Source organism: Capricornis sumatraensis, chromosome 4, assembly GCF_032405125.1.
Source record: "Capricornis sumatraensis isolate serow.1 chromosome 4, serow.2, whole genome shotgun sequence".
Classification (NCBI taxonomy): Eukaryota; Metazoa; Chordata; class Mammalia; order Artiodactyla; family Bovidae; genus Capricornis; species Capricornis sumatraensis.
In genome coordinates this window covers 129652079-130805511 of record NC_091072.1, presented here as the reverse complement: position 1 = coordinate 130805511, position 1153433 = coordinate 129652079, and the positions used below count along the sequence as shown (strand labels likewise).

Below are 1153433 nucleotides of genomic sequence, written 5' to 3'. Positions count from 1 at the left end.
ACAGAGGATGAGATGGCTGGATGGCATCACCAACTCGATGGACGTGAGTTTGTGTGAACTACGGGAGATGGTGATGTACAGGGAGGCCTGGCGTGCTGCAATTCATGGGGTTGCAAAGAGTCAGACACGACTGAGTGACTGAACTGAACTGAACTGAACTGAACTGACTGAATATTCCATTGTATATGTATTTCACATCTTTATCCATTCCTCTGTTGATGGACACTTAAGTTGCTTCCATGTCCTGGCTATTGTAAATAGTGCTGCAATAACGATTGGGGGCATGTATCTTTTGGAATTATGATGACCTAAATGGGAAGGAAATCCAAAAAAGAGAGGTTGTATGTATATATATGGCTGATTCACTTTGCTGTACAGCTAAAAATAGCACATTGTAAAGGAAGTATATACCAATAAATTTTTAAAAAACTCTCGCTATCAATTTATATCCTTTTCTGAAGGGAATGAAGTTTTAAGAGAAAAGAGGAAGAGAAAACACTGAGGAGGCCGATTGTGTCACTCAGGTGAAGAGAGGATGCCACTCTTGTAAAAATACCAGAGAACACAGAAGATGAAAGATGAGTATGGAAAAAGCTTTGATTGCAATGACCCCTTACCTGACTCTTGTTAGTCCACAAAGGATCTCTTGTCCAGTGATCATTACAAGCTTATTGATATATGAGGGTGGAGTGTTTGACCAGACAGTGTTCAGAAGATGGAATTTACTGATCATGTCCAGTTGTTGAGCATGATTTTTAGTTTTGAGATGTTCTGTTGGTCATGACTTTCAACATGGCTTTTATTTCTCTGAACATAAGTGTGCAAATAAAAAAAAAAATAAAAGGCTGTACAAAGATAGACAATGTATATTTTTCCCTTCTGTATTCCTGGAATTTAGGAGAGCATTTGGTATGTAATGTGCTTCCCTGGTGGCTCAGACAGTGAAGAATCCTCCTGCAATGTGGATACCTGTGTTCAATCCCTGAGTTGGGAAGATCCCCTGGGGCAGGGAGTGGCCACCCATTCCAGGATTCTGGCCTGGCTAATTCCATGGACAGAGGAGCCTGGCAGGCTACAGTGGATGGAGTCTCAAGGAGTTGGACATGACTGAGCGGCTTTCACTTTCACACTGATATGTAATAGTTGTTTGATAGTTATTTATTGAGCGAGTGAAAAAAATGAATGATAAATGAATGAAGTCAGCAATCCTCAAAGAGCAATGTCAACGTTGTTGAACTTCAGAAAAATCTAAACTTATGGTTACCAAAGGGGACAGATAAAGGGAGGAATAAATTGGAAATTTGAGATTAACATATACACACTATTGCATATACAATAAATAACAAGGACATACAGTATAGGACAGGGAACTGTTTTCAATATCTTGTTATAACCTATAATGGAAAAGAATCTGAATAAGTTTATGTTTTGAATATTCACTTTGCTGTACACCCAAGATGTTGTAAATCAGCTCTACTTCAAAAAGAAATAAAAACAAAACTCTCCCCCCACCAAAATGTTGTCTAATGTAATGAATAGACCCCTGGATGAAATATTGTGATTGGATTCTACTTCCTGTCATGGGGCTAAATTTCTGTGCAACTTTAGTTACGACTATCTTTCTCCTATCTAAGTTTTTGCATTTACAATCTGAGAGATGAGAGTGTCTCTAAAGAAGACTATCAGCATAAACTTCCCCATATACTCCAATAGCAAACCCCACATGTCAGTCATATCAACCAGAAAATATCTGCTTCTTTCTTCCAGTAGACTCTTTGTTAACCTCAGGGCTTAGACGCTGCCCAGCAGGGAGAACATTGGAGTGTCCCAGGCTGTTGCTGCTCTGGCTTTGTGCTACCATGAGGTATCACAGGTGACAGGTGACACCAGTCCACCTGGGGCTTCCCAGGTGGCTCAGTGGTAAAGAATCCGCCTGCCAATGCAGTAGATATGAGTTCGATCCCTTGGTCAGGAAGATCCCCTGGAGAAGGAAATGGCAACCTACTCCAGAATTCTTGCCTGGAAAATCCTGTGGACAGAAGAGCCTGGCTGGCTACAGTCAATGGAGTCACAAAAGAGCCAGACATGACTTAGCTACTAAACACAACAACAACCAGTCCACCCAGTGATGATGCTCTCAGCTCTCACAGCTCACACTTCTGCTGTAGTTCTACAGGGAGGGAGGGTAATTAACAATCACTTGAGTCAGCTTGGGTAGCTCTTAGATTGCAGCAATGAGTTCTCAACTCTTTGAATCCTAAACCCAACTGACTCCCAGGATGCCCAACCAGGATGAGGGCATAATTTATTACACTATTTGCCATCTTTCTGAACCAGAATCACCACTTTCTTTCACAGCCTTCACTACTAAGGAGAATGGGCTGCTTTTTTTTAAACTTTCAGATCAAATGAATTTTCTGATCATCCTATCTGTTGACTATAATACATTCCTATTGTAATGTATTTAAGTACTGCTCTCCACTCTCCTCCAGGTTGGGTCTATTTACATTCTCTTTCACCACCCCAGGGGACTGTCAGATAGTCAAGAAGGCCACCTACAATTTCCTTGGTGTCAAAATCTGACAATCTCTTTTATCAGGGAAGGTGGGAGAGTAATTGAGATCAATGCTGATTAGATATTTGGGAGTAGCTGGAAGCATATTGGTTCAGAGGGTATAATTATATTTTATACTCTGGCAAATATGGCAACAAAATCTTTCCTCAGGCAATGGGCACTTTGCCAGCCTTTTAAGAAAAAATATCTTATGATGCTTCCAGAGATTCCAAAACCTACCTTCTGGAAGGGACTCTGCTTCTTTCCAAAGGTAATTTACCATTTTAGTAATTAGAATAGTAATATACCCTTGTAATCCATCCCTAGGCAGTGTGAATGGAGAAAAACAAAGCATTATTCACAGCATTGGCAAGCTATGACATGTCTGAATTTAATTTTGAGTCTCATTGTCAGAGCCAATTTAAGGGAAAATTGTGAAACAGGTAGAGACTAGACATTAACACCTTGCCCTCTACCTCATCAGCTCTCTTTTCCATTCAATTTATCCTATACCCTACAATTTTAACAATCAAGCCCCCCAGGAAAGCCCTCACATAGGTATGTTTCTCTCTGTCTTTTAGTGAATTATCAACTAATTCCTGGATAAGATCATGGCATCCGATCCCTTCATGGCAAATAATGGGGAAACAATGGAAACCGTGACAGACTTTATTTTTTTGGACTCCAAAATCACTGTAGATTGTGACTGAAGCCATGAAATTACAAGACACTTGCTCCTTGGAAGAAAATCTGTGACCAATCTAGACAGTATATTAAAAAAGCAGAGACATTACTTTGTCGACAAACGTCCGTCTAGTCAAGGCTATGTTTTTTCCAGTTGTCATGTACAGATGTGAGAGTTGGACCATAAGGAAAGCTGAGTGCCAAAGAACTGATGCTTTTGAACTGTGGTGTTGGAGAAGACTCTTGAGAGTTCCTTGGGCTGTGAGTAGATCAGACCAGTCAATCCTAAAGGAAATCAGTCCTAAATTTTGGAAGGACTGATGCTGAAACTGAAGCTCCAACTCTTTGGCCACCTGATGCAAAGAACTGACTCATTGGGAAAGACCCTGATGCTGGGAAAGATTGAAGGCATGAGAAGAATGGAACGACAGAGGATGAGATGGTTGGATGGCAACACCAACTCGATGGACATGAGTTTGAGCAAGCTCTGGGAGCTGGTAATGGACAGGGAAGCCTGGCCTGCTGCAGTCCTTAGGGTTGCAAAGGGGCACAATTGAGTGACTGAACCGAACTGAAGGTAATGTTCGCTGGTAAATATTAAGGAAAAATTCTATTCAAAGAGAATTTGCATTGCTGTGTCTTTTGATAGATTATGCATTTAATATGTTTGGGAGCAGTCTTGCCTAAAATTTCACATTGATCTGGTCACAGAAGCTCTACTATAGGGAATTGGGAGAAATGTCAGAACTCTAGCTCAACCTTCCAGTCTTGTCATTAGGGACTCTGAATATCCAGTCATAGCCTTCCTAGTTCCATTGAAACCTTTTCTGATCCTCATTCTTCCCACAGGGAATGAAACATGATGCTAGAAGCTCATCCAAAAAATGTTCTTTGGGTGTGGAATGGGTGGAGTTGAAAAGTTTGACACTTTAGTGATCCCCTTCCCCTCCCGGAGAAGGAAATGGCAACCCACTCCAGTACTCTTGCCTGGTGAATCCCATGGACAGAGGAGCCTGGTGGGCTACAGTCCACGGGGTCACAAAGAGTCAGACACGACTGAGTGACTTCCCTTCCCTTCACTTCACTTCCCTTCCCCTCCCACTTTTTTTGACTGAAGTATCGTTGGCTATACTCCATTTATGGTTATCATAAAATATTGGGCCTATTCCCTGTGTTGTACAATATATCCTTATATCCATAGTCTATTTTGTTGACAATTATTAGTACCTCTTGGTCCCATACCTCTATATTGTCCCTCTCTCCCTTCCTCTCCCCACTGGTAACCACTCGTTTGTTCTGTATATCTGTGAGTCACTTCTTTTTTGTTATATTCACTAGTTTGTTGTATTTTTAGATTCCAGATATAAGTGATGTCATACACTATCTGTCTTCTGCTGTCTGACTTCACTTAGTATAATATTTTTCAAGTTCATTCATGTTGGTGAAAATGGCAAAATTTCAGTCTTCCATATGACTGAGTAGTAGTATTCCATTGTATAAATACACACACACACACACACACACACACACACACATATAGGTTGCTTCCATGTCTTGGCAATTATAAACAATGGAATTATGAATATTTGGTGCACGTATCTTTTCAAATTAGTGTTTCCATTTTTTTCATATATATATCCAGGAATAAGTGTTTCCCTGGTGGCTCAGATGGTAAAGAATCTGCCTGCAATGCAGGAGACCCAGGTTCAATCCCTGTGTCAGGAAGATCCCCTGGCAAAGGGAAAGGCCATTATTCTTGCCTGGGAAATCCCATGGAGAGAGGAGCCTGGTGGGCTACAGTCTGTGGGGTCACAAGGGGTCAGGCATGACTGAGCAACTAACACACACTCAGGAGTAGAATGCTGGGTCATATGGCAGTCCTATTTTTATTTTTTTGAGAAACCTCCAGTCTGTTTTCCACAGTGGCTGCACCAATTTACATTCCCAACAACAGTGTATGAGAGTTCCCTTTCCTCCATATCCTTGCCAACATTCATTATTTGTGTTCTTTTTGACAATAGATTCTGACAGGTGTGAGGTGCTATCTCATTGTGGTTTTGATTTGCATTTCCCTGATGATTAGCAATGTTGAACATCTTTTCATGGGCCTGTTGGCCATCTGCATTTCTTCTTTGGAAAAGTGGCTATTCAATTCTCCTGCTCAGTTTTTAATTGGATTTTTTTTTTTGATGTTAAATTGTATGAGCTATTTTTGTATTTTGGGTATTAACCCCTTATTGGCCATATTATTTGCAAAATTTTTCTCCTATTCACTAGGTTGTCTTTTGCTTTGTTGATGGTTTCCTTTGATGTGCAAAAGCCTTTATTTAGGTTTAATTAGGTCCCTTTTGTTTAATTTTGCTTTTATTTCCTTTGCTTTTGGAGACAGATCAAAAAAATATTGCTATGATTTATAGTTAGAGTGTTCTCCCTAAGTTTTTCTCAAGGAGTTTAACTGTCACTGTTTGCAAATGACATAATACTATATATAGAAACTTCTAAAGATACCATCAGAAAATTATTAGAGCTTATCAATAAATTTGATAAAGTTTTAGGATACAAAATTAATGTCTAGAAATCTGTTGCACTTCTCAGTTCAGTTCAGTTCAGTCACTCAGTCGTGTCCAACTCTTTGCAACCCCATGAATCGCAGCACGCCAGGCCTCCCTGTCTATCACCAGCTCCCGGAGTTCACTCACTCATGTCCATCAAGTCCGTGATGCCATCCAGCCATCTCATCCTGGGTCGTCCCCTTCTCCTCCTGCCCCCAATCTCTCCCAGCATCAGAGTCTTTTCCAATGAGTCAACTCTTTGCATGAGGTGGCCAAAGTACTGGAGCTTCAGCTTTAGCATCATTCCTTCCAAAGAAATCCCAGGGTTGATCTCCTTCAGAATGGACTGGTTGGATCTCCTTGCAGTCCAAGGAACCCTCAAGAGTCTTCTCCAAAACTACAGTTCAAACGCATCAATTCTTCAGCGCTCAGCCTTCTTCACAGTTCAACTGTCACATCCATAGACACTAACAAACTATCAAAAAGAAAAATTAAGGAAGCAATCTCATTTATTATCCCAACAAAAAGAGTAAAATACCTAGAAATAAACCCACTTCAGGAAGCAAAATACCTGTATTCAGAAAACTATGAGACAGTGATGAAAGAAATTAAAGATGACACAAACAGATGGAAAGATATACCATATTCTTGGATTGGAAGAATTAATATTATTAAGAAAACGACTGTACTACCAAAAAGAAATCTGCATATTCAGTGCTATCCCTATCAAAATACCAAAGGTGTTTTTAATGGAACAAATAATTTTTAAATTTGTATGGAAACACAAAAGACCCCCATACTACCAAAACAATCTTGAGAAAGAAAAACAGAGCTGGAAGAATCATGCTCACTGACTTCAGACTAGACTACAAAGTTTAAAGAATCTGCCTGCAATGCAGGTAGACCCTGGCTACAGTCCATGGGGTCGCAAGAGTCAGGCATGACTTAGTGACCAAACAACCCATCACCACAAAGTTTCAATAATCAAAACAGCACAGTACTGACACAAAAACAGAAACATAGATCAATGAAACAGACTAGAGTTCCCCCAAATAAACCCCCACCCTTCTGGTCAATTAATCTATGACAAAAGAAGCAAGAATATACAACGGAGAAACACAGAAAAGACAATCTCTTCCATAAGCGGTGCTGGGAAAACTGGACAGGATGTGCGTATGCTCAATCATATCCAACTCTTTGTGACGCATGGACCATAGCCCATCACGCCCCTAGCCCATCAGGCCCCTCTGTCCATGGAATTTTCCATGCAAGAATACTGGAATGGATTGCCATTTCCTACTCTAGGGGACCTTTCTGACCCAGGGATTGAACCCGAGCCTCTTGTTTCTCCTGCATTGGAGAGCAGTTTCTTTACCACTGTGCCACTGATGCAGGAGAACTGGACACTTACATGTAAAAGAATGAAATTAGAACATTCCCTAACACCATATAGAAAAATAAACTCAAAGTGGTTTAAAGACCTCAATGTAAGACTTCTCCCTCTCTTATAGAAGAATTACTGTCTCATCATATTCATCTCCACAACACCATAGGAGTAGCCAATAGAATGAAAAATTGGGAGCCTCTTCAGAAAGGTAATTTCACTAAAGTAAAATATTATTATCAAATTTTTTCTGTTTCTCTTTACTAATATACATGCTTTGTTTCACTGCCTTAAACAATATCTATTATAAAATTTAAATTATAAGCATATCCAGTTGAAACTTACATAGTCAATGCTGTGTCAATTTGCTAGAACATCAAGAGAAAGCCTCCAGGGGTGGTCTACGGTAGAAATTGCCAGGATAACCTAGAAATGCTATTAAATAAGAGCACTTTGATCAGCTCTTCAAATATAGTATGTATGTGTTTTGGGGGCAGGGGAGTACTTTTAAATATGCTATTGCCTTTTAAAAGACATTCCCACCATTAACTGAGATGACAAAATTTGCAGAGAATGAAAGCAATGGATCCAATTTTAATTATGATCATCCACATAATTCAAGTTCTAAATGTGTGAGTTGTCAGTTTTGAAGTCATTTACTTTAGATATAAGAGTTGGGGGTAAAAAGAGGAAATGACACCTAAACAGCAACCTGGTTGTACGATGTTCCATTCTTATTTCCACTTAAACTTGTAGGACATTTGTGGAGGCTATATTTGAAATCTGTATCTCTAGCACACACCAAAGCCCTGATTTATTTTTATTAATAATGTAGAACTGTTTTCTTTTTTTGGAGGGGTGAAATAATTGCATAGACTTTCTTCAATTATATTGTACCATATGTTGTAAGATAAGTTATATGAGCATATGTATTTCATTATGAATATGAGCACATCAAGAAGAGAACATAGGATATTTGGACACTTTCTCTGTATGCCATCGCTTCTCCAACCCCGTCAAAACCCCTGAAGTCTCAGGAAATTTGGATGCTAATCACCTGTGAATCTTCTCACATAAAATTTCCAGTAGTTCCTGAAGTTAATATGACCAAAAATGCCAATAGAACAGACTTTGCTATATTACAGAACATCTGGTTCTGATCCTGGCAAGAGAAAATGAAAAGTAATGGAAACCAATATTTTGCCAGAATCTGTTTTTTTCAAGGTTCTTTTTTAGAAATGGGCAGAGATTCAATGGGCATCAATTCCAGGAATTGCTGGTTCCCTCCCCATTTTCATTTCTATAGCTTTTTCAATTATGCACACACCCAGATTTATATGCAGCCATATCTTCTTTTATTTGTAGAGCAAATCTTCACTTCACTAGAAATTTCTGATCTATAAGGTGGTACACTTGCAGTAAAGTCAACATGATAAATCTTTCAAGTAACAGGATTATAGCTACTAATTAGAATGTGTTTTGCATTTACTATTTAAAAAACAAGTGGTGGGTGTTCACGATATGTCAGTGACATTGGCCTCTTTTATTATATTCATATTTCTCAAAGCTTATAAATCTTCAAGAGATCTCATGTTTCACAGAAACAATACTGTTCTAAAGACAAAATATGCTATTATGTTTGCCATTAAAAATGAATATTTAAAATGCTACATTTAAGCACAGAAAATTAATAGTCTAAATATATATATATATGTATCCACATGTAACAAATTTAATTTCGTACAGAAGAAAACATCACTCTCTTTTGAATCCTTTAATGAAAAGGAATAAATTTGTCCATGAATTTAATATTATAAGAATACTTATCCATAATCTACATTCCTAGAAAAGTATGAAGAGATGTAACAAGGCATAATAAGGTGTTTGTCTGGGGAGGCTTTACAATTCATTTTATTTGAATACAATGACAAAGAACAGTCAGATGTTTATGACTCTGCTGGAAAAAAAGGAGGTCATTTTCATTTTCCCATCTCTGTATATCCCCATTTGCCCTGTAATCAAAGTAAATTTCCTGTGAAAAGTTGAATTTTAGATACTTTGAACAGGGAAGGACAACTCAGTGGAAACAATGGGGTTTCAAGAAAGAAGTCAGGTAGGACATATGGGCAAAATAGGGATGGAGAGAAGGTTGGAATTCAGAAAATTAGCGCTAAGTACTTGAAAGCAATCCATGGCATTGCAAATGTTTTGTTGTTAAACTAAAAACTATATTTATATCGCATTTATATAATTTCGCTGTTTCATGATTCATGCTACTAAAGATTCTTACAGAGTCAATCTTAATTCCTAAATCATCTCTCTTTAGTATTTCTATTCAACTTCTAGTTTTAGAACAGATCTGGAAAATATTAGGAAAAAAAAATTGGGAGTCAAGTTTGCTTACAGTGTTGAAATAAATCTGTGAACTATGCCCTCCTCTGTTTCTTTCAGATTCCTGTTAGTAAAATGGATCTACAGTGCTGCCTTTCTCCCAAAGCTTGTATTTATTCAAGAAAAAACACAATTCTATTTTTCTCATATCAGCAAATTCCCTAGGATTGAAGAAAAATCTGCACTAAATCCTTCAAAACATTAAGTCCTATGTAACCAAAATTAAACCTACATAAAATATTTTTCAGTTTTCAGCACCCCCGTTATCCTTCCATATGTTTAGTGTTTGTTTTTCGTGCTGAACAAATAAAAATGAAACTTGTGTTAAGAGAAGTATGTTAGAGTTACTTTAGTGAAGTACTGTCTATCTATCAAAGCCGTTCCCAGTTTCAGTGCAAAACTGGATGCAAAACTTAATTAATCTAATTAACTTGTATATTTAAGGAAAAATTTGTGCACCTCAAAGGCTTAGGCAGGCCATGATCTCTCAGGTAAATACAGGTTTTGATCCATGTCCAAACCCCAAATAAAATTTTGAAACCATTTGGGAAGGTCTCAAGTAAATGTTCTTGATATTTAAAATATGCTCTGCCTTACCATATGTTTGTAGAATTATGAATATTGGCCAGTTTCTCTTTGTGAACAGTTGCAGTGCTAGGACTGACTTTTAGAAATTCCTCACTACAGTAGAGTGTCTCAAGGATCTTGTGAGTTTGTGCGTATGAACTGTATGAATTTTTAAGTTTGGAAGGATCTGTAGCAGGGCAATGGGGTTGGTTGAAATTCAAGGACTTGGAGGCAAAATAGATTGCCAAGAAGGATGTTATACCCTTTGAAAATGGTGGCAGAATAGGCTCTGGGCAGCAACACAGGAACTGTTTCCTTTGTGAGCAGCTTGGTGAGGTCTTGCGTCTCTGGACCACTTGCAAATAGCTGAAGGCAAAGTGAGGAGGTGAGTGCTGTGGATAGAGGCCTCAGTGGCAATGGAAGGCCATAAGGAAAGTTGAGAGGAGTATCCACTGAGAATAGGGTAAGAGCTTTCAGACCCAGTGGACTGGTTTTACATTCCAAGTCTGTCCTCTACTTGGTGGCTCTGGATGAGCTGCACGGCCCCTTGAGCTTTGGGTTCTCCGTCTGTAAAACAAGGGTCATGAAATCTGCTATACAGAGTTATAATAAGGATGAATGCTCTATAAGTAAATTTGTCTATACATACTGTTGTCGAGTCCCTAAGTCATGTCTGACTCTTTTGTGACCCCATGGACAGTAGCCCCGCAGGCTCCTCTGTCCATGAGATTTCCTCGGCAAGAATACTGGAGTAGATCGCCATTTCCTTCTCCAGGGGATCCTCCCAGATCAGGGATCTAACCCAAGTCTTCTGCATTGCCAGGCAGATTCTTTACCAGTGCAGATTCCTTACCACTAAATACATAGTCTTTCAATCAAAACTTCTCCCTCACCTTGTTCTCCCTCCATGATCTTATCTACACCCCAGGTTTAACTGAGATACTGGGTTAGCCAAAATTTCATTCAGATTTTTCCATAGGATGCTAGAGGAAAACCTGAACAAACTTTTTGGCCAATCCAATGTATGCTGATAATCCCCTAGCCTACGATACAACCCTATATTAAACATTTCTGTGCAGTGTTTCAGAAATGTGAAACCAGCCCCCACTCTCACCCCTTTCTCTCTCAATAGGGCTAACACAATAGTTCTCTACCATCTCCCTGCCTAATGCATCCTCCCCACATTTGGCTAAATGAGCCTAAAATGCATACCTAACAGGTCTTTTCCTTTTGAAAAGCTCTCAGTAATCCCCCATCACCTACCATTGCGGGGGGCAGGGGGCAGTCTGCAATCTATGGTCCAAGTGACACACACATACACAGACACACACACATACACAAAGAGTGTGCATTGAGCTGCATGTGGGCTCTCTGGACCTTGACAGAAAACATTTGCCTAACAGGACCCACTTCAAGTTCTGACTCCAGGTCTTCTCTTGCCTCTCTCTGTCTTCAGCCACACTGAACCACTTGTATTTTGTTTAGCCATGAAGAATCTGTAATTTCATGTCACTGTGTATGGTACAGCTTGTGGTCTGTGTCGCAAAAGTCTTTTACCTTCAGCTGGCTATTTACTCATTAATTTTCACATTGGCTCTCTCTTCCACGAAGCCTTCCTTAAATAACTGTCTCAGGCATACTGAGCAAGCAGAGTTCAATATCCTTTCCTCTGTACTCCATTATTGCTTATGTATACCCTCAATATTACAGCTCACATCATACTATTTTTCTCATATAGGTCATACTTTCCAGCTTCTTTGTATGCCTGATAATATTTGATTAGGTGCCAGACACTGTAAATGTAACCTTGCGAGGTATGGATATTTTTGTGTGGCTTTGTTCTGAGAGACATTTCAGTTACTTGAAAGGAGTTTGACCCTTTTGGCTCTTGGTTTTAAATTTTGTTAAACTAGAAAAAAGCAGCTTTTAGTCTGTGGCTACTTTGGGCCCACCTCTGACTAGTCTGAGTAGTCAGCTTCCTTGGTGGCTCAGATGGTAAAGAATCTGCCTGCAATACAGAAGACCCAGATTCGATCCCTGGGTTGGGAAGATGCCCTGGCGTAGGAAATGGCTACCTGCTATAGTATTCTTGCTTGGGAAATTCCATTGAGAGAGGAGCCTGGCAGGCTGCAGTCCATGGAGTCACAAAGAGTGGGACACAACTGGGTACAGCAACAAAGATTAATTTCTCATATCTTAGGAATTACTGTCCTTTGTTGTCTGGTGTTCCATGTCTTAAGAGTCATTGATTTTGTCCTTTTTTGAATTGTTTCAGCAGGAGGCTAAATTCCTGTTACTTCATCTTGCTCAAAAGCAGAAATACCATATTTTACCATTATTAACCTATGGTATTTCTGCTTGATCAGAAGCCAAAATACCATATATTACCATTATTAACCTATGGTTGTAGTTCCCCTTCCTGAACTGTGAGGTCTTTAATAGTAGGGCTTTCATTTCTAGCACCTAGTACCATGTTGTATTTTGCACAGTACTTTCTCAATGGGTTTTTAAAACATGACCAGGGCAAAAGAAAAGTGAGAAAGAAAATTAAATGAATACTACATCTTCTACAAGGTTCCCCAGAACAATTATTGCAAGGGCGGCTTTTATTTTAAATACAAGGCCAAACTCTCTTCCATACCAATCTTAAAGCAAAGATGCTTACAAAGCCACTTAAAAATGGTACTCAATACATAATACATGTATTATTTTTCACTATTAATCAGAGCCCATGAAAAACATGGTATTCTTATTATAATACAAAAATTAAACAGTATTGTTTGACTTAGTCTGATAATAATAATTACTAAAGCTCCCTGATTTACAGAGATTCTTTTATTGATAATAATTTGAACTTTTCTGGTTATACTGCCATTTTGTGGGAAGACAATTAAATGATGTTTAACTACATAAATGTTTCAGTAATTTCTTTCAATAAACATTTCATGTAGATTATTATATTAGACATTATTACCTGACAATCTGACAAACCTAAACTCTTTAGTGGGAGAAAATGATATTGGATTGACAATTAATAACATTAAATCCCTAGTTTTACACAAAGTTGTCACTAGTAAAGATAGCTGAGAATACTATAATGAATTAAATTATATCCCCTCCAAATGTGTATATTGGAGTTCTAGCTCCCTGTATCTCAGAATGCAACCTATTTGGAAATAGGGTCATTGTAGATATAAGTTAAGATGAAGTCATACTAGAGTAGGTGGACCCTGGTGGCTTAGACAGTAAAGAATCTGCCTACAATGCTGGAGACCAGGGTTCAATCCCTAGGTCAGGAAGATACCCTGGAAAAGTAAATGGCTACCCACTCCAGTATTCTTGCCTGGAGAATTCCATGGACAGAGGAGCCTGGTGGGTTACAGTTCATGGGGTTGCAAAGAGTCAGACATGACTTAGCAACCAACACTTTCACTAATCAGATATGGCTTATGTTCTTTTAAATAAAGGAAAATTGGATACACATAGGAAGAACTTCATGTGAAGAAGGCAGAGATCAGGATGATGCTTTTATAAGCCTGAGCAACCTTAATTCCCCTCACCCTGTAAGGTTAAAAATTTACAGAGTCCAGGGATTAGGAGAGCTTCCCTGGTGGTTCAACAGTAAAAGAATCTGCTGTAATGCAGGAGATCCGGGTTTGATCCCTGTGTCAGGAAGATCCCCTGGAGAAGGGTATGGCAACCCACTCCAGTATTCTTGCCTGGAGAGTCCCATGGACAGAGGAGCCTCATGGGCTACAGTCCATGGGGTCATAGAGAGTCAGACATCACCAAAGCAACTGAGCATGCATGCATGCAGAGATTAGGGTGTACTCATCTTTTTTAGGGGGGAGGAGGATTATTCTGCCTACCACAAGATCTAAGGCAGGTTATATGGGGCTTGTAATAAGCCCATGTACAATAATCACAGCAGAATTCTTCCGTGTTTGAGATGAAACCATTTCATCTTTGTGAGATATTTTTTCTCCTTTTGAAAAATAGCTACTGGTCTCTGATAGAGAGTGCTTCTTAACCATGGAGTATCAGGTGAAAAGGTTTTGGAAGACAGTTCTCTATGGCTCTCTCTGCACATCTCATTTTCAGGTAAATGTTCTGGACTCTCTTTTGGTGGATGTTTGCATAGGAAACAGCCTGAGAAAATAGAGATTAAGTGTTCCTTCAGTATGAAGATTGGACAGTTCTGCTAACAGCCTCTTTAAAACACTAGGGTTTCCTAAGTGCAGGGTTCCTCAGTTATGACACAAGCATAAATATTGTGTTTAGCATCCACTTGGGCTCTGTGGAATTTTAGGGACAAAGACCCAATGCACACATGAAGCTTTGTCTTTTTCACTCTGCCATGAGTAATAAAGTCCTTTGCCTCTAACCCAGGAACTGGGTATCTTCTGCTAGCAGTGAGGAAACTGTAGCAGGCTAACTTGTTAGCTTGTCAGAAGAGTAAGATCTCAGACCCTTCCAAGTTTATGAGTTTTGGTGACAAGGATGAGATGCTGACGGAGACATGCAATGTTTTCTGGAAGAGGAAAGAACAATGCCTCTTTGTGGACTGGGTTAGGGGGTCTGAGGAGCCTTCTTGGGATCCAGTAGCAAATGCTCTCTCTCGAGTAGTGGGTGAAATGGGAGAGTCAGGGACTCTTCCTATCTTACATTTCAGCAAGGCTGAGCGCCAGGAAGTAAGGTAGAAACAAGCTGCCTCAGTGGTGTATGTGTGTGGTTGTTCTCTTTCTTCCAGACAGGAAGAGAAGGAGTCAAGCAGGCTCTAAATCTAACAGAGAGCTTTGGATGTAAAAGCTTTAGAAGTTCTTTTGGCTGAATCATGATACAGTCACTCAAAACCGGAAGTGCCTTGTTGACTGGCACCAAAACAAATGTGCCTTTCTCGTGATCATGAAGGCTCTCTTTCTCCCTCTCCTACCCTGTTCCCTTGCTCACACTAGTCCCCAACCTCAGCTATTTCCTCAGTATGCTGGGGAATACTGGAAAGGGAAGGATTCTGTCTCCTATAGTTCTGTTAGGTATGAAGCCATAGTCTCCATCCTACACAAACCCAGAGGAGAAGGGGTGTCTGGATCTCTCTGATAGGTTTGGGGGCAGGGATCAGATGGAGGAGAAAGGCTAATGAGACCTCGTGTGTTGTTTTTGCTGCTTCTACAGGTTGGTGTCTTATACACGTCTACTTCCTTGTCATATGAGTACCAAAGGAGCCTATTGAAATCTAGGGAGAGTTGCAGGTAGAGAGAAGTGCTAGTACCACTTACCACCAGAGGGGCTTCCTGATTGAATAGGAGTGTTATTCTTCCCTCTGATATTAAAAGTTTTCATTAGGGAGGTAATGACTTTTTGTTTGTTAAGTCAAAAATTTCAGTCTCAATAGCCCAGATAAGCCCTGATGAGTTATCATATTTCTGCCACCAGGAGTAGCTAATCAGTCCTGAGAAAACTCATATTTGCCAAGTAAATCTTCTCAGGACTGAAAGGATGGATTCACAACGCTCAGTCCATCCAGCAGTCAAAGAACAACTGCTGTGTCTTTGGTTCCTCATCACCAAAAAGGAGGTCCAGCACCACATGGGCACATTGGGTACTGGGGATGGTATGAGTCTCTAAAACTGATGTTTTTGACAACCGGAGCTTCTAGCAGAGGGAGGCAGCCTCCACCTGGCAGGAGCCTTTTGGGTTTTAAACTTGTGTCCTCCTTGACATGCTGCCAGGCACACACCTGTAGGAAATCAGCTACTAGCTTGCTCCTGAGCTCTTTGTCAGAACTTAATGCCTGGTCCATGGAGGTGTTCTGCAACTCTGATTTGACATTTCATTCTAAGTGGTTTAATTGTGACTCAATGACTAGTAGTGGGAAAGGATCAAAAAGCATTATTTATCAATTGGGAATATTACATTCAAGGATGTACCCTGTCTGGCCCCAGTGGCATCTCAGTTTTACATACAAAAGTCGCAGCTACTCTTCTGGATGAAACTTTATCCCTTACTCCTTAACAGGAAGCTAAGCTCCTGGCTCAGTGGAGACCCTGATGCTCAGAGCTTCTCCAAAATGCCTGGGTCTGGTTCACCAATGTTGACATTTTTTGAGCTACTGGGCAGCTGAATTCATGGTAGCCCTTGAAACAAATATATGTTATGTTTTTGCCTTTTCAGACCATTTACGATCTGACAACGATGCACCTTTTATCACAAAAACTGCCTCTCCCAGCTCCCCTTTCCCTAGGTCATATGCCTTAGGAGCACAATTTGGTCACTGAATGCAACAGTCCTTCACCTGCTTCCAGGTGATTTTCAGAATGAAGATGATTGGGGAACAAACATATTTATTCTAAAAATTTGGACTTCCATTTTGAATATTATTGAGGATGACTCATCTTTCCTTTTCCTAACATTAACCCCAGGCTGCTGCTGCTGGTTGATATTTCTTCCAGAAGGGAACTCAGCCAGAAGGCTTATACAAATCAAGCTTAATTCTGGTTAAGTTTTATAAAAGTGACCTTGGCTATCCTCCACTATCTCCTGGAGTTTGCTCAAATTCATGCCCATTGAGTTGGTAATACTATTTCACCATCTTATTCTCTGCCACTGTCTTCTCCTTTTGTCTTCATCCTTTCCCAACATTAGTGTCTTTTCCAATGAGTCAGGTCTTCACATTAGGTGGCCAAAGTACTGGAGCTCCAGCTTCAGTATCAGTTGATCTCCAGTGAATATTCAGGATTGATTTCCTTTAGGACAGACTCGTTCAGTCTCCTTTCAGACTCTCAAGAGTCCTCTCTAGCACCACAATTTGAAAGCATCAATTCTTCTGTGCTCAGCCTTCTTTATGGTTCAACTACTATGTGTGATATAAATAAATACAAGGATATATTGTACAGAACAAGGAATAGAGCCAATGTTTTATAATAACTATAAATGGAATATAACCTTTAAAATTGTGAATTACAATGTTGTACACCTGAAACATATAATATTGTACAATCATATCATTACCTCAATAAAAAGCTAAATTATCTAATTAATTTTATCTCAGTACATTTAGTTGATTGAAGAACTATTTTTTGAGCTCTTATAATTTCTATAGCATTTCCTTATGATTAAGGGAATGGAAAGTTGCATAAGACAAAGTCCTCATCTTAGAGCATTAGCAGTTAAAGAAATTTTCATCATTCATTTAGTAAAGCCTTTTCCCATTTCTCTAAAAGATTTGAATCTGAAGCAACTGTTGAAAGGACCATGGTTGGAATAATATTCTTTCGGGTAGCAAAAAGACAATATTAGCCTAAAGATACTCTAGCACCAATAGACTGCCTCCTCTACTGAACCACCTACATGCAGTTAAATATAGATATTAAGCTATAAAGTCATATTTAGTTTAATTTGGGGTTCTTTATATTCCTTACTGACAGCCGTATGAACTGTTCAGTTTCTGCTCTGAAAAGTTTGAATGCTGGTGTCTCTAAGAGCTTGAAATTTTAAACTTTGTATTCTTATTTTGTTTAATAAGCACTTTTCATAAACCATCATTTCAACTCTTTGCTCAAGAAAAGTAAGTTCTGTTATAGTATTTCACCTAATTTTGGAAGACAGTTTTTAAAAACGAGTCTCCAACAGGCAAGGAAATTATCATCTACTGCAACATTAACTGCAATGAAGTTAAAAATAGTAAAACTTATTTCATAAATTGGCATTTTCTTTACAGTTCCTCCCAATGTTTTTCTTCCTTTGTTAACAATTTGTGTTATAATGTTTTAAAATCTCACAAAAGTGATATAACTGTTGCACAGTTAAGTTATAATAACTGCACAGCAAAGATTTCCAAGCATCGTGCCCTTTGTTCAAAATCTTTTTTTTTTTTTGCTTCCTGAGTTAAGGTTATTGTACAATAATTACACACCTTGTTAGACCTTATGCATTTAGTTCTGTACATTCTTCTCTGTTAACTTATTAGCAAAGAGAATGGGATATGACACCAGATTAACAGCAAGCATTGACAGGAATACACCTAATAATTCCTGACTCTAAACAAAAGCACTGATTATGACTAAAATAATTAGATTCAACTAATGAGAAGAGAATAGGTAATATATCCAAGTCTCTCTAGATTTCTTTCTTCTTCTTCAGGATATGAACACTTTTAATAAGAAACATTTGAGAAAAGTAGTATTAAGAGGAGAGAGAGAGATGAATCATGAGAAAGACTTTATTTTTAATCCACACCTAACTTCCTCACTATCCAAATTCTGGTTTTTAACCTAAGCAGATCATAAAAAATAATGTATGCTATCCATGTTGTCCTCTCTATCACCCAACTTTCAGCTCTTCTTTCCCATTTCAGTGCATTCAAGACTAATGATTAAGATATCTCTCAAACTCCCCTTCCATCCAGGCTGCCACATAGCACTGATCAGGGTCCATGTGCTATATATAGTAGGTCCTTGTTGGCTATCCATTTTAAATACAGCAGTGTGTAAAAGGCCATTCAAAACTCCTTTGGGAGAGAATGAATACATATATATGTACGGCTGAGTCCCTTCGCTGTTCTCTTGAAACTGTGACATTGTTTGTTAATCGGCTATGTCCTTGTTAAGTCACTAAGCATGTCTGACTCTTTGCGACCCCTTGGATTGCAGATCAGGCTTCCCTGTCCTTCACCATCTCCCGAAGTTTGCTGAAATTCATGTCCATTGAGTCCCCAGTACAAAATAAAATAAAAGATTCTTTTATTTTAAAAAGGATGTTATCTCATTTTCCTCTACAATATTTCAGGAATTATTCAGTATTATTTTATGAATTTCAGATGAGCCCTAGTCCTCAACTTCAGGTGATCAATAAACAGTTACTAGCCATACAAAAACTCATTTGTTCAAATATTTATTAAATGCTAATTATGGGATAAACTCTGGTCTGAGTAACACAATTATTGGTATAAAATGGTGATAATAAATAAATACATTCAATCATAAAGCTTTCAGTCTGGGAGGAGATAGATGCTGATTAAGAAATTAAGGTGATGGGATTTCCAAGAATTTGCTTTGCAATGCAGGGAACTAAGATTCCACATGCCAAGGAGCAACTAAGCCCACAACTGGAGAGTCTGTGCATCACAAAGGAAGGTCCCATAAGATGCAATGAAGATCCTGCATGCCACAACTACTAAGACCTAATAGTGGCTCAGAGGTTAAAGTGTCTGCCTCCAATGCGGGAGACCTGGTTTCGATCCCCGGGTCGGGAAGATCCCCTGGAGAAGGAAATGGCAACCCACTCCAGGATTCTTGCCTGGAGAATCCCATGGACGTAGGAGCCTGGTAGGCTACAGTTCATGGGGTCTCAAAGAGTCGGATACGACTGACGACCTCACCTTCACCTTCACCTAATGCAGCCAAAGAAATGAAATAAATAAATATTCTTTAAAAAAGAAATTAAAGGGAAAATGTCATAAAGAAGGCCAGGGTGGAAGCATGTAATGGAGACCTAAACTATTATGGGATGGAACAAATTGATTTGCAAAAAGTGGGGAAAGGCATTCTAGTAAATAACAATTTTAAATGAATCTTGAAGCCCTATAGAAGTTAGCAGAGGTGTTTTGGGCATGAGAAAGGAAAGTTGATGGAAATTAAGAACAACAATCCTAACAGAGAAAACATGCACAAAGACGTGGAGTGAGCAAGAACACACCACAGTCCATGAACTAAGAGGGTTAATATGACTGGAGCATAGTCATAGAACAAGTAGAGTGTTTCTTAAAGGGGTTCCTTCAATCTCTATTCTAAGCCTTCTTTTCGTCTCATTTTATACTATATCTGTGACTTCAAGGAACCATGGATTTTTTTATGTCCTGCAAGAAAACGCTTTACAATTTTAATTCTGTAGATAGCTCTTCTGGTTTCTACATAGTTATATACTACAGTCCACTCAAGGCCTCCAACTGATTCAAAGGCAACTCAAATTCCAGATGTACAAAATCAGACTAATAACGCCCCCTGAAAATTATCCTCTTCTAATGTTCCCTGTCTTTTCATTATCTCATCTGTTTTTTTTTTTTTTTCCATTAACGCCCTCTTTCTATTCCAATATTCAATCCAGGGTACTGTGTTGCATTTAGTTGTTTTTTTTTTTAAGTTATTTAATTTATTTATTTGACTGTGTGGGGTCTTAGTTGTGGCACATGGAATCTTCCTTTTAGCATGTGAAATCTTTCATTGCGGTGGTCAGGCTCTTCGTTGCGGTATGCAGGTTTCTCTCTAGTCATGGTGTGTGGGCTCAACAGTTGTGGTGAGCTAGCTTAGTTCCCCCGACCAAGGTTCAAACCCATGCCCCCTGCATTGGAAAGTGGATTCTTAACCACTGGACACTAGGGAAGTGACTCATTATCCTAAAGATCAGAAATGAGGCTTCATTTTGGACAATTGTCTTCATCTTCCTTCTCTGCATTATCCAATGTGCAACCAAACGTGTTGATTTTACTTCTTGTTCATCTCTTGAGTAAGTTAGTTTATCTCTACCTCCACCATCACTACCTTAGTCTGAGCAATCACCCACTTACCTTTGAATTACTAAAGACCTACTCCTTGGTTTTCTTGCATCTGTTGTCTGGTCATGCCATACTTATTCTCCACCCTGCAATGTTAAAATTATTTCACACATTGCAGATTACCCTTTTCTGCTTAGGATGGAGAAAAATGGAAAACAACTGTGCCCATTCTACAAAAATGAAATCACTGGACAATCTTCAAATTCAAATTGACATCCTTTCTTGAATTCACAGGACAAGCAACTAACCTGAAATCCAAAGACAACAAGTAATGCCACACTACCTTACTTGATGTGATGTAGCTAATGCTATTTATGTATTTGATGTAAGGTAGCTAATGCTACCTTATCTGAAGCAAAATCTGCAGAATTCCACAGTGGTAAAAATGATCCAGCTAGAAATTTTTAAGAAATTAGTAAAGGCTGACTATGGGCTAACATGAGGAAAGAACTCCTAGGGGTGCAGGTATATGGGAAGAAAAAGAGTCTAGAGGAAACATTACTGTAGGGCTGTGGGGAGATGGAAACAGCAGTTAATTTCTTCATTGGCTTCCCTGGTGGCTCAGTGATAAAGAATCCATCAGCCAAGCAGGAAATGGGTTCAGTCCCTGATTGGGAATGATCTCCTGGAGAAGGAAATGGCAACCTGCTCCAGTATTCTTGCCTGGGCAGTCCCATGAACAGAGGAACCTGGCAGGCTACAGTCCATGGGGTCACAAAAGAGTCGGACGTGACTTAGTGATTAAACACCACCACCTTCTTTATTGAATAAAGTTCTTAAACTGTTAAGGAAGACAACAAAGAATACTCTCCCTTAGGGTACTGTTAAAGACTCATTCAAACTATGAGTTGACTTTGTTGTTGAATTGACTAGGTTGTATTTTTATTCTTGGTGGAAATATGCGAGACCAGATATGCGATTATAATGGACTTCTAGTTAAAATGAACTATTTATGACTTGTAGAAATATGCTCTAAAAATACAAGCTGACTATTCATAAGCTTTACAAACAAGTCATTGCAGCTGGCGGAGGGCAATAGAAAAAAAAAAAATCCTCTCCTCCTGGGTTAGTGGCAGGAATATGTGCTATGCCAGTAAGTCAAAGTGGAAGCAGGGCAGGAATACAGAGAAGGCCACGTAACCTAAGTGTGTGGACACAGTGCTTCCTAAGACTGAGGCTTCATTGCAGAGAAAAGCTCCATACTTCTTCCTGCCATGCTGAGTCACTTCAGTTGTGTCCAACTCTTTGCAACCCTATGGACTCCAGCCTGCCAGTCTCCTCTGTCCATGGGATTTCCCAGGCAAGAATACTGGAGTGGATTGCTGTGCCCTCCTCCAGGGGACCTTCCCAGGGATTGAACCCATGTCTCCTGAGACTCCCGAATGATAGGCAGATTCTTTACCACTGAGCCAGCAGGGAAGCCCGTACTTCCTTCTACTACCAGACTAATAGGTTTAGAAGAACAAATAGAAATAGTATATGGTTTAAGAGAAGCAGGAGCACATAGAGAGAGCCACTCTGAGTGATAGAATTAAGGAGAGACTTCAACTAAGATTGGAAGAGATATTGAGAAAAACATTCTGTAAACCAGCTCCCATTTTAAATACAAAATAATTATAGAGGAATCTGAAGTTAGTGGTGCACTTATAACAACCATACAGCAGCAGCAGCAGTAACAAATACCAAATACTATTCAACTCCAGAAAAGCAGAGTCTAAATCTCACACTAACAGCCTAGAACAAGAAAGTTCTTAGTCACTCAGCAGTGTCTGACCACCAGGGCTCCTCTTTCCACGGGATTTCCTAGGCAAGAATTTTGGAGTGGGTAGCCATTTCCTATTCTAGGGGATCTCCCTGACCCAGGGATTGAACCTGCATCTCCTGTGTCTCCTACATTGCAGGAGGGTTCTTTACCCGCTGAGCCATCAGGGAAACCCAGAACAAGAAAAGGCATGCCTAATTCCAGCCATAAATCTCAGCCTCTGCTATTCTAAATATGACGTTAAAGTTTCAACAAAAAGACTGGAAGGCATACAAAAATCAAGGAAAAGCACCACAATGACAAAAGACAAAGAAATCTCTTTGATGTGAACCACATTCAAACATGAGGGCTTCACAGGTGGCTCAATGGTAAAGAATCCACCTGCCAATGCAGAAGCTGCAGGAGATGCCAGTTCAATCCCTGGACCAGTAAGATCCCCTGGAGAAGGAAATGGCAACCCACTCCAGTATTCTTGTCTGGAGAATCCCCATGGACAGAGGAGCCTGGCAGGCTACAGTCCATGCTGCTACTGCTGCTGCTAAGTCAATTCAGTCGTGTCCAACTCTGTGTGACCCCATAGACCGCAGCCCACCAGGCTCCCCCACCCCCCTGCCTCCTGCAGCTTAAGATGCCTTCTCTTGAGAACTATGAGTGATAAGCTATCTTTATAGTGACCACTAGCTCCTGTTCTGTGGGTGTTACCTCAAAATTTTTATTACTACATTATCTTTTTTGGCTGCACTGGGTCTTCACTGTGGCATGCAGGCTTTTCTAGCTGCAGCATGCAGGCTTAGTTGCCCCACAGCAGGGATGCAACCTATATCCTCTGCACTGAAAGGTGGACTCTTAACCCCTGGACCACCAAGAAGTCCTCTATTACAGTATATTTTAGAACAAAACATCAACTAAGAATTTGAATTGATACCATCTTATCCTCTGCCGTCCCCTTCTCCTCCTGCTTCAGTCTTTCCCAGCATCAAGAATACAACATGGATGAACCTTAAAAACGTTATCTTAAGTGAATGAAGCCAGTCATAAAGGACCATATATTGTATTATTCCATTTATATGAGATATACAGAATAGGAATATCTATATAGAGACAGGAGTTAGATTAATTGTTGCCTAGGGCTGGGGTTGGGTGGCACGTGACTGCTTTTGGGACTGGAGAAGAAAATAAAATTGAATCATGCCAATTGTTGCACAACTATGTGAACTTACAAACAAACAAACAATGAATTATACTCTGAAAGTGAATAAGTTATGTAATATGTGAATTACAGCTCAATCTGTCAAAAATATTGGCGTAGAGATCCCTTTAACATCCAAGTGAAGAGGCCAGGTTCTTACCTGCAGATATTACTCCGATAGGCACCTACACATAAAGAGACAGATACGAGCTATCAGAGAGTAACAGGAAGATAGTATAAGCAAGGGATCAGTAAATTTCATCACTTTGCTGACTCATCAAAGTGATTTTTTTTAAACCCTGAATGTCTTATTCAATAGTTTTTTATTGTATTTATCACAATTGCAGTTTTCAGTACATGTGAATTGTAAATAGCTCACCTTTCTGTGGACTTTGCTATTTCTGTTGGCTTTGAATGTATCTTAATGGTATTATAAAGCTGTGCAAAATGATTAGGCCATTTGCAGACAATGTGCCTATTTGGCAGGTAGAGGAAAGAAATGCAGAAGGGAGGAGAAGAGAGAGCAGTGGGAATAGTAATGGCTTAATAACTTCACTAACATTTTTTATTAGGGTTTTCTATGCTTTACCAATCACCAGTGTGTGAGATTTTGGGCAGCTGACAGTAGAGCATGGGGACAATGGAATCAACCAAATTCCTAGTAAATTCAATGACCAAATTTTAAACATAATCATTCCTCGTTTTCATTTATGATCATTTACAAATGTGTAGTCTTCCCAGGTGGCACTAACGGTAAAGAAACTGCCTACCAATGCAGGAGATGTAAGAAATGCAGGTTTGATCCCTGGGTTAAGAAGATCCACTGGAGAAGGAAATGGCAACATGATCCAGTATTCTCGCCTGGGAAATCCCATGGACAGAGGAGCCTGGTGGGCTACAGTCCATAGCGTCTCAAAGAGTCGGACACAACTGAAGCAACTTAGCACACACAATGTGTAACAGTATCTAAGGTGTTAACTAGACATTAAGTAATTTGATTTTTACAATAATGGGGAATCTCATACTTTGCATTCATTTGTGGTTTATTGTTTCCTCAAGGACAGTTTTCAAGGGCAATAGATGCATCTGAATATCAGCTGAGTAACATGGTAGAAGGTCATCATAGAGATGCTTCCTTCTAAGAAGAAATGCTGAAGACATTTCTCTTAGAATTTCAACTGTTCTTTAATTAATGTGCCTGAAAAAGATAAGTATAATTCAAATGAAATCTGGTAAAGTTGTTTAGATGTATGTCTGAATAATCAAAGAGGAGAAACCATTGAGGCTGAAGACAAGTGAATTTCTCTTAAGGCAGCTAAAAAATTAATTGCCAACTGCATTATTGTGGAGCGTTTCACAATTTCAGAGAAAACTTCATGTTTAGTTATTTGGGAATGCCTTTTAATATTCCAGTTTTAAATTTTTCTTTCTGCCTTCACCCAGCTCCCTGGAATAGTGGGCTGAGATTATGCAAAATCAGTCAAATATACATTCAGATTTGTGATTCAGAAAGTGTTTAGACTGTAGTGGCAAATTGGAATTTTTAGAACAGGTAGACTGATAAGGTATAATTTTATAAAACACGTGATATGTTAGAAGTGAAAGTGAAGTTGCTCAGTCGTGTCCAACTCTTTGCCATCCCATGGACTGTAGCCTACCAAGATCCTCTGTCCATGGGATTTTCCAGGCAAGAGCACTGGAGTGGGGTGCCATTTCCTGTCCTGTTCAACTGCTTACATCTGCCAAGAACAATACTTTAAATAGTTCAGATAGGCAAAACTCTCACCAATCAAAAAACTCTAGAGAAAACATTCCCATAACACAACTATGGCTAACAGCCTCTACTATCTATAAATGCTCTTTACCCTTAAGTGGAATCAGTTGATGTACTGCTTTTGAAACACATTTCTTTTTACTCTGTCAAATAGAAGATAGAAACTGGCCACCATCTTTCAAATAAGATCTGTGTTACATCTGATTTTACTAAATTTTTAATTAAAATATAAAATAATTATAATAATGTTTTAATAATGTTTTTTGTTAAAATATTAAAAATTTTATTAATTTTTTTTAGAATAGAAGTGCCAAAAATATCCTGTTAAAACCTCATTGGCTTTAGAAAAACACAGATAGGTTCAAATCTAGATTCTTAGTGGATGAGTTATTGTAACTCAGACTCTTGTTAGTAAATGGGGGGTAGTCATATCTATCACAGAGTTGTTGCAACGATTACATGAGACAAAGCAAATGAAGTGTCTATCATAAACACTCAGAAATGATAGCTCTTATCAATACCTAGATCAAAAGAGGTAAGGACTCCACACATACATTCTTTCTGACCCCTCTCTTCTCATAATGTGAAACTGACATCCACCATATTATTAGGTAATTTATCTACCATGATCCAGTTGAATGATGACAGTCAGTACTAGACTCTTAGCCTCCTGACTCCTCCCTTCACCATCCTCCACCTTCCCCATCTCACTCAGAAAAATTCCATATTCCCTATGAAGTCATAAGGATCCTCCATGAACCCACTGTCTACACTCATCTGCTAGTGTGCAGCCCACAGTCCACAATCCTTAGTGTTCAAAATAGCACAATGTCTCATGGGATTTTGCAGCCTCCCAGCCTCCCAGACCTCTGTCCTGGGTGATTCCCTCCCCTAGAAACTCCCTGACCTTTCTCCTTCCCCAGTGGGACTGCCCCCTCATTCATCCATGCTCTAATGTATTTTTCTTTCTGAAGGATGATTAAAATTTTATTTTAAACATAGGTATAAACAAATTTTAATTAAGTAAATTTTCTAAAGTAAAAGTTTGTTTTGAATGATGGTTTCTATTGTTAATACTTCTAAATGTAACACTATTTTCTTCTTTTATTTAATGGTCTACATTTTTTTCTAAGTTAAAGGAAAGTATTTTTTTAAATTGGGGGATAATTACTTTACAATGTTGTTTTGGTTGCTGCCATACAACAAAGCAAATCAGCCATAAGTATACGTATATCGCCTCCCTCCCCACCAGTCCCATTCCACCTCTAGGCCATCACAGAGCACCGAGCTGAGCTCCTTGTGTTATGTAACAGCATCCCATTAGCCATCTGTTTTACACATGGTAGTGTACGTCGGTCCATGCCACTGTTTCAGTTCGTCCCACCCTCTCCTCCCCCTTCTGGTTCCACAAGACTGTTCTCTGTGCCTCTGTTCCTGCCCAGTAAATCGGTTCACCATCCACCGCATTCTTTAGTTTTACTCTCACACCCTGTAACTGTACTCTTGGCTTGTTTATATGTCTACATCTCTCCAGTAGAAAGCAGGCTCCTGTGGAAAAGCAATACAGTTGGTAGCACTTCTGTTTCTGCTTCTGTCTCCATCCTTGGGATGATTCTGATGGAGAAAGGCAGGACCATTTGAAAGTGATCACTTGTAGCGTGAATATTCAACAACAGCTGGGAATCTTCCAGGCAGGTCCTCTGAACAAATATCTATTTCTAAACATCACGGGAGGTACGGGGCCTGTGTCAGGTATTCAAATAAACTTTTAAGTGGACTCAGATGATAAATATTTGCTCTCTTAGGAATAAAATGGTTCTATGTATACATTACGCTTAACTGGGAATTTCCTCTGCTATTTGTTTAGTTCTCATCAAATTCATACTTATTCTAATTGTTATTACTTCACTTTCATCTTTAATAAACACACTGTGTGTGTATTTTAAACCTTTCTTGTGTCTATAATTGAAAAAAGTATATTTATTACTTGGCAACTTGCATGGTAGCTTGTTCTAAATTTGAAACCTATTATATATATCTCAGACCTACTTGGTAGCCGATATACACAAGTTTTGTTTATCCTCGACTAAGTCTTCTCTTTGTTCTTCGAATCTCTACGCCTTCCCCCAGATCCCATGACCCACACACATCTTGGTTGGAATCTCTCTCCTCACTCTGTTACAGAGTTTCTGATCTGCTGTAAAGTGAGTGACAGAGGGGGAAAATGAAACAAAACAATTAACAAAGATCAGAAGAAAGTATGACATGGAGATAGAAAAATGGAAAAATAAAAAATTGAAGCAAACATGAGTGAGTGGCAGGATTGAATTTTGAGATGTTGGTCTAGATCCAAATAACTGCCCCCAAACAAAGACCAAGATAATATAAATGTTTGGCTGTGAATTAAAGGAGGAAAGAAAATCAAGGATATGTCAAATGTATATCAAGGGGCCTTTCTCCCCAAAAGACAGATGGACAAATGTCCATAACCTCTGTTCTAAATTTAAATATTTGAGTGTATTTCTGTATGTGTGGTGGTGGGGGATTCCCAGGCGGCACTAGTGGTAAAGAACCTGTCTGCCAATGCAAGAGATGTAAGAAATGCAGGTTCGATCCCTGGGTTGGGAAGATCCCCTAGAGGAGCACATGGCAACCCATCCTGTACTCTTGCCTGGAGAATCGCATGGAGAGAGGAGTCTGGTGGCCTACAGTCCATGGGGTTGCAAAGAGTTGGACATGACTGAAGTGACTTAGCACGCACGTGTATCTGTGCACACAGTTATGCTTAACTTTCTGTTAATTTCTGCTATCTGAACAGTGATAAATTTAGATAATCAGAACATTCTCAAAGAAGCAGATCATTTTTTCATAGGACAATTGTCAGGCCCTCACTCAGAACCTAAATTGAACAAGCAAATAATTTGGTGCCCTTTGAAAATAATCTTTAAGCAATTTTCATTCCAATTGACTTCGCAAAGCTGGAGAGACACCAATTTTCTGTTAATAAATATGATATTCATATATAAATGTGCTTACTAATTTGTTTCCAATGACTGAAGTAAAAAAGGCAAAATGTTTCTAATTTTTAAGGTTAGGTTAACATTCTACATTTTTCTTGGTTTTCCTGTTTTTTTTTTTTTTTTTTTTAGTCTGTTTTGAGCCAGGTGTGTCTGGGAAGCATCACAATAAAGTGATTAAAGTTTAGATATAAGGAAAATCACTTATTCCTGGTAAATAGCACTATGCAATCATTATTTTGTTTCAGAACTTTAGCTGTTGGTGACTGCCAAGTTCAGGTGACTGTCTACGAGCTAGCTTCAGAGCTGGCTGGCAAGGGGTGGTTTTTTTATAAATTTCCATTCAGGGCATTGCCGCTTCCGTGGGAGCAGGCCCAATATTCATTTTGCCAATAATATAAGGAATCGCTTGTGGAAACCTGAGTTTTTTGGCACTGTATATTTGATTTATTCCACTGAAGTTTTAGCGCTCCTTACAGATTAGCACCCCTGGTGAGAACCAGCTGGCCCTTAATCCACGTGTCCCTCACTCCAAGCGCATTCATATTCAACGTTGTACTGGACTTCTTAGCACATGTACAAGAAATAGGAGGTGTAAGGACTGAAAAGGGGAAAACAAAATTGACAGTATTCTGAGACACTATGATTAGTTAGAAGAAAAGAATCCAAATGAATCTGTAAGAACAAATTCAAGTTTAGCTAGGTTGTAGGATTAATGGTGTTTCTATATGTCATCAACAACCAAAAATAAAAACTAATAAGATGTTTCCACTCATAAAAAGCAGTAATTTACCTATTAATAAGTTTAACAAAATACATTTAAGGACTTTTTGAAGACATTTAGAAAACGTATTGAAAGAGATCAAAGATCCACTCAAATAAAGTGGATCAAGGATGAGGATGTGAATACTCAGTATTTGAACACTGATTGTACGTTGTTGTTCAGTCGCTCCGTCAGGTCCAACTTTTTGTGACTCCATGGACTGTGGCACACTATGCTTTCCTAACCTGCACCATCTCCGGAGAGTACGTTGCCTCCAAGTTAATCTGTAAATATCATACAAGTCCAAACAAGACCCCAACTTCTTTTCATGGAAATGCACTGATTCTAAAATTTTATGGGATGGTAAAGGGTCGAGAAGGGCCAGTGACTTCAAAGAAAAAGTATAAGAACTTAGTACTAACTTTGAGTCATAAAAATATATGATAAAATTCTGGTAATTAAAACTGTGGCATTGCAATGGAAATAGACAAAAAGATAATTAGATGAAATTAAGGAGCTGTGGAAGAGTCCCAAGTGTAAAGGGGAACAGAATTCTTGAGAGTTTTTGATTATGTATCAGTAAATGATGAAATAATAAATGGTGAAACTGTGTAGTTATTTGTTATTATATAGCATAAAAATTACACTTCTCTCTCTTACAGTTCTCAGAAATACATTTCAGAATGACAGAAACTTAAATGTGCAGAGTAAAACTTTAAAACACTTAGAAGAAAATGTACAGACTTGGCTTATGACCTCAGGTTAGAGAAGAACTTTTGAAAAGTGCACAAGAAGCGCAAATCATAAAGATTGTTGATAAATTTGATGACATTACAATAAAAGTTTGTTTTATGACCAAAAAATGCTAGACTGAAGAAAGATATCTGTAGCACCTACAACCAATGATGGTTAGTGTTCAGAATAAGTTAATAAATAAATGTCTATAAATCATAAGGAAAAGGCAACCAGCTGAAAAGGAAAATCAACAATGGGTGTGAACATTCAATTCACAGGAGAAAAATATTCATGGGCCCAACAGACATTTGGAAGGTCCTCAATTTCAGGATTCATCCAGCGTGGTGGGGAGCAGGGGTTCTATTATTCCTGTTCTGTTTGGAAAGTGGAGAAAGCTAAAAATATATTTCTAGACACTTTAGCTGTGAGGATTCCAGATGGAAATGAAGTCCTGTCTGTTAGGTGTACTCAGGAGTGGCTCACAAGGCAGAGAGAAGAGGGGGAAATTTTTCCTTGTACCTCTTGGCGGTTTTGGCAGGCACGCAGAGTGGAAAGAAATGTCTGCACCAGGCTACCAGTGTCCATTCTCTCGCTGTCTGGGTTGTGAGAAGAATTGTATTTACAATCCATGCAGCAGTAGCAGGGACATTCTGGGCACTGACAGGCAGCAAGGGAGTGTGTGATTTCAACTCATGATTTCCAGGAGTTGCCTCAAACAACCCTACAGACTATTTTCCCAACTTTTCCAATAACTTTGAAATTCCCCCACTCTCTATTACTCTTCCTTCTCAATATACAGTCTTTTCTTTTTCCTGCACCAAACGTTGATTGATCCAACAGATAAATGTTCATTAAAATTATGCCTGATTCACAGCCCTGCTACGGACAATCATTTTAAAGTCTGATTATAACCAAACAGGACTTCCCAGGTGGCGCTAGTGGTAAAGAACCCATCTGCCAATATCAGAGATGTAAGAGACGTGGGTTGGATCCCTGGGTCAGGAAGATCCTCTGGAGGAGGGCATGGCAACCCACTCCAGTATTCTTGCCTAGAGAATCCCATGGAAAGAGGTGTCTGGCGTGCTACAGTCCAGAGGGTTGCAAAGAGTCAGACACGATTGATTCTACTTAACACAGCACAGCAGCATAACCAAACATTGCTAAGGAGAGCTGGAAATAGACATGAATGAGGAAGCTATTGTTTGAACTTTTTGTTTTTAATCAAAAGGATAGAGAACAGGCAATACAGTTTAGTGAGTAAGGACACAGATTTCAGATCCAGGTAAATAATGGTTCAAATCTTGGCTCTTCTACTCATGTTGGCAAGTCTCTTTATTTAAATTTCAGTGTCCTCAGCTGTAATATGTAGAAAATAATATCTAACTACAATGTGAGAATTAAATGCAATAATAAATTATTATTTACAGTCTGAATCTGCATAGATTGTTTTTGTTGTTTAGTTGCTAAATTGTATCTGACTCTTTTGAGACCCCCACAGACTGTAGCCCACCAGACTCCCCATCCATGGAATTTTCCAGGCAAGAATATCGGAGTGGGTTGCTATTTCCTCCTCCAGGGAGTCTTCCCGACTCAGGGGTCAAACCTGCATCTCCTGCATCACAGGTGGGTTTCTTACTGCTGAGTTAACAGGGAAACCTACATAAATGGTAGCTATCATATTAGATTTCCACTAAGTGAAACTGGAAAAAATACAAATGGGAAAAAAGAAGACATCCTAGAAAATAAAAGACCTTAGAATATATTACAATTTATGAGGAAATGAGAAATTCATACCTCCTGGGCTTTTCAGACTATGGCTAAAGAATGAGAGTCTCTATCCTTTTAATACACAAATTGAGTATGATATAATTCCCCACTGATAAATTTGTTATAATCATCAACCCCAAACTGTAGCCCTTGGTTTACATCACTCGAGGCTTTTTGTCTCAATGTTACCATGTGGCCACTGTTTTTGGTCTTCATGGGAAGAGTGCTCTGCTGGGCGCCACTGTCCTCCACTGCTGATGGCCCCTCTCTGGCCTTGGAGGAGAAGCTTTCATCTTACAACTTGCCATAATCTCTACTCAGACAACAGGGAGAAAGTAAATAAGACCCGCTGAACGCTTGAGAAAAGAGACACACAAATAGCTTATACTGCTTTAAGCTATATATCGTCTTAGGACTTCCATAGTTAAAGTAAAATTCACTACCATTACCACTGGTGGATCTTTACATGGCAGAGTCAACATCCTCCTACCTACAGGATCTTTGCATCAGCAAAGTGCAAGCCCCAGAAAATTCTCTTTTGGCTCTAGATAATGGAAGTTCACCTTAGTTTTTGCTCCAGGATGATTGTGGGAAATTTTCAACTTCAGGTCAAATTTTATATCTCAATACAATTTCTTTTTTTAAGAAATTCTTCACTGTTTAAAACAATGAATCACAATGTTTTAGACTGCTAGGTTTTCTTGTGAACTACCTTTGCATCCCAGGGATGACCAAATTTGGTAGTGATGCATTGTTTTTAAGAAGGACTGCTGTATTAATTTAACATATGTAAATTTTTACCTACCTCCATAATGAAATTATCCACCAGTTAATCTTTTCTAGTTTTTTCCTGGTTTTGTATAAAAAATGACCAACTTCAAAAAGTTAGTTGTATAATTTGCCATCATAATTCATATTGCAAAACAAATTATTAGAGATAGGAAGGATCTGTTCCTTAATGGTTTAGTAGATCTCTCCTATAAAATTATCTTTGTCTGATGTCTTTTGTAGAAGGACATCTTTATCTCCATTTTAGTTTCTCTTACCATAACTGGTCCATTGAAAACTTTAATTTAAAACCCCCTAATATTTTAAAATTTTCATTTTAGCTAGTCTTCTAAATTTTTATTAAGAAAATTTATTTTCAATAGTCTCTTATGGATTTTTTTTTCTTTTTTAGTGTTTGTTTCAGTCTATTTAATTTCTTTTTTGGTTAGAATTATATTAAAAAATTAACATACAGTAAAATTGAGTTTTAGGCAGGTACAGTTTTATAAGTTTAAACACTTGTGCATTAATGTATGAACAACAATTTGGATACAAAATAGTTTCATTGCCCTGAAACAGTCTCTCATACTGCCCTTTTGTAGCTCCACCCTCCCTTAACCACCAAATTCTGGCAATCACTGATGTTCTCCATCACTTTAGCTTTGCTTTTTCTTGATTTCCTTTTTTTTTCCTTTTCTCCGCTTCTTTGTTTTTTTGATATAAATTTATTTATTTTAGTTGGAGGCTAATTACTTTACAATATTGTATTGGTTTTGCCACACATCAACATGAATCCACCACGGGTGTATACGTGTTCCCCATCCTGAACCCCCCTCCCACCTCCCTCCCAGTACCATCCCTCTGGGTCATCCCAGTGCACCAGCCCCACATCCTGTATCCTGCATCGAACCTAGACTGGCAATTCGTTTCATATATGATAATATACATGTTTCAATGCCATTCTCCCAAATCATCCCAGCCTCTCCCTCTCCCACAGAGTCCAATAGACTGTTCTATACATCTGTGTCTCTTTTGCTATCTCGCATACAGGGTTATCATTATCTTTACTTCTCTATAAGTTATTTCCTCTTTCTTATTCTTTTTTTTTTCTCTCTTGATTAATTTTCCAGGGTCTTGTCTACTCTATGGTCCTTTTAAAGAATGATCTTTTGGATTCACTGATTATTTCCATTGGTTGTAGTATTATATTTCATTGTTTCTGTTTTATATTTACCTCCTTCCATTTTATTTGGATTTATTTTACTTACTTTCCTTCTGACAGTTTCTTGAGCTGAACACTTATTTCTTTTTAATCTTCTAAGTTTGATTTATGTGATTACATGCTCATGTAGTTGTAAATGTTTATCATTTCTATTTAGGTTTTCTTTTTAATCCAGAAGTGGTTTATAAATGTGCTTTTTAGTCCCCAAATAGGAAGGTTTAGTGTTAAGTTAATGAGTTTTTTGTAAACAGTATGAAACTTTACATGTTTATTTTTACCCCATATATTTTTACCCCATGTATCTGTTACATGTTTATTTTTACCCCATGTATTTCCATTACATGGTTTATTATTGTAACTTGGATATATAATATTCCATAGCTGCTGTTGTTCCATGATTTATATAATCATCCTCCTAGCACTAGACTTTAGCTTGCCTTCAATTTTTGTTGGTAAACTTGATGCTTTAATACATTCAAACACATTTTTTTTTTCCTTTTGGAGAGAAAGGAGTTGGATATTGATAAGGGAAAGCCTAGGAATATAGGTCTTCAGTAGTGAAAAGATTTAGGACATGCAGAATTAAATGTGGGAAGGAATGCCATCAGTACCACTAAGGGAATAATTTTCTCTCTCAAATAAGAGGAAATTAAGGGACTTAAGGATGGATGAGCACCATTAAATTTAGTAAGTCCTAATGATGAGTTAAGCCATGAAGAGAAATCAAGATAATCTTTTAAATACAACCCAGCAAGTTATATAAATCCATGCCTAGGAAAATGGCTTCCTGGTAACTCTTGGATTTTGAACACAGATATGAGTGACCAGTTGTTACTGCTTTCAGAGTTTCAGCATTGAAGGCTATTTTTACCAAGCACTTCATGTCCCATCAAAGAGTCAGGGCAGCAGAGCAAGGCAAAGTAAAGTCTAGGGCTAGGAAGATGATTATATAAATCACCACCTAAAGAGACCCCTTCAACGCTTGCCATTCTCTGAGGCCGAGTATCCACGATTGCTCCTGATCAAGGCATTTCCACTTCTCCCAACTCCCCCTCCTTCTTTCTTAAAGTTAAATTAATTTGCAGTTATTTTGTGTAGTGTTTATTTGATTTTGTTTTCAACATTCAGACCTTTACAACAAAACCATGTTTGAATAGGTCCCTTCTTCTGGAAGGAACGATGCTCTCTTCTTCCTCGATAGTCCATAGCAGCCAAAAAAGCAAAATGCATATTAGCTTTGGTTGACCCTTCATAGCTCCTTCATAAACTCATCAAGCAGCCTCTCCAGCGTCACCTTTCTGAGCATCTTAGTGAAAACGAAAAGACAGCCTAAGCCCTTGTTGTAGTTAAACTAGGGATATTTTGTTAACGTTCCCTGCTTGAAAGAAATCTCTTACCTCCCTGCTTTGAGTGACTTCGCCCAGCTCTGACCTGGACCTCTGCCCGGTGTCTACAGTCATATATGGCAGAGCCTGCGGATTTTAAATAATGTTTCCCTTCATAAGGAAACTGAGAAAACACTGCGATTAGGGCAGTCCCAACGTGCTCTAAGTGCAGGTAATATTAGCATTATCCTGGGAGGAAATTTGAAACTTGGTGGTCTCCTGAGTCACTCAAGTTAAAGTTTTAGCAGATTCGACATTAAAAAGGGATTTGGGAAGTATTAAGGGAGCACAGAAGTGCTGCTGTTTTCAAGGCCTCCCTGTTTTTGGTGATTTTCTCTGTCGCCATGACTGTGCCTCCCTCCTGACTTCTAGAAAGAAGATTTAGAAACAATTTTCAAAGAGAAGAGAAGTAGCTCATGAAAAAGGAATAAACTCAGTTAAACAAATAATTAAATAAAGATGATGAAACAAAGTTGATCCCCCCCAAAATGAAATAAAGATAACTTATGGAAGAAAGTAAAAATAGTTAGGAAAGTAGCTAATGTTTTAAAAAGTAGAGGGAGAAAACAAATAAACAAAAAAATAGCCAAAGTGTAAAAGCATAAAATTCTCTTCCAGAGAAAAATCAGGCTATAAAATCTTTCTGTTTTTTAGAGGTATTTACCTATTTATTTTTGGCTGTGGTGGGTCTTCCTTGCTGCACCTGGGCTTTCTCTAGTTTCAAAGAATGGGGGCTACTCTTTGTTGCTGTGTGCAGGCTTCTCATTGTGGTGGCTTCTCTTGTTGTGGAGCACGGGCTCTAGGGCATATGGGCTCAGTAATTGTGATGCTCAGGCTTAGTTGGTCCATAGCATGTGGGATCTTCCTGGACTAGGGACTGAACCCATATCCCCTGCGTTGCAAGGAGGATTCTTAACCACTAGACCACCAGGGAAATCCCAAACTATAAAATCTTAAAACAAGAACTTAAAAGGATACACATTAACAATAAGTCAAAATAAATAGCAATAATAAAAGAAAATAAAAGTACCAACAAAAAGATGAGAAATAAGTAAATAAATTGAGTAAAATATTTTAAAAAGCAAAAGTTTGTTTTCAGCACTCAGAAGCCCTTTAGATACTTGTTTTCCACCCCCTGAGTCACAGTGTTCCCCTTTGGCTGGCAACATGTTGGTGGGGAAAAGACCACTGCGCTCTCCTCTTATCATTATGTGTGCCCTCCATTCTTTCCAGGGTTCTTGACAGACCCAGATGCTCAAGGGGTTTGTCTTGCTGCCTCTCCAGTTGGACAGACCTGTCTGGAAAAGCAAAATTCCTCTTCAAATCAGGTGCCCCAACATGGCTGCCACTATGTCATCTCCTTGCACTCCCCACCAACCTTTGATTCCATACAAAAATAAAGAGGATAGGAGCAGGAAAAACATCTCCTCCTAAGGTGCCCCTAGGGAGACAAACCAGAGGTCACTTCCAAGAGGAATCTGACACCATGGATGCCACTGCAATTTCTGTGCCTCCATCTTCTTTCCCATCTTGAGTTTATAAGAATAGAGCGAGGGTTTTTTTTTTTTTTTAAGATTTATTTTTATTTATTTATTTTTGGCTGCACTGGGTCTTTGTTGCTGTCCATGGGCTTTCTCTAGATGTGGAAAGTGAGGGCTCTTCTTCGTTGCCATGCACAGGCTTCTCACTGTTGAGCACAAGCTCTAGGGTGCGTGGGCTTTGGCGGCTGTTGTTCCTGGGCTCTAGAGCAGTTTCAGCAGCTGTGGTGCACAGGCTTAGTTGCTCCGTGGCATGTGAATCTCCCTGGACCACGGATCCAAACTGCGTCCCTTGAATTGACAGGAGGACCCTGTGGACCACCTGGGAAGCCTAACAGTGAGTTTTGAGGAGTGAATGTTTGCAAAGAGCCCTGAGCAATGACTTAGTGTTGGGAGCTAATCTCAAACCCTGAAAATGGTCCCCTGGAGTTGACTGCAGCTCTGAATTAATCCAGAGACACTCTGATAAAGGCTACTGAGTTAGCTCGTATCCATCAATGCCTTCTCCTCTAAAGGTATAAGCAACAAAACCCGATTATGAATAAGTAATACAAACAAAGCCTCGGAACAAATTTTGCCAAGCTCTCTCCTTTCCAATCATGGTGCCTGGACACCTCTTAAATAGAAATTCTGAGCCACCACGTGCTCCAGTAAAATAGTGTTGCTAACTGTGGTGACATTGGCATGGACACATCAGAGGACCCCAGAACATGCCTGCATAAAAATCTGAACAGAGTGGTAGCTTCTGTGTTTTGAAGTGGCCTCATTTCTCTTGATAACAGGGACAAGCTTCGGCAGGAATGAAAATGCACACTGTACTATTGGTGGTAGTTAGTGGCACAAATGAAGAACAGCCATGGGAAATGAGACTATGTGAGACACCTTCCTAGGACCCCCAAAATAAATGGTGAAGGTACAAAGTAATGCCTTAAAGATCTGTAGTATTTGGAGGCTGATAAGAAAGAGACAAGCAAATACTCCTGTCTCTCTCATTTTTACTTGAAGTTGGCTGAGGCTAGAGGGAAATGAACAAAGGCATAAAGGAAGTAACTTAAAATGACAGTTGCCTAAAGTCTAGGACCGAGATGCAGTCTAACATAAATTGTACAGCCTGTATTAATTTCTCAGCCCTCAATTCTCTAACTCTCCTGTAGATTTTATTCCTTGGGGAATCACTCTCTGCTATGATATAATATCATCATTTCCCGACCAGTTTGCAAAGAAAAAGGAATGTCATACTTATGGATTACTTGGAGAGAATCCAAAAGATCATAGCAAAAATGATCAGGGCTGTTAAAATGAGCAATTAGAAAATGTTAAAGGAATCAGAGTGATGTGTCCTTGAAAGAAGAAAAGTAAAGATAAAAACTTCATAAAAAGTTCAAGTATTTCCTTTTTAGTCCCAAATGAGAGTTTTTGATTAAGGTAAAAGGAGTAGCAAGAGGGCAAGTGGAGGAATGTTAATGCAGTTGGGGGTGTGCTTTGAAGGATGGTCCTTTCCAGCAAACAGTGAAAAAATAAGGCACCATCAGGAAAAAAAAAAGTATACGTGCTGCAATTCATCTTAAAAAAAAATTAGATGGAGGGGATATATGTATACATATGGCTGATTTGAGGGCTTCCCAGGTGGTGCTAGTGGTAAAGAACTCGCCTGTCAATGTTGGATTTGCAGGAGGCACGGGTTCAGTCTCTCTGTTGGGAAGATCCTCTGGTGAAGGAAATGGCAACCCAACTCCAGTACTCTTGCCTGGAGAATCCCATGGGCAGAGGAATATGGCAGGCTACAAACCATGGGGTCTGAAAGGGTTGGACATGACAAGCATGCGTGCCAGGAATGGCTGATTCACTTTGTTGTACAGCAGAAACTAACACAAAATTATAAAGCAACTATATCTCAATTAAAAAAATTTTAAAGTCAACATTAAATTCAAACTCAAAATTTAGAAAGCAGATTAGATAATATTTGGAATTTATGGAAAGGATTATATTCTTACTGAGGACATATTAATTAAGGACGTGAATTATTTCTGGTTTTTTGGACCTGGCAGAGGTGCTGTAGAGAAAGATCCAGAACAATTGTAAAATGGCAATCCCTGGGACAAAGCAGGAAATACCTGTATTATTAATACTGAGCTTATTTCAGAGAAAATCATTTGATATATGCAGAAAAATATATGAATACAATATCTGGAAAATAAAAAGAATTCCTAAACTGACATAAAATTCTGAAGCCTGGGGCTTAGCAAGCCTGTCTAACTTCTTTTTAATATAAAAGAGAAAGAGTCGGTCATGGAATGTTCTTCCTTAGGCAATTATATATTTCACATGACTGTTAGGCAGCTGTCAGTGTCAGTAATGACACTATGAAAATGGAAATCTTTAAAAAAAAGTACTGTTTATATTGATAAAAAAAAAACTCTACTAACCGAGTGAAAGAAGCACAATAATGAGAAAAGATATGAGTAGTGAATCAAATACACAGTTCTTTATTATCCTTGAATTTTCTCAAGACAATTCTGATGAAAAGAAAGCAAATCTGAATTTGTGGTGGGAAGATGAGAAAACAACTTCAGATTTGAGTCAAAAGGAGATGGCATTAACCTTCCTGGTTCCTTCTAACAAAGAATGTGAGCTTACTAATAAAGATTTACAGCAATACCTCATCTTTTCATATCATCTTACATATGCATTAGGCAGGAAGTAACATCAAATGATAGGTTTGGAGGACGGTCTGAATTAAGCCCGCAATGTCCGCAGACAGGTGAATTTCTGCATTGGCCAATTGTGTCCATCCCAGTCTTAAGGACCACCATTGTTACAACTCCAAAATCTCAATTCTGCATACCTTCTTTAAGAGTTCTTCCTTTTGTCTAACTGAAGTGTTTACACATACAAATTAACCAAGTTTTGTCAATTACGCAAGGTTGTTCTTTGCAGTTGCTTTTCAGTTTCTCTTTCCTGAGTGAAATAAGGCCAGTTCTGTCACCTTTCTTCGGAGTTCCTTTAACCTTTCTTTGATTGTTCTTGTCTAGACCATCTCAACCTCCATAGACTCTCGTGGTTTGAAATCTTAAACTTTTCCAAAAGAGTGACACTGGACTATGAAAAAGCTCAGGGCAATATTAATAATGCAAAAACTTCCACAATTATGCATTGGGGTTTTCTTTGTTCAAGAGTGATGCTTTGCTGGTCAAATCGAATTAGCTTCAAATGGGCTGGATAACATTCATGATTTTACCTGGAGAAGATCACATTCCTTGGGAAAAAGGATCTCCTTTAGAAAATAAAAATTTATATTAGTTCAAATAAGGTAATTCTGCAAAAAAAAAAAAAGAGAGAGAGAGAAATGAGTTCAAGAGATACATTCTACACTTAGACACAGAAACCACCACTAACTCTATAGCAATAAAAGTGGAAAAGAAAACAAATGTTTGAGTGTTCTTTCCTCTGTGGTTTCTGTATTATTTGTTCTCACTCAAGATATCTCTCTCCCCCAACTTTTCTCTTTTTCCTATGTCACCCTGAGGCAGAATGGCAAGTGGGCACCAGACAGCTAGCTACTTCAAGGTAGGAGACACCCACATGTGATAGGTGCATTGCTCTGTCCATGGAATTCTCCAGGCAAGATCACTGGAGGGGCTCAGATGGTAAAGAATCTTCCTCCAATGCAGGAGACCCAGGTTGGAGAAAATCCCCTAAAGAAGGGAATGGCTACCCACTGCAGTATTCTTGCCTGGGAAATCCCACGGACAGAGGAGCCTGGCAGGCTACTGGGGTCACAAAGAATCAAAAAGTGATTCAGCAACTAAAACTTTCACTTTTTCATAGGTGCATTCATTCATGTTATGATATAATGAAATTCTGAAACATACAAACAAGATTGAGCTTTAATTTTGTATCAAGTGGCATCTAGCTACAGTCTCTTCTCACCCTGGGCTTCAGTCCATGTCCTCCGCTTGGGCAGTGTCAGTCTGTTCCCTGCCTTTACACAGTGCTTGACCTTGTCAGCCTCGGATCCCCACAGCAGGTACACTATATTCCCCCCAGTTTGCCAAGTTCTTCATTTGATTTCTTAACATAAAGATTTCTTCACATAAAGATTTCTTCAAGCTCCAGCTCTGTGATAAGACTTTTTCTCCTTAACTAATAATGAAGATCCTTCCCAGTGATTGACATAACAGTAATTTTTTTTTTTTTTTAATATCCTAATCTGTTGTATGGGCTACCCTGATGGCTCAGTGGTAAAGAATCTGCCTGCCAATGCAGGAGACAGGAGACAGGAGACGCAGATTTGATCTCTGGGTCGGGAAGATCCTCCAGAGGAGAAAATGGCAACCCACGCCAGTATTCTTGCCCGGAAAATTCCATGCACGGAGGAACCTAGCAGGCTACAATCCATGGGGTCACAAAGTCGGACACAACTGAGCACACACACACACACACACACACACACACACACACACTACGTTGTACATTACAACTCAATTTTTCCTTTCTGTTTGCTCCATGCTTTAATTTCAGTACATGTTCTTACAGTGTTATCAGTTGTGTCAGCCCATTGTCATCTGTTCTCAACTGTAAACTTTAAAGAACAGCAGGGAGCCTGTCTGTGTACGGCTCTCTATGGTGTCCAACACAGCACTGTGCAGAGGTCAGTGTGAACTGGATGTTCATTAATGACAGTGTCCTGGAGGTTCTGATCTCCCAGTTCCCTCTTTTATTGAACTGTCCACTAGTGAAAAAGCGTTTTGCAAAATACCTTTGTTAGAGTCTAATCAGAATACCATAGGACTGTTTCACTCTCTGTGTCATGCCCTACAGTGGCCCTGGTATTCAAGTGAGGGACAAAGAGAGAGAGAACAGCAATGTTTCACATAGGCTATGACAGGGAATGTTTAGGACATAGCGTTTTATTGGTGTGGAGTTGTGATTTCTATTTGAATCTCATCAAACTCTCTCCTGAAAAGGATCTTTCATTCATTCTTTCTTCTCTTCTCTTTCTTTCTCTTTTCTTTCTTTCTCTTTCTAGACCCCTTCAGCTCTGAACAATTACAATGGAGAAGATTTTCTATCACCAAAGACTCAATTACATGGTGAATGTACGAAATAACAGTTTGGTTTCTATAGAAAATGTATTTCGTGTTGTTATTTCAAAACCTTTCCTTGTCTTACCTTGAAAGAAAAGCTCTTTCAAAGAAGCATTTGGCTTTTTCTCATCTATCTGTTTAGCCATCGCTCCTTAGTCCATGCATACGTGAGCGAACAGAAACAACCCTTTTTGTTTCTCTTGAAGATATCTAAGTAAAGTTTCAAGTAGCCAATTAGCTTTTTGACCTAAGCTTTGTTGGCTGCAGAAAGCCTGTATCCCAGGAACATTTGGTTCTCAAGGCATTTGGATCTCATAAGAAAGCCTCGGTGCCAGCACCAATCAGAATGGCTGCCAGCTGTTATTCTTCTTCACAACTGGCGGCCATTTCCAGCACTGTTACGGAGCTGTGATCAATCTCCGCACCTGTCTATCAGTGGATGTTCATAGAGAGAACTGTGTGGGCTGCATCTGCAGATACCACATGCAACCAAAAGGGAGAGGGGAGAGAGGAGAGTGCAACCCCTCCCCCCGCCATATATAAAGTGAGAAAAGCTACAGGGAAAGGAAAAACACAGGAAAATAAACGCAACGGCTAGGTATAAGTTAGAAGAAAAGAGCAAATGAATGTTCGATAATGGGATGTTTATGGTGGGAATGCATAATTTTCACCTCATCCGTGAGTTGAGGTCTCAGTTTAACACTTGCACGGGTTTTCTCATTCTTTCTTGGATAGTCCTTGTCTTTGCAGTAATAGTTCATTTCTTATCAAGACAGAGAATCTTGTTATATTTCTATATCCTTTATCCCATGTTGTTAGAATTCTTGGTGCCTAGAATTATTTTTTTTGTTACCCCTCCTTGCTGTATGCACCCATGAATTAACAGAAATAGCTTGGCGTGTTGATTGTTTTCTATGTGTCTGATTTGAGGAGGGCTTCTTACGTTTTGTAAATTTATCAACTTCTTTCCTACAAACCAGGAAACTGAATAATCATTTTGGTAATTAATAGAATATACCACAATATATCTTCATGCAGGAGTCCATAAAATGTGATTATATATATCTGTATTTTATGTTTGTGAGTGTTGTAATTCTTTCTTGAGATTTGAAACATGAAATACTAAATGATCTAGCAAGATAATTTAAAAGCTTTGCTTATTTGTTATCTCTGCAGATGTATATATTTATGTCTTTTATACACTAGCACAATCTGCAATGTATGAATCCTGAAGCCCTTTCATTCTGTGTTGAAAGCTGGGTTCACATTGCATGAAATTTCTGTTTAATTGCCCTGCAATGAACTTAGCCCCTCAGTGCTTCTCTCTGAGTGAGTTTAGAATGCTTTGCATAGTCAGTCAATAAAGTTAACAATTTAATGTCCCTGATCTTATTTCATAATGCTGTTTATAAGTATTCTTTTCAACTTCTGTGTTCAATAAAATTCCCTTGAATAAATGGATTCGTGGTAGTTTAAAAATGGAAGAGGAAAAAGCGCTTTCTAAAATTTTAAACCTAGCAAGACGTTTGATACCATTGAAAGATCAAACAGTGTGAAAGAAAGTGAAAATACAGAAATATTTCAAACCTAACAAAACATTAAAAAATACTCCACATCTGTCCAAGGAACTCAGCCTTCTCCCAATACCAGTTAAATCAGATCAAGCAATAGACATTTTGGAAATAAAAGGTAAATATAGGGGAAATTATATCTATGTCTATCAATCTATATTTCTTGAGATCATGACTGTATGGATTTCTACAGGAAAAATTATGAAAAAAATATTCTGGAACTCTAGCAAATAGGATATTCAGACTAATTATATGCAGATAAATTATTTTATTTAATTTCCAATATCTGTAGACTCTTCTCTACAAATCCAGGCTCAGATATAAATATTACTCTCAAGTCTGCCTACAGCTCACTTCTTTTGATAAAACTTGGTCCAAAAAGATAGTAAGTTTTATATCTTTCAAAGTTCAGTTATGATTTTCTTCTGGAATAACATTTGCTCTTATCAGTGCAAATGGAGACAGAATTTTCCTTAATAAAATCTCACCACTTACATAATATTTTGATTTTTTTTTAGTGACAAATAAACCAAGATTTCTGAGGATTCAAAATAGAGAAAATGAATAAAACATTATTGAGAATTTCAAGTATCTGGGGGTTTAAGTTGAAGACAGAATTGTCTTTTTTCTAGAATGTTCTCTAAATCATATGGAACAAAACAAGGGGAAAAGCAAAAGATATTCTTAATTGGCTATCATCCTAAGAGTTAGATATCCAGTATTACTGTTCTGGAATTCATCTTTTGTCTTGGGGAGGAATAAAGATATGAGTCATCTCTTAAAATTAAGAAACCCACAATTTATTTGCTGCTGATGAAATGCTTTAGATCATAGTCCCAAAATGATACAGCTCCACCAGGAGGAAGGAAAGAGGATAGAGGAAGCCTTGATCACTTTGCTGAAGAAGTGGAGGTGGCCTCTTGTACCTTCATCACTTCACGTGTACATACTTCCTTCTTAGTATTGTTAGAGTACTAGTACTATCTGAGTACTTTTCCTGGCTAGTCTCCTGATCCAGATTTTGCTCTTATCTTCCTCAAAGAGAGCTACCCTGTGAAAATTTCCCACTTCATGTCTAAATCCCTTAGAGTTCTATTAGAAAACTAAACTAAACTGATAAATTAACTGGATTTAAAATCTGAGTGGTTTGAAGTGGTTTTATCTGATGCTCTTCCCAGATGACCTGCCTATTATAGAAAGAGGATACGTATCATGGAGGTTTTGGGCATAATGGCGAAACAAATGAGGGCTTCTGGGGGGTAAAAGTTTCACTGGCATAGTGGTAAAGAATCCACCTGCCAATGCAGGAAATACAGGTTCGACTCCAGGTCCAGGAAGACCCCACATACCACAGAGCAACTAAACCCATGAGCCACAACTACTGAGCTGTGCCCTAGAGCCCAGGTACTACAACTAATGAGACTGTGCTCAGCAACCAGAGAGGCCATGGCAACAGGAAGCCCACATACCACATCTAAAAAGTCACCCTTGCTCACACACAGCCAAAAATTAAAAGTAAATAAACAAAATAATAAAATCAGAACAATAAAGAGGACCACTCTTCCAAGGAGTCACAGCTTTTGCACAGATGCTAGGCCTTGAGGACAAGCAAGAATGCCCATTCTCACCACTTCCCACCTATTGCTTTTGCTGTAATGCTAAGTCCTTTTACAACAGCAACAGCCCAGTTGACTCAACAACTATCTCTTCCTTCTTAGAGGTTAGGGGAGGAAGAGCCCCCAAAACTAACATAATGTAATCATGATGGTCAATAGTTTACTAATGAGTTCTGGGCCTCCCACCTGGCTTTAATTCCGATCCCATAGCAAGAGTATCTGCCTCCCTGCTTTACCCTCTGAACACTTCAACTTTGCTTTCCTCCCTGGAACTGCCTGGATGGCAGTTGTCCCCAGAGGTTTGCTAAAAAGTGAAGAATGAAAGAACAGATTTATTTTTAGGCTTTTGTATACCTTTAATAAGGAAAAGGGAGTTTTGTACAACACCACAGGTCCATATCCTGATAGTAAGGAAGCGTACCTCCATATGGCATCAGATCCCTGCTGCAAGCACGATCCTAAGAAAAGAAGATGAAAAGTGAAAGTGAAGTCACTCAGTCGTGTCCAACTCTTTGCAACCGCATGGACTGTAGCCTACCAGGTTCTTCCCTCCATGGGAATTTTTAGGCAAGAGTACTGGAGTGGGTTGCCATTTCCTTCTCCAGGAGATCTTCCCATCCCAGGGATCAAACCTGGGTCTCCCGCATTGGAGGCAAGATGCTTTACTGTCTGAGCCACCAGGGAAGCCACAGAAAGACAATCACCTTTACTGTAGTGTTACCCATCATTATTTCCTTGCTGGAGTTTAGAAGTGACCTGTGGGGATAAAGTCACAAAGTACAATTTCATGAAGGCAATAGAACTACTTTGAAACCAAGTTAACATACCTGCATCTCAGTGTCAATGAAATGGGATATTAGTAAGTTGCCTTTGACTAAACAAGTTTGTTTGGTAAGCAAGAAGTTGATTCTCAATCTGGAATGTGCAAAGGAGAGAGGCCCTGATTAAATTAGTCAATCATTTACTGAATTCAAATAGGACAGCTACTGTGAGCCATAAATACAGGTATACTTCCAAGATATCATGGGTTCTGTTTCAGATCCACAGCAATATAAAGCAAGTCACACATGTTTTTTCTCAGTTTTCCAGTACATATAAAAGTTAAATTTACACTATGTTGTAGTCTATCAATTGTGCAACACCATTATGTCTTTAAAAAGCCATGTACCTACACCTTAATTTAAAAATACTTTATGGCTAAGTAGTGCTGGTCATCATCTGAGCCTTCAGTGAGTCATAGCAGTAACATCAAAGATAATTGACCACAGATCATCATGACAAATATAATAAAAATGAAAAAGTTTGAAATATTGAGAAAATTACCACAATGTGACACAGAGACATAAAGTGAACAAATATTTTAAAAATAAAAAAAAGCAATGATAGATTTGCTCAATGCAGGGGTGCCACAAACCTTCAATTTGTCAAATAAACTGTATCTGCAAGGTGCAATAAAACGTTAACGCACAATAAAATGAAGTATGCCTGTATAATATGTGAGCATTCAGGGTGAGTTTTAGACACAATAACTCATTTAATTCCCAAAACAACCCTCTGGAAAATCAACATGGGATCAAGAGAAGTTAGGTGACTTGTTAGTGCTCTTTGCTATTGGGGGTATACAGATGTATAAGCCATGTTACTTGCCTTCCAGTATTTTCACTTCAGAAAAAATATAAATTAAAAATTATGATCCCTGACAACAACAACAAAAAAACAAGCAACCCAATCAGAAAAATGGGCAGAAGACTTTAATAGACATTTCTCTGAAGAAAATATACAGATGGCCAGTAGGAATATGAAAAGATGACCAATATCACTAATTATGAGAAATGCAAGGCAAAACTACAATGAGGTACCACCTCACACCTGTTAGAACAACTGTCATTAAAAAGTCTACCAATAACAAACACAGAAGAGGGTGTGGAGAAAAGAGAATCCTCCTATGCTATTTGTGGGAATGTAAACTGGTGCATCCGTTATGGAAAATAGTGTTGATGTTCCTCAGAAAACTAAAGGTAGAAATACCATATGATCCAGCAATCCTACTCCTGGGCATACAGTCAAGCAAAACTATAAATCAAAAAGATACATGCACCTGTGTGTTCATAGCAGCACTGTTCACAATAGCCAAGACTTGGAAACAACTTAATGTCCATTGGCAGATGAATGATAAAGGAAATGTGGCTCATATATACAGTGGAATGCTAGTCAGCCATGCAAAAGAATGAGATAATGTCAGCGCTGGAGCAGTGGCTGCGTGGCACTGGAGCAACTTTGAAGAGATACCCCACATCCAAGGACAAAGGAGAAGCCCCAGCAAGAAAGGGGCGACTTCATGGTTAGAGTCAAACCCCATTCCTGTCAGAGATGCTCAGAGGGCTCAAATGAACCTTGTGCACACCAGAACCCAGAGTCCCACAGAGACTGAGACAGAACTGTGTTTGAGTGTCTCCAGTGGAGGTACAGGTCAGCGGTGGACTGCCGCGGGGGCAGGGGCTCTGGGTGCAGCAGACTTGGGTGTGGCTGGGTGAGGCAGACTTGGGTATGGCATAAGCCCTCTCGGAGGAGGTCACCATTAACCCCACCATAGAGCTGCCAGAACTTACACAGGACTGGGCAAATAGGCCCTTGGAGGGCGCAAACCAAACCTAGTGCACACCAGGAACCAGAAGAAAGGAGCAGTGACCCCTCAAGAGACTGACACACACTTGCCCGGGAGTGTCCAGGAGTCTCACGCAGAGGTGTGAGTCGGCAGTGGGCTGCTGCAGGGTTGGGCACACTGAGTGTAGCAGTGCACGCATGGGACCTTTTGAAGGAGATCTCCATTATCTTCATTATCTCCACCATAGTTTGGCCCCAAGTAAATAACAGGGGAACTTCCCTGGTGGCTCAGATGGTAAAGCGTCTACCTATAATGCGGGAGACCTGGGTTCGATTCCTGGGTCAAGAAGATCCTCTGGAGAAGGAAATGGCAACCCACTCTAGTACCCTTGCCTGGAAAATCCCATGGATGGAGGAGTGTGGTAGACTACAGTCCATGGGGTCACAAAGAGTCAGACAGGACTGAGTGATTTTCACTTCACTTTCACTTCATTTCAAATAACAGGGAGGGAACACAACTCCACCCATCAACCGAAAATTGGATTAAAGATTTACTGAGTACAGCCCCACCCATCAGGACAAGTCTCCCTCAGTCAGTCTCTCCCGACAGGAAGCTTCCATAAGCCTCTTATCCATCTCCATCAGAGGGCAGACAGACTGAAAACCACAATCACAGGAAACTAACCGAACTGGCCACATGGACCCCAGTCTTGTCTAACTCAGTGAAACTATGAGTCATGCTGTGTGGGGCCACCCAAGACAGATGGGTCACGGTGGAGAGTTCTGACAAAACTTAGTCCACTTCAGAAGGGAGTGGCAAAACACTTCAGTATTCTTGCCTTGAGAACCCCATGAACAGTATGAAAAGACAAAAAGATAGGACACTGAAAGATGAACTCTCCAGGTCAGTAGGTGCCCAATGTGCTACTGGAGATCAGTGGAGAAATAACTCCAGAAAGAATGAAGAGACAGAGCCAAAACAAAAACAACACCCAGTTGTGGATGTGACTGGTGATGGAAGCAAAGTCTGGTGCTGTAAAGAGCAATGTTGCATAGGAACCTGGAATGTTAAGTCCATGAATCAAGGCAAATTGGAAGTGGTCAAACACGGGATGACAAGAGTGAATCAGCAAACTAAAGTGGACCGAAATGGGTGAGTTTAACTCAGATGACCATTATATCTACTACTGTGGGCAAGAATCCCTTAGAAGAAATGGAGTAGCCATCACAGTCAACAAAAGAGTCTGAAATGCAGTACTTGAATGCAATCTCAAAAACAACAGAATGAACTCTGTTCATTTCCAAGGCAAACCATTCTATAATACAGTATTCCAAGTCTATCCCCCAAACATTAATGCTGAAGAAGCTGAAGTTGAATGGTTCTGTGAAGACCTACAAGACCTTCTAGAACTAACACACAAGAAAGATGTCCTTTTCATTATACGGGACTGGAATGCAAAAGTAGAAAGTCAAGAAACACCTGGAGTAACAGGCAAATTTGGCCTTGGAGTAGAGAATGAAGCAGGGCAAAGGCTAATAGAGTTTTGCCAGGAGAACACACTGGTCATAGTAAACACCCTCTTCCAATAGCACAAGAGAAGATTCTAAACATGGACACCACCAAACAGTCAGTACTGAAATCATATTGATTATTTTCTTTGCAATCAAAGATGGAGAAGCTCTACACAGCCAGCAATAACAAGACCAGGAGCTGACTGTGGCTCAGATCATAAACTCCTTATTGCCAAATTCAGACTTACATTGAAGAAAGTAGGGAAAACCACTAAACCATTCAGGTATGACCTAAATCAAATCCTTACAATGACACAGTGGAAATGAGAAATAGATTCAAGAGATTAGATCTGATAGACAGAGAGCCTGAAGATCTATGGAGAGAGGTTTGTGACATTGTACAGGAGACAGGGATCAAGACCATCCGCATGGAAAAGAAATGCAGAAAAGCAAAATGGTTGTCTGAGGAGGCCTTGCAAATAGCTGTGAAAACAAGAGAAGCAAAAAGCAAAGGAGAAAAAGAAAGATACACCCATTTGAATGCAGAATTCCAAAGAATAGCAAGGAGAGATAAGAAAGCCTTCCACAGCGATCAATGCAAAGAAATAGAGGAAAACAATAGAATGGGGAAGACTAGAGATCTCTTCAAGAAAATTAGAGATACCAAGGGAACATTTCATGCAAGGATGGGCTCAGTAAAGGACAGAAATGATATGGACCTAACAGAAGCAGAAGATATTAAGAAGAGGTGGCAAGAATACACAGAAGAACTGTACAAAAAAGATCTTCATGACCCAGATAATCATGTTGGTGTGATCACTCACCTGGAGCCAGACATTCTGGAATGTGAAGTCAAGTGGGCCTTAGGAAGCATCACTACAAACAAAGCTAGTGGAGGTGATGAAATTCCAGTTGAGCTATTTCAAATCCTAAAACATGATGCTGTGAAAGTGCTGCACTCAATATGCCAGCAAATTTGGAAACTAGGCAGTGGCCGCAGGACTGGAAAAGGTCAGTTTTCATTCCAATTCCAAAGAAAGGCAATGCCGAAGAATGCTCAGACTACCGCACAATTGCACTCATCTCACACGATCACAAAGTAATGCTCAAAATTCTCCAAGACAGGCTTCAACAGTACTTGAACCGTGAACTTCCAGATGTTCAAGCTGGTTTTAAAAAAGGCAGAGGAATCAGAGATCAAATTGCCAACATCCACTGGATCATTGAAAAAGCAAAAGAGTTTCAAAAATACATTTACTTCTGCTTATTGACTATGCCAAAGCCTTTAACAGTATAGATCACCACAAACTGTGGAAAATTCTGAAAGAGATGGGAATACCAGACCACCTGACCTGCCTCTTGAGAAATCTGTTTGCAGGTCAGGAAGCAACAGTTAGAACTGGACATGGAACAACAGACTGGTTCCAAATAGGAAAAGGAGTACGTCAAGGCTGTATATTGTCACCCTGCTTATTTAATGTATATGCAGAGTACATCATGAGAAGCACTGGGCTGGATGAAGCACAAGCTGGAATCAAGATTGCCGGGAGAAATATCAATAACCTCAGATATGCAGATGACACCACTCTTACGGCAGAAAGTGAAGAGGAACTAAAGAGCCTCTTGATGAAAGTGAAAGAGGAGAGCGAAAAAGTTGGCTTAAAACTCAACATTCAGAAAACTGAGATAATGGCATCTGGTCCCATCACTTCATGGCAGATAGATGGGGAAACAGTGAAAACAGTGACAGACTTTTTTTTTTTTCATCGTATTATTATTTTTTATTTTATTTATTTTTATTTTTACTTTATTTTACTTTACAATACTGTATTTGTTTTGCCATACATTGACATGAATCCACCACGGGTGTACATGAGTTCCCAAACATGAACTCCCCTCCCACCTCCCACCCCATATCATCTCTCTGGATCATCCCTGTGCACCAGCCCCAAGCATCCTGTATCCTGCATCAAACATAGATAGACTGTATTTGGGGGGGCTCCAAAATCACTGCAGATGATGACAGCAGCCATGAAATTAAAAGATACTTGCTCCTTGGAAGGAAAGTTATGACCAACCTAGACAGCATATTAAAAAGCAGAGTCAGTATTTTGCCAACAAAGGCCTGTCTAGTCAAAGCTATGGTTTTTCCAGTAGTTATGTATGGATGTGAGAGTTGGACTATAAAGAAACCTGAGCGCCAAACCATTGATGGTTTTGAATTGTGGTGTTGGAGAAGACTCTAGAGAGTCCCTTGGACTGCAAGGAGATCCAACCCATCAACCTAAGGGAAATCAGTCCTGAATATTCATTGGCAGGACTGATGCTGAATACTTTGGCCACCTGATGAGAAGAATTGACTCATTTGAAAAGATGCTGATGCTGGGAAAGAAAGATTTAAGGCAGGAGGAGAAGGGGATGACAGAGGATGAGATGGTTGGATGGCATCACTGTTTCAACGGACTTGAGTTTGAGCAAACTCCAGGATTTGGTGATGGACAGCGAGGCCTGGTATGCTGCAGTCCATGGGGTCACAAAGAATCAGACAGAACTGAGCGACTGAACTGAACTGACTGTCATTTAACCAACACAGATGCAGCTAGAGATTATCATATACGTGAAGTAAGTCAGCAAGAGAAAGACAAATACATATAATATCACTTATATGTGCAATCTAAACTATGACACAGAAGAACTTATTTGAAAAACAGAAGCAAACTCATAGACATAGAGAAGAGAATTGTGGTTGCCAAGGGGAAAAAGGGAGGAAAAAGGGATAAACTAGGAGTCTGAGGTTGGTAGATGGAAACTATTTCCATTTAGAATGGAAAAACAAGGTCCTAATATATAGCACAAGGAGCTATATTCAATATCTTGTGATAAACCATAAAGGAAGAGAATATTTAAAAAAGAATGTATATATCTACATAACTGAGTCACTTTGCTATACAGCAGAGATAGGCACAACATTGTAAATCAGCTATATTTCAATAAAAAATTATGATCATTGTATATAGGTTATACACTTCCTATCCTCCTATCCTCACCTTCTGGCATGGTATTTGGAAGCTAATCTATATTAAGAAAAATTGGAGATAAGAATAAAGTAATTAATATAGTAATTTATATTGAGAAGCATTTGCAAGCATCTGAGAAGGGTGTTTGAATTGGTAAAGGGTCTCTGTGTGGGGCTGATTAAGATGACTAGGACTCTGACATTTAATATATCTGTTACCTTCACATTGTTTGTTAAGATGCATTTTTAAAAACCATCTAAAGTAAATGGGACTAATTTCAAATGTTTTTGGTGACATTGTTGTTAAAAGCACCATCAGCTTACTCTGACTTCAAGTTCCAGCTTTTACCTGAGATAAGTCAAAGAGCCAGAAATGTTCTATCATAGGATAATAAAAGATAATCTAAAGAAAAGATAAAAACTATCAAATGGCCAGAGGAAATTTAAGACTAGAAAGCAATAAGAGAGTAACTTAAACGTTATTAAGTAAGTGTGGGATCCTGATATTTTCTGGCTTTAAAAATTACTGGTGCCTCCTTTCTTTTATAGAATAAATCAAAGTCTTAGCTTTATATTCAAGTCTGCAATCTAGGAATCATTCAATGCAATCGTATTTGACTCTTTGTGACCCCATGGACTATAGGCCACCATGCTCCTCTGTCCATGGAATTCTCTAGGCAAGATTACTGGAGTGGGTAGCCTTTTCCTTCTCCAGAATATCTTCCTGACCCAGGGATCGAACTCAGGTCTCCTGCATCGCAGAAAGATTCTTTACCATCTGAGCCACCAGGGAAATCCCCCATCATTCAGCACCAAGCTCAAAAGCCACCTCCCTATAAAGCCTTCCTAGATTCTCCCAGAGAATTAATTTTCTCTGCCCTCTTTGGCATTAATTAATATAATATATAGTGTTTAATTAACATATCTTTTACAATAATACAATGCTTTGCATTAGAGTATTTTGTGTTGTCTCCACTTTTTAAATTTTTATGTACAACAAAATGACCAAGAATTATTTGTTGAATAACAATTCAGAAATGAGTTGCTAGAAAGCATTTTTGAAGGTATGCTTATAAAAAGAAAACTAGTAACTATCCGTGTTGATGGTATATAGAGTTTGTATTACTCCAAGGAAGAGAATATATCTTTCAAGCATTCTTTTTGGGAAGGCTCTATAGAAAGAGAAATTCACAAACCAAACCAATTTCAGTTAAATGCTTTTTTGTTTTCACTTTCTGATAAAGACACTAACAAGAAAAGGAATGGTCCTAGGGCATCCAAAAGCTTCAGGAAATAATAATAACAGTGGGCCAGAATAACCCACACACTGAGCCATGAGCCTCTGATTACTTAAAAATGTGGTCAGACAGTACTACAGAGATACATCTGAATGAGGTGAAAGGAGAAAATTGTAGAAAAGACTCTTGAATAGGATCACGGCAGAAAGGAAATGACAAGAAAGAAGCTCTACCATGTCATTTTTTCCCCCTTATATCTTGGGAGTTCATGTTTTGAACAAGAGTGGTTTCTATAACAATCAATGAAACAGGGGCCAACTATGGAGCCCCTGCTGTGTGGCAAGTCCTGTTCGGTTTTGAAATCATTGAAAGGTTTGACTACGAGGAAGATGTTATTTAGGTTCCATGAAAGATAACACAGGAATAGGATTTATTGAAACCAATCCTGTGATCAGAATCTCTTCTTTTATTAACAACTACTAAACGAAATACAGCTGTATTTGGCAAGCACCCGTAGGTAGTAAAGTTTCATTGATACCTCAGAGGACAAAGAGAGAAAGTGTGAGAATGAACTCTTGGATAATTTTTTAAAAAGACACCTAATACCAAAACATTCTCTCGTTTTAATTCTAAGCCTCTCTTCCAATCAAAACACTACAAAAGTTATTAAAATATTTAAATTGCCTGACTTTGGCCTTGGCTTTTCCCTGTCCCTTTGGCTGCTTTTCCACTTTATACCCCCATTTTAACTTACATAACATAGGATAATCTGCCAAACTGCATTATAGCCTTGTAGTGTTCTTGCCTGGAGAATCCCAGGGACTTCGGAACCTGGTGGGCTGCCGTCTATGGGGTCGCACAGAGTCGGACACGACTGAAGCGACTTAGCAACAGCAGCAGCAGCAGCAGCAGCAGTGAGTTAAACAAATATACATATGGGAACTGATAAATTTTTAAAACACAGGAGTAATTATTGTCAGTTATACTGTAATTTGGAGAAGGCAATGGCACCCCACTCCAGTACTCTTGCCTGGAGAATCCCAGGGACGGGGGAGCCTAGTGGGCTGTAGTCCATGGGGTCGCAAAGAGTCGGACACGACTGAGCGACTTCACTTTCACTTTTCACTTTCATGCATTGGAGAAGGAAATGGCAACCCACTCCAGTGTTCTTGCCTGGAGAACCCCAGGGACGGAGGAGCCTGGTGCGCTGCCATCTATGGGGTCACACAGAGTCGGACATGACTAAAGTGACTTAGCAGCAGTAGCAGCATATTGTAATTTATTATTTAATAATAGTAACAACCCTCAAAAATAGCAATAGAATGAAGCAAGAGTTGTAGGTTATAGATCATTCAGTTATTTCTTTCTTTGTCTAGAAATAGCATTATAAATAAAGTGAAGCATAACAATGTCCATAGTTCTTATGGATTACAAAAATGAGCTTCATCCGGGCTCTGAATAATGAATCAGGCTACTTAAATACTCACTCAATTATTTGAAGAGGGGAGAAAAAAAGCTTTTACCTTTTGGCTTTTGATTAGCTAAGGGAGAAAATATGGTAAGGGACCTATTATGTATGGGAATTGATCCCCTGGAGAAGGAAATGGCAACCCACTCTAGTACTCTTGTCTGGAGAATCCCACGGATGGAGGAGCCTGATGGGCTATAGTCACGGGGTTGCAAAGAGTCGGACACGACTGAGCGACTTCACTTAACATGAAGTTTAGATGGCTTCCAGAAACCATATGTATCTTTAAAGGATAGGACAGAGACCAAAAAAAAAATGTTGAAATTATCAGTTTGTCAGAGGAAACTAACCTTGGACTTAAGAAAATGTTGAGGGTTTGTTTCCCTGGTGGCTCAGTGGCAAGAATTCAATTTCTTGCCAATGCAAGAAACACAGGTTTGATCCCTGATCTGGGAAGATCCCACATGCTGCAGGGCAACTAAGCCCGTGCACTCAAGTATTGAGCCTGTGCTCGAGTCCAGGAGCTGCAACTGCTGAGCCCATGGGCCACAATTACTGAAGCCCGAAAGCCCCGGAGCCTGTGCTCCTACAAGAGAAGCCACCAAAGTAATCCCCCACACCGCAACTAGAGAGAAGTCCACGCAAAAACAAAGGCCCAGCACAGCCAAAAATAGACGCATTAATAATTCTTTTTTTAAAAAAAGGAAAGAGTTGATGTGTTTACACATCACCAAAACAGACTGCTGCTTTTTTTTTTTTTTTTTTTTTTAATCAGGTTAAACAGGTACTTAGCTCTGTTAAAGGAAAAAAGAGGTTTCTTTTAGCTGGGCTGATTAATTGCTTTATTTCTCTTTGTTCATTAATCCAGTCAATTAGCCCTAGTTGCATAAGTGGAGGGAAGTTGCTCTGGATGTATGGCTTAGGGGTACAGCTGAGGCTCTCCCCTCAGCACAATCTGTGATTTCTCCCTGCCGGCAACAAGAACCAGCTGGGTCTGGGAGATACTGAAAAGGCAAGTGTATTGCACCCTAACAAAAGGTGGAAATAAAGATGAGTAATTGCCCAAGAATCATTTTCAATAAATTAATGTAGAAAAAAAAAAGACACTATTTAAGAAAAAGAGGGAGTACCATAAAATTTAAGGGGAGGTTATGATCTTCCTCCTTGCAAAGCAATTGTTACTTTAATCATTATATTTAGTGCATAGAAAAAAGAATTGAATGATCTATCATGAACTAAGAAATTGTTGACATTATCTCTTTTTCCCCTGGGAAAGTTTTGTGTTTTGGTAGTTTTTAATGTTTGTTTTTTTTTTTTTCACTTTACAAGTTAATAGATGTGTGAGGATTAGATAATATCTATAAATGTCTTGAGATTCCCCAATTTAATATGAATATACATAGTTACAAGATATACACACCAAAGGAAAGGTATAGATTAGAGCAACTACATGTTCATTTTGGAGAGGGAGGGGTACTTAGACTTACAGTCTTGACTTTAGAATCAAAGTTGCCTTTTATCTAAATTCTTCCTTCTTTGGTCATAAGAAGGGTAATTCAGAAAAATGGAAATGTTTTGAAGACAACGTCCTCATTGATCTTGATGATTTAGGGAGATTGGCTGATCCTTCCTTTCATACAGTATTACTTCTAATGTTTTCCAGGGGAACCCGAGTGCATCCATGCAGTGGCCCCCTAAATCTTTTGCTTTACAAAACAACCAGCCAAAGTTCTTGGGATGGGCTAGGAAAGAGGCAAAGACATTAGGATTCTCCAATGCACTAATTGATTTAGCAGCAGTTTAAAACAATGTTGAGCATTGTCAGAGATGTTCCTTGGAGGTATTAAATCAAGTTTCCCAAGATGGATTGCATGCTAACCACATACTATCTAAAAATCTCAAGGGCTGTTTATTGTTCTGCAATTTATGATCGTCTTGTTAGAGGATTGCACATCAGCTTCCCTCGAGCCCAGGAAGAAACAGAGACAAATAGCATGCAAACCATATTGAACAATTCATTATATTATATTGTAGAAACCTAAGCACAGTGTGGAGATAACCCTTTTATGCGTGCTGCCTTATTGAACAGTAATCACTCTGTAATGCTTTAGATATTTAAATCATATTTATAATAACACATATTAATGTAACATCCCTCATAAAGTTCTCAAGGCATTTTATGGGGTATATAAACCATGGAAAAATACAAAATTTTAAAATTCAGATATACCTACCCTGGGGTCTTAGAGGCAACCTAATGAGGAATATATACAAAATCCCAGGCTGACAGTTTAACTATTTAAGTAGCATATGGAATAACTCAAAGACATTTTAAGATATTGCTGGTTACGAACTCATTCTTTATCTAAATATTTGGCCAGGTTGTATAAGTGCTTACTTTCAGCTTTACTGTTATGGCTAGGAAGAAACAGATTAAAATTATTTAGAACATTTTCAATCAAAGCTTTCAAATTCACATGCTAGAAAATCGATCACTGATTTGGGTTTATGTATTCCATAAAATCACCTTATTAGAAGACTGGGGTTAATTTTAAAACAAAGGTAGTTAAATTGGCATGGCCTGCCTAGATTTGGCATAGCGCTGCACCTCTATGTGTCTGATAGATAATTCGATAATTAGTTGTTGACTGATTAATCTTCAGAGAAATGGAATGGGGTGCTTTTAGGGTTCATAAGTGTATTCTATCCTTTTCATAATATAGGAGGTAAGCCATCAGGGGTCTAAACAAATCTAGTCATGTCACCTAAATTTTTATTTTTTTACCCTTTAGTTCAACACATAACTGTGGGAAGGTTTGCAAACAAACTGAGAACATACATGACTGTACTTAATGCTCAGAGTGGGAAGTTCAGCACTGTCTTATTCATGACATCCAAAGCAGGAATAATATGAATTAAAGAACATTCTCATATACAGTTATTCTGCTTCCAAATGAACGAGACATATAATGTGTCATTTTCTGAAATATAATTTGTTCAAGAAGTCTGATGGTGGAGAGACTATCACGGGAAAAGAACTTTTCTGGGACTTCCCTGGCCATCCAATGGTTAAGACTTCCAATGCAGGGGGTGTGGGTTTGGTCCCTGGTTGGGAACTATGATCCCACATGTCTTGTGGCAAAAAAAATAAAAAATAAAAAAACCCAAACGTAAAAAACAGAAACAATATTTAACAAGTTCAGAAAAGACTTTTAAAATGGTCCACATTAAAAAAAAAATCTTAAAAAAATTTTTTTCTGACTATAGGTCAGTCATACCATTAGCAGTTATGCCACAAACTGCAGCTTTTAAGTTCCCTTTATTGCACTTGGTTTGATTCTATTGTTGTACATACCTTATTCAGTGGCTAGGAACATATCAAGTGTTGCAGGAAAGAAAGAGAATAAATGCAGGATAACCAACTCCCAAGTTGTTCAGTAGTGTTTCTAGGGTCAGAACCCTTTCTTGACAACATCATCTGCAACACATTAATACAGCTTCGAACATTTCATGTGAAGGACATATTACAGTGTGAATGAATAGTTTCCTTTTTCTTGAACCCAGCAAGAATTAGTTATTAGCATTGATACTCACTTGTTTAAATATAATGAAAATTTTCTCAGTGGTATCCTGCAGGCTGTCTGGTTTGGTGTTCTTAATTTTTAAGAAAGATATTAAACCGAGAATTCTGCTCCCTAGTATTGCCATCTCCTGTTTAAGTTGCAGTGGATACAAACCTCTTTTCATGAAAGTAGGGCTTTCTGGAAACACAACTAAGCTCAGGTCTCACTGCAAAAGAAAGACTCTTTCTTTAGAATAGATGAGCTGCTTCACTGTTTTAACCAGAACTATCTGGACCATTTATCTCCAATTTTCTTAAATTCTGAATTCAAGCCTCTAGAGTCCAAGCATAAAGCAGCAGGAAAGATTTAAAATATTTCCAAAAGTTCTATAACTTAAATAATTTCAATTCACTCCTGAAGATCATGCTTATAAAATTCCTGAGAACAATTACCTATTGCATTTACTGTGCTTCACTCAAAGACTATTTATTTATTGAGGACCTGCTAGGTGCAAGTTTCTGTGCTGAATATCAAGAATTCAGCAACAAACCCAGAATCTCTGACTGCATGGATTTCCAGCTTAAGTGCTTTCAACTTCTAGATGATTAGATGATGTGAGGGGCGGGGGGTGGTGGGGTACGGAAACGGTCTATGTAAGCAATTTTATGCCTATTTATTTCAGTAAATCTGATAGAATCTTGATGTGGGCTTTCTTATTTTAAACAAATGAGCAACCTTCCTCATCTCTTGTAATTAAGGACACTCCAAATAGTGTTACTTCTTTAATCATAAAGTGTGACGCATGATTAAGTACCTATGCATGCTAAGGATGCTAGGAGTGCTAAGGATCTGTGGACATCTCTCTGATGGATTTCAAGAATTCTGGCTTTTTCTCACTGCGAGTGTTTTTCTTACCATTTTAAGAGCCCCCACCCAACAACAACTTCAGATGCACACTAAAAATGTATGTTCAGTGTCATTGAAAATAAATCAAAAGGACTTGTGATATAGGCTTTCATCTGTTGCTCTGTTTGTGAACTGCACTCTGGAGAAGCTATGCAGGATAGAATGTTCACAGAATGCTGGCTGATGGCTCATTGGAAAAGACACTGATGCAGGGAAAGATTGAGGGCAGAAGAAGAAGGGGGAAACAGAGGATGAGATGATTGGATGGCATCACCAACTCAATGGACATGGATCTGAGCAAACTGTGGGAGTTAGTGGAGGACAGGGGAGCCTGGTGTGCTGCAGTCCATGGGGTGACAGAGAATCAGACACTACTTTGAAACTGAACAATAACAACAAATTAACTCCAAATCTGTCTTCATATTGTAACTTTTATTGAAGTGCTTTTATTTAGGTCTTTAGATCAAACCAGAGTCAGCCTCTTTTCTTTATCACTTACAGCTTCTAAAATGTTTTAACTCAGTTGTAATGTTCCTACTAATCTTCTCTTTATGAAACTAAGACACTCTATTGAGTCATAAACAAACATGCACCATTTGATGTGGTTCATAAAGTTCCCAACATTCTGTCATTTATTTCTCTCTGACCCCATGCAGATACCTCCACAACCCTCTACTCTGGAAAGATGTTATTGACAAAGCTTCTGGGGTAGGGAATTCTCCTATAAGGTGGATTGCTTAAAATAAGATATTGCTTCCTCATTTTGCCTATTAATCTGCAATCTTACTATAAGTTCCCTAAAATAAATTGATAATCACAAAAGGTTATATGATAGTGGTTAAAATATGGCTCAGGAATTAAACTTTTTATCTTTGAATCTGGGCACTGCTGATTACTATCTTTGTCACCTTGAACCAATTGATTAACTACCTCTTATGGCTCTTTCTGAGCATATAAAATGGAGAAAGTAAGAAAAACATATAGTTCATTTGGTTGTGAGAATGACCATAAATGAGATAAAGTAATATACACCCACATAGGAATGAAAATACAGTCAGCACTGTCAAAACTGTTAGCTATTTTTACCAATTAGCTATTTTAATACCAAGAACACTTCCAGAAATGGCAGGTAATTTGATACTTAATTCAGGTAATCAAGTCCTACTTTTTTCTGATTATTTGAAACATTTTGTTTTATCAGACATTTAAAAAAATTTGGGGGCGTATAATTGCTTGACAATGTTGTGTCAGTTTCTGCTGCACAATAATGTGAATCAGCTGTATTTACACATATGTTCTCTCCTTCTCGATCCTCCCTCCCAAACCCATCCCACTCATCAGACATTGATATCTGAAATGATACAAGTCTAAGTCCTTTGGGAAATCAACTTGTTATTTACTTTGATGCTTGGATATTCCAATTTTGTTGTGCTTTGAACATGCTAGCTCATGCCAAAGATTATAGTATGATTGTTTTAAAATTCCATTGTCACAAATGTATCCAGGTTTGTGTCACATATTTTAAATATATCTAGTTCTTTCTACAAGACTGAAAAGTTTTAGAAACACAACTTCATTTTCTTAAAATATTCTTTGAGTTTAAAATGAAGAAGATGGCAGTTACTCATATTTATAGATGGGGAAACTAAAGGATTGAAGGCTTAAGTGAGTTGTGAAAGACCACTCTGACAGTTAAAAGTAGAATGAAAATTATTTTTTAAAATGTTTCCTGTTTCCTGTGGAGTTCGAGTACTATTGCTCCTAAAGACTATTCTGAATAAGAAATATATATCTCTCATAAATCCTGAAAGATTAGCTTAGAGAGGAAATGAGCAAAACATCGGGTAAAGAAATAAAGTAATTGGCATTGCTTAAAGCTTAAAGGAAATGGGACATAGGTTGCCAAAAATACAAAAAATAAATGACATAAAAAGTAGTTAAACAAGGGATATTAAAATATCAGCAGTAAGAGAGAACACAGAATGAAAACTGAGTGTGAAATTTGTGTGACTTTGAAGTGGCCAAGATATTCCATTCAATATTCAAAAATCTCTTTTTAATAAAAAGAAGAAATTGGGCTGCCAAGTCAATATATTGCAAAAATATGTTTCAACCAAAAGCTGTTTGCAAAGTGCATTTTCACTTGAACGTAGATCAGCATGTTCAGATGACAAGGATCCATGGGTATTAGTGTAAATGGCAAGTGAATTTTCTAAGCTTCTTATAATTGTGTTAGAAGTCTCATCTAGTCAGAGTATTCTAGGAACTGTCTTCTTGGCTGATATTCCTCTTCTCAATCTCTTATAATAAGTAGGTGGAAGTAGCTATTTGGGAATCACCTACCGATTGTCTGAATAGAAAAACTAGAAACTTTAAGTGGCTCGGAGAGTTTAATTTTCTAGATATTTTAAAAACCACACTAGTTTTGTTCATCCATAAAATGTCTTGTTATTAGATTTAATCTTTGTTCATTTAAATATCCAATACCACTATCCTTTATCGAATCTGTTTTTCAATTCAGTCAAAAGAACACATTATTTCACATGTGGTCACATCTAACACATAGGAGTTAAATCAGGTGTTAGTTTAATTCTGAGGTTCTTGGAGAACATACTATTTGAGCCTAAATTGAGGTTGCAAGTCTGGAACAGAAGAACCAGAAAAGTTGATGTTTAACTTTGATATGGCAATTTGAGTGAATGTTTAACTTTGTTATGGCAATTTGAGTGAATCACTTCCTTTCTCCCAGTCTTCCTCATCTGTCAAATGCTCTATCAGCCAGGCTAAGCTAGGCTAGGCTACAGTAACAAAGGATCACCAAAAAGCAGTGATTCTTTCTAGTAGTCATTGAAAGACTCAGGCTTCTGGAGGCCATATTTCTGTGCCTTCAGGATTTTTATAGGAAAAGAAAAATCACTCTGTCCATTGTGTTTTCTATAGTGGCTGCACCAAATTATATTCTCACCAAAAACCAGATTACTTGTAAACAGTACTATTGCTCTCTATAATAAATACAATTATTTATTTGAAAAGGCTTGGAATACAATATGCTTAATCAATGACTATAGGTTGCATTTATTTTTAAAATAAAAGAAGAAAAATAAACTAAATATTTTACGGACAGTACCATATGACATCAAATACTTTAGCATGTTTAATCAGATGATAACTTCAGATTTTATTATAATTTTACTGATTCTTATGCACAAACATTATGAAGATGCTTGAGGCAATCCAAAAGTACAAAACAACTGCATTTTTTTTAAATGAAGGTCAATTTTTTAAAATTTATAAAGTTCAAATTTTTTATTTAAAAATCAAGGATATTAGCATTAAATAAATTAGAAAAATTGGAAACTTTTCCTCGTATTTTCCTGGTACACCTGGGCCTATTTTTTTAAATCTCCTCATGAGCTATGTTTGAAGCTACAGAAAAACTAGAGAATGGAGATCATTTAAGCAAATGTTACTTTTCCTTCATTTTCCTGCAGACAGAGTTACCTGGATAAATGACAGCAAAAATAGTCAGAGGTGCAGTGTTTAAAAATAAAATTAGTTGCTTTCCTTAGTTTGGATGACATCAGAGTCCTCCTATTTCTGTGCCTTCAATTTCCAGTGCAAAGAAAGCTCCAAGCATGTAGAGAGAAAAACAACAGGGCATCTTACCCAAAGAGAACACCCCCTGCAGTAGGTGAGAGAGGCTGGAGGAGCCCTGGAGAAGTTCATCTCCACCCACGCATTCCTCTCCTGTCTCCATCCTAACTTGAGGACTTGTTAATGAAAAAGTGTTCTCAGCTTAGAATAGAGAAAGCACACTGATGCAAATTCTGTGCTTAGTAAGTCCTGCATAAGTTGTTAGCAACGTGACACTAGCGAAAAGCACAACTCTTATCACCTACAAAATGTGGGGTTTGAGCAAATCCCTAAAACTCTCAATCTCCATTTCCTCATTGTAAAATGGTTAAATATCAATTGCCTATACACCTTGCAGGGTTGAAGAGAGAAGCAAAGGATATGGTAGTTTGTAAAGTGAAGTGAAAGTTGCTCAGTCTTGTCCGACTCTTTGCAGGCGGATTCTTTAAGAGCTGAGCCACAAGGGAAGCCCAAAGCAATCTGCAAAAATAAAAATTAAATAAACGTCTGATTATCTTTTATCCACCAATCTGCTCTCGGCTTTTATTTTTCTTTTTATCAAATGGAATGATGTTGCTTTGTGTGACACAATCTCAGGCTCCTCTGTCCGTGGAATTTTCCCAGCAAGAAGAGTGGAGTGAGTTATCATTTTGTCCTCCAGGGGATCTTTCTGACCCAGGTCTCATTCATCTCCTGCATTGCCAGGTGGATTCTTTACCACTAGCACTATGTGGGAAGCCCTTCTATACAAATGAGATGGTATTGCTTTGTTTGGCACAGTCTCAGTGGGAGGGCCAACATTCAGGATCATAGATAGCTGCATTCCACTCCATTATTCTCAAGTGAAGAGGAGTGATATTGTCATAGAACAAACTGAATTTCCATAAATTCATTTTTAAAAAGTAAATACTTCTCAAAAATAGGGACTTTTAAAACATTAGTGGTATAACTCACAATAGATTACAATGCACCAAGGCATACGGATTCTGGTAGAAATCTACATTTGTATTCATGGCTAACCCAGTGGTTCAGCAGTGAAGAATCTGCCTGCAAAGCAGGAGACAGCAGAGACGTTGGTTGGATCCTGGGTGGAGAAGATCCCCTGGAGGAGGGCATGACAACCCACTCCAGTAGTCTTGCTTGGAGAATCCTACTGACAGAGGAACCTGGTGGGCTACGGTTCGTAGGGTCACAAAGAGTCGGACACATCTGATGGATACACGCACACAAGAGAAAGATAGCACACTTTCATATCAGAGAGCCACCCACCCACTCCATTGCGACCTAAAGTGAAGTGAAGTGAAGTCGCTCAGTCATGTCCTACTCTTTGCGACCCCATGGACTGTAGCCTACCAGGCTCCTCCATCCATGGGATTTTCCAGGCAAAAATACTGGAGTGGGTAGCCATTTCCTGCTCCAGGGGAACTTCCTGACCCAGGGATCGAACCCCGGTGTCCTGCATTGTAGGCAGACGCTTTACCGTCTGAGCCTAAAGCAGTAGTAATTGTAGCTTGCTTTATTGATTCACGGGGTAAACAGCAGCAGAGGCCACAGACAACAGGGAAGGCAGAATCCCCGCACACAGCTAACACTGACTCCTAAGGCAAGCAGTGTTTGCCCAAGCGTAAGAATCTGGCAGGTCTCATTACTGGTTGAATGAATGATAGTGTGTTAGAGAAAGCCAGGATGGATAACAGGCTCGCATGTGTCAGATTGTAGGTACCACTGGAGCTCTCACAAAGGGCAGCAGTCATAAGAGGACAAATGACAGAGACATTCACCCATGACTTTCCACATCATTTCCCCAACCCCTTTCCACCTCCCATCAATTCCAAAGAAAACGACTATTTTAAATCCCAACCTGAATGGAGGGCTCCCTCCTCGCATCTTGTTGTTGTACTTTTTTTTCCTGTCTAGTCGTAATAGGCACCAAAAACAACATGTGAGGACAACTTTACTTAGGATATACCCCGTGGCTTGAGCACACGGTTCATTATAGAGCTGCTAGCAGTCACAGGTTGGCAGTCTTACTTAACGGAATAACAGATAGAGAGCAAAAATAATGGCTCCCTTGTCTCTTAGTCTATTAATAGTGGGGCTATTAATATTGCAAAATGACTGGTAATAAGAATATTTTAATGGTGGGGGGAGCCTTGGCCGTAAATGAACTTTTATAACTAAAATGGCTGTGAGAACATAAGTCTAATTCTTGAAAAAACAGAACCTCAGTTTATTGGATACACATATTTATTACTTGTTATTATTGTTTGTTTACTATGTTATTCTTCCTTTCTAAAAAAAATGTTCAGTCATTTTCCTCTTAGCATCAATGTCCAAAAAATACATGGCAACTCATGACCTGGGAATATATTTATATAACATCACAAACGTTTTCCATGGCAACAAGCCTTGTCAAGCTGTCAGACTGACTTCTGAGCAGTTTCCAAACAAATATAATTCTAATATAGAAATGAATAGGATTCCTGTTGTTCAAGAGTAATATCTAATATTGAACCCACAAACTATTGGACTGCATGCTAAAAAATAAAATAAAAAGGAGAAAGTGATGTCCTTCCTTTTAAAGATGCATGCCAGATATGCACTTATTTGGAGAGCAGTTTTTTTTCGGAAGATTGTGACTGTTGAAGTTCTGATGATTTTCCTCAATCAACCACATTCCACAAAGAGTTAAAATTCAATAATAGTTTGAGACATTCAACAGTCAAAGTAAAAACTGTATCCACTGATATTCCTCTAATCAGAATTACAAACACTTAAAACTGAGGTGACAAGAAAGACCAAATTTTGGCTTTTTAATTCAACCTCTGCTGTATTCTGGTGGCTCAGAAAGTCACAGTTTAAAACAGATGTTTGATATAGAATTGTAGTCTAGTTCTTTGATATAGATTAATTCATAATAGATGGATAAGGGGTAGATGGATGAATGGACAAAAGGAATAATGGCAAGATAAATCTATCTCATGGTTAAATAACAGGTAACTTTCATTCATCTCAGGATATATAGTATGTTTTAATCAAGAAGTTAATTATTATATACATTTTGCACTTGAGCAAACTGGACAGTAGAGTTATTCACCCTGCATTCTTTATTAAGTTTTTTGGAAAGTTAAGAGGAAAATCTCATAGCAAGAATTTCTTGCCCTAGACGACCTTAGTTTTAGAACTCAGAAGACCTAGATTTTTGTCCTGGTTCTGCGGTTGTTCTGATTTTCTATTGATATGTAACACATCATCCTACAATTTAGAGGCTAAAAAAAATCCCTCTCTTATGATTCTGTGTCTTGGCTGGACTCAGCCAAATCCAGTCTTGAGTCTTGAGAGTGATCACCCAAAGCTGCATTCAGCTGGGGCCAGGGAAGAAGAAGAGGTCACCTGGCATAAGGACACTGGGTCAGCTGGACTTTCTCCTCCATGTCTTAGGTCATCTCCCTCTCCTTGTCACTGCTCCTACAGAAAAGCCAGACTTCTCAGTGGAACTTGCGGATTCCAACAGCACAAAAACAAAAGCACTCAAGTCATCTCAAGCTTTATACCTCAAAGTATTGCCCTGTATTAAAACAGAAAACCAACAAGGACCTACAGTATTGCATAGGGAATTCTGCTCAGTATTCTGTAATAACCTAAATGGGAAAAGAATTGGAAAAGAATAGATATATGTATATGTGTAGTTGAATCACTTTCTTGTACACCTGAAACTAACACAGTGTGGTAAATCAACTATTGTTGTTGCTGTTTAGTTGCTAAGTCATATCCAGCTTATCCTTGTCCTTCACTATCTCCCAGAGTTTTAGATTCATGTCTATTGAGTTGGTGGTGCTATCTAACCATCTCATCCTCTGCCTCCCTCTCCTCCATTTGCCTTCAGTTTTTCCCAGCAAGTGGGTCTTTTCCAGTGAGTTAACTCTCTGCATCAGGCGGCCGAAATATTGGAGCTTCAGATTCAGCACCAGCATTTCCAATGAATATTCAGGGTCTATTTCCTTTAGGGTTGACTGGTTTGAACTCCTTGCAGTCCAAGTAACTCTCAAGAGTCTTCTCCAGCACCACAATTTGAAAGCATCAGTTCTTCAGTGTTCAGCCTTTATGGTCCAACTCACGTCCATAGATGACTACTGGAAAAATCATAGCTTTGTCGATAGGGACCTTTATTGGCAAAGTGATGTCTCTGCTTTTTAATACACTGTCTAGGTTTATCATAGCTTTCTTTCCAAGGAGTAAGTGTCTTTTAATTTCATGGCTGTACTCACTGTCTGTAGTGATTTTGGAGCCCAAGAAAATAAAAATATTTGCCATGAAGTGATGGGACCAGATGCCATGATCTTTGTTTTATGTATGTTGAGTTTTAAGCCAACTTTTTCACTCTCCTATTTCACCCTCATGAAGAGGCTATTTAGTCATCTGCATATCTGAGATTGTTGATATTTCTCCCAGCAACCTTAATTCCAGCTTGAGATTCCACCAGGTCAGGATTTCACATGATGTACTCTGCGTACAAGTTAAGTAGATAAGGTGATAGTATACAGCCTTGTCATATCCCTTTGCCAATTTTAAACCAGTCAGTTGTTCCAAGTAAGATTCTAATTGTTGCTTCTTGGCTTGCATACAAGTTTCTCAGGAGACAGATAAAGTGGTCTGGTATTCCCATCTCTTTAAGAATTTTCCACAGTTTGTTGTGATCCACACAGTAAAAGGCTATAGCGTAATCAAAGAAACAGATTTTTTTCTGGAATTTCCTTGCCTTCTCTATGATCCAGTGAATGTTGGAAATTTGACCTCTGGTTCCTCTGTCTTTTCTAAACTCAGTTTATACATATGGAGGCTATCTATTCATGTACTGCTGAAGCCTAGCTTGAAAGATTTTGAGAATAACTTCATAAGCATGCAAAATGCACACAGCTATACAGTAGTTTGTTCATTCTTTGGCATTGCACTGCTCTGGGACTGGAAAGAACACTAACCTTTACCAGTCCTGTGACCACTGCTGAGTTTTCCAAATTTGTTGCCATATTGAATGCAGCACTTTAACAACATCATCTTTTCCGATTTTAAGTGGCTCAGCTGAAATTCTATCACCTTCACTAGCCTTGTTTGTAGTAATAATTCCTAAGTCTCACTTGACCTGACTCCAGGATGTCAGACTCTAGTGACTGACCACACCATTATGGTTGTCTGGATCATTAAAATCCTTTTTGTGTAGTTTGTCTGTCAAGTAAAAAAAAAAAAAAAAATTCAAAGCCCATACTTTAATAAGGCCCACCAAAAAAAAAAGAGAGAGAGAGAGAGAGAGAAAGTACTGAGTGCAGCACTTTAACAACATCATCTTTTAGGATTTTAAATAACTGGAATTCTATCACCTTTTGCCAAATTCTTTTCATTATGAGGAATCATAGATTCACAGGGCAGAGATTGCACAGGCATGTGGCTGTCAGGAGCTGTGGTTCATGAGGGACCACCAACATAACAAGCTACTTTATCATAAGTAGTGTGACCTAAAGAATTGTTTCCTCAACTGTCAAATGAAGAGGTTGTACTAGATTCAAGTGTACCTTTAATAGTACAAAGTTCCCCGAGCCACTTTTTCAACACAGTATATTTCAGGAAAATGGACTCCAAAACCCAAAACAATCTTAGCCTTATTTTCAAAGCCATACTGAACATTTCTCAGGTCAACAGAATTGGCAGGCAGCTCAAACTGAACCCACCTTAACTGTGACTTTCTTTTTATATTGTCCCCTCGCCCTGGAGATCATATTTCAAATGATGGAGCTCTATACTCCCAGTTATCCTTGTTAGAAATCTGGAAATGATTCTTGAAACTTCTTGTTAACAACATCTACCAGTCAGTGAGTCATAGCAATGCTATGATTAAAGTGCTATGATTGTTCCCATTTTTCGGAGGAGGCACGTAATACACAGTGAGGTTACAACCTGTTAGGACACATAGAACCAGCCAGTGGAGAAGCCTTAACTACGGTGCTATACTAGGACAAGTGACCTTTGGCTCCCTCCATATACGAAGATCTGAACTTAGTGATTACAAAGATGTGAAAGTTTTTTGAAAGTATAGTATGTACCCTTGAATTGTTTGTGTAACAATTTGTAAATTAGCAAATTTTTCAGTAGTAATTTACCTCTAGGAGGATGGCTTAGGGAAAGGGCAAGTTAGCCATCTTAAAAATAATTGGCAGTGCTATTATCACACATACACACATACTAACACGTACACACACACTAACACGTACACACACACTAACACATACACACACACACACACACATTGGAAAACAAAATAAAAATAATTTTTATCTTTAGTTAACTCTTTACAAAACAAACTATGTGGAAGCTATAATATAAATTCTGTTTTATGGATGAGGAAGACTAAGATCTTTATATTAAATGACTCAACCCAGGGGAGCTGGCACTTGAATTAAGTGTAGAAACTGCTAGCAATGAATAGCTAATAATTAATTAGCTACAGGGACTGGACATATGGCACAGGTTAAACTTGTCCAGGAGGCCATCATTCTGAGGTCAGAATCTCGGTAATGGGATTAATCTGTTATTTTGTATCTATTTTAGTTAAAAACCTCTGCAGAAAAATGAGAAATGTTAGGCTGAGGATCATGTGCTACAAACTTGAAGTAACTAAATAGTTTTGAAACTATTTTTAATATAATGTTTGTATTGGGGGTACAAGATAAGGTCCTTGAGACACTTGAAATATATATAAAGACTTTTCTGGAAATAAGGAAAACTATTCATGGAACTGTTTCTTCTTTTGAAAGTGAAATAAATCAACAAATTACTATTTAAAGCATGTGAATAATCCCCTTCCCTCAAGTTTTTCAAATGACTTGTTATGGCTTTGGATATTTTTCCACTAATTTTCACTGCAAAAAGAAAAATACCACATTGGCAAGGACATGGAAATTTTCTTTGAAGCCACTGAATAGTTATAGTTTGGCAGGTCACACTCTCCCCCTTCTTGTCTTCTGGCCACTGCTTGACAGTTTCCCAAAGGGATCATCCCTTGGGACTGGGAAGGAAATTCTTCTGTCTTCGGTGTTTTCTGATGACATACGTTGAAGATAATTAGGAAAGGAATTTACACAGACCTAGTAAACACTGGTCTAAACAATTTCTGCAAATTCATGTATGCTCATCTCACTCAAAGACTGGTTAATTCAATTAGTATTCCTTATATCTGTCCTTTCTGTGGTTCTGTTTCATCCAGGCTTAATACCAACTAGCCCTTGGTTTATATTACCCATTACTCCATCCTAGCCTTCTGGCAATTCATAGTTCTGCTACATCAGCAATTGTTTATTTATTGCTATTAAACTCCTAATAAATGATATGTCAAAAATATATACATTGGTGACCATGAAAAAAGGAGGAATATGGAAATATTGGCTTCCTGGGTGGCACTAGTGGTAAAGAATCCACGTGCCAATGCGGGTGACCTAAGAAACATGGGCTCAGTTCCTGGGTTTGGAAGATCCCCTGAAGGAGGGGATAGCAACCCTCTCCAGTATTCTTGCCTGGAGAATCCCATGAACAGAGGAGCCTAGTGGGCTACAACTATAGGGTCACAAAGAGTCAGACACAACTGAGCGACTTAGCATGCATGGAAATACTAGTATCAATTCCTCTCAAATTAAATGTGGCCCCAAATTAAGTGTGGGCCATTTTTTAATTGACAGTGTATTCATCTACAGCCATGTCATGAGGACAGAGCAGGAAAAGCTTATTAGGATGTTTTAGTCTGAGGTCTACAACTCATCCACTTTGCTGCTCTATTCAAGGTGACCCAATCAGAGCACTTTTCTCAGTCTGACTGCATCCCAGGAAAACCATACTTTTGTATAATGTGTAGTTAAGCTGTGTTTTTGGCTAAGAGATGTAAGTTTTTTGTGTTTAATTTTGGAAATACAGAAACATTTTAAGAATATATTTCACCCACATTCTGAGACCCAAATAGGAGTTAATACATTGGTCCTAGAATTTCAGGGCTGAAAATGAGGTCAGAGAATGTATAGTCCAAATTTAATGGTTCTTCTTCCTCCAGATCCCTCAGAATCCATCCTCCACTGTCTTTCTTCACAGCCACTGCATCTGTGTTTGTGGTTTTATCTTCCATGTGGGGTACCAATTCCTAGCCCATTTCCAGGCATCAAACACACACACACACACACACACACACATCTGCTGCCAAAGTAATCTTACTGATACACAAACCTGACCCAATTACTTCCTGGCTTAGAAATCTCCAATGATTTGTCATTCCCTGTTGGATGAAGTCTAAACAACACAGCACAGGCTTTCCCATCTCTTCCATCACTCCTCACCAATCATTCAATCATCCTCACCAAAAATGAGTGAGCAAGAGGACTGGAATGTGAAGAGCGGCTGAGGGGGCAGGCAAAGCCAAACCACCAAGAGTTTGGGTTTTATTGGAAGTGCACTGAAAAGCCATTGAAGGGTTAATAATGATGAAAGTAAGTTCCAGAGACAGAGGGCATGTTACCTTTGGAGTAACAAGAGGCTTTGCTCCTTGGGATCCAGGATGAGAGATGAATTGAGCTAATGCTGGAATGGAGAGTCCAGAGAAGGGAAAGGTGTGTCACTCATCCTTTAAGTGTAGAATTGTTGACAGTTCCCTTTGGGGCAAGCTGATTCTATTTGTCGCCAAGAACTACAGTTTCAACTGTTTGAAAAGTTATGAGATCACTCCCTCATAACTGAGAAAATCATAGAATATGTCCTCAAAGGAGTAATGCTCTAACAAGGATGAGGCAACAATGGCTGTATAACAGCCATTCTATATGTACTGTATAACTGGAAACACTCTCTACAGTTGCCCTTGGATTCTAAAGTGAAAGTGTTAGTCACTCAGTCATGTCTGACTCTTTGTGACCCACTGGACTGCATCCTGCCAAGCTCCTCTGTCCATGGGATTCTCCAGGATAGAATACTGGAGTGGGCTGCCATTTCCTTCTCCAGGAAATCTTCCTGAACCAGGGTTCAAAGCTGGGTCTCCTGCATTGTAGGAGGATTCTTTACCATATGAGCCATCAGGGAAGCCCCTTGGATTCTAAAACTCACCTCCAACTCAACCTGGCTAAAATGGAATCCTCTAAAATCCCATCAACATCTATGCTCCTCCCAGTGTTCCTTATCTCAGTGTCTGGTACTCCCATCAACCCCAGAAATCAGCATCTTCCTCTCCCCCACCACCCAGAACCAGTCCATCACCAAGCTTTTGCTGACTTTGCCTCCTAAACATCTATCAGATTTGTCAAATTTCCTCCATCTCCACTGCTATTACTTCAAGCTATTATCATCTCTTGCCTAGACCTCTGTTATCTGCTAATGGATATCCCCTGTCGTTTCTTCAGCCCTCAAGTTTATTCTCTATCCAACACTCAGAGAGAGCTTTAAAAATACAAACTGGCATAACCCCACCTCTGTCAGGATTTAAGGCAAACTTGGGAGAACAAAGCTCTGTACTGTGATTTCAGGTGCCTTAATTTACTGGTCTAGATTCCGCCTGCTCTTGTCTCTGTACACCTCACTAGCTGAGTCTTGTGTTATGTTTCCCCTACCCTTTGTGTGTGTGTGATGGGGCTTCCCAGGTGGCTCAGTGGTAAAGAATCCACCTGCCACGCAGAAGACATGGGTTACATTCTGGGTGAGGAATATCCCCCTGGAGAAGGAAATGGCAACCCACTGCAGTACTCTTGTCTGGGACATCCCATGGACAGAGGAGCCTGGCAGGCTACAGTCCATGGGATCACAAAAGAGTCGGACATAACTTAGCAACTAAACAACAGCAACCCTCTGTGAGCCTGGTACCCTGGCTGCCCTTCAGTTTCATGAGGACGTCATGGTCTATATTTCCACCAAACTTTATATGTTGTGTTCTATCGGTTTGAAAAATCTTACTCACTGTCTGCCCCACTAATATGTATGTGTTCTTTAGAAGTCAGCTCAGCTATCACTTTACTAAAGGAATCTTCTCTCACCACCTTAACTATGGCAAATTCCCCTGTAATACATTGCCTTGGAGCCAGGTACCCATCGCGTGTAGCTTTTACAGTAGAGAATATTCTACACTCGATTAAGGTTTCTATCTCCTCCTCTATGGTAAACTCCAAAGAGCAAGGGATCTTACCTGCCTCAATTCTTTATTATATCCCAGATGCCATAGATAGGTACTCAAATACCTTTTGAATGATGTTACAGAAATGGAGGGACACCTCTAGGAGAAAGCAGATATTCTAAATACACAGGGGACACTAACAATTGCCAAGGGAGCCTGTTAGGAGAACAGTAGCCCCAAAGGCATGAATATGTTCTTGAATGCTTTTGACATTGACCCTTGTGAGCCCCAGAAATAGAAAAGGGTAACTTTGTGTGATCATCAAAGTCCCAACAGGAAACAGATGGCATACTCAATAGGAGAGGGCAGGGAGGATTTATTTACAGAGGCAGTTTTTACAAAAGGCACGGGTATAGGAGAAGCAGAAGGCAGAGGTCAGAGAAACTGGATTTATTCCACCCAGGTCAGCCTCAAGGGCAGAGAGCAGAGCTGATAAGAATGGAGAATGGGTCTGCAGAGACAATGGGAAATTTGGTTATTTAATGCTAATACAATAGCACTTGTGCTCACAGGCTGATACTACCTGGGGGCATTTAGGCTAAACCTATTTATTGTTTATAACCTTCTCTGGGGGTGCTGTCGGGGTCGGGGGTGGGCTTGGGGGGCTTCCCACCTGGTGCTAGTGGTAAAGAACCCACCTGCCAGTGCAGGAGATGAAAGAGATTCTGGTTCAGTCCCTGCACTGGGAAGACCCCTTGGAGGCAGATGCGGCAATGGCCTGGTGGGCTATAGCTCACAGGGTTGCAAAGAGTCAGGCAAGACAAGTGATTTAGCATGCACTTAACACATGCACACTTGAAAACTCAGTGACAATGGAGATGATGCAGATAGTCAGTGGTCGTATACTTAACATTTTGCACATGACCTGACTGAGTAGATGCTTATGGAGTATTTGTTAAGTAGATGTATGAATGAATGAATGGATAAAAAATACATTTCTCTGATTTTGTCTTCTAAAGTTAGGGATGCCAAAGAATGATTGGAAAAAGGAGATGTTGTTCAAAAGAAGATGCGGACCCAGATATCAGTAGAAATCACAGAGATAGCCTAAGGGAGTGAAGGTTCTCCAGGACAACATGGCCACTGCAGAGAAAATCGGGTGGGGGTGGTCCTAGGCATGGTGACTTAAACTCTAGGCATTGTAAAAGGGAGCAGTTCCCTCAAGTACTTGAAGGTGATTGATACACACTCCTGCTGCTGCTGCTGCTGCGTCATATCAGTTGCGTCTGACTCTATGCAACCCCACAGACGGCAGCCCACCAGGCTGCACTGTCCCTGGGATTCTCCAGGCAAGAACCCTGGAGTGGGTTGTCACGCCCTCCTCCAGGGGATCTTCCTGACCCAGAGATCTAATTCACATTTTCTCACGTCTCAAGCATTGGCAAGGGGGTTCTTTACCACTAGTGCCACCTGGGAAGCCTGATGAACGCACACTTCTTTATTTTGTTCAATGAGTTTCCTTTTTTTTCTTGTTTCTATTATTAGAGACTATGTTTGATAGAGTTTGAAAACGTTTCTAAATAATAATACTGCTATTACACGTATTTATTTCAATTCCCCAATGTATTATCCTTGTCAACCAAGGTCAGGAACTTGAGAAGAGAGTGGACATCATGTGAATTGCAATCTATATTATTTCTCAGTTTTGTTCTTGGCCTCCAAGCGGTGTCTAGGATCTCTGAAAGCCAAAGCCAACCCCTTCTCTTCTCAAGGAGCATGCTGTGCTCCAGTGGGACTGCTCATAATCAACTTTGCTTACAGACTGCAAGGTGGGCAAAATGGCTATCTAAATTTACCCTATAACTTTCACATGTCTCAGAGAAAGTAAGTAACAAATGACATACACACTTTCCTTTTTCCTAAGACTACTGGTGGGTGGAATCCTCAAACTCAAAGAAAAGGAAAACCATATGGGCAGAAGATGGACTTTGTGTTAAAAGTGGATTTCTTTTCCTGTAATGAATTGTTCCATACTTTATGTAAATAAAATTTTTTAAAGTTTCTCTAGGGTACAACTCTTACAGCTTGCCCACTGAGTGGGTATGTTGTAAAAGAAAGTAGTGAGAACATGAGCAATTTTAAAGTTGCTTTTAGCCTATGTGAAATTAAATAAGCCACAACTGATGTGTCCACGTGCAAATTAAATTCTTAGGTCACTTACTTTACCTAAGAGCGGAATATCAGCTGATATTGAACTGCCTGATGTGAACACACCCTTCCAAGAAGTGGTGAACCCCTGATGTGGGCTAAAGTGAGCTGATGGTATCCTCCTTGGGTAAAAGCTCTAGGGCCAATTGAGTCTTTGATATAGAATGTATCTAAATGCTTTTCTGAATCTCTATTCTAATTGGGAGCAGGGTTCTTTACTGCTTTTTCTAAACTCTTGGGTGTAATGTGCATCTAACAAACACCCCCATCCTTGAAACTAACTGAGTAGCTCCAGTTCAGTGACAGAATGATCATGAGATATTTTAAGATATGTCAAATCTTGTTCAAATAGAGAAGGCTTAGTTCTTGCTTAATAAGAGGGTAAAAATTGATTAATCAATACATGAATTGTGACAAATACTATATTAATATTGATAATTGACATTTAATTCAGTTGTGTCTAACTCCGTGAGACCCAGTGGAATGTAAGCCCATCAGGCTCCTCTGTCCTTGGGATTCTCCAGGCCAGAATTCTGAAGTGGGTTGCATACCCTTCTCCAGGGGATCTTCCTGACCCCAGGATCAAACCCAGGACTCCTACATTGCAGGAAGATTCTTTACCATCTGAGCCACCAGGGAAGCCCATAAATAACATTATTGGTTCCTTATTCTTAAGGCATTAAATAATTTGCCCATACCTCATTTAATTCTCTGGGGTGGATATGATCACCCCCATTTTATGAGTAAGTAAACTGAGCAATGGAAAGATTAAACCATGAAAGTTCACAAAGCTAGCCAGAGGTAGAGACAAGGAAATGAGACAAGTGTCTGTCTGCCAGAAGCTTCTTCTCAAATATATAAGTAATAAAACACCAGTAAAACCACAAACATTTTTAAAAGTTTAGCTGCTGAACCAGGCTATCTTTCTACAGGCAAAGATAACAAACAATCTAGAAAAAAAATACTTTTGGTAATTGAGGGCACCCCTGAGGCCATAGCTATGCCTTTCTCATACAAAGTGGGAAAGGTTTAACAACAGGACTTCTACTTCATTCTTGGAGGGACTATGGGGGTATTTAAAAGCCAAACGTTTTACAAAGGCCATTTTGTGACTTTACTCACATTGACAAGAATGCCTTTCTCCACACTCTGTTCTTCAGGCTCAAATAAGTATTTGAATACATTTGGAATAATGTTGAAGTTTATGTAATACAAGGTGGTGGGTGTCTGCATTTTAAAATTGTTCATTATATCTGTCCCTATTTTATTTCCTTCTTAAACTGGTCAACCCTAAAGCCACTAGGTATGTCAGAACTAGGTAGATGATCTGGGTTAATAGAAATGTGTGATCGGTCATCGTAGCCCGAAATGGAATGTTGGAGCTCAGATAAGAGGGCTTCCATGCAGTGGAAAGTGGACTAACTCAACGTGAAGAAGACATCTAAGCCTGGGAGTGGCCCAGCACAAGATTTCAGAGACCAAGTAGGATGAGGACAGTATCCGGACACCCTGGCCTGGCCAGGGTGAGAAAGGCATGCATACTGGGGGACTACCAGCAGAGAGGGGACATTGGTTAGCTACAGGGACTTGACCAAAGAAATAAATTTGTAAATGACAAGGGAATTAGGTTTCTAATGGTTGAAAACAAGTGTTACAAATATTGAAAGTGAGATACTAAGATAAATCTTGTAGTTTGGGATTATAATTGGAAGTATCTGTGAATATTATAGGATGGGGAGATAGGTGGATAGAGATAATAAGTGGACAGATAGAAAGACGGATAGGTAGGTAAACGTATGTATACCCACAAACATACATACTTGCATGTGTTTTATAGCTTTGTGTCCTGAGAGGACTTGGGAGCAGCGCAAGTCAATCATGGAAAACACGCTTACATCCCTGATCTTGGTTTCTAAATTCCATTCTCCACTAAGAGGATCAAGGATCTTTGGAAAAATGGTTTATTCCAGGGCTGTAGTAAAAGAAACATAAGAAGTCTGAAATGTCTTGTGCCAGAAATCGGATGGAGATCAGTCCGAAGGACATGGAGCACAGTGAAGGGGCTGCTATTGATCAGATCTGGGACAATTTGTCATCAGAATAAATAATGCTTGCAACTAATCACAACTCATTTAATAAAATTGGAAATCATGAGTCTAACAGGTATAAATGAGTGAATAAATTGAAATTATATAAATGAATAAAGTTTGATGAAAAATGAACAATTTTCATACCTTCAAATTTCCTAGCTACAAAAGTACTTATTAAGTACTTAATAAGTAGAAAAGGAACAGGTAACTTTAAAATGAGGAAACCTGGGCAGACATCACCTTAAGCAAGTGATCCAAATGAACAGCATCAATAATGAACCCATCAAAATCATGTGCTATTTGATAAGATGCAATAAAAACATAGAATCAGTTTTTTGTGCTTTTTCCTGTCAAAAATACTTAACCCATTTCTAATCACGAGGGACATCAGATAAGCTCAGTTTAAGAGATATTCAAGCTAGCCTTTACCTTCAAAAGTATCAAGTGAATTAAAATTAAGACAAAGGAACTGTTTCAGAATGAAGGAACTAAGACACGTGACCAATAAATGCAACTCGAAATTTTGGATTGAATCCTTGGTCATAAATAATGTTATTGGAATGACTGGCAAATCTTGAGAGCTGTGGATTAAATAGCAGCAATGCATCAGTGTTAACTTCCTGATTTGATGGTTATATTGTGTTTATTTAGGAGAATGCCCTGATCTAGGGGAAATAACATACTAAAATATTTAAAAGGAATGAGACTTAGGTCAACAACTTACTCTCCAGTGGTTTTGGAAAGAAAACTGTTCTTTGCACTATGTGGTGGTGGTCTAGTCACTAAATCATGTCTGACTTTTTTGTGGCCCCATGGACTGTAGCCCACCAGGCTACTCTGTCTATAGGATTTCCCAGGCAATAACACTGGAGTAGGTTGCTATTTCCTTCTTCCTTCTTCAGGGGATCTTCCCTAATCAGGATTGAACCCATGTCTCATACATTGGCAAGTGAATTCTTTACTGCTGAGCCACCAGGGAAGCTGGATTTATGGTTACTGTATACTTATAAGCTGCTATGTGAATATAGTTATATAAATTTTCAAATTTATTTAATAGTGAAGTTTATTCTTTCCAATGTATTCCTTTTGTTGAATTTTTGAAGCCCTGTGTTTAGAAGATGTCAAATTGCAAGGATTCATTGTGAATCCCTGTGATAACTTGTGACCAACAGTACCATGTCTTCCCAGGATGATCTCTGAAAAGGGAAAATTATTGTCAGGAGTTCAAGTCATGGAGTCTGATGGAAGCCCAGTCTGCCTTATCTACAACGCCTATGTGGCAAACTCCAGGAGTTTCAGGGAAGTGCAATTCCATTCATTTGGGGAGAAGAGTCAGCTCACTCCCAATTCATTCTACTTTTATGCATTGGAAAACACACCCTGTACACACTTGTATATGCATATGATCTATATTTAGAAGAAAAATAGAGCTGAGAGAGTCTCAAGTTACTCATCTGTCAAATTTCAGTCAAAAAATGTAAATATAAATTTGTTAATTTCCAATTTACAAATATTTACAAATTTAAAGTAACAATTTAATATAACTTTAATTAATGCACAAAATTTAGATGCCTTAAAAATTTAATATTCTTTATTTCCTACTTCCAAACTTTCCTTTAAAAGTTGATTTGCCTTCATTTCTTTTTATTTTCAAATTCCATCTCAATAAAATGTTTTTTCTCTTGGTGTTTCTCTCTAAAAGAATAAATATCAATATGAGTTTTCAGAAATATGATAACTAAAAGTTTAGATATATGAAGTCACTGACATCCACACCCACAATTTAGTGTAGAGATTTTTTTATACCAAAAGAAAAAAAAAATGAGGTTGTGTGTTATTTAATCTTCAGTGTAGAGTACAATAAAATACCTATTTTTAAACTTTTATATTATTGATTAATAAGGTAAGTGAACATTTCCCTTTAAAACAAATTCCATTTTAAAGGAGAATAATAATTTTTTCCACATGGAACTCAAATACAGAAGACTAATTTCACCAAGGTGCTAGCTAGTTGTTTTTCCCCCATTTTTAACCTATAAGTGGCTTTCTTTGGCATTAATCACATAGTTCCATGTATCTATATTTATAATTTTAACAGATACTTCATAAATATGGAATCAGGCTATTATCTTGATAATGTGCCACTTTTCTATAAATACAGAGATAGGGTAATTACCACTAGAACTATTTGATAAAATTCAAAAATAGATAAATAATGAATAAGTCTTCCATTCAGTCATTAAAATTCAGAAAACAAAACAAAATATATTTAGCTATTATCCTTTTGATGAATTTGGCTCTCTGCCTTCAAACCACTACCAATTTCAGCTGGCATATAAGGAGCATTTTATGAATACTGCCCAGTGTGCAATGAGCTGAACTGGAGACACTAGTCAATAACAGCCCATTAGCATCATCCAAATGAAGAAGCAAATTAAGCATAAAGAAAAAAAATCTAAACAATATAAAAGTTGATGTGCAAAATAGGAAAATCTAAGAAATTTAAGTGAAGTTCAGCATGTCCTATAATTTGACTTATGCTCTGAAACTGGGAGACAAGTTTATTCATAAATATATGCCAGTTACTATAAATTCTGGGATGGGTAGTACAGGATGGTTATATGATTTTTTCCTGTTCGTGATGTTATCATTACAGTGTGACATGGTCACTAAGAAAAGCTAGTGTATTCAATAGATTGCATTAGTGTCCAGTTTATGTGAATGAATCTTCAAGCCTGTCTATAGCATACTGTGTTTGATCATTCATTCTAGAAATATTAGTTTTATTCTTGCTATGTTATGAACCTTCAATACATTTCTCAGCAAACATTTCTTGGGTACCTACTGTGGAATAGGATCTGTGATAATTGTTGCAATACAATAATGAAGAACATGTTGGGACTTCCTTAGTGTTCCAATGTTTAAGCCTTCATCTTCCATTTCAGGGATTGCGTGTTTGATCCCTGGTTGCGGAGCTAAGATCCCACATGACTTGGGGCCAAGAAGCAAAAAGACATAAAGTAGAAGTAATATTGTAACAAATTCAATAAAATCTTTTAAAATGGTCCCTGTTAAAAATAATTGTCAAGAATACATTGTATCTAGTTGCCCAAACAGACAACTTAAAAACCCCAATAAACTTATGTTGGTGCTAAGTATTGTGTGTTACAAGAACTTACAGAACCCACATAGCTTTTGAGGGACTGGGGAAGGACTTCTGTTAAAGCAATGACTTACTCTAAGAAGCTTTTCTAATGTGTGTGGTGCATGTCAGATTCTGGCAGGCACTCTATCTTTCCTTGAGACTGGATCTTGAATTTGAAGTTTCATGTCTATTTGGGAGATATTTTTTTCTGTTGTTTCTTCCATTAGATTTGAAGCACTAGGACCACACCAATTTTGCATGTCATTGTCTATCCATTTCTTGGAACCTAGCACAAGTTTAATAACTGGTAGAGTGAAGGGGATGTCTAAGTTTAAACTCAAAGGATGAGTAGGAGTGTGTTCAGCAAATAAGGACAGAGATCCATTTCCAAAAGTTAATCCAAAGGCACTAAGGTGAAAGAATCATTGCAGATTTAGGAACAAAGGTGAATTGAGTGTGGCTGAAAATGGCAAATAGAGGTGGATTGAGGGGAGGTGGAGGGACATAAAGGAGGGAAAGGTTACAAGAGTTGAGGCTGGAGAAGTAAGCAGGAGTTAGAAGCTGGATCCAGGAAAGCCCTGAGGAATAATTGAGATAATCTATACAAAGTGGTTAGCAAAATATCTTGCACATAGTAGGCACTGAATAAAAATAAGCTTTTGAATTAAAAACATATTCTTTCACTTTTAATCACTTTTATTGCAGATACAATTTTGATCAGGTAATTTTCAAGGTAAAAGAAATTGGCATTTAATAAGATACAATCATTCATGGAGTTTACACTCTGGTGGGTAAAGGTGGGAAGAGAGACAAGTAATAAATAATTAAACTAAAAATTACTCCTTGGAAGGAAAGTTATGACCAACCTAGATAGCATATTCAAAAGCAGAGATATTACTTTGCCAACAAAGGTCCATTTAGTCAAAGCTATGATATCTCCAGCGGTCATGTATGGATGTGAGAGTTGGACTGTGAAGAAAGCTGAGCACCCAAGAATTGATGCTTTTCAACTGTGGTGTTGGAGAAGACTCTTGAGAGTCCCTTGGACTGCAAGAAGATCCAACCAGTCCATTCTAAAGGAGATCAGCCCTGGGTGTTCATTGGAAAGACTGATGCTGAATCTGAAACTCCAATACTTTGGCCACCTCATGCGAAGAATTGACTCATTGGAAAAGACCCTGATGCTAGGAGGGATTGGGGGCAGGAGGAGAAGGGGCCAACAGAGGATGAGATGGCTGGATGGCATCACCGACTCAATGGGCATGAGTTTGAGTGAACTCCAGGAGTTGATGATGGACAGGGAGGCCTGACGTGCTGTGATTTATGGGGTCGCAGAGTCGGACACAACTGAGTGCCTGAACTGAGTGACTGAATAGTGATCACAAATAGAATTCTCCTGAATTAACTTTGTTTTTAGAATTAATATACTATTCAAAAGAAAGTTTAAGGTGATTTGAAAAAATTTTAGAGCTTAGTAATTATTTAAGAGGAATCAAGAAATTTTGTTTTTGTTCATTTGTCTGTTTTTAGCATCAGGTAAGAAAGAAAAGGAGAGAAGAAAGGAAAAAAAGAAAGCAATGTATCAAAATCATTTCCAGATAGAAAAGCCTGAATAATCTTATAAATGTAGAATCAAATCAATAAAAATCAAATATTTTCCCACAGAAGAGAAAAATAGCAGGCCTGGATTTTTTGTAAGGATGAGATCTACCAAACAGCCAAGGAGCAAATTATTCTAATCTACACTGTAAATTACACTGCATTATAGGAGAAAAGCATAATTAATCCCCATCTCATCTGAGAAACCTAACATAACCTTGATAACAAATACAGACTAAGACAATATGAAAAAATATGGCTCTGACTGTCATATAATTAAGAGGAAAAGTGTTAAAATATATTAGCAAATATAATAAACCAATGTATAAAAAGTATTATCTCATGACCAAACTGGTCATATCCTGGGAATACAAAAGTGGTTTAACATTAAAAATTCACTAGATCAAAGGAGAAAATCATGATCATCTCAAAAGATGCAAAGAAAAATTAAATATAATTCAACATCTATTGTGTTATTTTTTTAATCTTAGTAAACTAAAAATAGTAAATAATTCTTTAACCAGGAAAAAAAACTACAAAAACATGTAGCGATCATCACAATTTATTGCAAAAAGATGAAATTATTCTTTTGAATTTAGAAATTCTTACTTTTCTCAATTCTGTTAACACTGTGCTAGAGGTCTAGGCAGTGCAATAAGGCAAGAATAGTAAAAAAGAAAAAAGAAAACATGTTTAAAAAAAAACAGAAATAAAACTGTTGTTATATAGAGATCATATGAGTTTGTACATAAAAATCTAAAAATATCAAAAGATACATGAGGATAATTCATAGAGAGTTTACCAACATTGTCAGATAAAAAATTAATTCATATTTCTATCAATCAGCAACTAACCACTAGAAAATGTAATCCTGAAAAGAGACACCATTTGCAATAGCATTAAAAATAGAACATTCCTCATAATCAATCGCACAAAAGTTGTATAGTTTTAAAACACAGTCTAAGTATTCTTTCACAGTTCTCCCACAGTGCAGTGGGATTTATAAATGTCTCCATGAATCTGATTTTTGTAACTGTTTGACCAATAGAATCAAGTGGAAATGACACTGTGCCATTCTCCAAATATAGGTCTTAAAGAAATTGACACTTCCACTTTCCATCTCTTAGAATGCTGTTGGGTCTCAATCACCTTGCTGTGAGGTGTTCCACCAACTGGCCCTCATGCAGGGACCACATGCAGAGGCATTGAGACATCATGAAGAAAGGTACAGGGCTATTTCTATCTCCCATCTGCTCAAATCCTCCCTTCCCATCCCTCCTAAAACCCTGATCATTAACAATAAGAGCAAGATTTTTGTTGTTCTTAAGAACATAAGTTTTAGATTGATGTACTATGTTATATCAGAATAATCTTCATGGAAATATTTCTAAATTTTGCTGTAAAATATTTTAAAAGATTAAAGGAGATAAAGATTCATTGCAAGTCCATCAAAATCCCAACAATATTTTTGGTGGCACTCCTTAAGAGTCAGGCATACACTTTCCTTTTCATATACCAAAGCTTATATTGAAGTAATAAACAGTTAAGTCACTGTGGTATTGGAATGGAGATTAAATTCACCAAGAAACAACACAGAGCTGGAAAACAGAACCAGATAATTATAAACAATTTTAATATGACACTGTAGACTTGTTGAGGAAGAATGGTATTTTCAATATACATTTTTGGGTAGCTGTCTATTCACAATGGAAAAGAACCTGAAGGAGTCCATACCTCACATCATATACACCCACCAGTTCCAAGCTAAGCAGAATTAAATGTGAAAAACAAAGCTAAAAACTTTATAAGAACTTAGAGGAGACCTTCTTTACGGTAGACTACTAAAATTTTCCAAATTTAAGAAGAACACCTATAAAACTTTAAGAAAAATATAGATAACTCCATAGGGAATAGGGCAACTCAAAAGGGGAAAAGACAGTGATATTATAAATGAGAAAACCCAAATCACCATTAAAATCATAAGAAATCAGAAGAGAATGTATTTTACTATATTGTAAACTATACTTCAACAAACAAATCAAAATGAAAACATGAAAAGTACTTAACCTTATGACTAATCTTAGAAATACAATTTAAAACAACAATCAGAAAACATTTCCCACCTACCAAATAAACCAAAAAATAAAAATTCTGATAAAAGAAAGCTTTGGTAAAGATTTGAAGACTCTGAAACATCTATATCCTCTTGGTAGAAATACAAATTAGTGTAATTTTGGAAACAATTCAATATTTGTAAGTCAAATTGAGAATGTCACTGTTGATTTTATATATTAAAGATACTGTTACAGATGTACACCAGAAAGCATGTACAAGAATGCAGTACTGTGTGAAACAGTAAAAAAAATCTAGCAACAACTCGAATCCACCATGAGTAGACTGATTAAATACACTATGGAAATCAAATATTGGAAAATATAAACAGTAAAAAAAATCAAGTGACTAAAATGTACAATAGAGTGTATGCAGTGTGAGACCATTTATATAAACATTGAAATCATGCAAAACTACTTCATTCACTCTTTAGGAATAGCAGAGACAAAATAATAGGAGTGACATTCTAATAATGCAAAATTCAGAACTGTGGTTGTCTTGGAGGGATAGCATTGAACAACATTGCAGAGGGCTTTCAAGTACTACACCCCTAGGTCAGGTGTCAAGCCTAATGTTCACAAAGTAGTTCACTACATAATTTATTGTTTTTTTATGTTAGCTGAAATTATCCATAAATAGTTTGACATTTTTAGGTGAAATGTTGGTTGCCTGAAAAATATGCAATCCCCTGTATACATGGGGGTCATTATGCCAAGTTAGGGTATAGAATATGTATTTCAAAGTATCATTGTATTTTTATGAGGAAGTTGGATCATTATTTCAAAGAATGTATTTTAGAGAGAGTTCAGAGGTTGACATTCTAATCTTAACTGAAAGCAGACCTCTTAGCCTGTTTCTACTTCAAAAGCATCCTTTCCAGATAGTAGCAATGAAAAATATCTGAATCATGAATGGGGGGATTAATTTTCAATAATCTCTTATAGATAACTAAGATTAAGGCAATGCAAGAAGTTTAAAGGATCAGGATCTTTGCCTTCATTCTCAGTTCTGCAACTGTGATAGTAATTGAAAAATACAACTGAAAAATACCTCAAGGTCAAAATGATGTATCTGTTTGCTGTCTTGAGATTCAAGATTTATTTTGACCGAATCACTTTGAACTGTCTGTAGCTGGTTTATCTTCCCGAGATACAAGGATTCACGGTGTTATAGAATTGTCTTCATGAACTTTGTAGTCTTAGTTGTTTCGTTTGTTTTTGAGTTTTGGCTTATTTTTTAATTTGAGTAAAAGAATATAAAATGTTGATAGAAGAGATAGCTGTTGATTATTTCTATTACTGGGCAGAATGAGATTAAATGAGGGCCAATATGAGGAGCCTTTTCATACTGTTCATGGGGCTCTCAAGGCAAGAATGCTGAAGTGGTTTGCCATTCCCTTCTCCAGTGGATGGAAGGACCTTGATGCTGGGAAAGATTGAGGGCAGGAGGAAAAGTGGGTGACAGAGGATGAGATGGCTGGATGGCATCATTGACTCAATGGACATAAATTTTGACAGGGAAGCTTGACATGCTGCAGTCCATAGAGTCGCAGAGAGTCAGACACAACTTAGTGACTGAAAAACAGCAACAAATCTAAGGAGTAGAGTCATTAACTGGGAAGACATTAAAAATAAATTTGAGAGTTAATTCCTTTTGTTGATGCCCTGGATACCTTGGGGAGTTGACATGTGACTTCTTTAAGAACAGTGGGATGGAATTGTCCATATCATGGACATGAAGGGCCAGTTTATATGCCAAATATTGTTACCCTTTATTTTTTCACCTTAAGGGGCAGAGCTCACAGTTGGAGAGAGAAGTCAGTCACATTCATCAGGGAAAAGATTAAGTGCAGATCAGTCATGAAATCCCTGCCTTGTTAAACTCCCATATCATTAGTCAATTAATATTCTGCCAATAACTTTCTATGGCTTATATTAACAATTCTTGGTCTGACATAAATTCTCATGATTATATTATCTTTTTGTGTCCGTATAGCATTTTCCTTTTCTGGAATCATAGCATCAATGACAGGATTTTGTTGACACATTAGGCCTTTATTTTGCCTACTTCTTGATCATAATATCTCTCTGTGACATTGTTTGGCATTTGCTCATGTACTAATCTTCCATGCAATTTTTAATTATTTCATCCAGATCTCTAAATGTTTTGACAAGTTAAGCTGCTCTGATTCATTTGCAACAACCTCAGCTCTGAGAGAGAATGCCTTCAATTAAAATTATAAGTGAATAGTTCAAGGAAAATATTACAGAAAAAAACGAGAAACAAAGACATAATTCTATTGTCTATGGCTCATTGCTGAACACAAGCTTTTTCCCATAGAGATGTAACTTTTTGTTTCCACTTAGCTGTTCAAGACTCAAGGGGCTTGCAACTTCTCTGACAGCCCAGGAATTAAAGACTCTGCTTCCATTGCAGGGTATATGGGTCTGACCCCTGGTCAGGGAACTAAGATTCCATATGCTATGAACAGAGTGGCCAAAAATAAATAAATTTAAGAAAGAATATTTTTTTAAAAAAGATTCAAGGAGCCTTAGCAAGTACTGTGTTCTAACTGCCTTTTCAAAAAAAAAAAAAAAGATTGTCCATTTATGATTAAAGTTCCAGAAAGGAAAAAAAAAATATCTCATGTGTTTCTGAAAACCTGTAAATGAAAGATTTCAAGATGAGGAATGACCATGTTTTCATAAATTGCCTGATTGGGGGTTGACTGTCCCAGTCCACAGGCTGTAGAATCAAAAGCATTCCACTCACACAGGTTTGCATGTTCCCATAAAATGAAACACAGTTTGGGGCAATGTGATCAACTGCAGCAAAGTGAGAGCTTGTCATTTATACCCCTAGTGGTACGAGCACCCTGAGAGGGGTCAGTTATTAGCTATTAAAATATAGGTCTGTGGGAAGGCATGATCACTGAGCAGCAAGATCAGCAAATTTCAACTGAAATATATTTTAGGAACATGTCAATCCTCAGTCAATAATTATATCCAACCCCTCTCTTAGGTTTTTTCCTCTTCTAACAAAAAATACATACAAGGTCTTTAAAATAATTTTAAACAATGGTGAAACATGTAGATAAGTAAAAGTGTTATAAAACCTAAAGTTTCCTCCCCCAGTTATTCATGTTATCGAATCAGATCCCACTGGTCACTGCTTATAAAATCAATATGGACAGATGCTGGCAGAAAGAAAGGGTGATTTTAATCAGAATGCCAGCAATCTGGAAAGGTGGTGGACTCCACATCCTCTAGAAACTACCTCCAAAAACTCTGCTCAGTCATAAAATCTTGTAAAGAGAAACAGAGAAGTAACCTCAGGATGTGAGAGTTGGACTATAAACAAAGTAAAGTGCTGAAGAATGATGCTTTAGAACTGTGGTGCTGGAGAAGGCTCTTGAGAGTCCCTTGAACTGTAGGGAGATCAAATCTGTAAGTCCTAAAGGAAAACAATCCTGAACATACATTGGAAGGACTGATGCTGAAGCTGAAGCTCCAATACTTTGGCCACCTGATGCAAAGAGCTGACTCATTGCAAAAGACCCTGATGCTGGGAAAGACTGAGGGCAAGAGGAGAAGGGGGCAACAGAGAATGAGATGGTCTGATGGCATCACCGATTCAGTGGACGTGAACTTGGGCAAAATATGGGAGACAGTGGGGAACAGGGAAGCTTGGCATGTTGCAGTTTATGAGGTCGCAAAGAGTTGGACATGATTTGGCAAGTGAACAACAACAGTCTCGGCTCATCATTGGGGTGGGAGGTCAGAGCCATCACTGTCCTCCACTGTGTGTAGGTTTATCGACTCCTTATGATCTTTCTTTAGATGCTATCTTATCCACAGAGTTTGTTTGAGAGATTACTGAAGGGGAAGCTAGGGAAGAGATCTGGTCAGCTGTTCATCACTTATTCTTTATTTCTACTTCTTAAACCTACAGAAAGTATCAACAGGTTAGGCAAGATATTGTATGATCAAAAGATTTGAAAGGTGTGCTTTGGCTAGAGTTGAATAGTGCGTGCGAGGAGTCCCTAAGGTTAGTGAGAAGACAAAGGGGTGCCTCCTACAGACAACTCTTTCCTGAAGAAAACTTTCTCCTACCAAAAGTGAAAAATTGAGGGTGTTAGTCACTCAGTCATGTCCAACTCTTTGCGACCCCGTGTACTGAGCCCACCAGGGTCCTCTGTTCATGGGATTCTCCAGGCAAGAGTACTGGAGGAGGTAGACATGGCCCTTCTGCATGAAGGGAGATTCTTTGTTCGAGCCAGCAGGGAAGTCCTTGCACAGATAGAATTTAGGGGAAAAAGAGTTACAATTTACTTTCAATGGAATATTGAAGTTTTCAGGAACATAAGAAACACATTGGATCAAACCCATGCTCTCGCAAGCCCACTAGTCTATCATCACACCAAAAGCTACCCATTGATTGCTACCAAGGATGTCTTTTTTCTTTTTTAAGTCAGGACTTCCATTTCACATTATTAAATCAATGACCGGTGCTTCCCTTGTGGCTCAGTGGTAAAGAATACGCCTGCCAAGCAGGAGATGCGGGTTCGATCCCTGCGTTGGAAAAAAACCCTGGAGAAGGAATTGGCAACCCAACTCCAGCATTCTTAGCTGGAAAATTCCATTGACAGAGGAGCCTAATGGGCTATAGTCCATAGGGTGGCAAAAGAGTCATACACAACTTAGTGACTAAACAACAATATCAATGATTATTTTTATGCCTCTTCATGCCCTTTTAAACTGTGCAGGTGGTCTCTTACTTTTCGCTGCTTACTCTTATTTTAGGAAAAGTTGGGGCTGTGCTTATAAACTTCATGCATATTGTAGAAATATAATACAACTTTTTCTATTTGAATATAAAGGCATTTTCAGATTGAATTGCTCAATAGTCTTTTCCAATCTTTTGGATTACCTTTATTCTGTTTAGCTTAAACAATATAGACACAAAAGTTATGCCAGTCAAAGGGGTATTTGATCGCGTGATGTAACTTTCCGAAAGATGATAGGGATTGGTTTTCTTATACTCAAATTTAGTTTTTCCCAATGAAACAGTGAGAAGTTACTGTAAAATCACAATGTGGAAAAGAGGAAGATACACAGAGGGGATAGAAGAGAAACGAGTTTTCTATGCCAGAAAAAGCAAAGCAAAAGGGAGAAGAAAGTAGTTCAAAGGGGAAACGGGGTTAGTCAAAACTAGTTAAGGATGAATTGTGGCTAATGAATGGCTTCTCAGGTTGTTCAGTGGTAAAGAATCCATCTCCCAATGCAGGAGATGTGAGTTTGATCCCTGGGTTGGGAAGATCCTCTGGAGAAGGAAATTGCTAACCACTCCAGTAATTTGCCTGGGAAATCCCATAGACAGTGAAGCCTAGCTGCCTGCAGTCTCTGGGGTCACAAAGAGTCAGCTACAACTGAGCACACACACACTCAATATAGAAGTAATAACTATAAGCATTTTTCTGGGAAATGTATTGCTAAAGAGAGAGGTAAGGCAGCAGTTCCAAAGGATTAGCACAGCAAAAGGACAAGCTAAATGGATGTCAGAATGGAGGAGACACCCACTAGAGAATTTTGTGTATGGCTTGTGTATTTTCAGTAGGTGATTCCTTTCTACTCTATTGATTAATTAATGCTTCTGATAAAAATACTTCTGGTTGTGCTCAAAAAGTAGCCAGCCACTGGTTCAAATGTTTTTCTGTGATCTATAATCTATGGTTATTACTTAAGATAAGCATGATAGTTTAAGCAAAAAACCTTTGAAATATTCCATACTCTGGATACAGACATTACAAATCCATCACTCACAAAGTAAAAATTGTAATATTTCAGTTAGATTTACCAACTTGGATTCTGTTACCAATGCACGAGGCTCTTCCTTGCTTAATAGAAGCATATTGCCTATTAGACATCAGAAATGGTCATTTGGTGTCACTCTACTCTCATTCCCAAAATTATTAGCATAGGAAAACATAGATTGGCACTATTATTTTGAGTGAGTTTTTTTAAACCTATATAGCCTTCACCTTGGTGTGATAATGGCTTTGTTAAATGAAAGAGCTGGTATAGTTGTAGGGGGTGATAAAAATTCAAAAGAGGAATACTTAAAGTGAAAATATGAAATTCATCCTTTAACAAGTTTTCCTACAGCAAGGATGAGAGACTTTAGAAGCATAGCCCAGACTTTCCAATGAGGCATCGAACGGTCTTGTTTGGTCTGCACTGAGCTAATTACCTGGCTATCTGCCAAAAAGCCCCTTTACCTTGTGCTATGTAGACTCTAATGTTAGATAATATCTCATTTTTAATGTTAAGAAGTGGCATTTGATGTTGTTACTGGTATTTGGTGGAAAGCAAGGGACAGGAGGTCAGAAATAGTTTCCTGGGAAGTGCTCTTAAACTCTTTCCTCTGCAGCAGGCAAGGTGAACAAAGAGAAACCCTGTAGTCACCATCTCCTTATCCTTCATAAGAATAAAGAAACAGGAAAAGATTTAACATAACCTGCTCAGTGGGGAACTCAACTTTATAGTTTCAGAACAGCATAATTTGGATATTTTATATTAGTCTATCCTATCCAAGCATTTCAAAAATAAAACAGGAACAGCTTTTAATGCAATCTGTGTTTACTAATATGAGCTAATAAAATCTCATAATATTATTTTGTATTGCACTAATGGGTCCTGCATTATAGGATACTAGTTAAACCACCCATTATTTCAGTGTTTGATGGGTTATTCAGAGTGGAAGCATGCGTGACAGAATATGAGAGATCTGGTGGGAGGAAATAGGGTGCAGAAGTACAAATGGACTTTTTAAAATAGGTTTTTAAAGAGATTGATGAAGAAAGGAGAGAAAGGGAACAATGATGCAACAGAGGCCTCTGGTTATGGGAGACCTAAACCTTAAGGGGAAGAGAGGGAGAGTTTCTAGAATTTCTGTGAAGACTTGCAGTTTGCTCCACTAAGTAGGTATGTTCAGAAATAACGACGGTTTGATTGATGAGAGTGCTAAACCCTGAACTTGACCCTCGTTAAGCCGGCCATCTTCCCTTATCTCCTCAAATCTGAACACATGCTTACTTAAGGACTGAGATGGTGTCAGATGGGCAATAAGTGTGTAATGAAGACTTTCCTTCAGGTTGTCTGACCAAGAGCCTCTATCTTACACTGCCTCCTTAAAATAGTGGTTTTGAAAAAGACCATGACATATAACTCTTGTGCTAAATCAGGTATTATTATTTACTAGACTAGTCACTAGACATCAGGTACTATGGACAGAAGGAAGCAAAGATTAAATATTTGTGAAAAACACGCATATTCTTGTACACCAAGAACAAGTCTTAAGGCTAGAAAAAGTGGATGGTCTGAAGTGCGGAAGCCATCAATGACTTCATGCATCAGTATAATGAAAGATTATGGATTGGGAATTCCCTGGCAGTCCAATGGTTAAGATGCTTTGATTTAACTGCCAAGGGTCCAGGTTCCATACCCGGTCAGGGAACTAAGATCCCACAAGCTGTGCAGCATGGCTGAAAAAAATATATATTATGAGTGAGTGGGATGAATATATAGAATATTTGTGAAGAGTAGGGATCTTGAAATCAGAGACAGTCTCTCAATTCCAGTTAAGCCTTTTCTAGACATGTCACTGTGGGAAATCAATCAAAACTTCTGTCACTCAGTTTTTCTATCCAAAATAAAAGGACAGTGTATATTTCCTTATATATTCAACAAGATTAAATCATAAATTCTCATTAATTAGACAGAATAATTGCTTTGAGGAGCATAGTACTAATGGCTGAGGTGGCCAGATATGGTGATTCATTTTATATGTCAACTTGACTAAGCTAAAGGATGCCCTGGTGGCTTCCCTGGTTGCTCAGATGGTAAAGCGGCTGTCTACAATGCAGGAGATCCAGGTTCAATCCCTGGGTTGGGAAGATCACCTGGAGAAGGAAATGAACAGAGGAGCCTGGTAGGCTACAGTCCACAGGGTCGCAAAGAGTCGGACATGACTAAGCGACTTCACTTTCACGTTCAAATGATGCCCAGGTAACTCTTAAAACATGATCTCAGGGTGTGTCTGTGAGTATGCGGTCCAGAAGAGATTAGAATTTTGCATCTGTAGACCGAGGAAAGAAGATCACCCTCACTGATGTGAATGGACATCATCCAGTCTGTTGAGGCTCTGAATAGAACAAAAGACAGAGAAAGGGCAAATTCACTCTCTGTCTGAGTTGGGACATCCATCTTCCCTTCCCCCATACTACAGTGCTCCTGGTTCCCAGACCATCTGACTCAGATAGGAACTTACGCCACTGATGCCCTAATTCGTGAAACTTTGGACTAAGATTAAGACTTATCCCATTGGCTCCCTGGTTCTTGGCTCTTTGGACTTACTGAATCACACCACCAACTTTCCTGGTTTCCTAGCTTGTAGGCAGCAGAACATGGGCCTTCTTGGCCTCCTTAGTTTCAAGCTCCAATTCCTATAATGCACCTCCCTGTATACATACACATATATATATATATCCTATGGGGCACCCTGACCAGTGCACCTCACATTCTGGTCTACCTAGAAGAGCACTTATTCACACCTGCTATCCTGACCTAATTATTCATGTTGCTCTCTTTCACTCCCCAAAGTATTATAATTTGGACAATAAATTGTTTTATTATTGAATGATATGACTTGTTGAATACATACACTATGCCATTGCTATTTTTCTTAGATATTTTTCATTCATCTAATCCTTATAGCACTTGCAAGATCGGTACTATTATTATGCCCATTTTATAGATAAGAAAGCTAAAGCGTTCATACGTAAAGTAACTTGAAGATTTGAATGCAAATTTTCATTACAGTTTCTGAAAAGCTGAGTCCATTTAAAGTAAACTTTATCTGGGAGTTTCCTGGGGGTCCAGCAGTTAGGCCTTGGTGCTTTCACGGCTGTGGCCCCAGGTTCAATCTCTGGTCAGGAAACCTCAATCCTGCAAGTAGAGTGGTACAGCCAAAATAGTAATAATAACTAAAATTTATCCAAGACTGAATTAATCATCTGTCTTAAGACAGGTCTGAATTTCTACATATACCAGTAGTTCTTTCACAAGCATTGTTTCCTCTCTTTCTCTTTTATGACAGTGACTTCTTATAAAATGTCACACAATTTGGGTTTATCTGACTGTTCATGGTTAGATTTAGACTATGTATTTGGGGAAGAAATTCTACATGATCTACACTGTGCCTCTCAAGCTTCCCCACAGAAGTCACAACTGGTCACTTTGTCCCATTATTATTGATATTAAATCTGATCAATTGGCACCCATCAAATTTTTCTACTGTAAAGGTATATTTTTCACTTTTATAATTAATAAATTATAGCTGAAAAAACTTGAGACTGTTTAAAAATATCCTATTCCTCCAAAACCATCCTTCTGTTTTTTCAGCATTCACTGGTGATTTCTCAAGTCAGTTATTCTACGATTTTAAATAGTGATTTCTCAACTCTGTTATTCCAACAAGTATTGGTTGACTTTCTATTATAATTTTTTTTCCAATCATATTTCTCCCTCTTTCCTGCTTTTATTAGCTTGTTTTAGTTTTCTTGTTTGTTTGTTTTATAAATTCAGTGTGTGATAATCTACTACCAACTTTATTTATTTAGCTACTCAAATCAACCCAGATTTGGCCAGTGGGAATCTCATCAAGCTGGCTCCTTTGTCCTTTTAGTATGTTGTTGTTGTTTTTCAGTGTTTAAGTTGTATCCAACTCTTTGTGACCCCATGGACTGTAGCACCCTAGGCTCCCCTGTCCTTCCCTGTCTCCGAGGTTTGCTCAAATTCATGTCAATTGAGTCAGTGATGTTATCTAAACATCCCATCCTCTGCTGCCTCCTTCTCCATTTGCCTTCAATCTTTCCCAGCATCAGGGTCTTTTCCAGTGAGTCGACTCTTCCCATCAAGTGGCCAAAATATTGGAGTTTCAGCTTTAACATCAGTCCTTTCAATGAATATTTAGGGTTGATTTCCTGTGTGTGTGTGTGTGCGCGCACACACGCACGCGCACGCACATGTTAAATCACTTCAATCATATCCGACTCTGTGTGACCCTATGGACTGTAGCCTACCAGGCTCCTCTGTTCATGCCATTATCTTAGCATTATTTGTCCTTTCTTTTACTTAGCTCTGTAACTAACCATTTTTATAAGGTGCCCTTCTTTTCAGTGAAGAAGGGCATTTAGAAACCTAGAGTTAGGTGCTAAATAAGTTCACTGCTGCAGAGAATCATTGCTGCCAAAACTAAAAAATGTATATAGTGAGTTGCACACATACATACACATATACCATGAGTTACATATAGATCATGAGACATAAATATATGATATGTATCATGAACGTATGCTGTTCAGTTCAGTTCAGTCGCTCAGTCGTGTCTGACTCTTTGTGATCCCATGAATCACAGCACGCCAGGCCTCTGTGTCCATCACCAACTCCTGGAGTTTACTCAAACTCATGTCCATCGAGTCGGTGATGCCATCCAGCCATCTCATCCTCTGTTGGCCCCTTCTCCTCCTGCCCCCAATACCTCCCAGCATCAGAGTCTTTTCCAATGAGTCAACTCTTTGCATGAGGTGGCCAAAGTACTGGAGTTTCAGCTTCAACATCAGTCCTTCCAATGAACACCCAGAACTGATCTCCTTTAGGATGGACTGGTTGGAACTCCTTGCAGTCCAAGGGACTCTCAAGAGTCTTCTCCAACACCACAATTCAAAAGCATCAATTCTTCAGTGCTCAGCTTTCTTCACAGTCCAACTCTCATATCTGTACATGACCACTGGAAAAACCATAGCCTTGACTAGACAGACCTTTGTTGACAAAGTAATGCCTCTGCTTTTTAATATTTTATCCAGGTTGGTCATAACTTTCCTTCCAATGAGTAAGCGTCTTTTAATTTCATGGCTGCAATCACCATCTGCAGTGATTTTGGAGCCCCAAAATTGAAGTCTGACACTGCTTCCACTGTTTCCCTATCTACTTCCCATGAAGTGATAGGACCAGATGCCATGATCTTAGTTTTCTGAATGTTGAGCTTTAAGCCAACTTTTCACTCTCCTCTTTCACCTTCATCAAGAGGCTCTTTAGTTTTTCTTCTCTGTCTGCCATAAAGGTGGTGTCTGCATATCTGAAGTTACTGATATTTCTCCTGGCAATCTTGATTCCAGCTTGTGCTTCTTCCAGCCCAGCGTTTCTCATGATGTACTCTACATAGAAGTTAAATAAGCAAGGTGACAATATACAGCCTTGACGTACTCCTTTTCCTATTTGGAACCAGTCTGTTGTTCCATGTATGCTGTAGGTTCATGTTATTAACCATAATTCCAAAATCAGCACTAGAAAACAGAATTCTCCCTTGCATTCACCAGTTTCTTATTACTTTCTCTTTTCACCAGTAGTGAGAATCCTGGTTGCTAACAATATGAATATATTTACTCATTAGAGATGCAGGTTCAATCCCTGGTTTGGGAAGTTCCCCTGGAGAAGGAAGTGGCAACCCATTCCAGTATTCTTGCCTGGAAAGCTCCATGGACAGGGGCCCCTGGTGGGCTACAGTCCATGGGGTGACAAAGAGCTGGACACCACTGAGCACACACATGTATGCACTCATTTTCTGAACCCTGCAACTCACAAAAATTAATTTCAAAATTGTTACACCATAACCACTAATCACAACTATCCTGCTAAGTAAATGTCTTCCCTGGTGGCTTAGAGAGTAAAGAATCTTCCTGCAATTCAGGAGACCCAGGTTTGATCCCTGGGTTGGGAAGATCTCCTGAAGATGGAAATGGCAACTCACTCCACTATTCTCGCCTGGAGAATTCCATGGACAGAGGAGCCTGGTGGGCTAAACTCCATGGGCTTGCAAAGAATAGGACATGCCCTAGTGACTAACACTTTCAAACTTTGCTAAGTAATGTTCATGGGTTTGTTGGAGTAGCTCTTTGTGTCTCAGTGTGAAGATATCAAAATACTTTGTTCAAAAGTGGCTTGGGTAAATTCTTTGTTTATCTCCACCCTGATTACCTTTGTCCACTTTATATATAGTTAGGTTTATTTGCTCCTATTTGTATTCATTTTTAGAAGATTTGAAATCTCCTGGTTGATTTAAACTTTTAAATCTGTACAGAATTAATATAATTTCAAATGGGAAAATGATATAAAAGAGTAACCCAGAAAAGTAATGCTCCCTCCTCTGTCCCATCTAATCCTTGTGGATAATCAGTTTCCTTTGTTTTCATTTTGTCTTTACTGTCTTCTCATGTTTCTTTTTTGTAATAAGAAGCATTATGCACACACAATGCAAAAACACAATCTTATTTCCCCTTCTTTTTCACATCATAGGAAGCGTTATTGTTCTTCAGTATCTCAGTTCAGTTCAGTTCAGTTCAGTCGCTCAGTCATGTCCAACTCTTTGCGACCCCATGAGTTGCAGCAACCCAGGCCTCCCTGTCCATCACTGACTGCGAGAGTCTACCCAAACCTGTGTTCATTGAGTCAGTAATGCCATCCAACCATCTCATCCTCTGTCGTCCTCTTCTCCTGCCCTCAATCTTTCCCAGAATCAGGATCTTTCTAAAGGAGTCAGCTCTTTGCATCAGGTGGCCACAGTATTGAGGTTTCAGCTTCAGCATCAGTCCTTCCAATGAAGATTCAGGACTGATCTCCTTAGGATGGACTAGTTGGATCTCCTTGCAGTCCAAGGGACTCTCAAGAGTCTCCTCCGACACCACAGTTCAAAAGCATCAATTCTTCCATGCTCAGCCTTCTTCACAGTCCGACACTCACATCCATACATGACCACAGGAAAAACCATAGCCTTCACTAGATGGACCATTGTTAACAAAGTAATGTCTCTGCTTTTTAATATGCGGTCTAGGTTGGTCATAACTTTCCTTCCAAGGAGTACGCATCTTTTAATTTCATGGCTGCAGTCACCATCTGCAGAGATTTGGGAGCCCCAAAAAATAAAGTTTGACACTGTTTCCACTGTTTCCTCATCTATTTGCCGTGAAGTGATGGGACCAGATGCCATGATCTTAATTTTCTGAAGGTTGAGCTTTAAGTCAACTTTTTCACTTTCCTCTTTCACCTTCATCAAGAGGCTCTTTAGTTCTTCTTCACTTTCTGCCATAAGGGTGGTGCCATCTGCATATCTGAGGTTATTGATATTTCTCCCAGCAATCTTGATTCCAGCTCATGCTTCCTCCAGCCCAGCATTCCTCATGATGAACTCTGCATATAAGTTAAATAATCAGGGTAACAATATACACCCTTGACGAACTCCTTTGCCTATTTGGAAGCAGTCTGTTCCATGTCCATTTCTAACTGTTGCTTCCTGACTTCTCAAGAGGCAGGTCAGGTGGTCTGGTATTCCGATCTCTTTCACAATTTTCCATAGTTTATTGTGATCTACATAGTCAAAGGCTTTGGCATAATCAATAAAGCAGATATAGAAGATGTTTTTCTGAAACTCTCTTGCTTTTTTGATAATCCAACGGATGTTGGCAATTGGTTCTCTGGTTACTCTGCCTTTTCTAAAACCAGCTTGAAATCTGAAATTTCACAGTTCACGTATTGCTGAAGCCTGGCTTGGAGAATTTTGAGCATTACTTTACTAGCATGTAGGTTGAGTGCAATTGTGCAGTAGTGTGAGCATTCTTTGGCATTGCCTTTCTTTGGGATTGGAATGAAAACTGACCTTATCCCGTCCTGTGGCCACTGCTGAGTTTTCCAAATTTGCTGGCATATTGAGTGCAGCAGTTTCACAGCATCATGTTTTAGGATTTGAAATAGCTTAACTGGAATTCCATCACCTTCACTAGCTTTGTTTGTAGTGATGTTTCCTAAGGCCCACTTGACTTCACATTCCAGGATGTCTGGCTCCAGGTGAGTGTGAGTGATCACACCATCATGACTATCTGAGTCATGAAGATCTGTTTTGTACAGTTCTTCTGTGTATTCTTGCCACCTCTTCTTAATATCTTCTGCTTCTGTTAGGTCTATAACATTTCTGTCCTTTATCGAGCCCATCTTTGCATGAAATGTTCCCTTGGTATCTCTAATTTTCTTGAAGAGATCTCTAGTCTTCCCCATTCTATTGTTTTCCTCTATTTCTTTGCATTGATCACTGAGGAAGTCTTTCTTATCTCTCCTTGCTATTATTTGCAACTCTGCATTCAAATGGATATATCTTTCCTTTTCTTCTTGGCTTTTCACTTCTCTTCTTTTCACAGCTATTTCTAAGGCCTCCTCAGACAGCCATTTTGCTTTTTTGCATTTCTTTTTCTTTGGGATGGTCTTGATTCCTGTCTCCTGTACAATGTCACAAACCTCCATCCATAGTTCATCAGGCACTCTGTCTATCACATCTAGTACCTTAAATCTATTTCTCATTTCCACTGTATAGTCATAAGGGATTTGATTTAGGTCATACCTGAATGGTCTAGTGGTTTTCCCCATTTTCTTCAGTAGCTCAGCTATGCCCAACTCTTTGCAACCACATGGACTGCAGCACGCCAGGCTTCCCTGTCCTTCACCATCTCCCGGTGCTTGTTCAAACTCATGTCCACTGAGTCGGTGATGCCACCCAGCCATCTCACCCTCTTTTGTCCCCTTCTTCTTCTGCCTTCAATCTTCCCCAGCATCAGAGTCTTTTCCAATGAATTGGCTCTTCTCATCAGATGGCCAAAGTATTGGAGCTTCAGCTTCAGCATCAGTCCTTCCAATGGATATTCAGAGTTGATTTCCTTTAGGATTGACTGGTTTGATCTCCTTGCAGTTCAAGGGATTCTCAAAATATCTCCAGCACCGCAATTCCAAAGCATCAATTCTTCAGCACTCAGCTTTCTTTATGCTCCAGCTCTCACATACTGAAATATTATTTCACATATTGATTGTCTAACTTGAAATATAGATCCTGGGAATCAATACATATCAATTCTAGAGATTTTTCTCATTCTATATCATTAGGCAGATGTACCATAGTTTATGCAACCAATGTCCTGTATATGGGAATTTGGGTTTGTGATGTAATAGAAAATATATATTGGTCTCTATACCTGGTTCCTGGTGCAGAGCTACTAAAGCTCTTATATTCCCCTCAGTGATACGAGGACTAGAAACATATTTTGCTGTAATATCTGATCTTAAACGCTGGTTCCTGATATACAGTTCCTAAATCCCTTGGGATGCCCTGAATGGTAGCAGTGTCTTTTTGTCTAATTAGGTGAATCTTGTGGGTTCTTGGATAGGTGCTGGTCACCAGAAAGACCAAACCATGATAGAAGCTTGGATGTTTCAGCTCCATCTATCATTCTCCAGGGAGAGGGTAGAAGCTAGAAACAGAGTTAATGAGCAACATGGTGGCCTGAAGAAACCTCCATAAAAAGCCACCAAATGTGTGGTGGCTAGAGAGCTTCAAGTTGGTGAGTACATGGATTTCCTGGGAGAGAGATGCACCTCAGGGGGGCATGGGGCTTTCTTACCCTTTCCAATATAACTTTCTCTGTGTATCTCTTCCATCTGAATGTTTGTCTGTGTCCTTATCACATCCTTTTATAATAAACTGGTGGTTCAGGAAAATCCTCTGTAGAAAGGAATGGCTACCCACTCCAGTATTCCTGCCTGGAGAATATCATGGACAGAGGAGCCTTTTGGGGTGCTGTCCATGGAGTCACTGAGAGTTGGATGTGACTGAGCAACTGACACTAAACAGTAAGTAAGCTGTTTTCCTTTACTCTGGCAAAGTAATGGAACCTGCCAAATGGATCTTGGGATCCTCCAATTTATAGCTCATAATCAGAATCACGGGTAACAACCTGGACTAGTGATTGGCCTCTGAAGTAGGTAGGAGGGAATCTCAAGGGGCTGAGCCTTTAACCTATGGGAGCTGTCAAGACAAGTGTCAGAACTGAGTTAAATTTTAGGACACCCAGCAAATGTCTCAGATTTACTTGGTGTTGGGGAAGAAAACACCTCATGGGGTGTCAGAAGTGTGAGGATGGTTGTAGCAATGTGAAACGGAAAAAGAAACACGGGAGAAGTTAGTCATTCATGCACAGGACTGTTCTGAAAATTTGCAATTAAATATAAGGCAATGCTGTTACCAACTCAGTGGGCATGAACTTGTACACACTCCGGGAAATGGTGAGGGACAGGGAATCCTGGTGTGCTTCAAGACCTTGGGGTCTGAAGAACAGTCAGAGAAGACTTGTCTACTGAACAATGAACAACAGTGTTGCTATAGTAGTGCACTGAATATCTTGCATGTTTTTCATCTCCATTAATAGGAGATGCATTAGTATCTAGATGAATACCTAAGGTTTGGTGGACAAAAGTAAGTGCAAATGTAGTTTTATTAGATAATAGATATTATGGGATTTTGTTCTGTAGGCATTTCCACCAGTAATATACTGGAGTATTGTTTTCTTCACAAACTCAACAACAGAGTATGAGCTAAACTTTTGAATTTTTGCTAAAGTAACACATAAAACTTGCATCTTAATGGCTTTCATTTGAATTTCTCTTATTGTGAGTAAAATTGAAAATCATTCTTGTGTTTGAAAGTGTTAGTCACTCAGTCATGTCCGACTCTTTGTGACCCCATGGACTGTAGCCCACCAGGTTCCTCTGTCCATGGAATTCTCCAGGCAAGAATACTGGAGTGAGTTGCCATTCTCCAGGGGATCTCCCCAACCCAGGGATAGAACCTAGGTCTCCTGCATTGCAGGCAGTTTTTTATCATCTGAGCCACCAGGGAAGCCCAAATTTATATCATTTTTTTTTTAATTTTCCATTTTCTCAATTTGTAAAGAGCTCATTATATATTAGAAATATTAGCCTTCAATTTGTGACACACATTAGAAATGTTTTCTACCAATTTGTCTTTTGAATTTGCCTATGATGATATTTTCCATTCAAAAAATATTTTTATATATTTAAATTTACCAATATTTAATTACAGAGTAACTGGATTTTGAGTCATAGTTAGAGAGCTTTTTCTCTCTCATCAGGTTCTAAAGAAATTCACCTACTAGAAAATATAGCAGAAAAGCTTGTATGATTTTAATATTTTATATTTAGATCTCCTATGCATTCAGAGTTTATTTTTGTGTATAGTGTGAGGCATAAGTCCAATTTTATTTTTATACAAATGGTTGTCTGTTTGTCACAACACCATTTAATAAAACATCCTTCTTTTACTCAGATGATCTGATAATTTCTACTATAGTACTAGATATATAAATCACCTTTCATTATCAATAGCTCCTTGATGCCAGCTGCTATTGTCAAGTTAATATTCCAAAACACAGTTGTTATTATATAACATTTACTATATCCTAAATAACAACACCAAAAGTACCAATATGTGACAGTTTTTAAATTAAGTATGAAAGTTTAAGCTTCCTGCTGCTTCTTACAATATGGCAGACAAGGCATCCTGAAAAAACACTCGCTGGGTAAGAGTCAATAAACAACATTGATAATGCATTGCTAGATTTAAAGGAAAATAAGCTCAACTAAAATGAAGAGAAAATGAATCTGATCAGGTAACAAAATGGGAAACAGGAATGAGGTTATTTGTCAATATCAGGATATAAACTTTTGCTAGAACCTTTCGTCCATATATGGCAGGAAAACTAAACTTCAAACCAGAAAAAGGCAGCTCTCTCAATACTATTCTCTTAATGAAAAGATAAAAACTTAATGAATCTGTCTTATAGCTTACAGGAAAATCTTGGACCAGCCAATCCCATTCCTTATGAAATAATCTAGAGAAATTCTTATTGCATATATGTACCAACAGATATGTACAAACACAAAAAATAAGTCAAATATCTACGACTTTTAAAATTGTAATGAATTTATTTAGTAGAAAAATACAGTATTAAAATATATGAATAAACTCCACCACTAATATCAACACAGATGAAACATACAATATTGAGCAAAAGAGGAAGTAAGATACATGTTTTCAATTTAAAATGTGTGTAAAATAAAGGATGCATCTTATCTAGACATGTCTACATATGTAGTAGTACACTATGAAGATGTTCAAGGAAATGATCAATACAAAACTCTGCTTGTGTTCATGTCCTGGAAGTAGAGAGGAAAGTGAGTGTAAAGAGTACATGGAGGGCTTCAAAGTGTTAACAATGTTTTATGTCTCAAGCTTGGTGTTGTTTAATTAACATCTGTTTATATTGTATATTCAATTCACTTATTTAGTCTACAAGATATAAATATATTAATCACCTACTATGTGAAATTAGAGATACCAAGGGAAAATTTCATACAAAGATGGGCACAATAAAGGACAGAAATGGAATAGACCTAACAGAAGCAGAAGATATTAAGAAGAGGTGGCAAGAATACGTAGAAGAACTAAACAAGATCTTCATAACCCAGATAACCATGATGGTGTGATCACTCACTAGAGCCAGACATCCTGAAATGTGAAGTCAACTGGGCCTTAGGAAGCCCACAACAAACAAAGCAAGTGAAGGTGATGGAATTCCAGTTGAGCTGTTTCAAATCCGAAAAGATGATGTTGTGAAAGTGCTGCTCTTAATATGCCAGTAAATTTGGAAAACTCATCAGTGGCCACAGGACTGGAAAAGGTCAGTTTTCATTCCAATCCCAAAGAAAGGCAATGCCAAAGAATGTTCAAACTATACACAATTGCACTCATCTCACACCCTAGCAAAGTAATGCTCAAAATTCTCTAAGTCAGCTTTCAACCGTACCTGAACCATGAACTTCCAGATGTTCAAGCTGGATTTTAAAAAGGCAGAGGAACCAGAGATCAAATTTACAACATCTGTTGGATGATTGAAAAAGGAATAGAATTCCAGAAAAACATCTACCTCTGCTTTATTGGCTATGCCAAAGAATTTGATTGTGTGGATCACAACAAACTGTGGAAAATTCTTCAAGAGATGGAATATCAGACCACCTGATCTGCCTCCTGAGAAATCTATATGCAGGTCAAGAAGCAACAATTAGAACTGGATATGGAACAACAGACTGGCTCCAAATCAGGAAAGGAGTACATCAAAGCTATATACTATCACCCTGCTTATTTAACTTATATGCAGAGTACATCATGAGAGATACCAGGCTGGAAGAATCATAAGCTGAAATCAAGATTGCTGGGAGAAATATCAATAACTTCAGATATGCAGATGACATCACCCTTATGGCAGAAAGTGAAGAACTAAAGACCCTCTTGATGAAAGTGAAAGAGGAGAGTGAAAAAGTTGGTTTAAAACTCAACATTCAGAAAACTAAGATCATGGCATCTGGTCCCATCACTTCAAAGCAAATAGATAGGGAAACAATGGAAACAGTGAGAGACTTTATTTTTGGTGGGCTCCAAAATCCCTGAAGATGGTGACTGCAGCCATGAAATGAAAAGATTCTTGCTCCTTGGGAGAAAAGCTATGATCAACCTAGACAGCATATTTTGCTAGAGAGCATTACTTCACCAACAAAGGTCTATCTAGTCAAAGGTATGGTTTTTCCAATAGTCATGTATGGTTGTGAGAGTTGGATTATAAAGAAAGCTGAATCCTGAAGAATTGATGATTTTGAACTGTGGTGTTGGAGAAGACTCTTGAGTGTCCCTTGGATTGCATGGAGATCAAATCAGTTCATCCTAAAGAAAATCAGTCCTGAATATTCACTGGAAGGACTGATGCTGATGCTGAAACTCCAATACTTTGGCCACCTGATGCAAAGAACTGACTTGTCTCAAAAGACCCTGATGCTGGAAAGATTGAAGGCAGGAGAAGGGGATGACAGATGATGAGATGGTTGGATGGCATCACTGACACGATGGCCATGAGTTTGAGTAGGCTCCAGAAGTTGGTGATAGACAGGGATGCCTGGCATGCTGCAGTCCATGGGGACGCAAAGAGTTGGACACAACTGAGCAGCTGAACTGAACAGATGTGACAGGCATCTTTCAGGGCAATTGCTGAACAAAAGAGATGAAAAATTGTGGCTTTAGCGGAGCTTGTGTTCTAGAAAGTGAAAGTGTTATTCACTCAGTCGTGTCTGACTCTTTGCAATGCCATAGACAGTAGCCTGCCAGGCTCTACTGTCCATGGAATTCTCCAGGCAAGAATACCGGAGTGGGTTGCTAGTCTCTTCTCCATGGGATCTTCCTGACCCTGGGATCAAACCCTGGTTTCCTGCATTGCAGGCAGATTCTTTTCCGTCTGAGCCACCAGAGCTGTTCTAGAGGAGGAATACAAAAAGACAAGTTTTAAAATATTGTAAGTAAAAAATTACACAGTGCAATAGAGGAAAACAAACAGCAATATAAGGTGGACTGGTACTACAGATAATAGGAGAAATAATAGGAGGAATAATAATAGGAGAATAATAGGGTGAGGGAATAAGGTAAGGTAGGAGGTCTCACTGAGGTGGCATTTGAGCAAAGACTTAAAGAAAATGAGGGAGGATAAAATATTTTGAAAGAAGAGCATTTTAGATAGTACAACATGTAGTGCAAAGCCCTAAGGCTAGCACATGCCTAGAGTGTTCATGGATTAGCAAAAATGCCACCTGTGTTGGAACAGATTGAGTAAAAGGAAACACAGCAGAAAATGAGGTCAGAAGTGTAAAAGGTGGTGGTTAGCGATGTTCTAGGGCTTGATGGCAAGTGTAAAGGTTTTGACTGCTGCTCTGAGTAAAAATGGGGACCTAATGTCAATACAAGACTTTGAGCAGAGAATTGACATTTTTTTCTTCCAGTTGAGATATAATTGACATATAACACTGTGTATGTTTTTAAAATATGTAATAATTTGACTTATGTACATTTTGGAATGATTACTGTCATAAATTTAGTGAATACCCATCATCTCATATAAGTATAATAATAAAGAGATTAAAAAATTTTTTCCCTTGCATTGAGAACCTTTAGGGTTTTCTCTCTTAACAGCTTTCACATGTACCACACAGCAGTGTTAGTTATCTTTATAGAACTTGTTTGGGAGCGAAGGGCTACCCAGGTGGGTCAGTGGTAAAAGAATCTGCAGGAAGTGCAAAAGACACAGGTTCGGTCCCTCAGTCAGGAAGATCCCCGTGAGAAGGAGAAGGCAACCCACTCCAGTATTCTTGCCTGGGAAATCCCATGGAGAGAGAGAGGAGCCTGGCATTCTACAGTCCATGGAGTTGCAAAGAATTGGACACAACTGAGCATTCATGCACTCGGTAGTACTTATTTCTCTTATAAATGGAAGTTTGTGCCTTTTTACTACCTTCATCATAATTTCCCCTGCACCACTTCCAATTTGCTGTTTATTGGACTTACTTTTTCAAGTACCAGTCCCCTGAGGTGTGAAGAATAGACTTCAAGGGGATGAGGATATAAGTGAGATAACCAGTTAAAAGGCCATAACAGTAATCAAGTCAAGAGTGGATGATGGTCTGAACCAAGGAGGTCATAAAAGAACTACTGAGAAGTAGAGATTCTGCTCTGAATTTAGACACAATAGGATTTCTGGATGGACAGAACATAGAATATAAAAGGAAAAAAGTATCTAGGAAAACTCCAAAGTGTTTGGCATGGGCAAAAAGAACAGAATGAACTGACTTAGGAGACTGAATTTAAACAGCAGAAGATTATATTCTCACAGTTCTGGTGGCTGGCCATCTGAGATGTGGGTGTCCCAGTTTGGTTTCTTCTGAAGCATCTCTCCTTGGCTTGCAGATAGTTGCATTCTTTCTATGTGTTCACATGATCGTTCTTTGCACACATGTCTGGTGTCTCTCTGTGTGTCCTAATCTCTTCTTATAAGGACATCAGTTACATTGGATTAGGGTCCACCCAAACTTCATTTTACCTTAATTATCAACAGTGGCAGAATTTATTTTGGGGGGCTACAAAATCACTGCAGATGTTGACTGCAGCGATGAAATTAAAAGACACTAGCTCCTTGGGAGAAAAACTATGACAAACCTAGACAGCATATTAAGAAAGAGAGACATTACTTTCCCAGCAAAAGTCTGTCTAGTCAAAGCTATGGTTTTTCCAATAGTCATGTATGGATGTGAGAGTTGGACCATTAAGAAAGCTGAGCACCAAAGAATTAATGCTTTTGAATTGTGGTGTTGGAGAAGACTCTTGAGATTCCCTTGGACTGCAAGATGAAACCAGTAAATTGTAAAGGAAATCAGTCCTGAAGATTAATTGGAAGGATTGACACTGAAGCTGAAGCTCCAATACTTTGGCCACCTGATGCAAAGAGCCAATTCCTTATAAAAAACCGATACTGGGAAAGATTGAAGGCAGGAGAAGAGGGTGACAGAGGATGAGATGGTTGGATAGCATCATCAAGTCAATGGACTTGAGTTTGAGCAAGGTCTAGGAGAAGATGAAGTACAGGAAACCTGATGTGCTACAGTCCATGGGGTCGCAAAGAGTCAGACATGACTGAGCGACTAACAACAATGTCTTAAAAGTCCTATCTCCAAATACAGTCACATTCAGAAGTATCAGAGGTTAAGTCTTCTACATCTGAATCGGCGTTGAGGGTGTGGGGGCAGGGACACAATTGAGCCCATAACAGTAGGTAAGTAGGTTTGGGGATAGAAGATTAAATAGTTTAAGTAAGTACATGTTAATTTAATACATCTTGGGCATCTACATAGAGATGTTGAGTAGGCAGTGTGACAAATGGGTCTAGAATTCAGAGAATAGATAATAGCTAAAAATGTAAATTTTAATGCTGGCAGAGGAGTTTAAAGTCATGAGACTTGACGAGATCATCAAGGGAGTAAAGTTAGAGAAGAAAAAGAGGACCAAGGTTGGAGACACTGGGCTCCCCCAAATAAGTAACTGACAATAAGCAGGAGCTATCAAAGGAGACTGACAAAACATTCTAAGTTGAAAATTCAATATGCCTTGAAATACAAGGAAAAAGTAGTAAGAAAGAGAGGATGACATAGTAAATATTACCATGTGGTCAAATAAGATGAGGCCTAAGAATTGTTCAATGAATTTGTCAATATGAAGATCATTGGTGAAACCATTGGTGAAGGACAGAAATCTGAGTGGAGTGGGCTTAAGAGGGAATAAAATCTGAGAAACTGAAGTTAGAGGAAAGATAATTGTTTTAAGAAATTTTGTCTTTAAAGGGAACAGCATAAAAGGGCAGTAGCTGATGGGGAATACGTGGTCAAGAGAAAGTTTTGTTTATTTTATTTTATTTTTTTTAATTTTTTTATTTTTTTTTTAAATTTTAATATCTTTAATTCTTACATGTGTTCCCAAACATGAACCCCCCTCCCCTCCCTCCCAAAAGTTTTGTTTATAAGATTGAAGAATAATGCTGATGGGAAAGATCTCATAGTCAGGACAAAATTGATGCTGGAAGAGAAAGAAGAGACTTGCTAGAGCAGTTTCTTCAAGTGAATGAGCAATATTGTGATCTATTTCAGGGATTATCTTTAGATGGAAGGAGCAAAGACAATAAAAGGCTTGTAGACAGAGGGTAACAGCAGCCATGAAATTAAAAGACACTTGCTCCTTAGAAGGAAAGCTATGGCAAACCTAGACAATGCATTAAAAATCAAAGACATCACTTTGCTAACAAAGGTCCATATAGTCAAAGCTATAGTTTTTCCAGTAGTCATGTACAGATATGACAGTTGGACCATAAGAAAGGCTGAGTGCCAAAGAATTGATGCTTTTGAATTGTGGTCCTGGAGAAGACTCTTGAGAGTCCCTTAGGCAGCAAGGAAACCAAACCAGGAATCCTAAAGGAAATCAACCCTGAGTATACATTGGAAGGACTGATGTTGAAGCTGAAGCTCCAATACTTTGGCCACCTGATCAGAAGAGCTGACTCATTGGAAAAGACCCAGATGCTGGGAAAGATTAAAGGCAAAAGGAGAAGATGGCAGCAGAGGATGAGATAGTTAGATAACACCACCAACTCAATGGACATGAATTTGAACAAATTTAGGGAGATAGTGAAGGACAGGGAAGGCTGGTTTGCTTCAGTCCACGGGGTCATAAAGAGTTGGACACGACTTAGTGACTGAACAACAATGCATGGTATATAGGATATATATATCTTATATATCATGTATATAATATATACATGATATATACAAGTGCATTATATATAATGCATATATATTATACACTTTTATATCAACTGAAGTCTCACTTAGCTTTAAGAATTAATATTTTGTCTTCCCCTTCCCCTGTCCCATTCTTCTGGAAAATACTCATTTATACTCGGTGGGTGCTTCTGTAGAGAAATGTGGGCTGCCCATTGACCAGAGGGATGAATATATGATTCACAGTGGTTTGCAGTAAATGATCCAAGTATAGTTATGTGACCACTCATTGTCTTTCCCTAAACTGTTCACATATGAGCTAAATAAACCTCCCTTATATCAGTACTGCAAGGCTGTAAGCTTAAAACTTCCTTCTAAATGGACAAGTTGTTCTAGAGAAGAAAGCCTAAAAAGAGTCAAAGAGAGAATGCAGAGAATAATATTTTCCTGACATTGTTTGTGTCCATGGTTCTGGTTGTCTTTAAGGTCATCTCTACTGAGTTCTTCCCAGTAATCTGAGCTGTGAATATCTTTTTTGGCTGAAGCTCAAACAGGATTAGTCAAGGTATTCAGGGACCTACAAAGTTTATACAAATTTTACTTCTGGTCTTTTCTTTCTAGCACAATCTTTTCTTCCTGTGCTTCAACTGCACTCAACTGTAATTGCAATCAGTCTTAACTTTTCCTCAGTTCTTCCATCTCACATCTTAATAACCAGGCTTTTCTCAGCCTCCGTCAGTCTTTCCTGAGTCAGAACCTTACCTCCACCATTTTAATCCACACCACTTCCGTGTCTCACCTTGTTGAGTAAACAAATGATTCTTGGTTTCTAACTTTTTTCTTGATTTGATCATTCTATTTCATTTACCAGGGGTTCTCCATCTATTCAGCCAATACTGTCTCCTTTACTGTGTAGGGTCCTGATGACGCTAACCTAAAGCAATTTTTCCCTCCTTAAAGCTCTTTACCTCTCTTAAGCGATTTCTTTCATTCTTGCTTTGCCTGCAGTTATTTGGGACATCTTATAAGATGATAATCATACTGAGAGCAGTTTTAGTCAACATTGTTTATCTACAACTCCTTGTATATACTATGTTCTCAACAAGTATCTATTATTCTAAGTTATTAAAAATGAACCTACTTTTGTTATTTAGAAAACTGTATTTGACTGCTGCTGCTGCTGCTAAGTCGCTTCAGTCATGTCCAACTGTGCGACCCCATGGACGGCAGCCCACCAGGCTCTGCCATCCCTGGGATTTTCCAGGCAAGAACACTGGAGTGGGTTGCCATTTCTTTATCCAATGCATGAAAGTGAAAAGTGAAAGTGAAGTCACTCAGTTGTGTCCGACACTTCCACCTCATGGACTGCAGCTTATCAGGCTCCTCCATCCATGGGATTTTCTAGGCAAGAGTACTGGAGTGGGTTGCCATTGGCTTCTGTGGCATTTGACTGGGGGAAATATTAAGTAATATAGGCTATAATGTATTCTACTAGTGCTTACAAAGCAACTTTTGATAAAGTTTGAGATTAGTAACGAATGGTGAAAAGATGAGAATATATGCCTCCTGGTTTCCTTTGCTTACATTATTTTATGTTCCCTTTTCCATTCTAAACTTTAATACTGAGAAAATCGAGCAATAATGAAGGAAAAGAATGTGGAAATGTGGTATTTCAGAAAAGAACATTGATATGCCATTATTCTTGGACTGCAATTTTTTGTTCTATAGAAAAAATCACCCTGACCTCAGTTTGAGCTAGCCTCTGTGAACAGAAACACATTAGTCAATATCTCCATATAATTGTTGACCCGTCAACTGCTATCCCTGCTTTATAAATATTGTCTCATTTTTGAAATTTATTTGTTTAAATAAAGGCTGCTGCTATGAGGCTTATAGGTTAATTACGCCTATTCACACACACAAAAATGTTTTAAATTTGTTGCTAAAAATTTCTGGATCCAGTAGAAAATTATAAAAAAATTTTTTAAATGCCATTTACCATTTGTAGTTAAGAGCTGATCAAGACAGCCCACTGACCATCAATACTCTGACACCTTCAACAACTTACATCTCTTCTTTTAATATCACATTTTGTCAAACACATCAACATATAATGACAGAGATTAAACATCTTATGATGTGCAAGTTAAACCGTCATTTTAGCATTAACACTCATACCCAACATTAGAACATCCTAAACTGAAAGAAATTCTAAACCATGATTATACATTCTAAAAATCTGAGCTCGCAGATGATAAACCTAAATAATAAAATGTATTATCCTATTAACCTATACTAAAACAACTCTATTGCCTGCAAAAGCTAATAGCTTGTCACAGCTAAAAAAATGAAAATGAATCACCATTAGACTAATAATGCAATATGATTTGCCATGTAATGCAAATACCAAATGTTATATTCATGAAAAAAATGGGAATTTTTTTCTTTGGCTATGGAATGTTATGTTCCTTTTGGATTATCTTCTGTGGGCCCATTTTTACCCTGAGATAATGAACATTTTGCATGAGTAACCCAGGATAGACTATAGTCTTTTGAAACTAACTCTTTCTTACTGCCAAATAAATCTCTTTTAAATATGTTCTCTGTGAGGCAATCATGACATCCATTGGCCAACTGGATCTGAGGTTATGCCTGGATACTTTCCACATTGCACGTGGTTGTCAATTTGAATTGTGTATCAACTACCCATCATATCTGGCACATCTGTACTTAACATTGGCATTAATTTTACCCTATTGTTCTAATTGCAGTACTTTGATGTAATGACACCATTCAATTCACAGATGGTACTGGTGGGGGGTTTTCCCAAAAAAAATATAATGTAATTTTAATTTGGAATGTGAGAATGCCAAAAATAAGAGCTTCATTGATTAAGTTATCTGAGCCTGCTAAACAGTTGAACGTTCGAACTAAATTGGAAAAACTGGGAAAGAGAACAGCAGGTTTCAATACCAACCTACTGCAAATGTTTTGTTTTTTGATTATAGTCCCTGGAGCTCATAAGACTTATCTGTTCACAAACTAACTTTGACATACTTAGGGAAAGCAAAATAAAATCTGTAGTTTCAAAGAGATAAAGTCAATTTTTTTAAGGTGAAACCATTGGGATAATTGAGAAGTCTGTAATTTGAAAATTAATCATTTAAGTGGAAAATTTTTAAATTATTTGAATTACTTAAAGTATTATAACAGATTTGATAAACATAGATATATATTCCTATGACATCATGAAATAATGTCCATCACAATTTGTATTTTATAAAATCATAACAGGGGAAAATTGAGTAAATTTCCAAAGGTCACAGCACCCCTCATAAGTGGAGGAATGATGAGTATACAGATCTCTACCTCTCATTTAAAGTTATTTTATGACACACTACCCATTTTGTTGAGTTAAAAACTGCCACCACATTGTTTCAATAGGAAACAGACTTCAGGGTGACAAAGTGTGCAAGTGCGGGACTATTAAATTTGGCTTTGGATGGGGTGGGAGTGGGGGGAGATGGGGGGTGGGGGTGGGGTGGGGCAGGGAATGGGGGGGACCTAAAACATAAGAACAGTTCATTTTAGTAATTGACCTAGAAATAAAAACAGAAGTTGGAGGAAGTCATGGAGGGAATGAGAGAGTGGAAGACCAAAAGGGCCATTAATCATTGATTTATTACATTACAGTAAAATACATCAAATCAGGGGCTAAGAGGATTCTAGCATCGCTGTATATGTCCAATGAGTGATCAGTTCAGTTCAGTTCAGTTGCTCAGTCGTGTCCATCCGATGAGTGATAGGGCGTATTAATTGACTTTTTTATCAGTAGGCTTTCATGAGACCAGTGTGTCGGGGGAGTGTGTAACTTCCTTGGTTCTGTCTCGCCACAGCAAAAATTTGAAGTGACAGACTTCAGTGTTACAGCTTGTGTTAACAGTGTTATAGCCCTTGGACAGACCAGTGTTATACAACCCCATGTTACAGCTCAGTTTCATTTAGAAAGTAAAGGAAAATGCATCCTCGAGGCATGAGGGCAGGGTGACCCAAAAGATGCAAAGAGAAGCCCCTCGCTCAATTTTGGCTCCTCTTTTTATATGTGTTTTTCTCCTCCCTCTGAGCCTGCCCTATGTAAACTGGGCTAGCAAGGAGAGCTGTTTGTTTTACCTGAGGTCCTCACTCTGGTCCTCGGCCCTTCCTTTGTTCTATTTTCACGGGCTTTTCCCTTCTTTGTCTTTTAGCCACCGCCATTTTGGACTCCCTTTTCCTATTCTAACTACCTAACATTCCCCCCTCAAGAGATGGGAGGCCCAATTCTTTGGAAATAGGGGTATCGAGGTCTCTCTGGCTACTTTCTGCTGGGATGGCAAGAGGACTTGGGCCTCCCCGTCTTGCTAGTCTCAAGCCTCAGAGTCCTTATAAGGGTGTCCATCTAAGGGTGAGTGATATTTTCTGTGGTCGGCTGCAGTTTTATATATCCTTGTTCAACTGGCACTGCATGTTGTAGCATGTTGACCTGGGCAGAAAAAAAACAGGTTAGACAGTTGATAATACATGGAGCAATCATAAGCAGCATCAATATGGTGATGACAGGGACTACGAGGGGCATTAGCCAACTCCAAATTCCCCATCACCAGGAGGATCCCCCAAAGAGATTGTAGCCACCCTGAGAACTCTCCAGCTTTTTCTTTGAGATCCTGTAGGGTCTGAATGTTTTTCTTGAGGACTGTGAGACTTTAACTTAGCTGGAGGTATTTGTCCAGAAATAACATGTCTCATTCAAGATGGCTCAAGTCCCTCCTTATTCAAGGATCAGGAGATCTATCTCTTGTCTGTTTGGGAGTGCAACCCCTGCCAAGCTGTGTTGGCTCTTTAGAGCTATCCTGAGAAATCTTATCCCAGAAATTTAATTTTGGTGGTGTTTGTTAGAATGGCACTCATCTGTAGTTCTGAATTGGTATCTGAGATCTCCCAAGGGCTCACAAATGGATTGAGTGTCCTTTTCTGTTTTCTTCCATGGCTTGACTTGTAAGTAGTGAATCCAGGTGTCATGTCCTGGTACCTTGACAGCTGTGGGGGTAGAAAGTATTACAGGGTAAGGCCCTTCCACGTGGGCTGGAGTTGAGCCTTTGGGGACCCATCTTTAATTAGGACTTGAGTCCTGGAGCATATAGTGGTGGCTCTTTAGAATCTTTTGGGTCCTGGTTGACACCCCACAAGCGTTTATCCTGTTGGAATTGCCCAACAGCCATGGTATAAGACCGGAGGGTCTGAGCCTCTGGATCTAGGAAGAGGTCATTGACATAAACAAAAGGTCTCCCATATAGCATCTCATAAGGACTGAGACCACCCTGTTTCTTAGGGGCAATGCAGATGCGGAGGAGAGCTGTCGGTAAAGCCTCCTTCCACGCCAGGGAGGTCTCCCGGGTTATCTTTCTTATCACTCATTTTAAGAATTGGTTGGCTCTTTCTACTTTTCCTGAAGACTGAGGCCTCCAGGCACAATGGAGATAATAAGTAATGCCCAATGCTTTAGAGACCCTTGGGTGACATTAGAAGTAAATGATGTCCCATTGTCATTTTGTAATGACCTGGGCAGACCAAATTTCAGAATGATTTCATGGAGCAATTTTTTTTTACCACTTCCTCAGCCTTCTCAAGCTGGATGGGAGAGCCTTCAATCAATCCTATGAATTTATCTGTCATGACTAATAGGTATTTATACCCTGGAGGAACTGGCATCTGGGTGAAGTCCATCTGCCAGTCGTCTCCTGGGTAGGTCCCACGTCATTGGACAGGCTGGGCCAGCTGGGGTCTTTAAGCTCCTTGGAGGTTGTTTAATTGGCAAGTGGGACAAGAGAAGACCACTTGCCTTATAGGCATTTGGAGGCCTGTTCCTCTGAAGGACCTTTTTAGTAATCTTTGGAGGGCCTTTTCCCCTAAATGAATGGTGGCATGTTAGGAGTTAATCAACTTCCCTTGGAGGTTCCCAGGCAGAAAAAGGAGTCCCTCCTTGTGGAACCACCCCATATAAATGATCTTCTTGAAAGCCTTCACTCTTAGCTTTAAGAGTCTCACCTTCAGTATATGGAGCTTCTGGCAAATTTGTCTGTGGAACTAAGGTGGCAATCCCTATTAGGTCATTGTTCTGTAATGCTGCTTTCTTAGCTGCCTGATGGGCTGCTTGGTTCCCTCATGCCACTTCCGTGCTCCTATTTTGGTGCCTTTTACAGTGGGAGACTGAAATCTCAGCGAGCAGATGAACTGCCTCCAAAAGTCTAAGAATTCGATCACCGTATTTGATTGGGGACCCTTGGGTGGCCAAGTGGCCTCCTTCTTTCCAGATAGCAGGATGTGCATGTAGCACCACAAATGCATGCCTGGAGTCCGTGTAAATGGCTACTCTCTTTCCTTTTCCCAGCTCTAAAGCTTGAGTCAGGGCTATGAGTTCAGCTAATTGGGCTGAAGTACCTGGTAGCAAAGGTTTAGCCTCTATGATCTCAAAATTGGAGACTACTGCATATCCAGCTCTTCTTTCTCCATCTAAGACAAAGCTGCTTCCATCAGTGTACCAGATTTCCTCAGGATCAGAGGATCTTCTGACAATCCCTCTCATGGTTTTGTCCAGTGGTCCAAGGTTTCTAGACAAGAGTGAAGGGGGAGAGAGCCCTCAGGGATAGGAAGGAGGGTGGCAGTGTTAAGAACCTCACAAGGGGATATAGTCAGGCCTGGATTTTCCATCAGCACTACTTGATATCTGAGGATTCTTTGATCAAACATCCATAAATGGCCTCTCCCATTCAGGAGTTAGTTTGTCCCTAAGAGAGTTTTAAAGCATCTATCGGGACTGCAATAGCTGCAAGATTTCAAAGGCAGGGAAAGATCTCTTCCCAATAAGGGAGTAAAACACCCAGGGACCACCAGAAACTGGTGGGAAAATATTTGTCCATCCCAGCAACAAACAAGTGCTCAAGTGAATATTTTTGTAATTGTTTTTTCTGTAGCACCCAAAATAGTACAGGTTTGGGAGGAGAAAACTCTGGGGTAGGTGGTCAGGACAGAGTAGGTAGCCCTCATGTCAACCAGGAAATTCTTGGACCTACCTGCCACATCCAGTTGCACCCTTGGCTCCAGTCCCATGATGGTTATCTGTGACAGGCAGGCTGGCTGGAGTAGGCTGCTTCAATCCTGTCGAACCATCATGAGAGAAGGCTTGGCGCTTGACCTTGAGGCTCTTGGGTCCCTAGGGCAGAGTGCCGCCCAATGTCCCAATTGATGGCATTTGTAGCAAACCATTTTAAGAGACTTGTCATGGTTTAGACACTCTTTGGCCCAATGTCCCATCTGTCTACAGATTAGACATTTGCCTCGTGCCTTATCCTTTAAAGACTCGGGGTATGCCATAGAGTTTCCCTGGAGGACGTCCAACATCTGGACATGCCTTGTCTCTTTCCTTTTCTCCCTTTCCTGCACCTTGGCCTCCCTCTCCTGTTCTCTATTATAAAAGGTATTGGTGGCTCTCTGGACCAGCTCATGTAAACAGGCAGCAAGGTCCTGCTGCTGTAGCTGTTGTAACTTTATCCTGATGTCTGGTGCACATTGAGACAGGAATTTGTCGTTTAAAATCATCTGTCCCTCATAAGAGTTCAAGTCCAGATTGGTAAAATTTTGGAGGGCCTCTTTAGTCTTTCCAGAAAGGCAGTGGGGTTCTCGTTGGACTCCTGAGTTATTGCTGAGACCGGGCACAGTCCCACAACTAATAGACTTCCTTCTATTTCCATGGGTGGATTTCCTTAGGGGTGAGTCTTTTTAAAGACTTACCTACCCTGTACCGTTGCAAATTGAGAACCAGGCATCCCCGGATCAGGGTGCAGATCCCCAGGCAGGCTGAGGCATGACAGCCTCCTGGAGATCGAATCCCCAGGCAGGTTGGGGCAGGCTGGCCTCCTGAGAATTGGGTTCCTGGGCAGGTCAAGACATGTCGACCTCCTGGGACCCCTGAACTGGCGGATCCCCTGAGCAGGCTGAGGCATGACAACCTCCTGGGGACCAGATCCCTAGACAGGTCGAGGCAGGTTGATCTCCTGGGATCCCCAGGCTGGAGTTGGGTGTTCCAAAGGTCTCCAGCATGTCCAGTGCTGGGTAGGATTAAGGGGTTTTAATCTTAACTTGGGCTTCCCTCATAGCTCAGTCAGTAAAGAATCCGCCTGCAATGCAGGAGACCTGGATTCAATTCCTAGATTGGAAAGATCTCCTGGATAAGGAAATGGCAATCTACTCCAGTATTCTTGCCTGGAAAATCCCACGGACAGGGGAGCCTGGTGGGCTACAGTCCATGGGTTCGCAACAGTCAGACACGACTGACTAAACCACCACCACCAATCTTAACTCATCGCTGGTCTGTCCAATACAGATGGGAATAGATATCATGATGTAAGCAATCCAGTGCCTGAGACTGGGAACCTGGTGAAACAGCCATAAGCCGTATCCTCTTATTGCTCTGAGGGAATGTATGTCACTGGTTTCCTCCCCTAGTCCTCCATAAGAGCAGTTTAGGGTGTTTCCAATGGTAAACACTTCATTGTCACAGGCCCACTTTAGGTAATAGCAGAAGTAATGACAAAGGAGTGGGTTCTCTTGTCCTATTAGGGGCATTAGAGTATTTTAATAATAATCGAGGTAGAGTGATGTTGCCTGGTTGTAGGGGTTAGATAGTGGCTTAAGAATAAATTGATAAGAGGCAATAGATCAGATGTTTCATAAAAGTGGAGGGGAGATTTGATCCAGGGGTATGTTTGTAACTTTGGGAGAAGGGTGGTAAGGGTTTGGGCCCAAATGGCCTGCAGGACTAACTCCCAAAGTGGCAAACATTATCCCTGGAAGCCCAATTGCCCTTGAAGGGAAGCCACCAACAGATGAACTTCTAGCAGGTGTCTGTCACCTGCCCTAGCAGGTTCACTGAGAAAAGCTGTTGTTGCACAAGTTGTAGGAAACATGGAAGATGAAGGCCCGAGTGTCTAGAGAGATTGGATATTACACAGTATTTCCCTTCCAAAGGCCAGTTATTTTCTGGTTATCCCTCCAGAAGATTGTAGAGGAATTGTGCCCTGGACTGGGCTCAGGAGAAGAGCATGAAACAGGAGGGAAGGGGGCAGGGCACAACTTTGAAAGAATGACATAGCCCAAGGTCAAAACATAAACTGATTAAAATAAAATGAGTCCAAGATGACAAGTCAAATTCAACTAAACCTTGATCCTCAATCTGCAAGGTCAATGACACGCCCTAGGCACTGTCACTTTCCTCTTTCACTTTTATCAAGAGGCTCTTTAGTTCTTCACTTTCTGCCATAAGGGTGGTGTCATCTGCATATCTGAGGTTATTGATATTTCTCCCAGCAATCTTGATTCCAGCCTGTGCTTCTTTAAGCTCAGCATTTCTCATGATGTACTCTGCATGTAAGTTAAATAAGTAGGGTGACAATATACAGCCTTGACGCACTCCTTTTCCTATTTGGAACCAGTCTGTTCCATGTCCAGATCTAACAGTTGCTTCCTGACCTGCATACAGGTTTCTCAAGAAGCAGGTCAGGTGGTCTGGTATTCCCATCTCTTTCAGAATTTTGCACAGTTTATTGTGATCCACACAGTCAAAGGCTTTGGTACAGTCAATAAAGCAGAAATAGATATTTTTCTGGAATGCTCTGGCTTTTTTGATGATCCAGCAGATGTTGGCAATTGATCTCTGGTTCCTCTGCCTTTTCTAAAACCAGCTTGAGCATCTGGAAGTTCACAGTTCACATATTGCTGAAGCCTGGCTTGGAGAATTTTGAGCATTACTTTACTAGCATGTGAGATGAATGCAATTGTGCGGTAGTTTGAGCATTCTTTGGCATTGCCTTTCTTAGGGATTGAAATGAATACTGACCTTTTCCAGTCCTGCGGCCACTGCCGAGTTTTCCAAATGTGCTGGCATATTGAGTGCAGCCCTTTCACACCATCATCTTTCAGGATTTGAAATAGCTCAATTGGAATTCCATCACCTCCACTAGCTTTGTTCATAGTGATGCTTTCTAAGGCCCACTTGACTTCACATTCCAAGATGTCTGGCTCTAGGTGAGTGATCACACCATCGTGATTATCTTGGTCATGAAGATCTGTTTTGTACAGTTCTTCTGTGTATTCTTGCCACCTCTTCTTAATATCTTCAGAAAGTGAAGAACTAAAGAGCCTCTTGATGAAAGTGAAAGAGGAGCATGAAAAAGTTGGCTCGAAGCTTAACATTCAGAAAACGAAGATCATGGCATCCTGTCCTAACACTTCATGGCAAGTAGATGGAGAAACAGTGGAAATAGTGGCTGACTTTATTTTGGGGGGCTCCAAAATCACTGCAGATGGTGATTGCAGCCATGAAATTAAAAGACATTTACTCCTTGGAAGGAAAGTTATGACCAACCTAGATAGCATATTAAAAAGCAGAGACATTACTTTATCAACAAAGGTGTGTCTAGTCATACTTGACTGAAGTGACTTAGCATGAGCATGAGGACTGTCACTAGGCCCCCTGACAACAAGGCAGCTAGTTGGGGCCAAAGGAGATATTTTGATGGAGAATATTTGTTAATCTTGGGGTTACAAGTAGTACTTCTCTGGTGTGTAGGGAACAAACTTATTCCCACTTCTGGGTGGGAGACTGAGTGACTTCAATTAAGTGATAATGTAGGAAATGCTGTTATTTAGCACCGTAAATATTGATGGTACTAGAACTGCTATCCTTTGAAGTTTGAATTTTACTTTATTATAAAATTCATGGGCTGATATGTCTTGGGATACTTGTAAATATGCAACATTCTTAGAACAGTAGTATCTTTATACCCTGTACCCTGCCAGTGGTCACAGGAAGCCCCAGTCCATTAAAATTGCCACCTTTTGTTACCCAGCATAAAGGACGTGTGAACACTGTGTTAGGTTAGGATAGGAGACTAGCCCGAGAGGCTGTAGACTCAATACTTTCGGAATTTTCACCTGCATCTCTCATTACCTCTTTCTTCCAAGGCCCTCCCATTTTTGCCATAAACTGTAGTTATTTATTTAAATGCCATCTGCTGCTGCTGCTGCTGCTGCTAAGTCACTTCAGTCGTGTCCGACTCTGTGCGACCCCACAGACGGTAGCCTACCAGGCTCCCCTGTCCCTGGGATTCTCCAGGCAAGAACACTGGAGTGGGTTGCCATTTCCTTCTCCAGTGCATGACAGTGAAAGGGAAGTCGCTCAGTCGGGTCCGACTCTTCGCGACCCCATGGACTGCAGCCTACCAGGCTCCTCCACCCATGGGATTTTCCAGGCAAGAGTACTGGAGTGGGGTGCCATTGCCTTAAAAAAATGTACCCAGTTCTGTTTCCATCTCTCAGTGTTCACTGTGGAATTTCCGCATCAGTCATTCCCAAATTTGTATCCCCCTTATCTTCAGTGTGCTGCGTGCAGTGCTAAGTTGCTTCAGTCATGTCTGACTCTTTGTGACCCCACGGACTGTAGCCATGCCGTCCTCCAGGGGATCCTCCCCACCCAGAGATCCAGCCGGCATCTCTTCTGTTTCCTGTATCAGCAGGCAGGTTCTTTACCACTAGCGTCACCTGGGAAGGCTTCTGTGCAGTGACCAGTATTAAAAAGTTAGACTATCCTTGATTTTTCTGGCATGTCCTCAGTAACCAGTAGATTAGTTATCAGGAAGTCAATTAGAAGCCTCTTTTGGGAAAGCACAAATCCTACTTCATGGTGGCTTTTCAAGTCATTAAGCATTCTCATAGGCAATGAGAGGCTTCCCAGGTTGTGCAGTGACAAAAAGTCTGCCTGCCAGTACAGGAGACACAAGAGACATGGGTTCGATTCTTGGGTCAGGAAGATACCCTGGAGGAGGAAATGGCATCCCACTCCAGCACTGTCTGGAGAATCCCGTGGACAGAGGAGCCAGACATGCTACAGTACATGGGGTCGCAAAAAGTCAGATACTATGGAGCACACATGTACACATGCATGCAGAGGCAGTGGACTCCATGGAAAGCTAATTCTGGAAATTGTGTGTGCACCTGAATCTTGGAATCCAGCCTCCTCTGAAAGACTGTGACTCACTGCTAGTGCTTTGATACACTGCACAGAATCATGGGAAGGGTGTCACGAACAAAGTCCCTGATAGCATAAAATTCACTCTCTGTTGGCTAATAAAGAGGTATCTTCACTTTAGACAGGCATCCTTTCTGAGTGAGTAAACAAAGTTATGAAGCAGCTGTACACTTCTGTTTTTCACATTTTTTCTTTTAATTGTGATCTAGAAATGATTTCTCTTCCACAGATTCCTTACCATCCCTCTATTCCTTTTTGGTTTATCAACTTCCATATCTCTATTACCTTCATTTTCTAAAAAAGTTTTCTCTCCAGGTATATATTTTTATTATACATATATGCTGGTATGTGTGTATATACAAACTTCTTCAACTACTGTCAAAAGTGATTGGGTTCTAGTTAATTTTTGAGGTTCGTACAGCTGTTAACTGAAATGGCTATTAGAAGATGATTTAGCATATAGTTTTAGGGTCACATACTCCGAGTTTGAAAAGACCTACACCTGTGTTTACCTGTGTACTGGAACTGGTTCCAGGGAAATCCGGAAGAGAGACAGGTGCCCAACCCACTTTGTTGCAGTATTTACATTTTGAGATAAATATGTTTAAGTCTCACATTTCTTGTTATACATTCCTAATTATGATGAACAGCATTTCTATACCTCTCTCTGGGAAGTGCAATCCCTTCTCATTTGAGAAGTAGAAGTACAAAATTGACTTACAGTCATGCCAATTTTTCAAGCTTATTGAAATAGAAGATTCCAGAGCATGGTTCTTCAATGAATTTCATCTTAAGGCTGGTCTTTAGGTAACAAAAATAGTGACGCATCTTTTACATAAAATATGGGTCTAAGAGTAAAACAAAATATTAAGAGATTGGAGTGCAGAAGTTCAGTGTTGGATCAGATGAACTCAAAAACATTGTTACAGAGTGCATATGGCTTTTAAATTGACAATATGAAATAGTTGCACCAAGTAACATTAATTTTTTTTTTCCCCACAGCACTGAGGCTTTTAAATATATTGCCTTTCTTTTCACTTCATTCATTTGATATTCATTGTGATCAGAACTGAGGAATTCTAAATGTGATCTTCCAGCTGAAAAGTTCTGATTGTTAGGTTATTGGGTTTTACAAATTCAGGCATGTTTTAATTAATTTTCTGAAATAAGGTCTAGACCGTGATACTCAATATTGGGTTTTTAAATGACCTAGTAGTTTTCCAAGTAGCCTAAAATATGATTGCCATACTAATATAAGCTTGATTTCATTGTCTTAATCAGCCTGCTGATGCTTCCGTCACTAAAACAAAAAAAACATTTTTTTCAAATCTTCATCTGCCCAGTTGTTCATTTTGACCAAACCAGGGGCTCCTTTGATCACAATAAGTAACAAGAATTGAATGTATTTTGAATAGGTCTGTGAAGTTGTTGATTAGCCTCAACATTTTCTCATAAATGTGAATTGAAAATTCTTAAATGTTTTTCTGAGTTTTAGATGTTCGTAGTATTGATTTCTCAGCTTGTCTATATGGTAAGGATTTTTTCACACACAAGCATGCCTTTAAAACCACTTGATTCAGCATGCAATATTTGGAATGATCTGAAATCATCCACTGAGATGATAAGACCATATCATTTCTCTGACATCATTTTTGAGTGGTATTCATGTGCTAAGATTTAAGAAAATATTTCAACAATTTCATCGTCTCTACTGTGTGTAAGTGCTAATAATAAACAAACCTTGTCTATGACTTATAACTTCTTTGTAGGAAAGATATTTAATGACATTAATTATAGTTAGATGAATTAAGACTGATCAAATAATTTCCTTTAGCTTCCTTAATATACTAGAACAAAGGTGTTTCCCTAATAATAGTTAGTACAGCATGAATGCAAAATATCCATTCTTTATTTTCTTCCTTGTAAAATGAAACAAAACTTAATGGTTTCCTGAAATTACATCTTTTATGTTACTCTTTATTTAAAAGATGCTATGACATATAAATAGGCAAAAACCTTGATTAGATTCCTGTTTTGTCATAATGCCAACTCATCATCTTACACTTTGATATTTGGATTTCCATGAATCAGATATTCTGAGAAACAGTAGTTCTTTTATATTTGGAAAGAAATGTATAATATAAATCAATTAGAACAAGATAAATATTCTTTAAATGAGACTCAACTGGCTAAAATTTGTGTCCTGAAGAAATGGAGAAGGGAACTAGAATTTTTTGAGTGATTACTATGTTCTCGGGACTAAGTTAAACATCTTACACCTTTCTACTCATGTGATCCTCATAAAAGATCATAATGATTCCTATTTTATAATTAAAGAAAATATATTTTAGAGTGTTGGGGCAAGATTCCCATGCATTTTCAAGAACATCCTTATGCAATTTCTTGAATATATGTATGTCTTTCAATTTCGAAACATGCATAACTTTTGGGCAAAAGTTACCTGCAAAATGTATAACAAATTTCTCACATACCTGATTCTAAATTTCTCACACAAACATAAGTTACATCTGTATGTCAAGGAACATCAAGCTACATTAAAAATGAGTCAGTGTCCCTAGCACAGTCATTAACAGACTTCTTAATTAACCTGCCAATTCTTTCAAAAATAGACATCACATTTGCTTTATAAATGAGAGCAGATTAAGCAATTTTTCTTCCACTGATTTTTTTTTTTACTCACTGTAGTTATTACACTTTCATGTAGTCTGCATCATCTACACAAGTGAGGACTTGAAAAGTATTTCTTTGTTTAACTTCATCACTTCAATATGCATTTGGATGTGACCTGAATAACGTAAGCTTTTTTAAAAAATTGCATAGATCACCCATGTTAAGCTACTCTTCTGTGTTTTGTGTTGGATCTACTATCAACGATTCTGAGTATGAAAATAGACCACAGGAATCAATTGAAAATAGAAGGAAAGACCTAGATAAATTCTAATGTGCCTTGCCAATTTTAGTTTACAGGGATTATTTAATGTCACCTTGAGGATAATTCCCTATGTAGCCTCATAACTGGAACTATGTAACTAGAAACATCACTATATGATAGAAGAGGAAATTAAAAGCTACCAATTGTGTAACATCTACTGTAAGACAGGCAGTAGTATGCTATATGCCAGGGGTCGGCAAAATTTTTCTGAAAACGGCCAAATAGTAAATAGGCACTGCAAGTTACATGGTCTCTGTAGCAACTACTCAACACTGCCATTGTATCATAAAAGCAACATTAGAAAAAATAAAATAGAATAAAAGCAACATTAGAATGTAGATGAACATACAATTTTTCATACAGAGTGAAGTAAGTCAGGAAAGAGAAAAATAAATATTGTATATTAATGCACATACATGAAATCTAGAAAAATGGTGCTGATGAATCTATTTGCGGGACAGGGATGGAGTCACAGATGCAGAAAATGTACCTGGGGACACAGTAGGGGAAGGAGAGGGTGGGACAAATTGGAAGATTAGGATTGACATATATATATATACATATATATATAGGAAGATTAGGATTGATATATATTTATACATATACATATATATATTGGAAGATTAGGATTGACATATATATATACTGCTGCTGCTGCGCAGTCTTTCATTTGCTTCCAACTCTCTGCGACCTCATGGACTGTAGCTCACCAGGCTCCTCTGCCCATGGGATTCTCCAGGCAAGAATACTGTGGTGGGTTGCCATTTCCCTCTCCAGGGGATCTTCCCAACCCAGGGATTGAACCTGAGTCTCCTGCATCTCTTGCACTGCAGGCAGTTTCTTTACCATGTATAAACTAGATAGTTAGTGGGAAGCTACTATGTAACAGGAAGCTGAGCTTGGTGCTCTGTGACAACATAGGAGGGTAGGATGAAAAGGTGGTGGGAGCAGGGATCAGGAGGGAGGGGATGTAGTATACATTTACCTGATTCACGTTGTTGTACAGCAGAAACTAACACCACATTGTAAAGTTATTATCCTCCAATTTAATATTTTCTTTATAAAAACCTGCAGTGGCCTGCCTATGTCTGGAAATTTGCTAACTCCTGTTCTATACACTGTCTATAGTCATTAGAAAAGTATTGCTGAATTTATTTCCTAGAGGAAGAAATCGAGATTCTAACAGCTTTGGTATACATAAGATCTCTTTGGGAAAACAGAGCTGACCTTCACTAACTCAGTAAAATGAATTTGTTACAAAGAACTACTGAACCAAGTCAGAAATCCTAAGAAGCCAACCAGGGCATAGAGAGACATCTCCAAGACTGGCAAACAGAAGGAAGTTTCTACCTTAGACAGGAAGCCACGGCATTATCAAAACTCAGGAGCAGAGCATAAGCAATCTCACTGGAAAGGGCTGTCCAGAGAGACGTGGGAAGAGCTGTCACCACTTTAGTGAGCCTGTCGCAAGAAGAGGAAGAGATCCTCTGGCATCCTTTTTCCTGTCTGCCAACCTCCCACCAGACTGTAAGCTGGATTATGGGCTTTCCTAGTGGTTCATATGGTTAAGAATCTGCTTGCGATGCAGGAGACCCGGGTTCCATACCTGGGTCAGGAAGATCCCCTAGAGGAGGGCATGGCAACACACTCTGGTATTCTTGCCAGAGAAACCCCATAGACAGAGGATATTATCAGCCTTTTGAGGTACAGAGCAGAACAGGGAATTGATCTCAGATCACACAGAAAGGAACAAATAAAAGTAAACTTGCTGGGACTTCTCAGGTTGTCCAGTGGTTAAGAATCCACCTTGCAATGCCGGGGATGCTGGTTCGATCCCTGGTTAGGGGACTAAGATCCAAAACCACAGAGCCCAGAAGTCTGTGCAACCCAGCTACTGAGCCTGCTTGCCACAGGGAATATCCCACATGATGCAACTAAGACCTGACGCAGTCAAATAAATAAATAATTTAAAAACTTTTAAAATGTAACTTTGTTAACAATTAAAATCTAGATCTGTCTCCCCCAGCTTCTGCAAACTTCTATGGACTCCAGTATAATTAGATTTTGCCTTTAGTCTTTTGTCTTTCATTTTACATATGTAATGTTTCTTAAAGTAAAGTGATAAAGTGAAGTTGCTCAGTCGTGTCTGACTCTTTGCGACCCCATAGACTGTAGCCTAGCAGGTTCCACCATCCATGGGATTTTCCAGGCAAGAATACTGGAGTGGGTTGCCATTTCCTTCTCCAGGAGATCTTCCCGATCCAGGGGTTGAACCCTGGTCTCCCTCATGGTAGGCATTGTAGGCAGACTCTTTACCATCTGAACCACCAGGAAAGACTTTTTTAGTACCTCAAAATATAACTCTTGAGAAGTCTTTAGCTTTATTCTATAACACTCAAAAAAACCAAACCAAACCAAACAAACAAACAAAAAAAACTTGGGTCTTCCCCGGTGGTCCAGTGGCTAAGAGTCTGTGCTCCTGATGCAGCGGACCTGGGTTCCATCTCTGGTCAGGGAACTAGGTCCCACAGACTGCAACCAAGAGTGCACATGCCTGTACTAAAAACCCCACATGCCTCAACTAAGACCTGGCATAGCCAAATGAGTAAATAAATGAAAATACTTTTTAAAAAGAACCTTTAAAAAAATAAAAGAGATCTTATTTCTTTTTTAAGAACTTAAACGTGAGGTTCATACCCATAGTAGAGTGAGATATCGCTGTTAATTTGCCAATGCCTTATTTCACAATGTTAAAAAGAACTTGCTTACGAAAACATTTTGCTTATTGCCCTTAAATTACGTATTTAAAGGTTCATATAAGATGCCTACTAGAATCATACCATTTTCATTTAATTATTTATTTGGTATATTTTCATTCCTCTTAAATCTAGGCTTACAAGATGATCTTCAGGATCAATAGTAAAATAGGCTTTAATAGACAGACAATTTTATTAGTACCCACATACATTGTTGGAGGAAGAAATGGCAACCCACTTCAATATCTTTGCCTGGAGAATCCCATGGACAGAGGAGCCTAGCGGGCTACAGCCCATGGGGTCACAGTCAGACACTACTGAAGCGATTTAGCACACACGCATGCACATGCGTTGTACAAAGGATCACTGTCTCATTGTTTTTTAGAGTCACTTGGAACATAAGCAGTATGCATGACAGCAAGCAAAAGGTTGACTTTAAGTTCCTGAGGGTTGCAAGAAGCCAAGATGGGTAATACATGAAAGCCCAGAAATTATCACTTGCTCCAAGATTCTTTATCCTCTTTCAGATCTTCTTCACTTATATTTCAACATGCAAATGTCTTACTACCCAAAGATCCAGAGTTAGGATATGACTCCACTATGACTGCTGCAAGCAAATCAGAAAGAGTCTTTAGAGAATGCTGGATAAGAACATAGTGGTACCACCCAACGGAAAGACCCCAAACCAGTGTGGTGGTGGTGGGCGTGGTGGTGGGGGTGCGTGCATGGGAACAGGAGGGAAATAGAAATAGAACTTTTCCAGAGTATACTTAAAATATAAGTCCACTCCAGTATTCTTGCCTAGAGAATCCCATGGACAGAGGAGCCTGGCAGGCTATACTCCATGAGCTTGCAAAGAGTTGGACACTACTGAGCAACTAAGCACAGCAGAGCTTCAATTTAGTGTAATTAAAAACTTGAATGCAGAACTCTTTTGAATTGTGAGCAGTTACAGATGGAGACAGAGAAGGCAATGGCACCCCACTCCAGTACTCTTGCCTGGAAAATCCCATGGATGGAGGAGCCTGGTAGGCTGCAGTCCATGGGGTCGCTAGGATTCTGACACGACTGAGTGACTTCACTTTCACTTTTCACTTTCATGCATTGGAGAAGGAAATGGCAACCCACTCCAGTGTTCCTGCCTGGAGAATCCCAGGGACAGCAGAGCCTGGTGGGTGGAGGCTGCTGTCTATGGGGTCCCACAGAGTCAGACACGACTGAAGCGACTTAGCAGCGGCAGCAGCAACAGATGGAGAGAATGAGGTTCTCTGGGATAGAAAATTTGATTTTCATAAGAAAAATGAGGTCATCGCTGTACAAGCTGATTTGGGAAGCACAGAGGAGGCCCAGAGAGCAATGCCAAACATGTACCCGGAGGGACTGAGTGCTTTAGCTGCACTCATACTTCCTAGAATGGAGAAATTAATAGGAATGGATCATTTATTGGGCTCCCCAGTGGTAAATAATCTGTGTGGCAATGCTAGAGACTCAAGAGGTGCCTATTCAATCCCTGGATCAGGAAGATACCCTGGAAGAGGGCATGGTAACCCACTCCACTAATCTTGAGAATCCCATGGACAGGGGAGCCTGGTGGGCTACAGTCCATAGGGTCACAAAGAGTCAGACATGACTGAAGTGACTGAGCAAGCATGCGTGTACTGTTGATTTTTTACAATCACATGCATATTAATTTCTTTTTAAATGTCCAGGACAATAGCCAGAATTTAGTTCTCATTTCAGACTCAACTACCTCTATTCTCAGTGGAGCTCTGAAATTTTCCCTAAATCCTGAATCAAAAGAAGAAATGTAAATGCTATTGAAGATTCATGTTGATGTATGGCAAAACCAATGCAATTAACCTCCAATTAAAATAAATAAATTTATATTTTTTAAAAAGTGCTATTGAAGGATGCTGCTGCTGCTGCTGCTAAGTCGTTTCAGTCGTGTCTGACCCTGTGCAACCCCATAGACGGCAGCCTACCAGGCTCCCCAGTCCCTGAGATTCTCCAGGCAAGAACACTGGAGTGGGTTGCCATTTCCTTCTCCAATGCATGAAAGTGAAAAGGGAAAGTGAAGTCGCTCAGTCATATCAGACTCTTAGCGACCCCATGGACTGCAGCCCACTAGGCTGCAGTCCATGAGATTTTCCATGGGAAAATCCATCCATGAGATTTTCCAAGCAAGAATACTGGAATGGGGTGCCATTGCCTTCTCCATTTTCCAGGCAAGAGTATAATATTTGGGCAAATCCAACCGGCAATTGCTTTCCAATTTCTTGGGCCCATTGTGAGCTGATCAAGGAAATGGAAAAATGTACTTGTTAAGGACAAGAGCTCTGGCTCCATGGGTTTAAATCTCTCTACCATTAACTGCAGAAGCTTAGTTAACTTAATTTATTCATCTTCTCTATGCCTCAGTTCTCTTATATCTAAAATGGGGATAATAATGATATTTCCCCCTCTTCTTTGCAATGAGGATTGCCCAAGTAAAGCTTCTCAAACTGTAAATGAATGTGTGTGTGTGAATCACCTAAGAAACTTCTTAAAAATATTAATTCTGTTTCAGTAAGTCTAGGATGGGGACAAAAATTCTGCAGTTCTAACAAGCTCTGGAAACATTCAAGGTGTTAGTCTATGAACCATACTTAGAATAACAAGGATTCATAAAAGTGACTAGCCCTTGTTAGTGATCCATTTTAAATAGAGCCGTGTATACATGTCAGTCCCCAACTGCCTGCTCTCTCTTCCCGCATTCCCTCCCCCCAGTAACCATGTTTGTTCTATGTCTGTGAGTGTGTTTCTGTTTTTATCATTTCTTTTCAAATTCCACATATAAGCAATATCTCTTTGTCTGTGGAGTGTATTTCTCTCTAAATATTATAAATCTACTTCCTACCTATCACTTTGTCTACCACTGAACTCTCTGTGATTAGACATACAAAACCTGTGCTTAAGTACTGAGACCCAATATGTGATTTTAGTTAAAAGATCATAGGTTCAAGTCCCAGTCTGAGATAAGTGATTTCAGCTGGTGACGGGTATCTACTGTTTAGCACAGGAAACTGCAATATTATGTAACAACCTAAACGGGAAAAGAATTGGGGGAGAAAAAGATACATGTATGTATATAACTTAATCACTTTGCTGTACATCTGAAACTATTACAACGTTGTTAATCAAAAATACTCCAATCTAAAATAAAAAGTTTTTAAAAAGTGACTGGGACTTCCCTGGTGGTCCAGTGGATAAGGTTCTGGGCTCCCAGTGCAGGAGGTCTGGGTTCAATACTTGGTCAGGGAACTAGATCCCATATGCCACAACTTAAGCCTGCCTGGCTCAGGCAAATTAAAAATAGGGCTTCCCAGGTGGTGCTAGTGGTAAAGAACCCACCTGCCAATGCAGGAGACATAAGAGATGAGGGTTCGATCCTTGGGTTGGGAAGATCCCCTGGAGAAGGAAATGGCAACACACTGCAGTATTCTTGCCTGGAGAATCCCGTGCACAGAGGAGCCTGGCAGGTTACAGTCCATAGGGTCAAAGAGTCAGACACGACTGAAGTGACTTGGCATCCATGGCATGTAGTAAAGTTTAGACAGGTGTTACGTATGATTATTACACAGTGTCCAGTGAAGACTGATGGCTTAATGTATTGACATCTCATTCTTATCTGGCTCCCACACACTACATACATTATACTGCCAAAGGTGTCTTCAACAGCAATAACTTTACCCATTTCACTTGCCCCAAGTTGAGGTACCACCCCCCACCACCACCTCATATCTTCCTTTTCCTCATCAGTCCTACTTGAATGGCTCTTTCTCTATTTTCTCTAATTATTATAGAATACATTTTCTATAGCAGTTTTGAAAAATGACTATGTACCATCCCTTTCCTACTGGGCAGGTATCTTCCCTTTCAAATAGAACTCAGGTTCTGATGTCCTATCAGCCTTTAGTATTAACTTTTCCTAACCTGTTATTGTTGTTGTTCAGTTGCTAAGTCATGTCCAACTCTGCAATCCCATGGACTGCAGCATTCCAGGCTTCCCTGTCTTTTACTATTTCCTGGAATCTGTTCAAATTCATGTTCGTTGAGTTGGTTATGCTACTAACTATCTCATCCTCTGCCAATCTCTTTTTCTTTTGCCTTCAATCTGTCCCAAGATCAGGGTCTTTTCCAATGAGTCAGCTCTTTGCACCAGGTGGTCAAAGAATTTTCCTAACCTAATGCCCTGCATGTTAAATGCTCACTAAGTGGGTTTGATTATTTGAGTTGGAAAAGCCATTGCTTTTCCATGCTTTTTCTTTCCTGAGATGAGCTGACACAAAGTTGAGGCATGGGGTCCTTTCCCTTTGTACAATTCTTAACAAAATTCTAAACCAACTTAAAGATATACAACACGTTCATTTACCCTAGAAGGAAGTGCAAATAGATCCCTTCCAAATATGTATTTTTCAAATAAATACTTAAATGTTTAAGCTACCTGTAAAATATTTGAGATGAAAAAGTTTTTTTCTCAAATATTTTGGGTGTAACTCATGTTTCACCTTTTTGATCTGATAAACCTTTTTGATCTTTCCTCTGTTAAAAATATTAAGTTGCTTTACATATGGCTATGTGCTGGTAGTTGGATGATTTTACTAGAAATTCTTTTGATTTGAATTGAATCTCTTTACTAATTTTCAGTTTTAGAGGTCTAAGCAATTTTGGAATGGAATTTAAAGATTCAGACTTCAGAGTCGTGAAGACGTAGGATTGATCCCTTCTCCACCACTTCCCAACTGTGTAATTTAGCAAGATACCTAGATTTTCTCTTTCATAGGTTTCTGTGTGATTAAATGAGAGTAAGTAATCAATTTTTGTATGTTTGTAAGCGACTGGCACAGCAAAAGTGATCAATAAATCTGAGCCATTCTTGTTGAAGAGAGTTTTTTTGCATATTTAGGAAAGCCAAATTGAAATTCATGATCGTAACAATCTTTCATTAAAACTATCCAATAGGGTTATTCCCCTCTACTTCTTAATGTTTATTCCCATTATAAATCAATGCTTCATTCTAAACACACACTTTATTGATTAAAGGTGGCTCAGTGGTAAAGAGTCTGCCTGAAAGGCAGGAGAGAGACCTGGGTTCAATCCCTGAGTTGGAAAGATCCCCTGGAGAAGAGAATGGCTATCCACTCCAGTTTTCTTGCCTGGAGAATCCCATGGACAGAGGAGCCTGATGGGCTACAGTCTGTGGGGTAGCAAAGAACTGGACACGCCTGAATGACTAAGCATGAGCATGAGGGACTTCTTGGGCATTAAATAAATTGAGCACAACATAGGCATAATGAATTAAATTCAAAGAAGGACAAGAAGGATTCATGGCCTAATTTATTAAAGAATTCCATGAGATAGTTTTTAAATAGTTTTAGTCTAAAAAATTTTATTTTGCTTTCCTTCCAGAGGGATGGTATGGGGAGGGAGGTGGGAGTGGGGTTCAGGATTGGGAACACGTGTACACCCGTGGCGGATTCATGTTGATGTATGACAAAACCAACACAATATTATAAAGTAAAAAAAAAAAGAAGAAGAATGAAGGGAATTAAGACTCTTTGTCTTAGATTTTTTTATTTTGATCAATCAAAAGAATGAAGATGGAAAGAAGGGAAGGGAGAAAGAAAGGAAGGTGGAAAGAGAGTGAATGGTGGTAGCAAATGGTAGCGAATGGGGTATAAAAGAATGAAGGGAGGAAAGGAGGGACAGAAGGGAGAAAGAGAAATTTCAGAAAACAATTATACTAAAGAGAAACTGATAAAGAGTCAGTCAGGTGAAATCTCCCTGGAAGGACAAATGAGCAAACATTGACTTTTATGTAATCCTTAATCTATTTAGAGAAGGAAGAATCAGGAAGTACTCCTGAAGTACTCCTTAATATTTCAGCTCAAGAACTAAAATTATTTATTTGACTTTCAAGCTATGAGACTTATGCATATTTTGTAGAAACAACAATTTCACACTCCTAGCTTCTAGTACAATGTTGTACAACTTCCTTGTAAAATCAGACTAACCCACTCACCATCAACTGCACTGAATCTAAGACGTCTTAATCATATGAGATGATCACTCTTTCGTTGCTGCTGTTTAGTCACTAAGTCATGTCTGACTCTTTGCGACCCCGTGGACAGAGCCTGTCAGGCTCCTCTGTCCATGGGATTTTTCAGACAAGAATACTGGAGTGGGTTGCTGCGTCCTTTTCCAGAAGAGCTTCCCAACCCAGGAAGTGAATCCTAGTCTACTATGTCTCCTGCATTGCAGGCAGATTCTTTAACTGCTGAGCCAGCAGGGAGGCCCCCTATCTCCCTATCTCCTGAAATTTGTTCAAATTCACATCCATTGAATCTGTGATACTATCTAATCGTCTCATTCTCTGCCTCCCCCTTCTCCATTTGCCTTCTTTTCCAGCATCAGGGTCTTTTCCAATGAGTCAACTCTTTACATCAGGAGGCCAAAGTGTTAAAGCTTCAGCTTCAGCACCAGTCCTCCCAGTGAATATTCAAGCCTGATATTCTTTAGGATTGACTGGTTTGATCTTCTTGCTGTCCAAGGGACTCTCAAGAATCTTTTCCAGCACCACAATTCAAAAGCATCAATTCTTTGGTGCTCAGCCTTCTTTATGGTCCCACTCTCACATCCATACATGACTACTGGAAAAACATAGCTTTGACTATATGTGCCTTAATCAGCACAGTGATGTCTATGCCTTGTGATACACTGTCTAGGTTTGTTATAGCTTTCCTTCCAAGGAGAAAGCATCTTTTTAATTTTCCATGGCTGAAGTTACTGTCCACAGTGATTTTAGAGCCCGAGAAAATAAAATCTGTTACTGCTTCCACTTTTTTCCTTTCTAGTTACCATGAAATGATGGGACCAGATGCCATGATCTTAATTTTCTGAATGTTGAATTTCAAGCCAACTTTTTCACTTTTCTCTTTCACCTTCATCAAGAGGCTCTTTAGTTCCTCTACACTATGCCGTTAGAGTGGTATCATCTTCACATCTGATATTGTAGATATTTCTCCCAGCAATTTTGATTCCAGCTTGTGATTCATACAGCCTGGAAATTTTCATGATGCACTCTGCATAGAAGTTAAATAAGTAGGGTGACAATATATAGCCTCCTACCCATTGAATAAATCAATGAATAGGAAAAAATGAAATGGTAGCTTTTAAATGACAGGCCTGGTTACCTAAAGTAAAAGTTATCATTGCTTTATACTGATTGAATCAGTAAAAACACTTCAAACTCTATTGACACAATCCAATCATCATATTAATCTAATATATTAGAAAATGTCAATGATGTAAAAACTTCGGTCTAAAAAAGAAAAATATACTTTAAAAAAAGGACATACTTTTAATTTGAAACCTTGTGATACAAAATGGATATTGGTGTCATTCAATCTAAAGATAAAATTATTGTAAACAACTGCAGCTAAGATGTTCACTCTAAAGAACTGACCTCAAGAAAAAACTTAAATTTGCAAAACAGTATATGCCAGATAATGTTCTGCAATATTTGTATTGGTAAATGTATTTAAATCATTTTATGTGTAGTGAAAATAATCAAACCTTGAGTCCTATAAAATGATGAGTTCTATAAAATCTTTATGTGTTTACAGCTGTATTAGCTAGCTATTGCCACAGTAGGACTTCACAATAAATAAACACACTGTTATAAAAGCATTTATTTAAATAGAACACTTGTGGATGTATGGGGAGTTAGCTGCTCTTGGCTGGGCTCAGTTGGATTCCTCATCTTCAGCCTCTTCTATGGATGTGTGCTTACACCTACTTAATGTGTGTTTATGCTTGGACCCATAATGACAAGGCAGCAGCTAACTGAAGGAGGCTACACTCATGGCAATGGCAGACAGCACAAGGGACAAGTAGAAATATTCCTCTTAAAGCTCAGTCTCAGAGCAGGCAAACCCTCACTGCCACAGATAAACATGATAAGTCAGATGGCAAATAGCATGGGTATAGGAAGATCCTTGAATCAGGGCCTTGTATGCAACCCACCACAGCCATCTTCACACAAAACAATGTCAGTGGAAAGACTACAAAGGACAATTCCAGACCTACTAAAATTGCCAAGTAGACAACTGACTAGAAGTTATCTAATTGGAAGCACATGTAGTTAAAGAAATCTGCTGGGGTACTTTAGTAAAGTCTCACCTCAAATAACTGAAGAATGCTACAATTTACGTCTACTGCTGCTGCTGCTAAGTCGCTTCAGTCGTGTCCGACTCTGTGCGACCCCGTGAACGGCAGCTCATGAGGCTCCCCCATCCCTGGGATTCTCCAGGCAAGAACACTGGAGTGGGTTGCCATTTCCTTCTCCAATGCATGAAAGTGAAAAGTGAAAGTGAAGTCGCTCAGTCGTGTCCAACTCTTAGCAACCCCATGGACTACGGCCCACCAGGCTCTTCCGTCCATGGGATTTTCCAGGCAAGAGTGCTGGAGTGGGGTAACCTCAATATTTAAAAAGCAAGAGTAATAAAACCTGAATTTGGAATAGGGTGTATTCTATCAGTACATTTGTAAAATCCAGCTTTGCCCTGTTCTTTTTATTTTTCAAACAAGAAGGAAAAATGACACAAAGTTGAAACTATGCTTCGTGCTGTTATGTGTGGCTTCCCTGGTGGCTCAGATGGTACACAATCTGCTTGTGATGCAGGAGACCTTGGTTCAATACCTGAGTTGGGAAGAACTCCTGGAGAAGGGAATGGCTACCCACTCCAGTATTCTTGACTGGAGAATTCCATGAATAATCAAGCCTGGTGGCTTACAGTTCTTGTGATCCCAAAGAGTTGAAGATGACTAAGTGACTAACACTTTCACATGTTACATTTTTAAAATGAGTCCATAAAGGAATCAATTAAGGAAAACAACAAGGTTTTTATCTACTATTGTATTGATAGAATTATTATAGTTGGAAGGTGCTGAGTGTCCAGGTGAGGTTTCAATTGCATTGTGCTGTGCTTAGTCGCTCAGTCGTGTCCAACTCTTTGTGAGCCCATGGACTGTAGCCCAGCTGGCTGCTCTGTCCATGGGGATTCTCCAGGCAAGAATACTGGAGTGGATTGCCATGCCCTCCTCTAGGGTATGTTCCCAACCCAGGGATTAAACCCAGGTCTCCCACGATGCAGGCAGATTCTTTACCATCTGAGCCACCAAGGAAGCCCGATGGCATTACAGTGGGACAAAGCCAGTGAATGACGCATGTGTGAACTCTGCCCTGTCAATTAGCCCTCTGAGGTTTTGAACTGAGGAAGCCAGACTAAACTAACATTTAGCTACATGAAGCGGCTTTTGAATCAAAGTTTAAATCCACAGTTCACAAAATCTGGATGCACATTAGAATCACCTAGTGGAACTTGTAAAAAAATCCTGAAGCACTGGTCCCATCCCAGAGATTCTCATTTAGTTGGTCCAGATTAGGGTCTCAGAATCGGTTATATTTTTAAAATGCACCAGATGGCTTCAAGTGAAGACAGTTCAAACACCACTGGCCTGAACAGCCCTGCCATCTCACCCATTTCTCTCTCACATATTCCTCCCTGTATATGAATCCTGGAACCACATGGCTAAGTTTGTTTATGGAAGACATGATGAGAAAGAGAAGGGAAGGAGGAGAGAACAACTCCCTGGTGGCACCATGCACCTGCCTGCCTATGGTAGGAAACAAGGATGGAAGCTCTGCCTCCATGTTTTATGACTTAAAGACTCTTTTGATGGTGGGACATAGCAGACATGCAGACTGAGGTTCATATAGATGAAAGGAAGAACTCTGTTACTTATAGCTCCAAATTACCAGGCAGAGTCATGTGAGGGCTGCTTTCAGGGCCAGACTAGACATGGAGCTATAGGGGCAGCTGAGATATGGCAAGCGGGGCTGGGTTAGCTAAATTTCACAGGCTTCCTGTAGATCAGCTAACATGAATAACTTCACAGAGTCATGTATTTTGGGTTGCTGCCCCAGGTCATGTTCATTTAGCCAAAAGAGACCCATGCATAAGGGAATTCACAAATGTTATGGTAAGATTCCTGAGGGAGTCTGGGGCAGCAACCCAAAATACATGACTCTTTCTGCAGAGAAATGTATTAATATTTATTTTAAGTATGATAAATACAGATTATAAGTAGCCTCGTGTCACTTCAGATGAGTTTTGCAGCCAAATGAGTTCGACTTGGGTCAGATGTTACTGCCAAGTGAGTTATAAACACAACTTTCTGTTTCCATAGCTTTATAGATTTCAGAACTTCAGATAAGAGGTTGTAGATCTATATCTTAGATATTATATGAATCTACACTGTCACACTACAGATAATTAAATAAATGATTCTTATAAAGGTTAAGAAACCCCAAGATAACTCATTCCATAATTCTTTACTAAGCACCACGGTCAAGGACTGTCAGGGGGTACTGCAGATAGAAAGACAGTCATGATGGAATATCTGCTCTTGGGGGCCTTTTTGATAGAGAGGGTTAATTTGTAAAAAGAATGCACAATAAAGCATCTGCAGTGTTACGCTATAGGTATGATGTCTGGTCAAGGCAAAAAGACCACAGAAGCATTTAGAACAAGAGCCAAGACCTAGAGCCAAACTTCTTAATCTCAACATGAGAACGCCTTTTAAAAAAATAATTTTAAGAGTCATTTGTACAAAAGCAGTTCATGTTTAGTGGTGGAATGTTACAAAGTGTAAAGAACTACAGAAAAGAGAATGGAAATCACTTGGCATTTCATGGCCCTGTGATAACGAGTGTCAACTAGTGTCTGCACAGTTTAGGTATTTTAGACTTTTGCTACCTTAGTCTTCATATCCTCTCTCCAGTTCCCAGCTGTGTGACTTTGTTGTTGTTTTCAGTTGCTCAGTCGTATCTGACTCTTTGCAACCCCATGAACTGTAGCCCGCCAGGCTCCTCTGTCCATGGAATTCTCTAGGCAAGAATACTGGCGTGGGTAGCCATTCTATTCTCCAAGGGGTCTTTCCAACCAAGGGATTGAACCCATGTCTCTTGCATTGTCAGCAGATTCTTTACCATCTGAACCACCAGGAAAGCCCAGGGAACTTCCAAAGCCAACCCCTAAATTCTGTATTTTATTCCTGTAACATCTAAGGTGCCTCTTTTTTAAAATTCATAAATATAGAATTTTTTTATATCAGAAGTGATTTTCAGGAAGGAAAACTTTCTAGAGAGGAATCTAGAATTAGATTTGATTGTTTGATCAGATTTTAAGGCAGTAATGGCCCCACTGACAATAGAAATGAGACCCCAACACCCCATGACACATCATAACAATATAGCTACTTACGTCATCCGTACACTAAAGTCAGGAACCAGTTGAAGTCAAGAGTTTGGACGACAAAGTGTCTGCTGCAGTAACACATTATAGGTAAGTCAGGTGGTGTGTCATGACTGGGAATAGATGGGCTGATTCTAATTATGCTAGAAAACTGGAGGAAAAATAAATGATGACACTACTCAAGATCAAGATAAGAAGTTAAAAATCAACTATGAACTGATGAAAAGGTGGTCTTTTTTCTTAGAGCCACAAGGTCAAAATGTATTTTTTTTTAAATGCAGATATAAAATCTGATGTTGGAGTACCAGGATTACTATATAAATTTAATATACAATCTTGCCATTTCTTGTGATAAGTAAGAGAACTGACTAGAGGAAAAATATAGACCCTAAAAATTGGGATGGGGACATTTGGCAGTTTTCAATGAAACTGAAACTCACAGATTCCTCTGATTCTCTCTTCCTGGTGGAAGCAACACTTAATCCACCATGTGAATTTAATTTTCTCTTTCTTGAGAAATTTGTAGTGACTTCTCATAAGAATTTGTAGTATACAAGTGGCCTTGCAAGGAATCAGTTGATCCACCCAGTGACTCACAGCTACTTCTCATTGTTTCTAGTCTCAGATCTTAACAGGTACAAAGTGTGACCAGGAGGAAGTATTACACACACTAAAAGAATTTTAAGATTTTGCCAGTTATTCTAGGGAATGTGTGTGTGAAGGTATATATATGAGATTTCCTGGTGGCTCCGATGGTAAAGAATCCACTTGCAATGCAGGACATCAAGGTTCAATCTCTGCTTGAGGAAGATTCCCTGGAGAAGGGAATGGCTACCACTCCAGTATGCTTGCCTGGAAAATTCCTAAGACAGGAAAGCCTGATAGACTATAGTCCATGGGATTGCAAGAGTTGGACAGTTAACACTTTCACTTTTCACTTTCACATGGATATAATTATATATACAAACATATACAAATAGCTCATGCAGCTCATCTTTCAAAAAAACACAAGAAACCCAATCAAAAAATAGGCAGTAGACCTAAACAGACATTTCTCCAAAGAAGACATACAAATGGTTACCAAACACATGAAAAGACGATCAACATCACTAATTATTAGAGAAATGCACATCAAAATTACCATGAGGTATCACCTCACACTGTACAGCCACTACAGAGAACAGTGTAGAGGTTCCTTAAAAACTGATTATGCTCACTGATATAAAAACATCCACCAGAGATCTGTAATTCAAGGGATATGGTAATGACTCTATCAGTTTGCCTGAGGGATGGACCGAAACCTGGACCTAACATAGCCTGGCAGTAAACAGAGTCAAGATGCCAGAACATCTTGGACATACTGTAGAAAATGATCATCAAACAATGGCCCATGGGCCACATACAGTCTCAAAAATGTTTATGTAATTAAAGTTTGGAACACAACCATACTTATTACTTCATATATTGCCTACAGCTACTTTTGTACCAGAACAGAGCTGTGTGGTCTCGACGGGGACCATATTACCCACAAAACTGAAAATTTTACTTACTGTCTCTTTAATGAAAATGTTTGCTGACCCCAAGGGCTAGGGAGGGGCTGGGGTGAAATTTTAATGTGTGATATGCCTCTTATCTATTTCCTCTGGAGGATCCAGAGAACTCCTTCTTCACTAAGGTCTTGAGAAGTACACAAGTGAAGATGAAAGATGCTTGATTACCTGAAATTCAGGAGTGACAGTGGGAAATGCTACCATTAAAAAGAGTGCCCTGATTTCAACTACGATGATGGAATCCTGAAACTGTAGAGGTCAAGTGGAATACTAAGTTGTTAGTGACAAGGTGTGGATAATCACTGTAATGCGCAGCAGGCCCAGAGTAATCATCAGAACAGTTTGTTGTGCAGAGATCTTTGCCAGTGATCCATTGATCATGGTGGTGCTGGTACTGGACCCATCATCAATAGTGTAAATGGGCATTCTACTAAAGTCTTACCTAATCCCTAAATGAAAATAAAATCAGTCACAGTCCCTAAATCTATTCCAAGCTAGACTGTCTATACACTGGTTGGATGGAAGGCCATATCTCCTTGAGAACGGACCATGCTACATTGCCAAAAACATTTATGCAAACATTCCTCCCAACCAAAGAGACCTATGGTCATTTACCTGTGCAACTATGAACTGGGATAAAAGGAAGAAATGCCTAAACATTTCAAGAATTACTGCTACTGGACCAGAACTGATGGTGAATCCTTGAGATTCCAAATCCCACTGTAGTCCACCAGCTCAGCATAGTGGGGAATTATGGAGGTCCAATGACAAATGGAATTTTGGCTCAGATCCATCCCAGAGTAGACCCAGCAGACTCCTAAACCCATCCTCAACAAGGTAATGCCCACTGCAGCAGAGAACTATAAACCATTCAGAGAGCATCTTCTGGATGCTACTGGGTGCTGTAAACACTAAGAATATTACCCTCCCCATCACCCTGTGTGCGCTCAGTTTTATCTATGACTCCCTGGACTATAGCCTACCAGGTTTCTCTCTCCACAGGGTTTCCCAGGCAAAAACACTGGAATAGGTAGCCATTCCCCTCTCTAGGGGAACTTCTGGACCCAGGGATCAAACCTGAGTGTACAGTGTCTCCTGCATTGGCAGGCAGATTTTTACCATTCGCTCCATCTGGAAAGCCCTAAGAATATTACCATGAAACAGCAAATGACTAGGCAACCAGGGACACTCATCATGAGCTAGGCATTGCCAGACTCACAAAGTCATACTTTTGGATTTGGCATAGGAACAGGGTACATCAATATTAGACATGCAAATTGTTTTGATATTTACTTTTATTCATTCAACAAATTCAAATCTTCAGATTCAATATTTCCAGAACAGGACATCCATAAACTTTCAGGTCATACTGCTTTTTCTCTTTTAAAACAACTTGAGCCTTCTTTAATCTTTCTCTTAGAATATTCACTTTGTGTCACTTAACCAGGTACCTGATAGATTTTGTTCAAAACTATTTGAAGTTGTTATATGTAAGTTCTTTGTTATTGTTAAGGATTGAATTGTGCCTTCCCAAAACCCATATGTTAAAGCATTAACCCTCTATGTGACTACCGGAGATAGATGTTTTAAGATAATGAAGTTTATCTGTGATCATACTATAAGAGGGCTTCCCAGGTGACTCAGTGGTAAAGAATCCACCTGCCAATGCAAGAGATGCAGGAGACACAGTTTGATTCCTGGGTCGGGAAGATGCCCTGGAGGAGGGAATGGCAATCCACTCTAGTATTCTTGCCTGGAAAATCCCATGGACAGAGTAGCTTGGCAGGCTACAGTCCCTGGGGTCACAAAGAGTCTGACACGACTTAGTCACTAAGTACACAGGAGTTCATAAGGATAGGGTCATAATCCAATAGCATTGTTGTCCTTACAAGAAGAAATCTCTCTATGCATGCACAGAGAAAAGGCCATACGGAAAACACAGTGAGAGCTACCTGTAAGCTAGAAAGAAGGGTCTCACCCAGACCAAACCTGTTGGCACCTTGATCTTGTATTTACAATCTCCAGAACTGTGAGAAACAAATTTTTATTGTTTAAGCCACTGAGTCCACAGCCTTCTACTACAGTAGACCTAGCAGACTAGTCACAATGACACAAAGCATACATTTGGACAAATGGTGTGTTACTTGCTCAATAATGTCCAACTCTTTGCGACCCCATCAACTGTAGCCTGCCAGGCTTCTCTGTCCATGGAATTCTTCAGACAAGTATAGTGGAGTGAGGAGCCATTCCTTTATTCAGGAGATCTTGCCAATCTAGGGAACGAACCTATATCTTCCATGTGGCAGGGAGATTCTTTACCATTAGAGCCACCACGGAAGCCCCCTTGGAAACACCAGTTCAGTTCAGTCGCTCAGTCGTGTCTGACCCTTTGCGACCCCATGAATCACAGCACACCAGGCCTCCCTGTCCATCACCAACTCCCGGAGTTCACTCAAACTCACGTCCATCGAGTAGGTAATACCATCCAGGGATCTCATCCTCTGTCGTCCCCTTCTCCTGACCCCAATCCCTCACAGCATCAGGGTCTTTTTCAATGAGTCAACTCTTTGCCTGAGGTGGCCAAATTACTGGAGTTTCAGCTTCAGCATCATTCCTTCCAAAGAACACCCAGGGTTGACCTCCTTTAGAATGGACTGGTTGGATCTCCTTGCAGTCCAAGGGACTCTCAAGAGTCTTCTCCAACACCACAGTTCAAAACCATCAATTCTTCGGTGCTCGGCTTTCTTCACAGTCCAACTCTCACACCCATACATGACCACTGGAAAAACCATAGCCTTGACTAGACGGACCTTTGCTGGCAAAGTAATGTCTCTTCTTTTCAATATGCTATCTAGGTTGGTCATAACTTTTCTTCCAAGGAGTAAGCGTCTTTTACTTTTATGGCTACAATCACCATCTGCAGTGATTTTGCAGCCCAAACAGATAAAGTCTGACACTGTTTCCACTGTTTCCCCATCTATTTGCCATGAAGTGATGGGACCAGATGTCATGATCTTAGTTTTCTGAATGTTGAGCTTTAAGCCAACATTTTCACTCTTCTCTTTTACTTTCATCAAGAGGGTTTTTAGTTCCTCTTCACTTTCTGCCATAAGGGTGGTGTCATCTGCATATCTGAGGTTGTTGATATTTCTTCCAGCAATCTTGATTCCAGCTTGTGCTTCTTTCAGCCCAGCGTTTCTCATGATGGACTCTGCATGTAAGTTAAATAAGCAGGGTGACAATATACAGCCTTGATGTACTCCCTATTTGGAACCAGTCTGTTGTTCCATGTCCAGTTCTAACTGTTGTTTCCTGACCTGCATATAGGTTTCTCAAGAGGCAGGTCAGGTGGTCTGGTATTCCCATCTCTTTCAGAATTGTCCACAGTTTATTGTGATCCACACAGTCAAAGGCTTTGGCATAGTCAATAAAGCAGAAATTAGATGTTTTCTGGAACTCTCTTGCTTTTTCGATGATCCAGCGGATGTTGGCAATTTGATCTCTGGTTCCTCTGCCTTTTCTAAAACCAGCTTGAACATCTGGAAGTTCACAGTTCGTGTATTGCTTAAGCCTGGCTTGGAGAATTTTGAGCATTACTTTACTAGAGTGTGAGATGAGTGCAATTGTGTGGTAGTTTGAGCATTCTTTGACCTTTTCTTAGGGATTGGAATGAAAACTGACCTTTTCCAGTCCTGTGGCCACTGCTAAGTTTTCCCAATTTGCTGGCATATTGAGTGTAGCACTTTCACAGCATCATCTTTCAGGATTTGAACTAGCTCAACAGGAATTCCATCACCTCCACTAGATTTGTTCGTAGTGATGCTTCCTAAGGCCCACTTGACTTCACATTCCAGGATGTCTGACTCTGGGTGAGTGATCACATCATCATGATTATCTGGGTTGTGAAGCTCTTTTTTGTACAGTTCTGTGTATTCTTGCCACCTCTTCTTAATATCTTCTGCTTCTGTTAGTCCATACCATTTCTGTTCTTTATTGAGCCCATCTTTGCATGAAATGTTCCCTTGGTATCTCTGATTTTCTTGAAGAGATCTCCAGTCTTCCCCATTTTGTTGTTTTCCTCTATTTCTTTGCATTGATCAGTGAGGAAGGCTTTCTTATCGCTCCTTGCTATTCTTTGGAACTCTGTAGTCGGATGGTTATATCTTTCCTTTTCTCCTCTGCTTTTCGCTTATCTTCTTCTCACAGCTATTTGTAAGGCCTCCTCAGACAGTCATTTTGCTTTTCTTGCATTTCTTTTCCATGGGGATGGTCTTGATCCTTATCTCTTGTACAATGTCATGAACCTCCGTCCACAGGTACTCTGTCTATCAGATCTCATCCCTTAAATCTATTTCTCACTTCCACTGTATAATCATAAGGGATTTGATTTAGGTCATACCTGAATGGTCTAGTGGTTTTCCCTACTTTCTTCAATTTACGTCTGAATTTGTCAATAAGGAGTTCATGATCTGAGCCAGTCAGCTTCTGGTCGTTTTTGCTGAATGTATAGAGCTTCTCCATCTTTGGCTGCAAAGAATATAATCAATCTGATTTCGTTGTTCACCATCTGGTGATGTCCATGTGCAGAGTCTTCTCTTGTGTTGTTGGAAGAGGGTGTTTGCTATGACTAGTGTGTTCTCTTGGCAAAGCTCTATTAGCCTTTGGCCTGCTTCTTTCTGTACTCCAATGCCAAATTTGCCTGTTACTCCAGGTGTTTCTTGACTTCCTACTTTTGCATTCCAGTCCCCTATCAGGAAAAGGACATCTTTTTTGGGTGTTAGGTCTTAATCTTCACAGAACCATTCAAATTCAGCTTCTTCGGCATTACTGGTTGGGGCACAGGCTTGGATTACTGTGATATTGAATGGTTTGCCTTAGAAACAAACAGAGATCATTCTGTCATTTTTGAGATTGCATCCAAGTACTGCATTTTAGACTCTTTTTTGTTGACCATGATGGCTACTCCATTTCTTCTAAGGGATTCCTGCCCACAGTAGTAGATATAATGGTCATCTGAGTTAAATTCCCCCTTTCCAGTCCATTTTAGCTTGCTGATTCCTAGAATGTCAATGTTTACTCTTGCCATCTCCTGTTTGACCACCTCCATTGTGCCTTGATTCATGGACCTAACATTCCAGGTTCCTGTGCAATATTGCTCTTTACAGCACTGGACCTTGCTTCTATCACCAGTCACTTCCACAACTGGGTATTGTTTTTGATTTGGCTGTATCCCTTCCTTCTTTCAGGAGTTATTTCTCCACTGATCTCCAGTAGCATATTGGGCATCTCCTGACCCTGGGAGTTCCTCTTTCAGTATCCCATCATTTTGCCTTTTCATACTGTTCATGGAGTTCTCAAGGAAAGAATACTAAAGTGGTTTGCCTTTCCCTTCTCCAGTGGACCACATTCTGTCAAGCCTCTCCACCATGACCCGTCCTTCTTGGGTGGCCCCACACAGTATGGCTTAGTTTCACTGAGTTAGACAAGGCTGTGGTCTGTGTGATCAGATTGGCTATTTTTCTGTGATTATGGTTTGAGTGTGTCTGCCCTCTGATGCCCTCTCACAACACCTACCATCTTACTTGGGTTTCTCTTACCTTGGATGTGGAGTATCTCTTCACGGCTGCTCCAGCAAAGCACAGCCACTGCTCCTTACCTTAGATGAGTCTCTCCTCCTGACCTTGAAGATGGAGTAGCTCCTCTTGGCCCTCCTGCATCTGCATAGCCACCGCTCCTTGGACATTTGGTCACTCCTCTTGGCCACCGCCCCTGACCCATAGTAACTATTACATAAAGTTTTGTCAAACAGATCAGATTTGAAAGATAAAGATTAAAACATCTAAAACAATAATGAAAAAGAAGTGGTATGTGCAATGAAGAACACCTTTGGATATTCCAACTATGGATAAGCAGGAAGTTTTCACACCCAAATATTCTATATATTTGTATACCAAATATACCAAATAGTCTGTATATTCTGTATACCCAAACCAGCTAAATTTAACTAGCAAGTATTGCTTTATTCCTAAAAGGAAATATATTCAAGGTCACACATGACATATATATATATATATATATATATATATATATATATATATATATATATATATATAGGATGAAAGTGTAAGTCACTCTGTTGTGTTCAACACTTTGCAACCCCATGGACTATACAGTCTATGGAAATCTCAAGTCCAGAATACTGGAGTGGGTAGCCTATCCCTTCTCCAGGAAATCTTCCAGACCCAGGGAGCAAACCCAGGTGTCTTGCATTGCAGGCAGATTCTTTACTGTCTGAGCCACCAGGCAACCTCAACAACGGGAGAAGCCACCGAAATGAGAATCCCACCTACCGCAACAAAACAGTAGCCCCTGTTTGTGGCAACTGGGGAAAGCCTGTTCATACCAGAGCAGCCAAAAATAAATTAATTAATTAATTAAACAAAAAAATTTAGCTGGGTCAGATATTTTCAGAGCCCATTCTCTGCTCCCACCTTCTTGGACCATGATTATTTTATCATTGAAATTTCAGTATAAGTATTAATGATCCTCACAGAGGTTTTTCTCTCTCATGACAATATCCAAAGTTGCCTCAGGCCCTATCTCATTACCCTACTTTATTTTCTTCATAACATTTGTGTCAATCAGAATTTATCTTAAATGTTTGTTTTCTTTTTACATTTTTACCTTCCAATAGAATATATATCCCTTGTGATCTTGTTTTTGTGTGCACTGCAGTATTACCAGCACCTAAAAAGAACATGTGAAAGTCATTCAGTCGTGTCTGACTCTTTGTGACCCCCTGGACTATACAGTCCATGGAATTCTCCAGGCCAGAATACTGGAGTGGGTAGCGTTTCCCTTCTCCAGGGGATCCTCCCAACCCAGGGATCAAACCCAGGTCTCCCACAATGCAGGCATATTCTTTACCAGCTGAGCCAAAAAGGAAGCCCAAGAATACTGGAGTAGATAGCTTATCTCTTCTCCAGAGGATCTTCCCCACTCAGGAATCCAGCTGGAGTCTCCTGCATTGCAGGCAGATTCTTTACCAACTGAGCTATCAAGGAAGCCCCCAAAACATCATAGGGACTCAATAAATACTATATGAGAGAAATATTTTTGGAATTGACCATAAGAAAATTTTAAACCAAATTTATGGCCCATACTATGGCCTACATTGTGTGAGTGAGTGAAAGTTGCTCAGTCGTGTCCGACTCTTTGTGACCCCATGGACTATACAATCCATGGAATTCTCCAGGCTAGAATACTGGAGTGGGTAGCCTTTCCTTTCTCCAAGGGATCTTCCCAACCCAGGGATTGAACCCAGGTTTCCCACTTTGCAGGCAGATTCTTTCCTAGCTGGTAGTCCATGGGGTCACAAAGAGTCGGACACGGCTGAGCGGCTTTCATTTTACAAACGTTTTGTGAATTAATTTCAATTCTTGACACATTTATCCTTTCATTTTTCTTTTATCTGATTTCATCTTGCTATGTTACATATATATATATATATATACCTGTGTGAATCATCCAAACTGTTTTTGGAACAGGCACCATATAAATAAACAAACAAAAATCAAGATAGGTTTAGATTTCAAGTTATCCCCTCAAAATGTGTTTACTCTGAAATAAATGTGAAGTACACCAGAAAACAATAATTTAAATAAATATATATATATTATATATGACATTGTATATAGTTAAATACTTGTTTGGGGTATATTTCAGGTTCTTTACAGAATATATATATAATATAGTACATAAATAATACTATTATAACTAAACTATTCGACTCTTTGAGACCCCATGGACTGTCACCCACTCAGGCTCCTCTGTCCATGGAATTTTCCAAGCAAGAATACTAGAGTGGGTTACCATTTCTTATTCCAGGGGATCTTCCCAACCCAGGGATCGAACCCACGTCTCTTATGTCTCCTGCTTTGGTAGACGGATTTTTTACCACTGGGCCACTTTGGGCTTTCCAGGCAGCACTATTGGTAAAGAACCTGCTTGCCAGTGCAGGTAGACTTAAGAGACATGGATTCGATCCCTGGGTCAGGAAGATCCCCTAGAGGAGGTCACAGTAACCCACTCCAGTATTCTTGCTTGAAGAATCCCATGGACAGAGGAGCCTGGCAGACTGCAGTCCATAGGGTCGCACAGAGTTGAATGACTGAAGTGACTTAGCACACACTCACACACCTGGGAAGCCCCATATAATGGTATAACAATATAGTATATGATTATAATAATATTTTATTATTGATAAATATAATAAATATATAATATATAAATAAATATATACAATATGAATATGAATATAAATAATATAAAATAAATATATAAACAAAATATTTTATTTTTATAGTTTATGTTGCATAATATTCTCATATGTATGAAAGAAATACATATACATAGTATCCTTTCTAATGGCTTATATATACTAGTGTGATTTTTTCAACCACAGTAACATGCTCTTGTTATCTGCCACCCTCCTCCTTCCATGACCCATTCTCTGTATTTTTCTGCCCTGATCTCTCTCTGGCAGGGGTGACCTCTAGAGCAGCACTGCTCAGATACCCTTACTATCTGGCTACCAGTTGGATTCAGCCAATGGCAGGCAACCACTGGAGCCAGGCGGATGAGAAAGGATGAAGATTGGGTATTTATCACCCTGAGCCCAGACCCATGCTTCCTTCCTGCCTTGGCACTGGTCTGACAGCAGCTGTGGTCCCCTGTCACCTTGGATCCCATCAGACCACTTTCCCTCCTCAACCCCAGCTTCCATGATGCTTCAGGAACGTCTTTGCTGCTCCCCTCCCTCAGACTTCGGGGTGGCAGTGACTTCTCCACTGTCGCTTTCCCTTTCGCGCTTCCTTAGCCCCGCATCACTACTGTAATCAGGTCCTTCAGTCACCTCTCTCTAGTTAAAACCTTTGAATATGCCATTTCATTCCTCCCAGGAACCAGCTGAATTTGGTAATGGAAGGATTTTTGGCTGCATTTAGGAAGAATACGGGCTTCCTTGGTGGTTAGACAGTAAAGAATCTGCCTGCACTGTGGGAGACCTGGGTTCACTCCCTGGGTTGGGAAAATCCCTTGGAGGAGGGCATGGCAACCCACGCCCAGTATTCTTGCCTGGAGAATCCCATGGATGGAGGAGCCTGGCAGGCTACAGTCCATGGGGTTGCAAAGAGTTGGACATGACTGAGCAACTAAGCAGAGCACACAGGAAGAATATGGAAGTGGGAAAACTACTCCTAACCATAGAATCAGTCAAGAAATATAAAATTAAAATATAATATATCCAAGGAACCATGATCTTTTCTGTAATAACTACAACCTTGTATAATAAGACATGATCCCTCTCTTCAAGGGGACATTTAAATAGTACAGATGAACCTGTTTATAGGGCAGGAACATAGAAGCAAACATAGAGAACATAACAATGGGCACAGGGGGGAAGGGAAGCTGAGAGAAACTGGGTGAGCAGGATTGATGTATGTGCACTACTACGTAAGATAAACAGCTAGTGGGAAGCTTTTGTGTAGCGCAAGGAGCTTAGCTTGGTGTTCTGTGATAACCTACAGTGGGTGGGATGGGGGAAGATGTGAGAGGAAGGCTTTAGAGAGAAGGGATATATGTATTCACATAGCTGATTCACTTCGTTGTACAGCAGAAACTAATATAACATTGTAAAGCAATTATCCTCCAATAAAAAGTTAATAAAATCATTTTTTTAAAGGGAAAAATAGCGTAAGTTACTCTGTATATCCTGATGTTAAAAGGAAAAATTCCTGTAGTCTCCATTTTGGTTGAGGTCCCCAAATCTGAGAATAAAGAATATCCATATCCCTTCACAATAATAAATATGTGTTAGATCATCCTAAGAGATGACTCACAATATATCAGGCAAGTCTTAGTCATCACTCACCTTGAAAGCCCACAGGGATGGGGAAGGAGAGGATGTCAAGAGCACCTTATTGGGCCCCATTCCAGTGTCTTCTCAAACGTGAGAGATTCAGGAACCAGTATCTGACTCATGTCTGAAAAGTAGTCTAAATGTAAAGACTGGCTGAATCTTTGTTGGAATATCAAAAAGAGTGTACCATAGTCATACCAATGACACTGTAAAGGTTTCTCTCTTGAAGCCACATATGCGCACTGATGATGAAGGAACCTGACCTTGAATTCTCTTGAAACTCTATGCAAGTTTTAAGCACAGAAAAGAGGACTTGGGGAGCCCAGGGATTGTGTGGGAGGTATAGGGAAAGAAATCTGGAAACTAAAGCCAGAGTTCCCATTGGGGAATCTCTAAAGAGCTCTTCAGAGAAAAGATCAACATCTGGATAGCTGCTCCCATGTCAGATTGAACATTTACCAGTCAAGCTACACCCTTGTATCCTTTGCCTCTGTCTCCTCTTCGATTCCTCCCTTAAAAGGAGCCCTGAGACCACAGTGAACAGAGGAGGAAGAGTGGAAAAACAAGACGGGGAAAATAATAAGATTTTATGAACTGTAGGAGAAAAAGAAATGTTTCAATTGGATGAGAGATTTAATATTTAAATATTAGATTGAACTGTGCCAGGAAGATCCCCTGGAGAAGGGCATGAAAGCCCACTCCAGTATATTGCCTGGAAAATCTCATGGATGGGGGAGCCTGGCAGGCTACAGTCCACAGGGTTGCAAAGAGTCAAACACGACTGAAGTGACTTAGCATATAGTGTATCATAACTTTTACTAGAACTAGAAGATGAAATAACTAGTTCAAATTGAAAATGATGAGGAAGGATTTAGGATCAACACATAATATTTCAAGGGGTGAGAAAAGGAGATTTAACAGAGCACAGAGGAAATGGAGTGATATGAAAGAAAAAAAGTTGCTTTTTAGTTGGCTGGCCTCTACTTAATCCAGTTTACTCAGTAATAAAGGGGTCAACAGGAGAAATAAGTATGATCCAAGAAAACCTCAAATTTGCAATTTGGCTTGAGTAAGAAAGACTGTGTCTGCTCAAGCAAGAGATATAACCATGTTAATTAAATTGACCAATTCCTATTAACCTGTTGGTCAAAACCATATTCAAGATACAAATTTTATTTAGTTTGGCTAAGAAAATTTTGCACCAAATTACTCAAGGAATTTCAAGATCCTATTTAAACTTGTAGCAAAATTTGTAGCACAAATCATAGCTGCAAACTCTTTACTTTGGCATTATTTTGGATGCCAACATTCTCATAAGATTTTAATTCTTCTGCATCCAGGATGCAAGAAATTGCAGCATTAGACCTGCAGCTTAAATATAGTAGTAGTATTTGTAGTAATAGAAGTAGTAGTAGCAGCATAATAAAAATATTTTTGTGTCAAGTGCTTACGGTACACAAGACAAAGTACTAGGTGCTTTGATGTGACATCTTAAAATTTTATTAATCCTCAGTTCAGTTCAGTTCAGTTCAGTCACTCAGTCGTGTCCAACTCTTTGCAACCCCATGAATCGCAGCACGCCAGGCCTCCCTGTCCATCACCAACTCCTGGAGTTCACTCAGACTCACGTCCATCGAGTCAGTGATGCCATCCAGCCATCTCATCCTCTGTCGTCCCCTTCTCCTCCTGCCCCTAATCCCTCCCAGCATCAGAGTCTTTTCCAATAATCCTAGATGACATTAAATAATACTATTTGAATTTCTCATACGCCCTTAAAAAGCCATTAAATCTAAGTTAAGAAAAACATTCTGTGATTGTGGTTTTCAGTCATCTGCCCTCTGATGGAGAAGGATAAGAGGTTTATGAAAGCTTTCTGATGGGATAGACATACTGAGGGGGAAAGTGAAAGTGAAGTCGCTCAGTCGTGTCCGACTCTTTGCTGCCCCATGGACAGCAGCCCACTAGGCTCCCCTGTCCCTGGGATTCTCCAGGTAAGAACACTGGAGTGGGTTGCCATTTCCTTCTCCAATGCATGAAAGTGAAAAGTGAAAGTGAAGTCATTCAGTCGTGTCCCACCCTCAGCGACCCCATAGACTGCAGCCTTCCAGGCTCCTCCGTCCATGGGATTTTCCAGGCAAGAGTACTGGAGTAGGGTGCCATTGCCTTCTCCAAAAGAAAGCTGAACACCTAAAAATTGATGCTTTTGAACTGTGGTGTTGGAGAAGACTCTTGAGAGTCCCTTGGACTGCAAGGAGATCCAACCAGTCCATCTTAAAGGAAATTAGTCCTGAATGTTCATTGGAAGGACTGATGTTGAAGCTGAAACTCCAATACTTTGGCCACTTGATGCAAAGAGCTGACTCATTTGAAAAGACCCTGATGCTGGGAAAGATTGAAGGCAGGAGGAGAACAAGATAATAGAGGATGTGATTGTTTGATGGCACCACCGACTCAATGGACATGAGTTCGAGTAAACTCCTGGAGTTGGTGATGGACAGGGAGGCCTGGCATGCTGCAGTCCATGGGGCTGCTAAGAGTCGAATATGACTGAGTGACTGAACTGAACTGAAAGAAAAAAATAACAGGTTGAAATTGCAGAAGATTATCAGTTTATAACCAAAGCAGATTTCAGTGAAACTGGGTCTTATGAATTTCTTCTTTCCTAGCACCTAGCACAATACATGAAGTAATTGATATGGAGTGGACCATTCAGTTGGAGAAGGAAATGGAAACCCTCTCCAGTGTTCTTGCCTGGAGAATCCCAGGGACAGGGGAGTCTTGGTGGGCTGCCATCTATGCAGTCACACAGAGTCGGACACGACTGAAGTGACTTAGCAGCAGCAGCAGACCATTCAGTGAGTTTTTGCTAAATGAGTTAATGTTAAATAAATGTTGTACAAAACCAAGTTTTCTAATCTTTGTGTGTGTGTGCTAAATCACTTCAGTTGCGTCCAAGTCTGCAATCCCATGGACTATAGCCCACCAGGCTCCTCTACCATGTGATCCTCCAGGCAAGAACACTGGACTGTGTTACCATGCCCTGCTCCAGGGGATCTTCCCAGCCCAGAGACTGAACCTGCATCTCTTATGTCTCCTGCATTAGCAGGCATGTTCTTTAACACTAGCACCACCTGGGAAGCCCTTCATCTTTGTAATAAAGACAATGTAATTAAAAAAATCAAATTCTTAAAATTATGCAAATTAAAGTAAATATAAATTCATATCCAACTATTTCACCCTATTCACTTACACTATTTTTTTCACTGCTGAAAGTGATAAACATTCAGCTCAGCAATTAAGGATAGTACAATCTTGACAATGATGATGCCCTAATTGAGGTTAATTTGGGATCAATTAAAATCTGATTGAAATTTTAACCCTGCAAGAGAGATACTAACATTCTACAAGAATTATTTTCTTCTTAAAAAAATAGGTAACACACCCTAATAAGGACCTGATCTAAATGAATGATAACAGTAAAACAGAAACAGTGGGTTTTAGCAACTGCTATTAAGCAACCCCATAAACAGTACGAAAAGGCAAAATGATAGGATACTGAACAAGGAAGTCCCCAGGTCAGGAGGTGCCCAATATGCTACTGGAGATCAGTGGAGAAATAACTCCTGAAAGAATGAAGGGATGGAGCCAAAGCAAAAACAATACGCAGTTGTGGAAGTGACTGGTGATAGAAGCAAGGTCCAGTGCTGTAAAGAGAAATATTGCACAGGAACCTGGAATGTTAGGTCCATGAATCAAGGCACAATGGAGGTGGTTAAACAGGAGATGGCAAGAGTGAACGTTGACATTCTAGGAATCAGCGAACTAAAATGGATGGGAATGGGTGAATTTAACTCAGATGGCCATTATATCTACTACTGTGGGCAGGAATCCCTTAGAAGAAATGGAGTACCCATCATGGTCAACAAATGTGTCCAAAATGCAGTACTTGGATGCAAACTCAAAAACAACAGAATGATCTCTGTTTGTTTCCAAGGCAAATCATTCAATATCACAGTAATCCAAGTCTATGCCCCAACCAGTAACACTGAAGAAGCTGAAGTTGAATGGTTCTATGAAGACCTACAAGATCTTTTAGATCTAACACCCCCAAAAGATGTCCTTTTCATGATAGGGGACTGGAATGCAAAAGTAGGAAGTCAAGAAACACCTGGAGTAACAGGCAATCTCAGTAAATCTCTAGTAATCTCAGTAATCTCTAGTAAAGTAATGCTCAAAATTCTCCAAGCCAGATTTCAGCAATACATGAACCATGAACTTTCCAGATATTCAAGCTGGTTTTAGGAAAGCAGAGGAACCAAAGATCAAATTGCCAACATCCACTGAATCATTGAAAAAGCAAGAGAGTTCCAGAAAAACATCTATTTCTGCATTATTGACTATGCCAAAGCCTTTGACTGTGTGGATCACAATAAACTGTGGACAATTCTGAAAAGGATGGAAATACCAGACCACCTGACCTGCCTCTTGAGAAACCTGTATGCAAGTCAGGAAGCAACAGTTAGAACTGGACATGAAACAACAGACTGGTTCCAAATAGGGAAAGGAGTATGCCAAGGCTGTATATTTTCACCCTGCTTATTTAACTTATATGCAGAGTACTTCATGAGAAACGCTGGGCTGGAAGAAACACAAGCTGGAATCAAGATTGCCGGGAGAAATATCAATAATCTCAGATATGTAGATGACACCACTCTTATGGCAGAAAGTGAAGAGGAACTAAAAACCCTCTTGATGAAACTGAAAGAGGAGAGTGAAAAAGTTGGCTTAAAGCTCAACATTCAGAAAACGAAGATCATGGCATCTGGTCCCATCATTTCATGGAAAATAGATGGGGAAACAGTGTCAGACTTTATTTTTCTGGGCTCCAAAATCAGTGCAAATGGTGACTGCAGCCATGAAATTAAAAGAGGCTTACTCTTTGGAAGAAAAGTTTTGACCAACCTAGAGAGCATATCAAAAAGCAGAGACATTACTTTGCCAACAAAAGTCCGTTTAGTCAAGGCTATGGTTTTTCCAGTGGTCATGTATGGAAGCAAGAGTTGGACTGTGAAGAAAGCTGAGCACCGAAGAATTGATGGTTTTGAACTGTGGTGTTGGAGAAGACTCTTGAGAATCCTTTGGACTACATGGAGATCCAATCAGTCCATTCTAAAGATCAGTCCTGGGTGTTCTTTGGAAGGAATGATGCTAAAACTGAAACTTCAGTACTTTGGCCACCTCATGTGAAGATTTGATTCGTTGGAAAAGACTCTGATGCTGGGAGGGATTGGGGGCAGGAATAAAAGGGAACGACAGAGGATGAGATGGCTGGATGGCATCACTGATTCAATGGACGTGAGTCTGAGTGAACTCCAGGAGTTGGTGATGGACAGGGAGGCCTGGCGTGCTGAGATTCATGGGGTCGCAAAGAGTCAGACATGACTTAGGGACTGAACTGAACTGAACTGAACTGAACTGACTATGCAACCATAATCTGCTTAACTGGTGCTTCCCTGGTGATTCAGTGGTACAGAGCATGCCTATCCATGCTGGAGATATAGGTTTGATCCCTGGATCAGGAAGATTCCCTGGAGAAAGAAATGGCAACCCACTCCTGTATTCTGACTTAGGAAATCCCATGGACAGAAGAGTGAGTCTGAAAAGAGTCAGACTCGACTTAGAGATTAAACAACAACAAAAAACAATGTGGTTAATTAGAATTAAGCAAAGGAGATTCTCCTTTTGCATCACTCCAAAAGCACAGCCTGAGGTACTTGCTTGTCTGTCCATCCTATTGATAAAGCAAACACACACCTTCAAATGAAAAATTCAGTTCTAATGGTCACCTCCTCTATGGAGTTTTACGGACCTTCCCAGATCAAGACACAGGTTCCATCCTCTGGTTTTTACCTTCAAATAAGTAAAGAGCTGGGCTATGAAAATAAAAATAAATTGAAATGGAAGGAGGAGACAGGGCAAGAGCATACAGTCGATTTTAGCTGTCTATGGCATAGTGTCACAAGTTCATTCCCCAGTTTCATTTTTGAGCAGAATCATGTGAAAAACACAGATTTCCATGAGAAAGAAGAGAGAAATGGCCAGCTGTTGACTTAACATCCTTTCTAAGAAACTTGCAGCTTGCATCTTGTTCTTGGGAGCTGTAAAAATGAATCTAAATATTAAAGGACTCTGCTGGTGTTTGGGATATGTGTAACTGCTAATGAGTATTAGATGGAGTACTGTCAGGAAGATGGCATTAAAAAAAATTTTTTTTTGGAGTATAGTTGCTTTACAGTGTTGTGTTAGTTTCAACTGTACAGTAAAGTAAGTCACTTATATATATACATATATCCCCTCTTTTTTAGATTTCCTTCCCATTTAGGTCACTGCAGAGCACTGAGTAGAGTTCCCTAGATGGTGTATTTTTTTAAATCTATTTCTAATTGGAGGATAATTGTTTTACAGTACTGTGTTGGTTTCTGCCATACAACAACATGAATCAGCTGTAAATATACATATGTCCCTTCCCTCTTGAACCTCCCTCCTATCCCCCACCCCATCCCAGCCCTCTAGGTTGTCACAGAGCATCAGGCTGAGCTCCCTGTTATACAGCAACTTCCCACTAGCTGTCTATTTTACATACGATAATATATATGTTTCAATACTACTCTCTTGATTCCTTTCACCCTTTTCTTCCCCTGCTGTGTCCACAAGTCTGTTCCCTATGTCTGTGCCTCTATTCCTGCCCTGCAAATATGTTCATCAGTATCCTTTTTCTAGATTCCATATATGCGTGTCAATATATGATATTTGTTTCTCTCTTTCTGACTTACTTCACTCTGTATAACAGGCTCTAGGCATATTTCTGAGGAAAGGTCAGTTTGAGTTGCAATGTCTGTTGTTTGTATTTAGCAGAATACAGAAGTCAAATGGAGCCACAGACACTGGGGCCTTTTCTCCCTCATCTCAACAAATGCTCTCTCTCCTCTAACCCCATGCTCTCTACCTTCCTTCAGAATTTGAAGGGCATGAAAACAAGAGGAAAGTTTTATGTGAACACATATACATATTTATTTAATTATCCAAAAGAGCTAAAAGCGGGGAAAATTACTGATAAAACTAATACTGGGAAATAGAAGACAACCTATACGAAGAATGATCCTGAAATCTCAAAACTATACATTAGACTGGGTAGAAGAAGGGCTGAAAATAAGGACATAATCTCGTGCATTACACTAGACTTTTCTAATGGGGATAATAAAACCAAATGTCCAGTTGTACTTTAGAAATAGCAGTGATTTTGTGGGAAACCTTTTAAAATAATTTTACACTTATGGCACACAACAATTTTTATAATAAAGTGTCATCTCTGTTTTGCAAAGAGAGAAGCTAAGGGGGAAAAAACAGTATCATCAGCTGGCAGTGAACTCAAATGAGTTATTCCAGATTTTCCAAATTTTCCAATTATTCCATATGTCCATGGCTTATTCCATAACTCAGTCCTATGTAAAAATCTACAATCAGTAACAAAGACAACTGAGTTTGGACCCAAGATTTTGCACTGAAGCTATGTCTCTTTAGACGGGGTACTTTCTACTCTCTGTTAGTCATAGTTTTTCCTCCTGCATTTGGGGATGATACCTTACAGAAAGTGGGAGATAATTTACAGCAATATATGGAAATACTTGGCTACAGTGCCAGGTAGCTGGTATGACTTAACAAATTATGGGAATAGTTATCATGGCTATCTTGATTGGCACTGAAAAACAATCACATCTTTTAGTCACATCTGATTCAACAAAAGAGTCTGGAGAAATAGTGCCCAAGGGATGCACCATTAGGTAAGATCTGGATGCAATGGTTCTCTAGGCTCCAGTTTTGATGGAGACATGCCCTTAGTCTGCCTCCATGGAATAGTCATAGCTATTACACTGATCCTAATAAATAATAAAGTGTGGCTGATACAAAAGTAATTTATATTCATGGATTAGCTGGGTACATAGGTTTAATAATATTGACATTACAGTAACATGCTTAATAGCACATTGTCACAGCATCATCTGTTAAGTATTTCTTCCCAGTGCATTTCATACCCTGCCTAATAATAATTTGTTAAAGGCAAAGTAACTGCACATGTTAATTCTTTCATAAATGTGAACATCATATTTTTGAATGGCATATGACTTAATTCATGATAACTTGGGTTGTGATTATATGAATAGAGAAACTCGGCCTCATCTGAATGGCAAGATTGCACATTTTGTAGCCTTATTACAGCCGGGAAATTGAAATAAGGAAGGAATGACAACTGCTAATATCTGTAATAGAAAACATTTGACTAAATGCAGAGTAACTGTTCTATGTCATTCTTGCCACTCATCCCTTGCCATTTCATCCTTTTACCCTGGAATGTATAGCAAGAGAGCTGAGAATGAGTGAAGCTATGATCCTCTTCCTTAGTTAACCTAGCTTATATTTAGCTGTTCATTTTACCTTAGCTAGTTCAAATGAAATTTATGGCACTCAACCACTCACATATCTTACTTAAAAGAATGCCTTAAGTTTCATTCACTTATTCAAGAAGCATTTATTGATCACCTGCTTTCACGGAGTACTGGATTAGGCATTGAGGATTCAAGATGAAAGACAGATATGCTGTTTACAAACCTAAATCAAAGATGGAGATTGTACAACAAATTAGAAACTGAAAGGAAAAATCACAGGCAAGCTGCAGTAATAGCTGTCAAAACTTCTGGATACAAAATGCATCTACTTATGATTTTTAAAAACAAGTTGTTTGCCTTCTAATTATGTCACTGAATATAATGAAATAAAAGATTACGTAAGAGTGCTTTAAATAGCTGGTCTTAAACATGGTAGACAGGTCTGAGTCCATGTCTTTCTAATTACTCATACTAGGAACGTTGTTAAGGCCCACAAGAAATAGTTTTTATTCTGACATGTGATATTACCACTTTAAATTATTTTATCTCTTGTACTGCTTGTGATTTTGCATATCTTATATAAATTATATCCTATGATAAAACACAATAACCTCAGAAATGCAGATGACATAACCCTTATGGCAGAAAGCAAAGAGGAACTAAAGAGCCTCTTGATGAAAGTGAAAGAGGAGAGTGAAAAAGTTGGCTTAAAACTCAACATTCAAAAGACGAAGATCATAGCATCTGGTCCTATCACATCATGGAAAATAGGTGGGGAAACAATGGAAACAGTAACAGACTTTATATTCTTGGGCTCCAAAATCACTGCAGATGGTGACTACAGCCATGAAATTAAAAGATGCTTGCTACTTGGAAGAAAAGCTATGACCAAGCTAGACAGCATATTAAAAAGCAGAGACATTACTTTGCCAACAAAGGTCCATCTAGTCAAAGCTATGGTTTTTCCAGTAGTTACGTATGGATGTGAGAGTTGGACTATAAGGAAAGCTGAGCACCAAACAATTGATGCTTTTGAACTGTGATGCTGGAGAAGACTCTTGAGAGTCCCTCCGACTGCAAGGAGATCCAACGAGTCCATCCTAAAGGAAATCAGTCCTTAATATTCATTGAAAGGACTAATGCTGAAGCTGAAACTCCAATACATTGGCCACCAGATGCAAAGAACTGACTCGATGGAAAAGACCCTGATGCTGGGAATGATTGAAGGCAGAGGGAGAACGGAACAACAGAGGATGAGATTGTTGGATGGCATCACTGACTTGATGGACATATGTCTGAGAAAGCTCTGGGAGTTGGTGATGGGCAAGGAAGCCTAGTGTGCTGCAATCCATAGGGTCTCAAAGAGTCAGACAGAACTTAGTGACTTAACTGAATTGATGACAAAACTGATAACCTTGAGATTTAGACAAATTTATCAATTTATACTTCAATTGGAATATTATCATCTCAATGAAAAGCATCAACAGAAAGGTGACAATTCACTCTTCTTTCATTTGTGTATATCAACCATGTCTACAGATAGTGTGAATAACATGAATTCCAAATACAGATCCTCTTACTTGTCTCAATTTTTTCTTTTTTTCTTTCATACATGTGTGCTAAGTCATTTCAGCGCTCTTCAACACTTTGTGACCCTAGGGACCATAACCCATCAGGCTCTTCTGTCCATGGGATTGTCCAGCAAAGTACACTGGAGTGGGTTGCCATTTCCTCCTCCAGGGGCTCTTCCAGACCCAGGGATCCAACCTGTGTCTTTTACGTCTCCTGTATCGGGAGGTGGATTCTTTACCACTATCGCCTCCTGTCATGGTTTTCGATCTCAATTCTCTGCAAAAAATTACAAACTGATCTTAAATTTTATGCTGCTATTCAAAGGACCAAAATTAAAACAATCTTGAAATATAAAGAAAACAGGAGGACTCAAACTTTCCAATTTTAAAATTTAATACAAAGCTACAGGAATCAAGACAGTACGATATTTGCATAAGGATGAACACAGATCAATAGAGTAGAATTGATAGTCCAGATATAAATCTTTATATTTACTGTGAACTCGCTGGTGGCTCGGTGGTAAAGAATCTGCCTGCAAGGCAGGAGCCACAGGAGAGTTGGGTTCAATCCCAGGGTCAGGAAGATTCTCTGGAGGAGAGCATGGCAACCCATTTCAGTATTCCCACCTGGAGAACCCTATGGACAGAGGAGCCTGGTGGGCTCTTAGTTCATAGGGTCACATAGAATCAGAGAGGACTGAAGCAACTTATCACTCATGCAATGTTTATAAAGATATCAAGACAATTAAACTGAAAAGAATACTCTTATCAAGAAGAGGTGCTAGTAGCCATAAGAAAAGAAGAATGAAATAATGCCATTTTCAAAGACATGCATAGACTTAGAGATTGTCATACAGTGTGAAGTTAGTCAGAAAGAGAAAATTATTGTATAATATTGCTAGTATGTGGAATCTAGAAAAATGATACAGATAAACTTATTTACAAAACAGAGATACAGATGTAGAGAACAACCTTGGATGTCAAGGGGAGAAGAAAGGGGTGGGATGAATTAGGAGAATTGGAATTGACATATATACACTAATACAAATAAAATAGATAACTAATGCCTTAATGGCAGAAAGGAAGAGGAACTAAAGTGCCTCTTGATGAAGGTGAAAGAGGAGAGTGAAAAAGTTGGCCTAAAACTCAACATTCAAAAAAAAAAAAAAAAACGAAGGCATCTGGGCTCATTCACTTCATGGCAAATAGATGGGACAATATGGAAACGGTGGTAGATTGGTTTTCTTGAGCACCAAAATCAGTGTGGATGGTGACTGCAGCCATGAAATTAAAAGATGCTTGCTCCTTGGAAGGAAATCTATGACAAACCTAGACAGCATACTAAAAAGAAGAGACATCACTTTGCTGACAAATGTCCATATAGTCAAAGCTAAGATTTTTCCAGTAGTCATGTATGGATGTGAGTTGGACCATTAAGAAGTCTTAGAGTTGAAGTATTGATGCTTTCGAACTCTGGTGCTAGAGAAGACAGTTGAGAGGCCTTTGGACTGCAGTTCCTGCTAAAGGAAATCAACCCCCAAAACTCACTGGAGGGACTGATGCTGAAACTGTAGCTCCCATATTTTGGCCACCAGATGCAAAAAGCCAATTCATTGGAAAAGACCCTGATGCTGGGAAAGACTGAAGGCAAAAGAAGAAGGAGATGGCAGAGGATGAGATGATTAGACAACATCTCTGACTCAATGTACATGAATTTGAGCAAACTCTGGGAGATGGTGAACAGAGGAGCTTGGCATGCGGCAGTCCACAGGGTCTCAGAGAGTCAGACACAATTTAGCAACTGAATAACAACAACACAGCCTGAGCTTCCTTGGTTGACTCCTTGGATACGGAATCTGTAGGTAAGGGGGGCTTACAGTACTGACTTGTAAAGACATTCAATGTGCATTGGCTCGCTCAAGTTTACAGATGTACCTCACTATCCACACTTCATCCAATAACTGGGAAGCCTTAAGACAACATGAGTACATGAAACATCACTTGCCATTGAAAAGGAAATATTTGAAAGCTTAACCAGTTTATCTAATTTTGTACTGGTGCAAGGAGATAAATCAGAATACCTGATCATGTTGTGCTCTGAGATGCTGTACCCATTAGCATTATTTCCATTCCCTTTGACTATAGCCAAGAGCATTATTCCCCCACACAGAATACATAAGGTCTGAGTATCTGTTTGCCAATGGACCACTGGATGGGATGAAGACAGCTCATTCTTTATTCCACTTCTATCTCTCGCCTGTGTGATGGTACTGTCAACAAGGGGGTGACACAATGCCAAGAATCGTTGTGATTTTTATGACCCGGACATCTGTCTAGTATGTACTAGGCTAGAACCACAGGTTCTGTCACAGAGGCCATGGAAAAACTGCCAGATGGTAATGAATTTTAGCCACTGCTGACTTCAGCTGGATACAAACAAATGACCTAAGGGGACCAGATTCCATATCTTACTTCTAATCCTTTCAAGCTAACACTCCTACCAAGATATGGTTACAAATGCAGCATTAATGCAGAAACAGACTTGAAGCCATGGAGCAGCATTAAGGTAAATAATTTGGAAAACATGGCCAAGATTAAACACTTAGATACTGAACCAAATCATGTTTTTGCAAACTTTCTCCTTTTTTCCTTCATCTGAGAGAGGCAGAAACAAGAATAACAAAAATTTGTTGCATTTTTTTCCTGTTTTGTTAACTCCAAACTAGAAAATGCTATTATAATTATTGTTTCACTCACAACAGTCACATAATAGTATATAATAACAAGACACTAAAATTATAGCAAAGGATAGAGTGTTTTGTTGAGACGAAATAAATTTCCTGATAAGGTGTTTTTTTTTTTAATTTGTTTTGATTTTTGCTTTAGTTTCAAGTCTTTACTGGGCTTTCCTGGTGGCTCAGAAGGTAAAGAATCTTCCTGAAATGCAGGAGACCCAGGTTTGACCCCCTGGGTAAGGAGGATCCCTGGAGAATGGCATGGCAACCCACTCCAGTATTCTTGCTTGGAAAATTCCACATCAAAGGAGCCAGGTGGACTACAGTCCATGTGTTTGCAAAGAACTGGACACAACTGAGCAACTAACACTTTCACTTTCACTTCACTTTCAAGTCTTAATAATTTTTCCATATAGATTAGCAGCTATCTCAATAACATAATAAAAAATCAAAATAATGAATCTTTGTTTGGATGATAGAAAGAACTAGACCATCTTTATACATGAGCTTTTTTGTTCACTTTAACAGGTGATTGAATTTCTGTATTTTTTCTTTCTCCCAAAAATGGGAAGAGAAAAATATTAACTTACTTACAGTCATGATTATCCAACTAATCTTACTTACAGTAATTATTAACTTACTTACAGTCATTATCCAGCTAATCTGTTTCAGCTAATTAATTGGTGAATCAAGTGTTATTGTAATGATAACTTTATAATCTTTGAACTCACATCCTGTATATAAATCCATGTGGCAAATTGCATAGGATCTTGGTATGAATTGTGCAGAAAGAATCTGGTAGACAGAGTATCAAATTCCCCCTTATTAGGCACTTTCTTTTCAACATATAGTCCAAATATCAGGATTCCATGACATTTAATCTACACATCAAGTGGGACCATAACAGAAAATATCTTTCTTGACAAATTATAGAGGGCCTGGTGGTTCAAATGGTAAAGACTCTGCCTGTAGTACAGGAAACCTGGGTTCAATCCCTGGTTGGGGAAGAGATTCTGGAGAATAGAATGGCTACCCACTCCAGTATTCTTGCCTGGGAAATCCTGTGGACAGAGGAGCCTGGCGGGCTATGGTCCATGGGTCACAAAGAGCCAAATACAACTGCGTGACTGACTGACCCATCTGGCAGACAATCCTTTCTCAGTTAGGTGATGTTAGAAGTCTTGATGAAGTCTCGGTCAGAAATGCTGGCCTTGTTACCAGGTTGGCTAGAGTTATGTCAGTCTTGCAAGCAAGGAGGCAAGGATAAAGACCAGCAATCTTGCTCCATGTGATAAGAAGCAAAGAATGGCAGACTATCACTTGAGGTTTAAGCTCAAAGCAAGTGTTTTCAAGCTAGATACACGGGCATAGGGAGAGTGGACTAAGCTCTGGGGAGTAAAAGCAGTCCAGCGATACAGGGGAAGTGTGTTTATAAGGGCTTTGAGTCTAAGGATAGGGGTTGGGTTTAGATCGGGTTTCATTATTTGAGTGACGGATTATACAGTGCAGTATACAGCTTGATGTACACCTTTCCCGATTTGAAACCTGTCTGTTGTTCCATGTCCAGTTCTAACTGTTGCTTCTTGACTTGCATACAGATTTCTCAGGAGGCAGGTAAGATGGTCTGGTATTCCCATCTCTTGAAGAGTTTTCCACAGTTTGTTGTGATCCACACAGTCAAAGGCTTTGCTGTAGTCAATAAAGCAGAAGTAGATGATTTTTTGGAACTCCCTTGCTTTTTCCATGATCCAGTGGATGTTGGCAATTTGATCTTTGGTTCCTCTGCCTTTTCTAAATCCAGCTTGAACATCTGGGAGTTCAAGATTCACATACTGTTGAAGCCTGGCCTGTAGAATTTTGAGCATTACTTTGCTAGTGTGTGAAATGAATGCAATTGTGTGGTAGTTTGAACATTTTTTGGCATTGCCTTTCTTCAGGATTGGCCAAGAGGAGCAACCCCACGTCCAAGGAGTGGTAGCTGAGAGAAGCTACTCCACGTTCAAGGTCAGGAAGAGCAGCTGTGAGGAGCTCTCATTTGTCCAAAGTGGCTGCACTTTGCTGGAGCAGCCGTAAAGAGATTCCCCACGTCCAAGGTAAGAGAAACCCAAGTAAGATGGTAGGTGTTGCAAGAGGGTATCAGAGGGCAGAAATACTCAAACCATAATCACACAAAATTAGCCAGTCTATCTGATCACATGGACCACAGCCCATCTAACCCAATGAAACTAAGTCATGCCTTGTGGGGCCACCCGAGATGGACGGGTCATGGTGGAGAGGTCTGAAAGAATGTGGTCCACTGGAGAAGGGAATGGCAAACCACTTCAGTATTCTTCCCTTGAGAATTCCATAAACAGTATGAAAAGGCAAAATGATAGGATACTGTAAGAGGAGCTCCCCAGGTCGATATGTGCCCAGTATTCTACAGGAGATCAGTGGAGAAATAACTCCAGAAAGAAGGAAGGGGTGGAGCCAAAGCAAAAACAATACCCAGTTGTGGATGTGACTGGTGATAGAAGCAAGGTCCAATGCTGTAAAGAGCAATATTGCACAGGAACCTGGAATGTTAGGTCCATGAATCAAGGCAAATTGGAAGTGGTTGAACAGGAGATGGCAAGAGAGAAAGTCAACATTCTAGGGATCAGCGAACTAAAATGGACTGGAATGGGTGAATTTAACTCAGATAACCATTATGTCTACCACTGTGGGCAGGAATCCCTTAGAAGAAATGGAGTAGCCATCATGGTCAACGAAAGAGTCTGAAATGCAGTACTTGGGTGCAATCTCAAAATCGACAGAATGATTTCTGTTATTTCCAGGCAAACCATTCAATATCACGGTACTCCAAGGCTATGCTCCAACCAGTAATGCTAAAGAAGCTGAAGTTGAATGGTTCTATGAAGACCTACAAGACCTTTAAGGCCTAATACCTAAAAAAGATGTCCTTTTCATGATAGGGGACTGGAATGCAAAAGTAGGAAGTCAAGAAACACCTGGAGTAACAGGCAATTTTGGCCTTGGAATGCAGAATGAAGCAGGGCAAATGCTAATAGAGTTTTGGCAAGAGAACACACTGGTCATAGCAAACACTCTCTTCCATCAGTACAAGAGAAGACTCTACACATGGACATCACCAGATGGTCAACACCAAAGTCAGACTGATTATATTCTCTGCAGCCAAAGATGGAGAAGCTCTATACAGTCAACAAAAACAAGACCAGGAGCTGACTGTGGCTCAGATCATGAACTCTTTATTACCAAATTCAGACGTAAATTGAAGAAAGTAGGGAAAACCACTAGACCATTCAGGTATGACCTAAATCAAATCCCTTATGATTATACACTGAAAGTGAGGAATAAATTGAAGGGATCTGATAGACAGAGATCTGATAGACAGAGTGCCTGATGAACTATGGACAGAGGTTCATGACATTGTATAGGAGACAGGGATCAAGACCATCCCCATGGAAAAGAAATGCAAAAAAGCAAAATGACTATCTGAGGAGGCCTTACAAATAGCTATGAAAAGAAGAGAAGTGAAAAGCAGAGGAGAAAAGGAAAGATATAAACATCTGAATGCAGTGTTCCAAAGAATAGCAAGGAGAGATAAGAAAGCCTTCCTCAGTGATCAATGCAAAGAAATAGAGGAAAACAACAGAATGGGAAAGACTAAAGATCTCAAGAAAATTAGAGATACCAAGGTAATATTTCATGCAAAGATGGGCTTGATAAAGGGCAGAAATCGTATGGACCTAAGAGAAGCAGAAGAGACTAAGAAGAGGTGGCAAGAATACACAGAAGAACTGTACAAAAAACATCTTCACGAACCAGATAATCATGATGGTGTGATCACTCACCTAGAGCCAGACATCCTGGTAAGGGAAGTCAAGTTGGCCTTAGAAAGCCTCACTACAAACAAAGCTAGTAGAGGTGATGAAATTCCAGTTGAGCTGTTTCAAATCCTGAAAGATGATGCTGTGAAAGTGCTGCACTCAATATGTCAGCAGATTTGGAAAACTCAGAAGTGGCCACAGGCCTGGATAAGGTCAGTTTTCATTCTAATCCCAAAGAAAGGCAATGCCAAAGAATGCTTAAACTACCACACAATTGCACTCATCTCACATGCTAGTAAAGTAATGCTCAAAATTTTCCAAGCCAGGCTTCAGCAATACATGAACTGTGAACTTCCAGATGTTCAAGCTGGTTTTAGAAAAGGCAGAGGAACCAGAGATCAAATTGCCAACATCCTTTGGATCATGGAAAAAGCAACAGAGTTCCAGAAAAACGTCTATTTCTTCTTTATTGACTATGACAAAGCCTTTGACTCTGTCGATCACAATAAACTGTGGACAATTCTGAAAGAGATGGGAATGCCAGACCACCTGACCTGCCTCTTGAGAAACCTATATGCAGGTCAGGAAGCAACAGTTAGAACTGGACATGGAACAACAGACTGGTTCCAAATAGGGAAAGGAGTGCATCAAGGCTGTATATTGTCACCCTGCTTATTTAACTTATATGAGAAAATCTGGGCTGGAAGAAGCACAAGCTGGAATCAAGATTGCCGGGAGAAATATCAATAATCTCAGATATGCAGACGACACCACCCTTATGGCAGAAAGTGAAGAGGAACTCAAAAGCCTCTTGATGAAAGTGAAAAAGGAGAGTGAAAAAGTTGGCTTAAAGCTCAACATTCAGAAAACTAAGATCATGGCATCTGATCCCATCACTTCATGGGAAATAGATGGGGAAACAGTGTCAGACTTTTTTGGGGGGGGGCTCCAAAATCGCTTCAGATGGTGATTGCAGTCATGAAATTAAAAGATGCTTACTCCTTGGAAGGAAAGTTATGACCAACCTAGATAGCATATTCAAAAGCAGAGACATTACTTTGCCAACAAAGGTCCATCTAGTCAAGGCTATGGTTTATTCCAGTGGTCATGTATGGATGTGAGAGTTGGACTGTGAAGAAAGCTGAGCGCTGAAGAATTGATGCTTTTGAACTGTGGTGTTGGAGAAGACTCTTGAGAGTCCCCTGGACTGGAAGGTGGTCCAACCAGTCCATCCTAAGGGAGATCAGTCCTGGGTATTCCTTGGAAGAACTGATGCTAAAGCTGAAACTCCAATACTTTGGCCACCTCATGCGAAGAGTTGATTCACTGGGAAAGACCCTGATGCTGGGAGGGATTGGGAGCAGGAGGAGAAGGGGATGACAGAGGATGAGATGGCTGGATGGTATCACCGACTCAATCAACGTGAGTTTGGGTAGGCTCCGGGAGTTCGTGATGGACAGGGAGGCCTGGCGTGCTTCGACTCATGGAGTTTCTAAGAATCGGACACGACTGAGCAACTGAACTGAACTGAACTGACCTTTTCGGGATTGGAATGAAAACTGACCTTTTCCTGTCCTGAGGCCACTGCTAGAACATGGAACACCAGATTGGTTCCAAATCAGGAAAGGAGTATGTCAAGGCTGTATACTGTCACCCTGCTTATTTAACTTAAATTCAGAGTACATCATGAGAAACGCTGGGCTGCTTGAAGCACAAGCTGGAATCAAGATTGCTGGGAGAAATATCAATAACCTCAGATATGCAGATGACACCACCTTTATGGCAGAAAGCAAAGAAAAACTAAAGAGCCTCTTGATGAAAGTGAAAGAGAAGAGAGAAAAAGCTGGCTTAAAACTCAACGTTTTTTTTTTTTTCTCTGAATCTTGGCCTCTGGTACCATCATTTCATGGCAAATAGATGGGGAAACATGAAAACAGTAAGAGACTTATTTATTTTGGGCTCCAAAATCACTGCAGATGGTGACTGCAGCCATGAAATTAAAAGATGCTCCTTGGAAGAAAAGCTATGATAAACCTAGACAGTGTATTGAAAAGCAGAGACATTACTCTGCTGACAAAGTTCCATAGAGAGAAAGCTATGGTCAGTAGTCACGTACGGATGTGAGAGTTGGACTACAAAGAAAGCCGAGTGCTGAAGAACTGATGGTTTTGAATTGTGGTGTTGGAGAAGTCTCTTGAGAGTCCCTTGAACTGCAAGGAGATCCAACCAGTCCATCCTAAAGGAAATCAGTCCTGAATATTCACTGAAGGACTGATGCTGATGCTGAAACTCCAATACTTTGGCCACAACATGTGAAGAACTGATTCATTGGAAAAGACTCTGATGCTAGGCAAGATTGAAGCCAGGAGGAGAAGGGGACAACAGAGGATGAGACGGTTGGATGGCACCACTGACTCGATGGATATGAGTTTGAGCACAAGCTCTGGGAGTTGCTGATGGACAGGGAATCCTGGAGTGTTTCAGTCCATAGGGTCACAAAGAGCTGGACATGACTGAGCAACTGAACTAAACTGAACTCAACTTTTACTGTGCATGATTTTCCCCAAAGTTCCATGTTGTTTTCCAAAGTTCACTAAGCTAAGCCCATGGTGGCAGGGTGAAACCACATGTAAATTATATGACAATGGTGATGTAATGAAGTTGAGCATTAGCTCCGATTAGCACTTGGCTCAAACTGTGCCTGCATGCCTTAGGGAATTTCCCATTCCCTTTGCCTTCCTGCTTCTTAAGGATAAACTGACTGCAAGTTGTATGTCAGCCTTGTCTGGGAGGGGTAAGGTAGTTCACAGGGCCTGAGTCTCTACCTCCACCATCCCTCACCTCTCATCTCTAGCTAGCTGCCTAACAAGTGTATTATCCCTACACCATATTTGTAGGGATAATAGGGAAATTAAAATAAACAAAATATCAAGTTTTCAAAAAACAGAATTTCAGAGGGAAAGAGTTGCACAATTACCTGGGTACATGGTACATGGTCTTCTCAGGTGGCCCATGGTAAAAAACCCACCTGTCAATGCAGGAGACATGAGAGATGTGGGTTCAATCCCTGGGTCAGGAAGATCCTCTGGAGAAGGGCATGACAACCCACTCCAGTATTCTTGCCTGAAAATCACATGGACAGAGGAGCCTGGAAGGCTACAGTTCATGGGGTCACAGAGTTGGACTTAGAAGTGACTTAGTATGCACACACCCATGGTACATGGGTTGAACCAAAAATATACTGTGAGATATATATTATCTCACCATACTATATATGGTGAGATACCCTGTCTTCTCTTTCCTGCTGCTGCTGCTGCTAAGTCACTTCAGTCATGTCCGACTCTGTGCAACCCCATAGACGGCAGCCCACCAGGCTCCCCCGTCCCTGGGATTCTCCAGGCAAGAACACTGGAGTGGGTTGCCATTTCCTTCTCCAATGCATGAAAGTGAAGTTGCTCAGTCGTATCCGACTCTTCACGACCCCATGGACTGCAGCCTACCAGGCTCCTCCATCCATGGGATTTTCCAGGCAAGAGTACTGGAGTGGGTTGCCATTGCCTTCCCTACTTCTCTTTCCTACTGGATTATAAATGCCCAGAAAGAGAAAACTCTATCTCATCTACCTTGATTTTTTCCTTGGATCCTTCTGTACAGCATTTCTCAATAAATATTTGTTAAATAATTGAAGTCCTAAGACAAGAAGCTCTCTTCAAGTTATCTTCAAGTGAAGTTACAACCAAAAGTGCTTTTTAAAGAAAAAATATTTAACTAGAAAACATATTTAGGAAATCCACGAATCTATGAAAAACCATTAAGCATTATTTAGACATTTCTTAACTACCCTCATGTAGAAATACTCTCAAGGACACCAAAAATAAAAATAAAATATGAAGTCCAATATGAAGGCCTATTATTGAGGAAGGATAAATAAAGATAATATGAAAGAAACCAGAATAAATCACCACCACTATACAAAAGAACACAAAGTGGATAGGCATGGGACTCAAGTGCTATAAATAGTGGTTATCAAAATTATTATGGGCCCAAAAGGACTTTCTTTAAATGTAAACCAATTTGCTGCTATTTTCCATATTAGAACTAAAAGCAAGAATTTAAAAAATTCATTCTTTTAGATTCAAATGTACAGTAAAAATTAATCTCATGTTAACAGTAATATTTATTTTGAGGAAATAAAACCACATTTATCAAAACCAAAACTAAGTGAGAAGAGTTACACTGTTTGACATTTTTTTCAAATCTCTTTAATTTCTGGTTTTATAGAGGTCAGCTGGATTCTCACTGCTGATGCATTCATTCTGTTGAGATTCCACTTGTCAAGAAGCCTCTGGAAAATTCCACATTCTAATCCTGAAAAGACAGAGAGAAAGGCCAACAATTTGATTATGAAAATAGTTTTGACTTCATCACTGGTCCTCTGTAGGATGTGGGGACCCCAGGGTCACTGGTCCACACTTTAAGAATCTCTGACCTTGGAAATCTGAGAGAGAGCAATAAGATGGGAAGAGTAGGAGAAACTTTAATGAGACATGTTTTGAAGTGTCTATATTGGATGAATTTAGGTTTAAAGACTTGGATTTGAGACTTCACGAGTCATTTAAACCTTTCTACGTTTCGGTTTCATTGTCTGCTGTATGCAAATTTGCTATGAGAATGCAATGTGGTAACTTATATATATAGGCTTTGTGAAATATAAAGCTTTTTATACCCACTATTATTTTTCTTTAGCAGAACCTTGAATTGGGATCCAAAGGATGGATAATTAGCATGCAGATGTCTAGATCAGAGAGAGTGGGAATGTTCCATTTTAGTACTGTGTCTGATGATCACCTTAATCGTCATGGCACTTGCCTTTCTGAAATATTTGACACTATCCATCAGTTTCTCTCTGTTTAAACACACTCTTCATTGGATTATCCATCAAAATATTGCTTCTCATTTTTTTACCTGGCCAATTTTCTTCAGTCATCTCTGGTGGCTCCACCTGTTCTTTCTAAGCAATACCATTGACGTTCCCCAGGGCAGTGGCCTTATCCCCCCTCTCCATTCCATTTGCGCTACTCCCTAAACAATCTCATCCCATGTCTTGGCCTTAAATAGCATCCTTATGCTGGTGAATCCCAAATTTGCATATCTGGGCTTGAATAACCAGCTTCCTATTTTGCGTATCTACTTAGATGGCCAATGAGGGGCTCATACTTCACAGGTCCAAAAGCAAATCCTATCATCTCCACCTTACTGACCAATCTCCTATTTCTGATTCCCTTCCTTGTTCCCATAGTATACAGGATTCCTTGACCTTCCAACGCAACAACAGGCTGCTGCCTCAAGTCCTTTTTACATCTCTTCTCTACCTGCATGTTCTCCCTCCAAACACATTGGTGGCTCCCTTATTTAAGTTTGGTTCTGCAGTCACTTTCTCAGTCATATCTGTTTAAAAACTGCACGCATATTAAAATTTGCAAATCCGTGTTCACTTCTCTTTCCTGCCACATTCATCCTATATATTATCTATATAAGTTTACAAACATCTTTATAAGTTAGAAACTTGAAGGTTTGTATGTAGGGAACTTACTGCACTACTCTGTAGGTTAACCCTCTTCCAATCAGGCTCAGCTTACACTTACCATGTTTTCCTCCTCCTGTTTATCCCTGGTAAAGAATCTGCGTGCATTACAGGAGACCCCGGTTCGATCCCTGGGTCAGGAAGATCCCCTGGAGAAGGGAATGGCTACCCACTCCATTATTCTTGCCTGGGAAATCCCAAGGACAGAGGAGCCCAGCTGGCTACATTTCATAAGAACACAACTGACCGACTAATCACACACACTCATTATAGATAATATATAAGATAGAAAATGTCAGGAAAGAGTAGCGAACATAGATTTGCAAATTTTAATAAGCTTGCAGCTTTTAAAAGCATTCCTTATTGGATTATCCATCAGAAGACTGCTCCTCATTTTCTTACCTGACCACACTTCTTCAGTTATCTTTGAATGAAGAAGATGGCTTACACTTTCCATCAACCTCAGGCAGGAGTGAAAGTGCAGCGGGCCCTTCGCCTCCTACTGCCGATGGTCCTTCAGCTCTACCATCTCCCACCTCCTCACCCTCCACCAGTCAGTAACTCTTCTTGCCTGTTCACTCCATGCCAGCCCTTAAGTGTCAGTTGTGGGACTGTACTACTGTACTATTCAAAGTACTGTACTGGAAGATTAAAAATGTTTTCTTTATTCTTTGTGTTTGTTTTTATGTATTATTTGTGTGAAAAGTATTATTATGTATTAATATAAACCTATTACAGTTCAGTACTATATAGCCTATTGTGTTAGTTGGGTACCTAGGCTAACTTTGTTGAAAAGTGAAAAGTGTTAGTTGCTCAGTGGTGGCCAATTCTTTGCGACTCCATGGACGTAGCCCACCAGGCTCCTCTGTCCATGGAATTCTCCAGGCAAGAATGCTGAAGTGAGTAGCCATTCCCTTCTCCAGGGGATCTTACCAACCCAGGGATTGAACCTGGGTCTCCTGCACTGCAAGCAGATTCTTTACTGTCTGAGCCACCAGGTCAGCCAAAATTTAGGAACAGATTGGACCCACAAATGCACTCTCAGAACAGAACTCGTTCGTATGCAGCAGACATACTGTAGATGGAAATGTGTTCCTGACAACAATCAAAGGTAACCTCAGAAAAGGCTTTCCTGGGATGCTGGGAGGGTCTTTTTCCATGAAGACTGCTCAAAATTGAGAGGCATTCTTCAGCCATTGTTAAGTTAGTAGGTAAGCTATCTGGAGGCAGAGAGTATATGTACTGACTTCTCTGTTTTCCCAGTTCTATGTTTTGTGCTATATGAATATAAATTCCAGCTCAAAAACAAATCCCTCATCAGCGAATATGCACCCATCCTGTTACCTAGAGTATATAAATACATATCAAAATTGCATTTTATAGGCCTGTTTTTATGTGCTATAGGTAATAGACTGAGAGGGCCTGAATGGAATAGAGATTGAGGAGGATTTGAATTATCTTCTGTGGTTGTTAGTAAGTTATTTTTTAAGTTATATTTTGGCTTTAACAATTTGCTGAAAGTAATGTTAAAATTAGGTTTCAATTTTTTTTTAATGTCTTGATGGTTACCACACCATTACAAAGTATTTCCTGGTCCTCAATAAAGATAAAATTTTTCAACAAGAGAAAAGCTTGTAGAGCCAAGTTTGGAGGTTAAAAACTCAGTAATGAATGTTCTTGTTCTTGTGGGTTATCTCAGATCCTTAGCATTATTTTAATGTCATTTTTAATGTGAATTTCCATGCTATTTTAATTCATTAGTCATGGGCTATCATTTTTTGAAGTAATTACTGTAATATCATCAAATGACATAATTATAGTAAATACTTTGATGTAATTACCATAAATATGGAAAGAGACACCCGAAGGTGTAATAATGTCACAAACTAAGATATTTATGATGTGTAAAGACAATTTATGATGACATTTATGACATGTAATAACATCACAGAGTTCTACGTTTATGTTGTATAAAGAATAATGATATAAATAGAATGTAAAATTACATCATGTAGACTATTTTATAAATAGTATAGAAACTTGAGAGCTCCATAAGGCTTCAGGTTCAGATTAATAGATCATTGCCACTTTCTGGCATTCTTCCTCCTAAATGCTAATAAGTGACTCTGTTATTTTATAAAGGGTAAAAACATTCTCCTTAAAAGTAAAGACACAAAACAGAAACACAAAAGTAAGAAACCATTTAGGGCTTTAAAAATATTCATTTGAAGAGTCGAAAAGAAGCTGTGTAGAAAAAAATGTCAATAATTGGTCCATATCGTCAATTGAAACTATCAGGTCATATAAGTATTTTCTTTAAAAGGAGACAGTTTGACCATTTGGCACTTACCAGAGCACTCTGTGTGTGTGTGTGTGTGTGTGTGTGTGTGTGTGTGGTTAGTTGCTCAGTCGAGTCTGACTCTTTATGGCCCCATGGACTGTAGCTCACCAGGCTTCTCTGTCCATGAGATTTTTCAGGCAAGAATACTGGAGTGGGTTACCACTTCCTACTGCAGGAAACCTTCCCAACTCAGGGGTCAAACGCATGTCTCTTGTGTCTCTTACATTGCAGGTAGATTATTTACCACTGTGTCACCTGGGAAGCACCACCAAAGCAGAAACCTATTTAATTAAAAGCTTTCTTCTCTTGTTTTATTATTAAGTTTTATGTCAATGAAGAAATAACTTTGCATGTCTACCTTCCGCAAAGTAGACTTTAAGGAAAAAGGAAAGAAGAGAGCAATCTTGAAACAAAGTCTAATTTTGTAAACTTTTTTAGTTCTTGTTAGACTGAGGCAGACATGTATCTTAAAAATAATTCCTACTGCAAGGTTGTAGCTGAGAATGAGAAATATTATGAACATCAATGAGTTTATTTATGATATCATTAGTGGTCAGTATCTTTATGATATCAAGAGAAACAATGTTAGAAGATAATCTTTACCCAATGGATTAGTCAAAAGATTTATTTTGGAGCATTCTCTTGGTCTGATCACATCTTGAGCCTGGAGTTTAGTAGTCTGAGGTAGTCATTCTCCCTTCTGTTCTCTAGTGCAGTTTCAAGACTCTTCCAACTCTGAAGCCTTAGCATGCCTCCTGGCTTTGACAGTGTTGTAGGGTATGGTCCTTTTCCCTCCATGTACACGTCATTCCAGGCGACTACAGTAATAGTTTTTTCAATCGTTTTGCCACATTTCATGGTGGGCTGCCACAGCTCCATTCACTGTTAACAAGTGAATTATTCTTGTTTTTTGTTTGCAAAACCAATGCAACCTAACAGTAAATCCACAGATTCCTATTTCCTTGAAGGTTTATTGCTTACAATCACTTCTGATCCCAGTTTCTGCATTGGCGCACGTGTGTGTGCTCTGTCATGTTCGACCTTTTGCGACTCCATGGACTGCAAGGCTTCTCTGTCCCTGGGAGTCCCCAAGCAAGAATACTGGAGTGGGGTGTCATTTCCTCCTCCTGGGGTCTTCCTGACCCAGCGTTCAAATCCACATCTTCTGTGCCTCCTGCATTGGAAGGTGGATTCTTTACCACTGAGCCACCTGGGAAGCTCTTCTACATTGGTAAATGTTCTTAATTGCAAACAATGGAATCTATTCCAGCTAGTTTAAACACTAAGCAAATTTATCAAGTCATACTTTGGAGTTCACATAATCTGCCTAACGTCCAATCAATTAGACTCAGAAGCTCTACATCAGGAAGAAAATCCAAATATACCACTGGAACGCTTGCAGGCATAATACCACTTTCACTGACATAGGGTACCCCTTCCCTGAGAAGATGAGCATAGATACTTGGAAAGTTAATCTTGGCCCTCTGTCCCTGCTGCATCTGGTAGCTCAATGTCCTGTGCTTCTGGGCCATATTCTTCTACATGCATGCTAAGTCACTCAGTCATGTCTGACTCTTTGCGACCCTATGGACTGTAGCCAGCCAGGCTCCTCTGTCCATGGGATTCTCTGGGTAAGACGACTGGAATGGGTTGCCGGGGGATCTTCCCAACCCAGGGATGGAATCCGTGTCCTTAACGTCTCCTGCATTGGCAGGCGGGTTTTCTACCACTAGCACCACCTGGGACGTCCTTATATATTTCTACACAGGTCAGCAAAACGAATGCTGCACAGGCCTTATTCTTCAGGATTCCCTCTGCTATAGGGAAGTCATCATCTTGGTTTCATCTTATTGTTGGGACCTAGATTATATGGCTGTGTCTCACCTGCAAAGGGGACAGAAAGATGAAGTCCTAGGCTTGAACTTGGAGAAGACAGAATTATAATGCAAAAAGCTACCTTAAAATATAGAAATGGTTTTCAAAAGTTTCAGGGCTGACATAAACTTCATCTATGACCACTACATCTGGAAACTACTCCATGGGACCTTAGGTTTAGAAAACACATGGAGGTATTTTTAAAGTATTCCCAACCATCATATTCAAGGTTTACTCTTGGATTAAATCACAAAAGCACCTGTATGCTTTGGAGTTCATTCCAGTAAGTCTCAATGACTAGAATCTGGGTGTGGTGATGGAGATGAATATGCGAACAGACCAGTGTCTGAATGTATCCAAGATGTGGAAGTAAAACACTATCCTAAACTAAATGCTATTGTACTTTATGAAGTTTCTTCTGTCAATAAGCTCCTGATATTAGTTTAAAATGCTACCATATGACTTAGGAGTTCCACTCCAGGGTATATACCCAAAATAAAAACAAAACCACTGATTCAGAAAGATGCATGCAGCCCAGTATTTACAGAAGGATTATTTACAACTGCCAGGGTATGGAAGCAACCTAAATATCCATTGACAGAGAAGTGGATAGAGATTATATATGAAGATGCTGTGCTTAGTCGCTCAGTCATGTCTGACTCTTTGCAACGCCATGGACTATAGTCTGCCAGGCTCCTCTGGCCATGGGGCTTCTCCAGGCAAGGATAGTTAAGTGGGTTGCCATGCCCTCCTCTAGGGGATCTTCCTAACCCAGGGATAGAACCCAAGTTTCCCCCCATTGCAGGCAGATTCTTTACCATCTGAGCCACTAGGGAAGCCTATATATATATATATATACACACACACACACACACACACACTCACAAACAATGAATTACTACTCAGTCATAAGAAATAATGAAATTTTGCCATTGCAGCAACATGGATGGACTTAGAGGGCATTATGCTTAGTGAAATAAGTCAGACAGTGAAAGACAAATGCTGTATGATATCACTTATATGTGGAATCTAAAAAAATGCAACCAAAAAAAAAAACCCTGAAATAGAAAAAGAAGCAGACTCCACAACTACAGAGAACAAGCCACTGATTACCGGGGAGGGGGAGGAAGGAGCAATAGTGAAGTGGGGTAGGTAGGACAACCTCTTGGGTATCAGATAGACTCAAGGATGTGTCCTGTAACAGGGGGGATATGGTCAATATTTTGTAATAACTGTAAATGGAAAGTAAACTTTAAAATTGTATAACAAAATTGAAAAAATTAAAAATAAATAGGTAAATGTATTTGATTTCTACTAAATTATTAGGGGTCACCACAACATATCTGCCATACAATGACTGATTTTTCTGTAATGAATTCAGCCAGTTTCTCAAAACAGTTTGGACTAGCAGGAGAGTCAGCACATAGCCCGTCACTGGAGTAGTCCTAAACATTGGATTTACTCTCTCTGGTCAACGATTTTCATATTGGTCACAGTGATTCAATATCAGTTAAGATACGTACATGTCCACATTCAGCTGAAGACTCTGTTTCCGGGTAAAGCGGCTCTCTCCTTTAGCTCAAATTTTAAGTAGTTTTCCCCAAAGAAAAGCTCACATCACAATCCTGCATCCTGAGCATTCTGACAGTTTGAAACACAAAGCAGAAAGAAAAAATAAAACACAAAACTTATAGGATTTTCCCGAGGTTTGGGGTTGGGGTAAATCATTAAAATCTACCAGAAATGTAGTCTACGATTGTGAAAAACACAAGACCTACTTTGATAAAACTAGGCTAAGAAACTGAGGGGGAAAGTCAAAATAATCTCTTTCCAAAGTATTGAGAAGCTGCTGCTGCTGCTGCTGCTGCTGCTAAGTCACTTCAGTCGCGTCCGACTCTGTGCAACCCCATAGACAGCAGCCCATCAAGCTTCCCCATCCCTGGGATTCTCCAGGCAAGAACACTGGAGTGGGTTGCCATTTCCTTCTCCAATGCATGAAAGTGAAAAGTGAAAGTGAAGTCGATCAGTCTTGTCTGACCCTTCACGACTCCATGGACTGCAGCCTACCAGGCGCCTCCACCCACGGGATTTTCCAGGCAAGAGTACTGGAGTGTGGTGCTATTGCCTTCTCCATTGAGAAGCTAATAGCAGACTATTTCAGAATGTATATATTGAGCAAAGAGATAACATAAAGAATTTGCAAATAAAGTTAGAGAATACAAAAATGTTGGATTTTTAGTGATTTCTAGTTTTTTACAGCAAAATATGCTCAACAGTCTTTGGGACTCTGGGAGAAGGCAAGGGTGGGATGATCTGAGAGAATAGCATTGAAACATATATATTATCATATGTGAAACAGATTGCCAGTCCAGGTTCGTGAGGGTGCTCAGGGCTGGTGCACTGGGATGACCCAGAGAGATGGGATGCGGAGAGAGGTGGGAAGGGGGTTTAGGATGGGGAACACATGTAAACCCATGGCTGATTCATGTCAATGTATGGCAAAAAACACTACAATATTGTAAAGTAATTAACCTCCAATTAAAATAAATTAATAAAAAAATAAATAAAACTTATTCATCTTATCCCCCTCCCCCCCAAAAATATCTCCTACTAATGTTCCCAGGACAGATGCGAAAAGTGATCCAATCTCAATTTCAGCTTTGTTTTACTCTATGCTTTTTTTTAAACCACATTACATCAATAGTTTCTTAATCACTAGAATTACTTGCCATTTAAAATCTAAGTAGTGTAATTGTAACCAGCTCATTTATTTTCCACTTTATCCCATTTTAAATTAGTTTTATAGCACCCAACTATTTTGGAGTTTTGATTGAAAGCTCCACTTTCTTTAGACCATGTTTAATTAAAAGATATCTGAATGGGAAGACTTTATGAATAGGTTAGTTAGGACAATCTACATGTGTGTATCTGTGTGTGTACTCAGTCATGTTCAACTCTTTGTGACACCATGGACCATAGCCTACCAGCCTCCTCTGTCCATGGGATTTTCCAGGCAAGAATACTGAAGTAGGTTGCCATTTCCTTCTCCAGGAGATTTCCTCCACCCTGGGGTCAAAACTGTGTCTCCTGCATCTCCTGCATTGCAGGCAGATTTTTTATCTCTTAAGCCATTAGGACAATGGATGCTACCAAATGTGAGCATCAAGTATCAGGGGTGTTTCAAAAAGGCATTTAACAGCCCAGAATGGTCAGTGGTTTTAGAACCTGTGAGTTCTGAGCCTGACTTCATTCCTGCCTTCCTGTTTGCTGCCCTTGACAAATAATCTAACCCCTCTCACTTCTGTTTTTATCATCTATTGAATTAAGAGCTGTAGAACAGTATGCTTGTCAAGTCGCCACACTATGACAAGGGATATGTTTGAAACTCGTAGAAAGTGTTCTGTCCATCTCCTCAGCAAAATGAAACAAGCCCCTATTGTGTTTTAAGAGTGAACTCAATTGCCTGATTTATGCTGTCACATGTTTGCAAAGAGTGTAAATTGATTTTCACTCCAAACAGACTGAAAAGCCAAAGTGCTTGCCAAACTCAAAATCGCTAACCTGTCTGGAAAAGCTCACCCAAGCCCATGGAATCTGAGGGACTATAAATGTTTAAATCAGATGTTTGGAGAAAGTGATTCCAGCCAGAATTATTCCACAGAGGCAAGCGAATTGTAAGCTCTACAAACAAACAAACAATCTTCCAAGAAGACAAGGGTCAGATTTTCCCCAAATTGATTAACTTTCAGTACAACTAAACTGAAGAAGCTTCACACACATTTGTTCTGAGAAAGCTAATTTCTCAAGGCAGATCTGCATTTACAAAGTCTAATATTTTTTAAAAGGAGGGAGAGCCTAAAAAGCTTAGTTGATTTAGTGGTAGATCTGGAAGTTTCTGAGAGTTGGGAAAAAACTCAGTAACATTATGTACTGTTTCACTGCATTTAAACATTGTGGCCAAGAACTTAATCTTAGGTTTGGACGATCCTGGGACTGAAATCCAGTTCCATGTCTTAATAATCTGTGCTTACTTTCATCATAGGGCTGCTGTGAGGGTTAACAAGGCAAGGTCTGGAGGGAGATGCACATGGTAAACGATGTGTGTGTGCTCAGTTGCTAAGCTGCATCTGACTGTTTGCAACCCCATGGACTGTAGCCTGCCAGTATCCTCTACCCATGGGATTTCCCAGACAAGAATTCTACAGTGAGTTGCCATTTCCTACTCTAGGATGAGTATTGATCAAATCCACTGAATCACTTCATTCTTAAGGATATTTTTAATGAAAAAGGTGTAAATATGCTCCATAATTTTCTAGAGTGACCCACCATCCAGGTTTGTCCAAGACAGATTTTTCAAGGATATGGGACTTTTGAAACTAAGTGGAGGAAAGTCCTTGGCAAACAGGGATGGTTGTCCCCATAGCTGTCATAAGCAGTTACTAAGTCATCAATTCAGTTCAGCCTCTCAGTCGTGTTCGACTCTTTGCAACCCCATGGACTGCGGTACGACAGGCCTCCTGTCATCACCAACTCCCAGAGTTTACTCAAACTCATTTCCATTGAGTGGTGATGCCATCCAACCATCTCATCCTCTGTCGTCCCCTTCTCCTCCTGCCTTCAATCTTTCCCAGCATCAGGGTCTTTTCAAATGAGTCAGTGCTTCGAATCAGGTGACCAAAGTACTGGGGTTTCAGCTTCAGCATCAGTCCTTCCAATGAACATTCAGGACTGATTTCTTCAGGATGAACTGGGTGGATCTCCTTGCAGTCCAAGGGACTCTCAAGAGTCTTCTCCAACACCACAATTCAAAACCATCAGTTCCTCAGAACTCAGCTTTCTTTATAGTCCAACTCTCACATGCATACATGACCACTGGAAAAACCATAGGTTTGACTAGATGGACCTTTGTTGGTAAAGTAATGTCTCTGCTTTTTAATATGCTATCCAGGTTGGTCATAAATTTTCTTCCAATGAGCAAGTGTCTTTTAATTTCATGGCTGCACTCACCATCTGCAGTGATTTTGGAGCCCCCCAAAATAAAGGATGTCACTGTTTCCATTGTTTTCCCATCAATTTGCCATGAAATGATGGGACCGGATGCCATGATCTTAGTTTTCTGAATGGTGAGTTTTAAAGCCAACGTTTTCACTCTCCTCTTTCACTTTCATCAAGAGGCTCTGTAGTTCTTCACTTTCTGCCATAAGGGTGGTGTCATCTGTATATCTGAGGTTATTGATATTTCTCCTGGAAATCATGATTCCAGCTATGCTTCTTCCAGCCCAGTGTTTCTCATGATGTACTCTGCATATAAATTAAATAAGCAGGGTGACAATATACAGCCTTGATGTACTCCTTTTCCTATTTGAAACCAATATGTTGTTTCATTTCCAGTTCTAACTGTTGCATCCTGACCTGCATACAGGTTTCTCAAGAAGCAGGTCAGGTGGTCTGGTATTCCCATCTCTTTCAGATTTTTCCACAGTTTATTGCGGTCCATGCACTCAAAGGCTTTGGCATAGTCAATAAGGCAGAAGTGTATATTTTTCTGGAATTTCTTGCTTTTTCGATGATCCGGTGGATGTTGGCAATTTGATCTCTAGTTCCTCTGCCTTTTCTAAATCCAGCTTGAACATCTGGAAGTTTTCGGTTCAGGTACTGTTGAAGCCTGGCTTGGAGAATTTTGAGCATTACTTTACTAGAGTGTGAGATGAGTGCAATTGTGCAGCAGTTTGAACATTCTTTGGCATTGGCTTTCTTGGGGATTGTAATGAAAACTGACCTTTTCCAGTCCTGTGGCCACTGCTGAGTCTTCCAAATTTGATGGCATATTGAGTGCAGCACTTTCACAGCATCATCTTTTAGGAGTTGAAATAGCTCTACTGGAATTCCATCACCTCCACTAGCTTTGTTTGTAGTGATGCTTCCTAAGGCCCACTTGACTTTGCATTTCAGTATATTTGGCTCTAGGTTGGTGATCACACCATTGTGATGATCTGGGTCGTGAAGATCTTTTTTATTGAGACATAGTGAGTTAATATTGTGCCAAAAGTTAGAATCAAAGAAATCAAAACTCACTGTATGCTTTTCACTTGACCATTTAGCCCACAGTGTCATAAACATGATACAACCACAAGTGCAGTCCTCTCCTGCATTTAATTATTCAACAAATGAAATGAATAAAGAAGGAAACAGATATTTCCACAAACATTTTTATGTGCACAGTGTACCTGAAATGATAAATACATAAGTGCATACAGGAGATTCTGTGGTAAGAACTGCAAAGGAGACAGGTGTAAGGTACAGTTGAGAACAAATTTTGGTTTCTTTCACAGCGCATAGTGTTAATATTTGCTCATGTCTGCTTCCCTCAATAGATTGCAAACTTTTATATCAAGACATGTGTATGTCTTCTTCACAGATAAGTCTACAGTATCTACAAGAGTGCCATGTAAAAGCCACCCTGTAAACATTTATTAGGCTTTCCTGGTGGCTCAGGAAAAATATGATGAAAAATCTGCCTGTAATGCAGGACGCCTGAGTTCAATCCTTGGCCTGGGAAAATCCCTTGAAGAAGGGAATAGCAACCCACTCCAGTATGCTTTACTGGAGAATCCCATGGTCAGAGGAGCCTGGTGGGCTACAGTCCATGGGGTCACAAAGAGTCAGACACGGCTGAACAAATAACACTTTCACTTCTTCACAGACACTTATTAAATAAATTATAATATGACACTGAAAGTATGCTCCTACAACACATTGGCAAAGCATCATTAACTTATTACTTACCAAGAGATATGTTGAGATCTGAAGCATGTCCAGATCAAGGTATTTGTCTGGCAACAGGCACACACATGCATGAATATACAATGTGTATATTTGTGTGTGTGTGTGTGTAGGTCAAGGAAGAATATGAGCTAAAAATAATGATTTGAGTATTTTCAGTATATAGTAGGTTGGTGAACTTATTTTCAGACATCCTCAATAGCTAAATATAGATAAAATAATAGAGTGATTGAAATAAGTCTCTTTTAAAAATAAACTTTAAGGTTTAGAATGATTTTTTTATATTTACAGAAAAATAGTCTATTAACTTTATTCACATTCCCTTAGTCTTTTTTCCTAATGCCCCCCTTTTTCTTCTGTTTTAGGATCCCATCCAGGAAACCACATTTTAGGTGTCTGATCTTTTGATCTTCTTAGCTATGGCAGTTTCTCAGATTTTCTTTGTCTTAATGACCTTGATAGTTTTGAGAAATACTGTACAGGTATTTTATAGCATATCCCTTTATTGAAATTTGTCTGCTTTTCTCCTGATTAAACTGGGGCTATGGGTTTTGGGGAGAATGACCATATGCTTAAAGTGTTATTTTCATCACATCACATCACATCCCATCAAGATACATACTACCAACACAATTTATCACTATTGATATTGATCCTGATTACTCACAAAGAGTATAGATTTCTCCAGTATACATACATTTAAAAATTGAGACCGTACTACACATAAACATTTTCCTTAAAACTATTTCCTCAAGAAAATTAATTGAAATGAAAGTGAAAGTTTTGCTGAACAGAGATTTTTTTCCCATTGGGGTATAGTTGCTTTACATGTTTTGTTAGTTTCTGTCATACAGCAAAGTGAATTAAACACATGTATACATATGTCCCTTCTTCCTTGGATTTCCTCCCCCTTAGGTCACAGAGCTTTGAATGGAGATCCCTGTGCTATACAATCCTTTCTCATTAGTTATCTCTTTTATCCATAGTAGTAATATTTGTCAATCCCAATCTCCCAATCCATCCCACTCCCCCTTGCTTCCCCTTTGGTATCTACACATTTGTTCTCTACATCTGTGCCTCAAATTTCTGCCTGGTAAATAAGTTCACTATATCATTTTTTTAGATTCTATACATATGCATTACTAAATAATATTTTCTTTTCTCTTTGTGACTTGCTTCATTTGTATGAGAGTCTTTAGGTCCATATATGTCTCAACAGATGACTCATTTCACTCCTTTTTATGACTGAATAATATTCCATTGTATAAATGTAGCATGTTTTCTTTATCCATCCCTCTGTTGAATTGTTTTCCATGAAGCATTTGCTTACTGAAGACTTTTCTTGTTAGAGCTGTAAACTTTTACTCTTTAAGCGCTTCCTTTTGTTAGTGTTGTAAATTGCAGAACACTCTAGCCCCAGTGTATCCACTCTGAGTAGGAGAATTAATCAAGATGCCCTAACAAATCTTGGCAAAGAGATAAATGCTTATTTCGCAGATGCAAATCATTGTATTTTCCCAGATATTTAAATCATAAGTGGAGTAACACTGAGGTAAGAAATACTAAAAGCTGATTCAATGAGGGCAGAGCTCCCAAGAAATTGTTCATTAATCTAGCTATTTAGTCCCCCAAAGCTTTTCTAGTTACTAGCCTTCTGATCCCAGTTTTTATTTTCTCTTTGATTTTGTGACCTATGCTATTATCTTTCTATTAACCTTTTTTCCTTGAGCTTTGATAGCATTTGTTTCTGTTGCTTACTATGAAAAATCATTAACTGATAGAGTTTTTTTTTAATAATGATGAAAAACTTAAAAATTAGCTGCATTATTTTCAACTACAATTTCATCTTTAAACAAATTGTATCTCTGCCTTTCTCAGCTTGTGAAAATTGCCTCCTGCTTCATATCCTCCCTTCATTCTTGTTAGTTGAGCTATTGTTTTTATGTTTTATAAAACCATAAACCATAAACCATGGTTTATGATCACAGTGATCAGGAGGGCTTAGTTAAACTGGATAACAAGCAACCACAAATCTTAACAGTTCAACAGTCAGTTTTCCCCTTACTCATGGTGTCTGTTCATCATGGGTCAACTGGAAGCTCTGTGCCATCTCTTTATTCAAGGATAGGATGTCCAAATTCCCGACAGACATGAATCTTCAGGATTTGAGAGAAATAAATCAGAATTCCTGTGGATTCTTATGAATTCCCCCAAACCATAAGTTATTCTGTGTGTTTCCTCATACTCTACATATTTTAAAATCACAGTAAGTACTGTGTCAATAAAAAGTAAATCATTTTTTATGATGTGGTTATACTAAAACTTTCAGAGGTTTTCTTTAAAAAGAAAAAAAGATTCTGATAATGAGCATAAATTCCTTTTGGGTGGGATGATCATGTTCAAAAATTAGATAGTGATATTTTTTACACAATTCTGTAACTAAATGAAAAATCATTGACTTGTACACTTTAAAGAGGTGAATTTTATGGTTTATAAATTACATCTCTATAAAACTGTCATAAAAGAGAAAAAGCAGGTAATATTTAAAAGTTAGTTTATTGCTATTATGAATCAATATATTGTAAAAATATTTTATTTCTCTCCATATATAAATACATATAATGTGCTCATGCTCAGTTGCTTCAGTCATGTCTTACTCTATGTGACCCTATGGATTGTAGCCTGGCAGGCTCCTCTGTCCATGGGATTCTCCAAGGCAAGAATACTGGAGTGGGTTGCCATGCCCTCCTCCAGGGGATCTTCCCAACCGAGGAATCAAATCTGTGACATCTCCTAAGAAAATAGATATCATATAATTTTATATGGAATAGATATGATATATTATCATATATAATATAATACATATATTATATATTCTAATATATGATGTTAGAGCAAACTTTATTTATACTGCAGGTTTAGCATCAGACCACCACAATAAAGCAAATACCTCAATAAAATGATTCTCATGAATTTTTTTGGGTTCTCAGTGCACACAGAATTTTATACTATACTATTGTCTATTAAATAAAAAGTAGCATATATCTTTAAAAAGTATATATCTTAATTAAAGAATTTTTATAATAACAAAATGCTACCATCATCTGAACCTTCAGTGAGTCCTCATTTTTTTGCTGGTGAAGGGTTTGAAATATTATAAGATTTACCAAAATGTAACACAAAGACATGAAGTGTGCAAATGGTCCTAGAAAAATCGCACCTATAGTCTGGCTCAAGGCAGGGTTATCACAAGCCTTCTTTTGTAAAAAAATCATTACATGTGCAAAGTGCAATAAAATGAAGTACAATAGAATGAGGTTTGTCTATATATTTATACAGTCTGTATAATATATAACACACATATTAATATATATAATATTTTATACTATATTGGTTCATAATATTAACAAGCTATACTTTTTTTGGCCTTACCTTGTAGCTCAGTCGGTAAAAAATCTGCCTGCAATGCAGGAGACCTGGGTTCAGTCTCTGGGTTGGGAAGATCCCCTGGAGAAGGAAAGAGCAACCCACTCCAGTATCCTTGCCTGGAAAATCTCATGGACAGAGGAACCTGGTGAGCAGCAGTCCATGGGGTTGCAAAGAGTTGGGCATTGTTGAACAACAAAAATATACTTACTTACTTATTTATACTTTTATTACATATGATAATATATACTTGGAAACATATTTATTATGTTATATGTAGCATATAATAAATATATATACACATATACAGAAATGACTTGTGAAAACTATATTTACTTGATATTGACATTTGGTAATATTAAGTATTAAAAAGAGTGACCATTAATACAATAGAAGTACCAAAGAAAAATCATTTATATAATTGACCATAAGTGAAAAACTTGACTTAAAGTTCAACATTCGGAAAACTAAGATCATGGCATCTGGTCCCATCATTTCATGGCAAATAGATGGGGAAACAGTGGAAACAGTGGCAGACTTTATTTTTTTGGGCTCCAAAATCACTGCAGATGGTGATTGCAGCCATGAAATTAAATGATGCTTACTCCTTGAAAGGAAAGTTATGACCAACCTAGATGGTATATTCAAAAGCAGAGACATTACTTTGCCAACTAAGGTCTGTCTAGTCAAGGCTATGGTTTTTCCAGTGGTCATGTATGGATGTGAGAGTTGGACTGTGAAGAAAGCTGAGCACCGAAGAATTGATGGTTTTGAACTGTGGTGTTGGAGAAGACTCTTGAGAGTCCCTTGGACTGCAAGGAGATCCAACCAGTCCGTTCTAAAGATCAGCCCTGGTATTTCTTTGGAAGGAATGATGCTCAAGCTGAAATTCCAGTACTTTGGCCAACTCATGCAAAGAGTTGACTCATTGGAAAAGACTCTGATGCTGGGAAGGATTGGGGGCAGGAGGAGAAGGGGACAACAGAGGATGAGATGGCTGGATGGCATCACCGACTCAATGGACTTGAGTTTGAGTGAACTCTGGGAGTTGGTAATGGACAGGGAGGCCTGGCATGCTGCGATTCATGGGGTCACAAAGAGTCGGACATGACTGAGCTAAACTGGGCTAAACTGGGCTGAACTGAACTGAAGACAGATAAGACCCTTGCCACACATTACTTTTTGGTGTTGATTTGAGACCTGATACTTTTGGATGCATATGAGCCTTCTTATTTGCGAATCCTGGCACACATTAAGGAATTGATCATTTATGAGTGCTGACACACACCAGTACTTGTTACCGTTCAGGTGACTCCCTGCCACCCCATGGACTTTGATTCCCAATATCTCCCCTCCTCTTTGAGTCTTTCTAATTGCTCCAATTTCCCTCGGTACTCTGAAATTCCAAGACCATCTTTTTTTCTAATATCACTCAATATCAGATATTCTCTATCTTGCTTGATGCAAACATGCTTACATTTAATGTAATTCCCTACATACCTCATTAGGTTTTTGTCTACCATCTTACTACTTTTAAGCTACATTTATGGTTCATCTCTATATATTATTTCCTCTCCCTTTGGATTAATTAACAGAAAGCTTGTTTTCTATATTTCCATCTATTAATTTGCTAGTTATATGTTATAGTTAGTTATCTGTTTATTATTATTTGTATTTTCTTTTTCCTGGTTGACTTCCCTGGTGGCTCAGATGGTAAAGCGTCTGCCTACAGTATGGAAGACCTGGGTTCAATCTCTGGGTTGGCAAGATCCTCTGGAGAAGGAAATGGCAATCCACTCTAGTACTCCTGCCTGGAAAACCCCACAGAGAGAGGAGCGTGGTAGGCTACAGTCCATGGGGTTGCAAAGAGTCAGACATGACTGAGCGACTTCACTTTCACTTCACTTTTGCTGGTTACCTAGAGATTACAGCATGTAGCCATGTAATTGTAATACAGATTATTGCTTTTACTAATTTACTACCTGAAATGCATGACATTTTAGTCTGTTCTTCCTCTCCTATGTTCTGCATTATTATTCTCTTGCATTTTGCTGTGCATAAGTTTAAAATATCACAAAACATTAATATTGTTGTTTTGAACAGTCAATATTAATTTCAGTTACTCACGTATTTATTGCTTCTAGTGTTCATTCATCCCCTTTTGCAACACAATGTATCGAGGATCATTTTTATTCTTTCTGTGGATTCTCACTTTTTTTTTGGTTTAGTGTGTTTTAGTATAGGCATGCTATTGAAAATTTTGTTTTGTTTGTCTGAAAATGTCTTTAATTTTTTTTTGAATTGTTTATTTATTTATGTTGGCCTTGCCAGGTCTTCCGTGCTGGGTGGAGGCCTTCTCTAGTTGCGGAGGATGGGGAGTACTCTCTAGCTGTGGTGCATGGGCCTCTCATTGCTGTGGCTTCTCATTGTGGAGCATGAGCTCCAGGGCACGAGCTCAATAGTTGTGGTGAATGGGCTTGGTTGCTCGACAGTACGTGGGATCTTCCTGGATCAGGGATTGAACCCATGTCTCTTGCATTGCCAGGTGGATTCTTAACCACTGGACTTTCAGGGAAGTCCCTTTACTTTTATTTTTAAAAAGATACTCAAAAGCTTTTCTCTCTGCATTTAAAGTGCCACTCCAGTTAAAGTATCCTTGTTGGTTATTATTTCCATTTAAAAGTCAGTTATCAGTCTTGTTGCTACTTAGATTTTCTTCCCATCTTTGGTCTTCAGAAGTTTACTCCAATGGGACTAGGTAGGTTTTTTGGTCTGTTTATCTTGGACTGGGTTATCTTAGCTTTTTGAATCTGTCAGTTGTATCTTTTTTTATCCTTAAGGGTTATAATTCTGCTCCTTTCTTGTCACTTCTTTTTCTGAATCTCTAATTATATATATATATATTACACATGTTTTTAATAACAGTAAGTACAATCCATATATCATAAAATTCAACCTTGAAGACATTAAGTGACTAACCAGTCACAAAAGGACAAGTATTGTATGATTCTACTTATATGAGGACCTATAAAGTAGTCGAATTCATAAAGTAGAATTGTAGCTTACAAAGAGAGGGAAGAATGAGAGATAATTGTTTACTGAATATAGAGTTTCAGTTTTGCAAGGTGAAGAAAGTTTCAGTGACAGTTGAACAGTAATGTGAAAGTATTTACTATGAAGGTACAGTGTTCAGATGGTAAACATTTTATGCATATTTAGCACAATTTAAAAATCACTGTTTTAAAGTATATAATTTATCATTTGTTTCATTCAGTTCTAAGAGTTGTGAAACCATGACCATCACCTAAATTCAGAACATTTTCATGATCCCAAAACAAACCCTGTACCCATTAGCATTTATTCCCCGTTCCCCTTTCCAGCAGGTACTGGCAACCATTGATCTAATTTTTCTTTCTGTAAATGTGCCTGATCTAGACCTTTGCAGTAAATGACACGAAGTGTGATCACAATATGTGATCATTGGTGGCTGACTTCTTTCATTTAGTGTAATGTTTTAAGGTGCACCCACGTTGCAGCATGTATAAGTACTTTTCATGGTCGAATAATATTCCATTGTATGGCTATACCATATTTGTTTATGTAATCATCAGTTAATGAAAATTTGTGTTTTTCCACTTTTTTGGATAAGAAATCTGCTATCAATATTTGCATATAAGGTCTAGTGGGGACATACATTTTCTTGGAGTGTGTATCTAGGAGTAGAATTGTTGGCATGTTTGTTAATTCTGTGTTTAATTTTTGAAGAAATACCAAGCTATTTTCCAAAGAGGCTGTACAATTTTATCTTTCTACCAGCAATATATGTTTTCCATATCCTTAAAAGACTTATTACTGTCTGCTTTCTTATCTTATCCATCCTTTTGGTGACTTCAAAATCTAGCATATAATTTGATGAAGAAAAGGTGCTGGCTTGACATAGGTGCTTTCCCTGTGCCAAACTTTGTTTCATAAGCAGAGTGTGACTGCTTTACATCCTGTCAAAACCCAAAACACAGTGATCCAGTGCTCATCTCATAGCATTCTTTGAAAAGAACAGGTAACCTGTGTAGGTTAATTGCTCTCAATTAATCCCTGTGTTTTTTTATTTTTTATTTTTCTATTTAATTCTGAGTTAGCAAAACTAATTTTGAGAAATGATGAACTCTGTGTCCCAGAGTACATCATTCCAGAGTACAGTATATATCATTCATGGTGACACATAAAGGCTCATAGTTAAGAAATTGATTCTGTTTAGTCAGATATTTTCCCAGCTTTTGAAAATTTGGAGCTTTATTTTCAGGTGAGAGATATTAACAACTTGCCAAACATATTTTGAAAAATATAATTAGAGGATGGGTAATACCTAGACCTAAGTGTATCTGTCTATGACTAATGTGGTAATTGAGAAGGTAGGTATACAGGTTTGTTTACCCAGGAATAATTTTAAATGTTTTTCAAGGATATACATAATTCATATGATAGTGGAAATGAAAAGTGCAATGATTGAAGGGAAAAAAGAGGGATGGGAATGTTAAGCCAGAAATGAGTCATAAAGTACATGCTAAAATGAAGAGCACATTTTTTTTTACTGACAAGTGATAAATTTCACTCAAGATTCTGATAGCTAAAGTGGAAAAAAAATGAGATGATGCGTTACCAAAATGTTCCTTTTACCATCCTTAATTGTTGAGATGCAGAATTACTTGTATTTTCACATATCTTAAAAGATTCCTCACAATGATTTATTAAGAAAGAATTTATCAATATTGCTTTCAATATGAGAACATTAAGACTCAAGAAGAAACTTGACCTAGATTGCAGAGGTACAAATGGCATTCCACTAGTATTTATCAGTTCAGTTTAATCACTCAGTCTTGTCCAACTCCTTGAGAACCCATGGACTGCAACATATCAGGCTTCCCTGTCCATCACCAACTTCTGGAGTTTGCTCAAACTCATGTTCATGAAGTCAGTGATGCCGTCCAACCATCTCATCTCTGTCGTCCCCTTCTCCTCCTGTCTTCAATCTTTCGCAGCATCAGGGTCTTTTCCAATGAGTCAGCTCTTTGCATCAGGTGGCCAAAGTATTGGAGTTTCAGCTTTAACATCAGTACTTCCAATCAACACCCAGGACTGATCTCCTTTAGGATGGACTGGTTGGATCTCCTTGCAGTCTCAGGGACTCTCAAGAGTCTTCTACAACACCACAGTTCAAAAGCATCAATTCTTCTGTGCTCAGCTTTCTTTATACTCCAACTCTCACATCCATACAAGACTACTTGAAAAACCATAGCTTTGACTAGACAGACCTTTGTTAGCAAATTAATGTCTCTGCTTTTTATAATGTAGTCTAGGTTGGGTCATAGCTTTTCTTCCAAGGAGCAAGCATCTTTTAATTTCGTGGCTGCAGTCACCATCTGCAGTGATTTTGGAGCCCAAGAAAATAAAGTCTGTTACTGTTTCCATTGTTTCCCCTTCTATTTGCCATGAAGTGATGGGACCAGATGCCATGATCTTTGTTTTCTGAATGTTGAGCTTTAAGGCAAATTTTTCACTCTCCTCTTTCACTTTCATCAGGAGGATTTTTAGTTCTTCTTCACTTTCTGCCATAAGGGTGATGTCATCTGCATATCTGAGGTTATTGATAGTCCCAGCAATCTTGATTCCAGCTTGTGATCCCTCCAGCCCAGCGTTTCTCATGATGTAGTCTGCATAGAAGTTAAATGAGCAGGGTGACAATATACAGCCTTGACATACTTCTTTCCCAATTTGGAACCAGTAATCACCAATAATGGGCCAGGCACATTACTGTATAAATTACGAGCTTACAGCATCTCTGAAGGATATGTATTATGATCTATACATTTTTGAAAATAAATAGATCTCAAACATCCATCTGGTTTCACCATAGAAGACTGAATAATAATCACATCTTCAACCTCAAAAGGATCAGTAGTCAAATTAATTTCAATACTATATTTACTTGTGGTTAAAAAAAATAATAAAAAGGGTAGGAATTTTTCTGCAAAATCAAGTTCCCAAACAATATTAAAAGAGCCAAACCAAACATAGCCCTTGTTATGAACTGCATGTTTGTGTCCCCACTCTTCCTCCTGATTCGTATGTTGAAATTCTAACTTCCAATGGTATGATATTAGAAGGTGGGGCCTTTGTGAGGTAATTAGGTTTAATGAGATCGTGTGGGTGGAGCCCCCATCATAGGATTGAAAATCACTCAGTACTATCTGGCTTTCTGCAACCCCATGGACTGTAGCCCGCCAGTCTCCTCCATCCATTGGATTTTTCAGGCAAGAATACTGGAGTGGGTTGTCATTTCCTTCTCCAGGGGATATTCCTGACCCAGAGATCTAACCTGGGTTTCTCACATTCCAGGAAGACTCTTAACCATCTGAGCCAGAACATGTCATCATAAAAAGAGGAAGATTTTGAAGCTCACCCTCTTAAGTCATGTGGACATACAATGAGAAGATAGCCATCTGCAAATCTGGAAGCAGATCTTCACCGGACACTGAATCCGAAAATACCTTGATCTTAGACTTCCTAGCCTCCAGAACAGTGAGAACTAAATGTTTATTATTTAAGCCACCCAGTCTATGATACTTTTGATATAGTAGCCTGTATTGACCGAGACAACCCTATAAGTTTTGGAAGACAGAATCAAGGTGGAAAATAAAAAGGATTAGGACAGGCATGTGGCTTTATTTCTAGTTTTAATGGTTTACAAAATTTAATAGAAAAGAAAACATTAACTAGGCCACTGGTGACAAATGAGCCACCATCCTTAGTTTCTGTTCATACTTTGGTCTCATCTCAATATTATACTGCTTTTGGGCTTTTCCTTGTGAAGTCTGGGGTTAGCAAGGTCATCTTCCCTCTCATTTGTTAAAGGAAACTTGTTTAACTGTGCAGCAGTAGCTGGTTTAAAAACACAAAACAAAAACAAAAACCAAAGGACACCAGTGTCCCAAGTAATCCATTCAACCAAAGTTGCATCAGAAGTTCATTAAACCTTTGACCCACACTGTCTGGGCACATGCCCAAATGAAACAAGCCAAGCCAAGCCAATAAAAAAAAAAAGCATTCCCATTTAAGTCCTTAGCTCTTTCTCTTGGTGAATAATTTGTATACGGCAGAATTGTACCTGTTCTTAGCAAATGCTTACTTAGTCAGGTTTCTTTTGAGATGAAGAATGTCTTTCACAAACTGATGTCAAATATTCTCATTTAACTCCTTCAGCTGAGAACATGGGAAGTGTATAAAACTCTTTGTAATGTACTACTTGTGTATTGGTATTACTTTTTCTACTAGTTCTTCTCATTTATGTATGCATAAGGGTAATTTGGAAAACTCAGCAGTGGCCACAGGACTGGAAAAGCTCAGTTTTCATTCCAATACAGAACAAGGTTAAAGCCAAAGAATATTTAAAGTACCTCACAACTGCACCCATTTCAGATGCTAGCTGAAAGATGTTAGAAGATGCTAGAAGAAGATGTCCTTCGATAAATGATAGAAATGGTATGGACCTAACAGAAATAGTAGATATTAAGAAGAAGTGGCAAGAATACACAGAAGAACTGTACAAAAAAAAATCTTCATGACCCAGATAATCACTAAGGTATGAACACTCACCTAGAGCCAGACATCCTGGAATGTGAAGTCAAGTGGGCCTTAGAAAGCATCAATACAAACAAAGCGAGTGGAGGTGATGGAATTCCAGTTGAGTTATTTCAAATTCTGAAAGATGATGCTGTGAAAGTGGTGCACTCAATATGTCAGCAGATTTGGAAAACTCAGCAGTGGCCACAGGACTGAATAAGGTCAGTTTTCATTCCAATCCCTAAGAAAGGCAATGCCAAAGAATGCTCAAACTACCACACAATTGCACTCATCTCACACTCTAGTAAAGTAATACTCAAAATTCTCCAAGCCAAGCTTCAGCAATACGTGAACCTTGAACTTCCAGATGTTCAAGCTGGTTTCAGAAAAGGCAGAGGAACCAGAGATCAAATTGCCAACATCTGCTGGATCATGGAAAAAGCAAGAGAGTTCCAGAAAAACATTTATTTCTGCTTTATTGACTATGCCAAAGCCTTTGACTGTGTGGATCACAATAAACTGTGCACAATTCTGAAAGAGATGGGAATACCAGACCACCTGACCTGCCTCTTGAGAAGCCTGTATGCAGGTCAGGAAGCAACAGTTAGAACTAGACATGGAAAAATAGACTGGTTCAACATTAGGAAAGGAGTACATTGAGGCTGTATATTGTCACCGTGCTTATTTAACTTATATGCAGTGTACTTTATGGGAAATGCTGGGCTGAATAAATCACAATCTGGAATCAAGATTGCTGGGATAAATGTCAACAACCTCAGATATGCAGATGACAACACTCTTATGGCAGAAAGTGAAGAAGAACTAAAGAGCCTCTTGATGAAAATGAAAGAGGACAGTGAAAAACCTGGCTTAAAATTCAACATTCAAAAAACAAAGATCATGGCATCTGGTCCCATCAGTTCATGTCAAATAGTAGGGGAAAAAAATGGAAACTGACAGGCCTTATTTCCTTGGGCTCCAAAATCACTGCGGATGGTGACTGCAGCCATGAAAATAAAAGACACTTGCTCCTTGGAAGAAAAGTTATGATGAACCAAGACAGTGTATTGAAAAGCAGAGACATTACTCTGCTGATAGAGGTCCATAGAGACAAAGCTATGGTTTTTCCAGTAGTCATGTGCAGATGGAAGAGCTGGACTATAAAGAAGGCTGAGCACCGAATAACTGATGCTTTCAAACTGTGGTGTTGAAGAAGAATCCCTTGGACTGTGAGGAGATGAAATCGGTCAATCCTAAAGAAAATCAACCCTAAATATTCACTGGAAGGCTGATGCTGAAGCTGAAGCTTCAATACTTTAACCACCAGATGTGAAGGGCTAACTCATTAGAAAAAACTTTGATGGTGGGAAAAACAGAAGGTAAGAGGAAAAGGGGATGACAGAGGGTGGGATAGTTGGATGGTATCCCAGAATTGATGAACATGAGTTTGAGCAAACTTGGGGAGTTGGTGATGGACAGGGAAGCCTGGAATGCTGCAGTCCATGGGTTCTCAAGAAGTCAGACATTACTGAGTGACTGAACAACAACAAAGGGTAATTTGAATGAAGTAGTGATTAAAGAAATAATATTTTAATGTCAAGAAATAGTTTCATATCCAAATCTCTTTTAATAAAAATAAATAGAGATCTAATGAGGGATACACGAAGGGGATCTCAGGCAGCATAGAAATATTTTTTAAATATATATACAGTCCCAACTTTGAAATCAATTTATTTCACATATGAAATCCATCGATTCTAACTTTACATAAATGCATATATACTATGATATAATGTATACTCTGTATGTTTTTTAGTATATTCTCTTTATAATTTCTCTCTTATTTTAATATTGCCAGAACCTCCCAAAAACACTGACACAGGGAAACCATCTTACAGTTTAGTATATATCAGTTCAGTTCAGTTCAGTCACTCAGTTCTGTCCGACTCTTTGCGACCCCATGAATCGCAGCATGCCAGGCCTCCCTGTCCATTACCAACTCCCGAAGTTCACTCAGATTCATGTCCATCGAGTCTGTGATGCCATCCAGCCATCTCATCCTCTGTCGTCCCCTTCTCCTCCTGCCCCCAATCCCTCCCAGCATCAGAGTCTTTTCCAATGAGTCAGCTCTTCGCATGAGGTGGCCAAAGTACTGAAGTTTCAGCTTTAGCATCATTCCTTCCAAAGAAATCCCAGGGTTGATCTCCTTCAGAATGGACTGGTTGGATTTCCTTGCAGTCCAAGGGACTCTCAAGAGTCTTCTCCAACACCACATTTCAAAAGCATCAATTCTTCAGCACTCATCTGTCTTCACAGTCCAACTCTCACATCCGTACATGACCACTGGAAAAACCATAGCCTTGACTAGACGGACCTTAGTTGGCAAAGTAATGTCTCTGCTTTTGAATATACTATCTAGGTTGGTCATACCTTTTCTTCCAAGGAGTAAGCGTCTTTTAATTTCATGGCTGCAGTCACCATCTGCAGTGATTTTGGAGACCCCCAAAAATAAAGTCTGACACTGTTTCCACTGTTTCCCCATCTATTTCCCATGAAGTGATGGGACCGGATGCCATGATCTTCGTTTTCTGAATGTTGAGCTTTAAGCCAACTTTTTTCACTCTCCCCTTTCACTTTCATCAAGAGGGTTTTTAGTTCCTCTTCACTTTCTGCCATAAGGGTGGTGTCATCTGCACATCTGAGGTTATTGGTATTTCTCCCGGCAGTCTTGATTCCAGCTTGTGTTTCTTCCAGTCCAGCGCTTCTCATGATGTACTCTGCACAGAAGTTAAATAAGCAGGGTGACAATATACAGCCTTGACGTACTCCTTTTCCTATTTGAAACCAGTCTGTTGTTCCATGTCCAGTTCTATAATTCCATGCTTACACAATTAAGTGAATACATATATTTGTCTATACAAACATAAACATATATGTGTAATTTTTAGGCTTTGATTAGTTTTCCAAGGGCTTTCCAGGTGGCGCAGTGGTAAAGAATCCACCTGCCAATGCAAGGGATGCAAGAGATGGAGTTTCAATCCTTGGTTTAGAAAGATCTCCTGGAGTAGGAAATGGCAACCCACTCCAGTATTCTTGCTAGGAAAATTCCATAGACAGAGGAGCCTGGCATTCCACAAAGAGTTGGAATGACAAAGCACATGCACACACATACTGGTTTACCAAAATAGCATGAGAATAGTGTTATGCCCAGTGTCCGAGTCCCCAAAACTGAGAGAATAAGATGTCCACAGCAATGCAAAAGCATAAAAGGGTTTATTGCTAGCTCACACTAGAGCTCAAGTCTCATCCAGCGCAGTGGAGTCTTGACAAGAGCCCCGAGCTCTGAATCACAGCTGCTTATATACAGGCGGTCTTTTGTGTCAGCAGTAGTGTAGTTGGCATGTGGTGATTGACTCAACCTTGGGTCATCGTGGTGATTGACTTAACCTTGGAGTCATCGGGGACCTTGGTGTTATCAGGGATCTTGGTGTCATCGGGGATCTTGGTGGGGCTTCCCAGAATTATGACTCATGCTTACAAGAACCTGAGGCCTAGGCCTAGTGTGGCCTGTCGAGCCTGTCATGGCTCAGGTCAGGTCCCAACAAATAGGTACACTTTTCATATCTTACTCTTCTTCAACAAAAGTTCTTGGAAGTCCTTTCAGGTCAAGTAGTGTGCTGCTCCTCATTTTAAGGACCACTTGATATTCCAAAGTATGAATTTACCATATTTTTTCAATTATATACCTATCCACAGTCATTCTATTTGTTCCCAGTTTTTTTAAATTTTTTAAACTCTATTGCGAACAATTCTGCAATAATTATCCTTGTACATATTTCCATACACATTGGTGCTTTCAATTCTTTAGAATAGATTCCCAAGAGAGGAATTGCTAGGTCAATGGGCGTACCAGTTTCTGTAGAGTGGATGGTATGACTCAGGCTTGCCATCTTCTTGGCTCCCCAACTCATGATCCTGTTATGGATTGAATGCTTGTATCCCATCCCCAACATTCCTATGTCCAATTCCTAATTTATCAAGCAAGTGTATTTAGAAGTGTAGCCTCAAGTGACTCAGTTGTAAAGAATCTGGCTGTCAATGCAGGAGACGTCAGAGACTGAGGTTTGATCCCTGAGTCAGGAAGATTCCCCTGGAGGAGGGCATGACAACCCACTCCAGTATTCTTGCTTGGAGAATCCCATGGATAGAGGAGCCTGATGGGCTACAGTCCATGGGGTTGACAGGACTTAGTGACTGAGCATGCAAGCACACACAGATTCCTGGAGGTAATTAGGTTTAGATGCAGGGGCAGGGCTTCCTGGATGGGATTAGTGTTCATACAAAAAGAAGAGAGACCAGACAATCTACTAGTACTGCTCAGCCATTGGCCAGAGTTCAATCAAGTGAGATTGTGGAGGGGGGTGGTGAAGGATATAATCTAACTACATGCCTAGGGAAGAGAAAAATTGATATTGGAGAGTAGCAAGTATTATCCATCAATAAATGTGTGTCTCTTTGTGTGTTTCACTAAATAACAGTAGTTTGCTTTGCAAAATGTCTAACTTCACATTTCTTCCTGGCTGAGTATAGGTGTTATAGATCTTTTTAGCTTTGACACTATGATGATTATAAAGGGATCTATTTTAAACATTTAATTTGCATTTTTTTCCGACAACAAGTAAATTGGAACATCTTTTCAAATGTGTGCAGGCCACTTGGATTTACTTCTCTGTGAATTGCTACTTCATTTGCTTTGCCCAATTTTTAATTGAGCTTTCTCATCAATGTGTAAGAGCTTTGTTAGAGTTATTAACCTCTGTGTGCATGCTCAGTCGCTCAGTCCTGTCCAGCTCTTTGCGACCCATGGAATGCAACCCGCCAGGCTTCTCTGTCCATGCAGTTCTCCAGGCAAGACTACTGGAGTGGGTTGCCATTTCCTTCTCCAGGAGATCTTCCCAATTCAGGAATGGAACTACCATCTCCTGTGTTTCCTGTTTTAGCAGGCAGATTCTTTACCACTGAGGCACCCGGGAGGCCCTTATTAATCTCTAAATCACAAATATCTTTTTCAAATAATGTTGTCTTTATGGCATTTGTGATATTGTTTCCTATAAAAATTTTACGTTTTTAAATATTAAAATATTTATTTTTTCTCTGACTGTTTCTAGTATACCATCTTGGTTAAAAAATTCTCCCCCAAACACATTGTGCACATTGTCTCCCACAATTTTATGAGTAACTTTACTGTACTGCAAAAACTTAAATATTTTATCTATAGGGACGTTATTCATGTTGAGGGAGGTAATAAGTTGTGGGTATGGATAGAGAGGTAAATTCATGATAGTAATTTAAATAAATAAATTTATATTTTAAAAAAAACTGGATTATTTCAAACAAACATTTTAGCAGAACACTGACCTGGATGGATAGGGTTCAGTTTTAATTTCTTACAAATGTATAAATGAACGACCTTTAAGTTTTTGGTTTCTGAGTAATATTTCAACTAATAGCATAAATTTTTCTTATTTTTTTCCCATTGTTCATCTTTTGGAGTGTGTTAAAACAGGTCAATGAGATCACCATAAAAACCTCTTGAGATTTTTTGTAAGGAAATGAACATTCACTAACACATTACCAAAAAAAAAAAAAAAAACAAAGAGAGACAGAGAGAGACGCCTTATTCAGGATTATCCAAGAACTGATCAAATTCTGTGAAATTCATCCCTTGATCTAAAAGGGGAAAAAAACTAACTATAAAAAGTAAGTGCAGACTTAAAACCATGAAAAAAGTACTAATAAAAATCTATACCATTAAGGAACTGCGAGATGGATGTGAAATCCCACACACACTTTTTCCCCTTCATTCCTTTTGCCTTCATGTTCAGGAAGTAATTGTGACGCACTGATTCTTTCCTTTCATTGTCAAAGAAAAATGTCAAGGTTAGAAACCACTTCCAGTCACATGACTCCAGAGCTACACTTTCCTTTCACTTTATTCTTTGAAAAGCCCTTTGCTTGGGCTTAGTAAGGCAAGTTGAGTGGCTGAGATCTAAAATGTCATAAAAAAAAAATGCTCCTGTTAAAAAAATCACATTTCCATGAACAGAAATATTCAGAACACAAGGGAAGGATAGCACATTTTAAAATACCAGAGTAAATCATGGTATTCTTTCTCCAATCAGCTGTACACAGCTTCTGTTAGATTGTATGCTAACGGAGCCCTCACACACAGAATGTCACTGACATGAAGAAATTCTAAGAACAATTTTTAAATGAAGTTTGATTTTCCTGGCAGACATCACTAAAGCTATTCCAGTTTAGATGTTCTGTGCACAGCTCTGAATTTCAGCACTTCTCCAGTTTCAATCACATCCACAGGCATATCTTTATTTAATCTTTTCAGTTTGAAAGCATATTTGTTGTCCATTTTAAGCACATTTCTTTCATTATCACTTTGTCACCCCAAAATAGTATTTTCTTGAGGACTCATTTTTATTTAGCAAAAATGACCATAATGCCCTTTAAAAGTTGTGAAATCTTCTTTTGAATATTTTCAAATACCTAGAGCTGCAGACACGGAGATTTTCAGAGTGATTTAACTTGTATTCGTGTATCAGGCAAAAATATGTTAAAAGAAAGAAAATAGTGTGTATCCTGAGGTGGTGATTTCTTAACTGTAAAAACTGGAACCACTCAAACAAACTAGTTTGGTAGGAATCTTTCCTGGAACTCCTGTGTCCATTTTACTGAAAGCACTTTCTAGCGTAATCATTAATTACTATTTCTTGAAGAAAACCACCACTATCAGCTAGTTTCTCCCTCTTCTTTGTGTTGTGCTCTGTGTTTGGGAGTGGCTTGACTCCAATTTCTCTGATAACTATTAAATATCATTGCAAACAACCTAAAGATTATCATATTAAATCAGAGAAAGACAAATATTATATGAATTCACTTATATGTAGAATCTAGGAAATGATACAAATGAATTTACTTACAAAACAGAAATGGACTTCCAGACATAGAAAACAAATTTACAGTTACCAAAAAGGATAGAGGGCAGGGAGAGATAAGTTAGGATTAACAGATACTCAGTACCATATATAAAACAAATATAAAACAAGGACCTGTGTATATCTATGTATGGCCCAGGGAATGAAATTCAGCAACTTGTAATAACCTGTAATGGAATAGATTCTGAAAAAAATATATATATACATATAAATATATACACACACATATACATATACATATAATTTACATGTACACATTATATATACACATGAATCACTTTGGTATAAACCAGAAACTAACACAATATAGTAAGTCAACTATACTTCAATAAAAATTTAACTATCATTGCATTCAAATGTAATGAAAAATTAATCGTTCTCAATAATGTATAACAGTATCAATTATCTGCTTGGGTTTTGGAGTGGTCTGAGAAATGGAGGAAAGTCAGGCTGTTCTTCCATGATGAATGAATTAGTGAGTTGATAAGGGGCTTTTCCAGCCCATTAATGGATCTTACCCTATGGATCAATGTTGTCCTTGTTAAAAAATGGCAACCCACTCCAGTATTCTTGACTGGGAAATCCCATGGACAGAGGAGCCTGGAGGGTTACAGTCTATGGTGTCGCAAAGAGATGGACACAACTTAGCCTCTAAACAACAACAGATGGTTATCTAGTGCCTTGTAGCAATACTGCCTAAAACACAGCCTTTAAAAGTATACATATATGCATTCTAATTTTCTATTCATTTGTCAATAAACATCAACAATTGGTTCCATTACTTAGAAATTATGAACAATGCTGCAATGAACATAAAAGTACAAATATTTCTTCAAGATCTTGATTTCAATTCTTTTGTATATACACTCAGAAGTGGGGTGTGGGATCATATGATAGTTCCATTTTGAATGACTTGAGGAGCCCCCAAACTGTTTTGCATAGTGGCTGCATGAATTCACCTACCCACCACCAGTGTACAGGGCTCTCTTTTCTCCACATCTTTAACAACACTTGCTATCTCTTATCTTTTTTAATAATAGTCATTGTAACCTGTGTGAGGTTTTAATTAAAATAATAGTGATTATTTTTAATTTCTCACTATAACATGAAGTAGAAACTAAATAGTCTAATAATTCTTAAACATCTACAAGATTCCCTAAAACTGTGTTCTGTATTCAATACTTTGGCCACTTGTTGCAAACAGTTGACTCATTGGAAAAGATCCTGCTGCTGGGAAAGATTGAAGGCAGAAGGAGAAGAGGGCAACAGAGGATGAGATGGTTGGATGGCATCACTGATTCAATGGACTTGGGCAAACTCCAAGAGACAGTGATAGAACAGGGAAGCCTGGCGTGCTGCAATCCATAGGGTCACAAAGAGTCAGACACAACTTGGAGACTGAACACCACAACACATTCAAAACAACTAAGTAGATTTTATAAAAATGATGAGGTGCTTATTTAACTTATATGCAGAGTATATCATAAGAAATGCAGGGTTGGATGAATTACAAACTGGAATCAAAATTGCCTGGAGAAATATCAACAACCTCAGTTATGCAGATGATACCACTCAAATGGCAGAAATCTAAGAGGAACTAAAGAGCCTCCTGATGAGGGTGAAATAGAGTAAAAAAAACTGACATAAAACTCAACATTCAAAAAACTAAGATCATGGCATCCAGTCCCATCACTTCATGGCAAACAGCTGGAGAAAAAGTGAAAGACTTTATTTTCTTGGGCTCCAAAATCACTGCAGATGGTGACTGCAGCCATGAAATTAAAGGATGCTTTTCTGCTTTGAAAGAAAGCGATGATGAACCTAGACAGTGTATTAAAAAGCAGAGACATCACTTTGCTGACAAATGTTCATCTAGTCAAAGCTATGGTTTTTCCAGTAGTCATGTATGGATGTGAGAGTTGGACCATAAAGAAGGCTGAGCACCAAAGAATTGATGCTTTTAAAGTGTGGTGCTAGAGAAGACTTTTGAGAGTCCCTGGACAGAAAGGAGTTGAAACCAGTCAATCCTTGAGGAAATCAACCCTGAATATTCATTGGAAGGGCTGATGCTGAAGCTCCAATACTTTGACCAACTTATGGGAAGAGCCAGCTCATTGGAAAAGACCCTGATGCTCAGAAAAATTGAGGGCAGGAGAAGAAGGGGGCTACAGATAATGAGATGGTTGGATGGCATCATCTACTCAATGAATATGAGTTTGAGTGAACTCTGGGAGATAGTGAAGGACAGGGAAGCCTAGCATGCTTCAGTTCATGTGGTCGCAAAGAGTTGGACACAAGTTAGTAATTGAAAAACAGCTACGTATTATTTCAGAATTTTTTTTTTAAAAGAAGGGATTGGGCTTGTTGAGGTATTGTCAAGATGAAAAGATCTATTATTTGCAAGTCAGGTGACCTGGTCCATCATCATGGACATGATGATAATATTTATTAAATAGTTTAAAATTCACATAAATTATTAATTCAAAGTTGTCTTTCCCCAGTGTATGTGTTGATCAAGGTGTTGGACAGACAACAAGTTGCCACTGGAGAGGAAAAAAGGGAGAATTCCATTTTTTCAAAAAACCACTTTTTTTTAAGTTTTACTGAATTTGTTACAATGCTGTTTCCATTTTATGTTTTGTTTTCTTGGGCACAAGACATATGGGATCTAATCTCCCCAATCAGGGCCACTTTTCTTGCATCGGAAGGCAAAGTCTTAACCACTGGACTATCACTGAAGTCCCAGGAGAATTTGATACTGATTGAGGTGATCAAAGAGAGCTTCAAAAAGATGAGTTTTTTAAAAAATTCCTTTTCAGACTATTTTCCCATATATGTTATTACAAAATAATGAATATAGTTCCCTGTGTTATACAGTAGGTTCTTACTGTTTATCTGTTTCATATATAGTAGTATATATGTTACTCCTAAGGGCTTCCCAGGTGGCACTAGTGGTAAAGAACCCATCCACCAGTGCAGGAGCCATTAGTGACATGGGTTCAGCCCCTCAGTCAGGAAGGTCCCCTGGAGGAGGGCTTGGCAACCCACTCCAGTATTCTTGCCTGGAGAATCCCCGTGGACAGAGAAGTCTGGTGGACTAAGTCCCTGTGGTTGCAAAGAGTCAGACATGACTTAAGGGACTGAACACCTATGCATGCATACATTACTCCTAAAGAAGGTGATTCTTAAAAAAATTTTTTTTTGCAACTGGGAGAAAACTTTGAAAGATCATCTTGTCCAATGACATCTTTTTACAGGAGTAAAGACTAAACTGAACACCCTCAGATCACATACATACAGCTGGTAGTAAGGCTGGGCATCCAATCCTAGTATCTGAATACTCATCACTTCATCATTTTTATGCTATTTCTACCTTTAAGAATTTCCCGGGCAGAAGTGAGGGGATTTATTTGACTCGTGATGTTGAAATTGTGTGTGAAAAAGAGTCATTTATCATAAATGGAGGTCATTTATTCCTTCCATAAAGATTCTGGGTTCCTTACTTTCAAAACAGAAATCTTTTTTGAGTTAAACAGAGATATGGAACAGAGATACAATTGCCTCAAAGTGGGTATGATACATTTTCTGGAAAGAAATTCGGCCAGAAACATTTCAAACATTCTGACTTGCTTATATCTATAATGAAAAAAAAAAAAAACCTACCAACAAAGATTTACATATATAAATGCTGACAAGAATGTTATTTATAAAACAAAATTTCAAAATTACCTACATGTTTAATTAGCACATTGAGATTGTAAACAATAAAGGATATAAATGTCACAATCATTGTAGATTATCTCAACTGAGAATCTCGACTTCAATTTATGATTTTATGACTTTATGAAGATGTGAAATCAATGTGCATTCAGTAGAAACTGTTCTTTGAATTTTGAATTCTGACCTTTTCCAGGTCTTGTGATACATGGTACCATATTCTCTCTTCTTTCATGATGCTGGGCATCCATGTGATCACAAGGATAAACAAGGGATTCACTTGCATCTATTCTCCTTTCCACTTTCAGTACAATATTCAATAAATTACATGAGATATTCAACACTGTTTTAAATAAAATAGGCTTGTGTTAGATGGTTTTGCCTAACTGTTGACTGATGTAAGTGTTCCGAGTATGTTTAGGGTAGTCTAGGCTAAGCTATGACGTTTATTAGGTTCACATATTATGCATTTTGACAGGATATTTTCAACTTATTGTCAATTTATTCAGGACAAAGTGCCACCAAAAGTGGAGGAAAACTTGTAGTCTCAGTTTTGTTAGGTGTCATGTGTAGAGGTAGGTCTCCAGGTGTAAAAACTTCAAAGTGACTATTTCTTACATTTTTTCCTATTTTATACTTCCCACATTTTCAACATATTGCTTTTAAAACCAAAGAGAAATACTTTTTTTTTTCAAAAGATGCTCATCCATATTGTTCCTTTTGGATTACGAAATTATTAATGTAAGATCATGATACCTTAAACTGACATTCTTTTGTCTTGTGAATCTCTGTTTTGGGTTAAGTCCAATATATCTATCTGATATAATAGAACAAGAATGGTAACTTATCAGGTGGAACCATGGTAGTCAAAATCAAGACTAGCCCAATTGTACTGTCATTGTGGCAATTCGCAGAATTACCACAAATTATAAAAAAGAATTGCTAAGCTGCCCCAAAGATTACTGGCTCAAAGGAAGGTAGTTTCAGTTTGGTTAAACGCTTCAAGAGGATCTGTTGTTGTTGTTCAGTTGCTAAGTCGTGTATGACTCTTTGCAACCCCATGGACTCAACATGCCAGGTTTCCCTGTCCTTCACTATCTCCCGGATTTTGCTTGAACTCATGTCCATTGAGTTGATGATGCCATCCAACCATCTCATCCGCTGTTGCCTCTGTCATCCTCTGTCTTCAAGAAGATAGTCACTAACATTTTGAAAACTCCCATATTTGTTATTCTTGAAGTTAAAGTCCACAAACTGGAAACTCTATTAAAAAATTCCTATATGAACATAAAGTAAGACGTTTTTCTTTTTTTTCTCAGTTGTTTTTATGGCAGTGGATGCTTAGAGACAAAGCTAACATTAGAGGTTTTTAAAACATGGCTACAAAGAACAGCTCCACTGTCTTATTGATAAGCTGATATGTTATTATTAAAATCATTTGAATTCTGTCTTTGAAATGTAATAGTTCTTTCAGAAAAACTGGGAGACACTTCAAGAATAATGCATTTTGTCCATCATCTACCTTACTTGTCATTTCAATACTGATTCTTTTTTTCCCTATGGGGAAAAAAGAAAGTTTTACCACTGTTTTCAACATGCTGTCAAGGACGTCTTTACTGTCATTCCAGAAGTTGTCTATGCAATTTCCTCCTCCTTGATAGGAGAATACATTGACCCTCCTTATTCAGGCAGAATAAAGTAGGTTACGATGGCACTACCCACCTCCTACATAGATCTTTGCTTCCTATCAGGAAAGAGACAAAAGAACCTTTGAGAATCAAAATCGCTTCTACTTCATTTCCTCAGTGTTCCTTTCAGGTGGAATTTGGAAACTAACAGAGGCTGAACATTAATTAAGGTCTAAAGATTCACAAACTTCCTCTCAAAATCAACCCATTCACAAGTTGTCCTGCTGTCTGATGAAAGAGAAAGCCAGAAAAATACTTTCTGAAACTGAAAACTTAAGACACTGAAATGTATTCAACAGAGAAACTCAGGAAAAGTAGCAGTCCCAATCTGCTCCTTTTTTTTTGTTCTGCTTTAAGTAATAAAATATGTACATTACAGAATACTGTAAAAGACATGGTTTCTGAGAGCAGGTTGTGTGTGTGTGTGTGTTATTGCTAAAATGATTCTAATTATGTTTTACTTGTTCAGTTTGGTTTTTCAGGAAGTTAACAATTAGAGAATGCTTCCAAAATTAGGAGGAAAGAGTAAAGGATATATAATGAATTATTTACTTAGATTAGGTTGGTTGATGCATTTAATAAAAACAGCCTTGAGACACTAACAGGTTTGATGCCTGAAGGCTGAGTTACAGTTTGACCAACCTCAGGAGCAAGTTATTAAGTGTCAAGGGGTGTCATTCTTCAAAATTTAGTAACAATCCCAGTATGTCATTAAGATCATTTACTTATTTTAAGTTCAGTCTCTGAGTAATTTTAAATGTTTTGCTTTTGAAAATATGAATAGAAAATTCACTGGTAAGGAATTATGCCCAAGACCCATTAGCAAAGCCCCCATTGTCCAAGAACCATCCATCCAGTATTTTATTGCCTTTTTTATTTTGCAAAATTTATTGTCAAGTGTCATGTACCAACCATCGTAGGCAATGAGAATTCAGAATCAGAAAAGATACCCTCCCTTCCCTCAAGAAGTTCACAGTCTAATTAGCAAATGAGACTTGCAAAATAATAAATATAATACTGTACTTTAAATAATATTTTAAAATATATGAAGCTCACAGGGAGACACACAACAAAAGAGTCATAAATTCTACTATAAATAAGGAATATTAGAAAAGAAGACATTCACAGAAGACATTTAAGCAGAGAACCATGGCCAAACCTCACTAAAATGATATAAAATACTCTCACCTTACCAATTCTTTGGAATTCTTACCAAAAAAAGAAACAAAACAAAATTGATTTACCATTTTCTATTAGATTGAAGCTTAAGGAGATCAATTAAAATCCAAACCATTATCTCCTCCAAATTCATGCTCTTTCCACTACAAACTCTGCTCATACCCACACCTCCTTGTCTGTGAGCCCTCTGTAAACATGTCTCTCATTCCTGTGCCTACTTCTTTTCAAGACGATTTTTATTCAAGACATTTCTTTCCTTTTTGAACCTTCATTTTGTTTAGATTAAATGATTTATGGAATCTTGGAATTGAAAGGAATATTTGAAGCCATTAATTCCTTATTCTTTCACATCATGGAAAAAATAAGTGACTTGAGTAAGATCATAAAGCTGATGAGCTGTAGAGCAGGCCCAGAAGCACGTGGTGTGGGCATCTCCCCTTGTGCATAGATTGTCCCTTGTGCATAAACTGTTCTACTCTGTAGTCATAGTAGTGTCCATCTCCAGTTAAACATTTGTTTTAGGAAAGATCTGGTTTTCTTCTTCTGTCCTCAAAAAATTTGCAAGCACATGGGTGTGGGAATCCTAGAGGGTATGAATGAAATGTAAAAGCAAAATAAATAACTTGGTTCAGAATAAGAAATGCAATGGGATTAGGGTGTGGGAGAATGAGAGGAGAATCAAGAAAGCAAAGCATTCAAGCTGGAGCTCCAAATTGTCAGGATCCAAGAGCAGTAGAAACAGTGTCAGACTTTGTTTGGGGGGGCTCCAAAATCACTGCAGATGGTGACTGCAGCCATGAAATTAAAAGACACTTACTCCATGGAAGAAAAGTTATGCCCAACCTAGATAGCATATTTAAAAGCAGAGACATTACTTTTGCTGACTAAGGTCCGTCTAGTCAAGGCTATGGTTTTTCCAGTAATTATGTATGGATGTGAGTGTCGGACTGTGAAGAAGGCTGAGCACTGAAGAATTTATGCTTTTGAACTGTGGTGTTGGAAAAGACTCTTGAGAGTCCCTTGGACTGCAAGGAGATCCAATCAGTCCATTCTGAATGAGATCATCCTTGGGATTTCTTTGGAAGGAATACTTTGGCCACCTCATGCGAAGAGTTGACTCATTGGAAAAGACTCTGATGCTGGGAGGGATTGGGGGCAGGAGGAGAAGGGGACAACAGAGGATGAGATGGCTGGATGGCATCACTGACTCGATGGATATAAGTCTGAGCAAACTCCGGGATTTGGTAATGGACAGGGAGGCCAGGTGTGCTGCGATTCATGGGGTCGCAAAGAGTTGGACATGACTGAGCGACTGAATTGAACTGAACTGAAGAGCAGTGGAGAAGCATCACTGGCATTTTAATTCAGTTGTCTGGCTGCAAGGTGAATCCTCTTAGTCTTCTTCAATTTTCAGGAAAACCTACTGTAGGCATCAACACTTTGTAGTGCAAAATGAAGGAAAAGGAATTACATTCTATGTCAGGGTTTATGTTGTAAAAGAAAAAACAAATCCTGATTTAGTTAGGAGAGACTAATATCAGAAAGGGTCATTGTAAGCATATATGGGGTCCCTGGGGTAAGTGAACTAGGCATAGCTTTCTTAACATAATAGAAGCCATTTTTTGACCCAAGGCAGATCACAGTGCTTGTGCTTGACCAGGTCTTCGTAATCAGTGATTTTCTGGGGAGCAAGGGAATTCAGGATCAAAGGAAAAACAGTCAAGAAACAATAATTCAGGACTTCCCTTTTGGTCTAGCATCTAAGACTCCTTGCTCCCAATGCCAGGAGCCAGAGTTTGATCTTTGGTCAGAGAAATAGATAGCACATAACGCAACTAAAGATCCCCCGTTGCACAACTAAGACCCTGTGCAGCCAAATAAACAAATACTAAAAAATAAATAAAACAGTACTTCAGCAGTAAAACAGAGTCCTAGTTCTTCCTCAAGAATATATACACAACAAGACCATGATGCTGGGAAAGATTAATGGCACGAGGAGAAGAAGGCGACAGAGGATGAGATGGTTGGATGACATCACAGACTCAGTGGACTTGAGTCTGAGCAAACTGGGAGAGAGTGAAGGACAGGGAAGCCTGTTGTGCTGCAGTCCATGGGGTCACAGAGTCAGACATGACAGCGACTGAACAAAAACAGCAACCATTTGATACAGTCTTTGAGTTCTGCAGCAGCTAAGGCCCTCACCCATGTAGAGGGTAGAATGATGATGTTGACCATTCTGACTTCAATCAATTAAAGCTTGGACTCTGTTGACCTTTGCCCCAAATTCTATGTTGAATTCTCTGCTCAAGCCTCCTCATGAATGTGCATATACCCTCAGCTTAAATCTTCCCCAGTTTTGCTGTCTGGGGAGACATTGCCTTGGGAAAGGTAGTTAATGTTCTCGTTTGCTGCAGGTAATACATCCTCCCTTCTTTCTATCTTTGGCTTAGTTGGCATCTCTTGGTTCAAAACCCATTGAAAGGCATATATCGTTTTTGGTAACATGAGGAGCCTCTACCTCCGACTGAATCATTAACCAGGTCCCAGTTTCACAAGGAAGACCCACAACTGGAATAGAGCCTGGGCAGCTGGCCTTAAGGATATCAAATAAGTCAATCCTAGAGGAAATAACCCTGAATATTCACTGGAAGAACTAATGCTGAAGCTGAAACTCCAATACTTTGGCCACCTGATGCAAAGAGGTGACTCATTGGAAAAGACCCTGATGCTGGGAAAGATTGAGGGCAGGAGGAGAAGGGGGCAACAGAGGATGAGATGGTTGGATGGCATCACAGACTTAACAGAGTTTGAGCTTACTCTGGGAGATAGTGAAGGACAGGGAAGCCTGGCATGTTACAGTTCATGGGGTTGCAGAGTCAGACATGACTGAGTGACTGAACAACAACAAGCTAATCTTAAACACACATTTACACACTTGGTGGATATTTGTTGGGAAGAAATGAAAAAGAAAGCTTTGTGCATGACTACCCAGAAATGAAAGTGAGTGTGCCCCAGAATGGGACGGTTATCTGAACTGAGGTATTCTTGTCGTGTTCAATAGACCTAGTTACGTTTTTAGCAGATTATACTAGTGTGAACTCAGACCTCCTGGTGTCATGATCTAAGTCAAGAGACTGCTGGAAGCTCCCAATGTCCTGTCTCCCCTGCCCTATCCCTACTATTTGGGGGAAGAGAGATAGAAGAGAAGAAGCTCAAAGGAATAGTCCAACTGACGAGTAAAACACTCAAAGGAAATGTGGTGAAGCAGCAAAAGCTACATAAGATACAAGGAAAAAGGTAAAAACAAGTAAAGTAAGTGTTAACAGGAAAATATGAACAGAGAAACCAGGAGCAGACAAAACTAGGAGCAGAACAGGAATAGAAGGAAGAGGAGGACAGAAATGCCAATGGTCACTTGGGTAACCTGGGTAACATCCTTTTTTCTGAAGATTTGTAACCAGACAGGGTAGGAAGCCACTGGAAAAAGACAACAGGATAATTGCTTCACAATGTTGCATTGATTTCTGCCATATAACAGTGTAAATCAGCCATAAGTATACATGTATTCTCTCCCTCTTGAACCTCCCTCCCACTGCCCCCCCTCCATCTCACCCCTCTAAGTTTTCACAGACCACCAGTTGATCAGCAAAAGTAACTCTTTGAGAAAGTTTTCTTTTCTATGAATAACCACTTGCATTAAGTAAATGGAATAAGTTGCTTTTGGAACTTAAAATACTTCGTGAAATACAACTTGCAAAATAAATATATTATTTAAAAAAGAATGAACTGTAATTCATTGCTATGAATAATATTGTTCTATATTTCATGGATTCCAAGATGCACATTTTTCTCCATATTTTTAATGTCTCTAAAATCAGTATGCACCATGCAATCCATGTGTGTGTATGCTAAATTGCTTTAGTACTGTCCGACTCTGTGCAACCCCATGGACTGTAGCTGCTAGGCTCCTATGTCAATGAGATTTTCCAGGCAAGAATACTGGAATGAGTTGTGACACCCTCCTTCAGGGGATCTTCCCAACTCAGGGATCAAACCTGTGTATCTTGTCTTCTGCATTAGAAGGCAGGTTCTTTACCATTAGCACCACCGGGGAAGCTCCCGTGAAAAAAAGCATATCTTAGATTAATTGGCACTTTCACTTTCTTAGTGATTTATAAATTAATAATTTATTTTATAGTGGATAGAGTCTCAGAGTTGATGAAAGGCTATGTGATGGGTTTTCCTCTTAGTTGAGTCCTTACCTTATCAACTTCAAATCATAGATTTGAAGCTGTGAAAGGAAGCATTCACCTAACAACAAGACCTTTCTTTTTAAGTTGCTTATGTTTCATGAGCTTCCAGGCAAATCTGCTATAGTTCTACTCATTACTGCTCATCTGGACTATCTCTTCAACCTCTTTTTTTCCCCCGGCTGCGCTGTATGGTTTGTGGGATCTTAGTTTCCCAGCCAAGGATGCAATCTGGACTTGTGACAGTGAACGCGTGGAGTCCTAACCACTGGGCTACCAGGGAATTCCCTCTTCTCAGCCTCCTAACCAGTATCTCATCCTTAAGTGAAACCAATGGCATGACCATATGATTCTGTTGCTTAAAAATACTTATGCCTGGATGGCTGCAAGGGCTGAGAGACTGGGAGAATAGGAGAGTGGCTGGCAATGGGGACAGTTTCTTTTGGGGGTGATAAAAGTGCTCTAAAATTGACTGTGAAAATGGCTTTCCAACACTGTGGATACTGTAAAACAAACAAACAAACATTAAGTTGTACCCTTTAAATGGACGGACTGAGTGATATGTGAATTGCATATCAATAAAGCAGCTTGCGATTGTTAGAATAATAACGAAAATAATGAACTAAGATACTATGAATGATATGGTTTCTAAAAATGATTTTGCAACGACTTTGTTGGTCAGATTCTGATTTCTCTCCCCAGCCTGATCTGATAGTTTCTTCCACACTGTATGCATGAAGAGGTCACTTTGTTAAAAATGCCACAGGCTTTCAAAATCCCACCTATTTGTTTACATTGTTTCCTTTTAGGGAGACATCATGTTCTCCTTCTCTACTTACTAAAATTACTCTTTAGGGGTCAAGTTTCATTTCTGAGAAATATTCCCTTAACATTCTAGCTGTAATTAATAATCTTTCCCCTTTGTTCTCTCATATTTTATACACACATATAAAGTAGTGCTTAATCCATATTTGGTAACAAATGCTTTCAGGGGAGGGCAGTTTTGTTAACTGTGTGAAGCAGCCAGGTAAAATGATGGGCAATGATGTAGTTGCCCAGTGGAGAGTGCAGGCCCAACTTAAATGCATTCTAATTTGGTTTAAAACAAAACAATGTGCTGTCCAAAAAATCTACGGAAGAATTTCAGAGGACAGGCTGACAGTTCACATCCACTGTTCTATGTGTTTCCTTCTTCCTACCAAACCAGAAACTTTTACCCTTGATGCTTTCCCTGTTAACTGAAAGGCAGTCAGTTTTAAATAAGTGAATGAATGAATGATTAGAGCAATATGTTCTTCTTATCTATAGAAAGCAAAACATTTGTGAAGGGAAGGGAAGAGAAGGGAAAGAGAAGGAAGGGGAGGGAAAAAATACCAGTGGAATCTCTATAGGAAACAGTCCTGGGTTTAACCAGAGAAATCATTCAGGTTTTGATTCAAAGATTAGCTGAAATGATAGTTTGTTGTTTACAATCCTCTTGAGGCAACTGCTATGGAGTAAAATGTGTCCCCTCTTAATTCATATGTTGAAGCCTTAATTCCCCAGAACCTCAAAATGTGACCCTATTTGGTAGTAATGACGCCAAAAACTCAGTCTCACTGTACCCTGGTTCAGAAGTGAAACTCAGAGACACAGTTTCAGGTGAAGGAGAAAATAATAACTGTATTTGTATGCCACGCAAACGGGGATACAGTGGACAGTTCAGATTAGTACAGTTCAGTCACTCAGTCATGTCGGACTCTTCTTAACCTCATAGACTACAGCATGCCAGGTCTCCCTGTCCATCACCAACTCCCGGAGTTTGTTCAAACTCATCTCCATTGAGTTGGTGATGCCATCCAACCATCTCATCCTCTGTCATCCCCTTCTCCTCCTGCCTTCATATTTCCCAGCATTAAGGTCTCTTCAAATGAGTCAGCTCTTCACAGCAGGTGGCCAAAGTACTAGAGTTTCAGCTTCAGCATCAGTCCTTCCAGTGAACACTCAGGACTGATCTCCTTTAGGATGGACTCATTGGAACTCCTTGCCGTCCAAGGGACTCTCAAGAGGCTTCTCCAACACCACAGTTCAAAACCATCCATTCTTTATAGTCCAACTCTCACATCCATACGTGACTACTGGAAAAACCATAGTCTTGACTAGACGGACCTTTGTTGGCAAAGTCTCTGCTTTTTAATATGCTATCTAGGTTGGTCATAACTTTTCTTCCAAGGAGTAAGCATCTTTTAATTTCATGGCTGCAGTCACCATCTGCAGTGATTTTGGACCCCAAGAAAATAAAGTCAGTCACTGTTTCCACTGTTTCCCCATCTATTTCCCATGAAGTGATGGGACCAGGTGCCATGATCTTAGTTTTCTGAATGTTGAGATTTAAGCCAACTTTTTCACTCTCCTCTTTCACTTTCATCAAGAGGCTCTTTAGTTCCTCTTCACTTTCTGCCATAAAGGTGGTGTCATCTGCATATCTGAGGTTATTGATATTTCTCCTGGCAATCTTGCTTCCAGCTTTGCTTCATCCAGTGCAGTGCTTCTCATGACGTACTCTGCATATAAACTACATAAGCAGGGTGACAATATACAGCCTTGATGTACTCCTTTTCCTATCTGGAACTAGTAGTTGTTCCATGTCCTGTTCTAACTGTTGCTTCCTGACCTGCATACAGATTTCTCAACAGACAGATCAGGTGGTCTGGTATTCCCATCCCTTTCAGAATTTTCCACAGTTTATTGTGATCCACACAGTCAAAGGCTTTGGCATAGCCAATGAAGCAGAAATAGATGTTTTTCTGGAACTCTCTTGCTTTTTCCATGATCCAGCAGATGTTGGCAATTTGATCTCTGGTTCCTCTGCCTTTTCTAAAACTAGCATGAACATCTGGAAGTTCATGGTTCACATATTGCTGAAACCTGAGTTGGAGAATTTTGAGCATTACTTTAAGGGTGTGAGATGAGTGCAATTGTGCAGTAGTCTGAACATTGCTTGGCATTGCCTTTCTTAGGGATTGGATGAAAATTGACCCTTTCCAGGCCAATAACCAGTGCTGAGTTTTCCAAATTTGGAGCCATTAGAATTGGACATGGAAAAACAGACTGGTTTCAAGTTCCAAATAGGAAAAGGAGTACGTCAAGGCTGCATACTGTCACCCTGCTTTTTTAACTTATGTCCAGAGTACATCATGAGAAACGCTGAGCTGGAAGAAACTAAAGCTGGAAGCAAGATTGCTGGGAGAAATATCAATAACCTCAGATATGCAGATGACACCACCCTTATGGCAGAAAGTGAAGAGGAACTAAAGAGCCTCTTGATGAAAGTGAAAGAGGAGAGTGAAAAAGTTGGCTTAAATCTCAACATTCAGAAAACGAAGATCATGGCATCTGGTCCCATCACTTCATGGGAAATAGATGGGGAAACAGTGGAAACAGTGGCTGACTTTATTTTTTGGGGCTCCAAAATCACTGCAGATGGTGACTGCAGCCATGAAATTAAAAGACACCTACTCCTTGGAAGAAAAGTTATGACCAACCTAGATAGCATATTTAAAAGCAGAGACATTACTTTGCCGACTAAGGTCTGTCTAGTCAAGGCTATGGTTTTTCCTGTGGTCATGTATGGATTTGAGAGTTGGACTGTGAAGAAGGCTGAGCGCTGAAGAATGGATGCTTTTGAACTGTGGTGTTGGAGAAGACTCCTGAAAGTCCTTTGGACTGCAAGGAGATCCAAACAGTTCATTCTGAAGGAGATCAACCCTGGGATTTCTTTGGGATGAATGATGCTAAAGCTGAAACTCCAGTACTTTGGCCACCTCATGTGAAGAGTTGACTCATTGGAAAAGACTCTGATGCTGAGAGGCATTGGGGCAGGAGGAGAAGGGGATTACAGCGGATGAGATGGCTGGATGGCATCACGGACTCAATGGACATGAGTCTGAGTGAACTCCGGGAGTTGGTGATGGACAGGTAGGCCTGGCGTGCTGTGATTCAATGGGTCCCAAAGAGTCGGACACGACTGAATGACTGAACTGAACTGAACTGAGTACAGCACTTTCACAGAATCATCGTTTCAGATTTGAAATAGCTCAACTGGAATTCCGTCACCTCCACTAGCTTTGTTCATAGTGATGCTTCATAAGGCCCACTTGACTTCACATTCCAGGATATCTCGCTCTAGGTGAGTGATCACACCATCGTGATTATCTGGGTCCTGAGGATCTTTTTTGTACAGTTCTTCGCTTGCCTTCAAAAACTATGTCTCTCACCCTGAGGAGTTTGGTGGTGAGTTTTATGGCAATGGTTCAAGGGTGGGGTTGCTCGAAAGATTAGTGTGTGAGCAGGGCCTGCCCTCCTTTAATCTCAACTTTGGTAATTGATGAGCTTTTCTGTTTTCTTTAGTCTGGCCTCAGGTGGTCTTCTCTGGTATAGAGTATGCCTGTAGTTTCCTTTTACTGGGTTTTAGTTCTTAAAAAGTGTTTGTCCCTTGAGGTGGAACCAGGACCCTGCCCCAAGGATCTACCATTGTTTCTTGCCTGATCCTCCCTTATCTCTGCAACTCTTCCCTTCCCTGATTCAGTTCAGTTCAGTTCAGTAGCTCAGTCCTGTCCCACTCATTGCGACATCATGAATCGCAGCACGCCAGGCCTCCCTGTGGATCACCAACTCCAGGAGTTCCCTCAGACTCATGTCCATCGAGTCAGTGATGCCATCCTGCCATCTCATCTTCTGTCGTCCCCTTCTCCTCCTGCCCCCAATCCCTCCCAGCATCAGAGTCTTTTCCAATGAGTCAACTCTTCACATGAGGTGGCCAAAGTACTGGAGTTTCAGCTTTAGCATTATTCCTCCTAAAGAAATCCCAGGATTGATCTTCAGAATGGACTGGTTGGATCTCCTTGCAGTCCAAGGGACTCTCAAGAGTCTTCTCCAACACCACAGTTCAAAAGCATCCGTTCTTCGGCGCTCAGCCTTCTTCACAGTCCAACTCTCAAATCCATACATGACCACTGGAAAAACCATAGCCTTGACTAGACGGACCTTAGTCAGCAAAGTAATGTCTCTGCTTTTGAATATACTATCTAGGTTGGTCATAACTTTTCTTCCAAGGAGTAGGTGTCTTTTAATTTCATGGCTGCAGTCACCATCTGCAGTGATTTTGGAGCCCCCCAAAATAAAGTCTGACACTGTTTCCACTGTTTCCCCATCTATTTGCCATGAAGTGATGGGACTGGATGCCATGATCTTCATTTTCTGAATGTTGAGATTTAAGCCAACTTTTTCACTTTCCTCTTTCACTTTCATCAACAGGCTTTTCAGCTCCTCTTCACTTTCTGCCATAAGGGTGGTGTCATCTGCATATCTGAGGTTATTGATATTTCTCCTGGCAATCTTGATTCCAGCTTGTGTTTCTTCCAGTCCAGCGTTTCACATGATGTACTCTGCATATAAATTAAATAAGCAGGGTGACAATATACAGTCTTGACATACTTCTTTTCCTATTTGGAACCAGTCTGTGGTTCCATGTCCTGTTCTAACTGTTGCTTCCTGACCTGCATACAGATTTCTCAAGAGGCAGGTCAGGTGGTCTGGTATTCCCATCTGTTTCAGAATTGTCCACAGTTTATTGTGATCCACATAGTCAAAGGCTTTGGCATAGTGAATAAAGCAGTAGATGTTTTTCTGGTACTCTTGCTTTTTCCATGATCCAGCAGATGTTGGCAAATTGATCTCTGGTTCCTCTGCCTTTTCTAAAACCAGCTTGAACATCAGGTAGTTCACGGTTCACGTATTGCTGAAGCCTAGCTTGGAGAGTTTTGAGTATTACCTTATTAGCATGAGATGAGTGCAATTGTGTGGTACTTTGAGCATTCCTCGGCATTGCCTTTCTTTGGGATTGGAATGAAAACTGACCTTTTCCAGTCCTGTGGCCACTGCTGAGTTTTCCAAATTTGCTGGCATATTGAGTGGAGCCCTTTCACAGCATCATCTTTCAGGATTTGAAATAGCTCAACTGGAATTCCATCACCTCCACTAGCTTTGTTTGTAGTGATGCTTTCGAAGGCCCACTTGACTTCACATTCCAAGATGTCTAGCTGTATATTAGTGATCACATCATCATGATTATCTGGGTCATGAAGCTCTTTTTTGTACAGTTCTTCTGTGTATTCTTGCCTCCTCTTCTTAATATGTTCTGCTTCTGTTAGGTCCAGACCATTTCTGTCCTTTATCGAGCCCATCTTTGCATGAAATGTTCCCTTGGTATCTCTAATTTTCTTGAAGAGATCTCTAGTCTTTCCCATTCTGTTCTTTTCCTCTATTTCTTTGCATTGATTGCTAAAGAAAGCTTTCTTATCTCTTCTTGCTATTCTTTGTAACTCTGCATTCAGATGTTTATATCTTTCCTTTTCTCCTTTGCTTTTCACCTCTCTTGTTTTCACAGCTATTTGTAAGGCCTCCCCAGACAGCCATTTTGCTTTTTTGCATTTCTTTTCCATGGGAATGGTCTTGATCCCTGTCTCCTGTACAATGTCATGAACCTCATTCCATAGTTCATCAGGCACTCTATCTATTAGATCTAGGCCCTTAAATTTATTTCTCACTTTCACTGTATAATCATAAGGGATTTGATTTAGGTCATACCTGAATGGAGGGCCTAGAGGTGCTATCCCACACTGAAGGCCAGGAACGGCAGCAGTAGGGAGATACCCCTCGTCCAAGGTAAGGGGCAGCAGCTGTGCTTTGCTGGAGCAGCCGTGAAGAGATACCCCATGCCCAGGGTAAGAGAAACACAAGTAAGATGGTAGGTGTTGCAAGAGGGTATCAGAGGGCAGACACACTGAAACCATACTCACAGAAAACTAGTCAATCTAATCACACTAGGACCACAGCCTTGTCCAACTCAATGAAACCAAGCCATGCCTGCAGGGCAACCCAAGACAGGCGGGTCATGGTGGAGAGGTCTGACAGAACGTGGTCCACTGGAGAAGGGAATGGCAAGCCACTTCAGTATTCTTGCCTTGAGAACCCCATGAAAAGGCAAAATGATAGGATACCAAAAGAGGAACTCCCCAGGTAATTAGGTGCCCAATATGCTGCTGGAGATCAGTGGAGAAATAACTCCAGAAAGAATGAAGGGATGAAACCAAAGCAAAAACAATACCCAGTTGTGCATGTGACTGGTGATAGAAGCAAGGTTCAATGCTATAAAGAGCAATATTGCATAGGAACCTGGAATGTCAGGTCCATGAATGAAGGCAAATTGGAAGTGGTCAAACAAGAGATGGCAAGGGTGAACATCGACATTCTAGGAATCAGCGAACTAAAATGGACCGGAATGGGTGAATTTAACTCAGATGACCACTCCAGTACTTTGGCCACCTCATGAGAAGAGTTGACTCATTGGAAAAGACTCTGATGCTGGGAGGGATTGGGGACAGGAGGAGAAGGGGACGATCGAGGATGAGATGGCTGGATGGCATCACCAACTCGATGGACATGAGTTTGAGTGAACTCCGGGAGTTGGTGATGGACAGGGAAGCCTGGTGTGCTATGATTCATGGGGCCGTAATGAATCGGACACGACTTTTCCATTATTATTGACTGAACTGAATTGAACTGAACTGAGGTGGGTCCTGCTTGATTTCAGCAAGGCCTTTAAGGAAGTAATTAAAATGAGGTCTTTAAGGAGGGTTCTAACCCAATCTGAGAAGTGCCTTTTTAAGACGAGGAGATTAGAACAAAGAGACAAGAGGGATGTTTGTACATAAAAGAGCCCATGTGAGGATATAAGGAAATTGTGCCCTTCTGAAGCCAAGGAAGGACACTTTAGAAGAAACCCACCTGCTAACAACTTCATCTCAACTCAGTTCTCTAGCCTCCAGAACTGTGAGAAAATAAAATTTAAGCCTCTCAATCTGTGGGCTTTTTTATGGCAGCCCTAGTAAACTAATACAGCAACTATAGCACTAAGTAGTAAAACCAAAGTGTGAAATTGAAAATTGAAGTTTTCCCCCCAAAATGTTATAATAATGTCCCTACACAAACAATTCCTACATGACTTTTCAGTATTACATTGAAAAATATGATATTATTTTTATAAAAATGATCATCTACTTGAGTAATTCATTTATCCCATTCCTCTTTCCATTATAAGTGTTATGCACTTACTTCTATGTGTACTAAAAATTTGACAAAACATTTTCTACACACCAAACTCTTTATATATCTCACATATTTTATCATTTCCAGTACTATTTACACCTATAGTTCTATTTTTTTCTGTGTAGAATCATTTTCCTTCAGCTTGAAGACTAGCCTTTAATATTGCATGTAGTCAGAGCCATTGGTGATGGGTTCTCCAAGCTTTAGCCTGCTCTGAGTAACTTTATTGCAACTTCATTATAGTATGTAGAACTCTATTTTGACAAGTTCTGCTGGTAGCAGTATTAAAATGCAATTTCATTGTTTCTAGATTCCATCGTTTTTTTTCTGTTGAGAAGTCAGCTGCCCAGTTTTTTGGACAAAGATGTGTTCTTTCCTCTGGCTGTTTTAAAAAAATTGCTTTTAGTTTTCAATGGTTTCATTAGAAAATTTATACATGTGCTTTAAAAAAAAATTTTATCCTGCTTGGATTAACTGAGCTTCTTAAATCTGTGCAGTATCTTTTATGTGAATAGTTCTCAGTGATGATCTCTTTAATTACTTTTGATAACTTTATATATTTTATTAAACATTTTCATTAATTCTGTGCTCTTCTGTATCTGATTATTATTTGTAGATCTCATCTATTGTGTCTATTTTCATCTATTTTTTAAAATTTGTTAGTTGCAGTTATATTAAAGCCTTTGCTAACTTCAATATCAGTATCATCTGTAGACCTACATCTGTTTCTTTTTCCTTTATCAATCAATTTTTCCCTTTCTATGTGCTTAGTTTTTTCCTCTTATCTTTTAAATTAAAGAACCCGTATGATTTAATCTTCCACTAGAGTGGAATTTCATATTCTTGTCCTAGACAGGTGGGTGAAGGGCTGATCATTTTACCTTTACCAGAGATTTATCTGTGTCAAGGTTGCTTGGCAGTTTTAGTAGTACTCAGGGTACCTGTATTTTGTTTCAGAGTGTAATTTTCTAAGGCTTTTCTTGTGAGCATGGTGGATATTTGTCTCCCCAACCATGAAAATCTACAGAGGATTCAGGTCTGCTCTTACAAGGTTTCCGGCACAACTGTCCAGTATGTTACCCCTTGAAGAAAAAATATGGCAAGTGTCTTGAGATGGAGATTGGCTGTACGCTAGTGTCATGTCCCATATTTACAGCTGGTCTTTGTTTCCAAAGGACTAAATGACACAGATTTCAGTCTTTCTTTTGGAATCTTGCCATAAATCTCCAGCATCCCACACAGACCCAGAACTTAGCAAATATGCTATTAATTAAACCAGTCTTGTATTTGAGAGCCTGTATAATCCCATGGAATGAGTAGCCTGGTGGGCTACAGTCCAGCGTAGCAGTCAGACACAACCAGGTGACTAATTTCACTTTCTTTCACTTGCAAGTTTCCACTCAGGCACTTTAGAGCCACACAACTACTTTGCTAGGGTCTCTTTAACTTAAGGTGCCAAATCTTTTATAGCAAAACCTAGAATTTGATGCTTTCTCCAAATAGAAATGGCTAGCAATCATCAGCTTCATCTTAGATGAATTTTTGCTTTCCTGACATTATGGTTCATCTAGCCCTCATTTCTTCCATAGCTTTCCAATGCCCTAAAATATTTTTCCAGCTTTTTCTAGTTTTTCTAGGGGGATGTTGGCCATTCATCACTAACTACATTTATTTAGAAACTGAAGTCTCAGTAGATATTAAAATGATTATTGTTCTGATTTGAAATCCCATGTCACTTACAGTTTGGTTCATTAATCATATTCTTATCCTGTTTTATTGCTTAAAATGTATGCTAGTCTTATTTGCTTTATATCTTGCATAGAACTATCATAATACTGAACACAGCATAATTAAAAGCCAATTTAAAACATCTGATAGTTGAAAAAGCTAGTCTGTGGGACATGATAAATATTCATCACAATCACAATTATTCCAGGTTTATCCTTTGTAAATCCTTGCTTAATCCATATATCCAGTTATCTATTCATATGTATACTATCTTTCTCTCTGACCCCCTGCAAATTGTCTTTATGAAACTCTGCTTAAGGACTAACAGAGTAAGCGTATATGAAGCAAATCTACAGCTTTTGTAAATCTACTTACATAAAAGTGACTCTTTGTATTGTTCCTTATCCCTTAAGTGTGAAATCATCTGAGAATTTAGGGAATGAAGGTTTATTTCTCATGATAAACTTGCATGCTTCCTTCAATTAAGCAATGAGAATTCTCTAATCCATGTAGTTTCCTTGCTGTGGCTGCTACAAAAATAGCTGTTCTTTGTTTAGTGATTAGAGTTGTCATCCTCAGTGTACACACACACACATACACTCTTTTGTAAAGAGACAAAAGGTAAAGTGTAAGAAAAAGGGATATGTGTGTGTGTGTCTATGATGGGTGGGCATATGTGTGATTTCTTTTTATTTCTTACTCTTTACTTATTTTCTCTTTATTTTGCTATGCGCTAACTATGCTGGCATTTTTTTGTACTTGTGTATTTATTGTAAGCCACTCCAAATTTTGAAAGTGGGTGAAAGAGCCTGTGCATTTATATAAAGTCAACATGATGCACTGGGGAGCAGAGACTCATCAACTTTGATGAGAATTTGGCTTTTTATTGCCAGAAGAACCAGGTTAGCATCATCCATATTTGCCAAATACTTAATCATTAAGACAAGGATAGACAAACCATACCACCTCCTATGATTTTTATCATTTTACTTGACTTGTATTTTGTATTCATAAAAGTGTCTAAATATTTTTTCAAGTTGCAAACTCAAGCATTGTGTGTTTAAAGCACATGAAAAACGTAACATTTATAAAACTTTATCATAGTTTGCCAACATAAACTTTGGGGGAATCTTGAAGTATCTGAAAAATTAAGTTATCTTATAAAGTTTTTACTTTAATAATAGAAGACAAAGATTATACTACACTAGAGGATTTTATAAGCAAGAGTCTAAGATACGTGATGTAATGAGTTATAATATCAAAGCTTGTAGATGTATAAAATCAGTGGGCTTGAGGGAGATGGCTAACTCTTTAATGAGGAGAATCTAAAATTCTCTCCTCAATATCTATGGTTAACATTTGTGCCCACTGTTATACCATTGGCAATTTAATTTTTCTGATGTCAAGTAAGTCCTGCCCATAAGAAAGCAGATTAATTCCTCTTGTGCATGTTAACCTAGTAGCAGATGATGATGCTTGAAGATCATTTCCAAATAAGACAAGTTGCGCAATTATTTGAGGCCCACTAATGATGAGATGGCTGGATGGCATCACTGACTCAATGGATGTGAGTCTGAGTGAACTCCGGGAGTTGGTGATGGACAGGGAGGCCTGGCGTGCTGCAATTCATGGGGTTGCAAAGAGTTGGACACGACTGAGAGACTGAACTGAACTGAACTGAATAATGACTGTAGTCCTGAACAAACTTAAGTTCATGCAACCATAATTTACAAATTTCTACTCTAGTCAACTGTAGATTTGAAATATAAGGCAAAATGAATGCTTACTGAAGGCCAATATTAAAACAAGTTGAAAAAAGCCAATCTTTCATATAAGTAACTAAACATTTTCTATGGCTTCTCCAACTTCCTACCAGGACCACATGGATTTATTAAGAAAAGTTATTACAGCAGTGATTTTATAAACAAGACTTTATTTCAAATATATTTTACAGTTTGTGTGGAATTAGGATTGCTTTCCAGACTCTGAAATTTAGTACTAAATTGAACAGGCAATGTACAAAATGATGGTGCTTACTTAGGCCTATTGGATTCCTACAGTTGTTCTCATTAATTTTTTTTCTTTTAAAAATTGAATCAATAGAGACGTTAATGATAAAAAATTTTCATCCTCTTGGTTATATTGCGAATACCAACAAAGTATCATTCTATACCATATTCACTCTTATATTTAGAAAATGGTAATAATAGGGAGAGTAAAATCTCACGCATATGTACTGGACTCATTGCAAAATGATGAAATACTGTGATCAGAGCTGAACTGGTTCATTCCTGGTGGTAAAAATAGTTTGCTAAGCAAATTGGTAGAACAAAATAAATTGTAGGACAGATGTTAAGCCTGTTTAATAAAACATAACTATTTTTAAGAACTTTTAGCAATACTACTGCATATGCTTTACATACTAATTACAATGCTTACTTATAAAACAGGTCTTCTCAGCTAGTTTTTAGGTTCCTTTAGAAACTCAAGAAAAATAAATTAGAATTTTTTTCATAAATATTCTTTAACTTAGATATTGAACTAATTCATGCTTACCTTCACCTCCATTGTTATAATTGAGGTTTCAATGATGATGTCAAGTTATAAGTACGAATGACTTCTGAACTTTAAAATTTGGTAAGAACGACAGAATCTTGATTTTTTAAAAAACACACGTGTCAACTTCCTCAAACACCAACTTCTAAAATTGTCAAAATTGAGGAAATAAAAAAAGAATGGTTTTCTTTTCACTATTGCCAGAATTTTTTTGGTTGTTCAAGGCATTGGCAATAAGAAAACCATCTATTATTGCATGCTGCTAGTCCTAAATCTTCCATAAGAAATTAAAAAACATAAAGTTCAAGAAAAGAATGTTTCTAAAATAGTGTGACAGGACATAACAAAGTGAACTTTATTTGGTAGGAGAGAAGCCAAAGGTGGGACTTGGCATGTTGGGTGAGTCAAGGTTTCATAAGCAGACAAGATTTCCCCATCCATATGTACTTAACAAACCCTGATGATGCAATTTCCTGAAAAAATAGGATGAGACTGTGATGACTAATAGGTGACCTAACTAAAACACTAGATGGGATGATTGTTTCTCCATTACTACACTGGATATTTTTCTTTCAAAAGTACCTCAATGTTTTGGCAAATATTAAGTGGGTATTAATGGAAACGTGTGTTTCTGTTGTATTTTCAGTGTTCCACAGGCATGGAGTCTCTGAAGCCTACTGCTTTGCTATGATGAACAAAAGGAGACACAGAGAAACAAGGATAACATGTGGACATGTTCTGATAGGTCAAATGCCCCCAAAAACAGCCTATGAAGGGACAGACTCTGAGCTGTTTCCAATCTCCAACTCTTGCCTAATCACTGACCCTCAGCTTCACAGAGGTTTTTATAGAGGCCTAAGGTTAAACTGTGGTAGGGCATACCGTCTGCAGAATTTGACATGTACAATAGGTAGATAAAAGAGGAAAACAGACCCACCGCTTGGTTGTTTTACCAGGGCATGCCGAATAATTATTTGGAGCTGGTTAATAGCAACAGCTTTAGCCCTATTCCCAGATATTCTGATTCTTGACATCTGGAGGCCGACCTAAGAATCTACATTTGTAAACAGTTAATTCTAAAGCAGGTAGCCCACGGAGCAGACATCGTAAACTACTTCTGTGAAGGGACTCAATGGGCAAAATGTAGAACATATCTTCTTTATATATTTATTTCATATTCATTTGAACCAGATGTTATCTGACCCAGTGTCTTGATACTTATCTAAAAACCAACCAAGTAAACAACCAACCAACCAAAACCCTTATGGCAAATGATTACACATAGACAGAAAAACATTTTATGGTGGAAGAGACGAGCAAAATTGGCCACTGGAAGAAAATGAGCCTTCTTGTTGTAACATTTGCTTACAAAGTTGAATAGAATAGAATCCAGAAATTAAAGTCAGAATGTTAAACAATGTAGAAATATCCATTATTCTAAATTAGATACTGTAAAGTGAATTTATAGACCTTATTAATTTCATAATCTGAAATTAAGAATTTCTATATCAATAATAGAATGAAATTTAATTCTAAAGCATAGAAAGCCTGCCCCAGGGATGGTGTCAAACTTAGGAAAAACATATTTAGGGTGCTTTGGGCTGCAGGATTTTCAAGCCTATTAGACTCAGTTATATACAAAAGGATAACTTTTGACATAGTGAAGCTCTCTGATGAGAGATACTTATGATGAGGCTTCCCTGAATGTTCACCTCTAAGATTTAAACCCTTAATTCTCAGTTCAAAGTCAGTTTCAAAAGAGGGGTTATTTATAGTGAAAGCAAAATTATGTGTCATACTTTTGTTTTTTTCATAAGAAAACTAATAATTAAACCACCATAACAAGAATTGTGAAAAGAAACACAGTATAATAGGTAAAGAACACATTTGCTGTTTTTATTGGTGCCTTGCATGGCAGTAATACTGAAAAAAGAGAATGCAAAAACAAAAAATAAAAACAAAAAACAAACCGAAAAAAAAAAAAAAACAGGTTGGTGGCAACCCACATCTTTTTTTTTAAGAGTACATAAACTCCTGTTTTATTTTTATTGTGGCATGAATGATAACATAAAACCAAAAACATGAAAATATACAACTTATATTACACTATGTGTTATGAACAAAATATAAATCTATAACTCTATGTTATATTTACATAATTATTTATTTTATTAAATTTCAAGTGAGATGGTAGGTTGCACATACTTTGTTTTAAGCTCCAGGCATTTGATTGTCTCTTTTCTACTTTTTCCCATTTTTACTCATAAAATCCAAAATGTTAGAAGGACTAAGAGCTTTAGAGCCAGTGGAGCTGTATAAATACTGTTCTAGTGAACCAGTGACAGAAACACTGGGGAGGACAGGAATCAATCAGTAGAAAACCTAACATCTTCAACCTGGGAAACCGATAGTTATAGGAAACATTAAAATTAAATACTGTAAAAGCCTGTCTAAACAAAAACCTATGCCCTAGAAGATGAACAAGATCTCTGAACCACTTTAAGTGGGCTTCATATTTTTCCTTGCAGACCCTATAATTTTTATTTTACTATTAACTTGATAGACAAATATTTTATAAACCTGTTTGTAAATATACAGTTGTTTATTACAATTCAAATAATTTACCCATCAGAACAAATGAAAATGTAATGATTTTTGATGTTTTCAATGTGATATAAGACATTTCTTCTGGGAACAATAACATCTTCTGGATTAAGAAAATATCTGAAGTTGGACCATAAAATATTTAAAGATAATTTTCTTTAAATGAATGAAGGTAAAATGTCTATGTCAAAATCAAATCTATGAAATGGTTTCATCAAAGAAATTCTTTTATATTTGTTTCTTATGAAGAGGATTTGGTTGCAATAATGATTACGCTCTTTGGGAGGGATTTTATATATGGTTAACTCTTAACTGCAGATGCCAAATAAATGTTAAGAATCGACTTAACTAATTTAGGTATAAGTGGACTGAAGAACAGTCTTGTATTTTATTCAATTGTAGTTACTGGCCAAATTCTTAGTATCTTATATATGAATAACTGTAACCTATTTTCTCCAGTGATGCTCTCCTAGATTCATATTAAAATATGAGCATTTTTAGAAAAATTGATTACAACAGCCATAAACAAAAACAAAAACAGAATTTTGGCAAGATTATCCCTCAGTACTGGGGTGAGCATGTGTGTGTGTGTGTCTGTGTGTGTGTGTGTGTGTGTGAGAGAGAGAGAGAGAGAGAGAAAGAGAGAGACTGGGGTGGGGGGTGGTATGTGAAAAGTGAACGGGTAGGTAGGGAATGAAAGAGAAGGGAGACTTTATGTTCATCTGAGTTTGCTCTTACTCGCATTCCCTCTCTCTGGTCTTTTTTGGTCATTACGGGGCACAGAAAAAGAATACAGCTTTTAGGATCTTTTACAAAACTTATAAACCAATCAAATGCCCCAAAGGCAATGTGCTAACCCAATACTTTGCCATTCATAGCACCTTTTATCAAATGACTTCAAAGCATTTTAAACATGAACATGATTTTGTTGTTTTCTTTTGGGGAAAGTTAAGGCAAAACAATTGTGACCCTCAGTGAACTGGACATCAAAACAAGAGAACAGAATGCAAAGCTATGAACTTGCTCTTCGTTTCAACCCATGCACATTTTCATCTCTCTGACATAAACCTAACTATGTAACATTAAAATCAACTCTTGAATTTCAGCTGTTAAAGGTCACCATTAACAATTTCATTTTCCTCTTCAAATAAAACAAGATAAAAAACAAACAAACAAACAAAAAAAGACTAAACAAAAGTGTTTTGTCAATTCACTGGTAAGTGTGTTAGAACTGGTGTCGGTCATGAATGCCCTCTGAGGCATCTACCTGGAGTTAAAACAAAGTATTCTTGTAGCCCAAAGTCATGAAATGAAAACAAAGCATTTAACATGGTGGGAAATAAGTATCCAGCAAAAGTGAGAGGTGAACGCACACGAGTCAGAAAGAATTTGTTAACAAAGACAACAAATTTTTAAAAATCTGTTTTCACATTGTACATAGTAACGATATAAAAACAAGTGTCTATGTTTTTTATCCAGAGTGCTTAAAAACAAAACAAAACAAACAAAAACAAAATTGGCTCTAGATGACTGTGGCAATTAAATAAAATGAGTGAAGAGAGCATAAGTTAATTAAGATTGAACACGACCCTCTTAGTAATTCACTTGTATGTATTAAAACACCAGAACTTGACGTTTGTTGGGGCCAAATTTTTAAAAAGGAGAAAACTTATGGAAGGAGAAACGAAACAGTGTGAGTGAATATGTGTGTGTGTGTGTGTGTATATACATACACACATATACACACATGTGTATGTATATATATATATGCACACACATGTTGGAGATGGAAATTTGTTTTAAATATCTAACAACTTATTGACTGCACTTCCAAATCAGAGGAGAATAAAATAGAAAGGGAGAAATAAATTATACATAACTTACTAATCTGGGAACAGCTGACCATTATTATTATTATTACTATTATTATTATTATTATTTTATCATCATCATCATTACAACACTAGCAAAAAGAGGCAGTTCAAATGAAAATACAGTCATCAAAAACAAACAGAAAAACAAACAAAACAAGGTCTCTGACATGCAGGGTATGATTAGCTCCTCCAAGCAAAACCCCAGAGCAAGTCTTTCGAGAGAGAGAAAAATAAAAAGGGATTTTTTTCTGATTTATATGTAAAACTCAAACTTAAGGGTCAGGTTTGGGGAGGGTGGGATAGGAAAATGATGACTGGAGTGAAAACCATAGCACATCCAATCTACTGGCTGGAGTATTTACTGTCTAATGCTTCAGCATGAGCAGCGCTGATTCACTTTAGATGATTTCCCATTTATTTGAACAAGCCCTACAACTGCCTTGGCACTTGGCTAGCAAAGTCTAACTAAGCAGTCCTTTCACCATCAGTTGTTGCTCTGTGCACACACTCTGCTGGAATCAGAAACTGGACTTCAGAGGATACATCTTACAGCAAGAGTAGAGCAGTGGCAAGCATTGCAATGACTTCTGAACAAGTCCTGCTTTTTATGGCATGAAATGTACCTGGCCCACAATTCTGAAATGCAAATGGCCTCCATCTCATTTCATGGAGGGATTAAGAATACCTTATAAAATCATCAGTTCCATTTCTTGATCAGGAAAGGATGGAATGTTGAAGAAATAAGCTAATCCTATATTTCTAGAAAATGGGCAAATATATTCAAAGGAAACGACGGTTTTGCTCGAAGTTACCAAAAGAAAAAACAAAACAGAAATCGTTAAGTAGCAAATGTTAGTGGAACATCTGGGAGAATTCGGCTTCCACGTTACACACGCACCCCTCTACTATACAGGGCCACCTGATCTATCCAATAATAATCATATTAGAAATTTAAAAATATAATTTCTGAGCCCTATATTGGTTAAGTTGTCATTTGAAGTGCAAAGTCAAGGTCAAGGATGCTTCCAGACCAGTCATTTAGAAGGATGTGGGATTTCATCCCCAGATGTGGGTTTAACTCACAATGATCCAACATTATTCCTATTAGTACCATAATCACACACATACATACACACAAAAATCCAAGATTAGAAAATATTTTTTTTCTCTAAATTTCTTATGTCTCTCTCTCTCTTTTCACCTGAGAACAGCACCTACAGTTTCCATTAAAGAAAAAAAAGTCAAATCTCACCAGCTGCTGGTATTTCAGGTTTTTCAAGGGATTGTCTAAGATATAACACTGTCCTAATTTAAGAAGGAACAGGAAAAAGGAAAGGGAAAAAATTCAACTGGGTCAACACTTCAGTACAAATTTGGCACTTACTCAAAGATGTAGTGTGGTGTGCAACAGATAAGGAAAGTCCTCTAAAGAAAATGATTGCTTATTTTGTGGTGGATACCAAGGAAGTTAAAAACAGGCTCTTTTTCCCTCTTCCCCCGCCCCCCCATGCACAGACTTCCATCTTTAAAGTATAGAGATGGAGAAGGTGGAGAGAATGAAAGAGAAAGTCATCTTTCTTTTTTTTTCTGTCAGGTGCATTACCGAAACAAAACAAAAACAAACAAACAAAAAATAAACCAAAGGAAAGAAAAGAAAAGGAAAAAACCCAGAAACCCCGAAAAACAAAACAAAACTTATTTCTTTTAAAAATTGTAGCACAAAACAACAAAACACATTCACAAGCCACTTGTTGGCACTGTGTACCTGAGTGAGAATTTCTAGAACATTGTAGAACAAACAGCCATAAAGTTTATTAAAAAAAAAAGTTGACGGGTAAGACTTCAGTGCTTGGATGTAGCAGCTGAATTACTGGCATTATTTTACCCATAGCTTATTTCAATCTCTTGTTGTTGATATTGTTGTCTGCTTGTTGTATTTTTATTTCCTTTCCAAGCCTTTTGAGGCTGAGGTCTATTAGTCAGCTGATGTCCCAACTAGTTAAGACTAACAGTTAAAGTAACAGTCAGTGTATGAGAAAGTTAATGTGCTTGGCCACTGGTAAGGATGAACCAGCTAGGGCTTCTTTAAGTCCTAAGGTCACAACAATCTTTTGACCCTTATCAGTTGGCTTGTCCGGCAATATGGTTTTCACTGTCACTCCCATAATCTACATCCGGATCATCCTCTTCCTCGTCGTACTCATCATAAATTTCTCCGTTGATGTCCTCAGCCTGGATCTCCTCTTTGATGTGTGGCTCCTCTCCTTTCACACCATACGTGCTCTGGATAACAGGCATGCCGGGCTCCGGGCTGCTGGACACGCTGGAGTGCTCCGAGGGCAGGTGAGGGGAGGGCATCCCAGCCATGGCGATGGCTCCTGGGTACACGACGCCAGCCGTCGCGATGGGGATCTGTGCTTGTTGCCTGTTAGAGAGGAATTCCCAAAAATTCCTGAATGAGTGAGTGGAGGGTTGGATGCAGGCCTTATTCTATAATGAATTTGCTTGGCTGGACCAAGTCGAAGGTCTTGATTTTCACCCTACTGCCTGACATTTGAAAATGGTATCCTACTGGGGTCCAAGCACCTTACTTTAATATAATGCTTTATAGATTACAAGGCACTTTCACGTGTTGCCCATTTGATTCTCAAAATGACTGTTACTTTTTTAATTTCTGAAAAGAAACTGAGGTACAGAAAGATTAATAAACAGAACTCAAGTCCTTGACACAAAGTAAATTTTTCTTTCACTATAACATGTTGAAACAATTTTAAAAAGATTAAACCTAAAGATAATGCAATTTTAATGGAAAAATCCTGAAGTACTTGAGCTCTCAACATAAAAATTTATTGCCCAGAACCCACTAGAAGTGAACACTAGCACATGGTCCACGTCATCCCTGAAATGGGGAGATCATCAGTGGGGGTAGAAGGCTGGGCTGGCCTTGTGGGTGCACCACCTCTGCAGCTGTACAGTATCCAGGGCTTACAAAAATCCCACATTTGGTTTAGAGTTCTGTCGTCACTATCTTGAAATTCCTTAAAAACTTTTTAACAAGGACTTAGGGAACTTCCCTGGTGGCTCAGACAGTAAAGCCTCTGCCTACAGAGTGGGAGACTCAGGTTCAATCCCTGGGTTGGGAAGATCTCCTGGAGAAGGAAATGGTAACCCACTCCAGTATTCTTGCCTGGAAAATCCCATGGACCGAGAAGCCTGGTAGGCTACAGGCCACGGGGTCACAAAGAGTCGGACACGACTGAGCGACTTCACTTTCACTTTGCACTTTCATATTACATTGGGATCCACAGATCCTGTAATTGGTCTCAATAAGAAGGATTTAACAGATGACGTTCATTTATGTCTTCTTTCATTCATTCATGTTTACTCTTTCCCCAAGGAGGGCTGGGCTTTGAGCTCCACATGAAGAGCCTACTAGGCTCTTCTGTCCATGGGATTTTCCAGGCAATAGTACTGGAGTGTATTGCCATTTCCGTCTCCAGACGATCTTCCTGACCCGGGGATTGAACCTGGGTCTCCTGCATTGTAGACAGACGCTTCACCGTCTGAGCCACCAGGGAAGTCCCCATACTGAGTGAGGCCTCCTTAATTCAGAAGGAAACTTGTCCACTCAAAACCTTGTTATGCCCTAAACAGAATACTTACTTTATGTGATCTTTTTTCTAAGGCCAGGTATGTGCCTTGAGAGCCCAGAGACCCCTCTATATTCAGAAACAAGTCTTTCTTTCGATTCATTTTTATATCATATTATCTCAATTAAGTCGTTAGTTGCTAAGGAATCTACACTGTGAGGCCTTGGAAGTAATGAAAAGTAGAAAGAAAAAGAAAAAAGAAAACCAGTAAGACTTCTACGTTTTTAATAGGAAGCTTCAAAATGCTTTACTCTCATTTTATTTTCAAACCAGCCTTTAAACAAAGCTCTGGTCAGAGCCATTGTTCTAGGAGCCTGGAGTGAACTCACTTGAAATGTTCTTCCTCAATATTATAAGGGGAACAGCTTAGTCACACAAAATACACTGTGCCAGGTTCTTTCTCAAAATGCTGCTTTGCAGCTAAACAAATACACTTCCCAACCCCTTAAGAGTAACCGGAAGGGTTCCCTTTGGGAAAAGAACCGGACCGGAAGCTCCTTACCCAACATTGAAGTACTGCCGCATTTCCTGCCGCCGGTTTCGCATGATTGCCTTGTATTCCCCAATGCGCAGCTTTTTGCCATCCACCAGGCAGGTGCGCTTCGGCCTGGGCTTGTACTTGTAGTCAGGGTACTTCTCCAGGTGCTGCTTGCTGAGACGGGCTTGCTCCTCGTAGTATGGCTGTTTCTCTAGGTTTGTCATAGCTTTCCAGCGAGATCCTATGGGAAAAAAGGTTAAAGTTCCCATTTGCACAGTGGCTGAGGATCCTAACAAAGCATAATTGAGAATATGAAAATCTAAAGTAAAAATGTTGGCCATATCCCAGAAATATATAAAAAGGTTAGGATTAGTGAGCTTTGACTGAGCTGTTGGTGTCTGTGCCAAGAAAACTGTGTACTCAAAGGTACAGACATTAAGCAATATATATATTTTTTTGCCTTAAATTAACAACTTAGTCAAACTTGTACCTTATATACTTAAAAGCTCACAGTAGATTTAATGGTGATATCTCTCATTTCTACATTAGACCATGATGTAATTCAACTATGAACTGAAAAGTTAGGCAAAGACTCATTATGTATTTTCAATATGAAGGTAACTGTCTAGCTATTGAATATTTCTATGTGGGAGTTTATCACTTACTACAAAGGTTTCTAACACGTTGTTGTTTAGCTGCAAAGTCCTGTCCGACTCCTTTGTGACCTCATAGACTGTAGCCAGGCTACAAAGACCAGGCTCCTCTGTCCATGGGATTTCCTAGGCAAGAAGACTGGAGTGGGCTGCCATTTCCTTCTCCAGGGACTCTTCCTGACCCAGTGATTGAACTGGAGTCTCCTGCAGTGGCAGGTGGATTCCTTACCACTAAGCTACCTGGGAAGTCCTTCTAACATATATGACACGTACTGCTTATTCTCCCCCAAATGTTTAAGTATGCTAACTTGATTACAGTTAAAAAATTCATTTTATTAAAATTTTAATTATAAAAAATAATTAGTGAACATGCCATGGGTTAACAACTGCGTATTACATACCTTGCTAAAAACTTTACATAAGTTTTTTCATGTTTACATTTTACCACAATCTCACTAGCAGACAGCCTTTATACCCATTTCCAAAGATGAAAAAGTTGAAGTTCAAATGGATGAAGTAACTTACCAAAGCTCACACAACTATTAAATTGAAGATTACTGATTCAGGTTTGACAGAAATCAAAAGTGTGGTTCAACATGTGTCTTTACATACTTATATCCACCTACTACATAGGATCTATCAAATATTTTTAAGCCAGAAAGCAAAACTTACAGTAATATTTTTCTCTTAAAATATTTTCAAGAATATATAAAACTGTCACTTCCTGTGATAAAGTATGTATTAGTAATGTTAGTCCAAATTGGTTTTTCCTTTCACTTTTAATTTTGGTTTGGATTCAATGAGGATTGCGAAAAACAACTGATTTTTGAAGTCTGAAGCTTAATTAAAAATGGTTTATGCTTATTCACAATACAGATGTGACTTAAAGTTCTGCTTCTATCAATATGGCTATGTGTAGTAGTAACAGAAATAGCAGTAGTAATGTTTATTTGTGGATGTTTATCTGCAGGTAATCAGTTCGTGCGTGTGTGCTAAGTCCCTTCAGTTGTGTACGACTGTTTGTGACTCTATGAACTGTAGTCTGCCAGGCTTCTCTGTCCATGGGATTCTCCAGACAAGAATACCTGGGGCTGCCAAGCCCGCCTTCAGGGGATCTTCCTGATCTGGGATTTAACCCGTGTCTCTTGTGTCTCCTACACTGGTAGGCAGATTCTTTACCACTATCACCACCAGTGAAGCCCAAAACTCTACCCAAATGCACAAAGAAAAAAAATAACAGGAATTAGCCTAATATGTACTGGTACTGCTGCCTTTACCTGCCTTACAAAGCCATCTAAGCAAGTTCTTAAATTTTTCGAATGAATTCATCATTCAACCATAACACATCTCAAATACAAATAGCTCACTAATGTACTGTTCTTTCCTGCAAATGTTGAGAATTCCTCAATATGGGTTGTTCAGTTCAGTTCAGTCTCTCAGTCGTGTCCGACTCTTTGCGACCCCATGAATCACAGGACGCCAGGCCTCCCTGTCCATCACCAACTCCCAGAGTTCACTCACACGCATGTCCATCTAGTCGGTGATGCCTTCCAGCCATCTTATCCTCTGTCGTCCCCTTCTTCTCCTGCCCTCAATCCCTCCCAGCATCAGAGTCTTTTCCAATGAGTCAACTCTTCGCATGAGGTGGCCAAAGTATTGGAGTTTCAGCGTTAGCATCGGTCCTTCCAATGAACACCCAGGGCTGATCTCCTTTAGAATAGACTGGTTGGATCTCCTTGCAGTCCAAGGGACTCTGAAGAGTCTTCTCCAACACCACAGTTCAAAGCATCAGTTCTTCGGAGCTCAGCTTTCTTCACAGTCCAATGCTCACATCCATACATGACCACTGGAAAAACCATAGCCTTGACTAGATGGACCTTTGTTGGCAAAATAATGTCTCTGCTTTTGAATATGCTATCTAGGTTGGTCATAACTTTCCTTCCAATGAGTAAGTGTCTTTTAATATCATGGCTGCAGTCACCATCTGCAGTGATTTTGGAGCCCCCCAAAATAAAGTCTGACACTGTTTCCACTGTTTCCCCATCTATTTCCCATGAAGTGATGGAACCAGATGCCATGATCTTCGTTTTCTGAATGTTGAGCTTTAAGCCAACTTTTTCACTCTCCTCTTTCACTTTCATCAAAAGGCTCTTTAGTTCCTCTTCACTTTCTGTCATAAGGGTGGTGTCATCTGCATATCTGAGGTTATTGATATTTCTCCCAGCAATCTTGATTCCAGCTTGTGTTTCTTCCAGCCCAGTGTTTCTCATGATGTACTCTGCATATAACTTAAATAGGCAGGGTGACAATATATAGCCTTGATGTACTCCTTTTCCTATCCGGATCCAGTCTGTTTTCCCATGTCTAGTTCTAACTGTTGGGCTGTTACGTTTATTATAGAAATGAAGAGAAAGGGACTTCTCTTCCCTTGGAATTGTTTCCTGTTGGAACAGATTGTTGCCTGGGTGGGTATATCCATGTAAATATTACAAAGATTTGTAAACAAATTTTTTCCAACCTAGAGAGCCAATAGGAACTCAGGTTACAGTTCAAATATCAGAGTTTATTTTTCGATTCCTTTCTCAAGTTTGTGTTTAAATGCAGTGTCCAACATTTATTCACCTGCTCAGGTCATATCATTTGTAGGTACATGCTCACACTCTTTATTATCTAACATTATTTCCTAGAGGCACTTGGAAATCATGCTGCTCTTAGGGCAAATATAAACACAAATAAAGCTATAATACTATTGAACTGGATCAATTCTTCTTGTGGATTGTCTTGTAAGTATGTATACTAGAATTTTTAACTTCAGAACAGGGTGTGGAAAAGTGAACTTACCAGAATAACTTACTGAATAACAAGGTAAATCGAACAGTGGCTCAAGGCATAGTTGACTTAAAATATCACCAGTAGAACAAAAGAACTAGCATTCTCAGTTAGGATAGGAATTGCCAAAGATTCTTCCCTAAGTTTAAATGTTCTGTTAGATCAAACAAGAAATTTTCTCTAAGGAAAGGGAATGTTTATGCCTCATAGTAATATGCCTTGGAAGGTAAGAGCTATTTTAAGATTTCCTACTATATGCATGATGCTATATTAACTATATGCTGTGATGAGTCATTATGATACCTATTTTCTTCGAGCTTATATTCCAGCTAAGGAGAAATAGATTAAATATGTCATTGCCAAATGTATAATTTCAGTTACAATTGTGGAAAGTACAGGAAGCTAAGAGAACATATCATAAGGAGAGGGGATCAGGATTCTATAGGTCAGGAAGGCACTGCTGCAAAAATGACTCCTATAGGAATAGAAAGAGAAGAGTAGCCTAGGGAGGAAGAATGAAATGGTCAAGATCTTGCAGTGGGAATAGGGAGTAGAGGAACTTAACACTGTTCTGGCTAACATGCCCAGGAAAAAGGATAGTAAAAGATGCATAAATTCTCAAATAAGTTGGGTTCTAACTCTGTATGAACTGGAATCAAAATATTTGACATTGGATAATATAAATTCTCTGGAAGTATCATTGAATTCTAAACTATATTAAAAAAAAATAGGGCCATCTCACTATTACATGTCTTTTCAAAATTAAGAATTAAAGGACCATTTTGACCCAGTTAATGCTTAAGCTAACTACTCTATTTTATGACTCATCAGTACAGTGGTTCAGTTTGGTGGCAAATGCAGTTTCCATTTTTTAAGAATAGCTTCTGAATGAAGTTAATCAAATGATTAGTTTGGTTTTGGTTTCAGTGGCTTTGCAGGTACAACCACCATTGTTTGTAACAGTAATGCAACCCCCTAAACACAGCAGATGAAAATGGGAGGATAGCGTTTTGGATACCTTCAAAAGATGAAAACATCTCCTTGATTTGGGTGTGGCTGGTTCCTCACTCTGACCATGTACAAGAAGTAAGTCACCTGTTGTTTTCAAAAGACTAGCGTTTGACAATGAAAAAAGAATCAAGTACATTTAGGTATTCCTCCTGATGACATATAGGAAGATTCAATCAAAAATTTCTGACGTTCAAAATGAAAAAAAAAAATCCAATCTTAAAAGTGCTCTTTCCCTTTCTAAACCTGGCAATACAATAAAAATGAAGGGTTTGAGCTGAGCAACAGTGTCATCTCCACGGGGTCTGTAATGAATTTGCACATTTTCCTCCAACTACTGTATATCTAATCAGAAAAAGATGTCCCCCATTCCTGATCTAGTGCCAAACAGTAAAAGGTGATTCCTTATGTTAACAATTTCAGCAGAATGGCTTATTAAAACCAGATTTTAGGGTATTATAAAATGCTTAGAAGCCCTTTAAAATGTCAACTAGGATCCCCAGAGACTACGTAAAATGTCAACCCAGCTCAAGCGCCTGTTTTAAGCAGAATGAATTAGCGGCATGCTGTCGGAGGCTGTTATCCAAAACAATCAGTAAAAAGGAAAACATCAAGCTTTCTTTGTACTTTTATATGAAATGAGCCATTCAGAATGATCTTGTGGGTATTTGAAGATCATTTATTTGTTTGAAGCTATGACTAAATATTGAAGCCCAAGACCTTAATGGATTTTTTTCTGCTATATATTTAATTAGCACGATTTCGTTGAAAAATTTTAATTAAATTAGGCAGCATTCTCTTTCATGCAGCCTATTATGATAGTCATATCATATAGTCACTATCATATAGTCATATGATCATATAGTCATTCTAATATTTTCCCCTTCAAATCAGAAAGGAATTCTTTTAGCCAGACATCTCTTTCCCAAGAAGGCTTTTGCTCTATTTACTAAATTATTTCATGTCATCCAAAATGATATTCCTGTTATATCTGGAGTAAGGTTTTAATCAGTCATTATTATTTTTTTAGTATTCAGGCACATAAATTGAATGATATACACACAGGTTAAATAGTCTTAGTTTTTAGTTTTTTTTTTTAAATTTGGGAATTTCTAATGTGATTATAACTGATGTATTAAAATATGAGATACGCTTACATAAAGTATTTTATTGTTTTATAGAGTTTTTCCAAATGAAACAGATGTGGTATTTTTTTAATGAAAAAATTCATATGGAAGGTAGAATATATAGTCATAAAAAGAAAAACAGATGAGAGATAGTAGAGGTGCAGAAACATATTGATTTCCTTTTGTTCAGTTCCAGTTTTTTACTATAGATGGATACACTTATGCATAAATATATTCCTGTTTATGTACACATAAAGCTTGACATGTTCATATATTTTGAGATAAGCTTCATCTAAAGATCTCAAAATCATTTTGATAAAAATTGAGTCACAAGTTTAAGCAGTAAATGATTTTTGTTTCTTTTTGCTTCATTACAAATGTACACTGTGGACTGGGAAGCATCTATTACCATTGTTGGAAAATATGGGATCATAAAAACACATTGCATGTTTAGGAACTACTTTCAGATGATCGATTCCTTAATGTAAAGAATCAAAAGGCAGACTGCATGAGCTGCATGTTATTCCAAGTGCATATGGATTTTAACAATGCTTTAATAACTTTGACAAATTTTGCTACTTATTTGTCAAAGACAAAATGTGCTGATACAGTGTTCCTCTTCTAGTTTTTATTATTTAGCTCTTAGAATTCAAAGAATAATAAAAATTTGCTTAGGTTGTCCAGAACCTACACACTATGCTCTTGAAGATAAAGGTGGTGAAGATGATGATGATGATGATGTCAAGAGAACTACACCAAAGAAATGGAATCTTCCCATCCTTCTTTCTGAGACTTAAACTGGTATCTAATAGGTCTCATTATAATCAGTACTCTTTCCTCTCACCCAGTTTTGTTGTGTGCTTCAGTGTCTATGTATGTATTTTGTCATCTGTTAAGGTAAAAGTTGCAATAGCAGGAAAAGTCCCTTTTTAAATGATACTGAAAATACATGTAAGGTTACCAGAAGTAAAAACTAAATAATGCACACCCAACAAATAGTGTGCTGACAGCCTAAACTGATTCTCAATTATAGTATTAGAGCAGACATCATTTCCTTCTTCACTCCTGCCCCAATGACATGATGAATTCTATGGTGTTTACAAAGCAAAATAATATCAATACCAATACTGAGAGTCTTGTATGAAAAGAACCCTTTCCCTTAGTCTTAGTACAAGTATTTTTTAGATTTTTAGAGAAGAGAAAATATTGCAACAACTAGCATAGAAGGTGATGGCATCCCACTCCAGGACTCTTGCCTGGAAAATCCCATGGATGGAGGAGCCTGGTGGGCTGCAGTCCACGGGGTTGCGAAGAGTCGGACACGACTGAGTGACTTCACTTTCACTTTTCACTTTCATGCATTGGAGAAGGCAATGGCAACCCACTCCAGTGTTCTTGCCTGGAGAATCCCAGGGACGGAGGAGCCTGGTGGGCTGCTGTCTATGGGGTCGCACAGAGCTGAACATGACTGAAGCGACTTAACAGTATAGAAGCACACAGAATTTGGGCATTATTTCTTGATGAATGTGGAATGCTTCACAGTCAGAAAAAAAGGCTCAATAAGGGTACTTCTTTTTTAGATATGTAGAAAACATGAGCTGTTTAGCTTCCAAACCCAATCTCTTTCAGCAAATGCTGAGAACAAAATTGTACCTGTATTTCACACATCACTGAACCCTTAATACTCTTCTTACCCAGTATCTTGCTGATGTTGGAGTTGTGCATGTCAGGAAAGGCTTGAAGGATTTTCCTTCGTTCATCTTTAGCCCACACCATGAAGGCATTCATTGGACGTTTTATGTGGGGTTCATTGCTACCACGCCCCCTGGATTCTCTATAAATTCTTGATTCTGAGACTCCAGCACTTCCTAAAAACAGGGAACATTGCTTCACATTAGTGTTAAAACTTTTGGCAATCCCTTCCTTGCATTATTGTTTTACAGTCTATTAAAATATCTGAAAATTAAAAGCATATCTGATAACGGTACTTCCAGTTCTTGAGTCAGATGCTTGTTTATGAAGTTTTTTGTGATAAGCCTTGTGGTACCAAATATATTTGTATTTTTAAATTCATTTCTAATATATTTTTCCTTTCTTTTAAAGGACTGTACACTGTTCACTTTCAAGACCACACAAGAAACCATCACAAGAAAAATATTCAATGCAAACTGCAAAGAAGATAGTTGGGTTAGGTCAACAGGCATGCTGGTAGTGTAGAAATATTACATTAAAAAGCTCACAAAATTGTGAGACACCAATCTATTCAGCAAAATGGGTAACTATGGGTAAAGAAGTATCTCTGTTACCTGGAGACTGTCAGAACATAGCCTACTCATGTCCTTTTACTCCCTCTGAGGCTATATAAATAAAAACACTACTAAATAGATATTTGAGGTTAAAATACAATACAGATATCTCCTGTATTGTGTTTGGCTTTTCTTTGAAATTATGTTCTAATAAATGCATGAAATGTGCTAATGCAGCAATGTTGGTCTGCTTCTCAAAAGATGTACAAAAATAGTGGGAAAAGAACAAATGAATAGTTACATTACAATGGTTTCTTAGGAAGTCTACAGTTACATATACAAGGTGAAAAAGATAATATGTTCAATTTCCTGAATTTTCCCCCAACATCTAATTTATCCAAAGAGATCCATTGATAAGTACATTTCAATCAGGGAGACTCAGGATGAAACACAACCAGGAGTGACACTGGAACCTTTAGGAGCTTCAATCAGTCCTCTACGCTTTATTCAATTTTGTAGAATGGCTTCAGCAGATTAAACTGCTTCCTGAGATATTTGAATTTAGGCAAAGAAAATAAGAAGAAGCAAAATGTAGATCTCTGGCACTAAGTTTTCCAGGGTTATCATTATAAAATATGAAAGAGATATATTCTGGTAGCGGGTAAAAATTTCAATATTTTGGGGGTTTGAAAATTTGTATAATCAACAAAAGCACTGATTCTGCTTTTTTTCTTCCTTCATACTCCTTTTCCTGTCTTAATCTGAAGGAATAGGAATTAACCAAAATGACCCAGACTTGAAGACCTCGACAGCAGCAAACAGAAAACACAGCATATTTGGAGTTTCTCATTATTTCTCTTTCGTAATATACTCTTTGGTCTGATGAAGATTGGAAAATATTTTGCATACAAGCATGACTGAGTTTAACACATAACAGCAACAAACATTTTGATGTTTTAATGCTGAGTACCATGGGTATATTTTATCATGCTAATACAACTTAAAATTTATGAAATGTGTTATTACCAGTAAGTGTTGTTTTACTGACAAAAATGAGTGCCAATATATGGTGGCATCTCTCTAAAATGGGTTTGTAGCTAGCAAATGGTCATCTGCACATCTGCCTTTTCTTGTTCTTACACCTTACAGCAACATAAGCCTTAAAATGAACATTATGTGACTTCATCAAAGCTAAACAAGTTCTTTGCAAGTACTTAGATCAGGTTTATCTTCGCTAAGCAGAGTAGAAGATGGAAGGAAATGTTTGGATCCAACAGGCTAGAAAAACACAAGACTTTTTTTAGATATCCAATTCATTCAAATTTGGCCTCTACAGAATTATTGGTCAAATGCTCAGGCTTGGCTAGTCCCTTACCTTCTCACTGGTTGGAACTGGGGCAGTCTTTTCTATATAGAGGGATCTTCTGCTATAGTAACAAAATTGAGGACCATGCTCTTAAAATGCGTGTATGCCACCTGATCTGGGAGAGGGGTTCCCAGTCGGCGCTAAGTGTGAGAGGGAAAGCACTCTTTCCCCTCTTTGCTGTGCTATTAGAATTAGAGCATCAATTTATTTAGTTGTCCCTGTGGATGTTTAGAACATTCAGAGATGATATAGACAACAGAAGGCTCGAGTTACATGTGGGAAGCGTGAGGCTGCACAGTTTGAATTCTAGATGTGTTACAGAGTGTAGGCAGGACATTTGACTGTATGGTAGATAGCATTAAGAGGGAAAGGATCCCAAATGCAAGAAACTATCCTGAAAATGCCTTCTGAGCTCTGTATTCTGGTCAGGGTTTGACAAATGAAACCTTTAAAATGAGCTTAGGGATAACAGATTTCTGAAAAGTTTGTTTCAGGTGTAAGAAATATGGAATTGAGAGGGGAAATGATGATTGACAGCATGCGCTTTATAATCACACCATCTTGAATCTTAGACCTGCCCTTTGGCACTTACAGCTCTGTGGTCTTGGAAAAAATGACTACAGATTCCTAAGGGCCAATCTCTTTTATCTGTAATAGATGTTATCTCACAGAGTGTGCTGGGGAGAACATGTGAACTCTTACTGTAATGATCAGGTATGAGGTGGCTGTCTGGTATAATTTTTAGTAGTTTTAATTGGCATTAAACAGATACTTGTGCACAATACTGGAATAGATATGAAAACTTTCACAAACCATCAGAATCTCCACTCATATTGAAATCCATCATGGCATGGCTAAATTTTCCTTCTTCATTCTGTTTGACCGCCAGTTGCTGAGTCAGACTCTCCAGTGTTGTTTTTTCCTTAAAAAAAATTTTATAATGAGATCTCAGTCTGGAAATTATAATTATTCAAAGACTTTTTTCCCCTCTTTGGGCCATATATGGGCCATGTTTGTAACAACTCGAAAACTTATTTTTTCCCCCCTTTGAGTACATTTGCTTCAGGAAGTGATGAGATGTTGATTTATTCACCTTTACACATTCAGCACGTTATACTGGGGTAACTGAAGTCAACAATCAGTAGGAATTTTGAAGGAACTCTGATTCACAGAATCCCCTTATACAGTCTTGGCATTTGGGTTTGCTAAGCCGCAAGGATGTTTGCTGGGATCCTTGGAGACCACCTTCCAAAATCACAAAATGTGCATAGAAATTTCATGGAAGCAACCTGTTTTTACAGCATTTGGAATGCCTACTTTATTTTTAGCCAGACAGTAGAAGTATAGAAGTGGCATGGGGCCCAGAGAAAGTCTTCCAATAGTCAGGTGACCAAATGATAGAAACGTAATTCACAGTAGTGTCCTCTGGTTGCCATCTCCCTAAATGCCATCTGCATCTCTCATGTAAGGGTAATGAAGACGTTTAAATATTCATTGCTAATTGCTTGTCAAGTCTCTGTACATTTGATGTGAGTGCCTGCTACTTGGACCACAATTTGATTTGGATTGCTAAGCCAAAATATTGAATTGGCGAATTATTTGAGATAACAAATATACCAAAATTAGATCTGCAAAGACATCAAGTCATTTGAAAGCATGCAGTGCTTGATTTGAATTCACGAGAACATGGCATCACAAAGTAAATTATTTTCAAGAAAAATATAATGCTTAATCTAAACCACATGAGATTTTTAAACTATTTCCAAGTTAAGTAATTGGGTGATTTTTAAGCACAGAAAAGCATACAATAAAAGGTTTACAACTTTCTCTAGCACTCTCCATCATTGATCTGAGGGTGATATGGTTCCAGAACAGCTTTCAGAAAAGCACCTATTGGATTTCATAAAACTTGCCCAGGTTTCTTTTTAATTATGCACTTCATTTTCTCAGGAACACAGTCATGAATTACACAAATGAATCACATTTACTGCAGAACAGCTATAAAATGACACAATAAAATCTTCACAGAAAATAATCAACTATTTAAGATAATTATTACAGGGAAGGGACTCAACGAATGTTTCTATCAAGAACCAGTAGGATATTGAAATTCTTCACACAGTACGTACTTTATATCTACAAAATCTCTGACAGTAGTACAACTATACTAGATGAAAAATTCTCTTAATTTAGTGGCTTTGGAATCCATGTCTCTGTTCATCAAAGCTGGATACATGATTTAATAGAAAAAATATCTTAAATTGTCAATTGATATAAAATACAATAGGGGAACTGGAAACAAAAGAGTTTATATCAACTTTAGTTCTATAAGATTATATACTACTGACATTGAAATAAATTATATATTTAAAAACATACAGCCTTGCCCAATTTGTTTTGGAGATGAAAATGGTAATTTCAGCTGCTTTGTATGTTCTGAATTTTTTTTTGCTGAGAGTCTGCTATATATATTCAGCCAAGCCCAGGAGCACCAAGGACACCAGCTTAACAGGCTATCGTTATAGTAAATGTAGCTGCTAAAATAGAAGACAGTTACATTAAAAAAGAAAAAAAGAACAAACCACATTCCATCAGCATATTAGAGTCTCTGGGTCAATGAAGACTTTACTATCTTTGAGGAATGTACTGGGCATGGATTGCCTCTCAGGTTTTGATTTTAAAGTGTATAGGGCAATAATGCTACATACGTAGCACAGTGCCTTCATTCTGAAGTAAAGTCTTCTAAGAAGAAACAGCAAAATGAGGCAGTCAGAGTAAAAAAAAGAATGAAATGTTAAGTGACTCTGAAGATTCGGCATTCAGCTGTACGGATCTTGCACCATCTTACCAAGGAGCAAATTAATAAAGGCCAAGCTAAAGGACTAATTTACTAAAATTAGTAAAGGATGAGCTAAAAAGTCACAAGTAGATTTTACAATAAGTAACCACCCCACTCCAGTACTCTCGCCTGGAAAATCCCATGGACGAGGAGCTTGGTGGGCTGCAGTTCACGGGGTTGCAAAGAGTCGGACATGATTGAGCGACTTCACTTTCACTTTTCACTTTCATGCATTGGAGAAGGAAACGGCAACCCACTCCAGTGTTCTTGCCTGGAGAATCCCAGGGACAGGGGAGCCTGGTGGGCTGCCGTCTATGGGGTCGCATAGAGTCGGACACGACTGAAGCGACTTAGCAGCAGCAGTAGCAGCATATTAAAAAGCAGAGACATTACTTTGCCAACAAAGGTCTGTCTAGTCAAGGCTATGGTTTTTCCAGTAGTCATGTATGGATGTGAGAGTTGGGCTGTGAAGACATATGAGTGCCGAAGAATTGATGCTTTTGAACTGTGGTGTTGGAGAAGACTCTTGAGAGTCCCTTGGACTGCAAGGAGATCCAACCAGTCCATTCTAAAGGAGATCAGTCCTGGGTGTTCTTTGGAAGGACTGATGCTGAAGCTGAAACTCCAGTACTTTGGCCACCTCATGCGAAGAGTTGACTCATTGGAAAAGACTCTGATGCTGGGAGGGATTGGGGGCAGGAGGAAAAGGGGACGACAGAGGATGAGATGGCTGGATGGCATCACCGACTCGATGGACATGAGTTTGAGTGAACTCTGGGAGTTGGTGATAGACAGGGAGGCTGGCGTGCTGCAATTCATGAGGTCGCAAAGAGTCGGACACGACTGAGTGACTGAACTGAACTGAACTGAACTGAACTGAACTGAATCATCTACCTCTAAAGCACAGCGTATAATAAAATGATTCAATTAGTTACTCCAAAGTGGAATTTGATACTTAAGAGGATGTCAGTAGGAGACAGTGGAAGTAAACACAGTAAGCTGTACTTCTTTTGTGACCTTTTGCATAGTCATTTAAGCTAATTATCAGACACATTAATAGGGAAAAGGAGAGGTGACTGGAGGAATTGAAGAAGATGTGGTGTAACTTTAACTAAAACACCTTATCAGCTCAGTTCAGTTCAGTGACTCAGTCGTGTCCGACTCTTTGTGACCCCATGAACTGCAACACGCCAGGCCTCCCTGTCCATCAACAGCTCCCGGAGTTCACTTAAACTCATGTCCATTGAGTCCGTGATGCCATCCAGCCATCTCATCCTGGATTGTCCCTTTCTCCTCCTGCCCCTAATCTCTCCCAGCATCAGGGTCTTTTCCAATGAGTTAACTCTTCGCAAGAGGTGGACAAAGTATTGGAGTTTCAGCTTCAGCATCAGTCCTCCCAATGAACATCCAGGACTGATCTCCTTTAGAATGGACTGGTTAGACCTTCTTGCAGTTTAAGGGACTCTCAAGAGTCTTCTCCAACACCACAGTTAAAAGCACCAATTCTTCGGTGCGCAGCTGTCTTCACAGTCCAACTCTCACATTCATACATGACTACTGGAAAAACCATAGCCTTGACTAAACGGACTTTTGTTGGCAAAGTAATGTCTCTGCTTTTGAATATGCTATCTACGTTGGTGATAACTTTCCTTCCAAGGATTAAGTGTCTTTTAATTTCATGGCTGCAGTCACCATCTGCAGTGATTTTGGAGCCCCCAAAATAAAGTCTGACACTGTTTCCACTGTTTCCTCATCTATTTGCCATGAAGTGATGGGACCAGATGCCATGATCTTTGTTTTCTGAATGTTGAGCTTTAAGCCAACTTTTTCACTCTCCTCTTTCACTTTCATTAAGAGGTTTTTAGTTCTTCTTCACTTTCTGCCATCAAGGTGGTGTCATCTGCATATCTGAGGTTATTGATATTTCTCCTGGCAATCTTGATTCCAGCTTGTGCTTCTTCCAGCCCAGTGTTTCTCATGATGTACTCTGTTTATAAGTTAAATAAGCAGGGTGACAATATACAGCCTTGACATACTCCTTTTCCTATCTGAAACCAGTCTGTTGTTCCATGTCCAGTTCTAACTGTTGCTTCCTGACCTGCATATAGGTTTCTCAAGAGGCAGGTCAGGTGGTCTGATATTCCCATCTTTTTTAGAATTTTCCACAGTGTATTGTGATCCACACAGTCAAAGGCTTTGGCATAGTCAATAAAGCAGAAATAGATGTTTTTCTGGAACTCTCTTGCTTTTTTTGATGATCCAGCAGATGTTGGCAATTTGATCTCTGGTTCCTCTGCCTTTTCTAAAACCAGCTTGAACATCTGGAAATTCATGGTTCACGTATTGTTGAAGCCTGGCTTGGAGAATTTTTGAGTATTACTTTACTAGCGTGTGAGATGAGTGCAACTGTGTGGTAGTTTCAGCATTCTTTGACATTGCCTTTCTTTAGGTTTGGAATGGAAACTGACCTTTAATAGCATGTAAATCAAAATGGTAACATTGACACAATTTAAAAACTCTCACTGACAATAAATTCAGAAGACAGAAGAATTAAGGTAAGGGGGTATATCATAAAACACATGAATGGTTACCTGATAAATATATGGTATGTGTATATATACATGTGTGTATATATATACATATATATATTATATATATAATACAGTGGTTATTGTAAATAATTAGCTATACAATTCCAGACAAAAATTGATCCTGCTGTAAAAGTTCATATTTAGTTCTTCTGTATACAGGTATCTTTGTATAAACAACATTCCTGGTAATACACTGAATTGCCAAAAGAATGACCTGGATATAAGAATAGTCTCCGAAACTTTAAATTCAATCTATTCAGGAATATAGTAGGAGAATCAGCCAAATGATATAAAGCACAGATGCTGGTACACTGGGAAGACTCTTTTCATTTCATTTTGTCTAATCCCATACATCCCTGGCCATCCCCTTCCCAAAGAGACCACCTGTGCACTGTCATGACTAAAACTCAACCATTTGATTCTGAAACTTAGGTTAAAGAGTTCCTTTCCAAATGTGTGAATATTACTGATAAAGGTGATTCCCAAAGTTATCATAATGAAATTAATCCATTCTAAATTTTTAAAGATATGAGAATACAAGACCACCTTCCTTGCCTCCTGAGAAGTCTGTATGCAGGTCAAGAAGCAACAGTTAGAACCGAACATGGAACAACAGACTGCTTCCAAATTGGAAAAGGAGTACATTAAGGCTGTATATTTTCACCCTGCTTATTTAACTTATATGCAGGGTTCAGTTCAGTTGCTCAGTCATGACTGACTCTTTACGTCCCCATGACTGCAGCACACCAGGCTTGCTGGTCCATCACCCACTCCTGGAGCTTGCTCAAACTCATGTCCTTCAAGTCAGTGATGCCATCCAACCATCTCATCCTCTGTCATCCCCTTTCCTCCTGCCTTCAGTCTTTCCAGGCATCAGGGTCTTTTCCATGAGTCAGTTCTTCGCATCAGGTGCCCAAAGTATCGGAGTTTTAGCTTTAACATCAGTCCTTCCAATGAAAATTCAAGGCTGATTTCCTTTAGGATTGACTGGATGAATCTCCTTGCAGTCCAAGGGACTCTTGGAAATCTTCTCCAATACCACAGTTCAAACGCATCAATTCTACAGCACTTGGAGAATCCCAGGGGCAGAGCCTAATAGGCTGCTGTGTATGGGGTCACACAGAGTCGGACATGACTGAAGCGACTTAGCAGCAGCAGCAGCAGCAGCAGCAGCTTTCTTTAAAGTACAACTCTCAAATCCATACGTAACTACTGGAAAAATCATAGCCTTGACTAGATTGACCTTTGTCAGCAAAGTAACATCTCTGTTTTTTAATATGCTGTCTAGGTTGGTCATAGCTTTTCTTCCAGGAAGCAAGCATGTTTTATTTCATGGCTAAAGTCACCATGTGCAGTGGTTTTGGAGCCCAAGAAAATCAAGTGCCACTGCTTTCATTGTTTCTCCATCTATTTGCCATAAAGTGATGGGACAGGATGAAATGATGTTCATTTTTTGAATGTTGAGTTTTAAGCCAGCTTTTTCACTCTCCTCTTTCACTTTTATCAAGAGGCTCTTTAGTTCTTCTTTACTTTCTGCCATAAAGGTAGTGTCATCTGTGTATCTGAGATTATTGATATTTTTCCCAGGCATCTTGATTCCAGCTTGTGCTTCATTCAGCCCAGCATTTATCATGATGTACTCTGCATATAAGTTAAATAAGCAGGGTGACAATATACAACCTTGACGTAATCGTTTCCCAATTTGGAACCAGTCTGTTGTTCCATGTCCGGCTCTAAGTGTTGCTTCCTGACCTGCACACAGTTTTCTCAGCAGGCAGGTCAGGTGGTCTGGCATTCCCATAGAATTTTCCACAGTTTTTTGTGATCCACATAGTCAAAGGCTATGGCATAGTCAATAAAGCAGAAATAGATGTTTTTCTGGAACTCTCTTGTTTTTTTGATGATCCAATGGATGTTGGAAATTTGATCTCTGGTTCCTCTGCCTTTTCTAGATCCAGCTTGAACATCTGGAAGTTCATGGTTCATGTGCTGTTGAAGCCTGGCTTGTAGAATTTTGAGCATTACTTTGTTAGCGTGTGAGATGAGTGCAATTGTGCAGTAGTTTGAGCATTCTTTGGCATTGCCTTTCTTTGGGATTGGAATGAAAACTGACCTTTTCCAGCTTTGCGGCCACTACTGCATTTTCCAAATTTGCTGGCATATCCAGTGCAGCACTTTCATGGCATCATCTTTTAGGATTTGAAATAGCTCAAGTGGAATTCCATCACCTCCACTAGCTTTTTTCTTAGTGAAGCTTCCTAAGGCCCACTTGACTTTGCAATTTAGGATGTCTGGCTTTAGGTGGGTGATCACACCATCGTGGTTATCTGGGTCATGAAGATCTTTTTTGTATAGCTCTTCTGTGAATTTTTGCCACCTCTTCTTAATATCTTCTGCTTCTGTTAGGTCCATACCATTTCTGTCCTTCATTGTGCCCATCTTTGCATTAAATATTCCCTTGGTATCTCTAATTTTTTTGAAGAGATCTCTAGTCTTTCTCATTCTATTGTTTTCCTCTATTTCTTTGCACTGATCACTGAGGGAGGCTTTCTTATCTCTCCTTTTTATTCTTTGGAACTCTGGATTCAAATGGGTGTATTTTTGCTTTTCTCCTTTGCCTTTCACTTCTCTTCTTTTCTCAGCTATCTGTAAGGCCTCCCGAGACAACTATTTTGCCCTTATGCATTTCTTTTTCTTGGGGGTGTTCTTGATCACTGCCTCCTGTAGTTCTTCAGGCACTCTGTCCATCAGATCTAATCCCTTGAATCTATTTGTCACTTCTACTGTATAATCATAAGGGATTTGCTTAGGTCATATCTCAATGGTCTAATGGTTTTCCCTAGTTCAGTTTAGGCCTGAATTTGGCAATAAGGAGTTCACTATCTGGGCCACAGTCAGCTCCCAGTCTTGTTTTGGCTGACCCTATAGACCTTCTCAATCATTGGCTGCAAAGAATACAATCAGTCTGATTTCGGTATTGACCATCTGGTGATGTCCATGTATAAAGTCTTCTCTTGTGTTGTTGGTAGAGGGTTTGCTATTCCAATGCATTCTCTTGGCAAAACTCTATTAGCCTTTGCCCTGCTTCATTTTGTACTCCAAGGCCAAACTTGCCTATTACTCCAGGTATCTCTTGACTTCCTATTTTTGCATTCCAATCCCCTATAAAGAAAAGGACATCTTTTTTTGGTGTTAGTTCTAGAAGTTCTTGTAGGTCTTTATAGAACCATTCAACTTCAGCTTCTTCAGCATTACCGGTCAGAGCATAGCCTTGGATTACTGTGATACGGAATGGTTTGCCTTGGAAACGAACAGAGGTCATTCTTTTGTTTTTGAGACTACACTCAAGAACTCCATTTTGGACTCTTTCGTTGACTATGAGGGCTACTCCATTTCTTCTAAGGGATTCTTGCCCACAGGAGTAGATATAATGGCCATCTGATTTAAATTGGCCCATTTCAGTCCATTTTAATTCACTGATTCCTAAAATGTTGATGTTCACTGTTGCCATCTCCTGTTTGACCACCTCCAATTTATCTTGATTCATACAATATTGTTCTTTACAGCATTGGACTTCATATTTCAGTGCCATATCTTTTTGCCTTTTCCTGCTGTTCATATGCAGAGTACATTTTGCGAAATGTTGCACTGGATAAAGCACAAGCTGGAAGCAAGATTGCCGGGAGAAATATCAATAATCTCAGATACACAGATGACACCACCCTTATGGCAGAAAGCAAAGAAGAACTAAAGAACCTCTTGAGGTAAGTGAAAAAGGAGAGTGAAAAAGCTGGCTTAAAACTCAACATTCAAAAAACGAACATCATGGCATCCTGTCCCATCACTTCAAGGCAAATAGAAGGGAAACAATGGAAACAGTGACAGACTTTATTTTCTTGGGCTCCAAAACCACTGCTGGTTTCATGGTGACTGCAGCCATGAAATAAAAAGATGCTTGCTTCCTGGAAGAAAAGCTATGACCAATCTAGAGAGCATATTAAAAAGCAGAGACATTACTTTGCCAACAAAGGTCTGCATAGTCAAAGGTATTGTTTTTCCAGTAGTCGTGTATGGCTGTGAGAGTTGTATTATAAAGAAACAGAGCGCTGAAGAATTGATACTTTTGAACTGTGGTGTTGGAGAAGACTCTTGAGAGTCCCTTGGACTGCAAGGAGATCCATCTAGTCCATCCTAAAGGAAATCAGCCCTGAATATTCATTGAAAGGACTGATGTTAAAGCTGAAACTCCAATACTCTGGCCACTTGATGCAGAGAGCTGCCTCATTGGAAAAGACCCAGGTGTTGGGAAAGATTAAAGGCAGGAGGAGAAGAGGATGGCAGAGGATGAGGTAATTGGATGGCATTACTGACTTGATGGACATGAGTTTGAGCAAGCTCCGGGGGTGGGTGATGGACGGGGAAACCTGGCATGCTGCATTTCATGGGTTGCAAAGAGTTGGACATGACTGACTGAAAACTGAACTGCACTGAAACAGAGGCAGCTGAATCAAAATGAGGGCAGTATATATCAGGTAGAGAGCTGGTAAATGGGAAGTTGCTGAAAATAAGAAATAGCGAAGAAAATGCTTTTGTGAAAATAGAAAAATACATTGATATGTAGAGGTGACAATTTTACCAATTATACTCTTAATTCCACTGGCTGATCAAGAGCACATTAGTCAAGAATTTGTACAGAAAAATACCCCTACATACCCCCACTCTTAAGAGCAGGGTTCTGGAACACAAATCAGTACAGCACTTAATTCTTTAAACTGCCCTCTCAATGCTATTCAAACACTGTCCTGAAACTTACAAGATTCATTCATCTTCTCTCTTTAACTTTTTTCCTATTAGAAATAAAGCGAACAACAACAACAAGAAAAAGCAAATTTAAAGCATTACTGGCCAAAATTCTGAACAGCCCTGAGGAACATCAGAATACAGGGTGTAAACAGATTAATGACTACAAAGAAGTCAACATGAAACAGTCCTAAGGATTTGCAAATAATGACCAAAGAAGATGACCCATATGCTTTCTCTCTTGGATAAAAACTTTCTATTGGATTACAACTAGAGTTCCTTTGGAAAGATGAGTCCTCTCTGGCTAATCAAATCTTATGCAACTTTGTGAGTTTACTAAGATCAAGGAGAAACTTTAGGTAAAGTCTGTTTTTACTAGAAAAAAACATTTCTGATCCCATGTTGACTTGGACAAACATTCAAGTGAATTGTATCTAATCTAGAGAAGAAAAGAATGTTTTAGACAATATAGTTTCTTGGGATCAGATGAATAACTCTAAAACTCAAATTCAAAGAACCATTATTAATGTGTTAATATTCTCTTAGGGACCTGGCAGCTGGTCTCAGGTTCTGTGGCTTATCCAATAACTTGAATAATGGAAAACAGCACATGCACTGTTTGTCCATGACACCAGGCTATGGTGGGAATCAACAAGGAGAGCCAAGAAATAGCTAAAGAGATGTGGGTAATTAGTTGATTAGAAGTGGTCATTAAAGATCAGTGCTTTTTAGGCCAACAATATTCCAAATGGCAAAAGGCTACAGATCAATGGTTAAAGGACATATTTAAAAATACAGGCAATAACCTATATAGAAAATAATGACTTTGGGATCAGGAACATGAGATAACTAAACTCTGTCATATACATTTGCCATATTACTTAAGACAATTAACCTCCCTGAGTTTCAGGGTCCTAATTTGTAAAATGGGGTTTTAATATATGATAGGTACTTATTAAGTTTAAAAAATGAAGAAGATATACTTTTAACATTACAGAAAAATTAAATGAGAGAAATGGAAAAGAAAAATATTCTTCCTAGAATATAAGAATTACAGGAATAGTTATTTCAATATGCATATTAAGTATCCTGCTATGATTATGATCCTTTATTGTCCATGACCATAGTGGACAAATATGCATTAAAATGGAGATACTTGTAACAACTCTAAAAGTTGTTGGGATTTTTCTTCTCCTCCTGTGTATCACCCCTGACAATATACTTAATCTTTTATATTTTCCATTTATTACTCAGGCGTGATATAAGACTAGTATTATTTAAATTGAAAAGTACTCCTATTCCATTTCTTCAGCTTACATAGAAAACAACTAAAAATTCACTGTGTTTGTAAAGGCTCAAATGCACATCCTTGTTGATATTTCATGGAGCAGTCAAAACAAAACAAAAGAAACCCACACAAATTGTGCTTTACAGGAAGTAGATATACTTCCTTACTATCCTAAGCCTAAACAGTACATGAGTAGATGCTTCCTCTATGACTCCTTGAAATTGGGATTTATAAGTGATGAGCTGTGCTTACCATCACACAAACAAACACAAAGAGATGGGCTGTGGATCAGCTATCATAATGAACATCCCTGAAATAAAGCCCACAGAGCTATAAAAGTCATAAAAAGCACATGCATGAAATGACAGAATAGAGTGTGACTGTCAAATGTTGACTCAGTAACAGTTAAACCCCTTCTGGCTGGCCTTTTTTATGATCTCCTTCTATACTAATGGCATGGGAAGAAGAAAGAAACAAAAAAGGTTTTTAACCCTCCAATTATGTGAACCTCAGAGACCACCAAAGAAGATAAAAGATTATTTATAATGTCATAACGATTTATCAGTTGGAGATTTTTTTTTCATTGGCTTAAGTAGGATATAAAGAAACAATCAACGTGCCTAAGACAACCCTCCATCTCTCGGTTTCACCCTTGTTTACTGAGATTGCCATTTTCTAAAAAAAAAACAAGCATCCACCCATGTAATATAACTGCACAAATGGAAGAGAAAGCTTTGTTGTAAAAGCTTTACAACAAATAACGTACAAACACACATGCACACATACACACTTTCGTCCAACACCAACAAAAATGCAATCTGAAGAAAATTTTCACTTATTTTATTCTGGTCAAGTGTGAATTTCGCAGACACTTTGGTATTCATTAGGAGTATTTTTCCATTCATTTTCTCAATCAGAGAATCATATGAATATATGAACTAAGGGATAGGAAAGGTCTATAAATATCTTTTCGTTTAGTCATCTAAAAAAAAAAAGCCTTATCTAATCCTGATTTTTTCCCTTCCAAATTCAGAGATTCCTATTGTGAAGAAAATAATAAATTAGAACCCAAATTTTGTTTCCACAATTTAATTTCATTTTGTGAACTTTGGAAGCCAGCTTCATGATATGTCCCTTAAAGTATAATCCTTGCTTAATTTCATAGAAACTTAGTTTCATCAGGAAATCTGATCAAAGTGAATTGTATTGGCAGATCAAGTTTCCTTACGAAGTATTATGGAGCTGAAGGTAGACGGAAATGTTTTGAAGGAAATACACAGCTTCTATGAATTCAAATCTTAATCTCAATGAATACATCTCCAAGACAGAAAAATGACTTGTGGGTAAAATCGATGAATCCCTATTTATAATTTTTAAAGAACTGATTGTAAAGTGAGATAAATATTAGAAAGTTGGATATAAAGAACAAATTCTGATTTTCATGAATAAAGAGAAAAATTGAGAAACAATGACCTGAGCACTTAATGTATGTTCTGGAAAAGACAGAGCTGATTGTTATAGATTTGTTCAGGGTCCTTTGTAGAGGAGGTGGTGACAAGAAGCTAATACAAATTTACTAAGAAAAACTATGTTGTGATGGTCTAATTTATTTTTCTACAAAAATTGGAAAACAGACTAGGGAAGCTCATGGCCATAGTGTTTTGGAATTCAGCTCAGCTTTGGGTTATATTCCTATCAATATAGTTGTTGTCTTCATGGAGAAAGTGCATAGGGCCTTACAAGAGAGTGTTGAAGAGGAGATCAACAATCTCTGTCTTTACATATCTTAAGAAACTCCAGGTTTATGAAGAACCAAGACCTATATTTGTGAAAAAGAAACAGGATTTGGCCATATATAATAAAGCAATAGAATACTGACCAATGGTTGTAAGTTACCACGTGAAAGCATATGAACCACTGAAGAAAGAGTTATATTAAAAAAAAGATTTCTATTCCTTGAGTGGGCTGTCTTAGCATGCAGAAATTTTCACCTCCCTGGAGGTTTTCAAGTATTGGCCATATGACTGCCTGCCTGGCAATTCAACATCAGATAATAGGTTGCATTAAAGGCACTTTTCACTTTCTTTCAATTCTATGTTCCACTTGACTGGAATTGCTCAAAAAAAACTAAAATATTTTGTAAATATATAAAGATATACATGTTTCTCAATCTATGATGATAATTTCCTCAGAAGCTGTTAATTAGTTTCAAAACGTAAAGGCACTCCATTTATAGTTGAGAATGCTATAGTCATTTTCTTAAATTCAAGGAAGATACTTCAAACTATGGTTAAGACTTACCTGGTGGCTCAGACAGTAAAGTGTCTGTCTACAATGTGGGAGACCCGGGTTTGAGCCCTGGGTTGGGAAGATCCCCTGGAGGAGGAAATGGCAATCCACTCCAGTACTATTGCCTGGAAAATCCCATGGACAGAGAAGCCTGGTAGGCTACAGTCCATGGGGTTGCCAAGAGTCAGACATGACTGAGCCACTAGTGCAGGTGCAGGAGGGCCTAGAGGAGCCATCCCACGTTGACGGTCAGGAAGGGCGGCAGTGAGGAGATACCCCTCATCCAAGGTAAGGAGCAGTGGCTGCGCTTTGCTGGAGCAGCCATAAAGAGATACTCCACGCCCAAGGTAAGAGAAACCCAAGTAAGATGGTAGGTGTTGCAAGAGGGCATCAGAGGGCAGACACACTGAAACCATACTCACAGAAAACTAGTCAATCTAATCACACTAGGACCACAGCCTTGTCTAACTCAATGAAACCAAGCCATCCCTGCAGGGCAACCAAAGACGGGTGGGTCATGGTGGAGAGGTCTGACAGAATGTGATTCACTGGAGAAGGGAATGGCAAACCACTTCACTATTCTTGCCTTGAAAACCCCATGAACAGTATGAAGCGGCAAAATGATAGGATACTGAAAGAGGAACTCCCCAGGTCAGTAGGTGCCCAATATGCTACTGGAGGTCAGTGGAGAAATAACTCCAAAAAGAATGAAGAGATGGAGCCAAAGCAAAAACAATACCCAGCTGTGGATGAGACTGGTGATAGAAGCAAGGTCCGATGCTATAAAGAGCAATATTGCATAGGAACCTGGAATGTCAGGTCCATGAATCAAGGCAAATTGCAAGTGGTCAAACAAGAGATGGCAAGAGTGAACGTCGACATTCTAGGAATCAGTGAACTAAAATGGACTGGAATGGGTGAATTTAACTCAGATGACCATTATATCTACTACTGTGGGCAGGAATCTCTCAGAAGAAATGGAGTAGCCATCATGGTCAACAAAAGAGTCCAAAATGCAGTACTTGGATGCAATCTCAAAAACAACAGAATGATCTCTGTTCATCTCCAAGGCAAACCATTCAATATCACGGTAATCCAAGTCTATGCCCCAACCAGTAATGCTGAAGAAGCTGAAGTTGAACGGTGCTATGAAGACCTACAAGACCTTTTAGAACTAACACTCAAAAAAGATGTCCTTTTCATTCTAGGGGACTGGAATGCAAAAGTAGGAAGTCAAGAAACACCTGGAGTAACAGGCAAATTTGGCCTTGGAATGCAGAATGAAGCAGGGCAAAGACTAATAGAGTTTTGCCAAGAAAATGCACTGGTCATAGCAAACACCCTCTTCCAACAACACAAGAGAAGACTCTACACATGGACATCACCAGATGGTCAACAGCGAAGTAAGATTGATTATATTCTTTACAGCCAAAGATGGAGAAGCTCTATACAGTGAACAAAAACAAGATGAAGAGCTGACTGTGGCTCAGATCATGAACTCCTTATTACCAAATTCAGACTTAAATTGAAGAAAGTAGGGAAAACCGCTAGACCATTCAGGTATGACCTAAATCAAATCCCTTATGATTATACAGTGGAAGTGAGAAATAGATTTAAGGGCCTAGATCTGTTAGAGTGCCTGATAAACCATGGCATGAGGTTTGTGACATTGTACAGGAGACAGGGATCAAGACCATCCGCATGGAAAAGAAATGCAAAAAAGCAAAATGGAGGCCTTACAAATAGCTGTGAAAACAAGAGAGATGAAAAGCAAAGGAGAAAAGAAAAGATATAATAAACATCTGAATGCAGAGTTCCAGAGAATAGCAAGAAGAGAAGAAAGCCTTCTTCAGTGATCAATGCAAAGAAATAGAGGAAAAGAACAGAATGGGAAAGACTAGAGATCTCTTCAAGAAAATTAGAGATACCAAGGGAACATTTCATGCAAAGATGAGCTCAAAAAAGGATAGAAGTGGTATGGAGCTAACAGAAGCAGAAGATATTAAGAAGAGGTGGCAAGAATACACGGAAGAACTGTACAAAAAAGATCTTCACGACCTGGATAATCACGATGGTGTGATCACTTATCTAGAGCCACACATCCTAGAATGTGAAGTGAAGTGGGCCTTAGAAAGCATCACTACGAACAAAGCTAGTGGAGGTGATGGAATTCCAGTAGAGCTATTTCAAATCCTAAAAGATGATGCTGTGAGAGTGCTGCACTCAATCTGCCAGCAAATTTGGAAAACTCAGCAGTGGCCACAGGACTGGAAAAAGTCAGTTTTCATTCCAATCCCTAACAAAGGCAATGCCAAAGAATGCTCAAACTACCGCACAGTTGTACTCATCTCACATGCTAGTAAAGTCATGCTCAAAATTCTCCAAGCCAGGCTTCAGCAATACGTGAACTGTGAACTCCCTGATGTTCAAGCTGGTTTTAGAAAAGGCAGGGGAACCAGACATCAAATTGCCAACATCTGCTGGATCATAGAAAAAGAAAGAGAGTTCCAGAAAAACATCTATTTCTGCTTTATTGCCTATGCCAAAGCCTTTGACTGTGTGGATCACAATAAACTGTGGAAAATTCTGAAAGGGATGGGAATACCAGACCACCTGATCTGCCTCTTGAGAAATCTGTATGCAGGTCAGGAAGCAACAGTTAGAACTAGACATTGAACAGACTGGTTCCAAATAGGGAAAGGAGTTCGTTAAGGCTGTATATTGTCACCCTGCTTATGTAACTTATATGCACAGTACATCATGAGAAACGCTGGACTGGAAGAAACACAAGCTGGAATCAGGATTGCCGGGAGAAATATCAATAACCTCAGATATGCAGATGACACCACCCTTATGGCAGAAAGTGAAGAGGAACTCAAAAGCCTCTAGATCAAAGTGAAAGAGGAGAGCGAAAAAGTTGGCTTAAAGCTCAACATTCAGAAAACGAAGATCATGGCACCTGGTCCCATCACTTCATGGGAAATAGATGGGGAAACAGTGGAAACAGTGTCAGACTTTATTTTCTTGGGGTCCAAAATCACTGCAGATGGTGACTGCAGCCATGAAATTAAAAGACGCTTACTCCTTGGAAGGAAAGTTATGACCAACCTAGATAGCATATTCAAAAGCAGAGATATTACTTTGCCAACTAAGGTCCATCTAGTTAAGGCTATGGTTTTTCCTGTGGTCATGTATGGATGTGAGAGTTGGACTGTGAAGAAGGCTGAGTGCTGAAGAATTGATGCTTTTGAACTGCGGTATTGGAGAAGACTCTTGAGAGTCCCTTGGACTGCAAGGAGATCCAACCAGTCCATTCTGAAGGAGATCAGACCTGGGATTTCTTTGGAAGGAATGATGCTAAAGCTGAGACTCCAGTATTTTGGGCACCTCATGCGAAGAGGTGACTCATTGGAAAAGACTCTGATGCTGGGAGGGATTGGGGGCAGGAGAAGAAGGGGACGATAGAGGATGAGATGGCTAGATGGCATCACGGACTAGATGGATGTGAACCTGAGTGAACTCCAGGAGTTGGTGTTGGACAGGGAGGCCAGGTGTGCTGCAATTCATGTGGTTGCAAAAGTCAAACACAACTGAGCGAATGATTGGAACTGAACCTAAAATTATAAAACAAAAGCTAAAAAAGATATGATTACTGAAATAAATTTTGTGAAGGGACTGTCTAATAATACTCTGATTTACATATTTAAGTATATCGTGAAGGACACTGTCTTCTGTCTGAATTCAACATTACTGCCATGTAGAGGAAGAACTCACTGAGTGTGGAGGTGTAACGCACAGGAAAGCAAATCAAAGGAATCCGTAAGAAGCATATAATTCACAAAGGGGTCATATGAATAATATCATGGTAAAATACAGGACTTTGCTTATATGTCCCAGGGGTGATTACGGTTTGTACATGTGGAAAGGAGAAGGCAGGAGAGGATAAAACTAAGACCTGGGTTTCAAGTGTCAGAAGTCAGCCAAAGTCTAAAAAACAGAGTTTATTTCAAACCATGGTAGATACAGATACTATGCACATCAAGTCAGACCTGAAGGGTTAATGTGAGAAAAATAGGAGGCCAACAAAGAAAAACAGAATTCACAACCTACACAGGATGTCCGGTAGGTGGGAGGGCTGCATAGATGTAAACACAAAGCTGGAATGAGGTCTGATGATAACTGTTCTATAAACAATGGGTAACTCAGTTACTGAGCTACAGAATCGTATAGAACTTTTTCATTTTTCCATTTCATAGAATAAAGTTGTAAAACTGTCTGCCTTCTTATGAACGTAGCCTCAGTAGCCAGTAGTTACTTCAGCTAAATAAATATAATTAGACTATTTTAAAGAGAAATGGTTTGGTTCCGAAATACCGGGTCTGACAAATAGAAACAGGCATAAAAGGGTTATAGTTCACTTTTCAATTATCCATGGTAGTTTTAGAGAAAAACTCAACAGTAGAATAGATATTTAAAATCTCATTTTAATGAACAGCCAAAACTTCACATGTTTTATGAGTGCTGCTATGAGAAGCAAAATAAATAAGATTGAACATATTCTTTCTGTTTTCTGGCTCATTCTCAAAAGAAGGGGGCTGTGTGTAGTGAAAAAAGGGAGACCTAGAAAGGGAACAGAAACAGGAAAAACAAAGAAATGAAGAAAAGATACAGACAGAAGCTATGGAGATGCTGGTTGCTAAAAGGATTTTTTGTGTGTGATAAGTCCTCAAAAATGTACTAAATGAAATACATGGCCAACGCTGGGGTACAAGCTAATCAAACAGGCACTGGCTTACTTTCTTGTATGTCTTCAGCATGGTCCATTAGAAAAGAGACTGAAATTTAAACCAGAGGACCTTTGTTTAAAAACTGATCTACCACTTGAACTCCTATAATAATCTCACATCTCAAGTTTGTTTTTTTTAAAAAAATTTTTAAAACAAAGATATGAATACTGTTCTGTTTATACTATGGTACTAAACTGAAATTTAATGTGAAAGCAATTGGAAAAAGGTAAGATGCAAACTAAATATATCAGTAGCCATTATTGCTCCTTTATTACTTGTATACTCATAAACAAGTCTTTCTCATCTGTAAAAGAAAAGGTGCAAGTGGAAAGACACAATGGGACCCTTTGAAATAAATGCTAAACTCAGAATATTTTCCTCATAATTTAAAATCCATATTGTTAATGTTATTTGAAATAAACAAGGAAACACAATATATCTATTAAGTATGAGAATAACTGAAAAACAAATGGTTCTTTGATTAGTTCAGTGCCTAATGTTGAACTGTCTTAAAGACAACTATTTAATCTTGAGGCTAAGAAAGGGAGAAAGGGAGAAGGGAAGGAAAGGCCATTCTTAGTAGACCAGGTCTTTAAAAATAACATTTCTCGTCCAACAACAAAAGTGACTCTTATTTTACTTAGAAAATTTGAAAAAAATCAGAAATGTGCATACATACATGTAAATTTACAACCCCGTCATCTTGGCATAATGATTGTTTATTCTTCTTCTGGTCTTTTATCTGTGCAACATGGAAATGTACTTTAAAAATATCTAGATTATCTCCACACAGTGTTTTCAAATGTGCTTTTTTCAGGAATCCTATCGTGAGCTATCCTCATATCCTTAAATGAATAGACAATTTCAATCATCAGAGAGGCCTGTGGGTGTCTATCTGAAAGCCCAATTTGGCATGCCCTGTGTGTCTCTTTTTATTGGACCATCCTGCACTAACCCCTCTACCAGAATGATGTAAAGAACACAAGACTCTCTGTTTGAAAACATGCACAGCTTTTCTAGGCTTGAAAATTAAACCATAAAAAGTTTACTGGAAAAAAAAAAACCTTTAAAAAGCTCCTTAAAAACTCACACCATAATTGCTCCCCACCAAGCGTGGGCACTTGCTAGCTGCAAGTAGTGGCACTGTGACAAATGTAGCAAAACTGAAAGCAGGCTATACTAAGAGAAAGAAAAAGTCTTCCACTGGCCATCTGTGAAAATAAGGCATGTGGCCATTAAATGCAGAGGCTGTAAATATACACAAACTCCATGAAGCAAATGGCAAAAAAGGACTAAACTTCAAGCTCAAACAAATCAAAATGTTTAATGCATAGTTACCACTGCTGGACGAAAACAGCTCTGATCTTTGCAGTCTGCAAACTCGGCATGTATTTCAATTAAATACCCCCAAAAAGAAAAGAAAGAAAAAGAAAGAAATGAAAAGACACAGAAGAAAACCATCTGGAACAAAAGGCTATAGACAGCCTATACTCAATTTCTAGAAACAAACAGCCCCTTTAACTTGCATCAGCCTGTCGAGAATGTCGATTGGAATTATTGAAAGGCTGACATATAGAGTGATGGATGGGTGATGACATAATACCTATTTGCCTTTTTGTCATGGTCTGTGAAAACTGGCTGCTCTGTGCTGATAATATTCACCAAGGGGTTTTCCTCTCCCCTCCTGTCCCATAAGAAGTGTTCCCTAGCTAAGACACTCAGAATTAAGAAGGTTTTATGAAAGAAAAACAAAAGAAAAGAAAACCTAAGGATCAAATGCCAACTTGCATATAAAAAGCTGGTCTAGATTTTCTAATAATGAGTTGCCTAGAAAGCAGTTCTCTATCCATTTTACATACATATTTAGAGAGAATCCAATAATAAAAAGGCAAATATTCAATTTCAGATTTCATGTATCTTTTAATTAAAGTTATCAAATAAATAATTACATGTAGAGATAAAAAAAAGATATACTCTTATTTTTATAAAGACAGAATCTTAATCATTTGTGTTATTTTAGTTTGTTCCCAAGTAAATTCTAATCAGAAGGTTTGAAAGTCAAGGGACATCTTGACAAACACCCATGTGCACCCCAAGAAAAACTATTTTGTCCCACTGTTGCAATGATCTATCTCATTCCCCCCTGAACGATTTCCCTAACATGGCTTCCTCCTTCATGGGAGTTTTTCCTCTTAGCACTGAAATGTCTAGCTCTAATTTGACTTCTCTAATTCATTTTAGCTAAAGGCAACATCTCCAAAAGCCATCCATAAATCATTAATTAATTGTAATGCCTGCCACTGAATACAAAGGCGCGAGTTCCTCCATGCTCTTTTTCAAAGCAAACCTGTAATTCGCAATTCCTCACATGCCTTCTCCTTATCTAAGAGCAGGAGCATGTGTTAGATAATGTTCAACTAGATACACTGTGTCAGTTTCTGAAGAGTTAACACTGTTGGCCCCATCCATCAGCTGGCTAGCGAAGCATCAGGAAAGAATGATGGATGTAAAATTATTACAGGGCTGCCATCTGATACACTTACTGCCATTTGTAACTAATGCTGGGACTGACACACTTTTTTTTTCATTATTAAACATCCACATTAAGTCAACATTGGTCACTGTCATTTCGTGTTCAGCACTCTGTTAAAGGGAAAGAATAGGGTTGACAATGGCAGAAACGAGGAGGTTGTAATGGAAGAGTTTCAAAGTGCCAGGGTAAAAATATTAACTTTTGTTTAGAAGTCCATCCATGTTGTAAGTGGTAAGGCTTCTTATGAATGTGACTGACACCAAATAGAGAAATTGATTTCATTATTGGGTAAATCATTATAAAATATACACCTATTCACTAAATTTTCATCTTATTCTGTAGAAATCTGCCAAGGATTTCACTGAATCTCAGAAGGAAAAGTAAGACACTTTTCCAGATATTCTTACTTGCAATTAATGATTAATGCATACCATGTGCAGGTGTTTAGATTTCACACACACTTCAGGCAATTAATGTTTGATGCATAAATTCTCTACCTTAAGACATATTTGTATGTGTATTTTTGTGAGTGACATCTATTTTATACATAAGAAGTCATACAGAAGTTGGCCATAATATGTAGAAACTATGTTAATGAATATACACTCACTGACTTGACCTGGCTCCAAGCAATGTTTTCTTGTATGCATGCCTGTATGAAATTTAATTCCTTCTGAAAACACAGACAAGGTATAAGGAGGCCCTGGGCATGTAACAGAGAGGAGCAAAGGTAGGGAGGAGCAAAGGTAGGTAGATAGATGACATCAAATGTAACCAAAACAAACCAGCTTTATGATGAAGATATTTGAGAACCTCGATTATCATTTCTATAATGTAGCTGTAGCTGACAATGACATTTTCCTAGCCAATAGCAGAGATGCCTGCTCCTTGGAAGGAAATCTATGACAAATCTAGACAGTGCATTAAATAGCAGAGACATCTCTTTGCTGACAAAGGTCCATATAGTCAAAGCAATGGTTTTTCCTGCAGTCATATATGGATGTGAGAGTTGTACCATAATGAAGGCTGAGTGCTGAAGAATTGATGCTTCTGAATTGTGGTGCTGGAGAAGACTCCTGAGTGTTCCCTGGACAGCAAGGAGTTCAAACCAGTCAATCCTAAGGCAATCAAGCCTGAATATTCATTGGAAGAACTGATACCGAAGCTGAAGCTCCAATATTTTGACCACCTGATGTGAAGAGCCAACTTACTGGCTGGGGAAGAATGAAGGCAAAAGGAAAAAGGGGCAGCAGAGTGTGAGATGGTTAGATAGCACCACTAATTCAATGAATATGAGTGTGAGCAAACTCAGGGAGATAGTGAAGGACAGGGAAGCCTAGCCTGACTGTAGTCCATGAGGTTGCAAAGAGTTGGACAAGGCTTAGCAACTGAACAACAACAACAAAGCCATTCTGGTCTTGCTTTCGGTCCCCACCAATATAATCTTTGATCTTAAGATATCCCTTAGATGTGACGGTGATCTAGCTGTGACCTCTGTCACCCCACTGGTCTTCAGGGTTGACTGGCTGATCTAGCTGGCTAAACAGGTATTCCCTTTTCTGCCTCATGGCTCCATGTGCATCCCTCCTGGAGCTGCAAGCTTGGTGGAAGAGGATGACCTTCCACAGTAGGGGAAGGCGCTTCCTCAGTCAGGGGTACACGAGAAGCTGTTCTTCCCTGCTAGAACCTCCAAACAAGCTCTTAAGGTCCCCTCGTAGAAGAGGGTAGGCTAATCAAGCTTCCATGACTCCAGACACACCCAAATGAGGTGCTATATGTGGCAGTCAGCCTTTCTTAAAAAAAAAAGCTATCCTTTGATTTCAGGAAGGATAAAATAAGGTCTCTAATTCAGTCCTGGAAAATAATCTATGATCTCTCTTCCTTGACCAGTAATGTGCAAATAACCCACCTCTCCCCAAATGAGACATTTACAGAAGTTAGCATGAAGGGTGAAGTGAAATATCCCTCTGTGAATGAAGAAGGAGCTTTAGTGAAGAGAAAATAACTTCTGAGTCTGCATGCCTTCAAGGGATAGTTGTAGGTGCATCAGAATTTTGTGATGCTAAGGGAACAACCTAGATAATCACGATTTCAACTCTGATATTACTGAGCTGACGAACTAAAGCTACCAGCCTCTTACTCCTGAACTTCATTATGTGCTCCAAACTAAGCGCTATTTGTTGAAGTTACAGTAGTTAGATATCCTGATACTTGTCACGAAAAGCTTTTCTAACAGATATTACAGCATAGGCCATCATCGTTCCAGGACAACTACAGTGGGAGTGAGGGAAGTGATAAAAGAAAGCTCTGGTGTGTTCCACACTTCAGTGCATGCCAGAGGGCTCCGGGGTAAAGAACCTACCTCCCAATGCAGGAGATGTAGGAGGTACATGTTCAATCTTTGGGTCAGGAAGATCCCCTGGAAGAGGAAATGGCAACCCACTCCAGTATTCTTGCCTGGAAAATGCCATGGACAGAGGAGCCTGGTGGGCAACAGTCCATAGGGTTGCCAAGAGTCAGAAGTGTCTAAGTGACTGAGTACACACAGACAAGGATACCTTCAAACACAAGGTCAGAACCTGAATACGAAGCTGGTCAAAGCTGTGCCATTTGGGTATTAAAAATGCAAGTAGGTGGTTTTTATAAAACAAATGTATATATGAGGGATTTCTGAGTCTTCCTACCTGAGAAGATGAGTTAGTCATCCATAACACTAATCTGTAACCGAGCTGAGTGCTAAAAGATAACATTATTTGAATATACAATCAGGGTATAATTAACCAGAGATGACAATTATAAATAACACTGTGTCCCAGAGTTTCCAAGAAACCTGACATACACAGTTCTTGGGTATGTTGAAACGCTTCCAAGAAAAGTAAAGAAATGAAAAATCTCTTAGAAGTCTTCAATTAAAATGTGTTTCAGTACAAACGACTTTCATTATGTGTTTTGGTATATATGACTGGAAAACATTTGTCCCACTCTTCACACCTCTAATTGTTTTCACTGCCCAATTACAGCTTTTCAGAATTAAGACATTCTAGTTAAGACAAGCATGTTGGTCATTTGAAATGTGAAGAAAAGTTAACATGTATAAGACTTGTGTACCCTAGGAAACAGATCTCTGCTATAGGTTTCCAATTATTTGGATCTTGGGTCATGCCAGCTCCTTCTATCTTTCTCTCTCCTTCTTCCTCATTTCTTACATTTATGTCAAATACTTTCAGGGTTTAGGAAGTTGGGAGGATTGTTAAAGAGAAAAAATGTCATCCTTTTAGGAGGGGAAGAGGAATTTATATATATATATGTTGCCTTTATTCCTTTTGTTAGGATCTGTGAGGCAAAATTTCAGGCCAACTACTGATCTAACTATATACTTTGGCCACGGATAAAGTTGGACGATTATAACAATCTATTAAAAAGGTAGGGATTAAAAAATGATGACACCGTATGTCTACTGATGCTGCTTCACGTGGAAAAACAAGCAGCCACTTTTGTTGAGTCAGTATATAACTGATTTGATACGCTCAGCAACACGGGGTCTTAATTCAGTTCCTGTAGGAATTTACCCACATAAATATGCCATGATTAACAATCAAAATCATAATTTGATCTAAACTGTAAGCTCTGTTATAGGCAGAGAACATATTTTCTTGTTCTCAATGCAAGTACATAGCAGCACTGTCCCTGATACATATGGGTCCTAATGTTGAATAATGACTAATTAAAAGATACAAATTTGACATTATTTCATTCCCATGAGTTGCAAGACATAGATTGATCATTAATTTGGTACAAATGTCAGCTAAGCCAGTTCAACAGGAAAAGGCAACCACAGTAATTCCTGCTTCTAAGAGAGCTTCAGTCTCAAGTGTCAAGGGATGAACTAATTTGAATTCTCCAGCTGAAAAGGTTTACTTACACATTACAAGTGTTTGCCAGACTACTGCAATAATGGATTTTTACTTTTCATATTTTACAGTTACATGATGCAATTTCATTTTTTTAGATTTTCACTTAAAAATCCATAAAAATATAAGATCATAGTTGAAGATGTAACTCAATTGCATTGAAAGGGCATGGTGAAGAGATTCAGGAGCATAAACTTCTTGAGGATGAAGATATCTTAATTGGCCAACAGATTCTGGCAGGTATTACTTCAAAAATAATGTTTTTTAAGTTACTATATTTCTGTAAAAGAGAAAGGAAAATTGAAAGGAGTAGTTTTCAACAGAGGCAACTCACTCATGCAGCTCAAATAGGAGATGCTGACCAGAGAAATAAAACAAAGTCTGACTGTGGAAGTAGAAGATGAAGTGGAAATAAGGTCCCAAACAATGAACACTATGGAATAAAATGAATGCAGATGGTTCCACTCCTGTTACTTAATCAAAAGGCTGAGCAGAGTCACTGGAGCCGGCATGAAGTCATGTGTTAGAACAACAGCTGATCTGTATTAGAGAAGATTAACTCGCAGTGCCATGGTGGAAGGCCCAGGATTATTTTATGTACTTCCATTGCCTTACAAGCCGTCAGCACAATTATTGCCCTCCGATGTGAATGACTGATCTGTAACCACAGCTAAACAGCATGCTGCTTAGGGGCCTAGGAGCTTCATGAAGATGAATTTCCATACCATCAAAGTGCTTTTAATGGGTTCCCTGATCCAACCACAAGGCCTGTTTTGCAAGTATATAGAACTCTGGATGAAGGCTTCCTGTCCAAAAGGATTTGGTCGGTTGTCACTTGACAATTCCCAGCCAGCACAGGGGAGGAGAGGGGGGAGATAGGTAGAGTTGTCTCTGCTTTGGAGGATTTAAAAAAAAAAAAAGAAAAAAGGGTACAGATGCTGGCTGAATGCAACCAACTGCTGTATCCACAGCTGAATTCAATGCGCTTAACAAATAACGGCAATTTAGCTATGCTTGCGAGGAATAGCTTGAGTCACTTTGCATTAGCATCTGGCTGAGTGTTAAACTCATTTCTACATGGGGTGCAGAGAAAAGGAATTTCTGCTCAAGCATCCTTTCAAGAATGTTTAAGTATTTGAATATAAATTCCTTTATGCTTGCTATCATTCCTTCTTTGAGTTGTCACTTAGTTTTCCCCCTTCCCTTCTGGTGCTTAGCTAGAAAATTTTTGTGTCCTTCGAGCTGCACCAGTGTTGCTCTTCTTAGGATGTGAGACTGCCAGAGAGGAACACTTGACCATGCTTGGCTCTCCCCTCTAGGAACAACAGAACTGAAATCATGTCTCCATCTTTCTGACCCATGGTCAGATCAGAAGTACAGAAGTACATAACTTCAAGCATTCTATAGTAATATAACATATTACTTCTTCTGAATAAAATACAATGTAGCTCAGACAAAATAGTTTGAAATTACTGTAGCCCAGATAAAGTACACTTGGGGCAGGATCACACCTTCACTATGCAAATTGCTAGCTTCTATATCCCTGGATTGGGAAGATACCCTGGAGAAGGGAATGACAACCCACTCCAGTATTCTTGCCTGGAGAATCCCATGGACAGAGGAGCCTGGAGGGCTACAGTCCATGGGGTGGCAAAGAGTTGGACAGGACTGAGTGACATTTTCACTTTCACTAAGAGATTATACGTAAAATTCCATAGAAAATCTGGGAAACTGGAAAGTTATCCAAATGAGCAACCCGTCCATTCTGGATGATGCAGTTTGACTCATAAGCTTCCTTGAGTTATTACTAAGTAGCTGATTATTTTTTCTCTTATATACTGTATTTAGCTACTGGCTTTTGAGAAAAAGGGGATTCAATGACACTTTAAAATTTGAATTAAAAATACCAATATGACCAAAGGAAGTATAATCACTTCAAACCTTCTATAGTAACATATTATTTTTTCTGAATGAAATACAATGTAGCTTAGGCAAAATAGTTTGAATTATAGCATAGATAAATTCAGAAGTTTCACTGGGCTTAAGTATAATAATAGGTATACCAATACTGTTCCCATTTTAAAGAAAAAAAGTTTGTTTTATAATCAAGTCAAAATTTCCAATTGTGCAGTCACCCACAGCGTGACAGTGCTTTGTGCTGGAAACATATTATGACAAGCTCAGGCTCTTAGACACTTAGACCTCGAGCATGGGTATCATCCAAGCTTATGCTGATTAAAGAAGATTCAGCATTTTCAAATCCAGCTCATCCCCAAATACAAGTTGAGCATCTCTGTAAAGCAAAACTTTCACAGATATTTCAAATGCCACTTTATTTTAATACAAAGTGATGGCAGAAGAGGGGATAGTAATTGTCAATAAGGTTCAGATGGATAGAAGAGAATTACAACCCTTCACATTTCCAGATGGTTTTGATTAGGATGGGCATGAAGAATTCTGTACCGATCAAGGGAAAGAGGAAGGGAGAACAGTCATTCTGAGGATGGTGAGAGAAGAAAATGATAAAGAAGACAGTCAAGCAATTTAAGTATTTTTGGAAAGCCAACCATTATTTTAGGAACTCACCTTTTCTGTCCGGCAGTTATTGAGACCTAGACTATTCACAACAGCCACCTTCCCGTCAAGCACCTGCTGTTCCCGCCGGAGCTGCTCCTTCATCTGCCGAGCCTCTTGGATTGCCTTGGTGACAGCATCATGGTCATTTAAATAACCTGAAGATGTAACAGAACGAAGGATATGTTTTGCACAAATGTATAGATGGGTTAACCTTCCACCATAAAAATCACTTCTTTTTTGGAGTGGCTAGTGTCTGGCATATACTGATTTTTTCAATGGAATCAGTCTGAGATGAATGAATGAATGAATAATTGATGATGACTGATTCACACAATTACATCAACATGGTGCCAAACATCTGTTACCAAAATGTAATATTTAAGTGAAATACAGCTGGTTCCACATGTTTGAAAAGATGTTTAAAACATAATCTTTAAATGAACTTTTTTAGTCACCTGAGTATCTTGTAGTGCAAAAATACAACCTATCTTTCTTTTTTTTTCCCTTTGAGGATTATTTGAATGTTACCAGAGGATACAAGTATTGATAATTATCACTGTTATTTACTGATACTCTCATAGTATTAGAAATGTCAATTTAGAGTTTGAGTATGACCACCTCATGCAAAGAGTTGACTCATTGGAGAAGACTCTGATGTTGGGAGGGATTGGGGGCAGGAGGAAAAGGGGACGACAGAGGATGAGATGGCTGGATGGCATCACCGACTTGATGGACGTGGGTTTGAGTAAACTCCGGGAGTTGGTGATGGACAGGGAGGCCTGGCGTGCTGCGATTCATGGGGTCGCAAGGAGTCGGACTCGACTGAGTGACTGAACTGAAATGAACTGATGACATTATTAGGTTTGTCATATACAGAAGGAACAAATCATTATTAACAGACTCTGGAAGAAGAGCATTCTCCCCCTTGCATCCATCCATGGTGAAATAAACCATAGGTGGCGGTGGCTTGTGACGGATACAAACTTGCGGTGGTGAAGAGGCTAAATTTCAAGCACAAATGTAACTGAGCCCCTGTAATTGTTGGATAAGAAATGGTGGCTACTGGGTAACTATAATCACACTTAATTCACACTCTTAATAGGATGGTCAAATGACCAAGTTGTGTCTGCAACTTCACAATCCATAGTTTTTAAAAAAATAAAAAAGGCCAAGCTATGTTTTTTAAAGAATAACACGTGTAAGGAGAAAGGCTAATTTTAATTTTAACACTGGTCATTTAATTTGATGCACACTCTGCTGATAATCTGCATGATTTTAGGGTAGAATTGTGAGGGAAAGGGATCATTTTGCAAATATTGAAAGGAGAGCTAATATATCATCTTTCACTGTCCCTATCTTTTAACTAGGGCATAAAATGGCATAAACTGAATCTATAATATGAAATTGCCCAGAAAAGGGACTTGTTTGTGACATGAGGCTAAATCTAACCAGATCCATTGGTGAATTGTGACAGATGGAGGGACTGTGAGACAGAAGGCAGGCACTAATCACACATAAAATGACCGGCTTGCCTCAACATGTTCCATGGATTCCAGCAAACTTTACACCCTAATCCATTTTTAGAACAAAAAACATCTGGGCCATAAATCCTCTAATCTGCCAAAACACGCTATTAAATCCCCTGATTTGTTGAAAAACACTAAGATTAAAGAAAGGAAATATAAAATGGCTAACTGCCGTGTTAGGAAAGTGTTATTAATACTCTTTCTTTGTCTCAATTATGAATGTTCTGGTACTAAAGAGCCTTGTCTAATCATGTCAGATTACACATCCTCGTTATATTACTAGACTCTTCTATCTGATCTGCTGATTGCCAAAAAAACCTAGAATACTTTCGTGCTGCTTAAACATTTCTATTGAAGAAGCTGATGTCAGATTAGCACAGTGCTTTGGTGCTGGAAGGCTTCTAAATGTGGCATGTCTTTTTCCCTTTATTATGCACAGACTGAGCATTGTCCTCTGATCTTGAGGCAGAAAGAGAAGTTCCAGGGTAGGCAACAGAAAGGGGAGCCTTGAGATACTATCTATTTTGCTTTTCTGAGCTCAATTCATTGGAACATATTAAAAAAACCCAACACATCCTTGCTCATTACAAATACAGTATGAATAAACAACAACTAGTTAGATCTAGGTCAGATTAGCCTTTAGGGTTAACATGTACTTTAACTTATGGTCATTTTTAACCTTCTAGCATGCTCAGTATCCTGACCTGATACTTAAATATTATCTCTAACTCATTGTGTTCACAAACACTACTCGAGAACGAAATGCTGCCCTTACGTGACAGGGATGTTTTTGGAATATGTTCATTTAGCAAAAGATCTTAAGAAGGTCAGCCTGATTTCCCTATCCTCTGAACCCTGGCTCAGGTGGTAAAGAATCTGCCTGCAATGCTGGAGACCTGAGATCGATCTCTGGGTTGGAAAGATCCCCATGGAAAGGGAATGGCAACTCACTCCAGAATTCTCACCTGGAGAATTCCACGGACAGAAGAGCCTAGTGGGCTACAGTTCATTGGGTTACACAGAGTCAGACACAACTGAGCGACTAACACTTTACTTTTACAAACCTTGCTTATGTATGGCCTGGTACCATGGTACCATGCATTTTTGTAATCTATTTAGCTTCTCCAGAGCACAAATATATTGGAAATGGTTCGGGACATGGCACTGAGTCAAAGTATGAATTCTTTATGCTTTTTAGGCACTGCCAAGATAACATTGTACAGGAGAAATTATTAATATATATGCAGAAAGGATGAAAATTATTTTGGGGGTGCATAACTGACAAACATACATATGTTCTGCAACGGCTATTTCCAGTGTGAGGTGTGTGTGGCTGTGCAGGTAGATACAGGTGTTCACTTTAAAAGAAATATTCTTGCTTTCAGAGACTTGAGCTTTAGTTAAAATGCTACATGAAATTCTAATGTGTATCTCCTGTGTTAAACCAAAAAGCTGTTTATATATTACAGAGCTGAATCATAATAGGATTGTTTGCTGATTCCTTATCTTTTGTTCTCATCACAGTCACCTACTTCCCAGTCTTGCTGGTTTCTTCTCTCAGTAAAAGACCTCATCTCTAACTCCGGAAGACCAATAAGGCTGAACTCTCACCTTCATGCCCCACCCAGACTCCTACCCCAGGCCAGCTTCAAATCTATCACCAATTGTACCCATTGCCTCCTTCTGTTTCAATGAAAAATCAAGGCAAATCCCCTAAACTCACACTCTAGATTTCTACACCTCTCTACTGGTTACTCTCTTTCACATTTCCATCATCCACTTGGACTTCTCTACTATTGCTACCACCTCCACGTGCAAGTACCTAAGCCCCTCCTTCTGAAACAAGCAAATAAATTCTCTCAACTTTGTGTTGCCCTCTCTTTCCAATCATGTTTCTTTTCCCTCCAAACCAAATTTCTCAAGATTCATAGCATAGTCTCTCATTCCTACCTCCCTTCACAATCTCACTATAGTCTTGTTTCCACTGCCCTTGCTCTTTCAGATGCCAGACCCAAGGGACACCTTCCATTCATGGCAGAAAGAGCACTGGCAATCCCCGTGTTACTGAAACTCTTTCCTGCCCTGTTTCTCATCCTAGCACTGGATCCTCATCTCAATTACTCCATCCTCATATCCTTGCCTGAGATCTTTCTTCATCTGCTCCTTACATTTGGTCCAGGATTTCAATCATCAGAAAATAATTTGTGCTTTGGAGTTGGATAAAACTGAACCTTATTACTTACTTGCTGCATACAAAGTGTACACATTGTTTTACCTTTCTAAAATCTCAATGGCCTCACTGGTTAAATGGAATAACCTCACTAGATAATATGGCTTTGTGAAGATTAAATGAGTTAATATGGTCTATTAGCATAAATAAATGGTCCATGAAAGTTATTCAGTAACTGTTAGTTTAGTTACAGAATGGCATAGTGAAACAGGTAAAACTTGGGCATTGGATTCACATGGATCCAGGCTTCTACTTCTTAGGAAGTGTGATATTTGCCAAATTATAACACTTAATTTCACTGAGTTTCCATTTCTCTCAACTGTAAAATGAACATAAGGCTAATGGAAGAATCAAATGAAATAACACGTGAAGGAGTAGATAACATTTAGTACACTTGAGGAGGCAGTAGAGAAACGTTCTTGTATTTTTTTCCTCTTTCATTGTTCACTATATGCTTATCCTTAGCAGTCCTGTTGCACAGCTTTGACCACTATGATAAAATCTGTGAGGGGATATCCTTTGTTGTTGGTACCAAGGTTCAGTGAAATGGGAGTCACCCATTAGAGTTCAAAAGACCCTGAGTGATCACTTGATACAGTTTATTCTGCCTTCATTATATACTTGAGCAATAGGTGCATCTCAAGACAGGATCAGAAGGAAGGGTAAGTGTTTAGGAGAGGTTTGGTAAGCTTCTTATGAGGAAAATGGGAGGGCAAAGACCAATATGGCTTCCTGTTAGCACCTCAAATGACATTTGGGAAATGCAGGTTAGGAATCATTAATGTAAGAAAGGTGTGAGAGTCTGTGACTGTGTTACACTTACAACAGTTTGATTTTTCATACCTTGGAGTTCCTTCTTAACCATAACCAACAAAATTCACAAAATTAAAAAGGTCCCTATTATATATTTTTTGGGCTTCCCTGGTGGCTCAGTGGTAAAGAATCCTCCTGCAATACAGGAGACCTGGGTTCAATCCCTGCATTAGGAAGATCCCCTGGAGAAGGAAATGGCTACCCACTCCAGTATTCTTGCCTGGAGAATTCCATGGACAGAGGATCCTGGTGGGCTACAGTCCACGGGGTCGCAAAGAGTTGGACATGACTGAATGTATACACATATATTATATATTTTAAGGGGCCAAAAGAAGGGACTAACTGGGAAGTCCAATCTAGAGGGGATAAAATCTAAACAGAAAGAGTGAATGAATGGCTGTTCCACAAGGGAAGAGCCTGTTAAAAGGCAGAAGGAAAAACAGCAAACTACTTGTAATGGGTTGAATTGTGTCTCAAAAAGACAGGCTGTGTTCTAACCCCTGGTATTGGTGAATGGCATCCTTATCTGGAAACTGAGTCTCGGCAGATGTGTTAATTAAGGATCTTGAAGTGAGGTCATGCTGGATTTATGATGGGCCTTAAATTCAATGATTTGTGTTCTTCTAAGAGAAAGGAGGGACAGATTTGACATATAGATTCAGGGAAGGAGGTTACAGGAGCATGGAGGCAGACACTGGAACTATGTATCTATTAGTCAAGGAACACCAAGGACTGCTGAAGCCTCTAGGAGCTGGATTGTTGTTCAGTTGCTCAGTGGTGTTTGACTCTTTGTGACCCCATGGACTGCAGCATGCCAGGCTTCCCTGTCCTTCACCATCTCCCAGAGTTTGCTCAAACTCATGTCCATTGAGTCAGGGATGCCATCTAACCATCTTGTCGTCTATTGACCCCTTCTCCCCGAGCCTTCAATCTTTCCCAGCATCAGGGTCTTTTCCAATGAATCAACTCCTCACATCAGGTGGCCAAAGAATTGGAGCTTCAGCGTCAGTCCTTCCAGTGAATATTCAGGACTGATTTCCTTTAGGATTGACTGGTTGGATCTCCTTGCAGTCCAAGGGACTCTCAAGAGTCTTCTCCAACAGAAGTTCAAAAGCATCAAATTCTTTGGTGCTCAGCATTCTTCATGGTCCAATTCTTACATCCGCACATGACTACTGGAACAATACATAACTTTGACTAGATGGACCTTGTTGGCAAATTAATGTCTCTGCTTTTAATATGTTGTCTATGTTTGTCTTAGTTTTTCTTCCAAGGAGCAAGCATCTTTTCATTCCATGGCTGCAGTCACCACCTGCAGTGGTTTTGAAGCCCTAGAGCTGGGAAAGGTGTGGAACAGACTCTCTCTCAGCGCCTGCAGAGGAACTAAGCCTGCTGATTCCCTGACTCTGGATTTCTTTCTAGCTTCCAAATAGTGAGACCCAGTTTATGGTAATTTTTTGTGACAGCCTTCCAAACCAATATATGGGAACTAGTCTTAAGGAAGCTCCTAAGACTCAAGGGATGAACCCAAAGACTGTGAAGTATCTACTGCCAGTCTCACACCCTTTCTGATTTCCAGCCACACAGGTCTGCCTACCAAGCTTCTCTACTGGACTGTCCCATGCAGCATGTCTAGCATGGAATTCATCATCTTCCCACCACCTCACTCTGTTCTTCCTACATTCCATGTCCCTTTCCAGTTGCGCATCCAGTCACTTGGGAGCCAACTAAGATAACTCCTTCAGTTCATATGTACAAAACAAGACAACCAGTGTCTGGGGTTATGCCTCCTCCTTAGCTCTCAAATGTGCTTTTTCTCCTGCTTTTGCTGAAGCCACCTCCTATCTCACTTGGGCTAATGTTTTCACCTCTTAACTGTTTTCCCTCTTTAAGCATACACCCCTTGAATCTCTCTCGTACTCTGCTTCCAGCTGAAGCAGTCCAATACCTTCCAAAAAAGGAAATTTGAATCACTTCACTTTACCCAATTAAAAACTCAACTCTTGCTTTCCTGGTAGCTCAGCTGTTAAAGAATCTGCCTGCAACGCAGGAGACCCCAGTTCAATTCCTGGGTCGGAAAGATCCGCTGGAGAAGGGACAGGCTACCCACTCTAGTATGCTTGGGCTTCCCTGGTGATTCAGATGGTAAAGAATCCTCCGGCAGTGTGGGAGACCTGGGTTCGATCCCTGGGTTGGGAAGATACGCTGGAGAAGGGAAAGGCTACCCACTCCAGTATCCTGGCCTGGGGAATCCCCATAGATAGAGGAGTCCAGTGGGCTACAGCCCATGGGGTTGCAAAGAATCAGACATGACTGAGCAACTTTCACTTTCACTTTCCCACCCCAGAGCTTAAAGGAGCACTTCTTAAGTCGACGATCTGAATATTCTGTGAAAAAATAATTCCATGTTCAAAAGAGTAAGGGAAATACTAAATTAAAGTTTAAAAGGTTTCTCTGTGACATGTATTCCCCAACTCTTGAATACATTAATGCGACTGTGAATCTTCCAGAGATAACAACAGTATCATATTCCAAATATCCTGGAACAAGAAACTCTTTAATGTTCCCCCAAAAGCACCATTCTGGGATAAATTCCAAACACTTTAAAATGGCCTAATAGTCTCATGATATCAACCCTGCTTATCCTTCCCACGTCATTTCCTGCTGGTTTCTCAAGAGCTCTGTGCTTAAGCTGCACGGAACGATTTCCTGTTCCAAGGACAAGCCTTCCTCTTCACCCCCTCCTCTGTCTCCCGAGCTTTCCTCTTAAACTGAAATAGGCGCATTCTGGTGTGTTTGGGAATTTACTCAAATGTCAAGCCTTCTTAAGAATTTTCCTGACATACCCCAGACAGGCTCCTTGGCACCCTTAGCACTTCTCATCTCCAGGCTCCTGCAAAAGCTTGGAGATGCTTTTACTGTCACGTTGTCTCTTGTTTTCCTAAGTTTGTCTTTCATGCGAATCTATGAGTTATTTGAGGGCAATTTTTTTTTTCCTTTCAGCCTTTTATTCCTTTGGCCCATGGTAGAGTTTGCTGAAGGAATAAATGCATATTTCTAAGTTGAAAGTATCTTCCTTTGTAATTCCAAGTTCATGGATGATCTGCTTCATCATATAAATGGGAGCCCGAACCACATGACACAGGTTTCTTAAAATTCATGGCTTTAAAGTGTACTATCAGGGTAATACAAATTCTTATTTACTGCATTTAATTATTTTATGTAGAACTTATTGGCTGTAGTAAAAGTAAGGGAACATGTGTTTCAAGTAATATTCAAAAACTATTAAGTTTTTTCTGTTTTCTGAGGTCACTTATCAACATCAAATTTTTGGTACCCTGATATGCAGCCATTTCTTCATCTATTAAAATTTGTGAGAATTTGATAATAAATGTGAAATTAAACTGTAAAGTGTTATGCAAATATTAATTGTTAGATGCTGAATAATATCCTTAACTTCCTGATAATCTAGTGGCTTTCTAAGAAATGATTACAGTGTTCTTGTTCAATAACCTACCTTCACAGAAGCTTTTTCTCATTAAAAATGTAAACTAATGAAATTTACAGGTAAGATGCTTATTCACATCACTGTATTTTAAATTAGCAAGTTGTAGAGATAAATATCACATTACTGGACTTGAAAATATTGCCCTTCATTTTACTGAATCAATGTGCGTCTCCTACATTTGGTCAGTAAAGTTTTACATTTCACGTGTTAATGCCTCTGAGGAATGAAGGGCAAGAATAGTATGCTCCAATATCCTCTGAAGACATGATGGAACAAAGACTAGATATCTAAATCCTTAGTTTGAGACTTTCATCTGCTTATCCTCCACACTTAGCAAAATGTATGGCATAGAGACAATATTCAATACCCATTTATGGGATGAATGAAGGAAAGGATAAATAGATGACTGAGAAGAACATCTGAGGCAGAGAGGCTGCCAACAGGTAACAACTAAAAAAGATGGCATGCAACCCAGAGACCATGACTGTAAGGCCTCAACCTCCACTCGCTGTGAGGTTTGAGTAAGTGACTAGGTGGTCACGTGCACTTGTTTCCTTACAATTCCAAGAGTGGTAAGAACTACAGAATCACAGGACTGTCCTCACTGTGACAGGGACTTACTCAGAACCCCTGGGTAAACGCTTCGCCTCTTTCAGCTGCGGTTCCTTACCTGGAAAGTACCAATTTCTGACTAGATGACAGGGATATCTGTTGCTGTTGTTTAGTCGCTCTGTTGTGTCTGACTCTTGAGACCCCATGGAATACAGCCCCCCAAGGCTCCTCTGTCTATGGGATTCTCCAGGCAAGGATACGAGAGAGGGTTGCCATTCTCTTCCCCCAGAGGATCTTCCTGACCCAGGGATAGAACTCACATCTCCTGCACGGGCACTGAGACACCAGGGAAGCCCTAGTTAAAGGTGTATAATTTTAAAATAAACAGTGAGAAAACAGACTAAAATTTCAACTTTGATAAAAGTTGAAAGTTATACATATACACAGGAAAGGTTGGAAAGGGCAGTAAAGGAAAGATAACATCTGGTCAAAAGATTCTAAAATTATCCATTATTCTTCTGAAATATTCATGCTTTTTAAGGAGCTTTCAATGGTGCTGCCTATCATTTGCATATCATACAAAAGTATTCTTATAGAATACAGTGTAATATTGCTCACCAACCTCAAAAACTCACACTCTTTATTTGTAGCTAATAGATATATAGCAAAGAGACCCATGTCATTAATGATAACTTAAGTTATCTTTCGATCCACAGTTTTCCCTGGCTTATTAAGGGCATAACACATTAATTTTTCTTTCAGGGGTGACCTTTACAACACCATTAATGCTCACAGCTTTTATCCCACTACATTATTACTCATTACAGTTTCAGCTTTCAACATCTGCATTTGTTGAAAAGAGAAAAGTAAATTGTAGTGGCATCAAATCCTCAGAAAATATGAGGGATGTGTATGTGGTGAAGGGCCTTCTCAGGGAAAGAAAATAGGAGAAGTTTCAGTAGTGGAAAAAGTCAGATGATAAATGTCATTAAATACATTCTTGCCTTTCTAAAATATTTTGTCATACTTAATCCTCAGAATGCTGAAATAAAAACTCCTCACATGACAAAAAATGCAAATATATCAGTTATTCCCTTAAAGATTCCAGTTCTGGGGCTATTACAAAAGTATCTCATACACCAACAGTGTCATATTTATGAGCTTTCATGTCTATTATGGAAGTGAATCCTTTTTGCCAAATAAAATATTTTTCCTTTTACATGCTTTGGACATGAAAGCAAATCTTATCTTGGTGTCTACTTTGGATGTTGAGCAGAGTAACTGAGAGATCATAACAGAATGGTGCATAATGATAAAAAGAACACATGTGCCCCAAACCATTTTCAAATTGTGAAAACCTCCATTTTCTTTGTTTCTCTTCTACGGCCGCCCCACTGGCCCTGACTGACTTGCTCTTGGCAAATAATCTGGAAGCGAACGTTGTGGAGATGGAAGCACTGGAAATATGCTCCTTCAGCTTTCTTTCTGTCCATCTCACAATTTCTTTGTAACTTTACCCTTTTTCTCCCCTCATTTCCTCAGTCTTCGAGAAAAAAGGGGCATTTCTTCTTCCCAAAGCTAATGCTGTCTCATTTCTTCTTGATCTGTCATCACCCATGGAGTCTTTCATATCTAAAAATGTCTCAAATTCATCTTCGTTTATATATATACACATATAATTTCCTATTCTAAAACCTGTCTCTACTTAGTCTTCTCAAACCTCTCAACACCAAGCTTACAAAAAGACTGATTCATGTAGCCATTGCACTTTCTGTCTTCATGTGCTTCGAATCTTTGTAATTGGAAGTCTCCTAAACCATTCTACAAAGCCTGTCTGTTACAGTCTACCTGTCCATGAGTTCCAGGTAGATCCGAAGGCTTTTCTTCTTCATGTTCTTTAATTCTTCTACAGAATGTGACACCATCATAACCCCTTCCTTTTTCAAATTTCAATTTGTCCTAGACAAGCAGGTCACTGCTTTCTCATCATCTTTATTCTAATATGCTCACTTGTTCTTTATCAGTTTCCCTCTTAAAAAAAAGTGTGGTGGTAGTTTAGTTGCTAAGTTATGTCCAACTCTTGCAACCCTGTGGACTGTAGCCTGCCAGGCTCCTCTGTCCATGGGATTCTCCCGGCAAGAATACTGGAGTGGGTTGCTGTTTCCTTTTCCAGAGGATCTTCCTGACCCAGGGATCAAAGCCAGGTCTCCTGCCTTATAGGCAGATTCTTTACTGACTGAGCTATGAAGGAAGCCGAAAACACAAAAAAAGTGTGGTACTTTCAAAATATGCCCAAAGATAGACTTTGATATTGATTAGAGTTGGGGCCTAATTCCCCTTTCTCTGAGTTGGGCTGAACTTAGTGATTCTGTTATAATGAAAAGAATAAAGGAGAACAGACTGAGTGACTCTGGAGACTAGATCATAAAAGGCACCGTGGCGTTCTCTTTGCTCTCCTTCCTGGATCACTCACTCTGGGGAAAGTTAGTTGTCATCCTATGAACAGCTCTATAGAAACATCCACATGGCAAAGTACTGAGGTCTCCAACCAACAGCCATGTGAGTAAGTCATCTTGGAAAAGGATCCTGTATCCCCAATAAAGTCCAGGTCCCTGGCTTCCATCTTGACTGGAACCATAAGAAAGACCCTAAGGTAGAACTAGCAGTTAAGCTGCTTCCCTATCCTGACCCTTAGAAGCTATGAGGTAATGAATGTTGGTTGTTTTTAAGCTGATGAAATTTAAGTTGGTTTGTTACACAGTAAGAGATAATTATGGGCTTCCCACGTGGCTCAGTGGCATAGAATCTGCCTGCCAAGCATGGGATGTGAGTTTGACCCCTGGGTAGGGAAGATCCCCTGAGAAGATAATGGTAACCCACTCTAATATGCTTGCCTGGAAAATCCCATGGACAGACAAGCCTGCATGGCTACAGTTCATGGGGTCACAAAAGAGTCACACACAACGTAGTGACTAAACAACAAGAAATAACTATACACAGCATATAATACCTCTGACTTTTTACCCCACATCCTTTCTTACTATACATACTCTTTGGTGAACTTATTTGCTCTGATGGCTTCCAGAACCTCATTAAGGAATAATTTCCATGTCTAAAATTCTAGCACCCCTTTCACATACCAGATTTAATGATTAACAACATCCTCCTGAACTTCTCTACCTAAAGTGATGCCTGAAGTTTCAAATTCAACACGTATTTTTGTCTTGCCCCAACCTACGTCTGCTCTGGTCCACTCTTTCACAGTTCAGGGGGTGGGGAAGCACTATCCTTTCTATATTGTAAATTCAAAACCCCTGACTTCCTTGTCTCTAACTTGAACCTCACCAGATCCATTTTACTGTGGATGCTGCCGCTGCTGCTGCTGCTAAGTCGCCTCAGTCGTGTCCGACTCTGTGCGACCCCATCGATGGCAGCCCACCAGGCTCCCCTGTCCCTGGGATTCTCCAGGCAAGAATGCTGGAGTGGGTTGCCATTTCCTTCTCCAATGCATGAAAGTGAAAAGTGAAAGTGAAGTCGCTCAGTCGTGTCCAACTCTCAGCGACCCCATGGACTGCAGCTGTGGGTAAGTTACATCAATTAGTCTTTAATGATATCTCTTCAACTTATTCTGTCCTTTGCTTTATCATTGCTTATTTCTAGCTTGCGTAACTTACTCTTGTCCTCCACTAAAATAGTGACTTCCCTGATTCTAATCTTTGCTGCCAATACTCTTCTTAAAATTCTGATCAAATTGCTGTCTGAAGAAAAAGTAAAAAACTTCTTAGGGTAGCATCCCATCAGACTCCATCTGCCCCTTTCGGTTTTAACTCTGATCGATTTCCACTACACACTCATTCTATATTCCAGTCAAATCAGTGTATTTGTCAAAAATATGATATTTTACTCTGGGTTCTATCTTACAGCATAAAATACCTAGGGATACATCTTTTTTAAGGCTCCATTTGAATTAGTCTATTCTTAATCCTTCCCAAATAGAATTTAATAGTTTCATCTTTTTGATTACAGGATTGTTATCTGGGTGCTAGAACAGCACTTGCAACAGTTGATTTAAACTATAAGACAGATAATTCCCCCCACCTTAACTGGACCCTGGCTCCTTGAGGGCTGATCTGTGATAGACTCCACATAGCTGCAGGCAAATAATAAATGTTAATAAATGTGGGTTGAAATAAGTATTTACAGTCTAATTTATGTGTTACTAAAATAAAGACTACTGGAATTTTAAAAAGCTTATAGAAGCATTTTCCAGTGTTTGTTTGCTGAAATGAAAATCGTGAAGAAATGAAGTGACCAACTTTTTATAATATTTTGGTGTAGTGAAGTAAATCTCAAGAAATATGGAACTGAAAAAAACAACAACAGAAAGAAAAACTGGACATCCTGATGGCTGACTATGATTCAGGCAGAATGTACTTCATCATCATGTATACTTCATACACATCACACAAATGGAAATAAATTTCAGTGACTCAAAAGGCAAGTCACCTAACAACAACAATCTGGAACCAGGGCTCTCTGTGATTAGCCAGTTAGGCCTCTTTTTCATAAACTTAAGAATATCAGTCATATCAACAAACATAACCAATTCAATTAGATTTTCAGGGGGGCATCAGCACTTGGAATTTAGTTATACACTTCAATTGCATGTTTAAAACAGACCTGTGAAGTTCATCATATTGAAATTCTCCTCTGGAACTAAAGTCATGTAGAGACTATGCGTGATCTGCCATTAAAAGATGTTTTCATTCAATTGTCATAAACAGAAAATCAACAAGAACAAAAGAAACAGAACTTACCTATTGTGCTAACTCTGGCTGAAGGACTAGCTAATGATGCTGGGACAGAGGCTTTGAGGGGGCCTGCCCCACTGTTTATTCTCAGAGCTGGCATATGGGGAGAGGTGGGTGATGTGGGTGATTTGCCATCAGAGGTCTTGGGTTTAGCTGATAGGTTCAGTGGCTGTGCCACTTCATCCTGCAATGATCATTAGAACATGAGCTGTGATACGGAAAGTCTGATTAAAAATGTCTAGAAAAACATAGGTATAATGCCTGTCATTTCCCATCAAATACTACCAGTCCGTGATCTTAACATTCGGTTTGAACATTACAGTGTTTGGTTAGGTGTCAACAATGGCACTTTCAACTACATATTATGAAAAACCTTTTATATAAGAGAAAGTTCACATGCACTCCACTATCCAGAGCATGTAACTGATGCCACCTGCAAAAAATATTAACAAAGATATTATTCGTACTATTCACTTTTATTGAGAGACAGTGCATAATTTGCATAAAACTATAATGCAGATTTTTTTTCAACCTGCAAAGAACAGGTGTTGAGTCCCAACCATATTTGGATCCTGGTGCTTAGACAGTATACCTAGAACCTCCATGATGGAGGAGTTAAATGGTGTGTACCTCTGATTAGAACTGTTCTCCAAATTACACACAAAAAAAGAAGAACACTTTCTTTCCTAAAAAAGAATCTTTTTTCTTAGGTTTCACAGAAACACTTTAGGGTTTGATCTAAAAATGAAAATACACACAATTAGCATTATGTTAACATATATTATTTATTTATATGCAATACTGTTCTAAACATTTAGCATTACATTTTTAAAAATCCAGATTTTCCTTACAGTGTATTACATGGTGGTATGAAGATCAGCATGTGGCCAGCTCAGCATGTATGGTGACTTCCAGTTGTTCTCTGCTTGAATAGGTCAAGTGTACATAGTTTACATTCTATTCTATAAAATATTCTATTTTATACCTTTCTACATCAGCTTTTTTGTAAGTTCAAATATAAAATTTATGGGTATAATTATCACTAAACTGTCTATCACAATATAAAGAATCAGATTACCTTAACATTATATTACTATTCTTTCATTGCAAACTAAGAAAGTTATTCCTTTTTTGTGCTCTAAAATTGCAATATGCTGTCATCTGTATTTTACTATTTATATAATCTCCAATTTTACCTATGTATTATTGTAAAACAAAAATTTGGTTGCCGCTTAGTTTCATCTCCATGAGTCAAGAACATAAAATATCTACTAGTAATAGGATAACTTGCTGAAAGTAGAACAATTTAGAATCAAATGGTGTGATCTGGTGACATGGAAACATATTAATTAATGTGTACAAAATTTGATATGTATATATTTACCCAAAACATTGAAATAAATCACTTTACAAAAATGGCATGATATGATATTTCAAGTTTATATTTTAAAAGTAATTTACTGTTATTCGATTCCATGGTTAGCTTCACTTAAGAAACTCATGAACAGGCTAGGGAAAATCATACTTGAACTTTTTTTTCAATTCTATTTTCTTTTTCAGAGAAAATAACAGTTATTTGAAAATCCATGAGATAATTCAAGTGGCAATCTAGGATCATGATAGATGCATAAAAAATTATTGACCATGATACCATATTTATATGAATTCATAGAATCTTGGAAGGAAGTATAATAATTCCATGACTGGTTCAATACATAATTTTGAGCAAAATATTTTAAAAACTACAGAGCAAAAATCATTCCCAGATCTTTCAACATTTAGTGAGTGAGTCAGTCATAAGCCTTATACATGATGGCAGATCCCCAGAATACTGTGCCCTTTTTCCCTATACTCCAGTGTGGATGAGAACTTCTCAAAATGTGATCTCTAAACTAGTACCATCAGCACCACCTGGGAACTTGCTAGAAAGGCAGATTCTCTATTCTAGAAACTCTGGAGATAGGTGCCAGCAACCTATGTTTTAACAAGCTTTCCCACGTGATTCTGATACACACAACCATTTGAGAGTGAAAAAGTCGGCTTAACACTCAACATTCATAAAACGAAGATCATGGCATCTGGTCCCATCACTTCATGGGAAATAGATGGGGAAACAGTGGAAACAGTGTCCGACTTTATTTTTTTGGGCTCCAAAATCACTGCAGATGGTGACTGCAGCCATGATATTAAAAGACGCTTGCTTCTTGGAAGGAAAGTTATGACCAACCTAGATAGTATATTGAAAAGCAGAGATATTACTTTGCCAACAAAGGTCTGTCTAGTCAAGGCTATGGTTTTTCCAGTGGTCATGTTTGGATGTAAGAGCTGGACTGTGAAGAAAGCTGAGCCGAAGAATTGATGCTTTTGAACTGAGGTGTTGGAAAAGACTCTTGAGAGTCCCTTGGACTGCAAGGAGACCCAACCAGTCCATCCTAAAGGAGATCGGTCCTGGGTGTTCATTGGAAGGACTGATGTTGAAGCTGAAACTCCCAATACTTTGGCCACCTCATGCGAAGAGTTGACTCATTGGAAAAAGCCTCTGATGCTGGGAGGGATTGGGGGCAGGAGGAGAAGTGGACGACAGAGGATGAGATGGCTGGATGGCATCACTGACTCGATGGACATGAGTTTGGGCAAACTCCGGGAGTTGGTGATGGACAGGGAGACCTGGCGTGCTGCAATTGATGGGGTCACAAAGAGTTGGACACGACTGAGTGACTGAACTGAACTGAACCTTACATAGTTAAAGGAAGATTATTTAAAAATTTTATTTATGAGGCTTCAAAAGTCTCCAAAAACCTTCCTCAATATAAGGGGGTAACATTAAAAATACATAATGGTATCTCAAATCTTTAAAATGTTATCAGAACATATTGTAAGCTAACAATATGAAATGAAAACATGCATATGCATAACAAACTAAATGATGCTGAGATTCCATGGGTCACTATGGATTAGAATTCAGATTTTCTCTCTGTTATTCAACCTAAAAATCCTGTCATACCAGAGTTTTATCAACTATTTACTGGGGCTTTCCAGGTGGCGCCCATTGTAAAGAACCCGCCTGTCAAGGCAGGAGACATATAGAGATGTGGCTTCAATTATGCAACTGTAAATACAGAAGGCACTTTTCCCGTTATAAAAGTTGTACCTGCTTGCTAGTGTCTGCATGAAACTACTGGGTTTTTTCATGGTAGCCTGAAAACTCTTTTGACGGCATCACCCCACAGCTCTTGCAAAAGTTTTGAGGGGATGAAAGTGAAAGTGAAAGTCACTCAGCTGTGTCCAACTCTTTGCGACCCCATGAATTATACAGTCCATAGAATTCTCCAGGCCAGAATACTGCAGTGGGTAGCGTTTCCCTTCTCCAAGGGATCTTCCCAACCCAGGGATCAAACCCAGGTCTTCTGCATTGCAGGCAGATTCTTTACCAGCTGAGCCACAAGGGAAGCCCTTGAGGGGATACTTGGAGAAATTAAAGGTGGCTGTTTCACTTGATTGTGCAGAAAGAAAGGAACACATCCTCAGAGGGGCAACAGAGATCTATGAGCACGGGGGAAATCAAGTCTGAGTGTGTGTACTGGGGCGAAGGGGTGTTCATGAAGATGATGAAGACATGGGTGCTGATGGGGTGAAATGTCATATGCTTAGCTTTAAGCACTATGTATTATAAGCTCATACTAAAAAACTACCAAAAGCACTGATGACATCAAGAAGCCTGCTGGAATCTTAATATTCTCCTGCATTCAAGGCAGCTCAGACGTCTGAAAGCCAAAAAGCACTAAGCCCCAAGGACATAATAGAGGTTGATGGCTCCAAAGCTGATAGATATATCATTCAAAATTGCCTCTCCTTCTCCTTCATTGTATGACCAGGCTAGTGGTATATAAGAATCCACAAGCCTGATCCTTATACTGGTAACTATATAAATAATTCTGACTCATTGTATGATATTATTTCCCAATTTGGTTTTTTAAATAATTTACTACTGAGCTATTATACCAAATGCCCATTATTCATGAAGAATACAAAAATTACAGTAGTTTTCCATTTCCTATTACTTTTATTTGACTAGATGAAAATTGTAAAACCACAACTATAAAATGGAGGTGGACTATTTATGATGTGCATTCAAATAATTACAAATATGTACCATAAACGCAAAAAGTAAGGTTTTTCTATGTTGTTTTTCATTTGTGATATCTTATCATTTAGGAGAAACATGAAAACATAGCATGATTAACCACTATTCTTAACAAATAAAACATGTTTATATTATAAATAATTAGTTTACATATGAAATAATGTTAGTTATTTTGAAGGTTAGGAAAGTACTAGAAAAGATGGCATTTATATGAAAGTAAACCATCAGGCACTGAGGAAAGCAAGTTCCTTTTAATTATTAATACTTGTCCAACTGTTGAATGTGGTTGCCAGTTGAAAGTTTTGGAGATAGCATATTTCATACTTTTATCATTTATACACAAAGTAATAGTTAAGAAGAACTATTAGCTATATTGCTGTTGAATAGCTCTAAACTTGTACATGAAATTATAAGGCAAGCATTTAAGCTTTTAAATGTGTAGCTAAGGTAAGCACGTTTTAACTAACTAAAGGTAATATTCTACATAGTTATGCAATTCACTATAAATATTTCAAATCATTTATTTAATCTTTAATACTGTGAAGTGATTAATAACTTCAGAAAGGAAACGAAGGCTCAGAAAGGTCTAATGAAACCCAGGTTTTTGGACTCAACATACAATACCCTTTTCATTTACATGACGAATTTAAACTTAAAGAGATGCTGATGAAATATAATTTCTGGAATTCAGCCCTACACCATATAATTCTATCACATAATAAACCACATAAAGTTCAGTATACATGCAATAAAATGAACTAACACACACATTTGGGACTTTATATATATAGTTTAAAAGTTGAAGCACAAGTTGTTAACTTGTTTTGGTGATTTTTTAAATGCTTCTCTGTTCACTACACCATATAGCACCAAAACTTTCCCTCAATAATACTAAAGACTTGTTACATTAGTCTATTCTTTGTGAAAAATACCAAGTGTTCACGTATAATATGGCAGAAAATATAACAATTCATACAATAACGTGCAAGAGAATACTGTTTTGTACATCCAAATACAAGTTTTAGGAACCTATTCATGACTATAAATTCCCTGAATAAGCAATTATTAAATCTTAGTTGTCTAGGATAGAATGCAAAACAAGGACAATCCAAAAAACATATAGTTCAGGAATGGCCCACTTACAGCTCTTATGAGTTGTCTGAAAGCAAACATTTCACTTAACATCAGCTTGTGGTTACAGTACTAGAGATATTGCAGAGATTCTAATGAATTTGTATCCCAGCCAATGAAAATCTCCCATACCTATAAATTATAAATTAGATAAAGAAAAGAGCTTAACACAAATATATTGCCTTAAACGCACCAAAGAAATATCAATTATGATCACTAATGCAGCAACCATTTCCTTAGAAACTTAACACATACTGTAAAATAACTATATAAAGGTAATATATATTCATTTGGTTTTCAAACCTTAAGTCTTCTCTTACGGCCTAGAGGTAAAAAACCCACCTGCCAATACAGGAGACAAGGGTTCAATCCCTGATCCAGGAAGATCCCATATGCCATGGAGCAACTAAGCCTGTGCACTAGAGATATTGTGCCTGTTCTCTGGAGCCCATGAGGTACAACTACTGAGCTGGCATGCTGCAACTACAGAAGCCCACATGCCCTGGAGCGCATGCTCTGCAACAAGAGAAGCCACCACAAAGAGAAGCCTGTGCACCGCAAGCAGAGAGTAGCCTCTGTTCGCTGCAACTACAGAAAAGCCCACAGCAATGAAGACTCAGCACAGGCAAAATAAATGAACAAATGAAATTGTAAAATGCTTTTAAAAAGTCTGTTCTAGAAAAAGACACGCTACTGTATTACAACTGCATAATACTCATAATTCTGTAATGTGCAAAGACCAAATTCGCTACAGAAATCAAACAATTTATCAAAGAACAATCATTCTCCAGAATCCTGGAGGGTTATTTCTCTCTCCACGCTCCTGAGCCTTCCTTCATATTTTTGCTGCTGCTGCTAAGTCGCTTCAGTTGTGTCCGACTCTGTGCGACCCCATAGACGGCAGCCCACCAGGCTCCCCCATCCCTGGGATTCTCCAGGCAAGAACACTGGAGTGGGTTGCCATTTCCTTCTCCAATGCATGAAAGTGAAAAGTGAAAGTTAAGTCGCTCAGTCGTGTTCGACTTCGCAACCCCATGGACTGCAGCCTACCAGGCTCCTCCATCCATGGGATTTTCCAGGCAAGAGTACTGCAGTGGGTTGCCATTGCCTTCTCCAAGTCATATTTTTGCTAAGGAATTTTAATAGAGAACTAGAGAACAGGGATACCAGTATCCTAAAGAGGTCTACTCCTTTCTTCCTATTTGCATTCTTGTCCTTCACAACATAGATCTCTACCAACATGTGGGAGCCTGGACCACAAGATGCACCATTAAGGGGATGTGCACATGATCTCCAGAATAAAAATTTCATCTTTATTTACTTTCTCTTCTCATTATATAGTTGACGATGTAATTCATGTCATATCACACTTGTCTCCAAATTTCACTTCCTTAAATATTTACCTAAAGTAGTTATTGAAAATCAAACATTTCTTTGGTAGTTAACAAATGTATAGCACTCTGACGACAAAGAACAAGACCATATACACTTACCTAATCATCCATCCATTCATTCATTATTTATTAAATGGAACTTCAACTATTTAACAATGGGTATTTTATGCTGGGCATTAAAAAATGCACATCACTTGACATCAAGACATGTGGCTTTAAGGCTTTTGCTTTGTGTGTCCAGTAATAAAGATGTAAACAGGTGTGCTTACTTTTTATTCAAGCCCTAGGTATAGAGGTATGTGAAACTATGTCTTATTTAAAATGAATTCTTTAAGGACAGTTTGTCAATGGATTTAATATGTTGTATAAATGGGGCGTCCCTTGTTTCTCAGACCCTAAAGAATCTGCTTGCAATGTAGGAGGTGTGGTTTGGTCCCTGGGTTGGGAAGATCCCCTGGAGAAGGGAATGGCTACCCACTCCAGGATCTTTGCCTGGAGAATTCCATGGACAGAGGAGCCTGGTGGGCTACAGTCCATGGAGTTGCAAAAAATCAGGCATGACTAAGTGACTAGCACTTTCATTTATAAATATACTTTGATTCTCTAACAGCCATGCAAAGATTTTACATATATATATACACACACACACACATATGTATATATATACTATCAGACTACTTGTGCACAATTTGAAAATCGTTCCCATATCTATCATCAACACTCACGTGAAGGAAGTAGCGGTACTAACATACGGGGAGGAACAGAAGCATCCATGAAACATATTGCAAAATTAATCATGATGCTGCTATTATCCTCTCTGATGAAGTAATCACATTAAAAAAAGCATGGAAGCTACATAACAGACTGAAATGCACAATGTGCGCTGTGGCCACACCTCTCTTCCTTAGCTTCTGTCTACTTCATCTTTTTCTTCTATTTTTATTATTCACTGTAAGAGCCCTCTTTCACCTTTTGTGCCCATGTAAGGCATTTTCTCCTTACAGTTTAGCAGAAAAAAACAGTAAACACTAGAGATGAAAACAAAACAAATATGATATCGCCACAAGACATGTTTCCCTCCTTTTTCCTTCATGGAGAATTTAGATGAGAAAAGGTTTACATTTATGTGCAAAAGAGAGTCAACTAAAGTTAATATATCAAACTAATTTTAACAATCTTAAAATTATTTTCTTAGCATGTGAAGAATTAGGAATCCTAATCAGGTGGCCACTCCAATGCCAAATTTAACTAGTAACTTCCTGGTACCTAAAAATCAAGGCTATCATCTTAGACAGCATCTTACTTTTTAAGCCCTTTTCATGAACACACCCTTGCTATGGCACTTCCAGACTACAAGATGCCTTGTTAGCAGGAGAGAGAGCGCTCCACGAATTCTCTGATAGGTATGCTTTTGCTGTGTTAATGCTATCATTAGACTTTATTGCCATTTAAATTCAAGTCTTAAGTTATTTAGCTGAGGGTAATATGTTCTGGCTTCTCATTTGGCTTCCTCATTTTGCCATTTTACACTTTTGCTTAATGTACACCTGCTTCTTTTAAAAGTGGATGCTAGCAGTGTAGTTGGGGGACATTTGCTTCAATGTGGTAATTACACATTGTGTTTACATTTACACTGTTGGCCCTTTATTAATTGAAAGGAATTCAAATCGTATTCATCATCTAATTTGTTGTTTAAAATGTCCTCTGTTCTTTCCCTGAAAATACTTTAATAGATTTATTTTCCTTGTTTTCTGACTTATTGATTTAAAGCCTCAAAAGTGTAAATTATACCCAAAAATACACCTATACATACATTTGAAAACAGAGAGGAAAGACTGTAGCTTCTGGAATATTAGTAATATTTCACATATTTTTTCTAATTAAAAAACTTCTTTGAAATTCCTAAACCAAAAAGATGCCATTTTTTTACACACCCAGTTTTTCTGTGATAGCTAGCCTCCAAGATGTGCAGTCACTAAGTTTGTGTCCAACTCTTTGTGACCCCATGGACGGTAGCACGGCCAGGGTCCTCTGTCCTCTACTATCTCCTGGAGTTTGCTCAAATTCATGTCCATTGAGTTGGTGATGATATCTAACCATTTCATCCTCTGCTGTTCCCTTCTCCTCTTGCTTTCTATCTTTCCCAGCATCAGTGTTTTTTTTTTTTTTTTCCAAAGAGTCTCTTCTTTGCATCAGGTGGCCAAAGTATTGGTGCTTCAGCTTCAGCATCAGTCCTTCCAATGAATATTCAGGCTTGATTTCCTTTATGGAGAAGGAAATGGCAATCCACTCCAGTACTCTTGCCTGGAAAATTCCATGGACAGAGGGGCCTTGTAGGCTACAGTCCATGGGGTCGCAAAGATTTCCTTTAGGAGTGACTGGTTTGATCTCCTAGCAGTCCAAGGGACTCTCAAGAGTCTTCTCCAGCACCACAATTCAGAAGCATCAATTATTTGGTACTCAACCTTCTTTATGGTCCAACTGTCATATCCGTACAAGACCACTGGAAAACCTATAGCTTTGACTATATGGATCTTCATCTGCAAAGTGATGTCTCTGCTTTTTAATACACTGTCTAGGTTTGTCATAGCTTTCCTTCTGAGGAGAAAGCATCCAAGATGGCCCCCAATAATTCTTGCCTCCTAGTATTTATGCTCTTATGTATCCCCCTCCCACAATGAAGAGGACTGATCTACATAACCAACAGGATATTGCAGAAATGACAGTTTGACTCTTGAGGCTAGGTCATAAAGGACATCACAGCTCCAACCTTCCTCTTTCTTGATTGCTTGCTTTGGGACAGGGTTTCTCAACTTCAGCACTATTGTTTTTTGACTAATTCTTTGTTGTGAATGACTGTATATTGCAGAATGTTTAGCAGTATGCTTGGCCTCTACCAGTAGATGTTTCTAGTGCCTCAACTACAGTTGCAGCGGGACCAAAAATATCTCCATACACCATCAAACGAGTCTTCAGGGACAAAATCACCCTTAGGTGGAAGCCAGGGTCATGTCTTGAGGACACTTAACCAATGGAGAGACCCACCTGGCAAGGAACTGAGGCCTCCCACCAATAACCAGTACTTCTATGTTAGGCATGTGAGTGAGCCACTTCGGAAGTGGACATAACCAGGAGAGGTCAAGTTTTCAAGTGACTGTAACCCCAGTGGATATACTAGTACCAGACGAGGTTTCAAACGACTAACCTCAGTTGACACCTTGGCTGCAATCACATGACACTCTTAGCTAGATCGAACCAAGTGAGCTACCCTCAAATTCATGACCAATAGAAATCATCTGAGGTAAGTGTTTATTGTCTAAAGTCACTAAATTGGGGGGTATTTTGTGAGGTAGTGATATCATATCCATCCTCTGTAAGAGAAAATTGTAGCTAATATACGTGAAGTTCTAATATGATTCCAAAGCACTTTTTACCTAGACCTCATTTTGACTCTTGAAAAAATACTTGTGTCTGATTCTTCAACAATAATACGCAATTACATCTCATACGCAATTACATCTCATGAATGTTCCTCAGTTTCATTTATGTATTTTAATAACTAGACATCATTCTTTTCTCCTTTTTCTTTCCTTCTCTTTTAATATTTACTGTTCCTTCTCCTTAACATTTATAACTTAGCTTTTGAGATTTTAATTTTCAGTTCAGTCAGTTCAGTTGATCAGTGGTGTCCAACTCTTTGTGACCCCATGGACTGCAGCACGTCAGGCCTCCCTGTCCATCACCAACTCCCGGAGTTTACTCAAACTCATGTCCATTGAGTCAGTGATGCCATCCAACCATCTCATCTGCTGTAGTCCCCTTCTCCTCCCGCCTTCAATCTTTTCCAGCATCAGGGTCTTTTCCAGTGAGTCAGTTCTTTGTATCAGGTGGCCAAAGTATCAGAGTTTCAGCTTCAGCATCAGTCCTTCCAATGAATATTCAGGATTGATTTCCTTTAGGATAGACTGGTTGGATCTCCTTGCAGTCCAAGGGACTCTCAAGAGTCTTCTCCAACACCAAGTTGAAAACCATCAATTCTCTGGCGCTAAGCTTTTTTTATAGTCCAACTCACATCTATACATGACTACTAGAAAATCCATAGGTTTGACTAGATGAAGCTTTGTTGGCAAATTAATGTCTCTGTTTTTTATATTCTGTCTAGGTTGGTCATAGGTTTCTTCCAAGGAGCAAGCGTCTTTTATTTCGTGGCTGCAGTCACCATCTGCAGTGATTTTGGAACCCCAAAATAAAGTCTGTCACTGTTCCCATTTTTCCCCATCTATTTCCCATGAAGTGATGGGACCAGATGCCAAGATCTTAGTTTTTTGAATTTTGAGTTTTAAGCCAACTTTTCCACTCTCCTCTTTCACTTTCATCAAGAGGCTCTTTAGTTCTTCCATGCTTTCTGACATGAGGGTGGTGTCATCTGCGTATCTGAGATTATTGATATTTCTCCTGGCAACTTTGACTCCAGCTTGTGCTTCATCCAGCCCAGCATTTCTCATGACGTATTCTGCATATAAGTTAAATGAGCAGTGACAATATGCAGCCTTGATGTACTCCTTTCCCGATTTGGAACCAGTCTGTTGTTCCATGTCCAGTTCTAACTACTGCTTCCTGACCTGAATACGGATTTCTCAAGAGGAAGGTCAGGTGGTCTGGTATTCCCATCTCTTTCAGAATTTTCCACAGTTTATTGTGATCCACACAGTCAAAGGCTTTGTTATAGTCAATAAAGCAGAAGTAGATGTTTTTCTGGAACTCTCTTGCTTTTTCCAATGATTCAATGATCATCATTTTAATTTTAGATTACCTAAATTTTATTTTAGATTAACTTTCTGACTGCTACTTTTTAGTTTCAAAACTTTCTAAAAATAAACTGTAGAAACAGTTTCTGTACATTACTTAGAAGAATGTCCTATGGGAAAATCTTTAGCTCACAATACCCAATGAAAGCATACTCACAGAGATACCATCGAGTAAATTTTTTGAACTATCTGAAAAGAAGAGCAACAGGAGGAATACAAGTGTGAACAACAATATTTGATGAGAAGAGTTATAATATGAAAGAGTATAAAATGTATGGTGTTTCAGATTTAACCTTGGTTAACCTCGTATCCCTACACAGCTTCAAGTTCCTAATAATAATTGTTAGTTCATCTCTTGGTGTTTATTACATCAGGTTGATTGCTATTATTTTTAAAAAATGATTAACAGTTCTTCTGTTAAGAGGCTAAAAGAAAGCACAGAGCAATGAGTTGATGTTAATAAGCATACCAGCTCCTCTCTGATTAACCTCTAAATATAAATCTCCAAAAGCTTTTAAAAATGCTCTTAGAGAAATTAAAGAGTTGACCATTCCATGAAAAGGAAGAATTAAGTGTTTTCCTGACACCACCTAACCAGCCCTTAAACTAGTAACTAGAGAGTATTTGTCACTGTTACATTTCTGTTAGTTCCACCTGGAGATGTGTGAAAAAAATGAAGAACTGCAAAGTTATCAAATGATGGCATGGATTCACACAGCAAAACTCTCAGAGCAATTCAGATTCATACATTAAAATTTAGGGAATGAAAGCCATAGCTGATCAAATTCTACCACCTCTATGTTGGGAATGGTACTTCAAACCTATACCTGAATTACAAAACCAACCTCTCCACCTGAATCTACAGAAGGAATTAATCTAAAAAGTAGAGCAGAACAATACAGACTCTCTGCCCCACTGAGGTCACATATGTATGTGTGTGTGTTTAGTTGTGTTTGACTCTTTGAAACCCTATGGACTCTAGCCCACCAGGCTCCTCTGTTCATGGGATTCTCTAGGCAAGAATACTGGAGTGAGTTGCCATTTTCTTCTCCAGGGGATTTTCCTGACTCAGGGATAGAACCCATGTCTCCTGTCTCTCCTGCACTGCAGGTGAAATCTTCACCACTGAGCCACTGGAGAAGGAGCGGTAAATAATCACATGGAGGCCTATTATTCAGAGGAGGAAACACTCATAAAAATGTGAAAAGAATGTGTTGATCTTGAATAAAACAAAATGAAATACTTAGAAGATCCTCACAGGGCTAAAACATTCCTTTAAAAATATCTAAGCATTCAACCTAGGGACTGAAATTTTTCTAGGTCCCGGGAGAAGTTTGGTCTGGTTATAAACAGATAGATCATCTTTAAACAGCCAACCCAGGAGAAAAAGGGAGAAGAAATAGAAGGCACAATCATACATAAGACATTTAATAGGAACTCTAGCTAATTAGATCAAAGATCTCATTTATAGTTTCCCCACATGCACACATAGGTTCTAATGGGCTCAAATCCCCAGCAGTCTGGAGACTCCACTATGACTGGCCACTTCATGTTTAATACAGTTAATCAGCATATTAGTGTATTCTGGGAAGACTTGAAAGAGGGTCAAATTGTCTAAGGCTCAGAATCTTGGAGATGGACATGCACAGGTGTAGGTTTCTGTGTGTATGAGTGAGTGTGTGTGTGTGTGTGATAGATTTGAAGATGAAGGAGACAAAGCAAAGGTTAGGGAAGGCTAATGTAACAACTTGTTATTAGTGACTAGAACAATCATACCACTGTGTTTCATTTTGTTGTGTTAGCTGTTTTCCTGAAGTGTTGATGGCAAAATAATCAGATTTTAAGAAGTTTAAGAAGACTTTAGACTTTAAAGGGATGTTTATGGATTAGTTGAGTACTCACACTCTTTACAGAACAACTTTCTTGGGTAGGCATGAGTATATTGTCTTCTTTTACCCACATAAAGTTTGAATAGAGAAATACTAAATATTAAGTAATAAATATTAATGAAAATGGACAGTTACGATTACTCAGTGACTCATTAAATTCTGTTTCTTTCTATTGTTATTTTTCATAAAGTGTTTTAACAATTCTTTACATCTACATGCGTTGTGAACATCATTTTGACTAGTGAATAAGAAAATAGGAGCATATGTACCACCATGAGGCATCCCTCAACATTTGAATCTTTTCAAATGAGTTCTTCACTGCAGAGTTCTTCCCAGTCTTCAAAACATTTCTGCCTTTTCTTCTTACTTTCCCCCTTAGGGTTGAAGCCTTGACATCTCTGGGAGCCGCTGGTTTCTACTCAGAGATGTCAGCTAATAGAATCATTGTTAGGAACTCCTTAGTGACAGGTTTCCTGTTGACTGGACTTGAAACTTTACTAGATCAGTACATCCAAACTACAACTCTTTTCACTTCATTCAGTGCATTCAGAGGCAGTCATTGAATACAAGGGGTACAAAGTCCAAAGATAAGTAAAAATAAAACATAAACGCAAAACTCATTTCTCTCACTTCCATTTGTTTTAACCCAGACTAATTTTCACCCATGAGAGTAATATTAGTGATCTTCCTTTCTGAATATAGATTTAGAAGAGTTGTCCTATTTGCCCTGGTCTCATTTTTTTTGTCATGTGATAGGTTTAGTCTATAATTTGTCCCACAAGCATCTTTTTTAGATATTATCCCCTATGGTGCTAGTCATGGGGCAGAAGGAATTTATATTCCATTTGGTGAAGCAATATATAGACAATGAATGACACAACAGTTCAAGGCTATGTGAGTTGCCTTCCCCTTCTCTGGAGGGAATGGATTGCCGTTCCCTTCTCCAGAGGATCTTCCTGACCCAGGGATCAAACCCAGGTCTCCTCGTTGTGGGAAGATTCTTTACCATTTGAGCTACAGGGAAACCCTTGTAAGTTGCTAGAAAAATTTAATACAGTTAGTTAACTGTACAACTCAAACAACTTAGAAGTCTGGGGCAGTGACCCCCTTGCACAATCGAAAATCTAAGTATGACCTTCGACTCTTCCAAAACTTAAGTGCTGATACCCTAAGGTTGACTGGAAGCCTTACAAGTAACATACAAAAATGATCAATACATATTTGCATGTTATACACATATTTTTATGCATTCATCACATACCTAGCTTTTTCTTATTTTTTCTCTATTTCTAGGCTATGCAGTTTGTGCAAATTTTTTCAGATTGTCACAAATCTCCAAAAAACTTTCCCAATATATTTGCAAAAAAAAAAAACAAAAAAAAAACCCTTCATGTGGGTGGACCCATGTAGTACAAACCCATGTTATTTAAAGGCCAACTATTTTTTACTGTGATTAATCCAAAAGAGTGTCATGAAAGTTCTGAAAAAAGTCTGCATTTTATTTAAACTTTGTCACAATGTGTTTGATTCACTAGTCTAGGACTAGGATGTGGATTTTGGATGTCAGATGTTTAATTTAAATGAAATTTTCAAAACTTTTCAAAAGGTTATAATTTCCTTATTCTCTTGATCCTGACACCTTTTTCTGAAGAGGCTGAAAATACAAAGAGGTGTCAAGGGTATGAGCCTTTAGAACATTAAGTACTATAAAATTTGCTATTGTGGATTAGATGATTTTTTACTAGAAATAATTATTTTCCCTTCTTTGAGATACTCATCCAAAGCAATTACTTTCCAACTGTTATTGACAAAGTATTTTTTCTTTTTCTCATAATTAATCTATTAGAGAGTAAATAGAACAAAAGGCATTGTACATGCCAATGGAATACCAAAATTATGTAAGCTTTACCTGAGAACTTCTCCTCACTGCAAAAGAAATGCTGACTTTATAATACAATTTTGTCATCAAGAGAGACAGTTTTCAAAAAAAAATTAAATACTAATAATTCTTTACACTATTATTATATATATATTTAGGGAGAATCAGTTAAATATTATAAAACATATAACAGTTTAGTAAGTTTAGTAATCTAAATACTAATAAATTTTAAAAATAAGATGAATACTTTTATTATATCTGTTCATTTTTAAAACTGCTTTTCTAATATTATTCAATTTATACCCTGACATCTAAACTTTATGTTACAAAAACATCCTCATATATTTTGTCTTATTTTATTTTAAGTCTCCCAGCAAGAGTGTGAGACATTATCAATCTTACTTCACAGACAAAGAAATTGAAGTTAGAGTTATTCAAAGATTTCCCAACAGCCATAACTTTATTAAGCTTGGGACTCAAATCCAAGTTACTGGCCTGTAAGTCTAGGCAAGTTTTCAGAATCGCATCTTTATCAGCCAAATGCCAATGGGGAAAAAGTTGTTAACAATAACTTCTTTGAGGAATCAGACTAATAACTGAAATCTTGCAATTTCTTCTTAATTCTGAAAAAATTCTCATACCACATTATGATAGGGGCCATTATGAGCTCAATTTAGGTAATATTAATCTGGGTTCTTGCAAAAAGTTTATAATATCAAATCATGAAATATTTTAACAAAATAGCTATAAGTAAGCATATAACTAAATTACATTCTTTTTACAAAAGAGTAAATATTTCAAATAAATGCGTAAACATCCTCAATACTGTTATTTAAGTGGACTTGTTTCAACATAAAACATATGTCAATTTATGTATATATCCAAATGCTCTCCATTCATTTAGTGAGGAAGCACAGGTTGGAAAAGACCTTTAGCTCACCTACTGGCTTGACCAAAGGCTATGGTCCCAGGTTTATTTCAAGTGAGTTATGTCAAGGGTTACCCACAGGTCATTTTATAGTGATTTATAGCTGATGTCTCCAAATCTTCTTTTATTTTAATGATAACCTTAATAGAATCATTAAGGCATTCTTTGTCTTCATGGCAGTGACCAGGAGGGAACTGATGTCTTTAAAAAATTTTAAGGGATGAGGATTATTTATACAGAATGGCAGTTAAGGCCAGTTTTTAACGTTGCACCCTAGAGATGAAACATTTTTTTCTCAACGTATTGAAGATGCTTGGCTTGATTACATATTCTGCCTATTCTTGTTATAATATTAAATTCAAGGTATCTTCCAAAGAAAATTCAAAAAAGATGAAGACTTAGAACTGAGCATGAGGTTTGAGTATGATTTTAATTATAATGATCTCAAATTTGTATTAAGCTCTCACATCATAGTGATTCTAAAGTGTCTATTGAGTTAAGCATGCCATAAAGCATGAGGAATTGCAAGACTGATTTATCAGATATTCATTTAAGAAATTGTCAATTAAAATAATTAATGTGTAGTGAAACTCAGCTGTAATGCCTTATGCTTAATTTTTCCCAACCCATAACATTAAAAGAATAATACATCCCACAGTCTGGATGGCTTGAAAAATTTTATACAGCAACTGGAATGATATCATTACATAAGAGTTTCAATGATATCTTTTCAACTAAACTAAGGAGAAAGGGCATTTACCTAGATTTAACTTTATTTTGAATGTTGCTTTGGGTCATTAGATTGCCAAATAAAGTGAACCTGCATTTATGGTTATTTCAGTAAAGAATGGAATATATATATATATATAAAATATATAATGTATATAACATCAATAATACTTATATATAAGCAAGTGTGTATATAGGTAAAATATTTCTCTGCCATACTTGAGTAGATTGGCCTAAAAGAGAAGCAGAGAAAGATAATGTTATAAAAATAAGAGAGAATAAAAAAAATTCCCTCCTAAAACTCTTATTGTCAGTTAAACAGTATAACAAAAGTGCCTGTATTAGTATAAACCTATGTCTTGCATTTCAGCACACACTTCATTCATCAACATACACAAGGGAGGCCACTCACTTGAAGATGCTCTCATAGTAAACAAATTAATGAAGCTAATGTATAAAGCAGAATACTAATTAATTCTTTAATTTAGACCTGACAGAATATTGCTGAGCTTTTTAAGATATTCTTTTTCTAGCTTCAGAATTCAAAAAAAAATCAAATTTTCACTGTCAGAATCAGGGCAACAAAAGTAGTGAGTATAATTATAATCTGTGTCCACGAGTTTCACATCCACAGACTCAATCAAATACAGCTGATACAGAAAGCCAACTGTACCATACCATTTTACATAGAGGACTCGAACATCCTATAATTTTGGTGTCCAAAGCAGTCCTGGAACCAAACCCCTATGAATACCAAGGGAAGACTATACTTCACTCAGACTACTGCAAGGACTGGTAAATTATATAAGTTTCATTACATATGATATCTCTCAAATGATCAGAGCCCTCATATTTCCTGAATCCAGTGTGAAAGTCTGACAGGATAAACAATGACAAACCTTAATTTTAGGTTCCATAACCTTTCTGTACATATGTTCTTTCTACATAGTACAATAGCGTTAGTTTACTATTCTTAGGTACAATAATATTCTGCTCAATGCTGCACTGAGATTATTCTCAAGCCATGGATCTTTGGCGCTGCCATCTAAGGAGTCCAAAATTCAGACATTTTTTAACACAATAGCTTACTTCCACAGATGATTTGCTTATTTGTTTGCTTGTTTACTCTTTTACTAAAACTAGAGCAATGATTATATGTCAAGTATTACACCAGGTGCTATGGATGAATATGATAAGCTCCCTGTCGTCAAGTGACTCAGAGTCACACAAGGGAATGCAAGTGCAATCAAGTGTTATAAGAATGCAGGCTCAGTCGCTCAGTTGTGTCTGACTCTTTTGCGACCCCATGGACCCTAGCTCCTCTGTCCTTATAAATTTTCAGGCAAGAATACTGGAGCAGGTTGCCATTTCCTACTTTAGGGGATCTTTCCGACTCAGGGATCAAACCCATGTCTCTTGTGCAGGATGCTGGGATACTATACCAAAAGTACATGTCTATGCAGTGTGGTCAATATGAGGGAATAGCCAATTCTATGTAGAGGTGATAGTTGAGATACAGCTTATGAGTTGGTGCAAGGCAACAGGGAAAAGTGGAATGAAGAGGGCAAATGGAATGAAGAGGACAGAAGCATTTCAGAGAGGTGGAATGGCACAAACACAGGCAAAAAGAGGTAAAATAACATGACACCTGAGGGAAATGATTCCATTTGGGACACAGACTGCTGAGATTAGGAGAAGAGTAGAATAATTTAGGCTAGTGAGGTGAATGGAGCTAGATTATAGAAAGCCATGGCAAGGTGGTCAGACTTATACTTTTAGGCATTTTATCTTTACATTTTTATTCTTCTTAAGTTCACCAAACTAGAGATATGTTAGTGTTAGTTATTTATTTCTTTAAAATTCAGATGAAATTCCATACTCTACTCTTTCATACCTATATGTCCTTGCAGAGGTTATCTCATTTCCCTTTAAAAATCTTCTAAATGACATACCCTCTGGAACCCTTTCATTTTTCGCCTCGACTGTACTGGGAACTTTCTTCCTTTCCTCCATATTATTCTTTGATCATTACTTCATGGTATTTTAATTGTTAATTTATTTGCTGTCTTTCCCATTACACTGTATAGTGTTTTTTATCATTCTTTTTTATTCTACGAGTGTCGTGTATAGTATGGGCTTCCCAGGTGGCACTAGTGGAAAAGAACCTGCCTGCCCATGCAGGATATACAGGAGACACAGGTTCAATTCCTGGGTCGAGAATATCCCCTGGAGGAGGGCATGGCAACCTACTCCAGTATTCTTGCCTGGGGAACCCCATGGGCAGAGGAGCCTGGTGGGCTGCAGTCCTTAGGATTGCAAAGAGCTGGACACGACTGAAGTGAATTAACACGCATGCACCAGTATATTAAAGGTGCTAAAAAGTTGTTTATTGAAGAAACCTCAATAAATGTTGTTTGACAGCTTCTAAAAGTGACTCTAGAAACCTCATGTATTAATAACATAGTCATTACACAAGTTTTTAAAAAATCATATAAACCAGTGAACAAATATATAGCATTGTTTCAAGAGAAACATCAAGTCTATTGCTTGGAGTATGTCTCTTTCCAAAGGAACATAGTCTCATTCCTATTTTCCCACTAGAAGATATTTCATCTAGGATAAACCATATTTTACTATCTGTGCATTCTAAGTGGATCTTGTTTTTAAACCCAGGATTTAAATATATTTTGAAAGAACATTTTTTAAAAAGTTAATATTTTTGTCTCATTAAATTCCTTAATGTTTTATATGTCTAGAATTCTAGAAAATAACATGGTTATAAAAAAAGCCCAAAAGTTTACCTGACAATAGCTACAGAATTTGTAACTAAATTAAAAAAAACAAACAACTAACACAGATATATTATCTTAGATAACATACTAATACTTTTAACTGCAAAAACTGACATATAGTGAATACTATATCACAAATAGTGATAACTGAGGTTTCAATTCATATTAAGATTGGGTTACATTATAAACATTTAATTTAGTAAACATTTATTGAGTGTACATTATGGATCAATCACTTAAAACTCAATGGATAAAGAGAGTGTTTCTAAAACAATTAATCTTTTGGAATTGATATTTCCTTCACTTAGTCTGTTGCAAGTTCGTGAATTATAGTCTCAGGTATAACAGATCAGAATTTGTGCTCGCTGCAATTCATATGTATACTAATAGAAAAAGACAAGCAAAATCAAATCAAACAAAAATTACCCAGAGGTTCTCTTAAAATTGAATGAGAACTATCATTTTTTAAGATAAATGACAGCACTATTTGCATGAAAACTGGCACTAAAAATTCCATCGTTTGACCCAAAATTTTTGTCCCTGCCCTGTATTTATATAGGGTTGACCTGACTGTTGAGCTCCTGCAGACTTAAAATGAAACTCTGATCCTCAAAAGAGTTGCATGGGGAAGTAGAGAAAATAAAAATCTGTACCTATTTAAAGACATTCCTACTGCTGTCATAATGCTTTTATACATACTTCACAAAACAAATTTTTTTCCTTATGTTAAGTATTACTGGAAATACCACAAGACAAAATTTTTTCTTGCAGTATTTCATCCTTTCTATTTTTAGTCTCCCTTTCTTTTTTTTCCTATTTACCAAATCTCTACATTGCCAAAAGTCATCAAAATTGTACAACAAACCATAACAGCTCAGATTATACACTAAGAAAGAAAAAAGACTTTTTGGCTATTGAGAGATTCAATTTAAATGAAAGTCTCATACGGAATCTCATTGATAATTGGTCTTGCAAACAACTCTAACAGAGCTTTAATAAAAACATTTTGTGGTTTTATGAAGATGTAAGGTTTTCAGTCTTTTCTATTATTCATAAACAATTTTGGAGAACATGTATTTTTTAACATTTAAGTATACATTTTTTCCTTTCATATTACTTGGTAAAATAAAACCTAAAATGAGAATTCTGATCTTCATTTTCTCGAAATTTAGAGATCTAATCCTTATTCTTTTGAAAACCCCAAATCATAAAGGATGAATGTCTAGGTTCTAAAAATGTCAACCCAATGTTTTCATCTAGTCTATGGTGGAAGTACAAGAGCTGAAAGTTGTGGGACATTGCAATTGTAAGTCCTGAAGCACACGTGGGCCGGGGTAGGGGGAGGTGGAGGTAGAATTCTAAGAAGCATCTAATTATCTACAAGGATACCCAGGACTAGGAAAGGGGTACATTCTTCCCATGAGAACCTGATGACGCACTAGGACACAATTCAGGTTAAGAAAAATTGCCAGCTTTTCATATTTCACTTGCATTTTTAGGCATGCTGCTTTCCAAGCAGCATTCTGTTAAACAAGTTCTTAGGAATGTTCAATATTCTGAGCCATTAATAATGTACTTATCAAATGTAATATTTATGATTAAAATTTTCATGAGCAAAATTCTTATTTCACTATATAAAAATTTCAAATATATTTTCAGGAAAAATAAGATAATTAAAAGATGATTCCCCATTTCAAAAAAAAAGAAAGTTGTCTTATATTTTGAATCTTATTCTGTATTCCCTCTTTCTCAAACAAAGATACGTGAGATAAAAGACTGTGTGTTTGCAAACTCTTTTGATTATATTAAGCAGACTCTAGACAATAATTCACAGTCTGTGTGAATTATACTACTCACTGTGCATCTGAAGAAGGTATTTTTTTCCAACACTTAATGCTGGTCAATTTACACATTTTTTTCTGGTTTTTATTCAAAAAACTATAATTAAGAATGATTGGTGTTCTTTAGCTGATTATTAGAAGAAATGAGAAACTATAAGAATGATGATGGAGAAATCCACTAATTTATACTTTTTTATATTTTGGATTAAAATAGACCCTATTTCTCCTTAAGTTAACTTTGTTCAATAATACCACTTACCATATTGTATGTGCCTGAGAAAATGTGAAAAGAAGTATAATTAAAAAGGAATCTTATTTTATGGAATATAATACAATAAAATGGATACATTAGAACTTTGTATGTAAACTCAGTTGAGTAAAACATAGGATTTTAAGTGCATCATGAACGCACATGCTTAAATAGGTCATTTAATGATTTTTAACAAGAAAATAATCACATTATTTATAGAAGTTTTACATAAACTTCATGAAAGTTGTTTTTAAGTGGGTGACACTGCATGTTTATATGACAAAAACTGTGACTTTTATAAAGCTTATAGCTGGAGAAAGGGAGAAGGGAGGAGGGAAGGAGGGAAGGAAGGAAGAAGGTATTTATATATATAGATAGAGAGAGAGAGAGAGAGAGAGAAAGAGGGATTTTGAAAGAATGCTGTCCTCTCAAAAATCAAACTCATCCTCAATCAGGAGACTGCAAGTTTATTTCAATGATGAAAACAATGCTATTCATAATTTTAAAACTACCCTGTTGTAATTGTTTTAAAACTGTAGCACATTTTTCTCTGACTTTTTAAAAAGAGAGTTAAAAGTCTGTTGCACTTGGCAGATCATTGAAACCACACTGGGTTATAAAGTTTGGGGTAAAAATCAAAATTTAAAAAGCAAATGTCAAAATTAAAAATCTGATTAGAAATTAGGGTCTGTTTTCTTATGTGACTTGTTAACCTATTCAGAAGACATTAAGTAAAATTACAATTCTAAAACTCTACTGAGCACTAGTATGAAAAAGAAAGTGAAAAGTGAAGGTGTTAGTTGCTTGGTCATATCTGACTCTTCACGATCGTATGGGCTGTAGTCCACCAGGCTCCTCTGTCCATGGGATTCTCCAGGCAAGAATACTGGAGTGGGTTGCCATTTCCTTCTCCAGGGGATCTTCCCGACCCAAGGACTGAACCCGCATCTCCTGAATCTCCTGTATTGGCAGGTGGATTCTTTACCACTAGTGCCCCCTGGGAACTACCCCAGCCTATTTTCTAAACCATGAATTTGTCAGCCTCACTCATATGTTAGGGTCCCTGCAATTGCTATTCCTCCTGTTTGGAATATCTTTTCCCCAAACCTTTGTAGGTACTTTCCTTCTCATGATTTAGGTCTCAGAGAAGACTTCCCCATAAGCTCTGTCTCAAGGAGATTACTTTGCTGTCCCTCAGCACTTTTTTACCATGTTTTATTTTCTTCATAGCACTTATGGGTATATGAAATTATCTGCTTAATTGTTCAGAGCTTATCACTTCCCAGTCAACTGAAAAATCTTAAGAAGACAAACTGTCCTGTTCATAGCTGTAGTAGCAGTAGCTCTGCCTTGAACTGAACTCGGCACATGACAGGCATAAACTAATATTTGTTGAATCAGTCAGTGATAGATGTAAGCATAGGCGCCAGAGAACACTAAAAGGGGACAGAGCTTTGAAGAATGAGAAAAGGACAGAGAGAATGACGACAGAGGATGAGGTGGCTGGATGGCATCACCGACTCGATGCACATGAGTTGGGTGAACTACAGGAGTTGGTGATGGACAGGGAGGCCCGGCGTGCTGCGATTCATGGGGTCGCAAAGAGTCGGACACGACTGAGCGACTGAACTGAACTGAATGGCTAGAAAACATTTCCAAGTGTTTGCGCTCCTAATTAAACCATACCTAAAGTCAGAATAACTTTTTTTTTTTGCTTAATCCAGCTTGGATTGGGTTTTTCCTTTTTGCTTAATCCAGCTTGGATTGGGTTTTTTATTACTTTATTAACAAATACAATTGTCATTTAGTGAAAACATAATTTGAAATCCTGGAAAGCTGATTAAAATTCTACTTCAATAAGAATATTTTGACATTAAGAGTTACCCTGAATAAAATAATGCTGCCTCCTGCAGCGGTGGGCTCCCTCTGTCACAGTAGCACACCAGGCAGAGGGAAAGTAACCTTGAGACTGAGTTATTGTATGCTGGACTGGATACTTTCTGAACTTCCTTCTTACTTAAGTTTCCTTAATTCTGTAAATAAAACACTGGATGCCCTTTGTTAAATAAAGACGACTCTGCATACTTTGGGTTTTGAACTTTTCTGCCTTCAGTTTAGAAGGTTCTATCTCTTTATTTTGTTGACTTCTACATTTACACCTGTTTAATTACTGTATTGTTTTCTATGATCTATTTTATAATATTCAAAAATGTTAATGGAATGTTTTATTCTCTCTAGAGAAAAATCTATTGATAAACTTTAACAAACAAATATATAGATATACTCTATTTTCCATTAATCTAAATAAGACTAAATATTTGTTATCACGTAGAAAACAAATCCCTACGTTGGGGCATCTGTGTTAAACAGACTACTAAAATTCTTCCTATTTTTACCAATAGGAAAGAATAAGTAGAAGGACTGCAAATGAATCAAATCTGAGGTTTACGGTAGTCCTCCACAGCTTCACTTCTCAATTCTTTATTCAAACATTTAGAGGACAGGTCAGGCTAAAGGGGTGAAAAGGGGTCAATAATCAAGAGCTCAAATGAAGTACTGATCAATAATTTAGGGTAGAAAAGAAAGGATTTTAACTGATTTGAAGAATGTTTTAGGAAGCCCAAATTATAAATGATTCCCTAAAAGGAAAGATAACTACAGAAGTAGCACTTTCACTTTCTCAGTCTGATTTGTTGATGTTTGTTGACGGTTATTGACGTACTAGATACCACCCATTACAGGGACATCCTTTCACATTGTTCTGTTTTTCTTCCCTGTATATTTAGGTTTTGACTGCCTGTTTCTAACATGAAAATGCTTTCAACCTTTAGCTTTCTGGATGATGAATCTGCACTGGGTTGGACCTATTTTAGAGGGCAACTTCCACTTAAAAACTGTGATTCTGTGGATCTTCCTATGTCCACACATGCTCAACATCCTCTTGCCTCTCCCATGGTTTGCCTTATTGAAAAACTTTGACGTGGCTCATCAGAGCTGGTTGCTGTGTTCCAGACAGGTTCCTGTCAAAACAGAATTGGTATACTGGGGAACACAGGCCAGACCAGTTGAATTCAAAAGACATTACCTAAATCCCTCTGTACATTTTGCCTTTAAAAAAATGTCAGCATTGTAACTAGTCTGTCTCTTTGTTTTATAATTTTTATGTTACACATGTGACTGCCCCCACCCCCCAGCTTCTGAGTCATACGAATATATCACCAAATGACCTCCTTGGACATTTAATACCACAGCGCTCAGAACAGCCTCTGTTTAAGTACCTAGCTGTTTGAGATTCCTGTCAACTGAATACAGATGAAAAGGAAAGGAGGAGGCTGATCACAGGGGTTCTGCTGATAACACCTCATTTAACATATTTCAGTTTAGCAACAAGGGGCCACAAGAAGAAAACTATTTTATTTAAAATGACAGGGTGACTATGTTAGACCTACTACAAATGGGTCCCACCCAGGAAGTGATGATAATAATGATAATGGGCCACATTTACAGTTTAACTCTATGGGGTGATTCCTCTCAAATGAACCCACCTCTTGAGTGCGACACATCCATAGCACATCTCAAAGGCTCACAAAACTGCTATTTCATAGATACTGAGATACGGGGGAAGGAGTAGGTGTTCAATAACTGTCCAACAAAGCACAAAGCAGCTGTATGGAGCAAGGTGTTAGAGAGATTCTAGCATTTAATTGATATGCCAGACAGTGTTTAAAGCATAAGAATAGAAAATGGCCAATTTAAATGTGGTTATAATTAGCTGAGGCTAACATTCCAGTTCTGTTCTGAAGTTTTAGGAGAAATGAAATCTACAAAAGTACCAGGTCTAACAGTTTCAGGAGGGATCAGTGGTTATATATTTGATCTTACATATATAGATAACTGGGCTTCCACAGTGGCTCAGCAGAAAAGAATCCACCTGCAATACAAGAGAGCCAGGTTCGATCCCTGGATTGGGAAGATCCCCAGGAGGAGGGCATGGCAACCCACTCCAGTATTCTTGCCTGGGGAATCCCATGAACAGAGGAGCCTGGCAGGCTACAGTCCATAGGGTTGCAAAAAGCCAGACATGACTGAAATGACTGAGCATGCCTATAGATAAATGGAAGCGCCTCTTTGATTAATGCTATTTAAGTACTGTGGGTTACTTAGAAATAACTGTATTTGGAAGCCAGTTCTAGCCCTGCATAGTGAGTAATGATTATTTGAGATCTTGACCTGAAAAGAGCAAGTCAAATGGCAGTATTCTATGATTATTCACATATTGGAAATTATATCTTTGGCAGCTACTACTACTAAAATGTCTTCATATCCAGATAAAATGTGAAAATATTAACTGAAGTTATGATTATACTGAGCATTGCTTTCTCGAGTTTTCACAATGGAAATACTACTGTGGAGGCCTCAGTACCTCCTGGTAGATTTCAAAGTTATGAAATCTCTTTGAAGTCTTTTGCTTTATCTTAAAAGGATGTTTTTGTCAAATATTAAAAATAGTGTTTTCATCATTAGTGTGGTGGTGGTTTGACTTAGATGTGGTTAGACTGTATGTGTACTTTTGCAGTCAACCTTTCCCCAACTGGCATTATAAAACACTGACTCAAAATTAGCAAGGTGAATTTCATTTCCAAATCCTTTAATAGAATTTTCAATTAAGATGAATCATTATTATCCTCTGATTTCTCATACTCCCAGCATATACTGCTAAATAATCTTGTGTGTATGTGTACCACAGTTTGCGACTCACAGTATTAAACTACTACAAAATTCTACCCTGTAGATCAGCGTGTACTGATAAAATGCTTAAAATTATGTGATTGGTACCATTACAGCAAAACTAAGTGCTCTAAGAGGAGTCATCGCCCTCTTGACATTACTAACATAAGCACCTGGCTACCAAATCAGAAAAGGTCTTCATTTTGGTGTCTGTGAAAGAAGATAAGATAAAAATGGAGTACTACTTCTTACTTCAGAATTTGAAGCAATCTGTATAAGGATATTGCCCATGAAAGGATCTGATTGTGTCTGGTCAGCTGGCTAGGGTTTTTTCTGGTTGTTGGGAAAATATTTCTTCTCCCTTACATGACTCCCAGGTGCTACTGCTGAGCAAATGGGAACATCACTGCCAGAAGTATTTGAAAAGAACAAAAAAAAATTGATTTGGACAATCTATGAGCTCTTGTCATTGACAGGGACACAACTGTGACCAGGGGTATGACTAGGGTCAGAGCAAGGTTAAAAGAAAAGCACCCAGGAATTCTCTCTTGTCATCAGCTTTTCAAACTAACTACTCTTGGTTAGCTGCAGGCAACATATAAGTTTTCATCAAGCACCAAGAGACATTTCATAATATTTACAAGTTGCACTTAAAATTTTCCCAAGAGGTGGCTACTTCTGCAATAGCAAAACACTTAAAATGTGAAGTTCAGATGGTTAGCACATCTATAACATATGAGGATTTCTTGCTAACGTGGAAATTACAAGCTTATTCATTACCATCAATTGTGTGAGTTGCATGTGAAACCAACTAAAAATACTTTTCCTCCTTTGATAACTATTTTAAGGCTGGTATTGATTCTGCTATTTTTAAAAGAAATAATTTATTTTTACCAAACAAATATTATCAAGAGATCGATTACTATCACAAAAGATAGGCTATTTAGGTTTCTTAAACAAACTGCAGCAAACAATGCAGAAAACCATTAAAACAAAGAAATATGTGGCACAAAATACATGACAAAAATGAAAGTCACTGAATAAATTTTACCTATTCTGTGGCAGAATGCTAAGCTATAAACAAATCAATTTAAATATTTGTTGAGAAATATAAGCAGATTTAGAGCAGCAATGCTGCCTATGAGATTCAAGGACCAATAGTGCTAAACAATACTAAGACTAAATAATTTTCCTGAATTTGAGAAACAGAATTATTTCTAAAATTTTCTTTAAACGGATCTCTCATATATACAAGCTCATACTTTCAAAGTTGTTTTTTTAAACCAATATTTAGCTATAAACTCAGCTGGAAGGATACACATGAGCTAAGAGGATATCTCTGAAGAACTAAATACAAAAAATTAGTCTTGGAATAGGATCCAGAAAGGAAAAAATTAAATGTGTGCTAAAGAGACAAATGTATTAAGAAAGATGTTATGTAACATCTGAGAAATTTTAAAAACCTGCCGAAGACCTTAACTCTTCAATATTTGGCAAAATACATTATGAAAAAAAGAATCTCATCTTTGTGAATAATAACATCAAGGCATAAAATAATAAGGAAATGTGAAGCAATGACAGTATGTCAGGCATGAATGAAAATAGTTCCAAATAGTAAGTTTAAAGATATATAACTCAACCAGCAATGCTATTCAAGTTTTCCAATGCAGTATTTGAAGAGAGCAGATTTTTTTCGTGCGTTCACATTTATGGGATACACTTCCTGCTCGCAGTTTCTAAAGGGTCACTGTGAGTCCTCTAAAGGTTTCTTTATCATTTAATATTATAAATAATTACGTTCCTAGGCGGCAGTTCAAAGCTTAGCACAGCGCTCGTACAACACCCCAGGAAGGTCAGGTGACCTCTCTCCAATTCTCTTCTCTCTGGTGCTGAGGACAGACAAAGTGATATGTCTGTCATACGCCATTACCATTAGAACAGAATCTTGTTCTTTTATTACAACTGAACTCCGCCAGATTTCTCAGCAGGAATGCTAAGTGAAATCAATGTCTTGGATTTCCAGGCTGAGCTTGGAGGTCACAGCCACTCTATCATTTCTCAGCATTATCCTTTCTCGCGCGCGCACACACTCCCCAAGCCTCCAACTGGCACACAGCAGATTGAAAACAGCATGCATCAGAGGACTCATGCTGCACAATTTTACAGTCTTTTGGAGCCCCTTCCTTTTGATTCCCCCCTTCCATTTTTTTTGCAAATTGCAAATAAGTTTTGTTTGTGTCCTTCTCTGGAGTTGTGAGTCAAAGGCACACCTAGGAAGAAGGGCAGGCAAGCAAACTCATAGCACATGGTTGATTTTTGACAGCTGCCAATAAGACCCTTTTCCTTACATCATCACCTGGATGTGGCTTATGATTCTGTTGTTCCAAACAATAAAAGCTTTACGTTTGCTTTATGCCAGGTAGGAAGGCAGATAACACAAAGCTATTTAGTAAAATAATTCAATCTTACAATAAGATACATGTGAAAATCCACCAATAAAACAGACAGAAAATGCCCTCCGGACACTCAGGATTGATTGTTTCAAAATATATTTATATATAGTAATAAATGATAACTGTTATATTAAAGTGAAATGGCTCTGTGAAGGCAAAATGTTTATTATGCTATGTATAAATGTCAATTCCAGTCTCTAAGAAACGGTATTCATGTATTGAAATGCATCCTCTTTATTTATTGTTGCTTGTATTTTTTTAGTCATGTTCTTCATTAAAATGACAATAGCAATATTTATTGCTCTGGCAATTTTTAACCCACTAAACTTTACACAAGCACATTTAAGACATATTTTCTGACAATAAGAATGGATGTAAACAGTATACTAGAGGAAATTGAGCAAAGAACAGACGTATTTTTATTATATTGTGGTTGTTATTTAAAAAGAGGTATTTTTTCCTGGGTTAAAATTCTTATGTACTTTAAAATAATTGCAAGTGGTAAGAAATACACTTTCAACTGCTTTCTTAAACTTTATATGATAGAAAATTCATGAAGGCTAATTTCCCAGAAGTGAAATTTAGTGATAAAGTATAAACATATTTTTTAAACAGTATATAATCATAGCTACAGAAACACAATCCACTTTTCCAGTAGCACTAAATAAAGGGAGGTACTTGAAACCATACAATATGGTGGCATTCTAACATTACTGGAAAAATCAATCTTCACATCCAATCTGTGGAGTTCTATGAATATCCAAAACCATATACCTCATAAAACAGTGTCTTTATCTTGGAAAGCTTTACATCACTTTTATATTTGCCATGGTTTACCTAAGGAAGTGTCACAGCAAGTGCTCAATAAATCTTTGAATGCATGAATAAATAATGAGTAAATAAATAGATGCATAAACGAATGAGGATGACTGACATCAAAGACTTCATGATTATTCTATTTAGGGATTTGAGGAGTAGATATTTGGTGGGCTACAGTCCATAGGGTAGCTAAGAGTTGGACACAAATGAGCAAACAACACTCAGTATCAATGGTAAAAAGTTTTCTAGTGGCCAAGAAAAACCCATCAGTTCTTTACAAGTGAACTATGTACTCTAAAGTCATAAAATGAAATGCCCTAATGTAAAGCATCATTATGAACCATGATGTGAAATCACATTACTAAATCATGGAGGGGAAATCTGGAGTAATACTTTCAGAGAGTTATTTGTGTGTGACAATGACTATGCCGCTACAGTTACATATTTTTCTAGTGTTAGCGTGTCCATGTGTAGTCTTCTCTTATGTTGTTGAAAGAGGGTGTTTACAATGACCAGTGCATTCTCTTGGCAAAACTCTATTAGCCTTTGCCCTGCTTCATTCTGTACTCCAAGGCCAAATGTGCCTGTTACTCCAGGTGTTTCTTGACTTCCTACTTTTGCATTCCAGTCCCCTATAATGAAAAGGACATCTTTTTTGTGTGTTAGTTCTAGAAGGTCTTGTAAGTTTTCATAGAACTGTTCAACTTCAGCTTTTTCAGCATTACTGGCTGGGGCATAGACTTGGATTACTGTGATATTAAATGGTTTGTCTCGGAAACAAACAGAGATCATTCTGTCATTTTTGAGACTGCATCCAAGTACAGCATTTTAGAGTCCTTTGTTGACTATGATAGCTATTCCATTTCTTCTAAGGGATTCTTGCCCACAGTAGTAGATATAATGGTCATCTGAGGTAAATTCACCCTTCCCAGTCCGTTTTAGTTCACTGATTCCCAAAATGTCGATGTTCAGTCTTTCCATCTCCTGTCTTGACCACTTCCAATTTGCCTTGATTCATGGACCTAACATTCCAGGTTCCTATACAATATTGCTCTTTACAGTATTGGACTTTACTTCCAACACTAGTCACATCCACAACTGGGTATTGTTTTTGCTTTGGCTCCATCTCTTCATTCTTTCTGGAGTTATTTCTCCACTGATTTCTAATAGCATATTGGGTACCTACTGACATGGGGAGTTCATCTTTCAGTGTCCGATCATTTTGCCTTTTCATACTGTTCATAGGGTTCTCAAGTCAAGAATACTGAAGTGGTTTGCCATTCCCTTCTCCAGTAGACCATGTTTTGTCAGAACTCTCCACCATGACCCATCTGTCTTGGGTAGTCCTATGTGGCATGACTCATAGTTTCACTGAGTTAGAGAAGGCTGTGGTCCATGTGATCAGATTGGTTACTTTTCTGTGTTTGTGGTTTTCATTCTGTTTGCCCTCTGATGGAGAAGGATAAGAGGCTTATGGAAACTTCCAGATGGGAGAGACTCACTGAGGTGAAAGATGGGTTTTGTTCTGACGGGCTGGGCCATGCTCAGTTCAATTCAGTTCAGTTTAGTTGCAGAGCCATGTCTGACTCTTTTGAGACCCCATGAACCACAGCACTCCAGGCCTCCCTGTCCATCACCAACCCTTCAAGCCTACCCAAACTCACGTCGATTTGAGTCAGTGATGTCATCCAACCAACTCCTCCTCTGTCATCCCCTTCTCCTCTTGCTGTCAATCTTTCCCAGCATCAGGGTCTTTTCAAATGAGTCAGCTTTTCGAAGCAAGTGGCCAAAGTATTGGAGTTTCAGCTTCAACGTCAGTCCTTCCAATGAACACCCAAGGACTGATCTCCTTTAGGATGGACTGGTTGGATCTCCTTGTGGTCCAAGGGACTCTCAAGAGTCTTCTCCAACACCATAGTTCAAAAGCATCAATTCTTTTAAAGTTGGAAGTTAAAGAAAGTTAAGTCGCTTTCCGACTCTTTGCAACCTCATGGATTGTAGCCCACCAGGCTCCTCTGTCCATGGGAATCTCCAGGCAAGAATACTGGACTGGTTTGCCATTTCCTTCTCCAGGGGATCTTCCCGACCCGGGGATCAAACCCAGGTCTCCCGCATTGCATCTGCTTTAACCTCTGAGCCACCTGGGAAGCCCAATCAATGCTTTGGTGCTCAGTAAATCTTTAATCCAATTTTCAGTTGATTATATTCTTTGAAGCCAAAGATGGAGAAGCTCTATACAGTCAGTAAAAACAAGACTAGGAGCTGACTGTGGCTCAGATCATGAACTCCTTATTGCCAAATTCAAACTTAAATTTAGAAAGCAGGGAAAACCACTAGACCATTCTGGTATGACCTAAATCAAATCCCTTACAGTGGAAGTGACAAATAGATTCAAAGTGTTAGATCTGATAGACAGAGTGCCTGAAGAACTATGGACAGAGGTTCGTTACATTGAACAGGAGGCAGGAATCAAGACCATACCCAAGAAAAAGAAATGTAAAAAGGTAAAACAGTTGTCTGAGGAGGGCTTTCAAATCGCTGTGAAAAGAATAGAGGCAAAAGGCAAAGGAGAAAAAGAAAGATATACCTATTTGAATGCAGAGTTCCAAAGAATAGCAAGGAGAGAGAAGAAAGCCTTCCTCAGTGATCAGTGCAAAGAAATAGAGGAAAAGAACAGAATGGGAAAGACTAGAGATCTCTTCAAGAAAATTAGAGATACCAAGGGAACATGTCATGCAAAGATGGGCTCGATAAAGGACAGAAATGGTATGGACCTAACAGAAGCAGAAGATATTAAGAAGAGGTGGCAAGAATACACGGAACTATACAAAAAAGATGTTCATGACCCAGATGATCACGATGGTGTGATCACTCACCTACAGCCAGACATCCTGGAATGCGAAGTCAGGTGGGCCTTAGAAAGCATCACTACAAACAAAGCTAGTGGAGGTGATGGAATTCCAGTTGAGCTATTTCAAATCCTACAAGATGACACTGTGAAAGTGCTGCACTCAATCTGCCAGCAAATTTGGAAAACTTAGCAGTCGCCACAGGAAAAGGTCATTTTCACTCTAATCCCAAAGAAAGGCAATGCCAAAGAATGTTCAAACTATCGCATAATTGCACTCATCTCACACTAGCAAAGCAATGTTCAAAATTCTCCAAGCAAAGCTTCAACAGTATGTGAACTGTAAACTTCCAAATGATCAAGCTGGATTTAGAAAAGGCAGGGGATCCAGAGATCAAGTTGCTAACATCCACTGGATCATTGAAAAAGTAAGAGAGTTCCAGAAAAACATTTGTGCTTTATTGGCTATAACAAAGCCTTTGACTGTGTGGATCACAACAAACTGTGGAAAATTCCTCAAGAGATGGGAATGCCAGACTACCTGACCTGCCTCCTAAGAAAACTGTATGCATGTCAAAAGCAACAGTTAGAACTAGACATGGAACAACAGACTGGTACCAAATCAGGAAAGGAGTACATCAAGGCTGTATACTGTCACCCTGCTTATTTAACCTATATGCAGAGTACAGCATGAGAAATACTGGGCTGGATGAAGCACAAGCTAGAATCAAGACTTCAAGGAGAAATATCAATAACCTCAGAAATGCAGATGTCACCACCCTCATGACAGAAAGTGAGGAAGAACTAAAGAGATTCTTGAGGAAAGTGAATGAGGAGAGTGAAAGAGTTGGCTTAAAGCTCAACATTCAGAAAACTAAGATCATGGCATCTGGTCCCATCACTTCATGGCAAATAAATGGGGAAGCAGTGGAAACAGTGACAGACATTATTTTTTAGGGCTCCAAAATCACTGCAGGTGGCTACTGCAGCCATGAAATTAAAAGACACTTGCTCCTTGGAAGAAAAATTATGACCAACTTAGACAGCATATTAAACAGCAGAGACATTACTTTGTCAACAAAGTTCTATCTAGTCAAACTATGGTTTTTCCAGTAGTCATGTATGGCTGTCAGAGTTGGACTATAAAGAAAGCCGAGTGCTCAAGAATTGATGTATTTGAACTGTGGTGTTGGAGAAGACTCTTGAGATTCCCTTGGACTGCAAGGAGATCCAACCAGTCCATCCTAAAGATCAGCCCTGGGTGTTCACCGGAAGGACTGATGTTGAAGCTGAAACTCCAATACTTTGGCCACATGATGCAAAGTATCAACTCATTTGAAAAGCCCCATGGCTGGGAAAGATTGAATGCAGGAGGAGAAAGGGAAGACAGAGGATGAGATGGTTGGATAGCATCACCGACTCAATGGCCATGAGTTTGAGTAAGCTCCAGGAGTTGGTGATGGACAAGGATACCTGGCGTGTTACAGTCCGTGGAGTCGCAAAGAGTTGGACACGACTGAGTGACTGAATTTACTAACTGAATTGAGCCTGTACATGGAATACTTTGAAACTACTGTTCTATGGAGACACCAAAATATCACTGCTTTAAAATTAAATTATATTTAATAAATGTCACCATTTTTACCAAGTTTTAAAAACATGTTCTGCTGTGATTATATAAAAAAGTGCACCATGCCTCAAGTACACCTCAAGCACTGAACATGGAAGGTCCATTACACAGCTGAAAGGGTTCTTAAAAGTGGCTTATCATATTTCCTAACATCACAGTAGCAAGTACATAATTTTCCTCTATATCTTTGTACATGTTGCTAGTGAATCATATCTAAGGTCCATGTCTAGGGTGAGTTATTATTCCAAATGTATTTATCTATTAGTATGAAAAAACAGACTTGGGGAGTTTGGGAAGATGGAGGCTGGAGGACACTTTCCCAATCCAACCGTTCTCTTTCCCAATTTCTATTCTGGATTAATACACTGACTATGAAAAGCATGTGCCAGGGCACTAGAGGAGGATTAAAAAACTCTAGGATTCTTTCTCTCTTTCAAAAATTTCTAGATTTTTTTCTCTGTGTATTTTTTCTATTGTTGTGACTACTCTAACCCTATGACTCTTCAGACGTTTGAAGATGAATTCTTTTTTTGTTTTTTTTAATTTTAATTTTAATTTTTAATTTTTTTTTAAATTTTAAAATCTTTAATTCTTACATGGAGCAGAAGCATATTTCTAGGTAATTCAGCAAAAGACAAACAGCAATATTTGGTGGGTAAATTCACTGAGTCAAGTTTTCTACTGAAGGTTTTCTAACTGTTAATGTGTGATTATTTCCCTGAGCAATGTCTGAGAAAATTACTTCATGGATACTCTTTTTACTTTTTTACATAGGAAGTTTAATATATTCATATACAATCATTTAGGTAAGAGCTTAAAAATTATGAAGAAATTAAAATTAATTTTTCTGCTTCTTTCTTTTGAGCCAAGAAACAAATTATTTGAACCCCCCCTGATCCTTTTTGAGGTTCTCTCGGGAAATGCTTTCTTTGCCCTAAAAACAAAACTATTTCGAAATACTCTAACTTTAACACTAGCATTATCTTTCTAATTGGCTGGATAATACGTCTGAAATTGTACCTATACTATATCACATAACCAGTTACTGATATTTAAATAAAACATTTTCTCTATGCTCCAGTCATACTCATATTTAAGGTCTATTTCAGTTCTCCTTTGGAACAATTTTTGCAGGTCCCTCATTGAAGGTATTAATAATATATTTGTCCTAATAACTTAACATTCTTTCCCTGTAACTCCTTCTAAGACCTTATATAATAGAGCATGGGTATCTATTTTATAAGACTATAACATTCTTGGCGACAGCACAACTACCTTTCAAATATTTGTATCACTCACATTTTCTACTACAGCTATAATGCATGTTCATTAAATAAATGAGTGACTAAATGTTACGTGAGTAAATTTATAGGGACACAATCCTTACTGATTCTACTAACCATCATTTCCTTGAAGATCTAGCATTTAGGCCAGTTACTGGTACATAATAGGTATTCAATACATATCACCAAACAAAAAGCAAACTCTAAATGCCAAAACATGTAGCTTCTTCAAAGGGGTACCTTGCTTTTGGGTGGTGGGCTGTTTGTGCTCTTGTCTGTGTGAATGCTGGTAGGAGATACAGCAGCACCAAGGTTGCCTTGGGATACGCCTGGGAGCTTTCCTCCTGGAGATACCTGCATTGCAGCTAGCTGGGCAGCATATAACTGCTACAGGAGAGAGAGAGAAAAAAAAAAAAATAAAAGGACTATCAGCAATGAAATAAATGCACCTCTCAGAAAGGACCTATAATCCGATAATAAGATGTGGTATTTTTCCTATGGGTATTTTTCTTTAGTGCCTTGGAATATTTAAAGATAGACATTGTCACTTCAACTTTCATGACTTACTTCTCAGGGGGGAAACAACATACACCACACACAAGGAATTTTAGTTTCAGTATAACCAGGGATTCAAAGCAAATAACAGCTATCCATATTTACTCTTTACCAACATCAGGGTTGGTACTGTATATCATGTTATTTGGTTAATAACTTTCTCCCCTCTCTTTTAAATTTTACGTGGTGTGTTACAAAAGAATGTAGGTTCATATACTAAGTAAAGTTTTTACTATCCATACTGGTTCAAACTCTGTATGTTTCCCCTCTTTGACTTGCTGAAATGGACAACTGTCACAACTTTTTTCTGATTATTAGTTGTGCAGAAATACAAAAAAGCCACTGGAAAGGAATGGAAGGAGACTATTTGAAGAACATTATTTGGTCAGTCTACCTGCACTGATTAAAATTAACTGGATGCTTGCCACAATGCCACTTTACTTCCTGATATATAAACATAGACAAACTTGAGATAATCTTGAGGATTAAGGTTTTAAGGAATATGATCTAAAATGCATACTCTTTGACCAAGCCATCACTAAATATTTCTTATTAAATAACCAGCAAAAATTCTTTGACAAATCCATTTAATAATAAGGGAAAGTTTTACTTGAGAACTATAGCCATATCATGTAGTATCTTAAAACAAGTAGGTTGCTTTCGATTCAGGAGTCACATCAAATGTTTAGATTAACACTCTTTCATCTCCACGTAGCAGTTTGTGAAAGTTAAAAAAATCTGATTGAAGAAGCAACTATCTATATATACACATATAAGTGTTAATAAATAAGTATGTGTGCTAGTCACTCGGTCATGTCTGACTCTTTGTGACCCCATGGACTGTAGCCCAGCAGGCTCCTCTGTCCATAGAATTCTCCAGGCAAGAATACTGCAGTGGGTTGCTATTTCTTCCTGCAGTGGATCCTCTTGACCCAGATCTCCTGCACTGGTCTCCTGTCTCCTGCACTGCAGGCAGATTCTTTACTGTCTGAGCCAACAGGGAAGCTTCCAATAAATAAGTATACACACACTTACACATATGTATGTCTATATATGTATAAAATACAACACAATTTCTCATTTCTTATTTGTCTTAAGAGTTCTTGGATAGCTTTTACTATGCAAGCGAACTTCTGTAATAAAAAGATTGATGCTAAAGATAAACCTCTCAAGGAAGAGTACTGTCAAATAGTTCTCTGGATTATCTTGGTTTTTCTCTGAAAGAAATATGAAAGACTGAAACTGTTCAGGATAAATCAGAGACTCTGATAAGAGGGGTCTCTCTATAAATGAAATAATGAAAACTGAGAACTAGCATTTATTTACATGAAAACATATTTTTACTTTTTTCACAGTTTTCAGCAACTTTGGTCTAAACAAAAACAGGACATTAAAATTATTGCAAAAATCATGACTTATTTTTAATGCAAACTAATGCAAAATACATTCCTGACAAAAGAAATTACAGAGAAGTATATTAATACTATCAATAATGAAGGGCTTCCCTGGTGGCTCAGAGGTTAAAGTGTCTGCCTCCAATGCGGGAGACCCGGGTTTGATCCCTGGGTTGGGAAGATCCCCTGGAGAAGGAAATGGCAACCCACTCCAGTATTCTTGCTTGGAGAATCCCATGGACTGAGGAGCCTGGTGGGCTGCAGTCCACGGGGTGACAAAGAGTTGGACATGACTGAGGGACTTTACTTACTTACTTACTTATCAATAATGACTGTTCCTCCCCCACATTATTTTGCATTAATTGGAATTATGTTATTTCTTATCCCAATCAGAAAAAAGAATAAGATTTAATTTATAAGGCTTTAATAGATTGGACTTCCCTGATAGCTCAGTTGGTAAAGAATCCGTCTGTAATGAAGGAGGCCCTGCTTCAATTCCTGTGTCAGGAAGATCCGCTGGAGGAGAGATAGGCTACCCATTCCAATATTCTTGGGCTTCCCTTGTGGCTCAGTTGGTAAAGAATCGGCCTGCAATGTGGGAGACCTGGGTTCGATCCCTGGGTTAGGAAGATCCCCTGGAAAAGGGAAAGGCTACCCACTCCAGTATTCTGGCCTAGAGAATTCCATGGACTCTATATAGTCCATGGGGCAGCAGAGTCAGACATGACTGTGCAACTTTCACTTTTTAATATATTACCTCAGAAGTAAAAGGATATGATGTCAAATATGATGACTGACTCATTTGAAAAGACCCTGATGCTGGGAAAGATTGAGGGCAGGAGGAGAAGGGGATGACAGAGGATGAGATGGCTGGATGGCATCACCGATTTGATGAACATGAGTTTGAGTAAACTCTGGGAGTTGGTGATGGACAGGGAGGCCTGGTGTGCTGTAGTCCATGGGGTCGCAAAGAGTTGGACACGACTGAGTGACTGACCTGAATTGATGATGACTGGGAGTTTACCGTTTTTAAAGTATCAGAAATGACTCATTTCCCACACTTCTGTTAAAAACCTATGTATAAAGTTCTGCAATTCAGAAAATAATTTCTTCTGTCATCATCCTGTACTGGTTTTGAAGCTATTAAGAAAATAACGAATATCCCAGGATATCATTTTGCAAATTAAAAATTTCCCAGTGTACTGAAATTTAAAATATCTGTATTTTAAAATACTGGTTGGCTAACCATAATACATATTGCAAATTTCACATTGTACTGTAAATGGTATCCTTATCTTTAAAATTACAGTGGCAATTACTTCTAGAAGCTAACAAAACATATTACTGGTTTAGTATACACAAAAATATAAGATTATTTAGTAATTACAAAAATGACATGGGATATTTTAACCTCTGTAGCTAAGAAGAAAATTGTGAACAAATTAGTTATTCAAAATTTAAATTTGATCATTATAAAATTATTGCAGAGTATTTAAAGAATAATGACTATTTGTATTATTTAATTAAATAGATGATTATCACTTATAAATGGTGATTAAATGTTTAAACATCAATCACTACAGAAAGATTCAAAACTTCCAGGAAGTATTAGAACTATTATTAAAAATACAAGTATAAGTATGACTTAAACACTTGATTGAATTGAGTTTGGAGATGGTATATGCTTGGAATTAAAAAAAAATCTTATATGTTCTTCCTTCATTCAAATAAATGCAATATTTTCATTTTACTTATTAATTAAGGTTTATCTGAATTAAACTGTCTTTAAAATTCCTGAGTAGAAAAGAAGATAAATTTTTAAAATACACAAGCCCAATTAAACACATATTTTTATCAGAATAGTATACTGGAAACACACCATTTTACAAAATATAGAGATAAAATAATTAATGATGAAAAAATCATATGCTTACTCCTCAGCAAGGTTAACATTCAGTATAGTTAACATTAAGGAGCAATGCTTAATTCTCTCCTTTCTAGTTGGTTTTCGCTACGCAAGGGGCAGATATACAGAACCACATTTACTCAATTGTGATTAACTTTTCACCACAAACATCTAATTTTCCTAGTTTGACAAGATTTGGAAATAGGAAATATTCATTTCCAACATATTTTAATTTGTGTCAAATATATGTGCTCCCTGAATTTATGATATATTATAGAAACATAAAGAGGCTTCATTCTTACAGGATCTGATATACATTGGGCTTGCACAAATAAATAAACCAGAAGTTTTAATACTGCTGGGACCTAATTTGACCATTCACACGTTAAAATAACTTTTCAGTAGATTTAAAGAGACTGACAGTGGTTTTCATACCTGGTTATATATCAAGGGTAGGCAACTTAAAAAATAAATGCTGCTGAGACTAATTTTAATTCAGCTTTTCAAAAACTTACATCCATTTGTTTATCCATTAAGATGGGTGTGTTGACCGATAATAAAACAAGAAAGTCAAGAGATGATTAGCATCTTATATCATTTATTCAAGCAGACTAGAGCGTAATGATAGGTATCTGTACCATTGTGGTGTGTGTCTGTGCTCAGTTGTGTCTGACTCTTTGTGACCGCATGGACTATGTCCCCATGGACTGCCTGGCTTCTGTGTCCATGGGATGTTCCAGGAAAAATACTGTAGTGGGTTGTTATTTCCTACTCTAGGGGATTGTCCCAACCTAGGGACTGAACTCATGTCTCTAAACTGGCAGGCAGATTCTTTGCCACTAGCACCACCTGAGGTGAAGGAGGTACATAATCTCAGAATCACTGGCTGACCTTGTTGAGAGGGGAGGTGCATGGAATCTACAGGGACTTGAAAGCCACTTGAAGTAGCAAGCATCCCCTTAACCACAGATCTTATTTACATACTATTAATATATGTAATAGATAAAACAGTAATTTTAGTAGTAATATATAAAATAGTAATTTTATATAGATTTAAGATTATATATATGGGCTTCCCCGGTGGTTCAGTGGTCAGTGAAGGAGCCGCAAGAGACGAGGGTTCAATCCCTGGGTGGGGAATATCCCCTGGAGAAGGAAATGGCAACTCACTCCAGTATTCTTGCCTGGAGAATTCCATGAACAGAGGAGCCTGGCAGGCTACAGTCCATGGAGTCGCTGAAGAATTGGACAAGACTGAAGCGACTGAGCACACATGCACATAATTATATATAAATAAAAATGTTTAAAAACAAAACTGGCTCATGTTTCTCTTTAAAGGATAGCAGACAAAACCTGGAGTTAAATATAAGGATTATTATAATAAGTGTACTTTTATGAAAAACAGTTAAGTTGTTCTTAACATCAGAAGGAAGTTGAGAGGTTCTAAGCATAAAAAGCTGAAGCTTAAAGAGAACACTCAGGTCATGAGGTTAACCAGAGTGACAGAAAAACACTTTTTTACCTTGAAGAATAACTTGACCCTTATCTGGAAACAAATATGTTAAGGATTTGGTTTGATCTCTAAAACTCCCTGATCCCACAGAGCATTCTATTTTTTATATGACTTAAAATTTTGCATTCTTATTCCCTTTCCCTTCCCCTATCCCTACACCTACTTCAGACAACGATTTTCTTTTTTAATGGAGACAATGATGTACAATTAGGTTGGAATCTATTCACTGGTTACTTAGGGTCTTGGTGTTCATGTGCTCATAAGTATGTTTATCTATATCTACCAATACATAAAAGGAACTCTCACTTTTGCCTCAAATTGTTCCTTAAAATTACATCTTTGTATCTTGAGCATTTTAAGCCGCTTCAAGGGCCATTTACTTTTGGAGGGAGAGTTAAAAGGAAGGCAAGTGTTAGTCGCTTAGTTGTGTCTGACTCTGCAACCTCATAGACTGCAGCCTGCCAGGCTCCTCTGTCCATGGGACTCTCCAGTCAAGAATACTGGAGTGGGTTGCCATTTCCTTCTCCAAGGGATCTTCCAGATTCAAGGATGGAATCCAGGTCTCCTGCATTGCAGGCAGATTCTTTAGCGTCTGAGCCACCACGGCAAACCACAATTCTAATCCCAACTCTAAACTAGTGATCTTGAGTGATCACTCTGAACAACAATTTCTTAATCTGCAAATTCAGGGATAAATAAAACTAACCTGACATGGTTACTGTGAGAAATACATCACAAAATGTGTACAGAACACTCAGAAAAACACATGGTAAAAAATGCTTGATCAATAAGTAACAAGTCATAATTATTCATGGATTAATTATACCAAATGGGCTTCCCAGTGGCTCAGTGGTATGGAATCCACCTGCCAATGCAGGAGATGCAGGTTTGATCTCTGGGTCAGTAAGATCCCCTGGACAAGGAAATGGCAGCTCTGCTCCAGTATTCTTGCCTGGAAAATTCCACGGACAGAGGAGTCTGGCGGGCTGCATTTCCTGGGGTTGCAAAGAATTGGACACAACTGAGCGACTAAGCATGCACGCAATTATACCAAGTAAGAAACTAGGCAACATTTACATGCTAACCTCCTACTACATACTCTGGACTGTGTTAGGTACAGTGGAGGATACAGAAAATGTATAAACATAGTTTCTTCCCTAGGTCAACACTGGTAAACATAAAATATTGGGACTATAAGCATATGGCAACTGTGTGCCACTGTTAAAAGGCATGCCAAAAAAAAGGAAATGACTCAGGGCATTCTGATATGTTTTCATTATAGAGGTGTAGCTAAGCTGAGCATAAAAAGAGAGGTGGGACTGTGTACCACTTAAAGCCAGGTCCAGAAGCAGGAATGAGCAGACTGTCACAATGGGAATAGACAGCATGATGTGGATGGCAAATGGGAGCACAGGGGTGGTAGACAGGACAATGACCTAATTGAGTTCAAACCTTGGGAAGAATAAAACAGTTCTGGGTTTAGGCTAAATTCAACTTACAGAAAATCCTGAAATATAAGCAAAATAGTTTAAACTTAATATGTAGGCAAGAGAAAGCCACTGAAAGCTTGTGAGCAATCAGTTTGATGGTTTAAAATAGAATAAAGAAAAGACAAGAGTTACAGAGGTTATCAAAATTTAGTAGTGGTAATCTGAATGACAGTTTAAGTAACAGCTGTGAAAATGAAAAGGGAAAAAAAAAACTGATTCCATGATTTGAGTGAAGAGTGTTAATACACTGCACAACCACTTAGTATTGTTTTTGCTAAATTAATTGTTTAATATTATTTTAGAAGTAGAATCTTTTTCTCCAACTGAAATTTCATATCAATGATACATAAAAGTGGCATACTATATCTATAAATGATTTTTATTTATTTTCAATATTTAATTAAATGAGACCAATGAGGTTGTTTTAATCTATCACAAGAATTTAAACAGGAACAAGGCTGAAAGTTGAAGTTGTTTATCATACTTGGTGACTGAGAAAGCTCTCACTCAGAAATTAGAAGTAGTAACTTCTAAACTTGCACATAAACAAACACATACAGTCCTAAATCTTCAAAAAGAACATCACAGAGCTAAAAACTGCCTTATTAAGAGAATTTTGAAGCTCAAACATGTAGAGAAATGGCACAATTATTTTTTTAAGTGCAGTGACTTAAATCTGGCAATAAAAGTTAATATGTCTATAATGTGTTAACTATTTTGATTAGAAATTTTAAAATGTGTGTATTGTGGTTTATTATGATTTTAAAAATTGATATTCCTAAAGCTTAAATCTAACCTGAGAGATTCACGTTTAGATATGATATGTCTGACAATCATGTTTGTTTTTTTAAGGGAAGGGACATAGAGTTAACATTTGTGAGGAAAATATTCAGAAAGCAATTTCAAGCCTCCATAAGTGTTATCTTTATGGCTTAATTTCAGCTTCTTAATGTAACTTAAATGTGGAGTTTAAAGAGAAACTAATGTACTGAAGAAAATCTTTCAAAACATATCAGCATGTTTCAATGTGAATAAATTTGCTTTGTACATTATTTTTCATAATGTTTCTTCACAGAAAATTATGAAAGCAACTTGAGTTTAAACATGGACTTCTTGCTTTAATACCATAGGCTCTTTTTTTTTTTATGTTTTTCAAGCACACTGCATGAAAACCATGATAGACCTAGATTCCAGGGCAAAAGTGCAAATAGAAAATCCATGCCACGTATATAAAAATTGACAATTTACAAATCAAGCTAATGAAGTATTTAATAAAATATGGTTCATTCTCTCATCTGGACAAACATACCTTCAAAATAGCTGGGTACAAATGAATACCAGAATGAGATACCGCTTCACAACCCATTAGGGCAGTCATCATTAAAAAAAAAAAAAAAGAAATAACAAGTACTGGTGAGGACGTGGAGGAATTGGAATCCTTGAGCCTTTATGTTGGGAATGTGAAATGGTGTAGCTGCTTTTGGAAAACACTATGGTAATTCTTCAGAACGAAACAATTACCATATGATCCAAAAACAAGTCTCTTCTAGATATATATTTCAACTGAAAGTGGGGCCTGAAACAGACATTTTTATACCCATGCTCACAGCAGCATTGGTCACAATTAGCCAACAGGTGGAAGAGATCCAAGTGCCCATCAAGGGAGGATTGGATAAGCAAAGTGTGTAATGTGCATAGAATGGAATGTCATTCAGCCTTCAAAAGTATGGGAATTCTGACAAATGCTATAACATGAACAAACTTTGAAGACACTATGCAAAGTGAAATAAGCCAATGATAAAAGGCCAAATATTGTATGATTCCTCTTATATGAGGTACCTAGAGTAGTAGATTTCATAGAGACATAAAGACTGGTGGTTCCCAGACGCCGAGGATGGACTGGAGAAGTGGGAAGGGATATAACTGCTTAATAGCTACAGAATTTCAATTTGGGAAGATGAGAAAATTCTGGAGATGGACGGTCAGTTTGGCTGCACAACAATGTGAATGTAATTCATGTCAATGAAACATACATTTAAAAATGGCTAAGATGGCAAATTCTATGTTATGCATATTTTCACCTCCATGAACTAGTATGATCTGGAGGGCAGATGTGAATTTAGATTCCTGCTCTCCTTGCTGTTTCAAGACTGAGCCCACAGCTTGCACTGCCACTGTTCTAGCTCCCAGCTCCATTCAAGAGAAGATAAATGGCTTTGTTCTAGATGGGACAGATTCCTTGGCTATGATTGTTGTTTAAAGCACTATAAGGTGGCACCCAGCTACGGTCCTACTGAATAGAAGTTTTTAAGGGAGTTGCAACAGAAAGTTAGAATGGAGAGATAGTCCAGGTAAGTGAACATAACATGTAGAGTTGTGGGGCAGAACTGGAGGAGACAGAAGAAAAAAGATCTGTCTTCTTCCACTTAGCATGTTTTTGAGGTTCCTTTGTGTTATAGCATGTGTAAGTATTCTGCTCCATTGTACTGCTGAATGGCACTCATTTGCATTGACATACCATATTTGTTTATCTGCTTATCCAGTTGATGGACATTTTGTTTGTTTACAATTTTAGGTTATCAAGAATAGTCCCTCTATGAATCTAAAGGGCTTCCCAGGTAGCCCTAGTGGTAAAGAATCTATCTTTGCAGGAGAGGCAAGAGATGAGGGCTCAATTCCTGGGTTGGGAAGATCCTCTGGAGTAGCAAATGGCAACCCACTCCAGTATTCTTACTTGGGAAAGCCCATGGACAGAGAAGCCTGGCAGGCTATGGTCCATGGTGTTGTGTTGCAAAGCATCGGACACAACTGAGCACAAGGATATAGAGATGGTAAGTTAATGTTTACTTTGACAAGAAACTGCCAAACTTTCTAAAGTGGCTGATCCTCTCTGTGTTCTAAGCAGCACTGTGTTATCATCAATTTTTTGGTACTATCTATCTTTTTTGATCACAAGTACTCTAGTAGAAGTGAAGTGGTACCTTATTGTGGTTTTAATTTGCATTTCCCTAGTGACTGATGATATTGAACATCTTTTTCATGTACTTATTAGCAATTTTTTAAAAATCTTCTTTCTTTAAAATTAACTTTTAGTTTTTTTTTTTTTTTGGCAGCTCCTCATGCCATGAGAGATCTTAGTTTCCCTACCATGGATTGAACCGGAATCCCCTGCATTGGAAGCTCAGAATCTTAGCTGCTGGACCACCTAGGAAGGCCCATTATTAGTCATTTCTATGGCTTCTTTGTAAAATGTTTATTCAGATCATTTGCTCTTTTAAAAAGTTGGGTTTTTTTAATCATTCAGTTGTAAGGGTTCTTGAAATTTGAATTTAACTTCAAAGAATAAAACCTATCAGACTGAGAATATCCAGTTTAATAGCAGTGTATAGCTATTATTGAAAGGTCCATAATGATAAACAATATGATGACAACAAAAATTAATACAATTAAACATATTTTCCTTTCATCTGATTTTTCTATTTATATACTTACACAATAATAATTTTTAAATTTTTAAATTTTCAAAAATTGTAGTAGAGAAGTGCAATAAAGATTTTAAAAGACCATGCACTCTTTGTATCCATCAAGCAATACTAGCATGCCAAAGTGAGTTCTGAAAGTTGATAACTTTTATTAACCACTAAGACTTCTCAGAAAACGAAAATCATGGTATCCGGTCCCATCACTTCATGAGAAATAGATGGGGAAACAGTGGAAACAGTGTCAGAATTTATTTTGGGGGGCTCCAAAATCACTGCAGATGGTGACTGCAGTCATGAAATTAAAAGACGCTTACTCTTTGGAAGAAAAGTTATGACCAGCCTAGATAGTATATTCAGAAGCAGAGACATTACTTTGCCAACTAAGGTCTGTCTAGTCAAGGCTATGGTTTTTCCTGTGGTCATGTATGGATGTGAGAGTTGGACTGTGAAGAAGGCTAAGCACCAAAGAATTGATGCTTTTGAACTGTGGTGTTGGAGAAGACTCTTGAGAGTCCCTTGGACTGCAAGGAGATCCAACCAGTCCATTCTGAAGGAGATCAGCCCTGGGATTTCTTTGGAAGGAATGATGCTAAAGCTGAAATTCCAGTACTTTGGTCACCTCATGCGAAGAGTTGACTCACTGGAAAAGACTCTGATGCTGGGAGGGATTGCGGGCAGGAGGAGAAGGGGACGACAGAGGATGAGATGGCTGGATGGCATCACTGACTCGATGGACGTGAATCTGAGTGAACTCGGGAGTTGGTGATGGACAGAGAGGCCTGGCATGCTGCGATTCATGGGGTCGCAAAGAGTCAGACATGACTGAGTAACTGAACTGAACTGAACTGAACTAAACTGAAGACTTCTCAGGTGGTGGTAGTGGTAAAGAAACTGCCTGCAATGCAAGAGACTTGGGTTCAATCCCTGGGTCTGGAAGATCCCCTGGAGATCTTCCTGGCAACCTACTCTGGTATTCTTGCCTGGAGAATCCCATGAACAGAGGAGCCTGGCCAGCTTCAGCCCATGGGGTTGCAAAGAGTCAGACTCAACTGAAGTGACTTGGCATGGACAAGGTGACTGCTGGGAGAAAATGATGACTATATAATTAGGGTTGACAGCCAGTTCTAAAGACTGAGACTCTCTGTCAAGTCTGTGTGAGGGTGAAAGGCTTGGGGTAGTGAGGAGATGTTTAGAGTTGCCTACTAACAACTTTCTTGGCGGTTAACCCATGTAAGTGCGGTGGGGGCTGGGAAGTGAGGCATTACTCCTGCCACTTCACCAGATCCACCACAGGCCCTGGGAGAAAGGGACTGAAAGGAAGGCACCTGGAGGGATTTGGGGGGAATTTTCACTTCACCTCCAGACTAGTGTTCCAGTTCAGGAGTTATTCTCAAGGGGGCAATGGGAGTGATGGTCTGTGTCCATCACAGTCACTTCTAGAAGCAAGTTTAAATAAGTTTACACAATATGGAAGATCCAGGATTTGGACACAGTTCCTGACAAAACTAGAAGAAAAAAAAGAAATGTATCAAACTGAAATAAAAAGTAAATTCAGACTTAGTACAGATTTGTAGAAATGAAGGACCAGTTCAGTTCAGTTCCGTCACTCAGTCATGTCTGACTCTTTGTGACTCCATGGACTGCAGCATGCCAGGCTTCCTTGTTCATCACCAACTCCCAAAGCTTACTCAAACTCATGTCCATTGAGTCGGTGATGCCATCCAACCAACTCATCCTCAACTAATAGCATATCAATGATTCATAATTAAAAAAAAATAAACGATTTGAAGCTGCTGAAATATCAGAGTTTCATTAGCATGTTAAGCAAGGAAATAACTTGAGTGGATATAGTCTTCAAAAGGCTGGGTGGTCAGGTGACATGCAAAGGTGAGTTCAGGATTACAGGAAGAAGACAAGCCACCAGGGGAAAATAATTGTTATCCACCTCAGGGAAGGAATGTTTTGCCTTCATAGAAAACAGGTGAGCCACTAGGAAAACATGCCTGAGGAAATATGGGGCTGGCTGGCAAGGGCTCCAAGACAGAAACTACTGCTATCATGACCCACATCTCCTGAAATATACTACTCCTGGGTGATATGTCTTTGAAAAATTAGAATATAAAAGTAAAATATTATGTCTGGCTGTAGTGTGATTTTTCTATTAAAAAAACTATAGTGAATACATGTACAAAAGCAATATTATCTATGTAATGCTGTTATCACCAAATATTAATAATACATAGATGAGCTTTCTTATTTTATCCCAGATTTGTTTTCACTCAGTGTGATACCTGGAAATCATATGGAGCTATCAAAGAGGGATATAGCATTGAGAAGGTGTGAGGATGGCATCCTGCTAAAAATTAAAGAACACATTTGAACTTCCTTAAATCTTAAGACCTTTTTCACAGGTAGGATGCTCTCATGCTGTTTCACTGCAGATACTGAAGCATATAAATAAGAAATACTTCAAATGAAACAGATTTTAAAAGGCTTTCTTCCTTTTATTACACACCAATAAGTCTTGAATAGCTTGAAAAACATTTTGACTTTTATAACTGAAGAAGTTCCTTAAAGAACCAAATATATATGCAAGAGTCAGGAAAGAAAATACCAACTGATAGTTTATCTCTTTCTCTCTCACTCCTTTCTTGTTTTTTTTCCTACTCCACAAGCCATCTTCATGTACTGCACAGTAATCCATTACAATATGTTCCAACATCTGCCTCCCCATATGATGTATAACCTATTCGCTTGACCCTTTTTATGCTGCTCCAAACTTGCCATTCATTACTGTGGGAAGATGAACACTCTGCATCTATTCCTGAGGTCACCAACCAGTAAATACATCTCCATTTGGCAAGGTAAGGATGACACTGGCTGGATAGCTCTTCAAATCTTTTCTATATCAGTGACTATACTCATATGCTTAATTAGTTTACTTTATGGGAATAAAACACTGTTTAAATTCCTTTCAAAGTAACAATAAAAAATGTTTCTCAGGGGAAAAAAATCTTTTGTTTCCAAGAATTCACCATTAAATACAGAAAAGCTGAGTATTATCAGAAAGATTTTTTTAAAGCAGACACTTATCTTTGACTAAGCTCATCACTGTGAAATTACTGTTTGTTGTTATCCCCATAGATTGAAGGGGGTGTATAATAGCAATGAAAACATTAAAAAGAGTATTTTGACTCAATACAAAAAGAAAATGAGTGCTAGTTCATATCAAATTAGACTATATATATATACACACATATATATGTATATATATATATAAAATCTTTTATATTAAACAGACTCACTTCCAGAATGTATACTTGCTGGATGCTTGAAAATAGTTTGCACGTTTGGGAGAGGAAGTGCAAGATCTATGATTTTCTCAGCGACTATGATGTAACATGCACTCTGCTAGAAGTCTTCATGCTATTTCAGAGATCACCATAACAATTCTGTATGTTCAACAGGGAAATGAAAGCTCCTCAATTGTCCAAGTTAAATAAGTAATGATGTCAGTATTCCTTAAAATTCTCTCTTCTACTGTGTATCATATAAACTTACCATATGTGTAGCAATGTTACTATGTGAAACTTCATGTGATAAACTTATATCCCTCCCTGTTAGCCACAGGTAACAAGGATTTTTCCTAAGCTCTGAGTCAAAGACAGTTTTCAAGACCAGGAGTTAAAGTCTTCAAGAGTAAGAAACTTCTTTAGTCTCTAGTGATAGAACTCTACTATCCCTGAAGAAAGCACACAACCACTAAAGATTTTTTTTGTCCTCCGTGTCTGTGCATGCAAAGTCACTTTAGTTGTGGTCTGACTTTGCAATCCCATGGACTGTAGCCGACCAGGCTCTTCTGTCCAAGGGATTCTCCAGATAAGAACACTGGCCTGGGTTGCCATGCCCTCCTTGAGGGGATCCTGCTGATGCAGGGATCAAATCCATTTCTTTTTATGTCGCAGGCAGATTCTTTACCACTAATGCTGCCTGGGAAGCTCACCACGTCTTACTGGAGTGCATGTATATGTGTAAATCACTGCTAGTACTAACAGACAACACATATCATGGGTTAAATTTTAAAAGGCTCTTCCTATAGATTTCCCCTTATATTTTCCCTCATACTTCATTATAAACCTTTAATATTAAGAAAATATTGCATATTGTTATTAGTGTTGGTTGAGTACCTACATTAAGATGAATTAGCTTAAATTTCAAAAGAAATCTACATACAGAATGATAATAGCAGCAGCAAAAATAATCATACTAGCTCGAGTTTATAGGAAATTTACAGTGTGCCAGCCCCAGGCCATGTCTCTCTGAACTTTCTCAACAGCCTTAGGAAATACATTACTGTTTTGTAGAGGAGGACACTAAAGTACACAGAAAGTAAAAGTCATTTGTCCAAAGTCACATAGGTAAGCTGAGGTTAAAATCCAAATTTTTTATTAGCGCCTATAATGCTTAACCTCTGTGCCTTATGAAGCTCTTTTCTGGTCATTTAAACACAGTAGTTGGCTCTGAGGCTTTGGAGTAAATTGATGAACAAGCCCAGGGAGGGAAACTCTAATAGTACTTCTGACAGAGACCGGGCTCTTCTGCTGGTAACTACATTGGTACAGAGGTAGGGTGGGAAGGGAGTGAGAAGTCCCAGGGAACATTTTCCCTAGCATTTTCATCCTCTTCCTTCCACTTGGCCGGTGAATCTTAACACTGCTTCAGTTGGTTTTCTACTCAGTTCATAGGGGAGAATGAATTTAAGAGACAGGGAAAGAGGAGAACATTTAAGAAACAGCTACAATATGATCAGACAGACCAAGAAAGTCTTCCCTCTACATATGATTCCTTGGAGATCAGAAGGGTGCTATGGTGTGACTAAATACATGGAGCAGAAAAAAGTACTGGCTGAAGAACCTTGTGGTAGGAGAGAAAAAGACAAGTACACAGAAGGTCAGAGGAACTCCAGTGTCAGGGGAGAGGTGTCTGGAAAGGCAGGTAGGAATCTGGAACAGTTTAGGAAGAGGAATGACGTAATTAGATTTGCATTTCCAGGAGGTTAGTCTGTGTACAATATGAAGAATTGACTGGAAGGTTTTGATTCACCCATACCCCACTTTTAACTAAAATGACATTTACCTAATTACTTTTTTACATGATTTAAAATTGATTCAAAATAAATTATAGAATAAATTTGGATATAAAAATTTCAACATTCTGAGTCTCATCCTTATTTAAATACTTGCTCTTTCCTGTATAATTTATGTTGTTATTGTTGCTTAATCACTAAGTAATGTCCAACTCTTAGGACCCCAAGAACTATAGTCTGCCAGGCTCCTCTGGCCATGGGATTTCCCAGGCAAGAATACTCTAGTGGGTTGCCATTTCCTTCTCCAGGGGATCTTCTCAACCTGGGATCAAACCCATGTCTCTTGAATTGACAGGTGGGTTCTTTACCACTGAGCCACCAGGGAAATCCTGTAGAATTTATACTAAAAATTTAATCTTATTTTTAAAGCTTTGTATTTTGCTTTGATTCTTAGTCACTAACCTTGATTTTCCTAGACCATTTAAAAATATAAAAACTATATATTTAAAATTAACTATTAATATTTACAGTACCCAAAACACATATTACTCTTAAATCAATTAAAATAACAAAAATAAACCTTGCATTTAGAGTGCGTTTTGACTTTCATTATCTTCTCTGATCACAAGTGGCCTCCTTTTCAATTGTGCAGGACGTTTCTCACATGTCATTGAAGTAGTTCAGAGGAATAATCAATTATAACTTCTACTTTCCTGCCTTACATTGATTGATTCTTTCAATATTTATTTATAGGGCACCTATTATGCACCAAACACTATTTCAGACCCTTAGAACATATCAATAAACAGAGATCCTAGTCTTTATGAAAAAAAAAATAATGTTTTTCCCTAAGAAGAAGTATAAGACTTCAATCTTCTGTTATATCTGTCCAGAAGTTTTCTATTATTTCTCCATATTACACTATATATTACTTATGATTATTACAATGGATAATTTATATATTCCTGATTTCTAATATTGAAAAATACTGTTTTTGAAAGAAATGAAGTCATTCTTGAAAGTAATAATTTAACAGATAGAAGTTACAACATTGATGAATCTTGAAAACAGTGTGCTAAGTGAAAACAATCAGACATTAAAAGATCCAAATTGTAAGATTCAGTTATATGAGGTACATAGAGTAGGCAAATACATAGAGACAGAAGGTGGAAAAGAAGTTACCAGGGGCAGATGGGTGGAGGGAAACGAGAAATCAGGAGTTATAGTTTCCATTTGGGATACTTAAAAATTTTTGGAAAGAAATAATGGTCATGATTACACAGATTGGGAAGGAATTTAATGTTACTGAAGAAGTGAAGTCGCTCAGTCGTGTCTGACTCTCTGCGACCCCGTGGACTGTAGTCCAGCAGGCTCCTCTGTCCATGAGATTCTCCAGGCAAGAGTACTGGAGTGGGTTGCCATTTCCTTCTCCAGGGGATCTTCCCGACCCAGGGATCGAACCGAGGTCTCCCGCATCATAGGCAGACGCTTTAACCTCTGAGCCACGAGGGAAGCCCATTGCATACTTAAAAAAAACTAAAATGATAAATTTTATTGTTCTACATATTTTACCACAATAAAAAAGGATATGATCAAGTGGACAATAGAGGAAAAAAAACCCGACACTGTATTTCAGTACTATATTAAGCTTCATTTTTAAAAAATAATTTTTCTCTTAATTTGTTCACATGCATTGGTTCATCCTGTAAATTAATTTAATTGAAGAGAACAGCTTTAAATCAGGGGTATTATTTTAAAGTAAAAGTAGGTTGGAAATATTACATTCATCTAAAAAATATTTACTAAAAATCACCCTAGGCTTTGGGAAACAAAGATAAATAAAAGCAAGAGAGATAAACACCTGATTCTAAATCAACCAAATCCAGTAATGCTCCTTTCAAACTAATGGCTGCTCTGAAACAGAAGTGATGAGATCAAGTCAACCCTTCGCTGACTTTGCAAAAAGCACAGTATTTGCCAGTCCCACTGTGAAAGATGGTTCTCTCTTTACTTTCCCCACCTACTCCAAAGTGAGCGTCTTTTTCATATTCAGATGACTGTTTATGAGCACAGTCCTGTTTCAACTGTCATTCTTTACATCAAGGAAAGATAGATGGGACACACCAACCCCAACCTCAGTGACCTTTGGATGTGACAAGAGTTTTAGGTCAGTCTTGCTAAATGGAGGCCTTGGTGTATTGAGACATGCCTTGGGGTGAAATTTACAGTGAATTTATTATCTCCCAATGCCCTTTGGACTGCTTCCCACCATCAAACACCATGGCAGCACTTGGAACAGGAAGAAATACATTAACTGGAATCTGATCGTTTTAAAAGGTTACAGCTGCCCAAATATAATTTAATTTCATACTTGCCCTTTGAGGGTTTGGTGTATATTTTCATTTTATGACTGCAAATGATAAAGCTCTTAAGATTCCAGGCAATAAAGAGAGGGGAAAAAAGTATTTTAAGGGTTAGAAGTCTATTCAGTTCATACTCAATGAGTGAAGTGACAAATTAGCTTTTTTAAAAAAATCTAACATTTCTCTTTTTTATCTCTACCATCTTTTATTCCTCTTCTGATCTTATACCTCGACATTTGGTTGAAATCAGTATGTGAACACCAACCTCAGATCTCAGTCAGTTTGAAAATTAAAAGGATGATTGAAAAAAAAATGAAGATAAAGTCAATCTGATTTAAAGTGAAAATACTTTAGTATAGGAAACACATTTTTCAGTAGTGTTTCCTCTTACATAATTGGGAGGATTTACCCATTAAAGTCTATCAACATCAAATTGACTTACCATTGACCCAGTACTTTTCTAGTATATCACACTTGCCACAAACTTTAATGAAAGAATCACAATACCCTCTATAAATGCTGCACTATAGCCTTATTAATTTAATTAGTAAATATTATTACTATTATTTTATTAATAGAGATAGGAGATACTGTGTTACTAATGCAATAGAGGTGGAAAAGTATGACACAAAATTTAAATAAAAATCACCCAGAGCTTATCATTTTAAGCCATAAAAACAAACAAAACCCAATTTTAACTCTTTCCCTTTAACTCAATACTTTACCAGAGATTTAATGACTTTTTAAAATAACAATCCAATAGAGTTTGAGGCAACACAATATTTTGGATTCACTGTTAGTAAGGAAAAAAGCCACACAGGTCAAATGCAGCTTAAAAATATGTGTGTGTGTATGTGTGTGTGCATATGCATTCATTCATCATTCTTTAATTTAGTCAACAAGCATCTCTTGGAAGATACTGATCTAGTTCCTATGAAATTTGTGCTTTAAAAAGATGTATATTCTTTTAAGAGGGTACTCCTAAGATGTAAACAGCAAAGAAACACTCAGCATTTAAGTATTATAGAACTTAAACAGATACTTATTAATTAACATTTTTATTAGCAAATTTTCATTTCATGTTGCTATATCACTGTTTCAGAAGTATTTTGCACAGTATTTCATCTACATAATGATCCAATGGGGCAGGTATTAGTAACCCCACTTACAGATTATGAAAATATAGCCTAGCAAAGTTAAGAAACCTGACTCAGGTAGCAAATCTAGTGGGTACTGAGATATAAATACTCTGGTTAGTAATGGTAAAAGTAATTATTCTTTTACTCATTCATTCATTCATTCATTCATGTGTCCCTCTTTCAGTCAACAAATATTAATTAAAGACCCACTTAAAGTGAGGAAAATGAAAAAGCAATGATTCAGGAATCAATTACCACGAGTACTATTAAAAGGATCTAAAGATACAGAAATGGCTAATAAGGTGCATGATATGATGCTCAACATTACTACCCATTAGGGAAGTGCAAACCAAAATCACAATGTGATACCACCTCACACCCATGAGGATGGCTATCTAGAAAAATAACAAATGTTGGTGAGGATATGGAAAAAATTGGAATCTTTCTGCATTGTCTCTATAAGCCATTATGTCAATTTCTTAAAAAATTAAGCACAGTATTACCATATTATCCAGCAATCCTACTTTTGAGGATATACCCAAAACGTTTGAAAGCAGGGATTAGAACAGATATTTGCACATTCATGTTCATATTATTCACAATAGCCAAAATGTAAAAACAGCCCAAATACCTACCAACAGATAAACTGATAAACAAAAAGGTGGTACACATAAACAGTATAATAGAATATTATTACAAGGTATATATAAACAATAGAATATTATTCAGTTTTGATAAGGAGGATAATTCTGACACATGCATACAACACGGATGAACCTTGAAGACACTGTGCTAAATGAATAATCCAGAAACAAAAGGCCGAATATTGTAGGACTCTACTTATATGAGTTATCCTGAAGAGATAATTCAGAGACAAAAAGTAGAACAGTGGTTACACCTGGGGCTTGAGGTATGGGAAAATCAGAAAGTTATTGTTAAATGGGTAAGGACTTTCAGATTGTGATGATGGAGTAGTTTCAGAGATGAGCAGAGGTGATGGTTGTTTAATGTGAGTGAACTTAATGCCACTGAACTGTACCCTTAAAAGTAGTTAAAATGGCAAATTTTATGCCATGTACATTTTACTATGATAAAAATATATATATGATGAATAAAGATTAGCAAAATTTTGAGTCACAAGCTGCAGCAAAATATGATGAGACATTAATATAAAGAAAAAAACTAAATGTATACTTTCTTGAGTATGAACAAAGAAATGTTGAATTCAAGGACAATAGAGAGACAGAGTAGAAAGCCATATTAGAAAGGACGGAATGTAAAAACAGTTGTTGAAGTCTAAGAAGGTTGGCTTTTCTCGGCTTCAGCTGTCCAACCAATGAAGGTTGAGATTTCCCAGGCAGGAGACGAGAGAATTCCCTTCCTAGGTGGTTACAGAAACCAAAGGAATTGTGTGTGGGGGAGGAAGAGGTAATAGAATTGTCTTGTGTCCTAACAGTGAAAGCGTTAGTTGCTCAGTCGTGTCCGACTCTTTGTGACCCCATTGACTATAGCCCACCAGGTTCCACTGTCCATGGAATTCTCCAGCAAGAATACTGGAAGGGGTAGCTATTCTCTTCTCCAGAGGATCTTCCCACCCAGGCATCGAACTCAGGTCTCCTCACTGCAGGCAGATTTTTTACTGTTTGTTCTAATAGTGGTAGTGGCTAAAACTCATGGAACTGTGTACCCCAAATATAGTCAAATGTACTGCATGTTTTTTATAAATTAAAAAATAAATAATACAATTACACATATGAAAAAAATGATCTTATTCAACAACTTTGACTTAGCATTCTTATAATTCTGACCTCCCTTCCCAAGAGAAAAATCAAGGTAAAGTGGGAATTTGCTAACAGGTGGCTCAGACAGTAAAGAATCTGTCTGCAATACAGGATACCTGAGCTTGATCTCTGGGTTGGGAAGATCTGCTGGAGAAGGAACTGCTATCTTCTTTGGAACTATATGTTCATTACCTAAACAATTTATTAGCTAAACAGTTATAATAATAATTTAAATAACTGGAATACTAATTGAAATAATAATAATAATCGGACAGAGGAGCCTAGTGGCCTACAGTCCATGGGGCTGTAAAGAGTTGGACATGACTGAGCAACTAACTCTTTCTTTCATAGATTATAAAGATTTTTAAAAACACTACAACCCTTAGACTTAATCTCTATCTTTCATATGTCCACATGCACATAAAGAATGAATAATAAATGGTGTGAGTGTGCAGGAGAGGAGGTAGCCAGGGGTCACCACCCACCATCTGAGATAACAGTATTATAAAGTACTGATAGTAGACTATTAAATAAACAAAGTAAAAAGCAATTCTTTCCGTTTCAGCTGATGCTAAGAAACCAATTGTTCAGTACTTTCTTACCATAAAAATAATGAGCTGTGTTTCCATCACTATACTTTTGTTTTCCAAGAGAATCCACATTTTTTCCTCATCTCGGAAGAGTTGGTGTTATGGTCTAAATGGAAGCCTCCATCATTGATGTGTTCATGGCATTACTTGGCTTTTTTAACAGAAAAGATGAATTATGGATGAAGATATCTCTAGGCTAGTATCTTCTACAATCATTTAGAATGTTATCAAATATGCCTCCATATGCTCAGTAGTGTCCGGCTCTTTGTAATCACTCGGACTATAGCCTGTTGGGCTCCTCTGCCCATGGAATTCTCCAGGCAAGAATACTGGAGTGGTTTGCCATTTCCTTCTCCAGGAGATCTTCCATTTAGGCGGAAAAGATCAGCCCAGATACATTTTGCTCTGATAGCCTCCATCCTTGCCATTTGGTATTCAAAATTAAAACTCTTGACTCATTGGATTATTATTATAGTTGTTTAGCTAACAAGCAAATAGTTCTAAAGGAGATGGCAGCTCCATTTTTCACAATTGTGGGAGAATAAAAGGATAACTAGTGTGTCAGATCTTGACAAACAAGAGAGAGGAGGAAAAAACTGAAGGACAGAGAAAAGGGGAAGACGGGTAGAGAAGGACTAACAGAGGGGTGGCAACTAAAAATATATGGCAGAAAAGATAAGAAACAGGGAAACAGGAAGATATAAAAGTAAAAGAGAGACAGATTTCCAAGAGGAAAAGAGGTAGATTTTTGAAAATAGCTTCCTATTTTAAAATCTTTAATATCCCTAAGGATTAAAATGTTTACAGTGCCAAACCACTTGGCTGTATCATTCAAAATAACACAGATTCTGATTAGTGCTATGAAGCTTTTTAATGTCAAACTGTTATTTATTTATTTATTTCTGACATAGAGCAGAACTGTATGGTCCTTGTCCCCCATGTCCTCAGCCTGCCTTTCGTCCGTGGAAAAATTTTAGCCAAAGAATAAGTTTAATCAGAAAAGTGAGAACATGTAGAAACAAACAGAAAAGCGTCAAAGGAGACCAAATAATAATAGATTAGTCATTAAACATAATTAAGGATCTTTTTAGTTCCCTTCTCAAGGACTATAGATAATACTCTGAGCCATATCCTGTGAGCTGTCTTACAGATACTGAAATCCCTATCAGGTGGAAGACGTTAACTATATGATGACTGGACTGTAACCATGACATAAGTTGCCACAATTCTGAGAACTGGCCTCAAGAAATGGAAACAAACCGAGCCTGGCACTGAAGATTAATTGTACTTAAAATAATCAAGATGACACTGATCAGTCAGACCGCTGATGACCAATTTCAAGATGACTGTCAGAGCTGACTGTGCTGTTTCTGCATGTAATCCACTCTGTCTGTCTATAAAGACTCTAGCCCATTGGTTGTCAGAGTAGGGGGGTTGAGGGGTGGAGTCAGCCTTTGGAGAGGAGTCTCTCCCCTCTTCTCCCACTGGCATCCAAAATAAAACAAACTTTCCTTTTCACCAACCTTGTTTCTTTATTGACTTTTTGAATGGGAGTAGCAGGAGAAGGCAATGGCACCCCACTCCAGTACTCTTGCTTGGCAAATCCCATGGACGGAGGAGCCTGGTGGGCTGCAGTCCATGGGGTCGCTAAGAGTTGGACACGACTGAGCGACTTCACTTTCACTTTTCACTTTCATGCATTGGAGAAGGAAATGGCAACCCACTCAAGAACACTGGAGAATCTCGGGGACAGGCGAGCCTGGTGGGCTGCCATCTATGGGGTCGCACAGAGTCGGACACGACTGAAGCGACTTAACAGCAACAGCAGCAGGTGGACCCCACTTTAGGCTACATTTCCACACAGCCCTATTTTCCTTGGTGTAAGGCCGGGATTAGGTTGTCTACTGGGTGGTCTAGCCATGGACTGACCTGCTCATCTTCCTTCTCCTTTCGTGATGGTGTAACAGAATAACAAAACCTTTGGTGCTAGCTTTCCTCCTTTTAGGCTTCTACAGCATTTCTTTTGAATGCATCCGCTCAATGGTTGCCTCTGCACCTTTCTCATGTTTTCTTTGACAGCACATGAACAAGTGTATCACGAATCAGAGAAGGCCACTTGTAAGGTGCAAAGTCTCCTTCTGGGGATTTCCAGCTGTAGTTTCTTTCATAGTGCTTTCTTTGTTTCACTTCCTCCTTTCTTCCATGATATACAGGTAGAACAGCTATACTCACAAGCATATTAAAAATAAGATAACTTTGAGATTTGGCCAGGTTAAATCACTTGAGACCAGACTCACATATCACTTTAGAAGCAGGTTGAGAGCAGAACCCTTATTTGTTAATCCCCTATTTGGGGAGCAGTTTGGGAGGTTAGAATAATCAAGACATACCAACTGCTTTGGATGCCATTATTATGCCCTCACCATCCAGCCGTGCTGGAAAACTCTCCCCATTATAACAAAACACTGTAACTTTCCATCAACATACATAGAGCTTCTCCTTCAAAAGGAAAAGTCTGTTCTATTCATAAATAATCATCAATGTCACAGAAGCAAAGACATTCTAGTAACTCTTATGGAATGGAAAGAAATAGAGAGATACATTATTTTTAGGAAGAACTGAAACAGTTTCTGTGTAGTTGTACATATAGAAGAAAGATTTTCATACTTAAGGATATTTTCATAAAGACTTTCAGCTTATTTTAAATATGACGGCATGGCTCCCAAAGAGTGTATTCAACACCAACTTAAATTGAGATGGATAACTCCATTTGCCCGTAAGTAAAGTCACTCAGTTGTGTCCGACTCTTTGTGACCCCGTGGACTGCAGCCCACCAGGCTCCTCAGTCCATGGGATTCTCCAGGCAAGAATACTGGAGTGGCTTGCCATTTCCTTCTCCAGGGGATCTTCCTGACCCAGGGATTGAACCCGGGTCTCCCGCATTGGAGGCAGACACTTTAACCTCTGAGCCACCAGGGAAGCCCTTCACCTCTGTAGTACAGAACATAATTGCTGTGTCTTAGAAAAATACTTGCTAACTTAAAATATGGAAGAATTTGTTGGACTCATTTCTGATAGTGGAGAAATCCCTGAATACAGGATATAATGACAAGGATAAGAGCCTCTAATGATGGCTAAATGCTTATGCTTATACTCTACTAAGCATCTTGAACACAGTATCTCTTCTAATCCTCACAACAGCTTTATCATGAAGGAACAAAATTATCACATTTCACAAGGAAAGAAACTGAGATGAAGAGGTATTCATTAGAGCTCAATCTCATAATCCATTTTACTGTAGTCAAAGTTGCTCAGCCATGTTCAATTCTTTGCCACCCATGGACATAGCCCTCCAGGCTCCTCTGTCTGTGGGATTCTCCAGAATGCCACTGGAGTGGGTTGCCATCTCCTCCTCCTGGGGATCTTCCCGACCCAGGCAGTAAACCCGGGTCTCCTACATTGCAGGCAGATTTTTTACCATCTATGTCTCCAGGGAAGCCCTCATCAAAGTATAAGTACCATTTAAATATTATTTATTTGTAGGATTTATTTTACACATTTTAAAAGTTACTTTAAATTTTATTTATTTATTTATTTATTTTTTACAAATTGAGGAACAAGCTTTAAAGAAAGAAAAAAAAAAAGAAAAAAACATAAGTCATCAGGTCATCTAACTGATCACTGTACTACTATACCTATAAATTACTGAATGGTTACAGAGCAAAGACTGAGCTCATGAAAACTATATATTTTCTGGTTTTATACTGCATTTAATGGTAGCTTGTGTCTAAGGTGACACTGAAACATGCTAACTTAAAATTCCTCTGGAAAGAAAGCAGATGTAAGATGAATCAAATTAAGATGAGAATAAAAATGGCTTAAACCTCAACGTTCAGAAAACTAAGATCATGACATCTGGTCCCATCACTTCATGGCAAATAGATGGGGAAACAGTGGAAACAGTGGCAGAGTTTATTTTTTCTGGGCTCCAAAATCACTGCAGATGGTGATTGCAGCCATGAAATTAAAAGACGCTTACTCCTTGGAAGGAAAGTTATGACCAACCTAGATAGCATATTCAAAAGCAGAGACATTACTTTGCTGACTAAGGTCCGTCTAGTCAAGGCTATGGTTTTTCCAGCGGTCATGTATGGACGTGAAGGTTGGACTGTGAAGAAGGATGAGAGCCGAAGACTGACGCTTTTGAACTGCGGTGTTGGAGAAGACTCTTGAGAGTCCCTTGGACTGCAAGGAGATCCAACCAGTCCATTCTAAAGGAGATCAGTCCTGGGTGTTATTTGGAAGGACTGATGCTAAAGCTGACACTCCAATACTTTGGCCACCTCATGCAAAGAACTGACCCGTTGGAAAAGACTCTGATGCTAGGAGGGATTGGGGGCAGGAGGAGAAGGGGATGACAGAGGATGAGATGGCTGGATAGCATCACTGACTCGATGGACAAGACTTTGGGTGAACTCCGGGAGTTGGTGATGGACAGAGGGGCCTGGCGTGCTGCAATTCATGGGGTCGCAAAGAGTTGGACACGACTGAGTGACTGAACTGAACTGAACTGAACAATGAAAAGTTAGGGCCTTTACTTCTTTTCTATCATTCAATGTTGTGACTTATCTTCTATCCATTAATCAAATGTTTTAACTATACTCTTTCTAACAATTTAATATTCCTTGAAAACCAGAGAACTAATTTCAGGGGAAAGCTAGTCATAGTTGTGAGTTGTATGCTGCTGCTGCTAAGTCGCTTCAGTTGTGTCTGACTCTGTGCGACCCCAGAGACGGCAGCCCACCAGGCTCCCCCGTCCTTGGGATTCTCCAGGCAAGAACACTGGAGTGGGTTGCCATTTTCTTCTCCAGTGCATGAAAGTGAAAAGTGAAAGTGAAGTCGCTCAGTCGTGTCTGACTCTTAGCGACCCCATGGACTGCAGCCTACCAGGCTCCTCCATCCATGGGATTTTCCAGGCAAGAGTATGGAATGGGGTGGTAATAGTGGAGTACAATAGAGTCAAAGTTCAGAGGGAAACTTGATATTGTAAAGCAACTATTATAGATGGAGAGACAATATTTTCAGTAGTTCTGCCTCATTTCAAAAAGGAAGTAACTGCAATTTTAACTACTACGATTACCTTTTTCATTCTACATTGAAGAAGTTCTAGAATAGCAACAGCAAGAGAGAACACTTGCAGTTTCTATGTTGGAGGTATTAATTATGCTGGCCCACCGCACTAAATCGTTGGGGAACATACTTTGTGTATGTTCCTCCATTTCTTCCTGTCCCCTTCCCTTTGTCCAAGAAGCCACTGGGGATAAAAAGGCGGTATGGCATCAAGCGAAAGGTCAGGATTAAGAAAGATGGAATAATTAAAGGTTCTTTCCCTCCTCCCGTTTCTTTTCAAACCATCGGTTTGGCAGAACAATTCTGAGGAACTTCCACAGGAAACAGTAACTTTGAAATATGCTGGGCTGGCTTACGCTTTTTATCTGAAGGAATCGAATAGGGATCTATTTTCAAGTCTTACAAAGATCCTTGCCAACCAAATGTAGCTCAATATTGTAACAGTTTTTCTCCTTGGTCTTTCTTTCAGAACACTTCATTCATCAGTGCAAAATCTTATCTGCATTATTATACAATCAACTTTTGAATACTGTCTTTCTTCTAAGAACCAAATAAACTATCAACAAGACCTGTGATGTAAACAATCTTACTTTGAACCTTTTATGAAAAAATAGATATGAAACAACACGCTTCTCTGTTGTTTTGTTTTCTGAATTCCTTGATCTTTCAATAGCTTTTCACAAAAGAATTAATTCACAGAGCACAATCAGTGAACTCAGCAAAATGAAAGCAATTCAGAAGGTTGCTATTGTTTCTAGTATGCAAATCCTACCCATTGTTTTATGCATCCTTAATTTAATGGTCTAAATGCAAAAATATCAATTTTTCTCCCCTCCTTTTATACAAAACAACTTAAAAATAATATACATGAATGTATGCATTTATTTTTAAGGATTCCATGGAACAACGGGAAGAAGCTAGATTTAGCTTTCAGCTGCCAGGATTCCAGGCACACTTCTGTTAATGTCTGATTTATCCAGGTCACTATTTAAAGTCTAAATTACCTCATCAATAATATTCAAGAGCTGCAATAGAAGGATGGTTTTTTAAATTCTGTTTTAGCAGGAGAATCTTTTATTCAAACAATCTCAGCCAGTAGAATTCAATCTATAAAACAAATAAAAGTGAATGGTACTGTTTGATGGTGGTGGGAGCCACTTAGACTCTTGTGAACAGTTTGAAACAATTGCTTTTACAGGTCTTTGAGGTCCATTTTATTTCAAATAGGAGTAGGACAGGAGGGTATACGACTTTCTTCAAATTCTATTCCATTTTTGCATGTCATTCATTCTCTTATATTTCAAGCTCCTCTATGATCCTTTAAGAATTTTTAGCTAATTTATCTTTGCATTCTGTATGATGCTAAGTCACTTACAAAGAATAAATATTTGCTGAGTAAATAAAATTTACAGGATACTGTGGGGTTTATGAAATAATTTGCTTCCACATTCAAGTTTGAAAACATAGGAACTATTTCCTTAAAGAAACTAATGAAAAGTTTGTGTGTGTATGTGTTTGTGTGTTGCTCAGTAATGTCTGACTCTTTGCGACCCCATGGCCTAGAGAGCTAGGCCCCTCTATCCATGGGACTTTCCAGGCAAAAACACTGGAGTGGATTGCCATTGCCTTCTCCAGGGTATCTTCCCAATCCAGGGATCGAACTCGTATCTCCTGCACTGACAGATGGATTCTTAACCACTGAGCTCCCTGGGAAACCCTGAGAAACAGTTTAGCCCTACAATGAGGGGACAGAATAAGAGATAGATGTTTTAGAAAATATTCTATTAATATATTTCAAGAAGTGTACGCTCTGAAGAGTTATACCAGAAAAATATTTATATCATTTATTTTAAAATAAATTATTACCTTAAAAGCATCTATGTAAATAACTTATTTTAAATTTTATAAGCCATTTATTTAGAATAGTTGCTGGCAGCTCACAGAGACAATTCATTTGCATTACATGCATGGAAAAATAGGATTGACAGGAGGCATTATTGTCATTTTATAGATACAAATATTGAGATAAAGAATGAGCAATAGCAAACCACAGATCTATACTCCAAGTAACTACTCGGCTTTTTTTTTGAATAATTAAACTCATTGCTTCCTATAGATTCTTGTGATGGGCCTTAAAATTATATCACACAGGGGACAGAAATCATTTCCTTGTAAATAAGACAATAGGTTTCAATTTTATTAACTTGCTTTAGATGCTGAACTGCACAATAAATCTACAATAAGAAAAGTATGCTGGACTTTCCTGGTGGTACAGGTTAAGAATTCACCTGCCAATGCAGGAAACATGGGTTTGATCCCTGGTCTGGGAGGATTCCACACATGGCAGAGTAACTCAGCCCAAGTGCCAAAACTAGTGAGCCCATGTGCCCTAGAGCCTGTGCTCGGCAACAAGAGAAGCCACTCAAAGAGAAACAGAGTGGTCCCTACTTGCTGCCACTAGAGAAAGACAGCATGCAGCAACGAAGACTCAGTGCATACAAAAATAAATTTTAAAACATTTTTAAAGTGTGCCCAGTCTTCCTTTGCAAGGCTGCCTTTTTTAAGCCATAAAAATTAGTTTAATACCAGCTAATAATATTAATCAACTAATAATGCGTGTGTGTACTCAGGATTCTTTACCACTGTGCCACCTGGGAAGCCCAATCAACTAACAATACCAAGCATTTATTATTACTTAGGACAAAGTATTTGATAAATTATAATTAATTCTATTATTGCCCTAAGCACTATCTGTATATTACCTCATTTAATCCTCACAATAACATATCATTTATATCCACAGTTTACAGACAACAAAAACTAAAACATGGAGAGGTTAGGTAACTTGCCCAGAATCACAGAGGCAGTAAACAGCAGAACCATGATTTAAGGCACAGATGGCTGTGGTTTTAAACCATTTTAACCACACTTTTAACCATTATATTACACTGCCTCTCATTAAGTATCAATGACTCAAAATACTGAAGACAATGCCTTAATATAATAATAAATTTTTTTGCTTTAGTCTGTTATTTTTCCTCTAATTATTGCCTGCTGAGAGACTAAGTTTTCTTTGCCTGCTAAGAGACTAAGCTTTCCTGTATAAAATTAATTAACTATGAAGACTTCTGCCTTATGTTTACCTGTTATATGCAATATAATTTACATATTCCAGCTGCATGCTTGAGATTTAATCATCCAAATATTATCCATATTTGTGGATAATGTTCAACAATTTTCTGGTACCAAAACCAAGGTTTGTTTCTCTTAAGGAGCATCTCTCTTCATTTGGGTTCCTTAGGCTCAAGATTCTTATCGTTTCTATTAAGCAATAACTTTTCAGTTCAGTTCACTGAGTCACGTCCAATTCTCTGTGACCCCATGGACTGCAGCTCACCAAGCTTCCCTGTCCATTACCAACTCATGGAGCTTGCTCAAACTCATGTTCGTCAAGTTGGTGATGCCATTCAACCGATAACTTTTACTTATACTTCTAAGGTTGAATTTGTCTTCATAAGACATTCCTGAGTAAATTAAAGTAACATAATCTAAACTGACAATTATGTTTAAGGACCTGATTTCTAATATAAATACAATCTGTGAATCTGAAGAATTTTAGTTTCTCTTCCTTCTTATATATAACCAAAACTAGAGAATAGGGTATTTCTGTTTTTCTTGATAAAACAAAAAACCTGTACACTTTCAAAATTACAACAAACGGGTGTTGTTTCTAGGATTGCATCTACTGTTGGCCTTGACCCTAGCAATCCTTTTATATATAGCTTAGAAACATTAAGGGAACACAGAATGCCATCGAGGAATGGGCATGAACTTGTGACCAGGAAACCTGGCATTGAGAAATCATTTATATTACTTAAGTATAGTCAATGGGAGAACTTCAAATACAGTTTTAAAGTTTACCATTTAATTGGTCATTACAATAAATGGAATAGTGTGGAAAAGCGCATGTGTACTGATGTTTCTGCTGGCACGTAATGAAACACCATGAAACTGCTGGAAACAAGGCAATACAGGAATAGTGTGGAAAAGACACTGCCAGTACTGTCTCCATTGTGCAAATGTCAAACAGCTCCCGGGAACCCTAGGGGTGGTAATAACTATGGATGCAGCTCCTACCAGGTTTTTCCTTAAAGGAGATTCTTGAACACTGCTGGGTTCTGACTCTAGCCCATATGGGCTTGGAGAAGTCAAGGGAAATGTTGGCTGCACTTCTTCAGGCCTATTTACATAAGTTCTTTAGTATGCAGAATGTCTCTGTATATAATTTAATTGTTGTTGGGTTTTTTTTTTTTGCCTCTATTAATACATATGCAAATGACTCACACTTGCAGCTGTGCTGTATTAATCATATGTGTGCTTCTGTCTGTCTGCCCTGCAGGCTCAGGGTCGAAGAGAGAGGAAAGGAGGGAATTCATTCTTTTAACCTGCAAGAAAACTCACTCATGCAGACAGAAGTCCAACAGCAAACAACACACCAGGCTTGCGACTGAAATGAAGAGCAGTTGATTATTTTCCACCCTGTGTGGAAAAGATGGTGACCTGAGAGATAAACTGAATAGTAGAGCATCTAGGCAGATAAAGATGAGTACTTTACAAGAATTAATCTTGTAAGCAATTCCCTCAGTAAGAAGGTAAAAAGCCTCATGTCTGGACCTCTCCATACGGTTATTACTTCCTTATTGATTTTCTGGGCGTTTCTTTGGTCAGACACATGAAGACATGCTCAGTCACTATAGCGCTCTGGGAAATATGAAGCATTTGTCTGTGTCCTGTCATAATTATTGACCTCCTTCAGAGACTGGCAGGAGGTTGATAAAAAGATGAACTTCATTTTTTCATCCACATCTATCTTGTTGCTACCTTTGGCCAGAGAGAAACTGAAGCCATTTCTGCCATGACTTCCATGTACCTTTGATAGCTAGGAAAAAAAAGATTGATTTTAGTTGATATTCTATATAATTCATTCTCTCCTCTGATCACATGTCATCTATCATTTTCTGTATCTTGGAGGATGCATGCTACTGATATTAGGGGTTGCTGGAACTGTAGCTCTATGGGATTTCATTTATGACAACTTGTAAGTTTGAGTGTTTATTCCAAAAATATTATTATGCACTTTAAAAATAATCCTACTAAAATCAGTAAAAGGTAAATTAATTTAATAAAATTTCTGGAATTGCTGTTCAGTTGAGTAAAATATGTACATCCATAAAGAATTTCAACCTTTTTTCCCCTGCTTAGGATTATTAATCACTGGTTGGAGTCGACATTTTTGGCTTCCTATAGGTAGAACAGGTGGCAACCATCTTGGCCAACACAAATATGGTATTTATAAAGTGAGAAATAAGTGGATAAATATTTCCTTCTAATTTCCAATCTTAAAAACCTAATTTAAAAAACAGAAATAGGATACTACACTACAATTCTTACTATTTATTTCAAAGTTCATGATGCCCATTAAGTAAAATGCAAATTAATGACAATAAATATGAGAACTAACTGTTACATGGACTATTGCCATCATCTGGTTTCATTAATTATAGACAATTTGCTTAACTGATTTTATCTAGTCACAAATGTCTAAAAGATTCAAAACGTAAGTTTATTTTGCTTAAATAATTATATTCACTTCTTAAAGTAAAATGAAGGTAGATTAGTTTTCTATGTAAGTTAATATCCCTCCTTTAAAAAAGATAATATTAGGAGAACAAATATCAAAAGGCATCCTCGGCTTTTGGAAGAAAAATAAGTAGTTTGAAGAAGGGGAAAGGAAAAAAGAGAAGGGGAAGAAAAAAGAGAATGGGGTAAAGAGTATATGAGATTGCTAATTGGCTAGTTAGCATGTTGAGAATACATCTCTCCACTATTTGGAAAGAATTCCCTTCAGTGTTGTATTGCCACAGTGAGTCCTACTGAGTCAAACGCACCTCTAGCAATTCATATTCCTATGTACGTCTGTACATATGTTAACAAACAACGTAGACATAAACTAATGTTGAAATCTTTGTTTTTTCTCACAAATTATGATGTAAATGAATTATATAAACTGTAATAAATGCTAAAACACATTCTTTATTCAGCAGCCCATGTTTATAAATAAGATAAAATGAGGAAGGAAAAGAAGAGAGAGAGCTATGGCTTTCTCATATACTAAGAATCTTTTAATAAGGGTTGAGAAAACATACTGTTCCATGGTATCTAAATTAATATCATTTATTCCAGAAATTAAACATATACTGCTTTGTTATCTTGTTAAAAATGATGATGACCATTAGCTTACGATAGTTTCTTCATTTGATTACTATGTACTGAATACCACCTACTTTTCCCAAGCACTTGAGATACATTATTGTTCAACAACAACAACATGACATTCCCCCCATTATTTGAAATAGGCAGATAATAAAAAAGGAACATACTATGCAAGTTATATAGTATGTTTGAAGATGACTAGTGCTTTAGAAAAAAAAAAGCAGAATAAGGGAAACAGAAGTGTGGTATCTCTGGGAGAGTTATTTTATGATTTGAAGAGGTTACTTAGACCAAGACTACTAGAGGGGACATTAGAGAAAATTCCTGAATGAAGTGAATTAGCCTTCCAAGGCAGGGGGACAGGTAATGTAAAACTCTAAAGTGAGAGCATACCCTGGCAAGTCAAGGGACAGCAAACGATCTAGTTAGCTGGAGCACAATGAATAAGCCGTAGAGCAGAACTATGATCAATGCAATTTTTAAACAGTGCAGTGCCAAACAAGGTACTAGGCACGTAGAGTTTCCACAAAGATGGATATTAATTTATATGGGAAATTAATCATTAATATTCAGCTCAAGTCCACTATTATAAAGAAGAGTAGCGAGTTAATGATACATAATTTAAGTGTAATGTTAAGACTAATTCTTTATCCTTTAGTTTCTTAAATACTTATTAAGTCCCTTAAATACTTCAAGTACGTGGTTAAGTGCAAATGATGGGTGAGTCAATCACTTCATAGATTATGCCATCTGGTAGTAGCCAAAAAGTAGGATTTAGAACATTTTCCACAAGTGCCATGAGAGGGAAAATACAGTGTACTCTAGGCATACATAAAAGCTACATTAATCCAGACCTGAAGACAATGATGACCTCCTTGAAAAAGTGAGGCTTTCATTTGCAATCTCAGGGATAAGTAGGAGTTGGCTTGGTAAAAAAAGGTGGGTGATAGGGTTCCCCAGAGAGAAAATACCACCTGTAAAGATTCAGAAGGGAGAGAGAACTTGAAAACACCATGTAATTCAAGGTATTTAAGTAGGAGAAGGCCATGATCAGAATCATAAAGATCATTCTGACAAAAGTATACAGGACAGAGTGTGTTGAAGAGGGCAAAATGAGGACTGAAAGGCCAGTTCAGGGGCTGCTGCTGCTGCTGCTGCTGCTAAGTTGCTTCAGTCCAGGGCTACTAGTGTTAATTATGCAAGCTAGGAGGGTAGCAAGATTCACAGAGTGACAGTTAATATGCAAAAAAGAAAAAAAAAAAACAAACAGATGACTGATGTATTTAAGTAGGTGGAATGAATAGAAAGATAATGAATGTACAGGTCCAGAGGAAAAAGGAAGAAAAGTTAAAGATGGTGCTCATGCTTTCCAGGGTTAAGAAACAGATGGAATGGAGCCATTTGCTAAGATCAAAGAATGAGCAGGTCAGGGGTCAAGGAAGATAAGTGGTCAGGTCCATTTTGTAGTCGGTTTATTGTGCGTGTAAACATCTATGTTTCCTCTTAGTTGCCAACAAATAGTTGGATATATGGATCTGAAACCCAGGAAAGGCTTAAAAGCTTATGAAAAGGCTCAGAGGAAATAAGGACAGATATTTTGTTATAATAGAAATAAATAAAATGGTGCCTGAGCACAACATGTTAATTTGTATGTTTTATACAGAACTCAGATTGTCATTTTTCTTACTCATATTTCTCTATAAAAATAAAAATAAATATTTGACAAGACTTAGACTATTCTAGGGGCTTCCCTGGTGGCTCAGTGATAAAGAATTTGCCTGCAATGCAGGAGACGCACAGGAGACGTGGGTTCGATTCCTGGGTTGGGAAGATATCCTGGAGAAGGAAATGGCAACCCACTCCAGTATTCTTGCCTGGAGAATCCCATGGACAGAGGAGTCTGGTGGACTACAGTCCATAGAGTCACAAAGAGTTGGACATAACCGAATGACCATGCATGCACAGAGACTATTTTAATTGCTCCTACAATGTATATATAGTAAGGTGATTTTTTAATGTAAAGTATTTCATGAAAGTGAAAGTGTTAGTTGGACACTAGCATCTGACTCTGTGACATCATGGACTATAGCCCACCAGGCTCCTCTATCCATGGGATTCTCCAGGCAAGAATATTTGGGTGGGTTGCTATTTCCTTCTCCAGGATATCTTCCCAAACCAGGGATCAAACCTGGATCTCTTGCATTGCAAGCAGATTGTTTACCATCTGAGCCACCACGGAATCCCAAAGTATTTCCTACTGTATGAAAAATATTTTCTTATTTTATCCAGGAACTTGAAGTGATATTTAAGTAATAAATAGTGGTCTAATTTAAAACATGTTATTTTGCTTGTCTTTTAAGACTATTGTACTTCACATTATTTCTTCTTTAATAAAGGTCTTGGCTATTGGTTTTACTTATTATTTTCCAAGTGTGAACAATTATGCACAAAAGATAATTTCAAAGGAAAATGAATGGTAGGTAAACAGTGTCAACTGTGAGTAGAAATATATTTATAGGGTCCTTTCTTAGATCTAGATGTTCAAAAAGAGAAGCCTGAATCAACACATATCTGTGTAAAGAGTTATGAAATAGAAAACTCAGAGTCTGACGTAAACAGCTGTCCTTATGAGTCCTATTTCCTTCAGTATTGCAATGCATATATAGGGTTTGTATGAGTACCAATTAATCAGCCTTACTGTCATAATTTTATTACTGAGTTATAAGCAAATGTCTAAAGAAGGGCAACATCTCTAATGTTTAAAATAAAATCTCCTGTTTTTGGAAAAACATATAAAATTGTTTTAAAACCATGGATATTGGACTCTGTGACCCAGTTTTCTTGTCAAATAGACTTATTAAGACATAATACACAGTGTTGCAATAAGAATTAAATGAGTTAATCTTTGTATGAAAGCCTTACCAGGGAACTAGCATAAGAACATGGGACTGAATTTCCATAAAAGAAAGATAATCTTAGTTACTGAAAGGGACTCGAAGTGATGAAGTCTACTCCAGGTACCATTAAGTGATGGAAAAATGGAGATTTATCAGTATAATTAAAAGCAAAGTTTGGAGAAAATTACAACTGGCTCATATATTATACTCCATTGAGATGAAGCTTCACAGAAGTAGGTTCACAAGACTGGAGTGAACGTTGGGTTAGGATTAAGAGAAGACTACTGCCTAGACATTGTAGGGAGCTTTTCCCTGCCCTGTCTGAGAAGGTCTGTGGAGAAAAAAAGAATTTGGATGCTGTTTTAATGCAAGGGAAGGAAGAGTATGCAGGTCTCCTTCGCAGCTCTGGGGAATGCTGAAGTTATGGATCTGTGAATATCGTGCTAGGAACAGGAGTAGAAAAGTAGGCTGGTGTAGGCACCTGAGCAAAGGTGAGAGTATCCACTTCAAAGAAAAGCCAGACTCTCTGCTATGACATGTGCTTGAAATACGTATTTGGATTTGAGTACTTTTTTTTAATCACAAGCAAAAAGATGCATGTGTGTGTGTGTGTGTGTGTGTGTGTGTGTATTGGTGTTTTGATAGAAGTTAACGGCTTATCATGAAAAGGTGAGATTACTAACTTTCTTATTGTTCCACATTGTTGGTTTGTATGTGCTCAATCACTCAATCATGTCCAACTCTTTGCTACCCCATGGTCTGTAGCCCGCCAGGCTCCTTTGCCCATGGAATTTTCCAGCCAAGAATACTGGAGTGGGTTGCCTTTTCCTCCTCTAGGTGGTCTTCCCAACACAGGGATCTAACTGTGTCTCTTCCATCTGCTGCATTGACAGGTGGATTCTTAGCCACTAGTGCCACCTGGTAAGCCCAAATTGAGTTCCTAACTAAAATTCATATATTTTAATGAGTACAAAGCCACCTTACATAAAGTATCTTTATCCCCTTTATAGATCAAATTATAGTTGCCCTGCCCTGTGCTGTGCTCAGTCATGTCTGACTCTTTGTGACCCCACAGACTGTAGACCACCAGGCTTCTCTGTCTGTGGAATTCTCCAGGTAAAACTACTAGAGTCGGTTACCATTTCCTCCTCCAGGGGATCTTCCTAACCTAGGGATCGAACCTGCATCTCTTGCATCTCCTGCATTGGAAGGCAGATTCTTTACCATAGCTGAAGCAAAAGCAAACATGTTTGGTGTCTTTTTCCTTGTTTTGTGATAAACACAGTTTTCATATACTTACATTTTAAGGGAATCTGATATCATATCATAAGGGCAGAAATAAAACTTAATTTGTGTAAAAATATTCTAATACTATTCTTTTTAGAAAAGTGTAAGTTCGGACTGTTACCTAGCAAAGCTGGTTTCTACTGGCATATAACAATGAAACATAGGCGATACCTCCAGCTTGCCTGTGTTCCCTCTCATCACTGATCCAATGGTGAAAGGAAATGAGAATATCTAATTTGTTTTGAAAACTGACAGCCTAGGTCTCTAAAACTCCTATTTTCCACATTCAAATCTATTGCTGGATATTCTTCCCTCTTCCTTTAATCCCACTACTCTTTTTAGTTTTACCTATTATAGCCACTTCTCTGTATTGTAGTTATTTTTCAGATTTCAAAGGATAACAAATGTTGTTACTTTTATTGTCCCCATGGTTCCAACACTTCCTAAAGTTATTTCCAGCTCAAAGAAACAGAAACTCACACTGCAGTGTTTTTTGGAGAAAAGGTAGAATAGGAATGACTGTTATTAACCTCTGTAGAACACAGTATGTCTCAGCTCCTCCTGTGTTCCCCTCCTGTGAGACTCAACCAGTTTCTCAGAAGCCCACCACGTCTTCTGACGATTCCCTGTGCTGACCAGATGCATCTGTCTTTTGATGCTACAATTTAAACTGTATTTTCCTTATAGGCTAAGGTCATCTATCATGACAATGCACTTTCATGAATACAACTTAATTTTATAAAGCATGAGTGCTTCATGCTTGACTTTACCAGCATACTGTGTCTTTCAGGCAAAGGAAAATATAACACTTCTCACAAGGGGAGATTAATCCTATTATTAGATGATTTGTTATTCCCATTAACTGTGTAACTATAAAGTCCCAAACAGAAATGAGGGTGAGAGGATGCTGACTGAAAGATTTAAACAGTTAATGGAAGATACCTTTAATAGAATTTAATTGATATTCTTTCCAACTCTAGAGGCAAAATTTCTAAAATCACTTGGGCATCTGACAGAGTTATCACTGACATTCAAGGATAGATGGGAATATAGCTTCTGCTGGGCCAAAAAAAGTGGATGTTGTGATAAAGTTGTATTCATTTAGGCATCTACTTATTTGGTCTACTTATTCTTGCTTATCCAACTGAGCTGGCATGAGCAGGAAAATAAAGATATCTACAGAGTGCTTCAAAAATACTGAGCATCTTAAACAATTTTAAATGTAATTTTTGTTAAGCTATCTTGATCTGTAAGTATCTGAGTATCTTTTGTAGCTTTTGACTTCTTTTTATCTTGATGAAGACCATTCTGTGATGAAATTATGACATACAGTAATCAAAGTAAAACTACAGCTCATTTTGGTAAATCATATCAGGCAATAAAAAAATTACAAGTTATCTTTAATACAGAAAACAGGACTAAAAATAAAAAAAAAACAACTTTGGGTTGAGAATCAGTACACATAAATTCAAAAACAAAAAAGTGTGAGGCAAATATCCGTAGTCAGTTATATTCTGCGTTAACAGGGTAATAGCTGTTTTCGATATTTACTTAACCTTTGTCTCCGGTGTATTGTCTCCTGACTTACCTGCAGTTGGAGTGGGCCTAAGCCCGGTGTTGCCGCGGCAGCAGCTGCCATGGTAGTTGGGATCAGCTGTACAGGGTAAGGGTCACCTACGTAAGAGAATAATAGAGGCGTCAGCACCTTTTATCTACTCTCCACCTGCAAATTAAACTCATGCATTCACTCTTTCCAAAAGCCTTCTTTTGTGTGCCTTGCCTAGGCCTAATGAAAAGCTCTATTGTGCAGCTTTTTACTAACACTCTTTTCACAATTCTGGCTGAGAGAGGAATGTGAATAAAAGGCACAAGCAATTAAGGCGGAAACCTCATCCTTTTTTCATGATGTATTTAGGAAAATGGGAGGAAAAAGTGCGTATTGATCAGAGGGCTGCACTTTATAACACACGCACACACACATACACGCACACACACACACATCACACCTGATAATCTTGATATGAGCACACCAAGTCCTCAGCAAATTTAAAATGCTATTATAAAAAGAATTTAACTAAACTTAATTTTACTTTAACAAACTAAACTCTCAATATTTAGGCCAAGCAGCTTATCTTTTGAATGCTATGTTACTGTCTTGATTCAAATAACCTCTTAAATAATGTTCCATGGACAAACTCATATAAAGAAAAAATCTGATGCATTTTTTAAAGTCATGTAAAGTACTAGTTATCTTTATTTCCAGAGACAAATGTTTAAAAAATATACTGTAAAAGAAGAATAATATAGGTGGTTTTCCCCAAAGGCTTTCTGTTTATGGGAATACCTAAAAAACTAAAAAATTTAAGCAATTAAAAATTAAAGTTTTAATACAGATGATCTATAAAAACACAGATATACACAAACATCTATACATATATACACACATTATAGGAGATTTTTTGATGCAAATAAAAATTTTTTTCCACTCAATAAAGAGGTACAATGGATATCTGCACAAAGCCCGGTGATATGCTAACAGACATGTACATTATTAGTCATTTGAAATGAAACTGTAGCAAAATGGAAAATAATAACGGTAAGAACAATTTTCTAATATATAAAGCTTTTTGTAGAACTATAATTTGTGAAAAACTTGTTGAATGTCAAATGTATAGAAATATAACTGCAAATAACTCGGTTAATAATTCATTCAAAAATATTTATTGAGTACCTGATTTATGTTAAACACTGCTGTTGACACTAGAAATGGAGCTTTCAAGAAGACTCATGTCAAGAGGTGTATTTACTGGAAATTTAATGAAGCTTAAGCTTTGGGTTCTAGAAAGGGCTCCTAGCAGTGTGTTCACAGGGTCATATGTTTTCATATCTGTCAGCTTCCTTAAGTTTTTACTTTGTTGTGATCCTTTTTATAAAGAAGTATTTTTTTCTTTACTTTGTGTATATATATATATGTATATAAGGTAGACCATGCGTATGTGTGCTCAGTCACTTGAGTCGTGTCTGACTCTTTGCAACCCCAGGCACTGCAGCCTTCCAGGCTTCTCTGTCCATGGGAGTCTCCAGGTAAGAATTCTAGAGAGGACTGCGGTGCCCTCCTCCAGGGGGTCTTCCCTACACAGGGACTGTGGGCTGATTCTTTCCCACTGAGCCACCAGGGAAGCCTATAATGTAGATCATATATATAAATATATATATATGTAATTTCTATATTTTTATTTTTAAATACAGTCCCCAAAATTACATGTTTCAGGCTTCAAAATACCTGAATTTATTTCCCCTGATGTGGTTTTACAGCTTAATGGGAGAAAAAGACAAAGAATAACTCAATTAGTATAAAACAAAGTAAAAGTTACACATACAATGCTATGGACTATACTGTGGGTACCTCAAACCCAGGCTAAAAGATCAGAGACACCCTCTAGGATGAAGTCATGTTTAAGCTGAAACATGAATGAAGTGAAAGCAAGCTAGGCAAAGAAGGGAAGCATTTCAGGAAGGAAAATAATTTTCAATAAGACTCAAGGTCAAATGGGAGTGTTATATCATAGCTAAGTTCCTGAACTGTAAGTATAGACTACAGGCAGGGAAGTAGAGATAAATGGGACTGGAGAGGGAATCAGAGGCCAGATTGTGTATGACTTTATGTACAATATAAACATACACACAGAAGAACTGTACAAAAAAGATCGTCACAACCAAGATGATCACGATGGTGTGATCACTCACCTAGAGCCAGACATCCTGGAATGTGAAGTCAAGTGGGCCTTATAAAGCATCACTACGAACAAAGCTAGTGGAGGTTATGGAATTCTAGTTGAGCTGTTGCAAATCCTGAAAGATGATGCTGTGTAAGTGCTGTACTCAATATGCCAGCAAATTTGGAAAACTCAGCAGTAGCCACAGGACTGGAAAAGGTCAGTTTTCATTCTAATCACAAAGAAAGGCAATGCCAAAGAATGCTCAAACTTCCACACAATTGCACTCATCTCACACGCTAGTAAAATAATGCTCAAAACTCTCCAAGCCAGGCTTCAGCAATACATGAACTGTGAACTTCCAGATGTTCAAGCTGGTTTTAGAAAAGGCAGAGGAACCAGAGATCAAATTGCCAACATCCATTGGATCATTGAAAAAGCAAGAGAGTTCCAGAAAAACATCTATTTCTGCTTTATTGACTATGCCAAAGCCTTTGACTGTGTGGATCACAATGAACTGTGGAAAATTCTAAAAGAGATGGGAATACCTGACCACCTGAACTGCCTCTTGAGAAATCTATATGCAGGTCAGGAAGCAACAGTTAGAACTGGACATGGAACAACAGACTGGTTCCAAATAGGAAAAGGAGTATGTCAAGGCTGTATATTGTCACTCTGCTTATTTAACTTATATGCAAAGTACATCATGAGAAACGCTGGACTGGATGAAGCACAAGATGGAATCAAGATTGCCGGGAGAAATATCAATAACCTCAGATGTGGAGATGATACCACCCTTATGGCAGAAAGTGAAGAACTAAAGAGCCTCTTGATGAAAGTGAAAGAGGAAAGTGAAAAAGTTGGCTTAAAGCTCAATATTCAGAAAATGAAGATCATGGCATCTGATCCCATCACTTCATGGCAAATAGATGGGGAAACAGTGGAAACAGTGTCAGACTTTATTTTTCGGGGTTCCAAAATCACTGTAGATGGTGATTACAGCCATGAAATTAAAAGACGCTTACTCCTTGGAAGGAAAGTTATGACCAACCTAGACAGCATATTCAAAAGCAGAGACATTACTTTGCAAACAAAGGTCCGTCTAGCCAAGGTTATGGTTTTTCCAGTAGTCATATATGGATGTGAGAGTTGGACTGTGAAAAAGGCTGAGAGTCAAAGAATTGATGCTTTTGAACTGTGGTGTTGGAGAAGACTCTTGAGAGTCCCTTGGACTGCAAGGAGATCCAACCAGTCCATTCTGAAGGAGATCAGCCCTGGGTGTTCTATGGAAGGAATGATGCTAAAGCTGAAACTCCAATACTTTGGCCACTTCATGCGAAGAGTTGACTCTTTGGAAAAGACTCTGATGCTGGAAGAGATTGAGGGCAGGAGGAAAAGGGGACGACAGAGGATGAGCTGGCTAGATGGCATCACGGACTCGATGGACGTGAGTTTGGGTGAACTCCGGGAGTTGCTGATGGGCAGGGAGGCCTGGCGTGCTGCATTTCATGGGGTCGCAAAGAGTCGGACACGACTGAGTGACAGAACTGAACTGAACAGAACAACATAAAGAATCTAAATTTTGTCCTACTGGGAAAAAGAAACCATGAACATGGAAAAAAAGATGGGTTGAGTAAACCCCCTTGGGCTAGAGGTTTGAAGCTGTCATCAATAATAAAAAATGCAGAACTCTATATAATATATGATGATGATTCAGATTAGGGTGGTGATGTTCGAATAAAGAATACTGGAGAAGGTCAAGCTGTATTTAAGAAGCAAAACTGGTAAGACCTAATGATTGTTTACATATGAGAGTTATAAAAGACTGAAAGATTCTTCCCAGGTTTTTCACTGGACAGTTGATTAGGAAGTGGAACTATTTGTTGGATTTGCAAACACAGATGTAAATAAAACTGCCAGGTTGGGACTATCTGTGAGGAAAATGAAGGGGAAAGAATAAAGAGTTCTCTTTTGGACATTTCAAGCCTGAAATAACTATCAGTCTCCATGTAGAGGTGTTCATTGAGAAACTTGATAAACATGTTAGGATTTTAGAGGAGTAATCCACATAGGAGACAGAAATTTGAAAGTGCTCAGCATATATCTTGAATTTAAGCTATAACCAGTCAAGTGTTAACTATAGATTAAAAAAAGAGATCCAAAGATTGGATTATGGGATATCTTAACATTTATAGTTAGGAAGATAGGTAACTAGCAGAAAAACAGAGGAGAGATGTAAAGTTGGTGTTCCAGAAGCCAAGTAAAGCAAGATTTTCAGGAAGAATAATCAATTTTTTCAAATGTTGGACTTGGTGATATAGAAGTCATTGGAGATCTCTACAAGGGCAATTTCAATGGAGCAAGGGTTAAGAAAGCCTAACGGGAGTGAGTGTGATCCGTAGAGAATGAACAGAAGATAGGAACTGGCATCACCGAGGAGTTTGTTAGCAGAATTTTAATGCGTGTGCATGCTGTGTTGCTCAGTTATCTCTGACTCTTTGCAACCTTATAGACTGTACAGCACCAGGCTCGTCTTCTATGGGATTCTCCAGGCAAGAATACTGGAGTACGTCTCCATGCCCTCTTCCAGGGGATCTTTCCAACCCAGGGATTGAACCTGAGTCTCCTGTGACTCCTGTACAGAGAGCGGATTCTTTACCACTGAGCCACCGGGGAAGCCCAGCAGAATTTCAGGTTGTACTCCAAACCTAAGGTGGTAGGCAGCCTCTAAGATGGAAGCCCCAGTGACTCTTACTTCCTGGTATCTATGTTCTTGTGCAATTCCTTCCCCTTATGGACTGGGCCTAGTAACTACCTTCTAATGAACAGAATACACAGAAGTGATGTGATATTACTTTTGATACTAGGTTACAAGAAAATTCTGGCTCAGTCTTGCTTGCTCCCCCACCACCCTTCTCTCAGCAAGCAGCTATATTGGGAGCTGTCCTGTAGAGAGGACCACATTGCAAAGGACTGATGTCTTCCAGCCAACAGCAAGCAAAGGAGGTGGCCTGACAAAAACCAAGGGAGGGAGCTTGAAAGTGGATTTCTCCCCAGGTCAAGCCTAGAGGTGACTGCAGCCCAGGCCAACACCTTGATTTGAAAGGATGTGAAAGACTCAGCTGGAACATGGCTGTGTTCAAACAATTGTTTATTTTAAGCCACGAAGCTTTGGGAGAATTTATTAAAGTAGCAAGCATAAACCTTCTGAATTAGAATTTAAATTTTAACAAGATTTCCAGACTATTTGTATGTACTGCAGAAGTGCTAAAACAAGACAATTTCAGTGACATACTTTGTAATAGATACTGGAGGACGTGTAATAAAGAAAATTTTACTAGACAGGTATCCATTTGTAAAAATGATACTACACTTATATACTAATAAGAAAAATTGTACATAGAAAAGAAAATGGTGATACAGGAGAAAGGACAACTGATATTATCTGACAAGTCTTTACTTATCATTTGGAATTTTAAATATTTAATCCAGAAGATACTATATCTGATTTTATAAAGGAAGTTTAGATATTTGCATCTGAATTTATTTAAACTGGGCTTCCCTGGTGGCTCAGAGGTTAAAGCATCTTCCTGGAATGCGGGAGACCCAGGTTCAATCCCTGGGTCAGAAAGATCCCCTGGAGAAGGAAATGGCAACCCACTCCAAATATTATGACTATTAGAACTATTTAAATACTTAAAATTGTACCATTCATTTATATTACTTATTTAATGATTATAATGTTAAAAGTAATGACAGCAAAAGTTTAGAGGCTATGGTGCTCTTCAGAGTGATAATTCATTTTATATAATTTACTTGTTGAAATCAATTAATAAGCACTTACATCATCTACCACATGACTAGAACTCTGCTAGTTTTTATGGGAGACAAAAACAACAAAAGAAACCGTATTTGTCTCTATCTATTTACTCTAAGTCTCTCTTAGAAAAGAATTTATTTGAGTTGACCATCAGTGCTACAGGACTTAAGGGAGAACTAATTCTAGGTTTCAATATTTAAAGAATAAAAGGTGAAAATAAGAGTGAGTGTGGCCTTGAAGATTTGCAGGTGTGGGGGGAGATGTTTTAGGAAGGGTGAAATGTATCATAGCATGGGTGTGATATGCTGGAGGAATGGAGAGAAAACCAGTTTAATTCACAGGTTACAGAATAAAAGGAAAAGAGACAGAAAGCAGGGATCTGGGAAACTTTTCATAATCCGGACTGGAAGATATTTGGCTACAAAAAGGCAATGGATATGAAATGAAGTTTTAACAAGTTTAATTAAAGGAGTTAAGTAACAGAAGATCTTAAAGATGACTCCAAATTCTAACCTAGGGATACAGATTTACTTATAAATTTGGGTTGATTGCAAATACCCACATAGGTGTTTAGAGCACTTTCCAACTATTAGCATATAATTCTTAATAACAAATTGAGTATTGCCTGCTATATAAACACATTAGTTAAAATCTACACTATTCCATAAGATTTAAAAATGAACATGCATATTAGAATCTTATTTTCATTTCCTATATCCATGAATATATAGTAATAAAATGAATATGGCTCTCTTTCTTTTGAATATGCATATATATGTACATAAATATAATGTTATTCATATGCCATATTATACATGTATTAATGTGTAAACATACATATACACATCCAAGCTAAATAATGTATGTGTGTGTTATGAGCTGAATTGTGTCCCCTCAAACTTTATATGTTAAAGTCCTAACCTCCAGTATATCAGAATGTAACTATATTTGGAGACATGTCCTTTAAGAGGTAATTAGGATAAAACAAGGTCATATGAGTAGGCTCTAATCCAATATGACTGGTGTCTTTAGAGAAAGAGATCAGGACATGAGCAACACAGAAGGAAGGACAAGTATGTGCAGATAGAGGAGAAGACAACCATCTACAAATGAAGAAAAGAGGCCTCAGAATGAAATCCATACTGTTGATAACTTGATCTTGCATTTTGAGCTTTCAGAACTGTCAGAAAATAAACTTCTGTTGTATAAACCAACCAATTTGCTTTATTTTACTATGGCAGCCTTAGGAAACTAAATAATATGTTTGCCATAAGCAACTTCATATCAGTGTAGTTGATGTTAAAGTGAATTGGAAAAATAAAAAAAAACTGGCAGCAAGAATTTAAAAGAGTACTGTTGCCCTTATATACCTGTAATCACACACAGTTTCAAGATAAACATAAGATCAAAAATAGGATGTCAACTAATTTCAAAAGGTTTGTGTCTAAGCTACCATATTAATGCAGCTATCTCCATTCAACATACTAACATACATAACTTGAAGCATATGGACTTTATTATCACTGCTTCAGACCGAAAACATTAAGAACTAGTTTGATTGAAATCTGCCCCAGTTACAAAGTAAATACAAACACCATAAATGTGAAAAAGGCCAATATAACAATTTAACTCAATTAAGGAGATTCAAAATAAATTATATGCACGTGTCAGTGTTCTGAAGTGGACACATAATCTATAAGACTTCAACACAAGGTCAAGAGTAGTTCTTAATGGGGAAAGAGAAATTCAGAAACTGCTGGGGAAAAAGTATCTTTTACAGAAATAAATAGTCATCTATTTATGCCATCTCTTTATAAATTGCACTAAAAATGTTACAACTGGTTTGTTTTGTAAATACCTCATGAGATACTTACTTAGTAAAACATTGGATAATGGAAAATTCTGACTTTTAAAGTTTAACCATGTGTAAGTTATTCAAATTGACTTTCACCTAAAGTAATTTCTTCTAGTCTTTGCTAGGTTTTTAACCATTTGAACAGTTTTTCCGTAAGCCTTTCCAAACTTGTGTCTTCTTTTAAGCCAAGTATGGAAAATTCTAGCTCAAAACTAAAATTTTTCAAAAAGTGGAAAAATACACTGAGGCATGTTAATCAATAGTTTCCAAAATACAATCTAGCTTAGAGTATCTATTGATATAAATGATATATCTAATAGTAAATAACCCAATAAACCCCTCAGAAATCACATTATATATGTTAGTATTAAAAAGTAATGAATATTTAGAAAATAGTTCTTTCCAGTGATACTATTGAAGAGATTCTTTTTTTTTCTATATAAAGAGTAAGAAAAACAACAAAGTTATTTAGGTTAGGAAGATTGTCAAAGGGTTTCCACGGTGGCTCAGTGGTTAAGAATCCACCTGCCAATGAAGGAGACTCAGGTTTGATTTCTGGATTACAAAGATCCCTTGCAGATGGAAATAGCAACCCACTTCAGTATCCTTGTCTGGGTAATCTCATGGACAGAGGAGCCTGGCAGGCTATAGTCTGTGCAGTCACAAAAAAGTTGACTACTACTTGGTGATTGAATAACAACAAGATTGTCAAAAGCAAGCATGTTTTTGCTCAGGGTCACTTTCACAAACACTTTCATCCACTGAACTAATTATAAATGATCTGGAAAGTCTGTGGCATTATAAAAATTAAAACGTATACACAAATGCAAATACACAGACACACACACACACATACACACACACACACACAATCTCTGCCCTAGAAGAGTTCCTAAAAAAGTTACAGAAATGAACATGTAAACCAATCCAGGGATACAATGAGCAAAGCAGAACAGTGCAAAAGGCACTCTGGAAACTTCCCGAAAAGAAGAAGGTAGGGTAGATTAACCTGGAAAGAGCATTGAGGAAGGTTATTTGGTAAACTATCTGAAAAAAATGGCACTTCACCACAAATTATCTCTCAAGATCCTTTTACCGCCTACTTTCCATGTCTTCTGAAAAGTCACACAATAAGCCTCCACCACTTACTGCAACCAGGATTGCTCTTATTAATCATCTTATCAGATTAATACTTAAAAGCCCCCACTCCTACCACTTTAACTTCCCAGTGGAGGGAGTTCTATAGGGGCATAAAATAAGATGAAGTTAAAAAGGACACTTGTTGTTCAGTCACTGAGTTGTATCTGACTCTTTGTGACCCTATGAACTGCAGGACACTAGGCTTCCTTCTCCTTCACTCTCTCCCTGACATTGCTCAAACTCACGTCCATTGCACCTGATGCAAAGAGCTGACTGATTAGAAAAGACCCTGATGCTGGGAAAGATTGAAGGCAAGAGGAGATGGGGACGACAGAAGATGAGATGGTTAGAAGGCATCACTGACTCAATGGACATGAGTTTGAGCAAACTCTGGGAGATGGTGAAGAACAGGGCAGCTTGGTGTGCTGCATGCGGTCCATGGGGTCGCAAAGAGTTGGACATGACTGAGCAACTGAACAACAAGAACGACCATTGAGTCAGTGATGCCATGAAGCCATCTCATCCCCTGTTCCCCCCTTCACCTCTTTCCCTCAATTCTAAAAGGACACTAGGGATGGAATTTTCGAAGGAAGTTGCTTTCTTTCATTTCCTGGGCCAACAGATGAACTTGTGGGTTCCTTCTGCTTGGAAGGAGCCCCATGCTATTCATAGCACAGTGTTAACAGTGGCCATTATCCGTGTAGCCCCTATACTTCCAGGGGTATTTCAACAGTCTCAGTGTGTCTGATGCAGAAAGGGAATGCTAAGCTCTGCAGCTAAAGAAGCAGGTAGAACACATCTTGCAGAGTCTTATGTTTTACTTTGAAGGCAACCTTAAGTTGCTGAAAGGTTTTAAGCAGGAAAGTGACACAGTCTGATTTGTGTTTTACATAGATCAATTTTGTGGCAAGGGATAGAATCGATTGGAAGAGGGAGAGGCTGGAGACAAATAGACATGTTAAAAACTCCCGCAGTAAATCAAGCTGGAAATGATAATGGCCTAAACTAATCATAAGAGAAAGAGAGGAAGGAACATATAGGATAGGGGAGACACATTTGATGGCCAGTTTGATGGGAGAAAAGAGATACGGGGAGGGGGGAGAAAAATATTGTACTTGGGTTTATACTTTATTGTCAGATGGGGTTTAAGGAAAAAAATCCTTTTTACTCAAAGTGTTTCAACATCAGTTGTTCCAACATCAATTATTAATTATTCACTATGCTTCCACTGACTTGAAATGTGGGCAACTAATATTTGTTGACTTTCGGCACTGTTAAAATATTTTACATATATATACATATAAATATACACATATAAATCCCTCCATATATGAATGAATATATTTACTGCTCTGTGTATAAAATCTCATTTAATGTTTGGAACAATTCAGTAAGGTAGATTATTGTTCTCATTCTATAAATTAAAAATAAATGTTCAGGCTCTCACAGATAGTAAGTACTATAGTACTTACATAATAGTACTTACTATTGCGGTAAGAAAAGTATCACATTTATAGAGGATAATACAAATATATATTTAAAATTTCAAAATAGATATATTCATTTAATGTTCATTCAGTTAGCATGTGTCAGATATTGTATATAGGTTACAAAGTAATAAAAGATACAGTTCTCCTTGCCTTCATGACCCTTTCAGTTACAAAATAAGCCATTAATATGGAAAGTGAAGTGAATCAAAGCCACCAGATTAAAATAATATGAATAAGAAAGGCAGCAACTACCAAAGAAAAGAGGGATTTATTTGAGCTGAAATCACTGAAGGAAGAATCAGAGGAGGGGCTGGTCTTGAGTTGGGTTTTGAATAAAAAATAACTAGGCAAGAGGAGAGAAGTCTAAAACTGCACTGCTTAGTGCTTAGATAGTCGATAAATATTTGCTGAATGAATAAATGGTTAAGCCTAAAAATAAGGGTCAGAAAAATGAATGAATAAAATGTCTTTAAGAACTAGCCTGCAGTTGAACCTTGGAGAAGGCAATGGCACCCCACTCCAGTACTCTTGCCTGGAAAATCCCATGGATGGAGGAGCCTGGAAGGCTGCGGTCCATGGGGTCGCTAAGAGTCGGATACGACTGAGCGACTTCACTTTCCCTTTTCACTTTCCTGCATTGGAGAAGGAAATGGCAACCCACTCTAGTGTTCTTGCCTGGAGAATCCCAGGGACGGGGGAGCCTGATGGGCTGCCGTCTATGGGGTCGCACAGAGTCGGACACGACTGAAGCGACTTAGCAGCAGCAGCAGCAGTTGAACCTATGACATACAGTATCAAGAAATATTCAGAAGGTTGGTTAGAGTCTGTGAAGGACCTCAAATGCCAAGGTAAGAATCTATTCATACCATGTCCCTAAGCATATGCACAATTACCTCCTATTCTAAAAAACAACCAATTATCTAGACTCCAAAATCCCTTAGTAAGGAGTCATTTATTTACTTTCTTTCTTCTCATCTAACTTGCCTATATGCTGGAAACTTGTCTTCAGTGATAATCTTAAATCGTTCTACTACAATTTAATTCTCCATCCATAAACTTTCCTGGAAATAATGACCTTTGATTTGCCAAATTTCAATGAACACTGCTGTGCAACAGCTGATACTGTTAATGACTCCCTCCTTCTCAAACTACACTACACTCTCTGACTTTTCTTATAATGTGCTTTTCTGGTTTTCCTCATACACTGTTCATGCCGACTTTATTATTTCTGCAATAGGCTGTTCTACCTCCCTTCACTCCTTCCTTAAATACTGATATTCCTTGGGGTCTAATCCTTGGTGCTTGGCTTTTCTCGTTTGATTTCCCTTATCTGAATGATCTTATCCAATCTCTTGGTCCAAGGACCTTATACAAACTATTTTAAGTCAATGACTCTAGCCTATATTTCTCATACTGTTTTGGACAACTCCTTTGACCCCCACCATCTGTCCCATAGGAAGCTCAATCTTCACAGTTAATTTGATTAATCACCCTTCTTGCAGGACTTACTTCTACTCCTGGTATTTTTATTAATTTTGGTGACACCCAGTTACCTATGCTGTACATATGAAGTATCCTATATCTTTCCCTTCCTTTAATCCTTCATGGCTGATCACTTACCAACTTTATTTTTTTAACTCCTAGGTTTTCATTTCTTACTGCTGGAAAACCTACCAATTAGGTTCCCAAGCTTCAGTATTCAGCTAAAGAAATGAATTCTCTATTCAGCTTCCAGAGGCACTAATTATGGGTACACAATAAGTATTCACTGGTTGTACTTAAATGGTAAAAAATACTTACTAGGTACATACTGTGTGTTAAGGACTAACAGTTCAAAAGTAAACAAGAAAAATATATCTTGACATGGATGAAATCAATAAATGAATGAATGGATTGATGGTTAAATGCCAGTATGACCTCAACCCTGATTTTTAGCCCTTAAATGGTTTTCCAGTTCCTGCAGCATAATGGACCCTTTGATGGCTCAACTCGTAGAGCGGAGGCCTATAGACTTCATGAATGTGGACATCCCTAGGTTGCTGGTTTGATTCTGGCTCGAAAGAAGTGCCTTAGTTGCTTGGGGCTTCCCTGGTGGCTCAGATGTTAAAGAATCTGCCTATAATGCAGGAGACTTGGGTTCGATCCTTGGGTCAGGAAGATCCCCTGGAGAAGGGAATAGCTACCCATTCCAGTATTCTTGCCTGGAGAATTCCATGGACAAAGGAGACTGGTGGGCTACAGTCCATGGGGTGGCAAAGAGTAGGACACGACTGAGTGACTAATACTTTCAGCCAACATAGAAGGTCTATAAATACTTCCTTGAATTGGTCTCCTCTTATGTCCTCAAACAATTCACTTGTCATTTCTTACCTTAAAGCTCACTCTCAACACTAAAATGCTTAAAGGTCCATGTATACTCTAATTCATCTTGTGTTTTCCAGCCTTTATCAAGGCTGAATTTTTTGTTTTTTCCTACCAGGAATGTTGATTCTGTATCCTTTCATTCCAACAACTTCATTTGCTTAGTTGCCCTTCAGGATTTGACTTTAGGCATGATCCTTTAGGGACCCCCACCCCAAGAAGCCTTCCCTGACACCTTCTACTAAGCTTAGATTTGAATTCACTCCCTTTCCACTCACTTTTGTTGAAATTCTATGCATAGCTCTATTATATCACATCTGTTTATATCTCACTCTCCCTAACCAGACTGTTAGCCTCCCAAGGCAGAATTATGTCTACTTAATCTTTAAATTCCCAGTTTCTAGCATAGTGCCTTGACCATTAAAGGCTATAAAATGTTTATGGACTAAATATATGAAGCTATATTTTATTTAATTAAGAAATTAACAAAGTTCAGACAGAGATGACAACTCTTCCTCAAAAGCTTAAGGCTTAACAGAAGAAATAGCTTGTAAGCAAATAATTATACAAATAAACAACAAATTAGTTTTTTATACAGGGTTTAACATAAGCAATATTGGTGTTTTAGATCTGCTGCCAGTGATACAAGGAAGGATAGAAAATGAAGGCAGAAAAAGGAGCCTAGAGTTTAGGATATGAAGAAATAAGGACTCGAAGGAGGTAGTCAAATAATCTTTTGTTACATATTTTCACACATCAAACCATTCTTTTCTAACATTCCATAATTTTATCTCTTTTGTATATTTTCATATCCCCTTGGATATTAAAAGTCAGTAATATAAATTTCTGATCATAAGAACCCACTATTATGATGCTTAACATTAAAGTACCTGAATATGGTCAAGGTATCTACTAGAAAAGATGTCTTGCTTTTTTTTAATTAATTTATTTTTTATTGCAGGATAATTGTTTTACACAATTTTGCTGTTTCCTGTCAAACCTCAACATGAATCAGCCATAGGTATACATTTATACCCTCCCTTTTGAACCTGCCTCCCATCTCCCTCCCCGTCCCACCCACCTAGGTTGATACAGAGCCCCTGTTTGAGTTTCTTCAGCCATACAACAAATTCCTGTTGGCTATCTATTTTACTTATGGTAATGTAAGTTTCCATGTTACTCTTCCCACACATCTCACTCTCTCCTCCCCTCTCCCCATGTCCATAAGTCTATTCTCTATGTCTCTTTCTCCACTGCTGACCTTTAAATAAATTCTTTAGTACCATTCTTCTAGATTCCATATATAAGCGTTAGAATACGATATTTATCTTTCTCTTTATGACTTAACTTCACTCTGTATAATAGGTTTTGGGTTCAACTACTTTATTAGAACTGACTCAAATGCATTCCTTTTTATGGCTGAGTAATAAAAAGAGTATGTCAAGGCTGTATATTGTCACCCTGCTTATTTAACTTATATGCAGACTACATCATGAGAAACGCTGGACTGGAAGAAACACAAGCTGGAATCAAGATTGCCAGGAGAAATATCAATAACCTCAGATATGCAGATGACACCACCCTTATGGCAGAAAGTGAAGAGGAACTCAAAAGCCTCTTGATGAAAGAGGAGAGTGAAAAAGTTGGCTTAAAGCTCAACATTCAGAAAATGAAGATCATGGCATCTGGTCTCATCACTTCATGGGAAATAGATGGGGAAACAGTGGAAAAGTGTCAGACTTTATTTTTGGGGGCTCCAAAATCACTGCAGATGGTCACTGCAGCCATGAAATTAAAAGACGCTTACTCCTTGAAAGAAAAGTTATGACCAACCTAGATAGCATATTCAAAAGCAGAGACATTACTTTGCTGACTAAGGTCCGTCTAGTCAAGGCTATGGTTTTTCCTGTGGTCATGTATGGATGTGAGAGTTGGACTGTGAAGAAGGCTGAGTGCCGAAGAATTGATGCTTTTGAATTGTGGTGTTGGAGAAGACTCTTGAGAGTCCCTTGGACTGCAAGGGGATCCAACCAGTCCATTCTGAAGGAGATCAGCCCTGGGTGTTCTATGGAAGGAATGATGCTAAGGCTGAAACTCCAGTACTTTGGCCACCTCATGCGAAGAGTTGACTCATTGGAAAAGACTCTGATGCTGGGAGGGATTGGGGGCAGGAGGAGAAGGGGACGATAGAGGATGAGATGGCTGGATGGCATCACTGACTTGATGAACGTGAATCTGAGTGAATTCCGGGAGTTGGTGATGGACAGGGAGGCCTGGCGTGCTGTGATTCATGGGGTCGCAAAGAGTCGGACACAACTGAGCGACTGAACTGAACTGAATATTCCATTGTGCATATGTAGCACAACTTTTTAAAAAGATGTTTTATATGAAAACAGATGATAAAAACAAAATCCTTCATCATAGTGACTGTTTCCAATCATTTCACTTCCCAGTGGCTCAGTGGTAAAGAATATGCTTGCCATCGCAGGAGCTAAAGGAGATGCGGATTTGATCCCTGTGTTGAGAAGACCCCCTCGGGGAGGAAATGGATACTCACTTTGGTATTCTTGCCTGGAAAATTCCATAGACAGAGGAGTCTGGTGGGCTACAGTTCATGGGGTTGCCAAGAGTAGGATATGACTGAGCACAATGGCACAATAAAGGTGAAAGGGCTTCTAAATGCAGAAAGTCTGTAAAGCCTTTCTAGATTTGCTGGAATAGTATAATATGACTTTAATATTTGAAATCTTTTATGAAAATGCTAATATTTTGTAGTAACTCATAAAATAAGTTACAAATATAAATATTTCATACGAATTTTATTTGAGAAAGTAGAATTAATAAATTATCTTGCTTGACTATTTAAAAAGAAGCTATCTGTAGGTGAGCATTAGTTCTTAACTGCTTTGTCATAAACTAAATTTTTTTTCAGTAAGAGACTTTTTAAAATAAATTTTTTTTGTCTTCTTAATGTAGCACTGTAAAGGAAAACTTTACCCTAATTAATTTAATAGTTAACCTAGTTGGCTAGTTTAGTAACAGATTAATTTATAAACTCTTCAAGAAACATGTTTTAAAATGGGAAGACATTTCTGCATATAAAAATTATTGCATCTTTTCCTCACCTTTTCCCCATAAATCTAATGAATTCTAGTACCAATGAAAATTCCTGGATTACTTATCTAAGAAATCTGAGTATCCCTGAAAAGGTGATAGTGAATCAAACAAGTATCCTTTTCCTTCTGTATTCCACCATTTCAACCAAGGCATCATTTAAATATTACATAGCAACTCATTTTAAGCTGTACAAAGAGAATCATTAATTAAGGAATTGCTTCTATATGTGCATCTATATGACAGTGCTGTCTACTTTTTGCCTCTGTGTATTTTGAAGGGCACAGAGAAAAGCATCCAAAATGATGAATGCATTAGAAAAGTAGGGATCTGGAAGAGAGGCATGCATACAAGCCACTTAAGACCAATTCAAGGGACTTCTCTGGTGGTCCAGGGGTTAAGAATTCGCCTACCAATGCAGGGGGCATGGGTTTGATCCCTGGTTCAGGAGGATCCCACATACCTCAGAGCAACTAAGACCGTGCGCCACAACTAATGAAGCCCTTGCGCCTAAAGCCTGTGCTCCGAAGCAAGAGAAGCCATTGCAATCAGAAACCTGCACACTGCAACCAAGAGTAGCTTCCACTCTCTGCAACTAGAGAAAGCCTGCATGCAGCAGGCAAGAGTAAAAATAAGTAAGTAAATATATATGCTATATATAGAGAGACCAATTCAAATGCTATTTCTCTTTTACTTTCTACTTTGAACATGATGGCTTAGCAAGTGTTTCATGTTTTAAAAGGCACTTCATTTTTTGACACCTTTGATGACAGACATCCTTCCTTGTGCAGTGTATCCAGAGTCTACAGGTTGAGAACAGGAAGCTCCTAAACCACTCTAATAATAAGACTATGGAATAGATACTTGTGATAACTCCTGGCCTACAGATTTCACCAAGAATGGTAAATTTTAAACCTCTGGAAATTTAGAAATGTTATGAAATTTTCCCTCCCCCTAAAGAATAAAAAACAGTGCAAGTAGAGTGACCTAAAGTAGGTAAATTCCTAAAATCCTTTTCATCATATCAAATTCTGAATTTTGAAAATGGGTTGGTACATTTAATAATTAATAATCATATTTACTGTTGTGCTCTTGTTCAGTCACTCAGTCATGTCCGACTTTGTGAACCCATGGAACTGCACAACACCAGGCTTCCCTGTCCATCACCAACTCCCAGAGCTTGCTCAGACTCATGTCCATTGAGTCGATGATGCCATTCAACTATCTCATCCTCTGTCATCCCCTTCTCCTCAATTTTTTCCAGCATCAGGGTCTTTTCCAGTGAGTCAGTTGTTCACATCAGGTGACCAAAGTATTGGCGCTTCACCTTCAGCATCAGTCCTTCCAATGAATATTCAGGCCTGACTTCCTTTAGGATGGACTTGTTGGATCTCCTTGCAGTCGAAAGCACTCTCGAGAGTCTCCTCCAACACCTCAGTTCAGCAGCATCAACTCTTCGATGCTCAGTCTTCTTTATGGTCCGACTCACAAATCCATGGAACAATAAACTGGTTCCAAATAGGAAAAGGAGTACGTCAGGCTGTATATTATCACCCTGCTTATTTAACTTATATGCAGAGCACATCATGAGAAACACTGGGCTGGAAGAAGCACAAGCTGGAATCAAGATTGCCGGGAGAAATATCTATAACCTCAGATATGCAGATGATACCACCCTTATGGCAGAAAGTGAAGAGGAACTAAGGAGCCTCTTGATGAAAGTGAAAGAGAAGAGTGAAAAAGTTGGCTTAAAGCTCAACATTCAGAAAACGAAGATCATGGCATCCGGTCCCATCACGTCATGGCAAATAGATGGGGAAACAGTGGAAACAGTGCCTGACTTTATATTTTTGGGCTCCCAAACCACTACAGATGGTGATTGCAGCCATGAAATTAAAAGATGTTTACTCCTTTGAAGAAAAGTTATGACCAAGCTAGACATCATATTTAAAGCAGAGACGTTACTTTGTCAACAAAGGTTCCATCTCGTCAATGCTATGGTTTTTCTAGTAGTCATGTATGGATGTGAGAGTTGGACTATAAAGAAAGCTGAGCGCAGAAGAATTGATGCTTTTGAACTTCGGTGTTGAAGAAGACTCTTGAAAGTCCCTTGGATTACAAGGAGATCCAACCAGTCCGTCCAAAAGGAGATCAGTCCTGGGTGTTCATCAGAAGGCCTGATGTTGAAGCTGAAACTCCAGTACTTTGGCCGCCTGATGCGAAGAGCTGACTCATTTGAAAAGACTGTGATGCTGGGAAAGATTGAGGGCAGGAGGAGAAGGGGGTGACAGAGGATGAGATGGTTGGATGGCATCACTGACCCAATGGATATGGGTTTGGATGGACTCCGGGAGTTGGTGATGGACAGGGAGGCCTGGCGTGCTGCTGTTCATGGGGTCACAAAGAGTCGGACATGGCTGAGTGACTGAACTGAACTGAACTGAACTAGGTTTGTCATAGCTTTTATTCCAAAGAAGAAAACAGTGATACATTATAGAATAATTTAACTTGTTTAGAAATGCATAGATTTGCCCTATCTAACGTTTACGATCTCTTTACGAAATGAGTAGGGCAGACATCACTGGAGCTACCTCAAAGATGACAAGCTAAGGTACAAAGAGGAAAACAACTTGCCCAAGGGCACAGAATAATATGAAAAGGGATTGCGACCACCAACATCTTTTGACACCTCGCATAATTTTTTTTCTGACAGAATTTATTTAATTGAGACAATTAACAGTTTCAGATTAGAAGTCTCACTCATGCTTATTCATAGCTTAATTCAGATTAGTCAATTTTTAAAGTTTTAAATCCTCCATTAACCAACTCAGAGAGCATTAGAATTTAGAGAGAATCTCTCAGGTGAAAAATGTTCAAAAGGAAAAATATATATATATATCGAAGAAAAACACCATGTTCTGAGGGAGGCGCATAAAGATGGCGGAGGAATAGGACGGGAAGACCACTTTCTCCCTCACAAATTCCTCAAAAGAACATTTCAATGCTGAGCAAACTCCACAAAACAACTTCTGTAGGCTGGCAGAGGACATCAGGCAACCAGAAAAGCAGACCATTGTCTTCAAAAACAGGTAGGAAAAAATATAAAAGACGAAAAAGGAGACAAAGGAGGTGGGGAGGGAGCTCCGTCCCGGGAAGGGAAGCCCGTCCTGGGAAGGGAAGTTTAAGAAGAGAGGTTTCCAAACACCAGGAAACACTCTCCCTGCTGAGTCTGTGGCGAGTCTTGCAAACACAGAGGGCAACATAACAGGAAGGAAAAATAAAGAAATAATTAAAACCAAGAGATTACAAGCCCAACAGTAACTCCCCCAGCAGAAAAGCAGCACAGATGCCTGCATCCGCCATTGGGAAGTGGGGGCAGGGCAGGGACGCACGGGAGGCGCGGGCTGCAGTGCTTTGTAAGAATCGGGCAGGAACGCCCCACGCGCAACCAGAACGATCTAACTTGGGCTAGCAAACCAGACTGTGGGATAGCTACCGTACGAAAAGCTCGAACATAAGACACCGCCAGGACCGAGCACAGAACAAAGGACGGAACGGAAAAAGCCGGCTGCAGACCATCCCCCGCCGGGGACAGGCAGCCAGAGCCGTAAGGACTGGAAAGGGGCAATTGCAGACCCAGAGAGACTTTACCTACCTAACTGCAAGCAGGCTTCTTTGCTAAGACTTCTGGGGGTGCTGGACAGTCACAATCTGCCTCACGGGGGACGCCAGTGGTCCACCGAGAAAGCTTAGCAGCAGCGGCAGAAAAGGTGACAAGCCGCGGCGATCACGCTCGCCAAACTCCTGAGCTACTCGGACTTGGGAAGGGCACAAAGCGAAGTCCCAGCCGAATCTGTGCCTCTGAGGGCTGCCTGAGCGCCGAACCTGAGCGGCTTGGACCGGGGAAGTGCACGCAGCCTAGGGCCGGCCCCAGACGGTTCCCGGCTGTGCATCGTAGAGCCGGAGCGGTTTGTGCGCCGCGAGAAGGGACAGGTCAAGCGGGGCTGAGACACTGTGTGCACACAACAGTGCTATTTGTTTGCAGCATCCCCCCTCCCCACAGCGCAACTGAACTAGTGAGCCTGAAAAACCAGCAAACGTAAGAAGTTAAACAGAGGGAACCACCTTGGAAGTAATCCCACACGGCCCAAAAGATCAGAGAAGGGCCAGATATATTTTTACTATTTTTAAAATCATTCTTTTTTTTTTTTTCTTTTTTTCTTTTTTTTTTCTAACTTTTTTTTTAATTGTTAAGTCTTCTATTTCTCCTCTAATTTTTATTACTATAACCTATTATTACTATTTTAAAAAAAAAGACTTTTTTTTTTTTTTTTAAGGCAAACACCATATATAGCCTTTGGATGGTTGTTGGTGGGTTTTTTTTGTTTGTTTGTTTTGTTTTTTTTTGTTTGTTTGTTTTGTTTTTTTTTGTTTGTTTTTTTAATAATTCTTGTTTTTTTTTTTTCTTTCTTTCTTTCCTCCTTTTTCCTTCTGCTTCTTTTCTTTAATATTGTATTTTTGAAAATCCAACCTCTACTCTAGATTTTTAACCTTTGCTCTTAGGTTTTCGTTGTCAATTTTGTACATTTAAAAACCCAAACTTCACTACCCAAGTTTACCTGAGAGCGAGATTACTGGCTTGACCACTCTCTTCTCCTTTGGACTCTCCTTTTTCTCCACCAGGTGGCCTCTGTCTCTTTTCTCCCCCATCTCTTCTCTATCCAACTCTGTGAATCTCTGTGTGTTCCAGATGGTGGAGAACACCTAAGGAACTGGTTACTGGCAGGATTTTTCTCTCTCCTTCTCATTCCTCTCTCTTATCCTCCTGGTCACCTCTGTCTACTTCCTCCCTCTCCTCTTCCCGGTATAACTCAGTAAATACCTCTGAGCGGTCCAGACTATAGAGCGCACATAAGGAAGTGACTACTGGCTAGCTTGCTCTCTCCTCTTTTGATCTCACAGCATCTCATTCCAGTTACCTCTAACTACCCCCTCCATCTTCTCTTCTCCTTGTAACTCAGTGAACCTCTCTGAGTGTCCCTCAATGTGGAGAAACTTTTCATCTTTAACCTAGATGTTTTATCATCGGTGCTGTATAGATGGAAAAGTCTAGAGGCTACTGTAAAAATAAAACTGAAGACCAGAAGCAGGAGGCTTAAATCCAAAGCCTGAAAACATTAGAGAACTCTTGAATTTAGGGAACATTAAGCAATAGGAGCTCATCAAATGCCTTCATACCTACACTGAAACCAAGCTCCACCCAAGGGCCAACAAGTTCCAAAACAAGACATACCACTCAAATTCTCCAGCAACACAGGAACACTCCCCTGAGCTTCAATATACAGGCAGCTCAAAATTATTCCAAAACCTTTGACGTCTCATAACACATTACTGGTCACTCCACTGCACTCCAGAGAGAAGAAACCCAGCTCCACCCACCAGAACTCCAACACAAGCCTCCCTAACCAGGAAACCTTGACAAGCCACTGATAGAAACCCACCCACAGTGAGGAACCTCCATAATAAAGAGAACTCCACAAATTACCAGAATATAAAAAAACCACCCCAAACGCAGCAATATAACCAAGATGAAGAGACAGAGGAATACTCAGCAGGTAAAGGAACAGGAGAGTTGCCCACCAAACCAAACAAAAGAGGAAGAAGTAGGGAATCTACCTGAGAAGGAATTCCAAATATTGATAGTGAAAATGATCCAAAATCTTGAAATCAAAATGGAATCACAGATAAATAGCCTAGAGACAAGGATTGAGAAGATGCAAGAAAGGTTTAACAAGGACCTAGAAGAAATAAAAAAGAGTCAAAATATAATGAATAATGCAATAAATGAGATCAGAAACACTCTGGAGGCAACAAATAGTAGAATAATGGAGGCAGAAGATGGGATTAGTGAAATAGAAGATAGAATGGTAGAAATAAATGAATCAAAGAGGAAACAAGAAAAACGAATTAAAAGAAACGAGGACAATCTCAGAGACCTCCAGGATGATATGAAATGCTCCAACATTCGAATTATAGGAGTCCCAGAAGAAGAAGACAGAAAGAAAGATCATGAGAAAATCCCTGAGGAGATAATAGTTGAAAACTTCCCTAAAATGGGGAAGGAAATAATCACCCAAGTCCAAGAAACACAGAGAGTTCCAAATAGGATAAACCCAAGGCGAAACACCCCAAGACACATATTAATTAAATTAACAAAGGTCAAACACAAAGAACAAATATTAAAAGCAGCAAGGGAAAAACAACAAATAACACACAAGGGGATTCCCATAAGGATAACAGCTGATCTTTCAATAGAAACTCTTCAGGCCAGGAGGGAATGGCAAGACATACTTAAAGTGATGAAAGACAATAACCTACAGCCCAGATTACTGTACCTAGCAAGGATCTCATTCAAATACGAAGGAGAAATCAAAAGCTTTACAGACAAGCAAAAGCTGAGAGAATTCAGCACCACCAAACCAGCTCTCCAACAAATTCTAAAGGATATTCTCTAGACAGGAAACACGAAAAGGGTGTATAAACCCGAACCCAAAACAATAAAGTAAATGGTAACTGGATCATACTTATCAATAATTACCTTAAACATAAATGGGTTGAATGCCCCAACCAAAAGGCAAAGACTGGCCGAATGGATACAAAAACAAGACCCCTCTATATGCTGCTTACAAGAGACCCACCTCAAAACAAGGGACACATACAGACTGAAAGTGAAGGGCTGGAAAAAGATATACCACGCAAATAGAGACCAAAAGAAAGCAGGAGTGGCCATACTCATATCTGATAAAATAGACTTTAAAACAAAGGCTGTGAAAAGAGACAAAGAAGGCCATTACATAATGATCAAAGGATCAATCCAAGAAGAAGATATAACAATTATAAATATATATGCACCCAACATAGGAGCACCGCAATATGTAAGACAAATGCTAACAAGTATGAAAGAGGAAATCAACAATAACACAATAATAGTGGGAGACTTTAATACCCCACTCACACACATGGACAGATCAACTAAACAGAAAATTAACAAAGAAACGCAAACTTTAAATGATACATTAGATCAATTAGACCTAATTGATATCTATAGGAACTTTCACCCCAAAACAATGAATTTCACCTTTTTTTCAAGTGCTCATGGAACCTTCTCCAGGATAGATCACATCCTGGGCCATAAATCTAAACTTGATAAATTCAAAAAAATCAAAATCATTCCAAGCATCTTTTCTGACCATAATGCATTAAGATTAGACCTCAATTACAGGAGAAAAACTACTAAAAATTCCAACATATGGAGGTTGAACAACACACTTCTGAATAACCAACAAATCACAGAAGAAATCAAAAAAGAAATCAAAATATGCATAGAAACTAATGAAAATGAAAACACAACAACCCAAAACCTGTGGGACACTATAAAAGCAGTGCTAAGAGGAAAGTTCATAGCAATACAGGCATACCTCAAGAAACAAGAAAAAAGTCAAAAAAATAACCTAACTCTACACCTAAAGCAACTAGAAAAGGAAGAACTGGAGAACCCCAGAGTTAGTAGAAGGAAAGAAATCTTAAAAATTAGGGCAGAAATAAATGCTAAAGAAACAAAAGAGACCATAGCAAGAATCAACAAGGCCAAAAGCTGGTTCTTTGAAAGGATAAATAAAATTGACAAACCACTAGCCAGACTCATCAAGAAGCAAAGAGAGAAAAATCAAATCAATAAAATTAGAAATGAAAATGGAGAGATCAAAACAGACAACACAGAAATACAAAGGATCATAAGAGACTACTATCAGCAGTTGTATGCCAATAAAATGGACAACGTGGAAGAAATGGACAAATTCTTAGAAAAGTACAATTTTCCAAAACTGAACCAGGAAGAAATAGAAAATCTTAACAGACCCATCACAAGCACGGAAATTGAAACTGTAATCAGAAATCTTCCAGCAAACAAAAGCCCAGGTCCAGACGGCTTCACAGCTGAATTCTACCAAAAATTTCGAGAAGAGCTAACACCTATCCTACTCAAACTCTTCCAGAAAATTGCAGAGGAAGGTAAACTTCCAAACTCATTCTATGAGGCCACCATCACCCTAATACCAAAACCTGACAAAGATGTCACAAAAAAAGAAAACTACAGGCCAATATCACTGATGAACATAGATGCAAAAATCCTCAACAAAATTCTAGCAATCAGAATCCAACAACACATTAAAAAGATCATACACCATGACCAAGTGGGCTTTATCCCAGGGAGGCAAGGATTCTTCAATATCCGCAAATCAATCAATGTAATTCACCACATTAACAAATTGAAAAATAAAAACCATATGATTATCTCAATAGATGCAGAGAAGGCCTTTGACAAAATTCAACATCCATTTATGATAAAAACTCTCCAGAAAGCAGGAATAGAAGGAACATACCTCAACATAATAAAAGCTATATATGACAAACCCACAGCAAACATTATCCTCAATGGTGAAAAATTGAAAGCATTTCCCCTAAAGTCAGGAACAAGACAAGGGTGTCCACTTTCACCGCTACTATTCAACATAGTTCTGGAAGTTTTGGCCACAGCAATCAGAGCAGAAAAAGAAATAAAAGGAATCCAAACTGGAAAAGAAGAAGTAAAACTCTCACTCTTTGCAGATGACATGATCCTCTACATGGAAAACCCTAAAGACTCCACCAGAAAATTACTAGAGCTCATCAATGAATATAGTAAAGTTGCAGGATATAAAATCAACACACAGAAATCCCTTGCATTCCTATACACTAATAATGAGAAAGTAGAAAAAGAAATTAAGAAAACAATTCCATTCACCATTGCAACGAAAAGAATAAAATACTTAGGAATATATCTACCTAAAGAAACTAAAGACCTATATATAGAAAACTATAAAACACTGATGAAAGAAATCAAAGAGGACACTAATAGATGGAGAAATATACCATGTTCATGGATCGGAAAAATCAATATAGTGAAAATGAGTATACTACCCAAAGCAATTTACAAATTCAATGCAATCCCTATCAAGCTACCAGCCATATTTTTCACAGAACTAGAACAAATAATTTCAAGATTTGTATGGAAATACAAAAAACCTCGAATTGCCAAAGCAATCTTGAGAAAGAAGAATGGAACTGGAGGAATCAACTTGCCTGACTTCAGGCTCTACTACAAAGCCACAGTCATCAAAACAGTATGGTACTGGCACAAAGACAGACATATAGGTCAAAGGAACAAAATAGAAAGCCCAGAGATAAATCCACACACATATGGACACCTTATCTTTGACAAAGGAGGCAAGAATATACAATGGAGTAAAGACAATCTCTTTAACAAGTGGTGCTGGGAAAACTGGTCAACCACTTGTAAAAGAATGAAACTAGATCACTTTCTAACACCGCACACAAAAATTAACTCAAAATGGATTAAAGATCTAAATGTAAGACCAGAAACTATAAAACTCCTAGAGGAGAACATAGGCAAAACACTCTCAGACATAAATCACAGCAGGATCCTCTATGATCCACCTCCCAGAATTCTGGAAATAAAAGCAAAAATAAACAAATGGGATCTAATTAAAATTAAAAGCTTCTGCACAACAAAGGAAAATATACGCAAGGTGAAAAGACAGCCTTCTGAATGGGAGAAAATAATAGCAAATGAAGCAACTGACAAACAACTAATCTCAAAAATATACAAGCAACTTATGCAGCTCAATTCCAGAAAAATAAACGACCCAATCAAAAAATGGGCCAAAGAACTAAATAGACATTTCTCCAAAGAAGACATACGGATGGCTAACAAACACATGAAAAGATGCTCAACATCACTCATTATCAGAGAAATGCAAATCAAAACCACAATGAGGTACCACTTCACACCAGTCAGAATGGCTGCGATCCAAAAATCTGCAAGCAATAAATGCTGGAGAGGGTGTGGAGAAAAGGGAACCCTCCTACACTGTTGGTGGGAATGCAAACTAGTACAGCCACTATGGAGAACAGTGTGGAGATTCCTTAAAAAATTGCAAATAGAACTGCCTTATGACCCAGCAATCCCACTGCTGGGCATACACACCGAGGAAACCAGAATTGAAAGAGACACATGTACCCCAATGTTCATCGCAGCACTGTTTATAATAGCCAGGACATGGAAACAACCTAGATGTCCATCAGCAGATGAATGGATAAGAAAGCTTTGGTACATGTACACAATGGAGTATTACTCAGCCATTAAAAAGAATTCATTTGAATCAGTTCTGATGAGATGGATGAAACTGGAGCCAATTATACAGAGTGAAGTAAGCCAGAAAGAAAAACACCAATACAGTATACTAACACATATATATGGAATTTAGAAAGATGGCAATGACGACCCTGTATGCAAGACAGGAAAAAAGACACAGCGGTGTATAACGGACTTTTGGACTCAGAGGGAGAGGGAGAGGGTGGGATGATTTGGGAGAATGGCATTCTATCATGTATACTATCATGTAAGAATTGAATCGCCAGTCTATGTCTGACGCAGGATACAGCATGCTTGGGGCTGGTGCATGGGGATGACCCAGAGAGATGTTATGGGGAGGGAGGTGGGAGGGGGGTTCATGTTCGGGAACACATGTAAGAATTAAAGATTTTAAAATTTAAAAAAAAATAAAAATAAAAAATAAACTAAAAAATAAAAAAAAAAACAACACCATGTTCTGGTCATGGAACTGATTCCAGGAGTAATACATTTGGGGCAAATATGTGCACACAAAAATGTTTATTGTAGCGTTGTCTAAAACTGTGAAGTACTGTAGACTGTGAATTGCTTAGGAACATAAAATATAGTTTCTTCAGTTTAATGAAACATGATGCAGAATAATTTAAGTCTGAAAGTATCGAAGAAAGATGGCCATGATTTTCTTTTATATTTATAAGTAGAATATAGCAGAAACATTTATCCTCCCATATATATTATATAGTACATATCACACATGAGGTGTATATATATATATATATATATGTTACATAGTATATATTATAATACACAGATATCCTCACTCCTGCATATAAATAAATACATATTTATGCATGAGTATATATGCATTAGTGTATATAGTATATGTGTATATAGTTCTGGAAAAATAGGTACCAAACTTAACAGTGATCACCTCTACAGATTGGGGTTATAGACAGGAAGGTATCAGTGTAGGCAGATAACTTTTAGTTACTGTATCGAAGAAAGATGGCCATGATTTTTTTTTGGTTATATTTGCACAGGCAAGTAACTTTTAGCTTCTGTTTAATATACTTCTGTATTATTTGATATTTGTACAGACAGCAAATGCTATCTTTAATAAATCTGAAAAAGTGTAAAGGGTTGTTATGAGGAGACTATATTAATAGGATCAAGAAAAGTTTAAATATGTTCTATGAACATAAAGCAAAAAAAAATTATTAGTGAAACAGTACTGTTTAAAATGTTGTGTAATTCTCCCAGCTTCCACCCTTTGCACTGGCTGGAGTTGGGTCACAGAAGCTGGAGAAGGTATCTAAGGCCATGAGATGGAAACCACAGATTGTGGAAAGCCATACGATAAAGAAGAGAACAAGAAAGGACCTGATACCATGGAGCTACCACATCAACAAGGCTTGAATTGTTACATGAGTAAAAAATATTGTTTTTCCACACTTAAGCTAGTATTGTTTCTGCTTGTTATAGTATGAAGTGAAGTGAAGTTGTGCAGTCGTGTCCAACTCTTTGTGACCCCGGGGACTGTAGCCCACCAGGCTCCTCCCCGTCCATGGAATTCTCCAGGCAAGAATATTGGAGTGGGTTGCCATTTCCTTCTCCAGGGGATCTTCCCAACCCAGGGATCGAACCCGGGTCTCCTGCATTGCAGGCAGACGCTTTAACCTCTGAGCTACCAGGGAAGCCCTGCTATAGTATAGTTAAACCTAATACAGGATCTGATTCTCATGATGTTCCAGGAGCATGACTTGTTCAGTTCTCATGGAAAACAGATCTCTATCATAGAGTTACAAACAAGATACTATCTTACCATGTTTTATTAAATACTTTTTTTGCTTCTATATTTTCCCGTCAACATTATGATTAAAGTTTGCCTTCTAGTGGAGCTTTCTATAGTGAAAGAGCACATTTACTGGGCAACAGAGTTGTCCAGTATTGTTAACAGTTACGTCTATTCAGATAATATATTGCTCCTCTGGGCTTACACTTATACTGGGCTTATACAGTTTGATGACCTTAGTGTGAGCTTACTACTAAGATGAGATTCCATGTTTGCTGTGGCAACTATAATACAAACTGGAATTCTGAGGGCTAGGATACAAATTCATAAGGTAATACATTTTGAGGCCTCTTGGCTGAAACACAGTGTCACTAGCCAATCTGAACTACTATGGTACCAGGAACGAGAATCATGTCAAAAAGAAAACACTGAGCTGAATCAGTTCATATTTTAACTGAAGGCATTCTTAATATTCTTAACTGTTAAAAAGAAAACAAGATGGATTAAAAGATTATAGTTTTAGTCTAATGAAATCTGAAGAATTTATCAAAGAAAGGGCTATTGTGTTTTTTTGTTTGTTTGTTTGCTGGTATGTGTGTGTTTTGGTGGTGGTAGTGTGTGTGGCTGGAGAAGGCGATGGCACCCCACTCCAGTACTCTTGCCTGGAAATCCCATGGACAGAGGAGCCTGGTAAGCTGCAGTCCATGGGGTCGCTAAGAGTTGGACATGACTGAGCGACTTCACTTTCATTTTTCACTTTCATGCATTGGAGAAGGAAATGGCAACCCACTCTACTGTTCTTGCCTGGAGAATCCCAGGGATGAGGGAGCCTGATGGGCTGCCGTCTATGGGGTCACACAGAGTCAGACACGACTGAAGCGAATTAGCAGTAGCAGCAGCTTGTGTGTGGTGGGGGGCGGTGGGGAGACTGGACCAAATACTGGTTATTAATATAGCACAGTTAGTACTTCACAGAGATATACTGCTTAGTATTAATATGTCTCTCTGTATGTAAACAATAAGGCATGAAATAAGCTATCATTTCTATACTAAGTTATGACACTGTCACAATAAATATATATATATATATATATATATATATATCTTTTCTCAGTGATGAATATTGTAAACTCCATTATTTGGCAAAAAGGAAAACAACTATTTTACTGACCTAGAAACATCTAATTCATGGGAACTGGAAGGTGGCTGTCACCACGTAATTTCTGTACTCAGTTCTTTTTACTTTTTAATCATTTCATATTTTAATGCCACCAATCTAACATGAGAACTTAACTGATTGACTCTTTAGTTGCAAAACTCTTCTTTACAAAAATAAATATTTACAAAGCTTTAAACTGAGTTATGTTTGCCCACTGTCATTGATTTCTAAGATTTGGGGAGGGGAGGCAAGGGAAGAAGAAGAGCTGGTCACAATAATTCTAACACACACAGAAGCCTGAAGATATGATTACATCTTCTCTCTGCTTATTTACAAAGAATCTACAGTATGTGATCCTGACAACACATGTTTCCTATTTTGTCAGTTCAGTAAAAGCATACCATGTCAATGGTTTTTAGCTTGTGATTTGGTGATTGTTTCAGCACTAATTGTCAATGACCTATATGTCAGCTGATACAGTTGACACAGTTAAATCAGAAATTAGCATGCAGTCTCCTAAAATGCCAGACACATGGACCCTCTGCACCAGAGAGATATAATGAAACCCACATGATACCCCCATTAAACAATGAAACATGTGACATTAACTAAAAACAGGAACACATCAGCAAATGTGCCTGAGGAAGTTTATGGTATTTAACTCCTAAACATTAATTTTATCGTGGAATATGAGGAACTAATTAACTGAGAGTTTCCTTTTTTATTGGAAGCGGAAATACTGTTCAGAAAACTGATGAAGAGTAAATACAGCATATTTTAAGTTTATTAAGCTTGACTCATTGACTTCCATTTATTTAAGCTAATCTCAGAAGGCAATTAAATATTTCAATCAGTAACTTTATACCGCTATTTTATTTAGCACATTTCTGAAAAATTAATCAATGTGTTAAAATGCAGAATGAATATGTGAATATATTTCATGTTTCAAACAACCAAAACAATGACTAAATACATTTTTTAAAAATCATATGATCTTTTCCAACCTGAGCTCTAATAGGTGAGTGGAAAATGATAAAAAGTTTAAAACTTGGTGATTATAATTAAAACAGTTAGGGTTAAGATTGTGTCCTATGAGATGAATGTTTCTATCAGCACTCTAATATTTTTTCTCTTAACAATAATACTTTCCTAGTCAGAGGAAACATCATTCAGGTGTGGCAGAATGAATTTGATCCTATATAGGTGGAACATGAAATGTCATTAACTGCTGGATGTGGGTCTATAATATTATTTTGGTGGGGGGAGACAGTTTTTGCTGGTATTATGCTCAGTATTTAGCATTTTTAAGTAACCTAATGAGATAGACACAATGGGAGGCACTCTTGCATATATAATCTTATTCAATCTCCATAACAATTCAGTAAAATAGGTGTTATTAATCCATTTTAATTAATTTGATTAATCCATTTTAGGTCAGGAAATTGAAGCTCAATAACTTGCACAAGGCCAATCAAAGTAGCATGATGCAGCGAATCAACTGTTTATTTGTATGATACTACACATATCCCTATAAGTGCAAAGTAAGTTTTGTTACAACATTCTATTCTGTGGTTGTCATGTCATAGGTCAACAAGAATAACTATCAAGTTAAAAAGTTATAATGTTTAAAATGAATATATAACAGGCCATAAGTTCCTAAATGTCTTAGATTCAGGCATCATCCATGGCTCAATAATTCTTTCATGGCACCCTTAGGACAAAAGAAATGTCCAACTGCTCCATTTTATTAAGTAACAAGTTCCAAACAACTCATGCCTTTTATGTAGTGTTTTAGAGATGCCTCTGTATTTTCCTTGAAATTTTAAAACATCCTCTGTGCCCTGTGAATTAGCTACAGCACCCTGGTACTTTAGCACCCAGTTTGGGCACTACAGCCCATCTATGGGGAAGATACAATATCTGCGGCTACAGTACATTCATTTTGACACTTTGGGCCAAAACTATCAAGCCAACCTTTTTACAACTGTTTATTTCCTAATAAACACACGCACACACACACACACACACACACACACACACGCACACATACGCACACACACGTGTTTGTGTGGCTATTCTTCTGAATTTTGCCTTCCTTATGTGGAAATTTCACATAAAATATCTTCCTGTCCAAAATTTCTAAAGCATCTAATAGAATTACATGGCTAGAAGTTTTACAGTGAAATAGAAAGGAGAGAGGCAGAGGACTATAGTCATTAGTAAAAAGAGAAGAACTTCTTCCTTTAATTTCTGCCTATCAGATATATGCTCTGAAGGAATAGTGCTTAACCTGAGTGTGAGACAGGGTATGAGGAAGCTGTGTGTTACAAAAAAGAGAACTCAAAGTTTGGGTCAGAGAAATTGGTATTGACCAAACTTACGGCCTTCAACCACCTTATCTCAAGTGTCTTTCTCAAGTCTAAAGTGTTGAGCTAAAACCAACATACATCTTAAAAATCATTTTAAATTTTCATAGATTTTTTTCTATGGTGAGCCAGGACAAAAGTTTTCCTGCCAACATAAAACAGTTCTATGGGTATAAAAGGTATGTACATTTTATTTCAAAAATATCTACTGGATACAAGCTTTGCAGTTCTCAGGTTCAAGTCTTTGATTGAGAGCTCAGAAGAGACTCAGAAGAGAGCTCAGCTTCAGAATGGACTGGTTGGATCTCCTTGCAGATATCTAGAGAGCTTTCCAGCAGAAGGAAATGGACTGTGTCCGTGGAGTCTTCAACCGTCCAAAGTGTACTTGAACCAACTCATTTGTAGATTACATTTATTTTAAAATTCAGAATTTGAACCTTTGTTATTTAGTCTTTCAAATTTATTTCCAAGGGCTTTAATGATTGCTTTCTACTTAAAATGAGCTAATATCCACAAATATAATTTAAAATTGGGATCTTAAATTATACAACATAAAATCTGGGGTGTGTTTACATACAACAACTGAATTGACAATTTTCATAAAACTTATTAGTTAAAAATAAAGATCATTTATTTTTTCCTGAATGAAATAGTCTCTGAATTGAGTTGACTGATTAAAGTAGTGTTTTTACACAACTGTGTTCCAGTTATTGCATATATTCAGTTCAGTTCAGTTCAGTCGCTCAGTCATGTCCAACTCTTTGCGACCCCAGAATGGCAGCACGCCAGGCCTCCCTGTCCATCACGAACTACCTGAGTTCACTCAGACACACATCCATCGAGTCAGTGATGCCACCCAGCCATCTCATCCTCTGTTGTCCCTTTCTCCTCCTGCCCCCAATCCCTCCCAGCATCAGAGTTTTTTCCAATGAGTCAACTCATCACATGAGGTGGCCAAAGTACTGGAGTTTCAGCTTCAGCATCATTCTTTCAAAGAAATCCCAGGGCTGATCTCCTTCAGAATGGACAGGTTGGATCTCCTTGTAGTCCAAGGGACTCTTAAGAGTCTTCTCCAACACCACAGTTCAAACGCATCAATTCTGTGGTGCTCAGCCTTCTTCACAGTCCAACTCTCACATCCATACATAACCACAGGCAAAACCATAGCCTTGACTAGACGGACCTTAGTCGGCAAAGTAATGTCTCTGCTTTTGAATATGATATCTAAGTTGGTCATAACTTCTCTCCCAAAGAGTAAGTGTCTTTTAATTTCATGGCTGCAATCACCATCTGCAGTGATTTGGAGCCTAGAAAAATAAAGTCTGATACTGTTTCCACTGTTTCCTCATCTATTTCCCATGAAGTGATGGGACCGGATGCCATGATCTTCGTTTTCTGAATGTTGAGCTTAAAGCCAACTTCTTCACTCTCCTCTTCCACTTTCATCAAGAGGCTTTTTAGCTCCTCTTCACTTTCTGCCATAAGGGTGGTGTCATCTGCATATCTGAGGTTATTGATATTTCTCCCAGCTTGTGTTTCTTCCAGCCCAGTGTTTCTCATGATGTACTCTGCATATAAGTTAAATAAGCAGGGTGACAATATACAGCCTTGACGCACTCCTTTTCCTATTTGGGACCAGTCATTTGTTCCATGTCCAGTTCTAACTGTTGCTTCCTGACCTGCATACAGATTTCTCAAGAGGCTAGGTTAGGTGGTCTGGTATTCCCATCTCTCTCAGAACTTTCCACAGTTTACTGTGATCCACACAGTCAAAGGCTTGGCATAGTCAATAAAGCAGAAACAGATGTTTTTCTGGAACTCTCTTGCTTTTTCCATGATCCAGTGGATGTTGGCAATTTGATCTCTGGTTCTTCTGCCTTTTCTAAAACCAGCTTGAACATCAGGGAGTTCACGGTTCACGTATTGCTGACGCTTGGCTTGGAGAATTTTGAGCATGACTTTATTAGCACGTGAGATGAGTGCAATTGTGCGGTGGTTTGAGCATTCTTTGGCATTGCCTTTCTTTGGAATTGGAATGAAAACTGACCTTTTCCAGTCCTGTGGCCACTGGTGAGTTTTCCAAATTTCCTGGCATACTGAGTACAGCACTTTCACAGCATCATCTTTCAGGATTTGCAACAGCTCAACTGGAATTCCATCACCTCCACTAGCTTTGTTCGTAATGATGCTTTCTAAGGCCCACTTGACTTCACATTCTAGATGAGTGATCACACCATCATGATCATCTGGGTAGTGAAGATCTTTTTTGTACAGTTCTTCTGTGTATTCTTGCCACCTCTTCTTAATATCTTCTGCTTCTGTTAGGTCCAGACCATTTCTGTCCTTTACCGAGCCCATCTTTGCATGAAATATTACCTTGGTATCTCTAATTTTCTTGAAGAGATCTCTAGTCTTTCCCATTCTGTTGTTTTCCTCTGTTTCTTTGCATTGATCACTGAAGAAGGCTTTCTTATCTCTTCTTGCTATTCTTTGGAACTCTGCATTCAGATGCTTATATCTTTCCTTTTCTCCTTTGCTTTTCACCTCTCTTCTTTTCACAGCTATTTGTAAGGCCTCCCCAGACAGCCATTTTGCTTTTTTGCATTTCTTTGCCATGGGGATAGTCTTGATCCCTGTCTCCAGTACAATGTCATGAACCTCATTCCATCATTCATCAGGCACTCTATCAGATCTAGGCCCTTAAATCTATTTCTCACTTCCACTGTATAATCATAAGGGGTTTGATTTAGGTCATATCTGAATGGTCTAGTGGTTTTCCCTACTTTCTTCAATTTAATCTGAATTTGGCAATAAGGAGTTCATGATCTGAGCCACAGTCAGCTCCTGACCTTGTTTTTCTTGACTGTATAGAGCTTCTCCATCTTTGGCTGCAAAGAATATAATCAATCTGATTTTGGTGTTGACCATCAGATGATGTCCATGTGTAGAGTCTTCTCTTGTGTTGTTGGATGAGGGTGTTTGCTATGATCAGTGCATTTTCTTGGAAAAACTGTATTAGTCTTTGCCCTGCTTCATTTCGCATTCCAAGGCCAGAACTGCCTGTTACTCCAGGTGTTTCTTGCATATATTAAATATACTCAAATTAATAATATACCATTATTTTATCTTAGAAGTCTGGAAGCATTTTTGCATTTTAAGAAATAAGTAAGGAAAACAATAACTAGATAGAGATACATGGAGAAGTGTGGGTTCATGATAGATTTTTACTAAGAGCAAATGCCAAAACAGAACTAAAATTCTGGTGATATATCAACATTTGCAAACTGATCTACATATTCATAGATAAGAGTAGACTACAAAATTCAATAAAACTTCTTTTCTATTTAGCCACTTTGCTCTGAAGTCTCTGGCTGTGTTATTTATTTGTATGCTGTTTCTGAATGCAGAGTTCCAAAGAATAGCAAGAAGAGATAAGAAAGCCTTCTTCAGTGATCAATGCAAAGAAACAGAGGAAAACAACAGAATGGGAAAGACTAGAGATCTCTTCAAGAAAATTAGAGATACCAGGGTAATATTTCATGCAAAGATGGGCTCGGTAAAGGACAGAAATGGTCTGGACCTAACAGAAGCAGAAGATATTAAGAAGAGGTGGCAAGAATACACAGAAGAACTGTACAAAAAAGATCTTCACTACCCAGATGATCATGATGGTGTGATCACTCATCTAGAATGTGAAGTCAAGTGGGCCTTAGAAAGCATCATTACGAACAAAGCTAGTGGAGGTGATGGAATTCCAGTTGAGCTGTTGCAAATCCTGAAAGATGATGCTGTGAAAGTGCTGTACTCAGTATGCCAGGAAATTTGGAAAACTCACCAGTGGCCACAGGACTGGAAAAGGTCAGTTTTCATTCCAATTCCAAAGAAAGGCAATGCCAAAGAATGCTCAAACCACCGCACAATTGCACTCATCTCACGTGCTAATAAAGTCATGCTCAAAATTCTCCAAGCCAAGCGTCAGCAATACGTGAACCGTGAACTCCCTGATGTTCAAGCTGGTTTTAGAAAAGGCAGAAGAACCAGAGATCAAATTGCCAACATCCACTGGATCATGGAAAAAGCAAGAGAGTTCCAGAAAAACATCTATTTCTGCTTTATTGACTAGGACTGTGTGGATCACAATAAACTGTGGAAAATTCTGAAACAGATGGGCATACCAGACCACCTAACCTGCCTCTTGAGAAATCTGTATGCAGGTCAGGAAGCAACAGTTAGAACTGGACATGGAACAAATGACTGGTTCCAAATAGGAAAAGGAGTGTGTCAAGGCTGTATATTGTCACCCTGCTTATTTAACTTATATGCAGAGTACATCATGAGAAACACTGGGCTGGAAGAAGCACAAGGTGGAATCAAGATTGCTGGGAGAAATATCAATAACCTCAGATACGCAGATGACATCACCCTTATGGCAGAAAATGAAGAGGAGCTAAAAAGCCTCTTGATGAAAGTGAAAGAGGAGAGTGAAAAAGTTGGCTTAAAGCTCAACATTCAGAAAACAAATATCATGGCATCTGGTCCCACTACTTCATGGGAAATAGATGAGGAAACAGTAGAAACAGTGTCAGACTTCATTTTTTTGGGCTCCAAAATCACTGCAGATGGTGACTGAAGCCATGAAATTAAAAGACGCTTACTCATTGGAAGAAAAGTTATGACCAGCCTAGATAGTATATTCAAAAGCAGAGACATTACTTTGCCGACTAAGGTCCGTCTAGTCAAGGCTATGGTTTTTCCTGTGATCATGTATGGATATGAGAGTTGGACTGTGAAGAAGGCTGAGCGCCGAAGAATTGATGCGTTTGAACTGTGGTGTTGGAGAAGACCCTTGAGAGTCCCTTGGACTGCAAGGAGATCCAACCTGTCCATTCTGAAGGAGATCAACCCTGGGATTTCTTTGGAAGGAATGATGCTAAAGCTGAAGTTCCAGTACTTTGGCCTCCTCATGTGAAGAGTTGACTCATTGGAAAAGACTCTGATTCTGGGAGAGATTGGGGACAGGAGGAGAAGGGGACGACAGAGGATGAGATGGCTGGATGGCATCACTGACCTGATGGACGTGAGTCTGAGTGAATTCCGGGAGATGGTGATGGACAGGGAGGCCTGGCGTGCTCCAAGGTTCATGGGGTCGCAAAGAGTCGGACATGACTGAGCAACTGAACTGAACTGAAGTGAACTAATGATATGTTTTCTAGTAGTTAATAGAAATCCCAGCAAGCATATTCTGTAGGTGTCCATTCCATATGATATTTCTACAATTATATTCATTATAGGCAAAATACCTTTATTTTCAATGAAAAACTTATTTTTTGGAAAATAGAAGACACTAACTCAATGTATGATTATTAGTTACCCAACTTGTGCTTTTTTTTTTCCCCCATTGATATTATTTTAACTTTCTTGGGTAGTTTCAGAGATTTTAATTTTATTTATCAAGACACATGACGTTTAAATAGAAAAATGTATCATCAGTACCTTCTTGAATGGATTGATGAAAAGCCTTTGAGTATATTAAAAATAGTTCATTTTTCTTATTTACTTGGGACTCAAATCAAGATGGATTAGTCAGTGTCACTTTCACTGAAAACTATGTACTATTACTCAAAACAAATGAGAGCCAGAGACGTCACAAATAACAGAGAATTTGAGTGTGGGGGATAAAACAGGAAGTCCCACTGAAGAGGGATGATGGAGAGATTTGCTTCTTCCCCTATCTCAATTCCTCTCCTGATACATGATTATGGAGGAAATAGTCTGGACTATTTATCGCTTCCACCTAGCTCCTCAACTCAAACTGACTCAGAGCATGAGAGTGTCAACAAGGATGGCACTTTATTTTGCTACTGGCTTCATCTTAGATTCAGTTTGGCATGACTGTAGTTTCAAGCTTGCCAGCAGCTGTAGAGATCTTATCCTACTTTATTCCCAAACATTCTAAAGATGTGGTATCATTTATAACTTTAAGCACTGAAGTTATAAATATCAAATGGTTGATGCCTGGAGAATCCCATGGACAGAGGAGCCTGGTGGGCTACAGTCCACAGGGTCGCAAAGAGTCGGACACGACTGAGCAACTTCACTTTCACCTTCAGTTTCACTTTCACTTTAGGAAGGGATGTATTTCTCCATGCCACATTACACTGAACAAGTTTGCTATGCCAACTCATCAAATGGGAGTGAGGGAGAGGTGTTCTTGACCTTTTCCAGGTCCATAGTTATACTACTGTTCACACTCAATGAGGTTTTCTCTTCAGAAAGTATCTGAAAATGGGACTTATTTTTACAGTTGCTTAAAACATTTCTTTTTGGAAAACAGAACTGGTCTGTATGTATGTACTGCAGGTGCAATCTGAGGCAATCTGATTTTTAAAAACATTTTTTCTTTCACTTTAGTAACCAAAGCTACAAAAAAACACACTGGCAACGTGCATTTAATGTGAATAGTAATTCCTTAGGTATACGGAAACAAAATGTATTTTATAGTTAAAAACTCAGAAATTAATGTAGTGATAGAATTTAAAATTTTCTTCTTAAAATTTAAGTTATTTTTAGAATTTAAATATTTAGAATATAAATGTAGTCCTTAGTTAAAAAAAGGAAGCTGCTATTTCTGGATGAATCAGTCTACAAAGACACAATTATGTGACAAACATATTAAATGAATAAATTAAAGATCCAGAGTGAGAACACCATCTTAAAACACAGAAACCAAAGAGAAAGATATGCAAAAGCCATGTTAAAAATTGTAAAGAACAAAGTGTCTTACAAGTCTGAATTTTGAAACTCCTCAGTTCAGTTCATTTTTACCTAGACTCCATAGTTGCATCTACTTATATTTACAGCTCTGTATATTTAAAAAATTACATCCCATTTCTTCAATATTGTATACAGGAAGGTATAAAAACTAGAAATGAATGTTAAATATGAAATTTCAAGACATCATTTAGCAAGAAGTATATCTGATTTCTAGTAATATTTAACAGAATTTCTCAAATGCAGTAAGTGTTGCAGCACAGCAGGATGTTAATGGGACAATTTATTAACATATAATGAAACAAAATCTACTGGAACTTACAAAATATTCTATATAAATATATAAAGTGATAATATTTTGCTAATTGTTTTCAATGGTATTCTACTTTGATCTATGAAAATACTTCAATATACTTGCTTTCTCTGTATGTTTTGAGCATGATAATGATGTTCTGGAAGATACTTAGCTTAGCAGCCTACTCCCTCTTTGGAATTTGTTACTATTTTTATCTACAGATTATAGTTTGCATTTTGAGTCTCTGAATTTTGGAAAATAAAGTATTAGACTGTTTCCAAAACAGTGTAGAATTTTGATTTTGGTTAAAAAAAAAAGGTCATAAAAACAGAGGCGACTAAAGTTAATAAGCAATATAAACAGTCATCTCAATATAGACTATCAATGTAAAAATCCCTTTTTTTGTTTGTAATGAATACTCATTAATTCATTCAACAAATAGTTGAATACTGTACTAAAACTTTAGATATAACAATAAATGAAACAAAAGGAGCACTGGCCCTCAGTTTACAATTGAAGTGGAAGAAAATATATAGTATCCAAAGGAACCTGGAGAAAGGGATCTAACTAGTTCAGGCCAGCCTTCCCTGGTCTGAGTTGGAAGAGGTTCACGACACCAAGGAGAGTGAACACAGACAATTCAAGTCACAAGTTAAGAAAGAGTATGGTTTGGTCTAAAAGCTAGACGAATACCAGTGGGAACCTAGGCTGTAAATATAGGGAGGAGATGGATAATAGAAGGCCGGCTAATTCACATTAGGAAACTTGGGTTTACCTCAAAGCACAATGGAAACCTGCTGCTGCTGCTGCTAACTCGCCTCAGTCGTGTCCGACTCTGTGCGACCACATAGACGAGGCCCACCAGGCTCCCCTGTCCCTGGGATTCTCCAGGCAAGAACACTGGAGTGGGTTGCCATTTCCTTCTCCATTGCATGAAAGTGAAAAGTGAAAGTGAAGTCGCTCAGTCATGTCCGACTCTTAGCGACCCCATGGACTGCAGCCTACCAGGTTCCCCATCCATGGGATTTTCCAGGCAAGAGTACTGGAGTGGGTTGCCATTGCCTTCTCCACAATGGAAATCTATTAAAATGCATGTTCCTGTCTTTTCTTTGTGACCCCATGGACTGAAGCCTGCCAGGCTCCTCTGCCCATGGAATTTTCCAGGCAAGAATACTGGAGTGGGTTGTCATTCCCTTTAACGGGGGATCTTCCCTACCCAGGGATCACATATGGGTCTTCCGCACTGCAGCTACTAGGGAAGCCAGGGATATTCCTATTTTACCTATGTAAAAATAAATTGAACCTGAAAATCATATTCATATTTTAGGAATACACTGGAAATAAAAATTATGAAACCAAATTATACAAAGGAAATATTGGCTTCAGAAACACAGAAATATTCTAGACACTTAAATATCAACATAAATCCTTTTCTTCATTTTCCATGTATTTCCCCTTTAAAATAAAAATGCTCTATGGGTGATCTCATTTCTTGGTGTGGCAGGAATATTAAATTGCCTAAAGCCATGCCCTCCACCCACTCCCAAATGAAAAATCAACGGTACTTACTACATCCAGCCTTATAGCTGAAGCCTGGAGGAAGGAGGAATCCTTGCTGGGCAGCTGCAGCCAGTGTCCGTTGATCAGGAGGGAATACGGGAATCATTAATGGCGGCAGTTGACCTTGAACCTGCTGAACGTATTAGAGCGAATCAAAGAGAAGAAGTCTTGATATTCCATACTTCCCAACCCTCCTAATTTTATGATAAAAGGAAAAAAATATTCAGTTCAATATACTGGCATACAAGTTTGCTAGAACACTGGACGTGAGACTGCCTTGGGACTGCTTTAGACAGCAGATTCAGAATACTAAATACTATAACTGGAAGGTGATATCAAGTTCACTTTCTAACCTGATGAATAATTTTCCTACATATATCCTTGACAGTGGTGAAGTATCTATTGATGCTTCACACTACAAGTCTTTTCCTATTGCATGAATGTAATGATTTTAAAAGTACCGGTTAGGTTGAACTAAAATCTCTTTTTATAAATCCCATTTGTTGGGACTAATTCTACCTTCTAAAACAAAATTAACTAAACTGTACCATTTTATAAGTTCTTCACTACTTGAAGATAATTCTCATGTTCATGTGTAATGCTGAGTTTTTAAATGTTTGAATAAAGATCTGGAAGAAAGCTTAGAGAGTATTAAGACGTTCTCTATTCTTTACAGAAGAGGTGTGTGTGTCTGTGTGTGTGTGTGCGCACACATGTTCACGCGCACATGTATGCTCCATTGAGTCTCACTCTTTGCAAGCCCATGGACTGTAGTCTACCAGGCTCTTCTCTACATGGAATACTGGAATGGGTTGCCATTCCCTTCTCCAAGGATCTTTCTGACCCAGGGATCAAATTTGTGTCTCTTGGACCTTTATCATTGGCAGAAGGATTCTTTGCCACTACACCTCTTGGGAAGCTTCTAATAGAAGAGGCAACTAGGGCCAAAAGAGAACTGATTTGCCATGGCCATTGAATGGGGTGGGGGAGTGTCAAAACTATGTCTAGGATCTGGTTCCTTGGATCCTTCTCTGTCCTAGACTTACTTTGTCATCTATCTCCTTTCAGGCAACTGAACCATTCTTCAAACCATATGGCTTCCCTGGTGGCTCAGCTGGTAAAGAATCCACCTGTAATGAGGGAGACCAGGGTTTGATTCCTGGATTGGGAAGATCCCCTGGAAAGGGGAATGGCTAACCACTCTAGTATTCTGGCCTGGAGTCGGGCTCAATCAAGAACAGCAATGCTATGGATCAAACAGAAGCAAAAGATATTAAGAGGAGGTAGCAAGAATACACAGAAGAACTGTACAAAAAAGATATTCATCACCCAGATAATCACGATGGTGTGATCACTCACCTAGAGTCAGACATCCTGGAATTTGAAGTCAAGAAGGCCTTAGAAAGCATCACTACAGACAAAGCTAATGGAGGTGATGGAATTCTAGTTGAGCTATTTCAAATCCTAAATGATGATGCTGTGAAAGTGCTGTACTCAATATGCCACCATAAATTTGGAAAACTTGGCAGTGACCACAGGACTGGAAAAAGTCAGTTTTCATTCCAATCCCTAAGAAAAGCAATGCCGAAGAATGCTCAAACTAACACACAATTGCACTCATCTCACATGCTAGTGAAGTCATGCTCAAAATTATCCAGGCCAAGCTTCAGCAATACGTGAACCATGAACTGCCAGATGTTCAAGCTGGTTTTAGAAAAGGCAGAGGAACCAGAGATCAAATTGCCAACATCTGCTGGATCATCGAAAAAGCAAGAGGGTTCCAGAAAACAACTATTTCTGCTTTAGTGACCATGCCAAAGCCTTTGACTATGTGGATCACAATAATCTGTGGAAAATTCTGAAAAAGATGGGAATACCATACCACCTGACCTCCCTCTTGAGAAATCTGTATGCAGGTCAGGAAGCAACAGTTAGAACTGGACATGGAACAACAGACAGGTCCCAAATAGGAAAAGGAGTACATCAATGCTGTATATTGTCACCCTGCTTATTTAACTTATATGCAGAGTACATCATGAGAAACATGAGGCTGGAAGAAGCACAAGCTGGAATCAAGATTGCCGGGAGAAATATCAATAACCTCAGATATGCAGATGGCACCACCCTTATGGCAGAAAGTGAAGAGGAACTAAGGAGCCTCTTGATGAAAGTAAAAGAGGAGAGTGAAAAAGTTGGCTTAAAGCTCAACATTCAGAAAACAAAGATCATGGCATCTGGTCCCATCACTTCATGTCAAATAGATGGGGAAACAGTGGAAACAGTAGCTGACTTTATTTTCTTGGGCCTCAAAATCACTGCAGACGGTGCCTGCAGCCATGAAATAAAAAGACACTTATTCCTTGGAAGAAAAGTTATGACCAACCTAGAGAGCATGCTAAAAAGCAGAGACATTACTTTGCCAACAAAGGTCTGTCTAGTCAAGGCTATGGTTTTTCCAGTAGTCATGTATGGATGTGAGAGTTGGACTGTAAAGAAAGCTGAGCACCGAAGAATTGATGCTTTTGAACTGTGGTGTTGGAGAAGACTCTTGAGAGTCCCTTGGACTGCAAGGAGATCCAACCAATCCTAAAGGAAAACAGTCCTGAATGTTCATTGGAAGGACTGATGTTGAAGCTGAAACTCTAATACTCTGGCCACCTGATGCGAAGAACTGACTCATTGGAAAGGACCTTGATGCTGGGAAAGATTGAGGGCAGGAGGAGAAGGGGACGACAGAGGATGAGATGACTGGATGGCATCACCGACTCAATGGAAATGAGTTTGAGTAAACTCTTGGAGTTGGTGATGGACACGGAGGCCTGGCGTGCTACAGTCCATAGGGAAGCAAAGAGTCAGACACGACTGAGCGACTGAACTGAATTAAACTGTGTAATCCATGGGGTTAAAAGATTCAGACACAACTGAGTGATTTTCTCTTTCACTTTCAAATCATATGACCTCTGTTTTGGCTGCCATCTTAGAACACACTTTAATTTTCATTTGTCACTCTCAGAATGTGGGATTCATATAATTCAATAATCTAATACAATGGAATCACTATTTTCTTTGAATTGAACAATAATTTTTAGAAATATAAACTAATGCAGTAATTTCTGCAGCTATGTCACATTATTACTGAATGCAGAAGTTGTCATTTACTGAAATATCTCAGATAGTTTTTCAAACATTTCAACAGGATTTCTCTCATGGACATGGTTATTGGTTAGTGTTTGTCTGTGAACGTATGAATGAGAATTTATAATCATGCTAAAAATCACACATCTGACATTTTGTTTTCCTTTACTATTTTTCCCTCACATTAATGCAGTTATTTGGAAAATAACTATTTTATGCACACATGCTATGCATAAGAAAATGAGCTAGGTAGTACAGACACTGTTCTGAACAAGACAACCAAGATCCTATGCCCATGGAGCTTATATTACAGTGCAGATAACAGTTAAATGTAAAACAAGTACATACACAAAACAAAACAAAAACACAAACCAAATTCATTCAGTTGCTAACCTTAATAACAACTCTGAAATATCTCCCAGACTTGATTTCCTTTTCTCTCACTGACATTCTTAGGACACATAATGCTTATTCTCATTTCTCATGTCAAAAGCCTACCCTCAGTTTCTCCTTCATTTCATCTTTCATACTAAACCTCAGAGATATTTCTGAGATTTTGGTTGGTGAGTGGGTGTTGTTGGCGGGGAGTGGGGAATGTTGAGAGAGAGAGGGAAAAGGAGAGAGAGAGAGAAGGCATGATGAGAATGGGGACTGGGGAGAGAGAGAAAGAGCCAGCCCACCAGCCAGCCAGGCAGAAAGAGAAAAGAGCACTGAAGAATGAGAGATCAGTTTTCAGAAACGACTCCAAACTGGAAAGCATTTCTTTTAGCAAAAAGTATTTTAAAACCTATCTATCACTGCCACCAGAGTGAAATAAAGTGAACAACACAACCAGAAAACAAAAAGACAGTGTTTTAAGGTTAGAGCTGAAGGTTGTAGATGTTATACCACTACAGCCAAAATTTTTTTGAACATACTGGGGGAAAGATAAACCTTATTAAGAAACCACTGGAAAACAATTGATTAAAATTAGAGACTGCATGCTGAGCAGGTATGCAGGAAAAAGTGGCCTGAAATAATGGGAGACATTTGAAGAAAACAGCGTGGGGACTGGGTCTGTGTAAGCAGTGGACACAGACCAGAATAACAATCAAACAAAGAAACAAACAACAAACCAGCCATACTGGTTAAGGGTTATCACCAGCTACTATGTATCCTTCATATTTCCTTGTTTGGAAATAAGTTATTATATTTTATATAGTACATCGCCTTTCTGAGACACCACTGGTTAAATGATGTATAAGATGGTTATAAATTTAATAAGAGCACTTTAGAGGTAAGAAGAAAGGAACTTCAAATGGAATATATACAAGGGTTAGAAGAGGCATCCAAATTTCAGAGACCTTAAAATTTGGGGAAAATAACTTGTACAATTGCAGAAACAATAGGTTCTTGTTTTAGTGAAGTAGTTCTTAAACTTGAATGTGCATTTTAAAATCACCTAGCAAGCTCTGAAAAACACTCAGTGCCCAGACTGTTTCCAGACCAATTAAATCTGAACCCACAGGATTGAGACCCAGCCATTAGCCTTATTTAATGTCCCCCTGATGATTCCAATGTGCATGCAGGTTTGAGAAGTACTGTCTTAAAGAATGCTGAAGTCACTGTCAAGAGGTTGTTTTTTTTTTTTTAATCTTCTTGTTTTGCCTTGATGGTAAAGAATCTGCCTGCTCTGCAGGAGACCCAGGTTCGATTCCTGAGCCGGGAAGATTCCCTGCAGAAGAGAATGGCTACCCACTCCAGCATTCTTGCCTGGAGAATTTCATGGACAGAGGAGCCTGGCAGGCTACAGTCCATGAGGTCGCAAAGAGTTGGACTGAGTGACTAAACTTTCACTTTTATAGGCAACTACGTCAACTTCAGGTACATAAGTATTTGAAAGGGAGACTGCCTCTTACAGGTCTGGTGCTGAGAGCATATTAAACTATATTCCTTATAGAATTGTTTCTTAACGAGCCTTGTATCTGTATTTCACATGCTCCTCTTATGAAAAGCTTTGGGATGGTTTGCTTTCACAAAGAGAATAACGACCAAATCCTTCTATATATTATTCAAGTTTATTCACAGTTTTTTCCTACTCCATCTTTTCAGCCATTTTTCTGCCCTCCTTCAGATATCCTGTACTCTTGCCTCAATGGATCATGAAGACTTCCTTGCATACATGGTGCTTTTCCATGCTTAAAGAGACTCAAAAGCATTTTTCTCCTCTGTTTTTAGTACTTTCTCTTTTCCTTTTCTTCTTGGCAAAAAATTCTACTTATTTTTCAAAGGCTTTTGAGACCTACATAATGCCTTTGCCTGTGAAGCATTTCTTTCTTATGATGCCAGGTTTTAGGCAGAAACAATTGTTACTTCTTTAATTTCACAAATACTTACAATACTTACAATAAATAATACAATACTTAATGCATTGAGTAACAGTTACTTGTACTTGAGTCTCCCTTAAGACCTATGAGCTCATTTAGGAAAGAGGTTGTAACATTTATAATTGCAACTTTAGGGTTTAGAGCAGCATCTTAATTATTATATGAATTAGTAATTCATAAATAAAGGAAAAGAATGTATTATATAATTCTATCTATGTAATTTCTTCTTCGTGCTCCAACTCCAAATGTCCACAAAAGGCCTGTGGACAACAAACTTCTTTAACAACCAGAAAGGAATTCAGTTTCACCGGAGAAAAATGGCAGCATGAAATACCAGCTGCTTTGTGATCCTGTTCTTAAGATATAGATAAAAGGTCACATGCATTAAGATAAATACATGATTCTTGGGAATATGCATGTATGAAGAAATATCAAAGTAATACAGAAATACTGGAAATATATTACATCTGTACTGAACAGATACACTTGCCTATCCATGTTCTAATAACATGTTTTAATTATTACAGCTTTGCAGATATTAGTATTCTATCATTATTATTTTCTTTCTCAAGTATTTCCTGGTTTTATTTACATTTAATTTTCCACATTAATTTTAGGATATGGAATTTCTTGTTGAATTAATTAACCTAATTGCTTGATGGCAGGTTATATCTTTCAATTTATTAGAATCTTCTTCAAACACTTATTGCATTTTCCTTGGTAATTTTATTTCTAAGGTTTTTAAAAATATTTATATTGCTACTGAAAAGTTAATTTTTTTGTTATACTGTTTAATTGGTTACTGCATGTACATAAATCTCTCTACTTGTGGGTGTGACAGTTTTTATCCAGGTAATTCATTTATACTCAAATAATTTTAAATAATCTTTCAGGTAAAATTTTTAGTATTTTAAAGAATACATGACAATAAATTTGAGGGCTTTTAAAATCTGTTATTTTACTATAATTTTTTAAAAAATATTTTGCTTTAGTATTATAATTTTTTTAGTGCCAGAATTTTCCAAGATCCACATATATAAAATAATACTTTCAAGACTGAGAAAGATCTTCAAAATTATCTGGCATAGTACAGTCATTGTGCTGATAAATAAATGAGACTTAGTTTGGCCAAATAAATTGTTCAAGATCCCAAAGTTAACATTGAAACTACATCTCCTAATAATCTAGTACACTTTTCCAACACTTGGGAAGAACTGGGGGTGGGGAACAGAAGGAACTATAAGGGAAAGGAAAAACTAAAATAAAAAATAAACCTAATTTCCTAGCCCCAATGGTGTGTTTATTTTAGAATATTATAGGACAGATTACAGAGCACTGTACTAAACTATTTTCAGAATAAAGTAAACAGTAAAACATATATAATCCAAGATCTGTGGTTAATTCATCTATGCAACTAAAACCACATTTCAAATAGAGTTCATCCTCATTATTTGCAGATTCTGTATTTGCCAATTTGCCTACTCACTAAAATTTACTTGTACCCTCCCCAAATTTACTTGTACTAATGCTTTTGTGAACACTTACAGACCTGTGCAAGGTAGCAAGAAATTTTGATGATTTTGCTGTTTAAAATGCACATAGAATCAATAATACATATTAATAAGTTGTCTTTAAACAGAAACACACATAAAACAAGTACATGTATTGATCAGTTGATGAAAATAGTGTGACCAAAGGCTCCTCGGACCTTAAGTCTGTGTTTCCTTTAGAAACAGTTGCTCAGCATTTGCTAATTCAGTGTTCATGTCACCTTTATAGAACATAAGTAGTACAAATAATGAGCATCAACTGTATTACTGTTGTATCTTATGTAACTTTTAGCTCCTTGTTGCTAAAAATTAGCCAACCTTTGGAAGAAAAGGACACATCATATCGCATCAAAACAGTATAATGTTTCCTGGGTAAATTCTAAAATAAATGCAATAAGGTTAGTAATTTATTCTTATATATTTGCCAATTTTGACTATTTCCAAGTACTATTCGCTGCTAACTTTATTTTCCTTTACTTAATGGATGAAATCCCTTCAAGCTCCTAATTTAGGTTTGCAAAATATGGGACATCTATAATTCAGTTTTAGGAAAATACTTTTGTCACAAAATTTTGGTCTTCTTAGTGGGGGCATGATATTCACAAATTAGAATAATACATAATGAATTTAAGAGGCTACTTCCTATATATGTTAAACTTTAGGGTGGAATATTATGTTTTAACACTTTTTATAGTTCTACCACATAGATTCTAAATGTAATCTTGACCCCTAAAATGTAATGAATCCACCATAATCACTTTATCACACTTGTAAATGAATGACTAAACACTTACCAATTATTAATAATTAAATATTTTATATTTTAGGTAAATCACGCTCAGTCACTAAGTTGGGTCTGACTCTCTGCCACCCCTTGGACTGTAGCCCACCAGGCTTCTCTGTCTCTGGGATTTCCCAGGCAAGAATACTGGAGTGGGTTGCCATTTCCTTCTCCAGGATTTTATGTAAATATTCTATTGCAAAATCTTACATTGGGTTCCATGAAACTAATATACCAAGTAGATATTTAAGGTTATTAATTTAGCTTCTAGTCCCATAGGTCTGTTTATTATTCATTCAATCAACATTTTTACTAACTGTAATAGAATGCACACTTTTTTGGTAACTAGGAATACAAAGATGAATGCACAGATAATATCTGCTCTACAGAAGTCCTGAGTTTGGTGAGGCAAAGGGATAGATAACTTGAAAACACTGGCATTAGTTCAACAACAGAGACTTGTATGTGATATACTATGAAAGTACAAACTAGGAACTCCTAACATAGCCAGAAGTTAAGGTAGGCTTCATGGAGACAGGTCCAGCAGATACAGACTCTGAACAAATACGTAGGAGTTTGCCAGGCAAAAAGGTGGGAGTGTGAGGAATCAACTTTAAGCAGAGGAGATGAGAAATGAGCAAATTATCAGGGATTTAAAAAAAAAAAATCATGTGAGAGGGAAGCTACCAAGCAGTGTTCAGTTCAGTTCAGGTCATTTGCTCAGTCGTGTCCAACTCTTTGCGACCCCATGGACTGTAGCATGTCAGGCCTCCCTGTCCATCACCAACTCCCAGAGTTTACTCAAACTCATGTCCATTGAGTCGGTGATGCCATCCAGCCATCTCATCCTGTTCCCTTCTCCTTCTGCCTTCAATCTTTCCCAGCATCAGAGTCTTTTCAAATGAGTAAGTTCTTCACATCAGGTGGCCAAATTATTGGAGTTTCAGCTTTAGCATCAGTCCTTCCAATGAATATTCAGGACTGATTTCCTTTAAGATGGACTGGTTGGATCTCCTTGCAGTCCAAGGGACTCCTAAGAGTCTTCTCCAACACCACAGTTCAAAAGCATCAATTCTTTGGTGCTCAGCTTTCTTTATAGTCCAACTCTCACATCCATACATGACCTGGAAAAACCATAGCTTGGAAAAACCAAGCAGTGTAGAAGAGCAAAAAGATAAAGGAAGAATCAGTATTAGAAAGTCAGCGTATATCAGTCTGTGTATCAGAAAAAGAAACCTGATACAGAGTTTCCCCTGTAAGCTCTGCTGGATGTAGTTTAGGTGGGATACCCTGGTGGGTATATGGAGGAGAGATTTGAAAGGCAAAGCAAAGTGGAGACTAGGTAGGTGTTGATGATGCAAAGGTTATACATGTATAAATATGTAAGAAATCTCTGTACCTAAAAGAAAAAAAGAAACTATATATATATATGAAAAGGAGAAGAGGCCAGAGTCAAAGATAATTCCCAGTGTTTAGCCTATATAACTATTTATATTGGTAAAAACAAACTAAGAAAGCATTAGGGGTAATGATTTCTTTCATAGAAAGATATGAACATGTTTCTGAACATATGTATTAGAGGTGTCAAAATAATGTTCCACTGGAGATATCATACCAGCAGATATCAGCAGATTGATACTCCCATCTGAAGCTAGTGAAAGAGATTTTTAGAGTCTATGGTTTGGGGAGTCACTTGTTGATGAGAGTTGACTAGATAATCTATAAAGAGGGTTTGAAGGATAAAGAGAAGACAGCTTATAATCATCTGGGTCACAACAATAATTCAACAAAGGGCAGAGGAAGAGGAGTCTAAGAACAGAGGTTAGATAAGAATGAAGAAAATCATGAGTACAGCACCACAAAAACCAATGAAATACTAAGATTGAGGTGAAATACTAAGATTGATGGTCTCAGTGAAAAGTGCTGTAGAAAGAGTATTTTAGAGACAAAATATTGTTGAAATTGTTAATTAGAAGAGAGTGGTGAACCTAACAATATCAAACTCATCAGAATGGAAGATAGCATATTCCTAAAGGCTGAGCACTGAGCGTGTGTATTGGTCGCTCAGTCGTGTCTGACTCTGAGACCCATGGACTGTAGCCTGCCAGACTCCTCTGTCCATGGGATTCTCCAGGCAAGAATACTGGGAGTGGGTTGCCAGTTCCTTCTCTAGGGGATCCTCCCGACCCGGGTATCAAACCTGGGTCTCCCACATTGCAGGCAGAGTCTTAACCATCTGAGCCACCAGAGAAGGCCAAACACTGAACAACAGGCAAGAAAAAGGAGAAGGCAAATGTAGATAATTCTTCAGAGAAGAGTGGATGAGATGTCAGGAGAGACATTTGATGATAGCTGCATAGGGATGCAGAGATTTTACTTCAGTAGCAGAGTTTTAGGCAGTAGCACATTTATTAGCTGACAGGTGCAAGTGGATACTGAGAATTTGAAATGTAGGAGAGAAGTTACTTGGTGGACCACAACTGCAGAGGAGGATGAAAGGCAAGGTGGAGGTGTGGAGATTCGTTTCAACTGGGAACAACATCTGCTTCTCCAGGCCCTGAGGATTGGAGCCATACAAGTGGATAAGCAGATAATGTTCTACAGGCAAGGATATGAGAAGTTAGGAAAACCAGGTCTGATGGAAGAAATTTTCTCAATGTTGAAGGCAAAGGTCATATCCTGAAAATGAGAGATGTTGGGATTGAGGAAGTGAGTTCAGAGAAGGTATGGAAGTTTGGGATGATTATGGTGAGAAAAGAAAAAGAAAGTAATCATAGATGATTAAAAAGGGCAATGGAAAAGGCTAGCACCTGAGGAGAGACAGTCAGAATTTTGATGCTGTCAGTCTTCCCTTTTGTGAGTTTCTGGTCACTGTGCTTGATAATCAGAGAAGATGAATTTCAGCATACAGGTGGGGGAAAGGCAGGGGGATGGGGGCGCTTCAGCAAGGATAGGTTATGAGGAAATCAAAGCTGCTTTTGAACAGCAATGGGCTTTAGACTTACCCCAGGAAGAGAGGCCTGGAAGATACTACTAAGTTGAGAAAATATAGGAATCAGAAAACTAGAGAGATTCTTCCATGAAACTAAGGAGCAGTTTGTGTGAGAGCTCAAAATACAGGAAGTTGTGATTGAAGACTTGTTTAAATGGCATACACAAATGTTAAAATGAAAGGCAGTTTTATGATTTAAGTCAGCGCAATTACAAACAAAATGTAAAATCAAAAACTTTTCAAATGTTCTACAAGAATTTAGTCCGGTGAGTATTATATTATTCAAGCACATGTGGTCTATAGGGATCAGTTCACCTCCAGCTGAAATTCAGCCACCTTTGGTGGGGAGCACAGCAGCTGTTTAGAAGCACACAACGATACTCTACAGCAGTTTTTGAGAAAATGGAAAATATAATATCCAAATGAGATGACAAGAGGGGTTTAGGTAGGCAGGATATAATTACCCAAACTGGAGTAACCAAGATGACAAAGCTGACTTTCCGCCATTAGCAAGAAGAGGCATAGGGTCCTCAATGACCACTAATAGCCTGTGTTTTCTCATTTCATATAGTAGAAAGTCAATTTGTAAGTTTATCCTACCCAATGAAGTGGCATTTAGAAAATGAAAAAACAAAAACAAAACCTACACTAAAATTTAGAAAAAAGGAGTCAATTTATCTTCCAATTGATCTACTAGGAAGACTAAAGACCCTCTCATTGAGTGAAACAGGAACATAAAAACACTGCTCAAATTGCAATCTCTTCCTCTCACTTCTCAACAGTCACACTGGAGCTGTATCACCTCTAATTTCATTTGATTCAAGACAAAGACGAGTAGCCATATTCCTTTAGAACAAAAATGAACAGCCATGTGGATTTTTTACATAGTAGTCTTCTTCGGCAAAAAGCCACATAACTTTTTAAAAAATCGTTTCCAAGGATGAAAATGACTTTGCCAAGCAAAGTGGCTTCAAAACAGGCCTCAAAAATACTAATAGAAAGACAGATGGTTCTACTAAGAGCTTGGCTGCCAAAAAAAAAAAGAGTGATGCTATTGAAGCTGACTGCAAAGTTATCTGATGACTACAAATACTTTTGTCCCAATGCAAGTGCTAACTCTGCCTCAAGGGCTGATACAGCCAAAATACTAACTTCCCCACATCCGATCCCCCTGTATCCCTACCCCTCCTAAATAAAACCTGTCAGTGCCAAGCCCCACAAAACAGCACAAGCGTGCACTTGATTCTGACTGACTGCTCTGCAGAAGCAAAATATTGCATTAAAGAACTCCTATTTAGAAACAGACCCACAAGGAAAATTGCTTCTCTTTTCAAAACTGCCTGTCACATTTTCTTTTTCTAATTCCCCTTTTCCTCCTCCTCCCTGTCACCAAAGGGCCCCTGGGCCCTATGAGTTTAGATGATACAAACTCAATTTGTATAAAGAAGGCAAGAAGCAGCACCACTGAGAGGTGGGGATAGTTTGCGAGATAATCCAGTCAAGACACAGTGCAATTTTCTTTCCAAACTACTACTACAATAATACCTCCACTTTATTTCCTTCAGGGCAACTGTCATTTCTTTTTAACCAGATTGCTACTAGATATGATAGAAACTAAAATATTATATGGTCACTGACTCTTCCTTTCAATGGCTCATTTCACTATTACATTTTTACTTTTGCATGATGTGTTTATTATTGGCATTGTTACTAGGATACGACCACTCTCAAATGATGCAGAATTAAGACCTCTGTCACTAAGAGGCGATTAAATTTCAACCTTAATATTATGCAGGTTTGACTTAAATGTTCTTCTTGTCTAATAGAAGCCTTTATTTTCAAAACTTAAGCATTACATTCTTATAAAGAACCATATCATGTATTTAACTCATGTCAACCAAAATGATGATACTCACTGTACAAATAACACATGCTTAAACAAAGTTTGTATGTTGACTTCAGGCAAGAATAAATCTGTTTTAAAAGTGTGTAATCAAAGAAACTTAAGGGTGGCAAATTCAGCATTCATTAAGAAAGCAATTGTGAGAGTATAGAAAAATAGGGCTATTTTATTTCCCAAGGGCAATTTTGAAATATTTTAAAAGGCAATGATTAAAATATCTTGAAGGATATATTATTTAGGATTAGGTTATCATCTGTTTCTTAAAGGTCATATTTTACAGGGCTTCCTTGGTGGCTCAGTGATAAAGAATCCAGCTGCAAATGCAGGAGATGTGGGTTTGATTCTTTGGTTGGGAAGATCCCCAGGAGAAGAGAGTGGTAACCTCCTCCATTATTCTTGCCTGGAAAATTCCATAGACAGAGAAGGCTAGGGGCTACAATCCATGAGTTCATAAGAGTTGCACACAATTTAGTGACTAAACATATTTTACATAGCTTGATAGTAGTTACAGGATAAAATGGAAGTCTTTATACTGCAATTCTGTTTCTTCACATGTGTGTGAGTATTCATATCATTTAATATGGTTTTTGATAATAAAACAGGCTGATTCCTATCAGTATGCATGGTTCTCTGTTCACATGGACAGAATTAGGCTTTGCAATACCAATACAATCTTATTTTACATCACACATTGCTATGCCAATTGTCATTTACACACAAATGAAAGGCAACACAAAATAGAATGGTCAACATGAAATATACTATTTTTTCAATTACATTTCTCAAGAGTCCATGATTAGAAAACTTAATAAAATTCACTATGTATTGATTTCTAATTTATGACATTTTGCTCAGTGACCTATAATACATTATTAGTGGGGTTTTTTCTCATGCCATATAAATCTCAGCTCAACATAAGTTCTTTAAAATATTATGCTTCAAAAATCACCACTTTATAGAGAAGCTTGAATTAGGAGTGACTGCTAACGGGTACATGGTTTCTTTTTAGAGTGAAGAAAATATTCTGGAATTAGACAGTAATGATGGTTACAAAACACTGTGAGTATACTAAAACCCACTGAATTGTACACACGCAAGAAGGGTGAATTGTATGGCATGTGAACTATATCTCAAATTAAAAATTAACCAAAGTAAAAAATAAATATTATCTTAAAATATATCACTTCACTACTGCCAGAAGGAAAACTGAATTTGCTTTGAGACACTCACGTCTTATATTAGAAAGATGTTTGTATTTGTATAAAGCACTTCTACATGCGTTAGTTCATTTCTACTTTATCCAGTCTCTTGGAGATCAGCATGTCAGATATTGTCATTTCCAATTTTAATTAATGAGCAAAACTGACAGGAAAACAAGTAATTTGGAAACTTACACATTATCATATAGCTAGCCAAAACAATAAGCCTAGCACATAAATTCTTCAATTCTTCTGAATAAATTATGTAACTTTCTAAAATGAAAATACTGATTTATATAATGAATACAGAAACACTGTGACAAAATCTGCACATATTTTATCAGCATAAATATGAGTCACATTCAAATTATTTCTAAAAAATAAAGTTCTATTATAATTTAAAATATTTTTATAGCAAGGGTGGCATTTGACCTTGATTTACACCTTTATGTTACATTTTACTTTGCTTTATGTTTTCTGTACAAAAGCTTTTCAAATTTTCAATGTGTATACGCATTACTTTAATTCTCTGAAATTTTGTTCAGTAAAACAGAGATGCAACAGGACATCATAATGACTGGCATACAAAAGAAGGTAATTAATACAGAAATTCACATCCTGTATTCACTGCTTGATAGACCCTATCTTAAATTATGAGTCTTTGTTGCCTATTTTGGCAGAAAAGTTCTTTGAAGTTTGACTAATGGAGGATTAAAAATAAATTGTAAATTCTGATTTTCATAAAAGTATATAAAATCGACATTCATTTCAGAGATTCCTCAAATCATTACCAACTGCTTTGAAATTTATTAGTTTACTTCTTACTGAAATGTCCTACACCACTAGGATTTATTCTATGCAATGAGCACTGGATTGTGAAGTCTTTTAATATTTTCTATGTCTTGCCTAAGTTAGTTTACACTTCCTCACTGGACTTATGCTTCTTTCCAGACGAAATCCTTTTATTCTTGAACCTGTTCTCAAATTGGAGACCATGACACACAGCTGAAAACTCCACCTGACTTAGACTTAAGAACTACTTTTCCTCAAAACCCAGCTTAAGTGTCACTGCTTCTATGAAGACTAACCAAACTCACCAAGCAAAATACGTTCATTCATTTATTGAGTGGCCACTTTGTGCTACACACTGTTAGAGGCTCTAGGATTACTGTAATAAATAAGACAGACAAGTATATACTATGAAAAAATTAGAGCAAAGGCAGAAGAAAAGGAATTCTGGGGAGGAGGCTACAAGTTTAAATGTGGAATCAATGATACAGTGACACAAACAGAGACCTGGAAGAAGTGAGACAATAAATGTCTCAGTTATCTGGGGGAAAAGTGATCCAGGCAAATGGAAGAGAAGATGCTAAAAACCTAAGGTAAGAGTTCTGAAGGAGATCAGCCCTGGGATTTCTTTGGAAGGAATGATGCTCAAGCTGAAACTCTGGTACTTTGGCTACCTCATGCGAAGAGTTGACTCATTGGAAAAGACTCTGATGCTGGGAGGGATTGGGGGCAGGAGGAGAAGGGGATGACAGAGGATGAGATGGCTGGATGGCATCACGGACTCGATGGACGTGAGTCTGAGTGAACTCTCGGAGTTGGTGATGGACAGGGAGGCCTGGCGTGCTGCGATTCACGGGGTCGCAAAGAGTTGGACACGACTGAGCGACTGAACTGAACTGAACTGAAGGTAAGAGTGCTGTTTTCACCAATGCTTCCTTCTGCTGTCTGTACTCTGTGAGACTATCCCATTAGGTTGAAATTATTCATATCTGGCTCCATGGCTAAGCCGCATTAAGGGAAAGGTATAGCTCACTCATATCGATATCTACAATACCAAGGTTAACGCCAAGCACATCGCAGCTGCTCAATATAAGTCAATGTAAGTGATTATATAAGAAACTATTAGAAGAGACTACTTGTGTTTCAGTTTAGTTTCTTCTTATAATAGTAACTAGTTTATTAAAGCATTCCTTTTATACAGTGAAGCCTAGGCTCTAATTTACTTTCATTTGCTATTCAAGATTTTTCTTCAAAGTAGTATCCCCAAACATGGCAGATCATTGATGCCACTGTTTACTACCCAATCTGTCACCTTTCTCAGATCCTAGTTTTAGTGTCAATAATGTCAACAATTACATTTTGAGTCCATCATTAACCCTTAAGAAATGAGAGAAATGATGAACTCTGATGTCACTGAAGTAAGCCAAGAACATCAGTTAGGTGTTGTTTAAGTTAAAATTACAAATGTATACATAAAAAATTACAAAATAATTTCAAATGCGAGACATTGTGTGCTATTAAATACACTTGAGCTCTTTGCTACGTCAGTTATCAATACTATTTAAAGCAATGCAACTTAAAGGCATGGAAACACAAAAAGAATCGTGAACTAAATTTATAGATATAATCTTGCATATGCTAAAAAAAAAAAAAAAGCAAAAAGAAAACCTCTAAACCCAAACCTCTTGAATAAAAATTCAAGTAAATGGTAAATAGCTGCATTCTTAAAATCCATACATTATTATTTTGTTCAAGAAAATAAATGTGATTATACTGCTTTTTTCTCTAGTGTGTAATTTCAATTTTTTAGCTAGCAGGTGCTAGATTGGTGTGAATGGCTAGCATATGGGGGTTTGTCTAATGAACAATGTTATATATTTGGGGGAAAGCCATTAAGGCAATGTTCCTGCAGATAAAACCAAAACTAACATTTCATACCTCTTCCCCACATGTGACCATAGTATAGGCAAGTTAAAGTATAGTTTCTTTCCTTAGGACTAAAAAATTACATGTTCTTAGAGTGATGATGTATATTGTCTCACAGTTGTTCTTAGAACATAGTACTCAAATGCTTGTCTAACTCTACTGTAGCTAGAACACTCAAGTAGAAAGCCATTCACCAGAACATTACTCACTGAAAATAAAACAAGTGAGAAATTACCAGAAAGGCATGGTAGATATTTCTTGAGCTGAAATGTGAATACTTTTACAAATGGATAATCCTCCGAACACAGTGCCATTTATATAATCAAAGTTTTAAAATCTAGTCAAGAAGGATTATTACATTATTTGTTGTTTAATTGCTAAGTCAGGCCTGACTGTTTGTGACCCCATGGACTGTAACCCACCAGGCTCCTCTGTACATGGGATTTCTCAGGCAAAAATACTGGACCAGGTTGCTACTTGTTTCTCCAGGGGATCTTCCCAAACTAGGGATTGAACCTATGTCTCCTGCATAGGCAGGAGGATTCTTTACCACTGAGCCACTGGTATATAGGGGAAGCCATTATAAATTTATACCATTTATACCATTATAAATACATTCAAAATATGTAGGCATGGCTAATTTTAATACCTGGCAAACTTAATAGACAATTTTCAGAAAAAAAAGCTCTGTAACTTGCCTACACAGTATGACATCATTTAAATAGAGATGAGTGGTACAATACCATAGGTATTTTGCTAAATGTATAGACTGCTTTCTAGAAAAGGCAGAGGAATCAGAGATCAAATTGCCAACATGTGCTGAATCATTGAAAAAGCAAGAGAGTTCCAGAAGAACATCTATTTCTGCTTTATTGACTACGCCAAAGCCTCTGACTGTGTGGATCACAATAAACTGTGGAAAGTTCTGAAAGAGATGAGAATACCAGACCACCTGACCTACCTCTTGAGAAATCTGTATGTAGGTCAGGAAGCAACAGTTAGAACTGGACATGGAACAACAGACTGGTTCCAAATAGGAAAAGGAGTACATCAAGGTTGTATATTGTCACCATGTTTATTTCACTTATATGCAGAGTACAGCATGAGAAACACTGGTCTGGATGAAGCACAAGCTGGAATCAAGATAGCCAGAAAAAATATCAATAACCTCAGATATGCATATGACACCACCCTTATGGCAAAAAGTGAAGAGGAACTAAAGAGCCTCTTGATGAAAGTGAAGAGGAGAGTGAAAAAGTTGGCTTAAAGCTCAACATTCAAAAAACAAAGATCATGGCATCTGGTCCCATCACTGCATGGGAAATAGATGGGGAAACAGTGGAAATAGTGGCAGATGTTATTTTCTTGGGCTCCAAAATCACTGCAGATGGTGACTGCAGCCATGAAATAAAAAAACACTTACTCCTTGGAAGAAAAGTTATGACCAACCTAGACAGCATGTTAAAAAGCAGAGACATTACTTTGCCAACAAAGGTCCGTCTAGTCAAGGCTATGGTTTTTCCAGTGGTCATGTGTGGATGTGAGTTGGGCTATAAAGAAAGCTGAGTGCTGAAGAATTGATGCTTTTGGACTGCGGTGTTGAAGACTCTTGAGAGTCCCTTGGACTGCAAGGAGATCCAACCAATCCATCCTAAAAGAAATCAGTCCTGAATATTCATTGGAAGGATTCACGCTGAAGCTGAAACCTTAATATATTGGCCACCTGATGCGAAGAGCTGACTCACTGGAGAAGATGATGATGGGAAAGATTGAAGGCAGGAGAAGAAGGGGATGACAGCAGATGAGATGGTTGGATGGTATCACCGACTCAATGGACATGAGTTTGAGTAAACTTCGTGAGTTGCTGATGGACAGGGAGACCTGGCGTGTTGCAGTCCATGTGGTCACAAAGAGTCAGACACAACTGAGTGACTGAACTGAACTGATAGACTGCTTTCTTGATTAGAAATAATTTTTATTTAAGCCAAAAAAGGTGAAAATTTCATGACTAAATTTTTCATCTAATAAAATGATCATAAACATGGGCTGACTCTGAATTCTTTCCAACTTCTAGTCTTTTACCAAAAGTATTTGATAGATTACTGATAATATTAATACATATTCTTGTTCCCTAAGCTTCTCTCATGATGCATTTTTTTATGCTGACTTTTGCACAATTCTATTTTTCACTCATCCAAATGTACAAAAACTCTATGAGATAGATCCTTCCATCATCACTATTTTACAGATAAAGAAACTAAGGCATGTCTCGTCAGTCATTTAGCAAATAAAAAGAACTCAAATTCAGGCAGCCAAATACAAACTAAGCTTTTAAACACTATGCTTTCCATTCACTTGAATAAATAATATTATACTTATAAATCTTACCAGATCAATACAAATTATAAGTTCTATGAAAAATTTTTGAATGACAAAAACTGTGAATGACACAGCCTTAAAATAATTAATTCAATACATACTTTAAAAAATAAGTACATATAATATAAATAAATATAATAAAACAGCATTGAATATTAGATACCCTAGAAATCTCTGCTACAAGTGGATCCTGGTTACACAACAACGAACATACTTTCTGATGCAGAGCCTCCAAGGAAGTTGGACATGGAAAAAAGGAAGGACTTGAAAGTATGTGGAGAGTGAGGATTAACTTGATGGCAAATGTAGGTAATGGGCTTCCTTGATGACTCGATGGTAAAGAATCCATATGCAGTGCAGGAGTCGCAGGAGATGTGGGTTTGTTCCTGGGTCAGGAAGATCCCCTGGAGGATGGTATGGCAAACCACTCTAGTATTCTTTACTAGAGAATCCCTTTGACAAGAGACCCTGGTGGGCTACAGTCCATGTGGTCACAAAAAGTCAGACAAGACTTAAGTGACTTAGCATGCAACTAGGTAACAGTATCTGGAACTCATGATGTAACCTTGTGTCTTTAAAAAGTTGAACTCTACTAACTACTACTAAAGTAGACTTCTCTACTAACCCAGGACAATCAATGAGGAGAAATGGCACTGGTAAAAGGTAAGTTTAAAATAAAATATTTCAACTAAGCAAGCATACTAGGATGTTTCTACAATAGTTTGGTGGAAAACCACTGATGATGATAATTATTTGATAACTATTTATCGAGTGTGTACAAAGTATGAGACATTTTCCCAAGTACTTGAAAAACTATGGTGACAGGAAAACATATTAACATCTCTGATTTCATGGAGTTTACATTCTACTACTACAAAATACTAATGATAATAATATACTACATTATTCAACCACAGATCTTACATCAGTTGGGTCAGGAATTCAAATCAAGCTTCCTATATGGCCAGTGAAAACCAAAGTTACAAAATAAGAAATAAGTGGTCTAGTTTTTATTGCCTCCTAGACCTGGCAGTATACTCTACTCCAGTAAACAAGCATCACCAATTTAGTTACTCTGATTTTCCACAGATTAAGTTCAGCCAAGTATAAACTCACAATAAAAAAATTCAACAAATACATGAAGATTAATCTAATATATGTAAAGGCAGAATCAAGAAGCAACATGTAAACACCCAAAGGCATCTGCATATTTGGATTTTTAGGTGAAGAATAAAAAAGTGCTTAAAATGTTCACTTATGTAAAAGATGGAATAACAGTCAGTTAGAAACAAAACAGTGATCAAAGATGTTCAGGAAGATTTTTAAAATGATTAAATAGAATTTTGAGAAACAAAATAAATGAAATTTAAAACTCACTGAATGGATAGAAAATTCAACAAATGTGGTTAAAATAAATCATTAATTGGAAAAGGGATCTAAAGGAACTAGCTATTATTTCAGTCCACAAGGAGACAAGGAGATGGAAAATAAAAAAGAGTTGACAAGTATTATGGAGGCTAGAATGAGATAGTCCAACAAATGCCAAGTCAAAATTTTAGGAGAGAACAGGAAAAAAAAGAAAAACAGATGCAGTCACTATTCTAAAAATTAGTGGTTGAGAAATTTTCTGAATTTGAAAAATATATATCATAGATGCAACAATTGAAATATACACAATCAGAATAAATGAAAATAAAATATCACTTAAAGCCCTGTAATAAAACTGCAGAAAAACAAAGGCACAGAGAAATCTTAAGATCAGCCAGATAGAAGCCATAAAATAACAATCAGCTTGACAACAAATTTCTAAATGGTGGTCAATTAGTGAATATGTAAGTGTTTTTAAAACTTTGTTCAATGAAAATAATGTCCAATATTTGGATTTTAAAAATAAGATGGAGCTAAATCCAGCAACAATAACATGTAAAACAAGACAGAAATACTCAGTTAGGAATTCTAAGATTATTTTATAATTCAAAATTTGTCAATTTTAAACTCTCTTACCATAAGTAAGCATGTTAAATAATCAAAGGCAACACATAAAAACAGAAATAGAATAAATAATATCCAAAACAATAAAGAGAAAATAATTTGAGGCAACTAAAAATTAGTACATAAAAAATTACAAAGTAAAAAATACACATGAAATGGGGTATAAATAGAAAGCATGGATAAGATGATGCACTCAAGCTTAATCACAACAAGTGTGTGATTAATAAGCTCATAAATTAAAAAGCAGAGACCAACAAATTAAAATTTTAAGAAAATCTAGCTATACCTGGTTTGCTAGAGATAACTTTAAATCACCATGACAAAAAAAGATAAAAAGATATACCAGGCAAATATTTACCAAAAAAAAAAAAAAAAAAGGTAAATAAAAAAAGTCTAAGGTACCCGTTTTGATATAAAATAGACTTTAACACATAAAGGATTATTGTGGATACAAAAGTTTTAGAAATAACAATAATAGATTCAATTCATCAGAAAGACAAAATAATTCTAAAGTTATAGACATCTAATTAAAAAAAAATCTCAATACTTAAGCAAAAATTGGGAGGGCTGCAAAGATAAATTAATAAAATCTCATTAATCTGGGCCATTTTAGCACAAGTTTCTTAATTATTAACAGCCAAAGTCAGCAAAAAATTAGTAAAGTTATAGGTCATTTAGACAACACAATGACCTATATAGAATTCTGCACCTGACATATACAGACAGGACAGACAGAACATTTATAAAAAGTGTCCACAGACTAAGCCAGGTTTTAGAGATTTAGTACTGTGCAAAATTATGATGAAAGTATTTGGTTTTAGACGGAGGGGAAAATGTTAGTTTTCAAATATGGACTCCACAAATAACAATTTCTCTTTTTGAATGAGTGGTTTTGTCTAGCTTCAGGTTTATGAGGTATATTTTAGAATAGACTGCAGTATTTACCTGGGAATTGACTCTGTTTGACTCTATGAAAAATATAATTTGATTATTGAAATATGATCCTTATTTTCTAAATGTACTTTACAATTGACAAGTGGGATCATTAAAATTGCTGAGTTTGTTCTAATTAATGTGTGGGTGGTTGGCAGGAATTAGAGGTTACTTAATATTATGTAGTGGTTAGCAATTTAAAACCTGTACAGTTTGAAGATTGCACTGTTGGGGAAAACAATCAAGATGAATAAATTTAAAGCCACTGTGTTTTCTAAAAATGTCAACATCGCACATAAAACTTCTAAACTGTGAACATATATTTTAATCTCTTTGTACAAAATTTTGTTTGTTGAAATAACAAAAAGGACTAAAATATTACAGATGTTTAAATATATATATATATGGTATGAATGAGCATGTTTATCGCAAATTTGAAGATAACCTTAAAAGGAAAATTTAAGATATTAGCAAAAAAGAAAGTGAATGCCGAATTGACCTTATAAAATAAAATACCATTTAAGAACTTGAGTATAGACTCTGATAAAGCACTAAATCTTTATTTTTAAAATTGACTTCTTGAGCTTAACACACTTCAGAAGAATAAAAACACGCACAATAAAGGCAAAACAAAAACTGCACGCTTCAACATATACCAGAACCATATTTGTATCAATATGAACTTGTTTACAAAGACATTTTAAATAATTATTGTGGTAGCTTTTACAAAAATTTTAATGTGACATGAAAATATATAAGAAAACTAAATTCTAACTTTGGCATAATCTCAATGTTAGTCATACTTCAAACTGGAGAAAAAGGAGACGCATAACAAAAAATTTTCAGCCTTGCAGTTATTCTGCTTTGTGTGTGATGGTCCTCATTGCCGGTGGAATTACTGTTCAATACATTTCATTGCATATCTTTAAAGACGAAATGAAATGTACCATAAGCCTGAAAACTTTTGTAAAATCATCTATTAACATCTTTGAATTAAGTTCATAACGATACAGAAAAATGTGTATCTATCATTCATTCTTATTGGGTCATTCATCTCTCACAATGAGATTGTTTTTCATTTATTAACTCAAGGTACATAGCTTACATCAACATTACACATGTGTTTAGCAAGATCTGATCTTCATCATGGGGACACCTTAGTCTGTTCATGAATGGTTCACCTGGAAGAATGCTATGACAGGAGGAAAAACTCCAATGTTTCAGGACATGCATTTATCAGCAATAGAAAGCATAATGGCTCAGAATGAAAAGAAATAAGAGCATTTCAATTTTATTAGCAACTGTTTTTTATTTGACATTTTACAAAATGTATTTGTTGACAGCTTTCTTATTAAATCTTTCCCTGCATTAGCCCTCACACCCCATTGGTTTATAAGTTCTTTTCACTGCATAATTTTAAGTAGGGAAAAAAATAAAAGAAAAACTTTTCAGACAGGCAAACAGAGTTAAAATATTGAAGTTAACAAATGTGGTTAAGAAAGATGCAACTGGGAGTACAAGAAAGGAGAGAGAGTGATGTGAGAGAAATAAAGGCATGGCTGAGAATAAAAGCAGTGTAGAGAAGTGTAAACCATATTGAAAATGTATTTTTCAACATCTTCCTAGTTTCAGTATTGCACAAAATATAATATCAAGATTTCCAGGTTCATCTCTTTAACTAGAAATGTGCTCTACTCTTCGTTCCATTTCTAAGCCACTATAGGTATTAAACGGCAATTTACATGTGATTTGCATTTTTTTTGTACTTGTGGTTTTGGTAAGTCTTCCAAACCTAATGACTGTTCCTTTGGCCAGCAACATAAATGCTATAATCACACAATTATTGTGCTGGGAACAGTTTAATTCAGCATTTTGTTCTCAACCACAGAACAATTACTCAACAATTTCGGTTAACCAGACTAGCTAGCTGCCTGGAGAGAAACAGGAATATTCACAAGATCTATTGTCTTACATAAAGGCAGCTACTAGATCAGCTGGAACTTTCTAGTATTGTTCTGATCAGTGCTTCTTTACAGGATCTTTCACATACATGTCCTAATGAAAATGACAAACTGCAGGTTTTCCTTTATGGACTTGCTATTTGTTCAGTTCTTTTAATTACATATTTGCATATTTTTAAAAGCACATTAGAATTTGTCTGTCTGGAAAAATAGGCTTATAGATAAAGGTACCTTAAAAGACATTTAATACAATGATAGTTGATACGAAGAGCTGAAAATTCAAAAGTGTAAGTTTAAAATGCTTCCTTACAGCTACCCCGTAGTGCTTAAAGTGATGTAAAGGCTTCTGAACTACGGGTGCTCTCATCTATCATTTAAATTACATGACTTCTTAACAGTGCAACTGGCTTAATGTCAACCCTTGTTCTATATCTTTAATTTTTAAAACAAAAATGGCAATTCACATAATCATGGCTGTTAAAAGTTCTCTTTATTTTTTCATATTAATTTTAATTTATCAGAACCAAAGAGTAGGGAGGCCTAAGCATAATACTGTAAAAATATTTAGAGATACATAATCAACAACTTATGCACCTGTGTAAATACATGTGTATGTGGAGACTGGCATCTCCCTTGACTATTTCTCATAAGCACAGACAACTCTTAGACCGGTACTGTAGAAAGCTACCGAGAAACAAAGCAGTTGATGGTGAACTGGGCCAGTGGGTAGTCAAGGGTAGTAGCTGATGAAAATAGCTGAAAGCAGTTTCTTTTTATCTTCTAGTGTTCTTTTCTCTAGTTTTTTTTTTTTTTAATTTTGTTTTCTTCTCTTTTAAAAAAATTCTCTCACTTTTACTTTAAAAGTGGATAAGAAGAGGGTGGAGAAAGTATAACTTCATGGTTAAAAGTTAGGGTAAAGAAACTACTCTGAAAATCAGAAAAGAGATCAAACAAAGAAAACTGTTTTTTCAAGAAGTGAAGACAAAAGGAGATTTGAGAAGTCCAGCAACTTTTAAAATTATAATTGTGGCTGTTTATATATTTGCATGAAAAAATAAGAATAAAGCAGTGAAATATGCTGACAAGGGATTCTGGAAGTCAAGATCACGCACTCCCTGAATTATGTTAGTCTTCAAGGAGAACTTTACATATATGGGTTTCAAATTTTTTTTTTTCAAGGCAGAAACGTCTTTTTTTTCCCCCATACAAACTCAATGTAGAACCTAATGGTGAAATTCTGACTTACTCACACCTGCCCAGCCCCATATCCCCCAATACTATGATCCAATCCCAGGTATCCACTGGAGGAACTCCATGGACCCAATGTGATCCTGTCTCCACAATTTGAAAACCACTGACTTCACACTCCCGATTTAACACTTTCCCTATCGTTAGTTTAATACCGAAGTCTAATGATATAGATGATATAGTATAGAATATTATGTCTAATTAATACAACTATGTACTCAATTATTATGGCATTTTATAGACGGTAACTTGTAATAATACACAGGCCTATTCCAATTTTGTGTCTTTATAGCTTGTCAGTAAAATTAAGCACAATATCTTCTATATAACTGTCACAGAATTAATTTTCCTTTAGGTGTGAAATTCATTTACAACATAGTATAAGTCTCTGGTATAATTTCTAATTCTTTAATCCAGGTATTGACGTGAGCTATAATTAGAGAGAAAACATTTGTAGAACAGAATATAGTCTATAAAAAGAGAATGCCAAAATAGTATCAGGTTCTTCTGAATGAAAACAACTCAACTTAGTGCAAAATTGACGCTGAAAAATGAGCCAGATATTAAATTCAGGATGAAAAAAAAAAAATTGGCCATATCTTTGCCACTTCCTGGTTAATTTGGCCAAGGGCCAATTTTTGGATATTATGACCATCCTGTAGCCCCAGTAAGTGTTTTATTTATTTATTTTTGTATTGCATAAAAATATCAGCTTAAGAAGGGAAAATGTGAAATGGATGACATATTTTAGAACAGCTTCTCTCAGAATACAAAAATATTCCCCAACTCAAAACTGAAACAAATAGTAGAACTACCAAGTGATGCCAATTGGCGACTCTCTAATGCCATTCAAACTTCGCAAATACTGAGCTCTCAAACTGATTTTAATTATTCAAAAGAAAACCAGGAAATGGTTCAAATATCAATTGCTTTCACAGAAATACAAATTCTCTTTTAAGAGAACCATATGACATATTTTTTCTTTATTCTGTAACATTGCAGTAATTACCTGCTCAGTTAGTTTTTTGACTAGGGCAGTGGCAAAAAGGGGAGTTTCCCTTCTGTAACCCTTCAGATTACAAGTTATTTTTTATTGTTACAGAGTAGAAAAAAATTTGAAGGAGATATATTTACTATTGAAATCTGGAGGAGACAATAACACTAAGTGGAACAGTTCACTGTATCTAGGTGTTTTTCCATGCAAACTAACTCCGGGGGTATTTCAAAAGTCCTTTCTATGGACAGGAAGCCTTTATGAAAAAGACGGTCTCTAGTATGAGTTTAGCATCAAGGTTACACATGAACCTTTGTAAACTCAATTTGTTACTGAAGATTTACTTTACTCTTTGGAATCCTGGGTACGTGCAAAGATGACTGTGCTGAGGTTCAGAGAGACAGCATTATGACATGTTAATGTTTTCATATATATTATAAATAGATACTAGTCATAGTAATGCCACTTAACCTCAAAAAAATGTCTAGCTAGGCCTACATGTGTGGTCTTAAGGAACAACAGTGTTTTCTTTCAAGGAAGAATTTTGTGAACCTAAGGCAAAATAATTTATGATCAAAATCATCAGGGTTTCTGAAATGCATACTAATATCCAACATCATTACATGTGTGTGTATACATATGTATATATGTGTATAACCAATTATATATATGCATGTATATATATATTAGCACAGAAATGCTACACTTACACTTAGTGTAAAAAAGATATGATAGCATTACTTTTAAATAGCTTTTTAGATGAACTGATTCTAAAAGAAAACAATGTGTTCAATGACTATATTACATTTTTGATAAGGAATTCATAGAATTTTAAATATATCTAAATTCAAATAATACATTTGAGAATGCATATTCAGAGTGTTTTTCAACATGACTCACTCATTTACAGAAGCCATGGATCCTGTGGCTGGCTTATGGCAACACTCTAAATTAGTAGTCACACAATAGAGAGCTTATACGATTGCAATGGTCCATATCCAGTGAAACTGCCTAAACACCGAGAGTAACGGCTCAGTCTCTAAAAATTCAGAAAGAACCACTTACAGCTGCACACCACATATGACCATCTTTACAATGGCTAAAATGAAGCACTGGGGACTATTTCCTCTGAATCAATGTTATTTGGGTAGCACTGGTTCACATTTTTTTCCATCTTAACAAAAAGTTTTGTTTTTTGTTACAATCAGGCGGCCACTGGGCACCTTTCTCACATTAGCCTCTGCCCTAGAATACTCCAGACAATAGTACTGGTTCCATCTGTGCTTTCCATTAAATCCTGATAATCCTTCAAGAACAGCTGGACCTTCAGGGCCCACGCACACAAACTCTTTCTGTAGATCCTTTGGGTTACAATTATGCTGATGATATACTTACATCTTGCTTGCAAATGCCTTTTGTATGGTCCTTTGGGGCTGTGAAGTAGAATGGCTTGACATCACTAATTCAACAAAGAAAGATATAGTTCTCATCTCAATTATAACATGATATTTAGTCACCTCTAATACTGGGCTGCACTTAGACAATTATTTTTTAGACATATGACAACATTAATGACAAGTTTCCAACTATACTGTGCCATTATATAATCAAGAAGTAACAGCTCCAGTTAATCAAGTGGTTTTGATATACTCTCAGTATTGGAAACACTGCAAATCTTAACATTTTACTTAAGCAGTTTTTATGGACAGCTTAGTAATTTGTCCTTCTACCGTAAAATAATTTCATCAGATTCATATGGCTACATAGTAATAATAAAAATTTTAATGGCATAATGGGAGTGGCTATAAAGTTACAGAAATGGTATAACCAGTTTGTGTAACCAGTGGATTCTCATGACTGACTTAAGTTCTATACTTCTGTCTCCCCTTATTCATTTTCTAGTAGGCAAGATTTTAAGAGATCCTCTGCTAAATACTACCTAAGTAATTGCCATCAATGGGTCTCAAATTTTCCATTTTTGTGTGAATAACTATCACTGAACAGAAAAGAACACCTCTATCCACAATCATGCAAATAATACTATATGTTAAATAGATTGCAAACTCTATGGGGCAGGGATTGCATTTTTCTTGCTTAGTTTTATCTGTACCATACAGGTAGAAGGACTATCTGAAATAGTAGGTGTGCAACTAATGTTTGTTGAATAGTTAAATGGATGAGTTAAATTTACCCTTGAACAATACACACTTGAGCTGCTTGGGTCCAATGGTACGCATACATTTTTCCAATAAATACTATAGTACAATATGATCCACAGTTAGTTGAATTCAAAGATATGAAAAAGTAGATACAGATAGTCGACTATGGAATCTGAGCCTCTGCAGCTTTTGGGTATTATGGTAGCTCCTGGACCCAATCCCTTGGGAATACTGAGGGATGACTGCATATTCTCTTTCTTTAAGAGATCAGAAAATCTTTTATAACTTCCGCCATCTACACCAATATTTCATAAGTATCTCTTTCAGAAAATTATCTGACAAAAATATCTAAGCTGTGGTAGAAGCTCATTTTCTTTCTGTTTTCATTCCCATATAACTGAAACTGCTCTTTCTTATATTAGATGTTTGTTATTATTAAGTCAATATCACTATTTTGTTTCCAGGCCATTTAGATCTAATTTATTTAACCTCTTCGAATCTGTAAGTATTCTGTTTTCTCTGCTGCAACCAGGCTGGCTACAGCATTCTCCTACAGGTTTTAAATTTGTACAAAGGAGTTTATGTTTCAGATACCCAACTTGTATATTCTTATTTATGTTGTACTGCTACACACTCTTTTAAAACCAAGTTTTGGAAAACTTGGCACACTCGGTTTTCTGCTGCCCAGTTTGTGCTGTTCTCATAGTCCAGTATTCAAACATTTCTTGCTCACTTTCCCTTGTACAAACACTGCCATACAACTTTCTTTTTTTTTTTAAACCATACTTCTCCAATTTACTTAAATCATTCTGCATTCTATTTCAGTCCATGGAGTTCTGACCACCTCATTTCATCCATTGTTATGCTTTTATTGTCAGATGAAAATGAATGCATTTCCCATCACGTCACTCAGGTTATAAGTACTCATCCTGAGGCCCTTTCAGTTCAGTTCAGTTCATTTGTTCAGTCATGTTGACTCTTTGCGACCCCAGGGACTATGGCCAGGCTTCCCTGCCCATCACCAACTCCTGGAGCTTGCCTCAAACTCATTCCATCGAGTTGGTGATGCCATCCAACCATCTCATTCTCTGTCACCCGCTTCTCCTCCTGTTTTCAATCTTTCCCAGCAACAGGATCTTTTCCAATGAGTCAGTTCTTCGCATCAGGTGGCCAAAGTATTGGAGTTTCAGCTTCAGTATCAGCTCTTCCAACAAATATTCAGGACTGATTTCCTTTACGATGGACTGGTTCGATCTCCTTGTAGTCCAAGGGACTCTCAAGAGTCTTCTCCAACACCACAGTTCAAAAGCATCAATTCTTTGATTCTCAGCTTTCTTCATGACCCAACTCTCACATCCATACATGACAACTGGAGAAACCATAGCTGTGACTAGACGGACCTTTGTTGGCAAAGTAAAACTTGCCTGTTACTCCAGGTATCTCTTGATTTCCTACTTTTGCATTGAAGCCCTTTAAGATACATCAAACATATCACCTCATATGCTGTTTGAGCTTTGTTACAAGAAGATCAGGAGAGTAAGGAAAGATAATACACATTGCTAAAGAGAGACATAGAGAAAAACATGAGATGAAAATGAGGAACAAAGGATAAAGTATATCCTAGAGACAGGAAAATAACCTCTTTTTACTGAAAGATATGTTCCATTAAAAAAGATACACTTAAGGTACAATGTTGGGCTTCCCAGGTAGCACAGTGGTAAAGAATCTACCTGCAAATGCAGGGGACGCAAGAAATGTGGGTTTGATCCCTTGTTGGGATGATTCCCTGAAGTAGGAAACGGCAACCCACTCTGTTATTCTTGCCTGAACATGGAGAGAGGAGCCTGGTGGGCTACAGTCAAAAAGGGGTTATAAAGAGTTGGACATGACTGAACACACACACACGGTACAATGTTAAAACTGAAGTTGCCTAAAGGAAATGCCTTTTGATATTCATATATATATATACAATTTTGCTTTGGACCCCAAACTCAACACAGGTAAAACTGAACTTAGTCACTTTCCTTACAGAATCTGCTTCTAACTCAAGTGATCACTATCTCAAATTGGGTCACTTTGTCAATTTCTTTCACTGATTGATTTCTACTTATCTTTGAATATTCAGCTCAGGCTTTACTTCTTCTAGGAAGTGAAACATAAACTCCTTTGTACACTTTCTTGGCCCCTGATCTTAGTTCATGCCCCCACACCTTTCTGGTCTGGGGGAGGGAGCATATCTGCACTATTTCATTCATCAGACTGAATTATAATTTTATACCACAGAATACAAAATAAGTTCATCTTTGGCTAACATATTTGCCAGAACAGGACTTTATGGACAGTCAAGTTCTATCCCTCAGTTTTCCAGGTGATACATTAAAATGAATAGTCTTTCGTTCACTCAGTTGTGCATTCAATGATTTTGTTGCCTCATATGCCAGACAATGATATTATATAAAAGATGGTCCAATAAATTGCCTAACTGGTACATATCTAATTGAGGAAATCCTCTACGATTCATTTATTTATTCTGTCATGCAGACTCAGTCCTCAGTGATGTCTGATACTTTGCAGTCTCATAAACTGTATTCCTCTGTCCCAAGTCTCTTGTGTCTCCTGCATTGGCAGGCAGATTCTTTACCACTGTGCCACCTGGGAAGGTTGTGGGCTTTTCTGGTGACTCAGAGGTAAAGAATCCACCTGCTAATGCTAGAGACGTGGGTTTGAACCCTGGGTCAGGAAGATCCTCTGGAGAAGGAAATGGCAAAGCACTCCAATAATTCTTGCCTGGAAAATTCCATGGACAGAAGAGCCTGGCGGGCTATTGTGCATGGAGCCACAAAAGAGTAGGACATGAATTAGCAACTAAACAACAACAATTTCCAATTATAATTTATTTAGTAGCTTGGGTAATCTCTTTTTCCACTAATCACAGGCCTTAAACCTGGTTTCCAGTCAGCCAACAGTTGAGCCTAAATTGCGATTCTCCTCATCTTAAAACTACTTCCTAGTTCTCTACCCTCAAGAACAAAGCTCTAAATCCTCAACCTGTAGAGTGGCCTTGGCCTATCTCCCTCCTACTTCATCTCCTGCCAGGGATGTGTACATGATCAGTCATGTCTGACTCTGCAACCCCATGGACTGTACCCCACCAGGCTCCTCTGTCCAGGGATTCTCCTGTCCAGGGATTCTGTCAGGGATTCTCCAGGCAAAAATACTGGAGTGAGTTGCCATGCCCTCCTCCAGGGGATCTTTCTGACTCAGGGATTGAACCAGTGTCTCTTACATCTCCTGCACTGGCAGGCAGGTTCTTTACCACTACTGCCACCTGTGAAGCCCAAGACTTAGTATATATATCCAGTTAAAAACGATACTGTATGTGTATGTTTGATAAGAATATTTATCCTCTAAATGTTAGACACAAGGTTCCAAAAATTCTTGTTAGAATATGGTTTTCATTTCTTTCCAACTACTCAATATCGTTAGTAGTTTTGTATCTACTCAACTTTCCAATTACTGAGATTGGCATGTTAACTAAAGTCCTTCACAATGATCATTCATTTCAGAATTTCTCCCTGTACTCCTTTGATTCCTATAATCTGAGAACATCTCAAAAGACTCACTCAAGTTTAGAATGGTACTGTAATATCTTCCTGGTGAAGTAAACCTTTTCTCATTATGTAGCAGATCTCTTTATTCTTAAGGATGCTTTTTGGCTTAAAGTATGTATTTTTTAAAGATATTAGTATACGTCTTTAGCTTTCTTTCAATTTTTATTTGCCTGTTACATCTTTACTTACATTTTGACCTTCATTCTATTGACACTGCTGTTTTGAATTCCAGCCATGAATTGAGGAGAGTTTGGTTGCTCCACAATCTTTCCTACCTGTAGTATTCTCAGTCATTTTAATTTTAGCCATCTGTGTGTGTGTACAGGTTTCTGACTGTGATTTTAATTTGCATCTCGCTCTTCCCGACCCAGGGATCAAACCCGCGTCTCCAGCATTGCAGGCAGATGCTTTAACCTCTGAGCCCCCAGGGAAGCCCAAAGATTAATAATGTACACATATTTATATGTTTAATTGCCATCCTTTTATCTTCTTTGGGTAAGAATCTAGTCAATTATTTGGTTGCCTTTATTGAATTGCTTCTCTTACTGTTTTATCTAGAGATAGCTTGTTATATTCTGAGTACATGTCCTCTCAGATGTGTTTTGCAAATCTATCAGTCTGAGGCTTGCTTTTTCATTACTTTTATAGTGTTAAAAAATTGACAGCAGGTTTTAGCATTGGTGAAGCCCAATTTGTTATCTTTTTGTTTTTTTATAGGGAGTTGCTATCTAATAATCTTCACCTAACCCAAGGTAACTAATTCTATGTTTTCTAGATAGTATATGGATTTATCACTTCTATAGATCCATTTTGAGTTAATTTTTGTACATGGCATGAAAAAATAGTTGATATCCATTTGCCTGCATACAGATATACAACTGTTCCTGTATCATTTGTTAAAAAGGTTATTTTTTTCCTATTGAATTGCCTGGGTACTTTTATCAAAAATTGATGAAGATATATTCGTATATCTTCTTAGATTCAAGTTGCTCAAGTTGTCAACTTTGATTCAAGTTGTGCCCAAGTCTTTGCAACCCCGTGGACTGTAGCCTGTCAAGTTCCCCTGTCCATGACATTTTTCAGGTAAGAATACTGGAGTGGGTTGCCATTTTCTTCTCCAAACTTCTTTGACTCATAGGTTATTTAGAAGTATGTTATTTACAACAGTTTTCAAATAACTTGGAATTTCATAGATATTATTTGCTTAATGATTTCTAATTTAATTCCATTGTGATCAGGGAACATATTTCAATTATTTCAATCTTTACATTTATTGAGACTTAATGTGATATGCTTGTTAAATTTTCTATCTGGACTTTAAAAAAAATTGCTCTTGTTAAGTGAACTGTTCTGTAAATATAAGTTAGGTCAGATTGGTAAATAGTGTTTTTGTTCAATTATTGACAGGGAGAGAGTTACTGAAATACTCAACAAAAATTTTTGATTTGCATTCTTTTTTCCTTTAAATATGGACATTTCATTTCACAGAATGTGAAGCTTTGTTTTTAAGTGCACAACACATTTAGGATTTTTATGTCTTTTCAATGAATTAACCAGTTTATCATTATGAAATGAATTTCAATATTCCTGATATCTTTGCTCTGAATATGCTTTATATATAGAAATTCTGTTCTTTTAAAATTAGTATTACTGCTGTATCTTTTCCATTATGTATTAACCAGTCTACTCTTTACATTTAAAGAAATTTCCTGTAGACAATATGTAAGTGGGTCTTACTTTTATTTTCAAGACAAACTTAAAACAGCAAACTCTGATCTTAGTTTGTTTAGATCATTTATAGTTACTGTGATTAATGATGTGATTGAGACTAAATCTACAATCTTACTCTTTTCTATTTATCTCATTTATTCTTTGTTCCCTTTTTATTTCTCCTTCCCGTCTTTTGGATTATTTTTTATGATTCTATTTTATCTCCATTATTGCCTTATTAAGTATTACTTTTTCTTTGGTTTTGTTTTAGCGGTTGCTCCATGATTTATAGTATACCTTTAAATTCCCTCATAGCTCAGTTGGTAAAGAATCTGCCTGCAATGCAGGAGACTCCGGTTCAATTCCTGGGTTGAGAAGATCTAAGGGATAGGCTACCCACTCCTGTGTTACTGGGCTTCCCTTGTAGCTCACCTGGTAAAGAATCTGCCTGCAATGGTTCAATCCCTGGGTGGGGAAGATCACCTGGAGAAGGGAAAGGCTAACCACTGAGCGACCTTCACTTTCACTTTTAAATTTATAAATAGTCTATTTCAAATAATGTTATACCACATCATATATAGCATAAGAAGAACCTGTCAACAATTTACTCTTCTGTATAGAATGTAATCTTTATGTCTGACTGCTCCTTTGAGGTTTCCTTTTCATCACTGCTTTTCAGCAATTTGATCCTGTTTATTTGTTTGGGGTTTACTGGTTCTTTGACATATGGGTTTATAACTTTCAAAACTGATTTTGAAACTTTTGGTACACTACTTTTTCAAGTATTTTATGTTTCCACTTATTTCTTGCCTCAGCTCTCTGGTACTGTATTTTTAATGTTTTTTTTCTTTGTTTTATTTCTGAATAGTTTCTATTGCCATGTCTTTAAGTGTCCTAATCTTATCTTCTGTGGTTTCTAATCCCATTCAGCCTATTTTTGCCTCAGATATTGTACTCTTCATCTCTGAAAGTACAATCTCAAACTCTTTTATATCTTTCATTCATTTTCTCATCATGCTCTTGAACATATGGAGTATATCTGTAAGAGCTGTTTCAACATCTTTGTCTACTAATTCTAACATCTGTGCCCCTTGAGTTTGATTTTTATTGATGGACTTTCCTCCAGATTTCATGTTATATCTTGTTGCTTCTTTACATGCATGCTAAATTTGAATTAGATGACAAATAATTTGAATTTTTCCTTTTTTGATGATCTCATTAAATATTTTGGGGGGTTTATTCTGGGATTTATTGTTGTTGTTGTTTAGTTGCTCAGTGGTGTCTGATTCTTTTGCAACCCATAGACTGTAGCCCTCCAGGCTCTTCTGTCCATGGGATTTCCCAGGAAAAATACTGGAGTGGGTTGCCAATTACTTCTCCTGGGGATCTTCCAGACTAAGGGATCAAACTTGTGTCTCCTGCACCGGTAGCTGGATTCTTTACTGCTGAGCCATCTAGGAAGCCGAATCCTGGGATGTACTTTACTAACTTTGAAACAATTTGATCCTTTGAGGTTTTACTTTAAATCTTTTTTAGGTCAAGGTTAGAAGAGCTGTCAGGCTAAGTTGGCCTAAAACTCAACATTCAGAAAACTAAGATCATGGCATCTGGTCCCATCACTTCATGGTAAATAGATGGGGAAACAGTGGAAACAGTGATAGACTTTATCTTTTGGGGCTCCAAAATCACTGCAGATGGTGACTGCAGCCATGAAATTAAAACATGCTTGCTCCTTGGAAGAAAAGTTATGACCGACTTAGATAGCTTATTAGAAAGCAGAGACATTATTTTGCCAACAAATGTCCATCTAGTCAAAGCTATTCTTTTTCCAGTAGTCATGTATGGATGTGAGAGTTGGACTATAAAGAAAGCTGAGTGCCAAAGAATTGATGCTTTTGAACTGTGGTGTTGGAGAAGACTCTTGAGAGTCCCTTGGACTGCCAGGAGATCCAGTCAGTCCATCCTAAAGGAAATCAGTCCTGAATATTCATTGGAAGGACTGATGTTGAAGCTGAAACTCCAATACTTTGGCCACATGATGCGAAGAACTGACTCATCTGAAAAGACCCTGATGCTGGGAAAGATTGAAGGCGGAAGTAGAAGAGGACAACAGCAGATGAGATGGTTGGATGGCATCACCGACTCAATGGAGATGAGTGTGAGTAAACTCCAGGAGTTGGTGATGGACAGGGAGGCCTGGCGTGCTGCAGTCCATGGGCTCACAAAGAGTTGGACACGATTGAACAACTAAACTGAACTAAGGTAATGTCCTTGAAAGCGACACATAATGCTGCATGTGTTAGGATTTTCTTCACTCTGGCATGTAAAAATACAAAATACATTAGCCACATGTGACAACTGAGGATCACCTTTTCTGCTATATCTTTTTCAAAGGTTCCTTCAGTAGTTTATGTACATTAGAACTCATCACTAATCAGTAAAGACTTGACAGAAAAACCCTCTGAAGATTTCAAGACAGTGAGAGTCAGTTTGCGCGTTTCATTTTCTCTCCTATGCAAAACTATCCTCCCTAGTGCTTGGTCGGGCACATGTATCTATTTACCTGCCTTGGTATTCTGAAAGCCTGCTTTCTAGCTCTTCAACTCAGGAAGATTGTCAGGCTCTGCCTGCGTGCCCTCTCTCTCCAGGCAGAAAGCTGAGACACTCATGGGGCTCTCCTCATTCACCACCTTTCTCTCAAGAAACACTGAGATGCCCCTGTGCAATGTCTGAATACTTTCATTTCATAGACTTTGTCTGGTTTTCTTGATGTTTGAGGGGAGATGATTAGTCTGGTCCCGGCAAGAAAAAGCCAGAAGCTGTCCACTTACTTAATTTTTAATTCTGATTTTCATAGCTTTCATTTCTATTATAATTTTTAAAATATATCTCTTGATATCTGACCATTTTTGATGCTTCTTCTTTTTATGATTTCAGTATTTATTTACCTAAGGATTCCATGATATTTATTTTATATTGTCTATATGATGTTTCCAATATCTGAAGTTTTTGGGGTGGGCGGGCTAAATACTTCAGTATTACCGTTGACTCTAATTCTTTCCGAATTGCTGCTTTGTGTGTTCTGCAATTTTTAATCTGAGTATATGTTTCTTTAGTTTGAACTAAATTAGATTTTAGAGATATCTCCCCCGGTAATTGTTTTTTGTTTGAGTGTTAGGTTTTCAAGGGCATAGCTGGACAAGGCCCTGTGGTAGAGTTTATTTTTAAAATAGCTGATGCCCTATTTTACAGGATTCCTGCAGGAGAATTTTACTTCTCATACCACTGATATCGGGATTGGGCATAGGACTTGCTTTGGCCTATTCAACACTAGGGGCTTCCCAGGTGGTGCTAATGGTAAAGAAAGTGCCTGCCAGTGCTGCTGCTGCTGCTAAGTCGCTTCAGTCGTGTCCGACTCTGTGCGACCCCATAGACGGCAGCCCACCAGGCTCCCCCGTCCCTGGGATTCTCCAGGCAAGAACACTGGAGTGGGTTGCCATTTCCTTCTCCAATGCACAAGAGTGAAAAGTGAAAGTGAAGTCGCTCAGTCGTGTCCGACCCTCAGGGACCCCATGGACTGCAGCCTACCAGGCTCCTCCATCCATGGGATTCTCCAGGCAAGAGTACTGGAGTGAGGTTCCATTGCGCAGGAGATGCAAAAGACACGGGTTCAATCTCTGGGTTGGGAAAACCTCCTGGAGGAGGGCATGGTAATTCACTCCAGTATTTTTGCCTAGAGAATCCCATGGACAGAGGAACCTGGCAGGCTATGGTCTGTAGGGTCGCAGAGAGTCAGACACAACTGAAGTGACTTAGGACACACACACACACATACCACATGAGAAGAAATGATGGGTGCAACTCAGCAAAACTTTAAGAGCTCTTGCATTTTTCTGCTTTAACCTTTCCTCTCTGTTACTAGACTATCATTGTTCCAAACCAGAGATGTTCCTTATGTCTTGATGCTGGATTGAAAGGAACATGGAGCAAAGCCAAGGCTGACACAAAATGGACAGAATCATGATTGACGTTTCTATCTCTAAAGTTTCATGCTTTTTTTGTTGTTGTTGTTATGATAGTGAAAGTTCACCTAAGCTTAATGAGGGAGTCTCATGTTAAGTTGCATCACCTCACGGGTGATCCAAAGCTTATTTTCTGACCCTAATGTTGGTATTGATATCTGGTTCCAGAAGAAGCCCAGTTTTGGTGACAGTTTTTGAGAGCAGTCTCCTATGTTCTGAAGTCACCATAAATATTTTTTTCTTATATTAATTTCCCGAGATTTTTCCTGTACTTCCTCTAAGTACAGAGATCCATTAAAAAGTATTTTTACCCAGAAATGGGTTCTTTTGCCTTTGAGCACTTGTTTCTTCAAAGAGCTACAGGTAAAAGTTCCACAATTTGGGATGAGTAGGTGGAGGGGAGCACACTTGAGCATATTCTCCTGGTTATAAAGGATTCAAAAACACTCTTCCTTTTGGTAGTGGCAACAGTAATTTTAAATGTCAAAACATGGAAGAGAGGGTACAAAATAACCAAACCATGCTCTTTTCTAAAGTAGAGAATGGGCTAATGATAAACATGTAGAGAAGAATCACGATGACAAAAAATAAAATATGTCAAGCTAATAAAAAAGCGTGAAACTACATTACCTAGAAGATAGCCCAAACGAGGCCTTCCTGAGTCACCTATGGCTACTTACGTATCATTAAGTGTTTTTATTAGTTGATAGCTAATAAAAATTTCAAAACCTCAAAAGCCTCAGGTAGAAACATAACATATATCCCAGTCTTAAAATTTATGGAGAATTTAATTGTTTAAAAATTAAAATACACTATTTTCAATGATCTAATTATTTTATCTTTAATTTTATTCTGTACAAATATATTTTTAAATTAAGTGAAAGTGGCCTATTTAGACCTTTCAGTTAAGTTCTAAACCCTGCAAATATATTTTTATTCATTTTGATCAAACTTTTTAACCACTCTGAAAAGAAACTGTAGTAATTCTCAGTGTGTACCCATACACGAATTACAGCAGCCACATGTTTTCTATCTCACACAGACCTAGTATAATTTTAAAAATCACAGAAAATTGCCTTTAGCTATGACAAAACAAATTGGAATTTTAGAGTCTCTTGAAAACTTTTTTTTTTAAATAAAAAGCATCCTTCTCCTAAGTTGCAGCTAAATGTCTTATTTTTATTAACATTATTTACACTCTTCTCCAAACTCTTTCTCTCTCTCCAAATGAACATAGGATTGCATAACTCACATATTAAACAAGTGACAACAAGTGAGTTGTCAGTCTTTATAAACATAATAGTAAATTTAAAAAGTCTTTATTTCCCAACTTGTTTGAATATTTAGAACTAGCAGTTGTTGATTACTTCAACCACGACTACTTGATTTTCTCATCAGCCAACCATATTGTCACATCATTATTTAAAATGTAAGCAAAACATTTAATAGATGTTCTACTCCAGTGAAAACATTTTCAGGTCTCTAGCAAGGGTGGATGTGTATGGACAAGCAATCCCTTTCCTAATATCCTAGTAATTGGTACTGACTGTCTCCAGTCATTACTACAGCTCATGTGGAGCACCTGGTAGGAAGAAAAATAATTTTTACCTTCTTTTCTATCCCTCCTCTAACTCTATGTGCTGTCTAATATCCTTTCTCCACCCTCAACACACATTAAATTACACTAGCCCTTAAAAATTCTGGAACTTGGTAGTTAGCATTTCATAGACTAAATGAACACTATCCATGGGTATCCTAGTAGCAAATCACTGAGGAACAATTTAAAAAAAATTAAGGAGAAAAAAAAAAAAAGAAGATAGATTTGCTTCGTGGAATACAAAGCTGAAAGTATAACCTAAGCCTCTTGCCTTTGCCTGTGGGTTGAAATAGACTTGTATCATCTAATTTTCTCTTTTACAACGTACTTAATAAAACCTGAAGCAGATTTTATTAAGTACCTGTATGTTCAGGACTCCTGTGTTTGGTGCCTATCTTACAATATAAATAATATAAAAGATTAAGGAGACTCATTGTAGCTAAAGTGAAGATCAGAAGGTTGAATATTTTAAAAGTTATCTTTTTAAAATAAAACTTAAGTTCAATGAGAGTTTATGCTTGAGTATATATTCATTTCTAGGTCTCAAAAGATTCCTCCCCAAATTTACCACCTCAAAAGGTCAAATCCATTTCAATTCATACACATCAAAGTTAGGTTATTTAATTGAGTGGTACTAGTTACTAATTATATTTGGATCTGAACCAAATGAAGCTATTTGTTCATTAAAACTAGAAGACCATATTTTACTTTGACTGAAACAACACTTAAATATTAACTCCTGCTGATATCAATGGGAATCCTGAATAGAGTTCAAGGACAGTCTTTGGCCCTGGCAGTAGTCCTAAGTCTCTCGAAATGATAAGAAAAAAACATGAGAAAGGATGTTACACAAGCAGGAGAATTCCAGATTCTATCATTTAGACATGCATAAATTGATAGCACCAGTAAATTAAACTTATTCTGAAGGAAAATGAACCAGAAAGAGGGTGAGTATGTGTTTGAGTACCTGTGAATGTATATCCATGTATGTATGCTTGTGTATAACCGAATTGATCTAGTGACCATATAGTTTAAATGTAAAACAATTTGCTCATCTTTTCTAATCTAACAGGAAGGGCCACAGTGAGTGCAAGCTTTGAGAATTTCTCACAGAACCGAAGACCTTCTTATTATAATTTGTAATTGTCCACGGGTAACTGCACATTCATTTGAATTCCTGAAAGACTGAATCTTGTAAAGAGAACAAGATGGGCCCATATTAAAACTTTTAATGACTTTAGTAAAAAAAGGTGGAACTTTGCAGCCAGCTGGCTCCATACCGAAAGCCAGGCTGCACAGCTTGAACTTAAAGCTATCTTAACATAATGAATAAGTGCCAATAATTAGCATATGTAGTGTGAACAGGTTTGCTGGCACAAGCAAGTGAAAAACTCCAAGGTAAAGTTATTATTAGGGAGTAATTAGCTCTGTGAAGTAAATGAGTGAAACAATAGCTGCCAGCACTGACAATATGGCTAACATCTGACTATGTGGAAGATAACATTGTAAAGTATTGCTCCCTGAGCTAGAATCTGTTAATAACCATATGTTAGTGTAATTAATGCAGAGTCTTTCTGACCTGTTGTCACATAAGAACAATACTTTTGGAAACATTCAAACAGGCAGTCCCACACTCTGGGTAAGAAATAATTGTGAAAGTTGCTTACAAACAACTCTTACATCTTTATTTTTTTAAGAAAAGAAATAAGCAGTGAGTTGAAAATGCTGAAGAACAGGATGAGCTGAGGTAAAACTGTTTCCTGTCTGACATCCCAGACACTAAGAATTCAACTACAGCAGACCTGGATCCTTCAAGGTGACTGAAATTCAGCATAGATTTTGACAGATTAAATCAGGGGATAGGCAAAGTTGTTTTTCGTATGAAATTTTTGAGCTATACACCAAACACTTCCCCTTAATTTTCACAGGAAACACACACACACACCATGGTATCATTTGAGAAATATTTCAAAAGAATTGTAAGTTTCAATACTATCAAGCATCTTTTGCTTCTAAATCTAAAATCCTCAGGAATTGAGGGCTGCATCGTATTCATCTTTTTATTACCTCTGAGTGTTAACATATTACCTTCAGTAAATACTGATTAGACGTAGAAGATACTTTTGGATTCTCAATGATCCTGGCAACACAACCAAAAATATACTGGGGAAATGGGAGAAGAAAGTTCACACAGTGTGCTTTCTGAGAGACAGTCTTAGATTGTTCTGTAACAGATAGTAATAGATACAGTACACAGAACTACGTGGCTCTTTCCATTAAATCATTATGACATATCCATCCCTCTCCACTTCATATTTTCCTCTTCTACTTCCTTCACCATGCATCTTCTCCTTTTTAATATTTTGTATCTCATATTATTTCATATAATAATTTCATATTATTTCATATATTATTTCATGATATATTTTGCAATAATTTTCTGTGCCTGCAAGTTCATTAATCTTTCTTGCAGTTTCCTAATCTATCAGTGGTGATAAGGTTGATAACCATATTTTAACTTGAATTTAACACTGAACAAGTTGAAAAATTGTCATTTGCCAGTGACAACTGCAATTTTTAGTGCTACATACGCAGAATCAATTGTTCTCCCTTATTTTTATCAACCATATATCAGTGTTTTCCTAAGAATTTATAAGGCTATTCTCATCAAGTCATGGCCTTAAGGTATTAAAAATACCAAGATCAGTTGAAGATTCTTTTCTACTAGTTTGTATTATTCTACAGTAACAATGTGAGGGAAATTTGTAGTGCCACCCAGGAAACTTGTTACTACCAGCAAGACATATACTGCAACTTACAGAAAGCTCAGGTCCACATTCCCTGTCATAGTAATGAAATAAAATAACTGATGCTGCTATTAACTTCTCTTTAGGGTACACATATAAAACTTCCTGTCAAAGGAAAATGAAAGCTTTCATAGCGTTTCCTAGTTACACCCAGTTGTAAAGTATTACTAATGATTACTAACGATATACAACTCACTATGGAAATTCAGTTAAGCATATATATGCCTGGTATATTTTCATTATGGATTTTTTCATCCAATATCATCTCAAAATTATATATGTATTAAGAGCACAAAAGACATTCTACTTACTTGTGATTTTTGGCCAAATATAATTTACTTTGAGTATCCTATTCCAACTAACCTATTCTAGCTGAACTTCTCAAATACAGCTTATGAGGTAGAACACTCATAAACTAATCAACAAGCATTTCATAAACTATAAGATAAGATGAAGTAGTATTCATCAGTTCCTGTAGAAAGTTTGATAACTTTCAAATCTAAGCTGTATCATATCTTGAGAAGAGAAAGGTTGAAATTTAATGAAAGCTTGTTAGTAACTTTTGCACCTTTTTAAAGGAGTAGGTTTCTTTAGCAATGTCTAATACTTCACAGACTAAAATGGCCAAGTAAAAGAGCGCTGTACGTTTGAGATCTCACACATTCATCTTCCCACTAAACATCTGTTTAAGGCCTGTGTGATCTACCTGTCAGCACCAGTGATCCATAAAGTGTTTGAACTGCCTGTCACAAACCTCTGAGCTGGTTTGATCAGAGGCTTTGTGCACACTAATCACACCCTTTATCTTTCTAATGTTAGAGGGGGAAACACACACATATACACACACACACAGAGCAAGGGTGTCTTCTCAACCTGACTGTAATTAATCTTTGTAAGGGGGAACCTGCCTGGTTTGAAAAGCAAAGATCTGATGGGCTGCTGCTCTTTTTGTATAAAGGCCTTATTTTCCTACCAGGCATCTTTATACTTGGGTGGTACCCTTTACAAACCACCTTAACTGTGGCTCAGTGACAGTGAAACAACCTTCAAGATCACCTTATGAATGAACCTGTTGGTAACTTTACCTAAGAAAAGAAACCAATAAAAGAGAGTTCTACAGGAGCTTGTTTAAATGATTCTCTCTTTTTAACTGGATGCAGGAAGAAAGGAGCCCAAATGTGAAGCGGTCCCCTTTTCATGTTCCTTGTAAGCTTCTCTCTCCACTAATAATCCCACTGCTACTTTCCTCCTGCTCAGTTGCACACAAATGTATCAAGAGCTGCAGGAGCTCCCAGAGAGGGAACATTTAACATCTTTTTTTTAACTGTTTAAAGTAATGCTTTATGCATCTTGCCTCTTACCACTATTTGCCTTTTATTGCTTTAAGTGAGATTAATGCCATGGTTGAAATAACTTGGAATGGCACTGATATTCAAAACGTAATGGACCATTCCCAAGGGACATAATCCCCGGTGTAACAGTTTAAAAACAATTTGGAATATAGTAAACAAAAGGCAGAGAGGGGAAAAAAGAACTATATGAGTCAGCCATAATATTAGATAAAAGAGTATAAATTAGGATCATGTGATGATCTTTCCCATTTACTGTCTCTGATATGAAATGTTAAGTTCAGTATTTATAGACAGAATTCAAACTAAAGACCACATGTTATTAGGATGCACATAAATCCAACAAAGAAGATATTTAGTCAATTGCTGGATAAGTTCTACCCAGTTACACAAATTCTTACAGGGGGATTGGGCAGCAAGGACCAAAAATGAAAGCATGTCTAACACCTGGCCCAATTAAGTTTACAACATAACTCCTATTACTAATTTAAAAAGTCACAAAGTCTACTACAGAGGAATGAAGTATATCGTAATTTATGTCAAGTAAAGAAACTTATACTGTATAATGACAAATTATTTTGCATGTTTTTAGCATTAAAGAAAAATATGTTTATTCAAAATAGGGCTAAACTTTTAAGTTAAATCACATGAGGTCAGTATACTAAGGTTCAGATAAATAGTATTTTAAAATTTCTTGTCAAAAATTCTATAATAAAAATATTAAACTGGGGGCTTTTGTATTTAATAAAGCATTATAATAACATTTTTATGTCAATATAAACTCTTTATGTATTATGATACTTTAGCCCTGATCAATACGACTATTAATATATTTGAAATTATTGCAGAATGGGATAGAGGATACACCTATGGCTGTATCTACATAATCCACAAATGATATGGTTGTATATCAGACTTCACACTATATGTCTATGCTTTAAGATCATCTATTTAAAGACATTTTAACTTAGGTCATGGATTCAAAAAATTCTCTATGCTGTCCAAGTGGTCAGTAATAGAAATTAGATTTCCTATGTGTGCTATTATACAATAATAATTAAGTATTAACCAGTGTAGGGTTATAGGAACAACCAGCTTTAAATCTTATTCTATTGAACTATTCCCTTTGCCATCAATTTGAATCTTGTCTTTAGTCCTCATGAAAAAGCCTATTCATTCTCTTGGCATCCACAGCTCATCAATACTTTTATTTTACTTCTATGCTCAAGCACCAAAAAATTGATGCTTTTGAACTGTTGTTTTGGAGAAGACTCTTGAGAGCCCTTGGACTGCAAGGAAATCCAACCAGTCAATCATAAAGGCAATCAGTCCTGAATTTTCATTGGAAGGAATGATTTGGAAGCTGAAACTCCAATACTTTGGCCACCTGATGTGAAGAGTCGACTCATTAGAAAAGACCCTGATGCTGGGAAAGATTGAGGGCTGGAGAAGAAGGGGACAACAGAGGATGAGATGGTTGGATGGCATCACTGACTCAATGGACATGAGTTTGAGTAAACTCCAGGAGTTGGTGATGGACAGGGAGGCCTGGCATGCTGCAGCTCGTGGGGTTGCAGAGTCGGACACAACTGAGCGACTGAACTGAACTGAACTGAACTGATGCTCATGCTTTAAGGTCACTCAAACTTTAGTGAGCACTAGATATCAAGAGTGGCTGAGGACTTCCTTGGTGGTGCAGTGCATAAGACTCTGCTAGCCAATGCAGGGCACATGGGTTGGATCCCTGGTCTGGAAAGATTCCACATGCAACTGAGCAACTAAGCTCATGCACCAGAACCACTGAGCCCGTGCCCAGGAATTCCAACTACTGAGCCAGCATGCTGCAGCCACTGAAGACTGCACAACGAAAGCCTGTGGCCTGAAACAAGAGGAGCCACTGCAATGGGAAGACTAGGCACTGTTACTAGAGAGTAACCCCCACTTGCTGCAACTAGAGAAAGACTGCGCACAGCAACGAAGACCATGTGCAACCCAAAATAAAAATGAATTAATTAATTAAAAGAAAAGTGGGGCCACGCATAGGACTAAACTTCTAATGACTTCTAAACACTAAAGCAAACTGCAGAAATCTTGTCTGTTCATCTCCTATTGCTGGCCACCCTGAGTAAACTGGTCTATGTTTTAGCAGCGTGAGTCAGAGTAAATGTGCAAAGCTTTAGACTGACTTCAAGGAGAACTCAGTGTCATGAAACTCTGTACCCTGAGGAGGTTAGGGCCTTTTACACGAGGGGTAAGTGTAGAATCACTGCAGATGGTGACTGCAGCCATGAAATTAAACGACACTTACTCCTTGAAAGAAAAGTTATGACCAACCAACATAGTATATTCAAAAGCAGAGACATTACTTTGCCAACAAAGGTCCGTCTAGTCAAGGCTATGGTTTTTCCTGTGGTCATGTATGGATGTGAGAGTTGGACTGTGAAGAAGGCTGAGCACCGAAGAATTGATGCTTTTGAACTGTGGTATTGGAGAAGACTCTTGAGAGTCCCTTGGACTGCAAGGAGGTTCAACCAGTCCATCCTAAAGGAGATCAGCCCTGGGTGTTCTTTGGAAGGACTGATGCTAAAGCTGAAACTCCAATACATTGGCCATCTCATGTGAAGGGCTGACTCATTGGAAAAGACTCTGATACTGGGAGGGATTGGGGGCAGGAGAAGAAGGGGACAAAAGAGTATGAAATGGCTGAATGGCATCACTGACTCGATGGACGTGAGTCTGAGTGAACTCCGGGAGTTGGTGATGGACAGGGAGGCCTGGCGTGCTGTGATTCATGGGGTTGCAAAGAGTCGGAGACGACCGAGTGACTGAACTGAACTGACTGAAGTGTAGAATATCCTAAGAGCAACGATTATGAGCAAATATTTTAACTTTTTAAGTGTCGCAATCTGTACAATCATTTAATATTTTTAGTCTGAATTTTAGCTTTGGACTTTTTCTAAGCCTCAATATAAAATAAATAAAGACCCTGATGCTGGGAAAGATTGAGGGCAGGAGGAGAAGGGGACAACAGAGGATGAGATGGTTGGATGGCATCAGTGACTCGATGGACATGGGTTTGGGTGGACTCCAGGAGTTGGTGATGGACAGGGAGGCCTGGCATGCTGCAATTCATGGGGTCGCAAAGAGCCGGACATGACTGAGCGACTGAACTGAACTGAAACATTTATTTATTCATTTTAAGGCTACATTTTTCTTTTAGGGACTTTGGAAAAACATAATTATGCTAATATTTAATAATAGGCACCTATTTCATTTTTCCTAAGAAATTTACTAAAAATTAATTTTCACATATGCAGATTTTAAAAACCAACTTGAGAATGTTGCTGATTGTAAAGACTCAACTTGATTACAGCACCACTGAGTTTTAGAGGTAGATTTTTTTATAATCTATGCCAGAATTTTATAGATGGGGAAGTTGAGGACTTTTAATTCTTTTTAATTGCTGTTTTTATCAAGCAATTAATATTCTCATAAGAGAATCAAATATATGTTATAAAAGTACAAGGAAAAATGCTATTGAGATTCTCTTTTCAATGAGAGAAAATTAAAAATCACTCAAATAAATGCAACACAAGGTACAAAGGAATAAGACAACAAAAGAGGAATAGAATGGTAAATGACATAGAAGTTCAGGAGACCTTTTTTCTAGGAAGTCTGGGGAACTCGTTATGTATAAGATGATGGACTTGGTGTTTATGATTGTTCTTGACATGGAGAGAAGGAATAGAGAATGCTATTCCAGGAAAATGAACACACATGAGTAAAAACATAGAAGCCAGAGAGTTTGAAGAAGAGTTAATTTAGCTGGATCATCAAGCTCATAAAAGGAAATAAGTGAAAGTAAATTAGCCAAGTAAGAGCACCATATAGTAGAGGGTCCTGAAGGACAGGCTAAAAACAAACCATTTAATCTCATAGACAGCTGGGAGCTGTCAAAGCCTTTGGAGCAGGGGATGGGAACCAGGAGAGTTTTTCTTCAGTAAAACTGACCTAACAGTAGTGCAGAAAGACAACTGGAGGGTAAAGTTACTAGAGTCAAACTGGGCAGGTAGGTAGTTACTGCAGAGACGAGAGGAATGAGAACTTGAATTTGAGGCAGAAAAGCACCAACAAGAAAAGATGCAAGGAGTATCATGAAGACAAATCAATATACTCATAATCTTATACAAAGCAGAGTGAGAAGAGGAAAGTATCAACAATAAATTCAAAGCTTTGACATTAAGTGATTAGAAGACTAGAATTCTTATAACTAGCTATTTGTACTGGATGTGGAACAACAGACTGGTTCCAAATTGGGAAAGGAGTACATCAAGGCTGTATATTGTCACCCTGCTTATTTAACTTATATGCAGAGTACATCATGAGAAACGCTGGGCTGGAAGAAGCACAAGCTGGAATCAAGATTGTCAGGAGAAGTATCAATAACCTCAGATATGCTGATAATACCACCCTCATGGCAGAAAGTGAAGAAGAACTAAAGAGCCTCTTGATGAAAGTGAAAGAGGAGAGTGAAAAAGTTGGCTTAAAGCTCAACATTCAGAAAATGAAGATCATGGCATCTGGTGCCATCACCTCATGGCAAATAGATGGGGAAACAGTAGAAACAGTGGCTGACTTTATTTTGGGGGGGTTCCAAAATCACTGCAGATGGTGATTACAGCCATGAAATTAAAAGATGCTTACTCTTTGGAAGGAAAGTTATGGCCAACCTAGACAGCATATTAGAAAGCAGAGGCATTACTTGTCAACAAAGGTCCATCTAGTCAAAGCTATGGTTTTTCCAGCAGTCATGAATGGATGTGAGATTTAGACTATAAAGAAAGCTGAGCGCAGAAGAATTGATGCTTTTGAACTGTGGTGTTGGAGAAGACTCTTGAGGACTCTTGGACTGCAAAGAGATCCAACCAGTCCATTCTAAAGGAGATCAGCCCTGGGTGTTCATTGGAAGGACTGATGTTAAAGCTGAAACTCCAATACTTTGGCCACCTGACGCGAAAAGCTGACTCATTTGAAAAGTCCCTGATGCTGGGAAAGATTGAGGGCAGGAGGAGAAGGGGACGGCAGAGGATGAGATGGTTGGATGGCATCAGACTCAATGGAAATGAATCTGAGTGAACTCCGGGAGTTGGTGATGGACAGGGAGGCCTGGCGTGCCACGGTTCATGGGGTCGCCAAGAGTCAGACACAACTGAGCAACTAAATTGAACTGAAACCATAGATTTATAGGACTAGAACTTCATATAATACATGACTGATGTTTCAGTGACAGAATGTTAATACATGGCTTGTCTATCATATACATCATCATCTGTTTCAACATATACCATCATCATAGAAATCATTTCATAGGAGTGGAAGTCTGTTTGCATTAAGTAAGAATTATTTCCTTGTCCAGAACTACTTCCTACAGAGTATGAGGTTAAGAATTTGAAAAAAATGGGTTCAGAATTCCTATTGGAAGCCTGGGCTTCCCTGGTAGCTCAGTTGGTAAAAAATCCATCCACCTGCAATGCTGGAGACCCTCATTCCATTTCCGGGTCAGGAAAATCCCCTGGAGAAGGTATAAGCTACCCACGCCAGTATTCTTGGGCTTCCCTGGTGGTTCAGTCAGCAAATGATCCACCTGCAATACGGGAGACCTGGGTTCGACCCCTGGGCTGGAAAGATCCCCTGGAGGAGGTCATAGCAACCCACCCCAGTATTCTTGGCTGAAGAATCTCCAAGGACAGAGAAGCCTGGCAGGCTACAATCTATGGGGTCACAAAAAGCTGGACAGGACTGAATGACTAAGCACAAGCACAAGCACATTGGAAGCTCAGTTACAGAAGAACCTTCTAGTACATCCAGACTCGAGGTTTTACAGAAAAGAAAATGAAAAATGTATTCAAATAGCAGCATTCTTATACTTCAGATGTACTAATAAGTACCCTAAGAAAGACCAAAATCTTAAGAAAGCAACTTTAATTCTACTCCAGTAATATAGACAGTATTGGAGTTAGGGAATAAGGACATCATTCCTACATCTCTAATTTAAACAAGATTCCTACATGTAATGATACTGGTTTAGAAGTTGTAGAAATGGATAAATAAGAAGTGGTACATACATACAATGGAATGCTACCCAGCCATCAAAAAGAATCAAATAATGCCATCTGCAGCAACATGGATAAACTAGGAGAAGGAAATGGCAACCCATTCCATTATTCTTGCCTGGAGAATCCCATGGATAGAGGAGACTGGTGGGCTGCAGTCCATGGGGTCACAAAGAGTTGGACATAACTAAAGTGACTTAGTGCACGCATATGCACACAGATAAACCTAGAGATTATTATATGGAATGAAATAAGTCAGGCAGAGAAGGATGACATTATTGTATGACATTCCTTATATGTGGAATGTTAAAAGAAATGATACAAATGAACTTACTTACAAAACAGAAAGAGACTCACACACTTAGACAATAGACTTATGGTTGCTGGGAGGAGGCTCAGGGGTAGGGATAGCTGGGAAGTTTGGGAGAGACATGGACACAAATGGATAGCTGACAAGTCCTACTGTATAGCCCAGTGTTCTGTGGTGGCAAGGATGGGAAGGGAGTTTAAGAGAGACACATGGATACATGTGTATGTATGGCTGAGTCCCTTCACTACTGGCCTGAAACTAACACAACACAACAAATCAGCTATACCCCAATACAAAATAAAAAGCTAGAAAAAAGAAGTTGTGGATAGTAAGTATGTTTCTGCACATGTTTGTGACCTATATAAAGGAAATAACTAAATCAGTATGGACAGTAATAAGTTTATATAGTATTAATATAATCACAATAATATTTTAGATGTAATATTAATATGGGAAATTAGATGAGTTTTGGAAATTTTATTATAGCAAAATACTATTTTGTTATTAGCATAGTATTAATGAATTTTAAATTATACTTTTGAGAATACTTTTGTATTGGAGAATACTTTCCAATATTTCAACAGTTTGAACCTAAAAAAGAATGGAATGTTTTAGCTCTTTTTTTAATAATTTTGACAGAAAGACCTACCTTTCTGAAAAGTATTAATTTCTACGGTATTTTGAAGGACAAAGTCTCTTACTCAAAAACTATGGTTACTCTTACTCAAAAAAATGGTTTTATTACAGAATAAGAAGTTAAACTCTTCTCACACACACACACATACACACACACACTCATACATGGAGGAAAAAAAGTTGTTTATTGGATTAGACAAACCATTTCTTATATGTAGTAAAAAAAAAAAGCATTTGGCCTAAAATATTTTCAGAGCATCATGATATTAAAAACATTATTTTCAATACAGATTTCATCAGTTCACGGAGTCCTTGAAGTTAGAAATGTACGAAGTGTATAGCTCTATCTTCTCTTAATTATAAATGTACTATTCTCAAAACAAAAACAAAAGAAGCACTTTAAATTCAAAGAAAGTCTATTTCATTTTGTTATGTTTACTTTTAAATTATGACATATCATCATGTGTCACTTAAAAAAATTCTGTTCCTTGATAGGGACTTATACCTGACAAATAAAAAATAAACTAATAAGATAATGCACCTCACACAATACAGGTGGAGAGTCTTCATAAAACTGTATACTGAGCGCCATCAATCAACATTTAAGCAGCACTTCTGTGTCTTGTTTTGGGTATTGTATTTGTCAAACTTTAAAATACAAGCAACAAAGTGCGTGTGTGTGATTACACAAAGAAAACAATTATGCATTTGAATATGTATTTATAACAAATCAACAGTATCGGCACACATCTGCTGTAGATCTTTGAAGCAAAAATCTTGAAGCATATATCTATGTCTTCAATGTTATATATATTTCTATATACACATTCATTTTATGAAAATATGTTGATCAATTTGATACAGCCTATAAAATTATAAAAAATATAAGATGTAATATTAGCTATGAAGAGAATGGAAATAAAAATTACTCAGTCGTGTCTGACTCTTTGTGACCCCATGGACTATACAGTTCATGGAATTCTTCAGGCCAGAATACTGGAGTGGGTAGCTGTTCCCTTCTCCAGGGGATCTTCCCAACCCAGGGATCGAACCCAGGTCAGGTCTCCTGCATTGCAGGCGGAGTCTTTACCAGCTGAGCCACCAGGGCAGCCCAATATTAGTTATAAGTCAATACAATGAAAGAGAAAAATATTAATAGGAACCCAAAGTAACTCCACTCAGAAAGCAGAACAGGAAGGCTTTAAAACATTATATTGATAAATAATTGTCCTAACACAATAAGGCACATCCTGGCTCTTACATCAGGATGAAATAAAACAAATCACTTCACTGGAAATCCCATGTCTTATCATCATCATCTTCACCACAGAGATCATAACATTTTCTTTTTAACTACCATTATTTTCTTTTAACTACCATTTCTTATAATATTTTATTTTCAGCTACCATTTATCAAGCAGCTGGGCATTAACTAAATTGGTGCTTTAATTAATTTATAATAATTATAACAAAATACTAGTGCTATATCACATGTATTTGAGACATGAGGAGAGTGAATAGCTCCAATCACACTACTAGTGACAAGCAGCCACTTAAACTCTGTTCTATCTGACTGATGAGTCCTTGCAATTCTCCCCATGCCACTCCTACTATATAACAATGTGAGAACAATGCCAATACCCCAGGCACCACTGTTAACTCAATAAAAACTTAGTCAATCTTGATCTTTTGGTTAAAAATCTGAGTGATTTTATCAAGTATGTTGGCATCATATGAGTCACAGCCCAAACGTAATAGATAATTCTCTTTCCAGATGGTCAGGAGTCTAGCCTATGATGATTTGAATAAAGAAAAATATGTAGAACTGGTATTTTAAAATTTCTTAATGATGAAGGCAATTTGTACAGATTTCATCGGCTGAACAAATATGGATTAGGTACAAATGACCCTTAGGCTACATCCACATGCTCAGCAATTGAGCTATAAGACATGTCTGTTGGTTGTAACCTCAGGACAAACCAGGCAGCCAGAGTCCACCTGGAGGAAACATATGATTACAATAACCATCATTAATTATGAACTTTCTCACATGCTACTATTACCTAGAGTTTACAAATGAATAAACTGGAACTTAAAAAAGATTAAACAGTTTTCTAAGTTTATGCAATCACTAAGTGACAGAGCCAAGATTTAAACAAACTCCACTGAAGCTAACTTCAGAGTGCTATCAACTATATCACTCATAATAATACTGTCTTTATGAATAACAGCCACTTAAAAAAAAAACTATCCCATGTGATCAAAAGATAAAATGCAAAGATATCTGGAATGATAAAGCAGTTTTATGTATTTAACTGTGCTCTTGGCAGTCATGTACTCATTCTTCTTAATACTCAACACTTTCTCATAGAAATAAGATGTCTAATAGTCAAAACAAGTATAGCACAATGCATAAACAATCCTAATAACTGTAGTACATTAAACTGTGCCCCTCAAAAAGATATGTCAGAGTACTAACCCTGGTACTTGTGAATGTGGCTTTATTCGGAACTAGGCTCTTTGTAGAAGTAATTAAGAACCTAGAGATGAGATCATCCTGATTCCATGTGCTTGCTAAGTTGCTTCAGTTGTGTCCGACTCTTTGTGACCCAATGGATTGTAGCCCCCCAGGTTCTTCTGTCCTGGATTCTTCAGGCAAAAATACTGGAGCGGGTTGCCATTTCCTCCTCCAGAGAATCTCCCCAACCCAGGGATCGAACCCACATTTCTTATGTCTCCTGCACTGACATATGGGTTCTTTACCACTAGTGCTACCAGGGAAGACCTAGACTTGGTTCAGATGATATAGAATCTGCATGCAATGTGGGAGACCCAGGTTCAATACCTGGGTCAGGAAGATACCCTGGAGAAGGGAACGGCAACCCACTCCAATATTCTTACCCTGAGAATTCCATGGACAGAGCTCTGCCTGGCAGGCTACAGTTTATGGACTCTCAAAGAGTCAAACACAAGTCAGTTAGTGAGCAACTAACACTTTCACTTTATCCTGGATTCAGGCTGAGCCTTAAACCCAAACATTGGTGTTCTTAGAAAGATATCTGAGATACACAAATATATAGAGGAGAAGAGGATGGGAAGCTGGCGGCACAGACTGAACTGATGTACCTACAAGCCAAGGAACCCCAAGGATACTGGGCAGCCAACAGAAGTTGGGGCAGAGGCATGCTCCAGATTCTCTCCCTCAGAGCCTGCCAAAGAAAGACACTCCGCAGATACCTTAACAGGAGATTCTGGCCTCCGGACGTGAGATAGCACACATTTCTATTGTAAACCACCCAGTTTGTGGGAATTTATTCCAGTGGGCCTCTGACACTAACACAACAGTAGTTCCAAAATTAGTGAATGAAAATTTTACTTCCCCAATATATCATACTGAAGTATGCAGAAATTTTTTGCAGTCGTAGATGATATAGAGAGTTTAATATCATTATTTCAGCCCAAGAGAGTCTCTGGGTTTCCCAGATGACTCAGTGGTGAAGAACCTGCGTGCAGCGCAGGAGACACAAGTGTGATCCCTGGGTCGGAATGATGCCCTGGAGAAGGAAATGGCGACCCACTCCAGTATTCTTGCCTGGGAAATCCCACGGACAGAGGAGCCTGGTGGGCTACAGTCCGTGGAGTCACAAAAGGGTCAGACACGACTTACTAACTAAAGAAAAACAGAGCATATCGAGGATATTGGCTCTATCAGTATTATCTGATCATGAAAACTGGGGCACTAGGTTTTCAAATTCCACTAACAGCATTAGGGACACATTCTCTCTCTCTCTGTTTAGTCTGTCTTTCTCTGATGTTAAATTATTTGGGATGGACAGGACATTTTTTTTTGTTGTTTATGACCAGTACTGTTCACCTAACAATATACACTGGTTGATATATTTGCTCACCTTATTTTATACTATAAGCTACCACTGAAGCTAGAAATACTTAAAATTAACTTTTTAACACTATGGCTTCATTTGTATATAATTTTCTATATAAATATGTCTAGCTTTGAGATAAGTTGATTTAATATATATATATAAATCAAAGGCAAAAAAAAGAAATGATCTATATTTTTTTAAAAAGTTTTTAAAGAGATAATCTAAGTATTCTTAAAATGCTTCACTGAAATTATAGTGTCAATTTTAATAAAAATGGGGTTTCCTCGGTGGCTCAGAGGTTAAAGTGTCTGCCTACAATGCAGGAGACCTGTGTTCGATCCCTGGGTCGGGAAGATCCCCTGGAGAAGGAAATGGTAACCCACTCCAGTATTCTTGCGTGGAGAATCCCATGGTGGGACGAGCCTGGTAGGCTACAGTCCACGGGGTCACAAAGAGTCAGACACAACTGAGCTATTTCACTTTCTTTCACTTAATAAAAATATTTATTTATAAAATTTTGAATAAGTATCTATGAGTATATCAGAAGGGAGAAATCCATATTAACTGTAAGTCAAAAATTAATATGGAATTTCATGGAATTGTTAGCAATGATAACTATCCATTACAAATTGTTAGCAATGGATAACTATCTCTTTGAGAAGTGTAGGGTTTTAATTTTTTTTTAAAGCAACCCATGATGGCACCGGTAAAGTTATTTTTTCCGTGATTTATAACTCAAAGTTGAGTCTTTTCCAATGTAGTAAACTATAACAAATTCAGGAGCTTAATATTTGAAATAAAATGGTTATAACTTACACTTACATTAATTTTATATTATATGATAGGTTAGTAACACTGAAAAGGTCAGACAGCAATCATATCCTTACTTCTGCTTTGTGGAGATTCCATTATTACTCTAAGCACCTAATTTTTACGATCAATAACAACATTAGTAGTGATCCACTAAAATACAGCTATGCCAAGGTACTGGACACAATTGGAGGCAAGTGCCAGGTGTGATGAAGCAATCAACTGCTTCCAAATAATCCTTCTAAAGAATGAATTCTATACAGAAATATCAGTGGTGAGGCATGCGCCTACTTAGCACACAGAGTCTGATAAGTGATGTTAAATGGAGACAAGTCATTTCTCCAAAGGAATGTTCAGTCTTCAAGAATAGTTAACAATTAAGGAGCTTTAATCACATTATCTCGCAAATGAGATCATCTTTAGTGATACCTCTATGAAACCTGAACTTAGCTTAAATATTTCCTGTTCTCCAGAGACTTGCTAAAACTTCCATACTTCCGTAACAAAAACTGATTTAAATTTTTCATATAGTTGATTTTAGAATTTTTACATTTACAAAATTTTGAATCCAAAGATATGGAAGAACCTTAAGTTCTGTAACATTCAGAGATATTGTGACCCACCATGAAACTAAAATTCAGTTTGGTTTAGTTAACTCACTCAGTCATGTCCAACGCTCTGTGACACCATGGACTTCAGCATGCCAGGCTTCCTGTCCATCACTAACTCCTGGAGCTTGCTCAAACTCATGTCCATTGAGTTGGTGATGTCATCTAACCATCTCATCCTCCGTCGTCCCCTTCTCCTCCTGCCTTCAATCTTTCCCAGCATCAGGGTCTTTTCCGTGAGTCAATTCTTCGGATCAGGTGGCCAAAGTATTGTAATTTCAGTTTCAGATCAGTCTTTCCAATGAATATTCAGGACTAACTTCCTTTAGGATTGACTGGTTTGATCTCCTTGCAGTCCAAGGGACTCTCAAGAGTCTTCTTCAAAATCATAGTTCAAAAGCATCAATTCTTCAGCGTTCAGCTTTCTTTATAGTTCAACTCTCACATCCATACATGACTACTGGAAAAACCACAGCTTTGACTAGATGGACTTTTGTTGGCACAGTAATGTCTCTGCTTTTTTAACATGCTGTTGAGATTGATCACAGCTTTTCTTCCAAGGAGCAAGTGTCTTCTAATTTCATGGCTATAGTCACCATCTGCAGTGATTTTGGAGCCCAATAAATTAAAGTCTATCACTGCTTCTATTGTTTCCCCATCTATTTGCCATGAAGTGATAGGACTGGATGACATGATCTCAGCTTTTTGAATCTTGAGTTTTAAGTCAGCTTTTTCACTCTCATCTTTCAATTTATCAAGAGGCTCTTTAGTTCCTCTTCAATTTCTGCCATAAAGATGCTGTCACCTGCATATCTGACGATATTGATATTTTTCCTGGCAATCTTGATTCCTGTTTGTGCTTCGTCCACCCAGGCATTTTGCATGATGCCCTCTGAATATAAGTTAAATAAGCAGGGTATACAGCCTTGACATTTTCCTTTCCCAATCTGGAACCAGTCCATCGTTCCATGTCCAGTTCTAACTGTTGCTTCTTGACCTGCATACAGATTTTTCAGGAGGCAGGTTAGGTGGTCTGGTATTCCCATCTCTTGAAGAATTTTCTGCAGTTTGTTGTGATCCTCAAAGTCAACGCTTTGGCGTACTCAATAAAGCAGAAGTAGATGCTTTTCTGGAAACTGCGTGCTTTTTCATGATCCAACGGATCTGGGCAATTTGATCTCTGGTTCCTCTGCTTTTTCCAAATCCAACTTGAACATCAGGAAGTTCTTGGTTCATGTACTGTTGAAGCCTAGCTTGAAGAATTTTCAGCATTACTTTGCTAGCGTATGAGATGAGTGCAATTGTGTGGTAGTTTGAACATTCCTTGGCATTGCCTTTCTTTGAGATTGGAATGAAAACTGACCTTTACCAGTCCTGTGACGATATTGAGTGTAGCACTTTCACAGCATCATCTTTTAGGATTTGAAATAGCTTAGCTGGAATTCCATCACCTCTACCAGCTTTGTTCGTAGTGATGCTTCCTAAGTAAGGCCCACTTCACTTCTCACTCCAGGATGTCTGGCTCTAGGTGAGTGATCACACCATCATGGTTATTTGGGTCACTAAGATTTTTTTGTATACTTCTTCTGTGTATTCTTGCCATCTCTTCTTAAAATCTTCTGTTAGGCCCATACTGTTTCTGTCCTTTAGTGCACCCATCTTTGCATGAAATGTTCTCTTGGTAACTCTAATTTTCTTGAAGAGATCTCTAGTCTTTCCCATTCTATCGGTTTCCTCTATTTCTTTGTATTGATCACTGAGGAAGGCTTTCTTATCTCTCCTTGCTATTCTTTGGAAATCTGCATTCAGATGGATATATCTTTCTTTTTCTCCTTTGCCTTTCACTTCTCTTCTTTTCTCAGCTATTTGTAAGGTCTCCTCAGACAACCATTTTGCCTTTTTGCATTTCTTTTTCTTGGGGATGGTTTTGACCACAGCCTCCGTACAAGGTCACAAACCTCCATCGAGAGTTCTTCAGGCACTCTGTCTATCAGATCTAATCCTTTGAATCTATTTGTCACTTCCACTGTATAATCACAAGGGATCTGATTTAGGTCATACCTGAATGGTCTAGTGGTGTTCCCTACTTTCTTAAATTTAAGCCTGAATTTTTCAATAAGGAGTTCATAATCTGAGTCACAGTCATCTCCCAGTCTTGTTTTTGCTGACTGTATAGAGCTTCTCCATCTTCGGCTGCAAAGAATATAATCAATCTGACATCAGTTTTGACCATCTGGTGATGTCCATGTGTAGAGCCTTCTCTTGTGTTGTTGGAAGAGGGTGTTTACTATGAACAGTGCGTTCTCTTGGCAAAATTCTATTAGTCTTTGCCCTGCATCATTCTGTACTCCAGGGCCAAACTTGCCTGTTACTCCAGGTATCTTTTGACTTCCTACTTTTGGTAAATCACATGATTTAGTGTGCTTATGTACAAATTAATTACTTTAAAGATGTAGGAAGTAGGCTGATACCTGAATTCAATTTGGCAAAAGATAAAGTTAATTCAGAGATATAAATTAACAAAAATACTTAAAGTTAACATTCACTGTAATTAAGAAAGGAAAAGATAAAAAGAACCTTGGAATAATTAATGCTCTTGTCAGACACCTCTCCTGTCCATTGTTCTGGACCATAGCAGACATGTTTATTATTTTTTATTTATGACAATAAACTGTGGTATAAGGTATAACACTGGGAGATGGAGGTGTAATCAAACAAACTGGTTTAGGTACCATATTGATATAGACATACTACTCTGTATTCTAATTAATTAAAGCTAACTATATCAATTGAAGGGTAAATTCATAATTCTGCTTTTTCTCTCATACCTTCATCCATCTGGGGGTGGGGAGGACCACACAAAAAACAAAAACACTTGAGATGCTGATTATTCAAATTTCAAGTTCAGAGCAATGACATGAAGCAGAGAAAGGGAAGATAAATTGCCACCAACAAAAGCATTTGCTCCAGTGCTCTACTAAGTTTACGGCATACTCACTTCATGATATTTGATTATTATATATCAACCATCATGCGACAGGTACTAAAATTTTGAAACTACAGAAGAAGCTAAAAATCAATGACATCAAATGAATTGTCCAAAGTCATACAACTAGGAAACAACCAAGTCTCCAGCTTCTAAATCCTGTAACATTTCATCATTCTTCCTCCAATCTGTTCTCTTCTTCCCTTTTCCAACACCCCTTCCTTAAATATATGGCCATCGTCCACACACTCAAAGAAATCCCTCTGCACTTCTATGCCCTGATTTTTAAGGCATAGATTTTCTATCAATTGATTTTCTAAAATTGATTTTCTATCAATTTTTGTTCACATTTCTTATCCCTAATTGACTTTTGCCTTCAAGATGAAATAGCCACAATTATGGTCTCAGTTTACTCTTGTAGTAATAAAATTATATTATCAACTTTTCCCCACAGGATTCTGAAAATCTTAGTGATGTGTGCACATTTTTTAAAAGAAGATAAAAATATCTTCATTACAGTTGAGCAGAATATCTGGCATATTTGATCCCTACCTAACTGGTAGTACTGTGAGGTCCCTTATACTTCCCATAAAGATATATAGATATATCTATATAGATATATATATAGATATATCTATATATATATATATATAAACCTCTAACTAGACTTTAAAAGGTCAAAAAATCCAATTGTGCTGGTTTCATATATTATAGTGAATTATAAAATATTTAAATTTAATTCATTATATGAATTATAAAATATTTTATATAAATTATATATTTATACTTATATAAAATATTCTATTTAAAATACAATCCATATTTCATAATTTTCAGTCCATATTCAAACTTTATTTTCTCCCTTTTGCCTTAGTAACTACCCATAAATGACATGCATTTGTTTCCTTACTTAATTACTCCTGTTTTCCTTTTAGCAAGCTATTAAATACTGAAAAGAAAAGAGGCCTGTAGCATTTCTCATCATCATGTTTATTAAGCTCAGGACTGCATAAGGAGAGAATTATATTTCCTATGAAAGCAGGTAGGTACGTAGGATTGTAAAAAGACAGCCTCAATAAGTGAGTCCCTATGAGCAAAAACAGATCATTATAACAGATGATGTGGGCAGATATCCCACTGACATACAGTACAGCTTAACACAGTCAGGATGGAACAAAACTTAATAGTGGTCAAAGTGGAGAAAGGGGGCAGGTAGTAATGAGATAAGTACAGCACATCCTGAGGTTATTTTCTGTTTCTCCTTTAAGTAGTATCATAAAGAGCAAAAGCTCATAACCACTTTCCAGGTATCTGAACAATCAATGGCACTGGGGGAAGATGTCCACCTAACTTTGCACATCTTTCCTTGATGAGCTTTTCCTTTGCAATTTCAATAGGTAAATTATAATGATAGCTCTACTGTCTGACCGGCTGTTAGTAAGGGAAAAGATGAAAACTGAATAAACTTTTCATTAATATTCTTAAAACATTTCAAAATGAAAGACACACTTCAAGTACAAGATGCTTAATTTTTTAATATTTATGCAAAGGAATCAATAAAAGGAACCAAGCTGTAAATGAGTGCTTATGGGATGCATTTGTATGGGATAGAGATTAAATGTGTGTTTATCAGACAGAGATTTCAAACAGAAAAAAACATGAACTAATCTAATATTAGAAGTTAGTAACTGGAGTTAAAAAAAAAAATGAACTGAAGTAAATATTCTGAGACAGATACATTCCGTAAATTTTCTAGGATACTCACAGTGAAAATACATTAAAAATCAAAAATTGTTCCTTCATGTAGGCATTTCAGTTTCATTCTGAGGCTATAAAACCCTTAAAGATAAAGACCAAACCTCCTACTGTAATCTTTATAATCAGAAGAAGAGATTGAACAAATAAGTTCAATGTCTTAAGGTTCATAATCTCAGGGACCTGTCAAAATTATATCACAGAAGGTTGATCTAAATGGAACTGAAGCAGTTGCAAAATATGTTTTCACAAACAAAATAAAATCATTTTATCTTTTACCGTGAAAACTCAGATAATTTTGAATTTTCGAAGTCTTGCCTCTCCATTTTCCAGGTATCATGTCCTTGTATCAAAAAACTCATAAAACATTAAAATAGGGTTAATTCAAAAATTTTTTCCATATTTCTTTTCTATTTTCCTAGATCAAGTCTCAAAATGATTAAAATCAATCAAATTATTAAAAAAAAGAAAAAAGTACAAGAAGGATGTACAAAATGCTATTAAATAAATAAAGATGGAGGAAATGGGCTAAAGGAGATTAATTCTATGTGGCTTGGAATATGGTACCTAAAGTTTACAGAACACCTCTTTCCCATTCTAGATAAAAACATAAAGTTCTGAGGATTTAATCAGATAAAGAATAAACAATGAAAATACTATCATATTTTAGCATCAGTAGCCATTAATAATTAATATTCTTCACAAAGTGGGTAAAGGAATAGCATGTATTTGAGAACTTCATTAGTATATTTTATACGTACTATGATCATAATTTCCTTTAATTTAGCAATAACCAAAGAATGTCCATTGAATAGCTTCATCATTTACTTTTTCCCTGCAAGAGACCCTTACTTTATTTCTATGATTATGACTGTATGCAAAAAAAAAAAATCATCCGATTCTTGAATTGTGGCATGACATGGATGAGCACAGATATACTAGATGGATGAAAACCTAATTGCTACATTACATAAAGTAGGATTTGTTTACATGCACTAACATTATACCTTGCAGTGATCACATAAGAAAAATAAAATATACTGTGATACTGTGAGAAGTGAGATTTATAAGATATCTAAACTCTTTCACAACTATAAGAATCAGCATTTTCATGTTACTGGGATACAAAGTTTTTAAAGTAAATATTTACAAAATATCATCTTATAGATACTTATTCTGCATTGCATTCTTTCTCTTAAATTCTGAGATATCTGTTGTCTAGGAAAGAGTTTGTGTCATAAGCATGAGAATAAATGAAAATAAAGAAATTGGGTAAGAGCACAAAAGAGAAAAAGATACAAGGCTGTAGAAGACAGGTTAAAAAGAAGACATTTAAAGTAATGATATGTTGATGGAAGTATCTGTACACCACAAGATTGTGCTTGCAACATGTTTAAGAGCAGTAGCCTTTTTTTAATCACAAAAGAGACACTTCACTCAACGTCTCAAGGGATAAAGATTTTAGAGAAAGATCTTTCCTGTTTCCTTACATGAATGAAGCACCTGTTACAGAACAAAAAGAAAGTGGATTTTTTAAAACAATAGGAAAGTGAAAGATAAAGCTTTCAATAAATGACTGAAGTATATCAAATACCCTGAATGGGGAGACTGGGGAATGGGCATCATTTTAGAGAGAAAGAAAAAGAAAAAGCAATTGCATAATGGGAAAATACTTTTCTTTGCCAAAATATTCATTTCCTAATTTAGGTTTTTAAATGTATCTGGAAATCAAAGAGGTGCTTTAAAATATTTCAGTTTTACTCTGAACGAGCCTCAGCTACTGTTTATGAAACAAACATTTTTCTTAGAGACATAATCAGATATTATTTCACACTAGAAGAATGTAATTTTTTCCTTTCTTTAGTTTATTCACTCTGAAGATACATGTTACAAATTTTGATTCAAATGGGTCAAGCAGAGATACTAGCTCACTGTAAAAATGATGATTTTTAAAAAATATGAAACCCTCAGGAGCCAATGAAATGTATGTTAGAAAAGTTTTGCATGCTTGCCTTCCAAAGTGATATAACTGATAACTTTAGTGAATCAGAATTTGAACAGCATTTTCTAATTGTTTTCTTCTAAATGATGTGTCATTTACAATTTTCATGGAACCATTCAAATACTGTTCCAAATTTCTTTAGTAAAAGATTTAATATCTGTTTCAAATTCCAGATAAAGTAATAAACATAATTTGATGGGCTCTGTAGGACTGCTGCTCATTTTGGGCTCAGCAATGCTTCAGACCTTGGTTATTTAATATGATTAACCAGGACTAAGAGATCAAGGTCTATACCTAATTGCTATGGGACTTGGGCACACCCCTTAAAATTTTTGGACCATATTTTATCCATCTACAGAAGAAGAAAAAGTTGGATTAAGTTATATCTGAAGACTATTTGTCTATATTAATATTTTATTGATCAAAGAATTCTAATTCAGTACTTCTCAAGGTGTTGGTCTGTGATGAGGTCAGGCATTTGCACTAGGATATAAACCACCGAAGTGCTTCCTTCAAGAAATTCTTACAGTGAAAAAGTGCCAGCTGAACTGAAATGGGTTTAGCAAGCTCCTTATCTCAGTAAGGACTTACAGCAAGCAGTTCACAGACTGGTCTGAAGGTCATAATGTCCCAACACATTCTTCTTCCTATTTACATAAATGATTATCTTCAAACATACCCCCCCCCCATTTTTACAATGATATAAATATTAGTAGTCTTCAGTCCTAGAGTAATTGAAAAGAGTGAAATAATCTGCAGGTTTTATAATTATACCCTTGAAGCATGCAGTTGGTTGTCCCTTAAATAATCAAGAAAATATCCATTAAATTAAGCCTTCCAAGACACAGGCTCAAGGTGAGGAAGTCTGAAAAATTAACCATTGCTATGGTTGTTTGCTCAGTCCCTCGGTCATGTCCAACTTTTTGCGACTCCATGGACTGTAGCCTGCCAGCCGCAGCGCCCCCTTCCATGGGATTTCCCAGACAAGAATACTGGAATGGGTTACCACTTCCTTCTCCAGGGGATTTTCCCGACCCAGGGATAGAACCTGCATCTCCTGCATTGGCAGGTGGATTCTTAACCACTGGACCACCTGGGAAGTCCTGGTTATGGTTATTGTGACTTTATCCCCAAACCTAAAATTTGAAGAGATTTGGTCTGACAAAAATGAGTATGTGTATGGGTTTAAAAACCAAAACAAGTGATTTAAATGGACAGAATGGTGTTAGCAAAAGGGTTAAAATCATTGAGGTATATTGCATCTCTCATCTGGAATCTAAAGAACATACAAAAATGAATAACTCATGTGAATAGACAGACAAAATATTTGAAATGTGAATGTCCTTGCAAATTTATAGCAGAATATATACACACTGTATATATAAGCCTAATAACTGAATATAAAAAATTGTCCTTTTCAGAAATTCCTATTTGTGGAAATTATAGTCTAGTGAATATGTATATTCTTTCATTAGCATAGTCTCAAGATTATGTTTAAAATTGGAACATGCTCTGATTCTATTTTATTATATAATCATGCTATTTATGTTAGATATAACAGAATACTTTAAATATGTATTTAAAAATTATTTACACAAGAAGAGAAAAGAGAGGATGAGAATTGGGATTCTTCCTCAGTTAAATAGACAGTTACTTAAATACTCAGATAAATAGACAATTGCTGTCTATTTAAGTGTATCCCTTTGGTCAAAACTAGTTGCTTCTGTTCCAGTGTTCTTGCCTGGAGAATCCTGCCATCTATGGGGTCGCACAGAGTCGGACACGACTGAAGTGACTTAGCAGCAGCAGCAGCAGCAGTTGCTTCTGTAGACAATGGTGGAGATCAATAGTGAAGTACTTTTTAATTTCAGTTTCTCAAACTAAAGGTAAATCTTATCAAATGTGTGTAAATAATTTAACCACTGATTCATTCACAAATATTGATCCCTAACTACAGTGCTTTCTCTTTCACCTCTTTGCAGCTGTTTGCTGTTGAATAATTTTTGTCTCCCTGCATATACACATACTCATATACCATATTTCTATATACATTACTTCACTTTAAATGTCTCTTAGTGCTTCTGAGTCTGACTGATGTAAGATGTTATTTTGAACATGCCAAAGCATCTAAACGGCTCTAGTCTTTTCTTCTCAGCCTGCATTCCTTGATAAGTGGCAAAGCTTCCCACTTATCAGTCACTCAAAGTGACTGTAGCTGTCAGTTGTGTACAAAGCGCAATCAGTTTGGAAGCGGAGACACCAGCATTTTTCTTCTCAGCTTGAAGCAAACACGTTTTGACTGCTAGTCATTCCATTTTAAAGCATTCTCAATTAGGGGCGGATGAAGATATAAAGAAAACACATCCTAAACACCTCCACCAGGCAACAGAAAAATTTTATTGTTATCTCTTGATTTACCTTATGGCAGCACCATTCCTCCTCCTTTTCTGGCTGCTTGACACAAGTGCTCAAGACAACAAACCCTCTATCAGGAAAAGACTGCAACAATATATTATACTAACATCCAGTGCAACCTCTATTTGAGCCTGTTTATACGTTTTCTTGTGTGCTCTCCTTCTTGAGTCACCCTGTTGTAATTCAAATAATTTACTTTAAAAATTAAAGCAAAGCAATCTTTTAGACTCACCTGGCTTATTTGTGAACAAATGTTTATTCAATAGAAACAGAAAACCTAATTCAGTAATGAGAAGAAACAGGAGAGAAGTTAGCCAGAAAAAGGATCTTTGCGAGAGAGAAAATAAAAAATAGTAAAGAAGATAACTAATAGCTATATCAGACACTCAAGCAGCAGGTATGGATACAGATATTGGCAAAGTTGTGAAAAAGAAGATAAAGAGAGCAAAACATGTATTCAGGACTAGATGGTGGTTATGGGAGAAGAAATATTTTATTACATATTTGGGCATTAAATAGAAGAAATGAAGGGAAAATAATGATTCAAAAAGGTGTATGTACAGACACTTATGTATATGTATAGATGTATATACTATAATAGTAATCTCTAATTATATGTCTACAATATCAAAATTAGCTCATTAGTTTACCTCTATTATAGTTAAACATATGTGTATGCAATGAAAGTTCACATTAGTTCACTGATCCTAATTTCCCTTTTAGGTATAACAAAATCATCAACATAAAATAGTTTCCAAGGTATTTATCTTTGATAAACATGTCACCCTATCTTTTTTTATCATTTGTAAGTGAGGATTTGGCTATATGCAATATTTGCTCATGTGAAACATATCTCCCCTCCATTCGTAAGTACTTATTTACTCCATTTATAAAGGAACCCTCTTACCTGGCTTACTGTAAAACCTGGCTTACTGTAGAAAGCAAAACTAAGTTATTTAAAAAAAATACTACCACATGTGCTAATTTAATAGGTTTAACTAAGTTTGATAAAAAATCAATTAATCTTATTTTGTAGGGAGTATCTGAATTAAATCACTCATTGCAACTCTATAAAGGAGAAAGAGGAAGAAGGCACCTTTTAGTCTACATAGTAACTCAACTGTCAGGATCTCAGAGACATACACACACACAAACACACACACACCCCTCAGTTTCACTCTAAAACTGAGATAATGCCATAACCTATCTGGGCTTCCCAGGTGGTGCTAGCGGTAAAGAATCCACCTGCCAATGCAGGAGATGCAAGAGGTGGGTTCAACCCCTGGGTTGGAAAGATCCCCTGGAGAAGGGAATGGCAACCCACTCCAGTATTCTTGCCTGGAACACCCATGGACAGAGGACCTGGCAGGCTACAGTCCATGGAATTGCAAAGAGTCAAACACAGCTGAGCAAGAACACACACATGAATAACATATCTGATTCTTGTGATAATCATATGAAATGACATCTACCAAGTGCCAACCACTTAAAAAGCAATGGTCTACTGCTTCCTGGGGATTTCCTAAAGCTCCTGGTGGCTCAGGGATAAAGAAACTGCTTGCTAATGCAGGTGGGTTAAATCCCTGGGAATGGAAGATCCCCCAGAGAAGGAAATGACAATGCACTCCAGTATTCTTGACTGGGAAGTCCCATGGACAGAGGATTCTGATGCACAACAGTCCATGGGGTCACAAGAGTCAGATGCAACTTAGTGACTAAACAGCAACTTCTTCATAGTACAAAGTAAAAAATGATTCTACAAATCACATGCAGTGCTAGAGAATGTTGGTTATCTCTTCCTGATGGCTCTCAAGGGCTTCCCTAGTAACTCAGCTGGTAAAGAATCCACCTGCAATGCAGGAGACCCCGGTTCAGTTCCTGGGTCAGGAAGATCCTCTAGAGAAGGAATACACTACCCACTCCAGTATTCTTGGGCTTCTCTGGTGGCTCAGTTGGTAAAAAATCCACCTAAAATGTGGGAGACCTGGGTTCGATCCCTCGGTTGGGAAGGTCCCCTGGAAAAGGGAATGGCAACCCACTCCACTATTCTGGCCTGGAGAATTTCATGGACTGTATAGTCCATGGGGTCACAAAGAGTCAGAAAGGACTGAGTGACTTTCACTTTCATAGCATCTACTTTAATCCCTTGAGAAAATTACTGTCTTATTTACTTTTATGTATACTATGGACTGGATAATGTGCCATCACTTTATTCATTCATATAGTCATACACTAAGAAATATTTTAAAGTTCTCATTATATGCCAATAACATTTACAGGTTCTTTGGATACAGTAGTGACCAAGGCAGATAAAATCTTTGACCACATATAACCTCATGCTAGGGTAGCAGCAATGGAACAGCAAAAACCAAGTAAACTGAAGGGGGTGATAGTGCTATAAAGACAAGCAAGCAGGACAAGAGATCAGAGACTGACTGGAGAAGGCAGGGACTACTTCATTTTCAGAGATGGCTTCCCTAAGGAGGATGGCACTGGGAGAGAGAGCTAAATGAGGTCAGCATCCGAGTTAAGTGATGAAGTGAAGAAAGCATTCTAGGTCACAAGAATAACAAATACAAATATTTCGATGTTAGAACATGGTTGCCACAGTCCTTGCAACCAGAAAGGACTAGTTTCTAGGGTGGGAGGAATGAGAGACAAAGTTTTAGGTTGGTACAATCAAGAATAGCCCAATACACTAAGGTAAGAAGAGTGAATTCATTTTCAGTGACCTGATTTTGAGTACGGTTACAGCTAATTGGGTTTCCCTAACGGCTCAGTAGGAAAGAATCTACATACAATACAGGAGACACAAGAGATGTGGGCTTGAACTCTGGGTCAGGAAGATCACCTGGAGAAGGCAATGTCAACCCACTTCAGTATTCTCAACTGGGAAATCCCATGGACAGAGGAGCCTGGCGGGTTACAGTCCATGTGGTCACAATGAGTCGGACACAACTGGGCAAGTACAAACAGTACAATTAAATTTAGAAGATTACTCTAGCAGCTACATGAAAACCTACTTAGCAGCTCAACAGAGTCAGTAGGAAGACCAGCTTGGTTAGGAGGCTAGTACAGTTTAGGTAAGAAATGATGATAACTTATACTAGACTGTCATGGGAGACGTTGCTCAATTTGAGGATAAAGGCCAATTCCAATGGATTAGCTGTGAGACATAAGAGAGTGAGAGGATACCAAGACATCTCCTAGGTCTTTGGCAACAACAACTAAGTAAATGGTATCATATCCACAGCAGTATATCAGGAAATAATGAGATGGGGGAGATGATCAAAGGTTCTGTTTGGGAAATTGAAATCTGAGGTGCACATCAGTTATCCCTTTAAATAGGCTGAGCAGACAGCTGGATATTAGACTCTGAGGTCCTGGTGAGAGACAGAGACTCTCCAGATAAATATGGAGTGTTGTCTATACGATGCTGTACAAAGACATTAGACAGGATCTTTAGGAAATAAATGGAGATACAGAAGTCAGATTATGGAGAATAACTGCAAGTTATCCTTTTAGGGATAGGAAAGAACCTACCAAAGTAAACTGAGAATGGGGAAGAAAAGCAGACTGTGGTCTTTTGGAGGCCAATGGAAGAGTAGTCCAAGAAAGTGCGAGTGATCAATTTAACAAATTCTGTGGTGAGGTCTAGCATACTGAAGACTAAGAATTAAGCACTTCTAGAATATTCAATGATAATGAAGCAACTTCAGCTTTCCTTTTGTTTCTCCTTCAAGGGAAAACAGGGAACCAATACGGTATCGTAAAGTCATACTGAGTTCTATTTATCTTTTCCTTCACAAATTATTTAACTTAATTAAGCATATTCAAAAGCAGAGACATTACTTTGCCAACAAAGGTCCATCTAGTCAAGGCTATGGTTTTTCCTGTGGTCATGTATGGATGTGAGAGTTGGACTGTGAAGAAAGCTGAGTGCCGAAGAATTGATGCTTTTGAACTGAGGTGTTGGAGAAGACTCTTAAGAGTCCTCTGGACTGCAAGGAGGTCCAACCAGTCCATTCTAAAGGAGATCAGTCCTGGGATGTCTTTGGAAGGAATGATGCTAAAGCTGAAACTCCAGTACTTTGGCCACCTCATGTGAAGAGCTGACTCACTGGAAAAGACTCTGATGCTGGGAGGGATTGGGGGCAGGAGGAGAAGGGGACAACAGAGGATGAGATAGCTGGATGGCATCACCAAATTGAGGGACATGAGTTTGGGTGAACTCCAGGACTTGGTGATGGACAGGGAGGCCTGGTGTGTTGCAATTCATGGGGTCGCAAAGAGTCGGACACGACTGAGTGACTGAACTGAACTGAACAATCATCTTCTAATTCAAGCAGAACTTCAAGCTGAAATAGTAACCTCAAGATAAGCAACTTGGTGAAAATGAGACAAAAGATAATTTAAGGAAATGAGAACTTAATTTTTTGGTAAAACCCTCTAATTTGTTTACCCTGAGATATTCAAGGAGAAATAATCCATTAAACAATAGAATAACCTGAAGAGGGAATTATCAGAAAACAAGTTTCTCATCAAAATTAAAAAGGTAACTTCTCAAAGATCCAATTAAAATTTTTAAGAGATGAAGTGTAGGTATCACCTAAAATGAAAAACAAAGAAACAGAGAACAAAATATGAACAATAAGAAACATAGTTACTAACACAAAAAATACAATGTCTGCCTAATAGGAGATTCATAAAAAAATGAAAAATAAAGAAGATAAAATAAGACCAAAATAATATAACTTTAGAATAAAAATTCATAGTTTTTACAAAATAAATAACAAAATATCAATATATCTGATATTTTTCATTTACAATGAAATGTCACAGTAAATAGAAGATACTAAAAGTTTTCAGGAAGGGAAAATATTGGTTTTCACCAACAGAAATATCAGATCAACAATGTATTTCTCTCAAATGCTACAAGATGATGAATCAGTTGATTTAAAATATAAGAAAAATTACTTTTAATTACAATTTTACTTGCGCCAAACTACTAATCAAGAAGAGGGGTAAAATGAAGCATTATTACACATGTGTACATTTAGAACTCTTTATGCCAAAAACTTTTATCTGGATGTGATTCTGATATGTGATTTATATCAGATGTGATTCTGGACCAAGAGAAGGAGGTAAACCAAGGAGGACAATATAGGAAAGAGTGATTTTTCCCGCCCTGGAGAACTATAAAGGGACATCCTGGAATGTCGGTAGGACTGACTAATTTAAATGAAAGTGAAAGAACCTGCCTTGAAGCAGGTATCAAGGAAAACTGGATTGTGGAGGTCTGGTTTATTCTTGAGAATTTATGGAGATGATAAGGCAAATATCTTGAGGAAGAAAGGCTAATGAAAAGGCAACTGGAAAGTTGAAAGCTACACAGAAATGAAATGAGGAGAATCCTATTAGACTATGAAGAAAAACAGGTAGTCTCATATTTTAACATAAAAATCATTCATTGATTTTCAATCTTTAGGATTAATCAACACATAAAGCACAATAGGGGTGTGTGTGTGTATGTGTGTGTGTGTGTCTGTTGTTGTTTAGTCACTAAATCATGTCAGACTCTTTTGCAACCCCATGAACTGTAGCCCACCAGGCTCCTCTGTCCATGGGATTTCCCAGGAAGAGTACTGGAATGTGTTGACAGTACCTTCTCCAAGGGATCTTCCTGACCTAGGGATTTAACTGCATCTCTTGTGTCTCCTGCATTCGCAGGCAAATTCATTACCACTGAGCTACCTGGGAAGCCCAGCTGTATATACATATATACACATATATATTATATATATATTTAGTGTAAACATTCAAATAACAGGAATCAGCACTTTTAGGTGTGAGAGAGGTGTCATCCTCATCCAACAAGGCAAATGCTGAGACATTATTTATAGTTGATTGAATGAGAAAAGAGGTGTACGTTAACTAAAGTTTAAAAATATCTATTAGAAGAACTTCAATGACATGTGCAACTATATTACAGGGTGAGGGAAGGGATCAGGAAAGGCTGCTGGGGTTGCAATACCAGAACTATGTCTTCCAGTTCCAAGTTAATGATATTTAAAGTTGATGAGTCAGACATAGCATTGTAATATCCAGGGAAGAGTACTGGAGTAGGCAGCCATTGCCTTCTCCAGGGTATCTTCCCGACCCAGGGATCAAACCCTGGTCTCCTGCATTGCAGGCAGATTCTTTACTCTCTGAGCCACTAGAGAAAGTCCATTTGATATACAGAAGTAAATAATAGAAAGCTACTAAAAATAAAAGCAGATTGTAAGGAGGCGCCTTCTGAGTAAAAATGTGGGCACAGTATAGAGGCCTGGGCTCTGGAGGGCTGTTTTTATTATTCTCCGGTACTCTTTTAGCCATGAGGCACACATAACATTAATAAAAAGTAAAACACATATGGGCTTCGCTGATAGCTCAGTTGATAAAGAATCTGCCTGCAATGCAGGAGACCCCAGTTTGATTCCTGGGTTGTGATATATGCACATCAATCTATCTGTATCTCTATGAACAAAGGCAGCTTTGTCCAGATCAAGAAATAATATGAATGATCAAAATTCTATCATTAGGCAATTGACATGAGATGCATTAAAAAAACAAAAAAGAATGCTGAAAGGGCCTTCCCAGGTGGCACTAGTGGTAAAGACCTCACCTGTCGATGGAGGAGTTGTAAAGATTCAGGTTCAACCCCTGGGCAAGGACGATCCTCTGGAGAAGGAAATGGCAACCCATTCCAGTATTCTTGCCTGGAGAATCCCATGGGCAGAGGAGCCTGGCGGGCTATAGTCCATGGGGTTGCACAGAGCCAGACACGACTGAAGCGACTTAGTACACATGCATATGCTGTAAGGATTCTAAAGTGGCTCCCTCTGAGTAAAAGGACAGACCTGCAGTTATCATCACTGCTCGCTTAGGACACTCATCTTCTCAATAGGAAATTCTCCTTCCAGAAAGTACAAGAAGAGAGGAAAATCATTTGTAAAGCTCTTACTTTGTATTCTCAGGTTCTCTCCTCTAAAAAATCTATCTGAATGCCAAGAACTATATCCTTTGAGGTGCAGTGCATTTTATTTCGTAGAGTAAAACATTACTCAGAGCTCGAGGAGTTAATACATTTCCTTCTCTGGTTGAAATGCTACCTTAATTATACGGCGTTTATTCTTGGCATTTCCAGTTTCCTAAAGAGACAAGGTTACTTTGCAATCTCTTTGTGCTCATGCATGTGTGTGGGGTAGTGCTGAGGGGGGGTAAAATGCTTCCAGCTTACCACACTCAGAGAAAGAAATCATAAATCAGCAGGTCAGGCAGGTACTATTATTTCACCTTTAACATTATTATGTTTTCAATACAATATTTGAATGGATTTCCTTCTGCATAATAATTTATCGAGAATTACCAAAACTCTTAATGAGCTCAGAGAATTCTGGCTCCAATAAAATGAAACCTTTATCACAAATTGGTTGAGCCTATGACTGCAACTTCATCATTCAATTGTATATAAGTCAAGGTGTATTTTTACTTTGTAGGAATAAGTTCCCTGGGAAAGAAAACTCATTTAAAAACTTTGGGCCATTAAACCTTAAATGGTAGAATATCAGTAAAATAAAAATGAACTGGACCAAGACTCGAGAAACTTGGAACCCAGCCATCATTCCGCAAGTAACAACTTATGTGACATTGGGAAAGTCTTCTAACCTTACTTGGTTTCAGTTTACAAATGTCAAAATGAGAGATGTGTCTAAATAAAGGCTTTCTAAAAATCTGTTGTAGTTCGAAAAATCATATAAATTTGGAACAGAGAACTTACAGTTTTCAGTGGCTGCTGCCATGTAGGTTATACTGTTTTTCCTAGAAATTATTCTTTTGCTAGAAATATTCATTAAATTGTCCATCATGAGAAAAACAGAAAGAAGCTTTTCTCTCTAACAACTTAGGCAAAAAACCTTTAGCATTGTGTGCTCACTGCATGCCAGGGATAATGCCATTTAATCCCTACACTAACTAGGTATGACTTAGGTTCTATAATCCCCATTTAATAGACTGGAACAACGAAACTCAGAAGGATTGAGCAGTTTTCCCAAGATCACCCAGCAGATGAGGTATAAAGATGGAGAATCTGAATCAGAGTTTGTCAAAATCCAAAGAACTTCCTCTTTATCTTTTTGTTTAACCATTTAATACACTTTAATTTCATACGGTTATATAATCTTATAACCCCCAAAGAATCAAGCTCTTTCAAACATACAATGGAATATACACATTGCACAGCTAAGAATAGAAATTTGCTTAGTCCTAGATAGAATAAGTCTCCCAAAGCTACTATTAGTCTTGCACATGCTTACTTTATGAATCAGAAATAATGACACGGGTTATTAAATACCAATTCTTTGCTCTCAAGAGAATACAATGAACAATAGCTGGAGAAGTTTATCAGAAGAGAGAATGCAACAAATATAAGTTTAAACACTGAGCTTCCATTTGGTAATCATGAAATTATGCATTTGAAAAGAAGTATAATATCTTTAAATTTACCTTTGAAAATATTTAAGTCAGTTTCATACTAGAGCATGTAGTTGAGCCGACCCCCTAAGATGCTAATAAGAATCTTAAATTCCATTAAGTATTACTGGAAAAGGGTAAGAAATTTAAAGCTAGGACCTGTCCCCCCCCCTTCCCCCCCCCCTACAGCTGTAGAAACTATGTCCTACACAAAGCTTCCAGACGAAAAGGAAACAAGTCTCTAGGAACATTCAGTTTGTTGCCATAATGGATATTGAGTAGAGGTCACTCATTCATTTACTTTAAAAGGTTTTGGTAACAGTGAATCAGGTCAAGATGAACCACTGGTCTAGGACCATAATTAGAAACATAAACCACCTAGAAATATTAGAAATAAGCTGATTTATTATAAAAAAAGAGATGAGTCAAAAATAAAATTGCTGAAGTTGGGCATTATAGTACAACCAATGCAGCAAAAGAAAAAGAAATTACCCTCAAAAACCTATAAGGATATTCTTTTCTGAAATATGTATAAAGTTAATGTTATATAATAATATGCATTAAAAGTTAGCAGCTGCTGCTGCTGCTGCTGCTAAGTCGCTTCAGTCGTGTCCGACTCTGTGCGACCCCATAGACGGCAGCCCGCCAGGCTCCCCCGTCCCTGGGATTCTCCAGGCAAGAATACTGAAGTGGGTTGCCATTTCCTTCTCCAACGCATGAAAGTGAAAAGCGAAAGTGAAGTTGCTCAGTCGTGTCCGACTCTTAGTGATCCCATGGACTGTAGCCCATCAGGCTCCTCCGTCCATGGGACTTTCCAGGCAAGAGTACTGGAGTGGGGTGCCATAGCCTTCTCCGAAAAGTTAGCTAGACACAGCAAATAAAAGTGCAAAATACTCCTTTTTAAGGACAATAAACAAAAATATTAAAGAAGAGCACTGTTGAACAATAGAAAGAGATTAAACTTTCTTAGTGTTCCTAAAACTAAGGATCTCATAAAGAGAGATGTTCTTAAAGGAAGATAGGATGTTTCTGATATTATGCATGATTTTATTTGTAGAATGAATTGATTTATGATCCTCCAAAGAATGACAGAAAGCTTTCTTAATTCTTCTTTTAATCCTCATGAGTCAGATATGTGAATAAATTTTGAAGACTAGGACTTTATAAAGTCTTTATAAAGAAGTAATGTTGATTGAGTTTTCAACCCAATTAAGATCATGCAATTTTAGAGCTGAGGTTGTTTTTTAAAGAGATAAAAACAGTTCATAAATAATTGGTCCTAAGTAATGAAATAAACTGGCTAATTTGCCAATCCTTATGGTATTCTCTTCAATAAATAACTATGGAGTAAAACTTACCACCGTTCTTGTATATCTTGAGTTGAAAAAATATATAATTAAAAGGTCAACAGAAATATTTTAAATAATCTGGTTCATTAGCATATGTGAATGTTTGTTCATACACACACATACAGACTTACTCTATGTTTTTTAAGTTGAGTGAAATATACTTCAAATGGCATAAAGATGACTAAGTTAACCTCTACTTTAAAGAGATATTATAAAAGAATGAGGAGAATTTTAGGAAACATCACCCTCCGGTTACTGTAGCTATCAAGTATGAAAATTCATTCTGCTCTCTTACCTATCAATCTAATCTATCTCACAGATCTGCTTAACCCATCTAATGTATTTACTGCATGTCTTTCCTAATATGTGCAGCAAGTTAATGTCTTATATATTTATAGTTGAAACAAAAATTGTAAAACCTGTCCTAGTTTTGGACTAATTACATTGTAGTCCACTATTATATCAATAAAGGAACTAAAAGGTATTTTTTTCCTAAGGTTGAAAGGAACAATTGCATAAAATATCTAAAAAATTCAAGCAGGATGAATAATGTAAGTGGTATGTTTATTTCTACAAGGTCTTAAAGCTTCATACTTAAGAAAAAAGTTGATCAAATTCAAAATATATTACATAAGTATTTTCAGTTATCAAATAAAATTTAATCTACAGCAAATTCTTACATGAGCATTGATTATGTATTCATCAACAAAAATTCATTTAATAATAATACTTGTTATAAATTTAATTTGCCTTCTACAATAACAGGTTTGATTTTTAACCTTCTACCTCCCTCTCCTATACTGCCAAAAGAAGGAGGAATTAAAGAAAAGGAAAATTTCTTAAAAGGAAATATGGTTAAGGATTTATATGGGGAACAAAAAGGATATCTTCTATGTTTTTAATCTTCTATTTCCACACATGCGACTACATCAGTGCTTCCCATAACTGTTTGAACAACTTCTCAATAGACTAATTTACATATATTGTGATTTTCATAACTATTGAGTGTTTGTAAGACAGCTCCAAATTAACAATTTATAAAATATACTTTAGAACTATTCTTTTAGTTAATGAGTATACTAGAAGCTGTGAAAATTGATTCCTTTCAGACTGTCACTCTTGTTCAGTACTTATTTCTTGCCTGAAACATTCCCAGACTTAAAAAAAAAAAATAGCTTGATGCTTTTGACTCTGTCAGTATCATTTATCTGTACTAACACTGGAAAGAGGACAAATACACAGATATAATACCCTATATCTCTTAATGTTTCCCCCAAATTGCCAGCAGTGTGACATTATTTCCTTTAGGAACTACCAGTTATTTATTTATTTATTTATTTATTTGTCTTTTCCCTATCCTGTTAACTAGTGGGGGCCAGAAGGGTAATATTTCGATCAAATAGAAATTCTAAGCTTCTAAAATTCTCATAGTCAGCAAAATTTCTACAAACAGTCAGAAAACTTTGCTTTGCTAACCCTAGTTCTATCTCTAAGTCATGTGATCTTGAGCAAGCCATTACAACTGGCTCCTGCTCACTAGAAGAGAGTCATGTGAGGTCATAATGAAGTCTTATCATTTCTAGAACAGTTTAAGGCATTTCATTTAAAAAAATGCTCTGACTTACAAATTAAAATGCTCCAAGCTCTGGAGCAAGAAATCTACCAATTTCCACATGTTGACATTATGACAGTGTTTTAAATCCACACTATTAACACAGTGGTCATAATTATAGAATAATTCCAAAAAAGTACTAAGGTGTCGAACAATTTAAATGGTCAGAAAATACAGCTGATTGACCCTTCCACACATTTACAATATGGGTTTGCATATAGTTTCGCAATTCCGTTTAACAAAAGATAATCTCAATCTCATAAAAATTATAAAAACAAAACTATTGGTATCCTCATCAAATTAAAGTGAAACCAAGTGACTTGTAAAGGCCCACATCACTCACTATGCAATTTTATCTTATTTATAACAAGAAATTGCCATAATAATTTTATTATCTTCAGTTTTCAATAGCCAAATCATTTTAAGTGTGGCTAACTTGGTACCATCAACTAGTTATATTCCAAGTCAGTAAGCTTAGATTAAACACAAAACCCAATAAATAGTTTTAAAGCACTGAATGAATAACCATACTCCAGATATGGACAGACAGACAATATTACATTAGAAATCTGTTGTTCATACTTAAAGAAGGCAAAGAGTCTTAGCTGTGATATTTCACTGATGATGTTTCTCTGTCTCATTAAAAGCTGTGACTAGCTTATTAAAATCTCAGATGGAACACGAATGATTGGCTATATAACCCACAGTATAGAAACTAAGGCTAACTGACCCAGTTAGAAAAAAATGGGATCAATTTTTTTTGTCAAAGAAGCCTAAATATGATAAACATGCAAATGAAATCATTTTGACATGTTTGCTTCTGTCATCTATGATATTTACACTTAAATATACTGGATTCTCAAGATACAGCTTCAAGAGAATGATGAAATTCTAACTGCAAATCTAACAGCTGCTTTAAGATGGATGATGTCAAGTAAGATATATCTTCTTCTTGCTAGTCACAGCAAATATATATTGACCACTTACTATATGCCTTGAAACTACACTGAAGTTCTCTATCCACAATTTTACTAAATCCTCATAAATACTCTATGAAATAAATGCTTTCAGAAAAGGAGTATTCAGAAAGGGAAACAGATTGTGTCAAAGTGTGTCTCACAAGCAAGTGGTGGCATGAGGCTACCCCAAGCAGCTTTGCTTCTCATCATTACAAGTTTTCACAGAAGAAAAATATGGAAGTTACAGAGCCCTCAGTCAGTCCTGGTTTCTCCAGGTAATAGAAGGGTGAAATTTGAGTTGAACACAAAATCATTACCTTCCCTGACTTCCACCTTGAATCCGTGTGACTCTTCAGCCTATTGCAAAAAGTTTTGAAAACCTGCGATACCTCTCTGCTTTGGTTCCTGGGAACCTTCCCCATTAAAAACATTTACATGCATGTTTTCAACATTAAAGAATAAAGAAAAGGAAACATTTCTCCAGAAAAGTTTCCTTTCGGAGTAAGATAAAAATTGCCACCAGCTTGCTATCCCTGAAACTCCTCAACACAGGCAAGATTCTGCCACTCCCGTGACAGGCAAGATTCTCCTGACACGGGGGGGCCACACACCACGACTGGGCTGAAAGTAGCTTTAATTCTGTAGCTCACTTCAGTGAGGTCATCTGAGAAACAAAATCTACTTCTTAATTGGAAGTCCGTATGAAATTATGATTTCTGACCTGGATCTGCTGCTGAAGCAAATTGATTTTGTGTTGTTGCTGCAGAAGTTGCTGCTGTTGTCTTGCGATCTGTGGAGAAATGGCACATGGGAAATTTAAGAGTGTATTGCAGTCCCAGGGGGAAATTCCCAGTGTTCTGTGTCACAAAGTTTGATACGACAATGATTAAACTCGTGAAAATAGACGTGTTCACGTCCCTACAGGACCAGCAATTCATCCTTAAGTAGGATCAAATAAGATATTTCGACTTTGGGAACAGATACGTTTCTTTTGGCCTAAAACAAATGAAGTCTAAGGCAAGACAACAGTGGTCCAATCCAATTTGAAATGCTAGAGTTTCAAAAATCCCTCTCTCTGGCAATCTAGTAAGGAGGTACTGTCTCTGACATCTTCAGCCCTTAGAAAAGGAAAATAATGTCACACATCCTCCTGTTTATGAAACAGAGTCCAGAGTAGCACCAAGTATTAAAAGATGCTATATTCTTTAGTGAGGTTTTGGTACATTTCTGTGTCTCGGTGAAGGCTGTCATTTCTGCCTCCCACAAACCCCTAACTCCCAAGTCCTCAGTACATTCAATTCCAGTCTCTGCCCCAACTCTCTACTAAATGGATTCTTAATAAAGTCACCAGTCACTTCCAATTTGTTAAATTCTGACGTGTTTCCTAGTCCCCACGACTTGACTTTTCATCAGAATTCAAGACTCAAGTGCTTTCCCTTGCCTGCATTTTCTCCCTTGGCTCCTCTATCATCACATTTTCCTGGTTTTGCTCCTGCCTGAGTCTGATCCTTCTCAGAGACCATCAGTGGCTCTCTTCAGTCGTTCAATATTGTAAGCTCAGTTTTAGACTCTATTCTTTTCCTTCTATATGTCCACACATATGTCAAGTGATTACAAATTTGTTTCTCTAGCCTGATCTTTGCTGTAAGTGTTAGACCCATTTATCTAACAAACATTCTCAAAAGCACTCCAAATTCAACAGATTCGAAACTAAACTCAAGAACTGGCCCTCAATGTGGTCATCTTAAGTGTTTTCTAAGCCATACTACCACAATCTCCCCGCCCCCTCACCGTTATTCCTTTTTATAACATCCTTTACCTACTTAACACATTCTATGAGGTTATATTTCACGTTTGTTTTAATCAACAGATTTCTGTCTCCTCAGAAGGAATCCATAAATATAGTGATGTTAGGGACCATGCTGATTTTCCTTTCACCATTTACACAAAGTCTGATGCAAAGGAATACAGAAGGAACACTTGATGCAACATGTATGAGTGAAGAGATGAGAAGAAAACTTTAAACACTTAATTATATGAGATAGGGCAGGAAACCTTCTCACAAAAATGTAACTTCTGACCTCATAAAACTTAGAGCTTTCTTACAAATAAGCTCTAATTCTTATTCCTAATGCTATGATCACTATCATTTTCATTATGAAAGTATATTCTTTAACCTCTGCTTCAGAAAGCTAAAAATTCAGGAAAAAATAGATACAGGGTCCATTAATTACTATGAATGAAGTTGGGTCCTCATAGCTTCACAACGCATTTTTTATTTCCCCTGTATACACTGGAGCAATTATAATTATTTTAGTACTTTCATTTTATCTTAAGAAAACAGCTTAAAGAAATTCCTTTTTATTTTCTTGAAGAAAAGTAGGAAAGGAAAAGGTAGAAAATAAAATATCACTCTCCTCTTTAATCTGGTTCTTTCCTCCCACATATCAATATTTCAGCTGATATTTAAATCTTTTTATAAGTGTCTTAAAATTTTCTCAGGAAACTGACTACCTCATAGACCTCCACATTCCCTCCTGTTCTAAGTCACTGCTGGCTTTGGCCTGTACTGGTGTGATAGCCTCCTATTTGCTCTCTCTGCTTCTGCCCTTGCTCCCTGAAGCCTATTATAACCTAGCAGAAAGACAGATCATTTTAAAACATGTTGTGTCATGTTATTCATCATTTCAAAACCCTATGTCTCAGTTTCCACATAATGCCTGCAAGGCCTTGTATCTTTCCAATCTCATCTCTTCTCTGTCTCTTCACTATTGCCACACTGCTCCACCATCTGTTGAACACACCAAGGATACGCTTATTTTCCAAGAATACTTCTGCCTCTGGGCCACTGCACGTACTCTCCCCTCCATCTAGAATAATCTTCCTGGATAACTACACTGCTCACTCTCTCACCACCTACGAGTTTCTACTCAACTGTTATATTGTCAATGGGACCTCCCTGAACACTCCTTCTAAAAAAGCCTGCCTCTCTACCTGGCACCCTCATCCCTATGTCTCTGCTTCATTTTCAACATATATTTAACTGATTTATTGTCGATCTTTTCCTAATTAGAATTCAATAAATATGGGATTTTTGTCTATTTTATTTCTTCTGTATTCCATTAACTAGGACAGAATCTGGCATCAAATTGGGGCTCAACAGTGGTAGCTCAGGTGGTTAAGAATCCACCTGCAATGCAGGAGACCCTGGTTTGATTCCCTGAAGAAGATTGGGAAGATCCTCTGGAGAAAGGATAGGCTACCCATTTCAGTATTCATGTGCTTCCCTGGTGGCTCAGATGGTAAAGAATCCACCTGCAATGTGGGAGACCTGCGTTCAGTCCCTGGGTTGGGAAGATTCCTGGGAGGAGGGCATGGCAACCCGCTCCAGGATTCCTGCCTGGAGAACTCTCATGGACAAACGAGTCCAGCAGGCTACAAGCCAGCAAGGTGTGCCAGAGGGGACCTGAGAGAGCAGAATGGGCTCCAGGAACCTGACCTGTAGCCTCCAGAAGGGATCTTCTCCCAGGCTGTGTAGGCATCGTTACCTGGCACCTCTCCAATACAAGGGAGACATTTCAGGAAGTACCTAATGATTTCTTAAGTTCCCTGGTGGCTCAGAGGGTAAAGCGTCTGCCTGCAATGCAGGAGACCTGGGTTCAATCCCTGGGTCAGGAAGACCCCCTGGAAAAAGAAATGGCAACCCACTCCAGTACTCTTGCCTGGAAAATCCCATGGACAGAGAAGCCTGGTAGACTACAGTCCCATGGGATCATAAAGAGTTGGACACGACTGAGCAACTTCACTTTCTAAGGAGAATGTCAGAGTAAGTAAAAAATTCTAGAATCTGTGGAAGATGTCTGAGAATAGTCCAGGATGTGAGAAGAAAAAGTAAGGTACATTGCTCTCCATTAATTATTGCCAAGATTTTTGAGGACAAGCATGCTCCCAAACCCATCAAAGTATGGATTCGCTACAAAGAAGTATCTTCATCTGAGCTCCAGTTTTAGAGGCTCCTAGGATTTTCTGAATTCAGACAGCTAAAAGTATTGAAGGCTGTTCAGTTGCAAAGTCATGTTTGACTCTTTATAACCCCATGGACTGCAGCATGCCAGGCTTCCCTGTCCTTTACCATCTCCCAGAGTTTGCTCAAATGCATGTCCATTGAGTCAGTCATGCTTCTAACCATCTCATTCATCTGCTGACCCATTCTCCTCTTGTCTTCAATCTTTCCCAGCAACAGGGTCTTTTGCAATGAGTCGGCTCTTCTTATGAATAAGAAAAGAATGGTGTTCTTCTAAACTGCTGTGGGCAATCACTATCTGAAGTTATTTTGTTAATTCTTCTATTCCTCTTGATTGTCTCTTTCCACTAGAATTTAGGGGCTTTGTCTTTCTGTTTAATTGAAATAACTTCAGTAGTTAGCACAATACCTGGCCCACAAGAAGCACTTGATTACTTTTTTTTTAAAAAATAAATTAAACTTACCTTCTCCAGGGGTTTAAACTATTCTCCTCTATGTAGATAATCACAGAAACTAAGCTCAGCCGTCTGTTTCAAACTATTTATTGATAAAGAAAGCTGAGCACCAAAGAACTGATGCTTTTGAACGGTGGTGTTGGAGAATCCTCTTGAGAGTCCCTTGGACCACAAGGAGATCCAACCTGTCCATCCTAAAGGAGATCAGTCCTGAGTGTTCATTGGAAGGACTGATATTGAAGCTGAAACTCCAATACTTTGGCCACCTGATGGAAAGAGCTGACTCATTTGAAAAGACCTTGATGCTGGGAAACATTGAGGGCAGGCAGAGAAGGGGAAGACAGAGAATGAGATGGTTGGATGGCATCACCGACTAAATGGACATGAGTGTGGGTAAATTCCGGGAGTTGGTGATGGACCGGGAGGCCTAGCATGCTGTGGTCCATGGGGTCACAAAGAGTCAGACACGACTGAGAGGCTGAACTGAACTAAACTGAATATTCTTTCTCATAGGTTCAGATGGGCAACCTGAAGACAGTTCTAATTCAATATAAAAAAGCCATCTGCTTTTCCAAATCTACCTGCCTTTGGACTTTCCCTGTCACCCAGGCTCAACCCTTTTCCTCTCTCTTTAGCCCACTTAAAAAAATTTGACTATACATGATTCTTCCACCCGTTCTCCATGGTCATTACACTGTTTAAGTCTCATGTCTTATTTAGATTATTATAATAGACTCCTAACCAAACTTCCTGCCCCATAATTGGAAATTTACTTCACTAGTTGAATCCTATACCTAGCCTTCAAAGCTCAGACCAAACAGGTCAAATGAAAGCTTTCATAACATCCCTGACTAGAAATGTTCTCTTGACTCTCTCCATGGTTCTTTTTGTATTTCTCTCTTATCCATCACCTTGATTACTATCACTTCCATGTTGCATACCACTGAAATAGTTGATAAGATTTTTCAGATCAGTTTTTTTGTTTACTTTGGTATTCTGCCTTTTTATTATGCAAGGTAGAGAGGAGAGAAGCTTTTATTGATTTGTTTGCCTCACAGAGTGACCTATAAGCTGCAGGCGAAACAATGCCTGTGCCTCCAGCTCTTTCTAGACTGTTTGTGTCTCTACTTCTGACTCACCTGTTCTTGCTGCTGCTTGGCCAGCTCCATTTGCTGGCGCTGTTTCTCAATCTGAGACGCAGCCAGTTTCTTCTGCTCATCATGGGCAGCCAGCAGCTGCTCTCGCAGACTGGTTAGCTGATTGATCATACCCATGAGCTGCCTCTCCTTCTCAGCTAGGCTTTCAGGAGTCCCTGAGAATAAGATGGCAATAAGATGTGTGAAAAATGAGAAGAGAGTGGTTCCTCAATGACAATGACTAGGGTATGTGGAGAAATATTACAAATAAAAGGTTTGGCACCCAAACAAACATGTACTTACCTTCTTTCAAACTGTAACTCAATAGTAAAAAGTGATGGCTATTTATCCATTACAGAATATCAGGATGAACAGATATTTTGATTATTTTGTATTTATGACAAGTAACAATCTATATAGCTTTTTTCCCTTTAATTTTACAAGTAAATGAAATACTTTTGGCTAAGCATATATTATTCTTAATGTTCTAATCTGGGGCCTGATAGAAATAAAAAGAGGTTTAAAGCACAGTTCTTGGCTTTAAGTAGTTTTTAAAATCAAATTAAAGAGTCAAGACAAAAACACGAAAACATAATAACTTATTAAGAGATCAAGTTATCATTATCAGAGATATCTCCTTTTCTTAAAATCAGAATTTTTAAAAATCAGAATTAAGGAATCCTACATTTAAAAAGAAAAAAAAAACAACTATTAACCCATCAAGTTTTAGACTGTTTTCTCAAATGACACTCAGAGGCTTTCTTCAAAGATAGAATAGAGCTAGCAGAAAAAATATTCAAGTTTGAGAATATAAATTTATGCTATCATGAAATAATGAAACATAGCTATAAAACTAATGTTATGGCCACTCAAGGTTACAGTTAAACCCAAAATTTGGAGGACAAATCACACAATAATTTAAAATAAGCAGTATATTTGAGATATTTAAACCACACCAGTGAATCTTCTAAGTCAGGTTAAAATACTGATTTGTTACACCAGAAATGTGAGCAGTTCACTGAAATAGAAACAGTATCACTTTTAATTGTTCTTTTAAGATTCATGAGAAAGACAAGACCCTATGGTAAAGAACTAGCAGTAGGAGAGAACACACTTTTTAATAAGGATTTTCACTTCAAACATAAGACACTAAGCACTACTTCAATAATGTATTTGCCACCTGTATATGTGAATTAGATAGAAAGATCCATTATAACTCAGTCACCATTCCCCATCTCACTACATTTCTCTTCATCAATTTATGCTAAAAAATCATGTGCTTTTAGGAAGTAGTAAGTAGATTATAATTTTCATGTGCCCATTTGAAATGGAAATAAAAGTTCAAATATAATTTACACAGGCTATAGAACAAATATCCAGAAAGGAAGTTCTGAGTGGAATAGAAGGCAAGAAACATATCATATACTCCTTATTATAAATTCTTATTCTTAATCAGGACAGGTGCTCAATAAATTGTTAAGGATTTATTATACTCCAGATATTTGTATTCCATTAAACAGAAGAAAATTTTTATAAGAATAATAACAATATGACTATTCTATTTAGAATCCTAACATTAAACAATCTAAATATATATTAGAAAGATATTTCAATGAAAATATTCAAATGATGGTAAAATGTATATCCTCATACACCATCAGCAGAGGAGTAAATTGCTATCACATTTCTCAGAATATACACTAGGAAATGTGATGCATATCATGTTTTATAATACTCATAAGGAGATTCAGGACAAATCCTAGATTTTTGGCAAGATGCAAGAACCATTTACTGAGAGCAAAGGTCTGAGAAAGAGTTTGGTTTATGGGTGAGAATCAAGGAGGCAGTTTCATTTCTAAACATCTAACCCAAGAGAACTACAGGATATGAAGTATTAATAAAGTTCTTATATGAAATATTAGAAACAATCTAAATACCAAATCATCAAATAATTACAGGACATCCAGGTGGTAGTATTTTGTACCCATGAAGAAAAAGTATTTTAAGAATATTTTATAATATAGGAACTTGTTCATGACATAAAGCTAGCTGAAAAAGTTGGACAGAAATGAAACGTTTGTATATAAACACTTCAAGGCATGCACATATCTACATTTATAGAAAAAAAGACTGGAAGAAAGTTTATCTATATATTAATAGTGCTTATTTCTAGGTGATGGGTCATTAAATGGGTCATTGTAATCTTTTCATATTTGTAACATCTATAAAATCTTCTACAATGAATATTATTACTATTATTATTATTACTTGGCAAATACAAGTATTTCCTGTAAATACATATAATTAAAAAGCTTATGGTACTATTATCTATTTTATAGCTAATATAATACCAATCTATAAAGAAATATATATATATTTGATAATGGGTACAAACAAATATCATTTTGGCATTTAGTATATGAAATATTAACAAAATCCTGTCTTCACTTAGTCACATAGACATCAATATTTTTACTTGAAATCTAATTTTATGGTCTCTGTTCAGTTCTAACTCTGTGAACCTTTATCCAACTTCCCTTCATCTTTCATGTTTCAGTTACTTGCACTCTTGCGTGTTTTAATTTATGCTAATCTTGCTTCGATTCCCTAAGAACGAAGGCTTAAGAGACAAAAATACCTTACATTTCAGTTCTTTCTACTGCCTAGTGACTATAGAATGGCTATCATGAAAGCAATTCTTTTAATTCTGTAAGTTCCAGAGCAGAAGTGCACACCAGAACATTCCATAACCCAATGTGAAGGAAGTCATAAAGGAAGGGAACTAGCTTCAGTCATTCCAACCTCAGGAAGAGATATCACCACGTAAACATTGCTTATATTCTTTCATCTTCCATATTTGATTCACTGGGAATCTTCTCATCATTAGACCATATTGTAAATCAGTCCACGTATTTTCATTTCCACTAATGCCCCTCATTTCAGGCTATTACCATCTAGCCTCTCTTGCCATGACTCCCCCAACAGTTTCTAAACATTCTGTCTCCTACTTCTCCTCCTAAAACCCATTCTTCAAACACACGTTCAGAGCAGTCATTTAGGAAGAAATGCCTGATCATGTCAGGCTTCCCAGGTGGCTTAACAGTAAAGAATCTGCCTGCAAGGCAGGAGACCCGGATTTGATCCCTGGGTCAGGAAGGTCCCCTAGAGAAGGGAATGGCAACCACTCCAGTATTCTTGCCTGGATAATTCCATGGACAGAGTACCCTGGCAAGGCTACAGTCCATGGGGCTGCAAAGCGTCAGACACGACTAAAGCGACTTAGCATGCACACGCATCAGCTCATATCACACAACAGAATAAAACCATTTCAAAGCTTTATACTGGACACAGAATAAATTCCAAACTCCCTGCCCTTACAGAGCCCTGAATGATCAGGCCCTTGCCTTTCTTTGGCATTATCTCCTCTCCCATTTTCTCTGCCAAAATATTGCAGTCCCATTGCCTTCTTTCAGTTTCCCGAATACCAACATGCAACTTGTTCCCATTTTAAGGCCTCTGTATTTCAAATATTTCCCTCTGGTAAACTTTTCCCCTAGGGTTCCTCAATCTCAATGCCATAGACATTTTCATTTGGATGCTTCACTTTCTGGGGAGTCATGCGGTATAGATGCTGGTAGCACACCCTGCCTAGTTGTAACACCTCAAAATGTCTCCAGACATTACCAAATTCCCCTGGCAAAGAACTACTAGCTTTTTGTTTTTTTCTTTCATTCATTCAACATATATGCACAGAATTCCTCCTGCATGCTTCACACTATTGTAGGAGTTGGGGGCACTACATTGTACAAGCCAGACAGAATGTCTGCTTCAGAGAGACTACATTTAAAGAGAGGAGATAATTAACCAACCAATCAACCAATCGACTCCAATCCATCCAAAGAGTAGCTTAAATGCCAACTCCTCTCCCAGAGTGCTTTTCCTGAACACCAAAATTTAAAAAGCCACCCCCTCCTCTTCTATCACGTGACTCCACCTTTATTCTGTACTTAGTAGTCAACACCATATGCTGTGATGTTACTGATATTTATTTATTGAATCTCCCAGTAGAGAATAAGCTCCATGATAGCAGAATACTAGCTTGTTTTGTTCAACACTATATCCCCCGAGTAGTGCCTCACACATGGTAGACACCCTGTGTGTGTGTGTGTGTGTGTGTGTTAGTCACTTGGTCATGTTCAACTCTCTATGACCCCAAGGACTGCAGTCCGCCAGAATCCTCTGTTCATAGAATTCTCCAGGCAAGAACACCAGAGTGGGTTGCCATTCTTTTCTCCAGGGGACTCTTCCTAACCTAGGGATAGAACCCAAGTCTCCTGCATTTCAGGCAGATTCTTTATTATCTGAGCCAACCGGGAAGCCAAGACACCCTATCACTTTTTATTATATGAATTAAGTAAATAAACTTAAGAACAAAGTCCTTAATTGACTGATAATGTAAAAATCTATGCAAAAAGATAAAAACCTTTATTGGAATGATTAAGGATGGTTTCAAATACATTTGATATAATGAGAAAAAAAAATCTTTGGAAGCTGATAGTTCCCAAATATTGTTCTACCAAAACAGAATAGATATTTGGCTCGAAGTTGAACAATCAAAATCACAGTAAATTTTTGGAAGTTTTGATCCAAATAAAGGAAAAATAAAAGGAAGGAAGAGTCACTCAGGAAAGGAAAAGGCCTAGAATTTCAACACTAAAAGTAAATTAGAGATCATGTTTCTTCCCTTGAAAACATTGCCACACATTTAGTTCTTTGTTTCAAAGCAACAGTCAATCTTTGCCAGGATGTTTTGTTCTTTTATTGCTGGTGTTCCTTACATTATCACTGTTATAATTTGGATAGGGCTCTACTCAATTTAATTGTTTTTATGGAAATGTTGCTGCTTTCAATCCGTATTCCACTTGAAGGATCTAAAAGTCATTCATTGTGTTGCCCTTAAAAATTCTGCCTAGTGAAAGAGTCTCTACTAGACTGTAAGCTCCAGAAGGGCAGAAATCTGTCTACTCCATTTGCTATCACTACATCTCCAGAACATAGCACATGGCAAGACAGACAGCAGTATTTGTTGAATGAACTAAAAATATAATGAATAGAAACTAACTTAAGGCATTCTAAATGTATTACTAAAGCTTTTTTCAGTGGCAGTCTTATCCAACAAGAGTAAAGTGTTAGACCCCAACATCACAAGGTATGAATGGCATTATTCTGATTCATCAAAGGAATATTTAAGTTATCCAACCTACAAACATCTGTGAATAGGTCTTTTTCACTGACAATGAATGCAATCAAACTTTGATAAAATTTAATTACATACCCTTTACTGCAATATAGATATTCTTAGAAATTGGAATCAACTAAAATTATTTCAGGGGTATTATCATTTTCTACATGACAGTTTACATTGATATTCTAGTGTACATTGCTAATATGATAAATATAGTTACTTTTGGGTTTCTGCAACTTACTTTGAAAAAATAGTTCCTTTTTGCTTCAATACCTTTATTTTTTGGCTGCACTGGGTGGCTTGCAGTTTTAACTAACATCAGGGATTGAACCCCAATCCTCAGCAGTGAAAGTACAAAGTCCTAACTACCAGGGAATTCCCTTTGTTTCAATATCTTAAATGGTGGACTTTGGCTTGGATTTTAAAATATATATATAATATAGAAAGCTATCAGTTTTAGGAGCGACTATAATTAGAGTGAAATGGAACACTTGAAAAGTAGCTATGGTCTTTACCATTGTTACCCCATGACTGGATATTTTGTTCCTGGGATTTTTTGAAGAAGATGTATGTACTATCATTGTGCAGTGAAAACAAGTACCACTGTTACTTTTTATTAAAAAAAAGTACAGTTCTATACAATCTCTTATTACACAGGTCTGCTTCCCTGGTGGCTCAGAGGTTAAAGCATCTGCCCGCAATGCGGGAGACCTGGGTAAGATCCCTGGGTTGGGAAGATCCCCTGGAGAACAAATGGCATCCCACTCCAGTATTCTTGCCTGGAGAATCCCATGGATGGAGGAGCCTGGTGGGCTACAGTCCATGGGGTCGCAAAGAGTTGGACACAACTGAGCGATTTCACTTTCACTTTCACTTTTTAATGGAGATTGTAATTCTGTAAACTCCTCCCAAAATTATTCCATCCACTTACTTGGATATTGTACTTAAAATGTAAAACAACAGTTTAAAAAATATGACATTACATTTGCTGCATGTAGAGACTGGAATACAGTCAATAATAACTATCTCAAAACATGGCATGGTTTGGTCATTCATTCATGAAATACGTACTGGGTTCCAAACTGCGGGCTACTAGTAAGGTAGGTAATGTACAAGGACAGTTCACCATGTGAGTAGGCTAAAGATGGGTGTATCTTAGAGGGACTCTTCATCTAGCTGTCGTGGGTCTGAATATGTTTTCAAGTTTTAGAGGATTTTAGAGATCACCCATTCCAACTTTACTGGAGACTGACTACCAAGCATCGTGTAAACAGCACAGACTTTGAAGACAGAATTAAAGTTAGCTCTTGATTCTCTCATAACTAAACATATGGTTTTGGATAATTAATCTCTTTCTTTGAGATTCAGTTTCTTCCTACCTAAAATGGGAATAAATGACTTTGTTACAATATTCTGTAAGGAAGATGTTAATAAAGTGCCTGTACATAAGTGGGCATGTAATCAATACAACTGTTTTTAAATGAGTGGATGAGGAAACAAACTAAAAGAGTAGCTGATTTCCGTAAGTCCTTGAAAGAATCTGGGCAACAAGACACCGCATCTTTTTGACTGCACCATGCTTCTCTAGGTAGAGAATACTGCTGCTGTTAAGTCGCTTCAGTCATGTCCAACTCTGTGCGACCCCACAGACAGCAGCCCACCAGGCTTCCCCGTCCCTGGGATTCTCTAGGCAAGAATACTGGAGTGGGTTGCCATTTCCTTCTCCAATGCATGAAAGTGAAAAGTCAAAGTGAAGTTGTTAGAGAATTGTTCACTTCAAAAAAAAAAAGGCTTTAGGTTAATTCTGTTATCCAGTGATCTGGACGGCATAAGCTTTGGAGTCCCCATGTACAAGAAAAATAAATAAATAATGTTTTTATAATTATTTTAATTTTAGAATCTTCACACCCTTCGCACAAATGAATACTTGTTAAATGAATGAATGTATTTTTAAATGAGAAAATGTGGAGGAGAGCATATTTTTATTTTCAATAATAAAACCCAGATTAACTATGTAACAGTATCTGCTTAAAACATGCTTTATTAAGTCCCTTCAGTAAAAGGTGTGTAAAACTTAGCTGGTGAACTGGATTATCAATTTACAGATCCAGGAGAGCCAGTGGCTGACTGTTCCCTTTCTATCATTTGCTGTGCTTATACACTGGCATAAGGACTCTGGCTTTCTAAGACAGAGTAAGTAATTGATTTGCAGAAAACATAAAGTCACTTTCTGCTTTTATATACACTGCCAGACTTATTTTAAAAATTTATATTCTGTACACCAGTAGTCTTTCTTCAGTTCTTATGAAATAGTTTTTACAAAAACTGAAAACATTACTCATAACCAACTACAAGGAACTATAAAACAAGCTTAGTAGATTAAAAACATTAAACATTTACTTTATTTAGAAGTAAATGACTATATGTTATGTACCTTCCTTATGGCTGTCTCTTATGTTAAACAAATTCTAGATCCAAAAGTTCCCTCAGAAAATAATCAGCATTTCCAACCCCTCTGAAAAAATGTGAAGACATATATAAATATATATATGTATATATTTTATGCACAAATGAAATAGTCACAAGGTAATTAGCAAAACGTGTGTTTCTTAAATAGTTACTGGATTTTTAAGAGTGAGTTTAAAACAACTTCAAAGTTGTACAAATCCTAACGTATCTAAATGCTCAGATTTTTAGTTTCCTTGTTTTAAATTTACAAAAACCCAGGGATACCTTTTACTAGATTACCTAAGACCTGATTCTGGTTCAAGCCTGCTTATTTTCAAATTCGCTAATGCTATTTAAAGAGAACTATCTCTTACAAGTCATATACTAAATCTACATATCTCTTAATTCTCAAAATTTTATGTCACCTAAGAGAGGGTCTACTTTAATCGACATGTTGAAACTATGAAAGCATGTCTGTAATTCATGAGTTCTGATAGACCATAGTATTGCTAAATAGATTATTTCATTGAACTCATTCTAGAGCTGTTTGGTGTGTTTACTTTTATGTCCCATCTTTTAGAAAGAAAGGAAAAAAAAAGTATAGCTTTTCAAAAGAGCCATTTTTTCATTATACCAACTGCAGCTGGCATTTTCCTGAGTATCATATACAACACTTGGTTGACCTAAATTAATGTATCCTGAGCAGGGTGAGAAGCATCTACAGGGACATCAATGGGAAAGAACGCAAGAGTAAAGAATTCTTCAAACAAGGCAGGTAAAGAGACTGATTTAGACTTTTCTGAGTGGTCTAGCCAGAACACCTCTCGAACAATGCCCTGCTTTCAGAAACTGACCAAAACAGAAATATTTAAGAGAATTTTTACATGCAGATATTTCTGTTATAATTCTACAAATAAACTGAACTCAGTAAAACACACATTTTGCAATGACTTTGTTGCAAAACAAATGATCTGTTTAGATTAGCCAAAGCTGCCATGGATCCCCAGATACTGTCCTCAGGTGAAGTGCCAAAGCAATGACCTTCAGTGTAATGGAATTTCATGCTAGCTGAAACAATGTGTGATGCTACTGGCTGCCAACTGGAGTGCAGGCACTGTTTTTTTCCCCTTTTCAGTAACTATGAGGCTATAAAAAATATTTCTCCACACAACCATTACTTCAGTGCTTCTACTATAGATAAGGTCAAAACCTCTGCAAACTGGCTCGTTATACTATATGACTGATTAGAGAAGAAAAAATAATTTCTTTAGGCAGGTAATATGTTTATAACATATATTGACTGTCTGCTACAAGTAGAGCTTTTTAGTCAAACTCTTTTGTCCTGGAAAATGGAATCCATTGTCCTTTTTGAATGTTTTTCAGAGGATTGTTTTCTAATGTAACTTTAAAGCCTAATTACTTTACATTTCCAAAGTACCAGACCATAAGATGGTCTAAATTCTAACAGGCAAGATAATCCAACATGAAAAATATTTTATGTTTTTAGAAGTCGGTGACCTTTCCTAACTCACATTGTTTCTTGAGAAATGAGATTGAATTTAAGTGGGTATGGTAACTCTTCATTGATAGCTAAGCTATCCAAACCAGATACTATTTATTTCTTCTATTTTAAAAGTTTATGATTTTTTCTTTTTTAAGTAAGTAATAGTAGGAAATGCTTCTTTGAACTTCACCATGCTGTAAGTTTTGAGAAGGAAACGGCAACCCACTCCAGTATTCTTGCCTGGAGAATCCCATGGACAGAGGAGCCTGGCAGGCACAGTCCACGGGATTGTAGGAGTCGGACATGACTTAGCGACTAAAACACACACACACAAGCTGTAAGTTTAGTCTTTGTCCAAATGCCCTGAAAGTAATTCACTCACAGCAACCTAAAGGCAGCACTTAGGAAGCGTGCTCTGCCCTCACTTGGCTACGGTCTTACATGCTCAAGCATGGACACACACACATATGTACAGGCACATTCATTTACTTACTCACATGCTTCCTGGAATTCATTTTAAACAGTTAAGTGAAAACTGACCAGTGTAAGTAGAGAAGAGTAGTTTCAATTCACAAGAAGACTCAGTAAATACCGTAAAGGCTGTAAATTTCGTAATATAAGCAAAGGTTCTAGTCAACTACCTTACTCTAAATTATCCCTAATAAATTATCTAATAATTGAGTAAGTTCATATTTTCAGATTATACAAAGGTCATGCCTATCGTTCCCTACCCTGACAGAAAACAGTCTACACATACATGAGACTTACACCTTTATTTGCCTCATAAAAAATAGCTGCCAAACAGCTAGGCCATTGTTCTCGACTAACTTCTTCTCAGGTGGCATGAAAACCACATTCCTGGGCAGCACGTAATCATAGTGTCTGACCCCCTAAAACCATTAAGTCAAATTCCCTTACCCCCAGAAGGCAACATACTATTGTACCCTCTCCACTTCTGCGCCAGCTATGAACAATGGACAGTAATTGCAACTGTCACGGGCAGTCAGTAGGAAAAGTAACATAGTGCTTTCCCCCCGAGTTTTCTGCCAAACCTGATCCAAGCAGCTAACAACCATGCCCCCCAGCAGAAGAAAGATCTACAGGTGCTTTTAAAATGCATCAGAAAACTGTCTTTTGAACAGAAACACAGGACAATAACCAAACTTGTGCTCTGAATGTTCAGGTTAAAAAACTCAAAATTAAAGACAGAAACTTCTTTTGTGACTGTACTGCAGCTTCCTGAACTAACCCCATAGGCAAGCCTGAAAGGACAGCTGAGCTTCTTTCCTCTAAGCTTATCATCACTGCTGCTGGCTGCTTTCAAGTTCGACTTGTGAGGAAAACGAGGTAGGGAAACATGCTTGTCCTCCAATGGAATGAGATCACAAGCCTGCGAACAGGCAGTCTTCTTGGCTCAGCTTAGTTATTACCCAGGTCATAGCAGAATAAAGAACCTTGGAGAATATGTCCTATGTCCACAGGTGCAAACGGGTTAAAATCCCACAAATAAAGGACCTGCCGCTTCAGAAAAAGAAGAAACTTCACTGTTCTCTTTAACCTCTGTCTTCAAGCTCTGTAAAGGATATTAATTACTATTTGCTTGAATCTCATTTCATTATAGATTATGGTTACTTAATTTGTGGATTAGCAGGAATTTATTCTCTTACCACCCATTCACAACTAACCATAGCCAAATTCCAAAGAGTTGGATAAAAAGTGAAATACTCAAACACTTTCTGGAAGTTTTCCAATCCGAGATGGCTGATATCACCTAAGTCAAACTTTTGAGCAGACTGATTTATGGTTTGTCTTTCTCTAGGATGCTCTGAAGTAGCAGAATGTTGAGAGACGATTGCCTCTCACTGGGAGAACACGTGCATGAACAGACATATGCAAAAAAGTTATTTATACACATATTTCTACATGTATATTAATACAAATCTGGTGATATTTTAAATATATATTCAGTTTCTATCAAAAATGTACAAAGTAATACGTAACAAAATCTATTGATATTGGTAAGTATATTCTTCTTTAAAATTAATCCTTTAGAACTTAGAATCAAAAGTGTCGTATTGGCAACACTAGAAAACCATGGGTAGCCTACTATGCTAGTAGAAAACACACTTTTAAATTAATTGAAATGACCATTTGACTTTATTTTCATACGAAGAATTAAATCTTCATCCTGCATCATTCCTGGTTTTAAATGTAGATTATGTACATTCATAATTTTAATATGTAGACTGTGTAAAAGTATTTTCTTGTAATATACAGTTTTAACCCTGCTGTAGATACTTTTGTACTTATAAGGTAATCATTTAAAATTTTTAAAAATGATGAAAACCGAAGACTGTTAAAAATATAAGTCATTCTGTTAAGACAATATACTATTATAAGGCACAGAGAGAAAGAAAGAACTCTCGTATATCCTCTTTCAAATGAGAGAGAATAAACAGCAAAAATAGAATGCATGGGGGCAAAAGTAGTTTGCCACCATTCATATTTCTAAATATCAGACTCATTTTGGTATACTCTGGATCAAAATAATTACAAGTATATTACCTTTTATTTCACCAAAGTTCCCTGATCCCATTGCAAGAAGCTTGTCTTTCCAGTCTTTTGAGAGTAGCTTTTCAATACTGGGGGTTTCTGAGTAAAGGAAAAAAAGAAAGGTAGGCAAATCAACATGACTATCTTTCTAATGTAGTTCATTAAAAGTCTATCTGCTAAAAATAAGGCCACCCCTACCCCGCCCCCAGTTCATAATGACTTCATCAACACACTGATAACAGGGGAGGAAAAAAAAGAATGTGTTTTGTCACCTGCTGTTTCAAAATCATTAGCTTTTTCCTCTTGTGGAACAAAGCCTAACTAATTCTTTATGACAATGGATACATATAAACCTGCAATTCATTGTTTTTCAATTTGGTGAGCAAATTCCTGCTATAATGGATGCTTGTCAATTTCAGGGTGTTAGTCTGCAGTCAAAAAATAATTATGTTGATAAAATGCAGAGTAAAAAAAAAAGGCAAAGAATTAGCTCTTAAATCTGCTACATGTAATTATATCCCTCTGTGTGTTTACAATTACAACCACTTTATAATATGTGTTTAACATCGTGGTGGTAAGCACACTGTGGAAAGATTTGCCAGTATCACGAACATATAAAAATAAGTTGGTATAAAAGAAGCTTTACAAACACTGCAAAATCTAGAGATGGGAGTAATGCCCGTAATGGGAACTTACTTGCTTATTTCAGATTTGTATCATATTCTTTAAAAATGCCCTGTGTTAAGACAGGACACAGGTTTTAGAGAGCAGAGTTATGCGGTAGTTTGATCCTTGATTCTTTATGTCACATGGTTTTGATCTCCTTTTTGTGTTGAATTTTAATGTATAAGTAAACATAAATGCTAATAAAACACCCAAACATTACACTCAGTTCCAAATAATGTAATTGTATATTCTTGTCAGCATTTAGATGGGTACACAATTACAATGGCTTTCAATCCCGCGATTAGCACTGCATTCAGTTAGAAAATGGTGTGTACTAAAAGATAAGTGTCCCAGTATGCTCCATCTAAATAACAATACCCACACTTATTATCTAGATCGAAGACACACACTGCCATTCTCCACATTGGTGTTTATGTGTATTTGTGTTTGTTCAGACATTTGTTTACCCCCTACTAAGAGCATAAAGGGAGTACATGTTAACTTATCAAAGGAACCGTCTGGCCTAGAGACCATAAGATTATTAGAAACGGGTTAATTTTCCCCACAATAAAATGCATTTGTAAAGCGTCTCCTTGGTTAATGCTTTCTACTATTCTCAGGCCCTCATCTTAAAGACAACAGCTATCAGAGTCAAGAAGCCTGTGTAGAGTTTTCAATGAGGTGAGGTGTAATTTTCCTTGGAAAAACTGTGACAACACGAATCCTTCTTCTTCACATGCCAAAAACTTGGGGAGAATAAAATGCTGAAATATCTGAATAATTACTCCTTCAAATAGCTTGTATATATAGTGTGTGCACACACACACACAACTACTGTATGCACATTTACATGGAATGTGTGAAATGTATTTTTTCCTTTGTAACAAAATATACCTCTTCATTTGTCACATTTAATGGAAAAAGATGCTAAAGATTTTACTTTTCCTTAAAATATTCCTATTTGTTTACCATGTTGTTTTGAAGATGAAAATGGCAATTCTGAGTAATAAAATGCATTATATCTCTTCTTACTGTAATCAATATTTTTGTTCACTAAGGCTTTAAAAGTAACTTTAAAACACTTCTACAGGAATTTTCAATGTTTCTACATTCCTAGTAAACACTTTGTGAGTGAAATCATTTTTTAAACCTTATCAGAGTAGGTCAAACACACACCACTGTTTTCTTTTTACCAGCACCCTACAAAAATTCTTGAGTAGCATGTAAACAGGGCACAGCCAATATGGTATTTGCAATAGAGTACTGTCAGTCACTAAAAGCTAACAAACCTTTGCAAAGCAGGAATGCAGCAATAGAAATTCATTGTGTACTAACAATAGGCCCCTGAACCTCCAGCACCAAAAGCAGACCATTTTACTTTTAAGGCTATTGTCTGCAAAGTCCATGACAAAGCTTTTCCCCTGCAGCTAGACAAAATATTCACTGTAGTGTGCTCATAAAGAAACAGAAGTCTTCTGTCTAAGTTGCAGAGTTAAAGAAACAGCCGCCAGATTTCTGAAACCTGCAGAACATTCCTGGCTTCTTTATTAACTTGCATGAAGATAGAAGGCTAGCATACAAAGCCATTTTTTTTTCCAAGTACCTGATTTTTAATGTACACTACAGAAAAATGAATAACTTCTTTAAGACCAAGTAATTTGAAAGATGTAAAATTAGAAATATATCTAACTCAGGGTTGTTGTGCCTTTGGATGAATAAAGACAATAATACTTGGAATTTGGATGAGGTATATTTTTTAAAACGCAGATTCAATAAACATGTATTGAACATCCTGTGTGCAGGAACTATGCTAGATGGTTTTACCAGCATTATCTTCATTTAATCAAAGCAAACACCTAAAGATTCAGATTATGTTATTATATCTATCTTCCAGGTTTTTGTTTGTTTGTTTTTTAAAAAAAGGACTTGTCTGAGGTTTCACAATGTTCAGTGGGCAGAGCCGAGTCTTAGCCTAAGGTTTTGTTTTGTTTTGTTTTCTCTACAGATTCCTAAATCTCTTGTTGTCAACGAAATGATAATGATAGTAACTATTTTGAGGTTAAGTGCTAAATAGTGCATCATGTCCTTTACAATAGGTATCTCAAGCTTCTCATAATAATCTCCTGGATTATATATTGGTACAGCTGTTTCACCATTAAGAAACAAATGCTTTGAGAAAGATCGTGACTTGATCAATATAGAGCTAATTTCAACTTATTGGACCCCAAAGCCTTTGCTCTTTCCAATACATACATATCACTGCATTTTACCTGCAAAACAGTCATAGATAGACAAACTCTTGTTATTAACTTCAGTGGATGGATGAAGTAAACATTTGAAAGGATAAATTGAATATCCCAGGGTAATATGTTCCTATGGGCAGCACGAAGAGATAAAATGCCAAGATTCCTTAGAGCTTTCATTATGTTCAGGATGTAATACCACTGTATGACTTTGAACTTTGGAATTCTGGATGACTTAAAGAGAACCTATAATGATGTAACTTTCACTTATGACCATAGAGCAGATATATGCATTGAAACGAAAATGTATTCACATAGTGGAAGGACTATTGGGCTATATGTGAAGCAATCTGGGTTCTCATCAGGACTCTGACACTGTCTAGCTCCAGGAGGAACTAAAGCATATCTCTTCACCCATTTCACCCCTCTATTTGAATTAATCTAAAACAAACAGCTTTAAGCAAATCCATGTTTGGTATTCTACAACTGCTACTGTTCCAATTTATTTCCACGAGTAGTTCATGAAGAAATGTTAAGAAATGATCTCACAATAATGATCACAATAAATGGACATGTACCAGTGACTGAATTTCTCTGAAAACAGTAAAGATCCCATAGAATATAAATGATTAGAACTGTGAAAGACCAAATGGCAAAATATCAATATTTATAATACATGTATTCATTAATATGTGAATATGATTAAAGTGAAATCTGACACAACTTTTTAACGGCTGCTTCAGTGCTTATGGAGTCAAAGAGAGAGTAGTTATCTATTAAATATTCAATTTTCTAAACATTTTCTAAAATGCGACTTAAAAAAATATACACTTAGGATTGTATTTTATACAATTGAGTATGACATGTTTCTGGACATACAGTTATTTCCAAATGTTTAAATTCTGTATTAGCCATTACTTTCATATTAAGATGTATCATAATTTTATTTTAAATGCTTTAAAGAGTCTCCTGAGTTGTACTTCTCCCAGGCATCGGAGTATCATGATTACCATCAAAATTAAAGCTAGGGTTCTCTTTATTACAATAAGCATGATGGATAATATTAGTTATTGTTATTTGCATGACATTTCAGCTTACAGAATGCTGTCAGATACAATAATCTGTCCATGGTGTATATTATTATTATGTCCATTTTACAGATGAGAAAACCAAGGCTCAGAAAGAAAACCAAGACCCGGCATCACCTAGCCAGAAAGTAGAACAGAGAGAATACAAAACCATGGCCTCTTAATTCAAGAATCTCCCTTTTTTAGGTGAAGCATAAAAATGTATATATATTTTAAAGAAAAAAATAAAATAAATATTAAGAAAGAAGCTAAAAGATGAATTAGAGAGAACTGAAAGCTCTCCTTATCAGTCAACCTATTGTTAGTAAGATGACTATAACTGGGTTACTTTTGTCTTTTTCTACCATCAGGACAGAATGTTATAATTTGGTAAGTTTGCTTGCCTTTCCCTTCTCACCCTTGCCTCTTTTGCTCACATATGCTTCTTCACATCAATGCCTATGGCAATCCCCAGCAGTGAATGGCCCCCCTAACCGTGCCAGCCATTGTTACAACAGCATCCTGCCTCTTTAGGCCTGTTCATTCCCTATAACTCTCACTCCTTTTTCCCTTCAGTGCCAACACTCTTAAGACTGACTCCCTCATCTGGAACAATGAGACCCAGAGACTCATGCCAACATATTGTAATTCTCCAACAAGCTCCCAGTGCCAAGAATTAAACCACATTCGCTCCAGTGCAGTAGCTTTACACACAAGCTCAGGTTTTTGCTTTGTGTTTATGTAGGTTTTTTTCCCTTAATCTCCCTTGAGCTGCAGTGGCAGAACTCATTGAAAAATCAAACAAGCAAAAAATATGTATGGATAATATGTGATTTTTCAAAAAGTCCCAGGAGTTAGGTCATACCAAATCTACCACTGTTTATACTTTCATTTTGTGGCTTAAACTAAGCTGTGTTATTTCTGACATGTGATAGGTGAACATTTAGGGATGAAAGCTATCTTTTGGAAGGAACAACAACAGGGCTGAAAGTCAAAAATATACTAATATCTCCTTCAAAGTCAAGAATTAAAAGCATATGTAGATTTTCATGTCATGGATTCAGCATTTTAAACCTGGAAGGATCTTTAGATAACATTTAGATAAACATTCCACAAACGTAATTTACTAAAATATATATTAGACATAAATGGAACATAAATTGCTTGGCTACAAGTGAAACTAAAACAAATAAGCATTCCACTGTCATGTAAACCTAATTAATATAAAGCAAATTTACATTTCTCTCTGTAAGATGTAGATCATTTTATGTGCTAATAGACTGTGGATCTTTAAGTGAGTTATGGGCTACATTTGCTGTTGTGTTTAGTCGCTACGTCATGTCCAACTCTTTGTGACCCCATGGACTATAGCCTGCCAGGCTCCTCTGTCCATGGGATGTCCCAGGTAAGAACACTGGAGTGGGTTGCCATTTCCTTTTCCAGGGGAACATCCTGACCAGGGATTGAACCCATGTCTCCTGCACTGGCAGGAGCCACCAGGGAAGCCCATGGATTATGTAATATTATTTACATATTTGACCAAGGAAACTAGTATTGGGAGATGACTGTTTTGCTCAAGTTGGGTAATAACTAGTCTAGGCCAAACACTTAATTTTACAGACTGAAAATATAAATAAAGGTTAAATGTTGCCTAAGATCATAAATCTAATTAATAATTAAGGCAGAGATTGAAGTCCAACTCATAGTTTGGTGTTCTTTTCCATATACCAAACATCACAACATGTTTTTAATGAGACTGAAAATTTTCACAACGAATTATTAGTCCAGTTTTATTCACCTCATCTAGTTTTAGACAATAATTATATGATAGGTGGCCTGGGTGGTGAACCTCTGTTAGTATTCAGTCAGTTCAGTCGCTCAGTCGTGTCTGACTCTTTGAGATCCCATAAATCGCAGCATGCCAGGCCTCCCTGTCCATCACCAACTCCCAGAGTCAACTCAACTCATGTCCATCAAGTTGGTGATGCCATCCAGCCATCTCATCCTCGGTCGTCCCCTTCTCCTCCTGCCCCCAATCCCTCCCAGCATGTGGGTCTTTTCCAATAAGTCAACTCTTCGCATGAGGTGTCCAAAGTATTGGGAGTTTCAGCTTTAGCATCACTCCTTCCAATGAACACCCAGGACTGATCTCCTTTAGGATGGACTGGCTGGACCTCCTCTCAGTCCAAGGGACTCTCAAGAGTCTTCTCCAACACCACAGTTCAAAAGCATCAATTCTCCGGCGCTCAGCCTTCTTCACAGTCCAACTCTCACAAGCATATATGACCACAGGAAAAACCATAGCCTTGACTAGACGGACCTTTGTTGGCAAAGTAATGTCTCTGCTTTTGAATATGCTATCTAGGTTGGTCATTACTTTTCTTCTAAGGAGTAAGCATCTTTCAATTTCATGGCTGCAGTCACAATCTGCAGTGATTTTGGAGCCCCCCAAAATAAAGTCTGACACTGTTTCTACTGTTTCCCCATCTATTTCCCATGGAGTGATGGGACCAGATGCCATGATCTTAGTTTTCTGAATGTTGAGCTTTAAGCCAACTTTTTCACTTTCCTCTTTCACTTTCATCAAGAGGCTTTTTAGTTCCTCTTCACTTTCTGCCATAAGGGTGGTATCATCTGCATATCTGAGGCTATTGATATTTCTCCCAGCAATCTTGATTCCAGCTTGTGCTTCTTCCAGCCCAGTATTTCTCATGATGTACTCTGCATATAAGTTAAATAAGCAGGGTGACAATATACAGCCTTGATGTACTCCTTTTCCTATTTGGAACCAGTTTGTTGTTCCATGTCCAGTTCTAACTGTTGCTTCCTGACCTGCATATAGGTTTCTCAGATACTGTTAATTCAGTACTCTCCCCTCAGAAGTTTTCACTTGATGTCCTCCATTAAACTAAAGAAAAGATCAATTAGTACATTTGGTTAACTATATTTTTCTTTAAAAAGTTATTTATAATTTACTATCTTGCTATTTAGCTATTCCATTACTGATAAGATTATTTTTGGGGGGAAGATTGCGCTGAATCTGGTTATCACATACCAGGACGAATTCAATTCATGCTGATAATAGCTGCACGTCTAGATAACATCTGGGGCTAAATATTAAACAATGTAATGGACTAATATAAAAACTTCTACATTATCTGGAAAGTACCTGTGCACTGAAGACCAGAAGGCCTTGTAACAGTCCCATTAGCCAAGTGCTACAGCTAGTCTGCTACTGGAAATGTCAAGTTCTTCTAGGAAATTTAAAAAAAAATGACACACCACAACACACAATAGAAACACATCTGAAATTCCAAAGCACTAGGATTTCAATAAGCCTCCTTTTATATATAATCATCCTGAAGTGAATTAAGCTCTAGAAATATTTAACTTGTAGTAGTGCCAAAATATTTCTTTGTTTCCACTTGAAATTTAGTAAGAGCTTGGTTAGGAGAAAAAAAAATCTTTGGCCTGCTGACTCAAGTTTTGATATTTTAATGTACAATCAGTTTTTCTGAATACTGAAATATCTAAAACATTACCCACCCGCTTAACTTTCCTCAATGTACAGGCTAAAACTATTAAAACGCTTGTTCAATTATGCCTAACTTTATACCACATTTTAGAAAAATATTTTTCATCACATGATTAAATATACCATAATCAATAGGACATAATTGCTATATATCAATAAACTTGGATTTCCTCTTCAAAAGATGACTCTATATTTCCTACACAATATATCCTTTAAGAGACAGTCTTATGAAACTCTCCTAGTTTTATCTACTCCGTCACTTGGCAAGTAAGTGCATTTCTTGCATAGACTAAAACATTCTGCTTTTTTCTTGTTTTAAATATTAGACCCCAGCAAAAAATAACATAAGTACTTTGTGGGCAGCATTTCAAAAAGGAACCGCAAAGAGTTTTTTCTCATGTACAAAATCTCCCTTATGTTTTGCTACAAAATGTAAAAAAAATTAAAAAAAAGTCATACGACATGACACCATCACTTACTATGACTAATTTTGTGATCTTTGGCAAGTAATTTAACCATTTTGTGCTTCAATTTACTCACCTATAAAAGGGGATAATAACTATACTTATACTATTGTCTACAGAATTAAATAATTTATGTAAAGCATGGAAGACAATGTTGGGTTCACAGTAACATTTAAAAAGGTTGACTAACATTACAACTACAACTTAGCATACAACATCTCAAGAGAAATACATCAATAACCAAATGAAATATATATACACATGCATCAATTTACCCATCATTAAAACTACCCAGAGATCAAATGCTACATCAAACAGTTACAGTTTTATTTATTTTTTCAATAGTTCTATGTATTTTATGAATTTGATCATTACTATTAGTTTCATCGATTTATCTGTCATTCCAATGAGTTTCTCAGTTGGTTCACGTCAAAAAAAAGATGACAAAGAAAGAGATATACTAGTAAGAGGGACAAAGTAGTATGAAGGACAAAAATAGTTGTCACTTCCATTAGGTTAATGTATGAATTGTCTCCAAAAAGCACAGACGTACAAAAATATTTTTGACCATTGTCTTTCTAACTTTCCAAAGGTTCCATTAGATCCTCAACAATGGCTCAAGCTTTTAAGCCAGTGCTGTTGACAAGTGAAAGGGAACAACAAATAGCTTTGTAGTTCTCTTCTCCCAGGGTCACTCAGCCAGCAGTAATAGTTATTATTTTTATTTATTAGCACTGTAGCCCTGTTCTCCATCATGGTCAACTCACCCCAACCCCCAAGACAGGAAAAGCATTTCTACTTTTAATAAAAATGGGAGTGTGCAGCACTCCTGTGTCAGGCTCTTTTGGTAGAGTGCACATCTAATGAATATTGTCCATCTGTATCCAAATAATTTATGATATCAGCATAGTGTGGGTGGTGAAATGTGAATTAAGTTCTAACCATTAGGTACAATTAGAAGGGATAAGAGTGGAAGGCAGGAGGAAGTAGCAGGGTTACTAAGGCAGGAGGGATAGAACAGGAGAGCAAAGGTAACTTGAGAGAAAATTGGGAGGAAGGTGGTCATGATGGCATCAATTAATAGTCAATTCATAACAGTTAAAATATTCCTCATAAAAGATTTTCAAGACTATTTCATCCAGCAATAACCAACTTTCTCAGAGACCAACTGTAATTTCTTTGTTTCCACTTGAAATTTAATAAGAGCTTGGTTAGGAGGAAAAAAAAAAAATCTTTGGCCTGCTGACTCAAGTTTTGATATTTTAATGTACAATCAGTTTTTCTGAATACTGAAATATCTAAAACATTACCCACCCGCTTAACTTTCCTCAATGTACAGGCTAAAACTATTAAAACACTTATTCAGTTATGCCTATTATGTACCTGTTTTTTCCATCTATTTGAAATAGTATCATTTCAATTGTATATACATATATATGATAGAAGAAGAAAAATAGAAGACAAGCCATAAGAACTCAATTATAGTAAAAGGTATATAAGAATGTGGCATACTTAAAAGTCTTAACTTCAGGAGACACATTTATAAACAAACAGGAAAAGTTTGATTGCTTAACTATATCACAGTTTAGTAAAGAAGCATAGTTCTAAGCAAATTCTAAATGCCTATTGATATATTTTAAGAATTACCTAAATATGTGTTTGAATTATAAATGAAGCAATTACCCAACTCTTAGAGTGTGTTCAGATAACCATCCATTCGATTAGGTATCTAGACCATGTTGAAGGCAAAAATTAATGATCATATTTGAAGAATTTTATCACTGTCATTTATAAATGGGAAGGTGAGTGGTAGAGATGATAAAGGAGATCCAAAAAGCACATAAATACAAATTCACTTAACATACATTAGAGTAAGAATTCCAATACTTTAAAAATATGACAGAATGTTTTACCACTGGAAGTGAGAACTAAAGCACATAGAGCCTGATGCTAAACCACTACACATCCTGAATCTTCTCTATCACAACATATGTGAAAACAAATCGCAGTCTCAGCTTGCCAGATGCCTGAAAAGATATGAACAATAAAAACTGACAGGATTCATATGATAAATCAGAGATTGTGATACGCAGGTAGTTGAACAGTTGAGCCGCAAAGCTACTTATAATTCAAATTATATTTTTATGTTCTAATACATAGATCAGATTTTTAAATTAAGGAGAAAAATCCTCTGATTTGCTTAAAATTATATATCTAAATTTGCACATAGCCTTCACAACCAAAGTCGTCCATCTGGCTCAACAACTTGTTATATTTGGTCTCTCATAACCTTTCATGGATTTTGGATCGTGTCATTTTTAGAGTAATTTTAGATGAGAAAATACAATAGTTTTGTTTGCAAAATGACATTTAATGTCCACAAGCCTAGATACAATCTAATCAGCAATGAAACTTAAAGTTGTGTGTTAGGTATGACTTGCTGTGAACCAACAAAATGCAGAATAGCAAAAAAAAAAAAAAAATCAATGTGTAAAAAGCATTTTCATTTAAGAAGGAACAAGTAAAAGAAGACAAAAAATAATTTTTAAAAAAGTCTGGAAAAATAGCAAAAAGCATAGTTTGGCTTTCATTTTTCTTAAATTACCAGAAATGTAACCATTCTCAATGTTAAAAGCAGTGGGTATAAAGTTAGTCAAGTACAGTCTGTTTGTATATTCTTTTAATTTCTGGAATTAATGAATGTACAAAACTATTGTCTTTGTTTTTAGTGGCATGATATACTGAGTTATTGGACTATTTTTAAAAATATATAGGTACTTTTACATTTTATTTGCACAATTTATACATACATGAAGGCGTGCACACACACACACACACACTCGAGCAGGAGGCCTCCTATTCTATTTATTCATTCTTTTATCTAACAGTTATCATTAAGCCACAATTGTTACACTGTGATACTAAGACATGGCCTCTGAACTTCAAGAAATTCACCATCTCTTATAATATACCACGCACTGTTTAGATGTATAGACTAACAGTGATCAGATGCTAAACCTTGGACTCAAAATGCTACAGAGTCACTGAGTTGCTCTCCTTTTGTTTAATTTACTGCAGTCAATGTAAACAGAAAAATGCCTTACTTGAATCATTATATTAATAAATAGTAAATAAATGTGCCGGTAGATTTTTTTCCCAAATGTTATTATTGTAGCATTGCTATAGATTTCTAGTCTTATGTTTATCAATTAATTGAACCTGCTATAAAATATTCTATGAGGCAATAATTTCCAGAAGTGGGATCAATTTGTCATCTTGTCTGTAATTAGGAATATGATATGAACTAAAGCATGCTAGGAATGCAACAGTAAACTAAAAGGTAAGAATAGAAGAATAGCAGAGTGGGTTGTTTCAACAAATAGTGGGTACCATGTATTTTTCCAGGTATGCTGGATACTAACAAGAGGAAAACAAATGTAGACCCTATCCACCTAGAGTCCTTAGTCATGGGGAAGCTTCTTTAAAATGTAAAACTCCAGGCCACTGACAGGTCTGGCTCTAATGTCTTAGCTGAGTCCCAGGAGTCCGCACTTTTCCCGGACCTGAGTTAATTTTATGACGAGTAAACACTCTTCAGGGTATAAAAATATTCCATTAAATCTTCAGAAACTTGAAAACCTTTTTTCAAGTGAAGAAGAAAAAGTAGAATCTATAGAACTCTTTTTTGAAAGGTAAAAAAACACATTTACTAACACCAAAATGTCATTTGAGTGACAATTTAAACATTATTAACTAAAACCATTCAAATATATTCCAACAGTTTTCTATGTTACAACTCAAAGAAATAATAGCATCTCAAAGGAAAAACAAACTTACAGTAAAATGCAATAATGAACTACCAGAAACTAATACACATTTTATTTATTAAAAAGGGGGGCAATGAAGAAGAATGATTAGTGTAGCATTGTGAAGAAAATTTTTGTTTAAAAATCTTTAATAAGGGACCATGAACCACATTACTACATGTTAGAAATACGTATCTATTCTTTCATATAATGTATTACACACATAATATAAGTGGTAAAGAAAGAGGGGAATGCCTGCGGTGTCAGTCAAATGACAAGCACAGCCCTCTGGAATGGTTGAGAACTAAGGGGGGTAGGTTTAAAGAAGAAGATGGGATGATGTTCAAGTAATTTGGTAAATGAGAGAAAAATGAATGGGATAATATTCATTATTAATTTAAAAAAATGGCAGGACAACAAGTCACAAATCCTGGAAACGGTGTCAATGGCAGAAAACATAATCTATACTTTGAATGTAATTAACACAGATTTCTACAGCACCACAGTATTTTGCCTGCTTATTCTCTCTACATTCTTAAAAACACCAATCAGTAACATCTATAGATCATGTCTTACATCTAATAACTGAGAGAAGAACATTCTCACATAAACTTTTGAAAGAATAATGACGTATGCAGGGAGAGAGAGAAGAGGAGAAATGAGAGAGAATGCCATTAAACAACCCTCCTTCTCCTGTGCTCATCTATCCGAAGTCATCACTGAACTTAACTCTCATATATGTAATAAATGGTAGACAGAAATGCATATCACCTGAATCTTTATCTTTCATATACATGTATTTAATCAAATTAATATAGAATATTTATATATAATTTCAACTCATTTATTTCATTAGAAATGTATTTGAGGAGAAAAATTGGGTGATGGAGGGGCGGGTAAAAGAGCACAAAGACTGTCTACCATACTATGACGTGTATCCCATACTTCCCTAATGGGTTACTGATCTAAAAGAATGAAAAAAAAAAAAATGATAGTGAAAAGCTGATTTAAAACAGCCTAGAGATTTTGGTGAAGTGCAATGAAACATCAGTAGTTTAAAAACTAAGATATAGGTCAAAATTCTATCACAAAAGGATGGATGAATCCAGTAAAATGACAGACCATCCAATTTTCTGACCTGAGGGTCAGAGAGCAAGCTTTTATAAACTTGGGAATGTTCTCTCAAAAGCCACAAAGGTCTGTGTTCCACATGTCAGAAATTTGAAAGTGTTTATACCTCTGAGAATTTTCCCTGAGGGAATTGAAACCCCCCAGGAACCTGCTATCTCAGTTCTCACAAAAAGGTGCAGAGTATGTTTAAGCCCCACAGGGTCTCTGTTGTTGGACATCAGATCTTCTATCCAAAGGGAACACTGGGACGAATACTGAAGAAGGTTTCAAAAAGCCTTTACTGCCCTCAACTATTTGGAAAAATCTAGTAACTATTCTAGGAAGATGAATCAGATAAAACATTGTTAAAATTACGCTAAATTAGAAATGCATATCTAATCCTCAAAAATTAAACTGTTCCAATGAAAGGAGTCAAGATCTTCACTTAAATTTCATGCATTTCAAAAAAGTCCTTCCAAGTGTGGTAGCTGCTTACAATTTTAGTTGCAGAAAGCAAATAATTTATTGCAATAAATTTGATAAACTAAACTTAAAAGTCACTGCAATAAATTTGTAAGCATCCAAATAAATCTTTATTACTAGACAGGGGCACATTATCTCCTTAAAATATATGGTTGTGGAATTAAAAAAAAAAAAAAGTTTTCTTTTTCTAAAGCAAGAAAACACATCTTTGTCCCCACAGCAGCTACCAAAGAACAAGAGAGAAATTACTTTGTTTAATTAGGGGATTACATTATTTATAAGAATATTTCCAAAATGTATGAAGTATATTAAAGTGGATATATAATCTAATAAGCTCTCTTATTACACACTAGGTGCCAAATCATTTTAGTCCGTAGTTCTATATGTAGAACTTGGCTTATTTACTTCCCTCCCTTTTCTTCTCAGCAGATTGTTCAGCTTATAGTGCAGCACCCTCAAAATGATAAAGCAGCCAAAAGCCAAATCTCAAAACACGTGGTTATGCGCCAAATGAAGCTGTATAAAGACTAAAAACCAACACCTTAAAAAAATACTTGATTTACATTTAATTGAAACTCGTGTTTTCATACATATTTCAGCCTTTCTGTTTTTGTTATGACACATAAAGTGCCTAAAAAATAATGATCAGTGAGGGTTTCACAGCATGGAGGGGAAAAAAAAAATCATAGGAAAAAAAAGTTTATTCCACACTATTTGAATTCATTTAGGTAGTTCTCTATGGGGCTGCTACCAAATCCTTTAAGCCCACCAGCCTCTTACCTACATTAAATTAATGAGGCATCTCAAGCATTCATACTTCGCCAGCAGCTCTAGGCTCTCCAGTTGGACACCTACAATTTACTAAATTACAAACAGTGACCTAGGGGAGACATCTGTTTGTTATATACAACATTGTATTATAAACTAGAAAAATATTGGGGAGATTAAGATGATAAGATATATGTTGAATTGTATTTTCTGAGGTTAATAGGGGCCGGTCTACAATTCTGTGATCTTCTCTTTACCAATACAGGGTTTCTATTTTCCCATCAGGAAGTAAGGGCCTCCACAGATTAACATTATGAAATACAATACTTATGAACAATCCAATACTTAGAGGTCTGTATTATGCCATGATACTCACTACCTCCATACAATACTTTTATTAAGCTGCAAATACATTAAGCTTGATTATAATCATTTTTTTTTTTTATAATACCACCTTCTTACTAATGCTCATAACACTTGGCTCCCAGGGATGTACTTATAATGAGATGGCCAGGTGTATTTTCCATTAAAGGCCACCACTGGAGTTTCTATAGTGCTTTTTCTCATATATTTCAAGTTAAACGTGCCCTCTATTTTTATGCTTGCTTCACAATAGCCAGTCCCTTTTCAATGATTAATTTTCTATTCAGAAACAATTTGCTTCTCTTTCCTTTGTCCTGTCACGGTTTCAGAACAACCTCTTTTCTCTTCCCTTGTCCCTAGCAGAAACTCACCTCCTCAGATCATCCACCCCCTCAGACCACTACCTGCTAGTCTCTAAATTCTTTTTAGTGACACATCGTCCAAAATATTTAGGAGCTCTCTCCCCAGCAGGGGGTTACTCAATTAACAAAAACAAAGCTCTGAATGATCAAGGCTATAACTGAGCCAAGAAGTACTGCAGCCATTTATATTATATGACCTCAGCAGTCTCTTGATTGAATTGCAACCCTGCATTAAATCAAACACTATGTGTTGTGTGTGTGATTTTCTAAATGCTTGGGTGTGTGAGGTGGAAACAGGAGGGTGAAGGGGGGTGGCAAAGAGATGATAAATACTCTGAGAAAAAAATTATCCAATCCCAGTGTACTTGGGTTTTCTTTTTAACATGCTCTCTGCTTTGTTTTCGAACTTAGATGCATTTTGTAAAAATCCTCTGAACTGGTATTCCAAAGCATGTTTAAACAACAGAAATAATGGAAGCATAATTGATTGCAGCTGGGAACTGTCACCCCTATCAGTAAACAGCACCTAACTGGCAAATACTACAAGCTTGTAACAGATTCTTTTATGAATTGGGCACTGTACGAAGGCTGGGCATTCCTTGTACCACATACTCAAATCAAAATCTTCACTGAATTTCTAAAATTTTACTAGACTAGAAACAGTAAGTGGCTAGTCTGTTGGCCTCTCACCAGAGTGTTTGGGAAGAAAAGGTGGAGTGCTTATTTCCTAAAGTTAAATACATTAACAGATTTATAAACATGCTGTGTCTTTCAGCCATGGAAGAGATAGTCAGTAAAAAAAAAAAAAAAAAAAAGTCTTCTCAGTACCTACATGTTCGTAGAAGAAAGGAGGAAAAGTAAAAATATCTTATTTAAAAACCAATTTTTGTGAATCAAATTACTATACATTTTTCTACACATATTCTAAACAGAGCCTATCAAGGTTCAATTCTTATCAAGAAGCAGGCTTTTATATCACTCTTTTTGTTTATTTACTTAACTCAAACTTTCCCCAAAAAGGATCAACGACAGAAAAGAACGAAAAAGAAAGAAAGGAAAACTAACTCCACATTAACTTGCTAAGAGAAAAGCTACAGTAAGTCTCTTTTCCTATTTTCTTATATTTGTGTAGCTGTTAGACATTTTGCAAAGGAGGGGAGTACCAGCCAGCCTTTCACAACAAAAGACCCACTGTCACTGAGCCAGTCCCAGACATGGTGGAAACCAGCCCACAGGAAAAGGCCTGGCTCCAATGTTAGGCCCCGGCCGAGTACAGTCACTATATTCACTCAAATTGGCAACAGGTCTCAGTGTTCCTGGCTTTGAGCTGTGAACAAGGGTCGGGATTGAATAACCAATTATACAACCGCTGACTGAGTTTATCCAAGGTTTGCAAACTGCTATAATAGCCCAGTATTCAACCAACTGTTTTATCCTTTTCCAGATATAGTGTCATATCTCCCCTTGTGCTCCATTTACATGTCACTTTATTACACACATCCATTAAAAAGGTTAATACTGTGTCACACTCAATGCCTAAATGTTGCCATACAGGAGTTCTGCGGCTCTCTGGGGCATTTCATATAGACACCTTTCTCTGTCTTTCACTTTCTCTCTGCAAGCTAAACCAAGTTTCTGTCAAGACTACAGAACAGTGGATGAAAGAACAGTAGCCAAATGTCAACAGTTTCAAAAATACTCCTTACACTAATAAGCTGTTTTAACCCACCTTGGTATATTAAAAATGTGAAAATTCTGAACTTTGGCAGTTCATACCAGCACCCAAATTTGAGGTGCATGTATAAATTTATCCAACCAGGTGCCTCCCCCTTCGCCAAAATGGACATTTTTCTCAAAGTTCAAGAAGACCTACAATTTTTTTTCCAGCATTTTTGCATGCCTGCCTTTATACACTGTGGCTGCGATAGAAATAAAAAATAGAAACAGAATTTTCAAGTACTTTTCCTAAATATCTACAGACCTGGAATTCCTGAATGAGTATCTTCAACTCAATAAACAGAATAAAAGAAACAGTAGGAATAACAAGTAGTTAGGAAGGAGTGAGCATTTTTTTTTTGATGCCTCCATCTTTGGCCTTCTATTTTTACTCTAAGCTGGTATAAACTGGTGTAATACACAGTGTAAGATTATTTCTCCATTGAGGTTTTTATCTTTAAAACCAACAATACAGATTCCTTTTATAAATATGTGATACACATTGGATTATATAAAAACATCAGGATTTAATAGCAAAACCAATTAAAAACAAGAATTAGTGATATTATGCAAAATCTTTACATCTTCAACTATTTAGAGATTTTTAAAAATCTGTAATTAAAGAAAGAAATTTATGTCTAAACTCACAATGAATACTTTTTATGTAATCATAGATTGTAATGATAATAGCTAACAACTATTAACTGAGAGCTTAAGTGGTGTTAATTTTTAAATGCTTTACATATATTATTTTAATTCAGGCAAAAATCTATGTGGAGCTGTGTATTAAGAGCTGAGATTTTGTAGCCAGGGTCCTCTTCCTTCATTTACGAGCTTAAACATCTTGTAAAGTTACTTAACCCCCTGCCCCTCAGTATCAGTAAAATAAATATAACTATAACATATCTACCATATGGGGCTATTGAAAGTATTAAATTACTTTTTCTAAGTGTCTCAATACAGTATTTTCAGGTGCTTGTCATCATTCCTCTCAGTATCCCCCATCCCAATCATCATTTCCATCTTTATAAGTGATTTACAGTTCAAATAACCAACTCTCAAGCAGCTCAGTGAGTGACAGAGTTCATAACAATCTTTTGTGTCTTAAAGCAAATCTATGCAAGAACTCTCACGTTTGGGTGGCTTATCAATAATAACATCAATCTTCATTTAAAGAGCATCTTCGGTGTTTAGCTGTTTTCCAAGCAAAAGTAGCAGAAAGGCAATTCTCATAATAGGGTTAATCTTATTTTTGCAACTCATGAGTGTGATATGAACATTCAGCATTCTAAACTCTACCACGGGCTTCCTTTTTAAATCATTATTAATTCTAGCTAAAAGTTTTAAGCATGACTATTTTGATTATTTTATATTTAAAAGCATAAATACTTATAATTTCTTCACCTTTACCTATGACCAGAAATAATTTGATCACCAAATCCATTGGCAGTGTGTATAGAAAGGATGGGTCTATTTAGAATATCAAAACTGTAAGCTGTCAATATAACTATTTTGTGTAACTCTTTCACTGTTACCAGGACATTCAGTAAGTCAGAACTTGGTGCTGATCATTGAAAAAGGGAAAAAAAAAAGTGAGTTTTTACATTTTGGCAGGTTTTAGAGATACAAAGATGTCAGCCAGGAAAGTCAATACAAAACCTTAATATCATTATAAAACATTAAGATGTTAATAACAATCAAGATGAATAAGGCTAACATTTGTAGGTAGGTGAAAAAATCGATTTCCTTACTAGTGCATGAGTGAAAAAGAATCCACTTGCCAATGCAGGTAACTCAGGTTCAATTCTTAGGTAGGGAAAGTCTCCTGGAGAAGGAAATACAACCCACTCCAGTATTCTTGCCTGGAAAATCCCACGGACAGAGTAGTCTGGCGGGCTACAGTGCATGGGGTCGCAAAAGAGTCGGACACAACTTAGGGACTAAACACCACCACCAGTGTAGTACGGGGAGAAGAAAACTGGAGTCAGAACTAGGTTTGCTGGTTCTGTTCTTCATTAACAAGTGGGTTCGAGCAAGGTATTTAATTAGTTTCAGTTTGCTCATTTTTAAAAGTGAAGTTGGTATGCCTGCTTGCCTTATAGGGACTAGCAAGAGAGAGAAAGACACTACTACAGTGTCTAAGATGTATTAAATGCTTAATAGAAGATGGCTGCGATCGGCATCTGCCTCATCCTCATCAACCCCATCATCATCTTGGTCCTCTTCTACTGCCATTGTGAAGAAACCTGCAACTGGAGACATTTTTTATTAAGCAGAATTCTAGAACTAATGACTCCAAGTAGGAACTTGGGTGTGTAAACGTATATTCTCTAAAGCAAACTGATATCCTATAGCTGGACAATGGTAAGAAAGAGGCCAAAAAATAAATTCCAGTCTTACAAATATTTTGTCTATAATCATAAATTAAATTAGCTTGAATATTTCTCTAATGAGTTTCAAAGTTTGGAGTAATGTGAAAGACTGGCACTGAAAAATAATATTTCTATTTCCTTTCTTTTCTCCAAAAATTAAAAATGGCATATCATTAACATTTTGGTTACTATTATAATTATACCATGATAGTATCAACATGGCAAAGAGAAGAAATAAAGGGAGATGAGAAAGTCTTCACATTATATTACCCTAAGGAAAACAATAACTGTGTGTTGAGAAGTCCTCTATTTTTAATGAGACTTATTCTTTAGGTTATTTTCTCTGAAGAAAAAAAAAATATTGCTGGAATATTATATCAGCCAACCACAGAAAACCTGAAGAAAGTAATACTATACAATTTACACAGCAAAATACTGAATTATTGAAATCATTTTCTGGAATACATCTATAATCTGAATACATGACATTACAGCAAGATTTTCCCCAGTGATGCTGTTTTAAAATATGCAAAACACAGCTACCTATCTCTTTTTGTGCATATGCTAACCAGAATTAATCTTATGAGACTTGGCTTTTGTAAAAGCTAGGATGAACTTACATAACATTGATAACAATTACAAGAACTAAGTGATAACTTTGAAGCCTTAAATCAAACAAATGCTCTTAGTATCATGAGCAGCTCCCATTTTAGAGCCACGTTAGGCATTGCTCCCTCTTCTCTATCTTGGTTATCATAACAATGAAATATTTAATATTCACTGACTTTTTAACATGTACCACACAGGTAGTTTATGCAATTATCTCATTTAATTCTTAAAATATCTTAAAAGGTAAGTACTATTATTATTGTCTGTTTTACAGAGGAAACTGAGCTTGGGAAGGTTAAGTCATTTCTTAAGGACACATACCTAGCGAGGAATTCAAACTCATACTTCGAGGTTTGCTCTCTTATCTACTAACCATGTTGACTCACCAACCCTACTAACAGTGACACTGCAAATAGAATTGAGTGTGAAGTCAAGTGGGCCTTAGGAAGCATCACTACAAAGCCAGTGGAGGTGATGAAATTACAGTTGAGTTATTTCAAATCCTAAAATATGATGCTGTTAAAGTATTGCACACAGTATGTCAGCAAATTTAGAAAACTCAGCAGTGTCTACAGAACTGGAAAAGGTCAGTTTTCATTGCTATTCCAAAGAAGTGAATACCAAAGAATATTCAAACTACTGTCCAACTGTGCTCATTTCACATGCCAGCAAGATTATGCTCAAAATCCTTCAAGCTAGGCTTCTGCGGTACATGAACCATGAACTTCCAGATGTACAAGCTGAGTGGAGAAAAGACAGAGGAACCTGAGATCAAATTGGCAACATCCATTGGATCACAGAGAAAGCAAGGGAATTCCAGAAATACATCTAATTCTGCTTTATTGACTACACTAAAGTCTTTGACTGTGTGGATAACAAGAAACTGTGGAAAATTTTTGAAGAGATAGGAATACCAGACCACCCTACCTTCCTCCTGAGAAATCTGTATGCAGGTCAAGAAGCAACCATTAGAACCAGACATGGAACAATGGACTTATTCCAAATTGGGAAAGGTGTACATCAAGGCTGTGTATTGTCACCCTGCTCATTTAACTTATATGCAGGGGACATCATGTGAAATACTGGGCTGGATGAAGCACAAGCTGGAATCAAGACTGTCAGGAGAAATATCAACAACCTCAGATATGCAGATGATACCATTCTAATGGCAGAAAATAAAGAGGAACTAAAGAGCCTCTTGATGAGGGTAAAAGAGGAGAGAGAAAAAATCTGGCTTAAAACTCAACATTCAAAAAACTAAGATCACGGCATCCAGTCCCATCAATTTATGGAAAATAGATGGGGAAAAGTGGAAACAGTAACACAGTTTATTTTCCTGGGCTCCAAAATCACTGCAGATGGTGACAGAAGCCATGAAATTAAAAGATGCTTGCTTCTTGAAAGCTCTGACAAATCTAAACATTCTCTTAAAAAGCAGAGACATCACTTTGCCGATGAAAGTTCATATAGTCAAAGCTAGGGTTTTTCTGGTAGTCATAAAGTTGGACCATAAAGAAGACTAAGTGCCTAAGAATTGATGCCTTCCAACTGTGGTTCTGGGGAAGACTCTTGAGAGTCCTTTGGACTGCAAGGAGATCTAACCAGTCCATCCTAAAGGAAATCAGTCCTGAATATTCATTGGAAGGACTGATGCTGAAGCTCCAATACTTTGGCCACCTGATCTAAAGAGCCTTTTCAATGGAAAGGTCTTTTCATTGGAAAAGATCTTCAAGCTGGGAAAGACTGAGGGCAGGAGATGAAGTGGGAAACAGAGGATGAGATGGTTAGATAGCATTACCAACTCAATGGACATTAGTTTGGGAAAATTCAGGGAGTTGCAGGAGGACAGCGAACCCTGGTGTGCTGCAGTCCATGAGATCACAAAGAGTTGGACATGATTTAGTGACTGAACAACAACAACAATGCAATACCACCTGGAGCACAGATGGTAATGACTTTTGAATTCTCAAGGATATCCCTGATTACTTGGAGGCTTAGAATAACATCCATATCTCTTACCAGGGGCTACAAGGTTCTATAGGCTTTTGTTGTTCAGTTGCTCAGGCATGTCCAACTCTTCACATCCCCATGGACTGCAGCACTCCAGGCTTCCCTGTCCATCACCATCTCCCAGAGTTTGCTCAAACTCATGTCCAGTGAGTCGGTGATACCATCAAACCATCTCGTCCTATGTTGTCCCTTTCTACTCCTGCCTTTAATCTTTCCCAGCATCAGGATCTTTTCCAATGAGTGAGCTCTTTGCATCAGGTGGCCAAAGCTGGAGCTTCAGCTTCAGCATCAGTCCTTCCAATGAATATTCAGGGCTGATTTCCTTTAGGATTGACTGGTTGGATCTCCTTGCAGTCCAAGGGACTCTCAAGAGTCTTCTCCTATACCACAGTTCAAAAGCATCAATTCTTTGGTGCTCAGCCTTTTTACTGTCCAGCTCTCACATCCATACATGACTCCTGGAAAAACCATAGCTCTGACTTATACAGACCTTTTTGTAGGGAAAGTAATGTCTTTCCTTTTTAATATGCTGTCTAGGTTTGTCATGACTTTTCTTCCAAGGAGCAAGCGTCTTTTAATTTCACGGCTGCAGTCACTGTCCACAGTGATTCATTTATTTCTCCGGAGGCATTTTCTACTACTCTTCCCACCATGTACTCGTCACTGTGGTCATCTTTATACTTCAACTAGCCAAGTTCAGTCTCACTCATTTGTGGCTCAACTGTCTGTTCACTATTTTTTTTTTTGGATAATCCTCTCCAAAAACTTCACATAACAGACATCTTCTCTTATTAACATCTTAACTCATATCTCACCTTTTCAGAAAGGCCCTTTTACATGCCATATAAATCTATATAACCCTATTATCTCTTAGTCAATTTTTGCCCAATGTTCTTTATTTTTTATAGCATTTATCTATAGTGGAAATCATTCAATCTCCCTTCCCACTAAAATATAAACTATAGGAGAACTGAGGACTAAGCTCTCTCACTCACTATGTACTTCTGTTTCCTACATGGAAGCCTGGCATATATTAGTCACATGTGAAATTAACTGTTGAATGAATAAATGAATAGAGGAATTTCTGCCAGATTCTTAGAGATCTCCTTTGCTTTAAGATGACTCAAGTTTACATATGATTTGGAAGTTATTGCCCTGTGAGAAGACCATTTTTCAAGTTACTGATAATTAAGGCATAAAATGATAAATATGCATTATCCTAGTTTCTTAATTATCTCCCATAGATGCTATACACCAAAAGAGTTTTACTGTAGATATAGGCAGGACTATATTTATTATCTCTAATTAAATACATTAAGTAAAGAAGTACAGAATAGCATAGGTTACAGAAAACTAATAGTCATTTAATTTCCGTGTCCTTTACATGATTTGGGGCTTACATTTTCCCTAATTTTGGATGAATTTAGGCTCTTTTTGAATGCATCCATTATCTCACAGAGATATAAACTGTAACGATAACATCTACTTCTGTATCCAAATTGCATTATATATGCACATATACTTATAAATACATAACTTCTTATTGCATGCATATTTAACATACCTACATGTGCATATTCTCTGAAGGATTTATAAAACTATGACAGTTGGATAAATTTAAAAATTCCCTTTCTTTCCCTTCTTATGGAGTCTCATTATATAAATATTTAATTCATCTATAAAAGAAAAGCAAGTTAAAAGTAACAATTTAGGTAGGGCAGATGACGCTGTTTGCCACTGCTGTCAATAAACTGCACTGAGTAAGGGGACACATGACAAATGATTGGAGACTGCTGATCCCTTAGCTGGTCTCAGCTCCTGTTTGCCTCTCCCAGTTTGAGCATCTCCTTCTGCCAAATGTTGGTTTCATGTTTAAAGGCAAAAACTTTTCATTCAATACAAAACTCAAGTCAACAACTTCATTTGAGGCTCAACCAAAGAAACAGCAACATGCTGCAGTGGTTTGGTGGACTGACCACATGATGATGGTGGGATGGTCTTCACTGTGGCAAGTTCCGAAGTTTTTCCAAGTGTAATTCCGTCCTTCCTACTGACTTAGAATCTGAACCCAGTTTAAATGTAACTCTCCTTATTGATTTCAAGTAAAAGACCAATTGCACATTATATACTATGCACATATAGGTGAGAATAAGTAATTTTTCTACTTGCTTTCATTTTTCTAAGAAAATTGGGGGCATAATATTGCAAATTTTTATAATCTCTTCAAAAATCGACATGAGTTAGGAATTGAGAGCAGGAATGCCTGCTGTTCACTAACTTAACTTACATAACAAATATTCATTTTATGCCCACTGTGCACTAGTACTCGCCTATGTACTGTGGATACAAAGACAAAAAGATATATTCCTCATCCTAAAAATGCTCATAAGTTAGAAACATAAATTATCACTGTACTAGAAGCAGTGACAGAAGAATGCTCACAAAATGAGGCTGTTCAGCTCAGGGAAGAAAGGATACTAAGGCAAGGAGGTCTACAAAGGAAAACTAGGTTACCTGAGCTAAATTTTGAGAATTAAGAGGAGTTTTTCATGTGACTGAAGAGGATACTATCACCCAAGCAGGGGAGGCAATCTGGTAAAATATAGGATAACAAGAGCTCAGCATGCTCAGTTAACCAAAAGAAGTGTGATATGTTTACGGCAAAAGATGGATATCAGAAAGTGGAGAGAGCTAAAACTAGAAAGGCAGACCATAAAGAATCATGAATACCTTCTGCATAGTCGTTCAGTCATGTCCAACTCTTGTGACTCCATGGACCATAGATTGTAGCCTGCCAGGCTTCTTTGTCCATGAGGATTCTCCAGGCAAGAACACTGGAGTGGGTTGCCATGCCCTATAACAAGGCTTTGAATTTAAGCAGGGAATTGACATAATCAGATTGATAAATTCCCCTCTTTTAGAAGGAAGAGCTGGGAAAGCTAAATTGCATGTAGGGTCCTGTAGTGCAGTGACCTTGTACTAGTGTTGTAGATTTAGAGGGAAAGAGGGTGGTTGGTGATGGAGAGAGAGAGGGACAGAGAGAGTATCAGGTCTTTTCCATAAGAGAGTGGTTAGGCTCAAGGCCAGAAAAATGTCTGAATGGTTTATCAAGGACCTGCCTCATGATCCAATGGCTAAGACTCCACACCCTCAAGGCTGGGGCCTCGAGTTCCATCCCCGGTCAGGGAACTAGAGCCCATGTGCCACAATTAGAGATCCTGCATCCACATGCTGCAATTAAAGATCCTGCATGCTGCAAGTAATATTATTTATGATATTTATGAAATTAATATATTATTTATTTATTAAATAATCATTTGTTTAATAAAAATAAATAAGTGGTTTATGAAAGCAGATAGAGCCTGAAGTTGGTGTCTGAAACTGGGGTACTGAGGGTAACTCCCCCTGCAAAAAAAAAGAAAAATGAGAACAAAATATCTCAGATAAAAATGGTCAGATGAGCGTACAGTCTACATTACTGTAAGAAATATAAGGTTTTGAGTCATTCTAAGAAAATAACTACTAGTGAAATCATTCCAAGTGATGACCACTGTGTATCTTTACTGCTTTCAGCAGTCTTACAGTAAAACTTTTCCAAAGTGAAGTCCAATGTTTACCTTATGTGCCCCAAATATAAAATGACAACTTTCAAAAATTATCATTTAATAATACTATCGCCTCACAGAAGCCTTAATAAATGCTATTTTGAAAAATTTTGATTTTTTTCCCTCTTCATGCTATAGCCACAAGAACAAGTTCAAGAGTAATCACTGCAATGAGGAGGGATACACTTATTACATAATCGTCTGAATTCAATGAAATCATTTGACTTTACTTATGCTGAAGGGTCTAACTTAGACCCTTCTAAAACTTGTGATACTTGCTACCTAGTGTTGGCCTACATTCAAATGACAAAAATAATTGAACAAGTAGAATTAATTTGAATAAATATTAGTATATAAATAAAAAAATAAACACATTCATTTTGAGTTTTTTAATTCTTGGACTAGTACAAAGATATCTGTGATTTTAAAATGCATACCTATGATACAGTCATACTGTCTGCTAAAACTACTTCTAGTCCTTATGATGAAATTATTTTTTTCTGAGATTGAAGCAAAGTACATTATGAGTAATAAATACTGGCCCATTTCAGTTTCCTGGCATTTTTTGATCTCAAATATAGAGCTCTTGGAAATTTCCCAGAAGTTTTCCTTGTGTCTTTAATATACAATCATACACATACACAAATATATATATATATATCTATGCACATATAGACATAAACATAAAAATAGATAAATTACATATGCACATGCATGTGCCATCATTCACTCAGTCATGTTGGATTTTTTGCAACCCCATGGACTGTAACCCAACAGGACATATGTATATATATAATGGTAAATAATTTAACATCTCAATATGTTATATTTTCATTAGGGAAAAATTCTGTGTATGTGTGTGTGCTTGGGTGTGTGTTCATGTTCCAGTTTAAAAGATAATGTTAGATACTATTAATAGATAGCATGATAATCCATGCACCCTTCCCCAAATCAATGTTGTTTTTTCTATAGGCTATTGACAAAACTTTTAAAGTTTTTACTGCCAGTAAAGATTGATGGTATTTATTACACTGGAAAAATTTGGATACTGTATATCTTATATATTAAATAGCCACACCTAAAATTACATTATTCAGTTAAAATCTGATTAATCCCTAACTGCTTTGTGTCAACAGAATCAATACTCATTTTTCTTAATCTTTAAAGTGAATTTTGAGTTTTCTTATTAAAAGACTAAAGATTATGCCATTTATAAAACTCCCAAAAAGTAAAAATGTAAGTTACATATTCAGTGCTTTGTTGGGTATTTTGTACGCTCAAAAAATGATTTTAAGTACCTGGTCCCTGCTTTTTTTTTTAATATGGATTTTATAGCCAGAGAGGAAAAATTAAAAATGCTGATATATATGAACCACAAGGAAAAAAAAATACTAACCAAGTGATCCTGGATTTGAATGCTATAAAAAAATTTAGAAAGAAATATACTAGAGCTGTGATTAGTCAAAACCTCTTAAATGAGGCAGAATTTATTTTAAATCAGAAGAGGAGATTAGAACAAGACAACAAAAGCAGGAGGTGGAGCAAACAAGCATACAGAATAAGTGCAGAAGTTCTACTTGGCATTATTGGTAGGTGTTTGAAACATAAAAAGCAATTGATTTGATCATATTTGGGAGGCCCTGGGAAGGTGGTAAGAATCTGTTTTGATGGAGTGAACAATATACAGACACAGAAGTGTTTTAATCAGGACTTTAAAATCAGAAAACTGGTGTTTTAAAACTTGAGTCCAGCATGATAAGATAGTGTGTTTCAGTAAGGACCAGGAGAATAGCAGGGAAGTAAAAGCCTCTATTCTCAACCTAAACACGCAGAGACTTAGGGTTGGGTGCCGGAGGGTGAAGAAGTAATTTCTGAAAGGGAAGGACGAATCAGGGGAGAATGGTGGCACTCCTCTTTTGTAACATAAGAGCTCATTTTGTGATTATTAACCATTTTTACTCTGTTAGCTGATTTTGCCAGTCACATTCCCCTGGTGACATCTTAGAGCTCAAATATCCTATGAAGATCGAGACAGTGGTACCCTTGTTTCAGATAGAGGGCAAGGCAACAACAGTAAGATTTCTTACCTAAGGAAGAGTAAGAAGCTCAACTATCTATTCTTTCTTTCCTTTCTGCTTTAGTGGAAATCTCTGCTGCTGCCTTGGAAAACTAAAAAACAACAACAAAAAATTTCTCAACTCTGCTCTGGCCAACTAACCATGAGGCTAAAGGCTGCCTCTTTCTAATCTATGTGCTATTATACGACTAACAGATAACTGCTACCAACAGATAACTCCAAAACCCATGGAAGCAAAGAAAACATGCAAACACACAAGGTCTGATTGTTCAAAACAGCTGTGACTGCCTTTTTCTAACAGAAAATAAAAGGGGATACAAAACAGTTTAATTGTATTACCCACTATTCCCATGACCCAGCAATCCCACTGCTGGGCATACACACCAAGGAAACCAGAACTGAAAGAGACACATGTACCCCAATGTTCATCCCAGCACTGTTTGTAATAGCCAGGACATGGAAACAACCTAGATGTCCATCAGCAGATGAATGGATAAGAAAGCTGTGGTACATATACATAATGGAGTATTACTCAGCTGTTAAAAACAATACATTTGAATCAGTTCTGATGAGATGGATGAAACTGGAGCCGATTATACAGAGTGAAGTAAGCCAGAAAGAAAAACACCAATACAGTATACTAACACATATATATGGAATTTAGAAAGATGGCAATGACGACCCTGTATGCAAGACAGGAAAAAAGACACAGATGTGTATAACGGACTTTTGGACTCAGAGGGAGAGGGAGAGGGTGGGATGATTTGGGAGAATGGCATTCTAACATGTATACTATCATGTAAGAATTGAATCGCCAGTCTATGTCTGACGCAGGATGCAGCATGCTTGGGGCTGGTGCATGGGGATGACCCAGAGAGATGTTATGGGGAGGGAGGTGGGAGGGGGGTTCATGTTTGGGAACACATGTAAGAATTAAAGATTTTAAAATTAAAAAAATAAAAAACTAAAAAAAAAATAAAGTAATTTAAAAATTACCTTTAACTGATTAAAAAGAAAAGAAGGGAGATGAATTCAGGTAGACTATCAAAATTGAAAAAAGGTATCAGCCAAAAAATACTGGACACAAAATAAACCTTAAAACAACTTGAATGTGTTTTATTTCCTCTCTCTTCTCTCTTGTGTGCCTTTCTCTCTCTCTCTCTCTCTCTCTCTGTGTTCTTCCCTGTCTGTTCTTTAGAAAACAATCAGTCTTTCTTTGGAGAGTATGTTTTTTCTTTCTTCCTAAATCAACACAGTTGAGAGAATTTGGAAAACTGAAGTTAAATTAAAGGCCAAATCCAGACACTACTTTTATTAAGGCTAACTTCAACTGAAACAATGAGTCATGATGATTGTTAAACGGATGGAAAATAATGTTTTAAGGTTAAAAGTAACTAAGGGGACTTTAGGTTAAAAAGACTGAGATTTGACATTGAAACTGAATACATATGGTTTTTCATGGACTAGACATTTGTATGGCATTACCTCTAGCAAATTTGAGGCGTGCAACAAGCATGAACTTTAATCTCCATTAGCATATCATAAGGTATCCTAGCATGTTTTCTGTTTTGAACCCTAAGGTGCCTCAGATGGTAAAGAATCTGCCTGCTATGCAGGAGACCTGGGTTCGATCCCTGGGTCAGGAAGATCCCCTGGGAAAGGGAATGGCTTATCCACATCAATATTCTTGCCTGGGAAATCCCATGGACAGAGGAGCCTGGCGGACTACAGTCCATGGGGTTGCAAACAGTCAGATATGACTGAGAGACTAAGACTTTCACAGGCTCAGAACTGACAGCAGAAGTGCGGAGCTAAAAGTATTTATAGCATTTATTATTTATATAACGTGAAATATGCACATTTTTCAGGAGGTTGAGAATTACACTTTTCTATATAAGCTCTGATCCTGAGTCATTTTCAACTAGGTAGACATAAACACTGAGTATATGCCAAGTTTTATGCTTTCCTCATATAAATGGTAGTACAAAATAGAATTCTCTAACAGGTTAAAAACAGAATCAAAACATAATGGACAAAATCAGAATATGTAAAAGAATAGCTCTTCAGGTCCTTAAGTATTTAATGTAACCATACAGGGTATTATGATTGAATGTATTAACATATTGAAAAACAGAATGTCAACAGGAGAGTAAGTTCTGGGCATCAAAAAACTGTGGGTGGGGTGGGGCTGGTAAGGTCCGAGTTGTACAGAGGGAAGGAGCATAAAATTAGATTCAATCAAAATGACCCAGAGTCTAGACACACTGGCAGGATGGACACTTAAAGATATAGCCAACATAAGTCAGTTTCACTGGCAAAAACATCCCTGCTGTTGTAGGTATATTAGCTATAAATACCAAATTCATATAACTCCCTTGTTCTAATAACATGTTTACCAATATCTTTAAGACAATTATTTGGCTTTCCACATGAATCTATATGTCTACAGGAAGAAAAGTTTTTCTATAAGGATTTTCAGTACTCTGAACGTTGTGGTAATTATTTACTTGTCTTAAAGGTGTATTTTTGCATTTTGGTTAAATAAGTTAACCTCCTGAGTTTAGATGAAGTGAGTCTACTGCAGAGAGGTGAATTTGCTCTTACTGTGCTGGTAAAATCAGATTCATAAGCCTGGAAGCTATCTGATCACCAAGTTAATGAGTACTCTTCGTATAAGACACCTTGAAAATCTTCCTTATGAAGAAACCACACTGTCATCCTCAATAGTTCTCAGTTCAAATGCCACTTTCTTTGCAGATCTTTTCTGATCATTATCTAAATTAGCTCATCACAGTCACTGTTTATTACACTGACTTATCTTTATTCATAGCACATATAATCTGAAATGATCCTTAAAAATATTTTCTTTTTCAGCTGTGCTGCACAGCTTGTGGGATCTTGGTTCCCTGACCAGGGATTGAACCCAGGGCCTTGGCAGTGAAAGTGCTGAGTCCTAATCACTGGACCACTAGGGAATTTCCTGAAATGATCTCATCTGTCTCGATCCCCTAGACTGTAAGTCCTATGAGAGTCTACCTTGCTACTCAATGAATAGATCTTGAAAAAAAACAACCTTAAAATGTTAGTTTAATGTCAAATTAATAAAAGATAGAGGAGGAATGTTTAGTTCCTGTATGTATAAGAAACAGTAACTTGATGAAGAAGATCTGTCTCTCAATCCAGATCATTGTATGATCCTGGAAGATGCACCAGTTTGGAGAGATTCAGATCAGTTCAGTTCAGTCGCTCAGTTGTGCCTGACTCTTTGCGACCCCATGAACTGCAGCACGCCAGGCCTTATATGCAGAGTACATCATGAGAAATGCTGGGCTGGAAGAAGCACAAGCTGGAATCAAGATTGCTGGGAGAAATATCAATAACCTCAGATATGCAGATGACACCACTCTTATGGCAGAAAGTGAAGAGGAGCTAAAAAGCCTCTTGATGAAAGTGAAAGAGGAGAGTGAAAAAGTTGGCTTAAAGCTCAACATTCAGAAAACGAAGATCATGGCATCCGGTCCCATCACTTCATGGGAAATAGATGGGGAAACAGTAGAAACAATGTCAGACTTTATTTTGGGGGGCTTCAAAATCACTGCAGATGGTGACTGCAGCCATGAAATTAAAAGACGCTTACTCCTTGGAAGAAAAGTAATGACCAACCTAGATAGCATATTTAAAAGCAGAGACATTACTTTGCCAACAAAGGTCCATCTAGTCAAGGCAATGGTTTTTCCAATGGTCATGTATGGATGTGAGAGTTGGACTGTGAAGAAGGCTGAGTGCCAAAGAACTGATGCTTTTGAACTGTGGTATTGGAGAAGACTCTTGAGAGTCCCTTGGACTCCAAGCAGATCCAACCAGTCCATTCTAAAGGAGATCAGTCCTGGGATGTCTTTGGAAGGAATGATGCTAAAGCTGAAACTCCAGTACTTTGGCCACCTCATGTGAAGAGTTGACTCATTGGAAAAGACTCTGATGCTGGGAGGGATTGGGGGCAGGAGGAGAAGGGAACGACAGAGGATGAGATGGCTGGATGGCATCACCAACTCGATGGACATGAATGTGGGTGAACCCCGGGATTTGGTGATTAAGGGATGATTAAATGATTTTGTTTTAGTACACAGTATTAGCAAAACTTAAAACAGTTTTAGCTTAGTACTATTTAGAAATTTAGCAACTAGGCCAAATGCTGAGTGAAAGAGAAGTTCACTTTAGCCAAACATGAATTTAATTTGAAAACTTTTATATCTAGAACATTTTGCTTTTGTCCTACCAAAACAGAAAATGATACTATTACTATATGCTAATACTAATAATACCACTGTAAGAAGTAGAAAGGAAGGCATCAATCCCCAGATTAAATAACTAGCATACAAAAACCATCTCATGCACATAAATGTTTTTTCATTTCACTTCAGAGTAAATCTGAACAAAACTGGCGAGATATTCAGTTAATGTTCAATTGCCATGGGAGCCTCCAAATAGGAAGTTCAAGTTCATGCCTTCAGCATTCAACATACAGAGATTCTACTATGAACCAAACATTGGACAAGCATCTGGAAATTCATCAGTGAACACATCAGGTACTCTCCCTTCTATGGAATTAATAGCCCAGAAGAATGGTGTAAGAAATAAACTAAATTTCTGTGATCTAATTAGCTTAGTCTTTTAAACAATGTAATTCAACCAGAAATTAACTGCTGAATAACTTACCCCTGAAATTTCCCCCAAATACCTTTTTAAAAACCTACCAAAACAAGAAAACAAGGAGTAAGAGAAAAAACACAGGCTTGAGGGTAGAAATACCTAGATTCTATCCTGGCTCTTCCATCAGTCACTAGATAGCTTTGAATAAAACATAATATCCTGGTAGGCCTCTCTTTGGCAAGATGAAGGGCTGGCTGACAGAACATCTTAAGTTCCATGGAAACCTATGGACACCTCTAATTTAGTTGATTAACACATCAATTAATATATAAACAAATAAAATGGGAACATGGAGCAAAAAATAATCTTGTGGAGTATACAGACTTCTCTGAAGGGCTACGTATTATTTCAGTTTTGTAGAAGTATTGCAATGCTTTCTTCACGGCATTAAAAAAGAAAAAAAAATCTGTCACCCATTAATCAAAGCTTTGCACTTCCTCTTTGGGAAAGATCATAAAAACTGGCAAGTGTTTTTGATACTCATTTTTAAAAAACATTTATAACATAAGTTATATACAGTAAATTTTATGAGGTGATTGTTTTCCAACCTGACAGCTTTTACTAAGAATTTAGACATTTGGACAGTCATAGATTTCATGTTTCACTGTTAGAAGTTGTAAATTAAAATCTACTTTCTTAAATACATGATTATTCCATTTCCATCCGTTTGTTGTTATAGGATTAGTATAAATGATGAATTGGTGTCATTTGTGTTTAAACTAAACATTAAATTATTTGTGGAAAAAAATTAACGTGGATGGAGGTGCAAAATTAAATAAAAGCGTTTCAATGAAAAGTCTTAAATCATTACAAATATTTAGCAAATTTTGATGTCTATTTCAAAAGGTTATTTTTTATCTAATTATTTTCCTAAGAAAGAATTACAAGAAAAAATACATAGCTGAGCAAACTTTTTAGTTTTGTTTTTTATCAAGTAAAAATTCACTCATTAGAAATCCATGAATAAATCACTTATTGGGAAAATAATGTGAATTAATGCTATGTATTTTTTTAAAGTATTCATAAAACATTGAAGTGATGGACAGTTGGGAAAAATACATATATATATATACATATATAAATAGAATGCACTGGAATCCTTTGATATAAAGAAAACATGATTCCTAAATTTAATAAGTCCATCTAAATCTACTTAGTTTCTCAAAAATTAAGGAACAATAGAAGAATTACAGATTTTTTTCTAACAGTGATGTTACATTAAAATTTTTTCTTCTAATTATGTTGGCATTTCCTTTTCTTGTTTGGGCAAGAATTATAAACAGACTATGAGGAAATTTAAAATAGTGGGAAAATAAGTTATTTTAGCTTCTTTAACATAAGTACCATCTTTCTAGATATCAATTCAGTGTTTTTTATTTCAAAATAATGTTTAGGACATTCTTCTGATACTCACCCAATTCTTTTCCCAAGGATGATATTTCCCTTAGTGCAATAGCGATAAAGATCCATTATCTTTACAATAGATAACAGGATAACGATCTCAAGAAATCATTGACTTATCCCACAACAGCTGATATTCCAGTCATACCAGGAAGATATCCTTCCACTTAGAATACCGAAAAGTAGATTCTATACTCTTGTTAACAGGTTATTTAATTATAAGAAGTCTTTAGTTTAAACATACATATTTTTCTTCTCAATGATAATAATAATTGCTTATATCTTGATTAGTAACTAAGAAATTTAAGAAAAGTCTACGAAAATGGTGACATGAATGGAATAAGATATTGTTTTGAAATAATTTATAATAAATAAATAAATATTTATTAAACACCTACTTCTCTGGTGGTAAAAACCTATGCTCCTACCATTATTGTTCAGGAATTATTTTCCTAGAATAAATTCTAATATTAGTGTAGGAAGGTAACTATGATTTTAAAAAGACAAATCCACAAACAAAGTACATTTCATGCTAGGCAAGTTTAACTGTTTTTGCATGTTTATTAATATTTATCTATACCATTTTTCATTGGTTTTATATCAGATAAGCAAAGAATAGCATCAAAAGTTTAAGAGAAAATTATAAAAGAAAAACTTCAAATCAAACAAATAATTTCTATTAACATGTTTTTAATCTTCTCTTTTATGATTTAGAAAGACTATTGACTTTAGTAGTGAAATGCAGGGTTCTCTGTGATCATGGTTTGAGAATCACTATTACTGTCCATTAGGTCTTGTAAGGCAGAACAAAAAAGGTCAGAGGAAACTATCTCTCCCATGGGCACTCTGCCAAATTACCTATAGCTTTTGGTAAACCACAAAACATTTTTTGTCCCAAGTACTGGCGTGGAGGGGTAGGAAATAAACTAGAAGCACATAATCTCTAGATCCCTTTAAGTTGTACTTTTGAAAAATTAGATACTCATTAAACATGAATGAGCTATAGGTTCGTCTCAGTAGAAACAACAGATAAAGTAAATATTCATGCTATTGAAAGGAAATGGCATAGTAAAATACATAAGATTTTGAATATATGGATCAGGAAGAGATCTGAAATTCTGAAGCATCAATATTGTCTGTGGTATAAATATAATATTTTAGGAAATACAGAAAAACTGTCAGGTTACCTTTTTCCATCATCAATTCTGTCATAATTATATTTTAAAAGAAACTCAAATCCAGTAAATACAAAATAGATTCAAATCTGGTAATTATTTAAGTTTGATAAAACAAGGCCAAATGTATGTAAGATGTGCTTTTAAGTCATTCTAGCCACTTAAAAAAGAAAAAGGTTTTGAGAACTGAAAGTATCCCATGACAAGCTCAGTTGCCTCATGAAGTACTTACTGCTTGAATAAAGACTTGTTCACACAAGGACCTGATGATGAACCAATTAATGGGGATGCTACATAGGTTCATTATTCTCTTTTCCTCTAACTAATGCTCACTCATTTTTTTAGAGGTCAGTTTAAGCACATCCTACTCCTGAAAGTTCTCTCTGAGGTCCCAGTTTGATTTGGATATCACTGGAGAAGGGAATGGCTACCTACTCCAGTACTCTTGCCTGTAGAATTCCATGGACAGAGGAGCCTGGTGGGCTACAGTCCACGAGGTCACAAAGAGTCAGACATGACTAAACGACTAAATATAACACAGCAATCTTACTAATGACAAGGAATGATTTTAATGTTGAACCTGCTGAATACCAGTTTTATCTTACCAAAACATCTGTAAGGATATGCTATAATTTATAGACTTTTTCTTTATTGCCTCTCAACTAAACAGTAAGATCCTTGAGAGAAGAGACTATGTCTTATTTTCCTATTTTCTTTGTATCCCCAAGAGTTAGGATAGTGTCTAAGACAAAGTAGGCAGTAAATATTGATTGAGTTAATATATGAGATTTCACATATCAAAATAGGGCAGAACTAAGTGGCTTTGACAGTTTAAGGTTATATAACTCTACAATACATTTAAATTCTTAAAAATATCATGGGTCTAATACAGTGGCCATTTAACTCTGAATTTTGCAATAAGGAATTCATGATCTGAGCCACAGTCAGCTCCCGGTCTTGTTTTTGCTGACTATATAGAGCTTCTCCATCTTTGGCTGCAAACAATATAATCAATCTGATTTCAGTGTTGACCATCTGGTGATGTCCATGTGTAGAGTCTTCTCTTATGTTGTTGGCAGAGGATGTTTACTATGACCAGTGCATTCTCTTGGCAAAACATTATTAGCCTTTTCCCTGCTTCATTCTGTATTCCAAGGCCAAATTTGCCTGTTACCCCAGGTGTTTCTTGATTTCCTACTTTTGAATTCCAGTACCCTATTATGAAAAGGACATCTTTCTTGGGTGTTAGTTCTAAAAGGTCTTGTAGGTCTTCATAGAACATCTCAACTTCAGCTTCTTCAGCGATACTGGTTGGTGTATAGGCTTGGATTACTATGACCATGAATGGTATGCCCTGGAAACGAACAGAGATCATCCTGTTGTTTTTGAGATTGCATCCAAGTACTGTATTTCGGTATGAATCTGGTTATTGCTAAGTTCAGACTTAAATTGAAGAAAGTAGGGAAAACCACTAGACTCTTCAGGTATGACCTAAATCAAATCCCTTATGATTATACACTGGAAGTGAGAAATACAAGGGACTAGATCTCATATAAAGAGTGCCTGATGAACTATGGATAGAGGTTTGTGACAGGAAACAGGATCAAGACCATCCCCATGGAAAAGAAATGCAAAACAGAAAAATGGCTCTCTGGGGAGCCCTTACAAATAGCTGTGAAATGAAAAGAAGTGAAAAGCAAAGGAGAAAAGAAAACATATAAGCATCTGAATGCAGAGTTCCAAAGAATAGCAAGGAAAGATAAGAAAGCCTTCCTCACTGATCAATGCAAAGAAATAGAGGAAAACAACAGAATCGGGAAGACTAGAGATTTCTTCAAGAAAATTAGAGATACCAAGGGAACATTTCATGCAAAGATGGGCTCAATAAAGAACAGAAATGGTATGGACCTAACAGAAGCAGAAGATATTAAGAAGAGCTGGCAAGAATACACAAAAGAACTGTCAAAAAAGAGCTTCATGACCCAGATAATCATGATGGTGTGATCACTCACCTAGAGTCAGACATCCTGGCAAGGGAAGTCAAGTGGGCTTTTAAAGCATCACTACTAACAAAGCTAGTGGAGGTGATGGAACTCCAGTTGAGCTATTTCAAATCCTGAAAGATGATGCTGTGAAAGTGCTACAATCAATATGACACCAAATTTGGAAAACTCAGCAGTGGCCACAAGACTGGAAAAGGTCAGTTTTCATTCCAATGCCAAACAAAGGCAATGCCACAGAATGCTCAAACTACTGCACAATTGCACTCATCTCACACGCTAGTAAAGTAACACTCAAAATTCTCCAAGCCAGGCTTCAGCAATACCTGAACTGTGAACTTCCAGATGTTCAAGCTGGTTTAGAAAAGTCAGACAAACCAGAAACCAAATTGCCAACATCTGCTGGATAATGGAAAAAGCAAGAGAATTTCCAGAAGACCATCAATTTCTGCTTTATTGACTATGCCAAAGCCTTTGACTGTATGGATCACAATAAATGGTGGAAAGTTCTGAAAGAGATGGGAATACAAGACCACCTGACATGCTTCTTGAGAAACCTATATGCAGGTCAGGAAGCAAAGGTTAGAACTGGACATGGAATAACAGACTGGTTCCAAATAGGGAAAGGAGTATGTCAAGGCTTTATATTGTCACCCTGCTTATTTAACTGATATGCAGAGTACATCATGAGAAATGCTGGGCTGCAAGAAGCACAAGCTGGAATCAAGATTGCCGGGAGAAATACCAATAACCTCAGATAAGCAGATGACACCCTTATGGCAGAAAGTGAAGGAGAATTAAAAAGCCTCCTGATGAAAGTAAAAGAGGAGAGCGAAAAAGTTGGCTTAAAGCTCAACATTCAGAAAACGAAGATCATGGCATCTGGTCCCATCACTTCATGGCAAATAGATGGGGAAACAGTGGAAACAGTGTCAGACTTTATTTTGGGGGGCTCCAAAATCACTACAGAAGGTGACTGCAGCCATGAAATTAAAAGACGCTTACTCCTTGGAAGAAAAGTAATGACCAACCTAGAAAGCATATTCAAAAGCAGACACATTACTTTGCCAACAAAGGTCTGTCTAGTCAAGGCTATGGTTTTTCCAGTGGTCATATATGGATGTGAGAGTTGGACTGTGAAGAAAGCTGAGCACCGAAGAATCGACGCTTTTGAACTGTGGTGTTGGAGAAGACTCTTCAAAGTCGAGTCCCTTGGACTGCAAGGAGATCCAACCAATCCATTCTAAAGGAGATCCATCCTGGGTTTTCTTTGGGAGGGCTGATGCTAAAGTTGAAACTCCAGTACTTTGGCCACTTCATGCAAAGAGCTGGCTCATTGGAAAGGACGCTGATGCTGGGAGGGACTGGAGGCAGGAGGAAAAGGGGACAACAGAGGATGAGATGGCTTGATGGCATCATCAACTGATGGACATCAGTTTGAGTGAACTCTGGGAGTTGGTGATGGACAGGAGGGCCTGGCGTGCTGCGTTCATGGGGTCGCAAAGAGTCGGACACGAGTAAGCGACTGAACTGAATATAGCGGCCATGTAATTTTACAAGGCAGTGGAATTAAAATGCTTTTGCATTCGTAAGAAAACAAAGCATTTTATATCAGTAAGTTCTAAACAGTTGGCAATGACACTGTAAAATCTCATTCATCCTAAAAAGTCATGGTTAGGTATTCACGGTCATTTTAAACATTACAGAAATGGGAAACTGAAGTGACAAAGCAGTTTGATATTTAGATTTTATGTCCCTCCTAGGTGGGATCCAGTCCATATAGTTTTGATATAAGGAGTATAAAAAAATTTTCTTTATACCAGAAGAGAAGAAAGGCAATGCAAAAGAATGCTCAAACTACCTTACAATTGCACTCATCTCACATGCTAGTAAAGTAATGCTCAAAATTCTCCAAGCCAGGCTTCAGCAATACTTGAACCGTGAACTCCCTGATGCTCAAGCTGGTTTTAGAAAAGGCAGAGGAACCAGAGATCAAATTGCCAACCCCCGCTGGATCACGGAAAAAGCAAAAGAGTTCCAGAAAAACATCTATTTCTGCTTTATTGACTATGCCAAAGCCTTTGACTGTGTGGATCACAATAAACTGTGGACAATTCTGAAAGAGATGGGGATATCAGACCACCTAACCTGCCTCTTGATAAATCTGTATGCAGGTCAGGAAGCAACAGTTAGAACTGGACATGGAACAACAGACTGGTTCCAAATAGGAAAAGGAGTACATCAAGGCTGTATATTGTCACCCTGCTTATTTAACTTCTATGCAGAGTACATCATGAGAAACACTGGACTGAAAGAAGCACAAGCTGGAATCAAGACTGCCAGGAGAAATATCAGTAACCTCAGATAAGCAGATGACACCATACTTATGGTAGAAAGTAAAGAGGAACTAAAAAGCCTCTTGATGAAAGTGAAAGTGGAGAGTGAAAAAGTTGGCTTAAAGCTCAACATTCAGAAAACAAAGATCATGGCATCTGGTCCCATCACTTCATGGCAAATAGATGGGAAACAGTGGAAACAGTGTCAGACTTTATTTTGGGGGGCTCCAAAATCACTGCAGATGGTGACTGCAGCCATGAAGTTAAAAGACACTTACTCCTTGGAAGGAAAGTTATGACCAACCTAGATAGTATATTCAAAAGCAGAGACATTACTTTGCCAACTAAGGTCTATCTAGTCAAGGCTATGGTTTTGCCAGTAGTCATGTATGGATGTGAGAGTTGGACTGTGAAGAAGGCTGAGCACCAAAGAATTGGATGCTTTTGAACTGTGGTGTTGGAGAAGACTCTTGAGAGTCCCTTGGACTGCAAGGAGATCCAACCAGTCCATTCTGAAGATCAACCCTGGGATTTCTTTGGAAGGAATGATGCTAAAGCTGAAACTCCAGTACTTTGGCCACCTCATGCGAATGTTGACTCACTGGAAAAGACTCTGATGCTGGGAGGGATTGGAGGCAGGAGAAGAAGGGGACGACAGAGGATGAGATGGCTGGATATGGCATCACGGACTCAATGGACGTGAGTCTGAGTGAACTCCGGGAGTTGGTGACGGGCAGGGAGGCCTGGCGTGCTGCGATTCATGGGGTTGCAAAGAGTCGGACACGACTGAGCAACTGAACTGAACTGACCTTATTATTAAAGAGAATTATACATTTGATCCAAAGTGTGTACATATGATAAACACTGCTCTGAAATATATCAATACCAACTTATTATAATTATATTCCTTACAAGAAACACTCATTGCTAACATGGGAATATTCAGTTGTTATTATCAGAACACTGTATTGTGCATAAAGTTGTACTAGCTGAGAAATAAACCATACAGCTAGCTTTCTAATTAATCAGAGATACTTCAGCTTAGTTCAGACAAACTATAACAAAATAAAAAATATAAACAAAATATAAAAATATTGATGATATTATTGTAAAGGAAATGGTATTTCAAAACTACAAGCTCATGATACTATGGTTCCAGGTTGAATGATCATGGCTCAGCAACATTAGCAGGGGAAAGAGTGGGAAAATGAGAAAGTACTCTTGTTTGGACCTGAGATGCAGCAGAGGGAGTAACAATGTGAAAAGAAGGAAAGTTGTCTTGACATATGGACACAATGAAAAGGATAACTACTTATATATTTATTTAATATTGGCATTTCCATAGATACTATCCTAGGTATAATAAAAGTAGGGTTGAAGGTACCTAAAATAGATGTGCAAACGTCTTGAAAAACTGAAATATTCATTATTTTTATGCTCTCTGCTTATTAAAAACTCAAAGTTATAGACAGAAATAAAATGAAACAATAAAAATATGTGAGAAATGTAGAAGAAAGATTTGAAATAAAATCAATCGAGGGGGTCAGATCACAGAGTAGCATATACAAACCTAAGGTCTGGTACAACTGCCAGTGCCTCCTACACACTCAGACCTACAAGAGAAGCCATTTACAGTTTCACAATATCCATCAGATAGAAACAAATCAGTGGATAGGTATAAAAAACCTTTTCCTGATGCACAAATCTGAGTGAAAAATCTTCCCATGGGTCCTCATTAATGGAATATCCGATTTGATTTAGTGAACTATATCCTTGAAATAGCATTTTTAATGAACATTCCTTTTTAAATTCTTCAATGGAGACTAATGATATAATGCCAAAGCACAGTTTAATTAAAACAAACAAACAAACAACTGTACAATGGCCTAAGAATGGAACATGAAATTCTGCTTCAACCAGGGATACAATGTTGAAAACTTTAGGTAAGGTTAGGCTAACACTAATCAGATATGAATATTTTATTTTGCAATTGAGCTTCTGATAATAATTGAACAACAGATTTTGGGCTTTATGCAGTTTGACAAGAGCGTAGAAAGCAGAAATTATTATTGCTTATTAGACTGACTCAGTAAATATGTATCAAGCACATAATATGTGCAAGGTACCATTCACTGGAAATAGAGAATAATAATGATTCTAAACAAAGAAATAAATTAAGTACCAATAAATTATACTGCTTCTGTATACTGTTTCTTTTGCTAAAGAAGCCCCATCGTGTGTGTGTGCTCCGTTTTGTCCAACTCTTTGCTATACCATGGACTATGTAGCTTGCCAGGCTCCTCCTCTGTCCATTGGGATTTGCATTGGGTTGTCATTTCTTTCTTCAGGGGATCTTTCTGACCCAAGGATCAAACTTGCATTTGCTGTGTCTCTTATTTGGCAGGTGGATTCTTTAGTACTGAGCCACATGGAAAGTCCAGAGAAGACCCATACAAGATAAAAACAAATACACTAAGGGCCAAAGAGAATATTTATAACCTACCCCAAGGTCTGTCAATGAATCTTTTCCTCCGATTGGAGAACTGCATTATTTAAGTATAAACATTCTCAAAATCTTAAGTATAAATCATAAGTCTCCATGGCTGTTATAAGAAAGAAAGATGTCCAAGAAATATAGTTTTATAAAAAAGGCATACTACTATGTATTTGTTTAAAAGGCATGAGATGGTATATAAATAAAAAGATAGCTTTTTCTGACTATTCTCCTTGCCTGTTCCTCAGATATCTTTCCTTGGATCCCAAACCATTTACAACACAAAGGACAGTGAATGGGACTTTTGGGGTTCCCTATCACCCAGCTAGGAATTATATCAGTAATTCTTAAATTCTGTCTACTTGACATGTGATGATATATGTCACAGATAATCTCTGATACAGAGGAAGGAAGAAAAAGAGGGTGGAGGAAGAGAGCAGAAGGGAGAAAGGGAGGGAGAAAGAAAAAAATAAAAAACAAAAGGAGAGAAAGGAAGAGAATTAAATAAATGACTGAATTATAATGTAATCAAAGGTTATCCATTTTTATAAGTTAACTCGGAGCATTTTTTCAAACAAAAACATTAAATTACATTAATATTCTCAAAACCTGTCTTACACTATCCCTAATATATTTTAATTCCAATAGTAATAATACCTATTTCCAACAATATTCAATGAAAATGTGTTTCTTCCTCTATTTTTACCAGTAGTGACAGGGTGAAAACTACCATTTCTAGTAAACGTGATCTGAAGGATAAGGTGAACTACTACTGTGATTTTTCCTGTGTGTGTGTTAGTCAGTCCTTCAGTTGTGTCCACCTCTTTGGGACCCCACGGACTGTAGCCCCACCAGGCTGCTCTGTCCATAGAATTCTCCAGGCAAGAATACTGGAGTGGGTTGCCATTTCCTTCTCATTCTGTCTTTGGCCTGTTCTTCAAAGAGAACACAATATTTCTTTTGAGATTACTCTCTAAGTTAAGGCATCAGTGTATAGGGGCAAGTCAGTTAGTTAGTCATAGGCGCAAAGTCAGGGTTAAATATGTGTTCATGACCTAAGTGTTAGCTTCAGTACAGATTTTGCCTGGCTAGCTGTTTCAAAGTTAAAACTGTTGCAGAAAAGATTAATATTTGTGGTATATATTTTAGCTTTCTTGCCTAACCTATTTCAAGAGCTGAGTTATGCACTGAGAGCCTCAATTTTTTAATTATCATGTTAGAACCAATTACCTGCATAGTAGTAGTAACACATAGAGAACTAACCTAGATCTCTGAAAGCTAATTTCCTAGTGTGCTAATATACTCAAAGTTACCATTTAATTCTCAGGATAATTTACTTGCCAAATAAATAAACTTTCCAAAGACCTAGGTAAGAAAATCATATTTACAAATGTGTCAACTTCAATTTCAAGGTCTGCAAGGAGATAAAAGAAAAAGGTAATACAACACAGAATAACTTTTACTATTGTTTGAATATAAATCAAATCAATTCTCCTTGATCTGAACATTACCAGATATATATGAGGAGGAAAATTAAAATATATATACATATATATTCATGTATATATATATATATATATACAAAGGACCACTGAGATGTTCCAAACTTTTCAAAATCAAATCTGTGCTTTTCAGTGAAGTATAACACTTCAGCTTTATCAAGATCAACCTTCATCATTCTTAAAATGAACTATATGGTAACTATCACATGATATATTCTATAAGCATTCTAAAAAGAACTAACCATGTAAAGTAAACCAGTGATACATCTTTAATTTGTATATAAGAACATCAAATATAGAAACAGGTTCATATAAAATGTGTCTACCAGTTGGGCTCAATAAGTTAACCACTCTAACTATAAAACTGGAAAACAAATATATGTAATTGAATAACATTTGCTTTAATTTTCCCAGTTTAAGTGTTGTACTTAATTGCAAGAAGACACTATTTTTCTTCATTTAAATCATCTTTTCCATGTTTATATGAGTTTTATATTATTTCATAATCACATCTTCAGCATCATGATTTGCAAATATACATAAGCATTTCCTAACTCTGGTATAAGTTTTTAAGAAAAGCACTGTTTTAAAAAAGTAAAAACTTTATCAAGAACTGGACATGATACATACAGTAAATAGCTCGATAGCAATCTTTATGATATTACATTCAGTTCTAATATTTATCACATAACTACACTCTCCCTTTCAGTCTTGCCAATTCAAATACATAAGCACGGCACATCCACGCACACAGGAAAGCTCTGTGAACAATATCCAAATATTGAGTACATACTAAGGGCCAGGCCCAGTAATAGGATTTTTATGTGTACGATCTCATTTAATCCTTATACCTGTTCTATGATAATTAATATTCATTTAAAATCAAGAAAAATTTGACTATATTCTTATAGGCAAAATTGTCATTTGGACTTGGTAAAACTCTACTTCCAATTCCCCTATCTCAATAAGCCTTGCTACCAGTCTACCAATCGCTGATGATCAAAATTTCAGAGCAAAATTCTCCTTCTCAAGCTATCCACCAGACATTAGTTACACAGAGGTATCTCTTCTTAAGATAAAGTGGCTATTAACATAGGTGTGCAATGCCAATAACTCATGCTACACAGAAAAAAAAATAGCGTTCTAGAGTCCACCTCACAAATATAGAATAATAGATCATTTTGTATGCCAGTTCTATTCTTGAGACACAGTTTGCCTAACTATGCAAGTATGCTTTAGCTTCCAGTTGTTTTCACTGGAGAAAGAAATTGTGTTTAATGTCTGCAGTGTTTAATGAGTTGGACATTGACAGCTATTTTGAGCACATAAAGATTGTTACGTTCTATGGAAACTTAAGGAGAAGGCAATGGCACCCCACTCCAGTACTCTTGCCTGGAAAATCCCATGGATGGAGGAGCCTGGTGGGCTGCAGTCCATGGGGTCGCTAAGAGTCGGACATGACTGAGCGACTTCACTTTCACTTTTCACTTTCATGCATTGGAGAAGGAAATGGCAACCCACTCCAGTGTTCTTGCCTGGAGAATCCCAGGGACGGCGGAGCCTGGTGGGCTGCTGTCTATGGGGTCGCATAGAGTCGGACATGACTGAAACGACTTAGCAGCAGCATGGAAACTTAATTGCAAGTTCCACATCCACAATCTGCGTTCTTGTGAAAGTACATCAAATCCTAAAGTTTGGATGAATTAGACCACAAATTCAGTCAATTAAAAAAAAATGCAAGATGATCTGAATCATAAATATGGCCATCCATTTATTAACAGAGTAGTCTGTATGTAGCAGATACTGGGACTCAGTAACTTGTAAAACGTAGCTTATCTGGCTCTTCGCAAAGAACACAGATCAACTGAAATATTGATGCTACCATAGTTAAACAGATAGCAAAATAAAAATGTTTACTTGTTTCAAATTTGTCTCCAGACAAGGGAGTCTACCAAAAATAAGTAGAGAATATAAGATAAAATCATCCCACAGCATCTGACAAAATTATTTCCAACCATAAAAATTGTTTATGTTATTTGTGACTTTAGAGTTTTATGCGTGAAAATTATCTGTAAAATGAACTGTTATAAAGAAAACCACTGAGATGTCAATTAAGTTTTTTTGAAAATTCAAACCCATTTAACAAGGCAAAAATTTCAAAGACAAAAGCAGGCAAAATTGGGAAAAATTTGAAACATTCCTCTTATAAGATTTTCACTAGGATTTTAGAACTTCCACTGAAATTACAGTAATCTTTCCCTAACTAAATTCTCCTCATGTGAAAATAAGTAGATACATATTTGTATACTTTTGCATTGCTGCAAGAATTCTTGATAAAATCCATGTGAGTCATGAGTGACTCCAAGTTTTAAAGTAAAAAAATTGGTAGGTACAGTATATGCCATTTATTCAACAGATAGTTATTAAATGTCTACTCTGTGCCATGTACTCTGTTAGGCTCTCGGGGTGAGGGACAAACTTCTAACTTCAGCACTTTAATCAAAAGTAGCTTATGGAGAAAATAACCCTTGAAAATCTTTTTTATTTGCCCAGAAGGTACAGTGTGCATTTTGTGACATCCAAACCTAAACAGTAACTTTTAAGCACACAAATGGTTTAAGAAACCAACACAACCTCGTAAAAATTTTTAAAAAAAGAATATTTAAGAACCAACTGAAGGAAAAACAAACAGAATGCCTATATAAACATTAATGCCATTCTATATTTAGGAAAGCCATCAAATTCTTGATCTAAGAATGCAGAAGAGTCTTCCTACAGAATCTAGTCAATTGCTTGATGTATGTTTAGGGTAAGCAAGTTAATGTTGCAGCTGTAGGGAACAACATTTTGAATTTAGTAAATTAATGTGTGTGTATTACACTACATGGTATAGCAAAAGGCAAGATAAACTTAGTCTCTGCCTTCAGAACTGGAAAAGGATGAGTCAAGAAAGGCACCCCCAGAAGTGCCAAAGCTGAGGGGACTTACTCTTAGGCTCCTGCACTTGTTGACTCTGCATTTGCAAGAGCCAGACTGAGTGTCTTCTTACATTCTGTGACTTCGGTACTAATGTTTTATATCAACTTTCCCAATAGAGAATACTCCCAAAGTTTCTTGCTTTCACAGGTTATGATGGCTATACCTGTTTAAATTGTTGAATAAGCTACTGAAAATAAACCTAGAAAGATGAGTATGCTTTCTGTATAATCCTTCTTTAAAATAATCAATGTCAAATGAATTAACAAGGCATTTCATTGAAACCACAGGGGAAGACTATTGAAAAGTTTTATCAAAAAAGGAATGACTCTCTATTTTAATACATTCAGATATAATATGCAGGACTTTGACTTTCTCTTTAATTGATATACTGTTCTTACTGGTTTATTTTAGTGACTATAAAATAGGCACTATATATATATATATAAAATACAAGTCCTATACATATAAATATACATTTAGGTGAATAATATAACCTGATTATTATTCACCTAAACATATACTTATAGCCATTGATTTATAAGTTCTAACTCACTGTAAGGTCTTAATTTCTATACGCAAACTCTCTATGACAGTTTTCAAGAATACAACCATATAGCTGATGCCTAAATACTTTTCACAAATCCTGTTGTCTAACAGTTCCATGTATCACTGTCTGACAGTAGATTATAAACTATTGGGTTAAATGGGATGCCATAAAGAAAACTGCCATGAACTACTAGTGTGATTCTTGATTTCCTCTGGGAGGCTTAGAGGTACTGAGTCTAATTCATTTTAGCATTTCCTGCCAGAAGTAAGAAAATGTCTTTCACATTTAATAAACATAAGTAAAATAAAAATTTAATTCTAACTGGAAATATTTTATGATCTTTGTAATAAGAACATTTAAAAACACTATTTCTGCAAAAGACAATTTTAAATTTAGCCTTTTTCATAAAAATGTGTCTTTTAGAGGGCTTCCCTGATGGCTTAGTCAGTAAGGATCTTGGGAAGATCCCCTGGAGAAGGAAATGGCAACCTACTTCAGTATTCGTGCCTCGGAAATCCCATGGACAGCGGAGCCTGGCAGGCTATAGTTCACGGGGTTGCAAGGAGTTGGACATAGCTGAGCAACTAAACCACCTCTACACAGCTTTTAGATACACATGTTCATATATTCAGCTGATAATAGAGCTAACTAAATTAGGATTGATCTATTTAGGTCTACATTTTAGCTTTTAAAACGTACTATTTAACTTAGAAAGGTGATTTCTAATAAAACAGTTGATATATTATAAAACAAAATAACATATTTTTAACTATTATACCATAAGAAACCTCAAGTATAAACCTTAATGCCATCAAGTGTCTATTGCTACTATACTTTATGTTTAAAGAATGAACTTCTATAGGATTTTTCAAAGAACATAGAATTCATGAAAAATGCTGGCAAGAGATGCTCCTGAGATTTATTCTATTTAGTACAGAAAAGTTGTATTATGATTTTAAATATAATTTCCCCCTTCCCCTCCCTCAACTATGTTCCTTAAATTTTACCTTTTGAGACTACTTTTGAATACCTTTTTAGCAGAGTTGACACAAGTCTGTTAAGTCTTGCCTTGCGGCTGAACTGAGGATCAGAGGTGCGCCAAATGTGAGGGTGGTTTTTGTGATGTGGGAGAAGCATGTATGTTTGAGTGTGTGCTCATTTGTATGTGCCTATTAACTGTTCAAATAATTCTAGAAAACAGAAAAAATGCTGAATGGGAGTTTTGTGGGTAGAACCAGCCACAGAACAGAGCCTTTCCTGTGCACTATTAGTGAATTTCCAAAGGTGGTTGTTATACAATGAAGCTACAGTGTACAGAAAGCCATTTTCAGGAATATGTGTGTGTGTGTGTGTGTATGTGTATGCACACAAAATATAAAAGTATTTGTAGCATCTCTATTGATAATCATTTTCCTTTCCTGGAAACAATCTTCAAAAAAATGGAGTATTCTGGTATTTAAATGACTGGGTAGTATTCAACTAATGAACTCAAAAAATACTCTGGAGTCTGGAAGACAAGGTCAAAAAGGAGGGTGTAATTTAAGAGTCTGAACCTGACTTATATGTAGCTCCCATTCAGCCACATAAAAGGGAGTCTGGAAAACCCCTAACTGTTACCTATCAATACCCAATCCTCTACCCAAATCCTTTTAACTACAACTCAGTTATGATGAACACTTTTAAACTACAATGCATCCGTGGTGTTTACAACTCAAATTATATACTATTTCATTCAAAGTCTCTTTGCCTAGAAGTCCCATCTGGCAGCTGAATTCTTCCTTTCTTGGTATGAAGTGTAATTCGACATTGAATAAAGCCCCTCAGAACCTAAGAAGATAGTGACAGTCAATGGAGAAAAGCAGGGAAAATAAACATATCATTATTCTAAAGATGTTTAAGCATCCCTGGATGATACATTCCAGGAAAAGGGTTAAAGAAAAGTATATCTGAATGAGTAGTAGAATTTCCTAAGTTACCACCAAAAGGGCACATATTTGTAGCTGAGCTGCATAACTAACACAAAAACTTAATCAAGTAGTTTAATGACAGTGAAAGCTGGAGAACTGGCAGGTAAAAATATGGTTATCATTGGTGGTGAAATTCTTATAGTCTACTTACTGGGAACTAGTTAGCAGGGATTAAGTCTGGATTAGGCTCTCAAACTGTGTTTAGCTCCTAAACTAATTTTCTTAATTGAAGACCAATTGCTCCTAACTGCAAAAGGCTGGTGGAGAAGGCAATGGCAACCTACACCAGTACTCTTGCCTGGAAAATCCCATGGACGGAGAAGCCTGGTGGGCTGCAGTCTATGGGGTTGCACAGAGTCGGACACGACTGAAGTGACTTAGCAGAAGCAACAAAGGGCTGGAGTTTTACAATTCCACTGCATGAAAGAGCTATCTGGAAACCACCTAAAGAGACTAGCAATATAGTAACTTTCATTCTAATTTAGTGTGCTTATCCATTATTATTCAGTATTATATGTGTGTGCACACTGAAACATTTTCCACATTGCCAAAGCTTTAAGGTAAAATATATTTACCAATATATGAGAAAAGGTGGAGCTAAGCTTGTATGTTTATTTCCATGCTTTTTATTTCATGAGATAATTTTATTTAAAGAGAAACTAGTAACTGTACTGAATTCACCTTAAAGAAGCAAACTATGAGTCTAACTTGAATGTGAAATTTCAAAAAATTAGTTTCAAAGTGGTCTTAATCAACATCAGACGCTTAATCAGTTTAAATCATATTACTAGAATGCAACTTGGAGTAGGCAATGTCAACCCACTCCAGTATTCTTGCTTGGAAAATCTCATGGACAAAGGAGCCTAGCAGGCTGCAGTGCATGGAGTTGCAAAGAGCCAGACATGACTAAGCATGCACGCGTACACACACACACATGCACGCACACACACACACACACAAGAATGGATTTCCGATGACCTTCTGTTCTTTTGGTACCTAACTGTTTTAACTCTTCTAAAATGAAGGCATCATTTTTGTTTTGTTTTGTTTTCAGACTAGGTACTGGCACAGGTTAGTAGATATTTATACCTAAAAACTTTTGTCTTCAATATTTTTGGGGAAGTGATTCAGAAATATTCTTTTAAAGTATTGAGGATACACACAGATGCATCTTGGCCATAGAATATGATTTTATTAAAAGCATCAGAATATGTGGGTCACCTGGCAAATTCCTAAATTATGAAGCAATGACGGGATCACTGAGTTACCCTCCACTTGACCTTTTGTCTGTAAATAATCCTGAGAAAAGACCAAAAACTGGAAATTCTGCTTATTTGGTCTAAAAAAAAAGAAAAAGAAACAAGAAATGTAAATCTTAGAACAGGTCCTATTGGAGAATTAAAAAAAAGGTCCAGATATGAAAGCAGATTCTACGTATCTATTTGATTTGAAGTGAAAACTTCTGGGATAACTCCTATAACCTCTAAAACCTTGGCACTGTTCCAGAGAAGTCTGAAAATACAAGTAAAATTTCATACTATAAAGACATTGCAAGCCACTGCTCTGCTGGGATCTCTTTGATAGTCTTCACTTCTCTCAGTAAAATCTCAAGTACCTGCTGCAGACTCCAACATCCCAGCATCGAAGTCCCCTTTACCCCTCTGAACTCACTTCCACCTGGTTTCCTTTTGCTCATCTCATTTCAGCCACACTGGCCTCCTTGCTGTTCTTGAAACCTACCAGGCCCTTTGTACTCTTCTCTCTAACTACAAGGATCTCCCCCTAGATTATCCACATAGCTTGCTCTCTTAACTCCTTCAAGTCTTTGCTCGAATGTCATCTTTTCAGGAAGAGTTTATAAATCGATCACTACCTACATTTCCCAATCTCTATCCACTTCCTTATTCTGCCCATATCACTTATCTTTAAGGGACAAACTATGTGTTTTACCTAATCACTACATTTATTATCTGACTTCTCCCACTGGAAATTCATAAATTTACAGTTTTCTGTCTTGTCACTGTGATAGTTCCTGTACCTAAAACACTGACTTGGATACAACATGCATTTAATAAGTGTATGTTGAACTAAGTCTAAGGATCTGATGATTTGTGCTGCCTGCAAAAAATGGAAGATTATGGTCTTTCTCATTCCCATGGCTGCCATTTTGAAACACTGCAAATTAAGGTCTATACCCTTACTAGAATCAGAAGCAGGGTTCAGATACTAGCTACTGAATTGTTTATTCAACAAGGTGAGTTCAGCCTAATTGCAACTAACACTTTTGTTGTCCTTAACTTACACACACACAAAAATAGTTTTCAATATTATTAATCTGAATAAAGTTTATCTGAAAGTTTATCTAAATTACAGACTATTCTAGAGATAAGATTAAGCAGATCATGTTACATAACTACAGCTGTTTCTGACTGAAAAACTATATAAAGTTGAACAATCTATTCATTGTACCTTTGGAGATTTAATGTTGGATACAATGCATTTCACAATAAATAATAACCTAGATTAATTTTCAATAATGTAATTTCAGTGCTAATCTCCTAAAGGCATTGAATAGAAATACACAGTTTTTAAAAATTTGCCACTGACACAAATAACAGTGCATTTGACAGACTTGAAATATTCTTAGAGTGAGGTCCAAAAATGTCAGTAGGTATAATGGAAGAAGTCATTAGGCTTTCTTAATTGTGATATAAAAATGCTGATAAGGCTTTCATGAAATTGTGGCAACCCAGTGCCCAAATATACTAAGAACTCCATAAATACATTAATATATGGATAAACATTTGTCAGATAGATGTATAAAAAGGTTAGGTTAAAATATACACGTTAATGATAAACAGGATACAGTAATACTTCAAAACTGGGACACAAATGATATAACATTTAGCTAACTTTTATATAACATATAACATAACTTTTCTTTATAAAACAAAATAAAACTTCTATATACATGCTCATATGGCTTCCCAGGTGTTATTATTGGTAAAGAACTCGCCTGCCAATGCAGGAGACATAAGCAACGTGGGTTCAACACCTGAATCGCAAAGATCCCTGGAGAAGGGCAACCTACTCCAGTATTCTTGCCTAGAGAATCCCTTGGACAGAGAAGCCTGCTGGGCTATGGTCCACAGGGTCACAAAGAATTGGACATGACTGAAGCAATTCAGCACACACACAAGCACACATGATCAAGGGGTTAAGTGTGTACACCACAAATCCACAAATGAAGATGGAGAGCCAAAATTTTTCTTTTTACCCTTTCCCCTAAACCCTCCTGTAAAGCAACTCATTTAAGAAAAATATCACTGCAGGTGCTCGCGTAGCAAACTATGTTTACAAAAGTAAAGGCCTGAAAGAAGAAAGTATATCACAAAATAAACAAGCATTCTCATTAGAAATTTCTTTAGGAGTATCATCTATAGCCTTTATAATCAATTCCTTAACTGTAAAATTGGAATAATCCTGCCTTATAGGATTATAAAATTAAATAATAATGCAAAGCATTTAGTTATTTGGAAAACTTGTTAAAATTAACACATATATTAAAAGGCACTCTGTTATTATGAAGCAGTTAGATGGGCACTGGGCCACACTTTGAAAAACACTCCTTTAGGAAAATACTATCATGGTGACATCCCATTCTTCTTTGGCTTATTTTTCTAAATAGCAAATGAGAAGCTTCATGAGGAACAGGTAGTCTTGTTATCTGTTTTCCCTTGGCTCCTGGGGCAGTTGTACAGCACCCATGCCTAGTGATAGCTCTCAGCAAATCCCAGTGGAGAGGACTTGCTGGCCCTGACACAAATGGGGACTTGTTTTAATTGTGTGTGTGTGTGCACGCACACACGCACTCAATCGCTCAGGCATGTCCACCTCTTTTGTGATTCCATGATCTGTAGCCCACCAGGCTCCTCTGTCCATGAAATTTTCCAGGCGAGAATACTGCAGTGGGTTGCCATTTCCCATTTCCCTACAGGAGATCTTCCCAACTCAGGGATCAAGCCCATGTCCTCTGTGTCTCCTGCTTTGGTGGGCAGATTTTTTAACACTGAGCCACCTGGGAAGCCCTGTTTTAATTATGAAACAGTGGTTAATAAGAAGAAAGAGGAACAGAAGTGGGAAAAACAAGAAAAGAGAAGAAGGAGGAAGAGAGAAGATAAAAAATAAGAAAATGGGGTGACAACCTTAATTGTGCTTCCTTTCAATCTTCCAAACACCTATGGCTACAGATATATTACAGGCAGTTGTCAACAGACAGTGGTAATTCAGCCACAGTAAACCTCTGACTTATCCAGTGTGTTACCTCTCATCCTAAATTTCGACAGAGTGGAGTCCACATTTCTATAGGAATGATTCCTTAAAAAACATTTTGTTCACATTTTGTTGGTGAAATGTAAAAAAATCAGCTTGATTTAGTCAAATATTAGGTCATAAGGTTGCCCATATTTTATATATAAATATTTTGGGCTTTACTGGTTGTTCAGATGGGAAAGAATCTGCCCGCAATACAGGTGCCCCAGGTTCTTTTAACTTTTCAGCAGTGCATGAATTCTCACACCTAAGAATTCTGCCCCACTTTTAAACATTTCTTTTTACACCAAAGTTTTATTTATACATATTTTCAGTTGATTACTAATTATTAAATTACAGAGGGTCTTTGATTTACATTTCATTCCTACTTCAGGCTTTGGATTTAAATGATTTTCATGATTTCAGCTATATGGACAATATTCTACATTTAGAGGAAACAAATAAAGTATTTTAGTTCAATTCACTCTCTGCAACTACAATGTCCTAGAAATCCTGGTAAAGAAGATGATGGTCTTCAGAATTCACACTCAGCTATTATAAAAAGAATGCGATCCTCAGGCAATATAAGCTACAAATATAAAATTCAAACTATTGGACAGGGAACACACTTTAGGGCAGGGGTCACCAACCTCTGGGATCTTGATGTAATAATTATAGAGATAAAGTGTACAATAAACACAGTGTGCTTGAATCATCCAAAAACCATCCCTCTCTCCCCTTCAGTCCATGGGAAAATTTGTCTTCCATGTAACCGGTTCCTGATGCCAAAAAGGTTGGGGATTGTTGCTTCAGGGGACATTTAATTCTCTTTTTACCTTTTTTAAGCGTGAAACATGATTCATGGTCTTATAAAGGGGCAAGTCAATGGATATTCACCATGTAGTTTCATTAAAAACACTAGCCATATAGTTGAGATTCCTCATATATTGATTAACTCTGGAGTCTTCTATCTCAAAATATAACACATTCATAAAACATGGTTCATTCATGGAAATAAATATGGTTTGGCTGTGTGATTATCATTAATACTGAAAAGGAGAATATTTAAAAAGAGTCTACCCTAACCTTGTCTTCTCAGATATTAAGGAAAGTTACATGACAACTGTATTTGTTTGTAAAATATACGTGTTTCTACAGTACATTTCAATACACTCCACATAAGCATCTTCTGTGGGTTTGAATGCTATTTTAGGTGAAAGTAGAAATGTCTGATAAAAAAATTATTTATCTTAACTCTGCTGCTCACATAATGGACCCTTTTACTTGCTTTCCTTTTTGTGTGTTTAATCTTCTGCCATCTGGCTTTGGACTCGATCTGTATCACTACTTGCTTATCAACCACACTACAGAATATTCTACTGTTACCAACTACTACTTTAGCAACTCTTCTCTGATACTCCAAAACTGCGTAATTGACTAGATGTGGAAATACTTTCACAATACATACATATATAAAATCTTTAAATATTTTATAGTTTCGTCAATTACAATTCACTAAACCTGAGGGAAAACATAGAAAACCTCATTCGGTAAGAATTTAGCTTTGCTGAAATTGTTCTTTTTTTTTTCTCACACTGTTTTCTGGTACTGCTTTTCCAAATTGGCCATAAGTAGGTGCCCCACATTCTCTCCTCTAAATTCTCTATTATAATCTCTTGCACTCAGACTTCACCTATCATTACTATGTGAATGGTTAACATACTAATGCTTATGTCCTTTCCTGACTGCTTTCAAATTTAGATTTCTTACTAACTACTTGCAAAAACCTTAGTATCCCCAATGGCACCTCAAAATTATTATGTCCAGGAAAGGACTCATCATCTGTCTCAATGAGAAATCACGTCCTACTTTTTACTCCTCTACTTCATTTAATGGCAACTTCATACTGTCAGTCACTTTGTCTCTTTATCTTGGTTCTGTTTTTATCTTCACATAACATCTGCCATCATGTCATTAATTTTTACCCTTCAATATTTCTGAAATGCTTACTTTTTTCTCTGTTCAGAAAGACAAAAACCTTATTTAGGTCTTAACTGCCTCCATCACAGAGCACTCTCATGTCCTCCTCACAAATCTCCCAACCTTTAACCCATCACTCTTTCATCAAATAGTTAATACCAATTTGCTACTGACCAAGTACTTTTTGCAGCAGTCATGTATGGATGTGAGAGTCAGATTATAAAGAAGGCCGAGCACCAAATAATCGATGATTTCAAATTGTGGTGCTGAAGAAGACTCTTGAGAGTCCCTTGGACAGCAAGGAGATCAAACCATTCAATCCTAAAGGAAATCAATCCTGAACATTCATTGGAAAGACTGATGCTGAAGCTGACGCTCCAATACTTTGGCCACCTGAAGCAAAGAGCCAACTCACTGAAAAAGACCCCGATGCTGGGAAAGATTGAGGGCAGGAGAAAAAGAGGGTGACAAAGGACAAGATGGTTGGATGTCATCACTGACTCAACTGACATGAACTTGAGCAAACTCTGGGATATGGCAAAGGACAGAGAAGCCTGGCATTCTGCAGTCCATGGGGTCGCAAAGAGTCTGGCACGAAATCATGACTAAAGGGCAATGAAGTACCGTATTAGTCTTGAAATACAAAAATGAAATAACTCGGTCCATGACCTCAAGACACTTATAGTCTAGTGGAGAAAGAGATTGTGAAAGAATGATTAAGTGCTATCCAGTATAAATAGTAAATCTTATGTAAGCGTAAAAAATGAGCATAGAGGCTGAATTTCTAACCAGCCTGACAAGAGGGAAGAAAATCCTTTTTAGAAGAGGTAATGTTTAGCTATATTTGAAAGGACATATAAATATTATCCTGGAAAGGGAAGGGCTAAAAGCTTTCAAAAAGATGGTACAACAAGAATATCATTCAGCAGTGTGAAAACTTATGATACGGTGACAAAAGCTCAGTGTATGAATATCTGTTCAGATAGAGCTGCAGATAGAGGAAGCCAGAGAGTTATGATTTGAGTTTTGTTTGTTTACATTTTTTCCACTTAGCAAATTACTAGTAAACAGCCAATGTTTCTTCAATCACCTCATTCAATAAACAATAAATAGCCAACTATCATGTATTGAAGTCTGTTTCAGTACATGCTATTTAGTAAATAAACAAGCTTCCTGGCCTCAGGATACTTAAAATCTCACGGCAGAAATAAATATTAGAGTAAAATTTAAGTTTTATTTTAAAAAAGTAACATAAAGCTACATAAAGTAAAAGTGACATAAAGATACCCTGAGCTAACTGATTACAGTGCCTACATACCAACACTAATAAAATCCTATTAAAATGAAAAAAAAAAAAAACCTCCACAGATATTGATCTTTATGAGGACATCCATGACTCAACTGCTTGTTATCATTGTTAGCCAAAAGTAACTCAAGCAAGTGTGTAGTAAGGTGCAATAATCAATGATAAAAATGGTTTCTGAGGATAGAACTCTGATCAGAACATTCCTTTGTTGGAAAGTCTTCAGCAGCTTTTCAGTGTATTTCAATTCCTTAGAGTAACATTTAGGACTTCTGAAATGACTCTAAAATATGCTTAGAACCTAATTTACTTTCCTTTTCTCAACTTATTTGTCCTATATTCCCAATAAACTTATTTATTTATTTATTTATTTCCCCTGATGATACCTGATGCAAATTAATCTCTGTGCTTTAAATTATTAAACATTCACCCCACCCCAACCCCCTTTGACAAAGTCCTAGAGTGTTTTCACCCCCTCCCCGCCTCAGTTGCTGCCTATTCAGATATTGGCCATCTTTAACGACATCACTCTATCACAAAATAATCTACTTTCTTCTCTAGCAAGATACCTCTGCCTTTTTAAAATAGAATTTATCATTACCTGATGTCTGACTTTTTCTCTAGCTGCCTATCATTGCTACTGATACATTGGAGAAAAAGTCTTCATCACAGGAATGCAATGTTCTATATGATAAGGCTGACCTGTTACTTGTTTTATATCACAGTATTTTGCAAGCCCAGCTGTTTAAAAAGAAGTCTGTGAAATGAATAAAGAAATGAATTAACTCATTCATTATTTCCAAAATGCATTCATATTAACTGTGCTCATCATATTTCTTGAAGCTGTAAGAAATATAGAGCTTAATGGATGATGCTTTGCATCAGACAGCTCTAAAGTTCAAATTATGCTTTTACTAACTTTTAGTCAAAGTATTTAGCCCCTAGAGACATCCGAACTCAACTACAGTGAGGAAGGTAGGTAAGTAAGTAGATAGATTACTTATAGGTAGGTAAGTAGGTAGATAGATTAAGATAGAGAAAACAAATGAAGAAATGAAGTACATCATGCCTAAGGAAAAAAAAATTGCTGTATGTTCAATAAATGTGTGTGTATGCTCAGTTGTGCCTGACTCATTGCAATGCCATGACTGCAGCCCCTCAGTCTCCTCTGTCCAAGGGATTTTCCTGCTAAGAATACTGGAGTGGGTTGTCATGCCCTCCTCCAGGGGATCTTCTCAATCCAGGGATAGAACCCATGTCTCCTGCATCTTCTGGACTGCAGGCAGATTCAATTCCACTTGAACCATTGAGGAAGCCCCAAGAAATGTTATCTGTTTTTTGTTTTTTTTTTTTAAGTAGCATTACTAAGGTTAGTACAATTTTTCAAATCAAAATTAACAAATTTTAAAATTTACAAATTAACAAATTTAACAAATTAGCAAAATCAAATTTTGCTAATCAAAATTAGTTTGTTTTGCTTTTTATGCTTTGATTATCTACCACTAAAAGAGAAACCTGTTTATGTATTTTATACAATCCCAACACAATATCTTAGGAATCTGATAGACAAGAACTGGACTGGTCTATATATATATATACACAACCAAATATAATTCAAAGCAAAGTCAAGATAATCATCTAAGCAAAAATTTTAGTAATCTACATGTTTTCTATATACAGCTATCATTTCCTATTAGTAATCTTGAAATTTAATATTTGACAGAATAATTTACTGTCTGTGCAGTTAAATTTTGAAATTTGTCTGATCAGTGTAAAGCCTTTGCTCACCACTAATTCTAAGTGGTGATACAGGTAGAACATATCACTGTAATATCTTCTTTGAATTTACGGAATTGGGAATATTTTAAGGTTTAGATACCCAATTTTATGAGTAATTGCATTTTTTTCTGGCAAAAGGCATATGAAAAAACAAAAGGCAAGTGTCAATCCTTTCCATTCTTTCTCTGTTTTGACTCACCATAATAGCCTTACAGAGCCAAGGAAAAGTGAGACTCTTCCATTTCCCCTCATGGGTTTTTCCCTCTTCCATTATAACCTCTCATACTTTGGTGGAAAATCATTGTTCTACACTTGGAGCTACCTTTTCTCAGCACTGCTCCTAAGAAAGCCATCAGAAGGCACAGGGCTGGACTATTTTAGAAGGCGCCCCTGCACCCAGAGGAAAGGTCAAGCCATGCCCCGACACCTTCTCCTCCCCAGTCTTGAGCATTTAGAGGAGAGGATCAGCTTTGACTGTAACACTAGGCTCCTAATAGGTGGTAGAGACATGTTTAACTCTGACATAAATACAAAGAGGTTCACTTGAGTCAGCTCTACTCAAACATTTCTTTTGATCTTTGGTGTATAGCTTTGGAATCAATGTAACATGTAAACCCAAGCTTGAGGCGCTATTACAATGCTTGTTCCATCAAAAAATTTCCTGCAGTAGGAGTAGTAAGAATAGCGACGTGGAAGGAAAAGACAGGGTTGCATTTAGCAAACTGCACCGATTTTTGGCTTTGTTTTTTAAACAATAGGGTGTTTAGCAAAAACAGAGTCACAATCGCAGTAACAATTATAAGTTACAATAAAACACCCACAAATTCTATGTATAGTTTTTCTAGTCACAAGGTACTTTAACCTTCCTAATGACCATACTTTCCCAGGTGGTGCAGTGGTAAAGAATGGGTTCAATCCCTGGGTCAGAAAGATCCCCTGGAGGAGGAAGCAGTAACCCACTCCAGTATTGTTGCCTGAAGAATCCCATGGACAGAGGAGCCTGTGGCTAGGTGGGCTACAGTCCATAGGATTGCAAAGGAGTCTGACATGACTTACTGACTAAAACAACAAAGAACAACAACAAAATTTTGAGCAAGGCATACCTGTTTCACAGTTCAGACTATTTCTTTGTGTATGCTTGTGTGAGCAAGCGTATTCTGCTTTTTCTTTTAAAATCAAATTTTTAAAGGGAGGTATTTCAGCAAATACAGCTTCAGAAATAAAAGAAGCAAAGCTCTCACTATATTTCAATCTATTACCCTTATTATGTCTTTCGTATGATTCTCTGTAGGCTTCCCAGGTGATGCTAGTGGTAAAGAACCTGCCTGCCAATGCAGGAGAGATAAGAGACACAGGTTCAATCCCTGGGTCAGGAAGATACCCTGGAGGAGGAAACAGCAAACCAATCTAATATTCTTGCCTGGAGAATTCCAGGAACAGAAGAGTCTGGCAGGCTACAGTCTCCATAAGGTTGCAAAGAGTTGGGCACAAATTAGCATGCATTCATGATCCACTGTATTGCCACCATTTCCACCCCATCACCTAATTTAGTGGTTACTCACATATATTTCCTTTATTTTTAATGTCTCTTTCTGCTTATGTAAAATAATATACATAGAAACTAAAAGCAAAATCCATCAGTAATTGATTCTTTTAGGCATTAATAAAGATTGCTCAGTTTTTAGAGATCTAATTCCTAGTAATTAGTCAAATGTTAATAGAATATAGCAAAACATGTATCAATAGCATATATTTAGATAAATATTTGATACTTAAAATAAATTTCATATAAACATGCACATACTTTTAAAAATGTGTGCATCCATACTCAGTTGTGTCCAACTCATTGCAACCCCATGGACTGCAGACCACCAGGATACTCTGTTCATGGGATTTCCCAGGCAAGAATATTGGAGTGGGTTGTCATTTTCTCCTCCAGGGGATCTTTCTGACCCAGGGATTCAACCTGAGTCTCCTGCACTGCAGGTGGATTTTTACCACTGAGTCACGGAGGAAGCCCCACTTTTAAAAACATTATAATCGGTTGGGACCATTTGAATCAGTTCTGATGAGATGGATGAAACTGGAGCCGATTATACAGAGTGAAGTAAGCCAGAAAGAAAAACACCAATACAGTATACTAACACATATATATGGAATTTAGAAAGATGGCAATGACGACTCTGTATGCAAGACAGCAAAAAAAGACACAGATGTGTATAACGGACTTTTGGACTCAGAGGGAGAGGGAGAGGGTGGGATGATTTGGGAGAATGGCATTCTAACATGTATACTATCATGTAAGAATCGAATCGCCAGTCTATGTCTGACGCAGGATACAGCATGCTTGGGGCTGGTGCATGGGGATGACCCAGAGAGATGTTATGGGGAGGGAGGTGCGAGGGGGGTTCATGTTTGGGAACGCATGTAAGAATTAAAGATTTTAAAATTAAAAAAAAAAACAAAAAAATAAAAAAATAAAAAATGAAAACATTATAATCCTATATTTACTATTACAAACTTTTTAAGTTCAACTTTTTGAACTTAAAAATCATGGATATCTTTCCATATTTCTATGGATAAATTTCCCTAATGTTTAACAATCTCACAGAAATCCATCTATAAATGCCCAATAATATAGCCAGCCTCCTGACATTTAGAAAGTAAACAACAATGTCACAAACAAAATACTTATAAATTCTAGCATCTCTGTGAGAATATTCAGCTACCAATCATGGAGTTACTAGATCAAAAGTGCATATACATCTTAGTTTTGTTAAGTATAGACAGAGTAGCATCTATTATTCTTTGTTCTATGTGAATTAAAATCCTCAGCTATAAAAAAATATTAAATTTCCATACCTATATATCACATGCATTATAATATTATCCTTCTTGCTCATGTATACATGACGTTATCACCTGCTTTCTCAGGTAATAAACATTATGTAATTAATATGTAAAATCAGAGGTAATGACATCCAAGTTAGGGTGTGTGTTTGTGTGTGCATTGTAGCCTTCTGATGTGCTCCTATTCACATGCACTCAGACTGCTCCATGCATATGCACAGAATATCTCTGGAGATATACTGGAGAAAACATGTTACATGAATCATTCTAGAGCTAAAATTGGGTGAATGAAGAACAGGAATAAAAAGGAGGGAATGCTTTCTATTATACACACGTTCTTACATTTTTTTTTGTTTTTACTGTTTACCTTGTGCATGCATACCCTCTCAAAAATTAGCTAAATTAAATTAATTAAAATAAATTAAAATATGGAATCAGAAATTCCTTATAAATTACTAAATGTAGAGCAAAGTTCTTCCACATCAGTATTACATAAAATCAAATAAAATATTTTAAGATAACCAGAAGTTTTAGGACTGGTTCCTTACATTGAAAACTGTTTTCATTATTGGCATGATTATATTCTTAAATACAAACAATTTAAAATTAATGTTATATATATTTATTTTTCTTTGGAAATATACTTTTTAAAAGTAAAAAGCTAACCCAAATTTATACTTTGTAATAGAAACATAAAACTGATAATTTTTTCCATTTTCAGTGTGTAAGATTAGGATAGGAGGAAAACTCATTGGTTCCAGGTGATTACATCAGTGGCAAATGGAAGTCTTTTTTGATAGTGTTGAGATTCCTGCACAGTTTTAGCAGGTTCCAATTGTTGATAATAAACTGAGTTTCCTGATGGCCTTTTCTCTCCCCTACAATATTAGATCTGAATACATACTAACTGAAATAGATTCTAAATATTGAAACGATGCAACAAATGCCTCTTATGAATTAAAATTTCAATAGGAGGAGATGTAGCCAGAAGCCTTATATTTGGCTTGAAAGTGAAGAGTCATTCAAACTGTTAAATAGTAACAAAATATTTTACGGATTATTTCAGTGAAAGAAAAATCGTAAGTCTACCTGAGGCAACTATTGTTTCTGGAAACACAGAAATCATCACAAGCCGGTGCAGTACTATCTCTATCTCTTAACTTCTTCATCAGACCTCTCTCTTTTATACTTCCAAGTTGACTTATTGGTCACCGGATTAAAAAAAAGTTATGTAACCTATCACAGAATATAGATAGGAGTGGCATTCAGCACATGGTTTATTTATAACCACAAAATATGGCACCAGAAAATCTTTGGAAATTATTGTTATTATGATCATTTCATGTGTGCAGCATTACAATACAAGCCCCTTTAAAAACCCACAATTGTTACTTTACTGCATTCAGAGAGACACACGATGCAGGCTCAGATCTTGGCAACCTGTGAAAGTGCCCAGTCGAAAATTACTAACAGCTGGAGATGACAGTTGTTTTAACAGCTGAGCTGACAGGATTAATTTAAATGCACTGAAATCAAAAGTAGATAACACCTGTTTAGTCTTCTAGGGCCATTCGACAAGGTAGGCCAAAGGAAACTGCAGAGCCAAAATTGTGTGTGTCTCTCTCTGCTCGAAGGACAGAGGGGCTTCAGAGGAGAATGCCACCTTTTTGATGGAGGTGGCGGTTGATAGCAGCAGCAGGGGGCTGGTAGCCTTTATCAGTTTTTAACATCTGGTTCCTATAATGTACCTCCTTTCCTTTTTTTCCTTCTCTGTCCAAGGTCTTTGACCCAAACCCAACAGTGGATAAAGATCACTAGATTTCAAAGCTACGGCTTCTCACTCCAGCTTCCTAGAAATTCTCTTGGGTTAATTAATGTATTCTCTTTGAGCTTCACGGCCACAGCCACAGAAGAGCTGCTTTTTTTCTCCCCTTCCCTTCTTATCTTTGGATCCAAAATATATCATGTCATACAGGAGTCTGCATTTCAAGTGGTTGCCAAAAAAACATCCAGAGTTGGTTTTTGTGTAGGTTATTTGTCAATAGTCGATTGTTTTCATCTAAAAATAAAAAAATATTAGATAAAAATGCTGACTTCAGGAATAATGGGAAAATGGTTTAGTCTGTATAGGTGGGGATGGTAGAATAGTGTGATTTCCTCAAAAAGTGCATGTAAGCCTAGATTTATATGTTCTTATGCACACTAGTACATAAGTGAAGCAAAATCAAACAGTCGGGAAGCAGAGTGTTTATTTTGCTGCCCTTCCAGGAATAAGGATCTAAATTTACTTGAAGAACATAAAGACGATTTTCTCTCACACAGAGGAATATTTTGGCCTAATATTAAGAATCCTAATATGTACAAGTCAAAAACTGTTCTATTAAAATATTTTACCAAAATTATACTCATATCGCTTACAGAGAACACGTAGTATGTGGAATGATTCTGAGCAGACACAAAGTTTGCCCTTTAAAATTTGACCAAATTCTGTATACTGCCCAATTTACAAGAAAATACACTTCTATCCCGTGAAGCAGGGAAAGGAAATATGCTCAGGATTAAGGCTGCTTCCTTCTTAGCCAGCTCTAGATTCTGAAAAGCACAGAGCATAAGGTTTTTATGTTTATTTGATTTATAGCCAAAATAAAGAGATAAGACATAATGATTCTTTTTTCTCATTTCAGAAAGTAAATGCACACAAGCCATTTTGTGCAAGATTTGTAGATATTTTTTGTGCAAGATTTGAGGAGGCAAGGTTTGTGTAAATTCAGAAACTTTGGAGCCTTCAAATTGTCAATAGTGATATACATTTAAAGGAGAAGCATGATTCAGAATCTTGGTTAATTATGCAACATGATACACTTTAAAGAGAGGCCAACTTCTAGGCATATAGTACTGCGAGTTTTCCTATTTCATAAAAATAAGTTCTGCATTAGAAATACTTAAAAATCCCACATTTTTAATTACTCAGAAACTTTGAAACACTCTCACTAAAAATGATTTAAAAAAAGAAAAAGCATGTCTCTGTTAACCCTGAAAAAATAGGAATAAGCGTGCTTAGTTGCTTCAGTAGTGACTGACTCTTAGCGACATTATGGACCATAGCCTGCTAGGCTCCTCTGTCAATGGGATTCTCCAGGCAAGAATAATGGAGTGCGTTGCCATGCCCTTCTCCAGGGGATCTTCCTGACCCAGGGATGGAACTCTCATCTCTTCTGTCTCTGGCACTGGCGGGGGGCGGGGTGGGATTGTCTGTACCACTAATGCCACTTGGGAAGCCCAATGAATGGCTTACCCAACAACTCAAAACAAAACCCAGGTTTTAAAGCATCTTAGTTTTAATAAAATGAGCTGTTTAGTTTCCATATATTGGGGAATTTTAAAGACAAATCTCTATTATAGTTTTCTAGTCTAATTTCATCATTGCCTGAGAACATGTTTTATATATTTCAATTCTTTAAAATTTTTCCTTCATTCTGTTAATGAGGTGTATTACATTCATTGATTCTCATATGTCAAACCATCTTGCATTTCAGGAATAAATCTCCCACTTAGTCATGGTAAAAACAGTGCCTTAATTCTGTTCATTCACTAAGAAAATGCAGTAAAACAAAGCCATGCTAAATAAAGGAAAACTGTTATTATTCCAAGTAATTTGCAATTGTACTGGTATATTTTTAAATCTTTGAGATCCACTAAGTAATTGTATCCATGAAATAAAGTGCAACAATAATTTTTAAAAAGCAAAGAAATAAATTACTGCTGGTAATTATAATTTCTACAAGTAACACCTGATCAATATCTGAAATTGTATGACAGAAAATAGCTACTTATGGTATATATTTTCAGTTTTATTAATAATCTAATAGCAGGTTAACACAAATATTAATTCTGCTGTGACTGAGGTTTTATTACCTTATGGGCTGCAATAAAGAAGCTCTTAGTAGGATAATACCCATCATATTTTCTTGTCAACATCAAAATTATGACTGTGTTACGGACAGTAAAAGTGCAATGACATACTTTAAATACTTTGGGTCAAAATATGTCTAGCAATAACTTGTTCTTCTTGGTAGTTTCTTAGAGCAATTTCCAAAGAAAAAACACAGATGGGAGTTTCTTTTCTTTTTTTTTTTTTTAAGAAAGAAACATTTAAGCTTTAAAGGACAATCTGTTATATGGTATTACTTATTAGATCTCTTTAGAGAAAGACACAAGAGGAATATTTCAAATCCAGAAATAACATGAACAAGGCCAAAATCAAACTGAAGGGGAATTTTAAGACACATAGTTTGCTTATTATTTGTTTCCTTCCTATACAATATCTTCATTTGGGGTGGGAGTAGGGAGGAAATGGTGACTCCATCACAAAGTTTAAAATCTGAATTATCAAAGTCCCACTTACTAGTGAATAGCTCTGCCTAAGAAGATGAATATTGACACTATATCTTTAAAAATGCTTCTCATAAAATGTTTATGAAAATGTTTCTATGTGAAAGCACCTAAAAACAGTATGTAACATATAAAGAAGAAAAAAGATAGAATAGAGACCTTTAAATGGAAGTTACTGGGAGAACTAAAAAAAATTATTTTCTAAAAGATGTGAAGAAAAATACCTCAAACTGTATTGCACTTTTCCCTTACACTCAGTTCTATCTTAAAGTAAAAATTATACATTTTCAGAACATCTAATTGTATTTCTCAAGTGTTAAGTTCCAAATTTTTTTGGTTTCTTTTTTGGTTTGTTTTTCTGTTTTACCGTCATTTCAAAGTTTTTGGTCTATTGGGCATACAAACAATAATTGCTGATCTATTCAGCCTAATGATAGATTGGTCCACTTTGTATAAAATAAAGAACAATTTCTTCTCTGCTTTTTATCTTTTTACACAACTCAGAGACTCAAAGAAGATAATTACAAACAATGCCTGAAGAACGGTTCAGTTAATGTTAATTTATACAACAAACTAATTACTACCAAATGGTAAAAATCACATGTGGAAGTCCCTCTCTCCCACGCACACAACTAAACCAGCAGCCATCTGTCTCAGCCTGGGTAGAGCTCAGGGACACCCCAAGAAAAAGAAAGGGTACAAAAGCATCGGCTCATTCACCTACGTAAAAATCACAGAATTTTTCTGAACACTGTTTTCAGGAAATCCAAAAGCAGATATATAGAAATAAGTTGTTTCAAATGTCTTTTAATAAAAACACATGCTGTCCTGTAACCGTCATTGCAGGTAGAAACCCACCTTCAGCAAGTAAATGCTTACTTTGTTTTAGACACAAACTACATATTTTTTAAAATCTCATTACTCATTCACATACCAGCTTGCTAAGAAGAAAGAACATGTATCCCTGAATTTTCTGAAGGAAGTTAAGAATTTCTAAGTTCTCAAAAGGGTATGTCTATATACTTAACAATTAGCAAAATAATCTCCTTGCATATTATGAATGTAACTTGAGAGATGACTGCTAAATTATTCTTATTGAAATAAGTTCATACATTTTAACAAATAGTGTTACTAATATTTTGACATTTATATGCCATAATTATATCACATGAAGCAAAATAAGGGAAATATTTTTTCCTTTAGAATCACAAGGTGAATCTTGACATTTAAGCAATAATAGATTTTCAGATGAAAAAAAAATCCAAATGAAAATGTGAGAGTATTGTGATCCTTTTTATTTTTTGAATTAAAAGAATACCTATTTATAGATGTGTTTCAACTATGTTTTAAGGACATTCAGAATTCCAAATAGAGAAATCGGTGCTTGGCAAATATTTGAGTGAAAAATGGAATGAGAAAACTTTAAGTAGTAGCAATAACACTAATTTCCCCTAATATATATCCCCTGTAGAATTAAAAATGCTTTACATATAGCTTGTTCTGATCTCATTGAAATCAGTTCTCTTGAACTGCCTTTTATATACTTCCTAGTAGCTGACCTGATTGAATGACAGACCATAAAGCAAAGACTGAAGCAAGTGGATTGATAGGAAATGTACCCTCTTCCACAACGAGATGTCCCATACTGAAGGGCTGCAGTGCTTCAGTATGAGATTCCTATAGAAGGCAATGGGAAAAGACTCTACAAAGCAGCAGGCCCATAATACTACAAGTGAGGAGACTATGTAAAAAATTATTTATTATCTCTTGAGGTTATGAGAGGTTATGTCACAGAAGTTGACACAGAACTTCTACAAAAGATTTTTTTCCTGAAGTTCTTCATGGATATGCCTGTTTTTCACTTCTTTAATAACTTTAAATTACTGGAAACATTAAAAGAACTTTTACCTATAGAATTTTTATAGGTTTTTGTGATGATCAATTTTACTCAGGAATATACTCATGGAAGCTGAAAGGTGAAAGTTAAGTTGCTCAGTCGTGTCTGACTCTTTGTGACCCCGTGGACTGTAGCCCACCAGGCTCCCCCATCCCTGGGATTCTCCTGGCAAGAATACTGGAGTGAGGTTGCCATTTCCTTCTCCAGAGGATCTTCCTGACCCAGGGATCGAACCCAGGTCTCCCGCATTGGAGGCAGATGCTTTAACCTCTGAGCCTCCAGGGAAGCCATACTCATGGAAGTAAGAATATTTAGAATTAAAGTTTAATTTTGTTTGCCTTTTTGATTGCCTTTTAAAATAGGTTAGAAAGAGGGCTTCCCTGTTGGCTCAGTTGTTAAAAAATCTGCCTGCCAGTGCAGAGGACATAGGTTCGATCCCTGACCTGGAAAGATCCCACATACCGTGGAGCATCTAAGCCCGTGCACCACAACTGTTGAGCCTGTGCTATAGAGCCCATGTGCTGAGGCTACTGAAGCCTGCACGCCCTAGAGCCTGTGCTTCACAAGAGACCCACCGTTAAGAGACGCCGACGCACCTCAGTTAGAGTGTAGCCCCTGTTCTCCACAACTAGAGAAAAGCCTGTGCAGCAATGAAGACTCAGCATGGCCATAAATTAAAAAATGAATAAAAATAAAATAATATGTTAGAAAGAGGTACAAATTACAAAAATAATTTTCATCCAAAGAATCCTTATATTATGTTGTGATATTTTCATTCAAGATACTTTTATGACTGCCCAAGATTACAGCAGGCACTCCTATTAGAATTTTTTTTTTTAAGTCACTTTAGAGATGTAAGAACTCTGTAAGTCTCTTAATATATTAAATGAAGTATATAGGTTGGTATCAACACTGCTCTTTCTGGCCCTTGAAATATCTTTGAGGAAGTAGGTTCATATAAGAGAGTGAGCATGATTTTGAAAAAGAGAAGTAAACAGGATAATTCAGGATTTTGGCAAAAACTAACATTCAATGTCTGCCTTTCATTATCCAGATAAAATTTTCACTCAAAGAAATTCAGGTAAGTTACAAGCCACAGATCTTAACAACAAACGATCTTATCTTCTATCCCTAGAGAGAAATGCCTAGTACAGACCAACAGCAAATTTCATTTTTATTTGGATGACTACAGAACACATAATCAGCACCAATGATAAACCTCATATATAACAGATCTGTGAGAGTTCACTGTTCTGTCCTTTTGCTCATATTTCTTAATAAAATATGGGCCGTCCAATTCTGTTTTTAAGCGTTTTTGCATACTGATTTTATAAAATATTAAAATGTTTCTAGAATTTTATATCTAGAAAGAACTATACAGCTCATTTAATGAAATAATTTTATTTTCAAATAAAGAGAAATAAAGCATTTGTCCAAGATTATCCAGATAATGATAGAGCAAAATCTAGCATCTGGGTATTCATAAATCAGTATTTCCTTTATTAAGCTTCCTAAGAAGAGAACTAGAAACCCAGAAGTAGATGCCTTGTTTTAGGTCAGAGAGAGGTTATTCCACCATTCAGTTAACTCATTGAATTAGAAGTCACTGTGCTAGGAACTCTGGATGATGGGGTGACCGAGACTGTGTTCCTGGCCTGTAGGACAGCGGTGGGCCAACTATAAAGAGCCATGTAGCAAATATTTCAGGTTTTGTAGGCTATAATCAATTCTATTCCATCACTAAGGTACATTATAGGACAATACCTCCATATGTGGTCAATGAATAAGCATGGCTATGTTCTATTATTTAAAGACACACATTTAAATTTCATATGTTCATGTGTCATAAAATCATCCTCTCTTGATTTTTATCTTCAAAGATTCAAAGATGGGAAAAAATTCTTAGCTCATGTGTGTGCATGTGTTGGTTGCTCAGTTGTGTCCGACTCTTTGTGATCCCATAGACTGTAGCCTGCCAGGCTTCTCTGTCCATGAAATTCTCCAGGCAAGAATTTTGGTATGTACTAAGTCACTTCAGTCGTATCTGACTCTATGTGACTCTATGGACTGTACCCCGCCAGGCTCTTCTGTCCTTGGGATACTGGAGTGGGTAACTATTCCCTTCTCCAAGGGATCTTCCTGACCCAGGGATCAAACCCAGGTCTCCTGATTTGTTACTGTCTGAGCTACCAGGGAAGCCCAATTCTTAGCTCATAGGTCATACAAAACTAAGCAGCAGTCGAGACTTGTCCTACAGGCCATAGTTTTACAACCACTGCTTTAGGAGGTCAAAGTCCAATGGAGACGAGAGACAAAACAATTTCTCAAGGGAGTGAGGGCAATTAGAGTTAGCAGAAAATTTCTGGCAAGGTGGGTGAAACAAACTAAGTATTAAGAATGAACGGCAATCATCCGGGAGCAAAGTAAGGTAAAAGACACTGTAAACAGACATCATCATAAGCAAAGAAAAGCATGCTAGCTGCAAAAAGGCATGGGCAATTCAGCATTACTAGAACAAGTCATAAAGAATGATGCTACGAATGCTAGGAAATGAGAAATGAGGCTGGAGAGTAAGACAGGAAGTGAACTCACTGCAGCTGCAGGCTAACCTACCCACCCAGTCTAATAAAGGTCTCCGGGAGACCCAATAAAATACATAAGATGGCACAAGTACCATATCACATGCCAACTGAGGCTCTTTTTCCACTCTTGAGAAGAAATTAAATGTCTACTTCCATATTCCAGAGGCTGTTCCACCATTTTTTCTTTGGGAAAATAATTTTTAAAATATGCACTGCATTTTATTAACTGCCAGCATGATACGTGAGTATGTCAGGGAAAATGTATTAATACTTTGTTCCATATGTACCTGTTATATACTTGTATGTATTAGAATTCAAGCAGTTTTGTTTAAAATTGAGGTTATATAAATGCTGGAGAGAGTGTAGGAAATAGGAAACCCTCCTACACTGTAAGTGGGACTATGAGTTGGTACAGCCACTGTGGAAAATAGTATAGAGGTTCCTCAGCAAAGTAAAAATATAATTACCATATGATCCAGCAATCCCACTCCTGGGCATATATTCAGACAAAAACTATAATTCAAAAAGATACATACATCCCAATGTTCATAGCAACACTATTCACACGAGCCAAGAAATGGAAGCAACCTGGATGTCCATCACCAGATGAATAGATAAAGAAGATGTGGTATATATATACAATGGAGTATTACTCAGTTGTAAAAAAGAATAAAATACTGCCATTTGCAGAAACATGGATGCAACCAGAAATTATCAAACTAAGTAAAGTCAAGTCAGAAAGTAAAAGACAAATACCACATGAAAAAAGTGAAAGGCAAATAGCACTTATATGTAGAATCTAAAATATGATACAAATGAACCCATCTATGAAACAGAAACAGAATCAGGAAGTAGAGAACAGACTTGTGGTTGCCAACGGTGGAGGAGCCTGGTAGGCTGCAGTCCATGGGGTTGCTAAGAGGTGGACACGACTGAGCGACTTCACTTTCACTTTTTACTTTCATGCACTGGAGAAGGAAATGGCAACCCACTCCAGTGTTCTTGCCTGGAGAATCTCAGGAATGGGGAGCCTGGTGGGCTGCTGTCTATGGGGTCGCACAGAGTCGGACACAACTGAAGTGACTTAGCAGCAGCAAACTGGTATTTACAGGCTGAATGAACAACAAGGTCCTACTGTATAGCATAGCACATTATACTCAATATCCTATAATAAGCCATAATGGAAAGGAATATGGAAATTAATATATGTATATGCACAACTGAGTCACTTTGCTGTACAGCAATAATTAACACAGTACTATAAATCAACTACACTCAAAATAAATAAAATGTAAAAGATAAAAGTGAGGTTATAATTACAGGGTAAATAATTTTTAAAAGAATTTTGGCTAAGCATTTAAATTTTGTGAATGAATGAGTACATGAATCAGGAACTTACAAAGCTAAGTGAATTTTAGCTCTGAGTAAGATTTAGGTTATGTACCTATTATTATTACCATGATTTTGGCTCACTTTTACTATTCTGCTAAAATAAGAGTTCAAAGACAGTATCCACTATTATATTAGTCAGTAAAGGCTGAAGATGGAGAAAGCGGAAATGATACATTATATTCTTAGCCTTATTAGTCTGAGAACCTGGGAGAATGCAATTAGAGTATTTCCTTAAGGTTGTAAATTTCCCCCAGAAAGCTGTGGATAAGCAGAAATCAATAACTTGAAAATACCCACTTGAAAAGATGAGATGATGAGAAAAACAATGTTAAAAGAAGTCAGGGTTTCCTTAATGGTCCAGTGATTACAAATGTGCCTTGCAACGCAGGGGACACCGATTCAATGCTTGGTCCAGGAAGATTCCACATGCCGTGAGGCACTACTGAGCCCGTGCTCTAGGGCCTGAGAACTGCAACTACTGGGCCCATGTGCCACAAGCACTGAAGCCCACATGCCCAGAGCCTGCACTCTGCAACACAAGGGGCCACAAGGAGAAACTTGTGCACTGCAATGAGAAGGTAGCCCCCGCCACTTGCCACAACTAGAGAAAGCCCCCACACAGCCATGAAGACCCAGTACAGCCAAAATAAATAGGAAGTTATATTACATATATAGAGAGATCTGGTGAATACCACAGCAGCTTTCTGCACATGCATGTAAACAAAATTGGCTAAGAAGTCATAACAGTCACATGACCTCTACAGGTGACATAAACAAAGATATGTCCATCAATACATAAATATTAATTTTGAAGATAAATAATTACAGGGATTCATTATATGCTCCCTTTTGGTGTAAGTCCCACCCCTGCCACCAGCTATAGAGCCTCCTGTATCTCCTCACTCTCAGTTCCTCTCCCCACCCAGTCACATGGTTTGTTTCTCCCAAAATACCATGAGCAAATTAATTGGAAATGTATCTTTGATCTCCATTTACATTTACCTATAAAATAGCTAGCATATACTAGGACCTCAATAAGTGTTTCCTGTCAGAATGAGGGAAGGAGTGAATAGGAGAGCAAATATAAAAAAAAAAAAGAGATTACACAGAAAGGAGGTATTGACTCTCTTCTGGGCATTAAGAGAGGCTTTACAAAGGATGTTAGCAGGAATCCAAAGGTAATGAAAAAATAAAACAGGTAATAGAATGGGAGCTTCTGTTCTGTACTGAGATCCTGATCTGTGTCTTTTCCTTTTTTCAAAATTGTTTGAAGTCAAAATTCTTAGAGATTAAGTGAGATAAATTATCCTAAAATCAAATTATAACTTATTTTATTTATTTTGGGTGTGCGTACTCCTTAATTCTAGGGAAATTTCAGGGGTCTAATGGAGTTGGCAAGATTTTGTCCTGTGTATGTGAGCAGAGATGTTGATAAAAATAACTGATAGTAGATATTAATATTTCTTTAATGCTAAGTCTTCAAAACAATTATTATACATTATTTCAGAAAGGGTTCACATTGTTTGGAATTTAAACAAACCATTTCAAAAAGCAATATTTCCCTATTTAATGGAATATACTTTGAAACTTGCAAATATTCTTAATCTGAATATTTTAAATTTAGAAAACAAAAGAAAAAATCCTGCAGAGACAACTCAAGGACTCTCAGGTTTACTATGCTTTTTGACTTAATGTTCTTTAAAAACCCCTAATTACATTATTCTTTGCGCTTCCCAGGTGGTGCCAGTGGTAAGGAACTCGCCTGCCAATGCAGGGGACATAAAAAACTCAGGTTTGATCGCTGGGTCGGGAAGATCCCCTGGAGGAGGACAGGACAACCCACTCCAGTGTTCTTGCCTGGAGAATCTCATGGACAGAGAAGCCTGGAAGGCTATAATTCATAGGGTCGCAGAGAGTCAGACATGACTGAAGTGACTTAGCACACGCATGGACAATATTCTTTAAGTGAAAAAGATGCACTTAAAAAAATACATACAACTTCAATTTACCGTCAGTTCTCTTGGTTCCTTCTGATGGAATGAGCTGGAAGGAGGAAAAACTAAGTACACCAGCAAGGTGGCTGTGCTCCGGCAGCATGGGACACGCAGAGCTACACTAAAGCGTCGGGGAGGTAAAACGCAAGCAGGGTCTACTTCTGATCCGTTTAACTTTGCTGTTGGACGTGACTTCTCTGGGAAGTCTGGAGTATGGTCCTGTAGGGGAAGGCTGAGAACCCACCCTCCTATTTTCAGTGAATTGCTCTCAAAACTGCTACCTCCCTGTCTAGGTGCTTTTCATCCCTTAACCATGGTATCTTGACAGAGATGAAAAATACTAAGAGTGCCAGAGCAAAGACTGATGCAAAAACATTATGGTTGGGAAAAGGAAAAAAAAAAAAAAAAGACAGAGAAAGGAAACAAGACTCTAAATTGCAAAGGGTGCGTTTTGTTCATTTCTACTGCTTTCTGCTCCCAAGTCTTCCACTTGACTAATGTCACATGATGGTGTATGAACTGTTCACACAATTTCTACAAAGCCTAACTCCTCAGAAAAAAAAAAAAAAAAAGGCCTATGAAACAGATTTAACATCTTGAAACAACAAAGCAATTCTAACCTATTACAAACAAAATATCACCTTAGGAGCACTGTCCTGTTATAATAAACAGACATGCTCCATTAAGACATGCTCTCCCAGCTACTGATCTCTTCAGTAATTATACAAGGCAATGAGCATGGCATTGATATTACATTAATATGGAGGGAGGAGAGAACTTAATCACAAATGAAATCAAGGCTCAATATTTCACTAAAAAGGTGATTTGTAGAATATAGCACTCTCTGTCTAATTAAAGTTTAAAAATGAAAACTGTCTTAGACTTCTAGTCTCTTTAACTGTCCATTTCAAACAAATTAGATAAAACTGTCTATCATGTTTCATAATCACCTATTCTTGTCATACTAATAGCAATAAAAGTCTTTTTTTTAATTTTTTATAGATAGGTTGCAAAGAAAAGAGAATGGCAGATAGAAAACTTTTCTACAGACAAAACAAAAGTTCAAGAAAAGGTTCCTCACCCTTTTGAAGAACTGTCAAACAACTTCTATGGACCAAGAATAGCACACAGTAAACACACCGAACAAAAGGAATGATGAAAGATGTATTTACTTGTTCAGGGCCTTTATTTTTCTTTCTATTTCATATACACCCACACTGAACAGTCCGCATTGTGTTAATAAATAACAAGTAGCAACTTAAGTGAGCAGAGGAAGGGTTTGTATGATGCTGTCATGTATCACACAGTTGCTTGGCACTGTCGATAGAGAGCTCCACACGTGAGTTGCAGGCCCACACAAAAAAGAGAGCATACAGGTTAATGGGTCGATCTTTCTACCTCTTAGACACAATGGGAGGAAAGGAAGAAAAGTTGTAAAACAATGGTTCATTTTTTTGGAACTGTCCAACCCTTTCAATTTGGGAAGGAACAAATCAATTTTATGGACCACGTCCTGCCAGAGTAATCTTTTACCAGATAACTTGCCATGGTTATTTGGAGATCTGCTAAATTGTAACTCCAAACTTTCTAACACTGAAGAGATTTTTCATTATTTTTTAAATTGTTTTCAATGTTGGATCTATGCTTTATTCCTTATATAAAGAGTATATATATATAAATTCAAATGTGAAACATTCTGAAGAAAATTTTGTTTCTATTTTCTAAAATACGAAAAAAAGTCCAAGTAATATGGATGGATTGGAACTAAAATCCATAAGCTTTCTGGTTGTTAAAAGCTTACCTCATTTATGACTTTAAATATGCAAACAAGAAAGCTACTGCTTTGGGAACCTGAGACATTTTCAGTGTTTTCAGCGTACTCTCTGTCAAAGTTTGTTTGAAAATGTCCTGCCCATGACAGTCTTCCCAAAAGCAAAGAGAAAAGTCTAACATAAATCAAAGAAAGCTAAAGCCAAAAAATAGAGTAAAAGTGAAATTTTATATATATACACATATGTATATACACATATATACATATATATACACACATATACAATATATGCTAATATATACTTATATTTATTACTTACTGTCTCATAAAATAGCTTCTATATATGTAGATGATCCGAAGAGATACATGAATAAAAGTTAACTTTCAAATTCAGGATATAAAGAAAAGGCGTTAGTTCTGAATTCTCCACAAGACCTTGCTCTCAGAGTCAAACTCCATCATCCAAGAGTGGGAGCACAGAGCACAATCTGGTGTCCAAAGTTTATCAGCATGTGAGACAGCCTATCTTAATCAACCCAAATGTCCAGGTCATATGCTCAGCCTGTTCTGTCCTAGCCTCGCTGCTCCCTCATGATCTTGGACATATTTCTCCGCCACACTAAGGGTGGCTAAGGAGGGCACGCTGGGAGTCCTTGAGGTCTCAGAACTCTGGGAGCAGGTGGCAAAGGAAACTCTGAGTGAGCTCTCCACCGACTCTAGTGCTGTCCGTGCCTTCCACATAAGCAACTCCTATTAAAGGAAAAAGACCCAGGATCCACTAGAACAAAACCAAGCAGGCCCATTTAATTAAGAGTATTTGCTTGATATCCACTTCTTCGTGTTAAACACACAGACACTCGGGCCGAGGAGGTCTGATTAATTTTAATATGCACGGTCGTGACAAGTGCCTCAAGGGTAACTGAAAAACATACACTTACGCAAACACACAGAATCTTCCAGCTAGCTGAGCCTGACAAATCAGCTTCAGAAAAATGCTGTATGTGTTCCCCAGATTAGAGCGTTACGATTCAGCAAAGGCCTGAACCTCTAATGCGAGGGGGAAGAGGCTGATGAAACAGGTGGCTGGCTCTTGACTCTTGAATAAGTGACATCTCCAAAAGCTACGGGGACTAGAGCAACGAGAAGGGCTGGCACTGTTCGCTAATGTCCATGTTCAACCTGGGTCAATGGGTCTTTTTCAAGTGCTCCATGCATTAAAACTCCAGCTCTGGAACTGAGAGGGTTATATGTGTGGACAAGGGAAACAGGGGTACTTCATTTATCTGAAAGGCTTTTGAAATATCAGAAACATTTGGGTAAAGACATGTTTGCAGTGACTGACGAAGTCATGTTGGTTGATAAACTCATGTATGAGCAGGAATCAAGTAGAACTCTTCTCATGAAACACACAAACAGAAGACTTGAGAAGAGAAGGCTGCCTTGATTGCTCACAGAAGATGAACATTAAGAACATAGAACATTTTATTAACAAAAGTACACATTCTAGTTAAAAAAAAAAATCGAAGCTTTCCTGGATGAGTGTGTTCCTTGTACAGACAACTGTGATCTCGGCTCAGGGATTTCTTGCCCTAAAGAAAACTCCCAAAGGCGATCCTTGAGCTTTTACAACCCAAGTCAGAATATCTTTGGAGAAAATATAAATTAATTTTCTATAACACTTAACGAAATCAACATCAAGATAAACCACTGTGATGGATACCACTTGAAAAGAAGATGAGCTTGAATAAGTTTCACTCCAGTGTGGAAAAATCACAAGGCTTCAAACTCAGTGTACTCTGTGCTGAAGTTAAAGCACTTACTCTGGAAGAAATAGGCTCTACAACATTTGAGGGTGTCTTCTTGTCCTGCCCTTTAAAAAACAAACTCTTTCTTTATCATCATTTTATGAGTGTCGATTTCCATACAGTGATGCCTTTCAAAAGGGAGCCTGGAGGTTAGACTCCAGCACGCTCAACGAGAAGAGACATTTTCCAGTGACAGACTGCAGATGAACACGGAGCCACAATGCATTAGGAGTAGCCTCCAACAGCAGCGGGAGCGTGAGGAACAAAACTTAAAAGGGCTCAATTGAAAAGTACCCTTGTTTGTCCTTCAGTGGAACAGCACTTACAAAGCCTCTTCAACTTGTACTTTGTCAAAGGACAGTAAGTAACTAAACAAAAGCAACTCAAACCTCTGCCAATTAAAGTATCTTTAGGCTTTTCCCCTGATTCGTTCACTTTTTATTTTTCCTACCTCATCAAATGTGGTTTTAAAACAAGACTGAATTTCAAAGTGGATTGCAATATGCTTAATTTAATGGAATGCTTTGGCATTTTGAATATAGAAAAGCCAATTGCCATGATTTCCCTATAAAAATAATAATTAAAAAGTTGGTAAAATTAGGGGGTAATTTTGAAGTTCAGTTCAACTTGTCTGTTAACATGATATGGTTCAATTTAAATTCTAAAGGGCTGCTCAACAACAGACATTTAAAATAAAAGAGCGGACATTGTGATTTGTAATGTAAACTCAAACATCAAACATTCAATGCCTATAGGGATGTTCACAAGGCCAAATATCACGCTCTAGGGGCCTGTCTTTTCCACAGAATAATTCCATCTGATGCTGCAGCACAACAGATGAAACACACTGCTTATAAATCCACTTTAGGACCCCTAAAATACGTCTTAAAACATGCAAAAAAAGCTTTCTATCCAAAAAAAAGCTTTATATCCATTTCAAGAATCTAAGGGGTCTATATGTCAACATATTTGTAATAGAAATTAAAAGTCCATTAACAAAATTATTGGGGTGGGGGTGGGAAGCACACGTAAAGTACCATATAAGGTACAAGCCACTAAATTGAATTATTTTCAATAGATGTGACAGAAACAAATATCAAAAGATATATAACAAAATAATATTCACACATATTTTTCAGTGTTAAAAGAGTGTAATTCATGACCAACAATTCATGCACTTTTTAAAGTTTGTAACTAGATGGTTATGAGTTACCATCTAGTTACAAACTTAAAAATGTGTCCAATCCAATCTTTGAAGTGGTACACAGGTAGTTAAGTGGAAGTTTTTTCACATTTGCTGCTAAGAATATGTAGTATATTGACTGCATGTTGTCAGAGTGATATCCACTGAAGTTTTTCTAATTAATAGAGCAAAATTCCCCGCTGTATCTGCTGGAGAGAAACAAAGAAAGAGGGAGACACACACACAGAGAAAATTAATGACAATAAAACTCCCAATATTTTCTTCACCCAGTGATGGGCTCTGGTCTGTAGATGACTCTGACGGTGAAGGCCTGAGATCTGTCACAACATATACTGTTTCAAACTCATTACATTATTTTACTGTGTGTATATTAGTTGCCCAGTCGCATCCAACTCCTTGCAATCCCATGGACTAGGGCCCGCCAGGCTCCCCTATCCATGGAATTCTCCAAGAAAGAATACTGGACTGGGTTGCGATTTCTTTTCCAGTATTATTTTATTAGTTCTTACAAAAAGAGAGCTAACTTTTTTGTGAAGTCTGTGCTAAAAGCAATGAACTGCTTCATGTAAAGTAACACTGACTGACTTTGTAAATAGGTTGTGACTTTAGGGTCTTGTAATATAAAAATGTGGCAAAGATTTTTCTGAAGAAGGGGTGTTCAAGTGGGAGGAGGCATTGGTAAACCTAAGGCTGATTCATGTTGATGTCTGGTAGAAACCAATGCAATACTGTAAAGCAATTTTCCTTCAATTAAAAATAAATAATTTTTTTTAGAAACGGTCCCAATTCTATAAAAAAGGATAAAGTCTAGTTCTAACAGAAACAAAACTTCACAAAAAAGCAGCATCTTACACACAAGGGGTACACTCATCATGGTGTAACAATTTTGGAGGTGTGGGCGTTATACTCTAAGAAGGAAGAACACTGACAGAGACAGATGCTAAATAAAACCAAGCATATGTAGGATCTGAAAGGAGGACTACACACATACCCACATGTACACACAAAAGAAATGAAAAGAAGAAATCAAAATAGGGGACAAAAGGAAGAACAAATAAGAGAAAGCTAAAATCTTAGAAAATTATGACATTTTGGGCAAAGGAGACCCTCAATTATATTTTTCTTCAGTATACATTCACATTTATTATACAAATAAGAATAAGACAGTATGGTACTGGCACAAAGACAGAAATATAGATCAATGGAACAAAATAGAAAGCCCAGAGATAAATCCACACACCTATGGACACCTTATCTTTGACAAAGGAAGCAAGAATATACAATGTAGAAAAGACAATCTCTTTAACAACTGGTGCTGGGAAAACTGGTCAACCACTTGCAAAAGAATGAAACTAGAACACTTTCTAACACCATACACAAAAATAAACTCAAAATGGATTAAAGATGTAAATATAAGACCAGAAACTATAGAACTCCTAGAGGAGAACATAGGCAAAACACTCTCTGACATAAATCACAGCAGGATCCTCTATGACCCACCTCCCAGAATATTGGAAATAAAAGCAAAAATAAACAAATGGGACCTAATTAAAATTAAAAGTTTTTGTACAACGAAGGAAACTATAAGCAAAGTGAAAAGACAGCCTTCAGAATGGGAGAAAATAATAACAAATGAAGCAACTGACAAAGAATTAATCTCAAAAATATACAAGCAACTCCTGAAGCTCAATTCCAGAAAAATAAATGACCCAATCAAAAAATGGGCCAAAGAACTAAACAGACAGTTCTCCAAAGAAGACATACAGATGGCTAACAAACACGTGAAAAGATGCTCAACATCACTCATTATTAGAGAAATGCAAATCAAAACCACAATGAGATACCATCTCACGCCAGTCAGAATGGCTGCTATCCAAAAGTCTACAAACTATAAACACTGGAGAGGGTGTGGAGAAAAGGGAACCTCTTACACTGTTGGTGGGAATGCAAACTAGTACAGCCACTATGGAGAACAGTGTGGAGATTCCTTAAAAAATTGCAAATAGAACTGCCATATGACCCAGCAATCCCACCGCTGGGCATATACACCGAGGAAACCAGAACTGAAACAGACATGTGTACCCCAATGTTCATCGCAGCATTGTTTATAATAGCCAGGACATGGAAGCAACCTAGATGTCCATCAGCAGATGAATGGATAAGAAAGCTGTGGTATATATACACAATGGAAAATTACTCAGCCATTAAAAAGAACACATTTGAATTGGTTCTAATGAGGTGAATGAAACTGCAGCCTATTATATAGAGTGAACTAAGCCAGAAAGAAAAACACCAATACAGTATACTAACGCATGTATATAGAATTTAGAAAGATGGTAATGATAACCCTGTATGTGAGACAGCAAAAGAGACACAGATATATAAAACAGTCTTTTGGACTCTGTGGGAGAGGGCAAGGGTGGGATGATTTGAGAGAATAGCACTGAAACATGTATAACATCATATATGAAACAGATAGCTAGTCCAGGTTCAATGCATTAGACAGGGTGCTCAGGGCTGGTGAACAGGGATGACCCAGAGGGATGGGATAGGGAGGGAGGTGGGAGGGGGGTTCAGGATGGGGAACACATGTAAACCCATAACTAATTCATATCAATGTATGGCAAAAACCACTACAATATTGTAAAGTAATTAGCCTCCAACTAAAATAAATAAATTTTAAAAAAAGAAACCCACAAATCCAATGTTAAATTGCTTTTCCTAGTCTCATGTTGGTCACACTTTGCAATTTCATCCATATAGAGAAATCTTTCTTTTTGAAAAGTAATTCTTCAGGTACAAACTTGGCTAAACACATTTGATTTAGGAAAATATATATAAATAAACTTCAAAGCAATTTGCTATCCCAGGATTTTCTGAATGTTGGGCTTGTTGTTTTCGTTGTGGATTACATATCCTAAATTTTCAGAATTTTGCAGGTCTGAGTCAGAACTTTTCAGTAGTCATAAATATCCTGGGAGAGCATCATTGGAGCTAGGTAATGTTTCTGGTACACCTAAATTAGCAATGTTTCTAACCAGTCAAGTTGTGATAATGACAATCACTGGTACAATTCCAAGTTGGTTATCATTTATAAAGTACTTTCAGGTGCATTACCTCATTTGTTTCCTTCAACACCCTATGATGGAAGTAGGGCAGTTAGCATTGCCAACAGATATCCATTACATTAACACAATTACTATAGCAACCTAAAAGCAAGTAAACAGAATGTCTTTTATAATATGAACTATAACATAGATGATCTGTTTCATGCAAAGAAATCCTTATTTAAAATTAAAACCTGCATTCCCCCAAATGTGGCCAAATCGATACAATGACATTCCGAAATACTGCTAAATACTTGTAGGTGATTGCTTCAAAACTGATCAGAGACTAAACTGTGTTAAGTTACATCTTACACATAGCAATCAGTGGCAGAACCAACACTGACTCACAGTGTAGTTCCTCTTTTTCATCATGAACTAATTTGAAAGTCAGATAAGAACTCTGAACTAGGCTTCAAAAATGAAGCAACACATATTTTCACCATTGGGGTACAATTTCTAGGATTTATAGCCCTCTGAAGGAACTTGTGAATCCTGAGTTTGGAAACTCTACCCTTGAGAGAATATTATATGTTAGAGTCCTTGAAAGACTGAAGGGAAAAGGGAAGATGTTGAATTAATTAACTTTTCTTTGACTACAGGCCTCCTGAGACGAACCACGTCAGGGCAGGATTGGGGTGTTGGAGTGACGATATTCAACTGTAAACTGCTCGCATTTTGAACCCAACATAAGAAGTGGTAACTTTCTCTGCAGTCCAGCTCTACCCTAGAAAGGAGTGCTGGTCTCTATTACGATGGAACATGATTAAAGAAACATTTAAGCATTTGCAGCTTTGAACTCTGGAAAATTATACATAGATCAATTCAACTCACTTTTGACTTTGCCTATAGCAGTGGGGGAAATTATAATCTGGGGCCACAGATTCATAGATAATGCCAATATATTAGCAATATTGAAAAGAAGTGAAAAGTGGAAGTGTATCCAACTCTTTGTGACATACTCAGTTGTGTCCAACTCTTTGCAACTCCGTGGACTCTAGCCTACCAGGCTCCTTTGTCCATGGATTTCTCTAGGCAAGAATACTGAAGTGGTTAACCATGTCCTTCTCCAGGGGATCAGCAATATTATAGTTATTTAAAAGATTATGGAGACTATAAAGCATATAAAGTTTTTGTTAGGTGTGTATTTTAGTTTGTATCCTGGATCTTATAATATCTAGTTTTGTTATCTGGGACAATAAGCTGTAAATCACAGAAAGAATTGAAAATAATGATCTCAAAGACTCAATAATGACAGGAAGAATGGAGAGGACAAATATATGTGATAAACATGGAGGTTAACTGAGTCGGACATGAAGAAAGACGACAGTAAATGAAATCCATTCAATTTTTAGGGGAAAGTTGGCTATAAAATATCAATTAGTGTGTTTATATCATTCACAGGTAACACAATCACCTATATGTACCAAGTTCATTATTAGGAAGTAGAGAGACACAGATAATCAAACCAAGAACTCTCCATCTCAACATTCATATACTTGTGGAAGATAGAAGGTAAATAAATAATGATGGTAGTGTGCTCAGAACTAACAGAGATGAATTAGTGTTAGCAGTGTAGACTAAGCCAAATTCTAACCAAGGTGTTTAGAGAAGATGGTAAGTCTTAAAAGGTGAATATATATTCATTAGGTGCCTAAGATGGAATATTTTAGGCAGGGGAAACATCATATGAAGAGGCGGAGTAGTATTAAAATAGGAGAGTGCTGAGAGAACTGCAGGCAATTTCTTTAATAAGACAATATGATAACATGTACCTTAGAGAGTAGTAAGAAGTAAGGTTAAGGAGATAAAAGGGTGGAGTCAGATTATATATGGTCTTATGTTCAATACCAAGTAGTTTTGCAAAGGAAAAGAGGCTCATTCTAATTCTAGTTCCTCCTTCTTACAAGAATATGATCAAGTGATTAGGTCTTGATTTTTTATTATTAAGGTAAGAAATAATACCAGCTTCAGAGTTTCTGAGGATTAAATGAGGTGTATATTTATTAAGGTCTTTCTTTACTTTTCCCAAGACAGCAATGGGGCAATGTTGAAGTAGTATAAATGTCCTTTCAACAAATATTTTAAATATTTAATGTGCACTATACTCACTCTTATGGAGTTTAATATCAGGGCAGAAATTTGACAAATAAATAGTCAAAATATAGTTGTGTTACTATAAAAATGGAGGGAAGCATGTAACAGTTCTTAAAAAAGATTTTAAAGTTACTGTAATGAATGTAAATAACTCTTTCTAGCAACTTGGACTTGGAGAAATGAGGAAAGGAATTACACAGAATTAGAGATAGAGGGAATAGGAATCAAGGAAAAAATTTTTGTTGTGTTTCAAACAGGAAGACATGTAAATAAGCTGAAAAAGCCATTCCCAAAAGACATAGGAGGTAACATAGACATTAGTATAGAAAAGTAAAAATATGAAGCCTGTTATAATATTATATCTAAAAGTATTATATTTTAAATGAGATATATAAAGTTCATGTCAAGGTAAAAATTATTTTGACCTGTACTGTTAATGAGTCTAAAGTCTGAATGAAAATTAAATTCTGGGTCTGACCCATAAATTTATGCTAATACATATTTATAGATCACTTATAGTTACCTGAACCTTGAGATGGGTATACAAATACCCATCTACCTTGGTTTTATTAGCTGAATTAAGATATCTGGTTGTCTTAGATTTGTTCAAATTTAATTATCAGTGATATGTTCTTTAAAACAAAGATGAAGTGATGACATTATTTCTAAAAAAATAAATAAAGACAAAGAGAGTTAAGAATACCAGAATGTATAATATAAGCGAACTGGAAAAAAGGCACTTGGACCTGTGGGATGTGTACTGGGTTCTTATTCTGGCTTTAACACTAACTTGCTGTATGATTTCAAGTACATCTCTACCTCAGATCTCTCTCTCGGAGAGGGCTAAAATATGTCTTCATTTCATTCTAATTCTGAAATTCTAATATGCCAAACTAATCTGCTCCCAGACATTTTTCTGAAACAGGTTTTTCTTAAGATTATCTTCCAAGGCATTTTTTTCTATAACATTTTAAATGCAAACAGTTTAAACTGAGCTATTTTCAATTGAAACTTTTAGGAAATTTGATCATCATCGAGGAATCAGAAATCACTTTAGCTGAAAATTACTGAATACTACTTTTCATTCAATTGTTCTAAGGACACAAATGCTAAAGTGTAACATTATTACTGGAAAAATTCCTAATTAGAAAAAAACAGTAACAGTAATGATTTAGGGAATTAATTTTAATTTAAGGTTGACTTCAGTTTGAATGATGACCCTGATAGTCACCCTGTGATGTATTTAATCACTAGTTTCCTCATCTGAAAATGGAAATAAGAAGAGTCAGAATATTTCAATTATATGTATGGCATTTCCAGAAATGGAAATAGATTCTCATAGTAGCCCTGGTTATGAGGTTTATGTAAAGATTGAATAAAGTATTTCATATAAGTGAAAAATCACTCAGTCATGTCTGATTTCTTTGTGACCCCATGGACTCTAGCCCACCAGGCTCTTCTGACCATGGATTTCTCCAGGCAAGAATACTGGAGTGGGTGGCCATTCCCATCTCCAGGGGATCTTCCCAACACAGGGACTGAACCTGGGTCTCTTGCAGAGCAGGCAGATTCTTTACCATGCAAATCACCAGGAAACCCATTTCATATAAAGATATGCACTTAATACAATCATTTTCCCCCAAATATATATCATTTACTCAATGCCTAGATATAAGAATGATGTATCACATAATATGATATTAACAATTCACTGTCACTCTTAACCCCTTAGTCTGATAGTTAAAAAACCAACTGAAAAAGCATAGCTGCTACCAAATACAAAATACCAATATATTATATTACATAATATATATTACATAGATCAGACATTTTGAACTGAAAATTTATGGTGAATTTTGGCAGGTCCACATCAGTTGAAGTCTCACTGTATAAATAAGACTCTAGCACCAGAACTTTTCAAGTAAAGACAAGCAAAAATTCTGATGAAAGAAAAAGATATAAACAAAAATATATCAGTATATCTCCATCTGTTTATATCATTTAAAATATTTTAACTAACTGCTTGAAAAGATAAGCTATCTGGGATAATAGAGCCATTTTTTATTGAACTCATAAGCAAATAGAAGTTTCTTTCTAACCATTTTACCTCGGTAGCCTCCTTTTGCATGATACACCATTCTCTTTTAACTTCTGAATTTCTGCTAGTTGGCTGTTGGCAGGGATAAGGTTGGAAATAAAACAGACTTTCTATTGAAATCTGCATTCTCCCCTCAATGAGAGGAAGCAAAGGCATGAATATGGCCCCCTCATAATGATTTAGCTGGGGCTTAATGAAATTTTCATCACAACCTGCTGTTCATTTTAATGGCCTTTGAAAAACAATGGGAAAAAAATAGCTTGAGGGAAGAAAAGATTTTTCTGTGGCAGATATTTGTAAAGTAGTTCCATTCACCTGCTCTCCACTCTCCTCATCCCCATATTACTGCACTAATCACAGAACTGTAACAATGTTTTATAGTTTGTCATTAAATGTTTTCCTGTATGTTATTCCTTTTCTTGCATCCCAGAACTACAGATCATTTGTAGTTACTACCACACGGTGTAGACACTGTATGCAGTGTCACTGTCCAGATCCTTGGATGATGTCAGGTTCTGGTGTCCATTCTCTCGTTTAAATATACCCTTTAATTAATGGAGTTTTTAACCAGTTTGAATAATGACCCCAACAGTCACCCTATGACACTCTCAATCATCAGTTCCCTATTTGAAAATAGAAACTGTAAGAATCAGAGTATTTAGAATATAACTTTCTACTTGCTGTAAAGTCTATTATACATCTCCGTAGAAATGTTTCTTTATTTTTCTTTCTTTGCAGTTAAAAAAAGATGAAAGACATTTCCTTTAACATTATATTCCTTTTCTATGATACAAATTTCTGCCCTGTCATTTTTTCTTGGTGATTAAGATGACCACTTTACATAATACATACATAAATTTCTCCTTGATGTATCTCCTAACAGTTAGAGTTTAACCACTAATGCAAGAGCAAATTTAGTTATCAATAAAAGTGAATCTGATTTCTCCAAAGATACAGATTCCCAATAGGCACATGAAAAGAAGCTCAAAATCACTAATTATTAGATAAATGCAAATCAAAACCACAATGAGGTACCACTTCACACCCATCAGAATGGCCATCAGTACAAAGTCTACAAATAACTAATTCTAGAGAGGGTGTGGAGAAAAAAGAATCCTCCTGTACTACTGGTGGGTATGTAAGTTGCTTTAGCCACTACAGAAAACAGTCTGGAAGTTCCTCAAAAAACTAAAAACAGAGTTGTCATATGATTCAGCAATCCCATTCCTAAGCAAATATCAGGGGGAAACTCTAATTAAAAAATAATACATGCACCCCAATATTTACAGCATCACTATTTAAGATAGCTGAGAGATGGAGGCAACCTAAATGTACACTAATAGACATTTAAAGAATGGATAAAGAAGATGGGGTGTGTGTGTGTGTGTGTATATATACACACACACATGCACAATGTAATATTACTCAGCTATAAGCAAGAATGAAATAATGCCATTTGCAGCAACATGTATGGACCTAGAGATTATCACACTAAGTAAAGTCAGTCAGAAAGCGAACAACAAACACTATATAATGTCACTTATATGTGAAATATAAAATAAGATACAAACTTATTTACAAAAGAGAAACAGACTCACAGATATAGAAAACAAATGTATCAATGAAGAAAGGACGGGGAGAGGTAATTAGATGTTTGGGATTAGCAGATACAAACTACTATACATAAAACAGGTAACAACAAAGTCTTACTGTGAGACCTATCCTGTGATAGGTCATAATGGAAAAAGAATATGGAAAGAATATATACAGCTGAATCAATTTGCTGTACACCAGAAACTACTGCATTGTCAATCAATTATATGCTCATTGTAAGTAAGTAAATAAATACAAGTAAGTCTATTTACATTTCCGCATACTCTAAGCATGTCTAGGGAGTGTGTGTACATAAACATAGAGCCATCTTAGTGGTTTTGTATTTATACAAACACTATCTTTTTGGAATCAGGCTTTAAGACACTTGGCATGTTCAAGTTATATTCCATTCTTCCATAAAGACTATCTCTGTATTTTCTCATGTCTTCATATTACTCAATAACAGGTCAGTCTTGAGCTAAGCTTTTAAAATATTTTAGGGAGAAAAGTAAAAAAAAAACAGAAAAGCTGGAGAAAATACAGTAATGAAAACACTCTCATGTCCACATGCAATAACAATATTTCCTTGTTTTAACTCTTTCTGCCTTGGATGCTCTATCTCTGTTCCTTTGACTGTGTTATCTATAATTTCCTCCTCATTCCCAATACCTCTGAATGTATCCTGCAAAGCAAACTGGGAAGCATGGTCTCTTGCCCTATTTCCTGTTAGGAATTATTCATTTGGCTTCAGTCTGCCATATACTTTGAAACTGAGAGTCTGCGTACCCACTTGGAAGGAAGCTCACATGAAACACTGAGGCCAAGGCCCTAGAAGAAATGACGCTTGAGTAGCAAAGAGCACACTTCATATCCAGATCCTGCTTTCTAACAACATTCTCCAGTAAAAGGAACCAGGGCTTCTTAGAGAAAAAAACCAGGGCTTCTTAGGGCTTTCAAGATAAATAGGAAATATGCAAGATGAATCTGCACAATCTTACAGTGCCAAAAAGTAAAAAATGCTCAAAAAAAAAAAAAGGCAAAATCACAGTGGTATGTCAAAGTGACATGAAAGAACCACCCCCCACCCCCGCAATGAACAAAACTGGAATAACCTAACAAAATTTTGCATTATAACTCAAAGCATAAAATAAACATCCATGAGTCGATACGGATATAAGATACTGAATAAAGTAATATATGGCAGAGAAGAGATAAATTGCCCATAAAGAATAATTCCAAATAAATTTCTAGATGATCCACTGTAAAGGATGGGGATCAAGGCTCCCCACTTTGTAAATACAGATTGTACACAGCATCTTCCTTCTAAAGAGTATGGTGCAGAAAGGGAGCAGGGAGATTTTACAGCGGAGAAACCTGACAAACCCTTCATCAGCCAGGTGATCAAGGTCAACATCAACATTTATAAGTCACATAGTAGGGATGTACTCTTGTGATGTGACGCAAACAGTACTTGGTTTCTGTGGTCTTTCAACCCAAACCCACAATCCCAGTTTCATTGAGAGAAAATCACCAGAGAAATTCTAACAGAGGGGCATTCTACAATCCATCTGAAGAGCATTCCTCAAAGTTTTCAAGGTCATCACAAACAAGAACAGGCTGAGAAACTGTTGCAGCTAAAAGGACCCCAAGGAGACTTAACAACTAAACAGCTAAATGTTTATTTGGTAACATCCTGGAACAGAAAAGCACACAGTGACAATTAAAGAAATTTGAATGAACTCTGGACTTCAGTTAATCACACTGTATCTTAACATAGAAGATGAGAAATAATTTTGAATGCAGAAAGTTAATCATGCAAAATGAACACCATATATAAAAATAAAGACAAAAACATCATAAAGATGTTATATCAGAAAGCAATTATTTGGGGTCATTTTAATTTTCTTCCTTTTAATTTTATTGTTTTGTAAAACAATTTTATAGTAAGAAAATATTATTTTCAATATCAGAAAAAACTTCAGCACATTAAAAGAAAAAAGGTTGTCTAGGTCTTCCTCAAAGCCCCATTTTTATCTCCATGCAGATTAGAGCCAAAAAGTCTTTGGCTGACTAGATTATCTCTAAAATTCCTTCCAACTGTAAGATCATGTGAATTACATAAATTTTAACTAAAATCCATGTACCAGCTATGCATCTGGTAGAAACCCAGAAATATTTAATTACCACATGACTCCCAATACTGGTTAACATACATTTTGTGCCAGATATAATTTACCAGTGTCCTAACAACAGACTAGAAATGAGCCCAACTCAGTGTTAAATAGTATAAATGCAGTATATTTTTGGTGTGAAGTATGGCTTTTTATATCACTGTTTTATGTTTGTTTGTTTTAATTTTCCATCTGACTCTGACATAGGAGGCATGTTCTTGTGTGCAACATGGCATCCATGCTTAGGATGGACACAGATTTAAACAGAAGTTAGTGAATATCTGCAGCATAAAAGATGGCTGTCAGTTAAGCATCAGTTGCTTTATCAGTTTGTTTGCTTTAATTTTAAGGTTACTCCATGAGCATATCACCTGCAGGATACTATCTGTAACTATTCAAGAGATTTAATGCATTAAATCTTAAAAGAAGGGCATCTTGGAAGTTAAAAAATGGAAACGTCAACACAATTAAGAGAGTTAGAGAATCATTACTTTTCAAATACACACTACATTCAAGCACATCAATTTTGGATTATACAAAAAAAATAGACCTGTCTATATAGCCTAAGAGGTGTTAATGTATAAAGGATATAAAATGTAACAAAGTTGTAAAATGCCCTTGGGCAGGGGTGGTGGAGTTGGGGTGGGGCAGTGGGCAGGGCAGGCTTGGGCAGGGGCCAGATTAGAAATGAACCAACTAGATTGCAGATATCTGGCAGGTAGGCGGTGACTATCCTGGGCTCTGCTGCCACATTCTATTCCTGAATCTTTAAGTTGTACTCAACCATAACTTACTCACGTGTGAAAAAAAGGAAGACATCACACAAGAATTAATGATTTATAAAATTGGGGTAAACGCACTTACACTTCTAAAAAAAGAATATTCATCTTCATAGCATTACATTTCTCGCTCTTTCAACCTAACACTGAGAGTGTGTCAGAGAAGGGAACTGGAAATTAAAATCAAACCATTAAGATTAGGAGATTGGCAACAAATCTGTTTTGGCTGCAGTCCTTTACCTTCTGGCTCATTTTTGATGAGCTCTTCCATTTTCCTCTGTTTCAAGGTGTCAACAACATCAGCTAAGCTGCCTTTGCGCCTTTCAGGAGTTCCCAGGGTTGTACTAGACAAGGACTCGCCACTCTGTCGCCCACCTTCTTCTGCCTTCTGAGGTGAGGTAGATGAGTTGTGTGGGGCAAATGAAGACATAACTTTATTGCCATCAACTTCCTGAAAGAGAAAGCAAAGGAAAAAAATATATATATATACACATGCATACATTTGCTTAAAATTCAGTAAGTTTTTGAATTTTAATTGGTTACACGGCTTATTCAGGACTTCACTGTTAGCTCAGTTGGTAAAAAATTCTCCTGAAATGCAGGAGACCCCAGTTCAATTCCTGGGTTGGGAAGATCCTCTGGAGAAGGGATAGGCTACCCACTTCAGTATTCTTGGGTTTCCTTGTGACTCAGCTGTTAAAGAATCCACCTGCAATGCGGGAGACCTGGGTTCAATCCCTGGGTTGTAAAGATCCCCTGGAAGAGAGAAAGGCTACCCACTCCAGTATTCTGGCCTGGAGAATTCCATGGACCACATAGTTGCAAAGAGTTGGCACATGACTGAGCAACTTTCACCATGGCTTATTCAGTTGCCACATTAAAAAGTGAAACGCCACTGTGCAGGAGCAAAAGGGATAAAGACATTTCAGAAAAGAATACATCAACATTACAGCCTCACACTAGAGTGAGACAAAGATCAATTCATAGGAGAGGGAAAAATAAGAAGATTCTCTCCCCAAGAATGAGTTAAAATAGCAATGAAGCCTTCTGCAAAGCCTATATTGATTTCATATATATATATATACACATATAGCTTTTGTTTGAAAGTCTTAGCTTTTCCTATGAACATCCAATGAGGTGGTCACCCGTAATAAACCTTCTCATGATATTATAATGTTTAAACAAATAACATTCCATATATCAGCTTTCTTTTTAATGGTACTCCTAAATACAGCAGGGTCCTCATTTGGTTCTCCACCTCCCTCTCATGCTTTTAAGAAGGCATCAGACACACAGGAGATTCTGACATCAGAGAGGAATACTGAAATTTCATTTCTGCTTCTGCAGAAGATCTTTCCAATTCCATGCCTTACCTAAACCACTGGTTCTGATGATACTCTTTGCTATTCTGCACATTAAGCCTCATCTGCCCTACAAAATAAAGTTTCTTGCAGACTTTGCCTCTTCATGATTGTGTTAGATGTGTGAAAAGAATCTATTCAAGAATTCTAAAAGGTAAACATAATTTGGTGTTCCTTTAGACATTCTTTCCCCCATAATATCTAGTAGAACTTTGGCAATCTATGTAACTCGGGGCGGGGAGGGGCGCATATTTCTTACGTTGTTGTTGTCTAGTCACTAAGTCGTGTCTGAGTCTTTTGTGACTCTGTGGACTTTAGTCAGCCAGGCTCCTCTGTCCATGTGATTTCCCAGGCAAAAACACTGGAGAGGCTTGCCATTTCCCTCTCCAGGGGATCTTTTGGACCCAGGGATCAAATCTGCATCTCCTGCATTGGGAGGCAGATTCTTTACCACCGAGCCCCCATGGAAGCCCTTATATTTTATATAAGCAGCATTATATTAATTTTTTCAAACATTTTCAAGAGAAATAATATTGAAATGACAAAGAAAAAGTTATTTTCTTAAAGGTTTTCTTTGTATAATCTCTTACTTTCATAATCTTTTGTGCTGTCGCTCAAGTTGAGTCCAACTCTTTGTGACCCCATGGACTGTAGACTGCCAGGTTCCTCTGTCCATGGGGACTCTCCAGGCAAGAACCCACTGAAGTGGGTTGCCATGCCCTCCTCCAAGGGATATTTCCAACCCAGGAATTGAACCCAGGTCTCCCACATTGTAGGTGGATTCTTTAACATCCAGCCACCAGGAAAGCCCAAGAACACTGGAATGGGTAGCCCATCCCTTCTGCAGGAGATCATCCTGACACAGGAAGAGAACCATCATCCAGTACTACAGGCAGATTCTTTACCAGCTGAGCTACCAGACAAGCCCATAATCTTTCGACTTCCCTTAAAAGAGAGCTTTTCTTAAAAATAAGTCACATCCTAATATCTTTGAGGAAACTGATCTCTCTCTAGATTTATTTTCTAATTCTACACCATTAAAATTTCCCATTAAAATATATGAGATTGTGACTATATTTAATTTTCAGGAAAATAGCTTATATCCATGTTTACATGCTCGTCCTTCATTTTAAAACATGTTACTAAGGATCTGTGGAAATCAGAAAAATGACAAATTACATGGATTTCATGTTTAATCTTTAAAAATGAATGATAATATTTTTTACTAGATTAAAACGTACTAAAAGTACTCAATAATACTCGCAGTTCAGTTCAGTTCAGTCCAGTCACTTAGTTGTGTCTGACTTTGCGACCCCATGAATCGCAGCACGCCAGGCCTCCCTGTCCATCACTAACTCCCGGAGTTCACTCAGACTCACGTCCATCGAGTCGGTGAGCCATCCAGCCATCTCATCCTCTGTCGTCCCCTTCTCATCCTGCCTCCAATCCCTCCCAGCACCAGGGTCTTTTCCAATGAGTCAACTCTTTGCATGAGGTGGCCAAAGTGTTGGAGTTTCAGTTTTAGCATCAGTCCTTCCAATGAACACCCAGGACAGATCACCTTTAGGATGGACTGGTTGGATCTCCTTGCAGTCCAAGGGACTCTCAAGAGTCTTCTCCAACACCATAGTTTAAAAGCATCAATTCTTCAGCGCTCAGCGTTCTTCACAGTCCAATTTTCACATCCATACATGACCACTGGAAAAACCACAGCCTTGACTAGACAGACTTTTGTTGGCAGAGTAATGTCTCTGCTTTCGAATATGCTATCTAGGTTGGTCATAACTATTCTTCCAAGGAGTAAGCGTCTTTTAATTTCATGGCTGTAATCTCTGTCTACAGTGATTTTGGAGCCCCCCAAAATAAAGTCTGACACTGTTTCCACTATTTCCCCATCTATTTTCCATGAAGTGATGGTCCAGATGCCATGATCTTCGTTTTCTGAATGTTGAGCTTGAAGCCAACTTTTTCACTCTCCACTTTCACTTTCATCAAGAGGCTCTAGTTCCTCTTCACTTTCTGCCATAAGAGTGGTGTCATCTGCATATTTCAGGTTATTGATATTTCTCCCAGCAATCTTGATTCCAGCTTGTGCTTCTTCCAGCCCAGCGTTTCTCATGATGTACTCTGCATAGAAGTTAAATAAGCAAGGTGACAATACACAGCCTTGACGTACTCCTTTTCCTATCTGAAAACAGTCTGTTGTTCCATGTCCAGTTCTAACTGTTGTTCCTGACCTGAATATGGGTTTCTCAAGGCAGGTCAGATGGTCTGGTATTCCCATCTCTTGAAGAATTTTCCACAGTTTATTGTGATCCACATAGTCAAAGGCTTTGGCATAGTCAATAAAGCAGAAATAGATGTTTTTCTGGAACTCTCTTGCTTTTTCCATGATCCAGTGGATGTTGGCAATTTAATCTCTGGTTCCTCTGCCTTTTCTAAAACCAGCTTGAACATCTGGAAGTTCACGGTTCATGTATTGCTGAAGCCTCGCTTGAACAATTTTGAGCATTACTTTACTAGCATGTGAAATGAGTGCAATTGTGTTAATTTGAGCATTCTTTGGCATTGCCTTTCTTTGCGATTGGAATGAACACTGACCTTTTCCAGTCCTGTGGCCACTGCTGAGTTTCCCAAATTTGCTGGCATATTGAGTGCAGCACTTTCACAGCATCATCCTTCAGGATCTGAAACAGCTCAACTGGAATTCCATCACTTCCACTAGCTTTGTTCATAGTGATGCTTTCGAAGGCCCACTTGACTTCACATTCCAGGATGTCTGGCTCTAGATGAGTGATCACACCATCATGATTATCTGGGTAGTGAAGCTCTTTTTTGTACAGTTCTTCTGTGTATTCTTGCCACCTCTTCTTAATATCTTCTGCTTCTGTTAGGTCCATACCATTTCTGTCCTTTATCGAGCCCATCTTTGCATGAAATGTTCCCTTGGTATCTCTAATTTTTTGAAGAGATCTCTAGTCTTCCCCATTCTGTTGTTTTCCTCTATTTCTTTGCATTGATCGCTGAGGAAGGCTTTATCTCTCCTTGCTATTTTTTGGAACTCTGCATTCAGATGCTTTTATCTTTTCTTTTCTCCTTTGCTTTTCACTTCTCTTCTTTTCACTGCTATTTGTAAGGCCTCCCCAGACAGCCATTTTGCTTTTTTGCATTTCTTTTCCATGGGGATGATCTTGATCCCTGCCTCCTGTACAATGTCACGAACCTCCATCCATAGTTCATCAGGCACTCTGTCTATCAGATCTAGGCCCTTAAATCTATTTCTCACTTCCTCTATATAATCATAAGCAATTTGATTTAGGTCATACCTGAATGATCTAGCGGTTTTCCCCACTTTCTTCAATTTAAGTCTGAATTTGGCAATAAGGAGTTCATGATCTGAGCCACAGTCAGCTCTCGGTCTTGTTTTTGCTGACTCTATAGAGCTTCTCCATCTTTGGCTGCAAACAATATAATCAATCTGATTTCAGTGTTGACCATCTGGTGATGTCCATGTGTAGAATCTTCTCTTGTGTTTTTGGAAGAGGGTGTTTGCTATGACCAGTGCCTTCTCTTGGCAAAACTCTATTAGCCTTTGCCCTGCTTCATTCCATATTCCAAGGCCAAATAATACTCTGGTTTTTTAAAAATATATTAAAAATAGAGATATCAGCACAAATATAATCATAATCTGTTTGTATAATTTTTGTCAAAGGATATTAGTGGGTATGGGCTTCTCACATGCCTCAGTGGTAAAGAACCCATCTGCCAATGCAAGAGATACAGGAGATGCAGGTTCAATCCCTGAGTTAGGAAAAACCCCTGGAGAAGAAAATGGCAACCCACTTCAATATTCTTGCCTGGAGAATCCCATGGACAGAGGAGCCTGGCTGGCTATAGTCCGTGGGGTCACAAAGACTTGAACACGACTTAGGAACTGAGCATGCATGCATTAGTGAGTACAAGGACATTAGCTATGGTACAAACATCAGTTTGTTGGGTGACATCGAGGCAATGTGGAAGAAGCATAAGCAAAAAATGTGTGTTAAAAGAATTTTCAAAATTATGATTCTAAACCCCAAATGCTTTCCATTTCCTACAAACAGAACATGCCCCTTACAATTACTATTCCTTAATTAAATATTCTATAAAATACATTGATTGATAGACGAATCTTAGCTTATAATATACTTGAATTTGGAAATCAATACACATAGTATAATAATTACAAGACCCTGCAGGCTAAGTGAAGGTACACTTTTGTAATTATTTACTTAAAAATGACACACAAATACAAATACTTAAACATACATATACAGATACCTTTGAAAAGGGCAACCACATATTCATTCAGTAAACTAAGGAATGGTTTTATGAATGACCCATAATAAACATCAGCTCAGTTTAACGTCCAAATTGGAATATAGCAAAACTGCTGTATTTATTTTCCATAATCTCTCTTTTCACTTATTTCCAGGGTCAAAAGCAGAAACACTCCAATTTTAGCTTCATTTCAAACATGAATATTTTATACTCTGCTTTTACATTATATGATGATAAACTTTACAAACAAGAATTTGGCATCTGAGCTTCACATTCCATAATTGAAAACTACACACATCGTTCTGCAGAATCATCAGTACAGAGAATGGCACCCAAACTGTATGCAATGAAGTCTATTAAAATATGAGAAAATTTTTCAAACTAAAGTAAAATAAAATCATATCCCATTTTGCATGTCTCTAATTCTCTACACTTTGCAAAGAGGAAGGATTTATTGTAGAGTTTAACGTATTTCATAAGGATTCTAACCTCAGTTACCACAGCCATATAAAAATAAGTTAATTATTTAGCATGATTGCTATTTCATGTAGGAATATTTATCTTATTGCTATTTCACCTGTCTGATTACATTTCAGCCTCTGGCACTGTTAATCCCTTTAACAGTTTCATGTAGTTAACAGATGTTTCAGTGCGGGGCTCCATTGTTCATTTGCATGGTGAATGGCCTGTGTATGGAGTACTGGCACAGTTTTCAGTCAAGGAAGTCCTATGGTTTCCAGTTTCTTCCCTGGGACTGGATTTACCATGCCTAAAGTAATGACTGCACATTTCCCTTCACTTTCCTGGGAAGTGAACATCCAAAGAGTCTGCTAACAAATGCATTGGTGGTCTAAGCCAGCAATATATATTTAATTAAATTTTGTGCACAAAGCTTCAGTATTTTGCAGGAGCTCTCAGAAATGTGATGTGTAGCTTCTAAATTCTAATGATAAAATAGTGTTCTAAACTTTTAGATTGAGGTTAAGAATCTTTGTTATTCTTGAACAAGCTTTACTTAATCTTGCTTTCTGTTACCTTTGCAACCAGGAGATAAAGTAAAGAGTAATGTATCCATGTGTATACTCTCATCAAAATATCTTTTCAAAAATCAATTCTTATTAATTCCTTAGATAGTCTTTTGCTATGAATACCCTTTTACAAAAAGTATATTTCAATCTTAATATTCAAATTTTACTTTATGTAGTTTGGTGATTTAAGAAGAATTAACCCATTTGAAAAAAAAAAAAAAAGATAATAGTCAACTCAACCAGATAAGTCGTTGTTGTTTAGTTGCTAAACTCTTTGCAAAACCATAGACTGTAGCCGACCAGGCTCCTCTGTTCATGGGATTTCCCAGGCAAGAAGACTGGAATGAGTTGCCATTTCCTTCTCCAGGGGATTTTCATAACACAGGCATTGAACTCCAGTCTTTTGCACTGGCAGGTGGATTCTCTACCGCTGAGCCACGAGGGAAGCCCAAACAGATGTGTATCTTCCTTTTATTAACAGAATGATATTTCATTCTTTTCTCTGGCCTCAAGAAACACATCATCATACTTATTTTTTAGCCCTATAAACTGAAATTAAATCTGTACAGGATAGTAAAAACATTACATTTAGTAGTCAGTCTATGATATGATAATCACTAAGAATGACAGCCAGTATTTACACAATATTTACTTTGTGTCCAGCACAGTTTAAAACGATGTATATGCATTAACTCAGTTAATTCTCATGGCAATTCTAACTATAGTTTGTACTCTAGAGCTGGAGAAATTGAGGCACATAGACTGAGGTCATAGGACTATTAAAATATAAAGTATAATCAGCTTGATCTTCTTGGCTTTCAGAGCCCTGACTTTCAACGACCATGCTAATACTACCTCACTCTAATAAACACACAAGCAAAAAAAGAAAAAGGCCACAAGCTTTTACCTATGTCTGTATCTATCAATGATATGGTTGCACGAGATACACTTCTTAATAATTATGAAGAGAAGCTTTCACCCCAATACATTCAACTCTTAAAGAAATGATGTACACATCTTGAAATGAATTAATCCAACTATTTACAGGGTTATAAAGCTCTACCCACCAAAATATAAGGTTTATGTCATACTCCAAAAAAACTAAACCTGAAGATTTAAAGTTATATAAAGCAAACACATAAATTTGAGCTTTAAATGGATAACAAAATAATGATGCTCAGTAGTTTATGCTTCTTTATCTATCTTTATGAAATGTGTGGCTACCTCTACCTTTCCTTCTAATTCAATGAAGTTTTGAACTTAGAATAAACAGTACAGAAGATTTGGACTAACTTTAATTAGATTCCCATTAACACAAGTTCATTAATTTTGGCATTGCATAGACATAACATAAAATGAACTACAGATCTATAGAGAAAACTCTTTGGTGCTAAACAAATTTTGACATAATCATGTTCTTCTTCTAGCAATGAACTATTCTTGTAGATATCACCAGGAAACAGCAAAACAACACTTTGAAAAATATCTGAAAAACTACATTTTTTGGTTGAAATGGATGAGAATGTCCAAAAGGCACATAATTCCAGTTATAAAATAAATACCGGGAAGTAATGTGCAGCATGGTTAATAATATTATATTCCATACAATAGCCAAGGACTTCCAGATGTATAAGCTGGATTTAGAAAAAGCAAAGGAACCAGAGATCAAATTGCCAGCATTTGTTGGATCACAGAAAAAGCAAGAGAACTCCAGAAAAATATTTACTTTTGCTTTATTGACTATACGAAAGCTTTGACTATGGATCGCAACAAACTGTGAAAAATTATTAGAGGTAGGAATATCAGACCACCTGACCTGCCTCCTGAGAAACCTGTATGCAGGTCAAGAACAAAGAGTTAGAACTGGACTTAGAACAATAGACTAGTCCAAAATTGGGAAAGGAGTATGTCAAGGCTGTATATTGACACATTACTTATTTAACATATATAGACTACATCATTCAAAATGCCAGCCTGGAAGACGCACAAGCTGGATTTAAGATTGCCTTGAGAAATATTAACAACCTCAGATACGCAGATGATAACACTTTAATTGCAGAAAGAACACTGTGTGAAATGCTGGGCTGGATGAAACACAAGCTGGAATCAAGAATGCTGGGAGAAATATCAATAACCTCAGATACACAGATGACACCATCCTGATAGCAGAAAGCAAACTAAAGAGTCTCTTGATAAAAGTGAAAGAAGTGAGTGAAAAAAGTGGCTTAAAACTCAACATTTAGAAAATGAAGATCATGGCATCCTGTCCCATCACTTCATGGCAAATAGATGGGGAAACAATGTAAACAGTGACAGACTTTATTTTCTTGGGCTCCAAAATCACTGCAGACGGTGACTGCAGCCATGAAATTAGAAGACACTTGCTCCTTGGAAGAAAAGCTATGATCAACCTAGAAAGCATATTAAAAAGCAGAGACATCACTTTGCTGACAAAGGTCTGTATAGTCAAAGCTATGGTTTATCCAGTAGTCATATATGGGTGTGAGAGTTGGACCATAAAGAAATCTAAACACCAATGAACTGATGCATTTGAACTGTGGTGCTGGAGAAGACTCTTGAGAGTCCCTTGGACTGCAAGGAGATCCAACCAGTCCATCTTAAAGGAAATCAGTCCTGAATATTCACTGGGAGGACTGATGGTGAAGCTCCAAAACTTTGGCCACCTGATGCTAAGTATTGACTCACTGGAAAAGACCCTGATGCAGGGAAAGAATATGGCAAAAAGAGAAGCGGGCAATAGAGGATGAGATGGTTGGATGGCATCACTGACTCAATGGTCATGAGTTTGAGCAAACTCTGGGAGATAGCGAAGGCCAGGAAAGCCTGCTGTACTGCAGCTCATGGGGTCACAAAGAGGGGGAGATGACTTAGTGACTGAACAACAATACTTGAAAATGGCTAAGAGAGTAGACCTTACTGTGGTGATCATTTTCTAATAAATACACATAGCAAATCATTATGTTGTATATCTGAAACTAATGTGCTTACCAGTCAATTATATCTCAATTTTTAAAATCTTTATTATTTAATTATTCCTTAAATTTAAAAATTATATTAAAAATGTTACTACAAATATTTATTTTGAAGCTAATTTTCTCTACCTGTAATTTACTCTGTCAAATTAGAAGATGCCAAATTTCACTTAGTGATAGAAAAAAATAAATCATTATTGTGTAAAAGTATTTGTAAAATTTTTGGTTAAGATAACATTTCATTATATTTCTGCATGAAACCTCTGCATGCTTACTTCTTTTGGATTATAGATCTCTTGATGGTACCTAGAAATATCCTCTGAAACATATACATGTGCATACAGGCAGACAAAGACTCCTGATACTGCACACATAATTTTACATACAGTTTTAGAGAGTTAATTTTCTACTCTCATAGTTCCGACTATGTACTTCCTCTGTGGAATCCCTTAGGTACTCTTACATACCATGGGATCCAGGTTAAGAAGTTCTGACCTAAATGTGCACCTGCCAATAAAGTATTATAAACTCATCAATATATACAATTAGATGACTTCAAACTGACCAGTTATTTTATGTAAAAAAAGCCTCAAACTAGATTTCATTGCAGTTTTATTTAGATAAAAAAAAAGGCATCTGTGTCAATAGCTTGAAGTTTTACTATTCTGAGATAAACCTTTAGAGAGAGATCAATATTTTAATATAAAGAGTAATAAACACATTGATGAGAGTACATTTATTTAGGGCACTGATTTCTTACTCAGAAATTACCCTGTGATAATGTACACATAAATTTGAAATGGAAGGCAGAACAATTGTTAACTTTTATAAATGAATGTCACCATTTTGAAAAGTCATACCAGTTAAATTTCAAATAGGGACTTTGCTGAAAACGGGATGGATACATATGAGGAAGGATACACTGAGGCAAAAACCAACACTTAAAAAATCTCACTAGAGAACATTAGGAATCTTTCTTTGGTTAGCATGATTAAACTCAATATTCTGGGAATAGGATATGGTCAGTACCCAACACTTGAAAAAGAAAAGTCAGTACTGATAGATCTCTGAAGAGTATCTTTTATCCTTCTGATTACTGTCAGTATCAATGCTGTCTGATTTAAAATCCTTTCTAAATTTTTTAACATATATTTAGATCTAGTGATTCAAATAAATGAAAAACTGACAGAGGTAGTTTTGCTTGAGTCACTTTCAGTCATCTAGAAAGATGGAACTTATAACTGTTCACCTTTCTATACTGGAAAAAGCCACTGATAACGTATTTGTAAAACTTACTGAGTTTCACGAGATCAACAATTCTCAGTGCTTAAAGAAGGTAAAGTAATTGAGATTCCAGATAGTAGATGAGTGGTTCATAAATCTGTCTAGGGATGGGATCAGCAAGCTATGTATATGTGTTTTTCTAAAGATTCATAGGGGATTGTATGCTAAGCATGCTGTACCAGCCTAGTCTAGATCGCCTGCAAGCTAGTCATAGGAATCCAAAGCCAGATTTTAAGGAGAGATTACATTTTACATATTTCAACCTCTTATAATCGAATGATTATAATCATTCAGTCATCACAATAAAAAAAAACTGGGTGGAAATTCCACAATACTCAAATATATACTGCATATTTTTTTCTCCATGATCTATGGAAAGTTTCATATTCCATATCCCTGCTCAAGATCTAATTTTTAAAGAATACTGTAGAAACCTCAGAAGTTCATTTGACTCTGTAATGGAGACACAACCTACTCTAAGAACAGATTTAACATTCTAAACAGTGACAGCCTTCATCAAATTTAGGTAAAAGATAATTATTTTATAAAAAGGGCTCCATTATATTTTAAAACATATAATACAATCCATATTTCAAGTATTTTTAATGTATTTTGGAAAATGTTGAAAGAAGTGAAAGCTATTAGATGTTTTTTCCAAGCCTAAAAATATAGAATCTTTTAAAAATTCCTTTCTTGTACAATAGATTGGCATTAAGTAAAAGTCTAAATCAGTTTGCATTTTTTTTTACCAAACATTAAGATGAAACATTACCTTTGACTCATACTTAACTACTGATTAGAAGATTAAATGAACATTTAAAAGTGAATTCTCTCTTAGGATGCATTCAAATGGTACTCAACAACAAAAGATGACAGGTGATGTGTACAAATGTAACTTTCACACTGTGGTTAGTGAGTAGTATCATTATTACCATGGCCTGGGAATACTTTGGGCTTCCCTGGTAGCTCAGACAGTACAGAATCTGCCTGCAATGCAGAAGACCTGGGTTCCATCCCCTGGATCAGGAAGATTCCCTGGAGAAGAGAATGGCTACCCACTCCAGTATTTGCTTGGAGAATTTCATGGAGAAGCCTGGCAGGCTACAGTCCATGGAGTTGCAAAGAGTCGGACACCACTGAATGATTAACACACACATGGGAATACTTAACACATTCTTCTCAGGCCTTATCCCAGGCTTTCTGAATCTGAAACTCCAAAGGTGAAGCCTCAAAATGTATTTTAACAAGACTTCCAGGGGAGACTGGTACACCTTAAAGTTAGAGAACTACTGATATAGGAAAATTTGTAAGCAATAAAAGAGAAAAGGAGGGAGAGAATGAAAAAGGGAGATGACTAAAAGCTGCAGTGGTGATGAAAGCAATCATAAAGTTACCGAACAATGGATTTGAGAGGTGAGCTCAGAGGTACTATATCCCAGAGAGGAGACGAGCCTGAGGGGCAGGGAAGATTTATTAGCAAACCCTCTCTGGTGGCTCAGACAGGTAAAGAATCTGCTTGCAGTGCAGGAGTGTTAGTGTTAGTCGCTCAGTCGTGCCCGCCTCTTTGCAACCCCATGGACTGCAGCTCACCAGGCTCCTCTGTCCATGGGATTTTTCCAGGCAATGATACTGGAGTGGGTTGCCATTTCCTTCCCCAGGGGATCTTCCCAACCCAGGGATCAAACCCAGGTCTCCTGCACTGCAGGCAGATTCTTTACCAGCCGAGCTACAAGGGAAGCCCCAAACGGTGTGTTGCCTCCCCGTCGGGGAATCGAACCTCGGTCTCCTCCATGACAGGCCGGGATACTCACCACCATATTAATGAGGACGTTAGTGCAGGAGACCCAGGTTCAATCTCTGGGTCAGGAAGATCCCCTGGGTTCAATCCCTGGGGTGCAAAGAGCCAGACGTGACTGAACAACTAACAAGAGAGGTAAAAATGACCAGTACATTTTGGAGAAAAACAATGCTGACATTTTTTTAATAGCCATGCTGAAATACTGAAACACACTGAAACTGAGGTGGATTTGCTGATTTCATACTAATTGTACAGGTTAAAGAATCAGATTTATGTCTATTTCATTGAGGAAATAGATTATTTTTAGAAATATACTAAAATTTTGGTTTGAATTTGTTAATAGTTTAATCTCATTTATAAAATAAAAATAAAACAATGAGAGTATATTTCTTTTGATTTTTTTAAAGCAGTATCATATTCGCCATCTAATTCAATACCAGTGAGTGAAACAGAAATTTAAAGGCAAATTTCCTGATTTAATAAGAGATTGTAGAAACAGGAAAAATGGTTTCAGAAAATTTCTTCATTTGCATCTGTATGCTACATGGGCAGAAGTGTCTAATGGCTGTTTTTCCAGAATCACATTTACTAAGAATCTCAGAAATGCTGTGTTCAAGTGTGAAATGTATGTTTTCATGTGCTCTCAAAACCACTTAATAACCAAAAGTGGCATTTAGAGAATTCTAATATATTAACTAATAGAACCTGTAAAAACAAAGAACATTTTGTATTGTGACAGGCTCATTATCTTCCTACTGATGACTTGTGTGCTGTGTCTTCCTTACCTTTAAACATCTTGCAAAAACACTTTTATGACATCTGATGATCTCTTCCCTGAGGGCTCAAAGGTCAACAGTAAGATGTTTCTAAACAAAAATTAGACTACACATCAAAACATTTTCATTTCACACTAGCATTGCGGATTATATAATAATATTTTTAGAAGTAAAGAAAAACTAGTCACTAATTATACATAATAATTCACCTATCATTTTTCTAAGAAGCCTTTAGAACAATCCTACTGTAGTTGTTAATAAACTTGACTAGATACCAATTCACTATGAGTCTGAAGAAAGAAATGATACTTGAGGAATTCTTCAACCTGTGATCTGTTTGGGAAATTAATTCTTTTCATTGCACAGAGGAATGAGCACAGTTTCGTACACAGAATAGATACTCGGTAAAGTTACTAATGGGCTTCCCTGGTGGCTCAGAGGTTAAAGCATCTGCCTGGAATGCAGGAGACCCAGGTTCGACCCCTGGATCGGGAAGATCCCCTGGAGAAGGAAATGGCAACCCACTCCAGTACTCTTGCCTGGAGAATCTTATTAAGCTAAGGGTTTGCTAGCATCATTTATATTAATAACTGGAAACTGACTATATGTTCAGTGATAAGTGAAATAAACTGTGACCCCCTCACCCAGTAAACTATGATGTCAGAAAGCAGCAACGGTGAAGCCTACTGGAACCAGGAGTCAGTACACCAGGTTCAAATCAGGAGACTGTTATTTATTAATCCTGAAGAAATTATTTAAACTTTTCAAACCTCAGTTTCCTCATCTAGAAAATGGGATAACAAATAAGAAATTCATATGTGTTATGATATAATACCAGGCCTCCAGAATTCAGTAGTAATAAAATAATTATTGAAAAATAAGAAATATTTCAATTACTCAATATTCTCTTTGATTTGTGTAATAAAAGTATTTCAAGGGCTTATTGTGAGTCAGCAAAACAATGTTCACAGTTAAGTGCAGAGAATGCGAACCCAAATAGATCTGACTCAAATCATGGTTCCACATTCACGAGCTGTGTGACCCTGGGCAAATTATTTAATCTATCTCTGTGTTTGTAAAATGGGGATAATACTATCATCTACCTCATTGGGTCATTAGTGGATTAGAAATTAAAAAATAATGAGTTATATTAGGTAAGGGATTATATGAGTTAATAGACATATAACAAGGTACAAAACTACTAAGATGGTAACTGAGAAATGGCAAGGGCTATATGAGTATTTCCTAAATCAAATATTATGCTTCAGGCCATCATATGAGGGTACATCAATGAATAAAACACAGAATATATAAAAACAAATGAAGAAACAGTCAGACCTTTTACCAGGAAAGTGGAAAAGAGGAGAAGAACCCCCTCTTCTACCCACCCCACCAAAAACAGAAACTGCATATATAAGTAGCTTTGTCGTTCTTTCTGCTGAAATCAAACTGCATCCATGGAATCTTATTTTTAAAAGAATAATTTAAATATTTTTGAGGTGGCCCATTTTTAAAGATAATACAAACTTTTTTAAGGAAAAAAAAAGACTAGTTCACAAAATGTCATGCGACATTAGTGTGCTTTTATCTCTGTCACATACTCAATTTTCAAATTTCACAGTTTAATGGTTCTCTACAAAGTGAGAACTCTGGAAAATGATCAAAGAAAGAATGTTCAATTACTCCTCATTACGAAATAAAACTTTTTAAAGTCAAAGTCTGAAAAAAAATTAGAGTAATGAATTATTTTTCATAAATACATGATACCAATTACTTATTATGCCATATTTCAACTTTTTTTTTCATATTTCTCTTTCTTCTTGTGAGATGGACATATCATTTTTATTCTTTCTTTATGAGAACATTAGTACCACTAGATTCTCTTGCAAACAAATTTTTAGGTTTCTTTACACTACAAATACAAAACAGCAGAGGTAATATAAGGAAAAACAGATGAAGTACTGTTTCTAGCTTCCCTCCTCTTTGTTTTATTTGCACCTTGAATAGAGCCCCTCAACATCAGTGCCCCAGAATATCAGGCTGATTTCATAGCCCAATGTCAGTCAAATGCTATATCATTACAATAATCCCATCTTTCTGCTTTTAAAAAGCTAGAGAGCTTTTTTTTTCTATATTAATTAAGACTTTCAATAGAGTACTCCACTTATAGTAAAAACAGCATTTCTTTAAAAGGGACCTTTAACATGAATTGATATTAAGCAGTGATTTGAGACAGACGAAACATAAGCTTCAGTTCTCATTTGTAAGTTATCAAGAAGTCCACACATATAAAATTTTCCCACTAGCCAAACTATTTATTCAAAGTATAAATCAAAATTTCTTGAGCCTACTTTAGCAGATTTATAAAGACCATCTTATAACATCCAAAATCATTAAGACGCTGGAATTCTTTTTGCAAAACATTAGGTTCTCTGCAACATTTTTTGCAATTAATATGAGTAATGTTATATATAAATTTTGTTATTTTAGTCTTATAGTTTGGAAGACTTAGTATTATTTCTAAATTACTAGGCATTTTTCTGACCACATGCACAAAATCCATTCAAATTCATTAGAGGGTTTCAATAAAAATATAGCTACCATTATTTGAGTTCTTAAAAGGTACTGTTCCAAAGTTTTATGGATATTACCTTATTTAATTTTCACAGAAGTTGTACAAAGACTGTTATATTCCTATTAAACAGATGAGGATTTACCCAAGGTAATAATAGGAGATGGTAAACTGGGTTATTAAACTCAAGATCATCTAACTTTAAAATCCATGTTGGTCATCATTAAATTATACTGCCTTCCTTAACTGATTCAGGTTCTACAAGAGATGCTAAAGGTATTAAAAAATCAAGCTGATTCACTCCCCTCAGAGTTGAAAATTAGAGAGCCATTTAAAATACACAAGAAACAATGAGTAATCATAACAATGATAAATACCAAATTATATAGAAGCAAATTATACATGCACATGAAATTCAAAGAGAAAATTCTGAAACTCAAAGGAAGATAGAAACTACTTTATCATACCAGTTAGCACAATGTTTTGGGATCATTTATTTAGTTTTCTTTCTATACCATGAAGTCAGGGAATGGGTCTGATTATCTAGACCTTATTATTAGTGTTTATTAAAAATATATTGTAAAATAATTTATTCCTTTATGTACAGAAGCTTTTGGTATAACTCTAGAAATAAACAGGTAAAGAGGAAAAATAGAGCATTTTTTCCCAGAAGCATCATCCAGAAAATTTTATAGTATGCACACGTGCACACACATACATACACACAAGAGAATATAGTGGCTTAACACAAAGAAATGGAGAATATTAAATGACTATACTATCATAGAGGGTTATTTTAATGAATGGTCATGAAAGTGAAATAAAATTATTTATATTTGATCTGGCAGACAAAGAAGTATTCTAGACTCTATGGGCTTCCTAGGTGGCTCAGTGGTAAAGAATCTGTCTACCAATGCAGGAGAAGCAGGTTCGATCACTGGGTTGGGAAGATCTCCTGGATGAAGAAATGACAATCCTCTCCAGTATTCTTGCCTGGAAAATCCCATGGACAGAGGAGCCTGGCAGGCTATTGTCCATGGTGTCACGAAGAGTCATACACAACTGAGCAGGCACACAGGAGTTGAAAGAATAAGAACCAAACCATCAAACTGAAATTGAGACAAACTCAAGTAGGTAATGCTAAAACTGCATAACTTGAAAATAAAGAGGAAGAAGTCAAAGTAAACACAGTTGTTGCTTGGGAGGTTGGAATAGTGAATACAGTATTGACAAAAACAGAATGGTGAGCAAACAGAGATGACTGTTAAAATAGAATCAGTATATGTAAAAAACTAATAAACACAATATAACTAAATTAGTTTATACCTTGAGCATTAGCCCTAACTTTTGACCCTAGCACTATAACTAAGAGATGCTATATAATCTCCCTCAGGACTCAAATGATGCATTTATTGTTTGAGATCTTTAAATCTGTATGTGGGACATTCAAATACAGATGCACCTTGAAATATAATATTCAGGTTACAAAGGTAGTAAAATGACTTATGAATCATTATTTTCTAGTGGATGGTTAAAATACATTTTAACTAAAATACATTTTAGTTCAGGAATTCTCAGAAAATGTCCGCTCAGGGAGAGGAGCAAATGGCCGGGTCCTCTTCACATATTTCTAAACATGGCGGTTCTAAGTGCGAATCACCTTCTCCTTCAGGGACTCCAGTTTACCATGTAAAATTTTTGATACTTTATTGTTATCTACAATTGGACATTGAAAGATGAACAACATTTTGGAAAGAAAAACAGGTACATGGAAACAACAATGAGCACCTGAAGAGTACACAAAAGAGAAATTAGGATAAAATGTCAGAAGAAGGATTTGTCCTCATTATTCTAGGAAGTAAGACTAAGGTATGAAAAAAAGATAGCACCATAAAAAATAAGAAGGACATTAGAAACTGACACATCTTTCCCTTATGTACAATGGACTTTGAGAATGTTGAATTCTTGGTTCTGGATGTTCCACCTCCACACTTCTTAGAGGTGATGTTAAAATGAGGAAAAAATAAAAATGAACAACAAAAAAGTTCTGCAGAAATCTACTGCTATGATTGCTTTATTGAGTTGTGGTCACAGGTCTAAATAAGAAGTGATGGTGGTTTTGCTCCACTAATAAATTCTGTCAAGGGAACTTATTGGGGTATATGTATTAAAAATGAAATTCTATTATACTAAATCCTAATTTATAATAAAATACTAAATCTTAATTTATTATAAAAAGAAGACAAACAATTTTAGAATTTGGACAGATTCATTCTCTTTTACAATTCTACTTGAATTATTAATTTCTTAACATTCCTGAATATTTCTGATATCCCATGTGATTCTGATTTGATGCTCTATAACCCACAAAAGTGGCAATCCAAAATAATGGCTTGTATTCTTCATTCTCCCCAGAGCAAAAGAATATAGTTTTATTTGTTATAAAGCTACTTAGTTTGACTAATAGAGCTCAATTTAAATAGTCTCTTTAAGTCTGAGATCTATAAGACTGAGTCTCAGGATGGTAACCTATCCAGGTATTGCTATGTTTACCAACTCTGAGATGATACAAACACAGTGGCTTCTTACAAAAGTCCTTTGCTATCCATTCATTATACTTAGCACATCAAACAGGGAAAAATAATTAAAAAGCTCCCATTGAGCACCTAGAGACCTTGAACATAGACAGGGGGTGAACACAAAGAGAGGATATTTGGTTACAAGAGTCACACTTCCTCTCTTTAATTAATTTTTTTATGGTACATTTTTGATATTTCCATTATTTTTCTTCTATTCCCTTGGTTCTAAGAGAAGTATACACACACATGTATATATTTCATTAAGAGGAAATAAAAGGTTTGTCTTTAGTTAAGATGTTTCTGTTCACAGAGACTATACATTTAAAAAATAAATTGTCTGAGTAAATTCAATTATCTAGAGAAGCAAAGGAAATCACATGCAAATAACATTAAATGCAGAGGCCATTCCGACAGCTTCATGTTTATTTTTATTGTTTCAGTCAGTGGAAGGGAGAAGCTGTCAGAAATGTAACATCTCTTCCTTTTTAAAGGCCCAATATCTCTGGTACTAAAAACTGCATGAGCAATAATATCCAGAGAAGAAATTTGCTTACTACTAAAAATAGGAGAAAGCTCAGACTACCTCTAACAACACCAGTACACAAGTGGGTCCCCCACACACTGGTTATATCTTGCCTACATAAAGCAAAGGATAACATTTAATTTGTAAGTAGTCCAGTATGAGTCAAGCTAATGAAGACTGACTTAAAAAAATATATATATCTGAAAAAAAGTTAATAAATCCACACATTAATTTAGCCTAAAACAAAATTGCTAGTCCTGTTCTCTGATAGCAGCTCTGTAAATAGTAGGTGCTCTACATGACTCTACTAGGCTTCCCAGGTGGCACAATGGTAAAGAATCTGCTTGCAATGCAGGAGACATGGGTTCGATCCCTGGGTTGGGAAGATCTCCTGGAGGAGAAAATGGCAACTCACTCCAGTCTTCTTGCCACGATATCACACAGACAGAAGCCCCTGGTGGGCTACAGTGGGTAGTGTCACAAAGAGTCAAACACTACTGAGCATGCACGCATACATGACGTATCAGAAGACAATCTTTTACCAGAAGAGGCATTCCAATGAGCAGGAATTAAATATGATATTTTTGCCTTGTTCTTTGAATATGACAAAAATACACAGAAAAGATTTAGGCTGCTTTTGTCATAGTTTCTTGTTGAAAATCTCTGGCTCTTTGCACAGAATTTATGTGCTACCTGAGTTCTCTTGAAGCATGAACGTACCAAGTAAATGTGGCATATGTTTGTATTTTCTTGCCAATTCCAAATTCATTCATTCAAATCGCTCATTGTTGGCCAAATTCTTATCCAATTCCACAGAGCCACCGATTTTCCTGGAAGTGAATAGCAGCTTTGTGCATGGAAACAGGAAAGTCAATAGCAGGTCTGTACCTGGAAGAACTATGCAACTGGTGGAAAGGATAAGAATTTGACCACAGGATTTCTTGAGTGTGGTAGAATCTGGTTCAAAATGACCCAAAATGATGAAGCTTTCACCGTTTCCTTGGATGTCAATTCCATAACTTGACAATTTGAATAACTGTGAGTTTTTATATGGCCATCTTACATACCACTGATTGCAACATGCGTCAGGATTTTTCCATTTAATATATCTGTATTACAGTGTTCTTTATTTACCATAATTAACCTCTGATTTCATTCAGAACCTAAATGTATATTCGTAGCAAAATTTAAAAAGCATGATTTTACTAAACTTATTAATGAGTCAGTAATGAGTTTTTAGTAGGCTATTACTTTGATCCCTCCTAATAGACCTATGAAGGAAGTGCTATTATGGCTGCTTTTACACAGACAGATGCTGAGTTTAAGTCAGGTACTTCAAGTTAATAAATAATTTGAACTCATATCTCTCTATTCCTTCAATTGTGTTTCTAACCATTATGCTATACAGCTTTTTACTAGGCTGAAAACAAGTAATTGCTCTAAATTTACTAACCATAATCTAATTTTTTAATCAAAGTTTGTTTTATCTCCACGTCATCTCCCAATCCCATACAACATTTCTAATACGCCCATTTGGTTTCATAATGTGCTTTACTGACATGTTTCATATTCTTTGATATTTTTAATTGGCTACATCTTATATTTCATCTTCTTTAACTTGTATTTCCAACTTTAAAATATTCTGGCAAACTTCTAAATACATTTTAAACACTGCCCTCCTCCGACCCACCATTCACACACATGAATGAGGAATGCACACAAAAGTTGTTAACCAAATGCTTACTTTCTGAAAAGCATTATTTGAGGTCCTAGAGGGAAAACAAATCATCTTCCAATTGCTGAAGCCAACATATTTCATGACTTCAAAATATTTGAGATGACTGACAACTCTTTACCTGAATTTCTGGTGGCCCATCCTCTGCTGTTCATTCTTACCCCCAACATTGCCTGTTAAGACCTTAAATCCTCTAAAATATATTCAACAGACAGAATAATTTCATACTTTTTCCCATAAACTCTCTGTCTTAGGGGTCTGTTCTTAACATTTATATGAAGATCTTTCAGTAGCTTTCACCCAGCTTTCAGAAAAAAAAAAAAAAATTACGAACTCCTTTAAATAATCCACAAACTTAGGAATCATCACTTTCCACTCCACTTAGCAATACAACCATCATTTAACTCCTTGCTTTCTCCAGGCCACACACTCTTCATTTTCTCACTTCTCTGCCTCTTTCAAATTAAATTCAAGCTTTAAAATTTGGCCTAGGTTTACTTCCTTGAGGAATTGTAAATGCTTAATAAATATTTGTGAAGTAAATTAATTTGAACTTTTGGATATATGCATGTAATTTTCACATGTCTATCTCTTGGCAGGAAAGTTTCAATCATGCATTTCTAATAGTCTGTTTTCCACCTAAATATCTCAGTACATCAAACCCAACACACATACATGTGAAATCAGAATCCTGTCACCCCAACCAGCTGTTGCTCTTGGCTCATTTTTGCTTTTCCTCTTTAAAGTTGCATCATCATTCTCCCAATCACACAGGAGTGGAGCAAAAGCCACTACTATAGCAAAAGCGGCCTATAAGTGGAAAATTAAAACAAACAAACAAACAAACAAAAAAACCCCAGCATATAACTATCTTACCTTCAAGCTTTAACTGTTCTAAAACTCTTACCATTCTGTATTTAAATTTTAAAAAATGGATAAAAATATTAAACAGGTAATGAGTTTTTATTATTTGCCTTCACTAAAATGGATTAAATGGCCTGTCTGTCTCTATGGAAAGGAATAGGTTTTTTCTAGGTACTATGCCACCACCAAATGGACAGTGCTCCCTCTTACTGTGAAAAGTAGATCTGTAAATTAAGCTGCAGCTAGATGTAAATAATATAGACATTAAAAATAAATTCTGCATACAAAAGTCAATATAATTGACTAATTTCTAATAATATATACTTACACACATACTATACATATGTATGTATCTCATAGATATATGTACATATAAACTAAAGATCAATTAGATAGTTTTATTCTCAATTCAAAATGACATTTTTAAGAAAATGGGGAGAAATGACAATAATCCCAGGTACATAACTTTAACTTCTTTCCCTTCCTTCCTTCTTTTTTTCTTTCTTTCCTTTTATCTGGATTTTTCAACAACTGTGCTAAAATCTCAACTACTTTTAATGTTAACTGGTATAATCCAGATTTCATATGATGCCTTTTTTACTTGAGGTAAACTGTTGTTTCACAGCTCAACTCAGCATTTCTAGGAACAAGAAGTCAAATCTTATTTCTTTTTGTTGATGTTTGCAAAATGCTCAACTATCTATTTGATTTTGCCACATTTTGACTGGTCTGGTGGAATAATGTTAAGGTAGGGAAGAAAATATACTGCAAGTACTTTGAAGCAAGTAAAAACTATTTTTTTCATATTTGAGCAAGAAAAGTAAATATAGATATTCCTGGTCCTTTCTCATACTCTTCACAGGCCTACTGCAACCTCTGTATAATCCAGTCCTCAGTAGCATTTTTTTTTTCCTGATACAGAACAGAGGAAAAAATGGTTGGTCTTATTTCACAGAACTTACTTGATACCTTATGTGTTTACTTAAACCACAAATCAGTCAATTACTGGCCAAAATATTTGAAGGATTTGTTCAAACAGGAGGCCCATCTCCCCTTATTCTCACTCCATCCCAGATTAAACCCTGGTTCAATTCTGCTTCCACAGATTTGGTCTGGAGACAAAGTAGGATTAGACTTTTTTGCTTTCTATCCTAAGATACATATTTAGAGTCAAAACTAAATCATAAATTAATGTTTAATTCATGAAACAGTATGTTTATAAAGCCATTTATGCATCTCTATCCTTTCATGGTTCCCCAACAATTACAGATTATAAACTCCAAATTTCTGATAATACTCAAGGCCCCTTACAATCTGCCATTAATCTAATTTTTCAACTTTATTCCACTAAAATATGGCCTTTTGAGTCAGTCCCATTCTTACTGGACTTGTGACTTTATTTTCTCTGCTTTGGTATCCATATCAAGAAAATGAAAATAATGATACTGTGTTTTCAGAGGTAAACATTACATGACCTGACAAATACAGAGGTTTAACAGAATTCCTAGCCCATATTTAGCTTTTGATAAATATTATTTCCTTTTCACTAGATTCTTTGAAAGTACACTCTAATCAAATAACCAATATTACCTATTGTTACTAACGCTGAAGCTCCTATACTCTGGCCACCTGATATGAAGAGCTGACTCAGTGGAAAAGACTCCAATGCTCAGAAAGATTGAAGGCAAAAGGAGAAGGAGTCGGTAGGGGATGAGATTGTTAGATAGTATTACCGACTCAATGGACATATATTTGAGCAAACTCTGGGAGATAGTGGAGGACAGAGGAGCCCGGCATGCTGCAGTCCATGGGGTCCCAAAGAGAGACATGACTTAGAGACTAACAACCACCACCACACACATATCTAGAAATTTCCTGAATACACATAAACAGGAATACACTGTGTACAAATTTTCACAGCCATACCTAGATGTGTTCCTTTTACTGAGCTCTTTCCTTTTGCTCTGCTTGGAATATCTCCTTCCACTCAATTTCTCTCCACATCTTGCATTTTCAAATCATAGCTATCCTTCAAGACTAAGCTTACCTGTTTTTGTTTTTAGAAAGCCCTTCTTCACTTCCACCCTCTCAGTAAGACCCTCCAAGAGCCGCCCTACTGCCCCACATTGGAAATGAATCAAACTCATTTTTAATTTATTGTGATTTGCACACATAAACTGGATGTGTTTGAGGAGGGGTCCTCAAAGCACCAATCCACAACAAGCTGCCCCCAAACGGAAATCAGTCCTATCAATAAGCACCCTTAAGTTTAGTTCAGCTGATGTTCTTTTCCTACCAAGACTTTCTTGATGAAGCACAGACCACATTTTCAGCAGCACTGCTCTGGAACCATTTGCTCCTTTTCTTCTTCAGCCAGAAAATGCTGTTCTTCCCCCATAAACTCCCATGTGTTGTGCTTAGTCACTCAGTTGTGTCCAACTCTTTGTCACCCAATGGACTGTGGCCCACCAGGCTCCTCTGTCCATGGGGATTCTCCAGGAAAGAATACTGGAGAGAGTAGCTATGTCCTCCTCCAGGGGATCTTCCTAACCCAGGGATTGAAGCCAGGTCTCCCACACTGCAGGTGGATTCTTTTTATATTTACTTTTTGCAGGTGGATTCTTTACCATCTGAACCACCAGGGAAGCCCAAGAATAATGGAGTGCGTAGCCTAACCCTTCTCCAGGGGATCTTCCCCATCCATTAATCAAACCGGGGTCTCCTGCACTACAGGCAGATTATTTACCAGTTGATCTACCAGGGAAGCCCATAAACTCCCACAGTATACCATAAACCCCTCCACTTGTAACATTCACGACAGTATTATCAAAGCCTTAATTAGGATTTTTATGCATATCCATTTTCTGAGATTGTGAATTCTCAAAGATAAAATGTGCCCTTTTCATGTTTTCATCTAGCATATTTCATACCTAAAATATTGCATAAATGTTAGCTTAATTGAGATGACTTCTCTCCCCTATCACTACCTTGAAGGATGCGGCATTTAAGATGTAGGTAAAACATGGCCTCCTTTGTGACAATTTTTTCCTGTCATTCTGATAGTCATAATACACCTGGGTGCAGACAGTACTGGAGAGTGTTGAAGTAAAGACTAAATGTAGAGGGTGCTTAGAATGAAAGAGAAGTAATTGAAAGTACCATGAAGAACATAGTAGCATACAAAACTTCATGTCAGAAGTAAAAGGACAGCTGAACTATTTCTCAAAGATTTAACACAGTTTGAGAAACCATCTGCCATTCAACTAGAATATTACAGAGATGGAGGAAGAGGCAGAAACAAAACCGTAGTGAGAATTATAGCCAATTTCCAAACTTTTTCCCATTATAAACTTAGAGGCCTATCAAATGCTAACATGTTTCACCAATACAGGCTCTATTTCTTGTCTTCTTCCAGACAAAAAAGCATATAACAATGAACATTATAATGAGTAATGAAAATAAAAGTTAATCTTGAATTTATATACATATATAACTTCACAAATAGCTTATATATATTTTTTTAAACACAACAATTCAAACTACTTAGGGTACACCAGAAAACCAATGCAGTTCCACTTGCATAGTCCAACACAGAAGTTGAGCCTGTTTGTAGCTAAGCTACAAGGTCTAAGGTTCTTATCACAATCCCACAATAACTATCCAATCTACTTTTCCCTTTTAGCTATATAGCCAGGTGTTTGGACATGAAAATAGGACTCTGTGTTAATTTTAATCCTAAATTGGATTTGTGCCATTCCTAGTTGTTTTGCTATATTCATATTTCTTTCGATGATTTCTGGTTGTCCTGATCTTGCAATTTTTTTTTTTTTTTTACTATTGCTACTCATGTAGTATTTACTACAATGTTGTTTTTATTTTTTTCAGTAGAGGTGCATAAATGAGGCACTTGACTCACTATGGAAATCTCTTTATAATTACAGGGATCATATAAAAATCCCCTTCTCCACCATGGAAATCTGGTAGCTATTTGCAAGTAACAAAAATACTTAACTATTCAAAATCAGATGAAGGGGCAATTGTATTCTTTTAAAATTACAAAGGAAAAATCTGAAGGCATATCATATATTTTCCTCAAAAAATAATAAACAGTATCTCTGTGAGAAATATCTAAAGATACAAAATGTACATATATGTATATATATATGGCTCATATATTAAACTTAAAAAGCATCTCAGTTACAAATAATCAAAAGTTTTCTTTTTGATGTCAGTTTTTGATTGTTTCACTATATCTGAATGAAATACTCAACAAGTGAAGAAATAAAATATGGAAAGAAAAACAGTACTATATGAACATGATTTTTCTTCTTTTCATATTTTTATTAAATTTATTTTGTCTTATAGTTAATTGTATTACACAGAGTTACTAAAAACTTCTACCTTTATGTAAACTGCTACACTTCATACAATACACAAATTATTGTATGAAGTAAATAGTAACCTGACCTTTGTTTTGGATGAGAAGGTAAATGAATATTGGCATCAGTTGTTCAATATCACGATTCAAGCTACTAGAGGATTATGTTTAAACAGTGACTTATAAATAAGAATGACATTCTGACCTCAGACACAGAATAATTAAACATGGAATGTAAGAGAGTAGGTAAGAGGATCGGAGAAGAGAAAGAAGGGAAGCAGTGCTGCTGCTGCTGCTGCTGCTGCTGCTAAGGCGCTTCAGTCGTGTCCGACTCTTGTGCGACCCCAGAGACGGCAGCCCACCAGGCTCCCCCGTCCCTGGGATTCTCCAGGCAAGAACACTGGAGTGGGTTGCCATTTCCTTCTCCAATGCATGAAAGTAAAAAGTGAAAGTGAAGTCGCTCAGCTGTGTCTGACGCTATGCGACCCCATAGACAGCAGCCTACCAGGCTCCTGTCCATGGTAAAGTCCATGGGATTTTCCAGGCAAGTGTACTGGAGTGGGTTGCCATTGCCTTCTCCAAGTAGGAGCTCTATATAAAAGGCAACTATGTGAAATTCTTTCAAAATTATTTACTGTTTTACCCACCACCAGGGCTACATAATCTTCTTCCTGGGCCCTAAGAAATCTTGTCTTCACAAACCCCCTTTCTCACCATTAAAAAATTTATGATAATAATAGTTTTTAAATACATAATATATTTAAAACTATATTTTGTGAGTCCAGTGGTAGAAATATAAAAATAATAGCATTATATACTAAAACATTTTCTTCAATATAAAAGTTCATGTTTTTCTTCATATTTTAAAAGAACTCAAAACCTTCTCATGGATTCCTGAAAGTACTACGCCTATAATGCTTGATGGATAAAAGGGCCGTGTCTATGTCAACAGGTTTTCTCTCCAAGCAATTTTTCTTTCTTCTTATTATTCTAAGACTAGTGGAAGTGTTACATCTTTGCAAAGACTGATTTAACACAAGCCTTATATTACATTTATTTTCACTGAATGTTGTGTGTATGTTACGCTTATCTAACTTGTCTACCTGCAACAGAGCTTCCTTAAGTGGCTCAGTGGTAAAGAATCGACCTGCCAATGCAGGACACACAGGTTTGATCCCTGGTCCGGGAAGAAGCCCTGAAGAGGAAAATGGCAACCCACTCCAGTATTCTTGCCTGGAGAACCGCACGGTCACAAAGAAGGTGGACAAGATTTGGCAACTAGAAGGCACCAGCAGCATAGCTCCAACACAGTGACCAATGATTTTGTAAGCTTTCATATTAAATCCTCAAAACTGTAAGTACACACACACATATAGCTGGACTAATTCTCATCTTCTAGAAGTTATATTATCTGTCGTTAAATGATCTGAAATTAGAGTCTCTTATGATTTGATACAAACAAAGCATCAAAACAACTGAAAACTATATAGACAATACTGCATAAACTTCAAAGTTGCTAAAAGACTTGATATTAAACGTCCCCACCATAAAACATAATAATAATAACATAACTATGTAATGTGATAGAAGTGTTTATTAGCTTCACATCCAGGGGCAGAGAAGCCCCAGCAAGGTGGCAGACGCTGGAGCAGTGGCTGCGTGGCACTGGAGCAACTTTGAGGAGATACCCCACATCCAAGGGCTAGGAGAAGCCCCAACAAGATGGGAGGAGGGGTGAAATTGCATTTAGAATCAAACCCCATACCTGCTAGAGATGCTCAGAGGGCTCAAACAAACCTTGCATGAACAAGGACCCAGAGACCCCACAGAGACTGAGACAGAACTGTGCTTGAGTGTCTCTGGAGGCACAGGTCAGCAGTGGACTGCCATAGGGGCAGGGGCTTTGGGTGCAGTACACCTGGGTATGGCATAAGCCCTCCTGGAGGAAGTCACCATTAACTCCACCATAGAGCTGCCAGAACTTACACAAGACTGGGGAAACAGACTCCTGGAGGGCACAAACAAACCTTGTGCTCATCAGGACCCAGGAGAAAGGAGCAGTGACCCCACAAGAGACTGACTCAGACTTGCCCAGGAGTGTCCAGGAGGCTCTGGCAGAAGCGTGGGTCACCAGTGGCCTGGTGGCCTGGGTTGAGATCACTGAGTGTAGCACTGCATGCATGGGACCTCTGAAGTATGTCTCCATTATCTTCATTACCTCCACCACAGTTTGGCCCCAGGTAAATAACAGGGAGGGAACACAGCCCCACACATCAACAGAAAACTGGATTAAAGATTTATTGAGTTATGTCCCCCTTCTCCCTGATCAGAACAAGACCCAGTTTCTGCCTCAGTCTGTCTCTCCCATCAGGAAGCTTCCATAAGCCTCTGAAAATGACAATCACAGAAAATTAATCTGATCACATGGACCACAGCCTTGTTTAACTCAATGAAACTAAGAGCCATGCCATGTAGGGCCATCCAAGACAGACAGGTCATGGTGGAGAGGTATGACAAAACGTGGTCCACTGGAGAAGAGAATGGCAAACCACTTCAGTATTCTTGCCTTGAGAACCCCATGAACAGTATGAAAAGGCAAAAAGATAGGACACTGAAAGATGAACTGACCAGGTCGGTAGGTGCCCAATATGCTACTGGAGATCAGTGGAGAAATAACTCCAGAAAAATGAAGAGATGGAGCCAAAGCAAAAACAACACACAGTTGTGGACGTGACTGGTGATATATATAAACTCTGATGCTGTAAAGAGCAATATTGCATAGGAAGCTGGAATGTTAAGTACATGAATTGTAAATTGGAAGCAGTCAGACAAGAGATGTCAAGAGTGAACATTGACATTTTAGGAATCAGTGAACTAAAGTGGACTGGAATGGGTGAATTTAACTCAGATGCCTATTACATCTACTAGTATGGGCAAGAATCCCTTAGAAGAAATGGAGTAGCCCTCATAGTCCACAAAAGAGTCTGAAATGCAGTACTTGGATCAACAGAATGATCCAAGGCAAACCATTTAATATCACAGAAATCCAAGTCTATGCCTTGACCAGTGGAGAAGGAAATGGCAACCCACTCCAGTAACTATTCCTGGAGATTTCCATGGACAGAGGAGCCTGGAAGGCTACAGTTCATGGAGTTGCAAGAGTCAGGCATGACTGAGCAACTATCACTCACTCACTCATGCCCAGACCAGTAATGCTGAAGAAGCTGAAGATGAATGGTTCTATGAAGACCTACAAGACCTTCTAGAACCAACATCCAAAAAAAGATGTCCTTTTCATTATAGGGGAGTGGAATGCAAAAGTAGGAAGTCAAGAAATACCTAGAGTAACAGGCAAATTTGGCCTTGGAATACGGAATGAAGCAGAGTAAAGGCTAATTGACTTTTGCCAAGAGAACACAATGTTCATAGTAAACACCCTCTTCCAACAACACAAGAGAAGACTCTACACATGGACATCACCAGATGATCAATATCAAAACCAGATCAATTATATGGTTCCCCAAAGATGCGGAAGCTCTATACAGTCAGCAAAAACAAGACTGGGAGCTGACTGTGGCTCAGATCATGAACTCCTTATTGCCAACTCAACTTTAACTGAAGAAAGTAGGGAACCAGTAGACCACTCAGATATGACCTAAATCAAATCCCTTACCATTTTACAGTACAAGTGAGAAATAGGTTTAAGGGATTAGATCTGATAGAGTGCCTGATGAACTATGGATGGAGGTTCATGACACTGAACAGAAGGCAGGGATCAAGAGCATCCCCAAGAAAAAGAAATGCAAAAAGGCAAAATGGTTGTCTGAGGAGGTGTTACAAATAGCTGTGAAAAGAAGAGAAGTGAAAAGCAAAGGAGAAAAGGAAAGATATACCCATTTGAATGGAGAGTTCCAAAGAATAGCAAGAAGAGATAAGAAAGCCTTCCTTAGGGGTCATTGCAAAGAAATAGAGCAAACAACAGAATGGGAAAGACTAGAGATCTCTTCAAGAAAATTAGACATACCAAGGGAACATTTCATGCAAAGATGGGCTCAATAAAGGACAGAAATGGTATGGACCTAACAGAAGCAGAAGATAGTAAGAAGAGGTAACAAGAATACACAGAACTATACCAAAAAGATCTTCATGACCTAGATAATCATGATGGTGTGATCACTCACCCAGAGGCAGACATCCTCGAATGTGAAGTCAAGTGGGCCTTAGGAAGCATCACTAAGAACAAAGCTAGTGGAGGTGAAGGAATTCCATTTGAGCTATTTCAAATCCTAAAAGATGATGCTGTGAAAGTGCTGCACTCAATATGCCAGCAAATGTGGAAACTTAACAGTGGCCACAGGAATGGAAAAGGTCAGATTTCATTCTAATCCCAAAGAAAGACAATGCCAAAGAATGCTCAAACTACCGCACAATTGCACTCATCTCACATGCTAGTAAAGTAATACTCAAAAATCTCCAAGCCACCCTTCTACAGTACATGAACTGTGAACTTCCATATGCTCAAGTTGGATTTAGAAAAGGCAGAGGAACCAGAGTTCAAATTGCCAATATCCATTGGATCATCAAAAAAGCAAACGTTCCAGAAAAACATTCCCTTCTGCTTTATTGACTATGCAAAAGCTTTTGACTGTGTGTATCACAACAAACTGTGGAAAATTCTTAAAGAGATGGGCATACCAGACACCTGATCTCCCTCCTGAGAAATCTGTATGCAGGTCAGGAAGCAACAGTTAGAACTGGACATGGAAGAAAACAATGGTTCCAAATTGGGAAAGAAGTATGTTAAGGCTGTATATTGTCACCCTGCTTATTTAAGTTATGCAGAGTACATCATGAGAAACACTGGGCTGGATGAAGCAGAAGATGGAATCAAGATTGCCAGGAGAAATATCAATAACCTCTGATATGCAGATGACACCTCACTTACGGCAAAAAGGAACTAAAGAGTCTTTTCTTGATGAAAGTGAGAAAAAAAGCTGGCTTAAAACTCAACATTCCAAAAACTAAATCATGGCATCTGGTCCCATTACTTCATGGCACAAAGATGGCGAAACAGTGGAAACAGTGGCAGACTTTATTTTGGGGGTCTCCAAAATCACTGCAGATGGTGACTACAGCCATGAAATTAAAAGACGTTTGCTCCTTGGAAGAAAAGTTATCACCAACATAGACAGCATATTAAAAAGCAGAGACATTACTTGGCCAACAAAGGTCTGTCTAGTCAAGGCTGTGGTTTTTCCAGTAGTCATGTATAGGTGTCAGAGTTGGACCATAAAGAAAGCTGAGCACCGAAGAATTGATGCTTTTGAACTGTGGTGTTGGAGAAGACTCTTGAGAGTCCCTTGGACTGCAAGGAGATCCAACCAGTCCATCCTGAAGGAGATCAGTCCTGGGTGTTCATTGGAAGGACTGATGCTAAAGCTGAAACTCTAATACATTGGCCACCTGATGTGAAGAGCTGACTCATTGGAAAAGACCCTGATGCTGGGAAAGATTGAGGGCAGGAGGAGAAGGGTAGGACAGAGGCTGAGATGGTTGGATGGCATCACCGACTCAATGGACATGACTTTGAGTAAACTCTGGGAGTTGGTGATTGACAGGGAAGCCTGGTGTGCTGCAGTCCACAGGGTTGCAAAGTCGGACATGACTGAGCAACTGAACTAAACTGAACTGATAAGGGTATTCATATTAAAATATATATGTAATCAAATCAACACATTGTATTCAGCTGCTGCTAAGCTGCTAAGTCACTTCAGTCGTGTCCGACTCTGTGCGACCCCATAGACGGCAGCCCAGAAGGTTCCCCCATCCCTGGGATTCTCCAGGCAAGAACACTGGAGTGGGTTGCCACTGCCTTCTCCAATGCATGAAAGTGAAAAGTGAAAGTGAAGTCGCTCAGTCGTGTTCGACCCTCAGCGACCCCATAGACTGCAGCCTTCCAGGCTCCTCTGTCCATAGGATTTTCCAGGCAAGAGTACTGGAGTGGGGTGCCATTGCCTTCTCTGATTGTATTCAGCAAGCTTACAGAATTATATCTCAATAAATATTTTAAAATAAATAAAATAAAACTGAAAACTGTATATGTATTCTGGGTATCGATTGGAAGCAGAATTATTAAAATACTGGATTATTAGTTTAAATTACTTCTTTCCTTTTTAGGGATATTGAAGTCACAGTTCTCAATATATACTTTTATGATCATATTATTAATAATATTTAGCTGGACTATATAGTACTAGTTTGCTATACAGCTTGAGATTTGTATTATATCATTATTAATATATCCTTGATTTTAGAACACTTGGGGAGAAAGTTACCATTAAAAAAATTCTGAAGGCTGCCTATGTAACTATGCAAGCAATGGAGACACAAATCTTGCTAGTCATATTAGCCAGTGTACTCTAGAAATCAGAGGTGATAGATATTTCTAGCATATAGATTGTTTTTATATTCAGTGACAAATTAATGCTAAACCAGTAGAATAAAATATATTCACCAAATGCACAGATAGACAAAACGACCTTTGGTCTCAAACTCTCTAATGCTGTAAAATATTAGCAAGGTCTAGTTTAATATCTTACTTTCCTCATATGAGACAGCTTTAGCAAATAAAAAATAATCATTTTTAAAAGTTACATTATTTTTAGCTAATAAGCAAAAATTCTCTTTCATTGTAAAAAAATTCATATTTTCATTTTTCATTAAATTAATATCTCTGAGCCCTTGATTCCAGGGCCAAGAATTAACTTTAATGTCACTTCTGACACTAAAAGTAAACCACTTGTTTATATGTTAATGAACCCTTAATATAAAGTATCAGTTTATATGCCTGTCAGCCAAGGTATTCATTCTCAAGCTCACCTCAACTGCAGATTCTTAGCATATATTTTAATTTCCATACTATATTTTTTATTTAAATAAAACAGTCTACGATTTTTGCTTTAGATTATATCATTTTGTTTCCTTTTTTCTTTTTTTTTTGCCACAAAGGATATATGGGAGTCTACTGGTAAAGGAATACTACCCACAATGGAAATAAAACACACAAGGATGAATTGTATTCATAAAGCAAGTTCAAAGAGCTACATGTGTTTAACTAGTCATTGTGCTACTATTATTTAACTTATTATTAAATAAAGAACTTCCCCATAACTTGATTACAAAAGACTTTTACTGGATGGACTTTACTACTGAGCTAAAGGCTCTGGTAAAAGTGTGGTTATCTGTGTAGGTACTTTGCATCAAATTTTCTGAATTAAAAAATGTTGAATATTAGGTGCCTGAAATATGGTGATTCACAAAATTACATTGTTTTCTGTAATAAATCAAGGAATTATGAATGAGCATAAGAAAATTTATTGAAAGCTGAAATAAAAGGGAAAAATTAGGAAAATTTTTCTTTGGCCTACAAAACAGAACAGAATTCATTTCCAGAAAAATTCAAAAAGATATTTTCTCATCTAAATTCTTAGGTGAACAAGCTCATGAAATGGTATTTTAACATTAGTTTATTTAAGTATAGTAAATTGACATCAGAGTTGTTCAAAGAGGAAGTCCATTCCAGTGCCACACTTTGTCCCTGGTAGTCACTGCTGGCTGTCAACTCCTAGCCACAGTGAGGCAATCAAGTTTAGCCAAGCACTATAATAGATAACTCTGTAATCCAGTTGGCTCTTAGACATCTCTAGACACTTGAGAGGGGCCTAGTGAAACTACTGTCTTTTAAAAGATTCCTCTAAAAGGAGAGGAAACAAGAACAGAATGTTTGGTAAAAACACACTATGTTTCATTCAGTAATTGAAAATCAAGTAGAAGAGAAATTTTAAATACTACAAGCAGCAACTTAGAATGTGATAACCAAAAAGTAAAGTTATAGGAAGGGAAACAGAATGAAAAAAAAAAAAAAAAAGATCCCAAGATGACCCAGAACCAAAGATGAACTTGAAGAGGCACAAGGTGATACCAGGGTTCTGCTAAGCATAGATAAATTCTACAGTGAGACTGAACTTCAAAACCAAAGCAAACTCTTAAGGGAAATGATTAGTTCTATAAATAATGAGAAAATGCTCTGGAAGACAGACTGTACTTAAAACAAACTCCCTGAAGTTCTGTACTTGTATTGCTTTCCATCTCAAAAGATGGAAAAGGCAATAGAATTTTGTTGCGTGATACTCCTTAATAGCCCAGAAACCATCAAGCTTTAACAGACATTTTCTAGCAAAAGTGAACAGCTTAAGAGTAAGCCATCAACCTCCTATTCTGTCTAACAGTCCTGGCTCAAGGCTACGACCATAGGACAGTGGATTTTCTTGGCATGTTTAAACCGAGAATGTGCAGCTTACCTAATGTTAGACCTGTAACAAATTATGAGGAAGTTTTTCTTTGTCCATGAACGTGAGTAATCTTAAAATGAAGCAGGAAGCTTCTATTCAATACTCATGAAACATAATCTTTTGGCTTAAAAACAATAACACATGATGAGACATTATTAAGAGAAAATGTAAATTAACTTTTCTAAAAAAAAATGAAAGAGCAGAGAGAAAAAAATGTGTTCTTTATCATTAAGAAGTTATCTGCTGAAAGGTTTTCATCAGGATACCTAAGAACTTCAGGGTTTTCCTGGTGGCTCAGCTGGTAAAGAATTCGCCTGCAATGTGGGAGACCTGGATTCGATCCCTGGGTTGGGAAGATCCTCTGGAGAAGGGAAAGGCTACCCACTCCAGTATTCTGGCCTGGAGAATTCCATGGACTGTATAGTCCATGAGGTCGCAAAGAGTCAGACATGAGTGACTTTCACTTCACTTCAAGGACTTCAGAAGATCATTTTAGGTTTGATAATTCTAGAAAAATTCCCATATCCTTTCCTTCTTAACTAAAATTTATCATAATTTTGGAAAAAAAATCCTACTGTTTTTTCTTGAATAAAAAATTCCACAATTTTTAAAATAGAAATAAAGGAAAGAAGGGTAAAAAAACAGGAGGGAAGAAATGGAGGAAAGAAGATAGGGAAAAGGGGATAAGGAGACAGGGATAAACCTGATAAAAACATTCAGTGGAAGCCACAATAATAAATGAGCCTGATTTGTTGCTGACTGTACAAGGAACTAGAGAATTTTATCATTAAATCTGAAGCATCTGTTAGTTTGAGATTATACCAGTACTACTCTATTGATTATTTATGAAGACTGTGTATAAAGCAGTGGGTGTTGAACTGTATCAAATACCTTTCTGAGGATTTTCAAACAAGATTTCTCCTTGAGCAGGTGAAGATATAGACCAGAGATTGACAAAGATTTTCAGTAATAGGCCAGACAGCAAATATTTTCAGGTTTAGGGCAATAGGTCCTTTGTAGCAACTACTCAACTCTGCCATTGTCGTGCAAGAGCAATCTTGAACCATAGTATATGGATGGGGGTGGCTGTGAGGAATAAAGACTCAGACATAGAGAATAGACTGTGGACACAGAGGGGCAAAGAGAGAGTGGGACGAATTGAGAAATTAGCACTGAAACATATGAATTAGCACATGTAAAACAGATAGTTAGTAGGAAGCTGCTGTATAACACAGAGAGCCCAGTCTAGCACTCTGTGATGACATAAAGGGTCAGGATGGGATAGGGAGTGCGAGGGAGGTTCAAGAGTGAGAGGACAGATGTATATTTATGGCTGATTAATATTGTTGTATGGTAGAAACCAACACAACATTTTAAAGGAATTGTCCTTCAAAAATCTTTTTTTTAAACAAGTACAGACCGTAGGGCAGATTTGGCCATTAAGCCAGATTTAGTCAGGAAACCCACAGGCAGTAGTTTGTGCTACTGCTAACATACATGTCCGACTCTTTGTGACCCCATGGACTGGAGCCCACCAGGCTCCTCTGTCCACGGGATTCTCCAGGCAAGAGTACTGGAGTGGCTTGTGATGCCCTCCTCCAGGGGATCTTCCCCACCCAGGGCTCAAACCTGCATCTCCTCTGTCTCCTGCATTGGCAGGCGGGTTCTTTACCATTAATGTCACCTGGGAAGCCCAACTGCTAACACAGATTATGCTAATCTGTATTTCTGTTTATCAGACTCTGCTTGCATTTCCCAAAATAACTCTTCTTAGTCATGGTCTAGTAAGTTTAGTAAAATGCAGTAACAAGTTTCTCTAATACTTTATTTAGAACTTCTACATATATACTCAAAATAAGATGGAACTTCTTCTAGGGGAGTGGTCAGGTAGTACAGTTATACTAATTGGAGAGTTTATTATTTTGCTCTGGAAAAAAATTTTATACAACATGATAATTCTGTTTCTTAGAACCTGAAGATACTGAACTGGTTAGGGGTAACAATTTTTCAGCTACTCTTTGACTTGGAAAAAAAGTCTTTTATGGATAGAGTCTGTTTAGGTTTCCCACTTTCTCTGTAGTCCTATAAAATCATCCATTTCAATGAGATTATAAAATTTGTTAATAAGTTTAAATAGTTGTATTTGCCAGTATGTGGTCAATGGGATATAACTTTCCAGGGATTGATTCAAGAGGAAATATATTAAAGAAATGCTTTATGACTGATTAACTGTGGAAAATATTATGCAAGATAAAGCTAACTAGGTCTCTGAAAAAAAGGACCAACTTCTCAAAACATTTAACATACCATGTGGAATGTCAGTATCAAAAGGTGAGATTATGAATTACATTATGAAATGTTTCCCTAATTAATGTGACTATAAAACCTTTGCTTTAGACACTGCATAGAACATGTGATCTTTAGAATACAATTTTGAAAATGTTAGATTATAAACAATTTATAAGATCTCCATGAATGTAATAAGGTTACCCCCAAGCAGTTCTTATTTTGTATATATGTGTTTGTTTGTTTGTTTTTCACTTATTAATCTAGGGAGAAGTTTCCCCAATTTTCTTCTAGTTCATTTAATTCATTTATTTAATTCCTCAGGGTCTGTTTTATAACTTTATTAGGGTGATTTTATTACAATGTGTTTTTGCTTTCAAAGTCTGAATGTTTTGTTCTTTCCCCATTCATTCTATTTAATATTGAAGGCACTAAAACTATACATTTGGCTAATATCAAAAATTTCAACATATCATAAAAGTTTTTATATCCATGCTATTGTTTTATAAGCATCTTGTAGCTTTTATTTTAATATAAAAATTATTTAGTAGTGTACACTTTAAAAAAATTTAAGTGACCTACATATAGAGAGCTGGTAAGTCAATTCCAGTAAGTATGTTCATCAAATACTTTATGTATTTATCTGTGTTCTGTTTCATCCATCTGTAAAAGAGAAAAGACTATTTAAAAATCTCTGATTACAGAGACTTCCCTGGTGGTCCAGTCGTTAAGATTCCACACTTCCACTGCATGGAGACTGGTCTGATCCCCGTTCAGGGAACTAAGATACCCCACGCCACACGGCCAAAAACAAACAGCAACAGCAAAATCTCAGTATACCTATGTTTCTATCAATATCTCATGTTTCTAATATTTTTCCTTTCTTTCGTTTAGTATAATTTTTTTCTTTTTAAAGTTCATTTCATGTATAGTGTTCATGACATTTTATTTCTATACAACATAAAAGTACTCTATTCCAGGTATTGGGTCTGATAATATGATACCTCTGACTTCTGTGAATGTCTTCTACATTTTGTTGTTGCTGTTTAGTCTTTTGAGACCCCATGGACTGTAGCCTGACAGACTCCTCTGTCCATTGGATTTCCCAGGAAAAAATACTGGAATGAGTTGCCATTTCCTTCTCCAAGGGATCTTTCCAACCCAGAGATCAAACTCATGCCTGCTGCACTGGCAAGTGGATTCTTAACCACTGAGCCACCTGGAGAGCCCTTACTATATTTTACCCCTGCACATATGTCCAAAATTCTTAAGGAGTATAAAACTAGATATATTTTTTAATCCAGAAAAAATAATTAAAAGAAAGTTTTCCCATTTACAGTTAAAGTGATAACTGAATCTTTTACTTCTTGTTTTATAGACTTTCTCTGTATTTTTATTTCACGCAGTTTTTCTGCCTATTCTAGAAAATACTGCATGACATTGACATTTTAAATATTGAAAATGAAATGACCCAGCAATCCCACTGCTGGGCATACACACCAAGGAAACCAGAATTGAAAGAGACACGTGTACCCCAATGTTCATCGAAGCACTGTTTATAATAGCCAGGACATGGAAGCAACCTAGATGTCCATCAGCAGATGAATGGATAAGAAAGCTGTGGTACATATACACAATGGAGTATTACTCAGCCATTAAAAAGAATACATCTGAATCAGTACTAATGAGGTGGATGAATTGGAGCCGATTATACAGAGTGAAGTAAGCTAGAAAGAAAAACACCAATACAGTATAGTAACGCATATATATGGAATTTAGAAAGATGGTAACGATAACCCTGTATGCGAGACAGCAAAAGAAACACAGATGTAGAGAACAGTCTTTTGGACCCTGTGGGAGAGGGCGATGGTGGGATGATTTGGGAGAATGGCATTGACACGTGTATATCATATGTGAAACGAATCGCCAGTTCAGGTTCGATGCATGATACAGAATGCTCGGAGCTGGTGCACAGGGATGACCCAGAGGGATGGTATGGGGAGGGAGGCGGGAGGGGGGTTCAGGATGGGGAACACGTGTACACCCGTGGCAAACTCATGTTGATGTATGGCAAAACCAATACAATATTGTAAAATAATTAGCCTCCAATTAAAATAAATAAATTTATATTAAAAAATACATTGAAAGTGAAAATGAAAGTCGCTCAGTCCTGTCCAACTCTTTGCAACCCCATGGACTATACAGTCCATGAAATTCTCCAGGCCAGAATACTGGAGTGGGTAGTCTTTCCCTTCTCCAGGGGATCTTCCCAACCCAGAGATCAAACCCAGGTCTCCTGCTTCACAGGCGAATTGTTTACCAGCTGAGCCACAAGGGAAACCCAAGAATACCAGAGTGGGTAGCCTATTTCTTCTCCAGCAGATCTTCCCAACCCAGGTTTAAATATTGAAGATCTCCTCAAAAATAACCTACAATAATCAAGTATGCTATTTATTATAGGCATCCCATCCTAGAATAAGGCTCTCTACCATCCCGTATTTATGATTGATTAATGCTTATGGTTTTGGTTGTTTGACACTCAGGCTACCCTCCCCCTCCAAATCACCCACATGGTTCTGTGTTAGAAGATGATAGTGAAGTTTACCAGGATGCAGTCCTGTTACTTTTTGACATACTGCTGTTTCATGACATAGAATGGTATCTGTCCTCCATCAGTTTCTATATCAAATTCACAATTTACCTCAGAGAAATTCTTCCAAGTTTTAGTATATGATTTTGCAGGTTTCTCATTAAATATATTTGTTAAATAAATAAGAGGGAAGGAGAAGTAAGAGATAGGGGAAGGCTTAATATTTTTGATAATACCATATTGGACTCTCCTGGTCTCACAGTGGGTAAGAATCCACTTCCCAAGACAAGGGACATGGGTTTGATCCCTGGTCCAGGAAGATTCCACATGCAACTAAGCCTGTGCACTGAAACTACTAAGCTCACACTCTAGAACCCATGCACTGCAACTACTGAAGCCATGCACCTAGAGGCTGCGCTCTGCAACAAGAGAAGTCACTTCAATGAGAAGGCTGCACACCACAACGAAGAGTAGCCTCCATTCTCAACTAGAGAAAGCCCATGGAAAGCAACAAAGACCCAGCAGAGCCAAACATTTTAAAAATAAAATTAATTAATGTAAAAAATTTTGGTGATACCATATCAATTTACCTCTAAGTCCTGAACTTAACAACAAAAAAATAATTCTCAATGTTAGAAATAGTTAAACATAAGAGCTGGGGGCTAACAAGTGATTTTCTCTCTTAAGTAGAAAGCTGCTAATGCATCTAATCTGACAAAAAATATATTAGGGAAGAAAAAATTATCAACAGGGAGGAGAAGGAAAAAAGGACTGTGTTCAGAAGTCACCTCTATAACAATATAGAGCATTACTACAGCAACTTAAGAATGGTTTGTCATTTTCTTTTCATTGAAAAGCACCATGTTTATGACAATGCAAACTTTCTTGACATTAAACACCCTATGTTAGTCAAACAGTATGGTATCAGGGCATCTTAGGAAGGATTTAACTAGTCAAATTTTCCCCTGAATTTGTGTGTTTTCTTTTTCATAGTTCTGTAGCAGGCAGAAGATAGCAATTTACCAAGAAAAAAGAAAACACACACATACACACACACTACCTCTGTTCCACATCACTTGTAAGCTAAATAACCGTGTGTTTCCTTGTCTGGACTTTGAATTCATGGCACTGGAGAACGGAAACACATCCTTATACTAGAATTAAAGCCAATCTATGGCTCAAAAAAATTGACCCAGAGAAAGGATGTTAGTGAAAGTGAAGTAAAGTGAAGTCGCTCAGTCTTTGTGACCCCATGGACTGTAGCCTGCCAGGCTCCTCTGTCCATGGGGTTTTCCAGGCAAGAATACTGGAGTGGGTTGCCATTTCCTTCTCCAGGGGATCTTCTGGACTCAGGGGTCAAATGTGAGTCTCCTGCACTGCAGGCAGACTCCACCATCTGCAAAAGCAAAACTAAAAAACAAAAAGATGTTAAGAGGAACAGTTTTAAGTGGTCAGGAGCAGCCTATGAACTACAGGACTACTTCCAGCATGGCAGCCCAGTGAAGTCTCCAAGGCAGACTTGGTGAAAGCACTTCCAATTACTGTGTCTATATGTCAGTATCTTGCTTGCCAGATATATAGCCCCAGTGTGAGGATGTACCCCAGTAACGCCCTAAGACAGGCTTACACTATAGGAAAGCAATTATCTATTTTGGTGGCTAAGGCCCACTGGGGGAAGCTGTGAACACTCTCTAGGAAAATGTGTAAGTATATCTATCACACAGTTTCAAGGGGTTCACCGATTCCATAAAGCTCACACTGCAGTCCTCAAAGTGATTTAACATCAGATTTAAAGCACTAGCTCTAGAGGTTAGTGAGGAAGCAATTCACAGGGCTATACTTTAGGGATGAAGAGTTTTCAGCTGGGGACACATAGGAATAAACACTTATGGCATTTTGAATTTTTACATTATCCCTTCCTTTGATTCAAATTCCAAGAGCATAAACCAAGCACAGAAAAATATGTACGTGATTTTGGTTCATTTATCAACATTTTAAGACAGGGAAGAAAGAGAGTATTATTTATATCTAGAACTTAGAAAACACATGAAGGGTGCAGTTGCAGTCTGTCAGGAGAATGAGGCACATTAATCTTTTGACTTTCTCTCTCTCTCACCTCTTTCAAAAGAGAAATTAAAAAGAACCTGAAGACTGAAGCAGTGCCAGGTAAGCTCTAGAAGAAGAAATAACCTGCGTACTTCCATTTAAGGCATGGTTCACTTACTGGTTCTCTGGAGCAATCCCTATAACGAGTGGAAGAACTAGCATCTGAGCCTTATTTCCCCTACCTCTTCATCACCAATCAATTCTTTTGGAAAGTATTATATAAAAAATAACTCTTACATAAATAGACTATTTGTAGAATAAAAAGAGATTAAAATCAAAAACACACTCTTAATGCCAGTGTATAAAGATGAAATGTCATTTTTTAATAAAATCTATTATTTTATGTAAAGTGGCCATTTGACATAATTGTATCTTATCTATTGTTAACTTTATACAAAATTTCTTTTCTATTAGAATTTTTAAATGGCTATAGTCTAACCCAAATTGCTCTAAGGGTATAAGGGAAGAGAGAGAGAGGGAGAGGGGGAGGGAGAGAGAGAGAGAGAGAGAGAGGGAGAGAGAGAGAGAGTCTTAAATACCATCTCTCTTCTAGGCAGCAATTTCCCCAGATGAAGAGGTCACCACTGTTTAACAGTGTGCTGCCATGTTAATTTAGTATGACAAGATAAAGCAGTAATCTCAGCTCGTGGAGGCTGTAAACCGCCTGCTATCCGGGGACATGCTCAAGTCGATTTGCACTGTATATCACTTTATACAATTGCCATGACAAAGCCCCCTGAGTTCTCACATGTAAATCTCTCTATCCCTCTCTTCCTGTAGCCCCCTCTTTTCTCTTTCACTCCCTCCGAATTTTTTTCTCCCTGCTTCATGTCCAGGTAGACCACATCTACTCAGCACTAATCTCTGAAAACTTAATGCTCTGAACATGACAAGGGACACACAACACATACTCCTCTCACAACCACTCTGTCAAGTCCCCAGTTTAAGAGAAGATGTTCAGGGACTTAGATAATCCATTGATCCCACTTGCATCGGCTTTTATATTTCAATCTGTCGTGTTAAGTTGTCAAGGGGAGAGATTAAACTGATGTTTCATGATTCGAGATTTACTTTCCTAGGAATGATAGTTTTCAAAGCTTGTCTTACTAAGGTCTGCTTAAAGATTATCCCTAAGAAAGCTGATGTATCTTTACTGGTATAAATCTAGTAATAACACTATAAAGTGTTTTAGGTAAGGACAGTTTGGAGATATTCAAGGTTATGGAACATAAGAATGTAAAACTGAGTAAAATATGGAGTTTTTAAAAATGTCGTCTGTGTAGTTCTCTCTGCATGAAGTCAAAACACCATATGTAAAAAATGGGGGAAAACACGTTTTTATCTATGTAAAACAAAAATAATTATAGACTCAGTGAAGGGGACATAAGAGAAGAGGAAGAATTTATATGATAGGAAATTTAAAGATCACACGAAACACACTGGGAAAATGGCAAGTCAGTTTTATCCAATAAAGAAAGGGCAGATATATATGTTCAACTGACAGAATTAAGACCTGGAGAAACACATACTACGGCTAGGTGCGTTGGCTTTACATGTGTTAAAAGCAAGACAACAGGCCCCAAATGGAGTCACTTATGCTAAGCCTCATGTCACCAAACTGAGTTAACTTCGTTACAGTTTGGGACTCTCCCAGAAATGGAATCTTGAACCAGTCAATCAGGAATCACTGTGAGGTAATTTGCCTGTTAGGGCACTGTCATCCCCTAAAGCAAAGTGACCTTGTCACAACCAATCTGCTTTTTCGCTAGTATCACTTCCTTGTCCCACTCCCTTTGGCCTATGAAAGCCTTTTATTTTGTCCAGGTCTTCAGAGCCCCTTCTATCTGCTAGATAGGAATGCTGTCCAATTCATTAACCACTGAATAAAGGCAATGAGATCTTTAAAATCTACTCAGTTGAATTTTGTTTTTTAACAGATGCCCAAATTCTGACAGGTTGAACTGTTACATTCCAAAATTCATTTGTATTGTGCCTCTTATTCATATCATACCCTTTTTATGTCATCTCAAGCTACTCTTATAGACAAACAGAAATGAGAGGAGGACTAAATGATCAATAAATATAATACTAATTAGTATTATATTTAAATGATCAATAAATATAATACAAATAAAAATCTAAATCCCCTAGGGATTTTAGTGCCTCTAAAATACCTGAAATCAAATAGAAATTTTTAAATGTCCTGAAACTTAAAAATCAAAAGTGAATATAATAATAAAACTATAGTAATAAATTTCATTAACTGTGTCCTAAAAGAAAATCATCATGTAGTCTTTAGTATGTCCATACAAGAAAACTGAAGCAACTTTTAAAATATTATGTTGCAAAATATTTCTGTTGTTTTGTCTTGATGTTGCTTCCCTTTGGTAAACTATTTGGAGAGAGGTGTATTATTATATGAAGCTACAGAAGAAATGCTTTGACTTCTATCACTCTTTAGAGAGTAAATGGGCTGAAAGAATTAGAAGGGGGTTAAAAAGGGAGCTCACATTAACTGAATATTCATGATATGACAAACACTGTGCCAGGTAATTATTTCATTTAATCATTATATCAACTCTCACTAAGTTTTGTTATTTCAACATGTAGATAAGGAAAGTTGCACTCAGGATGTCTTCTCTGAACAAAGATTTTGGAGACATTCATTCATTCATGTAACTATTTTGAGATACTTGCTGTGGGTCAGCCACTGTGTGACTCTAGGGTATATAGAACTGAATAAGACAGACCTTTTACCCATGGGAACCATTTCTCCTGTAAAGAAGAGTTTTCATTTTCAAGATAAACTACATCCAAAGATACTGACAGAGCTAAGTGGTAAGACTACCGAACCACTTAAATGGGGAGGGGAATGTTGGTAATATTCTTCCAGGTTACTAAAAGGAAAGCATGATTATTGGGAGACTAAAAGAAGACAATGTTTTGTCCTGGTAATTAACAGTAATTAGTCAATAGCATGAAAACTATTCAATAAATAAGCATCTATTAAGTTCTTCCTAAGCAACAGGCGTGGTTCAAGGCCAGTTATGAGAATTGTGCTATTCAATTCTTGTTTTAGTCACTCAGTCATGTCCGATTCCTTGTGACCCCATGGACTTCAGCCTGCCCAGCTCCTCTGTCCATGGAATTCTCTAGGCAAGAATAGGAGTGGGTTGCCATTCCCTTCTCCAGGGGATCTTCCTCATCCAGGGATCAAACCTGTGCCTCTTGCATTGCAGGCAGATCTTTACCAACTGAGCCACCAGGAAGCCCTATTTAATCCTTACACCCCTCTATATATTAGAAGGTTCTATTATCATCCCCAGCTTTAGATGAGAAAACAAAGATACATGAGATGCCACAAAACGAAGACAAGGTCACACACATCACAAAACACGGGATTATGATTAGAACCCATACTGTTTAAGGGAGAGTGTAGGCGCTTTACCACCTCATTCTTTATCTCATCATCGTATCAAAACAGTTCTGACTTGGCTTATGTAGCTTTCTACTGCAGTGGTGTTTGCAGTTGATGAATAGCCTTAAATAACATTAAGCAAAAATGTAAACTGCCAATGAACAATATCTGTGACAACTGAAATCTGTCGAAAGTATTTGACTGAGGGACAGTATCTCAGATGGAATGAATCGTCTCCTTTACAAATTACAAAAAAAATAAGTAAAAGAAACTTTTCAATCACAAAAGCTTGAGATTTTTATTGGATTTCTCATTTCTAAAGTAGTTTTCCTTAACTTAGGGTTTTCTTGTAAGTTTCTTAAATTTAGAGGAACTTAAAGCAACTGACATTTAATACAATGTGCCATTTTTCTCTGAGATCAAAGAACTTAAACATTCCTTAGTCACTTTAGCTAATAACTAAGATTTACTAAGCTCCTGCTACATTCCAAGTACCAGAGTGCTTTATGTGAACTGACTTCTTTAAATATTACCAATATCCTCAAAATAAGATGCTATTGTAATCATTCCCATTTTACAGATGATAAAACAAGGTACAGAGAATTTTGATAACTTGCCAAATGCCATACAGAGGTCAACCAGCAGAACCTGGCACTTCCTTGGTAGTTTTATCACTAGAGGCCTCGTCGAAACAATTATGCTACACCAACAGCCTTAGAGCCAGAGCAAAACTTAATAGTAATCTTTATATGAAAGGTTTAGCAAATAATCATCTGAAGTTTCACATATTGCCCAATAGCCAATGTAGAACTTCAAATTCACATTCTGAAATAGTTAAACCTGTTGCTCTATTTAAATCCAGCTTTAAAAACACTTAAAAATCAAGTTAACTCTGAGTTAAGGTATAATAATCAAGCAACAGCTGTTTCACCTGCATTTCATACAAGTATTTCTAAAAGCTTCTAAAATTATATATTCTGATAAACTATGAAAAAATATTTTAATGTTTGTATGAATGGAAAAGCAGTGAGCACAGATACTAAGTTCTGATGTCACAAATCCAAATTATACCCCTTATATATATTTGGCAAATCTCTTTCTCTAAGACAGCTATCTGCCTGTACAATGGGAAAAAAAAATCACAGTTGCTGAACTCACTGGTTTGACAAAATTGACTAAGATAAACACAGGGTGGTTGGTACAAAGAAAACAGTGAAACACTATACATTCCTATTATTATTAATTATTGAATGCCATATTCTAAAGAGTGTCGACTGTTTGAAATCTTCCTTATCTGGGTTGCAAAGATCAGACTAAAGATAGGCTGTAAAATATATTCACACAAGACTTTCACAGTTGCTTCTTATATTCCACTGATAACCCTAGGGAAATCAGAATCTCAGATACACAAGAAGTGTGCTCTCTGAGTCTGAGTCCTGTCTCTCAAGTGTGCAAAGCATGCCAGTCACCGCCACAAAGCCTGATGATGGATCCTTGTAACAGCACAGCTAGCTCGTTTCCAAGACGTACACGTACATAGAGGGAAGGGTCTAGAAGTGGCAAGAGAGCTGGTTACAGAGCTTAGTACTTTATTAAGTGGAACACCATTATTGTAACTTGTGTTCTGTTGTCTTTTTACATGGTACATATTTTATGTTTGTACACAATACATACTCTGTGTTTGTACATACTTTGTACAAAGGTACTTAATGGTAGCTTTGCGATTATATTCCTTTTTCATATCTTACCTCCATTTTTAAAAGTTTTATTAACCCTTAGAATGTTATTTTCTTGCTTAGGGACATGCACCAAAAGATTAACTGTTTTACCTGGAGTCAGGCTAGATCTTTAAGAGCTAAGAAGAGACACTGAAGTAAACACTGCTTCTCTATATAATGATAACATTGTTTGCTCTGCTGCCACAGACTCAGCCTTGACTAAATAAGACACAAAATCCAGTCACTGCGTTCATTTACTTTATCATGTGATGTCAGTGTCACAGAGCCAGCCAAGGCTGCTCTACTTACATACACACCTCATCTTACTCACATGGATCATTCCTAAAAACGGTGTATGGGGAGAAACTTTGAAACCATTTTGCCTTTGTACAAAGAATATATATAACCAAAGAGACTGATTACAATTGTCAACCTAAGTTAGCTTTATATTTATTTCTCATTTCAAATAAGAAAGAACATTCTCTCCTTATCTAGCAGAATAGAGAAAAACATAAAATTAACTTTCTAGAACAAGAAATGGGGGGAAATGGCACACAGTGGTCAAAAATGGTAGCTAAATGAACTGCTACCATGAATTCAGTTTTAATGCTAGTATAAATTATGGCATCTCAGAATTTACAGGAGAAATAGAGAATTTAAATACATTTAATGCTTTTAAATTTATCTAATGCAGCATTAGTGTTCTAAGCATTTTGAATTCAGATTGTCATTTCTCAAAGAATCATTTCTCTTGTAACTGTCCCATGTCTTCTCATTAGATTTTCTATACTATACGATTTCTTTTTATTTTTAAGTTAACACCCCCCAAATCAAGGTATTTGTTGAAACTTTTAAAAGAGAAGCTATGTGAGCCTAATTGTCAAACTATGTGAGAAAAGGGAATTGCCATGAAAGTTCAATACTACCTTATATTATTTTTATGACTTTACTTTCTTAAGATCCAAATTAAGTGCTAATGGTTGTGCTTTTTAAAGAGACTGCTATACAAAGATTACTTTACCTTCTTAGGTACAATAGATCATTGTACCTAACTAACATAGCCAAGAGGAAGCATGGTTTAAGTATTATCTGAAATATTTTGAGGTCTCATTAGCAAGTTAGTTATTGAGTCTTGTAGATTTCATTCTAATTCTTAAAAATTCAGGCACCAGCACTGCAGAATTCTAATTTATTTTGGATTATCTGAAATAACTGTCCTTTGCAAGTATTAATATAAAATAAGAAATAATGACAAACTCATCACTATTATGACTTACATTAAGTTAATATAGTGATGCAAACATCAAAATTGCTTTCTAATTATGAAAAATGGTCTCTGTTTCTATTTCTCATTTTTAGCAGCCTCTATAAAAATATCAAATTTTGGAAATAAATATGAAGACAAAAACAATTAACTGAGTTAAAGCAATAGTAAAGAACTGAACGAAAATAGTAACAGAAGTTGTCAAATAGTTTAAAATGAAACTTTGTCATAGGCACACAAAGCGCTTGGACATCCACTAAAGCACTATGTCCCAGACACTTGGATTCACTGATAAGTACAATTTCAAAAACTAATTTGCAAATCAATATAAGGCTTTTTTGTTTGCCATGTTAGGATATTAAAAATGAAATGATCACTACTATCAACAGTGCATCATGAAAAGTTAGAAGAACATAATCCCTGAATAAACTGAAGAAATATATAGTTTTGTTAAAATCTAACTACACAGTCTTTGTTAAAAAAAAAGAAAAAATCAGTGAAAACTTTATCATAGAACCAGCTGATCTCTATACAGTGACTAGCCTAACTGCGGGAAGGTTTGGCAATCCCCCAAGAGGCAGTATATGTAACTAAGAAGGAAGTCCGTATCAGAGCACAATGGTGCTGATTCTCCGTTCTTGATAATGGCTCCTTTGAGATCCACGAGTAGATCCATTAAGAATGTTTTCTGACAGAAGTAAATTGAAAGAGAGAGGAAAAAGAGGAGCAAATAAAAAGGATCAAAGGAAGAAAAATGAGATAAAATTTATAAGAAACATCTGAGAAAAAGAATAAAGGTTGGTTCCTAAACTTTTATTTTTAACTTCCAAATACAAATTATCCCATCATGCAGGTATGAAGATGAGAAATGGAGTATTTCCTGCCATATGAATAAACAAGGATGCCACAGCCACTAGTGATTCTTGCCTTCCGAACATAAATTTCTGAGCCTAGAGGGCACCCAGGAAGGAGAACAATACCTGCAATCTGGCAGCCATTAAGCTGCAGCCGCTCCCTATGATGAACACTTAAGAGCAGGGGTGGGGTGGGGGTTAAAAATACAGGACATCGGCCCCAGAGAGCCGAGATGTATATGAAAGGAATGATTTCAGTGGGCGCAGACTCTTAACATCTTCCCATACCTAGAAAAGTGCTAAATTCCTTAACAGGAGATATCTGCTCTTCTTTAATTAACAGTAATCTTCTGACATTCAGATTAACTTTCCCCTTGATGCAAAACTTCTGTAAGTCTGACTCTTCCCCCTGTGTCTCATTGGAGCACTTCTCCCAGGGTTACTTGAGATGCTGTCTCTCAGGTTTGAAGTCCTAAAAATTTCTACCAAATAACTCTCAATGTTTAGATAGCGACTATTTTTTCAAATAGACAAGAATAATGAATGGGATAAAGATGAACACCTATCCCGTCCACAAAAATCAGGAGCACCATTCAAGTTTGTCTCCAGCACTGCTTCCTAGTATCCATGCTGTTTCTAGCATCCTAGTCAAATATTCCACCATTCTTTCCACTTCATTTCCATTTTCATTCAAAGTGGTTATCCAGATTAAAGAAATATTCAGAACACTAATAACTAAAGTAGTTGTTTTTATTCCTATTAAAACGAGGCATATATTTTACTAACGTTATATTTTATATAAGACCTTTTACCAGGCACTTTGTCTTGCGTATATATTTCCTCTTTTTTTCTTACTTAGTTATCTCTTCTGGGAATAAGATATTTAAGCAAAAACAAAACAATGCAAAATTATAAAATAAAGACTTTGCATTAATAGTAATGATCCAATGTGCATATATTTTTAATATCCTGGCATCTAGTAATTTTCTCATGGGACAGTTTCATATTAATATGTTTCTGATCCCCATAAATGAGTTATACTTCAACTGTGAATCTGCTTAGCACCATTTAGCCTGTATCAGGGTTCTAATATTTTATATTACAATCTGGTGACTTTTGTGCTCATCTTACCCCCATACTATACAAAAAGCCACATGAGGAAAAAGACTAATTCTTATTCATTTCTGCATCTCTGCTGATAGGTATCCATTGTATATATCTGAGTTGAATCTTTTCACAACACCCCTATTAAATGAGAGCAATTAAATTCCATTAGACCAGATCTTCTTAAGCAAACACATTTTGCCCCATTACCACAGCATTAGCAGTTCTTACTTATTCCCCTGTCACTGCATAGCACTCTGTGAAGAAGGTCACGGTAGATCCTCATTAAGAGTCCTGAACTCCTGTGGCTGATTCATGTTGATGTATGGCAAAAAACACTACAATATTGTAAAGTAATAAGCCTCCAATTAAAATAAATTAATTAATTAAAAAAAAGAGTCCTGAACTATCTGGCAATACACATAGTGCTTTTTGGTATGTAAGAATACATCCATTTCTCAAAGCCTGGTTAACTTTAAACTCAACAGTAGTACTTCAAATACTATGGACATCACATGAATCAAGGTTTTCTCCATCTCATATTAGATGCTCTCACACCTGGATGGAAAGTTGTGTAGTAATAGGACACAACCAGATCTATTGACCAACTTAATAGATGAGTTTGACAGATCCCAACTAATTGGTTTCCATATGTCCTCATTCCTTCTAGGAAAGGGCCTCTCAGGTGGCACTACTGGTACAAAAAAAAAAAAATCACCTCCCAACACAGGAGATGCAAGAGACACAGGATTGATCCCTGTGTTGGAAAGATCCTCTGGTGATGGAAATGGCAACCCACTCCAGTATTCTTGCTTGGAAAATCCCATGGACAGTGGAGCCTTGCAGGCTAAGTCCATGGGATTGTGGAGTCAGACAGAACTGAGCGCATGTGCGCGCACACGCACGCACACGCGCACACACACACACACACACACACACACACACACACACACACACACTCCTTCTAGCCTGAGGGTAATTTTCAGAAACAATGGAAATATAAAGATTGAACCACTTACATTCAAATACAAGCCTAGCATTTTATCTAAATAAATTCCTTTGTGTGGTATTTTCTGACAACACTTACAGAATAATGTTCAAAACAATGTAATTTCATTGTATGATAAACATCAATTTAGCATAAAAAACAAATACAAACTTGTCATCATTTTCACCTTGTTTCAAATGAATTGGCCTTGTTTAGATAAGCAAGCCTATCTCTTACAGAAGCAACAGTTATAGATAAAAGTGTGTGAAATCGGGTGTGTGTGTGTATAGATTTATACTGCCTACTCTCATAATTTTTTACTGCTACACTGCACATATGGCTTCCAAGCTTACTTTATCTGAATCTTTCTGAATCTATTCTCCATGGTATTAAACTAAGCACATTCCACATCATTCAAAAGTAATTACACTTTTGTTTAGAATGTAGGAGAATGCTCTTTCTAAACAATGAAATTGTCATTATTAGAACTGGCAAAATAATTGTACTAGTGTTAACAGCAGTATGCATTATACCATCACAATAACTTTATGCTAGTTTGATGCACAAAGGTAACCAGAAATTTAAAAGCTTATAAAAACCACCATATAAAAATAGGAATCTTTACCATACCATAATTAAGGTCCTATTCTGTGACTTATTTTTAAATAACACATGTAGTTTTCTCTTTTCCTTCTCAAGTTTTCTGAACAGTACTTCACACATAAAATTATCCTAGTCAAACATCGAAAATGCATTACTAACAACTGTCAGATTGTAAGCAAAATTTATACAAAGGGTATTTCAAGACACAGCTATCATATAGCAATTAAAATTATATTGGGTAAATAAAAGATCCCAAGAGTTGACAGTGAGCCTGAGCAAGTAAAAGTCTCTCTCTGTCATGGGCACTGAATGAATCCTTTCAGTGTATAAGTGTTAAAGGTTGCATTTCATACACTGGAGCTTTGCTATAATTTCATGCTTGGTTCTCAGTTATATGTTCTACCGCTATAGAAGATCAGCTTAAAAAAACACCTTTTTATTCTGCTGCTGGACTTCAGGAAGAAACCAATGCACACTGAATGTTACTTTATGATAACTAGTGTCTCTGCATGCTTAAATACATTAAGATACATCCAATTACTAAACCTAATCAGCACATCATATACTCAAAGTTCTTTAACAATTCCAGGAAAATCTTATTAATATAAGCAATTCACGAGATAAGAGAGTATATTATAGCATCATGCTTACAAATCCACTGGGTCTTTATATGTTCAAACAATTATATGCAAATATAGTATATACTTCATATAAAATTCAGTTATTTATTGAGAGAACAATTCAAATTAGTTTTCTAAAAACTGTATTCTTAAGTAACTGTATACTTTAAAAATCAATCTTGGGAAGGAAGCAGCAGTGTATCCCCACTCTGCAGTCGTACAAAACTGTTCACTCAACTCAAGAGGAACTTAAGTCAAAAGAGAGTTTGTCTGAGGTAAGAGAAAACATTTTATAGGGGAAAAAAAGACAATCGGTTATTCAGTAAGCACAGGTGGTCAAGCTTTCCATTTCACATCCCTTTTGACACCATAACAATCATCTAAGCAGCAGAAGTAGCATGTAACCAGATAAAATGAATACCAACATGGCCACCACCGAGTACCCTGGCTGCCTCTCACGCTGCTACTTGATTTCCCTTCAGACTTACTCTGTTTCCCTCTTGTGCTCATAAATAATCATGTTGACTGACATAAGGACATGTTCTGGATAGTCCTTTGCATTATGAAATAAGTCTACCTATGTCAGAACTATCATTAAAAATGAGCCAGAAATTATAGTGTCTCTTGCTTGTCTCTGAAAATCTGAAGTCACAGCCTCCAAACTCATGTCAAAAAAAACAAAACAAAAAAAACCAGGCAGAGGCGACAAGAAAGTTCGTCCTTCATAAACATAAAGCCCAGAACTGCCTTTCCACTCATGTCATAAACAGACTTGCCAACCTTGTCTTTTACCTTTTTGAAGATTATATGGGGATTCCTGACAAGATTATGAGAGCTTCAGAGAAGGACCAACAGAATCAGTCTTTTTTATATTTATAATTATGTATCTCAATCTTATATTGACTAGAAACCTGACAGTATTTTATACCTATGTGATATTATTATAATTATATATAATATTATTATAGTATAATATTATTCTGAACAGTAAGTAAAACTCTCCAAGAACAGGACTTGTAGTATTTGTAACAGTTATAAATGTTCGGGGAGTTAGTCTTTAGTTAGCCATTTAGCTGATTTCTTCAAAATATCAAGGCAAAAAACCACAACTTCAGAAAGGAAGAATTCCATCTTTATCTGACCCATTTCAAACCTTAACACTTGCATACCTGGAATATGAACACAGGACCCTAATTCCCCAAATTCAATATATGGCAGCAGTCATGAGGCGTACAGAACTTCTATCTCAGGAAATACTTTCCAACCTACATTTTATACTGAAAGCATTTCTCTATAACCTCAAAGTGGCATTAAAGGGATTACTCAGAAGTTTTACTTTGTCTCTAAACTATGTAGGCAAAACAAAATGTAGACCTCTCAACATCTCTCTTTTTTATTAAAGAATGGAGTATAAATGTCACATATAAACCAGCAATGAAATCTGGTAACCTGTTTTTTGGTTTCCTTAAATTCAACTCTATGATATAAAGATAATGAAACATTCCCTCTGTTTTCAAAGATACTGAATAGGAAAAAAATAATGTATGTTACTATTGAAATAAAAGGACTTACATGAATATGACAGTGGCCTAGTATTCAGAAAAAAATAAAGAATTTTGTGTTGAATAACAATTCTATGAATGTATTTAATCATTTTGATAACTGGGTAAAATTATATCTTAATCAGCTTAACAGCTAAATATATCATGGCTATTATAGCATACTTTCTGTACTACATTAGTATATTCTACTTTAGCTCTAAAATTTTTAGAAAATCAGCATATTCACCATGAATAATGGCTTAACATCTTTGCTCAAAACATATTTCCTATTTAATCATCCATATAAAATTTGCTGTTTAATCAGTACTCATAAATTGAGTATCTATTATATGCTGGGTATCAGAAATACAACTATATATAACATGTGTGTATATATATATATATATATAACTGTGCCTTCAAGGGGGAGAAGGCAATGGCAACCCACTCCAGTACTCTTGCTTGGGAAATCCCATGAGCAGAGTAGCCTGGTAGGCTGCAGTCCATGGGGTTGCTAAGAGTCGGACATGACTGAGCGACTTCACTTTCCCTTTTCACTTTCGTGCATTGGAGAAGGAAATGGCAACCTACTCCAGTGTTCTTGCCTGGAGAATCCCAGGGACAGGGGAGCCTGGTGGGCTGCCATCTATGGGGTCACACAGAGTGGGACACGACTGAAGTGACTTAGCAGCAGCAGCAGTGCCTTCAAGGAGAAGTACAGTGCATACAAAGGCAGACATGTAGATACATAATTTATAACACAGACCATGAGAAAAGATATAAACATGTACCATGGATAAAGAACAGCAACCATTCTGCCTTGGGAAGTCAGGGAAAGCATCTAAAAAGAAGCAATTTTTAATTCAGTCTTGTGGGAGAAACACAATTTACCAGGAAAGTAAAATAAGAATTTTCCAGGTAGAAAGAATAAGTTTGTGTCATTAGAGGTCACCTGGTACGTTTATGAACATTCATGAAAACCTTCACAAGACTGAAGCACTGGGTCTTTGGCAGGATGTGGCCAAAGAGGAGACAAAAGGCATATTTTGGTGCCAGTCTATATAGAGCCTTTGTGCGAAGAGAGTTGTAGACTAAATCTCATAGGCAACAAGGACATACATTAGTTTCCAAAGTGGGATAAATAATCCAACTCTTTTCTCAGGGAATCAAGTCTAGTGGAAGTTGAAAGGAAGATGGGAAAAAGGAGAGGCTGGAAATTTGAGATCATATAATAGAAATCAAGAAATTTTTGAGGCAGGAACAAATTTAGAAACCAAGTAGACATATACAGTAAAAGAAAATATCAGTGTTGATGTTACTAAAATTAAGTTAAATCATTTGAATGCACACTGTATTAACATCAAGTACAGCAGAACTTAAACTTTGGGGGCTTCAGATCTACTTGAGAATCTGATTAAAACCATAACCCTACTCACATGTGTGCACACAGACCCTAGTTAAGAATTTCTCTCCTGGGTAAAGTTGCTTGAGGAAAGGAGTCATACCTTATGAAAATTATTTCCATAGTGCACAACAAAAACTTGGTACAAAGAAGGTAGTTCATAGGTTTTACTTAGTTAGACTGTATTCTCCATTACAAACTGGATTCCATTTTCATTAACATCCTGCACTGTAGCATCCACTTGCGCCAACTACAGTATGTGTTAACAATTTAACATACTTTTCTCGTATCCATCCTTGAGTGTACTTAAGATAGTTTCCCTTTTCTTCTAGCAATAATTATTTATAGTCACTCCTTTAAATTTGTGTGTTTATGTTTACAGAAGTATTACAGGAAAACCAAACCAAGAAGCACTCCCCACATGAAATTCCCTGAAAGAAGGCAATGGTCAACATATTGAGAGGGAGAAAAGCATGAGCACTGACGCAATGTCAAACGGGGAGTCTGATCTCTCTACCCTGTTGAGCTGCTTGCTGTCATTTTCCCCCTTTCTTTTTCTAGTTTTAACCTTTGTGAAGGAGGCCAAGAAGTTATATCATTGCACATTACTAACATGACCTCATAGTAGAGGGGAAAGAAGGAGGACTTCTGGATAGTATGATTTAACTTGACAAATAAGAGATAATCAGAATATTAAATGTGTGTGCATTATTGTGAAGAGCTTGTAAAATTTAAAAGCATCAAATCCAAAGCCAGACCATCTGGGTAAACTCTGGTTCTCCAACTTACTAGCTGTGTTCTGGAGCAAACTATTTAGACTCACTGTGCCTCAGTTTCCCCCTCACCTGTAAAATGGGATTAATGATAACACCTCATTGAATTATTGTGATGGCTAAATGAGTTAATATATATCATGTGCTTGAAACAACACACCTGTAAGAGTACTATATAAGGGTTAGCTAAAACATTCTTCTTGGTAAGAAAATTTTGGCACACAGTCAAAAATGCTCACAAAAATTCTGCCTTTGAGGCTTAAAATTTGAATGGAAGTATTTAAATCTAATGTGAATTATCAAAGGACAGTGTTTATTTCACAGATATTAGAAGATAATCTGATTCTTCTTGTTGGTTTAATTCTATTTCCAGTAATTCAATGACATAAACAAGTAGGTGTATTTCGGTACCAAACACATTTATGATGTGTAATCATTTCCTAGAGAAGTCCCACCATCCTGCAATAAATAAATAAATAAATATTTAACAGAATCAGAGCCTTTTTTTTAAAGATATGAGAATGTATGAAGAAATATTTTTGTTGGTGTGACCTGGTTCAAACTAACAGCACTGGCATCCTTGAAGGAGAAGAATAGGGGCCACAAAAAATGTGACACCCACCCAAGAAGTCATGTTGAAAAGGCAAGGGTGGCTTGACTGGCAGCTAAGTGCCAGGCTACCTTGCCAGCATGCTGTTTCTGTGCATTTAAGTTCCTAAGAAGAACCTAAAGGCCTTATTTATTTGTGTGTGGGTCTTCTGTTTAAGCTTCAGCCAAAGATACTATGCTGTCTTCTCCCTCTCATCTGTGAAATCATGGCTTCCTAATCTTCTGTGGTGATCCAGCCCCCAGGAGCAGGGGCCAGATAAATTATCCAGAGCTTCAAATTCTAGAATAGGATGTACAAGGGAATTACTGAATTATCAAAGCAACAGAGTGAATGGAACTGAGTTAGGAATTAGTGCAGTTACATCAGAAATGTATTGTCTCTATGAAACATGCACTTCTGTAATATTCCCAATACTGTAAGAAATATTGGAACCCAATCTGAGGGAAGCAAAAGTTGAAAAAAAAAAAAAACAAACCAACCCTGATTTATCATGGTGGAAATGCTCAAACAATGCTATAGCTCTTTCTGGAAAAATTATTAGAGTTTTATTACTCTTTATTAGAAATATATCTCTTTATTAGAAATATAAAGATATCTAACTTTCTTGAGAACTAACTTTAAATGTGTTAATATTATTCTTAGATTATGTTTTTCCACTAATTAAGTTGGGAGTGTCTCAAAAGCAGAATTCTTGAAAAACAAAAACAAAACAAAAACAGTTTAAGTATACTCCCTGCTGGAATCAATGTACTTATAAAGAATTCTAAGATGTTAGGAGTGAATCTTGTGTGTGACTATTAAGTAGATGATAATTACGAACCATAGGACTGAAGCCAGACTACTAGAGGAGCAGATTGGTCACAAAGTGAGTGTAGGCACAATAGACCATGAGAAACCTACCATTGTGTTGTGCTGAGAAGTGGGAGTCCTATGGCCACAAGTCTCTTGCGTCAGCAGAGAAACTGGCTGAAATTCCTCAGAGTGAGGCTTGTTGGGAAAACTCACATGCAAGGGAAGGTGAAAGGCTGGGAGCCCGTCACTCTCCTCTTCTTCCACTTTCTGTCTGCTTGTCACCATGGCTACCTCTCCATCTGCTTCCCCATACGGAGAGGCTGGTCGCTTGGAAGACATCCTGGAAGGAACAAAAGAGGAGAAAATAATGAAACCTCCACATAAATCCTTAATGCCGTCATTGTGTGGTTAGGGGCCATTGTAACAGAAATGCCTTTTTGTGCTGGCAGAGAGCAGGAAACCATCCAAATACCACTGCAAAGCACACACAATCAGAAACAATGGCCAAGCAGGTAGCAACAGAACAGTGCTTGTTTGTTGTGAGAATAATACACTAATATAGCACTCTCTTGTATTCTGGCTTCTTAAACAAGAGAATTCACCTAAGAACACTGCATAATGAAAGACCATTCCATTTTAAAGGAAAGAAAAATACCCATCTCATTTTACACGTTGATAGACCTTATTGAAGACAGAACATCCATGAATAGCAAATCCTGTTGGCAGTTAAAGGAAGGGAAATAACTAAAAATTTTTTCACCAAAAAATAAACAAAGTAAATGAATGACCGTCATTAAAAAAATTGCATTAAAAGTAAGATTATTGTAAAATGTAGGAATATTGGTTATTGGCAAACCTCAGGTCACAGAACAAAAAGTTTGATATTTGTTTAAAGCTTATTAAGAATTGAAGAAATTCTACAATCACTGTTAATCCTCAAATATTTAAGGACTTTTCTCTCTCATATCCCCAAATCACCCAATTTTGGCTTTTAGTTCTAATATAAAATTTGCAGGTAGTTAAAAAAATGATAAGAATAGAAAAATCTTTCAATTTTATTTCCACAGTTTCATGAAATATTTAGCTGTAGATTCTCAGACTTATTTCTTCCTTAGAATACCTAAGCAAAGAAAAAATAAATTAAATAAGCATGTTTTGTTTTGACAAGCTAATGCCTATATGACAATACACTTAAGATTTTTTTTTGTACTTGAGTCTGATTGAGAATGTTATCAGAGGTTAAAAATAAATGGCAAATATGTTTAGTGAAACATAAGACATATTTTCTTTTCATTAAATTTTTCATGGAAGCAGAATAGAGTTAAATTTTTTAATCAAAAAAATGTCTGGTATTTACAACTTGATTTGACCTTGAAAAACACTCTAATTTTTGTTCAACAAAGAGTGTTTACAAAATCATCCATTCTTATTCTATACCACTGATATAGGAGACAAGAAAGTGTGAACTACCTACCACATCACTTCATTCATATATATCACTGATTTTTAAAGTTAAAATGTACTACCAAATGAGAGGGCTCTAATCTCTGTTGAGTGATGCTATTCTTAGTGTTAGAAGTTTTGAAAGACAAATGTATTTAAATGCTGGATATATCCTGTGAAGATAAAATAGCAGAGTAGAAAAAAATAAAGGCTGTGGAATCAGACAAACACAAAATAAAACACTGATTCTGCTACTTACTAGCTGTGAGACTTACTTTAATCTCTATTTCAGTTTACTCATCTTTAAAGTGAGATGCAATATCTACCTGTAATACTTTGAGAATGAACTATGTTCCACATGAAAAATGACTTACAGAGCATTTTGCTCAGAGTAGACACTCAATAAAAAATACTGCTGTTTATTTCACTACCTTTAAAACTACAGTGTGACCCACCACCATTAAAAACACAAAAACAACAGCAGCAACAACAACTCAAAAATGACAATGCAGATTGCATTCTAAGAGTTAAACTGTAAAATCAACATTGGATACACAGTCTCCAATAGAGAAATGTTCCCTGGTTAGTCATACTTGACAATAAACTGATCAAATGAGTTATCAAGTGTTAAAGAAAAAATGTTATTAGCAGAAGTCTTGATCAGCAGAAGAACATAGAAAAGAAAGGGAATAGTAGTGGTTGCCAAGCACTGTTTAAAAACAGAAACAGACTGGGCCAGTGCATTTCAGGGATCTTTAACCATTTCTGATCTCATTACTAAGGTTTACCCCAAGTATACTCTAAGTATGCAGAAAGAGCAAGGGCCTGGGATTAACAGAAAAGACTGAGTCTCATGACCCAGAGGGATGTTGTGGGGAGGGAGGTGGGAGGGGGGTTCATGTTTGGGATCGCATGTACACCCGTGGTGGATTCATGTCAATGTATGGCAAAACCAATACAGTATTGTAAAGTAAAATAAAGTAAAAATAAAAATTAAAAAAAAAAAAAAAGAAGTGGTGAAGTGAAAGTCATTCAGTCGTATCTGACTCTGTGACCCCATGGACTATACAATCCATGGAATTCTCCAGGCCAGAATACTGGAGTGGGTAGCCTTTCCCTTCTCCAAGGATCTTCCCAACCAAGGGATCAAACCCAGGTCTCCCGCATTGCAGGCAGATTCTTTACCAGCTAAGCCACAAGGGAAGCACAAGAATACCGGAGTGGGTAGTCTATCCCTTCTCATCTAGGAATCAAACCCGTTTTTCCTGCATTGCAGGTGGATTCTTTACCACCTGAGCTATCAGGGAAGCTCTTAGTCTCATTGGCAACACTTTATCTATCCCCAAATTGACAGATTAAACTTTATATGATAACTCAACACTAGAGATATTTAACTCCCACTGTTTTGTTTCCATGCTCTTCTAGTAAACTGCTTTTTTTAAAAAAATTCATTTTTTAAATTGAAAGATAATTGCTTTATGATATTATATTGGTTTCTGCCATACATCAACATGAATCAGTCATAGGGATATGTAGCTCCTTCCCTCTCGAAACTCCCTCCCACCTCGCACCTCATCCCACCCCTCTAGATTGTCACAAAGCATGGAATTTGAGCTCCCTGTGTTCAAGCAAACTTCTGATTCTGATAAAGAGAATGAGATGACAGAACATACTTAAATACACAAAGTCTTTGAGAAGTGATTTATCACATTAAATCAATAAAGAGATGTTTAATTATTTCTTGGTTTCACATGAAATTTGACTACAATTTTATTCATTTATTACATAAACCATATTATTTATGGTCTGTGTAGGATTACTATTCTTGCTGGAATTAACAAACTGGTATTTTGGTGCCTACCTCAGTCTTAAATACAATCAGTCTCTTAGCTGTCTGAAAATTTCAGGCTATTAGTAAGAGTCAGTTTCTGGGTTATCAAAAAGAAAACTATATCAGATGGTTTATTTAATAGCCAGCTGGCTAGTTAATACAATTCTATGACTTTCAGAAGGCATTACTTTTCTGCTGACTTCTACTTTATTAATATCATTATTAATAATGACTATGAAAATTAAAAGTCAAAGTAGATAAAAGGTATATAAGGTAGATAGTTATTGCTATTTGCAAAACTTCCAGTTCTTTCAATATCTAAACTATTTTTACACCTAATTGGATAAAGAGTCTCTCCATACACATATCATGTTATGGAGAAAAAACTATAAGTTCTAAAATACCAAAGAGTCATGGTGCTAAAAATCAACTGATTCTAAAATATTATATATTTCAGGTTTATTTCAATTCCATTCTTAGAGACTTATAGAATGTTCTTAAACGTGTTGGACTTATAAGAGTATTGTTATGTAGCTCAGGTAAAAGATTTCTTCAAGATGTTTTAAATTACTAGAATAATAATGACTATGGTTATAGTTGAGTAATAGGCTAGAAAATGAGAAGCAAAACAAAATACATAAATTATGTTAAGAGTTAATAATCTGTTGGTTGCATTATCCGTGTTTGACTTTTGTACTTCTAAAACTATTGATAACAAAATAGCCAATACCATTAAATTCTTGAATTTTTTTTCATCTACCAAAGGTTTTATTTTGGATAGATGAAAGTCTCAATCTTGAAAAAAGCATTAAGGAGGCATTGAAAATTTCCATGTATTGTCTATCTGGGAAATGTAGGGTTCCAATTCCTGCAGCTCACACTACACATCTATGTTACAGAGCAAGAACACCTTAGAACAACTTGAGGATCTAAGCTGGGACATGCTGTACTATATCCATTCAGAGATGCTTTTTGTCATTCCTGTGGTGTGAGATGGACAAGGAACAAAACTCAGACTTCAAAGAAAGTGACATGAGACTAACAATTACAATCTAGTGTAATATTAACTTCTGGAGTTAGTTTATAACTATACAGTTCATTTATAACTATAACAATGACTATTATAGCTTATAAAGTAGTCTTTAATTCACTTTGTGCATGGATAAGAAAATCTTCTTCAAAGAAGTGATGTCTAATTCCAGGACAAAAAGGAATCTTTATATCATCAACAACCCTTTAATCACTGCTTATTATGCATAAGACTCTTATCTAATGAGAATTAAAAAATGCAATTCAGGGTTTCTGCTTTAAAAAATTTATGAACTGTTTGTTGTTCAGTTGCCAAGTTGTGTCCATTTCTTTGCGACCCCATGGACTGTGGCATGCCAGGCTTCCCTCTCCTTCACTATCTTCCAGAGTTTGCTCAAATTCACATTCTCAATTTTGAATAACATTGGAATTACATCAGTTCAGTTCAGTTGCTCAGTCATGTCCGACTATTTGTGACCCCATGAACCGCAGCATGCTAGGCCTCCCTGTCCATCACCAAATCCTCAAGTTTACCCAAACCCATGTCCATTGAGTCGGTGATGCCATCCAACCATCTCATCCTTTGTCGTCCCCTTCTCCTCCTGCCCTCAATCCCTCCCAGCATCAGAGTCTTTTCCAATGGGTCAATTCTTTGCATGAGGTGGCTAAAGTACTGGAGTTTCAGCTTCAACATCAGTCCTTCCAATGAAGATTCAGGACTGATTTCCTTTAGGATGGACTGGTTAGATCTCTTTGCAATCCATAGGACTCTCAAGAGTCTTCTCCAACACCACAGTTCAAAAGCATCAATTCTTTGGCACTCAGCTTTCTTTATAGTCCAACTCTCACATCCATACATGACCACTGGAAAAACCATAGCCTTGACTAGAAGGACCTTTGTTGACAAAGTAATATCTCTGCTTTTTAGTATGCTATCTAGGTTGGTCATAACTTTCCTTCCAAGGAGTAAGTGTCTTTTAATTTCATGGCTGTAATCACCGTCTGCAGTGATTTACATGGAGAGGTTTAAAAACTACTGCTGCCTGAGTCTCACTGCCAGATATTCTGATGTTATTGTTTTTGGAATGCACATAGCTTATCAGAAATTTCTAAGACTTTCAGGTGATTCTAATGTGCAGTTAACAGGTGGTATTTGTTATTTGTGCAAGTCAGAAAAATACCTCCCACCCAAGATGCCCAAACTCTCATCTCTGAAACCAGGGAATATGTTACCTTACAAGGCAAAAGGGAGTTTGTAGATATAATTAAGGACTTGGGATAAGGAGATTATTCTGGATATTTTGAGTGTAACCAAAGTAATCATAAAGGTCCTTATAAGGGAGGGAGGCAGGAGTATCAGAGTCAGAGAGAGTGATAGGAAGATACTATGCAGGACTTTGAAAACGGACTATGCAATCACAAGCCGGAGAACATATTCTAAAAAGCTCTAAAAGGCCATGAAACAGATTTTCCCCTAAAACCTCTAGAAAGAATGGGCTTTGCCATCACCTTGACTATAAGACTTCTGACCTATAGAAACGTTAAGTGAATACATTTGTATAGTTTAAATCACTAAACTTCTGATAATTTGTTACAAAGCCACAGAAAACTAATTCACCACTATTTGAAATATATTTTTTCACACTAGGGATTTTCTCAGTCTGAAGTCCTCCTAACCCATTTACACTCTTTCTTGTTCCTTCATCTCATTTAGTTTTCTGCTCCAACATCATTTCCCAGCATTTACCACCTGCGGTATTTTAATTATTTTCTTTATCTGTCTTCCCCACTGTAAGATTGAAGAAGGAAGACTTTAGTTTTGTCCACAGCTACTTTCCACAACTACTTACTCAGGACTTAAAATCCTTTCTGAATATAGTCATCTCTCAATCAATGTGTGTTTGATGAAATCTACTATTGAAAACCAGAAACTATCTTACTATTCTCTAACTGTAGACGGTTGTAAGATTCAGTCTTACAGGACGCGTAGGCTTAGAAAATGCTCTAATGTCAGAAAAAAAGAAATCCAGTTCAGTGATAACACTGAATTTCTTTTTAATAATTCTATGTAGAGGATTTGGTAAACCTTGTTTATTTAGGTTTTAAGTACTTGTGGAAAAAAACCCTATAGTTCTTTTTAAAATGCAATAAGTAAAATATTATAAAAGTGAAGTAACTTTATAAAAAATGCTACAGCATTAATTATTAATAGGTCTGTTACTGCAGAGTCTCATCTACTTACTGCTTTAAATTTAACTCGTCTGCTTAGCAAATGTTCTTTGCTGCAATTATTCTTGAAAACGATATGTACAAAGTCAAAGAAATTTGTATACGGACCAAGTACAAAATGGAAGACTCAGATTGGCAAGTGCTTTCTGTGTATAATAGTTACCCTTAAGTTTCTGTTTTTCTCTAAACATTTTAACCTTTGACTAGTTACTTCAGAGATGAAGTCCTAGGAAGCAGTGCCTTCTACTGGTTATTCTTTTAGAATGATAATATTATTTCTTTTAAGGTTTGCAGTTATGTATAAAAATATTTTTTAAAATCTAGAAAGAATAAATTAAAATCCCAGCTCTTATTAAAACCTGCCCCAACCACCATAGATGAAATGACTTTTCCCCACTTCAGACAGTATCATCAACTCTTGTTAGTAGACCACTTAAAAAAAATACAGGTCTACTGATGATCATTTCATGTGATTTTTCCAAGCTGAACAAAAATCTTTCCAAATTGTTCTGTACTTTTTCCCTAAATAATATAATCTGCTATATTAAATGAGTTACATTTAATTATATAACCACATAATTCCTAGCACACAGTTGTCACTCATTGTATTTTTATATGTGTAAATGAATGGTCAGAGTGTCTATTTCGTGCCAGGCACGTTACCTTTGTGTTACAGAGGAAACAGGTAACTTAGATACAAAGACGCTTCTAGTTTACTTTTAAAGCAGAACAGTGTAGATGAAAATAGAAGACATAGATTCAGTAGTTCATTCATTCATTCACAGAAACACATTTATGGAGAGACTATCATGTGCCTACAGATAGCAACATCACTAAGAAATCAAGAAAGAATAATTTAAGGTAAATGATTTTTATAAATATGAGTACTATGAAGGATCGGAGAAGGCAATGGCCACCCACTCCAGTACCTCTTGCCTGGAAAATCCTATGGACGGAGGAGCCTGGTGGGCTGCAGTCCATGGGGTCGCTAAGTCAGACACGACTGAGTGACTTCACTTTCACTTTTCACTTTCATGGATTGGGGACGGAAATGGCAACCCACTCCAGTCTTCTTGCCTGGAACCCAGGGACGGCGGAGCCTGGTGGGCTGCCTTCTATGGGGTTGCACAGAGTCGGACACGACTGAAGTGACTTAGCAGTAGTATGGACAATAGATACTAGAGAGATACTGTCCTGCTTAAGGGCTTCCTTGGTGGTTCAATGGTAAAGAATCCGCCTGCAATGCAGGAGATGTTTGGGTCTGATCACTGGGTTGGGAAGATTCCTTGGAGGAGGGCATGACAACCCACTCTAGTATTCTTGCCTGGAGAACCCCATAGACAGAGGAGTTTGGTGGGCTACAGTCCATGGGGTCACAAACAGTCAGAGACAACTGAAGTGACTTAGCAGGCATGCACACCCTGCTTACAATAATCAGGGAATGCTTCCTACAGATCAGAGGAACTCAACAATGCAATGAAGGATGGATCAGGTGTAATTAGACACAGAGAAGAGGAGATTGTAGATAGGAGAAATGACATCAGCAGATTAAAGAAATACACAGAATGATACGTGATAGTGAGTAGAACGGTTTGGTTCAAGCGGAATATTCTACGAGGAGTAAAAGCAGATAAAGGTGAAAGGCAGGGACCAGATGATTATGATTCAGGTTAGATTCTAACAACTGTGAACGGCTGCACCAAATGTGAGATTGATACTAGAGGTAGAAGGAAACTGGAGATGACTACTGAGCTACACAATAACATAATCAAAATTACATTCTAGGAAGGAAGTCCTTCAGAAACCAGCAACTGATAGAAGGGTGAGGGTGGAAACCAGAGAAGGGGAATGATGGGGTGAGATAATTCATAGATAAACAGATTCCTTGATGACGTTACAGAATGATACTGCTAATAAGAAAAATACGTATTTTAGAAAGAAGGCCAGCTTGGAGGAAAATATTAAATTCATTTTAGAAATAAATCTTTGTTGACTGGAGAATTTTAAAAAGAAACAGCAGATTATCAGAAAATGGAGGACTTCTGTGTAACTAAAGTTACTTCTGTGGAAGTAACTAAGTCACTGTAATCTTTTAAACACAGGTAGAGCATTGACCAATACTTGTAATTATTTGTCATTGATTTCTTCCACAATGTTCTGATTCGGTATTCTTACGAGTTTTGGTCTATAAAAAATAAAACTGAGTCATAAAAATGGTTAATTATCTTTTGTTACACTACTCTGTCTTCACACTATAATAAACAGCAGTGCAAGAGCAAAGCTGTCTCTCCAAGAGAAAAACAGAAAATAGAGCAGTGGGAGGGGGAGAAAATCTAAATTTTGCACTCCGTCCAACTTTGGGAGACCAGCGTATGAAAAGGATAGAGCACAGAAGACAAATGAAGAGAAATCAAGTTATATGGAAAGAAATGTAATTATTCTCTAAACGATTCTACAAAACTAAACATTCTGAGTATGAACTTTAAAAATTCTGGACCATGACATCTATGTAATTTAAAACTTCCATTGATTCGTCTCCTAAATACTCCCTTTTAATACCCATTTTCTCAAGTTAAAGTATGGCAGACAGAAAGCATTTCAAAAACAACTGAAATATTTGAGAGGATGAATCCTCTTTTAAGGGAATAACAAACATGGAATATTACAAATACAATAAAAATTGGTAATCGTTCGTATCCAAAGATTATATTAGTACTATTTTTCTAGAAGTTCTACCAAGTTTTCCTACTAATTAAACTACTTGTTCAGGATATTTACCTTTACTTGTCTGGTTGCTTTTGTAACTAAGCTTGTTGTGAGAAGGTTATTCAAGATAAGAAATTAACCTCCATTGTTTTTCAAAGATTTTTTCTTTTCTCAATAGAATGGTTAACTATTCCACCTGGGGAATCAACATAGACGTTGAATGGACAGGTTTTGACTCCTGTCCACTTACCAAAGAAAATACTAACACTCCTTATAAATATAGATTTAGACAAACTTAGCATGTCATTTCATTAAAGAAAAAAGATCAGTTTCATACTTTCTACCTATAAATCTCAACTACTGTTCTTCATATCTTATGGTATGTTCTTTTTGCCCCCTTCCATGTTTCGAACATCTTCGTTTTCCTACTAGGTTTAGAGTCAGCTTTGTGTACACTCTGTAAATTCTATATAAAGTCTGTAACCAAGTATGTCATATATATTAATAATATTTAAAAGTCTTTTAGATAGAAAAGGTATTTGTGATAAATATGTAGTCTTTCAAATGTTTACATTTTTCTTCTCTATAAATCCTCTTTGCCATCAGTTTCTCTTAGAGAACAGGCCAATCTATGTTCTCTACCCATCGCTGCCCATGCACAAAGAACATATTTATTACACTGTTATTTAGAAGCATGGACAAGTTCATCAGGTCCTAGCATACACTATAAACAGAAGGAGATATACAGATTTCACAAAAATATAAAAAACAGATGACACAGAGTAATAAAGAAGTCTAGATTCCCTTGTAATCTTTACTATACATGTCACCAGAAACTCATTTCTACCAGTATTTTCAAACAAAATTTACCACGGCACTGAAATCTAAAATCAAAAGCAATTTTGGGGTTACTGCTACTTAAGAATAAATTTATTCTGTTCTAAAATATAATTTGAATTTACAAAAAATTTAATAAATGTTACAAAAGTTTAAACTGTATTTAAAACTGTGTTAATGAAAAATGTCATAGTCACAAAGAACTTTCAAAGTGACCAAAGTGGATTCCCATGTTTACCTTGTCATATGTTTGGTCCTGAGATGCTCTCTGCATTGAGACAAAGAAGCTCCTTATGCTATCCCTTCTCGTTGATAAGAAGAGCACCACTCTGAACTATTTCACCACTTTTCTGCCTTCTCTTTACTAGCATCTCTCTCTTACCGAATAACTTTTCCCAGCCTGTCCAGTCAGAGAAAGAGGAAAGAATAAGAAGAGAAAAAAATGAAGAGGTAGAGAGATTTCTGAGGGAAGTGTGGAAAAGAAAGAGAAAAACAGTATGCATCAGAAGTTAGAAACAGAGGACTCAGAAATAGAACTTAATTCTTGTCAGAATCTGAAAGAAATGAGTTCTTTACTAGTTGGACAAGTATATTTCAGAACTGAATAAATGGACCTAAAGTTTGTAGCAAAATAAACTTTAAAATGTACATTTGTTTTTGTATTCTAAACTAGAGAGACAAATACCAAAGGTAAACATTTAATAACAGTTTATGATAGAGAAATTCCAGGCTACAATGATTCAGAACTCAAAGTTTGATTCCTTTCCTACTTTCTTTTATGGTCTTACTAATTGTAATTACTGAAAACTGACTCCAAAGTTAGACCATACGTTATTAGATGAAGACCTCAAGAAAATTTTCTAAACGGAAAACTGATTTATTATGAGTAATGTAATAGCTGGGCTCTGGGGCCAAAACACCATATTATGCTTTAATTGTGCTATTTTAAAATTAAGTGCTTAAAACAAAAGTATTCCTGATAAATAAAAAGGTATAAAGAGCATTAAATTTAAACTCTCTTCTAATCATTCTATAATGTTCTAATACTTAGAAAAAACAGAGTTCAGTATAAGTCTGTTTAAGATTGAAAGAAATTGGTAAGGTGAACTTTTATGGATCTGAGGTACAGTTACTTTCATAAAGACAAGAGAAAGTAAATGCTCTTACAGAATTCTAGATTCTTTAAAAAATTATCAAAAAATTTGTCATTTATAGCACAAGAATATGGTAATAAGAATTCTGTACTTTAAAAAGCCCTAAGTTAGACTTACTCAGTAATTGCTAAAATTCTGTTTCCTTATCTCAAAAATAGTAACACCTATATCTGAGCTATTAAACATTTGATCAGATTCTTTTTAATCATCAGATACACTAAATTTCAGCCAATCTGCTTAAAACAGGATAGAATATGACTAAGACCTTTAAATGTTGAAGAGAAATTTCTTTTACATTGTAGGTAAAATGACCAAATTAATGAGTATGAAAGAAAAGTACTAATTTGTTGTGATTTTTTAAATTTGTGTATTGTTATACATTTGTCATTAATCAGAAACAAACAGAAAAATAATGTTTAACTTTCAGCTACCTACAGTTTAAAAAATAAAGTCTTTTTGTTCTGATTATTTAAAAATTATTTGGAATAATCTAGCATTAAGATTTGTGGTTCTGAAACTTGTTATTAGAGTTAGAAAGGGTATACTTTTTAAGGAAATAAAAAGCTTTTTTCCATTTGAGCATGAGTTTTGCCTTTCTGACAGCTCTAAGTCCACAGGATGTGGAGGGATGATTTAAATTTTACATCAAAATTGTGACTGCACTAGACTTTTTTTCCTCTTTCTCAAGGGAGGCATTGTTCTTGCCTTTCCATAACCAGGCGTGACAGCGCCAGACTGGAGTCACACGGCTGGTCTCTGAGTCAGCGTGAAAGTGCTCACCTCCTGAGTTTCCCCAGATGCTCGGCTCCTTATGAGTCTGAAAGCTGAGCACTGAGTAGCCACACGATCCATTCCTGGGACAGATAGAGGAGTGAACGGGAAAATCTAGGGATTAACAAAAATTATCTCTTCCTACACACATTGTCAAACTCTCATTAATAAGAAGTAACAACAACAAAAAAAGTACCATTTTTTAAATCAAAAGTTGAGACAGATTGTTCAACAAGTAATTGTGTGCTTTGAGTTAAAGAAATAAGGAAAGGCTAAAAAATCAGAAGCCTGTTGAATTTTTCTGAGACACATGGTTGCCACATGTATTAATTTCAGGTTGTACTTAGCTGGACAGAATACTGGAAGAATAACATGGAGATGTATATCCATTCTCAATATCTCGAAGAAGGTAATCTTTAAAGCTGTCTGTAGAATACCTGAGAAGGGCAATCTCTTTTGCTCTCTATCAGAACAACTGCTGTGAAACAAGGATTAATTCAATTCCTATTGTTCCATCCTTGACCTTGTAGAGAAGTCTGTGTCTCGTGTATTTAAGCAACCCTGTGTATGTGTGAGAGAGAGACAGAGACAGAGAGAAAAAAAGAGAGAGAAGAAAGAGGAAGAGAGGAAAGATATTTACTGATATTAACTGACATTAATACTCTTTCTTTTGCTTTTCAAATGGAACCTCTTTAACGATGAGACAGGACCATGTTAATTTAATCATAACATATGCTAACAATTTTTACTTGCTATAGAATTCAAAACTATTTGGTTAAAAGTTGTATGTATTTTGAAGGAAAAAATAAAGAAATATAAACAAACTCCTTCCAATTTGTTAACTCATAAAAATAAAGAAAAAAGCCAAAAGGAAAGTATTTCTAAGTATTACTACTACAGGCAGTAGTACTAATCTCTAAACTATTGATCACTAAAATAATGCCAGTCGATTGTTTTCATGTTTACCTCATGAAGAGGTAAACATGTATATATACATGTTTATGTACATGTTTATGTACATGTGAATATATATACATATATTCACATGTACATATATATGTGTGTGTGTATACATACACATATACATGTTTGCAATAACCTATTCACTATATCTATGTTAGCCACAGTAAAAGAATACAGTTTTTCATTTATGAAGATAACTGGTTAGGTAAGGTGCACATATCAAAAATAAAAATCAATTTGATTTGAAGTAGGAAGGAACATCTATTTAGGCTTAATGATATTGACACCTCTGTAAAAAAAACATGTCACTTATTTTAATGACTTGGTCATTTTGACTCTCCCAGGAGAATCTCTCTATGGCAGAATCACAAGGATATATATATATATATTTTTTTTTTTTTTTTTTTTCCAAATTTGAGCTTCCCTCTCTGCCTCCTTATTTGAGCTTCCTCTTAACAGTGTCCACCCAACTCTTGCTCTCTCTTCTCACATTACTGGCTAAATCTAAATAAATAGCAAATTATTCTATAATCAAAAGTGACTTATTCTTAGCATGGTGTACATCTTGAAATAAAATCTGTGGCATGTTTAATTTATATAGGATCTAATAATAATGACAAAAATAATCAAGTAACCAGTCTAGTTTTAATTTCTTTTGTTTTCAAAGGTCATTGTGAAATCAAGCAAGTTAAGCCTTCAAAAGCAAACCTCTAGAGAATGATGTGAGATTTTTTTTTTCCCTAGCAGAGACGAGAAAGGAGGCTCATAGCTAAAAGTAATACTGAATATCAGCATCAGATTTGTTGAGAATGACTGTCTAAGAAGTCCAATGAAGAAAAATATTATGACCTCTACCCTCATTGGAATCCAAATAACAAGAAAAAGTTTATGTGATTCTGCTCAATTCTGGTCAATTAAGAGGACTCACTCTCTTTTCCATACCCCATACAGACTTGACTTAAGCCTGTTTCTATAACAGCTGTTGAAAAAAATGAATAAAGTGGAAAGTATTTATATTATATTCAAAAGAGACAGCAAAGAACCCATATATAGTGCACAAATCTTTCCTACAACAACAGCTTCTGATGTGAGAGACAGGCATACTAGGCAAGGACAAGTTTCCTGAACTTCCAGGCAAAATGAAGAATTTGGCGTAATAATCAAGAAAAGTCCAAAAGGAAGGGTGCAGTGCCAAAGATGATGAGCATCTATCAACCCAAACTCCAAAACAGCAGGATGCAGCTATGGCTGATGCGCTAAGAATGCTGAGCCTCTTCACTGGTCCCTTTCATGCCAAAGCTTCTTTGCTTGGATGAATATGAATTAAATCCATAAGCTTTCTTATTTTTCTAGCTTGACCTCTAAACTCATTTTACATCTTAACTGTTTATCTTCTCCCCCCATTAATCTTTCTGGTTTTAGCACATTCCCTGTTGTTTTTAGGGGGAAAAATGCTTTAAAAGTATGATTCATACTGCCACTGTGGATGACTTTGGAATGTTAGCTCTTTTCTATAAATGGGTACAAACTATTCAGTAGGAACGTAAAGGCTACCAGTTTACTGCCTCTGAAGTGAAAATTCAAAAGATATGGCATACACTATAAAGAAGAAATTCATCAAACTCTTATAAAAGTATGACTAGTATAAAGACACAAGAAGTTTCCAGTATAAGGTTTACAGTAGATTAAAAATTGGGCTAACAGTAATGTCACTAACAAATTCTGTCTTTAAAAAAACAAATTTAGAGTATGTTATATAGATAAACTTTTTGAAATCAATACCTTTTCCTATTTGCTTTCTCTTTTCAGTCAATTCTATGGCTAAGTGTATACCATGTTAAATGTTCTTTAAAATACTATGTCTCTATAATAGTTTGTCTAATTATAGACTAAAATTTTAGTCGGTAAGATAGGTGAGTGGCTTTCAGTTTTGTTTATTAAAATTATACCTGGTAAGAAATTTTACTGATTAACACAATCAATTTTACTATATCACCATAAAATCTTCATTACAAAAAACACAAGTTTTAAAGGTGTTCACTTTACAAATCCCTAAAAGAAAAACTAATCAAACAAAAGCAGACTTTCAAGGTGGAATCCTGCATAGGATCAGAGTGTTTACCATCTACCACTTTATAGGTGTTCTGCCATATATTATGCTGTTCTGTAGTATTTCCCTCAAAGCTGAACAAAGGGCCAGCTGTATAAACCAGTCCTGTCAAAGAACACAGTTAAGGGATGGATAAAACAGGGAGGGGTGTCTAACATGTTGACCACTGTCTGAGCTTATGAGGATAAAGGAGCCTTGATGGAGAAAAGTAATCATCCATTGCTGTTTTTTTTTTTTTAACCTCATTACCACATGCTAGAACATTTTTTTCCACTACCCAAACACCCCCATTCCAATCACCCACAACTGAAAGACCTTTGTGTTCCAAAGGGGACAGAATCCTCCCCAGCCTTCTTTCTCTCTCTTTTTTTTTTGGCTTTGCTTTTTTGTTGTTGTGTTTTTGCTGATGGCACGTTTATGGAGGCATGATCATTTAAAGACTTCTTAAAATACTAGTTTTCACTCCATGAAACCATCCACACACAGTTCTCTGAAAACATTTTTAATAGCTATATAAACTTACTTGTTTTGGATTCTTTTTTACCAAAATACTATCAACTGTTTTTAATTGCAAGATAGTTATTTCTTCTAAAGACTCTAGAAAATGACACACTCCTTTAAAAGATAGCATAGTGTATTTGAGATAAAATAAATGCTGAAGTCAAAGGTATGTATCTTACATTTTAAAGAATGGGTTTCCTTAGAATATGAAGGGGATCGGCTACGGGAACACTCAAGAGTGTGTAACAACTGTGAGAAATGCTTCTGAAGTTTGAAAGACATTTAGACTGAGCTAATTAATCCTTTCAAAACCTGGCTCTCACATGTCTAAGAACATCAAACCATGGGGCAGATTTTCCAGAGATTTAAATATGCATTTCCTATTTTCAGATTTGTCATTCCTACATACGATGCTGACATTATTTATAAAGGACTAAAGCCAAATCTCACTCAGAGCTACTGTTAACTGCACTAGTTCAAGAGTCAGAGAAACACATTAAAAGGCCAAGGAAATCCCTGGGCAAGAGCCACCAGAACCCAAAGAGAGAGAGCTGTATCATCTGTAAAGTTAGTTCTATCTCAGGATGTCCTCTGAGGTTGGGACAAATATTTGAATGTTACTAAATCCTCTATTTATCCAAAGACTGCTGCAGCTTTAGTGCAAGGCTTCTTCACACAGCTCTGTTAATGATCTAAAAGGATTATCCTTTTTTATATGAGGTAAACTGTGATTCCTTCACCAATCTGTATACTTTTATATTTAACATGAAATGTATATTCAGAATACAAAACATAATTTTTAGAGTTTTGAACTACAGTTGCTTCCAGAGCCCATCTCTTGCCACATCCATGGCTGGGGTAGGTACTAGAGAAATAGCCATGTGTATACCAACTTGCTTCATGTGGCAGTCTATTTCCAGAAACAACTAAATAATCTTTCTAATGAATATTGGGTTCTTAAGAAAACAAGCTGAGCATATTCAAGTGTATCAAAAACAACACCTTCACTGTCATAATGGCAGAATAGTCATTCAGAAGAAAGTGGGGTACAAATAAAAAATTATATACTCTATTGTAAGAGGGAGCAATGTTTTAAAAATTCACTTCTTTACCATCATGAACTTCTCAGCTTGCCTTTCTTTAATATACTTACTAAACTCTCCAGAAACATTTGCAGATCATCTATCAGCTATCCACAACACACACTAACATATTACTTTAAAAAGGAAAAATCAAACCACAAAAGATAGCACAACTCTGTGACATCTTCAGAAAATTAAAAGTAATTTAAATGATTATTACATATAAACTAAATTTCCTCAAATTCAATACGTTTTCCAAAGAGAATATTTTGATTCTACTGTAACATGTCTTCATGTTTACAAACTTTTACATAATGAGCAACAGAACCTTAATCTGCTCAAGCTTGCTCTTTTTCCTTCCATCTTTTTGCATTCTAATTACTATAACTTATTGATAAAAACTTATAATGATTCAAATCTCTATGGAAGTGTTATTTAAAATAATGTATAGTTGTTATATGGGCTTCCCTGGTGGCTCAGATGGTAAAGAATCTGCCTCCAATGTGGGAGATCTGGGCACTGCATATTAGTCGCTCAGTCATGTCTGACTCTTTGTGACCCCATGGACTGCAGCCCACCAGGCTCCTCTGTCCATGGGGATTGTCCAGGCAAGAGTACTGGAGTGGGTTGCCATGCCCTCTTCCGTGGGATCTTCCTAATCCAGGGATCGAACTCATGTCTCTTATGTCTCCTGCGCTGGCAGGTAGTTTCTTTACCACTAGTACCACCACATATCACTGCAAAAAGCAGTAAGAACAATAACACTATGAGCGGGAAATAAGATACTTTCTAGGACATATTTATCCACTTTCATTTCAGAGAGGTATTGGATGACTCACTAATAGTGCACTGATATGTACCAGTCACTGCTAGATGCTTTAAATATACATTTTCTGGTCATCATAACAGCTCTCTATTTAACTACAGACTTAAATATAAGAGTTAAAATCATAAACCTATTAGAAGAAAACATAGGAAAAAAACTTCATGGCCTCAAGTTAGGCAATGATTTCTTAGATCTGATACCAAAGCACAAGAGACGAGAAAAAAAATAGATTAATTGTACTTCCTCAAAATTAGGAACTTTTGTGCTGGACATGACAATAGGAAGAAAGTGAAAAGACAGCCCAAGGAATGGGAGAAAATACTGGCAAATTTTATATCTGATAAGGGAGCTGTATCTAGAATAAATGTATAAAGAATTCTAACAATTCATGTGTGTATAGGTAAATGCTGAAAGAACTATTAAGCAATTCTTGCAATACAAGGACATATAATACATTTTTTAAATGGACGAAAGATCTGAATAGGCATTTCATCTAAGATGATGTACAAATGATCAGTAAACACATAACATGATTAAAAGTATTAGCCATTAGGTGAACACACACCAAAACCACAATATAATACTTCTAATAATTCATTAAGATGCCTAAAATTAAGAAGACAGATATTAATAACTGTTGGAGAGAATGTGAATACATGGGAATTACCATAGGTTGTTCGCAAGAATACAAAGTTGTGTGATACCTTTGGAAAAGTTTGGCAATTTCTAAAAGGTTAAACATAGACTAAGAACATGACTCAGAAATTCACGTCCTAGGTATATACCCAAGAGAAATGAAAATACCTACACATAAAAACTCGCACACAAATGTGCACAGCAGTATTTATTCATAATGGCCCCCAAATAGAACTACTGCCGATATTGCCAATTAATGACTGGAAAATCAAAATCTGGCATATCCATACGATGAAACATTATTTGGCATATCTATATGATGAAACATTATTTGGTAATATAAAAGAATGAAGTAGTGATACATGCTACATCATGAATGAACCTTGAAAACATTATGCTAAGTGAAAGAAACCAGTTTAAAAAAAGACACATATACTCTACTCAATGCTCTGTAATGGCCCACATGGGGAAAAAATCTAAATAAAGAATGCATATATGTATATGTATAACTGATACACTTTTCTGTACACCTGAAACTAACATTGCAAATCAACTATATTCCAATAAAAAATTTTAAAAAGACACATATGGTATGTTTATATTTGCATGAAATATCAAGAGTAAGCAAATCTATTTATAAGGAAAGTAGATCAGTCATTTTCTAGGATAGGGGTACGGTAGAGACGGAGGAGAATGGAGAGTCACTGCTAATGGGTACAAGATGGATTTTAGAATGATGAAAATACTCTACAACTAAGTTGTGATAACTGAATAACTGTGAACATACCAGATATCACCAAACTGTACACTAAATGGGAGAGTGTAAATTATATCTCAAATAATTATATCTCAAATAATTTTTTAAAAGTCTACAAAACAGATATTATGGCCTCCATTTTACCTATAGAAACTGACTCAGATCTGTTACTCTAGTTGATAAAAGTCTTGCATTTAGAAAGTGGCTGAACTAGAATTTTGAGCTAGACCTCATCTAATTATTATCACATTTTCATTATGGAATATATTTTTTATGAATAAATATAAATGTGTATTTTAAAACTAAATTTTTTCTCCAAAGAATTAGAAATATATTTATAGTTTGTGTTGTTTTTATTGGAATGCAAGCTTTTATTGAACACTGTTCTTAGACCCATACCAAGTAAATCTTTTTTTTTTCTCCGTTTTTTCATTAGGTTATTTATTTATTTTTTAGCACCTTCTTTGCAATGCTATTTTCTCGGAACCATGATAAGCAATTATTTAATGATTGTTCTAAAAGTAAACACTGTACAGAATCACAGCTCATTCCTAATGTATACATAGGGCAGATGATATCCTGTTCTCCCAGGATATGGTCCCAGTGTTAGGTTATCAATTTCTTACTTTGAATCTTACTGATTTCTCCATTTAAATGCTTAGAAAAGATAATACGTGTTATCAGATTGCCAAGATAGTTCAGTCTGATCCAGAATTTCAGTCTTGTTCATACAAGTGAAACTTTGGGAAGGCAACTTAAGCTCCAGTTTATCTGAGGAAACTTCTAAAGGACTCGCAAGCTTTGTAAATAATTTGTGGAACAATCTCCAAAATAATTATCATTAATTGTTAAAATATATGTTTCTTCCATCCTCAGAGTTCAAAATAATTTCATTTCCTATGAAATCAACTATTGTTGGTGCTAACTATACGATACAGTCTTTTAAAAAATTACAGAGGGGGAGCAGAATGGATAAGCTGACTGCTAAAAACTTTTTATTAGTAGTTTGTTTCCACTAATGTAAAAGTAACAGATGATCCTCAATTATTAATATTCCATGATATATTCAATATGCTTAGTGGTTTGAATTAATTTAGGTCAATTCAACTTGCTGCTGCTGCAAAGTTGCTTCAGTCGTGTCCAACTCTGTGTGACCCCATAGACGGCAGCCCACCAGGCTCACCCGTCCCTGGGATTCTCCAGGCAAGAACACTGGAGTGGGTTGCCATTTCCTTCTCCAATGCAGGAAAGTGAAAAGTGAAAGTGAAGTTGCTCAGTCGTGTCTCTTAGCAACCCCATGGACTGCAGCCCACCAGGCTCCCCTGTCCATGGGATTTTCCAGGCAAGAGTACTGGAGTGGGGTGCCATTTCCTTCTTCACAATTCAACTTAGGTTTAGCTAAATAGATACTGATTTGACCAAACAAGCAACTTTAAACCAACTTAGAATTTCCTTGAAGTATATCTAGAAGCAGATATTTCAATTTTTATTTTTTAAAAATAATCTAGAATATAATGGTGTAGAAAATAAGCACAGGGAAGAAGCACAGACATTGAGGTTATAATGACAACTTCAAACTATGTAATAAAAATAGTAAATCACAGGAAATTATTAATTCTCAAGGATGAAGATATTTAATAATCAATTATGATTATCATTAATAGAGTTGTTTTAAAAATCTGTCCTTATACTTCACATCTATTCATTTTTATCTTTGTCCAAATTTAGAAAAACTTTTTATTACACTAAGTGATCCGCTTGAGAATTCTAGATTTAAATACCAAAATCTCACATTTCTGTCTTTATCTTCAATACTCAGTACAGTTCAATCGCTCAGTTGTGTCCAACTCTTTGCGACCCCATGGACTGCAGTACGCCAGGTTTCCCTGTCCATCCCAACTCCCAGAGTGTGCTCAAACTCATGCCCATTGAGTTGATGATGCCATTCAACCATCTCATCCTCTGTAGTCCCTTCTCCTCCTGCCTTCAATCTTGCCCAGCATCAGGGTCTTTTCCTGTGAGTCAGTTCTTCCCATCAGGTGGCCAAAGTAACGGAGCTTCAACTTCAGCATCAGTCCTTCCAATGAATATTTAGGGCTGATTTCCTTTAGGATGGACTGGTTTGAACTCCTTGCAGTCCAAGGAACTCTCAGGAATCTTCTTCAACACCACAGTTCAAAAGCATCAATTCTTCAGTGCTCAGATTTCTTTATGGTTCAACTCTTACACCCATACACAACTAGTGGAAAAACCACAGCTTTGACTAGACGGACCTTTGTCGGTAAAGTAATGTCTCTGCTTTTTAATATGCTGTCTAGGTTGGTCATAGCTTTTCTTCCAAGGAGCAAGTGTCTTTTAACTTCATGGCTACAGTTGCCATCTGCATGATTTTGGAGCCCCCCAAGATAAAGTCTCTCACTGTTTCCACTGTTTCCTCATCTATTTGCCATGAAGTGATGGGACCAGATGCCATATTCTGTTTTGTGAATGTTGAGTTTAAAGCCAGCTTTTTCATTCTCCTCTTTCACTTTCATCAAGAGCCTCTTTAGTTCTTCGTTTTCTGCCATAAGGTTGATGTCATCTGCATATCTGAGGTTACTGATATTTCTCCTGGCAGTCTTGATTCCAGCTTGTGCTTCATCCAGCTCAGCATTTCGCAGGATGTACTCTGCATATAAGTTAAATAAGCAGGGTGATAATATAAAGCCTTGATGTACTCCTTTTCCAATTTGGAACCAGTCTGTTGTTCCATGTCTGGTTCTAACTGTTGCTTCTTGATCTACATACAGATTTCTCAGGAGAAAGGTAAGGTGGTCTGGTATTTCCATCTCTTTAAGAATTTTCCACAGTTTGTTTTGATCCACACAGCCAAAGGCGTTAGCATAGTTAATGAAGCAGAAGCAGATGTTTTTCTGGAATTCTCTTCCTTTTTCTATGATCCAATGGATGTTGGAAATTTGATCTCTAGTTCCTCTGCCTTTTCTAAATCCAGCTTGAAAATCTAGAAGTTCTCGGTTTACTGTTAAAGCGTAGCTTGGAGAATTTTGAGCATTACTTTGCTGGCATGTGAAATGAGTGCAATTGTGCGATTGTTTGAACATTCGTTGGGCATTGCCTTTGGATTGGAATGAAAACTGACCTTTTCCAGTATCTCCAATACTGAGATCCATCTAATGGACTTTTCATTCAGAAGAAACTTTTTAACCAAAATGAACATAAGTTCACTCATTTTGGATTTTCATTTTCATGAGTTGTTTTGTGAATTACTAACTTTGAATTGTAAGCTCTTTGAATTACAAACACTATCACTCATTTTTTAATCGAATACAAGATCTAGCACAGTTTGTAATAAATCAGAATGGAGGTTTGAGGGCAATATTTCAGAACATGAGCTTTGATTAGATAAAATCTGGGCTGAGTCTTAGTTATGCTATGTCCTAGCTCTATGATCTTGACCATGTTACTTATCCTCTTTAGTCTTCATTTTTTCACTATAGGAAATTTTAGTTACGTATTTTGAGAGAAATAAATGAGTACATCTAAAAGGATGGAGCATCTATTTGCTAATCGTTTTATTTTTTTTTAATATTTTTGTTTTTTTGTTTTTTGTTTTTGTTTTTTTTTAATTTTAAAATCTTTAATTCTTACATGTGTTCCCAAACATGAACCCTCCTCCCACCTCCCTCCCCATAACATCTCAGTGGGTCATCCCCATGCACCAGCCCCAAGCATGCTGTATCCTGCGTCAGACATAGACTGGCGATTCAATTCTTACATGATAGTATACATGTTAGAATGCCATTCTCCCAAATCATCCCACCCTCTCCCTCTCCCTCTCCCTCTGAGTCCAAAAGTCCGTTATACACAGCTGTGTCTTTTTACCTGTCATGCATACAGGGTCGTCATTGCCATCTTTCTAAATTCCATATATATGTGTTAGTATACTGTATTGGTGTTTTTCTTTCTGGCTTACTTCACTCTGTATAATCGGCTCCAGTTTCCAAAACACATTAAAAAAAAAAAAGATACATGTAGGGAGAAAAGACATTCAGGTATATTAAATAATGAGTACAAATAGCAATTTCATGACTATCTCATATATGTAGTTTCATCTTTGTGTTTGTATTTTAAAAGTACAAAATGCGAACTCAGTGTTATAACAACTTTGTCAATTAACAAATTTTACAATCTGTAATTTCATCACAAACTTTCCAAGTACTATAAACACTAGTTATTTTTGAAAAATAAAAAATAAAAAAAAAATAAAAATTGACTATTTGATACTTAAAAAAAAATAAAATAAAAGGATGGAGCATTGTACAAAACATATTACATGTACATATTACATGTACATATTACATATTACATAAATAATGTTATTTATGATTACTGTTATTTAGAATTGAGCTGACTTGAACTGAATATAATTTAAATCACTTAGTTGTAAAGCATAGTTAAGGTTAGGGTAAGATACAATCTAATTAGCTATGAAAAACCATCTGTGTTTAATATATTTGGACCTATGTTAAAGAGCCAAAAGTTATTTTAATATACCTATACAGCCAACTTTTTTATTTTTGAATTAAAAAAATAGATTTAAAACTTACTGTGCAACACTAAGATTTCTGCATCTTGAGGGAAAAGTGAGTATTTGAGTTCTACTATCGGTACTGCAGCATTCTGCACTTTCAAATAATTTTACTTTCAAACTACGTTAAAAGAAGTCACTATTGGGTGACCCAAGAGCTAGGCTATCAGTCTTCCAATCACCAATGTACCAATTCCCCATTGCTAAGAATTCAGAATATGGTTTTTGCTGCACGAAATTTATTTCCAAACAGCTTACATCTAATAGTTCCTTCCACCCCTTCTTAAGGATAAACTGAATCCTCTTAGGATAAAGGAGAGTAGGACATGTTATTATAAGATTCAGTCATTCCAAAAGTTTCATTAAAAATTTCTGTTCACATAAACAATTTCCCCATTCTATAGTAGAACTTAGGAATTTCAGATCACAAACAAAACAAAACTGGACTTTTATTGCAAAGAACCAATGTGGGACAGAGCCATACTGTATCATTGGACTTGATATACTAGCACTGTAAGAAACTCAAGAGTTTAGCTTAGATTCATACCAAGAATTTTTTTATGACTATCTGAGGACCATAAAGCTATATCCTAAAGGATGATTTTTAACCTGAAAAATCTAGCTATGACAAGAGTTTAAAAAAAAAAAAAAACTAGTAAGAACTTGTCAATTTCTGTAACTAGCTGCCAAGAGAGTTAATACTGTTCTTTCCCTATAAATTATCATCAATAATTTCAGCCATATACATCCCAAAATGACCATGTGGTTCACCTAAAATGCTTTGCTAATAAATGTTTTAAAGTAAGTGAATGTAACCACAAAAACTAAAGGAGGAAACAACTGAATTAGAATGCTCCATCAATCATTTGGCAGAAGAAAACCAATAGAAAATGTGGAGTTCTAGGTAGATTTCTACTGGCTATCACCAAAAAGCAGACTGAAATCATAGCAACTTCAGAATGGAGTGATATCACTCCATTGATAGTGAAAGTGATATCACTTTCTGCCATGTGTTCAGTCATGTTCAACTCTTTCTGACTCCATGGACTGTAACCCGCTAGGCTCCTCTGTCCATGGGATTTTCCAGGCAAGGATACTGGACTGGGTTGCCATTTTCTGCTTCAGGGGATCTTCATAACTCAGGGATCAAACCTGCATCTCTTGCATTTTCTGCATTGGCAAGCAGATTCTTTACCACCAAGCCACCTGGGAAAGCCATCAAGATAGTTTAAACATCACCAATTACCTGCCATATGGACTATATCCCCTCAGCTCATGGAGTATTTAGAAACTACTCAGAATTAATAAGCACTGATGTCATAGTACTGTCAAGAAATGTAAACTCTCTTTCAAATTATGGGGTACTGAGAGCAAATATAAAAAACAGTAAAATTATATTCTAAGGGAAATTACATTTAAATTATATCGCTTGTTGAACTTTAATATTAGCAACGTTGTTTTAACGACAAACTCTGGGTACAGTTTGTTTTCTAAGAAATAATCCATGTAGACTTCCTGAATCTTGAATTCAGAGTATTATCAAGGAATGTATCATTATAATTCCCAGTTCTGTGTTAACATGGGCATCATTCCTGGAGTAATGACTAAAGTTTAGATTTTAAACATGTTTACCAACCTGGGTGGCAATTTCTGCTTACAGGGATTTCTATCATGGATTTTTGAGTATCTAAAGAAGTATTAACTTCTAAATTTTTATACATGGATTCTTTTTGTGTGCCATTTATGGGCACATACAGCTCTCTATACAGATCAAAGAAAATTATTGACAGGTAACCTTCTGCTGTGGCAGAAATAATTTTTGGATTTATATCATGTGGTTTTAGAGGACAGAGGCAGAACTATTCACTCATTCATTTAATATTTACCAAGTGTCTACTCCATGCCAGGGGCCCTATCTTGTGGAAGTTAGCATATAAACATATAATTATAATGCTATATAATATACAAAAGATTTACAGTGATATAATAAGAGTTAAAAGCAGAAATTAAGAGAAATTGCATTTAGGCTTAGTGTTTAAAGAACCTTCCAACTGTCAGAGTCAACCAAATACGCTTGGATACTGAACATCACAATACTTTAAGCACCCAAACAGAAGACAGAGATCACATATCAGAAATGCTAGTGAGAGGATTCATGCATAGCTCTAAAAGCCTGGACTAGTTGACTTTTATAGTTCCTTTGAAAGCTAAGATTTTATTATTTCAAAAAGAATGGGTACGGTTTGTTACTACTTATATTATGGTATATATTATGGTGAGCAGCAGAACTGAATCAGCCTAAGGTCAGAGTAGAAAATGTTGGAAAATGGAAATTATAATAGTCTAAATAAGAAGTTTCATGAGAACCAATCAATTGGACATCTACTAGGGATTATGGATCGTTCTTCATGACACAGTAACTGATAATGTGAATATTTTATAAAATACACAAATTATATAAATGTTTTATTAATATTTAAAATATGAAAATGCAAAATATTTGAAAATATTTAGAAATAGTTTTAAAGACAATAGTACAAAACTGGTAATAAGTAATGTAAGTTACATTGTAAGATTGATAGTAGACTTGAAACAATCTTTCTTCATTCTTCTTTCTAGTCATTAGCATGTATTTAAGTTTGATATAAATATAGACATGATGAGTACATTTTATATTTACTAAAAATATAACCATAGTAATTTCCTTAACTTTGTTTGCCCATTTGTAACAATTTTTAGGGTCTTTTATAGAATATTTTTTACTTAAAGTACTTTAAAGCATACGGTTCCAAGAGACATTTAACGAGGTAAAATGGGCATACAATTTTAACATCTTATTTCCCTTCAAGTGTCATTTAATCTACTACAAAGAACTAACAGTAAGTCTTAAGTTACAAGTTAAAAAACCTGAAGCTAGTAATGATTCTCTCAAGAAGGAAATGACAACCCAGTCCAGTATTCTAACCTGGGAAATCCCATGGACAGGAGAGCCTGGCAGGCTGTAATCCATGGGACCATAACAGAGTCAAACACAACTTAGCAACTAAACAACAACAACAACAAGTAATCAACAACATCTTAGGATCAATCAAAAACTCAGAATAAAAATCATAACTTATAACTCATTTCAGGTAATGAATCTGGTTCTTTTTGGCTAAGCATATTCCTAGGTGTAAGCATATGGTACATACTAAAGTTCAGCTGTATCTGATCACAGTTTTCAAATGTTTTATCTCCCTAAAGTGAAGTTGTTCAGTTGTGTCTGACTCTTTGTGACCCCATGGACTGTAGCCTGCCAGGCTCCTCCATCCATAGGATTTTCCTGGCAAGAATACTGGAGTGGGTTGCCATTTCCTTCTCCAGGGTATCTTCCCAACCCAGGGATCAAACCCGGGTCTCCTAGACTGAAGGCAGACTCTTTAAAGCTCCTTAAATCATCAATTAAATATTTTGCCTGAAATCAACATTATTTTAAAAATTCGATTAAAAATCAGGATGCACTGCAGGATATCACAAAGATTCAGAGAATTACAGGCCTGAGACAGGTAGTACCACTAAGCAAAGAATATGACTGTGCAAATGCCTGCACTGTGTGGGGTCCTGGCCACAGGAAGATGGTGGCCATTTGTAGAGCATATGCCCAGACTAGACTGGTGGCTGTGACCTTGCTCAGGCTCACAGTTTTCAGGGGAGACTTTTGGCTCAACATTGTCAAAACATCTAATAAAGAGGAAAACCCCCAAATCTGGAGTTTTAGAAGAAATCTCCAAATTTTAATGCTAGTAAAAATCTAGTAAAATCAACAGAAAAGCAACATACACTATAGCCAGTCCATCAGTTTGTGACGTTTGCTTTAACATGAATCTAACAGTGAACAGAATATCTGATATGAGAAGTATCCCAGAATATGTCAGTGTTGCTGTCATTTTAGCTATGGTTCTTTCACTTAAATGTGGCAGAAACAAAATGGACACTTATCTAACACATCACACAAAATGAAATGACTCTCTGTTATTCTATCTACCTAACTACCAATCTATTTCCCATGAAGTGATGGGACCAGATGCCATGATATTCATTTCTGAATGTTGAGTTTTAAGCCAACTTTTAAGCTTTTAAGCCAACTTTTAACTTTTTAAGCCATGAAATTCAAAGACGCTTGTTCCTTGGAAGAAAAGTTATGACCAACCTAGATAGCATATTGAAAAGCAGAGACATTACTTTGCCAATAAAGGTCCGTCTAGTCAAGGCTATGGTTTTTCAAGTGGTCATGTATGGATGTGAGAGTTGGACTGTGAAGAAGGCTGAGTGCCAAAGAATTGATGCTTTTGAACTGTGGTATTGGAGAAGACTCCTTAGAGTCCCTTGGACTGCAAGGAGAGCCAATCAATCCATTCTAAAGGAGATCAGCCCTGGGTGTTCTTTGGAAGGAATGATGCTAAAGCTGAAACTCCAGTACTTTGGCCACCTCATGCGAAGAGCTGACTCACTGGAAAAGACTGTGATGCTGGGAGGGATTGGGGGCAGGAGGAGAAGGGGACGACAGAGGATGAGATGGCTGGATGGCATCACTGACTTGATGGATGTGAGTCTGAGTGAACTCCGGGAGTTGGTGATGGGCAGAGAGGCCTGGTGTGCTGCGATTCATGGAGTCGCAAAGAGTCGGACACGACTGAGCGACTGAACAGAACTACCAATCTCCTGATGTACCTGACTATCTAATCTTTGTCACTGTACAAGCAGTCACTAATCCTATTCCTATTTATGGTTAAGGAAGCCAAGGGACAGAGCTGAAGTGACTTATCCAAAGTTGCACAATTAGTAGGCATCAGGGCAGAATTCAATTCTGAGGTTTTGGTCCCAGAGTCCGTGCTTTTAAACACTACATTATTTCTACTGCCGATTTCTAACATGGCTTAAATACACAAACTTTCACAAAAAACAAACCTACCCAAAAAATGACATATCTTCTGGCAAATATATTTGCACCACTTATGAATGAGTAAGACAGTCTGGAAAATTAGATTCCAAAACACTGAAACCATGGGATAATTTGAATGGTTTCTTATAATATTTGACATTAAAACTGTCCCAGAAAATCCCATACATGATTAATAGACTCTGTTATAAATCTAATCCATTGTCTGTAGCTCTGTTACCAAATATTGGTATTTATTTAATCAGCACCCTTTTTGCCCAAAGGTCTATTCACTTTAGGCATTTTCTCTTTTCTGAAAGTTTTTCTTATTTTTGCTGCAAAACAAAAAAAAGGGGGTGGAGGGTATAAAAGCGTTAATTGTAATACATTTCCAAACAGAAATATTCTAATATAATAAAATTATTCTACCACAGTGATAGAAAAGAAACCTTATTTCCAATAATTTGCCACTTAATTTTCATATACCTGAGGTACAATTCCCTGATTCCCATTAGTTACTTGTATTTCAGTTGAAAGTGATCTTCAGTGTACATTCCAAAACTTTAAGACTGTCTAGTCTGATCTTTAAAGGACTCAGGTAGCCTAGTCAGGTCATTCTTTAAATGAGTAATAAACTAGTTCTAAGAAACAAAATTCCCAGCATGGATCAATAACATTTTGCTTCTGGCATCCTATTTCCCATTTTTATTTAGATCTTAGTTGACTACAGGAATCAAAACATTCACAGAGATTACATATGAATCAGAAGGAGAAGCTTCTTGATGTTTTTTCCATGAAAGCATCTCACGAAGAGCCAAAAGAAAACATGAATGCCACTGGTTTGATCCTATCCTTTAAGAGATACCCCTGTGAAAAACTGTCTATAAATTGGAGACAATAAGTATCAGTTCAGTTCAGTTCAGTCGATCAGTCGTGTCCGACTCTTTGCCACCCCATGAATAGCAGCACGCCAGGCCTCCCTGTCTATCACCAACTCCCAGAGTTCACTCAGACTCATGTCCATCGAGTCTGTGATGCCATCCAGCCATCTCATCCTCTGTCGTCCCCTTCTCCTCCTGCCCCCAATCCCTCCCAGCATCACAGTCTTTTCCAATGAGTCAGCTCTTTGCACGTGGTGGCCAAAGTACTGGAGTCTCAGCTTTAGTATTATTCCTTCCAAAGAAATCCCAGGGCTGATCTCCTTCAGAATGGACTGGTTGGATCTCCTTGCAGTCCAAGGGACTGTCAAGAGTCTTCTCCAACACCACAGTTCAAAACCATCAATTCTTCGGCGCTCAGCTTTCTTCACAGTCCAACTCTCACACCCATACATGACCACAGGAAAAACCACAGCCTTGACTAGATGGACCTCTGTTGGCAAAGGAATGTCTCTTCTTTTCAATATGCTATCTAGGTTGGTCATAACTTTTCTTCTAAGGAGCAAGCGTCTTTTAATTTCATGGCTGCAGTCACCATCTGCAGTGATTTTGGAGCCCCCCAAAAATAAAGTCTGACACTGTTTCCACTGTTTCCCCATCTATTTCCCATGAAGTGAGTATATTAGTACACAAATCTGAAAAAAAAATTTTTTTCACCTAGACTTAAATGTCCATATTAACTTTGAGGGACTCAGAATAAACAATTTGTAAAGGGTATGTACTTCAGCATGATTGAAGTCAAAAGGATCTTGTTCATTAAGATGGGGTCTAAAATAAACAATGCTGATAAAGGCTAACAGCATGTTTTGTAAAGATAATATATTAAAAAGATTAAAGAGATAACTAGGTAGAACTACTATTTAGACTGGCAACTTTATGAAGACAGAGACCATGTATATTTTCTTCTTGCTGTGCACCTTGGGCTAATACAGTGTCTGACACATAAAATAATTTTTGACTGTTCAAATACATACATGACTCTTCCTTCTACAGTGTGTAAACAATTACTGGTACACCATCCACCTAATATACCCTTTCAAAGGGAACTAACTTAAAATCAGCTCTGTACTGCCAAAGAAGCCTAATAAAGAAGTCCAAAAATAATCAACAGGAGCAATGCATCAATCAGAGGAGGTCTGATCGTGATTAAATAAGAACATTTTAAAAAACCTCAAATTTCCGTTCATAAGTAGAATTTAAAGCAGCTGTTCACCACTGGCACACCACTAACACAATGTCTGCACTAAGAATTAAAAAAATAATAAAAAAAAAAAAGAAAACAATGTGAATCACAGCAGCAGTGAAACTATGGCTCCAAGACCTCAAAGTTGATATGACCTTTAAAAAAAAAAAAAAAAACCTAAAAATTCCACAGGGACAATTTTACATTTTCATATTGCACTACAGACAAAAAGACTTTGGTTTTCCAATGCTGGGGCCTCTGTTTTTAAACATGAAGCAGAGGTGTTTCCCTTAGAAGCAAAGGTCTTTGGGGACATGTCTGTCACAGCAGTTATTTTCTGTTTCACTTGTTGGCAAACTTACATTTCAAAACAACAACAAAAACGAGCCTCCCCAGCTCCCTGTAAACCAAGGAGGTAGAAACAAAAAATATTTCAAAGCAAGAAAGCAAACAGACTGTGAGGACTGAAACTCAGACCAAAGGCATCTGCTCTCCAACTCCCACTTCCCACAAGCACCCAGCCTTCTTACAATCTTACAGATTTTCCTAAGAGATGTTGCCATTTTAGCTTTGTTTTTCCCTAAGTTCTGGCAATACCCATCACTGCAGGCAAGGCAGCAAAGCCACTAGCAGAATCCAAACCGGAAAACAGAAAAGCTGTTCTGTCTTTTCTTCCTTGCCACTCCATTACTAATTTATTTTTTCCAAAGTAAAACTCCTTCATTCTATCCAAAACAGCAATCTCTGACTTCCAGCATATTAACAATTATTTCATTAAGGGCAAGGAGCACAGAAATGATTATAGTCTGCAGGGCAAAAAAAAAAAAAAAAAAGGACTAGTAGGCATACCGGACCCTTTCTCCTTGAGCCCACACTTTTCTCAGAGATGAAAAATCCTATAAACTAGCTACTGTGTTCCTCCTTAAAAAAGACCAAAGCTACCTTTGTTTTCACTCCTTTCTAGTATACCTCCTTCTGAATCCCACCCAATGTGGTGGTTGCCAACACAGTTATTCAGTCTTGATTAAAAAACAAACAAATAAATAAATAAAAGGGAAAAAAAAAGAAAGATAAAAAAACAAGACAAATTGTCTAATGCCATGCTGCCATGAATAATCAATACAGCATTTAGAATACAAGAATATTACCAAGATTCCTCAAAAGATGCTTATTTTGAAACTATCCACGCACTGCACTTATGTATTTTTCCTTTAAATTTAGAACAACCCACAAAATAAACCCAGGATTTTGTGTCCAAAGAGAAAAAAAAAAAACAAAAAACAATTTCTGTTTTGTATAAGTACAGAGAACCGGAAATCTGGCTACATTCATGGGTCACTTGTGCCTTATATATATTTCTCCAATTTACTATTTAGCTTCATATGTGTAGTAGAAGTTCAAACCAGTCTGTAGATGATGATATTGATATTTCAGAGAAAGTCAAATACTACTGACAAATGATGGTTTCTACAGTATTCAAATGTGACTGTGTCAGATAGACCCCACCATAAATAAATACATAAATATATATATATAATATATATATATATTCAATGGCCATAAAATCTATCCTGTTTGAAAATTCAATCCAATTCAACAAGCATTTCTTGAGTGTTGATACTATATTTGATGTAAGGAAATAAAGATGATTAAATCATAGCTGATGTACTCACAGTCTAGTGACATCACAACCTGGTAAGAAGACACAGCTGTGAGAAATGCTGTAAACAGATATAGAAAGAAGATCCCATGAAAGTCATGGAGGAAGTAAATAACTTTCTAAGTCAGTCAAAAGAGGCATCAGAAAGCAGATAACGTCTAAAGAGATAATTAAAGGATGAGGTGATAACAGTGACACACACACACACACACACACACACACACACACGAAAGAAAAGCACAGAAATAAGTGTAGAGTGACATAGAGTGCCCAGAGATAAGGGTAGAGATGGGAATCAATACCTAAGTAACTAGGTAAGTGGTGGAGCAGGCTTCCCTGTGGCTTAGACAGTAAAGAATCTGCCTGCAACACGGGAGACCCAGGTTTGATCCTTGGGTCAGGAAGATCCCCTGGAGAAGGGAATGGCAAGCCACTCCAGCATTCTACTCCAGAGAATCGCATGGACAGAAGAGCCTGGCGGGCTACAGTCCACGGGGTCACAAAGAGTCAGACACGGCTAAGTGACTGACACACTAAGTGACTCAACAACAACAAAATAGCCAGGAGGTCTGATTAACATGGAATTATTTAATGAACATCCCCTGAATACCAACAAAGTACCTGAGTTATTTAGCATGAGTATGCTGCAGAGTTATCGGAAGTTATTAAATTAAGGAGCAAATGCTCCCAAAATATGTTAACATAAAGCCCATCATGCAATTCCTGCTCCAAGCTGAAAAATTAACTTTTCCCTTGCCTACTAGCCAATCCTATTGTTTGGGACCCTCCACAGGTTTTCCCCAGCTTATGTATTTTATACCTTACGTTTTAGTTATAGAAGATTCTTGTAAGTCCAAAGCTGAGCATGATTATACAGTTTGGTTCATCCCAGAGCTCAATCTTGCAACCCTAGGCCAGGGGCTCCAAGAGCTTGTACAACCAACCTCCAGACCCAGTTCAGAAATCAGCACCTTTATGAAACTTTCTTCTGTTTTTCTGGTTTGAATTTATTTTTCCCTACTTTGAGCTCCAGGCAGTTATACGAGGATCTATTGTAGCTGCTTCATTATTTACTTTTGTGATGTTTACATGAACTTTTCTATCATCCAAATGAACGCTGTTGAGGGAGATTATTTCCCCCAGTGAGTGATAGTCACTCAATCATGTCCAACTCTTTGTGACCCCATGGACTGTAGCCTGCCAGGCTCCTCTGTCCATGGGATTCTCTAGGCAAGAATACTGGAATGGCCTGCCATTTCCTTCTCCATTATTTCTCTGAAATGCCAACTAAAAAGGCTCTGGTTATAGAATATACTGGATGAACATTTATTGAACTGTATCCAAATAAAATATCTAAGTGTGTCTGTATTTTTTAATGATCATAAAAATTTATAAAGGTAGCAGATATATCAAACTTCTGATATGAATTTAACATCAGAGATGAAACACATGGAGCACGTCATATCAGTGTAATTACACAGGTAATGAGACATACTACACAATCTTCACTGTCTTAGCCTCTGGAACTTAGGGTAAGCCTTCCTGGATGTTTTCTACCCAGAATCAGAATTTAACATAAAAAAATTATATGAAAGACAACATGTAGAATAAAATATTTGAAGCTAAAAATCTTATATAAGTTGACAAATTAAGGTGAACTTTTATTGAACACACCAAAAGTACTGAGGTAATGCTTTCTTCTCTATCAGAAGTTCCTCAGGTATGAGTAAAAACGATTCATGTTTATATCAGGTGCAATGGAGAAATATTACAATATTTATAAGGTCCAGTAGTAACAGGCTATCCATAACCTGACCTTTCAATTCATATAATCTTAAAGGATACGTGAATATTTGCTATAATGTTAAATATAAAGAGAAAAAGTTGAAAAAAAAAGTATCAAGGAATTCACAGAATGTTTATACCAGAAAGATTTGTTAAAGATATATAAATTATTACTATTGACTTTAGGCCATTTAATAATTGATACTTCAATATGGTCATCATTTTGAACCTAACAAAGCTTGGATAAACTCATATTTTTAAATTTATATAGTTTCAATTTTACATTTTTAAAATCCTTATCTCATGAAATAAATAGAAAACTCATGTATCATATCAATAAATTATCACAAATATGTTACCAAGGATTTGAATTTATACAATTATCATAGCTATATACTGTTTTCATAATATAGCCACAAACTACAATTATAACCTCACACATAAGCACTGGCTCTTTGCTACAGGTAAAATTCAATAGACTTTCACACACAAAGAATGCATAAAGTGCTTTAATAATTCTGTGTTTTATATCTGAATTAATTTAGTGAGTAAATTCAATGCTAGTGGAAAGCAAGTTCTACATTAGTGTGATTTTTATCATCTCCTTAATATTCAAATTATAGTAGAGTGGCTCATAGTTGGTCCCTGACATAATCTTCTCTAGCACTCCTCTCATATAATAAGAAATACTTCACATGCAATCTTATAATATAATTGGCAATTTACTGATAGGTTCCATAAACATTTTCCTTTGAAAACTCCATCCCAAGATCCAGTTAAATATGATGATGAATAGTAAATATAAATGGTGAACAGTAATCTATACCTAGGAAAGTAATTACAGTGCTGTTTTAAAATCTTGAGATGTTTAAATCACATTACATTGTTTAAAGATCAATACACAATGCCATACACCGTTTTACCAAAATAAATCTGTTTTCATCCAATAACATTTTTAAGAAACAATATAAAACCCATTTCCTTATCCCAATTTTCAAATGATATACTTTTGTATGCTGCTCTGACAATATTATATGTAATATTTTATTTCTCTTATAAAATATTATATGTAATATTTTATTTCTCTTGATCCTCACAATATGTGGTTAAAGATGATAATTAAAATATCTCACTAGGGAGTATAGCATGGCATGAACCAAGTAGCATGGATGCTGGTTAACAATAACCTATATAGCCATACTGGAAATAAGCCTTTGCATATCAGCCCTGTAAGGTACTAGATGAGGACACAGATTCAGTAAGGATAAGAGGATACCAAAGTAATCAATATACACAATCAATGTAATATTTCCATAACACTAGGATGACTTGTAATAGCTAATCCACATTAATTTACTATCATTTTTATTTTTTATTTTATTGGATTTGATTGAATCTGGACTTGTATTCTTCAGCCTCACATTTATAGATTCTCTTTACATAGGCATTTTCAATAATGTATTCAGTGACACATGTTCCAAAAAGTAAACAGGTGTTGTTAAAAAGAAAGTTTCTCTCATCAAATAAATTAGAAGAAATCTACAATAAAAGTTTATTTCTTTTTCTTTACTGTAGGACTTGAGCCTATTATATATGCAGTGGAAGGGGAGGAAAAAAATAAGCTGTTTTTCAGGCAAAGAGTCATCTATGTGGGAAAAGTAAATACTATAAAGATATAAAATATTCTCAATTAACAGGTTTAATCTATTTTTGATCAATATCCCCATGTGGACAACTTAATTTTTAGATTATGTTCAGTCTATTAAAATTCTATGCTTTTTTCTATAGTACTTCATTTCAAAGTGTTAGGTAGGAATTTAGGCATGAGCAAGGAGGGGTGGCCTAGAGGAAAAGAACACCAACTGATCTCTAAACCCCACCACAGACACACCCTGGAGAGCTCACAGATATGCTAGGAAAATAACCAGAGACTTTTTCAACTCCTGTTGCATGTGCCCTAGGCACACAATGGATACAAACTAACCACAAGTTTTTCTCCAACTCTAGCACATACTCCCTTAAGGCTCACTGTGTCCTCAAGTAACCTTAGGCAGCCAGGAGCCCTGTAAGAGTTCATAAATATTACCTACATATATCTGATTATAGCAGACTGAATTATGGGAAAGACATGCACAATAGAGCCTGGTAACTTGCAACTGTCAATTAAAAGTCTTGGTCTACACCCACCTAGATGAATACTAAAATAGTAAAATAGTAAAAGCCCTATTTTGCATGTGCCCAGAAATGCCCCCTTTCCTGACTGGCCTTGAGCATACACCAATTTGCATTCTCTTTCCTGATTGGTGGTGGGCACAAGCCCTATCCTGTACAGGGCAGAATCACAAGGAACCAGGAAGTGTAAAAAGGGGAAGCCAAGAGGGATCATGGCCTCTCCTTTGGGGCCGGCCTGCTCCCGTATCTCAGGAGTGTACTATCCACTGTCTATTTAATAACAGTTCTTAAAAAAAAAAATTTTTTTTAGTTTTTTAAATAAGTTCTGCTTGAGTTGCAACTGAGCTGCAAAACTACTCTGTTGTTTCAAATCCTTGCTAGGATAAGACAAGAGCCGAGAAATCCTGCCTGCTTGAGCTGTAATTAGCCCATTATTCCAGTTAGCTGATCCAACAGAAACATTACCACATCCATTTCTGTCCTATCAAAAGCATATTTTGGTGACATATTTGAGTGATTAAAAAAAAAGAAAGAAATGGTGTGAAAGAGAATAGTTAAGGCTGCCCACGAAATCTGCTTATCAGAAGCACAATTCTCAAAAACTTAGACTGGAAGGTTCACCAACTTCAGAGGAGAAGGAGAAGTCAAGAAGCCTGTTTCCAAGAGGACTTAACATGGATATGCATTCAGCAACAGGATAAAGAATTTCTTGTTACATGCCATGAAGGACCCCATGATTCTTCTCTATTATCTTTAGTACAAAAATGAAGACGAAACAAAGGATCTAGCTCTACAAATAAAAATAAAACTAGAATAGTCCTAATTAATTTGAGAACCTGATTTTTTAAAACTGGACATTCCTTGCTTTTCTTTTTTCCAAAAGAACAGCAGTCTGGATTACAGGTATCAACTATCTCAAAAATTTTTATTAGCAAAGTCCTTTTTCATTGTCCCTCACCATTATATCAAGTAATCAAATTCACCTAAAATAAGCTGTATAACCTCTTTGTTGTGGCTCTTGATTCTAAGATAACTTCTACATGTGAGAGAAAGCAGGGTTATTCTTTCCACTGGAAGTATATCACTTCAGTGAAGAATTCATGGTATTTTACAAAAGGCACTCCCTCTCATTTTTCATTGCTTTCTTGGTCTCCTAGTCCCCACCTCCCTCTCTCTCTCTGTCTTCTGCTAACTCTTGATCTGGCTCTCTTACTTTTTGGGCAGGCATACATGCATACCTATATACCAGTATAGCTATAAAACTTAAGATGTGAGATAGTGCGCTTTTCCTAAGTAGTGGAAAATACTTCACCTGTTTAATGATGATGACCACTAACAAAGAGTTATTTTAATTTTCCCATTTTAACTCATAGGCTATTTAGTACCTACAAATCAATCACTCTCTATCATTGTTTAGTAACAAGTTTTATCATCTGTATTTTGTTGCAAAGAAATAAAACTATAATGTAAAAATCTATCTTTGACAAATAGGCAAAACAGTGCTTATGTTCAGTTTCAGTTGATTTCACAAAGAAGCTCACCTTGAAATTTGTCTCGGAAAGGTTGTGACATTTTCCAGAACCTCAAAGATTCAGTGTCTATTAGATGGCTGTGGAATGCACTGCAAAATAACCAGAGCATCAAGAAGCAGCTGGAGAGGATGGAACCAGGAACAGTCATGGAGCTCCCCAGTGAAAATCCACTGAATTAAAGATGAAGGACACTGGGCTAGAGAATGATTCTTGGGAGAAATAGGAAAACCTGAAGAGAAGCCAGATCAGTCCAGGAAAATACTGAGTGAAAAGCCAAGAAGTCTTGAGTAGGGCCGAGCACCAGGGAAACACACGGCCAAGCTGCCGTGAGTCCTAGCAGCCAAGAAAACTGAGGTCTCAGAGATTCAATATCTATTAGCAGAGGCCTTTTTGAGCAGATATGTGGATATTCATGGAGCTCAGTACTTATGTGTGGCCAAGGAATTTTATGGGAACTGATCAGCCATCTTAACTGAAATAGAATTTTTTAATATTAAAGCTCTCCAACTGACACTGGGAAAATGCATAAAACGTATTAGACAACTGAATTTATAAACTTCTTAAAAATATGTTTCTGCATTTTTGTTTATCTCTAAGTCAACACAGGTAAAGTATGGAAAACATAAATGTATTTTTATAAAGCAATATAAACACTTTTCTTTGATTTTTCAATATTTATTCCATATGCAAAATAGTCATTGATAAATAAGGAAGTTAATGTTGGCTGCTCATGGATACAGTAAAACAGCCTTTTCCTTTGCCTGAATTTCAATGAAAAAAATGCGGCTATCCTTCTGACAATGATCTTTAAGCATCCCAGGTCTTGTACCTAATAAAAGTTGTAGGCAAGAACTAATAAGTAAAAATTTGGACACTTAAAAATCAGAAACTCCAAAGAAAACTGTCTATCATATAAATGTCTTAATTTCTATCACCCACTACTACATTAAATAACCTATTCATTATCACTTAGTTATTACTCATTTATGTAAATAAATGTAATTATGAAAATATTTAATCAAAATTAGAACTGATTGAGTTTTCTGATATTTTTTTGAATCTGCCTTCTAAAAAATAAATGTAGAAAATCTTAACATGAAAAATGTATTTCCAAGAGATGTATTGTAGAAATTCAAAATGAAACAACAGAGAATTTGATACAACCCTCCAGAGCGCAGCTCCTTAGATACTGTGGCACATTTTCCTCAAAATATGGATTATTCTCACCTGAAAATTTGTAAAATCAACAAACTAATATAAAATCTTACAAAAATCATATAAAATTATGTTACAAGGAAAGTTACACATGACATGATATAAATGAAATTAAAAAGGTCGGAAGCAAATATATAATTGAAAAATGTTAAAAGCAATAAATGCTGCTCCTACAACTCCTACCCTTAACACTCTTTCCTTAATTTAAAAAAAAGTTCAAATTTTTTATTGTGAGCTGAATTATGCTGAGTAGCCAATTAAATAATTAAGGGGTCTTCAAAGTATGAGTCAAAGTTCACAGGTCATGGGTGCAGCATTTTCCAATGAATAACCAATATAGAAATAGTGAAATTAAAGAACAGTGTGAAAGAAAAAAAATTTTTCCAAAAACAGGGAATACAACTGATCACACTAAGGTCACAACAGAGAATATAATTAAATAGCATATGTCATGATAACTATACTTGCACATTTTAAAAAATTTGTATGAACCTGTTTTCACCTGAGGATATATAATACCTTTGAAAACAATTTTTAGAAATACAATTGTTTTGAGCCCTAACATAACATGACAATTTATACTGAAGCAACTGAAAATGTTACATTTAGAAATTCTATAATTAAAAAAAAAAGCACTGAAGTTTATCAGACCCCATCAATTAGCAGAGAACAATAAGTTTCATAAGATTAAATCATTCTTTAGCATTTCCATTTAATAAAAAGCAACAATCAAAAGGCTGTTCACAACCAAAACTTCCCTACAATTTCTCCACTCATCCTCATTCTAACCACACAAAGTCTCTTTTCAATTCAAACCATCCATTCTGGAACTCTGTTTCTCACCCCTCACAAACCTTAGTGGAATGAAGGGCATTTAAAGTAAGTAAACAACCAATAAATGTAACTATGTTACTGAGTCATGTGGGGAAGAGGGTAACCTGCAGAGAAAACAGCTAAGTTGTTCACACTGGTAAAGCCTACTTTGTTCCATAAACTTTCCAAGAACACTAGTAGAATGCTTCATTTTTTAATTCATTCAAACCCCTTTAAAATTTACCTGACAGCAGTAATTTGACTAGGTTATTTTTTGCCCTCACAAAATGCCATTTTTATTAATACAACAAGGACAAATATAAATATGTTCGGCTTGATATTCTGACATGTTTTGAGGATCAGGCTACTATAAACCTACAAAATAAAGCTCTGTAACTATTTACAGGGGAAAGAGAATAAAAACTGAAAGAAATCAGCAACACGGGATCCTGGTGCAGTCCCTCACAAGGAGTAATTTCAAGCATTTCAGTTGATATACTACTAGTGTCATCAGGATTTTATATAAACTGAATCCTATGATAATTAATATAAGCCAACATTTATTGGGTACTTACAAGGTCAAAATGACAGTTCTGAGTTGTCCTTGAATCATCACTTTTAATCTTCAGAACAGCTCTATGAAGTAGGTACTGTTCCTAGGTTCACTCAACAAATAAAGAAACTGAGGCAGGCATAGGCAGGCTAAACAACTTACCCAAGGGTATATATTTTGCTTAAGATTGAACCAGGCTTGTAAACTAGGCTATCTTATTCCAGAGCCACACTAATGACCTATATAACTGCCTAGGTCTGGAATATTCTACCATTCTTCAACTTCACTTCTCACTCCTCAGAAAGGCTACCAGAATTAATGCCCCATAACATGTACTTTCTTCTCCACTCACAATGTTTACCTTTATTTATTGCAACTGCTTAAAGCCTGTCTCCCTATCAGACTGTAAGTTTGATGAGGACAAGAGTCATATATGCCTAGTCCATCATTAAATCTCCAAACCCAGAACTGTCTAGTATATACAAAGTGTTCAATAAGTATTTTATGAAGGAATGTATATTTTACTGTTGTTTAAAAAAATCTGTTCTCTCAAGTGCCATTCAGGAAGTACGTATCAACCATTTGCCATCAATAATACTAGCTAATATATATTCAGTGTTTGCTATTCTAGGTCCAATTAAAGCACTTTTTATTCAATTACTTAACAGTATTTTTTTTACATAATAGGAAAATGAGATTCAGAGAGGTTAAGTACTAGCTACATATCACACAGCCAGTGAAATTAACAGCCAGGATCTGAACACAGGCATCTGACTCTACAGCTTGTGCTGTTGTTACTCTAGCAACTGAGAGCTCTTGTTGTTCAGTTGCTAAGTTATGTCTAACTCTTTGCAACTCCATGGACTGCAGCACACCAGGCTTCTCTGTCCATCATTATCTCCCTGAGTTTGCTCAAACTTATGTCCACTGAGTCAGTGATGCCATCCAATCATCTCATCCTCTGTTGCCCGCTTCTCCCCTTGCCCTCAATTCTTCCCAGCATCAGGGTCTTTTCCAGTGAGTAGGCTCTTCATATCAAGTAGCCAAAGTATTGGAGTTTCAGCTTCAGCATCAGTCCTTCCAATGAATATTCAGGGTTGATTTCCTTTAGGATTGACTGGTTTAATACCCTTGCAGTCCAGGGGACTCTCAAGAGTCTTCTCCAACAGCAAAGTTCAAAATTTAGCATCAGTTCTTCTGTGCTCAGTGCTCTTCTTTATGGTCCAACTCTCACATTCAAACATGACCACTGGAAAAATGACAGCTTTGACTAGATGCAGCTCTCTTGGCAAAGTGATGTCTCTGTTTTTTAAAACACTGTCTAGATTTGATATGGCTATTCTTCCAAGGAGCAAGTGTCTAAATAGGATGCAACCTCTAAATAGTGATTTTCAAATTCTTAAACACTCTGTTTGAATAACTGCTTCATGTCATAAAGCAGCTAGGGTATTGCTAACAAAAAGATCTCTATTCCATAATCTTAAAATATTTATTAAGTAGTAGAGTTAAACAAGAGAAGTTCATACTTATCTCTTAATTTCTCCAAAATTTAAAATTCACATTGTGAGTGGAGAAGAAAGTACATGTTATGGGGCATTAATTCTAGTCTGTGTGTTAGAGCCTTTTTGAGGAGTGAGAAGTGAAGTTGAAGAATGGTAGAATATTCCAGACCTAGGCAGTTATATAGGTCATTAGTGTGGCTCTGGAATAAGATAGCCTAGTTTACAAACTTTACAAAATGTTAGAAACTTTAAAAAAGATTATTTCTGATTTTCAAGATGTGGGAATGGTGAATGAAGAATGAGGAAAAGACCTGAATTTGTTTTGACTTCTAGGATTATTTTCATAAAGAGGGACCACTGTGGTTATAAATTCCAGGCTAACAAAATATACTTTTATAGTGCTATTACACAGATTTGTAATCAATATTTTTAAATTATTACCTGAAAAAATCTGGGTATTTATGGGCATCTTCAGAGTAGACTTTATGGATAAGTTGTCATGGTTTCTTGGATTAAGGATGTCCTATTTTCTCAACTAGTACCAACAAACACCAAACTGTCTACAAGACAAATCACGGTGGCTTGGATAGCTTTCTGATGATAGAGGGTATCTCTTAAAATCTATAAGCCAAGGAAAAAAAAAAGTCTCCATGATTTGGTACAGAGAATTTGAACTTCCATCTAATTACAATCTTGTCTGATTTTTTAAAAGACAATGGTATAATACCTATCTTTAAAATCTGTATGTAATCTGAATCTAATCATGAGGACACAACCAACCAGATTCTGATTGTGAAATAACTATATGAGATTAAAATAATGTCAAGACAAAAGTTAGCAGGTTATTATTTACAATTAAAAGGCTAGACCTAGAGGGATATGGCAAGTAAAGGCAATAATTGATGCTTGACTTGATCCTGGATTTAAAGAGAAAAAAAAAGCTTTAAAACGGCATTATTGAGACAATTAGAAAATATTGACCATATCAAATAATATTACTATATTAATGATACTTCTTGGATGTTCTGTTATTGCCGTTATATAGGAAAATACCCTCGTTCTTACCACTGTTAGCCTGCAATTTACTTTATTTTCAAAAAAGAAAAAAAAAAAAAGCAAAGGGGCCAGAAGTTAATAATTAGGGTGAAAGAATACGAATGTTCACTGTGCAACACATTCAAATTTTTCCTAGATTTGGAATTTTCTGAAGTAAAGGACAATATTAAGAAGAATTCCGTATCTCTTAATAACTGTGATTTTTTTGATTATCAGGTTATTTTTGGTTGCAAGAAATTTTCAAAAAGATTTGTAAAATCAAAAATTTTCCAGCTTTCATGAGTTAGATTTGACATCATAAGCTATAAGTGCCTAGATGTTGTCATAAATAGCAGCTTTAAAACAGTTATATCTTCACAAAAACCATCAGTTTGGGAAATACTTTAGCTTTCAAAGGAAAAAAGAAAAATCAGTGCTTTTAAATGATACTCTTGTATCGATAAAATGATAAACTGTAGACTGCTTTTTATTCCTGCTCTTGCCACTCCTGCTCATTCATTTATTCACATTGGTGTGTACTTTCATGTTGCCAAATTATTCACATATTAAATATTCACCAAATATTTTAAAATGAATAAATCAAGACGGGAATGCTTCTGTGTCTACACCATTCTAAATGTAGATGTACTACTAAATCATATGAAAGCATATAAAATCAACTGTTAATTTATTTCACTTATAATTTGGGGTAATTTTTAAAGTGAAATCAACCCAGAGGGTCCAATGAGATGCAGATTGTTCAAAATGTGCAAACAAAACAGTTATCACAGTGGACAATAAATAACAGACAGCCTTAACATGCTTCAAATGAAGATAGCCACTAATAGTGTACTATACCAAACTCTATGATCTCAATATGATGCTCTGAAGGTACTTGAGCAGATCCAAAAGTGTTTCCTGAGGAAACTTCTTGCTTTGTCTCTATGTAGTCTTAAATCTAGAGTCAATTTAAGGACAGAGGTGGGAGTGCCCTCAATATAGGCAAGAATACAACTCAGTCAAGAAGTGATTGTTCCTCATCTCTTAGCAACAGCCTGGATGTAAAAACTGTTATTTAAAGGAGATAGTTTAAGGGACATGTTAGCCTTTTCTTAGATCTCTGCCAGTATCCTTTCACCAGGAAATCTACATACCTGGCAAACATTAGTTTAGCTACTTATAGAAATGCCTTCCTTCACTTAAGTTAGTTATCATTCAACATTCCCTCTCTTATCTAGTCTCTACTAAAAATGGCAATGTGAAGAATCCTTATGAATCTTCTGCAGTATTTCTATTGAAGACAATTTACAAATTCATAAATCACTCCCTTAGACATCAGGGTCCCCTAAAACAATTGAGATTACTGATTAAATGGTAAGCTTTTACTCTTATCAGAATATGGTAACCATAAACCTCATAACTGTTAGGAAACACAGAGCTATTCTTAGACAAGATTTTAGAAATAATTCTCTTTCCTTATTTTGTGTCTATACATCTATCTACACATACTTTATAAAAAATATATATACTGTGCATAATATATGTATCATATGTAACTGTAAAAAATGTGTATAATACATTCTATATAAACTATATTTATATGATATGTAAAATATATCTATTCTATGATGCGAATATTTTATTTTTTGATATTTTAATCCATTTAGGAAGTATCTGAAGTTCTAATGAATCCTATACAAACCACTGGCTTCAGAATTATTTACTAAGTACTTAATATTTATGTTTTAGTATGCTATCTGATATCATTTGCCATATTATTTGAAATATTCTTAGAATTCCTTCTATATGATTAAAATTTGTTTGAAGAAATAATAGTCATTACTTGAGCAAATGAAATTACATATGTTTTCTTTAATATTTAAGCAGCAAAATGACCTAAATGGTGGAATTATTATAATCTCCATTTCACAGATAAAGAAATTAAGGCATGGGGAGTTTACGTCATTTGCAAAAGTCACATAGCTAATAAGTGGTGAAGTTGTAGAATAAATTCTAGCAGTCTAATTCCAAGGTCTACCAGGAACTAGAGCTAATAAGTACTGAGAAATCAGAGAGTACCAGAAACCACAGCCATATCTACATATGAAAAAAACACTTAAAAGATCCAACACATAAAACAGAGATCCATGGAACAACTCATGTCTGTATTATCATATATAAATTTAATAGTGAAACTGGAAAATCTGTGTAGTAAAACCACAAGGTTCATCTCCATTCCCAAATGTCTTGTTATTCCCAAGAATTTGTAATTTTTTTACCTGTCACATACCTGGTTGAGTTTTCTACTCAAAATTACCAATACTTCTGCCTGCTACCCAATAAAATTAGTATAGGTCATAGCTACAAGTTAGATCAAAGGAGCAATATCATATTAACTATTTACCAATTCATCACAAATTTCCATATAAAACACCATATAAGATGTGAACATTGACATACTTAAAAACTACAGTAAAGAAGCTTGTTGCCCAATTAAGATAGCAAAAACTAATCAGACATACTTTCTGAATGAAGGCACTGCCTGTCCATAAAGACATATGCAGTATGTAGTTCACTGTAAAGGATTTGAGAAAGAGATATATGAGAAATTTTGTATGGTTACACTTCTCACAGTAAGGAATTTCCCTCCATAATGTGCACTGAAAATTGGTATCTCTCAAAAATAGTTTCAGGGAACCTTTACCAAGAAACCCTTTATTTAATTGTCCAGATGTCTGGATTTCACCACCTAGCACTTGTGCCATGAATGAATTCATCCCAAGAGGAAAAATTAGAAGTCTATATCACAATCATTATATGTTATTTATTTACAGAGTCTGCAATTTTGTGACTTACTCAGCAACTAAAATGATTCCTCGCAAAACAGGTACATGAAATACATTTGTTCAATGAATAAAGAGATTTCTAACAGTAAAATAAATGATAATTATAAAGTTATGGAAGCAGTTTATTATCAAGATCAGTACTATACTTTCATGGTTGAAAGTGAGGTCTTTGGAGCTGGACTGTTTCAGTTGGTACCCCAGTTCTGCCACTTATTACCTGTGATAAATTAGGCAACTCTCTCTGTTTCATCTTCTTCATTCATAAAATAGAGATAAGATTTTTGTGAGGCAATCTGGGCACACACTGAATGTTACTGGTATCTTTCTAGATAAAGAGCTTGGATAACATCTTGAGGGTCAAGTTTAGAAACTGTATGAAGTATTAGCTGGGATGCTAAAAGAGAAGGTATTCCTACTTACCACCAACTTCTTTATATCCAGTGAAGAAATTACAGACATACTGCGTTTCATAAAAGTAAATAAAATTGTACCTTTCAAACATATAATCTCCAAAATAATCCAAACAATTCCTAGGCAAACATCTTCTTTTCCATTGTAACTCCACAGAAGTTTGGAGAAACTGACAATATCCACTGGGTAAATGATATAAGCATCTATGAAAGTCAGTGTTACTATTAGGGCTTTTTTAAAGTGATAAAATTTCACCTTCTTGTAGAAGAAAGCTAAGAAGGAAGACTGTTAATAAAAACTTAAATCTTTCTGATGCACTGCCACACTTTTGAGCTGTTAACTACTGGAATCTAGACAAAGGTAGACGCTTTAATTTCCCTCCCTCCACAGAAAGGCATAAAATAGCATATTTCAATAGGAATATAATGTAAGCTACAAATATGAGCTGCATATGTAATTTGAAATTTTCAAGTTGCCACACTAAAAACGTAAAAAAGAAACAGGTGAAAAGACTTTAAGCATTTTATCTAAGCCAACATATCCAAGTGTTATCATTTCAATACATAATCATATTTAAGAAATCTTATTAGGGTATTTTACATCCTTTCATTCAAACCAAGTCTTCAAAACTCCAGTGTGTACTTACAGCAAATCTCAATTCAGATCACCCCCATATCAAGTGCTCAATGGTAGCATGTGGCTAGTGGCTACCATATTGGAAAGCACAGGTACAGACAGATTCTCAGAACATTTCTTTATACTTTTCACTAAATTACGTATTTCTTCCACAAAAGCTAAAAAAGGTCTCAATATATCTATGCTAATTCATACACTGTAGACAAATCAGTAAGCTAACACATTCTACGAACTCAATTTTCCATATGTTTACAATACAAAATATACTTCAGATAAGAAAAATACAGTAGGTCAAATGACTTGTCAAAAATTCATTTTTTGCTTACTATGTCCTAAGTACCAGACAATAACATCTCTTGCCTGCAACTCTAGAAATCTATAAACTTCTAGTATATAATATTCACCAATATCATTTTAGTGAGAATTTCTCCTATACCTTTAAAGTAAATGAAATGGGTCAAACAATTAGATTTTGCTTATAGTCTTCTGTCGGTAGTATGATTTTCCCTTACTGAACTAGTGACGAAATAGCACTGGCCTGATTTAATTCTATAAATTCAGAACAAATGGGAAAGCATTAAAATCAGAAGTGCTTCTGGACCATTAACTTCCATACTGATTTGACATGCACCACAGTATTCAAGCAACAGACTCAGGAATATAACCTATTCCTAAAGCAAACAGTATTTTATCTCATAACCATCTGGGGTTCTTCTCCTAAGGGCCACTTGCATAGGGCTGTCTGGTATATTTTAACCCTAAAGACCTACTTTAGCGAATCCCACTTTGCTAGGAAAAGACGACTGACATAGAAGAGATTATGGAGAGAACAAAATTTTGGCCGAGGACCTTGCTTTCATTCTTTAGCTGAGGAAAATCATTGGTTATATACGCTTGCAAAACCCTATGGTTTTTCTAAGGTACCAATAAAAGTGATAGCATTCATAACGTGGACAGTGGTCTCTTTCATATATCGCCTATAGTCACAAACTTAAGTGCCAAGCAGATGGTTGAAATCTGTTTTGTATAAAATGTGTGCTTTTTTTCCCCCAACTGTGTTCTTTGTATTCATATTCAGCCTAGGTTTGAGCCATCAAAACACTGGCACTATGTCGATCATTAGCAGCATTTTAGACAACTGGCAAATAAGGTATTCACTGTTCTCCACAAAATGTTCAGCTAATATTTCCCAGATGTATAATTAAGGCAAAAGATCATCTTCTTAAATTGGTATCAGCACTTTGGATGGCTTCTGGCTTTCAACAGATTATATCAGTGGAAAACAATTTTATATCAAAAATAAGGGTTCTGTTTCTGGGGTGGTTTTTTTTTTGCATATTATACAGCTGCCCATAAAGAGAAATCTATAAATTTTCCCAAGCTTTACCTCTGGTCTAAAGGAATAGGTAGCTAATACAAAATGAGTCATGCTATTTTTACTATGAAAATCTATGATTGCATAAGTAAGTTTCCTCAAGTTATTTAAAATTTTCTAATTTTCAAAATATGTGTATAAATAATAATTTAAAAATCAATAATATGTGACCTTTTTACCTTAACAGATAATCATTTTTTGTTGTCCAATAATTTATTCTATAGAATTATTTGCTTTTACAATTTTACACAAATAAATGAATTTTAATTTGCATAGGTTAAGGCACAGGAATATGTTTAATCAGAAAATTCATTCCTTAAATACATGTTCTACAGATTTCATAAAAAAAAAAACAAACTTTTGATGTATCAGATTTCCTACACATAAAATGGGAAGAGGTGCTTTTAGGTATTTCATAACTAGCAGTAAGCAGTCAGAGGAAACTATAGCTATATCGCTGCTATTTAGGTACAAGTTACCTGGGATCAATAATCATAAGTACATGTAAAACCATTATACTTGTCTTAATTATAAATTTTTAAAAATAAGTCAATAAATTTCTTACACATATTTTATATGCTAAAATAATTTTCAAATATAAAACAAAAATATACACTTTTCCTTGACATTCTGACCATTTTATATTGTCCAGAATTAAACCTAGTTTTCAAGTTTGAATTGAATGGCTTGCATTCGGAGATATCCAAATATTTTTATAAATTTTCATAAGTTTAAGACGCCTCATTAGCATCAGAGGATAAATAATTTTATACTCATTTTAAAGCCCATTTTATAGATGTATGGCTGAAACCCAAAAAATGTAAGTGACTTATACATCATAAAGTTTTAATTCTTGATTTAGAAACTCTAGGAACATATGCCAACTTTGTATATCACTAAATGCTGGATTATAAAATATATTAGCAGTAAGTTGCCCAACTGGGATAACTTCCAGATTTTCTTTCTTGTTTAACAGTAGGAAATTTGCACATTTCCCTCCCTCTAAATGTAATTCTGTTTCAATACGGTTCTTTTCTGCTTTTTTAAATTTTTTAAACATCCTTTATACCTGTTCCAGAAGCATAAGATAATAAAATCTATTCCTTATCCCTAAATTAAATTGGCAGGAATAGAATAAAAAAAATTCATCATCATAATTATTCAGCAAATAATTAATTTTGACATATACTTAATACCTAGCTTATCTCAAATATATAAATCCATATTTGAAATTTACAACTCATTTGTACAGAGACCTCCTGATACCACAGTCATATTTTCAAAATGTAGATAACGCAGGTCATTGGGTATGTAGTCAAAGATTATGTAACTGATCGTATTTTGTTGTTTAGTCGCTTCAGCTGTGTCCGACTCTTTTGCAACCACACGCACTGCAGCCCTCCAGGCTCCTCTGCCCATGAGATTCTCCAGGCAAGAATAACTAACTTTATCCCCAAAATATTGTGGTTTTAGAAAAGCACAAAATCTGCCAAACAGAAGATGTTAGCAATATATGATGCTTGCCCCTCTCAGATTATATAGGTTTTTAATGCATCTTTCATTGGCTGTTCCTCTACTTCTTGCTTCCTACTGTTTAACATTTTCCTGACATTGCCAACTACTAATGCATATTAGGTTGACTGGCCTGATGCTAATACTAATAGTTGTCTAATTTATTTTGAGAACCACTTAAAATTTTTCTTTGGACTACCTGTTTGCAATCTTAGTTGATCTTGCCACTTTCCAGGCCAATGTTTTATTTATTCATATAAAGACATACACTGTCCAGAGCTATCCGCCCTCCCCTACCGTTGTCCTAATGCTCTACTGTCCAGTCTTCATTTTCTTATTTTATCTAATTTTTGTAAATAGACTTTCAGCTCTTTGACTTAAAATGCCACTCTCCTGCTTTTCATATCCCCCCCTCAGTGCCTTGTTTAACAATCTATATTATATATATATATATATTCACAATACTTATAAAAGTTGAGGCTGGGAATCTGATGCACCTGAGAGTTTCAAACATCTAGACTGTGAATCTTTTTTGAAACATTTAGATTCAAAATAGTACACAGCATATTTGAGTACTTAATACTGAGTAAGAATTATACATACTACTTAGATTTAGAACTCCTAAAATATACTATGGTTGCATGTTCCTACACAACATCGCTCTATTAACAGGGAAACTGAGAAGTGATTCCACATGTTAAAGGTTGGTTGAATGAGATAGTCTGTCCCCAAGAAGATGCAGAAATGTAAGAATTCTGATCACTAGAGTAAGGCGCTAGGAATCTTTCAAATGTATTTATTTCAAAGCAATGAGATGTTAGAGAAGCTAAGAGATTTCAGAGATTGCCCAACCCATCTTCAAATGTTATAGATGCATACACTAAGACCCCAAATTTCTTTTCATTATGTACAGAAGAACTGGATCTTGAGAACTTATACCCAGCTAATAACAGTTTCTATTCTGTTAAACTTCTAAAAGCAAATCATTGAAGACATTGAAAAATGTCAATTTCTACCAAAAAAAGAGGAAATTATTCTATGCATTAGGAGAAATACTAAAAATCCACTATGAAACTGTCATTTTATATGTGTGTCAATATTTTAGCACTTAAATTTCTAATCTCAACCAGAAATCTCAAATATCCTCAAATATTACTCAAGCATATCTTGATTTAGCCAACCTCTTGAATGCAAATTTTCCATTAAATATGAACTACAATCTGACCTTCCAATTTTTAAAGCTAGAATATTATTATATGTCCTTATTGCTCATATCATAAGATTCTGTGCTGCAAATGAAAAAGCGGGAATGGGCTTTGTACTTTTACAAAATATATTCTTCCTTTCAAAATTTTCTCCCCAAAACTACAGCTTCATCAGGATTTAGTATGATTTGTTCAAAATCAATTTATTCAAAATTGCCTTATTCTATAAGCAAAAAAGTTTCTCCTGAATTCCAAACTTTTGTATGTGTATATGTGTCTATCATATTCTTCAAAATAAATTATTTGCATAACTGTTAGTGACTCCCAATTATCTTTTAATTTACTTTGGAAAGTCTATTTATTCTGCTTCTTCACTTCTATTCCTTAAATTGATATCAGGAGCATCTGGATATGCTATTCTTTCTTTAAAAGAATGCTTTTAAAGCATTAAATATTCTGAAACTATTTATAGGTCAAATCAGATCCATTTTATTCTTCCAGTAATGCTAAAATTTTAAGAAAAGATTACACTATCATATTTATCTCCCACAGTCCTTAGGGCTTTAAAAACAATACATTTTCCTCTGTTTCCCAAATTCTGTTTAGAACTAGAGAGAAACAGAGTACTTGTCTCAGAAGGAACATTTGTTTTTCTTTGTTTTTCCACTCCAAGGTGTTCTGCTTGGATAATGGTACTTTGCATATTAAAAGTTTTCTTTACATCCTGATGATACTGTGGGGGAGATGAAAATCTGAATCTGATATTGAATATTCAGTTATCACTCATTCAAGGTCAAAGTTGAATTAGTGAATGAATCAGAAAATTGAACTTTGATTACCAGTTCACTCCTTTCACTACACACTGTCCTAACAAATCTTCAACATAGACCTCTTGTAGTGCTGATAAAAAAAGAAAAAATATTAACATTAATTTTATGACACCTTCCTGCAAACTCTTCTCAAACATATTACGAAACTCAATCGCAAAATTTTTAAATGGGGGTTGAAACAAAAGGACATCAAGAAACGAGTTTAAAAAAAGTCTTTGGACTTTGTAAATTATTGCCCAACAAACTCTGGCTCAGGATAAATAACCCAAAGGAAGAAATGTAAGCAAACAAGTAATACCTTGACTCCAGAATTAGAATAAAAATGTTTTAGAACTTTGTCAATGTTTAGAACTTATCCTAACTGTCGCTGAAAAATTAATAGCATAAATAAAGCTTTACTTTTTCATCTTGTGTTCTCTTACATGAAGGCATACTGTTCGCTTTCAATCTTTGTGCTTTTTTTTTTCATTAGGATGCTCTTTTATTACATAAAAATTGTTTAAAATGACAAATTAACAGACCTTCTGTGAAAGTTCCACAATCAGTTCTCAAACAATCTACCCCCTTGGTGTCATCATCTTAATTCATATAAAAACAAAACCAAATTCAGTAATAAAGTAAATGATTCACTACATTTAAAATAAATTTTGATTAAAAATACACCAAGAAAACAGGATTTGGGCCTGTGTCCTGTTATACTACTAGATTAAAAAACTATCAACAAGCAAACCAAGTTAACTCTTTCCTTTCTTTTCTCAATAATGTTCCTGAAGCCCTAAAGGAGAGGACACATCTTATATGAAATTGTTGCTCAGTGTCCCAACTAACCTCTCTTAAACTGCCAATATAAAAATCTTATAAGGTTTTGAGTGTACCTTTTTTGGGGGGAGCCCTCTACAGTAATTCATATTACATCTACTCTCAATGCATCTGATTCTTAGGTTTCAGTGTCACAGAACTTATCGGGATGAAGAGGGGAGGCATGTGTGCAAAGAACACAGGAAAATTCTAGGCATCTCCACAATGAGAAATATTAAAAATGAAGCTAGTAATACATTTTAAAGAAAGATTGTATCTTCTGTTTTTTAACATTTTCTTTTCTAAAAAACACGTTCTTTCAAAGATGTGAAGAGCAGAAATAGAAACACTGTCACATATGAAAGTTTCAACGGATTTGCTGCCAGAAGCTTTTCTTTATAGTGTTCCTCTTACCTACAGTATGTGTTGGCACTGGCAGGTAGCCCTAATTCGTTAGTAGCCAAATTATTTTTGTCCTGAAGTACGAGAAATCTCCATAGCACATGAATGAGACATGGTTTACTAGTTTACACACATCTTTATAACTCCAAGAAACCAAAACTCATTCACAAATGCTTTCATTTCAGCAAAGAAAAGGGCTACAGAATACTAGAAATACCTACTTTGAATTCCTGATCCCCAATCTCCATGAGAAAACAAATAGAAAAAAAAAATTAATTCCCATAAAGAACTTTGGTCCTTAATGCAAGAAAAAAAAACAGCTTTCTGTTCTCTACACTTCACATTTCATCTAAATCAAAATATTCCAGTACAAGGCATTAAGAAAAAAACGTCTTTTAGTGATAAACCTAAATGTCTGCATATAAAAGTTCATCACAACAGAGTAGTAGGTTTAAATAATGTAGTTCACAATAGTTAGCATCCTCATTCTGCATGATCACCAGCCACATTTATATACTGCTGTACCACCTTCACTAAGTTATAGAGAAAATAGGAAGCAGACATAAGCAACACTTAGAAATAAACATAAAACACAAGTAATGATTCAGCCATAGCAAGAAATCTCTGAATTTCAAGGCAAAAGTAAATGTATTAATACTAAACAGCCAAGTGACTGAAATGTCACTTACATAAAAAGAGAGAGAGATTTGAAATACAATGAGCTGAGTTCAGGTTTGAACTGATTTAAGCTTCGACACCGATTTCAGATGTCTATGAACAACCACCACAAGCTTTTGTTTTTAGTTTTCCTTCTGTCAAGTTTTATGGGTAAAAAGTCCTTAAACTACCTTGTAATAGATTAATTACTTTCAAGCTGGGTGACAAAAGGGCATAATGACCGGAAAATGATACAAAAGAAACAGAAAAAGCATGTTAATAAGTTTATCAACAAACCTGGGTAATTCTCATGAAGTACAGATTAAGGTTCAGTGGTTCCAAACTGGCAGCATACAAGTTGGGTTCATATTTGGGTTTTTTGTTTTGTTTGTTTTTTAAAACCACCTGTCCTAAAACGACATTGTTTATGCTAATTATCTTTGTTTATGCCACAATTCTGTTTGTTTATGACATTCTTTTAAAATACCATATCCCTATAAACAGTTCTCACCAGAATTCTTCTAAATCTTGTTTCGGTCTGGTCCTTCTCGGCAGCCCACTGAGCAGAAATGCAGCTCTACAATGAAGGCGCAAGAGCTGGGAACAACTTTGAGTCTCTGACTCCTCAGGCTGGCAAAGGCAGGGAGTACCGCTGAGGTTTTACTCTCAGGCTCGGAGGGAAAAGGATACTGAGTGTGGAGAAATACAACATCCCCCTATTGGACAAGCAGAACCACACGCCACAGTATCTCCAGGGATGTATGGACTCTCAACTAGTAAGTGAAGAGAAGAATAGATAATGCTAAAGAGGAGGAAGAACAGCCTCCAAGCTAGAGGAGAAAACACAGAAGTCAGAAAGGATGAAAAGGTCACCTCCTGCACCATTATTAGTTCCTGATTGAAATGAAGAATTAGGAGGCATTCTCCTAAAGAAAGTCCAAATAAATGCTGTTTGTTGAAGCAAACTATTATCAGTCTTTAAATTTTTTTCTTCTCCAGGATTATCACTTGATTATGTTCATCTATGTAACATTCAAACCTTATATTCAGTATAAATGACAAAGCTCTCAATCAGCGAAAAGAAAAAAAAGGGGGGTGGGAGAGACAGAATGAATGAAGCAAGAAAGAATTTGCTATGTTTTGGTCCATTTCTTGTTCAACAAAAAATTTCCTTTAAAAGGAAGATATTTCATGTTTTGGTTAAATCTTTGAACATATTTCTATCTGAGTGCCATCACCTGAGTCAGAAACCTGACATATTAAACTACATTTAAGTCCCAACAAGAGAAATATCAAGACTGCTTTATTTTCCATGTTGTTAGTTAACCTCATTGGAATTATAAACGAGTAACAAATTATGGAAGAAAACCAAAATCTATCAGTTACATGTAACTAGTCTATAGAAAGGGAGGCATTCAACATACGTAACACACATCTGCATTATACACATACTCATTAGGTGACTGGAGAATTGATAGTGGAAAGAACAGACAGTAAAAATCAGACTTTATCCATGGATGTAATTTTGCTTTCTAAATGCATTATGAATGTAATCCATTTGAAAAAGCTTCCAGCTCTATGGAGGAGTAATGTGCTCAAGTATTAGAATAGGTCTTATTATTTGCCTCTCAGGTATGGTACATACACAGACTTTAGTTAAAAGCTCCCTAAGCACAGATAAATACATTACTGTACGCTTATTATACTTTAAAAACACATGATAAGAACATACCAATGTGTGAAGTAATCCTAACATCCACACATTTCTATATCTATCAGCCTGCTAAACACCGAACTACCTGACATCTAACCCTTAATTGCTCTTGGGAATCAGTCGGGTTTGCCTGCTAAGTCTTCAGGACAGTCCTCCAGGGTGAGTGTGATAGAAGTACAGTTTGTCTACTGCTTCACGCAGGCTGTATTCCAAGCTAATATCTTAGCTAAGTTAGCTTGCAAATTATTGGGATGGTAATCAAAATCTATAATCAGTTGTAGTTACCTTTTCCTCTACAAAGTAATAGTGAGTAAATAAAATGAACAAAGGCAAATATCGGAACATCCTGAAAATATACTATCAGACTTAAATAGGTTTACAGGTGCCATTAGCTGACAGAATGTGAGCGGAAAACTTTCCTTTGATTCACACCTAGGGGTTACCTGCTAACTTGAATGTATCCACTAATGAGTACAATGGTTTTTTAAAAAAAGAGGCTGCAATTAAGCTGTATGAATCTGTCCCTAGTAATAAGTATTTTATTACTCTGGCCAAACTTTAGGTAAAGTACTGCTAATGCAGAAATATTCTTGCAGCCCATTAATGGTAATTTTTCACAGTAATTATAAATTTTAATTTTTTATAATACCTGATGCATATTTCTTTCTTCAGAAAAACAAACTTTTTAATATGAAAAATTATTTCTTTAGTCAATATAACCATATGTAAATTAGATGTGAATATAAAGTAAATAATAATTTAAATTTTTATTGCAGAAGATTTGACTCTTGTAGTGTTCCCTTCAACATGTAGAAAGCTGGCAGTGTGTTGTCTGCACCCGTTTTGAGAGAAGCCATCAAATAGGTGCTATTACAAGCTTAATTTGCTTCATTCTACTACCTTCAAGCTCAACTTTTTTTTTTTTCTAGACATTAACAGACTGTCTTCTTAAGCAATCATGTTATACTAGCTTTTTAATGAAGTCTCTAACATTAAAGCGATCAGAAAGTGTAACAAGTAGCTTGGTCATAAAACTATTATAATCAAATAGGATAAATATATACATGAGGAAAAATAGAATTATTATTGACAGTAACAAAATACTTTTATCACTTATCAGAAACAAACTGAGATGTCTATTTAAGACAAGTGTTTTAAATATTTTCATTCTAAGAATATGAAAACAATAAATGATATTCTGAAAGGAGAAGCCCTTAGTCACAATTTTTATTATTTATTTTCAGGTAAAAATATAAATTCACTATCTTCATTTAAAAAATTTTAGGAGAGTTCAAGCTCTCCTTCTAGACACTATTACTAACATTTAGACTATGCTGCCAGTTATCTTTCTTCTAAATAGGATGATGTAAAAAACTGCTTACAAATAATTCCTTAGAATATGCTTTACATTTTCACCCACCTGAGAACTATGTTTTTCATTAATTATAATCAGTTATGTTAGAGATGTTTGAAAATAAAATTTAAGTATTTCAAATTCTTTACTTTTTGTAATCACTTTTTATTTTACCTCTTGAATATTTTTTAGCAGACAATGAAATTGTTACTGCTTCTGAATTATTTAACAACTGTTTAGGACAGTATTGATCATGTTCATTTCTACAGCTGATAATACAGACATAGAAATCTACATCCAAATTTTGATCCAGATACTTGTTTTGAATATTCCTTAAAGTTTCAAATAGTCTACAGGTTGGAAAGGATAATAGAAGATAGTCAAGACTTTTAATCGATGAAACTAGAAAAAAAAATTACACCTTCCAAAATACATAAATTCTAAGCAACTTATTAATGCCCTCCAGAGCAATCTTCTTTATTTCATATAGAAATTTAAAAGTCTTCTTTTTGAATTTATGACTAAGTTTGAGTGAACTACTCATCTATATCAGGTGAGCAAATAGAATAAAAATTAACACTTGATAGAAATGACCTACATATTCAATGAAAGTTGCAGAGAGTTGAAAAGGCAAAAAGAACACTGACTATATAAGAGAGTAGTATAATTACAGCATATATACCTCCTATGGAGAATATAAATATTCAATATTGAGTCTACATGATATATACTCTGTGTGGGTAACTATAGATACTCTCAGTCGTACATATTCAATGTAAACAAATAGTAATGATTTACTGAGATTTTGTATGTACTACCAATTATAACCACAGGGGAAATTATTAAGAAATTTTACACTGTAGGACATTTTTCAAAATTATTTTAACTACTAATATTTCCAAATATGCTATCTATACTGACAACTCTATTGATTATCACTTGCTTATCTAATTAGGCAGTTAGAAAAGCATGCCTCTGGGTGATAAAAAATGAAATTCTCACTAGGAGGAAAAAAAAAATGTTAAGAGATTTGAGTATCAGGATAGCAAATGGAAAAGTTTAGTTTAAAAAGATATAATTGAAAAGATACAAATAAAGTTCACAGCAGGAAAGCTTGCCTATATAAAGGAATAGGCTACAGCCTGTTAATATGTAACTACCTTTTTATAAGAACAGTCAGGTTAACAGACTTACAAATCAGACTCAGAGTTTTATTTTTGAAAAGTATAGAGTTAAAGTATACTATCATTTCGTGCTGCTCTGTACATACTAGAAAACTCACTGTAGTATTAAGCGATAGTATGTTCCAATATAAACAACTTCAGTATCTACATATGAAACAGGCTATGTTTACCAAAAAAAACTAACTATTCTAAAGAGTTAATATACAGAACTTTGGGGAAAAAAATCACTCAAAACTGTTAAGAAAGCTCAGGCATTCGCTGGAATTATGTAGTGAAGATGCATCTTAAGTTTTTAAAAAAAGAAGATGAAATGAAAGAAAGAAGACAGTATTAAAGTATATGTACTGGCTATTTTATTTTCTTCCCTGATCTGATGTTGGTTTCTCTAATATATGACCATATTCAAGCATTATTTTATTCTCAATACCCTTCTTCTCTTCCACTGCTTCACTTCTAGAATGTTTTAATCTTTGTCCTTTCTTTTTTCGTCTTTTCATATCAAATTCAGTCTTTTGAGCGATGAACAGCTTGACTTAGCATATTTTTAACCAGCTGGTCTAGCACCTAGCTTGCATTGCATAGTCAGATACAACAAATGTTTATACAGAAGGTAGCTTTCATGAAAAAGAAAAAAAAAAAAAGCCTGGGTATCATGCATCCTGGCTTTTTTTAGCTTTTTTTTCTAATTCACCATACAGAATACAAAGTTTGAATTCTTTTTAATGGCAAACAAAATTCTATTTATAGTTCCAAAAAATGAACTTATGCTGGGATAAGAACTCAAATTTTAAAATTGCAATGTGTACTTAGAGGAACACGAAGAGGGCTAAAATTCTTTCAAAGCTCTCTTTACTTGCAACAACATCAAATGGAAGGGTATTAGCACATATTTCTTTAATAAGAAATAATAATAACAAAAACCTTATTCCCACAGAGCAAAATAGAAAATAAAATAAATCAAAATTTAACTTAAGACAGTGCAAAAAGTGGCCACAAAACTTAGAAAGGGATCATCCCCATTTCTCTTTTTTTTTTTTGACATTTCAAGAGTAGTGTACTAATAGATTACTGTGATGTTACATTTTCTTTAAAAAAAAAAAATCTGCTCTCTTATATCAACAAAAGATCATGTGCTTTACTGAGCAGCTTCCAAAGTTTTACAGAAGGATCAAATAGGAACTTATAGCGTCCGTTTTAATCACCACCAAAGCCCTCTGTCACCCCAGAAATTACGACACAGAGATGTTGAAAATGGTAACATTCTGCACAAAAGCATTTTAAAAAGGTGTGGAAGGGGAGAAAAATATCAACGAAGGAAGAGAGTAAGAGAGTGAATGAGAAAGAGAAAAGCAGAGAGTGGGAGAAAGAGAGAGATGCTTAATGTTCATTTAATTTCCTGTTATAGGACACAACCTAGAAACATTAGCAGAGATCTCGGAGACTTTGCAAATCAGTTCCATTTGGTCTGGGCAATCACAACAAAAATCAGCTAACAAGACTGCAGAAGCACTCGCTAAAAGCTTCTCTAACAAACACGTTTTAGGCGAGCATCTTCCAGTGGATTCAGAGACTACTGTAAAATGGGAGAGTTGCACTTCAATATATCAGAGGGGGAAAACTGTACTCACCTTTCAAACTCCTGAGGTAAATCAGGGTCAGTAAGCATGCTGGAAAAGCACAATTTCCCTTTGTCACAGCAGCCACCTATGATCGTCTCCAACTGAACCTGTCAAGTGAGTCCAAACCTTCTAAACCAATTGATTTTCTCTCTCTCTCTCTCACTCTCTCTCTCAATCTCTCTCTCCCCCTTCTCCCCCTCTCCCCCCTCCCACTCCTAGGACTCCTTGACCAGTCTCTTAAAGGGGTAGCGCACTTCCAGCAGCGGGGTCTGGCCGCTCCCCCCTCCTCCAGCCGCACACTCGGGCTGCAAGGCACTAGACAACCTCAGGGTGCCTGTCCTTTCCTTTTAACTCTCCCTTCTAGACATCACCAAATGTGAGAAGTCAACTCATTTAGTGTGTCTCCCATACTCTCTCCTCTAAATAATAAAAGTCGCACACGCATGCACACATACATACACAAAATATGATTTTTGAAAATGCATTTGCTACTGATTAAACGAGAAATCTGTACACGAACCCAACCCCGATTCAACTGCATTGATTAACTCATTGAGCAAAAAGATTAAATGTTAGTAATAGCATTTTTACACAAAGAATTGTTATGCCTTCTCACCCTTTTCTAGGCTCTCTCCGTGCGCACACGGAAACACACACACACACACATACACACACACACACTTGCACACAACAATCAGGCATTGTTCTGAGGGAAGAAAAGCAACTTTGACAGATTGAAATATAGCAGAGGCCCCTTCAAGGAAACCTGTAAACAACTTGTCACTCACTCTGTCGGTCTCACTGTTAGCTCGCGCTTTCCACAAAGTGGTGCGAACGTCCTGGCAACCCAACCAAAGTTTCCTCAGCTCCAAACTCCATAAAACACGATGTGCGAGGTGGAGGGGACTAGGTATCCACGTGCCAAAATAACACACACTCCAGGGAACAGAACCCCAAACCAAACCAACAGATGAAAACAAAAAGATGGTCCTCACAAACTGTCCTGCTTGGGATGGCTGGGGAAGTCGGGCAGGAAGCGCTCCCCTGGCTGGGGATCTCTTTAATTTCCTCTGCCCAGGCAGCCACAGATAACAAGGTGGACAAACTAGGGCTCTGCAGCTCCTAAGCTGGCTGGCAAGGCACAGCCTCCATAGCAGTTCCAATTATCTAGATAAAAATCTGGCAGGCGAGGAAGGTAATCAGGTAATGTACCTTTGACATGAAATGACAGAGGCACAGAGGCACATACACAGAGAGAGAGAGAGACACTTACACAGACATGCATGCAGAGATGGTGGCTGCCCCGTGCACCGCAGCATCTGGTCAGGGAGTAAGCACACACTCACCAACACGAGATAGTGTGCATTCTTCATACACACACACACACGCACACACACACACACTCAGTCACTCACACACGCTCTCCACTCCTACTGGGAGGGTTCATTCGGCACAAAAGGCTACATTACAGAGCCCGCCCCAATAAGGGAAAGAGAGAAAAAAAAGCCTTCCATTGTTGAGAGGGCAGGTCAGTTGATTAGATTTTCTGTGGAGAATTCCACGAGGAAATTCCCTTCAAAGCCGAAGTGATTAACTGGGGGCTATTCTGGAAATGGAGCAGACAATGGCTCAATAGTCTGCACAGCCAATGTCCAGGCTGGCACTGAACTCACTTTAAAAAAAAAAAAAATAAAAGCCAGACTCCCTGTTCTTTTCCACACATTCCCCCCCAACCCCCTCCACTCCTTCTAGCTTCCCCTCCCAATCCCTTTTATTTTGCAGCTGGACAACATTAAGGGCCTTTAAAACCACAAGGGTTGACCCCACAGCAGTTTGATTAGGTCCCACTTTTTTTTCCTGGCGACAGTCAGACAGTAAGTTTACTTTTTTAGACATACACAGTGAGACAGCACACACAAATTCCAAAGAGCAAAATCAATTATTAACCTTATTATATTAATCAATTTATTTTTCGCTCAAAGGTTATAAAATTTTTGCCAAAGTTGATAATAACTTAATAATGAGGTCCATCATTCATGGACTATCCTAAAAATACACATATATACACTACAAAATCAATGTGGAATAAGATTTAAGCATGTCACTATGGAGTTAAGACACTAACAAAATACAGAATCATGACCCACCCTGAAAAAGCTGTTAACAAGGGATGTGGCAAAAATGACTGGATGCTGACATGATTTTCATTTTCAGCAGTTGGGGAAGGGGAAAGGATATTACTCATTATACTTTCTTGTTATTAGCCTCAAATTATTTTTTATTACAGCAACAACCTATTCCTACAGAGAAAAATGAGAAAGTTGTTGCATTTATTTTAAATATCTATTATTTCAGCACTTAAGGGCCCTACAACCTAATATAGTCTAATTGATAAAGTATACAAAATAATTTTTCTATTGTTAATGTTGGTTATGGGATTTAGGAAATGGTAGCATGCCTGGCTACATACACTTTAAAAAACAGTCTTTTTTTTTAAGACTTAATTAGGGAATCTTGTTTCATCCTGTATCAACAGAGAAAAATGAAGGAGGAAGGGTAAGTTACAAGGGGCAATGGAGAGCTGGGGTCAGGAAGAGGAGGAGGCAGTGAAGAGAGGATGCAGGGAGAACACAAGAAGGAGACATAGTGGCAGCATAAAGATAGAAACAAAGATAATGGCCATAAGGCAGGATGCTGAGATCCGTATGGTCCCAGCTGCTCTCTTGCTACAGCTACTACCTCTGGTTGTTTCTCTAAAACTCTGATTCAGAAGGTCACCAGAGCAGGTAAGAAAGACAGTATGAGTGTTTGAGGCCAACTGTAGTGTAAAGGAAAGATGCTCATATCAGAATAACCCTTATCTTTGGCTTTGTTTTTATAGACATTTAATATGTGCATGTGTAAGTACACACATCCCAAATAAACAAAAAAGGACATATAGGAAACTGTTAAATGGTTTATAAGTTAGTTTAAGATCTTAATATTTTATATAAACATTCCTGTAGCCCTTCAAAAATACAAAGTATTTCTTGGAAAATTATCCTTAAATGGCATGAAACAGACTAGGAACTAGATAGAAAATTTGTCAGATATAATAATGAATATCCTAATGATAATTTAAATGAATGGAACTCCAAGCTCATAAAGAATTCTGTTCACATAGATTAACTCACAGATCATATGCAGTATAGAAAAGTGTATGGGTATGTATATTCCTAATAAGTTTCCCAGTGTTTAAACTTGGGCAAAAGGAATTTAAAGTCTTACAACTGGTTAGTGGCCCATTTGTTTCCTGAAGCCAGGTCTTATTTCACGTTTGATACCATAATACACAATAAAATAACATTCCAGAATTTATAGTTCAGTGAAAATCCCAAGATGGTACATGGGATTTTTTAAGTGATTTAAAAGGCTTTTACATAATTGTTAATGATATAATCTTACTGTCACTAAATTAGTACCGCATTTGATAAATGAAATAGTTTTAAATGTACCTCTCTAGGTTGCAAAAGTTTTCTTTCATTTTAATTCTACCTTGCAAATTAATATCTTTTGCAAGATTTTAGAAGTCAGCAAAAGAGAAGGCAGTTTCAAAATATTCTCTCAAATCCTGTCATTGGTAATTTTATTAAATAACTGAACTGATCCAAGCAACCTGATGCTTAACCATAAATTGTTACTAAAAATCTTTTTATTTTACATTAAATGTTAAAATGTTGAAATATTAAATATGTGCTAGTAACTGGCACATATATGTTAAATAAATCTATATTATTTATCAATTACCTGAATAGTTCAAGATATTCAATTGGTTATATATCTGGTATTTTGTACATTAGAATTAATGTCTACCTCAATGTGATTTTCCCATACTATTATAGGTAGATCTCCAGGAAGTTTCATAATGTATGTAGACTGGGATACACTTTATCATTCACTGAACATTTATTAAGTGCTTAACAGCATGCTACAGCCTGTGGCCTTAAAAGTAGAATCAAGAAAAATTTCCAATAAATCTAATTTTTAAAATATATATGAGCAAAATTCAAAGTAATTGTTTCATATGCAGGCTCCCCAAGGTAAATATGGTAAGCAAAGTTAAAACCAAAAACAAGTGAAAGAAAAGCAATGACAAGAACTTACTGAACAATAATTAAATTGGTGGGAAATACAAAATGATCTACAAACAATGATATGAATATAAATACATCTTCAGAGGGAACCAAAGCACAAACTACAACAGAAAGCCCATAAAACATTTAATGAGTCTCTTTGACATAGTTGTAGCAGTATTATGGAAAATGGGATGAAGCTGAAAAAAGTGTGCTTTTGAGCTTATGTTGTTTCTATTGTAGATATAAAAATGATACTCACATAAGCTAGGAAAATATAAGATATGCTAGTGAATACTGCTGGAGAATTCTCAAAGAAACATCAGAATCTTTTACAATGACAAACAAGTTATTTCCAAATTTAACCTCTTTCAGGCACTGTTTCAGGCCAGTTTTTTCTAATATTTCTCATTTTAAAAGGAAGAAAGTCCATTCCCCTACTTAAAAATAGAATTGTTGAACATCTTCTATTTCAATAACTAAAATATGTAGTCACAGGTACAGATAGCATCTTAATATTTGATATATGTTCCTATTATCAGTTTATGGAATTTGTAAGGTTATTTTTGAGAAATGAAATTTTTAATATTATAACTACAATGAATTTAATACCAGTGTCAGACAATACCAATATCTTAACCTGCCTCAATGGGCATTAAGAAAATATTCACTTATTTCTTCCCCTGCAGTTATTTAACTTTATCACAAAATGTTAAAAAAAAACAAAAGAACTTCCAATCAATGTACATTTGTGAGCCATTCACCAAATACCTGGTGAACTCACCACTGATCTATCAGGGGCAGATTAAAACTGTGACTTAGAGTAGAATAAAGTCCTGTAATTGAATTTCTTTAGAAACACACCTAAGAAATTCAATAACATCTCTTTCTTTTCAAAGTCCTACATTTCAATTCCCCATAACACATTTATGCAAGAAAATTGACATACAATGGTCTGTAAGTTCAAGGTTTTTCCATCCTCACACTCTTCTGTATTATTACTTGGTTAGTTAGAATAAATATATCAATTTTCCTCAGATCACATTTTTGGCCAACTAGTGTTCTTCCACAACACTTCAAGAACGTGGTCACCTTAGAAACTCCAGTCTCATACTTCTCTCAAAGACATGATCTATTCCCAGTAATAGCTCCCACTGTTTGATGTTTTACCATTTATCTCGTCAGAATAATTTTTAGTAATTTAAAAGTGATAGCTCTCAATATCTGAGTACTTTCTACCAGTATCCGTGATATACATAAAATAATCACATTTAATATTCAAAACAACTATATAAGATATGTAATTGTATCATCCCAAATACAAATGAGGGAACCATGGCTTACAAAGTATTTGTCTGATATCCCAAAACTAATAAGTGAAGAAATGGGTAACACCAAAGTTATGGTAACTTTCCTCCAAAGTTCCCAAATTCTCAAATATACCCTGCTGCTGCTACTGCTACTAAGTCGCTTCAGTCATGTCAGACTCTGTGTGACCCCACAGACAGCAGCCCACCAGGCTCCCCTGTCCCTGGGATTCTCCAGGCAAGAACACTGGAGTGGGTTGCCATTTCCTTCTCTAATGCATGAAAGTGAAAAGTGAAAGTGGAGTCGCTCAGTCATGTCCAACTCTTCACGACCCCATGGACTGCAGCGTACCAGGCTCCTCTGTCCATGGGGTTTTCCAGGCAAGAGTACTGGATTGGGGTGCCATCCCCTTAACGCTATTAAATATCAAGTGTATAGAAAACAGCTTCTAAAGCTGTTTTAATGCTAAGTGAATGTTTAAACTTCAAAGTTAGGTTGAGTGATGATTGCACCATCCTCACAAATAACTTCACATTAAAGATTGTTCTTATACAACTAAAAACAGTTAAAGATGAGGCTTGCCTAGTGGGTCAGATGGTAAAGAATCTTCCTGCAGTGTAGGAGACCCAGGTTTGATCCTTGGGTCAGGAAGATCACCTGAAGAAGGGCATGGCAACCCACTCCAGTATTCTTGCCTGGAGAATCCCATGGACAGAGGAGCCTGGTGGGCAACAGGCCATTGGGTCACAAAGAGTCAGACACAACTGAGTGATTAACACAACAACAAAGAATAGTACCCTCATCCCAACTTGATGGTGATAATAAATATCAGAATTAGTATATTCATCATAAAATTTGGCTCTCTCTTTAAAATTAACTTCTAAATGTTATCTTTATTAATATGATTATGATTTGGGGGCTCCATAGGAAAATATAGTAGCCCTCACTTTTCTTATTATACTGTATTCACCTTTCTTCTTGTGGTAATGTGGGATGATAAAATGCCTATGTAATGAGATGATGTGAGGTGAGTGACATAGGCATTACGATAGCATTAAACTACTATTGACCTTCTGATAATATGTCAGGAAGAGGATCAATGTGCTTAAGTCATCCTGGGTTAGAGTCATAATATTGTCAATGGATGGGGATCACAGGCAGAGCAAAGACAGAAAGGCGTGAGATTTCATCATGTTACTAAGAGTAGGTACACAACTTAAAACTTATGAATCTTTTATTCCTGGAATCTTCTATATAATATTTTCAGGCCATGGTTGACCATGGGTAACTGAAACTAGGGAAAGTGAAACTGCAGATAAAGGGGGCCTATTTGTGCAATTCAGTTCAATTCAGTCACTCAGTCATGTCCGACTCTTTGTGACCCCATGGGCTACAGCACTCTAGGCTTCCCCGTCTACCACCAACTCCTGGAACTTACTCAAACTCATGTCCATCGAGTCAGTGATGCCATCCAACCATCTCATTTTCTGTCAGAATGTAGGTATCTATGCAGCTGATACCACTCTAATGGCAGAAGTGAGGTTGCTCAGTCGTGTCTGACTCTTTGCGACCCCATGGAGCCCTATCAGGCTCCTCTGTCCATGGGGTTTTCCAGACAAGAGTGCTGGAGTGGACTGCCATTTCCTTCTCCAGGGGATCTTCCCGACCCAGGGATCGAACCCGGGTCTCCCGCATTGCAGGTAGACACTTTACCGTCTGAGCCACCAGGGAAGCCCAGAAAGTGAAGAGAAAATAAAGAACCTCTTGGTGAGGGTAAAAGAGGAGAGTCAAAAAGCTGGTTTGAAACTAAACACTAAAAAAAATAAGATCATGGCATCTGGTCCCATCACTTCAAGGCAAATAGAAGGGGAAAATGTGGAAGCAGGAACAGATTTTATTTTCTTGGGTTCCAAAATTACTGTCAATGGTGACTGCACCCATGAAATTCAAAGTCGCTTGCTCCTTGGAAGGAAAGCTATGACAAACCTAGACAGCATATTAAAAAGGAGCAACATTACTTTACCGACAAAGGTTTGTACAGTCAAAGCTATGGTTTTTCCAGTAGTCACGTATGGATGTGAGAGCTGGACATAAAGAAGTCTGAGCACCAAACAATTGATACCTTCAAACTGTGGTGCGGGAGGAGACTCTTGAAAGTCCCTTGGACAGCAAGGGGATCAAACCAGTCAATCCTAAAGGAAATCAATCCTCCGTATTCATTGAAAGTGCTGATGCTGAAGGTGAAGCTCCAATAATTTGGCCACTCATTGTGAAGAGCCAACTCACTGGAAAAGATCCTGGTACTGGGAAAGATTGAAGGCATGAGGAAAATGGGCCAGCAGAGGATGAGATGATTAGACAGCATCACCTACTCAATGCACATGATTTGAGAGGGGACAGGGAAGCCTAGCATGTTGCAGTCCATGGGGTCACAAAGACTTGAACATGATTTACCAACTGAATATCATCTTCTGGTCACCATGTAACTATTTGGAAGTAAAATTTCTGTCTTACAGAAAGAATCATTTTAAGAAAAGGTTATCTATTAGGAAAATTAATCTAACTTACACTTTTACTCTTTTACTCATTACACAATCATCTCTCCTTGTGTTAAGTAGTGTTGTCTAACTGTTGCCAGTTCAAGAGGCTGAAAAAGACATGAACCAATCACTCTGATGGTAAAAGTCAAGATTCCTATTCAGTTAAAAAAAAAAAAAAAGAAGATATATATATATATATATAACCCATGAGAAGAGAATCTATCCAAATGGGATCATACTTTTAAAAAGTGCACTTTTTGATCACCAAACTTTCTGTTATGTACTTCTCAACTAAGAAAGAAATTTAGGGAACACACTATACTGATATTTTACCTAAAGGCAGCAGCAAAGTGAAAATAGTAATATTGCTACAATGTGGCTTGGATTCTTACTTATTAGATAATTTATAAAAAATATTTTAGTGTACACCTTTCAGGGAAGTTTTTCCACTTGAGGTAGCTGTTTCTTAACATTAATCAGAACAGAAATAAGGGAAAATAGAGTAATATATGAAAATATTTGAACAATTAGTTTCATTTTTGATCCCACTTTGTCTACTCTGTATATTCTTCTTTGCTTGCATACTAAGTAAATGACAAATATATCCTATTCACAGTAAATGAAAATGTTACCTATTAATAATGTTCAGTCTACTTACATCTAGAGCAGCTGAGAGGAAAGAAGCATGGCTAAGCTGTAAGTAAGAAGGCCTGAGCTCTAGGGGAGCCTCAATTGCTTCCTCACTGGTGATGCAATCTTGCCTATACCTTTAACATCTCAGGGAAGATGATTTTTAAAGTCCTTCTTGACTCTCATATTCCAATTCTGTAATCTCTTCTTTGATAAATCAATTTATAATCTGCAAAATAAAATTTCTTACCCTTCTCAGTTTTGTTTCAGTTTAAAAATGTCCCATTTTTTTTAAATGTTTTAAGAACAATTCTTGTACTTTATTTTAACCCCTTAAAGTATGTGATAACTCCACAACAAGATAGTGAAGGGCCTTCTCTGGTGCTCCAGTGGTTAAGAATCCACCTTCTAATGCAGGGGATGCAGGTTTAATCCTTCAGTCAGGGAAATAAGATCCCACGTGCTCTGGAGCAACTAAAACTCATGAGTTGCAACTGGAGAAGACCAAATGCTGCAGTGAAGACACAGCTCAGTCAAAATAAATAAATATAAAATTAATTAATTCATAAAAGATTGTGAAGAAAAGTATCTGATTAATTGAAGTGAACATCACTCAGTCCTGTCTGACTCTTTGTGACCACATGGACCATACAGTCCATGGAATTCTCCACGCCAGACTACTGGAGTGGGTAGCCTTTCCCTTCTCCAGGAGATCTTCCCAACCCAGAAATTGAACCCAGGTCTCCCGCACTGCAGGTAGATTCTTTGCCAGTTGAGCCACAAGAGAAGCCCCACAGTACTGGAGGTGGGTATCTTATCCCTTCTCCAGAGGATCTTTGATTAATTATTTGGCTAAGTTCAATCAAGTTAAAACAACTAGGAGAACTTAACTGGTCACACACACATATACACACAAAAACACATTTCTAAAGAACTAATTTTATCACTAAATTCACCTATTTGTGATTCTGAAAATTTTGTGCTTAAACTTTCAAGTCACAACTTTCATTTTTTTCTAAGTGCAATTACATTTATTGGTATTGTCTGATTTAATGAGAGAAGTAAAGGCAGTTTATTACTATATTGAATATGTTACATTGTGTGATGACAGTGACTGGCATTGCAGGGAGAAATAAACACAAGGGATTCTGTCTTTATCTGAAATTTCAAAATATCAAATGAGAAACTCAAAGACGAACTGAAAAGTTGAAATGTGAGAAATCCTGACAGGTAAATTGTGTTCAAGAAAACCTACTTTTCAAAATGAAGTTTGTGGACACTCTGTAGAACTCCTGCCAAATACACAGCTTCCTCTTTTTTTTTTTTTCACATTATTGTTAACTAAAATGACTTACTGCAACAGTTTAGAAAATAATTCAGTCAGACTATGCACAGGATTAAAGAAAATAGATATTATCAAAAGAATATATTCATACAATTATTCAGTAAGCATGGATAGAAAATTTACACTTGTATTATAAACCATCTTTATATATTAAAACGTCATTGTTTATAATGCACACTTCCATAAATGGGAAAAAAAGATATACTGATATTTGTAAATTTCCCTGAAGTTGAAGAACTATTTAGGTATCGAATGGTGTATTAGTATTTAAAAATACTTAATTGTGTGTGTGTGTGCTAATTGCTCAGTTGTGTCTGACTCTTTGTGACCTCATGGATTGTAGCCCGCCAGGCTTCTCTGTCCATGGAATTATCCAGGCAAGGATACTGCAGTGAGTTGACATTCCCTTCTGTAAGGGATCTTCCCAACTCAGGGATCAAACCTGGGTCTCATGCATTGGAGGCAGATCTGAGCCACCAAGGAAGCCCTTTAAACAAATCATGGGTCTGTAATCTGAAACATTTATTTGGCTTTCCTGGTAGCTCAGCTGGCAAAGAATCTGCCTACAATGTAGGAGACCCTGGTTTGATTCCTGGGCCAGGAAGATCCCTTGGAGAATGGATAGGCTACCCACTCCAGTATTCTGGCCTGGAGAATTCTGGACTCTATAGTCCATGGAGTCCCAAAGAGTCAGACATGACTGAACAACTTTCACTTTTCACTTAAAGTTAAAGCATATAGTAAAAGACTAGGAATTTGTAAGATATGCCAACACCACAAGCATACCTTAAAAAAATAAAAATGCATGCCCCTCCTGGTTTGGGGACCAAACTTCACATTTACTCAGCCTTTATAGGTGAACCATTATTCTTAATCTTAAAAGTATAAGTCATCTTAGTAAGCATTTTTCTATTATTGAGTGTGTTCAATGAATTTTACTAGACTTATTGAGGGGGAAAAAAACAAATAAATACACATAACAATTTTTATGTTTTTTATGAACCTCTTTTCTGGGCACAAAGATAATCTTTTTTTTTTTTTTTCAAGGAATTAGGAGCTACTGAAAAATATGGACTTTCTGTTCCAATAAAAAAATTATCAAGTTCTTATGAACTAGAAATCTACAATTTTCACACAGGTTAATTCATTTAATTTTCAAAACAAATCTGGAATGTATCAGTTATGAATATTAGTTCCATGTCACAGAAATGGTAAGCGAAGTACAGGAACAAAAATTATCTATCTTTGGATTACATAACTAGCAATAGGCAAAACCACTATTTGAACGCATGGACTTCCCTGGTGGCTCAAGTGGTAAAGCATTTGCCTACAATGCAAGAGACCAGGGTTCAATCCCTGGATCAAGAAGATCCCCTGGAGAAGGAAATGGTAACCCACTCCAGTATTCTTGCCTGGAAAATCCCATGGACAGAGGAGCCTGGTTGGCTATAATCCATGAGGTCGCAAAGAGTCAGACACGACTGAGTGACTTCACTTTCATTTTCACTTTCTTCCAATTACAAACCTCATGCCTGTTCTACTTGACAAGAGAGCTACTTTTGAAAGTTATCACACCATAAGATAAAATGATAAAAGTATTATTCAGTGAAACAAAATGCTATGGGTAGTTTAAGTAACAAGTGGTTTTAAAATAACTTATTTTCTGACCTTCAAGAATTTTAGTATTAGTTTGTTGGAGTTAAGAAAATATAGATTAGCAAATCAATTGAAAATCTCAGAAGCACTATAAGAATTCAGAATTATAACAGGAAACAAATGTAGTATACAGAAATCAATAACTTTGTATATATAACATCCAGTTATCAAAAGATAATGGGAAAGAAAGACCTCATCAGTATTAGTAACACAAACAATAAAATATCTAAGAATAAAATCATTCATAGAAAGACCTATCTGAAGAACGCTTTAACACCATATGGAAAGATATACTATGTTCCTGGATAGGTGGCATCAATATGGTTTCTCTCTAAATGAATGTATAGATTTAATAAGTTCAACTTAAAATACCAGCCTATGCTTAAAATACTAGACAAACTAATTAAAAAGTCTGTCTTGAAAAATAAGCAAATAAGAAAAATAATTTTTAAAATTCCAAATGGATAAAGATTTAGATGTAAAGAATAAAACCATAAATCTACCAGAAGAGAACGAGTAAACTGCTGTATCAACTTGGAGTAGTCTTACTAGTTTGGAAAAACAGTTTATGCAACCTATATCAAAGGAATTCAATAACTTCCATGATATATAAAGATTTTTGTTAATCAATGAGGAAAAGGTCAACAATCCAATAGTGGAAACAGACAAATGATATAACTTATTCAAAGAGAAGGAAATAGAATTGGTTCTTAAACAAAGAAAAAGATGCTCAATATCCTTTAACATAAATGCAGTTTATAACTACAGGGTGATTATTATATTTTTAACCTATTAGCTTGGCAAAAATGAAAAATTAAACATTTTGTTAGACTGTATTATGTACTCATAAATAATTTATTCTCTCCCTTGTTAAATTCCCTTGCAACAGATTTCATTTCCTACCCCACTGACATTATCTTAGACATGTTATGTGCTTTGGTCAATGGAATATGCAGCTTTCTCTGTGAATGTCTGATTTGGTTCGGCTACCTTATCTTGTTTCTGTCTTCCACCATGAAAACAGTATATCTCAGATAAGAGTTATTCAATCAGCCTAGGTCCTAGGAATGAGAAGAGACTTAGTTCAATAAGGTCAACACACAACTGACCCACAGAGACTTCATGTTACACATGCAAGAAAAGATTATTTTAAAGACAGTAACCCATAGAGTGGCCTTGTTTGTTAACACAGCAAAAACTTACTAACACCTACAGTCTGCTGGTGACTTATGGAAACATGTGCTCTTGTATATTACTAGTAGCAATGTATATTGATATAAACCTTCTGGACAGTAATTTGAAAATACCAAAATTACAAATGCAATTCCACTTCTGGGAATTTATTAGAGATATACTTTCAAATGTGCAGGATGTCATGTATTCAAATTTAGTTACTGTGGAACAGCACATAATAGCCTAGAACTGTTAACAATCCAATCAGGGAAACAACAAAGCCATATTAAACTACAAAGCTATTAACAAAAGAATAAAGAATGTAAGTACTCACTGATACAAAACATCTTCAATATAAAAATTTCTTTTGTGTATGTATGTGCACACATACATGCGTGCGTAAGGTCACTTCAGTTGTGTGTGACTCTTTGTGACTCTATGGACCCTAGCCCATCAGGCTCCTCTGTCCAGGGGATTCTCTAGGCAAGAATACTCAAGTGGGTTGCCATGCCCACCTTTAAAGCATCTTTCCAACCCAGGGATCAAATCTGTGTCTCTTTTGTCTCCTGCATTGGCAGGCAAGTTCCTTACCACTAGTGCCACCTAGGAAGCCCGTATACACGTGTATGTGTGCACACGCGCGCATAGAGAAGAAAAGCAAGGTACACGTCTGAGCACTGTGAGTAAAATGTGCTATAACATTTGTGAAAATAAGACATCAAATTCCTTTCTGCTGATATGTACATAAGAAAACTTTGAAAGAATATACAAGAAAATAAAATAAAAATGGTTATAATTGTAGGGAGGGGGGAAGTCAGAACTGGACAGAAGGAAGATAGCTATGATTAAATCCCTTCTGCTATATGCTTTTGGAAGAGTTTTATATTTTTCCTTTATTCTGAATGTGAATCCATTATGCTTTCATAAAATTTAAATATACATACATTAGTTAAGTACACATCTAATTAAAATATAACCTCTCCAATGGTTGTTCATCAACTATACACAATATTAATTCAATTCATAACAGCAGACCCCACATATCTTACTCTGAGAGGTCTGTAATTTATATATAATTTTTGTTATTAAAAAGTATTTTACCTACTAAAAAAGACCAGAATTCTCATTTTTTAATAATAATCCTTAATTTAATGATATTTTCACAGATTATAATTTTAGTTTCTGAAATAAATGTTTTTTTAACTTAAATTCAAAGACCTCACTGAATATATCCTATGGGGTATATAATTTTTTCTTTAAAAGAGGATTTGATATAGTTTGAAGAATATGAGAGCTGATAGCCTAATTATAAATAATAAGTCCTTAACCTGTCATATTAGACTCTTCATGCTCTGTCATGAAATCTCTCCCTGTATGCCATGAACTTTGTTGGCAAGCAGCCTGTTAATCCTTCCTTCAATGCTCTTGTGTGAAAAGCACATTCCTCCTAGAACATCTTCCACACTCCCTTACCCCTTTTTATCAGGCTAATTGCTACTCCCCCTTTAAGTCTACTGAAGCAGAAGACTCCACTGGAATCCCAGGTTGATCCCTCACCTGTTATCCTTCTTGGGATTGCCATAATACCAGGTAGAAAGTAAGTTCCAACTACTTAGCTCTAAGCTCTAAAAAAGATGCATGCTCTGTCTTATTAATGATTGTATCCTCCAGACCCTCCATAGAACATTTCAATGTTCTATAATACCCATGGCACGCTCTACCTGAAGAAAACATCAGGAGCCTTTGGGACCTTATATCTGTTTGTCCTGGTATCAGGCTGTTGCACAATATTTTTCCCAATGACAGGTTGTACTCCCCGTGATCGCTTTTTTTACACCATGATTAAATATTACCTCCTCAAAGAAGCTTTCCTTAGACTAGGACTGAAGTCAGCAAGGGGTGGAGGGTCAAAGTCCACAGAAGACTGTGGTGGAATTAACAGAAATCTGGAAGTTGGGATTTTATGTGGGAAAAGTGATGCTAAGTTGAATCTGACATAGTGGCAGAACATCTGAGTAAAGGTTTCTAACTTTGAGATGGAAATATGAAACTGAAGTATGTAGAAGTATCATAGTAAAAGTAGATTTTATTTTGTAAGTATGAAAGTCTATTTAATAAGATGACTAAAGTACTAAAATAGAAAAATAAAGTTTCAGGAAAGGACAGACATAATGACATTTTTTTTTCTAAAAGAGGCCTATTTAAAAAGCCATTGATTCTGGCAATTTAGTCAGCAACTGTTGAGAGATGCTCTTGAACTAACAGAAGAAAAGAGTTCATCTCTGATAAAATGAAAGCATAAATTCCATAGATTTTCTCCATCCCTCTGCAAACATACATGCAAACACCCCACACATAAATGCATATACACACACACAAATATTTTACTCCCTTCCATAAAAAAGACTCTACAAATAACACAGGGTCTTCATATTAAAAGTTACATTAGAAAGAGAAAAGCATCAACTGACAGCATACTCTAGGAAATATGTACCAGTGAGAGGAAGAAAAACATAGAAAATTTAAAATGTCTAAAGTTTTTGAGGAAAAAGTAATGGGCTTTATTAATTTATTATTGGTAATAATCCCTGTCTTATACAACTACCACTACATTTTTCCAGATGCTATTTTGGCAATTAGGCAGTAACTGCCATTTTGATTGCATTTACAATGATCAAGTATGAAATTGCCCACTGCTGTCCTTTTCTTCCAGTACAAAGACTTGAATCTTATTTTTGATCTAAAATATTCCATTTATATCTCTTTGTTGATAGATTTTCCTGATGCTTTATTTCAAGGTCCTGTAGAAATCATTAGTGACATTATGCCAAGGGCTGAACCTCATAAGCAACCTGAACAGTTTGATTCACTGAAAAAGCAACCCACAATTCACTGAAAGAAAATGCAATAATGATCCTGCTCAATTAAAACTGTTAAATTAAATGGAGAGAATCTAATGATTTCCTCTTATCATTCTGATATTCTGGAAGCATGGCAGAAGAATGATAAATACCAACACATATGTTAAAGATGCCCACCCTTTTTTAACTTAAGGGAAGTGAGTGAATTCTTTTAAAAGGAAACTGCCTTGTTACATAAAGAACATTTTAAAGGATGCATCTAAGTGCAAAAAAGGGCAAATACCCTCCTAAATGAAAACATATTTGAACAAATCCTTAAGTAATTAAACCAATAAGAAGCTATCCTGTCAAGATACTAAAGAAGCAAAGGAGAAAGTGGGAATTACTGCCTGAACATAAGATTAGTTATGAAAAACACAAATGAGAAATCACTTACATTCTATTAGTTCAAAACAATAAATTTATCTCATTTCTACTTTTCTATAATTTTTGTCAAATACATGAAATCATACTTTTCTGTCACATATAAGCAGTTCTGTCTGCATATCTACAGTTTAAGAAATTATAAAAGCAGATGCAGAATTCAAGGAATAGTCCTTGATTTCTGAATCTGATATATTCATTTAAGAGCAAAATTCAGTATCAGGGAACACCAGACTTGTTAATTTAATGACCTGATCTTAGAGAGCTTTCACAGATATATTTAACAGGATCACAACAGCTGACTATATCCTAAATCCAGCATGCACACAGGCAGGAACAAATGAAGTACAAAATGTTGAAAGTCTACAAATTTTATCCCATAGATAGCAAATGCATTTAAAGTGTATAATATTTAAATATGCATTCTATAAATAAAACTAGGCTGCTAATAAACTAGTTGTGACTGATTAATTATAAAGCAGTAATCCCCAGACTTGTTTAGCCTTAGAACACTTTCTCAAAAACAAAAAACCCCAAAACTTAGGTAATGGAATTAGAAATATTAAATTAGAGAATAATGGTGAGTTGGGGGGTATGCAGCTGGAGCAGAGTTTGGATGGAAGAGAATTCCACTAAACCTTAGAAAAGTTAGAATGCCATAACATCAGAAATAATTCTAAATGTCAGCAGATGAAAATTAAGATATATTATCTTAGGGAGATAAATATTAGAATATTAAATAAATTTAAAGTAGGTATTTACAAACATTTCATAACATGTACTCTGTTAATTTTTATTTAAATTCAAGCACTTCAGCAATTTTAAAAGTCAGGGATTTCAAGTTTTAAAATACTTCAACAAATGAGATTTCATTTAAATTCAGTGTCTCTTACAAAGTACTAAATTGTTCTCTTAAAGTAAATCAATAATACAAAGAAACAAGTTGCTACAGTGTACATTCAAATTGTCCCCACATGTTATTTTATCACAGTTTGCTCTTCTTCCCTCTTAAATTTTTTCACTGTCCTCAAATACTATACAACTAATTGTCATCATGTTTCCCACAATTCTCATGTCTTCCTCAGAAACACTCCTTCACTATATCCCCTTTATTTACTTTGCAACTAATCCTGGGGCAGAAAAGACATGCCTGAGTTACTAAGTACTTTATGTCTCACTGAAAGATATATAGCTGTCCTGTTAGCACAGGAGTTCCAATATAGGATGTCCTGAAGAATTAAACATACACAGCTCCTTCAAAGCCAACCTTGAAAAGGAAGCCAACATAATACTCTCCTAGAGAAGATCCTTCATTGTTTGAATGTGGAAAGTCCAAATAACAATGGGTAATTCCCTAAGTGTTGGTCATATACTTTACTACTCATTGATATATGTTTACCACATATATAAATAAAACTTACATACATACTTTCATATATATACATGTAATATACCAGCTAACCCGATGAGACCATTTACCTTAGTGTTTTTCAAACACTTCAAGTACATCAGATTCTGGAAGCATGGCAGAGGAATACCTGAGGAATACTTCAAGTACATCAAATAGGGCAATAAACCTTTGATTATTTTAAATATAAATGTATGCTTGGTCATATAAGTACGTATATATGGTCATCAGTCTATCTACAAAATCAAAAAAGTATATTTACATGTTTAGGGTAAGTTCTGGCCCACCTTGATAAATGAATCTCTGACAGTGACCCATGACATCAGAAAGCTGGTAAACTGCACGTGCGGGGAACTAAACTTGAAGCATCAGTCTCTAGGAGTGCAGATCTCGGCCATGGCGAAGACCAGGGCAAGGGTGGCGGGTATTCCTGGCAGTTCCTGCACAGACAGGATACGGAAGGGAACGTGCCTGGTGTGCGCTTTGACGTCAGCAACGTGGCCTACGCAGATACCATCTACCGTGGCCCTGCTGCTGCTGCTGCTGCTAAGTCGCTTCAGTCGTGTCCGACTCTGTGCGACCCCATAGACGGCAGCCCACCAGGCTCCCCCATCCCTGGGATTCTCCAGGCAAGAACACTGGAGTGGGTTGCCATTTCCTTCTCCAGTGCATGAAAGTGAAAAGTGAAAGTGAAGTCGCTCAGCCGTGTCCGACTCTTCGCGACGCCATGGACTGCAGCCTACCAGGCTCCTCTGTCCATGGGATTTTCCAGGCAAGAGTACTGGAGTGGGGTGCCATCGCCTTCTCTGACCGTGGCCTTAGTAGGGCAGTATTTCCACTGCCCTTCTCGTGGGGGCAGGTGCAAATTGTCCATGTCTAGAAGCCAGAGCACGTGGGCAGGGCCACGCACAGTTCCTCTCAATCTCCGGTGGCCTGTACAGCCACATTTGAGGGAATGACCCACTTGCCTATCAGCTTGTCCTTTAATTTTACTGACTACTTAGGGCTTAGCACTGACAGCCAGAGCATGTTGGGCCATAGACACTGGCCTTAGAGTCACTGACCACAGCAGCCAGGTGGTAGTGAGGGCCTCAGGCAAGAAGGCCAGAGGTAAGGCACTCCATCACTGGACAACTTCCTGGAAAACTGTACTGACCCTCTGCATAGGAGCTTATGGTCCTCATGTGATTCTATGAGTGTTTAACAACCACGACCACTAGGCACACGTACAGAGCTAAGTGACCTATGTTTTTACATTCTTACAATCGACACTGTAGCACCTGGACACTAGCAGACCACAATAATATTCTACCTTAGAAGTTCTGCACTGTCTATTACTTGATGCAGATTACTGCCTTATTTAGTCAAGATTTCAAAGACACCTATTCAGTCCTTTTGCATATTCAGTTTTCCAGATTTAAGTGTAGGGTGAGAAAGGATGAGAATGCAACATTTTCCTTCCTCTCCCTTCCATTTCTTCCTCTCCTTTACAAAGGGAAACCCAATATCCCCTTTCTCTGCCTCCCCCTCCCCCAAAAGCAAGTGAACACATTAAGAGATTTGCTTGGGTAAATGGCCTGTACTGGACTTTTTCCCTCCGAGACAAGGGGAAGGAACAAGTCTGTTTCTATTTTGGCAGAAACTGAAAAGCAGGAAGTTTTGTGCAGTGATTGTCATTAAAAGCTAAGTAATAAGTTTTATATTTCAATATATTGTTTAGATTGAAAATAAACATTATATTAAGTTGATATAAACAAAATACTTTATTTGATGAGAAATAAGATTACAGAAGTGCAATGAAGACTATACTGAACTGCCCAGTAAAGTTAATGTAATCTTATTAATGTAATTTGCAAACAGGCCAGTTTCTGAACAATTTAGGTACATGATATCCAGACCAAATTTTAGGTAATATGCATACTGAGTACATAGTTTTCTATAACAGATATGTACTGATTGGATTATATACCAAAAAATATCTCAGAAGCAACATAATATCAGGCATCAATACAACATTTATTATGCGAATTCAGAGAACTTAGGTTCAAGTCACAATTCTACCCTCATACCTCTCTGATCCTCAGCTGCTTCACTAGTAACTTGGAGATGATAACAATTCCTATCCAGCAAAGATGTTATAAATATTTAATATTACAATATACATGAAAAATGCTTTGTAAACTGTGAAATGCAATATAAGTATTAACAGTTATTTCAGCCAATAAGGTATTGTTTATAAACTTAGAAAAGTAACTCCAGTGCATCAAATAAATCATACAAATTCCTATGTAAAATGACCTCTCTCAATAATACTACCCTTCATACCAGTGATTACATTTTCCTCTTGAGTGAATGATGCTGAAAAGAGCAATAAGATTGTTTTCTAGCAGCTGTATGTTTAACCCATAGTCAATTATTCTCAGATTGTTTATGTTGCACACAATGCATGCCATAAGAAAGGAAACAAAAACATTAAGATTCTGGAAATGAGCTTTTAAATGTTGAGATTATGTAAGCAATTCATTTATTATATGATATATAGCATAAGCATGCATATGTGGTAAAAAAATGAATTTGAGAAGTCGACACTAGGTGGGTCCATAGTAATGAACTGAGCATTTTAAATTGAAATGTGAGAAATATCTGTGTTTAAAATAGATGGATTACAGCTCAAAAAAAAGCAATTGAAACAGAGCAATCTGAAAAGCTCAACTGGTATTTTTAAAAGGCATATTAAATATACATAAATAGGAAATACAAAAAGTAACTAAGTATGCAAGGTATTCTAAATTATTTTTTAATTTATTGATTTAGTATCTGCCAAAACAGTTTCTTTTCAGAAAATTATACAGATAATAAGCAACATGAAGTAGAAATAGGATGATAATGTATGGTCTGTAAGTTATCTACAATATTTCCCCAAATAAATGTCTTCTCTGATTAAAAACAATAGTTTTTAAGATATCCTTATAAATTCAAAACAATTTAAGCCAATGTCTATAACAAAAATACTGCATTTTTTCTTTGCAATGAGACATGTTAGAATAGTAGGAAATATGTTTTAAAAAATTGGATATAAGAGAATAGGAAACTGGAAAGGCTTTTAAACCAATAATAAGAAATTTAAATGATTACTTAGACTAAACAGACCTTAATTTCTCTGTCATTATATTGATTGGCCTGGCTTTGATGTTTCCATCTAATTTTTTTGAAGAATATAAAGTTTAGTTTTGTGACTGAGAAGATCCCTATAATATCATGGATATTATAATATCTAGATCAAGGGTAAGCACAGTTTACATTTATTAAATGTTTACTAAGTAGAAAGACATTTTCATAAACACTCTTCAACAAACCCTTTCAGGTAGGCGCTCTTGTTAGTAAGATCCTATTGGGGTACAAAATCAGAGATATTAAATAATTTTCCATGTTCAAACAAATAGTAGGTGGCAGAGCATGGACTTTACATGCCTCTCTAGTACTGTTTCTTGAACTCTTTTCAGCTAAACTTCCCCAAAAAGGTGTTTTACTTTTGCAGTTACCATTAACCACCTCACATTCACTTCTCAAGGAATAACAATACAGCTTTCACCCACACAGCACTACCAAAATTACTATTTCTAAGATTGACAATGACTGCCATATTACTAAACTTAGAGGAAACTTCAATTCTTAAGCTTGGCCAAGCCTTCCTTTCTTCAACATTCTCTTATTATTTCCATTACAGCAGAGCCCTGTTTTTCATCATCTTTCTCTGTCAGCCCCTTCTTGCAATTCTGTGAGTGTTGTTCCTTCTACACTGTGGCTGAATGTTGTGGCTGCTTGGTTGGAGCATGAATTCTCACTCTTCTGTCTCCCACTAGACAATTTCATTTAATCTTTCAACTTTGACAAGGCCTAAATTTCAAGACTCCAAAACAATATTTCTATCTCAGACCCCTCTTCTAATTTATATCTCCACTTGGATGTCTTATAAGCACCTCAAACTCAACTTGTTCCAAAAGTAAACCTCATCACCTCTGCACTATTCACCCCAATTTTTCTATCATGATAAATGGAGTCAACATCCACCCAAATGTTTGGGTCCAAAACCTAGGATTCAGTTATTTATATTCTCCTCTCTACCTCAGGGTCTCAAATCTAGTTGTCTCCAAAGTCTTTCTAGTTCCATGTAGTAAATGTATCTTGAATTGTTTCATTGTCTCTAATGTCATTGCTACCACAAAAGAATATCGTCTCCTGCTAAAGTACTATAATTTCCTCTCAATCTGTTTCTACACACCCTTTTTCCCATCATTCCATTTTGTTCCACACACAATACTCAAGTTGATCTGCTTCCAAAAAAAAAAAAAAATCAAGTTATTTCCCATGTTTAAAATCCTTCAATTTTCACATTTTTAATTAGAATAAAATCCATCACCCATACTAAGGCCTACACAAGACTTCTTTATTGCTACCAAGCTCCAAGCACAGCAGTTTTATCTCTGTTATCAGGATGTACTGAGTCATCTCTGGAGTAAGGCTTCTGTCCTCTGCTGTTTTCTCTGTTTGTCATAATGTTTATTCAAATTTTTCTTTGGCTTCTCAGGTGGCTCAGTGGTAACAAAAAAAATTCACCTGCCAAGCAGGAGACATGGGTTCGATCCCTGGGTTGGGAAGATCCCCTGGAGAAGGAAATGGCAACTCACTCTGGTATTCCTGCGTGGGTAATTCCAAGGACAGGGGAATCTGGTGGGCTACACTCCATGAGGTCAAAAGAGTATGACATGACTTAGCCACTAAACAACAACATCTACTTACACCTTGTTGTTGTTCAGTCGTCCAGTCATATCCAACTCTTTGTGACCCCATGGACTGCAGCATTCCAGGCCTCTCTGTCCCTCACCGTCTGCCAAGGTTTGCCCAAGTTCATGTCCATTTCATCGGTGATGCCACCCAGCCATGTCATCCTCTGATGCCCTCTTCTCCTGCCCTCAATCTTACACTTTATTTCAATTTAAATTCTGCTTTTTCAGTGTGGCTTTAGCCCAGACTAATAAACTAGCTCATTTTAGTTTTCATTGTTGGGGCATCAGTTGTTATTCCACTTACTTTCAGGGTGAAAAGTGATAGGTGCACATAATAAAAAAAAGTTCAAAATGTATGAAATAATAGAGTCAGGCACCATTTCAAAGATGCCAGGGTATGGCTCCAAGTTGCATTCTTTTGGTTTATAATCAAACCAGCAAACACTAGGAATATTTTACCTGAGCTCTAGCATGAGGACAGTACCCCACAATGACTTTCTAACAAGCAGGACTCTGACGTTCTGTGGTCAATAGTCCCCTCCCCCAGCTAAGTGACTCATTCACCAAGTTGGAGAAACACAGAAACCTTTTACTTCCTGACAGCATGTCAGTATGCATGGGTGCACTGTTAACATATAACATATTCTTGCTGGGCAACAGTTAATCACAGCAGCATTCTATTTTATACTATGACATGAATTAGAATGGCCTATCCCCACAGCCTATCATATGAACAGAAAAGTAATGACTCCCTTTCTCCTAACAAAGGAGAACCTCAAAGATTTTTCAGCTTTTTAGCAACTTTATTGAGATATAATTCACATACTATTCAATTCACCCACTTACAGTGTATAATCCAATGGTATATGGTATATTACATTATAATTCTTTAAGGATGGAGATAAATATAGAAATGAAATTTACTATTTTGTTGTAAGTATACAATTCAGTAGTATTAATGACATCCACAATGTGTGTGACTGCCCCACTATCTATTTCCAAGATATTTTAATCATGCCAAACAGAAACTTTTTACTCACAGTCTTACCTTCCACTCCAACCTCTGATAACCTCTAATCTACATTCTGTTTCTTATGAAAAAATTTATATATATTTAATATAGGTGGAATCACACAATATTTATTTCTTTGTGTCTGGCTTATTTCACTTAACATGATATTTTCAAGGCTCATATATATTGTAGCATGTATCATTTCTAGGTAACAATATTCTATGATCTGATATACCACATTTCTTATCCATTCATCTGTTGACAGATATGTAGGTTGTTTCCACATTGTACCTACTGTGACAGTGCTACAATTCATCTGGTATATGTCTTTGAGCCTCTGTTTTCAACTCTTTTGGGTATATAATACGGATGGTAACTCTGTTCAGCTTTTGAGGAACCATCAAAATCTTTTTTTATAGCATTCCCATAAGCAACATTAAGAGGGCCTTAACCTTGTCAACATTTATTATTTTCCAATTTGTTTTGGATTGTGTGTTTTTACTATAGCGATTCTAGTAGATATGTCAGTTGACTTATTTTTTACAACACATACATTTTATCCAGGGAGATTACCACCACAATTACCACTACTGCTTCTTCTACAGTGGAGAGATTTAGATTTAAATAAATATAAATTAAGCACATATACTATACAATAGACTCACAGATGGCAAAGCTCTGTAGATTGTTTTTTTCACATTTTCCCAAATCTAAGAAATGAAAAATGTAATCAGTTCAATACCTTATCAATAATTCTCACATTTTGGAGAGAAAACTAGAGCTACTATTAAACTGTGTACCTTTCCCAACTCTGTTAATTATTTTGCCATAAGAGATTCAGGTAGGAGTAAAAACATAGATTGAGAGGTACTTAATGCGAAATATGGGCTTCTCAGGGGGCTCAGCGGTAAAGAATGTACTTGCCAATGCAGCAGACCGAAGACATACAGATTTAATCTCTGTGTTGGGCAGATCCCCTGGGGAAGACAACTCACTTCAGTATTCTTGCCTGGAAAATTCCATGGACAGAGGAGCCTGGTAGTCTGTAGTATAAGGGGGCCACAAAGAGTTGGACATGACTGAGTGACCGCATATTCAATGCTAAATACTGTGCAAGTACTTTAAACTCACCATATTATATATTCCCCTAAAATAAATAATAATAGTTATTATTTTTTCCATTGTATAGATAAAACATTGAAGCTCTATAAGAACCATATTTAGAAAAGAAGTAGGATTAAAGTAACATGCATGCTAAGTTGCTTCAGTCGTCTCCAACTCTTTGTGACCCTATGGACTTGTAGCCCACCAGGCTCCTCTGTCCATGGGGTTTTCTAGGCAAGAAAACTGGAGTGGCCTGCCATTTCCTTTTCCAAATTAAAGAAACATTGATTCTCAAGATTTTACTAGTTATTCATTTCAGCACTCAATAAATATGAATTTGGGATTTAATAAAATCTTGCATAACATCTCCAAATATGAAAGAAATTATACTGCTTTGGCTCAAGGATGGGAAAAGATCAGAGATGTGCCTTGAGACCTTGTACACCAACACTTCTGCTTTATCTGCAATTTGAGATAAAAAAGAGTAGATGATACCAGTGCTCTTCAAGCTATAATGTCAGTTAAGTATTTGTATTTAGGAATCAGAAACTGAGCATAGACAACTCAGGGTAATACAGATTACAAAACTAAAATGTTGGGATACTAAACATATCCTAATTTTTTTCTTTTGCTTTTCCTTTTTTAGATTTTGTTTTAGCTGCCATTGTTGATAATAATAGTGTTTATCTTAGTGATGCAAACAAGACTCTATGCTCTTATCCCAAATGAAAGGTAAAAAAAAAAAAGTTGCCTACACAGGATCTAGTTTTAAAAGATAAAGGGGTTATGGGTAGAAGAATCATTATTGGTAGGTGAATTTATAACCAGCCTATCCTTTCTTTTCAAAATATTAGACTGTGGTCTTCCTGAACAATTAGACCCATACTTTGTTTCTCTGAAAACTCTAGGCTCTGGATAAGAATTACAGGAAGATAAAATGGGAAAGGTATGAATCATTTCGCAAGAAAATAAAACAGAAAAGTAATTTCTGGAGTTGTAATTTGAAAATGAATGGATTGATACAGGAAAGGAAAACAAGTGATTAAGGATGAAGTTTTAGTGATATGAAAATAAGAATCAGGGGAAAATTAGGATAATCAGAAGAAACTAAAAAAAGGAAAATTTGAAATGCATTATCAATATAAGAAAAAATAATGCATTAAGAAAGAAAATCTTCCAAATATATTTAGGAGAAAAAAGTCTATAAAAGCAGGTTGACAAAATGGAGCTAAATTATCAATATAAAGGTAAATCACTCATATTTGAAGATGAGATAAAATAAATTATTTTTATTTCATTATGCACCTGCCTAGTATTAAATTTTTAAGTTACAAGTATAAAGTAAGTTAATTTCCATTAATCACTTTTTACTTATATGTAGGCATTGTAGACTGTTAATCACAAGAAAGTAGCAATGGAAAATGTTCAAATACTTAATTTAAATAAAAATAGGTCAGGAAGCAACAGTTAGAACTGGACATGGAACAACAGACTGTTTCCAAATAGGAAAAGGAGTACGTCAAGGCAGTATACTGTCACCCTGCTTATTTAACAGAGTACATCATGAGTACATCATGAGAACATCATGTACATGGAGAGTACATCATAAGAAACGCTGGGCTGGAAGAAGCACAAGCTGGAATCAAGATTGCCAGGAGAAATATCAATAACCTCAGATATGCAGATGACACCACCCTTATAGCAGAAAGTGAAGAGGAACTAAAAAGCCTCTTGATGAAAGTGAAAGAGGAGAGTGAAGAAGTTGGCTTAAAGTTCAACATTCAGAAAACTAAGATCATGGCATCTGGTCCCCTCACTTCATGGGAAATAGATGGGGAAACAGTGGAAACAGTGTCAGACTTTATTTGGGGGGCTCCAAAATCACTGCAGATGGTGATTGCAGCCATGAAATTAAAAGACGCTTACTCCTTGGAAGGAAAGTTATGACCAACCTAGAGAGCATATTGAAAAGCAGAGACATTACTTTGCCAACAAAAGTCCGTCTAGTCAAGGCTATGGTTTTTCCTGTGGTCATGTATGGATGTGAGAGTTGGACTGTGAAGAAACCTGAGCACCGAAGTATTAATGCTTTTGAACTGTGGTGTTGGAGAAGACTCTTGAGAGTCCCTTGGCCTGCAAGGAGATCCAACCAGTCCATTCTAAAGATCAGCCTTGGGTGTTCGTTGGAAGGATTGATGCTCAAGCTGAAACTCCAGTACTTTGGCCACCTCATGCGAAGAGTTGACTCACTGGAAAAGACTCTGATGCTGGGAGGCATTGAAGGCAGGAGGAGAAGGGGACGACCAAGGATGAGATGGCTGATGGCATCACCGATTCGATGGACATGAGTTTGAGTGAACTCCAGAAGTTGATGATGGACAGGGAGGCCTGGCGTGCTGCCGTTCACGGGGTCACAAAGAGTTGGACACGACTGTGCGACTGAACTGAACTGAACTGAGATTTAGAAAAATCTTGAAACATTGTTACATAAATAGCCAGTGAAAAAGCAGCTCCTAAATCTTCCGTTATTGGTTTCTTGTCTCATTGACATGTGTGTTCTAAGCTGTTTCAGTCATGTCCGACTCTCTGTGACTCTATGAACTGTAGCCTGCCAGGTTCCTCTGTCAGTGGGATTCTGCAGGCAAGAATACTGGAGTGGCTTGCCATGCCCTCCTCCAGGGGATCTTCCTGACCCAGGGATCGCCCAGTGTCTCTTATGTCTCCTACACTGGCAGGAGGGTTCTTTACCACTAGCACCACCTGACAACTCAGTACAGTAGCAAAAGAGCTAAACCAGACCTTAATTCTTGAGATGAATCTGATGAGCTTATTTAAAAAATAAAACAAAAGAAAGAGCAACAAACAACAAGTTCATTGATTAGAGTCTTATGTATTCTTCGCGCATTCAAATCTAAATTTCTTTGGTGATTTGTATTGGTTGGTTGGTTGGTTGCTTTGAAGTGTGGTTTGTTTTGTCTTTATTATAGTCATGAGTGCCCTCTGCTATGAATCATTTGTTTGTATTACAGAAACTTTGCAATGTGACATTTGTCCTTCTAGTGAGGCAATGTGATGTCATGACTAAGACCATGGGTTTTAGTCAGCCCAAATGTCCGGGTTCATATACTGTCTTTGACACTCAAAGCTACTTTCTGTGCCCCAGTTTCCCCATCTGTTAAGTGAGACTAATTATAATATTACCCATTTGATAGGGTTACAGTAAGGAATAAATTAATGAATAGGCATAACATAAGTACCTTATGCATAACAAGCACTAAGTTTGGCTATTAAAATTAGCAAGCATGTCAAAAGTTTTATACTCTGAGATTTGTATTTAATCCACCATTTAATATGCTACTTAACCTAAGAAAAGCTATCCTTCTCAACCTTGTAAGCAAAATTATGATGAGTAAATTAGAATTAACATATTCTTTCCAGCTATTCAGTCTCAAATACAGTTAACAGACAATGAAGCACACTAATAAGTAAAAAAGACATTTTCATATAAGCTAAATCTGTACATTTAAAAGACAAAACAATTTTTTCCTCAACTCTTGAAACAGCTGATTTTTAAAAAAAGTGGGCTCAAGTAGGAGAGGATATGTGTATACTTAAGCTGATTCATATTGTTGTACAGCAGAAACCAACACAATATTGAAAAGCAATTATCCTCAAATTAAAAATTTAAAAAGTGAAGAAATTTAAATTCCTTTAATGTAAATAACAATTAAATCCTTGGATAGTCAGAAAATATTATTCTCTGAACTGATTTTTTTTTAAACATTCTGTCTGGAATTAAATGTAAAACCTATTTTGTCAAAATTGCTTAAAAAAATACTGACAATTTGACTAAATCTTGGGGAAATTGTCTCTTACAGACTATGTCTTTAAACATTTCTATGGTGTGAACACTATTCAAAAATTAAAAAAAAAATGAGAAGGAAGGTTAACAGAAGGAGAAGAAAGAGAAAAAAATAAAAGTTACTAGAACCTAAGAAACAAATTCATTGATTGGACCAATTTTAGTTATTTTATTGAAAAGCAGATGAACATAAGATTTGTTAAGACTGGAATTTGGATAAAAAAGGAAATGGTACTTGAGATAACTTGAAAGTTCTTTAGACATTTATTTGAAGGTAGATTTATAACTGTCACAAAAGTCAGTAAACTATGTCGTTATAATAACACATTCAGTTCTTTCTGTACAAGAACATCAAATTCCTTTCCAAGATCGCATATTAATTGTTAATCCACTATTTGTTTTTTTTTAATGCCACCTTAAAAAAAATCTGTTGGTTAGAAGTAGTAGGAAAAAGAAATTGTGAAAAGCAAATATAGGAGGCAAAGATGGGAAAGGAGTTAGAAGAGGACTTAAAAGTGTGTAAGATGGGCCCTTTTCTCAAATACAGCACAATATCTTATTCTATTGTGACTGAACTCTGTATTTAACCTCATTACTTTCCCTGCATTATCAATAAATTCATATCTGGATAAAAACTATTTGGATACGAGAAATAAGGACAATAGCAAGAAGATATGATGTATATTCAGACTATCATCCACAACTTCATATGAATGAATTTACTACAGATTAATTTTTCTAACATTTCATTGAACTCATCAACAGTATGGAGGAGACTCAGAGGGAGGTAGGAAGGGATAATTTGGGGTTTTAAACATGCTCTAAAGTGATGCCATTCTAGTATAGCACTCTTCCTAGGTCCCTGCTTCCAAAAGAGTACACTTGACGGGATTGATGTTTGAATAAATAGAAAAATGGTATAACAGCAAAAGAGGATGCATAAAGAGAGGCTGAAGTGTTGAAGACAAAATTTAGAGTGTTGAAAACATTCTAAGCTACCTGCACCTCAGGGGAAAAAACGCTTTTCCTGTCCCTCTTGAACCACAAGCTCCCCTGGACTGGTAGTCTACCTGTCAGAACTGTAGCCCAGTCACAAATTTGTAGATCAAATAAGCTTTTGTGGGCTATCTGATTATCCAAACACAATTCATAACTTTATTTCTGTAGACAAATGTGTTGTAAATTCCAAACAAACTATTTGAAACAACCTGTTCACAAGTTTGGGACAGCTTGCACACTGTGTGTTTTGGATTTAGGGAGCTAAATGACACCTTACTGGATAAAAACGTATTATAACATGTGATTCATACAACTATTATTAATCTTCAATAAATTCTGGTGGAGTAAGTACCCAAAGGTGTGCTAACTTAATTTAAACCTCTGCAAAATTTGGCTGGTAATTTTCCAAGAACAGATTGACTCATGATATTTTCGATGTCCCAAAATTTGTCTTTCAGTCATAAATGAAAGAATACCATGTTGCACATTTCAACACTTATGTCTTCAATCTTAAATAAAAATGAAGTCTTAAATGTGGCCAATAACAAACAAGAACCAATCAAGAATATCAAAGTTTAAAACTATGTCTTTTATTTTTAAATTAGAAATCAAAACTTTTGAATTAATAATAAAAAGCATGCACAGATTATCAAAAATTAAAATGTGATGTGACTAAAGATGTGATACCAAGCTTTCTCATATACATCACCTAAAACGCTATACATAATTTTTCTATGCTGTTCAATGTCCTTTGCAATCATTATCCAATTCTTCTTTACAATATATGTTAGAAATATGGTAAAATATTTACTTTTAATCTATATGATAAAGAATTTATTGCTTTTATCATAAATCAATCTAAGGCTATGTCAGTAGAAACCTATATATTTTTTCTCATTCTGGATTCCATACCTAGCTATAAATTGTCACTCATTTATTTGAAATTAAAGATCAGTGTCAACATTAACAGAAAGTTACCTAATAACAGTCTGAGTTTTGCATCCCTATAAAAGGAATAAATCAATTTCGCATGTACTCTACTAATTTATCACCTTCCAATACTACATATAAAAATTTTGAGTATTTAGGAAACTTAAAACCATCATTCACACCTTTTCTTTCCTCCATTAAGTTTTTAGATGTATTTTTTCCTTAGTTCTTTCAATCACTGCCTTTCTGAATTTAAATTATATTTGATACTATATAATTATCAATTAAAGCTGCTGCTGCTGCTGCTGCTAAGTCACTTCAGTCGTGTCCAACTCTGTGCGACTCCATAGATGGTAGCCCACCAAGCTTCCCCGTCCCTGGGATTCTCCAGGCAAGAATACTGGAGTGGGTTGCCATTTCCTTCTCCAATGCATGAAAGTGGAAAGTGAAAGTGAAGTCACTCAGTTGTGTCCCACTCTTTGCTACTCCATGGACTGCAGCCTACCAGGCTCCTCCGTCCATGGGATTTCCCAGGCAAGAGTACCGAAGTGGGTTCCCATTGCCTTCTCCAAATTAAAGCTGCTGCTGCTGCTGCTGCTAAATCACTTCAGTCATGTCTGACTCTGCAACCCCATAGATGGCAGTCCACCAGGCTCCCCTGTCCCTGGGATTCTCCAGGCAAGAACATTGGAGTGGGTTGCCATTTTCTTCTCCAATGCATGAAAATGGAAAGTGAAAGTGAATTCACTCAGTTGTGTCCCACTCTTCACGACCCCATGGAATGAAGCCCACCAGGCTCCCCCATCCCTGGGATTCTCCAGGCAAGAACACTGGAGTGGGTTGTCATTTCCTTCTCCAATGTATGAAAGTGAAAAGTGAAAGTGAAGTCACTCAGTCCTGTCCGACTCTTCGAGATTCTTGCTATGAAACACGTGGTAATTAGTATACATTATCTCGACCTATCCTCCTCCCTCACCTCAAAAAATTTAGCTATAATGTAATTATGAAGTTTTGTCATTTAGGTCCTTTTTATCACATTTTGACCACTACAGCTTTAAATATTAAAACACACACACACACACACACAATATTGTTTTAAACTGTAGACCAATGTTTTATTGGCCTTATAAAAAAATGCAATCTTATATCTTAATTTTTCATCTTTGAAGGGGAACCTTCCAAGCACCAGTACCTAACAAATTCTCTTTCATTTACTTCCTGGCTTCCTTCCTTCCTATGGTCATACTTCACTGCCTGAATTCTGTATATGCCTTTTTCTAAGATTTCTTGTTTTGTTTTTCTGGTTGATCCTCTTGAATAATCTTTTCACATAGGGCAAGTGAGTAATAACCTGAGTTATCACATGATTTAAATTATCTTTTGCATAATATAAAATACAGTTAAATATCTTTCCTCCCTTCCAACTTTGAAGACATTGCTTCATTTATCTTTAAATATTCACTGCCACTGGTGACATTCTCATTCCTTTAAATATAATTTTCTTCACATATATATGTATAAACACACATATATATTTGCTTTCAAACTATATGACATATCATATATATCATATGAATATGATAACTGATAACTAGGAGGGGGATGAGTTTAAAATCTGAACAGAATGTGGAAAGTAAACAAACATCCTTAATATGCCCAGTTTATGAGAAGACTACCATTAATATTGGGAGGTAAGGGGACACATTTTTGTGGTTGTCTTATTCCTAATACAGTTAAAACATATGCCAACATGACAACACGACTGGCCTATTCCTATTTATCCTTTCAGACAAAAAGAGAGGTGGAACTTTCCTTTTCTCCTCACCCTCAACCACACATCATGCTGTATCTGTTCTTCATCATCCCAAGGAACCATATAGCCCCTGAACTATACCTTGGGGTCAAAGGAGAGCACCTAGCAACAAGGTCTTCCCAGGGAGGCTGGGCTGGGGAAGACCTGGGTAAACACCAGATGTGGGTTGGGCTGTTTGGAGGAGAATTCCTTGTTCTGAGTCTTTGATGTATTGTACTGAAGAGCAAGAAGCGGTGTACTGGGTCTGCATGGGCATACACTGGTGGCCCCTCACATTCTTCTCTTTGGGTGCCATGATCAGAACAGAGCCAACAGAGGTCCTTCTAAAAGCTCTGGTAGTCTGAATCTGAAGCTCAACATGTTAATAGATATCAAACACTTTCAAATTATGTCCGTACATGGTTCCTCAAACAGTAGCGAGGCTCTCCAAGTCTAGTTTTACTACCTACATACTTAATTATGTTTCCTAATCTGTAATGGCCAACATTTTGGTCAATACATGTTGTTTAATTGCTAAGTTATGTTCAACTCTTTTGCAACCCCATGGACTGTAGCTCACCAGGCTGCTCCATCCAGGGGATTTTTCCAGGCAAGAATACTCGAGTGGGTTACCATTTTCTTCTCCAGGGCACCTTCACAACCCAGGGATTGAACCCACAGCTCCTGCCACGTCTCCTTCAGGGAAATTCTTTATTGCTGACCCTCCAGGGAAGTCCATAGTCAATATATGGCTTTGGTACTAATCAGGAAATTCCATGACAGTGACTAACGATACCTAGGTTATCACTATATTATTTTTCTATAATATGTTTTATACACACACATACACATACAGAGACTTGTGAACAGCTTAGTTTTCAATTCTGATTTATTGAGCTTACTTTTTAAAGAAAATCATAGAACACAGCTGTTAAACAAATTATTTCTGAATGAAGAAACCTGAAATATGAGATAAGGTTTGTTTTGTTTGTTTCTCTCCCAAGATGTGAGTTCTTAGGCATATTTCTTCAAGAGGTTCATAAATGTTATTAAATTGATGTTCATTTTTCTAAATTTTCATTTAATATCCAATAGTTATTCTTCCTCATTCATAAATATAATTCCTTGTTTTCTACAAGTGCACTCACTGATAACTAGGAAAATTAACTAGAGTTCCTCATACAGTGATATATGAAAATATTGCCAAAGTCATTGGAATATTTATGGCAACACTCTATTGCAATATGCAATATTGATTTACTAATTGAAGAAGTCCTATAGTGTATTACCTAGAGGCCAGAGACTATATCATTTTCTTTATGTGATCAGCATCCAGAATATTCAGTGAAGTATGACTGATGGAGATAGTATCTATGTGTACCTCTTTGATAAGGACGTGAGCACTAAAGAACATTTTGAACTGGAACTCCAATTCTAAGCCTTGGGAAATATATATGGAGAAAGTATTTTGAATGTCTATAAACATAAACTGCTTGCTTTTCATAAAATTCCATTTTTATGACCTACAGAACAAATCTTTTATCTCATAGTTTTCAGCCTCAAGCCAGAAGAGATGCTACATTCGCTTTTGAAGTTGGAAAGAACTGGAATGCTCATAATATTCAAGTGAGTGCAACTTTTCCCACTTCTTTTATATATATGATATAGAGAATAGGCAGTCAGGGTGGAGAACCATTGCTATTTTTATTCACAAGCCTATGAGTCTCCTAAATCTCCATTCAGAGATGTGTATGAATGTGTCTAGAGCTCCATAGTAGTCAACCATTTTAACTAAATCAGGTATACAGTTGATGGTAATCATGGTTTGGTGACTGGGAGTCTTGGTACCACTTACTGACACTGGAGGTTTTAATGTTACCTACTCTATCACTGCAAATGGTGACTGCAGCCATGAAATAAAAAGATGTTTACTCCTTGGAAGAAAAGTTATGACCAACCTAGACAGCATATTAAAAACCAGACACATTACTTTGCCAACAAAGGTCCATCTCATCAAAGCTATGTTTTTTCCAGTAGTCATATATGGATGTGAAAGTTGGACTATAAAGAAAGCTGAGTGCTGAAGAATTGATGCTTTTGAACTGTGGTGTTGGAGAAGACTCTTGAGAGTCTCTTGGACTTCAAGGAGATCCAACCAATCCATCCTAAAGGAAATCAGTCCTGAATGTTCATTGGAAGGACTGATGCTGAAGCTGAAACTCCAATACTTTGGCCACCTGATGGGAAGAACTGACTCACTGGAAAAGACCCTGATGCTGGGAGAGATTGGGGGCAGGAGGAGAAGGGGACGACAGAGGATGATATGGTTGGATGGCATCACTGACTCAATGGACACGAGTTTGAGTAAACTCCGGGAGTTGGTGATGGACAGGGAGGCCTGTTGTGCTGCAGTCCATGGGGTCGCAAAGAGTCAGACATGACTGAGCAATTGAACTGAACTGAACTCTACCTTTTAAAATAACACATCCTCATGGAAATCAATATATGTTAATATATATTTATATGTACATATGTATATGAATCATAATATATATGAATCACATATATAATTTTAACTTTTCTAAGCAGCCACATTTTTAAAGAGTTAAAGAACAAGTTAAAGAGAAAGGTGAAAATAATTTGAATAATTTACTTAACCCAAAATATCCAAAGTATATTCAATTCAACATGTAATTATATTAAAGATAATATATTTTAAACTCATAATTTAAATTCATATTTTCTCACAAAGCCTTTGAATTGAGCACATGTTTAGCACATCTTCATTTTAACTAGTCATACTTCAAGTGCTCAGCAGTCACATCCAGTGGCTACCTTATAGGTCAGCACAGCAGATGTGTCATTTTATGCCCTTGCCAGGCCTTTTCATGTTTTTGCAAACAATCAAATCAGCCTAGTCAAGAACCTGAACTAAATCTTGGAGAGCAAGTAGCAGAAAATATTAAGGTTACCAGTCACTGGTACCTGGAGTCCATTGTGCTGAACCAAACCTGGATACCTCAAGTCCCTAAGGGAAGCCTTAAGCATCTGTGTTTAGAAATGGGTGGTGTCCACACAAAAATAAACTCAAAATGGATTAAAGATCTAAATGTAAGACCAGAAACTATAAAACTCCTAGAGGAGAACATAGGCAAAACACTCTCCAACATAAATCACGGCAGGATCCTCTATGATCCACCTCCCAGAATACTGGAAATAAAAGCAAAAATAAACAAATGGGATCTAATTAAAATTAAAAGCTTCTGCACAACAAAGGAAAATATAAGCAAAGTGAAAAGACAGCCTTCTGAATGGGAGAAAATAATAGCAAATGAAGCAACTGACAAACAACTAATCTCAAAAATATACAAGCAACTTATGCAGCTCAATTCCAGAAAAATAAACGACCCAATCAAAAAATGGGCCAAAGAACTAAATAGACATTTCTCCAAAGAAGACATACGGATGGCTAACAAACACATGAAAAGATGCTCAACATCACTCATTATTAGAGAAATGCAAATCAAAACCACAATGAGGTACCACTTCACACCAGTCAGAATGGCTGCGATCCAAAAATCTGCAAGCAATAAATGCTGGAGAGGGTGTGGAGAAAAGGGAACCCTCCTACACTGTTGGTGGGAATGCAAACTAGTACAGCCACTATGGAGAACAGTGTGGAGATTCCTTAAAAAATTGCAAATAGAACTACCTTATGACCCAGCAATCCCACTGCTGGGCATACACACTGAGGAAACCAGAATTGAAAGAGACACATGTACCCCAATGTTCATCGCAGCACTGTTTATAATAGCCAGGACATGGAAACAACCTAGATGTCCATCAGCAGATGAATGGATAAGAAAGCTGTGGTACATATACACAATGGAGTATTACTCAGCTGTTAAAAAGAATACATTTGAATCAGTTCTGATGAGATGGATGAAACTGGAGCCAATTATACAGAGTGAAGTAAGCCAGAAAGAAAAACACCAATACAGTATACTAACACATATATATGGAATTTAGAAAGATGGCAATGACGACCCTGTATGCAAGACAGGAAAAAAGACACAGATGTGTATAACGGACTTTTGGACTCAGAGGGAGAGGGAGAGGGTGGGATGATTTGGGAGAATGGCATTGTAACATGTATACTATCATGTAAGAATCGAATCGCCAGTCTATGTCTAACGCAGGATACAGCATGCTTGGGGCTGGTGCACGGTGATGACCCAGAGAGATGTTATGGGGAGGGAGGTGGGTGGGGGGTTCATGTTTGGGAACGCATGTACACCTATGTTTGATTCATGTCAATGTATGGCAAAACCAATACAGTATTGTAAATTAAAATAAAGGAAAAAAAATTATTACAAAAAAAAATAAAAAAAATAAATACTGGAAAAAAAAAAAAAGAAATGGGTGGTGTCCTCATCACTTTACACCAATAATGGATCATTGGAACAGACTGTGTAGTGCTTTGGGGACTTTTAAGCATCTTTTGTTTTCTTCTCTCTCTAGTCTTTTTTGGGTAGCTCCAATTCTTGGTTCATGCTTTTAGATGAGATGTTTAGTTTCCCCAAAGATAAATAAGATGGTAGCACTGTGCCATTCTGAAATAATGTGAATAATCATGGGAGCAGAGTATTGGCCTTTGAAATATGTCTATCATCTAAAATCACCTGAACAGTAACTGCAGAACAGGGCATCAGTTTTCCTCGTCTGTAAATTTAGGAGTTGGGACAGATGAACTGGGAACTTACTTCCTGTGCTAAAATTATATAATTAGTACATAAATTAAGTAAATATCATAAAGTCATAAATATGAAATAGCTTACTAAAAGGATTAAAGCCCTTAAAATTCAGAATTATAAACATTCTAAATCTAAGAAAATTTGTATTTATAAAACACTATTAGAGAAAAAAAGTTGCTTTTTAACAGAAAATGAGATTTCTATGGTGTAGATGTTGACCAAGTAGAACTTATGTACAGATCAGATTTCCTATAAATTTTGTTCCAATTTATAGTTTGTCAAATTATTTCATGTAGAGTAATGGAAGTTATTTTTACCGATAGAAGCTTACAAGAGTCTCCTTTATACATATTTTAAAAGGAAATGAATTAAAACAGAAATAAAACAAAATTTTAAAAATGAAACTCAATGTGTTTTGAATTTTGAAAGTCAGGATCCTCAAAAATGATCAGAGACAACAACAGAAATAGCCTACATTCTAAATTATTTTCCAATTTTAAGATTATAAACTCAGAGAGAAAGTTTTCCAGCAGGACAACCTCTGTGATAAGTGCTACAAGTGGAGGGAGTTTGGATTGTGCATATGCATGAATTTGAGCCAACTCCCAGAGACAGTGATGGGCAGGAAAGCCTGGCGTGCTGCAGTCAATAGGATGGCAAAGAACTGGACACAACTGAGTGACTGAAGCGAAAAGCAAAGGAGAAAAGGAAAGATGTAAGCATCTGAGTGCAGAGTTCCAAAGAATAGCAAGGAGAGATAAGAAAGCCTTCCTCGGTGATCAATGCAAAGAAATAGAGGAAAAGAACAGAATGGGAAAGATTAGAGATCTCTTCAAGAAAATTAGAGATATCAAGGGAATATTTCATGCAAAGATGGGCTCGATAAAGGACAGAAATGGTATGGACCTAACAGAAGCAGAAGATACTAAGAAGAGGTGGCAAGAATACACAGAAGAACTGTACAAAAAAGAGCTTCACTACCCAGACAATCATGATGGTGTGATCACTCACCTAGAGCCAAACATCCAGGAATGTGAAGTCAAGTGGGCCTTCGAAAGCATCACTATGAACAAAGCTAGGGGTGGTGATGGAATTCCAGTTGAGCTATTTCAAATCCTAAAAGATGATGCTGTGAAAGTGCTGCATTCAATATGCCAGCAAATTTGGAAAACCCAACAGTGGCCACAGGACCGGAAAAGGTCAGTTTTCATTCCAATTCCAAAGAAAGGCAATGCCAAAGAATGCTCAAACTACTGCACAATTGCACTCATCTCACACGCTAGTAAAGTAATGCTCAAAATTCTCCAAGCCAGGCTTCAGCAAAACGTGAACCATGAACTTTCAGATGTTCAAGCTGGTTTTAGAAAAGACAGAGGAACCAGAGATCAAATTGCCAACATCCTCTGGATCATCAAAAAAGCAAGAGAGTTCCAGAAAAACATCAATTTCTGCTTTATTGACTATGCCAAAGCCTTGACTGTGTGGATCACAATAAACTGTGGACAATTCTGAAAGAGATGGGAATACCAGACCACCTAACCTGCCTATATGCAGATCAGGAAGCAACAGTTAGAACTGGACATGGAACAACAAACTGGTTCCAAATTGGGAAAGAAATACACCAAGACTGTATATTATCACCCTGCTTATTTAACTTATATGCAGAGTACATCATGAGAAATGCTGGGCTGGAAGAAGCACAAGCTGGAATCAAGTTTGCCGGGAGAAATATCAAGAACCTCAGATATGCAGATGACACCACCCTTATGACAGAAAGTGAAGAGGAACTAAAAAGACTCTTGATGAAAGTGAAACAGGAGAGCGGAAAAGTTGGCTTAAAGCTCAACATTCAGAAAACGAAGATCATGGTATCTGGTCCCATCACTTCATGGCAAATAGATGGGGAAACAATGGAAACAGTGTCAGACTTTATTTTCTTGGGCTCCAAAATCACTGCAGATGGTGAGTGCAGCCATGAAATTAAAAGACACTTACTCCTTGGAAGGAAAGTTATGACCAACCTAGATAGCATATTCAAAAGCAGAGACATTACTTTGCCAACAAAGGTCCGTCTAGTCAAGGCTATGGTTTTTTTCCAGTGGTCATGTATAGATGTGAGAGTTGGACTGTGAAGAAAGCTGAGCGCTGAAGTATTGATGCTTTTGAACTGTGGTGTTGGAAAAGACTCTTAAGAGTCCCTTGGACTGCAAGGAGATCCAACTAGTCCATTCTAAAGGAGATCAGCCCTGGGTGTTCTTTGAAAGGAATGATGCTCAAGCTGAAACTCCAGTACTTTGGCCACCTCATGCGAAGAGTTGACTCATTGGAAAAGACTCTGATGCTGGGAGGGATTGGGGGCAGAAGGAGAAGGGGACGACAGAGGATGAGATGGCTGGATGGCATCACTGACTCGATGGTCTGAGTGAACTTCGGGAGTTGGTGATGGACAGGGAGGCCTGGCGTGCTGTGATTCATGGGGTCGCAAAGAGTCGGACACGACTGAGTGACTAAACTGAACTGAACTGAGCGACTGAATGGCAACAACAAATGTTGAGTCACTCAGTCGTGTCTGACTCTTTGTGACCTAATGGACTGTAGCCCGCCAGCCTCCTGTGTCCATGGGATTTCCCAGGCAAGAACACTGGAATGGGTTGTCATTTCCTCCTCCAGGGAATTTTTTTGATGAGGAATCAAATCTGCTTCTCTTGCATCTTCTGCTTTGGTAGGCAGATTCTTTACCACCGCACCACCTGGAAAACCCTAAGTTTGGATTACAAAGTCCTACAAGATGCACAAAACATGGGAGAAATATCTAGCTCAGTTTTGGGTCAAGTAACACTTCCTATGGAAGAGACTCTTCAACTGAAGCTCAGCCCTGGGTGACTCAGAAACCCACCAAAGGGTGAATGTAGGAGCTGGTTGTATATCAGCATGTTTCCTACAAAGCAACACTATGCTCACAGTGCTAGAAGGAAGAGAGAATATGGCCCATTTCGCAAAATAGCAAATTGTCCAATATGAACTGGATCTCTGACTCTAGTCAAGTAGTGAGGAGAGACTGGACGGAAATGTATAATCTGTGCTATCATCAATGTCTGATGAGGAAATCAAAAGAAACTCTAAACAGTGAATAGTTTAAAATGTCAAAATAAGGGTTAATTTCTAACTGTACACATTTTCTTTCTATAAATCTAATGCTTCCCTTAAATTGGCACTAAATGCTTAAATTAGACTTTCTGTAGATCTAGCAAATCAAAGTTTGAAAATAGCACTTGGTAAATATTGAGCAGGCATTTGATAAAATGGACAGATAATCATAATCAGTACAATTGTTTCCTTAAAAATATGTGTCTTTAAAGTATTTGAAAATGCTTTAAAATTGTGTGCTCTCTTAAACATTTTAAGCACCCCTCTGCAAGCTCATATACTACAAATATCATCTGAATCACTTTTTTGTTGTTACTGAAAAGAGAAACTACTGCCCAGTGTTTGTAAGAGAGCTATATATTCTAAATGGATGAAGTCAGGATGATTAGCATTTTTAAAATATTTCTGTTTTTATATATTTCCTTCTTTAACTAATATTAAGTTGACATGCATACCAAAAGCAGACAACTTAAAAGTTTGTAGTTAAATTACAATGGCCAAGTTGGGTCTATGTTTTCTCACAATATGTGATCTAAGGAGTATGCATAGTGAAAAAAAGAACTTAAATAAAATACTATTGCTAAACGAATAAGCTTCATAGATACACAAAGGAAATCTACTCTCTTTCCTTGAAATTATGCACTTCCATTCTTTATTTCTGAGAAGAAAAGCAAAAGGGAACCTGTATTAGTTTCCTGTTGCTGCTTTAACAAATTATCACAAGCTTAGTGACTTAAAACAACACACATTTATTACTTTAAAGTTTTAGAGGTCAGAAGTACAAAAGTGGTCTCATTGGGCTAAAATTAAGTTATTGGTAGGGCTGCATTTTGTTATGGAAGATCTTGGGGAGAGTTTTTTTTACCTTTTCTAGCCTCTTAAGTTTTCCTGCATTATCTGTTTGTTGGCCCCATCCATGTTCAAAGCTACCAATGTTGAGTCTTTAACAGAAGGCCATCTCTCTGCCTCCTTCTTCGCCATTTAAGGACTCTTATAATTATACTGGGCCCACCTGGATTAATCAGGATTCTCTCTTTATTTGAACTGACTGGCAATCTCAATTTCATCTGCAACTTTAATTTCCACTCACTGTGTCATATAACATAGTTTTTATATATTGCAGGTATTAGTATGTGGACATCTGGCAGCAGGGGTGGGGGTTGGCCTACTATAGAAGCTATCAGAGTAAGAAAAATTTTAACATACACTTGGTGTTAATTATATTTTATTTTTGCCCAATAAGATTTGATTGGAACATGATGTCAGGCTTTTATGCAATCTCAGAGAAAAATCCCTGTCCTTATGAAGTCTGCAGAGAGAAAATATAAGTCACATGTACCAAGTGAAAATTTGAGGGGGCGGGGGGGACAGTTGGTAAAGGCCTTTCATCACTGTAAGTACTCATTAAGTAAAAAAATAAAAATAAAATGTTATTTACCAACATCAATCAAATTAATTGAATAATGTAACAATAATAAATTATATTTCATTAATTAATTGAATAATGTAGCAATAATAAATTATTTTCATTACATGACTCCTAATGCACTATTAGAAGAACAAAATATGTCTTTCATCAACTGGGTGACTCATATGTCTATAGAGAAAGTAAAAAAACAAACACACACAAAGAAAAACTTAATCAACTGACAGAGCTACATGATTCTAAACAAGTGATTTGAACGATCTTTTATTTCATCAACATGAATGATTTTTTTTTTCATTGAAATGACAGACCATTATACTATCAAGTAGGGGTGGTACCAGATTTACAAAGTATCCATGAAAGTCTTTATTTAATGGTCTAGGAAAGAAAAATAGCTTAGGGGAATTATAATTCCCATTTACGATCCTTCAAAGATGTGTGTGACAAACTTCATCAAGTTAGCAAAATTTTCTTTATACCCCATTCTCTCTCAGGAAAAAAAAAAGCTTGAAATTCTACTTTTAAGTTTCTCACCTTGTGTTAATCAAAGGCTCACCTAAAAAAAAAAAAATCACTCCTTAACTCTTAGTTAGGAAAAAATATTTCTTTTCTCAACTACAAACATAGTAGAGTTCAGTTAATTACTAGTTTTACTTGCTATTACAGTCAATAAGGCTAACTTCAATGATTGGTTTAACATGCTATTGAGTGACTTCTAAGCGTCAGTACTATGCTAGAAGGTGTGGATACAGTTTAAAAAAGAGACAGACAAGAGCAGACAAAAAATATCCATAAATAAGCCAGAGAAAAAGATCAAATGGTGATAACTGCTATGAAGAAGATTCAAATGAATGGTATGATCTAGAATGACTAAGTGTTGAGATTCTGTCCAGTGACACCACTAATGGAAGTAAGCTTTAATGCAAGATTTTAATGTGTGAGATACAGAAGACCAGTGGAAGTGAAACACAGTAGCCTAACCAGGCTAGAAGGACAACACTACAAAATTATCTTAGAGAAGCAGCCACAACCACATCAAAGAGGATCCTGAGTGCTCTGGTAAAAGGGATGACAGGAATTCAACTGAAAGGCTTAAGCAAGAAGAGAATATTATAGGATATCCATTATAAAAAGAGTATCCTGGCTGCTATGTGAAAGGATAAACAATTGTAAGGGGGTAAAACTGAGAGTGGAAAAAGAGGTCTTATTAGATCTTAGTACAGTAATCCAAGTGAGAGGCGATGGTAACTTGATTAAAATAATATAAAAGAAATGATTAAAAAATGACCAACTTCGTGTTATCTTTTGGGGGTAATACAAAGGATGGCTGATTGGATGTGCAAGCGATAACAATAAGGGTCAAAAATAACTCACAGTTCTCTGAGTCGAGAAAGTGGTTAGAAGATCATTCTATTAACAGTGATAGAGAAGAAAAACAGAAGAGCAGGTCTGTGGAGAAAATGAAGAAGTCTATTCTGCCTGTGTTACATTTGACATCCTTACCAGACATCTGGATAGGGAGGTCAAGTAATCAATTGAATATATAAATATGGGAATTCCAGGAAGAGATCTGGACTGATAATAAAAATTTTAAGGTCATCAGACTATTGATGGTTTTTAGTATGGAAGACGACATTAGGTCACCTAGGAAGAATAAACAGGTAGAGATGAGAGCTTGACATATAGTTGTGTGAGGACTGGAGGAAAATAATATCTATTCCTTTCACTATTTTGGATTAGCTTCTTTGGATCATGGGAAGTATTTGTGTGTAAGGTCAAGCAAAAGAATCTGAGAGTTATTTGGGGGAGAAGTATAGAAAGTTCTCAGTTAAGGAAGAAGATGAAAAATTAGCATGCACTGACAATACAATTACATGATTTCCTTCAGAAAAGCTTAATAGGTATAGAAACAGAAAAGACTGGTTAAACCAAAGTGGATGTAGTAAAAGAGTGACATGGGACTTTGAAACTCTCACAAGAGTAAAAGAAGTGATACCCAAATGGGTCTGGACTCACAGGAAATTGAGTGAAGTAGAAGGAACTGATAGGTAAAGAGAAAGAGAAGAATCAAAAGGATGGAAATTTCATAAGACTGAAGTACCAGTTCAGCTGGAGCAAGAAAGTTAGGGCTTCCTTGGCACTACCTTCAGGAAGAGGTATTCATATGAAATTTCTAGTGTTGTGCTCACACAGAATACAGTGTGAACAGTATACTAGGGGTCATCCTATGTGGTTCCCTTAGAGGAGAATTGAAGAAATAGATTTTATTTAATGTTGAATAGGAAGTTATGATTTCAGATGAAATAGAGAGTGGTTACTTGAATAAGTGACCTTGTAGACTGTTAGGAAGACTGACTGAGTGTAGAATACTGAATAGATAGCCCATGAGCACTAACATCATCTAAAAAAGAGGTGAGAAAACTGTTACAGTAGATGACAGTAAAATATCCAGGGGGCTTAACTTTAGAAAGAGAAGATTTATTTACACAAAGATTATTTAAACAGTGAGTTACAAGAAAAACTTTTTTAAACAAACATTAATTAGATTGAAAAGTATATAAAGAAATAGTGTCATTATGAACCATAATATAATTCTAGGGCTGAAGGAAGAACAGGGAGCAAAACAGAAAGTGAACAGGATGCTTGGGGCTGGTGCACTGGGATCACCCAGAGAGATGGTATGGGGAGGGAGGTGGGAGGGGGGTTCAGGATTGGGAACTCATGTATACCCGTGGTGGATTCATGTTGATGTATGGCAAAACTGATACAGTATTATAAAGTAAAATTAAAAAAGAGAAAGAGTGAAAAGGAGAGGAAAAGGAATGAAAAGAAAATAAGGAAGATATGTTTTGACAAATCAAGACCAAAATTGTGCTTCAGATTACTACATCTGTCCCATTAATTGCTTTATTCTCTTAAATGGTCTCTGTCTTGTTCCCATCTAGTACATCTTTACAAGACTTCACAAGAGACCTTTTCAAAATGCAAAATGGATCACAGCACTCACTTCCATAAATCCTTCAATAGCTTCCCATTATCCACAGAATAATATCCAAGCTCCTTAGTGTGGCCGTGATCCATGACTATTCCTCCAGACACATTCCTACCAGATTCCCCACCATTCCCTTGCAATATAATTACTTTTCCTTCCGTGTCAATACCACACTGCTCCTTGCATCTGTGTTATGCTCCAGCTATTCCCTTTAACTGCGATGTACTTGGAAAATTGCATCACATTCTCTGTGATGCCTTCCCTATTCTTCATGGGCCACATTGTCCATTCTCTTACATCTCTTTGCCAAAAAAGAATCATCAACCTACTATTTCCTACTTCTGTATCTTTCATGCTTCTGTTATTCTATCATTCCCCTGTATTGTTTCTTTGCAAGGTCTAGAATATTCTCAAGGGCACAGATGTTGTTTCTTTCAGTTCAGTTCAGTTGCTCAGTTGTGTCCCACACTTTATGACTCCATGGACTGCAGCACTCTAGCCTCCCTGTCAATCACCAACTCCTGGAGTTTATTCAACCTCATGTCCATTGAGTCGGTGATGCCATCCAACCATCTCATCCTCTGTCTGTTGTTTCTTTCAGTTCAGTTCAGTCGCTCAGTTGTGTCCGACTCTTTGTGACCCCATTAACCACAGCACGCCAGGCCTCCCTGTCCATCACCAATTCACAGAGTCTACCCAAACCAATGTCCATCGAGTCAATGATGCCATCCAACCATCTCATCCTCTGTCATCCCCTTCTCCTCCTGCCCTCAATCTTTCCCAGCATCAGGGGGCTTTCCAATGAATTAGCTCTTTGCATCAGGTAGCCAAAGTATTGGACCTTCAGCTTCAACAGCAGTCCTTTCAATGAACACCCAGGACTGATCTCATTTAGGATGGACTGGTTGGATCTCCTTGCAGTCCAAGGGACTCTCAAGAGTCTTCTCCAACACCACAGTTCAAAAGCATCAATTCTTCTGTGCTCAGTTTTCTTTATAGTCCAACTCTCACATCCATACATGACCACTGGAAAAATCATAGCCTTGACTAGATGGACCTTTGTTGGCAAAGTAATGTCTCTGCTTTTTAATTGTTTCTTTAGAAGCTTGCAAAATACCTACTACAGAGTAGGTGCTCAATAGTTTGCTGAATAGATGTTATCTAATATAAGATGGAAGTCTTGATATAGAATTAATGAAAAATGCTACATACATAAGGTAGAAGATATGAACAGTAATTAGATAAGATTCAGTTCAGTTCAGTTCAGTCGCTTAGTCGTGTCTGAGTCTTTGCGACCCTATGGACTGTTCGAACTGCAGCACGATAGGCCTCCCTGTCCATCACCAACCCCCAGAGTTTACTCAAACTCATGTCCATTGAGTCAGTGATGCCATCCAACCACCTCATCCTCTGTTGTCCCCTTCTCTTCCTGCCTTCAATCTTTCCCAGCATCAGAATCTTTTCCAATGAGTCAGTTCTTTGCAGCAGGTGGCCAAAGTATTGGAGTTTCAGCTTCCAACATCAGTCCTTCCAATGAATATTCAGGGCTCATTTCCTTTAGTATTGATTGGTTGGATCTCCTTGCAGTCCAAGGGATTTTCAAGAATCTTCTCCAACACCACAGTTCAAAAGCATGAATTCTTTGGTGCTCAGCTCTCTTTATAGTCCAACTCTCACATCCATACATGACCACTGGAAAAGCCTTGACTAGACAGAACACTGTTGGCAAAATAACATCACTGCTTTTTAATATGCTGTCTAAGTTAGTCATAACTTTTCTCCAGAGGAGTAAGCATCTTTTAATTTCATGGCTGCAATCATCATCTGCAGTGATTTTGGAGCCCAGAAAAGTAAAGTCTGCCACTGTTTCCACTGTTTCTCCATCCATTTGCCATGAAGTGTTGGGACTGGATGCCATGACCTTTGTTTCCTGAATGTTGAGCTTTAAGCCAACATTTTCACTCTCCTCTTTCACTTTCATCAAGAGGCTCTTTAGTTCTTCTTTGCTTTCTGCCATAAGGGTGGCGTCATGTGCACATCTGAGGTTATTGATATTTCTCCTGGCAATCTTGATTCCAGCTTGTGCTTCATCCAGCCCAGCATTTCTCATGCTGTACCCTATGTATAAGTTAAATAAGCAGGGTGACAATATACAGCCTTGATGTACTCCTTTCCCAATTTGAAACCAGTCTGTTGTTCCATGCCCAGTTCTAACAGTTCCTTCCCGACCTGCATATAGATTTCTCAAGAGGCAGGTCAGATGGTCTGATATTCCCATCTCTTTTAGAATTTTCTACAGTTGTTGTGATCCACACAGTCAAAGGCTTTGGCATAGTCAATGAAGAAGAAATAGGTGTTCTTTTCTGGAACTCACTTGCTCCTTTGATGATCCAATGGATGTTGGCAATTTGATCTCTGGTTCCTCTGCCTTTTCTAAATCCAGCTTGAACATCTGGAAGTTCATGGTCCATGTATTGTTGAAGCATGTCTTGGAGAATTTTGAACATTACTTTACTATCATGTGAGATGAGTGCCAATTGTGCGGTAGTTTGAGCATTCTTTGACATTGTCTTTCTATGGGATTGGAATGAAAACTGACCTTTTCCAGTCCTGTGGCCACTGTTGGGTTTTCCAAATTTGCTGGCATATTGAGTGCAGCACTTTTACAGCATCATCTTTTAGGATTGGAAATAGTTCAACTAGAATTCTATCACCTCAACTAGCTTTGTTCATACTGATGCTTCCTAAGGCCCACCTGACTTCACATTCCAGGATGTCTTGCTCGAGGTGAGTGATTACACCATCATGATTATCTGGGTCATGAAGATCTTTTTTGTACAGTTTTCTGTGTATTTTTGCCACCTCTTAATATCTTCTGCTTCTGTTAGGTCCATACCATTTCTGTCCTTTATTGAGCCCATCTTTGCATGAAATGTTCCCTTGGTATCTCTAATTTTCTTGAAGAGATCTCTAGTCTTTCCCATTCTATTGTTTTCCTCTATTTCTTAGCATTGATCACTGAGGAAGGCTTTCTTATTTCTTCTTGCTATTCTTTGGAACTCTGCATTCAGATGCTTATATCGTTCCTTTTCTCCTTTATTTTTGGCTTCCCCTCTTTTCACACCTATTTGTAAGGCAAAATTCGAACTCTTTTTTACATTTTTGTATATTACTGATAGACTTCAATTTAACTGTTTATATAGGTGAATGCATAAATAAGTGAATATTTATATAGGGCTTCCCTGGATGCTCAGATGGTAAAGAATCTGCCTGCAATGCAATAGACCTGAGTTCAACACCTGGGTCAGGAAGGTCCCCGGAAGAAGGAAATGGCTACCAACCCTAGTATTCTTGCCTGGAGAATTCCATGATAGAGCAGCCTGCAATGCTATAATCCATGGGGTCACGAATAGTCAGACACAACTGAGCAACTAACACTTTCACTTTCCCTTTTTCATGGGTGAATGTTCTTATCCAAAACCTCAGAGGTCAAATGAGCTTCAGAATACTGAAAAAAAAATGGTTTAGAGAAATATAATATGGCGTATATATCATATATTACATAGAATAGACAGTGAGGTATAGGGTAATATCCCATAATCAAATAGGTTGATATTTCTGCAATGACATATGGATATCCACACTAAATACATAGCACAGGTCTATTTAGGTTTTCCTCTAAATGAATTACCCAAAATTCTACAACACATTTCTAATATTCCAATTACAAAATGACTTGGGAATTCCATGGTAGTTCAGTGGTTCAGACTGCTGAGGCCTGAGTTCAGTCCTTGTACCAGGAACTAAGATTCCCCCAAGCCAAATGGTGCAGGATGTATATATATGTATCCGTATTAAAATATTATTTTGTAGATACTAGGAAATTCATCGGAGAAGGCAATGGCACCCCACTCCAGTACTGTTGCCTGGAAAATCCCATGGATGGAGGAGCCTGGTAGGCTGCAGTTCATGGGGTTGCTAAGAGTCAGACACAACTGAGCAACTTCCCTTTCACTTTTCACTTTCATGCATTGGAGAAGGAAATAGCAACTCACTCCAGTGTTCTTGCCTGGATAATCCCAGGGACAGGGGAGCCTGGTAGGCTGCCGTCTAAGGGGTCGCACAGATTCGAACATGACTGAAGCGACTTAGCAGCAGCAGCAGCAGGAAATTCATAGTACTGTCACAGGAGGTTACTACCTCAAATTCCTTCCTTTGATAATAAAATAATGTATTAACATAATGGGTCAGATGCAGTTACCAGATAAATGAATATAGGAGTTTTTTTTTTTTTTACCTTTTGTATAATTATGCAGATTGAACTTAAAAGAGTAGAGCATAAATAATATAGACCTCATCTTGACAGTCTAAAAAAGATGTCCTGGACTGATCCATAACTGGTAACACCTTGGACTGGCTTCAAGATCATCTTGTCAATAATTTCCAGGTATCACTTACTAAAACATCCTTAGCTCTTCAAAGATAGAGGAAATACAAACCTATTTTCTATGGTGCAACTTTCCAATAGTCAAATTTCTTGCACCATAATGCTATCAGCCTTCATTAACATCAATAAAAAAATAATACATTTGCAGTTCTAGGAAATCCTGAGTACTGTTTATTAAAGAAGAAAATTCCTTCTTAAATAAGTTTCCTTAAAATCTGTATCTCAATAGCTTCCAAATATTTTCAGAAGAGTGCTGATAATTGTTCTGGCAATACCTATAACAATATTTTTAGTTAACAATGAGACATTTTAGAAAGCTAGATTGTCCCCCTTATTATACTCAGGAAGAATATTACTTCAGAAGTTTTGCAGAAACTCATGTGACATATAAAAAAGATTCCTTCCCTAGTCAGTTTATTAACTTGACCATATTTACTGGCATTGTTTCAAAGTCAAATTGTGCAAATAAACCATTTAAAAGATTTAATACTCTACTTGCAATACAGCCATAAATAATAATTTATTTTAAAATATGAATTATTAAAATTATAATAGTCATTCAGAAGTTTAATATTTTGTATTCTATAAATCATCTTATATTCAGAAAAAAATTTTTTCATGAGTTTTCTCTGACTGTCCAGTAATCACTGATTATCAAGAAACAATTGTCTTTAGGACTCTTAAGAATGCAGGTATAAACAATCATTTACATATACACATTTTTTTCCTAATTTCTTTTTTCAGTGCATATTACATAACACAGTAACATTTACAGCCTAAAACAAAAGGAAACTTTCACTATATAACAAGTTAATCAAAGCCAACATGAACTTTCTTTTGTTCCACTGAAAATTTGGTTAGCTAGCTCTAAGTCACAATCATAAAAGTATACATGACAAGATAAACTTCATGCAGGTAATTTCATGCTTGTAAAACTTCTAGTGAACCACTTTGCACAGTAGGATGTGGAAGTAAGAAGACCGGTAACAAAATGATTTTAACATTTTACTTTTCATTCTGCTCATATCTCTCCCTTCCTTATCAGTGTGCATACTGAAAATTAACCCCACTGGGGCTACTGGGGTAATTCCACAAAGATTTATTCCATTCCTGGGCTGGACATATAACATTCAGAATTTGTATAATGCACTCTCTGGGTCCATAGATTAGATATCACAGCCAATTTGGAATTAAAACACTCCATAGGTCAATTCACATTTATTGATACTATTCAAAATAATAAATATATGATCAATGAAATATAGAATTTCAGTCAGCTTGTTGACTTTGCAATGACCTCAATAAATACATCAAATCACTTCCTTTTAAGTACCTCAAGGTATACTAAAGAACAGAATAGAACATCGGTAAATCAGACAATTAAGACCAAAAACAAAAGAAAACCTACATAGACCATTTAGTATCTGCCTTTAATCTAGTTCAAGAATACACAAGTAGATTTAGTCCCCAGACACAATGGTTACTTTTCCAGTTGGAGCAGCAAAGCAAGTAAATGCTGTCAAATCAGACAAGACTCCAAACTGTCATTATGACAACTTCATCTCAGACTGTCAACAGGCCACACATTTTTCCAGATACCTCTGGGGTGCAGACTCAGTAACCTTTTCACTTACAACCCCCTACCTACTCCCTCGTTGTCCCAAAGCCACAAGGGATCCAAAATGGAAAATATTTTTTTCTAGGACTCTTTTGGATAAAAAAGTCCTTTTAAGTTGAAGTAATAGTAAGAGAAAATTCAAGAAGCAATAGACAAAACAGTATCTCTACAAGTGTATGTGTTAGTCATTTAGTCATGTCCAACTCTTTGTGATGCCGGGGACTGTAGCCCAGCAGGCTCCTCTGTCCATGGGATACTCCAGGCAAGAATACTGGAGTGGATTGTCATTCCCTTCTCTACAAAGATAAGCATAAAGAAGGCATATGAAATAAATGAGTAAAGACATAGTAGAATGAAATAAATGAAACAGAAAAGGGAGGGAATTTTAGAGCAAAATGAAGGAATAATAGTAATAAGAGGAATTATTACTTGAATTTTCCTGTTATGAAAAACCTTAAGTATTAATAAATCTTTTAAGTTTCAGAGAGCAGTATCAAATTAGCCCTTTGCTATGTAAATTTAACCAAATAATATGAATCCCCCTCAGAAAAAGGTGCATAAGGTGCTGTGGATCAACTGATTGAGAGATACAGATTACGATATAGATACCTATGTCTCTATTTGCATCTATATCTAAGTATATGGATTTATTTTCTCTCATTATTTTCCATTATTCAAGATTATACTTCCAATCTGTTTTCTCTGCAGTTTTGTTCTAACTTCTTATAGTCTGTACGCATTCTTCCAGGAGAGAAAACTCAAAAGTGAGCATGGCACGGTTGATGGAGAGAGGGGAGGGCAATTGTTGGAGGAAGGACAGAGGAAATTCCTAAATTAAAGGAATAGTGAGATTTCTTTTCTTCACAGCCTAATACAGGCACATGTATGGTCATGAGTTGAGGTTCACTAGCTAATTTTCCAAACCTTCATAGATAATATATGGAAAAGTTAGAATGAGCATCTTTGCACCTGGAGTCTAATAGAAGAAAACAAGCTGTTATTATATACATCTCTGTAGATGCTCATGATTTGATAGAAAAAATGTCTAGAACAATTGGACAACAAAGTGACATAAATCCTGACAGTATAAAAATGCATTACCTACAATATGTCCAGAATCAGTCTTTCTGAAGGATAATTACGGTTTGACCCAAGATCTGTCAAGTATATTTTCTTCCAAGAAGTCCCTGGTGCTTCCAAGCACAGTCCCTGCTGGAGATACATTCTAGACTCCAAAATGAACAGAATGTTAAAAACTAACAAGATTTGTGAGAGTCTTTTCTTGGCAAATTTGATAACAATTAGTGTTTATTAAGATTTTATTAGCCCCACAGTACTGAAAGACAGGCTATGATATTTAAATCTATACACTGACATGTATATATTTAAAGATAGATAATGAAATATAAATGAAAGATTATGAATATAAATACTGATAGAAAAATAAGTGCTTAAGAGAGAGACAGACTGCAATTAACTTGTCCTTACTCCTTGTTTGCCCACCTGAACTAAGTCAGACTGAATCTTTGATATAAATACACATTCTAAGAAATCCACGGGGGGATAGTTCATCTCTAAAAAAATCTCTATTACGAACTCATCTCTCCATCTTCTCTACCTAGTTCCAGGTACCATGACAATGTGTTTGGAACACTATAACAGTCTACTAGTTTGTCTAATCATATCTAATGATGTTCCACTTTCCTTGATTATCCACAGAACAACCAGAATTATTTTTTAAAAGTGAATATGATCATGTCATCCAGGAACATATACACCATGTTGTTGAGTAAAAGTTACAAGGTAAAGCATTATATATCCCCTACCTTTCCAGTCAGATATTGTACCACGTTCTCGTTTCTTCTCTAACATCACAACAATCTTCATTTACGCTTCTGAATTCATCATACTGTTCTGCCATGAGGGTTTTTGCAAATATTTTCTCCATTATCTGTAAAGATCTTCCTGTCCACTCATTGCTTCATTAACTCCTTGAAAGTTTCAAATATCATTCCCCAGAAAAGCCTTCCTGGCTCTTCCCCACAGAGCCACAATTCTGTGAAACTCTGCTTCACAGCACATTAGTACAGGTGCATTTCAACATTACTAGTCATTAGGGAAGTTTGTGACATTGTACAGAAGGCAGCGGTGAAGACCAACCCCAAGAAAAAATAAATGCAAAAAGGCAAAATGGTTATCTGAGGAGGCCTTAAAAATAGCTATGAAAAGAAGAGAAGTGAAAGGCAAAGGAGAAAAGGAAAGATATACCCGTTTGAATGCAGAGATCGAAAGAACAGCAAGGAGAGATAAGAAAGCCTTCCTCAGTGATCAATGCTAAGAAATAGAGGAAAACAATAGAATGGGAAACACTAGAGATCTCTTCAAGAAAATTAGAGATACAAAGGGAACATTTCATGCAAAGATGGGCTCAATAAAGGACAGAAATGGGATGGACCTAACAGAAGCAGAAGATATTAAGAGGTGGCAAAAATACACAGAAAACTATACAAAAAAGATCTTCACGACCCAGATATCACGATGGTGTGATCACTCACCTCGAGCAAGACATCCTGGAATGTGAAGTCGAGCGAGCCTTGTGAAGCATCACTGCAAACAAAGGTAGTGGAGGTGATGGAATTCCAGTTGATCTATTTCCAATCTTAAAAGATGATGCTGTGAAAGTGCTGCACTCAATATGTCAGCAAATGTGGAAAATTCAGCAGTGGCCACAGGACTGGAAAAGGTCAGTTTTCATTCCAGTCCCTAAGGAAGGCAACGCCAAAGAATGTTCAAACTAACATACAATTGGCACTCATCTCATACACTAGTAAAGTAATGCTCAAAATTCTCCAAGCCAGGCTTCAGCAATATGTGAACCATGAACTTCCAGATGTTCAAGCTGGATTTAGAAAAGAGAGAAGAACTAGAGATCAAATTGCCAACATCCATTAGATCATCGAAAAAGTGAGAGTGTTCCAGAAAAAATATCTATTTCTGTTGTACTGACCACGCAAAGCCTTTGATTGTGTGGATCACAACAAACTCTGGAATATTCTTAAAGAGATGGGAATATCAGACCACCTGACCTGCCTTCTGAGAAATCTGTAAGCAGGTCAAGAAGCAACAGTTAGAACTGGACATTAAACAACAGACTGGTTCCAAATTGGGAAAGGAATATGTCAAGGCTGTATATTGTCACCCTACATATTTAACTTATATGCAAGGGACATCATGAGAAATGCTGGACTGGATGAATCAAGCTGGAATCAAGATTGCTGGGAGAAATATCAATAACCTCAGATAAGCAAATGACATCACACTTATGGCAGAAAGCGAAGAACTAAAGAGCCTCTTGATGAAAGTGAAATAGGAGAGTGAAAAAGTTGGCTTAAAGCTCAACATTCAGAAAACTAAGATCATGGCATCTGGCCCCATCACTTCATGGCAAATAGATGTGGAAACAGTGATAGACTTCATTTTTGGGGGGTTCCAAAATCACTGCAGATGGTGACTGCAGCCATGAAATTAAAAGACATTTGCTCCTTGGAAGAAAAGCTATGACCAACCTAGACAGCATATTAAAAAGCAGAGACATTATTTTGCTAACAAAGGTCCATTTAGTTAAAGCTGTGGTTTTCCCAGTAGTCATGCATGGATGTGAGAGTTGGACTATAAAGAAAGCTGAGCACTGAAGAACTGATGCTTTCGAACTGTGGTGTTGGAGAAGACTCTTGAGAATCTCTTGGACAGCAAGGAGATCCAACCGGTCCATCTTAAAGGAAATGAGCCCTGAATATGCATTGGAAGGACTGATGTTGATGCTGAAACTCCAATAATTTGGCCACATGATGCAAAGAACTGACTCATTGGAAAAGACCCTGATGCTGGGATAGATTGAAGGCAAGAGGAGGAGGGGAAGACAGAGAATGAAATGGTTGTATGGCATCACCGATTCACTGGATGTGAGTTTGAGTAAACTCCGGGAGTTGGTGATAGACAGGGAAGCCAGGCGTGCTCTAGCCCAAGGGGTTTCAAAGAGTCGGACATGACTGAGAGACTGAACTGAACTGAAAATGCAATAATACTTCACTCCCACACTCACTAGGATGACTACAGTAATTTTTTTTTAATAATGGAAAATAAGTGTGATAAGAATGTGGATAATTTGGAGCACACATAACATGGCTAATGAGAATATAAAATATAGTAAAGCTGCACAGACAACAGTTTGATGGTCCCTTGAAAAAGGTGAACATAGAAGTACCCAGAAACCCTCATTCTTTGTGTATACCCAAAGAAATTAGACAAGAACTCAGATATGTATACATGAATTTAACAGGAGCATCATTCACAAGAGATAAAATATGGAAACAACCCAAATGTCCACCAACAAATGATTACATAAAATCTGGTGAAAGTTGTTCAGTCATGTCTGACTCTTTTCAACCTCATGGAATAGTCCATGGAATTCTCCAGGCCAGAATACTGGAGTGGGTTGCCATGTTCTCCTCCAGGGGATATTCCCAGGCCAGGGACTGAACCCAGGTCTCCCACATTACAGGTAGATTCTTTACCATCTGAGCCACCAGGGATGCCCAAGAATAGTGGAATGGGTAGCCTATCCATTCTCCAGCACATCTTCCCAAACCAGGAATCAAACTGGGTCTCCTGCATTGCAGGCAGATTCTTTACCAGCTGGGCCACCATGGAAGCCCCACTTAAATATATAAATACATGAATATTAGTTATCCATAAAAAGGAATAAAGTACTAGCACATACTACCATGTGGATGGCCCTCAAAACTAATTTGCTACATAAAAGTAGACAGACATAAATGTTTACATGTTTTATTATTCAATTCATATGAAATATTTAGAGTAGGTAAATCCATAGGACAAAAAGCAGATTTGTTTGGAGACATATAGAAGTAGTGGCTGTACAACATTCTGAATGACTATGAACTGGGTACTTTAAGATGGCTAATTTTTTGTAAATTTCAACTAAGGAAAACATACTGAAGAAGAGCTTTTATAAATGGCCAAGTAAAAAGCTTAGCAAATTTTCTCCATGCAGAGCCACAAAAGAAACTGGCTAAAATTGCCAAAAACAAACATTTCAGAGCTCTGAAAATTTACCACAAGTATACAGAAATGCAGTGATATGCTTATTTAAGAAAAACTACTCCACCTCCAAAAAACAATGGGAGTCTGTGTAGCATTTTATCCTGGGGCTGCTTCTACCCCTTCACTGGTTCCCAGCTCCTTACTGCTGTATTTACCAGGGCATGAAAAGCTGTAAGGGACATCAGCTTTCTTTACAGACAGGGAAGAATTGATCTGGAGTAGAGCTTGATAAGGCCCATGCCTTGAGGTGCAATCAAAAGCAACAGCTAACTCTGTGACAATCAGGAAAAGCCAATATCATAGCTTACATGAGGTTACAATACCGGTTGGAGTTAGCAATAGACATTCAGACAAACAAGAAATTTTTTGGAGAGATACAGTGAAAGAGACAGCCACTGTGGGCCTTGATCAATTCCCACACACTCCTGGTGTCAGAAAGGCTATGAACATAATTACAAGATAATGAAGACAGACCTAGCTATCATACTTTCCTTATTGTGAGGCCTTGCACATGCAGAAAGTAAAAGCTGAGGCATATTCATAAAGTGCCTGAACTTTGTGTTTCTCAGCTCATACACAGATCCACTGGCAAAGGACGGATATCTTACTGGCTCCAGATGTGTAAGAATGACCTCTGATTTATCACTGTCTGAAAAATAAGCTGATTCACAGGAAATATAGGAAGCCAGACTTAAAAAAAAATGAAATAAATTAAAAAAATAAGGAAGAGAAGACATCAATGATGCACACTGTGGGCAAAATAAAATCCACACAGTTAGTCCAGGCAAATCTCTAAACAAATGAACATTAACAGCAAAAACAGCAACTCCTAGAGGTGGGAGGAGCGATAGCTCATAATCCAGAGTTAGTAAAGTATGCTATCAAATTATCCAGTTTTCAACAATAAGATAGCAAGATATTCAATGAAACAAAAAAACTGTAATCCAAACACTGGGAAAAGTAGTTAATTTAAACTGTCTCTGAGGAGCCCCCAATGTTGGACTTGGCAGATAAAAACTTCAAGTCATTTGTTGCAAATATGCTTAACGATTTTTTTCTTATAAAACATATTTTAGGACTTCCCTGACAGTCTAGTGATTAAGATGGATCTTAGTTTCCTGACCAGAGATCGAACTTTATACAGGCTTCCCTTGTGGCTCAGCTGGTAAGGAACCCACTTGCAATGCGGGAGACCTGGGTTCAATCCCTGGGTTGGGAAGACCCCCTGGAGAAGGGAAAGGCTACCCACTCCAGTATTATAGCTGGGGAATTCCATGACTATACAGTTCATGGGGTCACAAAGAGTTGGACACAGATGAACGATTTTCACTTTCATATATGTATATATGAAATATATATATAAATACTTACATTTATATAAATATAAAATATGAAATGAATATATATATATATATATATACACAAACATGTTTTAGAAGGCAGAAAGCTTAGCAATAATGATTCATCAAATATAGAATATCAATCAAGAGGTTAAATGCTTTTCCAAAAAAAAAGAAATTTTAGAGTTGGAAGAATATAGTAAATGGAATGAAAATTTTATTGGAACGATTCAACAGCAGATTTGAGTAGCAGAAAAAAAAGTACCAGCTAATTTGAAGACAGAGCAATAGAGATCATCTAATCTTAAAGGGGAAGTGAGACTGAAGAAATATGAACAAAGCCTCAGAGACCCATCAGAAAATTTCAGGTACAACAACATATAAATAATAGGAGCCCCAGAAAGAAAGCAGAAAGAGAAAAGGGCTGAAAAATATTTGAAGGAATAACTGTCACAAGGCTTCCAAAATGTGCCCCCTCAAAATAAATTACATATCAATAGTTGAAGGGATAAAGAAAACATGGTGGAATATATATATAGTGGAGGATCACCTAGCCATAGAAAATGAAGCTTTGCCATTTGTGACAACATGAGTGGATAGAGGAGTGGATATTACATTAAATAAAATAAGTCAGAAACAGAGAAAGACAAATACTTTTATGATCTCACTGATATGTGGAATCCATAAAAAAATTAAAAAATATGAAAACAGACTCACAGAGAAAAAACAGGTGGTTGCCAGAGGGGAGCGAGTAAGGGAAGTGAAATAAGTGAAGGGAATTGAGAGGTATAAACCTCCAGTTACCTAATAAAAAGTCATGGAAATATGATACCAGCATGAAGAAAATGGTCAACAATGTTGTAACAACTTTGTTGAAGACAAGATTGTTAGTAGATTTATCACAGTGATAATTTCCTAATGTATGCAATGTCCAACCATTAGCGCTTGCTAAGTCGCTAAGTTGTGTCCAACTCTTTGCAACTCTATGGACTGTAACCTGCCAGGTTCTTCTGTCCATGGGGTTTTCCGGGCAAGAATACTGGAGTGGGTTATCATTTCCTCCTCCAGGGAATCATCCCAACCCAGAGATCAAACCCGAATCACATGTCTCCTTCACTGGCTGATGGCTGTTTATCACTAGCGCCACCTGGGAAGCCCAATCACTATGTAGTACACGTAACATAACACTATTCAGCAACTATATTTTGATTCAAAGAATGAAAGACAACTAAAGTTATCTCCATTTGAACAAAAAAATAAAAGAATTAATTATTATTAATACACCTTTCTTACAAGAGATAAGAAAGTCCTTTAAACTGAAAGTGAATGACACCAGATGGTAACCTGATGCCATATAAAGAAATAGAGCACTGTAAAGACAATATAAATATATGTATCTTCTCATTTTCCTTTAACAGATGTCTATAAAAGACAATTTTGTTAAAAAAAAGTTATAAAATAATTGTATAACTGTACTTTTGGCCTCATAATATTAGCATATGAAATTTATTTCTATAAATAGAAATGCATTAAAATATTCTGTATATAGTTAGAACATATAAAGACATTATAAATATAACATATACATATATATACTAGGAAAAGGAATATGGAGATATTGAGGTTTAGTGGGGGAAGAAAATTAAAGCAGATATGCAGATAGTAATTCAATCTACAGGGAAAAATGGGAAAAAAAAAGGAGAGCACCAGGAAATCTCAATATGTGAGTTATTTATAAAAAGTGCAAATGATTTTTTGTCATATTTCTGTCCTATTTTTTTCCAAAATTATTTAAGAGGCATAGATTATATGAATCAATAACTATCATACTTTATTACTGAGTATATCAAATCCTAAAAGATGATGCTGTGACAGTAACAGCAAATTTGGAAAACTCAGCAGTGGCCACAGGACTGGAAAAGGTCAGTTTTCATTCCAATTCCAAAGAAAGGCAATGCCAAAGAATGCTCAAACTACCGCACAACTGCACTCATCTTACACACTAGTAAAGTAATGCTCAAAATTCTCCAAGCCAGGCTTCAGCAATACGTGAACCGTGAACTTCCAGATGTTCTAGCTAGTTTTAGAAAAGGCAGAGGAACCAGAGATCAAATTGCCAACATCTGCTGGATCATGGAAAAAGCAAGAGAGTTCCAGAAAAACATCTATTTCTGCTTTACTGACTATGCCAAAGCCTTTGACTGTGTGGATCACAATAAACTGTGGAAAATTCTGAAAGAGATGGGAATACCAGACCACCTGACCTGCCTCTTGAGAAACTTGTATGCAGGTCAGGAAGCAACAGTTAGAACTGGACATGGAACAACAGACTGGTTCCAAATAGGGAAAGGAGTATGTCAAGGCTGTAGATTGTCACCCTGCTTATTTAACGTATATGCAGAGTACATCATGAGAAATGCTGGGCTGGATGAAACACAAGCTGGAATCAAGATTGCCGGGAGAAATATCAATAACCTCAGATATGCAGATGACACCACCTTTGTGGCAGAAAGTGAAGAAGAACTAAGGAGCCTCTTGATGAAAGTGAAAGTGGAGAGTGAAAAAGTTGGCTTAAAGCTCAACATTCAGAAAAGGAAGATCATGGCATCTGGTCCCATGATTTCGTGGCAAATAGATGAGGAAACAATGGAAACAGTGCCTGACTTTATTTTTCTGGGCTCCAAAATCAATGCAGATGGTGACTGCAGCCATGAAATTAAAAGATGCTTACTCCTTGGAAGGAAAGTTATGACCAACCTAGACAGCATATTAAAGGCAGAGACATTACTTTGCCAACAAAGATCCATCTAGTCAAGGCTATAGTTTTTCCAGTGGTCATGTATGGATGTGAGAGTTGGACTATAAAGAAAACTGAGCACAGAAGAATGGATGCTTTTGAACTGTGGTGTTGGAGAAGACTCTTGAGAGTCCCTTGGACTGCAAGGAGATCCAACCTGTCCATCGTAATGATCAGTCCTGTGTGTTCATTGGAAGGACTGATGTTGAAGCTGAAACTCCTATACTTTGGCCACCTGATGCAAAGAGCTGACTCATTTGAAAAGACCCTGATGCTGGGTAAGATTGAGGGCAGGAGGAGAAGGGGACGACAGAGGATGAGGTGACTGGATGGCATTGCCGACTCAATGCACATGAGTTTGGGTAGGCTCCGGGAGTTAGTGTTGGACAGGGAGGCCAGGCGTGCTGCAGTTCATGGGGTTGCAAAGAGTTGGACATGACTGAGCGACTGAACTGAACTGATATATACATAATGTATATTAGTTGTACAAGGAGTGGGGAGAAATGAATTATAGTAGAGCAGAGTATCTATACTTCATAAAAATTTGGTTAATATTAATCTAGATTGTGATCATTTAAACTGTATACATGTAAATCTCTACAACAACTACTAATATTGCTGAAACAATTAGATTTCCATGTGCTAACACACATTTACTGCCATCAAAAAACACCAAAATAAAAACAAGCAAAAAAGACCTCACACTTGATCATCAACCTAAATGTAAAGACTAAAGCTATATACTGTTTAGAAGAAAACAGAAAATCTTCCTGATCTTAAAGCAACACACAAAATAGAAACAAAATAATAAAGTAAACTTTTTGAAAATTAAAACTTTTGCTCTTCATAAGACACCATTAATGACTATTAAAAATGTAAGTCAGACTGGAGTAATAACGTTTAAGTCAGACTGTGGTACTAGTTGTAAAGAACCTGCCTGCCAATGAGGGAGATGTGGGAGATGGAAGAGACGTGGGTTCAGCCCTTAGGTGGGGAAGATCCCCTGCAGGAGGGCATGGCAACCCACTCCAGTATTCTTGCCTGGAGAATCCCATGAACAGAGGAGCCTGGCAGACTACAGTCCATAGGGTCAGAAAGAGACAGACATGACTGAAGCAACTTAGCACACAGCACACAAAGAACTTATACCTAGAACATACAAAGAACTTGATAAAACAAATAGAACAATCAATAATTTATTAGAAATCAGGATGACCATTTCAACAAAGAAGATATAGTTAAATAACATGAAAATGTGCTAAAAACATTAATCATGAGGGAAATGCGAATTAAAACCACAAGAGGATGACACTTTATATCCACAATAATGACTATATTCAAAAAGACAGACAAACCAAATGCCTAGGATATGAAGAAACTGAAACAGGTATGTATTGCTGGTAGGTATACAAAACCATATAGCTACTTTGGAAAACAGTTTGTCAAGTTCATTAATAGTTAAAGACAAATTTACCATAAAACCCAGCAATTCAACTTTGAGGTTTCTAATCAACAAGATGAAAACATACATCCATACAATGAATGTGCAAGCAGCACATTATTCATGATAGGCAAAAAGTAGAAAAATAAAATAAAAATACAGATTTCCATCACCAAGTAAAACAAAAAACAAAATGTCTATCCATTCAATGGAATGGTATTCAACAGTAAAGTGTAACAGACAGCTGATGCATGTTCATATAGGGAATAACTTTAGCAACATTATATTGGGTTGGCCAAAAATGTCATTCAAGCTTTTCTGTAACACCTTACCAAGTGAAAGAAGCCAAATCTTAAAAACCACATATTGTATTATTGCAACTACAGAAAATGTTCAAAAAAGAAAATCTATAAAACAGATTATTGGTTGCCTGGAGCTGGGAGTGGGAACAGAGATTGTCAGGAAATAGGCACGAAGGATCTTTTGAAGATGATGGAAATGTCCTAAAATTGGATTGTGGTAATAGTTGCACAGCTCTATAAGTTTACATTTTAAAAAATCACTGACTTGTATACTTAACTAGGCAAATTTTAAATTATGTGAATAGCCTCTCAAAGAAGTTGCTGTTATTAATAATTGAAGAAGAGCAACTTGAATGATCAGATGATTATTGGAAAGAGCTCAGCTCAGTTCAGTCACTCAGTCATGTCTGACTCCTTGTGACCCCACGGACTGCAGCATGCCAGGCTTCCCTGTCCATCACCAACTCCCGGAGCTTCCTCAAACTTATGTCCATTGAGTTGGTGGTGAATACAGAATATATTTGTTTTCAGTAAAATATGCTGATTTCTTCGTTACCACTACATATCAAATTCGTGTTCAAATTGCAACCCTTTTGTCACATCTGGCTACATGCTAGTGCAAACTGTCCAGCATGCTTCTGCCTCAGACCCTTGGTATCTGCAACCATTCTGTGTGGCTTGCAGTTCCAGAATTCATATGACATCTTCAGGGCTTGTTCCTTCACTTCATTAAGTACTTTGATCAGGTGTCACTTTTTTGGAAAGAACTTTATCTCAAATAGGCCCTCTCTCCTCTCATCTCCTTTAGTTTACACATTTTTTTTCCTCATTACATTTCTTTTAAATCTATTATTAAATAAGAGAAATGCCCTAGAATAGTATCCAACATACATTAGGATCTCAACAAATATCTACTGAATGAATGAATCACATCACAGATACAACTGTTAGTAACAAGAGAACTTGAAACTATCTTGAGAAAATGTTTATAAAATACAGAGAGATTAAACATAAACAAACATGTGCATTTGTTTCACTAGCTGTAACATACATTATCAAAGCTTGAACAGCTTTACTAAATATTCATTTCAGAAAAATTTCCAATGGAACCAAATATAGAAGAAAAAATTGCCCTAAATGGTAGTTGAACCCTCTATTTCCATCTGGAATTGTTTTGCATTGATATCCATTCTGGATTCTTTCCTTTGGCTAGGTTTATCACTGGCTTATTTAAATGGACCATTGATGCCAAAGGCCTTTGTAGTAATCATCAATGAAAAAGAATTATTATACTGACCTAGTCAATGAATAGGAAAGCTTTTGTTAGAGCATCCCATGGTCACTCTTATGTACAGAAAGAGAATCCCCATCTTTTCATCAGAATAGTAGAACAGAAAGAATATTAAAATAGAAGATTGTCTTGAAAAGAAAGGTAAGAGAGATCGTTTCATAGATTATCTTGTTCATGGTTTAATAATTAAATCTAAGATGTTAAGAGAACATAAAACGGGAGAAAATTAGTGGCAAAAGGTTTTCCTGTTGTTGTCATTGCTCGTGGAGTCAACCCCATTATCACCCCCTTCGTTTCTCATTGTCCCCTCTATTACTGCTTTTTAAGAGAGAGGCAGTAACTATGTGTGTGTGTGGCTTTGTAGGAGAAAGTGGACATAAAGTTGCCCAATTCCTTCCTCTTTTTTTATTCTCTTGGAAGATGGGTGCTTGCGGGGATCACAAGTTCTGCTTGGTTCTGTCCCTGGGGAGAGAGGTCTGCCCCTGGCCACTCCTGCCATGACTGGGTGAGCAAATCTGACTAATCTTGGCACTTGGTATTAGCAAGATGTCCTGCCCACATTCTCTGATATCACTTTTATCAGCAGTAAAGATAACCTTTCCGCCCTCATTTAGCTTATTCCTTTGTATAATGACAGGATTTCAAAAAATCAGGCAGAGGAGCCTTTTTTGATTAGTCTGCCTCAGATAATTCCAAATAGGTCTTAACTGACTAGTGTTAATGTCTTAACTGAAAAAACAGAAGCAGTGAGAATTAGGGAGTACTTAAGTCCCTAACGTTCTTTTGCATTACTTTATAATGTGTCAGTTCCCTTAGTTACTAAAAGGTCTTGCAAAGTCTTTCTAATTAAATTAAAGACATGGGCTAAGAGAAAAAGGATACTTTCTTTGGTTTAAACTCGTTAGATATTTTTATATATATCTGCCATTGTGTAAACTATAAATGATTACAGAGAGGAATGACTATAGAGACCAGAAAATATCTGAAATAAGAGACTAAGATTGCTCTTTTTCCAGTCTAATAATTTAGGGACAGTTTGATCCAAACCATTTGAAATGACAGGAGGGAAAAATGGATGAAAAACTGATGAAACTACTTTTAACCAAAACACTTTTAAAGGATTTTTGGTGCACATTTTCCAGAATATTATGTCAAATAAACAACTACTCTAATATAAAGGACCCATAGTATCAATTATTATCACTGTCAATCAAAGAATGAAAGCATTTGACAATGGGCCTTGACAGAACCGACTATTATGATTGTTCTGCAATGTTAGAAATATGTAAATGAAGACACTTCAAGAAGATTTTGACACAACAGGTTTAACAGATAGGGCCTAATTATGTCAGTCAGTGGAATTCAATTACCAGGAGGAATGGATGGACATCCTTGATGCAGAGCTTGGATTATATCTGCAGGTATATTTTTAAGATCTAGTTTCAAAAAAGGAAAGAAATATAGGTTCTCAGTTCCTTGAGATTCCTTTTTAAGGTATTATGAGTCTCCATTTTAATATTAACTAGAAAAAATAAGTATTTTATTAAAAATATATCATTTTCAAGAGGATAATTTAAATATTTATATTTTGAATAACAGGACTTTCCAGGTGGCACAGTGGTAAAGAATCCACCTGCAATGCAGAAGATGTAGGTTTGATCCCTGGGTCAGGAAGATCCCCTGGAGGAGGAAACAGCAACCCACTCCAATATTCCTGCCTGGGAAATCCCATGGACAGTGTTGGTTTAAATCTTAGAATTATGGCTTAGGTTATAATGCAGCTTTAAATATCCAGAATAGGATGGAGAGTGGAAATAATTCACATAAGTTAGGAATCAGAAAACTTTATTCTTAGGCTGACAGTCACTACTTTATGGTCTTAAATAAACCGCAACATACTTGAATCTGTATATTCTTATCTATAAACTGAACAGACGAGTCTAGATCTAGGTCAAATCCGAGGGCAACTCACTGGATTCATGGTATCCACAAACTACTTGAAATTTGGAGCACTGTTTTATGTATATATATTAAACTGTAGAACAGGTCCTGTGTTTTTTAGCAGATTTTCAAAGGGATGCTAAACCCCAAGAAGTGAGTAATAAGATCAGAGTAAAGCCTTCCGTTTGAAACTTCCATGATTTTATGAAAGTCAAATGAAAACAGAAGCATTAAGATAGCCTATCAGTTCAGTTGAATTGCTCAGTCATGTCCAACTCTGCGACCCCATGAATCACAGCATGCCAGGCCTCCCTGTCCATCACCAACTCCTGGAGTTCACCCAAACTCATGTCCATCGAGTCGGTGATGCCATCCAGCCATCTCATCCTCTGTCGTCCCCTTCTCCTCCTGCCCCTAATCCCTCCCAGCATCAGGGTCTCTTCCAATGAGTCAACTCTTCGCATGAGGTGGCCAAAGTACTGGAGTTTCAGCTTCAACATCAGTCTTTCCAATGAACACCCACGACTGATTTCCTTTACAATGGACAGGTTGGATCTCCTTGCAGTCCAAGGGACTCTCAAGAGTCTTTTCCAACACCACAGTTCAAAAGCATCAATTCTTTGGCAATCAGCTTTCTTCACAGTCCAACTCTCACATCCATACATGACCACTGGAAAAGCCATAGCCTTGACTAGACGGACCTTTGTTGGCAAAGTAATGTCTCTGCTTTTAAATATGCTATCTAGGTTGGTCATAACTTTACTTCCAAGGAGTAAGCGTCTTTTAATTTCATGGCTGCAATCACCATCTGCAGTGATTCTGGAGACCCCCAAAATAAAGATAGCCTATGTATGTAATCAAAAATGTCTAAGAATTTAAAACTTTATAAGCTAGAGATATCACGTCTTATTTTATTTAGAATGTTTCAAAATATTTGTTTGGTCAAATGGTATTGTGTTCCCACTCGTCCTTAATAACTTCCCCTAATATTACTTTCGGAGAAGACAATGGCAACCCACTCCAGTACTCTTGCCTGGAAAATCCCATGGACAGAGAAGCCTGGTAGGCTGCAGTTCATGGGGTTGCTAAGAGTTGGACACGACTGAGCAACTTCACTTTCCCTTTTCACTTTCATGCATTAGAGAAGGAAATGGCAACCCACTTCAATGTTCTTGCCTGGAGAATCCCAGGGACAGGGGAGCCTGGTGGGCTGCCGTCTATGGGGTCGCACAGAATCGGATACGACTGAAGTGATTTAGCAGCAGCAGCAGCAGAAGCAGCAGCAGCAGCAGCAGCAGCAGCAGCATTACTTTGCCAACAAAGGTCAGTAGTCAAAGCTATGGTTTTTCCAGTAGTCATATATGGATATAAGAACTGGACCATAAAGAAGGCTGAGTGCCAAAGAATTGATGTCTTTGAACTGTAATGTTGGAGAAGAGTCTTGAGAGTCCCTTGGACAACAAGGAGATCAAATCAGTCAATCCTAAAGGAAATCAATACTGAATTTTCACTGGAAGGACTGATGATGAAGCCGAGCTCCAATAATTAGGCCACCTGTTTTGAAGAGCCAACTCACTAAAAAAACCATAACTCTGGGGAAGATTGAAGGCAGAAGGAGAAGGGGGTGACAGAGGATGAGAGGATGGCATCACTGCCTCAATGGACATGAGTTTGAGCAAGCTCCAGGAGATGGTGAAGGGCAGGGAAGCCTGGCATGCTGCAGTCCATGGGGTCACAAAGAGTCAGACATGAGTGAGTGACTGAACAACAGCAAAATATTCCACTAAAAACATCTTATAAGATAAAAGCATTGAAGAGTTACAGAAGGAACAATGAGCAAAGTTGGTATTTCTTTCAGGAATTATTTTGTGCATCTTGTGTTCTTCCAATGGAGAAGGCAATGGCATCCCACTCCAGTACTCTTGCCTGGAAAATCCCATGGATGGAGGAGCCTGGTAGGCTGCAGTCCATGAGGTCTCAAAGAGTTGGACACGACTGAGCGACTTCACTTTCACTTTTCACTTTCATGCACTGGAGAAGGAAATGGCAACCCACTCCAGTATTCTTGCCTGGAGAATCCCAGGGATGGGAGAGCCTGACGGGCTGCCGTCTATGGGGTCGCACAGAGTTGGACACAACTGAAGCGACTTAGCAGCAGCAGCAGCAGTGTTCTTCCAAAGAACAAATGGTCGGATCTCTAGTATGTCCCCATCACTTGGAATTTTCCTCACCTTCATTCAATCATCAAAATGTAGTTGATACCTTGGATGCAGTTTACCACTGCAGAAACAGAACTATTTTCCATGTACTTCCTTATACTAAAGCAACTTGAAAACATACTGAACAACTACTATTACTCAGTACATTTGTCAAAGTTTTCAGAGTCAAGATCTGCTTATTACTTTTACACCTCTCTCCCTACTACAATGTGGTTCTCCAGGGGCAGTGATCTCCATTGGTTTTGTTCCTTAATACACAGTGTATCCCAAGATATATCCCTAGAACAATGCTGGCACACACAGGTACTGAATAAATAAATACTTAATAAATATTAATATGTGTAAAATGAATGAATGACTATGTGTATGTGTTTGGGGAGAAATACAAGAATGAAGTAACCATCAGTGATGAAATTAAAGTGTATCCCAAGAGGTATGATTCCTATAAGAAAAAAAAAATGTAGGTAAAGAAGGCAACAGTTGAATGCTGCAACTAAAGATCCCAATTCCAGGTGCCACAAGTAAGATCCAGAGGATTCAAATAAATACATTAGTATTTAAAAAATAAATAAATAAACAACAACAAATATATAGCCATCACCTCACTTAGCTACCATTTAAAAACAAAAGACATATTGGTGGGAAAATCATTACAAGGATATAACAATCAAGTGTTCTATTTAGAAAACAGTCTATAATATGGTAGAGTTACTTATACATGGGCAGGTTTGCTTATTTACAAAACAGCTACAGAAATTAGTCAAATTCCTCTGTGGCTCAGATGATAAAGAATCTGCCTACAATGTGAGAGACCTGGGTTCGATCCATGGGTTGGAAAGATCACCTGGCAAAGGAAATGGCAACCCATGGCATTATTCTTGCCTGGGAAATCCTATGGACAGAAGAGCCTAGCTGGCTACAGTCCATGGGGTCACAGTCAGACACGACTAAGTAACTAACACACAAAAATAGAAAATAGTGTTCCTCATACTGCATATGTGTACAAGCCAACAAGTATGTGTACACACACACATGCAGATTCATCTCACATAAATAAAAATTGCCACCATGATCACTCATATCAATGACATGATAACAGTTTCCTATTTTTTAAGGGTTGGAAAATATGTTTCACTTTGCTAACACTACAAATAAATGCTTTGTGACTACATTTTCTTATTTTTTCTTTCCATTTATTGTCTTTTTATTTCTCCAAAAGAAAAGGATTCTATATATATACACATTTTTTTTTTTTGACAACTTCTATTTGTAGAGTACGAAGAGCTATTGATGACTGGCCCATGTTGAGAGTTGTTCCTTTGTGGTAACAACTCCTTTGTTGCTCATTCTTCTTGCTGTGCCTGCAACGTGATTCATGCCTGAGTTGATTAGGGATAAAATCACCTTAACATTGGAGGCACAGGTTAACAGTAACTGTCCTCAAGTAACAATTAAGGATAAATAAGCTACAGTATGTGATGAGTTTCACTTTGGATAAGCATGCATCAGCCCACCCTGATACTTAAATTTATACTTAAAATAAGTATAATTTTAAAAGTTATCTTGGTCAATTTTTTAAATTATAGTTTATTTGCTGTCATTTTTAAAGGCTGCGTATTATTAGGGACCATTCCCTCTGTCATTTAACTCAGAAAAACAGTGTTTTCTCCTATCAATTAACCAGGTGTGGTCAAACCGATACAAAATGCTACAGATGTGGCCAATAAAAAAGGTACACGGATCTATATGATGTCAGAATCACATTCAATTGAAAATTCTTCCCAGGGCTTACTTCAATTTGCATTCATCAGCTAGAAATTCATGTCCTTCTTAGACAAAGATTACTTCTCCTAACTTCCCAATATTTTGTGAGCAATTACATATCAATTATTGTTTTAAAACTTATAAAGTTTCCCTGATTGCAAACTTCAGCAGGGAAAACAGAAATGATGAATTTCTATAAACTTAATTTGCAAATGCATTTAGGCACAAGTTAATACATCTTTTTATTTTACTTTACTTTAAGCAGTCTTCTTTGATAGTGTCACAGGCAACAAGAAAGAAGCATGTTTCCTTACAAAACAGAATGAAGAAAAAGTCATGTTCATGAGAGCAACTTCCACTATCACAAAGTGGCTTTTATTAGACATGTTTTGCACTGAGAAGAGTCTAGAAGTTAATTCCAGACAAGGAAATTTCGTAAGACAAAGAAGTCACTTCCTTATTGTCCACAAGTTTCCTTGTAACTAGTAAGAAGAAAAATGTGAAAACTTGATGAAATGAATTTTCAATGTTTTAAGACCCACAATATTGAGTATTTTGAACTGAATGAAAATATTTTGCAATCAATCCTTCAATTCCTCTTAATCTACCCGACAACACATAGATCTATAGCCTCACCACTCTAGGCTTCGTCCTTGTCATTTCTGACCTAAATAGTGTCAGGCTTTCCTAGATCTTGTCTGAGAAACCTCCTAGGAAATCAGAATTGCTTTAGGATGACAAATCAGCAGGTGGCACTCTTTCCTCTGCATCCATTTTGAACCACTTTTTCAGGGCAGAATATTAGAAGTTACCTTCTAAGACGGGGAGCCTAAGGCCTTGAGCAAGCAACAGTAAGTCAGGATTGAAGACACAAGACACTTAGGTATTAGAGAAGTACCAAATCCTTCCTAAATCCATCAGGTAAATGCATCCTTCTTTACAGTCTATTAACACCAGTCATCCTGGTAAGGAAGTAGCTATTGCCATCTCATCTGGTGATAATTGCATTCCCATGCTAGATTAACATATTTTGTGGTTAAAGAATCCTGTTTTATCTCAAAAGAACAAAAATATGCTTCTGCACATGCTAAATAGTTTTCTCATTTTCATTTCTTTACCTTCTCAGCATATAATCAATCAAAGCCTTTATAAAGAAATTAAATTCCATATGTGACTCTGCTAAGCTGAGAATAGGGGTTGGATGGACTGACTCTACAGACAGATGAAAAAAGGACACGGGGATCCTTAGAATGCAAATACTTTCTGTAAAGAAAGTTATTCTGAGCTGTGTTGACTTCCTTGCCACAACTCATTCTCTGTATAACTATGTAACTTACTAAAATTCTTCATTTAAAAAAAGGTATTGAGATCATGTCCCTTTAAAGATTAAAAAGGCTTCACAGTTTAAATGAAAAAAAAGTTCATTTTCAGATAACAAGAGGCCATATCATCTGTCTGTTTCAAAGTGGATTTCTAGAACACAACAGCACGTTTAGTCTCTGCCATTGCCAAGAGTAACCTTAGTTTCACAAACTTCAGAATGAAGTTCCAGCTTTTAATAACAATGCAGTATGTTGTCATTTGACCTTATCCAGTAATAAGTTACTGGGAGAAGACTCTTGTTGAAGGTTTGCTATAGTAAACTAATTTGTACCTTGTCTCAGTTGCGGTACACATGTAAATTGGAAAGCTTATCTGATTTCCTGCAAAGGGTCAAAAAACAGAGAATCATTTTGAGGGTAAGTTTGGGAAAAGAAGGAAGATTTTGTTTTTATCTATAAAATTTATTAATATTAGAATGAATTAGGATTGCATGAGTTCAAAATTTTTTCAGTTTTATAGGACTCCTTATAAATCATATGAGATGAATCATTTGGAATTGCCCTAATGCTGTAATGAGGATAAGAAAGAATACAGATGCTCTAGATGACCAGATGAGTGATAAATACAGAATAATTTGGGTAAGTATCTTTTCAAGTAAGACAAGAGAGATGGGTAATCCCCTTTGAAGAGAAAAGCCTATTGGTGTATACTGCAAACTGAGTACTATTAGTAACCTGTAGTTCTTATGAAAATATTTATTTTCCTTTTATTAAGAATGTATTTTGGAAAGAGGAATGATGAGACATTCGGGGCATGGAGCATGGATTCTACAGGGTATTTTAAAATACGCCAGTTGCTCTGAGTTAATCAATGCATTTTATGACTGGAAACACAGATAAGCCAACATTCCTCTCTTGGAGCCTCCTTTAACTGTATGTCATCACACATAACCTTCCTGGATAACTACTCATTATGCAGGATGGCATACCAACCAGTGAAAACATGATGCTGAAAGCATTATGCTCATCAGAAACTGTGGGTTTAGCCAGTTCTCCTGAAGAAGCCCTGAGATTCCTGAGCCTTTTAGCCTGATTCTTTCACTTTTTGCCATTCTCAGCCCTTTTTCTGGTGCCTGTATAAGAGGCCGCCAACAGTCTGGCAACACCCACACATGATGCCCGAGCAAAATAAATGGCCATCCTATTCTAAAGACTTAGAAGTTTGACATACAACAAAAGCAACTGGAAGTTGCTTAATACGTCTCAATCTGGGGTTGACTCCATAGTTTTGTTTTATTCACTGGAAAGTAAAATCATAACTTAAACATTATGTGTCACCACCTCCCCCCCCCCACCCCTTAAAAAAAGTAGGTTTGGGGAAAGCTACTTGGGAAAAAAAGGAAAAAAAATTAAAAAGTCAAATTTAACTTGCTGAGACAAAAACTGGACCCATAAGTAACTTCTTAGAGTCACTGATAATTTAGTATGAAATTAAAAATGACTCCTTTTAAATGCACAATTGTGGGACCTTAGTCCTTAATATAGACTATGGGGTGTTGAGAAGCACAGTATATTATTTCATTAAGTGCTTTTTTGGGAGAAGGGGATTTAGAGGTAAAACTGCTGGCTTTGTGTGGCAAGGTCATGACCTTTGACAACTTTGGAGCTTATCTCTTTCATCTTCTCACTCCCCTGAGACCCCTAACTTGCAGAGGAATCAAGCCTGTAAGCCTGGGCTAGACAAAATTCAGCATTGTTGTCCAGCTAGGTTCCTTCTCTTTCTCTCTCTTTCTCTCTCTCTTTCTCTCTCTCTCTCTTTTTTTTTTTTCCATCTAAACAAAACAGATCTGAACTGAGCCAAGGAAACAAAAATGTATTGTTCCTCGCAGATGGAAGCGAGTGTCGCCTAGGTAACCAGATTAATCTCCTTTTTCTCTCCCTTCCTCTCTTGTAGTGCGGTAATCGGTGGGCTCTTTTCACAAAAAAGCCAGCCTCAAAGCTGGGGCTCTAACTAGGTTCCTAATTAGCTGCAATTTACAATGAAGACAACATGATGAGATAATAGAAATTTGCAAAATAATGACATACCTCAGCAAAATATTCCTCCTCCTAAGAACCATTTTTATACAAAAACAATAAAGAGGGCCCTTCTAAAGCAAAGCTGGAAAATGGTGGTGTATTATGTGACACAGAACATTATTGTTCGCCTCTTGTTCCCCCAATCAACAGCTTATTGTTTGGCATCTTAAATAAAAATGACTCAAATACAGGCCACATAATGATCTCCATTGCGCTAATACACTGTATATACTGAGTAGTCAAAAATGTACGGGAGCCAATGCCAGTGGGGCTGATAAAGTAGCAGGGCCCAGGAAGGTAATTTACAATACAATGCAATAAGCATTATTACTGTTCTTAATCACACATATCTTTCTGATTCCTGTCAGGATGCACTCTGACATCAAAAAAGGGCAACCAAAAGGAGGACAGCTAGTTAATGAAATATGATGGATCACATTTGTTTTCATGTGGTGGTTAGCTCAAATGAAGCAGTCTCCAGACTGTTAGCCAACAGTATTCTCTTGTGTGACATCAAAGACTACCATTCAATGAGGGCAGGAAAAAAAAAAAAAAAAATCACAGTAAGACAGCACAGAGGGAGGAGCTCCTAGAAACTGAAAGAACCATTAATAGTAATCTCTACCTTATGTCCAAAAGAACAGAGCAGGAGACAGAAAAAGACCAGGGCCAACCGGTCACTGATCTTACAATGAGGATCATCAGCACCTATGCCAATGTATGGAGACTGGTACAGCTAATACGCGGTAGGTGAGATTTGATATTTTGCTACGCAGGAACAATTTGTCACTAGTGGCAGGAGGTGTGTACTCTTGTGCCTTGTCTAAATCAAGATGACAGCATCCTATGAAATATGGAATCCAAATAATAAAATAGAATCCAATGCCATGTTTTGCATCAAGAATCATTCATAAATGGCATAATCAATCAGGGAGAAAAAAACTGTACACAAAAAGTAAGTCCACATTTGCTTATGGACTAGCAATTGTGAAGAGTACAGCTGTACATACTCGAAAACTAATGGTCCCTGGACTTTCCCATAAATAACTACTGACTAAAAACCAATTGGTCAGGGACAGGAAAACCATTAACCCCTTGGTCATTTGGCCCTCAGCAACAAGACCACTAGGTCCTCTCACAAAGTAATTAAAAGGTTACAAGTAGGACAGACTAGAGAAGGTGCCAAATGGGCTCTAATGACTTTGGAGGAAAAGTTGTTGTATTTGGTAATAACATTTGCAGAAATGCAAAAAATGAAGACCATCTGGGTGTATCACAACCCCAAAGAGTTTGGCATCCACAGTTTGGAAATGTGGCAATAATATCTTGACTTGCATAGGGCTACCAGCCTTTGCCAAAGGTTAAAATTATTGTTTGAATCTCAGCCAAGAGAGGAAAAGAGCAAAAGGCAGTGACACAGTACTGAGAGCCAAAGATTGGTGTCCATAAATACATGGTAAATTCTGCTTCTAGATTTTCCATGGATTTGACCTCTACCATAAAGCAAAACCTACTCATAAATCAAAATCTACCATAAACAAAATCTACTCAAAATTTACTCATAAAGTAAAATCAAGGTTTACTTTTGAGTTTCCTTACAAGTTCTCATCCATATAATCCTTTGAATGACTCAATCCAATAATTTTGATGGCAACAATGAAAGGGGAAGTGTTCAACTATTAAATGACAATATAGAGTGTAGAGACAAGAACATTTGACTTCAAGGCATTATCTAGATTCCTGTAGCCTCTGTCTCTCTCTCTTCAAACTGTCAAAAATTGTTTTCATCTTTCAAAATTGAGGAATTACTATGATCAATGCACCAAGGCATATCAATTCCTCTTTACCCCTGTGCATCTCTTTCCCAGGAGCTTCCCCAGTGAAGTATACAGTCTGCCTTTCCTGAAACTCATCACCTCTCCCACCCCCCAACCTCCTGGGGCAGCTGAACACAGCCAGAGAAAATTATACAACAGCACAGACCCTTGCCAGAACCCCACATACACTTGGGCTTGAAGCCCATTCAAGATTCCTTGCCTTTCTCACCTCCTCTCACTCCCTTCTGTAGCTGCCTCAAACCTTTACCTCTCTCTTTAACAAACTACCCCACCACATTCAGATGACCTCATTTCCCTTAGATAGGTACTACCTGCCCCATCCATACACACATCACTTCTGCAATGCACCTAATCAATGTCTCTGCAGGGTCAGAGGAGCGTCTTTCTCCCTCTATTTGAAGTTAACCCTACCATCACCACCAGTAGTTCAAATCCATTTGGCTCACCTCACTTTGGGACTATGCTTCACCAATTCTCCCCATCTTGAGTGTATCTTCTGTTCTATCAAATCATTCTTCTTAACCTATAAACACGCTCAAATCTTCCTTATCCTATTAAACCTCCCTTCACATCCCCATCTCCCTTTATCTTCCTATATTCTTTCACAAAGATATTTTCAGCCCAATCTCATTGGTCACGTTCACTGCCTGTTATTCTAAAAGTCAAAAATTAGATTTTAAAATGCAGATGAAAATACATTTTCCTGAATTTTGTTGCTGGTTTTTTTTTTTTATCATTTGCTTAGAAATGTTACCTGTATTTTTATGTATCTATCGATAAGGAGCTGAAAATATTCTATAATGAAAAACACAACATTCCATATATCTGATGTATCAGACTCAAAGTCCTAATCATAATAAAAACTACCAGAATTATAGAAAGTCAAAGTTGGAAGAAAACTTGGGTTTACTCTTCCTAATTCTGCCTAAGTTGGAAATAAGACATAAACACTTTAGGGCACACAGCAAGTAAGAACAGAGCTATGACCTGACCTAAGGTTCCCTAACTTCCAGCTCAGTGTCCTTTCCTCTACAAATTGAATTCTATTCTTTACTGTATCCCTTTTCACAGGTAATTCTTAATTCACACATCAATAAGAACAATATGGGCTTCTCCTGCAATGCAAGGGACCCAGGTTGGGTTCAATCCCTGGAGGATCCCCTGGAGAAAGGAATGGCTACCCACTCCAGCACTTTTGCCTGTAGAATGCCATGAACAGTTCATGAACAGAGGAGCCTGGCGGGATTCACATATCAACAAAAACAATGTAACACTGAGTGCAACCATAAGAGGGGGTCAGTTTGAAACACAATAATATGTTTAAATTTAAAACATTACCCAGACTTTAATTCTGTAGAAAATATACATACATCTCTAGCTAGATAGCATATTGAAAAGCAGAGACATTACTTTGCCAACAAAGGTTCGTCTAGGAGAAGGCAATGGCACCCCACTCCAGTACTCTTGCCTGGAAAATCCCATGGATGGAGGAGCCTGGTAGGCTGTAGTCCATGGGGTCGCTAAGGGTCGGAGACGACTGAGCGACTTCACTTTCACTTTTCACTTTCCTGCATTGGAGAAGGAAATGGCAACCCACTCCAGTGTTCTTGCCTGGAGAATCCCAGGGACGGGGGAGCCTGGTGGGCTGCCATCTGTGGGGTCGCACAGAGTCGGACACAACTGAAGTGACTTAGCAGCAGCTGCAGTCAAGGCTATGGTTTTTCCAGTGGTCATGTATGGATGTGAGAGTTGGACTGTGAAGAAAGCTGAGCGCCGAAGAATTGATGCTTTTGAACTGTGGTGTTGGAGAAGACTCTTGAGAGTCCCTTGGACTGCAAGGAGATCCAACCTGTCCATTCTGAAGGAGATCAGCCCTGGGTGTTCTTTGGAAGGAATGATGCTAAAGCTGAAACTCCAGTACTTTGGCCACCTCATGCAAAGAGTTGACTGATTGGAAAAGACTCCGATGCTGGGACGGATTGGGGGCAGGAGGAAAAGGGGACAACAGAGGATGAGATGGCTGGATGGCATCACCGACTTGATGGATGTGACTTTGAGTGAACTCTGGGAGTTGGTGATGGACAGGGAGGCCTGGCGTGCTGCGATTCATGGGGTCACAAAAAGTCGGACGCGACTGAGTGACTGAACTGAACTGAACTGAACTAGCCAGTGGAAGCCTACTATTTTCATAGACAGACAAAACAAAGATCAGTGAAGTAAATGACCAGACCTGGGATTTGATGGAATATGTAAACAGAATTACAGTTTTAAAGATGAAAGGAACTATATAGACTACCTGGTCAAACTTCCCACTGCTTGCTTGTTTATTCCAAAACCTGAGTCTCACAAAGGAAAATATCATGCCCCAATTAGGCTCTTGTATCTACTTCACTCTACACCTCTGCCCAAGCTTGACCTCTAGGGTAATGAACAGTCAGTTTCTTCCAGATTAGTCAGACGTTTGGAGGGAGGAATAAGTTACCTGTGGAGTTGTACAGAGATCTTAAATTCACTGGAACAGTGGTTAATTAAATGATTTTGACTCTCAGAGCTGATTTTCTATAAGGAGCCATTTTCTTCCAGGGTGGTGCATAGTAAACTGGAGTTCAATTTTACTTATCATTTGATCTATATCTATAGATCATATTTCCCTTCTAAAACATGAGAAGCAGTTGAAGGAATGGAGGCAATTAATAACTTTTACCAAAGGGAAAAAGTTCTTACTAAAATTCCACAAGATACATCCTGGGTTCCACACTGTAGCAAAGCCTACTTGGTAAAGCTAAACTATAATTAGGTGCTTCTAGTAATTACATCCTTTCCAATGAAGTAGAAGACAGAACCATATGATACTGAATTCTAGAATAATCTAAGTCACATTAGACACATTTACAATTTATTCATTTTACAAAGTTTTGACTGAGCAATGTTGAACAGTCCTTAGAGCTTCAGAGGTATCAACCCCTGTATAGGTAAAGTGTGAAAGTGTTAGTTGCTCAGTCATGTTGGACTCTTTGTGACCCCATGGACTATAGCCTGACAGGCTCCTCTGTCCATGGAGTTCTCTAGGCAAGAACACTGGGGTGGGGATCTTCCCAACTCAGGGATTGAACCCAGGTCTCCTGCATTGCAGGGAGACTCTTTACCATCTGAGTCACCAAGGAAGCCCCAGTGTACAGGCAGCCAAGGGTCAAAGTTCTCTGACATGGGCCCCATGATGAACGAACCTCCTCTCTCCCATGAAGAGTTTCAATCTATAATTGCAACAGTGACTTGGGTAATCCCTTTGGTCATTATACCTGAGGGTACTAACAAGAACTTGAATTTCTCTCCACTGCATCCCAAAGTCAAGACAAGTAACACATGTAAAAGGAGCTCTCCCAGGCCAGAATTAAAAAGGTTCAGTCAGTGCTCTTTACTTAAAGGAAGAAAACAATTAAGTGAAACCTTGACGTAATCTCCTTCTGCCTGTTTAGCCTCTTCATCCCTCAATGTGTGGTTAGCCAGTGTGGCAATCAGAGCTAAGGCTTGCTATCATTCGGCCTTAATTAAAAAAGACACAAGCAGTGGAGCTGTGGATTAGAAATGGAGCTACGCACTACCCCTGATTAATTCGAGGCTCATGTTGGATTAATAACTCCAAACAAAGAACAAAAGGAAATTGTTATGCGAATTGCAGCCCTCCCAGGCCAGACAAAGGTCAAATCACAGGATTTCAATTTCATCCGGAGTCGCTTAATCAACTCCCTCGGAAGGAAGACCATATGTAGTTCTGAAAGCTACCCATTGTAGTCCTCTTGTCGCTGGACCTGAGGGACAACACAGTCATCCTCTCAAACTATTCTCAATCGCTTCTCTTCTTTCCCCTTTAATATGACAAAAACTTCATTATTACCAGTGATTAAAGAAGAAGTGATCTGCGCTGCAGAGAACATCCCAACAACTGTGGGTTTATGGAGGAAGCTGGACACAGCTGGCACAGAGCCTACTGGGCCTGGTCCCTTTTCCAAGAAAGGTCTTCACCAGCAGCTACAGAGCTGTAACCACCACGGGGTGATGTCACTGGAAGAGCATAGGCAGGGCTATGGAACTCCAGGATATTTATCAAAAGATGAAGAAAAAAAAGAACCACCTATTAAGTGGAAGTGAATGAAAGGTCAAGATCAAGACAGCTGTCTCCTCCAAATAGACTAGAAACCCTGCATGAGATGAAGACAGAATCCAAAGTGCCTCAGGAGCCCTGAGAGACACAGCCAGGCTCCCCCAGCCCTTCCCCAGCAGGGCTGGAATTCATCCACACTTGGGGTTTCTTCCTCCTACAGATTGCCCTAGGGACTGACAGAGGCCGGGCATGGCAGACTTTCATTAGCAAGACAGGTTTAAGTGGTTTGAAGATGTGATGATTTCCATGTCAGTTTTAACACTTTTCACCCTGTCAACACAAGAGAGTTACTAAGGGTAACCTCTCAGGACCCTAATGCCATTGCCCAATAATAATCAAGGTCCAGGGCTCCTCAAATGAAATACCAGCAAATTAACTAGTTCTTCCAAAGAACAAAAATGTAATTTCAGAGGGACTTTTTAAAATGAGAATTCCAAGGTCACTTTTTGGACTAATAGAATCAGCACCAGAATCATAAACTAATGATGAGGAGTATAATTCTTATCTGAGCGGTTCACTGAAGTGCCTAATAGAGTGCCTGATATAGGACAGATGCTCAGTAATTGTGGAATGCCAGGGCTTGCATCATCCAATCTGATATGGCAAGATTTTCACTCTGTACCTTTACAGAATGCAGCCATAGTTGTTACTTTCAAGTATCCTATGTTAGTTATTTGGGAAATTCATTTATTCCTCTGAACTCCCATAGTGCCTTGGGAGTTCCAAACTCCCAAACTTTTTTTTATAGAATATAGCATTTTTGTTTGTATATTGTGTTATTCATTCATTCATTTATCGCTTTACCCATTGAGAAAAATTTTTTGAGTATCTATGTGTCAGGCACTATCCCAGGCACTGGAGATAAAATGACTAAAAGCAGGCACTGTCTTTGCCCTCATGGTCTTTAAAGTTTGGCTGGTGAGGAAAATAATCAAATAAATGCTTAAGTAAATGTAAAATTTAAATATAGTATATGTTCAAAGGAGGTACATGGTATAATGAAATTTTAACCTATTAAGGGAGGATTACCTGAGAAATTGACACCTTTTTCTAAGATGTTAAGTAAGAATTTAAGCTGAATTTGGTGGAAAGGGAGAAGACAGAGGCAGAGACTCTGTTGTCTGAGAGAGTACACATGAATTGATCTGAAAAGGACATGTCTAGAATTAAGGTGGCAAGGCAGAGAACTGTGTGAGCTAAGTCTGGAGGGGCAGGTGGACTCTAAAACATAACAACTGACATTGTAGGTCACATCAAGATTTCTGCCATCATCTTAAAAATAAGTACAAAATGTCTGAAATTCTTTTAAGAGGAAGTGATCAAGACACAATCAGAACTGGGTAGCAATTGCAATTTGCCCACTATTCTATTAGATCTAATTGTTGCTGTTTAGTCACTAAGTCCTGTCCTACTCTTTGCGACCCTGTGGACTGTATCCCACCAGGCCTCTCTGTCCACAGGACTTCCCAGGCAAGAAGGCTGCAGTGGGTTGCCGTTTCCTTCTCCAGGGGAACTTCCGAACCCAATTTGTGATCAAATCTGCATCCCCTGCAATGGAAAGAGGATTCTTTACCACCGAGTCAGCAGGGAATCCCATGAGATCTAGAGATCTATACATAACCTCTAGTGGTAAAAGCGATTCACCGTTGTCCCTCCTCAGTACCGAGCACAATGCTTTGTGCAACAGATGGCATCTTCCTCTCAAGGACTAGCAGGGCTGACTCAGTCGATATCACAGCTCCACGCATGCTCCCATGCCTAAGCCCAAGGAGCTTGATTAAAGGGGATGATCTTCTCATAAAGATAACCACTCCTTGATGAAAGTTAATTTCAATTAAATAATTTAAAAGCATTTTAATATGATGCTTGTTCAATGCCATTGAATGAATGAATGAACGGCTTTTACCTTCACTGCCCCACTGGAAGATGGTGCCCTCAACAAAACTTCTGACCATGAGTAAAGAACTCAAATTCTTCTCTCTTTAAATCGATTGCTACTGTTTGCATTGGATGTCTTCTCAAGGGAAAATGATGATTTCTGCCTTGTAAGATAGCCAAAGGTATAACGGCATTGCTTTTGACAAATTGTACCCCTTCCCAAATATGAAACCCAAAGTTTTCTATTTCAATTTAATGGATATATAGAAGTTACAAACATATCTGTGAGTCATAATTCCCAGGGAACATTCACGAAAGCTATGTTCCTTATGTGATATGCAGCTATCAAATAATGAGCACATTCAGGAAGTAAATTCAGATGTTTGTTACACATGATAGAACAGCTGCATCAAGAGCTTTTTGAGGATTATTCTTCAAGTTTCTCTTAAAGCCACTTCATTTCCTTTCTGAAAAGCACTATTACTTGATCTGCATAGTTAAGACAAATCTCAGAAATTGGATGAATGTTAAATTTTTCATATTAGTCTGAAATCCAGAAAAGCTGTCCAAATCCCAGATATAAAATGTACAATTATCTTGTAGACATTTTAAGTCTTACGGCATCTGATTTGGAGGAGGAGAATTTATCTCAGTACAAAACGTGTTGACTGGTTTAGAGGGTTTGTAAACATTATTTCAAGTTATACTCAACAAGATAAACAACCAAATTAATTGCTAATCCTGATCGCTTCTTGTACTTAATTTTGACATAGGCAAAAAACATTCCTACATTTGGGGTTATTTAAAATACTTACCCTTAGAGTTAACAGAGAAGAATCATGATATAAATTCTGTTAGTTGAGCAATTAAATATACTCTGCTAAGGGCTTTCCTGGTGGCTCAGTAGTAAAGAATCCTCCTGCCAAGCAGGAGATGCAGGGGTTCGATCCCTGGGTCGGAAAGATCCCCTGGAGAAGGAAATGGCAACCCACTTCAGTATTCTTGCCTGTGAAATCCCATGGACAGAAGAGCCTGGTGGGCTACAGTCCAGGCAGTCACAAAAGATTCAAGACACGACTTAGCGATGAAACACCACCACCACTCATCTATACATACATGTGTATTTATTTACCTATTTAAAAATTTTTAACTATTTATTTTTAACTGAATCTTTACAAGAGTCATGAGGTACAGGTATCCGTTCGTTAATTCATTCAGTATTTATTGAGTGTTTGCTATGTGCCAGGCACTGTGAATACAACAGTGAAGGTGCTTAGCTGCTTAGTCTTGTCCGACTCTTCATGACGCCATGGTCTGTAGCCCTCCAGGCTTCTCTGTCCATGAGATTTCATAGGCAAGAAAACTGGAGTGGGTTGCCATTTCCTTCTTGAGGGGATCTTCTGGATCCAGAGATCAAAACAGGTCTCCTGCATTGCAGGTGGATTCTTTACCATCTGAGCCACCAGGATAAAATAGATTTAATCCCTGTCCTCAAGGTGTTTTCATTATCTAAGGAAATTGTGATTTAGGGTAATATGTAAATTGCCCTGGGCTTACATGAGTAAATGGTAAACCCACTTTTCTGGACTCCAGCATGTTAGGTTTTAACATTCTGATATGCTTTTCTTAAAATACTGTGACCTTATAATAAGCATTTAGCCAGATTCCCTTCATGTTAGAAGCAAATTTAGATTAAGATAAGTACTATGAGAATGTTCTTTAATTTTACTAAGTTATTAGAGTACAAAGAAATACATTACTGCTTCAGCATTTTGGAATATAACTGAAATGAAATATAATGGTTAGAATGAGTTAATTATGCTTTCCAAGATGGTACTCTTCTATTTTATACATTGTAAAGATCTATTTGGTTTTAACTACAAAACAAATTCTTTTGATATATTATAAAGTATATCTCATTCACCCAGCAAAATATCAAGTTAATTTTATATTAAGACAATGTAATTTCATCAACATTGTACTGTATCATACACATTAACCAAACCAAATTGATTTAGATTTAACCTCCTAAATAACTGCTATATGACAGTTATGAAATGTAAGTAGTATAACTTAAAAATAACCACCAGAATTCAGAAAATATGAGAATTCATAGGCATTTGCTCAAGATGAATATGTTACTTCAAAACAAGTTGACTAAATTTGACTGTATTTCAGATATTTCTAAATATGTATAATAATTTTCAAACATTAATTCCAAATTATTATACTCACAGATGCTGCCAAAGTAACAAGTGGAAGGGGTCCATAATGTGGTAGGGTCAGACAGAATGCATCATAAAAGACTATAACCCTTCATCTCCCTGCATAACATACCCAATTTCTAACTCTGAGTGTTCAGAATTTCATTTGACCTAATTAAGAAAAGATTATAAAGCCTAATTTTAAACACTTGGATTTTCACTGAGCAAAGTAGATTAATATTAATACCCTACACAGAATTTCTCTATCAAATAGGGAATTCCAGAAATTATCTCTCTTAACATGGTAACTTATATGTATATTTAAAATGTGATTCTTAAAATCCCTCCATTTACTAAATTTTAAATTTGCAGTAACTTAAAAATACATTCTTTATTAATCATGTAAAAAAAACTGTGGAGGTAATTAATTCCCTAGCAGTCCAGTGCTTAGTACTCCTTGCTTCCACTGCTGAGGGCCTGGGTTTGATCCCTGGTTGGGGAACTAAAGATCCCCCAAGCAGCAGGGCCAAAAAAAAAAAAAAAAAAAAACCTGTGGAAAATATTTTTTAAAGGTTAACTGTCTTTTTTTAGGGTATAAAATATTTTTTTAAAAAAAGAAAACAGAAAGCTCATTAAAAGGGATCTTAGCAAACTTGGAGGGAATGAACCTTTGTACTTAAAGGATAATATTCGAATGAGAAATGGAATACTCACAAACTGTACTGAACTTCCCAGGTAGCTCAGTGGTAAAGACTCCGCCTGCCAGTGCAGGAGACATGGGTTCCATCCCTGGATGGGAAAGATCCTCTAGAGGAAGAAATGGCAACCCACTCCAGTATTCTTGCCTGGAGAATCCCATGGACAGAGGAGCCTGGCGGGCTACATTTCATAGGGTTACAAAGAGTCAGACAGGACTGAGTGACTGAGCATACACTATATACAGACTGTGACCCAAACGGTGTGCCAGCTGGGAAACTGAGACCATGGTAAACTCAATGTATCTCAATGTGCCTCTAATCGATTTTACCAAACTTGTACAAAAGGTCTGAAGGTTACATAAGCAGTAAATAGAATCCAATCCAGAGAAAAAGAATTGAAATATGCTACGTCAACTCTAGTTCTCTTGCTTAAACATCTCCATTTCTATTTTTTACCATAATAAATTTGTTAGAAGTTTTCTCAAAGAAAATATTATTTTAGATACAGAGAAGAATGACTGTCTGATCTTCAAATAGTCACAGATGAATGAGTTCTCAGGCTGTAGGGACTCTCTACTTCTATCTAGTGGCACCTAATGTTTATTACAGGGAAGAGTAAAATATTCCTTTCAAATCCTCAAATTAGCTGACAGCTAATAAACAAGTGGGAGATGGTAAAATACCAAAAGAAACTTTCAAAATTATTCACAAAATAAAACAGCACACTTAAAAAAATACCAGTGACTGTAATTTCTGGGAAAAAAAAAAAAAACAAAAACATTCCATGGAATAAATAACAATATTCATTTGTGGCCACCCAATTTTCTTCTCCAATAAATCAGAAAACTGAGTTGGCTCTCACTAAGGTGAATATTATGATTAGAAGGACTATAATAAAAATCATAGAAACTCTGTATACTAAACAATTAGCTCCTGGAGACCAGATTTTCTTTCTAATCCACATCCCTTTAATAGACTGGATTATCATATGTAAATAGAATCTTAGAATCTGAATAGATCCAATAAGATGGCCTAACTTTTTTTTTTAATAACCAGATTCAACATAGCTATAGGCTTACAGTCTTACTTAAAAAATTGTAAAAAGAAAAGTGCCTCATGATAATTAGGGTAAACAAAGCAGGAAACAAAAAAGCAAAGGAAAACTGAAGTTAGCCTTGGCAGTTGCTTCCTAAAGGAAATGATTTTGACAGGGTAATCATGGGACTGAAGGTTCCAATGATACTTCCTGGACTACAGAAGATAATATAATTTTAACATGCAAAGAATTCCTCCAACTCTATATTAGATGTTCTGGGTATAAAATGGTTCTTATCTATCTCAGAGAAAAATATATTTTTTTAAAAAAACCATCAACTATAATTAACTAGTGGCTGGTGATAGTTGCTCAGTCATGTCCAACTCTTTGCGACCCCATGGACTGTAGCCTGCCAGGCTCCTCTGTCCATGGAATTCCCCAGGCAAGAATACTGGAGTGTATAGCCATTCCCTTCTCCGGGGGATCTTTCCAACCCAGGGATCGAGCCCAAGTCTCCCACATTGTAGGCAGATTCTTTGCTATCTGAGCTACCAGGGAACTAGTGGCTAGAGAAATCCCCGTTAGTGCTATGCCTAGAACTGGTGAAGCCTTGACTATAGAGGAGCTGTTACCTTCAGCTATGGCTGTTAAACTGCACACAAAGATTTCATTAAAGTCTTTCACTGTACATCTGCAACAGAGTTAATGTAATCTCATCCACTCACTAGAAGAGAAAGCCACCAAGGGAACAGTAGTATATCGCCATCCCAAAGGACTTTGCAGAGATTGTGAATATAAATATAAAAACCCCACACTACAGACATAAGGAAGCAGTTAAGAAAGATTTATACATAGCTAAACTTTTAAAAGTGAATTGAAAGCCAGGTGAACCCACAAAGCTTCATATCATATTGGTATAGTTATAGTCTCTGCTTAACATGAATTTTTCTGAGCACAAAATTTTTGAAAAAATATTTTTCAAAATTTCCTCTGAGTCTACTGAAACTCTTCATTCACATTGACAAAACTAGCAGATGCTGATTCACATATTCCTTCACTTGCTTAATTCCCTAGTACATCTATTACAGCTAAATACTCTTATTTCCTCAAAACAATGTCTCACTGGCTTCTGAGATTCCAGACCCTTAGAACTGGAAATTCCTCATGATATTATACTAGGCTGCCTTCTTAGTCACTAAGTCATGTCCAACTCTTTTGCAAACCCATGGACTATAGCCTTCCAAGGTCCTCTGTCCATGGATTTCCCAAGCAATACTGGAGTGCACTCCATATATATGCATTAATATACAATATTTGTTTTTTTTCGTTCTGACTTACTTCACTCTATATAATAGGCTCTAGGTTAATCCACCTCATTAGAACTGACTCAAATGTGTTCCTTTTTATGTCTGAGTAATATTCAATTGTATGTATGTACCACAGCTTCTTGATCCATTCATCTGTAGATGGACATCTAGGTTCCTTCCCTGTCCTAGCTATTGTAAACAGTGCTACAATCAACACTGGGTTACATGTGTTTTTTTCAGTTATGGTTTCCTCAGGGTATATGCCCAGTACTGGGATTGTTGGGTCATATGGTAGTTTAATTCCTAGTTTTTTAAGGAATCTCCATACTGCTCTCCATAGTGACTGTATCAATTGACATCCCACCAATGGACTATAAAGAAAGCTGAGCACCAAAGAACTGATGCTTTTGAATTGTGGTATTGGAGAAGACTTTTGAGAGTCCCTTGGACTGCAAGGAGATCCAACCAATCCATCCTAAAGCAGATCAGTCCTGGGTGTTCATTGGAAGGACTGATGTTGAAGCTGAGACTCCACCTTTGGCTGCCTGAAGCAAAGAGCTGACTCATTTGAAACGACCCTGATGCTGGCAAAGATTGAGGGCAAGAGGAGAAGGGGACGGCAGAGGATGAGATGGTTGGATGGCATCATTGACTCAGTGGACATGAGTTTGGGTGAACTCTGGGAGTTGGTGATGGACAGGGAGGCCTGGGGTGCTGTGGTTCATGGGGTCACAAAGAGCTGGACATGACTGAGCAACTGAACTGAACTGAACTGAACGGTGCAAAAGGATTCCTTTTCTCCACACCCTCTCCAGCATTTATTTTTTGATGATGGCCATTTTGACCCATGTGAGGTAATATCTCATGTAGTTTTGATTTGCATTTCTCTAATAATGAGAGTGTTGGAGAAGACTCTTGAGAGTCCCTTGGACTGCAAGGAGATCCAACCAGTCCATTCTAAAGGAGATCAGCCCTGGGTGTTCTTTGGAAGGACTGATGCTAAAGCTGAAACTCCAGTACTTTGGCCACTTCACATGAAGAGTTGACTCATTGGAAAAGACTCTGATGCTGGGAGGGACTGGGGGCAGGAGGAGAAGGGGATGACAGAAGATGAGATGGCTGGATGGCATCACTGACTCGATGGATGTGAGTTTGAGTGAACTCTGGGAGTTGGTGATGGAGAGGGAAGCCTGGCGTGCTGCGATTCATGGGGTCGCAAAGAGTCAGACACAACTGAGCGACTGAACTGAACTGACTGAACTGAATAATGAGAGATGTTGAGCATCTTTTTGTGTGTTTATTACCCATCTATATGTCCTTTCTGAAGAAATGTCTGGTACTGATGAACCTATTTGCAAGGCAGGAATGGAGTTGTAGACAAAGAGAACAAACTTGTGGACACAAGAGGGGAAGGTGGGGGTGAATGGAGAGAGTAGCATGGAAACATATACATTACTATGTGTAAAATAGATAGCCAGTGGTAATTTTCTCTATGACTCAGGGAGCTCCGACTGGTGCTCTGTAACAACATAGAGGGGTGGGATTAGGGGGGTAAGAAGGAGGTTCGAGAGGGAGGGGCATATGTATACCTAAGGCTGTTTCATGCTGATACATGGCAGAAACCAACACAATACTGTAAAGCAATTATCCTTCAATTAAAAATAAATAAATTAAAAAAAAAAAAAAAGAATACTGAAGTGGATTGCCATTTCCTGCTCCAGGGGATCTTCCTCACCCAGGGATCAAACCCATAACACCTGCACTGGCAGATGGATTCTTTACCACTGAGTTACCAAGGAAGCCCCTGATGTATTATTTACTCTTATGCTTTTGAGCACCATCTATGTGAAAAGAACCCTCAAATCTGCTCTCTTGACTCCAGACTACCATATTCTACTCGTCCACATCTTGACATGGATGTCTTGTAGGCATCTCAAGTTCAGCAAGTTTAAAATTAAATTTAGGAACTTCCCAGGCTGTCCAGTGGTTAAGATACCATGCTTCCAATGCAGGGGGTGCAGATTTGATCCCTGGTAGGGGAATTAAGACCCCACATACTGTGCAGCCAATAAATAAATAAATTTTTAAAAATTAAATCACTTTTCTGGAATTGAGCTGCATAAGTTGCTTGTATATTTTTCAGATTAGTTGTTTGTCAGTTGTTTCATTTGCTATTATTTTCTCCCATTCCGAAGGCTGTCTTTTCACCTTGCTTATAGTTTCCCTTGTTGTGCAGAAGCTTTTAATTTTAATTAGATCCCATTTGTTTATTTTTGCTTTTATTTCCAGTATTCTGGGAGGTGGATCATAGAGGATCCCGCTGTGATTTATGTTGGAGAATGTTTTGCCTATGTTCTCCTCTAGGAGTTTTATAGTTTCTGGTCTTACATTTAGATCTTTAATCCATTTTGAGTTTATCTTTGTGTGCGGTATTAGAAACTGATCTAGTTTCATTCTTTTACAAGTGGTTGACCAGTTTTCCCAGCACCACTTGGTAAAGAGATTGTCTTTACTCGATTGTATATTCTTGCCTTCAACACATGAAAAGATGCTCAACATCACTCATTATCAGAGAAATGCAAATCAAGACCACAATAAGGTACCATTTCAGACCAGTCAGAATGGCTGCAATCCAAAAGTCTGCAAGCAATAAATGCTGGAGAGGGTGTGGAGAAAAGGGAACCCTCTTACACTGTTAGTTGGAATTCAAACTAGTACAGCCACTATGGAGAACAGTGTGGAGATTCCTTAAAAAATTGCAAATAGAGCTGCCTTATGACCCAGCAATCCCAATGCTGGGCATACACACTGAGGAAACCAGAATTGAAAGAGACACATGTACCCCAATGTTCATCGCAGCACTGTTTATAATAGCCAGGACATGGAAACAACCTAGATGTCCATCAGCAGATGAATGGATAAGAAAGCTGTGGTACATATATACAATGGAGTATTACTCAGCCACTCAAAAGCATACATTTGAATCAGTTCTAATGAGATGGATGAAACTGGAGCTGATTATACAGAGTGAAGTAAGCCAGAAGTAAAAACACCAATACAGTATACTAACACATATACACGGAATTTAGAAAGATGGTAATGATAACCCTGTATGTGAGACAGCAAAAGAGACACAGATGTATAGAATGGACTTTTGGACTCTGAGGGAGAGGGAGAGGGTAGGATGATTTGGGAGAATGGCACTGAAACATGTATACTATCATGTAAGAAATGAATCGCCAGTCTATATTTGATACAGGATACAGGATGCTTGGGGCTGGTGCACGGGGATGATCCAGAGAGATGATACGGGGTGGGAGTTGGGAAGGGGGATCAGGATTGGGAACTCATGTACACCCATGGCGGATTCATGTCAATGTATGGCAAAACCAATACAGTATTGTAAAGTAAAGTAAAAATAAAAATTAAAAAAAATAAAAAATAAATAATCTCATAAGTCAGGTTTAAATCATGTGGTGCCCCATTGTCTTTTTCATTTTTGAGGTATGGTCAGAGAGTTCAGATAGCCCTTTTCTCACTAATCCAGTACAATGTGCTGAAAACGGCCAGCTGCCCAACCACTTGACAAAAATAAAAGTGACAGTCAAGGGACTGCTACTGGATGAATAAAGGTTCAGTGTACTATCATTTAGTATGTATGTTAAGAACTTGCGGCTGGTGCACTGAGATGACCCAGAGGGGTGGTACGGCGAGGGAGGAGGGAGGGGGGTTCAGGATGGGGAACACATGTATACCTGTGGCGGATTCATGTTGATGTCTGGCAAAACCAATACAATATTGTAAAGTAATTAACCTCCAATTAAAATAAATTTACATTTTAAAAAAGAGAAAAAAAATTAAATCAAATTTATTACCTCCTCCTGCCTCTCCTCAGTATTTTCTAGACAACACCACTATTCACTGAAACTCCAAAACTAGAAATTCAGGAATAATCTCCAACATCCAGCAAAAGGTTATGTGACATTAATCTGTCTTCCTAAATACCTCTCAAGTCTGACTCTATTGTCCTCTATAACTCTACTTTGAGCAGACACAGCAAAATAAGGAAAGAGCAAGGTAAGATAAGATAGAAATTGGTGAATGATAACTTGCCTTCAAGGAGAAGGCAATGGGAACCCACTCCAGTACTCTTGCCTGGAAAATCCCATGGACAGAGGAGCCTGGTGGGCTGCAGTCCATGGGGTCGCTAAGAGTCAGACACGACTGAAGCGACTTAGCAGCAGCAGCAGCAGCAACTTCCTTTCAACATGTTCCAAAAGCAGTGTTCTCTCTGTAAAGGTTATTCAAGTGGTTATCTGAAGGTAGCATTGGAGAAGGAAATGGCAACCCACTTCAGTGTCCTTGCCTGGAGAATCCCAGGGACAGGGGAGCCTGGTGGGCTGCTGTCTATGGGGTCGCACAGAGTCGGACACGACTGAAGTGACTTAGCAGCAGCAGCAGCAGCAGCAGCAGCAGTATAACATGGTATTTTTTAAGACCAAGATGAAAAGTCCTAAGGATGGCAATGTGAAAGCAAGACTAGGACATACAGAGGTCCTCATATGGAAACCCCCTCTTTATGTGCTCACTCTTCCACCAGTTTCCTTCTTCCCCTCAAGTCCCCCAATATTAGAAATTGGCTCTGCTTTTAAGTTACTGTGATCTCTCTCTAGATCATTATCATAGGCTATTCATATCACTCAGTCTCCAGTCTTGTTCCCCTCCAATATATCTTTGACCTTACACCTAAACTCATCTAGTAAAAATGAAAATCCAATCACATCAAAATTTCCATCACCACCACGAGTCTAAGAAAAGACCAGCAGTTTTAAACAAGCTTGCAAGGGCCTCCCCAGGCTCATCCCTATTAACTGCTTGTTCACAATTCTCTCTGCTCTTCCATGTTTCTCACCTTGCAGTTCCTTGATTTCACTGTTCTTTCTCTCCGTTCTGAGCTTTGGAAAATGGTGTTCTATGACTTCGAGGATTTGGGAGTGAGATGGGTTTCTCTGGCTACCTTTTCTCTTGAGCACTCTGTGCAGTTGAAACTTTGGGAGCTTCCCTGGTGGTTCAGGACTGAAGAATCCACCTTGCAATGCAAGGGACACCAGATTGATCCCTGGTTCGGGAAGATCCCACATGACACAGAGCAAGAAAGCCTATGTACCACAACTACTGAGTCCACATCCTGCAGCTACTGAAGCCTGAGTGCCTAGAGCCTGTGCTCTGCAACAAGAGAAGCCACCACAATGAGAAACCCACACACAGCAAGAAAGAAGAGTCCCAGCTCGCTGCAGCTAGAGAAAGCCCTCTCGCAGCAACAAAGACCAACCACAGCCAAAAAATAGTAATAATAACTAAACAGATAAATCTTAAAAAAAACTTTTGTAAAAGTCAACAGTTTCGTAATAAATAGTACTTTTTCAGTGTTTTAGTGTTTTATTCTAGTCTGTAGGATCTCTCAGGGCAGATCATAATTGTATCCTATTCAGAGCACTTAGCACAATGCCTGTCACACAACATGGACTTAGGACTTAGTAAAGTTTGTTGTATAAATGAAGTTGGTAGTTTCTTTATAATTTAGATGAATAGAAACCATGGTTAAGACTTTTAACATAGTAATATATCCAAGAGCAAAGTTAAACTAAAATTTGGACAGTAGAAAAATATATGCTTATTGTCTTGTAATGAGATGGGTTATCTTCCTCTAACCTCTTGAATTTACACGCTGCTCTGCTAGTATGATAAACAGACTGATTTAAAAATCAAATAACAGACTCTAAGAAGTTGTAACAATCCCTGGATTAGTATAGGATGATAACTAAGGGACCTGCTATATTAAATCATGACAATAAAAGTAAAATCCCTCTATCTTTTCTTGGATTACATTTGGAGCTCAAATCAGAGAGCACTAAATGAATAATAATGCATGTATGCCTCTGTGAATCACTGAAGATTGAATCACGCTTTAACTAGACTATATTTATAAAGTCCCTTTGGATGACATAATTACAATTCAAACCATACACTAATTAGCAGTAAACATCTATTTAATATTATTTAGTTAATTTAAAATATACTTTCTACTTGTTTCTAAAAACAAATAAAGAAAAAAGACATTTTACCCAAACAAGAATGTTAAGGACCTAAGTCAACAAATAAGTTGGTGCTATTTAGAAGATAAGCAAATTTATTTTAAAAATCAATAACCTTATTTTATATTTATGAGAAATAATAATGACATCATATTCTCCTATATAGAAACATAGCAAGAAATTGTAAAAAGTAGTTTCTCCCACATAATGATGACATTTTTAATAGCAAATTTACATTGTTGTCTATTTTCTATATCGCTTAGCAACTGTTAATAATTACTTTAAAACTGAGAGATCGCCTCATCAGTTTAAAGCACAGTTAATTTAAATGTACTCAATGAAATATTTATCACGAGCCAAAACTTACCCAACATTTTTATTTTTAGATATAACTTCATTTTGCCTTAGCTTTGCCTGAACAGTGAATACTTCTTTAATTGGGTTGATATTTTTGCATTTGTATGGATTAAATGTTGATCATTGTCTTCTAATATTATTTTTTTCCTAACTTCTTATGCTTTTTTAAGTTCCTGAATGAAGAAGAGTTAGGAAAGAAGCTCTAAAAATTTGAAATATAGTAGTTTAAAGATAAATTTTTAATAGGAGGACAATTAATTTTCAATATCCTTTTTCATACGGTATTTTTAGATCACTCTATTTAATTAAAGAATTGAAGAACATTGATAGCTCAAACATGGCATCAGTGCAGCACTTCATATCTGCAAGGTTTGGGTTCCAACCTCACTCACTATATGTATCAATACATTTAATTATCTTTTTAAAATTTTTATTGAATTTGTTACAATATTGTTTCTGTTCTATGTTTTTTGTTTTGTTTTGGCTGCAAGGCATGTGGAACCCTAGGATGGAACTTGCACTCCCCACATTGGAAGGCAAAGTCCCAACTACTGAACTGCCAGGAAAGTCTCTACATTTAATTCTTAGAATAACACTTGAGGTTGCTGTTGTCTTAAATTACATTAAAAGTCTGTGTACAAATACATTTGTGAGAAGAAGGTCCATAGATTTCATCAAAATTTCAAATGGTTCCATGACTCCCAACAGGTTAATAACCACTTACTCATTTATCTAACAATGAAATTAAGCCATGTTCTTACAAGACCAGTTGTATAATTCTACTGCAGTGTTAGAAATGGAAGGGTAAATTGAGCATCATCCAAAAAGGTGCTGTCCTAAAACTGCTAGTAAAATACCTAGGCAGTCTTGACATTTTCAGTTCCAGAATTCAAGATTTTTACAAATCATTAGTTCAAGATTTTTGATATCTAATTTTAAAAATTACTTTGAAACTCCAGTATCACTGCAAAGTGAACTTTTCAAAAAATATGCCAGTCCAGGAGCTGAATAAATAAATAACAAAGTTGCTATGTTTTTATGAGAATCCAAATTACTGTGTCATTTTTTTAATGTCATCATTTCCTGCAGTGAAAAAGGTTCCATTTTGAGAACGAGAGGTTTCATCTAGATAGGAGTGTTCTTACTGGCTTTCCAAAATAACTTGTGTCTGTAGACAGAGGTATGCAGTTAAGTCAGAAGATGGTGAATACATTTTCAGAAACAAAAATTCTGTGATCACATTTAATCTCTTGTGGAACATACAGTGAGTAGGAATAAATCCAAATTTCCAGGGAACTTATCCATAGGTACTGCAAATAAAATATTTAATCTCAGGGTCTTTAATCAGTACTTTTTACTGCCAAAAGTAGCACAATTTGTTTGAAAGAAGACATAATGCCACACTCACTGATAGCTCAGTTGGTAAAGAATCCTCCTGCAATGCAGAAGACTGGTTTGATCCCTGGGTCGGGAGAACCACTGGAGAAGGAATAGGCTACCCACTCCAGTATTCTTGGGCTTCCCTTGTGGTTCAGCTGGCAAAGAATCAGCCTGCAATGCAGGAGACCTGGGATCGATCCCTGGGTTAGAAAGATCCCCTGGAGAAGGGAAAGACTACCCACTCCAGTATTCTGGCCTGGATAATTCCATGGTGTCGGAAAGAGTTGGATACGACTGAGTGACTTATACTTTCACACTTTCACTCCATGCCTGACTTGGATCAAGGTTAGGAATAGGTGAGAAGAACCCTGTTCGCCTGTTTTCAATAACTCTCAGTTGGAATTGCAATCTGAACACAACAGTTTTTACATGTCATTTACATTTTTATAAGTCTCTCTATTCAAAGACCACCAATTTAGAAGTATCAATCTCAGCCATGAGAAAAACATGACTTCTTTGATAATCCAGGTAACTTTTCACTTCTGACAGAGAAAGTAAAACATTCCCAATCCACTGATGGTCACAGAAAGGTTTGATCTTTGGAAGAAGACAAAAAAAATTTCATTGAGCTTCCAGAGAATGAGTATAATAAGTAGGCATTTCATCTTCCCAAACTCCCTTCTCTCCAATTTCTCTAACACAATGCACTTGGAAACAAAAGGCAGATTATTAAGTTTTCAAATGAAGCTACTTGTTTCTCTCTTCTCCCTGGATGTCTCAGCCCCGGTCTCCCTAGCCTTGCCTTTCGGCACATCTGGTAACCATATGTGGTGGTGCTAATGAAGACTTTCCTGAGTGAGTTACAATTAGTTCCGACTGCCGTGCAGTTTTCCTGGGCAGGACCAAAGTAAAAGACAGGAATGGGGGTGAGGGGAAGCCAATAACTCTTTCACTTCACAAACCCACATTCTCCCTTGCTCCTGGGACGCTCATCACCACCACTCCGGAGGAATTTTTGAAAAAAGGTGTAAGCAAATACTTTCAGAGTTTCCTTCTCCCTTTTCTCCAAAGCAGCATTTTCCCCAAGTTGATTGAATGCGACAGGCAGGCAACAGTACTTCTGTGATCCTCTGAACAATAGGGAATTGTTACATGGATGCCATTCCTCCTTCTGGTCTACGTATTCTACTTACCTAACAATTTTATCTACTTTAATAGAAAAAACTCGTGTGTTTTCACTATTCGATGGATTAGAAGGAACTGCGGAAGCAAATGTACTGTATACAATTAGGCTGTCTTGAAAATGCACACTTTTGTTTACTCTAGCCTTCTTCCCCCACTTCTCAATCAAGCTCCTAATAGAGCTGTTTTAAGTTTCAACAAGGACCATATTAACTGCGGGTCTCCACATGAAACAGAATGCTAAACCCCAGCATCTCCTGACGATGTAAGCTCAAAGTCTCCCAAATCCTGTTTTACATTTCTGTCTGAAATCATGGTTCTCTCTTCCAGTGCTTCTTTCTGTACCTCGCAAACTATGACTTCTCAATAAATACTACATGATGGCAGAACTGGCCGCTGTGAGAAGATTCTATGTGACTCCGAGGGTTGAAGACTTAAAATGATTACTTTTGGCAACTTGTACCTATATCTTATCCTAATGCCATCTACTTTTTACTTTCACCAACTCCAGACTTAGAATATGCAGTTACTCAGTAAATACTAACCACTGATAACAACCACAGTTTACATTTCAGCCTGTCGTACACTCCTAGTACACACAGTCCACACACGAACCCCTAAAACAACAGTTACAAATAAACATTTACAAAGAAAAATTCAAAATCAGAAATAAAAACCAGCTTTCCTGATGGATCATTTGAAGCTAGCACAATGTATAAATCAAACCAAGCAGCAACCCTAAAACAAAGAAAGAAAGCAACAAAGAAACAGCAGAGAAGAAAACTACGGGGATATTTTTCCTTCTTTTGTCAGAAACCAAAAGTAAATGATATCACATCCAGGAATAGTGACCATAAATAAAATGTAATAACTATATTAGGTCAAAAAAATAAATCACAGTCCTTCAACTCACTGGCCCTTATGTATAAATAATTTCCTAATGAAAGAAAGAAAAGCATCTCCCTCACTAAGTATAATTGCACATATTTTAACGTTATGAAACTTAAACTTTTACAACTATTCATTCTACTGTTTGCCCCTCATTCATTACAAAATATGAATGGTTAATTGCACAGTGCCAAATTCTCAGACTGGAGAAAGTTTCGCCCTGAACTGGCCAGCTGTTTGTTTCCATCTCTAGGTAGTTATCCTTCCAAATTGATCTCTGTCCCTCAGAGATGATCAATTTAAAACAAAAACAAAACTTCTCTACAGATCTTTTGTAAGGTGTTTCCCCCCACCCCATACAAGGAGAATCTCAAGGAAAGGAAAAAATTATACACACATATACAGAGAGATTTTTTTTTTAAAGCTTTAATTGTAATGATAAAAATATTGAGATCCAGCTAATTTCCAAATGCCTACAGAATAGGGAATAAGATAGTTAGCAACACAAATACTGTATATAGAATGACATGTTTTCACCATTATTTTTTTTTCTTTATTTTTATGAATAGGAAGTTGACTTGACCAGCAATAATGACAGTTAATGACAACCCAGTGACTCACTGCCTTCTGGGCCTTAAGAAGGAGTAGGTCCGTGTATAAATGATAATTAACGCCATTAAACATTCCAACACTACATTTGCTTAACAGCTTTTTGCATTCCAATTCTCAAATGCTTCTACTGTACCTTACCAAAAAGAATATCATGAAGGTATACAGGGTTAATGTGCAAGGTAGCCAACTGAGATTGCTAAGGTACTTCTCTTGAGGAGTGAATCAGTCTGTGATTTTTATGTTCACCAGCAACCTGTACATGTGGCCGTGATTTTTCATCAAGCTGAATAATAGGCTGTATACAAACTGAATACACAGCAAGCTGCACCCTTATTTTGGTCGACATCAGCTCTCAGTTCTTGTGGTTTGCTCTGCAGTTGGATGTTGCTATGGCTAGTGATACTGCTTCTAGATGTGATTTAAATTCACTTTTATAAACTGTAGATTCAGGGATTTATATTACGATCAGGGCCCTTTTCTCAATATTTCAGGAAGGCAGGGTGGAAGGAAAACCTGAATAAAGGAATAAAGTATTCACATATTGGATAACAACTTTAGAAGTTATTTGATATTGGTAAACACATGAAAGGATCTGATTTCCTGCATAATAAAGGATTCTTTCATTGTATGTACAGATGTTTAAATTAACACACACATTCCATTCTTATCTCTCTTAAATTCAGCAGAATAACTGTAAGTCTTCACAAGGCATGTTATCAATGTAAAAGCAATAAAAAAGTCACCCTCTTGTGAATTACTATTTACAGTATTTCACAAAAATGGCATTCTCACCCTCCGAATGAACAAGGTTGTCTCTTTAAATTGAAGGACTCTGCCTTGCACTCTTCATCAGTTAGTATTAGTGATGGGGGGTGGAGGAGGGAGAAAATAACAAACCATTTTTCTATCATTTGAACTCTCTTTGACCCTTGTGAGCTATTCAAGTATGCACTTAAGACAATTCCAATAAATAACATATATACACATACATAGAGCGGATATACAGATAGTGAAAAGAGTGAATCCTGATAAAGCGGATAGGTTGATACCTTGAAATTAACCATTTTGAAGTCTGTTCCTTAGCATTGTCATTGATGGCACAAGACGAGCTCCCATGTATGGATGGTAATGATATTTTATGACTTTAATCAATAAATCTGTGAATCTGGATATAAACTTGCTGTGAATCAACTACAGCTAAAAGAGCTAAATGAGCTAAGAAAAAGAGACAGCTACCTTGTCCCGATGTTGACTTAAAATGCTTCAGTCTATGATCAGAGTTATACTGGGGGAGAGTCAAGAAGGCTGGCAAATAAAAAATGCAGTGAGAAGTATATGATGAAATATATCATTTAAGTGATATTTAACTTAAAAAGTTCAAAATATTCCAGTCAAATGTATTTCTATTCCAAAGTTAAATATAAAATTTTATGAAAAGATGTTACATCTCATAAATGTGCATTTGTACATATCTATAGTTACAAGAATTATTTATTCACTTTCACTAAAATATTTCCTCAAAATAGAGACTAATTGGTGTCTGTCTAGCAGTTTCCAACACTACTTCTGCATTTTAGTGGCACTACATGCTATAATGTACATTTAATGCTAGTGTTACTAGGTCTACTGCAAATTGTTACACAGAGTAGTGATAAAAGCAGTAGCCAAACTTGACAGCTAAACCCGTAAAGAGTTATGCAGGATGCTGTAAATACTTTAAAGATGCTTTCTGAAACCACTCACTCCCCTTTCCCTAAAAAGAGATCCAAAAGGGGAAAAGAGTAGAAATGGAGATTGAAAATCTGACAAAACTATCCCGTATATTTTATTCATGTTTAGAGAACTTTCGTCATGTAGTTGCTAGAAACAAAGATAATACCCTACCAAAATTAACAGAGGAAGATAAATGTAAATGAGTCACCAAATAAACCTTTCAGCCAGAAACCATGTGAATGTGTGGAGGTTTTTTCAGAGCAAAGCATGTGCCTTGAATTCCCAGGAAGCTCTGTCAGTGGCAGAGACACAGGGAATGCAGTGGTCGTGCATATTCATTGCACTGTCAAGTTTGGGCTTTCCCATTACCTTCTGGAGCTGTGACAATGCCAACTCTAGAAGCCAGGGGTCAAGAGGGAATCGCTCTGTTGTGATTCCCAATGACCCAGAGAACAGTATTTCGCCACAGTCCTGTGACGTGTGATGAGGTTTGGGGAGTTTCAGTGTTAGCTCCAAAAATCCTAAGGAGGGCTCTTCTTTTTGTAAAACAAATTAGTTACACAACCAAACATTGCCACATTCTTGAGACCTGTTGACATAATGGGAACTTCAACCCCCACTTTGCTTTGCATTTCTGCAAAGGAGGGCAAAGAGGTCCACGTAAAGCCCAACATAATTCAGGTAAAGGAAGATTAAGAAGATGTTTTTTATCTACTACCCATGACAAGAAGTTACATATTTTAGGTTTGAAGTTCAACTGAAAATAATTCAATATTTCAATACTATACTATTCACTCTTGAGCAGTATATGATAGAAAATGAATGGACATCAGCTGATCTGTTATTTCTGAATCTTCTTTCCAAGCTGTAATACACTTTCATCAGTGTTTACAGTGCCTCAGTCTGGTTTGCAGACTTGGAGCACATCAGCCTCAAGTCAGCTGCAGAGTTCTCTATGCTTTTTATGTGGACTTTTCAATTAAAAATTATAAATTATTATTCTCATGCTGATCACTGCTTTTTACAACTAGTTTACTTACATTTTCTTCTGATCCTTAGCATCAGAATGAAAACAAGAACACCTATTTATTGCATAGTCTTATTCAATCATAGTTTTACTATGAAGAAAAGAGACTTCTGGAGATCGACCCCCTTTCCCATATTCCTGGCAGAATAAAATGTCATTTTTAATGGTAAATATTAAAGTCAAAAAATGTGAGCAATCATGGAAACTGTGAGCTTTCCCAACACATATGACTCACTTATATCCCCAGAAGTAATGAAGCCTTCCGAAAAAACATAGAGATTCAAAAAGAGATGATGATTTGATGGTTTTTCCTGTGTGTAAGTAAGATCAGCTATGACTAAATAATTTCTCAATTGCTAGACTAAAACAAGCCAAAACAAATAGCTTTTAAAACTTTAAAGCATATTGTGTAGTGGTGACTGTTCAAGGTCTCACTAAAGTCAACACTGGATAGATAATACAGAGATGAGTTAGATGCAAGGGGCTATTCTTAAGTTCATTGATGATAGAAACAAACAAAAAAAAACTGAAACACTGCAACTATAAAAGTCAATTCTAATAGGGCTCGCCTGTATATTAACAAATCTAATATGGTTCATATTTAACAAAAGGCAAATCATATATACTTAAACTAGTTAAAGCTCAAATGGTTACAAAAATGGTAAAATATTTTTCTAGGTATAATGATGATAGAAGAATCTCAGCATTTTCATATCAGTGAAAATTTTATCCAAATCCTACAATATATACATATTAATTTCCCCTACTCCTTTGAACTCTCTCATATGTTTCTAAGGACAGAAATATAAGAAGGATAATGTATTAAACATATTGAATTAAAAACTTACCGAAGGAAAAGCTATTCATTTAATCAAGAAACTTTTATCAATCACCTATTGTGTCCAGTCAGAAGTGGCAAGGTCCCATAGCAAGCCTATCTATGCAGATACAATAGAAGTGAATACTTATTTCCTAACTTTGCTGATTTTAATCTTATTATGGAAACAAGATATACATATCAATTTTTAAAAAATAAAAATTAAATTCATACCAAAGTGCTCACACAGGCTTGTCTTGGTTCAATTATGTTAGCATTATTTTCCCAGGAAATGTAACATGATTTCTGAGTCATGTATATGTGAAACCTAGAACTGTGGTGAGCATACAGTAGTGTTTAATACAGAATTATGGAAATATTTTGAGATAAATTCAAAAGACTAGCACATAGAAAAAAATAGTTCTAAATATCACTTCTTTAGCACTTAGACAAATGAATAGAAGTTAGAGTTGATAGTCCTAACTTTCTCACTCTATGACCATGGACATGTTACTTTTACAACTCTGAGTTTTCACTTCCTAAACTATAAAATGGCTTGTGATGAAACTTTGTCAAGTGAAAAATATCACAAATCTACCAACATAAATCCCTAGTAAATACTCGCTCATGGTAGGAAGAAAGTAATTGTAGCACTATTGCTATTACACTGTCACAAGACATTATGTACTTGGATTGCTCCAAATCTGCACGATTTCTCTCTGATTATTGAAAAGCGTAAATGATTTGATGTTGCCCCACAAATATTATATATTTCCTTGAGATAAATGTCTGCAATGCTTATTAAAAATTCCTTTGAACATTTGGATTATCTTGTGATTAGGGGAAAAACCTTTGTGAAGAACCCCGAGCATACTTTAATTAAGTATAGCTCTAAATTAAAGAATATCCCCCCTCATCAGTAATCAAAATGCACTAATATTTCTTAAAGTAGAAAATCTCGACATTTAGGAAAACGGCTGCTGTCTATGGGGTCACACAGAGTCGGACACAACTGAAGCAAATTAGCAGCAGCAGCAGCAGCAGTCTTCTATAAAGGGACCAGAGACACCAGAGTGAACAGTCCTGAAGGTTAGTTTTGATGGTTGTGGGGGCCAAGAAGGGGAATTTCTCTGTTTTCTGAACCCTATAGGAGAACTTTGTTTGTCATAAGGCTCACTGAATACTCGGGAATTTACTAAGTAAGTTTATCTTGGATATATGTATACCTTCAGTCCCTTTATTATAAACATTAAACATGTTTGTCAAGTTGAGAATACTAAGTTACAGGCTCCAGAGAACTGCTTACTAGTGATACCATGTGCAAGAAAAATGACAAGTTCTTGGATTGAGAAGACAGAGAGAGGAATCAATCTGGGGTTTAAGACATACTGTCAGTTATAAAACGAATTTTATGAGGACATTAAAGTATTCGGAGTTCCTTTGATTAAAGACTATATATGTATAATAGAATACCATAACCACATATGTTAAAGTCCTTAAACCATTCATTTTATCTCTTTATCAAAGTTGAGCTTCTCTTGTGAATTTATAACTGCAAGAAAAAAAAAAAATCACTTTCCAGACTGTTCACATAAGGGGAGCCTAATGTTGAACAGAATATTGCAAGAGCCTTGTAAAAATTAAAACACAGATGAAATAAAAAATTGCTCGCCATGCTCAGGAAACATCAAAATGTCTAAGTGAAAATTAGATACATCTTTAGATAACAATATTTGATCTGACTATAAAGAAATAATCAGTAATTTTTCAAAACACCACCCCTAAATTTGAGAATGTTCTTGTGACAAATGGCAAACTAACAAATTTGGGTGAGATGTCCTTTACTTAATGCATTGGTTAATAATAAGTGTAACTGTTATTTTAAACTGCATTTAAAAATAAACATTAAGTGCACATTAAGTAACACTAAGTCCTTTTGTTAAAGCCCCAAATTAATCATTAAAGTTGTTTAACAACTGCCATGCGCAAGACACAGTACTGACCACTTTTACCTAATTTCCAAGTGATTAAGCAATACTACATTTAACTCTTTTTAATATGTCTTCAAATATCAGAAAAAAATTAATGTAGAACTGGATTAACATCAGATTTTTATCACAAAAATAAAGGACTAAAAGACACATATATAAAAAAAGAATACAACTTTAGGAAGCCTTAGTATTATTAGTTCTGATAATTATGCATTAATTTCTGCACAATAATATCAATATGTACCTTTATAGTATCACATATACAAGGCAGCAATAAAGTAGTTAAAACTGACAAAACATTTTGTACCATTTTTATCCTAATCTAGAACCTGTCATGAATATTGGCCAAAACCAAAATCTAGAAATCAATAATATATTGTGTACTATATGTTTGTTGCTGCTTAGTGTAGCTGCCCGGCTGCTCTGTCCATGGAATTCTCCAGGCAAGACTATTGGAAAGGGCTGCTATTCTATTCTCCAGGGGATGATCCAGGGATCAACCCGAGTCTCCCCAGTCACAGGCGGATTCTTTACCACTAGGCCACCAGTAAAGCCCACAAGTGTGCTATACCAACAAGTATGCTGTATGAACAAAATATGGAAATATTTTTTCCTGACCAAGCTATTGATCTGACCTTAAGTGTGATTGACTGGACTTTCTTAAAGTTGCTCAAGATAATGTAATCACAGGGCTCTCCATGTTCATAAAAATGATTGACCCCTTTTTAAAAACTAAAGTAAGCCATTTGCTTCAGTGACAGCAGCAATGAATTCCACAGTTTAGTTGTATGTTGCATAAAATAGATCTCCTTTTCTCTGTTTGGATCATTATACTTGATTTCATGGGTTGTTTCCTCCTAAGGAAAGGTAAAGAAATCCACCAATAGATATGTATTTTCGTTATCATTTTCTGTCCATACTGAGAATAGTTCCTGAGTTTCACTTTTTACATGTGGTTGCACTACAGTCAGTACTAGCGTCTGCCATTCCTTGTTTCTCGATGATTTCATTTTTCTGCTTTTGTGAAGCACACAATCCGTTCAGCAAAGACAGTTCTCCAAGAATGCGTTACCTATGATTTACCAGTGTTTAATTGTCATATCCTAACTATGAATATTAGCAGAGGAGAGATGGGAACAGATAGCCCAAGTTGGGGCATTTTGATTCATAAAAATAATTGATATTATTCCCCACCAGAGCCTGAGCCGACCTTAGCTTCACACTGTGTTGCCAAGTACCTAAAGAAGAGATGAATTGTCTACACAGACTTTCTGGTTCATAAATTTCCTGTCGAAAGGAAGTAATTGTTTTGTTTAAAGGAAACATCCTGGGTTAGATTAAGCAAAAGTCCCATTTTCTGTCAACAGATGACAAAGCAGAGAGGTAAAAGGTCAACAAATATCAGAAAGCAAAAGACTAGTCTGTATTTATAGGGTACCTGGATGTGCATGTACTAGGGCATCAGGAAACAGAATGTCTGAACGCCTGAATTAGTTTTCTCATTTTGTTAAAATAGTTTGTGTTCTGTCACATAGGGACAGATTACTAAACATTCAACAAACACAATTCAACAAACAAAATTCAAACTCTATCAAAGGGATCTTTCTCATTCAAATTTAAGCATGATAGAGTTAGAACAATCTTCTCCACCCACATGTGTCTGACTGGTCTGATACAATTTTCTTACTGAATTTCTCCAGGGGTTCAGGCAAGGGTTTTCTTAGTCTATTATGGGGTATCACTGTGGCTTACCTATCTTAACAATGCACAAGTTTCCTCATACAATCACATATCACCCAAACAAAACCTTTCCCTGAGTTACATTACTTCTCTTTTCTGAGGATCTGGAAATTTTATGGAATTTCTAAAAAGAAAAAAAAATATCAACCTCCTGAACTGGGACTACTTTATTATTTCTTAGAAAGGGAGGGAGATTAACATGTTTTTATTTCCCTGAGTCTTTTTCATTAGTAATAGTAACAGAATATATTTAATTATATAATACTTAAAGTAACAAGTCCATCAGTTATGGTGCATTAAAAATTTTTTAAACTATTTTTGGCTGTGCTGGGTCTTTGTTGCTATATACGGGCTTTCTCTGGGCTTTCCTGTTAACTCAGATGGTAAAGAATCTGTCTGTAATACAGTGGGCTTTCTCTAGTTGCAGCAAGCTTGGGCTACGCTCTCGTTGCAGTACATGGGCTTCTCCAGGGAAATGCCCTCATTTTCCATTGGACCTTAAAACAAAGCATGTACATGCTTCATAAAATTAGGGTAAGGATTAAATTAAATAGCCCATACTAAATACATAGAAGCGGATCTTATTAGGCTTCCTATAGTAAACATTCAAATAAATTATCTATTATATTATTATGGTTATTATTTTATAAAAGGAACACTCATTGCCTTTAATAGCACAATTTGTCTTGAACCATCCACGATTTGCATAATATTACACATGGAAAGGTGTGTGCATGTCTCTGATTTATGTGTATATGCAAAATGTATTTATCCATTAATTTAAAAGTTGTATATCGAGTAAGTTTTATATTCCAGATCCTACAACAGGCAGTAGAACACAAAGAGGAAAAATGCAATACCCCACTCAGGAAGCTTAGTTTAGCAGGTAAATATGCTATTGCACCTAAGTGTAGAATAATATGTTATGTGCCACAAGAGAATTAGGCACAGTGTATGGTTAGATCCAAAATGCTGCTACCTTCTCTAGTCTAAGAGGTGCAAGGAGGATTACGGAAGACTACAAATTAAGCCTTAGAAACATTCTCACAATGAGGCATGCTTTTTCTAAAGTATTCACGTCCATTGTTATTTGGCACTAAGTGGATAGAGTCTCTTAAAGAATGCTCCTATCTCTACATGAGTTTCTAAATGTTTGATTCAAAAGGTTAAATGATATTTCATCCTAAAAAAATTCCTATCTCCAAATATAAACTAGGAGTCATCTTTAAGAATTTTGCTGTATCTGTGAAGGATTCCTCACACAGTATGCTTGTGGGTGCTAAGTCGCTTCAGTCATGTCTGACTCTCTGCAACCCTATGGGACTGTAGCCCGCCAGGCTCCTCTGTCCATGGGATTCCCCAGCAAGAATACAGGAGTGGGTTGCCATGCCTTCCTCCAGGGAATCTTCCCAAGCCAGGGATCAAACCCTCATCTCTTAGTCTCCTGCATTGGCAGGTGGGTTCTTTACCACTAGCACCACCTGGGAAGCCCCCTTACACAGTATATCCTATTCCACATTGGATCTAAAATGCATCCTTGATTGACTCTGTGTCAGCCATCAGAGTGTGTAACGTGTAGTGAGCACTCAATAATGAGCATCTGCTGAAGCAACAAATGGATGAATTAACAAATCCTCAGTCCCTTACCATCTTGGAAGAGCTTCAGACAAAAAGTGAAATACTCTGCATAGCTAGTGGGTTTCCCTGGTGGCTCAGACAGTAAAGAATCTGCCTGCAATGCAGGAGACTCAGGTTCCATCCCTGGGTCTGGGAAATCGCCTGGGTGAAGGGAATGGCAACCCACTCCAGTACTCTTGCTTGGAGAATCCATGGACAGAGGAGCCTGGCAGGCTACAGTCCATGGAGTGCAAAGAGTCAGACATGACTGAGCATCTAAGTTAGCACACACATCTTAGTTAATGAATGTAGCACGCTCTCACTAATTTTTATATCTCTTTTGGATCTGACAGGAGCATACAGACATGAGCACTGTGCTCCTGAAACAAAGGGGATTTCAAAAGAATCTGAGCAGGGCTTGCAAACGACTAAGGTACGTAAAATGTCATGCTAGTAGAGTGTGGCCGTGTATCCAGCAAAGCGGCTTAATTAAGGGAGTGGACTCTGGATCTGCAGGGCCGGGTTTCATATCAAGGCTCTATGCCTCACGTACCACGAGACCCAAGTAGTCCTTTCCCCTCTCAGTGCCTCAGGCTTCTCAATGATAAAAAAAGGGGAAAACGGTGCCTCCTCTTTGGCTTGTTTTAAGGATTAGAGGAATATCTGAAATAACTTTAAACAGCACCTGTACCTAGCAGCTGCTCCAGAAGTGTTAGTTTAGTAAATGAGCAGTCATTCAGAAGACAAAGTTCTTAAAGATGGGGACAGTGATCACCTCGATGTCAGTCCTTTGAGTGCCAGAGCTCCTTCCTGTGGCTATTTGCATATTTAATATGCAGCCCACAGTGACTCAGAGATAGATGCTGTCTGGCTTACATTCTAAAGCTGTCTGAGTCAAAAGCAGCAGCTCCACAGGTGTGTTTCAAAGTTTATGAAACTCCCAGTGGGTGCAGGGGAATCCCTCAATGTCTCAGTCTCCGCTCTACTCAAACAATTCGAATACGTCTTTCCGGACGGCAGGGAGTTGCCGAGATCCCCGTTTTCTGTGTTCTGGTTTACTCGCGAGCTCTCCGGCTTCTCCTGTCACTTTGGCTCGGTTGGGTTTTGTTGTCTGCATTCAAAGCAGGCCTGTGGTCTTGCCTTTCCCCAGCGTCTGTGTTTCGAGTTGCGCGGTTTGCCCCCTCTGTCTCTCATCATTGCTTTTGGCTCAGCCCCTTGACAGGAAATGAGAGATTTATTTTATCTGGCTTGAACTACATTGTTCCTTCCTGACTACTGGTGTTACTTCACTCTAAATAACATGACTTTGTGCTCACAGTCTGCCCAAGGTCAAAGCCTGAGGGTAATAGACACATTTAAGAGCAGGGGAGGAGACTATAATCAGAGGGAAGGAGTGTGCGAGGAGAGAATTTAAGAAAACAAAACAAAACAAAATGGCAGTGATGCAAAAATTAAACTTGCAGCAGTCCAAATTTTCTGGTGGGCTTGAAACACAATCTGAGAGCTGAAAGGGAAACTCCCCTCACCTCCCCTCCCTACTCCTTCCAGATGTTATCGATTTAAAATGACACTATGAAGTAATCTAGGCTTGAAATTCAAATTTCATTTTAAAAGAAAGCATGAGTTGTCTGTGAGAAGTGTTCAGTCTAGCAAGCATGCTCAGTCATGTCCAAGTCTCTTGTGACCCCAGGGACTGTAGCCTGCCAGGCTCCTCTGTCCACGGGGATTCTCCAGGCAAGAATACTGGAGTGGGTTGCCATTTCCTCCTCCAGGGGATCTTCCCGATCCAAGGATCGAACCTGTGTCTCCTGCATTGGCAGGCAGGTTCTTTACCACTGAGCCACCTGGAAAGTTTATTAATATCTGTGATATCAGTCCAGTAGTGTATTTTAATAATGCAGATTGGAATTATTAGAATTCAAATAGTCTGTTTTGACACAAAAATATAAGAGATATATGATAATACATATAATTAACAAAGTCAAATTTATTATCTTAAAAGGGTAAACTTAAAAAGGTTACCTAAACTTGGAGATTGAAGCCATAAAAAAAGGTTTAAAAATGTGTCCAAGTATAATTATAAACAATATTATTAATAAACCGGAGTCCCATCTCCCAGCCCATTTACACTTTTGCTTTTCTTCTTCTCCCCACCTCTCTTTAGAAGCGTGAATAAAACTTTCTTGGCTTCTTCAAATACTTCTAAAGCTTCAAGGGGTCAGCACAATTGACCCCCAAAGACTGGTAAAAGGAAACATGTCAATTTCACTGGTCAACCATTGATGCCACACTGCACCTTTCTGGGATAGTTTAAAAGACTAGGGGATATGGAGAAAGCCTGCTAATCTAGATAAATATTTTCCTGCTCTTTTAACAGATTGTCATGCTATTTAATAATACCTTGGACTCATGAAAATGGATTTAATGGAAATGGATTTAAATGAAGCAAAAAGGATTTAGGTGACATAATATAACGCCAGATTTTGCATGCAGAAAATCATCTCCCATTGGGTATTTCAATCTTGGGAAAGAGGATGAAATCCCCTTTGCTCATGACCTTTCAATACTCATATCGTCCTGTGTGCTCTAAGCAAGGTTTATGCTGAAGTCAAGGAGACAACCCTGAAGACATCTTAAAGACTTTAGATGTTTATGACTTATAATACCTTTCTTAGGAAGTTCCATCTCTACGGAACTAATTGGACATCCCAATTCTAGGTCAGCCAAAGGCCTGGTGTTTGAAAATCATAAATTATCTGAAAGGTCCTTATGGAAAGGTCTCACTTTGAAACTTTAACTAGAAATGATTGTTCAGTATACCTTGTGTGCTTGCGAAGTTGCTTCAGTCGTGTCCGATTCTTTGTGACCCTTGGATTGTAGCCCACCAGGCTCCGCTGTCCATGGGATTTTCCCAGCAAGAATACTGGAGTGGGTTGCCACGCCCTCCTCCAGGGGATCTTCCTGACCCAAGGATCAAATCAGAGTCTCTTCTGTCTTCTGCATTGGCAGATAGGTTCTTTACCACTAGTGCCACCTGGGAGGCCCTCAGAATACCTTACACTTTATCCAATGTTATATGCCAATCAAATATATTTCAGTAAAAACACAAAAAGAATCCTCAGAATCATGCTTCCTTCTTATTTCAATTCATTATGAGATGGTCTACATGTAGAATAAGCCCCCCAATACTAAAATGTTGTAGACACAACTGCATAAGTGTTGCAATAAAGTCTCGTTTTTAACACCAAGTTCTTAAAATTTACAGCAGTGTTTTGAATACATTCATTTTTTTCCCTGATTTTCTGATTATTAAATTCTAAATATAGTCCTAAATAATAAACATAAAAATGTGATTGCTCCCTCCAAGCAGTCTATAATTCAGCCAAGAAGACATGCACCTGAACACCTGAATCAACCCCAGAGTTTTTCCTTAAGTCGATTCCTACATCTTAGGTACTCAAAAGCATAAAATCAAAAGAAAATAACATTTATTGGAAAGTTGATGTGTAATTAGGACTGTGCTAGTTGCTTTCAATACCTCATCGCATTCAATGCACACAAACTGCAGGCAAAACTGGTATTATTATCCTTATTTCACAGACGATGGAATGAAATTTAAGAGATATTAGGTCATATGCCCAATATCATAGAGTTTGTGAGTGGGGAGACTGGGGTTAAAATCTAGGTTTGCCTAATTCTGAAATCCACGTTCATTTACTAGTCTGAAATAGGAATTGAAATACTAGATTTTACAGACATTCAGTGGGTCTACAGTCTAACTACATTCCTGGCCTGTAAGGATTAAGAACTTACAAACAAAAACAGTCCTTGTACTCTTCAAATGCTGAAAAATATAGTTACCAACTAACACAGCAACTCCACTACTAGGTATATAAGCCCAAGAAAAATAAAATATATTCACACAGAAACTTGTACTCAACTGTGCATAACTACATTTTCACAAAGAGTAGACACAACTCCAGTGTCTATCACATGATAAATGGATACATAAAATGTGGTATATCCATACAAGGAAATACTACTTGGCAATATAAAGAATGAAATACTGACACACAGCATGGGTGAAACTTGAAAACATTATGCTAATTGAAAGAGATCAGTTACAAAAGATCATATATGATTCCACCTAATTTAAATGTCCAGAACAGGCAACTAAACTCTACAGAGAAAGTAAATTAGTGGTTGCCTGCAGCTGTGGAGTTTGGGGATAAATGTGAAATGGCTGTTAACAAATTTGGGATTTCTTCCTGGGGTGATGAAAATGTTTGAAAATTGATGATGATGATGATGTTTTCCCAACTCTATGAATATACTAAAACAATCAAATTGTATGCTTTAAATGGATAATTGGTATTTAAATATATCTTAATAAAGCTCCCACTGAAAAAGGAAAAAAAGTTAACTGCATCCATATCATCAGGACAAAACAACCAGTACACTCTATCCAGAGCAGAGAAACAACGAAGCAAATTTAACTACTGCAATAAGGAAGAAGGGTTGGTTATCTTCTATGATTTTCTCTCAATATCAGAAAAGTTTTTGTCTGCTAGATCCAGGTAGACTTCTGAATCACTGAAAAAGTTGAAAAGATATCCTTCTCTGGCCAAGTACGCTTTGAGACCAGAACTTGTTGAAAAAGTTAGAACCACAAACTACAAGTTTGTTTACCCAGGACTAAACCGCTTGTTTGACATTTTTCATCTGAACTCACCAGTGATTTGAATATTATGTAGGCAGCCACAAGAACAACTGAAACAGTGAGAAAATATTATTTTAAAACTACTTACTGTTTCATCATTAACACAGAGAGTAGAATTCCCTGCTTCTACCCATATTCAGTTCTTCGCATTTCAATGTGAGGTAGTTGCCCCAAATGGCAAATCTGTCAATACAAGTTTTTAGCCCTGCAGCCCATCATTAGATGCCGGAAAAACATCCTGTTGCGGCAAAGAATCAGTAGGTAGTAATCAAATGTCCCATGATGTTGACATTTCCCAACCCTATATAGACTTTTTTTTTTTTTTTAAGGGAGAATCCTAGAAGTAGCTAGAGAAGGAAATGGCAACCCACTCCAGTATTCTTGCATGGAAAAATACCAGAGGAGCCTGGCAGGCTACAGCCCGTGGGGTCGCAAAGAGTAGGACATGACTGAGCATGCACGCTGGAAGTGGCAGTGCACAGAGCAGCAAGTTTGTAAAGGACTAGCTCTTTGGAGATGACACTACATTTTATCCCAATCAACTTCAGATGTTTATGCCTTAAAAGTTATTTAATAGAAGTTGCTTTCAAATGAAACACAATTGCTACAGTGTTTCTGTTGTGATTGTCGGAGGGAAAGTGGAGCCAGTGCAATTTGTCCATGTTTTACAAATCACCATCTGGCAGGGATATGGCAACATGTGAAATCTTCACAGGGCTCTTGTTTTTCTACTATCTGCTGGATAACTAAGGAGATCACCAGACTGCTGGGATGCCTGCCAGATGGTAAGCAGGTATGTTTATGAGTCTAAGATTCTTATTTTCTTTCAATGCTTTCACATGCTGTGGGCGCAGAGGCATAAAAGTAAAAGCGAAAAAGAAAAAGGGAGTAAGTAAGTGACTGTGTATGATCATGACAAATGTCTTTGAAGTTCCTTGAATTATGAATTGTCCAAAGTGGACATTGATTAATTTTACCAAGTAGAAAAATCACCAGTCAGATGGCCACGGGATTTTTAAAAAGTGCGTCGATTTTCATTTTTGTACAAATAAATAGGTGTATCATTTCTTGAGTCCTGTTGAGTAAGGCATGCCTTATCTGGAGGGTCACAAACATCATCAACAAACATTTTGTAAATGTACTCCCTGTGCATGCCATTTCAGTGGAGTAAGAATGAGGGTCTGTTTAATTTTATTTTGATTTTTCAAATAGACTACCTTAGGCCAAGAAAAACTATCTAGCAGAGTCATAAAAAAAAATCCTTCAACCATCAAAGATTCACATAGCTGAATCTGGAAAGTCAGTAGTATCATTCGAGGGGCTTCCGTGAACAGAAAAAAGCAACTTAAATAATTCTGAGAGATAATAAATGAAAATCCAAAATGAAGATGTGTCTGGTAGATAGAGAAATACAGTTCTTTAAAGTTAGGTTTGATTGCCTGCTTAGTAAGGACCATCACTGTGACATCAGGCAAGTTTCTGAAATTCTTGAGGCTTTAATAAGCTCATCTATAAAACTAGTGATCACTTTTCTTACTTTTATGATTGTGGTGAGAGTCAAAATATAAAAAATATAAACTGTCAGCAATTAGACAATACATAATTCCTCAATAAATGAAGTTATTATCATCATTGCTATTATTATCCTGGAGAGGGCTCCTTCTAGGTAAATCTCTAGCTGTACAATTTGGTCACATGAATTATATAACCACATACCTAATCTTATATATTTGTATATTTAGATACACAGAAAATCTATTGGCAGTTGTGACCATATATACAAATATACACAAATACAAGCATATATGCCTAACAGTAGATGTGTTCTATCCAGTCATCAGTTCAGTTGCTCAGTCATGTCTGACTCTTTGGGACCCTATGGACTGCAGCACACCAGGCCTCCCTGTCCATCACCCACTCCCAGAGTTTACTCAGACTCACATCCATTGAGTTTGTGATGCCATCCAGCTATCTCATCCTCTGTTATCCCCTTCTCCTCCTGTCTTCAATCTTTCCCAGGATCAGGGTCTTTTCCAATGAGTCAGCTCTTCCTATCAGGTGGCCAAAGGATTGGAGTTTCAGCTTCAGCATCAGTCCTTCCAATGGATATTCAGGACTGATTTCCTTTAGGATGGAATGGTTGGATCTCTTTGCAGTCCAAGGGATTCTCAAGAGTCTTCTCCAACACCACAGTTCAAAAGCATCAATTCTTCGGCACTCAGCTTTCCTTATAGTCCATCTCTCACATTCACACACGATCACTGGAAAAACCATAGCTTTGACTAGACGGACCTTTGTTGGCAAAGTAATGTCTCTGCTTTTTAATATGCTATCTAGGTTGGTCATAACTTTTCTTCCAAGGACCAAGCATATTTTAATTTCATGGCTACAGTCACCATCTGCAGTGATTTTGGAGCCCCCCAAAATAAACTCTGTCACTGTTTCCCCATCTATTTGTCATGAAGTAATGGGACCAGATGACTTGATCTTAGTTTTCTGAATGTTGAGCATTAAGCCAACTTTTTCACTCTCCTCTTTCACTTTCATCAAGAGCCTCTTTAGCTCTTCTTCACTTTCTGCTGTAAGGGTGGTGTTATTTGCATATCTGAGGTTATTGATATTTCTCTGGCAATCTTGATTCCAGTTTGTTCTTCATCCAGCCCAGCATTTCTCATGATGTACTCTGCGTATAAATTAAATAAGCAGGGTGACAATATACAGCCTTGACGTACTCCTTACCCTATTTGGAACCAGTCTGTTGTTCCATGTCCAGTTCTAACTGTTGCTTCCTGACCTGCATACAGATTTCTCAAGAGGCAGGTCAGGTGGTCTGGTATTCCCATCTCTTTCAGAATTTTCCACAGTTTGTTTTGATTCACACAGTCAAAGGCTTTGGCATAGTCAATAAAGCAGAAGTAGATGTTTTTCTGCAACTCTTTTGCTTTTTTGATGATCCAGCTGATGTTGGCAATTAGATCTCTGGTTCCTCTGCCTTTTCTAAATCCAGTTTGAACATCTGGAAGTTCAAAGTTCACGTACTGTTGTAGCCTGGCTTGGAGAATTTTGAGCATTACTTTGCTGGTGTGTGAGATGAGTGCAATTGTGTGGTAGTCTGAGCATTCTTTTGCATTGCCTTTCTTTGGGATTGGAAAGAAAACTGACCTTTTCCAGGCCTGTGGCCACTGCTGAATTTTTCAAATTTACTGGCATATTGAGTGCAGCACTTTCACAGTGTCATCTTTTAGGATTTGAAATAGCTCAACTGGAATTCCATCACCTCCACTAGCTTTGTTCTTAGTGATGCTTCCTAAGACCCACTTGACTTGGCATTCCACGATGTTCGGCTCTAGGTTGGTGATCACACCGTTGTGATTATCTGGGTCATAAAGATCTTTTTTTGTATAGTTCTTCTGTGTATTCTTGCCACCTCTTTTTAATATCTTCTGTTTCTATTAGGTCTATACCATTTCTGTCTTTTACTCCAGTCATAGGAAACAAAAATAACTGTTTTCACTTAAAGCTCTGTAATCATATTGCGTAAATACGAATAAAAGATTCACGGTTTCCAGAAGTGATACTTTGAGCAAATTACTGAACCTGTTGGTGTCCTTAGCTACAGAATAGAGAGAATAAAACCTGCTTCATAGAGTTGTATGAAGATTAAGTGTGAGTATTTCCACATAACACATTGCAAAATGCCTGACAGAGAATAAACGAATAAATGTTAGCTTTCTTCGCCTTTAATTACAGTTTCCTCCACCTCTAAATTTAGCCTGTTTTGGCCAAACCTTACCTGCCTCTCTCAAGTTGAAGGATAAATGCTTCTGCTGCTTTCTGACCCTTCTGAATATATTCTTACTCCATCACCCCTTCCTCCAGAAAAAAATTTTCTTCTTAATTACATCAGTCCTCTGTTTCTATCATAAATTCCTTTTCATCTATTAGTTCCTTCTCCATGGGCTAAAATATACTCTTTTCCCCATCCTAAAAATGATTTTCTTAAAGAGAAATTACCAAGAGGCAGAAGAGACAGAAAGCCTATATAGGAGAATGACCATAAGAAAAACTGAGATGATTGTTAAAGACCCATCTCTAAAAAAATGTCAGACATATTTCTTTTTTTTCCTGACTCAGATAATTTTATATTCATTCTAATAAAACTAAGCTGAAGAGAATTTTTTTTCTTGTTTAAACATTTCCCAAAACAATAAAATGATTAAAAGACTCACAATTCTTTTATAGCATTACCACAATCCTGATACCAAGTCAGACCATGACAGTATCATGTGTATGCTGCTAACTTGCTTCAGTCTTGTCCAACTCTGTGCGACCCCATAGATGGCAGCCCACCAGACCACCCCATCCCTGGGATTCTCCAGGCAAGAACACTGGAGTGGGTTGCCATTTCCTTCTCCAATGCATAAAAGTGAAAAGTGAAAGTGAAATCGCTCAGTTGTGACCCCATGGACTGCAGCCCACCAGGCCTCCGTCCATGGGATTTTTCAGGCAAGAGTACTGGAGTGGGGTGCCATTATCATATATATACCACACACAAACAGTATTACAGACCAAAATCACTTAAAAAAAAAAAAAAGCAAATTCTACCAAGTAGACCACAAGTGTGAATTAAAAAATAATCATATAGTGTCCAATGCAAGGGTGAAAAGCTGATTCAATACAAGAACACCTACTACGGTAATTTTTTACTTTTAAAAAATAGACAAATTGAAAACCCACAAGCAAATTGCTATAAAGTCTTTGAAAAAAGTGCTAACCATTCAAGATTTGTTTGGGGTAAGTTAGGGAAAGAAGAAAACTGCCTTTTAAGGAAGTTTATTTGTAACAAATAGTACTCAAACATGTAGTAAATCATTGTATTATTTTTGTTGATCCAGCTTCCCTTATTTCTTGCTTCCTTTTCCTTTTCACCAACAACCATATTGCCCGAAAACTTGGCCCCATCGACTTTCTCCGCACTCATCTCCTGTACAGTATTCAATCCACTGGAGTTTCTGCTCCTACCTTCTCATGGAAGCTCTGTTCCCAAAGGTAACTGATACCTAATTTCCAAGTCCAGCGGCCACTTCTCTGGCCTCATCCTCTTTAACCTCTGTTTAGCATTTAAGACCATCACACGCAAATCCATCAGCTCTTGGCCTCCCTGGAGGAGTTGGGAAGGCATCTCGGGCGACTCTGTTGCCTTTCTGCTTGGCCTTTCTCAGTCTCTCTGCCTCATCCTCCTCCACAGCTTCTTCACGTGGGGAATCCCCAAAGTCTGTGCTTCCCGATTAATTCCTGTCCTGTGTGTGTGTGTGTGCTAAGTTGTTTCAGTCATGTCCAATGCTTGGTGACCCCATGCACTGTAGCCCGCCAGGCTCCTCTGTCCATGGGATTCTCCAGGCAAGAATACTGGAGTGGGTTGCCGTGCCCTCCTCCAGGGGATCTTCGTAACCCAGGAATAGAACCCATGTCACTTATGTCTCCTGCACTGCAGGCAGGTTCTTTCACACTAGCACCACCTGGGAAGCCCCAATTCCTGCCCCACCCAAGGCATATAGATCAAAGTTAGAAAGGAATGACACACCCAGAAAACTATTGATGACTGAGTAAATAGAAGACTGCACTCAACAACAGCAAAAAAACCAAACAAAACAACAACACACGGCTTTCAACATTCCAGGTTCCAGTGGGATGGATTTCTTTACATGGATAATCTCTACTTACATTACTTTCAATACGTTTAATACTAATTTGCTAATTTTAAAAGGTTTTTAATATTTAACTTAATGAATGTCTCTTCTGCTACTACTCAGTTGCCTTACATATGCTGACATCTATAATGAATTAACCAATTTAAAGTAAAAAATGTTTTCTAATTTCACATTGTCTTGATTTTTTTTAAAGTTTTCACAACCTATTTAAAGACGGCTAGTGCTTTTACAATTATTAGGATGTATCTGACTGTATTTAATAGAGCTCGGTCATCATCTGTTTATTGCTAGTGTCATGTGAAACGTTGTTTTTATAGTCAGCCTTAACATGTAAACTTCAACCAGATAAATGAAACTGACTGACTTCACAATATAAAGTAACAACTTTAAGAAAGTGCTGAAGTTTAACTCTGAAATAATTTCCTTTCCATAATTTGTAACCAATAGTAGAATTAAGCAAAAATATTGGAGAGAGAATTACATAGGTGTCTTTATATTCCTCATTACACAGCCATCAATAAATATTGCAAGATCATTTTCTGCTGCCATGTTTCCTCTACTAACACTGTAAAACCTGGAAATCCCTTTATACATTATTTGTAAATAAGTCCCCTCTCCCTCCTCTACTTGTTCCTTTTGTGTGTGTGTGTGTGTACGTATGTTCTGTGCAGAGTCTTAACCACTGGCCCACCAGGGAAACAGTAGTCCCCTTCGCTTCTTCTTTTCTTTCCTCTGATATGTGTATCCTTGAATGTTATACCTTTTGGATAATTTAGGAAGTCAGTGCTACTGTGCACTCTCTTATTTGATATATGTTTCTCCCTTAAAGAAAATATAAATCAAAAACGCAAACCTAAAGAACAAATGGGGTATTATTCACTTTATAAAGAGATCCTTAACTTTACAAAAAAATAAAAAAAAACCTGCCTACAGAATCCCAGTAAATAGTGATTTTCTCTAATGCATGAAAAGCATAAATCAATTCAATCACATTATATTTACACTCAACTCTTCCAAAATTGCATCTGCCCACAATGCGGGAGACCCAGGTTTGATCCCTGGGTTGGGAAGATCCCCTGGAGGAGGGTATGGCAATCCACTCCACTATTCTTGCCTGCAAAATCCCATGGACAGAGGACCCTGGCAGGCTACAGTCCATGGGGTCGCAGAGTCGGACATGACTGAGCGATTTCACTTTCTTTCTTCCAAAACGGGATCTCTTGCAAAGTGGGCTGCTACTTGTTCTCATCAGATTGTGGCACCTCATGCAACATGGAATTGAAAATGAAGCACAGCAAGGCTTTAAGAAAGATTTCTTGACTCTAGCTATGGCATCTGGGCTTCCTAGATGGCGCTAGTGGTGAAGAACTCACCTGCCAATGCAGGAGATGCAAGAGACCCATGTTAGATCCCTGGGTCAGGGAGATTACCCTGGAGGAGGGCACCGGAATTCACTCCAGTATGCTTCACTGGTGGCTCAGACAATAAAGAATCCACTTGTAAGGCAGGAGACCTGGGTTTGATCCCTGGGTTGGGAAGATCCCCTGGAGGAAGGTATGGCAACCCACCCCAGTATTCTTGCTTGGAGAATCTCATGGACACAGGAGCCTGACAGTCTACAGCCCATAAGGTCGCAAAGAGTCGGACATGACTGAAGCTACTTAGTACATAACATTTAGTTTTCTATAGCCTGGGATTTCAAACATTTTAAAAGATGTGGAAATATTTCTCCAGTAGAAATCTTGTGTGCATGCTCACTCACTCTGACTCACTGATACCCCATGGACTGTAGCCCACCAGGCTCTTTTGTCCATAGGATTTCCCAGGCAAGAATACTAGAACGGTTTGCCATTTCATTCTCGAGGCATCTTCCCAACCCAGGGACTGAACCTGCATCTCCTGCATTAGCATGCAGATTCTTTACTGCTAAGCCACTAGGGAAGCCCAAGAGAAATCTTATAAGGGCAAAATTTATAAAAGAGATAAAAGTGGTAGGCTATGTCCTTTCCCCTTCCCTATATTAATTGGCCCCAGGGTCACATATAAAAAGCTTATAGCTTTCCTCAGATGAAACAATTATACTAGACTGTTTTCTCCTTACTGCCAAAGATCTGGCTACCAAAATTGTAATCTTACCATACCAGAGTCCCAACGTGCCCAGTTGGGAGTTCCTTGGGCACCACCCAGGAACATGCCTTGTTCTTTGTTTAAAATGGTACCCAGAACATGGGTCACACACAATAAATGGTCAATGATGGCAACAATAACAGTTTTTAAAATAATGAATAGATAAATCTCCCTGACACAGGAATGGTTTCCTTTTCCTGTGCCAGTGGTTCCGTCTGTGCCAGCGCTAACACACACCCCTTCCAGGAATGGCATTCAGCCATCCTGGCAACCAGAATTAGAGCAAAGAAAATATGAAATTACTCTTCAAAACATAAGTGGAAAGATGAATGCAAAGCCAAGCAAAAAGTACCCAGATTCAACACGCACATTGTTAAATGTCACTTCATAGTAAGACACTTTATGAACATCAAGTGAACATGGACATGCATTAAACAGGGAGACTGGGAATGTCTGAACTATCACAAAGAATCAGCAAGCAAAGAAAGTCTAGAAGAACGTACAAGTTAACCAGTTAACAACTGTTCCTTTCAGGGAGTGAAGAGAGCAGAAATTGGGCAAATGAACAACGGGAATGGGGAAATATTCTTCATGATACAAACTCTCTTTTTTGTTTTTTGGTTTTTTTTTTGATGACTTAGGTGCATTTTATTGGGTTTCATGGTACACACTTCTATACTTTTTGAATTCTGAATTGCGTGACTATCCAATAAATGCAATCAAGTAAATTGAAGTTTTTCCCAAATGAGAATTAAAAGATAATTCCAACAGACTGTTCGGAATATCTTATTAGTATAACAATACACTCTTTTGGTTTGGAGAAAAAAATCAGCAGCAAGAGAATGTTTCATGTTAAGAATCTAGATTTAAGTCAAGCAAGCCTATCAGTCAGATATACTGCTGCTTCTACTTGAGATAACTCCTTCAAGAAAGAGGCCTCTATTGACTGAAACCAAGGAATCATGTCCTGATTATCAAAGAGAGATATAATGAGAAGATACCAAACAGCTTGGTGAACTGATAGGAGTCTTCTAGCTACATACAGGTCAACCGTCCATGGGACAGGGAAAAAAAAGTTGATGTCTTGCCTCAGATAAAAATTCAGAGAAGAAATTTCACAGCTGCCTCTTTGTAACAACAACAAAAAAATTGTATGGAAAAAGACAAATCATCAAAAGGGTTCTTAGACAACAATCATTAAAGCATGATAAGCATGAAAAAAAATAAGAATTCTTTCAAAATAGACATTTCAGTCAAATGTCAATATCTCCAAAACATCTTGTCCAGTCACTGGATGCAAAGAATAGTATGAATTAGGAAATGAGAACAAAGTACAATGACACGTAAGAGATACCATGGTTTATTAAGCTGAGTAAGAAAGAAAAATATTCAGGGAAAGATCATGCCTTTGTGAGCTGTTGGGAGGTAGCTGGAATTATTAGCAATAACTAAGCAGGTCTGCCTGGTCTTTGGGACCAGTGGCCTTCCCCACTATAATTGGGAGAAGGGGGTAGCACTGAACATGATATTTAATCAAGTGGAGGATCATGTGTGATACAGATTTTTGATGGTTCTTATGTCATGCCTTTCTATACATGGCAGAGTGACACACTGAAATCGAGTATTAGAGTATGAAAGCATCTGTCAATAAAGAACCACACTAATTAGGTGCCTGATTGTGTATATTGTTGAAATAAGTGTTGTACAATGGTCAGAGCAGACAGATGTATCCCCACCTTTGAGCAGCTCATGGTCCTAGAGGAACAGATCCAGTAATAGGAATCCATGCTCACATGTCCACAGAAAGCAACTAAGATGACTGATAGTTTGAAAACAAATGCTAATTTGTGATCAATGCAAAATTAATAGGGGAATTCTGAAAGAACATAAAATAATGTTAAGCCCATTTAAATCTATGTTTGGAGCTTGAGGTTACTTGACTTTTTTAAAGTCCAATAATAGTTTTCAAACATCTTTAATGTTTAAATTTACAAATTGAATATTAGTATTTTTTAGAGCAGATAAATATCCATGGTTAAAACTAATTCTCTTTCATGCCATACGCTCTCAATCTGCCTAAAATGATATTTGGAATAATTATACCTAATTCAAGCTCATGGCTTTCAGGAGGTTGGTTATGTGTTAAAATGGTTTATCATTCTGCAGTTGACACAAACTTGTGTGGGTGCCTCCCACTTAAAGGAAGGGATCAGACACTGTATAAAAAGCCCCCCAGTAGAGAAAGCAAATGATCCTTCTATTCATTTTACAATGCTTTTTTAGATAAGTTTAAAGAGAAGGTTGGATGGCATCATTGACTCAATGGATATGAGTTTGAACAAACTCTAGGAGATAGCAAAGGACATGGAAGCCCGGTGTGCTGCAGTCCGTGGGGTCACAAAGAGTTGGATACAACTAAGTGACTGAATAGCAACAGCAAAGCCTTATTTAACAGAAGAAGCAGTGAAAAGAGAGGTGCATTTTCATCTGTGCATCCCGGAAAAGAAAGAAATAGCCAGGCTATACTCAACGGCAACCCACTCCAGTGTTCTTGCCTGGAGAATCCCAGGGATGGGGGAGCCTGGTGGGCTGCCGTCTATGGGGTTGCACACAGTCAGACACGACGGAAGCGACTCAGCAGCAGCAGCGGCATACTCATCAGAACAGTAAGAAGACAAGGTTAAAAGAGGAGGCAAAAACAATCCTATAAAGAAGAAATAATAAAAAATGACAATGAAGGCAAATGTGAAAACAAAAATATTGAGAGAAATGAGAGGCAAGATAATTTTAAAGGCAGTTATATTCTGAATAAACATAACTAAAATACCTGAAATATCATTTTGGAATGTTTCCCCCTATGGAGATAATCAGGGATTTCCCACAGCCCTCTTTAAACAAATTAACATTAAGACTTAAGTGTTCACTTACATAAACTTAAAACTGTTTTTCAAATGCAGTTTACTGCATGATTATGATCTTTTAAAGTTGTGTCTTAAATTCCATTGCAAATGCATATCAACTCATATATACTTTTATTAGTAACAGATAATTTAAAGCAACAAAAATAAACGGCATCCAAGTGACTGCAACTTTCATAAATTATCTTCAATAAATGCTCGGTTAGCAAAATTAACTTTCTCTTATCACTACTGCACAACATAGGCAAACGTGGAGTACCATGTGCAGATACGGGTACACTTTTTTTTCTAACTTTGTGTTTTACATAATTTCAGAAAATACCTTGTAAATATTTCATTTGTGATTTGAGGTATTAATATGATGACACTGGAATGACATAATGTAGCCAACAGTGGGGAACATTATGTGGTGTAAAATCTAAAAATTAATAGCAGCCTTAATTGTTCTACTGACTTTAAATTTTTTATAAAGAGAATGCCGCACGAAATAAACCTTGTTGTTCTCTTCCATATTCTAAAATGCGCCAGTCTTTCAAGTACATTCTCTGAGCAGAATTTCTGTGTTGTGATTGCCATGCCTTTGCAGCTCTGCAAAGCAAGGTAAGATAGCTTAGCATAGCTTTTATCTGCAAGGATTCCCCGAGGCAGTTTCTGTAAAAGGGTTAATGACAGATGTTTCCATTAAATCTGACCTACCTCTTAATTTTGCCATTGCCTGATAATATCCTGGCTTTGTGCTTATTTGCATGGGCAAATGGAGTCACTCCATAACAAGTAACACACCGCCCTCATTGAAACAAAAGGTCAATTCATTTGAAACCAACGTGCACAATATTTTTTGTAGTTGCAGTGAAAAAAACTAAATTCCCTCTCATACAATGCTACTATTTACAAAGAATTAAAAGCTCTGTTTCCTAAACCCCTGGACACAATGTACATCTGTAGGCAGAAGCCAGTACTACCAATAGAAATCAATATATATCCTTGTAGGTAACCTACTAGAAAAATCACTTCTGTCTCAAGGATGTTCCTCTTATTTTTACACTAAATACAACCGGGGCACAGTATATTTTCTTTGCTGAGAAATTAGTTGAAAACTCCAAAATGCTAGCAGCACTTTGTTGTTTACCTAGTGTTATTACTTTTGTAAAGAAAAAAAAAAATTCTGTAAATATAGAGGGAATACTTACTGTCTTATGCTGGTTAAAAGATATAGGGTTTTTAGCCTTTAGGCTGCAAGTCCAAATGCTACACTTTAGAAAGTGGCCAAAGTATTTCACCACATGGAAAGAGCACATGACCTTGAACCTTGACCAGGTTGCTGTTATAAACTCCTTAAAAAATAAATAAATAAAGGTGGTTTAAATAGCTGTGTCTAAGGCTCTGCCTGGAAAATCCCATGGACAGAGGAGCCTGGTGGGCCGCAGTCCATGGGGTTGCTAAGAGTCGGACACGACTGAGTGACTTCACTTTCACTTTTCACTTTCATTTTTCACTTTCATGCATTGTAGAAGGAAATGGCAACCCACTCCAGTGTTCTTGCCTGGAGAATCCCAGGAACGGGGGAGCCTGGTGGGCTGCCGTCTATGGGGTCGCACAGAGTCGGACACGACTGAAGCAACTTAGCAGCAGCAGCAAGGCTCTGTTCAAGTCACTTCTTCTGGTGGGAGGATCAAATAATGTGAAGACAAATGTCAAAGAGCCTTTCATGATTCTTGTGAGAATATATGTCAAATATGTGCTTCCTTTTTGAATAGTCTATAACCAAGACTCAAGAAACACTTCATTAATCTAACTATGCTGTTTCACTTTATTATAACATTTAAGGAGTTTAAAATTATCACTTGCTACAGAAGTAGTCTCTCTGTAATTATATACAATGTTTTATACATATGTATATACAAATACTATATGCATATCATATTTATCATTATAGTCTAATCTCTAAGACATTTAAATATTGAAATTCTGGCATTAAATTGCACCTTATTCTGAAATCAGCTCTCCTGTGTGATATTGATAGTAAATCCATATTCAAAATACTCCCGTATTACCGAAATCTTTAATTATCTTAAAAGGAAATAGGCTAGATTGGTGGTTAGAAGAATGATCTTGCTAAGTAGCTTATTTTCTTCCTCTCGGATAAATAAAGCCCACATTTGGCACTGGGACATTGCAAATCATTGAAACAATTTAGAAAACTCTACTTACCTAGTTCAAAGTTTGATTTTTAATGCATCTGCTAAAGAAAATTCTATTCTCACCGTGCTGCCTTAAATTTATTTGAAAATGAGGTAGACATGCAAGAAAAGCTGGATGGACTACTTAGAGGCCCAACAAGGAGTCTTCTCTGCTGGCCTCTGCACCTGGGGAGGGGGCATGCCCTCTCTTCCCACAGATTTCTGGTATCTGATTCCCAGCCTCACCCTCAAATCTGGTTTCACCTATAAATTTCAAGGAAAAGGAACCACATTTTGCCTGCTAATTTCCTATGAGGGGTCTTTCAAGATACAGCCATAATCAAAAGTACAGAAAAATAATAAATGAAATCAACAAATATCTACATTGTATACACAAAGTTCTAAGTACTGTGAAACATACAGTAGGGGAAAAAAATGTGGTTCCCCCTTTGTTTTAAATTTTCATTTTATATTAGAGTAGAATTAATTTGGCGGCTTCCCTGGTAGCTCAGACAGTAAAGAATGTGCGTGCAATGCAGGAGACCCATGTTCGATCCCTGGGTTGGGAAGGTGCCCAGGAGAAGGAAATGGCAACCACTCCAATTTCTTGCCTGGAGAATTCCACGGACAGAGGATTCTGGTGGGCTAGTCCATGGGGTCGTAAAGAGTCGACATGACTGAGTGACTAACATTCACTACTCAGTTAATTTATAACATTGTGTTAGTTTTAGGTGCACAACAAATGTGATTCCCTTTCTGTACAAACTTACTGCTTCATCAAGCAATAGTAAAGAGTTAATTGTATCAGACTACGAAAGTAATACCAAAAATATTTTAAAAATAAATTAAATGTACGGAATTGGCGATGTTAAGTAATGGAAGAATGTGGAGTTTTGATCAGGTGATGGCTTGGGTTTATTAATCCATTTTTTTACCTAGAGTAAATGAGCAACTAAATGTGAAGTCAGAACAACTGATGATTTAAATTACAGTTTTGTGGTAAATAAAACAACAAAACAAAACACTATAATACTAGTCACCATGTACTGAGCACTTATAATACGTTAGGAACTCTGCAGAACACTCTGCATTCACTGATGCCACTTAATCTTCAGTCTTACCCTATGAACTAGATACAATTGTTATCCTCATTTTACAGGTAATGAAACAAAGACTTGACAAATTACCTTGTTCCTCAAGGCACAGTTCTAGTAAGTGGTAGGTGGAGTCAGAATCACATCTAGACCTTATACCTCTAGTTTTACACTCTCAACCTTGTTAGGTGTCTTGCAGATACACGGGCACTGGCATCATACAGATGGGGTTATAGTCCATGTACTCCCATATATTTGCTCTGTGACCTTGGGCAATGTTCTTATATTTATGAATAAGAAAAAATGATACTGCTATGGTGTCATGGAGATTAATTATTTTGACCTGCCTGGCAACTTCACATTAATTTTTTTTTTCTTTTCTTTTTCCCTGTGGGAAACAACTGGTCCCTCATTCTCAAACCATGCCCTGGCCAAAAAAAAAAAAAAAAAAAAAAAGGCATTTTATCTTTTCAACCACAAAAATGGGTTCAGGTATGGACTCAATATACAGGCAGAACCAACAGATAACCTATGTTGGAATTCTGATAGAATTATGAGGAAAGAAGCTTGAACTTTTTAGGTCATATGCACAAAAGCCTGTCTAAAACTGAAGCCATCACAGAGAAAAGCAAAGAAAGATGAGAGATAAGGAGAGCACATAAACCTTGAAACGACTGTGCCTAAAGCTAGGCAGTTTGTGAAACACTCTGTGAAATAACACTTCCTTTCCTTCAAGCATATTCGAATTAGGTTTCTGTCACCTACAGCCAGCTCAGGGTAATAAGTCACCTCACAGAGACAATGTATGTGAAGAACTTAAGATACTTGTAATTAGCAAGCACTCAGGGAAGGCTGGGCTTTCTGGGTGGTGCTAGTGGTAAAGAACATATTCGCCAATATAGGAGATGCAGGTTTGGTCCCTGGGTTGCGTGGCAACCCACTCCAGTATTCTTGCCTGGAAAATTCCATGGACAGAGGAGCCTGGTGGGCTACAGTCCATGAGGTTGCAAAGAGCTGGACATGACTGAGAATGAACATGTGTGTACATGTATGACAAACCTAGACAGTGTATTAAAAAGCAGAGACGTCACTTTGCTGACAAAAGTCCACATAGTCAAAGCAATGGTTTTTTCAGCAGTCATGTATGGATGTGAGAGTTGGACCATAAAAGAAGGCTCAGTGCCAAAGAATTGATGCTTTCTAATTGTGGTGCTGGAGAAGACTCTTGAGTGTCCCCTGTACAGCAAGGAGATGAAACCAGTTAATCCTAAGGGAAATCAACCCTGAATATTCATTGGAAGGACTGCTGCTGAAGCTGAAGCTCCAATACTTTGGCTACCTGATGCGAAGAGCAGACTCACTGAAAAGACCCTGATGCTGGGAAAGATTGAGGACGGGAGGAGAAGGGGGCAGCAGAGGATGGCATGGTTGGAAGACATCACCAATTCAAAGGACATGAGTTTGAGCGAACTCCAGGAGATAGTGAGAAAGGTAAGCCTGGCATGCTGCAGTCCATGGAGTCACAAAGAGTCAGACGTGACTTACTGACTGAACAACAACATGAAGTACTAAGGTTACCACCCAAAGTCAGCTTGTCTTGCTTTCCAATCTGTGTTAGTATTTCCAACTGGCCTCACTGTGCCTGCCGAGGAGCCAGAACCAGTTATCACTGTGCCCACGCTGTAGTCATAACACTCAGTCTCATATCCAGATGATTATCCAGATAGAAATAACATTTTATAAAAACCAAGACCCCACTTCATCTCGCTACTACTGCACTCTTAACAACTTTCGTGCAAAACTCTAAACAGGGATTTTTTTTGCAAAAAGCTAAGCAATCTGGTCCTAAGAAAAGTATTCAGTGTCATCCAAAAGTCTAAGGTCAGTAATTAGGTCCCTTGTAATAACTGAGTCACTTGAGGTTTATATGGTTGCCATATACCCATTGCATCAACCTGACAGAAAAGAAACTTTCTTTCTTCTGCTCCCTTCTTTGAACAGACTTTACTTATAATGTAAGAAGCAAGAATGGTTCCAGAGGAACTGTTGTGAACCACTGCGTCAATCATGCGAACATTAAAACACGGCTTGCTACTCATTACTATATAAAGTATTCTCTTGCTCTGCGGAAAATGGTTTCAAATAATTGTTGTGTTCGAACGGGAGTTTTGTTCTTTTTCAATATAGCAGTTTGAGAGAGAAAAAAACTTAAAGATATATTCAAGAAGCAAACCAATATTATAAGAGTTGAGTCAACTAATTTTCATCAAATGACATCCTCATATGTACACCAAGTCATACATCATAGGCTTCTAAACTCAAAAGATAGACTCCCTTCCTGACTGTGCAGTTGGTAAACTGATTTGAAACAGCAACAAGAAAGGGAAAAGTAACTGACTTGACCTGCCTGAGCAAAGAAAATTTTTCTCTGACTCTGAAATGCTTTTTTTTTCCCTTTCTTCCAGGCTTCTCTACCGCATAGCTAAGAAGCATTGAGTGGAATCAAGTCTGAAAAGATCTTCACATTTAGTTCTTATTTCTCCTGGTTTTAGCACAGTTGATCTTTGACATGGTTAGCTTGCGGTCTGTGCTAAAGAATGCTAGATGATGTCAGAATAAGGCAGATATTTACAGAAAAGAAACTAACTGGACGACTGATTAAATATCAATGGCTTTAAGTGTTTCTGAGTGACAGAAACTGATGAGCATCCTACAAAGTTTGAAATTCAAGTCCACAGAGACCTGTCTCCTTAGTATACAGGCCAGAGCTCTTTAACTATGGTTTCTCTGTAGGAAACAGTAGAAGAGTGGGAACCATATCTTCCTCAAGACAAGGCCCTGGAGAGTTAAGAGCTTGCCAGTGGACCACCCACAGAAAAGTCTACTCCTTATATGAAGCACCATGCTAAGTTATAGGAAAATAAATGAACAAAATATCCAGGCTAGCAAGTCTTTCAAAGAAATTCTGAGACTCAGAAAATGAAAGAGAATTAGGAGATGCGATACTGCCAATCTTTTGTAGAGTGGCCCTGGGCAAGTTATTTTGCATTTCAGTTTCTTCAGCTCTGGACTGATGTTACCACAGCGATGACTGATAATAAAAACATCCTCACAACAACTCCTAGGAATAATATTATGAGAACTGATGTGTGTACAGTGATTTAAGGATGAGGAAAGAGAGGCACAATGTTATACTATTTTAAAGTGCTTTATCAACCAGCCTATTACATAATGTGTTATAATGTACCATGTGCCCATGGAAACATGAAATCATGCATAATTCTTAAGTACTGCCAGATGCGTAGCTATAACAAATTTCAACCCTTCCTGAAGAATTCACCCACACACTCACTTCCCCAACCAGTATTTCCACTGGTAACTGTCAGAATTGAGAAATCATAGAAAAGACCCTTATTCACGCCTCTGTGGTCATTACATATAGTTTGCTTCATATTTGGGTAGGGAACATGCCTCATTCATGATTTTATAACTAGTGACTTGGCCTGTTCTGGTATACAATTAGTGCTCAGGAAATGTTTATTGAATGAGTGAATGAACAGACAAATAACAGTTAGACATAGTAAATCAAAAAATTAACTTTAGCAATGGCACTAGTTAGACTAAGAGGAGTCTCTAATGTGAGAAACATTTCAAATGGAGGTGGTCAAAGTCTGGCTCCCTCCCAGCAAGTCTATATGTTATTTCCTAGTATTAGTTCATGTGTCAGTTGTCATAAGTTTCTGGAATGTACAAGTAATCCTATTTACAAGAGATCCTTGCCATTCTCAATGGAGCCATCTGGCTTTACTTAAGGATACTGAATGAGTTCATTTTTCAGTGGCTGGGAACATGGTACTAACAACCTGCACACATATTGAAGAATTTCTGAATATTATGATATACCTGTGAGAGGTAAAGAAATACTCTAAATTCTAAACTCATATTCACAAGGCACAGAAATGCAATGAAGTGGAAAGAAAAAAAAAGAAACTCTGTACTTGGAATCAGAGGATCGAGCTCTGCCACGTCCTTGCTCTACATAACCAGAAATTGGCCAACATAACTAGTTTTCCCTGAGCCTCTGTTTTCATCTGTAATGACAACTATGTGTAATTTAAAAAAAACTCAAGCATCCAGGATCAATGTGGCAATGTACTAATATGTAAGTATATAAATAGCAGATAAATGGAAAATGCCACAGGATAGCATGACAACTAGTTATAAAATGGCAGAGAAGTCTAGAACGCTGTATATAAACTGTGAGATCCTTGAGCTCAGGGTCCATGACTTACTTATCTCTACAGAGCTTGTACCTAGCACAGGGATGGCCTAAAAAAACTGAACGCATCACCAATGTCAGCTGCTGAGTTGGAGGCACCAACAAGAGAGATGCATTCAATTCTCAGAGGGTCCCTTCCAAGCCCCCCTCTGATAAACTCTCTAATATGGCATTTTTCAAAGTGTGGTCCTTCCACAGCCAGCATTATAGTTGGCTAGTTTGTTTGTTAAAATTACAGGCTCCCAAACCTCATCCAAAGAGATTGTAATGCAATATTTCAAGCACTTGAGATAACTTGTATACACTGGGATAGTATGTTTTAAATTTACTTTTGAAAATCCAGTAGCTATGGCACAAGATCAGTTCCAATGAGAGTTGTGTGCTAACTCATATGTTTTATATATCCAGCTTTTTATAGTTGACAAACTGCTTCTAAATACATAAAAGCATAACATTAAAACAATGAGAAATCCTTAAACATTTATAGTAATAACAAGTGTAAGATAATATAATTTTGCATCCATAGTAAAATTAAATGTGCTTGATTTTTCCTTAAAACATTACAAGGTTACTGTCTTTGTCTTCATATGGTTATGGACCTCACTTTGCTCTCTACTATACCTTGGACTCAAAAAGGGTGTGCTCAATAAATATTTGTTATATAGAACAATGAATATGTGTGTGTGTATATATATACGAACTTCCACAGGGTTCATGACTTACTCATGACTCAAGAACTCACATCTCAGAAGGGTTGCACTCTTAAAATATGCCTGTTAATACATGAGGATGTGTTCACATGACAGAGTTTATAGCCTAACTTCTCTTTTTCAGAAGAGTGTAGGGACACAGGGCACAAATATAGGCTATTAGCTAAAGAGATTTCATACACATTCCTCTGAGATACTAATTTTTAAGCTGAGGTTGAAAATGAAAACTGGAAGGTAATTATCCTTAATTTCCAAATGCTTTAATTTTAAAATTAAACCCAGTTGCATAGAAAAGCCTCCCTGATGAAGAATGGCAATTTGCTTTGCAATGAGGGACAAAAGGGTATAATAGTTTGGGGATTAGAGGGTATGCAATGGTCAGATTCGTGTGCAGTTACCATAATTACAACAATGGATTGGTGGAGAGATTAAATTCAAGAACCTGATCTTGACTAGCTGCTTGTTCTGGACTCCAGGTCTGATTACTCAGTGTCTTCCAACCCCTTGAAGATGAAGGAAGAGGAACGAACTAGTTGCAGGTATCAAATACAACGACATGAAAAAGGCAAGAACCATATGGATGTTGTGTGGTAGTGATGTTCTTGCTAATCAAACATCAGAAGTCCAGTTTCCACAGGCAAGCCACTTGCTTCTAATCAACTCTTGGGATGCATGATGATAGATTTGAGAATATTCAAGCTAATAAGATAAAGATTGGGGACAGATACCTCCAAAATGATTAATCACTAAATAGGTTCAATGCCAAAGTCCATGACTTTAAATTGTCAGTTGCCCACAATGACCACCGTCAACCGTCTCATCTCCTCACCTCAGTCCCAGGCCCTTGATTTCCACGGAGCATCAATCCTTACCTTTTCTGTCTCTCCTTTGCCAACAACACAAAGGCTCAGTACCTATAATTACAAAACCACATGAATCCTGAATTAATTTAGAGTAGGATGAGGACATAGACAACTTCACTATAAAGGAGCTTTGCTCCTAAGAAGGGGCTATGCTTATTAATCCATGCATTCCTTTATTTTTTCCTTCCAAAAGTATTATACCTCAAGGAACTTATAACCTAAAGATACATAATAGGATTTCAAAAATTGTGCATTAAAATAATAAATACAGAATGAACAAATGTCCTGAGGATTAAAATGGTCATAATTCTGTAATGAACCAACCATATAAATTTGCCAAAAAGATATAAACCCTCTCCTGATTACCAATTGATATGGAGGGCTGAGAAATGTAGAGTGTTCTTAAAGTTTGATCTTATTGACTAAAAAGAGTCAATACGGGGAAAAAAACACACACACACACATACAATTTGACCAATGTAGGTATTTGGAAGATTTAATAAAATCCTGAACTTAAAGATGGCATGAAGTAGAAATCAATCTACTAAATTAATTTAATAAAGGAGGAGGTGGCAGAGAACGAAATGGTTAGGTAGCATCACCAACTCAATGGACATAAATTTGAGCAAACCCTGGGACACAGTGGAAGACAGAGTGGCCTGGCAGGCTACAGTCCATGAGGTCACAAAGAGTCAGACATGACTTAGCAACTGAACACAACAACAAAGAAATCAATCAAATATGGAAGTAAAAACAGTCTAAATTTTGGGTTGGCCAAAAAGTTCATTCCAGTTTTCCTTTAACATATTATGGAAAAACCCAAACAAATTTTTGGTCAACCCAAGAGCTTCTGACAAAGACATAGTGAAAAAAAAGATGAAGTAGACACACATAATAGGTGATCAGTAAGTGCTTTCTAAAGCAATTAATCCCTGTTAAATCATTTTGGAAGTAAAATAGAGAGAGAAAAATACAAAGGTCCATCTAGTCAAAGCTATGGTTTTTCCAGTAGTCATGTATGGATGTGAGAGTTGAACCATAAAGAAAGCTGAGAGCCAAGGAATTGATGCTTTTGAACTGTGGTATTGGAGAAGACTCTTGACAGTCTCTTGTACTGCAAAGAGATCAAACCAGTCCATCCTAAAGGAGATCAGTCCTGAATATTCATTGGAAGGACTGATGATGAAGCTGAAGCTCCAATATTTTGGCCACCTGATATGAAGAACTGACTCGCTGGAAAAGACCCTGATGCTGGGAAAAATTGAAGGCAGGAGGAGAAAGGGATGACAGAGGATGAGTTGGTTAGATGGTATCACCAACTCGATGGACATGAGTTTGAGCAGCCTCCAGGAGTTGGTGACAGACAGGGAAGCCTGGCATGTTGCAGTCCATGAGGTCACAAACAGTGGGACATGACTGAGCGACTGAACTGAACTGAGAAATACTACGAAAAAGAATGAACAAAAAAGGGTGAAAACTAGAATTGATGTTGTTTGTACATAAATAGAATAAGCAGCAAATTCCAGAGGGTAAGTATCTACAGAAACATTTTTCAGTGTTTATCAGAAGAGCAGAGTGCCAAAAGTGTGGTACATTTTTGCAGAAATCAGTTAAAACAACAAAGAAGCAAAACCACCTCTGGTATAAAACGTACCAGTGGTTAAAAGTTCACAGTCACCCTTAAAAATGTCTTAAGGCACACAGAAAGGAAAAAATTACTCTTATTTGCAACTAAGCAATGGGGGAAAAGGTGAAGAGAAAGCAATTATCCAAAATGGCACAGAATTGAAACCAACAACAAGATGAACATAGGTGGTCAGAGATTCCATTTAACCTTTCACCTGAAGGTTGCCATCTTCCCAAGAGAACTGATTCTACCAGTGGCTCGGTTCTGATTCAGAAGAAAAAGAGTCACTTTCTGAGTCATAGCATCACTCTGGTTTTCCTTTCGGTCCTCCGTTCCAAGCCTACCAAATCACAACCCATTTTAACTTGGCTAAAGGTGGCCTGGCTGGCACTAGAATTTAATGCTTCCATAAATGAACTCTGATTGACATGAACGATGAGTCACTCTCAGAAAAACTTGTACTGCTGCCATTTGGTCAGTTTGGGGTTTGTTTTTAAAAAGAACGCCAGTTGAGGTTGAGCAGAAGCCAGGGTGTGTTTTTATTTTATGTCTCAAATAAAAATAAAGAGCTGGGTATGAATAATCAAAGAGGCAGGCACCTCCCTGGATACTTCTAAACCTTCCAAAAGCAGTCCCCAGGCTCAGCAAAATGTAATATAGTAAAAAACAACCATCAACAGTATTAGTACCAAGAGTTTGCTCCAGAAAAATAAAATAATTCTGAGTCCCCTCTAGTCCCAAACTCCAGTGCTTTTCAACAATATATTAAGTTAAAATATCCTTTTTGGGGGATGATAGTCCTAGAAAAAATATCCCTGGAAATTAGAAGAATATCAGATAAAAGAAAGATATGTACTCTTATCTAGTATAACTCTTATAACAAACAGAGATTCTTCTAATTAGTCATATATACTGTATCACTTTCTATGTGCTAAGTCATGCTCAACTCTTCACAACCCTATGGACGTGCAGCCCTCCAGGCTCCTCTGTCCATGGGAATCTCCAGGCAAGACTACCGGAGTGGGTTACCATGCCCTTCTCTAGGGAATCTTCCCAACCCAGGGACTGAACTCCAGTTTTTTAAGTCTCCTGCTTTGACAGGTGAGTTCTTTACCATTAGTGCCACCCAGGAAGCACATATCACCCTCTAGTACGAGACATATGGTCAGCTTCTTGTTATTCTGAGACTGATCATCAGTTTTATGGATTAAGCATTCTCTGCACTCCCCTCTATACAGCTTTTATTTTCTTTGGATAGTTCACAATACTTACACAATTAGGAAAGAAAGAGAGAGGAGATAGGGTGAAGAAGAGGTAGTTAAAAGCAAGAGGAAGCTAAAAGTGAGAATAAATAAACTGTGGATCAATTCTTTAAAAAAAAAGTTTATTGTGACAAGAAAGGGAAAATAGTAGGTAAAAAAGGGCTTCTCTAAAATGTATGGATTTTGTCAACAATGTTTCTAAAAAAAAAAATCAGAGATGAGAGGCAAGTATACAACAGGCCAAGAGGGGAATACCGATAACACTGTTCCAAATATTTGGAACACCGAATCAAAAGAAATCTGGGACTTTTTATTCTAAGGTGGAATAAAGAATATTAGGAAAATGTCTACTCCTACATTATGATGTATTTGGAAGTAATTAACCCTGTAGTTATACATCAAGATGATACATAAAGAGATATTTCAGAAAACTTGTGATGAAAAAGAACTTTCAATTGTGCATGATCTGAGTCAAGTTAAATGGCCACTGCCTAGCTGCAAAATGCTACTGCTGATTTTCTCATGCCCTTGGCAAAACTACTCCTACAGTATTTTTATTTCAAGAAAGGCCGAAGCCTTTCATATATATTAGCACCTTAACCGCCAGTTTATTTCTGAGATAGATAGGTATTGTTATCACACTATAAACACAAGGCAAAATGATGCAGAGGGGCTGGTCTAGTGAGCCCTCAAAGTGCCCTGAACTAGTCTAGTGAGGCATGCTTTGTCCTCTCACCTAGAGTTGGAGCCTCAAGAATAGAAACCAATTTCAACACACCCCCAAGCAGTTAGCACAGCCCTAGAAACTTAGTACGGATTTTTCTTAAGTTGAAAATTGAGCTCAGTGATTCAGAAAGATCTCTTGGATCAGACTGCTGCCATAATCAGAAAATAATACTTAGTATCTTCAAATGCACCCCGGCTTTTGTATCTGCAAAAGAATAGAAAAATCTTCCTAAAGAAGGGAACTGACTGTAGACCTTTCTGTGAGCCCTTTGACAATGACTGTGAAGTGTTTTTAATTGTGTTGTGTTTAAATCACAGCATGGAAACTAAAGTCATGCTCTGTGTTCCAAAGTCCTGCTTTAGAAACAGATGGACATGTTTCCTCTGCATGGCAAGTCCATGGCCTCACACACCAAAGTGAGTTTCACATTCACCCTGGATTTCCCAGAAGAATAAAAGACATAGCTCTTCTCTATGGAAAAGTGAAAAAGTGAAAGTGCTAGTTGCTCCATCATGTCTGACTCTGCAACCCCAAGACCATAGGCCGCCAGGCTCCTCTGTCCATGGAATTCTCTGGGCAAGAATACTGGAGCAGGTTCTAATTCCTTGTTCCACGGGATCTTCCTGAGCCAAGGACCGAACTCGGGTTAGTTAAAAGCTTAATAATTTTTTAATCACATAGTTGCCATGAAATTATTAAGCTTTTAATTTTACATGAGGGGCTTCCCTGATGGCTCAGATGGTAAAGAATCTGCCTGCAACGAGTTTGATCCCTGGGTCAGGGAGATTCCCTGGAGCAGAGAATTGCCACCCACTCCAGCATTCTTGCCTGGAGAATTCCATGGACAGAGGAGCTTTGCGGGCTATAGCTCATGGTGTTGAGAAGAGTCAGACACGACTGAGTGACTTTCAGTTTTCAGGTGATTAAAAGGGAGTTTTGCACAGTTTTCGAGCTGCAGCATTGTAACAACTAACTGTAATCAGGACAGACCTAAGTGGAGATCAGATACTGGGAAGGATCTCGAGCTGAGACAGTAGTGGTTACACTGTGACAGATGAGTGTATCTGTATAAGGAAAATCCCCTAGTTAGGGACCACAGCAGGATCCCATCCATCACATTACATGTGAGCTCAGAGAACTGAACCTCTTGAAGCATTTTTGGCAGCAGGGAGAACTTTTAGCATCCTAATGCTTTTACAAGGCTGGATTTTCCTTTTCTCCCCCATGTGCTTCAAGATTTCATAACATGAGAAACATAGGAGCAAAAGTTAAAATGCTTTAATGGTCCCCATAGGCTATTTAAATAAACACTGTGATTGCAATTTAGACAATCTGGAGTCCATTCAATATTAAATCTCCACCCTAAGCTACAGCTACTACACAAATAGGGAATTCATGGTATACTCCACATGGCCATTTACTACTGCGAAGACTGCCTCTTGACAATCATGGGGAGGAGTTAGCCAGGCCTGACATTACACCAGTTAAATCTGTCAACAACTGGAGAGAAAGCTCCGCTGAACAAACACACTGATCCCTCGCACACAGCCTGTCTTTGTCCTGACAACGCTGCAACCCCACTAATCTCATACCATCTTCAGCCATGCAAGCAGAAACTTCTTTTGCAACCAGCTGTAACAAAAGATGCCTTTCTTTATTTTCACACACTGTATGTATATGTTTGTGCTTTCATTTCCGCTCCCGCCCCCGCCATTTCCACTCCATCCTACAGACCCGATCCTAAATAAAGGCTGATTGGAAGAAGTCATAAGTTAGTCCTCATCTCAGATAAATACATGAAGAAAGAGGCCAGAGGACTGATCAGGTCCTTTTGACCAGGCCCTCATAAGAATAATACTCCATGATGTACAGTTTTGTCTGCACCGGGGAAAGAATAGATTTCAGAAGTAAGCAGGCAATAAATATCCTAAAATATGATGTGCCAAATTGAAACAATTGGGTGGTGAAATACATAGAACCGCTGAGTGTTCCTCCAACAACTTTCAGGCACCAGGGGCTTCAAGGAATCATGGTGCTCTTTTTCACTTTTATGTATTGTTGAAAAAAGTATTGTATGAGAGTAACATTTTACCTATGACATTAGAAAAACATTATTATTAACTGATAATTTCCTAGCTATAAAATATAATATAGCATTTATGTGTTGTGATAAAATGAGTATTTTTAGGTACAATTTACATTCAGTACAACGAAATGTCTTAATACAGCTTAAAGAATTTTTACCTATGTACTTATCTCTGTAATAACATTCAGGTTAAGAGGTAACATATTTCTGTTGCCCCAGATGGTTTATTTCCACTCATTCTCGAGTCAATTCTCCACCACAGGTAATGAATACATGGATAAATCTTGTCTAGGGCAAAACTAGACTGATATTGCCTAATTGCCACAGGTAGCAGTTGTTGTGTTAGTCGTTCAGTCGTGTCCGACTCTTTGTGACCCCACGGCCTGTAGCCCACCAGGCTCCCCTTTCCATGCGATTTCCCAGGCAAGAATACTAGAGTGGTTAGCCATTTTCCTTCTCCGAGGGATCTTCCTGGTCCAGGGGTCAAACCCCGGTCCCCAGCATAGTAGGCAGATTCTTTACTGCCTGAGCCACCTGGGAAGTTTTGCCTAAAACAGACATCTTCAAGTGTTACATGCCAAATACTATGTTGCAAATTTTCTTGCCTTATCTCATTTTAACTTCAGTTAATCCTAAGTACAAGAGGAGACAAGTATTTCTGTACCAGGTTTCCAAAAGAAAGGATAAGAAACTCAATCAACATAAAATTGCATCTGAAATTCTAAATCCATTACACTCAAGTGATATTCTACTATATTTATATTGTATAGACCATTAAATATGCCCTGTGATTAATGGTTTAAAATTAAATGTATAGCATAAGACACTGTTAATAAGAATATCAATCCCATTCTATTTGGCAGGAACTGGGCTATTGACTTTATTGCCTTATTTAATCCTCTTATCAACCCTGTATGGCAGCTATTGCTATCTTCATTTTGCAGATGGCTCAAGAAGGTGAGAAGATTTGCCCACTTTTAAGTAATAACTGTTTTCAAATCTTGTACTTTCTGACTCAGAGTGCTTAGTTTACAGTAAGTGGTCAATAAATGTGTTACATCACTGAATTAAAAGAGGATTAAAGATGCTTGAGAAAGAGTAGGCTATGAAAATGCTAAGCAAATTTGTTTATCACTTTGATGATAACATTTATAGGAAAAAAATGACAGAACCTGAATGTCAGATGAAATCTTAGACATTACTTAGTCTCTTCCCCTTATTTTATGGGGACCATTTTCCAATAGTCTTCATTGAATCTCTTACAAATTGTTTATGTTCTATGTTTGGGGGTTTTTGGCCACAAAGCATGTGGATTTTAGCTTCCCAAACAGGAATCTAACTCTCACGCCCTGCGTTGGAAGGCAAAGTCTTAACCACTGGACCACCAAAGAATTCCCTCTTCCCCTTATTTTTGAGATGAATGAACTGAAACACAAGTGACCTGTTCAAAGACCCAGAGTCAGCTAATGTTAAACTTTGGACTGGAATTCAGGTTTCTCTGTTCCCATTAATGTGTTAGCTATGTTCTATTTCTTCAGTTGTGAATCAAGCACATGGCATGGTTTCTAAATATGTTTGCAACTAAATCTGATAAGTTTATCCATGCTGCAAAGAGCAGTGACAACTAATGTATGCTCCTGAATGCAAAAACAGACTGCCATATAAAAGATTTGCATGATAAAGTAAATCATTAAATACACTCAACCACCAAAATTTATGGAACTGGTAGTATCTACAGTGAAAGTCAGAAATACCAGCGAACAATGATGGCAGCAAATATCAAGAAACTTGAGACCTATTTAGAAGACACTGCAGGCTCACAGGTTTGAAAAGAAAATCATCCAAAGCTAACCCTCCATTTGATCAATGAGGAAGTGTGCACAAGGAGATGAGAGCCTTGACCCACGGCCACAAAGCTCCGTAGCAGCATTAAGTATGGCCACAGCCACTAACTCCCAGGCCAGGATTTTGTCTGTTAGCACTGTTTCACCCACTACTCCATGAGACGTTGCCAAAGAAAACCTACTCCTCACCTGAACAAGTGAAATAAAATGAAACATTAATATTAAAGTTTTACATGCTTTAAAAGATACCCATACAAATATTAGCAGTACAATGATCAAACAGCTTGTACTTTGAATGCATTGTCGAACTAGACTTTGGTACTTAGGCCACATTAATTTTGAAAAGACTACTACAAGAAAAAAAGCATAAATAAGTCTTAGAGAAGGTTGGGGTGTAAGATACGTCTTTCAACTCATTCACTATACTAAAGTGTACAGCTCAAAAATGGAAAATATAGTTTTTAAAAAACATTTTTCTGTGACATATCATGATGGAATGCACTTTTCTTCTCCATTTGAAACTGTCAGTGATGCACAAGTGATTTCATCCTGTGGACCCATGAGGAATGGAACTACATGCAAGCCTTCCAGCTGTTGTTCATCCAGAATTGTGATATTTATTCTGGAAGAAGCAAACAACAGATGCATTTGGAGAATGGGAGTTCACCTGGTTCTTACACTATATGAGCTCAAATTCAATTTTCTAGTGAATAAACATCTTGTCAAAGAACACTTACCATCACCAAAAAAGGGGGGCAAAAAAAAGAAGAAGAAGAAGCACAGTATAAAAGCTCAAATTCATTTTTCCAGTGAATAAACATGTTGTAAAAGAAATAAAAAGAAAAAAAAATGAAGAAGAAGAAGCTGCACATGTAAATGGGCTAAAGCTCATTTACACTTTGGACTTCATAGACAACTTTAATTTTTATCTTCCATACCCCTGCCATATATACTGTAACTAACAAGTAACTCTTGGAGGTACTTCTTTGAAACATGTCTTTTTTTTTTTTCCCCCTATCCATTTCAACATCTTATCTTGCTATCTTCTATAAAAATGGCCTCTTCATTTTCTGCGACAATAACTTATGGTTTCTTTAAAGATGACATGAAATGTGTTTTCAGCTCTCTTTCCTGATTTACAGTCATCTTCAATAAAACTGCCAACTAGGCATGAGAATCTATGAAAACACTTCTGGGTTCCTGAAGGACCATCTATCATTTTCAAATGAACATCTGTATTAGAAAACAGAAGTTTTCAATAATGATTCAAATTTAGATCTGTTACCTAGAAAGTGCTCTGATTGCACACTTCTGATCTCTTCTTAAAAGAAAAATACACACACAATGAATTTAAGCTACCTTATGACCCAGCAATCCCACTGCTGGGTATACACACCGAGGAAACCAGAATTGAAAGAGACACATGTACCCCAATGTTCATCGCAGCACTGTTTATAATAGCCAGGACATGGAAACAACCTAGATGTCCATCAGCAGATGAATGGATAAGGAAGCTTTGGTACATATACACGATGGAGTATTACTCAGCCGTTAAAAAGAATTCATTTGAATCAGTTCTGATGAGATGGATGAAACTGGAACCGATTATACAGAGTGAAGTAAGCCAGAAAGAAAAACACCAATACAGTATACTAACACATATATATGGAATTTAGAAAGATGGCAATGACGACCCTGTATGCAAGACAGGAAAAAAGACACAGCTGTGTATAACGGACTTTTGGACTCAGAGAGAGAGGGAGAGGGCGGGATGATTTGGGAGAATGGCATTCTATCATGTATACTATCATGTAAGAATTGAATCGCCAGTCTATGTCTGACGCAGGATACAGCATGATTGGGGCTGGTGCATGGGGATCACCCACAGAGATGTTATGGGGAGGGAGGTGGGAGGGGATTTCATGTTTGGGAACACATGTAAGAATTATAGATTTTAAAATTTAATAAAAAAAAAAATAAAAATAAAAAAAAAAAAAAAAAAAAAAAAAATTATTTATTGCCTTTCTACTTTATTTTTGCTCTCAGCTTTTGACTATTTGGTAGGCAAAATAATAAACTTGAACATAGAGGAAACTTCTTGACAAATTTATCAGACAACTTCTTCATAAATTTCTAATAAAATCATAGTAGTCTAAGAAGTTACCTTTTTTGACCAGCCTATGTATTTCCTTTTTTCTAATTAGTCCCTTATAACATGACTCTTAAAGAGTGTACCAGTTACAGTGGTGATAACATGGAAATTTAAGAAATATCTTGTCTTTAAAAGCTAGCTTAAGTCTTTAATCCGTGAGATTTAAAGTAAATTTGGTTCACTGGAAATTAAACACTACTAAGGGGCTTCCCTGGTGGCTCAGTGGTTAAAGAAATTACCTGCAATGAAGAAGACCTGGGTTGTTCAATCCCTGGGTTGGGAAGATCCCCTGAAGAAGGAAATGGCAGCCTACTCTAGCATTATTCCTTCAAAATCCCACGGACAGAGGAGCCTGGTGGGCTACAGGCCATGGAGTCACAAAAAGTCAGACACAACTGAGCAACTAAACCACCACCATTTACTATAAAGATGCTGAATATATATTAATTTGCACTCAATACATAACTATCTTTGTTTCCATCAAAGTTCAATGTAGACAAATATAGAATAAGTTCACTTAACTAACTGCCTCCATTTTTTTTCCCCCAAATCCACTTTTTACTTGTAAGATCATAGACATTTACCAATGAGATTATAGGTGTGCTTGATCTATCATCAGGCTACACACAAAAATCATATGAATTTGTTTCCTCTTCTCTCAACACTTTCAGTTCAGTTCAGTTCAGTCGCTCAGTTGTGTCTGACTCTTTGTGACCCCATGAATTGCAGCATGCCAGGGGTCCCTGTCCATCACCAACTCCCAGAGTTCACCCAAACTCATGTCCATCGAGTTGGTGATGCCATCCAGCCATCTCATCCTCTGTCGTCCCCTTCTCCTCCTGCCCTTAATCCTTTCCAGCATCAGAGTCTTTTCCAATGAGTCAACTCTTCGCATGAGGTGGCCAAATTATTGGAGTTTCAGCTTTAGCATCATTCCTTCCAAAGAACACCCAGGGCTGATCTCCTTCAGAATGGACTGGTTGGATCTCCTTGCAGTCCAAGGGACTCTCAAGAGTCTTCTCCAACACCACAGTTCAAAAGCATCAATTCTTCAGCTCTCAGCTTTCTTCACAGTCCAACTCTCATATCCATACATGACCACTGGAAAAACCATAGCCTTGACTAGACGGACCTTTGTTGGCAAAGTAATGTCTCTTTTGAATATGCTGTCTAGGTTGGTCATAACTTTCCTTCCAAGGAGTAAGTGTCTTCTAATTTCATGGCTGCAATCACCATCTGCAAACAATTTTGAAATTCTACATCTCCACTAGATCATAGATGATACCAAACTCCACAGATCAAATCCAACCTGTGTATCTGATTCTAATTCTATAGAAAGACAGTGAATGATCTCACAATCTTAAATCAGGAAGAAAAAAAAGAAGCTACCATCTGCACCTGGATAGCTACAGCAGTGATTATAAAAACTAACAATATTAAATACAGTTAAACATTGCTGTACATCTTAGAACCTATTTGATTAATGACAAGAGTAGTGACAGACAGTTGCAATATGGAATCTAATGTTTATACTCAAACATTACATCAGTCATTGAGCCCAAATTTACCTTACTCCCACACAAACCTGGTGTCATGCTCAATGTTTATTTCTGTAAATTACCAAATAAAGCTCAATTTAAGCAGTCTAATTTTTTTTCACACGAACAAAATTTGTACCTGTAAAAGAAAATCCCAAAGCCTTCCAAACCACACTCGAATTAGCTTTCACAATTTATCTGAGACTTTTATCACAATTCTCTCAAAAGTTTTGTGCCCTATGCTGAAATCTTAATGACTATAGTATGTCCGAGAAATTTCGTCTCTGCTCTTTAGATTGCATTGTTTTTTACCCTCCAACATAAATCTGCTGCTTTCTTGCTAATAGGATATTTTAGTTCAGTTTGGTCTCTCAGTTGTGTCCCATTCTTTGCGACCCGAGGGACTGCAGCACGCCAGACCTCCCTGTCCATCACCAACTCCCGGAATTTTCTCAGACTCATGTCTATTGGGACTTCCCTGGTGGCTCAGATGGTAAAGCGTCTGTCGACAATGCGGAAGACCCGGGTTAGATCCCTGGGTTGGGAAGATCCCTTGGAGAAGGAAATGGCAATCCACTCCAGGAGTATTGCCTGGAAAATCCCATGGACAGAGGAGCCTGGTAGGCTACAGTCCATGGGGTCGCAAAGAGTCGGACATGACTGAGCGACTTCACTTCACTTCACTTCACTTCATGTCTATTGAGTCTGTGATGCCATACAACCATCTCATCTTCTGTCATCCACATCTCCTCCACCTTCAATCTTTCCCAGCAGCAGGGTCTTTTCAGATGACTCTGTTCTTCCCATCAGGTGGCCAAAGTATCGGAGTTTCAGCTTCAGCATCAGTCGTTCCAATGAATATTCATGACTGATTTCCTTTAGGATGGACTGGTTGGATCTCCTTGCTGTCCAAGGGACTCTCAAGAGTCTTCTCCAACACCACAGTTCAAAAGCATCAATTCTTTGGCAATCAGCTTTCTTCACAGTCCAACTCTCCCATCCATACATGACCACTGGAAAAACCATAGCCTTGACTACATGGACCTTTGTTGGCTAAGTAATGTCTCTGCTTTTTAATACGCTATCTAGGTTGGTCATAACTTTTCTTCCAAGGAATAAGCGTCTTTTAATTTCATGGCTGCAGTCAACATCTGCAGTGATTCTGGGAGCCCCCAAAAATAAATTTTGGGACTGTTTCCACTGTTTCCCCATCTATTTCCCATGAAGTAATGGGACCAGATACCATGATCTTAGTTTTCTGAATGTTGAGTTTTAAGCCAACTTTTTCACTGTCCTCTTTCACTTTCATCAAGAGGCTCTTTAGATCTTCTTTGCTTTCTGCCATGAGGGTGGTATCATCTGCATATCTGAAGTTACTGATATTTCTCCCGGCAATCTTGATTCCAGCTTGTGCTTCTTCCAGCCCAGCTCTGCATATAACTTAAATAAGCAGGGTGACAGTATACAGCTTTGATGTACTCCTTACCCTATTTGGAAACAGTCTGTTGTTCCATGTCCAGTTCTAACTGTTGCTTTCTGACCTGTATACAGATTTCTCAACAGGCAGGTCAGGTGGTCTGGTATTCCCATCTCTTTCAGAATTTTCCAGTTGTGGTGATCCACACAGTCAAATTCTTTGGCACAGTCAATAAAACAGAAATAGATGATTTTCTGGAACTCTCTTGCTTTTGAAATGATCCAACAGATGTTGGCAATTTGATCTCTGGTTCCTCTGCCTTTTCTAAATCCATCTTGAACATCTGGAAGTTCACAGTTCATGTACTGTTGAAGCCTGGCTTGGAAAATTTTGAGCATTACTTTACTAGCATGTGAGATGAGTGCAATTGTGTGGTAGTTTGAGCATTCTTTGGCATTGCCTTTCTTTGGAATTGGAATGAAAACTGACCTTTTCCAGTTCTGTGGCCACTGTTGAGTTTTCCACATTTGCTGGCATATTGAGTGCAGCACTTTCACAGCATCATCTTTCAGGATTTGAAATAGTTCAACTGGAATTCCATTACCCCCACTAGCTTTGGTCGTAGTGATGCTTCCTAAGGCCCACTTGACTTTGCATTCCAGGATGTTTGGCTCTAGGTTGGTGATCACACCATCGTGATTATCTGGGTCAGGAATATCTTTTTCATATCTTCTGTGTATTCTTGCCACCTCTTCTTAATATCTTCTGCTTCTGTTAGGTCCATGCCATTTCTGTCCTTTTTTGAGCCCATCTTTGCATTTGGTATCTCTAATTTTCTTAAAGAGATCTCTAGTCTTTCCCATTCTATTGTTTTCCTATATTTCTTTGCACTGATCACTGAGGAAGGCTTTTTAATCTCTCTATGCTATTCTTTGGAACTCTGCATCAAATGGATATATCTTTCCTTCTCTGCTTTGCCTTTCACTTCTCTTCTTTTCACAGCTATTTTTAAGGCCTCCTCAGACAACCATTCTGCCTTTTTGCATTTCTTTTTCTTGGGGATGGTCTTGATCCCTGTCTCCTGTACAATGTCATAAACCTCTGTCCTTAGTTCATCAGGCACTCTGTCTATCAGATCTAATCCCTTGAATTTATTTCTCCCTTCCACTGCATAATCATAAGGGATTTGATTTAGGTCATATGTGAATGGTCTAGTGGTTTTCCCTACTTTCTTCAATTTAAGTCTGAATTTGGCAATAAGGTGTTCATGATCTGAGCCACGGTCAGCTCCCAGTGTTGTTTTTGCTGACTGTATAGAGCTTCTCCATTTTTGGCTGCAAAGAATGTAATCAATCTGATTTCGGTGTTGACCATCTTGGATGTCCATGTGTAGGGTCTTCTCTTGTGTTGTTGGAAGAGGGTGTTTGCTCTGACCAGTGTGTTCCCTTGGCAAAAGTCTATTAGTCTTTGCCCTACTTCATTCTGTACTCCAAGGTCAAATTTGCCTGTTACTCCAGGTGCTTCTTGATTTCCTACTTTTGCATTCCAGTCCCCTATAATGAAAAGGACATCTTTTGGGGGTGTTAGTTCTAGAAGGTCTTGTAGGTCTTCATAGAATAGTTCAATATCAGCTTCTTCAACATTACTAGCTGGGGCACAGACTTGGATTACTGTGATATTGAATGGTTTGCCTTGGAAACGAACAGAGATCATTCTGTCATTTTTGACATTGCATCCAAGTACTGTATTTCAGACTCTTTTGTTGACTATGATGGCTACTCCATTTCTTCTAAAGGATTCTTGCCCATAGTAGTAGATATAATGGTCATCTGAGTTAAATTCACCCATTCCAATCCATTTTAGCTGATTCCTAAAGTGTCAGTGTTAACTCTTACCATCTCCAATTTGCCTTGATTCATGGACCTACCATTCCAGGTTCCTATGCAGTACTGCTCTTTACAACATCGGACTTTGCTGCATTTTAATAAAGTGTGGTCCACTGGAGAAGGGAATGGCAAACCACTTCAGTATTCTTGCCTTGAGAACCCCATGAACAGTATGAAAAGGCAAAATGATAGGACACTGAAAGATGAACTCCCCAGGTCGGTAGGTGCCCAATATGCTACTGGAGATCAGTGAAGAAATAACTCCAGAAAGAATGAAGAGACAGAGAGAAAGTAAAAACAACACACATTTGTGGAGGTGACTGGTGACAGAAGCACCGACCAATAGACTATTTACTTCATTAATAACCACTGGCATTTAGAAACATAGCATTTAAGACTTAAATGGAAAATCAAGAATATATGTGTCTAATTTTTCTTTTGAGAGACAAGTGTCACTGGTAAAAATTCTGTATTTCACATAAAAGGGCTATGACCTGAGTTGACTGGATAGTAGGAACAAAGGAAAAGATATTTAGTTTTGTAAGTGGTTACTATAAAACTGAGGACAGATATATGGGAGAATGGAGTCATAATCTAAAACTGTCCACTTGAATTTGAGAAACTTTTATTATTTTATTTAAGAAAATTAAAGGCATGACTGAACCACAATTTTTTTAAAAAAGTGGTTGAAATAAAGTTTTAGTCTTCCCCAGTTGGAATAAAACTGGAAGTAATCAAAGAATCTCATGGCTTGAGTTGTATTTGTTTGATTTTTGCTAAACTGTTTCATTCATGATATTTTTTAAAGGAGCTGAAGAGGTCAAAGTAGAATTATACTGATGCCCAATGTGATACAAAGGAAACACTCAGAAAACACAAATGTTCACTGAAGAGTAAGAAATAGAATAGCTGATAATTAGGTATGGAGTAAGGGAGTGAGGAAACGGAGAAGGAAGACTACAGATGGAAAACAAAAATGCTCATAACTTTATCCCCACTGGCTTAACTTAAATCCAGCTTGTAGAACAAGGGAGTGTTTGGGGTTTTGATTTTTTGTTTTTGGATTTTCTTCTTCTTTAGCCCTTTTCCAACATGTGTGGCATCTAGCATCTGGGTTTGGGTGGCTTATTATTATCTTTCTAAACATATAGTTTGATATTCCTTTAATTAAAATGGTGACCATCACCCAAAACAACTTTTCTGGAGAGGGACCCTGTAAACCCACAAAACCCAGGAATGGGTTTGTTGAACCTGCAGGCAGTTTTAAGGGAGCATTAAAGACTTGGCAAGCCCTCTGTGCTCTCATTTTCTTATTCTCTATTATCTACCCACTTAATAATTTCAGAAACCTTAATCAGACTCTGACCAAAAAAATCCACACAGTGCTTGGGATAGAATGATAATACCATCTGTTTTCATTCTTATGTGGGTTCATTCCAGCTGTATAATCCTGCATTCTGGATTGCTTAACTTTATAATGATCCTGATATTATAGGTGATTTAAAGGAAACTCTCCTATGCCACTCGTCTCTTGCAAACATGCAGATTCTTTTCAATTTGAAAAAGTCTGGCGCATTTTCATATTCATGTTGATCACATTTGAATTCTATAGATAAATAGGACGAATCCCAATACTAAAAAAGATCCAAAGCCATTTTCTCCTTTTTTTGGTAATGGTGGGTAAGATGGAAAGCTCTTCTAAAGAGTTTATTTGGCAGGAGACTTCTAATTCTCTTAAAGTCTACATGGCAATTTTAAAAACAAAATATCTAAACCATCCCTAAAAATAGAAACAACCGACTTACTGAGAACCTTCTCTCCTCTACTATGTTCCTTAAGAATTCGATTACAATATCATTATTCAAGTATAATGCATAAAGAAGTGGTGATACGGTTTCCCTCTAGTCATGGTGACAACCGCAAATTCAGAGCAAAGGTCAAATGCTTTTAAACTCTTTGACACAGGGAAAATTAGCCAATGATATGGAAAAAATACACTCCAAATAATTCATTTTTGCAGATTTTAACAATCAATATGGAGCACCATATGATAGATATGGCTCCAACAATCTGTATCAATCATGAAGATTGGCAGTGGCAAACTACACAGACCAAGTTTTGTCATGCTACCCCAGTCGATTTTACAGACGATGTGTAACCAAGACTTACTCTGGTGCTTTCCCCGACACACCACACAATCCCTTCCAAGATCTGCTTCCAACACATTCAAGGGCTTTTCTGAACCAAACCTGACTGAAAACCTTTGGAGACTGGCACACAATTCTTAAGATACTCCATGTTTTCCTTCCAATGGCTGCATCTTTAATACATTATATTGGGTCTTTCCCATCACACATTTAATGTGTGAAATTTCTAAACTCTTCCCCTTCAGTTATCTAAATTGAACTTTGGCAGCCAGCAGTTAACTGTTGGAGAGTTGCTCAAAAACGATCAAACCCTTTCTAGATCTGATTGCAGAAAGTATCAGTGCCAAGAGAGAAATTTCAGTCTTCATCGTACACAAAATCAATATGTATGCTTCGCTCTGGAAAGACAGCCACCTTGAAAATAATTAATAAAACATCAAAGCTGCATACAACTTCAAAAATCCACACGAGACTGAAACATTTGAGGCAATTAAAAGAAATTACTAATTTATGGAAGGTGGTACTTCTCTTTGAAAGGTATTTTCATTTATATACACATATATGTATGTAAACTGAAATCTCACGTTTGGCTTCAAAATGGCAATTTAAAATCTTAACAACATATCCACAGCAATTATGAATGTTACATTAAATACATAGACTTTGAAAAACCTTAAGAACGATTCATTTTCATTGAAATACAATGCGTAGGCATATTAGAATTGGAAAGAGGCATAAATTTAATACTTATAATATGTACATAGGTCACATGACCTCCATAAAAGACATGGCGACAACATAAATTTCATTTATCAGCTGTATTTCACTGTCTTACAGAGTTACCTTTGATTTATTTATTCTTAAGTATATACGTCTCATTTGGTGGTGTATACTTAAAAAAACTGATTAGGAAAAAAAAAAAAAGATGACTATGGAGCACTATGTATGGACTCGGGGAGATACAGAGAAACACAGAAACACAGAGTGATAAACCAGAGAGGTGCCTGAGAAAAGGAAAGCGTGACCAAAGAGGATGTTTGTTCTGCCTTTTGAAAATGACCCATAGTTTTGAAGGCTCTAAATGGAAAGACACACATCCAGAATGGATCTGAATACCTTAAGTAACTATATAAAGAGGAAGATGGAAACCAGCATTGGGGTTAGATAGATCAAGATCCTGTTTACCTGGCTAGGTGTTTAGATTTTATCCAGGAGGCAACTGAAAGTCATTAGAGGTTTTCAATCAGGAAGATGTCATACCCAGATTTGCATTTTTCAAACCATTACTGGCATCAGCAATGAAATAAATTGATCTGAAACGAGAGACAGGAGGCGAGGAGTCCACTCAGGAGCATTCTATGATACATGGACAGACGGTGAGAACCTCAAGTGAGGTGGGAGCAGTGACACCTAAGGGCAATTTTCTCTGTGCTCTCCATAAAGTCCTAAACTTACACATCCAAAAGTATTGATATCAAGGAACTACATGGCTTTTCAAAAGTTTACTTAGCCTTTTAGAATATATATCTTTGTAGAGTACCTTTTCAGGCATTTCTTAACCAAACCTCTCAGTCTCATTAGCAATGAAAGAATGACAAGTTTTACTCTGAGTAGATTTTTTTTTTTTTATGAAAATATAGTTACTGTGACTTAGCACCTCTGCCCCAAATGCCTTGGGAGCATCAACTGACCTACTTCTCTAATCATCATTAATATTCTACACCTGATGATAAAGCAAAAATGAACTGTGTTGGTTACAGACTGTGTCTCCCCTTCCACTAGTTTTGCTCTGGTCAATGTCACCTCATGAAGCCAGCCAAAATGATGAAAATACATGGCATCTATTTGAAATTAGAGAAAAAGTAGACTGGCTAGAAAGCTCTACATGGAATTAAAGACAAAGAAGCTGCATAAGGATTTAGTCAATATTTTCACTTTGAAGATGAAGAAAACTTGACCCAGTGAGATTAAGTGATTTGCCCAAGATAAAATCAGCTGCTGGAAGAGTTTTTCTAACAACACCACAGGAATCATGTAACTATTAACCCGTATTTCTGAAGCTATTCATTTTATAAATGATAACAAAGTTGTTAATGAAATTGCGGAGTGGGGAGTTATTTTCCAAGGATCTACAAAACTGCATGACGTGGGAATCAAAAAATGTTGTATTTTTATGTATTTCCTATATTAAGGAAGATGCTTTATTTATTTATATTTTTGTTAAAGGAGAGGGACAGTCATTTAGTTTTTATCTACAAAGTTGCATTAATAATATCCCAATCCTCCAATGGTACTGAAATATATATACCAGTTTGAGACCATTGATTAAAATGATTGTTTCATCAGTTCAAATATATAAATTGTTAATGAGGTCAGTCAATCATTTGGGATATGTTCACTGATGATTAAGACCTTACAAAAATTACTGAACTGGTCAACTCTTCCTTTTGAAGTAAACTGATTTTTTAAATACCTTTTTCTATTTATAGTCTGTAGTTGCTTTGTATTTTGATAAATGACAAAACTGTAATGCATTAGCATCTAAGTTGACTGGTGTGTTTTAAAACAGCATAATTATTCCATGATTATTTAAAAGTGATTAGTGAATAGAAATTGTTGTGTTATATATATTTTCTACTGCTTTACTTATTCACAGCACAAGTAATGTAAGGCTCACAGGTCAAACCTCAACATAATTACATATTGTTTAAATACAGGAATAAAGGTATATCACTTTTACATCCTACTATCCTAAAAAATTTTAGCAAAACTTTCACAAAGTAACTTAGGAAGCAAACTCATGTATGTAAAATAAAAATATAATTCTGAAAGGACAAAAAAGCTAAAAGACACATAAAAGCTATGTCACTGAGAAACACCTGCATATTTTAGTCAGAAATTATATGAATAATGACATGACACCAAAATATGATGATACTTTGGAAAAATGTTTAGTATAGATTAACTGTCTCTAGAATTGCAATGCTAGGCACTTAGAGGAGATCAAAAATATTTTTTAATCCAAATTTGATATTAACTATCTACAGCAATGGTATCTCCATATTATTTTTTAATATTCTTCTATATTGCTAGAAAGTAACAGCACACCATTAAAAAGATCAAAATAAAATTTGGTTTAATTGGTATCAATTTTTATGTGCATTAGTGCAGGTACATATAAGCTGTACAATTTTTATACATATTTGAAACTGTTATTGCTAATACTAGTTTCTATTGTCTGTAGACTTCACATAGGACTCTGGACTATGTATTGAAACTTCCAGTGTTTGAAGATCTGTTTCTCTGCCCTTTGGACTGTAAGTCACTTTTGTTCCAAAATATTGTTCGCTGCATTCTCACTGATCTGTGTGCTTCTGCATCTTCCCCAGGACACCAGAGCTATACCATACTGCTTACACTATGCAGAGTGAGCACAAATATTTGATAAGCAAAGTTCACTTTTTGAAGTCTTTGTGGAGGGAAGAAAAGGCATTGTATCTAATATATGATCTTAACATATCTCATTGCAATGGTTAAATTTATAATTTAAAAAATGTTTGCCAAGGAAGCAAAAACTGTTTAAGGGCAATTCTATGAACTTGTATATGTGTGTGTGTATAAATATATATATATATATATATATATATATATATATATAAATTAGAGTCACCTTAGCTTAGTCTCTGTAATCATTAGCAGTAATATGCTTAATAACTTGTTAGTTTAATACATATGGCATCAAAGTATAGCCCAATGATGGAATCAAGCAAAATCACAAAATGATCGTTTTCTCTCTTTACCCTAAGCTGAGCAAGGAACCTTTCCAAACAGCATGAACTCATTGGCTTCCCCATAACTCTACAGAGTTGCCATATAACTGGGAATAGGAGAGGTGAGGTCATTTCATCACTCCTTGCAAAAAAAAAAAAAAAAATGCAAAACGTCTGCTAAAATCTGACTTCATTTGATTTACTCTCCAAGACTGTTTTTTATTAAATATGTTTGACTGCTATCTCTAATTAAATGTAGAATTAATTTTGGCAAACTAACCACAGATGCAGTTTATGTTCAATTTTATCAGACAGATTTATTTATAAGCTGTCAACTTCTTGAAAGACTTCATTTTGGAGCAGTTTTAAATTGCTAACAGTAGCTGTAAATGGAGCTACTGTTCTCTGGAACACTAAAGGAAAAGTATGCTATAAATGTCCATTCCATCTGTGAGGAATCATAAAACAATCACATTCCTTTATTTTTTTTTCCTCCTTAGGACCTTTATTAAATTAGTTCAACTCAATTAAAAATAACTTCAAAAACATTTCAGAGCCTTTTGTTTCATGGAATACTTGGAACTCTCTGCACGGAACGTCACCCTTTTAACTAATCCCTTTTAGTAAATGGAGGAGAATAGTGGTATTGTGACTTCAGACAGTGCTTTCAAGGGTCTCTACTGTACCGAATTGAGGTCACTGCAAGACAATGCTCAACACCCAATAGCCATTCAAACATTCTTCACAACTCTATCAAACGTGTCTTTCTTTCTCTCACCCGCTTTCTCTCATGGCAAACTCAGAGGACAATGGAAAAGCCTCTAGCACCATTTATGGTCACCATATTTGCACATGACAAAGTCTATTCTTCCTGGTTTGCCAACTCCCTGTAAAAAGAATGAACCCTGGGATAGATTTTCCCACCATTACTGTTATTCAAACTTAGTTTGTATTTAATTTTTTGTTGTTGTTGTTCTTAGAGGGCTGGGACATGGCATTTGAGAAGCAAACTTGCTATATTTGTGCACGAGTAACAAAGCAGAGACTAAATGCAGAATTAAATATGCCATGTTATAGCCAGCCTATTCTAATAGAGTGCACAATTTAGTATAAAACATAGATGATGAAATTGGAATTATTATATTTTGTCTTATTGTCTAGTATTAATAGTATTATAAAACTTACTGTATACCCATGAACTGCCGGACCTGTGCCCCACAAGCACTATTTAGTATTGCTTGGGAGTTTTTATGGTTGCAGCCACAAACAAACAAAATCAATTGCTGCAAATTTTTCTCACCAGGCTGCTCCTTTTTGAAAGGGGAGAAAATGCATCCAGAGCATCGTCCTCCAAACAAACAAGATCACATATTCTTAAGCTATATAGTAAAGTTGTTACGAAGATTTTGATTTTAATTAAGAATGGGATTTGTAGGACAATTAGTGAGATGTAATATTCTTTGCAAGAAAACAGTACCCTTATTGGAAATACTATCTGAAATGAAATGGGGACATTTGGAGCTGCACAGAGACTTATTTCTATGGGTTTCTACAGTTAATGAGAAAAAAAAAATACAAGGAAAATGAAGATACCTCACCTGAATTGCAGGAATACAAAAGCTGTTTGCCTTTTTTCCCCTGTTAATTTTTCATTTTAATTTAACTCACAGATATCTGTGCTATTGATTCTCTTATCGTTAATACACTTTGGAAGTTATTTTTCACAGTTATTCTAAACCACTGATTATTAGGAGTATACTTCTCATTTGATGATTTTACAAAGATTTATACATGTATATATAATTTTATATATGTATAAAATTATAGCAATGATGATGGATATCACAGTTATTTTGGATATTCTCAGCAGCCCTAATACTAAAAAGAGGGCTTTTTCTCACATTATAGAACACAATTTTTATAATTGCTTACATGTTAGAATGACCATTGCCTTTACAGTATATTCATTTTCATGTGTTAGGATAACTAAAAATAGATTTACTAATCAAATACCTGATAATTTCTCATCTTTCCAATTAACTTTCTAATAAAAATTACATTTTTCCTTTCTATACACTGTAAGATTAAATACTATAAAGTATATTAAGGGACTTCTTTCTTATAGCAGATGGAAACAATTATTAATAGTGACTATGCCATCAGACATTATGCTGTGAATCATAAAGACCAAAATATATATAATCATATGTATGTGGTTTAAAATGTGTATTGACCACCAAAATTCTGCAACATCTATTCTATGGTATTTTTAAGCATATGCTATCTTCCAGGCACTGCACCAGGTAATGGTAAATTCCAATACACACTGAAGATGTCTTCATGTAGTTTATAATCTGCTGGAAAGACCTGCAACTAAACCAGCATAATGGCTCACAGTGTATGAAGTGATATAGATACACAAATAGGTATAAGATTTCTTTCATTTCACAAGTGGAAAGAGCAAGTTCTCTACAACTATGGCAGGGAAGCTGAGTTAATTTATGGAGCGATAGAGTCCCCATCTGAAAAGCATCATGGGAAGTGTATTAAGATTAAGAATAGGGTTAAAACAAAGACCGTACCCTGGGGAAAGAGTTCAAGGGGAGCAAGAAGGAACAGAAATGAAAACAAAAGAAACTGAAACGTGGAGATCATAACAAGGGATATTCGTGGCCCATTACGTCTCTACGGAGGCTGCTTACATGCGATTAAGGCAAGATAGATCTGGAAACCTAGACTGGGGCCACTGCATAGTCAGTGGTTTTTCAGTGATACTCTTAAAACCACTGATTGGTGTCGGAAAAGACAAAGAGTGAGGTAAAGAATTTCAAGGCTACTTCAGGATTTCAGCTGGAAGGGATAGAGGGTATTTTGTCTCTGCTGTGCCAAATGAAAGAAGATGCATTAAAGAGAGAGAGGAAAAAAAAAAATCTGTGTGCTGTGGAAGCTAGATATGGCAGCTGAGAAGGCTAAGGGAGTTAATGTGACTTCTAAGGTTTTACACCAGGATGGCTGTATCTATACCATTGAATGATGTCAAATTGCGAACCTAATACATCTAAGTGATATTTGAATAGAGGGGGTGGAGAGAGAAGACAGGTTTAAGAACAAAAATGGAATTTGGGTCTAGATTCAGAAAGCAAAAGGGTGGAGTCAGTAAAGGGGTGACTGAAACAGTCTCCCCACAGAGATGGGATTCACACTTAACTTCCTTCATGTCACTGAAAATATGGGAGAGAGCTTTTTTTATTTTTTTCCCTGCAAGGTTAGCTTCAAAATATAATAGATTTCATATTCTGTGTAACTCTCCAAGACCTAAGATTCCTAATTTATTATTTTGCTCTTTCATTGTCCTTTAATTAAAACCCTATATGACATTTTAAAAATAAAATTTCAGAACAAAAATATTCTTCTGTACATTTTACTGTCTGAAGAAAATAATGAAAATAAAATATAAATATGGTACACTGTACCAATCCAAACATCCATCCCTGCATCCTACCTGTTACAATACCTGTAGTTATTATCAATGATCACCTTAATTTAAAAAAGGGTCCTCCTCATGAAGTTTCTAATTGTGACCTGCCTCCTATTTTATTCTATAAACTGAAGTGCTGAAAGTGTTAGTCCCTCAATCTTCTCCAACTCTTTGCAACCCCATGGACTGTAGCCTGCAAGGCAACTCTATCCATGGAATTCTCCAGGCAAGAATACTGGAGTGGGTAGCCCTTCTCTTCTCCAGGGGATCTTCCCAACCCAAGGATCGAACCCAGGTCTCCTGCATGGCAGGCAGATTCTTTATCATCTGAGCCCCCAGGAAAAATCAATATAAATTGATGAGGCATGTACTGTCCTTTAACAGCTGTCCTCTAATGGATAGCCCTATCTCATCACTATGCATTTTACCTTAATTATTATGAATGCTAAATCCTAACTATGGGTATCTTTTCCCTGATTGATAAATTCTACATAATATCAATGAGGCTAAATGGAGCTTAAACATATTCACTTGGATATCTGCCTTATTTGCTTTCTAACTACCTTAACATCACATTTTCATAACAATTATGTGGAAGACAGGATGACTTCAAAATTCCCAAAGACCACCTGAAAAAGGAGGGTGTGTGTTTTAATTTAGGATGATAATAAAGACAGTTGACATACAGAGCCACCACTACCCTATCCATGACCTTTACTCAAAAAGATACCTCCCACTCACTGGTCCTGTCCTGCAAGCAAAAGCATGGCCAGCATGAGATCCAATGGGTGAATTTCAGTCCCATTAACCCCCATTCATCTCCTTGACTGGGCACCTTTGGGCTATGTAAAAATTACACAATTGAGTGTGAATTCTGGCCACCTATGTATTCTGTTTCCATATACACTGTCTCCATTAATTCTCACAATGACTCTATGAGTTAGGCCAAGTTCTCTGCCCATTTTATAGAGGTTAACTAACTTGCCCAAGGTCACAGCTAGTTAATGGAAGCATCTAAGTTGTCACATAGGCATTTGGTCTTCAGAGCCTTTATCCTTAGTCACAATGAAGTATTGCAAATATCATTATGCTAAATCAGGATTTTATTTCACTGTTGTTGCTGCTGTGACTACTCAGTTTTGTCTGGCTCTTTGTGACCCCATGGACTGCGGCATGCCAGGCTTCCCTGTCCTTCACTATCTCCCGCAGTTTGCTCAAACTCATGTCCACTGAGTAAATAATGCGATCGAACCATCTCATCCTCAGTCACTCCTTTCTACTGTCCTCAATCTTTCTCAGCATCAGCATCATTTTATTCCATATTTTTATATGATTATATTTTGTTAATTATTTGGCTATAATATGCTTATTTAACTTATATGCAGAGTACATCATAGAAACGCTGGCTGGAAGAAGCACAAGCTGGAATCAAGATTGCCAGGAGAAATACCAATAACCTCACATATGCAGATGTCACCACCCTTATGGCAGAAAGTGAAGAGGAACTAAAAAGTCTCTTGATGAAAGTGAAAGAGGAGAGTGAAAAAGTTGGCTTAAAGCTCAACATTCAGAAAATGAAGATCATGGCACCTGGTCCCATCACTTCATGCAAATAGATGGGGAAACACTGGAAACAGTGTCAGACTTTATTTTGGGGGGCTCCAAAATCACTGCAGATGGTGATTGCAGCCATGAAATTAAAAGACACTTACTCCTTGGAAGGAAAGTTATGACCAACCTAGATAGCATATTCAAAAGCAGAGACATTACTTTGCCAACAAAGGTCCGTCTAGTCAAGGCTATGGTTTTTCCAGTGGTCATGTATGGATGGATGTGAGAGTTGGACTATAAAGAATACTGAGAGCAGAAGAATTGATGCTTTCGAAGTGTGGTACTGTAGAAAACTCTTGAGAGTCCCTTGGACTGCAAGGAGATCCAACCAGTCCATCCTAAAGGAGACCAATCCTGGGTGTTCATTGGAAGGAATGATGCTGAGGCTAAAACTCCAATACTTTGGCCACCTCATGTGCAGAGTTGACTCACTGGAAAAGACCCTGATGCTGGGAGGGATTGGGGGCAGGAGGAGAAGGGGACGACAGAGGATGAGGTGGCTGGATGGCATCACTGACTCAATGCACATGAGTTTGGGTGAATGTCAGGAGTTGGTGATAGACAGGGAGGCCTGGCGTGCTGCGATTCATGGGGTGGCAAAGAGTCGGACACGACTGAGCGACTGAACTGAACTGAACTGAATATACATATGTGTTAGTGATCATGGGCTGAATAAGTCTATTATTTCCTTATTTAACTAATTTCTAATAAAATGGGAGGGAGGTGCATCTAGAAAGATATTTCACCAATGATTTCAAATTTGCCATATTTGAAAGAAGAAGTGATCCTTTTTTTAAAAAAAGAAAAACCATCTTGTTATTAATAAAAAGAAAAACTATTATTAATTTTTAAATGGGCAAAGCAATTAACTGAAAATATCCATCCCTCTGACATCCTCTTCTAAATAAAAGCTTTAAGTCAGCACATTTAAGTTAGTAAAAAAAAAAAAAAAAAAATCCCAAAGGTAAGATAAACAGTGTTAAGTTGTCCATACAGACAAGCAAGCATAGGCCTACCAAAAAAAAAAAAAAGTATTTAAATTACACTAAAAATATTTTACTTGGTAGTAAAATACTTCTTAAAGTATTTCTCAATTCAAACTAGCTTTGCCAAATCAAAAGTTTTCTTTTGGGTAGTTGAGAAAGCCAAGAGTATTCAAAATGATTTTAAAACTATTTTACCTATTACTGTCTGTTTCCAAAGGAAGCATTGGCAAACACAATTTGGCTGTTAAGGGAGAGAAAATACTGAACAATTTTTTTCATTGTCAAAATAAACTCTTAGTTAAGAAACTCCAATTGGGTAAAATCAGTATATATAGCAAGTTTCATAGACACTCATTATGTTTTTCCCATAAGAAATGATTTGGGAAACTGAGGGTGTAATGCTAAATTCCTATAGCAGTTGCAGAAGTGCCTCAAGAATAGAAAACCTGTCTGTTTTTAAAGTAATCTTAAACATATAGACTTTGAATTACAGAATTTAATAAACAAGAAGGGGGCCTCCTTCCCTTCTTAGGTCAAGTTAGAACTTGACCTAACGCATAGAGCTGTTGTGAGAATTTAATGGAGACAGAGGAAGAGAGAGTGGAGAAAGAAGACAAGGAGGAGCAAACTGCTATGCCTTAGGAAAAACTCATTTCCAATTATATTAATGGAGCTAGTCAGAGGAGAAAGTTTCAGAAATGAATTCCCAGGTACTGATGTATCATCCATAAAACCAGACTTTAAAAATAATGTTATTATTTCATTTCTAATAACTGTGGTTCTCTCTGTGGAATCTGAGTGGCCCGACAGATCTAGGAGAGTCAAAATTCAGGAAAACAGTTATGCTTTAAAATATTTTCTTTCTTTAAATTAGTCACTAGATAAAAATCCACTGAGGTTGAGAATTCCCAAACTTGATGATCACATAACTGTAAAATATGAAAGCGTAGTCAAATATTCAAGGTTTAGAATGCTATAATTCATTCATTCAACAAATCTTCATTTTTGTCACAGTACATTTCAAGAATATTTCTGAAAGTACCAACCAAAGACAGGGTTCTAAGATCATTAAACAAAAATGATATACAGATATCATGTTTTCACAAAACTTACAGGGGCTTGTTTTATTAATTATTTAAATATACATTTAATTAACTTAGTTCCAAGGACTTCTGTATATGTTTCTTCATGTTGGACACTGATCAGGTAGCTACACTGAACCACACGTTTAAAGAACCATCCAGGGTGTTCCTCTCTCTTGCTATATTTATTTTATATGTACATCTATAAAGACATATAAAATTTTAGAATTGTTTTAATTATACAATCAATGCTACTAAGAATTCATCAAAATTATTGGTCTATAAATTACTAAAATTTCAATCATAATTTATAAATGAAATGAGTTAATAAGACAAAAAGCTATACTGACAAATTTTCAAAGAGAGACATTAAGTTTTAAATGAAACACTTACCCTGTACATATGTTAATATGCAAAAGAGTTCTATGAAGCAGGAAAATATCTCTTATCTTTATTACTCATCTACTGCTGTTTCTATTTTTACCTTGTGTGTTTATTAAAGTCTACAGGTAAAACCAACTGGGTGTTTTGCCTACAAGTGTCAGACAAATTTATTTGGTTACAAGGGTGTAAAGGTCTGTGTGGGGAGGCTGGATTTATTTGATAAGAAGATTAAAATACCATATTATGTAGTTTTTATTTTAGCAGAGAGCAAATACTCTGAAAAGGAATCAGGAATGTGATATTTTGGGGAGCAAAGCACTTCAAGTTAAGGTGTGACCCCTAATTATAAATTCTGAGATCACTGAGTTTACTACAGTAGATAATGTGTTTAGAACATGTCGGGGGGGAATCACATTACACTTTTCTAGGAGATAATTCTTAAATACTCTTTCCCCACTGGAAAAGGAAGATTAAAATACTGAAAGGAGCTATGATTTAAAAATAGACTGCTCTAAATATTCACAGTCTCCATGTATTTGAACAACGGGCAAAAATAAAAGGAACTCTTGTTTCCCTCTCCTTTTAACAGAACTAACAGGGTCTCAGTCTAATGAAAAAGAGAGACAGGGTTCTTTAGTCCTCACCACTGTTCCCATTAGTGAGTTTCTACTGATTATCTCAGAAACAGGCCAAAAAGCAAGAGGAGAAACTTACATCCCTCCTCCCTGAGGGAAGTTTGTGAGCAATCAATAAGTATCTCTGCCCTCACATTTTAAAAACACAGAAAGTATAGATATGACTTTCCATAAATCTCACCTTAAAAAAAAATAAAGATGTGTCAATATGGGGCTACTGAATCAAAAACATGTTGATTATATTTTCAATATAATCTCATGGTGAATATGGATTTTAGGGGGAAAGGGTTCATTTTGAAGATAGACTTCCCCCTATTCCTTGTAACTAGGAGTTCTGAATAATCTGTCTAAGCAATTGTCTGTTGTTTTCATTTATATACTGAAATAATTTCTTTCATTTATATAAGAACAGTATAGTATCATTGTTCCCACTACTACTAAAAGCTACCGTACTGAAGTTTCCATAGGCTTTGAGCTACAAAACATTTCCACCCATACCTGCTGAATCAAGAAAAGGTAAGAAAATACTAGTTGGTGAACAGGAAAAGCACCAAGAGGAAACATTTGTATGAATTTGACTATTTGAATGTAAGTGAATAATTTGGCAATCTAATATTAATGAAGATATTTTGAGTGATTTATTAAACACTAACTTCAGTCCTCCTATCTACCTATCCTCTAATCACTACTATTTCAGATGATTAGATGTTTCCACTTGAACAGGGCCATAGAGTCTTACAATGATAAAGCATCATCCTGTCCTCTAAATCAGTCATCTGTAAACATTTCCATCTCAACACACTTGAGAAACAGTATATAACCCTATTGGCAATGTTGCCCATTATGGCAGTAAATCTTATTTAGTGACATATATTTAAAATAGAAGTACTTTTAAAGTGCTTTCCGAATCACATCACATTCGATAGATATGTGGTGTCACTTGGTTGAGATCATTGCCGATTTACTTAAGAATGGAATAAAATGTTTAATTATCAGTTTTTATGCCTGAGATGCCTATAATAAAATTTCTGATGACTCGTTAAAGAATATTTAGATAACACCGGTTATATTCTCCTCATTGCAAATGAAAAATACTGGTACTCATCCAAAAGTCAGTAATATATCTCTGTAAAAATATCTGTACATTTCCAGAGGGTAAAAATATTAGTGAAGTGGGAAGATAAAAGAAATGCAATTTCTAGCCGATCAGTAATTCCTTATTTTAGTTCTTGCTTCTAACAAACTCTTCCATATATAGGAGAAAGCAGATTTTTCTGCTTCATCCTAAACAACAAAGAACGACTGCTGCTCCCTTCCCCCCAGTTTCTATATACAGTCACTAAAATCCATCTGCATTCCAGTCGTCATTACAAATGATAGCTTTGCCAGATCCAGTCCCATAAATTGATATATTGGAAAAACTGGCATGAATATTTTAATGTCCTGACTTTCTAAAGGAAAAGCTTTAGGCTTGTATTTATACATGAATATTAGGAATTTACATATGATTATACATACTTTATAATATTCACGCATATAAAAAATTTAACCAAATAGGAAATTCAACTTTGGTGAAATTTTTAATGTATATACTCCAGAGCTTATATTGTCATCTTTGATAAATGTGGGAAATTGAGGCACAGAAGTACCCTCTAGGTGATAACCAAACAGCAGATGACAAAGAGCAGAAAGACTGGTAAAATGCCATGCCTTCTGTGCTTTCCTCCCTGGTCTAAACACCAGATTGCCATAGAGATTCCTATAAGGAATTCTTTAAGATGAGACCTGAATAAAGTAAATGAAAGATGTGTTCTGAACATGGGGATTCTCAGATACTATTTTTCCTTCTTCATTTATGTAAAGTTATTTGGATCTCTACTAGATTTGGTATAATAAACATTATAAGGTAGTTCTAGTGACTTTCTACAGTTATTAAACCATCTCTATCATATATTAAAAGAAAAGGAAAGTACATATATATTTTTTCCTGCAATGAAAGGAACTGGTACGTAAGACTAAGTAGAATCACTTAAGGATGATAAACAAGTATGCTCAAAATATACATATAGTAATTAAATATTTTAGATGTTTAACAGAATCTTAATATCTGATTTAAAATACCTTAAAATCCCCAGAAAATGGATATCACTTCATTTTTTAAAACCACTTTATTAAAAACCTTGTTAAAACATTTTTCACTACTTTTCTTTCACTTAGATCTTGATTTTAAAGGAAACAGCAAATCTCTAGTTTACAAGTACCTTTTTCAAATCCTTAACTTTAAACTCAGTGAAAGTACTCATTTTAGAATGAATGGTAGATGGACCCTGGAAAAGGAAATGGCAACCCACTCCAGTATTCTTGCCTGGGAAATCCCATGGACAGAGGAGCCTGGCATGCTACAGTCCATGGGGTCAAAAAGAGCTGGGTACAACTTAGCTACTGAGGGAGGGAGATTCATAAAGGAGGGAGACGTGTATACCTATGGCAGATTCATGTTGATATATGGCAAAAACCAACACAATAACGTAAAGCAATTATCTTCCAGTAAAAATAAAAACGTTTTTTTAAAAAAGGAGGAAACATAAAGTCACGTTCACTACATGTCTACATGACCATGAAGATTACTCCTTTCTTATAGTTGGGTTACAGACCACTGATTGAATCACCTCCAAGAGCTCCAAGAAATGTATATGTTACCAGTAAGTGAACTGATAAAATCACATGTTAGTGTGAGTCTTTGTAAAGGAAACACAAACAATAAGAAAATAACTGTATGATCAAGAAGTCCCCTCAATGAAAATAACATCAAAATATGTGACAAATATTTGGATAAATTCAAATATTTGGATTAAAATATATCCAAAACACATGTATATTTTACTATCAAAGTTTCATTACTCTTGTTAGCAACTGAGTTTTACCCATGCACTACCCATATAAGATAGAGGGAGATATGTACCACAAGCACTTTTCAGGGTAATTGGCGGTGTGCTGTAGGCACCGGATCTGAAAGCAAATCATGAGATAGCGGGGAAACGACATTTAGCGACAGAATAAATTACATAACACTGAAACATCTGAACCAGAGCTCTGTGCACTTGGGAGAATTGGGGCAGGGAGACTGCGGAACACCTGACAAACAAGACTGCTTTTTGTTTTTCAAGCCTTCAAGTTGACAGAGAACTGTCGACACCTTATGGAAAAAACAGAAAAACATTCCAGAGAGCAAGAGTTCTGCTGTTATATTTTCTTTACTTTCTTTCTTTTAATCGTCATTCAGAACAACTTTGGAATAACAAAGACCAAGTGCATTCTTAAGTTTGGTTCTTTGTTCACCAATTCAAAAAAAAAACGCTTGTTTTGTGACATTGCCTGACAAGAAATCACCATGTTTTGGAGTTGCTCGCCTTCTGAGAGGAATACCCACTAAGTGTTGGTGTTTTTAAACATCACAAGTCTTGTATTTAAACTGACACATGATAAAGAGAATATAGAATATGAATGAAGTATAATTCTAAAGTCTGACTCACACTAAATTCTGAATCATGAATTATACTTTCTGTAAGTAATAAAATGATGATATCTTTTCATCATACACTATATGCGTGGTGTCTCACTGGTTAAAGCTGATAGCAAAACTTGAGAAGTTTCTCAAAGTAAAAAAATAAAAATTAGATGTTCCTCCCTGAAAGAAGAGGTAATAATTGAATAGGGGATGAAGACATTTTATAAAGAACTTTAATAAGACAGTCCCAGAATGGGGTGAGATAGAGGCAAATGGCTCTGATTACTTACTAAAACATAAGAATCCATATTAAGATTGAAAATACAGTATTTTTCTTTAAATGAATCCAATCATTCAATCTGTGACATATGAAAACCCTGGCGAGGTAGGGGCTTTTAGAGTGATCCAGTCATTTCTTTTCACTAACTATCCTTTCATGTCTACCTACCCACTCACTCTTTCCATCTCCTGAAATTTTGTGTGCATTACTCCCTCAGTTGTGTCCAACGCCTTGCAACTCCACGGACTGTAGCCCATCAGGCTCTTCTATTCATGGAATTCTCCAGGCAAGAATACTGGAGTGGGTTGCCATTTCCCTCTCCAGAGGATCTTCCTGACCCAGTCATTGAACCCAGGTCTCTTGCATCACAGGCAGATTCTTTACCGTCTGAGCCACCAGGGAAGCCACTATTTACTTTCCAAGCCTGAGCCAAATGTTGCTGAGTTTTTCTCTTATTGGATCTACTTTAAAGATCATACCAAGGGGAATTCTCTCCTCACAAATAGGGCCTCTACATTATCAGGGAAGCAAAGGATTTTATTTCATATCCAGTCTTGGGTAGTGATATCTATCCTAAAATGTAGGGGCAGAACTACACAGAGCCCCTGAAGTAGACTGCTTCATCAGTAAATTCCACTCCACTAGAAATAGTCAGGTCCAGAAAGCCTACAGTCTATTCAGCCAGAAAGTTGTTAGATATAATGGTCCTGGATACTAAAATAGGGGTATAGCCATTTTAATAAAAGCTGCATCTTGTGATAACTCTTAAGGATCATCATCCACATAAATATAAGAGAGGTTCCCAGGCCAAGTTCAGATACCTATATAAAGATATCTGTAATAGATTGTAAAAATGTCCATAAATTCTTCCCATGCCTGTGCAAATGCCCTTTTGCAATGTAACTTCAAAGCTCCTCCTTAAGAGGTGGAGGCTTCTCCACACATAAGTCTGAGCATAGCCATGTGACTTGCTTTGGAGCACTGAACATTAGCTGTGGTCCCAGAAAGTACTTGTTCTTTGGGATATGTCCTCTCTTGACGGTCTTTAGGACCCAGAGATCACCATGTGACGCCTGAGCTAATCTCTAGAAGATATCAGACCACATGGAAAAAGGACACAATTTTCCCAGCAGTCTCAACCATCCCACCCAGTCCACCAAAACACGAGCTAAATAATAATAATAATAATAATAATAATAATAATAATGATAATAGCTGTTTTAAGCCAATAGGTTTAGGGTGATTTGTTAATTATCAAAAATGCTAATGGTTGGAACACCTTGTCCAATCCACAAATCAATATTTACAGTTAGGGCTATCCAATCAATTAAAATATCACTAAACTGTGTGTTCCACATCAACATTTTCAAAGCAACCTTTCTCCATGCTGTCCAAAGAGGATCAATTATATCTAAAGAATGTAACATTTTCATATTTATCTAGATGATATTCCTTTTAACCCAGTTCATTCCTTTTAACCATTGGATGAATAAACCCTATAATTTATTTTTTGTCTATTGAGAATATTTTGATTGTTCATTTTTTCCTAGTTGCATATTGCCAAATTGCTCTCCATAGTGACTATATCAATTTTCACAGCCACGAGAATTGTAGGAGAGTTCCCACTGCTCTTTACTTTCCCAGACAGTGGTACTGTCATTCATTTTTGGCAATCTAATGAGATTGAAATGGCCTGTTATTTTAATTTGAATTTCCACCGCAACTCGTGATGTTGTAGATCATTTTATTCGATACTTATATTTTTTCTTCAGTGAAATACCTGTTTATTTCCTTTACTCATTTTAATATTAGGGTGTTCACCTTTTTCCTAATGCTAAAGTTCTAAATCCTTATCCTTTGGTCAATATATGTTTTCCAATATCTCCCCTTTGTCCACGTTTTTTTTTTTTTTTTCTTTAATGGTATCTTTTGATGTATAGAAAATACAGTTTTAATGAGGCTAAATTTACTAATCTTTTCCTTTATGAAATCCTTCCTTAACCTTAGGTCATAAAAATACTCCTATTTTTGACTGTAGAATTTTTTAAAGTTTTGCTTTTAACTTTCAGATTTTAAAGCCACCTGGAATTTATTCTGTCACTAGGATCTAATTTTACTTTTTTCCATATGGATAACCAATTGTCCTAGCACCATATACTGAAGAGCCAGTACTCTCCCTACCGAGTTTTAATGCTACCACTGTCAAGTATCATGCTTTCATATATGAATTTAACTGTTTCTGGACCCTTAAGTCTTCCCTCGTTGCTCTATATGATGAACTGAATGCCAATTTCATATTCTCTAATTTTTTTTCACTTTGTAATAAGTAATGGGATTTCAGAGAAAGTCATCCATAAATCTGTACTTCTTCAAAATTATCTTGGCTACTTCTTCCTTTCTTTTGTTTCCCCAGGAAAATAATTTACAAGTAGAGCCTCCCTTCTGAAATGATTGATGGTAGTCTAAAATGTAAAGGCTGTGCATGACAAACCCTCCTTTAATTCTTCATTTCCGGCCCTAACAACACAAACACATACACACAAAGAGTTTTCAGTTGCTTGAAACATTGGTATTAATTTGATCATTTTACTGAATTCATTGGCCTCTCCTCAATGGCCTCTACCTATAAATTTCAGGACCTATTAACAGGGAAAGGTCTTAAGAAATGGACACAGTGCTTACACAAACGGACTTGAATGTTACTACCCCCTTGAAAAACTAAATATTCTTGAACATCAGAAGGAATCTAGAAATGTGAGGACAAAGACAAAATTTCCTTTAGTACAGAAATTTTTCTTCCTAGAAATATATAAAGTTTCTCTATCTTGAACTTTCAGCTTTCACCTTCTCCTGCCTTTCTCTGTTACATCCTTCTCCCTAAAGAGGCAGGTCTGTCCAGCTCCTGAGCCTACACTGACCAAGGGAAGTAATAGCCAGGAGCCATATTCTCAACAGAAAGAAAATTCTGGAATTAGCTGTATGTGTTCATATGTTCAGACATATGTTAACCCTGGGTATCTATGTGTCTTTCACAAAGTGCAGTTTGTTGTTGATGTTTTCATTTTTGGCCACACTTCATGGCTTGGGGCTTCCCAGGTGGCTCAGTGGTAAAGAAATCACTTGTCAAACAGGAGACATGGGTTCAATCCCTGGTTTGGGAAGATCTCCTGGAGGAGGAAATAGCAATGCACTCCAGTATTCTTGCCTGAGAAATCCCATGGACGGAGGAGCTTAGTGGGCTACAGTCCATGGGGTTGCAAACCTGAGCAACTAAAGAAATGACTTAAAAGATTAAACAATAACATGGCTTGCGGGATCTTAGTTCCCCAACCAAGGAGGACCCTCCCGCAGTGGAAGACTTGAGTCCTAACCACTGGACCACCAGGGAACTCCCAGCATAGTTTTCTTGTTCACTATATATCAACATGTTTCATGCTTAGCCAAAGGTTATTGGTTAGTCCTGGAATCATTTCTGTGCATAAAATTCAGAGCTGAGGCTCTGATCATTTCAAAAATTTTATCTTCTATTTCTCTATTAGACCAAAACCTGATACCCAGAAATTTCCCATTTCTAGCTAAGGTCTCATTTCAAAAGGAGTTAGTTTTCCACCAACATAACCCTGACATAGAGTCAGACTTCAGTCATTCCCTTTGCTAAAATAATCGATATAACAGTTGTTACTTTTTAAAATAACTAAGCTGTATCTGATTAACCCCAAGATTAGTATTGTAGTTTTAATTATTGGTTTATATTCTTTGTGGGTTTTAAAGGTCAAGATCGCTGAGGAAGCAGATCCTGGGATGAAAATGTACTAGTAAGATTACTTGACATACTCTTGGGATTAAGAGTATAAACTGGAAAGCAACGGGATTGGTCAGAGAGAGGAGCTAAAGTGTAATGTGATCTAAATACTAATATGAAGCCTCAGAAGATTCTACAAGCATTTTTGGTGGTCATTCAGTTATTCTAAATTGGGGTGAAGGAGCTAAACCTTTATATTTCTTTATTGACCAATCACTGGATGCAGGGTGCCCACAGGAAGAGGGTGGGTCATGGGGCAAAGTAGCTCTCTTTGGGTGAAGTAAGTCTTAGAAAGTGACTCACTTGAGAATTTGGGGATGCCAGCAATTCCAGCAGCTGAGGGAATGAGTGCTTCATCATGAAGAGAAGACTGGGTGACACAATGTGCCTTGTACTAAAGCCAACTACCTCTCAACCTGAGCCACTGTTCTACCTAGTGATTTGCTTAAGAGGCACTAGGTGGGCTCATGGATACAAATGCACTGGTTATGACATTAAGTAGGAAAAAGCTTTCTCCCCCATATACACCCCCTTTATCAACAAACAGTGCCCAATTGACACTCCCTGTTTCATTAATTAGCTGTGAGGCAAGGTGTATGTCTCAGCTTATATCAGAACCTTCACTAGTCAGTTGTAAAATCGGAGATTTGCTTGTGATGCGCTCTAATGGTACATTCCAACCCTATTCTTGTATGATGATAATGATATTATGCCACAGTAAGTGTACTGCAGATGCACAAATGCTCTTCATGGAATTTATATTATGCTTCTTTTAAATATAAATAGATAAATGTGGATACTATGCTTCTTTTAAAATATTACTCTACTTCAGTTCTTAGCCCCATTTCTTAAATCTACAATCTCTCCCTTTTCAGTGGATTGTGGGTATTAGAATACCAAACATAGTCTGGCTTTTTCCATCTTAAAAAAATTAATTAGAATATCAAACGTATTCTGGCTTTTATGATCTTAAAAAAATAAATAAACAAATAGGGGCTTCCCTGGTGGCTTCCCTGTGGCTAACACTCCACCCTCCCAATGTGGGGAACCAAGTTTGATCCCTGGTCAGGGAACTAGATCCCACATGCTGTAGCTAAGAGCTTGTATCCTGCAACTAAAGATGTTAAGTGCCCAACTAAGGCCTGGTGCAGCCAAATAAATGACTGTATGTATTTAGATTAAATAATTGAACAAATAAAACTTCCCTTGAACTCCTATATTATCCACTATTATCCTTCTTTAAGCCTCCCCATTCACAGATAAAATTTTTGAATAACAATTCTGAAGTCAAGGTCTCCACTTCCAAACCACTCATGTCATTCTTAAATCTATTCACTCCAATTTGCTCCCATTCCTCACCACTGCATGAAAATGGTTCATTTCAAAGTTAAAAATTAATTTTTCCAGAGTCAGCAGTCTCGACGCCATTGCCACTCTCTCCTCTGCTGGCTTCCTCTTATGCCCCTGGCTGTTTCTTTCTTTGTCTCATTCCATTATTCAGTCTTAGAAGCTGAGTACCTCAGTCTAGGTATTGAGACCTCTTCTTTATCTACACTCCTTTTGGGGGAGCTCATCAAAGTCAATGACATTAGATGCCATTTTTATATGCTTATGAGGAATAAATTTATATCTCTAGCCCAGATCTTTCCTCAAATGTCTGGACTCTTACATAACTAACCTAGTTGACATCTCTGCTTCAATGCAGAATTGGCTTTGCATACTTAATAAATCCAAAAAGTCCTAGAACTCTTTACTTGCTCAAACCTGGACTTCCCCAGCTTTCCCCATCTTATTAAATGTCATTTGCCTCTATCCAGTACCCTGTCTGAAAATATGGATCAGGAAAATATTGATCTCTTTCTTTTCCTCACCATTTATCCTGTTTATTAGCAAGTCAAGTCAGTTTAAGCTCTGCAGTATGCATTAACTTCCACATTTTTCTTCAGCTCTGCAATCACATCCCTAGCCTTCAATCTATCAACTCTGTTGCAATGAACTCATAAGGAATCTTTCCATTCTACTCTTCCTCTCTCCAATCCCTTCTCCACCAAGAGGACAGAGACTATTTTTTTTTTCCCCCAAAAAATTGATCAGTTCAAGGCACTCTCATCTTAAAATCCTTTAATTGGTTCTATTACTCTCAAAAAGAAAACTAAGCTTTTGAGCCACTGCCTATAAGACACTCCCCTGATCTGGCTCTTGCCTATCTCTCCAATTTTATGTTCTAAAATTACCCTCCATATCAGTTATGACACTCTAACTATACCAGTTTCATTCCTGCTCCTGGAACTTGGCAATGGTTTGTTCCCTTCCAAGACATCTCCTTTGCTGTTCCTTGTCCAGGAAAATATTCCTCTGTAATTCCTGTCATGTCTGACCCATTCCTACCCTTCAGCTCCACACTCAAAGGAAAACCTCCTACAGAAGTTCTCTCCAAGTGTCTGCATCCTTTCATTTCCTTCAAAATTCACACTCATTTCAATCTATAATTACTCTTTCTAACTTAATAACTGTCTACTTCTCCCAGCAGAATACAGTCACTACACAAGAAGGACCTCATTTGTCTTTTGTTTTGCTCTGTCCACAGTTCCTGACATATAGTAGATGCCAAGCATAGTAAATAGAAATTAGTAATGATTCAGTAAATGAATAAGCAAAACGATATACATCAACTCACTGGTACGAGAGAAAAAAGAACTTATATCATTCAAAATCTCTATTCTTTCTGCAGATTATGAATGGCAAATGTTATTTCTAGCTTTTTTCCACTTCTACCATGCTGTGTCCTTCACCTCCCTACAGTATAAATTGGTGTGACTTTCTTAGTGAACTCAAGTCAGTTTTAATGTTAATATTAAAAGAAGTATGATGTAGAGGGTAGATTCATGCCCAAATGATCCTATAGCTCTCCTAAAAATCTACAGAAAAAAAAATTTGGATTATCCAATATTTTAAGTCATCAGCATACCATTATCTTCCATTGAATTGGATGCTCATGAGTTGAGGATAAGGTCTCTGCAGCCAAGGATTTCCTCATGCCATGCCTCTCACTTGGTTCTATTTTCCAAGTATAACCCCAACATGATAAACAACTAGGCTCCAAATCTCCATTAAATTATCTGTTCTTCTCCTTTGCTGAATATGGAGCTGTCGTTTTGGCTAGAATTAGTCAGGCACAGTTAGTACAATAACGCTCAGTGCCTTCCTGGATAGCACCTGCTGCATGTTGTTTATTTCTTGTTAGCTACATAGTACAACAAATTGTGTCTTTTAACAGCTCATTGAGTAGAGGAGGAGGAAGTGATGGCAGTGGAATTGTTGATAATATTCAATGGTGTCAATATATTTCTTCTCAAATAATCCAGCTAGTAAATTTGCACTAATGCCATTTATTTCTATGGAAAATTTCTCCGCTGTGTAATTTCCAAATGACCTTGAGCAAGCAGCGGCATGAGTAGAATAAGTACAATGACCCATGACTTTAACCTGTTAGCTAAGGTGATTTTAATTGAATAAATGCAGTATATGGAAATGAACCAATACTTCTTTTCTAAAAGCTTAAAAATGTTAAGATAGTGTTCAGATGTTAAATTTCCACAAACTATTCAGAGTTTGGGGATTTAACAATATGCTTAAATACCACATCAATGAGAGAATAAAATCTACATCAAGAACATATCTAGGGCACTATAAAGTCCCTGGCACATCTAGAATACAGTTGCATTCAAGTCTCCAAAATCTATGTGTATATGCACATTTGACAATATCCCACCAAATCTACTAATTCAGTTTCACCGATGAGCAAAATTCAACAAAGAGCCCTTGAATGAAGTACAAGGAAGGGCAGTGGCTACTAATTTTTTCATCTATGCATTTTGTTCTATTATGCTCGAGACTCTGACTGAACTTTGTTCCAAGCTATTAACCTATGACAGAAGACTGTGGAGATAAGATTTCACTGACATATAGAACAAAGAAAAAGAAAGGGCGTGAAAATTACAATGACAAGGTTGCCTTGGCAGTTCTGAGGTGGCAAAATGAAATCCCTGACTAATAGGCCTGGGCTAACATAGCAAGGGTGAAGATGTAAAGGAGAGAAACAATCTCGGGTTGAACCCAAGAGGCTTCTTCAAGGATCCATAATAGAAACACATTGTTATTACCAAGTTCAAATTGCGAAGCAAATTAAAGTTGGCCTCTAATTGTTATATGTTGTACCAGAGGTTCATATACAAGGAATAAATAAAGAAGCATTTAAAGTAAATTGTTGATGTTACCTAAGCAGCTGTGTGCTATTTTTTTGTTTGTTTGTTTGAGAAGATGCTAAAATCTTTGCTTTGCATTTTATAAATTATTCAGCCTTCTTAGTTTCCAGGAACTCAGAAGTCTTCAATAATAACTTTTCCCTCAATGTCATTATCTTAATTATCACTTGAACTGTGAAGAAGAAAGTGTAAAAGCATTATAAAATAGTCTAACTTATGAAAGAATGAAACAGTGAACTTATTACATAGCATCCTAGGAAGAAGCCAATCACCTATATCAAAGTTATGCAATGAACGATGATTCGAGTGGAATTTCTCAAATACGGGATACAAATCTTGTGCACTATGTAGTGGAGTTATGATTTTTTCGTAGCTCATTAACATCTTCTCCCTGATAAACAATACCAGTGTTTCCTTTCATAGCCAACATATGTGTCTTCTGGTAAGAAAAAAATCATTAAAGAAAGTCTTGGAGGTTTAAAGCTGGAAGGAATAAAACTGTTATGAGGACTGCTTTTCTAGAACAAGAAAAGAGGGTATAAAAAAGTTTGAGTGTCTATTTTGCGATCAAATTTTGAATCTCTTTATTCTTTAAATGTTATAATTTCACATACATCCTGATACAGATAGTGAATAAAATTTTATCTGTGTTTTTGGTTCATTCATTGTGAATATACACACAAGAAGATTTACTGAGTGTATATTAATACTGAAGTTAGAAAACCAATGTGTTGAGAAATGGAGACATAAGGAAAGATGACCACAACAAAATGAGTTCACAAAGCCTGTACTGAAATGACCACTGTTGGCTTCAACTGATTATTTACTCTAAGTAGTTCAGTTCAGTTCATTCGCTCAGTCACGTCCAGCTCTTTGCGACCCCATGAATTGCAGCACGCCAGGCCTCCCTGTCCATCACCAACTCCCGAAATTCACTCAGATTACGCCCATGGCCTCTCAGATGGCCATCCAGCCATCTCATCCTCTGTCGTCCCCTTCTCCTCCTGCCCCCAATCCCTCCCAGCATCAAAGTCTTTTCCAGTGAGCCAACTCTTCTCATGAGGTGGCTAAAGTACTGGAGTTTCAGCTTTAGCATCATTCCTTCCAAAGAAATCCCAGGGCTGATCTCCTTCAGAATGGACTGGTAGTAGGAACCATCATCTACAGATTCTATTGTTCCAAAGGCCAAAGAAATATTTACTCACTGTAAAGGCTACTTTTATAATCTAAAGACAACTTCTGGGAAAGCAAATGCACATATTTAGAAGATCATGCAATTTACTTTATAGATTAATTTAAGCAAGCTCTGAAAAAATTCCATTAAAGTAATGATTTTTAAAGAAAAATTTAAATAACATAGGATCTAAGACACAGATATCATCATCATGACTCCTGATACAGTGGCACAGCAAACAGTTGTTAACATATAACTAATGATGATGCAGTAAGTGAAGCAGTGAAGTGTGAGTCACTCCATCATGCCTGATTCTTTGCAACCCCATTGACTGTAGGCCACCAGGTGCCTCTGTCCATGGAATTCTCCAGGCAAAAATACTGGAGTGAGTTGCCACTCCCTTCTCCAGGAGATCTTCCCAACCCAGAGATCGAACTTGGGTCTCCTGCATTGCACACAGATTCTTTATTATCGGAGGCTAAAGGGAAGCCCAATAGACCATCAACATAAACCAGCTGAGCAGTGCCAGAAGCAGGACACTTTCAGAAATGTATCCAACAAAAGATCTCTTTGCAGATGAATGCAGATTAATTCAGAACTCTGGTCTATCCTGAATACAATATTATGTCCAGCGCAACAGCTGGGTTTTAGATGCAATCACTTTATTCCAAAACAGCCACACAACTGGGAGCCTTGATCATTACGTACAATCTCAGACTGCCATTGTTTCATTCAAGCCATACACAGTCCAGTCAGATCTGACTTATTATTTTGAGTTGTCTGATCACTACTTTAGAAAGGTTTGTTGTTGTTTAGTCACTAAATCATGTCCAACTCTTTGTGACCCCATGAACTGTAGCCCACTGGGTTCCCCTGTCATGGAATTCTCCCAGGCAAAAATACTGGAGTGGGTTGCCATTTCTTTCTCCAGGGGATCTTCCTGACCCAGAGATTAAACCCACATCTCCTTCATTCCAGGCAGATTCTTTACCTCTGAAACACCAGGGAAGCCCTTAGAATGGTTTACTACTAAGAAAAAGAGACACTGTGTATCATTTACTGCAGAATGAAGGCAATCATTAGTTTAGCCCTTCTGATAATATCAGCTACATTTGTTGGCAGCTGATAAATTCATCTCAATGCCTCTATCTTACCTTATTCGCCAAGTCAAAGACAAACTCGCCCCTAAACCACACTTACTTAGAATTTATACTATCAGTTTTTCATCCAAATCCTCTTCTTGGTTGGAAAAGAGAAAGTAAATGATTCAATCCCATTTTGCTTTTCAAAATGTTTAGAGGGAATAGTAACAAACCTGTAAGAAGTAAACTGAAGACTTGGCAAAATATAACTTGGTATAATTTCAATTTGCACATAAAGAATGTGAAATAGTTTCTCAACTCTAAGACAATAAATTTTTGCCATCAATGACTTGATCATTTAATATTACTATATTCAGAGAATGTAAATTAGAATATTCTGGGAAAAATATTCAGAACAAATTTTGATCAATGACAAAAGGCAAAAGAAGCTGTAATACAATTTTAAACAATTTAGTAAGTACCTTTCATTTTTCACAATTTAGGAAACCCTGTTTCATTCTTTCCTTAATAACTGAGAAGATCCTGTCTCAGTAATAAAATAGACTAGGCCACCATATTACAACTTACTTCTTAATCTTAAAGTATTAAAAGGAACAGAAGCAAACCTTTGTCCCTGGGAGGTCAAAGATTTCTCAAAGAAAACATAAGAAGCATAAATTATAAAATAAAACATTGGTAAAAATTAAATTTTATAAAAATCAAATATTTGCACTTAAAAATACAGTGTTTTAAAAAAACAAAAGACATGCAAACACCACCTGGGCTTCCCAGGCGGTGAAGTGGTAAAGAATCCGCCTGCCAATGCTGGAGACTCAGGAGGTGTAGGTTCAGTCCCTTGGTGGGGAAGATACCCTGGAAGAAGAAATGGCAATCTACTCCAGTATTCCTGCTTGGGAAATCCCATGGACAGAGAAGCCTAGCGGGCTACAGTCCATGGACCTGCAGAGTCAAACGTGACTGAGCGACTGAACACATACTAGCAAACACAGGAGCATATATTTGCAATACAAGTATCTGACAAAGAAGCTGTATCCAGAAAAACATAAAACCTCTCAAGAGACAATAAACAATCCAATTAAAACTGGACAAAGTGTTTGAACAGACTTTTTTCACCAAAAAAGATATATGAATGACCAGTTAGCTCACAAAAAGACAATCAACTTCACAAGGCATTGGGACAATATAAATTAAAAGTATAATGAGAGATCATCTTATTCATATTTAAATAACTATAATTTAAAAGACTGACAATGCTGACTGTTGGTGAGGATATGGAGTAACAGAAACACTCATATATTGCTGATGGAAATATAAAAATGTCACATCTATTTTGGAATGTTGCCAATTTTTATATACATATACTAATTATATGTATATGTATATAGTTAGTAATCCAGTCCTATGTAATTGCCCAAAAGAATGAAATATATATCAGACAAAAACTTGCACACAGTTACAGTATTTTTATTCAGAATAGCCAAAAAATGAAATAAAAAAGCAAACTCCAATACTCTTCATAAGATGAAGGGTTTAAAAAATGTGATATATCCGCATAATGAAATTGACAATGAAAAGGAATAAACTATTGCCACATACAATAACACGTTGCATCTCAAAAACATGTTAGGTGAAAGGCCAGGCACAAAAGAGTACATGCTGTATGATTCCATTTATTTGAAATTCATACATCTAGAAAGCAGATCAATGGTTGTCTGGGGCCAGAGGTAAAGGAAGGAACTGACTACAAAGGGTCATCAGCAAATTTTGGAGGACAGACATGCCCTGTAAGTAGACTGGTAGTGATTTCATGGGTACATACATCTTACTGAATCGTATACTATAAATGGAAACAGTTAATTGAATATATCAATAAATTAAGCTTCAAATAAAAAAATAAGAAGTACTTCCTTTAGTCATTGTTTGAAAACTGTATAAATAAACGTGATCTGCATACTTACAGACCATCCATTCTACTGGGAAAATATTCAAAAGTGCATAATGGTTTCCGAATGCCATGTAAAATGTGAAATGATTCATGAAATGTACCTGCCTAAAGATCACAAAGACAAAGTGAAGTCAAAAGGGCTGAAATCAAAAGAGGAAAAAAAAAATGCATTGGAATCCATGTTATTTAACATGCATAAAAGAAATTAGAAATACCTTAAAAGGGATAATAAATTTGATTAGCTAGTCTCCAACATCAATGAAATCTAATACAAAAATCAAATGAAATAAAATTGCCATAAAATTGAGGTGAGATAAGGAAGAACCATAGATATTGAGTTAATGTTAAAGTTAAATCCTAAGTGGAAGGAATAAAAATTGGTTAGGACAAGCATTTTATGTATATTCTGTACCTCTGTCTATTGGGTACCTATTAATCCCCTTCTCTACTCTCTCAAGGAAAATATCATTTCTTCCATCAGAGCCTATTACGACTAGGTTTAAATATTCATTACTGTTTACCTCACATACAAGCATACATACAAATAAGGGCTTCCCTGGTAGCTCAGCTGGTAAAGAATTCACCTGCAATGCAGGAGACCCCAGTTTGATTCCTGGGTCAGGAAGATTCACTGGAGAAGGGATAGGCTATCCACTCCAGTATTCTTGGGCTTCCCTGATGGCTCAGTTGGTAAAGAATCTGCCTGCAATGCAACAGACCTGGGTTTGATCCCTGTGTTGGGAAGATCCCTTGGAGAAGGGAATGGCTACCCACTCCAGTATTCTGGCCTGGAGGTTGCAAACAGTCAGACACAACTAAGCGACTTTCACTTTCACATACAAACTGTGAACATCTTCGAGGCATCAATTTTTCTTATTTGAAAAAATAAAAACATCTAAAACAGCACCATGCATGTACTTAGAGTATTAGTGTAGTTTAGGAAATTATAGCTGAATGAAGAATGATAGCATTGATAACACTGCTTAAATCTTCCAGGTATACTTTGTTGGTAAATACACTAAACAGGAAAAGGCATTTTTGTTTTCTTAAAAAGTTGTGAAATATTTATGGTCTTTGTGGGCTATACAGAATTTTAACAAATTACCACTCACACGATACTGAATTTTAAAGTGGAAAAAGCCAGGGTTTCTCGTTCAAAACAAAACAAAACAAAAACGCATTAGTGTTTCACTGGTGTTTAGTGGAAGTGTGTGTTTTTTTCTCTCTAAGATAAAGCTCCCAAAGGAAGGGTTTTAAAAGAAATTTCAGCATCTTTAACCTAAGAGGATGAAGACCTTGATATGAAGAAAGGACAATGCTAAGATTGCAGGGGAGAGAAAAGAATTGAAACAATCACTGTGTTGATGCCAACTTAAAGAGGGTCACTGAGAGATCAGCATTACCTGCATCTGTTCCTTAATTAAAAAGAGAAAGATGACAGTGTCTACTACTCATCACTATGGTAACATTTAAATATTAGGCAGTTTGGACCAGCAGGCCACTCAAAAGCAAAGCCCAGTAAATATTTAAGTAAATCCATGTATCATATACACTCATTCAAAATATGATATGGCAGAGCTAAAGTTTTCAAATCAAGCCAAGTGTTTATTTTCCTCAGGCATCCTGTAAGTTAAAAACATTAAAGAAAACATGCTAATGAAAAGACAAAATAGGATACATTATGTGTGATGGGGAGGCCTTTTAAAAGAGCTTTTGAACAGATTTCCATTGTTTCTCTGTACAAGTTATATTATATTATTTTTTGCCTTTCACTATTTCTATGATTCAAGCTACATCCACCCTAATTGTCTATGATTTTCATTGTTAACTTTGTTCCATTTTTATTCTACGGAAATATATTTCACTTACACTAATTATTGTGTATGGTTTTTGTTAATTATAGATTTTCCATCCTTTTATCTTCCTGTTTCCTATCTTCTCATCCAATTCATGCATCGTCATTACTGTCACCAAAGAATGTTAATCATTGAAAAATGGGGTTTTCTTTTCATAATCAAGCAAAACTTGTAGAACTTCTCATTACCTGAATGATGTTATATGTCATTTACTACACTATATCACACACACTGTGTCCTTCACTTCTGTCAAACAGTTAACTATTTAGTTATTTGTTCTACAGGTATCTTTTTAACATAAAAAAAGACAGTAAAAAGTTTAAAATCACATTATTGATGGCCATTACAAACTAAGACAATTGTGTTTACATGAATACCATATGCATTTATTCTATATTTTACACAGCTTTTATGATAGAAAGTGAATATCAAACATGACTAATTGATACACTGCATTTACAAAACGCATCTTGTTTAACAGAGTACTATCCTCTACTGTGGTTTAAGCCCTTTTCAAAGAAACAGGCTATTTTCCCTACTGAAATGTTACCTTTCTCAGAGCAGTAGCAGTTCCATGAGCCAACAAGGTCGTGGGGGGAGGGGAAGTCATAGCACTGTTCACTCAGGCAACACCATGTTATATTGATATTGGCTTCATTATATGGTCAAGATTAGCATTATTTTCGGAGAAGGCAATGGCATCCCACTCCAGTACTCTTGCCTGGAAAATCCCATGGATGTAGAAGCCTGATAGGCTGCAGTCCATGGGGTCGCTGAGAGTTGGACACGACTCAGTGACTTCACTTTCACCTTTCACTTTCATGCATTGGAGAAGGAAATGGCAACCCACTCCAGTGTTCTTGTCGGGAGAATCCCAGGGACGGGGTAGCCTGGTGGGCTGCCGTCTATGGGGTCGCGCAGAGTCGGACACAACTGAAGCGACTTAGCAGCAGCAGCAGCAGCAGCATTATTTTTACTTGAACACAGTAAAGCTCTTTGAGCTAGCAATGTTTTAAGTTTTTTTTCTGCCTCACAGGGCATTTGTCTTTATTCTGTTGTTCCTATTTCCAATTTCTGAAATATTTCCAATATTTGAAACCTGTATGTTTAATATTACAGTAACATTTTACTCAATAAAAAATGAATCTTCACTTTGAAAGTTTTATTATATTGCTACTATGAATAGTTGCTTTAAACATCTTACTTTGACAGTATGACTTCAAACAGCACTTTCATTGTAAGTAACCAATTTTATATTATCAATTTTCCTTCACATGTATTCTTGTTTTCATAAAAAATCTTCCAACTCCAGGTCGGATATATAGCCACACCAGGTTGCACTATGACTACTTGAAAATAGCCAATTCAAATGAAAGCATACAAAATAAGTTTTGTACAAATAATTAGTACAAACACTAATCTTGATCTAGTATTTTGAAAAGCATCACTTCAATTTTTGTTGAAGATGTCTATCTTTTTGCAATTTTGAAGACTTTTACACTCCTACCACTTTCTGCCTCATTAAGGCTTTCTTAATAGTTGATTTAATCACTGGGAGTTCCTTTATTAAAAACAGAAGAAACAGTCCTGATCTGGTAAAACACTTCTGAAAGTGAGAAACAAGTAGTGAAGTCTCACCCACAATCACCTGCTTCTTTATGCAAATCCTGAATTTAGCTGCTTCTCATATCCACTAGGGGGATCATTACACAGTAAAAATAGATTGGTCTCTTTATAGGTGTTTTCTTATTTTCTCACTTAATAGCACAAAGAAGAAAACGAGTTTCAAACAACAGCAAAACAAAAAGCACTTCAACATAACTAATGGTAAAATATTTTAATAATATTAGATGCTAAAAATATTTCTGATTATTTTTAAAAACTATTATTTTAAAATCCACATTCATAAACTAAGCATACAATCTATGTCCTAGTTTCCAAAAACAATAAAGCAGAATTACTACAAAACATATATCCACAAGTTCAAATATACTAAAGCACAAACTTACTTTAATGCCAACTTTAATCCCAATCTCACTGACATTTTTGTCTGATGACACATTATGGAATAATGATATTCACCTTTCCAAAACAAACTTGACAGAAGTCATGGGCTTTACCCCCCTGCCTATAAGAGGTATCAACACTCATCAACTGTTCTCCAACTGGCTGGATCTATGTAGCACTTAAGCAAAGACAGAGAACCAGACGACGCTATAAACCAACTATCTTGTGCCATCCTCTTGCCAACGCAAATAAAGTTTCCCAAAATTCACGACAAGCCTATCCTTGCTTTTAATAAAGCCCAAAGATTTGCTATCATGTAACAAAACATTATCAAATTCATATAGAGCAACAACAGTGTAAGCACCTTAATGACTGTGACATCGTGATCTAAAAGAAATAGATATATATATTAGGTCTTCCTGACTCACAGCTCCCAAAAAGTGCTGAGAATGATTGAGGTGTCTTTTGTTATGTTAATGAGGAACTTAACTGGGGAAGCAGGTTAGGGATTGGGGGCTGGCTGCCAGAGGAGCCAACCATGTGATTAGAGGGTTGGAATGTTCCTTCCCACCCCCTACTTCCTGGGAAATGGGGAGGAGTTGGAGATGGAATCAATTACCAACAGCCAAGGATTCAATCAGGTTTCCAAGGTGGCTCAGTGGTAAAAGAATATGCCTGCCAATGCAGGAGACGCGAGACACAGTTCAGTCCCAAGGTTCCCAGGAGAAGGAAATGGCAAACTGCTCCAGTATTCTTGCCTGGAAATTTCCATGGGCAGAGGAGACTGGCGGGCTACACTCCATGAGGTCACAAATGTTGGACATGACTGAGCATGCATGCAAGGATTCAAACAATCCTAGCTATGTAATAAATCCCCCAAAGAATGGGATTCACCAAAACTTCTGCTTGGTGAATATGTGGAGGTGCTGTGATGGTAGCATACCTGGAGAGCCCTGTGCATCCCTTTCATCTTACTATTCCTGAGTTACATATAATGAACTGATGATCAAGCATGTAAAATGTTTCTCTGAGTTCTGTGAGGTGCTCTAGCAAATTAATGGAACCTAAGAAGGGGGTCTTGAAGCCTCCAATCTATAATCAGTCAATCAGAAGCACAGGTGATAAATTTGGCTTGAACTGGTGTCTGAAGCAGTGAGTGGGCAATAGTCTTGTAGTACTGAGCCCTTCACCTACAATCTGATGCTCTCTCCATAAGTGATGTAAGTGAAGTTAAAGTCACTCAGTCGTATCCAACTCTTTGCAACCCCATGGACTGTACAGTCCATGGAATTCTCCAGGCCAGAATACTGGAGTGGGTAACCTTTCCCTTCTCCAGGGGATCTTTCCATCCCAGGGATCAAACCCAGGTCTCCCACATTGCAGGCACAAGGGAAGCCCAAGAATAATGGAGTGGGTAGCCTATCCCTTCATCAGCGGATCTTCCTGACCCAGAAATCAAACCAGGGTCTCCTGCATTGCAGGCAGATTCTTTACCAACTGAGCTATCAGGGAAGCCTTAGATTGTGTCATAACTTAGATGAATTGTCAAATACCTTGCTGCTATCCAAGAACTGCATGTTGAAGGTGTGGGGGAGCCTCCCTTCCCCACATTGGAATTGGTCTCAGAACCATGTTAACAGCCTAACAACAATCTCAACTAAGGCCTTCTCTTAGTTTTGTTTTGTTTTGTTTTTCCCGTGAACTACCAGCTATTCTTTATTATTGGAATATACTTGCTTTACAATGTTGTGTTAGTTTCTGCTGTACAACAATGTGAATCAGCTAGGTGCATACATATACACCCTCCCTCTTGAGCCTCCCTCCCCCCACCCCCCTCATCACAGAGCACCAAGCTGAAGTTCCCTGTGCTATACAGCAGCTTCCCACTAGCTATCTATTTTACACTGGTAGTATGTGTGTGTGTGTGTGTGTATTTCACTCAAACTAAATTAGTTTGTACAGTCAGCCTAGGTCTCACATCAAGCGCTCATTAAATATTTGATAAACAAATGGATGATTGATCTGAAAGGAAACATTGACAACCAATAATTTCCCTATGATTCAAATATATATAGGAAAGTGCTGCATTTTCAAATATCTCCATCAACGGAGACCAGATTGAGGAGAACTAACATGGAATAGATTTAAAGGATCTTGAAGGCCTATTTCTGAAATTTTACACTAAGTCAGGGTTTCTCAACCTCACGACTACTGACAGTGTGGGTCAGAAAAGTCTTTATTCTGGAAGACTGCTGTGCTGTGTAGGAAGTTTAGCACTACCCAAGGCTTCTACTTCACTAGATGCCAATAACATCCTCAGACTGTGACAAACAAAAATGTCTCTGCTGCTGCTGCTGCTGCTGCATCACTTCAGTCATGTCCGACTCTGTGCGACCACATAGATGGCAGCCCACGAGGCTCCCCTGTCCCTGGGATTCTCCAGGCAAGAACACTGAAGTGGGTTGCCATTTCCTTCTCCAATGCATGAAAGTGAAAAGTGAAAGTGAAGACACTCAGTCGTGTCCAACTCTTAGCGACCCCATGGACTCTAGACATTGCCAAATGTCCCCTGGGGGTTAAAATCACCCCCAACAGAGAATTTTGTAGTAAACAAATAACATTTCTAAACTTGAAATTACCAAGAGAAATCTAGAAAAGGCTTCATGGTATATGCTAAACATTAGATAACAGCTATCAAAGGGCAAAGTTCATAGTCAAAACATATGTTTGTGATGTAAGGAATGAAGAGTGTGTACAGTGTAGCTAGGAGTGATATATTAGACCAGTCAACACTGTCACCTTCTGGGTCTTACCAGGGTCTAACTAAAACAATTAAGAGAAGGTCATTACTACCACTAATAAGAGCATTGTGCATCAGTTGCTTTAATACCAATAAATCTGTATATATCATTGAGAAGAAATTTATTATCTGTCTGGTTTTGCTCTAAATCAATGTTTATTGAATTCACACCCTTTAAAGTTGGAAATTCCAATAATTTTAATTGTAGACTGAATTGTGAAATCCACTGATTCTCACAATCATGGGGTTTCTTACGTGTAAACCTCTAATGAATTGGATGTTTTTTAAGGTTTTCTTGTTAAATATCTCGAAACAGAAAAAAAAAAAAAAAGAAACTTAACCATTAAACCTTAGAATTCTTCTTCATGGCAATTCTTCAAATATGTGATGACGCATATAAGGCACTCAAAAGCTTCCTTCTTTCTTTACTAATCATAACTTCAATCATTACTCATAAATTTATTTTTCCATGACCTTTAATTATTTTAGGTTAATTCACTATAGATATTTTCCACTCTTTCTACATTCCTTTTTAATGGAACAATCTCTGGTTCAGCTTTTGTAAAGGGTCTTGCCTTCACCAAGAATGGTGCAGATTAATAGTAGTGTTTTTCTTCCCACATATAAAGTAGGCTAGGGTTATCAATCATCACAACAAACAGCCAAATAGGGAAGAAGGAACCTCTAAAGCCGTATTTACCGTGGCTAAACTACAAAATTCAGGCAAATATTTCAAGATGTTTAAGCAGTTTTGCCTTTGGAATGGATAATAACGTCCTCACTGGGTTTTCCTGTTGGCCTAGTGCTTAAGAACCCACCTGCCAATGCTGGGAACATGGGTTCAATCCCTGGTCCAGGAAGATCCCACCTACCTTGGAGTAACTAAGCCTGTGTGCCACAACTGCTGAGCTTGAATGCCTAGAGCCTGTGCGCGACAGCAAAAGAAGCTACTGCAGTGAGAAGCCCATGCACCTCAATGGAGAGTAGCTCCGACTCACTGGAACAGGAGAAAGACTGTGCACAGTAACCAAGATCCAGGGCAGGCAAAACATAAATAAATTACTTTTTTTTAAAGTCATCACTAATGACATTCCATTCGAATGGAAAGATTTGATAATCATAATGATCAGTGACTGGCAAACTATAGCCTGTTAGTTTCAAATTCAAGCTGCCACTTAATTTTGTAAATAAAGTTTTATTGGAACACAGCCACACTGTGAATTGCATATGGCTACTTTCATGCCATGATGGCAGAGTTAAGTAGTTGCAACGGAGACAATGGAGACAATGTAGTCCATGAAGCCTAAACTGTCTACTCTATGACCCTTATCTCAAAAGTTTTTTGGCTTCTGTTAGAAAACATCCAAGTAAGACTTCATCGAGTAGAGAACAGGCAGATAGAATGTGGCTGATTTATTATCACATGCAGGGATATAGAACACTTCTGGGTAGTTATTTCTGAATCACTGCTTTTAAAAAGCATCAGTGGAAAAAACATTTTTTTAGAGTTCAATTTCTCTCTTTAAATATTTGTAAGTTTATTTTCATGCCCCTTATAAAGACTTAAAGTCAAAAAAAAAGTATTCCAATGATTCAGATTACTGTTTTTCAATGTTATCAGACCCAAGAAACATTTTTAAAGATTTTTTTATTGACCCCTTATTATTCTGAAATGAAAGTAATAAATAATTTAAATTACTCAGACACTGAATTTAACCTAATCAATATAATGCCCTAACTGTAATATAAAGGAAGAAAAAAAACCAATAATTTATAATAAAATAATATGTATTCAAATATACAAATACTGAATACATCTACACTGGAAGAAAAAAATAATCAAGTTAGATTTACAAACAGATCTTCCACTATGTGTAAATCACTAATAAGCCAGAGGTAAAGGTACAGGTTGATATAAAGGGGTTGTTATTTGGTAACTCAAGTAGCATAAAGTAAAGAGATATTTAAATATGATAAACATCCTTAGTGCTGTTCAGAACAAATGAAATACAATCTTTCTTTATCATTTTTAGGGTTGCATTTCTCAAAAAAATAATGTAATAGATGGGGAAACAGTAGAAACAGTGTCAGACTTTATTTTTGGGGCTCCAAAATCACTGCAGATGGTGACTGCAGTCATGAAATTAAAAGACGCTTACTCCTTGGAAGAAAAATTATGACCAACCTAGATAGTATATTCAAAAGCAGAGACATTACTTTGCTGACTAAGGTCCATCTAGTCAAGGCTATGGTTTTTCCTGTGGTCATGTATGGATGTGAGAGTTGGACTGTGAAGAAGGCTGAGCGCCGAAGAATTGATGCGTTTGAACTGTGGTGTTGGAGAAGACTCGTGAGAGTCCCTTGGACTGCAAGGAGATCCAACCAGTCCATTCTGAAGGAGATCAACCTTGGGATTTCTTTGGAAGGAATGATGCTAAAGCTGAAACTCCAGTACTTTGGCCACCTCATGTGAAGAGTTGACTCATTGGAAAAGACTCTGATGTTGGGAGGGATTGGGGGCAGGAGGAGAAGGGAACAACAGAGGATGAGATGGCTGGATGGCATCACCGACTCAATGGACGTGAGTCTGAGTGAACTCCAGGAGATGGCGATGGACAGGGAGGCCTGGCATGCTGCGATTCATGGGGTCGCTAAGAGTCAGACACAACTAAGCGACTGAACTGAACTGAAACCATACAAAATGCTTTGTTTTTGAATATAACACAAAATTATAGTTCGGCTCAAATAATTATAAACACTACAAAACTTGTATTATTACTCTATGGTATGCAAGGCTTCGCTGTGCTTAGTCATTCAGTCATGTCCTACTCTTTGTGAACCCCTGGACTGTAGCCCTCCAGACTCTGTCCATAGGGATTCTCCAGGCAAGAACAGTGGAGTGGGTTGCCATTTCCTCCTCCAGGGATCTTCCCAACCCAGGGATTGAACCCAGGTCTCCCAAATTGCAGGCGGATTCTTTACCATCTTAGCCACCATGGTAGCCTTTTATTTTCTTGGGCTCCAAAATCATTGCAGATGGTGACTGCAGCCATGAAATTAAAATATGCTTGCTCCTTGGAAGAAAAGCTATGACCAACCTGGACAACATATTAAAAAGCAGAGACATTACTTTGCCACCCAAATTCCCTCCAGTCAAAGCTATGATTTTTCCAGTAGTCATGTGTGGGTGTGAGAATTGGACTATAAAGAAAGTTGAGCGCTGAAGAATTGATGCCTTTGAACTGTGATGTTGGAGAAGACTCTTGAGTGTCCCTTGGACTGCAAGGAGATCAAACCAGTTAATCCTAAAGGACATAAGTTCTGAATATTCATTGGAAGAATTGACACTGAAGCTGAAACTCTAATCCTTTGGCTACCTGATGCGAAGAACTGACTCACTGGAAAAGACCATGATGCTTGGAAAGATTGAATGCAGGAGGAGGAGATGACAGAAGATGAAATGGCTGGATGGCATCACTGACTCAATGGACATGATTTTGAGCAAGCTCCAGGAGTTGGTGAAGGACAGGGTAGCCTGGCCTGCTACGGTCCATGAGGTTGCAAAGAGTTGGACATGACTGAGCAACTCAACTGAGCAAGGCTTCTGGTTTAGGATTGTGGGCAGTCCAATCTCTTAGGTAGAAATATAAAGAGACATAAAAAAACAACAGTAAAAACATGGGATGAAAGGGTTAGTTGATAAGAATTTGCGACGGATTATTAGGCAATGAAAAGGACAAGGAAAAAAAATGGTGAAACAGAACAGAGAAACTGTAACCTGGAAGAGCTGGGGAAAGGCTACAAATAACAATATAATTAGATGCCCTGATAAGCTTTAGGAAGGTTCAGGACTCGGAAATTCTCCTCAATTTGAACAGCAAGAAGAGAAGGTGAAATGGAAAACCTGATGATTAATGGATTCAGAACCCCACTCATTAGTTTCCTCATTGTATGCATATTGCCTAGAATTCAGCAATATGCAAAAATCCCATTTTAAAAAAAGAGTTTTGCTAATGAGATTGACAATCTTCTAAGAAAAGACCTCTCTGATTTGAAGGACTGAAGAGACAAAAACTGGTTTTCTGATCACCCCTCTAAGTGAAGCCTGCATTGACAAGCACTGTCCAGACACAGACTTCAGTCTACTCCTCTTTACAGCTTTATATAGGCAATTATAAATTGGCTTCCATGATGGCTCACCAGTGAAGAACTCATCTGCAGTGCAGGAGACACAGGAGATGCAGGGTTCGATCCCCGGGTCAAGAAGATCCCCTGGAGGAGGAAATGGCAACCCGCTCCAGCATTCTTGTCTGGAAAATCCCATGGACAGAGGAGCCTGGAGGGCTACAATCTATGGGATCTCAAAGAGACTTAGCACACACAAACACACAGTCAATTAAGAATCAGCAATATTTGAAGAAAGTTTGCAGCTGGGGAAAAAAAAAGATCAAATTAAAAAAAGAAATTCTAGAGGAAACATGTAATTCAAGGCAGAGAAAAATTTAAAAATAAATCTCAAAATCTTCAGAGACTTGAAAAGACAATGATTTTATAAAATTATAAAATTCTATGAATAAAGAAGTATCAGAGAAGAAGGTATACTTAAATATCAAAAGTGGATAGACTGAGTTTGTTTTAAACTCCAAAAATAGGTTTAGAGATTGAAAAGTGAAAGTAAAATCGCTCAGTCGTGTCCAACTCTTTGTGACCCCAGTGAACCATAGCCTACCAGGTTCCTCCGTTCATGGAATTTTCCAGGCAAGAGTACTGGAGTGGGTTGCCATTTCTTCTCCAGGGGATCTTCCCAATCCAGGGATAGAACCCGGGTCTCCCACATTGCAGGCAGACACTTTACCATGTAATATATGAGAAAATCCATGAAGAATCAATACAGAAAGTTTAACACAGAAAGAAAAGAGAAAATAAAGTGACAGAAATCAAGGATAATTAATCAAATCTGGAAGACATTACTACTCTCAATAAAAGTACCGATGGTCTACTCTCATTACCCTAAAATTTAATAAGTTAGGGTATAGGGGACTCAGGTTCGATCCATGGTTGGTCAGGGTTCTAAGATTCCACATGCCTTGGGTCCCACGAAGCCCACAGGCCACAACTACTGAGCCTGCGTCCCTTGACTAGCCAGGCCCTGCACCACAAAGGAAGATCCCGTGTGCCACAACTGAGGCTTGATGCAGCCCCAAATAAATAAATGTAACATAAAATTTTAAAAATAGGTTATTTTTTAAAAGGCAAAATATCAATTAAATAAACTACTGGTTCTGATGTATCTTTATGCAATTTTAAAAAGCTGAAATGATTATCAACTTGGAATTCTTTATTCCACAGTTATAAAAATCAAGTGTATGAATAAAATGGAATCACTTTGAGACCGTGAAGTCTCAGGAATGTTTGTTCCTACACATAGTTTCTTCGTAAGTTATTTGAGGATGTACCCTGATAAGTTCTGCAGCAAGTCCAAAACACAATGAGAATAAGTCAGAAAAGAGTTCAGAAAAGGAAGTCTGTAGGAAAGAAAAAAACAAGAAAAATCCTTAAGTGGGAGGAAGGTGCATACTAGAATAAGTGATATGCTAGAGTTAGAAAACAATTGAGGATATGATGAAGGCAAATATTGCAAAGAAATCAATGAAGAAGAAGAAAGGAAGGCAATTTGAAATTTCAACATGAAAAACAAAGAGATGCTCAAAAAGGACATATAATCTTAGTTTGCTTGTTAGATGTACAGTAAAAATCTGCATAATCATTACAAGGTAAATACTGTTTACTGATCTTGAACTTTTAGAATCAACATATAGATAAATAATTGGGGATTTAATTATGTTTTCAGAACATCATTAGGTTTTTAGAACAGAATGCAAATGTTACTATCTTTGTCACTGTTAATATAGATGTATAGATGACAGAAATTGTGAAGGAGGAGGGAATAAATGAAAACTAAAGAAAAGGATAGGAATGCTAATACCTTCCCTTAGTAAAATGGAACATCACAAGCCACAGCAAATAGCAATATTAATTAAAGGTATAAATAGAAACCTAAATTTAAAAGATAACTAACAGAGAAGCAAAGTTGTGTACTATATCAAAGATAGGAGAAATAATGAGAGAATGTTTTAAGTGAGCTGAATCTTCTTCTATTTGGCACCCAGTGGATGCCTCAAAATGCCTCAATTTGATAAATCAAGAAACAGTGCTATATACATAGTATCGACAACATAGATTTTTAACATATACTTGGCATAGACTCCGCGAGCAGTCTGGTGAAGCCTATGGAACTATTCTCAAAATAATATTTTAAAGGCACAAAACAAAGTATCCAGAATTGCAAAGGAAATCAATTATCATGAAACATAAAAATACTAAACAAATCTGTGATATAGTGATAGATATGTTTCCTTACTAATGCATTACATAAAAAGATCTAATTTAAAAGTAGATAGGAGTGTAAACAATATTTCAAGATAGACTGTAACAACTTCAATTCATTTGAAAATATTTCTGAATTCTCTTAATACCACTGATAAAGTCACAATACTACTAATACCACTGTGGGTGGCTGCCTATGCTAAATTTCAATTTGTATGCAACTTTAACCCCACTATCCAAGCATAGGAGCCTCAAGAATCAACTCCAGGTTAAAAAATTCCTGACACAGAAGTATGGAGAAGAAATTAAAAAAGAATAACAATGTTTTCCTTTGGAAAATGCCATAAGGCTGGTGGACGTGAGAAAGTACAACACAGTTGCCATGGACTTTGATTGTTGGTGGCTGAGATGGTAAAGAAATTGTCTGCAATGTGGGAGTCCTAGGTCCAAGCTCTGGGTCAGGAAGGTCCCCTGGAGAAGGAACTGGTGACCCACTCCAGTATTCTTGCCTGGAGAATCCCATGGACAGAGAGGCCTGGGGGGCCACAGTCCATGGTGTCGCAAAGAGTCAGACATGACTGAGGGACTAACACAGACAGATGCATTATTTGATTAAAACATTTAAAAACTTTACTTAAAATTTGAAATATATATATATACTGCTATATCAGCTCAGTTCAGTTGCTCAGTCGTGTCTGACTCTTTGTGACCCCATGAATTGCAGCACGCCAGGCCTCCCTGTCCATCACCAACTCCCAGAGATCACTCAAACTCAAGTCCATCAAGTTGGTGATGCCATCCAGCCATCTCATCCTCTTGTCGTCCCCTTCTCCTCCTGCCCCCAATCCCTCCCTCCCTCTTTTCCAATGAGTCAACTCTTCTCATGAGGTGGCCAGAGTACTGGAGCTTCAGCTTTAGCATCATTCCTTCCAAAGAACACCCAGGACTGATCTCCTTCAGAATGGACTGGTTGGATCTCCTTGCAGTCCAAGGGATGCTCAAGAGTATTCTCCAACACTACAGTTCAAAAGCATCAATTCTTGGGCTTTCAGCCTTCTTCACAGTCAAACTCTCACATCCATACATGACCACTGGAAAAACCATACCATAGTCAATAGAGCAGAAATAGATGTTTTTCTGGAACTCTTTTTTGCTTTTTGCATGATCCAGCGGATGTTGGCAGTTTGATCTCTGGTCCCTCTGCCTTTTCTAAAACCAGCTTGAACATCAGGGAGTTCACAGTTCACATATTGCTGAAGCCTGGCTTGGAGAATTTTGAGTATTACTTTACTAGCATGTGAGATGAGTGCAATTGCGTGGTAGTTTGAGCATTCTTTGGCATTGCCTTTCTTTGGAACTGAAATGAAAACTGACCTTTTCCAGTCCTGTGGCCACTGCTGAGTTTTCCACATTTGCTGGCATATTGAGTGCAGCATTTTCACAGCATCATCTTTCAGGATTTGAAACAGCTCAACTGGAAATCCATCACCTCCACTAGCTTTGTTCATAGCGATGCTTTCCAAGGCCCACTTGACTTCACATTCCAGGATGTCTGGCTCTAGATTAGTGATCACACCATCATGATTATCTGGGTCGTGAAGATCTTTTTTGTACAGTTCTTCTGTGTATTTTTGCCACCTCTTCTTAATATCTTCTGCTTCTGTTAGGTCCAGACCATTTCTGTCCTTTATCGAGCCCATCTTTGCATGAGATGTTCCCTTGGTATCTCTAATTTTCTTGACGAGATCTCTGGTCTTCCCCATTCTGTTCTTTTCCTCTATTTCTTTGCATTGATCACTGAGGAAGGCTTTCTTATCTCTCCTTGCTATTCTTTGGAACTCTGCATTCAGATGCTTATATCTTTCCTTTTTTCTTTTGCTTTTAGCTTCTCTTCTTTTCACAGCTATTTGTAAGGCCTCCTCAGACAGCCATTTTGCTTTTTTGCATTTCTTTTCCATGGGGATGGTCTTGATCCCTGTCTCTGTACAATGTCACGAACCTCCATCCATAGTTCATCAGGCACTCTATCTATCAGATCTAGGCCCTTAAATCTATTTCTCACTTCCTCTATATAATCATAAGCAATTTGATTTAGGTCATACCTGAATGGTCTAGTGGTTTTCCCTACTTTCTTCAATATAAGTCTGAATTTAGCAATAAGGTGTTTATGATCTGAGCCACAGTCAGCTCCCGGTCTTGTTTTTGCTGACTGTATAGAGTTTTTCCATCTTTGGCTGCAAAGAATATAATCATTCTGATTTTGGTGTTGACCATCTGGTGATGTCCATGTGTAGAGTCTTCCCTTGTGTCGTTGGAAGAGGGTGTTTGCTATGACCAGTGCCTTCTCTTGGCAAAACTCTATTAGCCTTTGCCCTGCTTCATTCAGTATTCCGAGGCCAAATTTGCCTGTTACCCCAGGTGTTTCTTGACTTCCTACTTTTGCATTCCAGTCCCCTATAATGAAAAGGACATCTTTTTTGGGTGTTAGTTCTAACACCCTACAAGGTCTTGTAGGTCTTCATAGAACCGTTCAACTTCAGCTTCTTCAGCATTACCGGTTGGGGCATAGACTTGGATTACTGTGATAGTGAATGGTTTGCCTTGGAAACAGATCATTCATGGGGAGTACATGTATATATGATTAATGATACTAAAATGCTGGACCTTATATATCTCAAACTGATAATTAGATAAAAATGAAAAATTCCTAGGCCCTTACCTTGAAATCATTGGCAGAGACAGTTCTTGATGCCCCAATAACAAAAAGAAACTATGAAACGTGATTAAACATCTTGATAATATCAAAAACATTAGATGAGATTACTTGACATGATTGCAGATCCTTTTTAAAAATGCTAGGAAATCCTTATTCAACAGTAATTGTATTTATTCAATTGCAGGCAGGAAAATTCATCTGCAGATGAAAGCAGACATTATTGCCTTGGCCAAACCTGAAAAAGCTTCAAGTAAAATAGAATCTAATCGACCTCCATTTTTTTCTTAATCAAGGCCTCTACAGTGTCAAGGAGAATAACAAAATAGGAAAATATTCCAATACCAATGTAGTGTTATTATAAACAGGCATGTGGCAGATAAATGAGAATGACTTTAAATTACTCAAATGTGTTCCTGTTAAACCCAGAAGTAACTGAAATCATGTACCTGAAAGCTCTCTGTAGACTGAAGAGACAAGCATTGGGAAATATTGGAGAGTTTTGGTCTCAGTAAAAAGAAGTATTAATGATGTGTTACAGTGAAGACATAACCCTTAACCTTTCTGATATTGTTTTCTCATGCCAAAAAAGGAAGAGGGATTATTGTATAATAATTTTTGGTCACACATAAGTCTAAAAATTTCAAACTTAATCTATGGCTCAAATTTAAACTGGATTTTCCTTTTAGTATTAGACACTAAACAAGCATTGGATTGTTTGAAAGGATATTCCTGAACTTTGTCTGGGTATAATCCTCCAAGTAACAAATCTAAAATTCCTTAACCCTCAGAGTGAATTGAATTAAAATTCAAAATTGAAATAGAAGGTTCCCATTTTATAAAATTTTTTGCATCATTAAAACTATTCACTAGTAAGCACTGTAAGAAATCATGGAAAAATTATAGGCATTATATTGAGTATGCTGTACACATGATCAGCTGATTTACACTTGAGAGGACATTTTACTTTTTAAAAACTTTGTCAAATGAAAGCAAATTCTTAAAAATATCTCTGAACTTGGCAAAAGTCACACTTTAAATGTAATTATGTAAAACCATAATTTACAGAGTACCTCCATTTAACGCTTACTCCACTCTATCCTAATTTTACACTGAAATAGGTAATATCAGAAGATATTAAAGATAAATATACTTCCTTTTATTACAAATAATTATTTAATTGAATTTAAAAGACCTATTACTCTTTTCTACTTCAATGTATTATTAAAGAATAATACACAAAGAAAAAGTGCCCAAGTCATAGCATCCAGCTCAATCTCTATAATAATTGAGTTTATCTGTAAAATCCTATACCTAAATCAAGAAATAAAACATCACCAGCTTCCCCAAAAGGCCCTTCTGCTTATTCCTTTCCAGTTATTAATATTTCCAAGGCAACAATTATCTTTGCTTTAGAAGCACCATAGAACAGCTTTGTCAATTATTGTACTTTATATAAGTGGACTCATATTAATGGTAATATCCATTTGTGTTTGGCTCATGCATTAAGCATTACAGTTGTGCAGTTCGTATACAACTGTGTGCAGCTAGCTATAGATCATACATTTTCACTACTCTATAATTTTCCCCATTAAGAATAAACAATGATTTGTTTATGCATTCTATATTTGTTGGACATTTGTATAGTTTACTGGTTTGGGCTATTGTAATAGTACTACTCCAAACATTCTAGTACATATCGTTCAGGGAACATATGTAAGCATATCTATCGGATATATACTTAGAGGTGGAATTGGAACTACAGTTATTCATTCATATATTCAACTTTAGTAGATACTAAAGTTTCATAAGTGGTTGGGCCAATTTATATTCTCACTAACAGTATTATTAGAGCTCTAGTCTCCATATCCACACCAAGACTATTTTCTGTTTAAAAGAGCTATTACTTTTAAACCAGTAACTGAATATTTACTAAAGTTAGCCACTTTAAATTGGCTACTTTTCTAAATGCCACAAGCAATAAAGGTCCAGAGAGCAAAAATGCTTTTATTATACATAGTATATACATATTATATACATTTATTATTATATATAATAAAAGTATTTCAAACTATTATTTCAGAGCTTTTCAACCCCCTGCCCATCACCCAACCAACATAAATTAAAATGATTTTATTTGGAGCTAAGAACAAGAAGTACCATTAGAAATTATGACCTGGCTTTCAAAAACAGAGGGTTAGGACTTCCCTGGTAGCACAGTGAAATGGAATCTGCCTGCCAGCGCAGGGGACACGGGTTCGAAATCTGGTCCAGAAAGATCCCACATCACGTGGAGCAAGTAAGTCTGTGCACCACAACTAACTGCAGACCAAACCCCCAGAGCCCATGCTCCACAACAAGAGAAGCCACCACAATGAGAAGCCTGTGCACCACCACAAAGAGTAGCCCCCACTTGCAGCAACTAGAGAAAGTCCGCACACAACAAAGATCTAGTGCATCCAAAAATAAAATAAATACACAAGTAAAGGGTTGAACAGTCTTTATCCCACGTAATATCATATATATATACTGTTCTATTAGTCCTTTTAAGACTAAGTAAAGACATAATCTATTGAATTGACAGAAAAAAAGATAATACTATATACATATAGCTTTTCTTTATGGCAGAAGACATAAACAGGTTATCTAAAGAGCAGGTGTGACTCTACAGTTATGTTTTATTTAGTCTTCAGTATGGATCTGTGTTCCTTGTTAGAAAAACATCTAAAACCTTCAAAAATCAGGACACTTTACTTAAGCATCTAGAATTCTAACTTTGCTGGAAAAAAAGACTGAGTAACAAGTTGTAAAAGTGTTAGTCACTCAGACATGTCCTACTCTTTGTGACTCCATGGACCATAGACCACCAAGCTCCTTTGTCCATGGAATTCTCCAGGCAAGAATACTGGCATGGGCTGCCATTCCCTTCTTCAGGGCAGCTTCCTGACTCAAACTCGGGTCTCTTGCATCGCAATCAGATTCTTTACCATCTGAGCCACCAGAGAAGCCTGAGTAACAATAAACCCAATATGAAAAAAAAAAAAAAAATTAAAACAGCTCCTTTTGCTTGAGTCAGATGCTCTCCAGGGTTTCCCAGGGTCGCCCTTACCCCCTCCTCCTCAGTTATCTGTAACATGAGGTTTGGGCTCAGAGCAGAATTGAGCTCCAACTTGCAAATCGGGGGCTAGTTGAATTCTTAGACCAGGTTCATTTCACTCATTACATTACTTTCCTCACTGTGGGCTTTAAATGCTTACAAAAGAAGACACTTAATTTGGAAGAATCCAGCACCTATAACAAGCTATCAAGACTTAGAGAATTTTAGAAAATGGCTCCAGATTATATAAATTTTTATGACAACTGAAAATGACTACAGATCCATAAATATAACATAGGGAAGAACCTGACTTACAGGCTAAGACAATGGGACACTGGTTCTGAGTATCTTTCCTCAGATGGAAGTTCCTCCTCTACTTTTAAGCATTATAAAATTCTAAATTGCTCAATGGTGGCATTCAAAATATCTGTACAAGATAAACATTTGGTTCAGTAAGAAGGGAAGGTTATGACCCAAGAATGGGACACTGGTTCTGAGTATCTTTCCTCAGATGGAAGTTCCTCCTCTACTTTTAAGCATTATAAAATTCTAAATTGCTCAATGGTGGCATTCAAAATATCTGTACAAGATAAAAGTTTGGTTCAGTAAGAAGGGGAAGGTTATGACCCAAGACAAACTGCCATCCCAGATTAAAGCATATTATCACCCCAAGCATCGAAGTGCCTTCACAGAATGTTATGCATCTTTTTGATATTTTGTCTGTAAGACAAAAGTGAACAACAGATCATAATATTAAAAGGTAATCTATATCTTAAAAACATACCCAAGTAGGATAAATAAGATATCTGGCTAATTAGTAAAATGAATGTCACTGTCCTTAATATTTAGTTTAAATGATAAAGCATCATAACTCTTGAAACAGCTCAGTGAGATAAACCAGCATAATTTTGTTTTGTTGCTATTTTGTTTCCATTTCTCTTCTGAAAAACATAAAGGAGAAAGTTTCTAAAAAGCAATTTATATAAGTGAATTAGAGGTCAGCCAAACATAACTCTACAGAAACAGTGTTTGAAGGACACAATGTGATGTTAACTTGAAGTAATGTGATGTTTACTTAAGGAGCTGAGAAATCACTGCTGGGCTGCTGTGAAGCCTTTAGAGGCAAGTTCAATGTCAACCAAGGTGAGAGGTGAAGCATAAAGCTCACCAACAAAAGCCAAGATTTCACCAGCAAGTTTTTGTTAAAATCATTACAGAAGAGAGCCGAGCAGTCACGGCCAGGTCTCTCATTGACTATGAATCTCCTCTGGCCTCACCCAGGTATACAGGCAACTACTTCCTACACACATCTTCTTCACAGCAACTTCCTTAGTGCCCATTTCTTCTAACCCGCTAGTATCCTGATAGCTGTTTCTTTTGTTGGTTGAAAAGAAGTACCTGCATAGGAAAGATTCTATCCACCAATACTATTAAAAAATCAGCAGATAATACCACAAAGTGCACCACTACATCTCAGAAACACAGAAAATACTTTCTTTCCTTTTTAAGTTCTCTGAATTACACTGAATATACATACTAACCAACAACATAAAAAGTCCTTCTCACAGTTATTTCAGTTCAGTTCAGTTCCTTAGTTGTGTCCGACTCTCTGTGACCCCATGGACTGCATTACGCCAGGCTTCCCTGTCCATCACCAACTTCTAGAGCCTGCTCAAACTCAGGTCCATCAAGTTGGTGATGCCATCCAACCATCTCATGCTCTCCCGTCTCCTTATTTACAGGCAAGGCTTCATAAGCAAGCAGCTTCAATTTGTACCTTCTCCAAACTCTTTCCTTCATTAGATTTTACCTGCAGGCCATTTTTCACTGCCCAACCATCATGTGGTTGAAATATCAATAATTGGATAGTTTAACTAAAAACATTATAAGGAAGCTGTGTATGTGGCAGGAAGTCAAAGAATATATCTCAAAAGCAATTTTAAATTACAAGAAGATAGACACCTTTCTTTTTATTCCTTGTGCCAATGCTCAGATTTAATTGGGAGTTGAGTATAAATCACTTTGGTATACATATCAGACATATTCCAAAAACAGAGAGATAGTTAAAATTGTGTGTACCAAAAAGAAAAAAAAAACAAAAACAAAAACTGCAAATCATCACTGCATGTAGAATGTGAAGATGTCCTTTCTTAAACATCCTTATCCCATTGGGTACCAGGGTTGAGCAGCTGGTACTCCCAAATGAGTAAGTGACCTTGTCCCCCATCCCCTCTAATTCTCACTGTATCCTTCCAGAAGTTAGTTACATGCTAATATAGAAAATCTCACCTCTCCCTGAAAGAACAGTACCACCCTTTTTGTGACTAAAAATTGATAAACAGTTGTATTCTTTTTTTATTTTTGGCTGTGCCCCAGAGCATGTGGGATGTTAGTTGCCAGAGCAGGGATTGAACCCACACCCCCTGCAGTGGAAGGGCAGAGTCTTAACCACTGGACCTCCAAGGAAGTCTCCAGTTATGTTGATTTTTAAAATTCAATCAAATGGCTGGTAAAATACTCATGTAAAAGTTTTTTGTAAAGAAATCTAGACTAGTAACAGACACATAAAATTTGTTGTTCAGTAGCTAAGTCATGTCCAACTGCAAGTCCATGAACTGCACGTGAAATACTATAGGTATTTTTCTTAATTTAAAAAAAAAAATCTCTAGCCTCCCTTGATCTCCCTGCTGTCCTAAACCACTTTGTACTTGTTCTTCTCCCACACAATAATTTTGGAGTTTGGCTTTTCCTGACAAAAAAAAAACAAAACACCATTTCCTGATTAGTTTACAGAGGAGGGTGAAAGCCAAACCCCTGAGACTCTTCAGTAATTCCTCCAGCAAAAAGAGCAATATGAAAGTGCAGGCCTCATTGAAAATAGCATACATTAAAACCACCTTTCGTTATGCAAATATTCTTGCATAAATCACTTGTGGAATATTATGAAATAATACCAAAAAAAGAAAAAAAGATGCATTTTGAATAGATCCCCAGGACTACATCATAATACAAATTTGGTCAAGAGTTTTTATTTGGAAGAGAAGAATTAGGGTCCAGTGAGCTACATTCAGCACTGTCTCCATGAGAGACTAATGGACTAAATGGAATAAAATATTTCTCAGATAGCCACTGTCCTTTCTAAATCTAAAAGGGGTTATTCAGCCTTTATTCTAATTTAGTCATCCAGCATATAAGAAATGAAGAGGGACCATAAATACAAGATGGTAGCGTTTGTGGCACATATTCAGATATGCTGGTAAATGTAAAACAGGGTTTTGTTTCCTCCGGATTCCTTTCTGAATAATGGAGTGATATCATAGATTTCTTCAAACTCTAAGCACAAAGAGAATCTCTGTGAAGGAAGACGAGAGACATTTTCTGATGATTATAAATATAGCTAATTTTTCCCAAAGAGAGAATAATGAATTACATCAAAATTAGATTCATTTTTAATCATGGGTCAAAAATATATTAGAAACCATTATTCTTAATGCAAAAACAATTCCTCATTATAAAATTTTCTTTGTGGATTTATAATATAGGTCAAAGTTTCCTTAATGAAGGAATCACAAAAAAATTTCATGAGGGACGTGAAGACTCTGAAGACATAAACACAGATCCCATCAGAAAACAACAGTTGCAGGCTTGTTCCTTACTATTGATCTTATTCAGTCATTCAATGAATAGTTACTGAGCACCTACAAACTTGGTGGCAACATAATTAGACCCAGTACAATCTAATATGCTTTTCAATCACTGCAAGGTACCTCTTCGCCCCTTCTATTTTCTTCCCTTTGACCTTGATCTTTGAGAAGTAAGAAAAAGAAAACTCAGAAAACATTTAAAAACTGTATCTATGCTGGTCTAATAGATGGGTTAGGTTAAAATATATATATATATATACACATACATATATATATATAGATACACACACACGCATTTTCAGTACACGTACCTGAACACCCTTCCCTCTCTTTCCTTCAGCATTTAAACAAACAAAAGCCTTTGTCCTCTTAAGAACATAAAATTAAAAACAAAAAATAAACTTTCCTTAGACATCACTTTCCCTCCAAAGAGGGGAAAACCTAAGACTTTCATTTTTTGACATTCCCTCACTATCTTACTCTCTTCCCCACTCAACACGACTTTAGTTTCTGAACCATGATTCTCCCAAAGCTACTGATTCTAGGCCTCTAGTGACCCACTCACCACCGAATCCAAGGGATCAGATCCACACTTTGCTTGATGACTCAGTAGCATTTCAATGATGGCTGGCCTCTCCCTTCCTTATATGTGGCCTCTTCTCTAGGTTTTTGGGACACCTTTTCCTTCTCTCTGAACCCTTTTCCTTCCTCAGCTCAATCCTTGAAGACTGGCCTCCCTCAGACCTGCATTCCAATCACTATATGATCTTATCCACTCCCATATGTTAAATTCCCACCTACATGTCATGCCAGTGCCTTCAAAATCTGTATGTCCTTCCCGGACAATTATAATACGCTCAAAACCCACTTACTCAAATAAATAGTGTCTCCATTGGAGGCCTTTCAGAACCCACACAATCAACCTGCTCAAAACTGGATCCATTTACCTTGGGCACCCCTTTCAGCCTTCCTCATTTCAGTAAGGCCACCACAAAGCTGCTCTAGGAAGAAACAAACAAACAGGTAATCATCCTTACTCCTCTCCTCACCCCACCTTATCCTCAGCCTGCCGCTGCTGCTAAGTCGCTTCAGTTGTGTCCAACTCTGTGCGACCCCATAGACGGCAGCCCACCAGGCTCCCCCGTCCCTGGGATTCTCCAGGCAAGAACACTGGAGTGGGTTGCCATTTCCTTCTCCAATGCATGCATGCATGCTAAGTAGTTTTAGTCATGTCCGACTCTGTGTGACCCCATAGACAGCAGACCACCAGGCTCCTCTGTCCACAGAATTCTCTAGGTAAGAGTACTGGAGTGGGTTGCCATTTCCTTCTCCATATCCTCAGTCAACTAGTAAATAATTATTAATTAACTCAGTAGTGTCTGACTCTTTGCGACCCGTGGACTGTAGCCCACCAAGCTCCTCCGTCCATGGGATTCTCCAGTCAGGAGGAATACTGGAGTGGGTTGCCATTTTCTTCTCCAGGGGATCTTCCCGACCCAAGGATCGAACCCAGGTCTCCCACATTGCAGGCAGACGCTTTAACCTCTGCACCACCAGGGAAGCCCATTAATTAACTAACAAATAACTAATAAATAATTATATCCTGTAGAGTCTACAAGATGTAACTGGTTTTTAATCTCAGCTTCTCTGCATCTCCATAACCAGCATCCTACTCTGCCCACAGGAATCTTTTGTTTGGACTAATGAAATAGGCTACAGAAACACTGTTTTATGATGCAAATCTGACCCTGTCATTCTTCAGCTAACATAAGCTTCTTGGATTCCTTCTGTCAAAATCCTACACCTGTACACACAATTCTTTATAATCTAGCTGTATGTAGCACTCTACCTTATTAGTTAGCTCGCTGACTCTTTGCTCTCTGGTATCACTACCCACAGTGGACTGACTCATCTCAACACCCACCTTCATACGACCTGCTCCTAACCTGGTGGAATTCTTTCCTTTCCTCCCACCTTTCACTTAAGTACCTCCTGCTTCAGGTCCAATCTTAAAAAGGCTTCTCAGGGATGACTTTTTTGAAGTTCAAAAAACTAGTTTTAAAATTATGTGCTAGTGTGAATGAGCATAGGATGATTGACATATATTACAAAAGTATGTAGTGTGAGTTTGCACATTATAAATAAATATTTTTAAATGAAGACCAAATAAAACAAATTAAGTTGATTACCGAGTTTAGATCATTACCTTATCAATGTTATCAAATCACACTGCCAGACACTTCTCAATTTCTGTATTTCTAGATTCATTTATAAGCAACATGAAAGCAGAGATTGACAGAGTTCCTAAGCTTCTCCCTCATAATTTTGCCATTATTCCTGCTGCCACAGTTTAGAAATAAAGTCAGAGACTCCACTCATATACTCCTGCTTTGGTAAGGGGTATAGTTGATTAATAATGGTGTTATTGTTCAGGTGTACAGCAAGGTCATTCAGTTATACATATACATGTATGTATTCTTTTTCAAATTCTTTCCCCATTTAGGCTGTTACCAAATGTCAAACAGGGTTCCATTAAATTCTTGAATCTCTTCAGAGTCCTTCCCCAAAGAGACAACTAATTACAACTCCCTTTTGGACGAGTATGAAACATACCCACCTGACTTTAACTTGGGAAGCTTAAGCCCCAAACCAGACTCATAGAAAAGTGAGTGACTTACAGTAATACCATGTAGTTTGGTCAAATTTTTACATCAGTTGTTCCCTGCAGCCCTCACGTAAGCCCATGTCCCCTTGGCAGTGTACCATTTTCCTGGGGGAAATATGATCCATCCCACCAGACACATACCCCAATCTCCTGTAACTTGGTGCAACATGCTTTATTATGGATGTTTTTTACTCTTTAAATCATTTTTGTCTTTTTGTAAGCATCCAGCCAACCTTGATTAATTTCTCTGGAGGTTCTTTTGGGGTTTTTTAGTCCCACATCTTGACAAGCTTCCTTTCTCTTTCTAGCAGTGTTTTTTGCTGCTCTTGTTGGTGTGTTTTGTTTTTGTTTTTGCTATTTTTAATATCATGTAGAAGAATATTTTTAATTAATTCTTAGATGAATGGATTTTTAATTCATACTATTAGATATCTCACAAGTATTTACTGAGCAAAAGTTCTGTGCCAACCACTGTGCTAAGGAAATACTAATAGTGTACAGTGAAGAAACAGGCATCAACCTTTACTCTTCTCTCCTGAAGCTGACAATGACGTAGGGGAGACAGATAGGCAGTAAATAAGTAAACATAATGACATAAAATTATATAATTGTAAGCATACCAAAAAAAAAAAAAAAAAAAGATGGAAAACCAGAGAGAAAAAGGGAAGGATACAAAATGAGATAGGGTGTGTGCATGCTCAGTTGCTCAGTCATGTCCTACTCTTTGTGACCCCACACGGACTATAGCCCGCCAGGCTCCTCTTGGAAAACAAGAAACCATTAGACAATAAAGACAGACATTGCAACTGAGTCAGATCAGCCTACAACGCACTGTTTTTTAAAATCTCCTATTCAAGCAAGTTATCTGAATCCCTGGCAATTTACTAAAGATATCATGCCTTGTTAAAAATCACTGGCTCCAAGGGGTTGGAGGACAACTTCTCCATCCTCTCACTGTTGACAGTCAACACCTGGCTCTACTTCCTTCCAGTAGTATTCCATCTGTATGCTACTCTATAAGAAGTCATTTCCAATTATAAAGCACCAGTGAGTATTTCATCCCATATAAAGGAAGTGATTCTGAAAATTTTACAACAGGATTCTTGGGAAGGCACTTAAAGCTAACTAGTTAGCTAGGATAGCAAGGAAAATTCTCTAAACCTGACATTTTGGCAGAATCCTGAAGGATGAGAAAAAGCAGAATCTGGTGGGTGGCTGTGGGGGTGGGGGCAGGTCTACACAGCAGGAACAGCGTATGCAAAGGCTCTGATTTGCAGACAGTGTTTGACATGTTCTCACGTCAAAGCAGAGTGACATGTTCCTCCAAAACAGATTTGCAGGAGATGAGTGAGACGGTAAGTGGAGTGGCCCATCGGGGAACTATTGCTAAAGTCCGGAAGAAAAATGGTGGAATATTCCTACTCCACCTATGCCACCTTCCAGTGGCAATGGAGAAAAGAACAGAAGTGGAAAGCCTCAAGACAGAATTTGCACATAGAGATACTGGCTTTGCTGATAGATTTGAACATAATTATGCACATTTACCAGAATATCTGATGATTAATAATCTACATAAACATATAGTCATGACTTAACTTTCATTGTGATTTTAATGGGAATAATTAGTTGGATGGATGATATGAATTTAAAGCAAAAAATAGTTTAAATATTGAAAATACATCCATAATGAAGTTGCTTTTGAAGGAACACTAACCAATTTTTCAGTTGAATAAGCCCTTTATTGTCATTAGCAACATATTAAGAGTTTAGTCTATGTCTCTTAAAAAGAAGTTGAGTATAATAGGAATATTATTTTTGTTATGGCCAATGTACCTTTTACTATTTTTCTAAAAGAAATGCTGTGGAGTGTGTTAGCTACACATGTCATCGGCCCCATATGCGATCCCATGCCTCAGAAAAAAAAAAAAAAGAGCACTCTTTTTTTTTTTTTTTTCTCTGAGGTATTCCTCTCCCATACTTGTAGCTTGGGTGTGAACTCAGCCCATGTCTGGCTCTGTACATGATCTTTGCAGCCACAAGACAGAATTGTACAGGGATGGGTATGTACCCAAATCAGGCCTTCTCTGGGTTTCTCTGAATTGCATAGAGAAGGCAGTTATCCCTTTCTAATGGAGAACTGGAGCTGTTAGAATGGAGGACACCTGAGTATAGCCTAAGCCCGGCAATAAATCAGAGCAGAGCCAATTAGAAGATGACACAGAAGGAGGAGAGGAAAACGGATTCTAAACGCAAACCAGTGTAAATTAGTCTGAGTTGAGTTCATTTTGCTAAACTGAGAGTCCTAATTACATAAAGGGACATACACTGAATAAAGGGAACCCAAAAGATACAGGGTGAAGAGTTTTAAAGAATTAAACTAAAAATAAAAGAATGAAACTGAAGATTAGAAAGATCGAAAAGCCAAGCATAGAGTGTGGGAGTTCTGTCCATTTGTTTTATTTTTAAGAGTAGAACTGTATATATTTATCTTTATGTAACTCTAATATGCCCACGGTAAAAGTTCAAACAAAATGGGTATGTTTTTCAAACAAAACAGCTCCAGTTCTCCATTAGCAAGGGATAACTACCCTCTGTATGCAACTCAAAGAAACCCAGAGAAGGCCTGATTTGGGTACATACCCATCCCTGTACAATTCTGTCTTGTGGCCGCAAAGATCATGTACAGAGCCAGACATGGGCTGAGTTCACACCCAAGCTACAAGTATGGGAGAGGAATACGTCAGAAATGCAAGTGTGTGTATGTATTTAAGATTGCATATAGATGGAAGGATATTCAAGAAACTGTTTCATGTTTGGGAACACATGTAAGAATTAAAGATTTTGAAATTAAAAAAATAAAAAATTAAAATAAAATAAAAAAAAAAAAAAAAAAACAAGAAACTGTTAACAGTGCTTGCCTCTGGAATAGGCAAGAATAAATAGGGATCAGAGTAGGAGAAAGAACTATAGGATATGTTAGGAATTTACCAAGGAGAAAGGAAGACAGATCTGAAATAACATATTCAAAAGCAGTGGTGTGGAAATATAGAGCTGATATATTCAAATGCTTCAACAAATTATGATATGAAATTATTATTATTGAAGACAACTATGAGTCTAGGGAGAATAACGTATGTGGACAGTATGTCTTGTGAAAGTCTGTTTAGCACAATGAGTAAGATACATATTGGGAGAGAACATGAAGGGCTAAGGACAATCTGCTTATCTGAACAAGAGAAAGGGCAGATGGTAAAAAATCATGCTCTATAAGAATCTCATATAAATCTGAATCAGCTCCAATCTGCTGGACTTTGGAATTCAAAATTTGTAACTTATTCATATATGGATATTTCATTTCAATTATTGAAGTTTAGTTAAGGATCGTCTGTTGGGAATGGCAGTGAAAGAAAGAGAAGTGTATATTTCCTGAGAGTAAGGACTATGGAAGTGGGGAAGACAGAGCAGAAAAAAAGAAAAAAATAAGTGAGTCCTGCATACTCCTCAGATCCTTAAAGAGAACAGGAAGCAGACAGGAGCCGCAGTGATTTTAGTACTCCAAGACAACACTGGCCACTGTGCTCTTCTCCTTACCTTTTGGAGGCCTTTTCCATGTGGACTTTCCTCTTCTTCCTCCACACATTCTGCATGGGCAAATCTGCTTAACTCTGGGCTACTTCAATTAGCAGTTATATCTCAAAAACAACCAAGTAAGTGTGTGTGTGTGTGTGTGTGTGTGTGTGTGTGTGTGTGTATGCACATATTCAACTCTCATTTCTATCCTAAGAGCCAGGTCCATATTTTTTACCTAGAGCTGTCTCTTAAGGTGACTTAGGCCACTATCATCCATCATATTCACAAGCAACTCATTATTCTCCATTCCTCAGACCTATACCTTCTGATTCCCAAAGCATTGCCATTCATCTAATTATTCCAAACTAGAAATCTCTGAATTGCCTTCAAAAATTCATCGCTCTAGATTCAACTCCAAAGGTGATGCTGTTGTTGTTCAGACAATATGTTGTGTCTGACTCTTTGCAGCCCCATGAACTACAGCATATCAGGCTCTGAAACTTTCATCAATCTCTTCAGAGATTGTACTCTTTCTGGGTACCACTACAGTTCTTATAAATGTCTTTATTAAAGCATGTACAACACTGTATTGCATGGTTTTATACATTTGAAGTTCCTTGACATTAGATTGGCAGTTTCTAGAGGGCCAGAGATTTATCTAATGCATTTTTCAAAACCCAGAATCTAGTACGGCATCTATCATATAAGTAAAAGCTCAACTATTACTCATTGAATTTATTTATACCACTTGATTCCATTTCTCTAAAAGTAATTCTTTTATATTAAAATGCATTGCTAAACTAACATTTTAAACTTGCAGCATTAACTTTAATATATTTATAATCTCACTGTAAGAATATGCAGAAGATGAAAATGTACAACATAAGTGAATATCAGGTGGATGATTTTAGATCAGCAGCTGCCATTATTTATACTTTAAGAATTATGAACTATGTGAGTAATGGCATATAGGATAAATTCATGTGTAGGATATGCGTGAAAAAGAGAGAGACAGAGTGGTACACATCTGTGTTATTAAAACTGTGTCTATGTTTAAAACAAGCACTTTCAGACTTCACAGGATCGCTGGGACAAATCCTCTACAGCCACATTTTGTCTACACTGAACTAGATTCTCAGCATTTTTTCTTCCCTTTACCCCGTCTCATGTCAGAGGCTAATTCAGACTCAATCAAGTCCTAAAAGACTCAGGGAGCATGACCACAGCTTTGTTATTGTTTCGTTAATAATTTAAGAGAGGCTGTTTGCTCTACCATGCTATTGAGTTCCCTTCCCATTCCTGGCCCTCTTCAACACCTAATACATAGTAAAAATTTACTTAGTTCAATTCAGTCACATTCAGCAAAGATGTATTGATCACACATGCACCAAAGCATTCTGCTATGGGTTGGGATACAGAAATGATAGATTCAGACAACAGCCATTCTCAAGTAGCTTTCAATTAAGCAAACTAAAATGTTCAGGATAAAAATGTTTGACCTCTAATCTCATCACGCATACCTAGCGTGCAATCCAATAAGGAAATCCTTCAGCCATAGAGCAAAGGCTTCCAACACAATGATTGATCTGTTTTTTAAGGTGTAATGCCTTTTACAAAAACAAAAACAATGATTGTCTTACACTTTAGAGAAATAATTATATGTATGACTTTTTTAAAAATTGCGTCTTTCACATCCTGTTCTGGAAGTTAGTACCAAAATAAATGTCCATCAGGGCTTACAGAAAGAGGAAAACAAGGAAAAGGAAAGGAGGGTTCTTAAGGTTAAGTTACTCAGAAATATCTATATACTTGTGCTGAGATCCTGAAAAGTAGTCTTAGGAAGCCAAATTTACACAGAAATAATTTTCATTTTCTTTTTTGTTATATGCTGTGAAGTGATCAACACCATAAGCTTTATCACCATCCATCACCCATACATATTTTTTTCCTGTGATGAGAATTTTTAAGATTTACTCTTAGCGACTTTCAAATAAATATCCAGTATAGCATTGTCAACTCTATACATAGTTAACGAAATTATGTGAAAGGTTATACAAAATATTTTGCTTTGAGAGCATTTTAAACATCCTCACACATAAAAACTTACTTCCAATATTTTAATTCTAGTTTTAAGATCAAAATAAGTTTTAAAACCAACAACAGCAATATGATCACAGCAGAATGACAATGGGAAAAGTTACAAAATCCATACAATAAATGTGAAATCCTGATGTTTAAAAAACTAGGATCAGACACTTCAAAGATGAGGACAAGAATAAAGGAAAAGCTAGACTTCTGTATTGCACATGCGCCCATCACTGCACTTCCCCAAAATGCCCATCACTGTCAAAAAAACTGGCTACAGGATAAGTCCACTATGTTAGGAGAAAAGAATACTTGCAGATGAAAATAAAATCAACAAGCTTTGGGGTTCTAGAAAACAAGATAGTATGCTATGTAATACTATAAATGTGATAGCTCTTTAGTATTTCTAATACCACAATCAAAGATAAAAATAGACAACACTGGTTGGCCTATTGGCTTTTTGCTTTGAAAGCAAGGAAAATCAGATGCAGAAATGCAGAAAGTTACTGATGAGATTCTGGGTCTTGCTACTGTGAGCAAGTAGATCACTCAGGACAAGACATTCCCTGGAGAAAGAGTCACACACACAGCTTTAAACAGTCATGAAAAAAGTTCAGAGTGGTTTCCTTTCATCCAGAGTGATCATTTTATGATCTATGCTACTGCCCCAGACCTTATCTAGATGTCAAAATTATCTGGAACATCCTCTACATTTGAGAAAAATAAAGAAGAGAGGACTTTGGTGTGAAATGGTTGGGGGGGGGGGGGAACGGATGGGGAAGTGCCTTCCCCTTTTAAGAGCAGCATCAATTAAACCCATGGGAGGCGGGTACAGTTTACTAGTTAATTAGTCCAGGGATGAGCTGCTTTCATCTGTAATTCAGAACAGGAACACCTGGTGTGCGGCTCTTCAAAGCACAAGGAGGGGGGAACAGGGAAGCCAAACAATGCAACAGAGGTCACAACAGAGAGCAATAGCAAAAGAACAAAAACTGTTTCTCTCTGACCTTCACCCTGCTGTAACTAAATGAGATTCCTGAGGGCCCCCTCCCCTAAGGTCCTCAGAGAACAAACAGCTCCGGGCCCACTCGGGGAGTTCTAAAAAGACCTGGTGATAACTAATTGTTTTATAACCCAATTAAAAAGAAAACAGAGCACCAGAGAAATGCAAATACGGATATAATGATTATAATCACATTCTGATATATAGCCCACACCAGAAATATTGACATGCTCTCTCTCTGTGGTAGGACCAGGGCTGCCCAGGTAACATTCAACAAATTTAGGAAAGGAGGCTTCTACTTTAGGACAAATTACCTTGTTCTCTTGAATCTGAAATGGAGCCCTTGGCTAATGGAACACCTTTCGTTGTGAATTCTAATATGGTGAGGTCATTTTTTTTTTTTTTTTTTTTTTGGATTGTTGCTTCTAAACAATCTGGCTGCAGACAGGTTGATAAATTCAGGTGACAAAACATTAATGTTTAAATTGAGCCAAATAATATATGATTTCAACTGTGGTATCCAAGTAAAGAAAAAATAAATTTTTAGGGATTTTATTAGTGGGTTTATTCAAAAGGAATGAGGGAAAGTATCCTGGAATAGATGGAATCTGGTACTTTTTAAAAATCACCACCATGAGAAATTCTACAACACAGAATATTGTGTCTAAAGACATAAAAAAGCCCGCCATAAAGAGTTTTAACCTAATTTTGAAGATTGCAGGATCAGAGGAAAATGGCTTAACAATTTCTAACATTGATTCTACTTGTTTCTGCTCTAGGGAAAACTTTAATAAAAAAAAGTATCTTGTATCCTCTTTTTCTTGTGTGTGTGTTGGGGTGGGTGTAAATGTGTTTTTATTTACACCACACACCCACAAACACTTACACATAACAAAAGCGGGCTTCTGATCCATTAAACTAAAGGCATTTGAGAGGCAGGGAGGTGGACAAGAATGTGAAGAAATTGTGAAAATGTTCTTAGCACATTTCTACAGCTCCATATCTATAATTAAAGACTAAACAATGAGCCAGAAAATGGAGAGTAGAATAAAAATACAGAATTATCTGGTGGTGCAAGGAAAAGAAAGTTGTTCAAAGGAAAAGTAGAAATAAGTGTCAATTCTCTTGAGACATGTGGCTCATGCATGACTTGAGACAGTTAGCGTGAGAACTAAAGAACCCTGTTCGATCCCAGGGTCGCAGAGATCCCTTGGAGGAGGGATGCATGGGTTGCATGGAAACCCACTCCAGTATTCTTGCCTGGAGAATCCCATGGACAGAGGAGCCTGGTGGGCTACAGTCCACAGCATCACTAAGAGTCAGACACACCCGAAGTGAGTTAGCATATGAGTGTATGAAGATTCAATTTTAAACCACTGAGCACAGGGTGAGTAATATCCTCCCAATCGTTCAACAATTTTAGTTTCAGGTTCCAATTAAGTCATAATCCAAAAAAGTAAGAGTAATTATCCTCTGTATTTTAAAAATTCACTTATTTATTTACAAATGTCAAAATCTGTCCTGAACAGAAACAAGGAAAATGAACTGAGGCTGAAAAGGAGAAAATGCAGCCCTGCCCTATGTCAGGCTTGGAGGACAGACACAGAAAAAGCCAAACACTAAAAACAGAAGACACTGTTTCTTCCGAGACCATGCCGTAGTAGTACAATGCCCTTAGGACCTCTCTCATCAATGTCACCCCAGCCCTATTTGGTATTTTCATTCTTACTAGGAATACCCAATTGCAGCTGACCTGCACTTGTCTAAACCGTGACAGCATCCAATTCTGAGTTAATTTCTACTTCAAATCCCACTTAAGAAATATCAACTGACATTCCTTCCCTTAGGTTCTCCTGAGAACCCTTTAACAGGAACCCCACCTCAAAAGTTGCTCCCTCCTAACTCTTGTCAATCCAATTCCATGGTTCTTTGAAATTCCCTCCCTTACTACAAGTCAATATTTCTGATTTTGTCAGACTACAGGCTTGTTCTTGGTGGTTTTCAGCTGGTTAGGTTTTTTAATACATTCAGTAAGCAATTCCATGGACAGAGGAGTCTGGTGGGCGACAGTCCATGGAGGAGCAAAGAGTTGGTCACGACTGAGAAACTGATGCTTTTACTTTTTTTTTTTTTTACAAGCAATTGTTGAGCTTCCAGAGAAAGCAATGGCACGCCACTCCAGTACTCTTGCCTGGAAAATCCCAAGGACAGAGGAGCCTGGTAGGCTGCAGTCCATGGGGTCGCACAGAGTCGGACACGACTGAAGCAACTTAGCAGCAGCAGCAGCAGCACTGAGCTTCTAGTCTATGGGATTCACTACTGTTCTGGGGAAGATAAATGAACATAAGACATATTCTTTGCTTTCCTAAGGACCTACTACCTTAGAGAGACAAGACATATGTAAAATAATGTAAATAAATACCACATATAATGATTACAATTCCCAATTCACAAGAATGATAGTATTAAAGAATGTGCTAACCATCAGACAGCTGCATTCATCTCCCATGCTAGTAAGATCAGGCTTAAAATCTTGCATGTTAGACTTCAGCATTATGTGAACCGAGAACTATCAGATGTAGAAGCTGGGTTTAGAAAAGGAAGAGGAACCAGAGATCAAATGGCCAACATTCACTGATCATAGAGAAAGCAAGGGAATTCCAGAAAAACTTCTACCACTATTTCATCAACTACACTAAAGCTTTTTGACTGTGTGGATCATAACAAACAGTGGAAAGCTCTTAAAGAGATGAGAATACCAAACCATCTTACCTGTCTCCTGAGAAACCTGTGTGCAGGTTAAGAAGCAACAGTTAGAACCCTGTTTGGAACAACTGATTGGTTCAAGATTGAGAAAAAGCATAAGACAGGGCTGTCTGCTGTCACCCTGTTTGTTTAACCTATATGCTGAGCAATTATGAGAAATGCCAAACTGGATGACTTATAAGCTGAAATCAAGATAGGAGGGAGAAACATCAACAAACTCAGATATATAGATGATACCACTCTAATGGCAGAAAGCAAAGAGGAACTAAAGAGCCTCTTGCAAAGGCTGAAGAAGGAGAGTGAAAGAGCCAGTTTAAACTCAGTTTTAAAAAAACTAAGATCACGCCATCCGGCCCCATTACTTCACGTCAAATAGAAGGGGAAAAGGTGGAAGTAGTGACAGATTTCCTCTTCTTGGGATCTAATATCACTGTAGATGGTGACTACAACCATGAACTCAGAAGACAATTGCTTCCTGGTAGGCAGGAAAGCTATGACAAACCTAGACAGTGTGCTGAAAAGCAGAGATATTACTCTGCTGACAAAGGTCCATATATATAGTTAAGGCCACGGTCTTCCCAGTGGTCGTGTACGGTTGTGAGAGCTGGACCATAAAGAAGGCAGAATGCCTAAAAATTTATGCCTTTGAACTGTGATGCTAGAGAAGACTTCTGAAAGTCCCTTGAACACTAAGGGGATCAAACCAGTCAATCTTAAGGGAAATCAACCCTGAATACTCATTGAAAGGACTGATGCCGAAGATGCCAAAGCTGAAGCTCCAGTATTTGGGTCATCTGATGTGAACTTATTGGAAAAGTCCCTGATGCTGGGAAAGACTGAGGGCAGAAGGAGAAGAAGGAGAAGTCAGAGGATGAGATGGCTGGATAGCATCACCAATGCAATGGACATGAACTTGGGCAAACTTTGGGAGATGGTGTGAGAAAGGGAGGCCTGGCGAGCCACAGTCCAAGGGGTCGCAAAAGAGTCAGACAGGACTGGGCGACTAAACAACAATAGTGATTACAACAGGAAAGGTACCAAGTGCTCTGGAGGAGAGAGGATGACCATCATGATGGGATCCATGGGCCCATAGAGAGAAAATAGCATGCGGCCTGGTAACAAGAGATGTCATGAGGACTCAGGGCAAGCAGTACCAGTGGAGGAGAAAAGAGGAACCAATGCACGGAGACCGGGAAGACCTACCTGTATTCAGGGAATGGCAACCTAGTTTAGTTGGGACACAAAGTTCATGCGTGAAATTACTGGGAAATCAGCCGGAAATATGAAACTAAAACATTTTTTTTGTAGATGATATGGAACCACTAATGGAATAGGAAACAGCAACTCACTTTAGTATTCTTGCCTGGAAAATTCCGTGGATAGAGGAGTCTGGTGGGCTACAGTCCATGGGGCTGCAGAGTTGGACATGACTGAGGGGCTGAGCATACACACACATACAGAACCACTAAGGCTTCTGAATGAGGCAAGAGCTCCATCACAGGTGTACTTCAGGGTGATTTAACCAACAGGAGTTATGAGAGACTGGAACGTGTTAAAGAAGCTATGTGACTCATGCCACTTGTTAAAACAGTAAGGCAGATTTTATTCGAAGGAACTTCGGAAGAAGAATAGGGACTTCAATACTACACTGGGATCTTGCAGTACAGGAGAGAGATTAGGCTCAACACTGAATATGAAAAGGAAAAGTGGGAATGTATAGCCAAGGGAGTAGAGTGGGGGTCAGTGAATGGAAATTCCTGAGAGGAAACATCAGGGATAAGAAGGGGTTTCTGGCAAGATCAACCAAATAGGATTCTTACTAAATGCAGGCAAGGTGACCAGACATCACCTGGGGAATTGTGGAAGCTGAAGAACCTGATCATGGAAGGTGAGCTGATATTGAGGAGGGAGGGGTTCTGGCTAAATTGACTCAGTGAGATTCATGCTAAAGCTGGACAGGGCAAAGGCAGAGATGGAAGACCAGAAGGCATAGCTTAGTGGAGAACGGAGTTCAGAGGAGCCTGACAACAGTTTGTCCAAGGAGAGACAGCTGGAAGACAGAAGGCTACTATAAACAGTCCCAATAGGAGCAAGGTGGCATTAGTGGTAATGAGTGAGGAAAGTGAGTGTAAATTGCTCAGTCATGTCCGACTCTTTGCCTGCCAATGCAGGAGGCATAAGAAATGTGGGTTCAATCCCTGGGTCAGGAAGATCCCCTGGAGGAGGGCACAGCAATCCACTCCTGTATTCTTGCCTGGAGAATTCCATGGACACAGGAGCCTGGCTATAGTCCACAGGGTCGCAAAGAGTCGGACATGACTGAAACAACTTAACACAAGTTGGGAGTGAACCAGGGTTTGAAGTAAGATGGTGAAAACAGGACTGGAAAGGAAAGAAGCATCTAAGAAAGACATTAAAGGCAAAATAATATTAGTCAGTGGTGATGAATAGGAAAACAGAAGAGACAGAAATCAAGGAGGACTGAGGTGTGAAGCCCTTAAAAGAAGTGGGGAAATCAGATGGGAGACCATGGAAAGGAGGAGAGGAGAGTCCTGGGCGGACACTCCCTCTCAATCCAATCTACAGAGGTCCAAATTCCCGTTTCTTCTCTGTTCTGTGTTAGTAGTTACCCTGGAGAGAGAGTGAGCAATGGTTTCCACTAAAAGAAGTGAATAACTTACAGTAAACTGTAAGGTAAACCCCATGGGTTTAAGTTGCACTTTCAGTGATTACTGGCTATGTGACCGTGGCAATTATCAACCACTCCTCTGTGCAAAGAGGGCTATAATGGTGCCTGTCTTAGGTGCAGTGAATGACTAAGTTAAACGAATGGGGGCAGTGGAGTGCCTGACCAAGCGCTTCTAGTTTTTAAGTGAAATTCAGCCTCTCATGGCAGTGGGGCTGGGGGTGGCAAAGCAGTTCTGACTGATCAGGGGCTCCTCCTGGCCCCTTTCAAGCATACCTCAAGGGGAGGACTTGCTATGCCTATTTTTTTAGAAGCGGCTTTACCATCAAAGTTCCACTTTGGAAAAGACCCTTGCTTCTACTTCTCAAGTTGTTTTTCGTTTGTTTGGGGTTGTTTCTAAATATGGATGTTATCTGATGCATTCAGATGGATTGAGGGTCTTTAATATACCTCAAATAAACTAGTTTTAATAAGTCTATTATGCTATAAAAATCTTTTTAGATCTGTTTTCACTGGAAATCTTATGCTATACTTCAAAAATACCATTTATTCCTAAACGGGGCTAATCAAGGTCCAGAATTTAAAGTATCTGGGTTTTATAAGAACAGATAAAAATGAAGTATACTATTTGCATTTCAAATGGATTGTCTAGGTTTCAAAACCCAGCCTCTTTTATGGGTTTGTAGTGCATGGGAAAAAACTGTTAATTTATTAAACACCAAAGTAAGTACAGTCATTGACAACTATAGGTGGCCTCTGTGGTCTAGTAAAATAAAATAACGTCTTTTGCCAGTCACCTCCTCTCCTGAAATTCTGCTATAGGGTGGAGGAGAGCCTGGAGGAGTCTGTATTCAAGCTCCCTTCAGTGAGTCTCATACTCTGTTCTAGAACTTTTTAACATTAACCTTGACACACTATCATGCATACATTTCCAACCTGCGGAAGTCATGTTTCTTGGTCTTCCATTACAACGTGAGAATATGTGAGAGCTGACCTGTAAGAATCAGTGACAAGGGAATACGTGAAGCCCAGAGTTGTCTTCATCCAGGATGATGATGTTGTTTGTGCCTTTTAACTAGATAAAATCAGATACACCACAGCTGGTGAGGTGCAGCATCTCTTAGAATAGAGAGATCCACTGTTGAGGGGTTTTGAATGGAAAGTGAAAACAAACTGGTAGCTAATGGCACTTGTAAGAAACAAGTGCATGGCAGAAAGCAATTCCCTGGTTAGAACTCTAGCCTTCATACGCACAGGCATCATTGCTATTTTGGAGGCCACTGGTAGGTAGAACTCTGCTTCACATCTCATTGTTCAAGATAAACTTTTAACAAAACCTTGCCACTTAAAACAATGTCAAAGTTTCAGTACACCAACTGAGAAAACAGAAGCACGTCACTTGTTTATCCTTGTGTTTCGTAGCAGAAGCACCAAAGCAAAAAAGGAAATGTGCTTGCTTTGACAATTGAATTTTTCTCATGTTCATCTGCTAACACTTTCTTACATTGTAAGTTTGCATTTATTTTGCAAGGACTATATTGATCCTACACACAGAGATGACACCACTCCCCTCCAGGCTGGCCTGTCAATCAGCATACCATCTCTTCACATACAACATGTTCCATATTTTCTTTGCTAACATAGCCAGTGGTGTTTGGGTTTCGTTGTGCATTAAATTAATCCTACATTTTCATGAACACTTAAGTATCAAATCTAAAGATTAGATGGAGAATGGGCATTTATAATCAAAACCCAACCTTTGTAGATAGTGAGGGGTCGGAATGGGAAAACATAGTCATGGGACAGGTAAGAAAACACAGAGTTTCATTTTAAACATATTTACTCTTAAAAATACTAGTCTAAAATTCTCCTCATATAACATGACCTTCTGTTCTCAGTACATGCAGGTGAAGGAGCAGATAATAATAGATACACTTAAGACATAAAAATTTATTGCATAAATTGCAGCTATGTACAGGATGATCTGAGAGATATTTCCCATATTTAAAAAATTGCTGTAGATGTTTCAGCTATTGGAACTGTGTGTGTCCCAAGCAACATAATAGATTATACCTCGACTCCTTAAAGAGCACCCTGATAATATGCAAGGCTAAAATGTCAGAAGCTATTAGAAACTCTCAGATGCACAATATATCTCCATTCCTGAGTTTTCCCCTTACACTGTGAAACACCAGACAACAGGCATGCAAACTGCTCAGCTGCAACTGTTCCAAGTCGAATAATTACAACTTGTCAGAAAGAATTAATTTTCCCATTTCTCATAAAGATGTGTAAAAATTACCATGTTATTATACACTGACACTCTCTGGAGGCAGACACAAAATTTAATTTTGAATTCTTTCCGCATATTAAATTAAATCCATAAATAAGAGTTTAGGCATTCACTCGGAAGCATATGTTCATTGGGAGCGAAAGCCAACACGAGCCCGGCTGTAATGGCTGTTGTAATGTTTTAATAGCTCGCTTCTTCTAAGCACCAATAAATTTACATGATCATAACAGTCGTGGGCATACAAGAAGCCCATTACTGTCTGGGCACAGGCAGCAGCGTTAACAGGATGGAAAAATGGAAAAAGGAAAAAAACTCTTAAATAAAATTAGGCAACTGCACTTGTCAGCTGCTCCATGATTGAATTTTTAATATTGTGGTCAATTGGTCAAAACAAATAATGGGATAAAATATTTTAATGTATTTAGAACCTGTTTCTGTGGTTAGCCCACAAAACAGTTTTTTGTTTGTTGGTTTTTTAAATAAATAAATAAATAAACCATTTCAATCTTGCTGTTTTGAGCAATTTTATATTTAAAGATACATACTGTAATTTTTAATCTTTTGGAGGACATTTGCTCTCTATATGCTCATATTTGAAGTCGGTGCATTTCAAATTCGGCTCAAAGGGTGATTTTAGCCAATGGAGTGCCTTAGGGAGACAGCTTAGGGTGCTAAGAAATGAGCTCTCAGGCAAGCTTTGTGGGACACAAGAGTTCACTGCCTGCCCTCTGCCTGGATCAAAAAATCCTTTCCTTTCTAGACACAAATGAATATATGTTCCATAATTAGAATCCGAATTGAAAAGAAAACACCACAGCCTCAGACCATTCTTGAGGTGGTGTAGCTTCCATGTATTAGGGTTTGTTGGATAAACAGCTTACTTCCAGACTTCTATAAGCAAATTCACCCTGGCTATGAAATCAAAACACAGAAAAACCTGTACCACATTTCATGTCACTTAAGTGTTTTTCAAGGATAAAGAGTCCAAAGTAATGGATGGTCTTACAGTGCAGGTCAGTGCTGGCTGGTTGGCATTTCTGATCCTAATCATACAGATGATGTCACTGATGGGAAGTTATACAGGTGGCAAAGGGGTGGGCATGTGAAGTGGAGAACTAAAGAAGGAGTGATGTTCAGAAAAAGAAAAGGTTTTGTTAAGAAGGATATGTGAATGGGCCAAGGCTTTTTCCATCAAAGGATGATGAGTAATGCATGCCTAGAGAAGTCATATGAATTAAGAATGTAAATTAGGAAAAAAAATAATTTTCCAAAAATGGCATGTGGAATTGATCATATTCACCCTCACAGATAAAGACTATAATCCTGTAGGTAACATTTATCCCAATGATGTCTTAATTGAAAAACCAATGCCACTTGAATACATTTTTATAGCTCAGCTTTGAATCAAGAGATGTCTTATATATATATTCAGGTTATCAAAAAAATTTACTAGTTTGAGAGTTCTCTATTTGGGACAAAAGATCAAACCTAGTAGCTTGCTGTATGAAGACAGATAACACATTCTTCCTCCTTAACAAAAGATCTTAAAAATCTCTTCAACAATATATGTACTCACTCCTAAGTAGTATGTCATTCATTGCTGGCATTGAATAGAAAGTTAAAATAAATCTTCTACTTTTCCAAAGCATGCACAAATGTAACCAAAATTTATTTTTTAAATACTAAGGTTGCTTAATAACAGCTGAAATCAGCTTCAGATTTTCAATTAAATTTATAGAAAAATTGAACTAAATATCCTAACGCTTAAAGTAGCACATAAGTAAATTTCTATCAAATCACACATATTTTTAAAAGATAGCTTTTAAAAATCACTAATCCTCAAAAGCTTTAGCGGAAGGAATAGGACATATGCATTAGGTAGGTATTTCTTGATCAGAAACAGAACAAATATAAACCCACTGGCACATTCTGGGAAAAAAAGACACATCTTCCCAAAATTTTATAAATGGCTCTGAAACCTTTCTGCAAACCTCTCCCTTCACTTCTAAAAACAAGGTATATATGGAGTGCTTTAAATCTCCTTTGAAATCTTTCTTCTCCTACATGATTTAATTCAGGTTGTTATTAAAATGGCATACCAGGTGAAACATATTTATATCCAAAGAGCTGCAAAGTATTATTAAAAGAAGGAAAAAAATCTGTCAGCAAGAAGTTTTAAGAAAACAATTCTGGGAACTGTACTTGAGTAATAGAAGATGATGGATATACTGAAAGAGAATTAGAAGGTTTTCAAATTTAAATATGTGTACAGATAAATTAAAAAAAAGAATGGAAGTTTATTAATAACATTACCAGTGGTATGAAGAAAAATTTTGACTATGAAAAGAATACTGGTGGCTCAGGTGGTAAAGAACCCACCTGTCAATGCAGGAAACATCAGAGATGCAGGTTTGATCCCTGGGTCCTGAAGATCCCCTGGAGGAGGATATGGCAACCCACTCCAGTATTCTTGCCCGGAGAATTCCATAGACAGAGGAATCTGGCAGGCTACAGTCCACGGGGTCACAAAGGGTCGGACAAGACCAAGCAACTAACACACACTCACAAGAGAAAATACTAGATTAAACAGTCTCTCTTTGACCAATATGGTCTATTGCATTGTAAACAGTTGGAATAATCCTTCAGGGGCCGAATGACCCCCTACCCATTTCAGAAAGGACACTCATTGTCCCAAAGGAAATGTAACTTCTCTGATACAGGTTAATCCTTACACACACAAATGGAACAGATTTTATAAAAACCCATCTGAATAACAAAGTATTTCTTTCTCAAATACTCTAAACTGGTCTGTTTGATTATTATTTATATGACTACAGCAATGTGCCATATGTCCAAAATTCTAATAACAATGTAAACAGGTGGTAATAAAAATGTGGGTTATTAGGGTCTGAAATCTGATAAAAGGCAAGTTGGTATAGTTTTCAGGAGGCTCAGGAATGTAATTACCCAAACTGTTGAATTAATCACTGGCTGAATCATGTTTATATTTAGGTGCGGTGGACTTTATGAATGGAAAGGAATTCTTAATTTTAAAATGAGGTAAGCTATTCAAAGTCTGCTGGAGGTTTCTTAGTAGTAAAATATCTGGGATTAAATTAACCAGGCTTTATTTTACATTTCCCCTTTCATGTGCTTCTCTTTGAATCAAATTTTGAGAAATACAGAAAATCTCTTCTTGTCCTATTTTTTCCCACTTTGAAAAAGGAGTGATCAGACCCTCAACTAAGGTCAGTTTTTCCCAGGAAAAGAAAAGCATTAAAGGTACTACCAGGTGCTGCGTAGTATAATACAGAGAGAAAAGAAACCAGAAGGAGGGAAATACATGGCACTGCCTCTTCTCTCCAGCCTCTTTCTCCATTCTATCACTTGGGATGGAATTTAAATAAAAGTCCTTATAACACTGAGCCCCCAAAATACGGAAGAAAGATTTAGGGTATTGATCTCTATGTCATGCCTCTAATGAGGTATAAAATTTGAAATAGAGATCTGTTCTAGACTATGTCTAACAAAAGTTTGATGCTAATAGTATTAATAGTGGTGTACAGAAATACCATCTTTTCCATTTCTCTTTGCCTCTCTATAATGGGAAATTGGTGGAGAGGGTGTTGATAAAGATACCTTCTTTTGCCATCATTGTTGTGGTTCTCACTCATGTCCAACTCTTTGCCACCCCATGGACTGTAGCCCACTAGGCTTCTTTGTCCGTGGAATTTTCTGGGCAAGAATAGTGGAGTGGGTTGCCATTTCCTACTCCAGGGGATCTTCCCAATAGAGGGATTGAATCCACCGTCTCCTATGTCTCCTGCATTGGCAAGTGGATTTTTACCACTGAGCTACCAGGGAATTCCTTCTTTAATTTGAAAAATGTATTAATGTTTGATTCTTATCAACATTTACTTTATTCACTTATGCATTTTCATTTTTCCTTTAAAACACATATTACTGGGACAAGATAAAGTAACAGGGATTAGATTTACTATGTCACCAGAAACAACAACAAAGAATAAACAAATATGCAAAATAACACTTTTTAATAAACTGGACACCAGGCAACAGAGGATATTGATTGCTGAGAACCCGGAAACAAATGAAATGAGCTCTATTATTGCCCCAGGCTAAAATCTTGAGAGTTTAGAGGTTGTGGCTCTGGAAACGGGAGCTGATGGAAAGCTGGGGAGAGGGGAGGCTCTGGAAAGTTGGACCTGACAGACTCCTTGAGTTGATGAAACAGAAAGGAATCCAGGAAGACAAAGGCTGCTAGGGTTCATTGCACCAACCCTTAGAGAAGAGAGAGTGGAACAGAGAATTTGGGAGATGTAGAGGATTCCTTTCAACTGATTGGTAGATGTGTGGGGAAACGGCCCAAGGCTAGGAAAAGAGCCACCTGCCAAAGTGAGAGAAAACGGTAACTAGGCTTCACACAAGCTAATAGAGCCTATTCCCATCAACCACACTGGAAAAACTAACAATTTAACAATTCACTGAGCTATCTTAGAGCACTCAGAAGTGTCTTGTCTTCATGGCAGAAAAAATATTGATACGAGAAAAAACATCCTGGTTTGGTCCCAACTTATAAACCATAATCTACATCCAACAGGACTAATCTGCTTCCATTGAGCTCCAGAAAAAAAGCTAAAAAGTATTTACAGGAGTACAAAAGTATCCAGCATCCTCTGAGGTAAACTTCACAAAATTTGGCATCTGATAAAAATTACCAGGCATACAAAAAAGCAGGAAAATTTGACCTAAAATTAGAAGAAAAACTGATCCTAAACTAACACAGACTTTAGAATTAGCAAAAATATTAAATAATAGCTAGTTATTTGATTTCCCCTGGAGAAGGGTGTGATATCGCACTCCAGTATTCTTGCCTGGAAAATCCCTTGGACCAAGGAACCTGCCAGGCTAGAGGACATAGGGTCACAAAGAGTCAGACATGACTGAACTGATTTAGCATGCTTGCACGTGTTTAGTTTTATTTCATATGTCCGAAAACCTAGGAGAAAGATGGATGAAGTTAACTAAAGATATGGAAAATCTTACAAAGACCCAAACCTAATTTCTAGATATGAAAACTACTATGTTTCTAGGGATAAAAAAGAACAATGCCTAAAATTTAAAAATATATTGGATGGAACAAATGACCCATAAGAGACTAAAGAAAAAAAATGCATTAACTGGAATAGAAATACACAGTAACCTAACTAAAAAAGACACAAAAAGGGAAAAAAAAGAAAAGAACAGAGATTCAGAGCTGTGGGATAATTCCAAGAGCCATACATTCTGCTATATGTGCAGACGGGGAAACAGAAGTCAAGAGGGAAAAGTAGTATTTGCAGAAATAATGGCAGAAAACAATTTCAAATCTTATGAAACATATAAACCCATAGATAAAACAAGGAAAACAACTGACAACCTTGAATTCTATACCCAAAAAAAGTATCTTTCAAAAAGAAAGGTGAAATATCAAATAGAAATACAAAGTTTAAAAAATTAACTACCAAAAGATACACGACACAGAAATTCTAAAAGAAGTCCTTCAAGCAGAACTATTTCCATGATATAAAAGATTAAAAAACCAATAGGTAAAGTTAATCAGACCAAATTACACTTCTTTGAGAAGATCAATAAAAATGACAAATCTCTAGCTGGTGATCAAAAAAAGAAAGGCAAAGGAGCTAAAAACTATAAACATGAGGAATGAGAGATATGGCATCACTGGAGATTCTTCAGATGTTAAAATTGTTATAATATTATTATGACCAACTTTATGACAAAAAATTTGACAACTTGTACAAAATGAACATATTCATTACAAGGTACAAATTTCCAAAGCTTACATAAGAAAAAAAAATTAGATAACACAAATAGCATTCTGTTCATTTTATTTTAAAAATGAGATTTTTACTTAAATAAACCAACCGACCTTTCCACAAAAAAAAATCTAGCTCCAAATTGCTTCACTGGCAAATTCCATCAAACATTTAATAAAAGAATAATTTCTGTGCACACTCTTCCACAAAGTTGAAAAGGAAAAGATACTTTTCCAATTATTCTGTAAGGTCAACATACCGTAATACCAAGCCAGACAAAGACATACAAGAAAAATACAGACAAATATCACTCACAAACATAGACAGAAAATATTCTTAACAAAATGTTAGCCAATGGAAGTCAAGTGGAGTTTATACTAGGAATGCAAGGTTGTCTTAAAGTTTTAAAATTGGCCAGTAAACTTGACAATATTAACAAACTGTGTGACCATATCAATATATTAGAAAAAGCATTTATAAAGTCCAATATCTATTCTCATGAAAATTCTGTGTCCTTAAAGTACAAAGGACTTTCTCAACATCATAAAGAACATTTACAAAAAAAAACAAAAACAAAACCCTAGATTGTAGCATAAGACTTAAATAAGAAAGAATGGATTCTAAAGATCAGGAATAAGACAAAGTGTCCACTATCACAATTTCTCTCAACCTTGTGTTGGAGGTTGTACAATAAGGTAAGAAAAAGCAATAAAAGGCTGCTAGATATGAAAGCAATGAGTAATCTCTCTTTATTCGCTGACAACATAATTGTCTATACAGCAAGGTATGAATTTATGATAAAGCTACAGAACTAATGAGTTATCAGTGTTGCAGAATATAAAAATAATACACAAAATCAGTCATATTCTATACCAAAAAGAAACATTCAGGAATTTAAATTTAAAATGCAGTATCATTTATAAAAATAGCACCAAAATTATAAAATAAGGATTTGATGGAAAAATAAGTGCAATACCTACACTGAACATTATAAATCATTCTCAAGATAGAGATGTATACAAATGGTGAGGTCTACTTTGTTTGTTGCTCAGAAGACCCAATATTATTAAGATCTCAATTCTCAAATTATTCTACACACTACAAAACATGTTTCCAACAAAATTTCAATCAAAATTTCCAAAGGACTTTTTGTACAAATGGACCAATTCATTCTAAAATTCATATGAAATGCAAAGGTCCTGAGATTGCCATACAACTTTGAGGGAAAATAATACAAAATTGATGTATTAACCTGACCTTATTTCAAGTCTTATTATGAAACTACATCAATCTTTGAAAAACTGTGGTACTGGCACAAAAAGGGGCAAACAGACAAACGGAACATGACAGAGTTTGGAGACTGACCCATAGACATATGGAAAACTGACTTTTGACAGAGTGCAAAATGAAAATTCAGTTGAGAAAGTACAGCTTTTTCAAAAACTGTGGCTGAAATAACCGAATACTCATGTGAAAAACTAAAAACCTTGATCTACACTTTGCACCATTTACTAATATTAACTCCCAAAGACCTAAATATAAATCCTAAATCTATACAACTTCTAGAAGAATACATACCAGGAAATCTTTGTGACTTTGGGTTGTATCTTTAGATACAACACCAAAAGCATAAATAACAGAAGAAAAAAAAAAATATTGACTTCATCAAAAATATAAAGCTGGATTCCTTGAAATACGCTTCCTAAAGAATAAAACAGTCAACTCATGGGCCACAGCAAAATATTTTCAAATCAATATACTGATGAAGGATTTGTGTCCAGAGTATATAAGGGCCTTTCAAAACTCAATAATAAAAAGAATGAGAAAACCAGATTTAAACACAGGCAAGGCATATGAACAGACATTTTAAGAAGATGGTAAATAAGTACATATAAATCCTCTCAACATAATTAGTTATTTGGTAAAAATATCAAAACCAATGTGAGCTATAACTACACATTTATTTGAATGACTAATAATTAAAATATTAACCACACCAAGGTGTGGTGAGGATGTAGAGGAACCAGGACCCCCAGACACTGTTGGTGGGTAAAACAATGACGGTGTCTTAAAACGTTAAACACACATCTATCCTATAATCCAGCTATTCTACTTTTAGGCACTAACTCTAGATACATTAAAAAATAATAGCCATAAAAAATGTAGATATGAATGATAGTAGCAACTTTATTGGCAATAGTCAAACTGGAAGTAATCCAGACATCTATCAACAGGTGAATAGATAAATAAATTATGTATATTTCTACAATGAATACTGTTGTTGTTGCTGAGTTGCTAAGTCATGTGCGACTCTTTTGTGACCCCATGGACTGTAGCCCGTCAGACTCCTGTGTCCATGGAATTTCCTAGACAAGTATACTGGAATGGGTCGCCATTTCCTCCTCCAGGAGATCTTCTTGACCCGTGGATCAAACCTACATCTCCTGCATTGGCAAGCAGATTCTTTACCACTGAGCTAGCAGGGAAGCCCAAAGAATACTATTCAGCAATAGTAAGGAATGAATTATGATATACATAATAACATGGATAAATCTAAATAGTTATGGCAAGAAAGTAGATCAAAGAAAAGTGTATAGATAATGGATGATCATGTTTGTATAAAATTCTGGATAATGCAAACTAATATACAGTGACAGAAAGAAGATACAGACATGAGAAAATTTTTGGAGATAATATTCACTGTCTTAATTGTAGTTAACTGTTTTGGGGTGTATGCATACGTCAACATTTATCAAACTGTACACTACAAAATCTGCAAATATATATCAATTATACCTCAATAAAGTTAGAAACTATCATTATTGTACTTTTTTATATATTATTTGTTTTTTTTTCCCCTTCTACATGAAGAATGCATAAAGATATGCCCAACCAACTGCTGCTGCTGCTGCTGTTGCTTCAGTCATGTCCAACTCTGTGTGACAACATAGATGGCAGCCTATCAGGTTCCTCTGTCCCTGGGATTCTCCAGGCAAGAATACTGGAGTGGGTTGCCATTTCCTTCTCCAATGCAGGCATACATGCCAAGTCGCCTCAGTCGTGTCCGACTCTGTGACCCCATGGACAGCAGCCGACCAGGCTCCTCTGTCCATAGGCTTCTCTAGGCAAGAATACTGGAGTGGGCTGCCATATCCTTCACCCAACCAACAGTTGGTTCTAAATAATATTCTGCATGCTAAGCGGTCTAGGAAGACTCTCAGGCTCTGACTCAGCCAAAATGCAGAAGTAATGGGTTCATTCACAACGAAACAGACTATAGAATTAAGAAAAGATTTTGGTTGGAGTGGGGAAAATAATATCAACTTAGAAATGTTAAAAACTGAGGTATGTGTAGTGCCTTCAAGTGCAGATGTCCAGTAAGCACATGTAATAGCTGAGTTTACAGGCTAAAGATAAAAATTAGTGACCACTGGCATTTAGGTGGTAGTCAAAGCCACTGATGTCAATAGAGTTACTCCAAGAAAGTTGGCAAAGTAAAAGGAGAAAGATCAAATAGAACCTATAAGGAAGCCATCATTTAAGGTGTGGGCAGGGGAAGAAAAATGCTATTAAGGATGCTAAGGTAAGGTAGGTAGAAAGATGGAGGAAAAGCTGGCTTAGCATTGTCTTAAAAGCCAAAAGAGATGAAAAAAATTTTAAAGAGAAATAGTCAACATCTCACATGAAGCACAGACATTGAGTAAAATCAGGGTTCTTAAGCACAGGAACGGAGACGATCTGGGATTCTGGCTAGAACAGAGCTGTGGCAAGGTAGGTTGGTAGTAGAGGCAAGAACTCCAGTGGGAAGTAAGGAAATTCTCAAACAAAAAAATCAACAAAGAAAAGGCTTTGTTATAGGAAGATATCATGGTAACTGCCTGAGAGATGAGTTTAAAGAGAATTAGGAAAAAAGACCACTTGTAAAACAAGTGAAATGTATTGGAGAGAGCTGAAAACGGTCCATTAAAAAATGGTGTCCACGGAATAGCAAGGGAAATCATTGAAAAACATCATAGACAAAAAAAAAATTATATAACTTATGAATGCATTTGATGCCAAGGAGAGCAAGAACTAAAAGGAGATTCCACATTTAAAGTCATGGCAGATTGGAAAAATAGGGATATTAATAGCAATGAGAAAATAGGGAATGAAATCTAATTGGAGGAAGAAAGAGGAACATTCTAATTTAGGAAGTACTTTTATCCTTCTATAGTTTCTTATTCCAAGCTTTAGAGATATCTGTGAAGGTGTACATAATGAATCCATAATTCATGAAAAAAATCCTACACAGTCATGGAAATTTTTATTAAAATTAGATATGCCCACTTAGTGAGACAAGGTATCATCTGTCATTTATTTGGGTATTATTGGTAAAATCATAGCCATCATTTCAACTGCATAATTATAATTGCAGAAAATTCTCTGGTATGTTTGTTAACATTTTAACTACTTGGTGATGATGATGATGATGGTGACAATGATGTGTGTGTGTGTGTTTTAAATCAACTCTGATGTGACAGCAGTGTCCTGAGGGCATCATATTAGTTGCTTGCTGTTTGAAAGGCAACTCCTTCCTCAACTACTCAAATAGCAAATGAACACAACACTCCCCTGCTACTGCTATGCCCTCAAGCTTGGGTTGGAAGTAGAACTTTTCATTAAAGTTCTTTTTAATTAGGACTGCAGAGAACCAACTTCTCTACTTCTTTTGTAAAAAGTATGATTTCATAGAATTTGAGAAAAGGCATAAAAAGTGCAGTATTTCTCAAGATCACAGAAAATAATATATATTCAGTCTATCATAATACCATTTGATACCTATTTCCGTATACTTTGTATTCTTAATCATAAATAGCTTTTAAGAAGCTAAGAAATGTATCATCTCATTGAATTCATTAAGAAGTAAACATTCAAAATCCTTGGTTTCCCTCTATCACTGAAAGGCTTTCAACTAATTTGTTTTCCAACTGCAAGCATTTTCTATTCTGAGAAATCTTATCTTGAATCTTTGTGAATTTCTATAGGCTTCCGCCAGGCTCCTCTGTCTGTGGAATTCTTCAGGTAAGAATACTGGAGTGGGTAGCCATTTCCTTCTCCAGGGGATGTTTCAGACCCAGGAATCAAGCCGGGGTCTCCTGCATTGCAGGCAGATTTTTTTACCATCTGAGCCACCAAGGAAGACCATTAACATACTGAACACACAAATAAAAATGTAAATTGTCATATGAATGGATGGGTAAAACTAATTTCTTTGAGTTTAAGATGTTTCTGGTCATTAGTTAAAAGTATACTGCAGCATTTCTTATGTCATTAATTAAAGAGGTCTCGTGTCTATATATTACCAATCCAGTATGGCTTTCATGAATATTTGATAAGTTTTTATCTGGTGGATTTTAACTGCCTTGAGCAAAAGTACTTTCCTAGCTCTCCTAAAGGGATGCTCCCCAGAAACCAAGCTCTGAATTGTGCATCTCAGCCAGTCTTGCTTTGCTTCAGACCTGCTTATCCTGAGTCCTGGAATCCTCATCTGTGGAACTGAGATATTTGTGGCTTGTATCAACCTTACAGGTTTGAAATAAATAAAAGAATCCACCTTTAAAGGGTCTCAAAAAAGGCCACAAGTGGGTATAAGTTATGGTAACATGCCTTCCTACCAAGAAGCATAAAATCCAGTTTATCATTGTTGTTACTGCTGCTGTTCTTTGTTGAAATCATCTTAAATTTGGTAAAGGTTTTCAACTTGTCAACATGCTGGAATGAATACCACAAGGCAGGACAGCACTGCGTTATTTGGCAAAACTCAGTTACCAAACTGAGCAAAGGAAGCAAAATGAAGGTGCTTAGTGCAGCTCTGCCTGAGCACACAGAAAAAAAAGCTGTAATCATATCTAATTAGTGTTAAAATAATGTTTCCCTTTGAAATGTTTAATTAGCTCTGTTTTAGAACATAAACATTCTTGAGGTAGCATACACTGTAGAACTCAAAGATTCTGATGAGTTAAATGTTGCAAAGTGTTCTTGCGCCCTGTGTGGGGCAGAACCTGACAAGGAGTTGCTAGCAGATGTCTGGCCCATTGGTGGAGCCAGGATGCTTGCTCCAAACAGCAGGCCATCATTTCAACCATTGTTGCTTCTACCAAGTCTCCCAGTGTGCTTTCAATTTAACAGCATCACCAGCAGACAAAGAAATTTCTGACAATTTGCCCTTCAGTTCAGAGAGGAATTCTATTTAAACTTGTTTAACCTCTCATAACGTATTAGTTATTGTTGCCAGCCTGTGTGCGTCCCCTGGCAAGGAGCTCCTCATTCTGGGAGGAGGAGGGGGTGCCCTTCAGTCTGATAAAGCAAGACCAGATTCACTGGCACACTTACAGGATGCTTGTCTCAAGATTGCAGCAAATTTAATTAACCTTATTATAAATATGGTTTTCTTGATGATTACATCACAGTTTGGTCTTGCTTTTGCCTACTGCTGTTTCAAAGTAGTATGTCCTTTCTAAAAGAGTTTTCTAGAAAACCACATATTACTAAAATAAGTAAACTCCTGACTGTGACCTCTCCTATCTATGGTCCAGTTCTCAGATTAACAGCATCTTCCCTGGATCCTAGTGACTTTAGCTTTGTTCTAGCACACTTTGCCAAACTCGTGACAAGGAGCAACCTTACAATAAAACTAAAATTATTCTAAGACATTAAACATAGATAAAAATTCTGGTGTGGAATTCTGTGTCGGACTAATTACTGCCCTAAGTTCTTACCAAAGAGATTATCCTGGTCTGTGAAAAGTAAAAGGGATTTCATTCCTTTTAAAGCACTAGCCAAGCCTTTCACAAATGTTCTCTTCTAAAAGTGCGTGTGCACACACGTACCTCCATGCGGGTTTATTTCCAAAGTACTTTTGCCTCCCTGGTTACTGAGATCCTCAGTTTCTAGAATTAAATTGGGAGATGGGGAAGGAACATGCAGCCTACCAGACTAACCCATGCCCAGAACACCCCACCTCCCCACCTTCTATTTAGCATGCCTTCTTTTATACAAGCTGCTCATGGGAATCTTCCTCTTCTAGAAGATTTTCCAGGTAAACCAGGAGAATGGCAGGAACATTCACTGTGTGTGCAGTGTTAGTCACTCAATCATGTCTGACTCTTTGTGGCTGCATGAGCTGTAGCCCACCAGGCTCCTCTGCCAATGGAATTCTCCAGGCGAGAATACCAGAGTGGTTTGCCATTCCCTTCTCCAAGGGATCTTCCCAGACCCAGAGGTGGAACCTGGGTCTCCTGCATTGTAGGTGAACTATTTACCCTCTAAGACACCAGGGAAGCCCACAGGAACTTTCACTCTACTCAAGAGCAACTCTCAAGGGTCTTCTGATTTCAAAATACACAGTGCTCCTTCACTACTATGGATAGAAAATCTCAGCCTGTGGAAACAGTTGTCAAGTATAAGCTCTATAGGGCCATTCAGATCTAGGTTGCTTGACTTTGGATAATGGTCAGGGACTCCTGAGGGCTTCCCAAGTGGTTCAGTGTTTACCACTGTCTGCAGTGCAAGAGAGACACATTCTCTTCTGCCTGCAATGCAAGGACACATGTTCCACCCCAGGGTCAGGAAGATCCCCTGGAGAAAGAAATGGCAGCCCACCCCAGTATTGTTGCCTGGAAAATCCCATGGACAGAGGAGCCTGGTGGGCTACACTCCGTGGGGTTGCAAAGAGTCAGACACGATTGAGCACACAGGCATTACGGTGCTCCAGGCCTAGTCAGCCCTGTCTAGGACCTACTCTGACATAAAGTTTTCTTCCAAGTAGACGGCTTCAGTTGGCGGGAGAAGGAAATATAAGAGAACCACAGAAGCTTCCCTAAACAACAAAGTGTAAATGCACCTTCTGCACAGCTAACTGGAGAGGTCTGATCACTAAAAGTCCAGCTGATTATCCTTTAGAAAGGGCAAGAGAAGAAATTTGTAAACAATTAGATGCCCGATAATTAGGGAATTGTTACCTAATGACCTATTCAGTGAAACACTTGGGAGGCATTAAAAAAGATTCATGAAGAGTTTACAACAGAACCATGTGTATATTTTGAAGTTAAGTGAAAAACAAAAACAAAAACAAAAACCTAGGACACAAAAATGTATATATAGAGTAAAATATTAGGCAGCAAAAAAATCCATTTAAACTGATTATCTTATGTTAGTGGGGTAAAATGCATTCATGTTTCTCCTCTTTCTTCTACTCTGATTTTTTGTAATATAATATATGTTATAATTAGTATGCTATATTATTATAATGAAAAATAAAATAGTAAAGTGCTGTTTTATACTGAAAATTAGTATGTCCTTTATTTTGAAAATAGAAAAAATTTAAAAACTTCTTAGGGGTTATTTGTAGAAGTAAATCATGCCTTGTTAAAAGGAACAAATTTATACTTTGAGAGTATTTTTTCTTATTTCTATTTGATCCTTTAATCTCTGCAAAAAATTTGAAATTGAATAAAGATGAGTGTATCCTCCTTGAGAACAAGTATTCTCATGCTCTGTTTGTGTGTTCAGTCGCTAAGTCCTGTCCAACTCTCTGTAACCCCATGGACTGTAGCCTGCCAGGCTCCTCTGTCTATGGTTCCTCCTCCTATGTCTATTCTTGCCTTTTCCAGGCAAGAATATTGGAATGAGTTGTCATTTTCTCCTCCAGGGGATCTTCCCTACCCAGGGATCAAACCCATGTCTCCTGTGTCTCCTGCACTGCAGGCGGATTCTTGACCTGCTGAGCCACCTGGGAAATCCTATCATGCTCTAAGCATTACTAAATCGAGTCTCCTCATATTGAAGCATCTCTACAAACATCTGCAGAATTTAATGAACAATTCCAATATGTATTTTTCACAGCTTTCTTACAAAAAAATTATATGCATGTCAATCCTAGATAAGACAGGAGAATTTAATTAGCCATACTCTACTAGCACTGTTGGGAATAGAAAAAAATATATTCATGATTTTTAAGATAGATGAAAAACGAGTTATAGTTTTTTCTTCACTCATCATTTGTTGGTTAAATTGAGTATTTTCAAATAATTTCCAAAATTCCTTAGTATCAAACTCAATTTTTTGGACGCGGCTTCCTCAGTGTTACTATCATGACATGAAGTCATTTTAAGACAAACCAAAAAATAAGTTGCAGCTACTGAAAACCTTTTGGGTTCAGAGGTGCAGAAAGTGAGTCTAACATGTAGGGCTATTTCTGCCCATCTGGTGGCCTCCACAGTGGAAAATCTCTTCCCTTGTACAGTGTCAAGTTCTCTTCACTAAACGGTCTAAAATAAAATAATATGACTAAGATATTCACTTCAGTTAATACACAGCTGTTAAAAGATAATGTGAATGCATTCAAACCAATCTATCTTCAATGCTTAGCTGAGCTAAGAATATGAGACCCAGGACTTCCCTGGTGGCCCAGTGGCTAAGATTCTGCACTTCCAGTGCAGAGGGTCCAGATCTGATCCCTGATCAGCAAACTACACTGCCTGCCCCCTGCCGTAACTAAGAGTTTTTATGTGGCAACTAAAGATCCCATACCCTGCAAGGAAGATCAAAGATCCTATGTGCCGAAGCAGCCAAATAAATAAAAATTTAAAAATAAAGACATAATTTAAAAAGGATATAAGTTGTTCATTCAGCTGTAGAAAAGAAAAGGTGGCACCAACTGAGTAAAGAGTCTGGAGCTGCACGGGAATGTCAGCTGTAGGGTATTAGGGACTTAAAAACTCTCAAGAGCAATAGCAAGGGATGGGAGTAGATGTAGAAAGAGCAGGATGGGCGGTGGAGACACAACAAAAAAGAGCTTATATTTTGAAATTATATTTATGGACCCTATTGTGTCCCCTCAGACCAGACCCCTTCTTTAGTGGTTCTAAGGACCCAATTCCTAGCTTCCATGTGCTTTGTTTCTCCTGTTTAGCTCCTGCAACCTTCTTCTGAGGATTCCCCTTAGACTACTGGGGACTGTTGTATTGTAGGAGCAGGGAGCTGAAAGTGCCTGGAAATGCAGGTCTTACCCTCTGTCAGTTTATAATCCATGACTGTCTGGTAGGGCAGAGTGACATCCAACTCCTTTGCCTTGAGAAGGTTAAAACTCTAAGGTATAATTTATAACCCAAGTGCCCCACAAGGCTAGTTCAGGATTTCTCTTGAAATCACACCCTCTCTGAAATCATACTTCTGAAATCAAGCCTTCCCTGTCCTTTTTCTTCCACTCTCTCACTGGTTTCACCTGGGAGCACTTCTTCAATAAATAACTTGCACTTGCATCCTTGTCTCAGGATCTGCTTCTGGGGAGCTGTACTAATATACACCTCAGAGGCAGGCACATCACTATTTCCTCTTCCCCTGCTTTACCTTCTGCCTTTTCTTCCCTCCTGTATTCATTCCTCCCTGACATCATCCCAGAACTTACACTAGATCATATTCTCAGTGTTTACCTGTTGTGTATACAAAATCACTGGTGCCCAGCATAATTCTAGTAGAACTTAGTACTTAATAAAATCTATGCAACTAAATCATATTTCATATATTTCACTGCAAGAACAATCTTTTTCATATACCACAAAATGGTACAAATGGAATGTGGCCATATAGGGAGTTCTTTGCAATTTTTCTTTCATATTCTTTTTGTTAAAAACTTTATATTTTGTATTGGGGTATAGCTGATTAAAGAAGTTGTGACAGTTTCAGGTTAACATGAAGAACAATTTTTAAATTTATTTTTCTTGGATAAGTTAATAATAATAAATTAATAAGTTCTAAGGCTGATTCTTGAAAGAACAGCATCAGTTGTGCACAACAAAAGAAATAGAGCATTCTGAAAGCATCACCATATTCTGTCCATGGACTTAAATTTCTATCAATGAACAGTTCATTAAGAAGGTAAACTTTGTGGGTATGTATGTTTTTATAAGTAATAGTGTTTGAGCCCATGAGATGAAAGATATAGGTGGTATGAAAACAGTATTAAGTTCTCTGAAGTGTCCCTAGTTTCTTTGATTAGTCTAAAGACATTTTACTTCCCTTCATATTTCCAATTTTTCATCTCCAGTGTTCTCCTTCCATTTTCATTGTGTTTCATTTCATTTCATTTCATTTCACTGAGTTTCATTTCAGCTTCATGAGCTATTTGACCACTATTTTTTGTTTCATTAGCATTTCTATGGTATCTTGGCATTCTTACACATACTTAAGCATTTTTTGACTTCTTAAAATGTATAAGTTTTTGATTAAGTAAATATAAATGTCAGTATTTAAGTAAAAATAAGTATTTGACTTATATTTATATAAGTAAATATAAGTATTTGATTAAGTAAATATAAATTTTTCAACTCGAGTGTTCTCTTTCCATTTTCATTATCTTTCATTTCATTGTATTTCACTGAGTTTCATTTCAGCTTCATGAGCTATTTGATCACTATTTTTGTTTAATTAGCATTTCTCTGGTATTCTGGCATTCTTACTCATAGTTAAGCATATTTTAATGTCTTAAAATATATAAGTATTTGATTAAATAAATATAAATTCAAAACAAAAATCTTCATTGAACTAAATTAATGCTTGGAATTACACACAATTATTGTAACACATTTAAATACTACTGTACTAAGTTCAAAATAGGTGAAATATATTTAACATTATACTCTGTAGAAATTATAAGCTTAATTAGAACAATAATTAAACAAATGCAGAAAAACAAATGTAACTCATAATTAAAAGTTTCTTCTCACCTTTCAATGTCAACAGGTATAACTTAGTAGGTATATTTTTTTCATTTAATTTCATTTAATCTTCAGTGACCCATTTGTTCACTGGTTGACTAAAACTTTTAAGGCAATAAATCTGTATGCTTAAACTAGATATTTAGATGAAATTAGGTACGCAGATTGCAGATCCAGCTCTTAACAGTAATCCTATAGGCAATCTACTCTCAATTTCAACAACTGATTTGCAAGTGAACTCTTGTTGGAGGACCTGTCTGGACAGAAAGCTAACAAATATGCTTTCATATAATGTAGATGAAACAAATTAGTTAGCCAAGTCATTCCTCTTGAATCCATCAGTTACATTAAGTGAAGTACCAATATTTATTTATCGAAACATATGTAAGGGATTTCCCTGGGGGCCAGTGGTTAAAACTCCATCTCCCCAACGCAGAGGGCAAGGGTTCAATGCCTGGTCAAGACACTAAGATTCCACTTGCTATACAATGTGGTTAAAAATAAAATAAAAGATAAAAACAAAACTTTAAACAACAGCAAAAAACAAACAAAGAAAACTCTATTTACTCAAGTGCAAATAGAGTAATAATATGGTAATTACATGAATTCCAGTAGTCAACAGAGAAGGCAATGGCACCCCACTCCAGTACTCTTGCCTGGAAAATCCCATGGATGCAGGAGCCTGGTAGGCTGCAGTCCACGGGGTCGCTAAGAGTCAGACATGATTGAACAACTTCACTCTCACTTTTCACTTTCATGCATTGGAGAAGGATATGGCAACCCACTCCAGTGTTCTTGCCTGGAGAATCCCAGGGACAGGGGAGCCTGGTAGGCTGCCGTCTATGGGGTCGCACAGAGATGGACACGACGGAAACAACTTATCAGCAGCAGCAGCAGCACTAATCATCAAGCAAGTTCCACTTCTTAATAATCTTTTTTTTCTTCACTTCTTACTAATCTTTTATACTTAGTATGTGCTCTATATAACAATTCCAAATGTTCCAAAATAAAATGATATATGTAATTTGCTTTCATACTAATTACTAACTGAAGATACCTTACTTATTTTACTTTTGTTCCTTTCCTAAGGAGAATTTTTAAGACTTGGTTAAAGATGAACTAGCTATTAAAGCAAAGGCAGTTTTACCTACATCAGATTTTTTCAAACCAAAACCCAACACATTTAGACAACCAAAACTTTTCAAATAATTTTATAATATTAATTAGCATGTAGGTCACATTAACACTTCCATAAAAGAAGTAGTAGAAAAGACAGCATATCATGTCACTGTTTTATATCACAATAGCTAACAGGATAAAAATATTTATTCAATGAAATAAAAATCCTTAACTCTTTTGGAATCAACAAAGCATTAGTCCTACATTTTAAAATTTCAGAATTTCATTCAATACAGGGAAACAGTTTACAGAATAAATCAAACCAAATTATCATTGTCCAAGATGCTACAGGAATAATTCACACTTAGAACGAATATGTACTTAGAAAAAATATTGATTCTATAGAAAATCATTGATACATATTTGTAACTTTCTTAGTGGGTCAAATCACATTATCTTTATGTCATTAAACATAGCTTTAAGGTATGAACAACAATTTAATGAGACTGTTTTTTAAACATATTTGAAATGAATTTTTCCCCTTCGAAGTAGTCTCTTTGGAAACAACAAACTTATTTCAGTAATTCCATTGCTTTGTTTTTGGAACTGTCATTCAGAAACTGCAACATACTTTTGAGATACATCTCAATAAGCAAAACTCCTCTGATGGCATATGTGGTTTCAGAGACACAAAAGTCATCTCAAGCCTGTTTTTGGTCTCCTGAATTGGGTGAGAACACTTGGCAAAACATCTTGTTAAAGTATTGCGATGTTCCTATAAAATAATGAGGCATAGTGGGTGTTTTATTACATAACTTCAAAATTATTATGAATTTAAAATAAGATAATATTTTCAAAATTAAACAGTAGCAATCATAGACCAAAATAATCTTGAAAAATGACATTCATTTGAAGGGATATAATGCAGTACGGTATAAAATCATTCTTGGGTATATCATATATATAGGACTTTGTTAAAACCATTGTTTATATTTATTATAACTTTTTCCCTGACTTCTGGACAGATCTTTACTTCATTCACTCATCCATCCATCTAACCCACTCCCCCTCTCTCTGTCCAATCATCCCCTTAACCATTCATTCATTTATTAAACAACAGTTGGTGAGTTATTACAATGTACCAAACTAAATCCAAAGCCACAAGATGAGTAAGATAGAGTCCCTGCTTCTCTATTATGTTCTTGGGTTTTCCCTATAAACATTACAAATCAATTATCTTTTTCCTAAATAGAAAATTGCTCAAAATAATTTAAATCTTAAGGAAAACATTTATTTTCTTACAAAGAGTATTCTAAGAGAAAATACTCTGTGAATTTACTGACTTTGAGATTCTTGTTTTCCATGTTACTGCCAACAACTAGAGTAACCTGTCACTTGGTTTTGAAACTCAATAGATTTCACCCAATAAACTCAATATCCATAATTTAGGCATAATCACTCAGCATCTCATTAACAGCTCTTCATCATATTCCCATTCCCTAATCTTAATTTTAGAAGACAGCATATGATAATAAAACAAATTCATATTATCAATTATTTTAAGGAACAGATTCCAGGGAATATTCTGGGATCAGTATCATTCAAACTAACACTCAAAGCATTCAACACTCATATCCAAGTAATTGACAAGGTGAATAATTATGCAGAAACGTGATGCCAACAGACTGCAAAGATCTGCAATCCTTATGGATATAACATTATTCAGGATATTGTACTTGGAGAGAAAATTATACTCACACCAATATTTTCAACAACAAATCATTATAAATAAAATGCATTTATAATATTTTTAGAATTTTTCGATTTTATAATAAATAATTTTAAACCAGGACATTTCTTTAGGCAAAAATTCTTATCCCAATAATTAACTTTTTCCCCAATAATTTTAGTTTTAATGTAAATAACCATACGTCTAGAAAAGTACAAGCAAAATCTACTGATTATTGCCATATACATTGTTCTTTCAATCAAGAGACAAAATTAAACATCTTAGCACTTAGCTTCACATACCATTATTTTTTTCTAACATGAAGTCGCTGAAATAATAAAAATGTCAAAGGTAATTCTGTTTATAAAATGGTTGGCAATTTTCAGTGTTTGAGAATGAGTATATAAGAAACAATTTGCATTTAGTTAGATATGTTCGATTTTATAACATTCATGGAGCTTTCATGATATATCCCTGTATCAGAAGCACGGAGTCTTAACCACTGGACTGCCAGGAAAGTCCCAATAATGTTGAACCATTTAATATTTATAATCAGTGCAATGAAATGATCAAATTTCTTTTATTAGAATGATCACTCCATTGGCAGTATAGAAGACTGACATAGGAGAGGAGACTGGATGAAGGAAGATTAGTTAAAGACTACAAGGTGAATGATGAAAAAAAGTATAAAATATTATCATGGTTACATTGAAAGAGAGGGAGGAAAGAGTGCACACGAAACATGCAGGCATACATGTATGCATGCTAGGTCATGTCCCACTCTCTGGGACCCCATGGATTGTAGCCTGCAAGGCTCTGCAGTCCATGGAATTCTCCAGGCAAGACTACTGGAGTGAGTTGCCATTTCTCACATGAGACACTTCTGACTAATATACACAGTTCAACCTCACTGAACTGTTTTCTTCTCTATATTTTTCTGACCCAAACTGAATTAACTAAACAGCACAACACTGAGAAGAATAGCTTAGTTAAAAAAAATTCTAGACAGTGAAGACATGATGTATTTTATAGAGAAGCTGTAAAAACTACTTTTCAGGAGAAGACTCATATATACAGCCTCAGGCACAAGCAATAACAACACACTCATAAAAATACATACTCCTCACCTACAGAGCTTTAAAGTTAACAAGGCATTTTCATATACATTCCTTAACGATCCCAACAGCTTTGTTGAAATAGACATCACCATTCCCACTTTGCAGTCGAGTAAACTAAAGCTCAGAGATGATAAGGTGGGCTCAGCTCCAGATATTTCCAAGACACCCTCCAATGGGCACCTTTTCTAGAAAGTCTTGAATCTTCTACTTATTAACCATACACTCTTGGCCAAGAAAATTACTTCCTGCTGAGCCTCAGTTGTTATGGTTAAGAAAAAAATAATATTTTTTCACTAGAAAATAAAATAATTTTCCTAAAGTGGCTTTGGTACTGCTAGCACTCTTTTAAGTCCCACCCTGTATCAAGTATTTGAAGATAATTACTATTTCCTGGGCTTTTCAGGTGGTGCAAGGGCAAGGAATTCACCTGCCAATGCAGGACAATCAAGAGATGTAGGTTCAATCCTTGGGTCAGAAAGATCTTCTGGAGAAGGAAGGGGCTACCCACTGCAGTATTCTTGCCTGGGAAATCCCATGGACAGAGGAGCCTGGCGGGCTACAGTCCATGTGGTCGCAAAAGAGTCAGACATGACTGAGCATGTATCTGCGTGCGTGCGCGCACACACACACACACACACACATGCTATTTCAAGCAGAGGTATATTCTGAATATATCCATAGGATTTATTTCCTGAAGCAGAGACTATAAATATCAGAGCATGAGTGTCAGGGCCTGTAAGTTTACTATTAATGGATATTAGCTAAAGAGAACAAATATGAATAGTAGGCTAAAAACCAATTAAGTGTAGGAAAATAAAATGTGAGGAGATGAAAGCTTAAAGTAATTGCTATGCTCAACAGAATCAAATATTGCAAAGAGGAAAAGGAGGGTGATTACTAACAGCATTTCATTGAATTTGACAATTCAAAATGCTATTGCTCATAATTATAAAAATTATCATCCAGAAACTTCCCAAAACAAAACAAACTAAACAAACAAACAAACAGAAAAATACAGTTTTTAGGATCCAGACAAAAGGGAAAGTTGCACTTTGCTCTTTGGAATATCATTTGGAGTAGTAGAGTATTAAGTAACAAAACCCACAAATGTGTATCGTTCATTCCTAATAACTGCAAATTTAAGAACTTTACTCATTGACAAAAATCAGAATTCCACAAACTAAGGATACAAAAATATGGTTTTGAAAAAACTGTATGGTTCACATGAAAACATTGGAAATCATTGGTAAGGAAACTGCTGGACAATGTGAAAACACTTATACCCTCAATAAAACTGTCATTAGTAAAAATTCAAAACTTGTTTTTTCAAAAAAACCATTGTTCAACAAAAGCAGAAAGAAAAGGATAAGTAGAGGAAACAGAAAAACCCTGAATCTAGGGTTGATCACTTTAATTTTTGAGAGTAATTAAATTACTAAAAATCCTACTAGAGTTCAACAGCTTTTGACATATGTTCTCCAGGATGCTTTTATCATAATAAGCGCAATAGACCAGACCCTCTTTAGCAAAGAGACCAGGTACTTAATAATCTCTAGGCCAATAATGTACAAAGGTTGAGGATGTTTCTAGATTAACTGGCTAGTACCTATGATTTATGCACACTCATCTCAATGTAGCCAAAATCATCTTCATGAAAGAACAAACACAATGATTCCTAAACACGTTTGATATAATGAGAAGACAGAGTTCAACTGTTAAGGACTTTTGCTCATAACTATTCACATCTAATTTCCCAATTGTTGTTGTTTAGCTGCTATATCATGTCCGATTCTTTGCAATCCCATCGACTGTAGCTGGCCAGGCTCCTCTGTCCATGGAATTCTCCAGGCAAGAATCCTGGAGTGGGTTGCCATTTCCTTCTCCAAGGATCTTCCCAAGCCTGGGATCGAATACCCGCCTCCTGCATTAGCAGGTGGATTCTTTACTGCTTAGCCACCAAGGAAGCCTAATATGGATACATTAATGTAAATGGCATATATCAGACAATATCACAAAGTGGAATTATAAAAACAGTAATGAGAAATAGGAATGAAGACAGTGTTGAGCAGTTTTCTCAGAAAATTACAAATCACCATACCCTGCATTTCTTAATAGGGAAAAACGGAGAAGGCAATGGCACCCCACTCCAGTACTCTTGCCTGGAAAATCCCATGGATGGAGGAGCCTGGTAGGCTGCAGTCCATGGGGTCACGAAGTGTCAGACACGACTGAGCGATTTCACTTTCACTTTTGACTTTCAAGCATTGGAGAAGGAAATGGCAACCTGCTCCAGTGTTCTTGCCTGGAGAATCCCAGGAACAGGGGAGCCTGATGGGCTGCCATCTATGGGGTCGCACAGAGCCAGACACAACTGAAGGAACTTAGCAGCATTAGATTAGAATTCCAACAGGGCAGCAAAATTGCCCTTTATCTTGTAAAATAAACTCTCTGGCTAACTAGGTTTATGTAAAGGACACATCTTGTTTTGGAAAGGAATCCTTTCTGTCATCACTTTTTCTCTCAAGGTTTATGGGTTACCTATTTTGTCCTGCCAGATCTTTAACAACAAAGGTACTTGGAGACACATTTTCAACAGGTCTCTTTCAGCTTAAAAGAGATAAGAAGTCACCGCCTGGTGGGTCATCCACTTCTGACAGAGAGAGGTGACCCAGATGATGGGCACTGATGCCCTCAGCCTTCTTCACTTCAGGAGGATTTGACTGGCCTTTTTTTGGTTTGTTTCCAATGTAGGTAAATGAGCTCTGCAAATATTAACCAGTGTCAGGCATGCTGTGAACTTCCTCCTAATGAGGCCCTAAGGATGTGAGCTGGAGGAACTACTTCAGCTAGTCTATAGGCGATACCGAACAGTCAGACTTTTAATTTCACTTAAATGCAAATCAGAGAAGGGTAGCCCTGGAAAGCTTTTTAAATATGAAGAAATAAGCTCAAATCATAGAATCATCTAGTTAATGACACAATAGAGCTTTCATAAATGACCTAAAGCAAATGATTAAGAACATTCCAAACTAACCACACAGCAGTAAGAAGGTCTGTTATTCTGAATTGCCCCTTTGCGGACATGTCTGCATTTGTCTTCACAAACAGTAGGCTTTCTGATCCAGGTTCTGGGAGATAGCCTTATGATCTTGGTGCCAAAGCTACTTGCAGATATTGCATTAGAGAAGATCAAACTTCAGCAACACTCTTTTTGTCTACCCTTCAAACTCCCATATCTGGGCCTTCTCTTAAATTAATTACCTTTTCCTGTATTTATTCTATGCTTTATTATACAATCTCCGCCTTGTAGATTTCAGGCTGGCATTATCTGGTTTGAGTTATAAGCACCTAGAATACAAGGATTCTGTTAGTCTAAACAACTCGAAAGAGTGTGAATGCCACATGAGCCTTCAAAATATTTTCAGATAATGATGATGAGTCCCTCTAAAATGTTAGTGGGATGAAAAGGTGGAAAAAATATCTTTTCTTTAACTTCTTTTTCAGCAAAATGCTTTCTTTTACATGTCCCCAAACTTCCTGATGTTCAAGATGGTTTTAGAAGAGGCAGAGGAACCAGAGATCAAATTGCCAACATCCACTGGATCATGGAAAAAGCAAGAGAGTTCCAGAAAAACATCTACTTCTACTTTATTGACTATGCCAAAGCCTTTGACTGTGTGGATCACAATAAACTGTGGAAAATTCTGAAAGAGATGGGAATACCAGACCACCTGACCTGCCTCTTGAGAAACCTATATGCAGGTCAGGAAGCAACAGTTAGAACTGGACATGGAACAACAGACTGGTTCCAAATAGGAAAAGGAGTACGTCAAGGCTGTATATTGTCACCCTGCTTATTTAACTTATATGCAGAGTACATAATGAGAAACGATGGGCTGGAGGAAGTACAACCTGGAATCAAGATTGCCGGGAGAAATATCAGCAACCTCAGATATGCAGATGACACCACCCTTATGGCAGAAATTAAAGAAGAACCAGAAAAGCTTCTTGATGAAAGTGAAAGTGGAGAGTGAAAAAGTTGGCTTAAAGCTCAACATTCAGAAAACGAAGATCATGACTTCTAGTCCCATCACTTCATGGGAAATAGATGGGGAAACAGTGGAAACAGTGTCAGACTTTATTTTGGGGGGCTCCAAAATCACTGCAGATGATGATTGCAGCGATGAAATTAAAAGACGCTTACTCCTTGGAAGAAAAGTTATGACCAACCTAGATAGCATATTCAAAAGCGGAGACATTACTTTGCCAACTAAGATCCATCTAGTCAAGGCTATGGTTTTTCCTGTGGTCATGTATGGATGTGAAAGTTGGGGGCAGGAGGGGAAGGGGACGACACAGGATGAGATGGCTGGATGGCATCACTGACTCAATGGACATGAATCTGAGTGAACTCCGGGAGCTGGTGATGGACAGGAAGGCCTGGTGTGCTGCGATTCATGGGGTCGCAAAGAGTTGGACACAACTGAGCGACTGAACTGAACTGAACTGATTTGAAATATATATATATATACTTGTATGTATGTATATCTTTCATCTATCATCTCTCTCTCCCTTTCTCCCTCTCTCTCTCGCTTTCTCCCTTCCCCTTCTCTCTCCTCTCTTTTTCCCCTCACTGTATCCCTATATCCCCAGTCAGACAAAAGGTGCAGGAAGCCTTGGATCTCCAATTTATAAAATGACAAAAATGGCAGACATGTTTCAAATCATTCATCACAATAAGATTATTCCAATCAAAGAGAAATAATATACTGGAAATTAAACTGTATAGTATACATTGCAGATTATTTGAGTGGTTTATTATAAAAATAAACATGTATCTTTGCCCATAGACTTCCCTGGTGGCTCAGATGGCAAAGCGTCTGTCTACAACGCGGGAGACCCAGGTTCAATCCCTGGGTCAGAAAGATCCCCTGGAGAAGGAAATGGCAACCCACTCCAGTACTCTTGCCTGGAAAATCCCAAGGATGGAGGAGCCTGGTAGGCTGCAGTCCATGGGGTTGCTACGAGTCAGACATGACTGAGCAACTTCACTTTTCACATCTTTGCCCACAGGTCAACAATCCTTGTCTACATATGGTTTCTGAGAAGGATCTCTATGAGGAAATATTCCATAAGTTTGTACCTTTCACTCCGTTTTCTTCAGTGAGTCCCCTGGCACACAATAACACCGTATTCTGTGATATAGAATGCACTAGCTGTTACGAGATAGAAGTAATACCCATCAGTAGCAATTGTGATTATGCTTTATTGTTCACATATACACACTTTAGTGTGTATAAACTTAAAACTTTCTTCCTTAAATTACTGTCAAAATTAAACATTACAATAATATATGCTTTTCTTTTTAACTAAGAAAGCTCCAATACACATATATATTTATACTTAACTTCTCACTCCTATGCATGTAATATTCAGTTTCGAAACCAAAATGATCATTTAACTTATTTATCAAAAAGAAAAATAGTGATGCTGTCTGTTTATTAAACTGCATGCCCTGTGTCAAATGTGTTAAAGTGTAAATTGTAAATTAGATTCACAAGTCCCAGTTGCTAATTATTCTGGATGTCCATGAATGGAAACAAGTAGTTAATTCACAATAAATCACTAGTAATGTGCTAACTAGCAAGCCACTAGTTCTGTGTATCTGTAAGTATTTACAGCAAGAAAGTGAAAACCGGGGGAATAGATGGGAAAATACTTAAAGGTTACTTTTCACCTGCTTCCTGAATGCTTCCTACATCAAAATGTTACTTCTCTTTTCCCCTACTTTTCTATTTTAAATTAGAAAAATTATTAGTAAAAGATAGTTAAACATGCCATTTTGTTCATTTCCCTTCAAAAAAAGAATTGCATTCTGTGACATAATTTTAGTGTTAATAATGAAATGCACACAAGAAGATATTTTTGCAAATCATTTTTTTTAATCCAGTGTATAAGCAGTACAGATTATTTTTTTTAAATAGACCATCTTTTTAGTATAGAGGAAATTGAATATAATTCCAGATAACTTGTAAATATCCTTTTCTTTCATCATTTATTTACAAAGAGAACACAAACATAATGACTTTTAAACCTTTCAAGTGCTATTTCAAAGACCTTTTGAGTACACTCAGCTAATATTTGCATTACTTCCGCAATGTAAAATAATATGTACTATAATATGTTATACTAACACACGTTCCCATTACTGTAAGATTGTCATTAAACTGTGTTTACTCCAGTGTTTGGCAAACTTACGTTGCCTACAAACATCTTCCAAACACACCTATTAATTTAGAGAACTCTGGGCCTGTGGAACAAGTTGGAAGAGATGAGCTTAACTCAGTGGTCATTGTTGGACTGATAAAAGCTTTAGAAGCAGTACTGTGATTCCAGCATGGCCCCTGGACTTGTCCTGGGAATATGATGTGGATTTCCTCCTCTCACTGTTTTGCTGACCCTGTACCATACTGTGGGATTTTTAGTTAAGGATATATTCCAAAGGAAAATAATTTGTTATATCTCAAAATGCTGAATTCTAAATGGATCTGGAGAAGTTACACACTTTCTCTATTTTACTAAAAATGCGTGTATGCAGTCACATCCAATGCTTTGCGACCCCACAGACTATAGCCTGCCAGGCTCCCCTATTCACGGGATTTTCCCGGCAAGAATACTGGAGTGGGTTGCCATTTCTTCCCCAGGGGATCTTCCCAACCCAGGGATCAAACCAGTGTCTCCTGCATTTAGAGGCAGATTCTCTACCACTTACCCACCTGGGAGGCCTATAGTAAAAATAGCAATTTATTATTCTAAATAACATTTATTTTGTTTCTTATCATCTCCAGCTACTGAGATCTTTATTAAACAAACACAATACAAAGCTTACTGTATATCAGGCATTATTTTCTTAGTGCCTTACAAATACAAATTCACTTAAGCCACTAAAAGACTCTATAGGGAAAGCACTCTATCCCTACTATGCAAGTAAGCAAACTGAGGCTCAGAGAGATGAAGTGAATCAGTGGAGCCAGGATTGAAAACCAGGCAGTCTCTGGCTCCTCTGTGTCCTCACCTACCAAAAGCCTCTCAGGCAAAGCACTGGACTGCTATCTTTTCAAAAAAAAAAAAAATGATATTGCTTTTACTGGCATCATCCCTTGTCTGTTTTTTGGTATCGTTATTGGTTTCAAATAGGAAAAGAGTACGTCAAGGCTGTATATTGTCACCGTGCTTATTTAACTTATATGCAGAGTATATCATGAGAAACGCTGGGCTGGAGGAAGCACAACGTGGAATCAAGATTGCTGGGAGAAATATCAATAACTTCAGATATGCAGATGACACCACTCTTATGGCAGAAATTAAAGAAGAACTAAAGAGCCTCTTGACGAAAGTGAAAGAGGAGAGTGAAAAAGCTGGCTATAAAGGTCAACATCCAGAAAACTAAGATCATGGCATCTGGTCCCATCACTTCATGCCAAATAGATGGGGAAACAGTGGAAACAGTCCCAAATTTTATTTTTGGGGGGCTCCCAGAATCACTGCAGATGGTGACTGCAGCCATGAAATTAAAAGACGCTTGCTTACTCCTTAGAAGAAAATTTATGACCAACCTAGACAGCATATTAAATAGCAGAGACATTACTTTGCCAACAAAGGTCCATCTAGTCAAGGCTATGGTTCTTCCAGTGGTCATGCATGGATGTGAGAGTTGGACTATAAAGAAAGCTGAGCACAGAAGAATTGATGCTTTTGAACTGTGGTGTTGGAGAAGGCTCTTGAGAGTCCCTTGGACTGCAAGGAGATCCAACCAGTCCATTCTGAAGGAGATCAGTCCTGGGTGTTCATTGGAAGGACTGATGTTGAAGCTGAAATTCCAATACTTCGGTCACCTGATGTGAAGAGCTGACTCACTGGAAAAGACCCCGATGCTGGGAAAGATTGAGGACAGGAGGAGAAAGGGATGACAGAGGATGAGATGGCTGGATGGCATCACTGACTCAATGGACTTGGAGTTGGGTGGACTCTGGGAGTTGGTGATGGACAGGGAGGCCTGGGGTGCTGCATTTCACAGGTTCACAAAGAGTCAGACACAACTGAGTGACTGAACTGAACTGAACTATGTAGTATTTAAAAGATACATTATATAACTTTTTTAGATTCTGGTTGTTGGCTTGTTTTTTAAATTGGTACAATATTGTGTTGGTTTCTGCCATGCAATAATTCAAATCAGCTATAATTATACAAACATACCCTCCCACCCAAGCCTCTGGCCTCTCCTCATATCCATCCCTTCAGGTCATCACAGAGCACCAGAAGTTGCTACACAGCAACTTCTCGTCAGCTATCCATCTTGTACCTGGTGGTGTGTGTATATATAGAGGTATTATATTGTTATACATATATAAATATGTATTATTTAAAATATATTTCAACTTGCATATATACTCATATATTTTATATATTATAGATCTATGCTGTATATATAATTATATATTATTTTTATATTTTATTATACATTATAGATTATATTTTATGTATAAATCTATGTCTAGATATATGTAAGACATTGAACTGACAAGAGTAATTGAATCTAAACTTTTAGAATTTAAAACTGTCCCTCCATGCTGAGACTTTAGATTGACTCAGAAGTATACTAACCTAATCACTGCTACACTTTATTTTCTATTGTAGAGATTTAAAACAAAGCTAGGTTTTACGATGCTATTTTCCTACAAAAAAATGTGTTGCTGCCATTTACAAACCATTCGGTACTATTCTTATCATAGAGGTTTATTTGCTTTTTTTTAATACACTGCATTGTTTTACTTTTTTAAAAAATTCAATAAAAATAATTGCAAGGAAGTGGGGGAAAAGATCAATGACCTGTAATTTATATTTCAATAGAGATGCTAAAATAAGCAGCTTTTATTTTTGATTTATTTTAGAGGATGGTTTTTAAAGCATTCTTTTGACAGCAACTACAACCCTATACTAAAGCTGAAACTGCTTGGAAAAAATCTCACTCTCCCAAAATACCAATAAAATGAGCAAGAAAAATTAACTTCACAGCAGGCCACTTTAATGAGCACAGAAGCAAATCGGACAAGGCAGATAATATGATGCCTTTTGGAATATAATAGAGAATAGAATTAGCAAGTATAAAAGAAGTCCTATCACTGTGTAACTCAAACTCCTAGGGTGGGAGGAGAATCTTACATATCAATGAAAAGATGGGCAGGCGAGCATGTGTGTGTTAATAGGGACTCATTCTTATGTGTATGTATGTAAATGTATCCATATATATTATTCTATGCAGAGTCTAGTATGTATCACTGTTGTGAATATCAGAAAATAAACATTATTACTATAACCTGAATTTCTGTGAAAAAGAGGATGTGCAGTTTTGAATGTAACATTTTCCATATAGACACATCAACTACTTTCCAAACATAAAAGTGAACTTTAGAGGAGAATGAAATGATCCTGGTAATGAATGGTAACAACCGCATAAAAAATGAAGGATCTTTCAAGGTTATAAAGTTCTTCTCAAGTAAATAAAAGTCATTTATTTATTTTTGTCTATTCCATGTGGCTTGTGGGATCCTAGTTCCCTGACTATGGAATGAAGCCAGGCCATCACCACTGAATCACCAGGGGATTCCCTAAAAGCCCTTTTAAGTATGATATGAGCTTCCCAATGTTTACTACAGTCTTGCTTAAAAAATAAGGTACCGACACAAACTGCACTATTTAAAAATGTATACACCTAAAAGATACATCTTATAGAAAATCATATGGGCATCTAGGTTGTTTCCATGTCCTAGCTATTGTAAACAGCGCTTTGATAAACATTGGGGTACATGTGTCCTAGATGTCCATCGGCACATGAATGGATAAGAAAGTTGTGGCACATATACACAATGGAATATTACTCAGCTATTAAAAAGAATGCATTTGAATCAGTTCTAATGAGGTGGATGAAACTGGAGCTTATTATGCAGAATAAAGTAAGTCAGAAAAAAAACACACCAATATAGTATATTAACGCATATATATGGAATTTAGAAAGATGGTAATGATGACCCTTTATGCAAGATAGCAAAAGAGACACAGACGTAAAGAACAGATTTTTGGATCCTGTGGGAGAAAGCAAGGGTGGGATGATTTGAGAGAATAGCATCGAAACATGTGTATTACCATATGTGAAATAGATTGCTAGTTCAGGTTTGATGCATGAGACAGGGTGCTCAGGGCCGGTGCACTGGGATGACCCTGAGGGATACGATGGGGAGGGAGGTGGGAGGGGGGTTAGGGATGGGGGACACATGTATACCCCTGGCTGATTCATGTCAATGTATGGCAAAAACCACCACAATATTGTAAAGTAATTAGCCTCCAATTAAAGTAAATTAATTAATTCATAAGAAAAAAAAAAGAAGAAAATTCTATGGGATTTGTTTAAGTCTCCAAAAAAATTCACTTCAAATACTTATTGTCAGAAACTATCATCAACTCTGAGGCAGACCATAAAGACTCCGGGTTATTTATTTATTTTTTTTTTGGCTTTAAAAATTCAAGATTTTATACTACATTCGCAGAGAAGGCAATGGCATCCCACTCCAGTACTCTTGCCTGGAAAGTCCCATGAGCAGAGGAGCCTGGTGGACTCATGGGGTTGCTAGGAGTCGGACACGACTGAGCGGCTTCACTTTCACTTTTCACTTTCCTGCACTGGAGAAGGAAATGGCGACTCACTCCACTGTTCTTGCCTGGAGAATCCCAGGGACGGGGGAGCCTGGTGGGCTGCCGGCTATGTGGTCGCAGAGTCGGACATGACTGAAGCGACTTAGTAGCAGCAGCAGCATACTAAATTCTAACCCTACGTCGGTTCTTCAGAATTAGATTTTAACAAGTGATATTTTTTTAAATAAACCCTTTATACACAGTAGTGTTACTTGTGCATTGTCTTCACAGTATTTCCAACTTGCCAGGCAGTGCATGTGATGCTGATAGAAACAACATTCATCTGTTCATTCAACATTTATTTTATACCTACTACATGTCTTCACCTAGGCTAAAGAGATGTCACTTTCCTGACAAAGGTCCACTTAGTCAAAGCTATGGTTTTTCCAGTAGTCATGTAAGGATGTGAGAGTTGGGCCATAAAGAAGGCTGAGCACTGAAGAATTGATGCTTTCAAACTGTGGTGCTGAGAAGACTCTTGAGAGTCCCATGGACTGCAAGGAGATCCAACCCGTCAATCCTAAAGGAAATCAACCATAAATACTCATTGGCAGGACTAATGCTGAAGCTCCAAAATTTTCGCCACCTGATGTGAAGAGGCAACTCATTAGAAAATACCCTGATGCTGGGAAAGACTGAAGACAGGAGGAGACGGGAATGACAGAGGATGAGATGGTTGGATGGCATCACTGACTCAATGGACATGAGCTTGGGCAAACTCTGGGAGATAGTGAAGGACAGGGAAGCCTGGCATGCTGCAGTCCATGAGTCGTGAAGAGTCAGACATGACATAGCAACAGAATAATAAGAAGGCTAAAGAGAGAGAAGAAAAGAGAAATACTAAAAGTATATGACTCTGGAGTTAGACATAGACTAGAGTGCCCAATGTGATACTGTCTGATTATAGCTTGAGCAAATGATTTCCCTCAAGGACTTTGGGGGTCTTCTAGCCCTTCATCCATATAACTGTCACTATAGGTATACAGTAAGTCATAGATCTGACTGACCTAAGCCATTCTCACCCCCAGAGCCCGTTGGCTGCACAAATTCATATATATCCTGCTGTCCGGAGGACAAACAAAGCCCAACAGGTGTCTATTTGCCTGAAGCACCAAGGGCATCCTGGGAGAAAATAAGAACAGAGGCTCATAAACTGAGTCCAAGGACAATGAGTTCATTTCAGAGGAGAGTGTCACATCTAAGTACAGTGGGTTATATGGCTTAAGATTGTTTTCTGACCCCACAATTTCTCTCACAGACTCATGTCAGAGTCCCAGAGAAAAGAAAAGACAAATATGAAATAAAAGGGTTGTTTCACAAAATTCATGGGTAACACTAACAACACAAGCCAGCTCTCCTTTGCCACCCAAGAAATAGCAGGCAGACCCAGTGCAAGGGAACTTGTAGCCTTTTGCAAGGAGATCATAGGGTGGAAGGTGGCATCTCTGCTGCAGTCAAAGAGGAGAAACAGGGCAAATGCCACACATAGCCAGGTGCCATATTTGGGAGCATGTGTGAGACACATTCTTGGGTAGGAAAAAGCCAGAAGAAAGGATGGGAGTTGATCTGCTTTCCCAGGTAGGGAAAATATTTTTTCTTTAACCTTCAGACATATATAGTGACAGGAGATGCAGTCTTAAAACTTGCTCTTGGGCCCTCTGTCATGTGCCATTTCTCTAAGCCCACAGAAAACCCCATCTCCCCACACGTACACAAGTATTGAATATAACCAATACAATTTGAAAATCAATGCATATCTATACTACTTTAGAAAAAAAGATTTATACTATCTAGTTTGAGTTTAAACAAAATATCTGTATGAGTTTTTCATACATAAATTATCAAGCACATATGAATACATATGGCACAAAATACTCCTCCCAATTACCAAAAATAATGGAATTTGGCTTTCAATATTGAAGTTAATCTATTAGCCAAAGAGACGCTCTGCATTCACAGGACACAGCATATTGGGGTATCACTAATGGAAAGGCTTTGCCAAGTCACTCCACCTTCTTTACTTCATCTACGACCTCACATGCATTCATGTAGAATTTGGAGATAATCACTCTTCCCTTTTGGGCTTCCCAGGTGGCACTAGTGGTAAAGAATCCACCTGCTAATGCAGGAGACACAAGAGACGCAAGTTTGATGCCTGGGTTGGGAAGATCCCCCTGACATAGGGAATGGCAACCTACTCCAGTATCCGTGCCTGGGAAATCCCACGGACAGAGAAGTCGGGCAGACTACAGTCCATGGGGTTGCAAAGCGTCGGACATGACTGAGCACATACAGCCCTGTCCCTGAGCCACCAAAACAAAGAAATGTGGCCTGGCAAATAGCTATTCCACTGAAGTATCCTTTTCAGCTCTTTTTTGGTCTACTGGAATTCCAGAATACAGTGGGTATTAGTAAGTCTGGTTATGAAATTAGGGTGCCTTAGAAATAGGACAAAAGTGAATCAGTTTATTCTCCATATATTTTACCTGTAAGCCTTTTCCTCTGCCCCCAAAACAATTCCTAGCCCTAGTTTTAGTTTTTTTTTGTTGTTTGTTTGTTTTTTTAAGTCAGCCAATAGCTCCTAAGGCTACTTGACTGGTCTTTGCTCAGCATTTTTTGATGCAATGTAGTAAAACAAGTAAGACCCAAAACTTGCCTTCAAACAGTATCTCTGGGGACAGAACCATACAACACACCAATACTGCATGATTACTGGTAGACTGTATTAGAAGTTAGGACTTCTCAGGTGGTTCCGTGCTAAAGAGTCCACCTGCCAATGCAGAAGACGCAAGAGATGCAGGGGGTTCAGTCTCTGAGTTAGGAAGATCCCCTGGAGGAAGAAATATCAACCCACTCCAGTATGCTTGCCTGGAAAATCCAATGGGCAGAGGAGCCTGATGGAGTACAGTCCATGGGTTGCAAAGAGTCAGGCATGCATGCATGCATGCATGCATGCAAGTATAAGGAGATATCCCTGACAGGTTGTGACTAAGGTGGAAAGCTTCCATTTTTACAGAGAAAGAGGTATTTAAGGAGAGTCTCAAAGTTAGGGTTGGTGTTTATGGTGTCTACTAGAGAGAAAGAAGAGAATGTGGATAGATAGGGAAGAATATGAAAAGATGGCATTCTGAGGAATGACTATAATTCATATGGCTTGAAAACTATGTGTGTGTGTGTATGCATGTACACACACGTGTGTGCAAGCAGGCGTGGAGGTTGGAGTAGGAACAAATTCTCGGCCCCAGACATGCCTTGTATCCTGTTCTAAGTTTGGATTTCATACATCCTGGAGAATCACAGAAGGATTCAAGCAGACTAGGATCATGGTAGTATTTCTTCTGAGAAAGTTTCTGTGTGGAATGGAGGAAGTGAAGGAGGGAAGCCAGTGAGGAGGGAAGTTGACAAAGACAGGCAGCAGGGTCTCTCTTGGCAGGAGAGAGAAAAACATCTGAGGGAAAAGCAGAGAGATGCAGGGAAATTACTGTCCCTGCTGTGAAGAGAATGTGAGATTTTAAATATCAGAAATTTCAATTCAAATATGTCAGAAAGACTCACACAGGTCCAACAAAGTACAGTTCCTTTTGCTTTGAAAGGACAGTTTTCTCAAGTTGCAGGGAACAGGGCTCCTAAATCTTTTTTAATACACCCTCAAGAGGACTTTATTAAAAGCACCCTAGGAATCTTTTCATAAAAATTAGGTGCTTCCCTTTGAAGTCTTATTTTCTATTTTAATTTCCAAGAGCAGAAATTCCCAGAAACGAAATACAAGGTTCACTGGAATGAAAGGAAGGAAAAAATAAAACAGAGAAAGCGGGACTGGGAGGTCGAAGCCCCCAAAGGGCCTGGTTCCTGGTAGCCTCAGGCCTTTCCTCTTCCCTCACCTCATCCAATGGGGTCAGACCCATCGCAACATCCCACTTCTCACACACATGTGGACACTTGAGTTTTGAGCCATAAATCTTGCAAAAGTCTGTCAACTGACAGCCTAATAACATGAAAGGAATATCTGCAAACAAGATGGTTTCGAGCCATTGCTCCTGACCCTGAACAAATCAGGGCCCAGTTCCCTTTGCAGTTTAGAGCTTCTCCTTTAATCACTTAAGTGGGCAGACTGACATGACACTTAAGAAATAAACCAAGAGGTCTCTGTGTTCCAGCTATCTGTGGGTCTCATTTACTCTTTCCCTAAAAAATTAAGTCCAGCTTGTCATATTTGGAGACTAAATCAATGCCTGAATGAGGGGCAGCTGATAAAATGGCCTTTTCTGCCCTGTGTTCATTATTTACAAGGAATGCAACCTTTTCCAGCTTTCTACCTGGTAATCATTGAGGCGTATTCGAATAACGACTTACTGAGGTTAAGGGCTAAGGCAGTGGTTATCAATCTTGGTCGCACAGAAGAAAATCACCTGTGGAGTGCGGTGGTGGGGAGAGAGTTACTTTAATATTTTAACAGAGATGCTTAGGCTATACATCAAACCTAATAAATCCGAATCTCTGGGTGTGAGGTCCAGGCATTTTTATAAACATCCACTGTAAATTCTGATGTCCAGTCATATTTAAGAATAAGACTGTATCAGTTACCTACCCCTAGTTTCTACCAGCTGTGGAAATGATGGATCCATAAAGCAAAGTCTCACTAGGAAAGCAGGCAAAAATGCAGCTTTTAAAGAGCCACTAACACCTACAGAATCAGAATCTTGGGCAGTGTGACCCAGAAATCCAAGTTTTGACACAATTTTTAGATGACTTTTAGAATCACCCAGCTTTAGAGCACCACTCAGAAAGAATTACAGACAGCTGCCCTTTTTTTTCGTTTTGTTTCCCTATGTCAATTCTAGCAGATATGATCATCGCTTGGAGAGATCCAAGGAGCCTGGGGGAAAATCACTGGGACCATGCCAAATTACTACTCCAGGTATTAGTGAGGAAAAAGAATCGGGAAAAAACACAAAAAGAGAAAGAAATATATACAAGTTTCCTTTCTTAGAAGAAGACACAACTCTGTGAGAAACCAACCAACGAACTAGTGATTACAGATTAACAGAAAGCAAGGTGCAGAAATCCTAAGTGGATGCATAGAGCCAACTTTTTGGACTAGCTGTACTTCTGGAATTACTTGCATAGAGAACTAAGAGCTTTTTGATTACGAAACATTCGAGGCTAACCCTACCTGAAGGTCCAAAAAACATGGTCCATAGTTGTTCAAAAACTAGAGACAGGATGCAAATATCCTCAACTTTTACAACTATATTTAGAATTATACCTTAAGCCCTTTACATTTTGTCTTCTTGGCATCCCTTTTGTTTAGTTCTCTAGTATCTTTCATGTAATAGGACGATTTTCCAGCAGTTTTCCAAGTAGTACTTTCAATTAAATATGATGATTAGGTGTTATCTAACTTTGGAACACCAGAAAGGGGAAAAACAACCCCAGCGCAAAATAAAATCAGGACATATCAAAAAAGCACAGTCATGATTTGGGTTGACAGTATTTCCATGGAAGCCATACTCTGTTCTTGGAAGCTCTGTTTCCACAATGGTGCATAAACCATCAATTTTCTTCACAGAAAGCACAGAAAGTTCACTGGAGGCAAAGGTCATAGTCTTTTGCATCTACAGACTATGTATTCATATACAGCTTCCTATATGCCCCCCACCATTCACTCTGTCCTCAGTGGGCATGATACATGCCACAAGATCCCTGGAGCCATCATGACAAGGGTCAATTACCTAAGAACTGTAAGAAACAACAAACCTCATGTGAAGAGTTGACTCATTGGAAAAGACTGATGCTGGGAGGGATTGGGGGCAGGAGGAGAAGGGGACGACAGAGGATGAGATGGCTGGATGGCATCACCAACTCGATGGACGTGAGTTTGGGTGAACTCTGGGAGTTGGTGATGGACAGGGAGGCCTGGCGTGCTGCGATTCATGGGGTCGCAAAGAGTCGGACACGACTGAGCGACTGAACTGAACTGATAAGAAACAAAATAACATAGGAATGGGTATATTAACATTATCTGCTGCCTATACTAACAAAATTTAAAATATCTTCCCTGGAGAGGGCTCCTCTGATGTCACAGATCATGTTACTACAGGTGTCTGGTTTCTCATCTTGGACACCCTGTCCTAGGCAATGACCCCTCTATCATATAACTAGCTGCTTTTTTTTCTTCCCGCCAAAGGTAATGTCTGCCAGGTCCCATTAAAAACAATCCCATTGAGATTCCTCAGACAGACAAAAACTGTTTTTCGTTTTTTTTTCTTAAAAAGCTAAAAAAAAAAAATAATGGAGAATAAATTTACTGTGGAGAAAACACATATGATTAAATCTTTATAGATGAGTGGGAAAAACTTACTAAAGACTATGTTTTAATTATTTTATAAACATATAGTAGTTTGTGTTACACTAAATCACTGGCCAAGTATAAGGCCACCCACAGACTGCTAGGGTTTAAGGAGAACCCTGATACAGGGTTTCCCTTGTGGCTCAGCTGGTAAAGAATCAGCCTGCAATATGGGAGACCTGGGTACAATCCTGGGTTGGGAAGACCCCTGGAGAATGGAAAGGCTACCCACTCCAGTATTCTGGCCTAGAGAATTGCATGGGGTTGCAAAGAGTCAGACACGACTGAGCACCTTTCACTTCACTTCACTTCACTTCTGATATGAGCAAGTTTCATACCAAGTGAGCAGACAGGTAGTGCAAATGAGTGTAGGGCTGATAGACTATAGAAAGCTTGAATTTAAATGAAAAAGGTCCATTGCCATATTCAAGGTCATCACCACAGTGAGCGGTCTCTTCCTGTTCCCTGGTACTACTGTGTGTACTGGACTAGAGTGGGGAAGAGACAGAGACCAAGAAAACCTTGGACTTAAATGTTCTACATGTCTCATATTTTCAATTTGCCCATCCTTCCTAATACCTTTAAAAGTCCCTTCTCCCTGGTATCTGTATTTGAAACTTCAGACTTTGGACAAACAGCTAATTTCTGGTGATTTGTCAGTTAGCAGACCAAATGATCTTTTCTAGATGTGATAATTTACAGTAGGTGTCTCTAGTGGTAAAGAATCTGCCTGCCAATGCAGCAGATATAAGGCCTTGGTTCCATGCTTGGGTGGGGAAGATCCCTTGGAGGAGGGTATGGTAGTCTATTCTAGTGTTCTTGCCTGGAGAATCCCATGGACAGAGAAGCCTGGTGGACCACGTTCATAGGGTCACAAAGAGTCAGACATGACTGAAGTGACTTAGGCTTCCTGGGTGGCTCAGTGGTAAAGAATTCGCCTGCGATGCAGAAGATGCAGGAGAGGCCATGGGTTTGATCTCTGGGTTGGGAAGATCCCCGGGAGGAGGGCATGGCAACCCACTCCAGTACTCTTGCCCTGGAGAATCCCACGCACAGAGGAACCTGGCAGGCTACAGTCCATAGCATCGCACAGAGTCAGACACGACTGAAGTGGCTGAGCACACATGCACACACACTACATTTAAAACATCCAAGTCAAGCTTTATTTTTATCAATTTTGTTTAGATTGGGTGACTAGGTTGAATAATCATAGAGCACTTTATCTAAACCTGGGTTGTGTTTGAAGTGCATCTTAGACCAAGGTAAGAATCAATAACGACCAACATTTATTGGGCCTTTCTGTGGACGGAGATTATGATCATTTATTTTTCTCACAAACATTATTAGGAAGGTATTATTATTATCGCATTTTTTTAGCTGAGGAAAGTGAGGTAACCTAGAGGTTAAGTAAGTTTCTTAAGCTCCCATAACTGGCTAATAAATGTTGGCGCCTGACTTCAAATACAGGCAATCTGATTCTAAAAACCTCTCTGAACCTTGCACTGTTGTGCCTTTCTAGAGAGCACACTCAGAAAAATCATCATAAAAACCCTGGAAAAATACAAATGTGATATTTTGTCATATTCACTGTGATACTTTATGGTTATTTCCTAAACAGAAGATTATGGGGACAGCGAGTGTCAGGATAATCTTGAAATAAAATTCAAGGTTTCTGTCTCCAGAATATTCTCTTCCACAGATTCTACAGTTGGGATTTACAGTCATGTCACTATTTCTGTATTTAATGATAGTTTCTATATTAAAGGAATGACTGTGCTTATCTCCCTCCCCCATAAGTATATTCTGTGGGGTTTACTTAAGATATTATTCATATAGACAATGGTGTACAATTGTAGCTGGAGGGCTAAACAATAGGTCCTATTTTCATTATTCTCCCGGGACAACAAAATTAATAACACTCAGCAAGTCACCAGACTCTTGTCAAGCCAGTCACTGAGTCTTTCTTGTTCAAAAGATACACTGCTATAATTGACCCAAGACTATGTTTTAATTTGTGTGTCCCAGTGGGATCCCTGCCAGAGCCATCAGATTAAAACCAATCCTAAATAGCTTTGCCATTTGTTTCAAGGATGAATGTAGCACTTCAATTTTACAAATGGTACATAGTTGCCACCAGACTCCAGGGCATCCAGACAAGGGCGATAAAACTGACCACTACCCTTGAAAATCCTTGGTAATTAGTCAACAGCATTAACTGGCTATGGTTCAGAGTCATGGTAACAAACTTTCTTTATGGAAGTTTCAGTTTTGAATACTCAGCATCACCTTCAGACCTTGAGTCAAGCTAGTTGGAATTTGGAAAGTATGACCACCTTACATGTAGTCCCAAAACAAGAGTTTGATTTTTTTTTTAATTTAAGCACTTAAATATCTATTTCTACTCACCTTCTTTTGTTCTTCTTTAGTCAAAATATCATAAAATGAAGAGTTACTGGGAAAAGGATATTGTATTGACGGAGTACCAGATGCAAAGGCGTAGAGAGGTAATTGGAAGGACTGAATTGAGCGAGTGGTCTACAGTGAACTCTTCAGCAAATGCCCCTTAGAAGTGGTGTGCTAAAGTCATTCAGTCATGTTAGACTCTTTGTGACCCTAAGGACTGTACTCCACCAGGCTTCTTTGTCCGTGGGATATCCCAGGCAAGAATACTGGAGTGGGTTGCCATTTCCTTCTCCATATTATACTATATGAAACCTATAAAACAGGTTTGGTTATTCCTATTTTATAGATGGGGAAACTATGAGAGAGATCAAGTAATATTCTAAGATTGTTCAGCTAGTGTTTACATCTAGATCCGCCTAACTTCAAAAATTGTGGTTTCCTCACTAAACCCATCATTTACAGGCCCAAATAGAAACAGAATTTGATGACAGTTTCAGAGCATAAACTTTTTGAAACGAAATTTAATAGAAATCAATATAAAGTATCCCCAGGGACAAAATGACTTAGAGAAGTGGTTTGTTAACATATAAATGGTATCAGAGTACCGCTTAAACCTAATTCAGATCTTCAAATGTTATCAAGGAATCTAAAACATAAGTAATGCAAATTATTTAAGCCATGAGCTAAATAAACATTTAAAGTTAGAGAAGACTCTATATAACTGAATGGTATCTAGAAAAACAAAACACAAAGGAGCCAAAAGAAGAGAACTATTTATTTTCAACACTTTCCACAGAAAAGAGGCCCTGTACGTTACCATTGATAGTTGGCTGAGTATCCTGGTCTATTTAGTGAGTTAATAAGTTAAATCTTCTAGGAGAGAAGAGGGCATATAAGGCCTCAGAGCCCAGTGACTTCAGTTAAAACCATCTTACTGACTCCCTCCTCCAGTCGAGTTCATGAAACAGTCTTTAGAAATATATTAATAAGTGGCCCAAGGAAGTCTTTCTTCTGAGGAAATTTATAGTTATCAAATGTCTCAAATTAACTGTATACATCAATTTCTAGTAAATTTGGTTAATAGGAATTAGTCCTTGGGATCCAATCATTCCTAGAAGAGCCATTGCAAGTGAGTCTCTAAATCTTAAGTTTAAGGACCCGTGGGCTTCCCAGATGGCACTGGTGGTAAAGAACCCACCTGCCAATGAAAGTAGATATAAGAGACAGAGGTTTGATCTGTGGGTCGGAAAGATACCCCTGGAGAAAGGCATGGCAGTCCACTCCAGCATTCCTGCTTAGAGAATCCCATGGACAGAGGAGCCTGGCAGGCTACAGTTCATAGGGTCAGACAGAGTTGGACAGGATGGAAGTGACTTAGCACACATGCAGTGTGCTATAGACCTTTCAACATCCCAAATGGCCCAGTCTGGAAGACGGCAATCACTTAACGACAATGGGGCGTGCATGCGGCCCTTTTATGCCTGGCATTTCTGTGCCACTGTAATCTGTTCTCTCAGTTAACATTCCTTCGGCTTTCTTCTTCATCCTTCCCTTTATCCAGAATTTTATGGAGCATAAATTCAAGCTTCAAGAAGTTAAAGCAATGTTTATGTTATAAATTATAAAATTTCCTTCATATATATATATATTTCAAATTGCATGGTTATACGTGCATCATACTTCAGTGTCACAGCATCCATGCCTTTTCTTATGAGAATTTCAATTATTTCAACATAGCAGAAATAGGAGGAAGTTTGTTGTTAAAGTAACTATATACCATTCTACTCAGCTCACTCATGATCCAGGGTGAGCATGACATGGGAGATGTGAATCGACCACTTTCTAAGCCTTGAATCTCCTGGGTCTCCCATGGTATGAGCATCTCACATTAAGGCAATACCAGTGTTTCAAGAGAAGTATTTTCATGTTGCATAGGTTCTCAGGTCAAGCTGTCTACTTCCCCTACTCCTCACCTGCAGAGGCAGCAGAATGTTCTGAAGTTGAGGCTGCACCTCACTGAGGAATGGTGTATTGGTCTCAGTGACAGGACTAACTGGGGCTTGTCAAGGATTCATGATAGCAGATATTCACCCTAAACATCGATTTTGGGTTTGGTTCTACTGAAATGCAAAATAGATAGTGCCTAGTCAATTATTGTTCCACTCTCTATGCTTGGAGGTTTAATCATCTTACCCTGCTGCTCAGTATTCTGTCAGTCAATCCCACCTCTATTTTCATTCACCAAGGATAACCAGGGCAAAATGAATACAGCTAAATTAATCACAGAGTAATAAATTATATCTTACTAATAATATACCAAAATATAAGACATAAATTCTTTTCACTCATTTACACTGTTCTAGTATATAAATCTCTATTTACTTTGTAATCATGAGCAAGGTACTCAAGACATTTAAGATCCCCATGCCTCAATTTCCTCTTTCATAAATGAGATCACTATATGGCTGTCTAAAAGAGTTGTTATGACAAGTGAATGATCTAACACAAGGGAAGAACTTAGAATACTGCCTGACACATAGCGAGCAATTAAAAATATTAATGTTATTATTATATTTTCAAGGGTACTGAATATAGTTCTAGGTTCTGGGAGGCAACAATGAGTAAGCTTTCACTCTTAGACAGATGAAAGTTCAGTGGGAAAGAAAAATAAAATGAACAATAATAATTCAAAATAGCTTTCTCTATATATATATCTCTTAGAATTTGGTCTATATTTGCCAAATGGGTATGCTTACAACCTCCTTAGTTTTCACCTCCACGTATGTACAATGTAAAATAAACCCAACTTTTTATTCTTTTGTAGAGCCAGATTTTTTTTTCTGTAAAGTACTTTCTACTTAGAATTTTTAAATTAGAAAAGGACAATAGTTTTTGCACTCAAATAACCTTCTTTGGCACTTAACTTCATGGCAAATAGATGGGGAAACAATGGAAACAGTGACAGACTTTATTTTGGGGGGCTCCAAAATCACTGCAGATGGTGACTGAAGCCATGAAATTAAAAGATGCTTGCTTCTTGGAAGAAAAGCTATGATCTACCTAGACACCATATTAAAAAGCAGAGACATTACTTTGCTGACAAAGGTCTGTCTAGTCACAGCTATGGTTTTTCTAGTAGTCATATATGGATGTGAGAGGTGGACTATAAGGAAAGCTGAGTGCCAAAGAATTGATGCTTTCGAACTGTGGTGTTGGAAAAGACTCTTGAGAGTCCCTTGGACTGCAAGGAGATCAAACCCATCAATCCTAAAGGAAATCAGTCCTGAACATTCATTGGAAGGACTGATGCTGAAGCTGAAACTCCAATACTTTGGCCACCTAATGCAAAGAACTGACTCATTGGAAAAGACCCTGATGCTGGGAAAGACTGAAGGCACGAGGAGATGGGGACGACAGAAGATGAGATGGTTGGATGGCATCACCGACTAGATGGACATGAGTTTGAGTGAGCTCTGGGAATTGATGATGGACAGGGAAGTCTAGCATGCTGCAGTCCATGGGGTCACCAAGAACTGGACATGACTGAGCAGTTAGAACTGGACATGGAAAAACAGACTTGTTCCAAATAGGAAAAGGAGTACGTCAAGGCTGTATATTGTCACCCTGCTTATTTAACTTATATGCAGAGTACATCATGAGAAACACTGGACTGGAAGAAACACAAGCTGGAATCAAGATTGCCGGGAGAAATATCAATAACCTCAGATATGCAGATGATACAACCCTTATGGCAGAAAGTGAAGAAGAACTAAAAAGCCTCTTGATGAAGGTGGAAGAGGAGAGTGAAAAAGTTGGCTTAAAGCTTAACATTCAGAAAACGGAGATCATGGCATCTGGTCCCATCACTTCATGGCAAATAGATGGGGAAACAGTAGAAACAGTGTCAGACTTTATTTTTGGGGCTCCAAAATCACTGCAGATGGTGATTGCAGCCATGAAATTAAAAAGATGCTTACTCCTTGGAAGAAAAGTTATGACCAACCTAAATAGCATATTCAAAAGCAGAGACATTACTTTGCCAACTAAGGTCCGTCTAGTCAAGGCTATGGTTTTTCCAGTGGTCATGTATGGATGTGAGAGTTGGACTGTGAAGAAGGCTGAGCACCGAAGAATTGATGCTTTTGAACTGTGGTGTTGGAGAAGACTCTCAAGAGTCCCTTGGACTGCAAGGAGATCCAACCAGTCCATTCTGAAGGAGATCAATCCTGGGATTTCTTTGGAAGGAATGATGCTAAAGATGAAGCTCCAGTACTTTGGCCACTTCATGTGAAGAGCTGACTCATTGGAAAAGACTCTGATGCTGGGAGAGATTCGGGGCAGGAGGAGAAGGGGACGACAGAGGATGAGATGGCTGGATGGCATCACTGACTCAATGGACGTGAAATCGGAGTGAACTCTGGGAGTTGGTGATGGACAGGGAGGCCTAGCGTGCTGCGATTCATGGGGTTGCAAAGAGTCGGACACGACTGAGCAACTGAACTGAACTGAACTGAACTGAGCAGCTGAACTGAACTGGACCTTCTTTGAATATTGTCTCCCAAATATTTAAAGATAATAGCTATAACTCAAGGAGATTTCAGGGCATGACAAGTGAAAACAACAGTGAACAAATACTTTCCTAAAGAACAAAAAGGCATTTGTGGACCATAACAAAGTGAACCAAAAAGACAAGGTATATAATTTAAAGGAATAGGTCTTCTTCAAATGTCCCGGGTCAAGGAAGCCCATTCGCAGCTTTGAGCTTACTTAATACCATTAAGTGAGAACACTTAACTATCTGCAAGAAGGACCAGGAGCATAAATCAGGCATCACTCCACATATTTCAAGATCAAAGCTGTACAGCAAAATGATTTGTGGGAGCAACTAAACAGTTCAAATATATTGTAGCTCTTTTCAGAGAATACTTAGGCATATTAGTTGTCCAAATTAGGGTTTTGTTGTTGATGATGGAGAGGAAAGGAAAAACATATGCTATTGAGATTGTTTTATTTTCACCTACGAGATACTTTCAATGAAGGTAAAACTTTCTCAATACACCTTAATGACAGATCATTTGATATAGATATAACTCACTGGGAAACTTCTAAATGAATGATTAGGAAAAAAATTCAAATTTCCAAGTGATAATTCTTATGAAGGTAGTGCCACATTCACCAGCATCATAATTTACATCATTATGATATTTCTTCCACAAAGAAGCTAAGATCCATATTTCAGCATCAAAATGCAAGACAACTGTGTTTGTTACTGGTATCCATTTTCTGGAAGATTATGTATTTCTTTGGGGCCATACTTAGGCTATATTTTTTATGTTCCAATATACTACTCTACTACTGAAAAAATATTTTGACTCCTAATTTTCTATTTCATGAAGAGCTAACATTATCAAAAATTTTAAAATGTACTGAAAACAGTATGCATGAACTTTCTTGCATTCAATAAATGCCTGCAAAGACCTCCCTGTCTTTCCCCAGAACTAAATTTATTTTGTATTTGCTATTGTGAAATCAGTGCACTACAAGGAACAGAATTAAGCTGTCCCCATGTGTAATCTTTCTGAGTCCAAGTTTCTTCATCTCTGTGCTCACTAGACAGTAGACGTCTAGTAAGTCATTTTAAACATATAGTGTATGAATTATTTCAGGCATAACACAATGTATTAGAAAATATCCCATACGTGAAATATGAGGAAAACACCCAAATTTCCAAATAATTCTTGTCAAAAACATCACAAATTTTTCACTGATTTGATTGAGCTTTTCTATAGCACATGAGAACTTTCGATCCTTGAGCCAACATATATATATTTGAACTTAGTCAAAGCAAGATCCTCTATGACCCACCTCCTAGAGTAACAGAAGTGCCTGGCTAGGTTGAACGATTTCAATCAGTGTTTCCTCTGCTGCTGCTAAGTCACTTCAGTCGTGTCCGACTCTGTGCGACCCCATAGATGGCAGCCCACCAGGCTCCCCCGTCCCTGGGATTCTCCAGGCAGGAACACTGGCGTGGGTTGCCATTTTCTTCTCCAATGCATGAAAGTGAAAAGTGAAAGTGAAGTTGCCCAGTCATGCCTGACTCTTAGCGACCCCATGGACTGCAGCCTACCAGGCTCCTCCGCCCATGGGATTTTCCAGGCAAGAGTAATGGAGTGGGGTGCCATTGCCTTCTCCTAAAGTAGCCTAGATAAGCTCAAACAATCCACAGCTCAAGTATGGGCTATATCACTTTCAAAACATTTCATATAATTTTGAGCTGAGTGAATTACAATAGTCACCCTGAATGCTTAATGGCCTAACTATTACTGAACTGGGTGGAATACACGGGGTGTTCTGACTCAGTGCTACAGCTGAAGAAATAAAGGGGCCTCAGGATGGCACACAGAATGAGGCAGAGTCTGGGTGATATGTTATGTGGCTGAAGACAGAAATATTTCAAACAACTGTCTTCAACTACTTGAAGGATTATCACAGAAGAGGATTTATACTTACTCTACCCAGGTCCACAAGGCAAAATTAAGTAGAATTATAGGAAGTGAGCTTTTTTTGGCTGGAAAAAATAGCTTCTCACACATAAAGCTGTTTAATGGACTGCTTCATGTGGCACAGAGTTTCCTGCTTCTGGAAATCTTCGAGAAATATATAATGACCTATTGATTCATTCCGTCAATCAACAAGCACTTATTGTCTTACTACATTTTGCAAAGTACTATATTAGATCTGATGGATATAATAGTGAAAGAAGAAGGACACCAGCATTTAGAAAGCATCCACTGCAGACCTTATACTCTACTAAACACTTTCCCCTAAGTGTCACTTTCCCCTATACAGGTATTAAATTGCTGTCTTTATCGCAAAGCCTCCTCTATATTACAGGCACACAGACCTTTATAGAATAAAAATATGCTCATGAAATCCCCTCCTTAAAACATGTAATCACTTTCCATTGCTCCTGGAATAGATAAGACTTAACATGGCCTAAAGGACTCTGGTTCCCACCTAATTGTAACCTCAGCTTCTCTCCAGTCATGCCACTGTTCTCAGACCCTTCTATAGGGCATACAGAGTTTTTAACCTACATTCACTCAGCTCAGAGTTTTTGCACATTTTGTTTGCTGAACCTGGTGACATTCTTCTCTCCCTTCCTTACTAGGTTCACTCCCACTTTCCTGCCAAACTAAGTTCAAATGGTGCATTGTTAGGAAGGAAGTTAGGAAACATAGTCTAACTCCCACGAGTATGTCAAATCTATTATTGTGTCTCTTAGTACCCTGCACGTCCCCTTCAAGCACTTACCATTGTATAATTTTATATTTGTTTGCATTATATCATCATATAATTTTATATTTGTTGTTTATAATTTTTATATTTGTTTATATTTATCTGATATATGCCTCGCCCACTTGCTTGAAAGTTCCAGAAAGGCAGAGCCTGTGTGTTTAACTTTGTTTTAGGAGACAATAAAGCATATCGACTGTGAGAACAGATTCTGCAATCAGAACACCTGAGTTTGAATCCCTGTTTTGCAGATTACTAGCCATGTGACCTTCACAAATGCTTAACTGCTTGGCACCCTAATTCCTTCGTTCATAAATGGTACTTAGGAATAGAACCTGTTGTCACGATTAAATGAGTTCACACATGAAAAGTACTTGGAACACAGGTACCTTATAATAAATATTTCCCATTATAAATATTATTTGTTGTTGTCTCTCAGAGTTCCACTCAAGGCCTAACACACAGGAAGCACTTACTTACATATGTTGAATGAATGAATAAATGATGAAACTGAGATGGAGAAGTTATAAGAGCTAAATCTTACCTTCATACCCAGGACTGTCACAGTCCAAAGACTATGTGCTTCTTGTTATATTATGTCTTCCCATTAGATGACACAACAGGGGAAACAACAAAATTCTCTAGGAGCCCAGAGAAAGGAGCAATTGATTTGACTGAGAGGGTAAGGGAAGCGGAACTGAACTCACTTTTAAAGAATGAGTGGGATACTGCCAGGAAGAAACAAAAGTAAAAGGTAGTCTTGGCAAAAGAAAGAGTACTGGCAAAGAGGTGGCGAAATACTCAGGAAATCAAGAACAGTATGAGCTGAGTGAATATAGGTTAAATTATGACTAAATTAAAGGAGAGCCAAACATAAATGCTAAGAAATGTAAACTTTAACCTGAAGAAAACTGAAACCATTAAAGCCTCTATTCAAGTCACAATCTTATGAATCGTTCATTTTTTTGCTTTTGCTTTTTAACATACTATGGAAGGATTAGATAGTTCACTGGACACAAGCAATCATTTCAATTAACATTAAAATAGTCCCAGCAAGGTAGGATGAGAGTATTGACCTAGGAATGGAAATGAGAACAGAAAGTAGGAAAGAAAAAGCAAGACCAATTGCTCCAAAACAAGAAGTTTGACACATTAACTCTGGTATATTGATGTAGTTGAATACAGAACACTATACAGTCATTAAAGTGATATATGAAGAATATTCAACTACATGAAAAGATGTTCATACCATTAAATATAAAAAGTATACTCTAAAAACATTACAGTATAAAACATTTACTATAGACATATTAATATACTCTATATATCTTTATTAGACAAATTTATTTTTAAAATAAGAGACTGTATGCCAAAATCTTACTGGTCATCATCTTTGGATAGCAGAATGAGAGCTGTATTTTCAACATTATTTTCTTCTTTCTGATCTTTTTTTCCTAGCGTTTCTCCAATGAACATGGTATGCATTTGTAAAAACAAATGGTAAACTATATTGATAAAAAGTAAAAAGCACAGGAAAACTCTAACAGTAATCTGGGAATTAGAAGCATCAAAACTTGGAAGCAGTTAGATAGGGCCGCTGTGGAGAAGGAGAAGATGGAGAAAGGATTCTGAATTGTCTCAGCATAATTAGGAGCCCCGAACACTGAGATCGTGTGATCAATTTGTTCTGTAGTGCAGTAATATTGTTACTTGTCAATGCTTTGATGGTTTTCTTCTCTGACCACACACCTTTCTCCCTTGCAAACACAATGCTTGTTACCAGCATTTTTTTCTTCATCACTGAATTAACATCTTTGTAGGAAGCAAACCAGATATGAGCTTTCACAGAAGAATACAAGAAAAAAATTTAAGTTGTATAATTTTCCCTGGATCCTTCTGAGGCATTAGCAATGAATGAACCGACACTCACAACCTGACTGTAACACCGTATTAAACTCAGATATCCCTGGGGCTTTGGACATTTGAAAGACTTGAGCAGTTTTAAATAGAAATAAACTCTAGCTTAAAAAAAATCAACCCAACATAAGGACATTGTATCCAGGACATTTACTTTGGGGGGCTCAGAAGAATCTGGATATCACATACAGTAGAAAGATAACAGGAAGAAATACTTAATAGCATCTTAGTGTAATTGATTGATCTAAGACTTGGTAATTAAAAAATCACCCGAGAAAACAGGGAAGCATAGCATTCTAACCCACTGAAGTCTTGCTGCCTTTTGAGCGACAGATATGACATCTCAACATTATATTTAATTCTTAAATATCTGCAAAGATGGTAAGATGCTGAGAGCATGATAATTTGCAGAAAAAGTATAAAGCATCACAATCAAAGAAAAGCATCACTTTGAAAAGGCACAGACAGGAATACATTTTCTTCATGTCTGCAGTTTATCTAAGTGCTTCTATAAATTGGTCATTGTGATTTTTGGTTACTGTTAATCTATATATTAGCTTAAATCTACATCTTTATCCTTGACCTCTAATCCCTTCTCCTGTTTCATTTTTCTCACTATCTACGGGACAATTACTTGGGCACTTTCTCTCTCTCTGAATCTATTATCACCCCTTCCTAGTATGTTCTTTGCCAACTACCCTCATTACCACTTATCCTTGAGGTTGTCTGCTGTTTGTTAATAGAGTCTAGCATTGTCTTTCTGACATGAGAAAAGAATCAACTATGTCTCAGTCATCTGTCCAAAATGCAATTGCATGGAATATGGGAAGCTACTCGTTGTGCAGTCTTCCATGCCTTGAGGACAAGCCAAGTTTGATTTTAAAATGGCCTATTAATATCACTACTTAGGAACAGAGTTTTAATGTAAAATCTTTCCGAAAAAATCTTTACTACAGCAAAAGGAATACGTAACTTCAGCTTTCTTATAGATTTTAATGGATTTTTAATCTACTGATGGTAGTCTGTAAATTCAAGCTCAAAGGAAACACAAATGCAACTCAATGGGAAGTTTTATCGGACTGCTTACAGAGAATTATGGTTATGATCAAAAGCCAGGAGTGAACAAAGGCTGAATGCTTCTCCTCTTTTTCAAATGATTTGAAGCCTTCATTTCTTCCTTTGCACTTCCTAAGGTAGAATTTAAATGAATAAGGCAAAAAGCCTGAGACAGGTAGCATGAAGATGAAGCAAGAAAGCACAGTCTGGGGAATTCTCTGGTGGTCCAGAGGTTAGGACGCAGCACTTTCACTGCCTAGGTCTGGGTTCAATCCCTAGTCAGGGAACTAAGATCCCACAAGCTGCATTACATGGCTAAAAATAAACTGAAAAAATTGTTTTAGAACGTAAAGTTTTGGAAAACTCACACATGATATAAAGCTCTCAGAATAATCAATATTTTGAGAAATATATAGCCAAGGACTGCTAACAATTCATCCAATGTATTCTGTTCTTTGTAATAGCACATGCATCTATTATGTATAGACTGTGTGGAGAAACAAAATAAATCCACTAATATATATTTATTTAAAAGAGAAAAATGAAAATAATATTTTGAAAACAGTGAGTGAAAATTTTATAAATAGGAAGACATTTAAACTGGGCCTCGAATGCTGGCTAATAGCTCACTAAACATCAAATAAATAAATATTTTAATAACAAAAACCAAAAATGATTTGTTGAAAATTATATTCCATTAGCTTCAATACTACTACATGAGTTGTATTCCACAGAAAATATTCTCTACAAGGATAGAAAACCTAAAGGGAATGCCTATCCTAAGTCAAGTACACCATATCCCATCTTGCTTTTGCTACAATAACTTTTCCCCATACATGTCTCAATTTCCTCTTACTCACTGACAGTCACTGGAAACTAGCTCAGTAGACAGGGCTTTGAGATGGCTGTTAGAACTTAAACTCCAATAGTACAGACATTCAGTATCCAAGTATCCATAGAAGTCTCTCCCTGACTGCTAATTGCTGAAATATACGATGAGAGCATAATAAACAGGAACATGCCTGTTCTCAAATACTTCAAAGGCCTAAGAGCCTGAGATATCTCCATGTTAAATAAAACCATATTTGTCTTTTAAATTCTTAAGTTTGAAACACTATGGAAATTACTTTTTGTAAGAGAGCGCTTTCTCATATTCATGTAATCACCAATATTCAGAATACATACACTTTTTTGGGATGCTGTTGAGAGGTGACTTGAAGTATTCTCTAACACTGTACCAACTATGAGTATAGTGCAAAATGAGTGTGCAGTTTTTCTAAGCGAGGACATCAAGTAAGCACAAGTGTCCTCAAGTCTCACCTAGGAGAGTCTCACCCAGGAGTCTCACCAAGTCTCCCTTAATATCCAATTCTCCCTCAATGGAAGCCTGCTAGCCTTCAGATGAGGTCTTTGTCTTTGAGAAAATCAGAGTATCAAAACCTACAATTCCTTATTATTAAATAGCTGTTCTTTTTTAGTCTATAATTCTAGTTCTTACAATCCCTTCATTTCTCAAGTCCTACCGTATTTCTTTTTCATTGACACTATATACTATTTTCTGCCTATGAAAACTTTGTGTAAAGAATTTTATGTACATATACTTTATAAAAAATGTTATGTTTATATGCTTTATTTATGAACTTGCTAGAAGGCAATGCCACCCCACTCCAGGACTCTTGCCTGGAATATCCCATGGACGGAGGAGCCTGGTAGGCTGCAGTCCATGGGGTCGCGAAGAGTCTTACATGACTGAGCGACTTCACTTTCACTTTTCACTTTCATGCACTGGATAAGGAAATGGCAGCCCACTCCAGTGTTCTTGCCTGGAGAATCCCAGGTGGTGGGCTGCCGTTTATGGGGTCGCACAGAGTTGGACATGACTGAAGTGACTTAGCAGCCACAGAGGAAGCACTGATTGAGATCGCTCAACCTAGGCAGGCACCATAGTAACTATCTGCAAGAGTTACTTTACAACAGGAAGTCCTGGTAAGGAACATGGAACTAATAAGCCACCACCAACCCAAAAAGTTCAGCAAAGGTCAAAAGGAGACACCATATGTCCTACTACCTCCCAGAATCCTCCTCGCAGGATCCCACTTGGCTGAGAAACACATGTACCACTAGGAAAGATTCTGAGTCAGAATGATGGGGCAGAGACTACCCAGAAACTAATCCTTTCACCATAAAACACAAGACTGTAAGTCACGTAGCATAGCAGTCCTAGCTTCCCTTATCTTCCTGCTCTACACTTGGGCACCCCTTCTCAATAAAGTCTCTTGTTTTGTCAGCATGTATGTCTCCTTAGACAATTCACTTCCAAGTGTTAGACAAGAGCCCACTTTTGGGCTGCGGAAGAGGAGCCCCTTCCTGCAACAAAATCAAGACATTGCCCAAATATTAAGATATATTGAGAGAGATTGAGAGCAAGAGGAGAAGAGGACCACAGAGGATGAGACAGTTGAAAGGCATCACAATGGACATGAGTTTGAGTAAACTCCAGGAGATGGTGAAGGACAGGGGAAGACTTGTGTGCTTGCAGTCCATGGGGTCACAAAGAGTTGGAGACAACTTATGGACCGAACAACAACAATTGAGACAAGTTTCTAATAGTGGGACACATTCCAAACATTCAGCTTACCAAATGGCAGATACCTTACAGCACTTAACAATAAGAAAAGAAAGCCTTCTACTTGTAATAGAACAACACATATGTTAATTCAACAGCAAAACTGTAAACAATGATACAATTACTGTGCAAATATCTGTTTGTTTGTTTTCAGGTAGGCAATGAGAAAAAATTTAAAGTTCCGTGTATTATTCAACTGTCCTGGTCAGAAAGTTATGTTTCTTTTAGAAATAAAAATTGGCATTTTTGGAGGAGAGTGTGACCAAAGAAATCAATATTGAAAATGCCAAATTAAGCCTCAATCTCAGGAAACTAAGCAGAATTTCTGTATTGGGACAGAACCCACTAAAGAAAGGAGATTTGCTTTTCTTTCCAAACACCAGGACATCATTTGTGGACACATGCATGTACATAGACAAAAGGAGAACACAGGCATTACTTAAGTGGTGACTCATAGCATTCTATGAGGAGAAAGATGTCAGATGCAAAAAAATCCTGCTCTGAAGACAAGAGTTCTTAAAAACCTGTATGGAGTCTCCTGTGCAGAATCCTCTCTGATGGCTCTTTTCCTCTATAATGAGAATGTGGCAAGATGGAGAATAGGTGGCTTAGTCTCTCGGGGGATTTTTCAAAATACTGTGGCTCCTTCAAGCACCAGTGACCGTCAGTGTCTGTGACATCATGTGCTATCAGCGATATCATATGTCTTTATGATTCAGGTTGTCTTTGAAGCCACTGTTGGCAACAATTGACTCAGGTAAGCTCTGTATTTCATCCAGGATTTGGGGACAACCCAATATTTTATTCATCACCAAGAAAAAATTTCTGAGTCAATTAAATTAAGTCATAGATTTAAGAGGCTTCCCAGGTGGTAAGGTGGTAAAGAATCCGCCTACCAATGCAGGAGATGTGAGTTCAATCCTTGGGTTGGGAAGATCCCCTGGAGAAGGAAATGGTAACGCACTTCAGTATTCTTGCCTGAGAAATCCCCTGGACAGAGGAGCTTCACTGGGTACAGTCCAGGGGTCAAAGAGTTGGACACAACTGAGCATCTGAGCATGCACACAGAGATTTAAGATTCATCACAGTGTCATATGTTTAAAAAGTGCTAAAATGTGTCTTAAACCACATGAATTTTTATGCAACTTTTGTACAATGATTACAGAAACTTCAAGAGGAAAAGACGGCTGAGGGAAAACAGAAGAAAATAAGGTAGTAATAACCTTTTAGTTTGAAGTAAAAGTGAAGAGAATAAGAGTCGTGTTCTCAAATTGATGTAAGTTCTCTCTTCTCCTGCCCTGTGTGAATCTGGGAGTGAGACAGGAGGTAGCTGATAAGAGATCTTAGAGCAGGAAAGCCAAAGAGAGTGATATTGATATGAGCTACTTCACTCTCTGGTCTCCAACCAGGCAGACCTCAAGGTCTGAGTCGCCACAATCCCACTGTTTAGTACAGTTTTGTAAACTTAACGTTTGTGTTTGCTTCCTTACTGAGTCCACACTTAGCTTCCATGGTCTCTGTCATCGGGTTTTTTATCTTGTTGAAAACAGTCTCCTGGGATTGTCTGCTACTTCTGTCAAGGGTCTCTGATACTCACAGCCAGCTGATCGTGTTGGTCATTCCTCATATGTGTTGATGGAGTTACCAGTCATGACAGGTCACCCTTACCTCCAGGAAAACTGCACTGCCCACAGCCAGTCTAACAAGGTTTTTTCCTTCCCTGAGGTCACTGATGCTTCATAGGTATGAGTTCCCCATATTGCTAAGACCTGCTCCGATCACCTACTCTTTGTGGCTGATTGATACTCAGTTTTCAGCCTTCTGCCATTCTAATGCCAACTGATTCTGTCAGGTCCAGATACTCTCAGATTAACTGGGCCTGGCAAAGAAGTATTAAAGTCTTTCATTTATTTCTCTTACATGATTTAGATATGGTAAAAAGATGAATGAGAAAATAAAACTATCTAGTATTGGGAAAACATTATAGAGGCTATAACAGAAGAGAATCACTCTACCACACAGAACCCAGAATAGCTTCAATCTCAAACTAAGATTCCAGAAAATCTATGAAGAGTAATTTCTAATTGAAGATTATATGTAGAGTCAATATGATGAAAGATAAAACATTAGTGAGGTATAAATAACAAAGTCCTACTGTATAGCTCAAGGAACTATATTCAATATCCTATGAAAAACCATAATGGAAAAGAACATGAAATATATATATATATAAAACTGAGCTACTTTGCTGTATGGAAGAAATTAATACAACACTGTAAATCAACTACAGTTCGACAATATTTTAAAATATAAATAATATTAGTGAGGAAAGTACTATATTATACATTAGAGTTTACTTCAAAAGGAAATGTGTTTTTTTCCCTTTGATTAAAACTGTTTCTGTAGGTAGGTCAAAATATTACAATCATGCCTATTCACAATGAAAAAAACTGACACAAGTTAAAGCAACTTACCCATTTGGAAATCATAGACTTTGTAAGAGCCAGCATTAAAAAACAGCTCTTTTGACACATGAGCTTATGCTTTTTCTACTATATAATGCTGTTGGCAGGATAAGTTTTGAGATTAATGGATGAAATTTATGCTTAGTCTAGAACTAAATTACTCTAAATTTTGTTTTACCATTTCCTTGTTGAACAAATAAAATAACAACAAAACGAATTAAAAAAATGCTTTCAACCCAATAGGGATATAATAGGATAAATACTTGGTACAGTGTTTTTTGGACCAAATAAAGTATCTTCAAGAGTAATACATCAAATGCAATTCTTTTAATATGGATGGCATCCAGTAAATGTTGATTTGATAGAATTTTATCTTCCTGTAGATTACAAAAAAAAATGATCATGAGTGAAATATCTAATTCAAAACATGGCCATCAAAATTATGACATATCAAAATATTGCTCTTAAAATCAGAGACATATCCTTCTGCCTTACAAATCCAAATTTAACAAGCTTATCAATGGGAGAAAAAGATTGACATTTAACATGGAAACGAACCATGTCATTCTTGGACTCAAACGAAACTTTACCAGTTTTTAATTCTAAGTGAACTAACACTTCTCATGTTCTCTTGTGATTCCCTCCTCAAACCCAGCAAGTGACATTCATCTTCTCTGCCTTCTGGAGTTTTCCTCCAAGGTAAAGGAGGTATACTGGGACTATATCTCAAAAAGCAGCCCATATCTGTCACCATATTTGTTGACCCTTACATCATTATTCATTTCTTTTGTTCCCTTATACATGTCTCTCCAAATATGAAACTAAACCCATGTAAAAAGGATGGAACATAAACCATTAAGGCAGGCTAAAATAATGTGCATCTAACAAAACTGTTCAGTTCTATTCCTGTACAGCCTAAGGAAGACTAAAAGCACACAGAGCTTAAAACCAAGGAGAGATCCACCCCCCCCAAAACTACAGCCCCATATATGCAAGTAAAAATAACAATAAAACCCCAAACAAACAAATAAACAAAAACAGAACCTGCAGGAAGACACTGGAAGGCATAATGCAATTACCAGATTTGGAAACTGACCAGGACACCGTGGTTAAAACTCCTTCTGCTACAAAGCTTCCGAGGAATCTTTAATGACTACAAAATGGTTAGGGTCTCACGTCCACACCTCATCTGAAGGATGATGACAACCAGCAGTTAGTCCTCCCTGCCATCACCCAGGGACCAGAGTCAATTCTGACTCAGAAAATAAAGGGCCACCTACAGAAATCACTAGCAACGTTCGCTATCCTTGGCTGCCTTTGCTAACTGACCTACGTGAAAAAAATTACTAAGTGCCTCAAATATCACTGCCATAATCTAATTAAAATATACAGTGATATCATTCCTCATCTCTCTGTAGGTTTATGAATTAATGCTGTGCACACTCCTTGGGCAAAAACTGTTAAGTCCTACTCCTCGGCTAATTCTGAGTAATGAGTATGCACCTATCAAGGAGGCTTTAGATGACTACTGTTTATACTCTATGTATGCTTACTATCACACTACTTTATTTTTTCCTCATATTTTTAAGAAACTGACTCAAGTGCAGTAATTAAAATACATTACAGTAGTGCAAGTGAAATTTGGAGCACTGCCAGCATTTTCAAGAACTTATAATTTTCCTTCTCAGAGGCAAAAAAGTAGTTTTGACATCTTTGTGCAAAACAGTCACTAACAGTTACTTACAATTTCAGGAAAATCACTGTTTTAATCATGACCTTTCAGCTGTCCTTGATTGAAAAAAAATTGGCCACCTACAGAAATAATTCTGTTGGGCCTTCATCTCTCTTCTGATTGATGGCCTCATGTGGTTCTACATGTTCACAATTACAAATAAAACTATATAAAACTGGCAGAGCTTAGCTTCCATCTAAGTAGATAAGAATAAAGTATTTCTAATTGACAATAATGGGGACATTCTTTAAGTGACATCTTTCCCATGTACCTGTATCAGAATCAAACAGTACATTTCTCTCTGATTAAATGTGTATTCTTTGGGTCACCATTCACTACAACCACTAATTTAGCAACCATTGTGTAAAAGACATTGTATTATACTCTGTTGGGGGTGATAGGATATGAATAAAACAGTTTCTGCATTAGAGAATCTATTATCTGATGAAACCCTCAACAGACTACTATGTAATAAATATGGACACTATACATATACAGAGGAGCCTGGCATGCCGTGGGGTCACAAAGAGTCAGACACAACTGAGCGACTAAGCACACTTTCACAGCTCATACATATATATGTCGAGATGCCTGCTTTCACATACAAAGATACAGACAAAAATCCAGTTTGCTTAACTATAATTATATGAAAAATATACTTCAGGGACAACAGATCAATATATATTTGCTGCTATTTAGTTGCTAAGATATTAGAAGTCCCGAAGTTGTGGTCATCTCACACATTAACAAAGTAATGCTCAAAATTCTCCAAACCAGGTTTCAACAGTATGTGAACCATGAACTTCCAGATGTTCAAGCTGGATTTAGAAAAGGCAGAGGAACCAGAGATCAAATTACAACATCTGTTGGATCATCAAAAAAGCAAGAGAGTTCCAGAAAAACATCTACTCCTACTATACTGACGACGCCAAAGCCTTTGACTGTGTGGATCACAAAATCACGTGGAAAATTCTTCAAGAGATGGGCATAGCAGTCCACCTGACCTGCCTCCTGAGAAATCTGTATGCAGGTCAAGAAACAACAGTTAGAACTGGACATGGAACAACAGACTGGTTCCAAATTGGGAAAGGAGTACATCAAGGCTGTATAGTGTCACCTTATTTAACTTATATTCAGAGTTCATCATGAGAAATGCTGGACTGGGTGAAGCACAAGCTGGAATCAAGACTGCTGAAGAAATATCAATAACTTCAGATATGCAGATGGAACCACCCTTATGGCAGAGACTGAGAAGAACTAAAGAGCCTCTTGATGAAAGTGAAAGAGGGGAGTGAAAACATTGGCTTAAAACTCAACATTCAGAAAACTAAGATCATGGCATCTGGTCCTATCACTTCATGGGAAATAGGTGGGGAAAAAATGGAAACAGTGACAGACTTTATTTTGGGGGGCTCCAAAATCACTGCAGATGGTGACTGCAGCCATGAAATTAAGATGCTTGCTCCTTGGAGGAAAAGTTATGACCAACCTAGATAGCATATTAAAAAGCAGAGACATCACTTTGCCAACAAAGGTCCATCTAGTCAAAGCTATGATTTTTCCAGTAGTCATGTATAGATGTGAGGGTTGGACTGAAAAGAAGGTTGAGCACCAAAGAATTGATGCTTTTGAACTGTGGTGTTGGAGAAGACTCTTGAGAGTCCCTTGGACTGCAAGAAGATCCAACCAGTCCATCCTAAAGGAAATCAGTCCTGAATATTCATTGGAAGGACTGATGTTGAAGCTGAAACTCCAATACTTTGGCCACCTGATGCAAAGAACTGACTCATTTGAAAAGACCCTGATCCTAGAAAAGATTGAAGGCAGGAGGAGAAGGGGACAACAGAGGATGAGATGGTTGGATGGCATCACTGACTTGATGAACATGAGTTTGAGTAAACTCCGGGAGTTGGTGACGGACAGGGATGCCTGGAGTCCTGCAGTCTATGGGGTCGCAAAGAGTCAGACACAACTGCGCGACTGAACTGAAGTGTTAGTCCATGAGTTTTTCAATGGAAATTAAAACAAAGACATCCTGCTAGTAAAAGGTTGTTCATACATCTACCTTATAGGCAACAAAACTAGAGCTGGCATTCAGGACCCCATTAGAATTTTATTGTAGCTCTGTGAGGTTGGAAAGCTTTCAGGAGTTCAGTATTAGTCAATACGCCAAAAAGAAAAAGACTTGAAAATATTTTCTCTCTATATTCAATTTCTATGAGTAATCCTCAATTTATAACATTATGCCTAACCCAGAAATTAATTGAATTAATCAATAGAATTATCTTCTTAGACATCCCTTTGTCAACTATAGGAGTTTATAGACTAGAAAAAACAGTTTAGATTCTTTAGGTAGTAGATGTGATTGCAAGATCAGCTATATTGAAAGGCTGGCATTAGAAATGGCCATGGTATAGTCTTTAAAATTATGTTTTGGAAAATTACAAAAATTAAGTGATCTTTATCTCTAAAACACTAATGAATTATCTACTAGCTGCAAGTTAAAATAAATTGCTTTATAAAGACAACACTAAAATATGTATGTGGTCAGGTCATGAATACTGAATATCATGTGAAATTCCATACTTAAAATAGTCATCTTTTCAAAAACAAGTAAATTCATATTTCTGGAAATAACCAACTTGTTCATAAAGGCCAAATCTTAAAAATCCAGCTCACTTCCTGTTGCTGAAAAATGATTTTAACATATAAACTAAGAGGAGCTAACAATTATTCAGTTAATTTAGGCCCATTTAATACTTTCACATGAAATGGTAAAATAAATAGAGCAAAAGATTTTATACTAATTAGCTTTATCATACATATTTACTTTGTGCATATAATAATCGTTGGCAAATGTATCATTAAGAAAGGAAAGAGAAGAATGCAATATATGTGCCCAATTAAAATTAAGAAGAGTTAATCAGTATCAGAGAAGGTTATACACCTAAATGATCCTAACTGCTTAACTCTAGCTTATATTCACAGTTTTCCAAATTTCTTTTTATGGAGCTAAACCAAATTGGATGAGAATATATACAATTGATTTCAATGTTAAAAGTCTATAAATCCTTGCTTAAAAAGAATTCAATTAACTAAATTAGGAAACACTGGTGTTAGGGATTTATTAAGAATAAACCCAAAACCCTCAAGAAATATCTGGAGTGAATGTAGTCAACATAATTGTTTACATATTTTTCATACATAAAGCTACTGATAAGTGTTTATTTGGTTTGTCCCAGCTTTGTACTACCTACTTTGAAGCACATGGTTCTTATATATAAAGTATTTGAAGATCAATTTCTTATCACAACAATAGTATATTTATCTTAACCACATTCACAATGATATAATAAAACAATTCTCTGTACTACAGATGTCTAAAAACAGAATAGCATGGCATTAGCACTGAGCTAGTCAGAATTCCTGTGAATTATCATTGTATTGCAATATATCTTACTGACATAAACTCCACAAAAAAATCCTTCATTTTCTAAAGGGAGAAACTGAGGTAGCAGAGAAAACACTAGTAAATTTTTGTCAAAGACAGATGGATCAGATTTTTTTAAAATCCACACTACAATTTACTGCAGTTTTCAACCAAATACTCTCTCACAACTTAAATGTCAACCTCTTGTTTTTATTCAAATGTTGGGATAAATGAGTAAGTAGTTTCATAGGATTATAGTCTCATAAATGTGGAAGCATACTAATTCCTGCATATAATACTCTGACTAGCAATTTTTTTTTCATCATGGTACATGATGGAATACATACAACTCAGAATGGTCTATTCTACAGGAAAACATTTCTATCCCTATAACAAGTCATTTGTCAATTAGCATTTTGGAAGATTGAGGCAAGGTTTAATCACTTGACAGTTTCTCTAAACTTGGGTAATATTGCCTCATTTCCCCATTTCCAGACCAGTTTAATATCTCCTTATAAGCAGGTGTGTGCTAAATATGTGCTGAAGATTCTATAGAAAATATCCCATCAGAAGATGGGTATCTTTCCACTCAAGAGACATACATTTGTGTGTGTGTGTGTGTGTGTGTGTGTGTGTGTGTTTGTGTGTGTGTGTGTGTGTTTTAATAAGCATAACCATGCAGGAGACCTGAAGAAACAAAGAAACTGTCAGTTTGAAAAGAAACAAATAAAATTTGGTTTATTTTAAATAATAATAAAAAAGGAAAATTTGGTTTCTTTTAAATAATTAAAACACTTCCTGTTCCTATTCTTATGCTATAGGAAAACGCAACATGTCAGGGAGATAGAGAAGTATGGTGGAGAACTCTAACTGACCATCTGATATGCTTTCCCAGTAGAACAGTTAAATGCATAAATAGAACCCTACTAAAAGCACTCAGATACAAGTAGAAACTTGGGGGAAGATTCAGTGAAAATCCTTTCAAAGGGGACAGCTCTGACTGTTTTGGCCGCTTTTGTTCTTTGCTGTTTGTGCTTTTCCTATGTCCTGCCTTGATGTGAGATAGAGCTACACTGCTAAAGCCATACCCAGTCTCTTGTGATCTTTAGAATGAGGATGTAGCCCAAGTGTGGTGGAAGAGAAAACTAGAGGGAGTCCGGATCCCTCAAAGGATGGTGAAGCAGCTTGCACTGCATCTGATCCTCTCGTATGGTTAAAGAAAAACTACCTTGTTCAAATTACCATCACTCAGGTTTCTATTATTTGAAACTGAATAATTCCTAAGCGATAGAGACTCAGAATTTCGTGGCATATAAAATCCTATGGTGCCCACGTATGTGCTTCAGGGTTGCCTGCTCTCTTATTTTGCATCAACTTGCTCTTCTGTAAAATAAGGATAATAGCGATACCTTTCCCAAAGGGCTGCTCTGATCATTAAGCAACATAATCTATCTGACATCATAAATCAAGATCTAAGTGTTTAATGATTATTATTCATTATTATTAATTGTATCAGGCTACCACCCTAGAAGAGGGCAGCTCATTCATGATTGAAAAGGAGGCAAAAGTCAGCCAACAGGATATGGTAGACAGGGAGCCCAGATGTTTTACCAAAATGACTATCCAACATGGGGACAAAACAGTGTTGAAGAGAAAGGGAGGGACAGAGAGAGAGAAGAGTGGTGGTTTGAATTTATGGAATTTGGGACTTTCCTGATAATCCAGTAATTAAGAAACTACCTTGCAATGCAGGGAATGTGAGTTCAATCCCTGGTCTGGGAACTAAGATCCCATACGATGCAGAGCAACTAAGCCCATGTGCTGCAGCTACTACTGAGCCCACATACCACAACTAGAGAGTTCATGCTCCACAAGAAAGATCCTGTGTATCGCAACTAAGATGCAGCACAGCCGAATAAATCAGGACTGTGTATCATTCGTGTCTGACTCTTTGTAACCCTATGGACTGGGGCCTGCCAGGCTCTTCTGCCCACGGAATTCTCCAGGCAAGAATACTAGAGTGGGTTGCCATTTCCTTCTCCAGGGGATCCGATCTTCCCAACCCAAGGATCAAACCTGCGTCTCCTGTTTGCAGGGGGATTCTTTACTGCTGAGCTACTGGGAAAGCCCATAAATAATAAATCTATGGAATTCTTTTCTACGTGGATAACGATTTGCTATTTTTCAACCAGACCTTCAGGATGTGGTACACACTTCGAAGCCCTCCTTTCCATAAAATGTAAACATACTCTCTAGTTGTTTATTAGAATTTCTTATTTGTGATTGTGTTTGTATCTATCGTGTTGAAGAACAATAATAACTAATAAACTCTGTGTGATCTCACTGTGCACCCCATGAGGATAATCTGTGTCTTTTCTCTTTACCATCGGGTTTCCTGCATAATGTTATGTGAAATAATAATACTATGTGTTAACCCTCCATTCCTTGTATGAAAGAAAGTGAAGAAAGTGAAGTCACTCAGTCATGTCCAACTTTTTGTGACCCCATGGACTATAGCCTGCCAAGCTCCTCCTTCCATGGGATTTTCCAGGCAAGAACACTGGAGTGGGTTGCCATTTCCTTCTCCAGGGGATCTTCCTGACCCAGGGATGGATCCTGGGTCTCCTGCATTGCAGGAAGACCCTTTACCATCTGAGCCACCAGGGAATCCCACATATCAGTTCAGTTCAGTTCAGTTCAGTCGCATCCAACTCTTTGCGACCCCATGTATAGTCTTTCTCAGATGAGTCACAAGAAACCAGAAAAAAAAAAATCTACTTTTACGTATGGAAAACCATTATTTATGTGAAACAGTGAAAGAATTTGAGGGTTATGGGCACTTGTAACTTAGAAGGAAGAGTCACCAGGGAGAAGAGACCTCAAATGCTAATATGAGGAACTCACATTCCTGCTCCCACAGGTCAAGAGCAGGTTAGGTTGGGGTGAGAATGGGAAATCGTATAAACCCCTCTGTTTCCGAGGCCTGCTTTCTGAATGGCCCTCTGTGAGACAGCAGCCTTGTAGCAGACATCCCATGACAAACTGAAGTAGGGAGAAAGGGCACAGATATGGCTACCTAGAGGGTCAAGGTTGCAGAGGCTCTGATGTCCCCTCTTTACTTGCCATGGCATGGGACTTAGCTGAGGGGGAATGCTGATGCTCTGATAGGGGTCTCACCAAGGGTTCTGATAAAGAGATGCAGATGGAAGCCTCAGCGTGGCCAGTGTGACTGAGGCCCTGAGAGATGCATTCAGGGATGGGTGCCCACGACTAGAGATAAAGACAGGACAACTGCACAACTCATCTTCCCCAGCAATGAACAGGTGAGGGCTGGAGAGCAGACATCACTTCTCACCTCTCTTCCCAACCCTTGAGCAGTTAAATATATCAACAGCCATTTCCCAAAACCAAAACACTGGATTGGTTATTTCATAACCCACAATTAAAGCACGCCACAATTTTCAGTTGTAAGGGCCAATTCTCTCTGAGTCATACATCAAACCAATTAAATCTAGAATTTCTATGCCTGAAAGGATGGCTTCTAATGAAAAAGGTGATTGCTCCTGTCCTCTGCATCCATTCATCTCTCTCTCTGTTTGGTAAACCAGGGGGAGAAGTTCAACTGCATGGCTTGGAAGAGAGCCCATGCCAGCAGATTGTGCTGGGTAGAAATAACACTAGTCTGTCTAGGTAAGATCAGTGCCAATGGTTCCAACTAAAATTAGAAAAAAGAAGACAGTACCTTGGCTCATGCTTATGTTGGAGACAAGACTCTAACTCCTACTAAAGCCAAATGATGGCAATTCAATTCCTGCCTGCCAGTTGCAAATCCCTACACTACCACTGCAGTACTATCAAAAGACATTTGCAATCCAGGGCACCTCTCAGGAGAGAAGTGATTTCTCAGGTTAGTCACTTAATGGACTAGCAGTTCAAGTGCTAGCAACTCAAAGGTATGCATGTATTCGTTCTGAGACAAGAAAGGATTTTCCAAGCCTATCGGCAGACCATCAAAAAAAAAAAAAAAAACTAATAGAACCTTATCTATCTGAAGTAGGCAGAGGATATTGTTCATTTATTAATTGCAGTGTAAAACAAAAAATAATCAAGGAGGGAATAAACTCACTCTCTTCACAAAACATCAACAAAAGACCCACAACACTGTTCATGCATTTCAACAAATATAATTTTGCTCTAATCTCATACGTGTCATAAGGCACCATGCCGTAGTGCAAAGAAAGCTGGGCCTGAAATCAAGAAATCTGGGTTCATTTTCTGGCTCTGTCACCTATTAACTGTGTAAAATGATGAAACATTTAACTTCACTGAGCCTCATTCCTTGTCTAGAAAATCAGAGACTTATTAATAGGTAAGCATCATCTAGCACTTAGATTCAGTATCAAGCTCTAAATCAGTGATCAGACTAAAGTTTACATTTTATATGGTCTTTATAAATCTCGTAAGTCTTTAATAAATCCTTGATTTGGAAGTCAAATATATGTAACAGACAAGGAACTCTTCAGAAATGTGTTAGTCGCTCAGTAGTGTCCGACTCTTTGTGATTCCCCTAGACTGTAGCCTACCAGGCTCCTTTGTCCATGGGATTATCCAGGCAAGAATACTGGAGTAGGTAGCCACTCCCTTCTCTAGAAGGAACTCTTGATCTAATGGTAAAGAACTAAATAGGGTTTTGTTTTGTTTTGTTATCTACTCTGTCGTGGAAATATACACATTCATAAATAGGACAATATTTGTGTGTCTTAGCAGATACCATGATCTTTTTGGCAAATGTCAGTCATATAAAGACTCTGACATCACTCAAAGTATTCTTCAAAGGGAAGAAGGAGGAACTTCTTCAATGTCCCAGAGTACTTTGGGAAGCTAAAACTCTCAGGGGTTGGATGCGATAACACACTCAGAATATTCATCCCAAGGTCTCTGTCAGATTTCAACTGCTTTTCATTCTACATAGGTAAGAACGCTTTTCATTCTACATAGGTACTATTGCCTCTAACTCCACTCCCAAGATTCTCAAGTAACCCTACAGAATTTTATTCAAATTACCATAATGCTCAAAATGCTAATAAACGTCACAACAGAGCATCAGAACTCCACTGCTTGCTATTCAGGCTCCTTTGGACCCGTCCTCTTCCAGTGAGTGTTACCCAGCCTAGGAAGCAGATATCTAGTCCCCTCGGTTGGTGCTGGACTATCAGAGAACCATCTTCACTGAAGATAATTCATAATCTGGCCAAAGGATAATCTCTGTCCTGACTATTGGCAACAAAGTTCACGTTTTATTTTCGCAGCTTACTCTTGGGATTCTGGGCAAGTCCTACAATCTCTGCGTTAAATGCTATTGATAATGATGCTTCTTGAGTACATTTACTAGCAGAGTTATGTATCTTCAAGTTTGGCAAAAATACTTCCACTCCATATTGTACACTAGTGTGGAAGGAAAAAATCTATACTTGATTCTCTTTTAAGTCACAGATCCCTCTGAAAAATCAAAGAGAATCAATCGATCTATTCTTCCATCAGGAAAAACATGTCCCTGAATAATCTTATTTGCAAAAATGCCATGTATATTAAAGGGTTTCTCTGATGCTAGAAGGAGGTAAGTAAACTCAAGAGACTGTTCTGGGCCAGACTACAAATTCTTTCTGTATTTATTAGCTATAGGATTTTGGAAATGTTGAATCTGGGTTTCCTCATTGATAAAAACATAGGTAATGAAATCAATCTCCTCACCTACATCTTCCAACGATGTTAAACATGAAATTTTTGAGTAGGAATGTATGTGAAAACAAGGTGCTTGTACACAGAACTCCATGCAACCACACGTTGCAATCAATCCTTCATCCTAGCCCTTTAATGCTGTCATCAAGCATGTGCAATACTACCACCACCTCACTGGCACCATCAAGCTCACCAGCACTGCCAAGCCCTGTTTATAACTTAAGACTCTGGACTCTCAGAAACCACTGACTGGCTGCACTATGTACTCTGCTCCTACTGACTTTCTAGTTTTTGTCTGATTATGATCTCTTCATACACATCCACTGAACTGAATATACTAGCTCTATCTTCCCTCTCTGGAAATATTTTTATACTCTGGAGTTTTACACCTACCCAGAAGATACTTGGTCCTTCACTGGCATTAAATCCTGATCTGTACTTGAGTGCTTCTTAAAATCATTGTTGTCGGGCTTCACACTTGACATCTCTGCTCTACTCTATTGATGTGAATAGTTAGAAATCATAGTGCTAAGATCATTAGCCCTATTTTATTGGCAAATAGACTAGAAAATGCAAAGGGATAGTAAGTACCCTCAAGGTTTACACAGTGTATGACAGTCAGTTAACAGAATAAGACCAAGTTCACAGTGCGATATACATGATGCTCTATGATGACTTTTTGTTCTGAGAGCCCAGTGATGATATCCTCTTACAAAACAAACTCTTTCTTTTATGATAGTAAAGAAGAATCGGTAATATATACATACATCTTACTTAGACTTCCCCGGTGGTACAGCTGGTAAAGCATCTGCCTACAATGCAGGAGACCTGGGTTCGATCCCTGGGTCGGGAAAACCTCCTGGAGAAGGAAATGGCAACCCACTCCAGTACTCTTGCCTGGAAAATCCCACGGACAGAGGAGGATGGTAGGCTACAGTCCATGGGGTCGCAAAGAGTCAGACACGGCTGAGCGACTTCCCTTTTCACTTTCATATCTTATTTAAGGTACATATTTAAATTTTTTTATTTTTCAATTTAACATTTCATTTTGAAATAATTTCACATTTAGAAAAAAATTTCAAAAATAGTACAAAGTTCCCAGCTTCCTTGCATATTAACAAATATCAAATCCACAGCACAATGAGCAAAAGCAAGAAATTAACAGAAAACAACTGGCTTATATACTGGCTTATTGAAATTTCAACAGTTGTCTCACTCAGGTCCTTTTCTTGGATCAGGAGCTGATATTTAGCGATCCTGTCTTCTTAGTCCCTTTTCATTTGGGACAACTGCCATTTTTATTTGTTTTGCATGACCCTGACACTTTTAAAGAGACCTGCTCGGTTATTTTGTAGTATGTCTGTTGGTTTACAATTGTCCAGTATTTCCTCATGATACAATTCATATTATGCATTTTGGGTAAGAAAATAACAAAAATGATTTGTTGTACCTTTCTCAGTGAGTCAAACGAGTGGCACATGATGCTGGTTAGTCTCATTACTGGGGATACTTTGATCACTTGTTTTAGATGGTGTCTCGCAGGATATTCCACTCTAAAGTTGCTACTGTCCCCTTTGTAAATAGCAATCATTCTGAGAAGGTATATTAATATTTGGACACTATGTAAGTATCCTATCTATCATCAGATTTTCACCACTGATTTAGCATCCAGTCTGACTCTTGCCTGTGAAAATTATTAATGTGGTATTTACCAAAGAGTCATTTTCTATCTCCATCATTTCTTCTACAGTTATTAATTGATATTCTCCTGTTATAAAAGAGCTTTCCTTTCTCTCCCATTTATTATTTTTTCATTTTTATAGCATCATGGACTATATTGCATATAATTCATTATTATCATATTTCCTTGCTGAAATATTCCAGATGTGGCCATTGTGAGTCACTTCAATTTGACTCCTATGTCCTTTCCACATGCTTTCATCCTTTTTAAGTCATTCCCTACTTTCTTGAACCACAAGATGTTCCAGTTTCTCATCATATAATTTTCCTGTACTTGTGCTAAAATCATTCATTTCTACAAAGGTTCTCAGTGTCCTTTATTGGAAAATGATGCTTAGAAACCAAGATCTAGGTACTAGGAGTACTCATCAGTATTGAGGTATTATTGCTTTCACATCCTTCCAACAGACAGAGATAGAGAATGTATAAATGGATACACACACAGACACACACACAATTATTTCTTTATAACACATACCATAAGCAATTGATAACTCAGATTCCAATTCAACATCACAGGGTTCATTCTAGCCTTCTTTTATGGTGAGAAAAATAGCCCTTATTATCCACAAGCTCCAGATATAACCAAGAGTTCAGAAATGTTAACTTTCACCCCTGATACTGAAAAACAGAATCATTAATCTATACTGTGTGAAAAACAAATTTTCTTATAAGACTTCAATAGTTATTTTGTTTTAATCTTAAATTATAAAATCAAAATTCTGTTTGGCAAAGTTACTGAAATTAACTCTTTTCCCCCTTCCCTCTTCATTTTTAATTCATATGAATACAATTTGCTACTTTTTTGGTTTTCATGTGAGGCTCCTTGAATATCGAAGCTCATTTTAATTAATTACTTATTTTTGAGTAAGTGAAACTCAGAGCTATTAAAAAAAAAAGGATATTCAGATAAAGTGTCACCCTCCTCTGCCACAATTTCTACCTTATTTTCATTCTATCAATACCCATTCACTGAGCCCAACCTCTATAAGTAACAACCAATTTCAGGAGTCTCTGACTTAACGTTTCCTATTTTCTCCAATTATCAGGTATGTTTTCTTATTCCCCTTTAATTCTAGATATTATTTTTCTTTATTTTTTTTCTCACTTAGTAGTATTGACTGAAAAGGACTCTCTATCCATTTATTCTTTTCACAGCAGCATGGTACCTCATTATGAGGTGATGCCATAGTGCAGTCATGTATTCAACTACTCTCCTATGTACGAACATTTAGATAACTTTTAATATTTTACATTTATAAACAATGCCACAATGACTAACTTTGGGCATGTGATTCTACATTGTTAAAGACATATCTGCAAGATAAATTTCTAATAATGGGACTGCTGGGTCACAATGGTATATATGTAGATTTGTTAGCCATCATCTAATTCCTGTCCAAGAGACTTGTACTAACTTTCATTCCATTCAGCAGTGTATGAGAATAAAATCTATGTTTTTAACTGTTCCTCCAAATTATTTTAGCAGAGGTGCTGAGCAGCATTTGAGTATTGATTTATGCTTATCTCTTCTCTCTGACTACAGGTATCATCTAAATATGGTACTAACAATCAAAGAGAAAATTCACATAAATGTAAAAGAGGAGAAAGAAGGAGGAGCTGGGAAATCACTCTTGGAAAAAAATAGTTAGCTTTGACCACAACAGCTCAGAGTGGAAATACAGAGCATCATCTCTTTAGAAGCTTAATAAACAAAGATTTTACAGTAGTTTTTTCCCATGGTCAAGATTAAGCCCTGCCCCCTTTATGTCCACAAGACCAATAAGAAAACAACAACAAGTGGCAGACACACTGTATTTGAATTACCTGCTAACATTTCTGTCTTGCATTAGATTTAAATTTTGAAGTGGAGACCATATATTGATCAACCTATTTATCCCAACTCCTTGCACAATATTTAACATGTAACCTTCCTGATAAAACTGTGTTAGAAGTTCATTAATATAAAAATAAACAAACAAAATAAAACAAACATTTTCTAAGTGCTCACTCTGTGTCAGACACCATCCTTAATGTTTTACATGTATGGTCTCATTATGTCCATGTAACAATCAGACAAGGTTGATTTTATTATTTCCAATTTATAGATGAGAAAACAAAGATTTAGAGAAGCTGTATAACTCGATAAAACTGATACATCAAGAAAAGAAAACAGCTGGGATTTGAGTGGGATTTGAATTGAGGTCTGCCTCAGTCCAAAGCACATTCGTCTGGCTGCACGCATGCTCAGTTACGTCAGCTCTTTATGAACCTATGGACTGTAGCCTGCCAGGCTCCTCTGTCCATGGAATTCTCCAAGCAAGAATACTGGAGGGGGTTGTCATGCCCTCCTCCAGGGGATCTTTCTGACCCAGGGATCGAACCCACGTCTGTCTCTTAAGTCCCCTGCATTGGCAGGCGGGTTCTTTACCATTAGCACCACCTGGGAAGCCTTTTGCCTGACTGGCACTTAGAAACAGGAACCTTCCTGATGCTCTACATTTCACATTTATGTAGGTAAGTTCTTACTGAGCCCTTTGTAAGGCCAGAGCTAGTTCTGTATTATGGATCTCAGGCCAGCGTGTCACTATTAAGAAGGGAAAGAAAGGAGGTACTTTAAATGGTTTCCGAATAGACTCTTAAAAAGCTTTCTGAGACTTCTTTACCTTTTGGCAAACAAAGCTTTGGCCCCTCTGATACAGGCACACATTTATTGCACCCTTGTGACTGTGGTTTATGTACAAGTATCCTATTAAAAGAGTTAAAAAAAAAAAACTGAAATATGATTCCCTTTCCGACAGCAAAAGGAAAAATAAAAAGATGTTCGTTGCCCTCCTGTTCTAATCTGTGTTTGGAAGTCAAGCCTGCAGTTCCCAGAACTCTATCACCAGCTTGTTACATTTCCATAAATCTGTCCAAGAATACAACACTGTTCACCCCAAAAAAAAAAATGTAATATAAACTGTAAAACACATGCACTTGATACCTGGATCCAATTTGCCCTCATTTTGTATATATGTGAAAATAAAACGATGCTTTAAGTCTTTGAAACAACAATATCACATTATTTAGATAAGTGCCACCAAATCATTATTGAAATTCTGATAGCATTTGCCGTACTGGTAAAAGAAAATTACCTGTAATGCATAGTTTAAATAATTACTTTTAAACAAAAGCTTCTTTTCTACGTTGCTTATTTATCTTTTGAGACCAACTCAGCAGGGCTATGTATTTTATTAAAATTGCCTTCAGACTGCTAATGGCAGGGCGTCTGTTAGCACAGGAAAAGTGATGGCAGTTTGACTCCTATTCCTAATATTGGGAGTTAGTCCAGACACTTAAGAGCCAGAACTCTGCTGTGCATTTGACTATGTTATCAACACTTTACTTGCTAATGATACTAGTGACAGCATTTCAATATGATGGGTCAGACTTAAATAGGAAAGCTTATAATTGTGCTTGCAGAACCAAAGAAACTCCCTCCCCCACACACAAAACAATCCCTTTTATCAGCAGATCAGCTGGTGTTAAGCTTCATGACTGGGAATTATTTGGTAAGCTTCTGTTCAATATTTTCTCTCCTTCACCACTTCCCACCTTGAATGGAGAGCCTCCATCAGCACCTGATATCTACCCGTTTAGAAAATGACAACTGAAAGCCTTCCTGTGGAGCAGCAGTGTGCCAACTACCCAGCAGAAGGTCACACTGATGACTTCCCTGTGGCTTTTATTTTCCCCAGGGAAATCCGCAGCCAGGGCTGACGGCTTGCCAAATATGCTGAGTGCCACAAACCAGCAGCGCTAAGAACCCCCCATCCTACTTGATGGGAAGCAGTAAGCAACTGTGCTGAACACCTGTGTCAGCTCCTGTTCCTGGGGACACCCCAGGCAAGCACTCATTCAGCATTCAGGGAGAGAGCTCCCTGCTTCAAACTGGCACGCCTGTCCAAAAACTTCTCAGTAGTCATATGATAATAGCTATGTTTGTCAGAGCTCTGTAACATCAGCGTGTTTAACTACTCTTAAGGAGGATGATTTAAATCATTCCTGAGTTAAGTATTTCACTACAAGCATCCAAAGGGAATCAGCACGATGAATGTATTTCCTACTGTTATAAATGTAAAAGTAACATTCTCCATCACTTCCCCCAACCAACTTGAGGAAGAGCAGACATCATCTGAGATCTGGATGGCATGATTCTATAGATGGACAAAATTTAAATCAATCAGCATTTTTCCTATAACTTACGGAGAATATAGGCCAAATTGAGCCAGTGAAAATTCTAGTCAAGAATGGACAGAGGAAAAGTTAATATAATTGAAAGATTGACATGTGCCACAGGTTAGGACTCAGTAAGAATATATGAATGAATGAACCAACAAATTAAGGAACACCTAAACAATTTTCAATATATCAGAAAAGTTTCATAATCCAGAAACGATTATATTCTAGGGGGCCAACTGACTGTGCACTTAATGTTTATGATTTGCAGACCACTCAGGCAGGACTTGTGCAGAAATCCAAAATAAATGAATAAATAAACCAAAGTCTACTTCAGAACCACGTAGTTTGTCAAGCAGCAGAACTACAAGTCAAACATCAGAGTTTTTGCATGCCGACCATTCCATTTGGTCTTCTCCAAAATTCCACATGGCATTCAAGACTGTTGGTCTTTCAGGCTATTTCCTCATTCTAAACTGTTCTTCTGAAGAGGCAACTTTTACTATTATTTAATCTCATAGAGCTTCATCCTCAACTCCCCTGCCTTGTCCCAGTATCTTCAACATATCAACACTGATATTTCAAAGGTACAGACTGAAAACAATTCATGTACTTCCCATCAATAAAAATACATAAATAAAGACAAAATTTTTTTAGATTTCCTGTACCAGTGAACTGCAAGACTTTTATTCCAATCACTCAAGGTTAAACTATAAACCCTTATTGCACCAGGAAATCTAGCCCTATTGATTCCATCTTAGGATTTCTGCTCCTATCTGTCCCCAGGTTTTACCATCTTGGTCCTGACTTTCTGGATCTCTTGCTTAACAACTACAATAATGTCCCACCATCCCCTTTCAGCTTCTCCCCTTTCAATCAACCTCATACTACCACTATATTAGTTAGTTAATTAATCCAAGGCACAGAACTGATCACCACCCATATTCCCTTAAAAACCAAAAAAAAATAATAATAATAATAATGGCTTCCCAAGTCTTGTTGAACTAAGTCTAATCACTAGCATGAGATTTCAAGTCCTCTTTACAGACTTTGAATTGTAAAGTCTCTTTATGTTGTAAAGAGCCCACCATATCTTTACAGTCACCATCCCCCTTTTGTATATACTCTGTGCTGTATCCAAACAACCCAAGCTGAAAAAGACACTTAAGACACCAGGACCTTAATATATATATGTTAATATATACTAATATATTAATGTATATTAATGAATAATGTATACATACTTAATATATACTAATTAACTAACCCCTACACAGGCATCCTTAAAGATTCAGCTCAAATACTGTTTTGTCTATGAAACTTTATCTTTTCTAAAAACCCTTATAGAATGCCAGGTTGCAGATCTTATGCAGCCTTTTTGACATTATGTCTCACACTGTAATATCTGGTTTTGGATCTTCTAGCTAAATTCATTTAGCATTTGCTATGAGCAAAACACTTTGAAAGATATTTCAGGGATACACTGGAAACTAAGATTCATTCAGCAAAAGGCAAATGAGAAAAAAAGTTTAAGTGGAGTGGAAAGTCATTCAAGCAGTTGGATGAACTCAAGGGCCAAATGAGATAATGACTGATAATAACCACATGGATTTAGTGTAAAGGCGATTACTGATGACTTTAGCAAAGATTGGCATGAGAGAAGTACAAGAGGATTGAGGAGCAAAAGGAAGAAAGAAAATGGAGACAATAAGTTAAAACTTTAAGGAGACATATATATATATATATAAAAGAAAATCGATTTTATATATTTATTTATGAAAATAAAATACATGTATTATATAAATATTCTAATAGCTATATAATAAAAATCTAAGCTTATACTCCTACTTATAGTTTTAAAATACTTTCTTAATGCATTGACCCAGAATTCTAAGTCAGAATTCCAGTATTCTTGCCTGGAAAATCCCATGGACAGAGGACCCTAGTAGGCTACAGTCCATGGGGTCACAAAGAGTTGGACATGACTGAGCAACTTCATTTTCTTTCTTTTCTTTCTCAGAATTCTGAAACATTTCTAGTAAATAGTCACTGGGCAGTTGGAAACTGCTGCTGTCAGACAGATAGGAGAAGGCAACCCTACCTCCTAAATTCCTTTTTTAATAATCATTTTGATTCTTTTGGGGCTTCCCTGGTGTCTCAGATGGTAAAGTGTCTGCCTGCAGTGTGGGAGACCTGGGTTCAATCCCTGGGTTGGGAAGATCCCCCGGAGAAGGAAATGGCAGCCCACTCCAGTACTCTTGCCTGGAAAATTCCATGGACTGAGGAGCCTGGTGGACTACGTTCCATGGGGTCACAAAGAGTCGGACACGACTGAGCGACTTCACTTTTCACTTTGATTCTTTGACATGATAGCAATGAGAATTTTAGAAACAACCTTTCCTTCCAAATATCAACATACCTTTTTCTGAATTTTTCTGAAAATAAATATGAACAATTTCCTCTGTTGTTTATAAGCATCCTTATTTTTTCATTTATATAATATATATATAATGGTCACATCTAAAATGATTCCTAATTCAACCAAATTTGATTTACACACGGTGCATACTGGTGCAACAAATGTAATGGAACTGCAGAGATAACAGTAGCAATGCAATTCTCCTTACAGGAGAAGCAGTGCTGGTTACTTAGCAGGCAAACACAGGTTAAAGACCCTAAGTCATCTGGCTGGTAAATTTCAAAGCTGATTCCAGAATTCATGCCCTATAGGTCCTATGAAGGTTTTAATTTTTTTTAACTATTCCACATTTTCTTCTTATAAATAGCCTTATGGGTCATGTGATCATTACAATAAACCATAACATAATTTTCAAAAATTCTCCCTTACAACTGGAAGATAAAATTCATGACTTTTATGGACTTACACAACCTAATTTCAGTTTAAATTAAAAATGACAAACAAATGGGAATTTCAACTATGCAAAGCAACTAACCAAAGTTACACAAACTTCTTTAGAAGATACAGAAACTTCTGGTATATATCCTTGTCATTAATACAACTATTATGAAACAATAAGTTATTATACAAAACCCAAGAACATGATTATAAATCTAAGGAATTTTACAAATTAAGGACACAAAAACAAACGGTGATAGCTGTACTATTTAACATGAACTCCTTGAACACAGTCTCATCAGTCAAAACCTTAATCAAATAATGCTGCCCCAATCATTGTTAAAGTTTATTTTCATTCATAATTTGTACTCTGTATATAAAGAAAAAATTTTTAATGTTTTACCCAACCTGTAAGTCCAAGTGATCCTTAAACCGTGCAAGCTACATCATGCCCTTTTATTGGCTAAAGTCCCCTTAATGATCCACATCTCACTCAGAATAATTGTCAAGATCCTGCTGCAGTCTACCAGACCGTATATAATGAACATCACATCACGCTTTCTCATCTCTTACTTGCCCACTCTTCACTCTCCTCTGACTGTACTTGTCCACTCTACTCTCCTCTGACTCTCCAAATACCTTTCTTGACAACCCTTCAACAGCATGCTCCTTATACTCGTTCTTCCCCATGACTGTGAATCTTCACTCCTACCTCTAAACACTTCCCCCTTTCATGCTGTATTCAGGTCTGCGCTTCACTCTCTCCTTAGCAGAAAGGCTTTCCCTAGACATAGTATCGGATACAGTCTCCCATCATTCTGTATTTATTCTGCTTTATTTTTTCCTTAGTATGTATCCCTATTAACATATACATTAAAATTTTCATTTTAGGTTTTCCTTCACTAGAATGAAAGCTCCAGGAAGAAAGGAACTTCTGTTGTATGAATGAATGAATGATCATCTTTTCATTTCATCCAGCTAAATAGGAAACTTCTCCAGAGACACAACAGTAAAAAAAAAAAATCTTGTATCTTTGAATATCAGTGCAAAGTGAAGTACAAGTATCAATGGCATTCCTTATCAAAATATATACTGGTGAAGATGACATAGGATGATGATAGTTTTTTATCTGCGTGTACAATGTTGGGTGCAGAACTGTTACAGTTCCATAGCTATAAAGCCCACAATGCACTACATCTGCAGCATGTCAAGAAACACGGATTTATCTCTGCTACTAATATTTCATGTGACCGTGGCAGGCAATGTAGGTTTGTAAAACAGGTGAATTAGACTGAGGCTCTCTCTATCAGGGATCTATGAGATATTTGTCTCTTCCTTCTTGATTTTGCTTCCAAACATGCAAAACTCAAACAACAACTGTGTTCAATTTAAGGTCAATATATACATAATAGCCAGTATCCAAGAAAATTCTCTGCCGTTGGTTTCAATATGCTTCTTTCTAATGTTTAGTCCAATGATAGTCACACATTGAAAGTCAAGAGATGTTAACTACCAGAAAACTCCTTATGAAAGTATCACCCAAAAGTGCTTCTCAACTCTTTAAGAATCACTGCAGACATACTTATAAACCCAATTTCTTGGGCATATCATTGTAAACACAGCTCTATGAAGGACTCTTACCTAATTTAGCTAAGAGCAGAGATCTGAGTATATATGATGTATCAAGATGCACTTGTAATTATCTTTCCTTTAAGCTGGAGGGTAGTATTCTCACAAGATACATAATAAAAATCTGTCTAGTTCTTAATGCTAGAAAATGACTAAATCTCTGAAGCACCAAGCAGAAGAACTTTAAGCTTAGCTCCATTCTGAATAAACCATTTCACTTGAAGAGATGTGATCAGACTGAAGAAAAAAGCCATTTATCTGTGTGATGAAACATGAAAAAAAATACTGGTAGCTGCTCTCCAGGAGACCTGGGTGTGGAGACATTAAGTCAAACTCCAGTAAACTTGTGGAAGTGGTAACACTGGAGGGCTTGTAAGAGAGGACCCCCAAGCTTCTATAAATAACTAAGCCATAGCAGCAAGACTTATCACCACTGATTAAGACAACCACAGGGAGGCTTCCCTGAAGCAAGAGATCAGTCATCACAAGTCGTCAGTCATTCATGGTGACTCTCAGGACCAAGGGGACTGCAGAGACCAACATGGCTGTGCCCAGCTTACTGAGGAGTGTGTCTTACCCTAAACTTTCCACATTAGATGACAAAAGCTCACAGTAGATCCTTTGACTATTGAGATTGTTCTATCTACAGAGAAATTATTTAATTAACCTTCACTTTATATATGGTAGCCAACATTCAGTAGTTAAAATTAACAGTAGTAAACAGACTCGAAGAATATTGTGAGTTCTTAGAGCTGTCCTTGCACCGAGAGAATACAGCAGAAAAGAAAGGAAACTTGACTTTCATGACCCAACTGTTCTGCCATTACAATTACATAAGTAATGATATTTTATGTGTTTTACGGTTTTGATTCTGAAAAAGTCATGGAAAAGTCTTCATTTCAAAACTATTCACACAATAAGATAGATAACAGAAATCAGGGTAACTCTGAAAGGTAAGAAAATGTCCTCTGTTCCTGAAAATCTCTTCAAATTACTTTTTACCTTCAAATCTTAAAAAGAGAAGGCCCAAGTGCTGGACCTATTATAGAAAGGCTCCAGTAGTTAGTTGCAACACTGAAGACCACACCAAGTAATCACAGATAAGAAATAAACAAGTGGCAAGAGATCAAGAATTTCAAAATTAATGATAAGAATGATCAGCAAATGATAATGCAATATTCTGACCTGCTGAGTCTCCAATCTCTCACACTCCTGATGTCCTTGATATTATCTACTTCTTGCAATGCTGAGAAAAAGAAAAAAGAAAGAAATGTATTTAGTGAAAAATCAAAATAATTTCAAAATGCTCAGGTGAAAAAAAATAAATGTTACAAAGGGAATTAAACAAGATTTCTACTACATAACTTTGGAAGAAATATTAAGTAATTTCACTGTAAAACTTTTCTAGACCAGATTTATCCTAACAATGCAAAGTTGATTTTGCATCTAAATATCGAATAATATAACACATTTAATACCATATTAATAAAAGATAAAACCATTTGATCACTTCTATAGATGCCAAAAAGCATTTGACAAATACCAACACCCTTTCATGAAATAAACATTCAAAAAGCTTCCCTGGTGGCTCGATGGTAAGGAATCTGCCTGCAGTGCAGGAGACCTGGGATTGATCCCTGGGTTGGGGAGATCCCTTGGAGAAGGGGCTGGCTACCCACTCCAGCATTCTTGCCTAGAGAATTCCATGGAGAGAAGAGAGTGGCAGGCTACAGTCCATGGGGTCACAAAGAATCGGACATAGCTAAATGACGTTCACTTTCACTCCTCAACCTAATACAGAGCATCTATGAAAACCTCAAAACTATCATACTTAGTAGTAAAAGACTGACTGCTCTCCCCCTGCTATCAGAAATAAGACAATAGTGCCCACTCACATCGCTTCTATTCAAGATTAAAAGGGAGGCTATGTTCAGGTATAAAGCACATCCAGATTGAAAAGGAAAAAGTAAATTATCTCTATTTGTAGTCAATGTTATTTTTATCTAGAAAATCCTAAGTATTGATATTTTATTTTTAAGAAATGATTAAAAGTAATGAACATTATTAAAACTAATGTAAGGTTGCAGGATACTTGATCAATACATAAAAGTCAATTGGATTTGTATATACTAGTGATAAACACTCCAAAAATAAAATTAAGAAAGCATTTCCCTTAAAACAACATGAAAAAATAAAATGCTTAAGTATAAATTTAATAAGTAGAGGATTTGCATATAAAAATTAAAACACTACTGAAAGAAATGGAAGAATATCTAAGAAAGATGAAAAGGCATCCCACGTTCATGGATCAGAAAAGTTAATATTCTTAGCATGAAGTACTCTGCAAATTGATCAGTGTATCTACCACAATATCAAAATTTTAGCTGGCCTTTTTGGTAAAAACCGACAGACTGTCCTTAAAATTAATATGAAATGCAAGGGATCCAGTACACCTAAAACCATCCTATGAAAGAAGGAAAAGTTGGGGAATGCATCCTTCACAACTTCCAAACTAAAGCCAAAGCTACAGTAATCAAGACAGTGTGGTACTGATATAAAAATACAAATACAGATAAACGGCATAAAATTGAGAGCATAGGAACAAACCTTGACATTTATGGCCAATCAATTTTGACACACTTGCCCAGACAATTCAATGGGGGACAGGGCGGGGGTAGAGAACAGTTACAGTATGGCAAAAAAATAAATAAATCTAGTCTTTGTTCCTGGTTCTTGACAGGCAGCTTTGAAAACCCTTGGAATTCCCTGAGTGATAGGTATGACTTCGTTATGCTAGTGAAATGACTCTTAAGAGGTTTTCCAGACCGCTTGAGGCTGGGGGAGGATATTAGAAAAAGCAAGCAAGTGATTTGAGGGCTGGAACACTGAGACACCTCCCACCCCCACCCCCTGACCTTCTCCCCTACACTGACTTCTAGGGGGAGGAGACTGAGAGTCTGGAGACTGAGTGTAACAATGACTAAGCCAACCACACCTATAATCAGGTCAATAAAATCTCCAAACAACAATCTCAGAATTTCCTTCCTGGTGAACAGAATGATGTTCAAGGAGGATGGCACAAGACAGAGACTCTTGCACCAAAACCCTTTTAGACGTGTCCTCTAACTCTTCTGTTCATCTGAATCCCTTACAATAAAAGTCATCATAAGTAACCACATTCATGGATTCTATGAATCATTCTAGTACATTACTGAGCCTGAAGAAGTGTCATGCGAATTCCTAAGTCTATATCCAATTCACCCTGGGAAAAGTCTCCCTTGCCTGGGGACCCCACCTGTAGCTGTCTTCTGAAGTAAGGGCAATCTACCTGGGGACCTTACCCATTAGCTTGTGAGATCTGGCGCTAACTCTAAATAGTTAGCATCAGATTGATTGGAATGATGAACACATTGGAATATAATCATTTTTCCAACAAATGGTCCTGGAAAATTGGATATTCATATTCAAAAGAATGGAATTAGATTCATACTTCAAAATCATATAAAAATTAACTCAAAATGAATCATATAAATAAATTTAAGAACTAAAAATCATAACACTATTAGAAGAAAGCATAAATATTTGTAACCCCGAGTTTGGCAATGACTTTTCAAATATAACACCAACAGATAAATAACAAAAGAAAAAAATTGATAAATTGAACTACATCAAAAGACAAAATTTTTGTTTCAAAGTACACCATCAGGAAAGTGAAAAGGTAACCTACAGAACGGGAGAAAATATTTACAAATCATAGATCTGATAAAGGACTTGTATACAAATATAGAAAGAACTCTTACAACTCTATGTTAAAAAGTCAAGCAAACCAATTAAAAAATAAGCAAAGAATCTGAATAAACATTTTACCAGAATAGATATAATAATTGTCAATTAGAACATGAAAGATACTCAATATTAGGTAAATGCAAGCCAAAATCACAATGATATGCTATGTTACATTCACTGGGATGGCTATTTTTTAAAAAAGATAATAACAAGTGCTGCTAAGGGTATAGAGAAATTGGAAAAAAACATACATCACAGATAAGGATGTGAAATTCTTCAAGTGTTTTGCAAAATAGTTTGGCAGTTCCCAAAAGGTTATAGAGAGTTACCATGTGAGCCAGCAATTCCACTCCTATGTTCATACACAAGAGAAATGAAACATATGTCCATACAAAAACTTGTACTCAAATGTAATCCCACTTATAATAGCCAAAATGTGGCAACAGTCTAACCATCAACTGATGAATGAGCAATCAAAATGTAATATATCCATACAGTGGCATATTATTCAGTCATATAAATAAATGAAGTATGTTACAACATAGATAATCTTTGAAAATATTATACCAAATGAAAGAAGCCAGTAACAAAAGACCACACATTATATGATTTCATTTTTAAGAAATGTCCAGAATAGGTAAATGTATAAAGACACTGAGCAGATTAGCAGTTCCTTAGAGTTACAGGGAGAAGACACTTGTGAAGTAATGGGGAGTAATTTTACTGAATATGTAGCTTCTTTTTGTTAGATGAAAATGTTCTAAAGTTATATTGTGGTAATATTGAACTTCTTAAATTTACCGAAAAACACTGAATTGCACACTTTTAAATCAGTGGATTGTATAGTATATAAATTATAAATCAAAAAAGCAAGTTTAAAAAATTTCATAGATAAAGCAAAGGCACATTAACACATTAATCCCACATTTAAAAGGAAAATTAACCACATCTGTCTTGAAAAGTCTATGTTAAGATGATACAAAAGATATTTAATATTTTGATAGGTTATTCCTTGACAGATAATATTAATAGCATGTCAAAATTAAATACCAATAATAAAATAAAAGGAAAGCGTTCTACTTTTAAACTAGTCTTCAGAGATTAGTCTTTCAATAGGACTTTCAAGTGTGGCTACTGAAAGTTAAAAGTAGTCCAAATTTTTTGAAAAAATATTTGAATCATCTATACCAGCAATCTTATATATGTTCATCCCAGTGTGATAGTTGCTCAGTCATGTCTGGATCTTTGCGATCCCATGAACTATAACCCCTTAGGCTTCTCTGTCCATGTAATTCTCCAGACAAAGATGCTGGAATGGGTTAGTCATTCCCTTCTCCAGATGATCTTCCCAATCCAGGGGTCGAACCCAGATCTCCCACATTGCAGGAAGATTCTCTATGGTCTGAGCCACCAGGAAAGCCCACACACGTTCATATGCAATTTCATTTCTGGAAAACACACACTGAGTAAAGAATTCCAAAAACCAGAAAAGGTATGAACAAATATATTCATCTAGAAATTATTAGCAACATAAAAATACAGTGAGTCAAAGTGGCTAACAAGAGCACTGGTTAAATAAACTACAGATTATCTCCTTACTAATTTGCTGAGGAAAAGAGGCTTAATAATTAGCAGAACCCAGATTCAAATACAAATTCCTTTGACTCCAGCGTCCAAAAGTTTCTAAACACTAATTTTGTTCCAAAATATTAATGTTCTGAAAGATTAATTCTGGTTAATAGACTGAAGATCTGTAGTTTATATAATCAATGATACACACACAGGCTCACATACAAGATACAAAAACAACTCAAAAAAGCCAAAATGTTACAATGTTAGTTTTAGAATATAAAAGTTTCTTAGTTTCTTTTGCTAATTTACATTTTTTAAACATTTCTCCAATAAATTATATAACTTTCATAGTAACAAAAAGGTTACTAAATAGAACATCAAAACTTTTATACAAAGTGTATACTGCTATTTAAGTGTGTGGATAAAATAGCTTTGAAAAGGTTCTGAGTTGGCACCTGCTGCTAAGTCACGTCCGTCGTATCCGACTCTGTGCGACCCGACAGACGGTAGCCCACCAGGCTCCCGTCCCTGGGATTCTCCAGGCAACAATACTGGAGTGGGTTGCCATTTTCTTTTCCAGTGCATGAAAGTGAAAAGTGAAAAGTGAAAATGAAGTTGCTCAGTCGTGTGTCCAACTGTTCGCGACCCCATGGACTGTAGCCTACCAGGCTCCTCCGCCCATGGGATTTCCCAGGCAAGAGTACTGGAGTGGGTTGCCATTGCCTTCTCCAGAGTTGGCACCTAGTGCCCTTTTAATAACCCCATATTCCTCCCCAGAACACAGACATCCACTGGAGTACTCCATCCAGGTCTATTTTCTAAATACTAACCAAGACTTTAAAAAAATAACTAACTCATTTTTATCCACTAGACACTTTCTCTGCACTGGCTCTTTACTTCACAACCACTCTATGAAATGTGCACTGTGAGCACATAACAAATGAGGACACTGAGACTTATCTGCTCACAGTCACATGGTCAGTATGTGGCAGAGATAACACTGAGGTATCATCTCACATCTGCCAGAATGGCTATTATCAAAAAGTCTACGAATAACAAATGTTGGAAAGGTATGGAGAAAAGGGGACCCTTGGACACTGTTGGTGGAAATGTAAAATTGGTGCAACCACTATGGATACACTATGGAGGTGCCTCAACATACTAAAAATAGAACCACCATATGATCAGAAATTCCACTCCTGGGTATATATCTGGGACAAAAATGAAAAGACTAACTGGATAAGAGACATGCACCTCAATGTTCACAGCAGCACTATTTGAAATAGTTAAAACACAGAAGCAACCAAAATGCCCCAAAAGACGATTGAAATACTACTCAGCCGTGTAATTTGGAGTGATGTGGATGGACATAGAAAATATTATACTTGGTGAGATAAGTCAGACAGAAAAAGACAAACACTGTATGGTATCATTTGTATGAGGAATCTACAAAAATACAAATGAACGAATATTCAAAATGAAAACAGACTCACAGATACAGAAAATAAACTTGTTGTTAAGGTAGGGGGAGGAACAAGTTAGGGGTATGTAATGGCATCACCGACTTGATGGACGTGAGTTTGAGTGAACTCCAGGAGTTGGTGATGGACAGGGAGGTCTGGTGTGCTGCAGTTTATGGGATTGCAAAGAGTCAGACACGATTGAGTGAGTGAACTGAACTGATTAACAGATACAAACTACAATGTATAAAACAGATAAGCAACAAGGATATATTGTATAGCACAGGGAATTAAAGTCATTATCTTATAATAACCTATAATGGAATATAGTTTGCAAAATTACTGAATCACTATTCCTCTCTTTACACCTAAAATAATACAGTATTATAAGTAAACTATACTTCAACTAAAATTTCTTGGGGTACCATTGCCTTCTCTGAATAGACCACATAGACAACTTCAAAAGATACCTGTCCATATATCAGTTCCCTATTGCTTTCTCAAGTGCTTGCCAATATATCAAACAAAGCAATTGTTACTAACATGGATGTGAGCTAATCAGATTAAACTGGGAAAAGTACAAAAATTGGAGGCACTCTCCCACCACCTGTCACTATCCCTTCTTCCTTTTATTTGCTGCATAGCACTTAGCATCTCTAAAACTGTTTTCTGTTGTTTTTTTTTAATGACCTTGCCAATTTTCTTCATTGCTTTACCTTTTGTACCTAGAACAGTGCCTGATTTAAACTGGAGTTCAAGAAATACTTAGATGATGAATAAATAAATGTATGTAGAAACAGATGCAAAATTCTCTCTTTCCTAAGCTATATGTCTCTTGCCAAATCAAACAGCCTCTCATTTTTTAGTTTTTTACTATAATCATGCTTGATGGCACCAGCACATGTGAAATCTTTAGTTTCCCCAACCAGGAATCAGACCTGTGCCCCATGCATTGGAAACTCAGATTATCAACCACTGGACCACCAGAGAAGTCCCCGACATCTCAGCTTTTAAATGTCCACTTCTTTAATGCAATACTGCTCAAGGTTGTTATGAATTTAAATTCATCCATTCAAAAACTATTTATTGAGCACCTATTACACACCAAACATTATTCTAAGCAATGTCATAGTTAGATAGTTCAGTCGCTCAGTCGTGTCTGACTCTTTGCGACCCCATGAATTGCAGCACACCAGGCCTTCCTGTCCATCACCACTCCCGGGGTTCACTCAGACTCACATCCATTGAGTCAGTGATGCCCCAGCCATCTCATCCTCTGTAGTCCCCTTCTCCTCCTGCCCCGAATCCCTCCCAGCATCAGAGTCTTTTCCAATAAGTCAACTCTTCACATGAGGTGGCCAAAGTACTGGAGTTTCAGCTTTAGCATCATTCCTTCCAAAGAAATCCCAAGACTGATCTCCTTCAGAATGGACTGGTTGGATCTCCTTGCAGTCCAAGGGACTCTCACGAGTCTTCTCCAACACCACAGTTCAAAAGCATCAATTCTTCGGTGCTCAGCCTTCTTCACAGTCCAACTCTCACATCCATACATGACCAATGGAAAAACCATAGCCTTGACTAGACGGAACTTAGTCAGCAAAGTAATGTCTCTGTTTTTGAATATGCTATCTAGGTTGGTCATAACTTTTCTTCCAAGGAGTAAGCGTCTTTTTAATTTCATGGCTGCAATCACCATCTGCAGTGATTTGGGAGCCCCCAAAAGTAAAGTCTGACACTGTTTCCACTGTTTCCCCATCTATTTGCCATGAAGTGATGGGACCAGATGCCATGATCTTCGTTTTCTGAATGTTGAGCTTTAAGCCAACTTTTTCACTCTCCACTTTCACTTTCATCAAGAGGCTCTTTAGCTCCTCTTCACTTTCTGCCATAAGGGTGGTGTCATCTGCATATCTGAGGTTATTGATATTTCTCCCAGCAATCTTGATTCCAGCTTGTGTTCCTTCAAGTCAAGCATTTCTCATGATGTACTCTGCATAGAAGTTAAATAAGCAGGGTGACAATATACAGCCTTGACCTACTCCTTTTCCTATTTGAAACCTGTCTGTTGTTCCATGTCCAGTTCTAACTGTTGCTTCCTGACCTGCATACAGATTTCTCAAGAGGCAGGTCAGGTGGTCTGGTATGCCCATCTCTTTCAGAATTTTCCACAGTTTATTGTGATCCACACAGTCAAAGGCTTTGGCATAGTCAATAAAGCAGAAATAGATGTCATAGTAGCATGGAACAAAACAGACAAGAATTGTTTATGCAGCTCATAGTCTGGTGAGGGAAGATAGACAAGAATATAACAGATTAGATTCTGACAAGTACTCTGGAGACAAACAGCTGTGGGTAGGAATCTGAGAGGAGGATTCACAGTTTTAAGCAGAATAACTGAGAAAGAGGACCTTTGAATACAGAGGTGAGGGAGTGAGAGGTACATATCAGAAAAGGAACTTTCAGTCAACAGGAAAAGCATGCTGGCATGACTGTATTTTCAGAGTGGTTGCAGTGCCATGAGTGATGAATGAGTATTAAGAAATGAGGTCAGATAAGTGAGGCAGGGGAAAGGACAGACTGTGTCAGGCCTATATGCCACTGGAAAGATATTAGCTTTTATTCTTAGAAAAAATAGCAGTCTTTGGAGGGGTTTGGACAGAAGTAGGATATTCTATGTCTGAAGTTTTTAATGGGCTCAGTATCTCTCAATAGAGTTGCTACTGGCATTTTGGGTGGCCAGCTCCCCTCTGTCCTGACCTCAAGCACACAGCATGTCATTTAGCATCTCTAAGCTCAGCTCACCTATTGCCAGTAGTAATCCCCAGAAATTCTGACAACTAAAAATGACCCCACTTATTTCCAAAGCTCTCTTAAGAATAGACCATGGTAGTGGAGAGTCTGTTTTAATATTCCAGGCAATACTTTATGTCATCTTGAGCTAAAGCGACAGTGGTAAATAAGAATACATATTTTTTTAGAGATAGGATTTGCAAATGGACTGGATATGGGTGTGAGTTCTGTTCTTCACTGAAATTATGAAGACAATGTAGATGGAATCGATCTGGTGAAGAGAGCAAGCATTCAGTCAAGAAAAGCAAAAAACTGCTATGTAAAAGCAGATATATCTATATTTTATGCAAAGAATTTTGTGAAATGAAATAATGAGCAGTCCTGAACGGATGGGTTTTGTTTTACATTTTATGAAGTGTATTTTATGAAGGAATAGAGTTAACAGAAATAAACATTAGATAAATAAATGAATAAATGGTTGCTAATTAATAGTAGTCTATTAACTGGTCTAAGCAATTTGATTATATCAAGAAAATTGTCGTGTTTTTTTAATATATATATAGCCCAAAGGAATTAATTTAATTGTGGGATTTAGAACAATAAATGGTGTGTGAGTAGGCAGGCTTTTAATGCTGTTAAAATCCCACCAGGCCCACATTGCTTGGAGTAGATGCCCTACAGTGAGATTAGACACTGCCTTGGGAAAACAGTGAGTGCCACAACTCTCCTGTACCCCATATGGACTATGAACCACCAATTCCAACCTATGGAGTCAACTAGTCAATACATGCAACCTTTATTACACTCCTGGGCCATTTAAGGATTTCAGAGAAAAGCTGTGTTCAAACATTGTTCAGCTCCTCTTTACCAGTAGAGTTGAGTCATTCTTCCATAGACAGAACAAATGATCTGAATCAACAAAATAACTGATAGATGCAAACATGCAATTTAGAGTTGCTGGGAGGAAGTGTCCAATTGCATCACCACTAGAACCTCATCCCTAGGAGTAGCATCCTGCTTGCTTGCCAAAGTAGAAAAGCAGCATTTTGAACAGCAATGCTCATCACATAAATCTGAAGATTCTTTCTAAATGTGTTAAATCACCAAACCCATATAGTCAGAACAATTTTATTCTCTTTGGATTTATACCACACTTATGAACATTCTGCTTCAATATTTTCTATCAATATTCCCCGTGATTTGTTACAGGGGAGGTATTTGTATTCCAACAGAAGTCTCTATACACACAGGTACAAATGCATGCTTCCTTCAGAACACAGCATCATTTTCCAGCCTATTGTTAGACACTCTCTTATTCCCAATAACATTAGAGGAGGGGAACTGAATGTAATTCTTCAGTCCAGTTCCATCTCCAATCACCAGTTAGCTAAAGTAGTCAGAAGGTTCATACAAAGGTGGTTGCTTGAACTAAAGTGGGAAGGAACATGATAAATAAGTACTAGTGGCAGGCAGATGCCCTACAGGCTTCACATTGTTGTTTGAGGGGAAGGACATAGTGTGTCATAATGAATTACCATTAATTTGAGCCAGCAGTACTGTTAGATTGAGCCCAGCAACCCAGGATGACAAACAGTGCCTGCAAGACCATCTAATGAGGGGACAAGACTGCTCCAGTAGTGCCGCTTCACTCAATTAGTGGACAAGGCTTTTAATGCCGCTCTGCACAACTAAAGCAATTTTGATTACTTAGAGCTAAGTCTCCATTTAGAATGTTTTGGAAGCTGAAACAGGGTTTCTTCCTTTTTTTTCCTAATATAATTTAGCTTGAGAGTATTTGAATGGTAATAAGCTATTTGAAACCCAATCACATTATTTCTTATTTTTCCTTAAGTAATATTGAAATATATTTTTTAAAAGTTCAAATGATAGAATTTACTCTAGTAAATGAAATGTAAATAAGAGGATATGCAGAGGGTGTTTGTGTGTGTGTGTGTGTGTGTGTGTGTGTGTGTGTGGTGTGTGTGTGTGGTGTGTGTGTGTGTGCATGTGTGTGTGCAGCACTATGTTTGTCTGTGCCAGAATTACAGTTGGTGAATTTCATTTCATCAGCCAACATTATCAGGAGGGTTGCATATTTATTCTATATATCCACATTTTTAAAAAATTCCAGATCTTGTCTTCTTTGGCTGAGAGCACTTTTATTTCAGATCTTTTGATATGGGGAACTGACTTTTCCACTTCATTATTTTTTTCACTATGTCACTGCATGATGAAAAGCACTGATAAGTACAACGGTACAACTTTAATAACGTGATCATTGACTTATAACTGAAACCTTACCCTCTCAGAGTCTCCTTAGGCTTCATAAATTCCTTTCATTCTTGTTAGAAACATACAGGGTGCTCACTCTATACATGGTTCTATTATCTTCCAGCTTTTTATCCACTATGTGCATTTAATCCTCTGTCTGCTTATACTGTGTGAAATTCTATGAAATTTTACCTTTATACACAGAAAGTCATTAGATTTAAAAAAAATGACTCAAGTCCTTAATGAATTATGCAAGACACACAGTAGGTACTCATAACATTTTATTACACTGAACACAAATACTACAGATAAAGAAAGTGAACCTCAAGATTTTTCAAACAGAACGCTTCTTCCTTTGCTTCCCCCGTGTGAGGAGTAACATCAGGATCAAGAGCTGATAAGAGGAAGCTATAGCTATACCTACCCATTGCCAAAATCAAAGCGAGGGTGAGGAATTTTTTAAAAATCCATTGCCTAAAATAGGCCCAATAAAAACCAATTTAAAAATGATACACATCTTCATATCTTTGTTTACAAAATAGCCCACATGAACACGTAGAATCAGAATCATCCAGGGCAGATGCTAGCAAATTTTTAAAACTTTTTTTGATACTTCGAACCACTGGAAAACCAACTGGTTGAATAAATAAGAAACAATCAGATATTTTTTCTTCTTCCTTTCCATAGGCATATTTAATTTTCTCAAAATAATTTTAATAATTTCTGCTTTATTGACTCCTAAAGGATTAACTTGTAAAGCACGTTGTACTCCTAGGGAGCTACTCATGTATTAGTAGAAAATGGTATATTACTAGCATTGTTTGTACTGTAAGTACAATTAAAAAGAAAAAACAATATGACTTAGGAATCAAGTAATACTTTCAATAATGTGTTACATTGTTACCAGTCACAATGACTTAGACACTGGCAAAATATATGCACTGATTCTGTACCTGACCTTGTCCCAGAGTACATGATATGAAATTACATCACTGATTCAAATTATTGCCAAGGTTGATAAAACTATTGTTGCTTAGTCACTAAGTCTGTCCAACTCTTTGCAACATAATGGACTGCAGCATACCAGGCTCCTCTGTCCTCCACTCTCACAAAGTTTACTGAAATTCATGTCCATTGAGTCAGTGATGCTATCTAACCATCTCATCCTCTGCCAAACTCTTCTCCTTTTGCCTTCAATCTTTTCTAGCATCAAGATCTTTTCCTATGAGTTTGCTCTTAGCATCAGATGGAAAAATTAATATTTCCTAAGGCCCACCTGACTATACACTTCAGGATGTCTAGCTCTAGGTGAGTGACCACACCATTGTGGTTATCCAGGTCATTAAGACCTTTTTGTTACAGTTCTTCTGTGTATTCTTGTCACTTCTTAATCTCTTCTGTTTCTGTCCTTACCACTTCTGTCCTTTATCATGCCTGTCCTTTCAAGAAATGTTCCCTTGATATCTCCAATTTTCTTGAAGAGATCTCTAGTATATCCCATTCTACTGTTTTCCTCTATTTCTTTTCATTGTTCATTTAAGAAGGCTTTCTTATCTCTACTTGTTATTTTATGGAACTCTGCATTCAGTTGGGCATATTTTTCCCTCTCTCCCTTGCTTTGTCCTTCTTTTCTTTCCTTAGTTATTTGTAAAGCCTCCCCAGATAACCAGTCACTTTGCCTTTTTGCATTTCTTTCTCTTTGGGGTGATTTTGGTCACTACCTCCTGTACAATGTTACAAAATTCTGTCCATAGTTCTTCAGTCACTCTGTCTACCAGACCTAATCTGTTGAATCAATTCATCACCTCCATTGTATAATCATAAGGGATTTGATTTAGGTCATACCTGAATGGCCTACTGGTTTTCCCTACTTTCTTCAATTTAAGCCTGAATTTTTCAATAAGGAACTTATGATCTGAGCCATAGTCAGATCTTACTTTTTCTGACTCTTGCTTTTACTGACTATATAGAGCTTCTCCACACTCAGCTGCAAAGAACATAATCATATTTTCACTTATTCTCCTCTCTTGACAAAAGGAGTAATATGAGAGAGGGAAAATGTATCCATATTAGTAGTAGAAATTAAAGATAAACAAAATGTGAAGATTAAATAGGAAAGTAGCAGTAATATTTATAATTCAGTAGGTATCAATCTCTTAAGTGCTTCCCCCTTCACTTTCTCTTTGTCCTCTAGTAGAGTAATGGTCCAAAGTATCGTCAACAATGATCACCATTCAGCTTTCCATCAATGTAACTAATATCATACATATTTTCCATCCTTGTTGATTAAATTTTATTTCTTAAATATATATGATATTTGCATAGCCAAAACTATATATACAGGTAACTCCCATATGTGAGTGTGTGTGTGTGTGTGTGTGTGAGCACACTCAGTCATGTCCGACTCTTTGGAGCCCCATGGACTGTAGCCCACTGGGTTCCTCTATCCATGGGATTTTCCAGGCAAGAATACTGGAATGGGTTGCCACTTCCTGCTCCAGGGGACCTTTCTGACCAACGATCTTCAGGACCTGGGGATTGAACCAGCGTCTTCTGAGTCTCCTGCATTGGCAGGCAGTTCTTTACCACTAGCGCCACCTGGGAAGATCTTAGGAGACTTATTTCCATCTCTATCACTTCTGTTTACTCCCTCCAACACATTATATGCAATTATTTTCATTAATTCTGGCTTATTCTTCCTGTATTTCTTTTTGTAAAAATAAGCTAATATATGTATTTATTCTTATTTGCCCTTCTTTAAATGCAAAAAATAGCATATTGTCCCCAATCTTTGAAGCTACAAAAAATTTTTATCTAAATGTATTCCAGAAATGTCTCACTGTTCATGCATAGAAACCTTCCACCTTATTTTTTAGAATTGCGTGCTACTTGTACGGACATTCTTTAATTTATTCAACAGGTCTTTTATGAATGGGGATTTAGGTTATTTCCAATATTTAGAATTGCAAATAATGTTACAATTAATAAACTGAAATAATCTTGTTAACTCCTCATGTAATTCTCAAAAACCACTGGTGGGTCAGGAGGTTGCGTTGATCTACTTGAGCTGGTGTCAACTGATACCACATTTCTGGCATGGGAGAGGAGTACAGTTAGGAAGCCTGAATTAACTTTGGTGCTTTTACTGGAGCTCAAATTTATTCCTAGTCTTGAATATAGATATTCATGAGTAAAATAACCATGAAATAGTTTGGGTTTATACGAAGGGACAGAAAATGAATTTTAGAACTTTTCTAAATTTTTCTCTGTTTCACAAGACTTTCTTGATATGCTAAAGTAATCTAACCCACTGGAAATCCTAAAAACATAAGAACCAGAAACCATTCTCTTTTGTATAAACATCTAGGTAGCAAGGAGCAACCCTTAACTTTCCTTACACTTAGAACCTTAGGAGCTTGAAAGTAGTCATTGAATGAATGAATAAATGAATGAGAGAATGAATTATTGAATCTACTGGACCCAACAAAAGTCTGACATTAAAGCTTGGAAACAATCTCGAGGAAATATAAGCCTGAGTTACTGTTCTGAAGGCAGGCATATGTGTTTAGCAATAGCTTTGTTCCACTCTTCCAAAAATAAGGCAGCCTGTAAATAATGCTGGAGAAGGCAATGGCACCCTACTCCAGTACTCTTGCCTGGAAAATCCCATGGACGGAGGAGCCTGGTAGGCTGCAGTTCATAGGGTCACTGAGGGTCAGACCCGACTGAGCGACTTCACTTTCACTTTTCACTTTCATGCATTGGAGAAGGCAATGGCAACCCACTCCAGTATTCTTGCCTGGAAAATCCCATGGATGGAGGAGCCTGGTAGGCTGCGGTCCATGGGTCGCTATGAGTCAAACACAACTGAGCGACTTCAGTTTCCCTTTTCACTTTCATGCATTAGAGAAGGAAATGGCAACCCACTCCAGTGTTCTTGCCTGGAGAATCCCAGGGATGGGGGAGCCTGGTGGGCTGCCGTCTATGGGGTCACACAGAGTTGGACACGACTGAAGTGACTTAGCAGCAGCAGCATAAATAATGCTCAGGCATCTTTGCTGTAGCCCTGATGTAATGGATAGACATGAATCTCAGTTTGTGGCTTGAGGTCACAGTGGTCACATTACCCGCTGTTGCTGTAACCATTAAAGGAATGATGACTAATGGCTTTGAGGAAGAGTAGAAGTTAGACAATAAGTCCAGAGAAAACTTCCAGCAGCAAGAAGATGTACTCAACAAATGCCTTTGAACCATCACACACTTACTGGAGGGACCAAAGTTTCCTCAGAGGAGAAGAGGAAGAAGAGAAGAAAAAAAGAATGGTTGTGTTAGTGTTTGCCAAAAAAAAAAACAAAAGTCTGAGAAATCCCCGAGAGAACCCAGAAGATAGTAAAATGTACCTTTCCTAAGACTGCCGCTGATTTTACCTTTGCCCTTCGAGTAGAATGAAGTGAAGTGAAAGCTGCTTGCTGCTGCTGCTGCTAAGTCGCTTCAGTCATGTCTGACTCTGTGCGACCCCATAGACGGCAGCCCACCAGGCTCCCCCGTCCCTGGGATTCTCCAGGCAAGAACACTGGAGTGGGTTGTCATTTCCTTCTCCAGTCAGACCCTCAGCGACTTAGCCGTGTCCAACTCTTTGCAACACCATGGACTGTAGCCCACCAGGCTCCTCTGTCCAAGGAATTTTCCAGGCAAGAATACTGGAGTGGGTATCTGTTTCCTTCTCCAGGGGATCTTCCCAACCCAGGGATCGAACCCAGGTCTCCTGCATTGCAGGCAGATTGTTTACCTTCTGAACCACCAGGAAAGCCCCTGGTAGAATGGAGTAGAATGAAGTACAGCTAACGTTCAGAGGAAAGCCCAGGGATTTTAATAAAGATGATGAAATAGGTTAAATCTTTTGCAACAAGATTTGATTTTTAATACCAGATTTTGTTATTCACTTGCATCCTTTTTAATTCAAGTGTCTGACTCCCCTGTCTTCCTTTAGGGAGAAAAAAACCTGGGGTGTCAATGGCTCCTTAAGCAGCAAGATCATGGCTAATATAAGCATTTTGTTATATCATCATCTCATTATCACATGCAGGGCATTAATCGAAGCACCTCATTTAAGGTGGGAAAGAATTTGCTAAGGGAAGATGATTCAGCACTGTCTCTTCCGATAAGTACTGTCATCTCCAATCCCTTTTAGGAATAGGTGGAGATGTAACTAATAATAAAGTGTAAACATTTATTAAGTTTATTCATCAATAAGGTAACATTTTTCAAGGGTTCTAAAGTCACCATCTCATCTGTTTTTCTCTGGAACTGTCCTGTCACATTGTGATATGTACATACACTGAATTTATTTCTTTTTTAAAAGGCATCCCAGAGAGACGAGATGTGGATGGGTGTGAAGAACGGATCTGGGGAACCAAATGGGTGCAGATGCCTCCATTGACAAAGGGAAAAGGCATATGGCTTCCTTCCTTCCCGGTGTACCCAGGGCTCAGAGAGCGCTCTAGATTTCCCTGTGATAAGTGTCTGCTTGCGAGCGCCACTGGGAAGATATTTTGTATGCCACAGAAAACCAAGATGTTTGCATTCCCACCAATCCAGGGATAAGGCATTTTCCTCATACAGACACAAAACATACAGTATATGAATGTTTAATGGAGGCTAAAACTGGGAGAGGAACAGAAAACAAGAACAGAGCAGGTTAAAAAAATATCTGGTTTCTCTCTATCAAAATACTAATTAAAATTCATGTTCATGGGGATGATTATACATATGTTTTTGAACTAAAAGTCTAACCTGGCACTATTTTTTGGCCTTATTTTTGTGACAACATTTTTGTCCATATGGCATGAAGTGAATCATTTTACATCTTTTTTTAAGCTCTATGTGTTTTTCTTGTTGTCTATTCCCTCTTCTCCCACCACACACACACTGGCAGCCGCTACCAAGTTGCCAAATGCCAACTCAACCCTGCAAGCTGGCTGCGTAGAGCTATATAGTACTGGCATTTTCCTTTCTTTGCAGAAATATTCTCTCTCTTTCCCCCTCTCTCTCTCTTACACACACACACCACCACAGCACCCTGAATATTCCTCCTTCATTTTCATGCAGATCTCATGGTTTCTCAGATTCTGCGCAGCTCCAGTGTGTGTGGCACTGGCTGCTGGTCTGTGTGGCGGCCTCCCTCAGCTTACTCAGTACCTCTGGCCTGCCTTCTCTATGGCACTGTGACAATTAGTGGTTCACTTAAGAACTACTAGAAATGAATGGTTAATCAAGCCCATGTAATTAATTTAGTCACAGCAAAGTGCAGAAACCAGTATTGTCCAGTTGTCCCCTTTTCTTGCTCGCTTTTAATCATCATAATCCAGGCTCCTGCTTTCTCAGACAGAAGAATACTTCTCTGCACCCCAGGCATGCTGCCTGACCAGTCAGGTCCCGGATGGCACACGGTTCCTGCATGTGTTGCCTCCACAAGTAGCAGGCGCTGCTTGAGTTTTGTGTGGAAGGGCAGCAACTCTACCTAACAAATGTAACTTTAACAACAGTAAAACAACCTAATAGCTTAGCATGCCAGGGGGCTAATGTGGCGGGCCATTTACTGCTGCACTAAATAGCCCCGGCTTGATTCTCATTGCCAAGTGTCGAACTGAGAATTGCAAGGCAGGAGTACCTCCTAATTCATTAGATAAAGGGGGTCATTGCTCATAGGGCCCAGGAAACTGTAGAAGGGTAAGAAATTGAACAAGGCATTCTTCCTTTCAAGCGCCATCAAAACCTGGGCTCCCTTGATCCTCAGAGTCACTGAAACATGACGGCTCTGTTCCTGGCATGCATATGCCAACTTCTAACTTTGGGCAATTGAGCTTTATTTGGCGATGTTCATCTGGAAAGAGGCTAAAAGGGGGAGGGCTCCTAATACTACAGCTATTGTGTATTCTTTGTAAATCACTTTGACACCCTTGAAACAAAAGCAACAACACAAGAACAAAGTATGATTTAGCCTCGGCTGTAAAATGAGCCACTACTAAGCTGTCCAAACCAGCTATCTGCCTCCTGTGCCCTGGAAAATTCGCTGTGGACAGTTGTGACCTGGCTAATAGGCTGGGCAGGAAAAAAGACCACCAACAATAAAAGAGAGACTCAAATTCTTGTTAGCATTGCTACATCTCATAATATTGTCTTTTAAAAATTTTCTTTCAGGTAGTTATAGAGTTCTAAATTCAAACTGCCCTGAATAGTCATGGGAAGGTTATGTGGACAAAAATTCCCTGATCTTGTTGTCATGAATAAAAAAGAAAAATCTTCAAAAATTTCCAATGCGATCTCTAAAATGGGACATCTTTATTTCCTGAACATTAGCCCTAAAACAACTGATTTCTCTAATTCCTGCCATCACTCAGATTGGCCTTGAATTACCTCCCAATAGGCCTCCCACGTGCTTCTAGATGAGACTGTGTAATGGGGGATCTGTTAATTAACTAGAAGCAAAGTTGCGCGGTGGGGATCAAACACTGGATACGTCCTAAAACTCCCACAGAGAAGATGAAATGCAGCGCAAACTTTAAAGACTTCCCGTCATTAGCTGAGACCTTGCTGCTCCTGGCCTAGACCCCTCCTGTTTCAGAGAACAATGAGGACAATGATGGCAGAAATGAAATAGTGTGGCCAGGAACAAAGGAACTAGCTATTTATCCGTAGAAAAAGAAAGGGCTGGGGGGCGGGGGTGGGGAGAAGAAGGGAGAACTTTCTTTTCCTGTGGTTCCTGTCTACTTTTAATTAATTTATGACTGCCAGGGAAATGCACAGAGAGCACACCCAAACGCATGGCACTGGAGCACAGTGTTAATATCTGTAACATCTCCTGTTTACTTCCAGAAAAAAACATGCAATGGGCTGGGGCAGAGAGAGAAATTGAGGAAGAAGAGACAGGACAGGGGACACTGAATGAAAAAGGACAAATTGCTGGACTGAACTGTCACTCCTATGATCAGGGTTCAATCTGGAAGATGATAAAAACAAAAGAAAACAAAGCAAGACCGTTCCAGGAGTAATAAATTCACCTAGATCAGCTCTGGATCTCAGGAAAAGACAGGAACCTCACACAGAGGCTAAATTTCGCCATTTTTAGAGGTCTCCTATTAATGTCCATAGACATATACATAAATATTATATCAACAAAAAGCACACATGGTATCAGCAAAAGCCCACATGATATTGACCTGCTGGAGTTTTTGTTGTTGTCTCTTGGCAAGATAGAAACAGAAAAATTAAAAATCAAGAGAACTATCAACCACTACTGAAGGACCCTGTGCTCATTTTGCATTATTTATTTTTGAAGAATTCATATCAGAAGTTTTTCCATATATCTAACCTGCAAGGCTTCCATAGGATTAAGAGAAGAAATAATAACAACAATAAGGTACACAGAGATGACGCCTTGGTTCTCTCTGCCTCGTGTAGAAGCTCTTGCTTTGAGGTGGACCAACAGGATGAATAGGGAAGCCTGGTGTGCTGCAGTCCATGGGGTCGCAAAGAGTCAGACATGACTGAGTGACTGAACTGAACTGAACAGGATGAAGGGAGCCATTATTTCAAGAGGCTGAAGGTTCTCCTCCCTTTTTTCAAATTTCATTTGAAAATAGTCACAGTAGAATTATTTTCTTTTGAAAGGTCAGTGACAAGGCTTACTTCTCTGTTTCCAAGCCCCATGCTTAGAACCATCAGTGGAAACTCAGCACATGGATGAAACAAGAAAATCCCCAGGATTATGTTTTGTGACTACTTCCCTTACTTCTCATTTATTTAATATGAAGGGTTTAGACTTAATAAGCTCAATCACAAACACAACTCTTGGGGAAAAAAACATAAAACAGAAGCAATATTATAAAAAACTCAATAAAGACTTTAAAATACTAAGCAAAACAAAAAAAAATCACCAAAAAAAACATTATAACTGTTAGAGCAGCACTTAGAACAAAAAGGCAGGCTCTTAGAATGATGATAAGAGTGAACCTCTTGATTTAATTAAGCATTCTATTGGATAGCAATATAATCTGATCCCCTGGAGAAAGGAATGGCTTCCCACTCCGGTACTCTTCCCTGGAGAATTCCATGGACAGAGGAGCCTGGTGGGCTACAGTCCACGGGGTTGCAAAGAGTCAGACCTGGCTGAGCGACCAACACACTCTTAAGAAGTAGCTGGATACTACTGTCTTGTGTTCTGTTTGACATATGCTGCATTAATAATTTTAAAGCACTTTCCAGTATTTAGAAATTAAGAGAATCCATATTTCTGATACCTTTCAAAAACTTGGAAGATCTGGCAAAGTTATTCCCACCCCCTCACATGGCATCAATCTATTGGTATTACATGGAAGCTGCCCACGTGACTGGGACACATATCCAGGCCTCACCAGTTCTGTCTGGCTCCTGGTGAATTTTTGACATGCAAGATTTTAGAGTAGGCTTTAGGGTACTGAAGAAGTGAAATATTCAAAACCTCTTTCTCAGAACTTATTGGGTTGGCCAAAAAGTTCTTTTTGAGTTTTTCTGTAATGTCTTATGGAAAAACCCAAATGAACTTTTTAGCCATCTCAACAGATTTTATGGTTGTTCCTCTTATGTCAAGCCTTATTATAAAAGAGAAAAGTGTAAAAACCAATAGAAAAATACAAGCTAAGAGTCACACAAAAGAAATGAGTAAATGAACAATGTTTAAAGTAAATGCAAAGAAAATACAATAAGGATAGAAAACTTTTATGTAGTTGTTGCTTAGTCACTAACTTGTGTCCAACTCATCTGTGATGACAGGGATTGTAGCCCGCCAGAATCCTGTGTCCCTGGAGTTCTCCAGGCAGGAATACTAGAGTGGGTTGTCATTTCCTTGTCCGGGGGTCTTTACAACCCAGGGACTGAACCTGCATCTCCTGCATTGGCAGGAGGATTCTTTACCATTGAACCACCTGGGAAGCCTATAAAGCTTTTATAGAACATACTAATATGTATATTACAATGGAAAAACATGAGATACACAAAGAAATTATAACCAAAAATAAAAGTAACAAAATAGGAAAAAATTGTATATAATTATGAAAACAGAAAAATATAAAGAAAAATTAGTAGCCCGCCAGACTCCTCTGTCCATGGGGATTCTCCAGGCAAGAATACTGGAGCGGGTTGCCATGTCCTCCTCCAGGAGATCTTCCCAACCCAGGGATGGAACCCAGGTCTCCTGAATTGCAGGTGCATTCTTTACTGTCTGAGCCACCAGGGAAGCCCATGAATACTGGAGTGGGTAGCCTATCTCTTCTGCAGGGGATCTTCCAGACCAAGGAATTGAACCAGGGTCTCCTGCATTGCAGGCAGATTCTTTACCAGCTGAGCTACCAGGGAAGCCCTTAATATCCCAAAAGCATACCATAAAACAATAGATTAACATCATACACTAAACTATATTAAGCAAATGCAGACACAAATTAGAACTAGAGGATCAAAGAATAAGAGTGAAAATGTAGCAGAGTGAAAATAATATACTTAAATTGGCAACGTAGGATCCAAAGTCTGCCACTGTATTACATAAGCAGACTTTAATCTGAGCTAACTGCGGACAGGGAGCCAATCCTCCACAACCTTTGTTTTCTTGAAGGGACTACCTACTTGGTAAGGTCTGAGCGTTCTCAGAATCTGAAACATTCAAAATATGAAAGCAATAGAAGGAACTGTCAACTATGCTATTTGATCCTGCTTGGATGCTATGTAACCAGCACAAGGAAGGCCTATATGCATATTTGGCATTAAATAACCAGATAGATTTTTAAAATAGATCCCTAGAAAGAACAAGCTGGAGACTATAAGCAATCTTTTCCAATATGTTCAATTATGAACAGATCAAAGACTGGAGCTTGTGTCGTGATTTTTATGTAGGAAAATATACTCAGTAGAATAAAGGAAAGGTATAACTTGCTTTTCAAAGAATCAGGAACAATCTTTAAGGAAATGTTCTTTGTTTCACAGGCTCTTTACCCGTATCCAATTTTGGCTATCCAAATCTAAACATGGAATCCCAGGCCAACTTCCTCATGCTTCCTATTGTGCTAGGGCTGTTTCCAACCTTCTCTCTTATAATGTGTGCTCACAAAACTAGGCATAATTTTAGTATCAGTTTAAAGGGTCATGCCAGAGGACCTATAATATTTGACTGCATAATTAGGCAGGCAAATATTTCATGGATAGTGATATTTGAAGTTTTATTTTTCTAGTGGCACAGGAATATGAAGGATTATTTGTACTTGAAGTTCTCAAATCACTGACATTTATCACGTAAACAATATCAATTTTTTAAACAGTAGAATATGGAACTTTCTAAAATATATCACATATGTACCTGTCATCTTAAAGACAGAAAGCTAAAGATAAACTTTGATGACTTAGAGTTATAATAAGAAATATCACACTCATACTTTGAAGGACTATCAAGGTTTATACCTTTGTTAAATGCTACATCAGTGGTTTTCAACAAGAGTAGATTTTGTGCCCCCATCCCAACCTTTGGCACTGTCTAGAGACAATTTTGTTTACACAACTGTGGGGGAAATGGGCGGGGGGAGGAGTTGCTACGGGCATCTAGTGGATAGAAGCCAAGATTGCTGCTAAACATACTGAAACGCACAGAACATCTCCTCCTTCAGATACACCACATCATTCCCCCCGAAAAGAATTAACCAGTTCAAAATGTCAACAGTGTGGAGGATGTGGGTCCTGTACTCCACTAAATGGGATCAGTCTAGTCTGACTGCAGCACTTGCATCGAATTTTCACGTTTTATTTTGTCTAGCTTTGTCTCCTCCCCTGCACCGGCTCACTCTCTGACACCTATGGAACGGCCCTTCATCTTTTTGCTTTGCTTTTTTCAAGCTTATTACAACCATGTAACCTATGAAAAAAAAAAGGCTTTAGAACTATCATATGAGTACAGCTTAGTAGCTCAGAGACATAGGCTAATTAAGTTATTTTCAATTTTCTAAGCTTAATTTTGGCTTATATCTATTCTAATTACTAGAAATCACCAGACTTCAAATATGTATTGCTGCAGTTTATTCAAAACTAAGAATCAATAAACAAAACACACATAAAATAAAATAATAACAGAATGACTGTGTTAATCTGTATACTACTAACACAGCATTGATCATATCTTGGAAAAAAGCTGATCTAAAATATGCCTTTCACCCTTAGTTAAGAATTATTGTAGCCAAATGAACCTCATAAACAAGACCTGGGGGAGGAAGGGCAGAATGTTTACCTTTTTAAGAGTAGCCTTTATTGTATGTGCTTATTTTTTATGTATTTAATTTTAACATGAGATTTAGGTTGATACTTCAAAATGCTAATGATATAATTTTCATCTAAGTCTCCACAGTCAAATTTAGCTATTTAAGGTAGTCAAGAGTAAAAACTGATCTTTTTACTTACATACAAGATATACATAAGGTAACTTATACATAAGGCTTCCTTTAGTTAGCCAAGCATAACCCATCCTGGGCAATGGAGAAGATTAACTGTATCACGTGATAGGATGTGTACCATTCTGCTTTTACTCTGTTCATCTGTATTCCTAGTGCTAAGGAGCACTGCTTACTCTTCTAACCCCAAACATTAGTCAATCAGGCTACACATGAAATTAATTAACTTAATGACAAAAGAGTTATCAACTGTAAATGTGAGAAGGCTCTGAAGATAAAATTTAGAAATTCCACAGGAAGAAATTTAAAATTCCAGATTATTGCAGGCCATCCAGAGAAAACTGGACCAGGAGCACAGAGATCTGAAACCTGATTCACTGCAGCTGCCCCCGCCTCAGCAAGTCTCTGCCTGATGTATATACACAGGGCTATTTGGTTATCGTTTCCTTATCTTCTAATTAGAAGGATCTGAAAAGCAGCACTGGAAACCAGGGGAGGAATATACACAAGAGGCAGAGCTGGACAAGTTTGCAAAGCACTTGATTGGCAATAAGAGACATTTATCAGACACCATTTCTTCTTTGAAAGTTTTCAGCCTCTAACCATAAGGACACTAGCCTGCATTTTTGCCATTATTCAGGTAGAGTGCTACAAGAGCATTGAAGCAGGTGAAAGTAATAAACACTGGGGTGTTCAGTGAAAGGTCAACCTCTGCCAAAAAAATAATAAGTCAGTATCTATGAATACAACCCCCCAAATAGATGTGGAATGCTTGGTGAGTCCAGAAGCTTAGAATAGGGTATCAGGTGGGAAAAGTAACAAGGAACTCTGTCAAAGTCTCTTGAACATTAGAGCTGCAAATACCTTTTGAAAATGAAATGTTTGCCAATAAATTGCTGCTTTTCTTTAGAAACTGGTACAATAACTTCAGAGTATATCTCCTGGTGGTTTATGTATATCCTGAATTAAGTACGTCATTGGGTCTGAATAAATGTTTTCATTTCAGGCATCCATTGGAAGTCAGGGCAGCTGAATCACTTCACTGGTTTGAGCAGGGTGGTACTGGGGTGGGTTGGAGTTAGAGAGGTGTCCATTAACTCTTCCTGAGGCAAGTTCACCAGAGCTACACTGGATCTTGTCAATCCGAGACTTGGGCCATTATGATGCTCCAATATTCCACAATTTAAAAAAGTAAGCTAACTAGGTTACTTGATGTGGAACCAAATGAACCTCAATTTATTAACTGAACTTTAATTAGTCACTACCAAAGTTGTTAATAAGGCAAGTTTAATTCATGTATATAGAATACTGCATAATAACAATAAACATTCTAACAATTAGAAGTCCAACTTTATTTTGTAATAGTCTTCCAACTAACTTACAATTTGAATAATTCAAGCTCTAAGCCTATAGACCTTCCTTAAAGTTGCTTTTAATAAGTAAAGCAACAATCAATAAAAAAATTATTAAATATTTAAAATAAACAAGCTGTACCTTTCAAAACAGGAATAAGCTATTTAAAACTCATTTACTATTTCATTTACTTATTTATTTCATATGTAAAAATTTTGTTCACACAGCTATCCTACAAGGTTATTCTGGAGTATCTTTGTCCAGTACTTCCCATATCCTCCATAGCATCAAGTGCAAATGATGATCACCTTGTAAGTTATATCATTAAAGCAAAATTATACATTTTAAGTAAATTTTAAAATTTTGACATTCAGAGTGGAACGATGACCAGAATGGATCAAGTCAGTCCACACTAATTTGAATTTAGGATAACAAATATAGCAGCTATATTTTTTTAACGCAAAGTATGGAATATTTCCACATGTTTAAATGAAGAACAGTGGCTTCTTTTCTCTTACTTTCTTTTCCCTCTTTACAGCCCCTCTCCCACTGTCACAACCACCTCTAATGGAACAGTACTGCCATATATTTATGCATTCTGTACCACTGTGGACAGTGGCAACTTTGGAGACTATGAAGGAAAATGATAGGGTAGGGGAAATGGAAAGGCCAACACAGTCTCTAGGTATCCCTGATCCTTCCTCTTCACAGCCCAGAGAGGACCCTGCTGGGCCACAACAACTAAGAAGCAACTCAATGGCCATGATGCTGGCAACTTCAGCTGAAGAGGAACAGATCTCCCTGTAATTCAAGGTACAAAAAAATACAAGTCAAAACTGCCCATTCCCTTTTTGGTAAACTCCTTCCAGAATGACAAAGAGATTCAGTATAATTGCTAATGCACCAAAACAGGAAGGTTTTGGAAAACATAAAGTTAGCGGAAGAATGGATTACAGATGAGGACACTTTAAGAGTGAAATAGGGGACCTCCCTGGTGGTCCAGGAAGACTTCTCCTTCTAATACGGCAGGGGGTGTGGGTTCCATCCCTGGTCAGGGCACTAAGATCCCACATGCCTCAAGGCCAAAAAAAAAAAAAAAAAATCATGAAAAAATAACAGAAGCAATATGGTAACAAATTAAATAAAGACTTTAAAAATGGTCCACACCAAAAAAAACAAAAAAAATTTTTTTTTGAGTACAATAGTACATCCTTTCCTGCCATGATAGACAGTAGAGAGGCAGAGGGAGGCAGGGAGGAAGAGACGAAAAACTGGGGAAGGGAAGAGGAAGCAAGGAATAAAAGCTGTCTTACAGGGAGCTAAACCCTGTGCTAAGCACTTTGCAGAGGACAGTCTTAGTGCCCTGAGGTGACTTGTTATGCTGAATGAAGCCAGTGCTTGGGCTCTCAATTTCTAACTGCTTTTCTGTCCTCTTAGATCCTACGTATTTTACATTGTCCAAATCCTGAACTTAGCCTTGGACATAATAGAATCCTAATTCCCATTCGCACATGCCATCCTGAAGTGTACTCTAAAGCAGGACTTCTACCCATCTCTAACATCTGATGAGAGAATAAAAAGGCTTAATCACATATAAACTGCCTTTCCTGGATGTTGTTTTATTTCCCAGTTGTTCCTCAGCCTGTGAACCACGGGAGCTAACAAAGGTTTGACAAATGAAGAGATGAGCCTTTTATTTATAAGCATCTGTTTTTATATTAACTACAATAGAACTACCAAATTTTGGTCAGGGTGAGAGATAAAGGTAACAACCTTCAGAATCCCAACATTATAATTATTTAATATTGCATTACAACTGCTCTTCAGAAGAGGTTCTGAGTGGAATAAATATGGAAAGTGAATTACTGCACTCCACTAAAAGGGAGCATCCCTCTAAATAACTCAGAGTAACTGCAGTCATTGATTAAACTATTTATAAATGCTTGGAGTATAGCTGCTATGGCAGGAGCTCATTTAAACAAAAAAGAAGACACAGTTTTCAAGTTCTATACTACATTTTCATAAGAACGGTAAAGGATAAAGCAGCAAGCAGCTAATGCCACAAAGATATTAAATTTTATCTTCGTCAAAAGATTTAAGGTTTCACATTGTTGCCCCAAACTGCATATTCTACTTTTCTTTTGTCCAGACTTAATCTTGGCCTAGTGTGCCTCATTTTTATAGGACTTCTGAAACTCAAAATCGCCAGCATGGGGAGAGACCATTAAAGGCAGAGGCAGGGGTGTCTCCTATAAGCACAACATGTGACTGGGTAATATTGTCTGGATTAGCAGCTTTACAACCTAACTAAGCCCTGGAGCTACAATTATCTGGTTGCATTAAACTGAAATCACCTGAAAAACTTCACACCAGACAAACGCTTGGAAATGTCTAATCTAACACTCAGAAGAGAAATGGCTAAAGACTAGAAAACAAAGTTTTCTACTAGGAAAAGTCTTATCTCAGAGCCCGAAGATGGTTCAGAATGTCTGAAGACACCCCTACAATTTATTTTTATGCCATTTAAATTTTTTTTTTAAAAAAGGAGATTTAACCTGCCCATTCCCTTTCAAGCCAATGTCCCAAGTATGTACGGTTGATGAGGGTATAGAAGGCATAAGAAATAAAGCTGTATTGCCACACAGGGAATACGCAGCCCCAGATAAGAGGCCTTATGCTAATTTTAGCAAAATGTATGTATCTTTTTATACACATAAAGTTATGGCACTATATAAAGAGATCCTTAAATGTGACATAGCCTGAAATCCTATTTACTGCCTGACTATTCATTTTAAAAAATAAAACCCCCAAGTAGTGGCTGTATTCATATTAACCTGTCTCAAAAAATCATTTTAGTTTATCTAAGGTGTTTTCTTTTTCTTTAATGTGTAAGATATAGCCAAATTTCAAGCTTAAAATTAAAATTCTGATTTTAGTAGGAGGTCAATGGTAATTCAATGGCAGACCATTAACACCTCACTCACCGCTGTTTGCTTCTTGCTCTTCATTTGTCAATACTGAAAATTCACTGTGTCAAGTTGCAACAAATTCTAAAAAACTACATCTCTCCAAAAAACAATCAGTTTTCTGTACACAAATGCAATGTATGGTAATTTAGCTACACTGTGTCTTCAAGTCAAATGCCAACACTTTCAGGTGACAAAATTAAATCCTTACACACATGCAAAGTATTCAACTTCTTTATTTTACACATTACTGTTTCATTGGCCAAATTCCTATTTAGATTAGCTTCTCTTTCCTTCCCCCAGTAAAATCAGTATAAAGGCAAACTTCACTTTCTATCCCAAACTAGTGTCTAACTATATATCTCAAGACTGGTAAGACTGAAAGCTAAGTTTCACCCCAGATCACTTTCCCCAGAGGAAATTCGCATGTAAAATACTGTGATTCCACTAAGTGGCTGTTACTATTAAACGACATCTATGGTGACGGGGTTGCTTTTCACATGGTCATTCTGTTTGTCCAGAAAAATTAATAGGCAATGCACATTTTTAACTTGAGATACTTATTACTGATTTGATTTTTCTTAATGGCATGATTTAAAAACAATGTATAACTCAAGTATTCACTGAGAATAGATTATTAATCCTCTTTGACATGGTTAGAGTTTCACTTAAGCATAATGGTTTACGTGTGTTACCATGAAACAGAAATACTGATTAGATGAACTTTTAATCCCCTCCTTCAGTTTTAACAAATCTTTAACAGTAGAGAATGCCCAAGCACACCTGGATATTACTGCAAAGAATGTAAGGTTCATTATCAAGATTTCCCTTAGTTATAATTAAGCCATATTATTTTGTAATTAAAAAATAAAGTATAATACCAGAGTATATCAATATATCTAAAACAACAAGATATTTTCTTACTAGTTCAATAAACATAGCTTTGGGCACAACTTAATTTCAATATAGATACTCATATTTTAAATATAGGAGGGATTTTGCCTGATTTGATTACAAAATCCTCCTTGTCCCTATTTTATGATTTAAAATAATTACAGTGAAAATTTAAAACTTAAAATACTTTTCACATTAAGAACAAAATTTAGGAGAATTGAAAACAAACTCCCACTCTGTTACTGGCCATGACTTCGGCAGGAAAGCCTCTTAAATCAGAACTAAGGTTCATATCCTGAGATTATCTAAAATGAAGCTCAGTGACAAATAAAAGCCATATTCTACTTTCACTATTGTTGTATAAGGTATGCTCCATGGATCAAAGCTTCATTTCTAGTTTGCAACATTCAGATGACCAGAGAGGCCCCTGCAGAAGACACGGGAAAATTTACTTCACTTTCAGTCTCTACAGAATATTCAAGCTCATTAGGCTGCCACTGTGTAGCTAAAATCTACAACTTGCAGGTCTGGCAAACAGCAAAGTTACATTTGCAGGATATCAGTATTCTGGATTTCCCTTCAATTTATATTTCTAAAATATAGCAAGTATTGGGTGATTCACAAAAATCAACCAGTTGCTAAAAATCTCTGGCTGTTATTAAAGCCATTGAAAAGAAAATAAGCTTTCTTACTGTAGACAATTTTAATTTGGTAATGAACTTTGGGACACTTAGGAAAAGTAATATTAAGAAGACCAGAAGGTTTTGGTTAAAAACCTGTGAATCATCTCTGTAAACCAAAATAATTTATTATCGTCAAAACTGCAATCTTTCCTTTGGGCCCGTCAGCTGGTCATCAAAAGTCATCTTGTCTATTTTGTAAACTTAGGGGAAGAAACTCAAAGGTTTGCACAGAGAAAGAAGTGTCATAAAGATGGGAAGAGTATTAATAAAATTTGAAAACCTTAAACTGAACTAATTGATTTGGAGCTAGATACTGGTTAGAAGCTGTTTTCTGATATAGAAATGGAGGAAAATGTTTAACCTGGCTATGGCTATAAATACTGCATCTCTTCTAAATTAAATCAATGTTCTTGATGAAACTAATTTTTTGCCTGAAAAGTATTAAAATAATTTCACTACAAAAAAGGTTTTGCTACCGTTCTGCACGTTGCTCCACTGAAGCAAATGGTTCAAGGTATATATGATGATAGGCAAACTGTTTTTACAAAAAAAATGAGGGCATTTTGTAAACACTATGAAATACACTAATATGAAAGGCCCATTTTCAACTTTCTATACCAACCTGATCTTTATTCACACTGAACTGTATAAATATAGCTTGTTTCCTCTTCTTAAACCATCCTATTCTATTCTAAACATGTATATACAGTAATAACCAAAGTAAAGAAATTAAAACTGCAATGAAATATCACTTTTCTATCCAACTGATAAAATTTTAAAAGACCAGACACAGTGCTAATAGCTGGGAGGGAAACAAATCCTCATATATAGTTAGTGAGAGTATAAAGTTGTACTCTTTCTGAGGGGAATTTGGCAGCATGTGTGAAAATTCTAAATGTATAAGAGTTTAAACTCACTAATTCTAACTTCTAGTAATTTATCCTATCAAAATAGTCACCTAAGTGTGCTAAGATACATGAATAAAAATATTCATTTGTAACATAACTTGCCAAAGGAAATAATGGAAAATAACTCATGTCAATCAACACAAAATTAAAATTATGACACCATTTTAAGGGGCTGGGGAGATATCTTTATATACAGTAACAGGATATAAGACACACTATTAAAGTGGTTATTTCTGGAAAAAATGCAATTGTGGAGACTTTTGCTTTCTTGTTTGTAATTCCATTACTTTGAATATTAGTTTTATAAGTTTTTCTTTTATAATCAGAAAGAAAGCAACAAAAATTTAAAAATACATGTATAGCCCCATGAACTGGGAACTCTAGCTAATTTACTTTTATATCATAAAACATACATTATTTAGATAAATGCATAATTTACTAGAGATGTATTATAAAGGTTTTAACAAACAAAGCTCTATTTCTGTTGCCAGCTTATAAATAATCTCTATTATTTCCTTTGTTTCAGAGTCTATAATGTTTTCTGTGTAAAATATATTTTGCTGAATGTTATAAATATATAAATAATACTCCAATTTAAGGGAGTAACAGCAATTTCTATATTTATCTCAACCATAACCAAACCATTAAAAGTAGGAAATGCTCAATAATTCACTCTTTAGTAATTCAAGAAGAAAAAGAATTAACACTAAAAATGTTATTCCAAACATGAACTGTTTTACTTTAACTGGTTAATTTGTTAATTTTTCATTTTCTATGAATGATCCTCTTTTCATGTAACCAATCCATGTATTACTCTTTATGTATTATTTGCATATAATATTTAACTAAAATCATTCTAAAAACCCTAACGCTTCATAGAATAGTAATATTAATGATTTAACTAACCATGTAACACAAGAAAACAAGATTTTGCATGATGTATACATGTAGCTATTATATAACTTTAAGGTACAAACATATTATGTTTATAACTGTATCTACTGAAAGTCCTTTAACATAACACCAGAGCAAGGTCCCAGTATTATTTAATAACAGTTTATACACTGAACTATACTTAGAACTATACTATACTTGGAACTTCCACCTGACTAGCAATATTCCTAATTTTGAAGTAGCCAAAACGACCTCATGTTTTTCTTTTCCATTTATGGTCTCTGTGCCTCTGTTACTAATTTGCAAACCGATCAAAACGACCATCCAACAGTGCTGCATGCGTGTGTGCAGTCATTTCTGTCATGTGTTGTGAAGATTTCAATTGTAAGTCGGTGTAAAGGTTGATGGCTTTATACCAACCATTGTTTCCCCTATTTGGAGGCAGAAACAGAGAAAGAAGAAAGTTCTCCCATGCTGCTTGTTGTACTGTACTTCACTAATCTCGAGTCTATGAGTTGGCCATATACTTTAGAGTTGATCTGGGTGGAAAGTCCAGGGGTGCTCTGTTACAGCCTAAAGAAAGATGACTTCCCAGGGGCTGATTTGAGACATGCAGATAGTAATGGAGTCTAGAAATACATAAGAAGCCAATGTAGGCAGCTTTGTACTCTGCTGGCTTCCTCTGCCTTTAGTTACAGAAAGAAGGAAATATCCATTTTAGACTTTTTTTTTGTCTTAACCTATGAAAAATTCAACATTCTATTTAACCAAAAGAGAAAATGGATTCAATGAAGAATTATATATGTATCAAGTATTTTGTGTTTATTAGTTCATCCGCTAAGCACTAATATCAGTGTCTAGCATTGAGTGACCCCCACCCCCCAACTCTAGCACTCTTGCCTGGAAAATCCCATGGACGGAGGAGCCTGGTGGGCTGCAGTCCATGGGGTCACTAAGAGTCGGGCATGACTGAGTGACTTTTCTTTCACTTTTCACTTTCATGCATTGGAGAAGGAAATGGCAACCCACTCCAGTATTCTTGCCTAGAGAATCCCAGGGACAGAGGAGCCTAATGGGCTGCTGTCTATGGGATCGCACAGAGTCAGACACAACTGAAGCGACTTAGCAGCAGCAGCATTGAGTGAACATTTCAGATGTGAGCCAAGTTCAGCCTTTGGCCATGACATCTATACCTTCAACATTATGTAGTTGGTATGCATATACATTAAAAATTTTGGTTTTAATCTTGTTGAATCTTACATTTTAATAATATTTCTCATAAAATGTCTACTTAGGTATCACATCACGTTGACTGTTAAAAATTGCTTATTTTAATTTTTTTGAATATTGTTTTTCCTGTTGATTTTCTCAAATTATTTATAAATACTGATTATTCAAAAAGACTGTTAGAAGTGCAATATTTATAATGATCATATCAGTCACTGTCAGTCATATAAAACTTCAATGTTTCAAACTAAAAATCAGCTCAAGGAAATTAAAATAATAATTCCACATCAATGATTATCACCCTAGTATCATACCACCTGAGTGAAACTGCAAGAGACTAAGAGCCAGGAATACATTCTCATGTTATCAACTTTCTTTTTTTAATTCTAAAAATTTGGCTCTTTTTGCCTCAGTTCCACCATATTATAAACACTGAATGTTGGCAGCTAATCAAGTAATGATTGGAAAGTGCTTAAAGCTTAAATATTCTTGGAAGAGAAGTAGTGTACAGGTGCAAAGTAAAAGATATTTTTTAAATGTTTCCCACAAATTGAGAAAAAAAAAAAACCAAAAGTCTTCTTGGGCCATGTTTACAAAAGAATAAAGTATTAAAACACCACTATAATTGTAAGGAAATGAGCTTGCCTGGGGTGGATTCACCTCACTTATTTATTATCAGACACCCCTAAATATTTCCAAAAAGTTTTGAGATAGCTTGTAATGAAATACAAAGTAAAAAGACTATAGGTAAAAGAGAAAAGATTTATGAAATAGTCATATCAAAACATGAGAAGTTCTAGCAACTGGGAATAAAAAAATTACAAGATTCCTACCAATCATTTTCAAAATAGAAATATAATGGCATATAAAAAGAGCATTAAAAGTAATAAAAAGTATGTCTATTCCTCAAGAAAAGAGAAATGTATCAGCTATCAACAAGAGTGATTTACTTTTGGAGATGCCACAGAAGGAGCACTCATTTGTACAATATGTGTGTGTATATATATACATTCTGCCAAACCCTGCGCTGGGAGGTAGAGACAAGGGGAGAAAGAAAGGCTTGGTCTCTGCTTGGAACTCAAAGCTCCAAGGAAGGGAGAAGGACATTAACTCACTAACCACAAAAAGATGAGTATGTGGTAATTCCAGAGCAAGACAGTTCTGGTAGAAAGGAAGGTACTATGAGGATGGATAATAAGGAAACCATAGCTAGACTCAGACTTAAAGAAGGCTCCTTGAAGAACTTAGGCTTGAAATAAAATCTGTTTGACGACTATGAGTTCACTCAGAACATAGTGAGGGTGGTTGAAAAGCATGAGAGACAGACAGGGACAGAGACAAATAAATAGACAAATAAAAAAAGGGCAGAGACAAAGAGACAGACAGAGATAGGGTGAGAGAGGCAAACAGTCAGAGACAAAGAGAGAGAAACAGAAAACACACAAAGACCGCGGCAGAAAGAGAAGAGTTCATGCTAAGTCCTGGGGCAGGAAAGAGCTTGAGACTCTCGAGGAGTGGAAGGAAAGATCAGAGCAGTTGAAGCAAAGAACACTGTAAGATAAGGCTGAGCCAGAGAAGCAGAGCCCTGTGGGCATATTAAGGCTTTACTGAAAAGCCATAAGGAGCTCTTAGAGCATTTTAAAAAGCAAACCAAGAGTCAATTCCTATAAAATTTCTCCCCATATTGTCTCTTAAAGTTTAGGGTCCAGGAAAAGTCTTTCTGGAGCTAATTGTTTCAGATGAAGTTTTACTGAACTTGTTAGAAAATAAATCGTTGAGGAGAAATTGTATTGCACCACCCTTTTCAGAGGAGGAAAAATGGGAAGGACAGAATTTTCTGGAAGCACTTTTTATGGACTTTGGATGGGAGACTTGCAGAGGAGATCCAGGTTTGACACGCGGTGATTTACCTCTGGAGAGTAAATTCTTAGAGTGGCTCCCCAAACACCAGGCTCAGAGAACCAACATTCCTGAGGTAAACAGATTGACTACCCATTCCAGTATTCTTGGGCTTCCCTGGTGGCTCTGATGATAAAGAATCCACCTACAATATGGGAGACCTGGGTTCGATCCCTGGGTTGGGAAGATCCCATGGAGAAGGGAACAGCTACCCACGCCAGTATTCTGGTCTGGAGAATTCCATGGACGAAGGAGCCTGGCAGGCTACAGTCCATGGAGTCACAAAGGGTCAGACACCACTGAGCCACTTTCACATTCAATAGATTGTAGCAGTCAGGGAGCTGGGAGGCAAAAATAGATGGTACCCACTGCTTTATTCGTAGGAGGAAATAGGAAGCTGATTTTTTCTTTCTTGTTTTCCTCTGTTTAGCCTTGCTAGGTCCACTCACTCTCTCTCTTTGACAGTCATCATCCAACTGTAGCTTCTTTATGTCTATCATCTCTCTCTCCAGAGTGTTTCTCTCTAACTTGGTTAAGACTACTTGATTGTGTTTTCCACAATATTTCATTCTGAGTGAATGTACGAAAGTTGTGAAAGGCATAATGAAGAGGATCTTTTTGTTAAAATGATCAAATGCAGGTGGTACTCAGTGAAAGTCTAAGAAATCACACAAGAGTGACTGACTGTGGAGCTGTGGTTTAAAGCATGTCCCTTCAGCAGAAAAGACGCTAAAGAATGGCTTGTGCAGCCTTACAAGTCCAGGATCCCTATGCCATTGGTCATCTCTCTGGACTGACAATATCTGTCCCAAAGCACTACTTCCATACTTGCCCATCATATTAGAACAGAGCCTAAGAATAGAGCCTGGTAACTGCTTAGTCTTGAATGATTTTTTTTTTTTTTCCTTCTGTACTGTGGAGGGAAGATTGACTACAAAGAGTTCTTTCACAGGCTTGTATTTACCCTACAAACCAAATGCCCTCCCATTTGAATGTCCCCCTGGGCAATCACTGGTTCTGGTCTTGTATTTGTAAGGTTGATAAGACTCTTTCCATTCAGTTCAGAGTCAGGCATGAATGAGCAAAAATTTTCTCATACAGCGAGAAAAGGGGTCTACAGAGAAATAGGGGGCACACAAGTGTTGATTCCCACAAGCCCCTTAAAAATAGAATACCTGTCTTAGACCTTTCAGGGGTAGGTTTCAGTGTTGTTTCTTATTTCTATTCTTACATCGAATCAGAAAGCAGCCTGAATCTTGACTCATCATTACATATGGCCTATTGACAGTTGACAACAACTTTACTCATCATTACATATGGCCATTTACAGTTGACAGCTGTCAACCAGGCAAGTTCACATACGTTGCTTCACAATCACATGGCATCACAAAGAGTGGGGTGAGATCCCAGGCCACCATGCCACTGATCAGCCTAGAAGGAACCACTGTAGCTGGAAACCACCTCTCTGAAATAAAACAGGTCCCATACTTGCACATTTACTTCAGTATCTCACCACTAAAAACCTACCATCACATTCAAATTAAATGGTCTTTTATTTCACGCAGTACCCTTAGAACACTTTTGTTCTGGTACTTATTTCTGATACTAGTGTCTTTCTTCCCTTTCTATTCAAGTTAATTTCCTACAGGAAAAGAAAAAAAGAAGGGAAATGGTATTGTGGTCTTTAGACCACAAGGAAACCCTGTTTCTTAAGATACAGAAGTAGGCATATGTCCAGTTTAAATTCAGAGAATGAGAGATCATAGGAGTTAGGAAATAATAAAATCACCAAGATATAAGACTTCAGAAATCTATTTAAACTGCCTATTTTCAAAACCAACTCCAGTTTGAAGTACAGCAGAATAAAGTTGCTGTCAGTAGCACAAATTGAAAGTTGAAAGTCTGTAATAGTAAAGTTTTGTTCTGTGTGTGTGTATATAAATTTACCAGGCAGCATCTTCCCCATATAATTTATTCACCTCGCACATTTTACATCATCACTGCAGTATTTATGGCTACCTATTCCAAGCAGGTCTTATGGAAGGAATTTTAGTTAAGACACAAATCACTTGCAGCTAGTGATTTCTAACCTTTATTACCCCTGTAAGACAGACAACTTTTGAGACACAGCCTAAACATGTCAAAAGGTTGGTTTTCCATTAATATCAGCAGGAGCAGAAAATGACACTGCAGTTGTCCTTGGAACAGAGAAGCTGACAGATTTGCTGAAAGGTTCAGCCATTGTAGGATTTTGTTAAAAATCTACAGGCCGCAGCATTTCCTTTTGAAGTTCTGAAACATCTTGGAATTCAAAAAGCTCAACAAAGAACAACATGGACAATTGGGTTTTTCAAAACTCCATTTTAATTTAGTTTTTCAAATATGATGCCCAGTCATTTAGCATGTCAACTTACTCAAAGATACAAAGTAAGTTCATTAAGAATTATCACTAAAGGTACCCAAATAGATTTCCAATTCTGAGAATATATGCCAAGGTCTAATATGTTTAATTTAAACGCCCTACCTTTCCCCTGGGCATTCCCAACAACTCTAATTGAAAGGCACTTAACAGAGGCAGGCCTACAATTCTGAGTATTGTATACTGGCTCTCAAATTGAAGGTCTTTCCATTCAGAGTGTGAAAAATCAGATTCCAGATCACTTGTCCTTTATAATTCCTGTAATCTTTTCTAGTTAAACTTAACATCTGAGTATTACAGTAAAAACCAACATCCAGGACTAAATCTCCTAGAGCTGGCAGCTATATTGTTCTATACTGGAAGGCTCAAAAGAGAACTGTACACTGTTTGGGTAGCAGACAGAAGCTGAGTGAGTCAACTGAGATTAACACAAAGACTTACTTCTACTAAGATTTTGTATAATTAAACCTTCTGTATGTACTTCTTCAAGATAAATAACAGTTCTTAGCTATTATTCTTATCAACCTGGTATTTAGGAAATTATCTTAGTTCATTCTTATCCTAATTTTTAAGGAGCTGATAAAATTTTAATTTTGTATCTAACTCACATCCAAAAGCATACAAATGTTGAACAACAGCAATCTTGAACTATATGTCAGAGGTATGACTTAGAACAGTAGTTTTTATTCCCTCACTCAATATTTAGATGACTCAACTGAATTCCAAAAATGACTCTCTACATTTAATAAATCATAATAAAATTGATATCACACATATTGCCTTGTCTCCTCTGGTCTGACAGTCTATATTAAATTTTACAACTAAATTTGAGGGTTTCCCAGGTGGCTCAGATAGTAAAGAATCCACCTGCAGTGTGGGAGACCTGGGTTTGATCCCTGGGTTGGGAAGCTCCCCTGGAGGAGGGCATAGCAACCCACTCCAGTATTCTTGCCTCAAGAATCCCCCATGGACAGAAGAGCCCGGCGGGCTATAGTCCATAGGGAAACAAAGAGTTGGACACAACTGAGGGACTAAGCACAGCATAGCACTCAAGTCTTCTTTAGGAAGAGATCCCAGGCCTTATTGAATTCAGCTGGTCTTCTTTTTTTTAAAGATTAGATCACTGGTTTGTTTTTGTTTGCTTGTTTGTTTGTTTTTGGCTATGCCAAAAGGTATATGGGTTCTGAGTTCCCCCAGCAGGGATTGAACCTGCACCACCTGCATGGAAGCACAGAGTCTGGACCACTGACTGGATAACTAGTGAAGTCCCTTGTCAAATATTTTAGAAAGGAATCTACACGGCATATATTCTATCAGAGCACAATATACCTCGTAACACAAACCCAGTTCTTCAAGGAAGCACTGCTTAAAAAAAAAAAAAAGTAGTTTTCTTTCTAATTTACCAGCTTAAGTTTACTGTTTCCATTGTACAGATCTCAACATTATAAAATGAACAAATCTTGACAATGAGAAGAAAAGAAGATGGGCAAAAAAGAAAATATCTTCTCTATACTCAGAAAAATGAACACAGTTCCCTAGAAAATAGACTCATTTCTCTCATTCCATAAAGGATAAAAAAATGACCATGAAAATTTACAGTTGTATCAGATCTATGGAAAATTCAGAAGACAACGAAACCAGTTAATTTCCTAAATTAAAGGCTTACAAGAATAAAAGCAAAGACCTATGAAATTTTACCTCTAAGTATCTAAGCCCAAAACAGTTGCTGTAAAATTTGCCACACTTGCCTTAGTTTTTACATAGAGAATGTGTTTGGTTTCACAGGTAATTGGTAGCCTTGAGCACATGTAACTTACAATCACTGAATGAAAAGATTTGCTTTGGTGAATTAAAATGGAACAATTTCTCTAAAATAAAGGGGAAAAAGGCCAAAAAAAAGTTAAGGGGATTAATAGGCAAGTGTTTCATCTATTTTTGCATTTAATTTGATGTTCTGAAGGCTTTAGGCATCTAAAAATATAACTCTTTTATTCTTATAAGTCTGCAAGATTTGGCTTTTGGAATAGAAACAGTTTAGGTGGAGAGGGAATTGTTGAATTCTGCGTCTATGCTTAAAAAAAAAAAAAGAGGGGGTTGACCATAACCCGAGGCCCTAGCTCCTGCAGAGTGCCTGTTGTTATGAAAGCAAGGTGCTCCACACGATCTAATCATAGCACTAAACCTTGTTACAAGCCCTTTTACAGCTCCAATATCTGGGTTACATGGAAACACGCTGGAGAGCCTCCTTGTACTATGAAATAAATGTCATTCTGACTGGCATCCTCTCTTCCAGCAAGTAATTTCCCTCCGCTGATAAATCGATACAGCAAAAACAAATGAGAACACACAATGGGCACAGTGAGGATTACATTTTTATTCATTTCAGAGCCCCTGCAGCCAAGTTTTTTAAGCACAATAGCAGAAAATGATGCACTTGAGCTAGGAAACAAGAGAGATACATAGAGACGTGGAGATAAGAAAAGAAAGACCAGAAAAAGGAAAAAGGAAAGAAATGGGAACAAAGAGAAAGCCAGGAGACAGAAGGCAATTGTGTCCCTACCAAGCAGTTCAGACAAAACTTTTGTTAGAGAGTAAGATTATTATTTAAATTCCTGCCCAGCTCCTCATAGACAGGATTGGAGAAACACAATTACATCTCTCTTTTTTTTTTTTTCCCCACTTCTTTATTCTGAAAGTTTGCAGATAATTTGAAAAGGATCTAAGATCTTATCTTTCTTTGATTGATTAATTATTGATACCAACATGGGAACCACACATGAAAACTTATCTAGTAAACTCTGAACTAGAAATGGTACAAAAGACACAATAGATCTTATTCATCTCTGGAAGTCCCCTCAAGTCTTTTTTTTTTTTTTTTTTTGCCTTTAAGGCAAAGATGGAAAGGGCAAAACAAAAGAGAAGCCAGAACACAGTGTCTATTCAAACAGGAATGGGAAATTCCTATACAGATATCTTTTAAGATTGACTTTATAACTCCCCAATTAATTGAATGAGTTATCATATAAAAAGAATGTGGAGCACACTTCAAAGTAAAAATCTGAACATAGTTTGTCTTTGGAAAGGAAAATAAAAAGATCATTTCATAAAACCTTGAAAACCCTATATTTTCCTGTGAACAGATAGTATTATATTTTCTGTTATTCATCATGGTATTTAATCCTTCCTAAGACAATGGAAATAAAAACAAGATTATAAAGTCCTAATAAAGCTTTGTAGATGATGCGCTATTGTAATCCTTAAACTCAAAAGTAGTTCTTTGGCAAGTTGTTCAACTATCCATGCCATATCCTCTTCATCAATAAAAAAAGAGATGATGGCAAAAGGGACTATCTCAGGGTATTCGAGAGAATTAAACTAGCTAATATAAGTAAAGTGCTTAAACATCTCCTGACTCAAAGGTCACGTCACCACTATCATCATCACCATCATGTCATCCATTGCTTTCCAAGCTACAGTTAGTTATTTGGGTGTTATCAACATTTTCTGTTTGACCTATAGGCTAACAATGTATTCATATAATATATTCTTGGTGCCACTGTACAATACTGAACTAGATAGACTCAGGGTCTCATCTGCCCAGAGTTTTTAAATATTCTTAACTATTTTATGATATTCCAGACTCAGTACACTCTCTTGGAAGAGAAAGTCAGAAAATGCATCACTATATTCAACCCATTCTTTGAATTTAATTTAATTTATTGTTTTCATTGTTTTCTTTACTAAAGTCTAGAAGATTATGCATACTTTTTCTTCCTTAAAATATCTATGTAACTAATATTTCCTACTATCTTTACAATGCTAATTCTAATATCATATAGGATTTAATATATTATACTTTTAATGTTGTTTGTGATCTTTCTCCTTGGCTCTAATTTGATTACCCTTTTTCTATTAAGTGCTTCCTTTAGCATATATCTCCTCCATCATTCATCACTCCACTCCATGGTCCAACCATGTCACTTTTTGAGAAGCAGTAAGAAAGAGTAACAGATCACACTGGTTCTTCATTTGTATCACAAACTTCAATGACAAACGAAGAGAAACAAGAAAAGAAAGCAAGCAAAAAGAGTGGAGGTGGGTTCTTCTGGACTCTGCCATTCTTTCTCTCCCCTATTGTCATTAAACCCAGGTGTTTATAGGGCTAAACCAATGTCTCTATTTTTTTTCACTAACATCCTCCCTGATGAACCTTTCTATACATTTTTCCCTTAAGGCCTCGCTGTGAAATTTTAATACATACACAAGATATATTGTATATTTACTGTATACGTATCTGTGCTTTTAGCACTCAAAGGGTAAGTCTTTTTACCTCCTAAAAACCAAGTTTTGCCTGTTTAGCAGCAATACCATTTGAGAATTCATGGACTAATTCTTCTTATGAAAACAGATTTCCACGTAGCAAACTGGGTCCCATGTAATTGTGGAAGGTGAGTTGAAATTCAGTTAGAGCTATGTATGTGTGTTGTGTGTTTGTGTTTTGTGTTGAGCAAACCTTTAAGTACTAATCCATGGCTGTATAAATCATTTTATCCCAAATCCAGAAGAGTACTCTGAAGGTCGAAGATCTACGGTAGTTCATGAAAGATGCCTAAGAAGCTACAAAGCAGTCTAAGGACAAGAAGAAAGGGGGATGCAGAGTAGAGTGGAATTATTTCCAATTAAAGCAGCTAGGGAATTAGGTAGGTGGAATGTAATTATCTACATTGGAGTTTGGCCAGGCTTCTGGGCTCTTTAAAAAAAAAAAAAAAAAAAGCTCTATGATCTTTAACGAATAGAGAGGTAGGTCCAAGTTTAACATCTCATGCAAAAAAAAAAAAAGAAACAAGATTTCTAAGTCCTTATTTCCCAGAACATAAGTGGTATTCTTCTTCAACAAATGTGAAACTGCTTATACATCCCATACTTCAATTTGAAATAATTATTTCATAAAGCAATGACCTTGGAAATGGGAGTGTTGAAGAAGAAACAGTAAAATAGCTCCAGCAGTCAATGAAAGCAGAGGCACAATTTATAGCAAATAAAAATCAAACCTGCAGTGTTTTGAGATACAAGTATTTGCTAAGTCATAGCAACAGCTATCTAAAACTGAATATGTCAGTTTATGCTTTTTTTTTGTTGTTACCTGAAGAAGTAATTCTTAAAGCAGGTTAGTTTTGTTCCAAGTGTACAAACCCTTCCCCAATGATGGGACTGCCAAGGTGGTGTAATGAAAACTAATACCCTCTGCAAACTCAGGAAGCCCAAGATGTGTGAGCAATAAACGTAAGCAGACATTATACCCTTCATAATCAGGCCGAATGAAGATGTGAACTGAATAAATGCTTGAGAAAATTCATAGCTTCTATTAGATGCAAAGATCGAAGTGTTAGACACCTTTTAGCTCAACTTTCATTTAATTTGCGGCTTTCGTTTCTGGAGTCTGAAGGGAGTGAAAAATTCTTCTCTAATTTTTTTCCTCTTTCATGACTTGACCAGAAAGATGAAATTGGGGTACTTTAATTAACATTCAGAGCCAAAGCTTGCCCTTTGATATGGAAATCCCACTTCTGCGACCGCCTTTTCCTGGCCCTTCTCTCAGTTGCCCACCAAGAATTTTAAGTAGCTTTGTCACCAGCTGATCCTGCAAGCTAAACTGTAGCTCTTTCCTGTTAAGTTTTGTTTAAGTTACACTATGCATCTTCCACCAGATTGGGAGAGCTGAAAGCAAGGAGGGAGGAGTGGGGGGGCGGGGTAGGGGGGGCGAAGCAGAGAGAGAGAGGAGAAGAGAGCATGAATGAGAATATGACTGACTCAATGCATTAGAGTTGCTGAATTATAGTTCCTACCCTGTCAGCATGAAGCGTGGCCCATTCTGCACAAAGCCTCTCACTTTAAACACACACACAGAGCACACACTGATGAAAGCTGCCATGTACAGCTACCCCGTTATTGTCATCTGCCTGCTGCATGACTCCCGGCTTTGCTATAATTATTAATTGCACTTGTCAACTGTCATTAATTCCTCTTTAGCATCCCTGTCTTTGAGTAATTAGACAGAAAAGCCTCACTGAGCTCATTGTTTAGAGTCCCCTAAAAGAGTCCACTGGGCTTTCCGTGGAGAAAACCATCAGGAATACAATAGATCACTTCTCAGTTAACCCTTTGGAAGTGTGAAGAGAGGTAGAGGGCTTTTTACAAGTTTGAGTGGCCAGCTTTGCTTTGTGAGTACAGAAAGTCATGGTCAGCTACCTTATACTTGGACCCATATTCTCAGTCTTACTTGCAGGGAAGAGGTATTCAAGGTAATCAAAAAGTCAGACAAAGTTCTTATGAAAAACAAAATTTCCAAATCAGCATCTTCAAATTTCTAATCATTTTCTCATTTGATCTTATGCTTTGTATTTTGCAGAAATCATGTTTTTCAAAATAATATTTTCCTATGTTTACCATATAGCTTTATGTATACAACACATGTATGTATACATGAATGATCCACAAAGTTTTTCCAGGTGCCTTTTGGTTTCTCTATATCATAATTTGGCTTCTAAATTTTAGATTGACAGGATAGAAGCTCCAGTTTTTATTTAGTCCTTCTTCCAACCTTCCACGCAAGGAGTTGGGTGACAGTGCTTTTCATTGTACAACTGGTGACTCTTGAATATATTTTTACATTTTATTTTAAAGGCCCATGGCCTCCAAAAGTTCCGTGAATTTGGCTAGACTCAGCTGATAAATGGAACATGGTTTACATCAGAGTAGTAACTATAAATGAGAATTACTATGTTAGCACGTTGAATGACATAATGCATAAGAAACCACTTTAAAAACTGCAAAGTGCTATAAAACATCATAATAGCATTTTATCATCATTGGCTTATAAAACTAAGCTCCTTTGACACTTTTAAATTTATTTGTAGCTTTAAATGCTTGGGCAATCAAAAATAAGTCAAGATTGAGGATTATTTGGCTGTTTCCTAAAAATAACATTGATAAAAATATCAAAATAGATATTATTTGTGTTAGCAAATAATAGAAATATTAAACAAACAGAAATGTTAAATAAATATTAGAAAATGTCTAAAAAGTAAGGTGGATTGAACTAGCTGCTCCACTGCAAAAGAAAAATCATAAGAATTTCTCTGAAAAATAAACATGTATAGAGTTTTGAAAAATGAACTAAAGTAAGTATGATCACTAGGGATCATTAGAGCTCCTTCTTATATTATCTTAGCTATAATATTTCTCTCAGATGCTAGGTGAGTTCTTTGTACCAGTAATAATACCATTTATTGAAGTCTAGATATGTGCTCTATGTACCTTATACATCAATCCATTTGATGCTCAAACGTCCAGGAAATAGGTATTATTATCTCAATTTTAGAGATGGAAAAACTGAGCAACAAGTAATTGAAGAAGTTGCTCAGGATCTCACAGCTAGTCAGGGACTGGTAAGTCCAAAAGCTCCACTCTTATTCACTCTTCTAGTCCACCTCTCCAGAAGTAAAGGTACTATCCTATCTAGGTTTCAATTCACTGGGTAGCAGATCTCGATTTCTGGTAGTTTTTCCTAAAGAGCAAAATACATTAAAATATTTGAAATATTTGTCATAAAAGTGTGATATGAATGTTTGCTGGACACCATAGGGACCTGCCATCCCATACATTCAAAGTGCAAGCTCTGTGTGTGTGTGTGTGTGTGTGTGTGTGTGTGTGTGTGTGTGTGTGTGTAGAGGGAGAGAGAGAGAGAGAGAAAATAAGTTAGGATTACTCTAACTATCCTTGGGCACTATTATTATTGTGTGTAATTGCTAGGTTAATACAAAAAAATCCACGTTTACTTGCATAACTATATATATAATACACACATATACACATGTGCCGAATAATTGATGCAATCAAACTGTGGTGCTGGAGAAGACTCTTGAGAGTCCCTTGGACTGCAAGGAGATCAAACCAGTCAGTACTAAGGATATCAACCCTGAATATTCATTGGAAGGACTGATGCTGATGAAGCTGAAGTTGCAATACTTTGGCCACCTGATGAACAGCCAACTCACTGGAAAATACCCTGATGCTGAGAAAGACTGAAGGCAGGAGGAGAAGAGGGCGACAGAGGATAAGATGCTAGGATGCGTCACCAACTCAATGGGCATGAATTTTGGCAAAGTCTGGGAGATGATAGGGGACAGGGGGGCCTGGCATGCTGCAGTCCATGAGGTTGCGAAGAGTTGGACACAACTTAGTGACCAAACAACAACACAGGCGCATAAATTGAACTATTAGTCTAGTTCAATGTACTGTTTACTGAGTATTTACTGTATATCTAGTCTATGCTAAAAACTTTGTAAGGCACTGAGTGAAAAAGGAAAGCATAAATTATGATTTTTAATTAAAAGGGGTTTTCAGACTTACTGGAGAGACAGATCTCAAGAACCATACAATTAACATACTACAAAGTGCTAAATGGAACACAATCAATGAAATAGATTAAATGAAAGCACTATGATCAATGACAAGCCATTACTGGGAGGGAAAATACAACTTATTAAAAGGAAAAACTTTCTTTCTAAGTATCAGAGGTGTCCAACACTGAATCTGACTGATATGAAAAGAGATGAAATACCCATGACCAAAAACTTTCAAGTGAGATTGTGATTTATAAACAATGATATGAAAGAATTTCTGCAATGAGGTTGAACCAGCCTAAAAACTGTCCAGGGTCATCTTGCATGTCTTAGATTCTCTAATTCCATAGGATAATTCTTTAGCAACGGAGGAAACTTTATTTTGCTTGTTCTCTTGAAGAGGTCTGGTATTAAATTAGACTCTGAAAGAAAAATTAAAGTTTAAAAAGTGACAAAGAGAGTGAAAAAAAAAAAAGAATTCCGAGTAGAATTACAGGTGCAAAGATACAGAAGTAGAAATAATAAACTCTTGAGGGAAAGACAATTCGAAGAAAGCTACCTCACTGAGACAAATAGTAACTTGAGGGAGTAGGGTGGTGGGATGGAGTGAGGTGAAGTGGGTAGGAAGTATCAGGATAAAAGCTATCTCAGCAAAAAGGAGACAAACTTAAAAGGCATGATCAAGAGGCTTTTTTTATTTCATTGAGTCAATGATAAGAGATGGGTTGATTGAGGGGAAAGAGTATGATGGATAAAAGGTAACTCAGGAGACAGGGCTTGGTACGAGTTGTACAGGGATAGAAGGCTGGTTTTGTCTATTAACTGTGGACACAGGCAAATTACTTGACATCCCTCTCAGTTAGTATCCATGTCTCTGGACTGTAAATAATGGTCAGAGTTAATCCACAGAAATCATTTAGAAAAACCCTAGCACACAGTGAGTACTGAATAAATGTTAGCTATGATTATTACTACAAAACACTCACTGCTAACCAGTATGTTTCCACTCGTCTAATTGATGTAAAAACTATGGTAAAGGAGAGAACAGGTGTTTTAGGGTGGTATTTTTCAAACAGAGATGCTCCGAAGTAGAATGAACTTTCTTGTGATGCATTAACCTTTCTTTTTAAAGAATCTATGATAAGGAGGGGAAATTATCTATAATAATGTTGAAAAGATGTTTTTGGCAATGAATGGGAAGGTGGATCATATGCCTCTTAGCTCTCAAGGGTTGGAGTTCTGATGATAAATCTAGAAGGTTAATCGAGGATTCATATTTTAGTCTCTGGAGGGACATTAAATTTAGGTAATGATGTCCCTCAACTTTGGGTTCATGAAATAGCATACTATTAAGAGTATAAGATCCAGAACAAGACTGTCTAGTTTCAAATTCAGAAGCTGTCTTTTAATTCTCTTGTGTAAGCCTGAGCAAGACTTTAAAAATTTTTGTGCCTCAGTTCTCCCAAATGCAAAACTGAAATAATAATAAGACATCTCACAGAATTGTCTGAGAGCTAAAATGGTTGACACATGTAAAATGCTTATAAAGTGCTTATGAGTGTTCAACATATGTTAGCTATATTCTTGTCACTGAGATTTAAAATATAGACTGTGACAAAATGGGAAACACTAAATTTTAGAGAGAAAAAATTAACTGTAGTATATCTAAAACAAGAGTATATTTTTAACTCTCTTTTTATACTTTTACTATTCACTCTCTATACTGCCTAAATCAGTGCGGCTAAAATTTTGAGAAGAAAAGTTAGCTGAAGGAGGTCCAAAGGTATTAACTTATAGAATAAAGAACTAAGTCATGAGGATGTGATGTACAGAACGGTGACTGTAGATTGTACATATTGCTGTATTGTATATTTGAAAGTTGCTAAGATAGAAGATTTTAAAATTCCTGGGCATGTTATGTCGTTTCAGTTGTGTCCAGCACTTTGCAACTCTATGGTCCATAGCCTGCCAGGCTGCTCTGTCCGTGGGATTCTCCAGGCATGAATACTGCAATGGGTTGTCATGCCTTCCTCCAAGGGTATTCCTAAGCCAGGGATCTAACCCACATCTCCTGCGTCTCCTGCATTGGCACTAGAGTATTCTACCACTAGCACCACATGAGAAGCCCTAAAATTCACTATAAGAAAAATAAATAAATAAATACATATGGGGATGGCTGTCAACTAGGCTTACTGTGGCGATCATTTCACAGTATACAAAAATATTGAATCACTTTGTTGGACATTTGGAACTAATATAATACTGCATGTCAATATATACCTCATTTTATTATAAAAATGTATACTCAAAACAATGACAATAGAGAAAAGAGAAAAGGATGAGAAGAGAAAAAAAAGAAAATAGAAAAGAAAAGAAAAGATGGACTCAGCTAGACTTTAGCTGATGGACTCAGTATAAACAGTTTGGTAGTATATCAGCCATAAAGCTGTATAATAAAGTGTCATTCAGATGAATTTGTAGAATCACCGTGGTTACCAGCACTACTCTCATCAAATGCATCTATAAAGTTTCTATTGTGGAATTTATATTACATTTTATTTTTGGTCTCTTGAATTCTAACAATTCCCCCTCTCACCCAAAATCCATATCATGCCACACACCATATAAAAGCCCTGTTGTAGGGAAAAAAGCATGCTAAATATTGACATTTTTCTTAGGGAGAAAACAAATCAATGGACTCTTACTATTTATTAAAATCAGATAAGATTAGGCATAATGTCCCTGGATTAAACAACCTCAAATTGACAGACTGATTATGTCACTGCTGTCTTAATATTTCTGAGCCAAAATGAACCTCATGGTTTTTCTCAGCCCCTTTGCTAACATTGTCTCAAGTTCTCCTCATTTTCACCACTCCAGGTTCACCTCAGATATCATTGTCTTCACTTCAGTCCAGTTCAGTCGCTCAGTCATGTCCGACTCTTCGCAACCCCATGCATCACAGCACGCCAGGCCTCCCTGTCCATCACCAACTCCCAGAGTTCACTCAGACTCATGTCCATTGAGTCAGTGATGCCATCCAGCCATCTCATCCTCTGTCGTCCCCTTCTCCTCATGACCTCAACCCCTCCCAGCATCAGGGTCTTTTCCAATGAGTCAACTCCTTGCATGAGGTGGTCAAAATATTGGAGTTTCAGCTTTAGCATCAGTCCTTCCAATGAACACCCAGGACTGATCTCCTTTAGAATGGACTGGTTAGCTATGTCTTTTGGAATTCTCACTCTCTCTCCACAGCTTGTCCCTCTATCATTCCCTGCCTGTGTAATATCTTCCTTCTCTGATACATGAAATATAACAGGATACCAGTTAGAAGTATATGACATGCTAGAAATAAAAACAAAAGGAGGGGTACAATGATGGTAAATACATTCCATCAATATCTATACCTTTGGCTAGGGAGACTCCATCTTGGCACAAAGCTTTTTAGTAGTGAATGACTAAATACACAGGCATCATCACACAAAAATAGTCTAGTAACTATAGTCATCATCCAGTACACGACATCCACACAACTTATTTTATAACAGTAAGTTAATATCTTTGGACCTCCTTCAGCTAACTGGTCTACTAAAAAATGTAGTCACATTGATTTAAGCATTAAAGAGGATGAACAGTAAATGCATAAAATGCATGAAAAGAGTTTATGTACTCCTGCTTTAGATGGGCTTCCCAGGTGGTGCTAGTGGTAAAGAAGCCACCTGCTGATGCAGGAGACTTAAGATATGCAAGTTCAATCCCTGGGTGGGAAAGAATCCCTGGAGGAGGGCATGGCGACCCACTCCACCATCCTCACCTGGAGAATCCCAGAGACAGAGGAAAGCCTGGCGGACTATGGTCTATAGGGTCACAAAGAGTTGGACATGACTAAAGCGACTTACCATGCACACACACACGCTTTAGATAAATGGCACTTACTATTTTATATAAATAAATATTATATACATATATATATATATATATATCAGGAACAGCATTTGATAAGAGGAGTTAGAAAATTCTCACAAGTAGACTTTAAGAGTGGATACGGTAGGTTGCAATGAAATATTTCTGCATTAATAATGAAATAGGCAACTTCATTGTGACACAACTCTTGGTAGGCATAAAATACCCATAAGGGCTTCTTCATATAGCAGCCCTCAATGAGGACCAGTGATACCTCATTAAAGCATAAGTCATAAAAATTGCTTATCTGGAGTCATCAGAAGTCAGGGACACAGCTCTTTGCAACTCTGTCTTAGTTCAGAGGTGGATTTCAGGGTATCTCAAAAGAATTACATATCTTTCAAACCATATTTGCTAAATACTATATATCTCATCATCATCTACCAATCTAATCACATGGACCAAAGCCTTGTCTAACTCAATGAAACTATGAGCCATGCCATGTAGGGCCACCTGAGACACACGGGTCATAGTGGAGAGTTCTGAAAAATATAGTACACTGGAGAAGGGAAAGGCAAACCACTTCAGAATTCTTGACTTGAGAACTCCATGAACAGCATGAAAAGGCAAAAAGATAGGACACCAAAGGATGAACTCCCCGGGTTGGTAGGTGCCCAATATGTTACTGGAGATCAGTGGAGAAATAACTCCAGAAAGAATGAAGAGACAGAACCAAAGCAAAACAACACCCAGCTGTGGATTTGACTGGTGATGGAAGCAAAGTCCGATGCTATAAAGAGCAATATAGCATAGGAACCTGGAATGGTTAGGTCCATGAATCAAGGCAAATTGGAAGCCATCAAACAGAAGATGACAAGCGTGAACATCGACATTTTAGGAATCAGTGAACTAAAATGGGCTGGAATGGGTGAATTTAACTCACATGACCATTATATCTACTACTGCGGTCAAGAATCCCTTAGAAGAAATGAGGTAGTCATCATAGTCAACAAAAGAGCCCAAAATACAGTACTTGGATGCAATGTCAAAAATGACAGAATTATCTCTGTTCATTTCCAAGGCAAACCATTCATTATCACAGTAATCCAAGTCTATGCCCTGACCAGTAATGCTGAGGAAGCTGAGGTTGAATGGTTCTATGAAGACCTACAAGACTTTCTAGAACTAACACCCAAAAAAGATGTCCTTTTCACGATAGGGGACTGGAATGCAAAAGTAGGAAGTCAGGAAACACCTGGAGTAACAGAAAAATTTGGCCTTGGAGTACAGAATGAAACAGGGCATAGGCTAACAGAGTTTTCCAAACAGAACGAACTAGTCAGAGCAAACACCCTCTTCCAACAACACATGACAAGACCCTACACGTGGACATCACCAGGTGGTCAATATCAAAATCATATTGATTATATTCTTTGCAGCCAAAGGTAGAGAAGCTCTATACAGTCAGCAAAAACAAGACTGGGAGCTGACTGTGGCTCAGATCATGAACTCCTTATTGCCAAATTCAGACTTATATTGAAGAAAGTAGGGAAAACCACTAGATCATTCAGGTATGACCTAAATCGGATCCCTTATGATTATATAGAGTAATCAGTGCAAAGAAATAGAGGAAAACAATACAATGGGAAAAACTAAAGCTCTCTACAAGAAAATTAGAATACCAAGGAAACATTTCATGCAGAGATACAGGAACGGAATACAGGAACGCCGCTCAGTAGTGTCCAACTCTTTGCGGCCCCATGGACTACAGCCTACCAGGCTCCTCTATCCATGGGATTTTCCAGGCACTAGTACTGGAGTGGATTGCCATTTCCTTCTCCAGTGGATCTTCCTGACCCAGGGATTGAACCTGGGTCTCCCGCATTGTAGACAGATGCTTTACCATCTGAGCCACCAGGAAGTCCTAGTCATGCAGAGATAGGCTCAATAAAGGACAGAAATGGTATGGACCTAACAGAAGAAGATATTAAGAAGAGGTGGCAAGAATACACAGAAGAACTATACAAAATAGATCTTCATAACCCAGATAGTCACAATGGTGTGATCACTCACCTAGAGCCAGACATCCTGGAATGTGAAGTCAAGTGGGCCTTAGTAAGCATCACTACGAACAAAGCTAGGGGAGGTGATGGAATTCCAGTTGAGCTATTTCAACTCCTAAAAGATGATGCTGTGAAAGTGCTCCATTCAATATGCCAGCAAATTTGGAAAACCACAGTGGCCACAGGACTGGAAATTGTCAGTTTTCATTATAATCCCAAAGAAAGGCAATGCCAAAGAATGTTCAAACTACCACACAGTTGCACTCCTCTCACATGCTAGTAAGGTATGCTCAAAATTCTCCAAGCCAGCCTTCAACAGTATGTGAACCATAAACTTCCAGATGTTCAAGCTGCATTTAGAAAAGGCAGAGGGCCCAGAGATCAAATTGCCAACATCTGCTGGATCATCGAAAAAGCGACAGAGTCTCAGAAAAAAACATCTATTTCTGCTTTATTGACTATGACAAAGCCTTTGACTGTGAGGATCACAATAAACTGTAGAAACTTCTGAAAGAGATGGGAATACCAGACCACCTGACCTGCCTCTCGAGAAATGTGTATGCAGTTCAGGAAGCAACTGTTAGAACTGGACATGGAACAACAGACTGGTTCCAAATAGTGTAAGGAGTACATCAAGGCTGTATATTGTCACCTTGCTTATTTAACTTATATGCAGAGTACATCATGAGAAACACTGGGCTAGATGAAGCACAAGCTGGAATCAAGATTGCCGGGAGAAATATTGATAACCTCAGTTATGCAGATAACACCACCCTTACAGCAGAAAGCAAAGAGGTACTAAAGAGGCTCTTGATGAAAGTGGAAGAGGAGAGTGAAAAAGTTGGCTTAAACTCAACATTCAGAAAACTAAGATCATGGCATCTGCTCCCATCACTTCATGGCAAATAGATGAGGAAACAGTGGAAACAGTGGCAGATTTTATTTGGTGGGCTCCAAAATCACTGCAGATGGTGACTGCAGCCATAAAATTAAAAGATGCTTACTCCTTGGAAGAAAAGTTATGACTACCCTAGACAGCATATTAAAAAGCAGAGACATTTCTTTGCCAAGAAATGTCCATCTAGTCAAGGCTATGGTTTTTCCAGTAGTCATATATGGATGTGAGAGTTGGACTATAAAGAAAGCTGAGCACTGAACAATTGATGCTTTTGAACTGTGGTGTTGGAGAAGACTCTTGAGAGTCCCTTGGACTGCAAGAGATCCAACCAGTCCATCCTAAAGGAAATCGTCCTGAATATTCATTGGAAGGACTGGTGTTGAAGCTGAAACTCCAATACTTTGGCCACCTGATGCAAAGAACTGACTCACTGGAAAAGATCCTGATGCTGGGAAAGATTGAAGGTGGGAAGAGAAGGGGACAAGAGAGGATGAGGTGGTTGGATGACATCTCTGACTCAATAGAGATGAGTTTGAGAGAACTCCAGGAGTTGGTGATGGACAGAGAAACCTGGTGTGCTCCACACCTTGGGTCACAAGGTGACGGACGTGACTGAGTGACTGAACTGATCTGAAATGAGTTGTCATCACTGGGTTTCTCCAAGACATTGTGGAACAACACATTTTAAATTATTGTTTCTAAAATATGTGAAGTTCAGGTTCTCAGCATGGACAAACATTACAGTAAACGCCTATGATTAAACTACTGGTCAGCTGATACCATCTTGAGAAAAGTGGCATCTATGAAAGACAGCATCCAGAAGAGAAGTTCTCAGACGCGAGCTATGAATCTTTGCATTTTGCCTTTTACTAGAAGTACTGATGCACTCACCGTCAACTATACCCTGATATCTTACAATTATTTTTAGGCCCAGTATCCCTCTTGCCCTAGTTGGGAAGATTTCCCTGGAGACCCACTCCAGTATTCTGGCCCGGAGAATTCCACGGGCAGAGGAGTCTGGCAGGTTACAGTTCATGACATTGCAAAGAGTCAGACACAGCTGAGCAACTTTCACTCACTTTAACTTATCCCTTTTAACATGTTGCTGTATCCTCTGCCACCACCGGCATCATGCTTGACCTGTTGATGGTATCATCATCAACATGTTGATGACACCAACAACTGCTACACAGAGATGTCTTCTGCTTTCTTTTTATCCAACCAACTCTTGATACATTTACAAACATACTGGAATGGAAAGATGGTAGGCACATTTTAAATGGGTATGCCATCTCCACACTTGGTCTGCATCACATATCAACTCCAAAATATCTCATAAGGAAGGAAATTACTGAAAAGGCAAACCAGTACAGAAGGTGTGGTGCCATATTTCTGTCCACCATCAGTAATTTTTTTCAAAGGGAACTGAAGCAGGTGGTTAAAATTTTTTAAAAGTAGATTAAAACCCCTGTTAATGAATGTCTTGGAGATTCCTATGCAAGTATTTAGTACATGTTTAACTAAGACAAGCTTGCTGAGCAAAATTTATACATTTCTCAAGACTACTGTTTCAAACTGGATTTTCCTCAAAGAGATTTTAAATCAGATTTTACCTCTGGTCACATTCTTGGACACTTATACTTTCTGGTGCCATGTAGCCTTAATCCTCCTAAAATTTTAGATTGTAATTCCAAGAGTTATTAGGTTGGAAAACAGCTTCTGGGCAAATCATGTTATTCAGAAAACTTTTTATACCAGAAATAATAGTTGGATTATTTCTGCCTCACAGATAGTCTTAAGGTCTGGTTTTTAATGTAAATTGGGTATTCTGACATAGACATTTCTTACTTTTAAATAATAGTACTTTTAAAACAAAAGAGAGACATGGGGATAAAGATAATAGATACAATGGTTTCTTAAATAAATACAAATGTTAAAATTAGCTTTGATCTTCCATTTCTGTTCAGTTTACTTACCCTTCTGTATTCTAATGGCATTACATAAACATTTTAATATTTTCTATTTAAGGGTCTATCAACATTGTGGGTTCTATTAAGTCAGCAACTGTTACTCCTTTATAAAATTGTTAGTGTTAATGTATACATTTTCTTTTAAAATCATATTGTTTACTTCTGAAAACATACTGTTTACTGTTAAAAAACTATTCCTAAAAGTAAATTTTTTTATGCTTTTAAATATCAGTACATATAAAATTTAAAGATATAGTAAATGGTCATGCACCAAAATTCATGTATCTACCAGAGGTATGTTGGATAGTGGAAGAATATAGAATTCATTTTGTTAAGGATTTTTTTAATCCAAAGAGATGAGTTCATTTGAACAATCTATCAAATATATTTTATTTTATTTTAACAAATTGCTTTGTCTTCTGGATAATTTTATGGTAATAATCACTTTTTTATTGAAGGGTTCAGTTATGAAAGTGAGAAAAAGGGAGAATGCAGGAGAACTTTTTAAAAACCTAACTGCAGTTACATCTATGAATTCATAGATGAATTATGATCATGATAATGAGATAACTGCTTCATTTTTTTAAAAGGGACGATGAAAATGCTAGGAGAGTGGTAGAAGAATTTAATGATGGTTTTCAAAAGTGAGTATCTTAATAAGAAGTGATTTCTATTGTCCATTACACAAAATATTCTAAAATCTGACTTCTAGGGCATTATTCTCAGTGCCACTGGGACATCAAGTGGGATTCAAATGAAGGCAAAAGTTGGCACAACATGAATGATCGAATGATGTAACACCAGACAACTCTGAAGCAGTATACCCCAAAGCCACCACTGGCATTTTGTGAGTAATAAGCTTGGTGGCAGTGTTATAGCATATTATCCTAGCCACATAGACATTAATATATTGAAAATTCTGAAAAACATTTTGTCATCCTAATTTCTTCTCTAATTAAAATAGTAAAAATATTTAGATATGTCTATATAGCAATCTACATCTATGGAAATGACATAATTAGAAAAAAAGAAATGCTATCATGAGAAAAACATTTGGCTTCCCTTGTGGTTCAGCTGGTAACGAATCCGCCTGCAATGAGGGAAACCTGGGTTTGATCCCTGGGTTGGGAAGAGTCCCTGGAGAAGGGAAAGGCTAGCCAGTCCAGTATTCTGGCCTGGAGAATTCCATGCACTGTATAGTCCATGGAGTCCCAAAGACTCAGACACGACTGAGTGACTAACTTTCAACTTTTCAATATAATTTCTATCAAAATTCCAATGGCCATTTTTCACAGAAATAGAAAAAACAATACTTAAATTTGTATGGAACAGCAACAACAACAAAAATAGCCAAAGCAATCATGAGATAGAAGAATAAAGCTGGAAGTATCACACTTCCTGATTTCAAACTAGTATAGGAGAGTTCTGACAAAACGTGGTCCACTGGAGAAGAGAATAGCAAACCACTTCAGTATTCTTGCCTTGAGAACCCCATGAACAGTATGAAAAGGCAAAATGATAGGACACTGAAAGATGAACTCCCCAGGTCGGTAGGTGCCCAATATGTTACTGGAGGTCAGTGGAGAAATAACTCCAGAAAGAATGAAGGGATGGAGCCAAAGCAAAAACAACACCCAGTTGTGGATTTGACTGGTGATAGAAGCAAAGTCCAATGCTGTTAGCAGCAATATTGCATAGGAACCTGGAATGTCAGGTCCATGAATCAAGGCAAATTGGAAGTGGTCAAACAAGAGATGGCAAGGGTGAACATCGACACTCTAGGAATCAGCAAACTAAAATGGACTGGAATGGGTGAATTTAACTCAGATGACCATTATATCTACTACTGTGGGAAAGAATCCCTTAGAAGAAATGGAGTAGCCATCATACTCAACAAAAGAGTTCAAAATGCAGTAATTGGTTGCAATCTCAAAAACAGAATGATCTCTGTTAATTTTCAAGGCAAACCATTCAATATCACAGTAATCCAAGTCTATGCCCTGACCAGTAATGCTGAAAAATTGAAGTTGAATGGTTTTATGAAGACCTGCAAGACCTTCTAGAACTAACACTCAAAAAAGATATCCTTTTCATTATAGGGGACTGGAAAGCAAAAGTAGGAAGTCAAGAGATACGAGTAACAGGGAAATTTGGCCTCAGAGTACAAGACGAAGCAGGTCAAAGGCTAACAGAATTTTGCCAGGAGAATGCAATGGTCATAGCAAACATCCTCTTCCAACAACCCAAGAGACAACTCTACACATGGACATTACCACATGGTAAATACCAAAATCAGACTGATACATTCTTTGCAGCCAAAGATGGAGAAGCTCTATATAGTCAGCAAAAACAAGACCAGGAGCTGACTGTGGCTCAGATCATGAACTCCTTATTGCCAAATTCAGACTTATATTGAAGAAAGAAGATAAACCACTAGACCATTCAGGCATAACCTAAACCAAATCCCTTAAGATTATACAGTGTAAGTGAGAAATAAATTCAAGGTATTAGATCTGATAGAGAGCCTGAAGAACTATGGAGAGAGGTTTGTGACACTGTAAAAGAGGCTGTGATGAAGACCATCCCCAAGAAAAACAAATGCGAAAAGGCAAAATGGTTGTCTGAGGAGGCCTTACAAATAGCTGAGAAAAGAAGAGAAGCAAAAGGAAAAGGAGAGAAAAAGAGTTATGCCCATTTAAATGCAGAGTTCCAAAGAATAGCAAGGAGAATTAAGAAAGCCATCCTCAGTGATCAGTGCAAAGAAATAGAAGAAAATAATAGACTGGGAAAGACTAGAGATCTCTTCAAGAAAATCAGAGATACCAAGGGAACATTTCAACATTTCATGCAAAAATGGGCACAATAAAGGACAGAAATAGTATGGACCTAACAGAGACAGAAGATAGTAAAAAGAGGTGGCAAGAATACACAGAACTGTGTAAAAATCATCTTCATGACCCAGATAACCACGATGGTATGATCACTCACCTAGAGCCAGACATCCTGGAATGTGAAGTCAAGTGGGCCTTAGTAAGCATCACTACAAACAAAGCTAGTGGAGGTGATGGAATTCCTGTTGAGCTATTTCAAATCCTAAGAGATGATGTTGTGAAAGTGCTGCATTCAATATGCCAGCAAATTTGGAAAACTCCACAGTGGCCACAGGCCTGGAAAAGGTCAGTTTTCAATACAATCCCAAAGAAAGGCAATGCCAAAGAATGTTCAAACTACCACAGTCGCACTCATCTCACATGCTAGTAAAGTATGCTCAAAATTCTCCAAGCCAGGTTTCAACAGTATGTGAACTAAGAACTTCTAGATGGTAAAGCTGGATTTAGAAAAGGCAGAGGAACCAGAGATCAAATTGCCAACATCCGCTGGATCATCAAAAAAGTGAGAGAGTTCCAGAAAAACATATATTTCAGCTTTATTGACTATGCCAAAGACTTTAAGTGCATGGATCACATCAAACTTGGAAAATTCTCAAAGAGATGGGAATAGGAGACCACCTGACCTGTCTTTTGAGAAATCTGTATGCATGTCAAGAAGCAACAGTTAGCACTGGACATGGAAGAACAGACTTGTTCCAAATCGTAAACGGAGTACATCAGTGCTGAGTATTATCTCCCTGTTTATTTAACTTATATGCGGAGTACATCATGCAAAATGCCAGGCTAGATGAAGCACAGCTGGAATCAAGTGTGCTGGGAGAAATAGCAATAACCTCAGATATGCAAATGACACCACTCTTCTGGCAGAAAGCAAAGAAGAACTAAAGAGTCTCTTGATAAAAGTGAAAGAGGAGCTGATGACATGATCCTCGACATAGAAAGCCCGAAAGACTCCACCAGAAAATTACTAGAGTTAATCAATGAATATAGTAAAGTTGCAGGATATAAAATCAACACACAGAAATCCCTTGTATTCTTATACACTAATAATGAGAAAATAGAAAAAGAAATTAAGAAAACAATTCCATTCACCATTGCAATGAAAAGAATAAAGTACTTATGAATATATCTACCTAAAGAAACAAAAGAACTATATATAGAGAACTATAAAACATTGGTGAAAGAAATCAAAAGGGACAATAATAGATGGAGAAATATACCATGTTCATGGATCAGAAGAATCAATATAGTGAAGATGAGTATACTACCCAAAGCCATCTATAGATTCAAAGCAACCCCTATCAAGCTACCAACAGTATTTTTCACAGAGCTAGAACAAATAGTTTCAAGATTTGTATGGAAATACAAAAAACCTTGAATAGCCAAAGCAACCTTGAGAAAGAAGAATGGAACTGGAGGAATCAACCTGCCTGACTTCAGGCTCTACTATAAAGCCACAGTCATCAAAACAGTATGGTACTGGCACAAAGACAGAAATACAGATCAATGGAACAAAATAGACAGTCCAGAAATAAATCCATGCACCCATGGACACCTTATCTTTGACAAAGGAGGCAAGAATATACAATGGAGAAAAGACAATCTCTTTAACAAGTGGTGCTGGGAAAACTGGTCAACCACTTGTAAAAGAATGAAACTAGAACACTTTCTAACACCATACACAAAAATAAACTCAAAATGGATTAAAGATCTAAATATAAGACCAGAAACTATAAAACTCCTAGAGGAGAACATAGGCAAAACACTCTCTGACATACATCACAGCAGGATCCTCTATGACCCACCTCCCAGAATATTGGAAATAAAAGCAAAAATAAACAAATGGGACCTAATTAAAATTAAAAGCTTCTGCACAACAAAGGAAATATAAGCAAGGTGAAAACACAGCCTTCTGAATGGGAGAAGATAATAGCAAATGAAGCAACTGACAAAGAATTAATCTCAAAAATATACAAGCAACTTATGCAGCTCAATTCCAGAAAAATAAACGACCCAATCAAAAAATGGGCCAAAGAACGAAATAGACATTTCTCCAAAGAAGACATACAGATGGCTAACAAACACATGAAAAGATGCTCAACATCACTCATTATCAGAGAAATGCAAATCAAAACCACAATGAGGTACCATTTCATGCCAGTCAGAATGGCTGCTATCCAAAAGTCTACAAGCAATAAATGCTGGAGAGGGTGTGGAGAAAAGGGAACCCTCTTACACTGTTGGCGGGAATGCAAACTGGTACAGCCACTATGGAGAACAGTGTGGAGATTCCTTAAAAACTGGAAATAGAACTGCCTTATGACTCAGCAATCCCACTGCTAGGCATACACCGAGGAAACCAGAAATGAAAGAGACACGTGTACTCCAAGGTTCATTGCAGCACTGTTTATAATAGTCAGGACATGGAAGCAACCTAGATGTCCATCAGCAGACGAATGGATAAGAAAGCTGTGGTACATATACACAATGGAGTATTACCCAGCCATTAAAAAGAATACATTTGAATCAGTTCTAATGAGGTGGATGAAACTCGAGCCTATTATACAGAGTGAAGTAAGTCAGAAAGAAAAACACCAATACAGTATACTAGCACATATATATAAAATTTAGAAAGATGGTAATGATAACCCTGTATGCGAGACAGCAAAAGAGACAGGTATAGAAGAGTCTTTTGGACTCTATGGGAGAGGGCGAGGGTGGGATGATATGTGAGAATGGCATTGAAACATGTATAATATCATATGTGAAATGAATCGCCAGTCCATGTGTGATGCATGATACAGGATGCTTGGGGCTAGTGTACTGGGATGACCCAGAGGGATGGTATGGGGTGGGAAGTGGGAGGGGGTTTCAGGATGGGGAACATGTGTACACCCATGGTGGATTCATGTTGATGTATGGCAAAACCAATACAATATTGTAAAGTAATAAGCCTCCAATTAAAATAAATAAATTTATATTGAAAAAAAATTTAAAGAGGAGAGTGAAGAAGTTGGCTTAAATCTCAACATTCAGAAAACTAAGATCATGGCGTCCAGTCTCATCCTTCACGGTAAATAGATGGGGAAAGAGTGGAAACAATGACAGACTTTATTTTGGGGGGGGGCTCCAAAATCACTGCAGATGGTGACTGCAGCCATGAAATTAAAAGATGTTTGCTCCTTGGAATAAAAGTTATGACCAATCTAGACAGCATGTTAAAAAGCAAAGACATTACTTTGCCAACAAAGGTCTGTCTAGTTAAAGCTTTGGTTTTTTCCAGTAGTCATGTATGGATGTGAGAGTTGGACGATAAACAAAGCTGAGTGCCAAAGAATTGAAGCTTTTCAACTGTGGTGTTGGAGAAAACTCTTGAGAGTCTCTTGGACTGCAAGGAGATTCAACCTGTTCATCCTAAAGGAAATTCAGTCCTGAATATTCATTGGAAAAATTGATGTTAAAGCTGAACCTCCAACACTTTGGCCACCTGATGGGAAGACCTGACTCATTTGAAAAGACCCTGATGCTGGGAAAGATTGAAGGCAGGAGAAGGGAACAACAGAGGATGAGATGGTTGGATGCCATCAGCAATTCAATGGACATGAGTTTGAGTAAGCCCCAGGCATTGGTAATGGACAGGGAAGCCTGGCGTGCTCCAGTCCATGGCATCATAAAGAGTTGGACATGACTGCGTGACTGAACTGAACTGATAGTTCTACAAAGCTATAGAAATCAAAACAGTATGGTACTGACATCAAACTGGCAGCCAGCCCAGTGGAACAGTAATGAGGGCCCCCAAATAGGAAAACAATAGACTCTTTGATAAATGATGTTGAGAAAGCTGGACAACTGTGTATGGGAATATGAAATTGGACCGCTATCATATACTACTCACAAAAAATAAACTGGAAATGGATAATAGATTTGAATATAAGATCCCAAATCATTAAACTAGAAGAAAACATGGGGGGGGGGGGAAGCTGCTTGATTGCTACACTTACATTTATAGTTTAAAAAATATGTATTTCTTCTTAAAACAAAAATGCATTTTTATTGTAGAAAGGTGGCTAATACATAGAATTTAAAAGGTGAAATTTTTTAAAAATCAGATTACAGATAATTGTGTAATCTAGCCATTATTTTATTTATTTTAGCATATATTCTGTCAGTATTTTGTGTATGCATGATAGAAACCCTTTGTGTGTATGTGTGCATACACATCCATGTATCCATTCAACAAATATTTCTTGAATATTTATGACGGTTCCTGTTTCCCATGACTGTGTGGATCACAATAAACTGTGGAAAATTCTGAAAGAGATGGGAATACCAGACCACCTAACTGTCTCTTGAGAAACCTGTATGCAGGTCAGGAAGGAACAGTTAGAACTCAAAATGGAACAACAGACTGGTTCCAAATAGGAAAAGGAGTACGTCAAGGCTGTATACTGTCACCCTGTTTATTTAACTTCTATGCAGAGTACATCATGAGAAATGCTGGGTTGGAAGAAACACAAGCTGGAATCAAGATTGCTGGGAGAAATATCAATAACCTCAGATATGCAGGTGACACCACCCTTATGGCAGAATGTGAAGAGGAGCTAAAAAGCCTCTTGATGAAAGTGAAAGAGGAGAGTGAAAAAGTTGGCTTAAAGCTCAACATTCAGAAAACAAAGATCATGGCATCTGGTCCCATCACTTCATGGGAAATAGATGGGGAAACAGTAGAAACAGTGTCAGACTTTATTTTTTGGGGCTCCAAAACCACTGCAGATGGTGACTGCAGCCATGAAATTAAAAGATGCTTGCTCCTTGGAAGAAAAGTTATGACCAATCTAGATAGTATATTCAAAAGCAGAGACATTACTTTGCCAACTAAGGTCCGTCTAGTCAAGGCTATGGTTTTTCCAGTAGTCATGTATGGATGTGAGAATTGGACTGTGAAGAAGGCTGAGCGCCGAAGAATCGATGCGTTTGAACTGTGGTGTTGGAGAAGACTCTTGAGAGTCCCTTGGCCTGCAAGGAGATCCAACCAGTCCATTCTGAAGGAGATCAGCCCCGGGATTTCTTTGGAAGGAATGATGCTAAAGCTGAAGCTCCAGTACTTTGGACACCTCATACGAAAAATTGACTCATTGGAAAAGACTGTTGCTGGGAGAGACTGGGGGCAGGAGGAGAAGGGGATGACCGAGGATGAAATGGCAGGATGGCATCACGGACTCAATGGACGTGAGTCTGAGTGAACTCTGGGAGATGGTGATGGACAGGGAGGCCTGGCATGCTGCGATTCATGGGGTCGCAAAGAGTCGGAGATGACTGAGTGACTGAACTGAACTGAACTGATACCATTTTTACATGAAATTAATATTCCATCATATAAAAATACTACAATATCTTTAATGCAAAACCCATACTTTTTACAAATTGCTGTGTTAAATTTTGTGTTACTACACACATTTTATATATATATATATATATACACACACACACACATTTTATATATATATGTGTGTGTGTGTGTAATATAAGGTAACTCCCTAGAGCACAAGCATCAACATTAACAAATTTTAACATCCACTGTGTGAACTAAATCTTTGGTGCAGCACTACAATGGACACTACTATTCTTAGTAAATGAGAGGCTTCATGTCACTGAAATTTCTTCAGTATTCAGTTATGGTGGTATTTTTAATCTTTGCCAATTTGCTAAATGAACTAGGCTCTCACAATTAATTTGCATGTCTCGAATTTTAGAAAAAAATTTTATATATCTAGCCCCCCCATCTGCTTCTGTTATGTCCATACCATTTCCATCCTTTATCGAGCCCATCTTTGCATGAAATGTTCCCTTGGTATCTCTAATTTTCTTGAAGAGATGATCACTAATCTAGAGCCAGACATCTTGGAATGTGAAGTCAAGTGAGCCTTAGAAAGCATCACTATGAACAAAGCTAGTGGAGGTGATGGAATTCCAGTTGAGCTGTTTCAAATCCTGAAAGATGACACTGTGAAAGTGCTGCACTCAATATGCCAGCAAATTTGGAAAACTCAGCAGTGGCCACAGGACTGGAAAAGATCAGTTTTCATTCCAGTTCCAAAGAAAGCCAATGCCAAAGAATGCTCAAACTACCGCATAATTGCACTCATCTCACATGCTAGTAAAGTAATGCTCAAAATTCTCCAAGCCACGCTTCAGCAATACGTGAACTGTGAACTCCCTGATGTTCAAGCTGGTTTTAGAAAAGGCAGAGGGACCAGAGATCAAATTGCCAACATCTGCTGGATCATGTAAAAAGCAAGAGAGTTTAAGAAAAACATCTATTTCTGCTTTATTGACTATGCCAAAGCCTTTGACTGCGTGGATCACAATAAACTGTGGAAAATTCTGAAACAGATGGGAATACCAGACCACCTGATCTGCCTCTTTGAGAAACCTGTATGCAGGTCAGGAAGCAACAGTTAGAACTGGACATGGAACAACAGACTGGTTCCAAATAGGAAAAGGATATTATGTCAAGGCTGTATATTGTCACCCTGCTTATTTAACTTCTATGCAGAGTACATCATGAGAAACACTGGACTAGAAGAAACACAAGCTGGAATCAAGATTGCTAGGGGAAATATCAATAACCTCAGATATGCAGACTGAACTGAACTGAACTGAGCCCCCATGTGATTTCCTCCTTCTAATTCAATATTCAAGTTAAAACTCTATTTTCCCCTTAATTTGTAAGCAGTTTAAATTATATTTTAATTTCATAATTAACATATTAAATTGCCAATAGTATTTTTTTAAAATAGCAATTTATACCATTAAACCCAGTATATTGTAAATACATTTCTCAGTTTCTCATTGGTTTGTCTCTTCTATCATTTAAGATGCAAAGGTTTTACAATTTTGTGATCAAACCTAGAAAAAAGTTTTCCTGTGTGATTTCTGCCTTTGGTGCAATGCTTAATAACTTCCAACTCTCCCTCCACTTATATAAATACTCACCAATACTCTCTTAATACTGTTATAGTTTCTTTTATTAAGAATTTAAAACTTCAGTCCTCCTGGAATTTATTTTGACAGTGGTATAGAAATTTAACTTTTCTTCCAAATACTTAGAAGAAAATTGTTCATTCCTTTCACACAGATTTGAAATGCCTAAAACAACACTGTATAAAAAAGCTTTACCATGTTAAGAGGAAATAAAATTTCCTAATTACAGGTCAAACATCATGTTTACATTATGTCATTTCAAATAATATTATGTTATAAAACACCAATTATTCACTATAAAGTATGTATTGTTTTTTTAAATTCTCTAAAAGATACATAGATACACACATCCCCTAAGAAAATTATAATTATGGTTCCTAATGACTTTAAAAATTGGAACATATTTATTACATTTTATAAAGTATCTCAGCAATCAACTTCACTAATTTATGCAAAATGTATTTTCATTTACAGAATGTGACTGTGGGCAAGACTTCTTCCATTGAGAAGAGATATAACCTAATTATGCAAAAAGTTTTATGGAGATGGTTTGGGTTCAAGGTTTTTTTCTAAAATTAAATTATTATTGTTAGAATTGCTTCCTTGTTGCTTAGTATTCTAAAGAAAGATACAAAACTACTAAGGAATTGCTTGCTTATATACAGTATTTTAAAGCCTTTTGGTCAACAATTCATGCATTATTTTATTTAGAAGGAAAAATCCTCTTAATTACAAACAATTGCTGAATAAGGGAATACTGTTCAAGCAATTATTATTAAAGGATTTAGATATATATTATCATCTGACTTTTAAATAAAAGTAATAAAATGCTAGTTTTTCTGTGATTTTTCCATGAATCTCTCTCATTATTTTTTATCAATCAAGAAGCTAAAAGCCAGTCAAAGGAATTCTACATAAACTATTATTTTCTGCCAGGTTAGTATTTTAGGTCTGCTTCAAGAGGATCAGCATCGGCTACTCAAGAAGCAATATCTCGTTCCAAGACCAGTACAATATCTCAACAGTGACTGTATTATGTTACTTAAGCTGATGTACATTTTGAAATGAACTCTGCAATTCAAATTGTGCTAATAAAATTCTCCCAGTGCATTATATGTACATACACTTGAAACACCCAGAAAATAAGCTTAATAACTTTATGCTAAACTACGCAGATGGAGCTTAGATATTTGTAGGTAGAGCATAAAGACAATCAAGCATAATCGGGCATTTATACAAATAACTTTGAGTTGAGAAGAAATTATGAGTCCAGTGCTATTAGATTTAAATATGCATGGTATTACTTATAAGGTTAACTTGAGAAAACTAGGCTGAAAGTATATTAAAAAAAGGAATTTTACTCACGAGATTGAGGTGCAACAATAAAAGATGACCTACAGTGAGTTATAAACGGTTATGAAAAAGGAGATATAGAAATTTTATACAATTCAGGAAATATAAGACCACATAATGAGTTCTTAATTAAGAAATGAGGTTTTCATATCAAAGACCATATTTTTAGGAATGGATTCTACCATATGTCAGTAAAGAACTGTGGATTAAATTATAGAGCAAGGATCATTAGTTGCACAGGTAAGTGACATCACAAGCCCGTTATTCATATTTACTATGAAAATTGGTGTCTTCTTTTCATGTGTGTGTGTTTTTTTTTAATAATAACCAGGGTTTTGATTTCAGAGAGTCATTGGATTTTGCCATGGCCTTTCAGTCTTGTTAATTATTATGTGTTCAGAGTAATGCACATTTTTATCCACAGGTGGCAGACCTTTTTTAAATCAACTTCAATCATATTCAGCATTTTGTTTTGGTGGTTTTTTTTTTTCTTCTTAAACTGCCACCCACATTAAAATGTAAGCGTGTGCTGCTCTGAGTTCTCATTAATGTTACACAATTTAGATGATAGATTTGTCAACAAAGTGGCTCATTCTCAAAGGCCACTGAACTCTGTCAGGATAAATGCCTTAAAAATTGTATATTGCAGAGTAATCTTTAATTATAAAGAACTCACTTGACAATTTACAATATATTGGGATTATTCTCTTTTTTTTCAGGCAGCAAAGAGTTTTACTTTCTAGATAAGGTTGACTGGGGGAAAAAAAGGTGAATTTGATAAACAGTTAAAGCAAAGAGCTTGCTTATTTGCAAGTAAAAGAGAGAGGTGACCAAAGGCGTACACAAATAACAATCACTTAGGTTCACAAATTATTAACTGGCTAAGTGGTTAAAGCAAACAACTATAAATGCAGTGACATTTTAAAAGAATGTTAATGCAGAAGGAAATAAGCAAAACAAAAATAACTTGCCACCAATGGTATAACTAACCACTATCCTCAACTTACCTCTGTAAAATCTTAGATTTACAAGCCTCTGTGTAGAACTTATTTTTGGTCAATGTAGTATAAAATCAGATATCCAACAAAGTCTTTTTGTGGGTATTGTTGATGGGTGCAAAGGGTTAACCTGCCAATGCATTCAATTCATATACAAATAAAATATTTATAATTTTATAGTTCTCAAAACATTCTAGTCAATCTAAAGGCAATGCCTGATATCCTTTATTACATGTCTTAGAAAAAGAACACTGAAAAGAATACCTGCCTATTTTACTAGTCTATTATTCTTCATTTCCAATGTGGGAGATTCTTTACAAACACCTTCAATTATTTTACCTAATTTTGAAAGATGTATCAGTTTATGCTATTTGCAACCAGTTCTCCCTCATGAAAATATATACCACTAAAGAAATAAATAAAACTTACTATAACTATTTGCTGTACTACTTTAACAATTATATTGAATATGTGTACACCATATGTACAGTTAGGCAAATAATAAGAAAGCACACACCCATATAATCACCAGAAGGGCACCAGTGGCACTCTCCCTTGGACCCAAAATGCTCCCTCACCCAAATTCTCCATCCGTGAGCTCAGTCTCTTCCTCATTCCTAGAGATCAGCACCCTCTGACTCTTACAGTAATGTTTCCCTGATTTTCTTTATAGCTTTACCACCCATAATGCACCTCTGAAAAACACAATTGTTTGCCTAGAATCTACCACACATCAACCATATATCATCTGTTTGTATTATGTCTTTGCTTTTCTCTGCTTAATATTAAGTAGATCACTAAAAGCCTTCCATTTTCATTGCTTCACATCATGACTATTCTACAATTGTCCATGTTATTCTTGATCAGTGAATTATTTCTAATTTTTGGCAAATACAAATATTTCTACTGTGAACATTTTTGTAAGTATTTCCTGATACATGTATGCACATATTTAGTTCTTGTTCAGTCACTAAATTGTGATCATTTCCTTGTGACCCAATGGACTGTAGCAAGCCAGGCTCCTTTGTCCTCCACTAACTCCTAGCGTTTGCTCAAATTCATGTCCATTGAGTCAGTGATGCCATCCAACCCTCTCATCCTCTGTCAGTCCCTTCACCTCCTGCCTACAATCTTTTCCATCATCAGGGTCTTTTCCAATGAGTTGGCTCTTCGTATCAGGTGGCCAAAGTATTGGAGCTTCAGCTTCAGCAGCAGTCCTTCCAATGAATATTCAGGGTTGATTTCCTTTAGGATTGATTGGTTTAATTTCCTTGCAGTCCAAGGGACTCTCAAGAGTCTTATCCAGCACCACAATTTGAAAGCATCAATTCTTCGGTGCTCATATGCACATATTTTGCTAGGATACACATACCTAGGATTACTATGCTTAAGTAGGAGCTATCTATCCAAAGTAGCTGTTCCAATTTCTGTTCTGATCAGCCCTGTATGAACATTGCTATTGTTCTGCAATCTTGTCATTGCTTTGACCTGCTAACCATTTTAGTTTTCCCCATTCTGAGGCATATGTAGCACTATCTCACTGTGAATTCACTTTGTATTTCCTTGACTATTACCGATATTAAGCACCTTTCATATGTTTTGACATTTGGATGTATTGTTGGCCATTTGGATTTCTTTTTTTTACCATTTTTCTATCGGATTATGTGAATTTTCACATTGATCTGTAGTTTTAAAATATCTCTTCTGGATATCAGTGTGTCAATGAATCTTTGCAAATTTATTCTGCCACTCCATGTCCTCTCTTTTCACTCATTTTTATGTTTCATTTTCTCGATAAACAATAAAATAAACTACAACCTACCTAAATGATGAACTGTGAGTGACACTAATGTGTCAGAAGTTGTAAAAATTGTACCACTCTGGTGAGGGATGTTGACATTGGTGGGGGATGTTAACGTTGCGGGAGGCTAGGCATGTGTGCGTGTGTAGGGGGGTTGCAGGGAGTGGTATATGAGAAACCTCTAAACCTTCTGCTCATATTGCTGTGAACCTAAAACTGCTCTTAAAGATTAAGTGTATTTTAAAAAATAATGTAGAATGTGTGCATTTTTATCTAAGGAATATGTCTCTACATTCAGGTCATAAAGTTATTTTCCTAGATTTTCTTACAGGAAAGTATCTTAAGAGATTCTCTATTTTTCACATCTTACACTAACTGAAATTGATATCTGTGTGTGTGTGAGGTAGGGATTCCATTTCATTTTTTCCAATAAAGAGTCAATTTCCCCAATAATGTGTATTTTTAAAAGTCTGCTATTTCTCTACTGCTTTGAAGTGCCACCCCTATTATAAATAAAATGTCCATATATGCAAGAGTTGTTTCTGAGCTCTCTGTTGTTCAGTCGCTCAGTCGTGTCTGATTCTTAGTAACCCCATGGACTGCAGCACACCAGGCCTCTCTGTCCCTCACCATCTCCCAAAGTCTGCCCAAGTTCATGTCCATTGCATTGGTGATGCCATCCAGCCATCTCATCCTTTGACATCCTCTTTTCCTTCTGCCCTAAATCTTTCCCAGCATCAAGGACTTTTCCAACGAGTTAGATGTTAGCATCAGATGACCAAATTACTGGAGTTTCAGCTTCAGCATCAGTCCTTACAACAAGTATTCAGGGTTGATTTCCCTTAAGATTGACTGGTTTGATCTCCTTGATGTCCAAAGGATTCTCAGGAGTCTTCTCCAACACCACAGTTCAAAGGCATCAGTTATTCAGAGTTCTGCCGTCTTTATGGTCCTGCTCTCACAACCATACATGACCCCTGGGAAGACCATGGCCTTGACTATACAGATCTTTGTCGGCAGAGTAATGTCTCTGCTTTTCAACGCACTAAGTTTGTCATAGCTTTCCTGCCAAGAAGCAAACGTCTTCTGATTTCATGGCTGCAGTCACCATCTGCAGTGATTTTAGAGCTGAAGAAGAGGAAATCTGTCACTATTTCCACCTTTTCCCCTTCTATTTGCCAAGAAGTAACTGGCCAGACACCACGATCTTAGTTTTTTTAATACTGAGTTTTAAGCCTGCTCTTTCACTCTCCTCTTTCACCCTCATCAAGAAGCTCTTTAGTTCCTCTTTGTTTTCTGTCATTAGAGTGGTATCATCTGCATATCTGAGGTCGTTGATGTTTCTCCCTCCTATCTTGATTCCAGCTTGTAACTCATCCAGCCCAGCATTTCTCATGATGTGCTCAGCACATAGATTAAACAAACAGGGTGACAACAGACAGCCCCATCGTACTCCTTTCTCAATCTTGAATAAATCAGTTGTTAAATACAGGGTTCTAACTGTTGCTTCTCAACTGAGCTCTCTAGTGTCTCTCATTTGTCTACTTGCCTACCCCAGCAGCAATGCCACACTTTCAGAATTTATAATACTTTATAAATTAACAGGACAAGTAATCCTACCCATACACCCCCTTTTCAAGAGTGTCTTGACTCTTTTTGTCTTTTCATGTTCGAATCAACCTGTCACATTACACACCCACTCACACTCACACACATATACACACCTACTCACACTCACACACATATGCATACACATGGGTGAATACACACAAAGGTGTGCAACCTTAAACACAAACACACAATCCAAACAAATAACAAAGAAAGACAAAAACCAACAAAGACAAAAGAAGCAATTGGCATTTTGATTGCAAATCTACTTGGATTAGGGGACATTGCTACAATATTGGCTCTTTCTGTACATGAATATGGTATATCTCACCATTTATTTCATTTAATATATATTATAATCTTTCTCAAACTTTCAAAATTTTCCTTATAGATGTACTACTCATTTCTTGTTACTAAATACTAGGTAAAAACTGATGCTGATATATAGAAATATAGTTGATTTGTACATATTGTATTGTTTGCACCAAATTTAAATGCTCATATTAATTCATACCATCTGCCAATAACAATGGTAGTTTCTTTTCCAATCCCGATAGTTGCATTTGTCTTGCTTTATTGTATTGTCTAGGCTCTACAATTAAAATGCTCAGTGACAAATATCCTGATATTGCTCTTGATCTCATTAGGAAAGATTTCAACATTTTACTATTTTAATTTATGATTGCAATAGGTATTTCTTATCACACTAAAATAGTTCTTTCCTGTTTTTAGTTTTTAGGAACTTCAAAAATAAGGAATAAATGAAATATTTTATTAAATCCTTTTTCTGCATTAACTGAAATAACCATGTGATATCATCATCTTTTAATTTGTATTACACTGGCTGATTTTTTTACATGCTAACAAATGCTGATTTTCTGGAGTAAACAAATTTGCTTACGATTAATGAACTTTTTCATATATTGCTGAAATTGGTTTGCTAATATTTGATTGACAGCTTTTCCATTTTATTCATGAGAGAGATTTGCCCGAATATCCTTTTTTATACTATTTTTGCCAGGTTTTGTATCAAGATTATATGATCCTTATAAAATAAATTGGGGATTATTATCTCTTTTGAAAAACAAAACAAAACAAAAACTTACATAGGATTAGACTTATTTCTTCTTTAAATTTGCCTGTGAAGCCTTCTGTGTTTGGAATTCTTTTGTAGGAAAATTTTTGATTACTAAATAAAATTTCCTTAATGTTTATAAAATCATTCAGGTTATCTCTTTTAAAGTAAATATTGCTAAGTTATGTATTTTTAGGAATAGTTTGATCATTGATGTATTTTTCTAGGAATGTGACCACTCATCTAACTCTTCATGTTTCCCAATATTAACCCGGTGATATGAAGTTCATGATACTCGTTATTGGCTGTTTAATATCTGTACATCTGTTGTGATGTTACTTTCTCATTTCTGATACTAGATATTCCTCTCGTCACTTGTTCACTTGTTCAGTCTCATCAGAATGTTGAAACATTTACTCAGCTTTTGTAACAATTTTAGGCTGTCTTGCTTCTTTTCTTTATACGTTTGCTTCTGACCTCATTAATTTTGTACTTTAATTCTTTTTGTTTTTTCAGATAAAGTCTTGACTTATTAACGTTCAGTTTATTTTCTTTAGTACATTTAAGGTATAAATTTCCCAGTAAATGCTTCTTATAGGTGTTCTACAATTGTTATTTATAAGATACACATTTTTAGTTAGTCTAAAATGTTTATAATTATTATTGTGATTTTTTTTTAATTTTTAAACTTTTTCTTGCTATATTTTTGTTATCACCTGCAGCTTAATTTCACTGGTATAATTTCAATTCTTTGAAAACAGTTGAGACCTAATTTATGACTCAGCATACGGTCAATTTTTGTAATTATTCCATTGTTCTTCAAAATAATGTGAATTTTGCAGTTGCATGCAAGGTTCTATATATGTCTACAATGTCAAGTGTCTTAGTCTTATATTTCAACTCTATCCCCCTCTACTGATTCTTTTCTATTTTATTCCATCAATTACTAAGTAAGTTAATATTCACTGCTACTGTGTATTGTTTATTTCTCCCTTCTATTCTGTCAAATTTTCCTTAATCTGTCTTGAGGTTATGCTTTTAGGGACACTTAGATTTACTATCATTCTATCTTCCAATCAAATTTAAACTTCAATCACTTATAGAGTAACTTTATCTCCAGTAATGGTTTGGTTTTTAAAGTCTATTTTGTATAACCAGTGTAGTTAAACCAGTGTCCATGTGGTATTTGTTTGAAACTATTTTCCATTATTATTTACATTTTACATGCGAGGAATGGTTGGTGCTTAAGGAACATACCCAACAGTAGACAGCCCTAAGTGGTGTTGTCAGAAACTGAGCCCAAACAGCATGTCTGCAAAGTTGATGCATCTCAACATTATGCTCCTCTTATAAATTCCAAAGCAACTTATGCAGCTCAATTCCAGAAAAATAAACGACCCAATCAAAAAATGGGCCAAAGAACTAAATAGACATTTCTCCAAAGAAGACATACTGATGGCTAACAAACACATGAAAAGATGCTCAACATCACTCATTATCAGAGAAATGCAAATCAAAACCACAATGAGGTACCACTTCACACCAGTCAGAATGGCTGCGATCCAAAAATCTGCAAGCAATAAATGCTGGAGAGGGTGTGGAGAAAAGGGAACCCTCCTACACTGTTGGTGGGAATGCAAACTAGTACAGCCACTATGGAGAACAGTGTGGAGATTCCTTAAAAAATTGCAAATAGAACTACCTTATGACCCAGCAATCCCACTGCTGGGTATACACACCGAGGAAACCAGAATTGAAAGAGACACATGTACCCCAATGTTCATCGCAGCACTGTTTATAATAGCCAGGACATGGAAACAACCTAGATGTCCATCAGCAGATGAATGGATAAGAAAGCTTTGGTATATGTACACAATGGAGTATTACTCAGCCGTTAAAAAGAATTCATTTGAATCAGTTCTGATGAGATGGATGAAACTGGAGCCGATTATACAGAGTGAAGTAAGCCAGAAAGAAAAACACCAATACAGTATACTAACACATATATATGGAATTTAGAAAGATGGCAATGACGACCCTGTATGCAAGACAGGAAAAAAGACACAGCTGTGTATAACGGACTTTTGGACTCAGAGAGAGAGGGAGAGGGCGGGATGATTTGGGAGAATGGCATTCTATCATGTATACTATCATGTAAGAATTGAATCGCCAGTCTATGTCTGACGCAGGATACAGCATGCTTGGGGCTGGTGCATGGGGATCACCCACAGAGATGTTATGGGGAGGGAGGTGGGAGGGGGTTTCATGTTTGGGAACACATGTAAGAATTAAAGATTTTAAAATTTAATAAAAAAAAAAAATACTAATCACAGAAAAAATAAATAAATAAATAAATTCCAAAGAGTTAAGTCAGCTTAGGCTCAGCAGGAAAAAAACATTCTCATCCTAATTTCTGCCATGATTTCTCACAGATTGCTAATTGTGACTTTTCACTTACTTCCAGAAAAATTCTCACTCCTTTAATATTCTAATGCAACATAATATGGTAAAAGAAAAAAAATCTCCTAGAAAAAAGAGAATATTCTTAGTCCAGAATTGCAGTACTCAAATACCGTCACTTAGACACAAGAAAGAAAAGTCTTTCAAAGTTTCGCACTTTGTCTTTGAAATCAGAATGATTATCAACAACCTTAAGGTGCTTGTCAAATGCCACTGAAAAATATCTCAATCTGTCTTAATATAAAAATATGTAGCCAGGATGAAATACAATCAAGATTTCTGAGAAACTGTATATGGCTCTACTGAGAAGAAAAGCTTACTGCAATCTGACTTCATGAAAAGCACTCAAAAAAGATGAGTGATAAGCTGTTTCATCTCTCCTTGAAAAGACACACACAGAGTATTTTAGACAGAGGCACTAAGCAACTTATGTAACCATTTGGAATTCTATACTTTTCATATTTCTCAATAATTAATATTAAATATGTAATGCTAAATCATATTTGTTAAAAGTGTACAAACTATAAAGAAAATTAAACTTGCTAATGATTTCATGATTTCCAACAACACAAGAGAATACTCTACACATGGACATCACCAGATGGTCAATCCCGAAATTAGATTGATTATATTTTTTGCAGCCAAAGATGGAAAAGCTCTATACAGTCAGCAAAAACAAGACCAGGAGCTGACTGTGGCTCACATCATGAACTCCTTATTGCCAAATTCAGACTTAAATTGAAGAAAGTAGGGAAAACCACTAGACCATTCACGTATGACCTAAATCGAATCCCTTACCATTATAGAGTGGAAGTGACAAATAGATTTAAGGGACTAAATCTGATAGAGTGCGTGATGAACTATGGATGAAGGTTCGTGAATCTGTACAGGAAACAGGGAGCAAGACCATCTACAAGAAAAAGAAATGCAAAAAAAGCAAAATGGCTGTCTGAGGAGGCCTTACAAATAGCTGTGAAAAGGAAAGAAGCAAAAAGCAAAGCATAAAAGGAAAGATATAGCCGTTTAAAAGCAGAATTCCAAAGATTAGCAAGGGGAGATAAGAAAGCCTTCCACAGTGATCAGTGCTAAGAAATAGAGGAAAACAATACAATGGGAAAGACTAGAGATTTCTTCAAGAAAATTAGAGATACCAAGGGAATGTTTCATGCAAAGATGGGCTCAATAAAGGACAGAAATGGTATGGACCTAACAGAAGCAGAAGATACTAAGAAGAGGTGGTAAGAATACATAGAAGAACTGTACAAAAAAGATCTTCACGACCCAGATAATCACGATGGTGTGATCATTCACCTAGAGCCAGACATCCTGGAATGTGAAGTCAAGTGGGCCTTAGAAAGCATCACTAAGAACAAATTTAGTGGAAGTGATAGAATTCCAGTTGAGCTATTTCAAATCCTAAAAGGTGATGCTGTGAAAGTGTTGCACTCAATATGCCAGCAAATTTGGAAAACTCAGCAGTGGACACAGGACTGGAAAGGTCAGTTTACATTCCAATCCCTAAGAAAGGCCATGCCAAAGAATGCTCAAACTACTGCACAATTGCATTCATCTCACATGCTAGTAAAGTATGCTCAAAATTCTCCAAGCCAGGTTCAATAGTATGTGAACCGTGAACTTCCAGATGTTCAAGCTGGTTTTAGAAAAGGCAAAAGGACTAGAGATCAAATTGCCAGCATCCGTTGGATCATTAAAAAAGCAAGAGAGTTTCAGAAAAACATCTATTTCTGCTTTATTGACTATGCCAAAGCCTTTGACTGTGTGGATCACAATAAACTGTGGAAAATTCTGAAAGAGACTGGAATACCAGACCATCTGACCTGTCTCTTAAGAAGGCTGTATGCAGGTCAGGAAGCAACACTTAGAACTGGACATGGAACAACAGACTGGTTCCAAATAGGAAAAGGATATTATGTCAAGGCTGTATGTTGTCACACTGTTTATTTAACTTCTATGCAGAGTACATCAGAGAAGGCAACATCAAGAGAAATGTTGGGCTGGGTGAACCACAAGCTGGAATCAACAGTGCCAAGATAAATATCAATAGCCTCAGATATGCAGATGACACCTCCTTTATGGCAGAAAGTGAAGTAGAACTAAAGAGCCTCTTGATGAAAGTGAAAGAGGAGCGTGAAGGTGTTGGCTTAAAGCTCAACATTCAGAAAACTATTATCATGGCATCATTCCAAATGATAATTACATGAAGTTTGTTGCTTTTAATTATTTCATTAAGTCAGAAATTCTGGAAGTGAAATTACCAAATAATGTTAGTTGTGCCCTAATATCTAGTCTCTATTCTCCAACAATAGTAATTTCCTCAAATTTATCTTCCAAAATAAAACTATATCTTCCAAACTCTTTATAAGTGTGTCATGGTACGGCAACTTGGTTCTAGTCAATCAAATATAAGTGGAACAGCTATGGACACTTTTCAAAAGATATCCATATAGGGAGAGAACATAAATCTTCTAGAAATATTCCCTTCCTGCTGCCAGAATATTTCCTGCTGTTTTCAAAACTGGGAAAGGAGTATTTCAAGGTGGTATATTGTCACCCTGTTTATGTAACTTACATACAGAGTACATCATGGGAAATGCCAGGCAGGATGAAATATAAGCTGGAATCAAGATTGCCAGGAGAAATATCAACAATATGCAGATGATATCACTATTATGGCAGAAAGTGAAAAGGAACTAAAGAGCCTCTTGTTGAGGATGAAAAAGGAGAGTTTCAGCTAAGAAAAAGGTGGCATAAAACTCAACATTCAAAAAACTAAGACCATGGTATCTGGTCCCATCATTTCATGTCAAATAGATGGAGAAAAAGTGGAAACAGAGACAGCTTATTTTGGGGGCTCCAAAATCACTGTGGACGGTGACTGCAGCCGTGAAATTAAAAGATGTTTGCTCCTTGGAAGAAAAACTATGACAAACCTAGACAGCATATTAAAAAGTAGAGACATCACATTGCTGACAAAGGTTCATATAGACAAAGCTATGGTTATTCTAGCAGTCACATATGGATGCGAGAGTTGGACCATAAGGAAGGCTGAGTGACTAAGAACTGTGGTGCTTTTGAACTATGGTGCTGGAGAAGATTCTTGAGACTCTCTTAGACAGCAAAGAGATCAACCCAGTCAATTCTAAAGGAAATCAACCCTGAATATTCATTGGAAGGCCTGATGCTGAAGCTGAAGCTCCAATACTTTGGCCATCTGATGCAAAGAGTGGATTCATTGGAAAAGATCCTGACATTGGGAAAGACTGAGGGCAGGAGGGAAGAGGGCGACAGAGGATGAGATGGTAGGATGGCATCACCAACTCAGTAGTCATGAGTTTGAGCAAACTGGAAGATAGTGAAGGACAGGGAAGCTTGGCATGCTGCAGTTCATGGGACTGCAAAGAGTCGGACACAACTTAGCGACAATAACAACAGGGAAAGAGCATAAATCTTCTAGAAATATTCTTTTCCTGCTGCTAGAATATTGACTTTATTGATGGAATATCAATACTGGATATCCCAAAACATGAGATAAAAGTTTCAGGAAGACAGAGCAAAAGATGAAGGATCTGGGTCCCTAAAGACTATGGAACCTCCTGATGATCTCTTTACACAGACTTCACATAAGAAAAGATAAGTTCTACCTTTTTAAAACAATTTGGATTACTTCCAACCAAACCTTTCCAAACTAGTAAAGTGAAAATGTTGCATAGAATGCTTTGGAAACACTTAAGGCTCTTAACAGAGATAGTTAAATCGTTTTGTGAAAAGCAGAACAAATATAAACTTTTTCCAACATTACTGAACGCACCCAACTCCCTACATTCTTGTTACATTATTCCAAACTACTTTTTACTAGTTTGATTTTAAGTGAAGCATAACTTTGCATTTCTTTTACTAGCCGTTTGCATGAGAATTGGATTCTTCATTAATTATTTGTTCTTATATCTTGTTATGTTTTAAATTAAGATGTTACTGCCTTTCTCATAATAATAGCTCTTTACATATGATGTTTGCTGTATTTATTAAAAGTAGTCCTAGTTTTCCATTTCCCATTTAATTTTATTTATATTTCTGTTTTTACTTGTAAAACTATAAAAGTTTCATATCTGCAATAATTCGTGACTTATTCCAGTTCCATTTCCATTCTGTTATCATTAAAGCTATACTCACAATGCTTTCTCCCATATTACTTTGATTCATTTGTCTGTGAATATATAAAGTCTTATTTATGAATATTTTAAAGTATTTGGGGGATTTAAAACAATTCCATTTTTAAAGATGATAAAAAAACTACCATTGAATGTAAAGGTTTTCACAAATAAACTCGTATCTTGAAGTTCTAGAAACATAAATCATATGACTTTTCAAGTATATTAGGAAATAAATTTTAATGCGCTCTGCAGGAAGACAACTTTTTCACTCTTCTCTTCAACTAAACAGAAAGGTAATTCCTTTTCCATTTTACTGGTAACACATTTCTAAACAATAGGACGCCTTTCCTCCAACCTTTTCTGTTCTCATTCATATGATAGTCAGTCATGGAACTATAAAAGGATTTTTAACTCCAGGTCTATGGTCAAACATTCAATTCCTGTTCCCAAGAGTATAACTTTTACAAGCATTTCATAAACGCACCCACAGATAGATGCCCAATAAATTTTCCTGCCAAGCAAATTGGAAAATACCTGTTTGGCCTCAGCAAACCTGTACTTTTGTATGTGTTTACAAAAACATACCCTGAAATACTTAATAGCCTATGGGAAGTTTTGTAAAATCTGTGACCTACCCATTGTGACCCAGAGTATTTCTTTTTCAGCAACAACAAAAAGTAGTAACAAATGCTTTTTTAAAAACATTTCAATGAAGAAGAAAAGCTTTTGCAACTTTAAGAAATGTGTATCTCATTAAGGAAATGAAAAGAAAAGAAATGTTGCTTTCATCTGCCAGTTTAGAAACATTACCTTCATAATGAGTCTGAAAATTATAATTACAAATTCAGTTGTCATCTGAACATAAAAGACTATGTATTATAGCTTTATATGCATATGTCACATATTTTACTTATAAATTAAAAATAAGGCACATAAACTTCCATTTTTAAAATAATCAATTTTTTCAAAGGTATGTATTATGTGTTTTATGAGTGTATCTTTTTCCTACCCAGTGCAGTGCCAAAAATTTCTGTTCAGGCTTCAGAATCTTGTAAGTAGATTCAGACAGGACTCGTGTCATTAGCAAGAGGAATCTAGAAAAAATAAAAGTAGACCATTAACAGTGCATTGTTCCTTTTTAGTAAATATATCAAGATATAAATCCTTAGAAGCATGAGATGTCTATGGTTTTCAAATAAATTTATATAGATACATAAATATCTTTATATATATATACATAGTTATTATTTATTGAAAAAGAGGCATTACTTTGATATCATAATACCACAAGAATTAATCCAAAAACTATTATATACATATAAATTCTGTTAAAGGCATTATATATCAATTTGCTATTTTTGTTTACTCGCTCAGTTGTGTCAGACTCTTTGTGACCCCATGGACTGCAGGACTCCAGGCTTCCTATTGCCCTTCCTCCTGCCCTTCACTGTTTCCCAGAGTTTGCTCAAACTCATGTCCATTAAGAGAGTGATGCCATCCAACCATCTCATTCTCTGTCACCCCCTCCTCTGTATTTATTAATCTTAAGTTGTTCATTTTGTATAATTTTGATATAAACATCCTGAGTATACTTTAGGACGGGTAGCATTCAGGTTCTTCTTTCTTGGAATGAGTTATGAAAAATTTTCAAGTGTCCTCATTGATTGCATTCAAATGTGTGCCAGCCAAGGTCAACATGACAACTGTCTAGTGGGAGCCATTCAGCTGTCTCTACATTGACATTCCTTGCTTGTGTCTCTGTGACTGCACTGCCCAGTCCAGTTTCAAAAATATTGCTCTTGCCACCTTCAGAAGTGAATGAAACTCTGGCTGTTATCAGTTCCTTAGGTGAGGTAAGGTGAAGTCGCTCAGTCGTGTCAGACTCTGCGACCCCATGGACTGTAACCTACTAGGCTCCTCCGTCCATGGGATTCTCCAGGCAAGAATACTGGAGTGGATTGCCATTTCCTTCTCCAGGGGATCTTCCCGACCCAGGGATCGAACCCAGGTCTCCCGCATTGGAGGCGGACGCTTTAACCTCTGAGCCACCAGGGAGGCCCTTAGACAGTTCTAAAAGCTATCTCTGGCAATCAGTTGAAATTCTCAAGAATCAGACTTTTGAAAGCAAAGAATCAGTACTTGGTGGTAGCCACAGCCTTGGCGCCAGTTCAGCCTCTTTACTATCAGTTCAATTTATGGAGAATTGAGTAATTCTTCATCATCATTCTTATTATGCCATTGATTATTCACTATTTTGGTCACAAGGCTTATGGTATTACGGTAGTTTCACTACCATACTGTTATCCATCTAAACCATGATTAGTAGAGGGGCTTTTACTTTATTCCAGTATCAGATCTTTTGTTAATAAGCACAAAAAGTCACCACATTGACAGAAGACTCCACATCATTTCATCAATTCACTAATTACTGCTTTGGAAAGTATTTAAAAGGGAGAAAAGTTATTAAATTTTGAACATCAGAAGTTATGCTGCTACTTGTTTGTAACAGCCAAGACATAGAAGGAACCTAAATGTCTATTGACAGATGAATGGATAAAAAAGATGTGGTGTGTATATGCAATGGAATATTACTTAGCCTTTAAAAAGAATGAAATAATGTCATTGGCAGCAACATGATAAACCCAGAGATTGTCATATTGAGTGAAGCAAGTCAGAAAGAGAAATACCATATGATACTGCTTATATGCAGAATCTAAAAAGAAATGATAAAAATAAGTTACAAAGCAGAGCAGACTCACAGACTTAGAGAACTAACTCATGCTTAAGAGGGGGTGGGGGGGGAGAAGATGGGTTGAAAGGTTAATTAAGGAGTCTGGGATCAACATGTAAATATTGCTATATTTAAAGTGGATAACCAACCAGGACTTACTGCACAACACAGGGATCTCTGCTTAATATTTTGGAACAACCTAAATGGGAAAATAATTTGAAAAAGAGTAGATATGTGTATATGCATAACTGAATCTCTTTGCTGTACACCTGAAACTACCATAACATTGTTAGGCAACTAAACTCTAATATAAAATTAAAAGTTTTGAAAAGGAGAAATTATGCTGTTGCAGTAAAATAAAGGTTGTCTACATATGGTCTGCCAATTTTTTTTAAAACAACTGTCTATTTTCATTAAAAATAAATTATACTAAAAAGGCACCCCAAACTTTACTTTTATCAATTAAGTGAAATGTCACATCTAAGCAACTGTAAAGACACTGCCACAGTAGACTTTACTTAAAAATGAAACAAAAAAGTTTGTCATATCCCATAAGTGGGCAATATAGAAATACACAGCTGGTAATTTTACCCACAAGAGGGAGCCTGTATTTTTATATTTTTGTCACAGAACTTGAAAAACCTGAACTAAAATATGTTCTAAAAAAATGTTTGTTGATACCATAATCTTTACGTAAGGTCAAGTTTTAAGCTAATCAGATTTCAGTTGGCATATTTTTCTTTAACCATAATATATCAGTATGTCACAAGACTGGAATGATGATTGGAATTTTTAAAATTTTCATACCTATATTGTAATTAGGTTTTTTCAGATATAATAATGAAGATATAGCTGCCAAAACAGCCTAAGAGGAAATTCCTTTCAGGTAGTAGTAACATTAGTTGAGCGAAATTGACTTGAATTATTATAAGTGCTTTAGATCCAAATTTAATAACATAGAAATGAAGTGATATTTCAGTCATCTTCTTATCAAAAAAGAGGGTTATATAAACCAGTAATTATCTATGTATTTTTGGAACAGGCAACACCCTATTTTAAAAATTATGGTGGTCATTCTCATCAATATCACTTAAGACTTGCCTAAGAAAGGGTATAACTGACATGACAGCTGGATGATCTTTCCTTTCTTAGAGTTGAGAAAAAGACCCTTAAAAAAAATCTAAGCTGTATTCTTCATATCTTTAATCTCCATAAACAATATCTTAAATTACTAAGTCTCTAAATAAATGTGCTCTGAGCTTTGGAAAATAAAATATATCCATCAACTTAAAAATTACCTTATAAAAGGTAGTTTTGGCAAGTCATCAACTGAGAGTGATCTGTTCTGTCACATTCAGAGACATAGTAATAATCTAGCTGAAATTTGTTTTGTGTTCCCTTGTAAAGTGCAGGGAAGACAGGTGATAAAGTGTCCCTGTCTCCTAGTGTCCTCTCCTCAGCCCCTTGACAATATTATACACCGGGGGCAGGAAGCTGAAGAAGAAAGGGTTAATCACCATTGTTCTTCCTTCTGAAATTCCAACCTACCCATTAAATCATTGTTTTTTCTCCTACTAGGCACCATGAATCTAATGGACCTAAAATCAATATCTTATAAATGACATAAAATATATATTCATTTTATGGACTAATGTACCCTAGTGTCTGAATCCTATTTACAACCTCCACTTTAAAAGAGAACAACAGACCTACTTCTGCCAGTAAAAGGTTACTCAGTCACTGGTGACATGTTGCAGAATGGACTGTCGTGCTCAAGTGTGGCACGAGGGCAAGACTGGTGCTGCAAATCCACCACTGTTGAAACTTGAAACCTAGTCCAGGGCACTCATGTTAGGATTCACAATTACAAACGAGCATGCATGGAGCTTCCAAGAGCTCCACCATCTTCCCAGGTGGATTCACACGTTTCTGTTGCATTAACTTGTCTTGTAACTTACATAAAATTTCCAGTCCATCAAATCATTACAATACTGAAAAAGAAAACACAACTTCCACTTCATAGTGACTTCTATAATGATTGAGGACACTCAATTAAAAAAAAAAAAAACTAAAAGACCAAAATGATCACTAGCCTACCAGAGAGACACTGGCCAAAAAAATGTAGCATGAGATCGCACCACATTAAACCATAGTTTCAAGCAAGCTCTGGGGAAACTAAGGGCATTTCATCTCAGTGAAACAACCAAAAAAGATACAATGACTGTCTGTTGGTTTTTACATAGTAAGAAAATATGCTGGGAGTTCCCTGAAGGTTCGGTGGTTAGGACTCCAAGCTTTCACTGCCGCGGCCCTGAGTTCAATCCTTGTTGAGGGAACTAAGATGCTGGCAAATCATGTGGTATGGCAAAAAAAAAAAAAAAATTGATGAGAAGGTTTTATAAAAGTAATTAGTTGTGGTTGTGCTGGGTCTTCCCTGTGGTGCTCAGGCTTTCTCTAGTTGCGGGGAGTGGGGTTACTCTTCCCTGCACTGCGTGGGCTTCTCATTGTGGGGGCTTCTCTCTCGTTGCAGAGCACAAGCTCTAGGTATATGGGCTTCAGGGCTGCAGCTCGAGGGCACTACAGTGCAGGCTCAGTAGTTGCTCTGTGACACGTGGCATCTTCCCTGATCAGAGATGGAACCTATATCCCCTGCACTGGCAGGAGGATTTTTACCCACCGTACCACCAGAGAAGTCCTCTCAGAAGCCATTCTTATGAGTGAGAAAGTCTTATGCTTAGTTTTAAAAAGAAAACTTCAGTTTACAATTTACTGCTAACTTTATTTTGAGGGGATCATTTTCTACTTTTAATATTTTTAAGATATCAAATGTAAAATACATGTACTGTAAAATATAAATACTCCTGTAGACTTTCTGTTTTGATGGGTACAAACTGAAATAGAGAATAACCAATAGGAAAAGCAACTTTTAAACAGATATTTTTTGAGAGAATTCTAGCAACAGGTCAGTATGAGGTTTCCTGTTCAGTTTTATGGCTTAAAATCCACAGAGTTATAAAACTACAAAAGAAAAAAAAAAGAACTGTTGTTCTTTTTTTTCCATTTGCCAACCAGAGTCATTTATCCCCTATTAGATAAAGTATAATAGACTCTACGGAAAGGGTCATTGGCCTTCCATTTAATGATATTGCCAGCCCCAATCTGCATTTTCCCGGCAATGTCCCTCAACACAGAATAAATGGCTGATCTCTTCACAATAACAGCTGATTTCTATTTATTAAGCTAAAAAGGTCACCATTTTCTACGGCTGGGCCGCCCTGCACTATTGATAATTTTATGCATAAACAAATGGCAAATTTGTGCCCCATAAATATGCATTAGCAATTACTTTTTCCTCGGGCAACGCTCACCGCATGCAAATGTGTACCTCACAGGGCCTGGGAGCTTTTGTTTTAGCTCTTGAACAGTGAAACAAAAGAGCACAATAAACAATTTTAAAATTGCCAATCAATAAGCAGTGCAGATGCAAAGGTAAATGGCAAGAAACTTGCTTAGAAACAACTAAACAAAAAGTGAGGAGGGGGAGATAGCAGAAGACTTTTCCGTTTTATTATTTCATTTCTTTCTCTTTCATAGTGAAAAGGCTAAAGCCCTCTTGACACAGAACAGCTAGAGAGGCTGGTGCTAAATCAGATGCCAGATGGGAAAAATAGAATATATACACATGTTGAATCAACACACATACAAATACACACACACACACACACACACACACACACCCCCGTCAAAAAGGAGGTCTGAGTAAAACGGTGTTCTGACATAATTTCAAATGCATCACCGATTCAAATTTCAGATTTTTCAATTTCAGAGATTCAAAGGATTTTTAAGCTGATAAACTGGGAGGCACTACACCGATGCATAGTTAAAGCTTAATGCTGCTGCATTTTGCCATTCTCTGTTTTCTAATAAAGACAAGGGAAACATACATTATCAATAAGTAGAATATGTTAGGGACATGAGGAAAAGGAATAAATAAGGAACATACTGAAAAGAAATTTTAAAAAATCTCACAAAACAACTATACATCCAGATGTTTAATATCAAAAACCTTTACCTCAGAACAATTCAAGAACAGTACGGGGGACATCCCTGATGATTTGGCAGCTAAGACTCCAAACTCCCGATGCAGACAGTTTGGGTTGGATCCCAGGCCAGGGAACTAGATCCCCCATACTGCCATAAAGGTTCCCATGCTGGCATAAAGACTGACGATCCCAAGTGTCGCAACTAAGACCCAGCGCAGGCAATAATAATAAAATATTCAAAAGAATAGCATTGGGAATAAGGATTTAGAGATAGGGCGCTAACAAGGACAGAAGCCACAGACAGGTGTAAGAAAGCCAAAGGGGAAAAATGTTACCTAATTTGAACTTGAACATAAATGATAGCTCAAGAAAAAGTTGACATTTTTTAAAGAAAAATAAACTTTTATAAGAGGTTTATTTGGCCCACTCTATCATGCACCACTCTAGGATCCATTTACCCTTGGATCTTGACAGAAATCTCTACAGGTTGGTATGTTTCACAGCATAAGGTACATAGCCGTTCGAAAACTGAACCAGTTAACAAAGCGGTGCTAGGTCTGACCTTTGACCTAGTGTGATGCCTGTACCTCTCATTTCACTACTGCATGGTCTGAGTCTGCCATCCACTCCTGAAAACGTATCTCCTTTAACCCGATTTTAAAAATCTCTTCCTCAATGTATTGGTGGCTTTCCCTTTGTGTGAACAAGTCAAACTGTATTAACAATTTAAAATTCAGGACTTAGGCCAGTTTTCAAAACTAAGCTACTAAACTACTTTTGTAAAATATACAAATGCTGATTTCTATATTAGTACAAAGATATGCTGGGCCTCCCAGGTGGCTCAGCAGTAAAAGAATCCGCCTGCTATTGCAGGAGAGATAGGTTTGATCCCTGTGTCAGGAAGATCCCCTGGAGGAGGAAATGACAACCTACTTCAGTATTCTTGCCTGGAAAATCTCATGGACAGAGGAGACTGTTGGGCTAGAGTCCACAGGGTTGCAAAAATTGGACACAACTAAGTAACAGAACATGCATGTGTGCGCACAAACACACACACACATGCACACACATACACACAAAAATATATTAGTACCTTCCCACTGAGACCATGCCATAGTTTTAATAATCATTTAATATAATAAAAAGTTTTGTTCTTACACAATGGTTTAGCCAGTGTTAACAAGAAAGTAGTAAAGATAAATAAAAGTATTCTTGGCCTAAAGGCAAACAGGCAAACATGAAAATCTAAAACCAACAATAGCTCTGTCCTGTTCAAAGTCAAGATACTCTTCACAGGGGCCTCTTAGAATCTCTGTGTGCGTACTAAAAGTCAACCTCATTCTTTAGAGGAGGCCACGAAACTTCTCCTGGCAGTACCTCCCCTGATAATGTCAGTGTTGGGAGATCAGGGCTGTTGCTGGCATGTCAACTGACGGTGTGAATAAGAGAAGATGCCCCGAGGTGGACAATCCATAAAATACATTACTTGCACAGTCATATACGATGGCCCCAGAAGAGACTTCATATTTTTCTTGGTTAGAAAAGTGTTATTTCTAGTAGTATAGAATCAAACTCCATCTTTTTTAGAGTTAAAGATTTTTTTTAAATTGGGGTGTAGTTTGGGTTTTCCTGGTGGTTCAGATGGTAAAAATCTGCCTGCAATGCAGGAAAACTAGGTTCAACCCCTGAGTCAGGAAGATCCCCTGCAGAAGGGAATGGCTACTTACTCCGGTATTCCTACCTAGAGAAGTCTACAGACAGAGGAGCCTAGAAGGCTACAGTCCATGGGGTCACAAAATGTCAGACACAAATAAGCAAGTAACAATATAGTTGTTTTACAATGTTGTACAACAAAGTGAATTGGCTATATATGTATATATCTCCTCCCTTCCATAACCGCCCCCCCATCCCATGGAGTTAAAGATGTTTGAGAATCAAGTACCCACTTATTATTACAAAATCAGCACAGCTGGATTCCAATACTTTATATATTAATTCAAATAATTATAAAGTTAATGTACTCCCATTTTGCTATCTTAATTATCAGTCTTCAAAGCTGAACATAAAAAACTTGAGCATGGCTTTTCTTGATCAACTAACTGCATTCAATGTGTGCTGAAGAGCATCACTACAGAAGAACCCATGTTGTCATTACCATCATATCTTGCCCAAGTCCTCACTCTCCATGCAAGGTAAGGATTTCAAACTAAAACCACAAAAACTCCAACTAATCTGGAGTTTGTCTGAAATTTATCAGTGCTTGTATAGTCAACCATGTAGACTGCATGTAAATGAAAGTGTGCTGCTGCTGCTGCTGCTAAGTCACTTCAGTCGTGTCCGACTCTGTGAGACCCCATAGATGGCAGCCCACCAGGCTCCCCCGTCCCTGAGATTCTCCAGGCAAGAACACCGGAGTGGGTTGCCATTTCCTTCTCCAATGCAGGAAAGTGAAAAGTGAAAGTGAAGTTGCTCAGGCGTGCCCGACTCTTAGCTACCCCATGGACTGCAGCCTACCAGGCTCCTCCATCCATGGGATTTTCCAGGCAAGAGTACTGGGGTGGGATGCCATTGCCTTCTCCGGAAAGTTCAGTTCAGTCGCTCAGTCGTGTCCGACTCTTTGCGACCCCATGAATTGCAGCACGCTAGGCCTCCTTGTCCATCACCAACTCCCAGAGTTCACTCAGAGTCACATCCATCAAGTCAGTGATGCCATCCAGCCATCTCATCCTCTGTCATCCCCTTCTCCTCCTGCCCCCAATCCCTCCCAGCATTAGAGTCTTTTCCAATGAGTCAACTCTTCGCATGAAGTACTGGAGTTTCAGCTTTAGCATCATTCCTTCCAAAGAAATCCCAGGGCTGATCTCCTTCAGAATGGATTGGTTGGATCTCCTTGCAGTCCAGGAAAGTGTGTTAGAAGTGTGCAAAAACTTGGTGTGTTATATGGACACTCCAGTATCCACAGCTTAATGTGACAGAGGCTGGGTCAAATAATTACATGATGTGTGCCCAGTTCCACTTTGATAGGAACAAAATTGTGGTAGAGGGTACCTTGTGAGGGATTGAGAAAGTCAGAGGACCAATGGGAAATTCTAGAACTTTGTGCAAGAGGAAAGTCACTGCCTTATTTATCTTGGGCGAGGGTCTGCCAGCGTCTTTGCCTAAGATCCTTTCTTCGTCCATCTCCTGCTCAGCTGACTACTGACATGTGCTCAGTCTTGTGGGTTAAGTTTCCCTGGCCCCCCTGGTAGTCAGCTTGCAGGTGAGTTAAGATACTGGGAGTAGGTAGTCTGGAGCTTGGTGTAAAACTGCATGGGCACACGCATGGGTATGTGTGTGGAGGGGGTGCAGGCAGCCACATGCGCACGCATGCACTCCTGTGTCTCCTCTCCCATTTACTATTTAAAAACATTTTATCATAGAGACAATTACACATTCAAAATAAAGACTTCAGAAAAACAAACTCCCATTGACTGTCTCCAAGGTTCAACACCTCTCGACCCTCTGCTGTTTGAGTCTCTCCCTCTTTCTTTCCTTTGCTATGTGTCTCAGGCAGCAGCTCCATTTTTACCAGGTTCCACCTCCTGCTGAACAGGCTCCCCTGGTTCCCGCTTGTGTCCAGTGACCCCAGCAACCCTGTGATCATCCTGCCAAACTCATCCCTTTTGTCTCCAGCATAAGGGTGGTAGTAACTTCTTCCTGCTCCTGACCTCTAGGTTGCTTTTTCACAGTTTATTATTGTCAATGTGCAACAATTTCTCACTATTAGATGCCCCTTTTTAAAATAATCACAGTGGCTTCTGTCTTCCTGCTGACCATAAAGAGTGCTTATTTTATTATCACCTACTGGCAGAATCATGATTTATCCTTTATTCATAGTTCCCTTGAAGCAGGTCAAGGCCACCTAAGGTATAAGACCCTTTCAACAGCATGGAGCCCAGCATGCTGGTCCAATATAGTCCATGCCCAATGTATGGTTCCCTACATATAACATTCACAATGCATTCATGTACCAATCTAATCTTATTCCATATCTTTTGCCAATTGCTTATTTATATCTTGCTTTTTAAAAATTGATTTGTCTTAATCTATGGACCAATAAAGGAGCAACAGAAACCTACTACTGCCCCGAGAAATTCTACCCAAGTGCCGAACATTTTGGGAATCTGGTCAGTCTATTTTAAGGGGGTAGCTCAATCTGTCATGAAAATATATTTTTCCAGTGGTAGATGGCAGAAACTAGTTAACCAAGATAGACATGTTTAATATGTAGGTATTTGTTTATTAAAAACAAAATATGACCTTCTGATGTTAGGAATGTGTGTGTGCATATATGCATGCACATACACACACACACACACACACACACACACACACCATAAAAATGACTGACGCTAGATGGCTCTTACAAAATTACATTTTGAAAAATTATGGGACTATGAATCAAACATATAGATTAAATTTCCCTGAAACAGACATGTGCTTAATAATTAATGGGAAAGGATACAAATAATATTTATGATTTTATCCTACTCAAAACACTTGAATAATTATGCAGTAATCATAGGGCTAGATGAAGACATACTTATCAGATTGGAACTCTAATCTGTAAGGCAATTTTAAAACATAAAAGGATCTTAAAATTGAAATAATGGAAATAAATCCATGCACTGAAACTTTAACCTACTTTAACATAGTCCTTTGTTTATAAAAATTTTAAGACAAAAAGATCTGCTTCAGATAATCTTCAGATAAGTACACAAGACTATGTAATTTTTAATGGCAGCAATCACAATGCAAGCAAGGATGAGATGTGGCAATGGAAAGAAGAGAATATAGTTAATAACTATTCAGTTCAAATTCAAGTTAGATATAACCAATGCTCTCTATGTAATAAGGCAGTATTTTAAATATGGGTTCCAAAACCGATTTTCATCCAGTAGATGGGGAATTGGATAAGCATTCAAAACAGAAAAGTCAACCAGAAACACAGTGGGTATGACAACCGTGCTGAAACAAGTACAAATAGGAGGACAAGATGCATTGAATCTGAAAAAGATTCAACTGAAGAACAAGAGAGCGCTTCTCTGGTGGTTCAGTGGTTAAGAATCTGCCGGCTAATGCAGGGGACACGGATATGATCTCTGGTCCAGGAAGATTCCATGAGCCTCAGAGCAATTAAACCCATGCCTCACAACTACTGAGCCTGTGCATCGCAACAAGAGAAGCCATAGCAATGAGAAGCCCAAGCACAGCAACTAGAGAGTAGCCCCGCTCACTGCAACTAGAGGACGCCCATACACAGCAAGGAAGACTCAATGCGGCCAGAAATAAAATAATAATAATAAGTTGTGAAATTAAAAAAAAAAAATGACCAAGAAAGGGCACCAGTCACTAAGTTCAATCAGATATTTCAAGGGCTGCCATTTGGAAAAATATAGACAGAACATATTGTCTCATGTTCCACATGAGAACAAAGTCATATTTTTGTTTTTGTTTTGATGGCAGGATTATGAAGAGGTAGTAGATTTCAGTGCATCGTGAAAACCAACTTTTTATTAAATTAGTTCCGCAGTAAGATGACTGATTGGAGGCACGTCAAATGATTTAGGGTTAAAGCCAGGGCTCTGGATTCAAGGAGACCGGGTTAACGTTCTGGCTTTGCTACATACTACCCAAGTGATCCTGGGCATAGTCAGTCACTTAACCTCAGTTCTTCATCTGCAAAATCTTCCAAATATATTCTCTACCAAAGAAGGTGGCAGAGAAGGTAATGCAAGACCATGTCTCAGAGGTCTAAGAAAAGGATTCTGAACAAAATGACATACTGGATCATCTAGCTTTTAAGATCCATTCTAACCTTAGACTAAATTATTCTATTTCTCAAAGTTCAGGCATATATTTTCATACAATTTCAGGCCAGGAAATCTCCCACTGATTTTGTAAAAGGGGGAAAAGTTTGTGGCAATTCTGCATTAACAATGTTTCAGCATCAAATAGAGAAAGGATATTCATTTTTGACCAAAATAAAGCTATTAAAACTCACAACGTATTTTTAGTTAATAAAAAGAAACATAACGTCATAAGTCAGAAATATGGTTACTAAAATCAGCAATATCCATTTTGAATAAATTTACATTATTAACCTTATTTTCTCCTCTTTAAAGTCTCTAGCTACTCAATTTATAGATACTTCTTGGATTCTGAAGAAACATGAACAAAGTACTTAGCTTCTTGAACACTGAGCATGGCTTCCTCGCTGCTGTCAGCCAAGCCTTTCCACCACTCCTTCAAGCGTGCCTTCTGTCACAGCCACTCAGCACACAGCAACCAAGAACACAGACAAGTGAGCTAAGCAGGGCTAAAGGGCAACTTCAAAAGAAGTGATTCTCAAATCCTTTTTTGTGATGCCCCAGGGTTCCTCTAGTTATTTCAAGGAATGCTCTAAAACTTTCAAGAAGTTCTTAAAACAAAACCATTTTATTCTTCTCAGCCTAACAATTACAGAGCTCTTTAGACTTTTCAAGGCATTTTCACTTAAACTATCAGATCTGATCCTTGCGGCAATCCTTGAAGGTAGGGATGACTGGGATGATCCTTCTCTTACAGATTAAAACAAATCTGAAAAATTGTGATGTGACTCCCAAGTCACTAAACTATAAAGCAGCATAAAAAAGGCAAGAGCCCAAGTCCTGTCTTCTTTCTTCTCCGCCATGCTTTGTAACAGAGTATCTGCAGTACCTGTGTGTGCAAAGTCACTTCAGTCACGTCTGACTCTTTGCAACCCCGTGGACTGCAGTCCGCCTGTCCGTGGGATTCTCCACGTAAGAATACTGGAGTGAGTTGCCTGCCTTCCTCCAGGGTATATTCCCAACCCAGGGATCAAACATTAGTCTCCTATATTGCAGGCAGATTCTTTACCGCTGAGCTACTGGGGAAGGCCACCTGCAGTTTGGAGAGGTCATTTTGAAAACCTTCAAATCACGGAAGCATTCATTTATTTCTGGAGCTGTGAACGTTGACCAGGATTATGCTACACTCTGTATTTACCTTCTCATTCGTTGATAGATGTTCCCATTTTTAAAAATGGAAATAGCACAGTGGTTCTCCACCAAGGGTGATTTTGCCCCTTGGGGGACATTTGGCCATGTCTGCAGACATGTTTGATTGTCACACTGGTGGGCAGGGGGGTGGGACACTACTCTAGACCACAGAAGCCAGGGATGCTTCTAAACATCTCTGAGTACATCTGGGACAGCTCCCCAACACAAAGAATTATCCAGTCCAAAATGTAAATAGTGTTAAGAAGGAGAAACCCTGGTTTAGCAGCAATTTTATTTAAGCCATCTGTTTTTGTCTCTTATTTTTGTTATATAATCATAATGCTTTCAGATTGTAACATTTCCTGAGTCCTAATGACTGGTTTGGCATTAGGCTATCAGCTCTTGGGTAGTCACTAATTCCACAAAATGCCCTCTGCCTTAATCTTTGCTCTTTGGCAATACGTTGAACAGTGGTTCAAGTGACAGAGGTCACCATTACTGAGATAAATGGATCATAAAATAATTCATCGTGGTATTTATAACACTTTGCTTAGAAGAATGTTGAAAATAAAGCGAAGTAAATGGGGAAAGTCAGAAGCATACATTTCAATAATATGAAATGAAAATGGAAATTTATTTCAGTTATGAGATTGATCTTTGACTTTCCTATTATGTACAGCTTACATCAGATAATCACAACAATGTGCATCCAATCTTAAAAATAAAGTCGGTTATCTCTTGACGTGCTAAATTATTTCAATAAGCATCATAATAAGTAATAATATCCTCTTTGCAGAGAATGTCACCCTTCGCCTTTGCCCTGTTAAAACCTTCCCCGAAGCAATGGCTCTCAACGCTTGCTTCCTATGGACAGGGTCCAGGCTGTCTTCTCCGGGCTTAGTTCCAGTCTTAACACGAGCCAAGTAGAGTCCCTTATTTGGAAGCAGCGAGTTGCCTCAGTCATAAGGACGCATTACGATATCTCCTCCGTATTTTGTATGTAGTATTTCGCTTCCTTAGTCTTTACCTCTTTGGTGTCTTCAGATATGTCAGCATTTGAATGACGAATTAGGGCTTTAAAAGAAACCTTTTTAGTTCACTTTCTGTTTAAGATTGCAAAAGACCCTGATGCTGAAAAAGACAGAAGGCAAAAGGAGAAAGGGGTGGCAAAGGATGAGACAGTTAGATAGTATCACTGACTCAATGAACACAAATCTGAGCAAACTCTGAGAGACAGTGAAAGACAGGGAAGCCTGGTGTGCTACAGTCCATGGGTGTGCAAAGAGTTGGACATGATTTAGCGATGGGCTTCCCTGATAGTTCAGCTGGTAACGAATCAGCCTGCAATGCAGGAGACCCCAGTTCAATTCCTGGATTGAGAAGATCCACTGGAGAAGGGATAGTCTACCCACTCCAGTATTCTTGGGCTTCCCTTCTGGCTCAGCTGGTAAAGAATCTGCCTGCAATGTGGGAGACCTGGGTTGGATACTTGGGTTGGAAAGATGCCCTGGAGAAGGGAAAGGCTACCACTCCATTACTCTGGACTGGAGAATTCCAAGGACTGCATAGTCCATGGGGTTGCAAAGAGTCAGACACAACTGAGCAACTTTCACTTCAGTCCAGTTCAGTTCAGTCACTCAGTCTTGTCCGACTCTTTGTGAACCCATGAACTACAGCACGCCAGGCTTCCCTGTCCATCGCCAACTCCCGGAGTTCACTCAGACTCATGTCCATCAAGTCAGTGATGCCATCCAACCATCTCATTCTCTGTCATCCCCTTCTCCTTCTGCCCTCAATCATTCCCAGCCTCAGGGTCTATTTAAATGAGTCAGAACTTCTCATCAGGTGGCCAAAGTATTGGAGTTTCAGCTTCAACATCAGTCCTTCCAATGAACACTCAGGACTGATCTCCTTTAGGATGGACTGGTTGGATCTCCTTGCAGTCCAAGGGACTCTCAAGAGTCTTCTCCAGTACCACAGTTCAAAAGCATCAATTCTTTGGCACTCAGCTTTCTTTACAGTCCAACTCTCACATCTATACATGAAAAACCATAGCCTTGATTAGATGGACCTTTGTTGTTGGCAAAGTAATGTCTCTGCTTTTGAATATGCTATCTAGGTTGGTTATAACTTTCCTTCCAAGGAGTAAGTGTCTTTTAATTTCATGGCTGCACTCACCATCTGCAGTGATTTTGGAGCCCCTTCCACTGTTTACCCATCTATTTCTCATGAAGTGAGGGGACCGGATGCCATGGTCTTAGTTTTCTGAATGTTGAGCTTTAAGCCAACTTTTTCACTCTCCTCTTTCACTTTCATCAAGAAGCTTTTTAGTTCCTCTTCACTTTCTGCCATACGGGTGGTGTCATTTGCATATCTGAGGTTATTGATATTTCTCCCGGCAATCTTGATTCCAGCTTGTGCTTCTCCCAGTCCAGCGTTTCTCATGATGTACTCTGTATATCTTAACTAAGCAGGGTGACATACTTCACATACTCCTTTTCCTATTTGGAACCAGTCTGTTGCTCCATGTTCAGTTCTAACTGTTGCTTCCTGACCTGAATATAGGTTTCTCAAGAGGCAGGTCAGGTGGTCTGGTATTCCCATCTCTTTAAGAATTTCCACAGTTTGTTTTGATTCACACAGTCAAAGGCTTTGGCATAGTCAATAAAGCAGAAATAGATGTTATTCTGGAACTCTCTTGCTTTTTCCATGATCCAGTGGATGTTGGCAATTTGATCTCTGGTTCTTCTGCTTTTCTAAAACCAGCTTGAACATCTGGAAGTTCACAGTTCATGTATTGCTGAAGACTGGCTTGGGGAATTTTGAGCATTACTTTACTAGTATGTGAGATGAGTACAACTGTGCGGTAGTTTGAGCACTCTTTGGCATTGCCTATCTTTGAGATTTGAATGAAAGCTGAGCTTTTCCATTCCTGTGACCACTGTGGAGTTTTCCAAATTTGCTGGCATATTGAGTGCAGCACATTCACAACATCATCTTTCAGGATTTGAAATAGCTCAACTGGAATTCCATCACCTCCACTGGATTTGTTCTTAGTGATGCTTCCTAAGGCCCACTTGACTTCACATTCCAGGATGTCTGGATCTAGGTAAGAGTGAGTGATCACACCATCGTGATTATCTGGGTCATGAAGATCTTTTTTGTACAGTTCTTCTTTGTATTCTTGCCACCTGTTCTTAATATCTTCTGCTTCTGTGAGGTCCATACCATTTCTGTCATTTATTGAGCCCATCTTTGCATGAAATGTTCCCTTGATATCTCTAATTTTCTTGAAGAGATTGCTAGTCTTTCCCATTCTATTGTTTTCCTCTATTTCTTTGCATTGATCGCTGAAGAAGGCAGCAACAGAAAAATAACAAATCTTTTCAATAATCTACGAAAGCTACAAACTTGCTGTATAGAAATACAAACTTCCACATTGAAAGACCAATCTCTAGAGGTCTTTTGTGTTTCTCTACCCCTTGTGAAGCAGCTTTCTTCAGAAATACCTTTTCAAGGACACTTGTATAGAGAAAACCTTAGAAGATAGAGGCAGGGTCCCCCTCCTAGGCATAGGGGAGGTTTGTTCCACTGTCCAGTATAATAAGGATCATGTTTTGTTGTTGTTGTCATTGTTTAGTTGCTAAGTCATGTCCAACTCTTTGCAACCACATGGACTTCAGTCCACCAGGCCCGTTTGTCCATTAGATTTCCCAGGCAAGAACACGGGATCAAGTTTACTCAGTGGCAAAAGTTAGGTATGCTTAAATTCCTAATATAAAAGAGTCAGGTTCCTTAAGCTCAGGCTTTCTCCCCTGAAGTGTATGCATTGCCAGGCTCTCTGTGAATCACTTCAGTTCTGTTGCTCAGTCATGTCTGACTCTTTGTGAACCCATAAACTGCAGCACACCAGGCCTCCCTGTCCATCACCAACTCCCAGAATTTACCCAAACTCATATCCATTGAGTCGGTGATGCCATCCAACCATCTCATCCTCTGTCATCCCTTTCACCTCCTGCCCCTAATCCCTCCCAGCATCAGGGTCTTTTCCAATGAGTCAACTCTTCGCATCAGGTGACCAAAATTTAGAGTTCCAGCTTCAGTCCTTCCAATGAACACTCAGGACTGATCTCCTTTAGGATGGACTGGCTGGATCTCCTTGTGGTCCAAGGGACTCTCAAGAGTCTTCTCCAACACCACAGTTCAAAAGCATCAATTCTTCTGTGCTCAGCTTTCTTTATAGTCCAACTCTTGCATCCATACATGACTACTGGAAAAACTGAATCATCCATACATGACTACTGGAAAAACTGGAAAAATTGAATGGCAATTAGGGTTCAGGGAGCTAGTATAAATGCTAACACTCTGGCTACTACTATTGCTGTGGGTGAAAACTGCCCTTTGTTGCTGATCCAGGATTTTAGTGTCTTCTGTCAATGCCTATGAAACTGTGGCAGGCTAATGCATTAGCTTGCAAATAGGGTAAAAGTCTTAGACCCTTCAAAGGTCTTAAAAAGGCACACAAACAACATTAGCAGACTCTTCCAACAGATGGCCATTTTGTCCTATATCTAAATTTAGAAGGACCTATTTTTTTCTTAGTAAACAGAATGAAATGACCATATATTAAGTTTATTTCAACAAAAAGGTATTTGGCTAATAATGATAATAGTCGTAGCAGTAATTGATTGACTTCTATAAGTCAGGTGCTTTGTTAAGAGCTTAACAAATACTACTAACTAGTTTAGTCTGACAATAACACTGATGTGCTCTATGCTTAATCGCTCAGTCATGTGTGACTCTTTGAGATGAGGCAGCCATTATTGTCCCCATTCCACAGGAGGAAACAAAGACCTTGGACTTCCTTGGTGGTCCAGTGGCTGAGACTCCATGCTCTGAAAGCAGGGGGCCCAGTTTCGATCTCTGGTCCGGGAACTAGATCCCACATGCTACAACTAAGTTTGTATGCGGCAACTGAAGATCCTGCATGCTGCAATTAAGACCTGGTGCAGCCAGATAAATTTAAAAAGAAATACTCTAAACAAAAAACTACGTAAATTAAGTGATTTGGCCAAGACTACATAGCCAGTTGGTATTGGAGCAAAGATCTGCATTCAGAATGGAATGTGAACTTGGCTTGTCTTTTTAATCAGCTTTCTTTTACATGTTCCACTCTGAGCCTCATATTGGTGGTACAGAGATATGGTCCCTGGCTTTGAGGGACTCATGGTTTAAAAAGGGAGAGAAAGTAATAAACAATTAACTTCAACAGAATGCCACACGTATGTACAGGGAAGGGACCTGGCCACCTCAGGAGTCGGCAATGTCTTCCAAATGAAAGGATGATTGAAATGAATCTTGGCTAATCAAGAGTAGGCCAGGTGAAGAACCAGGGGCAATGCATTCCCTGATTTTTACAAGTGAGGACATGGAACCCCAGACACAAGGCTAGTCACATCGCTGCATTGAAAAACATGGTGGCCCCTTGATGGCTGATGAATTTTTATTATTTCCTGCTTTCCTTAAAGATTATTCCTCACTTTTTATCAGCAATAGGCAATACTAGTATTATCTCATGTTTATACTTTTCTTCTTCTTCTTCTTTTTTAAAAAAAATCTGAAGTCATTAAGCATTGGGCATTCAAAGACATAATACATGAAAACAGTGTCACAAGAGTACCGCTTTTCTAGGGTATACACGGCACATCCCTAAGCACTGAAAGGGTTAATAAATCACTTGGAAATTTAAATGTCATTTTCTGTTAGAGTTTATTGAAGGACTTATCATGATTATAGACAAAGTTCCAACAAGGTCAACACCAGTGTTCCAAAGGCATGAGCAGGTAAGCTAAAGAGAGATCAAATAAATTGTCTAAATGTTACAGCATAGGTAGTTCTCACGAATGTCTCTGCAACCGGTCTAACTTCCATTAACATAGTTAGAAAGTCTCTGATATGAGGAAAATTACTATAACTTCAGATATTACTCTAAGGAGCTATTGCTGTAGAATAGAAATGAAGAGATGTAGATAAATCTGCTAATGCTCATCTTATTCACATAAAGTGTGCATACAGGAACAGAAAACAGAAGCAAGAAATTCAAGAAAATAATGCCCAAGATTTGAGTCCAGTTGCAATACTTTCTTGGAGAAGGAAATGGCAACCACTCCATATTCTTGCCTAGAGAATACTGTGGACACAGGAGCCTGGTGGGCTGCAGTCTATGGGGTCACACAGAGTCGGACATGACTGAAGCGATTTAGCAGCAGCAGCAGCAACACTTTCTAAGTTGCAGGAATTCATGTACATTTTAACAGAGATTCAATACGGTTTAGTGGACGATAATCAGAATTGGCAAGTGAGGTAATAAGGAGTATGTTTATCAAAAGAGTGAAATGCTACAACAGTATGCTTGATGGATTAGAGTTTGACTTTTTTAGGACAGTTACCACCACCACCACCACATGTATTTAGTGTCACTATACCAAAGACACTAGGATGGCTGCTGTGGAAAGTGGAGGAGTATATGCCCTATATCTCCCAGTGGTCTAGAGGAGTTGAAGGTAGCAGTAACACATGGCTAAATAAGTAACTACTGTAATTCACCCCACAAACATTTAGCAAGTGTCTGCTCTATCATTAGTGATAACTAAAGAAATCTAAATGAAAGGTGCAAGTAAGGATGGGAACTAAGGAAAAGAAAAGGTTCTAATAGCTTCCTGCATTTCAAATACAGTTGCTTCCAGTTCTTACCTGAGCCAAAAGTGAACAGTGGGGACAGGGTACCAAGATCAATGACAGTCCAGGATCAGAATCACTGACATCAACATTATCAATTGTATCCACTCTCATCACAATGGGCGATAAATTTACTGGTGAAAAAGATGGATATTTTTCTACAGAATCTGACTAAAAAGGAAACTAATTCTTGAGGTTTAATTACTTGAAAAACCAATTGAAGTTGCATAAATAAAACTTTGACTAGGACTTTTAAAAAATACTCAGAATTACACTTGGGATATTCTATTAATTCAATCAAATTCCTAGTCATATAGCAACTATTTTTCAGTATTTAAAGGAAATCTGAGGATATGGTTGATTCATTATTCTTTTAAGGGCTTCACTGGTGACTCAGCAGTAAAGAGTCCAGCTGCAATGCAGGAGCCATGGGTTCAGTCCCTGCGTTGGGAAGATCCCCTGGAGAAGGAAATGACAACCCATTCCAGTATTTTTGCCTGGGAAATCCCATGGACATGGGAGATTGGTGGGCCATAATTCTTAAGAGTTGCAAAAGAGCTGGACATTACTTAATGACTGAACTAGGACAATGATCATTCAGTATGTAGCATTTATCCAAGTGTTATAAAATGTGTCCCCAGTAGGGGAGGATAAAAGTTTTAAGAAGCCGGAAACTTAAATGATTTGGGATGCCTTCTGTAAAAAAAAATACAAAATTATGATCTCTTCACAGTAACCATAACTTCACAGAGAGGATTTTGTGTACAGAGTAGAATTTTACAAAAATAATTTAATTAAGAGAATTATACATATAAGAGAAAGATAACTCAATATTTCTAATAGCATGGTTGATAGATTTTATTTTTCTCCCTGCTGTTATAGACAGTCGAGGAAAGATTCTTTCAACTTTACAACTTGTTTTGGTAAGGCTATGTAAAATTTTTGGACTGTAACAAATACATGAAAGCCTTTAAAAAGTTTCTTATGAGATACAGGATTTGGAGGAATTTTCCACAAAGTAGCTTCTGGCTCCGTACATTCATGCTTTTGAACTGTGGTGCTGGAGAAAATTCTTGACAGTCTCTTGGACTGCAAGGAGATCAAACCAGTCAATCCTAAAGGAAATCAACCCTAAATACTCATTGGAAGGACAGATGCTGAAGCTGAAGCTCCAATCCTTTGGCCACCTGATGTGAACAGCTGACTCACTGAAAAACACCCTGATGCTGGGAAAATTAAAGGCAAGAGAAGAAGTGGGCAACAGAGGATGAGATAGTTGGATAGCATCACTGACTCAATGGACGTGGGTTTGAGCAAACTCGGGGAGATAGTGAAGGACAGGGTGGCCTGGAGTGCTGCAGACCATGGGTTCACAAATAGTCAGACACAACTTAGTGACTCAACAACAACACCCATACATTCAAACTCAGCTTCTCTTCCATGACTAATACATTTCCATTCTGGTGACAGAGATGATGTTCATAAAACAGTGTGATTCTGGCCCTAAAACTTGCAGTTACACTTAGATAAGACAGCAGTAGGATCATTCTTAGGAGCCCTAGGGAACAGCTACAAATAATATAACCAGCAATGAGAATGACTGATGCAATGGATGATGTAAATATTTCCCACTCAACCTAAATGAACTGCATCCCCAAATCAGTTTTTCTTTACATGATTCCTCAAATGCCCTAATCATTCCAACACTATATATTAAGGTGAATAGTGATGGAGAAGAAGTTGGAATACAAATAGATGCTGACACCAATCATTTTGCAAATTTAACAAACACACGTGCCCATGTGAACACTTAACTAGGACTCAACCAAGGCCATGGAATGAACATAAGCTTCCCTCACTTCAAGTTTTAATTTTTGTGACCTGAAAGTTCAGGTGGTTGCCCTGGCCATTGGTTAAATCAGTTAACATAAACTATTAAATGTTCTGTAAATCTTTTGCAACAATTCCTTCAACATGGCACTTGATATATCTACAAAACGAGTCATCACAATGCACAAACAGCTCTGGGTATGCCAGCAGAGATGGAAGAAGGGTATGAACCCACGAAGGGCTGCTAAGTAGCAAGAAAAAGCTAAATTATGAGCCAAAAAATTAGAAGAAAAGAAGCTTCATGAGTTCTGCAATTTAGAGACATACATTAATATTCCAGAAAGTAGGCTGACAGGACTGTGAAGTTTTACTAATTTTCCACATTCACTCTAATTTTGTTTAAGCCAAGGGAAATAATACCACCACCCTGCTGACACAGCATATTGATCCCAGTTCCTGAAGATTAAATTATACTCTTCTACTTTACGATGAATTCAGACATGTCCGACTCTTTGAGATCCCATGGACTATATGGTCCATGGAATTTTCCAATCCAGAATACTGGAGTGGGTAGCCTTTCCCTTCTCCAGAGGATCTTCTCAACCCAGGGATCAAACCCAGGTCTCCTGCATTGCAGGTGGTTTCTTTGCCAGGTGGGCCACGAGGGAAGCCCCACTATGAAAACAAGATTGTTTATTAAGTTCTTTAACATGTCTCCTCACAAAATAGCATACAGTATCAAATTTAGTTTATCTCTTATGATTGTCTTACAGTGTATTTAGTGAAATAAATTACCACAACACAAGAAATCGTAACACAATAGAAACAATTACATTAAATAACAAAGTGTCATTTTTAACATTAGGTCAACAACCTTCAGTTCAGTTCAGTTCAGTCGCTCAGTCATGTTCGACTCTTTGCAACCCCATGAATCACAGCACACCAGGCCTCCCTGTCTATCACCAACTCCCAGAGTTCACTCAAAACCACGTCCATTGAGTCTGTGATGCCATTCAGCCATCTCATCCTGGGTCGTCCCCTTCTCCTCCTTCCCCCAATCCCTCCCAGCATCAGGGTCTTTTCCAATGAGTCAACTCTTCGCATGAGGTGGCCAAAGTATTGGAGTTTCAGCATTAACATCATTCCTTCCAATGAACACCCAGGACTGATCTCCTTTAGGATGGACTGGTTGGATCTTCTTACAGTCCAAGGGACTCTCAAGAGTCTTCTCCAGCACCACAGTTCAAAAGCATCAATTCTTCGGCACTCAGCTTTCTTCACAGTCCATCTCTCACATCCATACATGACCACAGGAAAAACCATAGCCTTGACTAGACAGACCTTTGTTGGCAAAGTAATGTCTCTGTTTTCTAATATGCTATCTAGATTGGTCATAACTTTCCTTCCAAGGAGTAAGCATCTTTTAATTTCATGGCTGCAATCACCATCTGCAGTGATTCTGGAGCCCAAAAAAATAAAGTCTGACACTGTTTCCACTGTTTCCCCATCTATTTCCCATGAAGTGATGGGACCGGATGCCATGATCTTCGTTTTCTGAATGTTGAGCTTTAAGCCAGCTTTTTCACTCTCCTTTTTCACTTTCATCAAGAGGCTTTTTAGTTGCTCTTCACCTTAAGTCCCACAAAAAAATAAGATATGGAAGTTGCTCCTCTAAAAGCATCAGAAATGCACACGTTTGTAACTGCAGATTCAGAATGCTAAACAGAATTCTGAAGGGGGCCCACAGAGAACCTGATCAAACATATCCATCTGTTTGTCGTCACGTAAATAATGCTCACACAACCAGTGCTGGGACCTCTTCTAGGACAGGCCCTGAGACTTTCATCACATCTGTCATTTCCCCTCCTTACAGCTGCCTCATCAGTAACTCAGGGGGTTTTCTTCGTTAACACTCCAACAGCATCCTAAGAAAACAGCACTAGCCTTGAGCAATTTCTCTCTTTCTCCTCCCTCTACCTGATTTTTGCCTCAGTAACTAATATTGATATCCAGTGTAATGTCCTCTTATGGAAATGTGAACATCTCCAAGCAAGTGCTCCCACTCTGAGAAGCAGGAACCTCTTCCACTTTCTAAGGTTTAGATGGGGCTCAGGAATTGAAGTCATCAATGCCCAGTATCCAACCATTTGAAAGAGTCTACACAACTGACACCACTAACAAAATCTCCAGGAGAAAGACAGTACATGTTAATGTTTATCTGTTGGTGGATTAGATTTTTCCGTGGCTGCATCTTACTAAAGGCAACCGAGTTTCCCTGAAAATAAAGTGATGTTCTTACATACAAAGTGGCTCTGACCTGACAGAGGCTGAAGCTGGCAGCAGTCAAGTAGGGAAATCTGATATCTGGAAACTAGAGGATGCACTGCTACTGGCCATGCCACTGGCCTATTGCTCTATTTTCTGGGTTCTTTCTTCTTCCTGAAAATACATCAGGTCTTCACATCCACAAAAGGTTAAAGACAGAATTCCACTGACATAATATAATATGGGAAACTGACAAGCATACCCAGGTTTGCAGGATTTTAGTCACGATAAATCTATAGCACAAGTATATGATAAAATATACTACAGATATGTTTAATAATATATATGCATGTATGAACTTACAGATAAAAGAAATATGTGTATCCACATATATGACTCACACACTTACATTTCTAGTTTCTTTAACTGGCAGCAAAATTTTTCTATGCTAATTACTCTTTATCGCTGGAGGACCTCAGACCATAGTATTCTCCTCTATGACTAACTTTTTCCCTCTAGTTCCCCCTTGTTTAAACACCCTCATCAATTTAGAAAATTAAGTGAAGGAATAATGCACATACTGGTTACCTCTGCTGCTGCTGCTACTGCTGCTAAGTCGCCTCAGTCTTGTCTGACTCTGTGCGACCCATAGACAGCAGCCCAGCAGGCTCCCCCGTCCCTGGGATTCTCCAGGAAAGAACACTGGAGTGGGTTCCCATTTTGTTCTCCAATGCATGAAAGCAAAAAGTGAAAGTGAAGTCGCTCAGTCATGCCCGACTCTTAGCAACACCATGGACTGCAGCCTAACTGGTTACCTCAGGCATCCCCAAACACAAATCCTAGAATTTTAAATAATACTCATGGTGGATGTAGCCCAAAGAAATTCAAAAAGAAAGTGTGCAAACATTAAACTTTGCATTATTTGTATACACTAAAGCAAGGGTCCCCAACTTCTCGGCCACAGATTGGTACCTCCTGTCAGATCAGCAGTGGCATTTTGCAATGTGCTTGAGCCATCCTGAAACTATTCTCCCATCCCTGGCCCAGTGTGTGGAAAAATTGTCTTTTATGAAACCGGTTCCTAGGGCCAAAAAAGTTGGGGTCTGCTCCATGAAAGGATATGTTGCTCTGTCAAGTTTGCTTTACATCCTACTTTTCATTTGGTCCATCTAGTATGCAGGCTTTAGACTATATAAATCAGGATTTGTATGTGGTACCCAGCAGACTAATGTTGTTAATAAGCATTAAATATAAACTTCCTTTTACCTAGAGTATTATTTTGGAAGGTGTCTCATCTTTGAAATCTGAGTCACTCATGAAAAGAATAAAAGAAAACTAAGTCTAAGAAATAACACATCTCAAAATGATGCTGGAGAAACTTCATAATATCCTTCACTAGAACCCTAGACAAAAGTTTATCTGAGACCATTCACTTCACTTCACTTCAGTTCAGTCACTCAGTAGAGTCCGACTCTTTGCGACCCCATGAATCGAAGTATGCCAGGCCTCCCTGTCCATCACCAGCTCCCGGAGTTCACTCAAACTCACGTTCATCAAGTTGGTGATGCCATTCAGCATTCTCATCCTCTGTTGTCCCCTCCTCCTCCTGCCGCCAATCCCTCCCAGCATCAGAGTCTTTTCCAGTGAGTCAACTCTTCTCATGAGGTGGCCCAAGTACTGAAGTTTAGGCTTTAGCATCATTTCTTCCAAAGAACATCCAGGACTGATCTCCTTCAGAATGGACTGGTTGGATCTCCTTGCAGTCCAAGGGACTCTCAAGAGTCTTCTCCAACACCACAGTTCAAAAGCATCAATGCTTTGCCGCTCAGCTTTCTTCACAGTCCAACCCTCCCATCCATACATGACCACTGGAAAAACCATAGCCTTGACTAGACAGACCTTTGTTGGCAAAGTAATGTCTCTGCTTTCCAATAGAACATTACAGGACATTTAACTTTTGAAGAGCAAAAATATCTCTTTATAAGCTGATTTTATTTCTTGAAGATATAATCACCTGCCTCATCTTTTTTCATGAAGTTTTCAGTAGCAATGCTGCAAAACAACTTCACAGGTAAAGCTAACTCTGTTACCACATGATTCTGAGGTCTCCTCACTGAGAAATTAGGGAAGTCACAAATATCTAAGACTACATTACACTGTGCCCAACATGCCACTTCTCCAGCACCACCTGCAAAATTCTGTGTCCTTGGTCAGGACCAAATACCCAACACACCCAGCCAGGCTCTACAACCATCAGTCTTGGACAGGTACTTTTCATGCTAGTTTCTCTCTTCACCTTTTACACGTTTGTCAGGGATAAGCATGACCTGGAGATTTAAATACTTATTCTGTAAAACTCATAATAAGGAAAATATCTTTTGAAGATTTGAGAAGCAACAGCTGTGGCATTCTCATTGTGATTCTTGGTGATCCAACTTCTTAATTGTAGCAACCACATAAAACAATGGGGCAGTAAAAACAACACAAAATTTTTCTATGCAACGTTGTTCTCTAGATCTCCTAATGAAAAACTGATCACTTCCCAGTTCTAGAAGGCAAACTTGTACTCATCAGATATTGTGATCTTAAGAAAGAACAGTTTGAAAAAGGCTAAACCATTTTATTTCCTAGATTATACAATTTCTGCCACCTAGGACACCCACACAACTCCACATGGGCCTACACAGAAAGACACACAGACGAACACCTACACACCAACAACTGCTGATCCCTAATCTACACATCACCCCAACTTCCATATAATTCATTGAATTAATGATTTTTTTAAATATTTTAACAGCCATCGTCATAAAGGTAGTTTCACCAAGTGGTTTACAGTTTTTACTAAAAGGAGGCTAAAATATAGTTTAGAGTCTTTCTTATTCATCTACTTGAGTTTCTTCTTTGTAATTAAAATTGTGGATCTAACCTATAATTCGGTCACAATCTTGAAGAGTGACTGATGCTTATTACCAAGCAGGCTTACTTAACATGATGTATATTTCAGAGGACAGCACTTATGGTTTTTAAATCACTGGATCTTTCTGTTCAAAACAATCAGGGCTGAGCTTCATCTGCAGTTTTCTCATTCTCAAAAGGCTTTTTTCTCTCTTTCCAACAAAACAAGCTGTTCTTTCCTTTCTCTACATATCACGAGCTACAAAAGCAGCCCCAGACCGTCACATGGGTATCTGGAAATGGGATTTCATTAACTACTACACTAAATCAATTAACCAAAATAGGTAAAAATTTCCTTAAACATTGCTAAAGCTATAATATGGCTTAAAATAATGAACAGATCCTTCATAGCAGGTAAATGACTCAACAAGCCAATAGGGCATGATTCTTTGTAAGACTGTCTTTTGTATTCTCACTGCAGTTCTGGTGCTTCAGGTCAGGGCAAAAACTTGAGGAACTACGGTCCTGTGGAAACTCAGCCATCTGTGGGTCTGGAATTGTGTGTGAGTGCTCAGGACATTTTCCTAAGGAAAAGAATTGCACAAGGGCACAGTGTACCAGTGGCTGGCCCACAACAACCACTGTGTGCTCCCCGGGGGTAACTTTGCTTCTTCAGGCACTACCACCCAGAGGTACTCCGCAGTCAGCTTCCACTCCCCTCTCCCTTCCTCACTCCTTTTTCTTCAAATTCTTACTTCCTTATGTGGATGACAGCTTTGAATACATATGCAAGTGAACAAACTCTCAATGGAAAGTCATTCACCACCGCCCTGCCATATACATTTCTTCAGTTTTCAAAATGACAATGTCTTCAACAGCGGCAATTTAAAAAATCATTTTATGTATTCATTTATTTGGCCACACCAGGTCTCAGCTGCAAGCATGTGCTATCTTTGGTTATGGCAGGTGATCGCTCAGTTGTGCCACATGGGGTCCAGTTCCCTGACCAGGGATCGAACCCCTGCATTGGGAGTGCGGAGTCTAAGCTACTAAACCACCAGAGAAGTCCCAATATGGCAATTTTAAGTCAAAAGAAACTAGATTTTAAAATATCTTACAAAACTTTCCCAAATTTAAGTTCCAATTTCAAGCCTAGGAAAATATATATGGATTCTTAATATTTTTTAAAAAGTATCAAGATATTTCATTCCATGGAGGTGAGGAATAAAGTAAAAATGAGCTACATAGAAACGTTGTTGTTGTTCAGTCACATCCAACTCTTTGTGACCCCATGAACTGCAACATGTAGAAATGCTACATTAAAACAGTCTGTGGTTGTACTCCTAGCAATGGTATCAATAGCACTAGCAGAGCATTTGCTATGTGTAAAACATTAATTCCAGTATTTAACGTGGTTTTTATTTTTCATTTAAATCTAAGAAAAACACTATGAGAGAAGTGCTTTGACTCACCCACTTTTTACTACCCCACACAGAGGTACACGGTTAACTTTTGTGCTTCTGGTTAAGCCTTTATCCTCTTGTGTTATCTCCAATATTCTCCTACCACTGGTCTTGGAGGAAATCACATTTCCATCATTGGCCTGAGTAGCTTTGACTCTCAATTCCTCCAGAATATGAAAGAGTAATTTCATATTAGTAATTTACAACATGCTTCATATTTGAGGTTAAACCCCTAACTTCAAATGTCAGAATAAGTAGGAAAAAACAGACCTAAATCTAAAAGAATGAAGGTTTACACAAAGTATCTCTCATTTTTGGTATCCAGCCAGATGAGAATCTCATATTTTAAGTATTTTTCCTTCATAACTGGAAGTGCTTATATCTGGGTACATTAAAAAACCTTAGAGATTATAACCTACCCAGGCAGGAGTTCACATTTTACGACTTATTGTCTATTGTTTAAAAGATTTAAAATTTTCTCCACAGCGTCTTCAAATCTCTGGAGAAAAGAGGCTATATAAATTCAAAATAAACAAATCCTAGACAGTTTATGTGGTCACACTTTTGATTTTCCTGATATGCCTTTCCAACTGACTCATGAACATGAATTCATTTAATAAATTAATTTCAGAAAAAGAAAACAAACCTATCCCTAGTGAATGTCATTGTTTTTCTACTGTGTCAACTAAGTGCTTCCAAAGTCCTGCTTCAAACAAAGGTTTATTATTAGCGGCAAAAATTTATCTCTTCTGATTTGATGCTTATCATCTTTGCCTCCCTTGATTTTATGACTCCTTCTTCTCCTTTCCACACAGTATTTAATTTGCTAAGACTAAAGAGGACATAAAAACCCTTCATTTTCCAAAGACAATCTCGAAGGTAAATAAAAATCTAGAGGCGCTTTCCTAAAGGAACAAAGGTTAGTACAAACTTTTCCTGAAGTGCTTCAATGAGAAAGAAACAATGCTAGGCTTCAGGGAATACCCGAGCACCAAATCAAACATTGCTGTCATCAACAATTTAAAACTCACTTTAAAATAACTTTCACAAAAGCACAATGCTGTATCTTTAAAGGTTGACAGAATTCTGAGGCTGAAATCCTGCCAGTGGTTAAGTTCTGGGTTCAGAAAAAAGGAAAAACATGCCAAAAAAGGGAAAAGCCTGAAGAAAGATGAAGGGGAGACCCTACATATAAGAATTAAAGGATCCAGGAATTCAGATGTATCTTCATTGACTGTACACGTTAGCTAGTTACAGGAAGCCTTAAAAATGGTGTTAAATGCACCATCTGGAATCCTGTAAAATGAACTTTTACCTGATGGTTAGTGGCAATTTATTACTAAACACAAGAGAGACGCATGAGCTTTTTTTGGACTCATATAGGACATTATCCTTGCAACAAGACCAATATTCACTAAGCAACATATCCCCTGAACAGTAAAACAGACCGCTCAAATCATGGTAAAGATCCTATAGCATAATGGATTTCAGTCTGTGAACCGAGAGACTTTTTATTCCTTCTGTTAATCTCTCCTTACAACTTCTTTCTTCCAGGAAGCCATCCAGTAATGGTTCTTCCAAAACTTTCAACTTTCATATTTTGGGTCTTAAAATCAGTGTACTGCCTATTCACATAGTCCCAAATTCCTGGGTAACTGAGAGTCTACACGTCCCGCACAAGTTGTGAGAACCCAGAGATATGATTTTAACGCTGGGGCAGGAGGGGGTGGGAATCAGGCACTCAGTTGAAAATTTCTTTCTGCTCTACCATCATGTGTCTGTGCACATTTTATATATGTGTACATTAACTGAGAGTTTATCTGTGTTTATCTAGCATGCTGACCTCCGTCTTTCAAATGATCCTGGCATAGTTTTATACAGAAAAATGTTCCTCCTCCGCCCTGCCACTACAAATGTCAGAAGTAACAAAAGCCCAGGGTCTCCAGACTTTTAGCCTAACCTATAGGTTGCCTCAGTACTTCCTGCCATGAGCCAGCAGCAGCTGTCACCTTCTGCCACGTGGAAGACAGATACACAAGAAACCTGCAAGCTTGGCTTCCTAATTCACCCCCAAATGAAAGCATGAAGTCACTGCTGATCCTGACACTTTAATGCCAATATCAGTTATTGAAAAAAGTATTCCACTTCAAGAGGCAATTTAATTCGCTGAGACATAGTCCACTTTGTACTGAGATGCCATGACAGCTGTCTTAAAAAAGTTGCTCAAAATGCCCTAAGTGTCTGGATTATTCATTGAAAGCATCAGTCTCAGTGGCTCTATCTTATAATAACCATGAAATTTCTTATGATAATGATGAATACATGTTAAGATATATTATGCTAACCATGAATTATGCACATGCCACATCTCTACAATTAAGTAAAAGAGCAAGGGCCAAAATGTAACTCTCTAGAAAGTTTCCAGCAATGATAGAACAACTGACTAGCTAGTCAATAAAATACTGTTCTAACGCAAAGCAAACAGACAAAAAACATCCAAATTCCTCAGTCCCTCTAACAATGAGTGGTTCTGACCTAAACATATTTATTTCCAAAGTTATCCTTTCTCTGTTATTATAAAAAAAAATTCATTTTATTTATTTGTGGCTGCACTGGGTCTTTGTTGCTGCACACAGGCTTTCTCTAGTTGCTGCATGCAGGGGCTGCTCTTTGCTGTGGTGTGCAGGCTTACTGCAGGGTGATTCCTCTTGTTGCAGAGCACGGGCTCTAGAGCACAGGATCAATAGTTGTGACACACAGGCTCCATTGCTCCACGGCATGTGGGATCTTCCCAGACTAGGGGTAGAACCCGTGTTCCCTGCATTGGCAGGCGAATTCTTAACCACTGGACCACCAGGGAAGTTCCTATTATTTTTTTAAATCAGTGTGACTAAGCAAACGTATGCTCATGCAGTCTGGGGTGGAGGAATGAGAAAGAGGCATTTTCCTGTCTCTACAAGAAGTTAATAACTCTACAGATATTAGGGATAAAATGATTGCAATCAAAGACGGTTTTAACACATTGAAAATGTTTTTCTTCAGTGCTGTTCTTTGGGCAATATATGTCAACTGGATCAATTTCAGCAAAACCAGAAGCAAGAGTAGTTTTTGCTATAAATTATATACATACAGTTAGTCATATACAAATATACATTCATAAGGTCTTCATAAAAGCTCAATAAATTTAATCTAATAATTTTTTTCCTCTGTTAAGTATCTCTTTGCTATTTAAGCCCCAAAATAAAATATGAAAATCCAACTGGTAGAAAGTTCTCATCTTTTTGTCATGTCAGATGTCTCTTGCATCTTCTAGTCAGATGCAAGAGAGTTCAGACATGTCCTAAAATATCCCCTCAGGTATTTCTATATCGTATATATGCATTCCCATTCTCTCCCACACCTCTTTTTCTCTGTCTCTCTCTCTCATACACACACACACACACACACACACACACACACACACACACTCCTACATATGCACCTCTGTAGGGTTCGTTCAACTAAAAGAAGACACAACAAAATAGCAACATGCATATGCTTATGTGAATTTAGCTTCATTGTTTATTTATTCATAAATATCTTGATTTCTTGGACTGCTGAATATATCTGCAAAGGCCCATAGAGAATAGCTTTATATAAGTATTTTTCACTATAATTTGTACTAAAATCACTTTGTAAGAAAGGACTTGGAAAATGTTTTCAAAGAACTTCAAGCTGATGCTTGCATAAATATAAGTCATATGAGGCTTTGGGGCTTCGCTGATGGCTCAGAGGGTAAAGAATCCTCCTGCAATGCAGGAGACACAGGAGACGTGGGTTTGATCCCTGGGTTGGGAAGATCTCCTGGAAGAGGAAACGGCAACCCACTCCAGTATTCGTGCCTGAAAAAGCCCATGGACAGAGAAGCCTGGTGGGCCACAGTCCATGGAGTCACAAAGAGTCAGACATGACCGAGAAACTAAGCACATACTAAGTACTACAAGGTCCTAGGCCACTGGTGTGATTAAGAGAGTTTCCTCAGAGTACCCAGAAAAGACATGCTGCCAACTCTACTGCGAGTTTTAATGTGGCTGGGTGTTTTAAGCTGCAGCCCACAGAAAATGGTAGAGTAAAAAGAACTGCCAAGGATTTTAACACTGAAAGTGAAGAGAGGATATAATCATTGTTGCCCAGAATCAGTCTCCTAAAATGAGTGATTAACTAGGGACAGGGTCCAATGTGTCACAATGGGACATATCAAAAGCCATTATACAAGGACAGCTGATGACAAGAGCGCCTGGAGTAGGGAAAATGAAATTGCTGACTTCACATTAGTTATGGGGGGAAAACAACAAGAGGAACAACAACAAAAAACTAAATTTCAAAAAACAACACACATTCAAAAATTGCACCAAATCTAAAAGGATATCAGGATTCATTGTGAATTAGAAGGACCAAAGGAAAGAGCATGCATAACATAAGACAAATCTCACAAAAGAGGCCATTTTTATATCCACTGTTATTAGAGGAAAGACATCAAAAGACATGGAACACAACATATATATATATCAACAGATATATATATATATCTGTTGATATGTGAAAGAGAAAGAAGGATATAAAATATAATACCCAGGCAAATGTTTTAGCCATACATTCTTAATATCACCAAAAATACATGACCTCTATACACATCCAAATAAAATCCAGAAATACCTTGAAATGACTGATTTGCCTTACCCCAAATTTAATAATAATACCATAGTATGTTATATTATATTAATCGGAGAAGGCAATGGCAACCCACTCCAGTGTTCTTGCCTGGAAAATCCCATGGACGGAGGAGCCTGGTAGGCTGCAGTCCATGGGGTCGCTGAGGGTCGGACATGACTGAGTGACTCTACTTTCACTTTCCACTTTCATGCATTGGAGAAGGAAATGGCAACCCACTCCAGTGTTCTTGCCTGGAGAATCCCAGGGACGGGGGAGCCTGGTGGGCTGCCGTCTATGGGGTTACACAGAGTCGGACACGACTGAAACAACTTAGCAGCAGCATGCTATATTAATAGTATAGAGTAGAGGGAGAAAGAAGTTAGATGTGATGCTAACAAAAATCAAAAAGTACATATCTAATTGACCACTGAAGAATGTCAACTGAAACATATTCTGCCCCTGATAAAAGTACTCTTAATCACTGGAATTAAGGAATCCATTTATAAACTATAGTATCAAAAAAATAGTTCATTTTAAAGCTAGCATTCCTTAAAATATGATAAACTGTAAGAAAAAACTTACTTGATTTATGAATACCATAATATAGGTATTCCAGGTATAATGATTACAGGTTAAGACAGCTTATACAATTTCCCTTATTACTTGCATTAAATGATTGTGCTTTCAGCACTGTTCAATAATATCTCATGTAAATAAATGAGAGACATCACATTCCTTCGCTGTATTCTATTTGTGATCATTGTTTTAAGCAAGTCAGTAAGTTCAGCCCACACTCAGGGAGAGAGGGTTATACCTCGGTATCAGTTCCAGGAAGTGAGGATTCTGGCAAAAGACATCTTAAAAAAAAAAAAAAAATTATTCACTTATTTATCTATTTAGCTGCTCCAGGTCTTAGTTGCAGTATGTGGGATCTTTGGTTGTGGCACGCAAACTCCTAGGTGCAGCCTGTGGGATCTAGTTCCCTGACCAGGGATCTAACCCAGGCCCCCTGCATTAGGAAGCGAGAGTCTAAGCCACTGGACCACCAGGGGAATCCTGTGAGAGACATCTTAAAGACCACCAGCACCAGTAGGTGGGGTTTCCCAGGTGGCTCATTGGTAAAGAATCCACCTGCCAGTGAGGGAGGCACAAGAAACATGTGTTCAGTTCCTGGGTTGGGAAGATCCCCTGGAGAAGGAAATAGAAACCCACTCTAGTATTCTTGCCTGGGAAATCTCATGTACAGAGGAGCCTCGCAGGCTACCGTTCAAGGGGGTCACAAAGAGTCAGACAGGACTGAGCGACTGAGCACAATCCTAACAGGCAAACTTAAAACTCAGTAAGTTCTATGCATTAACTGTTTCATTTTTGAAAATTGGGAGAAGTAAGCAATTATTAAAATCTATGTTCCACTAAAACACAATGCTGAGGCTACTTGAACTAGTGGAATTCTAAAGCTGTTTCCAGTTCTAACACACAGAGAATCTATGAATTTATGGCACATACCAGACAAAAATATATCAGAGTACATATGTTTAATAAGGCATGATTAAGTACAGGAGTTCAAAAGAGAAAAATAATTTGTAAGAAAGGATAAAGGAAAAAATATTTGGACAGGTACCTTTTAGAATAAAGAGAATTCCAGTAAAAGGATGAACAAAAAAGAAAAGCATGGAGGTAGGGAATCAAGGTTTTGTTAAAAAAACTGAAAATGGTCTTGGTTTTAGTGTAAGGATGTACATGTGGTAGAGGAAAGGGAAGGATGAAGCTACAGTGGGAGAATGGATTAGAACAGAGAGGATTATGAATTCCAAATCAAAGAACTCAGCTAAAGAGGAGTCACAGAAGATTTTTGAGTAAGGTGAGACTACCTGCAGAGCTGTGATTCAGAAATAAACATCTGGCAGCTACATGGCCTGAAGGAGGATCATAGGTCTTGGAACAGGAGGGGGAGTCCATTCCCTGGCCACACTCTCTTCTTGCTCTCTAGTTTAGCTCAGATCTCTCTCCTGATCTACATTTCCAACATGCCCATTCACATGTCTCCCAGTTTATATATGATCCCCCCTCTCCAACCTGCTCTCCTCTTATATTCCTTCTTTTTTAAGAATTTTAAAAATATTTATTTATTTGGCTGCCACAGGTCTTAGCTGTGCATGCAGGATCTTTCACGGTGGTACGTAAGCTCTGGAGCGCATGGACTCAGTTGCCCCATGGCATGTGGGATTTTAGTTACCCAACCAGCAATCGAACCCCAGTTCCCTGCACTGGAAGGCAGATTCTCAACCACTGGACCACAGGGAAGTCCCTTATATTCCTTCTCATTGTTCTCAGTGCTGTGGCTGATTCAGTGCTCCAAGACTCCACCTCCCTAACCCCCAACCTTTCATTCAGCCTAGCTACCATCATCATCCATCTAACTCCTACCTTCCGTTTCCAACATCCCTGACTTATGTCAGGTCTTCAGAAGGTCTTGCTACCACAATGTAAAGATAACGGAATAATGTGGAGGCATTTCCACTCCAACTGTTACCTTTGTTTGGAAGATCCTGGAAGACTTTTGACAACCTAATCAAAGGGATGAATTCAGAAGACACAGGAAGGACAGATACTAGATTTTCTACCACTCTGGTAGAATGGTGGCCTGAGAGTCAATAATTATGCTATTATGACTAATTACATTAATATAAGATAATGATGTCAATAATTACATTAAGTAGTAGAAAATAAAGGAAATGATATTGCTCAAACACATGAGATTGTGTTCTGATGTTTATCCACACTATGCAAAGGGACCTCTTCAGGGATTGCTGGAAGTCCTGGAACATGCATAACTGTAACAAAGAGCAATGTCAGTCCTTAGAACTGAACTCAGTATGCTTTGTGACAGTGATTATTATTCTATTGGACACTTGATTAACAGAGATGGAGGGGATACACATCATTTCTGAAATATCAGTGGCATGTGATGAAAATGAATCTGCTTTAAATTCCGTAAGCAGATAGAGAGTGACCAGCAGAAGGGAAGGAGGGTGAGGCAGCCTTATTCAATTTGACTTAAGAGATAAATCTTCCTGTGATTCCTAGGTGAATACATGGGAGAAGGAGAGGTGAGGAAAGCTCTCTCTCACCTCTCCACCTCAGACTACAAATTTCTTACAAAACAGAACAAGACCAACAACAACAACAGAAAAGATCAGAACACTTCCTGGAAAAGGAGGGTTCGGTCCAAGGACATTAAGAATCAGAAAGTGTAGATCTGACCTGTTTAAACAGGTTTTGGCAGGTGTGAACAGTGTACCATGCACTGCTTAAGGCACTGTCGGACTAAGTCCCACACCCAGCAAAAATTCTCCTGAAGCTGGAATTCAGGACTGGCGAGAGCTGGGGAGGGTGGGGAAAGTTGGCATTTGCTGCCTACCTCTGAGGAGCCAGAGGAGCCAGGTACAGACTGGGTGATGCCTGCTCCACCAGCTCAGATCCTGGAGATAAGAAGATGGGACTTGGCACAGCAGTTCAAAGCTAGTTGTTTTTAGAATGCTGGTAGCAAAGTGACCTCAAAAGGAAACAAGGGTAACAACAACCCCTTACCCATGATACTTCCATCAGCCTAAGATCATGCAAAAACTGTGATTTGGAGAACTAGATAATACCCACAAGGAGAACAGAGTCTTGGCCTCCTCACAAAATGAGAATTTCTTAGATGCTCTAAAGCAGTTAGGAAGGACAATCATTTTTCTGGCTTTGCTGGAGAAGAGGAATGTTCATTGTTTCTAGATGGCATCCATGAATAGAAGCCATGACCCACAGGGAGAAAGGTACAGAATGCTTGGAGAGCAATCACTAGGAACTTTAGGGGGTTCAGAGAGTATTTCCCCCTCACAGTTAGGATAGCTGAAACCCAAGGAGGGAAGGGAAAGAGTGAAAAGTCCTTCTGGAGACAGATCTATCCCTGGTGGGAAGGTAGGCTGGAGAGAGTAACTACCCCTCCATTCTCACACTTTAATGTGAAAAAGCATCAGAAAGGTGCCCAATTCTCAACCCAATTCTTAGACTCAGGGCAAGAAAAGAATTCAGAGAAAAAAAGAGAATACAGCTGGAGATAATGGGTGACCTCCATCAAATTTTATTCTGTCCAACATTGTCAACTAAGACCAATGCTCACCTTCCAGATTTCAGGACTGACTAAAGATGGCATCAACAGTTAAAATGCTGCTCAACTTCCACATGGATTCAGTTGTGGTAATGTTACAGGGAAGAGCCAATTATGACTCCAGGTTGGATCTGTTTCTTTAACCTTTGCTTCTCATTGCTTTTATTCACTAAAAGGATACTGTTTATATATAATGGCCTGCCTCAGGGAACCCTGCTCCTCTGTCTGAATATTAAGCCAATGTGTCTTTCTTCAGGATCCTGTCCACCTGTGGGTGGCTACAGGAAGTGAGAATTAACACATCCTGTCCCTGAGGCTTGCCATTCTAGGAGATATCTGCAAGGTTAATGACCTTTTTACTTTATTTCTTCACTTCGCATCTTTGTATTCTGTAAAAGAATCTGCCATTCAGACCCAGAGAAGATGGTTATTTTGAGACATTAGACCGCCATCTCAGTCAGTGGCTTTCTAAATAAAGTATTCCTTGCCTCAACACCTCATCTCTCAGATAACTGTCCTGTCATGCAGAGCAGAGCGAGTTTGTACTAAGTAATAGTAAGACCACTCTGAGGAGAATTACCATGCTCAGAGGATCTTGGCTGGCAGGAATTCACACAGGTAAAACACCACAGGGAAGCATCCCGCAGGGCTGCATATGAGAAAGTTTTCAAAGTTGACCAATATTTTTGAAACTTGTGTTCCATTCACCAAGTAACTGCTATGTATATGTACAAAGGAAACAAAAGACTTACGTTTGCCTTTAAAGACAACTGTGAATATAGCCATATATGTGTGCATGAGAAGATAACTTTTAAAACAAATTTTTGAAGTATGATAGTATATTTACATTTTCATATAAGCATGTGTGATTGTAAATTCACAGTAACTAGAATGAATGAATGAATGCACAAACAAGCAAATAACAAAGATCTGAGCAGCAACTTTCACATTACCTCTCCCTCAATCACCAACGTGGATTTTATTTCTTCTTTTCACAAACGTATAGGAGACCCTTGTTAAGTCTCTGGGATGATGGCCTACGTCCTTCTACAACTTCCCAATTTGCAAACAGAAAAATATTTATACAAGAGCTTGTTGTTCATGCATCACAGTTCTATCGAGAAGCTGGTATTCCCTGAGTTTAATCCCACACCACAAGCTAGCAACCTTTCCAGCTCTTACTAAGTTTGATTCTCTCACATGATGGTTATGCTTGAAAGCATGGGCAGAATCCTAAAGCCTTGGCTACTGGGCTGCAAAGGCCAGTCAGAATTCCTCTCTAGTTAGTAATGAAATTGAACCTAATAATGGTAGATTCCATTGACTGGGGGCTGACCACGTACCAGACACTATAAATTCATGACATTATTTATGTCACCTGTTTATGTCACAGCACTGTCACAATTTTTTAGACAGGTTTCACCCCCCCCCCCCAACTTCAGACAACGAGGCTGTAGTTTGCAAAGACTGTCCAAGTGTGCAGTGGAGAACTCAAACCAGGTGTTCCTGACACCAGGGCTCAGATTTGTGACGACTGTGTTTCACCATGTTCCCACTAGTTCCAGTCTCTGAGACTTCCAAAGCACATTATAAGGCGTTTGCCTCAGGAAAATTTACAAAAACAATGTGACATCACAGAGCTCCAGAGACTAATGGGAATAGTCAAAATTATAAATGTTAATAAATAAAATATCTATTGGATGATATAATAAACCTCTTCCTTACTTTGCCCTTTTTCTAAAATTGTCATATTATTCACAGTATACAACTTCCCTGAAACAAGAGAATTCAGTTAACTTCTTCAGCACATACTATGTAAGTACACACTGGGTTAGGAACTTTCATACACACTATCTCTACCATCATCCCCACCAGCATCCTCTGATGGAGGTATTATTTTTCCTATTTATTAGTGAAGAAACTGAAGCCTAGAAAGATCAGCCAAAATATCATACTCCTGAAGGACAAAGCGTATGCTTTTTCATGTATATATTTGCATATATTTTTATGCTTAAAGGCACAGAAAAGTGAAAATGTTAGTCGCTCAGTCGGGTCTGAGTCTTTGCGACCCCATGGACTGCAGCCCACCAGGCTCCTCTGTCCATGGAATTCTCAGAGACTGTCTCAATAAATGTTGAGTACTAAATGGATCAAATGGAAGAAATGAGTTCTGGCAGGGTCAGTAGTATCTTTCTTGTTTACCACTGTCTAGGGGTTTCCCTTGGAGAAGGCAATGGCATCCCACTCCAGTACTCTTGCCTGGAAAATCCCATGGATGGAGAAGCCTGGTAGGCTGCTGTCTATGGGATCGCACAGAGTCGGACACAACTGAAGTGACTTAGCAGCGGCAGCAGAGGTTTCCCTGATAGCTCAGTTGGTAAAGAATCCGCCTGCAATGCAGGAGACCCTTGTTAGATTTCTGGATCGGAAAGATCTGTTGGAGAAAGGATAGGCTACCCACTTCAGTATTCTTTGGCTTCCCTTGTGGCTCAGCTGGTAAAGAATCTGCCTGCAATGCCTGAGACCTGGGTTCAATCCCTGGGTTGGGAAGATCCTCTGGAGAAGGGAAAAGCTACCCACTCTAGTATTCTGGCCTGGAGAATTCCAAGGACTATACATAAGTCCATAGGGTTGCCAAGAGTCTAAGACTGAGTGACTTTCACTTTCACTCTATGCTAGATACTCACTGAATGCTTGTTGAAGGGAGGGAGGAGTTCTTACTTCACATCTCACTCTCTTTTGAGCTTAGAGCATGTAGACAATTTATCACCTTTCTATTTATAATATCCAGCACAGTACCTGACACTCAGACACTTAACAAATGAACATTGACTGTATGATATCTACTGAATAACAAGTTAAACATGCACACCCATACAACAACTTTTTAAGATAGCAAGAGACTTCCAAAGGCAAAATAAACACAAGCTAATGATCAAGTCAACAACTACAAAGGAGCAGATAAAATCAAATGGAATAAAAAATCAGGGAAGCTGACTGTTGAGTTTATAGAGACACTGCCATGGAAACTCACAAACACACACATAGCACAGTGTGGCCCTACAGAGACAGTTAAGTATTTAGATTCTTCAGGTAGCCAGGTCCCATACCATTTAAAACCTTAAAAGTAAAGGTCAGAACACTGAATAGAATCACCAATCAGTGTGCAAAGTAGTGCTGTTGAGTACATAGAAAAACTGAATTCACACATTCCTCTCCCTTTTGGCCGTGATTTTTCAAATATAAACTGCAGAGAGCAGTAGAATTATAATATCACCATAGATTGGATGCTCTACTTAACAAAACTGGTCATATTCTTATTTTCCTCTTCCTTGGGGAGCCTTCATCTCAAGATAACTTTTAAATAGAAACAACCAGCTTTTCCGCAGAGCCTGATTATCAATTTGCACCTCTGGCAAAGGAAGGCCTAGAACTCTATTGTTTTGTTAATTGTCAATTTGCATCTTTGAAAGGTGTTGCATTTTCTCTTCTTTCTAGCAGGTTAAGACTAATTCTGTATGTTAATAAATATTATAAACACTTTCCACAGAAATGTAGTTTGCTAAAAAGTATGTTGTTATTGTTATTCTCAATTTTCCTCTACTTAATTACACCTTAGATCTTAAAGTTGATTTTATGAAAACTAGTTAAGCTCTGATTTAAACTTTTTCTTCAAAAACACCTTTTGTTTTTCAAATAAACATTTAGAGAAAATGCTATTTAAAGCACCAGTTGTTGATAGTCACGAAAAAACTACAAATTAATTAAGGGAAAATTTCACAAGGATATCTGAGATTTTTACCTTGAATCAATGATGTGAAAATATGCCTTCCTTTTCTTCCTTCTTCAGACATAGCATAAAATATATGCTAAGAAATCCATTTTACAAGATAACAGAAAAGATGGAAATAGAAGTTGTAAAAATTATTAGGAAAAGGAATACAAATAAGATATAGGTTATTCCTTACAGTTGTGTTTACGAGCAGCAACTTGAGAACTAAAGGTTCTTAACATACCCTATCAGTACTAGTTTCACTACTTGCTTTGGAATGATATGATCTCTTTGATATGCTTGTCAAAGCAGGTATTCTTAATCAATTGCAACATTTTCCCTATCTGACTACTAGATATAAAATACTAAGTCAAATATTATATGGTAACTCTCAAGCTTTTGAGCTGAGGGAGGTAGTGTTTAAAAAGATCAAGTGATCATTTCCCACTAAATCTAAACGAGAATGCTTAAAGGCCATTTCTGTTGCTAAGAAAACAACTTCACATGTAGCTTAAATTTACTAGATTTATTTATATTCTACCTTTTTGCTTAAAGGGATTTGAGAGGGGTAATCTCTATTTGTGTTTCTCAACTTTGGTTTCTGAAGTGCAAAATCACAGAAAAAAAAATCTGTGGATCAATAACAAAGATAATATATTTTAATGCGTCAGTAAAGTGCTCTATAAAACAGGAATGTCACATGTGTTATTTATTATTATCTATGGGCTTGCTCCTAAACCATGTCATCACTCCAAAAAGCATGCACTTAATGATATAAACCTTATGATAAATATTTGAAAGCTTTCTTGCATGCATCAACACCCTGAAAAGAAAATTTAACATTTAAATCAACTTCCTCAATTCAGCCTATCCAAAGGCCTCAGGATATTTGTGTCTTTTACACACACACACAAATATATATATATGTATATGTGTGTATATATATATCACATTTTATACACAAATCTATTGTATAATGCTTCTTAACATTGTCACAAATTCCTTTTCATGAAATCTATGATATTCATCAAACTAATTCTATCTGGGGGGGAAAGTTAGGATAAAAATGATATTTCAGCTACTAGAAGGAGAAGCCATGTGTACAAAGAACCAGTGAAGTAATGAAGAATTGAGGAATAAATTCTATATGCAAAAAAGTCAATCCCGTCAAATAATATATCCAGGAAATAGGCAAGACTCATTAATAGCTTAAGTGGTTCTAAAGGACTTTCAGTGTTTTTGTTCTTACCTCTTTTTTTTCCTTCTTACTTAAAAATACATATACTTTCCAATTTTTAATGGATCAGGGACAGCAGATATTCGCTGCTATAGTTCATAAACTTTTTATCCAACATCTACTACGTGCCAACTTTGTTGAGCTAATTTTGAAAAAAAAAATCAGATTTTGCATGTAGAATATTTTAGGAGTAGGACTGAACATACACATACATACACAAATGAGTTTTCAGTTTAAGTCAAACCTGATATCTTGGGGCACAATAAATACAATTTAGTCAATATCACCAAAGAATAATTTTAATCATGTAAATTGACTGGAATCACTTTCAGGTCAGCCTGTTAGTAAAAGTTTTGAAGACGGAAGTCCACATTTCTTTAATTGTTGAGATCATTTTTTACATGCACATCCCTGTGCATGCTTAGTCAAATCCCCATGAACTGTAGCCCGCCAGGCTCCTCTGTCCATGGGATTTTCCAGGCAAGAATACTGGAGCAGGTTGCCATTTCCTACTCCAGGGGATCCTCCTGATCCAGGGATTGAACCCATGTCTCCTGCATTGATAGGCAGATTCTTTACCACACTGCTCCACCTGACATTGTTTACTTCTTTCTAAAGGTTGAAATCGTTCCTAGGAGATACCTGATCTCTTACGGAATCCCAGAATCAGCGCTTTTCTTCTGTCATGAAGTGACTATCTGCCTCCTTTTTGATAATGAATAAAGCTGTGATTAGGAATAAGAAGTCTGAGAGGACCTTTTAAAATATATAAAACAGCAACAAAAATATATACTTTGTCCCAGGCAAATATTTAGCAGTGTATGAAGTTAATAAACTATCCAAAAATATATATGAAACTTAACCAAATTTATGAAATTTCCTTTAAAACAAGAGATTAAAAAATTCTATATAAATTTAGCTCAAAGAAATTGGTACTTGAGAAAAGAAATTAAAGCTTCTGGTTTATGTAATGAATAGAATGAAAAATAACTTCTTTTCAACTGACATTGAGATCATTGCTTTTTTTCCACTCACTGATGGTAGATATATGGAAACTGGATTTAAATCACAATATAAAGGATATGAGCAATATGTGTAGAAACTTTACGAGGTTTCTGCTAAGTTTTTAATCTCAACTTTTCCATCTTAGGTCTTATGATTATGTAGCTCCCTTCTTCAAAATGTTCCAAGAGTTCCCCATAATTTGCAATAAAATCTTAAACCTTTTTCCTGCATTAGCTAGTCCTAAAGGACTTCTAGTCTGAGTATATTTTCACTGTTTAACAATTTATTGCGTTTATTTGTGCTTCAGGGTTTAGTCCTTGTATTCATATTCACATTCCTTCCCGCTCTTTCCATTTTGGTCCATGCTCATTTTCTTGCTGATGACTCTCACATTTATATTTCCAGCCCACGCTTCTGTTCAATATTTCTGCTTGGATATATAATTGGAATTTCAAACTTATGTTAAAACCTGATCTATTATTCATCCTCAAACCTGCTCTTGTCTTCAAATCTCAGTACATGAAAAGGCCCTCTTCTCGGTTACACTGGTCCAAATCCTCAAGTCATCTTGAGACCTTTTTTTTTTTTTTTCCTTAGATAGCCCATCCTCATTTGGGTCAATGAATCTTATTGACTAAACCTTTAAAATACTGTAGGTTTTGTCCACTTCTTATCACTTCCACTGCTACCACCCTGATTCAATCCACCATGATCTCTTGTCTGGCTTACAGCCATATCTTCCCAAGTGGCCTCCCAGTTTCCATTTAAGCAAAATCTGTGTCTTCTCCATACTAAAGCCAGAATGATCCCTTTAAAAGCTCAGTCAGTTCTCTGCCCCAAACCCCAGTCAAGGCGTCTCATCTCATTCAGAGTGAAGGACAAAGTCCTCACAATGTCCTACAACACCTATAAGACCTGGCTCCCAATTATTTTCTGACCTGTTAGTCACTCCTCCCTATACGCTTCTCCAGCCCCAAGGACCTCCTTGCTCTTCCTTACAGAAATGTTCCCATTTGCTATTCTTTGCTTCATTATGTCCCTTTACCTGCCATCCCTCATGAAGACAGAGATTTTTATAGGTTTTGTTCATAATTTTATATCCTCAGTACCTAGAAATGTGTCTGGAACATAACAAGCATTCAGCAATTATTTGTTGTTGGATACTAACTTGACTGTGTCCCTCTGTCATGCTGTGCTAAGTTGCTTCAGTCGTGTTTGGCTCTTTGTGACCCCATGGACTGTAGCTCACCAGTCTCGTCTGTCCACAGGATTCTCCAGGCAAAAATACTGGACTGGGTTGCCATATCCTACTCCGAGGGATCTTCCTGACCCAGGAATCGAATGCACATCCCTTATGTCTCCTACATTGACAGCAGTTTCTTTAACACTAGCATCACCTGGGAAGCCCAACTACAGTCTCTAAATTCTTTGTTTTGTTTATCCATGCACTCTCAGTGTCAGAATTCTTGGTCCATAACAAATATTCAATAAATACTAATTAGTGAGCTAATGGATTAATTAATGAACTAGTGAAACTCTTTAGCAAGGAACAAAACTTTCAGATAAAGAAAACTTGAAATCATGGGAATTTCCTATTTACCCTCCATGTAGCATTTGTGTTCTCTCTATGCCTCTACAAGGATTTTTTCAATCTTCCTTTTATTTGAATCATCTGAGCTCTTACTATCTAGGTCTAGCTAAGTTACATAGCATTTGAAGCAACTAAATAGCTGAATTGAAGTAATAATATTTTTTTCTGTTTTCTCTTCTTCTTTATACCCATCTATTAAACGTTAAAAGCTTTTGCAATGATCATATATTACTTGCTAGTTAAAAGAAAAAAAATGCAAGACATTAAAAAGCAAAAAGAAAAATACTGAAACTTCATTTAATTCTTTAATATTACTATGTTAAGAAAATGCAAGTTCACCATACATATTTAGAAGGTGTCTTCACAACATAATCACTTACATGACTATGTAAAATGGATGCGTAAAGATAGGTCTTCCTCAAAACTTCAAATTAATACCTATATAGGTTATAATCAACTTCATTCCTCCCCATCCCTTACTGAATCTGTTATCATTTTCATCATCATAGTCAAGAGTAGAAACATCAAAATAAAATGTAAAAGTTTGCTTTAAAATAATTGTTCAGGGAATCATTTAGGAAGCTTTACTAATTTCCTCTAGGTTCAAATACAAAGGGGAAACTAGTTCAGATAAAAACCATCCTTCCTGCACCTTTCCAGCATGAGGTCCTCTTTATTCTCAAGGCCTTGGGCCCAAATGAAAGTTAAACTTTAAGACCCAGAAAGAAATCTTGAAAGTGCCAAATATCTGTTCATCTAACTCAGCCTTCAGAAAACAGAGGCATGTGACTCTTTTTTGAACCTGCCTTCAAAGCTAAGGATCTTCAGCCACAGGCTTCTCTTTCACATCACTTGGGGCCCACTGGTGATCAGACAACTGTGCAGCTGCCTGCGTTACCGCCAAAGCTTTGTAGCCTCCGCCGGCACATCCATGCTGGGGAAAGTCACCCGTATCACTTACGGTATTCTCTTGGTTGGTAATTACAGAATGAAAATCACTGGAGTCCTAACATGTGAAGGAAGTGCCGGGAAGCAGGATTCTCTTAACACGATTTGATAATGACTGCTTTAATTTATAGCTATATCTTTGGAATAAGCAGAGGGAAAGAGGAGGGGGTGAGGTGGGAGGCATGGAGGGGCTGTCATCATGCCACCCAGTCCTACCTACCAATCAGATGTTCTGAGGAACCACCACCTCTGGCATTCGTGTGAAACTTTGTCTAGCGAAATACATACATTCATTTGCCTCTTTCTGACATTTAACAACAGGCTTGACACTGGCACAATGTATCTGAATGATCTGTCATGAGAGCACTTTTTCAAAAATTGCCAAATTCCCACACAATTGGCAAAATTTTCAGCACTTTTTCAACTCACTCATCAGCAGCGCCTGGAATTCCCTACTAGGGTACTCTAACTTTTGGATGGGAAAGTAGGAAGGAAGCAGAAAATCTGCAGAAATACAAATTAGTGCACAGAAATTCACAAGCTTCAATATCCCTTAGCATGTAAACAGGAATAATGAAATAGAGCTGTGCCAACTATATTTAAATTCCACATGTCATTTCAAAACATATTTAGAGAGAAATTAAAAATTTTTAAGTTAAAAATAAGGCTTGCTTTAAAAAGCATTCCTTATTAGGTAGGAAAGACTTCATTTTCAATTTTTTTTTTTTCTGGAAGCATAATAGAGTTTCCATTTGTACAAACCTCTTCCAGTCTGGAAGCAAGAAATGGTATGGGCATGAGATAATTGGTTCCAAGATAAGATTAAAACAAATGGAAAGCTTTTTATAAGTTTTGGTTTTTAAAATTATAGTAACCTTTTGCCCTGGGGTCAGCATCTTAACAATCTTGATTCTAGGGAACCAAAGGGCCACCAAACCGCTAATATGAAAAAGATGAAGCCAGTTCTCTAGAATCATAGAACTTCAATGCATTGTAAAGGAACTCGTAAATGAAAGAGATGAAGAAAGGGCTGAGAGTCTTTTATTTCACTCCAGGACAATAACTGACAGTTGTATTTAGCAATGAGTGTCAATCATAAAATATGTTCTGTATATTATTTAAAGAAAGGAATTTTGAGGAACTTTTCCATCTGAATGGTTTGCACTGAATGAAAAGATTCAGTTATCTAAAACACTGTTAACTTCAAAGACTTGAAATTTTGAACACAACAAATATTATCTTGAGCTTCACTTTGTAAAGCATACATGAACTTTGACTCAATCTTTGTGCAAAATAAAACAGTATAATCATTATCCCAGTGATAAGAAACAATTTCCTAAACCCTTATTGATACTACTATGATATATACCGAGTTAAAATTGAGGGCAGGAGGAGAAGGGGGAGAGAAAGGATGCGACAGTTGGATGGCATCATTGATTCAGTGGACCTGAGTTTGGGCAAACTCTGGGAGATAGTGAAGGACAGGTAAGCCTGGCATGCTGTAGCCCATGGGGTGGTCAAGAGTTGGACGTGATTTAGCAACTGAACAACACGAACAAAAACACTCTTGGTCTGGCCATTTAAGATCTTCATTTTCATCCCTCTCCATTTGTCCTAAAGTCCCTTCACCTTATGTCAGCAAAATACCCACAAGAATTCTTTCCACTGTTGCTGGAAGTCATCCAACTTTGAAATCTTCCGTTCCCATATGAGATTCTTACACAATCTACATCTTAAGAAACTATTCATGACTATGAATGAATTCAAACTATTCATTCAGTAATGCTGACAAGATTCCTCTTTAACTTCATTAAGTCATTCAGGCTGTTCCACCCTCCTTTTTCTTTCACTATCAGCCACCTCTTAGCTTCATTTCTTTGTTGTAATTCAGCATTTCACCATGCTATTTGCTAGCACCCTCACTTCTTTGTTCTTTTCTCATTCATCCAAAATATTCTGAAATTGTTCAAATGTAGATCAAACAAGGTAACAGGCCTTCCCACTATTTGCTCTTATCTTATTCAGAATTTTATTTATTTGAAATAAAAATACATCACAGCCTTTTCTGAGCAGGATACAGCCACACAACCAAGTTCTAAGAGCATAGGCAAAAAACATGTGTGTGATTTCTTGGATGGGGCATTAACTGAAAAGGAAGAGGCCTGCCTTTCTTGTTCTTCCCATTTTTCTCAGTGTATGATGTATGACTGGAGCACCAGCAGCCATACTGTATCATGAGTTAGTCTTGGAAATGTTATGCGATCACACAGAAGAGCCTGTGTCCCTGAAACCTTGGAGGGTCACATTAGTTCTAGACTGACTATCTAGGGATATTTTAAAAAAGAAAGAAACTTTTATCTTCTTTAAGCCTCTGCTTCTTTTGCCTGTCCTATTACTGGAAGTTGAATACAAGCTTCACTAATTATGCTGATGATCTGCCTTCTCCATGTTTAGACTTCTCAATGCCTCAGTTTCCTCTCGTGTTAAAATAAGAATAATAACGATACTTAGTTAACGATGCTTTAGTTCAGTTCAGTTCAGTCACTCAGTCATGTCTGGCTCTTTGTGACCCCATGAATTGCAGCACACCAGGCCTCCCTGTCCATCACCAACTCCCAGAGTTCACTCAAACTCATGTCCATCGAGTCGGTGATGCCATCCAGCCATCTCATCCTCTGTTGTCCCCTTCGCCTCCTGCCCCCAATCCCTCCCAGCATCAGAGTTTTTTCCAGTGAGTCAACTCTTAGCATGAGGTGGCCAAAGTATTGGAGTTAATGATGCTTAGTTCATGAATTTGTTGTGAAGACTAAGGATTTATCAGTGCCTAGTACATACTAAACAATTGAAAATGCTGGTTATTATTAGTAGTAATACCTAAGTGCAACCCAGCATTGTTGAGAAAATCAGCAGAACCATAAGGATTGGTACTAAAATTGAGCTGTCAGGGGTAGAATTATCTTTCATTTGCTTTTAATAACCAAACCATTTCCTCCACTGATTATCTTTCACATTAACACCCTCTTTGTGGGCTTCCCAGGTGGTTCAGTGGCAAAAAAAAAAAAAAAAAAATCTACCAGCCAATGCAGGAGACACAAGAGACAAGGGTTGGATCCCTGGGTCAGGAAGATCCCCATGGCAACCCACTCCATTATTCTTGCCTGGAACATTCCATGGACAGAGGAACCTGGTGGCCTACAGTCCATGGGGTCACAAAGAGTCGGACATGACTGAGCAGACACATATACATATATATACAGTCCTTACACTTATAACTCAGGTTCCTACAAACTGAGGCCCCTAGGCCTTCAATTCCCTCCATACAGAGTGATCTGCCTCCATCCCTCCCTGCTTCTCATCCATGCTGCCTATTAGTCTTCAGCCCTTTTTGAGAAGCAAGTACCTTGTCCAGCCTCATCCTTCTGCTTGGTTCTGCATGTCATGCTTCCCCCTTCTTATTTTAACACCTCTCTTGCATTCTCAGGGCTTCCCTGGTGGCTCAGACAGTAAAGAATCTGCGTGCAATGCAGGATACTTGGGTTTGATCCCTGGGTTGAGAAGATCCTCTGGAGGAGGGCATGACAACCCGCTCCAGTATTCTTGCCTAGAGAATCCCCAAGGACAGAAGAGCCTGGAGACTGCAGTCCATGGGGTCAACTCAGCTTTTGCTTTCCTATTGACTCATCTCCCCTTTGTCAATAAACATACCCCGGTTTCTACTAGTATTAGCATGAATATCCATGCACCCGCCTTGGGCCAATGTATTCTCTCCATTCCTTTTTCATCTGCATGTCCAGTAATTACTGTCCACCAACTGTTCTGAGAACGTTTAAGATTTACTCTCTTAGCACCTTTCACATACATAATACAATATTGTTAGCTATAATCATCAGGCTATACATTAGATCCCCAGAACTTACTCTTCTTATAATTGAAGGTTTGTACCCTTTGACCAGAGGTCACATACAGTTGTGAGAGCTGGACCATAAAGAAGGAAGAATGCCAAAGAATAGATGCCTTTGAACTGTAGTGCTGGAGAAGACTCCTGAAAGTCCCTGAACATCAGTATACTAAGTATGCAAAACATCAGATATAAGAAAACAAAGTACACACCTAAATTTTAAAATAATGCTTTTTAAAAAAGATAATATTTTTGGGAAAACGGTGCTGATAGAGTTGCCCCACAGACGATTGCCACAAATTTTCAAATTGTAACAAATTCAATTATCTGCTGCTGCTGCTAAGTGGCTTCAGTCGTGTCCAACTCTGTGCGACCCCATAGACAGCAGCCCTCCAGGCTCCCCCGTCCCTGGGATTCTCCAGGCAAGAATACTGGAGTAGGTTGCCATTTCCTTCTCCAATGCATGAAAGTGAAAAGTGAAAGTGAAGTCGCTCAGTCGTGTCAACTGTTAGCAATTATCTGCAAAGTGTAGTAAAACAAAGCATAATAAAATGAGGTATGCTTATATGAATACACATACACACATATATATATAGAATTAATTAATTAAAAATAGGACTGTCTTATGAACCGGCAACCCCACTCTGGTTATATATCCAAAAAATGAAATTACGATATCAAAGAAATATTCACACCCCCCTGTTAATTGCAGAATTATTCACTACAGTAAAGATATGGAAACAACCTAGTGTCTGTCAACAGATGGAGATATATATATATATGTATATTCACATATTCTTTATCCATTCATTCATTGAATAATTCAATCTCCTTACTGTTTATTGGTCTGCTGAAATCCACTTTTTCTTCATGATTCAGTCTTGGTGGGTTGTATGTTTCTAGGAATTTATCTGTTTTTTCTAGGTTATCCAAATTACTGGCATACAGTTCCTCATAGTAGTCTATGATTCCATGCATTTCACTAGTCATGATGTCTCCTTTTTCATTTCTAATTTCATTTATTTCAGATTTCTCTTTTTTCTTAGTTTTATTGCTAAAGGTTTGTAATAAATTTTTCTTATTGCTTCAAAAAATCAGCTTATATTTTCACTAATTTTTTCTATTGCTTTTCTGGTCTCTGATTTCTTTCTACTCTCATCTCTGTAATTTCCATCCTTCTGTTAATTTGGGGCTTAGTTTTTTTCTTTTTCTAGTCCCTTGAGGTATAATGTTATTTATTTGAGATCTTTCCTTTTTCTAAATGTAAGTATTACTACTATAAACTTTCCTCTTAGAACTTCTTTTACTTCTTCCTATAAATTTCAGTATTATTTTCTTCCACTTTTATTTGTTTCAAGATCCTTTTTTTTTTTAATTACCAATTTGATTTCTTCTTTAACCTACAGCTTTGGGAGTGTTTTGTTTAATCTCCACATATTTTTGAATCCTCCTGACGTCAATTTCTAGTTTTGTAGCCTTGTGGTTGAAAAAGATACTCAGTATGATTTCAGTGTTCTTAGATTTTCTAAGAATTTTTTTGGTGACCTATTATTTGATCTCTTCTGGAGAATGTTAGGTGTACAACTGAGATGAATGTGTATTCTGCTGCTACTGGATGGAATGTTCTGTACATGTCTGTTAGATCTATAGTTCAAGTCCAGTGTTTCCATACTGATTTTCTCTGGATGATCTATCCACTGTTGAAAGTTAAGTATTGAAGTCCCCTACTACTATTGTGTCATTGGCTATTTCTCCCTTCAGATCTGTTAGCATTGACTTAATATATTTAGGTATATTTAGGCTCTGATGTTAGATGCATATATACTCACAATTGTCATATTCTCTTGATGAATTACTTATCTGTATAGAATGACCGTCTCTGTTAAAGGTTTGGTGAAAAGTCTATTTTACCAAAAGAATTAATTTCCAAAATATGCAAATAGCTCATACAACTTCAATATCAGAAAAACAAACAACCCAATCAAAAAGTGGGAAAAAGACCTAAACAGACAGTTCTCCAAAGAAGACATACAGATGGCTAACAAACATATGAAAAGATGCTGCTCAACATCACCCATTATGAGAGAAATGCAAATCAAAACTACAATGAGATCCTACCTCATACCAGTCAGAATGGCCATCATCAAAAAGTCTACAAACAAAAAATGCTGGGGAGGGTGTGGAGAAAAGGGAACTTTCTTGCATTGCTAGTGGGAATATAAACTGATACAGTCACTATGGAAGACAGTATGGAGATTCCTTAAAAACTAGTAATAAAACTATCATATGACCCATTAATCCTACTACTAGGCATATACCCTGAGGCAATCAAAATAGAAAAAGACACATGTACCCCAACATTCATTGCAGCACTATTTACAATAGCTAGAACTTGGAAACAACCATCTAGTCCGTCAACAGATGAAAGAATAAAGAAGCTGTGGTACATATATACAACGGAATACTATTCAGCCATAAAAAAGAACACATTTGAGTCAGTTCTAATGAGGTGGATGAACCTACAGCCTATTATAAAGAATGAAGTAAGTCAGAAAAATAAATATAAATATCATATACTGACACATATGTCATCTATATGAATCCAGAAAGATGGTCCTGATGAATTTATTTGCAGGGCAGCAGTGGAGAAACAGACATAGAACAGACCTATGGACACAGCAGGGAGGTAAGGAAAGAGAGGGTGAGATGTATGGAGAGAGTAACATGAAAATTTACAATACCATGCGTAAAATAGATAGCCAATGGGAATTTGCTATATGACTCAGGGAACTCAAACAGGGGCTCTGACAATCTAGAACGGTGGGATGGGGAGGGAGGGAACATGGCTGTACCTATAGCTGATTCTTATTGATGTATGACAGAAAGCCACAAAATTCTATAAAGCAATTATCCTTCAATTTAAAAAATGCCAAAAAAATCAAATATAGGTATAGCAATTCCTTCTCTCTTTTGTTTCCCACTTTCATGAAATATCATTTCCATCTTTTACTCTAACCCTATATGTGTCCTTAAAGCTGAAGTAAGTCTCTAATAGGCAGCATATAGTTGGATCTTGTTGGGTTTTTTTATCCTCCCAGGCATTCTATATAGTTTAACTATAGAATTTATCTATTTATATCTAGAATAATTATTGATAATGCCATCTTCAATTACTAAAACTAGCAATTTTTAATTGTTATTTGTAATTCCTTTGTTTTTTTTCTCCCTCTCTTACTACCTTCCTTTGTGATATGCTTTGATTCCCTTCTCTTTATCTTTTGTGAGTCTACTGTAGAGTTTGTGGTTACCAGAAAGCTTCCACAAAACCTCTTACAGATATAACAGTCTAGTTTATAAAATAAAAACTTAACTTTGATCACATCCAAAACCTTTTTGCTACCCACTTTAATGCTTTTGATGTCACGATATACTTTGTTTTACTTTTTACAAATAGCTAATTTTTAATGCTTTTATTAGCTAGTTTTAATACTTTCATTCTTTACCTTTAAACTAGAGTTGCTAACACACCATCATATTAGAGTAATAGAGTCATCTGAATTTGGCTATATACTTGTCTCTACCAGTGTGATGTATATTTTCGTGTTTTCATGTTTTAAATAGTGTCTGTTCATTTCAGCATTGCTTATAATGCAAGCCTCATGGAAATGAACACTATCAGCTTTCATTTATATGCAAAGGTTTTTGCCACCTTTATTTCTGAAGGTCAACACAGCTAGATAGAATATTTTTGGTTAGACAGTTCTTTTTCTTTCAGCATTTTGAATATATAATCCCACTCTTCCCTGGTCCGTAGATTTCTACTGAGAAACCCATAGACAGCCTTAAACTTACAAGCTTCTTTTCTCTTGCTGCTTTTAGGGTTATCTGTCTTTGATTTTTGATATTTTTATTACAATACTTCTTGGAGAAGAAGAACATGTCAGGAACTTGGATATCCAAATTTCGTCCCAGGTTTAGGAAGTTCTCAACTATTATTTCTTTACGTAAGTTTTCTACCCCCTTATCCTTCTATCCTTTCAAAAGTCATAATTCACAGATTGCTTCTTTTGATAGTAACCAAAATCTCAAGCATGGTTTCTTCACTCTTCATTTTTTTCTTTGTTCTCATGTGACGGTATAATTTCAAAATTCACGTCTTCTATTTCATAGATTCCTTCTTTTCCTTGATCCATTCTGCTGTTGACGGATTGATTTTTTCATTTCATTTATTATACTCTTCACCTCTAGGATGTCCACTTGGTTCTTTAATATGATTTTATCATTGTGCTAAACTTATCATTTTGTTTCAGTATTATTTTCCTAATTTCACTGAATTGTCTTCTGTATCTTCCTCTAGCTCACTGTACTTCCTTAAAACACCTATTATGATTTCTTTGTTGGGTATAAATTGCAGATCTGCATGTTTTTGTGTTCAATTACTAGAGATCCTTTGGTGGTGTCATGTTTTCTCAATTTTCCATGTTCCTTTGAATTGCTGTCTTCTCATTTGAAGTAGCAGTCACTGTCTCAGTCTTCAGTGACTATTTTCTGGAAAGAAATACCTCCCATTGGGTCTGCTAGGGATTCTGAGGTTTTCTCAGACCTCTATGGATATGCCTCTTCTGCACTTCTTGCTGCCTATTACTGCAGAATTCTTACACTTATATTCCCTCCCTGGATTATGCAATTTACTAAAACAGGTGCTGACAGTTTCCCTGCTGACAGCTTCCCGGGGAATACCAGACCACCTGACCTGCCTCTTGAGAAACCTGTATGCAGCTCAGGAAGCAACAGATAGAACTGGAACAGTCTGTGGAACAACAGACTGGTTCCAAATAGGAAAAGGAGTACGTCAAGGCTGTAAACTGTCACTCTGCTTATTTAGCTTACATACAGAGAACATCATAAAAAAAAAAACGCTGGGCTGGAAGAAGCACAAGCTGGAATCAAGATTGCTGGGAGAAACATCAGTAACCTCAGATATGCAGATGACACCACCCTTATGGCAGAAAGTGAAGAAGAACTAAAGAGCCTCTTGATGAAAGTGAAAGAGGAGAGTGAAAAAGTTGGCTTAAAGCTCAACATTCAGAAAACTAAGATCATGGCATCCAGGCCCATCACTTCATGGCATGCTGCAGTTCATGGGGTCACAAAGAGTCAGACATAACTGAGCGACTGAACTCAACTGAACCAGATGCACAAGAGGGTAGTCCTCCTAGATATATGATACTGGATTTTTGCGTATGATACTACAGCTCCCACAAAGTCACTTGATCCATGAATGAATGTCTAATTGCTGTTGAGGCAGGACATGATGAAGACTATCTTATTCAGCCATGCTCCTGACATCATTCCTGGTGCCTTCACTTCCATTTCTATCAGACTGCTAAACTTCTAGTGGGCAAGTACAGGCTCTCCTTCACTTTGCATTCTCAGTGCATGTGTGCATGGTTGCTGAATAACTTCAGTCATGTCTGACTCTTTGCAATGCTATGGACTGTAGCCTGCCAGGCTCCTCTGTCCTTGGGATTCTCCAGGCAAGAACATTGGAGTGGTTTGTGTGAGCTCCTCCAGGGGATCTCCCCAACGCAGGGACTGAACCTGCATGACATGCATCTCCTACATTGCAGGCGAATTCTTCACCCACTGAGTCACCTGGGAAGTGTATATCACAGTGATAAAACTCTGGGATAAGCACATAAATATATAGAAAATATTTGGACAAAATTACACATATTGCAAAAGGCACCAAAGGTGGAGCAATCACTACTTTAATAAACAAGCATTCTCTCCCCTTATCGTATCTTTAGCTCTGTTGGTTTTCATACAATCAAGTTAAAATTTTTTCATTAAATGTTTCTTAATTGTTCCAAGCAAACATCTTCAGTAGGAATTTTCTTTATTAATTTTCCCTTTAGAGGTCTTATTTTCAACCCTTTTACCTTGAACCTTTCTAATAGGATCACACTATTTATGCTTTCAGAGTTCACACTAAAGTGCTCTCCTTCAACAGATATCTCCAATTTCTATTCTTTAGAATAAAGTCTTATCTGGTGTCCTTGTTCGTAGTTTTCATCTTTCCCCTGACTAATGTACAAGCAGATTTAATCTCCTTTTGCACAAATATGGGCATATTGTGACCATACACCTAAACCAATTCACCATTAAATCAGGAAACTTTTTTCTGTGACCAATCTAATACATTATTCAGCTTCTAAATTTTCTGTTCAATGTTCCATCAATAGGATGTGAGCTTAGCTTTTATTTCTTCCTGTCTGGGTTGTACTAAGTTATACACATTCCTTTTCCATGATTCCTCATTAGCAGGCCTATTTATGTGAAAATATTAGCTGGTGTTAATGCTATAGCCAGAAGGTCAGACAGATTTACTCCTTGCAAAGCTGAGTGGTTCATCCATAGATTTGAAATACTTAAGAATTCAGTTCTGATATCCACACATGATAAGTGAGTAACCAAAGCTTGTGAATTAATAAATTTCTTCATTAATTAATAAAATTTCATGTACTTAGGTACTGCTACTTCAATTTATGTTTGAACAGAAAAATCTCAAGTGGGTAATCATGCTGATAGAACTCTTACTAATTATATTTGCATGAAATTTGAAGATTAAACATTAAATAATTGCAATTAAAGAGACACATGGAATATAATATTGGTATCTTCCCAAAGATAATCACACAAAAATGAATATCAGAAGTTTTCTCATACTGAAGTGTTTAAAGACTTATCACACAGAAGTCAAAGAGTACACTACATTAAATCTGGAAATAAGCTTCTAGATCTATATATATTTTTTTAATTTCAGGTCCATGAATATCATAGTCTCATTTCATATTCATACCATACTAGAGACTATCTTAGTTCTGCAGTGTTGACTCAATATATTTGAACACATAATTATTTGAGCCACCTAGATAGAATGTAGAAAAATCAAAATATACACTTACAGAACAAATTTTAACATTTCAAGGAAGCATCTTCAGGGTTACTATAAGCAGAATATTCACTGAGCACCTGCAGTACGTTGGCTAAAGCATCTTTCTTTTAATTCAACATTGAATTAAAACAGAAATTGGAAAAAATGTATATTATAGGATGTGAATGAACTTCAAAAGGTTCAGAAGTTGGCCCTGATATACTCACAATCTCATCCAAACTGGAAGTCTGAAATATTATGTTGAAAATGGCTTAAAACTGTCTTTTTTGAAAGACTACAGGACCTTTATTTTCTCCTTCCCACCAGACTATAAATGCTGGAAGAACAACCTGTCTTATGGCATTTTGGGCACACAATTTCCCTTCCCAGCAATAAATTGGAAGTACAGAGTTTATGTCTGTTTGATTCCCATCTGTCAACCAAACAGCAGTGAGATCAAATCCATCATTCAATTTCTAAGGCTGTTTATTAGTTGTATGCTTGATCATGCCCTTTTAGGAATCCCATTCATAAGAGGCAAAAGTCCAGGTAGCAACCTGTGTCACAGTGATAGTAAATTTAAGTTAGATGTACATATGTTTTGTTATGTATGTACATCTAACTTAGTTTCTTGGCTATCACACATTGTCATTATTAACAAAGTATACTTATATACTTCCTTAAGGTGTTATTTCTTATGTTAACACACATGAAAAAGATCACCTCACCCAAGATGTGAACAGGCATTTAAAAAGCATAAGAACTAAACAAGATAACAAAGTCTGTGGTAACAACTATTGCCAATAAGCAATGTTCATTATAACTGGAGGTATTATGAATAGAGGTAATGGAAATAACGGCAGCTTTGAAAGAAAAACTGCCTCTGTGTGTGCATGCACGTGTTTGTGAGTGTGTGTTGTGTGTCCCCAATTATCCAGTCTAGCACAAGTGATTCGTTAATGCTGACCTAAATTTCCTTTCCTATAGAAAGTCTGAAACAGGTGAGTGTCTCATGGAACTGATGTTTCTCACAGATATTATACTGAACTGTCTCACATTTTCTCTATGTTATACCTTTGATAACAAGTTAAAAGTGTAAGAAAGAAAAAAAATTACCTGCAAACAAAAAATTCTTCACTGCACAGTCAACTTTTTGCTTGGGGAAGAAACCAAACTCACTCACAAAAGGCTAGGGCAGGGGTGTGAATTGTAATTATATTATAACTCATAATTATAATATGAATTATTCATTCTCAAATTAGTTCAGTCAGACTATAGAGTCAAACAAACAGGTAAGCATGTATTAATTGTAGGATGGAGATATGCATATAATTATTATTTTCTACTGGTGTATAACTGCTTTACACTGTTGTGTTCGTTTTTGCTGGACAATAAAGTGAATCAGCTATACGTATACATGCATTGCCTCCTTCTTGGACTTCCCTCCCACCCCATCCCACACATCTTGGTCATCACTGAGCACCAAGCTGAGCTCTCTATGCTATACAGCAGCTTCCCACTACCTATTTTACACATCATAGTGTATATATATGATACAAACCTAATCTCTCAATGCATCTCACCCCTCCCTTCCCCCATGTCCACCCATTTGCTCTCTACATCTGCATTTCTATTCTATCCCTGAAAATGGGATTTCATTGACTACTACATAGGGAAAATCAATTAACCAAAATATATAGGTTCATATGTAGCATTTTTCTAGATTCCACATATATGCACTAATATATAATATTTGTTTTTCTCTTTCTGACTTACTTCACTCTGCATGATAGACTATAGGTCCACAGAATTACCATATAACCCAGCAATCCCACCACTGGACATATACCCTGAGAAAACCATAATTTAAAAAAACACATAGAACCGCAATGTTCATTGCAGCATTATATACAACAGCCAGGACATGGAAGTAACCTAAATGTCCATCGACAGACAGATGGACAAAGATGTGGTACATATACATAATGTAGCACTATAAAAAGCTATAAAAAGAAATGAAATTGAAAATACATATATTATTAGTGACAGAGTAGGGACAGAATTAAGGCTCAAAACTCCAGACATATATCATACTAATTTTCTGGAACTTCAACATACCCTTTGTTTAAGGTAAAATATTAAAAATTAGCACATTGTTATAACACATTAATAGCAGCATTCAGTTCAGTTCAGTCGGTCAGTCGTGTCCGACTCTTTGCGACCCCATGCATTGCAGCATGCCAGGCCTCCCTGTCCATCACCAACTCCCGGAGTTCACTCACACTCACGTCCATCAAGTCAGTGATGCCATCCAGCAATCTCATCCTCTGTCGTCCCCTTCTCCTCCTACCCCCAATCCCTCCCAGCATCAGAGTCTTTTCCAATGAGTCAACTCTTCGCATGAATGAGGTGGCCAAAGTACTGGAGTTTCAGCGTTAGCATCAGTCCTTCCAAAGAACATCCAGAACTGATCTCCTTTAAAATGGACTGGTTGGATCTCCTTGCAGTCTAAGGAACTCGCAAGAGTCTTCTCCAACACCATGGTTCAAAACCATCAGTTCTTCGTCACTCAGCTTTCCTCACAGTCCAACTCTCACATCCATACATGACTAGTGGAAAAACCATAGCCTTGACTAGATGGACCTTTGTGGGCAAAGTAATATCTCTGCTTTTCAATATGTTATCTAGGTTGGTCATAACTTTCCTTCCAAGGAGTAAGCATCTTTTTAATTTCATGGCTGCAGTCACCATCTGCAGTGATTTTGGAGCCCCAAAAAATAAAGTCTGACACTGTTTCCACTGTTTCCCCATCTATTTGCCATGAAGTGATAGGACCACATGCCATGATCTTCATTTTCTGAATGGTGAGTTTTAAGCCAACTTTTTCACTCTCCTCTTTCACTTTCATCAAGTGGCTTTTTAGTTCCTCTTCACTTTCTGCCACAAGGTTGGTGTCATCTGCATATCTGAGGTTATTGATATTTCTCCCAACAATCTTGATTCCACCTTGTGCTTCTTCCAGCCCAGCATTTCTCATGACGTACTCTGCATAGAAGTGAAATAAGCAGGGTGACAATACATAGCCTTGACGTACTCCTTTTCCTATTTGGAACCAGTCTGCTATACCACGTCCAATTCTAACTGTTGCTTCCTGAGCTGTATATAGGTTTCTCAAGAGGCAGGTCAGGTAGTCTGGTATTCCCATCTTGGGGGCAGGAGGAAAAGGGGATGACAGAGGATGAGATGGCTGGATGGCATCACTGATTCGATATACGTGAGTTTGAATGAACTCCGGGAGTTGGTGATGGACAGGGAGGCCTGGTATGCTGCAATTCATGGGGTCGCAAAGAGTCAGACACAACTGAGTCACTGAACTGAACTGAACTTAGGGTTACTGTGAATTTGCAGTGAATTCATAACATGTAGAAAACACAATGTTTAGCTTCTGGGAAATAGTCAAAGATTAGTTATAACCAAAGCTAGTATATTTTATATTTTAAAAGTTATTTAATATTTTAAGGGCTCTATTTTTCACATGTAATAATACAAATATTTATTTCTTCTTTTCTCCTTAAAATACAAACCACAAATAATAATAAACATTTGATGTACCAAGGGTGTGACAAACAGTTGATTTTGGATATACTGTTTTTTCTTTCTTTCTTTCTTTCTTTTTTTACCGTTTTCTTAAATCAGTTCAGTTCAGTTCAGTCACTCAGTTGTATCCGACTCTTTGCGACCCCATGAACCACAGCACACCAGGCCTCCCTGTCCATCACCAACTCCCAGAGTTTACTCAAACTCATGTCCATCAAGTCGGTGATGCCATCCAACCATCTCATCCTTTCCGTCGTCCCCTTCTCCTGCTCCTCTCAATCTTTCCCAGCATCAAGGTCTTTTCAAATGAGTCAGCTCTTCACATCAGGTGGCCAAAGTATTGGAGTTTCAGCTTCAACATTAGACCTGCCAATGAATACACAGGACTGATCTCCTTTAAGATGGACTGATTGGATCTCCTTGCAGTCCAGTGGATTCTCAAGAGTCTTCTCTAACACCACAGTTCAAAAGCATCAATTCTTCAGCGCTCAGCTTTTTTATAGTCCAACTCTCACATCCATACATGACTACTGGAAAAACCATAGCCTTGACTAGACGGACCTTTGTTGACAAAGTAATGTCTCTGCTTTTTAATATGCTGTCTAGATTGGTCATAACATTCCTTCCAAGGAGCAAGCGTCTTTTAATTTCATGGCTGCAGTCACCATCTGCAGTGATTTTGGAGCCCAGAAAAATATAGTCAGCCACTGTTTCCACTGTTTCCCCATCTATTTCCCATGAAGTGATGGGACCGGATGCCACGATCTTCGTTTTCTGAATGTTGAGCTTTAAGCCAACTTTTTCACTCCTCTTTCACTTTCATCAAGAGCCTCTTTAGTTCTTCTTCACTTTCTGCCATAAGGCATCCTTATGGCAGAGAGTTTTCTTAAATAAGAGGCATGATAATCCCAGCTCTAGCAATCATATAATTGTATAACTTTGGAAAAGTTCATGCCATCACCTATCAATTTTAAAAAACTATTTGTAAAAAAGAAATTCATAGAGAGTACTAATGGAACATAATAAAATTTTATATATACTTAAACTATTGACTGTGAGGATAAAAAAGTAAGCTTTCAGTTGGACTTATAAAATTTTTAAGTTATATAACCATAGATACAAAATATGAGTATGATATTTTATAACTGATTTATGACAGATTCAAATACCTATAACATTTTCAAACAAATCAATATTTATCAGATTTCAGATACAATATTTCAAATATATCCCAGTCACATAAATCAGAAAGGGAATACACATCTATAAGTGTATTCCAATATATAAAGAACAGTACTGAATAGCTTCATTCTGTGTCTCTGTGGTGGAAGAAAAGCATTTTCATGATAATAAGATGTGTTTTAGGGAATTCCCAGGTGATCCATTGGCTAGAACTCTGCACTTCCACTTCCCAGAACCCAGGTTCAAACTCTAGCCAGGAGAACTAAGATCCTGCAAGCTGCACAGTGTGGTCAAAAAGAAAAGAGACATATTTTAGACATAATACAAAAAGGAACATTCTCAACCATGTGAGGTATTACATACTGAAATAAACTCTACCCATAATTGGTAAGAATGAGGGTTCTAGAATGAGATGCATATTTGAATATACCATCTCTCAACTAAAGGTAATAAAATCTTCTTCACAGTCCTGTCATGAGGATTAAAAAAGAGAACACTTTCTATCAGAGTAATAGTAGTATTCCAGAGAAGGCAATGGCAACCCACCCTATTCACTCCAGAGACAGAGCTGTGTGTGGCTGGGTGGGTGGGTGTGTGTGTGTGCACGCATTCAAATGGGTGTTAGGTAAGGTATTCAGTGTTTGGTATTATTAAGATTTATCAGAAAATGTTTAATTCAAGTCTCCCAAGTTTAGGCTGAAATGATATTAGAGTTAATCACAGTCCTAAGAATCTATAACCCAACAGGCTACCTTCATCTTTATCTTTATGTTCAGTTCAGTTCAGTCGCTCAGTCCTGTCCAACTCTTTGCGACCCCAAGAATCGCAGCACATCAGGCCTCCCTGTCCATCACCAACTCCCGGAGTTCACTCAAACTCACGTCCGTCGAGTCGGTGATGCCATCCAGCCATCTCATCCTCTGTCGTCCCCTTCTCCTCCTACCCCCAATCCCTCCCAGCATCAGAGTCTTTTCCAATGAGTCAACTCTTCGCATGAGGTGGCCAAAGTATTGGAGTTTCAGCTTTAGCATCAGTCCTTCCAATGAACACTCAGGACTGATCTCCTTTAGAATGGACTGGTTACTATATCTCAAGTCTCCGTTTGACACTATAACCAGGGACAAGTGAGGATAGGGAAATACATATTAGGAGTTAGGAAGAAGACCTGAATTTGAAAACTGCTTCAACCATTTACTCACTCTGTAATTAGAAGACAACTTCTTTACCTCTCAAAGCCCAAGTTTCACTATCTATAAAACAGGGAAACATGTTTGTTCTCATGAGAACAAAAGAAGATCACATGTACCAAGTGCCTAATGGAGCACATCTGGCACAGAGTGGGAACCCAGTAATACTTGCTTCCTTTTTTTCTTTTTCCCACAAAACTAAAGAAAAATTCTCCATCATATTCATATGATTCCTTATATATTTAATACCATATTAAAGTTCTTAACTTGAGCACCTGCAAAAATAAAAAGGATTAAGAATGATCTAGGACACAATTTGTAGCAACAAACCTTGTGTGAATTCTCTTTTGACTTCCCATATACAACTGACTTGGAGAAGGAAATGGCAACCCACTCCAGTACTCTTGCCTAGAGAATTCCATGGACAGAGGAGCCTGGTGGTCTGCTATCCATGGGGTTGCACAGAGTCAGACACGAGCGAAGCAACTTAGCATGCATGCATGCATTGGAGAAGGAAATGGCAACCCACTCCAGTACTCTTGCCTGGAGAATCCCAGGGACAGAGGAACCTGGTGGGCTGCCGTCTGTGGGGTCGCACAGAGTCAGACACGACTGAAGCAACTTATTAGCAGCAGCTTACAACTAACTATTTGTTCCTTGAGGGCTCACTCTGCCCTAAACAAAGTTATCATGATTCCTATATATTTTATTATAGGGCTTGTGCCTACATGCTTACCAATGTCTATTTCACGAGAAAAGAAAGGACAATTGGCAAATAATTGGTGTGTACTAAGCATTCTTGTGGAGAAGAAAATGGCAACCCACTCTAGTATTCTTCCCTGGGAAATCCCATGGACAGAGAAGCCTGGCAGGCTACAGTCGATAGGGTCACAAAAGAGTCAGAAATGACTCAGCAACTAAACAACGACAACAAAACGTTGTTGACTGAGGGAATGAAGCACTGCTGTTGCAAAGCCCAGCATGTTCCTGCCTAAGGGTTTTGCTTTTGCTCTGTCTTTACCTGAAATACACCTCCCTCAGATATCTCCTTACCTCATCTTCTTCGGTCCTCATCTCAAATTTCACTTTCTCATAAAAGTTTTCTCTACCTACCCTATTTTAAATGTGTGTGCACACACATATATTCAAACACATATAAGACACACCAAGTCTCCCTTTTCTCCATCTATCACTATCTGACTGACATAGTACAAATCGCACTTGCTTGTGTTGTCATCTGTTTTCCCCATTAGAAGGCAAACTTCATGAAGGCAAAGCGTCGTGCCTATTTTTTTCATTACCTAACATTTAGCACAGTGTCTGGGATATAATAAGTGCTCAATAAATATTTATTGACTGAATGAACAAACTGCACAATGAAAACATTTGGAAGAAGAAAGATGAGAACTTCTGATGAATAACAATAGACAGATTTAGAGAGAAATTTAGAATGCATGTGATGATTAAGCTGATCCCTTGATATTGCATAACTTCTCAGAACTCATTTTATGTTACTTGATATACTGCAGTTTTAATTTCTTCTTCAAGCAAAGGAGCTTTGTTTCTTCTCATGGAAAACAAACCAACTAGATTTATCTAGTATTAAGTTATCTCTATTTTTCCTTATCAACACAGATCAAAATATGCTAACAGTATTTTTAAAGACAAAAGATGATGCAATTACATCCCCTTTGATTTACAGATGAAGAAACTATGAGCTGGAGAGATGGAGAGTTCTGAATGTCAGTGTTTTTACTAGAACTCAGATCTTCTAACCAAACCTTAGTACACTTTGAAAACACCTACTGGTCCAGAAATTATAACTAATAAAATCTAAGTTCTCTTTGTTGCCTACATGGTATTTGTGTCATTTGTACTATGTTTAGTTGTTAAATAGCCAGTCTCAGCTATTCAAGGAGAAGGCAAAGATCTACCCTGTAGATAGCAAATCCTGTTTCCTAAATAAGCCCTCCTCTTAACGGCTACATTTGAAACATTAACAATGTGTCCACCTGGACTTCTTGGAGGGCTCTGGTTAGAAGGGACAATATATGCTTTGGTTCATCTATGGAACAATCAGCTTAAGGAGTTGTATTCAGATATTATTAATGTTTTCAAACCCACTTCCTATTTTCCTGCTGAAATCCCTGCCAAGCACACACTTCAGCAGACACTAAAATAATTTGGGTAGTTGACATTCAATCCAAATTTTCTATGGAAATCTGCCAGATTTGACATCTGTGAGAAAGTGGGTAATTTTTATTATCCACAGAGAGCAAAAGCTTGGTTTGATATTTCTCTACCTCCACACATCTCCCTGCAGTGGAGCTGCTACTCAGATATACACAAAAAGTGAGTAGCAAGGAAAATTATTTAACTCTTTCACTCTTGTCTTGATTGCAAAAGCTTAGTCAAATTATTTTTAAAGCCATACTAGCTATGAATAAATCAAATTTCAGAGGTGCGGGAGATGCCAACTAGCTTTATTATCATCAGTACATTTTCCCTAAAAACTATTTAACTATGTTTTATCTTTTGCTTTAAAAATATTTGTCTTTAAAGCCCCCCCTCACTTGATTTAAAATGTAAAGCCAAGATTTCAAGTTGATTTTCTTAGGATGTTTTTAAAAAGCCTAATTAGTTGACTCTGTGGTACTGTGGTGCATGCAAAGTCACTTCAGTCATGTCCAACTTTTTGTGACTCCATGGACTGCAGCCTGCCAGGCTCCTCTGTCCATGGGATTTTCCAGGCAAGAATACCGGAATGGGTTGCCATGCCCTCCTCAGGCGATCTTCTGGACCCAGGGATCGAACCCACATCTTGTACGTCTTCTGCATTGGCAGGCAAGTTCTTTACCACCAGTGCCACCTGGGAAGCCCCAAGAAAGCATGTTTAAAATCATACAAAAATAATTTATTGATATTAAATTTAATTTCCAAAGGGTAAAGTCTACAATGTAGGTTTAAGTCCTTAAAGTTTCTTTCATCTCTTTAAAAGAAAGACAAACCTAGAGATTGTCATGTTCTTACTTGTTATATACTAAAATGTTAATAAGATTTATACTTTAAAGAAAGTCACTAGTGTATGAATAATGCAGAAACATTAGTTCACTACATGAAAACAGAAATATCTCTCCCTTACTAGTTCAATCTAGTTGTTTAGCATGACTCAGATTAAGAAATAAAAATGACTGTGGTATCTGATTCTACATTGACAAAAGATTAGAAGTAGGTCGGGGGAGTTGAAAGCATGTCAAACTGCTCATTTTACAAAAGTAGAATTCAAACATTGGTGATGTGTTCTTAACTTTTAACACAAGGGAAAAAAAAAAGCTTTTTCAAACACATATTTTAAACCCTAAAGATAACCAGTAATAGAATTATAAATAACATATATAACTCCCAAATCACTGAAGAAAACATAAAATAAGCACACCCTGCATTACAAAGAACAAAAAAGAAAAGAAAGCAAGAAAGGTATTAGAAATAGAAAATGCAGATCTAAAAGAAGTTGTGACAAGTAAGATTAACACACCAATTACGACAATGAATGGAAAGTTAAATTTCCCTTTAGGGAAAAAAATATTCGGGTTGGCTTAAGAAACAAATTCAACATTATGTGTCTATTAAGAGGCACACCTATGAGAAATGTTTGATATAAAGAATAAAGAGGAGTAGACCATGCTTAAATGGGGATATGACCTAGGCCATCCAGGCAGGAAGAAGGCTCTTTTCTAAAATGGTAATAGATGGACAGCTGAGACTGTTCAGCTGTGTATGTGAAACATAATCAGGACCTTTATTTCTCTAGGATCAGTCCTGCCTTGGTCTCCTTTTGTTGTTGTTCAGTAGCTCAGTTGTGTCCACCTCTTTGTGACCTGATAGACTGTAGCACACCAAGCTTCCCTGTCCTTCACCATCTCCCAGAGCTTGCTCAAACTCATGTCCATTGAGTCAGTGATGCCATCCAACCGTCTCGTCCTCTGGCGTCACCTTTTCCTCCTGCCTTCAATCTTTCCCAGCATCAGGGTTTTCCCTAATGAGTCAGCACTTCACATCAGGTGGCCAAAGTATTGCAGCTTCAGCTTCAGCATTAGTCCTTCCAATGAATATTCAGGATTGATCTCCTTTCGAATTGACTTAGTTTGATTTCCTTGCAGTCCAAGGGCCTCTCAAGAATCTTCTCCAACACCACAGTTCAAAAGCATTGATTTCTTAGGTCTCAGCCTTCTTTATGGTCCAACTCTCACATCCATACATGACTAATGGAAAAACCACAGCTTTGACGACAGACCTTTGTTAGCAAAGTAACGTCTCTGCCTTATAATATACTGTTTAGATTTGTCATAACTTTTCTTCCAAGGAGCAAGTGTCTTTTGATTTCATGGCTGCAGTCACCATCTGCAGTGATTTTGGAGCCCAAGAAAATAAAATCTCTCACTGTTTCTATTGTTTCCCCATCTACTTGCCACGAAGTGATATGACTGGATACCATGATCTTACTTTTTTGAATGTTCAGTTTTAAGCAAGATTTTTCACTTTTCTCTTTCACCTTCATAAAGAGGCTCTTTATCTTTAGTTCCTCTTCACTTTCTGCCATAAAGGTGGTGTCATCTGCATATCTGAGGTTATTGATATTTCTCCCAGAAATTTTGGTTCTGGCTTGTGCTTCATCCAGCCTGGCATTTCACATGATGTACTCTGCATACAAGTTAAATAAGCAGGGTGACAATATACAGCCTTGACATACGCCTTTCCCAATTTGGAACCAGTCCGTTATTCCATGTCTGGTTCTAACTGATGCTTCTTGACCTGCATACAGGTTTCACAGGAGGCAGGTAAGGTGGTCTGGTATTCCCATCTCTTAAAGAATGGCTTTAGCATAGTCAATGAAGCAGAAGTAGATGTTTTCCTGAATTCTCTTGCTTTTTCTATGATCCAACAGATGTTGGCAAATTGATCTCTGGTTTCCCTGCCTTTTCTAAATCCATCTGGAAGTTCTTGGTTCACATACTGTTGAAGTCTAGCTTGGAGTTCTTGTCTTTTCTCAGTAGTATGTGGCCATGACACTTTGCCTCAGCTTCACTACAGAACCAGTTTCCTAATTATATATCTACAAGGCACCACTTAAACAAAAGCTTCATGAAGCCTAGATTCAGTTCAAGGTTCTATCTTTGGAAGTAGTTTGACACATGAGAGACACAGCAAGCATATATTTTGAATGAATAAATAAAAAATGTTCAAATATGTGTGTTTATAGTTGCCAGACATGCTAGAGATCTAAACATAATCATTTCATCTGATTCATCTCCTCTATCAAAATTCCACTGAAATTAGTAAAACCTTTTTTTTTTTTTTTTTGGCTGTACCTTATAGTATGTGAGATCTTAGCTTCCTGACCAGAGATCAAACCCACACTCCTTGCATCAGAACCGCAGAGTCTTAACCCCTGGACCATCAGGGAAGTTCAAGTAAAAGCATGTTTTAAAACTTACAAACCCCAAAACTGAAGAATAAGAATAACTATCTGTTGTCAAAAGATCTCACCAAGTTTCTAGAAGATGGAAAGCAGATGGAGAAGCAATGACTGATGAAGCTACCATAAGTGAACATATAAATACACATGCCTGCATCTGGAAAATGAGCCAATTTCTCTATCACAGCTCCAATAGGAGATACTAGGTATCATGGAGAAGTAGAAATGGGACAGAAAAGAAGGGTACTCTCTGATCAACAGAGTAAAATAAAATGGAATCAATTTAATATAATACTATAACCCTGGAACACCTCTTCTATGTGCAATAACTTAATAGAAATATTATTCGACTACTATGCTCAGTTGTGTCTGACTCTGTGACTCAATGGACTGTAGCCCACCAGGCTCATCTGTCCATGGGATTTTCCAGGCAAGAATACTGGAGTGGGTTGCAATTTCCCTCTCCAGATTTAACTAACAGAATGGGGAATACAGCCATTTGGGAGGAATGTTATACTAATTTCATAATAAATAAAAAGGGATTAAATGAAATAAATAATTAAAAATAAGATTAGAAGTATATGGGATAAGTATATGCATTTACATTTTCTGAATGCAAAAGCAACAGAAGAAATCAAAGAAATAAAAATATGGAATTCAATGCATAAACAAAAATTAACAGAATACACTAAAAATAAAAAGTCAGATTAAAGACTGAGAATATGTTTATAACAAATATAAGGGAAATTTTAATACATGAAGAAGAGTTATAATCACATCAAAAATACACCTCAAGAGAAAAGTGGACAAAGGATGTAAAGGGAAAACTCGCAGACTAAGAAATACAAATGGAAATAAACATATAAGCATCACTAAAAGTCAAAGAAGTGTCAAATTAAAATAAAAGGACATCTCACCACGCCTACCACTTTGCAAATGCTCAGGCTTGGCAAAGGGACGCTGAACCAGGCACTAGTTTACACTGCCCATGGAAAGAAATCCAAACTCTGAAGAACAATGCTCTACCATTGTCATTTAGTAGTTCCAGTTCTGAGGGTCTGTCTTTAGTAGATAATCAAAGTTATAAATGAAGTTTTATGCACAAAGATGTAATTTGGAATAAGCAACTTAAATGCTTACCCATAAGAGAATGGTCATACAAGTAAGAATACACCCTATACACCAGAATATATCTACACGATGACAAATCACTGAGTCTCATTAACTAAGAATATTTCATTTCACTGAAATTTGATCAAAATAAGTTGTGATAAATGTAATATATAATATCATATATATAATTATGATCCCAAATATGTAAAATAATCAAGAGATCTGGAATAAATATCTATAAAAAAGTTACAGTGGTTTTTCTCTGGCTCTTGATTTTTACATTATTCATTATTTTCCAAACTGTCTAAAATGTGAAAGTAATTTTTTTTATTCTAAAAAGATAAAGAAATAGAAAATCTTAACAGACCCATCACAAGCAAGGAAATTGAAACTGTAATCAGAAATCTTCCAGCAAACAAAAGCCCAGGTCCAGACGGCTTCACAGCTGAATTCTACCAAAAATTTCAAGAAGAGCTAACACCTATCCTACTCAAACCCTTCCAGAAAATTGCAGAGGAAGGTAAACTTCCAAACTCATTCTATGAGGCCACCATCACCCTAATACCAAAACCTGACAAAGATGTCACAAAAAAAGAAAACTACAGGCCAATATCACTGATGAACATAGATGCAAAAATCCTCAACAAAATTCTAGCAATCAGAATCCAACAACACATTAAAAAGATCATACACCATGACCAAGTGGGCTTTATCCCAGGGAGGCAAGGATTCTTCAATATCCGCAAATCAATCAATGTAATTCACCACATTAACAAATTGAAAAATAAAAGCCATATGATTATCTCAATAGATGCAGAGAAGGCCTTTGACAAAATTCAACATCCATTTATGATAAAAACTCTCCAGAAAGCAGGAACAGAAGGAACATACCGCAACATAATAAAAGCTATATATGACAAACCCACAGCAAACATTATCCTCAATGGTGAAAAATTGAAAGCATTTCCCCTAAAGTCAGGAACAAGACAAGGGTGCCCACTTTCACCGCTACTATTCAACATAGTTCTGGAAGTTTTGGCGATAGCAATCAGAGCAGAAAAAGAAATAAAAGGAATCCAAATTGGAAAAGAAGTAAAACTTTCACTGTTTGCAGATGACATGATCCTCTACATAGAAAACCCTAAAGACTCCACCAGAAAATTACTAGAGCTAATCAATGAATATAATAAAGTTGCAGGATATAAAATCAACACTCAGAAATCCTTTGCATTCCTATACACTAATAATGAGAAAGCAGAAAAAGAAATTAAGGAAACAATTCCATTCACCATTGCAATGAAAAGAATAAAATACTTAGGAATATATCTACCTAAAGAAACTAAAGACCTATATACAGAAAACACTGATGAAAGAAATCAAAGAGGACACTAGTAGATGGAGAGATATACCATGTCCATGGATCGGAAGATTCAATATAGTGCAAACGAGTATACTACCCAAAGCAATCTACAGATTCAATACAATCCCTATCAAGCTACCAGCGGTATTTTTCACAGAACTAGAACAAATAATTTCAAGATTTGTATGGAAATACAAAAAACCTCGAATAGCCAAAGCAATCTTGAGAAAGAAGAATGGAACTGGAGGAATCAACCTGCCTGACTTCAGGCTCTACTACAAAGCCACAGTCATCAAGACAGTATGGTACTGGCACAAAGACAGAAATATAGATCAATGGAACAAAATAGAAAGCCCAGAGATAAATCCACACACATATGGACACCTTATCTTTGACAAAGGAGGCAAGAATATACAATGGAGTAAAGACAATCTCTTTAACAAGTGGTGCTGGGAAAACTGGTCCACCACTTGTAAAAGAATGAAACTAGATCACTTTCTAACACCACACACAAAAATAAACTCAAAATGGATTCAAGATCTAAACATAAGACCAGAAATTATAAAACTCCTAGAGGAAAACATAGGCAAAACACTCTCTGACATACATCACAGCAGGATCCTCTATGACCCACCTCCCAGATTCTGGAAATAAAAGCAAAAATAAACAAATGGGATCTAATTAAAATTAAAAGCTTCTGCACAACAAAGGAAAATATAAGCAAGGTGAAAAGACAGCCTTCAGAATGGGAGAAAATAATAGCAAATGAAGCAACTGACAAACAACTAATCTCAAAAATATACAAGCAACTTATGCAGCTCAATTCCAGAAAAATAAACGACCCAATCAAAAAATGGGCCAAAGAACTAAATAGACATTTCTCCAAAGAAGACATACGGATGGCTAACAAACACATGAAAAGATGCTCAACATCACTCATTATTAGAGAAATGCAAATCAAGACCACAATGAGGTACCACTTCACACCAGTCAGAATGGCTGCGATCCAAAAGTCTGCAAGCAATAAATGCTGGAGAGGGTGTGGAGAAAAGGGAACTTTCTTACAGTGTTGGTGGGAATGCAAACTATTACAGCCACTATGGAGAACAGTGTGGAGAAAAAATTGCAAATAAAACTGCCTTATGACCCAGCAATCCCACTGCTGGGCATACACACCAAGGAAACCAGAATTGAAAGAGACACATGTACCCCAATGTTCATCGCAGCACTGTTTATAATAGTCAGGACATGGAAGCAACCTAGATGTCCATCAGCAGACGAATGGATAAGAAAGCTGTGGTACATATACACAATGGAGTATTACTCAGCCATTCAAAAGAATACATTTGAGTCAGTTCTAATGAGATGGATGAAACTGGAGTCGATTATACAGTGAAGTAAGCCAGAAAGAAAAACACCAATACAGTATACTAACACATATATATGGAATTTAGAAAGATGGTAATGATGACCCTGTATGTGAGACAGCAAAAGAGACACAGATGTGTATAGCAGACTTTTGGACTCTGAGGGAGAGGGAGAGGGTGGGATGATATGTGAGAATGGCATTGAAACATGTATACTATGATGTAAGAAATCAATCACCAGTCTATGTTCAATGCAGGATACAGGATGCTTGGGGCTGGTGCACGGGGATGATCCAAAGAGATGATATGGGGTGGGAGGTGGGAGGGGGGTTCATGTTTGGGAACTCATGTATACCCGTGGTGGATTCATGTCAATGTATGGCAAAACCAATACAGTATTGTAAAGTAAAATAAAGTAAAAATAAAAATAAAGAAAAAATAAAAAAATAAAAAGATAAACATAATTATTATGAAAAAAATCCTTAGATCTTAGCTCTTTTGTCTCCATTCCACCCATCCTGATGCTGCAAACCACAGCAATGAATTCCTTAGCATCATAAAAGAGAAACTCCTTTTCCTACCATCTCAAAATTCTTCAAGACTAAGAGATGTAAATCTTTACAATATGCAGCCACCTTGTAGCTATTACAGAGATGGGAAAGTGGCAGAAGGGAGAGGTGGTGAGGTTCTTCCTTCCCAAATCATTCTCCATGCACTACTTGATTTCAACAATCTCTATAGAGAGGTCACTGTCTTTATTTTCATTTTATTACCAGTAGTAATAGCCTTTATTGAGCATTTATCATGTGCTAGGTGCTGTACATCATGAGAAACGTTGGGCTGGAAGGATCACAAGATGGAATCAAGGTTGCCAGGAGAAATATCAATAACCTCAGATATGCAGATAACACCACCACCCTTACGGCAGAAAGTGAAGGGGAACTAAAAAGCCTCTTGATGAAAGTGAAAGTGGAGAGAGAAAAAGTTGGCTTAAAGCTCAACATTCAGAAAACGAAGATCATGGCATCCAGTCCCATCACTTCATGGGAAATAGATGGGGAAACAGTGGAAACAGTGTCAGACTTTATTTTGGGGGGCTCCAAAATCACTGCAGATGATGACTGCAGCCATGAAACTAAAAGACGCTTCCTGCTTGGAAGAAAAGTTATGACCAACCTAGATAAAATATACAAAAGCAGAGACATTACTTTGCCGACTAAGGTCCGTCTAGTCAAGGCTATGGTTTTTCCTGTGGTCATGTATGGATGTGAGAGTTGGACTGTGAAGAAGGCTGAGCACCAAAGAATTGATGCTTTTGAACTGTGGTGTTGGAGAAGACTCTTGAGAGTCCCTTGGGCTACAAGGAGATCCAACCAGTCCATTCTGAAGGAGATCAGCCCTGGGATTTCTTTGGAAGGAATGATGCTAAAGCTGAAACTCCAGTACTTTGGCCACCTCATGCGAAGAGTTGACTCACTGGAAAAGACTCTGAAGTTGAGAGGGATTAGGGGCTGGATGGCATCCCTGACTCGATGGAAGTGAGTCTGAGTGAACTCTGGGAGTTGGTGATGGACAGGGAGGCCTGGCGTGCTGCGATTCATGGAGTCGCAAAGAGTCGGACATGACTGAGCGACTGAACTGAACTGAAGGCGCTGTTATGGGGCTTCTCAGGTGGCGCTAGTGGTAAAGAACCCACCTGCCAATGCAGGAGACAAAAGAGACGTGGATTCAATCCCTGAGTCAGGAAGTTCCCCTGGAAGAGGGCATGACAACCCACTTCAATAATCCTGCCTGGAGAATCCCCATGGACAGCGGAGTCTGGCAGGCTAGGGTCGCAAAGAGTCAGGTACAACTGAGGCGACTTAGCACACACACATGCACAGGCACTGTTACAAGTGCATCAGATATATTAATTTACTTAATCCTCTCAAGAACTATTACTATCCCTATTTCATAGCTGAGAAAACTGAGAATGGGAGAAGTTAAGTTACCTGTTTGAGGTCAGAGGGTAAGCAAAATACTAGATTCAAATCTAGGCCCAAAGCTCCAAGGCCTACCTTTTTAACCCTATGCTCTAAGGAATATGTACTTGTAGGAATTAAAATATTTAATCAAATTTAGGAAAAGGTATGGAAAACTTATCCTTTTTAAGGGACAGATTCCAACCGGGAAGAGAGTGCTGGCATGAAGGACAGACAGGTGACACCAAGAAATGTACAGAAAATTTAAATTGTGACATTGACTATAAGCCTCACTATTTTATGGCTGTCCTTAACTCCATATATAAAAAGACAGATCACATTCTCTGTAGATGTTATTTACAACTTCTGTTTTCATTAGCCAACTTTTCAATATAATCTCAAGAATTAGGAATGTGTGCAATGAGCTCACAAGAGCCCCCCAGGATATTTTAAAATTTCAAGAGAAACACAGCAACACCTCTTGGACACTGTGTGAACTACTACTATTAGCTGGTTTGGACCTAACTACATAAAAAACATAATTTATATTGGTATAAAGTACCAGAAAGAAATGACTTAAATACTGAGGGTGCCATGAATGAAGAAAGCTTGACACTTTTAAAGTAGCCTATGGAATTTACTAAGATGTTAAGTGTTACTGACAAATGGGATTTGTGTGCTTTACATTTTCTGCCTTTGATTTATCCTGAGCTTTCTAATTCCACTGTGAACTCTTATTGTTTTAGTAAAACAAAAAGTTATTTTAAAAAATAAGAATGTAAATATTTTATCAAGTATATTTTCAATAGCTGCTGGTTCCAGGTAAGGAATATTACCCTTACGTATCAGTAAAATTAAAATTTTCTTAGCAAAAACATGACATTCACAACTATTTCCTAAATTTAGACTTGGAAATAAATAAAACATAGGGATGTGATTTCTTTTATGTACAATGATTCAAAGTTGTACCAAGAATTGTTCTGAAATCCAGGGGTCAAGATCAAAGAACTCCCATTTATGCCATTCACTGAGAAGAAAGCAAATCAAATAGGAAATTTTTGCATGGAGACTCAGATCATTCAAATGCAACTGAATATAGTATTTAAGAATCTCTTAAATACTATATTAAATACTATTAAGAATCTCTTAATGGTAGTAATTCTTACTTCCATAATGTATGTATAATATAAATCATTTTTCTTGACTACCTATCTAGAGTATGCCCCCTAGAAAAGAAAATTCTTCTTCCTCTTAGAGGCCTAAGACATAAGAATAAAACTAAACTATCTGAGAAGCAGTATAAGAGAGAAGAGGGAACAACCTGTAGGCATAGCTATCACTACAGAGCAGTGAGTACAATCCTCTTTTATTAATGAGAAACCAAGTTGAGCAGAGAATGAAGACAGGGCCCAGATGTCTCCCAGTCAAATGAAAATCTCTGGACATTTTCCAAGCAAACAAATTTTATAAAAGGAACTATGTCAACCAAAATAACTTTTTTTTTTTTTTTTTTGTGGAGTCACACATCAAATGCAAGCAGTGCAAGTTTCAGTTAAGCCACACTTAGATATTTACTGAAAGGAAAGTCAAAGAATCTGAGATTTCAGAGTTTTCTGCTGCAGTTAATGATTTAAATGACAATCAGATCATCATAACTGCAAAGCTTAACCAATAATCACCCACTTAGTGTTTTGGAAAAATCAAAGACAGTTACATCTCTAGAAAGAATATTAACAAAGTTTCTTTTCTGACATAGCTTTCAGAATCTGAGGATATGCTGCTGCTGTATGAAGGACACCTTACTTCTTGTAAGTTCTTTAATCAGACACTATTTCCAGTTCACAAGTCTCAGATGTATTAACACCGTTATCCAGTTTACTGGCTTTCTGTCTCTCTAAATCTGACTTAAAAGATGGGGCCTCTCACACGGCCTCCTTTTGGCTTGGGAGACATGTACTACTTGAGTTCTAGAAAATGACATTGCCACTGGAGCAGGAAAGAAAATTTTTACTAATGGGTAAATCCTTTAAGGCACTGAAACTTTATTAAACCTGCTTTTTATCAAACAGACTAAACAGGTCACACAATATAAACTGCATGTAGAATTATTTGGGATTAAGAAACGATGCAAGAACTTTCTGGAATCACATGTATTTAGAAGGTAACAAAACAAAAATGTTTTGCATAAAAAGGTGAGTTATTTCAACTAGATGTACTTCATGTTATTTTTAAATGTAAAAATTAAAGGAGTAGAACATAAAAATCACTTATTTAAAGGATGTCAAAGATGTTTCCTTTCCCTGGTTTCTGAAATGCAAATATAAATAATGGAAGCTTTACCTCGTTGAATATAAATCCTGTAAAATCCTGTATCACTGACTCATTCTGAGCATTATTTAATATCAAGGCTGGAATTTATAAGTATTCACATTTCTAAAACTGATTTTATAGCTATTATAAATATTTTACTTTATTGATGATTTACTTAGATATTTTGATTATTGCCTACACTTTATACATACAAGTTATTTGAAATTCTTTGTTGTTTACTCGCTAAGTCATGTCTGACTCTTTTGAGATCCCAAGTACTGTAGCCTGCCAGGCTTCTCTGTTCATGGGATTTTTCAGGCAAGGATCCTGGAGTGGGTTGCCATTTCCTCCTCCAGGGGATCGTCCCAACCCAAGGACTGAATGAAAATCTTCTGCATCTTCTATGCTGCAGGCAGATTCTTTATCAATATGATGTGTTAAAAAGCTAAAAGGTCACGATACCTATAAAAGAAGACTAGACCAAATGAGTGCATGATCTATTCTTCACATAAAATGTATTCCCTCTTCTGTACATATAGAATACATGCAGATACATGCATATCTATGTATATGTGTACATATATGTATATATTCTAAAAAGAATGAAGTCAAGACCAGAAATACAGTGAAATGTAGAAAAATGAAATAACTCTTTTGGACCTATAATCAGGAAATAAAAGCTGATGTTTCATTCTCCGGCACTTGAATATCACCCTGTACTTTTCAGGTTGACCAGAGTCATGTCTGGATTTTAATTTGGGGTTGATTATTCATTCTTATTTACTCCACAAACTCTGGATGATCAGGTGCTGTGTGCCAGGCAGTATGCTTGGGGTCAGATGTGGTGCTGAGCAAAGCAGTCAGTTTCCCTGTTCTTCTGGAACTTACAGTCTACTGGCAGAAACAGACATTATACAGATAACCAGCCTGGGTCTTCCCCTGTCCCTGCTTCTCTCTGTGTCTGTCTGTCACACACAGTAACAGAGCACACAGTGACTGAGAAAAGGACAGGACAGGAAGAAGCACAGTGGAAAGTACGGAGGGTAGGTGACAAGAATTCCACCCGCTCTGGAGAATCAAGAAGGATTCATGGCAAGCCCTTTGGGCTTGGACGGGTATTGAAGCAGGAGCCAATGGGGCATGAGTATGTTGAGGAATAGCAGAAAGCCATCTAAGCAGATGGAGCCATGGAGCCTTTAAGGCAGAAGGTACAACATGTGCAAAGGCCCTGAGGTGAGAAGGGCATAGTGGTTATTAGTCAGGGCAAGCAACTTCAAGTTTTGTTAGAGAATTGGGTGTTTACTGAGAGTGCAACAGGGGCCATTGAGGGGTTCTTTAGAGGAGTGATAGCATCAGATTAGCATTTATCATTGGATAAAATGAGGAAAATGGAACACAGAAATAACTGTACAGAAGGACATCATTATGTGGTAACTGTACCAGTATAGCTTCCCAATGCTGGTAACTCACAATGGAATTTCAGAGGTGGATATTTTTTCAGTAGTCTAATATGGATGTGAAAGTTCGACATAAAGAAGGCTGAGCACCAAAGAATTGATGCTTTCAAACTGTGCTGCTGGAGAAGACTCTTAGAGTCCCTTAGATAGCAAGGAGATCCAACCAGTCAATCCTAAAGAAAATCAAACCTGAATATTTACTGGAAGGACTGATGCTGAAGCTGAAACTCCAACACTCTCTGGTCACCAAATGCAAAGAGCTGACTCACTGGAGAACACCCTGATGCTGGGAAAAACTGAGAGCAGGAGGAGAAGAGGATGACAGAAGATGAGAGGTTTGGAAGGCATCATTGACTCAATGGATATGAGTTTGAGCAGACTCAGGTAGACAGTGAAGGACATGGAAGTCTGGCATGTTGCAGTCCATAGGGCTACAAAGAGTTGGACACGACTAAGCAACTGAACAACAACAACATGGCAAGTGGACATTTGGAACAAGGTAATAATCAGATTTAGGGGATGCTGTGGATCCAGGTAGTCATTTGCCCAGCTGTGAGACAAGCTGGCTGCAGAAGACTCACAGTTGAGTCACTTCTGGAAAACAGAATTTTCCCTGGCTGAAGGAAAGGCCTTAACCGGGTAATGTCCTCTCCAGCACTGTGGTGATGATGGTTTAGTTGCTAAGTTATGTCTGACTCTTGCAACCCCATGGACTGAAGCCCACCAGGCTCCTCTATCCATGGGATTCTCCAGACAAGATACTGGAGTAGGCACACCCATTTCCTTCTCCAGGGGATCTTCCTGACTCAGGGATCAAATTCAGGTCTCCTACATTGCAGGCAGATTCTCTACTAACAGCCAGACAATACCCAATGTCTGGATGTGAGGGAGTGGGGCCGGTGGTACAGGGGCTCAGCCCCCTGCTTCAAAGGGAAAACTTTGACGGGATTAGCTTGCAGATCATACCAGCCTCTGACTAATCTTGGTTGCCTCATCTCTTTATAGATATTCCGAGAGCCTCCTCCATAAAATGTCTGAACATCTCCCTCTCAAAGTCTTTTTCTGAGGAACCCAGGCTAAGACAGCATACAAGGGGGGTTTCTGTTTGTTTTTAAATTATCATATCAGTTAATTCACACTATTTCATGGTAACAAATATTATCTAATAAACTGCTTTGAAAAGTAATGTATTTACAGAATGGGTATTTCTTGCATGCATGCTAAATCACTTCAGTCATGTCCAATTGTTGTGACCCCATGGACTGTACCCTGACAGGCTCCTCTATCCATGGGATTCCCCAGGCAAGAATACTGGAGTGGGTTGCCATGTCCTTCTCCAGGGCATCTTCCTGACCCAGGGATCGAACCTGTGTCTCTTACATTTCCTGCACTGGCAGGCAGGTTCTTTTACCACCAGCACCACCTGGCCACCCCCCGAACATCATCTTAGACTAAATATTTAGACTGAACCAAATAAACACGACTCCCTATGATAATACTATAGCAAAGCTTTGGCACTGTATTCACTACACAGGGAATTAAAACCCAAGCAAGAAACTAGCTTGACCCAGTTAATCTACCTACACATTTTTTTGTTCATTGGTTTCCCACTAAACCTGGTAAACACTACCATTAAAATATCTGGGAGGTAAAGCTGGTGAACAAGTGTCTGACTCTGTGTGAACCAGTAGACACTAAATGGGCTTGTCTGATCTATACAACAGAGCGTTCAGCCCAGCGATTTGAGCACATCCTTTCTGCTTCATTGGTCACCAATGGATTTTCTGTTAAGTTCAATTGAGTCTGGCACTCTTTTTAGCCTTTCTCTTTTGAGGGAAAGGCTGATGCTGTTTAAAGGTCTTACTAAAAAGCAGAGCTCTTTGATTGAGAACCTCAAAAAAAGAGTATATCAAGAGCACACCTTTTAATACAGAGCCGCGCACTCCCTTATTTTAAGCCCAGCAAGGGAAGCCTAATTGTCGGAAAGATTTTTTATTAGTTCATTTTTACGAAGTGTGCATCCCCACCGAGGCAGTTGAATCCGGGGAGAAGACTCAGTGAGAACACTGATCCATTGTACAAATTTCATGTGCCCGGTGGTCCTGACCTAATAGCCATTTAGGCAATCAAATATCAGTTTTGCTTTTTTTTTTTTTTTTTTCCTGGTTAGTCCCTACTAAACTAGGAAAAAGGCACAGCCTTAGAGAAATGTCATGATATAAAAGTCCTTATGTTGTGGGATAATTTTAAAAGATGATTAGGAATCCACCTGTAATCGAATTTTAGTTTGATAAGGTAAAGTGGAAACAAAAGCACCTGATTAATAATTTTTTAAAAATCAAACATCGAATCTTATTGGCTCTCTACTTTTATAATCACAATTAAAACAAAAATCTACTCAGAGATATGTGTGTCAATTGTCTGTTCTCAGACCCCCTCCCTGCTCTATACCACAGGAGGTTAAATCTCACATATAATATTTCTTCAGGCTCCACTGCTGGTTAATTTATTAGTAAACCAGATTTGTCCAGTGAGAGGAACTGGAGGAATAAAGTAAGGTGCGAGGAGAGAGAGCCCTTCTCTTTGCTTCAGGAAGTATCTCTAACAATAGCTGCATTTCCTTGGGGGATCTAGTTCCCACAAGACCCTCTCTCTGAGGGCAGCTGCCACTGGACAACCTTGGCTCTTGAGTTCTGGTAAGACTGTCTCCTCCCTTGGTTCCTCCATCTCGAAAGTTGGCAGCTGCTTCCTATTCCTGAAAATCTCCCATTTTAACTATATTAATTCACTTTCTTAAATTTCCTCTATAGAACTATCTGACATGGACTCTGTTTTCCTGACTGGTGCCCAGCTGACACATAGACTACCCCAATTATTTTAAAACCAGGTCCTAAGCTACTACACCATACTGTTCGAAGGGTTGTTTTCAACTTTAAAAAAAAAATTTCCTTATTGAGGCATAGCTGATATATAGTGTTAGATAAGTTTCAGGTATATCACACAGTGATTCATAATTTTTCAACATTATATTCCATTTATGAATAATATAGGGCTTCACAGGTGGCTCAGCGGTAGAGTCCACCTGCCTTTGCAGGAGACTCAGGTTCAGTCTCTGGGTGAGAAAGATCCCCTGGAGGAGGAAATGGCAACCCACTCCAGTATTCTTGCCTGGTGAATTCCATGGACAGAGGAGCCTGGAGGGCTACAGTCCACGGGGTCACAAAGAGTTGGGCATGACTGAGCGACTAAACAACATTAATAATTATTATAAAATATTGGCTATACATCTAAGGTTTGTTTTTAATTCATTGTGCCCAGAACTTGTTGGAGCTCTCAAATTCTAAACCTCAAACACTGTGATTAAGTTCTCATATCAGCCCATATACTTTGCTTGAGTCTGTTTTTTTCTTCTACTGACTATTTTTATTTATTTTTTCAGCTTTATGGAGGTATAATTTAAAAATAAAACTGTAAGATATTTGGAGTTTACAACGTGATGATTTGATATAGGTACACACTGCAAAAGGATTCCCCTCATCAAGTTAATTAACACATGCATCACCTCACCTATTTATTTATTTTTGGTGAGAACATTGAGGTTCTATTCTTTTAGCAAATTTTAATTATACAATACAAAATTATTAACTGTAGTCACCATGTTACACCTAATGCCTTCAGATCCTATTCATCTTATCATCTTAACATAACTTAAAGGCACTATTTCCTGGGTCTCTAGTTTTGATTCTCTTCTTTTCTCACTCTGTACAGTCACCCTTAGTGATATCAACCAAATTCTTTAATCACCAATTTCTAAAAAAACTACCCCTCCAACCTAGACTTCTACTGAAAACCAGACCTAAATATCTCCTTTTTTTTAAAACTATGTATCTTCAAACGAATGTCTTGCATGCATCACAAATTTACTCTGTCTTCAACTGAACCAGTTATATCATCCAGTCAAACTTGTTTCTTTATTTGCTATTAAAATATTAATGTTCCTCATTATCAATATCAGATACTTTGACATAATCCTAGGACTTCCCCCTTTCCTTTGTATCCAATTGGTCAGTAAGTCTCATAGATTATAGATTTGTAATACCTCTTATATATTTTCCCTATTATCTATTTCTCCCGCCACTGTCTTAATTTAGAAACTTCCTTCTTGTTTGGGCCACTTCAAGAGCCTCCTAACTGGCCTTTCTATCCTTTCACCCAGCCCCCCTCAATGCAAACAGATTGATCTATCTAAACTATGATTCTATCATTCAAATATTTTGTATTTATTTAAAGGATCCCCATCGCATTCAAAATAGAGCACTGAATGGTATATTACAAAGTTTCTTATCTAAGCAATACCAAATTTTCTAGATTCATTACTTCCCCATACCTACACTTCCCTCTATCCACATCAAATTCATCTCACCCCGTGTGTTTCCCTCGTACCAGCTTAATATCATTTATGCTTGTGGTTTGAATGCCACCATTTACAACTAGTAACACAATTGAAAGCAAGTTCAATAGTCATCTCCTTTCATTTCAAAAAGAAAATGTAGAGAAGAAAAAGGTAAACACATTATGGATCTAAAGTGTCAGGTGAAATGTGTCAGACCAGTGGCTTATAGAGTCCCCTGGATTGGGCTTGGCTTCCTACTCACCGTCTTTGTTTCCTACTCCCTGGGACAGGTCTGCCTGCATCAAATCTCTACTGGTTCTCCCCTCTACAATTTATTCCCTATCCCTTACAATCTTTGAATCAAGGTCATGGCAACATAAGGAAAAAAGATGCAGGATAAATCAGCCTGCTCCTTGGCTCTCCTTTCTTCCAACTCATGCCCTTTTCTATCTGAGCTGCAGTCCATTAAGGGAAGACAAAATGAGGACACAAAAGATATATATATCTTTTGAGCTAGAACTGAACTAGGGTATTATAATATGTCTTTGGCTATGCCTTTAATCTTCTCTGAGCATCACATTTGGTGGATTCTATCTTATTCACAGTTATATCCCCAACACTAAGGACAATATAAGCATATAGCAGATACTTAATAAATATTGCTTAAAGAAATAGCTGAATGAATATTCCTGCCAAAAAACAAGCTGCTCTTGGTCACAGGTAAAAAGTTCAAGGGGCTGTTTTGAGGGTTAAGGATCCCTCAAAGAGAGAAATAGATCATGGAGAAAAGGAAATATTGGTGGGCACAAGGGAAGCACTATTGTGGGCAGGAAGACAACTGTATGTTGTATACATTGTTATTGATACCTTGGCTATTATCGGCAAATCAGTTTTAGTACTATTTTATAACTTCAGAGGACTAAACAATTTAGATGCTTGAGAATAAGTTGTCATGATCATCAAGCAGGACTCAGTGGCACCTTTAAAATCCCTTTATGTTCCTTATCCTTTCCACCGTCATTGCTCCTTGGACAGCTTGCAATTTGGTGTTTGAAATAAATAGAAACAATATAAGGGAGCAGATACAGCATCACCAAGGCTTACTGCTTCCTCGGAACAGCATGGGCCAAGTTTCCAAACTGGAGATGAGAGCAGATGGTGGCGCTAGTCGTAAAAAACCTGCCCACCACAAATGCAGGAGACATAAGAGATGTAGGTTCGATCCCTGGGTCGGGAAGATCCCCTGGAGAAGGGCACGGCAACCCATTCCCTGTTCTTGCCTGGAGAATCCCATGGACAGAGGAGCCTGGCTGGCTACGGTCCATAGGGTCACACAGAGTCGGACACAACTGAAGTGACTGAGCATGCATGCACGCACAACCACTGTGTCATACAGGTTAACATGATGACACAAAGTCAGAGACCTGCCTCTGTGAGCTGATGAAAGAGATGTATCGTTTTTCAAACATTCAAATAACTCTATAGTTCTCATCAGGCTTCTGTGCTGCTCATCTTAAGTGGAATTGGCCTACTGAAAGGGATGTGCTTGGGTGGTCTTTTTTTAGAGCACACCAATGTGCTCAGAATAACAGAAATATTTTTGACAAAGGTCAAAAAGGCTTCAGGCGGAAACACAAAACAAAGGCTTGTACTTTAACAAGCCAAACTTGGGAGGATGTTGATTTTGTACCCAATCATACAGCATAGTATTGAAAGGTACTCTTATCAGCAAATGAAACGATCTGGGCCCCAGTTTTACCGTATAAAGAGGAAACCTAGGCTGCTTAGAAAGCCCGTCAAACTTGTACAAAAGAATGTGTACACATACCATATGGTAAGAGAGTCTTTTAATGACTCAAGATACTCCTATTTACTCAGTGTGATAACATGCTAATGGCCCAGTAAAGGCTCTTCTGTTTAAATGCACTGTGATTCTATATAGCCATGCTTCTCCAACTGGAGTGTCAGACTCCTGAGGGTGTGTGGAGCTGGGATGGGGTAAGAGAATACCATGAGTGAGATGGGCCATAACTTCCTGGGGTATCAGACTAGGAAAACAAAGTGAAATAATCTGAATAGAATACAAACATTATTTTATTTTAGCATGAACACAGTTATATTGTAGGAAAGAATGCAACATTCACAGACAAGTTATAAATACTAAAAGTTCACAGAGCTTTCACTTTCTTTCCAACACTTCAGAGGACCAAATCCTCAGCACTTATATCTGACCACACAGACCCCAAGGCCCAGCTCAGTTTCTAAGTGCCTGAACCCCCTCCAGGGATTCCAGCCACTAAACCCCTTTCCTCAGCTACTTTCCCTCTGCACAACCAGCCAAAGAGTACTTCCTTGTTCTACTGTTTCATATTTCAATTGGATCTTCCAAACTATTAAAAATCTCATTGAGAACAGGATCATGGGCTTTACAACCCTTTACCTGTTATTGATTATATGAATTATTACCAGAAGTAGTTTCAATAATAAAACTATAATATTGACACTCCAAATGAAAAAGTGCAAAATTAAAGTTGATAATTCTTTTTTTTTTTTTTTTTTTTTTGAGATACAGCCATAATTGATAATAATTTTATATGGATTATAATCTATAAAAAAAAAAAAATAAAGTTGATAATTCTAAAAGAATTATTGATAACAATTATTGGACTTAACCACTTATTCTGTGACCTCAAAGTATTTTAAAATGTTAAATATTTTCATCCTCATTATCTCTCTTGAAATACTTATTGTTAAATTGCATATGAATAATAAAATAATAAATATGAATGAATAAAGACATGAATAAAACTGCCGTGAAGGAGAATGTATAACCCTCAGGTTCTACCAGCTTGCTATGGAATTTACTCACATTAGTTGCACACTTGTTCTGCTGCTCTTTAAGCCTACCTATTCCTTCTGTTCCAGTATTACACATTTAGTGTAAACAAGGCAGACCAGAAAGGTATTCTTCTTATTTAGCTCCACAAATGACTCATATAGCCCTATCTCAGTGTTTGGTCCAGATACAGTTACACTTCATCAACTTGAAGTTTCAATGTACATCTCATCCCGTTATGCAGCTATTTCTGCTTTTCTACAAAGTCATAGGTCCAGCCTCCCAGGTTCAGGATTCCCAGTCTCACAGGTTCAGGTCTCTCTCTACTGAAATGTGGAGGAATGAACATCATCAGTGAAACTGGCTTAATTTTCCCAGAATTTTCCACACTATTGATAATCTGAGACAAAATCAGATGAGAACTGGGTGAGAAAGGTCAGATGAGATCTTTTGGTACTGCTTTGCCATTCTGAACTCTGAAGAACAGAGAAAAATAATTCAAAGTAGGACTCATTTGAAATAGAAAAAATATATATGATGTAGAATATAGTATAAATGTGTCATTCTATTAAAGTAGATAAACATATTTTTAGGATTATGAACACTTTAACAGCTTTTTCCATCAAAGAAAATTAATGTATAAGGGGTATTTAACAATAGAACGTGTTTTAATTTTAGCAACTTCTGCTTCCCTTAAGAAAATGTATTTAAATGATGACAGCTACCATTTTGATAAACTTTTAAATTCTGTATGTTAACACTTCTAGGATGTGACTACAGTATTAAACTATTTGTCATGAATTGACACTGCTAATCGCAGTGCTAGACAATTTTCAGCAAAGTTAGCAAAAATAATTGCTTAAACTAGGGCCCCCGGAGTTTCTCAAATCCCTGTGGTGAGGACTGATGAACTGATCTGGCCGCAGAAAACTCCCAGAGACACTTGGAAGCAGTTTCAAGTATAAAATGTATGCACTGTTTTATGTAAGGGTTCACTAGTATTTACCGAGGTAGACAGGTACAAAGGGAAATTCTCTCAGGTTGCAGTCATTCCAGAAATAATACAGCTGATAAATAAAGATGAAATCTCACCAAATTAACACACTACTTCTGATTTTTTTTTAATTGTGCAATAAGAGATCCTTGACTCATGACATTAATTTTGTTGTTGTTGTTCAGTTGCTAAGCCATGTACAACTCTTTGTGACCTCATGGACTGCTATGTGCCAAGCTTCCCTGTCCTTCAATATCTCTGGGAGTTTCCTCAAACTCATATCCATTGAGTTGGTGATGCTAATGACACTAATAGGTATGCCAATTAATATTTTTGAAATGAAATGAGTACTCTAAAGTTTGTGATAGGGACTTCCCTGGTGTTCCAGTGGTTAAGACTTTGAGCTCCCAATGCAGGGGGTCCGGGTTCCATCTCTGGTTAGGGAATCCACATGCCACAACTTAGAGTTCGCATGGCACAACTAAAGATTCCACATGCTGCAGTGAAGAACATTGAGGATTCTGCGTGCCACAACTA

General features: G+C 37.4%; 1 protein-coding gene and 1 non-coding gene across 2 annotated transcripts; both read right to left on the bottom strand.

Annotated features, from left to right (window-relative positions):
• Positions 1–229892: 229892 nt before the first annotated feature.
• Positions 229893–1067517, bottom strand: SOX5 (SRY-box transcription factor 5). Its single transcript, XM_068970546.1, has 17 exons — positions 1067432–1067517; positions 989444–989504; positions 826222–826263; positions 637919–638150; positions 580820–581030; positions 491123–491209; positions 479364–479536; positions 474467–474535; positions 396399–396519; positions 356287–356372; positions 318053–318199; positions 282273–282450; positions 268836–268981; positions 242025–242133; positions 239294–239467; positions 232007–232223; positions 229893–230279 (listed from the first exon to the last, which is right to left on the bottom strand). Exons 4-17 carry the CDS (start codon positions 638147–638149, stop codon positions 229976–229978), a joined length of 2253 nt encoding a protein of 750 aa, XP_068826647.1. The 5' UTR covers position 638150; positions 826222–826263; positions 989444–989504; positions 1067432–1067517; the 3' UTR covers positions 229893–229975.
• TRNAC-GCA (transfer RNA cysteine (anticodon GCA)) lies at positions 384069–384140 on the bottom strand. Its single transcript has one exon. It is a non-coding gene; the product is annotated as a tRNA-Cys (tRNA).
• Positions 1067518–1153433: the final 85916 nt, after the last annotated feature.

What these genes read in the sequence shown, in the direction of transcription:
- SOX5 (XM_068970546.1), bottom strand. Translation starts at nt 638,149, where the DNA reads ATGTCTTCCAAGCGACCAGCCTCTCCGTATGGGGAAGCAGATGGAGAG. An exon ending in TAGGCCCACTCCAACTGCAG is followed by an intron (nt 318,200 to 356,286) that starts GTAAGTCAGGAG and finishes TCTCTCCTGTAG; the next exon opens with CAGTTATATGCTGCCCAGCT. An exon ending in CGGCAGTACTTCAATGTTGG is followed by an intron (nt 230,280 to 232,006) that starts GTAAGGAGCTTC and finishes CCTCTCTAACAG; the next exon opens with GCAACAAGCACAGATCCCCA.